This window comes from Patagioenas fasciata, chromosome 1 (genome assembly GCF_037038585.1).
Source record: "Patagioenas fasciata isolate bPatFas1 chromosome 1, bPatFas1.hap1, whole genome shotgun sequence".
NCBI lineage: Eukaryota > Metazoa > Chordata > Aves > Columbiformes > Columbidae > Patagioenas > Patagioenas fasciata.
In genome coordinates, this window is record NC_092520.1 from 53035022 (window position 1) to 54017500 (window position 982479).

Sequence of the window (982479 nt, forward strand, 5' to 3'; positions counted from 1 at the left end):
TTTTTTGTTGATATTTGTAGGCAAACAACACACATCAGATTAGGTCCTCATAGTAATACACCTATGTTACTCTTTGAAAATGGCAAAGACTGACTTTAAAAAAAAAAAAAAAAAAGGCATTCAGTAATCCAGTCACAGAACCCAGTACTAAGCAGTAATTGAAAATGATGTGTTTGCTTGAAACTGCTGAGAATACTTTGTTTCAACTGAAGAGAAAAAGAAAGCAGGCATTAAAATAGCATAACCTTTTTCTTCCTAGGTGCAATAGATCTAAGTTTTAAGAAACAGCAATAGAGAACACTGAGAATGGTTCTTCAGCCTCAAAAATCTCTCCAGACAACACACAAATGTCAGAAGACTTATCCTAAGATTGGCTAGGTAACACTAGACAATTCAGGTGGAGTTATTAGGTTATGGATGCCGAGACTCAGACTCAGATTAACAGTAATGAAATATGCCTACTAAGAATAATGGCCCTTTCAGAAAAGTGTACATCTAATCAAGTGTGTTATGCACCATTGAGCTTTTGTTCAAGGGGCTTGCTGTTTAATAGACATTTGGTGACATTTGGAACCGGGTGCAGTTATTAAACAATGTAAAAAAGCTAATTTGTTTCTTGGTAGGAGGACTTAGCCCTTTTTCTCTCACTGAGATTCAAATAAAATGACCCTCACGTTATATAGCCACAGAAAAGGTAAAGTATACGCATGTTATAATGAAAAAAATGACATTCTATTATTTACAATCTTGCAATCTTCTGTTGAAAGATTTCATTGAAAAAAATGTAGATATATTTCAAAGCACTCTGAATAAAATAAGGAGAATGAGGACAGAATCAATATTTTCTGTAAATAAAGTTTTGGTTTGGTTATTTTTCATTTGTCTGATGAGAAGACATTATAGCTCATAAAAGTATATAATAACATATTACAACAGCATAAAAACTATAGGATGGCAAGATATCCCTGGCCTGGCACCTTTACTCAAGTAAAATCCCTCTGAAATCAGTATATGGTGATTTAGGAACAGTATTCATAAGAAGTATACAACTGTTTCCAGAATGTGTCTTTTCAGTAATTGTAAGATTTAATTTGATTTTTACTTAGCTTTGTAATACCAGACTAGAGTCCAAAATCAAGATGCAATGAAGTCACTAAAACAATTAGCTTTTGCCAGAGATTCAGAAATAAAGGAATCATTCCCAGTAGCTTCTTTATTATTATAAATATATATATATATATATATATATATATATAAAATCTGATTAAAATCTGATCACTTTTGCTCAAAAATAGTCTACAAAGACAATTTAGAAAGTTAAGGTGGACATTCCCTAACTGCCTCACAGCAATCATTTATCGCATCAATTTTTGTGAAATTTGGGATTCATCTGACCAAACAGGTATCAGTGAACAAGTCATTACAAACACATATTCTAATATCATTTTGAATCCAATAACTAATATCCAATAACTAATTTATCCTTCTAATCCAAGTAGACTAATTTTGTGCAGGAAGGTCACATTCAGATACCTGATCTCAGGTATCTAATACCACTTGTGATAAACTAAGATGTTCCATCTCATCATCATCTGTTAATTCTAAAGGTTACAGCTTGTAAAGGACTTCTTTTGGCATATGCCAGCCCTATGCAGGTAAACATCCTACAACTCTAAAATACCCCAAGACATCTATGTTTAGACAGTTAAAGTGACCTCATAGTGCATATTCATCTCTCTACTTTTTAAAAAAAGTTTAAAGTGCCAAGCTCAGATTTTGCTATCTACATTTGGTTGTATGACTTCCAGCCACAGTGACCGTATACATCTGACCATGCTATGGGCCAGGTCAGAAACAGACATTTTAAATTATCTCTGAAAACTCACATATTGGATTTAACCCTCAAATAGACTAAGAAAATTCATTGAAGTTTATATTTGCTCTACCTACCTGTTTACACTTAACTAAAGTATTTCCATCTTATGTTCCAGTATATATCAGCCTGTCTAAAGCCCAAACTGATAGGTATAAGTCTGGCCTCACTGCAAAAGACCTGAAAGTATGTGACTGAAATTGTGTGGAAGGATTTAGTGCTCAGTACTGTGTAACTGTGGATGCTCATAAGCTTCAGCTCAACTCAGAAAGTTAATCATCCAGTCGTTACAGCTTACCCCTGATTTCTATAGATATATTTGCAAACTAAACAGGGACAGACCACTGCTTTTAGCACTAGTATGTAATTTCCATACTGTTAAATTCTTAAAATTGCCCTTCATCCAGGATTAGCCTGTCCTAGTTTGTGATCTTGAACCTGTTATCAAGCAAGACAAAATCTGCATGTAGTAGATAATATTTTCAGTAGATATCTTGGTTATGGCCACCCTGTTTGATAAACGTAGACACAAGGTCAGAGGACTGCCTCTGGTCTGTTTTATTTACTCTCACAGGTGTATTCTGTATGAATAGCACTGGCTCACTTCAGACTTTGACAACTACTCTCTAAAGACATTATGGACAAGATTGTGTCAATTTATACTCCCTCCACCCTCTGTAGTCCTTGAATCACAGAATAATTTCAATTGGAAGACACCCTCAAGATTATAGAGTCCAACCATAACCTGACTCAGGCACTAAACCATGTCTCTATTCTGGCATCTGTTGGGCTTAAGCACAGCTTACCCTTACTACAGACTCTCCCAACCAACATGCACACAATATTTTACTTCGGGTCATGACATATGTTCCAGAGGAAACCTGTAGCCAAGTATCATGAAGACACTCAGACTTGGCCTCAGAGTTAGATAATAGTGACAGGCTGTTTTACATAGCTGTTGATCCAAGTTTAGTTATAATTCACCTATGTTGAATCTTGTTGTTTCAAAGGTGTGGACTGCCACTTCTGTATGCTCATAAATCATTGTGATGAGCACCGTAAAGGAATTGAGTCAGAGATTATTTTTCCATATTTCAAGATTAATATTTTGACATTGTTTTTCCTCCAGAATTTTAATAAGAAGTCAAAATATCAAGATTACACAAAATTAAAAGCTTCAGAAAAATTCTGTTGAACAATGTCATTAATTTCCATATGATTTTTTGAATTTAAAATAAAAAGTTTTAAATTAGATAGGAAATACTTCAGTCTTGAAGCAGTTGCATTGTTTTATATATCCATTCTCTTTCATGTGTCAAACACTTCAGTCACACTGTGTCTAAAATTATTGTAACATTATGTATCTCTTGCCATTTGCATAAATCCTTATGCACCCACATGGAAAATAATACAGCACTACTGCTATTAGCCTGGTCAATAACATTTACAGCTAAGTATTTCTTTCCAAAGTGTTTTAATGGATGCTTTCAAATAAGATCCTGTCTAAGTAAGATGTGGTACAAGGCAGGTGATTCCACAAGGTGGCTTCTAGCAATCACCACTCAAATCCTGACAACAAAAAATGATGGGACTGCACACTCAGAAGGCTCTAAGTTAATTGTCATCAAAGCCTCAGATGTTTCTTGATGAAAAACTGACACTGAAGAGACCTGTTGAAGAATAAGTTCATATGAGATTTACAAGCATTCTTTTAGGGGCAGAAATCAGAAAAAACAGCCTAGTTTGAAAGGACACTTAGAATAACCCAGGTGTGCTAGAATAAACCAAGCATGCCATAACATCCTCTCTGTGGCACAATAATGTCTCACAAATAGACTATTCTTGATCTTCTCAGTCTTTTCCTGTTTTGTATAATGCTTTTGGAAACTGTTTGGCATATTGTAATAGTAAAGGAGTAGCATTCTAAATGGTTTAGATGTTTTATTTGTACTAATCTTATGGGAAATATTATTTCTGTCCTTGTATTTACATCATGAGTTATACATCCAAGATTTCCCATACAACAAAGCAAGGTATTTCTAAACTTATCACCTCAATTTCAATAAATAAATAAATGGATAAAATTTAGTCAACCTGGAAAATACACTTCTCACATTTTCAGCAAACTTTTACTGAAACATATTTTATGATTTAGTCAAGAATTCCCATGCAACTTTTTCCTCTTTCTAAAATGCCAGCAGTGAATAAGCAATTTTAGCCACTTCAGATTCTACAGAATATGGAATTAGATATCACTTTACATAGAAAATCTGTTCTTTTTTAAAACATGAACCCATTTGTAAAATAGTTTTCCGTTCCTGAGAGAAGCAGTATCAATATGAAATCATCTTAATGGTTCATAATACTTAAAGTACTGCATTATTTTTACAATTATTTCAAAATAGCAATAGACACTTTGACAGTGAAATATGTTGTTTGTCAAACTGCTATTTATCACTACAAAAGAAGTCATATTTGGAGAAAATCAAACATAATTCTGTCTCAACAACCTGTCATTTTCTGTGGTACATACCTCAAGTGCATATAAGCACTGCTCTGTGAATCCATATAGTAACTAAAAATGTTAAGTGAGTTACCAGTGTTAAGGTTCTGATCTGTTTAGTAGGAACTCAACGTCAGCAAAATGTAAAAGAATTTATAATAGTTTTTAACTGTCAATTTTAATATTTTTATGTTTCAATTTAATTATGTTACTGCCAAACTACAATTTCAAATGCAAGAGAATGTATTATCTGATAAAAGTCACATTCATTTAACAGATTACTTTAAGAAGCAATTTGGCACAAAATATTAATGCTGAATACTGGGTGAGCTCAGCATTCACACTATTAAGAATTTCATCCGATGTTCACCCCCATAAATGAAGAACTTAATTGGAATACACCTGGGAAGAGAGATTTTTTTTTTTTTTTACTATAAAGCATTATATTCCAGGCTGTCTTATATCAAGGAGCAGCTAATAACGTTCCAGCTAGAAATCCTGGTCTTGACTCTACTTCAGTTTGAATTATATTTTTGGAACAAGCACAGTCCAGTAGCAATCCTATTATACCTCTATTTTTCTTTTCTAGGTCATGCCCAAAATTAACCACAGAAATGGCTTCTTAGGATGCCTACACTGAATCCCTTACCCATAGTATTTAACTGTCAGCTCGCTGTCAGGATCATCTCGAACTACCCTAAAGAGCTCTCTTCAAAACAAATATGCCACAGAGAAGCCCACGCCTCAGCAGTGTGGTTGCAAAACAGTTTGTTGTCCTCTGGGTTTGTACCAAGGGTCAGATCTCAACTCTCTTTAGCAATATCATCATAACTGTAGGATTCTACTGTCTCTGAGACATACACAGTGTCATGGTGTTTCAGCACACATCCCCCACACTTTTAAGGAGACTCAAGAATATTTCTTTCTCTTAGCTTTGTATCATCAATGTCTTATATAGAAAGTTGATTTTTCTGGTGACGAGTTATAGACAGAATGAAGACTGAAGAATACAAAGGTGTTGGCATACAGTGCAAAGTCTAGGTGAACTCTTTTAAGAAGCTCAGATATTTTTTCCATCAAGTCTTCAATTATTTCCTGCCTCTTTGTGAATATAGTGTCTTTTTTCAAAATTGATAATTATTGATGTTTTCTGTTTGCTTTTTGAGATAGGTCTGGTTATGATGTTAATGGTTGTATTCCACAATCATTCTGGTCTTCAGTTTCTGCTGAAATAATGTGAAACTGTTAGCAAAGTAAAAGACTGTCAGGCTTTTTTAAAAAGTGATTGAATCTTCATGATCTGCCAAACTACTTGATTTAGAATAATGGAGAATAAGTAATAACAGGAATCAGACATCCATAGAATGCTGGTTTAGGTGAGTTGGCAGACTTCAAGGACATTTCAAAAGTTGCTACTACTAGATCTTTTTTTCATACTGAAAACTACTTCCTACCTATCCAGCACTCTTGTGATGACATGTCGTATTTTGCTGCTGTTCTTTTCCAAATGAATATCAGCCTTGTTTCTGGTTCCCTTTTATTCCAATAAAATCATGTTGGATATTGATTAATACAGGCCACCATGGAGACTGAAGTCTAAACAAATGAGAGGTTTGTGGGAGTTTTTGCCAAGATAAAAAGTTAAACCATTTAGATTTTTTCAAAACCAAGGGATAAGACCAAATGCTATGCTCTATTTTAAGTTACTCTGGTCATGTGATAAATGCCTTTTCACTGTTATGAAACATTTAAAATTGTAGATAGAAACAAACTACTTGGAGATTTCACTTTTCATCTGTGTTCACGATGTTGCAAATGATCAAAATGCAACAGACTAAGAAGGATGCAGGAGTAAGGATAAATCTTTGCTCAGGAAACTTGTAGAAGATACAAAATTGCATGAACAACTAACCAGAAAAGGCATAGAGGATTAAGAGGTTTCATTTCTATTGCATAAATATACTTTCTATTGCATCTATTCTACATTTAAAAAGATTCCTGGGAAACTCAGTACTCCTGGAAGACCCCCTTAACAGGATGAATATTAATGACTAGTACAGTCAGCACTTTTGTGCATTCCTATCCATCAGCTTCCTTTGCAATGGTGAAAATAAGTAAACTGAAGATTTTGCAGGGTTTGGGGTTTTTTTGCTCTTTAAGACATTTTGTGATTTCTAGAAAGCAGTTTCAGGGACCTGTCAGTCTGACAGTGTTCTACTTCTTCTCATACTAAGAGGAAAAGATTTATCCACAGAAGGAAAGGATGCTAATAATATATGTGAAAGAATCTGAGAGGGATCACGGGTAAAATTCTCACAGATTAGCAAGACAATTTTGACTTTGTTGCTAAATGGTGTAATAAATATTTCCAGTTGTTTGTTTTTCTGTGTTGTTCAGTAGTACATGTGTACATGTACTCCTAAGTGAGTGCACTGATACAGAGACATTATGTAATGGAGTACGTTATTTTAGTTAAAATATCTTTTTCTTTAGAAAAAGTCTTATGTCCCAGGAGTATAGTATCATACTATATTCATTTCATCTGACCTGAGATTTTAAATGAATTTTTTTTATATATTTCCTTAACATATTTAACTCATTTTGTCATTTTACTGAAGACAGACTATTCCTGTTTCTCTATTTAAAAACAAAATATTATCAGGAGAAACTAGCAATACATAACTTTCTTATGCCTACTGAAAGAACAGAAAAAGAAAAAAAATGTAATGTTTTAATCTATCATGATATTTCTTTCTGGACCCCTTCTTCCTACATGCAGTTACACATGCTAAGCCAAACCATTTCCATGCAGCATAGATGTCCTGTAGGAACACAGATGAGGATGACAGGATTTTTGCCCTTATTCATACACTACAATTCAATTTAATTAATTAAGAATTAATTTAGGGTTATCCTTTGACCTGATCACAGTGGTCCCTTCTGATTTGTTGGTTTAGGAGTATACAAATGCAGAGCAGCAGAACAGATGTCCTAGCTTTGTATAAAAGAACCTCCCTACCATATATTTCTAATAGTGTCAAGAAAATCTGTTGGGAAATGTCTCGACCATATGCTTGATGGTGCACATCAGGCAAGAACTGACCTTCTAGGTAGAAATGTTCAAGCCAAAAGCCTTAACAGTGTCCTTTTCATTTGCTTCACTTACTTCATATTCAGTATACGATAAGCACACGAGAGGATTCAGAGCTGAGGGCTGTCATATCTGAGAGGCGATAATAGCTCTCATTACATCTGCCACTGCAACTAAAAATGCAGATTCAGCTGACAAACCATCTAAATTTGGCTGAAGGATGGAAAGCAACTTGGCAGATCAGAAACTAAAAATACTATGATCCTTCATTTTGTTACTCCTACTTTATACAAGTACTGGACTGAATTCAGCAAAAATATGCTTGCAGAAAATCATAAAAAATTGAGTCAGGCCTGTATATTTTAAAGAAAAGAATCTCTTAAAATATACTCATGATAAAAGGTAAGAGGGTCTTTTGCAGAAATGTCAACTTTTTTTTTTAACACTGCCTTCTCCATTGTAATTCACATAATCTGTAAAAGCAGAGGTGTGATTAAAAAGGCCTATACATCGCAAATTGTCATAATCTTAAGGATTCTATTTGGAAGAGTAGGCTGATGGAGAGTAATTGCAAACACCCTTATTTCAGCTTGGAAAAGGGGTAATCATGTGATTTCCAAATGCTTACAAAGAATCAAAATGGACTCAGGTGAACTAAAACCACCTTCTTCTTTTAGAGTAATGTTACAACTATTTAAATGAAGACTTCATTGATTTACCTCACTGAGAAATGTACAGTCTATAGACTTTCAACTATGCATCTACAATCTGGCCATCTCATGTTCAGTAACTGGTTGTCATGAATGAATGCTGCTTGAGGGGTTAGGGGATCACAGCGGTACTGCTCTGTCTTTGCATGAAATATTTCTCAACACACATGTGGAATATTAAGTTTCCTTTTATTTCTGTCAGCCACTCCTAAAACCTTACAAAGGGAACACATTCACTGCAGGGCACTCCAATTTACAGATGTTATTGTCTCAGACCACCTGAAGCACTAACTACATGTAAACCTGGCTGAGCTTCATTATAGGCTGTGTGCAAAATCCTTCCATCCTCCAACCTGGTTTCAGAGAACTTCAGAGAAGAGGACAACTCTAAAAAGGCAGTAGCTTGAGTGACAGTTAGGGTTGCAGGAACAAAACAAATGAAAAGGCCTTACATGTGGTTGCTTTGATTGTATTGCATCACTATGCCTGAAAGACATTCCTGTTAAAAAGGCAGCTGTAGCATATGAGTGTTTGCAATGTTAGCAGTACATGGAAAACTAAGCCACCTAACTCTACCTAAGTGTAGTAAGGTGAGCTGTCATTCAGCCTAAAGAAATAGCTTATGGTATTGGCATGCAAAAGTCCAAGAGGCAAAGAAATCATCAGTTTTTCTGTAAGTCTCGTTTAAACTAGGAGGAAATGGAGGAAGTTGTGCACACACCTCTCGTGTGATGGTAAATGGTGTTTATTTTTGAACTTATTTTCTAATTCTGTACATATTCTTTTAAATATAATAACACTTTTTATTTTCAACTATGTCGAAATGTTAGTACATATTTTGGAGCTTTTTAGAGGGGCTGGAAGAGTGTAGAGTTGATAGAGCCACAGCTAGAAGACATAGGAGCAGCATAAGGAATGGGCAGTGGTATCTCCTAGTAGAACAAGGAACTTCTAGTAGAAGAGGCTATGTGTGTGGGTACAGCTAACGAAAGCAATTCCCACTAGAAGGTTTTCAAAACCTTAAGATATAACTGAAGGTTACCGCAGGAAGAGCAGGTCAACTAGATGGTCTGTTACCTGCCTTCACAGAGGAAAGACTATGAAACAGTTATGCTTATATAGTAAGAATTAGTTATTATTACCATGTTTATTTACTTTTGTGTTTGTTAGTGTTTTGTATATATCTTGAAATAAAAATATTATTTATTAAACTTTAATTCATATCTGCACTTCGGAGACTTAGTTATTTGAGTACCAAAAGCTTAATACAATTATCCCAGGTTTGCTGATAGATTCTTGAGCTGATGTTTTAAAAGCAAGCCCTTAAATTTTATTCTAGGTCTTGTTGCTGTCTGTCAAGTCTTGGCAGGAGGATGACACAATCCCTTTTTTAGAAAAAGGATTATATCAAATTAAGAAATGAATCCAATTATCAGATTGATAATATTCTATCTAAATTAATCTCTTAAGCTCCATAGGACAAATTTGGATTGCGGTAGTTCTGCTTAGCTATCAGTCCTCAGAATAACTATTATCAATCCAGTGACATTGGGTACAGGAAAGTTCCAGCCATGTAGCTGATGCAGGGTGAATAAATTCACTCCCAGATTAAACTGAATGTTGATACCATGGTTTAAAGGCAGCTTGCCTGAATTACATTTTGATTAGCATCAGAGAATAACCTGATTCTCAACACTGAACTTTCCTACATAGTACTTAGTATAGGTACTATTTGAATGACAAATATAAATTAAAGAAAGAATCAAATTATACAGATTAATAAACATCTGCTGCTGAACATACAGAGAGATTATTGTATGTAAATGCTGAACATTGTTCAACAATTCTGGTTGAACTGTCTTAGATGTTTGAAAAAACTCTACTCTACAAAAAGTCCATACCAAATGCAATTATAATTCATGTAGACTGACCAAAAGAAAAAAAAAAAAAAAAGAAGCCATAAATAATAATAATCAAGTAGACAAATCTGTGTGCTTACAGTGATGGGAAGCGTGAAGTGTGGAGGCAGAGGAAAACCACACACACCCAGAAAACTTGGTTCTTTTGCAGAGTAGTGATTATAGAAGGGGGAGTTTCAATAACTTTCTGGAAGTTGATAACTTATAACTTTAGTTAATGGTTTTAAAGACGCCAAGATTAAATGCTGAAGAATCTCCTGACGGATTAAAGGTTACTTGCTTGTCAGTGTCTAATCACAGATGCTGCTGAAGCCATTGAAGGCCTTTGACAATGCAGAAAATCACAAGTCTCTGTATGAGGAATGGTTATATTAAGAGGCTAGAGAGTAGAAATGATTGCAGAAAAGAAGAAAACACACACACAAACCAAAAAAAAAAAAAAAAAAAAAAGAAAAAAACAGAAAGCAAAACTGTGTTCAGATAGAAAATTTCTTCTTGCATTTTTAAAGATAATTCTCCAAGGGCTTTTTAAGGAAGTAGGGGGCAGTCTTCTCACCATAATAATTTCCCAGGACAATACCTACCTCATCATTAAAAAAGATCTTCCCATTTTATCCATCGAGGTGAGAATATGTATTTTTACATATATATATATATATATTACGCAAATTAGCTGACAAAGACATGTTGGAAATTGGAAAAGTTAAGGTATTATTTTTGTTTCCATGAAAGCCCAAATTCAAAATTCAAGACTCAAAATTCGAAACTATTTTTAAAATGTAAGTTATCAAAAAAAATTGCAACCAGAGGAATACACCAGTTATGTATTTATTCTGCTACAGATAAAGACAGATTCTCTTTATAGATATATTCATAGCATGCTTTTAATTCTCCTTTATTTTCATAACTCTGCTTTTCAACAGTATGCTTGACATAAAAAACCCAACAGAAATGTTATGTAACAAGTAAGTCAGTGTGAAAAGCTTTTTTTCCCCTAAAATTATATTTTGAGATTTTAAGATTTATAAACTAACACACTTCAAAGAGACAAGACTCATGTCTGCTAGATCTCTTATAAAAATTTATCTGCAGTCCTCACATGATGGTTCTGGTGAAGTTCTTTTTCATGTCTCAAAACTTTACTTAAAAATAAATCTTCAGTTTTCTCTTTCAGTAATTTTTATCAAGCATCATTATGACTATGATCCATGAAGACTGATAAACTTTTAATATTCCCAAAAGGGGAAATGCAAAATATTAATCTAAATTGCTAGCATGATGAATATCTATGAATATATAAACATTTTAAACCACAATGATATTATACAGAAAAAGATATTTCCCTAGTGTATATGTTAAAATAAGGAAGACCGGACAATAGAGTTATCTCATAGAGAAGATGAGAATTCTGAACAACTTTTGAATTAAATAGTTTCCCTAATCTGCAGCAACCTAATAAAGCCCCTTGGCGAAGCCTATTGCCAAGACAATCTCTTCTGTGCAAAGTCAGTAGAAAGTAAGTTTAGGCTGAAAATAAGGGAAAGGATCTTGCTTTCTTTAGGAAGAAGCTTTACCCTTTTCATTCTGCTATACTTTTTCTGTGCACATTTTAGTGGGCAGCTTTTGTCCTATCATTTTCTCCAGACCTCCGTGACTTCAGATGTCAAGCTGAAACATTTGTTTTATTAATTAGTACCACATAGAGAAGACGTAGTCAGGCTGAGAAGTAGCATAATACTCAGTATTTAACCTAGTATCTGGGAAGAAAAGGAAGAAAGAACATTCCCTCTCTACCCTGTCTCTGCTTCTAATACTTTGTTCTCATTCTTATGTGCAGCAGAAATGTACCTCTAACTACAAGGATTTTGTGCATATTTACCCCTCTTTATAGATTCCTTTCACTCTACTTTTACCACCACCTCTCTATCTGAAGCTACCTGACATATTTTGTAATACATCTAAGTAGAGAACAGTTTGGGTTTCTATCACTACACCAGGTCCACAAGATGATTTCTTGTTAAACTGGGAAATGCACTTTCAGAGATTTTTTCTCATGTTCCTCAAAGGCATGCTTGATCCCACTGTACTGAAGTGAAAGAAAATATAAAACCTTTATTTTAAACTGCTACAATTTGGACACTAGAGAGATCTAAGATATTGTCATAAATTATTTGCTTCACTGAATTTTATAAATCATGACTATGGTACTTGTACCTTAAACTACTTTTACCAACTTGAAAAAATTTGCTGGTTCAACAAATATTCTTGTTACTAGTTAATGTAGTCTCTGAGAAGTGTTTAATTGTCTCGCCCTTTGCTACTACTTACCACTGTATTATTCAAATATCTCTTGTGGTGATTAAATCATACATAGTTTTAAAGTAAAGTGCAATCAGAAATAGTTAAATGTAAGAATAGAAAGGGGACTGACATGTCAAAACTGCTATAAGCTCTACTCATTAAAAATGCAAGTCAACAAACATTTAAAGGCAAACTAATAATTTTATATTATTCATTTTTTTCTCATAAATATACATACATATAATTTGTATGCAAGATGAATGTGGAGTAATATGCATGTAGTAGAGACATAGTTACTGGCACAGAGTGGGAGTTGGTGAAGAGTGCTGTAGAGTTCCCTTTCTACTATTAGTTGTTCCCTGGAGGATGGTACACACATCATTCCACATGACTGGAAATGCTGTGACACTGCATGATCCCCGCAAATGCAAAGCCTACCTATCTCTGGCCCTAGCCAATTTGTCACCAACATTTTTCATGAGGCTACCAAGAAATTCCCTTCTAGAGTTGATAAATAACAAGATATTTTTAATTTTTTTTGGTCAAAGATTAAGAACTTGACAGGAACTTCCTTTATTCCTGTACTAGAATTATTATTAGTTTAAGTGAATTTATGAAGGAAAAATTGAAGATAGTTTGAAAAAAAACCCATAAAGTTATAATTAAATATCTTTATACAGGACATATTTAACATATCAATAATAATAGGTAATAAATACAGACAATTGTCATTGAAATTGCATAAGATTGATTTTTGCTCATAATTTTACTTCTAAGATGCCTGTAAATGTAACTGTAAAATTCTCAGTCTAATTGGTTGGCCTGTTTGAGCTGGAGATTTTCTTTCACATCAGTGGAAGTCCATACAATTTGTAGTGGAAGAAACCAGAATTTTTTTTTTTTCTCTCAGACCAAATATAATAAATACGTCATTTAACCAAGTAATGCATTTGAAAGTTTTACAAAACCTAATCATTTTAAAATCTTTCAAACTGCTATGAAAGCTCTAAAATTATTGGACTGAATCATTTGAAGTTAACAAGCCTTGAGATTCTTTTAAAAATGAAAAGGATATATTCCATAGCTATCCAAAATTAACTTGTATCAGCCACTACAGAACTGCATAGTCATGCACATGATGTCAGATTTATCTGACAATGATTACAGTGGGAACTTCTAACACTAAAGACTTCCTGACACCTTTTTCGTCTCTGTAGGTTACAGTCATGATATTTTTCTCATTCATTTGTGTACAGGTGAGAAGAATAGTAATTTTTAGTTGTTAAGTACAGTGGGGCACATTCAGGACACAGTTTCATTACATCTCTATCCACTCATTCAGGGCAGAGGACAATCATGTATGCCTGGAGTTAAGTAAGCCTACAGTAATACTTCACTCTTTGGATAATCATGTTAACAAAAGCATACAAAAAGGTAGATTAATAGGGGGTTTTATGAGTCTTCATATTGTGTAGTGGAGCAAGACTGATTTTACTAGGCTTAATAATTGCTCTATTTAGGACTCTTTTAACCAGTAAGGCCTTTTTCTTCAATAAACTGTGAGGTTCACGGTAGTTTTTAACTAAAAGCGCGTCTGCTATCATTTTTATCAATCCTGTCATTACCTTATCAGTCAAGCATAAACAGTCCTGCATAAATTACATTTTAAATTATTAGAAGTTTTCTTTTGAGCAGTTTTATACACACTTTTATGTAATCTAAGGGCAACTAGTTCTATAAAACAACAAATTCTTCACAGGATTTTCTTTAATGTGCCTTCCAGGCAGTTTCTAAAGAACTTCTGTAGGTTTTTTGCAATTTTTTTTACAAAAGAACAGGACTCTCTTATTGTAGAAGACACCAAATAAGCACTCACTTGTTCCATTAGATATCGCTTGTACCTGGCAACGACAATTATATTTGCTCTGAAGAGATGGAGAGAATTGCTGGACTATTGACTATTAGGAACGGTCACATACGTATTATCACAGTCAGGACAAAATAACCTGTTATTTTCCTTAATTCAGTTTTTTGTTTTTATTACCAGCTATTCAATAGGATGAACAGACTGGGTCTTAAGAATATTGTTTTCACCTGTGATAATTTCATTTAATGTGATTTGTAGAAATCATTTAAACTCACACCTTTTATATCTGAAGGCATACAAAACCCCAGGACTTCAATGTTTTCAGATTGGAATAGTTGCACTTTCTATTGCTAATATTTAGGTACTTTTCTCAGAAAACCTACCGCCATGTTTACAACCTTCCACAAGCAGAGCAGGATTCTGAATATTGGCTGTCCTTAGTCCAGTTGAATAACTAGAAACATTATTTATAATAATTTTCACTAATATATGGACCATAACAAGCTTTGGCTTCTTTAAGGCATTCATAGACTCCTGATAACGTGAAAGATAAACTTTTTTAGCTTGAGAATCCTACTTTGGACTCTGGGATTTATACTAAAGTGAAATCTTAGACAGTGGTCTCAAAAGACAGGTGACTTGCACATGCTCGCTAACATGTACCTAAGGGAAAGTAGTTTGAGTAAATGGGGTAGGATTTTTTTCACTTAAATGTAAATAAATTTAATACATATATCTACATGTGAGCGCAGCATCTAGATCTCACCATAATTAGTGCAGATCACCAATACAGTCAGTGTAGTCTGGTCGCGTGATAAAGTAGACACCTCTCTGGTCTCCATTAAGTTAGATTTCCAGTCTCATAAGTAGATACAAACTTAGATATTGTAGGCAGGACTCAGTTCTCTAAAAATTAATTTCTAATACATTTTATGTACCTTATTATATTATGTTCAGTCTCCAGCTGCCACCAAGAAAGCCACAGGTCTTCCCTAAGTTCTGTGTTTCATCTTTCAAACATCTGCAGGTGCCTCAGAAACTATTAGGGCACCAATAATGACTCTAGACAGATATGCTTAGGCAAATGAATCCCTCATGAGGCTATCTGGATATGAATTCTATTATCCTGACTGAAAATCTCATTCCCATTCTCACACTGTTTTAAATCAGATATTAGAGCATGAGGAGTTCAGCCACACTTTTTCAGAGCAGAGAGCAGAGGCTGACAACATATATGTTCTGATGACAAACAGCCGTGTAGGCTTATAGAAAACTACAGGAAAGATCTGTATGATGGAAAGGGTGCTGAAGCACTGGTAGAGCCAATCTGTTTTCTTTACATTTTTAAGGGGCAGATTAGTCAAATGTATCTGACAGTGACTGTAGGGATGCAGAATTAATGCCTGGGATTGGATTAGATCACTACTTGAAGTGCATTGCTGTCTTTCAGCTGTGTGTTGTTCAAATAGTAGTTAAGTGAACAGCAGAAATTAAGATTATGGATTTGATTTTGTTTAGATTTTTTTTACTTTTTCTTTAGGCCAAAATAGAAAAGGCTTCATCTGATAGAATAGTTGACACTCCTGAATAACACAACAAATATTCCAATGCTCTGAGCATATAAAAATCTGAATAAAATGTATCGATTTTAAAATTTAAGTATATGTATAAAATTTTACCATGATTCATTTATAAAATTATGATAAGAGCTACTACAAAACCTTACAATTTGTGGAATCAATGAAGTGCCATCTTAAAAAATATGAAAAACTCAGCAACAACAGATCTGGTGATAATGTCTATTTATATTCATCACTCCTGGAAAAGAACAGTATATTCACTGAATGGTGCTAGGTGAATTTTTTTTTCTTTGTTTAAAACAGATATTTATGGCATATTTAGGGCAGTATTCATTTCTCCATGCAAAAGAGTTTAAGAAGAATGCAGATAAGTACTTATTTTCTTACATGTATCTTTAATTCAGACTGGTATAAAGACTTCACAGAAGATGTAAAACTTACTTGGCCTCTTAGAGACTGTATCAGCTAAATAAACTGCATTCTTGTCCTTACCTCAGGGTATCCAGCCCAGTTTTAACACAATTAGAGTAAACAAACAACAGCTACAAAACATGATGTTCTATTTTTAAATGTGCATAAAATCAGCTTCTTTTTCTTTTTCTGGTCTGTCCAGGAGAACAAAATTACTCTTTTCGTCTGGAAAACCATTTGTGTCTAAACATGGAAAATGCTTACAAAGGATTACTGACTTCATCATTTGCATATGTTTTCTCCAAAAAGAAAAAGAAGAATTTTCATTGTAAGTGCTCACATAAACAGGAAATCAATTAAGTAACGCTGAGCATCGTTTTAGCCAAAGACCAATCTGAAACCCTAATCCAATCATTGTGTCTGACTTTCAAAATCCCAGTTGTGAGCCCTTCAATGACCATAGTATAATCATCAATCCACCCTCATCACAGTTGCTCAAAAAATTAGAAAGTAAACTATTGGAGTGTAGGAGTTGAGATTCCTGTAAGGTTCTTACTATCAATACTGATAGTTTCCTTCTCTCATGGAGTTCTCCTTTTTATGAAGACAAATAGCAAAGTGCTTCAGTCTGTCTTTGGAAAAAAAAAAAAATAAAAAGTGTTTCTCTGTAGTCCCTTCATTTTCTCTCAGAAACTGAAAGAGAACAATCCTGCCTTCACTACTGTAAGTTTGGGAGACAGGTGTCATGTTCTCCAACCACTTCTAGCTCAAGGTGCTTGATAGAGACACAATTTATCTTTGCAGTTAGGAAGGATTAACTACTTTAACAGAACATATGCTTCTGCAGTATTCCTTCTTCAGTGCTTTCTCTCTGATATGAAGCTCCATCAATTAAAAGTGTAATTCCCAGTACCATAGATAATACCAGATAGCTGTATATATTTTAAAACGAATTAGAGTTTGAACAGATCTTTTGTTTTTATTTTGGCACTGGTTTCATAAGAGTTATCTATCTAGCCTGAAACTGAGTAAAGCAAACTTTTAAATAATTACAGAAATACTACTGAGTATGTCTCCTCTTACAAATCTATATGCTGATTTCATACCAGTCAATAAACAGAAATTTATAGAACTAAAAATCAAACTATGCTTCATTTGGGAATTACATTTTTCATAAAATCTAGGTGAGGCTGTAACCCTGTCTGATATTATATATACACAAATTTACACAGTTTCACATTTAGCTCTAGCTAGTAGATCTCATATTCATATCTGTGAAACAAAGAGATGGAGGCTGTTTTTACAACTGTTTAGAATAGTAAAGCTTTTACTTTAAAAATCAGACTTGGGAAAGATGAAACTTCTTCTCTGTTCTGCTTTTAGTAGTGCACCCAAGAACCACTCTGGACAAAAAGCACTGTCTGATTTTCAGTGAGAAACAGTAGAATTCACCACCTAATGTAAGGAGTTAACACATTCAACTTCTGATTAACACTGTAACTTTCTCTCCTTGATACTCCTTCTGTAAATTGCTCCCCGGCCTCCATCACCTTGAGGAGTTTGGTTGCCTATGTCCCAAGGATCCAAGGCCCAGCACTAAACCAGCACAATTTCACCCTGACTCAGACTTCTGAGTAAATTGCTAATTTATGTGGAGGAACAGTTGTTAGAAACTCTGTAGAAAGGTAAGAAAGGCAAAATCTTAGACAGAATACAGATGGTTGAGATAGGAAATATTTCTATCTCAAGGATAACCTTGCCAATAAAGTTTCCTGGCTATCTTATCAGGGGTGATGGGCACAGAAATACCTTAAATCCTATCTATTTTTCTGTGTTTTATAAATAAATAATTGATTTACACTTTTAAGCTGTCTGTAGTCTTTCGTAGCACACAGACAAAGATGCCCTCAGGGATAAAGGAGCAGAAGAGAGCTGGCAGCTCTTTAAGGACATTTTTCTTAGAGTACAAAAGCTCTTGATTCTCACGTGTAAGAAGTACAGAAAGGAAGGCAGGAGACCAGCAAGGCTCATTAAGGACTTATTAATCCAACCAGAGTGTAAGAAGGCAATGTACAGGCAGTGGAACCAGGAACGTGTGTCCTGGGAAGAATGTAGGAAAACCGACCAGATGTGTAGAGATGAGATCAGGAAAGCTAAGACACAGAGCTGAATTTGATAAGGGATGCAAAGAATAAGAAGAGCTTCTACAGATACATTGACCAGAAAAGGAATATTAACTAAAAGGTACCCAGCCCCTCATCCCAAGAAATAAGACAGGAGAACTAGTGACAATGAACATAGAGAAGACTGAAATACTCGATAATTTTTGACCTCAGTTTTCACTGATAATCACTCTTTACATATCCCTCAAGTCCTTGAACCTAAGGCAGGTGATACCTAAAATCAGCAGTTAGTAATAAAATAAGCTTATATGAATAAGGGTCATAGATTTTAGGCATTTAATAAGTTAATAAGAACAAGGTTCACATATTAGATTTTAGGCACTTATTAGGCATTAAGTCACAAGAATGATATTTGTTAAGATGAGCGGGACAAGGATAGGAGACAATGCCCTTGCCCTCAGAAGATAAGGTGGCGACACCAACACAAGGAGGTTACAAGCCACATAACGAAAGAATGTAATGCATATGCAAAGGATTTATTGGAAATGTGACAAATATGTATGATCTGGATGGGTATAACCTGTGCCTGGAACTTCTTCCCCTCCCCACCACTAGGAGAACGGATCCCCTGGGTTTGGCGCCATGAAAGGATGCTTACTTTTAAAACTGCAAATTTTGGTTTTAGAAGTTTTTTTTAATTGGCTGATTTATGGTATCACAGGGACTTGGAGAACCAGTCTGCTCCTGTATTAAATGAAGATCAGGTTTGTGACCACCTGAGAAGCGTGAACCTGCACAAGTCCATAGGACCTAGTGAGATGCAATCCAGAGTCCTGAGGGAATTGGCTGATATAGCTGCTAAGCTACTCTTCTTCATGTTTGAAAAGTCATGGCAGTCAGACGAAGTCCCTGGTGACTGGGAAGAGGGAAACATTATGCCTATTTTTAAAAAGAGAAAAAATAAAGACCCTGGAAACTACTGTCCAATCAGTCTCACATCTGTGCCAAGTAAGATCATGGAGCAGATCTTCCTGGAAGATGCATCAGAACATATGAAAGGCAGGGAAATTATTAGAGACAGCCAACATGACTTCAGAAAAGGAAAATCATACCTAACTAATCTGGTGACCTGTGATGGTGTGACTACATCAGTGGACAAGGGGAGAGCTGCAGATGTCATCTACCTGGAGTTCCGAAAGGCCTTTCATACCATGCCCCACAAAATCCTTGCTACTGAATTGGAGAAATGGATAAGGATTTGATGGAGTGGCTGTGTTCAAAGAGTTACAGTCGATGGCTTACTGTCCCAGTGAAAACCAATAACGAATGGTGTCCTTCAAGTGCCCATACTGGAACAAACACTATGTAATATCTTCTTCAATTATATATATGATGAGATTGAGTGCACCCTCAGCAAGTTTGTGGACGACACCAAGATGAGTGGTGCAGTTCGTATGTCTGAGGGAAAGGATGTCATCCAGAGGAACCTTGAGAGCATTCAGGAACATGTCCATGAGAACCTCATGATGTATAACAAGGCCAAGGGCAAAGTCCTGCACGTGGTACAGGGCAACCCCCAGTATCAATACTGGCTGGGGGTTGAAAAGAAGGACTCGGGGATACAGGTGGATGAAAAATTGGAAATGAACCAGTGATGTGCTTGCACTCAGAAAGCCACTTGTATCTTGGGCTGCATCAAAAGTATGGTCAGCATGTCACTCTCCCTCCCACCCTCTGACTCTGTTCCACTCTTGCGGGACTCCACCTGGAGTACTGTGTTCAGCTCTGGGGCCCCATGGACCTGTTAGAGCGGGTTCAGAGGAGGTCCACTAAAATGATCAGAGGGCTGGAGCACCTCTCCTATGAGGAAAGTATGAGAGAGCTAGGGTTGTTCAACTTGGAGAAGGCTCTAGAGATACTTTGTTGTGGCCTTTCAGTGCTTAGAGGGGGCTTATAAGATAGACAGAGAGACATTTTACCAAGACCTGTAGTGACAGAACAGGGGACAAACTTCTAAACTGAAAGAGGATAGATTTAAACTGCATATAAGGAAGACAATTTTTACAGTGCAGGTGGTGAGATACAGGAATAGGTTGCCCAGAGAAGTTGTGGATGCCCCATCCCTGCAAGTGTTCAAGTACAAGTTGGACGGGATTTCGAGCAACCTGATCTAGTGAAAGATGTTCCTCTCCATGGCATCAGAGTTCTTTAAAGGTCCTTTACAGCCCAAAGCATTCCATGATTCTATGACCAAAAAGAATGACCTAAAAAGAGGTGGTGACAAGACTAAGCATTTTTCTCTTATTCTTTAAGCTGAATTCCTATGAGTCATTATGTTATCATAGCTATCCTGGCTGGGCACCCTCCCAACTTCTTGTGCACCTGGCACAGCATGAGAAGCTGGAAGTCCTTGACTACTTAGCAACAACTAAAACATTATCAACATTATTCTTATTCTAAATCCAAAACATAGCACTATACAGCTACTAGGAAGAAAATTAACTCTATCCCAGTTAAAACAACGGCACAATGTAAGGTAACACAAGAGAAATATTATCAGAAAGAGAAACAACTTTTCTTAAAGACTTCTGTTATAGATGCTCTTTCTTACAGAACTTCTGTTTGGACTCTTGTTCACTGACATCCTCCTTTCCAGCTACCCATTTAAACAAGGCTCCAGCTTCTGACCTCTCATCCCATTCTATTTCTGAGAAGTAGTTTATGAAAACACTGCTTTTTTCTACCTGCTTTTCCTGTTCTTTTGGAAAGGAGACAATATCTCTTAAGTCTCCTCTGAAGGAAGAATTTTTTTTTTTCTTCTCTAGTTAAGTGACCTAAAGCCTCTGCAATTCCTCGACAAAAAGGAGGCTTTAGAATGATCAATATCTAGGTGAAGGAACTGTAGTCTTGGAAACAGAAAAGGAAACGACCAATTAAAGAAAAAGCTTTTTTTTAAGAAGATTTGAATTTGTTATGAGATAAAAATTGCCTATTAACTAAATCTGAAAAATAATTATTTCTAAGTAAAAATTAGAAACTGACAACAAACAAAATTAGCTGTAACATCTGTGAGCAGAATATCTATGATGAAGCATTTCCAAGAATGTAAGAACATTCCTTGTGAGTTTTTTTGTTTATTTTATTTTATTGTGAAAAACATAAAAATCCAGTCTTGATTTCTGGATTTCTTACTGAAATGCTGGTTGCAGTATGCTGTAGCCATGTTACATCTCAGAGAAATGATCTGTTGATAGCTAGTGTCACCCTTGCAGCAGAAAATTAAGTAAATGTTGGTTTCATATTCAGAACTATCCAGACACTCATGTAAAATGTGTCTGCCAAAATTATACCCTTCTCATTGCTTCATTAAACTTCTTAACTCTTAGTGTAACAAGGATAATTATGTTTCAGGTCAGGTCAGGTCAGGTCAGGTCAGGTCAGAGAAGAGAAGAGAAGAGAAGAGAAAGCAGAGCAGAAATATGATAACAACTAGAAACCAAACCCTTGACAACAATAAGAAAGAAAAAAAAGCCTGTAGTATTCATTATGTGACATTCCTTGCAGTGTGGCAAACACACAGTGCAAATGTCAGAAAAAGATTCTAGTGAGCCAAAGAGTTATCCCCAGCCCGAGTGGAAATAACTGATCTTCCTACAGACAATACCAGAAGCAACTCACTAAAAGTGTACCTTTAGGGGAAGAGTATTTATCAAAAACAACAGTGAAGAAACATAGCTCTTAAACAGCATACCTTTCAAGATGACAAACTCAGCTGTCTTTCATGGAGCTAGGGAAGAGGGTCTCTGGGCACTGCAAATAACATACCTTTCCTTCTCATGGCTTCCTCCTTATAAAGTTATTGGGAGCATAACCACCAGTATCCTGTGAGTAAGGTCTTTTATCTGCCACCTTATTCCATTTTATTCTCCATATAATTCTCCAGGGAATATGTAGAGGAATTAATAAATTGCGTATGAAAAATTTGTGCTTCTTCTGATAAGAGGTGAGAAGAGAAGATGAAGAGAAGACCATAAAAACTTCAAGGTGCTTAAACTGAGGGATACTAATCAATTCCTTTATATTTATGTGTTCTGGAAAGATCCAATATAATTAGGAAACAAATGTTCTGTTTTGTCATATGGTTATTGATATATTGTTCACAGACTTACAAAAGGAAAAGGCGATGTTACAAAAGAAAACACTTTTACATGTCTGACATTTTTTGACAGAAATTATTCTTGTAGAGTTAGACCTTCAGTTTGAAAGATTAAAAAAATGGCCCTTTGCATTTTTTGTGTCTAAAAAATCTTGCCATTAGCCCACTGTTCCAGCAGTTGTTCATGTATCTCTATAGCTATCTTTAACGGTGATCATTTGCTAGAATAAAGTGTTATCACAAACTCTTTTTGTTTAAAGGTTCTCAGTATAATAAAACTAAAATATTTATTTCACTGCCTTCAAAGTTTACTTTTTCATTCAAGGAATTAACTACACTTTAAGCAAGCAGAGGACATGCATCATCTGTCTTTAGGCAATACAAAGCAACACGAGATTCAAACAAAATATTTAAATCTAACAGAACATCTGATGCTGCCTTACAATGGAATTCCTACAGAAATGGATACTTGCAGTATCTGATTCTGTATCAAATGTATTTTTCATGATCCATGTCTCTTGCAAATACAGGAGCAGTAATAATCTGATGTCCAAAGTCATTACTCCTCAGCTGACTGAGAGAGAGGAATGTAAAGTTCAATCACTATCTGTTGCATTCAATAGCAGGCAAGTGACCAAGTAACACACCCTTGTTCCAGCTATGGTAACACTTGCAGAGCTGCAAAATACCTACACTCTGCAGTTTTTTGTCCACTTAAGAGAAAAAATCTTTAGTTAGGGTGTGTGACTTACTGGGAGGTGAAACAGTGGATATGGAATAGCTTGTTACTATCATGGAGGGGCAGGGAGATTAGAATATAAACTAGGAACCTGAGAAATATGATCATGTATTAGCTGGACCAGATGCTGTGAAGGTAGAGTGAAGGAAAAGGCAGGAAGGAGATAAGGTTAAAAAAGACCAGAGAATAATTACAGACATTGAAGAGGGATGGTTGAAAACAGAGGGGCCTGATGATACTAAGGTGTCTGTTTCTTGAGAACAAAGAGCGAGAATCTGTAGGAAACTAGGTACAGTGGATTTTACTGATTATGAAATAATCTGCTTTCTCTTTAACATTTCACTGCCTCATCAGTTCTGTGGTAGAAACTGTTATTAAAGCAAATTTTTTATTGTGTTTTTATTGTTTAATTTATAACAGAATGCATACATCTGGACATGTATCAATTTATTCTATCCCGTATTCGTGATGAATCTTGTCTAACAATGAAGCGTAATTTGTTTTTGAAAACATGTTACTGTAAACAGAGAGAAAGGTATGAAAATCACAATCATCAAAAAGAAAGATAAAAGATCCACTAAATCACCTAATGCGTTGTACTGTTAATGTACAAGTGATCCCTGCAAGATCTGATAGCACTTTGTTCAGAGCAGTAATAATAGTCCTTAGCAAATCAGTTTCTGTAACTGCCTTATAAAGGCAGCCCAGAGTTTAAGAGATTTCTCTCTGTCAGGAAATTTTATACTCCTCGCACTAATTTTTGCTGCCCTTTCTTTCAGTCCATTATTCCTAATTAACCTTCATTCATCACCCTAAATCATTCCACTTTCTCCTTGGAGTTTAGTCTCCTGAATATTTGTAGTTGCTGTGAAATCTTATTCTTTTCTTAAAGTTAATTTTTTCTACTCTTCTGATAGTGATTGTTTTCTTGTACTCTGAAGTCAGTACCATTCTTGAAAATGGTCCTAATGACCAAAAAGAATATTTCAGCTGGAGGATAAATTTTTAGTTCTATGTTAGAAATAGTCCAGCAAAGAGTCACCAGGATGACTAAGGGGCTGGAGCATCTCTTGTATGAAAAAAGTCTGAGAGAGCTGAGATTGTTTGAGAGACGGTTGAACCAGATGACCTCCAGACATCTCTTCCAACCTCAACCATTCTGTGATTCTATACCTTTAAAGATGACCAAAAATGTCCTAATACAAATATGCAAATTCCTTGTACAGACCTTGAAGTCTTGCTCTTGTTTCTTCATTCCAAATTTTTCATTCTTCTTTTCATACTGAATATCAGTGATTTAGAATAGATATGTCCTAATGTTTTCTGAACAAATCTTATGTTGTTTTCACTTCTTCTCCATTTATTTTTATTGTATTGTTGTTTCATTGACATTGACAATGTTTCTTAAATTATCATAAACAAACTTTTATGAGCACGTTCTGAACTCCATTTCTCAGCAGTGAATCAGGGGAGGTCTTACAATATTCTTCCAAGAACTACTCGCTGAGACTAGAGAGAGGGCAGGAGACAATCGGTTCCATGTCATCTTTTGCATATTCCTGATATTTGGCTTTTATGGGACCTGAATGCCAATGTGCACACAAAGAAATCTCTAAATATTTTCTTTGACAGCTACAAGAAAGATCATTTTAATAAGAGATCATCAGCTTGAAAGAAGAACATATTTCTTAGCAGAGAGATTTTCTGCTTTCTTGTTCTGTAAAATATATATAGCTAATTGACAGATCTGACAGTTCTTTGTCTTCTCTCTAACTATTTTCTTGATATTTAGAATAGGGGAAATATCACACACTCTGTTTACTGTGTATATATTTGAAAAATTCATAACTACTTGGCATACAACATTTTCCAAAGAGGCATTCATTCTTTCTGATTTGGAACTAGCTTCTATTTACTTTTATTTCTGTATTCATCTTCTCCACTAGCATATTGTTTGATTTTTTATGAGTCTGCAACTTGATATTACTTTTTGTGTTCCTGCTTATCTAAATTGGCCTCTGTTGTCCTTTTATCTCTTCAGATTTCTCTGGAATACATTTCAGTTAAGGCCTTTCCAGCTATTTCTGGAATCAAAGCTAATGCCTCCTGGAAAATTCTGTAATGCTCACATAGACACAGATACACAGGCTTTTTAAGACAGTGATAAAACTTATTAGAAGAGATTTTTACTTATTTAAATACTCTCTCAAAATAAAAAAATGTAGTATTTATTATGTCAAACATCTGAGAACTGACTACTATCTCCCAAATACTCATCAGTGAGAAATCATCATCAGTGTGTGGTTTCCCTGGGTTTTAGAGCAGTACATACATTTTCAGTCTTGTCCATGAAAAAAAAAAACACAGTAATAAAGAACGCTCTGATTCCAAAAGCCTGATAGAAAGGTAAAAGAGCAAAGAGAGCAGGAAAGTCAGGCTGAATGAATTTGAACAAATTTAGCTATTGAAACAAAAGTAATTATAGAAGATCAGATACAAAGCAACATATTTAAGAACAACTAATGCAAGTTAATATAGGATGTGTTCTGGAAATCCCTAACTAGCCATGCAAGTGAATTTTAATTTCTAGGGCACTGTCATAGCCACATGACTAAATGTCATAGTTATTTTAAAGCAATAAGAATGAGTACCAATTTTATCATTATATACATCACTGATGAGACGGTATGGAAAAAATATTCTGGAGTTGCCATTTTCAAAAAGATGCTAAAAAACAGGAGAAGGTGGAGGAAGAATGGGAGGAAACTTTTTTGTTGATAAATATAAGTCATTCTGTCTAGTGTATTAAAAGGAAATTAATAATAAGTTTTCTCGTGTTGTCCAAATGCATCTATGACCAGAAAGCTCTAATACTAAAGAGTGTTTGTTCAAAATGCAAAAGGTAATAGTGAATACCGCAAACGAAAAGGGAAGCACAAGTAGTCAGTTTGATAATAACAAACATGAGAAGCCCTTCGGGCTTTTGTCTGCAAAATCATCATCAAGCTTTGTGAATGTATGTATATATATTGTAAAAGAGAGTTTAACAGTTGAGGCTTCTTTTTGGAGAGCAGTGAGGTGTCTCTCTGGATGTTCCCAGTCAGCTGCTCTCATAGTGAATGTAATGAGAAATCAGAGAATTTTAGCTTCAAGAATTAAAAAAAGGACAAAGCAAACAGCATAAAAAGTAGTGTCCTGACACCTCTTCACATCTGTGAGTATGGAATTAGACCATGTAGTTCTGAGACACACCTTGATAGTAGTGTTTACTGCGAGTGAGGGTTTAATTGTGCTTTGCCGATGCTGAGCTTGAACTACCAGGTGAAGTGAAAGATAAATACACAGGTATTTGAGTTCTGCTCTATTCTACTTGTTCCATGATGAGTTTTCCATCTTTCCTCTGTTTTCACTTCTCATTATCTCTGAATGCAACACTATAGGCCCTACATGCTTCTATATCTGAAAGTTTATATTGCTTTGATATTATTTTGATTTCTTTCTTCCTCATTTACAGATTTTGCTACAATTTTTACTCTTTGTTTTTCATATCTTTTGGAAAATATAGCCTGTCTATCAGCCTGGACGACTTATATACTGGCCCTCATTCTTTTCACCTCCCATCTCTGTCACTGTATCTTTCTCCACCTGTCTTACATGACACCTCTTGTTCCAAACAAAACAAAATAAAACAGAGATTGTGTTATTTGTCCAGAAAATATGTTGAGTTATTTTTCATCTACGTAATTTTGCATAGAACTTCCTTTTTTCTTCCAAACAGAAAAAAACTACCATATTTCTAAAACAGGCAACATATGATCATGTGCAAATATTTTTTGGTTTTTAAAGAATACTAGCCCTGAAGACAGATTTATTTGTCTGCAGACATACTGATGTTTGGAACATGGAGAATGCACTTATTTCTGTTCTTTATTGCCATAACATAGTAAGCAGTTGGAGAGCCTACAAGTCAGACCATATTACTGAACATAGCTTTCTGGTGTATGGTAATTAGCAGCCACAGGCTGTAACTGGCAGCTTGTTGCAAAACCAAGTTTGTAAGAAAGATAACAAAACACATTCATAGCACTCACCTACCAGCCACCTACATACAATTTTGAACTATCGTCCCTGTTAATGTCCCGATTCAGAAGCTCAGGCATTCGTTTTTCCTTTTGTATTGGGCATGCGATCAATCCCTTGTAAAATCACAGACTCTTAGAATTTGGTTATTGTGTTTTGCTTAATAAAGGTGAAATTAAGTGTTCAAGGCCAGTTTGCATGGGGCTTTAAAGTCCATTCCAATCCAAACCATTCTATGATTCTGTGATTCTGCAATTCTATGATTAATTTAAGAATATACCTAAAAGATATATTTGAACTGAAGGCTAAGGTTTTATTCACAAGCTTCTCCTAGTCTCTGAAGAGTCTCACTGACTATTAAAAATGATAGGCATTACTCTGATAATGGTAGACTGTGTGTATGTCTCAATTGTCTCTATGTGCAAGTTAAATGGAAAAAATTATCTGAATGCTCTAAGTGAAGAATTGTCTAAGCAGGAGAGGCTGAGTAAAGGGAAGATAAGAAAATGTTATTGAAACTGAAGAAGAAGGAAGACTGTCAAAGCAAGGCCACTATCGCATAAATCAGTGGAGACTGACTTTGAGATCTAGGAACATTTGGAAAGTCATTGAAGTATGATTCACAAATCCTAATGTGACTTGTGACATGGGTTTCAGTATCTTTGAGTTTAAATTTGATACACTGGTTAAGCAGAATTCCCACTTTTCCACGTCTCAAATGAGTATACTGTGCTATGTAATTTCTATTACTTCCAAAAAGCATTGATAATTCTGCTAGATTCTTTATATTATCTTCTTGTTGTAAATTAGAACTGGACAAATAAAAGTGGAAAGCAATTTTCATTTTAAAACAACAACAACAACAAGACACATGATTTTGCTCTTCCCCTCCTATAGGTTTAATTTCTGAAAATGCTCTAATGACAAAATTTTAGTAGTAAAAATGTTTGTAGTCAATTAATTTTTATAGGAAGCTTTTTGCAAGAACCCCATTTTAATTTAATATGAATGGTGTATGTGTCAGAAATGGTTTATGCTTAACTGGTCATTGCGCAAATCTATTTCTCTGCTCAATCATAGCTATGAAATAGAAATTAGGCTTTGAAATATCACAATCAATGGAAAGAAGGTAAAACACCAAGTGAAGAGTAAGAGTCCTCAAAGTCATTCTTCGGCCTTAGATATATTACATAAGGAAAAAGAACCTTAAAACTAATTGCATCTACTATTTCTGGTGAGTTCTTAATGCAATTCCCTATCAACTCTAAGCCTTTCTCCAGATGCAGCTCCATCTTTTTTACTTGTTTTTTGTCATTTCTTTTTTTTTTAGCTAGTTAGAACTTAGCAGCTAATATATTTTTAACTATGCTGAATGTGTCAGCTAATTAGAAATGCTTGAGAATACAACCTAAATTAAGACAATGTGCACTGTGAGGTAAGATGCTTGTTTTTACTGCCCTTCTGACTATATGTTTTATATATTTGCAAAACTGACTTACAGCTGCAGCAGTATAGAACTCACGGTAATAAAAACTTTAAGGCTTACAAAATGCCATAAAACCATCATGGACTATTTCTAGAACAATCATGAATTATTAATAAAACAAGGTTCATAATCATGTTTTCTGTCCTGTTTCCATTTATATTATATGTCTCAGGCTCATCAGTTTCAGTTTATTTTAACTTACGAATGGTAAACTTTCACTTTTGCACTATCAAGCAATAAACTTTGGCCACAGTGTCAAATAAAAGGAAGCCAGCCATTTATGACATATATTGAAGATTTGCTTATTAATTAAACATAGACATTTAAAGAGGAAAATTTAAATGTCTACAGCTTCAAGGCAGCTTAAAATTTATGAGAGCTTTACTAAATTATTTATTTCAGTTTCATCTGATAATTAAAGTTGAATAAACAACTTGCAACTAATTTTTTTTTTTTTTCCCCTTGAAAAATCATCCTCTTCTGTCTGAAAATTAAGTAACAATATGTAGGGTCCTGTGGTTGATTTACCTTGGCTGGATGTCAGGTGGCCACCAAGCCACTCTATCACTCCCTTCTTCAGCTGGACAGGGGAGACAAAATATAACAAAAGGCTCATGGATCAAGATACAAACAGGGAGATCACTCAGCAATTACTGTCACAGGCAAAACACACTAACCTTAGGGAAATTATTTATGGCCCATCAAATCAGAGTAGGATAATGATAAATGATAGCAAATCTTAAAATACCTTCCCCCAACCCCTCCCTTCTTCCCAGGCTCAACTACACTCCCAACTTCTCTACCTCCTCCCCCTGAATGGCACAGGTGGATGGCGATGGGGTTGTCATCAGTGCATCACATGTTGTCTTGACTGCTTCTTTCTCCTCACGCTCTTCCCCTGCTCCAGCATGGGGTCCTTCCCATAAGACACAGTCCTTCATGAACTACTCCAAAGTTAAGTCCTTCCCACAGGCTACAGTTCCTCAAGAACTGCTCTGGCATGGGTCTTTTCCATACAGTAGAGTCCTTCAGGAATGGACTCCCTCACATGGTCACAGGTCCTTCTAGAAAACCTGCTCCAGTGTGTGTTGCTTTCCACAGGGTCACAGGTCCTGTCAGGAGATTGCTCCTGTGTTGGCTTTCTGCCAGCTACAGCATCCTTTGGTGCACATCCACCTGCTCTGGCATGGCATCCTCCATGGGCTATAGTTGGACACTTGCTCTACCACGGACCTCCATGGGCTGCAGGGGAGCAATCTGCATCATTGTGGTCTTCACCATGGGCTGCTCCATGCTCCTGGAGCACCTCCCCCACCTTCTTCTTCATGGACCTTGGTGTCTGCAGGGCTGTTTCTCTCACATGTTCTCACTCCTCTCCACCCAGTTGCTGTACAGCATTGTTCCATCTTCTTAAATACGTTATCCTGGTCTACAAATACAAAGCACAGCACTATGAGGGCTGTTACGGGGAAAGTTAACTTCATCTCTGTCAGACCAAATACAGTTCTCTAATAAGAAATAAAAGGTTCTGTGCAAGCAACTTCCATCACATCAGTATATGAATAAAAACCACAGAGTTTCTGTGTATGACAATCATCATACTGTTAGACAGACCAACCACAGGCTATCCTTATAGCCTGGACATGTACTTCAAAAACTGTTTTTCTTCTCTAGCAGAGCTGTAGAACCAACAAGTACTGGAATATTCCCATCAGACACAAGACAAAGACAAAAACAAATCCAGAAGGCATGTTCATGCCTGAAATGTTAGCATCTACATGTGTGAATGAGTTTTCAGGTTGTGTTTTTGAACCATCTGGGGGAAGTTACTGAAGGACTGGGGAATGAGAGAAGCCTGAACTGGAGGAGAGACAGTGTTTCTCAGCATCCTCCTTACAGAAAATGGGGAAAAATTACAAGCTCTACAGTCCAACTCATCTCATTATAAAGGGGATGACTACACTTGGTCAGACAAACTGTGTAACAGATGCACGTATTTCTCTTGGTTGAACAGTAATGGATCTTACAGCAACCATCCCAGCTGCAGATGTTTAAAGTCAAGTGAGATTAATCCTGCCTTGGATCTTGCTTTCAGAGCACACACAAACTCATAAGTTTGTCTTTCAGGACAGGATCAAAATTATTTTCTAGTAATCCTCAGCAACTGTGCAAACCTTCGCATATGGTAATGAACCACCATTTGCTGACTTACGCTGAGTTACTGCACATATAAACAACATTCTGGTTTGCACTTCTGGAAAAATTAATGCCTAAGATCCATTCAAATAATAAAACATTTTTGTAACAAAATAATGAAAATAAATCATTGAAGAAAATTTAATGTTGCTGGATTATATAAAACATTCTTGTTACGAGTTGGCTAAGGACAAACCCAGCTCTTCAGAATTCCATATAGTTCATCTATTATCACTAGCCAAAATACTTTTTTTAGACTCAAAACATTTTGACCTATCCATCTCAGTAAGAAAATATCAGATTATACAGCAAATGCAGAAGGAAGCTGAATTGTCTAGTTCAAACACTTCTAGTTAATGTTGCAGTAATTTACCTAAATAAAACTAGGTATTGTAAAGCCATTATCAAAAATTGAAGACGGAGGAGAAAAAGAAGAAGAAGAAGAAGAAGAAGAAGAAGAAGAAGAAAAAGAAAAAGGAAAAGAAAAAGAAAAAGAAAAAGAAAAAGAAAAAGAAAAAGAAAAAGAAAAAGAAAAAGAAAAAGAAAAAGAAAAAGAAAAAGAAAAAGAAAAAGAAAAAGAAAAAGGAAAAGGAAAAGAAAAAGAGGCAACCAGAAGCTTAAAACAGCCACCTTTCCTTTCCTGCTGAACACAGGGTTGAATTTCTCAAAGTAATAATGTATTCTCTGACAAGAAAAGCACAATAGACTTCAGAGGGATAATATAAACATGGAATATCTCTACATTGTAAGGGACTCAATAAGGAACATCAAGCACAATTCTTTCCTCCTCACAGGACAACGTTAGGACTAAACCATGTGACTAAGAGCATTGTCCAGACACTTCTTGAAGTCTGACAGGCGTGGTGCCACGATCACTTCCTTGGGGAGCTGTGGTGGACTATGGTGGGTCTGTGGATTCCCTGACAGAGGGCATGGGAACAGAAATTAGCCTTGAAGATATTAAGGCCTACCCATGAGAAAGGAGTAAAGGAGTATCTGGAGATGTTAAGGATGTACTCATGAGAGGGAAGGGAGTGAAAGAGTAACATTGATGATAGCAAAAATAGCCAATGAGATGTTACTGCTGTAACTTGTAATCAATAGTGGAGACACATGTATTGGTAAAACTGTATAAAAATGCACTTGTGGCAATAAATGGCATCTACTACTTTCATCCTGGAAGAACTTGGTCTATGTCGTTTGTCCGTCTCAGCCACGACAGGGATCCTGTTCCAGTGACTGAACACCCCGTTAGTGAAGAACCTTTTCCTAACGTCCCATTGGACTTTCCATGATGCAGCTTTATTACAATTACTTGTGTCCTATCGCTGGTCACCAGAGAGAGGAGATCAGCAACACCCTCTTCACTGCCCTCTTTGAGAAAGCTGTAGACTGTGATGAAGTTACTACTCAGCCTTCTCTTCTCCAAACTTAAAAAATCAAGTGACCTCAGCTGCTCCTCATAAGTCTTGCCCTCAAGACCTTTCACCATCTTGGTCGCCTTCCTCCTCTGGACACACTTCAGTAGTTTGATGTCCTTCTTATACTGAGGTGCCAAAAAAAACCTGCACACAATACTCCAGGTGGAGCTGCATCAGTGCAATGCAGAGTGGGACAATGACCTCCCTTGACTGACTAGGAATGCTGTGCTTGATGCACCCCAGGACGCAGTTGGCCCTTTTGGTTTCCAGGGCACACTGTTGCTTCATGTTTATTTTGCCACCAACCCAGACCTTCAGATCACTTTCCATGGGGCTATTCTCCGTCTTGTTGTCCTCCAATTTGTATGTATAACCAGGATTACCCCATTCCAGGTGGAGAAGCTGCCACTTGCTCTGGTTAAATTTCATATGGTTGGTGATTGCCCAGCTCTTGAGTATATCCAGATCTACCCTCAAGGGAGTCCACTGCTCCTCCTACTTTAGTATCATTGAAAAACTTGCTTAATATACATTCAGTTCCTGTGTCCAGGTAATCTATAAAGGAAAGTGAAATAAAGGGGTAAAAAAATAAATATTTTTTTTCTTGTTAAATATTAGTTTTAAATGGCATGAAAAGTGAAATTTTTGGTCTTTTGGTTAGATAAAACAAATAGATGCAATTTATTTATAAACGTAATTACTTGTGATGTTAATTGCATTTAAAGTAACATTGCAATTCATTTCTTCACTTATTTCAGTATATCTTTGCATGTACATACTACTTCAAATCAAAAGTAAGTCTTTACTATGGCTTTTTTTTACTACTATGAAGGATAGGACAAAGAATGTCAAAAGTTGTATATCAAACTAAGGTTACCTTGCTATGTTTATGTGTTTACTCCTGCAATGAGAGAACCAAATACCACTTAGAGTAGGTAAACCACTCCTCCAAGGAACTCAGACCAACATGAGCATTCAATTCCTAAAACAAAATCTTAAAAATTGACTTAAACCAGACAGTAAATCTTCTTTCTTCTACTCTCTTAGATTAGTTTTACACTTGAAATCTTTTAGACAACAAAAGCTTTCCAGGAATGACAGCTTTCTAAACTTAATAACTTATTCACACACCCACCAAAGAATTTAACCATAACAATGCTAAATGATGGTGCCTGTTAGAACCATGCATTCTGCCCACAACTTGTCAAAGAACATTTCAAATAGTGTTAAACTGTGATGTCCTTCCAGTCTGATGCATAAAAAGGGTTGTCTAGTCATAAAAATAAAACAATACATGTAATTACTACAGTTTTTCATGGAACTGCATTAAAATATTATTCTATCTCCATTATTAAAAAAAAAAAAAAAAAAAAAAAAAAAAAAAAAAAAACCAGGTATAAATATGGCCTATATTTCATAAGAAGATACAAACACTACAGTAATGAGTACAGTTACATTTACTTTTTCCATCTCCCCTCAGAGTCATAAACTGTATTTTATTCTTCCACATTGATTAATTACTAGGACATATTACATGCAGTATATCTGGAGAATTCTTACCATTTGATCTATTTAATTTTTAAGAAATTTTGAGTTCCTTTTCACTCCTGAATATTTCAAAGTATGGAGCCTGGAAGATGAGATGAGAAGTCTACATTATTTTGAAGTTTGTACAATGTAGTATCTGTCAACTTTACTTCGCTCTAACACTCTATTTAATACCTACTGCAACCTTGGAATCTGAAATCCACAAAATACATAAACTTACAATGCAATTTTGTAACACTCTATAATTACTTTAGACTATGTCATTGATGAATCAGCTTTCCAAACTGTTTTTGTGAGTTTTTTTGTTTTGTTTTGTTTTGGGTTTTTTGTTTTGTTTTTGTTTTCTTTTGGTTTTTTTTAGTCCTGGTAGACACATGGAACCTTGTTTGCAGTACAGCAGCTTAAGCTTTAGACAGGGTTTTTCACAATCTGCATAATCAGTTACTAGTTCTTTACTCTCTGATATACTGCCAAAATTTCTCTAAGACATCACTAAAGAATTCTAATGACACTGTCAGCCTGTTGCATATAACTGACAGTTTTAACCTTTATGTTTTGAGAAATATTCAATAGTTCTTCCCATAGCACTTCCCAATAATATCTATTTTTGTGTTTCTGGATAATGTGTTTCAGACAGCCTCCCGCATGCCAGGTTACTCAAAGCTGCAATATAACCCACAGTTAAATAGAGAATTATATGACATAGATTTTACCATCTGGCATAGGAGCTTGATCTTTTTCAGATGTTCTAAAATTATTTGTCAACCAAGAATATTTCATTAGCTAGCTGTTATGCAGTCATGATACCCTTCATTATATGAAAGGATAGAAAAATAGCACTAATGTTCAGGTTATACACACTTTGGTACAAAGATATTTGCGATTATTCAAAAATACCTAATGTATACAGCAGCTTAGTCCTGTAAACACTGTGGCTACATTTGAGTAACGATGTGCTTAAGTCTGTGAGTCCAATTCAGAAGGAAAGCGTACAAGAGTACAGCACAATTTCATATTCACAATAATGATAAATATCTTAATTTCAGGTGGGAATTGATCCAGACATTATTGTACGTGGCTGTCAGTAAATACCAGTTCTTCACTAACTTGGAAATTTCTCTACCATATTTCACTGTGTAGACATGTCTTCTGACATAATTTTGAGTTGACAAAAAGAATTAAAAAAGATACTGTGATCTGAAATGCTTATTTAGGTGAGATCCTTGTGCCACATAAATAAAATAACCCCTTGGATTTCAACAGAGCTGTACCAATTGAGTTTTGCCATTCACTGATTGAAACATATTTATTTGAGTGTTTATTGTAATTTGCATTACCACAAACAATGGATTTTTTTTTAGGAATCCAAAATTAGAAACAAGTCATCAGTGCTTTTTTACTAGCATTATATGCTTTACTACAGTACATTTTGGGTAATCACATGCTCTGAAAGTGCAATACGATAAAGTGGTGGCAAGGTTTTTTTGTGTGGTTTTAGTGATTTAAAATAGATTAATATACAAGTAAAACAATGATCTCTGGTAGCAAAGAACTCAGGGTCAGTTTTCAAAAAAATAGAAAAGTCTAAGGTCACAGAGAGATACCTGTTAGGTATCCATATAGGTTAGGTTCCATATAAACCCTGTAACTCCCAAGGACTCTACTGAAAACCTCAGTGAGTGTTCATTTGCTCTTATAGGTACCTTAATTTCATTAAATGTAGTTGATAATTCTTAAAAACTCCTCTGATCATGCTGTGCACATCATTCACAGACAAACTGTGACAAAATTTTTTAATAGTAGACTTTTCTTAAGTATACCTAGATCTATTATCTTAATTCATGAGAAGTCATTTAGAGTCCACAATAAGGAAACTCAACAGATCTGTCAACCTGCTTCTCCAGTGTCAGACTTGTAGTTCTTCCCAGTAACTCTACAACGGTGACTCTTGGTTCTGAATGTTCAGAGAGGAGGCTGAAACAAAATAATAAAAAAAACTGTATAATGGGGGAAGAAGGGTAACCTTCAGACAAAAACCTTGAGTGGGAAGTTGCTTTCGTTCCAGGAACCTGGTGTTCTGATGAGCCATTGGTACTTGAACGGCTCATGACTGACTGTGTACAGAAGAAGCCAAGGCAGTTGAACTGGGAATTGACCAGAAGAAAATCTGAACACACATATGCTCAGCTGCTTGACTGCAGTGCAAGGGCTCCTTCAGCTCAACAAGTACATAGACTGTAAACAAACGGTTTGAATGTCAACACGTGACAGATTCTTATTACCACTTCTAACCTAGGTAATTTCTTCAGGTGGCAGATGGATTAATCCAATCAGTGTATTTTACCTAAGCCTAAGACTGTGGATACAAGAGCACAGTAACTGAATACATAAAATCAATCCTCACTGCAATTGTTAAACTATCAAGACAGTTACCTACACTGCCATTTTTGTGTTACATTGTGTGATAACTAAGTATCCAGGAACAGGGAAGACAGGAATCCTTCAATTTTACTCTTCTTCTACCGCGTGTATATCTTCTTTCTACTAAATCATTTATAGAATATTTTCTGGTTGTCTACAGAAAGCTCAAGATATTTTTATATATTGTTAAAGAATCTGATGACCTATATCCACATGTGATGGAGAACTCCCATGGGCTCAGTTAAAACTCATATCATTACCTACTTTAACTTTATAAGCTACTTTAACTGGATCTGTTATGCTCTTGCTTTTTTACCATCAGGAATTTTACATGCTCAAGTGTATGAACACAATCAGCTAAATGACACTTATTTTTTGACAGTTGTTCTCTGACAGGACATAAATAGTACTTGCTTAACTGAAGAAAGTAGCTACAAGTCAAAGGCTGTGCTTTAAAAAAGAGTAAGTATGTAGACTGGTTGTCTTTCTATAATCTGGAACCTTTAAAAAGAAAGTTCTCAATATCCATGCTGAGGTAATTAACATGAGTAAGAGTTTCAGCACATGGTCCTCAATCCAGATTATATTTTGAACTGTAAATTTTTGTTAATGGACTTTTCAAAATCCATTTGATGCAGAAAGAACAAAAAAAACCAAACAAGCAAACAAAAAAAAACACCTCACATTGCACAGGAGCCTGAACTCCTTCTGGCAAATTGCCATACAAATCTATAGAATATGTCTGAGGAAAAAATGTGATGGATCTTTAAAGGTACATACAGAAGCAAATAAAAATAATTCCTTCAAAAATCTTATTGATATGGAAAAATAAATCACAAAGCTAGAATTAATAGCATATCTAGCTTCTATTGATGGAATTAATCTCATTTGGGCAGGAGGCCGGGTTGTAGGACAGGGATGGGTAATGCAATAGCCTGCCTTTATTTTTGTAAACAAACCACACTTTATCCAGAACTTGTTTTCCTTGGCTGAAATGTGGCTTTGCCCACTAACGAGTGTTATTAAACCATATTTCTTACCTCACTTTCAAATATTTTATCCAGCTCACCACAAGCTTTAAGACCCCAGAGGGACCTAAAACTTCTAAGAGCTTTTGCAAAAATAGAACCCTCAAACCAAGCTGCACTTCAACAGGTAAGTTATTTGAAGTTGGTTTCTCTGAAATTGAAGTTCGTCTTTCAAGGTGAGCAAACATTTTAGAAACATGTTTGTCATCAAACTCGAATTCATAAATTCTCTAACATCTCTGTAAAACTGGAATATATTCATTCTTGGTTTTTATCTGAGAGACTTGCAAATATTTTCCTTGACGTTTATTTCATCTTTTTCCATTTTGCAAAACGATGTTCCTTTTTTCTGCTTACCTAAAATGCCTGAAATGGGTCCAATTTTTTTCTTTATGTAATTTTAAAAGCACTTTACTATAACTATGCATCCCTGCTTTCTCTCAGCATCATTGAAAACGTCAGAATTCATCTGGGGCAATATTAGTCAATTAATGCTTTGAGAGTATAAAAGGTAAAGGAGTTGTTTTTTGTTTACGAGCTTTCTTCTTCTGGAGGAAGAAATTACATTGAAACATTTAGGGAGGAAATTTATTCTTTTCCATTATAAGAGTACAAAGTAATGTTACTAAAAATAAGTGATCTATTCTGCCCTAAATAACAGCACAGGAAAATCTGAACTAGAAGAAAACATTCCAAAACAATTATTTTCTGCACAAGAAGTCAGAGTCAGAGGCACACTTAAAACAGATCCATGCAAGAAAAACACTCAACTGATCTTCCTGTGAAAAAATCACCATATTCAGTATATGTACAGGCAACCAGATGAAATACAGGAAGAGGTTGGCATTTTTCTCATGGCAAAGCATCTGTGTCATACAAGAGCAATGGTCTTATTTCTCTAAAATAAAAGAGGAGTCAGTCATGTTCAAGCAATCATGAAATGCCTTATTTGACCCACTTTATTTATTTTGGTGAAAGCTGTTATCATTTTCCAAGTGTGGAATTGTGCATAATAGGTCAAAGAAGGTCCATATATCAAAGATAACATGTTTGAAAAGACTGGAGTAATCTCATCCATCTGCTTAAATATTATTTGTGAAATTAATGTCTTCACATATCTCAGATATGTATTAGTTAACAGTCTTTCATTTTTGTAATTGTTTTGTGGCAAGCTGAATTTAAGAAAAAATGATTCATTTTGAACAAAAGGAATAAATGATAAGATGACTTGTCTCTCCTTCAGAGAAGAATAACCCACTCTTCAATCAGCATTAAAGACTTTTTAAGAATGTCCTGAAAAATTCCAAGGAAAACCGTGTTTTGTGAGAGATCGGTAATGTACAAGAAAATACAGAAAAGTAAAATAAGGGAGACCCCTTGTGGCGTGATTCTCATCTAATAAAAACACCATTCAGATGGTCTAATAGTATTTATAATATACCATGGAAATAATTATATTTTCTATAAGCAAGTATGATAAATAGTACTCAAACAATGCTAAATGTTTCATAAAATCAATATATAGATTTTTTGCATAAATCAACATATTTTGTTTTTACTCATGGAGTATATAGAAATATGTACTTCTCTTTAGTCTTTAAAAATAAGAATGCTGTCTCTCAGATAACTGATGGTCTAAAAATTCTCATTAATGTTGTTAACTGTAAATGAAATATATAATTCCACTTCCACGTTATTTGATAACAAAATTAGTCTTTTATAGGTAGATTTTTAAATCGAACTGTCTTCTTGAGGCTGTAAGTTAAAACATTGTTTGTTTAAAATATCCAAATAAAATCTTCTACTTTTTCTGGACAAAGCTGTTTGCGAAAATTTGCTCAGATACCATAAGAAACATGTTCATTGACAAAACTTCTATTTACAAAATCCTTATTAACTGGGAAAAAAAAAAATAAGACAATCATTTGCCTGACAACTTGTCTGGTAAGACAGACCGTCTACCAAAATTGGATTTTTTTTCTAATGTAACTGAAGAGAGTTTGCTGTAGAGAAGCAGATAAACCAGAAGCATTTTGATGACCTCAGGCAGAAAGCAAGACCTCTGGAAGAGAATAAAGAGAAAGAGAAATCAAAAAGATTAGAGAAAGACTGTCAGGCCCTCAAGATGAATTCATAAGCAATAGGGGAAGGGAATTCATGACTTTACAAGATGAGGAAGTATCTTATAGATAAAGGAGTAACTATCATCCTATCTCAGTTAGGAGAAAAATTATAAAAGCCTGGTGGCAGTCAGAGATAAATGCCTTAGCAGTGCTAGTTAAAGCTACAGCTGCTCTAGATTTCTGAGCAATGTGATCTTCTCATGGGGAAATGGGGACATCAGCAGAATAAACCACTCTGCTCTTATCTAAAATGGTCAGTCTCCACCATGTCTTTCCTCTGTGGTTTTGTAGTAGCTAATTCGATATAAACACAAAAGAACAAGTCATGGGTGAGAGAAACCTTTTGCAAAGCACATATCTCTTCTAACCAAGGTGCCACTCACTACATTAACATTCCCCTCAACCCAACTTGAAGAATTTGGGGTGTTCTCAAAAGTAAAATACTTTAATAATTCATGGGGCAGCAGTAACACGAACAAACAAACAAACACCCAGCTACTTGGTTTCTAAGTTAATTGTGCTAGCTCTTTGAGTCTTTCTTTTCTTTATATAAGTATATTGATGAGGGACTTGCCTGTTGTTACCACGCAGGCCCACAAAAGAAACACCTATAACTTCAACAGGCAGTTAATCTGCTATATTCTGCCATCAATAAAGTACATACATAGTACCCATAATCATGTTATGACTCAGTCACAAGGAGAATAGACTGGCTTGGAAGTATAAGGCTAGGTGGAAAGACTGGCTGCTGGATTAATACATAAACTGAAGTTACTACAGTATGAGAAAAGGGACTTTTCTTGAACACTGTGAGAGTTCTCTTCCTTCATTTCTAATGCCTTGGAGCTACTCCAGTTTGATGCTCCAGTGTCCATAAGCACCCTGGCCATTATGGCACCAGGCCTGAAGCAGATCTGCAGGTCTTGCAACACTAAGAGCCTTGTTATGCGCAGCTGGGAACTCACCACACATACGGGCTGGGGATTTATCACTAGCTCAATTAATATTTTAACTATCTAACAGTCCCCACCATCTAATTATTACAGTGAAAATCTTTCTTAGATTCTCTGTTGACCATTTCAGCCCTCCTGAGGAAGGCTGAGGCCTGGGACCTGGTCATGTTGCTAGTGCCCTGTGGTCCTTACTGGTGTGAATGGCTCGCTTGGCCAGGGTCCTGCTTAGGTCTCTCGGGGTGCATTTCTTCTCCCTCCCTGCCATTTCCTTCTGGGGAACCCCTGGGGGAGGGAAGCAGATGTCCCACCAGCCCATGACACAAAGGGCAATTGCTTCCCCTCCTGTTTGTTTGCAGGCAAGAGGTAATTAGTGTGTCCTTAAATTTCAGACTTCTTTATGGATGAATATGCAAATCTTTCTCCATAAAAGTCATGCCTTGCTTGTTTTCATGTAACTCCTCTGGTTAGGACTATCATTGCATTTGTATATGCATGTCTGTATTAGATCACTCCAACAACCTATCTTCAGAAGTGATGCCTCATGGACTCATATGAAGAGCAAGAACTAGGTAAATATGTGCTACTGTTCCGAGAACTCTCCCAGTCTTGGACTGTTTTCAGCTCTCAAACACCATCCATGGATTGAGGGTTGTCTTAGGCTTGTCAAAGCTTCTTTACAGTAACACATATTTGAGCAGACCTTGAATATTTGTCCAGGCTTTTTGAATATTGCAAACATGAATCTGTAATATCTTTTGGCAGAGTTCCACAGGCTGAAGGAAGGCACTGTCCTTCGATACTTCTCTAGTTCTTGTTCTGGAAAAGACAAATTATCTTTCATCCACCCTCTTTGTGTTACTCATTTCATAGCTCTTTGTTATATGCTTCCAAAACTGGAACCAATTTTAAAATACTAAGTAGACAAAGTATTTCTTGGTATTTATTATAGACAATGTTGTGCATGTAAGTCATGCCACAGGAATCCCATTAGATGACTTACTGTATCTTGACATGTCTGAAAATTTATAAATATCTGCTCAAAAAGTGTAGAATGATGAGAAGCCAAAACATATTTCAGTGCTACTAGCAGTTAAGACTACTTTAAACTATTATATTGAAAAGGGTTTACATCAGTCTGACTGAATTTACAATGTGGCTGAATGGTTGCTAGGATCAGAAAGACAATTCTTTTCAGGACAATACTGATGGATACGATTTCTCAGCTTCCTTTCACTGTGGAGACATGTTGGCTCCATATATTATATGTAAATTACATTGCTTTGAAAGTGAAACAGAATCATGATGGTTAGGTTTTGCCATGCCTTCACTCTCAGTGTTCCCTGCCATTCCAGCTCACCATCTTGTCTTTCAGACAGTGAAGTGGACAACAAACATGAATAATATAAGCATAAATAATCATATGGGCCAAGCCACTTCTAAGACACAGACATGTCCAAGCATAGACATAATCTGAGGTTTTAGAAGCAAAATAAAAAATGTATATGTATTCCTGTATTTTCTAGTCAATATTTCTTCATCCTGGCTCTGTTTTTCTTTAATACAGGATCAACTCAATATGTTATGGAAAACAACTTTTTACTTCCTGTATTTTCAGATCATCTATGAAAAGGACATGTCGCCTTGAAATTTTAAGAAATGGTAAGGCAGAAACCCTATGTTTGTGCAAAAATCATTACTCCAAAAAGAGCGAAAGACAATTTTATTTCATGAAGCACACTAAGAAAGCTGAAAAATTGTGCTGTGAATAACAATATTACAGACCAACTAAACCAACTAAACTAGTTATTGTAAAAAACCTAGGAATTCTGATGACCATGATGCTATTATAAAATGTAACTGATACTGTTGTTTTGAGGAGCAAGGGTTTGTTCTTTTTTTAAATTTAGGCTGGACAGATATTTAGATCTACACATTGCCAATGCTCAGCCAAGGCTCTAAATTTACTGTAATTTTATTTTAAAGAGTTTTAATTGCCCTGTAGTCAGTACATAATGGTCCCTAGGACATCGCATGTCTAGAATGTCTCTTTTGTGCTTGTATGTCCCTTTGTATGGCCCTTTTATGGCCTCAATTTAAGAATGACCTCATATGACCATTCCTGATATGGTCATATGAACATATAACATTCCAAGTATTACATTTTAAAGCTCCATGTACATTACCTGTATAAATTTCTTTTCTCATGGCAAAGCATCTGTGTCATACAAGAGCAATGGTCTTATTTCTCTAAAATAAAAGAGGAGTCAGTCATGTTCAAGCAATCATGAAATGCCTTATTTGACCCACTTTATTTATTTTGGTGAAAGCTGTTATCATTTTCCAAGTGTGGAATTGTGCATAATAGGTCAAAGAAGGTCCATATATCAAAGATAACATGTTTGAAAAGACTGGAGTAATCTCATCCATCTGCTTAAATATTATTTGTGAAATTAATGTCTTCACATATCTCAGATATGTATTAGTTAACAGTCTTTCATTTTTGTAATTGTTTTGTGGCAATTAACCCTTTTGTCCCCAAGAAGTTTTTTTTTTCTTCACAGCTTTTAAGCCTGTAATACCATACCAAAATACATCATTCACAGTAATAGACATCAGTAATTGCCACAAAAGTCCACATTACTCAGCTAATTACACACCATGGTGGCCCATCTAAAAACTATGATTTTCTCTATCACATAAGTAGCTAAAAAAAAATTTAGAATCTCTTTCAAGGAAACAATGTACAGATAATACTGCTCTTTTTTTCCCTTAATTCATTTAAAAAATAATTAAAAAAAGTATACAAACTGTTATATTATTCACTTACAATGTTTGTAACTAGGTACATAGAACAACTCCAATGATATTTTATTTTATGAGAAAGTACATAAACATTTTTTAAGATAAAGTCACTAATTAGACGTTGATAATAATAAAGCAGTTGCTATCTCACTAGTGCTAAGTAAAAAAGAAGGATTGATTCCTCCCAGTTTTGTATAATTCATGAGAAGTTGTTGAGAGTGCACGCTGTCCCAGCATTCTCATTGCTAATTAAGACATGGAGTAGTATTGGCCTCAGTATCAGCCCCTAGGCTACACCACTAGCGACTTGCTTCCAGCTGGACTTTATGTTGCTGATCAAAATCCAGTGGGTCTGGTCTTTTAACCAGTTTTCTTCCACCTCACTTTGCACTTACATAATTTATAGTTTGTCAGCTTATATTTGAGGCTGTTGTGGAAGACAGTGCCAAACATTTTACCAATATCAAGGTAAGCATCATCCACTGTTGAATTTGTTCTATATTCAAGAGACATTTCTTCTTTTTCAGAAGAAACACGTTCAGTACTCTTTAGAATTCTGGGGTTTTGTTGCCTTGTATTTGCCAAACAAAAACTAAGGAACCCCAATCAGTGGGTGAGTGAGAAACCTTGGCACAAGGCATTTGATTATCAGTAAAAGTCTATCACTTAATATTTAAATGTTAATAATATAATAATAGAAAAGTATAAGCAGCATACTTTTAAGAAAAAATAGACCATTACAGTTCATATATATGTGAGTTTATAATCAATTCATGGTGTTTACAATTACATGTCTATTCAGAAAGAGTACAAGTATAATTCTTTCTTTTCATGTATGTTGTTTGTCCAGGTACAGGTTACTTGTCAAAGGCCTGTCTCACTACATGTCAGCAATGGCTACCACATCCTGTCTCCAGTTCAGTAGGTTATATGGGATGGGATTTCTGTACAGACAACAGGAGCTAAACACCGGTTCCCACTGAAGCTGCACACAGTATGCAATTCACGTAGAATTCACAGTTGCAGGATGTCATGAACTCTAAAACTGTATATGAATTCAGGTAACGAATAAGTCAGCAAATTCATGGAAGAAAAATGCAAGTGGCTATTCAAAACAGTGGGCAAAATGCAACATCTTGCTCAGGAAAATGAGAAATCTCTGACTTCCCCAAGCTGGAAGGATCAGTCTGTATCTCTTCTGTTGGTTAGAATATTTTTCTAATCATTTGCTACCATCTCCAGTAACATCACTAATAGATTGAATTTTAATCTTACCAGCATCCTGATTTTACGTTCTGAAGCTTAATAGAAATAGGAAATAGGAACATGAATAGATCTGCTGAATTCAGTAGGACTACTTAAATATTACAAGTTAAGAATGTGTGTAAAATCTATATTGGGTATGAACTTTTTCTTATGCTTGACGCATAAGTATTTATTTGTTCAAAAGTTAGTATAAGGCAACATTTTTATAAGATCAAAACTCTATATCATAGATAGACAGTGCTTCCCCTGAATTTTTCATAGGGAAGTATTTTATTTGACTTCAAATGAATAAGGTTGTAACTGCAGCTCAAATAACAAATTGATTATATCATGTATCTAGACAGTAAAAGAGTTTTTCAAGGACTACAGCCACAGATGGTTGAACTTTGAGTGGTTTCTATTTCTGTGTTATAGGAATTTTGGAAACAATCATTACTTCCTGTTAACATTCTGTGACAACATTTTAGTCTGCCTTCAAGGTAAAGACTTCAGTTCTCAGGAGGTTATTTGAATTCATTTAGCAATTCATCTTCACATAACATTCCAACAAGAGAGTCTGTTCTAAAAAAGAGTCTCCATTTTATTGCTGTAATGTGCAAGATTATGTGCTAGGTAAGGTCATATACTCTGTTGCTTAAAGACAAAATTAAGAATGGTCAATGTCTTCTGTTCTATCAGCCATTAATAGACACCTGAAATCGCCACAGACCTATATGGATTGATATAAGAAGTGAAATAATTAAGTTGCAAGATTGCTTATAACCATATTGCCAAGTCAATGAAAAATAAAATATTGGTATGAAAACATAAGAAAAAAGTATTAAAATTATTTCCTATCTTACTGGTGAAAGTGTTAGCTAATGTAATGAATACATAGGGCATTTCAGTTTGTTAAAATACTGACATTTTTTTGTATTCCTTACTGATGGTAGCATTTAAGCAGAAAGAAAAATAGGTGTCTATTCAAACTTCAAGTCACAGAATAGCTGGTATGAATAATTAGTGACAAATAATTAAGCAGATAGAGCCCTTTTTGCCTCAATGAATTCCTTGTGCTTTGCTGTAATAATTACTTTTGTCACCATTAATATTATTGCAAATTTTCATTATTCAAAAATTATGAAATTGTAAGAATTCTTCATTACACAGACAATCCCAAATTATTCACTTTGGTTACTAACACATGAATGAGGCATTCTTAGAGATTTTTAACTTCATGATGGATTTTTATAAACAGAAGATCAAAATGAAAAGGAGCATCAATACGGTCTTATTTCTGTTGTTCATCTTTTTTTCAAAAAATAACAAACTGCAGGAATATTTTTGCAAAAACAAAATGGATTGATGTTTATACATAATTTGCCATTTTCATTTTCAGCAATAAATGTACTTCAGCATATAGAATAAGTCATCTTAAGGAATACCTTTTCAGGCAATCAATGTTGTCACCGGAAGCTGATGGTTAATTACTAAGGAAAAGAAAAAAGTAGTTCTTACAAATACTTCAGAAATCATTAAGCTTTCTAATCTAATATGAGGATCTCCTTATCAAAACATACATATTAATGAACAGGATACAAATAAGGCTTATCTTGCCTATGAAACATAACTGGTCCAAGCTAGTGTTTGGGCCTTACTAGTTCATTTTCTTCATAAAATCAGGTGCAGTTTTTGGTGGTGGGTTTTTTTTTTGTTTGTTTTTGTTGTTGTTGCTTTGTTTGTTTGTTTGTTTTCTTTTTTGGTGATGCAGCTGAACAGGCTGTCATTTTCTACAGTTATAGAATAGCTGCATTGGTATGAAAATATTTTTTTTTCATATTTGGCAGAAATAGAATAGTTTATAAATCCTACAAAATAAAAATATGTAGTTTTACAACTGTTTATAGAGTAAGGAACTTTCCTCACTGTAGTTACTTTTTGTCCTAACACGGTGAAAAATCAAAAAATAGATGAGCAAATCTAGCCTTCACAGGTGTCTCACATGTACATTTCATTATTAATTCTTGAAAAGACATTTGCTCTTATTTTTTTTTTTTTTAATCTGCAATGCTCAGCTGTATTCCAGTTGTGTTATTTTTCAAAATTAAGATATTATTTCCTAAGAAGTTCTGAGTTGTAGGAATCTTTTGTAAGATTTGGCACACAGCTTACTAGCCTGGGCAAGACTGAGTGTTATTTCTCAGTACAACCTTACAAAATGAAACTCTGTGAAAGGTACAAGAAGTACGCAACTGTTTATTGACTTCTTCATATAATTTTGCATTTTAGTTGTCTTTTGCATGCTTGTTTGTGCCTCTAGAACATAGCTGTAAATATTTGCCTATTATTTTTGAACAAGATTCATTATTAATAGAAAATCACATTGTTTCTTCACATTCTTCATGAAAGGGATTGTTGGCACACAGTCCACTTACTTGATTCTATGCTTTTTGTAACTCTTTCTCTTTCTAACCTCTCCAGGTCTAAATTCAGTTTTTGCTTGAAAGTGAATCCATTTGGGCTCCTCTCTCCCAGATTTCCTTTGATTGTATCACCTAAAAAAAAAATAAAAATTCCCAAAACAAAACCTGCCAGAACTCTTAAGTCACTCTCTAGCCAAAAATTGTATGCTAGGGTGTTGTTTTCTATAATACAAGTGGAACTTTAATGGTTTTACTTGACCTAGTGGGTCATCTTTATTTTTCCGGAAGTGTCAAACATAAGAAAAAAAAATCTCAAAGGCATTATAAAATTGAATGTTTCATGGGATTTTCATTAAACATTTTTGTTTTGATCTCAATGAGAGACACAAACTGTATTTCTTATTATACATATACTAAATTAAAAATAAAAAAGAAAACTCCATGAAGCAAACATAAGCAGAGCTGTTTCTCAGCCAAGTTCCTTACATTCTAGGTTATGCATAGGATTTTTTTCGTGTTCTGTCTTCATGGTCCCATCAATATTGTATGTTTACCTACAGCAGAAGTACAGTTAATCCTCAATCTGATCTTGATGATCTTCTCAGCCTAAACAGGGAGGCTGCAGGTATAACTTTGAATAACCTTTTCCAATACACAGAAAGAAGGAACAATTTGGCCAGACCTTGCACTTCATGTTCACATTGATACTAGGGAATTAAAGGGGTAGAGGTATGCATTGCCTTTTTTGAAAGTGGAAATAAAACTGTTCCTTTCTCTGCAAGAACTGTTATAAGTGCTCATCATAATAAAAAGATTCAAGGTAGATTGTTCTAAATAATTTAAATGCCTAACCTTTCAGGAGAGGTGGGATTTTAAACAAACGTTTATTCTAAGCATTTCTTCTTGGTCATCTCTAATCCATCTAATGTCTAGTATGTATTTTGGATGAGTCTGAGAGTAAATAACATCCTCTGAAAAAGATATTCTGGCTTTTTATTTAAATGACATAGAGTAAATTAGTATTAGATTATTCCATATCCTACTTTTATGTTTTTCTTATTTATTTGGAATAAGTCATAGTAGCTAAAAAATTACAGCGATCTCTGTCTTGCTATTTTGTATTTTGCTTTGGAGCATTTCTAGTTCCTCTTGCAGTTATTTAAGCAAAATAAGAATTATTTATGGTTGTGAATCTCATGTAGTTAGTCTATAATCCTTAGTAAACAGTTTTAAAAACGCAGATTTTTCTGCACTACTAAATAATACGTGTCAGGGAGCAAGTTTGATCACTAGACCCCTTTTCATGCACATAGCTGTTAGTCTTTGGCTGGTTTAGGTCCACTTTTTTGCCCCATGGAATAACTGAATGTGCCTGGTGTATTTGTTCACCACAGGAACTGCTCATGATAAGCAGTAGGGATAAGACTGCAAAGTCTGCTCCTAAACTGTCCTGCTGCACTGACTCTGCAGGCTTTCTGCTCTTTTCCACTCTTACATGCTTTTATGTGCCATCCTACCCTCAGGATACACAGCATGTATTCTTTGTTTCACACTTCAGTGTGTTACAGTAAAGACCACACATTTTTTTTCAATGCTTGCAACTGAAAAAATACTGATAAATAATAATTATGTCTTTGGGTCATTTGGCACCTAGAAAAGACTAAGGCCTGACTGCTATGAAGTGCCAATGAAACTCATTTCCTGCACAGGGACATAGTGTTCAGTTCAAATCTTTTTGTCTTTGGGGTCAGTAACTGATCCCTCTTTTATTTACCAGTATAGATACAACCTTCTGTGTAATATGGTACACGGAGGTTAGAATAAAGTTGTTTTCAAACTGAATACCAACATATGGTGCTCAATGACAGGATAAGGGTCAATGTGCACAAACTGAAACACAGGAAATTCCGTGTGAATATGAGAAGAAACTTCTTTACTTTGAGGGTGCCAGGCTGCCCAGAGAGGTTGTGAAGTCTCCTTTTTTGGAGATATTAAAAACCTGCTTGGATGCTTTCCTGTGTAACCTGTTCTAGGTGAACCTGCCTTAACAGAGGAATTGCACTAGAGGATCTCCAGAGGCCCCTTCCAACTCCATACTTTCTGTGATTATGTAATACTTTTTGTCTTTGGGAGCAAACATGAAAACATCATATGCCTGATGGTTCTGTTGACCAATTATTTGGATTATCTGCTCATTTTAATCAAATACACAGAAGAAAGCTTAAAGGAATCAATGTCTACACACATGCACACACTTACAGAAGCAACAGAATATCCAGTAGTTCAGGACCAAAAGCAAGTAGAGTTTCAGATCTTCTTCTGAATTTGGCATTAGCCACTTGGGAATCAATAACATTTTCCGTTAAAATGAAACCAACATGATCAAGTGTAAATCAGTATGAAAGCTGATCTCTAAATTTTACAAGTTATGTAGGCAGTTTCAAACAGAATTTTAAGATGTCCTGTTCTTCTGGAAGTTCTGCAAGTCTAACCAACTCTGTCTAATCAATTTGTTCTTATATTTTACTTTTCTCTCGTCAATAGTTTACGGCAGCCACTAGCCATGGCATTCTCATAAGGACCCAGAGACTTTTTTTTTATCCCTTCTTGCATCTTCTAGATAACTTTATTATGATTCCTGAAAAGTACTCATACGTTCAATGAGAGCTACATCAGTTTTCCAGTGCACTGTTAGAGTAGTTGCATAATTCAAATTATGTATTTTATTTAGAAAATTAAAAAATACACACCTTCACTTCAAATTGACCTAATTCTTGAGGGGAAGAAAGTAAGGGGAAGAAAGTGAGAGTAAGAAAAACCAAACCAGATGAGGGGGAAAAAAAAAAAAAAGCAGCAAAATACCCTTTTTTTTTTTTTTTTTTAAGTTGGGTTTGTTATGCTTTTCTATATCTGTCCTTTTCAAAAAGAAAATTTTTTTTTTCTTAGTTTGTTGGGTGAATAGTCAAGGCTTTATTTCAAGTTTAACAGTATAACTTAGTTCTGGAATAAGGCTTTGATGCCTTGTTTGATTCTTTGTCAGTTGCTTTCTATACTAGTTAATGCCACTAGGAAAAGACAGGAAACTTAAATCACCAGCTGAGACAGGTTTCTATCTGACTGGATTTCAGATTGACCAGGAACACTGCCTATCAAAGACTAGATACAAAAATTTGTCCTGGAACCAGCAAAAATCTTCAAATTTACAATGAGTCCTTGAGGGAGAAACCTTTTTTCTTTCTCTTTTAAAAATGTTTTCCTCTGACCTTTCTTGTTAAAATATGTTCTCTGATCACAGCTGACTTTGAAAACCGCTTTGTAAAAAAAGAAAAACATTCCTTTTTGAGTATGCTAGGAACAGTTTGCTGTAACCTAGTTAACACTTCTACCATTAAAGAAATGACTAGACAACTGATGTTGCTGATAAAGACCCTTCCAGGACGGAGAGGTCATCTAGACAATCTATGACCCACATGAAACACATCAAATCCATTAAAACTGCACGTTAAGACAAAAAGAAGGGTAGTTGTCATAGGTGATTCCCTTCTGAAGGGAACAGAGAGCCCAATATGCTATGATACTATGACTGAGAGAAAAATCGAAGTTTGTAATCTGAATATTTTGCTCCTATGGTAAGATTATACAGAAAGGAAGTTCATGGGGAGGGGTGGGTGGGCAATATTAATACCAGCAGATACAAAACAAACACAAAATTCTTGTTGGGCAGATACTATATGATGTGTTAGAGACACACAAAAAAAATTATAAACTACAACACTGTCTTCACTCAGCACTGGTGAGGCCACAACTGCATTAGTGTCCTATTCTGGGATCCCCCGTAGAAGAGAAGTGTAGAGACAGAAGTGGAGACAGTCCAGTGAAGGGCCACAAAGATGATAAAGGGACTGCAATGTTTCATCAATGAGAAAAGGGTAAAAGAGCTAGGATTGTTCAGCCTGGGGAATAGAAGGATCAGGAGAAATCTCAACAACACATACAAATATACAAAGACAGAGACAGGTTCTTTCCAGTGGTACTCAATGACAAGACCAGAAGCAATGGGCACAAACTGAAACACAGTTCTGGGTGACCCTGCTTGAGGAGATCATTTGGACTGAATGACCTTCAAAGGTTTCTTCCAACCTCTACCAACACATGCTTCTGTGATTGTGTTGACTTTTGATTTTTGCTATATTTTTTAGCATTTTTTTTTAACCTTTCCAACAATTCAGACATTTGAACTGAGCTGAAAAGCTCTTTAAACCAGAGCTGATTAACTGTAGTAGTTTAGCTCTGCAAGAAAATTTATCTGACCTCAAGGAATGTGTGCTTCCCAGTTAGTAAATACAGTGCATACAGCTATAGCTCCCAAAAATGGGAATATAGAATTTCAGTGCATTGTTAGCTTTAAATTTTATTTAAAATTATCACACTGAGAGATGCCAAAGAAATTAAGGTCTCCTAAGCTAAGATAAAGAAAATAATATATATATTTTCATTTACAATACATTTCTATAAAATTAAGTATTTATGATATAAAATAATTATTCTACCATTGAACATAATTTGGAACAAAGTGCTACAGTTGATTATATGTGTGTACACCCATTAAAGAATTGGAGGTCATTCTCGGGGCAGTGTTTAGAAGACAATGAATCAGTTTAAAACTTACAAAAAAATACTTTAATAAATTCATTCATTAACAACACAGTTCATGATATTGGTATGTTCTTACAAATTATTAATGATTATCTCTACATATACAAAACTCTTAGTCTTTAACAATCATTTCCTAAATTACCTGTGAGTATGCAATAACATGGAGCTGATGTCTTATATTTAGCATTGATGGCTATGGTCCATGGTAGGTCTTAGCAGCAGTCAAGGTAATCAGACCCAACAACTCTTTTACTTCAAACTGAAAGAGGCTTGTCCTTTTTAATTTCCATCTTCCTTGGGTCATCCTTCGCATTTTATGCTTCTTACCCTCCCTCCTTCAAAGGAGAATCTCAAATGCTTGTCATACTGCTTGTATTGCTTTCAGTTTTGCTGCTCATCCACCTTTGTTTTCAGCACAATATCCTGAGTATTTGCAGTCACCAGTGTTTATGACATCTTCTGTCTTGCAATATTGGTTACTTAGATGCACATGCATCTGCAGACTTCATTATTTGCCTCTTTTGTGATCACATTGCTCACATATTTACATAAATTCTTATGAGTTTTGTCTGGGTATGGCAACATAGTGTTAGGAAATACATAGCATTGTTGATTGCACTATTTTTGCACATACTTGTGTTTAACACAGGCTAAATTATGTACTGCTTAGTGCATTTTTAGTTTATAGTTGCCAGATGTATCTGTTTTGGCTACAAAGGATCACATTAAAATTGAGACTGTCTTCTAGATGAGACAAAACAACAGGTTGGACAGCAAAGCAATTCCTCCTGCCCACTATGTCTTCTCAGGATGTGTTCTTCTCATCAGTACTCTCCTAAGTCCAGCAGTTTTCATTATTTTTTTAAGGTTGCCTAGACTCCACATGCTCTTTTCCAGGTCGCTGGATCTTTTTTATTGTTATGTTTAAGATACATTTCTTAGCTCTTGGTTTTCTTCCTAATGCAAGCAGGTAAGTGGGCACTTTCAGGTTGTCATTGATCACTGCTTCTGTTGCCATCTTCTTCCCTGCTATCTTAATCATTATCTTTCAGCCTGTGCAGAACTCCTGGAGGTTCCCCAAGCCTAACATGCACAATTGCTTTCAGTTGAACCAGAAAGGGGTTCAGTTAGCCAAAAAATGCAGTTTTATAATCAAGCCAGGTAAAATCTACGCTTCTTTACTTTGCTATCTATCTCCCTTTACACTGTCACCAGCACTTACACAGTCATGGCACCCACAAACTGACTCATCTGAAACTCAGCTCTCCAAAAAGGAAAAAAAAACATCTTTTAACTCGTATCTGATTCAGCTGCCTTGCAGCCACAGAAACATTAGTGCCCAAAGAAAAAAACTCAGGGGCTAAAGAAAGAGAAGAGGAAAGAACCATTTTTTAGCAACATGGATGCTAACCAACCGCGAAACAACACAGCTAGTGTTATTGTAGCCTCAGTGGGACAAAACAGGCAGCCCTATTCTTTATCACCCAGCTATTCCTGTTCTAAGAAAATGTGCTGTACAATAAGCATGTAATAAGCCACAAGCAGAGAATAAAACTATCCATCACTATACAAAGGACAATTTTATTACATTCCCAGACCCAAAAGAACTGTACAGTCAGGTGTAGAGACATCCCAACACACACAGCTTCATTTTAGCAAGGCTTATTAGTTCTGCCTCAGTCCCAGCTTTGCAGGGCTTAGACGGTTTCTTGGAGAACAACTCAGCCATTTCTCCTGAGATCCAGAGAGTCAGAAGGACTCATTACCTGGGACACTGGAAAAATACACAGAGCCAGCTCTCGCCCAGTACTGTGAGTGGCCTAATAAGCTTACTTAGAACTTGGTGCTCAGGAGACCACGAACAAGCACAGCTAACACTGAACTAATAAGCTGTCCAACTTTGAAACTGATGTTGTGTTTGGATGTGCTTCTGCCGTTCTCCTTCATGCTCCTCATTCTAGGAGCGCAGTAGAGCGGTATCAGTGGTTTTAGGACCTAGGCTGTCTCTGGAAGTAATAAACTAATAAGGTATAATGAATGAGTAATGTGTTGCAGCTCCTTTATTAAACAGGGCAAGCTCTCATTCGTGCCATTCCCAAAAGCATATATATATATATAGTCAAAAATATTATTAACTTTTTTGGTTTGTATTCTTACTGCTCTTGTGCTGCTCCATCATACTCAGTGACACAGCTGCAATGGCACAGTGTGCGGATACTTGAGATGATTACTCATTGTGAACTTCAGGTAAGGAAGGAGTTACGGATTCAGTGCCATAATATATAAAATTCCTAGTAATTTCCTTTTCTACTGTCTTCCTTTTCCTCACCTGCCAGAAAGTGTTTCTTGCCATGTTCCCTTTCATGTTACCATTAGCTTTCTCACAGAGGAGGACAGAGAGATGGATTCACTGTCAATAGAAGAAGCATAAGAAGTTTCAAGAGATGGAAAGGGGGAAAAATGTAACAAAAGAGGAAGATGAACTGCCTAATAATTGCATGCAGAGTGAGAAACACTGAAGTTGGCATCTGACACAAGCACAAATAAGCTAAAAAGACATACTGGCTGACTCTAAAACAGAAGTTAAACCCATAAAATACCAAAATTTCAACTAATGTGAAAAGTCCTCATTAAGGCAATAATGCAATTAGCAGCTCTTATTAATTGCATGGCTTATTTTGATTTTCTCTAAATATAAATTTTTAGAAGCTGTACTAAATTGTTGCACATAATTCTCTTTTCTTGGTTCTCAGAGATTTTTTTACTTTGGTTTTCCCTAATATTTCTTATTTCTTTTTAAGTGTCCTTGTTTTTATTTTAGAAATGCTTCAACTTTTTAATTTTTTAGTCTGTGTTTTCTATATCAATTTCCTTTTAGCCTTCTTTCTTTCCAGTCACTTCTGTTTATTTGCCACATACTTTGTCCTAGTCTTCCTTCAAGCTTTTGCTCAGAACTTCTTTTCCCCTATTCCTTTTCATTTGGAAAAAGGTTCAGGAATGAACTACAATGCCTGGAGATGAGGACTTAACATTACAGATTAAAGAACAGGGTGTTGAAACTGGCATGGATGTCTCAAGTGACACAGACTGTTTGCCCTAAAACCAGGAACCAAAGGTGTGATATCTCAGCATTTAGTATGCTACCTGAAAAAAATCCTATGTGTGGATCCTTAGTAACAGAGAGCAGCAGCCTCCCTAAATGAGCCAGTACAAATGAAAAGAAGCTATGTGAAAATGGCTGTATGTCTGCTGTCCAGGGGAACATCTAGACTCCTTACAGTATGTGAATATTCTATCTGAGGATAGAATCTCTCCTGTACTCATGATTTGTCACCACAAAAGCCAAGTGAAGTGCACTAACATGTAGCCAGTGTAACTAACTAATCAGTTAATTAAGTTTTAAGAGTGAAATTCAGAGAACTGTGACTTAATATAAATATACTTAGCCCAAATTAGCACGAAAGGCTGTGCATATGAACTAAGATTAATGGGAGTGACCTTTACATTCGAATATGTTAGTGGCATCTTGGTGACCTAGCAGCCTTGTCAAAAACCTTCCCACTACTCTCTAAGCTTTTAAGTCAGACCTTCTAAGAGTCAGTATACCAAATGTACAGAAAAGGGCTAGAAGGAAGGAAAATGGTTGTTCTCTATAAACGTATGTGCAGGAAAGAGAAATCTGCTATTTGAGAGTTCTTCGATCTAGAAGACAAAAGCAGAGCCAAATCCTGTGGCCAGTTGTCACTACTGAACTTGTTTGTCCTTGACATAAGTTATTTCCACCTTAATCAAACTTTGGAGTTGGTTCCATCAGCAGGGTGGAATTTGTTGGCAGGGGTTGTGCTCACAGAACCACTTACTGAGAAAGAATATGAAGAGCTAATGTAACCAGAAGACTAAGTACATGACCCTGCACTAGATTTCCGTATGTGAGCTCTGACTTGTAGGGTGACAGCAAATATCACTGAATGGGAGCACACTCGAGTCCAGAACTTGATGGACCCCTGGTGAATGATCAAATTCCAGGAAGATGCTTTTCTTTTGGAAATAACTCATAGATAACATTGAATAATGCCCTGCAGTGTTGCCGGCAGGATATATTGTCTTCCTTTAGCTTACTGTGTAGTTCTGATTACAGATATCAAGCAAAGAAGGAAGCCTAACTGTAAATTGCTAAATAAAAAACTCTGTGTCATTCAGAAACACCTGATTATACTGAATTTAAGTTATATAATTGTCAATTTTCAAAGACAGTACAATAAAACATGTTTTACACTGAGTTCATATATAAGAGTTTCACATTTATCATAGTATCAATTATAACAAAAATATGAGGAAGTACAAATATATAGGTAACAAAAATTATAGTACATAGTCTAGATCCCTGAAGCAATCAAATCAGGGGGTGAGAGGTGAAGATACCTAGTAATTAATTTACACTTTTATGTTCAAGTTAGATAAAGATATCAGCTAGGCTAAAACAGTGCCAGTGAGACTTACAAGGTGCTTAAGATGATGTAAAATGATGCCAGGGTCAATGATGAGAAGATGTTAAATTGAGTAAAATGAGCCATGAAAGGACATTGTTAACAGCCTGAAGATGAAGGACATTGCAAATGTTTTCAAGGGCAATGTTGGCGGAGCTCTCCCATTTTAAATTAGTGCTTTTATCAGCAGAGAGTAGATATGGAAGTGAATCCCTAACTGTGTTGTAAAAAGCTTATTTCAGCACCTCTGTAGGAAAATTATTTGGTTCTGCTTATTGATAAGTCTTGAAATTATTAAATAGATTACAAGACTCAAATTTCAAAGGTTAATGTAACTGTAAATTTGTAAGATATTAACCCCAATAACAGCAAAACAAAAATGAACACATTACAAAGTAAAGACAAAATAGAGAGCAAATTATAGTATATCATAGTAGAAATACAGGACAAACTTTCTCCATTTATAAAATGGCTTACAATAAATACAGTGGAGTGCTGTTACAAGGAAAAAATATTTACATTAGAAATACAAAAAATGTCATAGTAAATTACTGTTTTAGCATCGCTAACAGCTTTCTGTGGATGATAAAAAATTTATATAGGATACAACCTCTATTTCCTAATAGTGAATGAAATAATAAAATCTGGTGTGTATGTTGTAGTTTCCACTATGTATAGCAACATGAATGATGTTTTCACAAAAGCCACAATAACTATCAATATACTTGAACTGTAATTTAAAAGAAGACCAAGTAGCTCCATGCTAAGGATATAATGTTGAATATTATGCTGATGAAAAGGGTTTAAATTCTACATGTGTTGTCCAAATTGAACTAAGCATTGCAATGCTTTGCCCCTATTTTTGTGTGGTACATTTGTGTACGGATACAATCATAATATTTGTATTCTTTTTTATATGCTTATTTCACACCCATATTCAATATTGAGGCTTTTTTTATAATCCAGTTATTGGGCATAAAGATCCAATGCATATAAGCCCAAAAAGGCAAAAGCATTGACATTTAAATTAAAATAATAAAATATTCTCTTCATAACTGTGTTAATAGATATGAGAGGAAGACCATGAGAAAGTGACAACTGCAGTCTCTACAGACAATTGGAATTTTATGTAAATAAATATTTGCCATAACATTACTTCTATATTATATATTTTCACATACTGGTGCTTTATATAACTCCTACCTTGGGACATAATAAGTCTGCTTTGACCAGAGAATCATCAGCATTATTGGCTTTTCTTAATGATGGCTGACTTTATGGGACATTTCTACTTTGCTTAGACAGTAACAGGATTTTATATAGCTTTTCGTTACCGAGTTCTCAGTCTTGCAAACTTTGATTTGGGTACTTAATTTTACTAGTGAAAAAAATGTTGTTGGATAATAAAGATAAGCATATGTTAAAATGACTACGAGACCAGGTCTGCCATACAGATTTGATCTTACTTCTAACTTTACTTAACTTAGAAGTCAATAGAGAACATATAATGGTTTACTTGTGCTAGTTCTAAAAACAAGTAATGGTGAGATTAGAACAAGTGTATATTTCATCTCTACTAGCACTCTTCTTTGTGAGGAAATTTAATAGTATTTTTGATGAATAAATATTTAGTAATAATAACTTTACAATTTTGTTATATCTGACAATTTAACATCAGAATCAGTTTAACAATTGTCATGCTTTTTGTTCTGTCTTAATAAACTACATGTCAGCTGATATCCTTAGTTCCTTGTATCAAGCCAACAGAATAAGAAAAAGATCAAAAGAAATGCTGACAAACATTAAATACAGTGGTGCTGCTGCTGGGTATCTATTTTTCTTCTAGTTTCTCAGTAACAATTTGTCCTATGCCAAACAATACTATAACAGAAAATAAATCTATTCAATCTGAAATGTGTCCATTTCAATTTCAAAATAGAATTTGATATCCAGACTTCAAAGGAAGCAAATTAAACGAAAGGATAAAATCACATCAAGGCAACTGGTTTGATATCCTTTCTACTTTCATGCTACTTGATGTGATAGATAAGCCCAAAGCAATATTATAAATGAGAACAAACTAAGAGCCTTGCAGGTGTTCAGATTTTGGAGTAAGGACATCTCAATAGTCTCCAGCTATTTTGTTTCACATTTTGAGATCTGAAAAACCTTTGGAGGCAGAATTTCATTATTCAAACCTTCCTTGAATCAGGCAGAGCCAGTAAAGATCTGGTACTACAACAGAAAGAAGTCAGAAAGGTCTGAACAATTTTGTTATTTCCCACTGGTTGTAGCCTCTTCAGCTGTCACTTCTTAACTGATAGATTTTGTGTGTAATTTTGAAAACTTGTTCATAAAGTAATGATGTGCTGCACTTTGTGCTGTGGTTCCACTTATGCCACGTCAGCTCCATTAGTCTGTCATCACTCCAGGTCTTCCTTGCCCTTTCCTATTCACTGCTACTATTTCCAAATACAGCTCAAGCTGGAGTTCTTCCAGTCTGTACTCACTAAGTACACAAAGTACAAAATTCTCCTGGGTGCTTGTACAGAAACACCAGGAGACCAAAACACAAAGAAATAGACAATAATTTTATTTTTTCTCATATAAAGAGGTATTCTCAGGTTTTCCAACTTCTTAGACATGAAGCACTAGTGACAGAAACATCTAAAATAATATGCAAGCATTGTACCACGAATTTAATTAATTCTACTGCAAGTTTAAAGGAAACTTTGAAAACCATGTTAGCGTGTAATTTGAAGGCACATTTCCTATTACTGGAAAGCAGTTCATTATGATTTTTTGACTAAGCCAGTAGAATTTCACTGACTTGAGGGACCTTTATTTCATTCATCTGAAGAATGGCTTGAAAGAACAATTTATTTACCAAATGAATTTTTCTTCCTTCATAATGATGACAAAAAGATAATAATTTTACACACATTGGAGCAGTAGTACAGCTTATACATTTCTTGTCAACATGCATGTCCTTATCATAAATCATTCAACACTGAATACTTCTTTTAGAACTCCAACCTCCTGGAATTTTAAGGATGTTAGAGCTCTTCTGCATGTATTTATTTATTTATAATGAATAGCTGCAAAGAAAATGCTTGAGGGAAAAAAGGGCTCTCAAGCATCTCAAACATTAACAATTAAATTAAAAAAAAAATCCTGGAAATTCGTAACTTCTTACTTTTTTATATTTTCAATCATATTGTTAAATATGTCTCAACTACAAAACCAAATTTAGGAATATGCCTGGAAAAAAAAAATTGTTAACAAAGACTAAATATTTAAAAAACATTATTAGTGTTTAATGTAGTTTGACATGTGCAGTATAACGTTTCATGTAAGTTTGTTTCATATGTGTTACTGGAGATATTCTTTAAATAATCTGATTTTGTTGCTTCTTTAAGTATGTTAGAAATTAAAGGTTTCCTGTGACTCTTTAATAAAGGTTTGATTTTATTATATTCACTTACTATATAAATTAGTTTTAAATTACTCAGCTTATTAATAACATATCTGGAGTTGCAAAATAAATGACATTTATATTTCATTAAACATGCTTACAATTGTGAACACTTACAGAATATGCATACTTAATTATGTCACAAATTAACAAATTGTTTTACTGGTTAAAACAATGTGTCTTGTTAGCTGATTTAAAGATTTGCAGTGTGATACAGGCATAGGCAATTTTATTCTTTCAGAGCTAATAAGAAAAAAAATCTATAAAGTTCATTTTCATTTCAAAATGTAAATTAGGCTATGCTAATTTCCTCTTTGCATTTGGATTTATAATCATATGAAATTAATACTATATTCCTTCATGCTTTTCTGAATCATATTTTCTAATACAAACACCTGTTTCTAATGTGTGAATGAAGTTTCTAACACTGTTGCATATTATTTCTACTTTTAAGAATAAAATATTTAGGATTTCATTTTTTCAGACCTTCAGAATGTTTGAGCTGCATTTCAAGACTTGAAAATGAAGAAAAATTATATGCCAATGATGTAATACATACCATGCAAAATGAAAAGTTAATTCTGTTTACTTACTGTGATCATGGAAAGAGGTGATAACAGTAATTCTTCCACTAACAAAACTTTGCCACCATTGTAGTTTCTTTTTAAAAAATTTGAAAGTATTTGGCAATTACAAAGTAAACCTTTTGATTATATTCCCATTTTCAAAAGCCAACAAAAGATGCTGAGAGAAGTTACAAAATTTGTTTAATGCTTCACAGCCAATAGTAGCAGAGCCAGCCACAAAATATCCAAGCTCTTTAATCATTATATTCCCTCCAAAAGAGGACAACTTATCTCTGGTATATGCAGACAAGGTTACACTTTACATATTTGAATCTATTCCAGTAATAAATCTAGATATTTTGTGTATTTCCTTTAACCCTTATTCTGTCTGTAATGTGGAAGTTCTTAATCCTACAGAGATTTTCACAAGGTTCTGCACAGCATGAACTACCACAAGGAAGTTACTGGAACAGCTCACAAAGAGTAAAGCGCAACATATGCAAACTTTTAACAACCACTATAGAGTTTCACTACCTCTGTCTTCTTCTATGTAGCACAAATTACTTCTTTGCTGCTTTTTATAAACAAGATTTCAGAAAGTAGCTATATTATGTTGAAATGGTATTTAATATTTAATTAAATTTAAGTTAAAAGTCTGTTATACATATCTGCTTTAAATCAAATTAGTTCATCATGGTAAGTACTGTTCTAACACACGACTACTGAAAGTGGAATTAGAAGACAGAATGAAAATCTAGTGAAATTTTATTTCCACTTTAAAAGCAAATGGAGGAGGCCTTAGGAAGCTTTTGTATCTTCATTACTAATATGCAGAACTCGTAAGTATTCAGTTATTATTCTGGAGCAAAAAGGTGACAAAGTAAAGTAATTTTTCTCATATCTCACAAAATATCTCCCTGTCCCCAAATCCTCCCACTTCTAAAAACTCTCCAGTCCGCTGATGTATACGCAATTCTGTATAGATAAAGTTCTGTCAGGGCACATCTGTCTAAAGTTCACTTAGTGTCAAACAGCTATTCAGTCTGCCTGCTTTTCCAGATTAGTTAACCCTGTAAATTCCCCCTTTTTAGGTAAAAGCTAATTGTGTCACTCAGGCATGATCAGACCTGCTTGTTCTGAGGGACATGGACACCTGCGTCTTGAAGAGAACAGCACTGAAATTCAGGTTTAGGAAAGAAGACACCACCTATTTTTTTGGACTGTGTTTTGGAAAAATAGTCTCCCAGTAAAAATGTTAATCCACAGTGTGGGAAAACCTGAGGTTTCCCATTGAGTTTGAGAGCACTTGAAGAGACACAGCAGAATAGTGACCTGGAGTTAAAAACAGTGCTTCCCTAAATGCATTTCACATTAGACGAATATTGAACAAAGACAAAAAATGTTCTAATAAGTGAAACATAGACCTCTTTTATCAGCCAAACAACTGGCTTATGTACTACATAATAACTATGCCCTTCCTTACTGGTTTTGCCTTTTTGACATTTTCTTTTTTTCTTTTTTACTCCATGACACCTTGTTTCACCACGGGCTTTGATTCAGTGCCAGGTTAAAAACAGCACAGAAGTGAATTTTTCCACTTTCAAGAGGAATGCTTCAATGAACTGAATTATTATGGGAAAGGTGGACAGTGCTGGCACTACGCTGCCTTATTATATTGCTCTATTTGACATTCCTCTTCAGAAGAGGACTCATGTTGTACATGCTTATAGGACCATTCTGACATATCTGTGTTCCCAGTAGTCAATGGAGAGTGGATGCCTAAGAAACACTCTCTGCTTTTAGAAGTACCTTCTTCCTTCCTTGGACATTACAGGGAATGTAAGTGGGTTTTTTAGGTAGAATGGATCAGCCCCGTTTGGGAACACTTCAAACATTTTAGTTAGGCAATGAGCAATGATTACGAGTCAACCTAGTAACTAGTTAACCTACAACTAGTCACCTAAAGCTGTATTCTAAGATTTCTTCAAGTTGCAGCAACAGAGTTCATCTCATTCTATGTTTACACCAAGAGATGTGCAGGTTAAACTGAAATTGCATTTTAACTAAAATCTCAATTTAATTATAGCCACAAAACTACTAGAAGTTTTTAATGAATATAAAGTACTTAAGCAAGATAAATAGCAGCTGGGAGATCTATATACAGACACAATAGAACCAGTAGAATGACTATAGAGCTAGTTTTGGAAAATCTTTGGTTTTCATATGATTTAATGAGGTAAAAGTAAACTTATAAATGTTGCCCAATTAATCCATGTTTAACATTAGTGTCATCTTAGATTATTTTCAATTAATTTAATCTCTTCCTCAAAATCTTTGGCTATTATTTTAGCTATTTGTCACAGAATATTGACACCATGCTAAAAATTCTTGGTGTGAAACTCCTGTATGAAACTAACCTAGATGTCAATAACCTGGATTTCCATGCGTGTGTCACGTCCCATCCTCAGGTATGCATGGTGAGGAGAAGTGACTCAGGTTCGTGGGTCCCCTCCAGTTGGAAAACAATGCACACAGTACTTAAGGTCCTCAAACAAAAGGCTTTTATTTAGTAGCTTGGACCAAATGGTACACGATTTGGTGGCAGAAGGAGTTACGTTATTGTAGGTTCAATCGGTAAACACTAGAAGTTTGCGGCATGTATGGGGCTGTAAATCTTATGTAACTATGTTACATATAAAAAGGAAAGCAAAAGGTAGAATTAAGGAGTGGTAGTAGAAAGAAAGAAAATAAAGATTTCACCATCCTTATGGCTCCATTTTACATGTGATGGAGTTCGCAGTCTCAGGTCCAGTGATGTGCGGCATCCTCCAGTGTCTTGTTCAGTTCATGTAGTGAGACTGGTGGGCAGAGTGTCCTCTGGATGGTGGGTGGGCACCATCAATGCTTGCACAAGGTGGGCCTTTATAACCCTCTGGGTTACCTGATTATGTAACTTTGGTCTTTTGTGGAGGGGTTATTGTGAAAGAGAGGAAAGTCTGGGGGGAAATGGTAATTACAAAAGATTGACAAGTCTCCGGTCATATTGAAGGGTCTCAGCTTTTCCCTTTGTGTCATGCTGGGTGTATCAGAAGGTGGAGCTATGTGCCCTCCGGCACATCCCCCACCTCCTGTATCAGCCAGCCAGCCTGGGCTGTGGCTTCTTAGCTTGTCGTTGATATGTAAATCACAATTCACCCTATACTGAATGTATCCTCTCCTGTGGCTGGATGAACTGGTTTTGCCACAATGTTTCAGCCATTATCAGTACATGACAGTGTGCCTCTGTTTTGTGTGGTTGATATTGCTATGCATATTTTAGCTGCGAGGTGACATACTCAGAAATGGCTGCTGTCCTTTTCAGAACGAAGGTTTACACTAATACATCCTTGTTGAACATCTTTCTCTTTCAACTTTGTTCTTGTCAGTTCTATTTTCATGAGAGCAAGGTCAGATTAAAAAAAAAAAACCCATATTAACAGCTGTGAAATTCCTTCACAAGAAGATTCTAGGGGAAAAAAAAAAAAAAGGAAAATAAATCAGGGGGGTTTGTTTAGATTTAACAGATTTAATTATTTCTGATTTAACAATCAAATTAGTCAAACTATTTAAGAAATGAAAGGAGCCATGACTGTTAACATTAGTACAGTTTTAGGTTCTACACCTAAATGTACTTTTCGAATCATCAGTAGAAAAAAGTGTTGTTACATAGCACACTATTAAGCAGTTTTTTAGTTCCTAATACTGCTAATTCGCTACAGATGCTAGTTTTGAAATAAGCAATGTTAGACTGGATGTATTTTATTATTTATTTTTAAATGTGCAGCTATTGGAACATTCTGTTTGTAGTTTGTATAAGGTATGTTGTTTTACTTATTCGTTAAAGATAAAAAGAAAACAAAAGTATTTTGTATTACAGATTAATCAATCTAATTATGAAAATGCAAATATCAACAAAAGCTATTTGCAGCTGAACATTTCCTTGTTCAGCAGCCATCATAAATGGACTTTCAAACTTATATAATTACATGCATATCGTTATAATACTATATTCAGTAAGTGTTAGCCCACAGAATTTTAGGAGCCTTAAACTGCATTTCTAGAACAGGTAATCAAAATAATTATATTCAACTGGGAATTGATGGTCAGAATCAACACAAGTGAAATACCCTCTATAGAGTCAAGGAGAGTTACTGTTTCCACTTTTGAAATTAATCTTGCTCAGTGTTAAGACTGCTTATGGTATGTGCCCTTAATCACTGACACAGAACCTCTGCACAGACTTATCACTTGAAAGTGTTAGATGAGAAGCAAGATGAAAATAGAATTCCTTGAAAGGATGGCATAGCAGTGTCTTCTGAATATAAGCATATCAATTCTGGAAGGACAAAGCTGCAATCTAAAAATAACATTAGAAGGAATCTGGGAAGAAAATTCATTTGTATTATCTTTCTTAAAATGGAAAACCCCAAAGGCAAGGCTACAGAATGTGGATCTTCTTAGATTTCTGTTGCTTCATTCATTCAAAATAACCATAATGATCACACCATAAGGCATATGAGAAATCCCTGTGCCTGTGAATTTGTGGATGATGTAGCTGCCCTTATACTAGTTTCAAAAATTAAGGCATAAGGGACAAAGTCAGTCACTGGGCCAGGAGTTGAATACTGTTGATTCCAATTGGTCTACAATGAGTGGGATATAAAATGATCCTTAATTGAATCCTGAAAAGCATAAATGTGATATAAAATGTATATTGGGGGGGGAGGGGGGGTATTTTGTTTTTTTGTGTATTTGTTTTTGAATCTAATTCTGTCCTAGTTACTGTATGGGCTCTAGCACTTTGATTATGTGTTGTAACTAGTTTAGTACAAAGATTAAGGTATTCTATTTCATTTACACACGGCTTATTGGAAGCAATTACTCATTACTTCTCCAGTACAGATGCAGGTTTTACAGTCTCACCTGGGCTGCCATTATGCCATTCTCCAATATTACAGGGTATCCAAGCTATGCCCTTCATATGCTTTTAAACATTTATTTCCACTCCTTGGTTTCCTCTCTTCATTCTAAAGCAAAAGCTCAGTTATCTCAAGGGACTTGTCCTGGAGTATAGAATCATTTGTTTTCCAATGGCCTTCTTGCGGTTCAGTGATCTGTGTAAAACAAACCAGTGGCTGAAATTCAATTCCTGTAGCACAATTGCTCCACAAAAAGTAAAACTATCACCAATTTCATAGGGGGGGATTAGGCTCACACTTGCAGCTAGTGTTAGCACTGAGATATCTTTCTGTTAAGCAGCTCACAATACTATTTCTTCTTTGTATTACTCTCTAAATACAGGGAGCACTGCAGTCATTAAAATTGCCAATCTGTCAACGTACAAAAGCACTGTATTAAGTTTTTAATTATTGTATGTCTGATATGCATCATCAGACAGCCCCGATCAACATTTATATGCGTGAAACTGAGAGAGAACATAAAGCATGCCACCAGGCTCATTTATATGTTTTTATTACCAAAATTACTTTTAGCTTTATCCCTTGGGACACCAGCTGTTCCAAAGACTAAACCAACTTTGCTCCTTCAGAGTCAGGTATTGCATCCCTTGCTGGAGTTTCAACAGGCACTTTGCTTCTCTGAGAACTCTGCCTCTCAGAGGTTCCTCTGATACAACCAAGGTTTACAGTCTCCATCATGACATTGGGACCTAAGGACACTACTGGAGGGGTTCAGACATCTAACCAGAGGGTTTTTTATATAGCTGTCCAAAGGTCTTCATGCACTTAGCTACCTAGTTAGCTGTTATTGTGGAAAGGTGTAGGGTCTCCTGTTGGTCCATGAGGTCTCTGTCCACTCCACATGAATTCCTGTGGATTCTTTAGACATTTAGAACAGCACTCAAAATCGCCATTTTTAAGTATTTTTAAGTATCATCTCATCTGACTGTATTTTTTAATCCAAAATTTTTGAAAAAGTTATTTTTATTTGGGTCCTTCTTTGCTGCCTCTCTGCTTTTATGTTAATCTCAAAATGAGGCTTCTGCTGTGGACCTTGGCATGTTTTTGGTTTCTGAACACAAAACAAAACCTCTTGAAAGTTAGAATAAAAATGGATGGATACTGTCACAATGTCAGAATTCCAGACATAATCACTGTCTTTGAATTTTTCTTTCTACTTAGTTTTAAGTTAGATGGTCTGCACATTTCCTGAAGGGTTTTATTACTTAATTTGGAAAAGTATTGACAGTTCAAAGTTTATTTGGCTTCCTGAACTAAATTTATCATGTACGGGCTTAAAGATTTCTAGCTTATTTGTTGATGGCTTACAGAGTATAAAACATGCAATGAAAAATTACTTGAATGTGTCTTCTGAACTATTCTGTCAAAACACTTTATCACTCAGCTATTGGGACTAGCTTGCTGCTGTGAATTAGCCCTTCCGTTCTCTCTTCTCCATCTTAAAGTCTCATGATGTGAAAGGATGAGTGTTGCCACATCAGTCATCATAAAAGAAATTATCAAAAGCTCAATATAATATACAATGTGAGATACATTAGGGTGCAAAGTGTTATTTCAGCAGTGTTAAAAGGAAATAATTTTCAATTGCTTAAGTACAGGATAGAAGCAATTTGCTAACTAGGTACCACTAGGTAAGCCTGAAAGAACACGTGTTCGATTTGTGTTCATGCCACTTTCTGAACCTAGTGGTTGTGTTTGATACACAGAGGATAATTTATATATCACTCTTTAAGTACATATATATATGTAACATGAGTTGAGGGTTTTTTCCTTTCACTTTTCTAGTGGTTCACAGTGCAATCAATGTAACACAGACATATTATTTGCCATATTCCTGTGAATGTAACTGAAAGTCTGATATTAGAAACTATACTGTCAATGTCCCAAGCATATGGAAGGTCTAGGATTAAAATGTTCCATGAATTGAATAACGTTACTATCTATCACCCTATACACTAAAATGGCTATATATTGATTCCTTGCTTACTGTGGGATGCTGTGCAACCTTCTTGCATTTAGGATTTGTCATATTTTTCTCTTCTGCTTCTTGGAGGAGGGATTTTTTTTTATTTTTTTTTTACTGATGTTTTTAAAGCTTCTCAGCTAAGTGTACACCAAGAAAATTAAAAGGACTCAGACATGGACCTTAACAATGACATAGAGTTGTCCACACTTTTGACTATTAGCACAGGCCATGGTATATTTTTGGCCCATAGAGACTAGCATTAATACATGAGAAGATTTGAAGCTACCTGTTAGAACTAATCCTAACAGGCAATTTGAGTGCCCTCCCCTATTTAGGAAGGGAAAGAAAATGAAAGTATGATGTATGTACGTGAGCTGAATGGGTATGGGCTGCACTATGTCACTTAGCCCCAGAATCAAAGCACAATTCATAGACCATATTGATAACTGGAATAAATTTAAATTTTTGAGTACTGTGTCATACTTTATAAAGTATTGTTTATAGTAATTTGAAAAGTAAAAGCAGTTGTTGCATATTCTGTGGTAAATTTACATACCAGCATTTTATCAATATTTCAGTGATAATTCTTTAGAGTATTTAGAATTAATTTTAACAAAAGATGATAAAAAAAAAAAACTACAAATGCACTAGTGGTATTATTCGTGAAAATAAGTTATTTAATCATTTTGTTTCTTTGTTCTCTCAGGAATTTGTTTGCAAACAGATGCTGATTTCTGTAAATATAATCACATATGCAGAAGAGCTGAAATACACAATATATTTAATGCATGAAATATTTTTACTGAGGAGGTGAAACAAAGTATGATTTATGTCTTGACTAGTGTGGTGTGTATTACAATATAAAAATATGACTAGTTGTTTATATTGAAAATAACCAAGAATATATTCCAACAAAATGAATTTCTGCATTAAAGAGGAGTGTCATTGTAGCAATAGTTTACTCCCCTTGTGTTGTTTAAGTGTACACTCGTACAAACGCAAATGCACTGATGTGTGTTATGAAAGCCATGCCCTTCTGCCCTTCAGTTAAACCTGTGATCCTGTTCCCTGTTTATAAAGATGAATTTGAGGCATCAATAATTTAAGAGTCTATGGGTGGAATTTAAAATCTCATTGTAGAAGAGATAAACCAAAGGAGTTTTCCTGTATGTATCCTTCTATCATAATCTCATTATGCTCTAATTGTCATAAGTTTAAGCTTGAATTTAAAATGTGCAGGGTTGAACTCGAAAGCAGGAATTGAGCAAAAAGGATGAAAGATTCTCATTTGAACTTGATATAAGTGATATTTGACCCCTAATTCTCTAAGAAGTTAATGTGATACTCTGCTTGTGCATCTTTAGTTGAAGTATTGCTGACTATTTAAAAAAATATTTTCTCATTCAGTTCTCCTAATTTCAGCCCACTAATTGGGAAAAATCAATAGAGAGAGATGGGCTTTTTCACAGGACAGCTCAGCCAAAGGGCATTCTTAATAAACCTATTTTGTTGGATTTTCCCCATTAAGAAAATGATGCAGAAAATGGGATAGCAACTAATAGAATTCTGCATGATTTGGTAAGAATATGCTTCTTTCAAAAATTCTGTGGATACACTCAGAAAGCAGTGTAAAATAAAACGTCTATTACATTCTGTAGCAGAATAATCCTTATTATAGCAAGTTCTAAATAGTAAGCTATTTCACAAACCATTGTTTGCATGGCAAATAAAATTATTCTTATATTATTTTCTCTATGTTTCAAAAAAATTCGTGGGAACGTTTTATTAAGTTAGAAAGTTAACATTAAGGAGTTGCTCCAGTCAATATATCTAGCAAGAGAATCATTGTTTACTGTGCCTGGATTTCCACAAATTGCACTTAAGCTGATAAGGAACTTCAGTAGGGACTCAGGACCTAGGGGATTATCTGTAACTGGAAACTCACATCTTCTTGCTTAAATTTTGTTTACTTTTCTACAAAGCTTGTTAAGTAGCCTAAGTCTGCATTAATCCTTCAATATCTACTTTTGGCAATTCTTGTCAGGGAAAGGATAAGGATGAACATAATCAGTAGTGTCACTGGCACCCCCAATGAATAACAATCTGTTGCTCCTCTGCTACTCTGTAGGGGAAATTGTTGAAAAACTTACCTGATTCCATACTATAGAAGTTGAATTCTTTATAACCATCGCTTTTCCTGTTTTAGGCACCAAGTGATTCCTACTATTTTTCTGGTTTGATAAGAATTATAAATTCATATACCTTTAATGAGACTGCAAACAAATTTGATAAGGATTGGGTACTTTAACTAAAACCAACAATTTGGCTGGTCTTTACTAAGCAGAATTTATTATATAATCCTGCATCTAGGGAAAATTTTTACCTTCCTTACAGCTTATGTTTTCAAGGCAAATTCTACCTTTTTCTTTTTTTTCTACATAGCATTTTATTCACACATAAAAATGTATGTGGAGAAGGGAGAAGAATATTTTCTTTAATCTAAAAATATATATCTTTCCAATAGTTGTGAGACTTTTTACAAAAAAAGCACATCTGCAAGTAAATATTACACAATAGAAGTGAGGGAGCAGATGAAGTGAAACTCTTCAAAAAGAGGTGATGGGGCAACAGATGCTAAAGAATGTTCATGTTCCACAGGAAACAGGACTAATAACAGTTTTGAGATGTATTCCAATTTACAATGAAATATGAAGAAGAGAATCTGCCACTCTGATGAAGGATAACTCACAGAGATCCAAGGAAGTGCTGAGGCTTAATAAAGTATGGAGCTAGAATGAGACTCACTGCTGTAGCTCCATAAAACCTACACGTTTTTCCCCAGGACAGGCAATCTGTCAAACAGACCCTATCATTGAGACTGCAAAAATATTAACAATTTCTATATAAAGGAAAATAAGCTATGGATTCAGAATATTTGCACATGAATCTGCGTGGGGAGGACAAGAGAATCTCTATAAGGAGCTGAATTCTTGATGAGGTATTTTTATCTTTATAAACTGCATCAAACAGGAGTATAGTATTAAAAGGAATTTACAAGATTGTCAGTTCAGAGTTATTTTATTGCAGACAGCATATCATGTGACCAACATAACCTGCTTCATACTTAAAGGTGTTGACTTTCTCATTTTTTGTCCTACCATTGTGTTTGGAAGGCTCTTCTAAAATTTACTTTTCTCAATATTACAGGTCTCTTTTTTCCCTCCTTCTAACATCTGTCATGAAGTTTGTCTATGTTAATTCAAATCCTTTCGAAAAGCAGCAATAGACAAATGTTATATAATTGTTACTGATTTCACACATGATGTAATAAATTTGAGAGGGGAGACAGAGGGGTTGGCAGAAACTCTGGTGACAACTGTTAATTTACCTTACATGTAGAGAAACTTCAAGAGCTTGGCCTGAGGCTACATGATTAGTTATGCTATTGCTGGCTTAAGCTGAAAATCTAATTTAGAAAACAATAAATAGTTAAAACAAGAGATACAAAGAGGAAGTGGTTTCACACATGAACACCCGACTTAGTGTCAATGGCTCAGTCTGAGGCAGAACACTTACGCATAGGTGACAAGCCACCAGGAAGGACTTGGACCAGCTCTTTTGTTCACCGGTATTCCTATTCTTTGTTTTACTTTCAATTACTTTGTCGTGAAAGTGTTTGAGCAGACCTGGAATTAACCCATCTGAGGGACTGATGGTGGTTATTGGACCAAGTGGTGCAAAGTGGCTCATGTCCACATTTCTCAGGCCTAGCCCCTTTTAGAACTTCTGTAAAGGTCCACGCTGCATAGCTCTTGACTGCATACACCAAGTGTTTTTTCAAACCGGTATTCAGATAATGTAAGGGCTATGGCACATCCCATCAAAGTGATGATTTTACATCACATCACCACACACAGGCTCTGTTTTAGAGGGAACTTGTTCTTTTTCTACCAAGAACACAGCCAGAAGTAAGTCAAGATTTATGCAGTGTGAACAATAAGGGATGCAATTGAAGGTGTTATTTTGCCTAAGTAAATTCTGGTTTTCTCAATAAGGTGCAAAACAGGCCTTATCTTGGATGTGGTGTTCATGGTTTGTAACTGCTTTGTTTTCATTAAGTAGATACAAGTTTGGCAAATATGAGCAGGACTTCACAACATACAGTTTAAGATTTCAACAAATTTAGCTTCCTAAGCAAGGTGAAGAAGACAGTATATTAAAAATCACACAAGCTTGTAACTCTAAGTGATTAATTCTTTTTGAAATACACTTACTTCAGCTAAATGATTAATATAAAACTTAAATTGGGCTCATCCAGTGATCTGTGGTTAGTAAAAGATCCTAACCACACAGCCATCTTATTTAGCAGAGAGAGCTCAAAGTAGGCTCACCCAAGTTGTCATATTTATGGAATAAAGTGGTTGGCTGGTAGTCAAATTGCATACAGTGGGAAAGATATTAATGAGAGTCCTTGCACCCACAACTTATCGGTGTTGACTATGTCATTCTGCTTCCTTGTGAGTTGCCTAAAACGAGTTCTTGGGCTGGCTGCAGCTCAGGCTTTTACCTCCTTTGGAGCCTGAACCAAACTGCTGCTGGTTTGTCTGGGGGCTAGGTTAAGTGCATCTGTCACACAACCCACTGCCATTCTAGTTTGAGAAAGTCAGTAATAAAGTGCAGCATAACACTGTCTAGACAGTTCTGGCTGAGAACTTAAAACAAACAAAAACCAAACCAAAACAAAAAACACACAAAACCAAACAAACTAACAACAACAACAACAAAACAACCTGGAAATCTCAACTGAGTGAAAAACTCAAATGGTGACATTTTTGTAGGGAGGAAGATCTAAATTGGTTCAAGCAACATGCAGGAACAGGTAAATAATTCTGAAGGGTTGGGAGAACAGTAGCTTCCTCTTGTCACAAGATGTTCCAAGAAGTCGATACTGTGTGGATCTGACTTGCAGACTACTGGGCTACATAATATGGGAGAGATAGAAGAAATAGCTAATTCTCAAGAGGATTAATTGGATAGTGGAAGATCTGTTATGTGATAATAACTGAATGAGAGATGTAATTGAACTGTTCTTGTGATAAAGACTGAGAGATTCAATCAAACTGTTCTCATTTCTTTCAGCACTAAGAACTGTCCTGATTTGAGGAGACCTATTAATATTTTTGCTGCAAAAATCAAACTGAGTATGAAAACTGGGGTTAGAAATCAAACTGAGTATGAAAACTAGGTTTAGAAATCAAACTTCTGGGCACTGTTTTGCCAGAAGAAAAAGCTGTCAACTGGTAACAGCATGAAAAAAATAAGACTGAGAAAGTCATGACAGAAAAACTGAAGCAAATCACTTATTTCTAGAGCTGAGTGATTGTGAGCACATTCATGAGTAAAAATTCTGCTAGCTAGTTTTTTCCACCCTAGTTACCTGGCAAAGAGGTACTGTGAAAAGACACATTGACACTCAATCACAGAAATGTATCTTTCAGAATCAAAAAGTGTGTGCTTCCTTGTGCCAAGTAATGTATCATAGGAAAGATTTAATAATATATACCTGACTTGAGAAAATTCATGTTTTGTACAGAAGCAGGTTTAGGGCCCTAGCAATCCAGAAGCTGTGCAACTTGCATGATAGAACTACAGAGAAATTGCCTTTACATCTAATCATATTTTGTTGAAACTATGGCTGCTACAGTTTCATTGAAAATGTAATGGCATATTTAATTGCAATATGTCACAATTCAGTAAGTACTCTCTTTGTAAAAGTGAGAAACAGAAGGTGTATGACCTATCAAGTATTGTAAATACAGAAGAAAAACACACTATTCAGGAGACATAAAGTATTTATAAAAATATGCACATACTCTCACCTGTGTCTCACAAATTACACAGTAACTCCTAAGTCTGTTGGCAAATGTACTTAATCTACCAGAGTATTAAAATTGCAATATTTATCCATTTGCAGATCCAAGAGCAGTTGACAGTTGTCCTTGTTTGAGTGACACTTCTTCCACTCTTCCTGAGAGAAATGAAAGAATGTTCATGGCTAATCACATATTTTATCCGCAGGTGTCTCTTCCAGAGTAAATTTGTTCATCGTTTAAGGGATTCACATAGGTGTGTCTATGATGCTGCTCATGCCCATCATTTTCATTCTGGTCCAGGTAAAATATTAAAGCAAATTATTCACTACTCACAGAGACCTGATACCTTAGTAAAATACTATTAGGAATGTTAAAATTATGGTGATAGGAGATGAGAGCTGGTCCAAAGACCTGCAAACTGTATGGAACTCTGCTTTATAACAAAGGTGCATTTCACTTTTTTATTTTTTTTCCCATGGATTCTTATATTTTATTCTTTAATTTCTGGATGTGTACCTCCAACTAAATTTTATTGCTTTGAATAGGTAATAATAGAGTATACCTTCAGAAAAATAGTCAAGAGCTAACCAATTCTTACATCACTTTTACTTAGTTGCCTTGCATAAACATTTCACCTTCTAGTCAAAGTCTGCCTTCCCCAGGAAAATAAAGGACAATATACTTTCTCTACATTCTTTACTACCATTCCCACATTCTGTGACAAGCATAGGAAATGCATCACCAGTATGCCTGCTGTTTTCTCAGCAGCTCGACAAATCCTTTTGGACAAGCCTCCACCATTAGCTATGCATTACAATGATGAAAAATGAACAGATACACAGGTGTCTGCATTTGCAAGGAAAAAAATAAAAGGCAGAAACAGTGTTGCCTAATGACAAACTGAGTTCTCATTTTCACTGGGGCAAATGATGCATACTAAACTGAAACTTGTGATAACCAGGTACTAACTAACCCTGTTAATCTGAGAGAAATACATGGTACATTTTAAAGCATAGCAAAAACTCTTATACCACATCCATCCAAAGCTACTTTTAATTTATTCAGTAGGATGCCATGGTTAATAAATAACAAATTATTTTTTAATATCCTATAGCTTTGAGATGTGCCTAAAGCCTCAGAAGAGATATTCACCTGATAATAAAAAGTTCATGGTTTATTCAGCCACAGCTGCTGTTGTAAACCCTAGGTTGTCATCTGTTTTCCAGCTCTTGAAAAAGATTTATAATCTGATTTTAAATGCAACATGTATTTAGCCCTCAGATCTGTAGCAAAAACAGTCACATTGAGACTTAGTAAAGAGAAAATGAAGGGGGAAAATATCTTTGTGATAATAAAGAAACAAAATGAAAATAACTTGACTTATTTTCTTTTTAAACACCTCTTGAAAAATCTTCAGTAAAAAAGAGGAAAAAAAATCATCCTGTTTTCTTTTTTATCTAGTTAGAATTACTTTTTTTTTTGGCAATCAAGAGCAGGCAAATAAAATCAGAAAGGCCTAGACCATGCACTCATGCAATTACACTTCTCATCATTCAACCGGATTGGATAAGGGTACCCTTTTCTTCAAATAACAGTCCTATATCTTAACATTTTAGAAACTGACACTATATTGTGCCTTTTCTCTAAAATATCCACACCTCAATTACTTATATCTACCAAAATATCTCATTTTTCCTAAGAACTATATGCTATTTCCAGATGTTTTCCCATCTGCAACCATTCCACAAATCTGCCACCAGCAAATCCATCTCCATACTCCATGGGCCTTTAAGTCCATACCTAAGACACATTGGCAACTAGTTCTAGAGTATTTCTATCACTATAATGGTTTCCTTGCTGTAACAAACCAGATTTATGTTAATATTGTTATATATATGACTCCAAACTAAATCCATCCTGTTCCCACAGACACATGAGTGGTGAAACACTGCCACAGGTTGCCCAGAGAGATGGTAGATGCCCCATCCATGGAGACATTCAAGGCCAGGCAGGACGGTTATCGAAGCAACCTGATCTAGTTAAAGATTTCCCTGCTCATTGCTTGGTGGTTGGACTAGATGACCTTTAAAGGTCCCTTCCAACCCAAACTATTATATGATTCTATGAGACATGAAAGTGAATCCTACTTCTGGTATAGAATCAGTTTCATAGTGGTTTCTCTAGGATTCAAAGCATATTGAGACATTACGAGAATAGTTTATTTTACTTATTCCTTTAAAGTAGTGAGCCTGCTGCTGCCGGAGGAGGGAGACCAGCACTCTACTTGTGTGAGGTGTGAGCAGGTGCAAGATCTGCTTGACATGATTGTGAAGCTTAAGGAGGAGGTTGAGACGCTGAGGTCCATCAGGGAGTGTGAAAGGGAGATCGACTGGTGGAGTAACACCCTTACGTGCCGGTCGGAAAGGCCTCAGGGAGGTACCCCCGAAAAGGAGATGGACCTCCTGCCCTCTCGGACAGAGGCGGAGGTCCTGAGACAGCCCCACCCTTGTCGCTGTCGGGCAGAGGTAAATGACCTAAAAGAAGATGAGGGTTGGAAGCTTATTCCAGTTCGGCATCACAGGCAGCCCCCCTCCCTGCCTGATTTGCCTCCCCAGGTGCCCCTCCGTAATAGGTTTGAGGCCCTGGATCTTGAAGAACAGGTAGGTGAGGAGGTGGTGCCAAGCCTGCCTACAAGATCACATAGGAAGAGGCGGTTGACTACACAACTTCAGACTGCCTCTGATAAGAAAGAAAGAAGGGTGATTGTAATAGGAAATTCCGTTCTGAAAGGAACAGAGGGCCCAATATGCAGGGTTGACCCTCATCTTAGGGAGGTCTGTAGTCTACCTGGAGCCCGGATCAAGGATATCGCTAGAGAGCTCCCCAGACTGGTGCACCCGACAGACTACTACCTGCTGCTGGTCTTCCAGACAGATGGGGAGGAAGTTGCTTCCCGTAGTCTGAGGGGAATGAAGAATGACTTCAAGGTCTTGGGAAGGATGGTGAAAGATTCAGGGGCTCAAGTGATCTTCTCTTCACTCCTTCCCTCTTCAAGTGATGATGTGGGGTGGAACGGGAAAATTCAATCTCTAAATGGTTGGCTCCAAGACTGGTGTTACAGGCAGGGTTTTGGTTTTTTTGATAATGGCTGGTTTTATAAGACTCCAGTCTGGACAGTGTTATGCGGGAAAGGCTTATCTCGCAGAGGCAAAAGGATGCTGGGGCAGGAATTAGCTGGGCTCATTTGGAGAGCTTTAAACTAGGCTCGAAGGGGGATGGGGTTGTAGTTGGGCTTGCCCCAGTGGGGCAGCATTCTAAAACAGATGAGGAGCGGGTGGCCTCCTGTGCCCCTAGGGAGAAATTGGTGTGCTCTGCTAGCTCCCTGAAATGCCTGTACACCAATGCGCGCAGCATGGGGAATAAGCAGGAGGAGTTAGAATCCTGTGTTCAGTCGGGAGATTATGATCTGGTCGCAATTACAGAAACGTGGTGGGACAGTTCACATGACTGGAATGTGGTCATGGATGGCTACGCCCTTTTCAGGAAAGACAGGCCAGCCAGGCGTGGTGGTGGAGTTGCTCTCTATGTGAGAGAGCAACTACAATATACTAAATTCTGCCCAGGAGCGGATGAGGAACGAGTTGAGAGTGTATGGGTCAGGATCAAGGGACAGGCTGACAGGGGTGATACGGTTGTAGGTGTCTATTACAGGCCACCATATCAGACTGAGGAAGTTGATGAGGTCTTCTATGCGCAGCTGAGAGTGGCCTCACAGTCACAGGCCCTGGTTGTTGTGGGTGATTTTAACTTCCCTGATGTTTGCTGGAAGGACCATTCAGCCAGCCAGCCACAGTCCAGGAGGTTCCTCCAGTGCATTGATGATAACTTCCTCATGCAGATGGTGGAGGAGCCAACTAAGAGAGGTGCACTGCTGGATCTCATCCTCACTAACAAAGAGGGTCTGGTCGAAGAAGTAAAGGTCGAGGGCTGCCTGGGTTGCAGTGACCATGAGATGGTGGAGTTCAGCATCTCGTGTGGCAGGAACAGAATAGCAAGTAGAATTGCAACCCTGGACTTTGGCAGGGCTAATTTCGGCCTTTTCAAGCAATTGCTGGGGGAAATCCCATGGGCAAGACTGCTTGAAGGGAAAGGGGCGCAAGAGAGCTGGATTGCATTCAGAGATTGCTTCTTCCATGGTCAGGATCAGAGCATCCCCACACATCGGAAGTCAAGGAAGGGAGCCAGAAGGCCTGCGTGGTTGAATAGGGATCTGTTGGGTATGCTCAAGCAGAAGAGGGAAGTTTACAGGTCATGGAAGCAGGGACTGGCCACTTGGGAGGAATATAAGGCTGCTGTTAGAGGATGTAGGAAGACAGCTAGGGTAGCCAAGGCCTCCTTAGAATTACAGCTGGCGAGAGGGGTCAAGGACAGCAAGAAGAACTTTTTCAAATACATAGCAGATAAAACTAATATCAGAGGCAATGTAGGCCCACTGATGAATGAGGTGGGTTCCCTGGTGGCAGAAGACACAGAGAAGGCAGAATTGCTGAGTGCCTTCTTTGTCTCTGTCTACTCCGCTGGAGGCTGTCCTGGGGAACCCTGTACCCCTGAGACCCCGGATGAAGCCAGGTTAATGGAGGACTTTGCTTTAGTCAATGAGGACTGGGTTAGGGAACAATTAAATAGTCTGGACATCCATAAATCCATGGGTCCAGATGGGATGCATCCGCGGGTGCTGAGGGAGCTGGCTGAAGTCATTGCTAGACCGCTCTCCATCATTTTTGCCAAGTCTTGGGAAACGGGAGAGGTAGCCGAGGATTGGAGGAAAGCAAATGTCACTCCAGTCTTCAAAAAGGGCAAGAAGGAGGACACGGGTAATTATAGACCGGTCAGCCTCACCTCTGTCCCTGGGAAAGTAATGGAACAGCTTATCCTTCGTATCATCTCAAGGCACATCAGGGATAAGAGGGTCATTAGGGGCAGTCAGCATGGCTTTACCAAGGGTAAGTCGTGCTTGACCAACCTCATAGCCTTTTATGAGAATGTAACAAGGTGGATGGATGATGGCAGAGCGGTGGATGTGGTCTACCTTGACTTCAGTAAAGCCTTTGACACAGTCTCTCACAGCATCCTCACAGCTAAATTGAGGAGGTGTGGTCTAGACAATAGAGTAGTGAGGTGGGTTGTATCTGGCTTAAAGAGAGAAGCCAGAGAGTGGTGGGCAATGGTGCGGAGTCCAGTTGGAGGCCAGTATCTAGTGGAGTGCCTCAGGGGTCAGTACTGGGGCCAATATTATTCAATATATTCATTAACGATTTGGACGAGGGAATTGAGTGTACTATCAGCAAGTTTGCTGGTGCCACTAAGGTGGGAGGAGTGGCTGACACGCCAGAAGGCTGTGCTGCCATCCAGCGGGACCTGGACAGGCTGGAGAGTTGGGCGGGGGATAACCTGATGGAATTTAACAGGGGAAAGTGTAGAGTCCTGCATCTGGGCAGGAACAACCCCAGGTTCCAGTATAGGTTGGGGAATGACGTATTAGAGAGCAGTGTAGGGGAAAGGGACCTGGAGGTCCTGGTGGACAGCAGGATGACCATGAGCCAGCACTGTGCCCTTGTGGCCAGGAAGGCTAATGGCATCCTTGGGTGTATTACAAGGGGGGTGGTCAGTAGATCGAGAGAGGTCCTCCTTCCCCTCTACTCCGCCCTGGTGAGACCCCATCTGGAATATTGTGTCCGGTTCTGGGCCCCTCAGTTCAAGAAGGACAGGGAACTGCTGGAGAGGGTCCAGCGTAGGGCAACAAAGATGATTAAGGGAGTGGAGCACCTCCCTTATGAAGAAAGGCTGAGGGAGCTGGGGCTCTTTAGTTTGGAGAAGAGGAGACTGAGGGGTGACCTTATTAATGTTTATAAATATATAAAGGGTGAGTGCCACGAGGATGGAGTCAGGCTCTTCTCAGTGGCAAACAATGATAGGACAAGGGGCAATGGGATCAAGCTGGAACACAAGAGGTTCCACTTAAATTTGAGAAAGAACTTCTTCTCAGTGAGGGTAACAGAGCACTGGAACAGGCTACCCAGGGAGGTTGTGGAGTCTCCTTCCCTGGAGACATTCAAAGCCCGCCTGGACACATTCCTGTGCAACCTCACCTAGGCGTTCCTGCTCCAGCAGGGGGATTGGACTAGATGATCTTTTGAGGTCCCTTCCAATCCCAAACATACTGTGATACTGTGATACTGTGATGTTTAAGAAGGATTTTCTGTCCCCCCTCTAAGCAATGGAGAGATGTGCTCAAAATCTCAATGATCCAGAATACATACTGGCATCCATTATTTCAACAGGTTTTTCTATTTTTAAGTGAGAATTAAACCTCCATCATCTTCTCTGATGTTTTTGGAGAATTTTAATCTTATCTTAAGGAGTAAAGAGACATACTCTAAGACCATTTTAAGAGGTCAGCATTTCTTAAACCCAGAAGGAAAGATTCAGCTGGAGAAAAAAAAGATACATTGTCTGAAATAATACATGTTTGTGCATGACTAATGTTATAGGTCAACATTTGGAACATTTGGAACCAGCAAAATAAGCAACCTACTATGAGCAGCAATTATAGTACTTATACATATCCATCACTGTGTACTGCATGCTAAATAGTTTATCATTCTTTGAAGTTTTGGCCCAATGGTTTTAAAAGACCAGACATAGTAATTTAAAAATAATAAACTTTTATATATTTATTAACCAATTTATTGCAGTTAGACAGGCTGCCCAGGGAGGCTGTGGAGTCTCCTTCTCTGGAGGCATTCAAAACCTGCCTGGACACATTCCTGTGTAACCTCATCTAGGTGTTCCTGCTCCAGCAGGGGGATTGGACTAGATGATCTTTCAAGGTCCCTTCCAATCCCTAACATTCTGTGATTCTGTGAAGACATTCTGTTGAGCCTAAGTACATGAAAATTGTAACAGGAACCAGTAAATTCCTTTTTACAGGAGGCAATATGTCCTCCTGAAACACTGCCCAACATCTGGAAATGTGCTTACAGATTGTTCTTTGCGTGGAAGCCCCTTTCCCAGTGACACTGCATCATGGACAGTCTCCAGCTCATCAAAGCCCTGCCCTGCCCAACCACCCACAGTCCACGTCCCAGCCTGGCCTTAGCTTGTCCCTGTCCCCAGAGAGGTGCCCAATGTCTGGGGCTGCCCCAGTGTCCCCTGACTGCCCCACTCCTGGCTGTGGTGGTGGGACAGGCCCTGGCTGCCTGGTTCTGCCCTGACACCCCATGGGACCACCCACAGGGATTCCTACTGCTCCTGGCAACCCCACAAGCAGCCAGCACACAAGGTACCTTATAGAATAATAATTACCCTGACAGAGGGTAATTTGCATTTCAGACTAAATATTTTAATTACAGGATGCATAAACTGTCAAAACACAGCTAAATACATGCAGAATATTGATGTTTGTCTTTAAAAAGAATAAATGCCTAGAAAGTCGTCGTATCAAAACTTCCTCAAAACATGCTTTTTTTGCTAATATAACTGGATATGCTGCTATAGAAAAGCTACATGAACACTGACAGTTACTGTCAAATTTAGTTTGGGTTCAGTAGGAAAAGACGTGCATTAAATAAAAATATTTTCACAAGAAGAATGAAAACTTGTTTAAATGTCCTTTCCATGTGTACCACAAGCTACAAATGAATAATTTTCATCTATATCCTTAGTTACTCACCCTAAATCAAACCTCAGATCTACGCATGTGGGTGACTCACTTCCTGCTTCAGGCCAACAGAAAGCTGATAGACACCAAAACTTTATCTTTGGAAATGCACAGTCACACTTCTGCATCTTCCTGTGCATCCCTGAAAGTGTTGTGGTTTAATTAATAGTCATTATTTCAGCATGTTTGGCTTCTGTGGAGCACTAGTTCACTAAACAAATATGTTACTGTGTTTTGTATTCATTTTCAAGAGGTAGAGGTTCAATAGGTTAAAAAAGTAATACACAGCATACATAATAATTTGTCACTATGATTCTAAATTAGATTCTTGCATTTAAGCTTTTAAAAAGTTATGTAAATCTTCCAGTTAAACTGTCCACTTTCCAAAGTCACTAGAGATTCTAGTTATGTTGCAGTACTATGAAAATCAGATCAGTAACATAGTAGCTCAGATAAGAATATATGTTAAAATAATAGAATGTACTCATGAAAAACAAAACTGCCACTTTATCTGTTTAAAATAAGGATATTTTCAGAAACTTTTTGAACTATTTTATCAACTATTAAAAAATTAGATAATGTGGGGCTGGCTCCTCATGTTGTTCAATGAAGGAAATTATGACCATTTTAGTTACAGTATTTTCTTCAGATTGTTAACAAATGTTTATCAAAGCTTCTGATTAAAATACATGTGTCTTTCACTCATTGGTTTCAGTTACTTCACAAGTATTTGTCATCAAATTACTTTTTTATCCTTATTTGGATAAATTAAGCAGATTGTTTTGTCTGTATGAAGCAGGTTTTCTCGTGTCTAGAACTTCTCATAGTTCTTTTCTGAATCCATAAGTATTTCCAGCATTTTTCACACGTATGGGCAGAATATGCTAAGCAGGACAAGAGACAGAGATAAGGACGCCTTCCTTGTTGTTTGTTTGGTTTTTTATCCAATATTATGTTCTTGCGCATTTCTATTTTACTTAGAGCGACTGAATAAAAACTCTTTTTGAATTGTTCATTGACAATGTTCACAATCCAACAGATAGTTTACTATCTTGCGAATGTGATCATCATCATCATTCTTAGTTTGGATCTTAGAAACTGTAGGTCAATTTCTGTGTTAAGTCACATTTTAGAAGGTTAGATTAGGTAAACATAATGCTTCAGCTTTCCTTTAAACCTGTGAATGAAGACAACAGAGGAGTCACAGATAAATAGGATGTGCTATGATTGAAGCACACATACCCATCTAAGTATATAACAAGAAGTCATACACTTCTTGTTGTATGAAATAATACAAACATGCTATAGAGCTTCTACAGGAGACATTAATGAATCCTATCCCAAAGATCACTTCAGCAAAAACATCAGTACTGGGGTTATCACATTGGGATTATAATCTGTGCGTAACTCATTATTAGAATTCTGATAACCTCAGTCCTTCAGCTAATCATATGTGGAAGCCTATTACCTTCAGTAGATTTCAGTATATGCACAGAATCAGGACATAAAATGTTAAAGTTAGCCATGATCAGTTGATACTTTAGAAATGCAGCCACTCCCCAGATCCCTGAAGTGTCAAAGAAATCTGGGTTTCATAGGTTTCCTATTCTCCTTCCTTCTGTAGAGAATAACAAGGGATGCAACAATCAAACCAGTCACACTCTTCTGTAAAAAAGATGTACTTTCTGATTGATTCTACTCTTCTCAACCTCCCAAAAGAACTGTGGCCTTAGATGTTCTGCAAGTTTGAAATCAATACTGAAGTTTAGTGCCCATAAATATTAGTTCTTATCTCTTGCTTGTCCAGTTTTGATTACATGACAGTGTTGTACAAGACATCTTTTCTAGTGTCTTAATCAGTACATACATATAGCTGATTCTAGTGCTAGTTTTTGCCTTTTTTTTTTTTTTTTTCTCAGAAGGGCTACTCTGCTCTTTTCACACTTTTTTTCTAAAGCACTCTGGATTATCCTCCTATTGTATACATTATCTCCCTCAATTTCTGATTAGCATTATTTGCATACATTTTATCTCACTTTTCTTCCTTTGAAATTTTTTCCTTTTTTTTTTTTTTAATTACTGAGCAACATGTTTACTTTCAGGATTTTTTGTTGTTGTTTGTTTGGATTTTTTGTTTTGTTTTGGGATTCTTTATTATTTTTATTATTTTTTTAATATTTTTATTATTTTATTCCTCTGGAACTACAGATTCACTGCAATTTGGGGGAAAATATGAAATTTGTTTGTTTGTTTTACAATTATCATTTTCTGGCTGGAAGTTATTAATAAATGCAAAAGAAAAAAATCAAAGCTCAAGTTACCCTTTACATACCCACTCTATTTTTTCCCCTGATATACAGACGTATTTTTGCTGTTTTGTTTTAAAATGAACTAATCTCCATGTCATAGTCCATATTAATCGGTATAAAATTTCATTCTTTGTCTTTACTAAATCCTTACTGTCTTTTTTTTCAGGATTTCTCTGCTTCATGAATATCAAAAGAACGTTTTTCTTGTTTTCATATTCTTCATTGTGATCAGTAATCTTTCTTACTATTTAGCTTTTGATCTGCATTAATTTCTCAAAACTTTAGGGACCTAGGGGTTCCCTGGATTAAGACCATAACGTTACTGAGTCGAGGATTGACTTTATAGCCAGTGGAGAGGGAGAAAGGGAAGGAGAACTAGGATGGGCTCTGTTCATAGGCTGGATAGACTATGTATCTGTGTCTCTGCTATGTGTGGTGGGTTGACCTTGGCTGGACACCAGGTACCCACCAAGTTGATCGATCACTCCCCCTCCTCAAGTGGACAGGAGGAGAAAAAAAACAAAAAAGGCCCATGGGTTAAGATAAGGACAGGGAGATCACTCAGCAATTAACATCACTGGGAAAAAAACAAACAAACAAACAAACAAAAAAACACACAAAAAAAAAAAATAAACAACCAAACAACAGACTGGACTCAGGGAAATTAATTTAATCCGTTGCCAATCAAATCAGAGTAAGGTAATGAGAAATAGAACCAAATCTTAAAATCACCTTCCCCACACTTCTATCTCCTTCCCGGGCTTAACTTTACTCCCAGCTTCTCTGTGTCCTCCTCACAGTGGTACAGGGAGATGGGGAATGAGGGTTGTGGCCAGTTCATCATGAGTTGTCTCTGCCACTCCTTCCTACTCAGGGGAAGGACTCCTCCTTACACTTTAACCCTGCTCCAGCATGGGGTCCCTCCCACAGGAGACAGTCCTCCATGAACTTCTCCAGCATGGGTCCTCCCCAGGGGCTGGAGTTCTTCACAAACTGCTTCAGCATGGTTCCCTTTCAAAGGATACAGTCCTTCAGGAATAGACTGTTCCAACATAGTTCACCCAGAGGATCAAAAGTCCCGCCACTATTGCTGATGGGCTTGGCTTTGCTAAGCAACCAGTCCATCTCAGAGCTGGCTGGCGTTGGCTCTATTGGACATAGAGGAAGCTTCTAGCAGCTTCTTACAGCAGCCACTCCTGCAACCCCACCACTGCCAAAACCCTGCCATGCAAACCCAACACACTATGTAGAAAAAACAGAGAGCTTAACTAGAATGATAAATTAGGTACATCATTTAGATGTCTAAATTTAGATGGGCTAAAGGTTGGTCAACATAATTACTTTGACATGAAAATTGTATTCATAATAAAATTGTTAATGGTAAAACTAAAGAGTGTTGACATTTACTTCCAAATTGCATGAAAGAGAAAAGTTATGGTCCTTGCATAGAAATTCATTTTTCAATCATTTTTATCAAAACATACTATTAGAATAATGATTCCCATAACCTGAAGGAAGAGATAATGAAAATTCATCTGATTTATCATTAAGACTTTCTTTGATCTTCTTGAATAACAATTCTTAAATGCCATTGGGTGTAGTATTTATAGTGAAATGTGCACATGTTACTATGCCTGGGTATTTTTCCAGACATTATAGACCATGTAGAGAGGATCTATCCACAGTTACAATTGTAAATGTAAAAGAAAGCACCAGTCTGCTTTATTGCCACTGGCAGGATCTCATTTTTTCTACATTTGTAATCAATGCAAAATTGTCAACTTCCTTTCTTTCTTTTTGGATTGGTTAGTGTCTTACCATATCTGGTATCTTTATGCTATATAATTTCCTTAACATTGGTGAGGTTAAAGCTAGTTAGCACCTGCAGAAATGAGAACAGAAACAAAACACAAAGACATAAAAGCCTTTCTAATTCATAGGATATTAGGTCGTGGGGGAGATGGTTTTGTTGTTGTTTAATCATTGAGACCTTAAAGCCAACAGTTATTACAGTATTTAATTATTCATTTTAGTGCACAAATAGACAAACACTGATCTCAGCAAGAAAGAAGTCCCCCTGAGGCTTTTCCAATTATTTGACGTAAGAATTTTACCATGTGCCTAATAGTTCTCATCTCTAGACTTTTAAATTATCTGGCTAATAAACTCTGTGAGATGTGATAGCCCAGGAAGAACAAGGAAAAACACACTGCTCTCTGTTGCCAAAGAGAACTATATAGTGAAAATTTCAATTTTCATTCTGGTCTGAAAAAAAATGTCTTTCATGTATGGCAGTATTAATGTAATTAATAAATTAATAAAAATAAATGTGTATTATTTTAACATTACCAACATTTCTTCAGTCCATTACCTTTTCATCCCAACTTTTTTTTTTAATATTAATGAATCTTATTCATTAAAGAAAGGTTGTCTTCAATCATATCTAGGCTGTCAAATAACTCTACTTCCTGGTTTCAAAATTCCAATTTCTTGAATCCTCCTCCCACAATATTCTATGCTAAGGGCTGACTCACTTCCATCCTCTCTTGCAGAGTCACCTGAATAGTTCATTTTAGGGTGAAAACAAAACAGAGTTCAAAGGTGAGTGTACTCTAGAGACCATTCTAAGACTAAGAATGGATGTGGACAAAAACTACAGCAGATCTGCATCCCTGCATCTCACAGTATCCTACAATAGTACAGAAGATTTTTTATCCTGAAATGTCCACATCTATCCCTTACACCCCACTTCTGCAAATGCAATATATATCTTCAGTTTTGTATTATAAAAACACAGTTTTGATTGGCCAAAATTAGTGTTAATTTTATGTTGTTTCAAAATTCTTGATATTAGTAAATTTGATTTCTTCAGACTTTGTGGATACAATTCAGCTCTAGATTATAGACACCTAAAATTGGGTACCCATAGATAGCCAGCTAAATATACCTTTAGATTTTATGCACTAGGTTGATTAGCGACTTGATTTACTTCCATTAATGTGGGCATTTAGTGCCTGTTCATATATTCTGGGGAATGAGAAACATCTACATATGGTTGCCAAATGCAACACAGCACCAACAGAAGACCTGTGCTGTTCTGAAGATATGGTCAGAGAACAGTTAGGAGAACATCCTGGGACACATCAGAGGGTATTGGATGCCTATATTTGGGCAAATGAATTAAACCCTTGACTTCCAATGACCCTAAGTCCTTAGACACATAACTCACATAGAAAAGCTTGTGTATTCTCCTCTTCATTTAGTGTCCTGACTTGGAGCTGGATCCTACCCTGGGCATCTACAATCTGAAACTGATCTGAAACCCCTGGTGCTCATTCCATATTTTCATAAACATAGACATCTAGATTAATTTCAGACATCTAAGACATACACACAAGACTGTCAGATACAGTGCCTGACCTTAGGGAGTAAATAGTCTTTCTGGGCAAGCAGGTAAGCAAGGATGAGTGAAATGGCACCAGGCACGTGATTACATCCATTGGCAGAATAAGATCTTATAAAAAGTGCCATAGGAACATCAGTAATAACACCTGGCAGAATTCATCTACATTTGGGGCAGCTTAAGTTCATTTAGTGAATATTATACCAAGTGACTGTCAAAGATTCTGAGTCCTTGTGCTAGTTGAATCCTAATTCACCAAATTGCAATCTACAGGCCTAAAACGCCTCTGGGTGTTCTATTCAATACAACTCTTTTTCAGTTCCTTCTCAGAATTATTAACTAATATCTTGCACACCTTATTTAGTCAGTTGCAGATACCACATTAGTGCTGGCTGATTTTCAGTAATCAACTACATTATTTCTACATAGTCTTTATGTATCTCAAAGGGATGTTGTGAAACATAATTAATGTGTTTGAAATATTTGGAAAAATTCAAATGGAAACCAATGGAGAAAACTAGAAAAATTTAAAAGGCAATTGAGAAAAATAAGTGGATATCAGATGTAAGACTGGCATAAGGACAGTGGAACAAATAGTCCTACTGTAGATAAATAGTTGTACCATAAATAACTGTAACAACTGTCCAAGCAGACCCTTGTGAAATAGAAAGTTTAATTTTCATTCCATTTGGATTAAATGAAGAAAATAAATTCTTAATTAAACCGGTGGGTGTCCATAGTATGTTTTCCATCAGCTTAATTAAACTAGTTTTAAAACGATCTACAAGAAACCAATGTAAGTTATATGTGCAACAAAGGTTCATGGTGTACCACTTCTGAATTAAAATGTTATGCTCTTTCCCAGCTTATCCTTCCAATAATAACAAATAGCAAAGTTTTTCAATAATATCCCAAAATAATTTTTTAAATTCAATTAAATTTATAAAAATTGAATTTCAGCAGTATTTTATATAAATAGAAGAGTAGTGATGATAATACCTAGGCAAAAATAAGATGTTGTCAAAATCAATAGAAAATAATGAGTGGTGAGGGATATATGTGCGTAATTAGAAATCCTCACCTCCTTGTGAGGTTTCAGAATACACGAGGCTGTAAAAATAAGGACAAAGGGAGATAAAAGCATTACTGTAAGAAATTAAAGTATTCCCTGTCTATTCAAATGACATTAAAAAATCCTTTCTCTTGTAATCTTCTGGATTTCAGAAGGCTATGGAATACTGGGGAGAAGTTAACGCAGAGCACCAAAACTGCACAAATAAACATAGAGCAGTAGAGTGAAAACCAAGAAAGGGTAGAAGAGGTGAGTTCTCAACTTTATGATCGCCTACATCCCACCCTTTTCCACCTTTTCTTCCTTTCTCTGGAAAATTGACTCTCCCTTGTTAGTCTGTTTTCTTCTATTTGTTTCCTCTCTAATACCTGTATAAGACGCTTCTCCACACTTAGGTTTTGTTTGGCACTTACTTTGGCCAGGCTTTCTGTCCAGTCCATACCACACAGTTTCTTAAGGATTTCACTTCAATACCCAGATTTATTTACATGGATTTGTACTCCTTTGGTTCATCTCCATAGAGATATTATTGTCATCCAGAACAAGTGAAAATTATAGGAAGAAACAAAAGGAAATACCACAGAAAAAATGAAACGATCTCATGCAACTTTATCTAATACACCTCTCTGTGGCCCCAGATTATACAGAAAGAAGAAAAAATCTCACTGCTGCAAAAATGTCTGAGGGAAAATCAAGTACAACTAATCCTTAATTATGTAATGTCTTTCATTAAGAATCCTATGTATGTTATGTATTCTAATTTAAGTGTATATATTTGCAAATAAATTGATCAATACAGAAGAAAATTTTAAGGAATAGAAAATAAAACTTGCACTACCATGGAGCCATGAATAACACCAAGTATTTCCAAAATTCTTTATATCACTGTGTTTAAAACACACTGAGAAGTTTTAGGCTCATTTATTATTTTAAAAAAATAAAACAACCTCATTGATTTGAGCTTACTGATGCTCTCGAAAGGAAAATCGCTTTTCAGTAATCATCTTGAAAGTATTTCATTGTAACTGACAATATTATTGCTAGAATGTTGTACCTCGCTCTAAGGTAACTTCTTTAATAGTCATCTTAAAAGCATGTTTCCATGGCTTCCATTTCCACAAAATAAAAGCAGCTACTCAAATAGCATTCAAAGAGCACCTTCTCTCAAAAATAATTGCTAACATGGAAAATTGCTTTCAACAGTTCTAAGCTTCATACTGCCAAAAAATTCACAAGTTTTATCACATTTAATTTTATATTTACTGGATTTTTTTTCTGTAGACTTACACAAAATCTCAAGAAAAAACAATAGAACCAAATCATCATGAAGATACAGATAGACAACTTCCATTGCAGTAAAAAAGTCATGTATGCACACCTGAGAGCAGAATGTGGTTCACTGAAAAAAAACCCCACCAACATAATGAATTTTCATACATAACAGAAAGTAAAGCGGAAGCTCTTATTCCTTTTCCATATTCCACTCATTAAAGTAATGTTCTAAACAAGAGTGCAGAATTGTGATGAAATTTCACAATAAATACCATATCATTATATGCTTCTCTAAGCATCTGTTGATGGTCTGTGCTGGAGATCTAGACAATCTAAACATTTGGTCTGAACCAGTAAAGTGATTCTATTATTCTTGTGGTTAAGTACTCAGAAATCAAGAAGCACAGTGTGTTTATTGTTCCACCAACTTCATATGACAATGGTTGAAATAGAAGAGTGCATTGGCAGATGCTGTTATACAGGATTGAGAAGAGAATTCAGGAGGAAAGTAAGGACTATTCGATTGCATCTAGAAGGCAGATAGAACATTGTATATGAAGCTGGGCAGAATGGTTTGGATGAAAATGATGTCTGCTACGTACTACTTCTGTTGACAACAGATGAATTCTGCTATGGAATGGAATTTTATTACTCTCAGACACAGACTATACAAAGCAAATAGGATTATTTTAAAATTGCTTTAATTTCTGCCTGACTCTCTCATTTCATCTACCTTTTCCTTACCTTTTGTAGTATTTAAGCACAGATCTGCTTACAGAGATTTGGTGTACTTTTGCACAACATTATTCTCCTGCTCTATACTTAACCTTTTGTTTAGCAATAGCAATTATAATTAAATTAGCATGCTGAACTAGATAAAATTTCATGCTAAACCTGCAGCTGTTGACTTCATTTCAGTTTGAATATAGACAAGGTACTGAAATAGATTTTCTCCCCTATCATCTCATTAAAATAATTATAGGAATCTGTTTAAAAGTACAGTCTTAATGAACTTAAATTAACTTTTAATTTAAACAACTGATCTTGCCATTACAGATGTTGTGTCTCACCATGAGACATCAAACATCTAAGGAATTACATGGAAAACAATTTAGTTCCTTCATTCTGGGATGATATTTGATTGATTTTGCTTTAAAACATCTATAAAAGACACTGTTCGTTTCATGTCTAATCCCTTATAATTTCTTATTGTTATTTCTTTTTCCATTGTAGCCTTCTTAACACTCACCTTTTTTACTGAACTGTTCAAATGTCTCTTATGACAACTGTTTCATAACTGTCCAGCAAGTTTATCTGATGAATATTCTGTTCTGCTGCATTAGATAACAGTTCTTACTTCTTACAAGAGTTTTTGGTTCAAATCTTTTATTTTATATCACTTCAGCTGTCATTCACAGCTTTCATCCTCCAGAGTCATCTGCTTCTACATACATGCTTTTTCCCATTCTAGTTCTGCAAATGCAATACATGGTTTGAATGAGCCCATTAATTCATTCTCAACTTTTTTTAACACAGTTTTATATCCCACCCACAGGGGGATACTATAATCCCTTCCAGCATCAGTCTGGCTGTCACATAGCAAGAAACTATGAAATATGTGGACTTACTGCTAATTACTAAACGTATATTCCCAAAATGGAACTTTCTTCTGGTGTGTAATGTCAGCTTTCCAGTTCTCCAAGCCACCCCACATCATCCTGCAGTTACACAGCTTGTTCTTGTTGTCGTGATAAATTTCTTACATTTAAGCTTCCTGCTTAGCTGAGACCAATCCTCATTTACTGACACAAAGAACAGAATTCATCTGACTAAATAGTACAAAACAAGTTTTGAGGGTGATTCACTTCATATTAGTATAGAAATCTGGCATAGGTTAGATGACTCATATTCTGTTTCTCCCATGCAATACAAAGCAACAGTACATGTTACTTGAAAGTGGTCTGCTTTGGCTAATTCCACAGTAGTATTTATCTACTGGAAACTTTTCTACTGTGTGGTAGGTCTACCACAGCCAACAGCTAAACACCCACACAGCTGCTTGCTCAATCCCCCACACACCTCCAGCGGGACAAAAGAGGGATAAGAACCTACTTGTTCAACAAATAGCCAAAACACTGATGTATTATAAACCTGTTTTAGTCAGAAATCCAAAACACAGCACCATACTGGCTCCTCTAATGAAAATTAATTCCATCCCAGCCAGACCCAGTACACATAGTTATCACCAAAGAAAAAAATACTTCGGCTCTTATTTCCAGTCACAGTTGTCTGAACTGTAGAGAACATGAAGGAAAATATTATCCTACAAACTAAATTTCTCTGTCTATGGAGAAGATAAGGAACAACTTTTGTCCTATTTCATATTGTATATCCTCTCCCATACAGAACATCTTCACTTGTGCCCTTCCTTCTGCTAGCAAAAACTACTTTTAAGCAAAGCAACTTCTATTCTCATCTCCTCCACCCTGTCAAAGGCAATAATGACCAGCCAGTATTCATAATGAAAACAAAAGCAAATATAAGCAGTCTTTATAGAGTTCTCTTTAACTCAGCTACTAACCAGGTACAATTTTATAATTGAGTCATAAATCTTAGAAATTAAAAGTAGACATAACAGCTCCCTATAGGTAAAACTTGTCAGACTTGTGCTTCCTCTCTCTATTTACTGTGCACTGTTCTATGAAGGTGCTTACTAAAACATCTCTGCTGCAGAAACAAAACTAAAAGTGCCTTTCTAGCAGACTTTTCCATATCTGCAAAAGTTTCCTATCTACCTTCTTTGGTTGTAAGTTACCCCTTTTAAAAAAAAAAAAAAATTCTTTGTCTACGTTACTATATGCATTATTTTCAGACATCTAGCTGTCTAGCGGAGTTTGATTTTATACATCCAGGCTAAACATTCAGGCTCTATATCCAATGCATAAAAAGAGTTAATTGGTCAAGTAGTAATGGAATTAATCTGCCTTATGCCCAAGCTATCCACCCATTATAATCACTGGAGAGAAACAGACATGTTCAGAGGCTATTTCACCTGTCCTGTCTCAATTTAATGTCTTATGAGGAGATGAACAAATGAATCACCCCCTACAGATGACGATGTCTCTCTTTTGAATATAAAGGTTGACTGGCATGACCAACTAACTTTTAGATATCAGATCAGAACAGAGTACTCTTGAGCTTCAGAACATATCTTATAATATGCTCTGTCTATACTCAGAATTCACAGCTTTAGGAGCAGAACAGCAATTGTTGTCTCAATCCCTTCTTGTAAAAGGTGACTTTTGACTTCCAAAATGTTGCAGGAGCTGCTAGAAGCAAGATCTTATTTCCATTCCTCAGTCCTCAAATATATTCTTGTCTTTTCATTTATGTACACACATATAGTGATCTCTGATTAAGTATATAATCTACCATAAAAACAAGGACTTGAACATGGAAATGGCATTCTAATTGCTTTATGAAAATGCTTCATGAAAAGCAAAATAATCTTGCCACGATAAATCATAATAGATTTATAACAGTATACATTGTGATGTAACAGGGTACTCTACTGGATAAGGTAGGTTCAACCAGACATAGCTTAAACAGGCAACTGGGCTGCAGGCTCTGTAATTTTAAGTCCAAGTATTCCTTTAGCTGTGACACATTTTGTACCAAACAGATCAGTGGGCCAGAACAAAGCACAAATCTGAATGTGAAAAATACCATGTTGGATGTTCCTGCAGTTGTTCCTATTACTGGAGTCTCCACTTGGCTCTTTTTACTGTCTCTCTTTCATGGAAAGCCTGGTTTATTAGCATTTGAGAACACAGGACAGATCTGACTTGGCAGATAAGATGTGTAAAGTAGCAGGCTGTAGATATTACAGTAGAGGGAGACCTAGTCTGCAATAACAGAAGTAAAATGTTTCTGGCATGCTGAGATTCTGATATTAAAGATCTCTCTGTTCTGTAACAATACACATTCTCAGAGCCTGTCAGCACCTAGTGGTGGTTGGGGTGCAGGAGCCAGCAGCTTAGGGCTGGGAAAAAATGTAGAGATAGCTAGATGTTGAAATTTCATGCAAGACCCCACGTCGATCTAGCCAGTAGGTAGGTTTTAATATTTAATACATAGAGGTAATTTGCTTTGGTCTGTATTGACTAACAGTTTATCCATTTCCATCTAAAACACTTCACAGAAGAACTAATTCCTTTTGAAGACAAGCACAAGTAATGGTTCTGCCAAATGTTGACGGACAGCCAAGCTGTCCGGGGTCAGTTTCTGTGCACTCTTTCTAAAAACATTTAAGCAACTCAAGCCTCCCACTAGACAGCCAGGAAATTACCAACATGAATACAAAGTTATGTTAGCACAGAAAAATTGATTGGGAATTACAGTTCACATATCAAACACTTAAAGTAACTGGTTCCACTCCTGGTTCAGTGCCATATTCTGCTTCAGACTGAAAGTCGCTGCTGGAGCACCATCACATTCTCCCTGCCTTGATCTTTTCCTTCCTCACTTGAGGGACTCATTGCACTTGGAGTATAACGAGGGACTGTTCATCTTTGTATTCAGAGACATCACCGACAAGTCTTCCCTCACTAAGACAGGCCCTTACTTTCTAGACATCACACCATGTGATTTACGCATATCTTAGTGAAAAATATTAATATACACTTTGAAATACTTCATGCTACCACTTTTGGTTAATCTGTTCATTAATACATATTAAATGTCATCCTTATTAAATATTATTTAGAATTGTACAGTGGTCCTGCAGTTCCAGTGACTTGGTGTAATTATTCCCAATTTACTTCAGAATGATTGAAATGAAGGTCAGTCTAGGACACCAGAAGTTTCAAAGGCCAGGAGGGCAAAACCACATTGTTGGCAAGTTCTGCAGAAAACAAATGAGCAACACTCTTTAGAGGAAATTCCCTTACTAGCTACTTTTAAGAATAATTATATAATATAGATAATTAGGAGTGTTCTTTGTACAAATACTTGAGTTTAAAATAGCATTTCACACTAATTATTTGCAGTTCAAGCTAAAAACCATTATGGAAAAGAAACTTAGCTTTTTAGCTGGTATAAGTCATCATGGTGCATTAGTGTCAGTACAGATAACTCTGTATAGCTTGCCAGATATTTACCAGTTAAGAATTTTAATTTGTTTTTTCTCCCTTCCCTGGAATGGATTGGTGGTTTAGATACATTTGGGGTCACTGCCTAACATTGCCTTGTTTTCTCTCTGAAAATGAGTTGCACTGTACAATGAAATTATGCTGATAAAAATGTGACATCAGATAGCCCTTGGGGAAATTGCTTTGTCATGTCACACAGATTTAATTATGTAAAAATTAGCTGACATTGAATGTCATTCATTTATTTCTAAGATTAGAATACCCTGTGACTTGATACTGAAAAACTAGGAAGTCATCTTATACTTGATTATCAGAAAGCATTTTATTTTTCAGTGTAATTAACTGAACAATGAAAAAGATATTAATCAATTCCTTGGTGAAGTGTTTTTCCAGGTCTCTCAGACCTGGTTTTGCAGTATATGTTACCTCTTCTGGTTTTTCATGATTTAGATAGTACATACAACATCTACAGAGATAAGTGGTTAATGTCCTTTTTTGCCCTTACGAAAAAAGTATAGCACTGAGAACATGATAGCTACACACACAAACACACATAAACATACACACACACACACACACATACAGTATAGCACTGAGAACATGATAGCTACACACACAAACACAAACACAAACACACAGACACACACACACAAACATACAAAATTCCTTACACATTGGTGGGCTCTGAGCTTACTGCTGCTATACAGGGACAAGATCTCAAAAGTACAATGTGCAATTCTCTGAAAAGATCAGCCTAGTGTTCAGTAGTAACCAGAAATTCAACTGAATGTTAGGAGTTTCTAGGAAAAAAAGAGAGTTAAAAATAAAAAAAAAAAAAAAGCCACTGCAAATTCACACTGCATGTGGATTTTTAATACTTTGTACAGCTCTTGCCCTTCTATTTTAAAAAGCATCCAACAAAACAGAGAAATCTCCAAAGAGAAGCAAAGGGATCATCAAAGAATTTGGAGGAACTTCAAACCAATAATCTTTCAACTGGAAAAAAAAAAAAAGCAGAGGCAGAGAAAGAAGGATGATGATGATGACGAAATCTGTGAATTAATGAATGGTACAAAGAAGGTGAATAGTGAGTGTCTGTTCATTGTCTTTCTTTTTCAAGAACTAGAGGTACCTTTTACCTGGCTTTGTTATGTTATGGGAATCAATTATTACATTTAAGCTAAACATTATCATTCTACTTAGCTATTTCCTTCATTAGATTACAACTTTTTCTAGAGCATAGACAATTAATCATTAAGAATTGCATGTAAATGATGTGTATCAATCTATTTACAAAATGTGGTGCAACAACTTTCTAAAAAATGTGCCCATAAACTTAGAGGAATTTGCCTCCTGACATAATATTTTTTGTTACTTTTAAAACCTATGTGAATTTAGTAGCTTTGCAATCACATATTACTGGCTTAAGACTTGCTAAAGTAGGTGGCTGTTTTGCTTTCCTTGCAAATTTTGCTGATACTAGTCCATTCAGAATGGCAATGCCAGAGGCTTGTTTATGTGCTCAGACTCCAGGCTGTCCTCTCTACTCAAAAATGAAACCAAATAAGACATTTAGACATGTGCATAGCAATGAATCCTATTGACTTTATGAACTTTTTGAAGCTAAATGCATAATTGGGAGAAATGACCCATGTGTCAGTTTAACTAAATTTTATTAATCAAACTTATAGGACAAGTTGTGCTATGCAGTTATAGAGATAAAAAGTTCTGCAAGTGTGTTAAGTTTCTCTCTAAGTGAATTAAAGCATGCTGGTTTTCTGTTCTTCCCACATTCTTTGCAGGTTTAAATGGCTTATGCCAATAACTTCAGGTTTGGGCAATTCAAGGATCTGTCTCTTCTGATTAAAAAAACAAAACAAAACAAACCACGCTCAAGTCTGGGATGCTGATCAGATCCACACAGCATTTAAAAACTGGATGAGCCCTTTGATCTGTTCCGGGATGCTCCAGTGACTCTCCTGAGGGTACATTCTGGAGAAAGTTCATCCCACACACTGCTTCAAAAAGGGAAGCTGGGAGAAGAATTGTCCGGTTTTGATTCCCTCTACCCTCAATAGTTCTCCAACACTACTCCAAAAAGCTTTATACCTGCAAACAGCCTGAGTGCTGTAATGGCAGACCAGGTAGCAATGTTTAGTAATTGAATCCAACCCATCTTAATTTCTTGAGTGGATTTCAGTTCACTTAAATGTAGGTCACTATGTTTCTATTGTACTTAGTGAAAATCTAATAAGTACAGTATGTGGAATTCAGGTATATTTATCATACACTAAGAGAGACTTACATTATCTGATTTTTTTTTTAATCTGAATATCCTTCTGGATGCATGATTGTATTGATCAGGGTCTTATTACTGTTTTCTAAATATGGGAGTTTAACATCATATGAAATACTTTAAGATATCGAAAACATCTGGCTGGGGCTGACAGACATAAGATGGGACCTACAGAAAACCTGTGCCTGTGGGTGGGCTCAGTTCAGTGGGGCCCATGTTTGGGCAGGGCAGGACCGTGTGGAGATGGAGACCAGACCTGACATGGCATCACTGGGACACAGGCTGATGGCTCTGGGGGGATGACATGGATCCTGGACCATGGAAAGGGTCAAGGGAGGCTGGGCTGGGACAGTGAGGCCTGGTGGAGCCCACCAAGTCCTGACAAACTGAATCTTAATGATCAAGTGATGGTAAATTGAATTTCATGTTAGATGTTTCCCGTTGGACAACAGCCATTGATGAGAACTTCCTAAGTGTACATATTGGGTGTGATATTTACACACATTTGAATTAGTTATTTATTTTTTGCTCAAATGTAAATAAGAAATCAGTTTAAGAACAGATCTAATGGAAAAACCTACAGGGTGAAAAGAGATAATAGCTCAAGTTTGTAATACTATGAGATTCCCAAAAGAAAACGAAAGAAAGAAATCAAAACATCTAAGTCAAGAAAAACTGAGATGGCTAAAGAAAAAGAAACAATGAAATAAACCAGGGGAACAAGATCTCATACAGCTAATTCTGTACAAAAACATCAAGTTACAGGAGTCTTAATGTTTGACCACACATAAATAACTGAAATCTATATTTCAGTCTAAAATAACTGTAAGAATTTCAGTCAGTAGAATTAAGAATATTAAGAAAAAATTTTAAAAACTGGAAAAAAACTATCCCATTTTAATATAACAGTTTGTCACATGGACTTTTCAATGTTCAAATCAAAAAGATTTGCTAATGTAATATCACACATGCCTAGATTCAGATGGTAAAATTTTAAGACACATGTAGCCAAGATTTCCTACACACACTTTTCAACAGCATTAAAATCACTAAAAATTTCTAAGGGACCAAAAAAAGTTAATTTCAGACAAATCTACCTGGAAGCTCTGTTATATGAATAAGTATCTAACACAATAACAGCCCCGCAGTGTTAATAGCTTTGCATTAGCACATTATTCAAATTCTAAAGACATTCTTGAGATGCTGAATGAGTTTTTCTGTGACACTCAGAAGAATAGATCTTGTTCAGACACCTACAGGCATGAAAGAGTTAAGAAAGAAGCAATGAATTGCAAATTTTACAGAAATACCCACTGTGCATATCTGGAGATAATTTGTGGTTTATAGAATACATCAGATGAATTTGAAAGGATCTGGAAGCAATTTCTGAAACACACGTGAAGAGATTCATTTAATTCTTGATCCAACACTTAACTGCTAGCATATGCCTTAACAACTTGTGCAACATATACAGGTGCTGACTGAGATAAAGCAATTTCTTTATTCTACATTCATTTATGACTTCCCATTTCTTTTACTTTTCAATATGGACATGGAGAAGTGTTTAGCACAATCCAAAAAGAGACAGCAGTAAAAATCATGTCTCTTATCATGCCAAGACTGATTCATGACAGTAGTGGGTTAGTTGATTGCTAGACAAAAGGAATATGAGAAACTTTACTTTATAAATAGGAAGTTTAAAAATATTGACCTCAGTATGAACTGTTACGACATCTGTGATTATTCTAGCTTTTTTCTAATTACAGCACCATGATTTTTATGATGACCCTTTGTTTCTGAAAATATCAATGTAAATTTTAAAATTGAACATTTTCTGTGCATATTTCTGGTTGGGTTCATACAGTGGTGATTTAATTTATAATGCATGTTTTCCACTAATTCTGGTACACTTTAAGTGTATACAATTTTTTTTTTTCATTCAGTGATACTTTTTCAGGTTACCTGGAGTTATTCTGACCTCTCAAAACATCGGACAACAGATGTTGAACAACTGATTTTCTTATTAAAAGTAATATTGTTGACTTGAAAAAGAAAATCACATAAATTTTGCAGAATCATATTCATATACACTGCATGCACAAAGGCACTATGTATTTCTGTTACTGTGTCACAGTAGGGGCACAGTCTCTTCTCAGGGTGAACAGAAGAAGGGAACTGTAGCTTGCCTTAATATTCCTTGCCCTTCCGTTGATCTTTTCTGTTAAAACTGCACAGGTTCTTAAAAATATAAGTTTACTTGTGTTTGTAGGAACAAACTTTTGTGAAATACAGCCATTAGTGATCTCTTCAAGCGTTATGCAGTAAGTTGGAAGCTGTTCCAGTGAATTATTCTAACTATATATCCTGCTAGTTTCCAGGTGAAGACAAATGAAGTATGAAAGTTCTCAACTACTTGGTTATTAGTGTCTGCCAAAACCTGCCTTTTCTTATAGTTACTCTTTTCATTTCAGTGAAATCCATCAAACATAATCTATATTTTTCCTATAATTAATGTTAAATTATTAAATGTCACATTAATTTTTAAAAGGCAAAATAAGGGAAGTAAAAACTTAGTTTTCCTTACCTTGGTTCTCCAATGGAATTTTCATATTGTGAATATTTTTGCTTATCTTTCTGCTATCACTTTCATCAGAGAATAGCCTCTCCTGATTGTATCAGATTATCGAGTGATAGATTTTTATACCCCAGAAAATTTATTTCCAGAAATGGCATGAAGTTTACTTGGGAGCAGAAGACCTTGGCTGTGCAATGGAGATTTCATATTGTCAATATTTTTGCTTACCTTTCTCCAGTCTCTTTCATGAACTTGAGTATAGTCTCTTCTGATTTTATCAGATTACCAAGTGATAGATTTTTATACACCAGAAAATTTCTTCTCAGAAACAGCATAAAGTTTAGCAGGGAGCAGAAGTTCAGGGTCTGTTATCTCTTCGATAAAGCCTTCTTTGATCTGTTTAAAGTCATTCCTCCAGGTATCTATCCTGAGGTTAAGATCTGCAAACTAAAAAACTCATTTCACTGAAATGATTTATCTCTCACTTCTGACCGTCTGTAAATCCTCTTGAGGCACTACTATTGATTAGCATGCCAATAAGGATTTTACCTGACTATCATTCACAGCCTGAACGCCAATAATGGCATGCAAAAAGATATTACAGAACAGAATGGAATTTCTTCTATATTTAGACTTGCTTATGAGTGTGAGATATCTCATGAACTTGAATGCCAAATATTTGACATGTGAAAGCTTATACCAAAATCATTCAGCTAACCAGTATAGTATGTCATCTTTAGTAGCATTTTCAGTCAGGACAGATGAATAATTGAGAGTGGGGTGGGTGGGGTATAGATACAGGATGTTAGGGCAGAAACAAATGCAACTGAAATTCTTTCAGATGTCCTCTGAAACTGATTTTCAAAATCTGAGTGGAGCCTAGCATAGATCTTGCTATGACTTGACTCCTCTTTATTAAGCTAATAGGAATAATCCGTATATCAGGGTTTTTTTCAGGTTTTACATGATTTAAAGGATATTTCTTTCAGCACTTTTTCAGATTTCACACTTACTGTGTATCATATTTCCAGATGAGATTTTTCTTCAGTGATGACATTTTAGGGATTTCAGGGTCTCTGAAAAGTCAGACTAGAGTTGTAGACCCAAAACTGTCACAGAATTTTTTTGGGAACTGTCTTTAGTCTTGTTCAACAGCTAATAAAGACATACAAACTAACGCCTTCAGTATCTTGTAACTATGTAACACAATTCACATATAGATTTCAGTATATAAAGTATACAAACACAATAAACTGACAGCAGAGTCTTCTGTTTCCCACCTTGATAATACGTAGTATTCACAACATATTAGAAATTTGTTGCAGCCCAGTCAATTAACAAGACTATTATCAACAAATTTTAACTGTAATGGGGATGGCAGATAGATCTACTTATTTATGCCAAAGTGACATTCACAATGGAGCGATAATGTCACTTTTGAAAGATAAGAAGTACCAGTGAATAATCTTTGAAGAGAGCTACCAGAGCTAATATTTAGATTTAGTTCTGAGAATCTGTAGGAAGTTTTTAATCTGTGCATACCACAATATATGAATTTTCAAATCCAGATCTTATTCAGTGAAACAGTACATAAGACAAATACTTTTTATGGGGTTGGTTTGTTTGTTTGTTTGTTTTTAAATAGGGAAGGGGGTGAGATACCAGTCTCAAGAAGTCTTTGTCATCATTCTGACTACTTGCTAGTTGGATGAAACAAAAGAAGAAACTTAGAGTTGATGTAAGGTTCAAATAGCTATGAGACTGATTTTAAACTGCTGGTGCATAAAATGTAGAATAAACTATTGCTTTATTTCTGCTCGAGTCTGTCTGCTGCAAAATGTAATTTCAGGCTAAAGTAGTAAAAAGGGGTACCTTCCATTCTTTAATGTAGAAAAAAGAATCTTAAAAAACAGGTTGCAAAGCATCTTTTCAGTGTACAGTACCCCACAGGAATCATTGAGCATTAATGTTTTCTTCTCTTATTAATCACCATGGACCATTTTGTGAGGAAGAAATGTAGCATACTGCTCTGAAAGAGATGATTCCCAGTGCCCAGTCTGAAATATAAGTTTTTAAATGTGTAGATGGATGCTATGGAGTACATCTAAACACCAAGATTTCCCAGGGACTTTGTAACCCAAATGAAAAGCTGTGAGTTTTTTTTACTATTTTCTTAAAGAAAAAGAATATTTCTGGGGATTTCTTTTCTTCCTTTCAAACTGTCAGCTCTGGCAATTTGTTCTGGTCTATGAAGTTAAGATGGGTTAATTGTATTATAAACAACACTGCCATTCCTTTTTATTTTTTTTTTCCATTTCTTGTAGCAATAAAACCTTTTGCCAAGCTACATTCTAACATAACTGTGTTGGGTTTATCACCACAGAATTGTGAGTGTATAATTTAGAGAAAATTGCTGAGCCAAATAAATGTTTCAAATTTTGCCAGCACCTTCAGCATTTCGCTTAAGTTTCTTTTTTTGACTCAGAAACTGTTTTCCCAGTCAGCAACAAAAGCCTAGCTTAATACCAAATTGCTTAGTTGAGTTGTGAATTAAATCATGCTAACAGCTTCCTTTTTATGCAACATAATAAATACAGCTAACAATATTTTCAGGTTCAGTGAGTTTTCTTTGAAGCTGCATCATGATCTTCTGCCTCCACTAGGCTTTAGCGGTTTTGGAAACTTCATCACCACTGCAGAGTTACGTGTGATGTAGTTTGCCATTTTTCTGCATCAACAAAAATAATTTTCCCACTCATTTACGTTTACATGCCACAATATTGATTATATTTTGCCTAGCCATGCAAGTAAAACTGCTTGAATAACTCATGTCATTAGAACCTGAAATGCTGCCTCTGCAACTGAATTTGCAGCCATACCATGCCTGTAAGTTTTTTCAGCTTAGTAATATGCGTGATGACAGAGATTGTAGCTTTGAAGTCCGCTGTTGGAACACTTGTGGATAGACATGCCACAATATAAACATATGTCTTAAACACAAAAAAGTTCAAGTTCACAGAAACACAGTAATTTTACAAAAGTATATGTTAGAAGGTTTGTGATTTTTGTATATTATAAATACTAATATTCTATTGTGTAGGTATGCACATTCATTACAGTCTGTAGATTATTTAATTAAATTACTCTGGTGTACCGAATGGATCAGATAAACAATGCTCTACAATTTTAAAGGATTTAAATAAGAAATGCTCTCTTTGTGCAAAGGGAGCAAAACTTACCTAATTGACTAAAGAGATGCTGATAAATCATAGTCAGTGAAACAGATTATTCAGCCTTCTGTGGGAGGTAATCTTAGGGTGTTGCTGTGTGCTGCAGCAAATATTTTTCAAAGAGACTTTACAAAGCCTTTAAAGACAGCAATGCCCCATTAAAGTTCTCTATGGTAGGCAATTTTTTTTCTTTAATGAAGACCATTCGATCAATTAGCACATTTTTTAAAGATTTGAAGAGAAAAACATCAAGGTTTCAAGGCAAACTAAATCCTTGCGCTAAGCAAGAAAGTTTTAGTGTCTATATTACAGTGCCACTAGCTTCACACTACTCTTTAAAACAAATATTTTAGATCTATCAGACACTTCTCTCTGAATTTCTCTTCTGTAAAACCTGAAGAAAACAGTCTTTTCATGGCAAGCTCCAATGCATTCTGTACAGGACAGAAATAATAAATAGCTTTAAAAAAAGCTCTCACAAATGTTCCGTAACAATCATAAAACCAGGGAAAAAACAAACAAACAAGTCAATTATCTTTAATTTTACTCAAATCAGATCATTAGTGGATACTTTTTAAAATATGAAAATAATCAAAAGATATTGCTACAGACAGCTAGAACACTGACAAATGGTGAAATCAAGTAAAAAGTTTCATCATAGATACCAAAGTCAGAACAGGAACATTAATATAAGTGCAATTTTTAGGTTTTTAAACGCTTTGTCAGAAATTACATTCTGGGATGCTTTTCAGCTCGCAACTGAGGAAGTCACATCAAGCTTTTAAAGGATATAGCTGAACCCCATGCTTGGGGTGTTCACTCAAGCATAGCTTTTTGGGAGTTTCTTAAGACTATAGGTGTAGAATTTTGATTTGTAGCCTTCTATATAACTTTTCATAGGGTACAGCTATGGATCTGATCTTAGTAATGCAGTTTAGTTGGTATCACAGAAACTCATACTACTGTCTCTAGAAGTCTCCAGCTCAAATTCCCAGTGTCTGCCAAGGCAGGGGCTGATTTAAATAAAATTGTGTAATAAGCACGTTCATAAGCCTACATGTTTGCTTTGGCTTTGCAAATTTCTGTAAATTTTTGCAAATCTATTGTCTCAGTGAAGTTAAATGTGAGACTGAAGGGAAACAAACTAATCTGGTTCCTTAAACATCTGGAAAAGCATTCAAAAGATTTTTCACCAACGCACAGAATTTACTGCCACTTTACAACATGCTTTTAACCCAGAAAAGTAATTTAAGGAGACAGTATTATTAAAGACAGAACCAGAACACTTACAGAAATGCTACTGATCCACACCTACAACTTTCCACTACTGAAACAGAAGATTTCATCCAGCTTTAGTACACCACACCAATATCCTACTTCACCTTCCTAAAACATTATTAAAAATGCCTGCCAGCAACTCCATGTCTTTCAGAGTGTATCATCCCCAACTTAAATAAACCCAGTGATTGATTATGGTAATCTGCCACAAGCTGTCTCCAGTCAGCAGCTACTACATCTCTAAGTCATTACAGTTTATTTACCGTGTGGGTTGAATTTTAGTTTTGCATTTCCTATTACCCATAAATTCATTTTTTAGGTTCAACACAAATAAAAAATTGGTTAAAAAAACATCTATAGTTTATCTATACAGAATATATGAAAGGAAATATGTAGTGTAGTAGTAGTTGCAGCAATCTTGGCTGGGTATTCATCAAATTCAAGGAACAACAAGCTTTTAGCTATCCAAAAGATCACATAGAAAAAGTGGAACATACAAGATACAAATTAATCTCATGATTTATTAAATATGATGGTCATATTACAAGACATACTTTGGAAGCCAGATTTGTGTACCCTCACTTTCGTTACATTAATCTTGACTCCACAAAATTAACTTCATCGTAGTGGTGTATTGAGCTATCAGACAAAACTATTCAGGATGTACCTACTCAGCATTAGCAGCTCCTTGATAGGTGCAAATGAGCAGCAATGCAACCTCAAATTTCATAGATTTGGAAAACGTGGAGTAGAGACACCATGCAAAAGTATCAAACTTAATTTGATCCCTTGTAGTTGTTCTATCTGGGTAACAAAAACATTATCAACATCACTCTGCAGTCTCTTCACTCCAGGTTGTACTTGTAACACACAGTCTGAGTAAGTCCCAATATATGAGGTTTTGTGTTTGCAGTTGCAATCCTGAAAAAGCCTGATTGTAACAAAACTTTCTCCCCATGCTTTACATTGATAAAATGTATAATTTCAGCAATATTCTCTTAGCCTAGGATAGACTAGCTTCTCCTTAATAAGCCAACTACTTTAGGCTAATGTTTCTTCATGTGTGTGTAGAACTCATTTGGAATTTGCTGGAGATTAATACACCTAAACGCAGATATCTAGATAAGAATATCTATTTATAGGCCTCACAGTAATCAGCGGAGACCCATGGCTCAATTCAGTTTTGCAGAAATAGACACTTTTTCCATCTGGGAGGAGTCCAAGATGTCTGCACAAACGTGGCAGGTAGAGCAGAGAATTTACAGGAGTTTCCAGTCTTCTGGGCAGCTGGAGTTCAGGTAGGCAAATTTATGCATCTCAAATGACACTAAATGTCCACATATAGGCACCCAAATCCCATCCTCAAATCAGCAAAATGAAAACTGATAGGAGTGACCATCTTGAGAGAAAAGGTCCAAGCCAGCTGAATAAGCACAGGCCAGCAGCATCATGGTCCTGTGAGTCCTGTTGGGTACCCTTCCCGACCCCTAGCTGCTGCTGCAGAGGAACTCAAGCCATTCACAGAAAATTTGTCACGCAAAATCCACATGCGTATGCCTCAGACATTGAGATAACAAGCACATTCACCTTGCTTTCACAGGAAGGAAACCTGTGTGGACAGGGCAGAGAGGACCCCAGTATAGTCCTAATGCTGGGATGCTGGGGAAAGTGAGGGGTCTGGGAGACCCTAACTCACTCCAGCTGGTATATCCAGCCCAGGTACCAATGCAGGAAAACTTTGTGGTCATCATATGCATCTTCTACTGCACTTACTGTGGTATGTACTCATAAACATTACACAGATTATGGATACAACTTTTAGGGACTATTGCTATGACAACATTCATGACACAATTCTAAAATGACCTCCATATATTTTTTTGGGAGGAAAATTGCATATTTATTTGCACTCCAGAATGAGACCTAAAGGATGATGCTGATCTCCTCTGAACATTTATGTAACATGTATCACTTTTTTTTGCAAATTCACATGGTGGACATTAGGAATGATTGCAGTCCTCAATGATTTAGACAGCAGACTAAGCAATAATGTTAAATTCCAGCTATGAAATAAAAGCATATGTGTAAGGAATCAAGCAGAATATAAGCATCATGCTGTTAAAAGTAATCAAGTTTTTTGGTATACATGCAGGACCATGCTGACAATATGCTCAGAAACAATGAATTTTCTGACAAAGATATTGTAAAAGGTATACATAATAGAAATATTGTTTAAAAAATCACTTAGAAGTCTAAACATGTAGACTGTGTAACAACAGAAGAGTGAAGATATGAAATAACAGATGACAAAAGGGATTGAATAAGTTTTAGTAAACATATTTTTGTATTCAAATCTTGTTTTGAGCCCTTTAGGGACAATGAAAGTATTAAGCAAGAGAAATATAACACTAGTGAAATAATTGAAAAAATGATTTTTTTTCTTAATTACCCCTCAACAGAACAGAATTTTATACAGTATTTTATTTTTCCTAGAATAATGTAGATAAATCCCAGCATTCTTTATTTCCATTAACAATGAATGGAATAGTTCCATAGTCTGGGGAAAAGAAACAATAACAACACCACAACCATGGTGTTTGAGTCCTCTATATTCATACTCTGAAAGATGGTGCCTTATTTTATGTTAAAGACAAAATCTCTTTCATCAGTCCTAAGTTCCCAACATACATTTAAAAAAAAATAAAATAAAATAAAATCACCAGAAAAATCTAACTTGTTCTTTCTGCATAATTTAGATGAAAACTTTTCAGAGGTACAAGTCAAAATCTAATTTATTTTGTTCAAAACTTCTTTTTTTTGGGGGGGCGGGAGGTGGGGGTTGCTGGATGTTTCAATTATCTTGTGGATAAGAAAAAAATTCAGGCTTTATTTCCTTGCTAGCTTTGACATGTTCATCAAAGGACATTTGTTCTGCCTCATAGCATTGGACTAAAGATTTAATTTTTTTTTTATAGCATTTTTTCAAATAGACGTGATCCCATGAAACTGCATGAAGCTTTGCAACATTATTTAAATTTTCAGTGATTTTTCAAAGACCTTCTAATATTTAAAAATTTGGAGGTCTATATTAAACTGTCTACTGGGAAACTGACCTCAAAGGAACAACATAGCAATATGCAGTTCTCTTTCAGTTTTTGTTGCTAGTTCACACGCAATGTTACACTTCACAAACCTCAGTCAAATAGATCTGCAAGCAAGGAAGTTGTAGTAAACTGAAATCACTGTGAATCTAACATATTAAGAGAAAGAGGTGAAAGAAAAAAAAAGGCATATTTCTGCCTCTTTATTTTGGGATTTAATCCAACTTTCACTGAAATCTGTGGGAAATTTTCCACACTCTTCTGAGACCTTGAAAGAAAGTTTTTCTGCCTTCGGTATTTACAGCATTTGTAGTAGCTGGCAACCAGGACTCACATTTTCATAATTACATAAAATATAATTTTCCTTACTTTTGAAACCATGGGAAATACACACAAAATTAGACACTGCCTCTTATGAGTGATGATGTCAGATTCTTGTCTTTGGTATTTTACAAGTTAAAAGCTCTAGACTTATGAAGTAAAATATACCAGTTACTAAATTTTTGTTCTCTGGTGCACTAACACTGTAGAAATATCCTTCTGCTAAAAATGCTATTTACCATTTTTTGCAATGTACTTTTGTATCAAAAGTAGGTTACTCAAACACTGAATTCTCAGAAGAAAATTATATAGTCATTCTATGTATATGTTTAACCTCTCCTTATTATCCCTATTTCTACCAAAGACACAAAATTATGGCTTTGAGTGGAGCATTTACCAATAATACAGACATGAGAAAGAAGCTAAAATGGAGGAGGAAGCCCCTTTGTCATTTATATTTCCTATTGTGATAGGATATATGGCTCAGAAAAGCTAGGCCACTGCTTTGTTCATCCATTACACTTTTATTTATGTGTTAACTAATTGCCCTGAACAACTTTGCTACCGGTAGTTGTTAATTACATACTGATAGCTCCATAACGTGCTTTGAACAATAGACACAAATTTAAATCCCTGCTGTCTCGTGAACAGCGCTTGAATTTTTTTTTTCCATGAAAATGCATTGCCAGACCAATTCATTCTTCTTAACCCATAAATAAGACTGCAGTCCTAAAAGTTCAGCATGCATTACTGAATTTTAGCCTAAACCAAATACTCCACAAATATTGTCTTGTTAATTTTTATAGGTTTTGCATTCTTCATTGTGAAACAACAATACATGGTATTCTTGCCTTTCTCACTCAATACTGCTGTATCCTGTCATGTCACTGCCTGTGCTTATAAAGGAACTTAGGTACCTAAATGTTTTGTCAGGCTTAGCCACTTAACCAGAATTAAAGTGAGGTTATAATGTAATCATAGTGTGATTTGAATCTTCAGACCCCTAACTGACCTTCAGGCATCTGATTCTATATTAAAGATGCCCCAAACCAAGTCTTTTTTCTCTGAAGGTCTATGATGTTCACATATATTTCTTTTATAAAATATGTTGTTCTCTGCAAACCGAGTCTACCTCTAAGTTTCCCCAAGAAGCTCAACGGTATCCAGCGTGACACAGTGTTTAAATTGCTTTACCCCTTCAAAGGACTGATGGTTTTGCCTCTCATTTCCTTGAAGCATGCTACAGTTATCAGACATTAAGGCTTAGTGAGATAGCTGATTCACTGTACTGATTTTGGTTGGGATAGAGTTAATTTTATTCATGGTAGCTTGTATGGTGCTGTGTTTTGGATATGTGATGAAAACAGTGTTAATATCACACCAATGTTTTAGATTTTGCTGAGCAGTTCTTGCACAGTATCCGGGTCCTTTCTGCTCCTCCCACGGTCCATCCAGCAAGCAGGCTGGTATTGCACACGAAATTGGGTGAGTCACTGCCAGGACAGTTGATCCTAACTGACCAAAGGGATATTCCATACCATATGACATCATGCTCACTATATAAGCTGGGGAAGAAGACCTTCAGAGCCTTCTCTGGGAGGAGAACCTTCAGAGTGATGATGTTTGTCTTCCTAAGTACCTGTTAAATGTGATGGAGCCCTGCTTTCGTGGAGATGACTGAACACCTGCCTGTCAATGGGAAGTAGTGACTGAATCCCTTGTTTTGTTTTGCTTGCATGCGTGGCTTTTGCTTTACCTTTCAAAATGTTTTTATCTCAACCCACGAGTCTTCACACTTTTACCCTTCTGATTCTCTCTTCCTCTGACTCAGAGGGAATGAGTAAGTAGTTGTGTGGTGCTTAGTTTGTGCCTGGGGTTAAACCATGACATTCACTTTGTCTACAAGTGGTGATTTATTAAGCTAAAATGTCACAAAGTAAATACAAGACTGTTACTTTCACCAAGAGTACAGACTGTGCATCTCTGTAGAAAATTAAGTGTAGATTTCTGTCCCCTCTCCCTAGACCGTTGATGAAGTCTGTGAAGTGTTTAGGAACGGAAAGTTCATTTCTGGAGTTTCTTGCTAAATGGGTAGCAGAGTGGTAACAGAAGACCTTAGAGTCTCCAGAAAAGCTGGAGCTCTCTGTGAAGACAGTTGACTGCGTGCATTAGGATACATACCTGCTCTATTATAGTTTCAGACAAATATTTTTAAACTGAAAACAGCAATTATATATGGTAGATAGTAAATGACATCAAGATGGAAGGTAAGTGGTCTGGCAGGAAAGATTACCCTACACAATTCCAGAACCTGCAGTGATTTCTTAGAGGTGCCAGAAGTGAAAAACAGAAAGAGACAACACAAAATGCCTCTGTTATGCAGTAAGGAGTCAGCTGGGAACTTGCTGAACACTTTCCCACTTCAGAGAGCTGGCACACAGCAAGTGTTCTCTTAGGTGCCAGCAGACCAGTAGATATTGACACACAGATATTCGTAAGCCAAATAGAACAAGGAACCATTCTCGGGCCCTGAGGTCTAGAAGTCTAGTGGTATGGCATGGCCACCTCTGCACAGGATAACACTCAGCTACAGATCTTTTCTAGGCCTTAAGTGGTGCATTGCTGGCAAGGAGACCTAGTTGCTACTTTTAATCTATTTTTATCAGTTCAAAGTCTCTGGCAAAAAGTCTACAGCTGACACTGAGATTACAAGATATATACACAGAATAAAAATATGTGGGGGATTGTGAGGATTCAAAGCCTGCTGAGATAGTGGGAGGGAACGAAACAGAGCAGAAGGACCCAAACACAAAACAGTGTTGTCCATAATGCCTTTTGGGATTGTTCCTTGACTTCTACTATCTTCAGTTTGTGCTCAGATAAAATTTGAGAGAATGCTGTCTGGCACAGTCAAAACTGAACCAGTGATGACACCAAGAATTTAGTCAAAACAATCACAGGCTAATGCTAAAGACCATCTTCTGGCTCTGTTTTATTTTTTTTAATGCACGCATAGTCAACAAGAGTTTCGTTGAAGTCACAAAAAATCTGGTGAGAGCTGCCCTATTTGAATTAGGAAAGGAAATAAAGTTCTTATGCCAAAGCTAATACAATTATTACCAATCTAGTAAAGTTTTCAGGCTAAACCAAAGGCTTAGTACTATTCATGGAACTTAACCAGAGGGACAGATTGGGTACATAGAGGTAGATGGTGTAGGCATCAGCATACCGGCCTTTCCTCACAGTGCGTAAGCACACAGTTGTTTCAATACAAAGAGGTCTCACAGGTTCGAGATATTCTCTTCCCCTCATCATGATGGTATCCTCAATCTAGCACTATTTTTAGAGTTTAGAGTCTAGTCTGTATCACAGAATCAGATCTGTCCTCTATAAGTGTGGTAAACTAGCCCATATAAATCCATGCAGCAGTGAAACAAAAGTGAGGTTCAAAAGTTTTCCAGGGAGACTGCAAACTCCATCTGGATTTAAAGTAGCTACAGGGATTAGCTGGATGTTCCCTTCACTGCAGTCCAAATGCACAGAACTAACTATATCTTGTACACAGGTTCTAACATGCAGTGTTTGAAAAGACAATAGATCTTTTGAGCTTCCGAAGCTTTTAATACTGACACAACGGATTCAAAAAGTGCTAATCTACAACTCTAATATATGTTGATTCATCACATGCTAAGCTGACAGCTGCAGTGGAAATGGCTTTTGATTTTAATTACTCTGTTGGGGTTCTTTTGCGAAATGGAAGATCTGATGACACACAGTATCATTACTGGTTTTTTTACCCCTCTTAAAAGTTCATCCTTATTTTTCAAATCTTAAAGTACAGATCCTGCAGATTCTAAAAGCATTCTTTATCAATGTTCAGATATTTATCACCAAATGCTTTTCCCTCTGCAGTAACTGTCCTTGCGATTTGAAAAATTACGTCTTTGCATTAGCTCAGTTTAAAGTACTATGCAACATTTTTTTCCTCGTTATTTAGTGTTCCCAGAAGACTTCTCATTACTAACTTCTTACCTCAGACTTCTTAGAATATCTTCCTCTGACGTGTCTCTGCTTTATCTCAGTTTGTTTTTCAATGTTAACAAGTAGCACATATTTCAATAACTGTTTGCCCTATTAAGTAGAGTTGCTTCCTTCTTAGCTGAGCAACAATACACATATTTTGATTTATTCTCTAATATTCCTCTTATCTTCTTTCATAAGTAATAATATTTGCTTTCTTTTGTCTATACTTAAACACAGTTCCTCTAGACTGTCTTTTTTGTACTTTTTATTCCTCTGACAAGGAAGTATCCATACCATTTTCATCTACTTCATTAAGTACAACTAGTGTTGACATTTAAAGCACTACCATATAGCAACAATTAATTATAAACAGTCAAGCTGTGTTGCTAAAAGATAGTAATTGCTCAGTTAAACCAGACGAATGGACTATGAGGGCAACTAGTACTACATAACCAGGTCATCTCTACTCTTACTTGAGATTGCTTTTATGAAATCAAACTGCTAGTATTTTTGAACAAGCTGTTCGGCCTTCCACCTTCTCTGATGTAGCCTCAAAGAAGATGAAGGCGATGCACTACCCAGCACTCTGACTATGCCTACCAATAACTGAGTGCTTAGAAGTACATCACATTTCAGAAGTAAAAAAATTCACTTCCATTTAATAAATGTTGACGTGAGCTGTAACTTTCCCAGAAGTCATACATACTCTCTTTCAGAAAATCTGTACACCTCACTGTCTTCACCCTCTATCATTCCAGATTCTTCATCAAGATGTTGAACCCTGATCTGGTCCCATTTCTTCTAACCACCTCTCCTGTTTGTTGACAGCAGTACCTTCTTAAAACTGCATGGGTAAATTAAATTCCCTCCTAGAAAAGCAGCTTTTGTGAATTTCAGAACTGCTTTGCCAGTTTACAGTAAAATTGTAAAGCCTTCCCTTTAATCTGGGAATAAACTTTTGTTGTTCCTTGTTTCTCATGAACTACTACTTTTTGTTCCACTGTTTTCCAATATTTAGACCTTAGAGGAAACCAGAACTTCTGATCCAAATGACACCTAAATACAACATAATGAAGCACAACATGTATGGCTAAACCCAGGATCTGGAAAACAATGACTATATTGGATCGAGGTGAAACATCCCTTATTTCCACACATTTCATCAAAAAGTTGAAATCCAAGTATATAGATTGGTGGACCTGCTTAAGCAGGAGGATTGGACCAAATTACCTCCAAAGGTCCTTTCCAACCTCAGCGATCCTATGATTCTGTGAGATACTTGTTTGTTGACTATGGGTTTGACTGAAAAAAAAGCTGGTTTAAAGAAGAATCAGAAAAAGATTATGCTTTAGATGTCACTGGATGACAAGAAATTGGGGGTTCCAGGTTTTCAAAGCAAACAATACTTCAGAACAAATTTCTGGAACAAAGATGGATTTTCCCCTAGTTTTTTTTCTGATGAGAACAAATATCTGGTGAGACACAATTTTAATGGAGCTTTTGAGTGAACTTTATGGCCAGCACATGAGCTGCATACAAGTGTTCTCTGTGTTAGAAAGCTTTCTGAAAGTGACTGGATGAATATATTTTTAAGCTTTATGGGAATTTGCACTTGTATCCAACCAGTCCAATCAGTATCAATGGGATGTCCTAAAAAGTTTCTAAAAAGTGTCATTCAACCGTGGTGCGTTTTAAGCAGAAAACTGCAGCAGAAGGCATTTAAATTGATGATTGTATGGGAAAAAGAGCAAGAGTTCAAAATTATACCAAATATAATGTGGCTAATGTGGACTTGTCTAAGCATTTGTGTGAGAGATGGTTCCTCCAGTTGGTTCCTCTTCTATCTCTCCAATCAAATTTTACCTAAACTGGAAATAATCTGCAATTTAGATTCACTACTAGCAAAGAATAATCTGGGAAATCTGTAAATGCTGATAATTTTTGTGCCATTCCTACGAAGTCTGTAAAATAAACCAGTCAAAACTGCAGAACGTTAAGTGCCTCAGTAATGGGCCTTCTCATTTTGATTCCAACAAATGTAAGTTTCAGATTAAAATATCAGAATTGTAATTTTACTTTTTCAGACTGTTTTAATCATGTTTTTCTGTCCTGTACATAGAGATGGACTGTTCTTCTTCTTTTTTAACCAGATTTTTCATTGTTTCTTCAGAGTATAAGGAAGATTTAACTGTTAGAGCATGAATTGTGTTCAGTCAAAATACATTTAAAATTTCCAGATAAGTGACTTATATGTAGGGGAAAGAAAAAAAAAAATAAAGCTTAAAAAAAAAAAACAAGGACCTAAGGATGAGAAAAGGGAACACATACTAAATGGCCCTGCATCACACAGGAGAAAGAATAAATCTCCAAAACCTTCAGTGTGATACTTAAGAGGAGTAACAAAGCAAACAAGAGTAGAGTGCACAATAGTAGAGTGCATAAATTACAGGAGTAGATACAAATAAAGGTAAATTAATGACATGTTCTTCTAAAAGAGACCAAATTGTAAGTGTTTCTAAAAGAGATCAAATTATAAGTGCTATTCATAATTTTAGTTATCTCTGAAGAGAGCTCGCTGGAAAGGGAAAGTAACAGAAAGGAACGCAGAGGGTAAAATAAGAACCCAGGCTGTAATAAAAGCTATTCAGACAGCTAAAAAAAAAAAAAATATCCATACAGGAAAAAAAATGTAGGATTAACCTATACTAGGATTGGCAAAATTCTGAAAATCGTTGAAATTATTCTGAACCTTAGTCAGGACTATTATGTAGTAACACCAGAAAGTTACAGAGGTGATTTCTTAAATATTACAGAATGTTTTTTAAAGTATTTACGCTCATTTTTTAACAAATATGTATGCACTATTACAAAGGAATAAACCAAGATTATAATGTATACATACATACATACAATATACATGCTCACGCCTTCAGATGCATCATGTTTCTAGAAGTCCAGTTTTAAAAGATACAGCTGCCATTTTGTGGGTAACAGGAATGTAACATCTCAAAGAGACTATACAGAGAATAGGCCCACACAATATTACATTTGCAGACTCATTTGATCTCAGGCCTTAAGCACATAATAAGGAAGAGGGTGGGTGACTGAATACTTCCCCTCAGCCCATGTACCCGTTACCTTACCTTCCAAAGAAGACAGGCTTAGGTATGTCTATCCTCCCCAGTGGAGTCCTACATTTCCTGACATCTACTGATCTGTCCTTGCCTCATCCCATCAGTGCTGGGGAAGCAAGTCACACCAAGATTTAATCCAGAAAAGCCTCCAGCATTATCAGATTTGTAAGAAAGGGTATTTCACGTATTTGAGGTCATACTGACTATCTACTCTGATTTGTAGTAAAAGTGCAAAGGATGATCCTAAGCAAAGTGGCATCAGCTAGCTTGTAACCACATTGCTTAGCTTTAAATCCCTGTAGAAAACTTTGTCTTGGAGAGAGCCAGCCCAGAGCTGGGGTGCAAGATAACATTTAGGCAGAGAGGGAAGTCCCCTGAGCACTCTACCTAGTAACACACAAACCCGGTGGAAAGCAGATCAAAGAGGTAACCACCAGCCTTGTTAACAGTTCGTATAACTAAAGAACACTATTAAACAACCTCTTTAATGTTTCAGCTGTGCTGTATAACAGTGTCTTTCCCCTTAAAACCATGGTTCTGGAACAGCTTTTCCTTCTTGGATTAAAACATATTTTTCCTTCCTTTCAGTGTAGCCAAGTTTATGAGTCCAGCTTTCTCAGACCTGTATCACCTTAATGAATTTGTAACTAGTAGAAAAGGAGACCAGAGGATCTATACTTGATGATACTGAAAAATAAGTTGATTCAAACTAGAGGAAGCTGAAGAGCTGAATCCATACACTACCCCCATCAAAACCATGTAATAATGCATGCTACGGTGTAGAATTACATTTACTTTGAATATCTAACACATCAATGTGTAGTTGAAATATAAAACTCTTCCCTACTTAATAGAAGGAAAGAAGGTGTTAAAACAGGCTTTTTTATGAGCTTCATCTGAAACTTGAAATGGACACAAAAATTCTAACATAGGACAGCACTAAAGTAATCCACAAGCAGACCATCATTACCTGAAAGAATAAGGTTGTCTATACCATAAAGAAAGTCTTAGGCTTAATAAGTCAATATGATCAATATGAAAAGAGACAGTTTGCTTAGTTATTCCTGGAAAATGGTATTTTAACTTTCATCTGCAATTCATCAATATCATAGACAAAACTTTAATTTGAGCTGAAGTATTTTACCCAACAAAATATTCTCTCTGAACTAATATATGTTCGTGTATGCAGTGCAGAGGGCAATGATCTCAATCTTTTCAGTTCCAGTTCTCTGTAATACATGGTTAATGAACTAAAGTACTGACCAAGATTCGGAATCTTGTTTTACAAATTTAACTTCAGTGTTTTAACATAATACTGTTTATAGTCCAAGCACTCAATAAAAAAGATGAATTATTACCCATTGTTATAAAGATAAGAGCTTACATTTTTTTTCTCATGAGATAAAACTGAAACTTTAACCACAGTTAATAATTTCACTATGGGTAGTAAGCAAACCTTCAATTTTATTTATAGCAATGACCCATGAACTTCCAACACATTATTCTTTTATACAAATGTATGTACAAGCTTCATTGTTTGTAGGATTGAGGACTGAGTCTGTGGTTTTTGATAATGGGTTTTCTTTTCTTTTTGTTTTACTGTTTGCTTAGTTGTGGCTACTCATCTGATGTTTTAACAAATATCTTCACTAATCCTTTTTATATTTGCTAGCAACAAATATATATATACATAAGGTTCTAATTTGACAAAAAAGTGGAATTTCACACTGTCTTAAAAATATCACAGATTTTACTACCTGTCCATAGAAATTATAAAAGAAAAACAATTCAATTGCATCTGTATCCCAGATGGAAGTTGGAGGAGGGGAAAAGAATGACATAGGCATTATTAAACAGATTTCATCACTACAGATTTAATGAAAGATGCACTACACTGAACCCTAGCATTTCATTACTTAAAAAAACCACATGCTTACGTGAGGGAAATCAATGAGACTGAGAGAGACAATAAAGCTGCAGCTTTAAAAGGTATAGAGGAATAAAATTACTTTTGTTCACTTTAGTCATATGCACATAACAAAGGCTTTTACCAATATTTTATTAATCTATGCTTAAAAATCATTCATTTCCCAAAGTGATAAGGGCAGCAATAGTTTCCTATCAAGAGTGAAAACATAATGAAAGGAGAGAGAAATACATAGACCAAAAAAGCCACATAAACTTTAGCTAGCACTCAGAGAATGTTGTTAAAAACATGTACCATTTTGTTGTCTGCAAAGCAGCTTTTGTGAACAAAAAACATACAGAATGATGGTATAATAGTAGATTACACTGGATTGCATTTGATTATCATTAAAAATTAAAAATCAATAATTTATATAGTAGTGGTAAGTGCATCTTAATTTTATGTAGTTATGGGAGCATATTAATATTTAAATATTTTTTAATTTTTTATTTTTGTGAGAGCACCTGGAAAGTTGAGATGTGGAAATCAAATATGCATGGTAGTTCCTGTAATGCTCATTATGTAAAGCAATGTAAAGTATGTAATGGCATTTCCTATCTAGAGAAATATACTCTCACAGAACATTTGTTCAATAACTTGAGAATGAAATAATATAAAAAAAATGAAATTGAGACAATTGGAAGCTAGACTTCTATTTGAATAAACCAAAGAGATTGGCAAAGAGTTTTAGTACTTCTAAATCTTATCTTGCTATCAATTAATCAATGCTGTCAGGTGTATTCTTACTAAAGCTTTTTGAACACTCTAGATCACTGAAACTCTTGTTTCAGTTACAATTTGTTTCGGGTACAATTTGTGTCAGAGCAAGTGTGTTCTTCTTCAGTAGTTTTGTTCAGCAGCTGTTGCTTTGCTGCATTTCTGATTAAAATAAAAATACATTAAAATATAACAAAATTTTAAGGTGTAGGAAATTATTTTTTCATGCGCTTTGTTACTGTTATTTTATTAACTTTTTTATATATAAAACATGCTTATGTTATGATTATTCAATTTCTCTGTAGTTGCAATGTTCCTTGGATTTCTCTGCTTACTCATTCTCACACATTCTCTTTATCCTACAATAACTTTCTTTTATGTTTATGGAAGAATTTTCAACTATTTGATAAAATATCATGACTGTCCACCCATTATAAAAAAATAAATAGTGGCAATAAACATCTAGTAATTATATGGAAAATGTGGGTCCTTAATCATTGATACCTCACCTGGAACAGGTAGTTAGTACATAATCTTTCTACCTACCAGTAAAACCTTTCCTTTTATCCACTACTTCATAAATCAGACCAGTAAATTTTCTGCTTTTCCATACTTAGGAATTAATAGTCACTTTCATTTTATATGACCTTGTTGCTTGAGTAAAGCTTTATGCCTATGTATTTTAATCCTATTTTCAGACCCTCTGGATTCTTTATTGCACTCGATAGGGTATTTGACTTGACAACCTGAAGAAAACTTCAGAAAGTTGTCAGAACACTCCTTCCTCCTTTGAGAATGTGGTAGAACAATCATGCTCCATTTAACCGATTCTATCAAAATTACACAGGGTAGTTTCCAGAGCGTAAATCAATTGTAAGTTCCTTAACAATCCTGAAGCTTCCTCCTAAACTACCCAGAGAAACTAGCATAACAATTTCTCCCCATTTGATCTGCAGTTTCTGTTGAAAGACAATCCACTACATTCCTGTTTCTGTATTTTATTCAACAAACTCATGACTTTTTCCTCATTCTCATTTGCTTTCTCCTCTCATCTTCTGTCTTTTGGGATTTCAAGTCTTGAATTCTGCTTTGCACAATGTTTCAGCTCAACTGAAGATCTGAAAAGTGACTCCATCCATACTAATTTATAATCTATTTCTGAACCCACTATCAGGGAAAATGTCTTCAAATACTATGCTGAGGAAAGCACTGAATTCTACTTCTCACCTTCTCCAAATTTCTGACTAAATGAAGTAATCTGGACTATTACTCATAAACTAAGTAAGAACACTCTCAGAAACTTATATTAAAACACAAGGCTGAAGTTATCACTCAAATAAGAAGAAATGTGTTCTTGAGTGCAAAAACTTGTTCTAGACCTGAATCAAGTCTCAAGAGGCTCTAAACTCAGTACTAGCTAATTATCCAAGAGCTTTATCTTCACATTTTTATTGGCTGACATAGCAATCTCCTTTTTATAACACTTCTACCAAAAGTTTGTGAAGGATACAGCTGAATATCCTTAACTGGTTCTGAGTCTTGAACTTTCTGTTTAAGATATCTACTCTTTCACCTTTTATTTTTTCTCAAAATGTTATTTGAGGCATAAGAAATTTCTTTGAAAAAAAAACCACAAGGCACAGTGAGAACTACAACATCCGTTGGGGCTTATACATGTTGTTAAACACCATTTACTTAACATCAGTCGTGACCAGTCCATGAAGCACAGTCTGTGACTGATGAAATTAGTGGTCATTTGCTGGATAATGCTAAGTGAAGCAGTATGATTCAGATATAATTTTCCAATATATTAATGAAACACAGATCACGGTTGTGTTGCTTCTACATGCTTAACAAAAATGTATTGTTAAGAGAGCAATCGAAGTATGGAAGGGATGGCTGCTTTTACATCCCACCTCTGCATCAGGAACAGCCAAGGTGCTCAAAGAACAGTAAATTAGTCTCTTTCCTCCTTCCAACAAATCTCCTTTTTGCAACAATTCTTGAACTGTTGCTGAATTGATTTTCTGACTCTGCATCTTTCCTCACCTCCTCCGCTGGTCTCTGTCTGCACAGAGTAGGCATTTTCCTACCCTTCAAGATAACCCTGAAGGAAGTTCATTCCTGTGACCCTGGTATTGAAACCACATAATCAGGTTGTTACTTTACCAAGATGCTCAGTGAAGTGTCTGGCTTCTAGTATGTTTAACAGAAGGCTGTTCTAGGATTCCATTCTTCTCAAAATTAGAATCTTCCTAATCTCCACTCTAAATGTATTAAATGGCAGTTTTCAACCCTATTTCTGAGCCATTGGTCAAGCAGGTTTTCCCCTTCTCCAGTATGTCTCAGATATATATAGACAGTGGTCAGTCTTCTTTTCAATCTCCTCTAAACAAGATATGTTCTTTGAATTACTGCTTCTTAGGTAGACTCTCCGATCTCCTTACCATTCTGGCAACTCTTCCCTACATCTTTTCAGGTAATTTTTCTTTCCTAAGGACTTGAGACCAGCCTCCTACAGGTATAGTTGCATCGTGTGCTCTACACTTCCTCAAAAATGTCAGTAATACTTCAGTTCCATCAGTAATGTTTTGCTCTGCTCTGATTACTTCTAGACTGTAGTAGAGGTAAGCTCTGCATGCCCTACAGTCTTGGGTTCCCAAATACCATGACCAAAGAATAATTCGGAAAAATCTAGGTCCCTAATCTGAACTTTGGAGGTAAACCAGTTCATGAATGTGAAGTCAATCTAATAATAAATCAGAATACCTTTCAGCACATACCTGTTTTAAGGTAAATGCTTTTTTTTAAGGTAAATACTTTTGGGAACAAAAACAAATATCAAATGCTAAACCTATTTTTTTCTTTTTTTTTTTCTGTTGAAAGCTGTGATTAAAAAAAAAAAAAAAAAAACAACAAAACAACAAACACTAAAGGAAAAGTTTAAGTACCTATCTTTCTTGGATAGCACAACTCTCAAACCCTCACTTCCTGAAAAGACTGTGTGGGGTCATCACATATCTAATGAAGCTCAGTCAATCTTAACAATTACTATAAAGAGAACTATCAGCATTACCTGTTTAATTTTTATCAGATTTTTTTTTTTTGAGTTTCTATGTGAAATTGAAAATTTCCAGGAAGAACTGTCATTAAATATAAATAAGTTTTGAATGCATTTTAAGCTTTTGGGTTTGAACTCCAATGAACATAGTCCAGGAAATAATTATTTCTGCCTATCTGTCTCCTGAGGCTGAACAGTCAGTGGGATTGGTTATTCAGTAAATTTCACTCTTTTTTTACCTGTGAAAGGATTTCCAGTTTTTCCAGATGCAGCCTTGACAGATTGAGCAAGAAGCATGTACACCATATTTTTTCACTACATTATAATAAAGTGAATGTTTTCTAAATGTCATGGTTTAAATTTCATGGGGCATGAAATCTACTTTTGAAAGGAAATGTAAAGCCCTTTTCCAAATAAGAAGTCTAATCTTATAGTCAGAAACACTTTATATTCCCTGACACTATTAACCTTGGAGGGCTGCCTGCAAGATGATAACACTATCTGACATATTAAAACTGAATTTGCTTTTATATAATTATGTTACAGAATATTTAAAATAGATATGGTTTCAAGAAAAATACTAATGTACACACTTAGCAGTATTTTCACTTATAGTAAATCTAACTGCCCTTCATTTTAACGTGTTAATGTTAACATAAATACTAACAGATTACTTCTAAAGAAAACTATTTTTGGACCAATCATGGTACTTAATGTCAAAAAAGATAATACTTTGCAGTAATCTCAAGGAAGCTGAACATTATATGCACTCGCTATTGAATCTATAATACATCTTGCATTTTCTGTTTGCAAAGCAAAGGAGAATGAAGATTTTTATCACATTCTGAAGAGTTGTAGTATCTCTCATATTTTTATAACAATCCATAGTTAATAAATTCATTACAAAACCAGGCTTTTATTTTCAGCAATTGTGAAAGAAAGGTGTAAACAGAACTGAAGATATTCATAGGCTTCAAGTCTGATTTTCTAAAACCCAAACTAGGAAGAAAATAATGAGAAATCCATAAAACAATCACACACACAGAAAACAATATCTCTTTGGGGGCTATGAGGTCTTAATAAGAAAAAAATATTTTTAAAAAATATTTTTCCCTTTATTTTTCGCTTTTGAAGATTAGACTTTGTGCTATTTGTATTTCAACAGTCTGTTGTGTAAGCAGAACAGTAAGATACACAGATGTATAAAAATAAAGAGTACTTTTTACGTCAGCATAAAAATCTCCCTTCATGCAGAACAAATAATAAAAACTTTGATTCCATGTTATTTGATATCTTACTTTACCATAAAGCAGACATATATTCAAGGATAAGACAATTTGAGAAAATAAGCATGAAATATCAACTGTATTCACAGCTTTTTCTTTTAGTAGAAAGTATTGGAAAGTTGCCAACTTTTATCGTAAGTATCAATAAAATCTACTTTCAGTTGCAGAAACCAGACATTTACTTGTAAAGGAAAAATAAGTCTGATGGTTTAGACACCAGGCTGAAATTTAAAAGCCTGGATTTAATTTCTGTATTCAGCACTCCCCTTTCTCTACTCTTTTACTTGTTGGTTTGATAATGATCCAGTCTCCAGTGAATTCTATCATGGTGTCCCAAGACTGAGCCCTGGATCAGGTCCTTCATATTCCAGCTGAGAGAATGGTGCTTCACTTGTATTTTAGACTTGTAAACCTTATGGCTATTTACCATTTATTGCAGCTTTTGTCCACGATAAAGCTACACCCAAGTCAGTATGTTAGAAACAGGTGCAGCACTCAGAAAACACATGACCACTGAATGGTTTGTAACTCAGGTGTGTCTCTTACCTTGAGTGTAAGTGGGATCCATCACTTTCAGTTGACAGCCCTCAGTAAAATTTTGTTGAATTTCATTTCTCTCTTGGGCTAAGGGTTGGTGGCACATGTTAGCACCAGCACCACAACACATCATGAGAGGAAGTACCCATCAGCACAGGGAGCCTAGACAGCAGCAGGGTTCCCCGCTGAGTCACAGCGGTGGGTGCGCAACGACATAGGCTGAGCATGAAAAACGGTGAATTGTTTGGTCCTGCTACCCTGTTTATTCTGTAGTTTCATTCCTGAGGTGATTTGTGAGAATTTATTCTGTAACTGCCCTTCTTTTTATGATGCAATTGAACGACAGATTTTTAGTACTGATTAAACAAGTTCAGTGACAGCATTACAGAGTTTCCATGCTTTCATGTGATGTAGACCTCAGTGCTGCTGAGTGCTGGCTGTTCCTGAGTTCTTATACAGGAACGGACGTGTGGCAGCATGGGTGGAGCACGAAAAGAGGCAAACAGGAGAAAGTAGCAATGTCCTTTAACCTTGATCGTGGTCATTTTGGGGGTTTCCAACATCCAACCATTAAATATCCTCCTGGAGTTAGTACTGTCATAATAACTTACGTAATTTATACTGTTCTTGTTGTGTGTGATACCTTTCTTTTAAACTTCCACTGTGTTATAAGTAAGCATTCACACACGTACCTCCACCACAAAATACAGAGTGTTTCAGAAAGATGGACCCAATTTCAAAGCAAATCCTGCTCAAATCGGGTCAGTCTTTTTGAACACCCGGTATTCTTTTGAGATTCCCACTATGTGACAAGCACTTGAGCCACTTCCACTTGCATATAACCATTTGCAGTTACCAGTCCTACAAGAGCAGCAGTGAGAGCCCTCTGTGACAGCTCCTTATTTCACTTAAGAAAAAAAAAAGAGCATAAAATCATCTTTACCAGCTGTTTAAACTGCACTGTATTTGACATGAAGTGGGCAAGGAGTGTACCATCCTAAGTTTCTGGTGTTTTCAGATATCTAAGTCTAGAAGCACACAAGGACAGGTTCAGCATAACTAGTTTCAGACTTGAAAAACATGCATTTATTTCTGATGCCAAAGGCTCCCTTGCTGAAAGAAAGACATACCTCTAGGCAATTCAAGCGATCTACCTTATACACTCCTTAGGAATAAATCACCCTTATGAAGCACATATCTTTCTTACTCGGCTGACAGGGAATTTAGCCTGACTAGCTCATATTTAAGCATTTGACTTTCAGATGTTTAAATGAAGACAGATGAAGTCAATCGTTCACCTGTTGCTTTAATTGGCACTATGAATTACTACAATAGAAACACCTAAGAAGTGTGTTTCTAAGAAGGGTTACTTTCCTGCCATTAAGAATCTTAGAGACAAGGGTGATAAGATGCATGAAAGAAAATCATTTTATTCACTGTCCTCCAAGATTTCTCATGTGAATCTGAGATTCAAAGCTTATTCTATGTGCAAACACAGGACATCCTTTTAAACTGCTAGATAAGGTAACAAAAGACAGCAAGGCATAGGGTAAAGCATAATATCTGTCTGAATGTTGTAAAATCTGCAGGAAATTTAAAGCTGTTGCAACTGTAATACAGACAAAACATGTATGTGGCATACCACAGGATATCTGTAAAGTACAGAAACCAAAATGTTTGGAAGATGACAGATCAAGAAAAGTACATTCCCATTTTCAAATTATGGTGGTATCTCACTGTCATGAATATAAAACTGTGATTTCCTTTGGTTTTATATATCACTTCATGCAGATTTTCTACAAAATGCTTGTGAGACATAAATGTTTTCTGAGACTAGCCCTATCACAGAAGCTCCAACTGAGCTTTCATGCAGGCTAAAAAAAGTACGCATTTGAGCAGCACTGGCTTTTATCACCTTTATTATCTATTGTCTTTTCTGCTGCATCCAACAAGGTGAATGTCTATGCAAATAAAACATTTTCAGTGCTGAGCAGAGACGTATATCTTGCAGGAGGTCACTATACAAGCTTTACACATCTGAAACAGATTGCAGCATTTTGCTGTTGAAACGTAATGAGTCTCTCAAACTCTCAATTTCCCAGACCATGCTGTTGAATAGAGAAGGAAAATTAAAGCAACCCACACTTCGCCATAGTCCAGAAAACGATTTGAGTTTAATCTCAGGATTGATTATTTCTAACCTAGTGTAAAAGTAATCACTAAAAACAGCAATTGCTCATTTTCAGGGGCTGGTGGAAATGAGAAAGGAAATAAAGGGAGATGGGCATTTCAAAAGAAGTAAATAAACAGAATATCAAACTTGAGGTTTCTTTAAATCTTCAGAGAGGATTTTATGAGGAACAGAGAAAGGAAACATTTCTTGATTTATGTTTGACAGAAGGTGGCTCCAGTTCCTCTCTTATGTATGAGGAGTCATAAAAACAACTTTATTAATATCTTCTATGATTGGTCTGTGATGAGGGATCTTGCTCTCATTAGGCATGGTTTATATCTAAAATCCTAGGTACTATTTTATGCTGTGCTTCTGAATATAAGTCACCCTATAGATATTAACATTACAGGTTAAATCATCTTTTCCCTGTTCTTTGCAAACATAAATGATCAAAAAGTCACTAACTTACCAAATAACCGTCCTGAGCTAGATCCTCTGAAAGCTCACCCAGTTACAATTAATTCATACTGTATCACTTGAGGATATAATCAGAATATTTCAAGGTTCTATTTTCCTGATAGTTCTTGTTTTTCTATATCATCTGATCAATAGCTGACTGCTGAAAACTATTAGATCTTGTACAAGTGGACCTTTGTAGGTAGTCAAATTAAAGTCATATGACTGGATTAATCTATTTTAAAATGACTAAAATAGAAAACAAGTTAGTAATTATCCCCTGTATTCTGGAACAACACAGAAAAGACAGAACTAAAGCTCTACTAAAGGCAGAGCGGCTTGCATTTTTGAAATCATGGCCTGAGTCAACTGAAAAAGAGAGACATAGTCTTTTGCTGTGTATTTTTGGAGAGCCTGGTGGAATGAGGCTGTGAGCTCAGCTGGGGACTTCAAATATTCTTGAAATGTTTTTCAACATATCGTTCATCATAATCATTGATGACAATAATAACAGACAATAATTGATGCCAGGGGATCTCTATACATATAAAGAACTCAGTAAAGCATTACAACCCATTCTTGTAATTTATAATTATAGTTATAACAATGATAATGATAATTGATAATATTAACAACAACCAACAATTACAGCAACCCAAACGGTATCTCTAGATGCCACACTTGAATTCTATACATAAGTTTGCTGAGACTTAAAACTCTTTTAAAACTTCAAATAGCTTGACTTGGTGCCTAGGAAGATTTGCATGCCCTAAAGTCTGCAGTAGCTGCTCAAAAAGTAATGGATGTAAATATCAGGAATGTAAGAGTCCCCTTACACTATCATAATAATTTACATGCCAATTGAGGAAAATAAGCTGTCACCTGAAAACCCATATAGAGCACGGTTACAGCTTTCAAACTGAAGAATACTCTGCAGGCATGTAGATGTAGCTCTTCTGACTTGTATTTTGTAAGGAATTACATTTTCTGCCAGAAGAAAGCGAAGGCAGCTTTTCTCCAATATTGGGATTTCATGTAACCATGTTTATCCTCTCTTGAATAAATCACAGAATTTAGAATAAACACATTTAAATTCTAGCTTTATATACCTGCCAAAAGCCCAGAGAGATTTTCAATTCTTAAGAGAGTCTACTGCTTCTCGTAGTAATGATGAGCTTGACATGAATGCAGCTAAGAGTACTATGTAAAAAAACTGACTTCCCTTCTTTCTGTTCTTGGACCTTTCTCACCTTTTTCTTAGTGGACAGAACACTTGCAACCAAGGATGAGTAGTGTTTGATAATAGTCATAATTTAAACAAAACAAAACAAAAAAGTATTAATACATTTGGCTCAGATTCCTTCCAACTAACTCTTCAGCCTCCTAAATATAAGTGAGTAATTGTTCGAGGTTTGCTCTGTTGTCAGCAGGGAGGAATTCCCACAGGTCAAATCAGATTTTACTTGGGCCAAGTCATCCTTCAGAAGTGTTTATTGACTGTAGAGAGGTCATGCACCCCTGACACTCAAAAGTTAGTTGTCTAAATTCAAGCAGGACAAACCTGGGTCTTATTAACTGTAGCTTATTGAATTAAAACTTCAGTATGGCTGCTTTAAAACAAATAGGTATTTGGAATAATAAATTTACATACAGACAAGTAAAAACATATTTTTTTAAATATCCCCCTAAATCCTTTGCAGATCTTAAGTATCATTTCGATGACACCTAATGACAAAAGGGACATATCCTCTTTCTAACCTAGATTCTGGTCTGCTCTTTCTGTTCCTGCACTGTATCTGCTAACATTTTAATCCAAAACTTACAAAAGGTTCCCACAGCAAGTCCAGGGCTGGAGCTTTGTCCCACCTTTCCCAGTGGAAAAAATGCCATCCACAAGGCCTGATTACAAGACCACAGCCCTTTTTGCATTCTCTCTCAGTGGTCCATGGCCCACATTTTATTTCTGTCATTGGAAAAACTGGACAGGGAAAAAAAATATCCCCATCTCATCCTTGCAGTACTCTATATTTTCTACAACAGTCTGAAGAACACAAGCAGCTTACCAGTCTCTGCTACTCAGTTTCTAGAACAGCATTTTTCTATTGGCAATTCTGAAAGTCTTCTCTGTCCTATCTCCACCTCTTCCCACCTCCTACACACATACACTAGGTGAAATAATTCTATTGTTCACACAGTATAGGAAAGAGCTATCTTCAAAGTCGATCTTCATTTTTCTTTCTTCTTAGTATAACTGTATTTTGTTGTTTCAGACAACTTTTGGATGAGCGTCTTTTGGTTTTCTTTGTGATTTAAAAAATTAATGTTTGTTTCTGAAGATACTCAAGCAACAAGTACTTTTCAGGCTCAGGTCCTGGGACTTGTATTACATGTGATTTTGAGGTCATGTCAACTATTGAATTAATTTCACATCCGGAACATATAAGAGCAAGCCCACAGTCCACTGTAAACTGTAGAGGAAGTAGGGAACTGGACAATTTGAGCTCACCCTGCCCTTACATGTAAGTCAAAGACTATTTCTAGCTGCAATTTAGAGACATACACACAGTCTGCTGAATTGACTGTAATAAGTAGACATCCACTCAGTGTAATTGTCCTGCCCAGAAGAACAGCAATGCATAATATGTCTTAAAAAAAAAAAAAAAAAAGCAAACAAAACAAGCAAAAAAACTATGTAAAAAGCACTCAAGCACTTTCCAAGACCCAATTTAGAATTAAAGCCCGAGATGTTTTTGGCTCGATCGGATAATTACCATCTTGCTTGAAGGATGACCATGAACAAAATACATACAAGAATTTAAATACAGTGAGCAGAATTAAATTAGCATGACTGTGTAGAGTCAAAGCAGATGGACTAGATCTACATGAATCTCAGTATTTAATTTGAAATAAATTGCATAATTCCAATTTATTTTCACAATCCCAAATTAGTGCTGGCAGTAACATTTTAATATAAGAATACAAAAGGAGACACAGTTAAACATAGAGCCTAAATGGAGTCAGGCAAATAAAAAATGAGAAACCATTGCACAGTACTCCAAGGCAAAATAAGCAGAATGCAGACATAAATCATGAACCACAATATTGATATGTATTTAAATAACAAAAAATACAGGCCGAAAACTAGAACAAATCCTGTATCTTCAGGGGCAAGCATTGATGCATTTGCATTTGATTTGGTTGATTGTAATATATTTTTCCTGTCTGGAGGCAACTAAAATCAACAGACACTTTTTTTTAATGTCATTATCTTTTTTGGCCCATAATTTGATTTTCCATTACGGAAAATTGCTGCTAATTGACGAAGACTACATTCTGTTAGCTTAGTAAGAGGACAGATTCTATCTGAGTTTTAATGAAACCTAGAATTTGTAATTCAAAAAGAAATAAAGTGTTTATCACTTCTACCTTTTCTCAAGACAAATCTAAGGCCAGCATCTAACAAGTCTCATAGAAGATGCTGAGATGGAAATTTGATCTAGAATTATTATTTTATTTTCTTTTCAAGGCCATTTTATGGTTTACAAGAAAGGATGCAGGAAATTTTTACCCTGTGAAGACCCTAGCACCCCAGTAAATATTCAACAGAGGTGCCAAGAAACAGAGATGAGAGGAAACCTCTCAGCCTAAGTGGCTCATGAAAGAAGGTTTAACATTATTACAGACATCATTTCCACTGTGTGGGTTTTAGTGTTATTTTTTTTCATTCTGTGGATGAATAAAAAGCCAGGATTGCAGTGCCTTCTTGTAATTAAATTTAAAATGTCCTTTAGAAGCTATAAATCCCTAATTCAGCCTTTACAGGACATAAAGACAATTTGACATTCAAAATGTAACCCATTTTTCCTTTTACAAATTCACTTATTTTTCCTTATTTTATATACTGATTGCAGGCTTTGAGAATTATTTCTGTTTTGTCTTCACAGTACCATGCATAATGGGAATACTGGGACTGTGATTCTTAGATTCTATGATAATACAAATAATTACCTGGAAAAAAAAAAAAAAAAAAGAAACCACAACTGGATCAGTTATCCTATTTTTCTTATGAGGTACGAAAAAGAGATTTGCCTGGTTTTGTTCATTAGCTGGTGGAACAGGATTAGTTTGCAATTCTAGACTCAAAATGGCCCTCTAGTGAGAATAAGGCATACAAATGATCACACAATTTGCTGTTCTTTTCTATTTAGTATTGAAAACATTGACAGACAAATACATTCAACTAATACCAACCTTTACTGAGATTCAGATCGAATGAAAACATCTGTAATTTGGATAAAAAGACATGGTGAAGAGTGAAATCTATAAAGGGAGGGATAACATGCTCTTTTTCATGTAATTAGAATAAAATACAAAACAGATTTGGATAGGATCCAGCATCACTACTTTAACAGATTTTCCTCTCTGGTTGCAAAGGAGAGTTACTATTCATTCCATTCCCAGCGGTAATTGTTATCCAAAGTGATCAGGCTGTTACCTAAACAAGAAGAATTTGTCATGCATACATTTTCCAGTTTACATCCTTGACTCCCAGCAACAGCAGTCATACAAAGGTATATGGCCCTTGGAGAATGTGACAAAACAACCATCTGATGTGCAAGAAGAGAAGGAACGATGGAAGGGAAAAAAAAAAAAAAGAAAGAAAAAGGGATACATTTTCAAAATAAAATACTTGCTTCCTGCTGTAGAATTTTAAATAATTATTTGAAGAATTTCCGCACAGCAAGGCTGCAACAATTAATGAAATATAAATTCTATAGAGAACAGTACAGAAGTTCCTTCTGGTTCCCATTGTAATTCTACTGATTTCATTGTAAGCTTATTAAATAAGCATCCACCATTTCTATATTCACACATGAGTTAAAATTTCTATAAATATGGTCTCATGAGACAATGGTGCAAAAGAGCCACATGTAGAGAAAATGCAGCTAACAAAAAACTAGAAGTCCTACCACAGGAATTAAAGAACCATCAAATCACTCTAATTACAAGGCATATTTCTTGTAGTGTACCCTCTCTAGCACATATCACTGTGCATCTGTGCATTGCTTTAATTGCCAAGAGAAACTCCCTGTCACACACATTTGTCTCCTTGGGAGAAGCTGACAATACAAATATGCAGTGGATGTAAATTATTCAACGTGCTACCATAAGGCACTCAGGTATTATGACAATAAGTACAGTGTAAGAGCACATATAAAAATCATAGAACAACCCACACTGCAAGACTCTGACAAAGCTGGAGTAAATTAAAAGCTGCAGCAGCATGCAAATGTTAATATCTCTACTAGAAAAAAAATGTTCTTTAACAGATTCCAGAAACCTAATGTCCACAGTTCTTTCCTGTCATTTATATTAGCACTCACCCTTGTTGTTTTTCAGACTGATTCACTTTATCTTGGTCTTTCAGCATACATAAGAATTATGTGCCTCTGTAACGTCATCTATGGCTCTACAAGACAGATACAATGCCTGCCATGTCTCCATTAGCTGCCACTGAAAATATATGTGTAATACTTTAATCTGTTATTTAAAAGTCTGCAGCTGCAACTCTATTTCAATCTATATTGTTGCATAAAGCTAACAAAAGAAATCAAACCAGGTTCAGACAACGTATTGCATGCTAGATCTAGCATACTGCTTGTGGTGTATGAAAGAAACCGTTCTTCCACAGGAACGTTTTTGCTCTTACTAAACTACCGGGAAATGAAAACATATGAAACAAACAAGTTTGACTTCAAGGTTAAAGCAGCAGAATGGTTTAATTCACATCCATTCTTTTTCTAACTTATGATTATTTATTATTATTTTTATTATCATTCAGCATTGTAACAGTTTAGTGGTACTTAAAAGAGAATTGTTCAGGAAGAAATAAAATTTTTAACATGCAGGTGCTCCTAAACACTAATACCAATTTTTAGAAAATAGGATAACCCTCCTGTTAAGATATTGACGAAACTAAATTGCAAAGGAATATGTAGTCTACATCTGCCATCTACTGTAAGAAGAAAATACTGCAGGTCTTCTACTTAAACCAAAATTTAAACAAAAAAAAATATATTTGATTGTCTTTACCATTTAGACCTACTTCTGAAATCAAATCACTATTTGTTTAAATACACATCAATTAAAAAATAACAACACTGATTTACTGTAAAAATAAATATAAATCCATTGTTTGAAAAACAGATCACATGTTTAGTTTGTTGTAAATCTGAAACTGGGGAATCAAACAGCACAAAGGAAATGAGCTTATAATTTTAGAGGGTTTAGCATCAATGAGAAACAGTGTGTGAGTGACCACTATAAGCATCATACTGCAAGTCTGAACTATTCCACTTTTTCTTCAACGCTTGCATACTTCTCTTAATATATAAATACAATTTCAGCTTTAGACCTCATTAACATATTCAGCTGCCAGAAATAGAGGGCAAAGGTATCTTCAAGTTGTGGTGCAGTCTGGTTATCGGGCAGCCCCTATAGATATGTCCATGCTCTAAGGAAAAGTCCAAACACTAATTTCCCTATCATTTATACCATGTTTAGCTTTTGCCCCAGGAAAATAAATAAATAAATAAATAGATATTTTTTTAAAAATCTACCTACATATCTGCAGGTCTATGGGTTTTGAGATCATGGATCATTCTCTGGCCATCCTGTTTAGCAGGAGAGACCCAATTTGTGTGAACTGACTGTAGTGGTGCACAGTCATCAACTTCTTTTACCTGTTTAGGCCAGTAATAACATCACCTGGGAAAGGAGATGCTGTTGAGTACAGTACATTAGTGCTGTGTTAATAGAGCTTACTTTAGAGCACAGGCAAAGTTTTAGTGCCTACCTACATAGATTTGGGCACATTCCCTGTTGCATACCCATCAAGGGATCCAGATACTGAGCAGCGAAGCAGTTTCACTGGTCAGCTCTTCCTAATGACTTCTCACTGTCAACTTCGGAGAATACCAACCTGACTTTCTTAAGCTTCAAAAATTTTCTTTCTTTTTAGAATCCCAACTGAAGTAGAGTATTAAAATAAAATCAAGACAACCTGGAATAGGTCTGTGACAAGCCCTCACAGAGGTATTACTTCAGTCCTTCTCTGCAGATTCTAAAGTAGACATCTTCATCTTAGCACACAACAGAAATTTGAAAACTACCCTTTCACAAACTAATGCCTGAGAAAAAAATACCTGCTAGCTGTACTAAGCCTGTGACACATTAAAGATATCAAAATTATTTTTGGTTTTAAATCACAAAAAAATCTTCTATTTTATTTCTACCTGGGAAGATAATAGTTTGCATTTTCGAGGTATCTATCTAAATTTGAAAGACATTTCTTATTCACACAATAGTTTGAAGCTTTTTATACCATTCTTTGTGTATGTGGATGTATCATAAATGACCCCTCTAACTTGAAAAAGACAATGTTTTTGAAAAAGAGTAGCTTTAACAGAATGTGTTTCATTTGAAAAATGTCAACTGTTCCAAGAATATATATAGATTACATAAATTTTTATGTAAGCATCTCAGTTTTACGCTCCTTTTTTCTTTTTTATTTTTTTTTTTAATTTTAATATTGCTCAGAACTGCTTTCAAATTGTGAACATACAATGTGCCAGTTGGGGGGGATTACATCAAGCAACATTTAGTCTATTCTTTTTCTCTTCTACTTTTGGTCATATTTCAGTTCCCACCCTCCAAGTCCAACTATCACACTGGTCTCTTTTCAGGAAGCAATAAGGCTTTCACTAAAATACCAGAATGAGCAAAGTTACTTTCATTATTTACTTCAGTCCTCCTGGGAAGAAAAGAGACATTGAGGATTTTACTGTTGCTAACACTATAGGCAACAAGACAGATCAACGTGACAGGCTGCTTCCAGAGTTATCTAATGTGCTCTCCATCCTCCAAGGCACTTGTTTTCCACTCTTCTGGATCAGGGAGATGCTGCCACTCATTCCTAGCTCAAATACCCACCTTTTTCTCTTCCATGGAAACTGGGAAACAAGAGAGCAGAGGGTGATGTACACCACACATCATACCTTCATACAAAATCAGAACACATCAGAAGCTGTCACTTGGACTCCAAAAGTAGTCTCAGGCCTGGCAGCACATTTCTGTTCCACTTGCTGTTTCTTCTCAGGTGCTCAGTGAAAATTCCAACCCCTCTTCCATACCACTGCACTAATTTCTGCTGAAAAAAAAATCATATTAATGTAAAAAGGTCTGTCTTTTGCTTGAAGACTTAAATGAGCAGAGTGTCTGAATTAATTCTGCATGATGAGATTCCCTCCCAAACATGACAGGAAACTACATTACCCAAATAACGAGGATTCCAGCTGAGGTACTTTGGGGAAACGCATGGAGTAGTATATGCAAATACAATGCCTCATATAACATCTAGAACATACAGACAAGTTGAAGAAGGCTCAGTGTTAATCAAAGTACATTAGAAGATTTTGAGAATATTAAAAATCCAATCACATTTTGCAATAGGCATACCTGTTCTAGAAATTCAGTGGAGTCTCTAGGGAATTCACTGTATACTTCAGAGTAGCAGAGAAAGTACAGCATAGTTTATAAAGATTTGCTACCACCTAAATGCAGAAGGCAGTGACCCGTATAACTGCACATGAGGCTGCTATTCAAGCTTTGTGTTAAAAGGAATTTCCTTCTCTGTCCCTGTCTCTCTCCCTCTGGGGAAGTGGATTTCAGTTGCAGATAGCATCAGTCATCATAATGCAACACTGTTAAGCACCTATGCATTTTGGATACTAGACACAAATTTAAACAGAAAACTACTCTACTAGAAGGAATAACATCTAAGAAATACCCCCTCTGTGCTTCTTATTGAAAGTTTGCTTCTGCCTGCTCTTTCAGTTTTGGAAGAGCCATTCTTTAACTGCTATGTTACACCAGGAGGCACTGGGAACTTCAATACTTATGGAGAGGGTTGCTTTGCAAATCACATCTGAACATGGTCAAAATGCCAAGTCTCATGGGGAGGGAATGCTTTGCTCTGTTCACAAATCAAGTGAAGAGTGCATATGAGAGAAATTACCTATGCTCAAACTTTTGCCTTCCTTGAAATCTGAAAAGGTATTTCTCATTTTAAAGTAAGTTTTTATCTGCCAATGTACTGAGAAGACTACATATCTGTGTTTTATTTCCAAAATATTATTCCCCCAAATGTAGTTAAAATTGTAAGACTACATATTGTAACTGCTTTATTTACCACTATGAAGGACTTCTATAGCACATCTTGGTCTGAATACAACCTGCCATTTGTTTTTCTTATTTTTCAGTCTGCAGGATATTTCTCACTGTTTCTCACATACAGTTGCAGTATCACCCATAAGGCAGCCAACTAGCTGCAGTAACTTGCTTACCCAACTGCTAAGTTTCTTAATAGCTGAAGGAGTTGAACACAAAAACAAGTTGATGTATTTCTCACTAAAAGAAGTATGGTTTGCAGTTATTTCAACAACTGTCAAAGATTTCAAAAGTAAATGGTTATTTTAAAAAATATAAAAAATTCTATTCAATATATATTTAAGAAGTATTCATGATATTATAGAAACATAACCTTCATTGTAACTATGGTAAGAGGTAGAGAGGGAAGTTGCTTCTACTTTTCATCTTCCAAATATTGATCCAAGGTTCAACTTCTCTATTTCTGACACAAAACACAAGTTCGTATCTTATGTGCATGTATAAACCTTGCTACTAATTTTGTCCCAGAGATTTGTTCTTTATTTCAGCAAGGCTAAATTTGGCCCAGTACTTTGCTGTAAATCATGGCAATTAACTTTTAAAATAACTGGTGAGCTTCTAGGCATCTCTGGTTTTGGGGTTCTTTCTTCAAAACTGAACATAAAAAAAGTTAGCAGTGCAAGGAAAAAAGATATATTATAAAGAAACAGTAGTTAATATAAAAAAAAAAAAAAAAAAAAGAGGTTTCTGAAGGCTGCACACCAGACTGACTTGTGGTTTTAAAGTCACTTAAATTAACCTACAACTGAGGAAACCATGAGAAATATATCAACCTGGTGAGTGTCGTGGCCTTACAAAGACAGGATTATGTTATAAAAGGACACTTCACTAATAAAATATCAAGTCTCAGGTCTACCACTAGAGAATGCAACAAAGACACAGATCCTTTAAGAATAAAAATGTCCATTGTTACAGTCACAAAGAGTGGACTAATTTCCTCCACTTTCTTTTCTCTAAGCCTTGATTAGTGAAACATTCTTGTTCCTAGTTACAAGGGCAATACTGCAAGATCATTCACTTTATGTTGTACTATGAGGCTATGAAAAAGAAAAAAAGAAAAAAAAAAAAGAGCAATAAAAGTAAAAAAAAAAAAAAAAAGAAAGTAAAAAGCTGGATTCTTTGCTCTATTTTCCACATCTATTGATAAAGCAAGCCACATAGCTAGTTTCTCACCTCGAATCTCTATGTGTATTTTATCATTCAGGTTAAACGGATGATCCCAAGCAAAACACACACATAGATACAAATCACAGTTTCCCTCCTGCAAAAAGATAAAGCTCCTTTGTGCTGTTTCTGTGGAGCAAAATAATGACTGAGTTAGTGAATCCATCTCCTTCGGGATCCCCTTCTCCCCAGGGACCACATGGATGGCATTCATCCACTGCAGTTACTCCTATGCTGCAAAACTATTGCCTTTGCTGAGAAGGATGACAATATAGGGAGTACCCAGGTGATTTTACACCCTTATTTTGGAATATAAAGACTCCTGAAGAGAAAGTAAGTACTTGAAAGACTGCTAGACTCATCATTGGTGATTATGTTAGTAGCTGTGTTACAAAAGGCCTATGTTGCTTTTAAAAAAGAGATTTACCAAGAAAATTCACAGCATAAGAAAAATAAAATGCACTTTTTAAATACCATAGAGTAAGTTCGCCTGCATATCAAAGTACTCATTTTTAAAATACAGACTTCAGATGCTACCCACTGAGAAGACCACATTAAACATGACCCTACAGTTGTCAACCAGCAGGGGGGGCAGGACCAGCAAGGGATATTCAAGCAGAGTAAAGGCAATTTGTCTGCACTTTTAGAAACACTGAAAAAGCTATTTAAATAAGTTTTAAAAGGTAATTAATTCTTAAAATTAGTGGTGTCTTCTTTGTATACAGTTCTGATAAGTGTACAACTTCATATCAATAGTTCTGCACTAGCATATACACTTATTTCAAAAGAAACTGAGACTAGCAGTGATGGATTCTCCATTAGGTCCATAAATCTGCCATAGAAATGAGTCAACTTCATAATGGCATATTAAAAAGAGACAGGTAGCCATACATGGCCCTTTACATGTATTAAAACCTTTGAGGAATTCTATTTTGCTTGAAATTATCTTTTTTAAGTGTTTCTACTTTAAGGGTAAGAATTACTGTATGAAATGTTAGTGTTAGTACTAAACTTAACAGAAGGATGATGGCACTTGAGAGGAAATACTACGTAAACTCTTCTGTCTCAGAACTAAAATTTCTAAAAGCCTAATCTTTGTCATTACCAATTAAAAGTCAGTGATGCGGCACCCATGTGTTTTACTCCCTGATAAAGACTGTGGCCAGTGAGCACAGATAAAAAATGGTACCCAAAAAGAGGAGGAGGAGGAGGAGGAGGAGGAGGAGGAGGAGGAGTAGTAGTAGTAGTGTTATTATTGTTATATTTTACTGTGCAAATGTTTATACACAGAGCAAATCTGCAGGGGGGAAAAAACACATGTAACCTACATTGATGCCTAGGTATCACAAAAGAAATAGTATTTATTACTATCAGATACAGCACCATAACAGTGTAGCCTCACCTCTCACATTAAGAACTGGTCTTCATGTGTGTTATGTTCTGCTGTACCAGCATAAAGGATGGGATTTGTCTCATCTAACCAGAGATGCCAACAGCATAAGCTTTTCACTGCAGGCTCTGTATATAATCCAGGGAGACAAAGAGGCAATTCTAGTGCACAATCCATCTGACTTCTTTTAGGTCTACAAATTACAAAAAGATGAACTGCACCCTAGAAAGGGGTCTAGAGTGATTAGATCAGATTTAGAAGTCTGCATTTGGTAAATGAACCCCACTCATGGTCTCTGCTCAGGAGTACCCATCATCTTGACAGACTAGGCAGACAAAAGGTAAAAGCTGAAGCACTGGCAAACTATAGCAGTGTCCTGCACACTGAACACACTGGATTTGGGGGATTTTGTGTTGATAGTGTCCCTCCCACTCTTAATTAAAGGATTCTGATTTCAATAAGTGCATTTTTCCCAAATCCAAAAATAAAGAAATAAAAAATAAAAAAAAGTATTATCTCCAAAACTGACCTATGGTCTAAAGCTATATTCATGCTTCATCGAAGAGCCCTGCCTAGAATTTTGCTCCAACTGGCTCATTTCCTGATACAGCTGTAGAAAAAGATTCCAAATATGGCCACAATTTGTACTGTCATTACACCTCTACAACCAGTCCATTAAGGTTGCAATTTACCTGCTATTGTGAGACTCAGAACATTTCAGCCACTATTTTAGCAAACTGCCTTGATCATGAAAGTGATGGAGTGATAACAAATGAAAAAAAAGTCTGGGATTTGGGGATTCTGATGGCCATTTTGAACTCATACTGAATTGCAGCCTGATACGCAGGGTTAGATTGGTTGCAAAATATAAGAGTTGTTTTCCATATTAAAGTTTTGTTTGTTTGTTTGTTTTTATGAATCAGAAGTTATATTTGATGCTAATGGAATGCTGAGCTAACAGTTTTGTTGGTTGAATCTTCCTGAGACATCCAGACATTTTTATAGGAATTCTCTGAAGGGGACAGAAAATCAGGAAACACCGTGTGTAGTTTGCCGACTGCTTCATTTTTTTTTTCCTACTGGTTTTAGAAGTTTATTTCCTTTCAGCCAGTTTATTTCTTTCTAATAAGGCTATTTCAGAAGCAGTGGCTAATGTACCTATTAGGAAAAGTAGGCACTATTGCTGTAGGATTGCTTTTATATAATAATATTAAGTAAAACAACATTCAGCTGAGAGCACAGCATAACACTGTTGCTTTCTATAAAATCTCCAGCAGTAAAATCATTATTTTAAACTACACAGATATGTCTCTCTGTGTATAGTATTTCAAGTTTAGTGCTCCTGTGTTCACCACCAAGTATGCAGAGGATAGAGGAGTTTTTGTCCAGTACTGAGAAAAAAAGATTGTGTTAGAGTTCTTGCTGATAAGGCACCTATCATATGACAAACAAATTATTTTCTCAGGCTACACATTTTGAGAACTGCATTTCAATAGTACTCTAGTATCTGTACAGTGGTATAAAAGAGGTTAACGAAATATCAAGTCTCTGCAAGAGCAGCTCATATACTAAGATTCTGATTCTCTGGGGATTATTAACAGGTAGCTAACTGCAGGCACACATTCTTTAATTTCAGTGTGACTATTTGAGCATATTTAATGTACTCTCTCTGGTACTCTGGTGAGCTGGGACCTAAATGAATAAAAAGTTATTATGCAGTTGAATATGCCAAGGTTATTATGCATTCTTATAGAGCTGGTTTGGGTTTTGAAGAAGGCAAATATTCTGTTCTCCCTAAGATCAGTTTAGTGGATGTTCCATCCACAGAGTATAAGTGGACTATTACATCTCTTCTAAAAAATCCGGAATTGAATTTTTGCTCTAAGAAGAAAAAAATCCTTCCATTGAATTTTCATGAGGAAAAGTAAATTTTCAACAAGCTATATTCTTAAGGTAGCATGTAAAGAGATTTTAGCTTTAACGTACAGCACAGTCATATCTGTATGCGTATCAGACAGAGTGAACTTCGCTAGAAACAGTTACTCATTTTAATTAGGTCAGTTACAAATTAGACATACATCTGCAGACACATTGCACTAGGGTTTTCCTCAGACAAAAGTTCAATACTAAGCAAGTTCCACAAACAGCACACCATGCACACTGATATGGTGTACTTGTGCAGTCCAGTAGTTCACATGTAAGCTCTGATTTTTGTGATACCAATCATCTCACTGTTAACACGAATTATTTTGGTGTTGCTTTAGTATCAGAAAATCCTCACTGTAAGCATCAAAGAGTTAAGTTAGATATTCATGGCTTTAAAAACCTGTAATCTTACTGTTTGAACTCCTTACTCAGGTCCTGCAAAAGCATGTCAAGCTGACCCATAGTAGTCAATTCTTACTGCCCTTATCTGAAAGGATTCCCTGCTGCAGAACAGTCCTGTGCTGCAATAGCAATAGCAGGAAACTGAAAACAGACTCTTTTACAACAACAGGAGCTTCATTTATAGAGCACACATACTGTAAGAGCAGTCCTGGGTTTCCTACCAGCATGCCTGAGCCTAATTACACCCGCTGTAGTCCTGAATCACCAGCTGAATGCCTGGAGTAGCACTTCAGTGCCTTGTTGAATGCAAAGAATAGCTGAGACAGAGCCTGCAGACTACTAATGTGCTCTAAGAACAATGCAACATTCGTTTCATGGGGCGAACAGAGGGATTTGGAGGGAACTGCCACAGAGACTGCACATGGTTGGAGAGCAAGAGATACTGTTTTGTGTACTGCATTTCACTCTAACACTTACACCTGAAAACTAAGCTATTCAAAACCAAATAAAACACAGTTTCCTGGGCTAATTTTTAACATCAGGGGGTTTGTTTGTTTGTTCTTCCAGCTGCTGCATTTTTTTCTGTACATACATCCAGCATTTTTCTATCTTATAAATAACAGTCTATTCCCAGTTTTCCTTCATTCTCCAGTTTCCTATATTTTCTTCAACTTTCATGTGTTTGTTATGATTCCTAAAACACTCATTGCTCTCAGTCCCAGTCGCCATTGCATGGCACAAGTGAAAATTAGGGACAGCATTCTGGTTTGCCCTCCAGAGTTATTTCTGTAGTCTGAAGCATCTGCTTCTTCTGCATTTCACCTTTCTCGTAATGCAAGGGTGGAAAGTCTTTGGCTCCTGGGCAACTTCTGATTCTTGAGACATTCAAGTTACAAGATTTTCTACTGGCACAAGAAACATATCTTGCTTGTGGTGGCAAATACACTCCATGAGGCCAGGAACCCCATCTGGCCTGGCTTTAGAAGGGAGAAGGTCCTTTTCTTCATGCAGCTGTTGCTATCTCCCATGTCCCCACAGATGCATTCAACATTTGGAATATGTTTTAAGGTCTGGAACCAACTTAAAATATTAACCTAATTGTAAAAAAAGGTGCAAAATCCTACTCTTCTGTGTCTCTTCTATAACTGCCTGCTGACCATATTCTAAGATAGTTAAGTCTTGATTTAGGTCAGACAAATGATTCATTTTGTTCACAGCTTCACTTACATGCTCTGTTAAACTTCTCAGTTCTTTCTTCTGGTAGAACCTTAGTTCTGCATAAAACACAACTGTAACTGTTGACTGAATCGTCTCTTTCATTGAATAAAATAACTTTTGAAAATGTAAGGGAATAGAAACACAGACCATAGTGAAAGACACCGACAAGCCACATCCGGTTTCTGTTTTCATATATTATAGACAAACTGTAGGGTACTCCAGCCAGTACAGGTCATTTTACATCTCCAAGGCACAGAAAATAGAGGTACAGCATACGAAATAAGTTGTCAAGGGTTTTACTGAGACAGTAGAATAATAAAATTAAACCTCTATATTCTAGAGAAGAAACAATGAATGAGTATGGGGGATCCTCATACAAGGATTTAAAAATTCTGGGCAAAAGGAAGTCTCTGGTTAGCTTACCCTAACCTGAAATAACTTCAAAATATAAACATGTCTTTATGAACAACAGAATACCTAGCTGTGCTTGACCACACTTTAAAAACTTATGCAGCGATTTCCTTGCATAAAAAGTAAATGCATCACATTTTCAAGTTACCTTCCCCAGAAACTCAAACAGAAGCCATGTTATAACATCAGTGAGAAAGCAATGTTTCCTTTTGTCTGTGCATGTGAAATGCTGCTAAATAAAAACACTCTAGGCAAGAAGCTTGAGCAGCGGTGGTCTCATTACCTGAGCTGCTTAATTTTTGGCTACAGAGGTTGGGTTTAGGCTATGCCAAGTAGCAGTCGCTGGGGCAGTGCCTGGGCACAGTTCAGGGGACAGTACATGCCATCTGCCATTCCCACTATGTAGTCTGAACTAGACTGTACCGGGTCTGGCTCCCTTCACACTCCATATCTCAGCAGGGTTTGCAGACCTTCAAGCATCCCTGCTGGCCCTCATGCCACATCCCAGAGACTGCAGAAGATATTCTCAGATTTATGGTGTGAAATGGTCTTCATTTTGTTTCTGACACTCTGAATTTAAAAAAAAAAAAAAAAAATTTAAAAAAAAAAAAAAAACACAAAAACACAACGCACAACAACAAAATCCCCACAAAATTATAACTATGTCCTAGGGACAAAAAAAAGCATGGCATGAAGCCCAGAAGAGACACAGAGCCAAGCAAAGTTTGGTTACAGCCAAGATGTAACACTTGGCCTCAAAGTCAGAGAAAGATCCCTTACTATGTTTTATTTAGCAGTAGAGAAGCAGTCATTGCACCCATCTAGCCTATCATCATCTCCTCAACAGTAGCTAGTAGCAGATGTTAAGGGGAAAAGTGCATGAAAAACTTCCACAGGCACATCTTTCCAAATTCTTGCAATCCTCTGTTTTACGATTTCCAGGTTTAGAAGTTGATCCAGTCCACTGTGTTTGATAGATAAATTTGTCCAAAGCTGTTTTTCGGACTAACACACACTTTTGGCTTCCAGAATGTCTTGTCACAGATGAGTCCTACAGTTTAATTTTTCTCTCTGTGGAAACAAAATCTTTCTGCTTTTTTAAAATCTACTGTGCAATTATTCCATCTGGTAAAACCTTGGATTTTTTTTTCACTAATGATACTTCTTCCACAAAGCTTTTTCCTGAGACTCTTCCGTACCTTAGTCCATACTTCCTAATATTTATTGTCTTCCTTGATTCTATTGCAGGCCTTTTATGTCTTCTTTAAATCCTGCGGACTTTAACTGTATGCATTAATCAAAATGTGGGTGCATCGTTTGTGGATGCATCATAGCACAATAACTTCCTTTCCCAGTAAGTCTAAAAATTCCAAACATTGCACTGTATTTTGACTTCTATTGAGCATTGAGTTGGTGTTGTCAGAGAACTGTCACAAGGTCTTCAAGGTTTCTGCTGGGAGGTAATATATAAATTACAGCTTTGTGCATATAGAAGGTATATCAACAGGCTGTCACCTGCTTTACCGTCCATTTTTAATAATCTGTAAACCACATACCCAGGAAACTAATTAGGTTAAATATAATATCAAGGTACAAGAAGATTACAAATTTATTAAAAAGTATTTATTTTCCTTATGCTACTAACTACATTGAACAAATAATTTTTATCTACAAGAAAATAAAATGGGCATGTTAGTTCATTAGTTATACCTGTAACTCTTTAAAGTCTATGATCCTCTGTTGTGCTGATGTCTTAAAGCTGTATCTGCACAACTTACAATTTGCATAAATCAAGAGCAGAAAAATATAGATAATATGATTGCTCAACACAGTGTACAAGCTTCTACTTAAAAAATACAGTAGTGGCTACAAAGAAGTACAATTCCCTATCATTAATAACACAGCTGCAGGTGCACCTATTTATTTCTCTATATTACTCATAACAAAACAGTAGCGTTTTCTGTCTGCTTTGCACTTGTGCAAACGACTTCATAAGCAACAAGACAATGATGAAGTGCTCCTTTTTCAACTCGCACTTCCTATATGATCTCTGGGGACTGTGCAAGACAAGCCTTACTTTTTGATGGAAAAAACAGCAAAATGTTAAATATATATATATATATATATATATATATATATATATATATATATATATAAAATAGAGAGATATTGTGTGAAACAAAGATTTTTAATTTAAACAGATAGGAGCAAAGAAAGAATTTTTCTGTCATGTAATCAGCATCCCCTTGCTGGTGCTTGTTTGACTTAGACATTCATGTAAAAACTCTAGTTCAACAGCAAAAAATAACAAATAAATTCTATATGGCAATGGTTTCCTAAATAGAAGACAAAAGAGGTCCCTATGGACCTATACAGTGCATTGCTGACAGACATCAATAATATAAAATGTACTTAAAGCAACTGAACAGAGATAGCATCCAATTTTTATTCAAAACAAATGAATAATATATTTAATTATTCATTAAATCTTTTCCTTATCAAACACTGTCATTTCCTATTCTCAAACTATAATTCAAATGTAAAATAAAAGTAAACTTTTTTTAAAATAATAATTCAACTATTATTTTATTTCTTTTCTACTGAATTACATTCCATTCAGCAATAACTGTCTTTATCTGTACTTAATAACTCATTTTTCATATTATACAGGTGCTTTCAGGGCTTTTGTATTGTGTGTCTAGGAGTTGATTTTATTAATTTCTAATATAATCATTTTACAGAGCCTCCAAAGAACAATTCAGACAAGGAGTTGACACAATAATGTGCCTTGCATTGAAAAGAGCTGATTTTTGGAGAGGGCCACTCTGTGAGAAGTGAAAGTTATCATTATCCTTATAGGGTCAATTCAATTTAAAACTTCTGAAGTTAGTTATGCCCTTTAAAAGGTTTTCCAAAGAATAGAGGAAAGACTATTTGGAACTTTCAGAATATGTCAGTGACATTAATATGAAAAAATAATCACACATTTTCATAAAATTGTTTCAGCACATTACCCTTGTATAAACAGAACACTTAATTTCTGTTTAAGAGTAGGTGAATACTCAATAAGATCAAGTAATCTGAGAAACAGCTTTGTATGATTTTCTAGGTGACTTTATTGGATCTCAAGATATATAGAGAAAGGATCTAGGTACAAAAGTTCTTTTAGTTCTGTCTATCCCCTCTCTTATTTGTATTATACAAATGGGCTCATCGTTGTCAACTGCAATCACAAACTGGTCTTGCAATATAGTGCACAGACCCATCATATATTTCTTCATGTAGAAAGCAGCAGTAAAAAAGTGATCAAAGCATATCGGAATTCAAGTGCTGAGATCAACCCAGATATTTCCAATAAACTGTAGGCTTCATTTTAGTTCACAGCCTAGGGAGAAACTCACTGTTTGTCCTTTTCAGAAGAGGAACTTGCTGCATACCTGAGTACACCATTCATGGTCCTGCTGCTGGAGCAGAGCCTGGCTGCTCCCAGACTGTGGATTCCAGGTGGAAAGTTGTTGCAGCCACTTCATTTTCCTTTCTGTATCAGAAGCTGTGTGTTGTTTGATAGATGCCATTGTTAGATACACACCATTTGGATGAGGAGTTGCAATGTATTAAAATCCCATTTTTTTACTGATCTTAAGACATGCATTTTCTTGTTGCTTAAAACACTATAAATCTAGTTAAAGCAGAATCATGATAATGATTTTAAGCTTCGTGAATCTTATAAGGTACATAAGAGGAAATTTTCAGTCCAGTGATGCTTAAAACTATGACAATATAACACATGCCAGTGTTCTCATTGCCCACAACAAATTACAGGGTTTGGTTGGAAAACAAAACATAAAATACTTCACAGTAGTGGTCTCTGTGTATTTGATGGGTAGAGATCTAATCAGTGTGAAGCTCCCCTATTACGTTCAGCACGCCTGGAGCTTTTCAATCAGCAGAAGGTTAACAGTGAGTTTGTCACACTCTTGTGCCATGTGCTTAATAATTAATGCTGATCCTTTAGCTTTGTTGTTGGGTTAAAATAAAGACCCTCCACCAATGTGCATTTAGATGTTTCATAGAAAAAAAAAAACACGTTTATACAATTTCTTCATAAGAAAAGAGAGGCTGTTTAGTGTCATCAGCATTCATCTTGCTCTTCCTTCTAAACACAGGTAAACACAACTCTTTAGGATTTTAAAACATGCAGCCTAAGAGATGTGGTTCAAAACTAAGACCAGGAAGAAATCAACTTTAGTTAGCTATGACCTGGTTACACATAAACAAATACCATATTCTTCTCCTCTGCTGAATCAAGTACTAATTTTCACAGTTTTTCCCCAGGTGAAATGGTTAAATTATCTGAGCCACAGTTTGAAATTTTAATATTTATATACTGGCATCAGGCTTTTCAAGGCATAGATTAAAGAGCAAAAAGAAAAAAAAACCTGCCTGGACATAATTACTATATTAAAAGACAGCAGGTAACAAGTTTTTAGAAGCGTTTTTACTTAGAACACAGCAGAGGGTAAAATTAATTTCTCAATTATCTTAAGTCAACCTGTTATTATAGCACACTTCCAAGCTACAGGTACACTTATCAACAGCATCAATTTTTCTCTAGATTTCTCCATTTTTTTCACTCCCAAAAATGTTAGCTAGACCTACTGGTGAGCATTAATCATAGTTAACATTGTGGACTTTTTTCAAAGTATACTTTTTCAAAGCCAAACTGTATTACTCCATCGTAGGAGTAAGAAAATGTATCAAGAGGAGTTTTTTTGTAAGTTTCTTTTCTCACCTCCTCCTTCTGTCTCCTCCCACATGCCTCTCTAACTCTTCCCCTCCTCTTCCTGCAGGAAAGAGTCACATGGAAAGTTTCACAAGTTCTTAATTAAATTGAACACTGGTTGATCAGAAATTATTTAAAAATTAAATATTACCGGAAAATTTCAGGTAAGTAAATACACTTACTTATGTATTTAGACTTTTCTGAAGTTGATCAATTAATTTTTCAGAACAAAATCCCACATCCCACAAGATAAAATGACTGGCATAGTATTCAGTATGTTGGTGACTTATTCAGCATCTTGTTCATGGTAGCAGACAAATTTAGTACTCTTTACAAGTTCATGAGTGTAACCAAAGGAGTGAGCACTTGGTAAACTTAAGTGTTGAACCATCCAGTAATCACCCTGCGATATGTAAAAATGTAAAACATTGGAATGTCTGAATTTGTCACTTCCTTTTTTAGACAAGCAGAATGATGAAAATTATACTTAAAGTAATCTGGATCTAGCAATCTTTATGTATGGAGAACTCTCATTCAGTTCATTAGCAGCTATGTGACCAGTAAAAGTTACAAAGAGAGAGAAACAACAAATCAAACTATTTTCAAAGTTACCTGCAAGCTACAGCATAGTGACTTTGCCTAGGGTTAAGATCTGCCAGTGTTAGCTGTGATAAAAACTCAACCTACCTTTCATAACTATAACATTAAAGACTTTGCAGTCTCCTAGTTATTAATAATGAAACTGCCATTAACATCTAAAACAGAAAGCAGAAGAGGAACAAATGCACCTCTGCAAGGAATTAACCACTTCTGAAGATGATTAAAGAGTGGATGTGAAGCTTTTTGTTAAAAAAACTGAGACTATACTTTCAATTAATGAAGTACAGCCCATGGTTTTTGGCTTGATTGATAAAGTCTGTAACTGAACAAAAATGGTACCAGTAATCAAGACAAAGTAGAGTGCAAAAAAAAGATTGTCAGTAGTAGAAAAGGGACAAATGCTCTGTATATCAATTTGGAAATCCAGGGATGTAGAACATCACAACAAAAAGTTAGTTAAGGGTTTGGAGGGGAAGCTGTACGAGGAGCAGCTAAAATCACTCCGTCTGTTCAACCTGGAGGAGACTGAGGGAACACCTCACTGCAGTCTACAGCTTCCTCACATGGGGAGGAAGGCCCAGGCTCTGATCTCTCTGGTGACCAATGACAGAACCCAAGGCAATGGCAGGAAGATGTGCCAGGGGAGGTTTAATTTGGACACTGAGAAAAGGTTCTTCATCCACAGAGTGGTGGAGCACTGGAACACACTCCCCACGGAGGCAATCAGGTCCCCAAGACTGTCACTAACCAAAAAGTGATTGGATAATGTCATCTGTGTCAAAAAGTTGCCATCAGTGATCTGTAGAAACCTCCTGAACTGTGCACACACAGTTGTGTTGCCCACCCAGCAGATGTCAGGGTAATTGAAGTCTTCCATGACAACCAGGGCATGTGATCATGAGGTTACTTCCAGCTGTCTGTAGAAAGTGTCATCAACTTCCTCTTCCTGATCAGTTGGCCTGTGGTAAACACCCACAACAGTGTCCCCCTTTTGTTAGCTTGTCCCTTAATTTTCACCCAAAGGACTCAAATCATTTTTTCCCCCCGCTAGGCAGAGTTCAAGACATTCAAATTGCTCTCTCACATAAAGTGCAATTCTTCTACCTCACCTGGCTGGAGTGTCTTTCTTAAAAAGCAAGTAGCATTCCATGACAACATCCTAGTCATGTGAGCTGTCCCACCATGTCTCTGTAATAGGAATGAGATCATGCCTGTGAACGCATGTAGATCTTAGCAGAGGTTATTGCTAAGCTGCTCTCCATCCTCTTTAAAAGGTCTTGGAGAAAAGGAGAGCTGCCTAAGGACTGGAAAAAGGACAACATCACACCAGTCTTCAAAAAGAGCAAGAAGGATGACCCAGGAAACTACAGGCCACCAGCTTCATCTCCATTCCTAGAAAGGTGGTGGAACAGTTCATTGTGGACATCATCTCTAAGCATGTGAAGGAAAAGAAGGTTATCAGGAGTAGTCAGCATGGGTTCACCAAAGGGAAATCACAATTGACCGACCTGACAGCCTTCTATGATGATATGACTGGCTGGGTAGACAAGGGAAGAGCAGTGGACGTTGTCTACCTTGACTTCAGCAAGACTTTTGACATTTTCTCCCAAAAGTTCCTCATAGGCAAGCTCAGGAAGTATGGGCTGGATGAATGCACGGTGAGATGGATCATGAACTGGATGTATGGCAAGGCTCAGAGGGTTATGATCAACAGTGTGGAGTCTGGTTGGAGGCCTGTAGTTAGTGGGGTTACCCAGGGGTCAATACTAGGTCCAGTCCTGTTCAACCTGCTCATCAGTGACCTGGATGAAGAGACTGAGTGCACCCTCTCCAAGTTTACAAACCACAACCATTCTGTGATTCTGTGATTTAGACACATGGTGTGAACTGTGGGGTTGTCCTGTGCAGGGACAGGTGTTGGACTCAATGATCCTTGTGTGTCCCTTAGAAGGGAGTTACAACTCAGGACATTCTATGATCAGTAAAATCCTTGAAAACAATGAGTACTTTCCATATTTTTCTTTTCCCTGATAATGTGTGAAGGCCATCATTTTAGTGACATATATTGACAAGAGGCAAAAGTAACTGAGATATGTAACCAGTCATGTTATTGAACGTAAGTGGGTGAACTCCAGACTTCACCATAATTCTGTGACTGCACCTGAACAGCTCAGTGTGCTGCAGGCCCAGGGGCAGGGTCCTGTATGATCTATGGCTTGTGTGCCTTATAACTATGGACACAGCTCTACAGTGTCCATAGTGGGGTGGCACAGATGTGCGTTCAGATAGCCTGGCACAGACTTGCCCAGGCCTTTTCCAGAAATCTGCTGCTCTCGGCCAGTGCTTTCTGTGTCTACGCCTACAGCTGGCACTGGAAGACTCATATTTGCAATGAGGACTGCAAATGATCCAACTTAGAGAGGAAACTCTTCTACCAATTTTTCCACTTGTCTTAGAGCAAAAATGTTAAAATTTCTTTAGCTTACCTTTTGCATGTATAATAAAAAGTTATGCCATCCTTTAAATAAAATAATTTGAGATCTACTAATGCAGGCAACTATAGAAATACATAATGATGTTATGCAGGTTATTTACCAGCATGAATTCCAGAGACATCAATGAACAGATATAAGGCACACAGTACTGAAAATAGTGTGCCACAATTGTAGCCAATAAGCTTTTGTTATTGCATTCCTTATATTTCAGCAGTCATGAAAACTATAATGAAAGATCCAACAGTCTTTTGTATGAAGAGAGATATTAATATTTAACTTTATTTAGCTTGTGAAATTATAGGTCTGAATACAGTATTTTTCTTCAGAATGTTGATGTGTGAATTTTCACAGTTAATCATTGTATGGTTACATATACAAAGAAAAATATGTGGATATACACACACACTCAAGAGACAATATTGTACCAAACTCCATAAAAAAATTAAAAGGAAACAAACAGAAGTTTTAAAATAGATATCAATTTTCATTCTTCAGGGCATACAATAATAATGAGGTTAGAGGAAAAACTGTTTCCCTGAGGCACACTGTATCTGATGACTGAAAGATTTCCTATATCAGCTATCCATCTGAGATGGGCAAGATTTTATGGCAGAAGAATGACTATGCCACGGGTACAATTAAATATGACACTTCCTATGATCCCATTCCCACCTATGAGTAAGAAGACCTAAACTGTATTTGTTACGGTGAATTAACTAAGCAGCTCTTTTTGGTTTTTTTGCTCTTCAGATACAAAGGGCAATTGTGTACAATAGATGAGTAGCTGTCCTGGTTTTCTTAGAAACAAGACCAGTTTCTCTTTTAGTGAATTTTTCTTTTGGCTAAGTTCTTTTAAGTAACTGAACTTTTCTGAAGTTGGATACATGTTTTTCCAGACATAGCAAAGGAATGCAAGGTCACTGCTAAGAATACACATCCTTTATTTGGAAGGAGGGGCCAACTGAACAGGTGACAAAAGTTGACCAGCTAAGTATTCACTCCCATCCACGTCATACATCATATAAAGGTGGGAGATCATGAGTGTCTCACTCTCTTTGACTATGGCTGGCATCTAGGGAGGTCCCTGCCAGTCATCCCTGCGATCTGAGCCCTAGTGACAGACCCTACATCCCTGAATCCAGTTTCATTTTGCTACAGAGTCCAACCCAGGACTTCCAGGTGCCTGCCCTGCAGCTGCTGGAGCAGTGCTGAGCTCTGTCTGGGAATTCAAGATTGGTTTATTATATTTTGTAGTATTTTCTCTGTTTTACTAGTAGCATTAGTAAAACATTTTTAACTTTTTTCCAACTTGCAAGTCTGTCTCTCTTTTCCTCCTATTGCCTTTCCTTAGTGGGGAGGGGTGAGGGGTTGGGAGCATTGACAGAGGGCATCTGCCATGGTTTATTGTCACCCTGCAACTAATCAGTGACGGTAGCTCATTTAGAATACCAAAACTGTCTTGTGTCATGGGTTTTGATACAAAACATAAAAATCACTTTATGGTCAGCTTGTGACAGCAAGGGGGAGTAAGATGTTATAAGTGAGAATAAGATGTTATGGATTCTACTTCACTGTTGCTCTTTATTGAAATAAATAGTCGTGTTAGCTCAATTTTATTTCTTACTTGTATTTGTGATGCTCAGACATTCAACAGGCTTAACAATTACAACCTCCAGTGGCAATAGTTTAAGAAACAAGACTGAATCTTCATGGTAAACTATGATTATCACTGAGAAGAAGCTTTTACTTCTCAGGACACCTTTTTCTTTTATTTTTTGTTCTAGAAAGACTGGAGAGCAACTGTCTGCTTTAGACTCTAAAGAAGAAACATTACTTGCCTGCACAATTAATCCCATAAGAAATTTTAGGGTTCTAAAGATTAAATAAAGGAATTAAGGTAATAAACCATGTAAACAGGCATTAGAGAAATATAACATTTTAAAAATCAGAAAAGAAGTGGAAATTAAATTAAATTATGGATTGCTATCAAATGTAATAAAAGACAGGTGTTTAGCAATTAAAAGGGATTATTGTTGTAACTGAGGCAGCCAAAAATGGTAAGAGAACAGCTGCTCCTTAACATTACTTCTACATTAGTTCTATATTAACAAAGAATGGTTTTTTTTCATTTGCTTTCCTCAAAATATTACATTACTGCTAGCTCATAAAATAAATTGGAAGCTAGAGATAATACTTCAATTAGGAGCTTCATAATACTATAAAATTGCACAATAAAAATAGGTTCTGAACATTTGTACACTGGTCTTCAGCATTAGTTGGGTGGCTATTGCATAGTTATTCATTAGGCTGACTGAACATCAAACAACACTTCTCAACTACAGTTTCTAAAGAAATCATCACATTGTGGAGGAAACAAACAAAAAAATCTCCTAGAGAATCATCTGTTGACTTAATGAATGTGCTTTCCTCCTTCATTCTTTCTGGTCCAAGCAAGTCCTAATGATTCAATATCTCAGTATTTGTCTCTCTTTCTAGAAAACATTTTAATTACCAGGTATTTTTTATTATTCGTTTTCCAACAAGTTAGATACTTAGAAGGATTATATTGCCACCCCAGCATTTTATAGCACTAAACTCATAAGGATGATTGACATTTTCTCAGGATAGTTTGGGAGAGGTTACCTAATGACCAATGCTGACATTATATACATTCAAACATACAACAGGTATAAAATTTTTTATCCTTAGCTTCTTATTTTTGCAAATGCCATTCTGCAGACAGAGCTTGATCGAAAACGCATTTTTGCACTCGATTGACTACCCTACCACCAAAGCACCTGACAGCAAGCTGAAGAGAAAGACTTCCCACTTCTTTAGAAAGGAAGACAGACTTACACCTACATCCAGAAGTCACACCATAGATAATGTAAGTGTAGATCACACAGATTATGTCAAAAACCTCTTTAAAAAATAAGTGAAATGTAACAATGAAATATACACACAAAAGAAAATATTTACCTCAAACTTACCTGTACCTTCTGAGAATTTTTTTTTTTTTTTTTTTTTCTTTTTCTTAATCTAATTCTCCTCTGGTCTCTGCCCAATCTGCTTTTAAAAAGCTTGTGAACTACAGTGGCAGGATTGAACAGACTGAGAAAAAGTCTGTTCTGTTCTATGACAACATGGTCTAACACCCAAACACTAAGTGAGAAAGTACAACCACCAGCTGTTGATCGTATATGTAGCTCTAAAGAAGAGGCTTCAGGTGGGACCACAGCAACCATTTGTTAACTCTCCTCTGAGCTGATGTTGCTGAAAGTAGACCCCTAACCAGGACAGAGCTTCCTTCCAAACCTCTTGTAACCATTTACCCATGCATACTGGTACACAGTCACTATGTGTTTTTGTCTTCAGCATTGTCAAACAATGTCAAAACTCTAATATTTATTCCTTTTCCTTGTATCAGTTGTAATTTTTATACTCAGCCTATGAAGAACTGAGCGTTTTTCTCCACTGAACTCACTTGACATGCCTTAACACTTATTGGATCAATTTTCTTTGGGTTTTTTTTTCAGTTTTGATTTAGGATGCATTTTGAAATCACATTAGTTACTTACATAGTCACTTAATGCCTTTTTTGTGTGTAGTTGTTTACAAATCTAAGAGAATTATCAGAAAACTGCACCTGTATATGGTTATTTATTTGTTTTTATGCAATTGGAATTTATCACACATGAACTAATTTGAGGAAAAAAAATACAAGTGGGAATTATTGAAAGACACTTGAGAGACAACACAGTCCTTAGTAATAGACAGCATGGGTTCACAAAGTCCTGCTAAACCAACTTTATTTCCTTTTATGACAAGATCACCCATCTATTTGATGAAAGGAAGCTAGTAGATGTGGTAGATTTGGATTTTATAATAGTTTATTATACTGGCTCTTACAGAATCACAGAATTCTGAATAATCTGTCCAGCACACAGCTAGACAAGTCTGTAATATGTTGAGTGAGCAACTGGTTGATGTACCACGCTCAAAGAGTTACAGTAAATGGATTTACATCAGGTTGGTGGTCAGTCACTAGTTGGTTCCCCAGGACTCAATTTTACATCCAGTGCTCTTTACTATTTTTAGAAATGATCTAGACATGGGAATCAAACGTGCATTAAGGAAGTTTGCCAACAACAGTAATTTAGGAGCAGCTGTGGACTCCCTCAAGGGTAGAGAGGCCTTACAGAGAGATCTGTATGAACTCGAGAGCTGAGCAATCATCAACCATACCAATTTAACAAGAGCAAGTGCCAGATTCTCCACCTGAAATGGGGTAATCCTGGTTACACATACAAATTGGGGGATGAGAAACTGGAGAGTAGCCCTGCGGAAAGAGATCTGAGGATCTGGGTTGATGGCAAAATGAACATGAAGCAACAGTGTGCCCTGAAACCCAAAAGGGTCAACCATGTCCTGGGGTGCATCAAGCACAGAATCACTGACTAGTCAAGAGAGGTGATTGTTCCACTCTGCACTGCACTGAGACAGCCTCACCTTCAGTGTTGTGTGCAGTTTGGAGCACCTCAGGATAAGAAGGGTATCAAAATATTAGAGAGTGTCCAGAGGAGGATGACCAAGATGGTGAAAGACCTTGAGGACAAGACTTATGAAACCATCTGAGATCACTTAGTTTGTTCAACTTGGAGAAGAGAAGGCTAAAGGGGAGACCTCATCGCAGTCTGCAACTTCCTCAAGGGGAGCAGCAGAGAAGGAGATGCTGATCTTCTCTTTCTGGTGACCAGCGATAGGACACAAGGAAGTGAAATGAAGCTGAGTCAGGGGAAGTTGGGACTGGATATTAGGAAAGCTTCTTCACTGAGAGTGTGGTTGGTCACTGGAACAAGCTCCCCAGGGAAGTGGTCACATCATCAAGTCTGTCAGAGCTCAAGGAGCATCTGGATGGTGCTTTTAGTCACATGGTTTAGTTTTAGGTGGTCCTGTGAGGGGAAGAGAGTAGGACTCAGTGATCCTTATCCCTTCCAACTTGAGATATTCTGTGATTCTATGATAAATGTTCAGCAGTAAAATATCCATATCTAGTCTTAGCCTGTTGAAGTGTATTTAGGTTAAACTGAGGTTTCTCTCTTCTGTGTCATTAGTTAGATCTAATACAGCATGTAGGTGCCTAAAGTCAGCAATTACAGTGAGTAGCTTTTAGATGCCTCCAAGGTTATTTAAGCTAATATATGCCACGTGAAGAAAGCATCAGGAAAAATGGAATAACTCTTGTGTCAGTGTTGAAATGTTTTATTTTTTAATTTCCTGAAATTAAATTGAAAATTTAATTTTGAAAAAAAAAAAATGAACTGATGTTCGGTACCAAACCATCAGTTTCTAATGTTCCTTTTTGGATGGGAAATAAAAGACAATGATAAAATAATGGAAGACAAGAGAAATGCCAAAGACAGGTATGAATAATTTAAGGTAACAGATAAATTTGTCTAATGATTGAGGCAAAACTTTAAATGACTTGGCTTTCTCAGTCTGCTTAGATGAATGTGTTCATACAAAATGCATAATAAAATTAAGAGGTCTTTTTGCTTTCAATAATTGGTTTCACTAATAATTATTTGGAAATAACTGTTTAAAGCAAAGTAGCAGTATGATGTTTACATCATGATTAGCCATGTAAGTTGGGACATAATTTAAACATTTAGAGGTGCACAATTTTTTCCAATAGTATAAAAAGTCTTCTTGTATGAAAACTAACTTGGCACTGAGATTAAATAATTTTATCGCCTAATACCTCTATCTTAGTGGTGCAATTTAAAAAGAGAGATTAATATACCCTGTGGTTCTAAACAAAGTATAAATAAGAAAAACTCTGCATTACATGACCATGTCCAATGTGTTTGGCATCCTGTTCATATAATTAATAACACATTGAACTTAAAATGCCTTTCATGCAGTGACTCCAGTGTACTTTGCAGTTATTAACAAAAACAGGCATGTGACACTATAGGAATCAACAAATATCCTGAGATGAAACTAATCTTTCCTCTGGATATCAATTTTGCTAGTTTTTTGTTGTTTGTTTTTTTTTTTTACCACTGACCTAAATGGGCTGAAAGTGTTACACTTGCAACTATCCATACTCAAGAAAATACAATTTACTCCTCGTTAAAGTGGATGTCTGTCACAGAATCAGGAATTAGTGTGAGTGCTCACCAAACTATTTTTAAGATACTTTACAGTCTGAATGCAATGATAACAAGGCTTTTTAGCAACTGTATTTCAGCATGGTGAGTTAAATGTTTTAATGATTTCATACTGTTACTTTCTCACAGTGTACACAATAAAAGTGAGCCAATGCCAGAACAACATTTATTTTGATTCACCGAGAGCCATTCACTTAACAGCAGGAGAGATGCCTATATGAGGGATTTGGAACAAAACTTACCTCTAGGGTTATGCTTTGTATGGGGAATATCTTAATTAAGTTCCATTGCAATATTGAAACCTGAGAATGAGGTCGTAGCCTGCTGTAGCATGAAAGCCTTTAATTTGCACACTTCTGTTCTGTTGAATAATCAAGTAAACTTTAATTGAGCACTCTAGTGCCCTGGGTGTTTAGAGTTTCCATGTACTTATATTGTGTTCTCTGTGCTGTGGTTTAACTTCACATAGTTATTTAGGAGCTCATTTAAGGCAATTAAAAACTACAGCTGGGGTTTTGTTGGACTGGCTGTGCTCAACCTGGTTGCGTAATTAGACTCAAATGGATACCTTGCACCCACTTCAGCCTCAGACTAGCAATGCTTTGTGTGTGAAACAGAAAAGCTTTTTCTTTTTTTTTTTTTTAGTTAGAATTTTTATTCCAACAAAGAAAAAACCAAATATAATGTGTGCTTTACACTAGAGTCATAAAAATTATTTCTTCACTGCTGATAGCAATCCACTGTAAGCTGACATTTTAAAAACAACTCAAGGTAGCATATTTAAAAAATATTTTGGCACCTCTTGAGATTTCTTATTATTTGCCTAAATCCTATTTTAGATTCTTTGAAAACTTACTAGCCTCAGACCTCAATAACTTGAAATGCTAGCTGGGGCTCATAAAACCACAAAAGTACCATTTATCTGTCAGTTGCCTGTATCTAAAAAGTCTGTCCTCAGGAGCCTGTCTCAGCTGCTGGGCATCCTCAGGGCCCTTGCATCACTTACACAAACAGCTCGTGCAAAACAGGTAGGCTGGCAACTGAGCCTCTGCTTCCAGACATGCCCACAAATCCCTGGGCAATATCATGTTCATGGTCATCAAGATTACTTCACAGTTATGTCCTACAGGGGCTTACAAACTATATACTCTCCTACCTGTTCTTCCTCAGGCAGCTGGAAGGCACAGAGAAAGATGCACCCCAGGGACATCTGTGCTATCAGGTAGATCAGGGCCAGGGAAACCAGGTCAAGCACTGGGACTCTGCGAGTCAAAACTGCCCCTTCATTTACTCCCTGGCTACATTTTGTACGATCTCAACTAATTCACTTAAGGATAAATATACAACATTGTGGGCTAGCCCTCACTAGCCTGGAGAAAATAAGCATCATCCATCTCATAAAACCAGAGATCAGTTCTTGACTCAGCAATGACTGGCTGTAGCCACTGAGACCCTACTCATTGCACTGAGCTTCCTCCTAAACACAGCCAGGGAAGGCAGCCAGTTTCATGTCATTCTGTGATAACATTCAGAGTTTTAATTCCCAGCTGTGCCTGAGGAGATATAGAACATCTCCAGCCCACAAATACAGGTTATTTTATGACAGAAATTTCTTCCTAAAATCCCTTCCTGAAATAGCTTATTTGACAAGAAAAAAATAATCCAATAAGAAAAATGAAAAGGAAACACAAAACTGATTTTACAGTCTGGTGGTGTGGACTTGAGTTGACAAGCTTCAACTGGAACACAAGTGACACAATCACAGAATTCTTGGGGTTGGATGAGACCTCTGGAGATCATCTAGTCCAACCCACCTACTAAAACAGATACATCTAGAGCAGGAATGCATCCAGGCAGGTTTTGAATGTCTCCAGAGAAGAAGACCCCACAACCTCTCTGGACATCCTCTTCCAGTGCTCTGGCACCCTCAAAGTAAAGAAGTTTCTCCTCATGTTCAGATGGGACTCTTCAGTCTGTGCCCATTGCCCCTCATCCTATCATTGGGCACCACTGAAAGAGTCTGGTCTCATCCTCCTGACACCCACCCTTGAGATATTTACAAGTATTGGTAAGATCCCCTCTCAGCCTTCTCTTCTCCAGGCTGAACAGGCCCAGCTCCCTCAGTCTTTTCTCATGAGAATCGTGCTCTAGACCCCTAATCATCTTTGTAGCCCTCCACAGTATTCTCTTTAGTAATCCTTGTCTTTCTTAAACTGGGGAGATCAGAACTTGATACAAGTTTAAGTCATGTCTGCTAGATACTACATATTTTTATACAATATTGAATAAATACATCCAAGGAGTTGGACTAAGAACAAGCTCAGAAAACTGTATAGCCTGGCAAATAGGTAGCAGTTTTGTATGGCTGGAATTAGGATCCAAGAACATACTTCAAATTGGTCAAAATTAAGACTGAAAAAGTTTTCTGATCTTCAAAACTATCTTAAATACTGTTGTGCTTCTTAATTGAGGAAAAGCCTAAGGGACCTATCTTCCTCTTTAATATTTTCTGTTGATTAATTTATACATCTTGATAAAACAATCTACTGGTTTTGACTGGGATAGCGACAAGTTTCTTCATAGTAGCTTGTATGAGGCTGTGGTTTGGATTTGTACTGAAAACTGTGTTGATAACACAGGGATGTTTTCATTACTACTGAGCAGTGCTTATACAGATTCAAGGCCTTTTCTGCTTCTCAGACGACCCCACCAGTGAGTAGTCTGGGGGTGCACAAGAAGTTGGGAGAGGACACAGATAGGGCAGCTGACCCCAGTTGACCAAAGGGATATCCCATACCATATGACATCATGCTCAACTTATAAAAAGCTGAGGGAAGAAGAAGCAAGGGGTGGGAGGGGGATGGTGGGGTGGCATTCAGGTTCAGAGTTACAGTGTTTTGTCTTCCCAGGTAACCATTGCACATGATGGAGTCTGACTTTCCCAGAGACGGCTGCATGCCTGCATGCTGGTGGGAAGTAGTGAATTAATTTCTTGTTTTGCTTTGCTTGTGTGTAGAGCCTTGGCTTTACTTATAAAAGTGTCTTTAACTCGACCCATAAGTTTTCTCACTTCTACTCTTCTGATTCTTTCTACCATCCCACTGGGGGAAAATGGGCTAGCACCTTCATGGTGCTTAGTTGCCAGCTGGATTTAAACCACAATAAATGACCTCTGCTAAATTCATCCTCAGAATCTGACTTTCCCAGGCACATTCACAGGCACGTGTATCTTAGAGACTTCAAATGGCAGAAAACCTGCTTGCAACAATTCAGCGCACTGCTGTGCCTAAATACGCTGAGTACTGGAAGCAGTATAGCTATTTTTTTCACCATTTGGATTTGTACAGTATGCTATACAAGGTTGGTTAGCCTGCACTAACTGCTGCAGCAATGTCACTACTCCTAATTACAGATTTGATGTGTCTGAAGAAATAAATATTGGGCGACTGAAGAAAGAACAAGGTAATAGTATGACAGAAAGAGAGAACCTACTGAAAAAATACAGGAGAGGATTCATGAGACTTCCCATATTTTTTTCCTGTCAAGTACTGTAGTCACAACTTGCATTCATAAAGACAATTGGATATTAAAACTTATTTTCTTTATTGAAGAGGTTAAATCTTTTTGCTCCATTTAGTTATTCTTTATGATGTCAGACTCTAAAAGAAGGGAGCTGAAACTTATAATCCTACTATGCAAGGTAATTGTCCTGGTTTCGGCTGGGAGAGGGTTGATTTTCTTCCCAGTAACTGGTATAGTGTTGTGTGTTGGATTTACCATGAGAATAATGTTGATAATACACTGATGTTTTCAGTTGTTGCTAAGCAGTCAAGGACTTCTCAACTTCACATGTTCTGCCAACAGCGAGGTGCAAGAGAAGCTAGAAGGTGGTGTAGCCAGGACACCTGATCCAAACTGGCCAAAGGGATATACCATACCGTACAACATCATGCTCAGTATATAAACTGGGGGAACTGTCTGAGGGGGACAATCACTGCTCGAGGATGGGTTGGGTGTTAGTCATGGGTGGCGAGCAAGTGCAGTGTTCATCACTTGTTTGGTATATTCTTTTATCATCATTATTATCAGTTTCTCTTCCTTTACTGTCATATCAAACTGTCTTCATCTCAAACCAAGAGGTATTTTTCACTCTCTCCTTTATACCATTGTGAGGGTGAGCAAGTGGCTGTGTGGCACTTGGTTGCTGGCTGGGATTAAACCACTACAATAGCATATGAGAAGTAAATGCCTCCAGTAAGGAAACTGTAAAGAAAATATAAAGAATTTGTTTTCTTTCAAAGCCACATAATTAGTTCAAGTTTGTAGTAGTGTAATTACAAATATAATTTTGCTTAACCCTTCTGCTTGATACTTTTTCTAGCTTCACTTTAAGAGATGTGCAAATTGCACCAGTTTTACGTTGTTTTTTTCCTCACAAGAAATTAAGAAAATTCTGATTATAGCTTTCACTTTCATGTTAACAAGTCAGAATTAAAAGAATTCTGAAGGGGAATTAAAAAGGATGTGTATGTACCTGCATACACATTCATCGTGACCTACTTAGTTTTGTTAATAGGGCAGGTTACAATAAAACTGAGGCAGCCCTAAAATCCTCCCAAACTATTATCCGTAAAAAAGTCATCAAACCCTCAGTCTCTTTACTAATTTCATACTTCAGTAACATCGGATATTCAAGTATTTACAAGAAACAATTGCGGAAGTACAACTAAAAGTACATGGCCTCTTGGATTTAGAGATAATCAAAGAAATATCAAGAAGAAGCGAAAGATTTCTATGGAAAGTTTTCACCAAAGGAAATTTGACCTTCAGGCCAGCAGATTTGTCATTCAGTTTTATAATAGGAACAATGTGCATTTTTTAATTGGCTTGTGATTCCTTTCCAATTTCGTGAAATTATGTTGATTGAAACAGTTAAGAATATAATCAAGTTTGCAATAGTAACTGATAAATGACATGTATTATTAATATAAACCATTAGGATTAAAATCTTAATTAAATAGACACAATTAAAAGGAAGTTTGTATATACCCCAGTGTTCCACCAGTGAAAAAGGAATTTATTAAATGTGTTCAATGAAGGAGAACTTGTTTTGAAAAAATAAGATTAGTTCAAAACTTGATGAATATTCTGTACAGTTAAATTTTAAGGTCTTGAAATTGGATACTGCAAAACCTTAGCAGATTCAAAGTCCCTTTAACTACCAGTCAGTTTGCCTCTCATTCATGCCTCTCCACTACATGGTTTAATATCTTCACATTTTATTTCTGCTCACCTTTGTCCTGAAACGAACTGTCCATTAAATAAACCTGGGCTTTTTTCATATTTAAAAAAGCAAGCACTCTATGTATACATGCTCTTATACTGGTTTAGAATTCATTAATATGTATCATTTAGTATATGATGTGGCAACTGCATTTATCTGCTAAAAACTAAAGAGAAAGCACACATATGCCTTTCAGTTTTATAAAATAAAGTATTTGAGAATACTAGTTCACATCAAAGCAACTGATGTTTTCAGGACAGGAGTCAGAAAGTTCTTAAATGCCACATAATGAGTGCTAATCAGAAAAAAAAAAAAAAAAAAAAAAAAAAAAACCACCAACAATGCAAAATAGGATACCAGCATAATAACAGCCTTCTGATTTGTTATACTTCACCCTGTGTTACAGTGAAGTTAGTCGTCACTCCTACCTCAGCTATATCACATCCATTGGTCGGAGTTCACATCCTTTTCTTCCGTGTCAGCAGTGTTAACTTCAGCTGGAAAATGTGTTAAATGTGACAGCTAATTCAAAAGATTTAATCTTTCACATAAGAGTTCAGAACCAACATGATTTTATGGTTTTTGAAGGAACTGCAGAATGAAATCTTATGACCTGCTCTGTGCAAGAGTTCGGGCTAGCTGGCCTTAAAATCTATTATTCCTAGGAATCTTCTTATCAGGATACATTTAAGACATCATGCACAGTGCAGAGGTCAGAATTCTTTTGATCACAGCTTTTCTTTCCTTGGGTAAGAAGAATACTCTCAGCTGTCATAAGTAAAGTCCTGTACAAGTACAAGATCTTTCCAGACATGTTCACCAGAAAGCCACAAGAGCAAAAGGTCCCTAGTGCATCTTGAAGAGCTGCTGCTTTACAGACTCAAGGGAGCAGGGGGCCAGGGAGCAGTCACATCACAATTTCATCGGTATATCCACAAATATACCCCGTGTCGTGGGAGATACAACCTGTTCACACACAGCACTACTTGCACCGTGCATAAGGCCATGCTGCCTGAGCTCTGAGCAGATCTGCAGTTATTCTCCCCAGTTTCCAAACAGACAGGAGATGGGTCAGCTCTGGTCCACAAGACTATGTTAGTGGTGAGTTTATATACACTGGCTCTTTGGGTGCAATGTCAACATTGCTCATGTCAATTTTTGGTCATCTCAGAATAACCCTGCACTCTCACTAAATTCACATCTTCCTTATACCTGCCCCCCATATATTAATGCTACATTACACATCACTCTGCAGAATAACAAGCATGTCCTAAAAGACTATATCCTCAATATCTATTTTTAGCTATTTTTTAGGCTACCTAGGGAATATTTTAGTGAACATTAACTAAAAAAATATAATAGCTCTAATGCACCTTCCCTCATCAGCTGAAATTGTAAGAAATATCACAATTAGAAAGCTAGTGAATTAGATCAGTATTTAAAGAAAGTTAGAATAATTTAACTGGAAGAAAGGTATATAACTAGGAGCCACATGTAAGAAGGAAATAAAGCTGTGGTTGAATATATGAAACTTCTAGTTGTGAAATCTGGATTATTGTGCAAAAGTGAATGAGGCAAAGCCCATCAATATTGGGACCAAGCCACATTTCTGCAGAGGTAGTACAATCTCACGGTAGCAGACTTACTTATGCTAAGAGAAAAGAATTCTGCAAGACATGAGGGAAAAATAATGGGCCCAAATATGACAAAAATATTAAAGAAATAGATACAATTATCTTAGAAGTGTCTGAAACTCACCAGTTGAATATTGGTTGAAAGTAATAACATTATAAAATGGACTTGTACTTAAATGTGCTGTAGCTAGAGGCTGTGTGGGAGCAGGAGACTACTCCAATCTTCACTTTTTGAAATAGACAGGAAGAAAAATTTTCATTTTAAAAACATTTCCCAATCATGACTGTAATTTTTGTTCTGTGCTTTGGTATAGCATTAATGATTACTGAGAAAGTCATAACCCAAGAGAGAGTATTTCATAAGCACATTTTTCTGTTGATATTGTCTGATCGAAATGAACAAGAAAAAGACCAATCTTTGGGGAATGGCAAAATACAGGGCTCCCTGTGGTTTCTTGTGATAAGTAGTCATTAAAATTTAGATCTGTAATTGTATACATGTGACTGTGGTGAATATACTACATCCTTTGACAAAACTAGAGAAAGTAGTAAGGTCGCAACATCGGAAACAGTTGTTAAGAGAAATTTAAAAAGAAAAAAAGTCAGTGACTAGAAGCCTAAAATTTTAAGTACAAACATGGAAGTCCTAAAAGAAATCCAGGAAGTGTGATTGGAGTCATACCAAAGCATTTAAATTACGTCTTTCTCATAATTTCCTAGGGTGCTTCTTTCTGCCTTATCTGGACAACTCAATATTTTATTTTACAAAATTTCCTGATATTCCCACATTGCCTTTAGAGGACTTTGAGAAGGGATAGCTCATCTAGATGTATCCGCTTGTATCGGTCTTCTCAAACAGTTTATACCAGCTGCACCACAAAACTGAGTACCCAGAAACTTCAAACCATCAAAGCTTCAAAGGCCTAGCTTTTTTCCCAAAACGCAAACAATTTCCTGGTGCTCCTGGGTAATGCCTGATTTACCCAGCCCAATCTGTAGATTCTTACGTTGTTCAAATTATTTTGTAGTGTCTGGAATTATTAGCCTATGTCACATACCAGTCTGATCAAATGTCACCACAGGGAGAAGATGATAAATTGGAGACTAGGATGCTGGAGTGTATTGGGTTTGCATGGCAAGGTTTTGGCAGTGTGGGGGCTGCAGGGGTGGCTTCATTAAGAAGCTGCAAGAAGATTCCCTCATGTCTGACAGAGCCAATGCCAGCCGGCTCTGAGATGGACTCTCTGCTGCCAAGGCAGAGTCCAACAATGACACTGGTAACACCTCTGGGATAATATAGTTAAGGAGGGAAAAAAAAAACCCTGCTGCACAGCAACAGCAGCCGGGAGAGAGAAGTGACAATATGTGAGAAAAACAACTCTGCAGACACTGAGGTCAATGAAGAAGGAGGTGGAGAATGTGCTCCAGGCGCTGGAGCAGAGATCCACTTGCAACCTGGGGAGGACCCCACACCAGAGCAGGTATATGCTCAAAGGAGATTGTGACCCCATGGGAATCCCACACTGGAGCAGGCTCCTGGCAGGACCTGTGGTCCCATGGAGAGAGGAGCCCACCCTGGAGTACATTTGTTGGCAGGACTTGTGAACTCATGAGGAACCCATGCTGTAGCAGTCTGTTCCTGAAGGACTACACACCATGGAAGAAACCCACGCCGGTACAGCTTGTTGAGAACTGCAGCCTGTAGGAATGATTGACATTGGAGAAGTTCATGAAGGACCATCTCCCTTGGGAGGGACCTCATGCTGGAGCAGGGGAAGAGAATGAGGAGGAAGGAGTGTAAGACACAACATGTGATGAACTGACCACAACTCCCCCCAGCGCTGCTCAGGGAGGGGAGGACTTAGGGAATTCGGAAGTAAAGTTGTGTCAAGGAAGAAGGAAGAGGTTCAGGTAAGGTGCTTTCAAATTTGGTTCTATTTCTCATTACCTTATTCTGACTTGACTGGTAATAAATTAAATTAATTTAACTGAGTCAAGTTTGTTTTGCCCATGACAGTAATTTGTGAGTGATCTCTCCTTGTCGTTATCCTGACCCATGAGCCTTTCCTTCTATTTTCTCTCCCTTATCCAGCTGAGGAGGGGGAGTGATAGAGTGGCTTGGTGGTCACCTGGCATCCAGTTTCTGTGTGAAAGAAGAGAAGAGAATAGGAACACTTAAGGACCAGTCTGTGCAGCCTGCAGCCACACAGTGTGGTACCTCTGTGATGGGTGCAAGCTGACTGGTTTCCAAGGGGTGCAGTATGAAATACTCACTTGACTTGCTCTATTGATATGCATATGATTTTTGCCTATTAAAGAAATTATCAAAATGAGTAAAACCTTAACAACCTTTTTTTTTTTTTTTTGCTGAGTTAGTAGGTGCCTACAATCTTGGCCTAAATTAAGGTGATCCTCTGAATCTTCCAGTGCTTCCTGTCTTCTCAATGCATTCCCAGTTGTGTTCTGCTCAGCAGGGGACCCACATTGGTCTGGGCTTATAGATGCATTTTGACTAGAAACACCTCAGAGAAGAAATCTAATAACAGTCCCAGATCATGTATGTAACAAAACTCAGAACACTTTTTTATTTAAAAATATTATACCTAGAATCATCTTATTTCTAGCTCTTCTGCAGAATTCTGAGGTATTTGCAAAATTTTATTACAAGCAAAAAGAACAGGCAGTGCACATGTAGTTGTTTTATGTGTAGGTGTTAAAGTTTTGGCAATTGGGGGCTGCAGACATGGCCTCTGTGAGAAGACTCATGTCAGACAGAGCTGGCTCCATAAGAGACCCACTGCAGGACACTGCTAAACCCATCAGTCAGACTTGTGGTGCTTCTGTGATAAGATATTTAAGAAAGAGGAAAAACGTTGCAAAGGCAGCGGAGGAGGAAGGGGGTGGAGGGGGAAGAAAAAAAAAGTGAGAAACAACAAATGAAACGTCAAGGTAGAGAAGAAATACAGAAGAAAGTGGAGAAATTGTTCCAGGCACCAGAGTAGAGACTCCTCAGCAACCCATAGAGGACTTGTGCTGCAGCAGGCATTTCTCTTCAACACATTGAGGACTCCATGCTGGAGCAGCTGGACATTCCCTGGAGGAAGCTGCAGTCCGTGAGGAAAGCCCGTGCAGGAGCAACGGAAAAGTGTGATGAGGAAGGGGCAGCACCACAATACCCATTTGCCACCTACTCTGCTCTGCTGTCAAGGATGCAGAGAAGCTGGGAATGAAGTTGAGCTTGTTTGTCTTTGTTTCTCACTGCCCAGATCTGTTGTAACTGGCAATATTTATTTTTTTTCCCCAAGTCGTTTTGCCCACAGCAGTAATTGGCAAATGATCTCTCTGTCTTTATCTTGACCAATGAGCTTCCTTGTCCTGTTTTCTCCCTGTCCCACTGAAGAGAGTGAGTGAGTGGCAGGGTGGGAGTGTGGCCCGTAGCCAAGGTCAGCCTTCCACATCTGTTCGACGTGGTAAACATGCCTCTGACTTTTCTACTCCAGTCTTCATTATGCACAGCAGTGAGACTGTAGAGAAATTGGTTTCCAATGACTGACTCTGGAAGCAACCAGTCACTCTGCTGTCTTCTCCACTGCTCCATCTGCCATGCTTGTTTCTGGAGCAGTCTTAGGACTCCTCCTTTTTATATTCTCAATGGGGTTGCCCACTATCTACAAGTCTCCATAGAGAAGTAAGTCAAGTTGAATGCTAACATTCAGTATAATTATCAAAAGATGAGGTTTGCATTCCAGGTTTCACTGGTAGATTTTCTCTGGATTGTTTAAAATGGGGGTAGAATACACCATAATAGTGCAAAAGGAACATAGCTGGTAAATAGTGTTTAGACAGGAAATATTCCATCTGGAAGAGGAGCTGCATGCTTGCGCAACATTAATATACCTCTGTGACTCATGGAGTATAAAATGTTTAGCTTTCATGTTGTAATAAGCAGTTTACTTGTTTTAAAATATCTAAGAAAGCAAAGATGATAAATAAAGACTATCTTGCATAATACACCGTACAGAACAATGTATGTTCACCACCACAAATATGCCCAAACATCACAAAAACAATACAATATAATTCTTTTGATTTAGAGCATCAATAACCTGATTCATTAAGCGCATCTAATATCTGTCTCCTCCCGATTACTACTGCAATTATTTAAAGATTAAGGCTCCCCAAAGGTACACAATAGGATAAACTACAATAATTCCTCTAGAATGTATGGTCTGAAGATATCCCACTGAACTACAGATAATGATTTATGGTCTGTTGGTAGATGCAATTTAATTGCACTTTGGAACCTTCCTAAAGCAGCAATCATCATGTCACAGAGTACCTGCAAAATGTCAAACTCTAATTATTTCCATGACAATGTTTCTCAGATTTGACTCTGGTAATCCTTCACTCTGAAGTCTTATCCACAGAAAATGAAACATCAAACAAATTATGCTTGGTTGTCATCTTTACCATGTGCCATTTTGTCTAAATTTTGCTGGAGTGTGAAAACAGGGAGGTGATCTGATCTGTTATGGAGCTAATACTAAATCCCTTTATATTTATGTACCTTCAGTTAGTTTAGAAAACTGTGCCTGGGAGTTGATAGGTAGAAACATAGGTAGAAATAATATTTATTTCAGGAAAACAATAAACTCCTAATTTTTAGCCCTGTGGTCAGATTCCAGCCTGCTTTTCTGTATTTTGACACCTATGGAACTGTACTCCTTTTAAGAGAATTAAAGTATATGCCAGCAAATGTCAAGTCAGAATGAAGTCTACCTTTCTCAGTTTCATTAGGAAAAAAAAAAATAAAAATCATCAAATTAGTTATTAAATTCCCATCCCCTTATCACAGAATCACCAAATGTTAGGGATTGGAAGGGACCTCGAAAGATCACCTAGTCCAGGCCCTCAAAGTCTAAATTTGTGAATTAATTAATTCAATCTATCCTCTTCAAGCAGCTTCACTGACTCTCTCCCTGTGCTTTTCTAACTGTTGCGGTGAAGTCTCTGATGCTTTTTTTTCTGATTTGGAAGGGACCCAGTTACTTCGCCCATATCTCATGGTTACAATTTGATCTTTCACTCATGGGATTAGCTCTTTAGCCAGTGCTGCAGGTCCATGCTGTGATTATTTCTGGATATGCTCCCTGCCAATATTCACAAGGAGATTGTTCTTGACTGTCCTGAGACATGTTACTCACACCAGCACAATTCAAACAGAAGCCTGAGGGCAGATCTTAGTTTGAAATTCAGTAGTTGTGAGCCTGCATGAAGTTATTACTCACTGTTATGTTCATGTCACATACATCCAAAAATTCTCTACTCATGGGCACACAGCATAACATTAGAACACAGGAATAACGACCCTGAAAGTCTTACAGTCAGAATAAATGGGGGAAGAAGGGAAATATTATTTGGATGTCAGTAATGAAAAAATGGAAGAAAAGTGTTAGGAGTTCAGTGAAAGCAATGATATTTTGTGTCTGAGCAATGCAAAGCAGTGTAAATGTCTCTCAGGTGAGACACTGCCATTCTACATACACTTTGCCCAAGACTGACCTAATCACAGATCTCAAAGGCAACAGAGGATTAGTCCCCTTCTTTAAAACCAAATACAACTATCTGTATCATTTTTAAACTACCTGAATATTACATGAAGAAATGGTGAAAATGCAGAGGTCTTTACAATAGAGACAGATGCTTATGACATTTTACACAAGCATATGTCCAAAAAATTCCAGAGACAATTTATATTGTATTTTTCATTGCATGAATACAGCTTATTTGCAAAGGCTTTGAAGTTATTTTTTGTGTAAAGTTTTTGTGATCAAAGATTAGCAAAATGGTCTCTTTGCAGGGCTTAATGCTCCCCTAAGGATTTTGAGGGAAACTTTGGCATCATTTTTTAGTGCACTACTGCTGGGAAACTCTGAAGACACAAAGGAGGAGGAAGCAGCCTTACTTCACATTTATCTGAAAGGTGGGCTGACTCACCTGGGCCTTGCAGGTCAGAAGACTGAAGGAAGTGTCTCATTTCTGTATCCCACAGTGTTTTAGGCACTGCACTGGTTCATAGTGAACTGTGCAGCAATAGAAATGAAGGAGCACTGAGAATTTTACCTCTGAGTGCATACTGGGTGTGTAAGGCCATACAGATGTTAAACAGGAATTTTGAGAACCTACATTTTGCACATAAAATGCCTTTTTGTGTGTGTGTGATTCTTCCTCTTTTTTCTTATTTATGGCACTGTACATAGACCTGGTCTTACTTCATGTATGTTTATGTATCAGGAGAAATAAAGCAAGTCAACATTCTCAGCTGTATTAAATAAATGGCTTTTTCATTATCCTTTTATTGAGGAGCTACCACTGTAACCCTTAAAAGAAACAATTAAAAAACAGTTTAAGGCAACAGAGGTATGTTGTAAGACAAGAGGATATGTCACTGAAAATGTCCTGTAATGTAATACTAAGCTCTAGAATTTATGGCTGTTTTCTTCCTCGTGGTGTTTTTCAATGTTCTTTTATTACAGACTCTAAATTATACTTTCACAGAAAAGGTCTCTCTTTAAACCTTTAGGTCAGAATTGTTCAGATCTTTTCACACTGAATCAGTCAGTTTTAAAGCTGGCAAAATCCTTGGCAGGCTTGTAAATCTTTCAGAAGATCTTATCCAATTACCCTTCATGGTCCACAGGCTTCTGCAGCGTGACTGTTTCCTTCTGTGTGAGGAATTAAGTGCTCATGAAAGGTTAGGAACCAATGGAGTTGAAAAGTAAGCCTGCACATTTTTCTACAGTTCAGATACTATGGCTGTATCTACAGAGACACTGTGGAGATCTATAAAGAAATTTAGTCATGGTCAAGATGGTCTTTTGAGACCAGAGGAACAGTAAGGCCAGAAATTTTTAGTTCAGTTGTTTATAAAAGGCAATTGGCTATGCTAAAACTGGAAGATTCTGCATATACATCTAAGATCTTAAATCTTGGCAAGGACTACAAAATAGATTTCATCTTATCTGCAGCTATCATAAACCTTGGTCTTTGTTACATGTAACATATATACTTCTTCAGGGAAGGTGGCAAAGGTCACAGACATCCTAGGGTTTTTTAAATATGAAAAGGACTATAGTGAAGAGTGATCTCTGAAAAAAGTGCTTTTTTTTTGGTGGTGGGTTTTTATATACTTGTTTAACATCTTTATTAATGAAAAGAATATAAAATACAAGTATTTACTGAGATATTTATTAATCACAGAAAGAATTTTAGATCTCTGCAGTTTTTAATCTGCAATATTTGTTACAGTAACATATAAACTGCAATTACAAGGCTATAACTGAAAGAGAAGAAAATCACTAAATCAATTTCACATGTAGTATAAAAATATTATTTCACCTCACTCTGTTGGCCAGGATTATTAGAAAAGTGTCCCTTCAAAAACTTTGCATGGTAATAAAATCACAATTGAGAGTAAATGAGAAAATGTATGCTGTCTTTTTGAGAGAGAGCTTAAAAAATTATTTTCTTTGTTATGTAAAAAAAGAAGGAGGTTGTAGTGAGAGAAATCCAGCTGCATCTTGAACCTGTATTAGTGACCTGTAACTAAATTTTGACATGCTGTGATTTCCCAAATTTAATATACATACATGTTAAAATACACATATTCATTTTGTTGGTATGCATATATTTAATGTTCATTTTTTTCCACTTCACATTGAGGACTTTCATTTCTCATTTGAAGATGTGAAGATTTACATTGCAATCAACTGCTACTCCAAGCCCTTTTTACATCTGATTTTCAGCTGTATCTTTTGTAATTATTCATTTATGTTGGTGCAAAACAGAAGGATCTTGAAATGTGAAAATCACACAGTGAAACTAACTGAAAAGCAATCAAGTCAAGCAGAATTAGGTCCTTGTTAGTTCATTTGTTTCTAATACATTTCAATTCCGAATAGGGAAATTAAGTTAAAAAGAATTTTCATATGCAGCTTTTTAAAAGCTTTCAGTTTTACAGCTTGTGTGCTCCATTGTGTTCTGTCTTAAACAAAACTTGCACTCATTCAAACAACAATGTGAAATGGAGGAAATCAAATAAAACCTTAATATGATCCCAAAGTCTATAATTAGAGACTTTATCTATATAAGGAAAATGCTGTTAGTCATTTAAAAAAAAAAAAAATAAAAAAAAAAAGATGGTGTGGGTTTCTACAGTGTTCCAACTTTCTGTGACTTCCTTGTTTTAGATTAAAAAAAATTTCCATTTAGAGAAATTTTGTCCAGTTCTGATTCCAGAGAGCTTGTCAATGTCACGTCTCCCAAGACTAAATTCCATTTATAAACTCATCTGTCAAATAAATAAAAGGTCACTGTTTGGTTTCCTGCAATAAATTGCTTATTATTTAAAGGAAGTTTCCAGATCTAGTGAGAGAATAGTGCTGCATACTAAAAAGAGGAAAGTGCATTACTAATTCTGTTGGTCATGGTTATTTCACAAAATTACAAATTACAACACAGTGCTAGAATGAAGCTAGAATGAAGCTAGAATGAAGAAAATAATTTTTTAAGCTCTCTCTCAAAGTTCTTTTCTACATGTTTTATTTACCAGTGCTGTACTTCTTTACATTTTGAGCAGCCGCCATAAGTTGCTGACAATTGCACGGAAGCATTTTTGTATATGCTGTTTAATGATAATCTTGGAACCTTTCATCCTGACCAAACCAGGACAAGAACAAAATGGAATAAAGAAATATGCATGGGAACACTAGACACAGATTATGTGGCACTTATCAGCTAGATGAGGTATTTGAAACTTGTGAATAGAAGTGAACTTCATTGAAATTACCGTGCATAAAGATTTCACCTCAGCTAGTCATGTCTGCTACAGCGGGATCAAGAATTATGTGTATGATAAATGTAATCAAAGCCTGGTAGAATCTTGGACTTTTTAAAGGAAAATAAAATGAATGAAAATATATCACTTTATGAATTCAGAAAAGAACATAATTTTAAAGAAGGAACATAAATAAAAATACTTCTCGAAAAATCATATATCTATGCTTTTATTTCTCCTTTATTTCCTTTATTTTCCTAAAAATAAATAAATAAATACTAACTGTATTCCATAACATTTCCCCAACATTTTTCATGGGTTTGTTATTTGACAAATTATTCCAATGAATGTTATATAAGAGAAATGACTGAAGACCAAATAAGCAGTTTGATATTGACATTATTGCAATATATGAAATTAATTCCATGTCCTGTATTTTGAAGACCAGAAATGGCCACTTTTGCCTCTCCTGAGACCAGAGATCCTCAGTAATAAATCAAAAAACCTTTCCTGATACTGTCTATAAAAGACAGAAGCACTTCCATGAATCTAAAATTGAGTTTCTCGATCTAGTAACTCATTTTACTATCTTCCATCCTTCTGACTTTCTTACTGCTTCTCCAAGTTTAAAAAGGTGGCAGACCTTTACTCCCTGAGGTGTGGTTTGCTGAAATCAGACGTATCCAGTGGACATTTTTATCAGTGTTCTTTTCCCTACTAAGGTATCATGTATCATGAAAGACTGCAGAAAAAGATGGCTATATGAAGACTTTGCTGACTTCCTTAAATATATTTTTTTCCTATTTTTTAAGTTTGGATGTGGTTCTCATGACAACAGTTCAGCTCAGTTTATTTGAAAAACCTTCTTAATTTGTTCAGAAAATGAGGTAATCTTTTGAAATATTTTCAGATATATTCTTCAGTTTACTTCTGTTATCTAAGGTTATGAATATTATGGTTGAAATCTTCAACATTATCACAGGGAAAGCCATCAAAATGAAGCAAGCAACTAAATATCCTAGCCTGTCTTTTTTGTTTTCCATATTCTCAGACTCTGACTCCACTGATTTAGGTAAATATGGAAGCCTCAAGTGTAAAGAGAACTTTTGTTTACATCTTATATCTATGTTTGTTCTAGTCTCCTTACAAATTGCCTATGTTAAGATATTTACAACATTCAGTTATCTGACTTTGGCTATGAAGATGGCAAGATTAAGTTATTATTTACTAAATATGGTTTTGAGTAATAGCTTTCATTGTTATTTCATCTCTTTCTCTTACCTTGATTGGGCATTGCACATTATTATATTACTCTTCTGGAATGAAAAAGGTCATATATCCTCAAATCACTAATGCTTGATGTAAAATCATTATGCCATTCCAAAGATTATATAGCCATGTCACTCATAAAGGTGGAAACTGCCTACTCTTACTGTTAGCTTTTGTTAACATCTCTAGTCGTTCAGCGTCTGTTTTTTTTATTCCACTGTGGGTTGACAATCATTGTCGATGAAAATGTATAAACTGCCTTGAAGGATTAGTCATTATGAAGAGGACATGCAGAAAACAAGCAGAGGCATACCTGGCCAAGCAAATAAGAGTTATTGCAGTTCCCAGTATAATTTAGAATGGTTTTTGAGCTAGTCCGGTTGTGGCTGGCTACTTACAGCTCTAGAGGCATTCAGTGATGGCCAGGTTTTGGGAAGACCTATTTGCATGATCCCTGGCCCACTGAAATATCAGTGTTATTCCTGAATTCCTGTAGTGTAAACATTCACTGTGAAATTGAACTGAGATAATCAGGTTGTTCCTCAGAGGCTGTTTACGAGATACAAAACTTTTTATTCACATCTTCTACAATTTCAAACTGAGCTTCTGTCATTTTTTACTGTCAAGTTTGAATTCAATTTATGATAAAAAAAATATTCCATATTTTGCCAAAGTTATGACTGACTTCAGTAATTATTCTGTTGGTTCATATTGTTTCATTTCATCTGTCTTTTTGATTCATTAAACTGTGACTAGTACAAAATGGAGGAAAATTTTGAAAATGTCAAACATCTTTTAAATAAGATCTTCCAGACAAGTTCAAGATCATTCATTCATTTTAGTATTTCAGAAAAGCTGAGTTAATTTATTTTTAATATATACTATTCATTTATTCTGAAATCTTCATTCTTTTCCTCATGCTTGTCAATATATATAATTCAGATTTCCCAGGATTCATGAGTAGAGATTAATCTTCATGTCTGTCTCACAGAATTACTCAACAGTTGAGACTGTAAAAGACCTCAAGAGGTCATCCAACTCAATCCTCCTGCTCAAAGCAGGGTAAGCTAGAGTAGGGTGCCCAGGACTACATCCAGTTGAGTTTTTAATATCTCCAAGGACAGAGGCTCCATAGATTCCTAGCAACCTCCTCCAGGTTTTTTTTTTTCTTACAGTGAAAGATTTTCTTATACTTGAATGGAATTCCATGTATTTCAGTAAAGTTACTTGTGGTGGATTAACCTTCACTGCCTCCCAGGTTCCCACCAAGCTGTTCTCTCGCTCCTCCTCCTCCTTCTCAGCAGGAAAGGGGGAGAAAATAAGATTTAAAAACTCCTGGGATCAGATGAGGACAGGGAGATCAGTCACTGACTACCATCATAGGCAAAACAGAGTTAATTTGTGGAAGATTAGTTGAATTTATTGCCAATTAAAACAAGAGTAGGATAGCAATAAATAGAAAGAAAATTTCCCCACCTCTTCCCCCTACCTCTTCTTCCCAGAGACAACTTCAGTCCTTCATTCTCAACTATTCTGCCTTCTCCTACCCCACCCCAAGCAGTGCAGGGGGATCGGGAAAGAGGGTTGCAGTCAGTTTTTAACACTTCATCTCTGCTGTTTATTCCTCCTCACACTTTTCCCTTGCTCCAGTACAGAGTCACTCCTACAGGACACAGTCCTTCACAAACTGCTCCAGCACGGGTCCTTCGTATCAGCTGCAGTCCTTCAGGAACAGACTGCTCCAGTATGCGTTCCCTAATGGGCCACAATTTCTGCCAGAAAATCTGCTGCAGAGTGGGCTCCTCTCCACAGACCACAGCTCCTGCCAGGAGCCTGCTCCTATATGGACTCCTTGCAGCCTACAGCTTCCTGCAAGACACATCCACCTGCCATGGTATGGGGTCCTGTATGGACCACTGTTCCTGCTCCAGCAGGGGGATTGGACTAGATGATCTTTTGAGGTCCCTTCCAGTCCCTTACATTCTGTGATTCTGTGATTCAGTGGATATCTGCTCCACCATGGTCCTTCATGTGCTGCAGGGATACAGCCTGTGTCACCATGGTCTTCACCATGGGCTGCCAGAGAACCTCTGCTCCAGCAGCTGGAACACCTCCTCTTCCTTCTTCTCTGGCCTTGTGTCTGCAGGGATGTTTCTCTCACATATTGCCACTCAGTTCTCTCAGCTGCTGTGCAGCATTTTTACCCTTCCTTCAATGTGTTGTCACAGAGGCACTACCAGCTTTGCTGATTGACCCAGCTTTGCCAAGTGATGGGTCCATCTTGCAGCTGACTGGAATTGGCTCTGACACAGGGGTAGCCCCTAGTCTCTTCTTACAGAGGCCACCCCTGCTACCAAAACCTTTCCTCATATATCCAGTGCACTCTCCCTAATGCAGCCCAGGAGACAAATGTCCTTCTTTGTGAAAAGAGCATTTTGTGAGCTCATGTCCAACTTGTTAGCCACCAGGATGCCCAGGTCCTTCTCTGCAAAACTAATTTATAGACAGTCAGCTCCAGCACACTGGTCCATGAGGTTATTCCTCCCCAGGTGCAAGACTTTGCACTTCCCTTTCCTGAACTTCATGAAGTTCATGCCTGCCCATTTCTCCAGCCTCTCGAGTTTCCCTCTTAATGCCACATGATCATCTGGCATACCAACAATTTCCCCTACTTTTGTATCATCTATGAGAACTTGCCAAGACTATACTTGGTCCCATCATCCAAGTCATAAATGGAGATGTTAAACAGTATTGTCCCCAGTGTCAATGCCTGGGTTACAACAATAGGAACTGGCCTCCAGCTGGACTTCGTGCTACTGATCATAACGCTCTGAGCCCAGTAGTTCAATCAGTTTTCAGTCCATTTCACTGTTCATTTATATAGCCCATCCTGCAGTCCAGTTTGTCAATTAGGGTGTTATGAGAGACAGCATTTAAATCCTTGCTAAAAATAAAGAGAGGACTTCTACCGCTCTCCCCTTATCCATCAAGACAATCATCAGAGCAAAAAAAAAGGCTACCAGGTTGGTCAGGCATGGTTTATTCTTCGTAGATCTATGCTGACTATTCCCAGTCACCTTCTTGTCCTTCACAAGTTTGGAAACGGTTTCCAGGTTTAGTTGCTCCAACACCTTCACAGAGATCAAGCCTGTAGTTTCTCACATCCTTCCTCTCACCCTTCTTGAAGAAAGAAGTGACATTTCTCCCAGTCCTCAGGAAGCTCCTCAGATTGCCTTAACCTTTCAAAGATAATTGAGAATGGCCTTGCAGTGACATCAGCCAGCTCCCTGATGAATGTATCCTACCAGGCCCCACTGACTTAATTATGTACAGGTTGTACAAATATTCCCTAGCTTGATTCTCCTCCACCAAGGATAAGTATCCATTGCTTCAGACTCTCCCACAGGTTTCAGGGAACTGGAATTGCTGAAGGCAAATCTCACCACTAAAGACTGAAGCAAAGAAGACATATAATATTTTGGTCTTTTCCTTGTCCTTTGTCACCAGATCCCTTGCTCCATGCAGCAGTAGATCTATATTTTCCCTTAGTCTTCCTTTTGTTGTTTATATATCAATAGAAGACTTTCTTGCTGACATTCACATACTTCATGAGGCTTAACTCCAGACAGTCTTTGATTTTTCTTACCCCTTCACTGCATGTTTGCACAATGTCTCTGTATTCCTCTTCGGTCATCTGTCTTTGTTTCCATCTCTTGTATGCTTCCTTCCTGCATTTGAGTTTTGTTCATTTATGCAGACCTCCTTCTGCTTTTGAATTATTTCCTGCTTGGGGACACGGATTATTCTGAATTTTAGAAGCTGTTCCTTTGAAAAACAACCAGCTTTCCTGGACCTCCATTCTCTCCACGGCCATTGCTCTGTGATTCTTCCAAGTAGATCCATGAACAGCCTAAAGCTCTGTTCTGCTCTCCTGAAGTCCAGGGTTGTGATACTGCTATTTGCCTTTTTCTATCCTCTCATGGGGAACTCCTGAGAACTCTTCTATTTTGTGGTCACTTCCAAGACTGCCCCCGACCTTCACACCACTAGCCAGCTGTTCCATGTTTGTTAGTATCCGGTCCAGCAAAGCACCTACCCTCGTCAGTTCCTTGATCATCAATCCACCCTAGATATCCCCTGCCTTGCTTGTGCCCTGCTATGTTTTGCTTCCAGCAAAGATGGGTGAAATTCAAATCCTCCATAAGGACCAGGGCCCATAAACAGGAGATTTCCTCCAGTTGTCTGAAGAAGGGTTCAGCTATTTTTTTTCCTGATCAGGTGGTCTGTAGCAGGCACCCACCACACCACTGACAATAGTCTGCCCACTAATCCAGACCCTACTTTCCCAGGTAGATACTGTCTCTTTCAAGCAGTCCTCAATCCTCAGAGAGGCTTCCATGATCATAAAAAAACAAACAAACAAAAAAAACCAAACAAACAAACAAAAAAACCCACCTTGCTGTTGACACCAGCTGCACAACCACTTAAATGTGCAGGACCCCTTCATTCCTCCACAAGCCTTTTCCCCTCACCAGAAAGACTGAGAAGAATACCAAACTTTAAATTAACAAACAAAGCACTACTAAAATGAAGGAGGCAGAGATTCTAATCTGAGTTGTGAAGCTGCAAATCTCATTTTAATAGAAATGCTTTTGAATTATGCTGTTAGAAATCAGAATTTGCCCCCTGAACTATTAAATAAACCAAACCAAATAGAATTTCTATTGTTCTCTATTCTTAGCTCTTTGTTGTGAATTTTCTCCTGGACTGTGAACTTGTTATTGATTTTTGACTATCTGCACAACTCATTCAATAAGCTTATCACCAAACTTGGCCCTAAAAGATGCTTAAAGCAAATGAGAAAGTCCAGTATCTATTCTCCTTCAGTAATGACTAAATTCTCCTCTGTTTTAGAGGAGTCCCTATGGAAAAAATAGGACTCTAGCAAAGAGGTAGAAGATAGACTCAAGCATCATATTCACCATTATGAGGACATGGGAAGATGTGGTCAAAGGACAAAGGAAAGAATTTGCATGGATATATCCTTGAAAACAATAGTTTAATAATTAAGGTTTCCTGGTTCTCCTGAAGGTGTAAAAGCTGGAAGTGCAGGAGTCTGCTACTATATAAGTCATACTTTCTGTCATAAGATACACTTGAATCATCCCCTTATAACCTAAAACAGAAAAATCAAGGAAAGACCAAGGTCTCCTTACAGGGATCCTTTAAGATCACCTGGCAGGGGAGACGAAGTACTGTCTCCTATGGAAAAATAAAATAAACACAATAATACACAAACACCACACACAACAACAACAAACTGCCAAAACCAACCAACCAACCAAACAAATAAACAACTACAACAAAAAGAAAAAAAAAACAACACACTAACACATGGGCAGTCCCTGTCCCTTAATTTTAGACATTCCCAAAAACTTGTATGCATCAATGGGTCTTTTGCCTCCACTTAGGCACTCATAAACCCCGTCATATTCTATGATTCAGACTTCTTTTGTTGTTATGCAGAGTATTTCTAGACTCTAGGTTTTCAATATGTCACTGCACATTTCAAAAAAGCTTGAAAATACTCACTTCCAAAATCTGTTGTATCTTAAAACATGTAAAAGAGCATCAAAAGTATCAAGGTGCTAAAATCTGTCTCTGTGATCACTTTCAGATATTTGACAGCATCAGAGAGAGCAAGGAATCTGTGTTACTTAAAAAGAAAAAATATCTATGACTCAGATTATCTATTTGAAAAAATGTGATTTGACTGAAAGGAGTTGTAAAGAAAAAGAAACAAGCCAGAAATAAACCACATCAGAGAGAAAAACCCAGAGGTCCTAGAAACCCTAAGAGGTGGAAAAGGTGAAAAATCCTTATTTGAGTTTTACTAACAGGGCAATCAATTGATTTCTCCAAAGACAGAAATTAATGTTAGAGAGCAATCAAGAAAAAAAAAAAAAATCCTACTAGGCTGCTAAAATTTCCAGCCTACAAGTAGGGAGAGGAGAAGATTTTGAGAGAGAGGCGCTGATAAATATGGAGCAAGGAGCAGAGGGGTGGGAGCTACAAGCCACCTGAGAGAGTGGGATTCACTTTGGCTTGGAGAGAGCTGAGGACATACAGATGAGATGCAAACATCTCTGAGATGTGTATGCCGTTAGATAGAACCACATCTCATTGGCTGTATTCCTTTGAGTGAGTAAACAGTGTGTTCACTTAGAATCAACTAATCTGAATCACTTTTAATGAACTCGCAGGCTTCAGGAAAAAGGTGTCTTAGACATGATAATTACTATTAGTAGACAGATATGGCATTATGTGAGAAGATGGAGGAAGGCAATGCTATCTGGCATTCTTTCTATGTAACTCTAACAAGAAAGCAAAATTAATGAGTTTGCAGAGATGTGCTCCAGATTTGATTCACCTAAAAAAGGTACAGGAGATTTGGAACTTGGAAAAGATGTTCAGGGGGACTAGGGAGAGTTCATACACTAAGTTTTCCTGTCAGTTGTTAGATGAACCGAAAAACGGTCTTATTTGCCTCTGTTTCTAAAAAGTTTTAGAACTCTATGGATCAGTTATTTGTTTTGCTTGAAAAAAAGATCTTTCATTTACAGAAAAGCTTTCTATATGGGTCTTTTTATATATTTCTTGCTGTTGAATAGCTTCTGAGTTCAATAAAGAACTGATTTGGCAACAAACCTTCTATAGGCAAACTCTTTGGTATTTGTTTATGTGGAGTTTCTTGCAAGATTATTTTTATGACCATTCCTTTGGTTTCTTGGACATGCCTTTATTTACAGACACTATTTGATTAAAAAACAACAACACACACACACAAAAAAAAAAGAAAACAACCTTCTGAAAAAAATGTTTCTTGTTTATGTCCGGGAGTTGAAGGGAAACTGACAGATTTAATGTGTTTTTTTCCCATGGCAGTTAGACTTGAAACTCTTTATGACTTATTTATTCCGAGATCACTTCTGTCCAGGATTTACTGTTGGACACAAAGAAACAGTTTAGACTTACTTAAGTATATGTGCAAATTTATATTAAAAAAAAAAAAGGCATTTTTAAAACTGGACAAATTGTCATCGTGAGGAATTCAGGCAGAGTATTCTACATAGTAATTGCATTTATTTGATACTTTCTACAAACACCCTTCAGTATCAGAGACAGTAATTAGTCCAAATTATCAATGCAGCAAGTTCCGCTTCTGCCTTGGTGCTGTAGAGGCAATGTAACATCAAGGAAGATAAAAAACAGTGCAAAGCTAAGTCCAGTGACAACCTATACTTAGGTAATCATTACTATACCTCCTACTGGATTTCACAACTTCAAAGAAAAAACTTCTGTAAGAACTTAGCTAGGATTCTTTTGTTCTAGTCAATGACTTCTTTATGTGTAGACACGGAAATCTAAAAAGTTACAGATACGTGACCCTTTCAATTCAATACTGAACTTAAATTGACAAGCCTATTGCCAAAAAAACAGTGTATCAAGTAAACAGCTCTGGCATGTGCTGGTGGCACAGAAAGAAGTTTTAGAGCCTGAAATTAAGACTTTTTGAAGTGCAGAAACTCCAGTTGAATAACATGAAAGATTTATGTTCAACTTCTTTGGGGAAAAAAAAAAAAAAAAAGGCTTTTATTGTGGTTAACAAGGGAAATGTTGGTTTACTTATTAGGAATTTGCAGCTCTCAGTGTCCAGGGATCAATTAAATTCTCTGGAAAAAAAACAAAAACACAAAGGAAATGAAGCAGAGTCAATATTTTTGTGATCGTACAAGCTTTCTGATGGCTATGATTCTGAGTATATAATTATTTGAGGTACTGTAGTGTCTAAAATCTCTCTAAGGGGTTATGAAAGAAGGAGTCTGTTGTATCAGGAGTAGTCAAATTTAAAATAAAATACAACCACCACTCCAGAGAATTTTCTACTGTGAAGGTTAGATCGATAACCTTTAATCTACTTCTCCTACCTTCATAATTCTGTTCAAAACATAGGAAGAGGAATTATGTACTTGCAGTACCAGAGCTGAACCATCTGAGCTAAAGTATCCTGTGGCATGCCAATCATTTTCTCCCAACAAAGATATCATCCACTGCTGGAGTGCCATTTGTGATCCAGGAAACTACTATAAAAAAAAAAAATTAAGCATTGAATTTAATACATCGCAGAGGACAGAAGTCGTCATCCAGAAAGGGATATCTGAGAAAACAGAGATGAACTTCAGCAGAGATCACAACCTTCACCTGTCCCAATGAACTTTCCTCCTCAACCCATTTTAGCCTTGGATAACTTGTTTTATTCCCCACCGGACTTAAAAGAGATCCAGCTGGTGTTAAGAGAGAAATACGAATTGTTCAGTTACTTGAAAGCCCTGAAGTGGCAATGGTCATGTTTGGTGTAAGGAGAAAGAAATTTTTTTTTTTTCACCAACTGCTTCAGTAGGACAAATCTTTGCATTAAGTCTTTTAGAATTCATCAACCAATAAAATGCAAACACTATGTTTCTTCTTCATATGATCTTTTGCAAATCACCTGAGATCTTCCCTAAACAATACAATAGTCAATAAATAGGATATCCTCTTTCTAAGGACAAAATACAATCACATCACAGATTATTTGATATTAATTATTTCTCTTTGTTATTTGTACCTAATGAAGATCGTGGCATAGAACATCGTAACAGCATTTTACTTCCCCTGGAAGTCAGGTCTAGGATTTTTCTTAGGAACCCTTTCAGATTCACAGGAATAGATAAATCTCAGGATTTTCAAGAATGCTGTAAAAGTCATATGAAGATTTCATTAAGATTGACAGGAGTCTTTTCACTGACCTTAATAGAAAACAGATTATACAGAGAAGCAGCTTATGCAGATTTGCAAGATGGACCATACACTTTCCACACACATAAATATCACTGTGTTGGAGAAATTCTTCAAAACTAAAGGACATATGGTCTGCAAATACATTTGACTTTCCAGAGAGCAGCAGTGGCCAGTTACAGTCATGACTTAAAAACCATGGTTATCCTTCGCAACATGATTTTTCTTGCCTTTTATTTTGGTGATAATCTACCCTTAATTCCATTTATCTGAATATTTCAATGGTCCTTAAACATTTTGAATGATCAGAATTGGAAACTGGGAGATTCATGGATTTTAAGTCAATAATTGATGATTGTATATAGTTTTGATCTTTCCTTAACTGTAGACAACTAATTTCCAGCTACTGATTACTAATCTTAGTAACATGTCACTTCCTTGGAAGTTCATTCTAGTAATCCACCCTTGCTACGAAAATTTTCTGTTTATCCTTTCCCTTGTATTTTCCTCATTGTCTCCAATATGAAATTGCAGAGTACAGGCTATCTTCATTCATGTGCCTGAGTGAAGACTGCCAAGCACAGTATCAAACAGTATCACAGTATGTTTGGGATTGGAAGGGACCTCAGAAGATCATCTAGTCCAATCCCTCTGCCAGAGCAGGAACGCCTAGATGAGGTCACATGTCCATGGTCAGCACTGCTGCAAGCCTGCTCTCATCAATAACAAAAAGTAAAGCTCTGTTTGAGTGTGTGGGCTATTTCCAATACCAGCACCACCATATTTGGAGGGTTAACTGAAGCCAAAGGAACCTGATTTAACTCAATGAAATTGTGGGTGTGCTCATTTCCTAGTGCTGAGCATCCTCACTTAGACTATTTCACTGAACACAAGGCTACACTCAGGGTTTCTTGTGATCAGACCACTCTGGAAAGGTCAAAAACTCTGCTGCAGTGTCAGCCTTTGAAATTGAAGATACAAGCGAAGCCGCAGGCACTCAGGTCTTTCCTGCGGCGAAGGTGGCAAAACAGCCTTTGCTCTGTATGTGCTATCGTTTGATTATTGTTTCATTTGTTCTTGTGTTAGTGAGCCTGGTCCTACCCACCTTCCCAGGGACAAGCAGCTTGAAGTCAAAGAATTTTTTGCTTTTCAGGACCAACAGATTTGGGCATAGGCTTTCTTAGTGGAGTGAAACAAATATAATGCTTTGCAACACAGTGATCTATTTTCTGTATCAAAATGTAGTTTTTTATTTTGTCTGAGAATATATTCATACAGTACTTAAGGAAGAGGTTGAATGATTAAAAAATTAACCAAAATTGTTTGGATAATGTGTAGATTCATTAATTTCAGGAAATGAGTGTATTCTATAAAATGGAATATATCTGAAAATCATAAGTATAGTGACATGTTAGGAAAGTATTTTATTAAGCTGAATGACTAATGAATATATCTGTGCAACAGTATTTGAATTCAGATTAATTTCTCATTAACTGGACTTACATTTTCTGTTAACAACCAACAATACACACTCATGAAGTGACAAGACACTACATGACCTTTAACCTGATTTATTAGAAAGGGTAGCCCTACAGCAAAATAATCAACTTCTTAAAAGTAATCCATACTAGTAGGGATTATTAAATGACAGTGATTTCAAAGGCTTGTTGTAAAATTTCTGTTGATTTGCTGGAAATCCTAAAGATTCTTTTCTTCTTATACCAAATTTTTAAATAAAAGTGTATATTCCTCAGGAAAAGAAAAACTCACAGAAGCGGAGGTTATCTTAAAGTAGATTTGAAACTGTTTTGTCTACAAAATGAAAAGTTTGCTTTGTGCGTGGAAGCTAAGCATCAGTATAGAAGTTCTTGTGTTCTTAAATGTGGTGCAAAGAGATTGATACTAACACTAACGTAATTCAGATGAGGCAGTATGAATAAAAATGAGAATTAAAAAATGGAAATATATTCTACCTAATAGTGTTTTTACTTTTATAATTCTGCTTTATAAAAGATTAAGACCATAATTCACCTCTGTAACTGAGCAGAACTCTGTACAGAAAGCAAGGTGGAAGTACAAACATAAATTTACAGCTAATCTATGGAGGGAGTGCCAGAGACTGAAGAGTATATTTTGTGACTCTCTTGGCTCTGAGACCTCCCTGGCGTGCAGGAATGAGCAGGAGACAGCACACTCAAGGAAGTCAGCAAAGTAGAATCGCAGCATTTTTGTCTCTGCTCCCCAAAATGGGAAAGTTCTGAAAGCAGACACTATGACAAACCCTATTCACTAAATCAGTGTGAGAGAATCACAACGTATGGACCCCAAAAGAGAAGTTTTAATCTAAGTCGTATGCAAGCCAGCACTACATATTTGGAAATGGATAACTGCACCTGAAAAACACTTTTGTTACATTTTTTCAACTGCCAAACCCTTAAAAAAAACGACATTGCTTCTGATCTGAAGCAAAAGTAACTTGAAAGTGAACTTGACCTTAGAGTAACACAGAAGACCCAATTAGCAAGGTATAAGCAACCTGTTCTTACATGAAAAATTTAAAGTAAAACTTCTGTGTCTCAGTTCATCACTACATGTGCCCCTTTTACCAAATGAGAGAAATAAGCAATTTCAGGAGGTGATGTATCTAATTTTAAGGCAGATGTATGAGAGAGATGAACTGCCTTTTGTAGGTGACATTTTTTTCTCTCCATTGATCACTAAGGTGACCTGGGATGAACTAGATCATGTTTTGATGTCTGCTTTGTAGGTAAGTTGAGAATAATTTTTTTTCAAGTTAGTTTTTTACCATTTCTTTCTGAAATAAAATGTTCTAGTCCTTCCAATTACAGAGGAGTCATGGAAATATTTTTCTTTAAGACATCTATTTCTCTTTCCTGGCAATATTTTTAAATGCGCATTTGTCTTTCAGGAATCAATTTACATAAATTACACAAAATATAATGAAATTGTTTAAATAGAATAAAAAATATTGAAACACCTTTCCCTCAAAGACCAAAACAAATATCACAAATATTCAGCTTTCTCAGAAATATTGAAAGGGTTCTCCTCACAAGTATATTAACAATTTGAGAAGACCAGCTGTGACATAGTCCACAGGCATTACATTTGTTTCCTTCATTCATTTGAGAAAACATAAAGGATTATTATCATAATTCCATGTCTTCATTTTCCCCTAAAAAATACATAAAAAAATAGCAAGTCCCTTTGAATAGGTCATTCCTTTACAATTATCATGGATTCACTAAAATTCTATTTTTAAAAAGAAGTACGATTTCCAAAGCAAGAAAATGTACAATATATACTACACGTATACATTTTTATCCCTTAATTTATTTGTTGAGAAGGTGGTGAAAGAGAGTCAAGGGATTTTTTTTTCTTTTTTTTCGTAAATTGCTGAAGGAGCAACTGTAGAAAATAAGTTAATAGTGTCTGCTGAGTTTTTTTTTCTAGTGTAATGGCATTATGTGTCTCTGTGTGGAATACAGTGCTTTGAGTATATTTTCGTTTTCCCCCCTCTTGATTCCATCACCTTGCTCCACACTGGAGTGAAGTGAAAACTAGGTCCAAAACACAATTCTTTATCATATTTTAATGTCTTGTTTGTTGAAAATAACACTTTAAAATTCATCCTACATCTGAGATGGTTTATTTTGAAATCCTAGGATCTGGTGCTAGAGAAGGTTACAGCAAAGGAAAGTATCTGTTAGGAAGTTGAAGGAGTTTAAGATTGTCTTTTTCAAAATTAGTTTCTAGTGGTTGAATCTCACAGGCAGTTCAAAATCAGCTGAAATAAAAAGTCATTTTCGGTAAACATAGTATAAACTTACTACAAACTGGGACCATGAAGACGTTCTCTGATACAGCGTCACACTTGAGATAGAGGTGTACTAAAACAAAACAAAACAAAACAGAACAAAAACCAAAACAAAATAAAAGCCATTTCCTGCTACTCATTATAGGAAGAACCTGAGTGCTTCATATCAGACTACTAGACCTTATTTCTTTCCTCTGTGATGATCACTTTTGTCCATGCCTGATGTCTCCATCTCAAAATGCTAGTGAAGACGATGGGAAATCTTCATAAACAACACTTGAAATGGTCCACAGATGTAAAATGTCACAGCTATAAAGCAAGCAAAATTTATGAGCACTTATAACATCAGAACAGCTGCTTCAAGTAAATATGCTGCCTTTCTTTAAAATGTCTTGATATCATGGTTGAACCCTGTATTTCCTTAAATTTTTGAAGTGATGGGTTTTCCTCTTATATGAACAATTTATACAGGCCTTACAGAAGAGAACTGAATCCTTTCCAGACTCAAGACTATATGGTAGGTCTTCAGCATGGTTTGGGAAGCCTTAATTATTGAATTTTTTTTTTTCTGATTAAATTATTTAGTTAATGTAAAAAACTACAGATGTAGTTTATCATTTTTTATTTCTTAATTTATAAGGCTCATTTCACTGTATTTAGTGCAGAAGAGTACTTGCTATTTTGACAGGTGAAATAATATCCTGAGGAGAAAAAGTGTTAAATGCTTTTTTTTTCCCTAAGAGAGCTCTAACATAAGCCAAATGTCTGTGCCATTCCCCTTGCCAAGATGATGCTTTTCTTAAAAGAAAAAAAAAAAAAAAAGGTCTATGAGTTAGCCAAAATGAGACAAAAAAAGGACTATATTTAATGGACATCTGCCTTAGTTCTGTATATGCTGCTGCAACTGTCCTTTGCAATGATACATTATTTATTGATATACTTTTCCTCTGTGAAACTTTGGCTTGGTGTTTTCAAGACATCCGTTCAAGACTCTAAAAGTACTGAATTTGAAGATTTATGTTCTCCAAAGACTAGCCACTTTTTTATGGAATTATTATAAGAATTTATGAGTTATGTAGAAGAATTTGTAGCCTAAGAGAAGGGAAGAAAAAAATTATACAATAGGAGAGTCAGTAGCAGGAATGAAGGACCTTAATTCTTACTCCTTTCTTTCACCGTGCATTCTACCTTTTTCTTAGCTAGAGATTAAATACAGGCACAGGGTGCAAACAACTAAATAGTTTGTCTTCCTCTTCATAAAGTAGCCAAAACTGAATTAAATTTTAATCCTGAATTTTAAATTTAAGAATTTAGACATAAAAAGTGGTATTTGTAAAAGAAAAATTACTTTGCATATTCAACTAATCTTAAAGTAGCTATCTAAAATGACTCTGCTAAACAGAACCCAAAAAGTGTCAAAGAATCCTCACAGAATCACAGAACGGTTGAGATAGGAATGGACCTCTGGAGATCATCTAGCCCAACTTCACAGCTCAAGCAGGGCTACCTACAGCAGGTCTCCCAGGACCATGTCCAGATGACTTTTTAATGTCTCCAAGAAGAGAAACTCCACCATTTCTCTGGTCAACCTATTGCAGTGCTCAGTTGCCTTTACATTAAAAAATATTTTCATGACATTCAGGTGGAACTTTCTGTGTTTCAGATTGTGCCCCTTGCCTCTGGTCTTCTCATTAGGCACCTCTGAAATGATCCTGGCTCTTTGCACCCTCCCTTCAGGTATTTACATACATACATGAGATTCCCGTGAGCCTTCTTTCCTCCAGGGTAAACAGCCCCAGCTTCCCTTTTTCATGTGTGAGGTGTTCCAGTCCCCTATTGTAAGTTTATTTACCCTTTTTTCTCTCTATTTGTTCTTTAAGGAGTCTAAGATTATTGACTTGGATATATATAATGATAACATCTACATTTAGCCAGACTCAAGAGCTGAAATAACTATACTTCTTAATACAACATTGACTTCATGCAACTGTTCATTTCTGCTATATACTCCAGATCTATTATTAACAGAGAAAGCTTTACTGGAATCTTTGGCATATATAACACATAGCAATTCTAGCAGTTTATATTTTTAAATGTACTACCTTCTTTCCTGGCTCCACAGGATTTGTTTTCGCAGTGTTTCAAAATGCTGTCTTTTTACATGAATCCTTCTGATCACCACAAAGAACACCCAAATACTTTACTCCAAAATACTAGTTTGATCTGCATCAGTGGATTATCTTTTCCCTTGTTTGAAAATCACAGGCAGATCCATAGACAAAACCAATCCAAGTAGCTTTAACATGACCACTGACCTTTGCAGAAGTTCCACTGTAATATCCTGACAATGAAGACAGTGGGAATCCTGATATCAGCATTATAACATCTTTGGACTTTACAGCCTGTATAAAGCAGGGACAAGCAACATATCAGTCTAACACAGAACCTTTTAGTTTTAACATAAAAAAAAAATTAATAATATTAACATATTAAAATAAAATAAATTGCAATCTAAGAACTTCAGAGATTCATGGAAATTAGATTACTAGGTATTTGATATTACATTTTAAAAATATTTGAAAAATCTAAGAATTTTAAAGTTCAATCACATTGAGATCTAAACATTAAAATTCCAACTTTTTAATTTTTTTCATGGTTGCTGTGTTTGCATTATGAAAAATCAGATAAGGTGGTGATGTGCTTTTGCCTCATCCCTCATTACAGACCTCAAATTTGCTTAAATCTGTACTACCTGATGCCTGGCCTTGCCTTGATTACTTAAACGAAGGTATATGGGAGAAATTATGGTAATAAAGACTAAGCTGCATCTCTGAAGCAGTCCTGCAATGTATGACATTAGAGGACGAGGATCTCAGGGTTTTTTATGTGTGGGGTTTTTTTTAGCCTAGAAGAGGAGGGGAGAAGAAAAAAAACCCTACCACCAACCACACACTGAAAACACCACACACACTGAAAAGTGATAAAACAGTAATGTTTAAAATAAAACATAAACGAAATGTAGAGAAATACAGAACGCCTTAAGGTTTCCAGCAGCTCTGCAAAGATACTGTCATGTGAACAGTGCCATCTAATGGTTCTTTTGAGATTAGCTGGCACAAGTATTCACGAAACCGACTTCAGCAGCATTCTCATGCTTTTGCAGAGCGCCTATCTGGACATGATTAGGAACATTAACAATACATTTATTGGTAGAACCCTGCATTGTCACAATTTATAGAAATTACTTTTTCGATATTATCTTATCGTTTCAGGTACCGTTCTTATTTTAACGTGTAAGGTCCAAACTCAGTTTCAACATAAAAAAATACAGAGATATTTATTTGTTTTTAAAATAAACAGCAACCTTTTCAATATTGAAACCATAACAATAATTTCTTTAGACAGTATCTCTGTCTCTCTAGAGACAGAGAAAGAAAAGGCCAGAATGGAAAACAGAGAAGGTAGTGACAAAGCAGGAAAGCAGTGAGAAAATTCTGAATTATAGTGTTTTATCCCATTCTTAATTAAATGCAAAAATTGAACAACAATTGAAGAACTCTTACCTCTTCCCTCCTCCTCTCAATCTCTAGCTTCTTATTCTATCTTACTTTCCCCAAAAAATACATACAGAGTTGTTTTTACTTCATGATTTTATCCTAAGTTGATTTTGGTTGTGCAATGATATTTTCAGTGTAATTCTTCCCGGAATTTAAGATTGAAAAATAACCTTTATATACAGCAAGAACTCCACAGCAGGAATGTCTCTGTTGCACTGTCTAAGATGGCTTAGAATATATAGAAGAAGCAGTTTCCTGTGAAGCTTTAAGTCACTCTGTAGAATCTAGTATACCTGCCACAGAATTCTGTAAAAATCTGTAGGAATGATAACATCCGATAACATCCTCTTAAGCCATACAGCGTTTTTTTCCACAGGGGAGGAAAAAACAAAACAAAACAAAACAAGACAAAACACAGAACTGTAGTGTAATAAAACTATAGGCCATGTTTTATGAAGCAATAAACACAAGCTTCAGCCACAAAATAATCTAGCTGTCTTTAGCCTACCCAACAAACAGATATATTTCCAGACACTATAAAATATCTCTGAGCTTCTAATTAATAAAATTTCAAGCTGTAATATGTGCAGTTCAGGTAATTCAGTGAATGTCTAATAATGATATGTACTCGATGCTACTGACACCTATGTTGCAATATCTAGAGGAACTTCCACAGCATTTAATGAATTGTAATTATGGATGACCTTGCCCTTGAGGGCTTGAGCTGTGCATGAGTTGTGCATGCATTATAAGACAAAATCAATCATAGCATTTTTATTAAAGGACCTCTCAGAATAATATTTCTCATACTATATATAAAGCTTGATTTTCCTTCAAATTAAACTAATATCATACTCCTCTTCTCTATACTTACCTGTTAGATACAGGGAACAACTGGACATTTCCTAATATTGACAGTCTTAAATACCTGAAAAATCCAATTGTGCAGACTGGGCTTCCCCCCTACTCGCTAGTTCATGCTTTCCAAGCCTTTTAGTATTTTTTATTTGTCTCCTCTAAATCCTAACTGTCTATATCTTCTTTATTATAGGGTGGTGCCTAAAATGGAAACAGTACTCCATCAGAGACCTTTCCCATTTTGATTAAAGTGTGATAACAAATTTCTCCCCATGGTTCACACGTAGTGTTGCTGCTAATGCATCTCAGAGTGAGAACTGACTGTTTTGCAGCACACAGTATGAAATACTCATTTTTAATTTGTGTTCAAGTATGTTTTAAAAATTATTTTCTCCAGTATTACTGCCAATCCATGTTTTCCTCAGGCTGGGGGCTCCCCACAGGGCAGCAGAGCAGGGGCTCACCAGCCAGGGGACATCCCACCACCCCAGCCAGAAGCACTGCAGGCTGAGGGGTTAGACTTGGCCCTGGGTATCAGGCACTTCCTTAGGGACAGGGATGGGCCAAGGCCAGGCTGGGACATAAAGTCAGCAAGATAGACTCATGTTCAAGATCAGCTACAATAAGTCCAGGCAGAGGTCTTGGCTCCAGTGCAGCTCCTGAGGGCAGGAAGGGAGAGCACCCTCACTTCTCCCCAGCTTCTCCCAGCTCTTTCTCCTCCCACTCTTCCCCAACAGTCTGGATAAAGGATGCAGACCCATGTTGTATCAGAGTTGGCCTTGTGTGCCCACTGTCAAACCCCTTTCTGGGGTGTAGTTGGCCCCAGGCAGTGGTGTTGATCAGACCTGAGGCCCAGGCCATGATCCCTTGCAAACTCACATAAAACCAACTCCCACTTTGACCAGAAGTGACCAAATCCTCCTCTTTGTCTATAGTTTTGTGACCATGTTGTACGTTAACTTCATAGTAATTTCATCACCATAATTAAATTTTGATTCATCACGACTCCATTTTATTGAGAAGAAACAAACTGAAGAGACTTGTTAGATCAAGATAGGGCATTTCTTATTTGCCTTCTAATGAAGGCATGGTCACAAAGAAAGAGATTAGCAGGGAGTTAACCCTGCAGTTAGAAATTCACAGAGTTTTTACCAGTTTATTAGGCTTCAGGTGCTCAGAGGTTGATGGCTCACTAGGTTGTTCTAGCATCTTGTTAGGAATTAAAATTTGACCAGCAGCTCTGGATCTCAATGTAAAAGTTTCTCCTGAAGCAAGTGTTGCTAAGATTTGGGAGTGACTCAGCTGGGTGAGTCGTTTTGCCATCAGACATGAGTACTTCATGAGTCAAGCAGATAAATTGTAGTGACGCAATTGAAAACGCAAGCACTGGGCAACAACTGCACAGCTTATAATTTCTTCATTGTCAGTTATAGAAACAATATGAAGCTTGAATTCAGAAAGACTAATAATTTTTTTCAATAGTAGGAAGCCACTGAAGATGAGTCAGTTAAGTGATCAGTATGTCAGCAATTCAGATACTTAAGAAGTGAAATCTGTTGTTTTGATGCCCAGATTCTTTACTCAAAACCCTATGATCCCCCATGCGTTTCCACTAATATCCACTGTTTTTTTTCTGGCATTCTCTGTAACCTCTCCAAACTTTATTCCTCATTTTAAAATTTTTATATCCTTTATTCCTTCCACTTATATCAGTCCTATAACAAGACTTTGTTCCTTTTCCCTCTGTTCTCATGGTTTTTTTTACTCATCTCCATTGTGGAGGCACTATTTGCCCCTTCCTGTACCACTTACACAAACAAATTATTTTATGAAGTCATACACCCTGGCACTTCCATACACTTGCAATAAATATTTAATCTGAATTCTCTTTCAGCATAGGAAAATAAAACCTATAAATAAATGTTTCACGCAATTTTCTGAGGGTCTTTTTCCCTGATTAGAAAAACGGTAATGTAACGTGGTCTTTAATATCTTGATTAATGCTGCCATCTAATGTCCATTCGAGAAATTAAAACCCACTTCATTCAAACAGTCTTCCATCTCTCTGACCTATTTAAGACCTATTTAGCTTTTTCCGAGACTCAATTACTTCAGAGCAGACATTCAGTGAAGTGTGTAAGGAGTTAGCTCCGAAACTGTCATTTAACATTATATTCTGGTTTCATGCAATGAATTTCGGTTTTGTGCCAAACAAGGCAGTTATGTTTGTGTTTGGTTTTGTTTTTTCTCACATAAAGGAATATATATAGATAAAATGAAAATAAAAGAAATCAACAATTTGTTATATAACAGGTACATTAATATTTTTATCCTAACACTTTGTATATACTTGGTTTGCTTGAATATTTAGATTTCCCTCCATCAGTTTGCATGGTAAATTATTTTTTTCCTATAGTCTATGAAAAGAAATGAAATTACAGACAGATAAATACCATTTATTTCAGGGAATTAAGACCAGACCTGTCTTAAAAACATAATATTATTGCAAATATATATATTTATTTGAGAATAAATCTTAGGCATGAGTGTTCCACCTCAACAGAACGTGCATAATTACTTTTTTTTTCCCCAGGATAACTTCAGTCATGTCTACACTCAAAGCTTTAATACTGAACAAATATCTCTCAGAAGTCTCTCAATGACTTCTGCTTTTCTCCACTGATTTTATACGTAGATAAACCTTAGCTTTAAGAGTATTGGGTCCCAATACTTGAAATTCCTTACTCCAGCAGGCTGAATCCCTGCTAGACTATTTTTACTACTACTAAGAGGCTCTGACATAGTTTAAGATCATTTACCTACCAATCAGTGCTGCATTGCTTGTATGTGTTTTATGTCAGTGCATGGGTTGACAAACTGTGGTGGACTGAAAAGAGGTAGAAGTGATAAGCCTGTTCTTGGACACAAACTGGTTGAGAGATCACAAAAAAATAATACAACTCTGAATGAATAAGAAAAGCCTGAGCAGAATCTGATCATTATCCTCCTAAAGAGGTTATAATTTGTTCATTCCAAAGCGCTTTCATCACTAAGAACATTATTGGTCTTCCTCCTATATTTCCATGATGACTTCCTAGAAATCCAATCTTTAGTCCAATTGCTGTATTAGTAAACAACATAGATGTTGCCAGTGCAGCTGCTTGTCATCAAAAAGCCATCTTCCCAAATTCATATAATTCTGAAACAGAAAAAGGATCTATTTTCTAAAAGCCTTATTCCCATACACTTCTGTAATGTTTTATAGAAATATACTATGAGTTAACTTAGTTAGAAGCCTAACTATTTTAGATACTTTCAGATCTAGTCATAATGCTGTGAGTCATCACTGTGCTAAACAGCTCCTAGAAAATAACAAGGGTAAAATAGTTCAGTGCATTGAATAAGTAGGCTTTCATTCAGACATGTTGTTTTATTATTTCCTCCCTGACAGCTAACTAAATAAAACTAGCATTAAGAGCAGTTCATAGAAAAGGTGATGGGGAAATGGCTGTTTCTGTACTTAATTCCACCATTTTATCAACAGTGATAAGAATCAGCTGCCTCAGACAGAGGACTGGATGAAAGGGGTGACAAAAACCTCAGCTATATAAATCCTAGCAAAACCTTCGATGTGATGCCACATTAAAAAGCTGTTCATTTAATAGAGTACGCTGAGACTAATAGATGAGTTAGTAAATTAGTTGAGCTCAATAAAAAAATTCATTAATCAAAGACAGGACCAGACAAAGCAGAGGGGGCAACAAGTTATGCAGAGAGGGAAGTTTCATGAATCAGGTTGAAAATAGGTGAGAAATAGATTTTTCCAGATCATTCCCGAAATTTATTTTATTGAACCTTCTCATTGTAGAAGCCTCACACTAGAAGTTGGGAGCAGTAGATAAAATCTGAACACGATGTAAAGGCTGAAGATATTCAATACTGGTATCAAGATCAAAGGCTGGACTAGTGAAATGGGAAGAAATAGAGAAGTAAGCAATGTTAGATCATGCAGAGACCCACACCAAAAAGCTGATATTGTGAACTGAAAATTCAGCAGCCTAAAATGATAGAAGAAAAATTATGTTTCCCTGGATCCAACGAGTTGACAGCATAGTATAGCCACAGCAAATATAATGCCTTTCAGCTAGGAAACTATTAGTTCTGCTGTCCTGCTGAGAATTTGATTATGTACATGACTATGATGAACCCATTGAAGAATGATGAACAAACTTTCAGACACATATAGAAGAGATCACATGGGTTTAACAAGAGAAGGAAAGAAGGTCAAAAGACCAGGCTTCCCTAGTTCAGTGAAACAAAGGCTGAGAAAGGATGTAATTTGTGGCCCTTTACTTCTTTTACTGGAAAAGAAGTGAACAATGAGAACTTCAGTGTCATTCTTTGTGATTAAAACCAGATATGTACTGTCTATTCTGCTTTGTTATCTTCTACTGAAGAGAGAATTCAAGGGGAGAAGAGAATGAAAAAGGCTAGTGGTTTTAACCTGAGAGATTGATCGCTGAAGGATCATTCCATCCAGCATCACTTTAAAACTACATGTAGCTTTTTCTATAAAGCTATTTTTTGCACCGTACTACCAGGATCTAGGGGCTTTCACTCTTCAGCTGTGCCTACCATGAGCTGAATCACGATGTAAATGTCTAATTATATCAACTAATGCCACACATTCTGATTGCACATCTCTCAGCTGGTCACCTAAGGCTCCCTTTACAGTCAACAGAAAGAAGTGGGATTTACAAGCACAATTTATCGCATTGTCTCAAATTTGTACTGCAACATCAAATAAATGGCATCCCAGAAGTGCATACTGAATGCTTAGCTAATAAATGGACTTCTAAAATACAGTAGGTGAGACGAATCTTACTCCATGTTTCTAGCATACACCTGCTAAAACTAAGGCCGTGTGGGGCACTGCACTCCCCATGTACTACAGAGTCAGGAGAAAATTAAAGCCATTCTGTGACAGACATGCAGAAAAAACTCAGAGCAGCTGTGGTTTGAGCCATTTATTTAGTACACATTAAAGTAAGAACAGCACATGTTATCTGCAGTTCTCATAGGATGAAAAAATAGCCCCAGAATGAATGGAAATACTGAAATTATTTAGGGAGTCCTTTTATCATCAGAAGCTACCATCATAAGAATATGACTGAAATCAGTTTATATGAATCAGCAAATCCAAAGCAATGAATGCAGCTATACATGCACTTTGGGACTGTATTATCCCTTTTATAATTTTTGTTTACAGTTTGGAATTCTGAAGCATCATATAAAACTAACAGCCTTCACCATTCACTGTATAGGGCTCTGAAATTCCATGAAACACTATGGTGAGCAAGAATGAATACTGCCCAATTAACTTAATTTATAGACACATTCTGTCCTTGCAAGCTCATTGCATACAGACTATGCTGTTGATATTTTCCTTCTTTTACACACAGACTGCAAAAGGATGAACATTTTTCAGTGTTTGTAGATGTGTTCACAAATTATTTTAACTTCCTTTTGTTATCTGTATGTAAACAACAATGCTAATAACTGTGGGTTGAGAGATGAGCAAATAAATGAAAACTTTCCTCTGCTATTAACAGTTGCTTAATCAACTGTAAGATGAATTTTTAAAATTACGTGGAAATATATAGTCAGTCAATATTCTAACAAGTATCCATAACTAGTTATTGTTCCTTTGTATAGGCATGTAGAATCTAGGTCCCTGGAACACTCATTTCACACTGTTTTCTCTTAATTAAATACAAAACAAAATAATCACAATTTTCACTGTGAAATCAGCACATCCAACTACATACACCTGTAGACATAAGTGATTGAGTGGCTATCTCCCCATCATCTGTTTCAGGAGTTGTGAAAGATTGTAAAGCCAGATTTTCTGTGAGTTTATTTTCTACTTTGAGTAGCACATGAATTTGCCATAGACAATTTGTTAAGTTAATTTCTTGTAATGTCTAATGAACCTTAGAAAGAAAAGTCATGGTTTTGTGAATGTAGTGGCTACCCAAGTCACCTATGATACATTTAATTGAATAAAATCCCATAAACTAATAAATAAGGCTGTTATTCTTAAAATTACACTCCTTGAATTTCAAACATTTTATTGTCTTTTATTGAAGTGCATAAAGATATAGTACTTTGTGTAGTTACAAAACATGGCATGCATCAGAGAAGTATATGACATTGGAAACCGAAAGAAAATATATTTTCACTATCAAGTTTTTTTTTTCAATTTTTGAAAAAAAGGGTGTCTGATATACTGACAATGTACCTGAGGGTTCAGCCATCAAAATAAAATGTGTCATTGTGAGATACTGCTGTACTGTTGTAGAGCAGTATATCTCCATACACAAAATGACCCAGGCATTTAATTCCTCAGAGATCAAGAACAAAGTGCTTGTTTATGTTAGCTGAGTTGATCTAATATATGAAAGTCATAAATGAAAATATTTAATTGTGTTATCTGTCTTAAGATGTCTAGTTAACAATGACCTCATATTAAAAAAAAAAAAAAAGTTGTTCCTTTAGTTTCATGAGATGACTGCTATGGATTTTTTAAAGGACACTCATGAGAGAGAAGAATAGATCATCCAGGGCTAGTAATGCTCTTTTTAAACTCCATAAAATCAGCAGCTCGTTATCTTCAAAGAACCTAAGGACCAACTGTCTTTCTGATATTAATCCAAACGGATTTACATTTACATTTCTCCATATTTCATGTTGATCTACAATGTTGGATGACAAGTTTTGGGTTTTTTAGGCTTTTTTAGATTTTTAAGAGACACAGCATTCTGATTGTAGGGATTTTCTTCACCATAAAGTAATTCCTGATTAATGGCTAAAAATTAGGGAAAAAAATCCTTTATCTTTTAATTAAATTATTAAATAGTAAATGATTCAAGATTTTGCTCATCACAGAAAATAAAAATGAGAAATTTACGTTTTGCTATCTTGACCTGACTATATTACAACTATTGATATAACTTAAATCCAGGAAGTTTTCCCACATGTACTTTACATTTGGGTGTTATGCTAATTAATAAAACTGTAATTGGTATAAGATGTAATGTATTGCAAGTAATAAAACTGTAATTGGTGTAAAATGCAATGTAACTTCCATCTTTACTCTGTTGTTTCTGCATGATTGTTCCAAATTTTAATGGCAGGCCAATCTTAAAAGAAACATAAAAGAGAGAGAGGGAAGGAAACGAAACAAACTGTAGATCAAGTCAGTTGCACTCATATTTCATATGAGATCAGAGCTGAATTCCGAGAGAATTCCTCTTTGATCTGTTCTCTTGCCCAGGTTACCCTGTTTGGAAACTACACAGCCAGGAACAAATACAAGTCAGCAATGTGGCTGATCAAAGAGTATAGGACATGACTTTACATTATTATAAGCAACTTAGGTGGATTTTTTTGGTGCTTGGTTTTGAAAAGAGGAAAAACTTCCTCTTCTTGACTTCTTTTCAGTTCTTATTTACAACTGGGAACAGCTGGAAATTACGCTTAACATTATCAACTACAACTGTGCAATTCAAGCATTAAATTATTATACTACACTTTCACACCTGGAAATGTGATTTTAAAGTCCTTCGAGAGAAAACATGAAAATGAATCGGTAGGTAGATCCAGTGATTATTTTTAATCACAGTTCAAACCATCTATCTTTTAGGCATAAGTGGGAATTTTGTTGTCAAGAGTCAGGAATAAAACAGAATGCAGTTATCTCAGGACTGTTAGAACAAAGTGCCATCTTACAGCAGACATGGACATATTCATAAGAACTCTAAAGTTTGTCTCATGTTTTAATTGTTTCCTCCTATAAGATGGGAATGCATTTTAGAAATATTATAAAATAGGAAGAGGAACAGTAAATTGTGCTCCAAAACATGCTTTCAAATTTCTGTTACACTTAGTATCTGTACAGGATTATGATAATCCAGGACCAGTTTTTCAGTAGCTCTCAATACTGTAGCTTCCCTGGTCTGCTGTTTAAAAAGGAAAATTTAAAAAGAAAATGTCCTTCTTCTAATTCTCCTAGGGCTTTAAATCATCTGCAGGGACTTTGCTCTTGGTACTGAGACCAAGCATGAAACACTTCATCTCCAAAGGGAAACGTTTCAGAAAGTTGTTAGAACACTGGGATATGATGGAAATTGTTCTGTGACTTTCACAAGAGTGAACACAAGTCACAGCTGCTGCAATTAGGGAGTCCAGTGGAAACAAAGTGACAAAAATCAAACTGTGTATCCTTTTTGATCTCTGTACAGTCCTGATGCAGAGATAATAAGTATGTGGACCAAATTCTGCCATTGTGACGATGAATTTCAGAAGAAACTCCCATTATACATATCTGCAAGATAATTAACACTTTGGATCATACTGCCACAATCAGCTCTGACTATAAGATAACTGTTTAGTCCATTCTCCTCTGTGCGATGCAGCATGTTCACTTCCATGAAGATGGACTTCTACATTGACAAATCTCTGCACATCAAAATCACACTTCCATTCATTGTTTTAGTTGCACTCTAAACAACATTCAGGGTACAATTTTGCTTTTTGAAAGAATACAGAAATTATGTTTTGTTACAAATTTGGCAAGTTAGAAAAACTCTGACAAGTCAGCAAAACTTGAAAAAGAGTATGGAATAGATACAAATTCTAAGCAGCTATTTTAACATTTACCTACAAAACTGTTAACATCCTTTATCTTCAAGTTCCTCTTGTTTTGATGATTTTTTACTAATTTTTATAATTAAGGGGTTTTTTAATTGCTAAAGAATTTAAAATTGAACTTTGACTACTTTTTTTTTTTTTCAGTTCCATTTAAGCTGAATCCTGGAATAGCTGTATATCATGTTATTTTTTTTAACCAATTTTTAAAATATTTTTTCTACTCCGCTTCTTGGATTTTTTATCACACACAAAACAATCAGATCTCTCCAGAAGTATTCGGTATTTTTATTTCCCACATTATAACTGGAAAGTTAGTGTCTCTCTTAACCACTGAATTGTGAGTACTATTCAGCTGTCTCCCAAAACTAATACCTCTATTAATATCTAAATCTGACCCTGAGATCCCGCAGCTGAGACCCTGTGCAAGCAATGCCTGAATTGTAGTTATTACTGTCAAGGATGATTTCAGATGTGCTGAATACATGTTCCTTCATGCACAACTCAACAGTTCTAGAAAATGTCATCTCCTAGTGGCATTTGTAAATTTAAAAAATTGTACTTGCAAATACTTCTATAAAAATCTAGACTCTTGATTTGACAGATATATTTCTCAACAGCGATAATCCAGAGTCCATTCCTAAATTCAATGGCAAGAGGAAGAATCCACCTACAGTGTCTTGAAATGTGAAAACCTATGAAGTTAGAGCACTGATGTAATTGATTGCCCGGTTGTGTGATTCAGTGCATTTTCCCTCTGTCCCACTAGGTGGCAGCCTCAAGTGCCTCTGGTTTAAAAGGGGGCTCACCCCCCTTTCAAAGATCAGAAGGGAGTTTCGCCGTTATATAAAATATTGTTCAAATATCCAAATGTAAATTATTTTTTTAAGACATTCACTTAAGCTGGACTGATTCATGATTACTCAGCCTCAGGTTAAGCTGAAATATTTAACAGAGTAGCTTCCCAAGACAGTTTATTACATCTGGTGGATTTTTGGCATGTGTCCGTTTCACAAATCCTGTGCAAAAGGCACACTCTGTACTACATCTTACACAAAATAATCAGTTTCACACTCAAAATAACTAAACGTACTTCCAGCATTTTGTTAAGGCTTTGAATCTCATATGCGGAAAGACTGGCCTTAAATTACAGTGGAAGAATAAAAATAACCATGGCCACTCTTTTAGCTGGGAAAAAAAAAAAAAAGAAAAAGAAAAAAAAAGCCACCACTTTTTTTTCCCCCTATAACTGTATACATATATATATATATATATATACTTTTTTTTTTTAATATTATTCAGGATTTTAAAACTTGAAAACAAGATACATTCTGGACTTAAACCAAAGAAGGACTGATAAATTATTTCCTTGCAGAGACTGTGGGCCTGAAAAGATGTTGTGTTAATTTAGTGTTCCCATGTTCTCACTCCATGACTGCAACCATTATCTGATAAAGAGGTTTTAAACTGAGGATTTTGTAAGTAGCAAATGTGCCCAAACTCCCATTAATGCTAATGGAAGCTACCTACACACTCCCTAGTTTGTTGGGTTTTTTTTTTTAATTTCTTTGAAAAGTACATTATCTAAAGCACTTAGCACTGTGGTAGCTAATAGCAAACACGATTTAAACAGAGAAGCACTAAAAATGTGTAAAAGGAATCTCAGTTTGTCTGCTCTACGTGATTCTGTGTTTCTGACGTCTTCTCTCATTTTTTTTCCGTGATGTGAAACGTTTTAATTTGCACTGAATATATAAATTATACCAAAAAAGCAAAATTGCTATGAGAAATAGCATATTGCTCAGCTGAGGAAAGTACTAAGATTTATGGTCATGACTTGGTTGTTGCCTGTTGCCTATTTTAAAATTGTGTAGCTCCACTGACAGCATAAATTTATAGCATTATCAGTGGGATGGGAGCCTGACCCTGTTTGTTAAAGAGCAGAAGAACTGTTCTACCAGCCTCACCCAGTGTGACCCAGGAGCTCTGTCCACAAGGGGAATCTCCCTCTAATAACACAGGGTGTCACCCAAAAATCTTCAAAAATCTGTCACCTTGTGCAACACTTTCTTCAGCCCAGCCGCATGACTAGAAGCATGTGAAAATGCTGTGTCGTTAACGGGAGAATATGCCGAGGTTTTACTTGATCTTTTTATTTTATCCCATGGAGAACAGGTTTGTGTTATACCAGCAGAGGAGACAAACTACTATGTTGCCTACAAATAGTAATGCCTTCAAGAAACCACATTTTTTCCAAAACTTTTATGGGAATAAACATCATTTACATATGTCTACATATGTCTCCTTCTAGTACAGAATTTTATCTTTGATATTCCTGTTTTCTGAGGGCAGGTAGAAGTCAGATCCCCCCTCCCAAGACTGTGATTAATGTCCTTCACATGGCTCAGCAGAGATGGTAGTCTTTTATTGTGTGGCATCCTCCTACATAAAGCTTTATATGACCATCACACAAGCTGGGCTGGTAGGCTTATTTCCCCCCAAAGAACAATGCACATCTCCTTGAAGAAGCATGATATGGGATCTGTATAAGAATGGAAAAGAAAGTGGTACAGAGACAAAAGGTTGTTTTTTCAAAGGAACTGTGTATTCTGTAATAACATGCAAGAACATGCTTTGATTCAAAGTGTGATGATTAAGCATGTGTTGTTCAATAAAAATTATTTTCAAGTCATATTCCTGAAAAGTGCTCCTTTGCATCTTAACCCAAATGTAAGTGGATAATCTCGAGATATGCAAAGCTATTTACAAAGACACCTTCTCAGATGAACTGTTGTTGCTCCTAGAAATAAACCAATATTAATTGCCTCACCAGGCTGTTCCAAAAAAAAAAAATCTTGTTTCAGGTATCTCTTTCATACAAATCTGCTTCTTTGCAAAGGAAGATTACAGAGTCTCATTTCTTCAAAGAGAATAAACAATAAGAGGTAATCTCTTTATTCAAAAATCCAAGTCTGTTTTTGCAGTCAGTTCAGTGACTAAAAGTAGTTCTCTCTGTCTCTCTACTGGATTCTTCCTGGAGCAACACTCATGCTGCTTCCCTCACTACTGAGTTTTCAGACTCATGTAAATATGCCCTGACTTCATAACTGCTTACACATGGATATGGATGTGTGAGCACACACATTGTTTTGTTCATTTTAATTTAAATACTGTAGTTATTGTCTCTATGTATGCAAAAGAAAATCGCTTCAGCTATGTGGGCCAGATTTTACTTACAATTTGGGATTCTGACCTATGTCTGGGCACAAGTGTTCTAACATTTCAGTCACCAATAAAAACACCACTTAACTAAGCTTAACTTTAATAAAACAGGGACTAACAAGATATTCTATGCACGAGACAAAGCAGAAACATCTTTAAACACCATGATTTCCATCTTTGATGTCTCCACAATATCTGTCTGAAGTCATGTATTTAAAATCTGTTATTTATTTTACAACGTGTACGTAATACATCTGTATGAAATTCAGGCAGCATACAACAAAAAAGTTGATCTAATTTTTGTTTCATTCTACATTAAAAGGAAAGGAAATGACAAAGAAGTATTTTGATGGGGGGAAAAAAAAAAAAGTCTTTCCTTTGTATCCTTTATTACATTTGTCAAATATAGGTGGAAAAAAGAAAAGTCACATGTCTTTGTCTTTTATTTAGAATTAGTCATTTGATACAGTAGTATGTATATGTGCCTAGAATTGACAGTAACTTCCTCCCTGTTTCCCCAGATCTTTTTCATGTTATGGTTTTATCTCCATCCTACCTCTTAAGTCCTTGTATCTGCACAGAAGGCACTGGCCTCTGACTCTGGGCATATCTGCTGACTTCAGAATGTTTCTCTTAGCTCAGCTATGCTGGAGCTGTCTTTATGATGCCATGTAAACTTCTATGCCTCCTGAGGAAGAATGTGTTTGCATGGGACAGTGTTCTGAGTTGTAGATTGGGGTGGAATAGGACATGGACCCACAAGGGAAAGGGGGAATTTACTGCTATCAGTCTAAAAATGAAAATAAAACAATAAAAATATTAACTGTACCCTCAAAACTAATACTTGCACACTTGACTTCAATATAGTTTTATTTGTTTTTTAGGGTTTATTTTATTTTTTTCACTGTCTTATCAGTGCTCAATCTTGGTTACAGAATTAAACTGTTTCTTTGCCAATGTTCTAAATATAGCCCTCCATTTTGGTGTTGGTTTTGGTTCAAACAAGTGCTGTCATTCAGCTCTGAGAACTTAAAATAAGTAGTTGTCTGCCTGTTCTTTGAACCATGCCTTTACCTGGGTTTGTCTTTTTTGTTCTTTCTTTTCTTTTCTTAAAGATCACTTAAGCCAAAAAAGTCAGTCTTAAAATTCATTCGGTTTCCAAGGTCTAGTAATTACCAAATATTGGGACATGGTCCCCAGATTTGTGCTTGTGTTATGTAGAATTAGTCAGCGGTGTCAGGGAGAAGCCCATGTGAGCATCAATCAGCTTAGACGCCAGTCTACCAAAAGCTGTGCCTATACAGACATATATATACGTTTTCACATACTGCATTTCCCTGTTAAATAAGAGCAACCTTGGGGCTGGAGCCAATGTGTCAGCTCACACTGATATCATGCAGATAAACATGCTCTTAGAAGTTCAGCCTGCTATGGACATAGTTGTTATTGTAAGAGTTTCCTAATGAAATATTAACAGGGTTAATAGCTTATCCTGAAAGTCAATGAAACCCTTCACATTAAGCCATCAACCTGCTTTTCAAATATACTTTTCCTGATAGAGTTCCTCTGAAGTGCATGTCTCTTTTGGCTGTTCCTGTCTAAAAGTCCTCATTACACTATTCAATTTTTCAGTACCACATTCCATTTATATTTACTTCTTATTGTTATTTAAAATACATTTTTCCTCTCTTTCACGATCTGGCACTGTTGTTGGAGGACAAGGAAGTTCACAGAAAATGGGACAATGACTGTCAGATTAAAAAAATATAAATATTTATTTAACAGAATGTCTAGCAGTCAGCACTGAATGTCTAATGAGCATAGCATTCAAGCCACTAAAGGTTGTTACATCAGTATGGGTAATTTTAGTGAGCAAACATAGGATCATTTAATCCAGCTCTCAATGATGAAAATCTAAATTTTTCTCTTAAATTATCTGGAAATTGGAATTGGCCTGTGGATAAAATTGTGGTTAAGACTATCCTGATGTGTTTCTTGCCTTGTCAATCATTTCCCATATCCTTGCATACATCATTATGTGTGTATAGAAAGAATTTCATTCTGCAGTCTATAAAATGGGGGAATTAATACCTTCACATCTCGTGCGGTACAGGGTATTTAGGGCTACTTCTGTGTTTTAAATTTTATTTGAGAATAACGGATTCTAGTACAGTAAATGAAATTAATGAGTCAATGCTATACATACAGCAGCAGTGGTTTGGAACATTACAGTAGTAAATTAAAATCTTCATAAAACAGAAAAAGAAAAGCTTGATTCTTTAGTATCCATGCAGCTTCTTTCAGAATGTCTCTAGAAAATCCCTTCTGTATGTCCAGGTCATTGTCTATGCCCTCTGTCCCTTCAGTAATAAAAATCAAAAAATAGGCTCAGCTGCAAGTTAAAAAGCCTAATTTCTCATTTTCGTCTCGACTACTGTATTGAAGTTTTACTCAATGCCTAAATATCTGTCTAGAGGTTGTAAAAGTCTTCCTTATGAGTCAGTGAGATGTGACTTGTATGTAATATAGCTGAACTGAAACCCCCTGTCCTCCTGGAGACAACGGCCAGCAGTAATCAGATCCGGTGGTAACAGTGGTCTTCTGGTTGTGATTGACATGCCTTTCACCACATCCTTTAAAGTTTCCAGATTATAAAATTACTTGGTTTTGAGGGTTCAGTTATGAAATTAAAACAACAGTCTTCTTATGCATTTCCTTAGTTTAGCTGGAGAAGTTAACTAAGTTAGTTAGGTAAGCAGCTAACTAAGGCTAAGGTTGTTAACATCTTCAGGATTAAAAGGGTCAAATAGTTTATGAATACATAAATATATCTGAAAGTATAGATATATAAAGTTCAAAAACAATCTAAAGATCATTGTGCTACCAATGAAGAGGACATGCTTAACAAGACCAATTAATTGTACTTAGCTCTAATTTATTAAGGACAATGGAGAACAATCAAATATTGTTTTTTCAACTATTTCTAATTACAATAACTAGGCATGGGGGCGGGGAAGAAAGAGATAAAGGTCTCCAAGGACAGAAAGCGGAGTATACCCATATCTTACTGGTGAGTAAACATGTCAGAAACTAAGATTAACTATAGTAAAAACACTGAAGCTCTAATTCTTTAATGAATAGGAATTTTTCAGCTGTGAAAAACTGATGGAAAACAATACCAAATTGGAAATGAGCTGATTTGTTCCATTAGAGTCAGTAAACAGCTAAAGGTTTCCACAGAGCCATTAACTCATCAGATGCAGGAACTATTCACCAAAGTACACAGTAGTTCAGTTGACAGTTGCAAACACTTCAGATCCACAACACTAGTAAGCTACTATTGCTATGGAAACCTTAATTTGCATTCTCCATTTAATTTTATTTTAGGTTTATAATGTAAACAGCCTACAATATCATTTTCTATTGCAATTTCTCTCCACCACCCCTCAATTAACTTAAAATGAAAATGAAAAAATTACTAAAAGGTGGTTTACCACAGCAAACTATGCAAGTATTACATTTCCACACACTTTTCTTCATCCTCAGCACACAAAACATTAGTTTTTCTCTTCTTTATGGGCTCAAGGCTTACTCTTCATATGCATGTTTCTCACACTTAACATAAAAATAGTAACATTTAGAAAAATGAGAAAAATGAGAGGTATTTCTTTAATACAGAAGAATCACAGGCTCACACATACAAAAGAAATTGCCAGCTGGATTACTAACAGAGGCTAGAAAAAAAACCTGAAAAAGCTATTCCACCTCAAATGTAGAAAGATAGGCATAGTAGAATTCCAGAATCAATGAAGAATGCAGATTTCTGAGTTTAAATTACCACAGATTTGTCCCTATAATTTTGTTCAGGAATATTTCTGAGGATTTCTCATATTTCACCAAGATTTCTGATAAAACAATAGCTCCACCCATATATGGTAGACCCAAATGTTCATACTAAATCGGCGTTTCCGCTGTAAGATCCTCAAAGGAATAATCTTATTGTGCAGCTGGATAGATTGCAGAGTTAGGCACTGATGGTCCCAGGAAATGTTTGGGTTGTTCAGGGCTTTTTTGTGTAGCACACAGGTTGGTGCACATGCGTCAGAAGTATAATGCTTCCAAAAGTGGATTTACTAGCCATGCAGAAAAGCACCTGTGTGCTGCATACATGGTACCATACATTGAACTAAGACCTTCTGTAACTTCCAGATTTATTGCATGTGATTTTACAAAGTGTTCAGCACCATTTCCTTCTGGGAATTCTCACAGGAAACAATCTGGACTTCATCTGTGACAGTGACTCCATTGCATTCATACAAACCAAAATCTATCAAATTATGTCACTGTGGAGAGAAACTTCAGCATGTTTTCATGCTTCCTATCTCATTAATTAGGGGACATCCCTAATGCCCACTACAATCCAAGCATAACTTAGGACAGTAAATCCTAATCACACAAATCACTATAGTACAGTTTCTTGTGACATATGGACAGCTTGAGCCCCAAGCAAAACAGGAGAAAACAAAGTCAGGTTTCTCTGGTCCATGTTCCCAGAATTTTTTATTTTGTCCTGAGGATAGACAAAGCTTATTCTGGTGTCTCTGGCTTGGTCAGTGATATCTTTTGGTTCACACTGAACTGCTTTCATATTAATTAATCATTAATAAATGAAGGCCAAGTAGATCTACCACTGTTGAAAAGTGATTCGATAAGATCATGGAAACAAATTTGAAAGTCTTGTGTAAACCTTGCAGTCTGCTTACACTTGTAGAAAAAGCTTATTTGTTCAGTTAAATCAGAGGTGCCACAACTGTGAAGTGCTCATTTTATTGTGACATTTCATTTTCCAGCCAAAACCAATAAATCTGCAACTTGTGAAAGAGAAATTAAATATCTTCCCGATCTTTGGTACTTTTGCTTTCTTTAGTCGCGTTACATGTCACAGTCCAGCAAGAATTCAGTTCCACCTAACTGCCTGCTACTTATTCTAATCATTTCACAAGTTCCCTTGACCTGGAACATCACAAACAGGAAATGCCTTGCCACTCTCGACTAAATGTGTTAGCATATCTGGAGGCAATGATGATAGCAGATAAAGCATCAGAGCAGATGGCAGTTGGTGTTCAATGCAAACCACGAGCCAATGTGGTATACTGTTAGTAGCCATAATAAATCATTAAGAGGAACTACCTATGACACTTCCAGGATGTGTGTTGGCCCTGCACAGAATTGTTATATCACAATCCATAAATATCTTCTTAATTACATGCAAAGCAACAACATCATGTGCAATAACCTATAACTCTTTGAAGATTAACTAGAAATTACTGAAGGCAAAGAAAATAAAAGCCTTTCTGGGTTTTTGTCATTTTAACCTTTCAGGCTGAAATGCTCGATTTAGGCAATTGATTTTAACTATTAAAATGTGTTCTTGACCAACATGTGAAAAGTACAATTCATCTCTTAGTTTCTGCTTGAAAACAAATGCAAATTGCAGTAATTCATATAAAAATCATGTGTATAAGTTCTTCCAAAGCTCCCACCCCCTTTATGTTGGAATTAAAAGGGTCTTTTTACATCAGGGAAAGGCATTCCAAGGTCTAATATTGACATTATTACAAAATAAAGCTTTGTTTGAGCAATAGCAAACAGTCAGTTGGTTCCTATATTCTAAACAGCCTAATTTAATTATTGATGCAGTGCTAAACAGCCAATCTTCACCTATATTAAAGGATTTTCTTTGTTATATTTAGCATTTGGTTTGTATGATCCCTCATCCATACTGTAATCCAGTCCAGGTGGACTACCTTTGTTCTCTGACAGACATCCTGAATCTGCTTGACTCAAGGGGGCCAACAACCCCATAACCACTTTGATAGATTTTGGCATGAGTTATATATTGACTAAATATTTTTTTTATAACCATTTTAATGGACAGAGAAGTTTCATCACTTTGTACTATTTAAAAAACTTTTGGCGTACTACTTAAATAGTAGTTAATTATTACAGACGTTTGTACTTCAGTCATATTCTGACATGAAGCCTCTGCTCTGCTCACAGGGCAAGTAAAACACTCCCAACCATCCTGGTGGCCATCCTCTAGGTTTGTCCAAGTTTGACGATGCCTTTCTTCCTCCCTATGAGGAAATGTGTGCAGTTGTTTGTATGTGGCCTGAAAAATGGAATAAAAAATGGAATATTCAGTTTTCCAGCTACAGTCACTTCGGTATGCTGTTAGATTTTGCTGCTGTCAGGGCACACTGCTCACAGATGTTTAGACACCCAGAACTTCCAGAGATCCACGATTTTCCCAGAGACTAAAGGAAGGAATGTCCTTCTGTCAAAGCACTGCCCTTTTGTTCACCAGATATCAACCTTCTTCCACTTTTAGAAGATGAGTACAACAGTTACATCTTCCATTCATCAGACACCTTCTCCAGTCTCCATAACCTATCAATTGCCATCTAGTAAAAACACCCCAGATGTTGCAAAGCAACAAGATTCCCATGAAAGGGTGTCTGGTTGGCCTCCATCTCTTGCAGGAGGGAATCTCTGACCTCTACCACCCACCCACTTCCTTCTGGATCTCATGCTCACAGAGTACTTTGAAAATCCTAGTTAGCATGCTAAAATTTCTTTAAGCCTTGAGCTATGGCTTATATCTGTTGCTTTTGAAAGTGAATTACAAAACCTACATCAACCATGAGAAAATTAGTTAGATCAAAATTGAGAGCCTTTTGCAAATTCATCTCTCTTTTGGTTGAAAAGTTTTAACTAATTTTCACTTCAATTATTTCACTTCAAAAAAGAAAAAATCTGATTTCCCTGCTGTTTGCCAATGTCAGTGTGCTGCAACCAACTTATGTTTCTCCATGTGTTTCAAGTCATATTGAGTCCACAACAGCTATCCAGACTTCTATCAGATTATTGTTACCCATATCTTTTACAAAAAAACCTGCTGGACTCTTAACTTCATTTTATCACAGACTTTTCCTTTATATTCTCCGCAACTGATGTTGAGTGGCTTGACTTCAGTGGTCTGTAAAATCAGCTTGAATTCTCTTTTGGAGAACATTGTATCAATCAAATACAAACACTTTATCTGCACAGCTTGTCCTAGTAAGATCTATGATACTGTTCCTATTATTAGAGGAACTTATTCATAGATTCTGATGTAAAATGAAAAACATCTATTTGACGTACACTCTCACATTCTTCAAATGCGTAATCTAATATAAATTATGCCTATTAATTACTCTGTTTTGTTTAATTTTTCCCTTCTTTTCCCCTCAATTTTCTACAGCTATCTACGACTACAAAATCTCTTAACAAATGTAATAGTCGTTTTCCCACTCAATGAATATAGATTCAGTCACACTATCTAAACCCTTCTAAACTTCTAGAGCTTTTCTTTATTCAAATTGTAGGATTTTCAAAATACGAATTTCCTTCACTGTGTGTATATGTATATGTATATGTATATGTATATGTATATGTATATGTATATGTATATGTATATGTATATGTATATGTATATGTATATGTATATGTATATGTATATGTATATGTATATGTATATGTATATGTATATGTCTTAAAAATGACTGCTTTAAAAATAGTCATTTTTTTTCCTCCGCTCAAATAAATCTTTCTGAAACTTAATTCATCCCACAGATAATGACTGGACATACTCTGTCTTCAGTTTTTACATTTATTGCTCTTTCTCAAAAATAGCATGGTACAAATATATTTAAATTGGAAACAAAGACAATGTTTGTGAGAGAAACAAATCATCTTGGTTCCAAAATGAAGCAATTGCACTGGGAAACAAAACAAGAAAAAGAAGGAAAAAATCAGAACATTGAAGATATATATCACATTTCTTCTTGGTGAAAGTGTCTTGAAAATATTAAAAGTATATATTACCAAAGAAGTAGACAGACTAAGAAGTATTCTGAAAAAAGAAACTCAGTCATAATTTACTTATTTCTTAGCTTTCTCAAGACACCTAGAGATCTGGAATATCTTGAAATCAATGTGTCAATATGTAGTGAGTTCAATTATTTTTCCAAATTAAGATTTTTCTCATGACTCATGGGATTTCCAGAGGTTCCATAGTTCTGAGGTCACAGTATAACACGTCTATAGTGTACATAGTCTAGTTTCTCACTATTTTTCTTCATTTCATATTCTGATTAATGCTTGACTTTCAGATTGAGAATATAGTTCTAGGACATATTCCATTTCTATAGGTATAATCTGCTGCAAAATAAGAGAAAGCTTCAGAAAGGAAATGTGCATGGAGTTAAATATTACATAAAAGACTATATGTCCTATTAATTTATCAGCTAAATAGTTAAATTTCAACAACTAAGAAATGGAATTCCAGTTTTATAACTTTCCTCTTCACCTTCGTAACTGTCACAGCTACTGCTAATTATTTGTTACATGCACAAGTTTATCTAGATATTTATTTGGATTCTAAATTGGTTGTGCATACACCACAAACAGTATGCTTGTTAGGTACTCCCCTAGAAATGATTATTACTTTTTTTGAATCTCATTATTTTATTATTCTGAACCAATACATTTGGCCAAGATTTGCTTTTAGTTTAATTTTCTTCAGATCTGAAGTACAGATTTGAAAAGGATAATGATGTAAAAATTACAGTTCTTCTGGAACCATACGGAATAAGCCTGAGTCTTGCCTTCAGTGATTTTAGTCTTTGTGACTCACGGAGACAAAAGACTCACACAATGACTACAGATAGTGACTGATCAAAGTCCCAAACACATTGTGTTCTTGCAAAAATGTCCTGTGTTCCTACTTGCTCTGTGGATAATAAGTACAATAGGACCACTCTTGTAGCTTAATGCAAGAATTTGCAGAGTTTCTCTATGCTCTCTCATTGTGTTAACCCTAACAGTATATTCTCTTCTTTTACAGGACTACTTTTCCTGCTCATTGTAAGGTTCAAATTGAAAATATGTAGTTTTTGGATTTGTTTGTATATAATTTAGCAAACCTTTATGTTCTTTTAACTGTGTTGATGGGCTTTGGATCACATCTTTTGCTCACAGTCCCAAATAAATTTTGTATCATACACAGGACATTGTTCTCCTAAAATATGCCTGTTCAATCAATAAAAGCGAAATACAATGTCAGAGAAAAAAGTACATTTTTAACTGAAGAGGTTTTGTTCCTTAGTCCATAAGATGCGCTTAAGCAAATAAATAGAAAGAAGAACTTGTGCTGAAGAGCCTTTTCAATTTGCTTCAGTTTAGCTAAAGTGGCAGATGGCAGCTATCTCTGCTCTTCTCCCAGTCCTGCTCTCTGTATGGGTTCTCTCTGCTCCTCAAAGGAACTCCACACTCTATACAAATTATTTCAGAAAAAGGAATATTAAGGTGCTAGCTGAAAGAAGTGCTTTCATGAAAAGCAGGAAGCTGCTTTGGGGAGAAAAAACAAGCTCTTTGTTGACGGAACAGAATGGGGCAGGGGGCAGAGCAGCACGGGTTTGAGTGGCAACAGAATGTACCAGAATTTTAGTATCACCCTGGAGCACTTACCAGTATTTCTGACTAAGCCTAAACTACAATAATATTGAAATAAATTTGATGCAAACATTTTTGTGTGTCTTTTACTACATTAAGAGCTATTGTTCACCTCACAAGATGTTCCGATGAAAAGAAAATTCAGCTCATTCATTTCTCAGGAACAATTGGATACTAGTATTCTGTCAGTGTTCATCTGATTTAAAAAACAAACAAAAAGACAAACAAACAAATACCACAGTTCCATGTGTTTCTTTAGTTCTTTTTAATTAGCATCATAAATCCAAATTCGTGGCATTTCTTTCAAAGCAAGTGCAAAATTCTGATGAATATGTAGTGACTTGAAATACTAACTGCTCAGAATTTCTCTATGTAAAAACAGGCATTTCCATAACTATGATTTATTTAAAGTATTACAGAACTTTTTTCTTAAGTAGTTACATATATTTTCAGTAGGTAGCTTCTACATTATTATTTCTACCTATTTATGTCCACTACAAAATAATTAAAGATTGTGTTTCCTTCTTCACTTACTGACTGTTTGCTTCTAGCATATGTAAGGTTTTGAGAATCATCCGGATTCCACTGTGCTGGGTGCTGTACATATGCGATAATAGGACATTCTGAATTATCATGCTTACACTAAGCACAGGAAAAATCTAAGAGGAGAATGGGAAAATAGTATTTTTATGTTACAAAATTATATGGCTAATTAGCAATTGTGCAAAAATAATTTTCAAAATATTATTATTTTGAATTTTTCTGGTTTTGAAACAATAATGTATTTAAGTGGATTTTTTTTTCCTTTCATGTTCACTTTAACTTTTCCATTAGGCAACTACAAGTTTAATAAAAATTAAATTAGTGAACAAGATCAAAACATTTATTTATTCCTTCCCTTTTTCCTCACTGAAGAATAAAAAGAAAAATATAACTCTCAAAGAAAACTGAAAGACAGGATAACGATGAGTAGCGGAAGGTAAAAGTGGGGTTTGAAAGGAGTATTTTTAGTTTGTTTTCCAGAGGATTGAAAAGGGAGGTAAAAGCGTTGAAAGAACATTTAAAATCTTCAGTTTGTATCTGGCTACTTTTTTCTCCCACAAATAGAGTTTCTTCTATAAGATAAATGACCATGAGACACAAGGAAACAACAGAAACACAAAGAAGCCCTGAAATTCTAAAGAGAAGCTATGATTTTGAAAATAAGGACATTTCTCTGTTTCAAAAACATTTTATTTTACCATTTCAAGCCAAAACCAATTCAAGATCGAAGAGCTGACTGGAATATTTTAATATGATTTGCTTCTCTCATTAAGTCTGTAGAGCTGTACTCATCCAACACCTGCAGCTGATCGGAACACACATACCTGGAAGAACTGCTTAATCACTCAATTAGAAGAGACAGAGAAAAGTAAACCAAACAAACAAAAAGTGTGGAGTTTTTATGTGCTTTTCTCCATATGAAATTTCTTAAGATGAAAGGGATCAGCTGATGGGAGGGATCAGCTAAGTTCTGAAATACCAAAGCATTTTCATATTTTCTTTTTAAAGAAGGTGTTTAAGGAAAACAAGCATGTGTTACCAGGATTTGAGTCCACATCTTTATCCATAATGAAAATTTATCCTTTTTTTAAAAAAGAGCAATTAGCAAAACCTAGGGTTTTATGAGTTTGGGTTTTTTTGTTTTCTATTAGGTAAGGACAATATTTGTTGTGATACAATATTCTTTACTTCTAAATTATCTAAATAAAACCTTTATTTTTCCCTCAATATCAACAAATTATATCAACCACCATTGCTTAGAGTCCCAAATCTCACTTTTGCTATTACTGTAGTCTCTCATACATAGGCAGAGAGTCACAAGGTAAGGGTTTATGTGTCAGTGTCGAGATCTTCTTGGTGACTTCCATGTGTAAGTAACTTTTCTAGTTTGTCATACATATAGCTCCAGCAAATATTGGCACAGTGCCCCATTTGAATTACTGTCTTAAGGAAAACCCTTCCAAGAGCAGAATTTACTTCCACCTCTGGCACCTGGTCTGTATTTTGAATGCTAGTTCCTGTTTTTTCAGATACCTGTTTCACCAACCAGTGTATTTAGTTCCCACATTTATCCTGAATATAGAGCAAAAGCTATATCCATAAGCTTCAGAAACGTTCAACCATATTTCAGGTTATGGTTTTGAAGCATGGCCTGAACAGAACAGCTTTCTGTTTCTCAAAGGAGAAACTTTTGCTTTTAGCTTCCATCTGCGCTACCCCACACTCATACAGCTTACTTAGAACAAATGCTGGTGCTAATTTGATCACAAGATAAACTGATTCACCTCATTAAAATGATAAAAAAAACCCCTAACTTTGCAGAAAATGAAAAACAACAGGGACTGCAGCACAGGGGTTGGCCAGGTTAAAGAACTGAATCTGCTGCAATCACATAAAATGCTAAAGCTGGTGCAAAGCAGGAGTAAATAATGCAGCTGATAGCAGAGACAAGTAGAAGAAGGAACCATATAAAAGATGAACTAAATGAGCCTTTAAAAAGGGAATTTTTTTATTATTATTTCTGTTTACTTTTTCTCCTACTACTAGCCAGCAACTTGGCAAAAATGTAAAGAAAAATCAACACAAATTAAACTGAGCAGGCATTGACAACTCGTATTTAGCTTTGAAGTCTGTTGCTTCTACACTAAACTTAAGGACTTGTATGTTCTTTTTTGAACTACACAGGGTATTCTGGAAAAAGTGATTACCTCTACCTACAAGCCTTGTCTTTTCTCAGTACAACTGACTGCTTGGTTTGGTGACTACAATAGGACTCCTAAGGCTGCCTGTAATACACCAATATCTGGACAGGACACTAAAGTTTTTCATCACTGTTGATGCTGTAAGAGTTTCAGCTGAAGGCATTGGGTAAGACAGTGGCAGCTATGTCCTCCTTATCAAAGCCTACGAGTCAGATATTTTAGGATTAGGGGCTATGACAATTCTGCAGAGAAAAAACAGGTACTGCTTAGGACTTCTGTGAAATTATGCATGTTGTGTTACCAGCTCAAATTTCTGTAAGTAAGCTTCAATCCTATCTGAAGTGTAGGAAAGGACACCTAGGAGTGGCTGAGACAAAAACAGTGTAAAAAGGTTGAGGTATGAGTTATGTTACAAATGGGGAGCCAGCTGAGAAACTACAATTAAAAAAAAAAAAAAAAAAGTGTGTCGAACAACTGCAGAAACCTTGGTTAGCTGATGAGACCTGCCAGCTGAACTCACCACAGGGAAACTGTTGATACATTTCCACGGGAATATGTGAAAAACTGGGTCTTGGTGTCAGGCAAAAGAAACCAATGGCTCTGCTCTCATCGACAGGGACATAAGCCTCACTGCAGAGAAACAGTGACAGTCTCAAGTCACCTCTACAGTCAAGTACTCCCAAGTCCTGACTGTGGAAATGCCAAAGGTCATTCTCAGGAATGTATGTTTCAGAAATGTTCCAGAAATGCATTCTCAAAGCATCACAGAGACAAACTCAGGAGAACAAAAGGAAACCTCAAGGTTGTTGATCTAGAAGAACAAACAAAAAAAGTCTTCTATGACCCGGTGGGAGTGAAAGAAACAAAATGTTACCAGAGTCTACATGCTTCTTTTCACATGGGTAAAATGTTCTTTGCCCCATTTGATTCGGTCAGTTCTATCCATTCTATTTAAAAACTACAAAACTCATCCCTCAGAATTGGCATGATTTGCTCTCGGTTGAACAAAAGGTAGATGCTGGGGCCAGTGTTAACAGAAACTGAACTCCTCAAGCTTACGAGATAGCATTTTGTGTGACAGTTATATAGTCTGTCTGCTTGCCAAAGCAGTATTGTTTGCTACTATACATATATTGCATATTTGCCAAATCTACTTTTAAAAATACCAAGTATTTGAGTTTTCACTGCCTCCCTTGAAAGACTGTTCCACAGTCTTAATACATTTAGTTGTCAAGAACTGAAAGACTGAGTATTTTCAGTTTCAGACTGAATCTTTTGTATAATTCTGCTTACATTCATACTCAAGCCTATGTTAGCTACTTTTTATCCTGAAAACTTGTTCCAGAGTTTCGCTATACTAGCGTTGCAAGTCTTAAATGAGTAACCCACATCAGGGACCAACTGGAAGTACTAAAGCTGGAACTTCTGACTATTTCTAAATATTGTATAATCTTGAGAGAATGGGAGGAAACACATTTTCTTTCAAAGGCCTCTGCAGAGGGACACCTCTTTGTGCGTGTTAGATTACATCTCTGATATCCCTCTGGGTGAACCTCAACACTGTTTAACTTCCTTCCAGAGCAGTATGTAGTTTGATGTAGATGTTTACCTTTTTTTACCCAACTGTGTGCAGTTTTTTACATAAATTCCACCACAGCATCTTTTTCAGTGTATTATATTTAATATACATTAGGAGTTATTTGGAAAAAAAGTCCAGTCAATTTGAATGAATTAATTTTTCATATTTTATTTCTCTCAACATAAAAATAATAATCAATATTTTATACATATCTTCAAGATGACCTTCCTTAAACCATCCTTTCAGTTGTCCTTTAGACAGATGAAATACACAGAATGATTTTTCTTCTTTATTTTTGATCTATTTTAAATAACTTTGTTCCTTCACTCTGTGCTTAGCTGTTTTGCCTTTTACAACTTGGTGTCACCACTACTGCCTATTCATAATTTGATACTATGTCTTAAAATTCTGCTGGTTTAGATTTTTTTTTAGTACACATTTTAAAAGTAAAGAAATTACTTTTCAACAAGTCAGAAAAAACATCATTAGAAAGTAAAGGGATTGATTTGTACTATCTAATATCTATTTTGCCCTAATGGTTCATGTTTTTTACAATCCGAAAAGATAATGAAAGTAGAATGCTACCTGAAACATAGTACTGATAAACTGCTGTCTCACTGCCAGGTCTTTGGAGCATTAGTGGCATGAGAGGGTTCAAATTTCTGATTTTATAGCAGCTAATATCTACAAATGAATACATTCTGGTTGATCAAACCCCAAGTTTTGGTCCACTCAATTTCAGAAATAAGGGTCTGTCATGAAGCTCAGGTTTCAGTTATCCAGAAGGAGCTGATCCAGCCTCAGGATTCAAGGAGATCTATTAGCCCATTAGCAGCTCTCTCTGGTCATTGTCAGTTCAATAAAGTCAGTAAGGCTTAAAAACAATTTTATCTTTTCTGTGGGTAGAAATCATCCTTTAATTCCACAATTTAAAGTAATTAAATGTATTTTGAAATACTTGAAATACTGATATTGCATTAAGCCTTTCAAGGATTTCTGTCTTGTTCTAAATACAGAGAAGATAGTCTGGTTACTGTTTTGTGACTAAGCTGAACTTGTACCTTCCCAAACCTGTGGGTTTGTACCTATATCTCAGTACTAGGTGTAACTGGAGGAAACCTAAAATATTCCTATAAAATAATCTGTCCTACTACTCCATGAACAACAGTAATTTAAACTCTTGCTAGTAACTGATATTAAGGTTAACCACCTTCTCAGGAATTGCATTAAGCCTCAGGTTGATAGATATGACCAAAACCAATTTGAGTAAAGTAATTTAACAGGCAACAGATGATATGCACAGATGGGATTTCCCAATTGTATCACTCTGGGGATAGAGTTAGTGTTATGAAAAAAATAAATCATACCATTTCATAGATGCTTTCCATAGGAACTCCCCTGAAGAACACTGGAAATGACAAGATTTTTGTTTCAATACCTTTAATCAATGCTTTTTGACCTGGGGGGCAGAGAACGGGAGAGAACCGTTCCAAACAAATCAGCATTTAATCCAATTTAATTTATACCTTTACTTCTGGACAGTAGTATGTCCAAACTGCAGATAAGCAGAGAAAACATATTGATTTAGTTACCTTCTTTGATTACTTTTTTCAATCAACTTGTTCACCCTTGCCTCACAAAGTAATGAGCAACTGTTCCACTTATAGTCCTAGCAGATCATCTGTAAGTAAAATTAACATCTAAAATTACATAGTTTAAACATAACAACAGACAAATTTTGTTCAAAATACAAACCCATATTTTCTTCTAGTTATATAAGTACACATACATAAAAATATACAGTTCTCATTGACTTTTGGTGTTCTTGCCACGTAAAGGTCTGAATGTAAATATGAACTGGTAATTTGCATCATCAAAAAAATATAAATGACATAAATATTTATGGTCTTTATTTAAAAAATGCAATGCTTATATGAGGCAGCAACAGAAGATCAGTGTCCCAGTGTACTTAGTGTTCAATAAAAACAGAAGAAAGCACAGAACATAATCCCATTCCCTGGAAGCAAGGATAAGAGCACTTCTCACAACTTCACAATTTTGAGTATTTACAGTTTTGACAACAACACTGTGTGTTTGTCTGTTTGTTGTCTGCTTTTTTTAAAATCACACATAAAATTATATCGGATGTAACACTACAATATATCCCAACAGAAAGACACACACACATCCCTCCTTGCCCTGCTAGCCTGAAACCTCTGTGTTCCTAAAAACTTATGATCTAGGGCTTGTTCACACTGTAGGTCATGCTTGAGCCCCAAGCCTCTCATATGATGTTCCAGACAACATGGCTGGAACCACTCCAAGCCATAGTTGAGATTTACCTTTAAAATAGACTAAAGTTTGGTCGGCAACAGGGTTTTTTTTAAATAATTAACATACTTCGATTTACAATTATTTTATTGAATGAACATACTGAACCGTGAGAAAACTAGCTAACCACTACCACTAGCCATCTATAGGTAGAAGTAGATTGTTCATAACTACTTGGGGTTACATTACTACACGTGATTCAGCCTTAAAATTCCGCTGCAGAGTTGTATTTTCCTCCTATGTGAAGTAGACTCAAATATTGACACTGCTTTACATTATAAGTTACGCAAATGTCTATTAAACATGATAAAAACTTTACTATACCACTCTATACACTGTAGATCTTGCTTTTCCACATCTTCCCCTATTCTGTACAACAGGACAAGCCTTTGAATTTTTCAGTGACAGAATATATTGAGCCTGATACGCAACTGAATTTCCCAGCTTTACGACAAATGAGGCTTTACTGAATTCAGTGAGATCCAACTGCAACTCAAAATTGTTCTTTGCTGGCATGATGCGATTTATAACAGGGAAGTACAGGTAGTAAATTATCTGTTTCTAGATGTTCTCACCTATTAAGAGAAAAATATGGGTAAAACAGAACAACCTCAGTATACGTAATTGTGAACTTGGACTGAAAATTATGTTTGTTGTGTTTTACACACTTGATTGTAAGCTGCACCTGCTCAGGAACAAATGGAATTCTTTGTAATACAAAGCCATGAAAACGAAAGACTCTGGGAAAACAAATGGGTTAGACCCAGCCCAGATAAATCCACCCACATATTTGGTCACCATCCTAGCAGTTACAGCTAACTCTCTAAAACTCAAATGAAATCTCCACCAATCTGATTCTCTTGCACAGAGCCAGAGACTTCTTTTTCTAAAAGCCATAATACGCAGATTACCATTCAGTTTAATGACTAAAACAGAAATCTATCAATTAAATGTTGGTGTGTGTAATGTGTAATTGGAAGGTAATGTCTATAAACACTTCATTTCATCATATTGAAACTGATTATGTTTCAGGTATAAAATAGAGGGAAATAGAAAGAGAGTTAAGTACCAAAGAAAAAAGGATGAAAGTGATAATTAAACACAACAGAAAGACAATGAATTAGCAAATGCTCTCACTGTACTGTCTTCATAATGAGAAGAGAAGGCATGTTCATTTGAGTGAGGGCTTCATTTTGCAGATCAAATGATGTTTGGGATATTCAGTAACCTTTTTGCGCAATGGTGTTGAAACTGACACTAGCAATAGACAGTACTGCACTGTGCCATTGCAGCTGGGACTGAACCCAAGTGCTGGCTTTTTGTAAAACTAACAAAGCTTCTTTTGGACTCTTAACATTTCAATTTAACCGAACTGAAGTACTGACACATTATGGTTTATCTCTCAATGCAGGAGCTTTAACAGTAATGGTTATTGCATTTTCCCTGGGTAGCTGCTTACAAAACATTAACATTTTCACTAATTTTCATCTTTAATAACTACTGTATCAACTAAATTTGTTAGAATCAAGAACTACTCAGAAAAAAACAAACCAACAAACAAACAAACAAAACAAAACAAAACACAGTATCACAGTTTGTTTGGGATTGGAAGGGACCTTGAAAGATCATCCAGTCCAAAACCCTGCTGGAACAGGAACGCCTAGGCGAGGTCGCACAGGAATGTGTCCAGGCGGGCTATGAATGTCTCCAGAGAAGGAGACTCCACAACCTCCCTGGGCAGCCTGTTCCAGTGCTCTGTCACTCTCACTGAGAAGAAGTTTTTTCTCAAATTTAAGTGGAATCTCTTGTGTTCCAGCTTGATCACATTACTCCTTGTCCTATCATTGTTTGCCACTGAGAAGACCCTGGCTCCATTCTCATGGCACTCACCCTTTACATACTTATAAACATTAATAAGGTCACCTCTCAGTCTCCTTCAAACTAAAGAGACCCAGCTCCCTCAGGGAGGTGCTCCACTCCCTTAATCATCTTTGTTGCCCTGCGCTGGACACTCTCCAGCAGTTCCCTGCCCTTCTTGAACCGAGGGGCCCAGAACCAGACACAATATTCCAGATGGGGTCTCACCAGGGCAGAGTAGAGGGGAAGGAGGACCTCTCTCGATCTACTGACCACCCCCCTTGTAATACACCCAAGGATGCCATTGGCCTTCCTGGCCACAAGGGAACAGTGCTGGCTCATGGTCATCCTGTTGTTCACCAGGACCCCCAGGTCCCTTTCCCCTACACTGCTCTCTAATATGTAATTTCCCAACCTATACTGGAACCTGGGGTTGTTCCTGCCCAGATGCAGGACTCTACACTTTCCCTTGTTAAATTTCATCAGGTTATTCCCCGCCCAATTCTCCAGCCTGTCCAGGTTGCGCTGGATGGCAGCACAGCCTTCTGGCGTGTCAGCCACTCCTCCCAGCTTAGTGTCATCAGCAAACTTGCTGATACTACACTCAATTCCCTCATCCAAATTGTTAATGAATATATTGAATAATATTGGCCCCAGTACTGACCCCTGAGGCACTCCACTAGATACTGGCCTCCAACTGGACTCCGCACCATTGACCAGCACTGTCTGGCTTCTCTCTTTAAGCCAGTTTGCAACCCACCTCACTACTCTATTGTCTAGAGCACACCTCCTCAATTTAGCTGTGAGGATGCTGTGAGAGACTGTGTCAAAGGCTTTACTGAAGTCAAGGTAGACCACATCCACCGCTCTGCCATCATCCATCCACCTTGTTACATTCTCAGAAAAGGCTATGAGGTTGGTCAAGCATGACTTACCCTTGGTAAAACCATGCTGACTACCCCTAATGACCCTCTTATCCCTGATATGCCTTGGGATGACACCAAGGACAAGCTGTTCCATCACTTTCCCAGGGACAGAGGTGAGGCTGACCGGTCTATAATTACCCGGGTCCTCCTTCTTGCCCTTTTTGAAGACCGGAGTGACATTTGCTTTCCTCCAGTCCTCAGGCACCTCTCCCGTTTCCCAAGACTTGGCAAAAATGATGGATAGCGGTCTAGCAATGACTTCAGCCAGCTCCCTCAGCACCCGCGGATGCATCCCATCTGGACCCATGGATTTATGGATGTCCAGACTATTTAATTGCTCCCTAACTCAGTCCTCATCGACTAAAGCAAACTCCTCCATTGACCTGGCTTCATCCGGGGTCTCAGGGGTACAGCACTCCCCAGGACAGCCTCCAGCAGAGTAGACAGAGACAAAGAAGGCATTCAGTAATTCTGCCTTCTCTGTGTCTTCCGCCACCAGGGCACCCACCTCATTCATCAGTGGGCCTACATTGCCTCTGGTATTAGTTTTATCTGCTATGTATTTAAAAAGGTCTTTTTGCTGTCCTTGACCCCTTTCACCAGCTTTTATTCTAAGGAGGCCTTGGCTATCCTAGCTGCCTTCCTACATCCTCTAACAGCAGCCTTATATTCCTCCCAAGTGGCCAGCCCCTGCTTCCATGACCTGTAAACTCGCCTCTTCTGCTTGACCATACCCAACAGATTCAACCACACAGGCCTCTTGGCTCCCTTCCTCAACTTCCTACGTGTGGGGATGCTCTGATCCTGAACATGGAAGAAGCAATCTCTGAATGCAATCCAGCTCTCTTGGGCCCCTTTTCCTTCAAGCAGTCTTGCCCATGGGATTTCCCCCAGCAATTGCTTGAAAAGGCCAAAGTTAGCCCTGCTAAAGTCCAGGGTTGCAATTCTACTTGCTATTCTGTTCCTGCCACACGAGATGCTGAACTCCACCATCTTGTGGTCACTGCAACCCAGGAAGCCCTCAACCTTTACTGCTTCGACCAGACCCTCCTTATTAGTGAGGATGAGATCCAGTAGTGCACCTCTCCTAGTTGGCTCCTCTACCATCTGCATGAGGAAGTTATCATCAATGCACTGGAGGAACCTCCTGGACTGTGGCTGGCTGGCTGAATGGTCCTTCCAGCAAACATCAGGGAAGTTAAAATCCCCCACAACAACCAGGGCCTGTGACTGTGAGGCCACTCTCAGCTGCGCATAGAAGGCCTCATCAACTTCCTCAGCCTGATCTGGTGGCCTATAATAGACACCTACAACAGTATCATCCCTGCCAGCCTGTCTCTTGATCCTGATCCATACACTCTCAACTCGTTCCTCATCCGTTTCTGGGCAGAATTTAGTACATTGTAGTTGCTCTCTCACATAGAGAGCAACTCCACCACCACGCCTGGCTGGCCTGTCTTTCCTGAAAAGGGCGTAGCCATCCATGATCACAGTCTAGTCATGTGAACTGTCCCACCACGTTTCTGTACTTACCACCAGATCATAATCTCCCAACCGAACATAGGATTCTAACTCCTCCTGCTTATTCCCCACGCTGCGCGCATTGGTGTACAGGCATTTCAGGGAGCGAGCAGAGCACACCAGTTTCTCCCTAGGGGCACAGGAGGTCACCCGGTCCTCATCTGTTTTAGAATGCTGCCCCACTGGGACAAGCCCAGCTACAACCCCATACCCCTTCGAGCCTAGTTTAAAGCTCTCCAAAAGAGCCCAGCTAATTCCTGCCCCAGCATCCTTTTGCCCCTGCGAGATAAGCCTTTCCCGCATAACACTGTCCAGACTGGAGTCCTATAAAACCAGCCATTATCAAAAAATCCAAAGCCCTGCCTGTAACACCAGTCTTGGAGCCAACCATTTAGAGACTGAATTTTCCTATTCCATCCCACATCCTCACCTGAAGATGGAAGGAGTGAAGAGAAGATCACTTGAGCCCCTGAGTCTTTCACCATCCTTCCCAAGACCTTAAAATCATTCTTCATTCCCCTCAGACTATGGGAAGCAGCTTCCTCCCCATCTGTCTGGAAGACCAGCAGCGGGTAGTAGTCTGTCAGGTGCACCAGTCTGGGGAGCTCTCTAGCAATATCCTTGATCCGGGCTCCAGGTAGACTACAGACTTCCCTAAGATGAGGGTCAACCCTGCATATTGGGCCCTCTGTTCCTTTCAGAAGGGAATTTCCTATTACAATCACCCTTCTTTCTTTCTTATCAGAGGCAGTCTTAAGTTGTGTAGTCAACTGTCTCTTCCTATGTGATCTTGTAGGCAGGCTTGGCACCCCCTCCTCACCTACCTTTTCTTCAAGATCCAGGGCCTCAAACCTATTACGGAGGGGCACCTGGGGAGGCAAAGCAGGCAGGGAGGGGGGCTGCCCATGATGCCAAACTGGAATACGCTTCCAACTCTCATCTTCTTTTAGGTCCCCTACCTCTGTCTGACAGCGACAAGGGTGGGGCTGTCTCAGGACCTCCGCCTCTGTCCGAGAGGGCAGGAGGTCCATCTCCTTTTCGGGGGTACCTCCCTGGGGCCTTTCTGACTGGAACATCAGGGTGTTACTCCACCAGTCGATCTCCCTTTCGCACACCCTGATGGACCTCAGCGTCTCAACCTCCTCCTTAAGTTTCACAACCATGTCAAGCAGATCTTGCACTTGCTCACACCTCACACAAGTAGAGTGCTGGCCTCCCTCCTCCGGCAGCAGCAGGCTCTGGCACTCCATGCAGCCCGATACCTGAACAGACACCGCTCGGGACAGAACCTCAGTCTGCGTTGCCACAGTCTTTTTGAGACAAGCTCTCCTTCTGGAGGCGACCATGGTCATCAGCAGTCTGGGACGCTGGCAATAAGTTGGAGGGAATGACAAGCAACAAGTGCTCTCTGCACCCTGCTGCACAAGCTACCACACCCGCTTCACAAGCTGGTTGCTCCTCTCTGCACCTGGTGCTGCCCTCCCAAAGGTTTTTTCAAGGCAAGGGGAGGAGGTGTGGTCGCCGTCACCGTGGGAACGCCCCCCGCCACGTCAGCCGCTCTCTCGCAATGGCTGCCGGGGCTTCTGGGGGATCAGGACCGCCGGGAATCACGCTGACACTGTACGTTTCCCTCTGAGCTTCCTAATCTCGGCTAAACCTCGTAGTCGGCTGAACCTCGCCGGCTCTGGCTCTCGCTGCCCTGGCTCCGATCAGCTGACTGAATGCTGGTCTCGAGTTTCAGCCGCTTTTAAACCTCCCGCCGCCACCCTGGGAACGCCCCCCGTCACGTCAGCCGCTCTCTCGCAATGGCTGCCGGGGCTTCGGGGTGATCCGGAGCGCCGGGAATCACGCCGTCCCTGTATGTTTGCTTTTGAGCTTCTGTGTGTAGTAAACATGTAAAGAAACAATGTTAGAAAATTTCCCCTGTCCCTTAGGTATATCATAAATAATTTAATATACACAACTGAAAAAATGGTCCTCTGCTCATTTTTCCCAAGATAGTAATAAAAATTAAATAAACAAATAAATAAATAAGCTGTGGAAAAGATATACATTAAGACCAGTCTAGATCTAGGAAAGTAACAAGATTATGTGACTAAAAAAAAAAAAAATACGTGGATAAATACTATGGTGACATTTAGTATTTTCTACAAATTGAATTGTGGAAAGACAGAGAATGACATATGCCATATACATATCAAATACAAAACAAGCACTTTGTTTTGTTGTATCATAGAAGGAGCACCACAGTATAACTACTGGGAGGGGGGGAGCAACCTGAAAGACAGAAACATGCTCTTAATCTTTTAGTCACAGCAGCCTCCACATGATGTCTCATACAAGCCAACTTGTCTTCATTTTTACAATAAAGACATTTAAGGCATTGCTCAAATAAGACTCCTTCTTGGACTACTCTGGGGTGCATTCTTGTCAGTAAGATGCAATAACCAGAAAATTGCTGCTGAGTACTGCCAATTCATTGCTTGCATGGCCAAGAGCTGTAATTCCTGACTGCAGGTGTAAATGCACAACGCTGTGAAGTAGGTGCATGGCTGGTAGTAACTAGAGGCAGTTTAACTACACCCAGTGCAATAGTTACAGGTGCTTCTTACTTCCTCACTCTGAAAGAATTGAGCTAATCCTAGAAAGAGATCAGAAACCTTTTTTTTTTTTTAATTCTTATTTTTTATAAATATTTTCACCTTTAGAAATGATCTAATGTTTCATAACACTTTGTGACTTCTGGGCACCTGCCTCTAAACCCTGGTATTGAGAAACACAGCCCTTGCTGGTCTGTGCTACAAACAGAAAAAGAAGAACCAGCGTAATGAATTTACAGTTACGCAACTGTATTATCTTTCTGTCAGGAGATTTTTCATCGTTTGTTCACAACAATCTCTTAACACTGAAATTTTCATCTAGTTCCCTCTGGTTCCTTAATAGCAGACTGAGAAACTCCCCCTTGCAGCAAGTCCAAATGATCTGCGTATCACTGCCCAAACATCTATTGACAGGGACAGATTATTTCTTAGCAAGTGATCTCTGTCTTATTAGCTAATCTCAATTCCTGTAGCTTTGTCCTCAGACATGTTGATTATCAGTTGTTTAGACAGTTCTTATAGACCCACAGGGGTAGGCTGAGGATCCAATCAGTTCTTGTCACATTATATACTCTCATCAGCAGTGTTTATAATCCTTTCCAGTGCTTGTGCAACTAATGGCAAGGCTACGGCTGCTCTTAAATGTTCCCATTAAATCTCTTTAATAGATCGATGTCAATTCTTAAAAAAACATGAACTTTTCCAACTGTAATAAGGATGTTGTTTCAAAGTCCAAATTTCTTTGATCAGCTCAGTATCTCACACAGAGGAGCTGATGGCTTTCTTTGCTCAAACTCGTGGACTGGGAGTAAAGTGGCATGCATGGTGTTCTTGTTGACTATATACTGGAAAATCTGTAGAAAAAAATTGCAGTGTACCAGCCCTGCAAAGTTACATCCTCTTCTAGAGAAGGGAGCCACCTTAACCCTTAAAATCCTGCTGAGCCTTTTCAAGCACCATGACAGAGTAAGAGTATATATATATATATATATATATATATATATAAAATAATTAAAAAAAAAAAAACACAAAACTAGTGACTTTAGTGACTTCTAGGTGACTATATGCAAAGTAATCTTCCAAACAATAATTTTGTTAGCACTATCCTGTCTTTGTTTGAAGATGAAGCAGGAAATTTTTCAATTCTGAAATTAAAAAACAGGGATGGACCTTTTCTGTACCTGAGTAAGCATCTCAGCACTTTCTCCCCTTCTTGCTCAGAGCATTATAATTAGTGTCTCAACAAGGCTAAACTTATATGAGGTCTTTATATATATATTTTTTAATCTTTAAACCACAGGTTTTTTCCAGTCTCTTCATGAGTTGCCCTTCTCTTTGTGTCTGTATTTCAAGATCTATACTGAGATTCATGTTTTCCCCTGACCACAAACTTCCTCTCATGGAAACAGTGAAAATAATTAAAGAAAACAGTGAAAGAAAGAGGTAAGAGGAGGGTTAGGCTGTCTTTAATTGCACCCATGAAAATACCTTGAAGAGGAGATTGCCTGTAAGTGATGGAGCACTGGACATCATGAGGAAGGCAGTCATACAGGAAGCCTGAAGGTAAGGAGGCAAGTCAGGTTACTGAGGTAAAGACTTTACATAATTTTAGTGTAACTAAATTAAATTAATATCTTGTTTAATTTTTTCCTTTATGTCTTTTATAAAGAAATGCCTTTTTTTTTTTTTCCTTACTTCCTTAGCTTGGTTTGGTTTAAGTTAGGTGGGTAATACTAAAACATTCTTCACTGAAAGGTGCAACAGAGGTATGAGTAAAAGTTCAGAGTGCACCAGCTCACCAGCACATCTCACACTGTAACCAAAGGATGAGGGTGGCATCTCAGTCGAATCATGGGAGTTAGGAGAACAGACACAAGTGTCTTCAGTGACTGTGGAAGGGACTCAAGAATCTCTAGCATGAAGTAAGTTACTCAGACATAACACTGAACCTTGAAGAACTCAGAGAGGACTGTAATATGGTTTAGCTTCTCAAATTTCATTTAAATATGAATTTTCAGGCAGATCATGCTCTATCTTTGCCCTTTCCACTTATCACCAATTGAATAGGTTTTGATTTTTTTTCCACAGCTATTATTGATTAGTTTATGAATAAAACAGGATTTAAAACCTTCAGTTTCCACACTTGTCCAATATTTTCAAAGTTTTCCAAGGCATCACCACATATTCCAATCCCTATCATTCAACTATGAAAACTTAAAGGAATAATGACAGAAGGAAATTTCCTGGCCAGTTTCTACTCCTCCAGTTTTTAGTGCTATAAGATTTCTTAAAAACTAATAATGTTCAGGTCTGGCTGACTCTATATTTTAAACAGCCCTTTTCATGGATACATTTTCATCTCTTACTAACACTCAATTATTATGTTTCCATTATTGCTATACTCCCTTGTTCCACAAATTGAATTTAACATGATTGGCTACTGGCTCAAAAAGCCCAAGTCATTTTCTGTCACAGGGCTGTACTTGTAAGATTTGTAGCTTAGCATATTTCACAACTCAGAATAACCTAATCTTATTTTCAATCAATTTCAAGTGCAATTCCAGTTCTACCCGAATATTTAAAACTGACTCATTGCAAATTGTACCTGCTCCAGCAAGATCTCAGTTTACAAAAATAGATAACAGTTGCAAAAAACCCCTATTTTATGCAAATTCTCTGGCTGGTCCAAATGTAAAAACCAAGTGGCTCTTTTTTCAGGAAGATCTATGATTCTCTGATTTTTCAGCTCTGTCAGTCTCTGTTGCAGCTCATACTTGTTAGCTATTTGACCAGGTTACTTTTGAGAAAACCTTTTCTAAATGGCAGCTAGGTTGCTGGCCACCTATCCTATCTGTGTGTTTTACTGTGGAAGTTTTTCAGCTGTGTTTCCCTATCCAGCGAGAGAAAATGCTTACAGTGGGCCAGAATTTTCAAGATGATTTTCTCTTAAGGAAAACACATCTCCAAGTCTCACTGTAATACTACTTTATGAAAATGCAGAACCCATCAAATAGGACAGATGAGACAAAGTATAGAAAAGACTTTTGCCTACAACAGCTTTGCAGTCTTGCTCTCAATCTAGCAGCTTCCAGTGGTTTTCACTGTTTGCAAAAAAAAAACACAAACATACACACTTTGTCTGAGGTCTTCATTCCTAAGAAATGCCTCTGGACCACTATCTTGAGTTTGGCAACTCATCTGTTCCTTCCTTAGGCATCAGTCTATGTGTTTTCTTTTGTTCCCGTCTTCCAAAACACTTTACAGTAAAAGCTTCCCACCCAAGCCTACCCAGTCCTGTTGAGTGGCTCTTTCGGATGGTGCTGCCTGGTACATTACCTTGACCCATTCTGCCTCAGCCTGGACAAGTCAACTAGGCAAACTAGCCTGTCTGGTCACCCAGAGAAATTTCATTGACAAAGTATAGAACTCATATCCAGTAAACAAATAAAGCAGATTGCAATTCAGTAGAGATTTCATTGCATCTCTTCTAGTGTTTTTTGGTTTGGTTTGGGGTTTTTTGTTGTTGGTTTTGTCGGTTTGTTTTGTGGTTTTTGTTTTGTTTTGCTTTGCTTTGTTTTTTTCTGTTGTTTTGTTTGTTTGTTTGTTTGTTTGTTTTTAATGGAGAGGTGGTTAGGAACTGTCAGATAGCTATTAATTCCCTTTGGTCTCCATTTGGATTTTTTTTAATCTTCTTTTACCCATTTTAGATTTCCCCAGACATTTTTCCTGAATCACTTATCCATTTTGGTGCAGCAGAACTTGCTTCCAGGTTTATTTAAAAAAAAAAAAAAAGAAAAGTTCAATCAGAGACACTTTTGTTATCACTTCTGTCAGCTAAACAGGTGTAAAAAATTCACTATACATAAACTGTTTTGAGTCATAAAAGAAACTGATAGTAGGATCTATCGCTGAATTGGTGTAATTCTGTGTTTTTCTTACAGAGGAAGTACAAAGTCTTCCTCCCTAGAGTTAGAAAGTTGGAACTATTAGCATTCAACATAAATGGTCTCTTTCTTTAGCTCAGTGGCAGATACCTTATCAGGGGGGTTATGTCATGCTTTGTTACTTCCTTCTTCTACGCTCTTGGGGAGTTCTCTATCTAAAGGTGCAGTTCGGTGACAGAGCTGAGCCAGTTGCTGCTACAGCCAGCGGCTGTGAACACTCAGCCCTTCTACTCCATTTTTGCCTGCATACCCAGCCATGCAGTTCTCTGCCCTCTTTTGCCATGTCTCTGTTTTTTCCTGCAAGTGCCCACTTGGTTGATTTCACCCTGTAAAAGAGATGAAAACTACTCTCTTCTTTATCACATACATTTTCTGTTAATTTATCAAACAATCTGTCAAGCATGTCCAGTAAGTGCTGGAGTGGATGCAGAGGGGAACCACAGGGATAGGGATAGGAGAAGCAGAACCATCTCATTTTGGTGGCAGTTGGATATTACATTAGCCATTTTGTTGAACTGTATCTGTACATGTGAAGCTTCTATACTAGAACAATATTTACAATCTATACACCTACTTTATTTACATTTTTGTGAGATAGCCCCACATTTGTGTTTGTTCTGGCTGCTGCTTGCAGGTACATTTGAGCTTTGGGTTCTTTCTCTTTTGTTATGGGAGAGATAATTTCTGATGGGTCTTAAAAGGCCTTTAAAATTAAAACTCTTTTAAATTAAGGTCAAAGGCTTCACTCACACACTTCATTCAGTGCATGTTAACATATCCAAAATTTACTGTGCTCCAATTGATGAGCCCAGTAGTAGGCATCTGTCACAAATCTTTGTTGATAACAACCCACCACCACCAACAACAAAAAAAAAACATTAAAAATATTAAAATAGCACCCCCCAAAACACCAAGGAAATAAATATCCAGTGCCAAAAAAATGGATAACAGTGAGGATACAAATTGGTATTTGGTGGCAGTGTAAGGAATGACTTGCAGAATTCTCTACTTGGCCACAATACGAGATGTAGTGCCTCTCCCATTTACTTCCACTCGGAATATTTTATCTCTGACCGTGTTTCATAACCTATTCTGGTCTTGGATGTGGTTCCTTGTCTTTTATTCATTTTTGGACCATATTACTCTCTTGTTGTTGTTGTTGTTTCCTTTGAATGCTATTGTTTTGCTGCTGCTGCCAGCTTTAGCTCTTGATGCTAAAATTTCACTGTTTGGTTTTTTTTCTGTTTAGCAATAGAATACAGCATTTAGCTAATGTGTTTGTGCCAGACATAGGTGGAGGAAGATAGCTGCAGGCTGCTTTTTTGTTTCCTGAACTTCTACAAACCAAGGGCTCATCTATGCTTTTGAGCTGTGTGGTGTTATGCCATTATGCATAAAACATTATACAAACAGAATTTTGGCACAGTATTTCATCCATTGCTTATACTATATCTGGTTCTTTTAATATTTTTACTGATTTACCTTGTCAAGAACATGGCAACACTATAAAAATAAAGTAGATCTCAATAACTAGAAAGCCAACATTTGTCTTGGGATTTTGTTATTGGTGTTGTTTTACATTCCGTATTTTGTTTTCCTCATGTTTTGCCTCTTAAAAATAGGCAGAACAGCTGGACTTGTTGCTATAGCACTGCTTTCTTCTCCTTTAACAGGTGATATCTTTCATGACATAGATTCAGCAACTGAGGCATTGTGTTAGGCATGTAGTCAAGCATAGAAGGAATACAAGTTCCCTATACACAAAGTGGAGAGAAACAGGCAGATTTAAAGGTGATTCAACCCATTTACAATCACTCTTGTCCTGAGAGATATTTATTTCTCTTAACTGGATATTCAGGGAGGTTTGAACAATTACACTCTCCATTAAGCACTCCTTTTATAGTTAGGTGGGTCAAGCTTTATTTAAGCACTGTTAGAGACAAGATGCTTCTTTGCCTGTTCCTTTGCTAGTGAAAGTAAAACTCCCGTTTTACAATTACATGTTCAAATCTTTCCAATGATGGTCTGTTCTGTAAAGAAAATAACTTATTTACTGTCTCCTAAACCAAAAATCCATTCTCAACATATGGCAGATGAAGTTTCCTTCATAATAGTCACGTCACGTAGTTTCTGTTCCATAGCAAGAGTATGCCATTCCGTTTTCTGTTAATTTGATTAGTTTTCATCATGTACAGAATTTTAGCAATTCTGAATTTGTTTTCATTCTTACAGATGATTGATACTTACATATCTAGCAGAATATTTTGGCAGAATACTATACGAGTAACACAGTCAGCTCTTTGGAACACTACTTACATAACACTAACTTGAAAAATTTTCCATCTGTGGATTTCAAAGTATTTCCTAAATATTACTTAATTTTGTCTCTCTATACATCTGCGGAAAATTATTCACATTTTACAACTGAGGAAGCTCAGGTCCAGATCATTGCAAAAAACTTACAGAAACATATTCAGGTATTCTGACTTTTAAAATACGTGACTTAGAAATAACAGATTTTTTTTTCACCTCCATTAAGCAAAAAAGCAGCAACTGATAGCAACTCAATGAAAATAAATTTAACTATTTCAATACATTTTATTTATTGTCTCTGTCTGATGTTAGAATAATTTGTATCTTATTATCTGGCTCTTACCATTGGAAACAGAACCTCTTGGCAAATGGTGTCTTGAAAAATATCTGAAGTTATAACATTTTCCATCACTCCTTCTAGGCAGTACTAATGATCTGTCATATATAATTACCCTAGAAAAATAAGAGTTGAGTACTAATCAATATCAGTAGACAGATGGGAAAACAGAGGAAAAGGTTGCTGTCTGACCCACTGGGTTTGGTTTTTTTCTTTAAATTAGAAGTATATTGTCAGAATGTTTGACTGATTTATTTTCCTTTAAAATACACAAAAGAACATTATTCTGAAAGTTTTAACACTTTTTTTCCACAGGGAGTTTTAGTAATATAATGAGAAGAACACACTAGTTATATGAAACTTTGAACTATGCTTGCACAGACTAAAGACACAGTTACCTTAATTTAAACTAAATTGACTTTGCTGATGAGAAGGTCACCCTATTCACACTCCACTTTGTCTTCCTTGTGCACACACAAAGATTCAGACATCAAGACAGCTCTGGAACTGACAGCTCTGGGGACAACAACAAACTCTGTGTGGTGTCAGGTCTCTGCCAGTGTAGTTCCCTGATTTGATAATGTTTTTTCAAACACTAGTACCAGAAAAAGCAAACTGGTGGAAATTGTGGTGCAGGCAGGCAAGGACACTCACTTGTTTTGGAGGAGAGAGGTTAACCATCATTTTCTATTTAAATATCTTAAAGCAAAAAGCATTCACAATTCAGTCTAATACTTCAATAAAGCAAACTTCATATTTAAGCATCCAGAGTACACATATTTAGCATTAAATGGGCCATACTATACTCCATCCACTTTGCTGGATAACTGTATATAATCCTCTGGCTCAGGAGCTGGTGTGATGTGCAACAGCTCAGCTATGAACAATATTGCCCAAAGGCAAGTTAGTCCCCTAGTTCCCAGGGACTAGGCTGAATGAGCCTATAGATAAAGTACAGAAGGAAAGACCCTTTCCAATGTGATATTGCAGAAAGCTCTCTACAATTTTAAGACCTGGTTTGAATCCACAGATAAATATTGGTGCAGGTCACAATCCTAACAGGAGCCACTTTCTTTAGGATGATGCTTCTGGAGGACTATCTGCTCTTCAAAAGCTACATGAAGTTTTGCTAATTTCTGAATTTTTAACTGAATCCTAGTATTGCACATAATACTCTGGCATCTATCATAATTTCTTTTTAAATGAGTTAAAGATGTTCCACACTTCCTTGAGACTGCAATAGGTCCCTAAATAAGCATAGATACTAAATGACATTTTAAAAAATACAGATAAGTCATTGTGAATGTCAAGAATGATGCAGTCCCTGGTATGTCAGAGGTGACACAGGGAAAAAACAGTTATTGAAAGGGAAACTTGAGGATGAAATTACCAGAAAGGTTTTTTTTCCAAGGAGAAAAAATACATTTCTCAGTGAATAACTGTACGATAGCACTAACGTTAAAAAATTGCATTTCTTAAGGAATAGTTCATATAAGCAGTTTTTCCTCTGAATATGGAGTGAAGAACCAATTCTTTAATGAGTTAATTCAATTTTGTACAACCTTTTGCAGCAAGGTAATATCACTGTTATCTTCCTTGCCCTTTATCTCACTTACTATCCCTCTTCAAACAAGTGCTGAGTAGATACTGCTGTTTTACAGCATTTTACATTCAAACTCAGCACAGACGGGGATGAGTTTAAAAGCTTCAAGGCAGTGGGGTATTATTTTCACAGCATCCAAGGGTCTCTCTTCATTAGAGAAATTTGCATATGAAAATACCTAACAAATTCAGTTGTCTTAATGCAAAACCCAATTTATAACAGGTTAGCAAGCATTTATTACAAGCTAGTACTACTTCGAGTAAAATGGGATGACTTTATGTAGTGCAGCCAACATTATAAAAACATTGCAAGCCAGTGCTCCCCCTGCTTAAACTGCTGTAACTCTGCTGTAGCTTCATTACAATAGTAATAAAAGCCCTAATAGGTATAGATCTTAGAACAGTTATAGGTTTTTTTTGACAACACATACTAAGTCAGACTAGGGATGTTCAGAGCAGACATTGAGTGAGATTCTCTTCACCTAATTTTAGTGCCTAAAAAGCTTGTCAACAGAGATAAATGGTCACCTTCTGGTCAAATCTGTCTTAAATGCTTAATTTAGGATGAAATTAACTACCTTTTGGATCTTCTTGATTTTTCATAGTAACAATCAAAGAAGTCTGAAGTAGACAGTTTTGACAATGGATGACTGACTACCTCTTAGAAATCTAGTTTAGCCAGATGAATCACAAACATTACTCCTACATAGTAACCTCTGATTTATAGTTCAATTTTAAATAATGTATATTTTTATAATTACTGATTAACACTTTGTCATACTAATTCCCTAATCTAATCTCTCTAAACAATATAAGTGTCAAAGATGGCAATGGCAAAGACAGTTTGATGGTTTTGTTACACAGCTCACTGATTTCAGAGACAGAAAAAGGCAAAAAGGTCTCTGTACTCATAGGAGAAGCCTGAGACTTGTGAGTTATCCTACAGGTCTGACCTAGCAGCTGGAGATCACCAAAGTACAGCAGGTTTCCAAATACATTTCCCTTAGGCTACAAAAAATAAAGGTCATATAGTAAGAGCTGCGCCACACGTGGGTATTTGTACCACCTTAAGTCCCAAAGAAAGCAGTCTTTTGGGTCAGGGGAGGAAGACGTGAGACAGGGAAAGAACAGGCATCTGGCAGTTACATGTCTCTATTCTAGACCAGAAGTTGGACATACTCTTTTTTACCCTCACACTTGCTCTCCAATAGATTTGTAGCATCAGAAATATACTCCAGGTGTGTTCTACAGCACAGAGGCCATGGGTATGACACACCTGTATTATGACAGCCTTGCAGGGTCATACAAAGGGCTCTGCCTTAAATGCTCATCTTTCTTTGCCATCAAGAGCAAGATTTTAAGGGGTACTTTGATTTTTGCTTCCTACTAGCTGCAGCAAGAGCATAGCATTAACTACTAATGGCAGATATGGTATTGCTAATGCATTACACTAGAGTTTTAAGGAGTTAAGAAAGGAGAAGTATTGCATGAAGCATATTCAAATTGCTGACCAAACACTAACACCTTCTGCAGAAGATGCATCACTGTAGCAATGTTATACCATCTCTTTCCATAGTACATCAAGGATTTCAACACTGAGCTTAGCTCGAGTCTCGCTTATGCCCACAAAACATTGTTGTTGCTGGACACCACAAACAGGCTCCAGAAGTCTGAGTAAACCACGGTAACTCATTATATTCAGCAGTTTCTGAAACTGCTACTGTTCAAAGGGGTTTTTCTTATTCTAGTCAGCGGAGAGGGACCCTGGAATTCCCCCCTTTTGCCTTCTTCCTGCATTAACTTTCTGGCTTTGCCAGTGTTTTGTCCAGAGAAAGATGCATAGCTCTCCCTGTGCTGTTTATGCTTTACCCTGAACAGCTCAGCTCCTCTGCTGGTCTTTTAACCTGCAGGTTTTTATCTCAAAGAAACCAGCTAGCAAACTCCTCTACTGCACTCAAGTCTCATATATCTGCAGCTTTATCTGTTTGCTCCAGCAAAATCAGCTGACAGTTTTTTTACTCTTTTCCTGCTTGAGTCATCTTAAAATCTGTGGAGTCGACAATCAGATCCTCTTCATCCTTTTGCCCTCTCAAAGGAAATGTCCACAGGTTCTACGCTATCAGTAACCACCAATGCCAGCCTGTCTTGATCTGTGTCTTCCCTTTGCATATTTATTAGCCTTAGGTACCACTCTTTTCTGCTAATCAGACACAAAAGGCAAACAATACCAGCTCAAGACAAGGTTTTTAGACACATCCTTTTCAAGAAGGTAGACGTAAAGTGATGAGAAATCTAGCCTTAAACCCACACAATTTTCCTGAGGCAAAGTAATATGACTAACATAAATTTGCAGACATGTTTCAATAAAACTGTCATTTCAGCCATCAATCCCTGCCCCTCCCAGTCTTTCTTATGGCCATCTTCATAGCTGGTTGACCTCCCTGGCTACAGAGCTTATCCTCAGTGTTGTCACGAGATCATCTCTTCACTTAACAAAAGTGAAGAAATAACATTTCTTGTCAGTAACTCCTCAACAATCCATACTAGAAGTTTCAGGGGAAGATAAACAATAAATAAACCTTCTAAGCTGATTCACTGCTCTGTCAGATTCTGCTGAAAAGAGTGAAAAATTTCTGATAAAGTATCAGTATTTATTTTTCTTTTTATAGAGAAAAAAATCAAACAAACAAGCTTGTGTATAGAAAAGGAATATCTCAAGTGGGTTAGTATAGCTGAATTCAAATAGTGTCTCAGTTCATTTATTTTTCAATAGGTGCACACAGTATTTTCTAAAAGCATACATATAAATCTGTAAGCTCCAGATTTCTATATGCTGGTGCATTGCTATCATGAACTCCTGAGTTTCTGTTTCATGTTTTCAAGACAATACAGTCTATCTCTCTATCATATTATGCTAGAACAGAAAAAGAATAGCCAGGATTAAAATATATGGACAAGGGCAAAATACAATATCACTATTTTTGACTGAAACATGGCTATTTTAATGCTCTGCTTATATCAACTGGCATAAGAAAGATACTACCACTCCTGACAGATTACTACTGGCTAAATTCTTTAATAATTGCATCTACAATAATATTACTACCTCTAATATACTGTACATCATTTTCCATATAAGTATTAATCACAGTTTTGGAATATTTTTTCTATATTGTATTTTAATTAGTGATAAAAGCAGAAAAATTAATTAGTCAATATGCAATTTTGAAGTCTTGGTATGGAAATGTAAAAGCCCCATTTCTTACAGCATTGTGTGTGAAAAATAATAATATACTGGGGAAATATTTATACAAGTTACCTTGATATAAAAGTCCATGTGACCATTGGTTATAGGTAAGTGTTTAAGTAATACATGTACTATAACTGATGGTTTTATTTAACTTGCTTACTTCTTCCAATTTTACACCTATTTTCTTCATTATTTATTGTGCTACACTTATCAACCCTCAAAAAAATCAAGTGAAAATAAAGAGTAATTTCACTTTAAATACCTTCTAGAGACTGTCAAATTCGATGTTTAGAAGTACTGCAAACAGATTGACAATATTTCTTGCAATATATTGCCATCTAGAGGAAAAAAATGTATGTTGCTACAAAACAAATAGGAGGGTTTAGATGTTATTTACAATTCCTGTGTTTTACTGTGAAAAACACACAGTGTTTTCTAGGTAAAGTGATGTGCCCTGTTCACAAAATCAGCTAGATATAAAAAGCCTAAATGCATAAACACATAACATGCAATAACACATATGTATGCATATGTTGAACACTGTATATGACCCAATCACATATATATGCTAAATACACCTTATTGGAATTTTTGGTCTCTTCCAACAAATAACGAAAAGGGTTTCTAAACAATTCACTTTGTGCATCCAAAACCTGTGACTGAATTTCTAATTAAGGCTAAGTAGCACTCTTTTCAGATAGCGACACCAAAAATACTAAACTTACTGATTAGACGAATAGAAATAAGTGAGATGCACTGCAGGACAGCTGTGTAGCTATGTAGTTGAGTGTACCCAGAAATAAATGGGATATACCAGTCTAATCCAAATAACTGAATGTATTAGGTGTGAGTTCTGACTCTCACGTAACAGAAAATAGAAATATGCAGTATACAGTACTGAAGCAGTTTACACACTGAATTCATTCGGGCTATCAAGGCCTCAAAACTAAATTATGTATTTAAGTATTTTGCTGAATCAAGACCTCTATTTTTAACTATTGTTCTTGATTATAAATGTGACTACCTTAAGTATAGTTAGGTATGAACTAGAATAAAAAAATCAGAGAATGGCTTGGATTGGAAGGGACCTTAAAGATCATGTAGCTTCAACTCCCCTGCCATGGGCAGGGACACCTTCCACTAGACCAGGTTGCTCAAAGCCCCATCCAACCTGGCCTTGAACATTTCCAGGGATTGGGCATCCACAGTTTCTCTGGGCAGGCTGTTCCAGTGCGTCACCACCCTCATGGTGAGGAATTTCTTCCTTATATCTAGTCTAAATCTATTCTTTTTCATTTTAAAGCCATTAACTCTTGTCCTATCACTACCTGCCCTTGTAAAAAGTCCCTCTCCAGCTTTCTTGTAGGTCCTCTTTAGGTACTAGAAGGCTGCTATAAGGTGTCCCTCAAGCCTTCTCTTCCCCAGACTGAACAACTGCAATTCTCTCGGTCTGTCCTCACAGGAGAGGTATTCCACCCCTCTGATTATCTTTGTAGCACTCCTCTGGACTTCCTCCAACAGGTTTGTGTCCTTCTTATGTTGGAGGTCACAGAGCTGGATGCAGTACTCCAGGTGGGGTCTCACCAGAGTGGAATAGAGAGGGAGAATCACCTCCCTTGAGCTGCTGGTCCTGTTTCTTCTTATGCAGCCCAGGATACGGTTGGCTTTCTGGGCTGTAAGCGCGTGTTACTGGGTCATGTTGAGTTTCTCATCAACCAACACCCCTAAGTACTTCTCTGCAGGGCTGCTCTCCATCCGTTCTCTGCCCAGCCTTGTTCTGCATTTGGGATTGCCACAAGCTGTGTGCAGGACTTTCCACTTGGCCTTGTTGAACTTCATGAGGTTCACATGGGCCCATCTCTCAAGCCTGTCAAGATCTCTCTGTAATTATTCTGTTTCATTCCCAATTCCTTTGTATTAAAGGTTTCTAGTTATTGTATTAAATGATTGAAAAATATGTTCAAGTACAAGAGAGCATGTTAGGAAATAAGCAAATTGAGGATAAAACCCCCTGAAACAGTATGAGTTCAATTATCACAACCTAACTCTATTGCAAGGACTCTTTATCTCAGGTTCCTAAAGTGCAGTTAAATACAGGCTGATCTGTATGTGCAAATCAGTGATCTTACTTTTTCAAAAACATGACAAAAAACATGAGCTTTAACTATTTCAAAGAAACAAGAATTTGAATTGTTTGTACATAAATTTAAAAAAAAAAAAAAAAAAAGATGCCGACACTAGCATTTAACCTCATGAGGTTCCACAAAGGGAAGTGCAAAATCCTGCACCTGGGGAGGAACAACCCCAGGCACCAATAGAGGCTGGGATCCAATCAGCTGGAAAGCAGCTTGACAGAAAAGGACCTGGAGGTCCTGGTGGACACCAAGTTGAACATGAACCACTGATGTGCCCATGTGGCCCAGATAGTTCATGGTACCCTGGGCTGCATAGAAGGAATGTGGCCAGCAGGTTGATGCTTTCCTTACACTCAGAACTGGTGTGGCCGCACCTGGAGTCCTGTGTCCAGTTCAGGGTTCCCCAGTACAAGAGAGACATGGATCTATTAGACAGAGTCCAGCAAAGGGCCACTAGAGCATCTCTCCTATAAGAAGAGGCTGAGAGAGCTGGAACTGTTTGGTCTAATCTCACCAATGTGTACAAATACCTGAAGGGAGGTTACAAAGAGGACCAGAGGCAATGGACACAACCTCAAACACAGGAGGTTCCCTCTGAACATCAGGAAACATGTTTTCACTGTGGGGGTGACTGAGCATTGGCACAGGTTGTCCAGAGAGCTCATGGAGTCTCCATCCTTGGAGATATTCAAAAGCCATCTGGACACAGTCCTGGGCAACTGGCTCTTGGTGATCCTGACTGATCAGAGGGATTAGACCAGATGACCTCCAGAGGTTTCTTCCAACCTCAACCATTCTGTGATTCTGTGATATGAATATGCACACTTGGTATTCTGCCACTTCAAGAAGGAAAAAATATATATATTGACAACCAGTGCAGACAGTGGGGAAAACTTCAACCTCCATGGCTTTTTTATTATTATCTTAGTATCTCTCTCAGAGGAGATGGAGAACTCACTAATTTTCACTTCTGGTTTCCTTCTGAGACATACCTTATAAATTTATTAAATTATTTTTCACTGCGGTAAAGCAAAGCAATATAAACATATTATTTTATATTCTCTTAGGAAATAAAGCAAATCATGTATTCACAGCAAGGAGTTTGGTCAGAGGTCATTTTGTTCCTGAAAAACACAAAGCAATAAGAACTGATGTCTTTTATGTGTTACTTCCTTGCATTTGAAGCTATTTGACTCCCAAAACTAAAAAACAGGTCACAAAAAAGTGTGGATCTGGGTAGTTTATCAAGAGGTTAACTCAATGATTTTTCAGTGGAAACACTTGGACTTTATTATAATAAAGGAAAAGAAAAACTTTCCTTTCTTGACATGGTATTGCATTTGGATGGCCTCTGGAAAATAAATTATTTCAGTTATGTTTTGTTCACTTTTCCTAAAGCTGTTCTTTTTATAAGATAAACAGTAGTAACTTAGGTAATTATATAACAACAATACCTCTAACAGAGACTTCATTAAGTTTGACAGCATCTGTTTGTAGTTAATATTAATGTTAGCAATTTAAAATCATTTAATCATAAAGATGTAATTGTATTGTCTTTAATTTTAATTGAAAGTCAGGTAAAAGCAAGTATTACATTTAATTGCCTTAAAATATCTCCAAAAAATTACATTTAATGGTAGTTTTCAGTGAACAAAAATTGCAGTCAGCAGTATATCTAGCTGAAACAGCAGGGCAGGAGGAAGAAAAAAAATTAAAGCAAATAGCAAGTCTAAATTTTTATTGATTTCTTGTATTATTACTAAATTAGGTAAGTAATAAAGTAATTAAGACAGAAGACAGTAAATGATGTAATTCCAGAAAATTTCGTTAAAAATAAGACAAAACTAGAAAACTATTTTTTAGACAACATGCAGAGACTTACTAGCTGGTGATTAATACATATTTTTATACAAATAGGCAGTTTACGAGTCTGACAAAAGGCACTATTTATCTGAAATAGTTTATTCTAATTGTTAGATTTTTTGTATATTTAGATATATTAGATACAGCTTCTGTTGAAGTTCCGTGGACATGAACAAACATAGTACCCACCTAAACAAGAAGACAAGAAAGTGCACTTTTATAAGTCATTGATATTTTTTCACCTTCCCTACATGTGTTTTGGCATTGCCAGGAACTGGCTTAAATATGACCTGACAGCAGTCTTGAAAATGCTGGAATTGCCACATTTCATGATTCTTTATAATTTTCCGTAATACTGTCACTTTGTTTAGAAAATATATCAAACACATTTTATTTATTCCTGTGTTGTTATTACCATGGAGAACTTACAGTTTTACCTAAAGTGAAAGGAAGTACACTCATGGTGCGCTCTGCAGTCCCAATCCTCCATCCTCCAGCCCAGGACGCCCGCTAGAAACCGTTTCCAACCATGCCATTTTTCTAGGGGCATCCAGAAGGATGTTAGGAAGTTAGGGGTGGTGCACAATCTGCTCTTACCCGTGACATAGACCCACTGAGACTTGTTAAAAACAGCACATGATTTGTGTTGATCGCTTTAATTTGTATACATGAAGAGAAACATGAAGAAAACACCTGGTTTATATTCCATTACTGAGATCTAAGATCAAAGATTGGCTGGTCATGTTAATACCTATAAATGTAATACTACAGGTGTTCCATAAAAACCAAACCACAGCCATTAAAAGCATCACTTTGCCAAGTTTAAGTAAGCATTGTTTACAGAGCATTTTCTGATAGTCAAACCAAGTTTTTCAGAAGTGACTTTTATGTGCAGTGACATGGCTGTTCAATGGTGAACCTGAGATGCTATGACAGGATCTAACTAGAATAGATAATTAATAGATAGATAACTAATACTGAAAACCCTGCGTACAGGCAAGCAACCAAACACAGAGGAAAATATAAGCACAGGGTTTGAAAAACTGGTACAGACAACTTGTATGTTCCTGAAAGCAAAGATGTATACGGGTATAGAGCGTGTGACTGAAGCATACTGAGAATAACTGCAATGTGAGTTCCTTCACCTTGTTTAAACCTCATCTCTAAACCTGTATCATTACACAAGGTCTCCAAAAGCACCTCTTACTTCCTCATTAGTTATTTTAGTGATCTGAAAGCATAAGAGAGCTAACATACTGTATATATATATAAAAACACACCAAGTCATTATAGTCCATGTGTTTCTTCTTTTGTCACACCAAATCTAGATTAGCATAGAGGTAATGTTGTTTTGTTTTTTTTTTTTTTTAATTCAATGCAAAATATAATAGTAATTAAACATTTGAAAATTAATAACCAGCTATCATATAGGGTGTCAGTGAAAGAAGTGACAGCCAAGAACTTCAAATATTTTTCTAACAAGAACTTTCTTCCCAAGACTTACAAGTAACTCATGAACTCTTATTCCCTCATAGTCCTGTATGTCGCTACTAGCAATCTTCCTCTGCTTGCTTTCACAGCATAATTTTCTTCAAAGTGCTTCATGGCAACCTATATTTTGTTCTTTTGCTTCTTTTCTGTATCTTTCTCATGTTTCATTTACCACCTTCTCTTTGCACTGTCATTCTTCCCCTGTAACTACATTTGCTGTAAAACGCTACCTGTACTGCTGTCCTCACTGTGTATCTGTAATTACGGACAGCCTGCTTCAAACTTATTTGAAACAACTGACTGAGGTAGCCATTTTTGATAGTATTAAACCAATTTCCTTCCCCTTTGAAAAAGGAAAAAAGGGATCAGTTTTGTCTGAAGCCTTGTTTCAGTTCAGCTGAAGACACTGCAAAAGCATCTGCTCTAGTAAAGGTACACAGGAAACATCCTGCTACTTCTTCCGTTACTACAATCAAGTTTAAAACAAAACCAAACATAAAACCATGCCACTCATTGTAACACTGAAGTATTGCTCATTTTCCAGCTATATTTTACTATTTGGCCACCTGTTATCATTATAAGCGAAAGCATTGATCGCTTCAGAAAAAAAACTCCAAATTCCATAGTCAACATGAAAAGGCAAAATAGAAATACCTTCTAGATAGACAAATATATTTAAAATTACTGCTTATATTTTATTGGTGGTACGATGCCATTTTAACTGAAGTTTTTAAATGAGCAATGAAAAGCTGGTTTCAGTACTAATACTGAGCTCATGTTTATTTTTGCTTCCAAGTTAACTGGTATTTGTGTGTATCATGAGAACTGTAGGTGACAGAGGCCATCTTGAGTGAAAGAGAACATAGGATGAAATTACCTGTCCTTAATAGTCACATAAAAAATAAAAAATTAAAGGACACCTATCAGAAATATCAGTTACCCCTTTACTTTCAGTGAAGTTTTAACACTTTGTGGAAGCTTTCAAATGCTTAAGGAAAATCTAATTTTCCACTTGTAACAGTTTAATTTAATCAGAACTTCTTTGTCCATAGGTACACTGTTTGACCATCTGGCCCTTTTTTTCAAGGAAAATTCAGTAAATAGAGCCATAAATTTAATAATTAATATTCCTTTTAGTGTTAAAATACCCAAAGACACTGAATAATATTAGCATGTAAACTTTGTAGACACTTAACCTTAGTACAAAAGTTATCTCAGATTGTTATCCAGTACGCAGATTCCATTTGCTGGGAAAGTATCGGTGACCAGAATTCAGTAGCTTCTGTCCCTACTTCTTTTATGATCAAAGTGGAAGTTGGAACATGCCAGAATGAACTTCCAGTGTTGCACACTGCAGGTCTGGAGAGCCACAGTCCTTCATTATTACAGTTCTTGGTGTCCAAGCAATTTATATAAATACATAGGAGGAAATGAAGAAGTGCTCTGGCATCTGTTTTTTTTTCGGTCTGTTTGTTTGTTTCAGGTAGATCCCAGAATCTGTGCCTGTTTAAGCCAAAATTTGGAAGCTTCAAGAGTATTAATAAATCACACATTCCTACATACTGCACAGCATGCACAGCTCAGAGAGACTATGCAATCTAAAAAAGTTTGAATGCACCCATAATATAATGGAGGATATAGATCTTCCTTGTTCTATAGACTTCCTGTATATTCTTCAAAAACATATTTTGTCTGAGAGAAACAACCAAAGTCAAAATCAACCTTTAAACTTAAGGAATGCTACAGTTTGAACATAGCTGCCATCCTATAAGACAGCTGCAGTGGAAGTTACACTTCCTAATAGAACTGGAAAGCTTCAGGGAAATTATAAATGTCCCAGTCTTAAATAGAACATATTTTCTGGTTTGGAAAATCATCTACTTTTCAAATATTTTATTTCATTCCTAAGATGAGTGACATCAAGCTTTTTCAAATTTTAGGTTTACTGAAAATCTGGGAGAGAAGAAGCAGGAGAGCTGTTTCCAAAGTGAAACAGTATTGCGCATGGTCCCTAGAGACTCAGCATGGTTCTGCTGTCCTTCAGCCATAAGACAACTGGGTTTACAACAGAAGGTCATTTTGTAGGGCTCCTCAACTACTGTTTCTTCAGCTCTCAGTCAAACCTCAAAGTCCTGTTACTCAGGACCTCAAATCAATCCAGATCTAAACACTTGAGAAGCTACTTCCAAAATTGCCAAAGAGCTAAAGAAGACAAGTTTTAACTGTTAGATACCCTGGGGGAAAAAAAGTTCAAAATGGCAGGACATCTGTTATACAAGTACTTATCAAAGCAAGACAAATTTACTTTTATCTTGAAAATATTCAGATCAAGAGGTAGAACCCACCCCCCTTTTTTTTTTCTTTCTCATTTCCTGTTATTGTTGCTGCAGCTGTATATTTCTTCTTCAATTTCGTTTTGTGCTTTCAAAAAAGAGATAAGTTGTGACTCTTGACTTAAAATTGTGTTTAAATTGTGAATCTTGATTTTGAATTACTTTATCACCGAAGATCATTATCGAAGTGAAAGGAGGTAAGAATGTATCTGTTCTATCTACATCATGTTCACATTCTTGAAGTACCAGGAATCTCTTTTGGATTTGACAAATTGAATTTGGAGTGACTGATGAAAAAATATGTTGATGATAAAATACTTTTGTTTCCTCAGAATCTTTAAAACATCTTTCTCAGTTTTCAGTTTATTTTTAGAGCAAGTTAAGGCTTCCTTTCCATCAGGATTTTTTCTGATCTTACTGTAGAATCATAAGAATGTGGGTAGGTTGCTAATATCCATAGGAGATTGCTCTCATTTCCACTGCATTTTACTGATGATTTGTCTGGAAGATAAAAGAAGTTAGTTCTAAAGCAAACAAAACATGCATATATAATCTTTCTTGCTACACAGTTTCTAAAGGAAAATGGTTACTTTTTCTTCTAGACTGTTCTTTTCTAGCATAATCTGGATAACTTCACATTCTTCAGTTTATAATACAGACGACTAAAATGGCCAAAAACTGAGAAACATTTTTTTCTTTTTTCACAGCATAATTGAAAATGCATCTCTCAGTTGTCACAGTTATAGCATATATCTGCAAGCAGACACGCATGCATAAATACACATCTACATCATACAAATGAGAAAAATTTTCACATTAAAAGTCTAATTATTGTAGGAAGATATTTCTTTGTTATACTTCTTCCTGGGTTTTGTTTTGGTTGGGTTTGGTTGTTTTGTTGTTGTTGTTTGTGGTTTGTTTGTTTAATATCTTTTTTAATATCATCATACCTGGAGCTTTTTGTTTACTCTTCTCAAATTAAGTAGAAGTAATTTGCTGTGGAATGCTGTGGAATAAAATATTCTGGGTTCTTGACTGGTTGAAAATAATTTCAAAAGAAAACTAGTAGTACTTTTTAGGGAGAGAGTATTACTATGTATTTCCTCAGTAATCAGGAATGTGGGATTTGGAAAAGCAGCAACATTTGGAATCTAGAGTAAAAAACATACCGCCTCCTGTTTGGTTACAGCTGAACACTCACAATCTTTTTTTTTTCCTCATTCCTTCAACATATATGACTTTGTTTTCCTTCCAGATTATTCATCCAAGGGGAAAAGTACAATTTTTTAAAAATGTAATTACAGCTAGGTGTCCTACTTCAAATGCTATCAGGCACAATTTGTCTTCCCATAAAGAAGACAAACCTATTGAAGTCATAATCCCTCTTGTCATTTAACATTAGTCTGGGTCCACATTAGCAAGCATACTGTGAGAAGGAATAGTTTTCTATCTTTATATTTATAAAAATATTCTGAAATTCCAGTTCCATGAATACGAACCTCAAGTGCAATTTGTATGATGAGGCTGTTCTGCATGCTGCCTGTGCAGCTGGTACTTTGTTGAGCGCATGATAAGTGATACCTATAGCTGATGTAGGTAGAGCTGACAGAGTTAAGAATATTGAGCCATGAGAGGGTCTAAAAAGGTTGTTCTCTGACAGGCAGCTGCCTCTGGGTCATGTTCAATCTGTCTACCCTAGGCTCTTCATTATCACTTTGCAGGACATAAAGGACAGCCTTCTAAACCAAACAACCTGACTCTTAGCATGTGAATTAGAAGTCTGTATTTTGAATATGATCAGTAGGAAAAAAAAAAAACAAAAACAAAAACAAAACCCACATAACTGCTTCTTCAAGAGGCTTTGGTTGAAATTTACCACCCACTACAACAGACTACGAGTTGTTTGTTAACATCAGGAGCTGGGATGACTGAAACATTTTTTTTCTTTCCCTCACATGCCATTTTTCCTGAATGTTTTCCTCCTAATTGTTGTTACATAAAACCCTCATCAGATTTTAAAACCTTAATTCAAACTCTTTAGTAGTCTATCAGTGAAGAAAACTCTCCAGGCTCCTCCTGAGGCATCCTTGAGATCCTACAAAGAGTAATTCAATATCTAAATCAGGAGACAGTGTCTCTCTAACTGACCGTAAGCCTGGGTGTCTCTACAGAGGGACAGAGCACTGCCATGCTGTACCTCGAGTTTCCCAAAGCAGGCCAGCAGCAGATGTGAGGAGCAGAAGTGACACAGAAAAAGGTCCTGAGCCCAGGCTTCGCAGCACTTCTCCTTATTCAGGAGCCAAAATCCTCTTTCCAGGGCACGGTGCGGGAAACAGCAGGACCACTGGTGGGGGAGATGCTTATGATTAGAGTACACACCAGGGAAACTGGGGTCCTGAGATGCTGGCCAGCCTTCTTCAGATGGGATTTCAACCATTAACTTTGTTTTCCTGGAAGATGCCTTAAAGGCAAATACGGAAAAGCTGCTGGGTAACCCCACAGAAAGCAGTACCATGAGCTCAAGAGAGAAAACCAGTGAGAAGCAGCTTCGTTCTCTGGCCTTTGTGGGAAAGAGGAAGCCCTGGGTTCCGCTCACAATAACTGAAAAGAGCAAGTAGTTTGTGACTGGCAATAAAAACATGATAGCTGGCAGTGATGGTAGCTGGCATGAGAAACATGAGCCAGGGGTATCGGCAAACATAGAGCAGATTGTGGTTGTGATTACAGAGTTCCAGGAGCTGGAGTAGAGGGGAAGTTTGGGCTGCCCTGGGCTTCCAGGTGGTGGTGGAGTACTGCTTTGCATGGGAAAAGGGTGTTAAAAGAAGCTGTGTCTCCATGGACAGTGAAGGTTTTGCTTCCTCCCCCATCCTGAAGCTTGCGAAAAGTCTACAGGTTCTTTCACGCTGCATCAGCAGCTTGCATGGGAATAAAACAAATCATGATGAGCCTTTACTCTAGTCATTCTCAATGGTTCATCGAAAAAGAAGGAAACATAACCCTAAATCAGTAAGTACACAAAAACTAGTTTCTGACCAAAATTACACATTTTGCTTACTTCCTTGAAAACTATCTTTTCCCTAAATTGCATACATAGACTTTTGGATTAAAAGATATTTAAATAAGTGTAAGTAGTAGGGCAAATCTGTGGCTTCCCTATTACAGAGGAATAAGGTATCATAAAACACCTCCTACTCGCCTGCTGGGAGAACAAGAATATGTGAGGCAATTTTCCCCTTTCCCATGCATGTAGGCAGAGGGTGGGTTGGCAAGGGGAAAAAATAGGAGAAAGATTGATTGATATGCTACTGAAAAGGCAAGATAGACTAAATAGGACTAAAAAAAAAAATTAGATCAAAGGTAAAGATAGACCAGTCTGCCAGGGTATAATAGGAAGAACAGAAATAATACATTGGATAATTCTTATCAGACAGTCACCCGAAGCTTTAGTTAAAACTTGAGTTGTTAAATAAAACAAAAAAGTTCCTCCTATTTAAGAATGATAAATGAGTTTTAAAATATTTTTATCTGGCCACTTGAAAACCAAAGATTTGTAATAAACAATACACTGCATGGACAAAATTACTCCAACAAACTTCCTTAAAAATCACTTTGGTGTTCAAAATGAGTGTTAATTTGAGTAAAGTACTACACAGTAACACCAATGTTAAACAGGATTTGTGCTGACTGATTTAATGCCATCTGTTCACAACGCAGATGTTACATTCTCTAGCTTTCAAATAGGGAAAACAAAAGCAAAATTTGCTCTTCCCAAACTCAGTTAAGGTAGTTACTGAACTTAGTTGAATACTCAACATTTATTGAACTGTTTCTTTGAAAAATAGCACTGATACCGTACTGTTCAGTCACACTTAAGCAAAAAGCACACTCTGCAAGATATTAATGTTTCAAAGAGAAGGAAAGAATAAGTATTGTAATTAGCAAATATTTTGCTAACAGCTAGAAATGTACATCCACTCTGTAGACTTGTTGGAACATAAACTTTTTTTTTTTTTCCCTACATCCGCTATCCATAAAAAAAAAATAACCTAGCAACCAAACTTTACATATACCATTTTAAAGAGGCAGTACACAATAAATTATGCCCCTCTTTAAATAATATGGGAGCCTTTTCCTGAAACAAATAAATAGAATTAACAGATCATGGGTTATTTGATGTGTCAGCCAATTTAGATATAAAACAGCTATAGATTTTCAATTTGCTGACAGCGGTTTGAGTCTGGGATTATTGACAGTCACAATTTGCAGACAAAATTCCCTTCTGGCTTAATTCCTTTGATTTCATTTAATTCCCCTGATTTCATTTGAACTATTTCTTCTGAGAAAAGCCCGATGCCCTCACAGCCTTTCGCTCACCGGTGGTTGGGGACACGGGGGGTGGCGGCGGGTAAAACGATTCGTTACCGCATCCCGTGGAGCGGTGCTCTCCTCACCGCCCAAGGGAAGCCCGGAGCGGACCCGGTGCCCCGACCTCTTCCCCATCACTCCCGAGGCCGCTGCCCCGGGTGAGGCTCGGCGGGTACCGTGGCAGCACCACTGGGCTCGTCCCGCCACCGCGCCCGCCGCCGCCGCCGGGCCCCCTACTGCCCCAAAGCAGCCGCTGGGGGGCAGCAGGGGGCGCGGCGGTGGCGGCGGCGCGGAGTCGGGCCGATGTGTCTCGGGTTCGCGTCCCGCTCGCGGTCAGTATCGGCATCTTCCCTCTCAAAGCCAAGAAACGGGTGTCTCGGGAGGAAGGGAGCTGTGAAGAACGGAAAAAAGCTGGGAAGTCGGCAGCGGGCCGTGTTTGCCAGTCACTTTGTCTCGGCAGGTGACAGCTTTGAGGAGCCAAACACGAGTCAAATGTGGACGCCCAGTACTGACATCACACTACTTGCTGTTTCGAGAACAAAGAATTCTTACTTTCATAGAATCGTTCCAGTTGGAAGAGACCTTTAAGATCATAGAGTCCAACTATTACCTAAATCTAGCACTAAGAGCATCATCCATATGTCTTTTAAACACCTTCAGGGATGGCGACTCAACCTCTTCCCTGGGCAGCCTGTTTCAGTGCTTCACAACCCTTCCAATGAAGATATTTTTCCTAATATCAAGTCTGAACCTCCCCTGGTGCAACTTGAGGCCATTTCCTCTTTTCCTATCACTTACTACTTGAGAGAAGAGACCAACACCCTCCATGCTACAACCTCCTTTCAGGTAGTTGCAGAGAGCGATAAGGTCTCCCCTCAGCCTCCTTTTCTCCAGGCTAAACAGCCCCAGTTCCCTCAGCTGCTCCTCATAAGACTTGCCCAGACTCCCCATGACCAACAGTAATCGCTTAAATATTTCCCATCTGGTTATGCTGCTGGAGTAAATAGTTGTTCCATGTTAGGTCATGGGCCAGAAATCTCTCAGCAGTATTGGCGCCAACAGAAACCTCCTGGGGCTCCATCTGGTGAAGGACCAAGGTCGGCACCTGAGATGGCAATCACCCTGCAGCCCCTCTGGTCCCTAAGCAACTGGCCCAGGTCTGGCATTCAGGAAAGCATCAGGTGTTACAGCAGAGACCATGGCCAACTTGAGCCCAGAGGGTGTTTTCATGGGCCAGCTGCATGCTAGGCTCCATTATGAGAAGAATGGCCAATGGACTGAGGGAAGTTACTGTTCCCCTCTACTTGACACTGGCATACAACAGTCAGTGTTGAGGTCCCCCAGTTACAGGAGAAACTGATTCAGTGATGGGTGACCGAGATGGTCAGTGCTTAAAACATACCCTATAAAAAAGGGATTGAGGGACTGGGCTTTTGTGGTCTTGGGAAGAGAAGGCTAAGGAGGGACCTAGTGATTGCTTGTCACCACTTGAAGGGCCATTATGAAGATTACAATAGTGCCAGATGATGTAAAGAGTGGGCAAATGTTACACATTTGATCTTGGGAGGTTTCATTTGGACACTGGGGTGGGGGAGAAGTCAGGAGAAGTTGCCAGCAACATCAAGAAATCTGTCCTTGGAGGATTTCAGACATCAAAGCTGACCAGTGAGTAGGGTAACAGTCCTATTTTGAGTCAGGAGTTGGACTCGATGATCTCCAGAAACTTCTTCCACCCAATGTTTCGTGATTACATGGTGTGTATGCTTGTCAAATTTGACAGTTCTGGCTTTCTAAACAAATTAAGGATATACAGAAAAGCACAAAAAATTATTGGAATTTACCAGTAAGTTTTGTATTTTTGTTGTACCAAGTATACAGTGCAATACAGTGTTTATTACTGTTGCATGTTAATTCTGTATGTCCCTGCATTTGTAAACACATTTATAGCTGGGTGAATGAGACTAAACATTCATTCATTTCTAGGATGGAATAAATTCCTTTGACATAAACCTTAACATAGGCTTTATTGGGTACCCCTGTCCTGCAACTACTTATGAAATAAACTAGTGGACCTATTTTGAATCTCTTGGCTCAACAAGTATGGGTAGGATTTTTAAAGAGCTTTCAATCTTAGTAGTAAAAAGACCATCACTTTGCCTTAGGCACCACATGCTGCTAAAAGATTCTGTGAAACAGGTGTTATGTTATGACTCCTGGTTGCAAGATGGAGATCTCTGAATATACACTGGGAGTAATCAAGTGGTAGATCTGAATCTAGACAACACAGAAATTTTTACGTCAGTGTCACCAAGGACTAGCACTACTGATGAGAACTGTAACTATTAACTCGTGACTACAGAGCCTAATTTATCAAGATGCCATATAAACTACAAAATTAATTCAATTTGTGATAATACACTTAACTATATTCAAGATGTCTCTTCCAGAAGCAGAAATGAGTCTTGAGCAACAAAAGGTTAATCTGGAAAACTCTAGCTGAGTCCTGAAAGGGTGAGTTTTCATGCTTTTTATCTTAGGAAGCAAAACTTAGTCTCAGTTTCCTCACAAACTGCAGCTTTAGTCAAAAGCAGAAATTCAAAGCATTACTGTCAGCACCTGCAGTGAAAAATATCCAGCTGCAATACTTAGCAAGGAAGAAAAGAGTAAGCAGGTGAAATCTCCTTACATTTTTGCAAATGGTGCTTGAAAGTGACAGTTAAGAAAGCAAGGTGGTTTTGTCAAATCAGTATTGATTGATAAGTAATGGTCTATCCATGAAAACAGCATCCCAGGTTTGCTGCATTTTATCCAAGAAAAAAGGTGCTTTTTCATAAGACCCAAAAGTGTGAGAGCTCATGAGTGAAGTAAAGATGATTTGATCTAAAAAGTTCTCTTTTTGTGATTCAACAGCCATGGAGTTAACACACATTTCAAAGTGTTAATAATAATTAAAAGCAAAACAAACAAACCCTTATAAATTAAATGTATAACTCAGAATACATTTTTTCTCATTCTTCAAAAGACTAGTTTACAAAAGTGACTTAATACAGCCTACAGTATTTGTTTCTTCAACATCAAGATACCTCCTGATTTTTTTTTAAATATTCGTGGCTTTTTGTCAATTGGAATAAATGGAAGGAAAAGTGAACTATTCCTATATCAGACCTCCTGCCAAATAATGTGTATTATTGCATTCTGCACCATATCTGTGGTATGAGCCCTCAGCTGGCCTTCATCAGGAGTGCCATGACTTAGTCTTTTAACTTCATCCATGGAAGATTGTGAATAGCAGCTTTCTTTAGGAAGTAGGTATTTCCTACACAAGCTCCTTTTTCAATATTTAAGATAACTAAGCAAGAAACGTATACTAATACACTTCTTAGAGGTGAAGAAGGGCCTGAGGGAATTCCTTACCCATGGATGGGATGCTCATTCTCAATCCTCTCTGAAAGAAAAGTGGAAATAGAAAAAAGTGGTATGTCTGAATGACATTTTTCTTCACCTTAATTACTTTAATACTGTTCTACAACCTGTGCTGGAGCACAAAAAAAAAAAAAAAAAGCAGATTTTATTCAAGCACTATTAGTGGTGTCAAGTATTTTTTAGGAAAGACAAATCCTGCCATGTCACCCAGATAAATAGAGATATACGGGAATATCTGAGAGCACAGAGTAACATCAGAGAATCACAGTGGGTGGAAGGGTTGTGTTTGCATCGACACAGCCTCTGCACTGAGCCAGGGGTGATTCTTCCTCTGCCTTGGTAAAAATTTTATCAGTCTTATTTCCCTCTTGTGCTAAGTGTAGACCTTGCATGTGCTGGTGACAAACCTGGCACAGCAACACACAGGAATGAGATGTAAACGCCAGAGCAGGCGTGCACTGTCCTCCACGGGGACTTCACCGGTTTTCTCCTATGTCACAGAGACAGGCGCACAACAGCTCAACTGTGAAAAAGGAACCATAGGAAAAAGTTCCCAAACCTTTTAATTTTTTCTGTTTTCCAGTACAAAACAACTGAATGTTCTCATCCTGTTAGCAGTGTGATGGTGGATAACCAGTACAACTTATGCTGTGTACATGTTTGTTTTATCAAACCTCTGGTGTGGATATGCACTTGCATGTATGCACAAGTTGACTACGAAGTTTTCTTTTAATAGCTGCGTAGTGTTACACCTAAAAAACAGTAGAACTTCCAGTAGAATGAGCTATCCACAAAACTGTATCTGGTTTTGTTTCAGAAGAAACTGTTTTGTTTTGTTTTTCAAAAGAAAAAAGCCCATAAATGAGCTGACATTTACTTTGTGTGATAAAGAGATAAGGGCTCAGAAGTGAACAAGAGAGGTATGTCATTTCATAATGTAGATGTACCTTTTGAGATTTTAAGATTTCCACAAGCATCCAAAACCAAATTTAAATAAGGTTTAATGGTTTGAATGGATTTTTTTTTCCAGCTTTTCAAAATGATAAGGAAATACCAACACATGAATGAACAAGTCAACACACAACTTTTATAATGGATAACAGACCTGAGCACTTCTGGAATTAAACACAGCTGAACTGCAAGTAGCCTTAGATGGGTAATTACATTTGGACAAAGATCACTTTCCCAGTTTAATCAAGTGGGAGTTTTTGCCATTAATAATGTTGGATTCTACTTTTTTTATATGAGAGTGTGTTTTTGAGGCAAGTCTAAAACCAGAGTGATTTCATTTTAGAAAGATTTCAGTGATCACTTAATAATTGCAACATCCAGTCATACATTAAATTTTGAACAGCTTTCTGATAATCAAAGGGTTATTCTTTGTATTTAAGAGTGTGCCAAAAGCCTTATGTTTAAAGTTTAAGAATTAACGAAACAAATACCACCTCATGGGTTTAGTAAAAGACTATATATACATATACATATATATGGAAGAAATTAGGTTTAATGAGAAGTATAATGTTGTATCTCTTCAGAATATAAAGAGAATATAAATAATTTTAAAATTGTAGAGATAATTTTACAGACAGTATTATGCATTAAGGCTTGAAAGCGGTGCTTATGAAAATTAACCAAAGAGTCCTTATTCATTATGTGTACAAAGTGGTAATTAAGAAAGGAATTTTAGAAAATACATATTTAGAGAAATAATTTCAGCTACATTTAACATTGCATTGTTAATTGTGTAAATAAAACAAAGCCAATACTGTCACTTTATCCAAGCTGTATAGAGAGCGTGATTACACTCCCTATATTATATGCATTACTTTCAAAACTTCTAGAAATAGTACGAGCTCAAATGCTTTTTAAAATTAGAACTGGAAGACAATCTATTCTTCCATTAATAGGTCACTTTACTTGTTAAATTAATCTCAGAATTAATACCTTCAGGTTTCATTTGAAACCTTCATGAAAGTTTCAAATTTTTTTGCACTTAAACCTTTCAGGTATGCACAACTGATGAAGCATCCTTCCATAGTGATTTTTAGGGTAAAATTTCTCTCAGCAGATTTTTGGCATCAGTTGTGTAGGAAATTGCATCTGAGATAGTAATACTAGGTTCTCCCTCTAATCAAAGGCGAGAAGAATGTTTGCAGTACTATTCATCTCACCAGCTTTAGGTTTATTTATTAATGTGTAATAAATTCTGCCAAAGAATCACCTGTTTCTTTCCACCAATTGCCAAATAAATGACTGGCACATAGCCTACCCTTTTTCACCCAGCCGTCCTTTAGAACTTTGCCTTGTATTTTAAGATAATCAATGGAGTAAGTTTTGTCTGTACTCCTAGAATGCTAGATTTATTTGTTTATGTATTTTGACATATAACAGTTTCATCATCATTTGCGTTGAGTCTCTCAGAATCTAAATTACTGTGAAAATACAGCAGCATTAATTTTATCTACAGTACCTTGGATTACTGAATATTAGCCTTTCTTTTTTTATTTGGTGTGATTTTTTTTTTTTTCCTGTGATTTTCAGCAGTTGTTCTCAAATATTTACAGATACTGTAAAGTCACTTCTACAGGTGTCTGTATGTCTCAAATGGAAATATTCATCACTTGAAGAGAACAAACGCATGCATGATAACCAAAATTCATACAGAAATAGCTGAACAAGAAAACTTGTATATGTAACTGGCACTGTACTATATGAACTAGCATTTGAGTATGTGTTGTACTAAATATTGAGTTTGGGAAGGACATAGTGTAACAAGATCATGTTCAAAAGCTGCGTTTACCTGGGGCTCCTCTGTGCTTGGAAGATGTCATGACTACCTCAAAAACATACATATAAAAGGAGTACAGCACTCTCATTCTGTAATTTTGAGGTACATCTGATCAATATAACTGACAGACAAATCAGTTTACAGAATTTTGCCTCATAGCTTTACCATGTATGCAAAACTAGAAAACACGATCAAAGTCATTGGAGACTGTTGAGGTAAAGAAGGGTTATATATATTTATGAGAGCTTTTGGAAACAATCAGCACCAACTTGTACATCAGTGAAATACAATTCGTTGTAGAAAAGAAGCCTGAAAATAAAAATGTAACAGAACATTTTGTTTTGTACAAATGTGAAGTTGTATTAAGGCAGCTACTTCACAAAACCTAAAAAACCCCAAACAAACAAACAAAATAACCACAAAACAATCAGACAAAAAACTTAGTAAAATTATTGTTGACTTGAAAGCAGTGGTTAATGTCACCTGACTTTCTAACACAACTCATTTTAAACAGATTGCATAGACCTATTTCCACATTTCTACAGCAGTAGGGAGGGAAGAGAGGAATCTTCAGCAAAGTAAATCCAACTTCACCAGTGTGTTGTGGTTTAACCCAGCAGGCAGTCAAACAGCACACACAGCTATCCACATCAACCTAATGATGAGAGAAACCCTCAGAGGTAGTTGGACTAGATGATCTTTGTATGTCCTTTCCAGCTGAAATTATTCTATTCTATTCTATTCTATTCTATTCTATTCTATTCTATTCTATTCTATTCTATTCTATTCTATTCTATTCTATTCTATTCTATTCTATTCTATTCTATTCTCACATCATTCCCTTCTCTGCTGTCTCCTCACTGATATTTCCATGTCTGAGGTTCTGACCGCATTGTCTTGCTCTGCTATTCTGTTTAAACCATTTGAAATCAGAGTTTTTTCAGTAAATTCTCAATACCAAGGTTCCGGGTACAAAAGGTTCAGATAAGCATTCATCTTTTTAACTTTTTTTCTGGCCCTTCAAATTTTTAGGACACTCACTGGTCATGTTCCGCTATCTGCTAATTAGCATGAGGAGCTGTTTCAGGTTTTGTTTTATAACACATCTATTCTGTGAACCTTTCCCCTGGTGGAAATACCTGCAATATTGGGTGATTACAGACTGAAATCCACCATAGAGATAGTCATATCAGGCATGGAGTGATCCATCAATTTGAAAAAATGATTAATACATTATTAATATTTTCATAGATAAATAAATATATCTTCTCAAGGCTGAACATTTAATTTCTCACCCTTGCAGCTCTAAAATTTTCGGTAGCACTGTCATCTTCAAATGACATCTATATCAAAATATTGCCAATAGGAACTTTCAGAAAACTATTATTTAACTTACTAGCTTTCCTATTTTTAGAAATGAATATAGAACTGACAAAGTATGAGCAGTGACTGTTGCTATGTCAGTTTGGAAAAGTCATTTAATTTTGGCTGGCTTTGCACCCACTTACTTCACTTACCCTAAAATTTCTGTCTTGCTTAAACAAATGGTTGTCCAGAAACTAAAAAACTGTATGGATCAGTTTTACTTCAGACTGCCTGAAATTTATACAGTGGCACTAGTAAATAGTTTTTGGCTGAGGAAATGACAGCCTAATATCCTATGTATTTGTTAAGGATGCTTGAACTCATTAGAGAAAGTACTGTGCATATGATATTTCAGACAAAACTTTGCCAACCAAAACTGAATTCCAGTTGAATTATTTGTTAGCTATTTCTTTCCAGTGAGTAAAAGAAAGATCCCAGATATTATAGACTTAAAAAGTGACTGAATCCTTATACATTAAGATGAAATCCTCCTTTGTGAGTTAAAATCTCAGCCTTCAGACATATATTGACAGTGGCAGCTCGTCTGAATCAGATTCTTTAGAAACCCATGATGAGCTAAAACTCTTCATTCTTGGTTTCCATACAAAAATTGCACTACTGAAAATATAGAGTTAAAAATATAGATTCACTTCCAAACATGTCTGTTCTTCTGTGTATTTCATCACTTTTTCCCTAAGCTATAGAATTTGATGAATGCAGCTACTTGTGAATACTTTAAAATATTTTAGGTATTTTGTGACATGCAATAGCTAAGACAAGTAATATGTTGTACATCATTAACTAAAGCAATAGATTATTCTGATAATCTTAGGAATATAGCTATCTATAATGTAATGTAATTTAATATGTGGGGTTTTTTCTCAATATTACTGATTCATAAAGCTGGCCTTTTTTATATGTTTTAAAGTGGACTTTCTACATAACCCTGCTGCTGTTCTTTTGGGAGGGGCTGGTTTTGGTCTTATATTAGAAATAGTGATGCTATACTAAAGGCTGCTGTTTCCCTCTATTTTTTTCTAGCATGCCTTTCAAGGAAGGAGATGGAGGAAAAAACAGGCTTGGAAGGAACCCTAAAATATTCAGGGGGGAAGTGGATGGCATTGATATTTTTCTTTTAGCTCTACTCTCAGCTCCTAGTATGGAGAAGTTCTATTACACAACAGATGCAAATGCTGTAATAACTCAAGGAAAATAAAGAATAAGAATTGTTAAAAGTGCTGTTCCCTGATTCCTGCTTAGACCCTGCTGCTATGTCTGTAGTACTAATAAACAGGGTGAGCACGTATAGCAGATGCTCCAGCACTACTGGTGTGCAATCTCCTGGACAGTGTGATTTGCTGGCACATAAGCTCCTCTGCTTTTGGTCCTTGCCAACTAAGGCTTTGTCAGACAACATTTAGGTTCTTTCTAGGAAACACCACTGGACAGAGACTGTTCTCTGCTAGGCATTAAGCAAGAGGCCATCCCATGTGGGAATGAGAAACAATTTTAGCTTTATGGGTGTGTTTGCCACTGCCACCAGGACCAGTAGAGCAGCCCTTGTCCTTTTTATTTATTCATATAGATGTATCCTCAGGGTTTGCCCTAGATGATTGGTAGCCAGAAGATAACCAAATAAAAAAGCAACACTTTAATGGGAGTGCTTGAGACATGTTTGTCACCTGAGATCATGCTTAATGTTGCAGATAAGCCTAAGGGAGGAAATAAGTTTGTCCCAGGAAATGAGAAGGATAAACTGCTCAGTGAAAAAAAAGAAAAAAAAAAAAAAAAGGATGTTTTTTTCTCAATACTACTGATTCATAAAGCTGCTCTTTATGAAGAAACACCATTCATTATTAAAAAAAAAAAAAAAAAAAGGCAAATTTAGAATTTGCCTTAAAATAGCTCCTTAAAGCCTGCTCATGCAGGCATGTATATGTTAGCTATAAAAACTGAGGGAACAATTCAGCTACAGCCCATCCCAGAGTATTGCCTTTTGGAAACAGTTCCAAGCTTCCCCAGGGACGGGAAAACACTACCATTTCTCCCAAGCCTCCACAGTGCTGCAGCCTTGAGCAATTTTATTTCCCTTTGGAACAAATATATCCTCTCTTTCTTTTTCTTTTTCATTTTTTTTTTTAATCTGCTATTATTCTCAGCCTGACTTATCCTGCTGTTCAGAGCAAATTTGTCAAGTAGACCTCAGCTGACTTTCAGAGAAGTTGTTTGTTTCCTACTGTATTATTGATTTGCACATTTCTTGTAGCTTAAATGACCATCAAGTTAAAAAGATGTTTTCAAAGCTCCCATAATGTTTTATGAATGTACCTAGAGAAGTGTTTTATACATAGATGTATGTATGCAAATGCGCATGTGACATGTATGTGTATCCATACCTGTAGATGTAGGTTTATGTGTGTGTGTGTGTATACACACACCCCCCAAACTGATATTCTTAAACTTTTGTTTAAATCTTCACAGCCTAAACTATGAAGGAGGTGTGCAAATCAAGGGGCCTTCTTGGATATATTGCAACTTCTTCTCTACTCATCCAAAGGGCTATAATTGCTGTAATAAAATACAGAAGCAGCTGGATTATACACCTAGATCCACTAGCTGGGAAACGTTCCTAGGTTCATCAATTTAGATAAGTCCTCCATGTTAATAATACAAATGATGTTAATAATATGGGTGAAAAATTTGATGTTTTAGCATGTTTTTTTCTCTTCTTGAATGCCTTTTGGTTTTTTTTGATCTGCCATTGTGGTAGCAGATGGTTAAAAAAGTCAGTATAAACATTAATGTTAATACTAAATACTAAACTTTATTAGCTTTAATTATAAGATTCTTCACTGAGCACCAGAACTAATGAAATCTGAAAGAAAAATCTGTCCACCTTTATTATACACCTTACACCTAAAAGCACTGAGTTTGCTGAAGCAATCTTTCTAAAACAGGTTTCCTGGATAGTCAACAGTAAGAGTTTGCTTCATGTAAAGGCCTCAGGAGGGTGATTCTGCCTGCTTCAGTTTAACAAGCAAAGTTAAACTAATTGGATTTCCTTATGGTATCTTCAAAAAAAAAAACCAAAAAACCAGCCTTCCTCATTGACTGTACAAGGAACTCAGGTGCCCTGAGACCAGTTCAGTAGCTTACAGGATGGGATTAATCATACCTAATTTAAACTGTTTAAAAGCTGATTGTCTAGTCTAAGCTTATTGCTTACGTTTCAGCTATGATCAACAGCAAAGCTAAGTTTTTCTGAGGATAATTCATCTCATCCTCTGGAGATGCCCTTTAGCTCCACTGACTATATACACCCTACTGTGAAATAAAAGATTGTCAGGGGATGAGATCAAACACTGGATACCTACTTACTCACACTACTTAATTCTTTACCGTCTTCCTGGAAGTACCTTGGATGGTTACAACTTGTTTTCTCCCAGCCAAATGCACTGTATAAGATGTGAATGCAATTAATGATACTAAAGTTGTTCAGTGAACAACAGAATCAATTAAAATCTGAAGCAGAACACCATCCATCTTTATTAGAAACCTTACACACCAGTTTCATGTGTTTGTAGAAGCTGTCCTTCTCAAACAAGTACCTGAGTATCCTGGAGAGCCAAAAGTGCTATTAGTCACAGATGCTCAGTGCTATTCACCTCCAGGGCCGAGGGCTTGTCCCCAGCCCTGTTTCATTCAGCACTGCAGACATAACCTATATGACTGCTTTGGGATACGTAACTAACTTTTAGATGGCCAGTGCTGGTGAGGTAACTCTTATCTAAGCTGTAGGTAGAAATAAGATGTCTAAGTCAGGGAAATTAAATTTTTTTACTGACAAATTTGTAGCTGGCAGTGAATTGAGAGCCCTTCCCAGAGTTGTTTTTTTTGGTTTGGTTTACTTTTTCCCCAGTTGCATATACAACTCCAGTCATATACCTCTTTTACCTCTGCATTCCCTGGCCTTTATGACAGGCTGAGTTCATGCTGAAGCCTTTATTTTATTTGGATTAATATGGTCTTTTCTTTACAGGTACCTATTTTCATGAAAACTCTAAGAACTTACACATTTTTGACACTTCTGGCTCTCTGTCAGAAGTGACTGACACTAAATAGTGACTGAAATTAAGTTAGCAGCATATATACTACCAAACCCACATAGTAAGGGTTCCCATAGTAGTCTTGTTTCCTCAGGGGATCATCTGAAAACTTTTTAGCAATAACCAATAAAGGCAATGACAATGTAATGTCCTGCTAAGTATTATAACTCTTTTATTTTTATGGTATAAACACCTTTGTTCATTTTGGAAACTTTAAAAAGTGACAATAGTCAGGAACCTATGGCCTTCTGTTGGGAATGATGACTTTCTTTCAGGCATTATCTCTTTATTGATAGCTAGTTTCAGATAACTGTGAAGAAATAAGTGCTCTTTCAGGATGCCCCCAGCTTTCATGAGAATGCATGCACAGTTGGGCTGACAATAATTTATTATTGCCTATCATGCTCACTTACTTATACCAATATTTTTATAAACTGTGTCTATTAGGAAAGAAAATGACTGGAATAATAAAGCAAGTTAAACATACAGAAAGGTATCAGACATTATATATTAGAATTTTCCAAATGTTATCATCATCCACTTCCATCCTTAGAGTCACAGGACTGGTCGTTCAGAAGGTTTTCTACAAATATTCACTTAGGTTGAGTGTTTGCAAACTATTACAAGTGAGAGCCCAACAGGGTGATAATAGACTCAAACAGCAGTACATTTTTTCCAGGAGTTACAGCAAAATGAAAGCTTCATAAGTATTGTTGTTTCACATATCACAAAACACACAAAAGCCATGAAATGTGTTTTTCTCCCAGCTTATCATGCTGTGAGGTTACTGACCCTCTTTGAGACCTTTCAACTTCAGCTACTGTCATTTATGCCATATCATAAGACCAAAGGCCAAACAATGTTGTAACCAGCTGGAAGCAGCAATAGCCTTACATAAACAGAATGGAAAATAATTTTTTGTTTCAGTTCCTTCCCAAAAAACTTCTGTCTAAAACAATTCATTTGAAATTCTCTTACCTTCAGTTTTACGGTTTCTTCTATGCTGTCCTTTATGTCTGGAAGAAATGAAAGTACATCACTGAAATATTTCTTTAAAACAAACTTTTATGCCTTTCAGCAGAAATCTGTGTTACAATCAAATTTAAAATAAGATGCACACCAATTTTAAACTTGGTCTTTAAACTGTACAGCTGGGAAATTTTGTGTTTGGACTGTGTTATCTGTCTAATTGAACTGCTTTCTGAGCAATGCAGATTGCGGTGAAAGGTGCCCTCTAGCAAGATGGCATTTCTAATTGACTCATCTGAACTGTTGTATTATTGCTGTCTTTCATTCGATTGGGTCATGGTGAGTAAATCATGATGCTTATGATCTTTAGGGAGGGTGGATCACTTTCCTAAATTTAGCATGTTATGAATTATGTGCTACAAAAGTGTCATTTACATACAAACAATCAACTGAATTTCTTCCTGACATGGTATGTTACTAGAAAGACACCACAGATGCTATTTTAAGTCACATGTGCAAGCTGCCTGGAGACTATAATCAACTTGAATAATCAGGTGGCATGGCAAATTTGGACTGTCGTATGGTACACTGAGTCCAGGGTCTTTGTATTTGACTCTAATATTTTTTACTTACTAAGAAAATAAAATCTCCTTTCTCTTCACTTCCATTTAAATTCAGTTCATCTAGAAAAGTGGGTGCACAGTTGCACTAAACTCCTGTCAGTAATGTGCAAGCATCAGATACAGGATAAAACCTTGTAACCAGGGGCTCTTGTAAGCATTATTATACTGCATCTGCTCTTATTTCAGGGCCTTGAATAAAGTTAGAATGAAGCCGGTGTTGCTAATGGTTTGTTGGTTTGTGGCTCATTTCCTAGCTCTCTCTTTCCAAAATATTGCCTGCATATTTTGTAGTCCATGATTATGCAGAAACAAAACCACAGATGTTTATATTACTGAGGTTTCCCTCTTCTAACTGCATAGGCACGTCCCGTGAAAAATCTGTATCTTACCCATTCATTTCATAATCACATTAGAGAACTTCTGGAAGCAGCATTTGGTGGTCATTTTTTGAACCTCTTCAATCTCTTTGCCTTCCATTCTTAATTTCTTACTTTCTTTCCTTCTTGTCTCATTTCATTTCATTGACATATCTGACTGCTGGTACCACTGTCAAGTCATCCATCCTGTTCCATTGCTGTGCTTCAGATTGATTATACAATCACTGGAGTGATTATCCAGTGGTCAAAACTTGGCCTGATGTTCCTCACAATGTCAAACTAGTCCCCAGTGGCATAGTCATACCAATGATTTTGGAACAAAAAAGTTTTGTTGTCATTCTCAAAAAATAGAATATGAAGACATATGAAATTTGGGTTTGCCTTCCATCTAATCAAAATATTTCTGAAGGGAAAGGGATTTGGGAAGAGTAACTAATGGGAGTCTAATTCCTGAAGATGGAATTAACATGGTCCATCTGTACCAGTCTAAATCTGTAGCTGGCCTATACTAGCCATCTGGGTTTGTCAGTATTGAGAAACAGGAACCTCTAAGGGTGCTCCATGCCAGTTATCCTAAAAAGCTATCTTAGAAGACAGGAGTCATCCATTTGAAAGACGATGCATCACTGCCTATAAAGGGTACTAGCTTAAAAGTCTAATTGCATCTGCAACCTTAAACTGATGTTCTGCCTCAAGAAACAGTGGAGGAAAGGCTAATTATTCCAAACATCTTGTATGAGCCCTGGGGAAAAAAAAAAAAAGTAACAGGTAGGGATTTCAAATTACAATGACAGCAAAAAAGAAGCTTGCTTTATCAAATAATTTCAAAACTCAAGGATCTCTTACTGAGTTAAGAAAGCATATTTCATCACTGTCCAGAAGCTGGTTAGAGTGAGAATAATGATAGAGCAACTGCTATGCTGACAAGAGGCTGTTGCATTATTCAAGGAGCTTGAGATAATACTGTGTGTATTTAATCACACTTTTCTTGTAATTTATTGTTTGCTAAGGACATAGTTGTATAGTCTTAAACATTTATATAAATATTGTTGTTCTATGTAGATATTGTCGTTTTTTCCATTAAAGCGCTGTTGTTCTCTTCAGTTTCAAAATAATCTTGAAATACATTTATCTTTTTCTAAGCTGAACAGTATAGCTGAAAAAGGAAATGAAAAGAAGCAGAGGTGGGGGTGAAAGGCCAAGCTTGTTGGTATCCTTAGCTATCCTCATCTGATATTAAAATTGAAGGTTTTTTTCATAACACTGTCCATGACAATTATAAAGAAAATCTCTTATTTTTATGAGAATGAGGTTCGAAGGACTTCCCATATTTTTCAGTCTGTGGATCTATTTTCTCACATCAATGTTCTTCACAACTGATCGTAAGACTAACAATGGTAACGCACCAAAATATCATTATTTCTGCCTCTCCTCCTTTCTGGTAACATACCTTGAGCCTTATCTTCTTTCTACAGAAGCATCCTGTCCTTGTAGTCCTAGACTGAAACTGCAGAGGTACTCTTTGACACAGTTCAATATTCCTCTTCAAACTTCTAAAATGGTACAGTTTCCTCACTTCTGTTTGAAGCTCTTCAAAATTTTTCTGTATGCAGACAGTAAATACACTCATGTAGCTGTAATAATCCTGTTGTGTCAAACTAATATTTCTGTTGTTTCAAACCCTAGAGACATAAAACCTGAAGAAAGATTGAGTGAAATGGGAACATAGACACTAAGGAACTTGGAAGTTGTATCATATTTAGTGAGATTTCAGAGCAAATATAGTATATTATATGCCAAAGCATGAGAGAGCGTTGTTCAACAGGTGTCTGGGAGGAGTTTGAAGGACCATGATACATTAATTATTGTGAATGCCTACATACAGTGTTCACTTTTCGGGAACGGAGTGTGATCAAAGGTATTTGTTTGCAGTGTAGAAGGCTGTTTTTTTTAGATTAGATCTTGGTGACTGATACACACATATATACGAACACACGCAATTTTGTTTGGAAAACAGAATGAAACACCTTGCCAGTATGTAGTAAATACATCTCATGCAGTCTTAGGTATCTACATTACCTAAACTTGAGCTAGTCAGGGTAGACTTCCTTTACTCTTAAGGGAAAGGAAAAGGCATTTTAGGAATTTTTTATGGACTTTAAAATGTTAGAAGTCCACTCCAGAAGAAACTGTTCTTCTCTACTGTGCAAAAAGGCAGTCTAGATAGCTAGATCAAGTGTAGACACCTATAGTTTACATAGATGTATTTAATAAGGTGAATCCCAGCAACAGTGTTGGAGCTGACTTCACCTTGAAGTCTTGACTCATCTTGGCTGACTACCTGATAATAACTAAACACTGGAATTTTTTCTGAGTTTGTGACTTATGAGGAAATGGGTTGGATTTCACATTACTCCTTTCATTATTTTTTTTGTGTGGCAACAGTTTTTTTGTTTGTTTGGATTGGTTGGTTGTTCTTTTTTTTTTTTGGGGGGGGGGGGGCGGGGAGGTGTTGAGTGTGTGTTTCGGTTGGGTTTGGTTTTTTGGGTCTACCTTGCAGTATGAACATGTGTAGATAGTCTTTATTAAAAAAGAACAAATATGGCATGTATACAGCAAATTAACTTCACAAGAATATTAGAAGGTAGAGATAAATCCTACCCTATAGGTTTTAGAGAAAACCTAAGATTAATTTTGCACAGGGTGGAAAGACACCAAGACAAAAAATACTGGAGTTTACCAAAAATTCAGTATGTATTAACAATGATAAAAGGAATGATTCTGTAAAAACTGCAGACTATAGTACCTTCCAATTTGTGCAGTAGGATAAGTATCACTGATTATCCAGGATTCACATCCAAAAAGTAACTTTACATGGCGAAGCTTAATGTCTTTATATCGTAGTATTAAATGTGTGAAACGGTATTGAAGGTACTAAGCTAGACTCCCTTGGTGCTGATCAGAAGGACCTGCGCTTGTATGAATGAGCTAAACTATCCTCTACACCGAGGGGAACATTTTGACAACAGCAGTGGAGGTATCTCATACCAGCACTGTTTAGTTACACGACAGTTCTTTTTTTTCTTCCTCTCCTCTCCTCTCCTCTCCTCCCCTCTCCTCCTCTCCTCTCCTCTCCTCTCCTCTCCTCTCCTCTCCTCTCCTCTCCTCTCCTCTCCTCTCCTCTCCTCTCCTCTCCTCTCCTCTCCTCTCCTCTCCTCTCCTCTCCTCTCCTCTCCTCTCCTCTCCTCTCCTCTCCTCGCCTCTCCTCTCCTCGCCTCGCCTCGCCTCGCCTCGCCTCGCCTCGCCTCGCCTCGCCTCGCCTCGCCGCGCCTCGCCTCGCCTCGCCGCGCCTCGCCTCGCCTCGCGCCTCGCCTCGCGCCTCGCCTCGCCTCGCGTCCCCTCGCCTCGCCTCGCCTCCCCTCGCCTCGTCTCGCCTGCCCTTCCCTCCCTCCCCTCCCCTCCCCTCCCCTCCCCTCCCCTCCCCTCCCCTCCCCTCCCCTCCCCTCCCCTCCCCTCCCCTCCCCTCCCCTCCCCTCCCCTCCCCTCCCCTCCCCTCCCCTCCCCTCCTCTCCCCTCCCCTCCCCTCCCCTCCCCTCCTCTCCCCACCCCTCCCCTCCCCTCCCCTCCCCTCCCCTCCCCTCCCCTCCCCTCCCCTCTCCTCTCCTCTCCTCTCCTCTCCTCTCCTCTCCTCTCCTCTCCTCGCCTCGCCTCGCCTCGCCTCGCCTCGCCTCGCCTCGCCTCGCCTCGCCTCGCCGCGCCTCGCCTCGCCTCGCCGCGCCTCGCCTCGCCTCGCGCCTCGCCTCGCGCCTCGCCTCGCCTCGCGTCCCCTCGCCTCGCCTCGCCTCCCCTCGCCTCGTCTCGCCTGCCCTTCCCTCCCTCCCCTCCCCTCCCCTCCCCTCCCCTCCCCTCCCCTCCCCTCCCCTCCCCTCCCCTCCCCTCCCCTCCCCTCCCCTCCCCTCCCCTCCTCTCCCCTCCCCTCCCCTCCCCTCCCCTCCTCTCCCCACCCCTCCCCTCCCCTCCCCTCCCCTCCCCTCCCCTCCCCTCCCCTCCCCTCCCCTCCCCTCCCCTCTCCTCTCCTCTCCTCTCCTCTCCTCTCCTCTCCTCTCCTCTCCTCTCCTCTCCTCTCCTCTCCTCTCCTCTCCTCTCCTCTCCTCTCCTCTCCTCTCCTCTCCTCTCCTTTCTCCAGAAAGCTGAGGATTAGATTCTTATTAGACTTAAGAACACAGGTCTCTTACTCTGTTTAGTCTCTCACTACCAACTAGTGGCATAATTACTTTGCATTAGCAAAAGGCAGGAACCATCCATGTAGTTGTGGCAACACTTTGTTTCAGAGTCTTAAATGGCTGTAGGCAAGATAGGTGGCTAAATAATTTGCTCTGAACTTCAGTATTTTCAGGCTTCAAAAGTTCAACTACAGGAGCACATCTGGAAGCAAAATGAAGATGCATTTTTGGACTTCACTTTTATCTCTCATAGTACATACAAGAACTATATTTTATTATGTCCTGTTCCAAGCTTATAAAGATAGAATCTTCATGTTGGACATCCAGATTACTTTATGTGAAGCTTGACCCTCAGAGGCTACACAATGTCTTTTGTACCAAACTAAAACGTAACATGCCAAAAGCTAACATTAACATAAATACATGACTCGGATACTTATAGCCACCTTGACACTAACCATGCTAACATTGCAGGAAAGTAGTCATTATTAAGAGCCCTCCAGAATTCCAGCCTTGCTGTACCCTGGAGATGTTAAGCCCTGGTGTACTGGGGACGTGCAGTCCCACGTGGTCTGAAGATTTAACGGTTAATTTTGTTGTCTGTCCACTTATCCACGAGCAGAGACAATTCTGCAACTTTTATTTTCAGTTTCTGTTGAACAAAAGTCAAGACAAGATAACACATGCTTTCTAAGTGCTATTCCACAACTTAAATGCTTAAGATGGACTAGAATCTGTTTTGCCATCAGTTTTTACCAAGTACTTTGATAATGATCAAATCATACTAAAGTAAATGTGGAGTCATGCTTGTATATCTAAATTTGTATTACAAATGAAAGAAAGAAAATTAATGAACATTAAATCACAATCAAACTGTGTTAAGCATCTATAAAAACAGATCAGATGTGCAATCAGATATTTAGTTTCTACTTGAGCTACGGCCTGAAAATGACAAAAAGTCTTGAACAAGTAAAAGTTTCTCTTCTCTTTAAAGAAATGTAGAAATACATATGCATTGAGAACGTTTTTCTTCTGTCACTCATGTGGACTCTTTAATCTAATTTCACTTGTATGTGGTCTTTATATTCTGTATTTATAACTATTAATAAAGAAACTGCATATTATCAGGTACAATAAGGCATTTGCTAGTTACATGAATAAAATAAAAATATATTTTTTGACCTTGCTGATGCTTGGGTATTGTTAATATTGATGCGTAAGCCACGTGTCCTATTTCATCCACACAAAAAAGAGAGAGTTTCTAGACATTCCTGGAGTCATCCAATGGCAAATTAGAGAACTGCACAGATTTTCTTATTATATCAGCATTTGGGCATCTCAATTATGCCTTCAGTTTCTCACCTTTTCCTAGGTAAAGACATTAATCTTGCTGTTTGCCTTTCATTTTCATTGGATATCTTTGCAAAGGAACAAGAACTGGTTGCCAGTCAGGATACTTATATACATATAACTAATTTTGCTGTATAGGTTAAGATTGCAAGGATTTATATGTTTGAAGTGCTTGAGAGTTATTTTTTATTTTCTGTCCATTTCCAGCTAGGTGTATATATAAGGACAGAGTCTTCATGTAGGCTGTCCAGCATGTTTGGGAAGCTCAGTCCTTAATGGTAGTCTCCAGTACTATAAGCAGCAGCTTTCTCCTATTTTTCCATTTTCAGGGTTTATAACTTTTGATCTATTATTAAATTAGATATGCGTATCAATCTAACAAATTATCATTTATAAGAGAAGAGACATCAATACCAAATAAAGCATACAAACTCACAAAGATGAAGCATCAGTCAAAATCTGAAATCATACTGAAAGTGCAAATTATTGAAAAATCAAAATATAGAATTAAAATATAGCCCAAACAAATCAAGCCAGAACACTGATGCAAAGTAAAAAGAAGTAATGTTATTTTCTTATTTATATTCTGTTTTACAGCATATAGGGTTTCAGGTTTTATTCTGCATCCAGGAAGATGAAAACTTTTAAAAATGGAAGTTGAACTACCATATCATTGAAGAAACACCTAAAAAAAAAATCCCACAAAAATTATCTAGATCTGATAAAACATGGAATCAAATAATGAGATAGCCCACTGTAGAAGTTTCAAATTCAGCTCTACTTAGCAGTAAATCATAATTGAAGGATAGATAATTCTCAAAACCATGGACTGAGAACACAGTGGATTCAGATAAAAGCCATAAGTAAGCTCATATAGCAACTTCCACACATTTCAAGGAAGTAGGTAAAACAGATTATTATGTAAAAAGAAGATGCAGGAACAAGGGCAGCAAATCTTACATGTGGGTAATTAAAATACAGATTTTACATTTTACACCTTGAAAGTACAGATTCATTCATACTAAAAATTCAAGGATTTCAAAATAAACAATATGAAGATACCAGGAAATGTAGTGGCATCAACAAAAGGGGCTAAAGGTGTTGCGACAATAGATTATTTTTGTTGATGTAATGAAGAATGACAAAAACAACAGAACTATCATATTAATAGATAATTCTGTCCAGACTTTTAAGGTCAGGAACTTGTTTTTAACCTTGCAATGAATGTAGCACTTATTTGCTCTGCAGATGACTTGTTATAAAACAATGGAGAAGCAGATTATGTTATTGAACTCAAGCAGAATATCAAGTCAGAATGTCAGAAAAATAGGTTGTTTGTAAAGGTCAAAATATTCAAATTAACAAGACAAAAATATGTTTAACTATTTGAATATTAACTTCATTTACAGAAATTTACATTGATTTATATATGTGAAAGAAAAAAAAAACAACAAAAAAACAACATTAGTACTTCCTAGATTATAATGAAGTTAAAGCCAGCAATATCATTATATAATGTCTGGTGTCTTTAAATCCAAAGATATATATGCATATCCATATACATAATTTCCTGAACAGACTATACTTTGAGATTTGGTTTCCATAAAGCTACAGCATGGCCATTTGAAAAAATTCCTTCCATGTATCATCCTTTTTCCAGAAAAGAACAGTAGGGATTCATGTCCTAGTGTACGTAAAAGTCTACATTTGTTGTTAATTTTAATTGTATATATTTGTGTTAGAGACCCATAGATGCTGTCATTTTGGACCATTTGGCACATCTAGCCCAGTGTATTTGCCTTCAGTAGCTGACAACAGATGTTGTTACATCTTGTAACAGATGTTGTATTTCCTGCACATTCAAGTACAAGTGGTGCTGAAGAAATCAACAAAATAGAAAGAGAAGGTAGAATCTGCCATTCCCAAAGATCATTTCTAGAGCTCCACAGGTCTCGATAACATCATACGCCAAGAAAACAGACCCGTAGCTCTGTTCTGGTCTGACATTCTCATCTTGGTTTGCTATCTGGTCACCTCTGCTGTTTCAGTTATGTTGTCCCATAGAGTGGGATTTTTCACAAAATTTTCCTAGCTCATTGTTTTACCACATTCCAACCAGAATCAAGGATTTACAAATGTAATGAAACTCACCAGAAAATTCAGTTTAATTAATTTATTGACCTGCTGAGGTTGGAAGTTTTGATCTTTCTTTCTTTTTCTTTCACTTTTTTTCTCTCTCTCTCTTTCTTCCTTTCCTTTCTCTCTGTCTCTTTTTCTTTCATACATATAAAGACAAATAATTAAATGCCAGATTGGGAAAAAAAAATCTGTAATTAAATGGGAAAATTCTAGAAGACAGATTTCAACAGAATTTTCCAAAGAGCTGTCTCCACATTCCTCCTCTCACCCCAATTCAGCATATTGGAAGTATGCATTTGTTCTGTAGTAATGAGGAGTTAATTTACAGTTTCTTCACTTGTTATTTGGAGAAATCCATATGAAGAGAGGAAACTATTTTTGGTAGAGGAACATATGGAAAGAAATGGGAGAACTCACATCTCTCATTAACCACAATCTTCTAAATCAGAATAAAGACAAAGATATTAAAGATGCACTAACTGAACACCTTTGTATGTTTTGAATAAGCTAAATATAATCAGGTTTGTCCCATTGTTCTTTCTAGTTCTCCTTATTATTGTGATGATTTCTACAACATTCTTTTTATCTTCTGTTGTCTATGAAAGTTGATTCCTCTGATACAGCTTAAGGACTTGGGTTGTAATTCACTTTATATTGTCAATATCAGTTTGACTACATCCGTTTCTACATGCTCTAAGTAATTTGTTTTTATCTCCAGTCTTGCATTTGTTGGACCAAGTTCCTACCTACCATAAGGTATCAAAAGTCTACTAAATTCATGCTATTGATAAATCTGTCCCACAGTTACTGGTCAGAGAAATCAATTTTATATTAAATATTTTGCTTAGATACTGGGCTATGGAACAAGACAGATTTTTTTTTAATATATATATAAAACAGTAACTTTAAATGGTTTAGGTTACAAATCGAAAAAAAAGAAATCAATAATTAGTACATATTGTACAAACTCAATGTTTCACATTGCTTATGTTTCTTATTCACAAGACTTTGAGCCTGAAGTTCTTAATTCAGAGGTTCAAAATAATTTATTCTTCATTGTGATAAAAAGTAAACCTTTTTGCAGCTGTCACAATGGCATAGGTACATGTCAAACCCCAAATATATCCAGTTAATCCTGTACAAAAGGCAGGAGTTTAAGTTCAGATTACTTTCAAGCTGTTGATATTGCTTGTCTCCTCACCCGATAAACCTACTGGAGGAAGCTGACTGGTGTAAATGACCAAAGCTGAAATTGTTTTGTAAAAATAAAAAGTATGGATAATTTTCCATGCTGCATTCATCAGAGAAAAATGAGACAAACTTTAAAGAAATAGCTTTGTAACCACAATTAGCACTACAGATTTCTTGTAATCATTTTATCAATAGCATACGTATACATGCACTGCAAAAATAAATTTGTGTATTTTTCATTTTGACATTATATCAAAACATCATTTTCAGTTTTTGAGACTGAAAGACACAGTAAAATATGCTGATCATATCAGTGTGTAAATACAGCTATACGATAAATATTCTAAGTACATTCCTGAACTTCATAATAACAAATTAAGGTGTTGTGGTCAAAATGTTGTGCTCAGGTTTCTGATTTATTCTTATTTGGGCACATGCTCACCATTTTGCAAGTTTCTGGTACTCAGCACCTTTGAAAAAAAATGCGCCTTGTAAGTGCGTCCACAGGGTAATACAATGCAGAGTGATGCTGCAATACCAAAAGTAGTTGTTAGCGAGCTTAGCTTGTGTACCAGAAACAGTATTACCATGCTCATTATGCTTGGGCTAATTATAGGGCTGAAAAGTCTTTTTGAAGGAAAAACCTAGAAAGAGTGATACAGATGGAATAAGATAATGGAATAATATAAAATGAGATAATATTTTGGGGATAAGCAGAGAAAGTATATATTTGAAACTTTTCTTGAAAATGTTTTCATTGAAACACTTTCTGTCTTACTAGGTGGGAAAAAAAATGCTCATTTTGATTCATGCTGAAAAAAAAAAAGAGGCCAGGATATTTTTTGACAATTAGCATTTGATCAGAGCTGAAAATCTAGAATGCAATATTATTTCTTCATGTGGGGAAATAGTTTCACCTGAGGTCAAAAATAGCTTCACCATTGCTCCAAAAGGAATAAGACGAAGCTTAATTAATGTCTAATTCTGCAAAACATTTTTAAAGGTATATCTGGCAGTCATAACCAGTATGAGTCTTAATGATTACAATGATTTATTAGAGAATTGAGAGGTATTTTTATTTCTTTCACTTCATAGGAATTCTATTTTTACCTCTACATTTGTCTTGTATGGGTTCCATTTGAATAATGTTATGTTAAAGTATTTCAAATTATTTCACACATCAGCCAAATTTTTTTACATTTTTAATTTTCAGTATACCATTCCATGACAAAAAGAAATATGACAGCTTTCTTCACTGTGTGATGTCTATAGTTTTTTATTTCAATGATTCTGAGTGATCATGGAGTACGTATTGAACTTAACACTATTGTCAGATTATTTTGTTGTAAAAATAAACAAACAAATAACTGAAACTGCAACAGCTCATGCATTTTCAAAGATGCTTAACCTTATTATAATACATGCACACACAAATAATGCTGACAATTCGTCATTATTGGCTTCCATTTTTAACTTGCCAGTTAACAGTTATAACACATTGTTGTGAAAGTGTCTAACTTTATTCATGTGTCTTCTTTCACTGAAGGAAATTAATCACTTGAAGCATATGTAGTTAATTTTTCCTAAATAAAATGATGAAGATATCAAATGCAATAGGCTGCATAAAAGTTTGGGGTTGTTTTCTGGGTTTTTCTACCCTTAAAGTAGTGGCTTCTGAACACTGAAATATATGAAACTATGCTGTTGGTTCATGTCTCTGAAGAAGTAGGTAGCTTTTACAAATTAAACTCACTTAACAGCTCTTTTGATGATGAAAACAAAATTGAGGAAAAAAACTCACAGTCTCTCATGTACATTCTTTTTTTTCTTCAGGTTTAATGAATAATGATTATAACAAACAGATCTTGTTGACTGATAGAGTAGATATGACACACTAAATGCAAGGAGCAGATCCACTGAATAAGCAGAGTCTGTTTCTACAGTCATACTTCATACTATGTAATAGCTTGGTCTTATTCAATTCTGTTGTAATAAGAACAACTCCCAAAGTGTCAGTGGAGTTTTGTTTTCTTCCACTAAAACAAACTGTGGGCTCCCTCATTGTCTTTGAAGATAGATACAATAAAAAGCAAAATTTTAAGTCTATGTTAAAACAATACTATGTGTCATGGAATTTAAAGGAGTCTCTCAAAGCAAAACAGTTAACAGTATGTTTGAATAAATGGAATTATTTTTTTTCTAAATTCATTGAGTCCTATGATAGCATTTAATCAATATTTATCCTCTGAATATGGAAGTAGTGATTTCTGAATTTTTAATTTTCAAATAACATTTTTTTCATCCTTCAAGAGAGCATTTTTGGTGACATTATAACCATATTTTCATTCACTCAGTTCATTCATATTTAAAATTGTTCTGATACCTTGCAATTTTCAGATAAATTTGCTAGCATAAAAAAATGTGGATTTATTTTGTTTTGAAAAGCCAGTAAGATACAGAATCAATTTTTTTCAAATTTACTTTGCTCATAGACACCACAGGTAAAGGGCGTGAAAGTTACTTGTAGTATGTGAAAGCTCACAGAATGTAACATTTGTTTTGCTGTAGGTCAATATTTTAAGTTCCATGCTACAATTTGGAACAGCTCTTGAACACACATACTATATTCTGTAAAGATGAATCTCTGTTCACAAAAGATTCTGGACTGACTGTAGAGTAGCTGACTGCAGACTGTACTGCAATACTGTAACTGAGATACAACAGTGATGTGCACAATTGAAGAAGGGTCTGCTGACCAAAAAAAAAAAAAGTGATAGAATTTGCCTAAATGTAGTTGAAAACATGTCTTTATTTGCTTCTGATATGTATGTATCTATCTGCACAAGTAGACTGCATGTGTCACAAATGGTGATCCAATGCATTAATCAAAGGTGCTGACACAAAAGCATTTTTTGTCCTTTTTTCCCCACTCTGCTACTGCAATGTTAGCTGACTAGATAGCTCTTGTCCAAGCCTCAGTCTCTGGCAGACACTACATTTTATTTTCTACTGAAGCAATATGAATCATAGAAATGGAGTCACAAGGAATGAAAATTTGTGTTTTCAGCACAGTGACAGCATTTTGTCCAGTATCTCACTTCTAAATCTCTCAGGGGTTTCCCTACCGCTTTGAGTAGGAGGAAAGAAGAGGAGGCAAGGAATAGTCACAGAATTAAGTTTACTCTAGTTTACAGAGGTCTGTAGGCCAGTCAGGAATACTTTGCAGGCAACAGTGTGCTCCTCAAGTCAGTTGAACTGACTGACACAGACAACTTGTTGTTGGTAACATTTAGTGAAAATCACCATTCAAATAATGAAAATGTTTTCTGTTAAACGCCTGAATCCATCTAAAATGGGGTTAAGCAGTTCAGAAGAATTTCCTCTTATGAGAAGCCCCATCATCCTTCTCTTCTAGAACCAGTGTATTCAACCCATCTTGCAACAGTCATAAATTCTCACAAGTTGCTGACCCAACAAAGGATATTCATCTACTTCCACACTGATGCTATCAAGAACCATTAGTCTCACTGACACAAAGTTACTGAGATATCTAAAATCTTGGCCAAATATTTTACAGTAGACTAGGACAAGTTGAATGCTTATGGAATCATTATCATTTTTATTGATGCATACATGCATCCCTACATATGTTTTAGTATAGTATTTTACACACAATCCCGCAGTGAAGGGTAGAGTCACTGTGTTCTTCAAAATACGTGTTTGAACAGCCACCCTCTTGAATTTACTGAGTGACTTTTCTCACTTAACAAGTAGAGAATGCGTTTTAAAAGTCTACACAGAGCAAGCACAGCTGCCCAGGTGATGTTGAAAATTATGAAATCACTACAATTTGTTATGATAGAGTAAGATGGTTGAGCTAAATCTCCATTAAAAGAGAAGGAAATAAATTACTGAAGTTTGTTCCTACTTTGACTAATGTTATTAATTTCAAAATGATTTAAAATGAGAAGAAAGTACTATTTTATGCATATCCCATTCATCTCTATCCTTCTCATAGTTTCCCACCTCAGAAGGAGGAATGTCTGCATTACATGGCTTTGTAGGAGCTGAAGATGGCACTGAAGAGGATAAAAAGAATTGAGTGTTTGCAGAAGTGCAAAATAAGAGCAAGGGGTGACATGATGGAGAATATGCAGCCTGCAGAGGCCAGACGGCTTCATTCTCCCTCAGAACAAGGACAGCCTGGGTCTACCCAGCTCCAGATGCGTCACTACGGAGGGGTTATCAAAGCATGTCTTAGATATGTAACAGTCATCACCTGTAGAGATGCAGGCAGTAAGTGTAACATTTATTACTGCATGTGGTCCATGAACAGATGTTTAAGTCATCTCAGTCCATTGTGCAGCCCAAATATTCAGGCCTCTGGTTGGACGACAGGGTTATATTTGGCCAACCAAATTGTCCAGTGCTTCAAAAAACACTAGCATTGGCTCCTCTGAAGCATTACTTTGTTCCTGATGCCATGCTGGTGCTTTACTCATTTACTAATTTCAGGGTCAAAGGTCACCAGCAGAGAAGGGATCTCAGAAGAAGACCCGAAGTCCAACATAGCATTATCCTCGTAGATTCAGGGGACAGCCAGAGGTGCAAAATTCTTAAATCCAAATATCAAGAGTTGATAGATATTATTCTGAAGAATATCTATACTAATAATATCTAGAGGTGTTATTGGAACATTCAAAAAGTCTTACTGTCCCTTGGCATTCAGCTACTGCTCTCACATGAACATATAGTGGCTCCCAAATGTCCACTTTCTGACCACTCATAATTTTCTCATTACACAATAATTCCCTCTTACACACTAGTTCTCCCTCTCCCTTAGTCTATTAATCACCATCATTCCATGTAATCACTGTCATTTCATCTAATGTTTTCGTCCTTCGCCACTCCTCCATTGTTCTTCTCCATTCCCTAATTAATCCAGGAGGCAGGTAGCTGCATGAAGCATTTGGGTTAGCTAACCCAGATACAGGAATCCCTAAAAGATAAACATGTCTCTATCACAGAATCACAGAATGGTTGGGGTTGAAGGAACCTCTGGAGATCATCTAGTCCAACCCACCTGCTAAAAGCAAATACATCTAGAGCAGATTGCACAGGAATGTGTCCACGCAGGTTTTGAATGTCTCCAGAGAAGGAGACTGTAACTGCATCTATTTCAGTAATTATTCTTACACATCTGTGAAGGTATATTACAGAGTTATATGCCTCAGTGCACCAGCATTCATTCATATGTAACAGTGGAAAAATCTGTTCTATGGAGTATGGAGAGGGGATTTTGGGGAAGGGTACAACAGCTTTACCTCTCCTGGCATGTTCTTTGATTTAGCCTCAATAAAGCACTGCAAGGCTTGAAACCATGTCTTGCAAATGTTTGCAAAGCAGAAGAAAAAAAACTGTCTACATTTTTTGCACGGATGCAAAAAGGAGCCAAGCCTGTCAGTACCTAGAAAGTCTAAAGTATGGACAGATTTATTTAACATTTGTGTAAACAGTGTCAGAACACAACTCCATTCTGGAGAGATCCTGTCCTATCGCTGTCAAGTTTTTCTTCTCCCTTTTTTTCAGAGCATTTTCTTTAGCATCCTTTTCTTACTTTTCAGATCCCTTCTTTTTAAAGACCACTCTTACACCTGTGCTTTTCTTCCTCACATGCTTTCATATCTGCTTTGCTCAGAAGTAAATCCTGTGGCTTCCCCTATTTTCCAGCTGTTCAGTGCTTTTCATGCTACCTTCCCCTAGACTGCTTATTTAAGAGAGCACAGAGAAGATACTTAGGAACTGCAAAAAAAGGAAAGGCAGTGAGTGGCTCGAAACAGTAAACAGTGAGAGAGATTCAGAAGAAAGTAAAATTGTGAGATGGAGGACAGAACAGCTGAAGATGAAGCAGCTTATCTTCAGTCCTTCTTCTCCCAGCAACACGTTTGCCTCCTACAGCTGAGTTTGGATGGCACTGACGGTAACATTCCCCCAAGTTACTTCAGAATAGCCCAACATCCTGATGAGAAGGAGTATTTCCAGTTTTTTATTAGCATTCTCGAGACACTTAAGGCACACCTTGCAGCAACACATGGCTCCATAAAAATCAAAGAAGCAGAGGATCTTGGCCAGCTTGGGACAGGGGGACAGGCAAGAGTCCTCCTGCCTTTACCCAGCCGCTCCAGCCTCAGAACACAAAAATGAGCTGTAGAGGAGGACAGAAGTAAGGGGAACACTGCTGCAAATGTAACACCCTCCAGTTATAAGCCTTAATTCTTTCCATGCTGTTTCAACTGTTAAATTTTCATCTCTCCACAGACACTTAAGTGTACTCACAAATTAGAGACTTCTATGCCTCAAATGAAGCTAACATATAAAGGGGAACATTTTTACAAGTGAAATGAATAGGTAGAGCCTGTGCAAATACTGATCTGCAGACAGGATAACATCATAAACACTGGGATATAAAATTAATGGTTGAATGATAACAGTACTAAACTCCCAAGAATAAAAATCAGATATAGAAGTTTAACTGCCTGTGACTGAGGACTCTTTATCTTGTTATAACTCACCTCCCTCCAGAGTACATGCCTTCTTCTAAATATAAATATTTGAAATTATAATTCATGTGTATTTGAGTATAATAAAACATGCAGGAATTAAAGGTTTGGTTCTAATAAAAAATACAGTATAACTGGGAGGTATATTTTGATCCTAAAAACAGAGACGCCTTTTTACACCGTTTTTGTTTGCTGTTTTGTCGATTTTATTGGGTGTTCTTGAAAATACAAGTGGAATAGTAAGAATTAGTTTTGTAGGATCAGTAATTCCACAATGTTTTATTTTAAACAAATAGGTTTTGTTTGTTTGTTTGTTTGGTGTTTTTAACTGATTGATGCATTAGCAGTGATAGGTAAATATAAAAAGATATTTGGGGGATTTTTCATCCTGTTTTCTTCTTTCTGACCAAAATCTACTAAATGTCATCGCTGCTGCAGATAAACAATTTGTAAATTTTTGAAATAATGGTAATATATATTTTAAAAAGGAGAATTTTCCAAGTTGGGAGTAAAACACCAAACTAGAGCACTTTCTGTTGGCCTGTCCCTACTCAGTTAATTTTTTAGAAACAAATGACCCTAAAATCACAAAAAAAAATGTTGCAAACTTTTTTTTTTTCAGTAACCCTTGATGTCTTTATCTTAGGAACTCCAAATGGACAAGGAGCTAGCACTACTACTGTACATCTTGTTAGATAATGATGTTTGTTTAACAAACTTATAAAATTTTTTATTTTTTTAATATTTTTTTCTTTTTAGGTGTGGCTTGCTAAATTAGCTATTTTCTAACGTTTTTCAGTAGTATTTAATAATCTACACATTAACTGAGATCTTGAGTGATGTATGTAGGATACTGATTTATTTCATAATCTTTATATCGATTAAAACACAGAAAACTGGCCAGTTAAGGTGTCAGCCTTGGCTTTGAAAGAGCTAAATTCTCTTCCTTATTATGTTAGATTCTTCATCTGTAACATGGGAATAGTAATTGCCATGTCACACTGTGTTATGAAGGCAAATATTATGATAAATGTGATGTGCTCAGCTACTGTAGTAAAGAAAAATAAGATGAGCAGCACTCCATAAAGAACAAACAGATGAGTTAGTACATGTTAAAGGAGAGTGACCTTAGGGCCTTCATTTCTTAGTATTTTATGCAAGATACAGAACACTATTTAGTGTTTGACAAACTTCCACTTTAAGGGAATTCTAAGTTGCGAGTTTTCCTCCTGGGAAACCTGTTCTCATTTATCTGATCCTACTCCGAAGCTACATTCAAAGAAAGTTATCTGTAGAACCCAGTAGAGCTAGGAAACACAAAATACAGTGACATGTGTGCTCATGGGCAACCTGTGTGCTCAGGGACTTTAAGAAGACCAGTCTACTGGTTTCAGTGGGACCTGGACTGAATCCTATGACCATAAACATTTGGATCAGTGAAATAATGCACTTAATTTCCTTCATTGGTGGCATGTTTCTTCTAGGTGTGGTGAGAGTATACAGGTCCTGAGCTCAGTATATCCCCTCTATTTAAATTAAATTAAGTCACTGAAAAAAAATGAGTCTTGTTTTCTTTCTTGCTTACAGTTTTGTTGGCTGTTTTCAGCCAGAGGACAGTTCGGTATAATGTGATGCTACCTTCCCTAACATTTCATTTACTCTAGATTTTGAGGAGAAGATGCTTGCACAGCTTTGCAAAAGCAATTTGGAAACTTTGGGTACAAGACAAAGATTGAAATTCTACCTGTTCATTCAGCAAGACTATAGCCACCAACTTTGGTTTGGCCTGAAGTTCATCCAAAGCAGTAAGAACAAATATACACTTATAGTTGCATCATATTGATTACTTTTTGCTGGCCTTTTTGCCAAAGGGAGAAAGAAAAAACCGAAAAATAAAGAAGGGTGTGTGTGTGTGCGTGAACATGGTTAAGGAGTGGGAAAGGAGCTGCAGCTGCAATGGAGAACATCGATATTACTAAAATACAATACAAAACCAACTACATTTTGCATTACTGTGTTTTTAAAAAGCAGCTACAGTTTTCAGTTGAAATTGTCCTTTATAAAATATAGTATTGTAAAATAAATTGTGTAGATCAGCAAATACATATTTAAGCTAAAAAACAAAAACAGCAAACTAAAAAGTGTGGATGAAATAACCTCACAGTCAACTTCCATGACATTAAACATCACATATAAACACTAAAAAAAACCCCACAAAAAACCCACAAACTCTCTGGTTTATTACTTTCTGAAGGCTCAAATACAGCAAAACTACCTAAAATATGAATTTAATGAATTTAACATTTAATGAAATAGAGTTACAAGATTAGGAACGACCAGTGCCTTATTCCAAACAACTACCAAACAAGACAAACTGAGAACAAATGTACTTTTCCTGCTATAAAGGTAACTAAAATAACTGGTAAAACCAAATATTCTGTTGCCTGCAGAAATCATTGGAATGATACAACAACAAAAATCCCAAAGTGCTTTGGATATGGCAAATTCTGAATCCAGCTTTTCTGATCTTTTTATTCGTAAGATGAAGTGATTTCTCCATTTATGACAACATAATGAAATGTAGAAATGTTGGTCTATAAAATGTTACTGTTCTGTAAAATACACATAATTAAAGGCACTTTCACCTTTTAAAACATGGAGTTAAATACGTCTTTGTAAAATAAGCAACTATGTGACGGAAAACTATCTAACCATCATTTTACATCTGTTTTTGTGTTCAGAAAACTGCAGCGAAAGCAACGATGCCACAGAAAAACCCAGTAATATTTTAACGCACATGCCATTTCATACACTTTCCCCATCTCCCTTGTCTGCGCAGCTTTGCTACAACGAGCATCCCTCAGGTCCTGGCACTTTCTGCTCTTGCAGCACCACGTTGCCCAGTTTCTGCTGCCCCGGCCTCGGGTCCCCGCCCCGAAGCCGCGGTTAATGGTGGCTCCAGGAAGGGCACATCTGTCGGGGGAAAAGCCCGCCCGAGGGGAGGCTGCGGGCCCCACGGGTGGCAGCGGCTAGAGCGCAGCACAGCACCCCCGGGGCTCCCACCTGGGAACCGTTGGTCGCGGGTGGGACTCCCAGCCGAAAGCGGCGAAGCGGTAGCGGCGCAGGATGCTCCCGCTCACCCTCCCTCGCCAGCTTCCCACTCGCATCCTTGCGATTTGGGTTTCCTCTCCGCTTCTCGGCCGGGCGCAAGTACAGCAGTTTCCCCTGGACAAGTGCAGCCACGCGTGGAAACACCCTCTCCACTCCGCGTGGGGCCGGGCACGCGAGCAGGGGGCGGGACATGCGCCCCCCCTTCCGCCCGCCTTCCCACCACCGCCAACTTCGCGAGGCGGCAGCGGGCGGGCCCGGCCCAGCCCAGCCCAGCCCAGCCCAGCCCGCCCCCCCGCGGCCCGGCCTCCCCCCGGCCCTCCCGTGAGCGCGGGGCCACCATGTGCATTCCCACCCCGCTCCTGCCCTCCCCTCCCCTTCCCCACCGCCTGCGCAAGCAGGCTGCGCGCCGCACCACCATCCATCCCTCAGCGGGAGCCCTGCGCGGCGCGGCGGGCACCGCGCTCCCCGCCGCGGCCCGGCCCCCAGCGGAACGGCAGAGACAAAGTTTGCGGCGGCGGAGGTGCCCGGGCGGCGCGGCGCAGGCCGGGCGGGCGGCGGGCTTGGTGCATGCCTGGTGTGTGGATGAATCGCAGCAGGCGGCGGCGGGCGGGGGCGGGGGGCCGCGGCCGGCGATTGGGCGGCGCGGCGCTCGGAAGCACTTTGTTTTCTATTCTAATGAGGGCGGAGCGGGGCTTGTGGATATTTACGTTGAGGCGGGAGCCGCCGCCCTTCATTCACCCACATGGTCCCCGAGCCCGGCCGCCGCTGCCGCCGGGACCTGCCTTCGCGCCACTTCCCTTCCCCCCGCCCTCCCCCATCCGCCCCGCCGGGGAGCGGCGCGGCTCCCTTCGGCTGGGCTCGCTCGGCCGCGCAGGGCTCCGGGGGAGGAGGGAAGATGGTGGCGGCGGCCGCCCCTGGCTGGTGAGTGTCGCTGCCGCGCGCGTGTCGCTGACAGGAAACCTGTTGTGAGGCGCCGGCGGCCGCCCGGCGCGGGTGACGAGCCCGGGGTATGTGTGCGGGGAGGGGTGGGTCGCTGGCGGCAGAGCGCGGCGCGGAGGCAGCGGTAGCGGCGCGGGGGGTGCTGGCGGGCCACTGTGAGTGGCCGGGGCGGCGGGAGGGGGTGTGGGTGGGCGGCAGAGGGGAGCGGGAGCAAGGCGCATGGCAGCGGCCGCCGCGGCGGCGGCGCCTCCCGAGCTCGTACACGGGGCGGGAGGGGCCGGAATGAGGGAGATTTGAAAAAGCGTGCGCGCCGCTCGCTGCTGCAGTGAGTCCCGCCGCCCCCTTCCCGCCCCCCCCACCTCCCTCCGCCGCGCTCCGGGCCTGGGGCGGCCCGCTGGGCCAGCGTGGGGAGCGGCCGGCGGCGGCCGAGCCCCCGGGGCGGGTAGGGCGGCGCGCGCGGCACAATGGCAGCTGCCGGGGGCCGGGGGTGGGAGCGGGCGGGGGTTTCTGCCCTCGCGGCCCGCGAGGGAAGGCCCGTCCGGGAAAGTTTGCGCCGTTGCCTACCGCGGCTGCGGGGGGGACTTGGCCGCACCAGAACAAAGCCGCACATGGGGCAGAGGCCGCGGCAGCGCGGGGGCTCCGCTCGCCGCCCACGCCCAGCTCGGGGAACGGCAGCGGCGGTAAAAGAGGCGGCGGCGGGCGGGGAGGGAGGGCGCGGGCGGGGGTGGCTCTCGGGGAGTTCCCGGCGGAGGCGCTTTGTGCTCCGCCGCCCCCCGGGGGAGGGGGCGCGGGGCCCCGGGGAGGGGGCAGCGCCGCGGGCTACGAGCGCGTCCCGGGCCCCTCCGCATGGGCTTTTGTTCGCAGGAGGGGCGGGGGCGGCGGGCCCTCCTCTTCCCCCCCCCCTCACCCCTCACCGCCGGGGCGCGGGCGGCCGTGCGCAGGCTCCCCGCCTCTCCCGAGCAAGCGGGCGGGGGGTCGCAGGCGGGCCCCGCGCCGCCGCTCGGGAGCCGCGGGCTTCATTACGAAATCGGCGCGGCGGCAGCTGCGGGGCCTCGGCGGCGCCATGTTGCTGGGGAGGGGGGAGGAGGCGGGGGACATGGCGGCGGCTGCGTGCTGGGGCCGATTGTTCCCTGTTAGGCCCGGAGCCGCATGTGAGCAGCTGCGGCTGCGGGAAGCCGCGGCCCTTCTCCCCGCCGAAACCCCTTCCCGGTCCGAGCCGCCTCTGGGAGCCCGCGGGCCCGACCCTTTTCCCTCGCCCGGGCTGCGGGGCCCGGCCGGGCGGTTGGGGGCGGGCGGGGGGGGGGAGGGGGGCGTCACGCCGTAGCCGGGCTGTGACCTCCGCGCTGCCGGCGGCGGCGCCCCCTGGCGGGCGCGGGGCGCGCGGCCACCTCTGTGTTCTCGCAGGAGCACGTGCTGCGCGGTGCGGGGAACGGGCCCGGCCCGGGCAGGCCCTGCGGGCCCAGCGGCGGCGCCCCGCGCCCCGTCCCGGTCTCCCGGGGTCGCCGCGAGCCTCCGGAGCGGCAGCGGCCGGCCTAGGGTAGGGCTTCTTGACGGGAGGGTCTCGGGGGAAGAGAGAGCCCCTGTGTTTAGTGCAGCACGGGGCGGTTTCTCGCTGCCCGAGGGGCTACCGGAGCGTTTCGCGCCCTCCGTGGGGGTGGAGTGGGGATGGGAAGCCCCGACGTTTAGGAGCTGGCTGGGTGACTTTGTTTTCTCTTCAGCAACAAAAAGCAAATAACTCGGTTTTGTTTTCTGTTTTTTGTTTTTTTTTTTTTTTTTTTTTCAGTATCGACACGTGCAGCAGGAAATAATGAAGCTTTCTGTGGATGTTGCAGTAGCGTATTTGTGGAGGAAGTTACTTTTTACAGAAAATGGTAAGTTTTTAATTTCTTAACAATTTATTTTTTAAAATGTAGAGGCAGAATCAGTGCTCTTGAGGCTGAACATAAGACTTTGGTTAGAAGCACTGAATTCCAAAGTTCCCTGGGACTTGGAGGCATGTGTAGCAGTTCACAGTTTCATTTATTTAGAGGAGCATAATGCACTGGGTTGTCCAAATAAAGCAGCTGGACAGTGAGAGAGAGCCCTGAAAATGTTTAAATTTGGTATCTGGGATTTTTTTTTTTTTTGGGGGGTGGGGGGTGTGCTGGGCAAAGCTCCTTTTTCAGTCCAACAAAAGTTCACTAGTTTTGTTGTAGATTTTAAGTATTATACTAAGCTTACTGTTAGTATCAGGTAAGAGACACTTTAAGTTTGCATGATCTTTCAAGTATATATTCAATTTAAAGAAGCAATAAAATCTACTTTCAGGTTTTGAATATAGCACTGTCCTGCTCTACTGACCCTTGAGTCTGTAATAGTAATGATGGCTGTAAAATACACTACCACAAACTGCTTTTTGTTGTTAGATAGGCCAGTCTATAAACAATGATAGGAATTTGTATTTTGCCACTGTCTGTGGCACTAACAGCAAATATTCTAACTTAAAGCGAGCAACTGGAAAACTTAGAGTACACCTGGTGTGTTATAGGATACTTTCTGGACTTGAGAAAACTTATGTTATGATCTGGTCAATATATTTTTTTAATTTGCTGTTACATAGAACTGGGCATAAAATTTGTTGATGGAGTATTTAATTGTTACTGGCCTTATATAATTTTATTTATTTATTTATTTATTGTTGATTAGAGGGGAGAACCAATAGTTACTTTTATCTCCACAAGTTGTGATGGTGTTTACGGGAGAGTTGACTCATTTTCACAATTGGGCTCTTCTACTGTAAAGAAGCATTGATTTTTATACTACCAGTATTGTGTATGAGAGTCCTGGATTGGGCTGATACATTGCTTCAGCTTGCTCTGAAGGAGGTCTTTAGCCCAGAGGTAAAGTGTGAAGATTTGCTCCAAATCTTGGTTGTCAAAGGCGTACAATTCAAAACCTCATCAAATACTCACTTTGTTCTTTTCTTTCAGCAGGTACAAGGTAGACGACATAGCTTGAATTACTAAAAACGCTGGTTGCGTCAGAGTAATGTCAAAGTGCTTACAGTGCAGGTAGTGATATATAGAACCTACTGCAGTGAAGGCACTTGTAGCATTATGTTGACAGCTGCCTCAGGAGATCTTGCAGGACTTCGAGATTGGAAAGGTACAGTGTGGTGGTGTGAAGTGCTTTTTGTACTAAGGTGCATCTAGTGCAGATAGTGAAGTAGATTAGCATCTACTGCCCTAAGTGCTCCTTCTGGCATAAGAAGTTATGTCTTCATCCAGTCACTCAGGTTAAGACTGTAGATGTTCCAGTAGTTTTCTGCTTTGCAGTCTTCTGTTAGTTTTGCATAGTTGCACTACAAGAAGAGTGTAGTTGTGCAAATCTATGCAAAACTGATGGTGGCCTGTTATAATCTACATCGAGGAGTTTGAATGCTTTCTGCTGGTTGTGGGACATTTTGTGGCCTTCCTTATTTTAACAGCAGTCTAGTGAATGACAGCTCTTGTAGCACTAAAGTGCTTATAGTGCAGGTAGTGTTCACTAATCTACTGCATTATAAGCACTTAAAGTACTGCTAGCTGTAGAACTACATATTCAGCATGTCTTAAAATTTATTTGTTGTTTAATTGAACACTGTTCTCTGGTTAGTTTTGCAGGTTTGCATCCAGCTGTATGATACTCTGCTGTGCAAATCCATGCAAAACTGACTGTGGCAGTGACAAGTCAGTCAGTGAGTGTGGAAAATTTGTACCCCTTTCTACACAGGTTGGGATCAGTTGCAATGCTGTGTGTTTCTCTGGTATTGCACTTGTCCCGGCCTGTTGAGGTTGGTGGGGATAGAGGCTGAAACACCTTCGTAGCTTTAAGGAACTTCTCCCCCAGTGATCCAGGAAACCATAGATTTTTTTTTTTTTTTTCCCCAAGTTTCTTAGAAAAAAATGTCATGTAACTTTCTGTGTAATCAGACTTTCATCTTCTGTATCTAGTTTCTTGTTTGTATGTACTGGATTTGTTGCTGACAATATGTATTTACTGAAATCCTTGAGTGGAATTCTTTTGTTGTTGTTCAGGCTGTTACTATCTTTACATTAAACTGAGGTGGATAATTGTATACAGTTTCTTGATGAATTTGTTGGGATTAAATGGATTTTAGGTATCAGAAAATCTGGATGAAAGTTCTAACTTGTTCGGTATAAGCTTGCTTCTGAAATTCAAATTACAGGAAGGATTTGGCAGCTTTCTTTTGTAATGCTTTTTATTATATTGAAACTGTGTATGTTCTAATTGGTAAATGAATGCATTTCTAGGTGTAACTCTTCCATCCAGAATTTGTCAAATTCAAGACCAATAAATGAGGTTAGAGACAGAGCCTTTAGTCAATTCCTCATCTATGGAATCTTGAATACTGGTCAGGTGTTCACTTCTTGTTGAGTATCTACCTTTGTGGTGAGTGTAACTGTGGTCAACTGGTAACCTTTGGAGTGAATCACTTAGCATGTGATGCATGGCAACAAAATAAAAATTCTCCTGAGTTACCTGAAGAACTTACCTGGGGGAAAACTCATCTCTAACTGCTTCAGTGAAACTGAGGTTGGTTGGGGAAGGCATGGTAACCGGCTCTTTAGCGAAGCGTCAATGTAAGATCTTGGAAGTGGAGCATTCGACTGTTCTTTGAATGAGCTGCATGTTACTAAACTATGCTTGTAGCTCAAACATTAATGGTTTTATTTCTTAAAACAGGCTTCCAGATGACTAATGCTGTAAATGCAAAGTACTCAGTTTGTTGCTTACAGCTACCAGACTATATAGATATAGTACTCTAAAGTACGTTTGTGGTAGGAAAATTAGGAATATTTGGGTCAATGCTGCACTTGCTGTTCTTACTTGAAATTAAAATGGAATACTAAGCTAAATGGGTCATTGTTCCTAAGAGTGTTGAACACTGTTTTCCAGAGTCAATGTATATCATAATGCTGCCTTGGAACATTAGTCTGTCCTCTAGCAAGACATTAAAAATTCTTAGATGTGTTTGGCATGTCTTAAGTTTCTTTCTGAAGTAGCCAGGCCAACTTAGGCTCTTCCTATGTGGTACTCAATTTCTGCTTCTTTTCTGTCCCTGTTTCTTCAGACTGTATTGCTCAGGTTTCTTACTCAAAATACTTTTTTCCCAAACTTAAAATTTACTCTTGCTGAGTAGAGGAAGTGTGTGCCAGTGAAGTCAGCAGATGAAGATGCATGTTGTCCCAATTTCTGTACCATAAGTTTCTGGAATAATCTGCTGGTAATGAGATTTAACTCCTCTTTGAGCATGAAAGCAATATTCTTAAGAGTTAAAGTGCAGAAGATGTTTTAATATGTGAACATGTCTATACTGCCATTTAAGCATCACATTTTTAAATCCCTGAAGATGTATATTACAGTTAGACAATGAAGCTTGTAAAACAGTGCTTGCAACAGCAGGTTTTATGCCCATGGAGCCTTTAATTGCCCATTGGATAAGTTGGAGTGTACCTAGTTTTTTAATACCTTTGTGTGAAAACTGTTTTCATCCTTTAATCTTTTTAATGCCTGGACTCCAGAAAAATATTTTACATGGCGGAATAGTTTTGTAAGTATCATACAACCTTTTAAAGACATGGTAAGCTTATGTTTTAGTCAAGGAGCAGTTCCAGTAATGTCTGTGTAAACTGTGGTATGGGGTTTATTTGCATGCTTTTGGTATAGCTTTGGCTTCTTATTTATGTAATTTTTGTTATCAGTTTTGAGTCAATCACGTATGCACTTCTGAAAATATGTGGAATTCTTTTTTTATACTGTTTCAACTCATTCTAATGTATCAGCAACTTTCTGATAGATAGGTAATAAGTGAATATAGTCTTGCCTTGTACATCAACTTCCATGTAAATGTTTGTTTTTTTTTTTTTTTTACTTAAAATGCTTGTTAATCCTATGTATATTAGTTTCAGCGTAGCTGAGGCATTGAGCTCAAGTTGATAGAAGATAGTAGGGAGAGAAGTAATGCTAGGTTCAGCTGGTTTTACTGAAGCCTTGTCACTGTTTCTGTAAAAGGTTGAGTGGAGTGGGCTAGGTAGCTAAAACAAGTGCCAGTTCAAAAATCCTGCTGAAATACCAAGAAGCATTTTTTGCAGATGTGTTTGGCTGAGTCTGTTAAAACACTGGCATGTGGATGAGGAGCTTATTTCTTTCTGCTGGCTTTGATACAGCTAATAATTTCTCAAGTGAACTCCTGCTATGAATTAGTCTGAGCCATATGAGCTTCTGTGAGCTTGGCACTAATGAAGATAAGCCTGCATGGATTTTTAGGAATTGTCTACAATGATTTTTTTTTAATGTGTATTATGCAGGAAAGGCATAACTTACTTGTCTTTCTAAACAAAAAGCAAGAAATTCCAAGCAGTATTAATACTTGCTTGAAGTTCTGGTGTAGCACAGTTAGCCTTATAAGGAAAATCTTGTCTGTTAACCATAGAAAACTTTTCTCTGTACACTCTTAGTATCTGAAAGAATACTGGGAAATTAAAGCAGTTGTTTTTCACTAATTTGTCACTGAATGATACTGAAAAAACAGCTTGGTTCTTGAGAATTGACTTGTGTTGACTTTTTAGAATACCAGAGCAACTAGTGAGATGACTGTCAGGAGCAGACATTTTGAGTAACAGCTACTTTGTAGGCACTAAATGAACATACGACTAGAAGGGGACATCCCCTGCTGTGGTGACAGAGACTTTTACCTCTGCTGCATAGCTGACATAACTGTCACGAGAAAAGAAATTCAACACTCCCATCTTCTGCTTTTCACTAATTCCTGTCTTTAAAATACACCACTGGTATTTGTGTAGTTCATAAGTGGTCTTGTCTGTAAAGTCTTACTTAAAAATCCACAGCTTTCTTTAAACCTGAGATTTGTCTTAGAGGGTTGTTTCCATACCATCTTTCCCGTCCCTGTCTTCCCATCTCTAGACTAGAATGTATTCCCTGAAATCTTCTCTCTACATGTTTGGTTTTAGTAGCTTCAGATGAATAGACCAATAGCATTCAGTATATAAAATCAAGAAATGTCATGAATACCTGAGATAAAGCAAATGATCATAATGTAGTTGACTGCATCATTTTGTGACTGTTCATCGTATTCCTATTAAATGTATAGTTCTCAAAGAGATGTTCTCAGATGACCATTTCTGGTCGTTTGCTTTCCTGTTTACCTTTTTGGGTGCTATCTAAATGAGAAGATACTGAGGAAAAATAAATGTGCCATTAGGATTTTCCTTCATTTACTACATAGTACTCTTGGTGGATTATTTGCTGTGCTTTGCCTTCTACATGTGTGCAGTAGTGTTAGCAAGCACCCTCAGTTGAAGTGGTCAACAGAAGAGTTGAGATGGGTAGATAACCTGTTAACATGGTGCATGAGGATTGTTAGCCTGGAATTAGTGAGGCTGAACATGTGTTCCTACTCGGGCATCGTTGCACGCTGCCAGTTCCAAAGCTTTGCTTTTTGGAAGTCAGTTTGAAACACAGCAAACCAAAAGCGTTGCTTAAATTAACTGAAGTTAGTTTTTTAACAGAGGATTTAATACAAGGTTAATTGCTACACCCAGTAGGTTTCCTATCTGGAGGGGAGCTGACTAGTGACCCTGTGAGTAGAGACTAAAAGTTTTAAAATTGAGCTTCTCTCAGTTATTCTAGATTTTCCACCTTTCTAAGGAAAAAAGTATTCTTACTGTTAATTTTGTGTAGCTTCCCCGGGTGACTTAATGGATGAACAATTCTGTTAATTCAGTCTGGTTTTTTTGGCTCACCTGTTGATGTAGTTTGTTTCTTAAGTGGGGCATTGTTTTTTTTTTTTTTTTTTAATTACACTTCCTCACCAGGGTGACATAGGTAATTAAAGTGTGTCCAAAAATAAAATGGTTATGCTCAGTTATATGCCAGCCTCAAGTTCCTTATGAACTGGATCAGGTTCTTTAAATGGGTCACAAACTGTATGGACAAAAGAGCAGATGCTAATAGCTGTAATTTGGGCAGCCTTAGGGTTTTTTGTGACTAAGAAAAGCACTTATGTTCATCCCTAGGAGGACTGATTCCTTCAAGTACCACAAATCTACCAGGTTTAGGCACCTGCTGTGACTGAGGGAAGGGGGCTCCCTAGTTTGTTAAAAGCTCTTCTATGTGACCAACATGCTTTGCATAGAACAGGATTATTTAACAAGTTTGAACAGAGCTAGCAGAGACTCCTATCTAAAGAAATGCTTATTTTGGTGATAGGTGTCTTCACAGAATCACAGAATGTTAGGGATTGGAAGGGACCTCGAAAGATCATTTAGTCCAATTCCCCTGCCAGAGCAGGAACACCTAGGTGAGGTGGCACAGGAATGTGTCCAGGCAGGTTTTGAATGTCTCCAGAGTAGGGGACTCCACAGCCTCCCTGGGCAACCTGTTCCAGTGCTTTGTTACCCTTACTGAGAAGTTTCTTCTCAAATTTAAGTGGAACCTCCTGTGTTCCAGTTTGAACCCATATTTGCGCATATCTGGAATTCAGACTGTAAGTAGTCTGTGACAAATGCTAGTATTTGTATATTGTAGTCACTGGAAATTACTTCTGCTCTCCTGAGTTTGGTTGAAGAGGTGTTCTGCAATTAAGTAGTGGCTGGTCATGTCCTACAGGCAGTAGAAGTTTATAGGCCTATTTCCTTCTGGAAAAAGCATGATATTCTTTGGGAGACTGGAGGTGATCAGGGATGAGATTAAAGATGGGGAAGAGGAAAACAAGAAGGGGTGGGAAAAGAAAAAGTAGAAAGCTTAGCTAAGACAGGAGACTAGTTTAACTTGGGTTATTTCATCTGTATTTTCTGTGCTTTGTACACTGCTGTGATGGACAGAAATGTTAGAGCAACTGTCCTGCTGTGGGATGTGTCAGCAGTTTGGATAGAAATGGTCTGCATTTTAACAATGGATAAGGCATTCTACAACAATAAGAAATCCTTTGGGTGACATGTTATAGAATCTTTAAAAGATTCCAGATACCCACATTTTTTTAAGTGCATTTATGACAGTACTTTTCCCTGCTATAGAACAAACGAACTGGTTTCTGCTTACTGGATTTGCTGTGGAGGAAAGCTGCTTCTACTGGGGTGCAGGACTGGCACTTTTCTAGCCACTTCTAGTTCTTCAATGGTCCTCTCTGCAGAAATTTAAAATATGAGCATTTAAGAAGCATCGAGTCACTAGTTATTTGTTTTGATCCTTTTTTTTTTTTTTATTTCATTTTTTATTCTCACCCCACACAACTTTGGCTAAGGCACATGTTTTATGTGGAAGTCAACCGTAACTTTCTAGTTTCTGAATATTACTCTAAAGCTTTAAAAGCTTCTAAATACTTCGAAATAGAAAAATACTTTTTAAACCCAATAAACCTCTGCAGAGTTAAGTTTTTTTTTTACTAGTTGTTTTCCAAAGACTGAAAACTGCTGTGTGTTAGGCTTCTTTTAAGTATCGCTTTTTACAGTTGAATTCTAGAAATTTGCACTATTAGGTGGCTGATCACATTTTTGTTATCCAGTAAAAACACTGAAACAAAAAAATCCGTAATGAAACAAGAATAGTTTAGGAACAAGTTTCCTAACTGCATAAGAGGGTGTCAATGTGTGTGATAAGCTCTGCTAATGGGTTTTTAATTTAGGTCAAATGTTCTTAATTCTCATCTAGCAAAAGCTTTTGAAAAACATGCTGATTTAACACTAATTGATACCTAGATTTTTATGATGGGAAGTTCCTATATGTGGGGTGGAGGTACGTGATTGCATTATGTTCAGTAGTTCTTGGTATGACATAGTGTAATGAGCAAAATGCCACAGTTCTGGGATGTAGTTTCATTTGCATCAATATGTCAGATGAAGCATAAAACCAAAACCATGAGTATGTATCTGTGTGTCTGTCAAAACAGCTGTTGCACTGCAAGTCATAAATCTCTTCAAAATTACATGTTTATGTTCTCGAGATCTGTGGCAGAAAATAGTCCTTCCTAGCATTTTCTGTTAAGAAGTGCCCCCTTTAAGCCATCACATAGAAATTCTGCAAGCCTCTGTTGCAGTGTGATATTGCATAGAGTAGTTAACTTTCATGAGCAAGTTGTGCCCTCTGAACTGCACAGTTCATAATTTGATTTTAGTCTGAAAGTCGTACAGCTGGTTTTTAACATTGTTCTGTACATTACCAAATATGTGTTCCTTGTATTTGTCAGCATCTTCTAGTAGAGATCCAGCCCTGATCTTGGAGTAACAGATAGCTAGTGTTTCTGAAAGTATTGGACTGGATTTTTGTCCAGGTGAGTATGCTGTAATAACTCTTTAGGTGTTTGGAAGCCAAAATATGCTTACTGATATAATTTTAAGAGTTAATATAGAAAGTATTTTGAAGTTGTCATGATTAACAAATGTACCAGAGGTCCTTGGAATAGTTTCAGCAGTCAGTCTGTAAGCTTGCAACACCTCTGTGGCAAACTGGGACTAGAGATGCTAAAAAATTTTGGCTCTTAATTCTGCATTGGTCTCTGTGCTTTATATCTGCATGCTTGGGGGAAGTAGTTGGGGAAAGTAGTTATTTCCCATTATCCTCAATCACATGTCTCTCCTCACAGAAACTGGATGATCCCAGGTGCAATCAGATGGTTGAATTATGAATAGATCCTGGTAGGCAGTATCTGAAAGGCTGCCTTACCAGAGTAGTGAAAGTAGGGTTTGCTGAGGGAGACTGCATGAGCAGTATGGGTTATCCATGCAGATCAGTGCAAACAAAAGTGAGCATATTCTTTGTCTGGCCAGATCTGAGTCAGCTCCTGTTTGAAGCTGTATTCTGAATTAGGATGTTTCTTTTTACCTTTATTTCCTAGCAACTCATGTCTAAGGAGTATACTTAGCACTTCAACAACAAATGTTCACTTTTTGGTATCTACTGTTCATGTTATTTTTGTCCCTTTTTAAGGTTTGTCTATTAAATTCAGGCAATAATTAAACAGCCAGAGAGATGCAGTTACATGTGGATTCAGATGTCTACTGCACTTGGAATTTGGAGGAGAAAAATACCTTTATTGTTATCATATTTCAGTGACTAAAGGGTTTCTAAACATGAGAGGAGGTTGAGGTAAATGGAAGTTAAAACTTCAAAGTAATAATGACTGGAAGAGAACATTGTATGTTGGGGAGGTTAGAACTACACTTTCTCTAAAAAACGTTGACCAAGAATGGTTTTATAATACTGCAGCAGTTGCATATATTGCAAACCTAGTTTCATTAAAAGAATGAAATCCATTATTTGTGTGTGTGTGTGTTTGTGTTTTTGTTTTGTTCTCTCAGAGTAGCGAGAGGTAAAAAGCTTGCATGGCTTTGTCTGATGGACCAGTGCACTATTCTCAGTTCCTCCGTATTGTCATATCCTACTGTGGTTATTGAGTGTGCCCAAGAGTATTTCAACTTTTCTAAGGTATCCCATTGTGCTCTGGTTATGCGTTAACACATGGGGAGGTTTAAGTGTTTGGTGTGGTGTTGTGTTGGTGTTTTTTGTTGTTTGTTTGTTTTTTTGTTGATTTTTTTTTTGTGGGGGGCAGATGAGATGTTTTGTCACTTTGAGGAGTAGAGATGTGGGAGTATTAGTTTTGAACTATTCCATGAAGAGGGTAAGTGAAGAATTTGCCTTCCTTGTGACATGAGTTGGTTTTAGTTTCTCAGATGCTGAGAATCCTTATAGGTGGCTACTTCAAGTTGTTGGGTGTCAAAAAAAATTTCTCAAAGAGTAGTGATTAAAAAGTAATCAGAGCTCTGGAGAATCTGTTATGCAGTATTTTGTGGTGGTGTGTTCCAAGACAGTCCTGGATTCCAACTGAAGGTGACTATGCTCTTGTTTTAACACTACTTGCTTTCTCTCCCCAAATTGTAAAGTTGTTTCCTGGCACCATAGCCTGGTATATCAAAAAGTAAGCTTTCTTACACTGACTGGATGCTTCTCTGTGTTACTTTCATGTAGCCATTGTCAAAATAGCATGTCTGGACACAACCTGGAATCTGAGCTCTACTGCTTATTGACTGGTATAATTCCCACCTAAACTTAAGCAGCATCACTAGCTTTGACAGACGTACATCATGCTCTGACATGCGAGTGCTTTCCCTGGGAGACAGTTTGTGGGAGCTGTGAACAGCACTATGTACTGAGGCATTCACTATTGACACCTGGTGAAATAGTGTACATGTCTCGGAGCCATGTTCAGGTATCTGCACCCATGTGGAGTTACACTTGAAAATTACTTACTCCATCTATGCATATGTATAATTCCATTTAGTAAGTGTTTCTCTAGTACTAAATTAGAACTAGAGTTCAATCTAAAATGTGTATTGATTTGCAGGCGTGTTCCCCTTTGAGGTTAGGAAAGCTGTAAGTATATTTGGGATTGCCTGCTTCTAGAAATCTGCAGATTTCTAGGACGTTTAAGTTAGGTTACGTTCCACCTTCAATTCTTTTATAAGAAGCACAGGGAGCCAACAAGAATATTCTTGCAAGAATTGTAGAAACAAAAGAACTGTTGAGCATTCAATAAAAATTCAAGGGATGTGATTTATTCATAAAACATGGACTATGTAGTTCACATTTCTGCTGGTGGTAAACTGAGTCTTCCCTCTAGCCTGTAAGAACTTGCGAAGTCTGCCTCTTCCCTCTCCTTTATAAAAGTTAACTGCAAGAGACTCTGCTAAATAATCAACAAATGGGTAAAAAGGCTGTTTACTAGTGATCTAGAATTCTGATAAAACACAGTAGAAGAAAATCTAGATCAAAGTTGTATACAAATGCATCTGTATTTCTTTCCTGCCTGCTGAGAGATAGGGAGAGAAGGAGATATCCCAGAACTAGATGGTGTTGGGTGTCTACCAAAATAGTGTTAAGGCTACTTGAGTACCTCTCAGCCAGAGACTCCATGCAGAGCCACTTTTTTGTGGGCTGGGAAGGAGGAAGAGGAAGTGGAATAATAAAGATGCCTCCTTGGCAAAGACTAGATTTTTGTTTCATTATAGCAGGTCACCTTAACATGCTGAAAGAAGAAAAGCTATAAAAGTTAAGTGAAATTGAAATACCTGTGCCTTTGTCCTTTCTCAGGTTTGTGGTGGTTGTTTTTGTTTGGGTGTTTTTTGGTGTGTGGTGTTTTTTTTTTTTCTTGTTTGGTTTTTTTTGTTTGTTTGGTTTTTTTCCCCTCCCCTCAGGCAATGAGCAAAAGTGAGAAACCTGTTTTCCTTCGTGCTCAAAACCTCCAGATTGATTACCCTTAAAACCACTGTTGTAACAGCTTTTGTTATGGCTTTCACCAGATGGTACTCCTAGACGATGATTCTGGATTGGGACAGGGGGTCTGCTGTGGCAGAAGCATTCCTTGCTGTTGTGATGAGACCAGTCCTGTACTTAGATGCGTGACCTCTCAAAGTCTCCTGCTTACCCAGGTTGCCCTGAATAAGAGATTTGTGGGTATCAGCTTTTGGCCTGATGTCCAAATTCACTGATTCAGAGAAGTAAAGGCAGCATTTCAGTATGCCAGTACTTGAGCTTGTGTGCAGTGTGCTCAAGATACCAGAGTGCCACTTCCATATGGTGGCAACACCACCTTGTGTTTGGCAAGGCCTGGCATGTGCGGTGTTCTTTCATGTAGTAACTCTAACCTGTAGAACTGGTGCATTAATTGGTAGCTAAACCTGCCCTATGACTTGAGGACACTCAGAGCTACAGCTAGATGCTTCACTCTTCTGTTCACTAATGAGAGATTTATCTGTGTTTTACTCACTGGGAATGTCGTCATCTATTGGCTCTTCCTGACCCCATTAAAATCATAACTTCCCTGGTGTCTGGGTCTCTGCACTCCTGATTTACAGTTGAGAAGTTTGTGTATGCCTTATTCTGACAGTCATGAATGGTAAGGACATAGACACTGATAATCCTGATTGACCTCATTGGTCTGTAGTATTGGGGTTATGTTTGCCTTTTGCTAAGAGTTCTCAGACTCCTTTTCTTCAATCTGCCAACAGGTCTGAAAGTGCAGCATTGTGCCACTTTTCCTTGATTTTGTTATGTTTAAAAGTTTTCTGGTCCATTGTGATGCCAGCGTAAAGGGAGACTTTCTGTCTTAAGTACCAGAATTCTAAGGATACTTGGGCAAATGTGGAGGGGGTCTGAGGACCAGTACTTTTTTGTGTGCAAGTGCAAGGGGGTGTTGTAGCACTGTCTTAAAAGTGAATTATGGGTGGAAAAAAAAGAGGAACTTGGAATGTACTAAGTGGAGAAGTGTTGATGAAGAGGTGTACCTGTTGTATTTCCGATTTTGCTGAACAGTCTGTAGCTAAAATTACAGTAGGTCTTCAGACCTAGAAGTGATGCTTGGATTCCTTTATTTAGGTAGCCTTGTGACCGGGTAAAATCACAACTGACTGATGTCTAACATGTTGCTTCCAACCTTTGGAGCTTCCAGTCTTCTCAACTATTATGTCCAGGGATACCAGAAGTGAACTCAAAGGTTCTTAGGTATGATTTCACAGATTAAATACTCAGACTTTGAGAAAACAGAAGCTTTTTTGATACATGATTCCAAAACCACACTCTGATTCATGAAGATGAACATAAAAGATGCAAATAGCATTCATTGTAATAGACCTACTTTTATTTAATGAAACTCTATTACTTCTAAACTGATCAATCCTTTTGATGAAATGTTTGATAGATAGCTTTTACTTTACCGCTGCCAAATTGTCACATTCCCATCACAGGTTGCTAGTCACTTTGAACAGGTGGGTTTGTATTCATATATAGAACCTGCACAACAATATGAGTAACAGGAGTCAGGGTTGTGGATGTGAAAGTCCTTTACAGACTGCATGGAGGTGTGGACTGTATAACTTTGTTTTTAAGATGCTGGGAATCTTGTTTTTAAATACAGCTTTGGAAGCTCACCTTCAGTTAGCTTCAAGTAAATTATTGGGCTTGGGTTCTGCTAACATTTCATACTGTTCTCTTGTTTTTAAACCACAGCTATGTTTCTCTAGAGTCAGAATTTGTTTTTGCAGGAAGTGCTGGTGGTGTTCCCCTTACCTATAGTTATCCATCCCACTGTTCACTTGTAGATAATTAAGAATCTTTTCTAGCATTGTTTAGTAATATTAAAATGTTTGTTTAAACTTGCTGCATGTTAGTCAAAATTTTAATAACTACTGTGGATTCCAGAGCATGTTTTGGGGAGGCATTTAATAAAGCTACAGATATTGCAATTTCTCTAATTTTTAAATTTCTTTGATTTCTGCTGAGTTTTTTTCAGAGCTAGCCTTTCCTTGAGCATACAAGGTCAAAAACTATGTTCACCAATGACATTACATCTTTGTCCTTGAGGGGGGCTGAGAAATGTGCTATAAACAAACCAGGAGCTTTCCTTTTTTCTTCAAACTTCAGGAATGTTATTTCTTCACAGTTGCTTTTTGTTTCCCTAGTCTACACTTTTTCTGTCTTGCAACATATATATGTGTCTTGGTATAGGTACATATGTGCATGAGAATGCTACTAATATACAAAAGCTAGTACATATTTATATCCACACAATTTAAGGCAAAGAACAAGTTTCGTAAAATGACTTCTTGTGTAATGTGTGCTACAAATGATCAGGAAACAGATAAAGAATTACTGTAACTTGACAGAGGATTGGCATTTTGTGTGCGTTCCCTGATTTTCTTTGGTGGTGCCTATGAAACTTAAGTCTTCCAGGAAAACCTGTGTGGGAGGGAAATAAACTTTTTCTGGAATGCATTTTCTGATGACTGAAGATAGCTGTGGACAGTGCAGGTGCTGAACCTGGAAGCACATAAGGTTTTCTCCTCTTCTTGAAATCCTGAAATATTCACAGGGTGAGCTTTTTTTGCTTTAGCTAGATTGCAAACATGGAAAGTTGCCAAGTGTGTTGGAAGTGGTGGAGGGGTGCAACTGAACAAAATTGGGAGGGGGGGAGTGGAGCAGAAGCCATTAAGGGATGTTTAAAGAGAGTGTGACCAGTAATTCAAGTAGTTCTGAAGTTGCAGAGGGCTGGAGGGACACAGAGGGGAAACATTATATTCCTTCCCAGGCATCTGCTTTTACAGTTGGGTACTGAGCAAATAGAGCTATAGTATGACCTTGCCACAGCCCTTCTTACATGCTCGTGGGGGAGTCCTGTTTCTCCATCAGGGAATTAGGTGGTCATACCATTGTAAAAGAGCTAGGATGGCTTAAATAGTTGAAGAAATGTTTTTGTTATAAAACTTTCCATAATTGATCTGATAAGATATTTCTTGCTGTGGAGTCTGCCTCAGTTGGATTTATAATTTATTAGATGCTTGAGCTTTTACTTCATAGTATGAAGCATAACATTGTGTTAAACTGACAGGATTTTTAAGATGTTCTGGGCTTCTCATAATTGAGCTGTATGGTTGCCTTATCTAGTAGCCTACTTCCGTAGTTTTAGTTGTCATGCATGCTACCTCAAGACTGCCATGCTGTAATATAAATTCAGATTGTTTCAAGATGCTTTGCAAACTGAAATTAGCAGTAGATGCTGTTGTACACTGGTTAAAATTCTCAAACTTAAAAGCTTACATTGTCTAGGTGTTCCTTCACCTGTGCTGATGAATTCAGATGACAATAGAACAGAATATGCTTTTTAGTTGGAAGGGACCTATTTATTATACAATGATCTTCTAGTTAACTGCTTGATGGCTTCAGGGCTGACCAAAAAGTTACAGCATGGTATTAAGGGCATTGTCCAAATGCCTCCTAAACACTGACAAGGGTGGGGCATTGGCCACCTCTCTAGGAAGCCTGTTCTAGTGTTTGACCCAGCTCTAGGTAAAGAAATGCATCCTGATGTCCAGTCTAAACCATCCCTGGTGCAGCTCTGAACCATGCCCATGTGTCCTGTCACTCACTGTATACCAGGAAGAAGAGATGGCACCTCCTGCTCCACTTCACCTCCTCAGGAAGCTGTAGACAGCAATGACATTGCCCCTGAGTCTCCTTTTCTCTAAGTCTAAAGCCCACAGCCACTCCTCATGGGACATTGCTTCCAGCCCTTTCACCAACTTTGTTGCCCTTGAGACATTCAAGGACCTTCACATCCTTCTTAGATTGTGGGGTCCAGAACTGCATAGAGTGCTCCAGGTGAGGCCACACCAATGCTAAATACAGTGGGACAATCACATCTTCTGACCAGCCGGTTACTCTGTGTTTGTACTCCAGGATGCAAGTTGCTCTCTTGTCTTCCAGGGCACACACTGCTGATTCCCATAGAGCTGCTGCCAACCAGCACCCCCAGGTCCCTTTCTGCAGGGCTGCTCTCCAGCCACTCCGCTCCCAATTTATACTTGTGCCTAGAGTTACTCTGTCCTAGGTGTTAAATTTCATGCCATTGATTGCCCAATGCTCTGGTCTATTTAGAACCCTCTGCAAGGCCTGTCCCTTGAGAATGAACAGCACTTCCCGGTTTGGTGTCCCCAGCAAGTTTGCTGAGCCTTCAGTGCCACAAAATGGCAGACCTTGGAACAGCTGAGGCATTTGGCTGCCTTAACTCACTTGGTACAGCTCAGTGACAAACTTACGGTTAAAGTAGGTGCTGTGAAGAAATGAAATGGGACCAATATATATCTGGATTTGAAGATAAAAGTGAAATAAACTTGAAAAATCAAAAATATTGGCTATTGTATTGAAGTACACTTTGAGCAGAACATGCAGGTTTTTTTACAGTATGTTCTGAAGTGAGTTTGTTTCCATTTTGCCGTTTAATTTTCTGTAAGCGTTTGAAAATTATGGAAATAATTGTTTGCAGTTATGAATGTGTTAAATTCTTTATAAAAAGGCTTGTATAAACTTGTTTCTATGAACTGAGGCACAAGGAACTGTATCTGCTCTGTACCTCTGTCAGTAACTGTCTTTGAGTGTCTGAAGGAAAACTGGAAGAGGTTCTGGGGTGTTAAGTTTGCATCATTTCTTTAGAGGTAGCAATATAATAACTTGAGATAAACATACTTTTTTATCGAATACAAAGTTTTGATAATTTTAATAGGGTAAACAGGATAATGTTGTGTCTTAAGTAATGAAAGAAACTCAGTGGTGACAGAACTTACTTGCATATTGTGTTTTGTATAAACTATTCTGGAATAGAAGTTAGGTAGCTGTTGCCATTTTTGAACAGTTGGTGGCTCCAATGCTTTGCAGCTGTCACTATCCATAATGCCAAAACAAGTTAATTCAGTTCTAGCTGTGTTGAACTAGTCAGAAATTTAAAAAGAAAATCAGAATCAGAAACTTAGTAAATAGCCAAACACTTCTAACTTGCCTTTTAAACCACTATGTAAATACCCTTCTTAGTTCTTGAAATAAGTGTAAACTCCAGTGTTCCTGTCTAGCTTAAAATAAAATATAAAGGTCTCCTTTGCAAAGTATCAGTTTACAATCAGTAGCAATATTATTAAAACCAGCATAGCTGACAGCATTCCTGCTCCATATTGCAGGATTATACAGGCAAGGCAGGTGACAGCTCTCCTGACCAAAAAAAGAAGAGTGGGAATAGTCAAAGAATTCATTCCTGGAAAAGAAGCAGAGATGAGCAAATATCATGAAGACAGTCTTTAAATTGACTCACACAACTGCTTATATATGTAAAAAGGGAAGTGCTTTTGTTTAGACTTTGAAGTAAAGGATTTAGTGGGCAGTGGAGTTTGACAGAGCAGGTGCTGATTAGCTGTCATTGCAGGAACGTTTAATAAACATGAGACTTGAATAGGATGGACAACTTTGTAGAAAGTCTGAGTCCTAAAAGTCTCGAAAGCCTTGGATAAATGTAGAAATGAAACTAGAAACTTCAGTGATGACTTTTTCCAATTTTTTTGGCCCCAGAAAATGACTGGGGAGATCACACATCTCTCCCTGAGTTTTCCATGTTCCAGTGAAAAGGAAAATGTAGACTCTCACCAGTTTCAGTTGGAAAACTACAGTTTGTCTGTTTTGATGGAAATATTTGTTTTATGCCATCTTGAACTACTGTAGGTACCCTGTGTTCCTGTTTTCCTTCATGCCTTGTTTCTCATCTGAATTGTATTACCGTGCTGTCTTCTTGAATCTTCTATAGCTTATGGTGGGAACAGCACTGCAGGACAAATTAATGGGGAGCGCAGCCTTGCAGGTACAGCTTAGCCCTCCAAATTAGAGTGAGGTAGACAGCAGCTTGACGAGATGCAGTCCAATGAAATCTTGTAGTGCCCCAAAACTACATGCAAGTGCAGTCTGTGTGTAGCATTTTATTTCTGCAGAGTTGAATGTGATGTTCTGATGGAGGTGGTGTGTGTGAGGAGCCTTTGCAATGCACAAACAAAATTCCTTACAAACATTTTTATGTCTTTATGTTTCCTGGAGGAGACAAACAAAAATAGCCGTGTTGATCAGAATTTGTCAGTTTCGATTGCTGCATCGCATCATACTATTGTAACAATGTTTCATCAAACAATATATTCTAGCAAAATGGAGCCAGAAAAAGGTATCATTCTAACACCTACCCTGGCGTACTGGTTTTTTTTTTTTTTTTTGCTTCTAAATTTAAAATTTTTTTGAACTAATTTTTTATACGAAAGTCAAAAGAGCTGCACTTGAAGACAAGGCTGGAATGTAATTAGACATACAGTATTTGCTGAAGAACTGCCCTTTAAGCCTATAAACCACTTTCCAATTATGTTATTTGTTCATTTTTTGACTAGTATTTCTGAATATTGCTGCTGTTTTAAGGTACTAAGTGTTCATATATTCTACTGAAACCAAGTAGTACTAAAGTTAAACTTACATGCTTGTGTTGTTCTTATAATGCTCTGAAACAGTCAGTGGATAACGAGCTAACCTCTCAGAATATTTACATGTTGCAATGTCTAATTCTTGTTCCTACAGTGAACTTCTAAGTCACTTACGTGTAATATATACTTTTCATGAAAGTTATGTTAATGCTATTGGTGAGACAGGAAGAATGCACACTTCGGAGATCCTCATCCAGGATGTGCCTTGAGGTAAGACTAGTCATTGAGGGGGAGCAGTTCGTTTCCAGTTTGTAAAAGCTTTTGTTCCCATGTAGGAGTAAATGTAGTTTCTTCGGGTGGCAGCAAGATGTGCCTTTTTTTTTTTTTTTTTTTAATTATGAGGACCTGGGGATGTTTCCATATACCAGTTTTGTTTATCTGTTTAATAAAAAGTGGGAAGTAAACTTGAAGTACAGCTTCACAAAGTAGTTCAGGGGTAGCAGTATTCATGAAACCTTGTATGGTGGTTGACTTAGATATTCAAAGTAATCTGGTTTCCACTTGAAGGTTTTCTGTAACTGAGGCATTTCTGATATAACACCAGAGTAGTACCCAGCAACAAGTTGTTACGGGCAGATAGGCATTAACATCATTATGCAGTGTGATTTTTATTATTTTCTAATGAAATGTAAGGTTGGAAATTTACTTTTTGTATTGTGATTTTCATTACCAAGTTCCTGAAAGTTTTGTGTACTGATGGAAATTGCATCTTGCTAAATATAGAGTGATCTATAGAAAAAGAATGTGATGTACTTTAGGAGGTTCAACAGACTTTCAATAGAAAGTTATGGCTGTATTTTGCCTCACGTTGTGCTGGGGAGGCTTATATTGGGAATCAGGAAAAAAGTTTTCACTGAAAAGGTTATCAGGCATTGGAACAGGCTGCCCAGGGAGGTGGTTGAGTCACCGTCCCTGAAGGTATTGAAAAGACACATAGATATGGTGCTTAGGATCGTGGTTTAGTGGTGGATTTGTCAGTGTTATGTTAATGGTAGAACTTGATGATCTCTTCCAAACTAAATGATTCTGTGATTGTATGATTTATAATGCAGAAGGAGATCAGTGCTAGCACTCTGAGATAAAATACCTGATCATCTGTAGAGATGAATTGGAGCCCAATACTCCTTCCTTCCAGTACCCTGATTTGGTAGACTGAGGTTCTGCTCTCCCCCAGAGCAGTTGATACAACTATTACAGTGCATGTTGGGATAACCTCAGAGACTTTATTGCATAGTGCTGTCACTTTAAAAATACATTAATATCTCCCATGTTCACCTGGGAGAGGTGTGAAAAGTTTGAATCTGTGTCAAGCAGACAGAGACAGCCAGTCACTTGCATCTAGAATGTGTGAACGGTATTAAGGAAAATGAGGGTGTCTGTGTTCATTTTCATGTGACCAAATTACTGTCTTTTGGTTTGAACTTGGGATTTGGTAGGCATTCTTTTGTGAGTTTGATTCAGGTGGGAGCTAAGGGTGAGGTAGGTTACCTGCTCAACACTGACAGCATGTAGCTACTAATGATCTAAAAATAAGAGCCTCGGAGTCATAAGTCATGAAAACTTAAGCCCTTGATGATGTTTTGGAGTGCCTAGGTTTGCCCTGATTTTTAAATGACAGAATGCTGGATTTAGTGCCAGTGAAGAAACATACACCTGTAACTGTCTGGATTATGTTGCGTGAATTGGGATCTTGGGCTCAGTCGAGAAGAATTAGGAAGAAATAAGAAGTTGATTCCTAAGGGCGAAACTCAGTGCAGAATTAAATTTGAGAGCTGTGGCAGGATCATTTTCAGTTCTGTTCTGTGGGCAAAACACACTTTGAAAAACATGGGAGCTGAAGGAAGAAAAACCACACCAACAAGGGTTATACCTCTCTGGATAAAGTTTTTGTATGAGGAGTGAAATAGCACTATGGGCAAACACAGTGTCTTCCAACTTCACTGTTTGTGCTTGCTGTGTGTCAGGGTTGCAGGGACAAAAAGGGAGAAAGAACATAGACACCTTATCTTTTAATATCTGTTTGCAAGATTCTATATGACTAACAGAAGTGGCATGGTACTGTTAGGTAGGGTCTGGAGTTCTGAAAGATGCTGTAACCTGGGTTTAGTTGTCTTAGTGGAGTGTCCTGAGAGGCATATTTTTCACTTCTTTACTGGTGTTCTAAGTAGAGTATGAATGTGACTCTAGCTTGTTACTTACCTTGGAGCTTGTGTAGGTAAGTATATTTACAAGGCAAAACTGTGAGACATTTGAGGTTGGTGTTGTGTGTGTTTTTTTGAGGGGCTGCACCTTTTTGGATGTTTTGATGTCCTCCTGCCTGCCTGGGGAAAAAGACAGGAAACTATAATAAAACCTGGTACACTACAAATGCTTTTCTCTAGTTGCAGGAAGCTAAAATACTGAGTGTGTTCTGTTTAGGTGCAAGTCATGTGCTTTATACCTCTTAGGAATGGTTTTTAACATATTTTGCCCACCAACAAAACTAAGAAGCTTGGCATGAACTACAGAGGTAGAGTAAATGCTTCCCAAGTTACAGGGGCATGAGGAATAGTAACCGGAGCTGTGAGTTTACATTTACAGTAGGAGTATCTACACATGTGAATACTGACCTACCTGCTGACTTATTGAGGTGGTACCTGGTCCTCTTGGCAGGACCTCCTGGGCCATCCTTGTTATAACAAAGTAAAAATATTGTAAACATCAGATATGGACTAAGGGAAATTGATTCAAATCCCTAGGCATGATGAAACATGAGTTTGACTTTAAAATGTGCATGACTGCTGGTTTGCTGCTGTCTCCCTTTACTGGGCATTCCCTCCTAGGTGGTGTGTGGGGTTTTTTGTGTGTGGTTTTTTGTTTGTTTGTTTTTTAAATAATGTCTTAATTGTACAGGCTGGAGTTAACTATCCTGCAGGAAAGACAAGTGATCTTAGTGAAAAGATGACAAATTAAGAATTTTCACTCTAGAAAAATCAGAGAAAGTCTCCATGGAAACAATGTACCTAGCAGTAAGGAGAGTACTTCTCAAAGTAAATGGCTGAGTGCTGAGCTATGCTTGAAGTATAAATTATTAAAGAAATAAAACCTTTATGAAAATACATGTGCAATTACATTCTGGGTGCTGTACTCTGAAGTGAATACTTGGCATTACTATAAAGAACCGAAGCTCGCTCTGTGCAGACGGGGTGCAGCGCTTGCCTTTGGGAAATCTTTTCCCTTTCACTTGACGGGACAATGCAGCAATTACAGAGCTCTGAGCAGTGTAACTCGGGGTGGGAGTGTAGGGGACCCTTCCCCAGCATGGGGGGGGCTCACCCTGACTGCGGCTCGGCGCGGTTTCCAGCAGGGGGCGGCAGAGCGCGGGGCGGTGCCCGCCGCGGCAGGCGGGACTCGGGGCGGCCGCTGCAGGTGACCAGCGGCAGCAAACCGCGGTGAGCGGCGTTTACAGGCGAGATTGGCAGGTAGAAGCATGAGCGGTCACGCTTTTTTGGGTCTGCCAGTGTGTATTTCTGTTTTTTTTTTTTGTTTTGTTTTTTTCGTCTGACAGCGTTTTACCGATTTCACTCCTCGCATGTGAGGAGTTAACACACACGCAGGGAATTGGGACAGGAGGGGTGCTGGTGCAGTGGTGCACTGGGGCTAGCAGCAATTGAAGTTTAGACTGGAACACAGAAGAACAGAATAGCATTGGTTATGCACTTGGGGATTGGAGTAGGCAATGCTGATGACCTACGATATTCGTTTGTGGCCTTCAACTCTTTCCCCAGTGTTCTTTCATCTGTTCCTACCTGAGGTCTCAGCTGACAACACTTTGTAACTGCAAGCATTAAAAAATACTGTTTTGTCATTGATATTGCATAAATATTTTCAGTTAAAACTCATTTTTTAAGAAGAAAGAAATAGACTTTTTGAGAACTTATCTTCAAACACAAGTCAAATTTTGCAGTACTAGTATCAACTCTTTTAGTGCCATGGTTAATAGACCCTTAGGTTAGAGAAATTTAAAGTCGTGTGTGAAGTTTTACTGGTCTCACTCTAAGTTTATGGGGTTGCTGATAACAATGTATGGTAGTGCTATGAATTGAAATGCTGTATAACTTTTAGCCCTAGTTTACTAGCTTAATTATGTCAACCTAAAATAAGAGGACATTTGGTTTGGTGTTGTGTGTGGTGGTTGGTTGTTTTTTTCTTGGTTTTGTTAGTTTGTGTTTGTGGGGGTTTTGTGTGTGTGTGTGTGTGTGTGCGCGCGCGCGCGCGTGTTTTGTTTTGTTTTTCTTTCCCTGCCATAACTTCAGGGAGCTCCATTTGAAGGCTAGGATCCCTGCTCTGTTCAAACCTATATAAAAAGCAAAAGGGTAGTATCAGAATCAAGAGCTTAGAGAACATGTATTAAATGAAATACCAGCAATAGATAGATGGAATTTACCACAGGGACTGGAAGGGAACATACTAGTCAAAATAGCAGTCTGTGTTCTTAATAGAATGCTTCCTTATTGCTGTGATACATATAAAAATAATAGTTCAAAACTTCCTTTACTATGAGTCTTTTAAGAATGATTTAGAAGAATGAAGCAGCATAATGGATGCTTGAACTACTTTCAGATATGAGACTAAGTAGGAGATAGCATGAAAGTATTTGATCATTTCAGAAGGTGGAGATGGTGGCAAGTGCTGTAGTCATCTGGAAGTGGAAATAGCCCTTTGCATCCTGAGATGGGAACAGCAAAAAAAACTGAAGCCTAATTGAAGCCATGTGACTTGTGTTTGGCATGAAAAAGAATGTGAGGAAAAGTGGATGTGGCCAAAACAAGTCAGGTAAGTTGGTTTTGTAGCAGCTCTCTGAAAAGACAAACCGGAAAGATAGCACAGCCAAATAAAGTGTTTTTAGTAGCTGGAAGATGATGTAGTTGAGCAGGAAACTTAGTTCTGTGTGTCAAAAATAATAGAAAGTTACATTCTTAGCATGATGTGATCCAGATGGATTATTTGAAGGTGTAACCTCCTATTACATTGCTTCTGTGTTTCAGGTAATATAGTGGTATTGTTCATGATAATTAAGAAAATGAGGCAAAGGGAGAATTTGTGGAAGTGGTATTCTTTAGTCTTCTTGAGCTGACAGCTAGGTATCCACGAGAAGCCATCAAGGGCACATGTCAAGGCTTTGATTAAGAAAAGAGACAAGTCTGTAGTCAACGTTAATGTTCTCTCTCATCAAGTTCTTGTATGTATTCTCCTGTTAAAATTAGACCAATCTCATTTTCTCTGTATAACTGCAAATATGCAGAAACCTTTTCCAGAATATTTGATTAATGCAACTTGCTAGCTAAAATCATGGAAGTTTCAAACTATAAAACCTGCAAGAAAATTAAATTGTCTTGCAATTAAGCCAAAGTTAATTATTTCCTTTACAGTCCTTATGCTAAAGTAATAAAAACAAAAAACCTAAAACCAGCCCCCCTAGCCCCCAACAAACAAAACACCTCACCTCACCTTTTGTACTAAACTGCAGTGTTCCTTATCTTGAAAGAGCTAGTTAAAACATGTATATTCAATTTCTTACCAAAAAGCTCCATTTTCCCTTAACATGTAGAACTGGAGGACAGAAGTTTCTCTGAATTGCTACTAGTGGAAGATGGAAGTACTGATTCAACTTCAGAACCCCATGGCTTTGGGTTTTTCCAACTTGATTGTTGCTGTTGGCAAGCTTCTGTACAGTTGTGAGGTGAACAAGATTTTTTTTTTTTTTAAATTAGCAATATTTGTTTGTATTTCTTAGCCTGGGATATTTTTTCCCCTGTTTCCTAATACCTTGTTTTCACATTTATTGTGAGTACTCCACATCTTGGACTGGCTATTGAGGCTGGCATTTCATGATTCCCCAAAACTCCTCTACCATCTTCAAGGTGCTGAATAAGATCCTACATTTTCTGGCTCCCACATTCACATTGTTTTCCCCAGTGATATTTTTCAGTATTTAAAAGTAAATGAGTGTTTTATGGACTGACAAGGAGTTCACTGCCTACTACCAGCTTCCACACAAAGTACTGCATTTTAAAAATTATTCCTATTTATCTAAAACAAATGTTATTTGCAGTGGGACTCCCTGTTGTGTTTTACCTTTTTTTTTTTTCTCATGAGGGGCCTAAAATATCTTTCTGTAGTTTGCTTTATCAAGAAGATTGTAACCTGTCATCTGTGTTTACTCTATATCAACAGTATAAAACAGTAGAACAAATTCTGTTAAAAGACATTTTGTGTAATATATGTTGGAACTTGCTGGCAGAAAGAACCTGCCAAGTCCAGGAGTGCTGATGGTTCAAAAAAGGAAATAGTAGTCCTCTCTGCTTCTTACAAACTGTCACTCAGACTGGAAAATGTTAATTTAATGGCATTCTTTTATAGTTCAGAAGAGAAATGGTTGATCTCTAGTGCAAGTTGTAATAACTGGTGTGTCAATTTGTTACCTGTATTCAAATGGATGCATAGAAAAATTCACACTTAGAAATATTTTTGCAGTTTTGTGCTGAAATTGCTGCCACAGATAAAAGATTTATTTTTAAGTGAAAGCTGGGATAGACTGATGCTGTACAGTGCTGAATGACCACCAGCTGCTTCAAAACCGACAAAGAACGATTTCCAGCTATAAGGGGTAAGGTGTGACATTTGAATTTGTGCATGGAGGGAATTCTTAACTCTGGCATCAAAGAAGCTATTTAGAAGATAACCCGATGAGTCCCAGCTGCTTCCTTGTCTGCTCTGACAGATGACTTTGGACTTTGGCTTGTAAACATGAGAGGGTTTTGTAAACTGGTCCTTTGTCACTTTTGCCTGAGATAACTGAGACTTCTGAAGACCTCTTGAAGATAGCTGAATTCTTGGAGACTTCTGTCAGAAAAGCAAAAGTTTGGGATTTGAAGCCAAACTGAATTGTGTATGTTACTGCCTGCTGGTTAGGCTATTGCAAGTAGTTCCTAAAAGCACTTCAAATTATTTTAAATCTCTTTTTTTTTTTTTTTTATGCTTGCTGGGGTTTCTTTCTTACCTACCAATGCGCTGCTTCCTTTCCCTGCAGGTTTCTTCTCCCCACTCCGCACCTCCAACACTCCGGCTTGTAGGTGGGGTCTCCTCCGCTCCCCAAACGGGCTGTGCCCGCCCCCAGTCCCCGACAGAGCGGTGTGAAATCGCCGCAACTCGGGCAGTGGGCAGCGCCCTCCCACTGTCGCCCCCGGCAGTGGGCCGGGCCGGGGGAGGGTCCCGGCGGGGGCGGTACCGGCACCGGCAGTCTTCCCCCCCCTACCCCGCGCCGGCGGACACGGGACCGGCCGGGTCGGGGGCGCCTGTGTCGAGGGCCCTGCGGCAGCGGGCGAGCCATGGGGGTGAAGAGCCTCAGCGTCCTCAGGCTCGGCGTCCTGCTCCTGGCCACCGCCTCGGGGGATGCGGAGGCCCCACCGAGCTGCGAGGGCGTCCGGAAAGTTTTCCAGCTGCGGCAGCTCGGCCCCCTGAGAGGCATCCCGGAGTCCCCGCGGGCAGGTGAGGGAAATCTTGCCGGGGGCGGAAGGCGCCGGGAGCTGCCCTGTCAGTGTGCGGGGACAGCCGGTTTGAATTTGGTGCCGCTGGCGGTGATTAGTGACTGGTGCCGGCGGCGGGGCTGCTGCAGCTCCGCTGGGCATCTCTTGCCACCCGCTGTCCGCGTCCTTGAGCCCTTGCGGACCTGGCTCTCTACCGACATTGGGGGTTGATGGGGTCGTTGTGGTGGAGGGGAAGATGTCTGGCTCCTTACTCGGGATGTGGGCTCTGCAAAAACTGGAGCACCCCGACATGTGCCTAAAATCTCCTGGTGCCCACTTTCGTGGCGTACTGGGTGCCGCGCAGAGGAGGGAGCCAGTTTGAGCTGGAGGGTCACCCTGCTGACAGCCGTCCGTGGGCAGGCACAGGTACGTCGGTGCCAGAGCAAACCCTGAAGGAAGTGGAAAGACACCGAACTGCGTCTTGCGCTGTCAGAGTTGGTCTTGGGTGAAGTGAGAATGATTTGCACCACTGAAAGTGGTGCATCTGCACGTTTTGTCTACTGAACTTCGGCTTATAGATGTAACAATAAAATTCCTGGAAAGTAATGTCTTCCTGACAATTTGAGTACATCCTAACATTGATATCAACAAAGGAACTTTTTTAAAGTGGATACTAAATTACGTGACAAAGCATGTATGTAATAACACATACCTTCTTAGATCTGGGGGTTGTTTCCAGACTCCCGAAAACCTCAATTCATTTCAGTGGTGCTAATCACAAAACTAAAATGCAGAAATTTTCATGGTCCGAGATTGATTTTTTTTTTTTTTTTTTTCCCCCCACGCATCTATAAAGTGTGTTTGTGTTTAGATGACAAGTTAACTAGAACATGTGAGTCAATACTTTTCCTGCCAGAATGTAATTTTTTCATGCAACTAAAGCTGAATTTACATTCCTCTTACTTCAAAATATCAATAGCCTCTTCTTTTTTTAATTTTTTTTAAATAGTCCATGAGTTGTTTTCTTTTGTTAGTTTTTGAAAGCTGACATGAGGCATACTATGTTTATTCCTAAAGGAATAACTTCAAAATACAGTTGTTTTTCTTTTTTAAATGACTCTAATTTAAAACATAATGGATAATTCTAAACTTAAGACACTCAATACTGCATGTGCAGTTTACAAATCAAAGTACTATATTTAGGTTACCAATACATTTGACAACAGGTGTTGTCTTCTTACATTGTCCTTAGCTACAGATGTTATTATTCTTTTCACTAAAAGTAAACACTTTAATTGGAAAGCATTATTAGATGCTGTGTGAATAAAGATGTCTGGAAAGAGAAATGAGTCAAAGTCCTGTCAGTGATTTGAATTTTTTTGTGTTGATTTCTGTGAATAGCATCAGTATGAATGATATGGTATCAGTTTGTCTATATTCTTCTCATTCCTTAGTCTAATGTAACCATTACACTTTCTCTGCCATTGTCATTTATTTTGATACCATATGTTCACTTATATAGTGGGAGTAGGGAGGAAACATCTCAAGAGAAAAGAACTATGGTGCCTTATGTATGTTTCTTTTGCCCTGCTCTCTGAATTTTCTCCTTTCCTTCATAATATTTTTATAACGCCACTCTCCTTTTTTTTCTTTTGACTTTTCTGTATTTCCTGTTCTTGAAGCAAAAGCTGGCTTTGAATTATAAGAGTAATAAAATAATTATTCTCTCCACTTGCCCCTGCAAGCAGCAGTCGGCAGGAGATGTGGTGCAGCTGTGTGCTCAGCAGTCTGTCTCCCTCTGAAGGAATTACGCGGCTGTGGGCAGCCTGGGAAACACCAGCACTCAAAGAGCTGAGGACAAGCTTCAGAGTTCTTGCTCTGATTAGCTTTGATTGCAGAGGTACATGAAACAAATACCTGTGAACAGTAAAACCTTTTCAGAATTAGAGATGACAAGAAAATGGGGATTAAATGAGTATTTTAGAAGGTTTAGGTGTGATTAAAGGTATTCGTAGGCTGGAAACAGAATGTGAAGAGGAAAGAAATGTCACTTTTGCTACTAATCTTCTATATTAAACCTTCTTATGAGGCAAGAAGTGAAAAATATTTTAAAACCTTTTCTGATGGCACTTAGAAATGTGTTTGTTTGTAATACTGTAACATGCATAAACACTTTATGTAGATGTCCACTTGTGAAAGCAGGTGTCCAATCTGCCCTTTTAAGGCTTAGTTCAGTTGCTTAAATGTAGGCATCTGGCACCATTTGAGTTGCCCTAAAGTCTCTGGAACATTCCCATGGAGCCAGCAGATGTGATACCTCTGGGAGACTCACATTCTTCTGGAGCAGCAGCGGTGGGATACTTGTGGCATCTCAGATGCTACCTGTGGGCAGCTGCTCTGCACTGTCAGTGCAGCCAGTGACATCTGGGAGCTACTCAGCAATCAACCGGTAGGTGTTGACTTCAGACCAAGCTGTGTACACCCTTTGCCTCTCTTATATTGTTGACATTTCTTTATTTTAGTGATACCTTTGACCTAGCTTGTACAAGGACACCTTTAAATGTCTTAAGCAGAATCACACTGTTTACGTGGAGAAGGATCACTAGCTGAAAGAGTGGGAATGTTAGATGGTGTACGAATTTGTATTCAGTGGAAGGCTACCTCTACAGTCAATAAAATTATAGGGAAGAAGTTGGCTTATATTTGCTTTGTTTTCAATGTCTGTATTGAAATAAAAGACTGTAGCATTCACAATTGTGGTTTTTTACTTTTCTTAGTGATACTTAAAAACCAAGCAGACTTATATCAGCAAATCATGGAAATTATTATTCTTTTCATTTGGGGACTGCCATGTGTCCATATTTTGAAGTTATATTAGTTCAAAAAACTATGCATTATTTTATGTAATTAGTTTTGCAGTGGTTGTATGTAGTTCATGTATCTTTAAAGGAGCAAAAATACGCAAAAATGCCAGATACATGCACAAAGGTGATCTTTTGAATTTTTGTTACCACTCATGTAACACAGGATATCCTGGTGTTGAAACTGGCAACTAATAATCAAGACAAATTAATTTCTTTAACAAAGCCAAGTTGTGTGGTTGTGGTTTTTTTGTGTTTGTTGTTTTGTTTGTTTGTTTTTTCCTACCTCCCAGCAATGAAGAAACTTGGGTAGTTGTGCTCAGTCTTTTGTAAACACTAACAGTGATTTGTGAACTGTAGTATAGACTTGTGCTCACCCCCATTGCATAGTATATTGAAACACTTATCACTTTCAACTGATTTTAAGTTGCAAAAATACTTTGTTTTTTCCTGTGTGATCTGTGCTACTAATGCGGTGTTGTTGAGACTGTACAGAAAAACCTCAATAATTAAAAATCCTAACAGACCCTTTTTGTTGTCTGGAGAATCAAACAACATGCAAAGCATGAATTAAATATAAAAAGGCCTCAAAGTGTGTGTATAATTTTTTTTTTTTTAAATTTGATTTTATTTTTGTAGATATATGTGACTTGGGTTATTTAAAAAAAAAAAAAAAAAAAACAAAACAACAACCTAGTTGTCTACAGAATGCCTTTTCTTTTTTTTTTTTTAACATATTTTTATTTCCTGTGCTCAGTTTCTGGTATCATAACCTAAACAACTTTGTGGAAGAATTCTACCCTTATACTCCATATATGCTAGTAAAACTAGAGCTTTTAGCTTTAGTTGCTCATTTTTCAGACAGATTCTTGTTCTTTCTTCTCTGTTTTCCTTCTCTCAGAATATGTAGAATAGCAGAATGGGATGGACACTAAACCAGTCACCCTTGCCTTCTTGACAAAGGGCTTCCAGTTGTTATGTCAGTGAGCAAACTGTCAGTCTTCTGATTGCACCAAAAACCTGAATTCCATGGCTTATTGAAAAACATAAAGTTTGCTGGAACTTTAGAATCAAACACTTCCTGATGAAGTGGAAAAAAATACTGGAGATATTTTTCTAAGTTCTCAGCAGGGTGTTGTGTGGGGTTTTTTTTGTTTGTTTGTTTTCTTTTGTTTGTAGGTTTGTTTGTAGGTTTCTTTACAGTGTGTTTGGGAGGTCTTCGGTACAATTAGGAGAACAACAGGCATAATAAAGAGCGAAGACTTTGTGACTGCAAAAGCTTTTGGATAGACGATTGTTAAGGATATGGAATTGAATAAGCAAGACAAACTATACTTGAAGGATGAGATGATTTCAGAAAAAACTGGTGTGTTATACTCTTTTGTTAATTCAAGTTAAAATATTTTTGCGAATGCAGCTTAATGTAACCATGGAAGTCAGTTTAAAACCCAGATCAGATTGCCTTTGAATTTTAATTTGGTTTTGTAATATGAGTTACATTCAGGTAATCTGGATTTTTGTTCTGTTTGAAGTCTAATTGAGAAAATATTTTTCTTCTTGATGTGTGCAGACAGGGGCACTTCCAGTTACTCTGTCAAACTGGCATTCAGATCTCCAGATAAAGTTTTAGGTGGAGAGCACCTCTGGATCCACAAGAAGGTTGCTGTGAAACAATTCTTAAAACATTTGGGGATTAAAAACAACAAAGAAATGAGCTCAACTACCTAGCAGTTTTCCCATTTCTATCTACCATATTTCAGTGTCTATGCTGCTAAATACAGGGCAGAAGACCAACTGCTGGTTCTTGTGCAGAGTGGAACAGATTGGCTCTCGTCTGCATTGTTGTAGAAGGGACTGACTGTCCTCACTCAGTAGTGTTTGCTCTTGAGTCTTCTCTATATCCAGTATAATGCTCTTATAATGCCAAAGCACTATGAATTTTTGGAGTTCCCTTTCCCTGCAATTCAAACAGTGTTATAAAAAGGACAGCTTTTTGGCAGGCCACGAGTGTGGTGCAATGTGATTGCATGTTGCATGGGTGTATGGAGGGGTGCCTGCTGGTAGGTTGATGATCTGAAAGGATGTTAGGAAGGAGCCAAACCTGTACTGCAGCGTTGCCTATGGTATCCTCTGGAAGCAGCCTGAAGAATGCACCATCTCTACAAGGGCAGCTGGGCACTGCATTGAGAGAAATCCTGGTGCCATCTGAACAGTCACAGAAACAAGTGAGGTGATAGTTCAACAGTGTGGACAGTCAAGGCCAGGGCCTTGATGCTGAGCCCTGCCTCATTTAGCAATGCTGAAGTATTTCACAGCAATCGTAATGATGGTGATTAATGTTAAGTCTGGAGTGGTGGCTGTAACAAAAATAAATTAATATAGGAGGGCAAGCATGAGAAGGATTCGTGTCTGATACAGGTTGCAAATCCATTTTGTGATAAACCGCTGGTTTGAACAACTGCTTTCAGGCACTGTTTATCATGACTATCTTAGGTCTGTTCTGGGATTTTTTTAAACTCTGGATTTGATCTCATGGAAGTATTTGTCTAAGTAGACAGGCAGAAATTTACCACGCATCTGGTATTTTGTCTTCTTGGCAATTTATGGCCTCATCCTGTCAGCACTTGTTTATTTCAAGGTACTGAAAATATGGATGTGTATGGTTGAGACCATGAATGAAAGTTTGAAATCAGTTTCAGATCTTTTAGAAACAGGTAAACCTAAACCTAAGAATAGTTACATTTTATTATTGCTGAACTACCTTTACTGCACCTATATAGATTGTTTTCGGTTGTAAAACTTTTCCTATACTACAACTGTTTATGTTAATAGACATTTATTACAGTCTAAGTTACTTCACTTCTTGCTGTCTTGTGGTTTTGTCTAAAAATAGATTGCAGTGAAGAGCCTTCAGAATTTGGTACTGAAAAGAACCAATATTCCTTATTGGAGCAGAAAATGTTTTCTTACTGTGTTTCAAAATAATTGGTTATCACAAAACAATTCTTACGGAAGATAGGATGACTTTTTAGATGTGAAAACACAGAAAATAAGTGGTGTGGTGTTGTGTGTGTGTTTTTTTGTTTGGTTGGTTGGTTGTTTTTTTAAATGTTTGCTGTACTGAAATTTAATAACCCGTTTCTCTTGCTGGTTTACATATTCTCTTTTGAAACATTATCCATAGGCTGTTGCTTGTTCTGTAGCTCGATAAAGAAACAAGTACAAAGCCACTCTGTGGATTCTGAGCAACCACTCCATTCTTAGTCATTTCAGTTAATTTGCATGTTGTATCTGGTTACTTTTTCCTGACTGGTGAAAGCAGCTATGTTTAATGAGCTGAAACAGAAGTAGGTCAATATAATGTTCTTTATACGTACGTGATTAGCAGTCTTAAAGTATAAAAAAAAGTTCCCTTAGGGTTGGGAATGATATCCATGTTAATAAGATGTTGCTTAAAAATTATTTACCATAAAATAAAGGGAATAAAAGAATATTGAAGAGTCAGCTGAAACCATAAACAAATATTCATTATTATTTCAGAGTTTTACTGTAAGTCTAAATGTCGTCTTGAAGCTATTCTAAAGCCTATCCTAAGCCTAGATAAAATTTCATATTAGCTTCTGCTTTACAAGAGGCAAAGTGCAGAAGATTTGAAAGCTAAGTAGTGCCTAACATTTGTTTAAAATATTAAGCACAATTTGGGTACTAGAGCTAATCTTTACGTTATTTAATTTTAATACTAAATGGGTATTATGTATGTCTGTACCTATATACATATGGAATTGCATATGAGCAGATGACGTATATTATTTGTTAATAACTAAAATGTAGTTGTTGAGAGGTCATACATATTGGAAAAATTGCACAAAGGTTTTGTGCAAGATGTGCTTTTCTGAACTTCACAGGAAAAAGGAGATAATTTCTTCTAAGAAATAAAGCTGTTTACTCGTGAAAGAGACATATCAAATCAGTAGGAGAATGAGAAATAATAGAAGTTCTAATTTTTCCTTGGTTTAACAACCTAACTGTACACTTCTGATCGTGGAATCGTGGTTTATTATACAACAATGTCATTGACTAAAATGATGCTATATGCAACACAATATTATTTGCATTTGAGGCAAGTTGATAATAACACTTCATCAAGTTTTCTCTCATAAATCTTTAGTTCCAAGCAGCGAGAGGAGATTTACATTTAGTTACTATCTGCTAAGACTTGGAGGGTAAGGTAGGTCATCTTATATACATACTAGTGAGGTGTTTTTTTTACTGTTTTTAAATACTAGCCATCTGTTGCTGCACAGTGATCCATAAAGCTGTTTCAGTATTTACCACTGGAGGTTCAAATGTGTCTTCCTTCCACACCTGCTTTTGGAGGGAGGGACAAGGAATTTTGAAGATGGAAACCACTGATGCCAGAAGAAAATGTTCAGCAAATCTGAGACTATATTATCTGCAATTAGCAAGCAAAATTTGTATATTTGTCATAGGAATCAAATTACTTTCGTGTAGTACTGTAGATGTAAGTGTTCATCCAGGGTTTGAATAACTATTTTTTTTTTTTTTTGTTGTTATGTGGTGTGGGGTGTTTTTGTGTGTGTGTGTTTTTGTTTGTTTGATTTGGTTTTGTGGTCCTTATCATTTACCTATTTCATTCTGGTTTTGTGGTTTTCTAAATGTGTGTGGCAGAATGCAAACCTCCCTTTCCCCCCCCATCCTCCTTCAGTATGGAGGGAGTAGGCACATCTCCCTCTCTCTGCTACTTGAAGCTAACAGCTTCTTTTGTTTGGCCCAGAGCACCCTGGCCAGGGCCATTAGGAGAAGGGATTGCCAAGGCGCCAGTGAGCCGCTGGGCACCTGTGACCAGTGTGGGGGATGTTTGGAGGCTTCAGGGGCACCCCACACACGGTGTGGGGGTGCAGAGAAGCTTCTAGAATACCTACAGTCAGGTCTGATCAGCCAGTATAAAAACGGGACTCTCTCGTCGAGACTGGGCCCATTGTCTCCGGTCTCTCGGAGCACGAGCTGAAGATGCTGCCGCCGAGAGCCCCCCCCTCCCCAGGATGGAGACTCCGCTTGCCTTGCCGCCATGGGTGTGAGTAAAACCCCTCGCAGGATTGCGAGTATATTTATCCTTTCTGTGCACATATGCACGTGTAACTTCCCGTGCTTAATACAAGCATGTATAACTTTATTTCCTCGCACAATCGCGAGTGTAACTTTATTCCGTGCACATTTGCACGCGTACTTTAAATTATTTCCTCGCACAATTGCGAGTGTATTATAAATTTATCCTCGCACAATCGCGAGTGTATTTTCCTCCCGTGCTTCCACATAAGCACGTGTAGTATTCCGTGCACATTCGCACGTGTGAGTAAATTAACCCTCACAGAATTGTGAGTGTATTATAAATTTACCCTCGCGGAATCGTGAGCGTACGCTTTACCTGTATCTCTTTAAGAATAATCCCACACCGTGTTGAGGCAAGTGTGTACTCCTCTGGGACTCAGGGGTGGTTCCGGCATTGTTTTGGGTGAAGCCACGCGCATGCACTCTGTGGACCGCCTGTTGTACCAGTTGCTGCCCCTTAATAATTTTCCTCAACTGATACCCGAACCTATATTTAAGTCACTTTTGGAGTGCTAACACCCTGTTTCTCACTGGTTTAATAAAAGTTGTTTTGGACCCTGTTGTCCCTTAAACTAGCCTCGGGGTGCCTCTGTGACAATGTGATTTCTAAGGAATCTTCTGGATTGTTTCTACCTGTCTAAATATGGCACAGTGGGTTCCTGCTTCATGATTTGGGTTGCTCTATGTAAGTAATAACATTTTTTCCCCACTATGTAGCTGAACTTAATATACAGGGTTGTGAGTCGCTTCATTAAGATAGCTTCAGCCAACACATGGATAAAGGGACTTAAGTTTGATATAATGAATTTAAACACTTTACCATTCTTCCAGAATGCTCTGGTCCAGCCCTCAGTAGCTTAACTTTTCTGTTTTAGCTTTCTGGAATATTTTATTTAAAACACATAATTTATGTAAGATAATTAATGGAATATTTAGAGTGCAAAATGTGTAAGGCCTCCTTTTTCCCATAACTGTAGTCATACTACCTTAGAATGATTTATCTGAGAAAAATAGGGGAGAAAAAAGAATGAAATATTTAAAAGGGGTGTTAAATCTTGAGAATTTAGTGGTAGGGAAATTAAAGCTTGAGTGCAAAGTGGTGGTGAAGAGCTGAAAGCAAATATAGAGGCAAGGACAATGCGGATTTAAGTTTTTACTTTTTTAACTTCTTACTTTTTTTCTTCTGATCATGATCTTACCTTTTTACCTATTACGAAGGAAGAATGGTGCATATGCACACAACCCCAGAAGCTGAATTTAGTCCACAGAGCAGATAAGAAAAGTTTCTCACTATATTTGGTAGAAATCTTGTGATATCTGTGAGTGAAACACTGTATCTAAGAACAAAATTTGGACTGGACAGTGAAATTTCGTATTAATACGATTTAAATTCTCACACCTTTCTTCTCTCATGAAATGCTTGTTTCCTGGTTTTAGAAAGCATTGTTTACATACAGTGTGAAAGTATTTTAAATACATGATAACAAGGAATATATTAAGGTATTTTTATGCCTGATTATGCTGCAGTTATTAAAAAAAATGAAATGGGCAATTGTTGTAGCCGTACAGAATTGCCCCTCCTGAATTTCAGCATGCCCAAAATTTGAAAAGATGTTATTTTCGGTTAATATTTCCCAACCTGTTGGTGAAGTACTGAATTGACATGACAGATACATGGGAATGTTAAACATTAGAGAAAGACACAGTAAGAGAGATTAGACTGGAATTCAGAACTGCTCCATATAAAAGTTAATATGAAAATATTAATTATAAACTCATGAGGAACGGGCTTCCCACTGATGTATTTGTAATATTTAGCAGTAGTTAGCTCTTTCCAGTCCAGGATTTACAGAAGAACAAGAATGCCAGCCATGAGCTGGCTCAGCAGTTCGGTAGTCTGGATTATGTACAATGCACATTCCATGTATTTTATCAACATTAGTTAGCAGTATTCACAGCTGGAATAAGATTACAGTGTCAGGGAAATTATATTATGTGACATTAATTGACTGTAGTAAGTGTACTCTTCCCACAGAATTTTAGTTAGTATCCCCTTCTATTTTCTGTTTACCAAAGCCAGATGTCTGTAAAGCTTTGGGTATTTCTGTTATGTGTATATTCCTATGTTTAAAACAAATGTAACTGTTTTGTGTATTTATGTATTGCATATTCCTGTTTCATAGCAATCAATGTAATTATCTCTTTCTCTAGGGGCTGATCTCCAGGTTTGTACTTCTGAAAAACTGACATGCTGTACTAAGAAGATGGAAGAAAGATATCAGACTGCAGCAAAGCAAGATATACAGCAAGTGCTTCAAACATCAAGCGCTACATTAAAATTTTTAATATCTCGTAATGCAGCTGCTTTTCAAGGTAAGGCTTTCTGCTTTTTGTTTCCAAATTTGTTCATGCTTTTCTTGATTTTCATCTTTGATTAGTTTATGCATATAATAAAAGTTTTCTGATAATTTTTAGTTTCTCCTTATGCTTTTATGCTTTCAAAGGGGTATTAAATCATGCAAGTGATTAGAAACTGTATTGCTTTTGGAATAACTGTTTTAGTAAGATGCTTTGATTTAAATTGAAAACCAAGAATTTGGTTTTCCTCTTGAACTGGTTTAGTTTGGACAATACTAAAATGCAAAATTATTGCCTGGAATGCTACAAAAGAGCTATTTTTTGTTACTCTGGTATTTTTGCCCACTGTGTTTTTTTGTCTTGTTCTGATAGAAATACCTGGGTAGTTTGGTTTTGAGGTTCAGTTTTTAGATCTAGAGGTTGAGTGACAGTTGTTCTAATACCCAATAGGAAGCTATCTGATAAATTAATAGTTGTTTGGGCTGTTGGTGGGATTGCCTGCTTGCAATTTCTCTGCATACTATTCAGTTTTATCTGCATTAATAAGGCATAAGGTACTGCAGAAATTGATTAGGAGCTGAGAAGATGTGAGAAATAGTGGCAATATGAAGTTGTATGTGATAGCAAGGCTTATGCAGTACATATTTGTTGAGGACAAAGCCTTACAGTCTTGTCATTTGTGTACTTATGGCCTCAATGACTGCTTGGTTGGACAGGATAAGATGGTAACTTCCTACCAGCTTAGGAATTTGTCCTTCTGGTGGCTCTCTTCTGTTTAACCTGTGAAGCTAAATGATTAGCAGAACAACACCAGCTGCCTATCGTCAGCAAAGTTGACTCTGGGGTCCTGAAGCCTTCTGTTTTTGAAATTTGGGCTGTCTAATGCTCAAAACAAGTTGCAATTGTTTTTCTCCCTTCTGGGGGTATTGCCATTTAGCCTGCCTAACACAGCTGTCAACAGGTGTCACGATCAGGAGATCATTGATAAAGTGTGCAAAGAAACCTCTCCCTCCTTGTCTTCTGCCTTTGCTCTTCCTTCTAACTTCTGTGTATTAGCTCTCTTTTTTTTGGACCATAACAGTATAATATGTTGTATTGCTTTGCTGATCTTGGGCTGTAGCCTCTGTAGAGGTCAGGAACCAACTGTATGTTCTGCCTAAGTGAGGGCTCTACTCTCAGCCTCAAGAGTTTTATCATCTCCTCCTTTCCCTCACCCCTAGAAAAACAAAAGGAAACAACAGTGCACTAGCCTCCCCTTAGGTATATAGATAACATACTTTTGCAACCCGAAGATTTCTTAGTCTTCACAAGAATGGAATTTAAGTGACATTTAAGTGAACTTAAGTGAAATCAGGACCCAGAAACTACATTTCTGTTGCATTTACATCCTGAGGGGCTCAGTCAGTGGGGTATTTTCAGAGTGTGTGCAGTGTACATCTCTCCTGTAGCTGAGTTCTCCCTGAAAGACAGGGATACACACGTGCCTTCGAGGAGAAATGGTTGTGCTTCCCTTAGGTACAATCTGAACAGCTATTAAAAATGTGGGTTCTAGGCCCTTCTCAACTTGTAAAGATTCAAATTGTATCACCTGCCAGTCCAGGAGGGTGCCTTGAACACCAATTATTATGTGGCTTATGTGGCGCATATGCACTTTCCATTTTACAGTGTAGAATGGAGTTCAAAAAACACTGACCCAAAGAAGGGAGTCTGTCTCTGTAGTGTAGTGGTGATATGTCCTCTCTATAGACGAATGGTTTCAGGACTGCTAGAGAATTATAGTTTTTCATTTTTTTGGCGAAACACGTGTGAGCAGTTCTTGTGCAGGAGCACAAGCCATCCTTCCCACATATGTAGCTCGACATTAATTACTTTTCCCACTGGCTTTCTTTCATCATTTGCTTTTAAACAAATACTTTTCAAAGCATATACTTTAACATATATCATTGCAGTCTACAGCTTCGTCACAAGGGGAGGAGGAGGGGCAGGCGCCGATCACTCCTCTTTAGTGACCAATGACAGAACCCGAGGGAATGGCAGGAAGATGTGCCAGGGGAAGTTTAAGTTGGACATGAGAAAAAGGTTCTTCCCCCAGAGGGTGGTGCAGCACTGGAACAGGCTCCCCAGGGAGGTGTCACGGCCCCAAGCCTGACAGTGTTCAAGAAGAGACTGGACAAGCCCTCAGACACATGGTGTGAACTGTGGGGTTGTCCTGTGCAGGGACAGGAGTTGGACTCGAAGATCCTTGTGGATACCTTCCAACTCAGGACATTCTATGATTCTATGATATACGTATTACACACCTTATACACTTCATATATTTCCTAACTACACACTTTAGTACTTTTGTCTTAAAATTCCTTTTACGTAAAGAAGTATAATTGAGAGAGAAGATTCCGTGGATTATGCTAATACTTAAATTTAAAACCTTGTTTAACCTTGAATTAGTTATTTGTGGGAAAACATGCTGTTGAACGTACCACTAATTTTTTGAGAATTGCTACCGTCAGTGACTAAAATTCAAACTACGTTATTTCAGAATCAGAAACCATAAAAAGATGCTGCTGATGTTTTTTTAGGGTTTGTACTCTAGGAACATAACAAGACATTAAACCTGGTCTGAATGCACTTTTGGCCCTGCTTTGAGCAGGACTTTTGGACTGGAGACCTCCTGAAGGTCTTTTCCAATCTGAACTACTGTATGACAGTGTGTCTGTGTTCACCATGGAATCTTTAGGCATTCACTCCCTTTATGTTTTGCTGTGGCTGGGGTGTGCAGCCAGGAGTGTGATTACTTCTGTTGCTTTGGCAACTGGGCAGACATCTCAGCAGTTATGCAGAAAGCGGAAAAGGGGATTGTTGGGGTGTGTGCAGAAGGGAGCAGGTGTCCTGGACTTTGCCAGTGTTGTCACCTGCCTCTGTTCAAAGTCTGCTGAGGTTGGATGCCTCAGCCTAAAAGAGGTGGACTGCATCCAAACACAACAAATCGTGAATGTGTTGTTCTTTTTTCAGTTTCTTACATATTCAGTAGAAAGAGGTAGGCAGTTAAAAATGTAACCTGTATCTGCCTCTGGATGTTTTCAGAGGGGTGTCTTCTCTCTGTATTACCTACAATCTAGAGATCCTGAGTCCTTCAACATGATGAGGTACTAAGTACTTTGGCATCACTGACTTTGTGAAATGAGGAATCTATCTGCCTTTCTTATCTATTAACTGTATGTATATGCCTTTATCTTTATACCAGAGTAAATATAGATATATATGACATGTCTTCTAACGTTTGTTAAAATCCTGTGGTTATATCATGGTAAGTGCTCTGCTGAGCTGAGCTCTGCTGACAGTTTTCAAATGTTGCAAAAATTCCATGCAATTCCATTCTATTTCAAGCTATATGATACTAATTGCACCACTTGTGTACTGCTTCCTGGCAAGTACTGCTACAGTTTTTTCCTTACATTTCAGCATGTTTTGGAGTGTATATTTACTTTTTCACTGTAAATCTTGTTTCTTTTTAATACTTTTGAGTTGTGATGAGGGGACAGTAGGAGAGGTGAGACTGAAGTTAAATAAGATATTAATCTGGTAAGTGATAGATATATTATGGAGAGTAAGAATTCGTTCTTTCCTTGGCAAAGGTGACTAGAGAACTTAAAGCGTATGGTAATTGTGTTTCAAGACAGCTATTTTGATAGGTTAACATACTTACGTATCTCTGCATTTTTAATATTTATTATCTTAGGAATAACTGAGAAAAAGATTGTGAGTGCTGTACAGGGATTTCCATAGCATCTCCATTATAGTGGAAAACATAAAGCCAAATGCTTTTTTAACCTTTATTTTATATGCTAGTCGACTAATATCCACCAATACCCCTGCACCCCCACCTATCCACCCTCTCTGTCCTTGTGCCCTCCCCCCGCTTTTGCATGGTTCTTAGATGTTACACAAAGTTCACATGGACCCTTGTTTACCTCCAAACAGAAGAGGAACAAGGACCACCAGGGTCAATCCTTGTATAGTCACAATGCAGTGCCATTTTTTGTGTAGGGAAAGAACTCCTTGTGGTTTGTGACGCTGTGGAGAAGAACTGAATAGTCATCTAAGAATCTGGTGATTTGGAGTGGGATGGGGTTCTGTACAACAAAATAGCAAATATTGTGTCTCTTCACTATTTTTCCACACAGAGAGCTCATAACCCTTTAAAAAGTGGCGATATATTACACAGAACGAAACAGCAGCTTGTCTGGTAGAATGGAAAATTTAGAGATAATAATTAGGTTGTAAAGTCTGAAAGCAAATGGACTTTTCTTTGTGCTACGATATTTGGCTAATATGGCACTGTGAATCATTTATGAATGTGACAACCTGTCACCAAAACAGTGGATTTGACAAGTGTGCCTCTGTAAGGAAAAGACAATAAATTATTCAATACAACATTTCCTGATACTTTCCCTGTTACATAGGAAAACTATAATGCCTTTGTGATGTAAGTTCCGGACTATATTGAATCAGATTTTCCTGATGCAGTTTCTTGTTCTTCTGTGAAAATATTGCTGCACAATACATCAATGTCCATTTTATCCTAGACCAGAATTAAGGGAAGTCAAACTGTTATATCATATTACTTTAGGTAACAGTACAATTACTACATTTAAATATTATAAAGTTGTAGTCAGTAGTTAAAATAAATTGTGTGAACTAGAAAATGTGCTGAAATCTTCTGAGCTGCTTTCTCTGATATCATGGTAAGCCATAAGAAATACTGGAGTGTCTGTTCATCCTTGTAAAACTAAATCTTCCCTGGCATTGATTCAGTTGTTTTCCATTTCTTAAGTTTTCTGAAGAATGATTTGAAGATCTAAAAATTGTGAGTAAGAGCTGCTGTATCTCACTTATGATTTCAAATGATACATTGCCCTCTAGATCATTTGCAATGTGAAAGACTACTTTGATGTTCCCACATTTTGTTATTTCTTGGCTTAATAATCCTTTTTATTTTAAATGTGATATTAATAAGCCAAAATCCAAATGCCTGTGAATCCCAACTTCTGTTAATTAAATGAAGTTGAATTATTCTTTTAAAAGTCAAATAAGTGGACAGACTAAGAGACCTGATTGTCATTTTGTTGTTAGATTGAGGGAAGAGGGTCTCAAAAATGTCTCTGGTTCACTGGAATTGTGCGCCTCATTCTCTGTTGTACTGCAGACCTTCCCCTGGGGACTAAGGAAGTTGGGAATTTTAATAATGCAGGAAAATGATTGTACCTCCTGGTTGGTCTAAGGATAAAAGCTGTTACACAAACCTTATTAATTTCAGAAATCATCTATTCAGATGCTATTTTGATTCCTTTATAATGCAAAACCAGGATAAACTGTTTGGTGGTGTAACTTAGAATTTGACTGACTATGTCTATATATACACAAAACACAGCATTACGGGGCTGTTGTAAGTGCAGAAATCTGGAGATTTAGATTAATAATTAATATTTCATTATTAATCCTGAGTTTTATTTCTGTATTGCAAGCAAGCCTTTTATAATTCCAGAGGGATTTGCTTCTATTGTATCTCATTTTTATCTTTTAGATACTTATTTGCATACATGTATGCTGTGCTACAGCTGTTCTTGGGTTATATACACACAGGGATTTAATGGGCTTCTGATCACACCAGTCTTTTCTTAAATTCTACTTTTTAGCATGCACTTGAGCTTGTGAATTTCTGTCTCAGTATATGTTTATTTACCATCACTTAATTATTTCTCCTAGTTGCAATAATATCTGAGTTACTATTAAGCTGATGTAGGTACACTGTTCAGACTCACATACTTTGTTAACACTAAGATTTTTTTTTCATAATCTTATTTTTGTTAGTACCTGACTAACTACTATTTTGGTTTATATCTGTGTAGCATGGTGATCAGCGTAGACATATGCTAATTTAGAATTTTTGTGCTTTCTGTAGTGGTCGTACATTAGAAAAAACCTGTGAAATACAAATTTAAGGCATTGTTCCCTTGTGAGCAGTGGCTATAGAAAGTTTGGATTTTCACAGAACTGCGGATGCTTCCTGCTTCTTCTGAGAATTTTGGGAAGCTGATTGCTGGCAAAATGTATGAATTTGGAAGAAGATTCCAATGCAACAGAAAAAGGCAGTATAAAGTTGTTGGTTTCCAATGGATGTTTTATGTTGTTTCAAATACAGCGTTTTCTGTAGCCTTTTAGATTTCCAAGATTTCAAAGTATATGTGGAAAAGTTTTCACTTAGTATTTTTATTCTATGTTAGGAAAATAAGAAAAAAAGAAGTCAGCAACTCAAGTCTTGTTGAAAGATAGAACTCAAAAGAATCTCTACAAGTTTGAGACAAAGTCTGAAAATCATGGAGTTCAGCAGGAACAAATGCAAGGTGCCACATTTAACTGGGGAGAAACAGTGGAAGACATAACAGGGTGGGGGATAACTTGCAATGGATCTGTTCTGTAGGAAAAGTTCTAGGAGTAATGATGGATCAAAAGCTGATGAAGTCAGCAGTTTCGTGCTGTTGTGAGAAAGGCAGCTGTCATTGTAGGATTCTTAAACAGAAAGACATCAGAGATTTGTAGACTGAAACTTTTCTGTTTTGCACTGGTAAACTGGAGTTCAGTTGTGGGTAGTTTACTTGAAGACATGGACCAATTGGAAAAAAAGAGAGCAAAAATATGCTCTGAAATTTAAACGTGTAACTTAAATAAATGAACAGCCCTAGTTTCTTTAAAATGGGAAACCGAGGGAAGAATTATGCCATTTCTTCAAAAACATGGGTCACAGCAACATAGAAGAAAGTAGTGATCTGTACTCTGTCATCTAGTACATAAAAAACAATGATTTCATAATGTAGTCAAGAAAGTGTAGGCTCTATATGAGAAAGTATTTTCCAATGACAACATCAAAATGCTTTTGATTAAACTTCTTGGGGGTTTCCGTGTCCACAGGTCTAAGAAACAAGCTGGACAAGACAACAGCTGCCAAGAATTATGTTGTAGATACGACTGATTCTGCTTTGAGGGCCAGGGGTTAGACTAGACTGCTCAGCAGACTTTTCTCAACCTTACCACAGATTTCAAATGCGATTTACAAAAAAAGGTTAAAGGAATTAAATACTTTAACTAGTTTTAAGCTCGATCTACGGGTATTATGCTCTAACAAAAAAAAAAGTTTATTCATTAGTTTATTTCCAAGAAGATAACACAGTTCTCTACTGTGGTGGACTGTTTCAGTCATAAAGATGCTTGCAGAATGGGTTTAAATTTAGAATACTATATTTCAGTATTAAAAGTACATTAATTTGTTCAAAAATTTGTACTTTATTATTTATCATTCTCACAATTGAACTGTTGTGTATAAATCTAATAAATCTGTATACTGTCACTTTAATAGACAGTAATTATGCTGTTATGAACTACATATTCCACATGGGAAATTAAATGAATTTTGCATTTTTTCCAATGTAGACAGTCTTATTTTTACATCAATTTTTTTTTCAAATTACATCTCAGTGAATGTGGCATACTGCTTGTGAGAACTGGAATTGTGTACTGTGATTTTGTTTTACTGTGATGTAAAGCTGTTTTTCTTTCCCAGGAAAAGTAAACTAAAGTTGCCTAGTTTTAGGTGGAATTTTTAAAAACAGATAAGTTTACATCTAAAGCAGTTAAATCTGATTGCATTTTAAGCAATTTTAAATTACAAAACCACCCTCTTGTCAAAACAACAAAAAGAAAAAGTAAGGGAGGGTAGAATTGTATCAAAATAATCAAATAAATATTAAAATACATTATGACAAAATTCATTATAACAAACCAAGTACTGGCTTTTCTTGTGAATAACTGCCCCTGTACTTTAAAAAGTAGATGTGTAATAAAAACAGAATTAAACGAAGAATTCTGAAACAAACAAACAAACAAACAAACACAAAAAACCAAAACAAAAGCAAAACCCAAACTGTACAGCAAACATAAATCTGAGGGGAGAATTTTGTTCCTGTGGAGAAAAAAATCCAAAGTTGTTGCTAGACACGTAAGAGTTCATGAAATGTCCCTGGAAACCTGTGCTTAGATGATTGAACAGAGCCCAGCATCACCTTTGACTGTAAGGAAAGCTTGGATACTTACTTAAGTTTAATGCATTTAGATACCTACACTGAGGTGTCTGAAACTGCCCCAAAGTAAGAGCCATCAGAACTTCCTTCCTCTCTGAAACCTTCCAGCCACACTGCCTAGTGTTAGCTCCAGGGCGTAAGGTTTGGGAACACAGCAATTATTGAGCAATTATTGGTTATTGAGCAATAAGCCAATATTTGAGTTTCCAAGCTATCAGCTACTTGGAAGTTATTACTTTACTCCTGAAGTAAATGGAAGGTGGCTTACTGCTCTGAGCAAGCTGCTTCCCTCCTGCTAGAGAGGTGGAAATGTGCGAGTAGATTCTTGTTCACCCCTTTGCTTATCATGTGGCAATTTGTTTACATACAAAATAGGAAGTGATTATCTATTTTTCTTTCTCTTCTTCTGGAATGAAGCAGAAATATGTGTCTGTGTTGTGTAATGAAGTAGTTGTCGTAGTGATTTTAACAGTGGTAATGAAACAGATTACTAATATTAAACCGGTCATCGGCAGGTGTAGGTAACTATGTCTTAAAAGAGCTATTGATCCGAATAGTATCGATTTTAGATAAATCTATGAATCTCAGCTTGCATTAAGGGCTTCAACTTAAGTCTGTGCAGACTAGGGGAGTGCCGTGATAGGGATCTGCTGATCCTGGAGTTCCAGAAGAGAATGTTTTATTTAAATGCATTTCAAATGCATATGCATAGCAGGTTGCAATACAGAATACTACAAATTTACTGTAGATCAGCTGCATAGCTGTTCAGCACCTGTACAATAGCCATTTATGTAGCATTTTGGGGTAGTGTCTAAAAATACAACAGATTAGTGAGGACTGTTGGCTGTTTTCTGTGTTAGTTATTTTGCAGTGTTTTTATGTGTAAGTATGTGTATGTATTTGTATTTATTTTGCAGTTTGTAGACTTTCCTGTTGCAGCTGTTCTGGTATAACTACTTAATATTTATTGTGACAGAAGCAAAGTGAAAAAATAACTATGTAGTTCAGTGGTTAGGTTCCTCATCTGCAGCAAATGAAGGTTGCATGTTGCTACTCCAGTTAATATTTTTGATTATTTGTATAATCTATAGATATAGTCTGCACTGAAATAGTTTTACATGCCAGGCCTGAAGCACTTTACAAGTGTTTTTCAGGGCATGTATGAGCTCTGAGCTGGATATACTTCCAGTCGTCCCTATCTCATCAGTTTTGTTGCCCTTTTCAATGGATCCTCTAAGGTCACCAGGACTTAAAAAAAAGGAATTTTGTACTAAACGGGAGCCAATCAACTAACTTCTCTTAAGAAATAACTTCTTAAAGAATGCAGAGAGGTGCATCTAAATTCCAGTGGATGTTCCCCTCCACTACCATCACTGTGATAGTTGTGGGCTGATTGCTTGTTTTGAATGAGGTAAACTTCTGCAAAGTACAGCGTAGATTTTCTGCAGGATCAGGGTTATCATGTGGTTGAGAAAATTTCTTCCAAATCAAATTAATGTGCTATTTTTATTCTGGAATATAGTATTTCTTTGTACTGTGCTTGTGTAAAATGAATTATGTATGTATACATTTTTATTTATTGTTAGATATCTAAAAATATGTAAATATTTTAAGTATGCCTTGTTCTGTGTGGTGTACCTTAAAGGTCTTTGGGATTTGTAAGATGGGGTAATGTATTTATAATTTGCAAGGTCTGTACATATACAGAATGGGACTAGAAATTTTAAGTTACAGCATAGCTTTGCATTGTACTTTGCATTGTACGGCGAATTTAAACTTAAGTAGTTTGTAAACTAATTTTCTTGCTTTTGCCTAACACAGTTTTAACCTCATGTTATTTTGAACAAATTACTGGTAGTATAAAAGATCTGATTATCACCAATAAGTATTTAGTTTTGTCACTCCTGATATATTACTTAAAAGCTGCTAGCAAGAATTCTGTAAGCAAAGTAAAGCCTAGTTCAACCATATTAAAATCCTATTTCCATGTTAATTTGCTTTCTGCTGTGTGACTGTGTTACACTGAAGCTATTACCTGGCTCAGTGGTCCCCACAGACAATTTCCCTTTCTCATTCTGATTTTATTGTAAATGATTGTCAGCATAGTACAGGAAACTGCAAATTCAATTTTAATCAGTCCCATGAGGGACTTGATTCTTCATGACTTATTGTTTTTAAAATAAATTGAAATAACCAAATAATTTGAGGGTTTCCTTCAGAGCAGAAGATTAAAATCTGTAATTTCTTTTATGCAAAGGCCTTTCTTTTATTGTGTTATTAGGTAGAAGCTAATATTTAAGGAAATTTTGTAGTGATTACTCCCTTGGGAAAGATTTAGTTCTTCATTTCAGATTTCCATTTTATATTCAGTACTTCGTTAAGCTGGCTTTTTTTCTTTCTTTCACACCTGTTGATCATAAACCTGCTGTTTTCTTTTAAAGATAATGCTTTCTTGAGTATTTGTTATAATTTAAGTCTTAAATATAGCCCTTCCTGCGCTTGCTGTGCGTAGTCCTTACTGTGAAACAGATTAATGACCCCTTTGGTTTAGAAAACTTTAATTTTGCTTTGTCTCTCTATGCTGTGTTACTGTGAGACAAAATAGCCAAAAACATGGAAGATGAAATAGTGCGAAGTTAGAAGGGGACCATGGGAAGAAGAGAAGGTAACTGGATCAGAACAAAAAAGTTCGGTGATATAGTGCAGTGTGACCCTCCCAGAGGCAAAGTTTTTAACAGTAAATCATTGGGATATGAGATTCAGGGCTTGATTCAGTTGCACAACAGGCATCTGTCTGGTGCTGGTTTAGCTGTCACAGGGTCTTCTGTCTGTTCTCCAGGCCCACCCCTGCAGAGAAGTGCTGGTGCTGTCTGTCCTCTGTCATATCTGCTGATCCTTTAGAGGATGTCCTGCATAACCTCGAGAAAAGCAAATAACACTATATTTTGGGGAAAAGATTCAAGTTCACTCTTTCAGACTGTAGATGTTCACATCTTAGTGTCTACATGTGAGGTAGGGGCATTTGGTCCCATAACGGTCAAAGGAAATAAGATCAAAGATGTCTATTTTAAATGGAATTGCGTAGCTCAAATGACTACACCTATAACGGTTTTTACTTACATAAACTGTATATAGTGTATATTTATAGTTTAGAAGTAAGCTATGATAAAGCCTTCAATAATGTCACCATTACAGAACAGTCCTGGGAACCTGAGGGGGAAAAGATTAAAAAATTGCAATTCAAATTGCAGCACTTCAGGAACATTACACTTTTTGAGGTAAACAAGAACAGACAAGGTAGTAGGGTAAAAAAAAAATTATGATTAAAAGTTTGTTCTTGCTTCTAACTACAGATTTGTTTCCCTACCTGAAATAGTTATTTGATACTCAGCTTCCCTCCCTGCAGTTGCTATGGTACCTAATGCAACTGGAACAGGAACATACTGTCAAGCAGATTTGGGAAGATGCACTCAGGCTCAAGCTTTTTGGATATCTTCTTAAAACTCAGCTCCTCTTATAAAACCAATAAAAAGCACTTATACTAGTGATATAAATAATTAAAAATACCTGTGTCAGTTAAAGATCTTTAAAAAATATCCAAGCATCAGCTTATGTCTGTGTACTAATGAAGGCAATCTACTAGGGAATGGATTAAAAAAAAAAAAACAGCAACAACAAAAAACACTAAAACAAATAAAAACCCCAGAAATTAATGAATCTTCAAAAGCCAAACCTTAGAGAAATACTGAGAGAGGTCTAGAATTAGGGCATTAGGAAGAAAGAAGAAGAAAGGGGGAAATAGGTGTGATCTCTTTCATTTCTTCTTTTCTATAGAAATTTACACCCTCAGTTCTCTCACCTGTGCAGTGTACAACCATAACTGACAGTCCTTTCTTGAGGAGATTACAACCTAAAATGGCTCTTAAGTATCAGAAAGGAAAGGGGGAAGTCAAAGACAGTATTAAGAATTCAGTGTATTCAATTAATCAGGTGGTTGTTGTAGAGAATCTGGGAAGTTTCTTTTCTGCTTTTGAAATTAGGACACTGCTGCTTATGTAACCAGAAGAAAAGAAAATCCAGTTGTGTTTTAGAGACTATGATTCGTGTCTTCACTGTATCTTCTCAAGCTTTAGATTTCAGTGAAACACATTGCAGCTAGAACCTGCAAGGAGCAGTTCTCTAGCTTGGTACATTTACATGCAGGTATCTTCTGTAACACTGAAAGAAGGCCAACCATGGCGTCTTCTCACTGTGTATGTTGAAAATAGAGAACAACAGTTTTTTGACTTCTCATTTGAAAATATCATGCCTCATACAGTGTGAGAACAGTGTTACAACATTTTTCTGAAAAGTTAAAATGAAGACTCTTAAAACCAAGAAAAGCCTTTTTGATGTTCTAGCAAAAAGAAGGGAAAACATTCTAAATAGAGCATGCTAAGTTCAATTCAAAGTACAAGTAGTTTCTCAAAAAAAAGCTGCTAACGTGCTTCTGTTCCCATGATAATAGAAAAAGTAAAAGGGGTTACTATGACTCAAAACTTTAGAGCTTGTACAAAGTCTGGGGAAGAACATGTGCTGTTTTGGTCTACATCTGGATTTTCCATTACCTTAAATTTCAGTAGTCATCACTATTTAATATGGAGATACAGCGTTAGTGGCATTTTTTGCTGTTACTTTGTGTCCACTTTCACAGGGTAAATACTCAGTTATCTGAAGGACTTCGTGTATGAATCCAGTTGATGTGAGCTATTAAGTAAATGAACACCGATAAATGCATCTTCTACGCAGGGTGATCTCTGGCCATGTGGAGGCACCCAGCTTGGTTGAGGTGCATATGCAATATCCAATATCTAGGCCAGTGCTTCCATGGTAGACTAACCACATCTACGTGTGTGGCATTGAGCTGTACCATTTCCTGCCCTTATGCTTTTTAATGTGTTTGTTTTCACAGGTTTTCTTTTTCACCCACCAGAGCAGCATTTTTTGAGCATGGCATCAAATCTATGTGTTGTGTGTGGTGTCGGGGCAAATGGCGGTCCTTGAACTGGCAAAAGCTGCTGGAACAGTGATGATGAACTGTACAGACTGGAGGGAGTCAAACTCATTTATACTGCTTTTTAGTCCCAGGAGTGAACTGGAGTTTTGTTTCAGTTGACACAAGTTGACTGACATCAGTCTTAGGAGCAAGCTGACATTTAGACAATACAGATGATCAGGGTAGATGGGAATGAACTGAGGAAATAACATGCTCGGCCTTGTATACATAGCTTTGCTCTGATTAGTATCCTGGGAAGCTTTTGACAAAGTCCATCAACAGAGGTGTTTAGTAGACAAGATAAATAAGATAGAAAATCCTTACATGACAGAATAACTAGGGTGGGGAAGGAGAAAGAAGAACAAGTTAACAGAACAGCATGGGAAGAAATGGTTGATTCTTAAAGTAGAGGGAGGTCACCAAAGGATTCTTCAAGGGTGTGTGCTGTTCAATATAGAAGAACAACAACAACAAAACGACCTGGAAGAAGGAACAAAAAGTAAAGCGATGCTCATGATCATAAGCTCTACAGGGTAATGTAGAAGCAAATACAAAAAGGCACAGAAAGGCTTTACAACACCGGATCAACAGGAACTAAAATGACAAACAAAATCCAGTTTAATTACATATCAAGTGATACATATGGAGAAAACAAACACCCCTGTTTCTTGTATAAAATGGTAGTTTCTAACTTGACCAGTAATAAGATCTTGTGATTGTGATAGGTAATTCTGTGGAAAGTGCAGACTGTTATTTTGTAGCAGGTAAAAGAGTAAGTGGCATATTAGGAACTAGTAGAAAAGGAACAGATGGCGAAGCAGGAACCATTGTATATTGTTACATAAATCACTGTTCTGCATTTTGAATACCATGTGCAGTAGACTACTGACCTAGACTTTGGCATCTCTTGGCATTGAAGCTCTCTAACTTCTAAACAGAAAAATTCCTCAACATCACCTGTCAAAAAAGTTATAGTTGTCGTTTGTCCTTTCTTGGGGTACAGATGAGAGATTTGATGGCTTCTCAGAGTTACTTCAATCTATATTTCGTTCTGGGATTTTATTTTTATAGCTTATCAGTAGCTACAATATTGTTGGTTACTAAAGAGAACTTTAATAACTGAAGCTGTAAAAACAACCAGTGTTTGGGAGCTCAGCCAGGTGAACTCAGATGGGAAATAAACCATAAATGTTAATAGTCAAGGTGATTAGGCACTGGAACAGGTTACCTGTGGGGATGGTAGAATATCAACCTCATCTCAAGTTCTTCAGTTCAGGTTTAGCATCAGCATTTGAAGATATACTGTAGTTGAATGCCAGCCACTGTGCTATTTTGTAAAGAAATATTTTTCAGGCTCAAAGTGTGTTACAGCTGTCAGATTCTATGATCCTACTCTAGTCTTAAAAATGGTGAGTACGAATCTATGAAGGTGTTGAATGTAGTGCAATCTGGCACTTGTATGTTTCCTTGAAAGATAAATAATGTCAATTTAATCACAAAACTGAATACAGTCTATCCCACACATGTCCCCCACCCCCCACTCCACCCAGTTTTCTTCCTCGTGCAGAGAATTAATGGAAGACCATCAAATTCAAGTTCTCCAAGCAGTTTTACGACTAAGTGGGATTTAACGTGGTATGTATATAATGAAATTCTTCTCAAGTATAAATATCAAATCAAGCGTTTATGGCTGCTTTGGATTCTTTTTGCATGCTTTATACATTTTTTAAGGACCTTAGGACTCATGCTTTTTTGTATCCTTAGTGAATCCTTTCTGAATTGCTAGGCTTAGGGGTATCAGGTAATGTTACACATTTAAGTTTTGAGGTCACTCACTTATTTCTTATTTCACTTATTTCTTTCAATATCACAGACCTGTATACCACTGAAATTATTGCTCTATGCTGTCAGTTTTTACATAATTACTCATTAAGGTTTTATTTTTTTTGGAACAGATAATGGCCGAAATTTCTTCAGTTTCTCTTTGCACTCTTCACCATGATTCATATTGTCTGGTTGAATTTGGCTCCAGCTTCTAAGAAAGTGCTATTAAGAGCCTGAGTTCCATCAATGGAGCTTCAAACCATCAAGTTCTACAACAAAACTGGACTTTAAAGATTTTGGCCAATTTTTTATTTTTTATTTTTTTTTAATCACAAATAGAGAAAAGTTATACATAATTGCTTTGTTTCTTACCAATCTAAGATACTTTCAGCATCCTGAAACCTTGCAACATTGTTATTTCATCATGAAGAAAGAATCCCTGCCCTCCCCTTGGAGTCCTCTTCAGGTTATCAAATGAAATCCATAGTATAATACAGGGAAAGAATAAAGTTGGAAGCAAGCTTCCATGATTTATTATTACTTGTTAAATGAGTCTTCACATGGAATAACATTTGACTCCTTTCTTTAGCATGCTAAAACTTAACATGACTTGTAAGTTACCTACATAGTAAGTGAAACCAGCTTATTTTGTATATGTGATTCTCTAGTGAATATCATTTTCATTTTCCATGTTGTTAGGTATCCAGCCAAAACCAGGACATTAGGTCACCAGCTGTAAGAACAGTAGCATATTACATAGCATACTTTACATGTATGAAAATTAATCCAATGAGAAAATTCTTGTACTGAATACCATCTCAATTAATTTCTGCTTCAGGAGTTTTTGAAAGAGTGTTTTGCTTTGTCCACTCCCAGATCTATTCCCAACACCAGTATCTAGTTGCCCTGTGAAGACCAAGGCCTGTTCTAATCTGTCTATTGTTATTAACCTAGTAAAGTTATACCTTGGAGGACCTTTTGAAAAATGCATTAAGGACTAACATTTTTACCTGTGATTTGCATTTTTGTCTTGTCACTTTGATAAGTTTTCAATAATAAGTTGTAGCAGCTATGTCTAAGTATTTACTTGGTGAGAGAACAATGTTAAAAATCTTTCTTGATGCTTTAATTATGCTACTCTTATGAAAACACATATTTCGTCCCTTTGCATTTGAGGGAAAAGGTGCTTACCTAGAAATGGACAGTAGGGGAACTTGGACTCTCTTATCTGTGAAATTTATGTATTTTATTTTAAACAGCCAGTGGATTCAAAACAACAGTAGAAAGCGGAATGCTTCCAACACTGACATGACATCCTTGTGCTGTGTCTTGGAAGCAGGGACTGAATGAGTAGGTCTTTCTGCCGTTATCCGAGTTTCCGATCAGTAAGCTGGAGCAAGGTTTCTTCTGCCTGTTCTCCTTCCTGCCCTGAGAATCTTGCATTCCAGGCCAGAGGGTGGCTGGCTGAACTTTCACAGTAGTGAAGAGTCTTTCCTCCCACATTGCACGATAGTCCCAAGGCGGGGACTCATCTGGCTCTTTTCAGATTTAATGAGAGATATTGTGTTTCCAGACTGAATCCAACTTAATGTTTCAATTTCTGTGTATCAGTATATGTACATTAGTGGTTTCATCTACCTGCTCATTTATGTATTATTTATAGATGTATAAGCTTAATGCAGCTCCTTCTTTTTTAGTAAGTTCTAAGTAGTTTGGTTGAAAATCTGAGAATTGTTCTTTTAAAATTATACCGTATCAGAACAATAGTTCTTTCAATAACGTGCTAAACCAGACCACAGTGTTCAGTCCCTAGTAACATAATAGATTTCCTACATGAACTAAGAAGTCATTTAGTCACTCTGGGGGAATAGGATAAGACCTACCTAAACAGAAGTGAGCAGCTACAAGTGTAGCTGGATTCTGGACAGTGATGCAGACCAACTGCTTTTCAACACTACTGCAGTATGTGGGTGCCTATATTGAATAGGTGTGTCTGTTCTTGGATGTACTTCTGCTTAGAGAGAGGGGAAGTAAATCTGGACTGATATAGAGGACAGGAGAACTCAGTCTGCTTTGTAGTCTTGTGTGGGTGAATTTACATTAGCAATTGAGGTTTGATTAAGAGACCTCTTTTGAAGGGGTTCTCCCAGTTGTCCTCACAGACTCTGCTTAGATTTGCATCGCTCAGCAGTTGCACAGTTCACAGGCTCCTTACAGATGAATCTAAACTGAAAACTGTCTTTCAGGATTACATCTAATTTTCTCCATCCGCTAGTGGGCATGTGATCTGTGGAATTAGAATTTGTTTGAAGTCAGGTCCTCCCAGATTCAAGTAGTGTGAACACTGGATCATCTGCATCAACTGTTTCACTCTGTAGAACTATTCCTATTATGCCATGGGGCTTGCTAATGTACGTAACCTATGTGATCTTGAGTAGAGTAGCCCCATCAGCAAGGAACTGGCCATCCTTATGAACATTTTTGGAAGTGAGATTTAGAGTTTTTGGGGATCAAATTCTTAAAAGCTTCTCATTTTAATTCATCAAAACATCTTTAAGACTGATGATATCTGCTTTTATATTTATGTATCCTCTATCATGATGGAAAGATGGCAGAAGGCCATTTAAAACCATCTTCTAGTACTTCAGAGATAGCTTTAAAGCAGGTTAAGTAGTTCATGTGTTTTGCAGTGACCCTTCCACAGGAATTAATTTTTTGCATTATGGGAATGTAATAATCTCTTTCAGTGAGATGATTGCTACTCAACTAGTAGAGAAAAAATACATTATATTTAAACATAGAATGAAAATTATCTATTGAGAAGGATGTGTATTCTAGTAGGAATGTGGTGAGGTAAGTAGTTTTCATGAAAATACTTTCGCACAGAATCTTTGGATATTTGATAACTGCTAGTGGCAAGGATGTTGATTTCAAATCTTTTCCTTTTCACAAATTAGGATAGTATCTTGTAATAAAAATAGAGTTATGTGAAGGGATAAGGCCCTGGAAGGAAGAAAGCTGGTTCAAGAAAACTGGTTGATATTCAAGGTTCATCGCCTCCTAGCCCAGGAGCAGTTCATCCCAAGAAGCAGGAAACCACACAAAAATGCCAAGAGGCATATGTCGATGAACAGGGAATTTCTGATAAAATTGAAACACAGCAACGAAGTATACAGAGTGTGGAAGCAAGGATGAGTAACCTGGGAAGAATACATCAAAACTGGTAAGTGCAGGCTGGATGAGGAGTCTGTGGTGGGTTGAAAACTGGTTGAACATCTGGGCCCAGAGGGTGATGATCACTGGCATGAAGTCTAGTTGAAGCCCATTAACTAGCAGACCCCAGGGGTTGATACTGGGTCCAGTCGTGCTCAACAACTTCATTAATGATCTACATGATAGTGCAGAGTTTACCATTATCAGTTTTGCTGATGATACAAAACCAGGAGGAGTGGCTGCTGATACACCAGAAGGTTTTGCTGCCATCCAGAGGGACCTAGACAGACGGGAGAGATGGGCTGATTGGAACCTCTTGAAGTTAAACAGAGGGAAATGTCAAGTCCTGCACCTGGGGAAGGCTAATCGCAAGCACCAGTACATTCTAGGGGTTGACCAGCTGGAAATCAGCTTGGCAGAAAAGGACCTAGTGGTCCTGGTGGGCACCAAGTTAAACATGAGCCAACAACGAGCCCTTGTGGCAAAAACCACCAACAGTCTGCTGGGATGCATTAGAAGGCGTGTTGCTGTCAGGTTGAGGAAGGTGATCCTTCCCCTCCACTGAGCACTGGTGAAGCCACACCTGGAGTTGTATCTAGTTCTGGGCTTCCAAGTACGGGAGAGACACAGAGCTACTGGAAGGAGTCCAGAGAGGGGCCATAAGGATGACTAATGGACTGGAGCATCTCTGCTGTGAGTAAAGGCCAAGAGAGCCAGGACTGTGTAGACTAGATTTATCCAGAGCTAATATTGCTGTGTTGTTTTGTGCTTTTAAGGGTTCGGAACTGGAAGAGGTGAATCTTTCCATAACATCCTCGGCAACTGCACAAAATTTGAGTGTGCTGACACACCTAAACGTAGGAATGGGATTCAGATGACTCAATATAGGTCTCTTCTGTAACTCCTCCTCTGTAACCCTCTCATTTACCTCCTCTGCTGCCCATGGGCAGGCAGGGTGTATGCCAGGGGCTGTCTGCTGTGGTGCAGCTGTGCATAGTCTTGCCTCTGTCTTCTGAGGAGGTTCCCTGTACCAGCAGCCACCTCCTACAGTGCGCCACTGCCAACTCTTTCCTGGCTCCAGCTGTCTCCTGCACAGCTCCTTTCCATCCTGTCTACCAAGTCCATATTAACGGCCACACCCACCCCAGTGTGCAATGGTGCTGGGGCTCCTGGTCTCTAGTGTTCTCTAGGAATTTGTGAAATAGGAAATCAGACACAGTCCCATTCTGCCCTGCTACAATTGCAAGCCCAGCAGGCAACTTTTTGCACTGTCTGGTGTGTTCTAACACAGCTGAGACAGACTGTGTCAAGTCCCTTATAGGTCTTTTTTCATCTTGGATTCCATTTCCCTGACTGAACACACAGTTTGGGTCCAAAAGGGACAGAAATTGAGGTTGCCTTTAGAATAGACATGCATTTTAAACACAATTAAGAGACTGGAGGGATTTTCTTTTTTTTTTTTTTTTTTTTTTTTTTTTAATGCCTAAGTAGCATGTATGTTTGACGGGTGAAACACAGCCGGATATACACAAGTTGGTCCATCTTTACAATTTAGCCATCTTCTGATAGGCTTTAGTAAAGCTAGATGTTCAACTTGGAGAGGATTTTAATGATAACTGAAGTTGACTGCCTTCATTAAGAAAGAAACGAAGTTAGAAAATTGACTGTAGTAGTGCTGGAAGAGTCAAGTTACCCTATTGGATAGCCTTTTGAGTGCACATTTTTTCTTAGTATGACACTATATGTGCAAGACTTCTCAAAAGCAGACCATCACATCCTTGGTCCAGGCTCTAGCTCTTCAGAACATACCTACGACTAGGTATAGGCTGGGCTTAACTCAGCATAAAACAGAGGAATTTTGTAAAAGGAAATTTGTGGGAGAATCTAGGGATCATAAGCTTCAGAAAGCATAGTTCACAGACCCATTGAAATGGTTATTTTGGGACAACATGGCTGTGGCAGTGGTTTATTATATAAAAGGTGTTAAGAAAGGGCATGTGAGGCCTATGGACAGGTAGAAACATGACAAGGAAGGTTAATGTATGAGAAGGAGGTGACAATGGTCATAGGAACCTTGAGGGGAACAGAACACAGCCCTTAATTTGGGATTCGGAACAATATTTTTTTTAATCTATACTTATGTATACTTTAATAATTTTATTTGTTTTCCTTTGAATGGTGTGTGCAAAGAGCTAATCCAGTTCTGTTGGTTTTAATACATCTTAAAACAGTCAATATTTTAGGTGTTAGATATTTTAACATGGAGATCCAGATATTTTCTATTGCTGCTTTTTTTTTTTTTTCCCCTGTCGGTGTACAGCACAGATATCAGATTATTCCTTGCCTGAGGAGGCCACAGACAGCTGGCTTGGCGAAGGACAAAGCCAGGGCCCTGCAAATAGGAGACCATGAACAATGAACTAGAAAGTGATTTAAAGGCATGTTGCTAAGCTGGAGGGAGAAATGTGTTCTTCAGGGAAAAAGGTTAAACTTCATTCCGAAATATTGTCCTCAGAAGTTCTGGCATATCTAACTTCAAGAGAATGCTGCAGAGTGTGTGCAGACCTTTTGTTTTAATAATTTTCCTTCTATGGATAAGTGTTGTTTGTTTGTTTTTTTAAAGAGTTTGTGGTTTGTCTGCGTCATCTTTACACCAATTTCAGAAAGTAAATCTATTGCAAAGGTAAACCCTGTTATATTGCCAAGGAAACACAAATGGTAGTTACTCTCAAGTTAGAGAGAATCCTTGGTAGCACCTTTGATAGCTGTGCTGAGTTCCTCAGCAGAAAAAATGAAAGGAAACAAAGACATACCAGTCATGAAAAGATAATAGTTTGTAGCCAGCTCACAGAGCATGAGGAATTCTTGTTCTTTCACTTTTTTCCCCAGTACTTCAAGTTAAATACCTCATTCTTTTGCTCCAGCATGTAAATTTCCTGTGTGTTTTATGTGGTGTTCCTTCTTATGCTCATAACTTTCTTTTCTATATCTATTTTTATTTTGGTTATTTTTTGTTAGTACTTTCATTTGACTGTGAGGTTAAAATCAGTAGTATTAAGAGCAAAGCTGTTCTGTTCTTGCGTATTAGACAAACTAATAATTTTTTATTTAGTTTCCTAAGCACAAATATCTAATACTGTGTTTGGTTACTGGAACCTCTTACCTGGCCTCCAGGGCTCTTCTGGAGAAGTTCAGATGTCCTGTGGATCCTGTGACACATCTTCCCACTGATCTCAGGTACTCTGGGGCTTTTGCGGTAGCACTACATGTCTGTGGTTAGGTGGCTGAATCCTGTTCAAATTACTTTTTAGCAGATTTTGTTGATGGTAGTGTTGATGGTGGAGGAACTGACAGCAGCATTTTTGACACTGCTATTTAGGAATTAGCTGAATGCAATGAGACTGGGAGAATAAGCCATTCTTTACTTGGAAGACATTAAAAGCTTAGTATATATCTATACTTTACTGGAATGCATGGGGGAATGTGGCTTCCCAAGTAAGAATAAGCAGATACATGATACAGTGGCATCTTTTTAGGGTCTTTGCTGAAGTTACACAGTTGTTTTGCCAGGATAAGAGGCCAGCTGTCAAAGGCCCATAATTACTAGAAAGTATCTTGGTTCCTGCAAAGACAGATTTGGTGTCAGAGGTAGAATTGCACAGATGGACTAATACCTGTTCAGGTATTTTTTGGAAGTTTTCCTTTTCTAGATATTGTTGTTCATTAAAATACCTAGGACACAGATTCAAATCCTGTTGACGGGAGTGTTGGACAATACCTTAATTGAAGATCAGGACTTGAAAGATTAATTGTGTATGACATGGCATATGTAGTGATGGAACCATATGCTAAGGTATTAGAAACATGAGATGGCATAATATATGTACATTCTTTGTTTCAATGTACTTTTTTTTCTAACTTGACAGTTTTGTTTTGTTGTTCTGATAGCAGTACTTATGGTTGCCTTTTCCTGCATCCTCTCCCTAAAAGGTTTAGAAGTCAAAGGAAACAGCATTTTCTTAGGTGTCTCTGAAATTCTTTAAAGAAAATAAAGAGCTCTCTTTAATTTAGACATTGAGAGCATTTCAGTTAAAACTAACTTGATCAAACATAACAGATGACCAATGTTTTAACTGTGCTTTCAAAAGACAGTTTTGTTGTTAATGTGAAAGTTAAGCAATTAGTTTGCTTTCCAGACTTCTCAGCTGTTATTTACAAGGAATGTATTGTGAGAAATTGTACTCTTGCCTTTAACCCTTTCCTTCACAGTTATAAATACATGAAAGTGAAAAACGATATTCTCTGTTTTTTATAAACTTTTCACTTAAAGCTCTCTTAAGAATAACCATGAAAATTTGCATGTAATGGTTTATAAATATAGTTTCTCTAACACTTTTGAGAAGAATATAAAGCCTGTTGTGGTTACATTTGCTTCAGAAGGTAAAAATATTTGGATTGAATGCCTGCAGTATCAGTCTGAAGAAAAAGTAATTTGAGAAACATTTTATAGCTAAACACTTATTCCTACTGTAGCTCTGAACTTACAAGAACAATAACCCAGCAAATTTCAATTTATATTGTCTCTTCTGGTATAGAAAAAGCAGGAGTTTTTGAAACATACATGATTGTATCCAGGTTATATATATTTTTCTTTTTTCTTTGTAAATTTGCTTAGAAAGTATATGTGTTTGTCCCACCCTCGTGTTCATACACGGAATGTAAGAAGATTTTGAATTTACTTACGCAGGACTTACTTTTTTACAGCTGAGAGGTGGTAAGTGGGAGGGTACACCTCACTGAAATTAGTTTGATAGCACGGTGATTTGGCGTTGAGTCACTCAAGACAGTTGAGTGGTGGAACCTCTGAGATAATTAATTCATCTGTTGAGGATGTGCTGAAAAGCTTTTCTGAGACAAGTCATGTGAATTTGCCATTTAAAGATACCTGTCTCTTACTGTTGTCTGCTCACACTTAATGATCATAAGTTTTAGAAAAGTTGCTGAAGTAATTCAGTCCTAAATTAGGCACTTAAACTCCCAGTATGGTGTGCGGAGAGAAAGGATAATGCTGTGCACCAGAGTCAGACTCCTGGCGTCACCTTTCTCCATGAAAGAGCCCAGGGCTGTAGGACTCCTTTCTGTCTGTACTTAAGTGAACTGCATTTGAGTGGTTGGATTAAATCCACAAAGGTAGGAAAACCTGGCTTCCTTCCACTTAACTGAGACACCTGAGTTAGGGGCCTGGCTTTCCTGGGTTCCTTTGTGGTCAACAGTGAGAGAAAGGCACTTGCAGAGGAAGATTATCTTGCTGCTTCATCTCCTCCCCCAGAGCCTCATTTGGTACCTGAAGTTAGACAACACGAACTGAAGTATCAAGCCCCATGAAGTTTAGTAGGAATTGGGTTGCCATTGTGAATTTAGGTATTAAGAGTCATATTCACAATCTTTAAATATTTTGGTTTCTAACATCTATGTCTGACTCCTTGTGCAAACAGAGATTCAGCTGATTCGTTTAGGAATCTGCTTCTCTATTGGCTTTGTGGGGTGCCCTGCAATCCTGATTTCCTTATTTGACATGGGTTCCTACATTAAGTCAGTATGAGTTTCATCCTTTTGGGAGCACAGCCTTTATTTTCAGTTTCTGTGTTTGCATATAATACCTACTTACCTTGTAAGCATCTGTGGTACTGGAAGGATAAAATACACTCACTAAGGCTTATGGGCCAGCTGATTATTGGAGATAAGGTACATTTTTAACAAAAATACCTATTTTTTTCTTGTTTGACTTACCCCACTTTATTTTCATTTATTTGTATCAGAAACATTTATGCTGAGGAATAGTGTTCTGCTGAAACAGGGTGGGATACCTTTGACTGACAATTTTTCAGTAAAGTACCAGTTTTGATCATGGGTGTTCATAAAGCTCTTTTTAATTTTCTCTTTATTTGTTTTTAGCATCGATATGAACTTCAAGGTATTCTTGTTCATTGCTTTGTACTCCTGCCTCTTTGACAGCATGTGCTGTGTCCTCTCCTGTCCATAGTAGCCCAACCCTTTTTGTGGCTGCTTTGTGAACTAGATTGGGAAACTGACGCTGGATAATCTTTCCTTCTGTATTATATTTAAGTTGGATACTTTCCCTGATCTGCTTCATGGAGCAGCTGCGCAAACAGTTGTGTGTCTGTCTGATCCTGCAGCCAAAGACTTGTGAAACCATAGCCTGTCATAGTTCTTTTGAGCTGCTTCCAGGGCTTATGATAAAAAGGCAGCTGTGATTACAGGTCTGTCATAACTTCTGTTTTTACAGTCGTTATTATTGGAATGGATACTTACATTCATCCCAAGATGTAATTATTACCACACCTGTTTTATTATAAGTCAAATAGGCCACTTTAAGTGGGAATGGAAGCAGTAAGGAAATCTTGACACTTCGAGTGCTTTGTGTAACTAATGCTAAAATGTGTTTAATTAAAGATTCACATATTTTGACCACAATATGCTATTCTTCATATTGGATATTTATAACCAAGTAAATGCAAAATTAAATGCATCAGAATGGTATCCTTCTTCTTAAGGATATGTTTGCAAGTTTGTTGCATAATTCTACAGCACAGTCTACATTTGTTGCAGAAGTCTACAGCGCAAACTGAAAATATAGTAGTATTTATAGACAGCAGTTATTCTCAAATAAAGTGTGATTGATGCACAAACTAGGTCTGTAAGTTACTGTAGGACATCTGACCTGAACTTGGATATTCAGCAGAACTTAAACTCTGAATAAATGCTAAGGTGCATTAAAGTTACAGCAATAGAAGATGTGACTAACTTTTCATTTAAAGTATTTCTTCATTGCTCAGAGTCTCATTCATCTGAAGAAAATAAAATTTTGAGGTTTATCATCTATCTCAACTTAAAAGTAACAAAGATCTGGTTTATCCAATATAAATATTGAGATTTAAGGTGATAAGTAATAATTCAGAAGACAGTTATGAATCAAAGAAAAAGGAAAATGTTTTCTTACTCCTGCAGGTGACCAGCAAAATCTCGGAAGTAGGAATTAACCTATAACTAAATGTATATTTAGAAATTAACTTGAGTACCAGCAATTCTTTGCTTTGACTTTATTTCTGTTTTATACATTTTTTTAAGTTTTTCCCATCCAACTCTTGGTTCACATATACTCCATACATTCAGTGCTGGGAACTTTTGGACAGCAGAAGCTTTTTAACAGATGTATGATAAGTGTCTTCATTTTTTTCATCAGGAGGTGTTCCTGCTCCAGCAGGGGGATTGGACTAGATGATCTTTCGAGGTCCCTTCCAATCCCTAACATTCTGTGATTCTGTGTGATATGAAATAATTATTGTATTTTAATTTTTTCATTAAATAAGCATACATGCATATATTGTCTTTAGTCAAGGTGTATCGCATAACGTGACTCTCAGCAGATTTGTAATAATTCTTAGTAGCGTTGTACCCTCAGCCTATGTGGCTTTATTGTCATTGTTTTAATAAGATTGTATTTCTAATAAATGAGGACTGTTATTTCCCCCCCCTTCCAGGGAGAAAGTGTCCCAGAAAATGTGGTGTAGGCAAGCCTTTTTTACTAGAGAAATTTTGAATGTGAGGGAAACAGACGTGCGTATGTTTATACTACCTGCTGTTGTAAACATCCTTTTTGATCCAGATGTGCCAGGTCCTTCTAGAAGTCTGTTGTCCCAACTAAGAAAAGTCTCTGCTGCTTGTAAATGCACCAGCTCCCAGCTCTTTGGAAATGAAACCGTAGCAATTGAATAAAATGGGAAATCTGCAGGCTTTTGGACAAAAAGAAACATATTTCATCTAGAGAGCACAAGAGTAGATTTATGTTGACAGTTCTCAGTAAGGGAGAGAGGTGCAGCTCAAGACACATACTCATACGTGGTCACAGGCATGTGCCATCATGCCATGGCCATGCCTTCAGCACCTGGCTAGTCTCACCCTTGGTGAAAAGACTATGGTCTTAGGCTTATATTCATCCTCCCTCAATTTAGTTTGAGCTGCATCTGTACTGATAAATCACACATAGCCTGGGAGGAAGATTTAAACTATTATTTGCCTATGTTGCTTGAGCATTAGTATTTTCTCTGCTAATGTTCTGGCTTGTGCCACCTTATGCTCTCCTAAAATGTTAATGACAGAGATTATTCCTTAAAGGCCATTTGGATGAGACTGTGGTCAATTTGGCTATCTTCACCCTACATGGTGCTCAGATATTATTGCCGTAAGAGAGTATGCTCTGTTATATGCTATGAAAAGGCACTGCCACTGGCTGTGACACACTGACACTTTGAGCACAAAGTGAAAATTAAGTTCTGATGCTGTAGGGTTCTTCAGCGAGTTGGTGGGTTGAACCTGTGCTTCAGAGGTGGTACAGACCACCCAAAGCTGACCAGAGGCAGTCTGAAGTAGTTGTGGTCCTCATTTAGGCACCCCAACCATAATTTACTGTGAGATCAGTTCACTCTGTATTTTTTTATGTCTGAAATTGCTAAGCTTTATGAGGAGCTTCCTTAGTATACAGAAAGTGGATGATTGAATGATACTGGCACATCTTTCATGTCTGCGCTTTCACTCTGTAAGAGCTTTCTGGTTTTCTATAGAGGTCTGTACTTGTGGCATCAAATAAAGAGGAAATAGTATCTTACCACGAATATAGCTTTTTTTCAGAATGACAGCTGGAGTATATCAAACACATTTGATTGACTTTAACATCAAGTTCCAATATTCCTTTCCTTCCCCAGCCCCCCCCCCAAAAAAAAAAAAAAAAAGAAAAAAAATAAGAAAAAGAAAAAAAAAGGCTAAGTTCCAGTCACCTATGCTAGAGCTGAGCTGAGATGCTTGTTTTTCTCCATTGATTCTGCAGGGTCTAAAATGACCAACACAAATGTAGGTGTATACACTGGAGGCATCTAAAATCAAATGAGAGGGATCACACCTGGTGCATCTGGGCATAACTTTTTGTCAAAACACTGGAAGTATTGTTGCCAGTGAGAGAGAAAAAAATCTGTTGTGGATAATATGGGTTCACACTTGTGATTGCATTTACTATGATGTTATATAACTTAGCAGTATACCTGGGAACGGTTGCATGGTATCTGCCTTTATCTTTGTCGATCAAAACAAAGGGACTTTACACTGTAGCAGTGACAGGTGGAGTCTCATAAATTAATAAATAACCAATTCACAGGAAACTCTGTGCTCTTAGAGCTATATAGAGGTTGCAAATTTTGCTAAACCTGAAGGAGGGCAAAGGAGGGTAAAAAATGGCAGAAGGGATAAGAAGCCATGCAGTTCAGGTGGTGGATGGTGGCCAAGGGTGCCTGTCGGACAGCCCTGTGGATGTCACAGGTGTCACCGTGGATGGAGTGGAACCATAAACCAAAACCCTTGTTGTGACCACACCACAAGGCAAATTGCGCTGGCAAGGAGGACTGAATCAGGGGAGCATCCTGCACTTAATTTTTATTTCTTACAGATCTTTGTTAATGTTTGCAGGCTTTTGGTTGGTAATTCCCTTCTGCAAATTTGTCACACTGTATTCTGATTTATTTGGTGACTGAAAGTGGTCTGCCTCTGTGAACAGTCATGCATCTATTGCTCTTGCATGGCAATATGACATCAAAACCTTTCCTTTTTAGATCCCTATTACAAGTTTTTCTCCAAATAATCTGTTCTATCTGCATCTAATACATTCATCTAATTCCCATTCAGTTACACTTTGTTTTATTGAAATGAAATGTATCTCTTGCCCTTAACTATTGCTCATCTTCCTTTTAACAGTCGGAATGAAAGGCATTTATGCATAAATCATAGTAAATTAAGAAGCCTTTATTTTGTAGGGGAGTATTCATGTCTTCTATTTATTAATTTACAAAGCTATTCTAATTCCTTTGGGAAAATATGATCTTTTATTTTCATTACAGTCTTGCTAGATCCCTTTATCTTCTGACAGCTTAAATCTCCAAGGAGAATATTGTATAACACAGTCATAAGACTGTAAAACAGTCTCTTAGTCATTTCCTTCTGGACTTTCTGATATTCTGTGTTTATTTGAGAGATGCAGGGTGTTTTAGAAACAATTGGGATCATAAGCTAATTGGTATCTCTGATAATATACTTATTTTTATGTGTGTATGTAGATTTTTTTAAAATGTGTTTTAAATTTTGAGGTTTTTTTATAGTAACTTAATTGCTTGTACCTCAGGAGCCCTATTCACACAAATAATAATGGTTTTGAAGGGATTATGCTTTAAATGGTGTATGTGTGTTTCTACTTTGCATGTCTGGTGAGAATTCTTTAAGTATTCGAAGCCATACACCATTTATCTTTGCAAAGGTTAATGAATACTTGATAGTAATGAAAAAAATGGTTATCTGGCATCTTTATCTTCCTTCTGAAATGTTTTCTACATTAAAAGTGACTGTGGTTTGGCTGTTTATGGAGATTAATTTCATTTATCAGTTAACAGAAGTGTCAGACAACAGCTAATAATTATTAAAGCCAAACAGGAGGGAATAATTTAATGTTGCATAGGATGTGTGTGTACAGGATGTATGTGCAAGAAGGTCTTCCTTGGATTTGGGTACACATATATTCTGTGTGCGTTTTGTTGCCTTTGATTGCACTGTGCTGGCAGTTGATAGAAAAAGTTGCTTACTGTCATGCACACAAATCTTAATTCTTTACCACAGATCTTCCCTATAAAATAGAACCTTCAGTGTTTCATTGGATTTTTATTTTTCTGTTCCGTCCCTTTCAGCCCATAATGGTTAAAAAAAGTATGTATGTTTTAACTCAGAGTTTTGTTGTTTAGAGATCACATCAATTGTTTCCACAGAGGACTAATGAGGCTATTTCCAAAGTCTTTATTATTTTTAGAAAACATTTTTCCTGAGATGATTTTGCACAGTGAAAGAAAGCAGTGCTTGAAGATGAGCTGATAGTGACAACTGGGAGTTAGCTTATTAGCTCAAAATTCATCTAAGTTTGTCCTATTTCTTTTTAGGTTAAAAGCCATTAATTCATATGAGAATATCATCATATGAGTGTTCCTATTCATAACAGAAGGCATAAACATGTCATGCTGCACATTAATGGAAATATGTTCAATGAAGTCTGATAAGTTACTTTTATTACAATATTTTCCAGTTACTGTGGAAATGAAGTTGGACTGAGACAGGATTTCTGTTAACATGAGATAAAAAATACTGTAGCTTTCCAGAGGAATAAGGGTGGTGGTGTGGTGGTAGATTGTAGTTGAAAATAATATGAAATTTGATAAAAAGATGAGTACTTCTAGATGTTGAATCCAAATGAAGGGGAACTTTGTTTTCCTATTAAGATTTACTTAAGAGGAGCCTATAAGGAGATCAGTGTCAGACTGAGAACTCTCTTTGATTTCTGTTTTCAGTCTTCAGCACACCTGTCTTCTGTTGGAAATCCACTGCAGTATTTTTCAGTGATTTGTAGGATAGTCCTGTTCTGGAAAGCTGGCTGCTTTACCAGTTAATAAAGGCATGATCAAGTGCTGATATATATTTTAGAACCATAAAAAATAATACATGAGAAACAATTCTCCATTTCTTTGTAGTGAATCAAGTACTGTGATTTTCTGACAAAGCTACAGCTGAGGATCTGTTAAAATGAAAGATGGAGAAAACACTGAAATTTAAAATGACCTGAATTTCTCAGTGTAAAATACCATTTTATTTATAGATTGATTTGCGATTTCAACCTTTTAGTTTGAAAATAAATTAGTCTGTTCTTTTAATATGGGAGCACAGGTTATAGCTACCTCGAGGGAATTCATTAAGGGCAACTTAGGTAACCAGCCCTGCATCAAACAGTATGTGGAGTTATCAGTGCAGTGCAGAACACTTTCAAGAAACAAACACTTCACATCAAAGTGCAAAGAGAATCTGGGATATTATCATAGAAAAGCTCAACACTGTGCTACTACAATGAGTAGCACATCCTGGCACTGTGCTGGTACATTTTAATATCATATTGCTTCCGTAGACTGCGGGATTTTTTGTGTGTGGTGGTTGTTGTTGTTTGTTTGTTTTCTCTCAAATATATACAAGAAGAATGTGTTTCCTTGGATTATGTATTGTAAAGTTTTGTGTAATTATATGAAGGGTACGTATAAGACCACTTTCATGCCTCACTTTTTCTTTGTCTCTCTGAATGTTAGGGGTAAGAAATTAATGTAGATTTTGTTATCAGCTTCCCTGGAAAAAAGATTTTACCTGTTAATCAAATATAATGTGGTTTTCTAACAGACCTGGAGAAAAACAAAAAGCAGTGGCTTGATAAGATGGAGCTATGTTTTCCTTATAATAAGACTATTTACTTACACATTTAAATACAGTAATTTTAAATATAAATATTTTGAACTAATTTTCTACTGATGGTTTTAACAAGGTTAACTTGTTTTCATTAGTCATGTGGAATTTGTTTGAATCTTTGCCTTAAATAAATGTAAAATGGGTAGTCTGATACAGATCTCATATTTTTTCTTGAAAAACAGAACATAATAAACAAAGAACCCCATCAGTTTGTTACTGGGAAAGGATAATTTATGCTAAGGTGAAGGATGATTTTTGTCACTACAGCTTTATGGAAAGGATCACAGGCCAGATGTTGAACTTACACATCTTGGTGATCTGGGCAATATCTTTTAAAGCTCATAAAACTCTTTACTTGGAGAAGCAGGGTAGTCTAATTGCTCTATTCAACCTCTACATCAGCAGCAACCTTTCAACATTTTTTTTTCCTCTTCAGAAAAGCACTTTCCTGAGCATAATACAGAGTCAAGGGGCTCTCTAACATCTTTATATGAGTATCTTAAGATGGAAAGATGTTTTAGCATCAAAGTACAGAAAAGGAAAGGAAGACAAAAATGTTGCATTTTTATTAGTAAATTAGATAGTCCACAACCCCTTCAGTTATTATAAAAAAAAGACTGGAGCCAACCAGGCTGTTATGAGATTAAATGAAATCAAGATGCCATTTATGTTCCTCTGAGTGGAAAAATCATTGTTTCCCTGTAACTATCACACTTGTGAGAACTACACTGCAAAATGAATTTAATTTTCTTTCAGATTAAGTGTCCTTGTGTTTACTACATGTTAATTGGAAAATTTCAGTGTAAGTTAAAATTGAACTATGTTTCCTTAAAACAGGTGATAATCAGGCAAAATATTTAATTTTAAAATATGTATAATTTTTAAAGGATACGTTTTAGAAACTCAGAATTAATTTTGCCTTCTTTAATGTTGCTGTGTTCAATTGAGGAATAATTTTATGAATTCACATGAAAGTAATCATATGTACGCTTACCATAATTTACACTTCATAGATCTTGCTAAAGGTTTTAAAACCAGAATATGGTAGTGACAGGTCATGTTACAAAGATTTTTTCATTCAAGCATTATGTGGAGTACTTACTAAGTACATACTACATTAATGTATTTTTGGTCATAAATAATTAAAACTAAAGTATACTTCAAAATCTTCCAAAGGATCGTTGTGCTGAATGATACTTTATCTTGTATTTATGTACTAATTTGCAGTGTTTTAGGTGCTCATAACTGTTAAGTCAGATATTATTGTGAACTAACAAGATTCTCCTCTGTAACAAAATTTATCAAAGCATGACTTCTCTTTTTATTGTTTCAGAGGTTAGTAGATTCTTATTAATGAAAAAAAAGCAAGATTGCAAATTATAGTGCATTTGGATTCCTAATCTCATGCTTTGATATATTTATCCGTATTTCCTTATCTATTGTTCACTAAACAAATTATATTTCATCCTACCAAACATTTCCGGTGTGTGTCCTGTCAATAAATAATTTTCTTGGATAGGGTACATGTGGTGTGTTTTTTTTTCTCTTAGTGGTCAGTAGTGACCTATTTATTTTTTGGCATATTTAAGTTATTTTATTTAAAGTTAGCCCTATGTTTTAAGGTGCGGACTTCTCTGAAATGAAAATTAGAAATATAATGCATTTTCTCCCAAACAAAAAGTTACTAGTCACTCCAAATTTAATTTCGTTACACATTAAAGATTCTTCTTTTCCTTGAAAATTTAATCTAAGAATTTGAAGACATAAGTTTCTTATTTTCTTGAGTACAAGGAGTTAATACCGAGCTGCTTTTTCCTTGAGGCAGAGGTTTTGTACACTGCAACAGCCACCACTAGTGACATTTTCAGGATTAATCAGTTTGATTCAAAATTTCTGAAAGTATTCTTTGGTTATGGAGAGTAAGTGGCAAATACTTCTGGCAAGTAAATGGAGATACTTAATAGAAATTTCTGACTAAGGCACTGAAACTCCACAGATGATGGGAACCCCAAAATATTTTTTTGTTCAGGATTTTCCAGCTTTTGCTCAAGCTACATTTTGTGGATTGCACAGCAGAAGAACTCATCTAATCAGTGTTAATAAAATATTAGATCATTAAATTTTAAATCGTTCTGCAGTTCAGAGGTTTACACCCAGCCCCACCATTTGCGTTGGGTCTTAGTAACTTATTGCTGTTCCTGTGAATTACCTTTCCAAAGTCAGGGACTAGCCAGTAAATATTGTGGTCTAAGCTAAAGATGCTAAAGCAGTTTCTCTGGCTTCATCATTATATGTTTACTAATGGTTTTCTACTTGGCAGTCTTGACCTGTGCTCCATCCAAGTCCCAGCTAAGAACTTTGAGTCTATGAAAATTTAAGCTGTGTTTTCATTAATTAATCAATCAGAGAATATAAGGACATAGGGCTGTGTTCTTGAATTGACTGTCTGTGTTCTTTAATTGTCAGAATGGTCCCTTGGTTGCTTGCTAACCACACTATCTAACACCATACCAAAAACTTGCCGTGCCTAGTTTTGCAGTTAGTATGGGTCAAAAGCATCTACCATTGACAGTCAGTGTGCTGGTTTGGAGTGGATGTGGGTCATTCCATGTAAATTGTCTTCAGTAACAAAGGACAGTCACAGCTGTGTTTAATTTGTTAGCAGAGGTGAAGCTTAAATATCACACATATCTGTACACTTGAAGTTCTGGAAATTACTCTCACACTACTTTGATCAATCTGTTCATAGTCTGCTTTTAATAATACACTATTATACCAGCACATAATAATTAAAATTCTTAGAAAGTTTAACTACTAGCATTTGCATTTGGGGTTTGTTGGGATTTTTTTTTAAGAGGTTTGGAGCTATATTTTAATATTGTGCTGAACTGTGCTTTCTTCTTGCCTGTGATATCTAAAGCAAAAAGTTTTTATGTGGGATTTTTGTCAGAAGCTGCATCTGTTTATCAATTGTGCTAATGCAAATTTCAGATTAGGTCTTTTCTTCTTTGCCTTTGCTCTCTTGACTCGCTGTGGTAGAAATTGACTGCAACAACGAAATGCTCTAGTTTTAATCTTCCCAGTGAGAATCAAATGATCAAACTGCTACCAAGCAACATCTTGGTCAATTGAATAAGTCTCCTAGACTTTGCAAAAGAATGTGCTGAGCAAACGTGAAGGGTTCACAAAACCATTTAATAGCAAACTGCTTGCAGAGCTGTTCATTATTGTTTGAAGGAATCACTGCTGAAGTCTAGTGGTCATATGCTTTGTATTTCATGAAGTCTTTTAAAACATTCCTCCATCAAAAGGTGAGCCTGACATTGTTCAGAAAAGATTTTTGCAATACCATGTGATAAACTCAGAGTTTCAGTAACTTCAGTGGAATACGCCTATCATTATTTTCTAACATAAAAGTGATTAAGTCTTAAACTTAATCCTAATGAAAAAGTAGTTCATTAGCAATGGCACTACATTATATCTGCTTCAGCAGTGAAGAACCAATCATGGCTGAGAAAAGTAGGGGAACAGTCAGCTTGTATTTTCTGGTAAGTCCTTGGGAGTCCAGTAATTTCTATGTATTTAATGCATGTTTAAATATTAAATTATTTATAATGACTTGATGATTTCTCAGTAATCAAATGATGGTTTAGGTGATTCTTGAGGCTCTTGGGAGGCTGGGATCTGTCTAATGGGAAATTACTCTGCAGTCTTTGCCAGAGTTAGAAAAATAGATAACTTGCATTGCCCTGGGAGTGTGGAAAAACAAACATGAGAAGTACTTTAGTGTTCTATCACCTCTACGGTGTGTCTAAAAAGAAAGCATGTAGTGGTGTGTAGCAGATCTTCTAAACTTCAGCAAGTATGGGATCTGTAGTGGTTGCTTTTGTGCATATTCCGTTCTCCATTGAAGTTAGTTGAAGCATTGGACATGAGTCAAGTAGGATGAAGTTACACTTTTTATTTTTGTAATGAAAATATGTTATCTCTGAAATGAGAATAAAGAAAAACAAGGAACTGAAGGTATTTGCACGCACATGAGGGAATGTTAATAGATTCTCCAGGTGTATAATAGAAAGAACATATACAGTAGGCATTCTTGAAAATAATTATATACTTTTATAGCCTGTAAGACTTAGATAATATGGCTTTTCTGTTTATTAGCTTCGTTGTAACATACTTGTGGTGTGTATGTATTGCATACATGTAGCATCTCAGCATTTTATCAGAAGTCACTTGTTTTAGTATTTCTGTATAATTTACAATTAATAGTGAAGCATAATACTCTGAAAATACAGTCTCACCAACTAGAAGAAAGTCTAACAGAATAGGGTGAAGTTCATAAACCAGTATTTGCACTCACAAATTGATTCTGATTATCTCAGTTGATTAAAACTGACTGGACAAGGAGATTATTTTCATGTGATATGTTTACACTGTTAAAAAAGATTAACTCTGCTGATAAATCAAATAGAAATTTGTCAATGATAAAAAACATAGAAAAAAAAAATTTGCTTATTTAACTTGAAATAAGATTAGAAGCAAAAAAAAAAGTATGAATAAAATTAGTTTAATCAGGTATTGTGACCTCAGTTCTTGACTGCCTATCAATGCTACATGCAGAAAGAGCGATGACTTAAATTGTCTTGCTTGTTTTCTTTGTGCTTGAGATATTGAGACAATATGCTGCTGTCATGTTCACAGAGTAATCTCTACCTGATTGATCTCATCTTATTTCTGTATGTCTTTGACAATGGTTGAAGCAGAGATTTCTGTCACTGTTAAACACTGCAGAGAAAACATGGAACCTTGTGGGAGACAAAGTCAGATACCTGAAATATATCTATTTCACCTCTCCACCTTGAACCTCTAATTTATTTGTAACCTTTGTAATTAGTAGCAAAACTTGGACATAGCTGATATAGGATAAATGTGATCCCTTGTATTGTAAATTAAATTTCTGTAATTGATGGATTAGGTTACAAAGTTGTATATACTTCACCATAACATAGTTATTCTTGTAAATGCGTATACAATCTCTCATAGATTACCAATATTATATGCAACTTCTAAGAGATGACATTTCACAATTTATTTTGTCAGATGTTGCTGTAGTTGTCATTGTTCTTACACAGACAGAGTAGGTTTGTTTCTTTGTTTTCACTGTCGTATTCTTACAAAGAATCATTTCTCTCTTTACCTAGAAGAAATGTAGTTTCGGTTCATGTTATAGCCTCATTATATAACTTCTAAGAACTTTCAAATTCTTATTGCAATCTTAAGTTAAATTATAACAGAATAAGAAGCAGAAAAAATATTAAAAAAATGCATCTATCTATTTTGTGAAAAGCAATGAGATACAATTCCATTTCTGTTAATCTAAAGGATTTATACAGGCAGCTTTTAAAAGCCAGTAGTAGTCTAGTGTTAATAGCTGCAATATACCTGGCATCAAATTTCACCTAGTAATTTTTGCAGTCACTTGTAGCATTTTTTTTGACGTATAGCATATCTAATAGTAGAATACCAGGTTGGAAGTGACCACAAGGATTATCTGGTTCAACCTTTCTTGGCAAAAGCACAGTCTAGACAAGATGGGCCAGCACCCTGTCCAGCTGAATATTAAAAGAGATTTCCTTTCTTGAACAAAAAACTTGAAATGATGATGGATTCATGGTATTCTTTAGGTAAGTTACTTCAGTGATTAATATCCTCAATACTGAAAAATGTGTGTGTTATTTCCTATATAATGTAGTGCAGTATTAGTTTCCATTCACTCAGTCTTGTTTTTTGCCACTTACTGTCAGACATGTCTTACTCATGTAGGTCGGGGTAAGAGATTTCCTAGGCATGTTTTAACCTGGAAAATGGCAGGCAGTTTTGAAGATTCTGTACTTTTTTCAGGTGTTTGGAATTCTGTTATATGTGCAATATGCAAGAAGAAATAAACTGTTCGTTAATGCACTGGTAATGAATGTACTTAGTCTGTAATAAGTTACTGCGATAGCTTAGTGTAAATGTCCTGCAACCATGGCCCTTGTACACTCCTTATATCTGAAGAACTAAATAGGCATAGGAGATGCTATTAATGTGGAATTAAAGCTGTAAAAATATGAAAAATCCCATGGAAATCTATTGTTCATGGTCATGTCATCTGTTGACTTCCTTAATTTGGGCTAAACTTCTTCAATCTGTTGGTATAAAGCATTGGTTATAGATTTGATTTGATCTTGCTGTTTTCTGAATCCTTTCCAACTTTCTTGCATTCTCCTTAAAAAGCACAGGGTTTTAATACCGATTCCACTGTCTTCAGATATGGATGTATCCTTTCTGACTCAGTATGCCCCCAAGGACTGGGTTACCCTTTTTAACTGCACTGTCACAAAAGCAGTCTTAGCTCAGCTATCTGTATGCCAGTATTCCTAGGTCCCTCAGTATTAGTTCAAGATATTGCATTGCTGTCTTAGATTCCTCTGGCCCTGCATTTGTCAGCTATGCTTTGTCTTAGGCTGTGCAAGTAAGTGCAGATTACCAAAAGATCTAGATTTAGCTCTATGGTTGGCCTCATTATTTATATCTGCAAATTATATCAGCAATCATTTTATCTATTGTTCTCATAAGTGCAGTTAGTCACAACACAAGAGCTTAGGGAACCTGGTTAATCTTAGTGATCCAAGAGGGATATTTACTCCATTTTTACTTCAGACAGTGCTTGTTCTTGTCTTAATTATTAATGCAAAGATTTGAGGTTCCCACCTCATTTACCTTTATCAGCTAAAAGATCTTGTGATCTCATTAAAAAATAGCAACCTTGCCAAGAAGACCTGTTTTCCACAAAGTCATGCTTTTTGGAATTGTGCTTTTATTCTGCAACTTTTAAGAACATTCTGATTTCATTTTTCCAGAAATCCTACGTCATTTTACCTGTGATCAGTATCAGGGTAGTATAGGTTATATGAATGAGCTCTTAATATTTTTTAAAAAATCTTTATTTCTTTAGTAATTATTATTACAATATACATATTTTTTCTCAATGTTTCAGAAATTCTGCAGAATCAAATATTTTTCAAAGATCTAAATTGTTTATTCCAAAGGCAATCTTCAATAGCCTTGGATCTACACTATGTATAATAGTTATTTTCATTTAATAAAATGTAATACTTGCTAGCCAGCATCATTATCATATAGAATAAAATGTCTTTATCACAATATAGTTTTATTTTCTAATTCTGTAACAGAATTTTCCTTTTTCTGTCAGTTTTCTTGAAGGTTGTCAATACTTTTTCTTAATTGATGAATGTAAACCAGTTTGCCATTGCTGTCACAGGGAGGTAAGTCCCTCACAACAGGTCTGAGTTATTTTATATTTTGTGTGGAATTTAATTTTGTCCAAATTTAGATATCAGTGATTTGGAGGTCTGTATCTGGGGTAGGTGTCCAGACTTCATTTCAAGTCACTGGAGAGAAAGAGTCACACAGCTTTTTGTTTTACCATATCCTTTAGGAGGAGATGAATTGTGCTTTAAAATGCCAAGGTCTCCGTATTAATTCTACAACTGTGGACTAGTATGATTAATTCAGATGTAGATACTTGGATCAGGGCAGATGAATCTTATCTCAGTTTCTGTATTTCTGGAAAAGGCTCTTTTTGGACCTATGGAATCATAAGAACTTTCCAATGATCAAGTACTTTAACCTGTTTAAAAATGGAGTGAATTGTCTTCTGGAGGCATCTCTTTCCCTTTATTTCCTAAGAAGTGAATATGTATGACTGATTTAAACAACTTGATTAAACAATCATATTAAACTAGGTGAGCTGAAACTCACCATGTCCAGCTGATTTCCATCAAGCTAATTCAAGTTCCTGGAATGAAGGTGGTTTTTCCTTGAAAACTTAAAATCCTGCTCTGTTCAACTAAAATTAAGGTAGTGGTAAAATGCAGCACACCACGGTAAGGCATCGAGATCCATTAGGTGTCAGAATGAGGAGAAAAAAGTCAACAGCATTCTGCAAGTCGGTACCACAGTTCCTGTTGTGGAGCTACATCTCTCCTTGGAGATGTTTGAGCTAGGAGACTGCTTTTTTCTGTAATAAAATAGTTTCTTCTTACATTCTTATTACTTTAAGATGTTCAAAGGTAAAAGGAAAAAGTCAGAAGAAATCATCAGAGAGGGCAGAAGCTGGCAGAACAAGTAGCTGTAACAAGTAGCTTTGATCTGCTGTGTTTGAAAGATAATTACATGGTTGCCACAGAGAGCCACGCGGTTTCACTTATCCAGTATATGTGAAAAGATACTCGGATATAGGAGATACAGCAGATAATTGTGCAGGATTCAGTAGCAAAAATAGAAATGGTACCATTATAGAGGCCCCTATAGTGCCCTGTCTGACCACAACTGTGGCTTCAGAAAGAGTCTTGCAGGTACCTTGTCATACCTGCCTGTCTCATGCAGAATTCACTCCTGAAATGGCTTCTGTTGTTCCACAGTGCTTTAAAGAACTGGAAATATCCTCTTGGGACATTTTGTTAGAGATCCATTTTCAGTTCCTCAGAACAGAATCAAAACCAACTGAAATAAAAGTCAGAGGCTGGCATGTAAATACATAGTGTGCCAGATTTCATTGGCAGGTGCTGTAGTTACATCTGTTGTATCAGTCTTTCCAGCCACAGTAACTACTTGAGTGGTGGACTCCTACTAAGGATCTTATAGATATATTTTATAGGTTGCTTTATAGGTAGGGAGTGAAAGTGTCTGTTGATTAGACTATTTTGGAAGGTGATGTTAAAGACTCCAGAATAATAAATTATTCTTACTGCTTCCCACTGTCCATGATAGATTCATTTGATAGGTCATTCTATAGCCTATCCTTCTATGAGGCTTCTATGACTGAGGTTTTGCAAAACCACATTTTATTGACAAAACTATTATTCCCGTTAATTTTTTTTGGTACCATGGACAGAAGTTTCTTTGCCAATCAAGGCTGTTATGCAGAAAATTGTCATCGGCTGGAGTAACTGACTTTTCAGTCTGTAAGTCTCCAAATAGCTGAACAGGATCTGGACTGGATGCTGTCACTGATGTCAAAGATCCGTAAATACTTTCTTCACTTGAAACAGGCCATGCTCATCATTAAGTACTGATAAATTTCTTCCTATGTGCTGTTTACCCCTCTAGTTTGAAGAATGCCTTGCTTTATTTGATGATTTAAGTGTATGTTTTGGAGGTCTAATGATCTTAATAGCTTACTAAAAGTAAACACTTCTCATTAAATTACTCAATATCTTCTCTGTTAAAAACATTAAGTATTCTTTGTTCAAAATTTGGTATTATGTGATGTAAATCATCACTTCTATTATGATCTGTGGAAAGATTCTGCTTTACAGTGTGAAGAGGGAAAATATGAGCAGCACATTGGCAGTATGCAATAGACATGAAATGTAACCATTGAGTATTTAAGTCATATTCAGCTCACTACATTTTTTTTATCACACTTGAGATGTATTGGCTGCAATGGGAGTGTGGCATGTCTAAATTTTAAAAAAATTTTTGCACCTTACAGGTAACTTTACCTGCTTGGTAATATAATATTTGAGGTAGGAGTCTAGTTAGAATTTAAAATGACAGGAAAGTGGCTTTTCCCAGGACCTTTTCACTTTTAATTAGCCCGCAAATGATCTCCTGACTCATCCGTATTAATAAATCTACTAGAAATATACATCATGCACATTTGCAACATGTAAAAAAATGTGAGCAGGTAATTTCAGAGAGAACTTTGCAAATTATTTGCTTTCACTTCCATATTGTTAGATGTTTTATCTGACACCAATGATGTTTTTTTAAAGAATTCTTACAATCTGTGCACGTATCAGATTGTACCTTTGCCTGAAATCCTGATATGAATTCTCATGAATTTTATTATTTCTTGTAATATTTCTTGCATTATTTCACGGTTTTCTTAGCTGGCAGCAACCAAAGATTACAGGCACTTAAGGCTGTTGTACCATACACAAAAGTTCACATAGATGAGAAACGACTGCAACTAACCTTATTGCAAAAATGGTTCCTGAATTTCATCTGAAATGTTTCATTCTGTGTGTTATTTCTGAAGCTACACTCTTGATGTTGACAGGAGCTGTTTGTCTTGGTAATTTCTAGGTTTCTATGATACAAGGCCAAAGGATCCACGCTGTTCAATAGTTCATGCTCTGTTTTAGCTGAAGGTTGACATTTTGAAAGTGAGGTCCTTGTACTGCAGATTGTCAAAGCACCAATTACAGTGTAACTTAGTTGCTCTTGAGTGTCTTCCCTCAAGCAGATTTGCTCTCCCAGAACTCAAGCATTACACTTTGGACTCAGCTGAGATTTGAGTGGAAAGCAAAATAAATCCTTAAAGTAATAAAAAATTCACAGTTTAGGTTATTTCAGCCTCAGTTTATCATCCTAATGGGTACTGTGCAGCAATAGCCTGTAGTTAACTTACCTTTTCTAAATGTATCTTGAAAAAAAGAAAAATTATCACCTCTTGTATCACAGTGTGGCTCCTCTGTTAATATTTTTCAAAGTCCATCACCACTAGAGCTTTGGATAATGAAATAAATAAGGGATGCTCATAAGTGATCTGTTCTTCATGCTTTCACACAGGTGCATGAGGTTGTTATAAAGAGACAGTGCTATTCAGAAAACTGTGATCATGTTATTTATAATCCACAAGAGAAGGTAAATAGTAATTTATCAGAACAGTGACTCCCTATAGACATAATTAGTGTTGAGATCACAGTAAATCAATTGCTGTCAGTTACTGACAAAGATAATTGCTCTCAAGTGGAAGCTCAAGGAAGAGTTTTACTGTATTTACATGATCTTGCTGTACTTCTTGATGTTAAAGAGACCTCTGTTGCATGCTCACTAACTTAAGAAACATTAAGAACTCTGTCTTCACCTGGCAGATATTGAAATTGAAGTAATGACAGTAAATCTTTGACTTAGAACCTGGTCCATGCAGTTCTTTAGAAAATTACTTGCATTAGGAAGCCTAAGTGGGGAAGATAACTAAGATTACTCCTCACTTGGCAAGAATTGTTCAACAAAGCTATTTTTAAATTCACCTTGGTGGACTTATTCTCTCATTTGTGTCATAGATTAGAGGTTTTTCAGTGCTATTTGAAAGAATACAAGAATCTAGCCTGTAGAAGATAAAAGTTTTCAAATGAATTAAAAATCAAGATATTAAGGGAATATATGCTGTTTCATGTCACTTATCTGACTACAATTCATGCTTGAGTAGCAAAAACAAACTTTGAAACCAGTGAGATTTTTTCAGTGGTGAGTACAGGAAAATGGAGACATCTTATAGGACTTTGATGTTAGAGGAATTTGTTGTGCAAAAAATCTGGGAAGTTCTTTGATTCACTTAAAAAAATACAAAGAGGGTTAGTAGCACAGAATGTCACACAAATATTAGTACTCTCATTTCCTTCCTCTGTGCTTTTTCTTCTTTGTTCCAGATGATTTCTGAATTTTGCAAGGTGGGAACTTTAGGAAATACAAATAAATCAAAAGCTTGCTTATAGTAGATGACTAAAATGAGGAATAACCTAGGATTCTCATTTTATTTTACTCCTCATTGCTTTATTCATTGTGATTGAGGAAATTAAAAACAAAACCAAACAAACAAAAAAAAAAACCAAGAAATAACCAACCATAGTAGCAAAATATTACAAATTTTAAAGATTGAGCCATAATCTTTATTTGGTGGAAAAATACAATTAAAATTACTTTAAATCTGCTTCAATTTTGTAATCCTCAAAATTTCTATTGTTATACAAATACTTAGTCTTTAATTGGGTTGTAGGGCCACTGTACATCGTGATGTTGAATTAGGCCGTATCTTCAGAATTTCCTGGATTTTAGAAGTATCACATTTATTAGTCTAGATTTCACTGTCTTATTTAGCTTTGGAGAAATAATCTATGAATATGACCATCTCAATCATGAATAAAAATCTTGTTTAACTAAAATTATAATTTGTTAACATGTGGTGGAATTTTTTATTAGTTTAAGTGATGACCTTGGAATAGCATTCATTTGTTATGGAATTTCTTCATTATAAAACATGTTGTGTCACAAAACTTTGAGAAAAATCAAAATTTCTCAAACGATTCAGGGATTTTAGATCATTATGTAGTATTAAGGGTTGATTCAGTTTTGTGGAAGCTGTTCTATTTTCTCCTTAAGAAACTAAAGATGGGAAAAAAGGTTATAACTATTTTGACCTTTTTTTTTTTTAACTATAAGCCAGGTTTGTTACACATCTTTCCTGCCTCACTTATATTACGAAATAAATAATGACAGTAAAATATCTGATTTCTTTGTGTCAAGTAAGCGTGAACCTCCTGGAACTTGATGGTAGAGTGCTTCTGAGCATATCAGCTGGGAGAGTCTTCCAGGATGCAGGGAGGGCCAAGCTGAGAAGGAGATATTTAGGAAGCAGTGAGTATGCACAGAGGCTAGGAAGCAAGAAGCAGGTATTTAACCAGACTAAAAGAATGACAAAAAGAAAGACTTTTCTTGAAGACCTGTTGTGGCAGCAGACCTTTCTTGTCTGTTTTAAAAATGACACTGTTTTAGTAAAACAGAGGTAATGAGATTCAAAGCCTTTGGTGCCTTTGGGATGTGTGGATTATGGAAAAAGTACTGGCTGACCTGTCTCAAAACTCTTGCTATGGGTTATCTCACTTACCCAGAAGTCAAATGTAATCTGTCTGCTGGTGTACTTGGGCTCTATTTTATCCTACATAAATTCATTTTTTGGGCTATAAAAGAAAAATTCCTCATCAGATAAATGGGCTTACACCATGTTGTTGCAAAATTGACTGCAAATATTGCGTTTTCCCTACTACATTTTCGTCATTGTCAGTAATGCACTAGGTTGTATATTCAGTACTAAATTTGACAGTGCAATAATGCCAGTACCTCATTTTGTCCAGATTTGTAGCCTTTATATTTTTATGTTTCCTGGCTTCCCTATTTTCATTTTCAGTTCTCACTGTTTGTCGTTTTATGTATTCTATGTCACTCTCAGAGAAGCTAGGAGTTAATCATACTCTTCTTACACGTGTGTGTCTTTGAGAAGCTATTGTGTGCACTTTGACTTGTGTGGTAAGGACTTTTACAGGTATATGTTTTTATCAAATGAATTAAATCCAAATGTTCAAATCTTAATGTTGCCTTCTTTATACAGTCTGTATACATATCTTTCGGATATGCTAGAAAAGGACCTGGTATTTGCCTGCTCTTCTTTTTCTGCTAACGCTGAATTATTGAACTGCTGATTCTCATTCCTTGGATAATAAAATTAAAGTGAGGCCTTTCAACTCCTGTAAGGCCATGGAATACACAACATCAACTTTTAATTAGTAAAGTAACCTCATGAAAGTGGAAAAAGGTCACAAAAGAAATACAATTTGGAATACAGTCTGTCTAATTTAAGATGCTAAGGCAGGCGTTGTCTCAATTGAAGTTTAGATTACTGGGCCCTGGGGGTGGGAAAAATCTAGTCTCCTGTTCAAAACCATGTGTTCCCTATGCAGTTAATGAAGACAGTGGCCTCGGGCAGTATAATCTGTCTAATTTAGGTTCATTCTTCAGCTGAAAATACTAAATCCGTCTGATCGTTCAGGGTCCAAAAAGGATTCATTCTTCTTCAGTTTGCATCTAGGATTTAGAAGCTGTTTCTGACATCAACAGTATTATGGAAAAAGTTGGTAAGAGTTGTTACCCACCCTGCTGCAGATGACACAAGTTTTTGGGATTTCCCTAGGGATCGTAGGCAGACTTCAGATGCCTGTCTACCCAAACATATATTGAAATGCCATTCTAAACAGGAGAAGAGTGTAAATCTCTTGTAAATAAGCAAGCGCAGCAGATTGCAATTAAATGGCAAAGGAGTTTCCAAAGCAAAGAGGCAAAGAGGCTGCTGCATGAATAGGCTCTCACAAAGTTAGGCAGACCTGGAAAGTAGGGGACTGTACCATGTCCTGGATAATTTCTCATCACACTGTAGAAACATAAATAGGATTTACAGAAGTTGATTCCCATACCCATTTTCTATTATTAGGTCAAAGAAAAATTTTCAGGTAAAAACTGGATGAATCCATATATGATGGGTTTTTTGCTTTCATTTCAGGACTGGTCTCTTGGCTAATGTGAGCAATAGTTAGTATTCATGGCCATCCTTTTAGTAAGCGGCAACTTCTTAGTTTCCAAAGACGACAGTGCCATGGAAAACAAAGTTCCTCACACTCTTTTTGCCTTTCATCCTCCCTTCCAATTTTCCAAATATTGAAAGTGCATCTAGAAGCAAATAATACATTTTATTACCAAGAGAACTGATGAAAAATGTCTTAGAATGAGAACAAGCAGCAGGGTTTTTTTTTTTGTTGTTCAGACTGATCTGCAGTTATCTGCGGTAACCATCACTTCGGAGCCAGTTGGCTCACAAAGCTGTAACTATAATATATTTACAGCGCCAGTACTTCCTTTTTTTTGTACCTCACCTACAGCTAATGTAAGAGAGAAAAGCCATCCTTATATTATGAGGGTCTCCGTAAATAGTTTTACTTCCTTGCAGACTTTCAGATGTATACTTTTGAAAGATTTTGGTGATAATTCTTGCTATATTTAGTAATACTACTCAGTTTTTATTTTTCAGTATGCAACAGTTGATTGCGCGGTGTTTCGGGTTTTTTTTTAAGTTACAAAAAGTACACTTCAAAAGTCTGTGTGACAGAAGGCTTTCAATTTGCTGCACTGCAAAAAATAATGGGTTAGACAGCAATAAAAATGCTGTTCTCTTGGAGTTTGTACAAGCTACTAGTTTTACTTTGGTGGTTAATAACCATAACATTTTTGTATCACTTTCTTGCTGAACTGAGATTCCAGTGAAGCTGAAGGACATCTGGTTTTGTGAATAATTCCACTGGAAGACATGAATACAAAGTTTCCTTAATCCTAGAAACTGAAGACATCTGATTGAATTCTGTAGCATGTTGTGCATGTGTGTGTGCGTGTGTGTGTGTGTGTTTTTTCAACATCAGGACAGCTTTCAAATAATCGGCTGATTTTGCTCCCAGCAGTGGGTTTTGCTTCAGGCAGTAGGAAATTATTTCAGAAGGATTTAGATGGTGCAAGAATAATTGGTTTAATAAGAAAAAATAAGTGAAAAGTTTAAGACTGGTACTTTTTCACTCTATTCATGTATCATGTATCTTACATCAACTGTTTGTTAATAGGCAAGTATTACACCTTACTTTGGTCTATTTCCTGCTAACTTAATGGCAGCAATAAAAAATTAAAATAAAATAAAATGAATTATATAATAGTTGGCTTCTCAGTTAGTAGAATATAATAATTTTAATAATAACTTTACTAGCGTACATTCTATAGTATTTTCATGGTCATTAACTTCACAATACGAAAGACTTTCACATATCAGTTTTCTCTGTCATTCTATAAATGAAAAGTACATAATTATTCACATTTTACAGAACATTAGTCTTAAAACTCTTTTCAAAAGTAAAAAAAACCCAAAACATTATAATAAAAAGATGATGTTCTAAAATAAAATCTTGAAAATTCATTGTGCTAGTGAGGCAGAGAGATAATACAGGCAGAGAGATATTAGAGCAAGATATTGCTACAGATAATAAAGAGTGTAGGAGCAGCTTTTTAAATTGGGGAGAAATTTCTGCTTCCCTTGTAGAAATACATTTTTCTTGTAACAGCTTTTTCAAACCAAAATCTCCAGAGAGAGATTCCTCCTGACTGAATTTAGAGGTTAATTCTCTAAGGAGATTAACAGAATAGTATATTAATCAATTTCTAACTATGTGAGAACACAGATGGATTGTCCGCCTTTATTCCAATTGGTAATTTCAGGCCTCTGTGTCACCCAAAATTAAGTGGTATTGCTGATTATTTAAAAATGTTCATCTCTCCAGTCTCGTTCATCTGAAATTCTTAAACAGAGAAAACTGAAGAGATAATTCTAAAATATTTCAGGATACTACTGAAACTTTTGTAGAACTGGGAAGCCACAGCCAGTATCTGAAAAGAGGTGCCTGCCCATGGCTTCTCTTTTTGCCTACATGTTAGTGCTTTCTTCTGATGGCAACTGGTTAGTGGCAGTGAGGTGATCTTGAGCTTAACCATAATTGTAGAGACTGACACCACTGCCTTCCAAACAGCATCTTCTGTGTGGAGTAGCCCATACGCTACAAACATGTACCTGTTTGAAGAACAGTTTTCTGAGTTCAACAATTCAATATATTCTCTATTAGCATACGCAGGTGTGTGTGTATGCTCATGTGTATATATTTTATGATCTTCAGATACTTGTTTATGGATATAATAATTTGAAATTAAAAAATCCTTTTTGCATGCAAGTTGAGATGTGCTTTCACTGTAGTATCAGTTATACTGAATAATGAGTTCACTTCTGCATCAGTAGTTCTGGAAATTTACAAAGTTCTTAATAAAATTATTCTGTCCTGTGGAGAGGCCTTGTGGCCTATTTGTGGAAGTGTCTTTCTGGGAGGTAAATAGCCTTTTCCAGTCAATGAATGAATAAGATATTTACATGCAGATATTTCTGCAGATATTAATATCTGACTTTCCTTATTTATTGAACTTTTTTTTTTTTTAAATTATCCATTTAAAAATCCGTATATTTTTTAAGTAAAAACAATGGAAAAGTTTTGTTTCAAAGGAACATCCTAGAACTGTTACCGTCAATGAGCTATGTACATACCACTGCCTCCTGCTTATTACACAAGTAGCATGCAATGTCGTTTGCTGTCTGGGGTCACTATAACAGGCAGGCACTACAGTTTTTAGATGGTGTGACAGCAGAGGTGCCTTGTCATGTCACTTTATCTTTCCTTTTGTGAAAAATAAGTAATGCATTAATATTAATATCTATAATGCACAAAATTATGGAAATTCAACTTTATTTATTTTTTTTTTTAAAGAGCATAGGAAACAAGTCTCTTTGTATAAGAGTGTGTACATGTATCTATACTACATATGCTATGTGACTCCCACGTACATATTATTCTATTTTGGCAACCTTGTGTGGGCCTGTTTTCTGTTTCCATTGACCTGGAAAGCTGTAAGAAGAGTTTGAAGTTTAACCAGGCCCGTTAATTTTGTTTGCTTTGTGCTGGGCTCACACTAGTTCATCCCTGGCTGACTTGGGCAGACAGCAGAATCCTGAACATCTTAAGATACCCTTCTGCTTAAGCAACAGTGTGTGGTGGGAAGGGGAACAGGGGGACATGGGAGCCTGGAGCACAAGTCTTATGAGGAGCAGCTGAGAGAACTGAGACTGTTTAGCCTGGAGAAAAGGAGACTGAGGGGAGACCTTATCGCTGTCTACAACTACCTGAAAGGAGGTTGTAGCATGGAGGGTGTTGATCTCTTCTCCCAAGTAACAAGTGGTAAGACAATAGGAAATGGCCTCAAGTTGCACCAGGAGAGGTTTATATTGGATATTAGGAATAAATTCTTCACGGAAAGTGTTGTGAAACACTGAAACAAGCTGCCCAGGGGAGTGGTGGAGTCACCATCCCTGAAGGTGTTTAAAAAATGTGTGGATGAGGTTCTTAGGGACATGGTTTAGTGTTGGAGTTAGGTTATGTGTGGGCTTGATGATCTTTAGGGTCTCTTCCAACTGGAATGATTCTATGATTCTAAGGAAATCGGGTGGCCACAAACTACACAAAACCAAAGAAAAATGTGAAACTTGTTTTCCTTTCAGAGTGTATTTCCTTTCAGAGATATATTTTCTACACAGTACTCTACCATTTTCTGTAAGCAACTGCTGTAAAGAATGAGTTGGAATATCCTCTGAAGGCAAACTCACTTGTGAAGCTGAATTCCTGAGCAGGTAGTTGAGCTTTGTGTAACAGACTCTTCTCCTTATTTGACTTGCAAGTGTTTTGGATCTGTTCTTACAAAAAAACACCCAGTTTGGGGAAGCATACACTCACTCCCAGCAGCTGGTTCCAGGCATATGGGCTGTTACATGCTGTGACACTCCAGTGACCAGCTCTGAGCCCTTCAACTAACCCTGGTCCCCCAGAAGCTGAATTTTGGGACACACACCATTCACACCCATGCGGCTGGAGGTTAAAGTGTCCAACAGCTCCAATTGCTGAGGTCTCACCAGGTTCAGTAGCTGACACCACAGGCTGGGCGTTCCCATACATGTGGTCTGAGTCCAGTAGCTGCCTCCAAATTTCACTCACACACACTCAGGTCTCACCAGCAGCTGGCACTGAGTCCTTGCAGCACACACATGCACATGGGATAGAAAGTGAGATTACATAGAGAGAAAGTTAAGGGAAGATTTAATAAGAAGACAGGACAGGCTGTGGTGATGCGGTGCAGGGCTCAGCCAGAGGAATGTACAGACCAGCTCTGGTAACATGCAAACAAACCCTTTTATATCCCTTTCTGCCTACTCTCCTCTCTGTTCCTCCCTGCTCCCCCTTCCCCTATCCATTCCCCCAGCAGTTGGCACAGTCCCACTGACCCACTTCAACATGCAGGATCCCCAGGTTTGCATCCTTAGCAGTTGCAAAAGTCCCAGTTTCCCTGCAGTTTCTTGATAGCCCATCACTGTGACTGGCCGGGTTTGTTTCTTGTTACTGTTTGTTAGTGCTAACTGGTCAGGTTTTATGTCTCTGTGTGTTTTGTCTCCTTCCTTTCCTTATCCTCTTAACTGAAAAAAATAAACATTCTCACACACTTTATGTCCTTATCAGTTCGCACCACTGACCAGGTTTGTTCTTGTCGTGTCCTCCCTTATCATGTGTTGATCAGGTTTTTATGACCACGTACCTAAGAAGCGCATCCACTTGAGATAAAGAATTTATGTTCAAACTTTATCAAGCTGAAGAGCTAGATTACAGTTGTCTTACTTTCTAGGAAAATGGTCTAAAACTTGGGAGTTAAGCAAAGTTTTGTCTAACTGGCATCACCTTGCAGGAGATGAAGGTAGTTTCTGAAAGACTGTGGATAATGGGGGTTCTGTCAGGCATTTAGGCAGGAGGAGGCTGTCATTTGTTTTGACATTAGGTTGCTTGGGAGCGTAAGATGGAAACAGCCAACTGTGTGCTTGGTTCAGGACACTTCTGACCTAGGATATGCAAATATTAAACAATGGCTATCCAAAAATTGTCAGGACAACCAAAGGAGTATGTAAAGGAGCCTCTGAACCTGTAAGATTAGGTGGTTCTGGAAAATAAAGGGCTCATTATTACTAGAATAGCTATTGGATCACATCAACGTACATATTTCTTTGAGACTCCCATGCTTCTGGTGCTATGCAGACATGTAATAAAGGCAATCTCAGTCATAAAAAGTTCGCAGTGTCAGTAAATGAGAAAGAGAAGCTAAGCAGAAGCAATAAAATTATTTCAGGTCATCAGTAGCAGATTAAACAACCAAGCTAGTCTTTTTCTGAATTTCAATTTAGTGTCCATTACTTATATTTCATTACATATACAATATTATTGTTGTTCCATTCTACACCTCACATTCTTAATGAATGCTGCAATGTAGTATGAAATGCAGTAGAGATTCCCTGTAGTGATATTGAGACATTTACTTCTTTTGAAATGTTGTTGCATATATCTTAAAAAGCGATATTTTAATAACAGCATAGTTTGGTGTTTTGCATGTCTTTGTGGTAGGATTTTTACTAATCTTTTCTGTGGAAGCTTGGATTATACCTGTCATGCTTCATGTAGATCAGCAAAGACGTTCTTGTAATACTGCAGAATCCCTAGGCATTTCTTTGCGTCTTTTGAACTGCATTGGGCTGGGGGTTTTTTTAGTTCTTTTGTTCTTGAGATTTTCTATTGAGCATGGAATTTCTTGAGTAAGCAAAGACTTTTGTCTAATACCCGGGGGTAATAGGAAAGTTCACATCATTGTGATAAACCATGAGAACTTCCAATAACAGTTTGTGACTAGGTCATTAGGAAAAAGTCTTTGAAAATGTTGATGTTGGTAACTTGTAAAAAGAAAGCTTATTATCAAGTAGCCTTTTCCATCCCAATACAGCATGCATCAGTATTTCACTGCAGGGGAACCTGTAGGACTGCCCAGTACTGTCTGCTGCAAGACAGCAGATGTTCACCTTCTCAAACTGCAAAGGTGCACAAATTCAGAATATTTATGGTTAATGCAAAAGTGTATGTAACAAAAGATTCTTAAAGCAGGTATGAACAGCTAGACTGTAGGCTAGATTGTAATGTGTCTAGTAGCTGAGTGCTCTAGACTGTGGTAGGACATTTGCATTTGACAAACAAGAGGAGTATACTGCGACCATGAAAATAATTAGCTATTAGCTTATTTTAGGTTTTATTTTTAGTATGTAAGTGAATTGCTGAAGGTAAAATTTTGTGGAGTTGTCTTTAAAGAAATATGAAGGAAGAATAGAATCAGTTTTCACTTGCTGATAACATTTTGGGTGTTTGTGTTACAAAACATCACTCTTGCTGTTAGCTTGTCATCAGCCATGAAATACCAGTAATCTAGTATTGAAGCTGAAATTAAAGTACATATATTTGAGTTGCAAAAAATATGCAAAGTGATAAATAATGTCTGGACTGTTCCACAGAGTCAAAATGATGTTGAGCCCTGTACATTGTGTTCCTATGTGCTTGGGAAAAGAATATGAGAAAGAGAATAATTTGCAGGTCCTTCCTATACTGTAGCCTCACATCGTCTGGCAAATGAGCCAAAGGCAGCATTCAGAAATTTCCACTGGTGGATTGATTCTCCCTGATTTGTCTCACTAGGGTTGGAACTCATTTTTACTCTTCATTCTCACGGAGTTCTGTGAAAAACAATATAATTATGGACTCTATGAAAAGCACTTGCTTCTGTTTATTTAATTATGCTCCATGGGACACCTCAAGAGGAACTATATGTGTTAGAAGTTATGTCATATATATGTTAGAAGTTATGAAGACTCATTCTCTGTTCATTGTCCTCATGATTTTATACATCTTTGTGCATTCCCACCATCCTCTTTTTTCTCTTTTCCAGATTGGAGAGTTCTGGTGTGTTTAATCCCTGTGGAGGAGCTAGTCCATTCTTGCTCATTATTGCCCTCCTCTCTACCTTCTCCAGTCCTATCGTTTTCTTCTGGATATGTGATGATTAGGGCTGTGTACAATATAAATTATTAATTATTAATTAGTCCATCAGTGTGTTTATTTCCCTATATGTGTGCATTTGCCACTTGGATAAATGCCATTAAGATTTGTTTCATGATGGAAAAGTGTAAGAGCATGGCTAATTTGTTCAGTACAGATGTCCTAGTAATGTAACATCCATACCTATATATTTCCTGTCATCTCTTGTTTACATTCATTATTTTATCTTTTTTACATATACATAAATCTCTCAGCCATAACTCATTCTTTGTGCTATTATTTATTATGTGTGTTTTGTTCCTTTTTTGTCTCTTTACACCTGTTTGTACCCTATCCACATTGTCCTTTACACATACTTTCAGTGACAATCCTTTACCTCTGCTACACAGCTGTATCATATGTTTTTGTAGCTCCTTATGACAGCAGCTTGCTTATTGGTTAGAAAATGTTACTTTTGTGTTCTTCTTATGTAGGACATTAAATTGTTTCTGGTAGTGATTCTTCCTGTATCTTCCTACTAAAATTACGTCCTGCCTTTGAAGAAGATAAAATATTCATAATAATATCTGGGGGAAAATTAAGGGCTTAAGAGAAAGCAAGCTTATTAATAAATGAGAAGGTAGATTAAATTAATGATTCATTTCTCTAATTGGCCAAGTGTCTCAATTATTTGAAAAAATATCAATCTTGGTGGAATAAAAAAAAACCCAAACAGGAGCGGGTTTGCACACTGAAATCTGCCCCAGTTCACTCTGTGTCAGCTACATGGGTTTGAAGGCTGTGCAGCCAGGAGTGGGAGCTGATGTTGGTGCCTTCGCCGTGGCCGACTGCTTGATACTGGGGTTTGGTTGATCAGGGAAACTCCTTACACTGTTTTACTCTCTTACAGCCTGTGCTATGGTCTGGCCCTTAGCAAAATAATAGGGACAAAGAGCAGCTGGATTAAACCAATTAGACAAAAAAGAATTTGTGAATGGTATAAATATGAACAGACACAGTGAATTTAAACACAGTTTATTATAAATGTAATCTATTCTAACAAATAAAAAAAAACTTTGAAGGCACTGGAGGATTGAGACAGAAAGATAAGGTGGCATTGATCTTCAAAAAGAGAAGGGGGTGAGAGGGAAATGATCCTCATAAATCCTGTTCTGTCAGTCTAGATTAAATTCTTACCAGTGAGAAGAACACCCTTAGAAACAAACAGTAAATTAAAGAGTAGCAGGCAGGTAGTTAAGAAAAAAACCCACGTGCACTAAGTAGAATGATATTTTAAGTAATGAATTACATTCCCAGAATGTTATTAGTGTCAGTGATTAGAAAAAGAAAAGAATGAAGGGGGAATAGATGTGATATACGTAGAGTCCTTTTCCCTCCTGGGTGGCAATTCATGCTATTGGTAATTGTCTTCAAAGCCCTAAGCAGTGTATTATGAAATAACCAGAAGGCACCGCTCACGCTGTATTCACTCAAAGTAAATATTTTTAGTGCAAGTTCAGTGTATACAAACTCATGTATGTATGTGTACTTATAATTTTTCTACATATAGGTTAGCACTGTATATTTGCAGTATTTGTCTTTTGGCCTCCGCTGAAATATATATATGTGTATTTATATATTTCTCAGGCTGTGCAGTTGGAATGGGACAGTCAGACTAATAATGTTAATAAGAGGTAATAACCTATTCATCTAGTATGGAGGAACAAAGGATAAGACAAATGGGTTTATTTAAAATCAACTTGTATTTTACATATTTAATAATATGTATGTTTAGAGTATGCTAGGATATAAGCAATGCAATGGGACTGAGAGAAGTTACTTTGGAAAGAAAAAGAGGAAAAAAAAAACCCAAAGAAACAACCAACCAACCAACCAACACAAAACCAGAAACAAACAAACAGAAAATCTCAAACACAGCCAACAGTGATTAACATATCTACAGTTACATCATATGGCTTGGTGCTTTAAAAAAACTTAAACCTACATTTCTTTCTATAATATTTTCATTCATCTTGAAAAATATTTATTGAAATGGACGCCACTTTTCAGCAAATAATGCTGAAGGACATCTCTTTGTAGATTTCACTAATATTGAGGAATATTTCTAGGAGTGGTAAATCTCCATGAAATTCAAGTATCTGTGTGAATTTTCCACAAATGCTTACAATGCCAGGTTTTACAAGAATACACTGCTAGTTTTCTAGTTAAGGCAGCCAAACATATGACACACAAGGGAAACCATTAGCTATAGTAACTAGCCAGTCACTTAAGAGTTAGTCCTGCAATATGCCTAACAGCGGGGTTTTTTTCTGTCTCATTTTTGGGTAGCAATAGCAAAAGTAGAAATTACACCTATTGTCAAGTCTGTGGTTGTTTCCTCTTCAACAGGTTCCAGGTGCTCCCTTCTTCACTCTCTGTGGGAAGTGCCCTGATAACCAGCAGTGGTTATCATGCTGATGAAGCCAACAGTATTACAGGCTTAACCTCACTTCAAAGTACAACATGATATACTTGCTACATACGCTATTTTATGTATGTATCAAATGACTGAAAAGCCTTCAGGCACTTGGTTCTTGTTACCTCTCTTGATTACAATCAGTTTCCTGCATCTGTAGTTCCTTTTGAATTTTGCTTGTGGGCTTAGGATCATTACCTTAACATAATATGCATCCACAGTAATTTAAAAATCAAAATAGACAGCAAGCATAAGAAATTAAAATAAACAGCCTTTGTGTTTAATGTACTTAAAATACTTTTTTTTTTTTTGAGAACTGCTGTAATTAGATAATTAGCTATTAAAAAAGCACGGTGAAGTAACTTGAAAAGGAATATATCAATTAGTTTCCATAGTGAAAATTGCTTGTAGATGGTAATTCTTTCTGTAGACTAAAAAAAAAAATATTACATAAAAGTCAGTGGTCTCTGAAAACAAACATCCTATGATACCACATTGAAGAATAGTTTATGCAGATATTCTACAAACAGCAGTGTGGCCACTGAAGGGTAGTATTATAGACATAAACAGTAATGGATTAAAACTTTTGCCAGGACTGTTGTATTTAGCTGTTGTACAGTGTCTTCTAGGCAAAAATATATAACTTAGATCAACTATTGTATTACAGCTCTCAGAAGGAAGCAGAACTCCCCAATATGATGAGACTGGCTCAAAACACCTATGCTAAAACTGAGGGCAGAAATTTTTCCTGAGGTTTTGTCATGTTGCTGGGTCACAACCATCAAACGTAACCATCAGGCTTTAAAAAGAAGCTGAGATACTCACGTGTGCACATAACTCCTCTCATATAACTTATGTAACTTCTCAGATTGAAATTGCAGAAAAAATTAGCCAATACATGTAATCTTATCACAAACCTTGAGAAAACTACAAGACATAGCCAGAGTTAATTTACTTGCTAGGATCTTAATTCTCTTGCAAATACCTTCCCTAAAGGAAGCAGAAGAAACCAGGAGGGGATTCAGTTGGTGGTGTTTAGGCCCCCAGTGAGCACCTAGATTTAGGTCCCTAGTGAAGCAGCCTTCTCATTGTACATGTCACCAGTGAGGGCACCTGTCACTAAATTAGGTGTAAAGGCTATCAACCATTGAATAGAAAAAGGTAATTCTGGTTCAGTCATCTTGCACTGATTCAATCAGGAATAGTTTGTTTGATTTCAAAGGTGTTTACATTGATGTAACTGGGACCAGACTTTGGTCCTTCAGCTTTGATTAGTATTTCTTGTATTTCTGCTGCCAGTGTTCTTCTCTAGATGTTTTTGTACAAATGGCCTGTACAATAGGGGGACATGAGAGAAATCAAATTGCCCCTTTTTGCCTCTTGAAATGCTGTAGCATCTGATTAAATGTACATTGTCATCCAGTGTGCCATCAATTTACAATCTGATCCCACAAAATCAACTCTGATTTATAAAATGATGCTGTATTTCCCTCAAAATCATTCTGAATTATGTTATGTAACAATTCAAAATAAATACAGTGTTTGGTATCTCTAAATACGTAATGTATAGAATCACAGAATAATAAAATTATTTGGTTTGGGAGGGACCTTAAAGATCATCTAGTTCCAATCCCCCTTCCATGGGCAGGGACACCTTCCAGGTTTGCTCAAAGCCCCGTCCAACCTGACCTTGAACACTTCCAGGGATGTGGCATCCACAGTTTCTCTGGGCAGCCTGTTCCAGTGCCTCACCACCCTCATGGGGAAGAATTTCTTCCTTATATCTAATCTAAATCTACCTTCTTTCAGTTTAGAACCACTACCCCTTGTCCTATAACTACCTTCCCTTATAAAAAGTCCCTCTCCAGTTTTCTTGTAGGTCCCCTTTAGGTACTGGAAGGCTGCTATAAGGTCTTCCTGGAGCCTTCTCCAGTCTGAACAACCCCAACTTTCTCAGCCTGTTTTCATAGGAGAGGTGCTCCGGCCCTCTGATCATCTTTATGGCCCTTCTCTGGGCTCACTACAACAGGTCCAAGTCCCTCTTATGTTGGGTGCCCCAGAGCTGAATTCATTACTCCATGTGGGGTCTCACGAGAGCAGAAAGGGAGAATCACCTCCCTCAACCTGCTGGCCACACTTCTTTTCATGAAACCCAGGAGGTGGTTGGTCCTCTGGTCTTCAAGTATATGTTGCTGGGTCATGCTGAGCTTCTCATCAACAAATATACTTGTTATCTGCGATGGGAGATTGCATTTATTTAGAACAAATGCAGTGTTGAAAACTGATATGGATAGTGTCTGTAGACAGTTTATTGAAATTTCATTAGTATTCCTCTGAATTTAAAACGTGATTCTATGTATCAACCATGTTTTTCATGCAAATCTAGAATTCTGCATATTGTGATACATATAGCATGAATATGCTTTATGTATAGACCAAAAGGATATATAACACATGCATGCTATAATGGGAATATTGATAGTAACACCTAGTGGGACCAATAAACAAAGAAAACTGATCATAATAGGATTTGTTAAGTATAATCATAATATCATCATCTTCATAAAACCACTGTTTTCACTGTAACTGAAAACATTTTCCAAGTAACTAATTTTTTATCTCAAAGTTTTGTCTTAAATATCTTATGAAATGCATTTTCCTTTATTCAATTGAGTTTACATAGCTAAAAATCTGTTAACTCCATACAGGAAAACACATAAAGTCTATGAGAACTTCAATAAGGACTCAAAAAGAAGTATAAACCTGCATGTTTATACTGCATAATATAGACAATAAACTGCATCTAATTTATATAATTTTTATTTAATATTACTTAGCATGGTGAGGCACTCATTCTGTGGTTGGGATGAATGAATGCTGTCATAATAAAATACATACAAAATATAAAATAAAATATAATAGGACTTAAGTATGTACAAAACTATCAATGAGAGAAATTTTTAATAAGAAAGATGAACTGTGTTTCATTCTGAATGGTAATATTGAAGCATAAAATAAATTGATGTAGCAGAGGTAACAATCCTTTTTTTTTTTTTAAATTATGCTGCAGTGATCTTATTATTACATAATACTTGTGAAGGCTTGAAGTTTATATTTTTCAGTAAGCTTAAGAAATTAAAAAAAATCATGTATGTCAAATAGATCCCCGGAGAAACTAGTAAAAGTTTTTTATTAATGGCCTTGCTTAATTTGTGTGTGAAAGCAAAAATCTCATTTACATTATAATGATGTTATTGAGTTTATTATAAAGCTGTTAACTGCATTAACTTACTACAAGTGGTTCCTTGGAGGTACTGCATATGAAAACATCATAGAGTCAGGAACTCTCTTTTATTTGCTCCATATTACTTGAATTTAAACAGAAAAATTGAAGACTCCTTTATTATTGTAGATTCCTTTTACATATTTGTTTGCTAGTATGCATTTTTTAATTATTCAGATTTGGGGTAAGAGGACACTGTATAATTTGCTATAAAATTCAGTCAACATCAGAAGAGAAACCTTTAGAAATCAAGTTGTGAAAATTGACACAAGTTATACTATATACTAAAAGATACTGCATTTTCAATATGTAGTTTTAGAATTCAGCTTTACCTGTAGTCATTACTCTGTAGACAACAAACCAATTTTATTTACCCTGATAATTTAAGAAATGAACAATTCTGATTCTGTGAATGGTACCTGTGCTGCATAAATTTTGTGGGATCCCCACTTCTGATAGGAGCTTTGAAAAACATACAGAAATTTAACGGACCCATTTGTGCATTGAAAGGTAAACTAGGCTCTCTTTGACTTTGTTAACATGTGAGTCTTTTGAACCTAACGAACACCCTCTTAATATTTTAATGAGAAAATCTATGTTGGCCAAAGTGACTAGAAGATGTATAAATCCCTGCAAGCTAAAGCAGAATGAAAATAATTTCGTTTTCATGAGTGAAATCAATTATTTTAAATTTTGTCTTTTGAGCATATAATTTAGGTTGCTGTAGTCCTTTAGGTAACGACTTAAAAGAGTGAAAATAAATGCAGTCAGACATAGGTGAACATAAGCGAGCACTTGTATGTATATACTTGAATTTTGTCCCTGCTTTGTATTGGAAAGAGCTCAGATTCTAAATCTGAAGCTGTAGCTGAGTAATATGTAACACTAAAGAGACAAATACATAGTGAACATGTGCTGAAGAATAAGGAGTACAGCAATTTTAAATTCCGGAAAGACAGATAACACACCCTAAGCAACAGAGGTACTTAAACTTTTCCATAAAAACGTGGCTACCAAGTGGACTTGAGAAGTATGATATATGCACATGCAGAAGCAAAGAATATAATCCTGTGTTTGGATTTATACATTATTTTTGCACCTTGTAAGCTCCTAATCATGCAAGCAGCTCATGCAAAGAACTCTGCTAAGTTCATGATATTGCTCAAGAGTTTTCAGGATTGGGACCCTAATCAGCATTTTCCCGCTTTATCACTCTTGCAGCGTGTGTGCAGCTAATTGGTGTTTTGACTGAGTCAACAAAATAATGGTAACACCAATGAATCAAACAAAATCGTCTCATTAGAATGTGAAGCTAGAGAAATACTACTTTCTAGAACAAATATTATCCTCAAAAATATTCTCATTAAAACAAATTGCCCTTTGTGGTGTAATAAAATTAATGTAAATAGAAACATCTGGCAGAATGATATAACCTACTGTATCATAACATTTGGAATGAATTAGTTTATTTTATTGTCATAGACTGCTTTTTGACCTTCTCCACATTTTATCCAGATGTAAATTTATCAGGACTTTGCTTTACATCATACTATAATGCTTTACTTGCATTTCTTTTAAAGTAATTTTATTTTACATATAACAAATGCTGGAAAGTGGAATATGTTGGAATTAAAGAAAGTTCAGGCAACGCTACTGTACCTTGTGTACTAAACGTTTTACAAACTTTCTAAGATGTAGAGGCACTAAAGTGCAGATGTGCCAGTGCTGAGAAGGAAGTTTACCTTACAGTAAACAATAGGAAAAATCATGTTCAGATACTTAATCTAGAATTTCTCCATTTTACTCTTCATATTGTAAGGAATCCTCACTCCTTTTACAGTCAATAGAAAAAATGAGACACATTCCAGGCTTACTCCACTGGAACTATACGTTGGATGCCACTGTAAACAAAAATCTAGAATTGGTAGCTGATGTAACACATCTACACTGCAGATGTCTACCTTTGCTTAGGTTAATAGGACCATGAGTTGTATACTTTGAATTTGATGAAGAGATAAAATTAAGAGGTGAATTTTTGATTTTTAACACTATTGTGAAACGTGATAAGAAAGCTCACATATTTGTTGTCACGTGCCTACAGTTGCTGGCCACTTAAAAATATTTAGTTCCTACAGATTTTAAAGACACCGGAACATATACTGAGTAGAGATCGTAAGTGTTTATACACAATAATAATACAGAATGTAAAAAATGTAGAATAATACAGATGCTGAAGAGATGCCAGGTTGATGGGCTGAATTGTATACCTGATTTTCTTGGTGTTTCAAACCTGAGCCTGCAATCATCAGGCTCCCCACTTCAGAAGCTTCACGAAACTGCTGGCTCATACAGCAGACATGGATAAGCAAGACACGGTTTTGTGAATTAAGCACTGGTTTATGATACTAAGTACCAAGAGAAAAAAATGCTGTTTGTTTAAAAGAAAGAAAGATGGATTGAGACAGGGAAGAAAATCCAGGAAGATTTAAATTCAAAATAATCTAGAAAGTCAAAAAGAGTAACACTTTCTGGACCCCTCTGCCCCATCAATATGCAAGGACAAGGAATATTAGCTACATCTGTTAAATGGAAGTTAAGGGGAAGTATTCAGAGCAAGAGCACTGCAAGGTAATAGATTGTTTCAGTATGAAAAAACATTATGCTTAGTGAAGCTTTTCACACAAGGACAGTATTTATAACATGTATGTGAAAGGGTGGGCATAACTAGCGTATATACAAAGACATTCCTCAATGCAAAATTAATTTCAGTTGTGCGATGTCCTTGAATTTGTTTTTAGTCTGCACCTCTTACCTTTTCTTTTCTAGAACAGCTTGTTTTAAAACTGAAACCACTGCTCAAAATATATGAACATAAAAATTAAGATTCACAAAAGCATTTTGTTAACCGCATTTTATGAAAGTTCATGTGCTCATCCTATTGATGATATTATAGTTTAGCTGTGTTTCCATTCATTGTTTGTACAGTAATAAGTTCAAATGTTGTAGAAATTATAATTACAAAACTGTCTTTTGAGAGGAAGGGGAGTAAAATAGCAATATTACATTATATGAAGCAGAACTCTTCATCTAGCAACCAAAATCAGATCAAACACCCCACCATTTACCTTCTCAATTAAACTGGTCATCTATTTTCCTTTCAAGTATGTTAAAAAAATCCTGTGGTTGTGAACAAATCTTCAAGAACCATAGAAGTTTCTCATCGTTCAGAAGATTCATATAATAAAACATTTCTTCAAAATATTCATATATGCCCAGATTCTAAATTACTTTTCATCTGATAACTGCCTTTCATTTACTGCAGCTAGCAAAGAAGGAAGTGAATGTATATTTTCTTGTAGTTGCTATCTATTAGACTGGTCTGGGGTCTTCAGCCAGCCATGCAGGAAAATGAATAAGCATGACGTTGATAAAGCAGCTGTGATATAATAATTTAAGGGTGAAAGAATCTCCTCTAAACAACTCATATAATGAAGACATATTTCCTATTATTATGTCATAAAGTCATTCAAGACCATGCTGGTAGATTCAATCATCATTATTATTATTATTATTATTATTATTATTATTATTATTATTATTATTATTATTATTATTATTATTATTATTATTATTATTATTATCATGGAAATTAGTTTAATAGATGATATTTTTGTGCACTTTGCACTTCAAAAATTATTTTGAAGTATATTCTTGGAAGAAAATGTAGTCTCTGATAGTATTCCTCAACATGATATGTACATATTACCTGTTCAGTGTATACAAAAGATAAAAGCAATTTGAATGTCTGGTTCAAGGTCCATTTAAGTCAGCAGAAAGAATTCCTTTAACTTGAATGGGCTTCGGGGACAGAACCGTCTTCACAAATGTTTGTAATCAGCCTAGCTAGCCTGTACAAACCCTATTCACATCATTCTTCCAGGGAACATGAATAATTTCTCTAAGAATTGTGCAGGGTTTTTTTTTTGTTTGTTTGTTTTCAGTTCAGGACATTAATAGTTTGACCTTAATCGTCCCAGTAATCAGCCTCCTCCTCATCTTGGAAGATCTAAGGAGTATTTTGAAGTAACTAAAAGTAGCGTGAATACTTTGTTATTGGCATCTTTGGTAATTGTAAATGCTTCTAGCAGTATCCAGCTTTGTGTTCAAGCATGTTATGTCAACTAATGGAATTACATGGGAGTCTGAAGAAGTTTGAGGTGAAAACAGATACTGCTTTTTTCAGTAACCGTGTTATTTTAAAGCTAATTTTATTATATTTTGAATATTACTTCTGAAACAAATTGAAGTATTTGAGACATTTAAAAAATAAAGTAATTATGTTCTTTGTTTGTTTGAGTTATATTTACTGTTAATAAATTTGTTAGGTCATGGTATCAAGAACATGACTGCAAGACACAGAGAAATGAGGAAAGAAGTATATGTGTTTAAAGGATCTTTCAATATGAAAAAAAATCCAATCATGATATTGAAAATGCTATCTGAAAATAGCACCTATACTTTATGATTTGCTTATTGTAGAATAGTTCTAGAAACACAGTTTTGTGAATTTAAGATGTTTCCTTCAAGATACCTGATATATAGCGGTAATTTTAGATGAGAAATATTATATTATTTTGGGGTTTTTAAACTACAGAGAAAGTAATAAAGAGAATATGTCTAGTAAAGTGATTTAACTAAATACTGTGGTGTGCTTTCATAAACAGTACTGATAATTGCTTTGGTGTTTTCTGTCAAGAGAAACAAGTGTATAAGTGTAGACATCTAGCTTTACAAAGTGGTTGCCACCCGTTGATTGTTTGCATACACGACTGACTCCGCAAAGCACAGCAGAACAGTGCTTTCAAATGACAGTAATAAAACAAATGACATAATGTTATTAGTTAATGAGAGAAATTTCAATCCAGTATTGTAATAATGAAGGCATGAGGGAGCACTGGCAGATGCTGTTGGAATGCAAAACAGAAGGGCTTCTGAAGAACGGTCTACTTAACCATCATCATCTTTTCTGGGCAATATGCAGAAATTGTGTTATACTTTTAAGGTCTCACAGGTATTCATTTATTGGCAGTGTGAGTGAAAATAAACTGTATTAATATGACAAAGAGTAGTAGGAAAGTTTTACAGATCAGCTCCTGTAACATGACTTGTAGGTAGCCCGGTCTAGACAGGCACTTGTTTGTGCAAGATTAATCTCCATATTTAATCAAGACCCAGGAACCACTTGTGGGCATGTAATTATAGATAGTAACCAGACTAAGTGCACATAAATATAGGAATGTTATAATGCATTTAACTTAAGAAAAATATGTGATCCTTGACCATATATTTAGACCACAAGAATCTTAGTGTTATTTAATTTTTATGACAGCTAGAAAATTATATGTATTCAATTCTAGCTTGAATTCATCCATTTTTAGGCTAATAGCTTAACTACTGATGTACATGAATGGTTCTCGGTAACATTTTTAAAAGTGGTCGTATAGTACAAAGAGCTGGAATTCAACTCATCTAATTATTGATGTTTTCAGTCTAGTTTTCTACATCTGAGTCAATATTTTTTATAGTTGGAGACATAAGAGGATATCTGCAGGTCATGACTGATCTATTCCATAATGGTTGTTCATTTTACAGTGAGAGGATTCATACAGGAGTGTATTTCAGTATATTTCTCTCCATAAAGAGTGACTGTACAGCTAACCCTCTGTATCTTGATGTTCACACTGAAGATCTCGAAAATTAGGGGAGAGAAATACTCCTCATAATTTAAAAGTTCAGCACAGAAGCTTTTGAAATTTAGAAATCCTTCTGAAAGTGAAATTCAGAGTCCTCTATGAGACAAAGCTACTCTATTCCCTATTTAAGAAAAAAAATAAATAAAAAAGACCCCAAAAAACAGGAGGAATGTGGAAGGGAGGTAAAAAGATGCACAGTAGTTTTATGCCAGCTTGAGGAGGACCTGCCTGTGTTTGTGACTCCTCTGCATACCCAGGTTCTGATTATAGATGGTTAGAAGGAGGAAGTTTTAAAAACTCATTATTCTCCTGAGCCAGAGCCTTTCCCATGCCAAATCATAATTCTACCTGGAACTGAATTATCACCATAGCTGCTCTAGAGCCTTACAGACTACACTAAGACTCATGTAAGTCTCTCTGTCCTGCTAGTGCTAAAGCCTAAGTTTCTCTAAACCAAAGCCCGACAACTCTTCTTAATCCCCCTTCTCTTCAGAACACCCCATATTCCATCCTGCTTGAGACTCCAGCTCTACCTGAAGTCTCCTAAACCTTATCCACATCAAGTCTCCCAGTATGTTCTGTCCTGAGACCTTGTTCCGCTTTCTTGTGATCCATCTAATACATCACATGGCTTCCCGTTCCTCTGAATCCGTGCTCTGCCTGTGGTCACACCAGGACCAGGGCTGAAACACCTGGGATGGAACACCTCATCTATGAGGACTGGCTGAAAGAGCTGGGGTTGTTTAGCCTGGAGAAGAGGAGATTCCGGGCAGACCTTATTGTGGCCTTTCACTACTTAAAAGGGGCCTATAAGAATGATGGGGACAGATTTTTAGAAGGATCTGTTGCAATAGGACAAGGGGTAATGGTTTTAAACTAGAAGACTGGACGTTCAGGCTGGACATGAGGAAGGAATTTTTGACACTGAGGGTAGTGAGTGAGACACTGGTGCAGGTTGCCCAGAGCGATAGTAGATGCCCCATCCCTGGAAGCATTCCAGGCCAGGCTGGATGGAGCTCTGAGCAACCTGATGTAGTTGAAGATGTCCCTGCTCACTGCAGGGTGGGGTGGACTAGATGATCTTTGAAGGTCTCTTCCAACCTAAACGATTCTGTGGTGACCATCAGCAGGGCTGCTCAGCTCCTCTTGACCCATGTGCAGCGAGCATCCATGTCTGCGTGCCCATGCACTGCTGATAGCTGCTGTATTCCCCCATTGGTGCAACCATTGAGAAAAATAATCCCTAGATTTGGTTCTTCCAGCTGAAATTTTTGGGGCAGCTAAGGAACATAGAACCATTAGGAAGAGAGAACAAACCATCTGAGTGACCTATGGTCCAGTCAGCCTCATAATTATCTTTAAATGATAAGTGACATGAGAGGAACATCAAACATTAACAGTCAACAATCCTTTCTCATTTCTTTACTCAGATGTTACTCACATTCACTTAACTGAGACTCTTGTACCTGAAAATAATAACTTCATTGCCACCTAACACAAATCTGTAAACAAAAAACAAGTCTTCTAACAAGAGCCAATGAACTGGTATATTTCAGACAGAGAAGTGTTTCAGACCTTTCTTTTATATTTGTAAGACTTCATAAGACTTTGTCAGCAGGAGCAACAAAGGTCCCTTGCAACTCATTGAGATCCCATTGCATTGCAGAAAACTGATTTTCATATTTTCGTAGGGGGAGCAGTTTCACTGGAAAATACTGATCCAGTGGCAGTCTACACGTTCCATAGGCACATACTGATTGAAGAGAATTTTTCAACGTAGAACTCAGCAACTGTCTTTCAGTTGACCTGTTTCTGGTCTCATTTTCTACAAGCCTGCTAGTCTCAAGGGACTTTGACTTCTGGATCTTGTGGCTAATTTACTCCCTCTTTAGTACTGACCTGTCTTCCAAGCTCCTCACTGTCCTTGATTATTCATGCTGAACAGTTCATTTATCAGACATCCTGGCTATCAGACTGCTGAGCTTGGTTAGACCCTTGGTTCTGCATTTGCTGGGCTGTTTTCTAGCCCAGTGCCAGCCTCAGCTTCTCATCTCCCTTGACTGTGCAACCAATAGTCAGCATTTCCTCCAAGCATTGCCTTCCCACCTCTACATGGGCTTGGGGATCACCAGACTTCCCTCCTGCTTTGTCACAAGGGTTCTGAACACCCCAGCTAGCTCAAGAAGTCTGGTGAACAAAGGCAATATTACAATTTCAAGATAGAGTCTCTCAAAATTTTATAGGTTACAGAAAACTACAAAACTAGACAGCATTTGTCTAGCTTATTAAAATCTCATTGATGGATACTCTGCACCCTCATAAGACAATCTGTTCCAGACCCTAGCTATCACTTCTAGTAAGCTTTTTCTTTATGTCCTAATTAATCTCCCTTCGTACAGTTGAAGCTTGTTATTACTTGTACTACCTACAATGGACATGAAGAATAGTTTATACTGTTCCTCTCTGCGGTTACCTTCTATCATGTCTTTCCTGAGTTTCAGGCTGGATTCAACTTATATGACTTATATTTTTCATTTTAAGTCATGTTTAAATCATCATCTCGGATGATGTTTGTGTTGCACTCTCCATTCCTTCTAGGCCGTCCACATATTTTTGGAATTCTAGTACCCAAATCAAATATAATATTCCAGTGAAATATGTCTTCAAGCCAGCTACAGCAGAAAGATTATTTACAGGCAGTTATTCTAGAGCCTGGATTTGTGCCATTGACTGCTTCTGCCCAAGTGTGACATTTTTCACTTCTGTCTGTGGAAATTCATCCTGTTCTTACAGAACGTGTATCCAACATGCAGTGATCATTTTGAATTTTATTTCTGTCAGCAAAAATGCTTACAGCTATCTCCAGCTTGGTTAGACCTTCAGATTTCATAATTTCACATTTTTTTAAACTTTTATGTTATCAATAAGCAAAGTGTTGATTATAACAGTAGATCCTTGGGAATCTCAAATCAGTATACTCTTATTTAACAGGAAACCATTGAATGTAGTTTTCCAACTGGTTTTGCATATAGAAGTAACAATTTAGACGATTTTTAGTCAGCTTCTGCAAACATTGTTAGGAGCAGAAACTTCACTAAAGCTTTTTTTGACTACAAAACAAGTAAAATCTCATTTTACCCTTTGTCTTACACACCCCCCTACACCTCCACCCTTCAACCCCACTTACAGAAATTCTTTTTGAAAAATTGTTTTGGTGCTTAGTCATCATCTCTTTTGCCGAGGTTTGCAGTCTTTTTGTTTGCTAATATATTCCACTATTTTTCTAGAAATGGAAAGGAGTTTGACTGATACATAGTTTTCCAGCTCTTTGTACTTTCCCTTTTTTAAGGATAGATAGGTAACTTTGATTTTTTTCCAGTCTTCCAGAATCCCATTCATCATCCATGAGTTTATTAAGTGCTTCTGAAAATGCTTCAGCAGTTTCTCTATATTCTGTGAATTTCATCATATTGTGATTATTTAAAGCAAACTAACTTATGTTTGTCTTCCCTAGCCTTTCTTTTTTTTCTCTCTTACATGCTTTGTTGTTTGTGCTAATTAACCCTATCTGCCTGATTTCATCTAACTTTTTCAGTGAACACTGAAGCAGTAAATGCATTAAACATTTAGGGATTTGTTAGTGCCATAATTTAATAGGTTTTTTCCCTGTTGAGTAGTGGACCAGCTTTTTCCTTTGTCTTTCTCTTGCAACTAATGTACTTATTGATCTTTTTCTTTGCTTGTTCTTTGCATAGTCATTGCTGGGTGTTTCACATTTTGTGCCTTCACTTTTCTTAGCATGTCTTTCTATGTTCCTGGTAGTTCTGTTATTCTTTTGCTCTTCGTTTCTCACCTTAGTGATTTGAATAGTATTCATTTTCTGTACATACTCTTCTTGTGTCTGAAGTAATTACTTTGTGATTTTACAGAGTTGGTCTTGCACAATTTCTGTCTTCTGTGTTAGATAATTTGCAGTCACATTTTAAATCGAATTTCTTATAAGGAAGTTTTAAATTGATTTTTTTTTTTTTCCTGAGGGATCTTGTTATTTGTGAGTTTCTTGAAGTATTTTTTTAATGTCTTTTATATTTATTTTATTGTTGTTCCTCCGTTCCATCCTAAGACTTAAAAATGCTATGATTCCATGGTCACTCACCATTTAGTCACTTACAATGCTGTAATTATGACTGACAAGTGATTTGTATACTGTATTGTTTATTACTGCACAAGAAAACTCGAGTTTTTTTCTCAGATTTTAGTGAAAGTAAAGCTTCAAAGTCTGTAAGTAATTTTTTAAACGTTGTATCAAGAAGCTTAGTCCAGAGAAGCAATTAAACACCAAACATGTTAGTGAAACACACACCTCCATGGGTTCAGGCATCTTTCCCGTATTACGATCTGACAGCCAAATTTGTGTGTGATGCGTGACAGCCTGCTGAAACACATATTCTATATCAAGTCGTAAACTGACAGACGTTCTTGATAAAAGTGCGTGAGTAGACTTAATGTTTACAACTGATTACTGACTTTCATGTGATGCCAGGAATAAGTCAAATTGTATTGAACAGTAATGTTTTTTGATGACTCATTCACAAACTTACCATTGATAGTGAATACCAGAAGCTAGAGAAAATTTGATTGTCTGTGTGCAGAACTGTAATCTGAAAATCTGCCATTTAGCTGATACCTAACTTTGTAGGTGCTGCAGTTTCTAAATTGCTGAAGGTGCTTAAAAAGTGTACTTCCATAAATATGTAGAAACACTTCAATTTCTAATGTTTTAAAAGCTTTTAATGTAACCATAGTGGTGTACAAAATTTGGAGATCATCATGCTAAAACCCCTTGGATCCTGATTCTCATAAACTGCGCAGGATTAGGCTCAAGGCTCACTATGAAATACTGTAGCAGGCCTGGCTTTTCTTGGAGGCTTCCATGGAACCAAGTCTTATTTTGCATACTAATCAGTAATACTGAATGGACTATAGGAGATCCAGGTAGACTTACTTTCTACCTGAAGGAATTAGGGAAGTTCTTTTCACAATTTTTGACTCCTTCAGCATGATAATGCAGGCTAAAACTCAAGCAGCTTTGAAAACTTCACAAACTCAGTTCTCCAAAATAGATGCATTTCCTGCCTGCTAAATAAAAGAACAACACTGTTCTCACTATTAATCCAAATAAGTAATTTCCTTCAAATAAGAATACTTAACACATTATTTTAAAATGCAGCAGTTTTTCTTGTCCTCATTTGATCCAGGATCTCTCTGGCTAGCATGCCAGGCTCAGTTTTTCACTCCTGGAAACAAGTAATCACTGAGTTCCACTAACACACAACACGAATGAATTTCCTGTGTGTTTCACCATCAAGGATCAGACCACAATACAGCACAATAAAAAAGATCAAGGGCCGATAACATCAATAAACCATGACTTCCCTATCACTGTGAACACGATGAGATTTCCAAGCTCCTTCTCCCCTCTGGCCTTTGAGATCAAAGATCAACAAATGATTATGTGATAAAGCAGAAGCAGATGATCCAACCCAGCAGTGTCTTGCATCGTTTTTCTCAGGGGAACTTAGAAGCCGTTACTGGGTAATTTCTCATCTGGTCTAAAAACCATTATCTGTGGAGCATTAGTGGAACCAGGCTATTTATTCTGTTCCTTGCTGCACAGAAGGCCACTGTGCGAGATAAATGGATACCACAACCTTGGCTACACTTAGACATTAACAATACATTAAGTTGTGTCTTATTTTCAACTGATGCACATAACTAACTGTCAGAATATCTTTGGGATATTAACTTTTAAATAATAAATAATCTCCCTCAAGCAAGATAGAAATGATGATTAGAAAAGGAAATATTCTGAAGAATTAGGCAAGCTATTTTCTCCATCTTCCGCTGAAGGCATAAATCTCTGCTGGCCAAAGTGTTAATAAAACTCACAGTCTTCTTTGGATTCTTCCTAAGTTAGAAAGACCAGATAGCATCAGTTTACTATAAGGTTTTCTTTTGCCTTCATTATGCTAGAACGCTACTCAGAAATCTGTCTTTGTAGCTGGCTCAACTTAGTATACAAGCATTCTTGAAAAGTTGGACTGTTATTATTTAATAGTCAGTGTCTTCCTACCTTCAGGTCTTGCTCTCCTGGGTGTTTTGATCACGGGCCTTGTTAGGGGAAGGAATTTAAATTTATTTTCTGGGACAGGGAACTGCTGCACACCTGGATTTTATCCCAACACAGATTCAGGAAATGAGCTAGTCATGCACCCAGACCCAGGAAAAAAACAATTTCCGAGTCTTAATACACATGGAGATAAAGATACTCAGAATACTTAATTGTACATGGGCCTTTTTAGAAGTAAAGATCTAGTTTAGAAAGTAATTTAGAGTTGGACTGCAATGGAAATACTTTTTGCTAGAAAAGGTACCTTGAATAAAGTCAGCACAGTGCAGACTTTTTTTTTTAATTGCAATATTTATTTTCCAGTTATCTGTTTCTATGGGATGAATCAGAAACAGTCACATCAACATGGTAGAATATTCTTCAGGAAAAATATATTGAAATAACAGTGTGCTGCATCCTTACTTTGGGAATGGAAAATTTTTATAATTAAATACTTAAATGGGTGATAACTGATCTGTATATCAAATAACACACATTTAATAAGGTTCAAAATAAATTATATTATTATATTATATTAGTGGTATATATATACTAAATAATTATAAAACACTAAACGTGCTAGGATTTGTTTAACAGTATATCACTGAGTCAGATATGTTTAATAGGATATCAGTTAGAGCTTCCCCTGTCCTTTCTCTAGTGCTAACCAAAATTTCATGGTTTGACTGTATAAATTGTCAGTGGTAGCAAAGCTTATTAGTGCCAGGCAAAATCAGTACAGCCAGCAGGAGCAGATTTTACCAGAGTTTTTTTCTTCTTCCATCATGATTCCTGAGTTTTGGGGAACCTTTGCTGAAAGTAATTAATTTAGGTTAGACCTTTTAGGCTCCAGCAGGGGCGAGCATATAATAAGGTCAGAGACTAATTTATATTTCATAATTGCATTAGTCATTTGCACTTTGAAGGCCTTTGCAAAAATAATTTAACAGTCAAGGGTTCCCAAACAGTAGAGAACCTGACAGTATTTTTTCTTTTTTGTTTTTTTCCATACATTAATTCAAAGACAATATTTTGTTGCAGTTGAAGACCCCTGAGGTAGTTAAACTCAGGACTAAATTCACCTAGCACTAAACCTGATTGAAGTTGCAGACCCTATGAGTGGGATTAATGTTTTCTAGTTTTAGCCACCTATAAAGTAGCCTCCCATCTCAGAATATCATTGAGGAAAAATACAGTTGCATCATTGTCTGTCTTAACTGTAAAAACTAAGCTGTCCAGGAGAAATTTTGAAACAATACTTATTTATTTACTTATTTATTATTGAAGACTATAGATTTGGTGGAATTTTATTAGCAAGTTGTTAGTGATGCATAAAATAAAATTCTGCATTAGCAGTTAAAAGACAGAATATAGGCAGAACTTTGCAGTTTTAAAATTTCATTATTATTTATTGTAGATTTAGAAAAGGTCAAACCAGTAAAGCCCAAGAAGCAAAGAACATTCTACTTGAATGTGAAAATAAAAGAAAAAAATTTTTTTTTTCCTTTTTAAATTATTCCTCTGAGTCTTTTTTCGTATGTGCCATCTATAAAGACATACGACTATAATATGAGTGTTCACAGACCTTTGTCTGCTCAGTGGAATGGTTTATGTTATGGTGCATTTTTTCACAAAAAATAGTTATGGGTGTCATCTCTTCTCATGTAGATGAAAGTTTCCTAAGCCCCATTTTTCGAGTTGATCCATAATGGTTCTTATAATGCTACTTTCTTCCATGGTTCCTAAATGACCAATGATTATTGCTCATGCCATATAGAAAGTCAGTTACAATAATTTATGCATCTGAACCAAACCATGCAGAAAGATGTCAAGTGAAGAAAAAAAAAAAGAAAAAGAATCTTCATGATAGGAATAAATCAAAGAATTTGCGAAATAGTGATGTAAAGAATGTTCTGATACTCAGCTTCAGAGAAGTAATGCTCATTGCAGCTTTAGAAGTACACTTCAGTGCTACTCATTGCACACATGCTCTGTTCTTCAGCCTCCTAGCATGTGATTACTCATGTATGTGTTATAGAACAGCATTAAGGTATATTAAGCTATATTAATTTGCATCATCTGCGAGCTAGAGGAGAAAGGGATTCCTTCCATACCAGTTTGCTTCAAGTCAAATGTCAGCTTTCTGAGGACAATTTCCCATCCTTGAGAAGAGTCCCTCATCATCAGTCATGCTGGTTTGAGGAGTCCCCTTGAACCACCGATAACAATACACAGGAGCCTTAAGAAAGAGCAAGAAGATCATGTATCTCTGCCATAAATGTCATCCCACTAATGCCTACAAATAAAGAGAGGAAATTAGTTCTCGCAAGGGAACATTCCTTTAGTATTTAATATGCACAAGCTTCCAATGTGAACTTCTGGTCACGGAAGAGAATAGCAGAGCACTTTTAAGAGTCTCAAGAAACGGAAGTTCCCTGGCTGTTCCCCTTCCTCTAGTTTTCACAGTACATTATTTGCTAATTCAGAAACATTTATCCTGCATGCATAGACTACAAGAAGGGAATATTTTGTTGTTCGCTAGACACATGATTTTCATGGTCATGGAGAAAGCGTCTACACCTTTTGAATATCCTGTGTTCAGAGTAACAGTCTTTTTTCAAGAGCTGCAATTATCTGTCATCCCTTAGGATTAAAGTAGGACTAATTTACATGGCTTTTTTATAAGAGAAACATACTGTTGGAACTGAAATGGAAGTTTTCTTTCCTTGAGTGGTCACAGGAGATCAGTGCTCTTGGTGGTCTATCCCCCACCCCATTTTTTGTGAACTGCAGTCTGGAGAAGAGTTGTGGTCATGTTCATTTTGTCACCGCTAGGCAAGCGGCCAGTTCAGGAAATCATTTAATTTGTGATCTTCTTGTGAAACTGGATTTGGCAGGGGATTAAAGGCAGCATCTGCTAAACTGAGTGGAGAATAGGGCTGCCACTTTCAATCTTTAGTAGAGGGCACACAAATTTTATTGCTTTTCTCTCCTGTACCTCGTTTATCTCTTTGATCTCTATTAGTAGAGGGTGAGGAAGCCCCATCAGGAGTTCTGGAACCAAGTACAAAATTCAGAAGTGAGACGAAAGATGCACAAGACAGACAAAGCATTACAGTACTGTTTTACAGATTACAGAAGAAAGGTTGCCCAGAACTGGATGTAAGCTATATCAGCATTGCTAACAACGCAGGCCTAGGGAGGCATTGTCAGACTGCAGATCAAATAATGCAGTGTGGCTCATGTCCACACCACTTAGGGGTACCTTCTTCTAGAGCAGAATGACCACATCCTTTTTATGTACCACTTGGATGTCTGTGCACTTTTGATTCTACAAGACCCTTCTTTTTTTAAAATGCATTTTTTCAGTCTGCAATAATACGAAGGATTTACGAAACCTATCTAAATGAACCAAGCTATTATCATAGAATCATTTAGGTTGGAAGAGACCCTCAAGATCATTGAGTCCAACCATAACCTAACTCTGGTACTAAACCACGTCCCTAAGAATGTCACCTACACCTCCAGCGATGGTGACTCAATCACTTCCCTGAGCAGCCTGTTCCAGTGCTTCACAACCCTTTCTGTGAACAAATTTTTCCTAATATCCAGTCTGAGCCTTCCCTGGCAAAACTTGAGGCCATTTCCTCTTGTCCTATCACTTGCTACTTAGGAGAAGAGACCAACCCCCTCCATGCTACAACCTCCTTTCAGGTAGTTGCAGACAGTGATAAGGTCTCCCTTCAGCCTCCTTTTCTCCAGGCTAAACAGCCTCAGTTCCTTCAGCTGCTCCTCATCAGACTTGTGCTCCAGGACCCTCCAACAACTCAATGTCTTTCTTGTAGTGAGGGGCCCAAATCTGCAGACTATTCAAGGTGGTGCCTCACCAGTGCCAAGTACAGGTGGATAATCAGTTCCCTAGACCTGCTGGCCATACTATTCTTGATACACACCAGGATGCTGTTGGCCTTCTTGGCCATGCTGCTGGCTCATATTCAGGCAGCTGTCGATCAACTCCCCCAGCTCCTTTTCCACCAGGCAGCTTTCCAGCCACTCTTCCCTGAACATGTAGCATTACATGGGGTTGTTGTGACCCAAGTGCAGGACCCGGCACTTTGCCTTGTTGAACTTTGGACAGTTGGCCTCAGCCCAGCAATCCAGATCACTCTGTAAAAACCTTTTTGCCGAAACCCGGGATTGAACCAGGGACCTTTAGATCTTCAGTCTAACGCTCTCCCAACTGAGCTATTTCGGCTGCTGTTTATGCTATATGCCCAGGGATATCACAAGGATATAGGGAGTGAGAAGCTTTCTGGAGCAATATTGGAAGAGTGTGGAGCATGCCAAAGCTTACAGTTTCATTCACACTGTTTTTTCTAAGTGGTCCCTGTAGTAGACCTGTCTATAGCACCACACATATTATCTTGGAAAGAACTAGGAGGAGTGATCTAAAATAAACATGGGAGTAAGTAATTAGTTGTGGGTCCAGTGATCAAATCCAGGATTGTTATCCATTATTGGTGAATAGCTTTAAGAGTGTGTTAAATGCTGGCAGTGCAGTCTAATTTAACATTACAAACATGTTGCCTTTCTTCAGTACCTTAGAATATAAAGTTTTTTTCAAGCAAAGTGATTCTGTATGTATATCCTGTAAATGCCGCTAGTGCATAATCCTTTTGGGATTCCAACTTAATTGTTTCTTGATCTTACAGTACGTAGGTATTGACAATTATGTATTGCATATGTCTTTTGTGGTAGTGTTCTGAAAGACAGTCAATTCAGAGGTGAGAATGTGTAGAGAATGGATTTTTAAAATCTAGGCTACAATTTCAAGATACAATTTATGTACCAAGAGTGGCTGAAAATATCAGATTATCTTTTGGTTGAGTCAGTCATATTCGAAAGTCACTGAAAAATCTATCTGTCTACATAAGCAAAATGCAGTCTGCTTTATGTCTTACACTCTTTTTCATCTTATATATTTTGTTTATTAACACAGAATCAGAAAGGTTTGACAGAGAAACAAAACATAAAATAACTTTAGTTGATAATTTAATACATATGTTTCAAAATTGCCTCTTGTAGTGAAGGAATACCATATGAGGTATACAAGCCTATATATATTAAATATGTATGTATAAAAGGAGATGCACACATATGTATCTTGTGGGACTGTTAGGTCAACATTAAACTAACTGCAGACATCAAAAAGAAACGTGGCACCAATTCCACCTTGCTGAGGTATAATGTTCAGCTTCTGTACAGGATGTATGTTTTCTTTAAGAGTTCATTACTTTCACCACGAATTTGTTCTATGTTATAGATGGCATTCATGCAATTGCAGTTAGATGAACATATAATTTTAAAAACAGATCTAGTAGCAAGAAAATATTCTCTGGACAAAAAAATCTCTAGAGGAGATATAGTTTGATCTAATTTTCTACAGTGGAAATTCAGATGTAGCTTTTACATGCCAATAATACAGAAGTACTAAGTAATAATAATAATAATAATACAGAAGTTGTGAGCCAATATGTCAATAATACAGAAGTTACTAGTAAGTTTGTAACTAAGATAACCAAGCTATACAGGTGAAATAGCAACACTAATGATGATTAGTATAATAGACCGGATTGTTGAGCTTGTCACCATCAGCTCCCTCAATAGAAAATTAAGTGAGAGAGGCACTTTTGAGGCATGATTCATCTCCTCATAAGTATTTTGGCATGATTCTTCCCATAAACAACTTAAATAGGTCAGATGAATCATGCCTTAAACATCCCCACAACCTTCTACTGTTGAAAAAAAAAGGAATATAGTATTTAGCTGAGGTGATAGCTGAGATGAATCACCACCTTGTGTACTTGTGTGATACGTGTGCTAAACTGACGTGTTCTTTCAGTGCCTTCTTTCTTGTGGGTTTTGGGTTTGGCATTGGCATTGTTTAGTAAACAATACTACTTTCATCAGTATTGGCATGCATACGTTCAAGATTATATATGAATTGAACAGTATAAATTACAAAGCTCCATAATGAACCTCATACTTTGTATTGCAAAAATAAAATGTGTATGAATACCTGACATCACAGTATATGTTTTTCTGGAAGTATGATAATATAAATCACACAGAGTCATTAAAAAAAAAAAAAGCAAAAAAAGCAAAAAAAAAAAAGGCAAAAAAACCCCCAAAAAACAACAAAAAAAGCAAAAAAGGATCAAATGTTCTCACAGGTTCCATTGGAAATAGTTAATTCTGCTCAAGCCCTGCTGTCACCAATGCTGATCAGACTGTTAACAGAGAAAGGACCTCTTTGCACAGTTCTGGAGCAGGGCTGGTAAGATTTAAAGGATCTTCACTTCAGAATTGTTTTCCTCAATGTTTTCACTAATTGTTTTCCTTTGTCAATATTCACATTCTGAAGTGCACTAGTAGATGTCTTTGGATGTGTAGAGGTAGCAAAAGACTGAAAAGGGTCTTTCAAAAAAAAAAAAAACCAAAAACATAAATAGGGAAGCTGGAGTCTTTTAGACTTCATAGCTTCATTTCAATTATTGGGAATAACACGCTGAAATAGGTAAAAGCCAAATACAAGAACATATCAAGTTGTTAAGTAACAATGAAATCATGTTTACAGGCGACAAGTCGGGGCAAGCTAATCTAATTTTCCTGTATGGAAATGAAACCAAAATGTGGGTATGTGAGAAGCACAGATGTTGAGTCATTTGTCTTTCCTAAGTCTTTTTACACTATTCAACATGCCATTCTCATACGTAAGTAGGGAATTATCTTGATTAAATTGCCACTAAACAGATGCAAAACTTTTTGGAAACCTGTACTTGATTGCTTAGCCAATGTTCATGGTCAGAATCAAAAGACGCTTCAGTTGCAGTTCTTGGGCAAATATAGCCACCATTTTCACTAGTGTGTTAATGGTGAAATAATTGGTGTGCTCTCAGCAAGTGAGGGAGGGCAATAAGAGCTCATGCACAGGCTGGAAGATAGATCTAGAATTCAAAATAGTGGGTTGTCATTCAATGAGGACATATGCATATTCTGCATTTAAATAGGAATAAGATGATTCTATGATTGGAAAAGGACTGACTCAGCAATTGTTCTGTTGAAATGATGTAGAGACCTTAGTGATTCCCAAAGTAAACATGAGTTAGAGTAGTGATGCTATTCCAAAAAAAATCACCAAAACGTTTTTTTAAGTACTTAGTCAGGGAGAGCTATATATGAATTTGGAACTCATAAACATATAGCTTGTCATCCTGTACTGATTAACCGAGATTTAGACTCATCTAATTTGGAGATAGATTTGGACTTTAGAGATGCCTGCTATCAGGTGTGGAGGACCTAATCTGAAATACCTAAAAGGAGGAAGAAGTAAATAATCTGTTCTTATTGGTGAGAACAAATGAGAGTGTGGTGAAGCACTGGAATTATTGTCTTGAAGGTTGTGGCCTTGTCTGTTACTGTGCATTTTTAAAGAATGGGCTAGATAAATAAGTTAAAATGTAAGATCATAAATCTAGTTGAACCTGGCCTGGTTTCAAAGGATGGGTTAGAGGCCAGCTCAAGCCTTTGTTTCTATGTGGTTTTATTATTTAGTGAGGGATGTTGAAGTCCTGCATAAGCTGGGATACACAGCTGTAAAGGGAGTGGAGAGGTAGGCATCCATTTTTGAGTCATGCAAGAGACACATACCCCTTGTCACACTGGATGATGGTGCAGATCACATGATGGGTTGGAAATCACAGTGGGTTTATAGTTTGGAAGAGACACACAGTTCCAGCAGCCATTATCTGCACTTCCTTCCTGGAAAGCATATCATGCCTTGAGAATGTATGAGTTGTCAGTGCTGCTGCAGGAGTTGCAAAATAGGGGTTAGCAGAGCATCTACAAATAGTGGTAGGGTAAAAGGCAACCCCAGTAAAGCTGTGTAGTAAGTGCAAATCATGTACTGGTTATACTTGTGATATCTCTAAAAGCAAAAAAATGTAGCATTAAAAATGTATTTGGAAAGAATTTGGTAAAAGTTAAAGAGCATGAAGGTGTAAAACTTAAGGGAATAATTTAATGAACCCATATTTACATAATTATTCATACTACAGTAAACATATTTGATTTACATTTGCATCTAACATCTATTGTTCTTTGGCCCGTTGAGCTCAACATTAATAGTCATTAAAAAGCATCTTGCCAAATAAAATCAGGTAATAATAAGTGAGATAATCTAATGAGAGAAATCGATTGGTATTAAAGAAGAGGATGTCAAAAATATTCATAGAGTAGACTGTGTCTTGACAACACACATGGACTATATAAAGAAATTCAGACTGTATAAAGAAATCCAGGTTTTTACATTTTGTTTGTTGGTGCCATGAGGCCAGAGAGCTAGACTGAAAAATCAGATGGGATTTCCCCTTGGCCAAGGCCATTCTACGTGCCGCAAGTTACAAGTGCAGTAGGTCCCCCGGAATTTATAGGGAGAAACATCGCTTTGCCAGGTGGGGGGTTTTTTCTGTTTTTTTTTTTTTCTTTTTTTTTTTTGTTCCCTATAGATGTGTTCTGGTGGGTAGTATACTCAGTAGTCTTAACTGACTACATGGGAAGCTTACAATAAACAGTATGTAATGTGTTTTTACCTTTTTCATGGTAAAAACCATTCTGTCAAAACAGCTCGAACATCATGGACCATATCCAGAACTTTCACCTCAAGAGCTTCTGTTGCAGGCTTGAATAACTGCACAAAACCCTGCAAGTGTTAGTGGGGAGCAAGCAGAATGCAAGCAAAAAGGGTTCATGTGTTGTACTTCAACTGTGTCTGCATTCTAACGTGTGCATGAATTGGAAGTAGAGCTAAAGGCAAGTGTCAACACTACTAACAGCAATGGAGCATTTAATACGTACTCTTTAGTTCTTAGTTGCTAAAAATGGGTTATGAGTTAGTGTAGAAATTAATTGTATTAAAATCAGGAGACATACAGGGTAAGAAAGGGTGAGTCAAAGTAGAGTGAACTGTTCCAATCCATGTCAATAGTTGATCCTGAGATGTTATCATCAAAAGCAGCTACACCGAACATTCAGTACCACTGTCACAAAAAAGCCCTTTTAGAAACCATTTCCCTCTCCTGAGACTTCCTTAGTGTTGAAATAATTTCTGAATTTCTCTTAAATTTGATACGTTTATATGCTGAAACTGTATGCCTTTGCCTAACCAGTTTATAGAACTGGATTTTTTGTGTTGTGGTTGACAGGTGCTATTTTCCTCTTGTAATTGGGAATGAGCGTATTTGTCTGCCTGATTATCCACCTCCTGAGATTTTCTGTCTTGTCAAGTTAGACATGATTTGTTATTAACCTGTCTGAAAGTTGAAGTGCATACATGTATGGTTGTTTCAGAAACCTTAAAGGACATTTTTTTCCTCTCTTTTTTCTCAATAAAAATGGAGTGAAGCAAAGTGAAAGACAATAAATGCCTCTAATCCCATATCAAACTCTTTGGAGGCTCTTTGAAACCCATGACATGTAGTCATAAGTTAAGTAAACAAACTCCTCAGATTTCTTTGACTGACTGGTGTGATGATTTTTAGCATGGAATTCCTCAGACTATCAGATGCAGGAATTCACCAGACTTCAACCAACACTTAAAAGAAAGCTGTCAGATTAAATATGCAGTGATACAAAATGAATATATTTACTTGTTTGATGTGCAAGAAATGTTGATCTGTAGTGCTGCATCTGCTAGAACCTGATTATCATTTCACTTTAACCTGGGTAAATCAAAACCACACTGAAATTGAGCGAGTACTGCCAGAAAAAACTGGGATAAGTGGAAAAAAAAATCAGGTTCTAAACTTTCAGGTATAAAGACAAAAGCTTCATCTGATGTCAGTCATTATCATAGCTTTATGGACATCTTCCTGAGGTTGCTCTTTCTCTTCATGTGTAATTCCTCTGTGATTCCCTGATAATTACTTTTTATAAAGCTAGCACTTAAAGTTGTGATGCTCAGGCAACCCTTTGGAAATCAAATATATACTTTATTTCATTCTAAGAAAAACACATTCCCATCTGTGCAGAAGGAAAGAGGATTTGCATAAATATATTAGAAGTTTGTCATTTATCTACCATTAAAACCACTTTGTAGAAGCATGATCATCTCAGCTTTTTATTCATATAAATTGCAGTATTGTGTTATATTCAATGACACTTTATTTTAATACCAGTTCCTTACAGAAATCTTAGGGATTCACCCTGACTAAATATCGATCTTTTAATCTGAGTGATTTGTTCTAATGTCCCTTTATAGTCAAGGGAGGGGGATGAGCACTTCCAGAGTGCAGTTCATCTCAACCAAAAGTAGTCACCTGAAGTCAGACAGATGAATCATGCCTTAGAAGTGCTTGTTTCTCTCACCTGACTTTTGGGGAGCTTTGCATGACTAGCTCAGATATGTATGTTTGGAGTTATGTGAGATGAATTTTACTCTTCTTATCGATTAAGTTTTCTAACCTTCAGCATCATCCTGCTATAAATTCCAAATTTCCCTTTATAAAAAATACCCTTTAATACATCTGAGATTACTTGCCTTCCTTATTTATTATGGCAAATGCGTAAAAAGGCACATCATAAATCATTATCAGTTTAATGTCCTTTTGCAAACTATGCACAACATTTTACATCAAGAGATTTTCGTACAACTTCGTTATATGATATCAGTTTTAAATCTGTGATCCCCTGGAGTGTTCTGCTTGCAACTCTGAGTATACTTCATTCCAAGGTAGTAAGCAATATATTCAGAATTTAGAAATATTCTCCTCCAGCAAGAAAGCATTGCCTGTGAAATAAACAGAATAATGCAAAATCAGAGAGAAGGTAAACAGAACCCAAGAAGAAAGATAAAAGAGTTTGGTAGACCTCTGTTTCCTGCTAATTATTTCTTTGACTGATACCACACAAACCGATATTCTCTTGTTTTCAAAATGGCAAGATTAGTCATCCCATAATCATCACTATTAAAAAAAGTAACAACAGACTAAAAAAAACCAACAAACCAACAGTTTTGGGAGAAAAGTGGAATCAGTGATTATAACTGGACGAAATAATAACCATTTGATATTCATTCATTGGTTCATATTACAGTCATTCAATATTGAAATATCATCTGTTAAGGTATCATTAAACACTTTACATTTCAATTTCAATTTAGGAGTATGTTAAATAGCATATGTTCAAAATGAATTTTCTGAACCATTAGTGATGATTTTCATTAAGTTAATCAATGAAACTCCAGATAACTGGAAAAAAAAAAAAGATAATTTTATTCCAACATTTTATAAAAAACAAATAGAAAAGTTGGAGATCATAGTGTCAGATCAGCTGAACATGTGTCCTGTTGTGGTGCTGGGCCTGTTCTAGAATGTATAAATAGGAAGATGGAGAAGAAAAGTAACATGCATTTGTTGATTCAGAAAGCAAGTTCTACACGACAAAAAATCAGTATCAGGATTACTAAGAACAGATTAACACTGAGTGATGATAGTAAGAAGATTATAAAATAACCATGAGAAGTACAATTATCAGTTCAGACTAGTGAATAGATGTAGCACAATCATGAGTGAGATTCATCTCACCTTGCTTTGGGACAGAATCTAGATTCTTTAGGATATTAAATTAAAAAAAAAAAAAAATAAAGGAAACAGTTGGTTTTTTTTGTTTGTTTGTTTGTTTGTTTGTTTTTTTAATCAGTTTCTTTTGTGTCCACACAATTTCATTATGGACAAAAAGGAGAGTACACCTTATATGTGGACCCGAGAGAATTTGCTGTTTCTCTGATTAATGTTTTAGCAGCATTTCAAAGTGCAATAGGTCTTTTTAGTGTAATTGCAGTGACACTAATGCTTACAGCCCAAATTATCTGTGATTACTAATTCCTATTAACATTCCAACCAATACTATTACACACCAAGCTCCTCATGTCTATGCTTTTCTCTGGTGCTCTGCTCATGCCTCCTGTGCATTGCTCAGATGAACATCAGCCCTGAGCTCTCCGCTTGGGAGCAATATGATGCTGCTGGTGAAGGTTTCTTCTATGATAGTCTTAGTCCCTCTCAGGGTTAATTTTATTTGTTCCAGTCTTTTCCAATCCAATTTCCAATCTTGTATTTGCTGATGGGGCACACTCTTACCTACCCTCTGTTTGTAGGGCTTGATTAAATCATGATTATTAATTTTTTTGTCCTCTGGGTAATATTTTAAAGGGTGAGAGTTATGCGATTGCATAAAGCTTAAAAAACCCCAACAAACAAATAAATAAAAAATCCCAGCCAAAACCAAACAATATAACTAAACCAAAGTCAAAGTCACAGGATACACAAGAAACTCCTGATATCTCAGTAATTTGCCACTGAACACAGAACAACTTAGGCAGTGGTCAACTGATTCCCACTCAAGCGTGTTTTTGTTTTGTTTTGTTTTAGTTCGGTTGGTTTTGGTTTTGTTTTTTTTTTCCTTCTCAAATAAAGCTGCAATAAATTCAAGACCAAACAAGACCTGACAAATTCGGAAGTCTGTTATGAGTAGTTATGGCGGTAAAGCCTGAGGTGTTTCACTAACTCTTGGCAACACAAAGTTGATAGGGTTATAGGTTTAATCTGTTCTGCTTGTTTTCTTACTGACTTAAATGGTGAATCTATACTCTATGAAATTGATTCATTTAAAATATATTTTAATGAAGAGCAGTATTAGTAAGTCTCAATTTTCTTTTGCTGGCATCTACCCTTTTGATTTCTCTCCGATGTAACCTCCACAGGCAATGCCCTAATGAGTTCATCCCTTATAATTGATTTATATGTCCCAAAGCCTTTATTTTTCCAACTCATTCTTCTGATATGATAAATGATTAGGGGATTTTGCAGTGTATCTGACACTGGGTACTACTTTGTAGTTAGGGATAATTACACTGAATTTCCCACCTATATGTATTTCCGTATTTGACATCTTTTAAACAAAGATGTATGTAATACTGGGTGGATTAATTGCTTTTCCATAATTTTTATTTTCCATAACTTTGAATGCTTTTTATTTGTTAGGCTGCAAACTGTACTTGAGACATTCTCTTTGACTAACTCATTAGTCAAGATGCACTTGATTAGTCTATAAATCTTCCGTAGAGAGAGTTTAATGATTCTGGATTATTTATGCTGCCCAGTTTTGGATCCCTTCTAAACTATGAAAGGCATTCTAGCTATGTCCATAGTTCAAGAGTGGATTTTAACCTGTCTGGTTATAATTTATTGAGTTCCATGTGTTTGTTAAATACACTGCTATCAAAATAAAGAATATATATATGTATTGATATGAAGAATCAGCTGAATAAATGCAATACATAAAACAAGTGCTCATCTACATTTTTTTCCTAGCCTTCTGTTTTTTTTCCTTCTTAGCAAAACCAAGAGAAGAGATGTTACTGTTCTTTTGAAAAAATAATGGGTCAATATATTGGCAGCCCTGATTTTTGACTTAGGGGTGTACAAATCAAAATTTTAATGTAGCCAAAGAAAAACAGACATGTAACCCATGGTAAACACTAGGCATTATTCACAGTAGTGCTGCAGAAGGTATCTGTAGGATATTGTATAGTGGGAACTACAAAGATCTCATAAAGGATGGAGATAAGATGCACTAAGCTTGCAGATTAAAAAATAATCAAATAACATGTAAAAGAGCTTGTCTGGCTCATCTTTGTTATATTTACAATTTCTTTCATATGTGTTGGATTTATAATTATTGAAAACTCATCACTCTTTTTACATGGCTGAATAATAGAAGACCGATGATATTAGTCTGGACCCATAGACTTAAAAGATAGAAAAACACATCGTTGAATCTGTGATATGCTTGCAGTATTGAGCCAGCGTGACTAGATTTGTCATTGAAGTCTCCAAAAGTGTTGTAAATGGCATCGATTACCATCATAAGGTGTTCACAGGAGCTGTTCAAAAGTGAAAGTAAACATAGGTCATCTTTGCTGTCTGTCATTCTTCAAACTGTCTGTGAACAGACCAAATCTATGGAATACCTTTGCCAGTTATAAAGTATGTGTCAGTAGAATAAACCTGACAAACAAATTTTGTAAGAAATCCTAAAATTACAATTAAACAGCATGATGCAGAAGTGTGGACACAAGTAGCCAGTTTTATCATATGCTTTTTAGAAAGGTACAAATATTCAATAATAGTTGTTTACTGTGTTCATTCATCTGTGGGTTGCTGGTAACTTGCAATGTGATTCAGTCCTGAAGGTTTGTTAATGTTTAGACCACATTGTAAAATCTATTGATTATCCATGTGCAGCATGATTTATCCTTTCATCTAATATTTGTGTTCTTGGTAACAGGATACTGCAGCCATGGATTGTAACAGGCATTTTAGATCACATACTTTATGGTTTTCATCTAGGAAAATGTAATTATAAAAAATGGAGAAGGGTCATAAAAACCTTATTCATGTCATTCTAAGAGATTATTGTAATATCATTATTTTACTAACATTACCCACTTGAACAAATTTCATCCAACGCATTGGCAAACTTTGTGTAAAAGACTGAATCTACAGTTACAAAAATCACCATTTTCCTAGAAGGCTTTAATATTCTTCAGACTTTATTATTTTACACCATTTAAACGAAGAATCAATTTGACTTAAATTTTTATCTTTGGTATTCTGGCTGCTTCAAGCTTTTATATTAAGGGATCTTGAATCAGTGATGACTGAATCTAGAATTTAGTTCAGTTGTCTAAGTGGAGCCGTCTAGTACAATTTTGAATACAAAACTTCACGCAAAGCCTGCACAGAACCTGCACAATACCTCTGTGATTCTGGATAGGCAGATAAATGGAATCTAGCATTGAAAATGGTATTAAACACTCTTAGACAACTAAATAAAGCCTCTGTAATAGGACTGTACTTTCTTTGTGTTCCTTGTTTCCTCCAATAAAAATGATACACAATGTACAGTAATGGTATTTAAGTCTGTAATTCAGCTGTCCATGTGTATGTGCCTCTATATGAGCTAGGTGTCCAGACTGCATTTATAGCTGGTGAAGATCTCATCTTTGGTTCAGTCATCTGTGAGCGTCTTGACAAATCTAATATGCCCTGTCTGGTATGTTGTGTCTCATTTGCTGCTCCAGAAGGACATGAGTCTCCCATACACATGTGCACACCTGCAAACAGGAGGTGTGGTGCAGGTGTCTCAAGTATGATCTGTCATGGAGTGCTGAGGTTGAGAGAAGTCAAAGAGCAAGGGGTGATGCAGACAACTGTGGTCTACAGAGTTACTCAGCTGATATGTCTGCTTGTCAACTCATGGGATAAGCTGAAGAGGCTTTGCTGTATTGAGTAAGTCTCCATTGGTGGCAGCCCAGCTCCATGCAGGGTCCTGACTTCAGGAGTCTGACTTTTGAAAGAGATCAAGTCCTTTACTGAATCACTGTGATAGCAGACATGTATGAATGCTTGTAGTGAAAATCATTTTAGGAGAGATGAACATATGTATGTGCCATAGTAATGAAAAAAAAAAAAGACATGGGATGCACTGTCCTATTCTTTATTATGGACGGTCAACGCTTTCTTTCTTATGTGAATGTTAGAGGAACAGAAAAGAGAGAGATAGCAAAGTCAGTCTTAAGGGTGGTGTGACAAATGAAACTACGAGTTAATAGATAATAGCACAGGAGTAGAGGTGATTACTCTGATTTGTAAGCATGTACCCGATTTTTATTGGAGAAAAAAAACATGCATAGGTAGTATAAGGAGGTTAGTGTGCTCCTGTTTTCTTTGTGATCTTTTCACAAAACATACAACCTCAAACCCACTGAAGTCAGTGAGAATCATTTCACTGACCTGAACAAGCTTTTTATCAGAATTTAATACATTTATTCTTATGCATAGATATATACTAAAGATGCCAATAGCTAGTCTTGGTTATTATGTTAAAATTATTCTGAGTCTTCTACCATTCCTTTCAGTCAGTGACTTAACATCAGGCTTAAGATTTCTTCAGTAATTGCCTGACAGAGGTTGACACTATTTGATTCTGCCTATTTTTAACATAATTTCTTTTTTATTGTATTAACTGTACTTCATGCTTTTCCTTTATTTCTGTAGAATCCCATTAGAAAAAAAAGCGTGAACAAATAAATGCATGAGAACTTGTAAAACATGATTACTAAAAAAGAGTTACTGAGTCATAGCCATCCAGTGGATAAAATGGGTTTATACTTGTAGTATGTGCTTCTGTGTATTTTTATTATGAACTTTAAGCTAAGTTTCCTTTCAAGCTGTATATTGCTCTTTTGCCTTCTGTGACATACAAACTGCTTAGCCAAATCTAGGAAATTCCTCAATCTGAACACTCTGTTTTTGTTTTGAAAACCAGCATAGATCAAGTCAGAAGAGAATGCTTTTCCAGTATACTTGAACTGTTTTCTTAAAAAAACTACTCAGTGTGCTCAAGGACTGGCACCTAACATGTAAAAGTCAAGTTTATCCATTCAGGCTTTACTGATAATGTGGATTTTGAGGCTTGGAGAGGGTGTATCTATCACAGTGCCCGAGGAGAGAAATTCTGTATATTTTATCAGTTTGCTTGATCACGGTAATTGCCGCACCGAAAAACATGGTTTAAAAGCACATTCTCATTTATGTTTGGTAGAGCTTCTTTCTCTGTAAGACTGATCTTGTAAAGGTTATGTTTTAATGGAATGGAAGAGTTGTTTCAATTGCTTAATGTTACTTTTACCCATCCATTTAGGATGGTAAGAGGAATGACTTGGAGTGACTGAGAACATTTAACTTTCTGTTGCAAATTGCAGAATGAGTCATGAGATGAGCTAATGTACGTATATACATAGACAGAGTAGGGCTTTGTTGTATTGTGTAACATCATAACACAGGTTACAGTTGATTGCTTTTTATATATTTTTTGACTGTGATTAATATATCCTGCCAAGAAAACATATACATTATTAATTGTGTTGTAACTTTACTTGTAAGGTGTTTGCTTATATAAAAAAGACAGTTGTCACAGTTCGTGAGAAGTTTGTCTCTTCATAAATTCTAATGCAAAAAATGCATTCAGGATAAATGTATGTAAGATGTCCTGATGTAATTGGTATAAGATCTTACTCTAATTTCTTATTTTTTAAACCTTAAAAAAAATGAACTCTTTTTTTTTTTTTTTTTTTAATTATTATTATTACAGAAAGCTTTGAAACACTTATCAGACTGGCTGAGAATTACACAAGCACACTTTTCTGCAATGCGTATAGAAACATGGCTGCTGAGGCTACCACACACGTTCAGGAGTTTTTCACAGACGTTGGACTCTTTGTGTTTGGCGCGGATGTTAGCACAGAGGAATTTGTCAACAGATTTTTTGACACCTTGTTCCCGGTAGTCTACAACTACGTGATTAACCCTGGTCTGTCTGACATTTCACTGGAATATGCAGAGTGCCTCCGAATGGTGAGAAGAGACATCAGGCCCTTTGGTGATGTTCCCAAAAAGGCCATAGGACAAATGGGAAGATCGCTGTTACCCAGCCGGACTTTCTTGCAGGCTCTTAATTTGGGGATTGAAGTGATCAATACGACAGATCATCTGCATTTCTCTAAAGACTGTGGCAGATCTTTGCTGAGAATGCAATACTGTTCCCACTGCCAAGGCCTGACTTTAAGTAAGCCCTGTATGGGCTACTGCCTCAACGTCATCCGAGGCTGCTTAGCCAGCGTAGCAGAAGTTGATCTGCATTGGCGGGGATATATTCAAGCCCTGGAGGAGCTCTCAGGTGCTATGAGTGGAACATATGACATTGAGCACGTCCTTCTGAACTTTCATTCACTTGTTGATGATGCTCTCCTACAGGCTCGTGTCAATGGACCAGAAGTAAATGAGCAGGTAAGAAGCTGTTTTTGTCCATGCTCGGTGCAAACATGACACTAAGAAAAGTAAGACTGGTAACTAGTATTTGTTTGGCCATTTTTTGTGGTGATGAACATATTTGTATCTGAGTTCAGCTTTATTTGACAATGCGTTTTTCCAGCACTGCCAGTTTTTATTTGAATCATGCACATGACCTGCTAATTTCCCATATTCTGTCTGCAAGTTTAACATCAAGTGGAGATTCAACATTTTAGCAGCATTTGCAGTAGAAGCCTTTCAAAATGAAAAGAATTCTTATGTGGAATTTATTTTTTTCCCATTTCTTGTGAAACCAAGTTTTTTTTCAAAATTTTACTAAGTGAAAACTTTTGTTTCACAATCCAATGGAAACTTCTATTCCTTCACCCTTTTTATTTTGAAGTTAACATTTTCAGTAGATCCACTGAATAGCTTTAGGTTTAACTTGACAACTGTGTCTGTTAATTTCTGTTGAATAAAGGTGAACAATGGAATGTGTCATTAGGTTTGGAAGCTTAAAATATTAACAAGAGGAAAATAAATTATCTGGTGAAAAACAGAATAAGACCCTGACATCTGTGTAAATGAGAGTGTTAAATCTCAGCAATAATATTTGTTTGCAGATTAGAAACTTGTGATATGACATATTGAGAATGCTTTTTAGGAATGCGAGAGAATGTTTTTCATGAACATAAGAAAATTGTTTAATCACTTCATTGTTATCTTATATGCACATAACAATAAATTTAAACAATCTTTCTTTTAGTTACCAGTGGCCTGTCTTAAGGAACCTATGACTTTGCATATATTGTTTGTACAGTTATGTAGATTTCAGAGAAAGTAGTGCAGTTAGCTGGTAACATGAACTAAGTCCTTTGTACATATACTGAAGACAAAAAGCAAATTATATCAGAGCTATGTTAGCTGTTAATGCATGAAGTAAAGAATTTTAAGATACTGTTAGGGAAAATGTATATTATCTAGCTACACATTAGAAAGAGAGCTAGTGCATCTGCAAATTTATGAAGGTTATATAAGTGGCACTGTGTTATACTTAATCCACAATAAGTTTTACAATTGTATTTTTCTCTGTATTCTTACATGCAGACTTCACTGACAGTGGCATATTCTGCATTTAATGCTGGACTAGATATCTGTGTCTGAGGAGATGCCTTTAGTTTTACAGTGCACACAGGTGTAAAGATGGTATCTGGGTGTCACTGTGGTGTGGCATCAACTGAATTGCAGTAAGACCTCCAGGACTACCACAACCTGACTCTTTACGTGACTAGCTGAATCTGAAGCTGTGACTTCTGCTAAGCAGCCGATATGGCCTCTGACAATAAACAACTTGACGTTGATGAGGTTCTTACAGACATGGTTTGATGCCAGAGTTAGGTTGATGGTTGGACTCAGTGAAATTGAGGGTCTCTTCCACCCAAAATCATTCTATGTTTCTATGATGAGAGTATTCCTCATTTCTTACTAAGAACCAAAGCCTATTAAAAAGATTTCTTTGTCTCACTTGTAGTCAGTGAGTAACAGGCAAATTGCCCATTTTGATGATTTTCCTGTTTTATCTGCTTTATACCAGCCAGCTACCTTAGCCAGAATCTCTTGATGCTGAACTTCCTTGAGAAAAAATGTGGGTTTTTTTTAAAAGGTTTTTCACTGTCAGTTTGGCTCAAAGGTGGCTCAGTGATGTCTGTCTAAATCCTGATGTTTCAGAGATACAATTGCTTTGAGGGGTATTTCCTGTTCTTCCTCAGAATTTGAGGGGATCTTTTTTGCCGACAGTTTTCAGGAACAAGATAGAATAAGAAAGTAAAGGCTTGAGGGAAGGACTTCTGTTTCCTGTTTCATCCCAGGTCATTTATTTTGAAAAGTCTCAGACTTGGATTTTCAAGAGTGAACCAGCATTGGCCCAGATTTAAAAGTCTCTCAGCACACTCATTTTTCAAAATGAAAGCTTTTACTCTCCAAAATAGTATATTTCCCTCAATTTTATTGAAAAATTAAATGGGTGAAGAACCCTTCACCCAGTGTTTTGGCTTAATGAAAATTTCAGATTGATTCAAACCCAAAAGCTTTATTTTTATATTCCCCAAAACTCTATGCCTTCATTCTCTTCCCTCATACAATGTGAAGAATACTAAAATTTCTTCTGTAGTGATGTTTGGTGCAAATGTCTTTTTGGAGATCAAGGGTTTACTTCTGTTGTGTTAAGCTCTTCTCATATAGAATCACTTTCAAACTTCAAACATTCAATTTTTCACTCCGTTTGTGTCAGATCTGTGCACTTAGACATAACTTAATCTCTGTGTTACAGTTAATCAGTCCTTTCTGTCTTTGATCTGTAATTGGTCAAGTAAGACTAAGATGCACTGATCCCTTGAAACATGGTGATCTAGTCAGTCAGTTCTGATTTGCTGAGTATGGCCAAAGTATATTTTGTATTTGCTTGTACATTAGGTATCAAGACCTAATTCTGACATGTAGTAAATACAGTCTTTCAGCTTTTAGAGGCAGAGGACACAAATTCTGTTGAAATTGGCTCATTAATATTTATTTATTTTATCTTCAGAGTGACTCATGAACTGTTTCAAATTTTGATAAACAATTAATGAATCAGTGATTCTAATAGACACAGAAAAGATTATTATTAGCCAACAAATAGTGGCTTGCTTAGGCATGCAGCAGTCTCTGCAGTTTTAGAAGTGAATTTCATCACAGTAAGTACTTTTATGAGTTTTAAAGAAGCAGATAGAGGAGAAAACTTTAAATGTATGGGAATATGATATATACATTTGAAAATGTTAATGCGGGAATAAACAGAGTATCCTGCTTAGTGATATGTATATTTGTGCAGCTCTTTATCTAATCATGTCTATGCTTGTGTCAATCACTGTATGGAAAAGACTTTTTTCTAACACATTGCATGGACATCCATATTTAAATCTAAAATGTATTCATACTTTAAGCTCTGTGTGGTGTGAAAAAACCACTAATGCCTATATAACATGGCTTCCTTTTACAAAACTGTTGTTTTTCAGTCATTTACAACTTCGTCCCTTTTCTGCTTGAGTCAGCAGAGCAGTGCCACGGTGTCTCCGGCTGGAATTTCTCTTTCCCTTTGTTCTTCCTGTTTTGAATTCACATCTTTAATTCCTGCCTTCCAGAGCTTCACTGTCTGACAAATAAGTGAAGCACCCTTTCATTGTCCCTATACCTTGACATTATTCTATGCTATTCTGCAAAATCTAGTGGAAATGTGTGGGTTGTGCAATTGTTCACGTATTTATAAATGTTCACATGTATACAGACATATATTTGATGACAGTTCTATGTTCTTTAAGTCTATATATATTCATGTATGTACCATTTATGCTCAGTTCATAGTGAACCCTATGCTTTTTAGCTAGTAGAAGTTAGAACAGAAAATTTTTGGCCAACTTCTGTATGTATGCTCATGCAGATATAATGTAATAAAGGTCTGAAAGACCTGCATCATACAAAACAAGAACAGTATTCACTATGAAGGTAATCTGAAAAAGGTGATATGTAGTTCTTAAGCACTGGATAAGAGGTAAAAATGCTTATTGCTACGAAGGACTGTGTAGGTTTATCCTATGCTTCCCTTTGTGCTCAGCCCGAGTTGCCATGTACCAGTCTCTGAGCTTGCGTATAGCCAGGGAAATACCTACTGAGGGCATCTGTGCAGGCTAATGAATGCATGAGAATTTTGTAACACACCTAAGCCTTATTTAAGGAAACAAAACCAAAAAAAAGTATGGAAACTTGTTTACAAGTAGTACTAAATTGTGTCATGTTACTTCCATTTTGTTAGTCTAGTCACTGCCTGTGTTAAGACAGAAGGACAAAGAGATTTTAGCAAGATTTACGAAGTTTTGGGTTGGATGGAGTCTACTGTCCCCAGTATACGAGTGTGTTTCTGTTCCCTTTATGCATGGCTCAATGGCACAGCCCTGTGCCATGGACAGGCAAGTTCCTGTATCATTCAGTGTGGTTCTATGTCAGCTTAAGCCAGTCTCAGCCTGGGTTGCCCAAGTCCTGCTCTGTCACCATCCTTGGCTGTGTGTTTGCACCCTTTTCCCTGTGTGCACGCTGTTTCAGCAGCAAAAAGTCAAACTGGTTGAGGGAGCTGCCTGTAAGAGACAATCTCTCTTACCCATGGTTTTGTTTCGGTGTACGAAGACTTGTGCTGCCACATGTTGGGTAGCACAGCAGCTGAGAGGTCCATTGGAGTGGAACCTGAGAGGAGATGAAATGAGTCTGAGGCAAGAGCTGAAGGAAAAGGGGAAAAAAATAAGAGAGAAGAGAAAGACAAAAGTCATGAGGCTTTATAATTAAATCTTTCATCCAAAATTTACATGAAAGTCTTGTTCTCGATTCCCAAAAGATCAATGGTGCTTGGGAACAATATTGAATAAAAGGCATGAAAAGGAATATTGATTACTTGTTCATTGTGTATTCTGGACACTGATGATTTGGGGATCTGGAGGAAAACGAAGTATCTGACCATGATATTAAAAGCTAAATATGCATATAAAAATGTGGGAATCAGAAAAAAAACAGAAAAAAAATCAGATGACACAGACAAATTCTGGCATTTTCTCATTTTGGAAGTGAGAAATTTGTGCTATAGGGTTAGTAAAATTCTTGTACATATTTTTGTATGTAATATAAACCTACAAAAATTTGAAACGGAATTTTCAAAAGCACTGTCTTCAGTGTTTTGTAACTGATATGGACTTTCACACATCCGTTTTCCAAACAGTTGGAGATAATGAAGATGTCAAACTTGTGGAAGTTCTCAAGTCCTTTCACTGATCTTCATGTAATCCTGAAAGAAGATCTAAGTTATGTGTTTTCTAAAAAAATATGCATAATTATATAGTATTAAGAGACTTTTATCCTGCTGTTTTTTCAGTCTGTCATCAATACTAGGAAAAAAGCAAGATCTTTCTTGTGTCATAGAATGCTAGCGGGAAGAAGAATTTAATCGACTTTACTTAGAGCTTTATTTCCTTGATCATTTTTGCTTGAAATGACTAGCTATAAACACTTAAACAGTCAGAGCTGCAGTAATACAGTGATGTTCTAAATTTTATACTCCCATGAAGAGACATATTCACAAACATTATAGATGGAATATTTGTGGGGTTTTGTCTATTTGTTTTAGGATCTCTTTTATGTACATTTATTATGGTCTTTCTAGTGAAAAATTGCACAGCCTTATTCCATGCTACTCCAGAAAATTAAGTGCTGTAGAAGTGCACTAAATCAATTAATTTTATATTTATAAAAGGATTGGAAAGAAGTTGATGAAAAACCTCGTTTGATAACCCCAGATACACAGAAAAAATACACCTGCAGCCTATAGTATAATTGCAGGTTTACTTTTTGTAAAGGAGTAAGCCTGATTGTTGATAAAAGACCAGATTAACAGCATCTGTAATTATGGGAAGTGCTGTGCCTGGATATTTGGTAACTTTCATACCATTACAGGTTAAGGCATTTAAAGAGGTGCAAGAATCACGGGATCATTTTGGTTGGAAATGACCCTCAAGATCATGGTGTCCAACCATTAACGCAACACTGGCACTAAACCGTATTCCTAAGAACCTAATCTACATGTTTTTTAAACACTTCTGAGGGTGGTGACTCAACCACTTCCCTGGGCAACCTGTTCCAATGACTGACAAACCTTTCCCTGAAAAAATGTTTCCCAATATCCAACCTGAACCTTCCCTGGTGCAACTTCAGGCCATTTCCTCTTGTCCTGTCACTTGCTACTTGGGAGAAGACATCTCTGACATAAGATGCAGAGGGATGGGGAGAAAAGTAGTGTGAGGGTGAGGGAAGTGGATTAGGGTCCCGGATAAGACGTGTGGGTCCCCCACACTCTATCGACCCTCTACTCTTTACAGGCTTAGGTTACAACAGCAGCACAGGAGTCAGGGCACTGCCAGGTTTCACTGTCAACAGCATCCCATAGCTTACCAAGAATGCAGTGCACGTTGCAAGTGGGGTGAGTTGTAGCCTTTTTTAAGCACCTCATTGACATCAACCAGGGAGATTCTGTCACTGGCAAGAAGTGTCTGTCACCATGTGGGAGGTCAGGAATCTGGGCAGTTGGCAGCAAGAGGTCAGCAGGTTACTCAGCATCAGCATCCCACTGCCAGGCCAGATCATGCTGCTTCCATGGGGAGATGATGTAGACACTGCTGATTTTCAGATAAGGGTCCCCACCAAGGACAGACCAGAGTCTCCATGGGCAGAGACTGTATGTGATCTGAAAGATACAGTAGCTCAGATGTGTTGCATCTTTTAACTATTCCTCTCATTTTTGAGATTATTGTCATACAAACTACTTCACTTGGTTTTTGATCTGTCTCTCTACCTGTGCTGTTTTATTTAAAAGCAGACATCTTTTGGTTGTTTTCATGCCTTGTTTCCATGGCAAAGTGTGTGACACTGTTCTCTTGCCATCCAGCATACCAGCTCTTGAGTAGCATTGTGCTACCGCTGCCAGGGCTCTGCTACAGGATCTGTTAGGTCTGCAAGGTACAAATGTCCTTGTGGGCCTGTCCTTGATCACCTTTGCTTACTCATGTAGGTGAGGTTCTTAGGGACATGGTTTAGTGCCAGAGTTAGGTTAATGGTTGGACTCAATGATCTTGAGGGGTCTCTTCCAATCAAAATGGTTCTGTGATTCTATGAATATTCCCCTGATGTACTTGTCTTCTAAATGATTTCACAGTATCACAGAATATTCTTGCTGAGAAGCCAGTCATCTTTGAATCAGTAGTTGTGGTGGGATAGGACCCACATGTGGGCATCACGGACAAGGCAGAAACCTGCCATGTTCATGGAGTTCTTCTTCTAGTACAGGATGTGGGGACTGACTTCATTTCATGGCTGATTAACGCTGCCATGCAAGGTATTCACCACCACAGTATGTTGTTAAAACTGAGTCTGCACAAGACAATATGCATTGTCTATTTCACAGATCTTGGGTCAAAGCAAAAGTGAATGAATTGCTCCTTATACAATCTCAAAGCCTGAATGAATTTCCTCAGGACAGGATGATAAAAATGAAGACCAACAGATTGACAGCCAAGAGGTTCTCAAAGGAGTTTTTCACAAAACTGTATATCAACAGTAGGTACTTTTGTTCTCAAGAGAAGTGGAGGTATTGATAATAAACTGTGGAGGGAAAATGAGCCTTGGTTTAGAGGCTGCACAGATAAAACCTAAGTTGGATTTGGGGAAATTATATCATCCCTATCACCAAACTGGACTCAGGCTTGTACTCCTTTAACTTTCAGCAAGTCTGTATTGCCATTACTAATTTGTAAAAGACAAACCCCAAGTGAGCAACATGACACATAGTTCTTTCATACTTTAAAAAAAAAAAAAAAAGGTGTAAAAAAATTGAATATGTAATTTTCAGCAAAGCAGGCTTTGGAATAAAATTGTGGAATTCTGCCTGAGCTTTTGGAGTATCACAGAATCACAGAATCACAGAATGTTAGGGATTGGAAGGGACCTTGAAAGATCATCTAGTCCAATCCCCCTGCCTGAGCAGGAACATCTAGGTCAGGTTACACAGGAAGGTGTCCAGGCGGGTTTTGAATGTCTCCAGAGAAGGAGACTCCACAACCTCCCCGAACAACCTGCTCCAGTGCTCTGGCACCCTCACTGTGAAGAATTTTTCTCATATTTAAGTGATCCAGTTTGAACCCGTTGCCCCGTGTCGTATCATTGGTTGTCACTGAGAAGAGCCTGACTCCATCCTCGTGACACTCACCCTTTACATATTTATAAACATTAATAAGGTCGCTCCTCAGTCTCCTCCAAACTAAAGAGACCCAGCTCCCTCAGCCTTTCCTCATAAGGGAGATGCTCCACTCCCTTAATCATCTTTATTGCCCTGCACTGGACTCTCTCAAGCAGTTCCCTGTCCTTCTTGAACTGCGGGGCCCAGAACTGGACACAAAGTATGTCTCTGCCATCATTACTTTGCTGAATTTAAATTACTTGATAAATTGATGAATTTAAATTACTTCACCAGATCGATATTAAACTGATTTGTGGAAACTGCTGAACAGTAATTGGATTTAAAGTCTTCATCTTATATGTCTGTATTCTGATACCATTGTGTTGTAAAGGACGGTTTGATACTTTACCATCACCTTCCATTTATCTCTATTCATAGATACGCATCCAGCTGTAGCTCTGAAGAACTGTGGTGCTTTTATAATAAAGTATGGCATATTTTTATAGATCAGTCATTTTTTAAAAATGTACCATGGATTAAATGTACTGCAGTCATGACCTCCATCTAAATCAGATTCCTCTAGTGTTATATTTCACCTACACATTGTTTCAAAGTGGAAAAGTGTCAAAAGATTTTCTTCTGAGGTGAAACTGGGCTTCATTCATCAGAAAAGTGAATGGAGAACTTTGAAAATAGAGCAAAAATCAATAAAGCAAGTATTCATGAACTCTCTGTAACTAATAAAAAGTTGTTTTCATCAAATAGTAGGCTTTCTTCCTACCTAAACATACCTAGTGATTTGACAGCTCTTCCCATCTTTTCTGCTTTGATCTATCATTGCTATATACTTCAGTAGCTTGCACCTACTGAGATCTAAAGTATTACCCTTATTTCTGTAATCTTGTCCTCTATAGCACACACTCTATACTGCCACTATAAATACCCATGCTGTTTTACAGATTTTGTAACTAAATCAGTGTTTTCCAAATAACAACAAAATCTCTGCTACAATATTTAACATAAAATAGTGGTAATCACATCCCGAAGCATCTCTTGACCCATTTCTTTCAAGAACTTCTTAAATATAATAGCAGAGCATGGAAACATGAAACCATGTCTGTCTAAACAATGTCAGTTGCTGTGTTCTTCAGCTTTTTAGCATTTGAGTATGTGGTGACCCAGCTTATGGTACCATTTCAGGATACATCATTTCCAATTCCTCATCTTTCAGCCAATTTTCCTTTCATTTATGGAAATCAGAGAGGACCTGTTTCTCACCCTTGGTGAGAACAGGTTCAAATCCAGTCTCAAATTCATGTCTCACGTTTGCCAAATTGCCCAGGTTCCTCCTCTGCAGCTCCTACAGTGAAGTTACTTGTATGGGGTTTAGGTGCCCAGGTGCTGGGGGGCAGGCCACAGAGACCTCTGTGAGGGGAAGCTGAGGCTGCCTCATGCCAGACTCCAACCAACCCACTGCATAGCAATACTGATCCCCTCAGCCAAAGTGGTGGCACTTCAGTAACTGTATTTAAGAAAGTGCAAAACCGATGCATAGCAGGGAGGAATGGGGGGAAAAGTGAGAGAAACAGCCCCACAGACACCAAGGCCAGAGAAGAAAGAGGGGGAGGAGGTGTTCCAGGTGCTGGAGCAGACATCCCCCCTGCAGGCTGTGGAGAAGACCACGGTGAAGCAAGTTGTGCCCCTGCAGCCCATGCAGTAGACCATGGTGAAGGCAAGGTTGGCACACTGCAGCCTGTGCTGGAGCAGGGAAAAAGTGTGAGGAGGAAGGAGTGGCAGAGATGAGGTGTTATGGACTGGCTACAATCCCTATTCCCCATTGCCCCTACAGCACTTGGGGGGCTGAGGGAAGGCAGAGGAGTTGGGAACAAAGGAGTGAAGTTGAGCGTAGGATGAAGCGGGGTGCAGAGGGGAGAGGGGCAGGGGAAAAGTGCTTTTAGTTTTTTCATTGTTTTTCACCACCCTACTCTATTTTTAATTAGCGATACATTTAATTCATCTTCCCCAAGTTGAGACTGTTTTGCCCATGACAGCAACTGGTGAGTGATTTCCTTGTCTTTATTTCGTCTCACAAGCTTTATTATCTTATTTTCTCCCCCATCCTGCTGAGGAGGGGGAGTGAGAGAGCGACTAGGTAGGAGTCTGGCAGCCAGCCATGGTCAACCCACCGCACTTATCAACACACACACGTGGCTTTGGCAAGCATTGCTGAGTAGTACAGGTTTGCATAAGGTATGAGGTATGTTCAATGTACACTTCCAAGTAAATTATGTAGGAACGTATCATGGTATGCATTATGCATTATGTGTTTAGGGCAAATCCACATTTTGAAATGTCTTGACTCTTTTGTTAAATGTTCTTGAGATTGAGGTCTGTTTTGTCAGGAAAGCATAGGATCTTTAATGTGCCTCATTTTTTTTCTTTTTTAAAGAAGGCTAGGCAAAATTTGGGCAAAATACACAGATCCAAAATGGCCTTCCTCTTTCCATTGACTATAGAGCGACTCAGAGGTCTGAAAAATGTGGAGTAAGCTGTCTGGGCTACCATCATGTTCTGGTTTTAGGTGACATGCTAGATGTCTAACTCTGCTTTGGCACCATGGCAAGCTTGTCTGAATGTGTCCACTGTGGAGTTGGACTGAAGATAAGGAAGATCCTCCAAAAGCATTTAAAAATGCTGCAGTCTGGTTCTTCGTATTTGCAGAAAGAGAAGAAAGGAGGCTTTTCACTCCTTCCTAAAAGCCAAGTAAGAGGCACAAACAAGTATAAAGGAAGAAGTAAACTGAGAATCCTTTCTGTAGGCTGTGGATGTGTGTTTTTTTTTCTCTGCTCTTCGTTTTTCATTGTGAAACAGAATAACTGTCCACAAAGAGAGCTACTGAGCTGAGCAGACTTCTGATGTCCCAGTTGGCCCTTAAATCACTACCAACCCTTTGTACTGGAAGAGAAGAACTTTCTGAGGGCAAATCCAGAGATTTTGAAACAAATGAGGTTTTCAGACTATAATATTTTGGGCCCTGAAATGGTATGAGCACATATGAATAAGTGACTGTCTTGTATTGTACATCACAAAATATCTTCAAAGAAATCTGGTTGGTCCAGGTTCAAACAAGAGGGTGAGGAGACACTGAAATGCTTAATAATTCAGACAAGGGAAGCAAAAACACTAATCTCATAAGATGTAGTTTGGAGTGGAGGAGAAACACCTACATTCTCTGAAATGCTGACTAACTAGGTAGTGGGTTTTTTCCTTCATCTGTTTTGTGGGGTTTTTTTGTTTGTTTGTGGGTTTTTTGTTGTGTTTTTGTTGTTGTTGTTTTTTGGTTGGTTGGTTGGTTTGGTTTGATTTAGTTTGGTTTTGGTTTTGTTTTTTTTGGATAGTTTTTGATTCTTTATTATCATGAAAAGGTGAAACTCCCATTATCTAAAGAGTTGTTAGCAGTGTCTTATGCAAAATGAAACAATGCATTAGGACTCTTACTGTAAGTATGCATGATTTTGTTGAGGTACACTTACAAAACTGCTCTCCTCTTCACAATTTTGGAACATAAATTGCAGCCTGCCATGAAGTGTAAATACATCGTGCCAGATTTACTGGCACAGCCAGCTTGTTTTGCTTCCAGAAATCCTTTACATATTGTAAGTTGTAATATATTTTTTGTTTTAAGTGAGTAATATGCCTGATAAAGGTTACAGAGCCACATTTCTGCTTTCATTGACAGTCACACTCCTCTTGAATTTCTTTTCATTTACACAGGTGACCCTGGATAGACTTATACTCAGATTTAATGAACAAATTTGCCTGTATCAGACAAGAAGGCATAATGTTAGCCCTTTATGTCAGAGCTGTACTTGCAGGGCACACAGAAGTAAGGAGCAATAAAGTATATTTTAACCACTAGAGAGCATAGATAAATCAGTCTAACTACACACAGGCAGCTGATCTTTGAAAACGGCTACTGCCAGTTTCATATAATTGCTTTTCAGAGGAGAACCACAGAGTGTTTCCACTGAACATAAATGAAACACCTTGGCATCCACTGAAGCAGACTTGGATTGGGAGAGCTGGCAGCCTCTCACAAGAAGCAGTTTTGTTGAACTGCCTTTGAAGAGTTTGAACTGGCAGTGCTGTATTCTGGCTGCAGGGTAACTTGGCTGAGAACATTAGGATTTCCCCTGACATTAAGCCATTTAAAAAAAAAAAAAAAAAAATCATTTCCTTCCCTCCCACCCCCATTCACAAGGAGAAACTATTTTTATTGCCAGACTTGCTGAGTGTTAGTCCGTCATGAAAGGAGCAGCAGAATTAAAACCATTTAAGGTTTTAGTAATTAAAGAGCAGAAGACACAAATTAAAATTATATTAAATAACTCATATTTAATAGGCTATTAGATTTAAATGCAAAATAATGAAGGAAAGCAGAGATAACTAAAAGCTGAGAAGATATGAGAACAGTCTCAAGAACTTGTGCTGGAGCGCTGGTTTTGGTAGATGGAGTGACAGGACCAGCACATGAGTCTCAGTCACATGAAGGTTAAGGAATGTGTCTCCCAGAATCCAACAACTTGGACCGTGGCCTTTTGCAAAACCATATTAAAAAAATACTGATTTAAAAAAAAAAAAAAAATTGGTTTGCAACCTTTTGGCATTTTTGTCTCTTCCTTGATCCTCCGTCTTGACTGTAGATTTCCCCCACAAGATGTGCAGCAATGACACTGATGCCGTACTAATGGCAGAGTAGAAAAATTATTTCAGGATCTCCAAGTTGTACTTTTATTTATATATTACACTTTTTATTCCCTCCCCCAACATGTAATTCTCTCTGTTTTTTCTACCATTGCCTTTCTGGTGGGTCTACATTTTGTATATCTGCAGTTTGCATTTATCTTTGCTCAATAACATCTGGTTGGGTGTGGAGCAAACTATTACATTTAACAAGGCTGCTTTGAATTGGGTTGGTTATTTCTTCAGCTTGAAACCATGTCCAACTGTGTTTCACTTGAAAAACTATAAATGCACTTTTCAATGTATCACCTAAGCTTTTAATTACAATTTTGAATAAAATGGCTTTGAAATTATCATTATTTGGCAAGTCCATTTAAGATTTATCTTGCAGGTGATTTTATCTTGAGTGTTTAATAATTTGTGCAAGCACCATTTTAAGTATCAGCTTTACTCTGTAATTGTCTAGGCTACTGATCACAAGGTTTGCCCCTTTCAGCTTGTCTCAGACTTCTCTTTCAAGTTCTGTAAAATTATTAAACCTATGTATGAAACTTATAAAATTATAAGTTGCTGCTGTAATTCCAGATGTTGCTTAGAGTTCTGCATGCCTGAAATGTACTGTCAAGGGTCCTGAGGCTCCAGGGGGCAAAAAGAGAGAACCAGTCACAGATAAGAGCACAAAATTTATAATGAAAAGAAAGGAAATAGTACACAATTTCTGCATGATGTTCCTGTGTTGTAAACACTGTTTGTACGCCACCTCTGTTTCCTAAGACAATCTCATTAACGCCTTTTTCCTGTTACAAAGGAAAAACATGTAATTGTACCAAAATCTTGCGCTCCTTGTTTTCAAGAACTTGAATTTCGTCTCAGTAGGGAATACTTTGATCTTCCATTTACATGTGCACGTTCTCACGTTTTTCTTTGCAACACAAGTTTGATACTACATAAGCGACTGTTGTAAGCAGCAAGGGACAGAAGCGTCATTAAGTGCTTGGAAATACTGAAAGGCCGGTGCTCCCTCTCGTGGTTAAACTAGAAGACAAACCGGCTGAACTAGCCCTGGGTGTGCGGGTATATCGGCTCCTGCAGCAGAAGCTCAGCTGGAGATCACGACAAGTTAAAAGGAGAAGCTCATCTTACTTTGAGAAACCTTCATTTTCACCTGGTTAGGCTACCTGAAAGTGCCAAACCCCTGTGTTGGCCAGTGATGGAGCAGCCACCCTCTCCTGTGCTGCTTGCAGAGGCTACCTGCCAGAAGGGTGCAAAAAAAAAGTATGCTGTGTTGGTCTTTTTCTCCTCTGACAGAGAGCCATGCACCTGAAAGTATTACACATCCACTTGCAAGGATTAAATCTGAATCAAGGAAGCTTCATAAAAATTTAATCCATTTGGGGTTTTTTAGGTAGTTTGATTAGTAATTCATTGCTGGAATTGCTTGTGACTCATCATGAATCAGTTTCTTGAAGAAAGTATTCCTAGAAAGTAAAATAAAATTTGCTTAAACTTTTTGTCGTAGTTGTTAGTAATAAATATGTTTTCAATCAGTCCATCACTGCCGTCTTCTTCTAGCTTTTTTTTAGAGCTATTGGACTTCAACTGTCCATTCGCTCATGAGTGTTTGAATGTATTTAACTGTAAGGAATAGTGGCAAATTTGTGATCTGATAGCTGGACTCGAAAGCCACCAGACCAATCACTAAAACATGTGTTACATAAAAGCACTTTTAAATGGCTGCAGACTAGGGCCACACTGATGGTTTACAGTTCTGAGAGGTTGTGTCAGCCTAGTGAATACTTGACACATGCCCTTTTTACATGAAATCCTGGAAATATATGTACCAAAAACTTGGAGTGCTTGCTAAACTTACCAAAACAAGTATGATACAGTTAAACACAGAAGAAAGGGCAATTTTCAGACTCCTGGTTCTGGTTCCCTGCTAGAGCTGAGCCTAAACCCAAGAGGTTTTGTAGCCAGAGAAGTGTTTTCTTCCCTGTTAGTCCCTGCACAGCAGTTAGAACTAGCGAATACAGACAAGACACACACTGCAAGAGTAGAGGATGCTCATCTTTTCAGTGGATTTCTCAAAGTGGAGCAGGGAGTCTCAGGACTTTAAATGCACAGCGGCAGCATTTAAAGACTATGGCATAGTTAATCACTGAGACTTGGCGTATCTAGTTCGAAGTGCACCACAGGACTGTGCATTCAGTTTGCCTCAGTCATTTGATGTAAAATAGTTTCAAATGCTGAGGTCAGAAAGAACCATTTCTATAGTGGGAAAAACCAAACCAAACCAAACCAAACCAAACCAAACCAAACCAAACCAAACCAAACCAAACCAAACCAAACCAAACCAAACCAAGCCAAGCCAAGCCAAGCCAAGCCAAGCCAAGCCAAACCAAACCAAACCAAACCAAACCAGGCCAAAAAACAAACCCAAACCCAAAACCAAACCAAACCAAACCAACAAACCAAAACCAAACCAACCAACAAAGAATGTGAATGATATATCCTATGGAGCATGTGAACTTAGCAAACGATGTCCCACTATTATCGACATGATGCCACATCATCGTCCAGCCCTGTGTAAAGGTAAAACTTTACGATGCTCCATTTTTCCAAACTCTAAGTAACCATAAGTAGACATTCTACAGAACTGCACCAAGCAAAATCAAACTGCCATAAAGTTCATGTGTGGCACTAATTGCAATTTAACTGCATGGTTATTACAAGAGCTTTTAATTAACCCAGTCATCATACTGTGGCATACTAATTGTGCGTAATAACAGCATGCTGAGTATAATGACAATAGGTTTGTCTGAACTGTGAAAATCAGGAGTTTTATCATTTTCTGAGGTTTCTTTTTATGCTTTTAAATATTGTGCAGTATTTAAGAACATTCAAGCAAAAGAAAAGAAAACCTAACAGAAAACCCCCTGGTAAGTTGCTGAGGCTTGTCTGTTTAAAAATTTGATAGCAGACTTTAATTCTTCCTGAAATTCAGTGAGATGTGTAATGCTCTCCTGAAAAATATTTTTGATGATTTGTCAGTCTCACTTTTCTCAGGGTATTTTTGGTCCCCTTTGAGAATAATTTCATGCTCTCTTTTAGGATTTGTTTTGTTTGAGGCCAAGAAAAATTCTCAGTTTGTGAAAAAATTCCGTGGGAATACCCTTTCAGTGAAAGTAAGATGATAGTAAGAATACATTCTGATCAGATATTGATACCAAATTGCAATTTGCTAGATCATTAGTGTAGTGAGAGCATTCTCCTCCTTTCAAAGTTATGATTCCAGTCTGTGTCTCTTAAGACTGGAATTAACAGCACTGAATAAATTTTTAGTTGGAAGGTTAATTTTGCAGCCCAAAAGGTAAAAATTAACAGTGTTGCTGACGGATAGAGTTGTAGTCCTTCAAAAAACATGGGAAATACAATTAAGTGGCATTACACTTATACCATGTCCTCTTCCTGAAGACCTAAATAATGCATCAAAAAAAGTCAGACATTATTATGAAAAGTGTATTTATCTATTTTTTTAGACTACCATCAGCCCTGTATTGGGAAATGAGATACTGAAATTTTGGTTTTAAATTATTTGACTCACAGATAACAGTTGAAGGCAAGTTTAGACTGTATGACCTCTTCATGTGCACAACAGTTTACTGAAGAAACTTGATGACAATGAAGACTTGGCTAATGAGGGATGCAAAATTACATTTGGCATGCATATACAGTTAATGGTTTAAACACAACATAAAAGTGACAGCCACTGGTAAAACGTTTAAAAAAAGACAGATCGGGTTCAGCTGGGTGAGTGATACAAGAGTGATGCACCAAACACAACAAGAACCGACACCACACAAAGCCAGTCAGTCAGTCAGTGGTCCCAGGGGTTTAAATGTATGACATACGAGAAAGATAACATGATTATGTCATCATTGTGTGTGCGTATACATGCTGAGGTTGTTCACCTTGCCAAAACTGTGTCTGAGGAAGTGACATTGCTGCAGGTTGGTGGGTTAACTTTCAGTTGTGAGAAGTGGTGTTGTCACTAACAGAACAGAGTTTTCAGCAGCATCATTACTGTAGTGCGCTTGTTTGTGGGAACGGCAGAGCTGTATGTGATGCTGTACAAACACTTTTTCTGATTTAAATAATACTGTTTTCAGAATTTTCCAGAAACTGTTTTTGGTAAAAAAAAAAACAAAAAACAACAACAACAAAAAACCAAAAACCAAAAACCCAACAGTTCTTAAAAAGACATTTCAGATAGTGACTGGATTTTTATGATATTTATACATAAAAAGTTTGCTCAATATTTTAAAAAATATTTTATTTTTGAAACTAAGATTTATTTTTAAATGCATCAGTGAATGTAAATTTACCAGTATTACACAAGGCATTTCTTGAGACTTTCACTCCAAGAGAATAAACAGAGAAAGGTCATTAGAGAGTATTTTGAAGCAGCTATATAGTACATATAAAACAAATATCATCCATATGCCAAGACGCTGTGGCTGTAAAAATTATTGATTTTATTTGTTCATTTTAGTCAGAGTAAAAAATAATGAGATTTTATTGTAAATTCAAGAAACATAGATAGCTGTGGATTTTTCTGCCTGCTTAGTGGAGCTGAATGCATATGTTTCTTTCAGTTTACTCTAACTGGAGAAAATTTATATTTAGGTATAGATATAGATAGATACAGATGTATTTTTAAAAATTTATTTATTTTGCATCCCCCCCACGCGAAGGACTGGTACTCATCTGCTTAGGGTCTGTGCTGACCAGTGAATCATCTCCACCGTGTTTCTCCTCCCCTCGCAGGCTCCCACCCTGCAGTCAGTCTCTGACTCTTTCAGAGATGCATGGCATCCAAGACCTACACAACCTACATGCCTAATCCATGCCTGTCAGAAGACAGAGCCTCCTTCCCAAACATTTGACTCTGACTCCCTCTGTCTGTTAAACACTTATTTCTGTTCTTCATAAGATGAAAAGTTGTTGAAGTGTGTGTGGCAAAGCTGGAACTGAGGCAACCAAAACTATCAATTGCTTTGTCATAAAAGTTGATCGTAAGCATAGCGCTCCATGTCACATCAGTGAGCATAAGAGAATATGAACAAAGCAAGAGAAGTAAAAGGACAAAAGCATTTTTTTGTCTCTGGTAGACCTGCATTATATTGATGCAGAGTAGCTGATGGGATAGGCTGCTGCAGAGGCTGTTGAAATGCAGGGCTGGAGGAGCAGACTCACACAAGTGTGGGTGAAGCCTAGAGAGACTAGAGATTTATGGGGGAAAATGAGAGTCCAGTTAAGCTTGTGAAGAGTGTGGGATAATATGCTCTTAAGAAGAGCTAATGAAGGAAGTAGCGGAAGAAGTGTGAGGGAGGTTTGAAATTGAATTCGAGGACAAGAACAAATGTATTGAGATGCTGTCCAAGAAGACATTGCCTCTGATAAGAAATGGTGAGGTGAATACTTCAAGTGATGTTTAAAGTGTATACCATTAATTCCTTTGAAGGACATTAGCCATATGTTCAGGGATTATTATCTTGCAGTTAAATTCATGCATCTCATTTGAAGAGGATCCAGACTATAACTTGGATGCCTAAATTAAGACATGGATTGCAGCCAAAAAGGACTGTTCACTTTCAATGTTACCCTCACTTTCAAGTCATAAGGTGAACACTTATCCATATGTAGTAATAACACTGATTCTTTCTTCATTTAACTGGCTTAAGCAAGTATATTCTATGAGTCTTTCATTATTGCCGCTTACACCATGCACAACAACAGACAAACTCATTAAAATTAGTTATGTTCATTTTATTTTAAATTTTAAGTGTTTTTCTTAACTAACACTACAGTAGGTCTCAGTTGGAAAGGCAGTCCCTAAGAATTGCACTTTTTGATGTGTGTGATGGTAACTTGAAACATGAGATTTATTTGCTTTCTCCATTCTTACATTTGGGGATATAAAATCCAACAGGAAAAAATAACCCTTGCTGTATAACATATGCATCCTTTCCTCTTTCTCATGGTAGAGTTTTGAATCTGTTTCTGCTTCAAAAATTGGATCGCTGTTGTAGAGCCAAAAGTGATCTCCTCTCTCCTTTTTTTCTTTTAAAAAAGTTGGCTACCTATGGAAAACAAGTTTTCATAAATCACATATAGTATTGTGCAGGCTTATAAAAGGTATGTGCTATCCAGTCTGCTTATTGTCTTGTCTGATGTGATCCCCAGCATGAAGTATCTCTTATTTAACAAATATGTGTGGCCCTAATTAATTTTATTCAGTGACTAGGAAGAATAACAAGCTATGAATATGAATTGATATCCTCTATCATACAAAATATTCAGTATCACATTTTACAAAGAAGAAGATGGGAGTTCACGTGAATTTGTACCTGTTGACATCTAGATCAAAAAGCCAGACATATAAAATCCCTTAATATTTTCAACATCTATGGTCCGAATCATTAAACTTACATCTTGGATCATTAAATTTACATCTTGCAAAGTAGTAATGCAAGTTTCCACCGTGCTAACTGTTCACTCTGTGCTCTGGGTAACTGTGCTGAACATGCCATAATAATTCATCAAGCCTGAAAGAAATCACAAAGTTCAATGCATATTAAAAATGTGATTGGGGTATATTATGAAGAAAATGGAAATATGCTGCTGTTCAAAACACATCATGTTCTCTGAGGTTATTGTTACTGTCTGCATAACAACACACTTTCCTCACAGAAAGAAAAAAAGCCACAATCAAAAAACCACATTTGGTGACTTGATTATACACTTGGTATTCCTTCAAAAGGTGTGATTTTATTTTATTTTATTTTATTTTATTTTATTTTATTTTATTTTATTTTATTTTATTTTATTTTATTTTATTTTATTTTATTTTATTTTATTTTATTTTATTTTATTTTATTTTACTTTATTTTATTTTATTTTATTTTATTTTATTTTACTATAAAATGACTAATTATGTACTTACTGCATTCATTAGGGGTAAAAAGTTGAGAAGTGTGATAATTAGTGACACTTTCCTTAGCTTAAGGTCCACAGAATTTTCTTTCTTGTTAAAATGGCCTTAAACTGAATTGAGAGATGCAGAGTAATTTTTGGTTTTTACATGTGTTCTTTCCTTCTTCTTGTGGCTTTTTTTCCTTTTAGGTGAAGAAGGTATGTGGTCCTCCTGTAAGGAAGCCTACACAGTCTCCAGGTTGCTCCTTTGATCAGAACAAAGATAACAAAGGGTTGAAGATGTTCTCAAGAGACAGTGAAGAAACCCTTGCCGACAGAAGAAAGTAAGACATTAGTTTTACAGCCAGAAAGAAAGAATAAAGTAAGCCATTAATTTTACAACAGAATAGATTATATTTAATGCAATGCCATACATTACTAGAGAATAAACAAGGTCTGCAAAGAATGGAGCATTTCAGCAACACAATCTGCTCTGTTACATTTTGGAAAGAGTAATTTCGTTACTAGATTTTGTTTTCTCAATTAATGGACATATGGCCAGAGTCATTTGATGCAGTTTAAAGTACTTAAAAGAGTGGATAACACTGGTAAAATATGAGCATTAGCTCTATCTTTATGTGTAAATTTTCAAATTGCACTTAACTTCCACATCAGCAGGCATTATTAAATCTGTCAAGAAGTGATAGTGACTTTTATCAGAAGACTATTTGTACAGATTGATCAAACAGAAAAAAATGAATGGCTGTTCTTACATACCATTCTACTCTGGAAAACGAGGCGACTGAACACTCAGGGCTAAATCTTTAAATCCTCATTCAAGCAAGTCCAGCTGATTTTTTTCTTCTGGCACTTCTGCTGGTATATAGTGAACTCAAGTGACTGCAAAGGCTTGGAGATTTGATTTATACCTTACTTAGCATTAAAGGGTAAAAGTTGCCTAACTGCATATGAGCTAGGTGCTGAATCTGCCATTAATCTATGGAAAGAAGGACTCAGTTCAACTGCCCACACAACTACAAGCATCCAGTGCCACATGAGGATACCCTTGGGTATCCCAGCTCATCTTCTGCTGCCAAGAAGGATGCAGGTGTCCTGTAAGCTGTATCGTATGTTCCAGCCCTCTGCAGATATCCTGGGTAGCTGAGAGCATCTCAAAAGTAAATTTATCTTTAGTCAAATTAATCAAGTCTTTAATGACTGTAAGGAGTAATAGCACTGTGAGAAGTAAGGATAGTATTACAGTGTTACTAAAGGTGCTATTATGCAAATAAAGTACACAGTTAAAATCAGAAATTTCGTTTATATCACAGTGTCCGCTAAAATACGGAGAGGTTTTCTCTGTCCTCTTTTCCTTTTATTTCACTTTGCAGTGCAGAAGGAAACGGAAGTGAGAGAATTGCAGGGAATAATTGCTCACTCCTGATGTCTGGAGAAGAAAAAGTGCCTGTGAGCCTGAAAGGCAGATCATTCTAGTTAGTGCAGGGTCTTCCATGTTCCAAAGAATGGAGAAAAAACAAAACAAAACAAAACCACCTCCAAACAAACACAGGATTTAGAGAACATTGTGGGAATGGAAAGAGATGCAAACCAGAAATTTGCTTTAGCCAGCACAGAAGTTCATCAGGCAATACAGATTACACAGGCACATTTTCTCTGTGTTGTGTAGCTAAGCAAGTTCTTGGTGTTTTCTGATTGCTAGCATTCTGCAAACATGAAACCACATTCTAAAATCTCACTTAATCCAGGACTGTTCCATGTTTCAAAATACGTGGTGTCTGGATTGACCTCAGGGAAGTTGTCCAAAACAACTTAAGGGGCACAAGAGGCAGTGAGAAACACAAATCAATGTTGTTTTCCTATGACTTGCCCTGCTTGAGATGCTGGAAACACTTTATGGTATGCCACACTACACCAAAAGGTGGGGGAGCAGGGAGGAAGTTCGAGATCCATTGACACAGATTTCTGTTTAACAACTTCATAGTTAATATCATCTTCATTTGCTGCCTCCTGGATCACCTCTTCCCTTATTAGTCACAATTGCTTTCTCTTTCATTTTATATTCCCATGGCAACTGTTAACAATTCCTCACGTGAAAGAGTGACATCTTCAAATGCTTGCAGCCGCTTTTAAGGCAATGCTATTCTCCGAGTCAAACTCCACCTTATTTACCTGCCATGTTCTTCTGGCAACAGGTTGCTCTCTGCAGCTTTCACAGGCTTCAGCAGGAAAGAAAAGGCTTCTCCACAACTGCATAGATTTGATCAATCACAGTTATGTGAGCCAAAACAAATTAACAATAAGAATCCATTAAATGTGACTCCTAAGCGTTGCATAATTTCCTAATATTTTTAAAATGTGCCTTCAGATGAAAGTTTACATTTTGAAGTATGTGTTGGACTGCTTCTGCCTGAGCTTTTCCTAAATTATTTTTACCATCAGAACTAAGCTGGCATTTTCTATTACTATGTGGTAGAATTAAAAAAAAGCTTTCTCTTTGACATCAAAATTGTCAGATGAATTTTAAAAAAATTCTAATCAGAACCTTCCATAGTAATGTCTAAACTTGAAAGTATATAGTGCTTTTTCCTCCAGAATTTAATAATGCAGACAGCTTTTAGCAGGAAGAATGAAATTGAAAAGAAAATGAACATTTCCAAATAAACAGATAAGAAATATCTACAACTTCCACTGGCTGTAATTGCACATTTGTGCTCAGCTGCCTATAATTACATGCTATCTGGTCTACAAGATGATGATGTGAAAATTGACATTCATACCATCTGCCCTTCTAACTGCTTTGGTCAGACATCACCAGGGCTGAAATCAGTCATTACTTATGTATTAACTTTAGCTGTGCAGGATGTATTTACTAATAAACTGAATGATCTTTCTGTTGTAATGTGGTTTGTCACAAGATATTATCACAGCTGTATTTATTTCAGTTTCTACGTTATACATGGATTTATTGTGCAGAAGAAAAAATTCCAACTATTTACTATGAGAGGACTCTCTACACCAGTTTTCATCTGGAATGTAAATCCAAAGTATAGACAAAATCCAAATCAGTCCCACTCAATGGTAAATGGAGGAAAATTGGGAACATACTATGCACACTGGATGCAGTGTTTTGGGATGGAGAAATACAAGTTATGTCTATTAATGACTGGGAGAGTGTGGATGAATCTTATTTACATATTTAAAATATATTGTGTATGAACATTTATACGATGCACAGTCGAAATTGACCCTACTTGAGATATTCGAAACTGCTAGTGCTTTTCTTTGTGCCTCCAGGTCATACACAGTATAGTGTATGTTCTAAACAACAATGAATAAATATTTTAATTTCTTACAGCAGCAGTGAGTATCCCAGGAAGAGATTTTCAATACATAACCAAACAATTTATAAGCATAAATATCACACTCCATTTAAAAAACATACTAACTAAAAAGTCATTCATTTTAAGTTCAAAACCTTATCATTAGCTCTGTGCATCTTGACAGTAATTTAAAATAGCAATGCATAATTTATAACCTACCACCACAGCACATAATAAAACTGATGTCATTTTTCAGATAGTCATTTCAATATGCACTGTATATTTAACACCTACATCTTAAACCTATCTTACCTAAAACTTGAGTTGCTCTATAACTCTATCAAATACTCTTTGTAGTATTTGTAACGCTGTGTAGGGGACTAGTTGATAGCACTTTTGAAAAATAGATGACTTATTCATAGACACCTATTTTCTTATCTGCTATGAGAGGATTTTTGATTTTTTTTTTTTTCCATATTCAAGTGTAGCATTGCAAACCGTATCACATCTGTGCAAGAAAATTTCAGGTTGGAGCAAAATAATTCCTGTTCTAGAGCATGAGTAAAGTATTTTGTATGACTTTGTTCATTGAGAATAAAAACTTTGTAAACTATTGAAGTGTATCTCAGAAAATCAAACTTATCTAACAGGAAACTGAAAAATTGATTTAAAAAATCACTGGGATCGATGAAGACTAATAGAATAAGCGTATTATTTATCTTCTTGTAGAAACACACAAAGTTATTGATTGGCACTGTCAATTATTTCCCATGTTGCTCTGTGCAGGGAATTTATCAGCCACCTCCGGCTGTACAGAGCCTTTTACGGTGGCCTGGCCGATCAACTGTGCGGTAATGAATTGGCAGCTGCCGATGGACACCCGTGTTGGAATGGAGAAGATGTTGTCAGAAGGTACCTTTCTGAGTTATTTTTGTCTTTTCTTTCTTATTTCTTCTTTCTCTAAAGTAGCCTCCAACTGGAGTCAAGTACATTGTTTCCCTAGGTATGTGTTAAGGTCGGTTCAAAACCAAAAGCTGCATGATTTTCCTTCTCTCAGGCGTGATTTGTAGTCAGTATAAAACGTCTCCCCTGTGTATGTGTTTTGAGATTTCTACTGTTCTTCACATATTTTTTTCCTTAAATTTATGGCACCTAAACATACAGTGGAAATGAAGCTGGACTGGCATTTACAAAATACAGTTGAGATAAAGTATTTTTGTTTGAGCTCGATCTTTATAAAATGTTCCTTTTAATACAGAATGTGTGATAACAGACTCAAGCTATTTGCTTAAAACTTTCTCTGGCTCTGAAGAATGAAATGATATATATGGTTTCTCAGGAGACAGCAAAAAGTTAAGACACAAAGATAAAGCATTTTAAAGGTGAAACACATGTATAGTTCTATGTATACAGAGTCTTGGAAGACATGATTCATCAGCAAAGAAGAAATAATAATAAACTGCTCTGCTCATGGATGTGTATCTCTGGAATCAATATATTTCATAGCTTACAAAAACACTAAAATTTGTGGATGTCAGGAGGATTTTCAGAGAGCTGATCTCTATGTTTTTGCTTTATTGTTCTCATCACCAAAACAAGTATTTGTCCGATCAGGAAGTCCTTGTGGTGACAGACACCAAAATATTAAAAGGTTCATTGCAGTTATTTTTTTATAAAAATCATGCTGTTAATACAGCATGCATTAGCAGGGGGTATCAAAGGTCATATCAAAGCAGGTGGCCAAAGGCTGTGAGGTGAGTTGTGAAGTGGGGAGGTAGCTGGTACCAAGTACAAAGAAACAGTGACAGCCTTCAGGTATCTCAAAAAAAGTTAGATAGGAGCTGTAATTAATTGGTTAATGATACCTGAGGAAACTTAATGAGTACCCTTTCAGCAAACAACTGCAGGCTTACTTTTCTTTATCTTCATGGGTAGTCAAATGCTTTGGCAGCACTGAGGCCCAATGACTGGTTGACTCCCTTGAGAGTCTCATTGGGAATCCGCATCCTAAAGTTTTGAGTTTTCTCAGGATAACATGTCCTTTCTTTAGATATCAATATTGGAGATTTAGTCTCAAATTTACTTCCTGGTCTTTGTTTTACTCTTGTTCCCCAAATGAGTTATACTACTCCTACCAAATGTTTCAGTAACAATTTGACATATGCATCTTGTAATTAGAGTTTTCCTAAGAAGAAGTTTCTTGTGTCATTACTTTTGGCTGCTTATATTCTTATTGTTAATATGTTACATCTTTTCAAACCTATGTTATACTATTATGTTGTACTATTACATTTTAGTTTTTTTTCTATCCTACTATTATACTATTACTATGTTTATACTATAATACTATGCTGTTTGATTTTGACTGGTTGGACACTTCAATACTTATGCAGAAATGAAACATTCTGCTAAATTATATACTGTAGTGTTTTTTAAAAGTAATTTAGTGTGACTAAAAATATTTAATTAGTGTGATTTATTTATTTGTGAATCAACCTAAAAGTATAATTGGTGACAAAAGCACTGCATCTGAAAAATAAAACCACTTTGATATTAATTTAACTTGTAAATTTCCTTACTGAAATGTTCTATTTTCATATATATATTAATATATGTTTATTCTTATATTTTTCGTCTGTAAATCTTAGTGTTAACTTCCTGAAAGAGCTGATATGTAGATAATATTTAGAAGTACAGTGTGCTTATTAAAACCAGAAGAGCAGGATACTCTGAGTTGCTTTAGGTTATCAACTGGAACTGAGACCTGCAGATTAGTTCCTACATCTCACTACCTTTACCTGTACACTAGATCTATCGTGGTACATATTCTCCTACTTCAGTAGCTATATGAAGGTGCTCACATCTGTCCTCCTTCTTCTCCTCCTCCTCTTCATTTTGCCCTGTTTCTCAGTCAAAATGTCCTTTATTTAGTTTTGTTGATATTTGTTCTTTTGTAACGGAAGGGGAAAAAATATTTCCTGCACTTTGACTGAGGTCAGGTTATTTTTTTTACTATTATTATTGTTATTACAGAACTTTTAATCTAGGGGAAAATGGACACTCTTTTCTTTTTGTGTTTAGGCACCTCTATTGTACCTTCCGTGAAAGTAAGGCACGTGTGACATAAGCATGCCAGAGAGAAGCACATAGGTCAGATATGAGGTGCCTGGAGATTTCTCTTAGAAATGGAAAGTCAAACTCAGCCCCAGAAACACATTCAACAAACTCAAACAAACAAATTCTGCAAATTCAGAAACAAGGAGATTGTGTTTGAGCAAGAAAGGCTCCTGATCTGCCACACAGATTGTGCTGAGGATTGACATTTGAAGTGCATCAATGAATCGATCAACCACTGAAGAGCAGCACTGCAAGCGATTGTGTTTGGGGATATTGTGAAGGGAAATGACGACGTCAGGCATTGGGAATGTGGACAGGAGGCAGTGAGCCGAGCCACTGAGCAGGCAAACCAGATTAGAAAGGATGAGTAACATCCAAAAACCAGGGAAAGCAATTCAAAACTGCCTTGACAACACTCAGCCTGAGTCCACTTTTAGCATTTTCAGGAAAACTGTGACACACTTAAAGAATATTCTCAGAAGCATTATGAGAGCAATCGAAATATCTAGGAAATTCAGCTTACAGAAAAGTAGTGAAGAATTAGATTTGTTTAATCTGGAGAAGAAAGACTGTTGGGAGAAAATGCCAAGTGCGAACAGACTGTTGCTAGCAGGGAGAAAAGTATCTGTTGTCTACTTCTATAATGGCTGTGACATGTAGCAAGCATTTAAAATATATTCTTATTAAGTATCAATGAAACATTTTTAATGGTGAGGGGAATAAAGGACAAAAATAGGTAGTTTTGGGGTCCATCATCTGCCTGAAGGAAGATATTTAAGAACAGAGCAAGAAGGCACAGAGAAAGGATGTAGCAAATCCCAATTTTTTCTTAGAGATATGGAGATAAATTGAATAACATCTTTAAATCTCCTTCAGCCCTCTGATTCTGAATCTAGGATTATCTAAATCCTGTGTTGCTTAGTTTCTGTGGCCATGATCCCAGGGTACTGTGACATTTTAGCAGCAATAATGACCTGAGGAAGCATCATGGCTTTTCTCTGTAAATACTGAAGAACACCTGAACCTGTGCACTTGCTCGCTTCTCTTTTTCTGTCCCCCACCTCCATACATGAATAAATACAAACAATGGCGAATTCCTCTCTGCAGTGTTCCTGGCACAGATGGGGGAAAGTATGCATTGTTCAAATTAGTTAAAAATAAATAAATTGTATCTGTTTTTAGATTCTTCATAATTTCTGTCTGGTTTTGTCTTTGACTTAAAAATCATGTGCCACAGCTGATGATGACAGCAATTTTGGGTCTGACATGAGGAAGCAGTATCATAAGCTATGTAACACTTGTGTCAGTGTGTCAGGACCTGAAGAGATCACTAAGATTCTTTGCTGCATCTGTGTTTCAAGCTGTAAGTAGCAATAAGCCCTCGAGACAGAAGATAGATATGTTTAAAAAAAAAATTAAAATCTTAGCAGTTCTTTTTTCTCATTTTGTGTGCATTTTTCTAAAGGAAGCAGTTCAAGGTTTTAACAGCTGTAATATCATATCTGAGACAAATCTTGTAGCCTTTGCCATTTCTAATACCACCTAAGAGATTATCAAGCCTGGATAAGAAAAGGTCAGAAAAAGAAAAACAGGGTATTATTGAAAGGAAAGCTTAGTTAACAGTTTACTTTTCATATGCTTCAGCTGTTTCCATTTTGGTTTAAGCCTTTTTATTATTATTATTATTTTTTAATCAAATGGCAATGCCATTGCAATATGGCCCTTGATTCTGAAACTAGAAATTGTTCTGAATCAAACCTGTCACATGGTGTAGACTCATGCTTTTTAACTGAGACCAGAATCCCCAAATTCTTATATTCATGTCAGACAAGATTGGTAGGAGGCAGGACATGCAGGAGCAAAACTACTTTCGCAAGGTTCACCACAGAATGAGGAAGAGGACAAATGAGAGAAGTCTTTAGCTCTTCCACTGTTTTACCCAATTGTGTGACTACACATGGTTGGGCATGAAATTAAAAATTTACTTTTAAAGACATAACTAGGTGCCACAATGAAGTACCTGGAATTTAGTGTTGTGGGATTCATTAGATTCAATGAAGAAAGAGTAATTGCAATTAATAAGTTACACTCTACCAAAGCATATGAGATGAATCGCATGCATCGGTTCAGAATTTCAGTGGCACCTTAACATTAAAGCTAAAATAACAGGAATTGTGCCAATAGACTGATGTTGTTCTCATTCATGAAAGAGAGGTGGTTTAACTGATATTTATACAGTTTTGGTAGTCCAAGGTGCCTGACTAGAATGTGAAGAGAGGTGGGTTAAAAATCCACAGAGAACAGAATATGTACAGTACATCTTTGATACCAGTGATTCCACTGAAATAAAAATAGATGTGAGAGAAGAAAATAGTAAAATTATGCATATTGAAGGATTCAAGAGTAATGGAGATTATTAAAAACAGCTAATCAAGTTTGGAAGGAAGAGTTTCATATGAAACATGTATCTGAATATCCAAATGAAGAGGAATTAAACAGCATGATTGATTTTAATTGCTGAGCAAGTTGTTAGAAAGTGATTATAATAAGCATCTATCATCAAATAAATGCTTAGCTTTAGTACAGCTCTTAGACTGGGGAAAGGAATTTTGTCTTTTGATTCTTAAATGTTCTGAAACAAGTACAATCCTGAATCCATTCTTAGACAACAAAAGAAGATAAAAGATGATGTAAGGAATTCTAATGAATTCCTCATAGTTTTCCTCTATTTGAACTAGTCCTCACTTTATAATGAGGCAGGATGTAAACTACCATCAAAGTCTTGCCACCTATGCAAAAGATTTACCTGAGCACTGTGAAATGAGAGAACAGTCCATAATGGCTCTTACTGCTTTGCCTAATATACTGTTGCCAACAAGGACCGGCAACAGATGCATGGAGAAAAACAACTGTAAATATGTGCTTCCTCAGAACCTGCAAATTTAGAAATGCCTGACCCAGAATTGTGAATGTTAAGTCTTCCCATGACCTCATAAAATCTTAACACCAGTAGCATTCCATGGCAAGCTAACCAGGAGCTTTCAGATACCAAAACATTGAATCAGCTTAAGAGGTAAATGGTGCATAAGGGTGCTTATAGGCTCAATACTTTGTAAAGAACATTAAAATTAAATATATTGTTAAATCCAAATGCCTGGAATCAGAAATATTTTTGTTTTGAATTGCTGCTGCACCTTTAGGCACGCTTGGAAGTGAAGTCACCAGCATATGGTGCCTGGGCTGTAATGAAAAATCAGGACATCTGACCTATAAGCACACAGGGCTACAAAGATCCTCCCTGAATTTGGGAGGATTTTTTTCATTACAATTTATATATTTTCATTTGGAAAACTGCTGACATCAGGATATATTTGATGACTAGTCAGCAACACCATTAGTTTTACCACTGTCCACCCCCCCAGTCAAGAATAATTTCATATTGATCCTACTTTACTTGTCAGAAGAATGAGAGGGGCTTATGATACATTTTTCTGTGTCAACATAGAAAACAAAAGGCATTCCTATTTCTGGCACGAACATGTAACTGACAGTGTGCCCAGGTGACCAAGAAGGCCAATGGTATCCTGTCCTGTATCAAAAATAGTGTGGTCAGCAGGACAAGGGAAGTGATCCTTCCCCTGTACTCTGCATTGGTGAGGCCACACCTGGAGTATTGTGTTCAGTTCTGGGCCCCTCAGTTCAGGAAAGATATTGAAGTGCTGGAGCGGGTCCAGAGAAGAGCAACAAGACTGGTGAAGGGACTTGAGCACAAGACCTATGGGGAGAGGCTGAGAGAGCTGGGGTTGTTTAGTCTGGAGAAGAGCAGGCTTAGAGGTGACCTCATTGCTCTCTATAACTACCTGAAGCCAGGTGGGGATTGGTCTCCCAGGCAGTTAGCAATAGGACAAGGGGGCATGGGCTTCAACTCTGCCAGGGGAAATTTAGACTGAATATTAGAAAGAAATTCTTTATGGAGAGAGTGATCAGGCATTGGAATGGCCTGCCCAGGGAGGTGGTGGGCTCACCATCCCTGGAGGCTTTTAAACTGAGATTGGACATGGCACTTAGTGCCAAGGGTTGGATTTGATGATCTATGAGGTCTTTTCCAACCCAGCCGATTCTGTGATTCTGTGAATACATAATAGTTATTTCAGTTACTGTTTTTCTGGAGGTAACTTTTTTTGTCTTTCATTTTAAGAAACATTAAATATTATTTTAAAGGTAGCTTAATGAATTTGGAAATCATAGTGGAGAATATAATATGAAAAATTTATTCCAGAAAAAGACAAAAATTAGAAGAAAGAAGGATAGTGGCTTGATGACAGATTATACAAAAAACAGGTAGTTTATATAAAAGATGAAATTCAGATCTCTGTGTCATTTGTTTTTAGGAGATCCAAGTCTGACATTAGGGTAGAAAATGAAATGGCATATCACAGAATCACTGAATGGTTGGGGTTGGAAGGGACCTCTGGAGATCATCCGGTCCAACCCACCTGCTAAAGCAGGTTCACCCAGAGCAGATCTCACAGGAATGTGTCCAGATGGGGTTTGAATGTCTCCAGAGAAGGAGACTCCACAGCCTCTCTGGGCAGCCTGTTCCAGTGCTCTGGCACCCTCACAGTAAAGAAGTTTCTCCTCATGTTTAGATGGAACCTCCTGTGCTTCAGTCTGTGCCCACTGCACCTCATCCTGTCGTTGAGCACCACTGAAAGGAGTCTGGTCCCATCCTCTTGACACCTACCCTTGAGGTATTTATAAGCATTGATAAGATCCCCTCTCAATCTTCTCTTCTCCAGGCTGAACAGATCCAGCTCTCTCAGTCTTTCCTCATAAGAAAGATGCTCCAGATCTCTAATCATCTTTGTAGTCCTTTGTTTATATTAATCCCTTAGTTTGTATTATGAGGTTTGTCCTCTATTTTGTCATGAGATATAGAAATAAAATCATTCCTTCTATAATAATGGTAATATCAGTTTTCAATATATGCTCAGATAAATCTCATGACATTTCAGGATGGAATTTATTCAATTATTTGAAAACAACAAAAGGTGTGTTGCATTTTATGACCTCAAAATAAATGATCCAGAGGATTTTTTTGTTTGATGAGCAAGTATCTAATTCTCTGTAGTGTTTGTCCTAGAGACATTTGAATCATTTGTCATGCACAGCTGGGGTTATAATAGAAGGTTTCTGATACTGGGTGAATTAATTTTCATTAAGCTGGTAATAATTTACAAAATATATTGACTTTTGAATTGAAAAACATTATTAGAGCCATGTTAAATAAATAAGAGCATTTATAGAGTCACAGAAGACTGTCCGAAAAATAGGCATAAGAAAGAACACTGGCTAAGGACACTCTATGTGTTTGAATTCTGTCATCTTCATACCTTCATTTTGGAGTGTTTTGTTCTTTCATTTTTTCACAGCCTTTGAAAAGTAGACTTCATTCAGAATTTAGTATAAATGACCTGATGACTCTTGGAGGTTTTCCAAAGGAATTCAGGACTACTTTACCATAGTTCATGACATAAAACGATGTAGGGAAATAAAAAAATCTATCCTCTCCTTTTTGGTATAATAAGTTTTCATATTAATACCAAGGAAAATTCATGCAAGAGGCTTTGCTACATAGTTAAAAAATAAGCCTAATGTAAAATAAATAGCTATGAATCATAGAGGACTATACTAGATAGATTATTTGTGCATTTGTGCCTCACTGAAGTTCCTAGGAAATGAATGTTATCTAACTGAATTTGACTTTGCCATACAGGATACCTTTCAAATAACAAGTTTAGTGAAATTTCACTCAGTGGTGTTCCTAAACATTTTATATTTCTCAAACCAAATTATTAATCACCTCTGGCCACAGCAATTTAATACAACTCTCAGTGAATTTAAAAGATATTTTGGGTTGTGAAATATCTTCTGTGGGGTCCTCTTCCACTGTAGTGTTCCTAGCAGTCCTCTATAAACACTGCATGTCACCATGTTCAGCACTGCAACATTTACAGGGGTTCCTTTAAACCCTCACATCACTGTGTTGCATCTGCTGAAGACTTTTCTCCTGACAGCTATAGATCAGATTTTCATTGAGCATCCTGCACCAACTGTGAAAACATGATACTGAAACTCAGATTATGTGAAGGTTTTTGTTTTTTACATTTTCACAGCTGATTTAGATACTTAAGCAGGGTGATTTTGGGGATCTGGAAATTGGTTGGGATTCTTATGTGAAAACACTGATTTTTCCTATGTGTCTAATTGTGAAAGTTTACGGTAAGTTTTTCTTTATATAAGAAAATAAATTACTTTATATAGTCATATTATGGTGCATATTCTGCAGATTATTATGCGTACAGCTTGATTTTGTTAATGTCATTTATGTAATACTGATGATAAAAAAATGATATTCATATAATACTATTAATGCGTTGAAAGAGTGAGTTCACTTATTATTTTTTCTAGAAATGAATAGAATTTTTTCCAATTGTATCAAATTCTTCTTTCTCTTTACTAGTTAGAAGAATCATTATATCCTCTTTAATGAAGTAAAACTAATCTGCCATTCACAACTCTGAGTCTGTGAGCATCTGCTTCAAAATTCCATGTCATCTGTTCTCTTTAATAAAAGTTACGGTTTCTTATCTTCCTTAGCGGCTCAACTTCTTCTTATATTCCTTTAGAATTATAGGATGGGAGGCACAAGTTGGCTTATGTTCATTAAAATGATAATTTTGTTCTCAGTGTTTCTGTTCTGGGACTGCATTTGCAGGGCCAAAGTTTTTTAGCACTCATCCACATGTGGGCATTCTGGAAAATTAACCTGAATTAGTGAAGACTGTGTATTTAGAAATCAGTGATGTTAGTTCATCTTTGACTTGGATCAACAATAAACTGAAGTGAAGCTACTTTAATTCAGAAAGAATTTTATTTATGAAAGTGTAGTATCCCACACAGAAATGTAATGATATTTTGCTACTTCAGTACCTGCATTTTTGCCTTCAGTATTTTCCAAGTGAAGTTTCGAAAGCAACATGTTCTGTTCCACTCAGGGAAGAATAGCGTATTATCAGTGCCTCCTGAAATCCTTGTACAGAAGCTGTTTAAAATAAATAAAAATGAATAAAAAAAATCCTATCAAAGAATGTTTTTGATATGATGTTTCATTTTCCATTGGAAACTGTTAAACGTGTTCAGTTAACAAACTGCAGTACTGAACAATAGAAGAGCAGTACTGAATGGCGCAAGGGTTCTAGACAGCAGCTAAAGGAGAGAGATTGTATAAACCATTATAGTTATTTTTTAGCAGAAACCACCTATATTTGCAGATTATTGCTATATTGTCTTCAATTCCTTGAACACAAATCCCAAGATAAGGGCAACTGGCTCTTGACTGTGTATATTTCTAGCACAAGAAAGATCTGACTGCGATCCAGATCAATGAAAGCTCATTCTGGAGTACTGCCCTTCAGCCTTTTGACAGTACAGACTGTATTTGCAGAGATCTTGGCATTGATAATTGAATTTCAAATCCATATTTTTATATCTAGAGAATTAATTTTTCAAATGAGAATTTCTTTACCAGCCAGTTCAAGATCTGATAGCTAGACTCTGACACCTCTTTGTATGTTTACTTAGTAAAGTAATATATTTGCAGAAAAAAAATTTTGAGTCAAACAGCCATAAGTTGTTTATTTGATTAGAGCCCTGTGAAAGATTTTATAATGAAAAATAATTTAGCTCATGTTTCAGTCAATACAGTTGATTATTTTGCATTCAAATGTTGATAATGCTGTATTTGAATATACGAGGAAGGCTTCATTTGGAAATTCAGCTGACGTCTTTAGCTATGTAGTAGAATTTACACATGTAATCTGGACTTCTTGGGTCTGCACAGTCAACGGAGGGAGACACATCCTACATGGTACAAGTGGATCGGCTACTTCTAATCACTGTGATCACTTGGAGTGAGCAGCACAGAGGAGTTGTGGAGCTTAGGTGATCTGAATCTTGCCCTCAAGCACATGTAAGTCTGATAGAAAAATATTTCCACCCTAAGAGAACAAACAGAGGCAATTCAAAGCATATTTCATAACTATCAGAAAGAAAGTACAGAATTGTGTCACTTCCACCTTGTGCCTCAGGAGTCTGTAGCTACAGGTGCACTACTGTGCACTATCCTCAGGTCAGTGTCACCAGAAAATGACCTTTTACTGAAGGTAAAAGAAAAAAAAGTTTCCTGAACATCAGCTGAAGCTCACTGACTTGTTTTTCACTGCTTCTTTCTTTCGCATTTCTCTAGGCTTTGAACTCCTCTGTAGAGAGGCTACGTGGCAGATGCTTCAACACTGCCATTGGAACAGTTCACCATGATAGATACAGCACATACGATGAGTCAGATGCTCATGACAAGAAAAACTCTTGTCCCAGTTCTGTACACAAATTGTAGTGGAATACATGAAAAGAACCATATGTAAAAAGATCCCACAGTTGTTGCTCAAATGAGCAGTTTTCTCTAATACTTCCATCACCTCTAAACTATTTGGGATGTGCATTGTCTTTTTTCTTTTTTTTTTTTTTTTTAATTTTCTTTTCTATAAACATTAAATAGACCTTGAATACATAAGATCATTATAAGATCATTTTGTAGGAAGAGAACAAATTTTTTCTCTGGGGACAGAACAGCTCATGTCCTAGGAAATCTCAATTTCTGATAAATAAACAGTGTAGTAAGTTTATTTTTCCCTTTTATATGTGTGTATAAAATATTTTTTATGCATTAAACTTGTGTGCATCTGGGAGTAATGCTGCTTCACCTTCACCTGTCTGCCTGCAATTAAGAGGTGCAGATACATACTGTAGTCGGATTTACTTTTTCTGTCAGTTAGGTGTTGAACACAACTGTAATGAATTGACTCTATTGGGAGGTAGATGAGTTCCATAACTGTATTAACTTTGCGGAGGCAAATTTAATGGATAAATGAAATCTGTCAACTGAAATCTGCTGAAATGATTCAACAAAAGTGGAGTTTTCACTCTGAAGTTAGCTTCCACTTGGGGAAGCTAAGTGTGAGGACAGACATTATCAAAAGAATAGATTTCAGCTATGGGAAATTGTGTTAAAAATCTTGAAGTCTTCTGGTAGGTGAAAGCCAGCCAGGTTTCTAATAAGACGTGGTATTTTTATTACCCACATCTGTCTCAAAATATCATTGCTGTTCTATACAAAATTGCATTTAGTAAAATTAAAATACATTTTTGCTTTTATCTTACTGTTTGCCATTAATTCAAAGTAATTATAATACCTTGATAACATCAGAAAATTTGGGAAATAGATGAACTTTCTGCTGCAAAACTTTCTTTCCAAACAAACAAAAAAATCAGCTCTAACAAAGGAAGGGCTACAGATGTTGACTATCTGGACTTCTGTAAAGCCTTTTACATGATCCCCTGTAGCATCCTTCTCTCTAAATTTGAGAGGTATGTGTTTGATGGGTGGACAGTTTAGTGGATGAGGAACTGGCTGGATGGTTACACTCAAAGAGTAGTGGTCAGTGGTACAGTATCTGGATGGACACCAGTAATAAGTCGTGTCCCTCATGGGTCTGTATTAGGACCAGTGCTGTTTAATATCTTAATCAATTACTTAGTGAAATCAAGTGCACCCTCAGCAAGTCTGTAGGTGACACCAAGCTGAGTGATGCAGTTGACATTAATGAGGAATGGGATACCATCCAGAGAGACCTGAACAAGCTCGAGAAATAGGCCCATGTGAACATCATGAAGTTCAGCGAGGCCAAGTGCAAGGTCCTGCACCTGGGTTGGGGCAATCCCCAGTATCAGTACAGGCTGGGGGATGAAGGGATTGAGAACAGCACTGTGGAGAAGGACTTGGGGATACTGGTGGATGAAAGATTGGACGTGAGCCAGCAATGTGTGATTGCAGCCCAAAAGGCCAGTGGTATCTTGAGCTGCATCAAAAGGAGTATGACCAGCAGGTGGAGGGAGGTGATTCTGCCCCTCTGCTCTGCTCTGGTGAGACCCCACCTGTAGTCCTGCATCCAGCTCTGAAACCTTCAGTACAGAGGAGACCACCAAGGTGATCAGAGGGCTGGAACACCTCTGCTATGAGGACAGGCTGAGAGAGTTGGGATTGTTCAGCCTGGAGGAGAGAAGGCTCTGGGGACACCTTTTTGTGGGCTTTCAGTACTTAAAAGAGACCTATAAGAAAGATGGGGACAAGCTTTAGCAGGGTGTGTTAAGACAGGACAAGGGATAATGGTTTTAAACTAGAAGAGGGGAGATTCAGGCTAGACATGAGGAAGAAACTTTTTCCAATAATGGTGTTGAAACACTGGCACAGGTTGCCCAGAGAGGTGGTAGATACCCCATCTCTGGAGACATTGAAGGCCAGGCTGGACGGGGCTCTGAGCAACCTGATCTAGTTGAAGATGTCCCTGCTCATTGCAGGGGGTTGCACTAGGTGAACTTTGAAGGTTCCTTCCAACCTGAGCTATTCTATGATTCTATGAAAGTAACCCCTGATGAACCCACATTAAAAAGTATTATAGCATGTTAAAACTAACAACCCTGGGGCATGCTTTTCATCGCAAAAAAACAAACCAAACCAAACCAAAAAACACCAGGGTAATAGTTACAATAATATGGCCTCCTGTGCTTGTGGTTTTCTGTTTAAATGAGATCATTTTCCTGGAACGTTTGGAGATCTAACTACAAAATAAATTTCCAGCACATAAAGCTGAGAAAGTGAATAGACAGTAGTTCTTCAGAGTTACCAACAATAATGTCTGGTCAACCAGCTGAAAAAGGAAGGTACTTATTCACATAGTGTATAATTAAATCACAGAATCTCTGTTCCAGGATGTTGTGGAAGTCAGCAGTGTTATCTGTGTTCAAAGAACAGCTGGACAAATTCATGGTATCAAGGACTCTTGACAAAGTAACAATATAATTCTGCTTTCTATAAGTTGCCAGAAACTTAGAGAGCGGTTGCGTAGAGGGTGGAGCTTCTTGAATGGAGATGTTTTCCATTAGAGCAACTTCTCCGTGATACTATACTGGGTATTTCTAAATCATTTTCTTCTTATAAAAAGAGTAAAAAGATATTGTTGGGCACTCAAATGAATATAAAAGAGCTGTAATTTAATGATCACTCACACTTGAGCATTTACTTCAGGGCATATGAACTGTGGTTACACAATGTCCTGCTTTTCAGCAATCCCTCAGAACTATGAAGTGGGAGCTGGAAGTAATAGCAGAAATGTTTTGAAGTTTTATGGGTTTCCCCACTGTGGCAAAAAGATCCAAACATTTTCCTCTTCATTCCACAGAGTATGAAAAGCTCAAACTTATGTATTTTTTCCTGTTATATTTCTGGAAGCAAATACCAGTGTGATTTTTAATTTCTCTTCCTCTAATCTGTCATCCCCCTCTAATTTTTAATAACTTTTTTTAGTTTGCCTCCTATTTGCACACCCTTCTCATCCAGTATTTGTCACATCTTTTTCCCATTGATTTCCATATTCTAGTCTCTACTTTGTCTTCCAGTTCAATCCTTTCTTCTTTGCACTCCATTTCTTTATTTTCACTTCATCAGAATCACATTAATCATAATATAACAATGACAAAGTGGATTTTGTCATTTTGCTGCGCTTTTATTGATTTATTTATTTATTTTTACAGTGAGTCTGTTTACAAGTACTCTGGAAAGGAGTCCTTGTTCTATGGAAATTTGACAGGCAAGTGAATTCTGCATTTTAAACAAATCGGAGACATGATGTTTGGGTTTTTTTCCCAATTTGTGTTTTAACATTTTCCTACTATAAATTCAAGTGACTATTAAATTCATTCATTTAAAAAAAAATGCAGAACTATAATCATGATGCATATGAAAAACACTTACCAGAAATCAGCATTAGTTTCAAATACTTCTAATGGCAACTGTAGTTCACATTTCATAACACTGTTAAGATCGAAGAGAAACAAACAAACAAAAAAGTGATTTGGGGGGGCTATGTTAATATTTTTTTGAACTGCATCCAGTCTGATTAGGCCATAATCGATCACGTCTGTTGAAAGCTTTTTTTTTTTTCCCCACATGTTCATAGCATTGCCAAGTGCATCATCAATAGAAACAAAAACTTCAGGTAGATAGTATCAGCAGATTTCTCTTTTTTTTTTTGGTCCTCGGGAGAGAGCAGTCCTTTCTGTTGTTGCATCCTAGGTTGCCACCCAGTGGAGAAGACTGTAAGTTCTCTTTCTTGCAGGTCCAAAAAGAGAAAGAAGCCTTGTTACTACTAGGCCAGTAGTCCTTTATCCTGCATGGAAATTCCTGTGGGTGGTCTTTGGTGAAAATAGTGCTTGTTTTTATTGGTTTTGGTTGCTTTAATTTAAATTCAAAAGATGAGCTAACAATAGCATGGAATCCTAAGGTAAAAATAAGCATCTGCATTTTACCTCTGTTCTCTAGATATTTGGTGGTTTTGACCAGTGTGTTATATGCCATATAACAGCCTAATCCAACAACGTAGCTCCATTTATGTTAATGTGAAAACTGATTAATTTGGCACTGGATCAGAGCTGTCATTTGCAACAGTGTTTTGAATTCTGTGAAAAGATAACGTTATTTTCAACTTCTCACTTCCCATGTGCTGTTAAAATATCTTCTAACACAAACTTCATTTGGCCTTAGCTATGTTTAAACAAACAGCTCACAGTTTTGAGGGGAAAAAAAAAAAAAACAAAACAAGCAAAAAAAAACAAATCCAAAACCAAACAAAACCCACAAACCACCCCAAACCCAAAACTAGTTTCCAGTTTGTATTACTGAATTATCTGACTCATTCTAGACTAATTTATCTAAGTGTTTGAAATTGGTATACAAAGCTAGTGTAGGCAAGTGTTGGCAGTCACCAGTATATAAGTAGTATGTCATGAGGAAATACTTTGAGTATTTCAGGGAAGGAGGACACCAGAGAAGGGTGAATAATAGTACGGAAAAAACACAAGGATGCTGATTACTCTAAGGAACAAAGAAATGAAAGGCAGTGACCAGTAATTACTATTATCAGAAGCAATTCCTGAGCCATCATTCTGCCCTGATCCATAAGCCCAAGGGTGTCCATAGCACACAAATGGAAGAGGATATTGGCTCAATCTTTCCTTTGGAAGTCTGTAGTAGGACATAGCCATGATCAAAGTCAAGTTAGAAAGCATATGAGCAACAGAAACTCAAGGGAATTTCAAACTCTCACATTTCAGCTGAAAAGAAGCCTCCTTATCTAGTCTATTACCTGGAATTTCTGTTTTTCAAATTCTTCCCCTACAGCCTTTGTCAGGAGAGAAGAAGAAAGGAGGGCAAGGCTGATTCTGACTGCAATGGTTTATGTATTGGTTCCAAACTTCTTTAAAGTCCTCTTCACATTAGCATACCTCTGTCTTTTACTGACTGAACCAAGTTGTAGCAGATAATATAGAAATTTCAAAGGATATAAAACCTATGCCTGAGTGCTTTTCTCATTGTTTGCAGTGTGAACCAAACAAATGCATATGACTATTTATCCTTTTTAAAGTAAAAACATGTATGAATTGCAGCAGTTAAGGATTGGAAAGGGAAAAAAAGATTGTGTTTTTTGATAATATTTTTTCATCTTGTGTGTAAAAAGGTCTGTTGTTACTCAGGGCTCAGAAACAAAGAATAGACTGAGTTGGGAAGGGACCTCTGGAATTACTGGTCCAAACTTCAGTAGGAAGTTAAGGCCATAGATTGAGTTATTCAGGACTCTGTCAAGCTGAGTCTCTAAGATTTTCAGTGACGGAGATTTCACCAGTGGTCTAGGCAACCTATTCCAGTGTTTAATTAGTCACAGGGTGCATTTTCTTTTCATATAGCCAGTGTTTCCCCTGAGCAACTTGTGCGTGTTACCTCTTGTTCGGCCACTGTGCATCCTTGTGAAGAGAGTATCCTCCCTTCTTCTGTACCTATGTTTTGCATACTTTATAGTGTGTGTGGTGAGATACCCCCTAAGCCTAGTCTTTCTCAATCTGAACAAACATAATTCATTCAGCCTTTCTTTGTATGCCAAATTCTCCAGCTCTCTAAACATCTTGTTTGCATCTTAATGGATTCACTTTGCTTTTCAGGCCTGTAAGGGCCCATATGTTGCAGTGACATTTGCAATTCTTTTTCCCTTCCCTTCAGTGTCAATCTGTCTTGAGTATAATTTGGGAAAGGTAACAAAAGCACACTCTGAAATCTGCTGCTCACCTTTAACGTGACTTATGTCACACTTTGGACATAGATCTGGGTAGTTTTCTAAGACCAGTCATTTTAGCAATCTATTTTTTAATTACCAGAACTAATTATATCATTATTAAACTTTCAGATGATTTTTATTCATATGTGTTCTTTAAGATTGCAATACAGCATCAGGTTGTGGGATTTGGGCTTATTTTTTTTTGTTTTTGTTTTTCACCTGTATGGTTATAATCACAGCTGTGTAAAGCATGGCCAGATTTTAATGTTTGATATACAAATGTATATAGTAAATGGTTAGAAGGATGCAACTGGGAAATTAAACAGTCAACAGCTAAGGTGTGGAGAAATTCTCAGAGACGAAAAAAAAATCCCACCCATTTTAAATCTTGAGTATATCTGCAGAAACTGAGCAGGAATTCTTTTCTCCTAAATTATGGACAAGTTACCAACCTGCTCTCTACTTGAAGAGACAGATACAGATGCATCTACATTTGCATTTAAATTTGGATAAGGAGTGCACTTTTGAAGCAAATGTCTCAATCATCTCTAGTTGTTTCACTTCAGTTCATGGTGTAGAACAGCCTTCAGGCAAATAAAAAGGATTCTTTTCAGATTAAACTCAACGGTAAGGTGTGCCTGAAGATTCCGCCTAACGTATCCTAACTACTAATGGTCATTCAGCCTTTTGGGATTAGAATAGGTCTAATCAAGTGTTCTCTCCCCTTCAGATAGATATGTTGTATATATTGGGCCCTCAGCACCAATTTTTTTCAGAAACAAATTTCTACAAATTTCTTGTTATGGAATTTAACCACTTACTGATGTTGGACATCACTTGCTATGGCTCACCACAGGGAGCTGTGCATCTGTGTGGGAGGGAGGCTGCTAGGAAAACCACTGTATGAAACCTGACAAACCCAGGCATATGACGGTAATTGTCTGTATTTCTTAAAAAAAAAAAAAGAAGAGGGAGAGGATGTCTCCTAAATATATTTGTATTCAGAATATTGCCTGCTCATTATTCTAAGTCTCATTATTTTAATGGATTATATATATAGCATTTAACAGAGTCTTTTAAAAAAGAATCTTAAAACTTGTATTGAGAAGGCAATTGTTAAATTATATGGTTGCTATAAAGGCTTGTGGTTGTTTGAAATAATCATGTTTATAGTAACATAAACCTTTTAATGAGGCATGATGAACTGGGACTTCTACTTCAATGGAGGAAAATAAAGTGAAACACTTTTCCTGCGAAAAGAATACATGATCTGTTGTTTCAGTGGGACAACCATCATGCACAAGCTGCTGTATTGGGATGTTTTTCAGCGTTAATTGCCCTGTCAGTTACAATTAGAGGTGTTAATGTAACTGTGAAATGCTACAAATTACTTGTGGCTTTTGGTCCTTGCTCATTCTCAGCCTGTCTTGCACAAAAGGATATCAGAATGACTGAGATCTCTTGCCGAGTCTGTTATTAAGGTTTGCTTGTTATACTCCCTAGGCACAGTTATTCACTCAGTGTGGAGTCAGTGTTATGGATGTAAAGATGCCTGCAGCGGAATGATTTAATCCTTTAAAGTAAGGGGAAAAATCTTCATGTATTAGGCATTTTTCCTGAAATAGCTATAGCTATAATAGGGATTCATGTAGCTGTATGGGTTGAAAAAATACTGTTTTTACCAAAGTTATTAATATGAAAAGCTGTGATTTTCACAATCTTATGTGTACTTACTGATCTGTAGACATTTGCCATTGTTTTTTCAGTTATAATAAAGGAGCTGACATATTTTGAAATCCTACTGCCATGATGATCTAGAATAAAGGGATTGTCTTACCGGAATGACAGAGAAATTTTTAACTGTTGGAAGACACATGAACTTGAAAGTGGAGCACTGAGGACAGTGCTTTCCTAGTCCTTTCATTTCAGTAAGGAGTATTAAAAGGTTTCCTGGTCCAACACTAGTAAATAAAGCAAAAGAGACAAATAAAATGAATGAATGAACGCTATGATGCTATACTCTGTGAAAAAGATGAAATGTAGGAAATTCATAGGACGGTGGCCAAATGCTTCTGGATGTGTGGTAGGTTAGATTTGATTTTCTTTCATTACTGAAAAGCTACCAAGTCCAGTTCTTCAGGGGACTCATAGACTTACTTCATCTTGTTTTGAAACAGCTACTCTGCATTTCTGCAGTCTTGGAGACTGCATTGCTTTTTGAAAGGGCAAATGTCTCTGACAGTGGATTAAACTCCTCATTGTTTGTTTCAGAGCTGGAAAAAAAACTCAGACTGTGGGATGATTTTATCCTGTTACCCAAAATCTTGGAACACCAAGTAAATTGTACACAGTGAGGGGCACTTCATTACAATCACCAAGTGATGGATTAGGCAAAGTGACAGATCCCCTCTTATTCAGTTTCGAAGTATATATACTAGATAGTGAAATAATTTAAAATTTCAGTCATAGTTTTTGGTTGTTTCTTTGGATTAACTGATTACTGAAACCGTTCGTTTATAGGGCAACATTTAAATGGGATTAATCCAGATGAAATATTTGCTCCTTACCATATTTTTTTCTTTTAGCTGTGCAGTACAATATGCAGGTAAAATAAATGTAAATTTAATGACTGTAAACTTCTGATGCATTTAAGGTATGAAAAAAGAAAATTAATATGTTTGTCAAGTAGACTAAAAAGTTTGTGTCATTTGTATGTGACCTAGTATATAAATGGAATCTAACATGACACTTACAAGCAAAAATCTTATTCAATGGATATGTCATTCCCATATATGTGTGTTTGAGTGTGTGTATCAATTTAGCATGATATTAAAGACCAAGTAGTGAATTTGTCTGACCTACAGTATGTGGGAATTAAAATTGCCTAACATTGTAACTTTTTATATCGTAACAGTTTGATTTTCAGTATTTCTTAGCTATAGAAAATGTTTTCAGGGCTAGACTGCAACACTAACAATATCACTATAAATATACTTTATGAAATATTTTTCTTGCTGAAGGGAAATTTTCACAAACTGGCATCTCTCTGTGCCTGACCTATGGGAGAAAAAGCAAGCAGAACCTTTTTCTGTTTTAAAATATCTTGGGGATGAAGCTTTCGTGTTTGCTACTGCAGGACATCATATCTCTAGCCTAGACAGAGAAGTGGATTAAGAATCTTAAAAATACCTACATTCTAATGCTGCCACAACAGGGTTGTTTATGAGTTTCGGTTTCTGTTCTGTAAACACTGGGAATAATGCAGAATGGTTTTAACCTGTGCTTTAGACATCTGACTTTGGGCTTTTTCTTAGACTAATCTTCTTCTTAAATAGCAAATCGAGCTGGATGGACTCCGCAGGAAGGTGACTGGGGAGCCCTTAGTTAAGCTTGTTCTCGAAGCAGCTCTTTTGAAGAAGCACCTACCTCTCTTCTGTGATAACATAGGAAGCTTTGCCCAAATCCCTTCAATTTGTCTTTTTTTGCAGGCTTCCTTGCCCTTGACTTCATTATCTGCCTGAACTCAGACCATGAAAAGGCATTTTGGAAGGTAACTGCAGTCAGAGGAATACTGCTGAAATCAAAGGAACTGCTTATGTGTGTAACCACATACAAAAAAAGTACTTGCAAAGCTGGGGTGTTAGATAATGAAGTCTTTGAGGAAGAAACTCTCTGGCAGAGTTATTTGTTAAATAAATAGTAACCAACAGGCTCTACTTTTGCAGTCAATAACAGTAGTATTTCTTTTCATGTTTGTGTTTAGATAAAAATGTATTTATGGTAAAGCTCTTGCAAAAAATGACTGAAACTTTAGAAGACACATGGTCACTCAAATATTTCACATGTGCTTTTCACCAGAGGATGACAGTTTTACTTTTGTGTAAAGAGACTTGTGATAAACAGAGAAAGAACTATGCTACTGTATTTCATAGATATGGCTGTATTTGTAAAGAATTTTCAACTATATTGCCAAATCAAAATGCATATACATAGAGACATTATTCCTCTTTATTTAACACTACTGTTTCAGGTACTGGACAGCTACGCTTGAACCGTTTCTGATCTCTAGAGCAGGAAGTGATTGACTGCAGCCTTTGCTCCCCTTCTTGCTTGTAGATCTCTAGAAGAAAGCTATAAAAATGCCTGTTCAAGGGAGAGAAAGAAGGTCAGGCACTCCATCAGACTGCAAGAGCTGGGATTACTGCCAAAATGGAAAATCTTTTCTATAAAATATTTTTTTTTCAATTATACATTTTTCTGTTATCCATATAAAGTTAGCATAGGTTCTGTACCATGTTATTTTTCTCTTTTAAATCTGTAATTCAGTTATTTACCTGATGACAGAAACAGCAGATTAAGCTGTGGAAGAGTAATGGCACCTTGAAACAGGATGGAAGACACAGCATTGGTGCATTTCTGGACAAGAGTCCCGTGTTGAAAACATAACTACTGTGGATGATTTGCTATTGTAGGGACTGTTGATCTATCACCAAAAAAAAATAGTGTTTTACTTAACGTATTTCTTATACTAGACATTTCCTTCCTTGTCAGTTTATTAGATCTGCTCATTGGAGCCACTGGGTGCTGCAAGCAGATTGTAAACCAACTGAGAACTAAATCTTGATGTGACACAATAACAAAGGAAAGTAATCCCTGCCCAAATTAATGAAAGAAAACAGTTTATTGTTAATGTTTTTACTTCTCTAGATTGAAATGAATAATAAGAACAATAGTCAAATTCATAAGACTGACCTGAAATTCTCGTATTTACTCACAAAATGCATACGGAAACACATTCGTTATACTGTGCTCTTGGCATTTGCTTCATCCAGGAAAGAGAAACTAGGAATGAGATTTTCTAGGCCTACCCAGTACTTGGGTTACTTATTGACACAGGAAAGAACATCTAAGTCATAGTGAAATGGGAAATTTACTGGGACCTGTTCTGCGAGCATATTTGTTTCTCAAAGGTATCAGGTTTATGTAGATCAGTTAACGACTGTTAGTTGCTGTGCTAATCAAACATAATATGGAATAGGAAGGTTTGTAGTCCTAATTACTATACTCTGAGCCATCCTTTCTTTAATCCTGACTCACCTCCCTATTCAGATGGGAATTTCATAGCTGATATTTCTTACATTGGTTTTCAAATGCTACATTATTCACTCATCAGGTGGCATCTCCTAATCACCAGGCTTTGTCTGACATAGCTGCATGTTTTCCTGGTATTTTTACATCTTCACGTTGTCCACACTTTGTGTATTTGCGTAGGATCCCTAATGGCTCATAGAGCAAAGAATAACACTAAATTTTTTAAATGATCTTGGCATACTGAATAAAATATCTGAAAAAAATAATGAAATTTACTAGGAAAAAGTCCAAGGAAGTATAGGTAGACAAAAAAGTAAGTGCTGTGCATGTACTGGGTGAACTGATTAGATAGTAACTCTTCAAGAGAAGGTAAAAAACTTGTACTGGATCAGTCAGAATATATTCCCACAGAGACATGCTATTGGGAAAACTCAAGCATGTATTGCTGTATGCCAAACAGTAGTAGTAGATTTTCAACTCTATTCAGCATTAAGAAAAGCTCAGTCAGAATAGTGTGTCCAGCCAGGGTAAGCAGGGCATGAAAAGAGCAAGTTCCTGCTGATATGTAGAAGATGTGGTGTTCACACAACAATGTCAGGTTGTGGCATGCTCGCAGAGTTTTGGGTCTGTTTAGTAGTTAGCTCTTTTTGTGTCATTTCCTTGTGATATTGGCACCATAGGTACACATGAAGCTGATGCAAGGTAAACAGAGAAGATACAGGAAGAAGTAACACTGGTTATGTTGCAGAAAAATAATGATAGTTATATCTGAGAAAAAAGTTGTGATTTATGGAGGTTTCACATATCTTAATTCCACGTAATTTATTTTGGCAGCTCTCCATCTGCTCTGCAATAGATTGTGTCTATCATACAATTAATAGGTGTAATGGCACTCTCTCTATAGAAGGGCAGAAGTCTTCTCTAAGTTCACTGATATGCAAAACATTAAACGTGCAACTTTCTGTATTTTGGTAGTCAGTTATTCCACAGACATTTGCACAGGTCAGAAAAGTCTTTATCTGATTTAGGATAAAAATCATTGTTATCTCTTCACATTTTCTTTGCAAAGAAAAAGCCAGTAGGAATCCTGCACTGTCAGCGTTTCCTGGGGACCAGAACAAGAAGCCCTTTGGAGTCAGCCCTGGCTCAGGGATTTTACAGCCACAGAGTAGGTTAGTACCCTGAGGTCATCACAGTCATAGGATGGGAAAGGGGCCTCTGGAGGACATCTGTATCACGAAAGATCAAGGTGAAGATGGCACTGAGTACCTTACATTTTTCAGTGTCCTTTGTTACCAGATCTCCCATCTGATTCAGCAGCCGTCCCACATTTTGCCTAGACTTTCTTTTGCTTCTGATACACCTGTAGAAATGTTCTTTGTTGCCCTTTGTGTCTCTCTCCAGGTTCAACTCCAGGTGGCTTTTGACTTTCTTACCTCCATCCTTGCCCCTCATCTGTATATTCCTCTTTCTTCTTCCACATTTTTATAGATTTTGTGTTTGCGTGTAGTTAGGAGTTCCTTGTTCATCCGTGTAGGCCTCTTGCCACTTTTGCTTGATTTTGTGTGCAAGGAGGTGGACTGCTCTTGAGTTTGGAGGAGGCGATACATGAAAATCACCTAGTGTTTCTGGACCTCTCCTTTGCTCAGAACCATGTCCCAATACAGTCATCCAAGCAGATCTGTGAATAGGCCAAAGTATGCTCTTTCTTCCTTTCTCCCTGGTTAAGCAGGACTCTTGAAATTAACAGAAAGCGTGTTTTAAGCTACTTTGTCATCTTCCAGGTGCCACAGATGGAAGCTGAGCTTCAGGCATTTCTACACAGCTTGCAGGATGTTGAGTCTCTGTCCTATTTCTTCTTAGGTCATGATCAACCCCACTTTTAAATTGAGGTTATATACCTCATGTCCATTCCTGATTTTGAACAGAAGCAACCATCTTCCCTTAGCCAGTATGTTGCTCTCCTAAACCAATTAAGATCCTTAAGGACACCTTCACTACTCAAAAGAGTGCAATGCGGAAAGTTTCCAAGCTAGTGCCTAGTCAAGCTGGCGTGTCCACCCTGCACTGTAGGGAGATACCAATCCCTGGCAGCAGTGTAGCTTAATACAGCTTTTCATGAAGTAAGTCATGCCTACCAGTGTTCTTTCTACTGTTGTATTGGAAGGTCATATTTTCATGACTACAACACTTGGTGATTGTGTGATCAACTACACTTGACAGGGACCAAAACCAATTTCTATTATGTATGTGAGCCTAATCTTGGGAAGGAAAAAAAAAGTAAAAAAAAAAAAAAAAAGAAAAGCAAGAAATGTAATGATACAGAGCTCTATTACTCAGTTTCTGACTCTTTCTACTCTACTAATATTAATCGCCTGTGACAATTTTTAGAAGAAATATCTGACATACAATGCAAGCAAACAGGATAGAATAAAATTAATGTTTACATTATGTTTACAGTATGAAATTATATTTATGTGACATGATCTGATTGAAATTATCTGAAATGTAACTATTTGGATTTATGTCAAAACAATTTTAAAGGATTTTAAAGATTTTTCTTTGTGTTGCAGATGAAATATCCATTCCAGGACTCCAATACTGATTAATTTCTCACAAGCTGTTTAATTATGATTCACATTAGTTTCACAAGAAAAGTAATCATTTTTTATTGTATTGATACACTTGTCATATGTAAAATAAAGGTAAGAATTTTGTTCTAATAGCATAACCTTTGTGTTTTGTGAACTGTGAAGTAGACATGGAAGTAATTAGAGTGGTAAAGGATCCACAAGTTAGAACTTTTTTCCCTAAGAAGATCAATCTCTCTGTTAAAATCCTGTCCTATTTGCTCTTCATGTCACAGAAGGCAATACGCGTTTTCTCAGCACCTTTACGAGTAGTTAGATGTCATCCGTATTATTAATTTGACTTTTGGAATTACTGTTGGTGGTAAAAATATTAAAAGACCAAGCATCTTTGAAGGCAGAATAAATAAACACAAAAATTATGGCATTTAAATGTCAATCTCCTTTGGAAAGAAATGCTAAAAATACTATCTCGTGAAGATGTAATTAAACTCTTGGTGTGATTCTAAGTATTTTCTATGTAGTGGCAGGGAGTGAGGCTCACAGAGTAGCAATGTACTACCTGAAAAATTGCTAGCAGTGGGAAATTATGTCCAAATCACATGCTTGAGAATATTAATATTGAAGCTAGTGATTGTCAATCTGTGGGAAACAGCTTTTATTGAAACCATTATGCCTGAGACATCAAAATGAGCTCGAAATATTCCAGTTAAAACATTTGCATGTCTGAAATCTTTAGGTTCTGAAAATTTCAACCTCCTTTTTTAGTCCGTATTTTTTATGAATTTAAGGTCTTTTTATGCTGAACTACATTGCTTTTTGTAATTTGCTATTGTTATTAACGTTTTCAACTATAGGTGTGTCTCTATTATAGAAGGAAATATCAATCACTAGTTACATAAAACAGTCAAACAAACATTAAGTCGTAAACCCCCGTTCTTTAATTAATTTTCCTCATTTCCCAGTCCTCTTGACTACTAAATATATCCCTTTTACCTAGAGAAAAACAAATTTTGATGAATACTAATATTTCCTGTCCCTTTTCCCCCAAATGCTAATTATTATATGAAATGATAAAGTGCAGATAAGAAAAAAATCAAAATAAAATCAAGTACCTGCAAATTATCAATCTCTACAATGTACTTGAATTCAAGTGTATGTGAACATTGGGAATGTGTATAAAACTGCTGTGAAACAGTTGTCTGTTTATAGCTGAAATAGCCAATGATGTAAATTTAATTATTATACAAAAAAGTAATTATGTATCTATACCTGTAGGTAAATTATTTATTATTTACAGTTAAGCTTGTAACTGTCAAACATGCAGAATGGGGTCCTATACTGAGTTCCACAGATTATTTGATTACCTGTAGTTTAAATCCATTAACTGAACCAATAGGTTAATAAAAATGCCTCCCAGATTCACCTGTAAATATCAGTTGTTTCCAGCCTCCCTGACAATACCATAACAACACAATGCAATTACTGATGTACAGCACAGCCACAAACACATCTTTATATCAATCTACCATAATTTAGGCTCAGTTCACTGGAGATTTTTAGACAGAGTACAGCTGGACATGGCATAACATAAGTTTATTTAAATTATATTTACATGTACAACCTTGAATTATTCTTACAGAAACCTCCTTAACTGCTGAATATCTTACCAGACACTATTTGTTTTAAAAAGTCTGGTACAAAACAAGCTGTTACAAATGAACTGAGCAGAACCAGAAAGTATATATAAGGTCCAACACCCCTGACTGACTGCCAAAATCCTTGGAGTAGGGTGTTGTGTACAACACGGTACTGTGTCCTGGTGAAATCCCAGTAAAGCAACCCAGCACCTGAGGATTGGGTCAGTGGATCAGCTGTGGTCAAACCCATAATAGCTGCAGCCATTTGGTGGAAATGTGCTGTGGAAAAAGGCACCGTTCGAGTTGGAGCAGAGCAGAGGTTTCATTGGAAAATTAGGCAAAACTGGAGACCACTGTCATGTTGTAACAAGCATGAAAAAACACATGCCTAGATTTTCACTGCTGCTCAGGTAGGAGTACAAAAGATGAAAGATACCATAAGACAAACTATTACAATGACAGGTGGACCAACTGTATGGAATGGGAAAAAAGAGGAAAGAAAATTAATTTTAAAAAGGCCCAGAAGACCAGCCTCTGTGTTGAAGACCATTGTATGTTGACAGCAATTCTTTAAATTGGTTTATTCGTATAAATGTGACATCCTTTCATGGTTTTAACTGGCTTGCTGCATGTGAAACAAGGGGTAACATCCATATTTTTAAAACTACAGAAGACTCTCAGAAATTAAGTCAACATGTCATAATCTGATGGAGTTATAAATTCATATATCATTGTTTCCCTGTGGGTATCAGAGGAAAGGTTGTGGAGTCTCCTACTCCGGAGGCATTCAAGACATGCCTGGACGCCTTCTTGTGTAACCTCATCTAGGTGTTCCTGCTTCGGCAGGGGGATTGGACTGGATGATCTTTTGAGGTCCCTTCCAATCCCTAACATTCTGTCATTCTGTGATTCTGGGAAAAAGAAATTCAGAAAATGCAGAGGCTGTTGAGCAAATTTCATTACTGAGCATTCAGTGATGCCTGTAATGTACAGCCAACCAAATACTTATTATTTTCCTTAAATATTTGTGTGAGATAATATTTCATAATGACTATTTTTATTTCTTCCTATACTCACATAAGATTTCCTAAAAAGTAGGAAAAAATGTCTTGGAACATATTTAAGTGTACATTTGATACATTTACTCTTTTATATTAGCCAGGTCAGTGAAAGCAGAGTTGTGCACTACCTTGAAAAATGAGGGAGCTTATTTCCTTACTGACTTGAGTTCTATCAGTTTCTTTATCAGTTTGTGTCTTTCAGAAGTAGCCTTTTGACAGTCATCTCAGCATTTTGGGTACCTATCTGCTTTGCTTGGTAGCATCCACTATTTCCCTAGATCATCCTGAATCATTGGGCATGACCATTTAATCAACTTTTAAAAACTTTTATTTTCAGAAGTTTTTAAGAACATAAATAGTAATTACGACTATTTTACTTAAATATAGCAAGACACATTCCTTATAGTAATTGAAAATGTGGTGGGTTAATATGTAACTTCTGTGGACTTGCAGAGATGAGTTCTTTCAGTTTTTGTGTCTGTCTTTTCCTAAGCATAATAATCTAGTTTTATAAAAATCATCACTTTTTTTCCCCTTGTATTACTTTTCATCTGTAACCTGAAAGATATCACTACATGAATATTATTTCTTGTAACACACTAACATGTGGGAAATGTGGGAAATGGGGGTGCTGAACACATGATGTGCAGCTGTTCCAATGAAACTGGGGCTTACTCCAGCCCTGAATATACACTATATTCCATCTTAGCTGGGTTTGTTTTGATTTGAAGCGATCTTTGATGATATCAGGGTGTCAAGGTTTGATTGCAGGGCGACAATAAACTGTGCAGATGCTTTGTTAGTCCCCTCTCCTTTCCCTCTTTCAGCCTCGCTCCTGCCAAGTAAGGGCAATAGGAGGACAAAGAGAGGCAAAAAGAGAGAGCACTTGCAAGTTGGAAAGAATTAATGTTTTACTAAAGCTACTAATAACATAGAGAAAATAATACAAAATATACAAAACCAATCTTGAATTCCCCGGCAAAGCTCAGCACTGCTCCAGTAACTGCAGGGCAGGTACCCAGATAGTCCTGGGCTGGACTCTGCAGCAAACGGAACTGGATCCAAAGATGCAGTGTCTGTCACTAGGCCTCAGATTTGCAGGGACAGCAGGCAGGGTCCTCCCCAGATGTCAGCCATAGTCAAAGAAGGGCGGAGACCCTCATGATCTCCCATTTTATATGGTGTTATGATGTGGATGGGATGGAATACTTAGTTGGTCAGTTTTAATCACCTGTTCAGTTCACTCCTTCTTGCCCCTCTCACTTACAGGACATACATCCTTATCAGAGACCTTGCATTCCGTTGCTGTGTCTACCAAAACATGTATCCAACTTCAAAAAAGTGCAGTCACTAAAAGAATTTAGCTGAAAGAAAAATTCACTAAAAGAGAAACTGGTCTTGTTTTTAACAAAACCTGGACACAGGGAAAGGATGATAGGAGGGAAAACTAAAAGATGCATTCCAGAAAATGGGAAAATAATTTAATTGTTTGTGGCTCATTTATGGTAATTTTTCTACAGGATCCTCTAATGTTCCTTTTGTATCTGAAATAACATGCTAATGACTGTGCTGTAAGCCACAGTATGAAATTCTCAAGTGTGCAATCTCAGAAGAATTTACCTTTTCCCCTTCTCTATAATGTAATAAATTCCCAAGAGAACTGGGAGAGGGTACTTGGAACCAATCTGTTCTTTCAGTAACGTTACCTCCAAGGTGCCTTTATTATTAACGTAATGCAGTCATGCATTTTAAAGACTGGTTTACCATTGATCGGTATTTTTACTGTAAGTTTTCAAGCAATTATCTATATTTATATTGCACCTGTCATTCTGATATCCAAATACCAAATGGTATTGAATACTGCTAGGTCAAAGTATAAGCAGCATTTTCATCTTCTGTCATGAGAAACAGGGAATGGCCATGTCTGCAGTTTGCTTAGTTGCACTTTTTAAAATAGTAGCATTGCATTTAGGAATGAAAGGTGGCTTGAGGTTGTTTAAGGATGTAGAGTTAGGCCATTCTCAAAGAATATTTGTGGGTAAAGATGTGATGCAGTAGGCTTTTCAGTTATCATTGAGAATTCTAGACCCTCCCTTTACCCAGAAAGAGAGATTGCTAGTTTACTGAGAAAAGTTGCATTTTGCTGTGATATCCTTTAAAGTCTGGATGTATTATAGAAGCATGTCAAGTAAATCTGTTCAGTGAGAGTTCGGTGTCAACATCCCAGTAAAGGAGGAAACAGTAGATACTAATAGTGAGCTTCACAGAAATTTTGATATAGGAATGCCTGAGAACTGAGTGACTTCCTGTTTTCTTTCAGTGAATTCACTATTTTGAAGGTCAGAGCAACTCAAAAAGGACTATTAAAAAAAAAAAAAAAAAATCAGTGAATCCTTTAGTAGCCTGTATGTTAGTACTAAGTAATCTTTTTCCTTGTCCTAGCTGATGAAATCAGGTGATTTAAAATAAAGGAACCTGGCATGCCCTAGATGCTGATCTTTTTGTAACTGTCTTATGGAAGTTATAAACTGTCATCTCAAGTAACAGGATTTTCAGAGTGCATTGTTTTACAGTTATCTAAAGACAAGGCTTAAAACTGCATTATCTGAGTTTTGTCAAATAGTATGTTTGGACAATATTACTCATTTGTAGTTTTTATTCCTGTTGAAAAAGTTACGGGCCTTTGGGTTGCTGGCAGGTTGAACAGGACCCGACAGTGTGCCCTGGCAGCCAAGAGGGCCAACCATGTCCTGGGGTGCATCAAGCACAGTATTGCCAGCTGGGCAAGGGAGATGATTGTCCCATGCTACTCTGCACTGATACAGCCTCACCTTGAGTACTGTGTCACCTCAAACAAGAAGGACATGAACCTATTTGAGTGTATCCAGAGGAGGGCAACCAAGATGGTGAAAGGCCTTGAGGGCAAGACTTACAAGGAGTGGTTGAGGTCACTTGACTTGTTCATCCTGGAGAAGAGAAGGCTGAGGGAGAACCTCATCGCAGTCTATACCTTCCTCAAGGTGAGCAGCTGAGGGGGAGGTGATGATCTCCTCTCTCTGGTGGCCAATGACAGGACATGAGGAAAGATGCATCAGGATTATTCAGACTGGACATTAGGAAAAGGTTCTTCATTGAGAGGGTGGTCGTTTACTGGAGCAGGCTCCCCAGGAAAGTGGTCACAGTATCAAGTCTGTCAGAGTTCAAGGAGTGTCTGGATGGTGTTTTGAGTCCTATGGTTTAGTTTTAGGTAGTCCTGCGAGGAGCAGAGAGCTGGACTCTGATCCTTGTGGGTCCCTTCCAACTTGAGATATTCTATTCTATGAAGCAATATAGGAGATTGGTAAAACTTGGTATAACTTGTCCTCATGTATTGTTTCCCCCCTTGCTCTTTGGCTTGCTTTATTTTCTTTGTTATACACCATTATGAGGCAATATAGAACTTCTTAATTGTCCTATGGCTTCCTGAAGTATAATATTTTTGATAGTATGCTATCTGATAGAATGATACTGTGGAAGGAAGTGGATCTTTCATGGTGTGTAGAATTGGAGTTTAATTTACATGTGAATATCTCCATAGACTTCAGTGAGAAAATACCTCTAATCCACATATTCTGTTCTATCAAGACACTCTCAGGATAGTTCCTACAATTGTTATTAGTCAGCTGTGACTGTGGTTTACTATTGAATTGAAGGGCATTATCCATATGCAAGATACAATTCTTAATGAAATTAAAATGTTTAACATCTTACATGTAAACAGATCAAAATGTTACGTGTTTTGTAAAATAGTATTTAGGGCCTACATGTGATGTAACTGAATGTGATTTCCTACTAACATCTGCACTGATACTTTCTGTAGTGAAAATCTTTTCCTACACATTCATTAATAATTAACATGCTAACATGCATGTCTGTATGGAAATATAATAGTAATGGCAAATATTTTTGGAAGAGTTAAAACAAATGTATAGACACTTAGAATGAGGTCGTAAGGTTTAATTTGAAAGGAGTACGTGGGCAAAAGTTAATCATGTTCTGTTAGGCTGAGTTGTAACTAATACAATGAGAAATATCATGCTGTTTGGATGGACTCTGCTGCAGACTGTAGGCTGATTAAATGTTACTGTCTTCTTTCAAGTGAACTGTATTGACTAGAGACCTGGTTCAGATGATTAAAAAATACAGGTACCACATACAAGTTGAGATGACAAGGTATCTGAAATATTGTGCTGGCCTGGCAGGTACAGAATCAGACAAGTATTGATAGAAAAGGACCTCTGGGGATTGCCGTAGTGCAAGTTCTCTGCTTTTGGTGACACAAACCTGTGAGACACCCAGAACTTTTTGGACTGATCTCTGGAGACCATAAATGATACTACCAAATGGCACCAGATGCCTTTATTCAACCTTCTGAATTGAACTCTAGATTTTCATTTATTGTAGTGGGAGTGTAGATACCTACCTCCTGGGTAGACACCAGCACTTATGTGTCCACAGTCTGGAGCTAAATCCCTTCCCCACTGTTTTAAGTCGGCAATGTTGGAAGCAGAAGAGGGATTTATGACTGTATACAGGCTACAGCTGTGGTAGGAGATTGGAAAATCAAAGACTCTAAGTGAATTTTCAGAAATCTTAATATGCCTTGTGTTAAGAGCAGTGTTGTAAGCAAAATGATTTAAAAGTTCTTTGTGACTTTTTATGGTTTCATGGGCACATAAAAAGATAAATTGATGACGGGGAATAATTCTGCAGTAGTAGAAAACTCATCAAGATAGCCTACTCGTCTTTATTATTTTTTATTATATTACTTTTTTATTTTTCTTTCCAGCTGTCCATCCTTTCCCTTAGAATAAAAGATATTGTTTGAATATTAAGTGATACCTGTGTTCATGTGTTCAATGTTGCTTGCAAAATAAATGTACTAAACAATTTTTGCTTCAAAAGCTGTCAAATTACAAACTACTTTAAAAAAAATTAATTGGAGAAAGAAAAATGTTGGAGATGTACTGCTGTTATTACTTTAGAGATTTCCAAGTTCAAATTCTGTTATATTGAAGATCTTTGTGAAAATTTCTTCATAATTAGGTTATTTACTTTTCTGGTTTTCTAGTACCAGTCAGTTTTATGCTAACATTTTTAGATTTTCTTTCCTGATCATATTAGCATCTTGAATAGGTTTTTTTCTACTTTTTCAACTGTCCATCCCAAGACATATTATCAGGTTTTTTTGTCAATTATATAGGTCCTTACAAAAACACTCAAGAATTATAGTATTTTGTGCTTGTGAAAAACTTAATTCTATATTATTTGATGGTTTCCAACAGTTCTGTTGCTGAGATGTACTTTGTGTATTTACATTTGTAGCACAGAAGAAAATTTAACATTTTGCTTATTACTGAAATAACAGCTAAGAATTTCATTAGAAATGTTTGTAACATTTGCTAAAATCTTACATATATAGCAGCTGGAGTGTTTTCCCTACTCAGAATGTTGTGTGTAGTAAAACTGATCAGGACCTAAGATGTAACTAGACAAATTGTAGAAGATAAATTTTTTCAGTTATAATAAATATTTACAAGCGGCTTTGGACTTATACCTCCCCTGAGCTGACAGCAAACAGAAAAGTTAGGGGCAAACTGACCATATATGTGCTCCCTGTTCTTATTCTTCCCTAGGCATCTGTTTAAGGCCACTGTTGGACACAGAATACTGGGCTATGCCTTAACCAAATGACTTGTTCTTATGCTCTTAATTTATTTTAGGATACTATTTTTTTTTAATAAATATTTCGTTTTTTCTTACATATTAGGGATTTCTTGGTAGTCTTAGCCCTGGTTCTGAAATGTTTCGTATTTATTTCTGAGTTTGTAGATGTACATTACTGCGTTATACAGTTTGATGGGGTACTGCTATTTCCATGAAGAAGTTGTTCTAAAATACTGATGTATGTTTTATCAGTTTTTCTAGTATCTGGAAAAGCATCTTCTTATTTGATTGCTGTAGTAAGGAGAATTTTATACTAAATTGTTTTAATAATATGTTAAATATAGGTTGTAGGATTTTTGCTTTGTCTCCTTTTCATTTCAGATTATAGCAGGGGGTGGGGGAGGGGGATGCTTTATAAGTTGTATAATGCTTGCAGCATTGAGATTCAGTGCCCCTTTTGGCTTCAGAAATTTCAGCCTTATTTCTTCTGCTTCACAAGGAGAGTGCCCTAAATCAGCAGGCTGGAGATTTGCTAGATTATAGATGCTGCCCATACTTGTGTTGGAACTGTGAAAACAAAAACACAAACCAAACCAAAAAACAAAAAACAAAACAACAAAAACAACAACAAAACAAACAAACAAACAAAACCTTCTAAGGCCAGAAGGAGAAAACACCCACAACTGAGTGGGAACAATGACTGTGTTCATTTAGGAGTGAGGAGATCAGGACTGTGCTATTTGTGTTTATTTTTTTGTTTGTTTGTTTGCTTTAACAAATGTTTGGTAGTGATGGAAACAGGCTTTTGCTGTTTTTCTCTTTTGCTTATTCTTCTTCTGACCTCAGATGTGATAATATCACTCTGCACAGGGCGTGCTCTGTGTAACTGGGGCTTTGATACTCCTGTATTGACCTCCTGGCTCTTGGCGGAAGCAAACACTGCTGAGGCACTCTGGTCAAACAGAGAAGGATGGACTACTTATCTTTGAGGTCAAATGCCATATTGCAGGTTTTAGTAGAACCCCAGAGACGACCTCCCACCTACCCACATATCACCTCCCCTCCACCAAAAAAACCTCAAAACCAACCTAACCAAACCCTGAAAAGGAGCTGATGTTGTTAAGCAGCAGAATGGGAGAATCTCTTGGAAGTAAAAATACATCCTTCGAAAAAGCACTTTTTGTTGTTTGTGGGATTTTTGTTGTTTACATAAACTCAGGTGGACCAAGTCAGACTAAAGCCAGATGCTGAGGAACAATTTGTTCATTTGGGTACATTAACATCTATGTGACATAATTTACAACCAAGTTTTCTCCCCAGCCAGAAATATCTTTCCACAATGGGGCAGCACAGGTGGGTTTGCCTCTGCCCTGCTGTTGCTCTTCTTCCTTTGCTGTAACAATCCCAACAGGGCATTTCTGAGTTAATACCTCTGTGCAAGTAAAAGGAAAGCAAATGTCACAATACGATTACACCTTAGAGATAAATGCAGAGCTTCCCAGCCTTTCTGGAAACTGCTGATATTTGTCCACAAAAGGCTGACTTGTCTATAGTTAGAAGTATAAATATATTTATCCTTCAAGATGTTTGTAGATCTATGAATTTATTTGTTTATATATCTCCTTGTGTCTTGAAGCTAATGGAGAAATATTTTCCTCACCACTTTCCATTCACGGGCAAGATCAGTGTTTTTGTGATGTAAGTTTTACTATTTTGTAAACGATGAGTTTCAAAATAAATAATATCTATGAGAACTAACACCAAAGGTGTGATTAATCTCCTGTAATTTTAGACCCATAGAGTGTACATCTCTAGGCAGTAGTGATGAGGGTCCCTTTAGAGTCAGTGGAGAAAAGAGGTATTATAGAACTCAATTCACCATATCTACTTTGGCTATGAAATTAACTTTCATAATTATAGCCATCCAGTGTGCCATTTTAGATGACAGGGGTATCTTGCTTGGCCTCAAGGTGCTTCTCAGGTGTTTACTCACTTTTGTGTCATGTTTTCTAGTCTTGTGGAAATGTCTCAGATACCCTATGGCATTTGGAATTGCTTCATAGATACCTATTTTTAGGCAACTGAATTCCACTCTAGATATCAGTTCCAGGATAAAAAAAACCACTCACTAAATCCCCTCACTATTGAGAAAGGCTAGACAACCACTTACATGTAGATATCCAAGTTGTAGACATCTAGATCTGGTCACATGAATCCTACCAATCTGCTTTTAAGAACTGTAGATACTGGCTTGTTTCTGAGTCTCATTTTCTGCTTACTCAACTGAAGCTTTCAATAACACATACTTTCAGTGATCTTGTACAAATGGAATTCCAAGAAGAAAGTATCCATTTTGTTACTGTGTGTGAACACACCACTTTTATTTACTTTTTTGTTTTGTTTTGTTTTGCATATAAGGTATAAGGTATGTTGAGTAATAGAGGGATGTGGGGCTAATATTCACAAGCTGATTAAAGATATTGTATATTCTGAAATCAGCTTTGAAGGGTATTCTGTCTTTTACTGATATCAGGTTTACATTTCCAGAAGTTAATATGGAGAAGCTCAAGACTCCTAGTTGGTGGAAGGAAAGCTATTAATACTGGTATTTTATCTTATGTTTTGTATATTAAATAATCTAAAAATGGAAAGGTGATGTTGTGTTTCAAATTAACTGTTGTTATTAAAATCTCATCTTAAAATTAAAAACCTATACCATAATAACATTAGGATACTTCAGGGCATATTTAGTGAAGTGTTAAAGTGCTTTGGATGTTTGAAGACAGCTGTTTTGTTACTTTATGTCTCTGAATCTACCCAAGGCATATATAAATGGATTAGCAACACATGCCTTGGGGCATCCTAAAAATTTTTAGGTGGCATATTAAAATGTTGAGAAAGCAAAATGATTATTGATACTCAACCCAGACGTTGCTCAAAAGTTCATGTTTCTTCACAGTCAAGCGTGCGTTGATCTGTGCTAATGGAGTGACATTTACTCTATGGGACAGGACATGTATGTGATAAGAAACATTAACCTAGGCATACTTTCTTCTCTAGGTAGTGTAATCTGCAGCACGAGAAGTAACTGTTACAATTTACCCTTATATGAGCTCCCTCTTTTGTGCAGTTTCCAAAAACTTTATGTGTTTTGTGTAATATATAATTTAGCTCAGGTAACTAGAGGTATAGAAAATACAATACTTTTTTTAGAGTTCTTTTTTTTTTTTTTTTTATTTTGAGGGTTTTGAGGGAAATAGAACCTACGTGCATCCTGGGCCCTCATTTTGAACTCTACAAAATCAGTTTCATTGATGAAAAGAGTTATTTAAAACAGTGCAATTGAAATCAGGAAGTAAGATGCAGAATTGCAATTAATTTCATTTTGTCACTTTGATTCCATGTTCTACCTATGAAAATGGAGATTTCAGTAAAGGAGTTTGTAAACACTTTGATGGAAAAAAGTCGGGATTGAAAAGGAATATTCAAAAGACACTTTCAAAACCAAATATGAATGAAAGAAGTGCACAAAATGAATAGCAGAAGAAAGTCAGGTTTTCATTTGCCTATATTCACAGTCACAGACTGAATTTAAACAACTTTTGAAACCTTCAGCTCCAGCTAAAGTCAGTGCAAGTCTCGTATGATTGGACTACAGCATTGCAAACCTGACCTTGCAAGTCTGTTGGTGGTTTTCAAAATATGAGTTTTATCCTTGAGCGGGTAATTTTAAGGTCAACTAGAGTTAAACCTCTAGGGGTATTTGAAGTCAGATGAATGCACAGCAGGGAAAAAGTGGCAGTGACTGAGAAGAATCTGAAATAACTAATAAAATAAAGATTTTAAAGGAAAGGGAGAAAAAGGAAAGTCGATAAGACAACAAGAAGTCCAAAGAAACCACTGTATGTCACGCAATGAAACAGGGATGAGCTGAAACTTTGAGGAATTAAACATATGAGACAGGAGAATAACACTGAGACATAAACATAGAGAAGAAAAGGTAATCTGTCAAACAGATCAAACATTAAATTACCTACGAGTGGCATACTTTTTGCTATTTGGAAAAAATACTTCTCTGTGTTTGCTAGAAGATGGAGAATAAATAAGCTTATTTGATCAAACACATCCCTCCTCTGGCCTTGCTCAGATCCCCAAGCATATGCAGGCATCTCAGCCTTGCTAATTCTGCTGAAAATATTTTTCACTGTTCAAGCAAGGTTGTCATTTCAATACCCCTGCCAGCTGGCCCTCTGCTGGTTTATTGAAGTAACCTGTCATCTGAATGACAACTGGCAGTGAAAGGGCTTGTGGTGATGGAGTTGATTACTTAACTTCATTGACAGAAATAAGTGTTTTTGCTCAGTCTTTCTCCAGCCTCCCTTCTGGGCAGGAGAATAAAGATAAATATTAATTGAGACTTGGAGCTTAATGAGAATACTCATCCATGTGGATTTTTTTGCCTTTCTTCTTTTTTTTTTTTTTTTTAAATTGGGAAGATTTTCAGGCACAGCCTCAAAATACTTCAGAGATTTCCTTCTCTGATGCTGTTTTTATGCTATTATAATATATATGTGGTATATTACAAACTAATATAGTATAGTCCAGATTATCTCTTATTTTTCAAATTGTTAGTTAGATTTTTTTCCCTGTCTCTGAAAGAATGAAAAAAAGCTTGAGTTGATATTTTTACATGCTTTCAGACAAAAATGAATGTTAATTATCCAAACTAAAATACAGGGTATATTCACAGCCTTTGAGAGCATGAAGTGACAATGGAAGATAAAAGGAAATGATCCACTCTTTGCTACTGAAAGATACTCCCAAATGTGAACAGAGAGCTTATAAATAAGGGTATGGCTGCAATTATCAGTGAAGCTTCAGAAATGTTAGACACACTGTTTTCAATGACTTCAGTTCTGGGCCCCTCAGTTCAAGAAGGACAGGGAGCTGCTGGAGAGGGTCCAGCGCAGGGCAACAAAGATGATTAAGGGATTTGAGCACCTCCCTTGTGAAGAAAGGCTGAGGGAGCTGGGGCTCTTTAGTTTGGAGAAGAGGAGACTGAGGGGTGACCTTATTAATGTTTATAAATATATAAAGGGTGAGTGCCATGAGAATGGACCCAGACTCTTCTCAGTGGCAAACAATGATAGGACAAGGGGTGATGGGATCAAGCTGGAACACAAGAGGTTCCACTTAAACTTGAGAAAAAACTTCTCAGTGAGGGTAACAGAGCACTGGAACAGGCTGGCCAGGGAGGTTGTGGAGTCTCCTTCCCTGGAGACATTCAAAACCTGCCTGGACGTGTTCCTGTGCAATCTCACCTAGGTGTTCCTGCTCCGGCAGGGGGATTGGACTAGATGATCTTTTGAGGTCCCTTCCAATACCAAACATACTGTGATACTGTGATACTTCAGCAGCTGATTTTGGATAAATAAATCCTCAGAGACATAGAAAATAGTAAATTAAAGCTCAGCAAAGCTATGTGTTTTCTTGGAATTCTTTGAAATTATGCAGGTGGGAGATAGCCCCATGTCCCTTAAATTAGGGTGCTTTGCAGAGGGAGTCAGGCCATAGCAAGGAGTATGCTGCAACATGGAGGACAAACAATTCTTGATAAAGCTTAGCTCCATGGCAGTCTTTGTGGCAAAAAGGTGATCCTTGAGGTCCCTTCCAGCCTGGTATTCTATGATTCTATGATATAAACTGAAGTGAAATGTAGTCTATGACTGTGTTCTTACAGTCTGTTTTTGTACAGTACCAGCACGTACTTGTGGTGGCTGAAATTTTCTTAAGTATTGCTTTAAATGAAATGAAAAAGTTTGGACATACTTAATGAGGAGTTAATGTTTTAGGATCTTGGATGTCTTTCTGAGTATACAATGTAACGCAATCATAAAACCAGCAGAAACAGAGATGGGATTTTATTACAATGCTCCTGCCAATGGCATTTTCAGTGACTAAGAGGACGTCACCAGGTTCAGTAACAAAAGCTAAACCCAAAGTACCCAAAGAGCTCTCAGAATGAACAGTCTGACTTAGAAAACCAGTATTATTTCTTACAATCTCTTTTATATACAGTTATTTCAGATGCTTGATGACTGGAAGGAGTATATATTTTATGTTGCTGGTGGGCCTTTAAAATAAACATTTGAAACTGTAATTCAGGCCCAGTTCTTAATTTATATAAATCACAGAACTAACTGTGAACAAGAAGGTGTAATCTCAACCCTAATGTACTTACATTTATATACTGTAAAAATATTATCGCTAGTATCAAAGACTTTAACATGGAAGAACTCTGTTACATTGTAAGACAGAAGACAAAATTTACTGTTCTGTGTAAATCATTAGTGTGCAAAAATGTAATACTATAAGTGACAAAAAGTAAATTTGTGCTGTAAAATCATTTGCGTGTTAATAAACAATATTTAAAGTTATTAATTAAAAATATGATTGACTAATAAATGCAGAAGGAACTGTAATCCAGAAGAATGGGTAGAGGATTATGTCAGAAAAGCCCTTGTCTTAGTCTTGGTGTAGTATTAATTCATTATACAGCTTTTTCCAGTCATTTTGTCTTCCTTTGTTTCCACAAATAGGAATAATAACACTTACTTATCTGCCTGTGGGTGTATAATGAATATCAAATCATGTTTGTAAAGTATTCTGATAAAGTATCATTACTGTTTTGATTATCATGAGGATAATCAAAACTGGGTGACCAAAATTTTACAGAATATTGTCAACTGGTGTAAGAAAAGACAGGATAAAATTTGTCATTGGATCCTTAACTTCATACCCTTGTCAGACTTTGCAAGCAGTCTCAGGATAATGCGTGATATTTCTTATCTAGACGTAGCAAGCTGAATAAAGAACAGATTGTCAGCCTAATATATATCACAGTAGCCCCAGGGCAGAGCAAATCTTTGTGGTCAATTTATGAATGCCAGAAAGGTTTAATCTTTATGGTCAATTTATGAATGCCAGAAAGGTTTAACTAGGAATAAAATAATGCAAACTGGCAACCTTAACTGCATCGTAATTTCCCAGTTTAAATTTTTTCTTGCTTGAATGAATCAGTTCAGAAATGTTAGCACAGAATTAACTGTATTCCTAAGCTCTCAGAACATTCATCATTTTTGCAGTTAACAGTAAAGGAACTTTTAATGCATTTGTTCTAATAGTTCATTTCAATGAACTATGAACAATGGATCTGTATTGTGTCCAAATACCGTCAGGGAATAATAGAATCTAGATCTGTGGTCCAGCTTTGAATTAAACAAGCTTCTACACACAGAGAGATACTAGAACAGATAACCTAAGTGTATTTACCTTTAAGCTTTTCAAAGAAATAGCTCACCATAAGAAAATAATAGTTAGTAAGAGAATTTAATTATCAGTGACATATAATTCAAAATAATAGATATATCTTGCTTAGCAAATTCATCCAGCAGAAAAAGCAGCCATGTTTACTGTGTTTAAAATATTCAGTTTCTCTCCTTACCAGTCCATGAATTTGCCTAAAAAATGCAAAGCTGTCCTGCTAGACAGATGTATCTTTTGTCTTTGTCAATATTGCATTAATTGCATTTATTTTTTTATTGTGGTATGGTGTTTTATAAAGAAGTCAACATGTTACAGCGTATAAAATGACATTAAGCTTCCTGAAGTTAATATTGTTACATTCCTGAAGTTAATATTGGAAAAAAGCCCATTAGCAGATTGCATTAGCCTGTAATCTTTACTGGTGGGAGAGGAGGCTGTGGACAAAACTGTTGATGCTGAACTGGGGAATGCAGGCACATAGCAACTGGAAAATCACTGGAAATGTCTCTCCTTCAGTGTATTCTCACATTGACCACATTGTGGAGCTACAACTAAATGAGTCAGAAACTTTGAAGCTCCCTGCCAAGTTCACTGAAACACCAGTATGTGATGCAGAGCGTTAGGTAATGTGCAGTCTATACAAAGGCATTTTAATTTTATTATTAAATAATTTTTTTCCTCAAAATCATATGATAATATAAGCATCTTCTACTATTTTTAAGACTGAGATGAAATATTCTCTGGAAAAAATAACATGGACCTTGACTTTCTTCCTGAATCATGCTGCTACAGTTTGAGAATACGGTGTGTTACCATAAGGAAGTAATATTACAGTAGCAGAAAAAATCTTCCTTTCTATCATCAGCTTATGCTCAGAGAAAGACAGACTCTGTGCTAATTACTATACTTACTGAAATTGCAGTTCTGTTCTTACTCAAACATTTGGTCATATTTTTAGATAGAAATCAGAAAGTTTTACTAGATAATGTCTTAGATGATTTTCCAGAACTGTTTGCTTTTCCTTGTTGTTTTTACTGTATTTCAATATATGCGCATTACTGATTTTCACAGGGTATACCTGAGGAATTTAAACATCTGCTTCAGCTTTCACTAAAATCACTTCAACCTAAGGGGCCATGACTCAGTGGCCAGATTGTTGGCTGAAGTAGTAGCAGCTTGGAGAAATGCAGGGCTTTAAAGAAATGCCACGTTTGTTTTCAGAAGGTTCTGGATTTTGATCCGGTCGTGAAGGGGGGGTGGAATTATTTTGATTTATCAGGCAGGCTTTCTCAATTATTTGCTGTAAAAACTCATTTTCCCCCAGGCTGACCACTTCAAAACAGCTTGTTCCCTAAACAAGTTCAGCTTGGCTTGAAATGGATGGTTTTGTAAAGATCCCAGAGTATACAGGTGATATATTTTCTGTTGAATTAAATAGCTAGTTTTGGTGGTTGTGTTTTTGGTTGATTTTGTTTCGTTTTTTTCCCCCTCCTTTCTTTTCTTTCCTCCCACTCTCTCTTTTTTTCAGTCTTCTTTCAAGAGTCAGAAGAGAGCAAAGTGGTTGAAGTTTATTGAAACAAAGGGGGGAGCTCTTGCTGCACTGACTGTGACACAGAGGCAGCTGTAGGAAAGCCTGTGCTGCTTATTTAAGCCATGTAGCAGAAAGGGAGATTTAGGAAGGGTTTTGGAGTGATCTCTCTGGCTACTTCTCTTCTAACCCTCGCCTTGCCCATGCAGCTATTGGTGAAGTTCCTGAAAGGTTCATGCTTGAGACAACACTTTGGACCAGAATGAAACATGCCATGTGGAACCAAGTTTTCCCTCTCTCTTGGTTTCCTTCCTGAATCTGCCTACTTTGTAAATATTGCATAAAATGTATGTACATGGGTAGAACTGAAAGCATTGGTTTTGATTTTGCCTGTGATTTGTCATTTCCTTTTCGAAATTATTCACAATGTTAGTATCAGAAAGCTTGACTCAGTTTTGAATATAGCTTTTTCTATACAAAATATGGGTTCTGTAATACAAGCCCCACTTCTTAAGCGCAGTCAAGTCTTGATAATAAACTAAAAAAATTTAAATCATCATAATTTAAAAATCATCATTACAAAGCCATCCACAGGTGCATGGAAATTCATGTAATCTTAGTGTAATTTTTCTGAGCAGTACTTGGAGAATTTGAAATATAAAACCCAGTACATGTGCAAGTATGGGTTCTAATTCCCTTTGTGTCTGCAGGCTGAAAATATAGCTCTCTTTTTAAAGACCAGGCTGTGGAACAGCTAAATATTTGCAGTTTGAGAGGCATTTACACTGCAGGACACAGAATGCCATCCATGTTTGTATGTTTACTCGTCAGTCCTGACTGGCTTTTAAATGTTTAATGTGAGAGGTATTACTTCTGCCCTTTGAAAAAAAAAAAAATCACTTTCCCTCCTCTGCCAGTTCCTTTAATAGCAACAACCTCCTGAGCTTTGGGAAGGACTTTTTATCTTAAAATACATATAGAGTATTTGTAGACTTGACTTTTAGCTATCTCGATTTAAAAAAGAAAGCCTTTTTTTTTTTTTTAATCGGTGGTGTTTTCCTTTTTACTTAGATCCTTCTGTTATGATTCCACTGACAGCCCTGTCACTTTCTGCAGCTCCAAGAAGAGCCTTGTACCTTTGAAATTTTCATTATCTTTTGTCTGGCTGCCAAGATTTCTGCCACTGTAGTCTGGTGATGCAATAGCAGTATCTTGTACTGCCAGCCCAGAGACTCCAGATCAGAGGGAGAGAATCTCTAGAACAGAGCGAAGGTATCAGCATTCTTCATTTTTGTGCAGATTTTCACTGGCTGATCAGTTGCAGAGGCAAGCTGCAGAGCAGGGACTCGCAGCTTACTGCTGGCATAACTAGCAAAAAAACAAACCAAACCCAACCAACCAAAACAAAAAAAAAAGAACAAACAGACAAATCCCCAACAACAACAAAAAAAACCCACAAACTAAACCAAACCAGAGCCCACTGAATTTAACAATGACTGAAACCATTTTTACACTGTCAAAGGTGAAAGGAAGGAAAAAGTGGAAGGTGTGATGCCTGATAATGGCCATGGACCCAGTATGTAGCATTGAATTAGGTATATATTTAGCTAACTTCTTGAAATGGATGAATGAAAAACACCAATGGTGTTATTGATGACTCTATTTCTATTACATTCAAGGACATGACTTCAATTCACTGTCCAGTATAGATGTCTGTACATATACTGAAATGACTTAAAACTGTGTAGCATGGGGTCCAGGACACATTGCACTTGCATGGGAACCTGAGTGAGTAATCAAGCTCGTGGCTGTAAAAAAACCCACTACAACCATGTTCCTGTCAGGATTTTGGTCATCGGAGTCTACACAAGCTGTAGACATCTGTGATTACACTAAGTGGTAGCATTAGATTAGATAGTTATTTACTTTAAAAGCATCACATGCATATTGCCCTCTACATAATGCTGTTAAACACAAGTTGCTTGAGAGTACTTTGTCATTCAGAGGAGATGCAGCTGCTGCTCAGAGCAGGGCTGTGTCCCTGCTTGAAAAGGAAAGCATGAGAGGAAATGTATGCGGTCATAGTGCTTTCATCTGTACATTATAAGTAGTAATGATATTGATAATAATTACCTTGCATATGGCATATATAGTGCAAACTTGGAGAAATTAGTCTGATTAAGGACACCATCAGTAAGTTCATTTTTGTTTTTTCTGTATATTTAAAATCTTCTTAGTTTTCAGTTTTAGAAGGTTCTTTCCAAAGATTGCCAGCCCTTTTCAAAACACAGGAAGAAGCAGGTACAAAACAAACTTGATCAAGCCAGCAGCTTTTTGCTTTCCTTCCAACCAGATGGTATTCATAAGCAGTGTACTGACTCAAAAAAATTTCCCACTGCATCCCTCCTTTTTCCCAAATTCCACCTCAGTGCTGCCTTGAGAAGACGGGCTGTGCAGCCTTTTTGAAAGATCATAGAATGTGTTAGATCCAGGAGTAAAGGAATCATTTCAGAGGGTAGCAGGTTACAAGTATGAAGCTGCCTTGGCAGCCGCCTCTTTTACATATACAGAGAATCTTTGACCCCCCTTGCTTATCATAGCAGTGCTGCTTAAAGTAAGGACAAGAGCAGTCAGTCATGTTAATGGCAAGACATTAGCAAATTTGTAGATCAAAAATGAAATTTTATGCTCTAACCAAATTCCAGATAATTTATGACTAAACATTCTTGTAGAGTCTGACATGCACTTTTTATTCGTGGTGGTTTCTCATTTGGTATTTAAAATACAGAAACAAATGAATTTAAATTATTGTTATATTCTATCCAATCATTCAGTTCTGCATCCAGATGAACTATGCTTCTATAAATAAAAGTTCCAAGGTAGAACAGGCTGAGCTGGTATCCATTCCCAAGTGTCCTGCTTCCCTGTTAGCAATTCGCAGTGCAGTTTGACAGGAGAAGGTGTGTAAAGTAGAATAATATTTTGAAATTTTTCACTGGAGTTTCTGGAAATTAGGAGCTCCTGGTCAAAAAGAACTTCTGGTCACATGGGAAAAATATAATTTTTAATATTTGTATATATCTATGTATTTTTTAACATGTGTATATAAAATGAATAGTGTTCAGGAATGTACCTGGGCATTGGAAAATTATCAACTATCCTGTTGAGTTGTTAGAACAGTCCCCAGAAGAGTTCTGATTTGTGTCAACTTGCACTTTCCCCAACAATCCCCAGGTTTAATTTGGGAGTTAGAAGGTTCTAGGTACTGAGACTCCTCACTAGCATAGGGAAGGGCTGTTCCACACTTTATCTTGGTGTGTGGGAAGGTTCATAGCACACAAATGTGAATTTAATATAATACAGATAGATCAGATATACCGGAATGTGAATTAAAATATTCAGGGTCTGTGTGTGTTTGATACTCACTGTTTTGAAGTAATTATCTTTCTTTCAGTTGTCCATCTCCAAAACTCACATTGTCTTCACTAGAGAGTTTAGCATTTAGTTTTTTTATTTTTTCATTAGAGCAAATGATTACAGTGTATCCTAAACTGAATACATCTAAATAGTTACATTCTGAATTAGATGCTAAACTGAGATGTGGCAACACCATGTGGTAACAGCATCCGTGATGGTAGTGTTAGAAAACATAAAATCCTTTTTTCTCCTTTTATTAGTGATACAGATAGTGCAATTGCTTGTTGAAGTGTGTTTAGAGTAATTATTTTGGAAGTTTTTATATTGCACCTATCTTTTCATTTTCTGAGCTACATTTACAGCGACACCGTAACTGTCCACATCTGGTATTTGCTGGAAAATCCTATTATTGCTATCTTAGGGAATGTTCTTGGACATTTTTGGAAATGATCAGGCAGGGGAATAAGACGGTGGACAATGTCCTTTTGTCTTATCTTGTAAAAATGTGCAATTCAGACAAATACTCAACTGCACTTGAGAACTCTCCTGTGTTTGTGGTTTCCATAGTCAGTAGAAATCTAGTTAGACAGTCATTTATCCATTCACTGATTTGTCTTCCCAACATTTCAATTAGAGAAAGACAATATTACTGCCACTCCACAGATGGAAAATAGAAACATCAAGAACTGAAGAGGTTTTCCCAAAGCCATACAACTGTGCTATACATGCTTCTGGAATTTAAACAAGAGTTTAAAGGAATGTGTCTGGTATATCGATTCTCTTCCTCAATTACAAAATCCTCTACCGTCCATCCAAATACTAGTCTAACTCCCCTGCTTGAGCCTCGACTGCACCTTTGTTTGCAAACCTTGCAATACAACTTCAATGAGTGCAGTGCATCACGGGTACTCGCTCCAGTTTCTATGCAATGGAGGTACACATTTAAGCCTTAGGTTTCTTGTTCTATTCCTTAACCAAACATCGAGTTTCATCTCCTTAGTCTCCTGTTTGTTTTCTCCCTAAATTCTACTGTTTTTAATGGACTAAACAAACTGTTTGCATCTTCCCATAAACTCTGTGCTGCAATGACCTCTATATTCAGTTGAGATGGCTTCAGTTTAGTGACAGCCGGGCAGACCTTTGTTTCTTTTGATACATCTTCATTTATAAGAGTTTCCTGCTTCCAAACAGTGTTCCCTCTTGATGACATGCTCTCCTACTCTGTGTTTTGTGGACAAAACTTTTAGCCCTTCTCCTGGCTGGCTAGTCGTCTTTTCCATATCTAGATTGTGGTCCTCAGCACTGAATAAACCTGGGTGTTACACTAACAGTCTCAAACAACAAAAGTACAGCAAAACTTCTCAAATTGCTACTAACTTGCTTCCAGTCTCTTGCTTGCAAACCAAGTGACATAGCTTTCCTATATTTTACATCAGTTCTGTGATCCTAAAATCTTTGGGTGACTTTTATTTGGACACTGGTCACAGTGGAACTTCTACTTCAGATTTATGTTTTCATACACACAAGCAGCATGAATGTTCCAGGTTGCACTGAAATTATATCATAATCAAAAGGACTCCATGCAAATATACTTTTCCACTTCATTGCAACGTAACTTAAACAAATGTTTAAAGTGGAATTAATGTTTAAAGTTCAGACTTTTAAGATGTCTAATTTGAAACACAGTGATTTTCCTGGCTAGCAGGTGAGCACCCAAGACAGGCAGACTCAGCATCCTGGTGTCACCATGCTGGTGCCTGTTCCTGGCCTGATGGCACTGCCTAGTCACTTCCTAACAGTAGGATATCCAAAAAAGTCAAACATCATATGCACTAATGCTGAATTTAAATAAGGGGATTAAAAATCTGCTGAACAAAAATTAAGTATTTATCTCTGATTTTAGAAGTCAAATTAATCTGATGTTACATGTCTACCACATAGAAATCACACAAGGAGACTAGTTCATTTACAGGTGTCACTGAAAAGACACAGGAATTTTTATACTGCATATACACTTAAAAATACAGTATGCTAGTGTACTATAGTGCTGAATCTTTTATCATTATTACTTTTATATTATTGGAACAAGTCTTGGGACACTTTTGGCCTGTGGTATGCATGAGTGTACCAGGTCATGGCTGGACATACTTCTGATAATTTGGACTTAGTCAGGGTGGAAGGACTATTCAGAATAGTGAGTCTGCCCATGGCCACTTGTGTCTTGGAGCACAAGATAGCTTCATTGTAGACATCTGACTGGTTTGATGCTGGAGGAACTGTCCTATTAGTAGGAAGAATTATCCTGTTAGTGCTACCCAGGCACACTTACTCTTCTTGTATGGATACCATTCTGCAGTACTGTTTAAGTGGCCTATTTTAGATGTCTACTTTAAACTAAGTTAAATTGAACCTTAAAATATGCTACATAAAAATACTTTCCTGATTTTGAGGTCATATGTACATAGCATCTTCAAAAATAAATATGAATGCAAACTGTATGGTATACAATGTCCTTGCATTTATTAAGAAGCAGCTCTCTAATACTTAAAATTAGCCTGAAAGATACAATATAAAAGTAGATTATGAACTTTTATTTCATGGATACAATTGTGTTGAATGTGTTTTGGAGGGCAGTTAGTATAGTGGCTCTTTATAGTTATGCTAATATACCCTCAGAGTATTTTAGGCACTCCCATTAACACTGATACAAACAGATTTCAGAGATAATATTCCTCTGAATGGTTTTAAATGACTTTCAGACACTGGTATTTACATATTTTTTACAAATGTTCTTCAATCCATATGACATCCAGCTTCAAGACTTTGTTAAATCGTATTTGTTAAAGACTGGAAAATAGCTGGTGCAAAAGCTATACTTATGTCAGTAATATCTTTAAGAATTTAAAATGTAATTGAATGTTTACAGTAAAATGATCCCATATAATAATATGGTTGTGAGAAGTCCAACTGCAGAAATATCTGTTTTCCATTCAAGTGTATAAATATTTTGATTTGGAAAAAGTATGTGGGTTATTGTGAGTTTGTAGCAACCATATGAATCTATGAGCATTTACAGTTTGGAATTATGAAAATGTTACATATTTTTTCAATTAATCAGTTATTTTTTTGTGTGTGTCATATGTTTGTCTTTCCTCTTATTTGTTTTGCTGCTTTTTTTGTTTCATTAATAAATTAAATGTCAAAGAAATCTGATTAGGAAATTTTCTAAGTGACCTTTCATAATTTATTGGCTGAGGAATTTTCTGCCTAAAAAAGATGACTCTCATAATGTGATTTAAAACATTGGATTTAAATATTACATAGCAACTTTAACCATTTGAATTTCAGAAAACACAACTACCTCTATTTTTCTAATCATGAGGACAGTTTGACCACTAGAAACGTCAGTTTACTATCTCAGTCTGCCTACTGCAGCAACTTTGACCTTCACTTTATCATTAGGCAGGTCACAAGATTATGTTGCACTTCTGTCTGTAAACAAAGGCTTATTCCTTTTTAAGTTCAGTCCAAGTTTCTTGGATTATTTTGATTTTTCACAGATTTTATTGTGCAAATGGGCACATAAGTGCTCTGTTCTCAACATTGCTCCTTATCATGATTTTGTCTGAATTGTCCAACTACATAATCATTTTTGTATGTTTTTTAATGAACAGGCTAACCATTGCATTTTGGGTGCAGTTTTTCATTTCTGAATGAAACAAGTCACTTCACATTTGTACTATGGCAATTTTTTATATGTGCATACATCAGCTGAGTCTCTCTGTCTCTCTCAGCAAATATATGCCAGTTTCTTTAAATCATATGAGCTGTAGCTCTGACAGCTATGTTTGCATCTTCTTTCACAATATAATGTGAAAAAGGAAGATTATATGTGCTAGTACCCTTTTATTTTATAATATATATTCTGATTACAGGCATACATCTACTCAAAAAGCTTCTCCAAAACCTATCCAAACTGGGAAAATTTAGCTGTTTTCTTCTTTGCTCTGCCATAGGAAGAAAAACAGCCTGTTTCATAGCTCAGTCATTTAGCAATTATAAAAGAGGGATGTATTAAGAAAGCACGTACTTCTTCACAGTGGTATGATATAAAGAAATCGGATTAGTTAGTTAATAACTATCTGAATATTTACTTTTCCATGTAGATGCACTTAAAGATGAAGGGTGTGGGAAATTCCACCAGTTTTGGCAAAATGTTAGTCATCATCATCACCAGACTACGCGGCACCAATGTTTTGCATTACATAAAGTGTATTTAAAGAAAAATGTTATGCTCACCTGCTTATTAGTTTTGGACATTTCCATGTATATATCCCTGTACCGTCTTTTCAAATCCTTTGTATTTAAGAACGTTCTTGGTCTTTCTTGCAGATACTGTCCTTACAGCTCCCTCGGCCATGAATGAAATCTGTAAAAGCCTCTAATGATGCACATCCTTGCAAAGCCAATCTATGAGTGAGATCCTATCCCAAGGCTAACCCTTCACCTAGCTATAGGTAGCCTTTTTGAAAAACAAACTAAAAAAAGGATAAAGTAAAGCTTCAGCTTTGAAGCTACTTTGGCAAACCAACATAAGAAGCATAGCATTGGAATAGGCAGTTCATATCACTGTTTACTGTTTTGTCAGCAGCAGCTGTACTGTATTAGACCTTTCATAATCTTAGGAAGTTCTAGTTTAAAATTAATTAGTCCTCTTTCCTGCACTGCATGTTTGTAATACTATTATGAGCCGTATTTTAATAATGATTAATAGTGTCTTAATTCCCTTTTGCTTTTTTCATTATCCAGTTTATAATAATGTTTTCTTTTTCCAACATTTTCCCTCTGTTTAAATAGTTGTCTCTTTCTACAGAGAACTGTAACATCCTATAGGCTATTTACTTCTTCCATCTTAGACTGTTGCTGAAATTTAAAAATAATTCCTTCTTGGTGTATGTTTTGATTTGGTGGGATTAATCCTCACTTCATCATCCTGGCAGTCATACTCTAGAACTCTTCTGATCGGCATTCATCTCTGTAACGGATAACATGTGAATCAGGAACATGACAGTGAAAAATAATGTAATGGTTTCCCTAAATATAAAAGAGAGTCATTTGGTTCTTTTTTATATATAATAAGATCTATGAACTTCGTGATATATTAAGACTAGTTCGAGGTATTTGTAAGCCATAGTCATTACATGACTTTGGAGACAGAAGTGAAATAATGTTATGTTTTCCAGATATTTACATATTTTTTTTAACACTTGCGTTCTGATCTTTTTCTTGCAAGTGCACTGTTAAACAGTAGGATAAGCTTTATTAAATAAATAATGAAATAATTGTGCATCAATGCAGTGTTCAAATGCGTGTACAGATTACACAGATTATGGATACAAACAGCTTCATCACACATTAAAAAGAAAGTTTTGTCAGAAATCCTGCATATGAGTCATGGAGTAATTTAGGTTGGAGGGGACATCCAGAGGTCTCCCAGCTTTGACCAGGGACAGCTTGTGTCAGATTTTTCAAGGTCATGTCCGTTTGAATTTTGAGTATCTCTGAGGGCAGAGTCTCCAGCAACGTGTTCCTGTGCTTAATTAAATTTCTCCTGATATTTTTTTTTTTTCAGGGAATTTCCTGCCCTTCAATTTGTGCCTGTTACTTCTTGTCCTATCACTGTGCATTTCTTAGAAGAAGCTGACTATTTTCTTTACACCCTCCCATCAGGCAGCTGTAGACAGCAATGAGATCCCCTCAAGCTATCTCTTCATCAGACTGAACAGACACACCTCCCTCAGACTGTCCTTGTATGTCTTTTGTCCCTGTTCCTGACAATCTTGGAGGTCCTTCACTGATCTTGCTCACGTGTGTGTTTGTCTCTCTTGCAGTGGACAGAGAGCTCCACATGTAGTCTCACAGGTGCTGCACAGAAGCAATCAATCACTTCCTGCACATGGGTCACAACAACCCCAGGCAGCGCTACAGGGAAAAGGCTCAGGGAAAAGTGTCTGGAAAGCTGCCTGGCAGAAAAGAACTTGGGGATGTTGGTTGACAGCCAGATGAACATGAGCCAGCAGTGTGTCCAGGTGGTCAAGAAGGCCAACAACATCCTGGCTTTTGTCAGGAATAGTGTGGCCAGCAGGACTGGGGAAGTGGTTGTCCCCCTGTACTTAGTGTTGGTGAGGCCCCACCTCAAATCCTGTGTTCAGTTTTGGTCCCCTCACTACAAGAAAGACATTGAGGTGCTGGAGAGAGTTCAGAGAAGGGCAACGAAGCTGGCACAGGATCTGGAGCACAAGTCTGATGAGGAGCGGCTGAGGGAGCTGGAGATGTTTAGCCTGGAGAAAAGGAGGCTGAGGGGAGACCTTATTGCTGTCTACAACTACCTGAAAGGAGGTTGTAGAACGGAGGGGGTTGGTGTCTTCTCCCATGTAGCAAATGATAGGACAAGGGGAAATGGCCTCAAGTTGCACCAGCGAAGGTTCAGATTGGATATTAGGAAAAATGTATTCACAGAAACATTTGTGAAGCATTGAAACAGGCTGCCCAGGGAAGAGATTGAGTCACCATCCCTGGAGGTGTTTAAAACACATATAGATGAGGCTCTTAGGACATGGCTTAGTGCTAGATTCAGGTTATGTTGGACCTGATGATCTTAAGGGTCTTTTGCAACCTAAACGATTCTAAGATTCTGTGATTCTATGCTTCCCTTGCTGTGCTGACTCCAGTCTTGCTGATACAGCCCAGGATGCTCTTGGTCTTGCTTGCTGCAAGGGCACACTGCTAACACTGATTTTGTTGCCCACCAGGACTCCCAGGTCGTTTTCTGCAGGGCTGCATTCCAGCCCATCATCCCGCAGCCTGTACTGAGACATGTGGTTATTCCTCCCAGGAGCAGGACTTTCTTGAACTTTAAGGGATTCCTACTGGCTGATTTCTCCAGGCTGCAGGAATGCCTTTGAATTGCAGCCCTGCTTTCCAGAAAATTGCCTGCTCTTCCACAATTTGATATCACTCAGCTTACTGACAGCACGTTTCCTTTCATTGTTGAGGTCACTAATAAAGTCTAATTAAGCAGCATCAGCCCCACCATTGACTCCACTGTAGTGGTTTCCAATTAAACTTTCTTCTACTGATAGCAGCACATTAAGCTTAGTGATCCAGCCAATTTTACACCTACTTTGCAGTCCATTTACCCAAACTGTATCTTGCCCACTTGGCTGTAAGGATACTATAAGAGGCCGTTCCAAAGGTTTTGCTAAAGTCAAGTTATACAACATTGGTTGTTCCCCCTTCATCACTACCAGGAGGGTCAGGCATAGTTTTCCCTTCCTACACCTGGACTGCCTGCTCTCAGTGCTGCTCTTATTTTCTCCTGTTTCCACTCACGCAGAAAAAAGAGGTTGTGAATACAATGACTTTGAAAGACTTGATTTTGTAAGCAGCTCATACCATGATTAGTAATAAAGAATGTTAAATTTATTTGCATAATTTTATTTCAGAAAGTACAACCTCTGAGCAAGAACACTGCAGTTACATCCATGCAGTCACGTTTCTGATATCTCAGCTAGAACCTCCCTCTCTCATCAGACACTGTACCAGAGACAGTGCATTTCCAATGACAATTTCACTAAAAATGCAAATAAACAGTATCTGTTGAGAATGAACTGTTGACTGTGTTTGGATTCAGCGTGATATATCCAGAAATAAATAGTCACAGTTTTTACAGTGCAAAGGGTATGTTGAACAAAATGTTAGTGATGGGTGAGATGACAGAACTGCCTAAGGGATGTAATGAAGGCTAAAAGAAAATAAAAATAAGCCGTAAACCAAAATCCAAACCAGATCAGACTGCATTTGTTTAATCTTGAAATAGAGAAAAGTGAGTGGAAGAGGAATGTTTCAAAACTTTGGATGACCTGTGAATGTAAAAACAATGCAGGGCTGCACCCGAGAGTATGCATTACAGCCCTCGTCTCTTCTTGGCATTTGTCAGGTAAAATTGTTTCGTTGGGATAATCTCAAGTAAGAGACAGTGTGCTGAAATAATATATATGATGTAGCAGAACAGTTTACCCCTCAGAAGGGTTTGATCAATCTGAATCGAAGGAAATGAATCATTTATTCATGAGGGAACTGTTTGCCTTGTTCAGCAAAATTAGAAGAAATAATTTGGTTTGCAGAGGAAAGGGGGTAAGAGGGGTGGAGCATCTTATAAGACTGAAAACCTGTTAGAGGGCCTGATTCAGTTTCTGCCATACTGGTGAGAGCTTTTTATTTGATTTCAGTCAAGGGAGATCTGATCTCCAGTGGCTAAACTATTAGTATTCCAGTCATAGTCAGTGAAATAAACATATTAATTAATATCCAGGAGAGAAGCTTCATAGATTGAATTGGATGCATTTGAGAATGCTTTTATACATCTGTAGATGGCATCAGTGTACTGTATGCATGCCACAGGTAATTAATTATGCTGATAATTATTTCTTTCCTGATTTCTGTTACCAAGTAATCAACCTGGAGAGTGGAGCAAGTGCTCTAGCATCTAGGATACCAATTTTCTGAAACAGAATGTAAGATAAAAGGAAAAGTAATGCTTTTTTTTTTTTACTTATAAGCATGGACTCCTTCCATATTGTTAGTGTCAGCATTTTTCGTAAATATTGTCTAGCAAACACTCAGAGAGACAAGTTTAACATCTATTGATTTTTCTCCTGGTGGGTTGTAATACTAAATTCTTCTTGGACTCTGATTTACAAAAGCAGAAGATGAACTTGTTGTTGTAAATTAAAATCTATACAAATATGGTTGTAGAATCAAAGGAAAGAAGAAATTATGTTTGTGCTCTTCCTATTCTCCCAAAAGTTAATATTTTTTATTACAAGTAAAATATCAATGAAGAATATTTTCAAATGAAGCTTTTAACAATAGAGATTATGTTGAGGTAGAGCCTATATTATGCCCCTAAGCAGGCTCCGGACATTAGTCTGTTTTAGAGACAGGTGTGAAATCTCCTATAGAGCACATAGCACAGTTTTCCACCAAGTGGGAGCTAGTGACCTGTCAGGATTTGCACTTTTCACCTGCAGTGCAACAACAAAAAGATCTGCAAGCTTTAAAATTGGCTGAAACATGCCACTTAACCTCTTAAGGGCATTGAACATATGACCCCTAAAATTATGACTTTAAAAAGTATACATAAATGTGCAGCTCATCTCCTAAGAGTATGGAAGCTGTATTGTGAGATGTATGAACCAGTTTTTCTTAAGGAGAAGACAGATACTGCAAAATACTGAAAGAAATAATCAGTCTTTTTATATTAATTGGATTATTTAGAGAGGCTTCTTAAACAATCCTGTAAGCCTTTCAGAGCAGGATCAACAATATCATAATTATTCTGCATTAGACTATATGCAGTTAAAGCATGCAATTAATAATTAATAGGATCAAGGCTCTTTGCAGACTGATATAACTAGGTATTTCCACCCAGTATGGTAACACTAAGGAACCAATAGGCACTGGAGAAATACTCTGAGCTCCATGCCTGCGCTGTGGGCTGCCACCTCGCTTTGGGAGGGGAGAGCTGATTGTACAGACGCGCATCATGCTACTTTTTCCCAGGGGAAGGGATAGGTCTCAGTCTGGTTTATTTACCAGTAGAGCGATAAGTAAGAGGACTGGGATTCCCATATGCTTTTATCAAGAAGCACATACTTTTATCTTAAATCTTTTAAAGGCATTCAGTAAATCTGGTTGCCATAATTAAGATGAAGTCTAAAAGGTATAAAAGCAAATATCTCTAATTGTGCTAAACTCTTGTGTTTAGGCAACTTAGTCAAACCCCAACTAGCCATACCTGGTAAAGGTTCGCTATATAAAGAACTTCAGCTGTGAGCTACCACAAAAAGCAAAATCACATAATCACTGCTGCATGTTTACCCAGAGCTGTGCTGTGAGTGCTTAGGCTGGCTAATCTCTCCCCTCTCTTGAAAAGTTTTGTTTTGTTTTGTTTTGTTTTCATTTTCTCATTCAAGTTATGTCCAGGAATTTGTTCTTGGCAAATCAAAGTATACTAAACCACAGTACTACTGATGCTCATGTCAGCAATCAGAGACATTGATATTTAGAGGTTTTCTTGCTTCTTTTGCCTTCAACTTTTCTAGTTACCCACCATTTTGATTAATTTCCTTTGCAGACATGAACTTTACTATTTCTTTTCAGTAATAAATACTCAATGTTGTAATATGACTGAAGTCAAAAACATGACCTTAGTTTATGTGGCATCAGTCATTCTGAGTAGGTTAAGGCGGCGTTTTTTTGTTGTTTCAGGTGGTGATTTTTAAAGTAACTCCCTCAAATAGTAAACCTTTATTAGATTTACCTGTTCTGAGTAAACTAGATTGTGTCTGTTCCTTTTTCTGTACTAGGGCTGAATAATGTTGTCTAATGTCTTGAATTTTTCTTTTGTGCTTTCATATAGTTTTTACCACCCTGAAATGTCCGAATTGCTGGGGCAACTTTAATCTGCTCTTGCTTTTCCCTTATCTGGCAGTTGACATAAATGACTAAATCTATCAAGAGTATAGTAGAAGATAAATTAATTCCTAATAGTCAGCATTTGCTGATTGAAGTGAGGTGGTGTAGGCTATTTTTTTCGTTGTACCTTGCAGATGTTTTAGGAGTATTTGAAAACAAATGCCATACCACTTTGAGTACTGTAAATATACCTGCTCAGAATAGTGTCAACAAATGCCCAGTGGCTTATACAGAACACTAGCTGTACAACATAAATTTGTAATAAGTAATTTGAGGACAGAGATTGCTGCGATATTTATGGGGCGGGGGGGGGTGGTGGTGAGGATGGCGGAAGGTTGGGAAGTGTCAATTTATTTTACATTTTACTTTTATATTTTGTCATAGCTTTAGCCTGCTTGCAGCTATCAAAATACTGTTGTCCTAGAAGCTGTCTTGTTCAATACACTCAGGATTTTAAGAATGTCACCATTACAGAGAAAGAAGGCCTTCAGTCACACCTGCCAGTCTGTGAAGCTCACAGGAGATTTCCCAGTACGTTACTTGCACATTTTCCGTAGAGCACTCTCTTGCTCAGGCTTCTATTTAGCAGCTTTATTCACATCACACACTACTTCTCTGTATCCTGAGGAAAGGGACTGTTTTCACAGGAAGGCAGCCAAGGTCATAGATCTTCTTTTCCTTGCTAATAAAGGGAATGGAATACACTCAACACAACAAACTAGGTCAGCTAAGTAGACAGAATTTGCTGTAACGAGTGGAATGGCTTCTCACTTGGTGTAAACTGGCAGTATGGGTTTGCAGCAGCACGGAAACAGGTCCAAGTATTGTAAAACTCAAATGTAGTTCCAGATTGCTAAAGACACAGTAAGATTAATAAAATGGCTACACTAGCTAGGATGGCTGCCTGGCATGTCTAATTTTAGCTCAGTCATTCATTCTGCAAAGACCATTTCCTTAGATCATCCTTTGGCTTGGTCACTCTTCCTCAGTCTTTTGCTTTCATGTCAGGTCCACTTGCACTATCACATCTCAAATGATACGTGCATTGATTAGTGTTGATGTGGAACTTCATAACAAAAGAGAATATGCTGATTCCAGCGAAATACACCAAAATATGCAAATAAAGCATATCTGAGAAACCTTAAGTGCCAAGGTCTCCCACTGTTAATACAGAATCATTTCAGTTGGAAGAGAGCCTCAGGATCATTGAGTCCAACCATAACCTAATCAAACTCCAGCACTGAACCATGTCCCTAAGAACCTTGTCTAAATGCCTTTTAAACACCTCTAGGGATGGTGATTCCACCACTTCCCTGGGCAGCCTGTTCCAGTACCTGACAATGGTACATCTGTGCTGCATCCTAATTAAGTCTTGTGAGAGAAACCAGTGCACCAATTCCCTCAGAAATAAAATCTGGGGATATTACACAGGCGCAATTGTGCATTTGATTGCATGAGTGATTGAAGTAGCCAGGGCCCTGGACACACGGTAGTAGGTTGTTCAGGCACATCTTCTGGTTATACTTGTGGTGGCTCTAAGAAAACTTGACCATTAGATTGATATGCAATCTTAGAGAGATAAAAAGGAAAATGTGAATTAAGATGGAAGGGACATGCTTCTCCTTCACTGTTTAAACCGTAGCCGTTCTGCTGCCATCCACTCTCTTTCTGGCTGTAAGGCAAAAGAAAAAGCATTTAATGTTGTTAGTGTCTTCTTTGCTTATGCTTTAAAATGCATATTTATGTTCAGTTGTATGCATTTTGGGTGTTTTATTTATTTAGGTTTGTCTCCAGTGTTTTGCACTATTGCTGACAAGACTACGTATGGCTTATTAAAGCGTGAGTGAATCTGAAAAGAGGCTAACATGACTCTTTGAGTGTTTGTCATAAACAGCAAATGAACTCACCTGGCAATGTGGAAAATAGGTTCTGTGTTTAGGTGTATTGTTTCAATAAGGCTTTGTGATGAGTTAAAGGTTTATCATAACAATGGCTATTTTTTCATCTTTTACTATGAAGTGATTTTTTTTTTTTTCTATTTCTTGGTCACTTTTGCTTACATATATGGAAATAAATCAAAAAGTGCAAAAATAATTCTGAGCAGATGGTGTCACAATGATTTAGGGAAAAGAAAAATTTTGCATGTTCATGTTTTACTCAGCAATATGGGTAATATATAATGGATTTTGCCACCCGCTTCAAGTAGCCATTAAAACCAACTTTGGACTGAAGTGATTAAAAAGGTCTGGATCAAGCTTACTGCACATTTCAGCTCTTTCATACTTTTCCACAGTTTCAAAAATTGAGCCAATGGAAACCTGTAGTAAAATGTAGAAGTATCTAAGTGGATTAAACTAGCAAATTTTCTATTGAAAAGTGGTTGAGTCTACTACAGTAAAATTTTATGAAGGTCTTTAGGCAGTTTCTTTTAAGTATTCCTGACCACTCTTGGATTTGGCTGTCTTCTAATTTTATTTTTACAAATCTTTCTGTTATAGCTTCTGTCCTCTTCATACTATTTTCGGGTCTCTAGGGAATGAGAAATACATGCAAATGCATGGACATGCATATAAGTTGATTGATACTGTGATTTAGGAAGGACAACAAAGTTGAGGCCTGTCAGCAACAAAAAAAAAGGATTTCTTCATATAGTTCATAATTCACATTTATCTATTTTAATGTTTTTATGTATCCCCTCTGTAGCACATGTGATTATTCTTAACTCTCAGCATCATTTTTCAGACATAAGTTAATTCTTTCTCTCTATCTTCAGAGCTCAACTGTTTTAATAAAATATTATAAGGTAGAAATAATCCAAAGAAATTTCTCAAATGCGGTGGATGGTTTTAGTTAGTTCTGTGGTTAGTATGATCTATTATCAAGATGGTTTGTGGTGTTTTTTTTTTTTTCTTCTTCTGTGAAATTTGCTAAAGGACAGGATCAAATAAAATAAAATCTGTGTTAATGCTAGATACTGATGAAATGTTATCTTGTTACATTTTGAAAAGAGAAGCAGCTTTACAGGTATTCTTATCAGGAATGCACTCATCCTTTGAACATCTTCTCTGACATGAACAGCTTTTTAATTTAATTGACAGATCAAACTGCACATTTACCAGTTGAAAAGGTTACTGTACATCATATAAATTAAAGGCCATCTAGCAACTTGTTTAAAAATGAAGTTTGGTTCTAAGTTTATATAGGATTTTGAAAATTAATTATTTCAGCTGACATTAATGTTTCAGCTATATGTAAATTATGCATTAGAATGTAACTGCAGAACGAGGAGAGATCGACTCTTCAATTTTGGCTGAACATAAATTACGTCTACACTCACCGAAAATCCCCTTAACCCTGCCATTAATGTGTAAATGGCCTTCAGTGTAAATGAGAAACAGGTTCACTAGAGAATTTTGTTATAAGGAAGTCAAAGCTTTACTTTTTTGTTTAATTTTAGAACTTTAAAGACAAATATTTCAAATGAGGAACTAAGTGTACAAACACTATCACTTGTTTGGAGGGTGTTTTACTTACACATACTAAAGATACTTAAAATATAATCTTTAAATGTTGTCTTGCACTGATAACTAAGTCTTTTCACTTTTCCTTTCCCCTTTGTTAATTTATGAATGTCAGCATTATTATGGAAATACTATTTTAAGATAATGTTTCTCTTTTAAGAGCCTTGTTACATACTGCACAGAACTCTGAAAGCATTTATTTTGAAACTAAGAAGACTCAGAGAATTCATCTTAATAATTGCAGTCTATGTATCATAATAGAGTAAATATATTAATTTAAGAATAGTCCGAGCTTGTCAGAGTTATATGTAAATGCGAATATGCTGTACTGAGAGCAATTTAAAATGGGTTTCATAGGAGACTCTAGTTCAGCCAATGCTTCTATTTAATGTGAATCAGAAGACCATTCACCATCCAGTGTACTGCATTTTACAAACAAATAGTATTTCAGATGAACACGTGAAAACATCATTTTAAGTATTTATAAGACAGAGTTTATGGACACAAGTTGTAAATCAAATTATATATGTGAAGAAATAGACGGCTTTTGGGGTTACAGATCTGAAACAGCTGGTCAAACAGAAGTTGTGATTTCCCCCAGGGGAACAAATATGACTGATACTCACCTGGCTGTCTTGGCATTAACCACACTACCATCATAATATGGGACATTATAATATAATATTTTTCAAGAGTGTCTACCTAACTGGTAGAAATATTCTCCTAATTATTATTATAAAGAGAAAATGAAAAAATCAGTGTTAAATCTTTAGTGACTACCCATAATTAAAAAGAACATATTTTAATGGCCTGTTATTTTTAAGAATTGCTTGTCTTATAAAGTAGTCAGAAATACTCAGGAGTACAAGATTTTTCTCTAAAATGTCAATAAAATTCTTGATATGATGAATCTTTAATAGATAATTATCTGTTTATCAATCTATCTATGCATCTATAATAAAAGCTGAAGTACCATTCCACAAACATTTTTCTGTGAGATTCCATTTAAGTATATTATATTTTTAATTAAAAATTACTTCTGTATTGCGGTCTGCTTTCTGGTTCTCAGAATGATGTCTTCCTTTTGTTAAGTATCACCAGCACTTTTTTTATTCCAGCTTTTGTTATGCTGGGAATGGATACAAACATTTGGAGAGAAATGCAACAACTGTGAGTTAAATAACTAGATATTTAAAGCAGGTGCACACATCAAGCTTCTTTTAAGTAGAATACACACACTTTTTTTTGCATCATACCTACATCTCTCAGAAAAAGAAGCACCAAGGAATTCAGCATCTGCCAGCAAAAGAACTGCAAAACATTTCAGGTTTTCAATGTATTGTGAATGCTAGATTTGTGGAATGTAGTTGTGCATACAGAATTATCCATTAAGGTAGTCTGAAACAACATATGGATGTGGCTTCTCAGAAAAACAGATGAATTAAGATACTCTCTGATGGGATTGTTGCTACACTTTTGATAATAAAAATGGATTTTTAGTGCAGGCCTGGAAAATACATGCTTTTTGAAATCACAGATTAGGGTGTAGAATTCAATGAATCTTGCCATAAATTGAACACATGCAACATCTAACCATGCTTTGCAATAGGTGGAGGTAGGTTTCTGCAACAGTAAGCATAGCAGGTAAAGAAAAATGGGTTATATTTAGCAGAGAGAACTTTGGAATTAACGTGGAAAATTCAATGTATATATTATACTCTGCTTTACATGTCATGGAATTCCATTCATTGATGCTGCCCAAACCCTGCATCTAAATAGCAGCTTTGATGTGCAAGCAATGTGGTTAATGCTGACTAAATTAGAAGCTTATAAGCCTATAAGCTCACTTCTTTCTTGTTCTTGTTCTTGTTGTTGTTATTTGTTTTTCAGAAAGTGAAGGACCTCTAAGAGCTTTTTAAAAAGTAAGTTGGAGAAGCTGAGGTGGGAGCTGCCTTCTCCCCATCGTGTGTAAAGGGACCTGGGGATGTGTGGGACAATTCAAGGCTTCTTTTCAATGAGGAGCCAAGTGGCACTAGACCTACATAACAGCAGTAATGCTGAGCTTAAGACAGCTAAACATTTAACCCTGAGCTAATGAACAGGATGTGTGTATTTCATGAAAATCTTAACAGAGTTGTCAGATACCTATGGTACATTATAGAGAAGGATACAAAAGTGGGAGATTAAGTGGGAGATGTTTAACTATGGCACATCCAGATAAACAACATGAGCTGCACCTACGAAGTTACCACTAGAGGCTGTGGAATGCTTATATTTACAGGCAATTTAGTTAATGGATTGGAAAATGGGATCTTTTCACATAATAGTCTATAGAATCCTTTGTTGAACTGATTAAATATATATACACTTAAACATATAGAAAAAAAACCCAACCAAAATATATTAGATTCTTTGGCTTGAGGTTTCTTGGCATCTATTCTTCATTTTTTAGTACACAATGCTATACTTACCATCTTCCACGTGGTCCTAAATAAGGATACTTGTGGGTGGTCTGCTATTTGATAGGACCCTTAATTTAGGTATCAACAGACTACAGACAAGTTCAGTACCTGTACTTCTGTTGTAGTCAATGAATCATCAGCCTGGTCAGTGGTACCTGGAGAATGATCCACCTGGTCAAACACCTGAGGCCCTACTGAGTTGTCCAAAAAAGAGTGTTTAACACTGTTGGAGGTGCTTTAGTGTTTCCTGCCAAGCCTCTAGCTACCAGTTTGTAAGACTGTACCCTTATGGTTACCAATTAGGTTCTGGGTCCCATTTGCCAGCCCCATGTAGATGTGTTGGATACACAAGGTTTCAGATAATGCTCAATGCCTGTATTTATGCAAGTGAGTATAAAGTTCCCATTGTCCATAACATACCCTGCAAATAGACAACTATGTTTGGGTATCCATATCTCTGGCTGAATCCCAGCCTTGTGAGAAATCTGAGGTATGTTTTGAGCCGAGTCTGATGTCTAAAAGTGGTGAGATTACGAATATCAAATGGAGCAGTCAGTATCGGCAATGGGGAAACAGGCATATTCTGGAGTGCAAACACAGGACTAATCGTGGGATCCGTGATGCTAATAGTTTCTTGCAGCCCTTACAGAGCCCGAAACATCTGCACCTTGGATTTTAGGTTTTATTAGCAAGTCAACAAATGGTATTGTTAAATATAATCAATAGATCACTCAGAGAAATAAGTATCATGCAGCAATCAACTTTCATTTATTCAGCAGAAAGAAGCTATAAAAATACCCTAAAGAATTTTTGCTTTAAAAAATGAGAATTGAAACATTGATGGTCAAGTAAGACTTCACGTTCTAACTGTGAGGAATTTTGTGACAATCTCAGAAAAGCCTGATTTTCCTAAATATTAAACATCCTTTATTTATATTTATTTAAAAGAAGGTTGTTTAATGCCTCATTTCTCTGTCTGCTGAGGGCATGTTTCTGCTTTGAGGAGACGTATTGTTGTTGAGTAAGGTTGTCTTACCTTTACTTTGAACTGAAAGTAATATAAATTTAAAGATTAAGAGTTATATCTATATTTAAAAGGTTTTAATATATTTATTTTAACAAATTCATTTTTATCCATGTAGCAAACATACAGCTGGAATTTAAATTCACGGTGGTTTGTTTTTTTTTTTTTTTTCTGTGATACAGAACAGCATAGTTTTTATGTGAAAATGGAGAAACAACATATAACATTGGATTACAAGAATTATATTTGTGATAGAGAAAAATTTGGTTTATGCCAAGACCAATGTGACTGTGTAGCCTGTATAAACACAATGATTTGCTTTGCCACTGTATATATTCACAGAAAAGCTTCATTTCTAAATATAAAATGATGATCACATCATTTATAATGAGTTTGCATTGTAAAGACTTATAATTAATTCATGTATATTTTATGTCTATAAATATGCATATCATGGCTTATGGAAATTACTGATGATTACTAAGTCAAATATTCTTTACGAGATTTTTTTCATTTTAAAATACAAACCTTTTATTTAAAATTGCAACATTGTTGAGGAACCCACCAATTTTTCCAAAATTCAGTTATATTTCTAAAGATGCTTTTACAAATAACAACAACAAAAAAGATGTTTTGTTGTTTAAGGAAATAGTTTTAATTTTATTTGACTTCCTATTTAGAATTTGGAAACTATATTTCACACTAATTCTTACAAATTACATAGAACTTAATTATTGAACAAAACGTATAATAGCCCTGCTTTCATTTCATTACCTATAGCATCCTGATTTTCAATTGGACATTCAAACATTGTGATGATGTTATTTGCAGACCAGAGTATGGTCATCACTACTGTACTTAATGGTATGTTTGTAGAATATAAATCTTATGTTTTTTTTAATGCATGGTATTGTGCAGGTTTTACTGTTATGTTCTAGTATGTGCAGAAAAATGAAAGTATAATGATTGTTCCACAAAATTATGTTTTAAAAATCATATGCTATATAATGAACACCCTTTTAAAACTCTAGGTAGAATCTGAGCTGAGAAAAGATAACAATAGGAAAGATGCAATTCTGTGTTTATTCAGTGTTGACTGGGGTTTTTTGCAGAGATGGTAAGTGTGATATTTTAGGTAGAAGGCATTTTTATGCATATAAAAATTGTGATGATAGAACTATTACTGAATGCTCTTGAAAAAACTTATATTTCTAACAAGCAGGGTGATGCAAAAGGTTTGCAAAGCAAAGGTCAGTAGCAGAATAGGGAACCCTAAGGTTTAGGAATATAATTGGCAAAAACCAAGTTCAGGGAGATCATTCAATTACAAAACAAATGTAAAGAAAACCTGAGGGGAGTGGATTGAAAATGGATCACTTAAGCAGGAAGTGGCTGTCATGCTCTACAACCATATTTCTTTCCCATGTGGTCAGGAATTCAGGAGAAACTCTAAAAGGCTGCTCATGTAATATCTCAGGTAATGAATAGGTCAGAGAAGGACAGAAGAAGCCTTTACAATTCTGCACCTCATTGTAGTCAATGCACCCTCAAAGACTCCTGATGAAAGATGGAAAGTTTCAATTGTTCTCTAAAGACTGAAAAAAGTCTCTACAGGCGTTTGAAATGAATAGAACAAGGGGAAATTATAAGTCTGCTAAATAGGAGATTGCAAACTCAAAGTCCTTCCTAAGGAACAGTTCAAAATGCAATTTGACCCTGCAGGATATAAATATTCTCTTTTCTGTTACATTTCCTACCTAGCTAATTATGTATTACCTTGCAGTTTGACATGGCAGAGGAAAAATCTATTGTGATTTTCTAAAATGCATACGAAGAGAATATGAACATGAAGCAGGGAGGCTGTATCTTTCTTTATAAAATCTGGTGATATTGTGTTCATTTTTCAATACCCAGACATCAAAAAGATATGACCAGTGTACAGAGAATTCAATTTAGTTTTGACTAACTGGATGTGATAACAAACTTTTGTACTGAAAGATAAAAGTTTTTTTTTCAGTGTATTGCAAGAAATATAAAGGCGATGAAAGTGAGAAATGAAATATATTCCTATTGAGAGAGATAGCCTGTTATAATTTATAATAAAATGGAAAAAATTTCATCAAATAAGATACTGTTAACTAGGGTCAAAATGGTAGAAGAAACTATATAAAAAGAGTGTTCTTGCATTAAGCGGGAAATATACTAAATGTTATGATAGGCCTATCCTGCTACTTTTTCTTTTATTCTGTTTTTATTTTTTAATATAATTTCGTGGTTTATTATTAAAAAATAATTTATTTCAATTTAGGCAAATCCAGAAAAAAACGTTTCAAATAATGTTTATCAAGATAGACCTGGTATAATTCATTATAATCTTGGCTGTAAAACAGGTGGCCATTCAGATTTCTGCTGGAGCATGGAATAGAGAATAAAAGATGAGATAAAAAACAAATACTTGCCAATAGAGCATGGTCTCTTTTAAGCACACATTATTTTTTCTGAGCATCTAAGGGGAAAGCATGTAATAAATATTGTTCAGGTAAAGATATACTGAAGAGTTGCTTTGCAAATGAAGCATTTTAAGATATAGCTACTACCTGTAGTTTTGGCAGTATTCCAAATAGTTGTTTCAGCTCTTAAAGATTTTATTGCCAGTTGGATTCATTTTGGTAATCTTTCAAGTACTGGAAATGAAAAGCAGATGAGTCCACGATGTGCCCAATTATCTATTGCCTTAAATAGCTCTATTAGTTGAAATAATAGCAAGAATACTTGATGGCTGTTCTGTTGAAGCTGTTGCTTTATGAGGAAAAGATGGCACACGGGGACAACTTATCTTTTCCAAATGATTCTCCCAAACTTTAATCTAGGGCTAGAAGGGTATTCAGTTGCCATAGCTTTTGCATAGTAGAGAGGATAATATGGGCTTTTTAAATTATACTGGATGACACTATGGTAATTGGACAAAAGAAAAAATCAATAGTTTTAGATAAAATATTTAAACTCCTGTACCATTCCTAGAAGTCCATTCTACCATGTTTCCTGTTGAAAATCCAACTACAGATAATGCTTCCATGCTCTTGTTGGCAACTTGTATGACTTTACAGTAGCAAAATCAATGCCAAATTAGCCCCCCATATAGTGTTCAATACTAAACTGGCCACCAGACTGGAAATTATTATAGGACTTACCAAACAAGCATTATGGAAAATGGAGTTCTTAAAGGCTGGCACTCTTTTCCAAAAATATTTGTGAACTGATGAGCCTGCAAAATTCAGATTATCACTGTTATTCTGTAAAATGGCAAAATAACAGAAGGAGAAGCAGCTGGAAGAGGAGGAACAGCAGCAGGAGGGATCATAAAAGCACTAGTTTGGGGGTGATTTACACCCTGCTCACTGGCTCCAACATACTAGTAATTGTATGGGGGCCTTGAAAGGAGAACATGAGTATGAAAAGTGCAATGGGAAGCATTAAGTCATATGGTGATATGTAGGAGTGTTTTGAACTGACAGATGATACAGAAACATATTTTTATAGTGATACTCTTGGGTGTCTATTTTTAGACATTTTTGGAATGTACCTTAACAGTTCTTTGTTTGGATGGTAAGGTTGGGATGTAGGCAAATGAAACCTTGCTGTAATTAGAAGTCATAATTATTTGAGGCAAGGAAATCTCAACAATTCGTGATCAGTTTTGGAACATGAGGAATCTGTATTTACTTTGTAGCCTATGAAGTCTGGAAATTGAGTTTTCCTTGCAGTAGGATGTGCTGTTCTTTTGGCAAAAAAAAAAAAGTGATTTGCAGGGTGGTGGGATTGCTTTTGCATGTGAAGGTACTTTTTCTAACCTAACCTCTGTTTTACTTTAGTAGTATTTAAACATAATGTATTACAAGATGGAGATTGTAGTCAAACCTTTCTACCTTGATGGAATATACTGAAATACAATGAAGACAAGTTTTCTAAGACAGTGTTTGATTTAAGGGACATTGCCACCTGGGAGAGCTAAGAAGATGTGTCTAAGTGGCTCTAGTGGCATTCACTTCCGCTTGGTTTTGTCAGTCCTCACAGAAGAACACACACTGAAAAGTAGTGTTTTAGCTTCAAGGTCATTCAGTATATACTAGCTTTATATGAGCTTGGTCTCAGCATCTGTAACATCTCTAAGGGCCTTGTTTCTGAAGTTTATGTCAAAAATTTGCTGCTCAGACCATAGATTATAATATAACCATACATTGTAGTAGTTAATAGGTAATTTATAATAGGTAATTGATAATTAGAAACAGTAATATGAGGCTGAACTGGACAATGGGACAATTTTGTTGAAGAGGCAAAATTTGAAGGCTCTCAGGAAGAGTTAACAAGGCACACAAAAATGTTAAAAAGTTTCCCCATAATGCTACCACATCATCAGCCCACAGGAGACCTATACTGTAAATAATTAATTGTTCTGTATTTCAACCTAAAATAGCTCTGACATTTGTGTCTGAGGTCTGAGGTACCTTATGACTATCTTCTTTCTAATCCTCATTCCTGCCTTAAAGAAGAAATCTGGTCTATTAGTGAATCTTCTAGGACTCTAACAGAAGAATTTCCTCTTGTTTTTTTGCCTTTATTTCTTTATGAAATACTTTGTTCCATGGTTTGGAACTGTGGACATTGCATTCCTAGTGTGTCCTGTGAGTCAAAAGCAGCTACAATACAGCTCAGACATAATCTGCTTTTTTCACAGCATCTACTGATAGAGTAGGCTATTTTTGCTTGAGAATTTAACTGAGATATGTCTCTAAGCAGTAGGAGTTGTTTCTTTTCTTCCTTGCTGACTTGAAGTTAATTACTGGCACAGCAACATGCATGAATTGACTGTGACAACCAATGTCTTCAACAGTTAGTGAATGAAAAGAAGAGCTTAGTTGGGTACGTTCTTACAGGGTCTAACATGGCATCTAAGTACCTTTTTGCAAAATACAGTTTTCCTTGAAATACCTTCTTTGTCTTTATAATGTCTGTGCTCTTCAGCCTATAGTATTTTATGGATTTTTTTATCTTAAACATTTTATGTTATATGAGTTTTATAATTCTCTGAAATACGTTTCAGATGGTCAGTATTTAGCTGATCCATGTTCAAGTTAAACACATTAAGACATTCAAAGGCCTTTACTGTAGAGAGCTGTTCCTAAGTCATAATGTTTTATTGCGTACAATCACAAAATGTGGTGTGGCTGGCAAACCCTACATTGGTTTTTGAAATTACTGTGCAACCAGTATGTTCCAATCAATGAGAACCTCTGAGCCATGAAGTTTTATTGATTTGTATTCTCCTGGGTGGCATGAATGGCCTTCCTTAAGTCTTCCAATTTCACTACCATGATTTTTTTTTTTTTTTTTCTGAAAACACAGCTGAAAAGAATGACAGGTTTATTTATGCGGTTTCTTTATTGTCCAGCACTTCCAGAACCTGAAACAAAAGTGCTACAATAGGAATATAAATGCAACACTAACAATATTTTTGATTTTAAGACCATTGGTTAGGACACGTATGCAGTAGTGTCTGACCTCTGGAAATATGTAATATCACACTAAACCAGTTCATCCTTTTTTAAATATTTGGTTTTTCAGTCATTGAATTTCAGTATAATGTTTTTATTACTTTAAACTCAAGATATTACAAAACAAAATTCTAGTCATCCTACTCCTTTTTATTAAGACATTTGAAGAGCAAATTTCGACCTCACAGCTCAATTTTAGTCAATAGTGCCAGAGACCAAGGGAATCATGGCTATCTACTATGCGAATGAACAACTTACTGTTCTGATGCACAGGACTCAGTGAAGCTGCCTCCCAAGAGTCCACTGGCTAGATGTACTTAACAATACTGACGTAGTTGCTCTGTAAGAAGGAAAATTTAAGCAGAAATACCATCTGGACTGTGTCTGAATCAGAACAAGGCAAGTAACTGCAAATAAATATTTGGTTTGTGTTGAACAGAAAACAAGCTAATTAAGTTTCTTATTTTTTCATTGAGAAAGACCTCGTAGCTATGAATCTGAGTCTGGCTGATAAGGAAATACTGGAAGAGAAATGGTGTGAATTAGTTTCCAGTGAGCTCAATTCTTCACAGGTCAGTCTATATATGTGCAACTGCGCTGCACCAGAGATTCGCACTGATTCATTGGAAAGAGGGCTGGAGATACCTACACATATAAATAGATGTATCCAGCAGGACTTGGTAAAGGTCACTGAAAGTTTGTGATAGAGCAGGGAATTAAACCAGCCATTCACTTAGTTCCAGATCAAGTCTATAAGCATGAACTGCCTTTACTTCCAGGTATCTAGTCAGTCCCTGCCTCTGCCAGATATTTTCTACACCACAAGTCATTTAATAAATTTGGCTCTGATCCACAAAAGGATTCATGTGCAGGTGTAAGAAACTGTGATAATCAAAATACCTACCTTGGCACCAACAGTCATCAGAAATTTTAATGGGGAACTGGAAGTTCTGCTTCTGTACATATGCAAAATTATCTTAGACAATTTCAAACTGAACAGCTATCATGTAAAATCTGAACAATGATCATTAAATTAGGTTTTCTTCTCATCAAATCCCCTATACTCCCTATCTGGAGACATGTTCTCAACACACCTATCAAACCCTTTCTGGATGAGATCCACACCTAATATAACAGTTTTATTTTTAAAAAAGGTTGAAACTGCCACTTGCTCTGTTAATTCTATTAAGTAATTGTTCCATAGCTCAGCGCTGTAATGAGATACCATTTCTGATTTGGGAATAAATCTTAACAGTATTTTCCCCCATTTACTATTATAGCTTAAAACATCTTTAAGCAAAGTTCAGTCTTGTTTTGTTTTAGCTTTACGCTGTACATAAGAGAAAAAAAGACCCAGTTTGCATTAAAATATTTAAGGTGCCATAAATGTAACACATTATGACAGTAATGCTCAGTCTGAAAATTACTTGCTCTAAAATATGTAAGGCAGCATATATGCAGAATCTTATATAGATATATGTATCAACAGACAGTTTCTGTGGCTGAACATTAACAAGCTTGAAGGGAATATAATAAAAATATAACAATTTTTAAATTATCTGTAATTGTAGACTTGAGATAATGCCACAGATAAATATATATTTCTGTAGCTTTTGGAGAAAAGAATGTTTAAATTTTCTTCATTGACACCAGGCCTTTTAATACAGTTTCCAGTACAAATTCCAACTATTCACGTTTTCTTGTCTGTCTTTGTCTTTTGAGTTCTTATACAGAGGAGCTTTGCTTCCATTACTATTTAAGTTTATATTTGAGAGTTCTTTAAAAAAAAAAGAAAAAGTTTGCTTTTATTTTTAATTGTTCAATAACCATATTGATAAATTCTGTGTAAATTTTAAAGTTCATGGTACCATACAAGAAAAATGCTTTATTGCATATTTATTCTCAGGAGTATTTTAGCTAAATTATTTGCTTTTCATTTCAAATGACTTCTAAGAATATTTTTAGTTAAAAAGAAAAATCTACCTAGAAAAGGTTTTACATCTATTTCTTCGTTTTCCAAGCCTTTTTCAAGCGTTTATTTAAAGAGGAATGTGTAATTTATATATCTGTTTTCCTACCTAATATTCACAGCCTGCTCACAGGCCTAGTGCCGTCTTTAGAAACACATGAACAAGTGGAACCAAGTTCCTTTAAACCTTAGAATTGCTTTGGCCAAGTGAGTGAAGAGTTCTGCTAGATCTTTGTTGTATGAAAGTGAATAGTAGTGGAGTGACATACATGTCAGGTAACATATGGTGTTGACAGAAACTGCAGTAGTTGTACTGACAGTAGATAAAATTCAAATTCAGGAACCTGGGGCAATCAATTCATTGGTCTGTAAATTACATAATACTGTGATGATTTTTTTTTCCCCTGCATAATATATGGTTGAGCTTTCTCTTCTCCCTTGAATCTTCCTATTAGAATAAGTTATTTTGACAGCCAAAAGTGATTGCTGAAGTGCAACTCCTGTACTGACAGTAATGTCTGTCTTTTTATCATCACATGTGGAACACTTGCATTTTCTTTAATGTGATTAATATAGTTACAAATTCTAGAGTGCATATATTGGCCATCATTTGCTCACAGAACTATCAGGAAAATGTCTATTACTTGGTAGCAGTAAGCCACAGATGAGAAAAAAAGAGATGTTTTTCCCTCATTTACTCTTTTTTGCCTTCTTTTTTTTTCTTTTGTTTTCATCATCCACATAACATGATAAGCTCCTCAAAAAATGCTAGTGTATCCATTTGGAAAAACGCTGCTCAAAATGTAATTATGCCATATTCTTTCCTAAGTAAGTGTACTGTACTGTATTGATCAAACCCGGCTATGCATAGTTCCTGAAATCATATTAGGCACCATACTACTTGAAACCCAGTGACCTGAATCCTGAACATCTCGTTTGGCCCTCATTCATCAAATCTTAATTAAAAGTCTTGCCTGTCTCCTAAACAAGGAGACTATGTCTCTTCCTGCCTCCTGTGTTCAGTGGGGTCGGAGTCCAATACTGTCTGACTAGGTTGTTTTAGATATTCCACATGAGTAGGGTTTAGTGTTTAATATCAAATTTACTTATTTGAAGATATTTGGCATTACATGGTATTTTTATTTCATGAAGTGATACAGCAACATGCTAAAATCACAACACAAACATAATATAGTGATTGCAATATACAGTTGAATGACAATGCAAACATAATTCCCATGACTGATCCCTGTACGCTCACCATCATGACATGAGGTGTCCCCAGTTGTCAGGAAGCAAGGTAAAAGGGCAGAAGCCAACTCCAGCCCATTTCTCTCTTCAAAGTTCCTTTAATTATTTGTCAGGTTTTTATACTTTATGTTGGGTTGATCCATCCATTTGCCCCTTGCCCCATGCTGGTTTGGTTAGCTCAGGAAGGCATTACTCTCTACTAATCTACAACCAGCAGACCCACTAGTACAGCCACATTTCTGCAATACAGGTTCCCCTCCAGTCCCCCATGTGTTGAGATAGGTTCAGCTTTATCTATGGTGACTGGTGGCCATTCTGTACCTTCTTCCCTGAGCTCATCTTTGTTGACCATCTCCTCTGAGACGCTTTCTATTGTGGGGGTGTACTGGTCATCAAAAGTAGAGAGGTAGAGTCACTTATGAAAGCTGAATCAGATTTACATGGGATAATTTTCCTTTCAAAGTCACCTTTGTCTCTGCACTGACTACAGGGATTTTGGGGAAATGGGCATATAGTATGAGCACTTTTAACCAATTACTTAGTAAGCTGAGATTTACTCAGGTCTGTGTATGTCCAGATAATGACCTCTCACTGCAGAGCTGTCCAATAGCTGATAATGCCATTTTTTTAAGAAAATCAAGTCTTTTTTATTTACTCTATATTACAACCTCTGTTTGACTGCTTTATTCTACAATTTGTTACAGCAGACTAACCCTAGAAATGGTGTGTAAAATTCCACCTTGGAGATTAGATCAATTGCCATATTATTAGTTTGTTAGACTTATGTGTCTGTTCTTGAATATATATGCATTCCCTGGTTATGTACACATTCACTGCATGTGTGGGTATTGGACATTCTGTGTATGTGCTAGATGGTGAAAATATCATAGGATTACATCACAAGATATCACAGACTTCACTGTGAGAAGTTTGTGAGAAACAAAAGGAACAACCAAGAGGAATTTTAATATCTCTCTGCATTGAAATAGATGCGTTTGTTATTTGGTACATTTCCTGAAATTATTCACTTAAATAGCGGTCAAAGCCTGCTGGCATTTTTCTGCCTACTAAGTCTGAAGAAGTTGATTGGTATAAACTTGCATGATTTTGCTCTAAACGTAAGGAGATCTATTCAACTGGATGTTGATAATATAAAATCCAGAAGTGTAATAATTGGTGGAAAATGTACACAGTTGATTGTTTATTATGTTCTTTCATACCAAATTGTGAAAAACTTTTGTATTTTGACTTTTTAACTTCATGCTTACATAATGAAAAAAAAATCTTGTGCCATTTATTCCCACTACCCAAACATATGTGGTAAATGAAGAGAGGATAGGAAAACTTCCTCTTTGTATGCAACAAAGCAGCAGCATCAATAGAATTGATACTGATCAAGTTCTTAACTGATTCTGATTAGGTCACATAGAACGAAAAAATTTTGCTACTTGCATCTTTTATCAGTCACTAAAATTATTGCAAGATGTCACAGGTTTTTTACTGGAGAAATCAAAAGGTATGAGTTAACATTATTTTGAATGTCAAGCTGTTATATTCCATCAAAAGCCAAAGCACAGCAACAGACAAAACATTCTCAAGTGCTGTTATTTATGCTTATATACAAAATAATGTTTTCTCCTGTAATGTGGCTTGACAAAATGGGTTGTCGTGGTGGTATAAATATAATTTAAAATAACTGCCTGTGTCATATTTTGTCTCATGCAAATTTTTCATTTTCCAAATATTTGTAAACTATGTATGGACTTAATTTCTCCTTCTTGCATTTCTTTAAAGTTAGAAGTCTTATTGTGTCAATAAAGGACTCTTGATATATTCAAATATTAGCTACAGATTTTTTCAGAGATTTTGCCCTTCAAAACCTGGCTGGGCCAATTACTTGATCAGTTCATGAAACGCTGGGAATCTGCCTTATTGCAAGTCACAGCATATCTCCCTGGCCTTTTGCAGACAGACCAACACTCATTTTACTTGTGCTTAGAGCTGGCTAAAAGCCAGCAAACTTCAGTTCGAAAGCTATGTGTCTTTGTTAGCACGGTACTGTACTCTCATTAGGATTACCATATTAGCTTGAGCTCACAACTCTCAGATCAGGGCTGGCTGGCATCCATCCAGCTTGAAGCGCAGGCAAGAGAGGTGTGCAAGACCCAGAGGGAAATACTGAAAAACAGAGAAGTTCACATGTGAAAAAAAACCCCTCAACAAATCCAAGGGTTAAATGTATGATGTCAAATTTATACCGAATTGTTGAGTATGATCTTCGGTTAAGTAATAAATAAAAATCAACTGTCCGATTCAATATAGATGTTAGAAACTTTAAAAATGATAAATACATTAATGTTAGTTTACAACTATGGTTAAGCATGTCAGGTTTTCCCACCACAGTGCAGGGATTTATAATACTGAGTTTTCATTTAGTAAGGTACAATGCTTGTAGTGTTCTGTTTTTAACACCCAGAATAAGTATAATGAAGCAGGTAGATATAGCATGGGAGATCTGCACAGTTCTGGAACAGCAGCCATTCACCAGATGTGATACCTGAGAGCATCTCAAATAGCACTTCTCCATATTTCATAGAGATAATTTATATTATGGCTTCTGTTTCCAATGCAAATCTGTTGGTCATAGTTCAAAAGGTTAACTAAATGGATTAAATTGAGGTATATTTTGGATTAACTTGAATACCCTTTAATGAGCTAGTTTCCTTAACTCTGTCATATGTCATGTCAGTTCAGCTGCAGGCACTTGAAATGTCCATAGTGTAGAAGTTCAGTTCTGACATGTAAGCATGTGTGGAACAAGACCTATTAAACTGAGGTATCTCATGCCTTTTTGACATCCTCCCAAGTAGTCTGTTACCCATACTGATGAGATCTCTATGGCTCTCACGCAGGGTTTGCATGAGGTACCTAAACATTGGTGCCTTGCACTGTTGGAGGCACTCCACATACCCTGTGTCCATGTAGCTCATCAGAAGGGTGCAGGTCTCCTCTAGCACCTCTGTCAGATCTGAAACCTGGTGGGTCTGAGACATCCTAGGCTTTCAGAATTACATCAGGCACTTGTGTGTGAGCATTTGAACTGCATCCTTGATGTCTGCAGCTGAGCTAAGGCATCCCAGGTTGCCCAAATAATATAGCTGAGGGAGAGAAATGATACTTCTGGACATGGTTGATCTTCTAATTAAAAGGAATCAGAAAACTAAACAATCAGTGCAGAAATAGTTAAGTGAAATGACCTGCAAGATTTTCAGAAATAGTTTAGGTCTTTAGAAAATAAAATCCTAGCCCAGTGTGTGTCCAGGACTATGACTGCATGATCCATGCTATTTGCAGGATAAACCTGTGTTAACTGTGAAGCTCTCAAAACTCTTCCATTCCTTCTTGATTTAATTTTCCACAGAGCATAATGTGGGCTGCAATAGTGACACAGGTGGCTGAAACCATTGCAGAAGCAATTAAAAATTAATGAATAACCACAGGTTAGAGAAAGGCAAGCAGAAGTGCTCAATCCATGGTTGGGAAGAAGAATTTTTATTACTAAGTACTTCTTCATTCTAAGTTTCTCAAGTCAGTCCTTCAATAACCAAACTTTACAGTGTAGGCTTGTCAGAGAGGAATACAGCCAGTCTGACCTTGCCTTTTCAACAGTTTTCATCTTTGCTTGCTCCTGTGACGGATCTTCTTCACACTCAAAACTTGCTACTGGTTTGGCCCTTGGCAATTTTGTGGAATATGTTTCCTGGTACTATTTATGGATCACAGTTTGTGATAAATAGTTAAACAGAATTAAGCACAAACTAAAAAGAAAAAAAATAAGCTGATGTTATTAATATGAGTAAAGAAAAATGATAGTTAACATGAAGACAAAAGAAAGATACTTGAGAAGAAAATCTTAATCATGCACCTAACTTTTATTGAAGGTCTAATTGTATCTGAATATTTGGTAAAAAAATTGATGCCATTTATTTCCCTTTTTCTCCGAGGACAAAAAAGTTTCTGTTGGTGTTTGGATTTCTGTCATCTTGTATGAATATTAAAATTACAAAACCACTTTCCCCCAGAGGAAAAAAAAGTATTCCCTTGGTGCACTAGCCATTAATTAGAATCTCTTTCCTTTTTATTCAATAACCTAGTGAAATCACAGACAAATAGAAAAATAATTGTCCAATGTTTAGGTCACAGCTTAAGCACTGAGAAATTTGAGTTCAACTCCTTGATTTATTCTGACTTCATGTCAATCCTTTTCTTCAATTTTTTTTTCTTTTTTTTTTTTTTATGTATGCATTTAAAGAGTTCAGAGGCACTGATAGTACCCTCCCTGTCTGCTTCTACTGAGGGTTTGTAGAGCTCTTGGAAACATAGTTGAGCTAGAAAATCAAAAGTGGATGTCTAAAGGAGTCTGAAGCTATTTCTCACCATCTGAACAGTGGCTTTGATTAGATAAACTTGAGTGACACCTGTCAAAATTCACCTAAGACAAAACAAAGTGACGTCCCAGTGCAGGATGTGCATACGCTTGTCTTGGTGGGCAACACACTCATTTAAATAAATCAGGGGATATTTTGAAGTCCCTGATATATCTTCTGTTTTATAATATTGCTGCTATATTTAAAAAATGCTCCAACAAATAAATAAAAAATCGGGATATGTTGAGACCTCTTTATTTCAATATTTGTCTAAGATGTCTCAAACAAATATATTACAAAAATAATTTATTTGCAATAGAGATCTGTATTTTCCACTATCTGCCAGGAGAGATGACTCTTTGAACAGACTCATGAAAAGATCAGGACCTTAAATTGAAAATTCCTTTGAATGAAGAGCATAAGATTGGATCTTGATTATGTCAGAAAACATATATTGCATTAACACTGCTCTCTGTGAATGCCACAAGCTGAAAAAAAATGATTCAGTGCCACTTGGTGACTCACTGCTATTCCAAAAACAAAGCAGCAAAATCAATGACCTGAAAAATGAGTATTTCAGAGAAGTGTCCTGAATACTTTGACCCAATTGTTCTTTCTGTGACTTATTCACTGTATTCCTTCTACATAGTTTGAAAAGATATATCCTAGTAAAAAAGCCAAAACAAAACAAAAAACAAAAACCAACCAACCAAAAAAATCCCAATACTTACTCGAAATTAAGTAGTAAGTGGCCAAAAAGGTTGAAATAATAGGCTGTATTACTATGATATGATAATGGGCATATTAGAATTTTGCCTTATTGTCTTGTGTGTAGAGCTAATTTGTCCAGCTAAAATTGCTACTTCCAAGCCTTCTTTAGAGTGTTTACAGCAGGCTCATGGCAGCATAGGATTACCAGCATCAAATCACAAATGGGAATGCCACAACTTTTCCAGAACTTGTTCCAGTGCTTCACAGTACTTCTGATAAAGTTTCCCTAATAACTCCTCTTGGTGTTTTAGGCTTTTATCTACCTCATAATAAAATGTCTTTTGTATAAATAGTTGAACGAGACCTTATGCTATAAGGAGGATACTCAAGAAAAAAAAAAAAAGTATTTCTTCCTTGGTATCCAAATATTTTAAATGGTCTTAATACTGTTGTTGCATCATGTAGTTTATTGGCAGACTACAATCTCCTAAGGAAAATATATATTCAGTGGAGGAAACCTGAAAGTCTGAAAAATGGCCTTAAGATAGGGAGCTAGATCCCACTTATACAATAGTTCTAGCCCCCAGAAAGAGGAGAAAATTGTCAGCACTGCATTTAAAGAGGAAAGCACAGCAATAGATAAATGTAATCATATAGAAGGTCCAAAGCAGGAGAAAAACCATGGAAACAGCAGCTGAAGTAGTCCATAATGCAATGTATTTTCGTGCACCATGACTGCAGCATGTGTTATCCTTGTCTGAAAGGTCTATATTGGTGGGGTTATACAAGTGGATAGTGGGACAAAGAAAGGAAAAAAAAGTTGGATGGAGCTACCAATCTACAGAGGACATAAAACAGAATTTACCAGAAAAATATCGGCCCATATTCACACCATTATCTGAAAGGTATCTAGGCAGCAAGCATGGGTACTATCATGGGTCATCCTCATGGCTAATTTGTCAGCCCACTCTCCAACTATGCTATGCAAAGTATATGACAAAGTTCAGTTCAGGAACCATTCCTAAAAGGTAATAAGGCAGCAAACCTGGCCCTGTCCACACTACACACCCCTGAGGAACTACCTCATCAAGTGTTACATCCTTAAATGCCTTCAGGTACACTCATGGTACATCCATTGCATACCCTTGGTGTCACACAATAAAAATAGCTCCTTGGGAGGTTGCCACCTAGTACTCACAGTGTTTCAGTCATATTTTGAAAAACACAAAATATTATAATGAACCATAGGACCTCAACAGAGCAAAAAGAGGCTCCAGGATCGAGTTCTGTGTCACATGGACATAGCAAATCTGCTCTACAGAGAGTACATCCTTAGCACTTGTGGCCACAAACACTGTAAGTGCCATTGGGCTTATGGCCAGACATTGGTCACAAACCTCTGTTATTTAACAAGATATGACAATACAGTAAACTCCTGAAGGAATGTGAAGAAATGCCCTTTGGGTATAAGAAAAGGTGAAAAATCTTATGTTCTTAAAAAGTGTTCAGACAATGCCCAAAGAAGAGCGTACTAACAGTCTGGTGAACAGCAATGATTTTTAGCGAGGAGCAAAATCTGATCTGGAAAGTGAAAACCTTCCATGTGCTTTCAGGGCTACAAATAGGAATTTTGGGGACAAGATGGGATTTTTTGTCAACGACTACTAAGAACTAAAATAAGACAATACTGATATCCTGGATTTTGGCTGTCTTTAGATTGGCAAGCATTACCATGCTATTTAGACAAAATGAGAATATATCTCATAGAAAAATTTCAAGGCTATGCCAGTGAGGCTGTGCAGTAAACATGCACATACTGAAAGAAGACCAGGTGGCCTGAAATAAACAAAAATATTTATTTCCAGGCATGAAATGCGGAAAAAAATCATGAGCAGGGATGAGGAGAGCATGTTTTTAGAAAAGTAGAATTAGCCATATGGGACAAATAAACAAAAGACTGAACAGAACTAGAAGTTACAATTCGCATCTCCATGAAGCATATTCGAAAGTATCAAAATTAAGCAATAACCAGAAGTTTTGGGAAACTTTTGGAGGAAGAAACGTGCAATTCAAAGTGATGTTTTTTTCTGAGGGACAAAAGTTTTCCTTATGAAGCACTTCTGAAACCACTCTTTCAGAGAATGAATCAGAAATGAGACTTCCTTGTCCGTATTTGCATTCTGAAAATTACTGCACCAATGTTACGAAGTTTTCTAAAGGCGTAATAGATACTCTGAAAGTTTTCAGTAGATTTATTCACAGTGAGAACCTTAAATACAAGCAGAAATTATGCACTGTTAACTTGTTTTCTTGAAAAAAGTATTTAGTGTCTTGAGACAGGAACCATATTATTACTACTAGAAAAACTGCTTTCAGTTTGGGTGGATTGAATCAAACCTCCTGTCTGCTTTGCTCAAGGGCTTAAGGTAATGTTTGACAGCGTATAGAAGAGCTGAAGATAATTTAAGGAGAATTTAAGAGATATGCTTATTACTGAGCTTCAAGTATTTGAATGACTGGTTGAATTTCAGCCGAATACCATAATTCATCCACAGAATCTGGCCCACACAATAGCCAACACTGAAGACCATTGGAGAGCTGACATTATAATTTTCTGCTCTATGCAGCCTGTTCACCAAGATGTTCATGCATTTCAATTACCAGTCATAATCACAGAATTACAAACTAGTTGATATGCTAATCTATGTTATTAGCAGTACGCAAGTATAAGCAAAAGTTGTCTGATTAAATAGTTTTCTGTAGGAGAAAGATGGTTTGTCAGAAATGAAACATTCATAGACTCCTAATTTTTTCCTTTGTGATCTAGTCCACTGGAAAACCTGTTGCCCTGACCAGTTTTCTGCTCTCCCTTCTAATCTGCGGGGCTCCAGATTTTCTTAGTTCCTGTGTGGTTTGATGGGCAATTTTTCTAAGGTGTTGACCTCCCAGCTACAAAGAGGTAGTCACTGGACTCTGGCAATGATGCCATTCTACAAAACAAATCATTCAAGTAGGTAGGTCCTCATGTCCTGGAAATTGCGTGGCAGTTTACAAGAAAGCAAAGTTCCTGGGCTGTTTAACATCCCATTCTATTATTTAAGAAAATTATTTTCTCTCAAATTCACCAAGCAGAATAACTGTAAAGTGATTTACTTTGTGAATGGACTGTTCTACTTTCTGACTGTCTTAATTATTAACAAAGTAGCCAAATAGATGGTAATAGGCACAGAATTTTTGGAAAACTATATTTTGATAATAAGAAAAAGCCTCATTTTTTTTAGTCTTCTTACCGGAAACAGAATTTATGCACACAAAAAAATTTTTTTTTTTGCTGAGGGAAATCCCAATTACCAGGTGGTTGCAATGACTGGTCTGAAGATTACTGATCAATAATGAAGAACTGTGTATATGAGTACCACTGTGAAGAATGCAATACACAATTCAACATCAAGTGAAAATCAGCAATTATACATTCACATAATCACAGAATGGTAGAGGTTGGAATGAATCTCTGGAGGTCATCTGTCCCAAATTCCATGTTCAAGCAGGGCCACCTGCAGCCAGTTGCCCAGGACCCTGTCCAGATAGCTTTTGAATATCTCTAAGAAGGGAGACTCTACCACCTCTCTGGGCAGCCTGTAACAGTGCTTCATCACCCCCACAGTGAAAACGTGTTTCCTGAGGGAACCTCCTGTGTTTCAGTTTGTGCCCGTTACCTCTTGGCCTGATGCTGAGCACCAATGGAAGGACTCTAGCTCCCTCCTCTTGGCACCCTCACTTCAAGTATTCCAATATATTGATCAGATTCCCCCTGAGCCTTCTCTTCCTAAGGCTCAACAATGCCAACCCTCTCAGCCTTTCCCTGTAGGAGAGATGCTCCAGATGCTCCTTCATCATCTTTGTGCCCTTCTATGGACTCACTCCACTATGTCCGTGTCTCTCTTGTACTGAGGAGCCCAGAACTAGACACAGTGCTCCAGTGCGGCCTCACCAGTGCTGAGTGGAGGAGAAGGATCACCTCTTGACCTGCTGACAACACTCCAAATGCAACCCACTTTGCAGCAAGGTTACATTGTTGCCTCATGTTTCAGCCTCCGTGTGCTTTTCAGGGAAACTGCAGATACATTATCTTCTGTTAAGAAATGCTTGCTGACGAAAAGGGGTATATTGCTAAATAATTGTACATTCTAGACAGATTTTGAAGTGTTACTGAAAATACCAATGGTCACTTCAGTTTATTACAAGATATTGAATATCTGCCTTACAGTTCATTGTTCATCTCAGTGGACTCTATGGATAGCTGATTTAGTCAAATCAGACTTTCAAGAAAATTAAGATAAGAGTGCTCCTTGAGATTATTATCACTTAAATTCATAGACAAAAGATATAATGTTAATTTTAAGCACTATAAAAAAAAATTAAAAAGTTACATTCTAAATTGGGACTGCATGTGTATTATTTGAAATGGGTCTAAAGTGGCATGTATCAGCATTCTAGGGTAATAAGGTCATCTCCTTTAGTAATCTTATTTTTCATACCAAAACAATTGGTTCTGAGTCATGTATTACTGCTGATCCATATGTTGTCCTTTGAGCCAACAAATATGTGGAATACTCATTATATAAGGTAGAGACTTGGAAGAGTGTAAGATATATTTGTCAGGAACACAATATGGTTATATTTGTACCCTAATAACCTGAATACCTTATATTGAAGACTCAAAATTCTACTTTTCCTTTCATTTTTACACTCTAGATCCAAATCTTTAATGGTGGGTTGAACCATCTTGATTTTCAAAAGTCTCAATGAACTTAACTTTGTCTTGCTTCTTTGATGCAGCCTGAACATTCAGAGTTACTCTGTTTTCTTCCTCATTTTCTAGTCTAACCCTCTGTACATCAGAAGTTTGCATAGCTCTTCGTGCTGCTCCATCTATTTATTACCTACCTTTATATGGCACTTCCTCTTTAAACCATTGCCAAGTTCTGTTTCATCCTAGGCTATTAAAAACCTATTTCAGGGATAAGAGTGTGGAACAGCTGAATTCCAGCTCAAGCACCAGCCTCTTTGGGCCCCACAATTTAAAAGATTTGGCTGGTTTATATGCAATATGCAATCTGTTAAGTGTTATCAGAGCAAGTGTAACTGATTAGGATGAATTTGAAAAAAAACTGAACAAAACAAAATTGATTTGGCGCTGCTAAAAGGGTATATTACTGCTTCCTTTAATTCAGCAGTTAGAATCATACCACTAGGGTAGGGAGTACAGGTAATTTGTGATGCCTGTGGGTTCAAGACCACCATTTGTCTCAAAATCCACAGGGATATGGACCATTGTAGGCATCAGAAAAGGCAACTCTCAGTCTGGCCTGCTGATATTTCTTCCATTTGTATGGAGTAATTTAAGATTCACATGTTGGAAAAACATTGTGGGAATGGCCATGGGTCGCTTGCCTAATGATTGAGATGGCTGACTAGGAACTAGATGTCACAGTTTCTGCTGTCATGAATATTTCATCATTTTATCCAGTAGCTGTAAAACAAAGAATATGTATCTTTGTGTAAAGGTATGGGAACTTTTGTCTTTCTCCATTTCCTCCCCAGTTATTAACAACAAACCACAGTCCTTTTTCTCCTAGCCAAATTAGTCTATAAAAGAATAACCTACTGATGTGACTCACTGACTAACACTGTCAACAGAGAAGACAGTTTCCTGTATTCAGCTCTTTCTTGTATTACAGCATGGAATAAATTGGAGGCACATCAGTCATCTGAATCATTATATTTAATAATTTCAGTTGACAATGAAATAAATTCCACAGAATCAATGGAATTTATATAAAACAGCTTAGTGATGAGAAATGATTTTTAGGTGGCTTGAAACCTGAGTGTGTTAATAAAGATAAAATTATGTTTAGGACAATAAACTTATTAATTCCTGTTTACCAAAACTGAATGTACTCACCATTGTGAATCCCATTCCTAAACTGCTCTCTCCCCAGAGATTTTGGATGAGAAAATAGGCTGTGGTTTTCCTGACATCAGGCAGTGACCTGAAGCTTATGACTAATATGTCACTGCAACAGTTGTAGTGTTGAAAACCTAGTTTCCAGTTTCCTACATAATGTGAAATCAGTATTATGTAGAGACACAATTGAAATCCTGCTTTCCCAAGTCACATGATACTGAAACCTGTATTTTTTCTCTCACTCAAGGTCCTCATTATAATGACGATTTAAAAATCTGACTACTGTTCATAAACATTCTGATCATTTCATTCGGTTCTGTGGTACAGGGCAGAGGTACTTAAGTTTTGCTCATATGTGGATCAGAACAGAAATGTACACGTCTGTACATATTTGTATGCATATACATACACGTACAAATATATAACTATACACATATTTTTGCAACACAAGGTTCATTGAATATTTTCAGACATGTGATACTTGCTGCAGGGTGCTCTTTCCCTGAAGAACAGTTTTGGCAACACTTTGACCCCATATTCTTGTCTTCTTTTGACAGCTTTTCCCATAGGGAGGTTAGCCTTTTTGACTTACATTATCCTTGAACCCCTTTTTACTTACTTGACGTTAATTTCTGTAACCAAGGCAATATCACAAGTGAAGTTAAAAATCAAATCTCTGAGAATAGCCTTGTCTAGATTGATTCTTCTTTCAGACTGCATACTAAGCAGTCACACAGAGCTTCCAAACTTAAAATAGACAATAGAATTTCCATCCAATCTCACAGGAAGAAAGTGGAACCCTTCTTTTCTTAGGAAGAGCTTTACCTTCCAGCAGTCCATTATAATGTCTATAAATTTCTCATAAGTTTTGTCTTTCAATTTGTCAGGATCTACTGAATATTTCAGTAAATTAAATACTCTGAGCTTCTTCAGGAACATAAAGAAAGATAAAGGCTTGTCATTAGCAGCACTGTTTTCTAGAATACACTGAATTGTGTGTGCCAGAAAAAATACAAAGTTCTTTGACATCCTACAGGTGCTCAGGTACACAGTTCCCTTTACTGCAATAGCTAGGTGCATCTTAATATTTAGCTCTTGTGTTTTCAGAGTACCTTCTGTGATACAGATAAGTAAGAATTACGATGACTTTACAAATGGAAAACTGAAAACCAGAGGGAATAATAGGCTTGCTGCAGGAATTTATGACTTCGCCAATGAGTACCCCAAGGCTAATGCAATCTCATTTCTGTTTAGCTATTTAAAAGTTCGGTATTGTGTCTAGACTAGATGTCTAGGAGGCGTGTCCAGTGGAGATGGTGAGTCATCATTTCATCCTACAGTAGGTGCTTTATTTCCTTCAAAACAGCCTTTTCTTTCTCTTCCCCTGCTCTGATTGTAGAGGAAGTTCAGGCAATAGATGCTTAGGCAATAGATGCCTTATTTTTCAATAGCTAAAGATAGGTGAGCAATTACAAGTGGTAATCATTTTGTCACCTTCCTTCTTCTTATGGTGGCATTGTCAGGGGAAAATTATGCCATATTTGTCAAAAGTCTGTATTTTATTAGGGTTTGGATGAATGGGAAGAGGAAGGTGAAACTGAGTCACTAACACATTTTCATTGTAGTTTTGTCACAACGAAGCAAAACAAAGAACAATTACAGAGATTAATATGACAATAAACCAAACCAATTATTTTTATTAGAACTTGGAAATAGAATCTTCTCTATCCTTCTGTAAAAAGTATATTTACTACTATTGTCCAGTGAACCTTTATCCACTGAAGACAAAATAAATGCATTTTTATCCATTCATTTACATCTAAAAGAAAAAAAAAATCAGTGTGATAAGTAAAATTTGCAAAAAGAAGACACAAAAAGAAGATACAAAAAGGGATGGTTGGGAAGAAAGAAAAAATCAAAACTTTATTAAAACTCTTAAACCTCCAATATAAACCCTATCTTTAAAGAATGTAATATTTGCTATGAAGGTTTGCTTAGCTCATATATTTGTTGGTTGTACCTACGAAGGTGAAGAATGAGTTCATCTTTTTAAAGAAACATTAAAAGATGGTGCTACATAATATATGCATGCAAGAACCATTGGGCCAAAAGGTTGTGGAATACACTGATACATTCTCAAATGTGGTTTTATGCTTTCTTATGCCCCTGTACTGTGATGTGCTTTGTATATAGTGTTTATGTTATTCCTATTTTGTCTGATATTACTAATGTACATCTAAAAGATGCTTTTTTTATACTGATATGATTGTGTCTAACAAAATTTGAAATGAAAGATACATGTCTTAATAGGCCAGTTCAAATACCTTCCTAGTTGCTTCACAGTGGCTTCAGCCTTCTCCAGATACTTCAGTTGATTACTATGCTATGAGTGGCTTTTGAAATTGGAGCTCTTCATGCATATGCCATTATCTTTCATTATGCCTTTAAACCACATATTCTTTGTGGTTTGTCCTGAAATACTTTAAAAATTACCCATCATGCGTATCACTGAGGGTGAAAAGTGTCAAAGGTGAAGGCAACCATATTTATGTTTGGTATAAGCTAATTTAAGGATCAGTACCAAATGAAATGTTTACTCAACTGTAATTGATAAAGTACGGCATTCTAGCAAGCACTTCATTTCCCATAAAGATTAAGTGACACTAGCATGTAACTGTCATGCTTGTTTCTATTATTTAATAGAATACAGCATACTGTAGAGCTTCTGATCCATAGCTCTGTACTTGTTCTTCACATGAGCTCTTCACTGTGCTCTGAGAGGAGGCAATGCAGGTATTTTGCAAATCAGGTAATACACATGTGTCCAGAAAAGATGCTGTGAAAAGTAAAGCTGTGAAATAGGAAATCAGTTATGGGTTAGTAGGTGAACAAACTTCTAGTTTGGGAGAAAACTGCTTTTCAGTAAAATGCCTGATATCTTTTGTATAAAAATGAAACCAGTCAAATTGTATAGCAATACAGTTGGGGACTGATTTTCCTCCCACACAGAGGTACAGTGAGTAAGTATGCTTGTGCAAGTGTAAAACCAGTTCAAATGAAGATACGCCCTGTATCTTCTCAAGGTAATGTTATATTCTCTAGGATTTTACAGTATTGAACATAGGAATGGATTGGATAAAAGCGTTTTATTTGTGGGAAAAACAAAACAAAATAAACACAACCCCACAAAATTAACAGTAAGCACATAGGAGTCATAAAACATTTATGATGAAAAGCATCATGTGTTTGATACGTGTCATCGATTCCTAGTTTGCAGAAGCATCATTCATGCACATTTAGATAAATTAGGATGATATAATAAATCCAAAGCCACAGAGATGGATTGGCCTCTAACACTGATTTATTATTAATTCCCCAATCTTTTGCTAACTCCAAGTGTGCTCTGACGACAGAGAAGGCCAGTAAAAAACAGCTTCGCTGCTACAAGGAATTTCACTGTTCAGAATAAACAGGAAAAGATCTATTGAGTGGCTCATGTCAGTGAATTTGCTGCAATAGCATTTCACTTTTGGCATTGCACAGTGACTTAGGTTGATTCCTTCATTTGATTCCTTCATTTGCTGAATGACCTCCTTTCCTTTTGTCAATAATAATATTGAGGTTTATTATCTGCTTGACAGTCCTTCTCCATACCTTAACTGTCATTTTGTGCTATTTTTCCATAAATTACCTCAGAAAAAAACAAACCACTCAATAACAAAGAATGGATTGTGAGAGCACACCTTTGACATAATTTATAGTCCTCATGTGGCTGTGTGGTAAATATTGGGTACCAATCCCAGAAGTATCAGGTACATTCCAAGTTCCTAGAGGATACTTTGGTTTGTGTACTGAAACATTATATTGGACAAAATATGAAATGTCAGTCTTCTATTTCTGAGGTTTGGTGTCCTATATAAAGCCATAATTACATGACTCTTTTGCCATTTCCAAGCAGAGGTATTTTAGTGTCCAGTAGAGGAAAGAGATTTCTCAATTTTAGACTAATTAGACTTGACAGCTTTGTGTTTGCACATTGTTTAAATTGTGTTTCAAAGATAATTCCTTTTGTTTTGCCAGCTATTTGCTATAAAACTTTATGTGCTTGCTTATGATAATTAATATTTCTCATTTCATTGCTCCATTAAATGAAGGTACAGTAGAATTATTAAGGTTGTAAGAAGATTTCAAGGATACTACAAGAAGAAATAAATGATGTTGTCCTTATCTATCTAGCTTTAGTGTTCTTGCATATGTCTGCTGTTTAGTTATTTTCTAATGCAATAAGAATAATAAGAATTTATTTTCTCAATTTTAAAGCTGTGAGTTACCCAAAGCACCCAGTTTAAATGAAATATTTGTCTCAAAGCTCACTTTTTTTTTTTTACTCTTCAGAGAAGCTTAGAAGCTTGCAATTACTAGAACACATTTATTTGTTAAGCTGCATTACAAACTGATAGAAGCTCCTTCTCAGTTGCTTTTTCTTTTGCCACTGTGGAGAATTTGAAAATTGTTGGGGTGAGGAATTTCCCCCACAAGTGTGTGATGCCTGAACAGAGTTGAAGTTTCTGTTTGGCAGAACAGTACTGTTTTCTGTTTGTTTGTTTGTTTGTTTTTGTCTTGCTCTTTGTGCTGTTTGTTTTGTATCACATACAAGAACAGTGTCTCTGTCTGGAATTTAGCAACATACTGCTGAGGTATGTTCACACAGATAATTATTACAGTTGTCACCATTAATTGACAAGGAGACTAATTTCTGTGGCATTTTTCATGTGAGAATTCTTTAGAAGTTCAAGAACTTTTGAAAAAGTGCAAAGACTAAATTTTGAAGAAAAAACCCCAAAATTCTTGGATGTTGATAACATGACATAGAAATTTTCTTTACAGTAGGAAATAATAGTAGTTACAAGGAAATGTACTTAAGCTTTCATAACATTTAGGTAGAATTGTTCTAGAATTCTTTGAATTAATGTGGACTGCTTCATTCAGATGATGTGCCCAAAAAAGGAAGAAGGAAAGTTAGCAGGAAAATATGGTATTTTAAAAACACTTTATATAACCTTAGCTTGAAATAAATTACCTTAATGTTAAATGCAAATCCAGGCAAATTTGGTGTGTTTCAAACCTGTCATAACTGTGCTACTGATAATTTTTGAGTGTGATCAGAATTTGTTTACTGTGCTAGAAGAAAGCTTCAAAACATGAATTTTCAGTGTGTAGATTATAACATTTCTTCTGGGGAAGAAAATTTAGCTTTAGCAGTTTTCATTTCAGTAGAAGTTGCATTCTTTGCAAAAAGAATAATCTTACTTACCCTACACATATCCTGTACCTAATTTCAGATGCTTAGTAAAACAATTGTTCTAAATACATATTCTGAACATAGCAGCTGGAGAGAAATTTATGCTCTCCAGAGGGAGATCTGTCTGCCTAAAAAAGCCCTCAGGACATCTAGTTATTTCAGTAGCACTTCTTATTGCTTATTAAGAACTCATTTCTAGAAGACACAGCTAACATCAAAACTATGATGAACTAGTTTCCAATCACTATATCTATGCATGTATGTATATATAATATTTTAATTTTTGATGGTCAAACTAAAGTAGTGAAGCATTGATGGGTTTTTGTTTTGAGCTTTAGAAGAGCAATTGTAGGGTTAGAGCATAATGGAAATTATTGAGTTGATAGATTTTGTGCTATACAAAATAACAATGGCCCAGGTCACACCTGGTAATTAATTAAAAGAGATTTTCGGAAAGCCTCTGTAATAGTTACTTTATTACATACTTCACTATGATTTGTAACCTAGTTCCAAATAAGCAAATCTTTAATGAAATATCTATTTAAAAAGGAGTATTCCAAAGACATGCTATTACTTGGAAAAGCCCAAAGGCTGACCTGCTATATTTTACTTTAACAGGGCAGGTCTATTCAATTAAGAAAAAATAAATACACATATTTTAAATAGACATGTTTTAGCCTAAATGATTAAAGAAACATATTCTTGTCTGAAATACAAATAACATGACTTTTATTCAGTTGTTTTCCACGCTTTATATTTTCTGTATATGCATCTTTTTCAAATATGTAGCAAATTACGAATCTAAAAATAAATTCACATTGAAAAATTCAAAGACATTAGTTTTGTTTAAAATAAATGTCAATCAATTAAAAAACATTGGAAATGTGTAGGACAAATGCAATCTGTCCTGGAATGACTGAAAATACTGTCTCAGATAATGAGGTGTAAAATATTTTAATGGGTTTTCTAAGGCTAACTTTGCAATATCTACTCTTAAAAAAGCTTCGTAAGACTTGAGAAAAACAGCCAACACACCTGCCCAAGCATTAAGTGGGGTTTTTTTTATGATTGTAATGATTCTTTGATTTGTTCAGCTTAGTTAATTAAAATTCACACCACTAAACACTCTGACTTTTTTGTTGCTGTACATGTTTATGTTTTACCAGTATTCAGGTAATCGTTAATTTCCCAATTAACAGTTATCCAGAATTTTGAAACGTCCAGCAGTGATGAAGATGCTGGCAGTAGCAGGTGTAAAGTAGCAATTATCAGCAATCATAAAGCAAGCAAGCTGAGAAGGAGTTATGAAAAATCATGTCCCAAACTTGAAATAAAACAAAATATAGTGGGTACACTGTGCTATCTTACCATTCTTAAACACAGTGAGACTATATCAATACAGGTGCTTGCTTGTAACTTGTAAATGCCAGCAGCCTAAGCTGTGAAGTAATTTAGAATTCAATTAACGTGAGAAGCTGAACAAAATAAATCCCTTAGCAATGCTAGTACATGAATGCCTTTTCTAAACTAGAACATGAAAACAAAGAAATCCAGTTTGTGAAGGAGGAGCATGTTGCAAAAATTGCATCTTGATTACTGTGTCAATGCCAGTTAAAGGAGATTAATAAAGGAGAGCAAATACAATAAACAAGTAGATTAAGTGATTTTGTCTCTCGCATTTTATATTCTGTCTAGCTAGAGCTTCCCAAAGAACCCACAGTAAGTAAACATCTAGTTTCAAACTATTTCCCTGGGATTTCAGTGCTTGCTTAAAACAATCAGCTGACAAGAATCAGTATTGCTTAATTTACACCAAATTAGTTTCAAATGTAGAAAATTAAGTCAACGGACAGACTTCTCTGTTGTTACCAGGTGAGGAGTTAGTGGTTGTGGTCTGCTTGCACTCATGGAAATTATTGTAATGCTATCAGTTAAGATTTCACCTTGAGATGAAATACTGCAAATGGAGGTGAGAGTCCTATTGCCACAAAATCACAAAAAGAATAAGCTTTTTCAGGCAGTGTCTCTGTACAGTTGCAGCAGCTCTGAACCTCGTACAGCAGTATGACTATCTGATACAGCGGAGTATTTCAGGAGTAAAACAATGCACCCCAGTGGTTAAGCCCTTCACAATCAGAGCAGTTGTCACAATCTCATGATCCTGTAACTTGGCAAATTAATGTAAAGATTCCTGAATAGTTCTTAGTAAAGTAAATAGGGTCAAGCACTGAAATGCCCAAGAAGGTGGTGGTAGAATGTGATGGTAGCAGCTGGAAGACATACACCAGGATGATGCGAACAGCTGAACTTGTTAGAGCCCAGGACATTACCAGATTTCTTGGGAGAGGCTTGACTGCCAAGAGGCTTAGGGTTCTTCTGGAGATTAGCATTCACTGTGATAATACACCTTTTATTACTTTAATCTCCCACTTGGAACATGGCCCAAGTACCTAAAAAAAGCTTGAAATAGCAGTGAAAGAAACAGCAAGATTGAATCCTGCTGACTGTTCTCAGTTCTTCTTTTTCTGGGTTTGCTTGCTTGATGTCCAGATTGAGAGGCCAAAGTCAATTTTATGAGATTCAACAAGGCTAAGTGCCGGGTCCTGCGCTTGGGTCACAACAACTCCGGGCAGTGCTACAGGCTTCGGGAAGAGTGGCTGGAAAGTGCCTGGCAGAAAGAGATCTGGGGGTTGCTGGTCGACAGCCAGCTGAACATGAGCCAGCAGTGTGCCCAGGTGGCCAAGAAGGCCAACAACATCCTGGCTTATATCAGGAATAGTGTGGCCAGGAGGACTAGAGAAGTGATTGTGCCACTGTACTCGGCACTGGTGAGGCCCCACCTTGAATCCTGTGTTCAGTTTTGGGCCCCTCACTGCTAGAAAGACATTGAGGTGCTGGAGAGAGTTCAGAGAAGGGCAACAAAGCTGGTGAGGGGTCTGAAGCACAAGTCTGATGAGGAGCAGCTGAGGGAACTGGGGCTGTTCAGCCTGGAGAAAAGGAGGCTGAGGGGAGACCTTATCACTGTCTGCAACTACCTGAAAGGAGGTTGTAGTATGGAGGGTGTTGGTCTCTTTCTGAAGTAGCAAGTAATAGGACAAGAAGAAATGGCCTCAAGTTGCACCAAGGGATGTTTAGATTGGATATGAGGAAAAATTTATGTGCGGAAAGGGTTGTCAGACATTGGACAGGCTCCCAAGGAAGTGACTGAGTCATCATCCCTGAAGTTTCTTAGGGACATGGTTTACTGGTTGACTTCGCAGTGCTAGGTAAACTGTTGCACTTGATGATCTTAAAGGTCTTTTCCAACCTAAACAATTCTATGATTCCGTGTCCTAGTGAACCTGAAAATATGAAAGACAAAGTTAGTGCCTCTGTCTTACGCTTTTCTTCTGCATCATCAGGCAGAGTGCAGTTCTAACCTGGTTGTCTGTGCAGTGTTTCAAGCTTACAAATAAAAAATAAATAAATAATTAAAAATATTATAAACTGTTATTGAATGTAATTTTTTTTTGCCAGTAGCTGTAGGAGGTGACTATCCTGACTTGTGACTACATTTTTGTCTGCAGAAATTCCCAGGACTACAAGGACAGGCAGAAACATAATTTTCTAGAAATGTACATAGATACTTCCTGAGTTCTCTGACAGTCTGATCTGTGATGAAAATAAATGTCAAGTCTGTAGTGGCTCTGAGTTAATTAGTTTTCATTTAAAGGGGTAATTTTCACTAAAAAGAAAAGAAGAAACTATGGCTTTTGGTGGTGTGTAATTTCCCTGTAAACCTGTCATTGATGGCATGTCAGCCAATCATGACTGCTTAGTAGAAATGTTTTCTAAAATCCATGGGACATTCTCTTGTTAGAGCTGGTTTCTTCTGTAACCAGAATTATTAAAGGCAGGAAAACAGAACAATTAGACAAAGACAGTCGTGGATGCTAGACCCTTGTTCAGACTCTATGCAACTGTGAAGTCATAGTAAGAGACTTACGGCTTTGAGAGACAGCAGTTCCCAGGTTTTTGGAACTGCCTGAAGAATATTTCTCTTTTTTAGGTGGTGATTTTCAGTAGGTTTGTCCCATAGATTTGAATCCTGTCAAACCTACAGGCAATCAATATAATGAGACACCCCTGGAGGGAAAAAAACCTTGATGTTTAAAAATTTTGCATAGACATATACTTTTTGTAGATACATGTCTTCATTTTTATTTTTTTTTTCATCAGGTAAAACCACACCTTATCTTTGAGCCTAAGTCAAAATCAGTTATTTTTAATATATTTGACGGTTGTGAATATTCTTCGTGGTTATATAAGGGTCTTGACCCTCATTGCCATAACTAGATAATACTTATTTTTCTGATATAACAATATGTTGTTTTTTGTCAACATTTGGAAGGTATTTAACAGTTTAAAATCTTCCTGTACTTGAAAAATGCAGCTTTTCTCTATTGGAGAGGGTCCTACTGGTGCAGTTTTTAGGTAGTGTCAAACCATGCCTGAGAGCTAATCTAGATTTTTCATGATTATGCCATCCTTTTCTTGGCACTAAATAGATTTATATCACTATGTCACAAGTTCTTATTATGTCAAAGATGGAAAACCACAGGATAGCTCTTTAACCATTGGTTAGTTTTTCCTTGGTGATTTTGTCGTTGTTTGGTGTTTGGGTTTTTTGTTTGTTTGTTTACTGTGGATTTTTTTTTTTTTTTAATGTGATGTTTCTCTTAATAAATCATGACACTGAAGAAATTTATGTCAGATTATTAGAAAGAAGTTTATCTCCCTTCCAACTTCCCTTTACTGATGTATCTGCTTTCCACCGCGAGTGAATTATTGTACTGTCTCTATGTCCTTAAGACTCACTGTAAGCCTACAGGGCATGTGCTCTGATTTTGCTTGTGTTCTTTAGCGGCAGGGCTGTGCCATGCTGCTGTGATCCAGAAGCCATGCTGCTGTGCTTCTACGACCACATTAGAAAGCCTCGCTTCAGTGATTAACTTCAGGTTGTAACTGGGCAAAACCGATCAATCAAACCAACCAAAAAAGGAGCCACAGACTTGAAGAGAGCCCAAAATTCCAGAATGAGTTTCTGAGGACAGATGTGGAGGATATTTCCAGGGGCTATGTTGTGCAACGGGCTACCCACACTGCAGGTTTGGAACATGCCCATCCTTACTCCCCATCAAAACTACTGACTCTTCAAGCTTGGACTGGGATCTTGAAACACTGCGAGCTCAGCAGTACTTGTTCCTAGCAGGTCCAATTGACCAGCTCTACGTGGTTCCCCAGGCAACATTTAGGCATTTTAACTGTTAGTTACAGTGACATTGAACTGAAACGATTGTACTGTTTACAAATGTTAGTCTGGGTGAAGCTCTGAACTTAAACGTATTTCTGTTTCTGCTTGAGTTCTCATTCTAATGCACATCTATATACCACAGTTCCACCTTCACAAATTGCAGGAATTTCTGTATGAAAGCACTGAAATAGATTCTTTCAACTCAAAATTTTTCATTTATTTCCATAATTTCTTATGTTTCTTCTTTTTTTGTAGTTAGATAATTGGTTTCTTTAAATAGTTCCTTATTAACTATATGAAAGGCTGCCCTAAATGTGGTTGGCTTTACTTGAAATTAATCTTACTAACCAAGAATTTATGTTTTTTTCATACTGAAGTAATAGTAGAAATAAGTAGCAGCGAATTTAAAGAACAGCAAGTACGAAGCAAAATACTGTTACCACTGGGAGTTGAACTCTGGAGGAATTTGGATCTGGATCAAAACTTTATGACCCAGACCCATTTCTAGAACTGATTTCTTTCTGTATTTTTTCTGTTTTAGGCTCATGTTACTCCACAAAGCCAGTGTGAAGGAATGGAAAATCATGATAAGTTGTTAACAATAAATACAATGGATCAATATTGTCATCACAATATCATATAGATTATTTGTGTTGGAGGGATATAGAGGTACAGATCTGCCTTTAGTACCATGTCCAAAATGGCTGATTCTTATAGCAGTTGATACATTTATTGTTTCTAATAGCTTTTCCAACTGCATATACCAAGAAATCTGTGACAGCCAATAGAGCATGATCTTCTCCTTTAACAGACATATCAGTACAATCAAATGTAAACCCTACCAACTGTATTCATAGATACAGTAGAGAGTAATAGGAAAATCCTATGAATATTCATATATTGAGCTCAGAAAATGTGCACCTTGTTATTCATCACTTTAAAACATGTTTATAGAATACAAATGTATTGGTACTTGTTTTTTTTCCTAGTGTTGATGAAAATGAATAGTACTTGGGGACCAAGTCTGCCTATTAAATTGATGTGATACATTACCATGCTTGCACAGAAATGAGCACAGATGGCGGGTCTATTACTTCTCTAGCAAGAAATTTGTCATTATTTTTTCCCCAGGATTCAAGTCTGAGCAACACTTGCTCAAGTCAGGCTACCTCTGTGGGGATACTTAAAATGTTTTTTTTTTTCCATTGCTTGTACATCAGGAGTAAAAGAAACAGAAAGTGATTAATGCTGTATTAAAACTTTATAATGAATGAAGTCTCTCAAACCAAGAATCTGAGATTTTTATATTTTCCCCCCAGCAAAAGGGAAACATATTTTGCATGTAAATAGAAGTCTACAGGGATGAAGTTTTGCATACGATGCTCCGATTCCCAATAGACCATTTAGCTCTGATGATTCATCTAGTCCACACTAGAATTTTTGAAGATGTTAGTTTTATAGACATTTGTTAATTAAACACAATGATATGTGGAATATAAACTAACAATTTATAAGTAGGGTTATAATTTTTGTATGCAAAAGATATAATTTCAAGTACCAAAAGATCAGATTAAAGAGTTTGACTTCCATAATCTTACTTTTATGATAAAAATCAATAAGGCAATCATTCATAAGGCTTTGTCAATGCCTTATTATAGACCTGAAGAAAGAAAAAGGGTTTTCAACCTGCCTTGTCACTTGTCTGAGCCTGTAATTACAAAAGACTCAAAGTTAAATGATAGTTTGTAATGTCAATTGATCAGAACCAGACAACCTTTCAGTGAAAGCAAATTTAATATGGGTTAAGATTTCCAAGAACAGGAAAAAATGTGAACATATTCATTCATTAACTTCAGTATGCTGAATGTATTCACATTTGGGGGTTCTGTATGGACACCACCATCACTTATCAGTGCAACTTCACATGAAATGTGTTGTTAAACATTTATGCTGTGAACGGGTACACAAAGTCAGTATTGTCAAATTTGGTGTGGTGGGATGACCCTGGCTGAATGCCAAGTGCCCACCAAGCTGCTCTATCACTCCCTGCCTCAACTGGACAGGGAGAGAAAAATATGACAAAAAGCTCATGGGTTGAGATATGGACGGGGAGATCACTCAACAACTAGTGTCATAGGTATAACAGTCTCAACTCTTGAAATTAATTTAATTTATTACCAATTAAATCAGAGTAGCATAACGAGAAATAAAACCAAATCTTAAAAAACCTTTCCCCCACCTCTCCCTTCTTCCCGGGCTCAAGTTAACTCCCAAACTCTGTACCTCCTCTCCCTGAGCAGCTCAGGGGTACAAGTAATGGGGGTTGTGGTCAGCTCATTGCATCCTGTCTCTGCTGCTCCTCCCTCCTCAGGGGGAGGACTCCTCACACTTGCTCCGGCCTGGAGTCCATCCCACAGGACACAGTCCTGCATGGACTTCTCCAGGGTGAGTCCTTTCCACAAGCTGCAGTTCTACACAAACTGCCCCAATGTGCATCCCCCATGGGGTCACAGGTCCTGCCAGCAAACCTGCTACAGTGTGGGCTTCCCATGGAGTCACAGCCTCCTTTGAGCAAGCCTACTCTGACTTGGGGTCTTCCATGGGCTGCAGGTGGACAGATGGCCTCACCATGGGCTGCACCATGGGCTGCAGGGGAATCTCTGCTCCAGCATCTGGAGCACCTCCTACCCCTCCTTCTTCACTGACCTGGGTGTCTGCAGGGCTGTTTCTCCCACATTCTCTCGCCCCTCTCTCCAGCTGCTGCCATGCAAACCAAATACATTTGGGGAAAATCTTTATAGGGCATGTTCCTGTGTGAAAATTGTCATCCAGAACCTGAATGATTTCAAGACTGGATACTCCATGAATATAAAGTTACTGAAAATTTTAAAAAGCTTTTGAATTCTGGAGAGAGAGAAGTAGCAACTCCTTTGAAAGTCAAGCTGGGGAATGTGGTAAAAAATCTAATAAACCTGAGAACGAACCATAAACCTTGAAATGAGTAGTGATTGTATCAATCCTGGACTCAAAGCTTTCTCTGTGGATGTAACTTTGTGTGTTACTTGGGGTCTGCTGGTGTCTGTAACAGACAAAAACATCAGGAGGATGGGCTGACGTGTCAGCTGTCACTGAACTGGGTTTGAACTGTTTTTGAGACAGCTCATGCATTTGTGAAGGTTTTAGGTGGAGAGGTGCTCTGTTCTGCTTAGGAACGTTGTTGTGGAGGCTGAGAAGGCCCACAGGCAGTGGGAAGCAGGGAGAATCACAAATTCATTTCTTCCATCAGCCCTGGAAAGGATGCACTGGCTGTGGGTGGAAGAAAGCTCAGGAGTGAGAAAGAAGGTAGAAAGAAAGGTGCTCAACAGAGCAAGTAACCACAGATAACATGGAGGTTGTTGCTACCAGTACCTAGTGATCTATTAGTTGTTCAGTGCTAATAGACTTAAATTTGTGGTACTATGAAGCACTAGCATGCTGCTTGTCATTGCTTTGATGCACATGTCACCCGTGCTTCAACTTCTTACCCTTCCCCACTGTCAACTGGGAAATGCAAACCCCACCTTTGAGCAGTCAGCAAGGATGCAGTTTGGGTAACTAATGTGAGTAGGTTTCTTCTCAGGGAAGTGACTGGGTGGATTTCCTTTCTGAAAGGAAGGTGGTGACTATAATAAAGAAGAAAGTACCTACCTGACTTTCAGTTTCTTTACTAAGCTGTGAGGGCAGGCAGAAGAATGGACATGGATAGACCCAGCCGAAAGCATACCCACTCATACTGTACACCTGCTCTCTGTGCAGAGATACTTTTTGTAATCAAAGTGGGCAAAGAGGTGAAGGTTAAGTTAGATTTGTTACAGGCCATGTTACTAAGAACATCTGGACTTTGTACAGGAATTGCCTTAGTTATGAGAACTGAGAGAACATTCAAATGGATTTTGGACCACTTTTTGGGATAACTTTAAGCTTCCAATCCAAAATGGCAGAGAGCCATTGGGCTACACAAGGTTGTCAATGCTGAAAATGTGTAAATATGAAAAAGGGTGTATTTTTTACATGAGAAACGAGAATCAATCTTTGCCTAGAAAGAAATGTTAAAATTAGATAATAGAGCTCCTACCTGGGGAGCAGATAGTATTTTGCCTTTGAGACCATATGAAAAGAACGACTATAACAATGATTAAATTAACAATAACAATTACAATTAACAACAGGTAGTGATAACAATAACAATTAGCAATATAACAATGACCAAATTAATTGCTAACACTTTTAAATGGTAAGTAAATCCAATTATTCCTTATGAACCACAGCTGAAGGGGAATCTAGAGGTTGACAGCTCTACAGAGGATGGGGAACACAACTGAAACTCCTAAAATGTAGTCCACTCACAAGACAGTATTACTTTCCCAGTGACTTTCCCTCACAAAAGCATGTTAGCCCTATGGTAAATGCCAGCTGTGCCAGGGTGTGGATTTCATTGTGGAAATAGATAAAAATGAAATGATGGCCAGCCTTGAATGAGCCATTGTCAGATAATTCCCAAATGAGTTAAATTAATAAAATTGTAGCCTAGGCAAGTCTCAGCTTCTGTATGGTTTATTTCTCACAGCATGGTTAGAGAAATGAGTATTGTCAATTGAAGTAAAACCAGGAAAAAGGTATTATTTTTCACATAGTTATGCAGTTCACAGACAAATTATACATAGTTGGGTTTGCAGCATTTGAAATAAGGTGTTAATTGAAGAATTCTGAGTGACAGAAAGTGAGAACATAGGTTTTGCATGCTGTGAAACAGAAAATGGGAGCACCGTACAGAAATGATAACCATAACCTTTACGATTTTTTATAGTGTTATAGTATGAAGAGAAATTGCTGTGTTGCATTAAAACAGTGTGTTCAGTTAAACCATTTGTCCATCTGGTGAGTGCAGTATTGTTCAGTTGGAAAGGCGAAGGAAAGAAATCCATATGAGTTATCTATTTTGATATAGACTGTGAAATAAGGATTTTTGAGGAAAAACTTGGAGATTATTTTTCTTTTCTTTTTAATTCTTAGAAGCTACTAGAAGGTTCATTTACCTTACTCAAATTACTGCATTGAGCATTCCCTCAAGTCTATCAGGAAGGCTGCAGATTTTGTACACACCCCTATAAAAAGCTCTATCATCACTACAAGACAGCACAAAAAGCTGTCCTCTATAAACCAAAATACCACTTTGTGAAAAATATAAACCGTTCATATATTCAATGTATTCAACAGCACTATGAAGGTTTTTTTTAAAATTCATTTCAACTACCATGTTCCAGTGAACTACATGAAATACATTAAGCCTTGCAGTCCTGATTGTGCAGCATTAACATCTATTCCAAGTAATAGTATGGCTAGTGAATCAGTAAAGGGTTCCGTAATGGCTTTTAAGTAATGAGCTTATTATTTTTAGTTTTTACGTTTAGCTGATAAAATGTGTCCTGAATATTGGATACAGCTGACTATTTTCTGGAATGAAGAATGAATAATTCTGGAATCTTTAACTTGTGATTATGCCTAGGTGATCATTGTGATATCTTCATACATAATTGAATTCAAATTTGATATTATATCTGCTTCCAGTGAACTTGATTGCATGCAGAAGATACAGAGAGTACACTTACCCTAAATAAAACATGCAGAGCTGTACATCGAAGGTCTACAATTTCAGTATTTACTGTGTGAAACCAAATGTTTTTAAAGACTTGAGCAACGAAAGGCTTCTGGGTCTTGATATCTTAAAAGTAATGGAAAATTTTGTTAATCCTTAGAATTAGTTCACTTTTGAACCATTTTGTAGAACATGTAGTCCAAAAAGCATCTTCTTGTTATTCCTAAAGGAACTACTAAATCTTGTCACGCATATAGAAGGCAAATTATGCTTTCTGGGACTTATGGAAAACTTTTTAATGTAATTTTTTTATGACAGGGTTAATTTATACCTATAAACACAGCCAGTGTCATTTTGGAAATTGTTTGTGGTTCTGTATATGCTTCCTTAGAAATAACCTCATCTCACTTAAGGTATTTAAGCAAAGATCAAAGACAATATATTGTTGTTATGTGGCAACATTCCTTTAATGAAGAGTGTTCATTGTTTAGCATACATGGAAGATTGTCTGAAGAGCTAAGAGGACCTGCAATGTTTTTTATAAAACAGATTCTACAAAATTTGAATCTGCTGTGTTGTCTACACTCATATGCAGCTCTAATAGGGAGGAATTAGGTATTTCTTTACTCCATTCCTGAAAGGGTTCTTTCCTTTCTTTTTCTTACAGTGTAACAGCTGGCAAAATATTTTTGAGACAGAGATATATAGATCTATCCTCTTGTAAAGTATGCAGACAAAACCTAACATATGGAGGGTATTTGCATAATGTACAGTATTTGTGATGAGAAGGTAGATATCCAGTTTTTCTTCCATAACTTGAGTATTAAATATAACACAGAAAGTTGAATGAAGAATTTCACCTTAATAAGCCACAGAACTCTGCTATGTCCTTAATTTTTGTCTCTATATCTTGATTTTTAATATACTAGAAACAATGTTCTACTTACTACTGCAGTTCTTTCTGAAACATGCATATATCTGGCTTCTACTGCTTTTACATATCTATTAAGTAAATTTTTGCCTACTCTGTGCTTATATCAGTTATGTAATGCTAAATAATTTATGCACAATTTGGCTGTTGTCCTGCAATGAATATTCTACCTACATGTGCATTCACAAAAACACTAGGAAACTTCAGGTGTAGTTCTGAACACACCATGTGTGTGGAATCTGGAGTTTATTTTAAAATCCTGCAATTTCATGCATTTAGGCAATCACAGTGTAGTTTGTATTTAGCAAAACCAAGGTGGAGGACAGTCTTTGCACACACAAAAAACATGTATAGAGCTGAATGTTTCTTGCTTCAAAATGTACATAACTCTTTGGTTTTTGCAGTTTGTTGTAACATTAAAGTTATAATAAATAATACAGCTTTGTGGAATGTGGTAATTATATTATGCTGTATTTCTTTTCTGTGAAAAATATGTGCACAAAATTAATGCGTCTTATTAAAGTAAAATGTTGGTGCCTTGAGAGCTAATGAGAACTAGAAGATGACTCTCTTGAAGTAGAATAACTTACTAAACCATTTTGTGTGTGTGTTTGTGTATTAAACTAGCTATACTCATCGTGTGGTTGGCAGTGGAATCAAAGCTCAGTCTGCAAATCCAGAAGTAAGAGTGAAGGGAACAGATCCTGTAATAAGTCAAATTATTGACAAGCTGAAACATGTTATTCAGGTAAGCTGCTTTTACCTATAGATAATAGCACAGTACTAAAGACTACTCTAGTAGGGAAAGTATTAATTTACTGTGCATTAAAGGTTAATTCTTAATTCAAGTTACTTCAGTGCACATCAACAGCAAACCACTACTTGCTCTCTGTCTCACTTCAATTATTAAAAATGATTTAGTTAAAATGTTTGCATATGGTAGACAAGTGTAAGAAGTAAGACTCTGGCAGCTGGGCCATCTTTAACTCTGAGTACCACAGCTCAGCATTGCAGTGAGCGTACAGAAGCACAAGCAATATATTTTAGGGATATTTACTGGCTGCATGTGTTTAAAAAAACATTAAAACATAATTTCCCTCTTTGCTAAATCTAGGTTCTTTCTTAAATGGTTTTGCTGCAAGGCTTTCTGTTTAGATGCCAGACAGAAAAAGTAGGAAGTTTTTACAAGAATGGCATGCTTGCTAAAGGAGTTGGTGTTCGTTACCTGATGTGCATATCTGTGAGTTACTAAATTTATGGCTTACAAGGCAGTCAATTCCAATATGGTTCTGTGCAATCATAGCATTTTAATATGTTTAAAGGATTACAGATATGTTTTGTTATATGCTGTATCCATATACACAGTCAAAACTACAGGACAAAAACCTGATTCTATTGAAACCAAGTTATTTTGCTGACAACTCTGTATTTCATTTTAATAATATAAGTTTCCACTCTGATTTCAAAATTCAGTGATAAGAAATCTTCTACTGGCACTTCGTATCAGTGACCCATCTAACCCAGTATACTCTCATCTGCACTGATGAAAGGAGAGGCTACTTAGAGAGGTCATGTAAGCTCGGCACCTTTATGGTCTCCACTCCTCTTTTCTACCTCATTCTTCAAGTATGAGAATTAGAGATATTAGACAGCTCTTCCTTGCCTAGTGCATTCAGTTCCATCTAAGAACTTGCTTTAATTTTGTTTTTCTATCTTCTTGACAGCTTTTAAATATGGTTTCCCAAATGGTTTCTGAAATTGAAAGAAGCAAGACATTCTAAGTTGACTGATAGCTTCATTATAAACTCTCTTGGTTCATATTTCTATAATTGTGAAAAATAACTACTCTCTGACACCAAAGAAAAGAGTGGTGAAGTAGAAAAAACAAAACCAAAAACTCTCCCCCACCCCCCAAAAATACAAAAACAAAACAGATTTTTTTTTTCCTCTCAATAGGGTTGTTTTCTGGGAGAAGTGGCATCCAGATTGAAGCTTAAAGGCAGTCATTATTCCTTCCTCCTTAAAAGAAATATCTTTTATAGCCCTCCAGCTTCAACATGCTTTTATCTCTCTTTATTAAAATGGTGACTACAATGGTTAGAAAATGAATACTGTTTTCCCTCCAAAGAGATGCTATGACTTAATTAAGAACTACAAACTATTGTGCAAAGAAAAACACTGCAAATCTTACTGGGCGAGTCTCAATGTCCTTCATCCATCAGGAATGCCCTCTATCTTTGATATTAAATCTGAACTGCACAGTTTATTGTGTTGTTTTCCTCTAGAGACTAGGAGTTGTGTTGTTTCTTCCTTGAGGATCTAAAAGACTGGAATACAACAATTTCATTATAAGGTATTTCATTTTGAGAGCTTATTTGCCCTAGTCCCAAAAGACTAGAGTCGGTCTTGGGGAGAGGGACATATAATTTACATACTGCAAGTCTTCCTAACCTCCAAATATGTTCTCTTTCTATGGGACAGTTTCTTTTCTCACAGCTCTGAGTATGGAAATAGGGTCAGGGGATAAAAAGAGCATCAAATTCCTTAGAGACCTGACATATAACTGCTTTTCCTTAGATAAAAGGGCTGAAGAAACTGCAGAAAAAGCTTTTTTCTTTACCATTTACTGCTTGAGAAAGAAGGATGGGGAGCATAAATTAGATATTCAGATACAAAAGATCACCTTTTTGTCCTTTATGATATGAAAAGACTGTATCACATATTAAGTGTATGATGGACAGATTAAATAAGGGGAGCTTAATGGGTTGTGGTCTTGTCTCAGAGACAGAGACATACTTAAGTCTAGTACTCTATCGAAGCTGTATTACTGCTCTGTAAAAGTTTAAATAGCTAATTTAGTAGAAAAAATCATATTAGTCCTGCTTTTCAGAACTAATAATTCCTGAAAGCTGTAAATGTTTGTATTCTTTAATTTAGCTTTAATAGGACACAGATTGGCAAGGTGACATATAGCTTACTATTTAAGGAAGAAACTATGTATATTTTTATATAAATTTCATGTTGCTGTAATCTTGTTTGCTAAAAAAGTACTTTTCTGTGATTTAGTTGTGTTTCGTAAGTAGCAATTCGCTCTCTGTGTTAGGAGAAAGGAAATGAGTGGTAATTCAGGTTTATATGACTTTTCACATCAGCTTTTAAACCGTTCCAGATGCAGGATGTCAAAGTAGCTTTTCTCTCTGTCTCATGATGCCATGACAGGATATTGTCCTTCCTTCTCAACCTCAGTCAGAGCTCTGTGTATCAGACTGATTTTCTTTTGCCTGTACAGCCTGTCATGGTTCCAAGGCCTTCAGGACTGAACAGTCTTCACCATCTTGTAAATACCAATACACAAAAAAGAATCAGAAGCTTTGCTTCTGGTACTTTTCACAGGGAAAATGATGAAATGCACTGATATGTAATTTAATAAGTGATAACCTGTGGCATTTGTTTGCAGGAGGGGTGAAATTCAGTTCTTCAATCAGATCCCTGCATTTAGGTGTTTAAGCTTCCCTTGCATGTAGATCTAGTCCATGGACCTTAGAGAGTAGTTCATTTGCCCATATGTAAATATATGCTTCAGGATAAGAAGAATGGTAGTTCTTTAGTTCTGCACAATATAAAAGGAGCTTGGGTACGTTGCCTACATTGTTGGCATCTACACTGTAGATGCTTGTGTTTAGGTGTCTGGTCTGAAGGACTTCACCCTTGTGTTGTGTTTCTGAGCCCTTTCAAAGAAGCTGTTAGTTTGAACACGTAAACTAATAATGTATTAATTTTTAAAGAGAACTATTTAGCATATACAAACATTTACATATACATATACATACACAGACATTTGAGGAGCTCTTAAAAAAATCTCATTTTATGACTATGCATTATTTTCTAAGGGTTGAAAAAAGAAGATTAAACTATAGAAGGACTAATTTGAAGAGGATGACCAGTTTTGCATTTGGTATACGTAATTTTAGTTAAATTTAAAAATATATCCTGATTACATTTTGTCCTTCCAGATCAGAAAAAAAGTAATTCTTTCTAGTAAATCCAGGGTAGGAGAAATGTTAGAAAGCTTAATGGTTTTCTGAAATGTTCTTTCCTCTTTTTTATCAAAGCAGATGATCCCTTTTCTCACCAATTACACTAAATTTCCCTTCTTACTTTCAAGAATCCCAGAATGAGAGCAAGAAGAAGTGAATATTCTGAGATGTAAAGGGAGGGTCCAGTGGACTCAGAAAATCAGACTGTACGTATTTATTCTACAAATTACTAAATATTATGAAATAGCAAGAGAATAACAGACATCTTGAAGATCCTTTCCTGCTCATATTTAATGTGTGCATAAGAAAATAGATCAAAGACTACTTTGCCCTGCATGTAGAAAAGAATAGATGTCTCCTAGTATCTCCTCTTCTCTTGCAAGGTAGATATACAAGTGTATAAAAATCCCAAGCAAAGATTTTGCTTTAAAATACATAAACATACAATACTTAAACATACTTTGTTTTCTGGGATCTGTTCTATTAAAACTTCAAACCATTGAAATCACATGTTGCATAAGTGATAGTATCACTTCCCAGCAGGCTGTAGTTTATGGGCACTTCTTCTGTGTGAGACACTCAGAGTAATCTTCCTTCTTTTTCTGTAAATAGTGGATTTTCCAAAAAAACAATAGAACTTTTTGATGCCATTGGACCTTGACTGCTATAAACTCCACTCTGGACTACACAGGTTTGTATTCACAGCAACAAAGTGCAGTTAGAGGAACTAACATGAGCTCTGCTGAACCAGTCAGTGCCTGACAAAGTCACCTTATTTTATAAAAATCCTTATTTGTACAGACTGGTGTTTTGGAGAGTTTTAAATGATGGGCTCTTCTTCATTCATTTATCTTCACGGTAGGCAAACAATGCATAGTCTCTTATGTACTGCAATCTGCAGCTATCACTCTAATAGGCAATCATGACAGGCAAAGTCAGTTGCATATGGCAGCAATAATAATGGTAATTATTTTTTCTTTCTTGCTCTATAATTTAAAAACATGATTCATTTGTCTTTCCTGCAAGTGCAAATACTGAAGTTATGAAGTAAGTATGATATTTTGGCACTGTGATTACAGGTGGTTTGGTCTTGGTCATTTCAATGTATTTCTTCTTTCAGAAAATCTCAAAAACATACTGCTTTTGACAATAATAGATGTTACTTGGAGCTCATATTGACAGGTGAAATGAAGAGTTCCTAATTTTACGAAATCTTACCATTGTAGAAAATACCCATTTGTCTGTCTGTCTGAATTAAGCAGACCAAATCTCCCTCTGGACATCTCCAGAGGCACCTGCCACTCTGTGGACCGCACTGGAAATTTAAACGCTTCCATTAGGATAAATTATTTCCTGTTTCTGCACGCAGAAAAAGATGTACCTGAATTTATTTGGAGGGGATCCTATCTTTTACTGCTATACCACTGGACTGCTAGCTGATATACAAAGAGTAATACATATTTTCTCCACAAAGGGCTGAAAACTGTCACTAATGGAAGTGTCACCTATATCCTTTAAATGAATAGAGGTGACTACTTCATAAAACATTAAATGTAGGTGACAATCTATTTTTTCCTTTACTGCTGGTCATTAATACGACATGGTATGCACTGTGTTTCACCAGGCCATCATTTACCCACTTACCTGGCTCAAAAAGGTTACAGAAATAGTGAGGTGAGATTTTCACACTGATTTGTCATACTAACAACTAAACTTTCCAGCTGTGTTTTTTTAAAGCTTTTATCAAGGTACCACAGCATGGGCAAAGTAATATGTGTTTTCATAAGAGCTGTTCAAGTACATATTGGGAATGGTGATGAAATACATTATCTCAGTCCTCATCCACACACAAAAAGAACCATGTTTTTAAATTATTCATATGCAAGATGTGACACTTCCAATTGTGCTTCCTTTTGATCACTGATATCAAGTTTGTGCCTTCTTTAGTGTTATGCTAATCAACTAATAGTTAAAATCCCTCTGCCTCTTAGGATAGTTCAAACTGCTGTATAAATTTAATGAATTATACAATCTGATGACTCTGATGACTGAAATGCAATTCTTTCTCATGGAATGAGCGAATTCTCAAGAGTACAGCATTTAACAATCTTAGATACTGAGGGCCTTAGTTTGATACACTCTTCGGTAACATACTCTTGGAGACTTATTTTCAATTTTTTTTTTCCTTTTTCTTTCTTTTATTTTTTTTTTTTATTTTTTTTTTTTTTAATTTTGTTGATACTTTGTATCCTGCACTTCGTACTGTTCAATAACAGGTACCCTGTAGAGGTAATTTCAGTCCAACAGCCATTCAACATTCACTGGTGTTAGAACTGCTTTCAGTTGTGTTTGCTTCAAAACTGCCTGTTTATTATTTTTGTTGCAATAGGAAAGACTGCCTCACAAGTTTTGTTTTGTTTTGTGTTTTGTTTTGCTTTTCATATTACAAATACTTAAAAGTTAGTTTTGCTTTATATTTTGTTTTTACTACCTTTTTCACTTTTTGGTTTCTTCCATAGTTAGAACAGTCCTGTAGGTACAGAATAGCTCACTATCTTGATTGTGTTATTTTTTTCCCCGGTAATTTGTTGGCTCTCCCTTTCGCATTTGCTATGTTGCTTCTTTCTTTTGTTTTATTTCTGGAATAAATACAATGTTATTGTCTTTTTCAAATCAACTCCGTCTTTGGCAAGGCATGATAGCAAAGTATTACAGTGACATGTCGTATTAGGATAATCCTACTTAACAGAGAAGCCTTTTTCATATTTGTTGTGTGAGCTGTTCCTGTCTTTTGGCACATCTATGGAGAGCTGTCTTGTCCCAGTGTATTGTCCCTCTGACTGGCACCTGGTGCCAAAGGTACATTAAATACCTGAGTATTACAACTGTATGTAAGATTGGAATGATTTCTGTAAAGTTATTGAAGAGCTAGGAATGAGATGAGAAATTAGTTTCTGACTTTCACCCTTGTCTTTTTAAAATACACTTCAACTTCCAGCCTCAAATATACACATTAGAGTGCAGAATTGCTGATGCTTTTGTGTCTCTTGAGGGTGAAAAGGTTTTCTTCACAGTTGTATGATGATAATGAAGGTATATGCCCTTTTTGTTGCTCACAAAGGTGGTCTTTCTGTATTTGTAAGTCAAAACACTGAGAGTTATGTGAACCTTCTGAGATGATTGTATGTCCTGGGAAATTATGTGGAGACTCAAACCTGTGTATGGTTTACAAGTGGAAGGCAGAGAAGGAAAAAGTGATTAGGAGGGTGTGAAGTTGAGTCCAGACAGCTACCACTGTTGGGATGCCACCAGCAACATAGTCATTTTTACAAATAATTTAAATAATAAGCCAATAATATTTTTCCTGATTTGTTTTGTTTCTCACTAACTAGCCTACCAAAGTTATTAATGGCTAATCAGGGCCCCATTCATTTAGCACAAATGATCCTCCTTTTTTTGTAGTATCTTTTAAAATAGGATTTGTGCTTAAATGAAAAGCTTTTGATTTCTCTTAATGGGAATAACAAAAAGAAAAGAATGTATATTGTACAAAGATTGCTGGAATTATTGTTAAGGTTCAAATTTGTGTAAAACTCTTAATAATGAGCTAATTAAAAAAAAACCCTGAAACTCTAACATTTGTATTTTTGCTATTTTTTCCTCTCCCATTGCTTATAAAGCACTGCACAGTACACAGTGAGAAAACACTCAATGTTGATGCAACAAAGAGATACTATCTATTCTTATCCATTTAGTGCAGACAACAGTGGCACAGAAAACACAACAGCCTTTTCCAGCTACTTAGGTGGATAGTGGCATTAACTGAAGTATTCATTACGGTGCAGATGCTCTCTACAAATGCTTATTTTGCACCTAAATTGCTTGCTGCTATAGCTGGTAAAAAGTGCTTGTCTTGGAGTTTCTTAGTAAAACAGGAACATTGTTCTATCATCTCATTTTCAAGTCAATATTAAGTGAAGGAGAGTTTTGAGATTTTGAAAGAGTTATAGCTATAACAATGTGATCTGGGGCACAGATTTTGCTTACTGTAGAAGATCTGATCTGCTTTACTATTTTCAAAACTGTGGAAAGGAAATTATTTTTTCTATTTATAATTTATTCTTTATGCTCCTTGACTCTCTTAAAAATTGATTTTTATTTTATTTTTTTTAATGCTTCTTTCAAACTTCCAGAACTTTGGCTATAAATCTCAAAGAAAACAAGTAGTTTTGTCCCCCTAGCCCATGGAAATAGGGGCAATTCTGAAAGTGAAAAGGAGCTTCTGAGGCCCTTAATTCCCAATCCCACCTTAGAAAAGGAAGGGAATGTATATATTGATATATAACAGGAAAAACTAGAGGGTTCAAGAGGGCTTCAGGGCCCCGATACAGTAGACAGGATGATATTAACTCAGCCTCTCATTAACTTTGCTCTGTGAAGGCTGGACATGTTTGCTTTCTTCTATAATTTCATCAGAGAATAGAAAATCCCTCTTTCTGTATCGAGGTACTACTCAGTTGTATAGATGGGTGTGACATATTGCATATTGTATGGCATTGGAGGCATTGCCAGATTTGTAATTAGTTACCTAGTTTGGGAGAATCTCCCATCGAAAATGGCTTGGGATTGTTATGAAAAAAAGGCAAAAATCTTCTTAAATTTATTCTCTATTTCAATTGTATTAAATGGAGAAGTTGTCAATGCCTGACTTCACGTTTTAATTGGATAACTTATTTAACCTCTGTGATGTCTTGTGAGAAGGAGAAGAAAACTGGTATATGAAATGCACCTAATTTTGAGTGAACACCAGTTTAACTGATGGCTTGTCTCTGAATGCTTTAACTGTAGGATTGTTTTAGTGTTGACCTTCCCATTTGGAGAATCAATTGTGCAATGTCAACAATGCCACTTAACGTATAATGAACTAGGAGTGATTTTAGGAATTCAGCTTGCAAGAGTCCTGCTTAATGGGGTCTGGATTTGTGTAAAGAGTCTTTCTTCTTATGACTGAAAAAACACGTCCTTTTTTTCTCATGTGGAACAGTAATTGGACTTTGTAGAGACTCATATAAGCCTCAGCTGCTTGCACTACAAACATTATTCATTCTGTCTTTTACATTCACAGGTCAGGTTGACAATGAACCAAAATGCAGTTGATGTGTCTATAATAGACAGTAAAACAAGAAGGACTTACCCTACTAACCTCTTTTTTAAATTACATAAGGATTCACTGGTATTTATTGCATTAGAGATGACAAGAATATCACTAATCTGATTAGACTTTAATACAGTACAGTGAATCTTACTGAAACTAATAAGTTTTGGGACTGACCTAGCTCATTTAGCTACAGTCTGCAAACTACACTGGAATACATACATGCTCGGTATTGTTATAGGTGAATATCTGTTTGAATATCAGATTGTAGTCATACTGACTTGTGCTGTTCTTGTGCAGGATTAGAACTACTGTTTAGTTACTTTCTTTACAAAATGTATTTTGCAGCAAGCTGTAGTTTGCTATAAAACATTTTTATCGTAAATGTCTTCTGAAATATTATGCTAGTTGGTTTTGCAAATATTTTATATGCAGCTTTGAATAAGCTTGTTTGCTATTAGAAAGGTTCACTTAGTCATATGAAGAGAGTTTAAGACTTCAAGCAGTCTATATTTGAACTGTTCACCCAGATTTGCACTGTGAATTACTTTAACAGAAGTAACAGAAGTGATTCTGGAGGAAGATGCATCAATTGAAGCATTTTATTTGGATCCAAGCATATACAATCTATGTTGGGGTGACCTTGGCTGGATGCCAGATGTCCACCAATCTGCTTCGTCACTCCCCCTCCTCAACGGGACAGAAGGAGAAAATGAGATGGAAAAACTCATCACTTGAGACAAAAAAGGGAGGTCTCTTACCAATTACTGTCACGGGCAAAACTGACTCAAATTGGGGAAAAATAATTTAATTTCTTGTCAATTAAAAGTAGAGTACCATGGCGAGAAACAAAGAAAAAACTAGAAATTCCTTGCCCTCAAATCCCCAACCCCAACTCTTCTTCCCAGGTTGAACTTCCCTCATTTGTTCCTGACTCTTCTGCCATCTCACCCTGAGTGTTTGCAGGTGGATAGGGAATAGAGGTTGTGGTCAGTTCATAACTTCATCTTTACCACTCCTTCCTCCTCACACTTTTCACCTGCTCCAACATGGTTCCTTCCATGGTCTACACTCTCTTAGAAATAGACTGCTTCTCTTCAGGTTTCTCAATGTTTTCTACCCTTTCTTAAGTTTTCCCCGAGGTGCCACCAGCCTGGCTGAGGGACTCAGCTGTGCCCTGTGGTGGGTTGGTTGGACCTGGGTGGAACTGGCTGTGTCTGGCACGGGGCAGTCCCGGCTTCTCCTCACAGAGGCCACCCTGCAACCCTCACTGCCATACAGCATTATAACCCCTACTTGTGAAATCAATGTGCTTATTAGGAAAAGGTTCTTCACTGAGAGGGTGGCCAGTCACTGGAACAAGCTCCCCAGGGAAGATGCCATGGCACCAAGCCAATCAGAGTTCAAGGAGGGTCTGGACAATGCTCTTAGTCCTATGGTTTACTTTTAGGTAGTCCTGTGAGGAGCAGGGAGTTGAACTTGATGAGCTTTATGAGTCCCTTCCAACTCGAGATATTCTATGATTCTGTCACATTAATAAAAGATGGATGAATATTCCCAAACAGACACACTTTGAACAGTGTACTTGGTAAAAACAGAAAAGAAAAGTAGACTTCAATATCAAATGAGACTGTAAAAGATTTAAGTAAAGCAGGAAATCAGCTCTCTAGTCAGAAGTAAAAATCAAATTAGTGGTTATAATTTAGGAAATCTGATACCTATCACAAACCCATCCCATAGTTAGTGGCTTCATTGACAACTTCTTCTGAGTAGAGGCTCAGCAATTGTATATCACATCGGAATGAAAAGTATCAACAAATATTTGAGAAGGAGCTTACTGTTCCTATTTGTACTAATAATGACAGCTATACTGTGTTAATGTCATAAAAACATTAACAATGTACTTTGTATGCAAGAAAACTCATTAAAAGTAAAAATTAAAAAAAAAAAGGAGTGGAGTAGTAACCATTAAGATCTAAGTGACAATTAGACGGTCTCAGGGTACTGGTCTCACCAATACTGTGGAAATTACTGAGCGAGCAGCTCCTCTAAGGTGATATATTGAGGGAATAAGCAAGATAATTGTACTGTGAATACATTTGTATGTTCATGGAGACTGATGGGTGTATTCCCCATGTTAGTGTCCCAGGTGTGGATTCTGTGCAGCAGCAGAGATCAGTTCAAAGATAATCTCGCATTTCTGTAGGTGTTGATAAAATGGAAATGCATTGTCTCTTGTCGGTCCAAGTGTCACAGCTGAGGAAAACACTACAGCATGAACTCATACTTTATTAAGACCAGGTAATATACATAGGAACAGTCATCATAAGTGCTATGGCCATGAATACAGGTTGTCATCAACTATAAAGTAAAAAGAATTAGGAAACAGGCTTTATCATCACTGATCATAAGACTATTTCTTAGAATATGTGCAACTCTTATTATACAAAGCTATGATGTTTGAAACAAAACAGGTACCACAGTAGCACAAAACACTGCAAACAGGAAAAGCAACAGTATCTCAGTGGTGTGCAGTTAACGACCAGGAGAAAAATGTTTGTGTCCACTTTCTGACCTGGAAAGTGTTACTTACTTTTTGAACATTTAAAATGTTTCCTATTTGAGACTTACTATTTCCTTTTAATCTCAGTCATGGGAAATCCTCTGAGTCAGTGGCATGTAGACAGTGACACAGAGCAAGTCATTTGCTGCAGGCATCATCATAATTTGTTCTTCTTGTCAGTCTGTACAATAAGCAATGCATTCTGTAGGCATAAGTAATATCAGTCTGGAAAACAATGTGTTGCTCTGAAATCTTAAAAACAGGAATCCCATGTTATCTGTGAGGGCTACTTGTTGCCTAAAGAACTCATCTGCCTAGTCTTTTGGTTCTCTGTAAGTGCAGGCAGCGTAGTATGGTGCATTAAACTGCTTTTCACTCCTGCAGTGTGCATATAAAATCTATATGGATAATAAAACGCGTGTTTGAAACTGTACCATATATTTTCAGGGCAAAAATTTCGTTCAGCAAACCCCTGGTGTTGTCTTGAGGAAGTCAGCCAGCAAATGGTTGAAGAATCAGAACCAAAGGGGAAATATATGATTTGCCCCAAGCCTCAGGAAAGCTGTTCAGCACTGTGGATTAAAGGAAAGTCTCAGAAGCAAGGCCTGCTATGCAATTTTTAATTTAGTTTTTCTTTCAAAATATAATATAAACAAATACAAATTTGTCCTGGCAGAGTATGGTTATTTGTTAGGTTTGTGGTTAGGTTTGTTAGGTTCTCTTCAGAAAGAGAAATATTATACTGCTTTGTATTTAACAGATTGATGAATTTAAAAAGAATGGGAACAAAACAACAAAAAAAGCCTGATAAATATGCTCATTCTAAATTCCTTCTAAAATAAGCACATAATTAAAAAAATGCATTCATAGAAGAAAACTTGTTGAGATTCATTACATATATAGCAAATCATAGCTTTGATAGTAATATAATTGAATGGAATTTATATAGGTCATCTCTTTACAAGGCAGGTTAGTTACTACTTTTGAAAATATTTTTCAAATTTTGTCTTTAAGATGTATAACCAAACCAATCTTGTTATTCTTTCTTAGATAGATGGTGCAGTCTCATTTAAATATATTTTAATGCATTCATTTATTTAAATGACTTTCCAAAACCTTACATCCTAAAAATAGTATTATCTTATTTGTTGGCTTGAAACGAGCATACTTGCCAGTTCCTTAATGCTCATAAATTTTCCTGTCTTTTGCCCTTCTTAACCCTTGTCTGTTTCTCATAGGCCTTATCTTTAAAAGTAGACAGATGAAAGTTTTGGGGAAGATCTATATATTCTGCTGTCAAGGACACCCCCTAAGTTTTTGCAAAGTTCATTATCTCCACTCCTGTAGGTCATGCTTTGTAGAGAAAATGGAGACATCTTTTTCTCCTTCTTACCCTGGAGCAGGTGATAATTATAGGAAGTACTGTTTGGGTAGCAGGACATTGATGAGGCACCTCTGCTTCCTCTTTTCCCTGAGCTTTTTTTGTCTTCGGGACTAGTTCAGCTAGATCTATAGACTACATCACTGCACTGACACAAACAGATGTAGGAGAATTTTAAAAAAAAGGCAAAAACCAAACAACAAGCAATAAACTGTATTTGCAAAGAGAGCTCCAAAACAATCCAGTCATCTGTCATTTCTTAAACACGGTGTATAGGCCCCAGTTTTTCGTGTGTGATAATGTTTTGATTAGAAGCTTCTCTTCTTGTAACTTGCTTGTTACTTCAATTGAGTAAAATCATTAAAAGTAATCACTATTCATATCCACTGTCACTTAGCATTTGATCACCATATAAATTTGCTTGTAGGTACACTGGTCCATAATCCAGGCTGTGCAAATCACAAAATAAATTTTGTGGAGACTAAAAGTTTTAACTGTGTAAGTGCTGTAAGTTAATTTTAAATAAAAGTCTTTATTTTCTGTCTGTTGATGGGATGGATATCTGCAGTGAAGAGAGAAGTGTCCTACCCTTCTTCCATATTCCTTAAAGTACTATTTTCCCAGGTCCTTATCAGCTGCTTCTTTTTGTTTCCTGGCCCTCCCCAGTTCCTCTTTCCATCTTCTTGAAGAATCTTGTGGTTTTCCTCTCATTCCATAAAATATTTCTCTGTTGTACCCAGCATTTCTTTTAATGATTTTCTGCCCTTCCATGTTTCTTGTTGCATGCACATCAGTGCTAGCCCAGCTTGAACACAGAAATGTTGCTTCTCAGTCAGTCATGACTATAAGTAGGAGAGAAAGTGTATTATAGACCCTGTGAAAACTTTTGCCTTGATTGGGATGAGAGATGGCATTTTAAAACACAAATAATGAATAATTATGATAAAACCACAGTGATAAGATTGAAAGAGGATACAAAGTTCAAATTCTGCTACCTTAAACTGTAATTTCCTTCTTACATTAGCTGCTTTGCCGTGACTCTGCCTTGCAACAGAACTGTTTACTTATATCTATGCTGATTCTTTTTCTGTTTGAGCCTTAATTTCAAAGCACAAACACAAAATTGCAGTAACAACTTTACGTTTTAGGGAGGATATGCAAACTTATATATCAAAACCACATCCCAGTAAGGCTACTGTTCATAACACTAGCCATCATTACTTTCTTCATTTCTTCATCCCCTGATTTAATGCACTTGTAATATTCAGAGGTGTAAAAATCTGCTTTCCAAGGGAGTCTCATTCTGGTTTTTAACAGTTAAATATTGTCATAACCCTAGAGCATGATAGTCAATAATATCATGGAAGCTCTTCATTAAATGCATTATTTATTATAATAATTTGATCCATTCTGTCTGTTCTTCTCCACTTTTGACTTTTGCTATCCTCCATCTTAGCCTTTACTAGAAGTCCTTCTCTAAACCTCTGCACCTCTTTGCCATAGTGAAACACTTCGTATCTAGTACATACTTTATTGAAACTGTCAGCATTTTCCCCGTTCTTCTGTTTAAGAACTCCTTTACAACCTTTTTGAAGCCTTGTTTGAAGTGCCAGCCATCTGGTTCCCTTACAGCTCAGCTGCAGTTAGTCCTTCCTGTAACAGTTCCCTTCATTTCTGAAGTGTCTCCTGTTCTTGATTAATCTAAATGTTTTTGGACTTACACTCTTTCTTCAGTTGTAGATTAAAGCTTTGCTTCTGTACTTATATTTTTAGCCCTATGTGTGATACTGAAAGCATGTAAGTATAAATGCTACTGTAGAGGGCTTGGTCTTCAGTTTTCTTCAAAACAGCTTAAATGATGTCTCCAGTTTATTGTTGTTGTTGTTATTATTATTATTATCATCATCATCATCATAATTTTTATTTATTTATTTATTTATTTATTTATTTATTTATTTATTTATTTATTTGATCTGTGTGTATCAGTAGTACTTGTTTCTCTCCAGCAATTTTTAAATATCTTATCTAGACGACTAGCAGGGTTCACCACAGCCAGGGAATTTAGTGTGATTTCTTCTCTGACATCACACAGTGAACTACTAGCCCATGATTTCAGCCTACCTCTAATCTCTGTCGGAATCCCTTCTTCCAGAGACGCATGGCTGCAAGAAGATGCAAAGGATCTATCTCTGGAATTACTTTTCTCCTCAATATCTCACTGCTGTTTTGGTTGATTTCTGGTGTTGCAAGCTTAGAGATGAGTTTGCTATATCCAGGTGTTCACTATGAGCTTCCTATGAGAACATGCTCTTCAGCAATGCTGAAGATGAATGTTCAAAGAGTACTGTTGATAAACCTCTCTGTCTCCCTGAAATTTTTCAGGTCAACAACCAGTTCTCAAGAGTCAAGACTTTGTCTCTTAGGGCTATGGGCTGCTTATGCATTGCATCTGGTGCCTACCCCAAAGCAGCTGATCACATAGATGTATGTTCATTGGGAACTCTGCTCTGTCTTGCTGGGAATCTGCCTCAGGACATGAATGGCTTCATGTACTTCTGTGTCTGATTGATTCAATTGACTTTATGTGACTAGCATCTGAGTTTAAAGAGAGAGAATGTGTTTGCTGAAATGTTTGCCCAGTTCCTGGGCTCTGGAGGAGCTGGAGTGCTTCTTACTTGAGGAAGTAAGAAAGTAGGTTCTTTTCCTGCCTTTACATTTCTGTCAGCTTATCAGAGGAGGATCAATCTGAACAGCTGACTCTTGTGTGTCCTCTTTATTTAAAATGTTCTGCTTTCCTTAACACTGCTTTTAATCTTGTTAACTCTGTTATGGTCAAGGAGACATAAAGCTTGTCATCACAAAGACATATGACTCATATTGTGCTAGACTGGTGAAGGGCTATGCAGATATCAGAGTCATCTAGGACTTTCAGAAATATTTCTTATTTTCTTACCCATTACTTTTATGAAATGGAACACTAAGACTAGGAGTCAAATGAGCAATCAAGCTCTCCAGGAATCCTTCACATGTTAGCAGTGAAGAATCACTTACTGATCGTTGTAAGAGGACTACCAGATAAGCCAGAATATGAGCCATGAAAGACTTAAGATCCTTTTGGAGACAGTCCACATTTTTCTTCACACACGGAATTCCATGTATTTAGTCAAAGGGGCTAAGATCAGAAAGAACTTCGGGTATTCAAATCTATTAAACATCTCTTATTAGAAGTTCAGTAGCTACAAGCTATAGCTGACAAAATGCCCAGTTGTGATATTCTAATTCTGGTATCACAATGCAAAAATATAACATTGTTTTTCTCGATATCGTTGGAATACTAGGGAAAAAAAAATAGATAAAACTGGTGAAAGCCATGATTGCCAAGCATCAACTAGTTATTACATGTAATATTAAGGTTGTATGTGTTATTGCTTATATGACTTATGCTGGCATGCTGTGCAGGTCCTTCAAGAAACTACTTATTATGTTTGTTTTATTTTCTTTCATCCCTTTTAAGGAAGTCTTCTTTGAGGAAGTTGCTAAGATCACAGTGTGAAGTTAGGATTTATCTGGCAAAGTGCAGGCATCTCCATTTACATATCTTCCAGAACACACTATAATGATCAAGGAACTGATTTACCTTCTTTGGCAATTTCAGGGTACTGGATTGGTCAGATTAAGGTGTTTTTTTCTCTTGGATGAGTGTAGTTAAGCTCTGCAGATATTGCAGATGGACATTTGCATTTTTGTTGTCTAGAATTAGGTAAAATTAAACCTAATATACTAGTCAATTTGATATATCTTGAGGGTATATATTAATATGTGAAGAATTCACCTCAAAATCCTCAGTTGTAACTAAACTATTGTCATACTTATCAGTAAAAAGATATGTATATTCCTGTATAGGAGGACATCTCTTCAGTTAGAAGCATTTGGAGGACATAAGTTTTACCAAGAATTGATGGTGTATGAAAACCTAACAAACAATAAAAATGGCAGTTTTGAGGAATTTTGAGGAAGCTTTATTTAGAACTTCTGGAAACAGAAAAAGTATTAATTGTTGTTGTTGTTGTTGTTGGGGATTTGTTTGTTTTTTTAAAAAAACTTTCTAGGACTTTTGTGGGAAAGACTGCAGATAGTTGTATCCTTCCTATTCTTTGTTTTTTTTAATAATATTCATGAGAAAGATAGTATTGCTCCATATTAAGATATTTTATTTCATACTGAGACCTCACTGGTGTTGTTTATGAAATTCACAGAAAGTTATGTCAGAACGTCTTATAGTGCTTTTGAAATTCTGATTTCTAGTTTTCTTTTATGTGCTGTTTAATTAATCTGTTCAGTTTGTTCCTTTGTGTTTGCCAATTTGGCCATCTACTCAATTCATGTTCATTTTTTTCTGAACTGCCCAGCCTGTGTGTCAGGCCCCTAATCATACCTTTTAGGTCCCTTTTAGTCTCTGTTTACCTGTCTCCTTATGCTCCAGGTATAAAATTTTTCACCATAAACTTTGCCTTACCCTAATGTGAAAACTGGTATCATTACCCTCACTGATACCTCTTCATTGTCTCCTGGAAATGCTATTCAAAATTGTCCCCCATCCCCTGCACTCCTCTCGCCACCAGGTTCTCATCTGCAATAGATCCCATTACTCTTCATTCCCTCCCACCTCAAACAGGCCTTTGTTGGAAGAGCATCATCAGTGGGATGAAATGCAGCTTTTCCCATGGCACCAGTGGACAACTGCTACAGAGCACCCTCCTGGCTCAGATGACTTTGAAATGGTGGGAGATAGTGAAGTAAGGGGAAAGAAGTGTTTCTTAAGAAATTAAAAGAAATGTATCTGGGCATAAAGGTCTGTAAAATAAATAAACAAAAAAAAAAGTGGAGCAAGTGGAATATATTATTTTTCATCTTCAGTGATCCTAGATGTTATTCACAAAAAAGCCCTCAAACAACTCTGAGAAAATGTTTTAGGATTTTTAACTGATGATGATTCATGTCATACCAAAAAAAAAAAGAAAAAGAAAGTCTTATTTAATTTCATCGCTGTCATTCCTACTAAATAAGTTAATTTTGCTATTCTTTGTCTAAATGTGCCTGCAAATATTCTGGAAAAATGGAAGAGGCCAGTTTTAGGAACAGAATTCATAGGAGTGTGTATATTTTGTGGATTCTGATTGCAGTAGTGAAATTTAGAGGATATGTCTTCTAATGCTTTAAAAAATGTTTTAGACTGTTTTTTTCTGATATAAAAAAATGAGTATGTTTACAGTGATCAGCACCATGAATTACAGGAAATTATTTTCATTATTAAATATTTTTTCCAGAATTTATTACTAAACCCACATTTGATTATTTTCCAGGCTGTTGTACGTAGGATACTCTGGTATTGTAGATCAACATAGAATGTCATCTGTAGACCCTGAGGTTGTGTTCTTTACCTCTGTACTTCTATATTGTGCAGGCATGGGTGGCTCAGGTAAAAGGCTTAATTTTATAAAATACTTTTCAATGCTGCTCCACTTCTTTCTCTTTTCCCATTCCTCTACCTCTCTCTCTTTTGTTTCCCAAAGCATTTAAAACCATAAGTTTCAAGCACTACAATAATTATTTTTTAGTCTTACATTTATTGCTTTCTAACTTGTGTGACAGTTCCATTGTTTAGGGTGTGAAATATGCAAGTTCCTTCGGGATAGGAAAATAGTATATTGGTATTGTGTGTATTTCTAGAAGAAAAAAATATGACATGAATGGCTATCATTACTTTGATATTAAAAACAAAGTTGTAGCCTGTGCTCGAACCGTCTTGAGTCATATAAATCTTTCTGAGACTTTCCCTGTAATAAAAACATAAAAGCACCTCTAGAGGCAATTCAGACTTGAGACGGTCCGAATCATACTCTAGAATGTCTCATTTTTTTATTTTGGCATCGTAGAATGACCACAGTCCAAACTGAGATATTGTTCTTAGATATATTTGGCCAAAGACAGAGAATGTCATTCATTGTGGGCAGCAACAAAATCTGTTTGCGCCTGTTTTTGTGGACCTTAGGAAGCTGTCTTTCAAGAACAGACTGACCACTTTTCAGCATCACAAAAGGTTCTTAAAACCTATTACCAGCTCCTCAGACTTCATTACTTCATTAAAAAAACCCTGATGAGGTGATTTCTTGGGAGTAATTTGAGTGTACCTAAATAATTCAGGATATATTTTCATGACACAAAGCTTTAGCAGAAATACCAGTATTAAGGATTCCCATCTGCCAAATATCTCAATGTTCTTTTCTTCATTCTTCTTTGCAGATTCTTTTGTATAGCTGTTTGGGGGTGATTTAGAGGGACAAATAGGCAGAAGAGGATTGCTTTTACCCAGCTCTGGTCTGCTATGCAGTTATCTCAGGACTGCTGAGATAAGAAAACAATTTAAACCAACTTAAACCAATAATGGTGCATACTACATACTGTGCTTGCAGTGGATTAATTAAAAAGAAGAAAAAGAACAGGACTGAGATCATATTAGATAACTTTTGCTAATAAATTGGTCATTACAGTAATTGCCCAGGAAATGTAAAACCTCAGTTCTAACTAATTATAAAGCTGGGAAAGAATGAACCCCAAAGGCATTCCATAAAGAGTTTGGGATTCTATAAGTCCCAAATGGAATTGATGGAATGATTTATAAAAAAAACCCAATAAAATAAAATTTAAAAAAAAAAGCAGCCTTCCTCACCCCCCCCAACAATAAAAATTTGTCATTAGCAATCCAGTAATATATGTATTTATTTAGAGTGGGATGTATCATGTGTTTTTCAAGAAAGAATACTTTGATACTTTGATTGTGGACAAAGAATAAGCAAAGAGAAAATGTTGTGTCACTCCACTAAGGTTTTTGTACAGTCTAAACCCTGTTCACCTAAAAAGATGGCACATGAATGAGGTCTTTAATAGAAGGAATCTAATTGCAGTCCTGCATGCTTTGCTGGCAATGACATCAGGTGAATATTTCCCATGTTACTAAAGTGCTTTAGTCACCTTAAAAAGCTTTTGATATTTTAAATTAACATACTGTTGAAAAAGTTAGAAGCCATTCATACACAAAAGCTTTGTAGGTAACATTTTTCTTTTTCAAAGGGCAAACTGAAAATATTAGGGCTATGAAAGCAACTCTGCTGAGAATCTAATGATTTTGAATATAAAATGTTTCTGAATCGTAGAAACTGTCTCTTATTTAAATGTCAAGAAACAAGAGGAAAAACAAAGTAACAAACTGGGCATCCAAATCAAAATGGATAAATAAAAATACAAAAGCCTATTGGAAATCAGGGACCTGATGGAAGACTGTTAGAAAGTGCAGGAATTACATGGAATTGCCAAAAGTCAAGCTGACTAAAACTTGTGGAGAATAGTAAAAACAATAGTAAGAAAAAACTTCAGCAAGATAGTAAAAAGGCAGTTTGAGAGAACTGAGCTTCGATACATCCATTTCCACTAAAAAAGGTGATGTCGAATAAGCAAACTGAAGGGGAATGAATTATGGCAATGAGGTCATGAATAAAATAATAAAATATAATAAATAAAATAATAAAATGTAGAGGATGAAGATCAAATAAAAAATTTTAAGCCTCAGTTTAGGCTTCTACATACCAAAAAGGTGGACCAGACCACCACGAATCACTTTTGGGAAAAATGAGTAGGAAGGGAGAAAATAGAAAACATGCTAAGAGAAACATGAGTTGATTAAGATAGCCCACTTCCTGAAAATAAGAGTTTACAAATCTTTTATCTGCTTTTCCAGTATTAACAATGAATTTTTTATTTTTTTATTTTTTTTTTTACTCAGGAAATGATGATTGTGTTATTTTGAGGAACTTTTCATGAAACCAAGAAGATAATAATGGCTGTGAGTTAGAGAAAAATCAATACTACTTTAAAAATGACTGTAACAGTATCTTCCACATTCTATTGAATTCTTTTGAGATGCTGTTGATGAACTGATTTTATTTCGAAGTTTATTGCCTTGACAGAATCAATAACCCTACTATTAGTAAATTCAGTAAAACTAAAAGGCTCCCCAAACTCCACACATTCCCCTAAAATATATAAAAAGTTTTTATTCAAATTGAGTATCTGCTGACTCTTGAATAGGTGTATAGATTTATTTTTACGATTTTCTGCTCTATTGATATTTCTACATGTAATTTCAAACTTACATAGGCAACAAAAGGTAGAATTGAACCATAAAGAACTTCTTCTCTCTCCATTGAACTTCTCATAGGAAAGAACTGAAACCAGAAATATCTCCTGAAAGCTTTTTGTTAACATTTAATTTCTTTTCCTATCCTGTTGGCCATGAACATTTTAAACTGTGGGAGTGGTGAAATTTGAGCCATATTTCTTGTAAAACTCTTGTAGGTGATGTGAGACTTTAAAAAATGAAAAAAGAAAAAAATCATCTTGCTTTTATGCCATGTCTTAGTAAACCCATATCTATTCTTTCCTGGCTTCAAAATAGATACCCTCTTTTTTCTTTGTAGAAATAAAATGATCATGCAGGAAGAAAAAAAAATATCCATTACATTCCCAAAATACTGTCCAATGCTTAATCATTTGATTAAGTGGTTTTGAGATGGAAAAAAAGTGCAAACAGACTTTGCGTAAAGATGTTTAAGTATTTATCTCTCGTGTCTTTTTCATTCACATCAGACTTGATCAAAGATTTGTCTTTCTCTCCCATTATTAAGCATAAAGCTTAATAACAAGGAAAAGGATTAATTACAGTATCTACTTTCATTACCCATGGCATTCAATGATTGTTTTATTTTTCAGTGGATTATGCTTAATGTAAATCTGGTTTTCAATTATTTTTTCAAAGTCTTGTATAACTGTACTAATTATGAATTCATTTTTACAGAAAAAAAAATATTGCAAGTGCAATTCTGAAGTAATTGTTTACATGATGCATTTCTCAGCTGTCGGAAGTTCATTCAAATATTATGAATACTATGATGAATAATATTTAGTAGTAATCTAATCTTTATTTTCATTTAGTAGCAATTATTCCCTAGGAATAGATGTACACAACATCAATTATCAGTATTTATCATAGAATCATAGAATGGTCTGGTTTGGAAGGGACCTTAGAGATCATCTAGTTCCAACCACCTGCAATGAGTAAGGACACCTTCCACTAGACCAGGTTGCTTGAAGACCCATCCAGCCTGGCCTGGAACGTTCCCAGGGATGAAGCATCTACAGCTTTCCCTGGGCAGCCTGTTCTAGTGCCTCAGCATCCTTATGGTAAGGAATTTCTTCCTTGTATCTAAACTAAATCTACCCTCTGTCAGTTTAAAACCATTACCCCTTCTCCTGTCACTACCTTCCCTTGTATGGAGTCCCTCTCCAGCTTTCCTGTAGGCTCCCTTTAGGTACTGTCAGGCTGCTATAAGGTGTCCCTGGAGCCTTCTCTTCTCCACGCTGAACAACCCTAGCTCTGAATGTTAACTATTCTTACAAAAAATATTTCTGTGTTACTCTTTTTCCATTTTTTTAAACTACTGGCGATTTTTTGTTTATAAAAAATTCATGAACTTCATTCAGAAATCCCTTTGCCACTGAGGGTTTACAAACTACTGGTTTGTAAAATTACCATAGTTTAAAATGACTGGTTGTGCAGTCTGTTATCAAGAAGACCCCTAAATCTGAACTAAAAGAAGAGAAATTAAGAACTTTTTTTCTGTAATTTTTGGTTTCCATAAGTGCTGAATATCTTGCATGTATTGTTACCTGCGTTGGAATAAAAATTACTCAGATGGATCTATGTAATCACCATTCCTTTATAATGTTGCTTTTTTTTTTTTTCTTGAGAAGTAATATTTAGTATTTGAATCGATATTTCACATTAAAATGTCAGTTATTATTAGGAAATGTAGTTAATATAATTATTTGTTAATATGTAGTTAATGTAATTATTTGTTTTATTTTAAAAAATGTGTCTATGAACCCATTATTTATGAAAAGGCGTACAATTTCTTGGTTCTTTATCACAATTAGTTGTCTACTGTTGGGAACAAACTCAGCGTTTGTCTTTAATTTCTGATTTTAATGGAAGTTTGAATTAAAGTGCATGCAGTAAGACAGCATAATGTGCATGTGATAAAAAGAGGCAATAAAGTACAGTGTTCTAAACACGGTCTGGAAGATGGAACATTATGGGTTCCTAATTGTTTGTGGAATTTGGTTTATCGTCTGTCTATAAAGTGTTGGTGTCTTTTACTATATATTTTCATTTAAGCTTAGTTCTGTAAGTTCCATCATTTAGCTTAAATATATATGGTGTTTACACCATACTGATTTATTTTAACACTTCTTTCTCCTTTGTCTTTTTGTTGTTGTTGTTGTTCTGTTCTGAGATATTTTTTTTTCATATCAAATCTCTTTGGATTGTGAATTATGTCTTCCTGCATTTTGGATTTCTGTTTGGGTTACTCCATTAACGTAAAAGTAAAGGAAGTGATGACAGTGTTGACTAGAAAACGGATAAACCTTGAATTTCCTTCCCTGCTATATGTTTAGTGTGAGCATGTACACACTAATGAGATGGTGTTAGACTGACCTCAGAAAAGTTACGAGAAAGGTAAACTACAAGTCCACATCTGAAAATGTGTTCTTTAATACCATAGCTGTCTTTCAAACTGTATTGCAGCAGCACAGCAGTATGCACAATCCAAGTGGAACTCAGACTAAAAACACAGGAGCCTAAAACCAAATTCTCACAGAATCACAGAGTGGCTGAGATTGGAAGGGACCTCTGGAGATCATATGGCCCAACCACCCTGCTCAGTCAGGGTCCCTCAGAGAAAGTTTCCCAGGACCATGTCCAGACAGCTTTTGAATACCTTCAAGATGGAGACTCCATAACCTCTTCAGGCAACCTGTGCCAGTGCCCAGTCACCCTCACAGTCAAAAAGTGTTTCCTGATGTTCAGAGGGAACCTCCTGAGTTTCAGTTTGTGCCCATTGCCGCTGGTCCTGTTGCTGCATACCATCAAAAAGAGCCTGGATCCCTATTCTTTATACCATCTCTTCAGATATTTGTAGACATTTATGAGATCCCCTGAGACTTTTCTAGGCTACGCAGTCTCAGCTCTCTTAATCTCTCCTTATATGAAAAATGCTCCAGTCAATTAATTACCTTGGTGGCCCTTTGCTGGACTGTATCTAGTTGCTCCCTCTCTTTTTTGTACTATGGTGCCCAGAACTGAAGCCAGTACTCCAGGTGTTACCTCACCAGTGTTGAACAAAGGGGAAGAATCACTTCCTTTGACCTGCTGGCAACACTTCTCTAAAGTAGCCCAGTGGATATTTGGTGGTCTTTGCCACAGGGGCACATTGCTGGCTCCTGTTCAACTTGGTGTCCACCAGGACCCTGAGGTGCTTTTCTGCCAAGGGGGTTTCCAGCCCATCAGACCCCAGCATGTGGGGTGCCTGGGTTCCTGAATCCCCAGGTGCAGGACTTTGCACGTCCTTTTGCTGAACTTAATGAGGCTCCTGTCAGCCCATTTCTCCAACCTGTTGAGGTCCCTCTGGATGGCAGCAAAACTGTCTGGTGTATCAGGCACTCCTCCCAGTTTTGTGCCATTAGCAACCTTGCTGAGGGTACACACTGCATCATCATCCAAATAATTCATGAACATGTTAAGCAAGATTGGATCCAGTGTTGATCCCTCTGGTATCCACCAGTTACTGGCCTTCAACTGGACTTGGTGCCACTGATCCCCACCTTCTGTGCCTGACTGTTCAGCCAGTTTTCAATCCTCCTCAATTGTCATTGATTATATAGCCCTCTGACAGTGTGGTTCTGTTCTTATAATAGAATTCTTCTGTTTAAATGTAAAGTGTTCTCACCAAAAATCATTGTATTTTACTATTACTTTTTTTTTAAGACTTTTTTTTTTTACTGTAATTTTAACACGGATTTGGGAGCAGGGTATTGTTGTGAGTTCATGAGTTCATATAGTAATTTCTTGGCAGCATGTTTGATTGCGCTGTATTATTAGAAATACATCCACATACTTAGACAATAAGTAACGTGTACTTCAACCCTATTTAAAATGTAAAATAAAAATATTGTGAAAGCAGTGAATATAGATACTGCAGCTTCAGAGAGGAAAGTATCTAGGTCAGTCTTCAATCTTTAAACTCCAAAACTAATAACTGTTCATAACAATTGCAGCTCCAAGTCTCCAGTCCATTACACTGCTGTCTCCTTCAGAAGAAAAAAAAAAAATAAAAAAAGAAAATAAGTATCCAATTTCCAGAGCATTAGTAATAGAAAATACTAAGAACTGTCCTCAAGAGGTATTTAGTAAAATAGTTGTCTCTGCAATATGCTATCTGATGTGAAGAGGGGGAGAAAAGTGTTAATAGCACAGATCTTTTATAGAAATACCCAGGTTGAATTGTTTTCTTAAAAAGACCTTTATTACAGTGATCACAGAAAACAGTCTATTGCTGTATTGCTAGCAAAAATAAAAAAAAATTGAATAAAATTAACTGTAGGAAATAAATAACACAGTAAAGCTACTATTAAAATATCTCTGAAAGTATTCAGGCTGAAAAATCATTAATTCTGTCTGTCATGCTCCCAAATTTTCATAAAATGTACTTCAGCAAAGAAAGGAATTTGATTCATGTCATGACATTTTTCTATTATTTTTAGCACTGTTTTCAATGCTTTTTTTGATAGTATGTCTGAAAGAACCCAAAATGTAGGCTACATTTGTATATTGTTAATGGGAAACCAAGAAACCAAGTGAATACTGAGGTGGTATCCAAGATATTGTCATCAGTGGCATCTTGCAGAGCAGTCTGCAAGGATAAAGCTCTGACATCCTCAGTAGAGCTGACCTTCTATGGAGTACAGCATAGCATCAAGTCATGAGGAACAGAGGTGACACAATACTGAGCCACATTGGTGGTTTTCTGTGTGTGACATCATAGAATCATAGAATAGTTTGGGTTGGAAGGGACCTTCGAAGGTCATCTACTCCAAGCCCCCTGCAATGAGCAGGGACACCTTCCACTAGATCAGGTTGCTCAGACCCCCATCCAGCCTGACCTTGAATGTCTCTGGAGATGGGATATCTACCATCTCCCTGGGCAACCTGTGCCAGTGTTTCACCACCCTCATTATAAACAATTTCTTCCTCATGTCTAGCCTGAATGTCCCTTCTTTTAATTTAAAACCATTACCCCTTGTTCTGTTGTAACAGAACTTGCTAAAAAGTCTGTCCCCATCTTTCTTATCGGCCCTTTTAAATACTGAAAGGCCGCAATAAGCTCTCCCCGGAGCCTTCTGTTTTCCAGACTGAACAATTCCAACTCACTCAGCTTGTCCTCATAGGAGAGTTGTTGCAGCCCTCTGAACATCTTGGTGGCCTCCTCTGGCCCCTCTTCAACAAGTCCATGTCTTTCTTGTACTGAGGGCTCCATAGCTGGATGCAGCCCTCCACATGGGGTCTCACCAGAGAAGAGTAGAGGAGCAGAATCACCTTCCTTAACCTGCTGGTCCTGCTTGTTTTGATGCAGCCCAAGATACAATTGGCCTCCTGGTCTGCAAGTGCGCATTGCCGGCTCACGTCCAGTCTTTCATTCACCAGTTCCCCCAAGTTCTTGTCGTCAGGGCTGCTCTCAAACCCTTCATCTCGCAGCCTGTATTGATACCACGGGTTGCCCAGACCCAGGTGCAGGACCTTGCACCTGACATTGTTGAACCTCTTATAAACTGTTTGCCAGGATCAAGTTCTCTGTCTGGATGCTCTGATATCGCAGTATCACAGCTCAAGATCTTGAAGCCATATTTTACTGTTTTTCTTAAACTATGTGGTCTTAAGTAGACTGATTTCTGAAAGTGACTAGCTGTTCATCAGCAGTTGTCTGCTCCAAGAAATAGACGAAATCTCATTTTGGAAGCCGTGAGTTCACAAATTACTAAATTATGTGCCATTATTAACCAAGTCTTATGATACAAAACTATTCCATGATTGTTATATTCTCTTTTGGTTAATTGTCTCACAGATACTTGTGGGAGAAAAGATATGGTAGTATATAAAAGCATAAAAATTTCTAGTTAGTGTCTGTTCCTGCAAGTTTATCTTCTCATCAAGTTATTTCTTTTTATCAAATTATGTATATATATATATACATAGAAACATACACAAAAATATTTAACTATAGATACACACTCATAGATACTATGCAATCTGTCTTCTGTGGTTAGAGATATATACCTACGGTGGAATTGTCCTCTGCTCAAAGGCAGCAGATACTAGGGGCCTCTTATGCCTTTTCCCTAAGGGAAAAGAAATCAGCAGTGTTTTGATTTTTATATATGCTGGTGTCCTGTAATAGTGCCAGTTCAATAGCAGAACACTAAATTTGTTTTCAGAAATTTTGGTACAAAACTAGTAACCACTTCCTATAGTTCAGCTTTTCCTGAATAATTATTTTTAATCAGAGAAGACGAAGAAAAAACTCTTTGGCTACTTTTTCAGCTCAGTATCCAATAAACTCTCTTTCAATCACAGCTTTACTTTGCAAGCCTAATAATATTTTGCACTTTGCCAAAACAGCATTTATCTACATTGGGGAAAAAAAAAGAAAATCAAAGGCCAGTAGGGAACAACTTTATATGGTGATTCCTGTCAAACCAGTTCTATGTATACTGGAAGTCTGTCACTTGCTAGAATGCGTGTCACAAATACCTAAGTATATGTCTTTATATATTGCCTCCTAAAAAATTCTTTCACTCTCCAAAGGCTGTTTTCTGAAATAGTCCTGTCTTTTTTTCTGAGCTGATTTGCCTGGAATGGAAAATGTTTCAATTTCTGCTTGTTTACTGTATAGGTTGCTGCAGACTTTCTTAGATTAAGTTTGATTGTTGCATTTAATTTCAGGAAGGCTTTAATTCTTGTGAGATGGCCTCACTTTTCAGTCACTCCATGTTACAGTCACTTATTCATTCACCTCCATGCAAACAGTCCATCAGGTCTTTAACAACAGAACAATGACACAAAAAAATGGAAATCCATATTATGAAAGAGGCCCTAAATCAACCCTTACTGATTAATTCCCCCTTTATTCACAAAGCCTAACTCATCCTGACTGAATCAATCAAAAAGCTATTACCTTCATACTTGCAAGTGTTACTTTCAAAATCAATAAAAACTGAGTTCATTTTTAAGATGCAATGTATTACCAAAATAAAAGTTCCCATTTACTAGGGCTAGAGATTTATCAAAAACTGTTGCATTTGGAAAAATCCTTTTTGTTGGCCCTGCATATTTTTTCGTGTTTTGTAATGTTCAACTTTGTCCTTTTTTTCAGTTTCGTTTACTTCAATTGCTGGGTTACTATTAGTTTTATGAATGTGTTTTTTCTGCTTCTGTACATGAAAGGCTTTTCTTTATGATTTCACAGAAATTCTTTCTGTCCCATATACCATGTTTTCATTCTGTTTTTTAATAAGGCCACAGGAATAGTGGTCCAAATTTGAGGACTGCTGGGTAAAGACAGGACTCAACTGACATAAGAGAGCAAAAGCATCTTTACCCAACAGACCGTGTGAGGAGCTCCCTACACAACCAGTGGTCTAGGAAAATTACAACCCACTTAAGTGTGGAAGCAGTGAATGAGTGGAGAGGTACCAGGTGGCAAGAACAAGAGGTGCTCCAGGAACAATAAAATAAGGTAAAAGAAAGCCTTCCCAAAATATACATGAATGAATGCAGCCTTGGAAACAAGCAGGAAGAACTAAAGGTCCACCTGCAAATGCTGGATTGTGACATTATTGATGCTACAATAGTTGAGATGTGATGAAATCGTAGGATCATAGAATGTCCTGATTTGGAAGGGACCCACAAGGATCATCGAGTCCAACTCCTGTCCCTGCACAGGACAACCCCACAGTTCACACCATGTGTCTGAGGACATTCTCCAACCACTTCTTGAACACTGTCAGGCTTGAGACCATGACTGCCTCCCTGGGGAGCCTGGCATTGTAATGGGAAATTATTCCAGATCACCTGATCAAATTCAGGAAGCCAACAAATTCTTCTTTAAATAACTAGAGAAATTCTATCTATGAAAGACCTTTGCTCTTACAGGAGAGTTTAAACTCCCAGCTGCTAGAAAGGCAACACAGCAGAATGCAAGCAAGACTTCCAGAGGGTGTCAGGGATAGCTTCTTGGTACAGGTACCAAATGGACTAATTAGGGGATAACTCAAAGCTGGAACTGATATTCAGTAACAAGAACTTCCTAAGCAGTCAGCTTCGGCTGCAATCACCAGGAAATCATGGAGATCAGGATCCTGAAGGGAGTAAGGATGGACAGTAGCAGAGTACAAACCTTGGACTTTAGCTGAGCAGGCTTTGGTTTATTCAGGAAACTGTTAGGTGGGATCCCCTGGGAGGCAGCTCTCAAGAGGAAAGGAAGTCAGGAACAATAACAGATTTTTAAGGACAGGATCTTTCTAGCACAAAAATAGTTCATCATGGTGCTCAGGAAAACAAGTAGACACACCAGGAGACTGGCTTGGCTGAACTGGGAGCTCATGAGTCCTCCAGTGCAGAAAGGCAGTGTACCAGGGGCGGAAACAGGGACAGCTGCAAAGGAGAAACTTACCCATACACATCCTTGGGGCACTATAGGCTGCAACCAAGTATGTTGAGAAAGTTGGCTGATGTCTTTGCAAGGCTGCTCTCTGTCATCTTTGGAACATCATGAAGATTTGGGCAGGTAGCCAGTGATTGGGGAAAAAAGAAAAAAAATTGTCAACACAAGAAACTGCAGGCTCATCAACTTTACTTTGTTTCCTAGAAAAATCATGAAGTTATCTTACCAGGAGTAAATCAATCATGCATGACCAACCTGATTTCCTTCTGTGATAAAATTATTTTCAGACAAAGAGAGAGAAGTAGATGTAATTTACCTCAACTTTAGCAAGGTATTCAACACTGACTCCCATAAAACTTTCATATCCAATTTGGGGCTTTACTGAAATCCAAAACGAGAGTTTATGTGGAGAAGCACGCCAGTGGAGAATGTAAGAAGCTTCTCCTTGCTGGCTTCATGTTGTCTTGATGTTGGGCCTAGGCAAGGTGTTATAGACTAGTTTCCCCAATTCCACGAAATACATACCAGTAATTACTGTCCTCATAGGTCTATATTGCACTTAAAGTCAGAATGCCCCAGACTACAATGGCCTCATTATCAGGCTACTATTTAAGAAAGCTATTTTCTGCATTGTATGGTGTTAATAATTTATTTTTAGGGTAAAGGCAATCTCAGTTGTTTCATATACATTTTCTCTTTACCTACTGTGGGCACTTGAGATTTTCAGTCATGCTGCTTACAAATGGCCACAAAATGTCAGTTTCAAATCAAATGAAATTCTGCTCCCTGGGATGTAAATGGATCATTTCTGCTGTGCTCTTAGGCCTTTCTAGTTTGAGGAATGAGAAATATAGTCAAGCATCTAAAATTAGTTTTCTTGCAGTGTGCTGTGAAAAGAAAGCAAAATTAATATATCCTGCACATTTTGAAAAAAAATCTTCGTGACTGTGATGTGCAATTTCAGTGTATGTTTTAAAATGAAAAACCTAAAAGTACGGAAACTATAAAATTTTTAGTTTGTAGCTTCTCAAGTGAGGAACTGCAGATATTTTTGAGAAAGAAATCACAAATTTTATCTATCTTGTAACTTCTCAAACAAAATTATTAAATGTGTAGGATGCTTTAAGAGTGTGCTAGCTGTCTTGGGTCTCAAGTAGGGAGGAAGAGCATTGAATTCACTAGTGGTTTCTGCTTCTTGTACATTCATGCAGCCAATGAGATTTTCACGAAGACTCATCAAAAAACCTGGAAAACTGAAATTCAGTATCATTTGACCAGTTAGAAAAGAAAATGTTTAGAAGACATTTCATTTAATGACAGTACTAATTCTTTTGTAGCTGATTGTTAATAGCTTCTTTGAACTGGAGTTCTGAAATGTATGGTCTTACCCAATCTCCAGAAATCTCTTTGTGCAATTGTGTGGATTTTGTGTCTTCCTCTTATTTTACTTTCTTGTCACAAAAATGACCAAAAGGCATACAGTTAAATTATAGTTATTACTGCCGTCTTTTCTCCCTAGATAGGAACTCAATTGTGTTTCTCCTATCTGTACCCTGATAGAATTTTAGGGGTCTTAAAAGAAAATAGCTACTGTCTAGTACTCAGGACCCCCTATCCTGTGAGTTTATCTGTAATTACTGAGAAAAAGATAGTATGGCAAGTGGGTTCTTAATATGTAAGGTTTACTGCCTTTTACGCAGAAGTGTTTGGGGTTGGAGGAAAGGGGAATAGCTTCCTTAGGGATACACATGTTCTCAAAACAAATTATCTTAGAACATACATACAAACTAGGACTGGCTTTAAGGTTAGAGAAGAATCCTGTAGTTTCAAAATTAAGTTCAAAACACTCCTTTCCTTCTATTTTCTTTAGCAGTACTATTTTTATACATATTTATGCGCATGTACATATTTATTTATATAAATATCCATATTAATATATGTACATAAATATATGCTAGCATCCCTAACTATCTCATCAAACCTCTTTTTCCTTATTTTAGTGATGATTTATGTCTCTATCATGTTAAAGCAATGAAACACAGAAATTACAAAATTATTTACATCATTAATACCCTTTAGACCTGCTTCTACTGATCTTTGTCCAGTGTGATCTTATCAAGCTGAAATGTGAAGGCCTGACTTAATTCTCAGTCAATCAAACTTTCACTAAAATCAATAGGGGTCTGCTCAATACAAACTGATAAGAATCTAAGAATTTTTGACCTGTGATAGGAGTATTTGCATGATCAAAGTTTTATGCAAATAGGTGCAAAGTTAATTCCTAATTTACTGACTAGTGAACTGAAGGTGTGCATGAAAGAATACTTGCTTGCTTTCTGCTCTTGAGATTTTAAATTTCACTTTCATTTTGCATTCTCAGTCATAATTGTAAGTAAAACCAAAATGCTTTTATTTTTCATATTGATATGTTTTTTTCAAATATAGATGAATCCTCAGAATCACAGAATGTTAAGGATTGGAAGGGACCTCAAAAGGTCATGTAGTCCAATCTCCCTGCTGGAGCAGGAACACCTAGATGAGGTTACACAGGAAGGCATCCAGGTGGGTTTTGAATGACTCCAGAATAGGAGACTCCACAACCTCCCTGGGCAGCCTTTTCCAGTGTTCTGTTACCCTCACTGAGAAGAAGTTTCTTCTCAAATTTAAGTGGAACCTTTTGTGTTCCAGTTTGAACCCATTACCCCTTGTCCTATCATTGGTTGTCACTGAGAAGAGCCTGGCTCCATCCTTGTGACACTCACCGTGTATATATCTGTAAACATGAATGAGGTCACCCCTCAGTCTCCTCCAAGCTGAAGAGACCCAGCTCCCTCAGCCTTTCCTCATAAGGGAGATGCTCCACTCCCTTAATCATCCTTGTTGCCCTGGAGTCCCAGGAGTATTAGTAGCGTTACACATGAGCTGCTGTCTTATGCATTCAGATGACTTTGTATAGTTTATGTGATATAGAAACCATGCAGGGGAGAAACAAAGTTGTAACACAGGAACAAGCATACATGATATTGATGACACAGCTCATTGTGTTCTTAAAGAAGGAAGTGACAGAAATATACACCAGATGTTCGTTTTCTCTATAAGTGCACAAATGAATCCCATGTTGCAGCAATTATTCTGTCACCTAGCTGCACTCCTGAATAGTATTGATGAGCAAGACCATACCTTTTACATTTTTGAAATACTTTAGGAAACTGCTGTTGAGGTAAATAAAACTATCTATTCATTCTACTTAGTGAAAAGCACGTCTGATTTCAAAACTCCAGACAGCTCAGAAGACAGATTTTTTTGCTTAGTTTTGCTCAGGTATATGTATATTTTATACTGAATAGCTCCTTTTCTGCATTGGTATGGTACATTTGAAGAGTTATCAGTATTGTTATTGCTTTTTTAAAATTTTTCACATTAGAATTAAAAAAAGTGAAAGTGAAGAAAAAAACCGATAATTTTGCTTTTATTCACCTTATGAAAAAAATGAATAATATTTTGAGGGATTATGGTACTAAGCATGAAGTTACGCTTTATTGGAGATTGCAAAGTGTGTTTATCTGAAGATTTTCCAGAGAATGGAGGAGGGAAAAAGAAGGATAGAGGGGTAGGGACTTTGATAAGAAATTTATGGTTGAGGAGTTAATTTTCTTGGCTAAGCCAAGTCCTTTATTTATAATTAATGTCAAGAATGCTCCTGGATTATTTAGAATATAACGGTGCTCTTTGGTAAATGGAAATAAGAACAATTTATATGTCTCTTTTTCCTTGTGCATCTAGGTTTTTTTGTTCGTTTGTTTAGGAGTCTGCTGGCTTAACACAAGTATTCATGTAGATTTGAAAACTTTGTAATAATTCCCACTGAAGGAAGAATACATTTTCTTATTTATTTTGCACAAGGTCTGCCTCCTCGATTTTTTTATACCTCTAGTTCTTTTGTCTTTCCTTGTTTGTTGTTTATTATGACGCTTACTATATTTCTTCAGTCAACATTTTGCAACATGTGGAAGAAATATAGGAAGTGATACGATGATATCATACAGTGATAAGCATGTATGTCACCTGTGTCAGAAGAACTGGGCAAAAATAAGAGCTGTGTTAGAGAACAACATTGTTTTCCCACTTGTGTGTCTGCCTCTTGCTGTGTAAATGTTTTAAGCTAAGAAAAAATAGACTGTTTTAAATTTACTTTCATTCCAGGCTTCTTTTGAAAACCGGTTCTCTGGCAGAGCTTCTCTAAGAATTAAATGGTCCCCGAGGTTTATTTTCTTAATTAGAGAAAACACTGTCATGTATGATTTGCTTCCCATCTCATCCCAATGCTGTGTTGGTTAACTTTCGTTTTTAAAATACTAGAACGTGGTATGCTTTAGTGATGCTGCCTGTACAGACTGCTCATTTGTTTGAGATCCTTTTGTCTCCTTTAGGAAATATTATTGTAATGTTATACTAGTTTCTATTATTGATGTTATATCACATTTACTGTCTATAAACCAGATTTGAAGTTATGTTAGGAGCCAGAAAAGTCTTGGTCACTCTTTATTTATTTTAAAAAATGTGTTTTTGCCATAAAATGGTTTTGGTCATTCCTGTGTCTGAGTCTCTTGGCTCTTGTTATAACCCTGTGAAGAGGAATTATGGAATATGCAACAACTAGATGTATTCTTGGATAGTCGTATATTTCTACCAGTGAATTAGCAGAAGCAAAACCACACATTTAGTTTGTGCATAGGGGATTTCAGCCAAAGTAAATGAATCAGAGTTTTAATTCACTTGGGTTCAAATTCGTTTAGGCTTGTCATATTGAACAAAAGAAAACCATCAGCCATAAAAGAGCAGTCAGGCATGATATTAAACAGCTGAACTTGTCAAAATAATCAGCATGTAGTATGAAGCTGCATTCAGTACATCTCTGCTTTATAGTTATTGCTATTGTATTTGATTTTTACATGCTTTAGACAAATTGATGTAGCTTTTCTTTTTCTCTTTTTCTTTTATTTTCTTTTTTCTTTTTTTTCTTTTCATCTTTTATTTTCTCCCTTCCCTTCCCTTCCCTTCCCTTCCCTTCCCTTCCCTTCCCTTCCCTTCCCTTCCCTTCCCTTCCCTTCCCTTCCCTTCCCTTCCCTTCCCTTCCCTTCCCTTCCCTTCCCTTCCCTTCCCTTCCCTTCCCTTCCCTTCCCTTCCCTTCCCTTCCCTTCCCTTCCCTTCCCTTCCCTTCCCTTCCCTTCCCTTCCCTTCCCTTCCCTTCCCTTCCCTTCCCTTCCCTCCCCTTCCCTCCCCTCCCCTCCCCTCCCCTCCCCTCCCCTCCCCTCCCCTCCCCTCCCCTCCCCTCCCCTCCCCTCTCCTCTCCTCCCCTCCCCTCCCCTCCCCTTCCTTCCCTTCCCCTTCCCTATCCTTTTTCTCCCCTTCCCCTTCCCTATCCTTTTCCTCCCCTTCCTCTTCCCCTTCCCTATCCTTTTCTTCCCCTTCCCCTTCCCTATCCTTTTCTTCCCCTTCCTCTTCCCCTTCCCTATCCTTTTCTTCCCCTTCCCCTTCCTCTTCCCCTTCCCTATCCTTTTCTTCCCCTTCCCCTTCCTCTTCCTATTCTCCTTCCCCTTTCCTTTCCCTGTTCTGCTCTGTCCCCTCCCAACTTCTTGTGCAACCTCAGCCTACTTACTGGTGGGGTGGTGTAAGAAGCAGAAATGGCCTTGACTCTGTGTAAGCAAAAGTCCAAAACACATGCCCATACTAGCTACTGTGAGTTTCGGATTTGCTTGTCGTAAAGTCATATTACTCTGCTGAATTTTCCCACCAACTAAAATTACATATCTTACCTGTGCATGGGAAACTCAAAATGAACACTTTATTCTGTGCAGCTGTATGAAAATACAATTCACTTCCAAGACATTTATTACTATTATTTTTTTATCTCAGTGCCCTGTTAAAACCTTAACATTAGGGTTTTCTTTTTAGCACCTTACTGAGAATTTCATAAGCAGAGAGTTATTATTAGTAAGTTACTTCATGAATGATAAACAGCTTCACTGCAGTTCCAGACTATGTATTTTCCTGTCAATACTGTTTACAGCATGTTGTGCTCTGCCTCATCAGAAGAAAAGAGGGCAGCTTATGTAATATTAAAAAGCAACTAATTTATAGATACGAAGTTGGTAATCTTTGAATATTAATTGGAATAATTATAAAGGAATGGAACAGACACAGAAAGACCCACTGATTGTTAAGTAGCACATTATTTTTGGGCTGTTAATTATTTACAGGGAATTTCTGCTTAGAGCCAGGAATCTTTTATCTTTCAGTCCTTGTTTTAAACATGATCAACAAAATGACATCTAACTTCACATTTCCCCTAGAACTTGACAGTCATGAAAGCACGGCCATTTTTAGGCAGATGTTTGCAATTGATAAGATGCATTAAAGCATGGACCATTAGCTGAACTGTTGTGTAAGTTGTCAAAGATTCAGGTTGTTTAACAAATTGATATCCATGCGGAAAACAAAAGACAGACAAGGTTTATGGAATACTGCAGTAGCTTTTATAGACAGTCTTTGATATCAACAAGAAGTGTTACACTGGGCAGAGTATGAACAGAATGACAATTGGGCATGTTTCAAAACAAGCTTGAAGCTGAATGAAATAGATAATTTATTAAAGCAATGTACCCCCTCACTACAACTCCCAGATATCCTGATGCAGATTTTTTTCTGCCTAATCTCATCTATTGCTGTCATATTTAAATGAAGTGTAACTTAAGCTTTGCGGAGAAATCCATCCTAAAAGTGCCATGTGATGCTTATGTGTGTGTGCTGCATGCAGTTTACAAATACATAGGAAGAATTGCATGACCCCCAAAAAGTCTGACCTAAAGATATTTATCACAAATGGAAAGCTGAATAGTAATAGCTACATAGCTGAATGGAGGAGAAACAAAAGGGAACAGAGGGTCTGGAAAAACATAAAAAATGAATAGATGTGAAAAAGTGTCACTGAAAGGTAGACAAAAATTGTGTCAAAACTCAACAGAAGATCTAAGGGAAAAGGTGAATTCCAGTAAATATTTAATGGGGCAAGATGGAAAAGAAGAAAAATGCTGGAAAAAAAAATGGAAGACTATATATGCCCCAGAAAGAAAAAGAAAGAGAGAAAGAGAGAGAGAGAGAGAGAAAGAGAGAAAGAGAGAAAGAGAGAAAGAGAGAAAGAGAGAAAGAGAGAAAGAGAGAAAGAGAGAAAGAAAGAAAGAAAGAAAGAAAGAAAGAAAGAAAGAAAGAAAGAAAGAAAGAAAGAAAGAAAGAAAGAAAGAAAGAAAGGGATGGTGTTGAAAAGAGAAACTGTACAGCAGAGGTAGGGAAAAAAGGGACAGTTAATGTTCCTGTGTGTGCATGTGCCCACAGAGATAATAAATTTGCTAGTAACATGCAAACTGTGCATATATATCTGTATTTGTCACTTCATGATATGAACTATGACTGTATATAGTTTAAATTTTTAATGCACTTATGCAGTTGCTTGCTAGAGTTCAAAGATAAATTTGTTCTGCAAATATTTTCATTGATTAAGTTATTTTCTCATCCTGGCATTTTTATTCTAGTGATCTTCAAGTTTAGTTGTGAGTTGATGTGCATGTATAAATAAAGATTTTCCATGAGAACCTACCTTTGTAAAGAATGGAACTGGTTAGGAACTTCTAGGAAAAAAAATAGGACATAGGATCAAATGGAAATTATTTCTTTGCAATTGTAGATTAGTGAGGCCATTGTGGTAGTCATGCTAAGCTCAGCAATATCAGCCCAAAGTTTCCTGTTTACTCCTCTAGGCTTTGGATTGGAGCCTGTGTCTGGTAAATAATGTATGTTAGCTCTGGACTTCTTTCATGTCTTATCTTGTAATTCTGTATAGTTTTTCCTCCTTGTCTTTTTGCTACTAGAATCCATTATTGTAGATAAGGGGGTAGATGTATTACATTGGTTAAACATTCATTAATGCTGACAACATTCATTAAAAACACTTGGAATTTTACTTCTACTTTCAGCAAAAATAGAATGGGACCCTTTATACTATTGCTATGAAGACTTTGGTTACCTTAATAGAAAAATATTTTATAAAGGACATATATTTAGCAGGTTGCTTTTTTCTAAGTTAGAGGCATAAGAAACAAATTCTACAGTGTAAATACTGGGAGAAAAGCCCAGGAAGGTATGGGAATGGGAACAAAGTTCACAGATGAATGTTATGTCCTTTACTTTTTGTTTTTGTTTTGTTTTGTTTTTTGTTTTTTTCCCATACCTTTTCAAATTTGGACTGTTCCTACTGATGCAAATATGTAAGTTTCACTCAAACCTATGTTCCCCTTTTCTACCCAGTATTTTTTTTTCCTACATGACATGCTAAAGTGTCTTTAGGTTGCCTCTAGCTGCCTGTCTGCCTCGATATCTTTCCTCAGTTAAAAATGATACTCAGATTTTATATCTTTCACATTGCTCCAGTCCATGAAAGTTTATCGGTCACACAAATTAAAGAAAGACATCTGCTGTATTAGCTGATTTTCTGCTAGCTACCAGATTTCTCCAAAAAAAGTTTCCAGTGATGTTAGAGACAAAACTCATATTAACTTCAGTTGTAGAACACTGTGTTCTAAATAACTGTGTTAATGAGTCATTAAGTTGTTGGGGAAGGTTTCATATACATTTTTAAAGATTTTTAATGTAATTTTCTGGTTGAAAGTAATTTGCTAACTCAAATAGCTCTAGAATAAATTAACAACCTAGACAGCCAATTTCTATAGCAAGCATCTTAAGGAAGAGCACAAAGGAACTTTCTGTCTAAAACATCATTCTTCTGGAAAATTTCAAAATAAAATGAAATAACAGCAGAATCAGATTTGGGATAATGTAGTTGAGCATAGAATTAATAAAAACTGCCTTGGAATTAATGATATACAAATCTGTGTGTCAACATGAATTTTATTTGTATATTACAAAAAAAGAAAAAAAAAAAAAAGAACAAACCTCACACAAGTTTTAACATATTTTCCTACAGAAAAGAACAGTGATGGAGCATTTCATTGTGTAACTGACCAGGACTGTACACTAGAGGCTGTATATCAGGAATTGTCGCTCTGCAAGTAAATGAGATAACAGCCAGGCTTGTACAAAAGTGATGCTGTCTTAAAAAAATAAATGAGTCATTGGAAAGCAAAAATGAACTGATAATCAGGTAGCTAGATAGTACTGTGAAGAAATAAGCTCCTTGAAACATCTCTGTACACCCAAGGAGAATTTTAGTAAGGTATTATATTAGAAGCTTCAGTAACAGAAAATCAACAACCAAAATAATTGAATTTCCCAAAGTGAACATCTTAATCCTAAACACATCTAGAGAAAAGCTGTAGGGATTCCTCATAACTTTTCTTGTCCTCTCCTTTAAATACATAATTGAAAAGAGAATAAGTTGCTTAGCTATACCAGAACAAGACTATATTCAAGCTTCCATTCTTTGGAGTTTTTGTTACTCTGACATAAAGTTATGAGCTTTTCTAATAGTAGATGTTTGACATCTGGAATGTCATCCTGTAAACCAACTTGTAAATTAATATGATTCTATGACTACTGGAACTATTATGGGCCAGATTCAACCTCACTGAGGTTGAATAACAACCTTTTCCCTGGTATGATACAAGCTTTAAGAAGCATTTCTATACAGCTAATTGACGGAAACAATTTTCCTCAAACTCAGGGCTGTGTCACCTCCCATAAGAAAGGCATATGCTGGCACTCACAAAAGAAAATATTCTTTAACTGTTTTTTTGTAGAGCTCAATATTTCCCAGAAAATCAAAAGAGGACTGAAGAAAAGGAGAGAAAAAATAAGACTGCAATATAGAGAAAGCTAGGGAAGAAAGATTTTGGACCAAGTGTTGCCTGAAAGATTTGACATGAAATATAGCAAGGGTCTCTTTTGAGTTCTGTTGTTTTCAGGGGGATATATATATATTCTTTGTAAATAAGCAGTTTTTCATAGGGACTGTTAGATCCCACGCGGCCCCAACATTCAGGTAACCAAGTAGATCAAAACAGGCAATACTGATAACCACCACAGGATTTTGTTTCCATGGAGACAATGCATGGGCTTGTACTCCACTGAACCAGAATCAAACAGAAAAAGGAGGTTGGAGAATTCAAATATGTCCCAGAAAATTTAAAATACTTAAACTTAGCTGAAGGTCTCACAAAAGGAATTAAAACAAGCTCTGGATATTTTCCAAGAAGTCAGCAGTAACTCCAGACAAACTCATTCTTCACACAATTTAAAAGGTTATTTCCCTCATCTCTTCTGCTGTATCTTTCTGTGGAAGCTGTCCAAATGAAACCAGAGTTGCCAGAAGCAAGTACGTGCCTGCTACTCCCAGTTCATGGCCTGCTATATTTATTTAAAGCAAAATCAGTGACATAGGAAATGGATGTGCCAGGCTATGAATTTGAATGCCTCAGCAACCAGCACAAGCTCTTTGTTTGCCTCTAAGTTAGGAATGGTAATCTCTTGCACAAGAAGAGACAAATCCTGGGGGAGAAGCTATTCCAATCAGTCAAATCAAAGCTTGCCTGGGATCATTCTAGTAGGTAAGTTACAGTCAGAGATGACATCCTTGTTGAGGCAACACGTAAGGCTTTGAGTTGAGGGTGAGTTGAGCTCTGTGTCCCTAGAGTTCAATTCATTTTACTGCATGTAAGTGTCTTCTGCCATCTGAAATGCCTAGCCCCCAGCTACTAACACTTCAACAAAAGTTCTTGGTAGGTCACATATCCCACAGCATGTCTGCCAGAATTGTCTTGAATTTCCTAGGGCATCCTTGGATATCCTGAGGAGTCTAAAAAAGTCAGATGCTTTTTCACTAACTTCCATTGTGACAGTGCACAGTGCACCAATTAACAATGAATAAATAAATAGCCACCTAAATTATTATAGCTTGCCTTCTCGGAAGCTAAGGTAAACATGGCCTTTATGTTAAGCTGCTCTTTCTTCTAACATAGTGTTTGACATTTTCTTAATTCTATTATCTTAGTAATGCAGAGCATTACTACCTAATCTAAACACACACCCAGCAGCTTTTTTGAATGAATAAAATAATACATAGGTAATTTTATTGGTATCAGTAGAAAGACATCTCTTTAAATTTATTAAAAAAATTGAGTTTCCAAGTTCTTTGTAGACTCTGCTTCTGCTTTTATATGGTTGAATACTAAATTAGAGAAAAGCATGTTAAACTTTAATAGTTAGTGCAATTTATAGATAAAGGTAGCCCTTGCAAAAAACCAAAACAAAAACAAAACCCAATTTTGGACCCAAAGTCAAAATACTTCAATTATTTATTCTAATTCCATTTTGCAGCTGAAAGTGAGGCATGGAGCTAGCAATTAAAAGACTCAGGTACACATTACGAAAAAAAAAATAGACTAGGTAATTTGTTTTCATTGACACAAATAGATGAATCACAAATTGCATTAATATTAAAAAAAATTAATAAGGCTTCTGAAATTAAGTTGAAATGATCCAAAGTGGTTTTCATACTGCTTTTTATCTTAGATTTTGTAAAAACTAATAATGAAGGGTCTTTTAATGGATGTTTGGGGAAACAGATTGACTTAAACCAGTTTTGCAGTTTTAAAATAAATACTCAAAGCACACCTGAAGGTTAGATGCTTAAAGTTATAAAATTTACAACAGAAAGCTGCCTTTTTAAAATCCTCCAAATAAAAATTTGTTGTCATGTTAATTTATACCTGTCACATGTAAGAATTTTGTTCTTAACTTACCCTAGGCTTCCCAGCTGTAAAAGATTAATGGCTGCTTTATGTAGTGTGTACAATATAATTCCCAAATATAAACAGCTAAACCCCCACTTCTGTGTGTTCAAATCAGATTTCAAATATTTAGAATAAAACAGTAGAGATTACTGATTTCCTTAATGAAATAAAACCACATAATTTTTGTAGTGCCTTTAAGTCAGTCTTGTCTATAGTTATGACTACTTAATTGCCTATAGTCAATAATTCTGCGCCCCAAATACATTATTAATGTGCTAAAAGAATGCTCAGACTGAATATGAATAGTATCACTGTCCTTGCTTTTGAAGGCTATGTCTAAATAGTGGTAGTTAGTGTCTGAGTTTTGTACCTTAGAGTATGTGGTGTGACTGTAACCAGAAAATAAGTTTTTCTCCTTGCTTCCCAAACCCTGATTCAATGACAATATTTAATAATGAAAGAGCTTAATTGTGTCCCCAGATCTTTTGGTCTAGATGATGGGGAGGGGAGAGGAGAACTGTGAGGGGAAATCAGGGTATGGTATGCCATGGAATTCACCTCCTTTGCAATTCAAATACTCAGTCAAGCATCAGTTGTGCTGCTCACACAAAGAATTCAGAAATGATTTAGCATATCTCACACACATGCATGTGGCTGGCAGATATGACATGGGACCTACAGGTGTCATACAGGAACAACAGCTGGAGACCATACAGGACAGACTTTGCCATCTCAGAGGACACTAGATCAATACCTGTGGTCAAGTGTATTGAGCCCCTTGTCAGCACACGAATAGTGTCTAGGGAACCAGCTGACCCAGTGTCAGTGTCTGGTTCTACAGTGACACAAATAGCTCTGTAGACTATTGATTGCATTTACTGGATCTTCATTGACTGTAATGATAGTTTAGATTGCTAGCTTAGAGATAAACACATGCTTATGACGTGTTTTTAGCTATATCTGAATTCTTGCATAAGTGAATTTCCTCATGTGGCTGATAGAGTGAAGAAGTGTGTTGCTCTAGTCAGTGAAGGTACTGGCTTCACCTGTCAGTCTCCATATTGTGGTCCATGCTGTAGCACAAGCAGGCAAAATATCTTTTAGATTAAGTTGAACATCTTGAAAAATTCTCATTTCGGACCTAGGCATGTGAATGGTTCTGTAGCAAGGAACTGGGAGATGCAGGTAAATAGTTCCTTTCATCTCCTTCTTCATCTCCTCTCACTTTTCCTAGGAACCGAAAATATTTGTATATTAGTTTGCAGCTAAGGCTTGTGGTTTTTTCTTCTCTGTGTGTGGAGTTTGGTTTTTTTTGTTTGTTTGTTTAAATGATGTAGCGACCTAAACAATACTTTATCCAACCACCACCTGCAAATAGAACCGAAGCACTAAGTTCATCTTAAGAAGCTGCTGCAAAAAGGTGAGCTATAGGCCATGAACCTTAAAACACATACCTTTTATATTACTGCTACAAATAATCTGTGGGTTAAAATGAATTGCAGTCTTTTCACTAACTGATGCTATTTTATTTATTGCTAATAGGAAGAAAATCCCCAAACCGTTCCCTGATGTGTCTTGGTTTCAGTAATATTAAATAAACAATTAATTCAAGTCAGCGTATTAGGTTTGCATAATTATTGCAAAAAATACAGATATGCATATATTATTCTCAGGAAGTAGGACATACACCTTGGCAAGCGGTATTTCTGGAAAATGGCTAGTGGTCTTGGATTACAATAAGTGCAGGCAGGTTAATGCCATCCTGGAAAGCGTAAACAAAAATGTGTAGTCTAGAGACGGGAAACAGTCTTTTTCATTTGAATGTGTTATTAAGGAGATTAATATTACAAAACAGAGCTGAACCCAGCATTTGAAAGGGGTGTGGAAAAATACAGAAGAATGGAGAGAAAGTTATCTTTATAAAATATAACCCTCAATTAAACATATTGAGCCTCTTAATTAAAGCAAGCAAATATTAGGATGATTTGGGAATTCTTTTCCTGGTTTATAATCATCTTCAGAAGGGAAATCTGGACATTCAGCTTCAGTCAGGAATTTGTGAAAAATAATGATAGGAGAAAGGATCCAGACGTGTGAGGAGAAAATAATGTTTACTGGTAAAGGTGGTTGACCAATGCAATAAAGTGAAGATTAACTCTTCATGCTATGAGATCATGATATCATGAGTGTCTTTCTCCATTGTGTTCTCCAGTCACATCAAAGTTGATGCATTTATTCTAAACTCAAGTGGTTCAATCTTAAAAGCCTGGTGAAATCAAGTTTTTAACTACAAACCTGTGCATTATGATGTTATAACTATTGCTTGCCAAAGCTGCAGAAATGGCAGTGTGAACTAACTTCTCCAAAGACAGATCTATCTTGGTTTTACTGGAGTTTCCTTTCCTTGCACTTTAGTTTTCTTAGCAGTATTGACTCATTATCCAATAACCTTCATTGTCCCGTTGATAAATCATTCAGATTTCTTAACTTTTAAGTGATGTAGTGAATTTTGAGATCAGGGATCCGAGAGCTGGAGCTCACCCGTATAGCATTCTACATTTAGTGAAGGAACCAAAAATGCAGGATGTGAAATGTTGATCTAAAAATCCAGGCAGAGTGGATCAGTAAGAGAGCCATCTGAGCTCTAAAGCAATATTGGTCTTTTTGTATAAAATACCTTTACAATGCTTTTCATGTTTTGAAAATTGTTTGTCATTCAAGTAATCTTTCTAAAACTAATTAGGTGGGGGGGTTGGTGTTTGTGGTTTTTTTTTTCTTTTTGTGTGTGTGTGTATGTGTTTGTGTTTTTTTTTTTTTCTTAATTATTCAATTATTTTCTGTACAGATTACCATTAAATAAAAGTGCTTCTCTCCAAGACCACTATTGACAAATCCCACCTTTCTAGTATTCACTTCTTTCTGACATTACGATTTGCTCACAAATTTAGTTTCTCTTCTATGTAATAGAGCTTAATACTCAGCTAGATGAGCCAGAATGAGTGTCTTTCAAAAAGAGTGGCCTCTCAACTTCTTGCAAGTCTGCAAAATGCACAAGAATTCCAACTTGAAAATTGTTGGAAAAATAGAAGCTGAAAAATGTAACAAGAGCATACTGATAAAAAAATACTTGCAAAAATAATTTAAAGTTGGTGGAGCCGTTTATGCCCCCAGAGGCACTGAAAACATGAAACCATAAATCTTAGAAACAGCTATGGAAAAATCCAAGGATCACGCAACTTTACAAGACACCATCTGTATATTCAACAAGCATTAAAGATTCAATTTGATCAGATCAAAAAGCACAATGAGGATGACATGCAGAGGAAGCTTGGGAGTTCACTCCAGTTGGCCACAAGGGAACAGGGTTTTCATTAAAGTTAACATTCACACAGCTAACTACACATCACAACAAAAACATTAACTGAACTCTGACACATAGCTAGAAGTTTCATTTTGCTAAACATGTCACATTGAACTGTTTCATTTTACTAAAAATTTTCCTGATTTTTGAAAACAATAAGGAAAAAGATAAATAAAAGAGAGGGGAAACTCCAGGTTTATGGTGTCTGTCATCTTTCGAAAGACTTTTACTAGTCTTTTTGACAATTTCTCATTCATCCAGTATACCAGCTGATTGGTTTTAATATAACTGAAGTGTAAAAACTTTTGCAGTTACAAATTATTTTTCATATTTTTTCCTTGAAAAGCTATTTTTTTCCTCTACTTTGTTTTTTCAAAAAAAAATTCTGGGAAAAGAAAGATAATTTCTGAGGAAACCACTTTTTTTCTTTCATAATTGTTAAGTTGCTTTCCATATACAAAGACAAAGAACAGTTTCATGTCCCCTTTTCTGTAACACATAAAAAGCAAAATCTTCCAGATTTTCATTGCTTAACAAATGTAGCTTACAGTTAACTGGCTAAAACAGAACCTCAGAAGAATATACTAGAGTACTGATAGGTTTAATTCTCTAGGCAATTTATACCCCTAGAGCTAGGACATTTATCAACAACTGAAATTCTACCAATTTTTTCCCTCTTCCTTAACATTTTAGTCATTATTAACTTTGCCTGTTTTTTCTGTTGTTTTTTTGATCCATAGTTTTAAGTGAATGCATGCCCAGATAATCAAACTAGAAAGAACACACCACTTTCCTTTGCTATTACTAAATATATTTTATATGTTCTTGTTTTCCTAACTGTGTTATATCGTTAGGTTAATCAGGTGGTTTCAACCTTCATTACATAAACTCAGTGAGAGGGATCATAAATTATTAAAATCTATGCATCTCAATACTCTAGACAAGCAATAAATTTTTGTTCATTTTTATTGAAAGTATGAAATTACTGGAAAACAGTTAAATTTCTTATGCTATGCACCAGATTTAATGGAAATAGTCTCATTGGTTTCACTAAGATCTAGACCAGGTCCTTTGGGAATACATGTACATGAGTACTGTGTTTGTGTAATAATGTATTCTGAACCTAATAGAAAGTTTTATTGTGTATTATACCATCTGTCAGCTCTTATTTATCCATGCAAGTATTAGAGGGAAATTATTCCCTTCCATGTTATAACCATGGGGAATTTCTTGTAGTAAAATAAGGGGGAATTTTTTTAAAGTAAATCAAAACAGAGTATCGTAGTGCTTTATTTTGAATTACAGTGATTTAATAAACATCCCTTTGTGATCCAGGACAAAATACATATATGGAAGTTTTCCTTCTCATTGACTGTGGTGCAATATAAAACAAAAAGTGAACACAGTAATTGCTTTTGACTGATGTACTTTCACTTTTTGTACCTTGTCTGATGGGGTGACTTGTGGTATACAGATCAAGCACCCCTTGGAGGAAGTTTCAGCTTTATTATGCCATACAGATGGACTATATAATAAAACTCAACATGGCTATCCTGGGTCAGTGCAAAAGTCTGTGAAGTCCTATGTTCCATCTCCAATATTAGCTAAACAAATCCCTAAAGAAGAACAAGAAAAAGAAAAATACATTTCCTTAACACACATTCAACTGCAGTGTTTTTTTACATATTCAAGAACCATTAGATTCCATTGACTAGTCAAGTTTTCCCTCTAAATCCATGCAACTTCTAACATTCTCAGCACTGTATATCATATACAGTACTATGCTTCATCGCAGAAGGTGCCCTTTTTGTTTGCTATGAAACTGGCTCCTACTAACTTCATTTAATGTTCATGGTTCTTGCTTTGGAAGAGATGATGAACAGTCTCAAACCAGCATGTCCATGCCAGTCATTTTTTAAATCTCTGTTGTATCACCTCCCTGATCATATCTCTCTTCTGTGTTGAAAATGCCTGTTTAAGTAATTGCTCATAGTACAAAAGTACTTTATATACTTTTGGTCATGCCACTACACCCTCCAAATCCTTTCTCATTCCTTTTTTAGTCCTGCACATAGGATTAAATATATGTGTAACTCATGAATTTTGAAGTGTTCTCTAAGACGCCCTGTGTTATTTTTTTTATTATTTCCTAACAATTTCTAGCAGTTGGTATGTATCTTTTTTCCTCCACTGATTACAAAGCCAACTTTGATGTCTAGCTGAGATATGAACAGATAATCCGTCCTGGTATTTTTAACATATATTCCTATTTAATGTAAATATAAAATATTGCTACATGGACACTACAGTTTCAGCTGTGTAATTGCATTTGCATTTTCAAAGCTCTCTAGGGATGGTACCAGTCATTAGCATACTTCCATAATTTAATGAAGGTAACTTCAAGAGGAATGAAATATTTCAACACTAATATGTGCACAATCTCTAGGACTTTGTAGAAATCACCCTTGACCATTTACTGTAGTAAAAACATTTCAGTTCAGAAATATACCTTAAAATGAATACAGAAATTGTCTGTTTAAATAAAAGGGGTGAAATAAGTTTGGTATTATCTATTTATTGATTTTTACAGCAATATTCTTCAGTAATAAAAATAGTCTATAATGTATCAGTACTAAAACTCCGTATTAAATGAACACAGCATAAACACATAATCTAAGGAGAACAACAGCTGATAACCTATCATAAAGAGGCAGGTTTAAACTGAATTCTGGAGAAACATGATCTATTTCTATTTTGCTCTCTAAGTAATCCTGTCTATTAATATCTAATATAGAGCAGTTGATTCTGGCATAGGAAGAAAAAGTGTCCATTGTTGACATTTTAATGCCGGAAAGAATACGAAAAAAAGTCAAAAAAGTGGTAGAAACCTCAGTGATGAACAGTAAAGCTAGAACATTGTACTCAGTAATTGGATTTTCTTCCTAATACTCAAGTGTTTGCTGTCACAGAAACATTTATAATAACCCTATTTTAAATAATGAAATAAGAACTACCAAAGAAACAGGTCAAAACAATATTTGGATGCTCCTTGGAGAACTATGATCATGCAACTCTATAAAGCTTGAATCAGATCAGTTTGGGATAATTCGTAGCTGCTCAGTACTCCAACAATAGTTGCGTGTTATTAACTGAGCTTTATTACTGGCTGTGTATAAGGGAGGAGAATTCAAAATGATTCTTAATTTCCTCTCCTTTGTACCTATATGGGAATCAAGGTGCATGATATAAACCTTATATTTCTAATGTGTAATTATCTTGCATTATACAGGCTATCTAATGCCTTTACCTAAGAATAAGATCCCAAGGAAAAAGGAATGGAAAAGAGAATGACTAGAAGGAAATTGGTCAGTACTTTAAGTGCATGCAACAAGTAGTAATACAGCCTTCACCATTAAACAAATCAGCATTTGAAACAAGAAAATCATGATTAGTTTTAATTCATTTAAATGGCAGATTCAGAAATGACTGCTGTACAACTCCTCCCTTGAGTACGTTAATCAGTAAGAAATGAGAGTGGTGCTTATTCCAGCATAAGAAATATTTGTATGTTGATGTGTGGAGGATGAGATTCAGCTGCAGAAGTATGAAGTACCTTCCCTCCCACCCCAAATATTTACACCTGATCATTACAGCATTGCTAGGAGAAATGTATATTTAAAGCCATAAGATGAAAAACGAGTGACTCAATGTTTTCCCAAGTTTGGAGTTGTTCTTCAATCACTTCGGGATTTAGCATAAAAATGGGTAAAGGAATTTCATAAAAACAACCATCCTGTGCTACCAGTTTACTCTGAATAAAAGTAATCTTTACCTTTGTTTTGTGAAATAGAAACATTAATCAAAATCAAACTAAGGGCTTTGGGTTGAAATTTTCAGTAGGAGAAGAATGTCTTTTGAGAACCTTAGGGAATACGCCTTCATTCAAAGACAAGACTGAAGATGAGCAAGAGGTCAAGGTCACTGGACCAGAGGGTTTAAAGATAAGAAATTACATTCTTTGGTGTTGAAAGTCTTATGGAGGTTTCTTCTTTGCCATGTCATGGACTTTCATTTTATTTTCTGTAAGATGGTTATAATACATATTCAATAAGAAACAGAATTAAATCAATGTAACAGCCTTAATTCTGTTTGATTTTGAACTGTAACATTTAAATAAAGTTCCTAATGTATAATTTTATATACAACACTGGTTGTAAAAGCAGGTGTAATACCTGAATGCTAATTCCAGAGAAGAGCCAGGTTGTAAAAATGCTAATTTGTAAATATGAAATATTTATTAAAGTCTGCAGTGAAACTGCTCTTGAATGAACTGATGAATTGGCAGGAGTGATGCATTGAATTCTTTTAGTGTTTTTCCAAGAAGTCTGGAAATATGACATGAAAAAACAAAAGTATTAATTCCTATATAAAAAAGCCAAAAAATGTCTTTGCATACGTATAGTGCAATGGCAGGTCCCCTGTGGTCTGCAAATGCATTAGAAAATGCAAGCTTCTCTTGAGGGTCTTGACATAAGTTATATGGAGACCCAGAACTGGATGCAATTTTTCACTGTAATTTTTTGAAATAAGAATTAACTGTTTCCAAAATTAACTTTTCAGGTTGGAGATTGTTGTTTTTGTCTTCTGTTTTTTATGTTAAAATACCACTCGATGGAGAACAGTTCTTATTCTACAGAAAGCCAAAGCCAGTGGTTGGAGGCCATAGTAATGAAATAAAAATACCCTCCAGTGCAGTAAATTTTTTACTGCAGAATAATATGGTGCATACCTATTGAGTTACCCTTGCAAGCATATATTGTGTCTGAGATATTAGACAACTGGAATTCAATCTTCATTCCACTCACAGATTAATTTTATTTTAAATTAGCGTCATCTCACTCATTAAAAGTTACTGTTTTAGTGTGCCGAACCTATCCATTACAAGTATAACATTTATTACAGAGTATTAAGTGGATTTAAAGTATAATTATCTTTATGTGAATTTGATAATTAAGAGAACTTTAAATTCAAATTACATTTTACAAATAGCATGATTGGCCACCTTTGATTTCAGCAGTAGAAAGCATCCCACTTTCAAGATTTTTTACTTACTTTTGGGCTGATAACATACTAGGCTGCAGAACACTGTTTCGTCTCATGCTTAGTGAAATAGTTGCATCAGAATTGAATATGATCCAGGAAATTTAACAAAAAAATATTTATATGCAAAAAAAAAAGTCACAATATCATAATAGTCATGTCAGACAAAGACTTGATCATTGTCAAGGAATGTTCAGCCTTACATGTTCATAAACACAAACTAAAGTGCAGTCAGCTGTAATAAAGCATATTTGGTTAAAATACTCTCCATAGATACTTCAGTCAATGAGGTCTTATCTTTCCTGAGAGTTGAAGTTCTTTTCCAAACAGCATAAATGTCTGTGTATACAAAATGTTTTCTGAAGTGGTGATTGTGAAATGCAGGATGGTTGCTGTAATTGCCTCATTATTCAACCTATGTCACAAAATTATGCTAATCATGCACCATAGGTACTTCTGTGCATATCGAGTGTGCACAACACATTGGTGCTTCATTCTTTCCTTTGACATATGACATTGAATATATTTCTGTTCTGGCATTATTAGAGCAGTTCAGGTAGGAGACCAGCAATGTATTCCATAAAGGCAGACTGATGAAACTATTTTTAATGCAAAAGTCATTTGGAATAACACGTTGACTAGAAAATACTGCTGAAATTCTAATGTGTTTGAGCTTAGGGCCACGATAGTGATTTGGTGATGCTGTTGCACATTAGTCTGTTCCTGTATTGACTTCCCTCTGGTTTTCTCAGGAAACGCAAGTATTTAGTTAATAGCTAGATGTGCTTCAGGAATCCTTAGCTGCCACAACAGTGTCTAGGGAATTATTATTGGGTGCTGTAAATCTGAAGACCTTTAGCTACTCAAGTTGATGCTGGCCTGAGCTGCCTTCAGGTAGCCTCAGAATTTATAGGAACATAAATCTGCTTTACCCATTTATTCCTTTAGCCATACCAAGTGGAATAATTCACTTTTGCTTTCCTGGACCCTCTTCCATATCGTTCTCTACATCATGGCACAGTAGAATCCAGGCTATGTGGGCTACAATAGAACAAAATGTAGTAAAGAAGTGAAGCACTACTGTCTATTGTCTCTCTTGTTTATTGAGAAGAATAGTCCAGGATATTTACAGTGGCCTGGATTATTCATAGTATCTTCCTGTTTCAGTTTTTTTCGTATTAAGGTTTTGCTATATGTCTTCCGTGGAGCACAGGGAAAGACTAGATACTCCTACAGCATCTTCTGGATTTAATCTCTCCTACATTCTCACAGTTTCAGATAAGCAGTGACACTTGCTCAGGATACACTCAACTCAGATATAAGTGGGGACAGCTGTAAAACTGTGTGGCTGTGCCTGGGACGGTGATGTTTGAAGACTAGAAGTACAAGTTCTTATGATCTATAGTCTTCATCCCCAGCTTTTGTCAGTAAGGTTGTATCACAGTATCACAGTATCACAGTATGTTTGGGATTGGAAGGGACCTCAAAAGATCATCTAGTCCAATCCCCCTGCTGGAGCAGGAACGCCTAGGTGAGGTCGCATAGGAAGGTGTCCAGGCGGGCTTTGAATGTCTCCAAGGAAGAAGACTCCACAACCTCCCTGGGTAGCCTGTTCCAGTGCTCTGTTACCCTCACTGAGAAGAAGTTCTTTCTCAAATTTAAGTGGAACCTCTTGTATTCCAGCTTGATCCCATTGCGCCTTGTCCTATCATTGTTTGCCACTGAGAAGAGCCTGGCTCCATCCTCGTGACACTCACCCTTTATATATTTATAAACATTAATAAGGTCACCCCTCAGTCTCCTCTTCTCCAAACTAAAGAGCCCCAGCTCCCTCAGCCTATCCTCATAAGGGAGATGCTCCACTCCCTTAATCATCTTTGTTGCCCTACGCTGGACCCTCTCCAGCAGTTCCCTGTCCTTCTTGAACTGAGGGGCCCAGAACTGGACACAATATTCCAGATGGGGTCTCACCAGGGTGGAGTAGAGGGGAAGGAGGACCTCTCTCGATCTACTGACCACCCCCCTTGTAATACACCCAAGGATGCCATTGGCCTTCCTGGCCACAAGGGCACAGTGCTGGCTCATGGTCATCCTGTTGTCCACCAGGACCCCCAGGTCCCTTTCCCCTACACTGCTCTCTAATAGGTCATTCCCCAACCTATACTGGAACTTGGGATTGTTCCTGCCCAGATGCAGGACTCTACACTTTCCCTTGTATTTGACTCCTTCCTGTTGTCTGAGCAAAAGCAGAGCAGGATTCTCCTCCACTAGGTTTAGCAGTTCGTTTTGTGGCACAATATCCTATTTTTTGAAGTTGAGGACTTCAGGCTAGGTGTACCCACTCTACTCTGGAACAATATGTCTCTTGAACCGTTTATTTCTGCTGGTCCATACAGGTGCAGAGAAGTTGGCTGTATTACTTAACATCAAAACTAGTGAAATCCAATAATATTAATAATTCTTCATGCAGAACAAATGTACATTAGGCAATGCTGCCAAAGGAAATATATCTTCTCGTGAGTTTTTCACTAATTTCCCGATAGTCATGTCTCAGCTGTACTTGAGAGTTCTACCACTTCAATCTCTGACCTATCAACCACCACAGTTTGACTACCACCTAAAAATTTCTTACCAGAAAAAAAAAGGTTGTTTTTTTTTTTCTCTTCCCTCCCACTGCATGAAAATCTTGCTTTTGGGATTTCAAATCCTGCTTTTGTGTATCTGCTCTGGGTCAGGTTTATTAATTTATAATCTGCTCTGGTATTTTAACTTCTGAAATAAAAATATATAAAAATGCATGTGCATCATGTAATGTGTTAATTTACTAGGCTTCTTGTAAACTTTGGGTTAGGTAACTATTTGTATCATACAAAGTATAACTGAAGTGTAACTTTGTGTGGATTAAGTTACAACAATTTTGGTTTATAAAGAGGAGTTGAATAGTACTTTTAATGAAGTATTAACAATTCAGCTTATCTTATTAACTTTCTTCTGAACGATATAAATGCACTAGGGAAAATTTGTACTTAAAAAGCTGGGCTACTTAAGGCAGATGTACATATACAAAATTCCCATTTAAGTCTTTCTATCTCTCACTAACTACAGGGTGTTTCAAAAAGGTGAACACAATTTCAAAGCAGTAGTTACTTGACATTGGGTTAATCTTTTTGAAACACCCTGTATAATTTCTGCAAGACTGTTTAATTTCTGTAACTGTCTCACTTTTGCGAGTGCTCTCTATGTTTTTCTGTCCAACCACAAGAAGTAAATCAAGGGTACTTCTCCTATAGCCAATTTGTTAATGGATTTGCAGTTATAGTCAACAGTAATCAATAAAACACATGTGTTTAAGTCTCTTTTTTTCCCTTTTATGCCTTGACTCCCTGCTATCCAACACTTCCACCTGAAATCAATGATACATTTTCCATTGATTTACTATAACAAGGAAAAGATCTCGCTGCCTATTAACACTGTGGCATATTGAAACCAGGTGGAGTGAATGAATTGGTTAAAGAGACACTATCCAAAAGCCCCTGTATTTTTTCTGTAGGATTTTAAAAACAAAAATCATTTTATTGTCATAGTTCTATGACTGTATTGTATTTTAAATTATTTTTTCCATATTGCTCTTTCAAGAAATAATGCTTTTGGGGAAAAAAAAGATCTTGTGGTTCTTATCTGGAGTCTGATTTGAGCTCACTGAAGTTAGTCAAGTTTTTCTAGTTTGCTCGAGTGGTTTAAAATCCGTCAGATTTATGCAATTTCTGAAGGTTGTTAAGAATCTCGTAAATACCAGAAGGCCTATATGGTGGAAGAGGGTGATACTTGCAAAATATCAGTCTTGATTTGCTTAATTTAAGACAGTCTCAGCTTAACACTTACTGCAAGCCACAGTGTGTCTAATTGTCCTCAGTCAGGTGAGCCTAAAATTGGAAGGCAAGGACATGATTAAAGTAGTATCTTCATTACAATGTGTCATTGCTTGGCTCATAGAGAAAAAAACTGAGGTTAGGTTTGCATGCATATTTCTTCATATTTTTTAATATGAAGAGCTTGGAGCTCTGTCATTCCACAATGCCTCATTTTTTTCTTTCAAAAATTTCTCAAGCAGAATACTGAGGTGTGGACTTTAGGAAGGGCAGTTACAATATGCGGCAACTTTATATCGTGTTCCACAGACATGTGTTGCCAGTCCTTTCATGCAAGGTTGAAAAAGTGATGTCTACATTTAATTAGAAAAAAAAAAAGAAACGAGAACTGCATGTACACAATATGAGCAAGCCTTTCTGCTTTTTACAAATATCTGCTGGCTGTAAAAGGAAAATTGGGAAAGATTATCTGTCCTCCTGTTATTATGAGTGTATTCTCATTAAGAACCTTTATAGATCAGTTTCTGAACTCTATTGAAAAAAATTAAAGTACCTTTTGAGGGAGACCCATTATGCAAGACACTTCACTCCTTGTTCAGAAAGGAATGAACTATAACATTCTGCATGAAATTTTCCCTCATAAGAAGAACCTTGCAATGTACATGACTCCGGCTTTTTTGCAGGTTTATGTCATATCAGCACATTTGAACTCATATGATTCACAGATTTAAAATATGAACTAATGTTTTATGATTTCTAAATATCCACTTTAAAAAAAGAAACTAAATCAAAACTTAATAAGAGGGAAAGCATATAATAGCAAAGATCACTTAGTCAATCTCTACATAAGTTTCTTAGTCAGGTTGCATTTTTTACTCTAAAGCTTTATAGGTCAAATCTTACTCTAAATGAAATAGAAATTTGGTATGTACCCTAATAAGACTACAGTTTGGATCTATGTCACACAGTATCACAGTATGTTTGGGATTGGAAGGGACCTCAAAAGATCATCTAGTCCAATCCCCCTGCTGGAGCAGGAACGCTTAGGTAAGTACACACAGGAACATGTCCAGGCGGGTTTTGAATGTCTCCAGGGAAGGAGACTCCACAACCTCCCTGGGCAGTCTGTTCCAGTGCTCTGTCACCCTTACTGAGAAGAAGTTTTTCTCAAATTTAAGTGGAACCTCTTGTGTTCCAGCTTGATCCCATTACCCCTCATCCTAGCATTGTTTGCCATCGAGAAGAGCCTGGCTCCATCCTCATGACACTCACCCTTTATATATTTGTAAACATTAATGAGGTCACCCCTCAGTTTCCTCTTCTCCAAACTAAAGAGACCCAGCTCCCTCAGCCTTTCTTCATAAGGTAGGTGCTCCACTCCCTTAATCATCTTTGTTGCCCTACGGTGGACTCTCTCCAGCAGTTCCCTGTCCTTCTTGAACTGAGGGGCCCAGAACTGGACACAATATTCTAGATGGGGTCTCACCAGGGCGGAGTAGAGGGGAAGGAGGACCTCTCTCGATCTACTGACCACCCCCCTTGTAATACACCCAAGGATGCCATTGTCTTCCTGGCCACAAGGGCACAGTGCTGGCTCATGGTCATCCTGTTGTCCACCAGGACCCCCGGGTCCCTTTCCCCTACACTGCTCTCTAATATGTAATTTCCCAACCTATACTGGAACCTGTGGTTGTTCCTGCCCAGATGCAGGACTCTACACTTTCCCTTGTTAAATTTCATCAGGTTATTCCCCGCCCAACTCTCCAGCCTGTCCAGGTCCCGCTGGATGGCAGCACAGCCTTCTGGAGTGTCAGTCACTCCTCCAAGCTTAGTGTCATCAACAAACTTGCTGATAGTACACTCAATTCCCTCATCCAAATCGTTAATGAATATATTGAATAATATTGGCCCCAGTACTGATCCCTGAGGCACTCCACTAGATACTGGCCTCCAACTGGACTCCGCACCATTGACCACCACTCTCTGGCTTCTCTCTTTAAGCCAGTTTGCAACCCACCTCACTACTCTATTGTCTAGACCACACCTCCTCAACTTAACTGTGAGGATGCTGTGGGAGACTGTGTCAAAGGCTTTACTGAAGTCAAGGTAGACCACATCCACCGCTCTGCCATCATCCATCCACCTTGTTACATTCTCATAAAAGGCTATGAGGTTGGTCAAGGACGACTTACCCTTGGTAAAGCCATGCTGACTGTCCCTGATAACCCCTCTTATCCTTGATATGTCTTGAGATGGCACCAAGGATAAGCTGTTCCATTACTTTCCCAGGGACAGAGGTCTATAATTACCCGAGTCCTCCTTCTTGCCCTTTTTGAAGACTGGAGTGACATTTGCTTTCTTCCAATCCTCGGGCACCTCTCCCGTTTCCCAAGACTTAGCAAAGATGATGGAGAGTGGTCTAGCAATGACTTCAGCCAGCTCCCTCAGCACCCGCGGATGCATCCCATCTGGACCCACGGATTTATGGATGTCCAGACTATTAATTGCTCCCTAACCCAGTCCTCATCGACTACAGCAAACTCCTCCATTGACCTGGTTTCATCCGGGGTCTCAGGGGTACAGGGCTCCCCAGGACAGCCTCCAGCAGAGTAGACAGAAACAAAGAAGGCATTCAGTAATTCTGCCTTCTCTGTATCTTCTGCCACCAGGGCACCCACCCCATTCATCAGTGGGCCTACATTGCCTCCGGTATTAGTTTTATCTGCTATGTATTTGAAAAAGTTCTTTTTGCTGTCCTTGACCCCTCTCGCCTTGGCTATCCTAGCTGCCTTCCTACATCCTCTAACAGCAGCCTTATATTCCTCCCAAGTGGCCAGCCCCTGCTTCCATGACCTGTAAACTCTCCTCTTCTGCTTGAGCATACCCAACAGATCCCTATTCAACCACACAGGCCTCCTGGCTCCCTTCCTCGACTTCCTACGTGTGGGGATGCTCTTATCCTGAGTGTGGAAGAAGCAATCTTTGAATGCAATCCAGCTCTCCTGGGCCCCTTTTCCTTCAAGCAGTCTTGCCCATGGGATTTCCCCTAGCAATTTCTTGAAAAGGACGAAGTTAGTCCTGCTAAAGTCCAGGGTTGCAATTCTACTTGCTATTCTGTTCCTGCCACACGAGATGCTGAACTCCACCATCTTGTGGTTACTGCAACCCAGGCAACCCTCAACCTTTACTGCTTCGACCAGACCCTCCTCGTTAGTGAGGATAAGATCCAGCAGTGCACCTCTCCTAGTCGGCTCCTCCACCATCTGCATGAGGAAGTTATCATCAATGCACTGGAGGAACCTCCTGGACTGTGGCTGGCTGGCTGAATGGTCCTTCCAACAAACATCAGGGAAGTTAAAATCACCCACAACAACCAGGGCTGTGACTGTGAGACCACTCTCAGCTGCCCATAGAAGGCCTCATCAGCTTCCTCAGCCTGATCTGGTGGCCTGTAATAGACACCCACAACAGTATCACCCCTGCCAGCCTGCCCCTTGATCCTGACCCATACACTCTCAACTCACTCCTCATCCACTCCTGGGCAGAATGTAGTACATTGTAGTTGCTCTCTCACATAGAGAGCAACTCCACCACCACGCCTGGCTGGCCTGTCTTTCCTGAAAAGGGCGTAGCCATCCATGACCACATTCCAGTCATGTGAACTGTCCCACCATGTTTCTGTGGTTGCCACCAGATCATAATCTCCCATCCGAACATGGGATTCTAACTCCTCCTGCTTATTCCCCATGCTGTGCACATTGGTGTACAGGGAGCGAGCAGAGCACACCAATTTCTCCCTAGGGGCACAGGAGGCCACCCAGTCCTCATCAGTTTTAGAATGCTCCCCCACTGGGACAAGCCCAGCTACAACCCCATACCCCTTCAAGCCTAGTTTAAAGCTCTCCAAATGAGCCCAGCTAATTCCTGCCCCAGCATCCTTTTGCCCCTGCGAGATAAACCTTTCCTGCATAACACTGTCCGGACTGGAGTCCTATAAAATCAGCCATTATCAAAAAATCCAAAGCCCTGCCTGTAGCACCAGTCTTGGAGCCAACCATTTAGAGACTGAATTTTCCTATTCCATCCCACATCGTCACTTGAAGATGGAAGGAGTGAAGAGAAGATCACTTGAACCCCTGAGTCTTTCACCATCCTTCCCAAGACCTTAAAATCCTTCTTCATTCCCCTCAGACTACGGTAAGCAACTTCCTCCCCATCTGTCTAGAAGACCAGCAGCGGGTAGTAGTCTGTTGGGTGCACCAGTCTGGGGAGCTCTCTAGCGATATCCTTGATCCGGGCTCCAGGTAGACTACAGACTTCCCTAAGATGAGGGTCAACCCTGCATATTGGGCCCTCTGTTCCTTTCAGAAGGGAATTTCCTATTACAATCACCCTTCTTTCTTTCTTATCAGAGGCAGTCTTAAGTTGTGAAGTCAACCGCCTCTTCCTATGTGATCTTGTAGGCAGGCTTGGCACCACCTCCTCACCTACCTCTTCTTCAAGATCCAGGGCCTCAAACCTATTACGGAGGGGCACCTGCGGAGACAAAGCAGGTAGGGAGGGGGGCTACCTGTGATGCCAAACTGGAATACGCTTCCTCGTCATCTTTTAGGTCCCCTACCTCTGCCCGACAGCGACAAGGGTGGGGCTGCCTCAGGACCTCCGCCTCTGTCCGAGAGGGCAGGAGATCCATCTCCTTTTCGGGGGTACCTCCCTGGGGCCTTTCCGACTGGCACGTCAGGGTGTTACTCCACCAGATGGTCTCCCTTTCATGTTCCCTAACGGACCTCAGCGTCTCAACCTCCTCCTTAAGTTCCACAACTATGTCAAGCAGATCTTGCACCTGCTCACACCTCACACAGGTGGAGTGCTGGCCTCCCTCCTCCGGCAGCAGCAGGCTCTGGCACTCCCTGCAGCCAGAGACCTGAACAGACACCATTCGGGACAGAACCTCAGTCTGCGTTGCCATAGTCTTTTTGAGACAAGCTCTCCTTCTGGAGGCAACCATGGTCGTCAGCAGTCTGGGACGCTGGCAATAAGTTAGAGGGGCTGACAAGCAACAAGTGCTCTCTGCACCCTGCTGCACAAGCTACCACACCCGCTGCTGCAGCACAGTGCAGGTCGGACTCACCCGCTACACAAGCTGGTTGCTGCTCTCTGCACCTGGTGGGCAGAGAGGATGCATTTAGTGAGGGTGAGAAACAAGCAAGCTCAACATTCCCCTAAATGAGGATTTATATTTCATTTAGGATTTAGAGGAATCCTAAAGAGATGGAAATTAGAACCTTCCTTCCTTGTGCACTGACTTTGCCGCAGAGAACTACTGAGTGATGAGTCAGCACATATTTATTTCTCTTGAGTTGCTGATCTTTCTCCTTATCTTGTGATAAGTGCTGCACACCTTGTTTCCTACATTCCCCCTTGTTCTCTCCAAACTCTAAGTTGACTAGATGCTTCATTATAATCAGGAGGGTTTTCACCTGCATACATAAGCTTCATTCCCGTTTCTTGTGCCACCTGGTCCTGGGCAGAAAATTCCCAGAACAACTGCAGTATTAATTCTTTAGGAAGAAAATAACGTCTGACTTCACAAAGCTGTCTTAAAGTTTTCTTTCTCTAGCCACAAATGGTTGAAGTATAAAATTATAATGTTTATTATACATTATTGCTTTATGGAAGCAAAGAGGGAAGAGAAGGAAACAGAAGCCCACCTTTCCCTCCTAAGAAAGAGAAAAAAGCTTCACATAACGATCACACAGGATTCATTTTTTCTGAGTCTGAACTAAAACACTTTATTCTCTAAGATATCAGCACAAGAATTTTGAATGGTATATTGCTCTGTTTGAATAGATGATTCATAGTTTTTAAGATGACAAAAGAATGATGTAGTATAAGCTGCTTATTTTTATGCCATGCAAGGCTGAAATGAATGATAGGCAGGTTAGTAAATACCTTTAAAACCTGAGTGGTTTATTCTATGGAAATCTTATTTCATTAGTAGTTTTCTTTGTCTTGAATGATGATTCTGCTCATGAATATATGTACCCATATAAATGATCATATGTGCATATGAAAATGAGTGCATATCAGAATACACACATGTATACATCTTGTCTGAGAAGACATATATACATAAGCTGTGTGAAATTGAGAATGATTTCACTGCCATCTGTTAAGTATTTTGTTAAGTATTTATAGACTATACTGCATAGTTGTTGTTGTTGTTTTTTTTGTTTTGTTTTGTTTTGTTTTTTACGAGATTGATGTGAAGCTAACAGATCCATACTTGCCTGTTGGAGAGAGCATTAGCTTTGCTCAAATTCCCCAGACCGTACACTGTAGTCTGAAATTTATTAAAGAATTAATATCAGTCATCCAGACTGTTCCTTGATCCATAATTTTAATGTTCTTCCCTGCAAGTTAGTCTGATTACCTTATCTACTTATCTACTGCAGCCTTTCGGTTTGCACCATGGTGAAATTCAATACTCATATTTTATAATTTAAAAATAGGATCTATACTGGATTTAAAACATAATTTTATTTAGTGATGGAATAGAAAGTATTTTCTTATCAGATATAGTGGAATATTTTGCCTGGCTTTGTTCCAAACATAGAAATAGTCTTACACTGTTTTGGCATACTGCATTATGACTGATTGATGAATTGGCAATCTGTGTCAACTTTAGGTCATACATCAGTGCTAGAATACTTTTTGTGTCCAATGTAATGTAGTACTTATTAGCCTTAATACTTGCCTTGGAAATTTCATGGATACATATAGTTTCCTTTAACAATTTATTGTATTTCCCAGTTGTCAAGGTATACACATGGCTGTCAGCTTCTCCATTTTTCCATTGGTGATATATGTTGTTTCCGTTTCTTTGTCAATAGGTCAAAACTGAATGCAGGTTCCTGAAAAGTTTTTATTGCATATTTCTATGGTCATGCTTTCCCTACAGAAATCCTGGAGAGCAAATATTTGTTCCTAAGAGTGTTTTAACAACTCTTACCATGCTTCTACGAAAGTAGAGTATTGGAATGCCTGGGTAACCTGCATGCCAAAGGAGCCTGCAAAATACTTGGACATAGGATCAGTGTTCAAAATTGTGTGCTCTAAGAACATTGTAGCAATTCATCTTCCCTGCTCTGCTAAACTATCACTGTTCCAATTTACCATTGTTTCTTTTTAGTTGTGATGCCTTGATTATTTTTATAGAAACAAGTAAGATAAAATCAAATGTTGTTATTATTTACTACATTTTAAAGTGTTGCAGTTGTGGAAAGTGTATGCAATCAATAGTAAACTATAAACAAAAATTGATCTCATAGCCAATGATAAATCCTATTTCCAATATAGATAAATGTGTATATTTCCAAGTAGCAGTCTTCACACAGTTTTAATCAGAGATTATAAGATTATCTGCTTATTCCAGGTAGCGCTTGACCCTGGAAGAAGTTCCGCTGAAACAGAGGGACAAAAATATAGAGAAAGTTGCTACTCTGTTGTGATCATACATATTACAATATTGATTTCTGTTCTGATTAGCTCACTTGTATGAGAGAAATAACTTTAAAATACTATTTTGTGAAGCTTGTAAAAATATTGAAAGAATTTTTGGGGGTTTAAATGTCATGTTATGTCATAATGTTCTTCTGTATATATACATGTATGTATTTTTGTATATAAGGAAATTCAAAGTGAATGAGATAAACAGACATTAATCATAGATATTAAAGTTAACATTTAATTTAATTGAATGTCTGATATTTCTGATTAGGAAAAAGAAGCAGGAGAACATTTCTGGATCCAATCATGGTAACTCTTTGTGCATTGAACTTGTATTGAAATAAAGGGAAGCCTAGCATGAAAGTTTGAAAAATCACCAGAAGCTCTAGCTGTTAGGAATAGCATACATTGTTATTACTTCTTTGTTTGAATGCTCATCCCATTGATTAGTGATAGATTCCTGTGATTTGGGTAACTGGATTGCTTTTAACAAGTGAAAGGCTAGGCATATTTGTTATGTTGTTAGTTTGATAGTCAGAGAGCATTATATTTTGCAAGGATAAGGTTGTTGTTGTTCTTCCTGTTTGAAGTCATAGTTGTCCCATAAATGGTGGAGAACAAAGCAGTTTAAAGTAGTTAAGCAAACAGAATGGGAAATGGACAGGACAAGTAAAGAATTTAAAACATTTCTGGAATATTATCAAATGCATTTTAGACAATGTGAAGCACATTAGCAGAGGGGGAAAACAGACACAGAAATAGCAGTGGGCATAAAACAAAGAGGCAATAGATTTTAATGTATTTTCTTGCGAATGAAGTATTATGTTATAGCAATGTCTATATAGTAATGTCTTCCATTGGGATTGATCTGGTTGCCTTAGCATAAAACAACCAGTGTCAATTGGGATTTTCGGCTGACTTCCAGCTGTTTCTGCAACAGGTTGCAAGTCTCATTTTCCTCCTGTGTCATAGCTTCCAACTCAAGGTGTATGTCTTGGATACCCTGGAATTTTTGAAGTAGTACTTAGTTTTGATAGCTGAGCCCAAAACACAAACATTTTATTATCTTACTTCACCTCTACATAAGTGTGTGAAATCCTTTAAAAGGTTTTCTTTTAAAAAATTTGATTCCATGCGTAAAAGTATCTGGCACTGTCCACTCACTGTTGTCATTGTTTTTTTTTGAGGTAAAGCTGATGAAGTATATGGGCTGGAAGAATGAAACAGCCAGTCCAAGAAGGTGGGGACCAGTGGGAAGCATGGGTGATACATCTGAGGTTTTTGCTGATGTCCAGAGGAACCTCAATAGGCTGCAGAAATGGGCTGGCAGGAACTTCATTAATTTCAACAAGGGGAAGGGCAAAGTCTTGTATCTAGGGAGGAATAACATCAGGCACCAGTACAGGTTGGAAAGCAGCTGGACAGAAAAAGATGTGGGAGTCCTGGTGAACACCAAACTGAGCATGAGCCAGCAATGTGCCCTTGTGGCAAAGAAAGCTAACAATATTCTGAGCTACATTACGAGGAATGTTGCCAGCAGGTCCCACAAGGTGGTCCTTCCTCTCTACTCAGCACTGGTGAGGCAACACTTGGAGTACTGTATTCTTGGCTCTCCAATACAAGAGAGACATGGAGGTGGTCCAGCAAAGGATCACAAAGATGATGATGAAAGGATTGGAGCATGTCTTATGTGAGGAAAAGCTGAAAGAGCTGGGACTGTTCAGTCTGGAGAATAGAAGGCTCAGGGGGGAATATCATCAATGTACAAATATCTAAACAAAGGGTGCAAAGAAGAGGCAGCCAGCCTCCTTTCATTGGTGCCCAGTGACAGGACCAGAGGTAACTGGCACAAACTGAAGTATGGGAGGTTTCCTCTGAACATCAGGAAACATTTGGAAGTGTTGTACTGTGAGTGTGACTGAGCATTGGCACAGGTGGCCTGGAATGGCAGTGGAGTCTCCATCCTGGGAGATATTAAAAATCTGTCTGGACACTGTCCCACGCAACTTACTCCAGGTGACCTGGTTTGAGCAGGGGAGTGGACCAGTTGACCTCCAGCCTTCCAACCTCAAATATTTTGCAATTCTATGAAAATTATGACTTTCACCATTACTGAAACTCTGATATTCTAATTATAACTTGCTTTCAGTTTATCCAGTAGCAAAAACAGTGCCTCATAGCAATACTTGCTGGTCATTGAAACTTGAGACCTTTCCTTCCTAAAAGTAGGGTGTTCTGCGCTGTTATAAAGTGTGCTTTCTTTATTCCAACATTGCTTTTCTCTTAAAAATGCACTTGGAACTTTTTTCATTACACTTTCTAATATGGTATTCACCAACACCTTTCACAACTTACATGTTTATTATCCAATCGTATAATCTGAGAAATAACGACATGTTTAGTAGAGTATGATGCTTCCAAGTCTATAGACGTTATGCTTTTAAACCAGTTAGGTACTTCAGAAAACAACACTATTTTCCTTATAATGGTGGAAGACTAGTTCAGTGCAGATACTAAAAATATTTTAAGTCAAAGCAATTAAAGCATGTTTTTTATATGCAAACTGTGATAATTGTTTTATTTTTTTTTTTTCCCGTGTCAGTGTATTTTGCTGAATCCACAGTTACTGCATTCATATCCATGAAGTTCAATTGTTAACCCCAGTTGTAACAGCACAACTGCTATACAGGGCCACTCCAGAGGCAGAACCTCTCCTATGATACTTCTGCCCAGTCAGTACCACCAGTAGATTTTGCTTGGTGTTTTTTCCTCTTATCCCTGGAACTCCCAGCCCCAGTCCTGTCACTTCTTCAGCCATAGCTCATCTCCTTGTGTCAGGGCCAGTTGTAATTGCAGTTCTAACCACTGAGAACAATGTTCTTTGTGAAGTGAAACATATCATCTATGGAGTTTTGTTCAAGATCTCCAAGCTAGCTGGTAAACCTGTATAGCACAGGGCTGTGCAGAGTCCTATAGAAATACTAGTTCAAGTCCCCAAATCAGACTAGATAATAGCTTTCTTCCTAATACTAATTTTGACATCTAATAGCATGAAAAGTAACTTGAGTCTTATATTAGCTTATATTAAATAAACAAATTATAAACCCAGAGTGGCATTTTTAGTCTATAAATTTATTTAGATTATTTTTCAGTGGGGCTTGTTCCAGTGAGAATTTTGAAAGAAAGAAATGACTAGAAATAATTTGATTATAGATATGTGTTCTCATCTGTCGTGAATGAGTGATTTAGGGTCCTGCTTGCTGCAGAGCAGTGTTTAGATCACTTAAAGAAAAGTGCAGCTTAACAGAGTTCAATAGCAAGGTTCACTCCGTTACTTACTGCTTGGAGGAAATATGCCAAGCAGAATTGGGTGAGGGTTGTTATTGAGTGATTTATATGGGGACAGAAGATTCAAAAGGGTAGAGGGAGCCCCTCCCATTGAGTCACAAGGTTCAAAATGGACCCACTTGCTTTCTAAACTCCTTCTCAGAGAGAAGTCTAGGTGTGTCTGGATCCAAACTTAGTCCCAGACTTGGTCAATGGTTCATGTCTAAGAAACATAGATGGGTACAGGAAAACAGGTAAGGGATTATGTGTGCTAATGATCACAGGATTATATGTCCACACCCAATTCTTTGTATTGCTTGGCTAGGATTTCAACGTTTCATCATTCTTCCTCTCAACCTTCATCTCCCCTCTAGGGGTCTGGTGCCAGGTTGCTCTGAAGACTGGATCCCAGGTCTCTTGAAGCAAACTCTCAGACATTGGAATTCATACAAATAAATAATTTAATGGAGTACTACAGCAGGACGGTCAGCTCGAGCTGAATGCCCTCAAAGAGGTGTTAAACTGAGCACAAAAGTCCCTCGGTGATTATGGCCTTACGGACTATTTACCTTTCCCTTACACAATTATCTGCCCCTCCATTCAGTAGTGATATCTGAGTCTGGGGTGTTCTTGATTCTCATTGGATTCTTTCAATGTCCTCAGAAAGGCCCTTGTTTTGTTTAGCTGCAGATGTTTATAAGGGGTATGTTTGTGGTCAAGAGCATGCATCACACCATCCCAAATACATGCATTATGTCAGAGAAAGAGAAAAAGATTCTACCACCCAACAGTTAGATCATTTACATACCCAATATGGTAAACAACTACATCCCCCTTTTCTAGACAAGGCAGGGAACACCAAAGAGAAAGGAAAAAGAGCTCAATGATTTTGGACTGGCGTATTTTTCCAGAGATAGAAAATGATTAATATAATGCTTATTCTGTCTTTCAAGTCAAGAAAGAGAAATGGCTCTTTCTTTCTTATAAAAGGCAACTCAGCCTTTGTAGAGGTTTCTTGTGGCATTCTGTAGGCAAAATTATTATTTAATCCTCTGGATCACAAAACACATTGTAACCTGCAAAGATGAAAAGGTACATTTAGCCTATCTGCATTTTAATCATATGCATTTCAATAGAATTGCTCATCTTTGCACACTCTGGCATACAAGCTCTGGTATGTGACTACGTTTCAACAGTCATGAATATTAATTCTTTTGTCCACAGAAATGTGTATTCTCTTCAGAGCTAGCAGTTAATAAATCATTCTCAAAGCTTCTTTGTATCTTGACTGCTAGAATTTTTTCCAGAATTTCATGAAAGAGAAACTCCTGAAATGGAAAGGTCTTCTTGAGAAATATTCTTTGTACCCTGCATGACTAGGTTTGCAACAAGTTGGTATCGTAAGTTCCTAAAAAGTAATTCACCTGTACATGAACTACCAAAAACTCTGTTTTCCCATTCTGTTTCCATGTTTAAATGCCACTGATGTTCTTCCAATGAAGACTTCTTTTCAAATTCCTAAATGTGGAATAGTTAATTACATGTAGTGTATTAAAGATGCTCTACAATATTCTTTTTTACCTACTAGGGTTAAATTCCAAAGTAATAGTAGTTCTCTAATTTTATTAAACTGTTCTAGTTTTCTAAAACATACCTCATAGGAGTGGGTTAGAGCTTAGCCTGTTGTGGTGGGAGATTTAATTTGCAGAGAAAATCAAGAGTATTCTTACAAAGCATTACAATGCATTCAGTCTCGCTGCTACCTTTGTTTGATTAAACCATTCTCAGAATTCTCAGCTTTAAAGACAGTGAAGGGGCAGTGCCACTTAGTATCCTGGTTGTTGAGAAAAAAAGATCCTTGATGTTGATACAAGGTATGAATATGAGCCATCAGTGTGGCCAGGAGGCCAAAAAGACCAACAGCATCCTGGCCTGGATTAGGAACAGTGTGGCCAGCAGGACTAGAGACGTGATTGTGTCACTGTACTCGGTACTGGTGAGGCTGCACCTTGAATACTGTGTTCAGTTTTGGGCCCCTCATCATAAGAAGGACATTGATGTGCTGGAGAGAGAGCAGAGGAGGGCGACGAAGCTAGTGAGGGACCTGGAGCACAAGTCTGATGAGGAGCGGCTGAGGGAACTGGGGCTGTTTAGCCTGGAGAAAAGGAGGCTGAGCGGAGACCTTATTGCTGTCTACAGCTACCTGAAAGGAGGTTGTAGCATGGAGGGGGTTGGTGTCTTTTCCCAAGTAACAAGTGATAGGACAAGAGGAAATGGCCTCAAGTTGCACCAGGGAAGGTTGAGACTGAATATTAGGAAAAATATATTCACAGAAATGTTTGTAAAGCAGTGGAACAGGCTTCCCAGGGAAGTGGTTGAATCATCATCCCTGGAAGTGTTTAAAAGGCGTTTAGATGAGGTTCTTAGGGACATGGTTTAGTTAGGTTACGTTATGGTTTGACTTGATGGTCCTGAGGGTCTCTTCCAACTGAAATGATTCTATGTTAGAGGAGAAAGTGCACTCTGCAGTTCACTTTCTTAGTTGATGTGCTTTGGTTTTGCATACATTTTTTACTGTGTATTGTATGTTAAAAAGACAAGTTCCTTTGTTTTTCATAGTATATCTATTTCTAGCCTTAAGAAATGCTTTCCATGTGCATATCAACCTTTAACTCTGAAGTCACCTTAAAAAAACACCACTTCCAGCAACTGAATGCTGTATTATTAAACAAGAACAAAAAGACCAACAACTGCCTTCAGGGTTCTGTTTCCAGACATTGCAAGAAACTGAGCCTGGCAGCAGCAGGAGTGGGAGGTCAGAATAAAAGATGTACTGCTAGTAAGACAAAGGTAATTTTTGGCCAGTCAATCAAATTCTGTTCAGAGTTGTTGTAATTATCTCTCTCTCTTCATGCCATTGTCAGTACAGCTCTCATTCAGGCTGACTATTTCACAACAGCTTTTACAAACTACAAGGACCATAGGTCTAGTTGTCAGATGTCAGAATAGGTTTCTTCCAATGCGTATAGAACCTTCATTTTCAACACGGAATTAAGCAGAGAAATGGAAAATTGGGACCTTACTTGCTTCTGCTCTGATTCAATGAAAGCTGATCCACTAAGATACTTGTTGGTTTGATCATCTGTGTTAAGAAACTCTTTTCAGCAGGAAGATATGTATTGATTGTAATCTGTTGTTTGGGGGCTTTTTTTTGTTTGTTTCATTTAAATATCTGGTTTAACACTTTAGTTGCTTTAATTCCTCTTTATTCAAAGTATGGCAGGTAGCTGAGGCTAGAAGGAGCCACTGGAATAATCTAGTCTAACACTCCTGCCCAAAGTAGAGCCAACTAAAACAGTTTGCTCAGAACTTTGCCCAGTTAGGTTTAGAATATCTACAAAGATGGGCACTCCAAACCAGTCTGGGCAACCTAGTCTAGTCTTTGATCACCATCACTGCTAAATGGGTTTTTCAATAGTTAAATGGAATTTACTGAATTTCAGTTTGTTCTTACTGCCTCTCATCTGTCACTGGGTGGTACCAATAAATATGTGGTATCATCTTCTTTACCCACCCCCACCAGGTGTTTACATACATTGATAAGCTACCCCTGAGACTGAGAACAAAGCAATTTTTCAAGCAAAATTACTCCAGTTTTTTTAAGTTTTAAAAATGAAATTTGTCCTGAAATGAATGGTTTTTATTCTTTACAATCAACAGAACTCTGAACATAGAAAGATACAATTACTACATTCTCTCCACTCTATCCCAGGCAACAATATAAAGCAAGTATTAAAATTTGAATCCTTATTTGCTTTATTAAAAGAAGATCATACAGTGATCCTCTTATTCCTGGAAATCAGAAGAGAAAGTTAACCAAAATCTAGGATTTCTTATACAAGTAGGGAAACACATTGCAAATGTAGGGGATTTACTATTCTTCTTCTTCTTCTTCTTCTTCTTCTTCTTCTTCTTCTTCTTCTTATTCTTCTTATTATTATTATTATTATTATATTTTACAGAAAATGCTCTTTTACAGTTCCAATAAAATTGTCACAATCATGAACAACGGATGTAAAGAGTGACAGACTGAAATGTATTAAAGACATTTGAGGCTAGAGGAGAGAGACTCCATGCAAGGAACAGTGACTTTCACCGCACAGTGCTGCAGGGAGAGGACCAAGCAGAAATCCAACAAAGCTGTACATAATCACTAACATTTACCTCTCCTGGATGTTTCTGTATCTAGATATATTGACTGTATTTCTTCACATTATTTTCTAACTTTGCCTGTTGTATTTTCAGTAGACTTCTTTTGTTTTCTCAGATTATTACTTCATCAGATAGTTTTAGCATTCTGGTGAGGCTTCTACCATAAGTTTCTCTTTTAGTTTTCTGTGCTTACAAAAGTCTAGATTCATAAAAGAAACACCTAACCTTTATTTATCATGCTGCTAGCAATTTCAGATCAGTGATCGTAAGGCTACAAAATATGGGAAATAAGTAGGAAATATAAGTGGGAAAGAGATATACCTCAGAATGGGAGCTACTGAATCGGGTCTGTAGGTGAAAACACATAGTTATGTGTATGAAGTTATAGCTAGCTCTCTGAGAGTCTATTCAAGATTAGATAATTTAAATGGCATTAAATTTATTGTACCATATATATGTGCAGTACCAGACAAATCCCGTCTCTGTCCATTTTTTCTACAAGGCTCAAAATTATAGCCTTCTTGTATTCTATATTGCAGCCATGTGGATGAGATATGTTTTTAAGTAATAACAAGCTGTGGGTTTGTTGTGGTTTCAGACAAAATGATAGTGTTGGTACTGAGTGGATTCAGATACCTAAACACTTTCATCACTTCTGTATACGCTTTACAAATTACATGACTTTCCTGTTCTCTGTGAGTGAACATGAAATCCAGGAGAGGCTGATGAGTCAGCATAGGCATTCAAGCTGTGCCATGTGTCCTTCTTTAACTTCAAGTGCTCTTCTCAGGCATTTTTGGAAGTCAAAGATATGGCCCTAACCGTGTTGCAGGACTGTAGGATCCCTGAGGTTTTCTCCCTGAGCTACTCTGGCTACTATCCATGCTTTGATGGGGTAGAAAATACCCAAATCTTGACAGGCTCATTCAGATTCAGTGGATGACCAACAAGTGACTGGTGCTGACATTCGGTCTTTCTGTCTCAAAGGATCTCAACAGACACAATTTTCACAATATTTCAAGTGTTTATGTTTAAGTTACTTCTCTGATTAGCTACTCCCCTATCTTACAGAGTCAATTAAAGCTTATCCATATGCACTAAGGCTGCTTTCAACTAGGCCTAAGTTATGCTAACTTCTACAAGTTTCCGTATCAAGTAACTCAATAATGTCAAACATGAATGTTGGTAAGAACTTGGGACATAGTTTGTCTCAGCTAGTGTTGAAAACCTGAAGATTAGTCATCTAAGTTGTTTTTTCAGTAGCTATTTCTTTTCAATGATTACAAAATGAACCTTGTTCAAGTATAGATAACATTCAGGTCACACAAATCCCAGTTTCAGGCATTCCTTAAGCTTAAAGGAGAATTCAGTGAAGTTTTCAGCTGATATCCACTCTTTTGTAAGGAAACAGCTGGGGTTTTTTTTGTTCTTTGTAGAAAACCAAAACCACAGAATTAACTTTTTCCTTTTAAATTCTATTGTTTTCCCTCCTATTTTTAAGCATATTTTTTATATAATTCATCACCTCTTTATTTATTCAGCTGTTGACTGTTTTCTAAAGTCTGTTCGTGTGGTCATCCAGTGCCTTCCAAAACTATTTTGCTATACAATTTTTTCTTAAGTCAGTGATTTACATGCTGATCTCTCCTAAAGATACTAGTCTTCTGATGTGTTAGAACAGTAACAAAACATAGTTAAAAATACGAAAATTTGTCATTTCGACAAATGCACACATTTTTCATAGCCTACAAAAAAGGAGAGTATGATAAAGCACATGAGCTCTCTAATCACTGTGACCAGCATTCATCTGTGCCATTACTGGTAGACGTTCTTTTTTCTGAGTTGCTGAAGTCTTTTTTGAAGCTCTTAAGTTGGAAATATTTAAAACGTTTTTCTTCTCTGGATGGAGGTATTGAAAGCTTATGCATAACAGCTTTCATGCCATCCCGGAACCTCATTTACTGTATTCTCCTGGGCATAATTCACATTGTAGTATTCAACAAGGACCTTCTCTAATTCTGCAGTAGTGCCATATTTTTGCACATAAAAAACTGTTAGTCATTTATTTAAACAGTTAGAGGCTGAAAATGTCTGGGCTCATATTATATTGCAAGTGCATGATTTGATATTGAATTCTTACCTTCATAAGATTTAACCTTATACCTTGTGCATATATTATGAATTTGCTGCAACAGAAGTGAATGTCTTTATATATTTGATGTCTGTGGGTGTAAAAAGTACAACTGCACACATTAGCATTTAATTTCCTCCAAATGTCTCCCAGTTAAAGATCCCTGAGGATTTTGTTTAATTTGTAAGTGAAAGTTGGAAGCCATTCTGCTTTCTCTGTGTCTGTCCTCCACACCAGAGTTCAATTAAACATCTCCCCTATGGTTTTCTTCACCTGCAAAAACAAAACAAATGTACTAACAGAAACTGCATCTGAATTAGACCAGTGCATGTAGGTTAGGTGGATATATATTCAAGTGGGTAGCCAAGCTGTCATTTCTCACCCTTGCCTCCAGTGAAAATAAATCTCTTCTATTTACTTTCACTCATTGGATCATCCAAAACAGCATTTTTCTGTTGATTAAAACAGCTAAATCTTTTTTCTTTGACTGTTGGAAGGTCATGGTCGTTTTTTTTCCTTTGTATTTGTCATATGCTTGCTTAATCAACAGAAAAACATAAAAGCATTTTCAGCATGGAAGTACAGTACTTACACAGATTAGTCTTTTGTGTTCTCAAATATTGAGACAAAAGTTGTTGTAACAAGCAAAGAAAAAGCAAGACAAAAATGTATACCACGAAACCAGAGATGTTTTAACAGTGTCAAAAATTATCAAGAAAATTGTGCAAGCAAAGATACATAGAGGTTTAAATTAAGAGAACTTTGTTGTATAACATCAAATCACAATTTTACAGGTAGAAAGGCTTATTCACAGAATCACAGAATCACAGAATGTTAGAGATTGGAAGGGACCTCGAAAGATCATCTAGTCCAATCCCCCTGCTGGAGCAGGAACACCTAGATGAGGTTACACAGGAATGTGTCCAGGTGGGTTTTCAATGTCTCCAGAGTAGGAGACTCCACAACCTCCCTGAGCAGCCTGTTCCAGGGTTCTGTTACACTCACTGAATAGAAGTTTCTTCTCAAATTTAAGTGGAACCTCTAGTGTTCCAGTTTGAACCCATTACCCTTTGTCCTACCGTTGGTTGTCACCGAGAAGAGCCTGGTTCCATCCTCATGACACTCACCCTTCATATATTTGTAAACATGAATGAGGTCACCCCTCAGTCTCCTCTTCTCCAAACTAAAGAGACACAGCTCCATCAGCTGATTCAGTTGATAAGAAATAAAAATAAATCTTGTAAGATGATAAAAAATACATCTGTATGGACTAGTATGCCATGTAGCACTGGCAATCACCAAGCCACAAAATTATAAAGAATTGATTACTATTCTGCTTTGTGCTCTGATGGTACTCCTATCAACTGAGAATTTTGAAGTTGAGTTCAAAAACTCTGTATTTATGTACAACAGCAGAACTGTATGTGTAATTATATAGAACGAACAAAAGGGAGAAATAAATGTAATTCATGAGTTGAAAAATGTCAATATGATGAGGGGTAGGGACACTGAGAGAGTGGAAGAAAGATAATCACATTAAGAGTATATTTTTTTTTTATACTGCAAGAAGTGGGTAAATTGGTAACATTGCACCAGTATTTCTCAAAAACATAAATTAGATGATGTCCTGATACTGGGTTTGAACAAAGACTTGAAAGACTAAAAACAGATATAGAAAATTAAAAAATAATACAATTTCTGATTTGAATTCTTTGTAAGTATGAGCAAGGTTTGAGTAAAAAGAGGTCTTCAAATGAATCTCGGCATACTTCAGGAGATTAATATCATTGCTGCAAGATATTATTATGTTACACATGCTAAACACTGGATTTAGGTACTAGGTTAGATTGATGATTTTTTTTTTTTTTCAAAGTTGCCAGAGATGTAGCTTAAACAGAGACTGTTTCCCAGATTTCAGAGATGACATGATATCCAAAGTATATTGAGGCAAAATACCAGGCATCAAAGACTAGGAGCAAATTTTCGTTCTGCTGATTGATTACATCTTATTATTCAATGATACTTTGCAGTGTGCAGTCTTATTGTCCTCAACCCTTCCTTAGACATGGTCACTTTTCTTTTGGGCATCAAGAGCCAGATCAACTTCTTTCTTGGTTTAAAAGAAGATGAAAAGAGGCCATGTCTCTCAGATTTTTTATTTGCCAGCAAATAAGTGTTCAAAAAAATCTTAGCATCACCATGTTTTTGTTTGCTATTTCCCTACAGAGCCAGATAACCCAGTGCCAAGCCATTTGGTCTCCCTACCAGTTTTGCATGACATTTGTATGTCTGATGGAATTTCGGCATCATGTTTGCCGACCACCCTTGACTAAGGGTGGGGCACTTAATCTCTTTCTCCACCTCAGATCCAAAGGATGAAAGGATCTCGTGCAAAGCCCTTTGCAGCTTCTTTGGTGATCTTTTCTACAGAAACCCACTAGGAATGTTTCTCTGACCTCAGTGTGAGCATCTTTCACTATTATGCTCTTTCCTCATTAACAATTTCCCTGAAAACTTCATCGTTTTTATACATTATAATCATTCTTGTTAACTGAGGAGCATGTTAGCAATCAGCATTGGATACATCTCCACAACCGCTGTATCTGAGGAATGGAGCGAGACTTGCATAGAAACTATGTATGTCCTTAATAGACATATAAACTAAGTGGTTCAAGTTCATTTGATTATATCCCTTATTTTTTTTAAAAAAAACCCAACAAATTATCAATTTTGAATGTTACTGTGGACAGTATGAAATATTGTCTAAACCAAAAAAGTTATTATAAAAATTGCATCCTGTACCCTGTAATACATAATAGATATACACTGGGAAGTGGGGCACGATTCATCCAAAATGTAGATGGAAGCCTGCTTAGTCACAAAATTAGCGTCATGGAATGATTTTTAGAGCATGAACAACTTGCCATTAACAGGGGAAAGAGGAGGAGGACATGATTTCAACTAGTTTGTCTGCTACATATATTCCAGGGGAAAAATTGCACGTAACTTTTACCTCTAAGCCTGGAAAAATTACCTGTGTTGTTTTTAATCCACATTTGCATCCAAACAAAGTGGTACATTGAATCCTGCATTTGCAGACACCAGTTGTTACTACAGCACTTGGGTAGACTGTGTTATTCACAATTAACACGTCAATCTTAAGTCTGAATTTTCTCACCTTTTCAGTTCTTGATGGAGTTGCTTTGTAGCACAGGTATTTTTGAAAACAAACAAACAAAACCAGAAACCATTTGCCATCCATTTAGAAATCACCTTAGAGTAACAATGTTAGATTCTCTAAGTCTGCACATAGCCTCTCATGCAGTGGAACTAAGTAGCAGCAACAGGCAGTAGGCTATCTGCTTCTTTGCATGTGTTTAAGACTTAAGCTTTTCTAAACGATTTCATGGTTAATGAGTGAGCTGGCAAGTAGAGGAAGAGTTGTAGCCAGGAATCCTGGTGTGAGTTGAGATTTCTGGAGGGGAAGCAGGGTCATCGAAATAAATGGTAGGGACTTTTTTGTTTTGTTTTGTTTTGTTGTTTGTTTGTTTTTGGTGGGTTTTGTTTGTTTGTTTTGTTTTGTTTTGTTTTGTTTTGTTGGTTTGGTTTGGTTTGGTTTGTTTTTTTTTAGATAGAGAAGCAGCAGCAAGGTCACAATGATGGACCAGTATAGTTCTTTCTCTTTTTGTTTTCCGTCTTTAAAAAATGATTCAGATACTTGCTGTTCTTGCCTCACCCACTTCCCTTTTTTGTGTCCTCACACACTGAGCTGTTCTTTATACAATGGAAGAATGAGATATCCTCATCTGTGCAAAGAGGGGAAGTGTAAAGGAGGACCAGGAGAAGTTGTGATGCCGTGTGAAACATAGCATTTTATGTATCAATGAAGAAGCTTCAAATTGTTACAAGTACGGCTAACTGAAAATTAGAAGGCAATTAAGCATTCATGATTTAAACTTTAAAATACCTGATGATTAGTAAGAATTACTGTGATAGTCTGAGATTGAGCTTCGGCATTTTTTGTGATTTATTTTGACAATATTGATTCTAGTCTGGGCAGCAAGAAAACATACAGCCACTAGAGGAAAAAAAATGCTGATGAAGAAATGTGTTCAGCCAAATGCAATTGTTAAAACTGTGATCTTCTGGTAAATTTTTACAAAAGGACAAACTACCACCTTATACTGCCACCTCCATTGTGTGCTTAGTTTTGGGATGTTGTGGGGTTTTTGGTGTCCTCTCTGGTCAACTGTGAGTTTTCTACATTGGGCTTATTTATTATGCTGAACTCATTTAGTGATCCTACAAACCTATAACATGGTTCTGACTGATTGGTTATGAATAGATCTGAGGGACGGAACACCTTTTCCTGTTCTCTGCCTTCCCTCACCCAACTCAATTAATGAACTGGTGACATGCCTCAGCAAGATACAAGAGTGGTCATTTTTCCTTAGAACAAGCCATGGTGGTTCTACCTGAAAAAATACAATACTTGTCTGTTACAAAGGGATTGCTAGATAATATATTCTTTAACACATAGAGAATGAAATTATACAGCTTTTAAGGAATCATGAGCATCAAAGAATTTAACATCAAGTGCATTCACTGTCTGCAGATTTAAGGCTTTATATGAAAAGCTGAGGGTTTAATGGTTGAATTACTTACTTGGAATTCAGGAAACATGCGTTATTGAAGTTAAAATTTACATTGACATAGGTCCAAAGACACTAAATATAACTTAGGTACAGTTTACACACCTAAATCCAGGCATTTTCTTCTTAAATCCATGCCTAAATGTAGTTCTTTTTGTATGTATTCTAAAAACTATAGATTTTGAATGGGCTGGATCCTCACAGTAAATGCTGCTATATGCTATTCTGATAGCAATCCTTTAAATACGTTTTGTGTACCTAGACCACACAAAAGATTATTGCTTTAGATAGACCTTTCTTCAACATTTCTCTGTGGCTGATTTCTGTAGCACAGAATGTCCAAACTCTACAGTAAGCTGAGAGTCGAATACATGACTAGGTAAAGTGATGGAATTTAGTACACCAATGCTTAAGACTCTTTATGGATCTGGCATCTAGGCAAAGATGATTGTTTTTTCACTTGTACTTACTGACATGAGTACTCCACCATTACTGTCCTGTTCTAATAAATGTTTCACTGGTTACAGAATCTCACTGAGTCTAAATTTAGGATTTCTGAAATATAGGTAGTAGTTTTTCGTCCTATTCTTTTTCTTTGTTACATAAACGTGTTTTGTGCTGTTTGAGGGAGCAGCTTTACAAAGTATATTTTATATTTTTTATGTCTTTAGCAGAGTTCCAGTTTTGATATTTGAGGTTTTCCTTTGGAAAAAAAAAATACCTGACTTACTTTGCTCGTCTCTTTGTACCTTTGGTATTTATTGCAGTTACCGTGGGTGCTGGGTGGTTGGTTGAAGCTTCTGCATTATACTTGTAGCTGAGTTTGTGATTAAAGGAAGTTGGAACTATCATCAAACTTATCATGCAGACTATAAGTTACCATTCTTAAATATACCTATTATACACCGTGTGATGCTGTAGAATAAACTTTTTTAATACCACCACTTGAAAGGGGCACAAATGCAATTAAAGCATCACTAAACACTGAAGACCATGTACTCCACAGGTTAAAATAAAAGTCTGTGTTTCACAGTGCTTCCTACAAGGCTGGTCTCTGGCACTTACTGTAACATTTCAGAAATAGCTACACCACTTTCTGCACTGTGGTATGATTTTCTCATAGGGAGTTTTTATCAATTTTAAAAACACTGATAGAGTTCAGAACGTGCTTTAAAATGAGTCTCTTTATTGTATGTTTTTTTAATAACAATTGTAAAAGCAAACAGAAGCAGATTATTATGTAATTGCAAGGACGTACTTCAGGGTGTGTTTTATGTTGCTGTTAATGAATAACTGATGGTTCAAGGTCACTGACCCTGTGTCTCATCTGGCAACCAAGAATTTTAACAATGGCTTTTTAAACTATGCCCTGCTATGCTTTTTGTAAAAATCCTAAGTCCCAACTTTATTTTATTTCTTTGTAATCTAATAGAAACTTATTTCCTTTTAAAGTAGGTTGTGGGTTTTTTTATTGTTTTGTTTGTTTGTTTTCATTATGATTGGACTTTATAGACAAAGAAACACAGCACTCAGTTATGAACAAGCCTGAAATACATTTTATTTGTTACATTATTTTGTCTCACATATCACAGTCTTTAAGAGAAAAAAAAAAAATAGGCGTCTGCTATAAATTCTGCTTATATGCTGAGACCTCTAAAAGAAGCATGTTGTCTAGAAGTAGTTTCTGTAGAAAACTAAAATATCCTGAGGTCAAAACATGCATCATTAAAAGATATTATTTGATTCATTGACATTTCTATGAGACAGATTTATCAGTGTGTCATTCTGCCTTTTAATTTATGGGGACTACTACAATTCATAGAGAAAAAACTAAATACAAAACCAGAAAAACCTCAAACAAACAAACAAACAAAACCCAAAACAAAGAAACAACCCCACCCGCACACACGCACACAAAGAAAACAAAACACTAGAAAGCAAGAGGGACCCTGCACATTGTATACATGTCCTTTTAATAAAATAGACTCTTTGTTCTTTCTGGTTATGGAGATGGGGAGTTGTACTTCCTTTCTCAGCCTTGTTTACCTTCAGGAATTGATTGATAATGGTAATCTGTTTGTAGCAATACACCTTGAGATAATTTGCAGAAGCTACACTCAAATCCTTAAAATATATATTTTATATTTATGAAGCTTATGTATGCAACCCCCCCCTCCGCCCAGTTTCCTTTCAAAATAAATTTAGAATATGACAATTTAAAATAAAACTATAATTCTGCCTTTTATTTATAAGATCAAGGTTTAGTTTTACTTTAGGACAATGCAGACAAATTCAGTTTTGCTGTTGATCTACAACTACAGTATGTTGAATGGTGAGAGTAATGGCAAAAACTCCCTTAGATGTTCAATTTCACAAGCCATTGGCAACGGCAAGTGATATATGTATAGAACAGGAATAAGAGCCCAAATTTTTTTGTTACACAGTAAGTCAGTGAAAAATAGCAGTAATTAAAGACCACCTATAGATATAGCTGGAACTAGGGAAGCAACACACATTTTGTGAAAAATTATTAGCACTTATGAAATTGCACACCTTCATTACTGAGTGCAAAGTCAGAAGATGTGTTGAATAAACCTTTTTCTAACTCTTTGAAGACTTGAGCTGCATTTCTGTTGCTTTGCTAGCATGAAAACATCCTCTATGATGGAAAGTGCTGGAGAAATGCTGGAAATACCTTTCGTCACTGAATTGTAAAGCCAATAATTAAAAAACATCTGATTCGATAAATTGAGGTAATTTATCTGATTTTGCTGTTTCTTTTAAGTGTAAGTTAACATTCTAAAGGACTGCCATTTTTTTAAATATATACAGAAATTTTCTAAGAGGAAATTTGAACTAGGTTGAGTTGGATCTCTTTTGAGTAATACTCTTGAATGTGATTTGAATATAATCTTTTTCAGAGTAGAGTCAGAGTTTAGGTAACAGACGAGTCTCATTTTGAACAACTGTGGAGTTTGGGATTTGGCATGTATGCAGTGTGAATGGAAACAATTAAAGGTACTGCTCATGACTGAAATTTTGCTGTAGTCTGGAGTGCATACACTGTATTCATATGGAGATAACGTAACACCCAAAATCCGTAACCTGGATTATTTTTAATTCTTCAGGTGACTTTTTCCCCTGTAGATCCTTTTTCATTTGTCTGTTTTATCTACCATTTTTTTTTTTTTAATTGCAGAAAAGTATAGGTATGGCAGGAGACACACACTTGCATTAAGGGAGGATTTTCACTAAAATCTAAATAGCTGAAAAGCACAAGCCCCTTTGACTTTCAGTGGGATTTAAACTCCTCTAGTCTGATTTTGAAAACTCCATGTAATATTGATTTTTTGTGAGTTTGTCAAAATTATTAATTTTAAAGTAAAATTTAAAAAAAAAAAAGTGGTTCTCAACATCTTGATGTAGAATACCAAAGGTGAATGTTCTTTATTCCCAGGAAGATATGAGGATATGATCTGAACTTTGTTCAATTCGTCAGTGCTCTTTTTTCTTCCTGTAGTCAAAAGGGACACACTGTTTTTGAAGATTAGCGGTTTCTTCAATATACACAAAACTAAATATCTTGAAGCATTATTCCTTCTGGAGAGACCTATACTTGAAGATTTGCTAGGAGTACTTGGGGATCTCTTTTACTAATAATATTAAAAGCTCCTGTATGCTACGTTTATTTCTTCCTTATTTTTAGACCTTATTTGCACAAAAAACTTCTTGCAAGTGAAAGGGACACATTTTTTTTCATGTTGCCTAACACTCTTAGTTTTTGATAGTCTGTAGTGTACTAAAGGGAAAACCTCTCTTTGGCTCTGAATCAATACAATTACTTTTAATAGTGAGATATCTTTTTAATATATTTTACGTGACATTTACTAATTCGTTAACTAAAGCTGTGAAATCTGAGTCACAGCTGTCTTTAGCTAAGGGGTTGTTGTAGCTAACTGCTTCACTGCACAAATTGTTTTTAAGGGAAATGTTTGTTTTGTCCTAAGGAGCAAACTGAGATATCTATGGTGGAGTTTTTTTTTTTTTTTTTTGTTTGATATTGCAAATGGAGACTTTAATCAAGACACCAGACAGGCAAATTCTGCAGCAGGAATGTGTTAGTTTATCATTGAATCATAGAATCATTTTGCTTGGAAGAGACCATTGATGAGTCCAACCATAACCTAAAGCTAGCAGTAAACCCTGTCCCTAAGAGCTTTGTCTATACTCCAACATACGGCTAAAATGTAAGGCCTAGTTGGCTACAAGGTACCCCATAGTATCCTACAGGGTAGCTTTTACCTCCCCTGCCTTCAACATGATGGCCTCTGACTATTTTCCCTCTTAACACAGATATGAAGCCCATGGTGATTATGAGTACCAGTGTGCAGTAATCTAATCTGAACTTTAAGGCACCAGGAAGCCTGCCAAAGTAAAGCACAGAAGTGAAGTGAATTCAGAATGTAATTAGCAAGGAGACAAGAGTGACATTTCTCTTTGGCCCTCAGCAAACCATTTGCTGCTCTATAATGTCATCCTGCATTTAGCTTCTGTGTGATTAAAGAAATTTACATTTTTCACATCTATAGGCTGATACTGCAAAACAGGCTTGAAGGCTGTGGGTTATAGGAGGTCAGTTCAACCTATGCTATAAGTAACTAGCTTTCATATTAAAAAGTCACATCCTCAATTGCTAGGTACTTGAATGGGTTTTTCCTTTTTTTCCTACTTTTTGAAAAAAGAATTGTAATCATGATTATAAGTTTGGCACTACCAAAAAAAAAAAAAAAAAAACCAAAAAAACTTGTTTAAAATTAAAAAAAAATCATTATTAATGGCTAATAATCAAAGAAGTAATATTTACCAGTTAGCAATTTAGCCTAATTTTCCTAGTGCTAGGTGTAGACATGTGACCACACCTGTAAATGCCAATTACTTCACTTTAGTTCCCCTTGTGTAGACTCGATGAAGTCAGGAGAATCTGCTTATTGAATTGGCAGGGTTTAATTCTTTAACCTTCTTTCTTATGTCACAATCGAATTACAGAGTTTTCCAAATAAAGCTTAGCTGATATGAATACCTACAAATACTTCGTCATCAGGACTTTGATTCCCCAGTGACACTGTTACATTATAATTTCTGTGTCTATTCACACTGAACAATATGTATTATTTTGTTCATTATGAGCACGTCTCTGGTAGAAACTATTTTGTACACTAATGTATATTGAAATGGATTTCAACTTACCTAATTCTGTATCACTCTCTTCTAATCTCATTTTCAGTGTTCCAAAAGCCAAAATACTTTTATACTAAGATTTTGTGGTCATAAAAAAGTCAGTTGAAAAGTGAGAAGTTGATGGAAATAATCTGTTGTGAGATGTTTGGTCAATTTTTTTTGAAAAAATTTAAGATTTCTGTCTCTCATATCTGTTGCACAAAGACTGAAAGTCAGAACAGGTATATTCCTTATTTGCAAGTAAATCTCTGTATGTATTTATTTGAAGTGTTAAATGTCTTTTATATATGAATTGTATTCCATTCCCTGTTGACATACATATTTACAAAAATTGCAGTAACAGAAACTACAGTACTATTGCTTATATAATATTTGCTCAGTCTTTGACTATACAACTGTAATTATTGTTTCTGTAGGAAAATATAGGCTAGGAAGGTGTCATATGGGTCACTGAGTCCTGATACCCACACTTCACAACTGTGCAAAAGACACCTGGGTTAGAAGGATCTCACAGAGCATCTGTTCCACTTCCACAGGACAGCAATACCATATTAGAATTGAATGTTTTCATCCCTAAAACTCAGAAGACAGTAGCACTATTAAGTTATTAAAACTAAAAATCTATTCCCCAATAGCTGGAAGTGGTCCGGATTTCTTATGATTTACTGGAAGCTTCTGCTGTTTCAGGAAACATACTTACTTCTTAGATCAGATGCTTGTTTTCCTTATTGTTAACTACATGCTACACATCATACAGCTTTATGTTATACTGGAAGTGTTACTGCAAACTTATACTCCAACAGTATGAATAGGTGGTTTTAACAGCATGGAGCTCTGCAGTCTAGGGAAAATCTTTAACTGAGGGATTCTTTTGTTTTGGTTTTCATCCACACATGTTCAAACATTAAAAAAAGTAATGTGTGCACAAATATATAGATGAACACAGGGACTGCCTATTTCTCTTTAAAGTGTTATGGTGTGGGTTGTTGTTGTTCTTGATTGTCAGTAAGGAATTTAAGAAAAGCTTGGTAGAAATTTCTCTTTTCCAGTGTTTCTAAGTATGTGAGTGCATACATTTATTGCAGTTTTTATGATCGAAAATATGCAGTATGTTTAGTACTGTGCTTTGAAGTTGAAGCAGCATCTGGGAACTTTTGTCATTTACTGTGTTTTTCTTCACTTGACATCATTATCAAAAGTTAGGAGACAGCATTTGTTACCAAATACAATACTAACATATTGAATGCTCCAAAATGAGACTTCATAAAAGAGAAATAATGTCTTTTTTTATATTATGTAACATTTTATGATTCTCTTCTTCATACAGAACTGAAGAAGAACTTCACAAAAATAGACCATATTTTTAGCCAAGTCTATGCGAAAATTCCTGAAGTTGAAACACCACCTATATAAGATCAATCTCTGTTTTATCTTCTGTCTCCAAGTGTTCAGTCTGTTACCTCACTTGGTATAATTTATGGAGAAAAACTGATTCACTTTTGGTTATAAAAAATAGTTTGTCATTTGGTGTACAGTTCACACTAACACTTTACATTTCAATTTTACTGACGTTATTTTGTTCATGGATTATTAGGGTGCACAAGATTGCAATTTTAACCTAATAGTATTAAGTATTGCATACTCTAATACAACAGAGTATTAAAATTAAGTGCATTTTTTTTCCAAACTTGTTCTGACAAAATATGAAAATAAACAGTAGCCAGTTTTGTGAATATTTATGTATTTAATTAAATCTATCGTTTAAAAAGGAATAAAAATAGTTTGATAGTTTCAAAATTAAAAGTTGTAATTTTTCATTTCAAAGTGACTTTTATTTCACCAATATAGTTAATTTCATTAGTTTTACCTAAACCCACAGACAAGTCAAAATTCTGCAGACCATTTCAGTTTGTACACACAATAAATTTCTAAGAACTCTATATATTTTTTTCAGGTTTCCTCTTTTTGTTTGTTTGTTTTGTTTGGTTTTGTTTGTTTGTTTGTTTGTTTTAGCAGTTTTAACAATATTTTTACTTTATTTCCAAAACAGCAAAACACCCCATATTAAAAATGTTACTCAGCTCTATCATACTTATCTCTATATAAATTTTGTTTCATGGATAAACTTCTTATTCAAATAAGTTACTGTCTGAGGATCTGATTCATTGGACTTGTCTACACAGCAGAACAAGCACTGACTTCAGATGAGAAGTATGTGTGAATTCTTTGAAGGCAAGGCTTGGTCATAGACATTTCAGCATACAAAAAGTATACTTGGAAGGTTGTAAAATCATATCTGGTTTTGGTATGTCAGATAAAAAAAGAAATCTTTGCGAGAACTTCTGGAAGAAATCAGTTTGAGGAGGGATCTGAGAAATTTTAGTTACATTTTACAACAAAATCTTGCTGAAGTCACATGTAGAAAATCTAATTTTATCATAAAAGAGCAGGAAGGATGGTAGTATTCTAAACATCTTGTTATTGCTGTTGTTATCAGACTCCAGTATTCAAAAAAACAAGTAAGAACAGTCAGCTGAGGATAAAATGTTGTCTGTCTTCCACCATCATTATGAGTATTATTTTGTCAGTAAAGCTTGGAAGTTTTCCAGTGCCCACAACAAACTCTGTTACACATGTTGGCAATAAAATAAAAACCACACACTTAAGCTTGTTAGCATCACTGTGATATCAGACTGATCAAATAACATATAACTTTTGGTAGACTGTGCAGATTTTCAGACTTGAAATTTGTATTTTGCTCTTCCTATCTTTGACTTGTAATGAGATGCAGACATCTAGCCACATTTTCCTACACCTCTTAGATATGTATCCTTCCCAACTGCTGTTTAAAAATACATGGCTAGTACTCTTTTATCCCACCTTTCATTGGGCTGTCACATTTTATGTTGTTATCTGCTGAGATGGCTTCTGAAAGAGACAGTTTTTCCTCTCCCCTGCCCAGCACAGCTGCACCTTTTGCATCTGCATGCACATCTACCCAGCACATGGTGAACTGGGTCAGGCATCTGATGCAAGTTAAAACTGACATATTTAGAAGATTTCTGTTAGCAATAGTTATTTTTCAGATTGAGCTCCCTGCCTGGCTGCACAAGCTCTGTGGGGACCGAAAAAGAGGGAAAGTCAGGGACAAGGCAGCATCTTTAGTGGCAGTGCATGATGGTGATGATTACAGTGTTGGTGATGCTGGTTTGTGATACTGGTATCAGTGTGAAGATCTACAAAGTCATTATTAATTTCACCTTCTTTCGTCTTGTGTTTTACCAAACAGAAAATTATATCAATTTGTGTAGGGAGCTGAAAAATCAACAGAAAGTAGGTGGAGCACATGCCTGAGGGGAGACGGGACAGGGCGGACACAGGGTCTTCTAAATCTTCTTTCTTTCATAGGAGCAACCTGTTAGCTCAGATATATCTTGTACCTTTTATTTTCAAGTCTCAGAGGAAATGAAGCTGAAAGGCTGTCAGAGCAGCACCATGACCCTGCCTGTGTGCTCCCCTGTTTCCCCTTGCTCTGGACCTGATGATCACAGGGCTCCAGAGACAGTAAATTCAGCTGATTAAACCCACATGCCCACCCCCCAAAAAGAGGGTTTCTGTCAGCGTGGGCCAGCTGCTCCAAGGAGCTGGGCTGGTAGGAGTGGCAGGGTCCCCAATGAGGTTTCAGGACAGGAGCCATCAGCCAGGGCCCATCCTACCCCCAGCCAGGAGCAGGGTGGCTGGGGACATTGGGGCAGCCACAGTTCTGGGCACTGGGCACCTCCCTGATGCTACTCCAACTTACAGCCTGAGAAAAGCTGCCAGAAGAGCTCAAAAACAAAGGAAGGGAAGGGAAGGGAAGGGAAGGGAAGGGAAGGGAAGGGAAGGGAAGGGAAGGGAAGGGAAGGGAAGGGAAGGGAAGGGAAGGGAAGGGAAGGGAAGGGAGGGGAAGGGAAGGGAAGGGAAGGGAAGGGAAGGGAAGGGAAGGGAAGGGAAGGGAAGGGAAGGGAAGGGAAGGGAAGGGAAGGGAAGGGAAGGGAAGGGAAGGGAAGGGAAGGGAAGGGAAGGGAAGGGAAGGGAAGGGAAGGGAAGGGAAGGGAAGGGAAGGGAAGGGAAGGGAAGGGAAGGGAAGAAAAGGGAAAGGGAAAGGGAAAGGGAAAGGGAAAGGGAAAGGGAAAAAGAAAGGAAAAAGAATGAGAGGAATAGTCATCAATGCCTGAGTTTTTAATAATAAAATTATAATAATAGCAATGATACAGAAGAAAAGGCATTGTGTTTGTCCGTTCTAAAGTCTTCTGTATGAATCTACTGTGTCACCTGGTATTTTGAAGTCATTTCAGTATGTATGTGCACTTGTGATATGGTTAACTTTTCACATAGGCACAAAAAAAAAAAAAAAAAAGGTATTTTTTTCCATTTAAATCAGAGATTAATCACACTTTGTGTTTTATCTCAATATGACCTGAAAGGAATTTCAAGTTTTTCATGTGACATTGTACCTTCACAATCATGGAATTCATGGTTCTTTCAGTTGTACAAAAAGAGATTGTTTCTTATTTTCCCCATGTATCTGAAAAGTAGATGAAAACAAGACACAGTAAATCAAAATCAACCCATTCTGATACTAACTATGAAATTGTTAAGCTTGGTGTCATTTATCAAATTGAACCTGTAGATTTTATTCTGTGCTGAATAAAAGCAACCATACACCTTGAAGCTACCCCGTATGAAACAAATCTGTCCCATCTAAGCTAAGATTTAAAAAACTGAGAAGTCATAACACAGAGATATAATTAGTAGAATTATTTATGAAGAACAGATGACAATCTTTTAAAAAGCAATTTTAAAACTTAAGTGTTTTTGTTTCACAGAATAGCCAGACTCTTTGTTTTATGCAAATATGTGAATGATGCTAGGCATATTTGTAAGCACTATAGTAATATACTGTCTTTCTATATGACTTTTATTTACATACATTTACAGGCATTAGATGCAAACAAACAAATGAACAAATCTGTTAATGGTATTGCAATTAAATTCCAATGCAAAAGTTTTGTCAATTTGTAAAGAAAAAGTAAATGATTTATCAGTTCTTTGCCATCTACAGCTTCAGAGATTTCGACAGAATTAAATTTTATATACTATGTCTGTTTAAGTTTTTAATTAAATTCTTACATACAGGCTACATACAGGATCCTGGTGAAGAGAACCTCAAGTTTGGGGATGTCATTTTTCTGAGAAATAATAATAATTATAGAAATCAGAGCAGACCACGAGATATAGGCCCTGTGATCATATTTACCAGCAGAGTCATGGGCCGTTGCATATTTGAGATTCGAACTGGTTTAGTTTTAGTGCAAAAAGTACAATAAAACAGTTTTCAAAGTGTCAGGCTAAATTGTTTCTGCCTATGATAAACCACTATTTACTTTCCAAATAACCAGAAAAAAGAATTACAATATTTACTCTAGACAGCATTATTTGAAACTCCACAAAAAGGAAAAAGTACTAGCAATATGTTTGGAAAAGCTAGATATTTTGGAAGAGAAAAAGATTGTGACAGAGAAGGAAAGATAAAGTTGCATAGGATGTTACGTTTTTGTTTGTTTTTTTTTTTTTTTCTGATAAGCCATCACACCTCAGGGACTTTGTGGGGTCAGACTTAGCTGATGTTCTGCATATGGTGCTTATCCATCAGTCATTCCTGTGCATTTTCAGGTTTAGTGGCTGAGGGTTTGGCAATATTTATTACAAGTTGAATTGCTTTCTGCTTTACTTTTTGACTTTTACTCAAGTCATTCACACTGTATCTAATATATTTTTGTTCCCTGGCTCCAGTCTAGAGTACTTATTAAATTTCCATGTTGCGGGTACAGAAGAGAGCTTCATGTGTCACAGCAGGGAGGAACTACTGAGGTTCAGAAAGGATCAAGGCACTGTTTTCTATATGGTGAAATCTCACACCTTCCCAGGCTTCATGACATGGGGCATTTCCTGGCATCTGGAAGCTCAGCCCTGATGGATACTGTTCAAGGGATGTGGTATTCCAATTCCAATCCACAAAAAAGTTGAGGGCTACAGACAAAAAAGGCTATAAAAACCTGCCATTTGGTATAGCTATATTGACTTTTATCAGGCCTTTGACTGTAAAGTCATTGTCAAACCCTGAGAATCCAAACACCTAGAAACATCTGAGATGTAAGTGAAGTATCATGTGAGACCCAGGGAAAAGACAGATGAACGGAAACTATCACTCACCTCATTTTAGCAGTCAGGCTGATGTATCATGTACCTGATGCAGATAGGCAGACTGTTCCTTCTTTCCTCATCCCTTCCCTTTTTTATATTTTTCCCAGCCAGACTGGCTGATCCTGTAAGTCAATGACAGATTAACTAGTGCCTTAATTTTAAGCTACACTAGCCTTTTAAAATGGTTTATTGTAAATCAATTTGCATTTTGATAATATGTGCTGTGTTGTCATTTTCTTCTCTGAAAATCTGTGTGAGTCATTTCTTTCTCTCTCTGCAGTTATACTTCTCTGCATGGATGGGCAGCCTTCTTGGAAGGCATGAGCCCTCAGGAGTTCAAAGCTACATAGGTGCATAGACACTTGCGTTGGTTTTCTGATTTGGCATGTTACCATTTGACCAGCATTTGTCACATCAGACTTGTTGAAATCCACATCCAGTCAGAGTCAAACTCTGGGTGCAGCAGGGAGAACAAAATACTATCGGCCTTTTCCCCTTGTGAGTTTTTGAGGATTTGTGAGGAGGGCTTAGCTTACATTGCATGTGGGAAGGGATTCAGGTGACTTCACATCATCTACCTGTGTGCATGCATATGTGTGCAATGATTTAAAAAAAAAAAAACAAACCTTTTGTTTGGGGGATGTAGAGCCCTGCTCTTTTAACGTGGTTTTGTTGTCTGTTTTTGTTTTTGTTTTCTATGGTTAGGAAAAGCAGAGAGGACTTCCTGTTCCAGGGGAACATAGCAGAGGATAAAGTCATAAAGTTTCTGGGCCATTAATGTCATCTGCAGTGGTGCTGCCTCCACACTACCTGTGCACATGCATATGTTTTATGGTGTAATTTATTTGTCTTCCTTCCTGAGTACCAGGGAGCTGGTAACAGTTGCCCCAGGCTTTATGAACTAGATATTTTGATTTTGTGTATATGGTATGGTTCTCCAGACTCCTCTCAGAAATAAAGCAAGATGCAATAAGCCACAGTAATCCTTGTGGTTTTAGAAATGCAGACATGATAAATGTCCCTTAGAGTCCTTCAGCATTTTGTCAGTTACCTGAAGGTATATATCTGTCTTCAGCTTTACAGAAATTCAGTCTTGGCTGAAAACTGGAGGTATTCAAACAGGGGTGTATCACTCAAAACAGCAGGAAGGTGCTGTTCACAGTGCACCCTGGCACTCTGATAAGGTAGAGGCTGATGCTTTTTGAGGGAAACAAAAGCTGGTATGTCTCTGTTGGAAGACCTGGGAGCAGAAGGAAAATGTATATCTTGAATCTGGGAGTAGATTGTGTCCATCAGTGCTCTGCTGCCTACTTACAGTTGAGGAATTCAGCTTGAGTGAAGACCTGCCTGATGGACTGGATGTGATTGATGCAAACCATATAAGTCTAATGACACTAGAGAGAACATTTTTAGACTTTGATGACCACCATGTCCAGGTTGAATTTGGTCACCTCAGAAGGTTGTCCTTGTCCATTAAGAATCTAAATCTGATAGATTGCAACAGTGGGGATCCATTTTCTCAATAGGCAGGGATTCTTGAAAAGTGGATGTTAGTGCTGAAGAGTGTGTATTGACTCCTAAAAAGGACCTCAAATATTGCTATCCATGATTTAAAGCCTTGCAATTACTACTATTCTTCTCAGAACAGTAGTAGAAAATAAGATCCCCCACACAGGTACAGATGTCCATTGTGCCAAATCTCCTGTCAAGAATAGGAGGGACTTCCTGACAGGGAGGCTAATATGCAGCTGTGCAAAAGGGAGATGCTGCTCACTCTTGGAGAAGGCTTGGGATGTACTAGTCATAGGTTGAGGAGATGGATGTGTGGTAGGACAGTGGAGGTGGGAGGCTGGACATCAAACTCTCAGATGTTTTGGGAAGATAATGATGTGTGTGAAACGGGGTGGGTGTTGTAGAGTTCTAGATGGAGCTGCAATGTGTCTTTGAAAAGAGGAGGCTAAGTATTTCAGAAGGAAAAAAGCAGAGCTTTATATAAGTCTTGGTTGTGGCCTCACATTTTCTAATTTGGCCTTGATTGCCATAGTCATTTTTACATTTATGTCGCCTAATGCAGTTTTTCTGTGAGAGGCTATGATTATGTCAGCAGGACAGAATATAACTTTTCCTTTTATCTAGACCTCAGAAAGAAGAAAAAAAAATAAAAATCAGATATGACTCTGTAGACTTATACAGTTTTATCCAAAATGAACATGTTTTTGTCAAGTAAATGCTGTTTATTTTTGGGACCAGAGTTTTAAAAACCATGTTGTGATAGACAAAACAAACTGTATCAATAACAAAAAGTTACTTGCTTCAAGCATAAATCATTTAAAGTTTATTATTTTTTCTTTAAAAACAATAGTAGCTCTGTTGTGTTTTTGAAATGATAACATGGTGTTTTTTCTTTTTTTTTTTTTCTTTTTCAATCAGAACTGTAGTTTCATTTATTGAGAGGATGCAATCAAATTTATAATGCACAATCTCAGAGTTGTGTTTATGATTATCCAGCAAATTGAAGTATTTTACTCTGTTGTTCAATTGTGTTCTGTGGTTAAACTGTAAAGCCCTATTTGAAATTATAATCACTTCAAAGCTTTCTTCAGGATTTATGTCTTTGCCAGTAATCTTGACTTGATGAATTGATGATCAGTGGTTAAAATAAATATCCTGAGCTCTAACATTATTTAAAGCTATTTATATAGCTCTGACTAGTTATTTAATTTTATGCACAGTGAACTGTAAAAAGGTGTGTGCAGAACATCAGAAAAAAACACTTCTAATGAGAATAAGTAAGAGAAACTGAGAGGGGTGAGCATGACTTTAATTTACTGAATAACAATCTTGGGAGAAAATCTGTTCCTCTGCAGTTCTGGTAATGTGAATGGGAGTTATTTACATGTATTAGGAGGCCCATTTTCCCCAAAGAGATCACACACTTTGTATCAGTTTCTGCTTAAATAAGCATCTTAGAATAGTTTTTCTCCTCATTTAGATATGGGAAGGAAGAGAGGAGAATTAATTTCAAATGGCTTTAAGCAAATGTTAGAAAGGTTAACATTCACAGACTTCCAAATATCTTTTGGGCAGCTGACATTTTCAAATACTAAGCTTTTTCCTTTAGCTGAATTACAGTGCTGGGTAAAAAGCGATGGATGTGTGAAATGAAATGAAATACTCCATTCAAATACAGAAAAGAAGGGGAAAACTGCTTGTAAGTATTACAGAGAATAAAAGGTAAAATTGAAAGGCTCTGCAACAAGCTGAGTGTTCTGTTTGAGGTATTTCACACGGACTTGATATATTTTTTCTATGAGAAATTGCCTATTCAAATGAGGGAAAGATGTGGTTTAAAATTCCATAAAACCACATTGCAAGCTGAACCTGAACAGCAGACAGTGTTACTAACTAGACGAGTATGTCTGAGTACCACTTAGGATTCAAGATGGAGTCAATCTGTAATTTTTTTGCTATGAAACTGACATGCCTGTAGCATACATCCCTGTAGTATGGAAACCAAGTATGCATCGCCAACAAGCATATGTGTATATACAAGATATATATGATTCTTGCTGGAATGAAGAAAAAAAAAAAAATTACATTTCTGACTACAGTACAGATACATGCCAATCATTGAGCTAATTAAATACAAGAGAATAAAGAGTTTCCCAGAAGCATGGCATCAAAATATTTTAAATAAATCTATTTTCTATTTGTACCATATATGCCATGAGTCCAATGTACATTTGCAACAGAAAATAGATTTTGCCTAGAGAAAAATGAATTAGCGCCTTCACTAACATGGATTTACTAAGTAGTCATGAACATTTTTGAACCCTCCTAAGAAACTGAAGCCTGTGCAGTAACACTATGTCTACCAATGCTCCTAGTAACTTCTGGACTTTTTAGCCTTTTCAGGCACATTTAACAAAAGAATAGATGTTGCTCAGAAATGAGACATCACAATGATTTTTACTAACTTTATTCATGCATTAAAAAGGGAGGGAGCTGGTAGTACTGAAACCAGAGGAACTTCTGCTAGAGGAAATCAAGGGTATTGTAGGAACTACTCAGTGATGAAGACCTGCTAAATTATGACAAGTAGATGTGGATGTAGGAAGAACATGACATTACTGTTATTGGATGGGGAACTGTCAGGGGAGAACAGAAGACTTACAGTGGGATTATTGTAAGGATAGGATGGAGGTGAGATCTCATTTCAATGAAAATAAACAGAAGTAACATATAGGAAGGTGGACATAAGTCCATGGCAAACCAGGTTTAAATGTAGTTTTGTGGTTAGTGGGACAATTCAGAAGTCTTTCATTCATAAGATCACAATAAAAATAGCAGCAGAGATATTGATAGCGGTAATATTTCCATCATTAAGATATTTCTTTCTGTAAACAAAAGAAAGATGAGTTTTTCTCCTACAGTTATGAATTTGACTGTAATATACAACTCAAATCTAAGAACCATGGGCAGTTCGTAAGGTCCATAAAGTAAAAAACTCAAGTCAGCATTTTATTTCAGGAATGATTAGTCCTTATTTTAAACAATACTGCATAAAAATGTACACACATCACTTGCAGCAAGGTATCATACCAAGTATCTTCTCAGCCATAACTACTAGGCTACCTAAGTGATATTTTCATGTGTTTATTTGCCAAGTTCCTTAAATTCTGAACAGTGAAAGAAGTTTCAAGAGGAGAATGAGGAGCACTGTACACATAGGATGTGATATCACAGTCACAACCTAAGAGTGGGTGGATGCTTTGTTTACTTATCTGAAAGAATGGTTGAGATTCATAGTGATGGAATCCATCATGGTTAGTTAGACTCTGGAAAAAATGATATTTCACAGTCCTCCATTTTTCTCTTCACATTTCCTCTATGAGCCATGCCCTCTGTCAATGGACTTTTCCATGCTTAGTGTCTAAGATACTGAATTATTATAATGAGGTCTATACAAAGCCTAGTTACACATCTCACTACTGATTCTGCTGCAGGCAGACCTCTGTTTGATTTAGCCCTGTATATCTTTTCCAGAACTCCATTTCTAGTAATATCCAAAGAACAATGGTAGGAGAATATTGCTGTCTATAAATTCACAAATGCTTCCAATGACTTTTTATGGGAACCTGTTGAGACTGTTAAGCTTATGAGAGCAGAGATGACTTTTCTCCTGCCTTGTCAAATGTATCAAAACAAAAGGCAAAGCATGGTGTCTATAGGTGTGACTGCAGTAAAAATTAATAGTTTTCCAGACTTAATCTTCTTTAGTTTATACATCCTTTCTTTTTATGGCTGATTGTGATACAAGGTTTGTGCATTGACTTCTTTGAGATTAAAAAATCCAGATTTTGGCTGTGATTTGACAATATGCCAGCTAGTATTTACTCTTGACACTTTCTTTTCAGCAGTGCTAACTGAAAGGACAAGATTTGATAGATCCATTTGTTTAAAAAACATGTCTTACCTATAAAAGCTGAAGAATACTATCTATATAAAACCTGTGAAATACTTTAAAACCCCTATCTTCTAGGTTATTTAAGTACATAACTCATAGCAATAGGTTTAAACATACATTGAAATATTTTGCTGAATTATGCTTCAAATATAATGGAACATATGTCTGGTTGTTGGGATCAGGAGTATTAAAGAGCGACAGCAGGCTAGACTTAGAGATTGAGTGCTAACTCTCTGAACAGCACGGCTGAGTGAAAACAATGCATATGTGATATCAAAGCAGGGTTGTGTGACAAAAACCTCTGTGGCTCTTGTTGGGGACTGAAAAGGAGAAGTCATTCTTCAGAATATTTTGCTACTATGGCACATACAGATTTTTTAATAACTTACTGAAGCTGAAATACTTCATGATAAAATGTCCAAGATGATAGTGAAAATTACTAATGGTTAACCTACTCTTCAGTAAAAAATAACCAAGTTGAATTTTCAACATTAAAACTTTTTTGTTTTATTCTGTACAGGAATAAAAACAAATTCTTTCATAGCATTTGTTTTCAGCAGCATGGCATCGAAGGTTGACTTGCAACTAGTTATTCTAATTATCAGAATACTCAGCTGAACGTGGGCTGTTCACCCCCCTGTCTGTGCTCTGCTCATCTCAGAGAAGTCTGGAACCTCAGTCCATGTTCTACCTAAACCATTTTCAGTTAAAATGTATATTGAAGGAAAAATCTGAGCTTGGAAAACAGGAGTAGAATCTGATATAAAGTAACAAAGAAATGAAGGCAGGATTAGATAATCTAAAATGGAAACTTTCCAATATAGATAGAGATCTCTGCAGACACAGTTTACCCAGGATCTTATGTATTTATTGTGATATCTTTAGAGATCATTGAATGTATGTGTGTGTGTGTGACATATATATTCATTTCGTGGTTTTAGATTTTTTTGTTGTAAAATTATTATTTTTATAGCTGAAATAGTGATTCGCCTGAAATGTATATGGGTGTAAGTATGCACAGGAGAGATCTTGTAAGAGAATGCTGTGGGAAATATCTTCAAAACATAAGCATTGCCATTGGACACATTTGTCACTCTCAAAAGAGCTCAAGTTAAGAACTTCTATCCTGACTCTGCAGTACCTTTGAGTCCTAAATCTTATCTGACCAAAAGCATCAATACTACTCTTTAAGAAATAGATGTGCTGTTAATTTTGTGTATTGTTATATCTAGCCGTTGACAGGAAGCCAGAAATTCCTCTTTCTGAAAGAAAGTTTAGAGCAAGGAGGCCAAAGATGTCTGTTGAAAGATCTCATGAAAAAAATCACTGTTTCCCAACCCTGCTACCCAGGTTGCAGATGAATACGTATGGAGAGGACCTGAAGCAGGCATATGGCCAGTGAAAGACAACTGCCAACTTGCTTTTATTTTCATATGATTGTTTTTACTTAAAGTTTATATTATTTTTTATAAAGAAAGTTAATGTCATGTGCAACATATAAGTGATGTTATAAAGTCTTAATAAACACATATACCTATTACAGTGGGAAGGAAGGAAGGAAGGAAGGAAGGAAGGAAGGAAGGAAGGAAGGAAGGAAGGAAGGAAGGAAGGAAGGAAGGAAGGAAGGAAGGAAGGAAGGAAGGAAGGAAGGAAGGAAGGAAGGAAGGAAGGAAGGAAGGAAGGAAGGAAGGAAGGAAGGAAGGAAGGAAGGAAGGAAGGAAGGAAGGATAGCCATGCCATGTAGGGGATGACAATCAACCTTGAAAAACAGAGATGACAGAAAAAGACCACAAGAACAGAAGATACCAAGGACTTAGATATATGTACTGATAGTCTGCACTGTTTAGGACAACTGGAGCTTTCTGATTGATGCTCTGAGAGAACTACAAAAGCAATAGAGGGGAAAGAAAATGAATTTATTCTGATGTCTGAATGGAATGTGTATATATCATTTTGCAGGTTGAGAGGAAGAGGAAGCAGTATGGACAAAATAGTTTATGGTCTCAGTTTTTTTCCTGTGCAAGCAAATACAGATTTAGTAAGTACTGGGGACTTACAGTGGGAACAGAAGCTGTAATTGTATTGCTAATTAAGATGAAGAAGATGGCAAGGGGAAGTACGGTTCTGAGAAGATACCTAGTAGATCAGGTTACATTATTTTATCAGTCATTTTGTCCCAGTAGCTAAGGTTTATAAAATTTAAGGATATGAAAATGCTTAGTGATGTAGGAAGTCTAAGTTTTTAGTGTAGTGTTAGAGGCTCGAGGGCAGGGAGTTCTCAATTTTTCTTCCAGTCCAACATTTGCATTTTGATTTTTTTTTTTTACATTTTCCTTTCCCTCTTTTCTTTTGCAGATCTATTTTTTTTTGCTTGGATTTTCTGAAATACAGTGACTGTAACTTAATGCCTCAGAGCATCCTCTGTGTTCAGTGGTACTTTGTCAGCCCTGTTCCGTGCATCTGTAGTACTTGAAAACATTATATAAGCAGATGTAGGGCTTGGGTTTGCTGTGCCTGTTTCTAAAATTCTTTCTGAGATAAGTGAGAACTGCTACACACAGAACACAGCCTCAGAGAGAAGAGGACTTTCACTCTGCTTTTGCTTTAAAGCTGTTTTGCGGTTGCCATAACTATGCTAAGACTGTGGAAACAGGATACATGTTCTCTCATGTTGGCAAGAATGCACTGTCACTGCATTTATGAGATCAGTTAGTAATTGTAAAGTATATTCTACACAGTTTTGGGACCAGGCTTACTGTTTTTCACACCTTCTGTTCAGCACATATCTGTCTTGTGCAGCCTTTCACACTGCTTTTCCTGTGCAATAACCACTAGAATGTGCTTATAGCCTAGCAAGATACTATCATTTTTGAAATCTTTCCCCTGTATTTTACTGCTACCTTTGCCAAAGGCACCACAAAAATGCTGAGATTTTATGAGACTAAGGGAAAAAGAATTCTCATTGGAATAAGTTTTTATTTCTTGAAATACATATTGTATCAAATTAATAAAGTCTTGTCTGACAAGAATCCTCTAGATGAGACTGGTAACATACAGTGAATCTACTCTCTTATTTAATTTTGAGTTATAGTGTATTATTAAAACAAATTTAACTCTAAATTGACTAAACATCTGATAGAGGATTTATTTCTGTCATGTTTTACTTAATTTGCTTTTTAAAATTTTATCTTTCAGTTGACTTAGTATAGCATGTTTACACTTGGTCCTTTCTTGCTTCTTGACGTTTCTATTTCTGTTTAGAGCATTGCATTTGTATATATCTGCAATAGTTTGGGGATACTAGAACAGTTGAGGCACTAAGAACCAAGCATGACCTTTAATTTTTGTTAAAAAGTCTGCAGTACACAACACCAGAAAACACTATTTTAGAAGCAGCAGTTAACATTAAATTGATTTCCTTTGAATATCCAAGATCATTTTATTTCATTATAATTTGTACTTATACACTTTCTCTTGTAATTAAAAATTGTTCTGATGTTTCCCAGGCAGGATCTGAATGGCATTAGTCACTGGACTATAACATTAGGATGCCTGGAATGTCGTGACTTCCCGAAAACTTTTAACTACCACAGAGTATATATGCCTCAAATATTCTGTTTTTGTGTGTATATGTGAATAAAATTTATCTGTGAGAGGAAAAAAGAACAGAAGAACTTTATTGCCTGGGTGGAAATGTTACCCTTTTTGTTTTAGAACATGAATTGTTAAGTGACTATACTAGCTGCCATTCATATAAATAAAGAGCCTTCAAGGGAATTTATATTTTAGTCTAATTGCTGCTTAGGGGTAAGCTAGAGACCCTACTAACTCTGTTCATGATACAATGTTGTGACTTCATTTTGTGCAGTCTGCTGCATTGCTGTGTGTTCTAATGTGTTGTTGACCAAATGTGTATGGAAAATCTCTTTCAATTCTCACTAAAGAAAATGTATTTGCTCCTGGCCGAAGGTTATAAGGAAATGTCTCTTACAGTCACGTTTTTTGTATGATTGTCCCTTGCACAAAAACTCTTAACACGTCAGAATCTTGTAAGCACAGATGATCATTTTTGTCATTTAGTTTAGAGTTCAAACTTGGGATTTGACACATTGCTTTGATATATGCAATTGCTAGTATTTTCTTAGGTTACCAACCTAAATGGTATTGTGCTTTTAATTTTGACAGTGAGCTTGCCTAGATGCTGACTCCAGGCTTATGCATTCAGAGATTGTATGCAACATTAACTCACTTATTTTGGACATTTGAGAACTGCTTAGATTTTATTTTTCTGCCTTGATTGATTTCCAGTAGGTGGCATCCATGCCTAATAAAGCTCTGTGAGCCTTTTCTAGTTGAAGGGGTTTTATACTTCACTCAAGAGAAAACGGTATTTCAGTACCAACCCAGATTGCTAATTTAAAAAATGAAAATATTTTTCTTGAGTTACAACTTCTCAGCATATTTTTTTATTTCTCTGTCCCCTAGACTCCAACAGATTTTTGAACAAACACTATTTTTTAAAGAAAACCTTGTAATCCTTCTGGATTTGTAAAACCAGATCTACCCATTCTCAGAGAATACTCTTGCTTTCACTTTGTGATTTCTAGATGTTGTGCAGATATTAGACACTAAATTTAATGGAAAAAGGAAAACAATCAACAGAGGTAAACATCTGTAATTACCAATTTGAAATAAGAGTTACAGAAGGAATAAAATGCATTAGTTCATTAAACTGTCTAAAGTTTCTGATTATTTCTACACATATATTTTGGTCCATAAGAACTTTTTATCAATGATATAGACACAGTTCTAACCCATGAACATTGTAGGCATGTTACTAGTGTATAGTGTAGACATGTCCTCTGAACACACCCACTTCCTTCACCTATCATCTGTGCTGTTAGGTTGCTGTTTCCCCAGCTAATAAGTTGACTGTGGCAAAACACATCTAAACTTTGTCTTCTGCTTTTCAAAATGGCTGTTAATCATTGATTTCCAAAGACATGTAAAGAAACGTTGAACTCCAGTCCCTTGTCAAATTTGGCTGGAATTCACTAATGCTTTTAAAAATTATTAGAGGTGTGCTGGCAGACAGGCAATGAAACAAAACACTCTTCTCTCTTTCCTTCCAGGACAACAAATTTCTAGCTCTCTTCTCTTCGGGAAAAAATTGAAATATGCAAATACTGTTCCACACAAAAAGCACTTACAGACTTATTTTCATGATTCTAGGCTTGACTAGTCTGCGCCAGGCATGATTCTCAGGAACAGTATCCTGATTAGATTTTGAAGTTCTAGGAAATGAGAGTAACCTATGGCATCACTCATTTACAAAGCTTTTATAAAAGCTATTGGTTTGGCCACCGTATATTTGAAAATGTTTTTTAGCCCTGAAATGGTATTACAGGAAACATACCATATGATCCCTCTGCCTATGTGAAGAAACTCACCTTAGTTGCATGGTAGATTATAGAGATACTAGTGATTAACAATTGCCTTTGTGGAGGTCCTAAATCTAAATCTTTGAGACTCAGCAATCTTGGAGTAATAACTGGAGTAATAATAAGTCTAGAGGTGCTGACTTCTGGTCATGGGATTATGTACCTTCTCATAGATGACTGCAGCTATCAGTGACAAGGACATAGGTAGGAATTTAAATGGTTGGAGAGGATACTAGTTTGAAGTAGTGGTAGGAAAAACTGCTGGCATGGGGTTAAACGCCTGCTTGGGCACCATAAAGTGGAGGCATGATTGGAGTCCTAGTGTAGGAATCAGAGTGTAGGGTGCAAAGGTTATGGCTTCCTCCTGTATGGCAGAAGGAATTGATCTGGGACACATACACTCCATACCACCCAGTACTAAGAGCTGTGGGCACCAGTGTTACCTGGGAAGACTGTAGTATTTACTGTGGATTTATACTTTAGAGGAAAACTTGGAAGCATGCATGATAATTATTTTGTCTAACAAGCTTTGTTTTTATAACTTTTCTGATTACTTCGTGGTTTGGCATCAGAATTTTTTGACATGATGAAATTTAATCCTTGCAGTTTTCAGTTTTCCTAACAAAGCAGAATAAGCCAAATGATTGTAAAAGCTGCTGGTTACTTTATAAAAGCTATTCTAAAATCAACTAAGTCAACTGTTATTCACAGAATGAGAGGAAGTTCTCTAAACTGTAGTAATAGTAGGCTTATCTCTTTCTTGTCCTGAGTCAAGACTAATGCAGCGAAGATGTCACAGGGAGTAAGATTTGGAATACAACATGAAGAAAAGTCTTCAAAGAGTGTTATTGTACTCTTGTATGCATATTCCTGTACACAGAGTGCTGTGCAGCTACCTTGTAAATTATGAACATTTAGGAGCTAAATTACTGTTAAGTAATGAAAATCCATCCCCAAGTGCAGGTAAAGCATTGAGTGTAATTAGGAAAAGTGCTGGCACTGGTCAGAGACAAGCTAAAATAAGGATGTAAAGAGGAATAAAAAAAAAATAATCAAATATAGTATTATAAATGTAATGTAGCAGCTAGCAGAAGGCATAGTAATTTTGCCTAGCGCCCTTACAGGACAGTGATTCCATTTGAAAATCAGTCAAAAGGGAAAATGTAAAGTGCATATGATAATGCAGAGATTGATGACATTGTTCAGAGCAAAAAGATGTAAGCAGGAGAGCCTCAATGAATAATTTGCTGATTTTTCTCCTTCCTTTCCTCCAACCGGAATGTATTTTGGTTTCCATTTTGTACTTTGTATTTTATTTTTAGCGTTTTGTTCAAGAGAAGCTGTAAGAACCCTTCTTTCATTTAGAAGTGCAACTGTGATCCTGCTGGGGAAAGGTTCCAGAGCTCAGCTCCTGCTCACTTGGAGCACTGACTGATTGATTGCTCTTCAAAGTATCTGTATAATGGTGTTAGTCTTCTGGTAGTACAGCAGAATAAATCAATTAAAATTCACAGGAGTGCTATCTGTTGCACAAGGCAGTTATCTGCATAAACTGCATTAACAGGCTGGAGCTGTTTTTCCATGTCTTCAAAGATACTGGTAGTAAAATAATAATTTTATTTTTATTTTTTTTTTTAAATCTACTTAGCTTGGTACAGAAAAATTTATGGAACTGGTTGAAGGATAATTTTAGATTTCTGAAGATGTTAGACTTACTGGTTTTCTAAATAGTGAGCGACATATGATACTATTAAGCTTTTTAGTGATTTACTTTGCAGTTCTGAAGAACCCCAAGGAACAAATGTACCATCACAGGCATACTGTCAGAAGTTCAGACATTTAATCACAGGAATTACTTGAAGTTCAAAATGAGCTGAAATATATGAAAATAAAATCATGATGCTTGGTAGATCCCTGAACAAAATCCATGTATTGTGAAGATTAAATTTGTAATCTGGCAGTGGAATCTGGAAACTATTCTCTCTTGCAATTGAACATATATGCAGGTTCAAGCAGGATTAAGTCGTTATGTTGTTAAGTTTGGAATAAGTAGTTACGTTGTTAAAGTAAATACATGTTCAGTGTAATTTCTGAATGTACCCTGCTAAAGTATTGTTATGTAGACAGATATACGCACAAATGTACTGCACTGAAACTAAATCTGACCATATTACTACTGTGCACAAACAGCACTAGTTTCACCTGTGTTAAGTCAGAGTCTTGTGTCTCAAAGCAAAATAAAATCAAGGCTATGGCTGTGTTTACATGCCAGAGCCGGCAGAGGCGGGACAGATCTTTGTCACCAGATGATTCCAACTAAATTTATTTTCTGTGAAAAGGTTTACCTTCATCTGTAGCGTGATCTTAACAACACATATCACCCTTTTTCATCCCCAAGGATGGAGACAGTATGGTTGTTATTAATGACTAAGTTCAGGAAGTCAGAAGTACTCCCACTTTTTGTAGTCTCAATACGGCCTAAAGGTCTGTGGACAGTGTTGAAATAAGATAAACATAAAGAAAACAGTTTTGTGATCTTCATCTTGTTTATCTGATAAAGTATAGGTCGAAATTCTCTAAGCGATTAAAAAGCATTACGGGGTTCAACTGATGACATACCACATCATGCCATTTCTTAAAAGTGTGTATATAGGTGTGCTTTAATGTCTGCATCTAAACAAGCATGTGAAACATCTAGTTGGAATACCTATACAACCTTCTTAAGTAGCTGTCATTCAATAACCACAACTTTTTCAGTGGTTTCTATCACTGTTTATTCCTGTTAGTTGTTTCAATCGGAGGACGTGCCTCAGAGCACTTCCATTTCACGGAGATTACTTTTCCATTCTTTGATATCAGCAGTGTGTACCTTTCATCAGTAGTGCTGGAATGAGTGGCAGTCCCTCAGATTTGTTGATCCTCCCCGAAAAGCTCTTCAGTAATCTGTCCAAAATGGTACCTCCAGATGTCCAAGAGTCATCCAGGGCTCCTCCTCAGCAAATGACAAAGCAGGGAATCTGATGAGAAGGCTGAGACTCTGCAGTTTAGCCTTCTACATGTCACTTCTACATTGTCTAGTCACTTGTATCACAAAATGGTGTGTGTGTCTCTTTGCTGCCTACATTGAACTCCAGCTGCTCCACCACTGGGGACATCCCCTTAGTGGAAATTCTGTACAATTTGAGAAAGAGCTACTGATATTTCCAAACTTCACAGGTCTGGTACAAAACCTTAATGCCTGATATGAATTTTCCAACATGGTTCTTCTCTGATTAACTTCCATCTATTGCTTTCTTCACCTCCAACTCCTGCTTGCTACTTGGTTCCCTTTTTGGGAAAAAAGTATATGTTTCCATATTTGTAGCTTTTACATTCATCCGTGGCTTCAATTTGTTACTCCACTGCTCTCAGCTTATAGGTAGAGGAGCCAACAGAAACACATTTTTTTTCCCAGTTGTTGCTCCCCCTTTTATTTTAGACTAAAAAGGAAAGAAGAAAAACAAACCCACAACAATTAACTCATCATGCAAATCACACCTGATCAAGATAATATTTGTGGTGATTATGGGACTCAGTTTTAATACTAATGAATATACCTCAAAACTTTTTGCATCTTCTCTCAGCTCATTTTAAATTGTACATAGCACCATACTTTTCAAGAGGAGAAAACTTTCCCAACTCTAATAACATCACTGGACTTAAAGATACTTTGTCCTTTTTTCCTTTCCCTACATAAATGAGAGATTTTGGCTTTAAAGGCTGCTGCAGTTTCATTATGACAGGTGCCAGCAAAGGCTTTTCATCAAACAACTTTGCAAATGAGATTGTGCTTGAACTTTCCAGGAGGGACTTCTGTGGGTGCATCAGGCTTGTCATGGTAAGATCATTGGTTCAATAATTATAGTGTGTTTAACTTGATGCCAGCAAGATGTTCAGTTATGTGTGGCTTTAGGAAAAACACAGTCTCTCTTAGCATTTTGAATGGATAAAATGTCCAAAACAGTATCACTAGCTGCTCTTTCTCCCAGTCTTGTGGACTGAAACCGCTAAATCAATTACAGTGAGGTTTTAGGCTATTGAAAGTCCTCTGCATATTCTTTCTACCTCTTGTAGTTGCCAGTCTAGGTTTTTCATTTAATTTATCTAATTGTCATTATTTCACTTAGGTGAGTACCCTATTCAGAAAAGAAACTGAGTAAATCCTCAAATTCCCCAAAGCTGAGAGAATAAAAATGAAGATTCTGAGTACAATGACTAATGTTACTAACACAGTAATAGTTCCTAGATTTTAACTTGGTCATTTCTAATTGTACAACAAAGGCAATAATTTCAAATTTAGAGGTATGACTAAAACACATAAAAAAGAGGAGGTTGAAAGAGGAAAGAAAGAGGTTGAAAAGAGGAGCACAAATTTTTAATGAAGATAACAACATTTAAAACATTCTGAATGCATCACCTACTCACTGATGCAATGTTTTATAGGTTGCGTATCAGAAGCAAGAATTACAGATAAATCTCAAGATATTAAAGACTACTTGCTTACATAGTGATGGAGGGAAAATTGTGAAGTGCTGTTTTCTCTGAATTACCGTTGTTGATTCTGTTTTTCCTGTATTTGTCTTCTAAATTGTTATGAAGCAGTATGTGATGGAAAAAAAAAAAAAAAGAGAAAAAACTTAAACCTGTGTTTATACATATGAAGTTTTAATGTTCATGTTTTTTGATGAATACACTGTTTTACAGCATTACTCTGTTTGATGGCAGTTAATTTTGATAAGACAAGTTTCATGTGGTACTATGTGATGGTCCAAAAACTGATGCCAGATTAAGTTTTCTTTCAAATTGAATACTGAAATTGAGAATTTGAGCCAGATTCAAATTTTTTGTTATTTCACAATCTTTTAGACCTTTCAGAGTTTACATGTCCCATATGGGAAACCATTAATTAGAGTTTTGCATGCATTCCTGTATGTGATCACACTAAATGAGGCACTGTTCAAAGTGTCTGTCCATGATACCCAGCAGGGAGCCTGTTAAGGTATGACCATTAACATAAATTCAGAAACACTTTCCTTATAGTTTAAAAATCAGTAATTATTGCAAACTAAATGCTAAATTTATTTATTAAGGTAATTTACAGAGTTCTCATTACTGAAAGCCACTACAGGTGACATACATAAAATATTTCAGTCTTTTATCCAGACCCAGTAGCACAGCTGGTGACACAGAACATTTCTGTCTTTTCATATCCATCTGGTAGTGAAGTAAATGAGATAAACTGCTCATGAATCAATTCTTTCAAACTGAAATAATTTAAAGCAAAGCATGACACTAAAAGTAGCATTTGAAAATGTCAGTAGAGGCCAGTTCACATATTTAATCATAAAATAAGAAAGAAATAAATTCAGAATAGATTCTATTCTCCAGCATGATTCTACACTCAATTTATTTCAATGCTTAAATTATGTCACTTTCAAATCACTTTTATTTTATTTTCGTATCTTGTTAGGTCCTTTAATGTTTTTGAATCTCTGAGAAAAACTATTACAAGATGACTATTTATTTGTTAATAGCTTAGCTATTTTTCTTGATCTTACTATGTTATGAAAATTACAAAATCTATTAGATCACTTTTAATAGGATATTTACCTTATATGCTATAAACGAATCAATTATTATCACAAAGCAGTGTACAACTGTGACCTTATTAATAACTTTCTAAATTATCTTTCCACTTTCTTAGAAAGAAAATAATGATTAAATTGTCGCGTTTCTTCCATATCTTGCATTCAAACAAATTTTCTTCAATGGCTGCAAGTCTATGTAGTTAAATAAACTCAATGGATAATAGCAATTTACGCTTACTGAGAATCAGGTTCAGAATATTTAGGCTATTTATTGCTCTAATTGTTCAGTGGTATAAAATGTTCAACATGCTTATTTCATTCTGAAAACATTTGAATTATCGCATTGAATTTGATGGGAATATTAAAAAAGCTGAGCATTCAAATTGGTGTTCTGCTGTAGCAGGGTGTGCATTCAGGCTGTTTAAAATCAAGTCCTTAAAAGAACTACCAAGTGGCTGATTTCTTCTGGACTTGTTCCCTTTTCTGCCTGGAAGGGCAGTAGGTTTTTGCCTTTCTGTTATGTTATAACTGCAGCAAAGTATCTCAGTAGACAATTGCTTTCTCTAAGTTGAGGAGTCTAGCTGTAAGTATGACTTCTGTGCTAAATTCTGAACAAGCTACTAGCTAGTACATTTGTACCTAAACACTGTATGGCCTAACTTATATTAAGAATTGAAGCTCACAGCACAAATGAATTTTAATCAAAACATTTTACCTCAGATGGCCATTTCACTGGGTGGTTTCTGTCAAAATGAAATTGGATCATACGTCTTTTTCAGAAAAAAGCTATTATACACAACAACTCTTAGTTCTAGGTGGCTATTTCTTTTCACAGTATAAATGGGTTCTTGGTACTACACAGAAATGTGGCTGCCTTTCTATGACTGAGGACCCCATTATGCATCGTTAGAGACAATGGACGTTTTGTTATGGAACCCAGAATATCTTTTTTTTTTCTTTACATTAGTGGTATTGCTATTCCTCTTGTAACTACTACTCTAATGTTACTGAGAAGGTGTTTGTTGGGGAAAATATTTTCATTTATAAATGCCATATATGTTTAAGCAGAAGCATAACCATATTTCCTGTCTTGCATATCAGGTGAGTTCACTCATGTTATTCTGGACACTGAAGTAAAAAAATCACATGAAAGAATTGTTACATTGTAGAGTCAGAGCTTGCTTAAAGCTCAGAGGAGAGACTGGTTCTTTGTACTAATTTAGTTCACAGTGCCAAGGTCATATAGGCATATCACTTTTTCAAATAATTTTCCATTCCCTTTTTATGGGAGATTCGTTTTCTGTTTACCTTTTCATGTGTCCTGTGGACATGTGCCTTAGAGTAAACTCAAGTGAAGAAGTGGTGCCAGTCTTTTAGTTGCAGTAAAGTAGGGTACGGAGGGAAGGAGCTGCAGGCATAGCAAGTAATCTCATGCAAGTTGCCCACGTTATGCCATGTGTGCCATGTGGTTCTCAGAACCAGGTCAGTTCAGAGAATGGAGCAAGAAAGTATTTCTGTCTGCCTTGACAAGCAGTCTGTGCCCTCTACTCAAGCCTCTGGCCTTATAAAATCACTTCAACTGGGGATTCCTGAAGTGTGGATAGACCAGGAAACAGTAAAATAGCAGTGATGGAGGTTAAGTCAAAAATATGTATCTGTACTGAACCCACGAGGTCAGTTCACCAGGGTGTGTAATCAGAATGTGTCCGAGTGATTAGATAATTGTTTCAGTCGTCAACATATGAACACTTATGTGTTCACTTTGAAATGTGCAGACATCTACATCATGAGAATTTTTGGTTGCTTGCAGTCATTTTTTTTCGTCCCCTCTGCTCCCTTGAGCACTAGCAGACATATAGAAAAAAACCCACCTTAACATCTTGGAAAGCAATTCAGAATATGCAGAACTCTGAAACAGTAATCATAGAGCCTACTCTTATATTTGAAGTGTTTGCCTCTTTCCCTCTGCACTCAGGAGGCGAATTGCCATTACAACATATGTTTCTCCTCTAAATGTTTTTTTTTTTTTCTTTTTTTTTTTTTTTTTAGTAGTAGCATCACCAGTGGTCCATACTTTTTCCTTAACTGAAGCAGATGGTTTAAAGGTCCTGGCATTAGCTGCACTCATTAAAATTAATAAATAAATACATTCTAGTCTGCTGATTTCTTTGGCTTCATGCCTATAGGCAATAATGGCTGATTAGGAAGCATTTCACTGAGAACAATATGAACCATGAATTCCAAACTGAGTTGTGCCATGGCTTACTTAGAGCTCAAACAATGAATTTAAAAGTAGAAAAGCTTATTTGAAAGTGAAAAAGAAAATACCAACTTTCACTGCTATTTCTTCATGTTTTGCATGAACAAGTTTCACATAATTCAATTTTCAACTCTTCTCCAAGGAGTCTGTAGCACGTATTAATGTAATGTATGTCATACCCTGGAATGTCTCTCTGTGATTCCTCTCCTATTTATCGATTTTTTTTTTCCTCACAATTACTTCTAGTATGAGTTCTGCATACTAAATAGTTTATTCACTTTTACAAAGGATAGATTTAAACAATTATGTTCTTCTACTTAAAAATTTTGCTATGTCTGACTACTCCTATTTTACACTTTTGGAGGCTGATTCACAAAGCTTTGTAATCAGATATAGTCCTTTGATTGATTTCAACAAGCTTTGCATCAAGCCTTTTGCTTTTCATTTTTTAGGAATAGATCCTTAATGAGACTAATCACTCCAATAAAGAGTGTAAAAATTTACAGTTTTACCAAATCCCCTATGAATTTGAGATTCAAAACTTTGGGTAGTATAAACCTGGGTATCAACAGCTATGTGACAATTACTGTCCGAGTCATTTGTTTGGCACTATTCTTTTTGTAATAAGGAATTCATGTTGATACATGAAATATGGCCCTGCTAGATTGCGTGGTTGTATCCATACTAGAAAAGTGCACAAGGTCAACCTAAGCACTCACATGAGATTAACTGCACTGTTTAAATGTTAATATGTTCTTTGGAAGTCATGGCCCTTGCCAACAGATACGGTCTGGAGGATAATGAAGATGAAGGGCTGTCAAAGAAAACAGTATTCTGGGGGAAGAGAGGAGGATTATGGCCAAGAACTGACCACTGGCCACAGCTCATTCATTAAATGGTGTGGGCATCCTTCCATGGAGTCTACAGAATACAAGAAATTACACAAGTAAATCCTTGCAAGATGCTGACTTGAGAAAAAAATTCCTAAACCCAGAGTGAAAAAAGTGTCAAGACAACACCTGTTCCCCAGTCTTCCAAATGTTTTTTTTGTTAAATCACAGAAGTGATTCACATTTTACTGGTTACATTTCATAGATTCCATGGCAGTCTTTGAAAGTGTCCTGCTTTCTACTATGCCAGCATTAAAATGAGTCCTCAGCTTCTAGACTATTTAATATACCATTGATACAGTTAAAATTCAGCTTTGTCAATATGTGATGATTTTTCTTTTATATTTAGAATAACAAATAGCATAATTGCTTAGTATTACTGATCAAACACTAACTTGTCATAGAATTCTATAGATGCTGTCACTGCCTATACTTTCTGCTTTTGTCTCATACAAAAATGTGATAATTCACTTTCACGCCCTGCATTCAAAGCAGAGAAAATAAAGTGGCTCTGAATTTGGCTGCAGCCTTTAATGGTTTCCCATTATTTCCTGTACTTGCTTTTTCTGTTGAATCTCTCAGCATGCTGATTGTTTTGCAGAAAGACTTTGAAGTGAGCGTGGGTCAGTTTCAGGAAAAATGAGGTTGTGCTATAGTGAAGTTAAAGATATTTGGTAACATCTAAGAGTTATTTGATGTTAATGTATTTCATTTGGTTTTGGGGTGTTTATGAATGATGAAACTGCCTGGCAATAATGCAATGAGCCATTTTGTCTTCAGTTTTGTTTGCCAAGAGTTTACTCTGTTGTTAAATCAGACTCCTGGAATAAACACAACATCCCAAAGAGGTATTTGCAAGGGTTAAGCCAAGTTTTTCTGTGTTTTGTTCTAGTAACATGTTACACTAGTATGTTTGGCTTAGTTTTTTATGATCCTCACGTTGCAGGAAGAAAAATCTGAATAGCGTGATAGTGCGACAGAGATATTAGCAAAGGAAACTGATGGTATTTTAAAGCTAGATAACTACTTAGAAATAACTGAATAATTGAATAATTACTTAGAAATACCTGAATAACTGAATAAAATAAAAACATATGTTCTTTCAGGTTTTGGGCTGCATTTTCCCTTGAAGTAGAACTATCACTGTTGATAGAATTATTGCATTGATACATTTGGCTGCTATTTTGATATTTTTTTTCTGTTTGCTTAATGTTGTCTTCACTTTTCTATTGACTTATGAGGATTAACAACTCAGAGCTAATATGCTAGACCCATTTCATAGAATCATAGAGTCATAGAATCATAGAATCATTCTGGTTGGAAGAGGAGCTCAAGACATCTGATGTCACTCTGCAACTTTGGGCATGTAAATAGTGGCCATTTCTCTCTGTTTTGTGCTTGAAAAAAATGCACACAATTTCCACGTCTTTCTCTCAATTGTCCACATTTGCTGCAGACACTGATGATATTAGTGTATATTTATTACTGCTTCTAAAGCACTCTCTAGGAATCATTTAATGAAGGAACCAAAGAAACTGCTGTGTAATCTGTTAATATCAGCATTTACAATGTAATTAAGATAAAGTGTTTGAAAATGAATGTCTTATAGTTTTATGTCTAATTAGTTTCTGCTGATTGCCACAAAACATTTAAAACTGTAATAGCTAAACAGAATAATTAAAAACATGAAATGAGGCCCCAGTGTCTAAACTACACGGGTGAAATTATGTTCTCCTAGATCATCTATTACTCTGAGGTCTCTTGATAAAAAATATGTCTGCTCTAATAGCTGGGCTTCGTTTTGATATTTGTGACTTACACTACTTGGAAGTTATGGTAAAAGAAAACAAGATAGTGACTCAATTAAATAACAGAAGTAACAATAGTGTGAAAGCAGATGTTTTATATTATACCAGAACAGATTTTATTTCAAAATCTGGTGGGCTACTGCAAGCTTTGTCACGTTTCTGATTACTCTATTGGAGCTGAGTATTTGAAACTGCCTCAAATGAACAATTTTTCTAGGTATTTTACTGTGTGTATCCTCATCATCTTCTGTGACTGCAAATTAGAGAGTAAAGAATTTTTGTCTAGGCACAGTAAAAGATGGCAAAACAAATATTCATTCCTTCCAAATTGTACCTGTTTTTGCAAGACAGGGAAGATTTGGATAACTGCATTATCGCATCATTCTCCTCCTTCTATTGTTTTCCTCCTTTTCCAGTTAGTATTACAAAACCATGCTCTACAAACATGGATGCCTTCTGTAAAAATCTACAAATATCTATTTCATGGCTACTCATGTTGTTATTACAAATGCGTGCACACTTGATGATATTCTAAGATGTTTAAAAGCACATCTGCATTAGTATTTCAATGTGTATCTGGAGTCCACTTGGTTGTACCACTTGCTGTAGAGAGGAATCTCAGAACATACAAACTTGATTTATCTTCGATTGAATTTAGCTGGGAGATGCACTCTTGGAGCAAATCTAACGCAATGCAGCCACAAAGGGGAATCCAGTACAAGGGACTGCACCAGAGTTTCTCAAAAATAGAACATCAAATGTATGAAGAGAGAGGAGTAGGTTGTCAGCACCAACTGCTTTGCTGGTTAGATCTCTTTCTGTTGATCCACAGAACTTGCTAATGGAGGTGCAGTCTTATAGTAGGTAATATAACCAAAATTGGGGACCCCAGGCTGAAATATAGGATTGAATTACTATATGTCAACTGTACCACTTACTAGATGCAGTGATTACAAGCATGAGTATTCTTAATCCTTGACGAGAAAGATGATGTGTTAGTCTAGCCTTTAGAGATAAAAAGCTCACCTAATTCAAATAATATTGTATCAGCTACAATAATCCACTTTAGACACTTACCGTGGATTTGCTGATACTTAAGGTGAGATTCATCTCAATTCAGCATACTGCAGTTGTGAGATGGAGACCTTGATTACAGCAGCAGTTACCATTTAAGAGAAACAGGAGAAACAGATGCAATCTCTTCAGTTGCTCATGGTCTTCCTACTGCTATGATGTTTGTAATGAGGATACAAATCTAAAACATTGAAGTATTATCACTCAGCTGATCTAAATATGATAATTGCTGACAGGTTTTTTTTGTTTGTTTGTTTTGGTTTGTGGTTTTTTTTTTTTTTAATTTTTGTTTTCTTCTCTCTTACTGTATCTGGGATAACAAGGATAAACTTAAAGAAGGTGTTTTTTCTTTATGTTCTTCTTTGTCAGGAAATGAGCTGACATTAAGTCTACCTAAGGAAAATGGGACTTAATATTGCCTATATTTTGGTGCACTTGAACTGAAAAAAAGCTCATGGGCATATTAAAGAGGTCTTGTGTTAATATTGAAAGCTGCAGAGGTAGATTGTAGTTTTCAAATAAAAAAATGTTTAGGAAGATTTCTGAAGATATAAAGTTGACAGGAAAGACATTCAGGTTGTGTGTACTCTAACAAAATAAACATGCTTGAGCTTGTTCTCTGTTGCTGACGCTAACTGCCATGGAACTGCTTGGTTTCATATGCATGCTTTTCCTCTCCCTGAACAGGGAGGCTACACCAAAACGACAACTAAGATTGGTTTTGTGAGTCTCCTAACTTCTGAATGAACCCCAGGGTTGATTCAGTCTCTTACCAAAGAGGATACTTTGTGATTGTCATGAACCAAAAATCGTACTAACAATTACAATATACAGACCATTGTATTCTGATGCCCAAGGTTGTCTCCTGGGCTGCTAAATGTGCATGCTATGGATGAGTATTAGCATGGATGTAACCTCAGTGTTCCACTGTTTGCTTCTACTGGATATGATACAGTCAGACCGCCAGGACTGGGGGTGCACCATGCGGTACATCTCTGCATTTTAGAAGCAGCTACTGGGGTGAGAGTCCTGGTTTTCACAAAGTGTTTTTCAGAGCTTGTGACAGTTTATAAAGTATTGTCAACATTTATTAGAATTCTGTGTGTGTGTTGATAATGTAATTTGAATTTTTTTTTAAGTTACTGTGACCATTGTTACATATTTGCTTTGTATTTATTATTTATTATGTGATATTCTTCCAATAAATGAGGTATTCATATATAGCAAATAAGAAAAAATTTATGTCATTTAAGATGGATTAGATTTCCAGAGTGAAAAAAAAAATCATAGTATTTTGTCAGGTCTGCTCTGTGAAATATATTTTCTTCATATGTCCCTAAGTTTGAAAACTTGCCACGTCATTTGTACATTTGTAAATATATATCTAGACAGTCTTTTTTTTTTTTTTCTTTTTCATTACCTTACTTTGAGCAAGGTGAAGTACCATTCTTTAGGTCTTATTTTGTTTTATTAAAGAAAAATAAAAAATCCTAAATCACATGTTAATGTAACCAATATTATAATATTGATATTGTTTATTTATTATTTGTTCAAGAAACATAGTCTGCTTATTTATGTAGGTCATGAATACAGTAGAGATATGATTAAGAAACATGTTAGCCAGCTGATAAAAAGTTTAGGCTTCTTCTCATTGCAGACCTTATATTTCGAGGAATCATTCTTTCTGTACCAGAATCCAAAGGAATTAATTCTTCATGTTTGCTTAATTAAAGGATCCTACAAAGCAGAAACAATGATGAATGACTGTATATTAAATTAGTTTTGATGTATTATGAGTTATTAGTATAGACCAGTGCCCAAATGGAATTGTGGGCACTTATAAAATTGTAAGACTAGAAAGCTTGTTCTGAACAACATGGCTTCACATCTCAATATACAAATACAAATACAAAATCAAATACAAATACAAATACAAAATCAAATACCAATGAAATCCCTCTGGAGTCCTTGATAACTATTTTGTGCTTCATTTTCTAAAATTAGAAATTGAATATGTATTTCAGTCATGGGTAGTGAAGTGAATTTGTGCAATTGTGATCTCTCAATCTCTAAATTTTATCCAACCAGGGTTTTGTTTGATCACACTAGTATCTCTGTTGGAGCGATAAAGGACTCAGCATTCCGATTCAATGTGAATCACGCAAAGCCATTTATTACAGAAACAAGCCTCCTTATATACACAACTGTTCTCTAATCATGCGTCCACGCTCCAAGCATGGATTCGCTAAATGAGTATCACGGGCAGTTCACATGCTGGAGTCCCACCGATGATAGGTCCAACGACTCACGCCGTGCTGAGGCCCTGTTAATGAAGAAACGCCCCTCTTTCTCACAGCAGATTCTGTTCTCAGCTTCTCGAAGTGGCCTTGAGATTCCTTTGGGCCTGACTAATTCAACAGCATATCTCCATCTAATGAAACCCCTCCACATATCTCTTATTCAATGACCTTTTTATTGTACATCTGTAATTAACTATAAAAGAACTAACTACTTAATATATTGATATTTTTATTTGTATCTATTTAATTTTTCTCTATTGTTAACTTATGATTTAACCATCAAACATATAAAATATGCTTAGAGAACTACTTACAGTTAATTAATAGTCAAAGCTTTTAGGAACTGATGTGAACACACCAGAAGTTTAGGAAACATTTACCTTAAACTACATCTGTTAAGTCCCCGTGTAGGAGGGAAGGGAAGGAATCTATAGCAAATGTTAGGAACCCAACTGTGAGGCAAATTGTGCAATTTGTAGATAGAAAAATAGATGTGTAGCAACTGTACATGGAAATAGATTGTGGAGTAGATTTTCTTCTATATTATTATTATTATTCAAAATGGTATTAATGCATTTTGATGCTTAAAAGAAATTGCTTGGACTGTTTAGGAATCATGTAGCAGAACCGGTGAGCACATACTATCACATATGTTTTCCACAGACCAGTGCAATACACCTGGGAGGCAGATGGCATTCCTAGAGCAACAAAGAGAAAGTGGACAGTCCTGAAAACAAAGACATTAGTCTGCCTTACTTTGCAATGTCTGCCATAAATGTTCCACCTAAAGGATGCCCTTCAGCTGTAATTAATACATGAAAAAGTAAATAAGTAAAGGACACAGAATGCTTCTTCCAAATGCTGATAGCGCTGGAATCATGAAACTCCAAACAGGAAAGCAGAGAATCCATTGTAAAAGTCAGGAAGGACAAAAACTAGACTTCTAGAAACAAGTAAAACCTGACATCTTAATACTTTAACAATATGCTAATTCTGGAGCTTTGGCCATATTTCCCCAAGGCATGTGAAAAGCTAGATATTATTTAGGCCTACCTCCTTCATTTGAGCCCTATCATCCTCTACTTGGAATAATGGGAGCTCAGTTTCATTAATGGAAGCAGAGGAGAGGAAGTTAATAACAAAATATTACTCCACAAATACATTTTTTTCTTTTATGCCAACAGCAAACAGAAACATTTGTACAACAAAGCTAACTTTAGATAAGGACTGCATATGCCAAGAATATTTCACAAATAAACAGAGAAAAGAAAGTTGAAACAAGCAACCCATTAAACACCTAACTTTGACAGTTATAACTTGCCCTACAGACACAGAAAAACAGTTCTGATATGTTATCAAGAATTAGTTACTTTTTTTCTTTCTTTCTGGAAGCTAGGCAAATACTTCAAGATGTTTTGTGAATCTTTGAAAGGTTTGAATGAATTTGTGCTAAATACCTGTAGGTATATCCTTTTTATATTTATTTTTATAAGAATCCATCTAGTGAACTTCATGGAAAGAATATTACAAAAAACCAAAGAAAATATATTTTACATGCCATATCCTCCCTCCTTTCTTTCCTGTTTTATTGAGTCACACAGTTGATCTGTTTCATGCATCAAAGAATTACTCAAGTTCGAATGTTTACTATTTTTATAACCTTTAATCATTAACAATACTGTAAAATTACTTGGCACTAAGGGAAAGATTTTCTGAATTTAATATCATTATGGGTATGTCAACTGTCTGATCTCATGATTAGTTGAGTTATAAGTAGCTTTTACTTCAAAGTTTTTGGTGAAATTATTTGTGAAGTTGGTCCAAATCCATGTGTAGATGATAACTGACAGCAATGCTATATCTTTCAGCAATAATACAATAACTTTTCTATAAATAAATGCTAGAACTCTTATTTGGAATAGTCCTATTGAAAAGTCATAGGTCAAGGTTTATTTTCAATTTGATTATGTATTTTATTTTTCCCACCATTAACAACTAATTTTTAGCGAATAATAGATTATTTGTATGTAGTACAGAATATAGAAAAAATAATGTATCATTAATTAGCTATGCAAAATATGATTGTTTCCAGATTGAAAGAACTATGAAAAATTTAATTTCACAAAAATAAGGCTGAAATGTAGGCTGAAGCACAAACGTGTCCTTGGGACCTGTGTAGTAAATATAATCTACTCTGCCAATATTTACATTTTAATTAGTAAGGTAACAGGTCTTCTCAAAATGATATACCCAAGGAATTATTAATTCTGTGTCTTAATTGGCCAGATAGTAACCCTAATTTATGTTGACTTCATGATCTGTACCAAATAGTGCATAGTCTAGATTTTGCTTGGGAAGTAGGAAGAAAATAGTGAGAGTATGTTCTAGAGGAAAAGAGAAAATTTTAGAACTCCAGCATTAATTTATGCTATGTGTTTCACTGTTCTTTATACAAAGAGGGGACAATGTTTCCTCTCACATTAAGTGATAATGCAACAAGAGTGATGGCTTATATTGAAAATGGTTTAAAAGAACAGAGATATATTGGGGAATATGGGGGCCCAGCTAACATATAGCTATTGATATGTGACAGACTTGCTAACAGTTTGTATTAACTCTTCAGAAATGTTTATGGATTTCATCTTGAGGTTCAGGCCTCTAGCCGTTGCTTATTTGTTTCCACTAGTTGGGGGAAAAAAAAGGGGAAAAATACTTTTGAATTTGAATCTCAACATGAAGTCTGGAAAGTTATTGCTCTGTGGAACAGAGTCTGACAAAATCTCTAGAGGTCAAGACAGGAGGAAGGTGATTTGCCTCAAAAATAATGGGTATTTTTCCAATGTTGACTTTGTACTGTCATCCTGTATTGGCTGGTGTACACAGGGCTCTAACAGAATTGTAGACCTTGTGCAGTGTGCTGACAAGGTATATGTAACTCCTGTGATCATAGCCATTCCTAAGAGTTTTGTTCATCTTCCCTAAAGGGTAGACCTCTCCTCACACTGAAGAAATTAAACAGAAGATGAATCTAAACAAAATTTTGTTCCCCTATTTGCTTTCTGTTTTCATCAGAAGCACGTAGGTTGCATTGACACTTCGAGGTTTCTTAGGTTTGAAAGACGAAGATTTGTGCACTTCTGAACTTGCCCTACCCTGAAGAACTTTGTGACTACCTCAGAGTTTTGTTACCACAGATACAGAAATAAGACATCCCTCTGCATAATTGTCCTAGAAAGCTCATTTTAGCAAGCATTCTCAAAGACAGATGAACACACATGGACTGAGACTGAGGTGTCCTAAAAAGTGTGAATGTAATTGCCTTATGCTAGGAGTTGTCAAATTTGCTGCAGGATCATGTCCCCAAGTCCAGGCAGTATCAAGGCTGAGCATGTATTCCCAGTATCCCATGTGCATATACATACAACAGGGATATATGCAACATATTGTCACAGATAGAAAACACAGTGCTCATGTAAACACAAACAGCACCAATTGCCTTATCCTGTTCACTTTTCTGACTGGTCAGGATGAAATCCTGTTAGTGGAAAATATGTACATATGTGTGTGTGTAAACATATGCGTGTATACAGTGTCCCTCCAATAACTGACCTTTGGAGACTTAGCCTGTCTGCTAATTGACCCTGGATCTTACCTGTTGCTGGCACCTGGGCATGTTACCCCACCCCAGACCCACAGCCCAGTCCTGCTGCTGGTACAGAAACCCTTTGCATCCCCCACACACTAGGGATCCCTTCAGTAACTACCCTTAGACATTCACCATCTGCCCAGCAGCCTTCGATCCTCTGGTCTCTAGTGGGCTCACACACCAACGTGACCATGCAAATGGCCTCCTGGCCCCTCCACTAACCAGCTGACAAACCCTTTGATGTCTCCAGTATGCAGCTCAGATTTACAGGTACTTCAATACCTGGCTATAGAGCTTTTATGTGACTCTTTAACTAGTCCAGTCCAGTGGTCACACATATGGACCCACACAACACCAATGAATGCCAGTCGCTCCAGTCGCTAGCATCATGGACACATGGACCTGTGCGATCAATGGTCGCCACACCAGCATACATGCATCTACGCAGACTATAGAATCTCTCACCCTAAATAGTTGTTAGGGATGGAGTTGAATGAGACAACTAGGCAGGTTGTACAGGCCACATGCAGGACATGCCCAGAAAAGTGTACAGGTGAGGGCCTGTTTACAAATGACTGGCCCTTTTCATCCCTTTGTCCCTTGTTCCTCCCCAGACACCCTTGATATCTCCCTTTCCCTATCTTTAGTTCTTTCCCCAAGGCATCTCATATTAAGTCTTCTATCATACCAAAATGCTCTTCCCTGCACCCCATAATATGTCCCACATCCCCTTGGAAGGAACCCCTTCAGTCTGTGAAGTGACACATGGAGATCCTTCCACACTAAGTCAGGGTGCAAGTGTCCCCCAGGCCTTGGGGCTGAGGCTTTTATAGGAGGGCTGAGGGAGGGGCTTGTCTCTAACTGGCTTATTTGGGTTCCCCTCCAGCCATTGTGTCTATGTGCTCCTTTGTACAGGTGGAGATGTGCATTTAATCACATTTTAACACCAACCTGAGAAAAGAAGCTGCTGCTATTTCCCTTTTATCCCTCTGAAATAACAGTTTGATGATTTAAGTGCTGTCCTGCAAGGTGGGAGATCCTAGTTCATTTTCTCTCAGTGACAGTGCCTCTATGTCAAAGCTGCAAGATCTTTGAGAAGGAAGAACTTTATGTTTCCTTCAGTGAGTATAACTTTCAGATCTTTAACTATGAGGTTACAAATCTGTGATTTCTCTTCAACTTTTTGGGCCCATCAAATATTGAGAATTCATTCTTCACTGATGCATTTTTGTAAGAATAGCTTGAGAACACACCTTCCCTTTCCTTAATGAAAATAGACTGTAACATAAGAGGTAGGACAACAGAAGAAAATGTGAGTATGAATCACTGTGGACAGGGAAGGGGCTTCAGTCTGAATCTCTCATACTTTTGCCTGAAAACCCTAATAATTAAGATATTGTATGAAAGAAAATGAGTGATATCTATTATTCTATTGACAGAATTTTAAAGAAGGGTGGACGGGTAAATTATTGATTCCTGAGCCGTATCTTCTTTTCCAGTGCTATGTTTGTACCAATAGTCTTTGACTCTTGGGGACATTATGGAGGTTATTTTCCTCCCAAGCTGGAGCACAGCTACTGGTAGTACCCAGTGTTGCAATATACAATACCAGCTTGCATTAGAACTGCTTTGTTTTCTTTGCAATTTATAGAGTAGTGTAGCCCCACCCTGGATGTAAAAGAACACTACAATAAACCAAAAAATCAAATTTTGCTGTAATGGGAATCTTTTAGTATTAGTTTATAAATGGAACTGTATTTTACTAACATCTGTACTATGTGTGTCTAAGTAGTGTGTTATTGAAATGATTGTTTGTAAAACTCCTGACTTGAAGATCTTCTAGGATTATGATTTTCCAAATGTTAAATTTTTAAAAGGTATAAAGAGAAATGGGAAGACTGAATTCTAGAAACTAATCCTCAGACTTATTATTTTTATATATGTTTACTCATATTTTATCACAGTCATTCTGTATTTTTCTGCATTAACACTTGATCTCTTAATGATTCTAATTTCTGCATAAATTTACATTACAGAACCATGCAGAAATGAATGTATTGCAATAATGAAATCCTTATCAAGTGTAGTGCAATGTATAAATTGTACTAGCATTTGAAACAAATTTCAAACTCCATCTGTCGTATATTATCCCCAGAGCAGCTAGAATATGCACATATGTAATTGGTTTATGATAAATTGAAAAACACCCAAAGTGCTTTACAAAAAGTCTTATGATATTTCTCCCAGGCTTTAACAAAGATTTCTTAATTTTATATTAAAGTCTTTAATGTTAGAAATTCCTGTATTCCTATAAAATGAAACATAGAACTGCATTGAATAGGAGTTTTTAGTATTTTCCCAATTTCATGCTCTATGTGAGAAAAAATAATAATACAATAAACATGTCTTATCTCAAAGGAATGCAAGATTTTTTATGTGTCATAAAAGCTTTAGAATGCTGACTCATTTATTTCTGATGTTTAGTTGTTGGCATGCTTTGTGTAAAATATTTCTGATTTGAGGAAAACAATTCAATGCTTACTGTTGCTGTGCTACAGAAATGCGTAAAACTTGTCATAAAAATCTATATTAATTGTAAGGAAAATTAATAAACCAAATTATTTAAAATTTCCTCTCAGTTATATTTTTTTAAATTAATTTTTCTCTCTCTTTGAGACAGTAAGAAGACTGCCATTGCATGGCTGACATTCACTTTCTTTCCTTCTTTTGTGATTGATCCCTTCACCAGAGTTTCAAGGAAGAAATTATGATACCCTCTTGAAAGAACGTAGTGTTCTATCACTTCATGGTTACAGTTTTTCCAGATAAATGCTAAGGTTCTTCATTTTCACTTTGTTTTTTTAAATGGTCACCCCTGCCCCCTTCCCCGCCCCCCCCCATCCCTTTCATTTTTCAAAAGAGAATAATTTTTACCAGAATGAGATTTTAGTGCAAGAAATCAGGGAAAAAATCAACCATCTTCGGAATGTGTAGTGCCAGCTGATACCGTTCCAAAATCAGTAATACATGTGTCCATGCATTCTTGCATGGTTTATTTTAGGATGATGTCAGTCTTCTGAAGATGTTTGTTTCTTTCCATTGACTAGAAAGGTTTAGTGACTCTGAAAGGTGACTAGTACCACTTAACTAGCCTGCAGAGTAGACAAATCCTACACTGAAAAGAAATGAAACCTCGTTCATGCACAGATGCTTTGTTTATTTTTTTCAAAACTGAGAATAGAGCAGGAAATCTGACTTTTGACTTCAATAAACATCTTTTAGTTAACTTTAGGCAGAGGTGGATTACTCACTAGACTTGATCGTCTTTCTACAGAGACAGATGCCTAAGTTTACATTACTAAAGCAACATGAACTGACTCTCACCTAACAACTGAAATGATAGATAAGCAGTTTTACTGACTTGTGTGACCCCTCAGGCTTTATAACAACTTATTTGTTAGTTTAAGACTACCCTGGGGCATCTTTAAAAAGATCAGGTAATTGAGTCCGATTTCTATAGGGTACTTTTTGTAAATGTTGCCGTGTTTTGGTTTATTTGTTTGTTTGCTCACTTTTTAATAAACACATTTTTCATTATATGTGATTTAAACATGGATTTCTAAGTTCTAAAAAATATGAATATATGCACTAGGTTCACATGTAAAAGAATTGCATTGCTCAAATTTGTTTTTCTGCACTTGTGAATTTGAAGGTCTCTACTGATATCTGATACGTAGGTGATCAGTGAAGATGGATCATTATAAATATACAGCACAGTGGTAATATTTAAGAACTATGAGCACATAGGCTAACACAATGTTCTGCTGAAAAAGTACTCTGATTTTCAAAGTAATCAAAACTGTCTAATCTAAGCACTATTCATTTCACTTTAAAAAGGAAATGGTCCTTTTAAGTCTCCAGATAACCTAAACAATAAAATAGTTATGATAAACTGAGCTTGCATGTGCATATAAAATGATCCAGACAAATATACCTGGAATTTTCGTGTGTGCCAGCTATAAGAGTACATGTGACTTTATAAATATTTATACAGGGTTCAAAGCCATCTGTCAACAATTAAAGTATATGTCACATTTAATAACATAGTCTGCATAGATTAGGATTGCTATAATTAGACTATTGCGCACACATTACAGCTGCAAAATGGATGAGCCAGGCTTTCTCAGGAATTTCAGAAAAGGCTTCTTCTATTTGATAATATTCTGCATGGTATTTGATTGCATCTGAATAAGTAATGTCGCAGAGAAATAGCATAGGCAGCTATTTGAACATGAAGCTAGCTTTTTTGAGAGAAGTTATAATCCTATCACACATACGAAGTCCCAATGGGATCTAAAGAATAGTTCTATCAAACCTTTATGAGAAGGCTCTGATTGTAAATGGTTCACTTCTTTATGCCCCAGAAAGCTATTCTCAACTAATTTAAGTATCCCCTCCTCCACCACTTCCATACTGCAAGGATACCTTAATTCTTTTGAAGATTTTGAAAAGCAGGAATGATACATTTTGAGAAGACTGGACAATAACAACTATTTTAAGAATAGTTTGGAGCCAAAGAGGATTTAAAAATAGAGCCATTCATACATGATAAATCTCAGTTTATGCAAAGCAGCCTTACTACACAATGAGTACAACCAGAGGAATGTACTTATATAGAAGTCATGAAAAGAAATGACAACTCAAAAACAGGGATGAGGAGTAAATTCTGTGATAGGAAGGACTTGTTTTAATCTCACTGAGAATTCACTTGCTTTCTGAAGAGTGCCAACACACAATCTCAACAACTGGAAAACTTTCAGTGTAAGGCTTAAGTGAGCTTGTATTAGATTTATTTCTGAAGGATATATGCTGGAAATGAAAAGAAGATCTATAGGACCTTAAGAAAAACTTGATAAATAATGCAGAAGACTCTGGATGTGTTTTGTGGCAAACTCTTCGTGTAAGATTGAGCCAGACAACGTCACAGATAAGGACTGGTGGTATGCTTTTGTGGTTGATATTTGATCTCACTAAACTAAGAAGACTCTTCCTTATTAATTATTTGAAGGTCCTACTTAATATATTTTATATTGAGGTAGAAACTATCTTGGCACTGAGAATCCTTCCCCACTAAAACTGCGCTATAGACAACCTTGTTATGGTTCATTGTGAGACAAATGAATACTGAAGGATTTTGTTTCATAATAATTGAGTTCTATGTTAAATTTTATAGGTATTTACTCCCATATCATCTTCTACATAATTTTAATATGTTCTGACCTAAGGAAAAAGTATATGTGCAGATGCTGAAGAGGGAAATATATTTTTAATATTTACATTTTGTTAAGTATGAAGGACCATTTTTAACTTGTATTATAAACAGAACAATGTCTAATGTAAAAGTAAAGGCTTCCTTCTACTTTCTTCTTTTATCTAACTTGGTTTCCAATGTTGCTGGGAATGTATCAGTTTTATAAAGACGTGTTTGAAATATGTTTTTTTTTCTTGCTGTAAGTTGTTTAGAAACCTATAAAATTGTGTCATCATGGGATGGGATGTCAGAGTTTGTTGTAAATAATTTAGTGATTACTGTGCATTAGAGTAATCTGGCTCTCTGAGTGCATAAGTCACTTGTGGTAGCACCTTTTGTTATCTGTATATGCCTGAGTTTTATTGGAGATAGCTGAAGTCTACCTAAAGTATTATTCTACAATCCCTCTTCTGGACCTAGAGGCTATAAGGATCAATGATTTACATGGAGATGGATTAGAAAAGTAATCCTTATTCCTGATTAAGTGCAGGCCACAAGTCTTTCATGGACCTAACATCCTACAGCAGTTATTAGTTGGTAGATATAAGTGTCTTGGAGGCATATGCTGTCATTTGTGTGAGATTTCTGAAATGCTGAGATCCCCTCAAACATGTTTACCAGTCCAGCTGTCTTTTGGTCTGAGTTACTCACTTCTACTCTTCTGTTGTGGAGGTCAGTGGTTTGTATGCATATCAAGTCTACCTTTCATAGGCCACTTGCTGTTGTAACTCTTTTCCAGTATGCATTACCCAGTGCTAAAATGAAAATGTTTTTGTCTCCTTGAGGAATTAAAAGATTTACTATGTCAATAATTTGTTGATTATTCCATGCTATGTGCTAGGCACCAAAGAAATTCGTAGAATCATTTTGGTTGGAAAAGACATTTAAGACCATCAGATCCAATCATTAACCTATCACTGTCAAGTCCACCTTTAAAACATGTCCCTAAGAACCACATCTATACATTTTTTTAACATCTCCAGGGATGGTAATGCAACCACTTCCCTGGGCAGCCTTTTCCAATGTCCAAAGTGGTATCTTGGAAAATGTCATAAAACTGTAGAAAGAACTTCTACATCAGAAAATGGCAAAAATTATTTCTGTAACTGCTCACTTAATATATCTGTACTCTCTTCCAGGGTATTTTTTTTATTTTCCAAACTCAAAGCAGCTTCATAATTACTGTGTGTTGAACACACACACAGTACCTCAGCTGAATGAAACATGCTTTTGTTCTGTCACAGGTGCTTATTCAGTTTATAAAATGGTGCATGTGAAGCTCAATTATCATGTCAAAATAGACAGAAAATAATTTATTTCTCAAGCTGCATGGAACAATTAAAAAGGACTTTTAAATGTTAGTCAATAACCTAAATTAAAGTCTAAATGCCTCAAGCTGAACAAAATCCAGTCAGTTTTTTTGTCTGAGGCAAACTGAATAATTCTATTGCCCTGAATTTGTTTGTTCATTTTTCATACAACCAAATAACAATAAAGATAGAACAGAAGCTTCAGGATTTTTTGCTTTAGGGCAACATTCTGTGCTGTGTGCTACAATGAGGAAAGTCTCACTGAAAGATTAGTCAGCTCACAGGCCTTTCATGGCGTTTTTAGAGGGAGCAACAAAAGAATTAAATCTTCACAGCAGGCCGGGATGTCTTTGACTCCCCAGGTCACATGACCACAGCTGGTTTCCAACTGAATCAGCTGTGTGTAGCTTTTGGCATAACTTTACAGCTAAATTGCATCCCTTACGAGATGCCTTAATTGCTCTGCACCCCTTCTCAACACTGTTACATTGTAGGATTTGTGCAGCTATATATCTACTCATATCTGATCTGATCTTTCTTGCCAATCGAGAAAAAATGGTGATTCTATGATGCAGCCCACCTCATCCTACAGATAAACCTAAAATGTGTTCAGAGGAGGGGCCTTAAATATTTCTGTTTCTTTCTGATGACCGGAAGATATCAGGAGGAGTAGCTCAGATGTAAATACCTATAATTCATTGACATGAATTCTATCCAACTATCAAGAAGCTCTTCCTTTTGATCCTTAAATTTGGGGTTGAATTATATAGCAGAAATAGTTACAGGCCAGGTTATCACCATTAAAACATCTCCTTAAATGCAATATTAGCCCTGCTGTCAATTTAGCCTTCATGGATTTTACACAGCAGCGATCGATCTGCCTCACTCACTCCAGAGTCCACTCGCATGAGGACTGGAAATGTTATCAAGGGGAAAAAGAATGTAGCTTTATCGTGCTGCTGGTGGATATGAGAAAGTAGTGTGAGTCAGCACTGCTGGTGAGTCCTCTCCACTGTCCATTCACTGAATTACCTTCAAGAAAATCAGTTCTCTGGATAAATCATCAGTTTATCCAGTCACAATAGAGTAGCAATAGGGAATATAATGTAGCTCTAATAATCTGGTAATAATTTTGCTCATGATGGCACCACTGATCATTGTAATACAACTTCTTCTGTAACATCTTCTGACTGACTCTCCAAATTAAGTGTCAAGTAATGTGTTATTCTTCTAAAGTGAGAAGCATTCCAGAAGGTGTTGATATTTTTAAAATTCCTCTTTTAACTGACTCAATAGCATGTCCTTTCACCTGCAGATCTGTGAAGCATAAGGAGAAATCAGACCCTGAAATAGTCTGTCTGCAATTTTCATTATCTGTCATGATATTTAATTCACTGCAGCTGTAACTTCAGTCTGATGTTTTCCCTGAAACTGAGAGGAAACTACAGTTTACAGATCATTAACTCTTCTTAAGTAACAATTTATGTCATAAAAGTGAGGGGTCTTCTGCTTTTGTAGATATAAGCTCAGAATTGCCAGAGGCTGGAACTACACAGATGGACAAATGATGTAGGATAGATTATTTGCTGTATAGCCCAATCTTAGCTTAATTTTCAGACACAATTTTAGATGAACGTAGGTGTTGGAGTTTTAAATACATGTTGTTATTTTTTTGATTAAAAGAATAAAATAAATGTTTATTGTTTTGTTACTGTCAGGATTCTTTTTGGAAGAAACAGCCAGACTAATTGATTTATAGTGTTACCATTACAAACCAGTGCATAATAATGAGCCAATGTTCACGTACTCGTATCCATATACATGAATCGTTGTTGGCTGGTGAATTCTCTTCCATTTCACAGCTTCTTTGGTATTTGTATTTGAGAAACTGTCTTGTGTAATGATAGTCTTCAGATTAATTGAAACTGGCTGAGTTCAATATATTTAATTGTGATTAATTCTCCATAGGGTTTTGTAAGTTCTAGCTGTTAGCACTGAAAATATTTGAATTTAATTTTTTTTCATGAAGTTTAATTCTTAGGTTGTAATCAGTATTTTTTCTCACAAATAACTTGCTCTTTATTCTGGCTAGTCGTACATTTATATATATAGAGAACATAAAAATAAATAATGGCATTTTCCATTTTATAGATACAGCATCTAATTAATGATTGGGATTCCATTGCTCTTTTTTCCACTCGGCCCAGTTGTGCTAGGACCTGTGTTGCTACCAAAGAAACAAAAAAAAAAATACGATGTCTGGCTAAATATATAATAATAACATAATGATATAATGTCGTCTGCTGGAAAAGCAACATGGTGAGCTGTAGGCAATCCAAGAGTAAAGTCATGACCCTGAATTTTAGAAAAGCCAACCTCCAACTCTTCAGGGAGTTAATCTATAGGACCCCCTGGGAAACTGCCCTCAGGGATGAGGGAGCAGAACAGAACTGGCAGATCTTTAAGGATGCTTTCCACAGAGCACAAGAGCTCTCGATCCCCAGGTGTAGGAAATCGGGTAAAGAGAGCAAGAGGCCAGCATGCCTGAGTTGAGACTTGCTGGTAAAACTAAAGGGCAAGTAAGAAATTCACAGGCACGGGAAGCAGAGACAGGTGTCCTGGGAAGAGTATAGGGACACTGATCGGTTGTGCAGAGATGGGATCAGGAAGGCTAAGGTACAGCCGGAGCTCAACTTAGCAGGGGACTCAAAGAATAACAAGAAGGGCTTCTACAGGTATGTCAACAAGAAAAGGAAGGTCAAAGAAAGTTTGCCCTCCCTCTGAGCAAGACCAGTGAAACTGGTAACTACAGACAAGGAGAAAGCTGAGGTACTTAACAACTGCTTCAGTATTCACTGGCAATCTCTCTTCCCACATTGCTTATGTGGAAAACTAATGGCAAGACAGGGACTGGGGGAGCAAAATACCTTACTGTAAGTGAGGATCAGGTTCATGACCATTTAAAGAAACTCAACAAACAGAAGTCTATGTGACCTCATGAGACGCATCTCAGACTCCCAAGGGAACTGACTAACATAGTTGCCAAGCCGCTCTCCATGATATTTGAGAAGTCATGGCAGTCAGGTGATGGTGAGTGGAAAAAAGGAAACGCAACACCCATTTTTAAAAAGGAGGATACTGGGAACTACTGACCTATCCACCTCACTTCTGTGTCTGGGAAGATCAAAGAACAGATCCTTCTAGAAGCTCTTCTAAGGCACATGAGGAAGGGGAGGTGATTTGAGACAACTAGCATGGCTTCACCAAGGGCAAATCTTACCTGATCAAACTAGTGGTCTTCTACAAGGGAGTAACTACATCAGTGGGCAAAGGAAGGGCTATCCTTGATGTCTGTCTGGACTTCTGTAAAGCCTTTTACACGGTCCCCCACAACATAATTCTCTCTAAATTGGGGAGATATGGATTTGATGGGTGGACTGTCCGGTCGATGAGGAACTGGCCGGATGCTCACACACAGAGATCAATGGAACAATATCTAGATGGACACCAGTAAAAAGTGATGTCCCTCAGGGTTCCATACTTGGACCAGTACTGTTTAACATCTTCATCAATGATATAGACATTAGAAAAGAGTGTACCCTGAGCAAGATTGCAGATGACACCAGTTGACACACCTGAGGGACAGGATGCCATCCAGAGAGACCTGGACAAGCTTGAGAAATGGACTCATGTGAACCTCATCAGATTTAACAAGAGCAACTGCAAGGTCCTGCACCTGGGTTGGGGCAACCCCTGGTATCACAACAGATTGGCAGATGAAGGGATTGAGAGCAGCCCTGCTGAGAAGGACTTGAGGGTACTAGGGGATGAGAGACTGGACATGAACTGGCAATGTGTGCTTGCAGCCCAGAAGGCCAATTGCATCTTGGGCTGCGTCAAAAGGAGTGTGGCTAGTAGGTGATTCTGCCTCTCTGCTCTGGTGAGACCCCATGTGGAGTCCTGCATCCAGCTCCAGAGCCTTCAGTACAAGAAAGACATGGACCTGTTGGAGAGGGTCTAGAGGAGGCCACCAAGATGATCAGAGGGCTGGAACAGCTCTACCATGAGGACAGGCTGAGGGAGTTGGGGTTGTTCAGTCTGGAAAATGCCCCAGAGAGACCTTATTGAAGCCTTTGAGTACTTAAAAGGGGCCAATAAGAAAGATGGGGACAGAGGTTTTAGAAGGGCCTGTTGTGATAGGACAAGGGACAATGGTTTTAAACTAAAAGAGGGGAGATTGAGGTTAGACAAGAGGAAGAAATGTTTTACAATGAGGGTGGTGAAATACTGGAAGAGGTTGCCCAGAGAGGAGGTAGATGCCCCGTCACTAGAAACATTCAAGGTCAGGCTGCAAATTCTCTGTCATATCTCTCCGTGCATGAAGCAACCCAGGTACTCTAGGCCATCTCAAATGGCACTAGACAACGACGTCCAGAAAATTGAATCAAACCTCTAACATGCAAATTACTACTGAGGACCCTAGACACCTTATTACAGAAAAAAAAAAAGCCCTAAATTTGTTGATATCTATACTGAGTTGCATGAATCTGGAGCCAAAAGGCACCCAAATTCCGGAGTAAGTTTGTTCAAATGAGCTTTATCTGATCACAGTATGCCATGATATTTAAAGCAATTCTTTTATTTATTCTTGTTGAACCTCTATTGTTCATTAAACCACTTGATTATAAACTATTTAGTGATTCACAAAATCTGTTCTGGAAAGACAGTATTTCAGCCTCTGAAGAAGTATGTTATTTCAGTCTACTATTACGACAGTAGAAAATGGTCTAATATATGTCATATCTATTAGTATCCATCCTTCCCAAGGAGAAAGGTCTAAAAATGCATGAGGATAAGGTAAATGATAAAATTATTTGCAAATTACCTGAAAAATTGTTTGTAATGTCTAGTGGAGGAGGTTATACCAGTAACCTTAAAAGGAATAAAACGAAACAGATGAATGGAACAGTGGTATATAAAAAAAACCTCAAGCAGATCCATGGCTCTAAAGAAGAAATATTAAAGATACTCATACTATAGCTTTAGAAATATTCTAAATGAAATTTTGCTGGTGATGTTTCTTTGTTTGGGGTTTTTTTCTGAGATGTATATATTTCTCTATTATCATTATTATTATTAATAATATTATCAACTATTTCTGCTTGTAGCTATACTGCCTTCATGGATGGTTGAAGTGGGTGGAGAACATTAATCTCTAAACATTAATCATATATAATATGACTTTGTTCTGTTATTTCAACTACCTTGACAGAAAGAAGAGTGCAAGCTATTTTCCTGGGGTTTAATTTTGCTCTCATTTGTTATCTTAGAAATGCCTGACTCATTTACCTAATTTTTTGAGGATGATTTAAACCTACATTGAGATGTGAGCAAGACATTTTTTAAGGCCTTTATTTAAGGTGAAAAAAGCCTGAATGTTTTTTAAACAAATCCAGTTGATAGCTTGCATAATTTTGCTAGCAGGGAATGCACCAAGGCACCAAGCTTTTACTTCCTTTTCACTTGGAACCAGTGGAAAGAAAAGTAACAGCTCATGAGAGAACTCATGTGAGAACCTGAGTTGAGGGGTTTTAGCTGTAAAATGCACTCAAGATTTTTACAGCAGAGAATACTTTGTCTTTAATCATGTAACAAATTAGGAAAAGGATATTTGTTGAGGCATAGTTACATTTAGGGGCTGTATCTATACTGCTAAATAGGAGAAGGATGAACAATGAGAGCACACACTGTTTCATGTTCCCAGTGCTTACAATTAACCTCTTTAATAAAAAGATTTACCTTAGTGGGAACTGGTTGGAATAATCCAAAACAGATGTAAGTTATGAAGACTGAGAAAGCACAGAATCATAAAATAGTTTGTGTTGGAAGGGACTTTGAAAGGTCATCTAGTCCAACACCCCCTACAATGAGCAGGGACTATGTCAACATTCAGTATCTATTGCTCTAGCTCATTCCCTGGTTCTCTTTTATTCAGTACTGAAGAGATTAAAAAAAAAAAAAAATTGTATCTGTTGTATTAAATAAAATTAGTCCAGGATTATAAGTGTCCTGCTTGCCAGAGCAGAACAACCATATCCAAGCTGCCTGTTGGGAACAGTCCCTAGTCTATGCTAAAGGTTCAAACTGGGGTCAAACATTTTTTGTGGATAGTGCTTATTGTGTCAGTTCAAATTTGTGGAGGCCAGAAAGCATGCTGATGATGGAACAAAATGGACAACGTATGCTTGTGATTGGACCCACAACCTGCCTTGGTTGAACTGCACCTTCAGTGGAAATTATTAGCCATTGCTACCTATTTCAGTAGTTAGCTTTCTCTGAAAATTTTGTTTGCCTACTAAATGGTCTTGAGCACTACGTAAATAACTACCAAGAAGAAATTTTGAAGTACTAATATAATAATAAGATGGGTAATTCCTGTTTCTAATATTCAAGCAATAACTGCTTTGATCCTGGGGTAGTAAATGTGTATCAAGAAAGCACAAAAGGTGTTGGAGCTGTGTGGTGCAGTGCTGGCTCCCAGCCACCTTCCTGATTCTTCCTTGTGCTCAGTGTGCAGAATGAATGTCTGTTTCTCTCTGTGTTCAGATCAGTTGGCTTAGACTGGACAAAAATGTTGTATTACTTCCATCAGAATTTCAGACTGCTGTTTGGCTGGTGGTTTTATGGAGTGGAATGAGTTTGCAGGCTTGAAACTCAGATTTTTAGCCTTGGATTTTGGGCAGAAAGCAATGGGTTGGGCACAGCAGTGTGTGCATTTCTTGTACTCTTTGCATCATCTCAGGGATGTGAAGGCTATAGCTGGTTAGGAATCTCATTTTCTCTTTGAAAACCTCACTGAAAAAGCAAAAAGTTAAAAAGGGCTCTTGTACTTCACACAAAACTATATCTTTTAATTGAAAAACAAACAAACAAAAAACAACAAAACAAAGGAAGAAAAAAACAAACTACAGGGCACTATCATGAGGGACTAACAGAGTTGTAATACTATTTATCTAAATAGCAGTCTCCACGATAAGCTGGACTTCTAATTTGGAATAGGAATACACATTTTTTGTTAATGATCTTTTGCATTATTGGAAACACAAACCTGCAGGACATTCTGGACTGTAGAGACATGAGTAGCTTTTAAATGAGATCACTAAAGAAAAATACTGCATTTTTAAGTATTCAGATATGTAATGCTAAGCAGAGGAATAAACTTTAGCATAGTTTATTCCTCTCATTTGAAAGAGTTCAAAATAGTCATACATCTAGAAATAATTCTTCTAGGTTTGATTTGATTAGGTAAATTGGATTCACAGCTGGGCTCCTTTGGGATTCCCTCCACAAGTACTTGTGATACGCACTTAAACGAAAGAGAGGAAATATTATGACTGAGCTTGGTTTCACATTGACTGCAACAGAGTACCATGAAGATATTTTTATTGAAAAATAATAAAATAAAATTCATATAAAATCAATGTTTCCCCAGAAGGTATATGATGTGTAGGATAATAGGATACTAGATTTTTGTTGAAAGAGAACCAACATCACATCAGTTTCAATAGTGTAAACATAAGTTCCCTTGCCTTTCAGTGTTCATCATTCATGACAGATGAAATCACTTGTAACTTCCTCCAAGCACAGGAATGTAAAAAATTCTTCTCATCTAAAACAGATTTACCTATATGAATTCATAGACTTTTGAGAGCTAGAAGGAATCATTTTGGCTATTTTGTCTAACCTCCTGTATACCCTGTCCTTGAACCTCTGAATCAATTCATACTTTAGTACCAAAACCTATTTGATCCAGATTATTTATTTGTTTATTTATTTGTTTTACAAGTACCTGACAAAAACTATTAATAAATTATTTTGATTTAGATAAACCTTCATTAAAAATAATTTTGATAGTATAGTTTTGTTTTATTCACTTTGAATGTGTAAATAAAATGTTTTCATTCATTTGCTATTTTCATATGCTTTGACCTGCTACGCAAGTCTGTCAAATTTGTAATTGCCATGTAGGCATTTACAAGACTGGTTAAATAAATTCGTGAGGTTTTTTTTATTTTGTTTTTGTTTTTTTTTTTTAGTGTACTAAAGGATGAGCTCTTTCGTTAAAAATGAAAGTATTTTTTTCCTTTTTGACGGCTGTAATAGAACTCAGTTCTGTGCTGTCCTTTCTGAACTGAAGAAACAAGAACTGGATTTAGGAATAATATCACATCACTAATATGACCTAGTATTCCTATTTCTATCCCCAAAGATATCCCATTAAAATCTTTGGCTAGAACACTATTCTTGATAATTCATAGTCTGCTGGCTATCCAGGACACCCACAATTATTTTACAGAACAGTATATTTTGTCTTCTACTATGCATGTAATACAATATTTAGGCTTGCAAATTTGCATTTGTCTGTATTTTATTATACTATGTGTTTAAAAATTCATTCAGTTGCCTGGCTTACCAGATGAGGTATTTTCTTAGTTTGTCCCTTCTCTTTGTTATTTAGTAGTTCTCCAGTTCTTGTAGCAGTGAAAGGTTTATCATTAATGTTTTGTGTTTAATACTGCTTTCCAGGTCATTGATAAAAACCTTAAATAATCTTGAAAAATTACCAGACCCTGTAAGACTGTAGGTCAACCATACATTCTTAGTGATGATTTCCCTAATTATGCTTACACCCTGAGATTCGTCAGGAAGCTTCTAACACCCTTATAGATGTTTCTGTAGCTGCTGTAAGCAGTTCTTTTTCTTACTGAAATGTTACGTAGTACCAAGTTGTATATTTACACAGGCCGGTAAGTACTTTAATACAACAATGTAAGTTCTGTCAGGCAAACATATATTTTAATTTTAAAAGATGAAATTGCACAAAATATATTAATGTTTCTTTTTGGTATTATAACCTTTTTCAAAATTGCTACTTTTAACAGTGTTCCACTAAGCCATCAGTGAAAATCCCAAAGGGCTTTTAAGCAATTGGGCAGTGAAAGATCTGAGCTGGAGGCCCAGCTTCCCAAATCTACATACTCAAGATGTGAAGTTGCAGACTCCAAAGAACCTTTCTTATACATGAATCATTCAACTGTGCACATGTACCACAGTAGCTGTAAGAAAACACAAACTTTCTGTGAAAAAAAAATCCCCCGTCAGAGGGCATGTTTTTCATATAAAAATTTTAGCTCAACAAGTTTTCACTGAAATTAAGGGAAAGGTCCAGCAAATCTAGCCTGGCATATTGGCATACCTACTGCAATCTCAGTCAAACCAACGTTATTGCCAATACTGTTTGCTGCCATTTTCATTGAAACTGAAAGACGATGCACAATTAAGATTTATTTTTCTTTAAAGACAGACATTTGATAGATTAGAAAACCTTTTTGGACACCTAAAAGAAAGAGAGATGGTTTTAACCTGTGATACAAAGGGAAGAACATTTATTGTACTAGCTTTTTGGGGCACATGTTATACACCTAGTAATCCTCCTTATTCTGCTGGAAGAGCCAGTAAGTGTATACAACAAAATTGTCTAGTCAGAACTGTGGGTTTTTTTCCTCTTAAATAATAGCTTTATAAAAAATTGCAGCACAACAGAATTATAATTTTAAATACCCTTTATCTGTATTTCTAATGTGAATCAAGCTAGCTTTGGTGAAGTACATGGAATGTATAAATTTAATAATGAATTTATATTAGATCTAAGGCATGCGTAGTAGAGAACCAGCACTGAGATTTATGAACTAATATGGAGACAATAGTTCTCCTTGTACAATTAAGGAGCCTGAAGAGAATAGCAAAATCCAAATTACAAATGAACTAGTTAATTCCTAATTCTCTACTCTTTCAAGTACAGTGAAAAGTTTAGAAAAAGTTGAACACTTTTTCAACCTTGAACCTACATTTAAAACAATTACAGAATCACAGAATGGTTAGTGTTGGAAGGAACCTCTGGAGATCATCTAGTCCAAACCACCTGCTAAAGCAGGTACACCTAGAGAATTGTACAGGAATGTGTCCAGGTGGATCTTGAATGTCTCCAGAGAATGAGACTCCACAACCTCTTGGGCAGCCTGTTCCAGTGCTCTGTCACCCTCACAGTAAAGAAGTTTTTCCCCATGTGCAGGTGGAACCTCCTATGCTTCAGTCTATGCCCGTTGCCCCTTATCCTGTCATTAGGCACTACTGAAAGGAGTCTGGTCCCATCTTCTTGACACCCACCCAGCTCTCTAAGTGTCTCCTCATAAGAAAGGTGCTCTAGGCCCCTACTCATCTTTGTCACCCACCGCTGGACTCCCTCCAGTAATGCCGTATCCTTCTTAAACTAGGGAGCCCAGAACTGGATGCAGTACTCCAGATGCAGCCTCACCAGAGCAGAATAGAGGGGGAGGACAACCTTCCTCGACCTACTGGTCAGGCTTTTCCTAATGCACCCCAGGATACCATTGATCTTCTTGCCCACAAGGGCACATTGTTTACTCACGGTGAACCTGGGTTGACTCATGGTCACCCCAAGTCCTTCTCTGCAGTGCTGCTTTCCAGCAGGTCCGCCCCTAACCTGTACTGGTGCCTGGGGTTATTCTTCCCCAGGTGCAGGACCATGCACTTGCCCTCGTTGAATTTCATCAGGTTCTCCTCTGCCCAGTCCTCTAGCCTGTCCAGGTCTTGCTGAATGACAGCACAGCCTTCTGGTGTGTCAGTCCTTCCTCCCAGTTCGATATCATTGGCAAACTTGCTGAGGGTGCACTCAGTCTCTTCATCCAGGTCATTGATGAACAGGTTGAACAGAACTGGACCTAACACTGACCCCTGGGGAGCCTGACTAAGAACAATCTTCAATCAGACTTTGCACAATTGATCACAACCCTCTGAGCTCTGCCATCCAACCAGTTCTTGCCTATGAAAATGTTGTGAGGGACAGTGTCTAAAACCTTGCTGAAGTCAAGGTAGATGACATCCACTGCTCATCTACCCATCCAGTCATACTATCATAGAAGGCTACCTGTTTGGTCAAACATGATTTCCCTTTGGTAAACCCATGCTGACTACTCCTGATAACCTTGTTTTCCTCCACATTCGTGGAGATGACGTCCAGAATGAGCAGTTCACCTTTCCAGGGAAGCAGGTGAGGCTGACTGGCCTGTAGTTTCCTGGGTCATTCTGCTCACCCTTTTTGAAGACTGGAATGACATTGACTTTCCTCCAGTCCTCAGGCACCTCTCCTGTTCTTCAAGACCTTTCAAAGACGATGAAAAGTGGCTTTGCACTAACATCTGCTAACTCTCTCAGCACTCGTGGGTGCATCGCATCAGAGCCCATGGATTTGTGGATGTCCAACTTGTCTAAACAATCTTTAACCTGATCTTCCTCAACCAACGAAAAGTCAGACTTTCCTATCTCTAGGGTCTGGGATACCTGAGTGCCGGTCTTAGCAGTAAAGATGGAAGTGAAAAAGGCATTCAGTAACTCTGCCTTCTCTGTACCATCTGTCACCAGGGAACCCTCCTCATTCCCTGATGTTCCTTTTGCTGCTGATGTACTTGAAGAAGCCCTTCTTGTTGCCCTTGACATCCATGGCCAGATTTGCTTCCAAGTGGAGCTTGGCCTTTGTCACCGCATCCCTGCGTACTCTAATGGCCTCCTTGTATTCCTCCCAGGTGGTCTGTCCCTCTTGCCACGTTACATAAACCTCCTTCTTCCGCCTGAATTTTGACTGGAGTTCTTTACTCATCCATGCTGGCCTCTTACTCCCTTTACTTGATTTCTTCCTCACAGAGATGCGTCCCTCTTGTGCTTGGAGGAAGTGATACTTGAATATTAGACAGCTCTCTTGGACTCCCCGCTACCTTCTAGAGCCCTTCTAGAGCCCGATGTAGTGAGAATGTCTCGGTTTTCAGATCTCTAGCTATAAGCAGGGTTAAAAACAAGGAAGAGAACATAACTACTCTGGACTGAAATTTAGAGAAGCAGCAAAATACAGAGACCTTATAGACCCAATAAATTTTTAAGACTGAGACAGAGATACAGAATGTAGAGGGGGATGCATGCTCTCAGGCTGAAAAAATGTGTGTAAATATATATATACACACTCTATACTATGGAAAATTTGGCAGCAACTCTTGTTAGAAAAACTGTCTTGCTGGAGGTTCATTCCCACATTTATACCACAGAGCTCAGGGATAAAGAATGCCCTATCATACAGCTGGCTATGGAGCTGTTTCATGATTTGAACTTGGCCAAAAAAAAAAAAAGTGTCCTGTTTAACTGGACGTATTTCATTAAACTGGCTGTATTTTCTTTGCATCAATACTATGTTGGCAGAAGTATGGCATGGACTACACAATGCGCAGACAGTAGGGCAGCTATGCAAAGGAACTTTTTTCTTTTATCTGTATATTTTGTCTTTCAGGTAACATATTACTCTCTCATAAAGCTTTTGAATCAAAAGTGCTTCATATATTGGTTCTGCTGATTCAGTGGTGAATGGCATTCTCCTATTCTTACACACGGCTTGTTGCAAGTGGCTTTTATTAGGCTACTGAGATTTCTCTGAGTGATGACTTTATAGTAGTGATTAAAATATTTTTGCTGTGCACTGTATAGCACTTAACAGATCAAGTAGTCTGGGAAGTGGCTCCATACTCCATTAATAAACTCAGTATATTACCTGGAAACATGAACCCAGCAACTTGCTTAAACCACAAAGCAACAAAATTTTTGAAGATATAAAACAATTGAGTCTGTTTCAGATCAATTAGTAGCTACTTCTAGAAGAAAAAAAGCATCTGATTATTAAATTAGAGAATTTGAGCCAGCAAAACTTTGACTAGTTTAAAGAAATCTTGCTAGATTGAAGCAGGTGCAATGTACGAGCCTCCACCAGGTAATATTTTGGACTAGATAAAGTTGTTAGAATTCTTAGCATTTGTAAGAATCTGTTTCTTTAGAGATTATGAAGTTTCTATGTATCTAACATATAAAAAGCTGGATGACAGCATTTGTATATTTGCTAAATGAAAGAAATAAACATAATTCAGGTGATTGCTCAGCTCTGCTCAACAGAATGGAGAAATAAGTTAAACTTTGAAATCTCTGCCTACTGTCTTGTAGACCATGCTGGCATTATTGGCCATGTCTATAGTGATAAATAAAAAGGACGCCTCTCTTAATAGTTCTCACTGAACAATGCCTGGATGTGATTTGGGAAAAAGGTCTCTCCAGGCTACACTTACTCCAACTGTAGTAGCTTGTGTGTTTTGGATTAATTTTTTGAAAACAAACAAATAAAAAACTCCCAACTAGCAACAAACAAGCAAAACTCACAAAAATCCCAAAGCAAACCAAAACAACAACGATTAAAAAAACACACAAAAATAGCTCAAGCAAACGAAACCAAACCAAACCAAACCAAACCAAACCAAACCAAACCAAACCAAACCAAACCAAACCAAACCAAACCAAACCAAACCTAAAAAAACCCAAACATAATTCTTATTCTGCAGATCCTGGAGTTTTGTTTTTAAATCAGGTAATTACTAGCGAGACATGTATGAAATTTCGGGTACTGACTGAAGTTTTCCATAGGTAGTACTAACTTGCATATCATATCTTGTCTTCAGCTGTTACAGGGTAAATCATTTCCTAAATATGATAAATGGGATCTCCAACAAACAGGCAGTGGTGGAGATGTGGATGAACAAATCAGTGGAGACTGTGATGATGAAGATGGCTGTGGAGGATCAGGAAGTGGAGAAGTTAAAAGAGTCCTGAAAATTGCAGACCGTAAGTCCATGATTCTGTTTTCTTCATTCATTTAAACACCAAATCGGCAAAATTTCCACTAAGAAATGTCACTGAATTGTCTTGGTAAAGGTGTGGAAAAGTTGTCTGTATAATGTTTCCAAGATTTACAGGAACAGAACTGCAATTATATTATTTCTATGAGCATGGAATGAACACGAGTATCAATTTCATCATGACACGTTAATACATATTTGGCATAATGTAGACTGACCTCAAGACGTTATTTTAGTCAAAGAAAAGTTGTTATAATGACATGTCCCTGTGAGTCACTACTTAAACATAAAAGGTTTGGCAGTTAAATAGGGAAATTGTTCTAATTGTTCATGAAACCATGAGAGAATATAAGGTTTGGTTGTGGTACCTGAATTTCACAGAGAAATATTGGAACCAATGAACTGTAGCCCAATCAACGCCAATGCCATTATTACTTCTTACACTTTTTCCTGCTTTTCTCACTTTTTTTTTTTTTAATTTTTTTTTTTTTTTGGGGGGAGGACAGACAGGGATGTTTGTTTGCTTGTCTGTTTGTTTCTTTTCTGAAGCATATTTGTAACAATTTTGTTCAAAAAAATAATTTGTGCATTTCAGTGGTATGGATCTGTGAGCTTGAGCAATTGGACTGAAGCACAAGTAGGTTAACTACTTCTCTGCATCAGGAAGTTATACTGCATGTCTTGCTTCCATTCCCAGTGTAGAAATTTAAGCAGAAATTATAGGATTAGGTGCCTGGTATCATCAAAATTGCATTTATCCATTTTACAATTTTTTTTTTTGGCATTATTTACTGCCCCCCCCCTTTTTTTTTTCCTTTAAAAACAATATATATATTTTCTGCATTTTCTGTAATACTAATAGATAAGACGTCAAGGTTGGTGTCAATCCCTGAATTTACTTATATTTACTGAATTTAAGTCTACTCCAGACTTCCAAGCTTAGGTGAAAACTTCAGGTCCTTCTTGACCTGACAGTGAAAACACAATTTAGAAACATAGCTCTGCAATATACTTGCCCAATTCTGATTTAAACAAGTGGAGAAATGAGAGTCTGAGCATCCTGACTGACTTTGCAGGTCAGTTTGGATTCAGCCTAAGATGCTGTTGCACTGAAACCTAGTCTATTAATTTTCAAGTCCTGCTATACTTCTCTAGATGGGACTTTAAGAGACCCACAAAATGGTTTGGACATTGACTTCTGAGAGTGCCTTTGAAGATTTAACTTTGAGAAAAATAAGTTAGAGATCAAATATTTAAGAACAGATGTACTTTGGAATACTGGATATATTATATCTATTTGATAATGACACTCTATGGTATGAAAAGACTGTAAAATAGTCTTAGAATATGACTAGCGCTATTAAGAAAATATTAAATGACAAAAGAATCACAAGAATAGTACGTTTTCTTTCACCCTCTTCAACTGCATTAGAATTTTCTTCATATTGATATATTTAGTGTAATCTTTTCAAAATGTCAAAAGTATAATTACCCTTCATATTCTCTTTATACTACACTATTATAAATCTCTAGAATTATAAAGTATGTATTAGGCATACTGAAGCTTGCATGTAATGCTGTTTCATTTGAACCTTTTCTAAGACATTACTTAACAAAAATAGGAGTTCATGCTGTTCAATATTATGACTTGTGCATATATCGTGAGTTACTCGTACTTTTGATAAACTGTGGTGATTTTCTGGATTTATGCTGACATGAATTTAGTATTTGAAATTTACAAGGTGTCTTGAATGCCTACCAGAAAGAGTGTTAGACAACATTACTTTGTTCCAGGTTATCACACATGCTTACTGACATGGGCTTTCCATTGAATAAAACTGTTAAACTGTTCCAATTAGTAAGAATTTTGTTACAATATATATCAGGAAAATATTTTTCTTCAGAAATCACTTCAGTGTATATTTAAGATAAATGAAACAAATCTTGAACAATTCTTCTTTTGAATAATTGTGATATCTGAGTAGGACTTTGGGAATTAAAAGTGAAATTGGAAGGGAAAAAAGGTATAATAAGTACATTTTAGTAAGCAAACAAAATTATCTTATCAAGATTTATGATTTTACATGTGAAACTAGGATTAAAAAATAAAATATTAACATTATCATGATTTAATCTAGTGAACTTTTCTTAACTTCAGGTGACTGGTATCAATTTCAAGCTAAGTTAGATCCTGAACTCCCTGTTTCTAAACTGAGAACCTAGATTTACTCTCGCAATATTGCTTACTGATCTTTGAAAAGCGTGACTGAACATTAACTAAACCTAGAGGTTGAATATGGTATGTTTGATCCTCAATGTCAGCTTGTTAGTTCTAGTGCTTTTTCGTCCATTCTCATCTCTTTTTACTTGTATACAAAGAACCAGAAATGTCTGAGTACTCTTCTGTATTTATATATGGATTATATTTATCATATGTGTCATGGAAGACCAATCAAACTTGATCTGTTGCGTAGAAACTTATATTTTTAGTCCTAAATAGACTGTTATAAAAAAGAAAAAAAAAAAAACCACCAACCAACCAACCAAAAAAAAAAACCCAAAAAACCAAAAAACAAAACCAAACACAAATAAAAGAAACTAAAAAATCAGACAAAAAAACCCCAAACCAACCCAACCCACCAACAAAAAGCACAAAACAAAGCAAACACAACACAAAACAAAGCAAACAAAAAACTCACCACAAAAACAACACACACACACACAAACCAAACCAAACCAAATAAAAACAAAACACACAAAACCAATAACATACGAGTAGTATCATTTTTTCCTCACCACATTTTACAGTCTTTTTCTTCTGGCCAATTTTGCGTTCTCTCATAATTGGCCAGAAAATAAAGGGGGATTATATCTATTCTATACTAAAGTAGAATCTGAAGGTCCTAGCCAAAGCTTGGCTTCCTTTTTCTTAGTTGTTCCAGACATTTTCACCAAGAAAATGATCCTGACTACAAAACAATGCATAATTTTAATAAGCTGATAAAGCATGATGCAGAAGTAGCCCTTTTAAGTACATTGCTTTGTTTAAAATAAAGTGTAAAGACACATCTGCTTTTTATTTGACACCATGTAGTTGTCTTCTGAACATGTGTATAATCCTCAGACCTGCAAGGAACAGAGAGGAAGGGAGGAGATATATTTCTCCCAAGACAAGCCTCTGGCTATTTTATGTGAGCACATAGCCTCTGAAGTAAAAGATGACTTATTTCTACACTCAGTGCTACAGATGTAAGAATTTTTTCACTCATTGTTGGAGACTGACAAATCTGTGATGACAGGGTTTAGGCTTTGGAAGGCCAATGAAGAAATTTGATATTTATGACTCAGAAATTATATCCCTAGCACTACACCAGTGTTCAAAACGTTGTATTTTGAAAAATTCTGGTTTTCATACCAAACAATCAATCCTTACATTACGTTCAATATTTCAAAGCCCTACAATTATTCCGAATGCTTTGCTCTTTTTAAGTCTCTTTAAAATACAGCAAAATGGTGCTGTTATTTGAAGAAATGGTACAAGAAAGGATTGTGCATTTTAAATTCATAAAATAAACAGTAGTATAAAGTCTTGACACTTCATTTGCTAGTTTTATTCTACTCTAACCCAGGAGTTCCCACAGGACTCTTTCATGCGTCACAATGAATTACCTCCTCAAAACCCCCTACAGAATGCAGGAGGTAATAACAACAAATACATATCACCTATATATTGATTTGAATCTCTTTTCAAATAGCTCTGCGGGGAAAAGCTAATCTTGATATCACTCCTCTGAGGTACTTAATACCATCTGTCAAAATTCTCATAAGACTTTTAGCAAGACCACTAATTTTCTGAAAAGCACTCTACCACTGCTTCATCTTTCTTTTCTCATTTTAACATGCAACATGGGTATTTCTTTAGAGATCTCCTAGTTCAGGACTCATATGTGTAGAAATATCAAGGGTATCTTTGTGCCTAACTTATATACAGGCAAGCCTTGTCTGTCACTTGTTTGATTTTTATCTCACCTGATATTCATTCTATCTGAGGGATAAAAGTCCCCAAAATGATTTATTTCTAGGTCTACTTAATCTGTAGATTATTATTTTCTTGTTCAGTCTATGCTGTAGAGGGAAAGGAACTCTGAAAAAGGGTTTCTGTTTTAATCTCTGTATATAAAGTGGTCTTTGTTGCTTATCTGATGTTATACTGCATTCTCAAGTCTCAAACAACCTTTCTCCTCTTTCTGCTCCTTCACCAACTTCAGCATAGTTGCTTTTTTCTTTTTCTTTTTTTTTTTTTTTTAAATCTGTTTCTCATGCCTTCTTCTGTGACCAAAGCTACTTAAAGCTGGCACACATGTGAAAATTCATTTAACCTCTCTAACTCAAGAAGAGCAAATATCACTATCTGCTGTGCTTGGAACAGTGCAAACTGTAGAGGTTTTTCCATCTTGCTTCTCATCACTAGGAAGTCTACTTAGGGGAGGCCACAATCTTTTCCTAAATCAGAATGAGAATAAAATCAGCAACATCAATTCAGTAACACCAATTCACGTGAGCAGGTGGAATTTGAAGAAAGTGCAATGGCAACAGTGATCACAGAATCACAGAATCACAGAATGTTAGGGATTGGAAGGGACCTCAAAAGATCATCTAGTCCAATCTTCCTGCTGGAGCAGGAACACCTAGATGAGGTTACACAGGAATGTGTCCAGGTGGGTCTTGAATGCCTCCAGAATAGGAGACTCCATGGTATTGCTCATTTGTACAGATGCTTCAGTTGCTTCATCAGCTGTTCCTATCTTAGATGTGCTGGAATTGAACAGTTACTGTTCACTGAATAAAAGAACTAGTGTGGGTACAAATCTTAGCTATGCCATAACACATGGTTTCACTGAGGTAATGCTCATTCAAAGTACTTGACTGGGACACAAGGAAGATGAAAAGACTATTTTAGGAAGCAAAGCCAAATGTGACAAAATTATTGCATTTATCTTGAACTGTGATTATTATAAAAATCCATCTGTCATTAGGTACGTAGGACTTAAATGAATAATCACATGGCTAGACTGAGGTAAATTCACTGGAGGAGTTGAATATGAAGAATGAGGGTTCACGGTCTGAGGTTGAAGCCATACACAACTACACAAACTGTCAAATGCTAAATGAAGAGCCACTGGCTTCCTCTTAAACATCTCTGAAAAACATAATTTAACCTTAAAACAGTCTTAATCTCTATTTTAACTCATTAGGAAGCAGACTTAAAAATATATGTATACAAATAAAATATATTAAACATACTAATGAACAATAATTGCTTTTATGGATCCAAAAGGATTTTTAGGGTTTTGAATTTGAAAAGTCCAGTTTGGATCTGCTGATTTGCTTCAAAATAATTCAATGTGTCTAGCACAGCTATTTAACAACAGGCTTGTTATTGACCAGGGGTTTTGAGTTCATCTTTATGCCGGTGCACTAGAAGGCCACTATCTTTGTCTCAGAAAGTAAATCATATTAAAGCAATATAAAAATGGTCCAAAACTGGAGTCTCTTGCGTGGCTCACAGCTCCTTTACTGAAACATTTAATGTCTAATCAAACAAAGATAAAGATTAATAACTGGGGAACTAAATGTTATACAGTCCTATAAATTTTCACGTGGTATCAGGTAACACAGTTAATTTCTTCCTATGTGCTCTGGGCAACTTCCTCCACTATTTCTATGCCAGTCATCACCCTCAGCTCCAAAAGTAAAGCATTTGGGTCCAAACTATATCACTGAAGTGATATGAAGGGCTTCTCATAAGATTTTTGCTGTCTATGAGTGTCTCAGGATTCAAAGACTTAAGAAGACTGGTGGAAACTGCCAGATAGTGAAATCAATAAAATTTCGCTTATGATGTATGCCCTCTGTTACACTGTTCTAAACTCTCAGCTGCATTCTCTATTACCTCAGTAAAGGAAAAGATGCCTTAGGCCTGAGTAAGATTTTAGGCTTTGTTTTGTTTACATACAATGGTATTCTTCCTAATCCCCCATTGTTGATGTGAACTGTTCTTATTCAGGTGTCTTTGGAAGGGCTACATGACTCCACTGTTTATATGTTCACTCAGTTCAGAATGTCTCAACTCTCTCAAAAATGAATTAAAAAAAAAAAAAAAGTTCTTGCTGTGAACCCCAGTCTTGGTCTAAATATTACACTAACTTTTAACACTTGCTTTTATACCCAGATTTTATGTTGTGTTTTGTGGAAGGGGTATCATTAACCATTTCTTGTTTAGATAGAACAACAGACATTTAATGATGATGTTTAATGTATTTTAAAGGAATCAATTGCAGACTTTCTTTAACCTTATGAAACTCTCCAGAAATAGGCTGTGTGTGTTTCCCATCTCATAATTCTGTCTATAGTTGATGATTGTCTTTGAAAGAGCAGGTTTAAAAGATGATTGTGAAGGAGGAGCAGGAAAGAGAGATCTTATAGAACAATCCACCTCATTTTGAAATGCAAGAAGAGTGCATTGCACCACTAGCATCCGCTGTGACTTCTGCACTAATTCCAGGCAAAAACATGCTTTCACACAGAAGATTTTACCCACCATGTTTCAGAAGAGTACTATTCAGAATCAATTTTATAGTCCACAGTGGGAGACTTGGCATATTATTCACTGTCAAGTCTATTTGAGCAAAGACTGTATCGTAATTTGCTTTCTGATCCTTTGTAATTGCTTCGGTGTTTTTTGACCTAAAATTGGGTAAAACATGCAAATGGCATATTAATTCTTCATTCAGTATGTCACTTGTTGATTCAAAATCTCAAAAATACCTGCATATCCGGAAGGCAAATCAGTAGAATTTGTATTTTTTCCCCTTTCTATTCAAGGAAGCAGCTCGAAGAGTGGCCCTGGTGATGAGAAGGGAAAGTTAGAAGGAAGTGAATGAATCCATGTAAAGGAGTGAGCCCCAGTATGCTCCAGACTAATAAATTACCCATTTGTTACTCCAGTACCACAGAAAGTGACTATCTCATCCAGGATGCCAACTTTGTTCCTTTTTTATCTATGTACAGCAAATTAGTTTAAAGGTAGTTCAGGTGATACACAAGCTGCATCATACCTTAACCATGCAATACCATATCTTCTGTTTCTCTGATTATTCCAAAAAGGAGCTCCTGAAGAGCTGTAACCTTCACAGGAGAATCCAGATCAGAATAGGACATACCAGAATATATTTTCTGTGCTCAAGTTCAGGAAGTATAAAGCAGTAAGCAGTTTTGTGTGTTTGTTTGTTTGTTTGTTTGTTTGTTTTTTGGGGAAAGTTGCTAAAAACTGAAAAGTAGTAAGTTCAAATTCATTCAACAGGCAGGTGGTGTACACTAACACTTTTGTAAGAGTGGCACTGACTACTTTCCTTCTACTGGTGTGGAAATAAGAAAGCATTTAGGACAGATAAATTATTCTATTATCCCTTTTCCTCAGCAAACATAGAAGAATGAATGTGAAAACAACATACATTGATACTTTGCTGGAAAGTTTGTTTCTTTACTGGTAACCGTGAGTGTGAATATTTATACATTAATTCAATTAAATAATACATGCAGTAAAAGGCTCCAATTTTCTGGTAACTTCAGAATTAGTGGTATTATTATAAGGTAATTCCCGTCAAAATATAACCTCATGTTATTAATGCAGGTAATTTGTAATAATTACACTGCTCTGATGTGCTGTGTTTTAGACCAGTGAGTACACTCATTAAATGCTTTTTGATAACTTAAACCCTTTGAGAAGTAATGCTTCTTTGTTTGTGTTTGTGGTAGAGTCTGTTATAACAATCTTCCTGTTGAGTGCAACACGTTAATACCAGGCAATGCACTGTTGAAAAGTACAAAGTTTTATATTAGCTGATTTTATTTCTGCCTCTGTGTAAATTCTCTCGGTAAATTTTATGTAACTCTTCACCTTATTTGTTTTTGAATTAACTATCCAACTTGACAGTACAGCTTTAATCCATTACTCAGGTTAAATTCATCACTAAGGCAGAACAAATATTGACTTCTGAGAAAAGATTGTGTTCAGGAGAGAGACTTGATATTCTTTAAATAGGGAACAACTGAAAATTGAAATGTCATATTTTTTTTCCAATGCATGATATGAATTTGAAGGTCACACTTTTTTTTTGCAAAACAAGACACAAGGAAATTGTCTTGTAACTTTTCTCAGTTTTTCCGTGCCACTGCAAAGGGTATTGCATTCTTTTTTCTTTCACTGCTTTGTGTCATTGTACTTTGAACAGCTTTACCTGTGTAAACTTCATAGTCTGGTAAAAGGTCTATGCACTGGACTCCACAAGTTTGTTTGTTATTTGGAGGTTTTTGTGCAAATCATTGGAACCTGTGTATCACTGTGGTTTTGTTTATGCTTCAATAATTTATATCATTATGTATTTCTGTGGCCAGCTTTGATCATGCATATAGAAAAATCTTTGAACTTCATATGTGTTGACGATATGAATCTTCTTGCTGAAAGAATATACTGATTTATAGAAATGTAGATTTTTCTGCAAGAAAGGTGCTGCTTACAGTAAATCTTTCTTTTAAAAAGATTTTCAGTTCTCCAAAAGACAAAGGATATAGAGAGAAGAGCTCAGATTATGACTGTTCCTGTGAGAAGGAAGGGTGGGATTCCCCTCGCCTCCCAGTTATATTAGCATATAAGAACATTATTGACGTGTTATGTGATATCAACACAGTTGTGTGATTTACTAATCCTATACCCCCAAATGAGCCAATGGAAAATTGGTTGTTAGCCCTTTGAAGGGAAGCAGATTATGCCCAAGTACATTATCTCCTGTCTTTACCTTTAGTTATTTGGATAAGAAAAACCAGAGGGAGATAGTAATCAGGCTAAGTCTCTGGAGCTGTGGTTAAAACCATCCAGCTAGCATATGTGGGAAAATAGATTAACAACTTCACTAGTGTCTGACCTGAATTGAGCAGTTCTTTTTCCTAAAATAACATTTAAAATGTTTATATTTTGTCCTATTAGCATATAAGAACTTTGAAAATTTCATCAAAGGAAAAGAAGATATTATGTCCAACTCTGAAAAAAAGAAGTGCACCTGCATGCATTTTTTCATACAAAACATTAAAATTGCTTATCTACTTCAGATTAAGTTATGTATTATTTATTTTTGCATGTGCATCTGAGATATGGAAAAACAAGTCAAAATACATTGTTTGTTTATGCAAAGTCTGTCTACTTGGAAAATAATAAGACTAAATATATGTTATGTTTTAAATGAGTTCTGATCAAATTCTTTCTGAAGTCAGTATGATTTCACTGACTCCATAGGAGCTTATATTTTCCAGAGACCACATAATGACTTTAGTAGGAGTTACAAAGTTCTAATTATATTTTAAATGAATTAACTTACCACTAATTCTGAAGTTACCAGAAAATTTGAGCGTTTTCCTGCATGTGTTATTTCAATGAACCTATGTCTAATATTATAATTATATTTCTAATAATTTCTAATTATTCAATTGTTATAACTCAATCAATATTTTTATTATTTTAATATATTGTTTTAAATGTACTTTGTAATAATGTGTTTAGGATCTGAAAATAAGACTTTTTTTCATAATCTTGTGATCACTGTTTGAAATACCTTTCCTGTTTTATCAAATGCTTTCATGGATTCAGTGGATGACAATTTATATTGTTTTCCTTTACACAAAAGAAAAATAAGCATGAGTTTTCCCAAAAAAATATGTTCCTTTCAAGCAACTGTGTTTAAATCAATCTCTTTCTCTAAGTGGTGAGGTCTAATCCTCAAAAAACTGTAAGATTTTTCTCTAAGTAACAATTCAAAAATCAAAGCATTTTTGAAAAAAATGCATTCTAAAAAGTCACTTCCTTCTCCAGTTGGCCTCATGTATGATTTTGTTATCTCTAAGGGATCTTTCTTTAATTCATAATCTTGAATTTTACGTCTAAAGTCTGTCACAAGTGAATTGATCTTTAAATCTTTTTCGTGTTTTGGAGAGGCTGGAGTTGGAGACAAAATAAGCAAAGATCTGAATATTTGCTTTGGGAATTTGGCCTGCTCTCTATTTTTATTCCATATTTTAATATAATTCTATTTGGAGAAAAAAAAAAAAGAGTGACATCCCACAGTGGATGTCTCATTTCTTATACTGTGATAGCTTTTATTATCCACTTTTGATGATTCTTTTACTTTTCCAGTGTATTTCTACTCTACTCACATAAAGCCTCAAAGAAAATATAAAAGGGTGTGCTTTTTAATAGAAATGGTCTCTTATTACCTTGAGGGGAAACAAATAGAAAGCTAACCTCCATGCAGTTTGAAAGGTTTATCATATTCTGGTAACAATTTCCTCAAATGGTCACAGAATCACAGAATGTCAGGGATTGGAATGGATCTCGAAAGATCATCTACTTCAATTCCCCTGCCAGAGCAAGAACACCTACATGATGTTACAAGGTTAAGCTAATTTAATGTTACAGTAGAAACCCTATGTTTTTACTATCCAAAATGTAAACATGAATGTTGGAAACCAGCTATACACTTTATTTTCCTCAGACTGTAGTTTTACTTTAATAACAATAAACACAGGGACAGGATTTTTCTTCATGGTAGCTCTTTGTAATGTAAGTATCTGTGCTTGAACTAAGAAATTTAGACTCCTTTTTATAGTCAGTGTAAACAAATAAACATGTAACACTGGAAATGAATAGACATATGAAGACACAATTCATTAGGCATATATTGAGCACCTCTGTTAGGATGTGAATTGTGCCCCACAATCCTTATTTCTCTCTACAGGTAATAAAAGGACTCAAAATTCAGTAGCTCAAGTACAGATATCTAAAGCTAGTTGGACAATCCTTCTCTAAATTAGGTACTTTTGCTTTTGCTCTGGTTTTGATTTAATTTTGCTTATTTTTAAATAACCGTTAGATATTTTTCAATGTCCTTTATAGTCTTATTGTGAAGATCACAAAGGATTTGTTGCAATAAAAAATAGAAGGGCTACTTGCAAATACAACCAATAAGACCTGTAAATGGAATTCACATTGTCTGAAAAATCTCATTTGCTAGGAGGAGAAATAATTCCTTTTTTTCCATCATAGATTATGGAGAATATGTTTAGTAGTGCAAAAGGATGTGGGAATGGCTGTGAATTTCATAGTGTGTTCACTTATCAAACTCTTTTGGTATATATTTTATTTTTTTTTTTTTTTAGATTTAGAAAACAGAAAAACAAAGGTTAAAACTACAACAAAACAAAACTACCATGACCATTATATTAAAAATTAATTATTTCATTGAATTAAGAAGAAACTGTAAAAAACTTTTTAAATGTTTATGAAAGAATCTACTTATTTTTCAAAGTTGTGAATCACATCAGACCTTTATCTTTAAATCTATTCTTTAAACAGATTATAACCATGATAAATGTTATATTTCTACATACTCAAAGGTAGTTTATAATCAAAGGCAGTTACTCTGCCTGTCATGTGTCTCCAGTCTTTATTATATTCTTTAAAAAAATCAAAGTGTATGATCTCCTGAGAGTTGTCTTTGCAACCTGTGCAGAGACTTCAATTAAATTAATTTCATATTTGCATCTTCCACTATTAATTATTTTAACTCCAATACCTTGAATAATCTGCTTCTCAGTAATTCATCTTCAGACCATTTTTGAACTTTTAAATAAAAAAGAATCAATTAATTTCTGTTTGTTACAGAAACTTCGCACTATTTTTTTTTTCCTAGAAATAATCAATATGGGAGATGTGACTATGCAAGACCTAGTTCTTAAAATCTGCAAAACATCTCCAAATATAACAACAACAACAAAATCAGCAGTAGTTTCCCAAATAGGGTGAACATATTCTAAAATACCAGTATCCTGAGTACCTGTATTTTCTGTAATTGCAAGGCAACAACTGAGTTTCCTTTTTTCTGTTCTTCTAAAAGGAAGTGGTTAGACATCAATAAAATTCCAATCTGGCCTACAAATGTGATACTTCTTTTCTAGAATTAGTCTACTAATAGGCACAAGAACTTATGAGCTGTGTTTCCTGTTATTATAGCAAGCGGTAGTTCAGATTAAACATTGCACTGTAGATACCTACATTTAGATAAGTGAATCTGGAGATAAATTTCACTCTATGTTTCCAAACTAACTAGAACAACTCTCTGCCAGATGTTGACCAGTAGCTGTGAAATCAGACAGGCTAAACATGGATTATTTTTCTTACTTGGAGGCCCATTAAGCAGACTCTGCTCAGGGCCGGTAGACATGCTTAAGGAAGGGAAAATCTCCTGCTTCATTGTGATTTACTCAGTTGCAGAAACAAAGGGTTATGCCACAGCTCAACAGACACAGAGTTCATCAAAGGCATCCTTTGAGGCACCATATAGTAACTAGTATTTTTTATGTCAAATTCATTAGGTCTCTGAAACATGGAACTTTTAGCCCATTTGGCTTCCTTTCTTAAGTATATGTTGCATGCAGCCATTCTTGGGTAACTACTGTTATAGTACAAGCTTAAATTAAGGGTCCTTTGAGTAGCTGGTATGTTTCTCATCCAGACATATCATTTGCACTTGTTATGAACATTGTGAGCATGGACAGATCATATGTCAAGATGTTCCAGGTTTCCAGAAAGCACGTGGACTTCTTGTTTTTATTTTATTATCAATAATGCCCTAAACATTACACCATTTTAATTCAGGGCCAAAATACCTCCGAGACCCAATCTGGAGGAGCAAAAACGTAGCCTTGACAAAAGGTGGAAGACTGAAATAAAGTGCCTAAGGATAAGAAATAAATCCTGAAGGAAGAAATTTTTTTGAAGAAGAAGTCTGATTGAGGTGTCTGAGTGAGAACAAGTCTGAATAGAGAAGGATATATAAGAAATATGTCTGTTCCACCTTTTTGGTTTTTTTCAGTGTTTATAGGCTTAAATAGAAATGCTGATGTGTATAAGACTCCAGCTCCAAGGCCAAAGGGTGGATCTCATGATCAGTTTTAGGATATGAGCAAGATAGTTTGGGACACTTACACAGGTGATATCTATATAGAAAGCATAACACCTTTAAGAGTGTCTTACAATGAAATTTGGAAAACATGTCAGTTGTTAGAAAGAGACAGCTGGCTGATAAAAAACACTATTTCTGAAATAAAATTACGATAGTTCTTAAAGAAAGAAGCTAAGTATCAGCTAAGTAGCTCCAAAATAATCACTTAGTACATATTGTGTTCGTACCTTAGATAAATTCAGTCATTTACCAGAAAAAGAAGAAACTATTAATTAAGATGAAATTTTCCTAATCAAATTGTTCGGTAAAAACTACTTATAGGCAAAAATATTGATCATACATTGTAACTTGCAGAAGTACTTGCGATTTATTAAAGCATTTATTGTTTGTTAAATATTAGCTGGTTAAAAGTGCACATGAAGTATTTTATATTCAACAATTAAACTTGCATGCTCATATATTTAAATGAAGATAATAAGGAACTTGAATAGGTTTCCAGTTTATGATATGCTAGTCTCTGATAATTCCAAGATTTAGCCACATAAGACACTTTGACACGCCTTAAATACAGGCAAACTAAGAGCTCTGACTGTTATTTGCAAATCAATTTAGCTGAGAAGGTGGCCTCTGTTGCTCATCTTGACCACCCTGTGGAGCTGTATCTCCTCTGGCCAGTAGAGTTGAACTGCTGTTTAGATGCCAACATTTTAAGGCAAACTGAATGTGTCGATGTGGCTATGTTGTTTTTATCTGGCTGGTTGCCAGATACCCTCCTCAACAAATTATTAAAAAAAAATATGATAAGATGAAAAATTTTGTATTTTTAGATAAAGACAGGGAGACCACTTACCAATTACCATGATGAACAAAAGAAGGCTCAATTTGGGGAAAAGTAATTTAATTTCTTGACAATTAAAATCAAAGAGGATGGTGAGAAACACAAAACTAAAACCACGTTCCCCACATCACCCACCCTTTTTCACTCAGCTTCAGTGCTTCATTCCCAGCTCCTTTACCTCCTTCTGCTGCAGAGATGACAGGGAATGGGGGTTGCAATCAGTTCGTAACAGCTCATCCCTACTTTTCCTTCCTCCTCACATTTTCTTCCTTACTCTAGTGACGGTCCTCTCTATGGGCTGCAGTCCTTCAGGATAAGACTGCTGCAGCATTGACTCCTCTCCACAGGCTGCAGCTTCCTTCAGGGCACATCCACCTTATCCAGCATGGGGTACTCCACAGACTGCAGTGTGGTCACCATCTCCAGTGTGATGGTGCTCTGCATCTGCTGCAGCAGGACAACCTGCTCCATTTTAGTCCTCTCCATGAGCTGAGGGACTTTCTGCTCAGGTGCCTGGAGTACCTCCTCCCCTTCCTCCTTCTCTCACCTTGATGTTCACAGGGTTGTTTCTCTCACTTTTCCCCCCACTTACACCTCACACTGCCAGGCAGCATTTTACCCTTTCTTAAATACATTTTACAAGAGGTGCCACCATCTTGACTGATGGGGCTCTTCTGTGTCCTGTGGTAGCTCCACTGGATCCAACTGGAACTAATTGTGTCATGAGACAGCCCCCGGTCTCTCCTTACAGAGGCTGCCCCTAGAGCCCCCACTGCCAGCACGAGGCCACATAAACCAGTGCACACTGGGCACTGGTGTGCCTGGTGCCACAGAGGACTCCTCTGTCCTTATCAAGGGGGAATCACTTTAGAAGTGGAGCCAAGTGGACAGGTTGAGGAAGTAATCAGATCAGCTTAATTGCTGCTTAATCAATCCATGGTCATGAGCTGGTGCTCTGGACAGCCCTGTGGGCCCAACTGAGTCTACTACTGTACTCACACTGCAGAAAGGGCAAAATTTGGAAGGTTTGGCCTGTTGGATGGCAGAAACTGTTATTTTTTTTTCAGCTTTGCCTGCAGTAAATGAACAAGTATATTGGTCCTTTAATTCCTATTTTAATTTATTTTGATCAGATTTTTAAAAGTAAAAATCAGAATATTTTGCTTGTAGATCTGCTCATGTACCGCCAGGACTTCAGCTGTTCCATTCCTATGTCAAGTATTTTTGATAGATTCAGGACTGCATCTTTGGAGACTGTCACCAACTACCAAAATCCCAGTAGCTTCACATTGTGAAAAATAGTCCTGTGATTGATACCTTTGTTAACCACTTCCACAGAAAAAAAAGGAAAAATTCAATAGATGCTAGAAATAGACGGTAATTTCTCATGACCTGTTCTGAGCAACAGTGCCCCAGGACCAACCTGTCAGTGATCACACTGAGTTTGTGAACTGAAGAAGCTGCTGCTTCTGCTTCTCCAGATTCACTTCTTGTTTTAATGTGCTGAGCAAGATGCACGATGTATAACGTCAAGGCACATATCATAAAAAGGAAAATATATAATTAAAGAGGTTGTGATAAAATCTGTGAACTCTGTAACGTTTTAATGAAGTTATAGTTTTCTAGTAAAATATCCAATTTATATTCAGTTCATCAACAGCTCTCCTTATCCCCAAATACATAAAAATTAATTTATTTTACTGTGCAGCAATCTCTACAAAATGTAAGTCATAAAACATAAAAGCAAGTGTTTAGAGATATGGATTCAAAAGGGGAATAATCAGAACTTTTTTTTCTTCTAGACAGTCCTCGCTGTTCTCTTTTTTCCTCCTTTTTTATTGCTCCTCCTTTTTCTAATTAACTACCATTTTTCATCTTATATCAACTGACACAATTATAAGTCATTATTTAGGATACTAATAGCCCTAGAAGCAGTTGCCTCACACATAAACTCTCATGCCCAAATGGCCACTTAGCAAATAACTAGATTTTAATCTCTCATCATTCATTACTGATTCAGTTGGCCTGAACAGAATAACTGAAGACAAGCAGGAGATTTTTATTTCAGTTCTTTAAGCTTGTTTCTTAACTTTCCCTTTTAATAACAATGTTATTTCACAGCCAGAAGGCAATTAATTCTTCTGTGTGCCAGAAGATGCCACTGTAGCACTCACTGACAAACAGCAAAGACTGATGGCAGGGGAGAAGAGTATGAATATTATCAGGTACAGCATCTGATTGATTGTTCCTGAGTAGATATTACTATGAGTATCCTAAAAGAGCGGGATGTTAATTTGGTAGGAGAATGAGATTCTGCAATATGTTTCATTTTTTACAAAAAAGAAATAAAGCATCTTGATATTGAGAATTAAAGGAAATAGCCATTTTATGGCATAATTTCATTAACTGAAATACTAATACGGTATTTACCAGCTTGGATATTTATGTGCTGCAACACTGTAACAAACATCAATATGAGTATATGTTCTTTCTCCAAAGGGTTTTTTCCTAGAAAGGATTTCCCCTCTGTTTAATATACTGTATAAATCAGTTAAAAAAATAGTCTCCTTAGGTTACTATTTCATTTTCTTCTACATCCAGTTAATCGCAAAGAGGTTTGATATCATCTATCTACTACAGTGTCATGGTTCTTTTTTTTTGTTTCTTTCTTTCTTTAAAAAAAATGCTGGTAGTGAGCAGTCCATCACAAGCTTTAGAAATTAGGCTTTTCCCCAGGCAATAAAGAAACAGGACAGCCAAAAAATACTTCCCCAGAAGGTCTATCTGAAAAGATGCTCTATTTTATTTTATTTCAGGAACAATTTGAGCATTTTACCTCTTGACAGCTATGCTGCTTGCTGGCAACAGGGGAGAAGAGGGAGGAAGGTTACTGTGAAGCTCCATTGATGGTCAAAAAAGCTCAAATTGGTAATCTATAAAGAAATACAATATAAGGAAGCATTTTAAAAGTACTTCATTTGAAAAAGGCTCTCAATTAATTGTTTGCCCTCAGAGAAAGGGGGGTGCATACATAAGAAAGCAAGCAAAAATATTCAAAGTGTGTGTGCGCTTATACTTTCCAGTGGGATGCTGCAATCCACTGTCAAATATGAGTGTCACCAAATGAACGACCAGATTGCATTCTTGAAATTTAAGCTGTACAGGGTTTTCTTCTGTGAAATGTGAAAAAAAAAAAAAAACAAACAAAAAAAACAACACAGGCAAAGTATAATGCAAATTCTAAACCACATATTATCAATGTTGTTTTTTTGATTTGGCTTGGTTTGGATTTTTTAATTAGATACAGACTTCATATCTTGAGGTCAAGCAAGTTTATCAGCTAATGTTTAGAGTTTATGGTACTTCTGCATTATTAGAACCAGACCCAACTTAACTCTGTGCGGGACTGGGGGGAAAAGAGAAAGAGTTTTTCAGTCAGTCACAGAATCATACAATATCCTGAGTTGGAAGACACCCATGAGACACCCAACTCCTGACTCTGTACAGGGCAGCCTAAAAGATACGTATATTGAAGAGCACTGTCCAAATGCTTCTTGAATACTGATAGTCTTGAGGCCATGACCACTTCCCTTGGGAGTTTTTTCCAGAGCTTGACCACCCTCTGAGAGAAGAGCTTCTTGCTAATATCCAGTCTGAACTTCCCCTGATGCAGTTTTAAGCTATTCCCTTGCATCCTGTCTCCAGAAACCAGAGAGAGGAGATCAGTACCTCCCTCTCTGCTCCCCCTCATGAGGAAATTGTAGACAGCAGCAAGCTCACCCCTCAGTGTCTTCTAAAAGTTGAACAAACCTAGTATCCTCATATCCTCAGCCACTCCTCATAAGTCATGCCCTCTAGTCCTTTCATTGTCTTTTTTTCCCCTCCTTTGGGCACATTCTAATATTTTATATCTTTCTTATATTCTGGACCCCAAAACTTTAAACAGTACTTGAGGTGAGGCTGCACCAATGCTGAGTACAGTATGTCAATTGCTTCTTTAGCTTGGTTAACTACACTGTGCTTAATGTAACCCAGGACACAGTTGTCTCTTTTGGCTGCCAGGGCACATTGTGGACTCATATTGAGCTTATCATCAACTAAAATTCCTTTCTTTGGGGCTGCACTCTATCCTCTTGTTCCTGATTCTATATGTCCATAGAGGAACACACCATCCCTGGTGTAGAATCTGGCATTTGTCATTAAATTTCTTACGGCTGGTGATTTCCCAACAATTTATTCTATCAAGATCTCTCTGTGATACCTCCCTACCCTTGAGAGAATAAATGGCTCCTCCTAATTTAACATCACCAGCCAACTTACTTAGTGTGCACTCTACCCCTGTGTCATAGCCATTGATAAAAATGTTGAAGAGAACTGTCCCTAAAACTGAGCCCTGGGAAACACCATTAATGACTGGCCACCAGCCAGATGTTACCCCATTTACTGCAACTCTTTGAGCTGGACCCTTCACTCAGTTGTTCACCCATCATATTGTGTGCATGTCTAGCTGTATGCTGGACGTTTTACGCACAAGGGTTCGGTGAAAGACAATATCAAAAGCTTTACTAAAAAAGAAAAATAAATAAAAGCAAACCCACAAAAACCCACCAAAGATGTCCACTGCGTTCCATTTGTCCACTAATCAAAAATGATGATAAAAGTTTCCTCATCCAGCACATCTGTTCATCTTGGTAAGGTACTTAGTAGTTCCATGGTCAGAAATGCCTTTCACCTCTTTAGCTGCAATGTCAGAATTTGTCATGAGAATTCAGAAGTTACCGTGTAGAACAAAAGCCTGGTCTCTGTGCCAGGGTTTTGAAAGGGACACTGAGCACTGCCAGGTGGTGGGGAAACAGGGGATGTCCTTTACATCACTGAAATTTATATGTTCTTAGTTATCTTCATGAAACACTAGCCAGTCACTCTGTCCTGTCTTTCAGACTAGTGAAGGAGTACATCACAGTATCACAGTATGTTTGAGATTGGAAGGGACCTCAAAAGATCATCTAGTCCAATCCCCCTGCTGGAGCAAGAACGCCTAGGTGAGGTCTCCCAGGAACATGTCCAGGCAGGTTTTGAATGTCTCCAGGGAAGGAAACTCCACAACCCCCCTGGGCAGCCTGTTCCAGTGCTCTGTCACCCTCACTGGGAAGAAGTTCTTTCTCAAATTTAAGTGGAACCTCTTGTGTTCCAGCTTGATCCCATTACCTCTCGTCCTATCATTGTTTGCCACTGAGAAAAGCCTGGCTCCATTCTCATGGCACTCACCCTTTATATATTTATAAACATTAATAAGGTCACCCCTCAGTCTCCTCTTCTCCAAACTAAAGAGACCCAGCTCCCTCAGCCTTTCTTCATAAGGGAGATGCTCCACTCCCTTAATCATCTTTGTTGCCCTACGCTGGATCCTCTCCAGCAGTTCCCTGTCTTTCTTGAACTGAGGGACCCAGAACTGGACACAATATTCTAGATGGGGTCTCACCAGGGCAGAGTGGAGGGGAAGGAGGACCTGTCTCGATCTACTAACCACCCCCCTTGTAATACACCCAAGGATGCCATTGGCCTTCCTGGCCACAAGGGCACAGTGCTGGCTCATGGTCATCCTGTTGTCCACCAGGACCCCCAGGTCCCTTTCCCCTACACTGCTCTCTAATATGTAATTTCCCAACCTATACTGGAACCTGGGGTGGTTCCTGCCCAGATACAGGACTCTAGACTTTCCCTTGTTAAATTTCATCAGGTTATTCCCCGCCCAACTCTCCAACCTGTCCAGGCCCCGCTGGATGGCAGCACAGCCTTCTGGTGTGTCAGCCACTCCTCCCAGCTTAGTGTCATCAGCAAACTTGCTGATAGTACACTCAATTCCCTCATCCAAATCATTAATGAATATATTGAATAATATTGGCCCCAGTACTGACCCCTGAGGCACTCCACTAGATACTGGCCTCCAACTGGACTCCGCACCATTGACCACCACTCTCTGGCTTCTGCCAAATTAAGCCAATTTGCAACCCACCTTACTACTCTATTGTCTAGACCACACCTCCTCAACTTAGCTGTGAGGATGCTGTGGGAGACTGCGTCAAAGGCTTTACTGAAGTCAAGGTAGACCACATCCACCGCTCTCCCACCATCCATCCACCTTGTTACATTCTCATAAAAGGCTATGAGGTTGGTCAAGCATGACTTACCCTTGGTAAAGCCATGCTGACTGCCCCTAATAACCGTCTTATCCTTGATATGCCTTGAGATGGCACCAAGGATAAGCTGTTCCATTACGTTCCCAGGCACAGAGGTGAGGCTGACCGGTCTATAATTACCCGGGTTCTCCTTCTTGCCCTTTTTGAATACTGGAGTGACATTTGCTTTCCTCCAATCCTCAGGCACCTCTCGCGTTTCTCAAGACATAAGGAGGAATCCAAAAAGATATTTAATCAAGTGACAGAATATTGAACAGTAGATTACTATGAGACACAACAACAATTCACATATTTTCTGCCTGTTTTAATTTTCATTATACATTCTTATATCAAATGGTTTTGCTGGAACAGTCAAATGGATTTAGTATACTTAGGAAACTGGTCTAATGGTCTTATATGATGGAAGTCCTATGGACTGAACTTTAGCCTTCTTACTAGACTAACCATGAAAATGTTATATCATAATTACACATTGAGACTTTTTGTTTTGCTAGCTATCATGGGAACTCCTTGTTCATTACTTCTCCATAGCATTTCATCTTTTCATCTTCTGGTTTCCTGAATACTAAGCATATGCCCTGAAGCCAAGACTACAAAAAACACATTTCTAAATTATATTTATATAATTAAAAGGTAAAATTATAGCATAAATGCACCACCAGAAATTTTTTGATGCACAAAACGTCATTGCATTTTGGCAAAGGTGCTGAAGTAAATATATTGTGTAGTCCATCTGCTTCAAACATATGATCTCCTTACCAGTAACCACAACAATTTTATCTGGAAAACAGCAATTATTCAAAATATATCAACCTTACATACAGCTAAAAATGTCTATGAAAAAAGGTATATTTGGAAATAAAAGAGACCACCCCTGCCCGCCCCCCCCCCAAAAAAAAATGATGCTAGCAAACTCCTAACACGATTTCTACCATAGTCTACGGTTCCTTGTTGTCGAGGGTTTAGATTGCAGGTTGACAATAAAGCCCTGACAGATGTATTGTTAACCTCCTCTCCCTCCACTTCCCCCTTTTTGCCCCTCCCTCTCCCCCCTTCCCACTAATGACGCGTGATCGGGAGAGAAAGGGGGACAGAGAGAAGAAAGTTGGAAAAATTAAAAATGCTTTACTAATTCTACTAATAAAAATAGAGAAAATAATACAAAATATACAAAACCAATCTTGAAAGTCTCAGCAACTGCAGAGCCAGCACCTGAAGTCCTGGATTGGACTCTGCAGCCAACCGGAGTTGGATTCAGTCTGTCACTAGGCCTCAGTTCGCAGGGATGACTAGCAAGGTCCTCTCCTAATGTCAGCCATAAGCAGAAGGGAAAAGGGACGAGATCCTTGTGATCTCCCACTTTTATATGAAGTATTCACGTGAATGGAATGTTATACACAGTTGGTCAGCTTCTTGGTCACTTGTTTCTCGTTGCCCCTCTCGCGAGATGTCCATCCGTGCTTATCAATAAGTTTGCATTCCATTGCTATGTTTACCAAAACATGTATCTGGTTTTCCAGGAAAATGCAGCTAATATGAAGGCTTTAGCTGACAGGCAAATTCACTAAAAGAGAAACTTGTTTTAGCAAAACCAGGACACTTGTTTATTGGTGTTCAGTGACCCATGTATTATTCAGAAGTGCAAAATATTAGGTACCTATGAGTCAGAATACTGTGTAGCTAGAGGCATTTAGTATGCAATAGAGAATATTTTGGTGAATCATAGGTATGGTAAGTGATATGGCTAGTGAATATTATGTCACTGTGTATATCAATTTTGCAATGATAAACTGTTTATTTCTGCATTTACTGCATTGGTTTCATCTTTATGCTTATCTATAAAAAAATGTAATGGATCCAAAATAATTTGTGATGAAGCATTAAGTCACAGATGTGCCCAGTTCTCAGACTTTTCTCATTTTGGAAAACAGCACCAGTAAATATTGTGATAAAAAAAGTTGAAAGTAATTGAAATTAAACACTTCGATGGACTACCACTGAATATTCCTTTTTGTGAAATTATCTACATTTCACTATGTAATGGGTTGACCTTGGCTGAATGCCAGGTGCGCACCAAGCCACTCTATCACTCCCCTTCCTCAGCTGGACAGGAGGAAAAAAGAGGAGGAAAGGCTCATGGGTCAAGGTAAGAACAGGGAGATCACTAAGCAATTACTGTTAGGGGCAAAATAGACTTGACTTGGGGAAGTTAATTTAATTTATTACGAATCAAATCAGAGTATGGTAATGAGAAATAAAACCTAATATTAAAACACCTTCCCTTCTCTATCCCTCTAATCTTCCTGGGCTCAATTTCACTCCTAATTCTCTGTTTCCTCCCCCAAGTGGTGCAGGGGGATGGGGAATGGAGGTTCTGGTCAGTTCATCACATGTCTCTGCTGCTCCTTCCTTCTGAGGGAGAGGACTCCTCACACGCTTCCCCTCCCATGGGAGACAGTTCTCCACAAACTAATCCAATGTGAGTCCTTCCCACAGTTTTCTACAAACCGCTCCAGTGTGGGTCCCTTCCACAGGGTGCAGTCCTTCAGGAACAGACTGCTCCAACATGGGTCCCCCACGGGGTCACAAGTGCTGCCAGCAAACGTGCTCCAATGTGTTCTCTCTCTCCACTAGGACACAGGTCCTGCCAGAAGCCAACTCCAGCATGAGCTTCCCATGGGGTCACAGCCACCTTCAGGCATCCACCTGCTCTGGTGTGAGGTCTTCCATGAGCTGCAGGTAGATCCCTAGTTCACCATGGACCTCCATGGGCTGCAGGGGACAGGTGGCCTCACCACGGTCTGCACCACGGGTTGCAGGGGAATCTCTGCTCTGGTGCCTGAAGCACCTCCTACCCCTCCTTCTTCAGTGACCTGAATGTCTGCAGGGCTCTTTCTCTCACATATTCTCTCTCCTCTCTCCAGCTGCTGTTACACAGTGTTTTTTTCTCTGCTTAACTATGTTAACCCAGAGGCAATACCACTGTCATTGATTTTTTTTTTTTTTCCCAGACTGTGTTCCTTCTCATTTGTTTGGACTATTGGTTGACAAAGAATTCAGTTGTCACCCATAATGTCTTTTTTCCCTGGAATTTTTGTATTCATTGAAAGGTATACTATTAGCATATACTTAGATTGTATCCAGTCTTTGTAATCCAGGAATTAACTAAAGCAAGATTAAAAATTGTGAATATCAATTAAATGATTGAATAGTGCATTTAGTATACTAGCAGATTTAGCAGTTAGTAGGTCTTGTGATCCTCGGTATTGAGAATGGCTCTTCTCATATTAAAATATATATATAAAAAACTTTTGCTTGTAATGTGAATCTTTTATTTTTTTCTTATCATGGAAAACTGGAAAATTTGTCCTGCAATCCTTGAAATGTCAATTTTCATTATATTATCTGTGTTTCATTTTTCACTGTGACCTAAGAATTTAGTGAGTCTTCAGATTTGTGTTAGTTCATTTTTACAAGGACCGTAACTTGATACTTAAATCAACTAACTTGTTTTGATTAATAGAAGTACATCTGGTTGTTTTCCTGAGTATAGTCAGAAATAAACAACAGATTTCTCTGTTTGTTTTGTTCATATTTCAGAATATCTGTGTTAAACGTACTCTGTCCCTTGGTACTTTTTCTGGAGTGTGTGAGCAGTATTTTTTCTCACCGTGTCCTTTGCTTTCCTGTTTCCTTCTTTGACTGTTGTTAGCACAAAACACTTCAGTTTCACAGAAGCCAGCTACTAACTCCCTTGCTTTGGACCTAATTTCACTGCTGTTGTGTTTTAACAAGGAGTCCCTCATGTTGCTTTAACAAGGTTTCACTGAATATCCATTGCAAAAATTAACAGCTCAAAAATCAAATTTCTAATAGGTTTGCATTTCCTCTTGAGTATTTCAATGCGTTTTGTTTCTTCTTATTCCACTTTTATTGTTTTAAGCTGTTAAATTTTTTAAAATTTCTCCACAACTATAAGCACTGCTAAAAATGTATTAAAGGACATTTTCATGTAATCGCATGATTTATGGAGCTCTGCCTCTACAAGGGCAGGAAATATTCAGAAACTCTAATAAATTGAGACAGCTGACACAACTTTAGCTACCCTAATCCTTTCAACAGACTTTGGGATCATAGCAAAATATAGTCCTAACCATAACCCTTACTGTATTTATTCCCATTGCCAAGCTTCTTTTTAGAATGAGTGAAAGTCAGGGCAAGAAAGGTAGAAGGAGATATTACATACTGTGATATTGTCATGCATTCATATGTGGGCAACAAGCCCCATTCGTAAGAAACCATCTCCAACTTCAGTAAATATTGGTTTAAAAATTTAACTTATATCAATCATATTGATGAATTCAACGGCTATAGAACACACACATCTACTGTCTTCCTTCTCTTAATCTGTATAAAAAAACCAACAGGTTTCTGACAAGAGTTCAAGAACCAAAGAAATAACAAATGGATTGCTGCTCCTTTTTTTCATACTTTTCTGAGGCAATGAAGAGTGAAAAAGCAGTCAGAGGCCTGACTCTGTTTTTGTAAAAATGACCAGTTCTTGTATTTTTCTTTTATTAGTAGAGTATTTAGCTGTGAGCCATACAGTATGAAGAATAAACATAGTTATATTGTTTTCCCTGAGTACACTTATTTGTATAAAAAGCAATCAGATGAAATTTTTAGCACATTTAATATAAAATATTTAATTCTCTGCTAAAATAATTCCAACTACCAGGTTTTGATTATTTGATTATAAGGCCCAATAAAAATAAACTACTAAAGACTTAATTAAATAAATGATATTTATTGGAATTATTCTTTACATTGAAATGTATGTCATATTTATATAGTGTTTTTGCAGCATATATACAATAGCATACACTGACTAACTACATTCACCCTTCTTTTTTGGTTTGTATAGCTTAGGGAAACACACAGAAATAATTGGCATGATGCCTTAAAATAAAATAAGATGAAGTCTTATAATAAAATAATACAATGCCTTGATTTGTTAAGCAAAATAGTCCCAGACTGAACAGGAAGGTATTTTGTAAGGGAAGGCAAAGACTGAAAATGAAAGTAGCTTTTTCTGTACTGTAAAAATTATGTGGATTAGTTTTGATCATCTAGGAATGCACAGTGTCCGAAGAAGCTGTGTAAGAGGAAACTGATGTTAAAAATAGATAAAAAGGTAATTCTCTTCTACTAGCTGATTAATGAAAGGAGAGCTTGCTATGATTTTATCTCCCACCAAGTTTTCTGTATCATGGTTATCACCACAGGGTCACTAGTTAGTTGCATCATATTTGTTTTCCCCTTCCTTCCTCATGGAAAAAGTATGTGTGCACTGAATTTTTTAATTCACTACAAACCAAGGCCAAAGAGCTACATCTTACCTCTGAAGTGCAAAAAGCTGTGCTTCTCTGATGATCTTTATCCATGTTGGATAAGATCTTTCTGCATAGGAGGTTGTACATGGTTATGTTTTGAATTTGTGACCAAAACTGTTGACACACACCCATGTTTTAGCTCTTGCTGAGCAGCACTTGCGCATCGTCAAGGCCTTTCCTGCTTCTCACCCTGCCCTGCCAGTGAGTAGACTTGGGATGCACAAGAGCGTGGGAGGGGACACAGCCAGGACAGGTGATCCCAGCTGACCAAAAGGATATCCCATACCATTTGACATCATGCTCGGTGGTAAAAACTGGGGGAAGAAGAAGGGACGTTTGGAGCAGTGGTATTTGTCTTCCCAATAACTGTTACATGGGATGGAGCCCAACTTTCCTGGAGAAGGCTGAGCACCTGCCTGCCCATGGAAAGTAGATAATGAACCCCTTGTATTGCTTTTCCTGAGCACACAGATTTTGCTTTCACTATTAAATTGTCTTTATCTCAAGCCAGGAGTTTTCTTACTTTTACCCTTCCCATTCTGTCCCTTGTCCCACTGGGAAGGAATGAGCGAATCTCTCTGTGGAGCTGTGTCTGTCTGCCGGCCAGGGTTAGACCACAACATGTGTATGAAATTTCAGCTGTTTACTCCCGTAGTGAATATAATGATCTTTGCTTATCTTCCCCAGTTAACTACAACATTTATATGGATAATTTGAAAGCTCCAAGAGTGATAGGAATGAATGCATGGTTTATAATTTTGCTCTGGGTTGTAATTAAAGAGAACTTTTCAATTGGAGTATGTGCTCAGTGCAGTTCTTTCAGTTGAAGATAAAATTATACTGATCCCCAGTGTATATGTACAAAGCTTAAAATAAAATACTTGAAGTATACAAAGGCATGCTATCCATTACCTCTTCACAGGACCCTAAAATCCCAGTATATATTTTAGCTTCCAAAAAGAAGATACCCGTATGTTTTTAAACTGTCCCATAGCAGAAACATGATTAGAGAAAAAATGACATTCAGATAAGATCACTATAAATGAGAATGTGTAAAAATGGATATGAGGAAATAATAAGGCCACATAATTTTTATTTCAGTTAAGTGACTGTTCCTGCCAGTGAGTTTCCTACTCAAAACCAAACCCAACCAAATCCCTCAAATGCAGTGTGGTATATATTTCCATAACCTACATAATTAAATAAATACAGTCTTGAATAATATATTCTAGATTTATTTTTATCTTTTCTGTGCAGATCTGGAGAGATTTTCAAATCTTCACTTGCACACGTGTTAACATTTGTTGCCTGTAAAATTAAGGGCTGATCTTTCCTTGGTGAATAATTGAAATGAATTGCCTACAAAAGAAAATGAGGTTAAATTAAGTAAGTGGTGAATTTTTTTTAGCCAAATCAGTGCATATCTTTTCCTTTACTGGAATTTATAAGCCATAACTGAGTTTTAGGCACTTGACATGTTATCACTTCCCAACTGAGACTCAGCAGGTATTTGTTAGTGTAGGCTCTAAACCCTTCCCAATTGCAAGATACAATAACTTGTTTTGAACCTAGACTAGTTTCAGAAGTTTCCTTACTTTGTCACATCATCTTTTATAACACAAGAAGATATCTTCCAGGTGAATCTGCTACTAATAAGGAATGCTTCCAAATTCTGGCTTTTCAGGAGGGTTCTTCACTTTTTCTGGAGAGTGCAATAACTTTTCTCTGCCCTATCCTATAAGAAAGTGTCTTCAAAAGTTAATAAAGCAGCATTATCAGGTCTCTTAGACTTTCTTTTTTTATTTATTGTTTTCTTTGGGCTTTTTCAGCTCTTTTTTTTTTTTTTTTTTTAACACAGAATGTGCAACGTGGAACTGGTGCAAGTGAGGCAATGTATTGCAATGACATTAACAACATTCTAGTCAGAACATAGACTATAGTAGCTAGTAAATCACTTTAGGGATCTCACCATCTCATCTGTAATTCCAATATCTGTGAATATAGTCATGTTTTTTCTTCAGAGACTGTTGTGCATGCACACATGAACACATTCAAACTAAAAATGTAATAAACATACTTCTTTCTCTGTTACCCCCTCATTTTCTTTCAAGTACATTAGATCAGTGCCAATCTTGTACTCCCGCAGTACTAAATCATATTTTTCTGCTTTAAACTTTTGTGAATCACCTAATGCTTCCAAATCCTGTATTGTTAATACTATCTTACTCTGCCTTATCCTTAATAAATGATTGTTTTCCAAACTTTTCCTTGTCTATCTTCCTTATCGATATCCTCCTTTCCTATGTCTCAACTTACTCTTAATAAAACAGCCCTTATTCTTAAATACAATTGAAAGACTTCTGTTCTGTTCCCATAGAAACCTAAGTTTTATTTTGGATTCGTGCTGATTGGCATGCTTTTGGCATTCAGCTATTTCCCTTTCACTAAAACATGGTTGGTTAGAGAATCCTGGAAAGGGACATCTAAAGAAATAGAACCACTGCTAAAAAACACCCTATCTTTCAAATTTACTTGATCAGATGAACTGAATTCTAACACTCTAAAAGAAACATATAGTGAACTTCAGGAGGATTTTATTTCTGTAATGTTTTGAAAGTAAACATATAACATTTTTATACCTGCTCATAGTGCTAAATAGTAAAAAAAATATGGAGATGATGCTTTCACAAAAGCCTCCAGAAAATGTATTTGGTAACACAGATTAACAGTTTAAAAGACTTGTGGGTTTTCTTTTTCCAGAATCAGAATTTTGGATTAATTTATTGAGTATTTAGTAAAGTGAGACTCAATATATGTTTGTATGATGGTAAAATCCTCTTGCTTATCACCAAGCTCGAAGAGTATTAGACAGATAGATTGGTTTGAGAGGCAACAAAAATCTCCTAAATATAAGTAATTGCCTAGGTGAAAATGAATTCAGTTTATCTTATTTTTGCATATTCCTATATAGTTTTTTCCCTACAGAAATTTTATTTTATATCAATATCACACTGAAGTCCTGAATTATGTCCCAGACTATACAGTGCCACTAGCATATTTTTCTAAAGTAATCAAACTCCAGAGGAAAAAAAACATACATGTTAACAGCCGTATCAAGAAGTATGAAAACCTATTTTTCAAATGAAACAATTACTTGAGCCTGGATAATCTGAAAGGACTTGCGGAAGGCATATGGATATGAAACAACTCACATTATTTGAAAACAACCATAATTACTTTTAAAAACTGTATTCAGACATAATAGTCCTATGATACTTTATAACTGGAAGAGCATTATATGCTCAATCTTTCTTCCTTTTTTTTTTTTAATTATTGAGCATAAGAATTAGATCAGAAGAAAACTGTAGTTTAAATATAAGTATTTTGTATTTGGCTATCAGAAATACAAAATCAGAAATGGGGAAATGTTCATATTTTCATGTAGAGGACTTTTCTTCTACTATTTTTAGGTTCTGTGTATTAGATTATAGAAATATTATGTGACGAACAGTACTCTCAGCCCATTATTTTTGTAGTAGACTTTATGAATTCTGTGTTTCATTCTTAAACCCAAAGACATAGTTCAAGAATTTTTTGTAGGCGTTTTGAATACAGGTTCATATTTTGTTTGTACTCGTTTCCATTTTTATAGCATAATGTGCATTAGCTACAGGTGCTGGTACAAAGAAAGATTATGTACTAGCAGACTTAGAAATAAATGAAAAACTGAAGTTAGTGACAGAATAAGATATTTTCTCTTGCAAAGTCTGGTGTAAATAAATGTTGATCTGTAGACTTAGTAGACTTAAGGCCCCTGATATGATCTGTATTTTCTGAACTTTGAAAAAAACCTTAATTCAGATTTTTCTGAGGTTGCTATGAACCCATATAATTTAAATATGAATGAGAAGGAGCATTTGCTATAGAGCATTTTGGAGTCTGAAAGGAGAGATATTTCCTTAGTATGCTATATTTCATATCAAAGAGTGTTCAGCTTGTATAATTATTTTCTTTTTATCCTTCAAAAGTGTAAATTAATAAGTTATTTAATCACTGTTACACTAATTGTTTCAGATTCTATTTTAGAGAGTTTTCTATTTGCTATTTAATATCTGTCAGGATTGTTTTCTAAATCCCTGTCTTCAAAAAAACTGGTTACTTTTTTGTTTTTTTTTTTTTTTAATTTTTACCAAGCTCTTAAAGCACCATTAACTTGCAAAGAAACAAAAAGAATATATTTGTAAATCCACATTTCATATAAAATATTTTTTTTTGAATAAAATAAAAATGAATCATTCCTAGAACAGAATTTTCTGACTGCCAAATAGCTTAGTATTTGCCACTGTGTTATATTGGTATCGCTGATGGCTTTTCCAGTTGTTATTTGCTGTCATTCTTGTCAATAATAAGTGGGTTGCCCAGAACCTGAAATAAAAAAAAAAAAGGGTTTGCTAACTAGATGCTCATGGTGACTTGTCTAGGAACTGTGCTGAAAGAAACCAGTGTTACATATTGTCATTGCCTTGAACCCTGAGCCTTCTTGCCTTTCTCTTCATCCTGTGCGAGAGGAGAGTGAATGGGAGGCTTGGAGGGTGTTTGGCTGTTGGCTGAGGTCAACCCACCATCTAAATATATACAGATATTTGTATCTATACACACTAGTTACAAATACTACACATTTAATATCTAAAATCCAATTCAATGAAATTTCTGATCAAATTTAAAATCTAATATGTAACTTTTAAGGCCATTTATCTCACAAGAAAAATTTTGACCTGCTTTGCATGAGCTCAACACATTCTTGTTATGTTACTTTTTTTGTATTAATAATGAAGCATGAGGTATTAAATACTGAATTAAGATCCCATCTAATGTTATGCTATGTCTTTGGGTACAAGGAAAAGATAATTTTCTTGCAGTTTTTGTTTGGCTTGTTAAGTAAATAAGGCCATGTGCCATATTGTTCTTGAGTTAAACTGTGTGCAGCCGTGGATTTAAGATACTATGGCCTTATAAATGCCTACAATATAGTGAAAGACCTTTTCCCTTTGGTGAAGAAATGAAGTCCAAAGCTGCAATGCATCCCACTACAAACCCTCCAAAGTCTTTGTGCTCAGAGATAAATTTGTTTTTTTTTCATTTGCCAACCTTTTTATTTCTTCTTTTTCCAAAGATATAACTGAAACACATGCTCCAAATTTTATTATTCACTAGTTTATATATAATTAACTTTCAGTTCAAATATGAAAGATGTACAAAGATTGTTTTTTTTTAATTCTATTGATGTTCAGGCAATTATTATAACTGATACAAAGTGTGATTTATCTAACTTTAAAAGTTATTTTCTAAATCTAGAATAATCTATATTCATTTTGTATTCTATCAAGAAAATAGGATAACTCCAAGTAAAGTTTCCTTGATTAAAAGTTATGTAATTAAAAAAGAATTAGGATTAATTTTTCTCCACATGTGGTTACTTTTCTATGATGACAAAAGCGAGATTCTAGATCACTCAAAAATATCTAATATCAGATGAAAGTCCAGTCTCAAGAAAAAAAACTCATTTTCAAAAAATAACTTGGGTAATCTAACCAAACTTATCTTGATTCTTAAATGTCAAAGTTTTTTGTTTTCTTCACAGGAATTAGGATTCTTGCAGACTGAATCCTCAGAGACAATTACATGCTTAAACATTATTTACTTTTCAGGAAAGGAATCTATTTCTGAAAACCTTTTCTGTGAATTAACAGGTACTGCATAGTGGAATAATAGCACTGGAAACAATACCTTTTAATTTCTGATGAACCAAAGGAATCTAATAAAAGTTTAACCTGTAAAAAGGTTGAGTTTGACTGACAAATACAGATTATAGATATGTAAAATAGAAATGCATTTTTAGAAAAGACATGGGAGACTTGAACTTCCAAATGTTTGATGAGGTGAGGAATACCTATAACTTTTTTTTTTTTTTTTTGGTCAAAGAAACTAATGTTGGTGAAAACTACCTGACTTTTTAATGCTCTGTCTACTGGGTCAGTGAAGATTATACAGCTAATAGTAACCTATGCTTTTTGGTCAAACTCTTTTTTTTTTTTTTTTTTTTTAAATAATGATCTAATATCTTGCATGCAGTGCATTACATAACTGCACGACATTTCAGTCTTTTTTTAAAGAAACAACCCTTTTCATATTTATTTTACTAAACTATGAAAGTGGGTTTTCTTGCCAAGTTTTCATTACTAACATCTGACAAGTCCTTTGAGAACTCACTGACTCTTTAGGACATTCATGAGAAAAATTCTAAGAACATAAGTAAACAGATGGAATATTATTAATATCTTGAGACTGTTTCATGTAATATGGCAATTACTGCATGTCATTTTCTTAATACTTTTAGTATACATTTTCATGGCTGGTTTCACAGTCTAAAGATGCACGTGTTCTGTCCGTTCCAGTAAGTATGACTATTACAAGAACCTAATAATTCAAATCCAGTCTGTTCCATTTCTTATCCTGGACACTGTCAGTACATGCTTGGAACTCAATGTGCTCACATAATTGATTGAAAAAGAGATTTTTAACTTAAACAGGAAACATAGTCTTTGCTTCTTTGCAAGGATAAACCAGTCATTAATATTACAAATGTAGAAGAATGTTTCCAGCCTCTGAGGGGCTCCTGCAGACTTGACCTGTCAATTACCTGCAAACTGTTCACTATCCAAAAGAGTTCCTCAAAGAAAAACATCTGTTTCTACTTAAGAGTTAGGAAGCCAAATAGACAGTGAAAAGGAACACGCCTTCTGTGAGTAACATGAATTGAAGTATAAAATAAATAATCTTTTAAAATGTATTTATTTTTCCATATAATTTAATTTACCGTCATGTATTTTTTCAACTTAGTTTTTATTGAATGTAAAACTTAGCCTTTAGTGAAATTGTTCTTCTTGTTACATAGTCATGATGAACTTCTAATGTCTCGAAAATTTTTTGTATTAAGTTTTGCAAAGAAGCAGTGTAATATTTTTCTATTTAGAAATTTCTTTCCTGCTGAAATCTCTATCTAAAAGCAAACTGGCACAGGATAATTTCATACTATGAGATTAGGAGACAAAGAACATTCATAGGTATCATCACCACTATAGTCAGATGTCTTTCGCTGTTGCTCTGTAACCAGCAATTCAACTCCATGTTTAGAATCAGAATGGTTTATTTGGGTAGAAGCTTTATCTTATTTATACTCTAACTGCAGCACAACAGCATTGGTCTCTCTATATTAATTTTTTCCATTTTGTAGCCAGGTGCACCTGCTGCCAAGAGCTCTCACAACTGTCTTGTCATGCTGTCATTTTTCCTGCTACTTGTAGTGATTGCCTTAACTCTTCAGGGGAGAAAGCAATATTTAATGTTATAGTAGCCTGACACTTCTGGACGATGATCTGAGGCAAAAGACATGTTTATTGGTTGCCATAACAGGTTTTAATTGCTCTCTTCAGGATTACTATGGAAGCAATAAACAACAAAGTGAACTACCTTCTTTGTATTAAGTTTATAATCTACATACCATAACACTAAAAATGACAAGTAGCCAGTAAACATTAATCCTGGATTTCTAAACTGTCTGGAGACCTCCAGCTGCTGTGGGAAAAAGGAAGAGTTCTTTTGCTGTAATAGTTCTTTTACTGTAGCAGTTCTGCTGAGATGGGAAATTTGGCAATTTGCCTTATTTTGTTATTGCTAAATATGTAATTCTGCTAGTTCCTTGTGGATATGTGCCCTCTAATCAGTATGTTTGCTGTCAGTATCACTCCAAAGCTCAGTGCTTTGCAAAATTGCATCTCTCCTATTCCTATCACTTATAAATTGCATCATTAGATTTTTTTTGTTATATTAGGGTGGAGTTGATTGTTAGCTGATTCACATACTATCAGATGCAGGTAGAGACTGCACTGTGAAGAGACTGACCTTTGCCAATGGGCAACACAAATGGTGAAAATTAAATTACCTTTTCCTTTCTCAGTTTTGTAATTTTGTAATTAGCAGCAGAGGAAGGGACAGCCACTGTAAAAATATGACATCTATCCTGCCAGTATCTATTTAACTTTATATTTTATAACTTTTTTTTTGTTGTTGTTCTGTATTGCTAGCAGAAAGAAAGTCTTGTGACTTTCTTTTGGGTGATTTTTGAACGGTTAGTTTAATGCAACGGTTCAAATAGAAACTTATAAAGTAGCCTTACATTAAGAATTGCTCTAAGCAATGTGCTTTCTTCAACATTTATGAGGCCCTTAAAATATTATTTGCCCTTATACAACAAATAAATAAACCAAAAGGAGCCACGTTATAATTGTGAAGCCCCTTATATACTTGGGGACAGTGCAATGTAAAATTAGTTGAGGATGCAATGACTAGTGTATTGTGATATGGCATCTGAACAGAAATGAGATTGCCCTTCATACAGGATGTGAGACTTTGTGGGCAAAAAAATCTTGGAGATCATCTGATGTCCTGCAGCAGACATAGGTCTGGTTTAGCAAGTACTTAAATAAAGGCTTACTGGACTTTCGCATTAATAGGAGGATAGAGGTGTATCACTTTGAAAAAAGATCCCCAGTGCTACTGACCACAACAGAAAAGTTACTATGCATTTTGTTTTGGCAAATTGTGTTGACACGGAAAAGGTCCCTTAACAGTTGTCAGAAAGTATGGAATAGACCAGACCATCTTCACCTCCTGCCCAGTGGAAGCCTTCTAGTGCAGTCAAGGCATCTACTCCTTGGACTCAGTGAGTGTTCAAGGCCATATCTAACTCTTTTAAGGCAATTCTTGTCTTCTCATCTGTGTTTTGGTATATGATGAAGCTTTGACTGCTGTGTGGCAAAACAATTGTATTAATTTTAAAAAGCCATTATTCTTCATATAAAGCATTGCATCATGTTATTCTATGGATAATGAATCAAAGCATCCAATAGAGGCTTTAAGCTGCTGTGGTCAACCTTGTCAAAATACCCTTTGTACACATGGATGTTTACTAATAGGCTAAAAATCACTGCAGAATATTTGCTGACACAAAGTTGTAGACATGTGTGGAGGTCTATGGACAACTTCAAATACTTCTGAAAATTTTGAAGTACTGTCAGTGTGTCGTTATGAACCTATTTTCATTAAAAACCAGGACAACTATAAAAAGGCACACTAAAGCTTAACATGTTTATTTGTTTTCAATTATTAAAAATAATTTTTAGATTACCATATTTACCTGAACTCCTTTCCATTCAAAACTTTAAACTGAATGAAAAATTTTTTCTTAATATTTGAATTACTATTTTTATAATTACTCTTTGGTATGCCAAGCTTCAGTCCAAAGCTCATGTTTACCATAGAGTTATGAACCCATTAAACCAAGGATAAGAGTAAAACTGCCAATGCAATGTTATCTACAGCAGTCTGAACAGTTTCATTATAATTCTACTCATGATGAAAATTCTTTAGAGGAATTCCTAAGACTTTTAGAAAGGTAGCAGACCAAGGACTGTGGGCCAAGGCTATGAACTTAATGTTCTTGCAAATGGCAGCAACACCTTTGCTCTAATGGCGACGTTCTTTTTATTATTTCCTGATAGTTATTTTTCCTAATCATTAATCTTCTTGTGTGTTTTGACCACAAGTACATTTCTTATCCTATATGAGAGTTCTTAGAAGGCTTTACATCTGCTTTCTTCGTCAGAATACCGCAACATGTATGTCTGTAGTTTTTACCGCTATGGGACATAAGAAGAAAACTGTTTATACATAGTAACTTGGGTAATTTCATTTATGTTGTCATGGTAAGAAAGCCTATTTTAACATGAGATGTGCATTTATATCACTCTGGATGATACATTATCAAAACTTGACTGATCTTTTCATTTGGACCAGGGTGAAGCTACATAACAGGGAGGCAGAGATTTCTATTCTCAATGCTTAAATGCAAAAGATTATCCTATCCTATCCTATCCTATCCTATCCTATCCTATCCTATCCTATCCTATCCTATCCTATCCTATCCTATCCTATCCTATCCTATCCTATCCTATCCTATCCTATCCATCACTACCTATGCTTAGTACTTCAGAATTATACGAAGTACTTTATTAAGTTACAGAGTTAATAACCTGTTTGGTTCTAGAATGTGGCATATGCCATTGCTAGCTGTTTCCAACCTTAACTACTACTACTACTACTGCTACTATTACTCCTGACTACTCTGATTGGTTTTCTCTCTGGTTTTGTTTTGTTTTCTGGTTTCTGGAAGGCATGTTATTATATTAATCAATCTGTACTGGTTCAAAATACGTACTCTAAAGGCAAATAAAACTAAAATTAGAAAGAAAAGAAAAATTAGAACAGTGCCAGAATAGTTCTGGAGGGAATTGTGTGGTCAGTAAGGTGTTTCAAATGGGCAAAGGAAAGAAAGATGAGGGGAAATGAGCCATAAAGATGCAAATCTGTCAGATACCGGGTGGGATTTTGGATATCCTATTAGTCCAATTAATTTGTCTCAGTAATACTTCATTACTGTTTCTGTCTACATATTTCAAAGCACAGTCCAAGGGACACTGATGATCAGAACGACGGAAAGACATAGATATGTAGAAAAAGGTAAATATAAGATATAGGCAATTTACATCTACTTAGTGACTCTTTGCAGGTTTTAAAATTGACTTTTCTCCCCAATTTCTGCACAGTTTCACCAAAGATAATTTTTGCCATTACTCATCCTTCCCTTTGCCAGGATTTTAATTTTATAGGTAAAATAGAAATATGTTAAGTTACAACTTAGGCCACTTCATACTTGTTTGTAGTTCATTAACCTATACAAAAAATATTTTATGTATAGTTTGTTTAACATAATTTGAAAAGTAAAAGCATGATAACAGATTGCAGAAACAATAACAGCTTTTTCTGGGTGAACACATGTATATCAGTGGAACAACTATCCGCTTTTCTTATTTCTATTGCTGCCACATAAATTATTTAACGGTAAAAAAACCCTCTTTTGCTGCTGTTGTGAACTTTTACTGGTACTGTCAGGGCCCCCATGAGTATAGGCATAATATGCTCATGTTTATAAGGACAAGATGGGTCTAACATAAAGTAGAGATAATCCTGTGCCTATTTTGAGGACTTTAACCAAGGAAAGGAGATCAAAGCATTTGTAGTCAAAAAAAAAAAAAAAGCCATATACCTTCTGCATAAGCAACTAAATACATGGGCAGATGGGTGACTGGTTGATGCTACTATGCTCACAGTTTCTCAGCCCTGCATGGCTTTCATAAATCCTTCCACGGGGTCTTTGATCCAGCCTATTCTTCCTTCTCATTTCCTTGAGTAGAACAACTTGAACCAAGATCCTACTTCTGTGTCTACACCATTTGAGCAGCTCTGTACTGGGAAACCAGCCTAAAAAAAATGTCAGTATCATCTGTTGGGCAGGTTTTGGAGAATTAGCTTTTGTGAGGAAATTAATCTCAGGAGAGGATGAGAGAATCACATGCCTTGGAGATGCAGGAGGAGGTAGAATAAGCCCTGGGAAAAGGCGTCTTGGGGAAAGAACTCCCATAGCCTGGGACCTGGCTAGTACCTCTGAAAAGTCTCATAGCCACATAATATCCCACTTTCCTGAATAAATACTTAATGGAACGTAGGAAGCATAATCAGTAGAAGCTACATGGGATGGCAGAGCTCTTACAAAGGAGATGCAAAGTAAGCAAGCAAGAGAAACAAGCAGAGAAAAAGAAAAACAGGAAACAGAGGCCTAGAGAAAGAATATAAAGAATATAAATAATGAGCAGTGAGAATGAAAAGAATAAATGCAGAGACTATACAAAGAAAGGAATAGGTCTTTAAAGAAGGTCAGGGATTCAAGCAGGTTTGAGAGTTCAATTTGCATTTTGAAAAAAAAGATGTTTTATATGTTTGACACCTCACTTTGTCTATGCAGATGAAGAAACTGCATACTCATGAGTGTGTTTATATGATAACAACTGATTTGCATGCAGTAACAGTGATTCTGAAGACATACCAGGCGGCATACACTTGTGATTATAGGAAATATTTTAACTATATTACTAGTTGGATGAGGCACTGACTCTTGGGTTTTTCTGAACATTTTCTTCTTGTGCAAGAGGAAATTATTTTATACATCATGTTTTATATCTGTATCTTCAAATCTTGTTCAGTTAGATATAATTATTGTGATTTTTTGGAAAACAGCTGGACCAAGGTGAATTAAGAAAATGGAAGTGAAAGTAAAAGTGATTTGAAGTTAGCTTATCGTAGTTACTCATCTTTGTGGTTCTTCGTGGTAATTTTATTCCTTGAACAAGCGTCTGCCCTTAAACATTCCAGTCTTCTCACTCCTCACAGGCACAGACTTCACTTCTTCAGTCACATCACTGAACTCAGTAACACCCTCCAGTTTCCAGTGGTTCCAGAAATGCTGCCCTTCAAAACCATCTCACATTTAAATGTAGTTGAGTATGTTGTTATAGATTATGCATGTTTTTATAGATTACATCAGATGTAACCAGAGACAAAAACCATAACAGAGCCCCAAACATGAACAGGGTAATTTAAACAGCAGCAGCAGCAGCAGCAACAACAACAACAACAACAACAAAAACAAACAAACAAACAAATAAATAAAGCAGTAACACAAGGGAAAAAGTAAGTAAGAGAAGACAACAATAAGGGAATTCTACGTCACCTACATTCATAAACTTGTTTTTTGCAAATATCTCAGGTTGTGAGATATATTTTGTTCTGTCTTTTAACTACAGTCATGAAGAAATATGAAAGAAATCAGGACCACAGACAATTTGGTAAAATATTTATAGTTTCAAAGGTCCCTACAATGTTCTTGATGCAAACTTACAATGCTTTACTTGTGCTTCTAAAAATTCTGAAAGAAATCAATTCAAATAATTTTTGAATGCTGTAACGTTTCAGTAAGAAAATGTGTACTGCAGAAGCAGATAAGATAAAATGAAAGTTACTGAACACTGAAAATATTTACAGTGGATGGGATATCAACTTATTTCTTCTAAATTTCTCTATTGATATGATGTATTAAGCAAACTAACTTCGTTCAGTGTCAAAAATGTCTCATTTTCAGTGCATTATGAAGAGTTATATTGTCTTTTCATTAAATGAATCACAGTATAATTTTCCAGTTTCTACTTTTTCCATTCACATGGTCCACGATTTTATACCCTCCCATGTCTTCCCCATCGCCCAAAAACGACTCCCACCAAAAAAGCTGAAATGATAACAAGTAATCAAAAATACTCCAACCTGTCTGTAAATTGAGCTGTTAATTTTAATATATTCCAGTAACAGAAATAGTTATACATTCTTGGATTTAAAAATAAAATTAAACAGCAATACCTTTGACAAAGATCAAGTTTAAAGCATCAAATGAATTAGACATGAGAAAAAATATGTAGTTCTAACTTGTTGTGTCTGTTCCCATACCGATGTGGGAATGTTTCTTAAAGTGTATATTAAATTATAAATCCTGTTCTGTTTCAATAATTTTAGCAGTGTAATTCCTAATCCTTCCCAACATAGAACAGGAAATCTCTTGGGACCTAATTCTGCCAGTTTTGCCCTGAACAGCCACTTAACCCACCATAATCCCATGGAAATATTTCTAAGGATTTGAAGAACAAGGTGTTACTCAAAATGAAAAATCTGTCTTAAAGAAATATGTAGCACTGAACATACACTGATCATGGCATATTCTTACTTCCTCTTCTGCAATATCCAGACTTCAGGCAGATCCTGCAACCTGCCTCCAGACATGGGGAGAAATAAAAGTAAACCAATTATTACTTGATCAGATTAAGTGGATGAAGGGGTGGGGGAACAAAAAGAAAACAACAATAACAACAACAAAAACGCAGTATTTCTGAATGACGCTTCCAGGTTATTTTTTTACCCAAAGTATCTTGAGCCAAGGACACTTGAGGACACTTCACACAAGTAAGCAGATGAGAGTAAGAGACAACTGTTTAAACTAGTACTGAAGTGTAAACCTACATTTTTCAACACCTATGATATATCCAGAGAACTCTGAATTTCTGGGTTTGTAAAGTTAAAATGTGCCAATTTAATCACGAATGTCTGTTATTAGAACTCATTGTATATTTCATTGTTCTTGCTATCACTCCTAGAGGCTCAGTAAAAAATTATTAATTTTTTTACACACAGAAATTATTTTTATTTTCACAAACTCTCAATATGATGTAATGCCTAAAACTTCATTTTAGAAATTAAAAACTGGTAATTTGTCTTTTTAAATGAAGACCAACATTTTGTTTAGTGTTACATATATATCTTTAAACTCCCTAAACACTCTTTTGTTAAATATTCAGAAAATGCTAATTCATAAAATCTCTGGTTAGAAAAAGCTATTTTCCACTACATTTCAAGTTTATTACATTAGTTTTCACCACTGATTTTTAAATTAATTCCTCTTAATTGTAAAAGATTTGGTACACTAATTCTTATTTTTTCATTAACTGACAACACTAAAATTTTCAGCATCTGGCGTATAGTTTATTCTCCGTGATAATAGTATGATGTGAATATTCCTTTTCTGTAAGGATGTTTTACTGAGTAGTCTGTTAAACAGTCTTGCTTCAGTTTAATTCATATGTATCAAGAATGTTTAAAACTGTTTTACTTGTGATTTTTCATAATACTTCTGTACCAATGCAACCAGCATAACAAATATAATTATCCCTGAGCTTTAAACATTCTCACTTCAGTATTCTGATTTTAGGTTTACTTAAAAAAATAAAAAAGCATAACTCTTCAGTGAGTGTTTTAAGCAACTTAGAAATTTATGTAAATGGTAAGATTTTATGAGGAATGATAGTAAGGCATATCTTCCTCATTCAAGTTTGAATTACTTTGCAGTTATTAGCCAGAATTATGTTATGCAAAGAAGTAAAAATAATAAAGAAAATATTACTGTACATACTGGCAAAGAAATTGAAATTAGCAATTCAGATTGCTGAATGGCATTAACAGTTTATATTTATCACCTTTTACCTGCATGAAAGAGATTAGAATGGTTATTAATCCAAACACCACTGAAGCTGTTTCATTTTATGAATTGTTGCACTCTGAATAGACAGTTAAATGGAGGCGAGATCACTGAAAATCTAATCTAGTTGTTAGAAATATCCATTTGAAATGCATATTTTTTTATCTGTCTTGATACTGCATTGAGCAACTTTCCACAGCTTTCAGTATACCAAGAGCTTGAGCTCGGTGTTTAATATATTGCAAATAAGAAGTATAGCAACAGAAAAGGAAACAGGTAAAGAGTATATAGTTCAGTATACTTGTTACTATAATTTTCAATATGCTTATTGCTAAAATACATGCATCTTTTTCTGGTTATGCTATTAAAAATATTAAAAAGGGTCGTAAAAGAGCTTCAGCATTTTCTGGATTGTAGTTTCGACTTTGCAGTTGGCTCTGTATAATCAAACTTCTTTCAATGAATAGCTCCTTATGAAATGGACTTACATTTTGAAATTATATTTTCTTCTCTGGAGCTTCTTTGGCAGTATGAAACTGTACTTTTCAAAAATAATCTTCTCTGTCTTGAGCAGCATACTAGTAAAAACAAATAAAAGAGTGACTAGACCCTTATTTTTTAAGTTAACAAAACTTTCTGTGAGGTTCATATACAAATAAAAACTTAATTCCAGGAAAATATGAGCAGTTGAACAGAAATAAAACATAGAAAATAAAACATGATAAAATATTCTCTATATCGAAAATGTGGAAATGGAAACTATATATCTTCCTCTGCCTGTGATATATATATGTTTAGGCCCCTGAATAAATGATGAGTGTATATCTTCTAATAATTGCTCACCTATTAATAAAAGAGATATGCTGTGGAACTTGAAATTTGAAGAATTTATTTTCCATCTCACTAAATCTTTTTCTACATATCAGTTAAAGTAGTGAGGTATATTATGCTTGAATACTTGAAAATAGAAGCTAGATAAGCAAAAACTAGAAAACAAAATGAGGCTGCTGAGATTGAATGCAACAACGATCTTGATAAATATTTCCATCCACATATGATATGGCGGTGATTTTTTTATAGAACAAGCGAAACCTGCATACCAGATTGTGCATATGGCAGCATTAAATTATGTCCTCACTACTGTTGATTTCATAGGAATTTCAGCTCCAGTTCTGCAGTCTGACTTGTTTACCAGACACCAATGGCTATTAAGACATGGAGGAGCATGCTAGAGGAATAACGGGGGGTAGTGAAATTTCAGGATCATGGTTTGTGTTTAAAGGTTTGTATATGTGCTTTATAGACCTTAATAAAAATGGACCACCATTAATGTCTGATTTTGAAAAAATGTGAAAATCAGTAACCCCGATACTTCCAAGAGATTTACAGAGGTATTTAACATCAAGCTGGTTTATCTCAGTTTACTTGAAAAAAAAAAAAAAGTATATCTGTGAGATTTGTTGTGACTAAGCCATGTAGAACCCAGCAGAAACAATTCTGTCTTAAAATTTTGTATTTATTAGTAGAGATGCCTTGACTTCAAGTATGGAAGTGACAGCTCAATATTTTTGCTATGCTAGCAATGCCAGATAAATCTTGGGATATTCTAATAATAATGAGGTTCAACAATTTATGTGATCTAACTATGAAATTGCAGTAGACCTCTGCTTTCTAATGTGATATTTTGTAGATTCTGGCTATTAATATATTGCACTACTTTTTCTTAATTTTTATCTGAAAGTGCTTTAATGATATTTTGAGTGGGGAGACCTAAAGAGAATGTGTTGTCTTGTGATTTATAAAGTTGACCAAATTGTATTTTGCCTGAATGGAACAACGAGTTAAGCTCTTATCTTACAGGCAGAATATGAGGTCATTTTAGAGCCATTTACTTCCAGAGAAGGTGCAAAGTTTGAATTGTTTGATAAATATGGGGAGAACACATAGCATAGGCAGAATCAATTCTAGTGTGCATATGTGCCAGTTAGGCCATTTATTTGTCCTCAGAATTAGAAAATGGACCATGTCCATGTAGCAACACAAGCATAACCAGTAAGGTGAACCTCAGTTCAAGAAGGACAGGGAACTGCTTAAGAGAGTTCAGCGCAGAGCCACAAAGATGCTTAAGGGAGTGGAGCATCTCACTTATGAGGAAAGGCTGAGGGAGCTGGGTCTCTTTAGCTTGGAGGAGACTGAGGGGTGACCTTATTAATGTTTATAAATATATGAAGGGTGAGTGTCAGGCGGACGGAGCCAGGCTTTTAGTGACAACCAATGATAAGACAAGGGGCAATGGGTGCAAATTGGAACATAGGAGGTTATACTTGAATACGAGAAGAAACTTCTTCACAGTGAGGGTACCAAAGCACTGGAACAGGCTGCCCAGGGAGGTTGTGGAGCCTCCTTCTCTGGAGATATTCAAAACCGGCCTGGACACATTCCTGAGTAACCTCATCTAGGTGTTCCTGCTCTGGCAGGGGGATTGGACTGGATGATCTTTTGAGGTCCCTTCCAATCCCTAACATTCTGTGATTCTGTAAGGCTTTTGCAGTACCTCACAGTCAGGCTAGGCCAGATGAGCCAGTGAGCAGTAGTGACCTGAGATGACCCGAGGTAAGAATGAGGAGATTAACTGCATCAAGATGTGTGTTGCAGAATTTAGAATTGGAAGACTATTGTTTCTTGAGGGGAAAACACTTACTTGGAATTTGCATTAAAATAATGAACACTATGGAAGTATGAAAAGGGAAAAGTGGCAGTGAAAAAAAAAGGGTGAAAATAAATGGGCAATGGGTGGAATTCAGAAACAATTAATTCTGCAAAATTTGGCTTTGTTTTTAATACACATCTATTAAAAAGTCCCCATTAATGTCTTTATAGCAGTTACAGGTCTGGTTTACAATATTTACTGAAAATCAAGTTTTTATATTTATCTAGTAGAATAGTACACTGGAGCATGGGATTTACTCATATATTCTTAGGTTAATGATATTGCAAAATGTAGTAGAGCACTTAATGGGAGGAAGGATATCAAGCATATATTTTATCCAGCATCTTCTTTCAGGGTGTGTTTTATCTAACTCAGTTTGTTCATTACTCTATACTTCTTTGAATAAGGATTTTATTATAGCAACTCAAATCCTTATGGGGAGTACTTGGTCTAACAGAAAAAGGGCAAACGTTAATAATATAGGTAGAATTCATAGGCTGCACAAAATTAAAAAGAGATTGTTCTTTACAACAGAAGTAATCTCATCTGTAATGGAAGAGGTTGAAGTGGTTCATGTTCTTTGGAGTTGGAAGTTCATTATCTATACTATTCAACACATTTTCTTTAAATAATATTTCATGTCAGAATTCATTGTCAATTAAGATTCACAATATCTGAATACCATAGTCAGGCATTCAGAACATGTCGGGTGACAGAGGAACACAGATTATTTCCTTTTTCTTTTCATTGTTAAGGGTCCATCAGCCCCTATCACTCATAGGCTTTCTCAAGTCACCAAATACATACAGTAAATTGTCAAGTCTGACCTCTCGATGATCTTCATCTGAACTATCCATGAATTTTTATAACATGAAATTAGAGACCAACAGATTAACTAACATTTAATATGAAACTTGACTTCATATTTTATTTAGCTACAGCAATATTTGAAAACTGAAGATACAAAAGAAAATTGAGTTCTGGCTGAGCTCTGCCACATGCCTACTTATTGCACTTCTGTTGATAAAGTGATAGGTAATTTTGTCATGTTAGTGTATGTGACACACTCCAAATATTCTAAGGATGCTTGCTCTTCAGACTTATACAAGCATATTTAAAACTTTTCTTCAGAGAAGCTACAAATCTGCAAGTGACAGCTACAGAAGCTCTAAAGTAACAGGACTGAGCAAATCACATCCCTGTTCTACTGTTTGGTGTATACAACCATTCCTTATTCAGTCTGATACAGACTCCTCAACTGTTGTGACCCAGTTTAGACATCTGTTGAAGAATGAATTGGACTCTAGAAATACCTGATTATGCACATGGACTGTACAGGGGATTATCATAGAACTGTGTACAGTGTAATATGGCCAGAGTTGCTCAGATGAAGCCTTTGCAAAGTGATGACATAAAAAAAATGAGAATGTTCTTTCACCTATTTTTAATCAGAATAGAGTGAGCTAATTCTTTACCCAAAGGAGCAATTTAGGTGTAAAATCAAATAAAAGGTTTTAACTCAAATGCTAGCTAAGGGCCATAAGTTACTGAGAGCAGGAGCTTGAAAGTTAGATGTGATACAGACAACCAGCATCATTACTAGGTGTCTGTGTTCTCATCCTTAATGGAAAAGCAAAATGAGTTTGCAGATACACTACCTTCTTTCTGCCTGAAGGGCAATTTGTAAAGGAAGGGCAATAAACAATGAGTAGGACTCTCACAAGAAGGAAGAAGAATCTTCTGAGATTATTGAAGATAAAAGGGGACATTTGAGGAGTCAAATTCTAGCTCTAACAAAGTCAATGGCAACATCCCTATTTACTTCATCTGGAGTCAGGATTTCCCCCAGAAATATGAGCTGAATTTGCTCAATGGAAAAATTATCCTGTTTTATGATGTAGCATCTAATTTTTATGTGCAACCTGTATTCCACAGAGAAGTACTTTAGAAACTTCATATGATAAATGGAGTTCATGTTTCTTTGAAATGTAAGTGCATCAAAGATAAAAGGTAAACTTTTCAACATAACGATCCAGCAATACATAACCATTTACTACAGAAAACACACAGTTATTTGAATGACAAAACTACTTTAATCATAATTTGGTGGGGCAAACTATATTTTGAGAACAGTGTTAACGTCCTTAATACACACAAGTGATCTGTTTTGAAAGACTATCGAAATAGTTCATGATCTAATGTTATGCTTCACATTGCTGTAATAGCAGATTCAGAGAGAAAAGAGTCTACTGAATGTCAGCTTGTCTTCCTTTATGGTATCTTTTCCACAAAAGATGTGATTCAAATTTATTTATTTATTTATAGTTCAGAGCCATTTTTTACCTGGAGTTCCTGGATTCAACAGGAAAATAGAGTTGTACCACTTAGAATTTTGTTTACTGATGCTGTTTGCTTCTACAAACATGTCAAAAAATCCCCCCAAGCCCTATATATCAGTAGTTACCCATATTCCTCTTCTTCCTTACTGAAAAAAATTAGAAAGACACAAATTGCTGAATATGAAGCTCACATGAACAAGCAATTGGTAATCAGGTATATGAAGCTTGTTTTTGCAAAAGTACTCTGTGGGTTTTAAAAGACTAATAAGAAAAATAGTTAAAACCTCCATAATTGGCAGGATAGCTACTAAAAATAATATTTAAAACTGTGACTACATAAATAATGAAATACCTATGGCTGAAACTTTATCAAATATTTAATGAATTATACCTAACCAAATGCATCTCTGAAAGTCAGCAATACTGTGTGATTCCTAATGAATCAACACATTGCTGCTGACCACTATGTTCAAAACATAACCGCTTCTTTATTAAATATAGAAGGAACCCAAAGTTGCTTATGTACAGTATATTTTGTGTAGGATAATACTGGTTTAGAAATATACTTGGAAAAATACTCAACATATCTTTCAGTACCTTTACAAAACTAAAACCAGTTGACCAACTCCAAGCAGGGCTTTAGAAAGTACTGAAATTATGGTAATGAGGATACATGTTTGATTTTAAGACCTTCTTAGGGAATATCTGATTGCACGGGTAACTCCAACCAAAATAAAATGGGAAAGTTTGGCTACATAAGACTCCCTAGCTTAGAAAATGGATTGCAATTTAATTCCTTAAGCTACTGTCTGTGATATGGAATATCTATATTTTAAATAAACTAGACTATTTTGTAATCTATAGACATAAATAAGCAATTCAGAGAATTATTCATCTGACCTATTTAACATCTTGAGAGAACACAAAGTTTTAGCAGGTTACTTGGAAACAAAGATCTGAAATTCCTACATAGTGTGTGATATAGGGCAAACTATGGGTACCCTTGGTTTTTCTCCTGCAAAATATAGCATACATAGAATCATAGAATGTCCTGAGTTGGAAGGGACCCACAAGGATCATCGAGCCCAGTTCCTATCCCTGCACAGGACAACCCCACAGTTCACACCACATGTCTGGGGTTGTTGTCCAGTCTCTTCTTGAACGCTGTCAGGCTTGGGGCCGTGACACCTCCCTGGGAGCGCGTTCCAGTGCTCCACCACCCTCTGGGGGAAGAACCTTTTCCTGATGTCCAACTTAAACCTCTCCTGGCACATCTTCCCACCATTCACTCGGGTTCTGACACTGAGAGAAGAGTTCAGGACACAGTTGGCCCTTTTGGCTGCCAGGGCACACTCTTGGCTCATGTTCAACTTATCAAAACCCCCAGATCCCTCTCTGCAGAGCTGGTCTCGAGCATCTCACTCCCCAGTCTGTATGTTCAGCCAGGGTTGCCGTGTCCCAGGTACAAAATCCGGCACTTGCCCTTGTTGAGCTTCATGCGGTTGGTGATTGCCCAGTTTTCCAATTTGTCCAGATCCCTCTGCAGGGCTTCTCTGCCCTTGAGAGTGTCAACAGCACCTCTCAGTGTAGTGTCATCGGCAGACTTACTAAGTAATTCCTCAAGTCCAGTGTCCAAGTCCTTTATGAAGACATTGAAGAGCTGGGCCCTAAGATGGATCCCATCACTACTTGCCATTTAGTATTTTTGTAAATTGTGCTGTTTATTACTACTGTACTATTAATTACTCTAGTAAAGTGTGGGTTTGTTATGAGGATAAGTTGTTAAAATACAACTGTTTATGCTGGATTTATATTTATTTTCTGTTCACGTACTTTGTCAGTGCCTTTTTAATGGTCTTTTTTAGAAAATATCTAGCTTACAAAACTATACAGCTATTCATCCATTCAGCTACACCTCCATTCAGCTACAATGCCACATCCATGATCAGAGTATGTGAGATCGATCTATGATTAAAATAGCCAGACCACACCCTATTTCCTACACCCATTGATCTGTTCATTACAAAGTATCTTTTCTATTTATGCAGCTCCACAAACTATCCTAATTTACTTTAAAGCTACTACATGTCTTATCTTTCATATTTTATCATCTACTGTTATTATTTATTGGTACTTTTGGATTTAAAAAAATGGTTTTTTCAACTTAGTTCTCGCAAAGTTGTTCGTAATTACGCTTATGCATACAGCTATGTAAATATTTCTTATGTATTCTGAAATTTTTAATATAGCTGTCTGAGAAAAGATACAAAGGAGGAAATGGTTTATCATATTCCAGGTTGGCTAATTAATTAAAAAGGAAATATTATGGTTGATCTTCTTTGACTGTAGCTTTACCATAACCACTGTTGCAGAAAAGCTCCTGAAGACTTTAGCTATAAAAGTTAAGGTTATTGAACATCCACGCTCCTGTCTTCAGGGAACTGTTAAAACTCAACTGGTAAAAATAGAATGTCAACTAACCACTAAGCGTTATGGCATTACCTACCCTTTTGCAATTTCAGATAAAAACAATATCAGCTTCACCTTCAGAGAAGATCCTGCATCATTCCTTGATGCTCTGTGCTTCTGTAATCAAAGCTGCAGCTATGATTAAAGGCTGCTGTTTGCAATTGTAGAGCAACTGAATGGTTCTGATTTGTAAAGTCTGTCTGTAGTTGAACTTGTCTGTAAAGTCTGTCTGTAACTTGAAAGACTTCATTGCGGGTGGCCCAAATTTTGCAGCTACACCAAAATAATGTGAAATTTAAATTCATTCCTGAAGCAGTATTAATAACATGGGTAGATGGAACACTTGTGGCAAACACTTGAAGAAAATAGTTCAATTGAGGTGATAAATTTATAAATTCCACATTTAACTATAGTTTACTCAAAATGTGATTATATACATGCTAAACATTTACTCAAACTAACTGCTATTTCAAAATTAAAAATATATATTTGGTTTTCTTTTCTACAAAGTTAAATTATCAGTACATTCCTGTTCTTCAGTGGGAGGTAGTTTGTTTAGTATTTAAAATTATAGATAAATTAAAACATTGAAAATAGTCTAAGGAAGTTTTTATGCATGACTTTTGCCTTTGAAGAAGAAACTTACTATTTTAAAGAAAATAACCAATATTTTTCCAAAAACTGTCAATTACAAATATGTTTTCACTGTATTTAAATGCTTAAAGGTTAATGTAATTTTCTGAGGGAGGAAATAGTAAAAATGGCAGAAAACTGTTGTGTTTTCTTCAATAAAGCTGCACATATTTGCATTGTATATAATCTTACAGGCCTTCATAGCCATTTCACTGAACATGACCCAGTTAGTTGTATTTTTTTTTAATTGTATTTGACAGGATGTTGTGTATTCCAAATGTATGTTTATACAGAATATGCCAGAATGACACTTTTAAATATTAAATAGCTGTTCAAACATGTTGTATATCAAAGCACATCTGGTCTGTGGCAAAATGTGTAAAGAAATGGCACATCAACTTTTGAGATAGGTTGATAGGGTCACATAGATCAGCTTGTTCCTGTCTCTACTCAGGGAGTTTAATCAGCATCTCACTTTTTATGGTATAATTTGCATTTTAGGAGGCATTATGATGTATGCTGACATGCCCAAATTTGCTCAACAAACAGTTGTTATCTGAGGTGTGGATTAGAGCTTCAGAACTGGAGTATCTGGATTTTTTTTCTTCCTGTCCCAGAGAGTTTAATCTTGCATCCATGTGAGAGTCTGGCAGTTCTCAAGCTACAGACTACACAGGCACGTGGTGTCTTTCTGTTAAAGTTGTGTCACTGCACAGCCAGCAGTGTTAGACAGAAGGGGCAAAACGCAAATCAAGGAACAAAAGTCCTGGCGTTTCATCTGGATAAAGTAGGTTTCCATAGGAAAAGAAGATAGGTTTTTGTTTCTGTTCCCATGATGACTTGTGTATCTTGTTAATCCAAAAGCTCCCTGACACAGCACATAAAAGCAGATGTAGACACTTTAGTAGTAGATCAGATGAACCACATGCTCACTGTCTGAGAGGTTAGGTGAAGATGGACTTCTGGTCTCTAGTCTGCTGAATTTTACATAAACCTATTTCTAATTTAAGATTATTATAGGTCTCTTAGACCTTAACCAACTCCCATAATCCTTCAGCTTCCTTAGGTCTTAAGTAAGTTTCAGGACAGGTAAAACTTTTACTCTTAAGTGAAGTCAGAGATTTTAATGCAAAGTGGAATTGGTATTTTTCAGTGACTATTCAACTCTGGAAATCCTCATAAGATATGTAACTAGACATTGCATAAAACATAGATAAAGGCATATCTGGAATAGGACTGCTAATACGTAAATATTTTTGAGAAAAGTGGTAAATGTTCACACATTTTTTGACGTAACATCCTCCAAGATGATGTACACAAAAGAGATATATTTCAGATGTTGATTTTATTGTCTAAGAATCAAAATTAGGTGCTGAGATATTAGAAATAAAACAATGTCTTTAAATAAATGTTTATTTTTAACTGATATTATTTAATATGAAATGAAACTAATACAAAATATTCTAAATATTGATTGAGATTATAACAATTTACTTGTGGTAATAGGCAGAAATGGAGACAGCAAGAGTGTTAGTGGAAAGCCGAAAATGAAAGAACAATAGTTTCCTTTACAACATTCAACATAAGTAGCACATACCAGAACAGCTTCAGGATGTGATAACTAATTTTCTACCATATTAGTAGCCTGTCCAACATCAGAAAATAGGGGAGTTGAATTATTCTATATTTTATCTGATTATAGTAAATTTTATGTATAATGCTAAGGTTTCAACCAAAGCTTTATTAAATCAAATTTGCATTATCACTTAAATGTGTTTTTCTGCTTCTGGAGTGCATTAAAGTTCTGCTAGAGTAAGTTCTGATGAGTGACTTTTATAAATTCTTTTGTCTGTAAAAAATGAATCCTGTGAGGAACAACCTCAAGCTTGCACTGATTCCTATGCAATGTCCTTCCACAAATCTGTGAAAACATTTCATCTGCGCTTGGAAATTAATGGCTACCTACCTGAAGAAATATTTACTATAACCTTTGACCCTCTGAGGAGTATCAGGGTATGGGAATGAGAGATCACACCCCGTCTTCCCTGGCACAGCCCCAGCAGGCAGAGAGGATACATGATGTGAAGGATTACCTGTCCTATCTCCACCTGGCTGAACACGGTGACTTAAGGGATAGATGGCAATGGTGCATCTCCTCTGAGACTATCCCATCTTCCCAGGTGCCCTTGCATAATAGGTATGAGGCTTTGCAAGTGCAGCTGAGCAATAGCAAGGACGATGGTTCATCTAGCTTGGAGGTGCCACCAAGGTTAAGTTTGACTATACCCTGCATCAAAACCACTTCTAAAAAGAAAAAAAATAAGTGTAATTGTCATAGGAAATTCTTTCCTGAGGGGAACAGAGGCCCAACATGCAGACCAGACTCACTTCATAGAGAAGTCTACTGCCTCCTGGAGAGTGGGGTTAAAAATATGAAGAGAAAACTTCCTACCCTGATACAGTTTTCGGATTATTATCCATTATTGATTTTCCAGGTATGCAGCAATGAAGCTGGAACAGAGAATCTGAAGACAATACAGAGAGGCTTCAGGGCATTGGAACAACCGGTTAAGGGATCAGGAGGACAAGTAGTGTTCTCTGTACTTCCAGTTGCAGGGAATGATGGAGGAAAAAACAGGCAGACCCAGCAGATCAATATCTGGCTGCAGGACTGGTGTCACCAGCAGAATTCTGGGGTTTTTGATCATGAATCATTCTGCATAACACCAGACCTGGAGATGGCAGAGGAGGTACACCTGTCACAAAGAGAAAAAAGGATCTTTGCACAAGAGTTAGCATGGCTCATTAAAAGAGCTTTAAACTAAATTTGAAGAGGGATAAAACCAGGGTCTCTACAAATAAGCCTGGGGGCAGCACACCAGTGTTTGAGGGAAGGTGTGCTTGTGAGGTTCTTCAGTCTGCCATCTCAGTGGAGGTGGGGAATGGAGATCCATGTGGCAGGAAAGACACAAGGGTTATTGATGTGTTAGAAACCACGGAAGCCCCTGAGAATGGTCACATAGGAATTAGGGCTTCTTATCCCAAAAAGCAGATGGGATCAATAGCCTAAGCGAAGTGCATCTACAACAATGTACACAGCATGGGCAAAAACCAGAAGGAGCTGGAAGCCATTGCGCAGCAGGAAAAGTGTTACATAGCTACCATCACTGAAACATGGTAGGATGACTCACACAGCTGGAGTGCTGCAATGGATGGCTATAAACTCTTCTGAAAGGACAGGCAAGGAAGGAGAGGTGGTGGAGTAGCTCTGTATGTGAGGGAGTGTTTTGACTCTCTAGAGCTTGATGATGGTGAAAATAGGGCTGAGTGTTTACAGGTAAGATTCAGCAGAAAGGCCAACAAGGCAGATATCCTGGTGGGAGTCTGTTACAGACCACTCAACCAGGTTGAAGACACAGACAAAATATTCTATAAGCAGCTGGGAGAAGTGGAACAGGTTGTCCAGGAAAATGGTGGAGTCAGGATCCATGGAGGTGTTTAAATGGTGTATTGATGAGGTTCTTAGGGACATGGTTTAGCACTAGAGTTAGGTTATGGTTGGACTCGAAGATCTTGAGGGTCTCTTCCAACTGTAATGATTCTATAATTGTATGAAGGGCCTGGAGCACAGGTCTTCTGAGAAGCAGCTGAGGGAACTGGGGTTGCTCAGACTGGAGAAAAGGAGGCTGAGGGGAAACCTTATTGCTCTCTACAACTACCTGAAATGAGGTTGTAGGGAGGAGGGTGTCCATCTCTTCTCCCGAGTTAGAAGTGACAGAACAAGAAGACATGGCCTCAAATTGTACCAGGAGAGGTTTAGATCGGATATTATTACACATTTCTTCATGGAAAAGTTTGTCAGGCATTGGAACAGGCTGCCCAGGGGTGATTGAGTCACCTTCCCCGGAGATGTTTAAAAGACCTGTAGATATGGTGCTCAGGGACACTGTTTAGTTGTTGGCTTGGCACTGTTAGGTTAATGGTTGCACTTGATGATTTTAAAAGTCTTTTCCAACCTAAACAATTCCATAATTCTCTTCTATGATTCAATGAAAGCACTATTCTCAATACATTTCCTTCATTATACCTCCCTTCATCTTTTTCATATTATTCCAATTTTCTTTTTAATTAATTCTAAGAAAGATTAGCTAGAATTAATGTCTTCTGAAAGCAAGATCATTTATCAGTCAAGTAACTGATTATGTCAAACCTCAAGTAAAACTCGAGATTGCAGACTTTTACAATGAAGTAACTAACTGCAATACCTTGATTCAGTTGTCCCAAGATAATCAGGTAGTGTGCACAAATAGCGTCTGTTTGTGAGCAACTAAACTGAGTTCTGGGGGTCCACTGACCATGTGAGTTATTATACTTAACTTGCCTCTAGACAGCTATGACATAGTTCAGTTGCTATGATTCCTTGAATGCACTTTGAAATTCAGTTACATTTCTTGGAGTATCCCCTCCTGCTGGTCCAGAAGTGCACATCTCTTAGAATGTGCAATACATTGCAACCGAAACAGAGTTTTTGGATACTTCTGGCTTCTCAAATGACACTTGGTGCTTGTGTCTACATATGAGTTAGGTTTATAAACTTTTAGCACAGTCAATGGAGATCAAGATCTTAGTCCACTCTCTGGTTTTTAGAGACCTTTGCCACTAAAGCCAATGTTAGATCCTAAATGTCGAAGTCTATTCCTGTTTGTCATCTTTTCTAAAAAAAAATTCAGTCTGTGCAGTGAGCAAGCAGTAAATCTGTTAAATTAGGCAGCAACCTCCCTACAAGAATGGATTTTTATTTCCTGAGAGCTTTCTCTAGGCTTCCACCAACACATGCCTGAACCTCTAGGTGGTATTGACAGCAAAGAGGAGCACAGGGCAGCTGGGAGTGGGCTGCTGACCACTGAACAGTTCATGTGGTCTGTATGACATTCATATGAAGGACTATAAAAGAAGTCCCACTCCTTCTCCCCCGACCATGTGTATGTGAAAGGCTGTAGACTACTAATTTACATTTTTCTTCTTTGGGCCTGCCTTTCTGCAAAGACTAAATTTTTTACTTAAGTATCTAACCTCATCATTCTTTCTGTTTCGGAGACTTACTTCCTTGAGTAGTGAAAAATAGTATTTCCGTGTACCTAAAAGATTTTGACAAAGGCAACATGTTGTGGGGGAGCAGTTATAATAGAATCATATAAATACTTCTTCTGATAAGCATTAAAAAGATGTTTAGAACAACAGAAATTTCTCAGTTCTGGTGAAATCTTTGAGAACTGGTAATGACAAATGAATGCTACTCAATACCGCAGTAGGTTTATTAACTGTATATATCTTGTGCCACATATGCTTACAAATAGAAAGAGAAAGTAATATTCAGACCAAGAAATCACAATTATGGTAGTATAATAAGTCTTATTTCAGGAAGGTTATTCTGATTATGAGAAAACTGAACACACTGTAATACAGCTGAGTATAAAAACTACTTGTAATTTTGGGACTATATGGATCTGCTTTAATTCAGTAGTCAATCTTCTCAATGGCAGTAAATCACTCGTTGTATTTTTCTGAAAACAGATGCAGATCTTTTTGAGTGAATAAGTCCCCTTTTTTAAAGAGTAAGTTGTTCTTAGGGCATTTTCTAAATTGCTGCAAATTGCATTTACAGTGTGACACTCAGATGATTCATATGATATTTTCTGCTTATATTAACTGAATGTTTTCAAAAGGGTGTTCCTGGTGAGAAAAGTGAAAAGCTCATTTCACTGCTAAGAAACTGAAGAACACTGAGTATTTTTAAGGCATTAGTATTTTTTTCTTTTACCACAAGGAATAATATTTTGAGGGCAGGTAGTAACATTAGAAGAATTTTTTTACTCCTAATATGGTGAATGTTCCAAAACCAGTTTAGGTACTTTTCAAATACAAGTATTTAATATTTGAGATTATTTGCCACTTAGCTCGGGGTTAATGATTTTTTTTTCTTTCCCCTCAGATGCTTGATGTAGAAGAATTATGGTTGAAATATATATTTTTCTTCTCACTTTTTTCTTCTACTCAGACAACTAGCCAGCAATATATCACAGCTGTCATTATAATGAGAGAAAACATCATGATGCAGCAGAACTTAGTCAATTCAATTATATAGAAGATGCAGTGAAATTATTTTTGATAGAAATGCACCTGCTGAGGTTTCCTGCTAAGCTAGTCCACAATTAGATACTGTGTAAAAAGTTATTAAGTTCATTTAGACAATTTATCTCTCAAGTGTGGCAGGGAAATATTTCCCTGAAGGAAGGGTCGAAACTCTGGAGAATTGTTTATTTCAAAAGTAAAGGTAGATTATACAGCTTTGCTCTAGTAAAGTTAAACTGAATATGCACACTATCTTTAGAAAAATTCAAAGATCTAAAAGATTTTGTAGGTGGGTGGGAACAGGCCACCAGTGAACTATATAGCCTTGGTCCACAGGTCTAAGATCAACACAAAAAGATGAGGATTTCTTAAAGGAAAAATAAACAAACAAACCTCACAGTTCAAATATCAGAGTCTCTGTCTTTAGGACTCCACTGATACTGGATTTCATTGGTAGAAATAACACAATAAAAAAACAAAACAAAAACAAGCAAACAAACAAAACCAAAATCAAACCAAACAAAAACTACAAAAGAAGATAAATATGGAAAATGCCCCAGAAAAATCAGGAATGAGTGATGGCATAATCTGCCTTCTGTGAGGAGCCATACTGCTTGCATTTTGAACACAACATCTCCACTTCAGTACTATCAGGAAGAATAGTATGTTTCACCATGTAAATGGCCTTCTGATGCAGATCTAACTGTTGCTGGTTGGTTGCATGACATCCAGCAACTGAGGTAAAAGCTTATTGCAATAACACAAAGCAAAATCTTTCCATAAAAATATTCATACTAAGAATTAGTTTATCATCACATGGTGCTCATTTGCTTTCCCAAGAAAGTAATAAAACCCCTCTGGAGCTTAGATCTTCCTGAGTGCTACATTCCTATGTGATTTTTTTACCCTTTATTTTGCTTAGAAGTTATGATAGCTTTGTGCTATTTTTCTCATAAATGAGAGTGATTGCATAGTAATATGACAATTTTGTGCACTTCATATTTTGAGTTTAAAAACAGCATGATTGTTTTAACCATTAGTTTGTAAAACTGCCCTTTTATATTGTTCCATCTGTCAAGATTTTGTTTTAGTAGTGGTTCTCAACAGTGTGAAAAAGATACACAAACCATTTTCTCTAGCATGGTATTGTCAACTGCACATTTTAAGTGAGTTTGAATATTGTCACTGTAAAAAATGACTTGTGCCTATGGGAGCTCTTTTGAGATATCAAGAGCATTTGTCCATGAATGATATATCAAGAAAATAGTGATATCTTCTCAGTGTTGAGGAATGAAAATTCACTTCTTAAAGCTGGACAGCAGATGGTCAGCATGCCATTGGTATTATTCCTCTATAAAAGTGTCCATTAAAAAATCTAGTAAAAGTACATATACAGAGGGTTCTTCAGTAACTTCCTAAACCAAAAAAGGTTCTCACAGAAGACTTTCTAAATGACCTCTTTTCATCAAGTATATTGAGCAAATGAATAAAACATATATTTTAAAATATATGCATATAAATTAATGTATTTTAGGTATACATTTAGAAAACATATTCTCAGAATGTTGTTTACATAAAAATAATTTGAATGTGATACCTCAAAGAAGGCACCTGATAACTCATATTAATATGTTGTCTGCAGAAACCATAGACTGCTAGGGTATACAGAGAAGTCAAGAAATTTTTTTAAAAAATAATACTTCTTGGATTGATTTATTTAGAGAATCTGACTTTGAGTATGTGATGGAGTTTGGATTCATAAACTTTTTTCTGAATGGCTTCCCAGAATAATTTTGGTTCCATTTCAAATCAAACATGGCAAGTATTTGGACCCCACCTTTTTATTTATTTTTTTCCCCAGCTGTTGGCACAAAGTGATTCCAGTCCTTTAAAAATTAATGAACTTCTGAGATATTTGTCTCTTGGGACTGCAGTTATATAAGAAAGCATCGCAATTTTTGACAGAATGATGCTCTGACATGTGACAGGTTTCAGACATTAACTGAGATTTGAAGTTAATTCATGTGTGCAAAATATCGTGCAGGTTCACTTTTATATATGCATTTTATAAAATATTTTAATTTGTAATTGAAAATGAGAAATATCCATTTTCTGCTTAGCTCTACATTTGTTAGCCTTATTTTGAAACCAATATAAAATTGCACACAACCAAAAAGAATATTCAGTTGCACTACTGATGGGCAGGAAAATCCTATTTCCATGTAGAAAAAAAATGCCATTTCTCTTTTTGTATCATAGAATCATTTAGGTTGGAAAAGACCCTTAAGATCATAGAGTCCAGCTGTTTACATAAAACTACCAAGTCTGCCACTAAACCATGTGCCTAAGCATCACATCTACACATTTTTTAAACACCTCCAGGGATGGTGACTCAAGCCCGTTCCAGTATTTGATAACCCTTTGGGAGAAAAAAATTTTCTTAATAACCAACCTAAACCTCCCCCTGCCAACTTCATGCCATTTCCTATCTTTTCCCATCTTGTCCTTTAGTATATATATATGGAAGAGAAATAACTAATTACCTATGCATATACAGAATTCAAATTAATTCTTTCAAAATAATGAAGGAGTCTCAAACTGGCCAGTGAAAATGATTATGTAAATACTGTTAATGATTAAATAATAGTTTATTCAATAACATGAATAAATCAATTAAATTTCATGGCTTTTTATAGCAAATATATGCCCTTGTATTAATGAATAATTAATACAGCAACAACAACAGTGATGACAAAAATAACAAACAAAGACAAATAAACCCATAATGTATGTTGGTTAACTCCTGAAAAGGTTAAGAACATCAAATTTTCAAATATCATGACCTGACTTTAATGACTCAGTAACAGGCTGACATTTGCAGTACCATTTTTGTGTAATAACACATCACATGCAAAGATCAGCAAGTGCAATGTAACTGCTTATCTCAAAGGAGAAAAATAAGTAACAATGATACAAGAGAGGTTAATAACAGGTACAGGTCCAGCCTGACTTTTACCGGTCTCTTTAGAAAATGAACTGGGAATTGCTGTCAACTTGATTGGAAAACAGAGAGGAGAAATAGATACATATGGGAGACATCAGTCAGAGAGGAGAGGACTGGTCCGTGTGAAGGTTGTTTGCAAGGTTACCTGCTCTGACGCAATGGAAAGCTGAAATTTGCATCTCAAAGCTTTGTTCCTTTCTCAACATAGTGTCACATAAATTGTCCACCCTGGGGTTTTAATTTCACAGATGTCTAAGCTCATTTAGAAATTAAAGTGCAATAATCTGTGATCCACACTGCATCTCATCATTCTGATTTTTCTCAACAAATGCTACATAGTGATTGTTTTGTTTACACATCAAAATTGTACTCAAAGTTAGGTTGTTTTTTTTTTTTTTCTTTTTCCATTTAGTTCATCTGTGCATTTGTGTGAAGGTTAGAACATTGCCTTTTTTTCCTCTAAAGTTTCTGGTTTATTTTTGTGTATGAACTTCTCACTTTTTAAATTCATTTTTTATTCTTATAATTGGTGTTCTTTTATAATCCCCAATCAGTATAGGTGGATGGCAGATGCTTTGTAAATATTTTAATTATCTCCGTTTTCTTGTTAACAGAGATATTATCCTCTAAGGTACTGGCTGTCAGTGAAAAAAAAAAATCCATTTTACTGTTTAGGAGGCTTTTCAAGAGTTTAATTGTAATGTGATTCCCAGTAAAATACAGTATTATTGATATACTAGAGGAAATTATTCATTTTAGGTGTACGTTACATGTTTAGATTTACATAAAAATGTAAACTTGCTTATTCCAGATCGTGATTGGCAGGACTGAAGAAAGAGACAAGCAAGCAATTCATCAGCAAAACCTGAACCAAGGTTAGCATGTTTGAATGTGGTTGCAACCTCCCCACATCAGGGGCATAATTAAAAACAAACAAATAAACAAACAAGACTTTAAGAATAATAGCCTTTGTATAGCCTTCGTTCACAGGTATCCCAGTTCCAAAACATCCAAAGAAACAAATATGTTTTGAGAATTTCCTTTGAAAGATTCTTGATTTCGCCTTTGCCATTTAAGTGGAACAGTTCTGAAGCTCCTGCCAAACAGGAGCTCTGCTACCTTAGTGTTCAGTTTGAACAATCTCTCTTGCAGCTGTAGCAACATTTCATGGAGCAGACATGACCCCTGCAGTAATCTGTTCTGCCATTCAAACTTCACAACATGAAATTACATCCCCAAAATATAATACAGATTGTGGAACTCCATTACACTGCTCAATTGTCATGTTTAGATTTCTGAAGGGCATGTGTTATGGATTCCTGTATTGTAGAGCTGCACAAGCAGACCCAATAAACGTACCACTCCAGGTCACCCACTAATGTTTTTCTAGAGAGCAAAGACCCTTTACATGTTTTCATATAATCTTAAATATACTAGAAAACAAAAAAATTCCACCATTATCTATAATCAGCCCACACTAAACTGCATCTGAGTTCATTTCCCTTTTTTTCTCCTGTCTGTGTTGTTTGTTGATGCCAACCAGACAATCTTATTAGGTCAGCAGAATTACATTAAAATACAACACTGATTCAAAGCAATAGTGAGAAGCATTGCAGTTACTGCTGATTTATAGTTAAATTTAAAAAGGTCAGGAAGGGCTAAAAAAGGGATGCTTTGACTGAAATGTTTATAACTTTATTATTGCTATTCTCATATATCCACAAATACAGTTTTATTGATAGAACCTTTCCTTAAGACAGAACAATGTGCAGTAATTATGCATCTTATGGTATGGTTATCATAAAATACATCATATCAGAAGCAAATTGCCCTCAAGACAGTTTATTCAGACACTACATGATTTCCACAGTATAAAGACCTGGAAGTTCTGCAGTTTCAGTCTCTACAACATAGCTACAGGCAGAGTAGGAGAGTAAAGATAGAAGTGCTCCTGTACCTTTTGTGGTCAGTTTTCTTCAAAGCAGCATCTAACTACCACTGAGAGTGATACTAATCTCACTTAACTACAGTCATCTGCATCTGATCTCATTACCCTTGAATGTCTTCACTAAGGAAAGGAATAGACGTTCCTAGGGCACATCTCATTCTAATATAGACATCTCAGTTACCTAAGTTCAAGGACTTTAAACCATTTGAGGTGCTCTAAGACATCCAAAACTTGGGGACTGGCAGATGTTTGAAACTGCTTTCCTGAAGTTTGAAAAAAATCCAGATATTAAAATTTCTACAGTAGATTATTTGCCCTTCTGGCACATCAGCAGAAGACCATGTAGGATATGATAAATCACCTCAGATGTCAGTAAACATCTTTAGGCAATTTCATTGAGTTCCTGGAACTGAGGTGAGTCATTTCCTAGATAAGCCCATTTCTCTCCATTGTCTATGAAAGGACACTTTGAAGTTAGCTTGGATGTGATCAGATTAATGTTCCTTGAAAGTTGCAAAATGACCTTCCTTAACACTGTTGGACTCAGCGTTAACCTAGAGTATGAAACTACCCCATTACAGACCTGGTATTCTTCAGAGCTCCCTTTGCATTTGTCCCTGACAGTTGATCTGAACTGTAAAAGTGGCCAGACCACAACAGGAACCTGATGAGAAACAAGTACTATAAAACTTCTTGATTTATAAAGTGGTGTTGTGGTTGCACAGTAGGATGGTGACAGGATGGGGCTAGAAAATAGTAATCTTATTCTATATAAAAAATAATGCATGAGGACAGAGTCTGGTAATAAATGCAAAAAAGACCTTATTTTGAGACCCTCAGTTTTTCCTTGACCGTACTGAGAGGTGTAAGACTCCTCAGAGCACAGTACTCTGTCGAAAAATTTGTTAATAAATATCACAAGAATGACTCCTGCAAGATGTAAAGTTCTGAACTGCTACTGGAATTAGCGAAAGAAGAGGGTCTCTCAGTGCTGTGTGAAATGAATTTAACTCACTACAGGATCCTCCTACAAACTGAAGGATCATTCTTCTGTTTTCTTCCAAAAGATTTATTGTGTTTGAAGATGGGAGGTTCTGTAGGCATTAATGAAATATTGAGTAGGGTTTTTTTGTACTTTGGATTTCTCATTTATTATGAGTGTAAAAGTGAAATCCACAGTAAACCGAGTGATGTAAAAAAAGAAAAATGGGATTACATGTATAGCATAGCAGAGTACTGAGAATGTACTTCCGTTCTTATTGATTTCAGCAAGAAGCAGACAAAGATACAGCACAGCATCTTGGAATATATGTATTTATATATTTTATTCAGTAAATGAATAAGCAGAAATTGCTGTGACAGAAATGTGCATGCTATGGCACAGAGGTTAAGAGAGATGTATTCACTTCATATAACTGATGGATGAAGGGAGAATTCACTAGGCTGCTCATGGAGCAGAAAAATTGTTTTCCATATTCCTGTAGAGTTACTGATATAAATGTAAACAAAATATTTTGAAAACAGAAATGCACACATACACAAATATTTATAAATGTATATATGTGCTATATATATATATATGCTTCAAGACTAGATTACTAGGATAACATTTGTCCGTATCTGCAATAGATAAAACTTGCATAAAATGATGAAGACCTTCTCTTTCAAGAGAAGTATTCCTGTGTAGCAGTGTATATATATGTACAGTGTGTATACATTCCCCTGTATATACAGTTTATGTACATCTACCAGCTCTTGTCACCACACACAAGATCCCACATAGATATCAATAGCATGACAAGTTGTTCCCAGTTTGTTAACATTTCTTCATTAGTAAGGGAAACATCTCCATACTTCTTTATGCTTTACTTCTTCCCAGTCTCCAGATTTAGCTTAGGAAAGAGCACAAAATATTTCTACAAGTACATTATGCAAGTTGGAAATATTTCCTTCTTTATTTTTTTTTTTTTTTCCACACACCATAATAGAGGTCTCTACGAAGGTACATTTTAAATGATGCCCATAAGGACTTCAAAGTCATCTATTGCAGGATAGACTTAAGTTTAGCTTAATCAATGTTTGATGTAATGAAAATCTCTTGACAAAAGATGGCAAGCTTAGAAATAAATTTCTGATGCTTCATTATGTATTCACAGAAAGGTGAAATTTATGGTGATTATCCACACCTCTGAAATGTGTCTCATTGGATTAACAGCTATAATTAGCATTCACATTTATGAAAGTCAGCTTAACAGTATTACTTTCCCTACCACAGATAATATTCTTATTGTTGAAAATATTTTATCCCATGAGTAAAAATAAATAAAATACTATTATTGTGTAGAACAACATTTACTGTACTTAATTTATCACAGATTTAAAAAGCAAAGTTTTTCTATCAGTCTGAAAGCCTTTGCTGATATAAATTAACTACATAGAGAAACACAAAATTTTCCCTAACACCACCCCTACAATATTAGGGAAACAATTTCAGACAGCAACTTCCTGTGCCAAAGAGACATTAGAAGTAGGGTCAGTCACAGTAAATTTCCATAATCAACTCTGGAAGTGTGTACTTCACATTATTTTAACTAACAAATATTCACGCATGATAAACTTCAAGTAATGACTACTGAAGAGCATAGGTCAAATGTCTATGTAATGCATTCAAGAAACATGCAGTGACTTAACAGTAGTTCACCATGGAGTGGATTCAGTGTTACTGAATCATGTGTCTCTTAAAGATAGCTTGAAGGTATGGATCTATAATTTTGGTGGTTTATATGAGCAAATTCTAATTTGTTTTTCACTTGGTTTGCTGGAGTTTTAGAGCCTGGGAGTTTCTTGCTTAAATGAAACAGTTTAGCAAGTTTCCCAACAGACATACAGTGTTGTCTTACAACTGCTCCATTGGGAAGGTCACTGATCATGTAGCATCCCCCTTTAGTTTTGCAGTGTTAATTATAAAGCTTCATGCTCTCTACTCATTGTTTCTATGTCATTACACTAAATAAAGTTAAAGCTCAGACCATGGCACTGTCACTTGATGGTCCATGATACTGAATTGCTAACATGGGGATGACATAATTTTGGCCTGAAACACTCAATACTCGGGGCATGCTTTGCATGTTAACACAAATGTGAGTTAGTCTGAATAGGGCATGTGCATGTAAATATTTCTGGGAGAAGGGAAGAGAATTTCACTGTGTGTAAGTGAGCTGTGCCATGCCTGCTGTAGTCAGAACGAATCTCTGTCTAATTATTTCCAAATGTGTAAGTAGGGTATCACTTAGGAACACTGGCATCAGTCAAAGGCTACCTCATGTTCCACTCAATGGTGTATTGGTTTTGTAATGTAGGTTATACCAGGATTTTTTTGCTTTGCTAGAAGCATTTGATGCCCAAATGATGGTCAGTTACTAATCAGTTGTTCTTGTAAGAAAACTGAGTTTTAGCTTAATTAGATTTTTGCCTTGAACGGTTTTTTATCCACTAGATGTGTTTATAGAAAACAATGGTATTTTATGTAAAATAAGTTCTTTAATTTCCTCCTCAGCAAAGTACCTTTTATGTACTAAGTCCAGTCAGAAGTAAAAATATTTATATATCAAAACCTTGTTTTACAGAAACCCTGTAGAACTATACTAAAAATAGTTCATATAGAATCATAGAATCATAGAATCGTTTCATTTGGAAAAGACCCTCAGGATCACTGAGTCCAACCATAACCTAACTCTAGCACTAAACCATGTCCATAAGAACCTTGTCTAAATGCCTTTTAAACACCTCCAGGGATGGTGATTCCACCACTTCCCTGGGCAGCCTGTTCCAATACCTGACAATCCTTTCTGTGAAGAATTTTTTCCTAATATCCAGTCTATATCTTCCCTGGCACAACTTGAGGCCATTTCCTCTTGTCCTATCACTTGCTACTTGGGAGAAGAGACCAACACCCTCCATGCTACAACCTCCTTTCAGGTAGTTGTAGACAGCGATAAGGTCTCCCCTAAGCCTCCTTTTCTCCAGGCTAAACAGTCCCAGTTCCGTCAGCCACTCCTCATCAGACTTGTGCTCCAGGCCCCTGAACACCTTTGTTGCCCTTCTCTGCACTCTCTCTAACACCTCAATGTCTTTCTTCTAGTGAGAGGCCCAAAACTGAACACAGGATTCAAGACAGGGCCTCACCAGTGCCGAGTACAATGGCCCAATCACTTCCCCAGTCCTACTGGTCTAAAGTAGCAGCTCTGACCACCCTTCTAACTTCTCTAAGGTTAGAAAACTCAATCATTTCATGATCACAATGCGTAAGGCGACCTCCAACCAACACGTTGCCATAAGTCCTTCGCTATTTACAAACAACAGATGCAGTGGGGCACCTTTCCTAGTGGGCTTACTAACCAGGTGTGTCAGGAAGTTGTCTTTCATGCGCTCCAGGAGCCTCCTAGACAGTTTCCTCTCTTCTGTGTTCTATTTCCAGCAGACATCTGGTGGGTTGAAGTTCCCCATAAAATCAAGGGCTAATGATCAGAAGACTTCTTCCAGCTGCCTGCAAAATATTTCATCAGCCTTTTCATGCTGTTTGGGTGGTCTGTAACAGACCCCTACCAAGATGTCCACCTTGTTGCCCTTCCCCTTTATTCTCACCCATAATGATAATAATATGATGCATCCTGAATTATACTTGCTATTATCCACCATTGCCTTATCTTCAGGTTTCATAGTCAACTTGCAGTTAGCTAATACATGCAATATTTGTTTATTTTTTCTTTTCAGTCCCTAAGTATTTCAGTCAGTCTATACTATTGATGGTTTTCATCCTGTTACTATTATTCAGTCACCAGAAACATCCAGTTATTCCTGTAAAACATTCCAATCATTCTCTATTATGATAAGAATGTTACCATCAAATATGAAGAGTACGGTCCTGGTCTTTGCACCAAGGTCATTTAATCAAAGATATTTAGTGTCTTCAATTCTAACAATGATTGCCGAGAAACTTCACCAAACACTCCCCTATGGGGAAAACTTTGCATGCATATGGTACCGAGTTGTCTTCTTGATGTGTTATCTACTTGTTTAGACAGATCAGATAAAAAGAAGAAAATTGGTATGTATGAATATTTTCAATAAGCCACTGATAATGGATTTTCAATTAACTCCAGCTATAGGATGAAAAATTGAGGCCACAGTAAAGATGTACTTTAAATAATATTTTTCAGCATCACAAATTCATTGTATCAGGGAGGAGGTGAAAACAGAAAAATGCTGGGATGCTGCGTTTATGCAGTTCTCCTTCTGTTTTTCAAGTATAACAAAGAACCACAAGTTCAGATACACAGCACTTAAATGCAGTCACAATATGTTGTGCTTTTATTAAGCTTACAAAGGGTTAGTTTTAGCTATACTCATTTCAGTCTTTTTCCAGGGGTCACATCAAACAGGTTTGTATTCAAAGCTGCACACTGGCAATGCTGTATAAACCTTTCAACTTCTTTGATTCATATTGGACACTTTATTAAAGTGTTTCCTAAAATAAAGGTGAATTACATCTATTATGGTACTTTTAGATTAATCTCTCTTTTGAGGCACTTTCATGGAAACTATTAGAACAGGTCTCTTCTACAGTCTTTCCTATTCTAGCAGTTCTCATTCCTAATATAACTTTATAATATTGTATCAATAATTAACAGCTGTTTGGTAATTTGTTCAAAATATTTCAGTTTGGCCCCCCCCACTTTTTTTTTTTTTTCCACAGGAGCCTTTGCAGGATTTTGGTGCCATTTACCTCAGGGGGCTTCCTGCTATTTAGCTTATTTATTATAATATATCCTGTATTGTTCTGTTTGCAAGTCAGATATCACCCCTTTGCACTGTGTTTTTGCCTACAAATTTATTGATCTTTGTTTAATTTAATATTCATGATATAAGGGTACACCTTTAATAAATCACGTGTATAGAAGTCCACACCAAGAAAAGCTGTCTTGAAAGACTAAATCTTTAAGTAGCAGTTATGAAATACTGTGTTTGGGATAGTGTTTATCACTAGCTTAAACTCTAAAAAATGCCTGTGCTCTGTGAACAGAAAAGCTTTATGGAGTACTTAATCATACTGAATTGGGAAATATTTCTCTCTCTTTTCTCTGACAGGAATTTCTGGACCCCTTGGAACACCAATGTGCATCAAGGTGCATTTAGATTGCACATTAAAAATACCATATAGAAAAACTCAGCTCTCATGATCTCTGTGAATGGCTTGTGTTACTCATTTAATTAGAAGAAAACAACTCTGTGATGGCTGAGTTGTGAAAACACTGGTGTTTCAAGACCAGAAACATAGGATGAGTTTTATATTATGGTTTTAGGAACAGTTAAAGTAGGATCTGAATTTCAGTGCCTGATTCTTGCCATCATTTTTTTAGTTATGATGCCTTCATAATATCTGACTGCAGCCTAAGGAGTAAGTTTAGGTTTTATATTTTCTATCAATTGGAATCAAATAATATAATAAACCAGATAATTATTTGACTGTGTCATATAACAGTTTTATTTGCACCCCATGTGTGGTTTCAGCTAACATAACTGAGCAGCTGGAAATATATTCATTAATTTCAGCACAGTAAAAATATGAGAAAGCAATCCTTGTGTAAAATCTGTATGGTATTTTTCATTTTCAGAGTCCATAATATCCTGTTTTCTGCATTTTTGGGTTATCTCTCTTATCACATTAATTTGTATACATTCACTGTCTTTAGGGAATACTTCCATGACCATTTTGTTTTCTGTCAAATGTCATTTATTTCATGTACACTTTTAAGTGTCCAGTAATTTACTGGCACGACAAATTATATCAGCTGCCCTTTATTATCAGTTTTTTCTAAATGCCTGTTTAGTAGTGAAGACTGTATGATTTCACATTCACCCAGTACTGCTTTAGGAGTTGCAGAAAATATAATCATGTCAGACATTGTTGACTATTGAAGATATTTGACCTGCTTGACTTCAAATGATCATTGAACTTGGAAATCAGTGAACTCCTAAATCAGTGTATGATAAGAATATATATACTTTCCTTTTTTTTTTTTTTTGTTTTATGTGCAGCTTATTCATTAAAGTCTATAGAAACTTTTTTTTTTCCTATTAAAATGTACAATGACATTTACAGAAAGCATTAATTGAATGTCCACTTTTTTTTTTTTTTTTTTTTTAATCTTGTCACAACTTTTACTGTTGTTCTGGTACAGAACAAGTTATGGTGAAATTGACTTTCTGTCAGCTTAATAAATATTAATGTATTGGATGCAGCCAAGCATCACCCTACATGATCCATCTTTAAAGATAAGGTCATTCTGCAGGAAGATCGCAATTTACTTATTGTTCAAGCATTCTTCCATCTTTGGAGAGGAATCATTATATAAACATTAAGCACATTCATGAATTGATAAAAAAATGTTGTGGCTTCTCTGCTTACAAGTTTAAACTGGTAAAATCCATGAAGCTACCAGCAATACAGTGAGGCATTTTTTTTTCATTTTCTCTAGTGACTGATACCTTTTAATATTTTTCCAGCATGGAATGAATCAATTCCATTAAATGAGTCTATGGAGATATCCAATGATGTTCTTATTTAAGTATATTCTTTAACAATTATGTTTAATATCTGTAGATTTGCCCCAATGTAAAAGCAGTCTGAAATCTAACTTGGATCAACATTATTCAGTTGTCAATATAATAATACTTTCAAGATGGACACAGTTATAAATTCTCAACATTTTGGAACAGTTTCAAAACCATAATCTTTATTCGGCTTCCAAACTGAATTCAAGCCAAATGTATTCCAGGTTCCAAGAGGCAAGGTTCATTCCCCTTTACACTCCTCTAGATCTGATAAAGTCTAAGTGATAGAAGAAGTACTGTGACAGAAGGCGTGTGTGATTTGCTTTGTAATTTAATTTTTTAAGTGCCTTCATTAATCCAGATCAGAATTAATCAAAAAGAAATTAATCTAGAGAGATAGAAACAAACTTCAAATTGCAATATAACAGTACTGTTGCCTTTGGCTGGCAGCCTTTAAATAAATTTTTATGCAAGCTTCTATTAAAAATTACCATTATAGTTTATATTTCTTATTTTAAATTAATCAGAGAGTATCAATATTCCCGTATAAATGCAAACAATTGTAAAATGGTTCGAGAAGGATGAAAAATCTGATCTGTCCTTGCTGAGACGAGTTGAGCTATCTACATTCACTTACTAATTTTGGGCAAAGAATAAGCTGTCTTAATATCTTGCCACAGAAAACACAGCAGCGTTCCTTTTTATTTTCTGCACACTGAATGTAGTGATCTCACTAATGAGGTTTCCAATCCAGCTCAGATTTCAAGTGCAGTTCAGTTTATTATAAAATGCTTGTTAATGGGACACTGATATTGCCTAATCAACAATAAGCTTATTGAAAAGTGTGTTGCAAGAGAAAACTGAGTTTTCAAATAGAACTTGTTTTCTTGCTGTAGAATTCTGTAAGAAAAATTAAAACATTTTTTCATTACTTTCAAAACATCATAGAAAAAATTTGATTTAGAAGTTGTAAGAAGCTTTTAACGACTTCTATAGAGTAGTTAGTGTTTAAGACTTTTCCTTTAAAAGTAGTGTTCCCTAAAGTCCCATTTTATAACCAAAAAGGACCTTCCCATACTTTAGAGATGCACTGTCACCACTGCAGGAAAAGCCTGAGAATAGCCATGAGTAATTGCATTAGAAAGATTAATTGATGTTCTATCTGGGTCTTGCATCTCTGTCTTTGAATGGTATATGGCTACTCTGGACCAAAGCTGAGCAGATAGAAGGCTGCTTTCATCCACACATGCAAACCAGAAGAGTTCAGCAGCTACAGAATAGCCTGTGCCTTTGGAAGGTGTTGGAATAATATTAACAATATCCAGCACAGAACTGTGAGCTGCCAAAACTAGTTTATTAGAAATCGTGAGGATAGTGACAGAAGTATTTGCAGCTCCTCTCCAGGGACCTGAGTCAGCAAGTCATATATAACTCTTTTTTTCTTGCCTTAGTGTAAGCATTTGAGTCCTTTCACAGGAGAAGACCAATGTTTTATTTTAAAATAGACTCTCAAAAGAGTAGGCGAGGCAGGCAGTGCTGGAAGCACCCTTGTTTGTACAGCAGCTGTTGGAAACGTGAGAGACCAAAGGTCCAAGAGCTGAATCTTCCAGCTCTCAGGAGAACGTGCTAGCCTCACTCTTTTGCCCTTCCTATTCTACTTTCATTAGTTTTAACTATACTTTCTTCCCAGGCCTAGCAAACTCAGCATTTTCCAACTACAAGTAAGTTTGCTAGGCATTCACAGCCAGATCATTATTATAATACAATGCTTCTTATACTGACCACTGTCTTTCTTTCTGTAAGAAATAGGACTGCACTATTCACAATAGAACTTGAGTTACAAATGTTTCATAAAGCCTTGATTTTCATGTCATACTTAGAGCTTATTAAATGCCAAGACACATGATTTAATAGCTTCTTAATATTTTTAGGGGTTTTTTTCTTAGTTACTGCAGTAAAGAAAAAAAAAAAAGCCCATAGCAATTTAGTTAGGTAGACTTTTTCCTCTCATCATTGCTCACTGAAATTCATAATTTATCAGCATGTGAAAAAAATATTGAAAAAGATTTGGCTATAATATAATATTTTGATTGGTTTAAACCTAGTTTCTGACTTTCTCTATACACAGTTAGACTGCAGAAGTAAGAGAGGCAAAAGACATGACAATTTATCCTTTATTTACGACTGAAAAATTGTTATTGACTCAATTCCCTCCCAATATTCCATCAATCTACTTTTTAATACTTCACACAATGTAACCATGTATTGTGATACTGCATTGGAAATTCATGTGTTACTTTTCATTCATATATATTGTATCTTAGCATACATGGCCTTACTATAGCTTCAGAGATTTTCCTTTCATACTTATTCTAACTTTGAAAAATTTAAGAGCTTAATTTCTTCTGATTTTATTCTCTTCTCATACTTCTCATTAGAACTCCTAATATAGCAAGACATGACTTTCTAACCTGTTTGCTTTTATTTGCAGATAACTGGCTTTCCAAAAAGAGCAAAAATAAGCCTTGAAATTAAGTCTCAGAATTCAACCAAAATCCTCAGATTTTGGATGTTGTTGAAGTTCATGAAATTGGGCTTCATACTGAACAGTTATCGAAGCACAGGGGACGAGAGTATTTCTCATTTTTTAATTTGGAGATAGAAAATATCAAACTTGGAGAAAAGAAAAAGTGTTTATGTGTGAGAAACAGAACACACAGAACTAAATAATGTTTGAACAAATATACCACTTTAAATGAGAATTCCAAGTAGATTGTTATAACAAAATCTGGGTAATGACAGATTTATAAACAGTTTCATTTTGTTTTCTCTAAGTAGAGCTGTAAAAAAGCATTATATAGAAGTTGAAGTACAAGGTTTCCTAAATATATGACATTAAAAAATTGTTGAACATAAACTTTCATTCAGCTTGCCAACTAAATGGTGGATAAATGTTTATTTTCAATGCCCATCCTGCTCTTTCAGAGTCTAATTGATTTTATTCTGTGTTCCAAATAATGAAATAGAACATCATGTGTTGGGAAAAGAAGAGAAAACTTCTTAAATCACAATTTCTTTTTGCATGAGATGCAGTTCCCCTGTGAGATAAGACCAAATATATAGTAAATAAATTAAAGACCTTATTTCCTCAGTTAAAATCGTAATGTTACTCTTAAATAATTGTTGTAAATGAATTAATTTATCTTTCCATTTACCAATCTTTCCATGTCTTTATAGACATCATAGCAATTGTCAGTGTCCTGCAAATAACTGATGAAGATTTTCCTTGTTTTCCTACTTTTTGAAATGTCAGGAACATGTCCTATATAAAACTACAGTGCTTGTTTAGTCTTAAAATAATCACTTTCTCATGTTTGGAAAATAGCTATTTACAAAATTAGTTATAAGGGACTACCCTTTCTACAATGAATCTTCCTGTGTTAAAAAGTGATCCTAGCTTTCTCTTGATGTTCTGCTTCTTAGCCCAGAGAACCACAATGCTTCATAGGATCATAGAATGTCCTGAGTTAGAAGGGATCCACAAGGATCGTCGAGTCTAACTCGTGTCCCTGCATAGGACAATCCCAAAATTCATACCATGCATCTGAGGGTGTTGTCCAATCAATTCTTGAACACTGTTGGGCTTGAGGCCATGACTACCTCCCTGAAGAGCCTGTTCCAGTGCTCCAACACCCTCTGGGTGAAGAAACTTTTCCTAATGTCCAACCTAAATGTACCCTGCTGTTGGTCATCGAAAAGAAGAGATCAGTGCCTGCCCCTTCTCCTCCTCTTGTGATGAAGCTGTAGACTGTGATGAGGTGTCCCCTCAGTCTCTCGTTCTCCAGGCTGAACAGACCTAGTGACTTCAGCTGCTCCTCATACAGTTTCCTCTGCAAACCCTTCACCAACTTTGTGGCCCTCTTGTGGACACTCTGCAGCAGCTTCATATTCTTTTTAGCCTGTCGTGCCCAGAACTGCACACAGTGCTCTGGGTGAGGCCACACCAGTGCAGAGCAGAGTGGGACAATCATCTCCCTCACCTGGCTGTGCTTGATGCACGCCAGGACACAGTTGGCCTTCTAGGTGCCAGGGCACACTGTTGGCTCATGTTCAACTTGCCAGAACCTCCAGATCCCTCTCCATGGAGCTACTCTCCAGCATCTCGTTCCCTAGTCTGCATGTACAGCCAGGGTTGCCATGTCCCAGGTGCAAAATGCCCTTGTTAAACTTCATGTGGTTGGTGATTGCTAAGTTCTCCAATTTGTCCAGATCCCTCTGCAGGGCCTCTCTGCCCTCAAGAGTGTTAACAGCTTCTTCCAATTTAATGTCATCGACAAACTTACTTAGTGTTCCCTCAAGTCATTTATGAAGACATTGAAGAGTGCTGGCCATAAGATGGATTCCTGCGGAACCCTGACAGTGACTGGTCACTAACCCTACATAATCCCATTTTCTATAACCCTTTGAGACCTGCCTGTCAGTCAGTTGTTCACCCATTGCATTATGCATTTATCCAACTGTATGTTGGACATCTTGCCCAGGAGGATACTGTGAGAGACAGTACCAAAGGCTTTACTGACGTCCGAAAGGATCACATTGACATGCTTCTCTTGGTCAACTAGGTGGGTAACCTTGTCGTAGACTGAAGTTTGTTAAGCAGGACTTTTCCCTCATGAACTCATGCTGGCTAGGAACACCGACTGCGTTGTTATTCAGGAGTTATTTTTCAATAACTCCCAGAACAATCTTCTCCATGATTTTGCCAGGCACAGAAGTGAGGCTGACAGGCCTGTAGTTGCCAGGGTCAAAGACTGGGATGTTTGCCAGCTTCCAGTCGTCCAGGACCTCTCTAGATTCCCAGGAGTGATGAAAAATCATGGAGAGAGGTCTCACTATGGCATCAGCAAGCTCTTTAACTACCCTTGGATGAATCCCATCAGGTCCCAGGGGTATATCCAGAGCAGGAAATCCTACACAACTTCCAGATTGATTGGGAGCTTATTGTTCTCACAGCCACGGTTCTCTAGCCCAGGGCTCTGGGCCCTCCCCAAGCACTTCAGTGTTTAAGACGGAGGCGACGAAAGCATTAAACCTCTCAGCTTTGCCTATGTCCCTGTTTATGAGGCGACCATGCTCATCAAGCAAAAGGCCAATGTTATTTTTGGCTTGTCTTTTGCCATTAACTTATTTTAAAAAGCCCTTGTTGTTGTCTTTCACAGTACTGGCCAGCTTCAATTCTAGTTGACCCTGGCCACACAAATTTATTCCCTGCAGTACTGAGTAGCATCTCTGTAGTGCTGCCATGATGCCTGACATTGCTTCCACTACTTTCTTTTTTTTTGCCATAGTTCAAGAAGAAGATCCCTGTTCAGCCAAGCTGGCTTTTTGACTTGCCTATTAGATTGTTGACATTTTGGAATTGCCTGGTCCTGTGCTTTTAGAAGGTGGTACTTAAAAAGTGACCAACACTGATGGACCCCAGTATCTTCAAAGGCTTCTTCCTAGGGGACCTTACTAAGTAGTTATCTGAGCAACCAGAAGTCTGGTCTCCTCGTATCCATAGTTGAGGTCTTCTGTCAGTTTTCGTCCTGTTAGCATAGATTTTAAACATGACTGCTTCATGTTTGTTGCAGTGCAGGCAGCCATCAATTGCCTCTTCTACCACAAGACCCTCTCTGTTAGTAAGTATCAGATCTAGGAAGGCACTTTTCCTGGTCAGTTGCCTTAGTACCTGTACTAAGAAGTTATTGTCCAGATGCTTTAGGAATCTTCTGGACTTGGTTGTACCAGCTGTGTGATATTCCCAGTTGACATCCAGCAAGTCGAAGTCCCTCATAAGGACGAGGGCAGATGATTTAGAAGCTCCCCTTATTTCCTTAAAGAATAACTTGCCAGTGTCATTGTCCTGGTTGGGTGGCCTATAGTAGACTCTCACAACGACATCCACTTTATTTGTCTATCCCTTAATCCTTAGCCAGAGGCTCTCAACTTTGCCATCACCAATCGATAGCTCCATGCAATACAGTCCCTCTCCTACACACGATGCCATCCCCCTCTGCCCTGCCTATCCCTTATGAAGAACTTATAACCATCTGTCATGGCACACCAGTCACAGGAGTCATCCCACTAGGTTTCACTAATACAATTTATATCATATCCCTCGGATATGATATTTGACTTACCCTGCCAGTTTTTCTCACATCAGTTTGAGTTACATTTCTTCTCCAGCAGATGAAAACACAAAACTTTCATTTCAATCTAGTTAGTGGTATTCTGCTCTTCAGCAGAAAAATGTCCCTCCAAGACAAGACTATATAGAGTAAATTAACTTTATTACACCTAGATTAGAGACAGAATCATCTAGAATTTTCCTTGTTGTGACTCAAAGCAATTCATTCCAGGTATGAGACCCACCTGATATGTCATGGTATTATTTTCCTTGTCCAAACTGCTAAAAGGAAAAGAGCTTTTAAAGACCCCCTTTTCTAATACAGTGGACAATTTAGCATGTTCTTTTTCTATAGAACAGGAAATATTATTGATATATGAAAAACGCAAATACATAAATTAGCTTAAATGTGAGCATTCACTAAGTATGTTACCTGTAATACGATACATTTTTGTTGCCCTAAATCTCTGTAGATATGCTTTCTGGAAGAACGCTAAATTTTGTATATGTGGTTTTCCTAGTTAATTTTCCTTCTTAGTATTTCCCCCATATTACCTTTAAACTGTATTGCATATGTTAGCTTAGTTACTGAAAAGACTGTGGAAATGTGCTCTTTATTTGAATAGATTTTTTCTTTTCCCCTCATAAGTATTTTATTAGGGTTGTAATGAATTCCAGTGTTAGTGCTGTAAGAAACTTTTTCTTATATATTGACCCTTGACACACACAAAACCACATTGTCTTGAATCTCTCTTTAATCAGAGTAGAAGCCTCCTCGTCCAGTCATTCACCAAATAATTGTATGTGATCAGCAGCCAGATTAGCCTGAAGCCAGCGCATTAGACAGATGGTCTTAAATGTTTGGCCTCCATCAAAGAACTTCTTACTCTAGAGGCTGCCACTCACACATGCACACACACACACACATACGAGCCCGAAGGCAGCCAAAACTGATTTTGAACATTGAAACTAAAGTGAGATATCTAGGTTGTGGGGTGCTTGTTCTACTTGTTTATAGGCAGGAAGGACTGAATCTAGTCTCCTTAAATCCTGCCTATCCTGTACACTGAGTAGTTAAATCTCCATTCAGGTCTCAGCCACCGCTTCACCCTGTTTACTTTCTAGCAGCACCCAACCCTTTAAGCACCCACATCAGAAGTCACCTACCTCATTGGCCTGAAAGTGTCCAAAAAGAGGAGCAAAGACTGGAATCACACTTCTATGCATTCATTTGTAAAAAACCACAAATACTTTTTGATTGCTCTCCGTCTGGTCCCTTGGCTGGCCATATCAACAAAAAGGTTGGTGTGTGCTCCATGCTAGAAGTCTCTTCAGAGGTCAGTTTTAGCTTCTAGAGGCCAAAGAGGACCTGGTAGCCCACTTCTAGGGTGAATGTGTCAATACCTTTGCAATGCTGTGAAGAGATAACATTGCTTCTCTGTCCTCTTTTTAAAGGATCCAGCCCTGATTTATTGGTTACTGACCCTCAGTTTAAGATTTAAATCTTGAGTAAAGGTAGGACATTTTTACTTTTCCTTATATGGTTAGTAGGTAGGAGGAGATTCCTAACAATGTGGTTGCATTGTTATCAAGAAATCTTACGAAAAGTCTATTTGTCTTTACTGTTGTACAAAAAATGTCAGTAACAAGATTTCTTATGCTCTCAAGAGAACAACATCTGCAATTCAGGCACATTGTTAATTAAGTTACGTTTGTGAATTTTTGAAAATAAATCTGAGCATGTGTGAGACCATGGTCTTTGCTCTCTTTTATGTTAGCTTATTGCTAGTGCACTATTTTATATTGCTATTTGATATATTAGTGTTTGCAAAAAACAAAAACAAAACCAAAAACATTTGCAATGTTATATTCAGATACTGCACTTCAGCTAGGAGATGGTTGCTGAGAGACAGTGATGAACTTTTTCTGACATGTCTCTGCTCTGTAACTGTATGAGCTCTCTTAGTTCATGTGAAGGCAAGGTTCACTTACTGGTTTGAATAAATGCACTCATTTTCATCCTGAAGCAGACTAGAAATACTTATGTAGTCATTTGCCTCATCTAGGTTGAGAGACTCTCACTAACGGCAGAGGGGCACTAGGTTCTCAGCCTCAGTTGTCATGAGTACTTTTTATGTTTCACGGTTAAGCCATGCAGGGTTAACCTAGATGCTCTTGCTGGCATTGGTTTTGCCCTGGCACAGGCTGCAGCATTTAGATATGCAGGTTTCAAATTTCTGCTGGGGTAGAATAAATACAGCTGCAAATTGGACTTTGACTAGTAGGTAATAGGACTCAAGCTTTGATTTTCTTTTACTTTACTTCTGCCAAAGTTTCTGCCTTCTCCTGTACTAAAGCAATGTATTATAATGTGCATACTGTCATAAGCATTCACCTACATGAATGTTACAGTTTAGATCAGGAATGCACATTTAAAACGTATCTCCGAACTGCCCCAGACAGTGCTCTTTTTTCCTCATAGTTGAGCTGTCTTACGATACATAAACTGGATTCCTTTCAGAAGAAATTAAATTGGAAGATACCCACCAACAGAACATCTAATATACTCCAGCAGCTGTAAGGAATACAGGGCAAAACAGACCTAATCCAAAATAAAACACTTTGAAATATATGTAATGTGTACTTTGGCTACGCAGTACCAGTTCCACAAATCTGCACTGTACAAATTCCACTTATAATGATCTACAGTCTTTGCTAATGTAGATACTGCCTTAAAATGTTTTCCTGGGTTTGACAGTCTGCAAAACTGACAATATAAATATGAGCTGGGGTAATCAATAATATCAGTACAGACTGAGGGATAAATGTATTGAGAGCAGCCCTGTAGAGAAGGATATTGGTAGGTGAAAAACTTGGCATGAGCCAGGAATTTTTGCTTGCAGCCCAGGAAGGCAATTGTGTCCTGGGCTGTATAAAAAAGAAGTGTGGCTGGCAGGTTGAGGGAGGTGATTCTGCCCCTCTGCTCCGCTCTGGTGAGGCCCCATCTGGAGTACTGTGTCCAGCTCTGGAGCACCCTCATCACAAGAAAAGCATGGAGCTGTTGGAGAGGGTCCAGAGGAGACCACAAAAGTGATCAGAGAGCTGAAATACCTCTCCTAAGAGGAAAGATTGAGAAAGTTCGGGTTGTTCAACCTGTTGAAGACAAGGCTTTCAAGATGCCTCATTGCAGCCTTTCAATACTAAAAGAAGGCTTATATAAGAGAAGGAGAAAGACTTTTTCCGAGGGCCTGTAGTGACAGGACAAGGGGTAACAGTTTTAAACTGAAAGCAGGAAGATTTGAGTTAGATATAAGGAAGAAATGTTTTACAATGAGGGTAGTGAGACACATGAACAGGTTGCCCAGGGAAGTTGTGGATGCCTCATCCCTAAAAGTGTTCAAGGTCAGGTTGGATGGGACTTTGAACAACCCGATCCAGTGACAGATGCTCCTGCCCATGGCAGGGAGGTTGGACTGGATGACCTTTAAAGGCCCCTTATAACCCAAACCATTCTATGGTTCTATGATTGTGTGATTCTATGACCTTATATAAGAGAACACCTTAAGTCAAGATATGTGCTCTTAAAAGCCGCCTCACAATCACAATAGTTTAGCTCACAAAGGGCTCCATGTCATCCTTGTTACCTTAGTATAAGTATACAAGGTAACTGTTTTATTATTAGCGAAGTTAACGCTAAACCGCAGCCAATCCCTCTACTAATTGCAATGTAGCTCATACATTCAGAGTAAAACTTAGGTAGCACGTGGTGATTTCAGGTGACTATTGTTTGTTTTGCTTTTATTGGTATAACACCATACGAGCAACTGTGCAGTAAATTTTGAATCAGCATTTTTCCCATAATACTGTTTCCTGTGCCTTATGTATTTTCATGAAAATTCTGCTGAGTTCCATATTCTTTGAAGATATTAATTGCTATTATTACACGTGTCTATAAAACATTTTAAAATGAAGCATTATTCCTCACATTTCACTTCTATATTTAGTAGGTAGTAAAAATGAAGCATCATTTACTGACCAGGTATTCTGTGCAATTTAATTCACAGAGTTGGAACAGAAGTCTGAAACCCAGTGGAAAGACAATGTCTTATTTCAAGATAACAGCATTTATTGAGTTATATTTATTTACTGGGAAATCCAAGTGATTGTGTGTTTGAACTACATAAAAGCAGCATGTATTTGATAACCATTGTTAATTGCAATACAGCTATAGCATTTGTACTTTCTGCCCATTTTGCAAAATAATAACTTTATCTAGTATTACTCAGATTCTCTTCATACAGCTTTCATAACAGTATGCAGATCAAGGCTTATGTGTAGCAGGGAGATACTGTTCTGTCTTTCCACATTAGCTTCCTCCCACATAATCATACACATTTTAAACAGGAAAATGAAACTGTGATTTCAGAGAAATGCCAGCTAATAAATTTGAACTAGCTACACAAATTTATATATAAAGATACTCAATATTGCAGAGTTTTTAATGGTTGGCAGGACTTTTTTTTTTTTTAATTTTGGATAAGTACATATCATTTGTGTACTACTTTTTAGTAATATTTAACAGTTTGCATAACCTTAGAAATAGTTTATTAGACAAAAAAGTTGATATTGCAGGTAAATATGATAGACTGATTATCAAAGTTACTATAAGTCAGCAGATTCACGTTTTATTATACACATGCTACTTGGAACAACTGAGTTATTTGAAAAAATGGTAGTAAGAGCTAGTAATTTCCTGTCCTGGCTCTGGCTGATATAGAGTTAATTTTCTTTCTAGTAGCTGATATAGTGCTGCATTTTGGATTTAGTATGAGAAGAATGTTGATAATACACTGATGTTTTGATTGTTGCTCAGTAGTCAAGGATTTTTCAGCTTCCCATGCTATGCCAGGTGCAGCTGAGAGCGAGTAAAGTTAGGACAGCTGACCCTAGTTCACCAAAGGGCTCTTCCTTACTGTATGGCATCATGCTCAGTATATAAACTGGAGTTGTCCTGGGGGTCAAATACCACTGTGGGCTATTGGTGCCATGGGTGGTGAGCAATTGCATTGTGCATAGCTTGTTTTGTATATTGAGTTATTATTATTACTTTATCTTCCTTTGCAGTCCTATTAAGCTGTTCTTTTCTCAACCCATGAGGGTGGTTTTTTTTTTTGATTCTCTCCCCCATCCTACTTTTTGCCAAATTCGTTCCTCATTTTCAGGCCTGCAGCATATCCTCAGGTTCTTTAGTGTCCTTCTGTTATAGGCACCACCAATGGAAGGAATCCTGAAAACTCTCCTCAAGTCTAGGCAGTCGTTGTGCAGCTTCCATGGCATATTGAATTTGTCAACTAATATCTTGTAGCACCCATTTTCTTGGCTGACAGTGCTTAGTGCTCTTAATGTTCCACTTGCACATGTCCTGCTAAGCAGTTTTACACAGGCCACGAAATTGCTTGATTCCTACATTCTTCAGACTAAGCATGAGACTTAGTGCAACTCAGTCTTTGGGAGACTACAGCTCACTAATCCGATTTTCTTTTTGAAACTAGAAAGAGGGTCTAGATCTGGGGCAGAAATTCTTTACAATGAGGGTGGTGAAACACTGGCCCATGTTGCCCAGAGAGGTGGTAGTTGCCCCATCCCTGGAGACATTCAAGGCCAGACTAGACAGGACTCTGAGCAACCTGATCTAGTTGAATATGTCTTTGCTCATTGCAGGGAGTTTGAATTAGATGACTTTTGAAGGTCCCTTCCAACCTAAACTATTCTGCCATTCTATGACCTCTTCCAGGCCTGGAGGAATCCATGAAGAACCCCTCCCCAGGTGAGCTTCCTTCTTGCCAGTGTGAAGCACATCACCCTTGCCAAACCCAGTCCAAAGGATTTTTTCAGGTCTTTTGAGGTTTGGGAGTATTTTTGGTAAAAGATATTTACAAAAAGACACCATTCTCTACAGTTGGCCATTTTGGGCGCTACTTTTCAATAAAGCAAAAAATGAATTACACATGAATTACTGTTTGGTGCCTGTGGAAGAAGGATACTTTGTAACCTGCTCCACTAGCCTCTTCAAGAACTACATTTTTCCTGTTCTCCAGGGCCATCCAAAGGACTGGGAAAAGGATCCCTGAGATGATCAACAATACAAAGGTGAACATGAGTGAATATTTTCTGCTAGAGTTCATACTAAGTTGTGATGCCACTAGACATTGCTTAAGGGAGTGAAACAATAACAAGACAAAAAGCAGATTAGGGAAGTGATTTTTTTATGCACTATTGCAAATTCGTTAGAGTTTGTTCTGGGAGTTTCTGTTGAGATTTAGGAAAAGCATTTGCTGTGTGACACAGATTACCCCTTATTGCACACAGAGGAAAAATTACAAAGTCATGTATTGTCTTTCAGTGGAATGAACAAGCTTGTGACAATGATGAGAATTTAATAGAGTGCAGAGATCATGCATCTTTTACCAAATAGTAGGATGCAACTCTCCTCTGATTTTTGTAAATAAAGATGGAAATGGGAATGAGATAACAACAGGAATGCTTAGGAGGCTGAACACTTATCTAGCTTTTGTTACAGTCACTTGTTTTAGAAAGTAATCTATGAATGAAAAGTATATTACATGCAGTTCAGTTATCCACTAGAAAGAATAGTGAGATAACTTTTTTTTTTTTTTAAAGGAAAGGAACTGTATAGCTTTTATTTTGAAATCTGTAAACCTAATTTCAGAAATAGGGCAATACTATAGTATGAGAACTTCAGTATGGTCTTTATTTAGTTATTTCATGTCTAGGCTCTGGCATAATATTTAAATCAGAGGGATTAAATAAGAGGAGGCAAAATACTTGAAAAAATGTTGAATGTATTTTTAGTTCTAAACTGAAAGTAAAGTAGAATTCATAGTAACACTAGACTGCAAGTAGAAAGGGAACTCATCTTTCTAAAACAAAACCTAAAATTAACAGTATACTTATAAATTATTTCTTATAGAATGGACTGACAGATGACACTAAGGTCGAATAATAAATTTCAACATATACATAAATACCAAACATCCAGAAAGTATATAAAAATAATCATAAAATGTATGAGTAAACAGTGAAGTTACAAACCATGGAGATATTTTATATATATATATATATACACACTTATGTATATATATGTATGTATTTGTACTATAAGACCTGAAGAATGCTGGGCATATAATAATGTACTATTCTCAGAGTTATTATCAACTGTAAGATTTGAAGTCAAAAGTCAAATTAATTTGCAATATCCTGTAGTTACAGAAACATTCTTAAAGCTTAATAAGCAGAAGCAAAATATTTTTTAGCTCTTTATTTAAATATATTGTAAAAATTAATCTTAAAATTAAGGCAAAAGAATTTACATAAAATTTGATTTAAGCTTTTTTTATATATTATCCATCTTTTCATATCAGAGCTTACCAAAAGGAAACCCCTGAAAAACACAGAGAAATGTTGAATATCCTGGTTTTTATTTGTCCTCTAGCCATTTAGATCTCAGTAAAATTTCACAGGTAATTTGCATGCTTTACAGGTATGATCTCATCAGAAGATTTTACATTAAATTTTAGAAATTACAGTATCAAAAGAGTCAAAAAACAGTGAGAAAGGGATACTTTGTAATTTTAAAAATAAGATTTTTTTTTTTTTTTTTCCATATCATATGGTTGGACTTGATCTTATTGCTGGACTCAACAATCCTGAGCATCTCTTCCAACCAAAATGATTCTATGCTGTAAGTCTTTGGAATGTGAACTCTGAAAAAAATGTGTTGCTTAACAAATATGAGAGAGGATCAGCAGAAAGAAGTATGAAGGTCTAAACCTAGGAGGTGAAAACATAGTATGAAGTGGAGCAAGCTAGATTGTGGAGCACAGAAAATCAGATGAAGCAGAGAGATGAAGTGTTGAAACATTATTATGGTCTGTATTTGAGCAGTCATTGAATCTTGACATGTAAAATAATACAAAAAAATGGAAACAAAAAGATTTCAATAGTAGATGAGATCAAAATGCACTATCCCCTCCTTCCCCACCCCCCTCCCCCTCGCCCCAATTTGATTTTCCCAAGTTCTAACTGTTTTTACTGGTAAATATAACTAACTTCCCTGATACTTGTGAAGAAGATATAATATTTTTCAGCAATGCTACTACCATGTGACTATGTAGAGCATGTACAAGTACATGTAGAATTCTTGAATAATGAAGCTATGAATTTTAAATTTGGCTCAGACTGTAATTCATTATTGTTTCAGCTTTGATCCATCTTGTATACAATACCTTATCATACAGAAAAAGTACATGTCATATATGAGATAAATCTCTCAGTAGGAAAACACCAGGAATCTTCCTGTGATGTTTATTTTAAGGATACTAAAATAAATGGTTCTCTTGTGCAAATTAGATCACTATATTTTCACAGATGAGTTCAAGTGTGCCATCAAGTAGTAGGTACAGATAAGAATATCATATACAAAAATAATCAGATGTGTGATAATTTAGTCACTGGTTTCCAAGAGAAAGATATTATTTATTTAGAGAATAACTAAAATTGTACTAGAAGATATTTTGGATTATCATGGTTTAGGAGTAGTAGAATCCTTGGATGATCCAAGATGCCAGTAATGGGAGAACATTCTGCCACTATCTGTAGGGCTTTCCATGAAATCCAGTCCAGATCAACAGTGGTTAGGAATACAGACTTATTTAAAAGAAAAATGATCTTTAATTTATTTAACTGTAATATAAAAGCTATTTCTTTAGGAGCTCTTACGAAAGAAGTGAATAGTCCTCCCTTTTATTCACACATGACTGAGAGTCATGACCCACCTAATCTTTCCTCTGAGCTCAGCAACAACCACTCTTTTGATACTTGTGGAGTACTGCTTTGCTACAGAGCAAGTACCGTGGCATGGAAATGGACATTTGTAGAGAAAAATATTTGTTTTGGAGGGCTAGTATTATACATATTTGAGGGGTTTTAGTGCAGTCTAGCTCCAGTCTGGTTCTGTGGACTGAATGATGATTAGCTGTTGGAGTGACTTGTCCAGTTCAATTTCATCCAACTGAACTGAAGCCAAGGAAAATGGGATGCCTGCAAAATTCCCTTCAAAAGTGCACACTGGGTACGAAAGTGCGCTAAGGGTAATCTATACATCAAATATCTGTAGTATCATTTCGCTATTCACCTCACAGTTGAAAGAGTGAGAAGAAAAAACTGCAGTCTAATGGAGATGTGCTAGAAGTCAGAACTTTTCTGCTAACCTTTAACTGGAAAGGGTAGAAAGACTATCAAGTTTCTGATAAAATCTAATTGTAAAAATGGAAATCCTCAATTGGAAAACTTCCAAATCTATTCTGTGGTATAATCGCCATGTTTTCTAGACATACCTTTATGGAAATCTTGATGGACTGAAGTAGGGCTGGATTAACAAGATCAGCTGGGTAGAGAGGAATAAATGAATGCAAACAGAACTTTTTCCACTTCTAAAATGATCAGTTTTATCACAGAATCACAGAATAGTCAGGGTTGGAAGGGACCTTTGGTAGTCATCTTGTGCAACTCCTCCGCTTAAGCAGGGCCACCTACAGCCAGTTGCCCAGGATGATGTCCAGGAAAAATTTGAATACCTCCAAGGATGCAGACTTCACAACCTCCCTGGACAACCACTACTGGTGCTTGATCACCTTCACTATGAAAAAGTGTTTCCTGATATTCAGAGGAAACCTGTGTTTCCAATTTTGCCAATCACCTCTGGTCCTTTCACTGAGCACCACAATATGTCTGGCTCCCTGTTCTTTACACTATCCCTTCAGATATATGTACCTATTGATGAGATACTCCTGAGCCTCCTCTTCTCTGAGCTGAACAGTCCCACGTCTCTCAGCCTGCTCTTATAGGACAGATGCTCCAGTGTCTTCATCACCTTCAGGACCCTCTTCTGCAGGTTCTCCAATATGCCCATATTTCTCTTATCCTGGGGAGCCCAGAACTGGACCCAGCACTCCAGGTGTGATCTCACCAGTGCTGAGTAGAGGGGAAGGATCACCTCCCTCGACCTGCTGGCAACAGTCCTAATGAAGCCCTAGATACTGTTGATACTGTTCAACCTCTTTGTGGCAAGGGCACATTGCTGGCTTACATTTGACTTTGCATCCACCAGAAGCCTTGCGTCCTTTTTTACAAAGCCACTCTCTAACTGGTCAGCCTCAAAAATATACTGATGCATATGGTTGTTCCTTCCTCAGGTGCAGGGATTTGGACTTCCCCTTGTTGAACTTCAGAATTTTCTGTCAAATCATTGCTCCAGGCTGTCAAGGTCCTTCTGGATGTCAACGTAACCCTTTAGTATACCGATCACTCCTCCCAGTTTTGAATAATCAGCAAACTTCAACTCTGTCCCGTCATCTAGATCATTAACAAAGATGTTGAACAAGATTGGACCTGGTATTGAATCCTTGGGTACACAGCTGGTTACTGGTGTACTACAATCACCACCCTCTGGACCCATCTGTCAGTTACTTTTCAGTCCACCTCACTGTCTGCTCATCCAGTCTATGCTACATCAACATTTCTATGAGTGTTTTATGGGAGAAAGTATCAAAAACCTTACTTCAGTCAAGGTAAACAGTACCCACTGCTCTCCCCTCATCAGTAACTTCATCATAGAAAGTTATCAGGTTGGTTCAAACATGATTTTCCCTGGGTGAATCCATGCTGACTACTCCTGGTGATTTTCTTGTCCTTCATATGCCTGGAAATAGTTTCCAGTATTAGTCGTTCCATCACCTTCTCAAGGATCAAGGTGGGGCTTATCAGCTTATAATTCTTACTGACATCATTGCTCTGTTTGAAATAGGAAAGTAATGAGTTTATTGAACTTTTTTTTTGTTTGTATTTTAATGGTTGCATGGTGTACAAGAACACAGTAAGCAACTTTACAGACTAGATATAATCAGAAATTGAAGTACAGGCAGCCAGATTTCCAGGTACTTACATAACTGCCAGATTTTTGTTAAGATGCACTTCTCAGGAATAGTAGCAAGTATTTCATAGGTAATGCTGAATAAGTTAATTGCTTTAATACATATGCCAAGTGAACAGAATTGCATTAAAAAAAAAAAGTGCCAAGGTGAAAAATCCATCATTTTGTTAACCAGCTTAACATACTGAATTAGCATTATATGTTATATTCTAAGCAAGTGTTCAAGGGGGCCTAATTTGGAATTAAAATGGTATTCTGTGCTCAGGTTTAGGACACACTGTAGGCTGATATATGGAAAATAAAGCATTTTTGGTATGTCATTGCTCTTTCCCACTCTACTTGTTACCCTTACAGATAACCATTCATCTTTAAAAGTTGGTCTCCAATTTTTCCAGCATTACACTACTCAAGTACACTGTTTAGTTTAAATAAAGTAGAAAACACCAGGATGGTGGAATTGGACTTTTCTTGTGTCTAAACTGAATAATATATAACTAGCTAGTAGAAAACACTTCATATCATACAGCTCACCAATGTCTAATAACATACAGGATATATTCTGAGTTTATTGATTCAGGTGATAAAACTTTGAAGTCAGTACAACAGAGGGTAGGTTTTTATTTATTTTGTTTGAATTTGATCAGCAGAATATCTGCCACATATTGAAAGAATTGGTTTTTAAAATAGCAGAAATAAAACATTGTCTAATCCTTAAGTTGCTATAAAAAGAGTTCTGAATGCATCTGTAAATGTTCTGGACACAAAGTACAAAGGGGATTACTTTTTTCTACACCATAATAAAAAAGAGAAAATAAAATGAAATGAGGAAGAAACAGATGAAGTAGTAAAATGAAGACACACAAAATTATTTTCTTATCTCTTGGGAAGGCACTGGAAGCCCAAAGATTAGCAGTGTTATTGTGTAAAAACAGTGCATTTTGTCTCCACGTGTATTTTATAGATGCATTTTCAAAGACAGCTTTTCGTTGGTAATCTCTGTTTTTTTAATATTTTAAAAAATATGTTAGTAAATGAGAAAAGGCTTACCAAGGATGTGTTTTATTACCTGAAAATCATATATTTGCTGGAACTTATTACTGTTAAAAGTAGTTTTTCTAAACTACTAAATAATCAACTTAAAATAAAAACATTAGTGAGGGAAAAAGAGAAAAAAATGTAACAGGATATAGCGTGCATAATCTCTAATTTATTTTTAGTATTTTCTTAATAATGTAGCAAGTATGTTTAAGGCAGTCAGTGATTCCTTTTTTTGTACTTGTGAAAAGTTCTAATGTGAATCCATCAGAATATGAAATTAAAAGAATGTATTGACTTGTTGAAACTGTTGTCTACCCTGCTTTATAAAATGAAACCATCTCTGGAGGTGTTTAAAAGATGTTTAGATAAGGTTCTTAGAGACATGGTTTAGTGCCAGAGCTAGGTTATGGTTGGACTTGATGATCTTAAGGGTCTCCTCCAACCGAAATGATTTTATGACCCTATTCTGTATCGAGAAAAAAGGAATTAAACAAACAAACAAACAAAACAAAACAAAACAAACAAACAAACAAACAAACAACACACACACACACACACACACACAGTGTGAGAGAAGTTGCCATATAGTATTTTCCTGGTTTTCAAGTCTCTTCAGATAAACTACTCAATAATAAAAAATGAACTAGAGCATCCACAGTTTTTTCTTCTGCAGACTTAGTTTGCCTCATTTCTCCTTCATATTTATGATTACTTTCTGTTAATAAGCTTCCACCTTATGCTGTTTTTTTATCTGTTAAAAACTCTAATTATACCTTTGTTGAAAAAATTAAACATTATTAATATTGCAGTTGCACAATTTTTTGCAGAAAGAATAAAAATGTTCCATATGCAGAAATTATGCTGGTTCTTAGAAATTTTAAATTAGAACTGGAAAATTCCTAAATTGGGTAGCTGATGATTTTATGAACATTTATGAGACAACATTTCTTCTGAACATTAAGAAATCTTTCTTTTGTATCTTAAGTTTATAACAAGAACTTTGTGCCAAATTTATTTCTGTATTATAGTCTAGTAATACTATGAATTTAACTTCATATTTCCTAGCAGATAATTGACAGATGAATAGATTCTGACTAGCTCTGCTACTTTTTGTGTTTTCAATCTTTCATGTAAAGCAATTTCAGCTTTCTTAATGCTTCCAGATCGATCACACTGTTATTAAGGATGGTGGTGACACTACCCTGAAAGATTATATAAGAACCTTTTGAACATGGGGAAGATCAAGATTATGATTTAAACTTTGTAGCTGGGGCATATTTTGACTCAAGTGTGAATTTATTGATATAATATATACAAAAATGGGTTTCATGTCACATTGCCTCCTATGAATTCAAGTGCTTACAGCACAGCATCAGAACTGCAAAACCTTTTGTTCCAGAAGATTAGAAGAAGTTATGTGAGAAAAGAATTCTGAAAACGAAGCATTTCTGCGAACTCAGTATCTGGGTCTACCAAATCACTAACAAAAAGTGCTAAAAGCCTCTGGGCTAGAGACTATATTCTACCTTTTGTCTACAGAGAAGTACATAGCTGATACTGATACTGTGATACAATAACAAAATTCACAACTGGCTAGCTTTGCAAAAGCTATTTTGTGTGCGTTTGTTTGTTTGCTTGCTTTGTTTTGTTTAGGGGTTTTGTTTGTTTTAGTTTGTTTTATTTTTTAAATACTCAAATAGAATATACACAGTGGTACTCAAAAGCACAATGAAACACTTGTTGTGAAAGGAGGAAGGTGAATAGTGAACACGGTTTGTTATGGCTTTAGTGCTTAACTAATAATCACAAGGACAGACCAGCAGTCTCAATACTTATGTTACCTCCTGTATAAACAATGAGAAGAATGGACAAATCTTAGGACAGGATGAATTGGTCTCTGAAATGTCTCCCTCCTTGTTGGTGAGCTTATCACCAAAATTTATACAAATAAGGCTGAGTTTATTAGGTTTGTTAAGGTACCTGACAAATGGCAGATACGTAACACATTGAAATGTAAAGTATTATATGGAATGATTTCTGTGATGTCTGCATTGTCAGGCTTGTTTCTATTTAGTACTTGTTGCATTTGTGTTGTCTTGACAAACAACTGGGACTAAATACTGCTTTGTTCTCAGTGCCCCTAACATGCATGTTCAGAAGTTCACTATCAGAAGTGTCTCAACAATAACAGGCCAGGAAATTTACCTTCTTGTCTGTCCTCAACACAAGATGCTCTGCAAGAAGTGAGAAGAGGCTCGTAGTAGGTAGAATCCCATAACTCAGATGGGCTTAGCTGTTGCTGGGGGTTGCTGGCTTACTACTCTTGCAGTTCGTGGTGTTATAACTACACAGAATTGATAGTATTTTTTTACAATTGGTTAGTTACAGAAATATACAGGAATTATTGTAACAAAAAATGCTACACCACACGATTGTACAAAGCTAAGCTAAAACAAGCTGGGAAATAGTCATCTTCAGTTGTTTTCCAAGCAGGCCAAGAAATCCCACACAAAGCCCAGGAAGCCCTGAGGTCTACTAGCAATGAGAAGACTACATTTTGAGCCTGTAAGTCTGCAGAGTCTGACATTATCAGGAGGCTGGGTTATATTTTGTGCTTGGCTTCTGGCTCTGAAGTCAGAGCAATGGAAAAAGTCACATTACATTTTTCCCACTGTTTAGTCACTTGTAATTTTTATCTTTGAAACTGTTTCAGTTCTTAAATTTTTGAAGGATAAAATAATACAAAATACTCTTTAAGATTTCTTCTCTGTTACATATCTCCTATAAGATTTTACATAAAAACAGTACTAACAGATTTTATTTTTGTAAACTCTGCTTTTTGGTTTATCTATGAAGGAGTAAAGGAGACCACATTTGTTTATTTCAGTAAAATGGTGGTCTGTTAGGAAACTTTATCTTCCCACCTTCCCCTCCATCTGATGAAAAGGGCAGTGTTGAAATACCACTCAGACATTTTTTGCCAAATGATACTTTACTGAACATTGTGATCAATAAGTCTGCCTCTTCATCCCAGGAGCCAGAGAAGGTAGGAAATTGCCAATTAGTGATGCAGTTCAGAAGATCAGATGAAATTCTCTGCCATAGGAAAATGAGTTTCGCTACTGTCGTGAGATTTGCCTTCTCAACCTAACTGCTTTTGTTTGTTTATTTCTTGTTTGCAGATAGGTAGATAGTTTTTATTGTGATTGTCCTTGTTTTCTACTGTTTGATACAAGAAAAATCTTATTTTTCTGGTAGCCCTGCTGTGTGATAAGCTGGGCATCTTTCTGTCACTGAAGATCCATAGATATATGTTAATCCATATATCTTACTTCACAGGGATTTCCATAAAAGTGCTGTTGATATTAATTTGTTATTGACACAACATAGCTGCTTTATTTATAAACAATTAATGTTTTAAGTGCTTAAGTGCTGCATGTATTCATTGCAGTTATTTTCTTCCCTTAGATAACAAATTCTCCTTCAACAAAGTTTTTCATACACCAGCCCTAAGTAGACTACTATTTCATTACTGCACTGTATTCAACACAAAATTCTTAAAATTAAATTGGGCAATATCTGGTGACCTGAAATATTGCCATGGAAATGAGATTATATGAATTATATGGAATTAATTGTAATGAATTATTGATATATAAAAATCCAGTAAAAGCATTACTGTTCATTTATTTATATTTCATATTGATATGATACATGATAGTATTTCAGCAGACTTTAAATTATATTTCCGAGATTTCCTTAAGAACAACTCTGAAAATGAAAATTGAAAAAAAAAAGTGCCAAATTTTTTTAATATTTTTTTTTAATGGAGATAATCAGATCATCAGATGGTCTGAATACTGAATACGTTGTCACTGGGTTAACAAAAGGCTTTACTGTGTTGAAGAAACTGATTCAGTTATTTGTCTAGTGCTTACTGATAACTGCCTCAATGCATTAGAGTTACAATTCAGTTCTGAACCAGAAGCACTGGGCCAAATCTGGATCTCTTTTACTGTGTAAATAATATAGCATTATCCATAAGCTAGGTAAAATCAATAGAAATTGACATTTACGTGAAAATGCTTTTTCCCATATTCCTATGACCAGAGTGGATCAGACCAGGGTTTTAGTACAACAGTTTAACTTACATTAATGTCGTGAATGTTGTCCATCTTTACATTGCCATGTGGTTTAGCTTCTAGATAGATGCTACACTGCAAAAGCTTCAAATGATTTTTTTTGCCTGGCTATGTTTCTCTTGGATGCTGTGGTTCTTCATAGCCCACAAACAAATACTGACTCCACACTGTCTCATCTTGTCTACATATTTTCTTAAGTATGATGATGGCACATATAGCATTTAACTTTTTTTTTTTTTTTTTTAAATCTTGATGTTTTGTTCTACTATCTGGAATTATAAATAGATAGTAAATCTTCCATTAACTACAATGATTTTCCATGAATAAAGAACGCTCATTATGTGAAAATATACAGTTTTGAGATTTCCTTTTGCTTTCCACTCAGCTGACTATTTGAAGAAATTAGATTAGCTAATGTGAGTGAAAAAAGGAATCAGTCTTGGTTATGTTAAATTATTGGGCAGATTTTTTGTTTGTTTGTTTGTTTGTTTGTTTGTTTGTTTTTAAACTGTGCCAACCAAAAGAATGTTTGTGCAAAATTCTTTAGACTGGGTCGTGACTGGAGGTGTTTTAATGATAGTCTTAGTTTTCAAAAATCTAGTACAGAAGGTACTCATATGGATAACCTTTTAATAATGAGGTCTGAGTTCAAGATAATACTACACTGGAACTTAAATATTGAGTGAGTGTGTGTGTGTATGTGTGTGTACGTGTGTGTGTGTGTAAAATTAAGTACTTAAGTATGAGTCATACAGTGAAAAGCCTTCTATACCTCACCTTGACCTTGACCTAGACCTATTTTATCCTAGAAAATGACATGACTGGCTTATTTTTCACTCTTCTATTTAAAACTTACAGTAAGGGGGAAATGATATGATATTCCTTAAATAATTGAAAAGCAACATCAGTGTAGATATTAATTGATGCAATTTCTTTGGAATACTGCATCGCTGGTACTGCTTACTTTTCCTTAGAGCCGAAGGAGAAAACACAGATTGTTACTGACTTGCGGAAGACGAAAATTGATCGATGCCGAGAACAGTTTACCATTGGTACTTGTTAGATATCAGCTGTACATTCCAGCAAATGAAGCAATCTCCTAGGTGTTAAGGCCACACCAGTATGGTTTTGTATACCCATATTTCAAAATTACTTGGAGACCATCACTGGTTTTAGTATTTTCACATTATGAAATGCCACCTCAGAAGTGAGCCACTGAAAGTAGTAGTGGCTTTGTCTACAGAGCAAACCAGGATGTCTAGTTTAGAACAGATGGTTTGATGTGTACATAAATCCCATCCTGTGTTGCTCAGGTATTTCAGCATGTTCTTCCTTGAGTTATGTTCTGCTCTTACACTCAATTGTCAATAGGTAGAATTCCTTTCACTGTCATATTGGCTTGCTCTGTAGTCATAGGGAAGAAACAGACCCTTTCAGAGAGTAATTCCTCCCAACTATTTTAGACATTTATCTCAGATGGGGTGAATCACCCTCTGGAGGGTCTTTCTATAAAAGAAAAAAAGTCAAATTATAGGTTTAAAGTACGGTTACTAATTCTTTGGCAGCTAAAAATATTTGTGATTAATTCCAGTCAAGGTGAAATAGGCCTGAATAAGGGTCAACTTCTAAAATCTGTATGCAACCTTATTGTTACTTGTAGATGGAAAGATTACTTGGGACACCACATGACAGGTGGAAGTCAAAGTGTACTCAAAGACCACACTCTGCAAAAAAAAGTGAATGCTAAAAAAAATTTGTAACTATCAACAAATGTTTTCTTTAGAGTTCTGGTGATGATTAAAACATACAACTTTTGCTAGCTCCATCAGGTGAAAAGATGAAGATGGCATCTTTCTGTTAAGATCTGACTATAAATTCCTTGCTAAGAAGCAGAAACTTTTTTTCTTTTTCAAAAATATTGTATCAGTTGCCAATTATATTGTCTCACAGATACTTGTAACAATACTGGCTGATTCCTCTTGATTTCCAATTTCTCAACTTGTCACAACAGTTTTATTCTAGTCTTAAAAATTTACAGTCACCAGTTATTTCCTGAGACATGTCAAAACTAGCAAAAGCTGTAGGTTCATGGCCCAGACTTCTTCGTTGCTATATTTACATACCTTTGAGTACTTATTTTGTGCATATTGCTTTTGGGTAAACTTCTCCTGTAAATTGCATGTTCATTTTTTATCATGTACTTCTAACCTGAAATAAGAATGTTTCTATATTGACAGTTCTCTACATGGCAGTCAGAACATTGAAATATGTAAATAAACCTTTAAAATAAACTTAAATCTGGTTATGTTATTATATTGAATATATATTTATCATATGTAAAAGTGACATCTTACAAAAAACGCAAGTTCACTAACCTAAATAGTTTTGCCAAGTGATCATTAATCTCGTTTGCTATAGATCCACATCTGAGACAAAACTAAGCTATGAGATAGTGAGCTGGAATCACATTGGGAAATTAAGAGGTAAAACTACGACACTTATAAACTGAAACTAGATAACTATTTAATTTAAAATAATTCCTGGAAGTTGAAGGAGTGTGTTGAGGTTTGATTGCGGGGTGACAATAAAACCATGGCAGATGTATTGTTAACCCCCTCTCCTCCCGCCTTTCCCCTTCAACCCCCATCCTCTCCCCCCTTCCCACTCAGGACAGGCGATCGGGAGGGAAAGAAGGACAGAGAGAAGAGAGTTGGAAAAATTAAAAGTGTTTTACTAATGCTACTAATAAGAATAGAGAAAAGAATACAAAATATACAAAACCAATCTTGAAAGTCACAGCAACTGCAGAGCCAGCACCCAAAGTCCTGGATTGGACTCTGCAGCCAACCTGAGCTGGAATCAGTCTCTCACTAAGCCTCAGTTCGCAGGGACAACTAGCAAGGTCTCTCCTAATGTCGGCCATAAGGAAAAAAAGGGATGAGATCCTCATGATCTCCCACTTTTATATGAAGTGTTCACATGAATGGGATGTTATACTCCATTGCTCAGTTTCTTGGTCACCTGTTTCTCGTTGCCCCTCTCACAAGAGGTGCATCCATTCTTATCAATAACTTCCCATTCCACTGCTATGCTTACCAAAACATGTATCTGGTTTTCCAGAAAAATGCAGCTGATATGAAAGCTTTAGCTGACACGCAAGTTCGCTAAAAGAGAAACTTGTTTTTAACAAAACCAGGACAGAGTGCTTATCAAGGAAACATATGTGAAAGGCACATGGAAGAGACAGAAATGTAAGCTACACTCTGAAAACACTAATTGTGTGAATTATATAGATAGCCATATACTACAGACAAAGTGAATTTTATTGAGTTCCTACTGAGTTAGGAATAGTCTCCTTCAGCTGGAAACATCTACTTGTTCCACTGAATCTACAAGGACCCTGAGGCAAATGCTAACACAGTGATTTACTTCTAGACAGCTAGAGTTTTCTGAGATAAGTCCTATCAAAGAGAAGTAACATACAAAGTTTTCTGGAGATGAAAAAAACCAAACACAATAAATGTGTTCATATTTCACTCAGCTATATAAATAATGGCTTTCCCTTCCCACTTTGGCCTCCTCTTCATTATTCTTGCTGAGTTTTAAAATCCCCTAGAATGTCTCAAAGTAAATGTTGATTAATGGCTCTGTGAAGCGTATGCTGGCTTTTTCCTCAAATTCACCCTTGAAATGGAACAGCATAGATTTGCTCATCAAGCTCTTGTCTCTAATGTTTAACCAGACCAAAAAACAAGATAACTTGGAGTAGTCATGAAAATCCTATGTCCAGAGTCAAAGAAAAGCACCATGAGGCAACGATATAAAGGTTGCTAGATAAATTGCTTTATTCCTTAACATTTTTCACTCTCATTAGGGTCTTTATAACAGGTCTTTTTAACAAGGCTTCTTTTGGAATATGGTGCTCAAGCTACTATAGTCACAAGGACAAATAAAGGTTCTGTTTTCCTCTGTTCTTATTGCAATCATTTTTTGTCAGGAGAATAGATTGCTTTAGTACTATTTATCAATCTGACCATAATTTTAGCTCTGCAATAAAATCCAGAGTTCTTAAAGTACAGAAAAAGGCATAGAAGGATCTGAAGTTTTCTGATAATAGTACATTCTCTCCTGAGAATCTAAGTCTTTTTCTTCCCAGTTATCTCACTCCTGTTTGCAATGGGAGCAATTACATAATTCTGACCATCATAGTCACACTTTGACAATTACCTGGAAATAAAAGAACTGATTTCTCTTTTAAAATGTAATATTGACTATTTTTCTTTTGATGTACTCATCAGAAACTGATGAAACGTATGGTAGGTACAGCTTTCTTTTCTTTCTTCCCCAGGTCACTTGACTAATTTACTCATTCTTCTTAATCTTATCATTTTACCTCTGCTTATATGGATCTCTTAAGTTAATCAGCTTAGCATTCATTTATCTCTCCCCTTTTCCGCTTTTGAAAAAAATTCTCTCATGGAAGCACCATTAAAACACATATTTTATGTAGACTGCGTTTCACATAGATTGGTAAAGCATTAGAGATACATCTTGCCTTCTGACAGAATACATGCTACCACACTTTTTTTCTGAAAAGGCCCACAGTTCACTGTTTACATTAGTAAAATTTCTTACTAAGAGTGGGAGGAAAAAAAAAAAGAAACAAAGAAGAAACAAAGTTTATGCACGTGGGATTTAACTTCAGATTTTAGACATATGATTTGTCTGAGCTTCTGTGTACTAGGTCTGGCAGGGAGGGAATTAATTTTCTTCATAGCAACCCATATGGTTCTGTGTTTTACATTTGTGACTAAAAGAGTGTTAACAACACACTGATATTCTAGCAGCTGCTGGGCAGTGCCTGCACAGCTCCAAGGCTGTTTCTCACACTGTCTCCCAGTGAGTAGGCTGGAGGTGGGCAAGAAATTGGGAGGGGACACAGCTGGGACAGCTGACCCCAAATAACCAAAGTGACATCCCATACTGTATGACATGACGCTCAGCAATAAAAGCATAGGGTTGTCTTTCCAAGGTAGCAGTTTCACAGAAATCAGCTGGGCATTGGTCTGTTGGTGTGAGGTAGTGGATGATTGCCTTTGTATCACTCGTTGGGTTTCTTTTTCTTTTCCTTCCTTCCTTCCTTCCTTCCTTCCTTCCTTCCTTCCTTCCTTCCTTCCTTCCTTCCTTCCTTCCTTCCTTCCTTCCTTCCTTCCTTCCTTCCTCCCTCCCTCCCTCCCTCCCTCCCTCTCTTCCTGCCTTCCTCCCTTCCTCCCTTCCTCTCTCCCTTCCTCCCTCCCTCCCTCCCTCCCTCTCTCCCTCCCTTCCTCTCTTACTAAACTGTCTTTATCTCGACCCACTCATTTTTTTCTCCTTTGCTCTTCTGGGGACAGAGGGGACTGAGCAAGCTGCCAGGGTCAACCCATCCCATCCTACTATAGTCAATGAATATCAACCGTGTAGGGTGGGACTTAGGGGACACCTAAATGTAATATTTAAGATGCCATAAGGTAGGCTGTCCTGGGGAACCCTGTACCCCTGAGACCCTGGATGAAGCCAGGTTAATGGAGGAGTTTGCTTTAGTCGATGAGGACTGGGTTAGGGAACAAATAAATAGTCTGGACATCCATAAATCCATGGGTCCAGATGGGATGCATCTGCGGGTGCTGAGGGAGCTGGCTGAAGTCATTGCTGGACCGCTCTCCATCATTTTTGCCAAGTCTTGGGAAACGGGAGAGGTGCCTGAGGATTGGAGGAAAGCAAATGTCACTCCAGTCTTCAAAAAGGGCAAGAAGGAGGACCCGGGTAATTATAGACCGGTCAGCCTCACCTCTGCCCCTGGGAAAGTAATGGAACAGCTTATCCTTGGTGTCATCTCAAGGCATATCAGGGATAAGAGGGTCATTAAGGGCAGTCAGCATGGCTTTACCAAGGGGAAGTCGTGCTTGACCAACTTCATAGCCTTTTATGAGAATGTAACAAGGTGGATGGATGATGGCAGAGTGGTGGATGTGGTCTACCTTGACTTCAGTAAAGCCTTTGACACAGTCCCTCACAGCATCCTCACAGCTAAGTTGAGGAGGTGTGGTCTAGACAATAGAGTAGTGAGGTGGGTTGCAAACTGGCTTAAAGAGAGAAACCAGAGAGTGGTGGTCAATGGTGCAGAGTCCAGTTGCAGGCCAGTATCTAGTGGAGTGCCTCAGGGGTCAGTACTGGGGCCAATATTATTCAATATATTCATTAACGATTTAGACGAGGGAACTGAGTGTACTATCAGCAAGTTTGCTGATGACACTAAGCTGGGAGGAGTGGCTGACACGCCAGAAGGCTGTGCTGCCATCCAGCGGGACCTGGACAGGCTGGAGAGTTGGGCGGGGGATAACCTGATGGAATTTAACAAGGGAAAGTGTAGAGTCCTGCATCCGGGCAGGAACAACCCCAGGTTCCAGTATAGGTTGGGGAATGACCTATTAGAGAGCAGTGTAGGGGAAAGGGACCTGGGGGTCCTGGTGGACAACAGGATGACCATGAGCCAGCACTGTGCCCTTGTGGCCAGGAAGGCTAATGGCATCCTTGGGTGTATTACAAGGGGGGTGGTCAGTAGATCGAGAGAGGTCCTCCTTCCCCTCTACTCCGCCCCGGTGAGACCCCATCTGGAATATTGTGTCCAGTTCTGGGCCCCTCAGTTCAAGAAGGACAGGGAACTGCTGGGGAGGGTCCAGCGTAGGGCAACAAAGATGATTAAGGGAGTGGAGCACCTCCCTTATGAAGAAAGGCTGAGGGAACTGGGGCTCTTTAGTTTGGAGAAGAGGAGACTGAGGGGTGACCTTATTAATGTTTATAAATATATAAAGGGTGAGTGCCACGAGGATGGAGTCAGGCTCTTCTCAGTGGCAAACAATGATAGGACAAGGGGCAATGGGATCAAGCTGGAACACAAGAGGTTCCACTTAAATTTGAGAAAGAACTTCTTCTCAGTGAGGGTAACAGAGCACTGGAACAGGCTACCCAGGGAGGTTGTGGAGTCTCCTTCCCTGGAGACATTCAAAGCCCGCCTGGACACATTCCTGTGCAACCTCACCTAGGCATTCCTGCTCCAGGAGGGGGATTGGACTAGATGATCTTTTGAGGTCCCTTCCAATCCCAAACATACTGTGATACTGTGATACTGTGATAAGGTATCCTGCCTAGACTCTGCTGGCTCTCCGGAAGGATATACATATGCTACACTTGTGCCATCACACCTGTCACACCCTGCTGAACTTATCCATTCCTCCTCTTCCTTTGTTTGTTTTTTTTTTTTTTTGGCTGAGCCAAAGAAAATATTACCAGATGGGCACAACAGAGTTTGAAGAGGTATTCTTCCATCCCTAAAATAGGTCAGCTGAATCTGGAGTCTTTGGAATCCACTGAGCCAATGAGCCTGGGTATTGTGGTCCAGCACCACATGTTTGACATGAAAAAAAAGCTGTGGTGATGGCCAAACATGTCAAATTACACTATGTGCCTATATTTAAGAAATGGAATAGATCCCCAGCCATCCTTTGACTGTGATAGATGCATAGATAGCTTGTGTATAGTCAGCCTCCAGGCAGTTAGATGTTGACAGCCCAGAATAAAATCTAACCTTGTATATAATCACTGTTTTTCTGGGCCAAAGAATAGGCTTGGTGTTTATTTTTATTATTTAATGCTAGTTTTAAGGAGGTAATAGTTAGAATTGTCTGTAAGGCTTAAAATCTACTTTGCTGAGGCCTCTACATTGGGCAAAACTTACAGCACTCTTTATTCATTGCACTCTAATATATGACAACATATACAGCATAATAAATCGGAGAAAAAAAACTGCAGAGGATAGCATGATAACTACACATTTTATCTACATGGTCTATGTCTTCTCTCTGGGACACAGAGTGGTGTTAAATTAATACATTAGATTTTACTACCAAGATTCAAAATGAAAGAATATCTAAAACATCTGCCCTTTGTTTAACAGTGCATTCAAATATTTTTCTTTAATGCAGTTAAACAAAGTAAAACTTCTTTAGAAGGTCAAATGAGAAGCATTGACACTGATAACAGACGAAGGGGTTATAATGGGAAAGTAAAATTTGCTGGACTGCTTCATGACCTTTTCCTAGAGAACGTCCACGCTAAATGTATAGGTAGGAAATTCATCAGAGAAGGTGAGGAAGTAGGCAGAGGAAATACAGTCAATTATTAAATGATCGCAGTAGCACAGCTGAATAAAGAAGTGGGTAGAAGAGTGGCCATGGGAGAGTTAACTCATATCTTCAAGACAAATAAACCAAGTAGGTGTGAGACAGTAGATTCCTAAAACTTTTTGTCACATAGTAGTACAATCTGTACATGGGTAGTGTGATGTCAACATCCTAGACTACCTGCAGCTCTTTGAGGTCTAAAAACATTTAGACCTAGTTAAGACATGTATATTAAATAATACTCTGGAGACGATAACATGAATAAAATTTATTTATTTATTCATGAAATGAATTTATTGAAAAGAGTAGTTGATTTTTATGCAGATAACCCAGAAAGGTCGAGGAAGAGGTTTCTACTGGCGAAACAGAATATATTAAATATATTAAAGCTCAGATGAAAAGTGAAAAAGTATGACAAATTAGACAACAGAAACTGCAGTAAGACATAAAACACATAAGTGCGTGGTGAATGTACAGGGAAACAATGAAATTATGGAATGCTGTGCTTTTTTTTTTTTTAATGAAAAACAGAAATTAAGAAGTTCATACTTGCATATACACAAGAGCGAACTGGGAAAGCCAATTACCATGTAGATCAGTTGTGGAAACAGAGGCAAGGGCACAGGAGACAGCACTTATATTAGTCTTGTAATCCAAATGACAGACTAGATGGACTGCCAGAAACTCTTTCCTCTGAATTTGTATGTTTGTTCACAGGCTGGACTTTGACATGCTGAATTGTGGGTAAGATCCTGCCTTCTTGGTCTGATGAGGCAGGACAAATGAACAGGAATTAACTCTTGATTTGGACATCATAAGGAAAAAACATAATTTGCTTTCAAGATGAAGATTCCCATAAAAAACAAGATGGTACTTAACTTCTGCTGGTTTGGAACATTTTACTTTTCTAGATTTACTAAAATCTAGAAGCCTTTCTATTTTTTTTTTTTTTCTGTCAAAAATTAAGCAGAATTTATTATCTTTTTCTCCAGAATGTAGTTACTGACTTTCTGAAATATAGACTTCATCTGTGGAGGGACAAAGTATATACTATTAAATATGCTTTAATTTGGTTAACATGTAGTACTTCTCAGTCTGTGGTTCCATGTTCAGTATGTATAACTTTTTGACCTTTGAAAATGTAGCTACTAATATATCACAAAACCTCTTGCAATAAATCAAACATTTTTGTGCCATTACTTTCTTTGGTGCATCCCTGTGTGCACTGATAAGTATTAAAGTGTCTTGTTATAAGGATAGCACTCAGAATTTTTTTTCTCTGAAGTATTCGAACAGATAGACACTACCTTATAGTGCTACTGCTGGCATTTCAATTCAGAGCCAAGGCCACTAACACAGCTACAGATGTTCTATTAAAAAATTGTCAGCGAAAGAGACTGAAGATTGCTTCTTTCATACTTCTTGTACATGCTGAGCTATACCAAAGATGAAATGTCAGGCAAAAATCAGTGCATACCCTTTTCTTGTTAGCAAAACTCTTAGCTTATATACAGAAACTGTGGCTTTTCAAGAATATGCTATTGCAGTGAGTACTGGGATCCTTTAATTGAAAAGCAGTGTGGGTAGATAATTGTACAGATTAGAGACATATCCACAATGTGTGCCCATTATGCATGAAAAAAATGGAGACTTCATATGATGAGGGGGATAAAATCAGTTTGATATAATCGTAGTAGAGACAAACTTTTCCCATAACTCCCACATGAAATTAGAACTTGTAAGTTCTAAGTGACACAGTGGGGGCTGATTTATTACTAATGCTTTTGAATAGGCCCTGCAGGGCCTGTTCACTTTCAGTTTCTTGGTAAGTACTTGAGCATAAATGGAGTTTAAATGAACCATCATGATAGGCTTTCATTTCTGTAACACCTGTAAAATTTCCACTGTAGTCATCCCCTGTTCTGTCTCATCCTCCTGTTAGACAGTATTGTGCATAACAGTAAAAAAACCATAGGATTTATTTGTTTATTAATTTTAAAATCTGGGGGAACAGGACAAAGGCAGTTTCAGAAAATAAGTTACTTAAAAGTCAGCCATAAAAATCAAGTACCAATTCAGTTAAGTATGTCTGTGACATTGATTATTTGTGCCACTACTGATATTGAAGGGGTTAGATATAAGTTATTTGGATTATTTTAATTTTTTAAACATTTTACATTTATATTTTAAAATTATTTTTCTTCTTTCCAACACCCATTCGAAGAAAGAAGTATGTTTTTTATTCTCTCTTAGGGGAAGAAGACTCAGTTTTAGTATCTGCTCTGTCAGGCGAGGATTGAGAAGGAAGCTGAGAGTCTCACTGAGGAGACTGGGGAAGAACCTGGGTGTGAGATAGGTTTTGAGGGAAAAGGAACTCTGGAAAGACCAAAAGATTTGTAGTTTCTCTTTGGCACAGTTTTAAGAAGGCGGATCTCTGGGTAGATGGGAGGAAAAAGTTTTTTTCCTAAAGAATTTTCATATGCCAAGAACTATACATTTTGGAATTACCTGAATTTTCCTTTATCATTAACCACAGTGAAACTCAGATATGGGTTTCATGTAGCTTTGGGAAAGGTCCTATCCTGTGCCTCAAACTTCTTTAGAATGCCTATTACATAGTACGATATAGTCTATTTTTCTTCAGATGATTCTAGTTTGCTAAAGCAAAAAAGGGGGTCATAGACAGCTGGAGCATCCTTTAAGGGTAGTGCTCATTTGGCACTACAGAATATTTGAAATTGTTAAAGTTGCTAATATGGTAATTTGTAATAATATAATAATGCATGATGTCTGTTGTTGACATAAACACAATCTTCTTAGCTGGGAATTGAGGCAATGGCTGAGTGATTACAAATAATGAAGACTATTTGGAAAAAAAACCTATGACTTAAATTATTATTGTCTAAACTATTAGAAATAAACTACTTTTTTTTTTTTTTTTTTTTTTTTTTTTTGTGCATCCAAAACTGTTTAGAACTGACAGGGCACTATAATCTTTGAAATCTAACAGAATGTGAAGAATATTTGCAGTATGCAGTAATTCAAGTGATGACTATTTATGCCTATCAACAAGTTATCTACCCTTTCTTAAGAGAAAAAGAAAACTGGACATTCAAAAGTAAAATTCTGTCAGTTACATAAGCTCAGTTTCAGCTAACTTTAGTAGTTAATTGAAATACTATACAAAAAGAGGAACCTTTGTCTGCCAGTTAATGAAGAAATTATATACGTCTAGGCCTGACACATCTGGAACTGCTATTTCTTCCGGCTGAATGTAGCAGGGGTGTTCAGGAACTTGGGAGTTTTAAACTCACAATCTATTTAAACTTGCATAAACTAACAGTTTTATCAAAATAATATAGATGGGCTTCCCCTAGTCCTCCTGGTTGTTCACTTCTGCCCCACACTTCACCAGATGTTGCACCGACACACGCACACCAAAGAGCATCCAGCAGCACTGGATCCCAGCTGGAGCTTGTCACTACAGGCAAAGGCTGCTGCAACATTGCATTTTCAGTTAATACTCTGATTGAAATGGATTTCAGTACCCAGCATTAGAAATATCAAACTTTGTAATATAGACTAAACCACAGCAGAACCTGCTGGGGAAAAAAATCATTTAGATATGCTCTGTGTGTACACACTGAAGATTATTGGTAATTCACCTATGAAAAATCTTCACTGAATCGCAATGCCAAAGACATTTTACACAACTGCAATTTCTTTAGTAACAGCAGGCTTTTGGACGTTTTTCTGGACATTCTGCATTTTCTTCATAACAATCCACAAGATTTTACCACGTATCTATAGAATGGGTGTTTACTCCCATGTTTATTTATGCTAGTCATACAGTTTTCTAAATACAATGGAAAACAATGGGGCAAAATCTTTGAAAGATCAAGCTACGATACACAAAATTCACTAAATATAGAAAATTTTAATGTGGACAAAAATTTATTTTCTGTCCTGTGCTTTGCAAGATCCCTTCCCCAGAACAGTGGGAAGAACTGAAAAATAATGGTAAAAAAAAAAAAAAGCTTTTGTTTACAATATTCAGTCTGTGTAGAAATCTAATACTAAGTTAAGATGGTTTTATTATTATTTAAATACTTAGATGTACTTCTTACGATTTATTTAAATTATTTTTTTCTGACTTTGTGCTTCCACTATATAATATTCATTGATACATACACACACACCCCTTCTTGCAGCATTTTACAGTTATAAGTGGATGAGCTATTAAATGAATAGATGGCAAATAAATACTAAAGAGACATGCAATATTTAGGTTAACAGCAACCTTAAAACTTAACGCAGGTTGAAAACATTCTAATGCTGAAATATAAAAAAATGTATATTCTTCTCTGTATGCATGCATAATTCCCCCAGAATTTTGTGCATGGAGATTCCGTGGCCTATATGTACATCTGTGATTCAAGATTTCAAAGAGCTTACTACTGTTATTAGTTCAGGCTCTGTCACATCTATGCATGTACACACACTCATCCCTGTTTGAGACCAAAACTGACAGGACCAATAGCATTTACTTTTTTATTTAAAAATGTAAATTAAAATGCATGTTCCCTTCTATAATCACATTTTATTCTGTTTTAGCATAGTTTACTTTCATTTCATTAACTTATAAAACACAATCATTAAGCAAACCTATGATTAAAGCATGTTTTACAGATGAGTATGATATCTATTAGGAACTCTTCATATAATTTTTTTCCTTCAGAGGTATTTTTTGCTAAATGAACAGACACAATTAATTATTGCCTAGCAGGAATAAAATTGTCATATAATGTATTACATGGTTTTTGTACACAGGCATTCATTTAAACAGACATTATAAGATTTTAATATATCTTCTGAGAACCAAAGTGGTACGTGTCAGTAGGTAGCAGCAGTATAGCTACACATTTGTTAAAAACTGATTAACATATTACTAAGCAGTGAACAAAATACTTTTAGATATTTTTAATTACTTCATAAATAACCTCTAGGATATTTACCTTTCCTGTATTGAAGGAATAAACTATTTAAAATTAAGGGCAATTTCAACCGCACAATATATAGATGAGAAAAATGCACTCAAAACCTCTACTTGTGATAATTTCATGTATGTTCCAAATGTGTGATGGTTTAAAAGCTGTTTCACTTGAAACCACTCCCTTTGGGCCCCTCAGTTCAAGGACAGGGAACTGCTTGAGAGAGTCCAGCACAAAGCTACGAAGATGATTAAGGGAGTGGAGTATCTCCGTTATGAGGAAAGGCTGAGGGAGCTGGGTCTCTTTATCCTGGAGAAGAGGAGACTGAGGGGTGACCTCATTAATGTTTATAAATATGTAAAGGATGAGTGTCACGAGGATGAAGCCAGGCTCTTCTCAGTGACGACCAATGATAAGACAAGGGGCAATGGGTGCCCACTGGAACGTAGGAGTTTCCACTTAAATATGAGGGTATTCCACCTTCACAGTGAGGGTAACAGAACAGTGGAACAGGATGCCCAGAGAGGTTGTGGAGTCTCCTTCTCTGGAGACATTCAAAACCCACCTGGACACCTTCCTGTGTAACCTCATCTAGGTGTTCCTGTTCTGGTGGGGGGATTGGACTAGATGATCTTTCGAGGTCCCTTCCAATCCTTAGCATTCTGTGATTTTGTGATTCCATTCTCAGTGTTTGTTTCCCTTATACTCATTGCTATGTAATAACATTAGTTTTAAATGAACTGCCTTTCATGCTTATAGTCATGTGGTTGTGTTGCAACAGGACCATCCTCAGGGTAGAAACATCTAAGCAGAAGCAAAATAAATACAAAAGTGGAAAAAGAACCTCACATAATGTGATTTGGACTATCATTCTTCTGTTAGAATCATGGAATCATTCAGTTTAGCAGGACCTCAGGTGCTCTCCAGTCCAACCTTCTGTTCAAAGCAGGGCCAGCCATGAGGTTGGACAAGCATGCTCAGAGCTTTGTCCTTGACATTCATATGAAGGCAAAAGGTCTAAGTCTCTCTGGTCATGAAAAAAGGTAGGCCAGTTAATTAGTTGTCTCGAATCAGGTGGGATGAACCTCAAATATTGGCTCACTACGATTTATCACTTTGCTATACTAGCAGGGTCATTTTCATGTTGTAAATTAGTCTACTTACAAAAAACTTATTTGTCAAGGAAAACCTACTTCTACACTTCTAGGGAATCTTAGAAAAAAAAATGTTTAGTCTTTAGCACTTTTTTTCTCTATGTAAAACTCTATATGTAAAAAAAGCTGAATACTTAAAAAAATCTATCAATGCTTTAAAAAAAAAAATCTTGAAGAACCACTTGAGAGCTTTCCAAACAAGATTTCTCATTCACTTTTCAAAGAGTTTGAAAATTAGTTAAATATTTTGCTGTTTTATTGAGCCACATCACATCTCAGAATCTTCTGTTTGATCTCATCAAACTGCAGCAGTGTTCCAAGTTATAATGATGTATAGCAGAATTACTGTAGTCTCTGAGGAAAAATCCTGCAGATGAAAAATTGACTTTCCTCTTGCATATCATAACAAATCAAATTTTAATTAGAATTGTTTTAAATTAATTGACTTCCAGTAAGATCTTTAAAATCTCATTTAAATTTAAAAAAAATCTTATGTATCTGTGTCATAGTTCTGTGAATTAAAGATGGTCTTGTATTGTAGTCACAAATAGTACTTCTAAAATACAGTGCAAACTCTATTTTTACCATATTTTCTACTGCCTCAGGTAGAAAAAAGTAATTCTGTGAAGGTGTTCATTAGTCTGAATGCAGTGAAAAAGATACTGTGGGAAATTGTTTTTGAACTGTAATACATCCATTGTCAGGAATCACATATGCACAAGCAAGACCACTAGTGATTTGAACATTTACTATAATATGTGTAACATATTCTACCATACTACAGACAGACTTGTGGGCACTAAAGTAAAACTGGTATCTTTCTTCTTTTAGCAAAAGCATATCTGAGATGAAATGTGTGGCTGACCTATAGTAAAAGGAAACATTTCTCAAAGGTAGAACATGCTATGTTTCCCTTAAAGTAAATTCATTTGCTCTTCTTTTTCAAATATCTTATGACAACTATTTTGTAGTTCATGCTTTCATCTGTGATGCAAACATGCTTTAAACAATCAGCTGTAAAGACTCAAGTGATAGATAAAAATCTTTCTAGCTCAAGCAATAAAATTGTTTTAGCTAATAAGGTAGTTAATTTGTAAAAGATCAGTTTCCTTAGCTTCTTAGCAAACTCCAAAGAGGTATTAGCCTAGATTTTGCAATTTACACAAATAATGCGTAGTCCTAGCTTGACAAAGCTTTGGTAGGAGTGCTGGTTTCACTGAAAATAAGTTAATTTTCTTCATGCAGTTAGAAACCTTTCTTTTTCACAGCTAACATGGTCGTTATTTGGACTTACTTAGTCTGAGAACAAGAGATAACATCCCAGAAGAGACTTACTGTTTTTGATTGCTCTGGTCTGGGAGCCGGGGACATTCTGAGCATTCTGCCCACAGGAGTGAGGCATCGAGGAAGAGGGGAATGGATGGGGCAGAGCTCGACTGACATCCAGACTGATCAATAAGTGCATTCCACCCTATTAGCATCATACTTCAGATTTAAGGAGAGTTGAGATCTTCCAGTTGCTCTCTCATGCTCTCTTTGTTTTCAGAGACCTGTTCAGGGGAGTTCTGTTCAGGACGTGTAATTTGGCCTTTTGCCATCCTGCCATTTGCAGAGAGCTTTGGACCTTTCTGCCTTTTTCCTCTTTTCTCTCCAATGGGATCAGCTGTTCAGGACCATGGTGCTGTTTCCTGGGACAGGCTCCTTGGTGTGGACGAAGTTCATGAGGAATTGCCTCAAGTATCTTTTATTTTATATTCTATTTCTATTGTATATATATATATTTACTAGTAGCGTGTTAGTATTTTGTTATTTTATTAAACTGTGTTTATCTCAATACAAGTTTCTACCTTTCCCTTCTATTCTCTCCCCTATTTGGGGAGCAAGGGGGGTGTGAGTGAGTGGCTATCATGGTTGTATTGCCAACTTGGGTTGAACCATGACAGTAGACCAAATGAACTGATAGGCCAGCTTTAATTGCTGAAAGAAAAAACGATTAGTGTTTAATGGAGTTTTTTTAGATTTTTTTTTTTTTCTTCTTTCATGATTTTCTGTCAGTTTCATGCTGGAGCAGACAAACTCTCAGTATAGTTTTGGAGCAGCTGTGCCACAGTGATTTCTGGCCTTCGTTAGATCATTTTTTTTCTAGAGAAGACTGAACAATTATTATAGAGAAAACAGGGTTCCATGTGTGTTAAACACCTGAAGAAAGCAACTAGCATTATTAGCTAGAGTAATGCTATTTGACATGGATATCTGTGAACCATATTATCTCTTGAATTATTGCCTATAACTCCTTCTTAGTTCTTTTACTTCACTGTTTCTTGTGTGCTATGTTTTTCTCAACAGCAACAATGCATATTTTTAGCCTTTCGGTGTTTTAGCCTTTGTCATAATGAATGTGAAGTACGAATGGTATAGGCACCAAACCCAACCTCTACCTCATTCACATACCCTCATCCCACATATTAAAGATATCCACACTTTTGTCAATGGATTAGCTTTTCAGAAATAAAATGTGAAACAAAACCATAACAGTTAGAAAACTGATAAAGTTGATAATAGTGTGAGAAACAAGACAAATAGAAATTCAGGAATTTCCAGGTAACTTCATGACTTGATGGACAGGAAACTGACCTTTAACGAAGTTGTGTTTCAGCTCAGGCTCAAGGATATTAAAACCTGAGAGAATTCTAACAAAAGCCTGTTTCCTGTACTCATGGCTGTTTTAATACAGGAAATGTTTTTCAAGAATTCAATACACAGCTTTTTCATTCAGTCCAAATCAATGAAAAGAGAGCACCTTAAGATACTCATCTTAAGACCTTAATAACAAAGAACCTGGAAATGTCTAAATAAGGCTGTTTAGTGATTTACTCCTAGAGCAAAAAAAAAAAAAAAAAAGCATCAACACAAAACATAAAAAGAGATTCTGGTTGCTATATAGGCTTTAACTGATAACTGTGACTGATAGGTAGATGAAGGGTTTTGTAAGAACATAAAAATCTGCATTCATATGTGCATTTGTATGCAGAGATATTATTCTTTAATGTCAAGACTGGAATTTTGCTGTGGTTCAGCTAGTAAGTAAAGTCACTAGAAAGATCTGATTTTCAGTCACACAATACAAGACATAGTACTTCACTACAACAAAAACAATTTGGCTTCTGAAGACTTGGTCTATTTAAATAAATTACTTAGGACTTACCTAGTGGTTCTGTGCTTAATTTAGTACCATAATTTACTCTTTGTAAACACGCTGGATAAACCAGGAGCTCAAGTACCTAATGTTCAGAAGAGATCCTTTCTGATATGACTAGATGCCTACTACTACTACCACCTGTGCATGCCATGTGATTCACACCCCACCTTTATCTTTCTTTGCTTGTTGTTTAAGGTTGCTTTTATACCTTCTGGTGGCTGGGGCTTAAAGTGATATGTCTATAAACAGAGAAAGTCTCATTTCACGAAATTGTATTGCAGTGCAACACTGATCTTTCTTATATGGAGAAAAAGGCAAAATATGTGTTCAAAGGCTGAGAATCATTCCTGTCTAAACATGTATAGTAGACATGAAGGATAATCTTCAACTGGCCAAGTATATGTGTCTACAAAGTAGTCTTTTGACTTAATGATCTGGACAGTCTTTACAGGCAATGAAAAGAAACAGGTTCGATGGGGCATGATTCATCTTTTTCTAAAGCAGACTTAAAACTCTGATGGTAGATGTATGAGAGGTATCTTAATCAAGCTTATTACAGGAAATTGCCTATTACACTTTCATACTGTAAGATAACTACAATTAAATTACTGTAATTGCTGGAGAATATGTCAAGCTTCTTGCCAAGAGCTATTAGGCTTCAAATGATCTTAAATTTAGCAGCAGTCCAGTTGTTTTAAGGGTTGAGAGAGCCAGCCTGCCTGCTCAGTGTCTTTTCTAAGTTTTTTTAGAGACAGTTTTAGAGCTTAGTCTACATCATCCTGTATTCAAAGGGCTGACTGCATCCTTAGCAATCAAGAGTTAGTTTTGCAGTGTGCAATAGCATCTGTTCAGCTGGATGGAATAAGAAACACATTCTATTCCCCAGAAAAATTAGAATCTAAAATTGTGCAAAGTCAGGTCATAGAGTATGTCGAGTTGGAAGGGACCCCTGAGGATCATCAAGTCCAACTCTCTGCTCCCTCACAGGACTACCTAAATCATATGATTAAGAACATTGTCCAGATAATTCTTTAATTATGACAGACTTGGTGCCATGACCAGTTCTCTGGGGAGCCTGTTTCAGTGACCAATGACCCCCTCAGTGAAGAACCTTTTCCTACTGTCCAATCTGAACTTCCCTTGACTCAGCTTCATTCCATTTACTCGTGTCTTGTCGCTGGTCACCAGAGAGAGGAGACCAGCACCTCCCCCTCTGCTGCCAGCCTTGAGGAAAGTGTAGACTGTGATAAGGTCACCCCTTAGCCTTCTCTTCTCCTCGTTGAACAAACCAAGTGACCTCAGCTGCTCCTCTTAAGTCTTGTCCTAAAGACCTTTCACTATCTTGATCACCCTCCTCTAGACACACTCTAATAGTTTGATATCCTTCTTATACTGAGGTGACCAAAACAGCACACCATTCTCAAGGTGGGGCCCCACCAGTGCAGTGTAGAATGAGACAATCACCTCCTGCAACTGGCCAGTGATGCTGTGTTTGATACACCGCAGGACACGGTTGGCCCTTTTGGCTGCCAGGGCACACTGTTGACTCACATTCAACTTGTCGTCAACCCAAATGCCCAGGTCTCTCTCCATGGGCTACTCTCCAGCCTCTTGTCCCCCAATTTGTATGTATAACCATGATTACCCCATCCCAGGTAGAGATGCCAGCACCTTCTCTTGTTAATTTTCATGTGATTGGTGATTGCTCAGCTCTCTAGTCTACCCATATCTCTCTGTAAGGCCTCTCTACCCCTAAGGGAGTCCATAGGTCCTCCTAATATAGCATTATCAGCCAACTTACCTAATGTACATTTGACTCCTGTGTCCAAATCATTTATAAAAACATTAAAGAGTACTGGCCCTAGAATAGAGCCCTGTGGAACCCTACTGGTGACTGGCTGCCAGTCTGGTATAACTTAGTTTACTATAACTCTTTGAGCCTGATCCATCAGTCAATGGACTTGTCTAGCTGTATGCTGGACATTTTGTCCAGAAGGATACTATGAGACACACTATCAAAAGATTTACTTTGTTTTGCACCACATCTACTGGCTTCCCTTAGTCAACTGGATGGATGACCTTGTCATAAAGGGAAACTTAAGTGGCACTTTCCCCTCATAAACCCGTGTTGGCTATAACCAATGACTGTGTTGTCTCTCAAGTGTTTTTCAGTAACTCCCAGAATAACCTTCTCCATAATTTTAGCAGGCACTGAAGTGAGACTGTGAGACCTGTAATTACCAGTGACTTCCTTCTTACCCTTCTTGAAAATTGACATGACACTTGCCAGCTTCCAGTTGACTGGGAACTCTTCAGGCCATTGAAAAATAATGCAGAGAGAACCTGTGATGACATCAGCCAGCTTCTTCAGTACTCCGGAATATATCCCATCGGGGCCCATAGATTTCTATGTGTCCAGCTGAAAAAACACGTGTCGAACAAGTTCAGGGTCAGCTGGGAGTTTATCATCCCCCCAACCATGGTCTTCCAAAACAGGGCTCTGGGGGGCTCCAAGCCCCTCATAGTTGTTAAAAACAGAGGCAAAGAAGGCATTAAATGTGAAAGCAGGGAGGTCATCAAGGGAATGTAGTAATTTATGTCAGATTTACATATATGAGCTGAGAATTCAGAATTTACTGGTGGGAAATTTACCTATGGGAAAAGGATTTTAGCATTCCTTATGGTCACTAGAACTGGACCTCTCTCTCATACCAGTATGTCAGTCTGATGTAACACAGATGTAAGTGTTTTCTCTTTCTTGACCCTTCCTGTTTACTTGCATCTGTCAGAATCCTGCATGTCTGCTTTTTGGTTGTTCTCGCTGGCATAGCTGAGCTACACAGTGATCATACTGTGGTCATAAGTGGTTGTAAAAAAAATTAAAACACCGAGAAAGGAGCTGAGCAGTTATCACAGTCTTTCTGTAACAAGAGAGATATGTGCACATAAATATATAATCCTGATATAATTAAGTTGCATAGAAGAGAAAAATAATTAAATAACATCAGCCAATTAGTCACTGTAGCAATAAACTGAAACCTAAGGATTAAATTCCTTACTAACATAGCTTAATACTTTCTATCAAAGATAAGTGTTGCTGTTGTATTTTCTATAGGTATGCCTATTTTCTCAGCTGACTCATTAGTAAAGTCAATTCTTCTTTTGTTTTTATAGAATTCCAGCTTTCTCTCTCTCATATTTGGCTCAGAAAAATTCCTGCCTTGCTGTAAAACCCCTTTTGACTATCTGTATAAAAATGAATCCCAGGATGAAATTGTGTCTTGGCAAATATGCATGTTTAAGTTTAGTATGATCTACTTTTAGAATACTTAAAAAAAAACAATTTTAAGTCCATTACTTTTCTATTTTCTTTGCTGAAAAAAAGTGTATGGTGTTTTTGATGCATTTTTTGTTGTTGTTTGTTTCCTCCTCCTATCTTTCTAAGATAATTTGTGGCTCCTAAGATAATTTGTGCCCAGTCCTGCACTTCTCATGCAGCAAAATGTCTACTGACTGTACAAGGCTTTACTCTGAGTAAGGACTGCAGCTCTGATACTCACAGATTGTACAAGCTACTTGACATTGTCTTATATTAATTAAATTACAATGTTGGGTTTTTTATAAACACAATCAATCTCTTTCAAAATGTAATGGGTTTGGTGTGGGGGAGGGGTTACAAGGTGAATGTGCTTTCACTTCTTGATTAATTGGTGTCATTACTGGTTAACTGCCCTGATTAAATGTCTATTTAAATACTTCATTTTAGAGCTGGAATATCTTTTATTTTTATATACAAGTGTAAAATGTGTTTGGCTTGCTCACTTTACAATATCATACCTTACATTTACACGTTAATTTAAATTGAAAGTCTTTAGTGCCTGAGTAATTTTTGGAAGCTACATTAAAATTCATCTATATTTTAAAACAAGTCTCTATTTCTTTGCATCATGATATTGAGAATAGAGATTCAACTCATCTCACTTGAGACACTATATGTAAGCAACCTGTGCATATGTGTATATTCCTTATACTTTTGAACCCTTTTGAAGGGTGTTCCTTTTTAAGAAGGAGTACCAGTCTCTCCCTAAATATAATTCAGATAACTTATCTGCTCAGTCACCTGAATCATATACGTAGAACTAGGAAGAATGAATGTAGATCTAGTGCCTAATGAAATATAATCCTTATTACATGAGATTCAGCATCAGACTGGGGTACGTAAATGTTTTGACAACATTTCAAAGTATTCATGATTCTTCCAAATGTGCCTATTGTATCAAAGGGTATTTATTCATGATTGGTGTATAGAGTTTGATCTTATCTCAGTGCTTGATTTTTAATAATTTACTCTTGGCTGTGGCTAGGCACTGTCAAATGTTTTGATTCCTTTCACTCCAAAAAGGGCAAAGTTATAGTGTAATTTTAGGGACTGGTATTGAATCTCTCTTGAAAAGAGATCACTGCTGCAAAGCAGCCTCTTCTACTGGGATTTGAATACCTGAGCAGCACTTCTAAATCAAAAGGATCAGATTAAGGAGCTCAAAAATAATGGATGCAGGAAATCTATAAAGGTTAAAAAAATCCTTCTCTATTAAATTACAGACTGTTTTGAAAATAGGCAAGCACTGAAAAGAAGACCTCTAATTTTGGAAAGACCAGGAATACAGATGGGATTTTAATGGGCATACAAACATACAAGTTGCTGAGGGCCACTATGGAGAGAATGCTATAAAACCAAGTGAAGGGCATTAGAGCACATGAGTTTGTACACAATGAACTGCGTTGGTTTGACTAAAATGAACTGATTTTCTTCATACAGTTAGAAACCTTTCTTTTTCATAGTTAGCACAGTCATTGTTTAGATTTAGATTCAGAACAAGAAGATAACACCCTAGCACAGAGTTAATGTTTTTAATTGCTCCGGCCTAAAAGTCAAGGCCTCTGAGCTTTGCCCACAGATGTGAGGGAGCTGGGAAGGAGGGTGTAGATGGGGCAGAGCTTAACTGACATCCAGACTGATCAATATGAATATTGCATGCTATTAAGTGTCATGATTCATATTTAAGGAGAGTCAGGATCTTCTGGCTAAGCTTGCGGTCTTGCAACTGGGACAAAGCTGTTTGGAGGAGTTATGTTTGGGAGTTTCTTTAGTTCGACCTTTTGCTCTCATGCCATTTGCAGAGGCCTCTGCCATTCTGCCTTTTCCTCTCTTCTCTCTCTGGGATCGACTGTTCAGTACCAGGGCGCTGCTTCCTGTGACTGGATGCTTGGTGTGGATGGAGCTCATGAGGAATTGCACTGGGTAATTTATATTCTATTTCTATTTTATACATGTTAGTAGTAGTATAGTAATGTTATTTTGTTATTTTATTAAACTGTGTTTGTCTCAATCCACAAATTTCTCCCTTCCCTTTCAATTCTCTCCCCTGTTCAGGGTTGTGGGGGGGGGAGTGAGTGAGCAGCTGTCATGGTTATATTTCTAGCTCGGGTTAAACCACAGCATGAACTAACAAAAGGAGAGAATGAGAAAGACTGAAAATATGAGGAGGTTTCTGTCCCTTTCACAAAATACATTACTGTTCACGAATTTTCTGGGTCTATCGCAAGCTTGAATTACCCAGTTACATTGAAGTATATTGTAATTTATGTTGACTTCTAACTGATCATTAGAGAAGATGCTTATGATCACTCTAACCAGAGGAAGAGTGAAAACATAAAAAAAATAAAAAAAAGAAAGCAAACAGAACACCTCAAATATTTTAATATTTAAGCAACTATTTACATCGACTAAAATCAAGTAATTTGTTTATTCAGCTTTGAACATGGGGTGACAAGAATGTGAAAGCTTGTGATTTTTTCCATAATACCCTCAGGCTATTTTAATAGTGGCTAAGAGCTTTGGGTTTGTCTAGTTTGGAGAAAAGGACGCTCAGGGGTGACTTCACTGATCTCTACAGCTTCCTGAGGAGGAAAATGGAGAGGGAGGTGCTGATCTCTTCTCCCTGGTATCCAGTGATAAGACATGTTGGAATTATTCAAAGCTGGATCAGGGCAGGTTTAGGAAGCATTTCTTTATCAAGAGGCTGGTCAAACACTGGAACAGGCTTCCTAGAGAGGTGGTCAATGTCCCAAGCCTGTCAGTGTTTAAGAGACATTTGGACAATGCCTTTAATAACATGCTCTAACTTTTGGTCGGCTATGAAGTGGTCAGGCAGTTGGACTGGATGATCATTGTAGATCCCTTCCAACTGGAACTATTCTATTCTATTCTATTCTATTCTATTCTATTCTATTCTATTCTATTCTATTCTATTCTATTCTATTCTACTCTATGCTATGCTATGCTATGCTATGCTATTCCATTCCATCCCATTCCATTGCACTGTTTTAGTCATACGTCTTCAGAAGTGGAAAAAAAAAAACTAGAATACACTAGCTATATATTACTGTGGAAGGAAACACACATTGTTGATCATCTGATTGTCTTTTAATATAAAAAATTGCTTGTAAATGCAGTAAAACTGAAAGAGGTTAACTTGGAATGTATTCCTAGATGAAACAACAACAATATACATTATATGCATTGTCTAATCAGGATCCAAACAGTGAGCTACCAAATAAACCAACTGCTGAATGGCAAGTACTATCTAACCAACATGAAATATTTTTGGGGTCAGTTCCTTGCTACATACTTTCTGTGGTGCAGCTTAACATGAAGGACAGGGAGCAGTACAGACACACCAAACCAAAAATGGCAATGTTGTTCTGAAATGCACTAAAGGATGATTACACATATAAATTGTTGTGACTAATTTACTTTCTGAAACAGGTACAATTGCTCCTTCTTGAAACATTAGAGATCAAGGGAATTGTATTTATTAAAGTAAATTGAAGACAACTTTCTTTTCCTTTCAGGGAAAAACTTCCATTAGCTAAACGTAAAGGCGAGCAATAGTTTTCCTTGGGGGAAAACATTCTTATAGCCCTCCTTCTCTGGAGACATTCCTGTGTAACCTAATCTACGTGTTCCTGATCTGGTGGGGGGATTGGATTTGACGATTTTTCGAGCTCCCTTCCAATCTCTAACATTCTGTGATTTTGTGATTTAGGGAGAGCTTCTGCTTCAGATTGCAAACAGCTTGCAACTCAGCATAAAGCAGAAGTTATTCAGTTCATCCTAAAGTAAACATGTAGATTTTGTCAGCTCAAAAATGTTGAGGTTGCATTGAACTTCCTGGGAAAATCTCCATTTACTGTAATGGAAGATCAGACATCTAGTTCACACAAAATGCCTGTGCATACATACATAAACAGGTTTGTTCAAATTATGGGACTAAACTACCCCTATAGGCTGTATAGGCTATAAGAAGATATGAAAAAATCTGTTTCATCCTAAAAAATAACCTATCTGAAATGTGTCAGGGAAATGCATCTCAAAAATGCACTCTGTATTCCCTGTAGGGAACTAGCTCAGCTACAAACATCCTCTCTGAAAATCTACAAAGCTGAATGGCCATTGTATGATACTTAGGTAAAATATCATGTGACAGATAATCTACAAGGAATCACATGCTGTACAAAATATACTTGCTAATGCTTGAAGCACAATATTATTATGAGCCAAAGGAAAAAAAAAAAAAACAAGTGAGCAAGCATAATACCTGCAGTGTACAATAACCATTCAATTTCTGAAATAAAAATATCTCAGGATAAATATTGAAAACAACTAATTTTTCAAGCTATTATTCAGAGGATACAGTGTGCCAAACATTGTTAAGTATTAAAGAAAATAAAATCTGAAAGTAATTTTCCCCTGTTATTGTTGCTAGGTGTTAACAGAGATATTATCTTTACTTTCAGAGTAGTTTGTTTGATGGTATTTCTGCTATTTCCTTTTGAAGTTTCTCACCTGAAGTAAGTACTCATCAGTAAAAGGCTATTAGCTATAACCAAGATCAAATCCAGAAATAGGTCTTTGCAAGATTTTTCTTAACAGCTGAAAATCTCTCCTCATATCAGTCAATCAAATTTCTGTTTGTCTTTATATCAGCCGAAAAATTTTCATCTTTCCTATAGGCATGTTTCTTCATGCATTCCTTCCTACTGGTTTTGTCCTTCCCTCATGTTCTCCCTCAGGTCACTGCCCTAAATCCTTCAGGATTCTCCACTTTTCACTTGTGTGATTTTCTTTTTCCTATCAATTTGGTTACTTGAATCTGACACATGCTATATAACCTGGAAATCAGTGCCCATTTACTCCTACCTCAAATATGACCCAGTTCTCATCAAGGAATTGATATTAAATGTGAAGACAAAGGCAGGATTGTTAAGAGGAATAAATGTATAGAAATGAAATCTACCACTTCTAACACAGAAATAAAACAGAAAACATGCAATGTACTAACATCTTACTGACTATTCTGTGAAAAAAAAAAAAAAAGGCATTTGAAATCAAAAGCATTTTTAATATACTTATTTTAAAATCTGGAATATTATCATATGTCTGAAGAATTGTAAATGCTTTAAAAGTCAGGAAAAGCAATCCAGGCAATCTCACTGAACTGTCCTGTGTAAGATTTAGATTACATTGGGAATAAAAGGGTAATCAAAGACCTGGAAAATAAAAATAAAAAAAAAAAATTAAAATAAAATAAAAAATCAAAATAAAATAAAATACTACATTGGTTTAAAAATATAAATAATGCCAGAATAATCTAATATTTTTTCTTTTTTGTATCACCTGACTCTCCAGAACAAGAAAATACAGCAAACTTTATCATCTGGGTTTCAGCAACACATTTTATTGGTGCCACATGAGATTTCATATCTCGAGGTGGAAAATCTGGGGTTTAATTCACATATTATAAAACTGGTGAAGGGCTGAGAAAATGAGTGATAGCAAATGGTCCATCAGGAGAAATACAGAGATGGAAAGTTAACAGTAGGGTTTTTTAGGATTACGCTTGGGATTTAGCTTATATAACGCTTTCAGTAAGATTTTATACACAAGTTACAGGAAAACTTTAAAGAAATTCACTGTTGGCTAAGTTGGAAGCACCATTTATATGTAAGACAATACGAATATCACTGTCCTTGAGGAGTGGAGCAGTGACAATGTCATGAAATCTATTGATGTTGGACACAGAACTAAGACATGTATTCAAGGAAGATGTTCTGCTATAAACTGAGAGTTTGTCAGCTGGAAATGAAAAAAAAAATCACACAAAGATTTGTTACGATGGTTAACCTGAGACATATGACTGAAGTGATGCATCCGATGAAAAGCCAAGTGCAATCTTAAAGTTATTACATGAAGTGTTTGTATTAAAATCTTCAATACTGTGGTACAAGGCATTGTACTCATAAAACATAATCTAGAGCCCTGTGTGTACTTTTGGTTGTTCGTGTTCGAAAAAGGTTAATTTAAGAAGGAACACGTGAAAAAATGGTTCTTAATACGATCAGGAGAATTAAGAGCATTTTATTTTATGAGAGTAAAAGAATTTCATTTACTTAGCCTACCAAAATTAAGGTTAGGCGAAGAGATGTAGTTACATTACAAAGACATTGGGGCAGTAAACACTGGGAAGAGAGAAAGATCTTAAGCTGAAGGATGATGTCAAATGAGAATAAGCATTTGCCACTGATTGTGAATAAATATAGCCTGGAATTTTAGGAGCTGTTTTGTCAGTGTGTAAGCAAAATTCCAGTATATCCTTGCAATAGAAGCAGGAGCGACTGGAAATCTAATTCATTGCCTTGTAAGGCCTGCTGACTTTTTGATGGAGTTACCTGCAACATAAAGAGACTGGATTCAGCAGTCCATGAGATCCTTTAAAACCCTGTGACTGTGATATGCACATAGAAAAATTACCCCTTTCTATTAAATTTTACATGCTATTTCCTTAGAAGTGTGGCATAATAAATATTGATGTTAACAGTACCACAATGATTTCATCACAATTCAGATACTGGAAGATAAAACCTTTGCTGAGTGAAATGTTGTGTTTTAAATCAAATAATGACCCTTTTAATATTTTATAAAAAATTCTTTAATTTCTTACTCTAAGGAGACAGGAAACCTTAATTTTTTTTTTTTTTTTTTTTTTTTTTTTAGTATTCCAGTATGTCTGCAGTCCTTGCCTCATCATCATTTAAATTAACATGGATTATGCGAAAATGTTCTTAATGTGTGTTGTTTGCAGGAATTTAACTTTTCTGAATGAAATAACTAAGATTTTGTTATGAGCCATGTAAACTGATTTTCCTAGATGAACTGCCAAGATTGTTCTTGGCTATATCAAAAAACTATATAGTTTGTAAACTGTGAATGAAAAATAATTACATGTATGCTATGCTGTGAAAAAATTATCTTGTACTCCTTACTCTGTAGGATGAGGAAACTGGGGAGGATAAATGAATGTGTTAAATAAGAGCACTTAGCAGAAAAGGATATATTCACCTATTCAAAGCAATTCTGTACTGATATTAAACCCTTTTAAAGTATTCTGGAAAGAAATGGCTCTGACTAAATTTTTTCATTATGGAAACTGAATATTTCTAAATGATTTTTGCTGCTTCTTTGTTTCCCTACTTAAAAGGCTAGCTTTGATTTGTGTATATATATGAAAAAAAGTCAATTATTTGCGTTTGTCAAAGCAAAATTACCTATTTCTAGTGATGAAAGGGTTACTTAAAAGAGTAGCAAATTCAGTAGTTCCCTATTGTTTGACGTTCATGAGAGCCAGTTCATCCTACCTTTTTGACACTTAAATGACCGCTGACTTTATGAACTCAGTCTCCTTCTGTGCTATACTTATTTGACTAAAAGATAACCAGGCTTGCTTAAAACTGGAATTACCTTACACACTCTTTCATTTCACAGTGGCAAAAAATGACCACCAAAAACTCAGACTTTAGGTGTTCATTCAACAGAATGCTGAAGTACATCCCCAAATGCTTTAACAAATAACGCCCAGGTGCCTGAAGTTACTGAGAATGTTAAAAGCCCTTGAAATTCCTGGGAATTAAACAATCCCTTTGTGGAGCTCTGCCTTGTCTCATGGCAGATCTTGCAAAGAGATAAAAGACTTTAACATAGAGCTGAAGTGCCTTCAAGTTGTGTGGGTCCAGAATGGAACAGATCTATAAAGCTCCTTTACCTATGTGGGTTTAGAGATTTCATTAATTAATATCTTTTACATAAAAAGTAAAAAGGTGGCAGGGACACCAGGGCAGATCCTGTGTATTTAGACATTTGAAAAACACCACAGATTTAACGCAGTTAACTAAACATTTTTTTTTCTTCTCTTAGTCAATATGCTTTTGAGAATGCATTCTAATATGCTTTTTTTAGAATATAATTTAAAATAAAAAATTCGGTGTTTGGTAAACCTACTCAGAAATCTTTATCCAAGAGAATAGGAATCAGTAACCCAATCCCAATTTAATGAACTTGTTCAGTAATTTACTTGGTGGTGACACCCAGAAAGCATAACACAAGTAAGAATATAATTTATAAAATCAGTTTAGAGTTGTATGCTCATAGCATTTGTAGGAAAGGTGATAGCTGGAAGAAGCTGGCTTTTATCAGACACAATATTATTTTTAATTACATCTGAGAAGTAGATTGTTTACTCATTTCTAAGAGCTGGTTATTCATAGGGAAAAAAAAAAGTCAAAGGGGTAATTAAATAAGATACTAAACTAAACCAGCTTTCAAGTGCTGAACGCGGGCATAGTTGTATATTAAATATATGGAAAACCTGAAAATACAACTCAGACTTTCTATAAAATAACACCTTGGAAGGTGATCAAACAGTAAATGCAGTATATCCAAATACTGAGGTAAGGTAATACTAGATCTACTACATGTATAGGGCATGTGGTACCCCAGCAGTAGTTTAGTAAAGAAAATACCCATCAACCAGTGGACCATTCAATATTTTGGTCAGACTTTTGTCCCAAAATAAATATTTTCCTTTAGTAGCTGAAAGGCATCATTATATCCACATACAGTAGAGTAAGAACAAATCAGTTTTACAGTAGAAGGTGCCAAGGTGAAATACTTGCCACAGCTTCATACAATGCTTGTGAATAGTGGACATATTTTTCATGGGAGCCATTATACTCAGATTTTCCTTCAAGAGAGAAAACTATCCTCTTTATGTTTTTCTTTCTTGTTCCTCCCACTAGAGTATTGCAATATCTTCACAGGCCCAAAATGAGGTAAGAAAAATGAGACTGACAACTGACGGATGCTTTCTGTTTATACTGTTCAGTCTTGGGACCCCAACATACTGACTGCTCTACACCACTGAAGACGTACTACTCAAGGGATTATCATAGATATTTGTTTATTCCTGTGGCAATGCCCAGAAACAGCCAGATGGGACTGAATTTCCAGGTTGCATTGTAATGTACATGCTTCCTCAGCTTAGGCTGTGGTCAGACTACTGTTAACAGTTTTGTTGATATGATTTAATAACATCTCTGATTACTACTGTTTCTGAAAGAAGTTACTAAATGTGGGTTTCTTACTGGTATATTGCTTTGCAAATAATATGTATTTATAAATTACCTTGGTAACGCTCTGATCATCCCTTAGCATTACTCTAAACTATAGTACAACACCAGTCCTATTGATATTGTTCTAAAAATCATTTTCTATCAGGAATTACTGACAAATTAATGGGGTTCCTGATTAAATTTGAGGTATAAGCCATATCTCCTTGGATGACTTGCATCTGTGCATCTTGCATCTTTACACAGTGAAGTGGTGAAGTCTCCCCATGGTCTTAGCTGCTCACCATGGAAAGCATTTTTTCAGTACTACCTGACAGATGGACCCAAGTCATTAAATACGAAGTGTTGCTTATTCTCACAGGAAGATAATGAAATCTAGAAACCTGGTGTTGCTCTGAAAGTGCGTTCTTTAAAGAGTTTTTCTTTTTATTTTTGTTGAAAGACGTGAACTGTGAAGTTATATACATTATATGATAGATGTAGTTTGGAGGACCGTCTTTCTTGTGAAGTGTTACGACCTTTTGGGTAGAATAAAAAGAATGTTAATTGTCAGTTTACAAACAATAAATAGTTAAAGCATTATACGTAATGTACAAAAAATGTTGAAATAGCTAAAACTATATCTAATTTTCCTCTAAAATAAACTGCTTTTGTGTTACCAAGCACTACAGTTCAAAACCAGTATTTCTATTGAGTATCAAGATACATATTGCTTTGCAAAATACCAGTGAAGTGGAAAAATATGAGGATTTTGCTGTCAGATCAGACGTATCTATTTTTACTGGTAGTGATAGAATTAATCTGTCCTAATTTAGGTATCCAGAAGTTAGATGTCAAAATCTGAGTCTTCCAAAATATCTTTATATGTTCAGTAGAAATATACAGCCATTTCCAGAATAAAGGTGAGTCAGATGAACAATCTACTGCTGATTCTTCTCCATTGACTAAAAGGGGATATTATTAACTTGCTCAGACTTAAACTTCTAATACTAGGTATCTAAAAGCTGGCAAATTCCTAATATATAAAAATGTAATTATTCCATTTAAAAATGTATTAACTTTATATACAGAAGAAAATTACAGAATCACAGAATGTTAGGGATTGGAAGGGGCCTTGAAAGATCATCTGGACCAATCCCCCTGCTGGAGCAGGAACACCTAGATGAGGTTACACAGGAAGGTGTCCAGGTGGGTTTTGAATGTCTCCAGAGTAGGAGACTCCACAACCTCCCTGGGCAGCCTGTTCCAGTGTTATGTTACCCTCACTGCGAAGAAATTTCTTCTCATATTTAAGTGGAACCTCATGTGTTCCAGTTTGTACCCATTGCTCCTTGTCCTATCACTGGTTGTCAACAAGAAGAGCCTGGCTCCATCCTTGTTACACTCACCCTTTACATATTTATAAACATTAATAACAAAAGACTGTATTACAGGTGAGATTTCTTACATTTCTTTTCATTAATAAAGATCTTTTCTTAACAATCTGGCAACCAGAAGAAGATAGGTATGAAGGATTTTCAGAAGTAAGAGCAAAATGCTCTCTCTTTCTATTAGAAGTCATTGTGCTATACACACTCCAGAAAATCAGCTATGTTGCATTAATAACACATGGAAATACTGAAAGTATTTTTTCTTGGACTTAACCTCTAAGTAAAGATGAAAACATCTGACTGACTTTCTTCAGACTAAAGAAAACATTGTTCTGTGTTTCAAGTTGTGGAAATTCTTGATGAGCTGTAAATTAGGTTACACAATCATCACTTCATACTGTAGAGTGTTACTTGAAATGGCAACTAAAAACACTGTCTGCAAGGAAATTTGTATGGATAGTCTTACCAGGAAGGCATTGGACTGGGACTCAGAGCCTTTGGTTCAGTTCCAGGGCCTGATGTAGCCTTAACTATGTGGTCTTTGGCCACATCTATAGAAATGGAGATGATACTTCCCTGTCTCCACGGGACTTTATAATAATAAATGGACTAATGTTTGCGAAACATAGAAATACTGCTTTGATGGTGTTCATGCAAAGTATTAAATAGAGTGTCAGTTTGTTAGAAAATTATTTAGCTCTAATCGAAATAAATACACAAAGCCCAGGAAATAAAAAATTCAAAATGTTTTGTGCATGATCTAAAGAATATAGAGAACATAGATGGAGTTAGTTTGGTTTTATATTGTTATCACAGAGTCTATAGACATTACAGATATTATCTTTTGTTATATCTGCTACAGAGAAAACCAGCTGCCTTTGTTTTGTGTAACAATGACGTTAACAATCAAGCTCCTTAACTGACCTAACAATTTTAGCACAGAGATAGAAACCTGGTATTTCTTTAAAGAGGTAGAAACAAACGATCCTAGAGAGAATTAAAATCTTTCTTCACATTATACAAATGTTAGACATAAAACTTAGAGGGGATACTTGCTAAAGCTTATTGCTACAAACAGCAAAAAACAGGGACTGTTTTAAGGACTGCACATTTGAGAGAGATAAAAGATTTACACAAAAGCTGTAGCACTGAGCCACATTTTTAGCAAAGACATAACCATAACATAAAAATGCTTTCAATGTATTTCAAGTGAAGTTGCTCCTTTCCTGTGACAAAGGCCTGAAAAGAGAGAAACACCCTATGTTTCTGTAAAAGAAAAAAATACTAAAATACAGGCAATTTTCTTTTCCATGGACATTAGAAACAGAGAAGCCTATTCCCTACAGTTCTGTGTTGTGTGGTTGATTGCAGTTTCTGACAGAAGGTTTCATTTTCGGCTGAAGTATTTACAAGGTGTCCCTGGCTGTACGTAGATGGCATCTGGTCCAGCAGCTAGGAGGTCTTCCAAGATTGCAGACCTGGGTTCCTCATCTGTCTCTATCGGGGCTGTGTTCTTTCTTCCTTCTGTTAAGCACACAGATGAAATCTTGTTACACAGCCCAAATAGCTTCCATCATGAATGACCAGGGAATCAGAATTCCAGGGGTATGTGCCAGGGTGCATCAAAGATTAACTGAGATGTATCCTAAAGTGTGAACTTGTGAGTAAGGTCTTTGTGCATGCCTCAGCTTCTCTGTCAGAGTGGCTGTAGGCTCCTCCTCCTATTTTCATTTGCTGCTTTCACAAAACATGTAACCAATACATTTTTTAAAAAACTTTTTCGACCTCTTTTTGTTGAAGCTAGAATTGGATTAAAATTTTTTGGGGACAACACAGTTGAAAGTGTGGTACACACACACATGTACAACATAACTGCATGAACAGAGTTTCTGTATGACGTCAGTCTGGAAAGCTGGATAGTGAATGAAAAGCACAGAATACATATCACTGTTATCAAATACCTTCCTTCTAACCCTGACATTTGTGGGGTGGAAAACTCCACATATAGGTCTAAAAATCTTCTGCAACCAAAAAACTCAATGTGACTCCAGCCAGAAAACTGGTCATACAGCTGAGCAATACAAAGAAATGAAGTTTAATGGAACATGCAAATTCAAGTACCTTATTGCATGGTAAAAGTATGGGTATATAGTTATCCATGGCAAAGAAAGTTCTTGCAGAAAGTGTTGAGTCTAGAGAGAGATTTTAATTAAACTAATTTAAAAAAAATAAACTCAAAAAAACATCTCTGAAATGGTTCAGATGAAATTCTTCACTGTCTTATTGATGGATAAAATTGATTTCAGGCTTTATAACACAAAGACTACAAAAGAAACAGTTGATTATGTTTAAATTACAGATGCTTATGATATTGACTGTAGCAGTGGAGTGCATATTGTGTATATTTGTTCTATTTTACCATTTATTACTGAGATGCAGACCTTTCTATTTAAAATGACAGCTGTGATTTCTAAATCAAATACTCAGATAAATAAGAGTGAACTGGGAAAGACAAGTGCTAGAGTAATGCAACTCCATGCAAGATGGGCAGAGTCTTTAGAAGCAGATGTTGATGTTGTTGAAACTATAGCAGTCTCACATTTGTCACAGAGGCCTACCAATGAGACAGGAATTTCCTGCTGGTTCATAATTGCTTAGGAGTATTCCTTGTGTCAACACAGACCTAATTATTTGACAAGAATTCTCAGGAAGATAGACAAACAAAATTACTTTACATAAAGTGTGAGCCTTCCTCACCATTGTATTACAACTGTAGAAATTATTAGTGATAAAATCTTGTAAATGCTCATGACCACAAGAAGAAGATTAGGAGTGAGTTCTCTGAGAAGGTGCACATCTGGAGTTCCACATGTGAATTCTGCTGTTTTGACTCCAGTCCTGATATTTCACTATGGTAAATGCAGTTAGATTTAATTACTGTCAAAGGGAGCTTTTGACAGGGGTATTTGAGCATATGACCAGGATTTGGTTCGCATAATTTAAAGCAGAATATGGAAGTGGAAGAATAACAAAAGTGTTCAAAAGTGAGATGTGAAAAGTGTTCTACATTCTCCTAATCTAAGAAACATTGCCAAATTCTAATTAATTTTAGTGGAAAGCAGGGGAGTGGAATGCCTAACACATTAAACATTGCACTAGAGTGCTTTAACACTGTTTTCGATGTTGATGTTGCTCCTTCTACTTAGGGGAACAACAGTTAAAGTCTATGTCAGGAAAGATGTTTCTCCTCAGAAAACCATTAAAGTCATAGGAAAGGAAATTCGTCAATTCCCATGAAAATAAGGAAAATATTTCTTTATCTTCAATGGACAATACATTGCCACAGCCAAGTTCTCACCAAATTTTTGTGGAGGTAACCTTGAGAAAAAGACAGGAAATGTGTTTATATAGGTCATGATGGATTCATGTCTCTCCAAGGGCAGTACAAAAGCTGAGTTAGGGAAAGTACGGCAAATTGAAATCCTAACCAATTTGATAGAAAACCCCTATAAAGATGCCAAAAGCAGGAAGAATGTACCAGGGTCATATATTTCAGAGGAAGCTTCTCCACCTAGAATTATAATCTATGACTGTCCAGCTTCTTTTGCATTGTTTTCTTAATGAATTCACACAACCTGTGTGGTATTAAGGCCAAGTATAGTTAAACCTCAATAAATTCCGGTGATGTTCATGGAATATAATTTTTTAAGCCTTGTAAATGGCTACCCAACAAAAGTCATAAATGTTTCTAGCTTTTTAAATAGTTCTGTCAATGATACTCATGTCTGCAACTGAATTCCTTTAACCCTTTCTATAATATTTCCCTTGTTATTTTTGTTTAGACTCATCTATTGATAGTGACTGGAAAGCACGTGGAAGCTTTTATGAAGAGTGGTGTTAGATAGAGATGGTATTTTGGATCAAATCTACAATCACAAGTATGTGCATTAAAGTTCTATATGTACCCCATCCATAAACACTACTACATTGCATCACCTTTTCAGGCAAATAAAATATTAACATTATGTAAAAATCCATAGTTCTAATTAGAAAGGACCATAAACTGTACCTCAGTACATAATTAAACCATAAAGAAAGCTTTCATTTAGCTTACGAGAATCTTGAATTGGACTTATGGATGTTATCTGAATTTGAAAACAAACTCATTACTTCTTTACTTTGCTTCAGAATCTAGAGAGAGATTAACCCATCATATTAAAATGTTCAGATTTAGGTGTCTACATGTAAACCAGGTGCCCAAATCAATGGACATCTACAGTTTGATACAGTAGCCTCAGTTTAGGCATCTAGTTCATTTTGAGATAACCTAAGGCAACCTCTTAGACCTTAGACTGATGTAAGGTAACCTCCAGTTCTCACCTCAGAAAGATTCAGATTCCTCCATAGGTCCTCAAGAAACATGGCAACCTTATGTAGATGTCTTGAAAACACACGGACATCTCAAATAGCACTATATTTAGGCAACAGCCATTGACAGAACAGGAGTATGACATCTGGGCAATCTGTTGAAAGCTAAATTTAGGGTCTGAATCAGCAGCTTTTCGACACAAGTGCCTTGCATGTTGCTTATGCTGAGAACATCTAATGAAAATTGGCAGGATCAGGTTCCACAAAATGTTACGGTTCCCATATGTTTCCCTTAAAGTAGCCAAACCACCTACTTTTAGAAACCTAAGTTAGGAAAATAGAACCTCCTTCTGGAAGCTTTAAAGGGAAGCCATTAGGCTGACTGCACAAGAAAGGTAAAAAGCTCCTGTAATGATTTTCTTCATTAGGTGCCTAAAATCAAGGCACCAGTTAGGCAGTATTCAACTCCCCATTGCTGCATCAGAATGGAAGCCATTTAGCTGGGAAACAAATACTGTAAATCTTAAATTGGGACAGCTCATGGCATGTTCAGAAGCATAACTCTAAGTTTCCTTGGAAATCCTGTGAAATAGGAAGGTATTTAGTAAAAAGAGAGGTTTTCATGTGAGAAATGTTTTGGATACAGTTTTAGACTTTGGTTTTGGACTAATTTCTCTCTAAGGCTTTTATTAGTTACCACCTTACTCTCCCAATACAATACAGATGGAGTTTACTGCATAGCGCAGGATTCTAGATTCTATCCCAGTGACTGACAGCCTAAAATATGAGACGTCGATTTTAGGTACTGATGTCTTTGACCAGCTGTATTTCCAATAGCAGGAGGTTGATAGGAAAAGTCTCAGCCAGCAAAGAATAAAACACAAGACTATTACACACAAGTAAAAATAGGAGGTTTGTATCAAGTATAGTTCTATAATTTTTATTATCACAGTACATAGAGTGTTTTGTCCTCTCAAAATATGAACGAGTGTGTTAGTTTCTTCCTCTGGAAGTAACTCATGGGTTTGATGATAGAACAGTGACTGTTTTGCATGGTTTCTTGAAAGGTTCAGTTGCTTGTAAGGGTACCAAGACTTGCAATAATATATAACTGCCGTGCCAGTCTGTTTCTGTGATAGTATACCTTATATGTATACACATACAATAAGCTGAATAGTATATGATTTTTCTGCCTATTGTATTTAATAATCATTATGAACTGGAGCTACAGTGTAGATTTGAGGCTGTTATTGCTATAGGGTGGCTATTTTTGTAATATCATGTGCCATATGGAGCAGCTGATGATTAATTAATATTTATTTTGTCACCTCCCACCCACTTGTACATTGCTGAAATGAGACTTGACTTGCTTCACTTTATTCTGCAAATATTGCATCTTGTTTACCAGAACGCCCACCACAGCTGTGCAAAAAGAAGGAAAGAGTCCATTTCCCCAGATCACAAGTATGTTAAAATAATAGATGGGACTGATTGTGGTTTTGGCTTATGTTTGCAATTTTTTTTCTCCAAGTACTTTTGCAGTGAGTAGGCTCTTTGTAGTAGCTGATCTCTTCTGTAAAGGGTCCTATACATTAGATCCACACATTTTTCTCTTAATTCTCAGTATGGAACACTGACCTAATAAATTGATTTTGCCAAGTTTTTGACTGGTAATTACTTGTGTACCGTTGAGAATACATCCTTTGTGGTGGCAAGAATGAAAAATACAGGCTTCCAGAACAGACAGATATAAACAACTGTCAAAGTAACAGAGGAAATTAACCATGTCATCTTGTTTCTAATAGTTCTGGGTAAATTCCTGAGATGAATTTTCCTTCTAACACCTGGAGTTCATTTGTAACATTAGATATGGCTCTGTTCCAACAGTACAACTACATCATCTTAGAGAAGTTCATGCAGCTAAATGTAACTGTGTCTGATAATAAAAAATGCCTCTACGTTTTCATTGAAACCATTTGTGTACACAACATTCAATTCTGTTGATGTTCAGATTATTTAGGGCTTTGGAAATGTTTCCTTTCACACTCCGTAATAACTTTTCAGTTGATTTGGCCCCAATGGAAGATTTAGCCCAAAGTGTATACTTGGAAAAGATAACATCTGTGCTTGTAAATACCTCGCAGAATAACTTTGAGAAAAATGCAATTAAATAACGTAGAACATTTGTGACTATGTAAACTGTGTGAGGCATTCCTGATAGAATCAGGACCTTTGTGACATAACATTAATAGCAATATATAGTCTTTAAGTAGCAATTTCATGACAGAGTATGAGTCTCAATAAAGAGGCAACATTTCAAAGGAACATTGATGCAAACAATTAGAATGTTAAAAGACTGTTTAGTTACAGAAAAAAAGAAAGAATTTAAGTATCAAGTAGGAAGAGAAATTATTATTCATCCTCACAAAAATGATGTTTTACGAAGAACATCAGATTATCCTGACAAATCAGCTCATGAGTGGGTGCCTAACTTATTAAGAAACTGATTCATGTCTTTTAAAATATGGAGAAAATTTGATAACATTAGCTTTTAAGCTTACTTCACATAATTACAGAACATATGAAATGAAAATCTATAGCAAGACACAGAATAGGTAACTTTTTGTCTCGTGAAATTTACACTGACACTCAGTGCTAAGAAGAGTAAAATTTTAGTATATCACAAAGATCTTTGACCTTATTGTTTAACATTATGTGGCTTTTTAGAGCAACAGTTCAATATAATACTTCCCTTATCCTAATTCAGATTTGAACAGAACAGATTCCCAGATGGTAGTGTCTATTACCAAAGATCTCAGTCTTGCAACGTTTTACACACATGATTAGCTTCAAGCAACACTACTCATGTTGCACATAAATACACTAAAGTGTGTATGTAGGATCAAGACCTGAATCAGTATGATGAACCAGATTTTGAGTTATGACTTGGCACACAGCGTATTTGCATATTAAAGAACCAGGGCTATCTGGCATCTCTTTCCCACCCTTTGCTCCGTAATTCAGTTCTTTTTATGAGAAATTGAAGACTTAGAAGAGGCTATAAAATAGGAATTTCTAAAATGAGGATCCAGGACCAGATTTATACTCTTCAAGAAAGTATTCAAATCAGAATGTAGCAGGTGAGATTCAGTTGTTTAAATCTCTAGTACCATTTTAAGTGCCTTAGTGTATGAGCATGATTTCTGTAGGTCCTGTATCTCAAACTGTACTAGATACCTATGATTAGCTGGCTGAACTAATCTCATTACTACATGTAGGCACCTACACCACGGGCATGTAAATTGAGGTAAATCCCACCCAGTTATAGCAAATTCAGAAGAAAGACAATGAGGAATAATCACCTCAAATTAGTTGTGGGTGATCTTAAGGAAGAGCCATCCATGTTACATATGTTTATCCTACTTAGATGTTTATACAGTATGTTTTGTTGATGTCCAGATGATACAGAAAGTAAGATTCAGTGCACGAACCACTTACCGCTGAAGCAGGCAAAATAATGCTGTGCTTCCATGAGTCAATCTAATGGCTTGCTGTTGCCAACAGCAAAGTTTCTTGTTTCTCCTCTCTCTTTCCTTGTTCCTTTGTCCTCCCACTTCTGGCTGTGCAGTTTAACATGTTCTTCCATGCCAGCTACATCCAGACATTGCCAGGATTGGTTAAAATTGCTAATTCAGCTGAAAACAATACAGTTTTGACTTTACAATTTAATTTTCCGTTGATGTGGTCTGGTGAACAAATTCAGAGAGGAGTTTAAAAAAGTGTCAGATATAGCAGCTTAGGTGAAGAAGAAAGGGGAGATGGAGAAGGGGGGAGTCTGATTTTTAGCAAAGATACCTGGTTCCCTGGAACCAAAGAGAAGTTTTGCTCTTCCCTTCCACTCTGCTCATTTTCACTTTCACATTTGACCACATTATGACCTTATCTAGTTTCCTAAAACTATTCCAGAAGTTTCCATCAGTTTTAGCGAGTTAAATCAGCTCAGTGAAATGTCTGATGAGAGCCCATGAAAGATAAAAGAAGGAAAAATATGTTTCGGCAGGAAACAAGGAGGAGAGAGCAGAATGGGAGAGAGAAGGGTGAGGATCAGAGAAAAGGAAGGAGCTGGGTTCAAGGAGGAGGAACAGAGCATTGATAACCCACATGACTGGATCAAATGCATGGGAAGTCATAGGCTTTATGAACTTAGTTTCCAATTGCAAAGTAGAGAGAAAAGAGCTTTTGTACAACACATTGAGGAAATGTTAATTAGTCAGTGCGTTACAGGAGTTCTTATCTAATCTAACAGATATCCCTAAGCTAGTAAAACACTGCCTACTTCAATTAAAAAGAATAAGCAAACCGTCTCCTGGACAGAGAAAATAAAAGTTTCAGGAAGCAAGATTAAATTTATCTGGACCTTGGAGGATTTCAGAAGGGAGATTAGTTACCACAATTCAGCAAGAAAATCTAATCTATAGTTAATGCAAAGTGTGCAGAAAGAGGAAATACCTCAAAGCCATGAAAACTGGTAGAAAATCAGATAGGCAGGAGACAGAGTGTACATAGGTCATTTTATTGATCTTCTATTTTTTCATTTATGCCTAATGTATGTTTGATGCTATGGATAACTAATTTACATTTGATATTCTTTTAGTTTGAATTTGGAATAATTTTACTGTACTTAAAACAAGAATCTGACAAATATATAAATGATGCTTCTTGGACATTTTAACGAGTAACTGAAGCATAAGTTAGTTAAACAAGTAACTTTAACATGAAACAAGTATCTTTATTTAGTAGAGTTTCCACAGAACTCTAAGAGTTCTCAAAGAGTATTCCCATACTTCCTTTGCATCAGCCAGCTGGATAGCTGCCATTATAGAAATCTGGAGGGTCAGAAGACCAGCAATAACTAAGGAAACAGAATGATATGTAGTATGGGAGATGTTGCGCTGTACACTTGAAACCAAGGGAAACTCTGGCAATTTGCAGCAGATTATGTATTTCTTTCTCAAATTTAGAGAAATGGAACATAGAAGATGGAAATAGTAGGATGAAGATTAATATGAAATGAACAGATTGCCAGCTTAGTGCTCAGTATTTATTATACAGCAGTTTAGATGCTGTCTTGACCTCCAAAGAGAGGTCTTCCAATTCTCAGGCATCTGACATGCTGATTTTTATACGAAAGTCTATAAATTGTACCCAGTTCCTAAGAACAGCACTCCATCCTTTGTGAGAGAAGCCAACAACCTTAAGATCATTATTCTTTTTTCATTAACTGCAGCAAGAAATAGCTGCACAAGACGTGATTACATGATGCTTCTACTGTACATGGATTACAAGATATCTAACACGTCTTTTACTTCCTGAAACCATTTTCTGTTACAAATATTGAATGATAATAAAAATTTGTTCAATGGACCAGGCCAATAGTATCTAAGAGTTCCAGGCTGAAAACCAGGACTGATATTTCCACAATTCTAATATTCAGAAGCCTTTCAAAAAGGGAAATTGTTTCTGTTGGCCATAGAATTTCCAGACATTCTGGATTTAACACCAGGCGGATCTAGGAGTTGTCACAAACCCTGCCACCCCTTCCTGAAAATGAAAGGCACTTGCCTATCACCATGACTTCTCCAGTGTAGAAGTGTGTTTGTCTGCTGATTTTGCAGCAAAACTAGAAACATCAAAATGAAGTGGCACGTGTGTTCTCCTTAAAGAGAGGAAGCGTGAACACGTGTGAACACACTTGTGACAGATGTTAGTACCATTGCTTAGAATACTGTTGGAAATACTCAATACACATTAATACACATACAATGAAAAATAATATAAAATAGGAATTTCTACAGTATAGAAAAATACTGCTATTATCACTACTTTGCAAATAGGTATTTTTTTTACAATCAATGGCCACACGCTTAAAACTTAAGAAAATGCTGGTTAAAGGACATATACATGAAAATTAGTTTATTATTCACAAAATTTCCTTCAAGCTGTAAATCTAGGCTAAATAAATACTTTCAATACCTTCTGACAGTTTTGTATCTAACAGTTGCTTCTAAAATCTATTTTACACATGTAAAGAAATTAACAATATTTGGAGAGTTTCTTTAGGAGGAACTAACATCTGTGGTTAGGATTATAATTTGGTCTCACACAGGGAAATTGGTTAAAACTGAGAACACTTCCACCTGTTAGTGAAGCAGTGATATGTTTGGTTTCATTCCTCTTTATAATTTAATATTTTATTTTATTAATTTCCTGGTTACATTCTTCACCAATTATGATTTCTACACTTCGCCAAGGGCCAATACTTTTACAAGTTGTAGGTAAGTCCAAAATATTAAAATGACATTTAAGCTGTTCAGTTATATCATAGAAAAAAAATGCTTATCTGTTGGTATGCAAACCTTGTATCAGTAGATACCTGAATTCTCCACAACTCTATTCAGAAGCTGAAAATTTGAGCTCATTAGTCATTTTATAATATATTAGAATTTCTTGGGTTGTGGGCTTATTTTTTTTCCCAAATTGTGACTCGTTTCACATAAATGTCTTAAATGTTTTAACTTTTACTGTGATCTAAAATGTTATAAAACTTTTTTAGATCAAAATTAAAGCCTATACTGCTTCTCAAAGTGGAAGAGACTAAGAAGCATGAACCACTCTGTGTTCTTGTCTGGATCCTTGCAGTGTTTATTCTTTTCATTCTAAACAGTCACTTGATAAAAAGCAGAAATAACTGAAAGCACAAGGAGTTTAACACAGTGCTGCATTTTTCTAGACGAGATGTTTAAATATTATATTGCTAAGCCTGGGTTTCCACAGCAGCCTAAACTGATGTAAATAGTGGCTGCTGCAGTCCCACCGCCTGCTGCATCTCTCATTTGTGTGTTCCACCCCATTTCTCAAGCTGGCTTTGGGGGTTGCTGGGTCCCCCATTCACCTGTTTAATGCCACACATGTCACTATTTGAATCTCAGGTGCAACCAACAATAATGGAATTGACTACCAAGAAAGATACATCAACCCACAGTTGAGATTCGGCTTAGTGCAAAATTACATCAGCAGGCAGCTATGGGCTCACAGCCTTCATTAGGCTCTTACTTCCTGATCTTTCTTCTCTCCCTTTGAAATTTTTGATTCTATGGGGACCTAAATTCAGACAAAAAGGACAATCTTCTATGTGATGAGAATTACCTGAATCTCCCCAAAGTGAGGTAAAAATTTAGCCTAGGTTTTCCTCTTGTCAGTGACTACTTTTAGTCTGTTTTATCATCTAAAAGGCTGATGATTTATTTTCTTTTCCCACCAGGTTTTTAAATAAGAAGGGCTATATCTTGTGCTGAACTCTGTGCTGTCAGATTTGCTAAGCCTGTTCAGAGCATGCTAAGTGGATTACGTCCCTTCAGAGACTACTTAGATCTCTGCCTGTGCTTTGGGCCTAAACATCATCACAGCTCACATGAGAGCACCTCTCTTCTCAGACATGATGGAGCTCGTTTATATAAATGCCTGATGCTCAGTTTTGCTGCCAAATGAAGTTGGCACCGGTTGGACATAATCTCCTCCAGGACTATGTGAAACCAGACAGTAAATTCTCTGAATATCTGACTTAGGTACCTAATTCAACCTAAGCATCCGAATCTTCCCTATGCTTTCTCAAACCAAACAGACAAAGCAAACTGTCCTGGATTTGGGACAGGCTGCAGCTGCAGGTCGAGACCTTTTGGAGTGAGAGCCATCAGCTGTGTGAATGCTTTGCCCAGTGCTGCTCTGCACTCTGGCTGAAAACATTGGTGTAAAACAGCCGATCCTTTGCTTTCATGACTCATCCAGGCACAGGCTGCAAAGGGGGTGGAATTTTAGCAGACCTTATACCAAATTACTTTATTATGAACTTCATTGAAGGCTCAAAGTGAGCACACTGGAATCACTAAATATATAAATATTTGAATGACCAATAGTTACCAGCTCCATTGGTGTAGTACAGAATAACTGTGTAGGATACCAATATTAGATTCCTTATTAGCACGATGTTGACAGTTCAATTGATATTTTTGTACACTTTACTTTCAATCTTCTCTCTAATGTTGCAGTTTGAGCCACAAGTTTGTTTTGTTTTGCTTTAGTTTTAGTTTTGATTTTGTTTTAGTTTTAAACTATGATCCATATGCATAAAAGAAAAAGAAAGCCATTTGAGACAATTTCATTGAGTTGTCCCAATGGTTGTATTTAGTGATCTGAGGAAATGAAACAGTGGTTTGTAAAGCAGGATCTAAAACAGTGTGGATGAGTAGATAACTTCATTTCATTCTAATGAAATAGCTTGCTGTATCACTCATATTTATTTTACCATTTTATTGTGACATACAGTAACAACCATAAAAACTTGCTGAACTGCTTGTGCTAGTGACAAGATATGGAGAGAAGAGTACCAGAAAGATTAATTCATGGCAAAAAAATCCAGCACATATATAGGTATTTAAAACCACACACACATACACACATGTACATATATATATATATACATATATATATATACTCAAGTATATATACACGTTAGCATGGAAGACTGTTGTTGTCAAAGTGCTCATTGCATCTGAACTCTGCTTGAACTGTGTCTGAGTAGTTCTTAGTGTGTGAGGACAAAGAAAGTAACTGCTCACAGTGTATTGGGTTTGCCTTTGAAATAATACCACAAAACTATTGACAAAAGGCTCACCTAACAGTAGAGCTGAGATGAGATGCTGAGGGTTATTGTCTTTCTCCAGTCTCAGAGCTATGTGAAATGTCAGTTAATTGAAAATGGTAATTGTTCCACATAACAACATCAACTGTTTCATTCCAGGAAATGTGCTGCTCTTAAATTAATAGCCATCGATCCAGAGGTATTTCGTGATTCTTCTCCATCCTTTTCTCAAATTATCCAGCTATCAGTCCTCAGGAGAAAACCTATTTCACTATTTTTATTGACCATTTTTTACTGAGTGACCTGGCTTCCTGTTCAAATAGACTAAAATAGGTCTATCCATCTGAATGTACGTCAAGCAGACTGAGCAACCTAACTTTCAAAACACCGGCTGCTTTTTACTATAAAACAGTTAAGTAATAGTACAGAACAGTTATATGGTTATTACTGATTAATATGGTGAACGAGTCTCTCATACTGGTAAATTGCTTTTGTGATCGCAAAAATTGTTAAACTTTCTTCCAATAGTGCACATCAGTCAAATAAACCTCATTTTGATTTCTTATGAAGGAATGTAGGATATCTGAGGGGGAGTTTATGCCAAAGGAATATATTATTATTACAACCTATCTGAGTAACAAATGGTAATATATCATCTTCATTATTATATAGAGAATAATTGCAAAAGCTTTTGCATTACTTAGCTGTTATTTTGAAAGCTTAATAGAGAAATTAAGTCATGCCGAGGTATTCTTTTGTTCCATTGTGGACAGTATTCCTTCCTTATGTATTGACAAAGCAATCACTACAAAAATTCAAAAACATAATTTACATAAGCTGTTGTCAACACTTTTAGAGATACAATTCATATTTTTTGTTTGTAGTTTTGTAAATTAATCTAATAAATTTAAAAATTAATTTTACAATCAATTGTAAATTCTATCAATCTAAACAATTTTTGGAATCAAATCAGCTTTTTTAGTATTGAATAAGAAGGCTCATTTTTTTCAAAGCTTACATTTCCATTCTAACTTGGAACAGTTTCTCTTTCAGTGACATATTAAAAACCATTGTCTACTTAGTCTTTTTATTTAAATTCTAGACGAAAAATTATATTAATAAAATAATGATAAAAAAGCAGACAAATATAAAGCTTTTAAATAAATGTGTATTAATATTTGGTTGTGCAGTGGTCTAGAAAAATGCATTCTTTAATCTCAGAAGAAAACACTCTACATTTCTGTGTTCAAGGGCTTTTATTTACGGGGGGGTTGCAATTTAATATAAACTCCAACAATTGCCAGCAGGAAAGAAAAAGAAGTCTTGTATAGTATAAGATACCTTTCTATTATTTCAAAAATAATATGTTGGTTGCAAAGAGCTTCCATGCATGATTTTAAGTTGCTGTATTTTTGTCTTCTCTTATTTATTAATAGACAGTTTTATATTAGAAATGGAAGAGAGAAATCTGATTAAAGTTTCTAGGGCAGCTACAATACAAAATCAATTGGAATTTCATTGCAACATAACATACATAATGAATTCAGTTGTTATATACCAAGTTTAATGCTCAATCTGGTTTATAGTTAATCTAATCAAAAGGTAAGGGAGCCACAGTATATTTTAAGAAGAAATTTACAGCAGCTCAGAGGGGATGGAAAAGATCCCCAGACATATTATGCTAAGTAAATGAAAGTGAAAATGACTGTTGTGAGGAATCATAAAGGAATCAAAAGGAGTAGTCACAAAAGTTGGGCACCTTTTTGCATCATTTATGCCTGTGAGCAGTGAGCATGTACATGGTTTATCTCATTTCTTGTCATTTTATACATACCTTCTCCCTGTGCAAATTTTAGCTGCATAGTTACAAAGTAAGTGTGAATCAGATATAACTGAATGAAGAAAGTGATTTGGTGGTTGAAGCAGGACAGCTTTGAATTGGTTATGGAGGCAAAAGTTCCTTTTCAAAATGAGAAGTTATCTTTTTTTTTTTTTTTGCAGATTCTATGCCAACAATTTGTCTCCATGCTCCGTTTTACTCGTTCCAAAATCTAAGCTTGCCCATGTTTTATTCATTTTATTGGTCAAAAAATGAAAAAGTGTTGTTTCAAATTATTAAAACTTCAACGTCACCTCTCATGTGTCACTTTAAGTTCAAGTTATTCCATCACATTGCCAGTTTATTAAGAGCTTTTGGAAATCTGAACCCACTTAGGCAAATTTGTACAGCCCCAGGACTTGATTCAGATTATCTGAAAATATTTGAGTATGTAAGCACAACTCTAAGTGTGTTGCTCTCATTAATAAGCCTTGAAGATCAAAGCCATTTCTGGCCTTCAGAGCTTTATCTCTTTAGAGCTTATATTAGCAGCTAAAGGATGTGTTTCTCAAACTAATTTCACATTGAAATAGCATAAAAATAACATTAGTTATAGAGATAAAGATTACAGATGTAGATAACAGCTAAACGTTGAAAGTGCTAAGCGGATCTACAAGATAACAGTAATGACTTAATTAAAACAAAATTCATCTGTATTGGAGTGTAGCAATAAAGAAAAAAGTGTCAATCCACAGCAAACTGTAACAAAAAGATGAACCATTCAGCCAAAGTGTGTAAGAGTAGCATGTAATAGATTGGCTCAGGTAAGCACAATTTATGCCAACCTTAAACATTAGCGTTCTAACGGCTGCCAGAAATTTAGAATATGTTGCCTTTTGAGTGCCAGGTAGTTTAGAGGGTAACTACCAATTATCCAAAAACTGAGTCATATCAGAAGTGACTTAATGTTTTATTTGCTCCCATGGCCAAGCTGGCTCTGATACCTTTGCAACAGACTTCATTAACTGTGCTCCCTGATTTGAAGGGAAGCTGCCCTTTACCAGTTACCAAACGGACTGGAATGACCTCAGCAGGGATCATTGAGAAGCCAGTGCCAAGAAGCAGAGTTACACGCAGGCCTGTTCGCACTGGGCGATGTTCTGCCTGGTGCATATGGCCCACACTTGGCCCGTGCACAACTTATCTCCTGCTCATGTCTGTTTTGAAGAATCTCTTTAATGCCTTATTCCGTATGCTCTGAAAATTCAGCCATTGGTGATTTATAAGCAACAATATTGGTGTTTCAAAAACCACAAGAAATTCCTGTAACAGAGGTTGAAGGGAACAGTATTTTTAGTCCCTGGTGTGGAAGGGATAAAAAGCAGACTCCTCTTGTGTTAACTTTCTATGTATTAATAGTATTTAGATGGAAAAATGGCACAGAACCATTCTCACTGGAGAAAAAACAACAATATATGCTGTTATTGTAATGATCATAACTATTTTTGCTGCCCTGATCCTATCACAGACCATGAGACCTGGTGCAAGAAAGTACATAATAATTAAATAAAAAACTTTTTTTTTTTTTGAATCACAGAGCACTTGCAGTTTCACAAATGCTCTTAGTTTCCTATTATTTTCTAAGAGAAAGAGAAATAGCCCAGCTTTGAATCACGGTAGCAGAAGGCTTGTGCTGGATCAGTCCACGCTGCATGTTGTCTGTAAGCAGACTGAGTATCCGTTTCACATCTCATGTTGATGTTGTTCAAGTAGAATGGATATACTGTAGGAACATCCAAAATGTCTGATTCTTCATGGATATACATTGGTTTTAAATAAACAGTGAGATCAGCTATTGGAGTAATCTCACCAGGGAAGTGGTGGATTCCCCAGCATTGGACCCTTTTAAGATTCAACTGGACAGGGTGGTGGGCCATCTTGTCTAGACTATACTTTTGCCAAAAAATGTTGGACCAGATGATCCTTGTGGTCCCTTCCAAATAGCTATTCTGTGTTTCTACAATAACCACTTGAAATCACAGAAATTAAATTAAGACTAGGTTTTGTCTCTCAGTGGCACCTGCATGCTTTAATGGTAGTCTGTAGGTATTTAATAATAAGAGAGATCAAAGAGGGGATTTACTTTATATGTAGTGTATATGTTACATTTATTTGCATTAATTAGGAAGACCATATTGAATATCACTATCAATACAGAAATCTGCACTGAACAATTTTTTTTGAGTGAAAAAACTACATGCTTTGTCCATCTCACAAATTAACACTATAATGCTAATTAATAACTTTTCTTCCCTGAAGCATTTTGATATCTTCATCCAAGAAGAAAAAAATATTGTCTTTGTTCATGTACGTGTCTATGTGTTCAGATTCTCATAGTGTGTTCTGTCAATATTAAAAGTTATCTTTACATGGGAAATATCTAATTACTTTTACAAAAGGTAGCGTAATTTGCTTCCCCTGATATAAAAATCTTCACATTTCTTTTTGCAAAATTGTACTCTGAAAGATGTCAGTTTAAATTTACAGAAAATTTGTTTAATGTAATACAGGAGTTACTTTACCTTAAAAACAATAAAAAAAAAAAAGGGAGAGAGAGGAAAAAAAGAACTTTTGATATGTAATTTTTTATAAGCATTGATCCTACAGTCATTATCTAAAGTCATACACAGTCACTTGTAAATTCAGAGAAAAGCTCCATGTGATTTAACCGGGTGAATGAAAAGGAAGTTAAGATCACAATCTAATGGAAATAGTGCAGATGCAGCCTGAAAAACTAAATCCAAGTTTAGAGAAATAAAAGAGTAAATTATAATGAAACATGAAAAACAATAATATTTTTAGTTCTGTCTGCAGTTGGATGAGAAGACTGCATTGAACATGTACCAAAAAATAATGACAATTAATAGTAGCACCACCAAATCTAAAAGAATATGCAAAACATGCAGCATCACCACTGCCACTAAGAGCACCCTCTCTGGAAGCCACCTTCTCTCAAGTAAACTTTAGTTTTTGATCAGTCATTATTGTCCAGCACAATTACTTTGCCAGAGTATCTGAACTGCATGTTCATCTTTTTCATGCTAAGTAAAAAGGTCCAATTTTGCTACTTTTTTATATTCAGAGTGTCATCTTATTGAGAGAATTAGGTTTATGCTGCAGTATACTCTGATGGAATATTAAGTAGATTCCATTCAATGTCTACTTCAGAGCTACTTCATTTCCAAAATATCACCAAGGTATAAGTTAATTAAATTGCATAAATTTCAGTTGGTCATGGAAGAAGTAATATTTGATATAAATAGCTGTAAGTTTTTACTGAAATCCCTGTTAGGAAAAAAAAAAAAAAGGTGATATATCATCAGTGTAATTAACAGTCTTTTTATAAGTCTAGGGGGAAGACATATCAAAAGTAGGTTAGCTGTTCCTGGGTTAGTAAGCAGGATCATTGTTGTTTCTTCTTTCCATGCCTGTAGGGCAGAACTCATTCATAAGTCAAACAGCAAAATTAAATGATGTACAATCCGATATTAATTGTGCATATACTCACGGGTCACAGTAAAGAGTTTGTCAGAGGTGGCAGTTTGCCACAGATGTTTAATGTCACATGATTCATAGTAACGACCTGAAGCTCCCAAGGATCTGCAACTAAAAATAATTCTACTCCGTGCAAGTGCCCTCCAGAGCAGAGTGGCTATCTGTCAGCACAAGACAGTGGGTAGCAATTGATTCTAGTTATCACCATATATGAGCCATTTCTCAAGGATAAAAAAGTGATAATGACCAATTTCATTATTAGAAGCCACATTTTTTACACTGGGTTAATTTTTAATATTTTTCCATAGTAGCATCTATCTTTGTAATAAAATTGCAGAAGGTCCCATAGGCCAGACTTTAAACACAACAGCAATTTCTAAAACTTCTTTGGATGTATTTTCAAAGACAGAAGCTCCCTTCTTTTCCCTATTTATTCTCTTAATTGAAATTGGAAGCTTTTCCTTGGGCTTCAATACACGTCTTGCCCAAAGAAAATGATGGGATGAGGGACACTGGAGATTTTACCTAATTGACAGTTCTAAGCACATTTGAAAATCCAATCCTTCGAGATTTCACAGTTGACCTAAAACCTTCATGACAACTGTCTAGTCTGTAAAATTTCTAGTGCAACTTCCTGCTTCCAGTCTGGCTTAGAACTGAGAAGAGCTGTAACAAAAAACTAGAAAAAATCATAGAAAGATGTTAAATATCTACAAATTTTAAAAATATTGATCCTTTGTTACTTTATTTTTTTTCAATAGGGACACAGAAAACATATTCTTATTTCACATGACCTGGCTTACTCGGCCCAGCACAGAGCATGAAATAATTTATTGAACATATTCTAAGATTCCATTTTCTAATTTAACATTTTAATTAAAAAGAGACTTCTGAGCATGCAGTAAATCTGAAATACTAACTTTGTATTCTGAAACAACACAACTAAGTTTAAAAACACGGCAAATGACAGAAGGGTTTTCAGTGCGAGAGTTTCTAAAGCACAGTAATGGTTAACCAGATTTCAGTGATGTGTTTATCTAAGTCAGGCAAAGAACCCTTGGTGTTTAAACAACACAAAGAGAATAACTTCCAGCATTTACTTCTGTCCTACCAGTACTGGCAAGTGGAAACACAATAGAACTGCTGCGTCTTCATTGATCAGATTTAGTGTCTGCACAAGTACAGTAAACCCAGAAGATCCTATAGCAGGACTGTGTATCGAATTTGCGGTAAGGATGAACATCAGTGTCCCTGAAGAACATGAGGTACCTCTTCCAGGTGTGCACCAGGTCCATTCACTTGATGTTACTGGAAACCTGCTTACCTGGTTTCCAATGGAAACCTAGATTTCTGGACATTCTTTGAACATCTAGAAATATGGAAGATCTCTGCACAAAGTAGGAGGACCAGATGTGGTGGTTGACAGCATTGGGTACATGCATAAAGCTGACATTCTGTTAAGATAGGGAAGGTACTCAGGGCTAGACTCACACTGAAATTTAGTCGTCAGAAGTTGAATCTCACTACAGGTGTCTCAGACACAAGATTTGTATATGTAGGCTCCAGTCAATGGGAAAAGAGAGAAGCACCACCAGAAGGTGATTTGGAAGTCTAACTTAAATACCCTGAATTGCTCTGTTCTGATTTTCTTGAGCAAAATATTAACAGCTACTATGGTAAGAATCAAAAGAAAGATTATTGACAACAGGAATCTGCCTTTCTCCAGCTGGGAAGTTAAAATATAAGTTGAACACCATAGCACAAAGCTCTTTCAAACAGAGCAGACAAACTGATTCACGTTTTCCTTTTTGTATAAAAGAATGAATTCATGCTACTCCTTGTACAGTGCATGTGATTTAGAAAAGTTTCCTCTTTTGGCTCCCTCAACAGTTAATTGGAAGTGATAAACTGCTCCAGAGATTTTAGGTGGGCTAAATTATTCCCTGGAGGGGTGACTGTCTAGAAAGGAAAACATTGCTGATTAAGATTGTGAATTAGACACTTCAGATAAGAAGATTGAATGCAAGCTAAGGACATAAAAAAAAATAAAATAGTGTAAAACATTACATCACAGAGAAGGTATTAATACAGTATAGAAAAAATACACATCAGTTGGAATTATTTTTTTGCTGATGGAAAAGTTTTTTCCTAGTATATTTTAGAGATCTCCCAGATTGCCAAAAGTTTTGAATGTATATCCATTATGTGTACCCAATTTTTCATCTGATTTGTGAAATAATTGTTACTGGTTATTCTAGGCATTCTTTCCTATCACTATGAGTTTGGGTTATACAGACTATGAAATTAGTCTTAAAAGGGTTGTGGTCTGAGAGACAGTAGAAAGGTAAATAAGTACTGCTTGGTCTTTTTTAGTGAAACGGATGACGTGAAATGTGTTACTTACAGATTTTGACAAATTTTATATATGTAAATACAGAAATATATTAAAGAAAGGGTCTTTTTTTGATGTGAAACCAAATGTGACCTTTAAAAAAAAGAGATGAGGTGGGAGAGATGATTAATGATCTTAATGAATATGTAGAACAGGAGAGCTGGAAAGGTTACAAGTTAAATCATTTTTCTGCCTGTAAATTCAAATAGTTCCTCATACAGTTGGTTATGCAACACTAATGCAGGCATATTTGCAAATATTTTCACGAATTCTATCCAAAAGCCACAAAATGCCAACACATACTGTCAGTCGGTAAACAGATTAGAAGACACAGGGGGAAGTGTGTAATTACAAGCCAAGGAAAGAGCCAGGAGGCAGCTGAACTCTGTTAGCTGCTGTTAGTATAGAGAGAAGGCAGAACAGAGCCAAGGAACAGAAGAAAAATGTATTAAAGATCTGTGGATAAAAATTTTGACAAAGTCTGCTTTCACGGCTTCTGCATGCTGAAAGGTGCCCCAACCACAGGATTGCTAGTCTGTTTCTGTTGGAAAACTTGCTCCTTCTTCTAAAATCTTGGAAAATGTGTGAAGGTGAAAGCCCTCTTTGTTCAATGAAGCACTTTAAATACTTTCTGATAAGAACAATCTAGTGAAACAAACTAACATATTTTGCCTGGATCTACTTCTGTTCTAACACTGTAATGTTTATAGACAGGCTTTGTAGATGTGCTAGTAATCTAATATCAAAACAAAACAGAAGCCTAAAGTTGTATACACCAACTATACCATAGAAATGTATAGAAAGCATTAGTGGCTACATTAGGATGTGGAGAAGAGCATGCAATTTCAGAAATATTCTGAAGAAAGGAGACAGGAAATAGTCTTTTAAGGCACACTGTAGACTCTCTGACCTTGCTGTAGTCTTCTACAAGCACAAAATATAGAAAAGGCTTAAAGATCATTTTGTAGATTGCCATTAAAGGTGCATACATTTGAATAATACAATTTGGGAGATACTAGATATACGACTTTCTTCACTAGAAGTGAGATACACCTTCCATTAATATACTGATTGTTTTAATAATTAATTTATTCTGCTTGTACAGTTCTAGCTACTAGGATAGTTCAGTGCACCCGCATTTAATAGTTCGGTGTGAAGCAGATCATTCTAGAAGATCATTCGTAGTGCCTAAGCATAGCTTCTAACCTGACCATGACTGTTCTCAGAAGACTTGCAGGCAGTTTTTCCTTGGAAAAAAGAAGTTCAACAGTCACCTAGTCCATCATTTACAAAGAGTTGGAAGGAAGTATGTAAGCCTACTCTGGGTGCAGCAAAATTCAGCTGGCAAGGAAATATTATCTGGGAGCAGGTGTCTACTAGTAGGAAAAGTAAAGAGACAGAAAACAGAAGGCACCTTGATCTAGACTTCTAACAGATGCTTGTAACAGATCCATTCACAGCTTTGATTATGTTTGGTACATTCTTGCTCAGCTTACCTCTTCAGGTGGTCAGACTACTATTTCATCCTTGTATATTTGCCAAAAACAACCAAGTTATTCTGACTAATAATCCTAATGAATATTTAATAGAAAACTTATATGTTCAAATATTTTTTCTTTTTTTTCTTAAAATTGGCTTTCCATTTTGCTTGTGGTGATTTTTTCCACATGACCAAAGCATAGTGAATTCTTCATTGGATCAAGCTGTCCCTTCATGTATAAAGGGTAAAAAAAAATATTCGCAGACAATTTATGGTGTTCTGAAACTCTTTTCTCTTCTGAACATCAAAATGAAAGAGCTTTACCAACAATAATCACCCCAGACTTAGTATTCCTACCTCATAATTTTGACTTCAGTTACTGCCCATGGATTTGAGTGTCAATCCCAGATTTCTAGAGTTTCCTGAAAGCTGTTTCACAGAATAGCAAGCATGTGAACAGAACAGTTTACTCTTTGAATGCCATAATAAGGAATTTACATTGCTATGATCATATAATAGTTTGGGTTGGAGAGGACCTTCAATGGTCATCTAGTTAGACCCCCTGTAATGAGCAGGGACATCTTCAACTAGATCAGGTCCAGCCTGACGTTGAGTGTTTCCAAGGATGGAGCCAGTGTTTCACCATCCTCACTGTAAAAAAAAAAAATTCTTCCTTATCTCTAGTCTGAATCTCCCCTCTTTTAGTTTAATACCATAATCCCTTGTCTTATCACAACAGCTCTGCTAAAAAGTCTGTCCCCATCTTTCTTACAGGCCCCTTTTAAGTACTGAAAGGCCACAGTAAGGTCTCCCCAGAGCCCTCTTGAACAACTCCAGCTCTCTCAGACTGTTGTTACAGGAGAGGTGTTCCACCTCTGATCATTTTTGTGGCTTCCTCTGGCCCCTCTCCAACAGGTCCATGTCTTTCTTGTGCTGAGGGCTCCAGAGCTGGATGCAGGATTCCAAGTGGGGTGTCACCAGAGCAGAATAGAGGGACAGAATCCCCTACCTTGACCTGCTGGCCATGCTCCTTTTGATGCAATCCAAGATGTAATTGGCTTTCTGAGCTGAAAGTGCATATTGCTGGCTCATGTCCAGTTTTTTGTCCACCAGTACCCCCAAGTCCTTTTCCTCAGCACTGCTCTCAATCCCTTCATCCCCTAGCCTGTATTCATACTGAGGGTTACCCTGTCCCAAGTGCAGGACCTTGCACTTGGCCTTTTTGAACCTCATGAGGTTCACATAGACCCACTTCTCAAGCTTGTCCATGACACCACTTCCCTCAGGGGTGTCAACTGCACCACTCAGTTTGGTGTCATCTGCAAATATGCTGAGGATGCACACGATCCTGCTGTCTATGGAGACAGATGGATGAGGGTATTAAACACTACTGGTACCAATACAGTGAACTGGCTTTTGGAACCATTTCACTTCATAACCATTTTGCAGAAGAAATAGATGGTTAAAAAATTATACTTGTAGTACCTACTTACACTCCATTAATTATTGCATTATATGTTCTTAACTTACCCTGCAGATAGAGCACTAAAGTTTTCACTTTGTAATGACTATGTGGAGGAGTTGTAGAAATCACAATTATGTGACATAAGAACTAAATGAGGAATAACAGTTTCTATTATTATTTCTCCTTACATAAACACACACTAAAGTCTAAAACGTAATTCATGTAGAGCACCCTAAAGGAAAACACTGATTTCTATAGCTGAGGGAAAATTATGGTAGGAAAAAAAAGGTTTTTGTTATCTATTCTCTGTATTATGGCTTAAGGGAACAGTTTACTATTGTTTCACAAAATCTTGAAAATGTCAGTTTAGTAAGAAAAGTTTTCCAGACTGTGGACAATGCTGAAAATCTCCATTCTGAGAGTTTATAAAACAGTCCATTGTAATTCCTTAAAAATAATTTTCTATTTAGTTAACAGAACTGGAACAGATTTTAGTAGATGTTAGATATTTAGTTTAATACAATCAAATCATACTGTTTTAAAAATTCTGTGCCAATCACAGACATTGTAACTCACTATAAGCTGTTCATTCTGTCATTAGACATCCAAAGGTTTGGCAACAAAGCACTTACGAAGTCTTCAAAAGAAAATTAATCTATGACAATCTTCTATTATGACAACAAGTAGCAATGCTATTTCTTCTCACTAAACTGGGCTTATACATGCTTTTACAGTTTGTGAAGAATTTATTATGCTTGGCTGAACTTACACGAACAAAGTAGGAATCAGTCTGAATTTTAGCTGATACTTTAACTGGATGCTTTTCTTTCTTAGATTAACCCAGATAAGTTTTTCTATTCTATACCTATTGTTAATGGTTTATATTAATTGTGGAATCTGTGCTTTTGTGCTTGCTACCATTGCATGTTTTGAATGGCTACTCAGAAGATTTTCCAGCTGAGATCTGGTGTTTCAAAATGCTGACATTGTGGTTTAAAATGTGTTGGATAAGTGCTCATGTGTGCAGCAGGGCACTAATAGAAAGTCTAAGAAAATATGCGTCTTTCCACTCTGGATCTGTATATCAGTGTATGTCCTGGGGCACAAGCAACTTGAATGCTGGCAGATTTCCCACAAGTTCTCTGTTGTGCCAAACAGATGGAGAGTAAACTCACTGTACTTCCTTCCTGAAAGAGGCAAAGAGGAAGGGTCTAATAATGATTATGCAAATAAATGGAATTTCTGCTTGAAACATTTTCTAGAGAGCACTACATTCAAGTAACAAGCTAGTATAACTGGCAGTCTATAATTTAAAGAAATTAATATATCATAAAGTAGACCGGTCTTCCTTTCCAAAACTGAATAAGGAGGTCACTGATTTAATCTCTTCTAATCAAGTCTGTGGCAGGTATTTCGGACAGAGCACTAGTAATATCATCACACACAAACATTCACATTTAAAAGATCAGCCTAAAGCACTGTCTTCTTTTCTTGTCTTAAAGTAAGGATCTGTTTCTTGCATGTTGTTTTTTGAGCAACTAAGAGAAAAAGTAGTCTCTGAAGCTGTAGGATCCACTACCATTTATGATCCTTTTTTTCAGGATAACTTTAAGGTAGGCATTTCACCATTCAGTGCATCAAGCATTTATTCCACTGTCTCAGCAGCTTACAATGTTCCTTTCCTCTACCATTCTTAGATACATTTTCCCAGTTTCATTTGAGCCAGTACAAATGTGGGAGGCTTCTGCTGTTACATGACGAGTGAATCTAACAATTTTTTTTCCCCTCCAGCTACACTTTTAAACTAAATCACTTTGGTTACCTGATACTGATTCACTGTGGAGGTTGTTGTCACAAACAGTAATGCCTAGTAAACTGAGGTGGCCTTTCAAATGCAGTAATAGAAGAAACCAAGTGCGAAAATATGGCTGTAGTTGTCCTGTCCAGAGATAACACAGTTGTTTTTCTGCAGTGCTTTTATATCTAATGATTAATAGCTCTTTAGATCAGGAGGTTCCTTCAGATGATTATCACTAATTAATTTTCAGAATTTGTGATACATTCAGGTTGTTGTGTCTGTAATGAAAACCTGAAAATGCATCAGTTTATTATTATTATTATTATTACTACTACTATTTTTAAAATGAAAGCAAATAACATTATTTCATACTCATTTAAATTCAGGGGCTGGGGCTTTTAAATGCAAATGTTTTGATAATCACATTGTCACTGTCAGAGTTATACACACTGTGTAGGTATTAAATGTCAAGTATATTCTTTGCCAGTAGTTTTGAAGTTATTACTTATCGATTATTGAGATTGCAACTACCTATCCACAAGGTAGTAAAGTTTAGGCAGACAGCTCAAGGAAATATGTCTCCACTGCTGCCCTGCTTGTTTAGGGATTAAACAAAGTCATGGTCAAGATCCTGGGATCATGATACTACCATGTCAGACTGTGCATTGTGCCCTTCCAGAATCTCTCAGCAGTTCTGTGGTCCATGTTGCACCTGTCACACACATTGTTTTTGAATATTGTGTTTGTGCTTTGCATCAGACTTTTAGTGTAAACAGCCAGAATGTTCTCTGAATTGCCTTCTCTTCCAGTTGCAGCCTTCACACTGTGCCAGTTCTGTTGTTCAGCTTGTGTCAGTCTGCACAAGACTTAGCTAACGGGTCAGAAGTTGCAGGCAGTTATTCTTAGAGCTGATCGTCTTAATTCCAGAGGAATATTTGAATAGAAGTTCCATAAGTGACTAATATTTTATATTTTCTTTTCAGTTTATTTTCTATGCCATAATGTACTTCCTTAGAACGTGTCTGATTATTCCAGAGATTTGCCCTGTCCATTGCAATTTCATCTTGAGAATATGCAGGCCCTTTTAGAACCGTGAGCCATGTAGGACAGTGCTTATTTCAGGACTAAACTCATGGATTAACGGATTAATGCTGGGCAAGCAGAACCAAGCATCTCAATAACTTTTGTCAGTTTGAAAATCATTGCCTTTTCTGTAGATGCAAGATCTGTTTTGGAGTTCTGATTTATTTGTTATTTTCTTTCCTCATTGAACATATCACTCACCTGTACTCACCTTTTTGTGTGTGCGTGTATTCATACTGACTTTGAGAATTCCATATTTGGGGCAAGATCTGTCACATTTAAAGGGCACAGGAAATTGTCATAAAAGGTTAAATGTGCCTGATACATATATTGCATACCTGCATACATATACATAGACTTGTCTGCAACATGTCCCATCACTGGTAGGCATACAGCTTCATGATGACTTTCATAACAAACAGAACTAAATGGATAGCTTCTGAGACAGCTTTCATCAGAAAATCTGTTTGCTGAGCTTAAGATATTTATTTTTGTTTCTACATTTTATTACTATATTTACTTATGTGGATTTTATAATAATCCTCTGAAGTGCTTCTTGGTTACATTCTTGCCCAGCTACTGTGGAGTCAGAGACTCACCACCTTTTTAGGCTTGGAATGTGTCTAGTTACCACAAGTCCCTGATTTGTCAATGTAAAAATTTTGGTCCTGTAACTTTAGGGCTGATGATCTAGCAAGATAATTTTGGCTAAGTATGTCAGATGGACTGCTTGTAGCATGACAGAAGCAAATGCGTCTAATACAGACAGGAATATCAGCGTTTTTTCTGATGGAGATGGGAACTTGAAGTACTTTACAGAATTAAGCTTGTGTCCAGGTTCCGTCACAGGGATCTGTGACATCAGAAGTTTTCTCTGATTTTGAACATGTTATGGAAGTTATTTTGTATAGTCTCCATATGGGTACGTATATATTCAACAACAAGGAAACTGGCCGTGAATATGACAAATGCATTAGTCAAGTAATGGTAATGCTCCTATCAATTAGTGTTAGCTTTGTGTACCACCATGTAGGTATGATTACGACCAGATATCACTGAACAGGTAGAAGTAAAGCACCAAGAACTTTGCTTTGACCTACAAGGTCTGCACATAATGCAATTCTTGTGGTGAAGAAGCAGAACGTCTTCACTAAATTGAGCAAGATTAGAGAATGGACAGCTCTTTGTAAAAACAGATTAATAGTGCAGCAGCAAACATCTTCACATTATCAGGATTGCCTTGACAAAAGAACAAACAGCACTCCATGAATTTGAAATTACTTTCCTAATGTTACTTTGCAAATGTGCCTGTTTATCTCCTGACTATAAGAATTAACACCACACTAGTTAATAGTGAAGGCTGACCCGTTGATTTATTTGAGGTATTAAGGCCATTGTTGCCATGTCTTTTGCCATAAAAGGAGGAGGTGGGGGAGTTGAGGAAAGACTTGCCATCCTCAAAGTCATAGCAAAGTAATCTTAGAGGTACTACGGTAATTGCTGTAATAGATGTTGTGGTCCAAGGTTAAAGGAAAAAATTGTCTTTCCAGGATCAGCAGTTCATTAAGAATTCAGGACTTGTTCACCTCTCTAATTTTGATTACCAGGCTATTTTCTCTTGTTTCCTCTAGGATGGTTTATTTAGAAGAATTTTCAATGTATGAAAGAGTGAAAACTTGGTCTTATCGATGTGACCTCAGTAAAAATCTCTAATTCCTAGTGTGAACAGGAAAAATACCTTAATCATAAAAAAAATGAGACCCTGAGGGTTTATGTATAACAAAGTAGTGTACCCACTTGTCGTAACAGTACTTAGCACCTTGGAGTGAAATCCATGAAACCAGATAAGTTTCCCAACATCCTTGCCCAGGAAGACTTGTAACCGGTTAACTCCGGCACCAAACGACATGTTAGTACAGAGCGGCACGGGCATGACATGTATTCTCTACCTACACTTTGAGGAGGCAGGATAGAAGACAGACTCAGTCCAAAAATAGGTATATACATTACTCCAAGTCTGTGCCTGCATATGGGTCCAGCAGACTGACTTTAATAGGTCACTGTTTTGGCTGTCACCTGAAAGACTGCTGCTACAGGGTTTTCAGACTGAAACTAGTTTGTCCTCTAACAGTTTGGGCAGCTATCATCTTATCTCAGCTTGATCCATACTGATGTAGTTCAGATAGTGCCTTCAGATATTGACAGTTGGTTCTCTGCATTCACTAAGTGGCCCACAGGGGGGAAGCACTTTGTGCACCAGGCAAACTGGCTCTACTTCTCACCTTCTGTATTACCACTCTTTCTGGGGGATCAAAAGATCTCGGTCCAACGCCTTCTTTAACCTGAGCACATGCAATTCCTACCTCACCAGCTGGAATACAGGCTGGGACAGATGAACAACTCGGGTTGAAGCTGGGCCATATTGCACAGCCAAGAACAACAGGAATGTCTGGACCATGGAGAAAAGTAGGAAAACATAAATATTACATTGTAAACAGATCTCATGGGCATACCAGGAGCAAGAAAAGGTCCTGTGTTGTGACTGGTTCTTTTAATCCATTTATGAATTTGATCTGGTGGCTCTTTTGTGCAAAGTATGTAAGTAATTTGACACAGTAGGTTTGAGGCACCTGCAAAAACTCAAACAAAATCTAAGATGGAGGAGTCTGAGTCACATTTTTAAGTGTTAAATTTCACGTGAGTTGCACTTCATGATAATAACGTGCCTTCAAATCTAACCCTAAAATTCTTCTGAAGAAAACTGAGCTCAGAAAGTATTTTTAAGTTATTCATGACTTTCTGAGTACTAATCCCCCCTTTTTTTTTCCTCATCCACCACAGATGCTTCTTAGTCAGAGCTCTTCTTTCTAAAAGTTCCAATCTCTACTTGTTTTTTTCCTAGGGCTTGGATTTTTAAGGGAAAAAAGTAAATGTCCAAAGTTATTATTCAGTAATATATACAGAATTGTTTTGTAATTTGGTACTGCTGCATTTTTTTCTAATGAAAATTCTTGTCATTCCTTGAAAGTTACTATAATACTTCTGGTACATATAATTTAAAGTCCTCAAATCTCCAAAGATTTATTGTCATGATTAATTTCAAACATCTGCTTAGCTCATTGATTTTTATGAGGTTACTTGTGCTCAAAGTTAAGCGTGTGAATATTTTATGTAAGAGCAAGGCCATGACTTACTGCAGCCTAACGGTTAAATAATAAAAAAAGTTTAAAATATAACAGTTGCAAGAGCTACAGCACAAGAGCAGCAGTACATTAGGTTATTGTACTATTTGAAGTAATGTTTTCACTATTTACAAAATTAAAAAAGAAATTAAAATGTAAGTATTAATATATAAACGATGGGTGTTAGTGTGGAAGATAATGCGTACAAACAAATGAGGTTATCAGATGATCCTAAGAACCCAAGAATTTCTCCAATATTCTTTAGATCAAAACCAGGTTTGTTCTAAATTGTGTATATGTATAGTTGGGCATATGTAGATGTGGCAGTTTAATAGGAAAAGCAAAAGCTGCGTATGTCAGCAAAGCAAAACAAAGAATTCATTCACTACTTCCCACGGGCAGGCAGGTGTTCAGTCATCTCCAGGAAAGCAGGGCTCCATCACACGTAACTGTTACTTGGGAAGACAAACACCATCACTCCAAACATCCCCCACTTCCTTCTTCTTCTTTGAAAATATATACTGACCATGGTATGATATGATATGGAATATCCCTCTGGTCAGTTAGGATCAGCTGTCTCAGTTGTGTCCCCTTCCAGCTTCTTGCCCACCCTGAGTCTACTCTCTGGAGGGGCAGTGTAAGAAACAGAAAAAGCCTTTTCACTTCACAAGCACTGTTCAGCAATAACTAAATCACGGGTGTGTTATCAACAGTGTTTTCAGTACAAATCCAAAACACAGCAGCGTAGCAGGTACTATGAAGGAAATTAACTCTATCTCAGAAGAAACCAATACAATACTAAATCTAGGAATCTGACAGTGCACGTTACTTTAAGAGAGCAATCATGTTTTTACCTAAAGTATACCATAAAATATAAAGTCTCAATAGGACTACGATGCACAAAGAGGGATGACTCCATTAACATGAAGCTGATTGTCAGACAACTACCCAGTCATGGTACTTTTCTTCCGTAGCATTTGAATTTGAAACTTATTTATTCCTGAAGCTTCAGATGAGGAGCATCCAAAGAGACATAAGAGGGGCTTCACGAGAGCTGGTGCCTGTCCTGTGCATCCTAGTGATACAGCCCCAGCTGAGGCTGGATGTGACTCTCCACAACACATGAATAGGGAATCCTTCTGTGTCCGAAGCCATGATAGTGAAGCATATATCCAGGTGTATGGTCATCTTGCAAAGACTGCCTTCAGCAGTCGGCAGACTGTCCATGTGGCAGGTGGGAGCTGTTGGAGACAGCACCAGTGCAAGGTAGCCTTTTCCTTTCTAGCCACTCATGGCATTTCTCTGTGAAGAAGGCACAAAGTCAGTGTGATCTAGGAAATGGTTCCAACTTGAGCTTTGCAGCCAGGAGGAACAGCTACGTGGTCAAGCAGTGCATGTCCACAGCACCATGAGGGGCCTCAGGGGTGGCTAGACCCCCCCCAGCAAGCACCATCTCGCAGGACCTGAGCTCAGGAGGAAAAGCTGGGGACAGTAATGGGGCCACCAACAGCTGCTGACACTGGCCCACCATGTGGGGAGACAGTGCCAATCTCTTTTCCTAAGTAGCAAGAGACAGCATGAGAAGAAATGGCCTCAAGCTGTGTGAGGGGAGGTTTAGATTAGATATTAGGAAAAACTTCTTCACAGAAAAGGTTGCCAGGAATTAGAACAGGTTGGTCAGGGAAGCGGTTGAGTCACCATCCCTGCAAGTGTTTAAAAGACGTGTAGATGAGGTTCTTAGGAACATGGCTTAGAGGTGAACTTAGCAGTGCTAGGTCAACAGTTGGACTCAATGACCTTAATGGTCTTTTCCAACCAAAACAATTCTGTGATTCTATGAGGCTGAAGATGAGCTGTGGTAAGGGCCCAAGAGACAGATGAGCTTCCCATGGCGTCAAACCCAGGCCTGGCTAGAAGCAGCACAGAGGGGAGGCTGGGCACAGGCATTTCTGTGGGCTGGGATGGAGCCCAGCATAACCAAAATTGAGTCTGTGGGGTCAAGGGGTCCCAGGTGAGACCTTTCGGGGACAGCAAGTCTAGGTGGTGCCCTCAGCACCTTGAGACTACATGTGTCATTTCAATGTCTCCATGGAATTCCCCAGCCCCAGAACCAGAGAGGGGGAAAGGAGGGAGTTGTTTGCCTCTGGAGGGAGAGTTCATGTCCCCTCACCTGCCATCATGCTGTTTGGCTACACGCTGAAATGAAATGCAAACGTGTAATAAGAGTGTGACAGTTGCAAGGGCTTGCAATTCACATAAGTGACACAGAGAGCAAGAGAAAAGAATGATAGTGCATGGGTAGTGGCAGGTAACTAAAGGTGTGTTGCTTCCGTCTTCTCAAATTATTTTTTTGTTGTTTGGATGAGTGTGCCTAAGAGTGTGTTTTCATTTCCAGGGTTAGTCTGTTGAATTTTTAGGGGTATGAAGTAGTCTAGTATATTGCTGGGGATTGTTAAAGGGTGTTTTCACAGTTGTTGTCTATTGGATTCACATTTGTTCCTGTATTATTTGCTATACATAAATTTATCTTTGATCCTTGAAGTATGAGGTCAGCAGAGCTGATTCCTTTGTACTATATTGGAGTATGGATTTGTTTCTAGATTTACTTTGCAGACTAAACAAATTTACTTTCTTCTTTTGGTGGCAAGACTACGATCTTCCAAAATATTGTTAAATTCATAGGTTTTTTTTGGCATGGTTGTGTGACAGGATTTGGTGTCAGCCCTTCTTCTTTTTGTAACTGAAGTATCAAAAGACGTTGTTGCCAAACTGCATTTACCTTTATTTTAGTTGGGGAAAACTTTCAAGAATGAGTCATTGAAAGATGAAAGTGTTTTTCTTTTTTGTTTGTTTGGTTTGGTTTGTGTGTGTGTGTTTTAAAACAAACAAACAAAACAGAACAGGCTATATTGTCCAAAAGTAACAATGACCTATATTTCTTCTTTTTTTTTTTTTTTTTTTCCCGTCTCTCAATGATGTATTTAAAGACAAATTTAAATGCCTTTTAGAGATTTATCATTGTTTTTTGAAACAGCTCACATGTGGAAGTTCTTTAGAGAAAGAATATTGTCTTCTTTTTGCCCATCATATTACAATATCGGTGGAACGATTTAACTAAACTGTAACAAAACCTGACATTTTCTCTGCCAGTTTTAGATTAACAAGTCAGTTGCACAGACACTCATTACCAGACTCTTAGCTTGACTGAATGACATTCCCCAATTTTGCTGGATTCTTAAAATCCAGCTGGTCAGAAGTCATACATGATCAATCTAGGATATACATGATCCATTTCTTTTGAATATGTTAAACTGTGTTAAAAACATGTCAGTCATCTCCACGAAGTACAAAATCTTGTCCTAAATGAACATTTATTTATCTGCAGGAGAAATTCCACTGACTGTTTAGAAATATTTTAGACACACGGAGCCACAACTGTCTGGGAGAGTCTCTGTAACAGACTGACACTGTAGTAAGGATGATTATCAGCATATCTATCCATACAAATGGTGTCTATCTATTCGTCCAAGTCTAGCAGGAGCTTCCTAGAGGAAAGATATGATGCCAGGACTGTCTGAAACTCCCACCTGAAGAGGTCCAGTGACGATTAGTCCCTTGTCTCATGTTTGCTCATAAGGGAATTGATGACTGACTGTGCTGGATATGGGCATAGGCACAGCCCTGACACCCTACCACTCCTGAAATGTAACTTGAATTTCCTCATTATACAATAATTATAACTTTCATTACATAAATTTTGCTAGAGGGTCAGCCTGTTTACCAGTAGTAATTTCTTTTCAAAGAGATTGATTTTTTAATGTAAATGAGATACAAAGGTTATCCCCCTGTAAATAAATTCATTCTGTTTTGTGAAAGCTGACTGTCTGGCAGTATTTAAGCATTAATGTCTTTCAAGCTATTAACACCATTTTTTCCTCTTGCTTAATAGGCATGTGAAATCTACTCCCAGGTGAAATAATAAGCTACAGACAGAGTTACAGCAGTTGAAGTGGTATCCTTCCACTTCATTGAGTTAATCTTTATCATCTCTAGGAAGGTCATCCCGGACAGATCTTGTTAAATCTGTTCTTAAGGGCTGCCAATCTTGAGTCTCTAAAATCAGTAACCTATTTAGTTCTTAGAAGCCCTTCTGATAGAAAATCTTTCTTAAAGTCTAGACTAATATTTTCTTGTTTTATTTTAAGTCTGATATTCTTTGTGTTCTCCACTGTGGACTCTGAGAACAGAGGCTTTTTACATACATTAAGAATGCTATCATATCTTCAGTTTTCTCAACAGGCTATAACAACTCTGCTTACTAAAACTCTCTTATTGAGCCATAGGATCTAGAACTCTGTCACCCTTATGGATTTTTTTTTCTTTTCGGATTTTCCCAAATTGTACCACATCTTGGATCTGCATATATCATGAATATGCTATCTTTACAATAAAGGACATGGATTTTGAAAAGAGAAAGCAGATTTCTGCCAGGTTAAACTGCCTATATGAAACTCAAGTTAAAAATTCATGGAATTTCACATTCAGAATTGTCATAAGACATATAGATAGACACAGTGTTAATTGTGTGGGTTCTGCCAAATCCAGCTTTAAACCTGAGTTTCATTCAGTAGCACAGAATTTCAGGGAATATCATCCTGTAGTCATCGATTCAGCAAAGTGCTGTGGGAAAGAAGCTTATTTTTCATTAAGCAATTGGACCAATTAACTGATTCAGAAAAAAAAAAATGGTCAGTGTTTCCTGGGTTCTATATTGCTGTGGATCACAAGCTAATTGCTTTCTTCTCATACCATCACCATCCTTGCCAGGAAAATGCTTGCACATCACCTTTGATCATTCTCCCACAGCCCCCTGCTGGTTGCACATTCTGATTTAGAATTGAGTTCCTACATGACATGTATAGAAGGAATGAAAGAGGAAAATAATTTCATTTTTCCCTTTTCCTTCTCATTGTCTCCCAATTGTTTGAGACTGCAAAAGCAGCGACATCTTGCATAGCAATGATGTCAGGAATATAGTTTGTTACATGAAACTCTTGCACGTATTCTTCTGCCTAGAAAGTTCTTAAACTACCATTTGCTAGATTTTGAGAGGCAGTCTAGGGAAGGATTAATTTATACATTTCCTGTGTCTTACATTATTTATCTACACATCTGCAACTGACCAAACAAAGATTTTTGTTTCGATCCAATATCATAGATCTTGTATTGTTACATTATACATTTGTTTTAATGATCACTTAATTTTGTCTCATTAATTTCTCCATGGTGAAAATCAGAATCTTTATCTATTGCATTCCTTAACATCTTCTTCCCTTCTATCACTAAATACTTTTCCTAATTCTTTGCTATTTTTTGCCTTTCCTCTACCAATTGATTATATCATGCAGTTTCCCTTTTTCCTGTTACCTCTCCTTTGTTTTGTTTCACAGATAAAGGAAAATAAGACAAGTATACAGAAAATTATTTCCACTTTTTGTTTGGGTTGCTGTGTTTTTGCAATATTCTCACTGTTCTTTTTCTTCATCTAGTTATATTTCTCATGTGTTTTTCGGGCAGCGACTGTGCTTGGTTTGCTAATGCTGTTAATATTCATAAAAATATGCCTGAAGTTTTACCTTCCCTATTGCAGCTTCTAGATTAGCAAAACCACACTAATAAAACCCCCACAATTGTACTGTCCTTTCCATCTGTTATGTCACTGAGATTCTACTCAGATGACACTTTGAAAAATAATTGTCACAATGCATAAAATTCAGCAGGAAGTGGTAATAATGAGGTTAATGTTGATGAGGTTAATATTGATGAGGTTAATATTGTTTATTTCTCTGATTATGACACCTTTATTATTTTGCTGTCAGTGTTGGGATTATTTCCTGTTCATGTGTTCAGCCTCTCTGCTAAGATGATTTTGGGAAAATATTTTGTGAATTTATAACATTAGATGGAACTCTGTGGTCTTTATGGCTTTTTTTTTTTTTTTTTAATTAGCCACTAACAGTATAATGTCCCCTATTCTATCTAAAAGTCTGTCCTTGAACAAATTCCAGGCATCTTCATTCTCATTGTGCTTTGTGATGATCTTTGGCTTTTCATTGATTCAGCACTTACCTTTGAGCCTTACTTTTCAAATATGTTGAATTTGCCTTTTATCAGCTTAAAAATGTGGATCTCATGCATATTTACATTGCAAGCTGTGACAGCTCTGGAATAGGTCAGTTGTGTCAACTGCTCTATACATCCACAAGAAACTCTTATTATCTGTTGAACAGGCACAGCTTTACAATGTGTAAAACTAAGCACATTTTTCTAATAATGTTGCCTCCTTATTTTGAAACTAATAGTTTGGGGGTTTAGTTATGCAGTTTTAAATAAAATTGATCTCAATACTGAAAATAACTGAAAGTAGAGTTTGAATGACAAACCTTTGTTGCACAATAGTTTTGTGTCTGTCACCAAAAAAACTGCCTTAGTTTAAAAATGATAGCTGTGACTTCCTTGTCATTGTAATATCAGTTTTACTGATTATGGGATGAGAACAGCAAAGAATTTTCACCAAAAAAACAGCCATTTCCAGTGTTGGGTGGTAAGGCTGTTGAATCATAGATCTCGTAGGCTCAACCTGATTCAGAACTGTCCTATACTATACAAGTAGGACATAAAATATTTGCTTGTCTTTACTTTGAATTTTATTTCTCCTTTTATGTGCCTGGAATAAATCTGTGATCTCATTTAAAAAATGTGCATCTGTTGATGATGATGATCAACAGTGGTTTCACTGATTGGTGAGATTCGGTTTTGGCTTGAACTGGATTAAAAGCTCATGGGGAGAGTTGGAGCAAAGGAAAAATTACACTCGTACAGTAGGTGAACCCAGCCCTAACATTCAACATTTCAGAATAATAGTTGCATGAAAGAGGAAGTGGCGAGGCTGGGATGGCTGAAAAGCTACAAAGAAGAGAAATAAAGCAAGGTTTTACAAAAATAAATAGTAAAACTAACTACTGGTGGGAAATGTTTTCTTTGTTTCAGACAGCGTTGTTTTTAAAACAGTTGCAGAGTACTGCCTGCACTTCTTAATTTGGCTTGAGCTAAAGGTCAGTTATTGCAATTTATATTTTCATTGGCAGTACCGTAGCTGCTACTTTCTTTGTTCCTGTGATCATTCTGAGTGTTATCAGCCTCTTACTCTAATATGTGCATTTCTATCTCTTTTATAGTGGCAAGATATTTATTATACTACAAAGGAAGTCGTAAAACAATATTTTTGGAGCCTTATGGTGCTCTGATGACAGGCTGAAATTACCCAGAAGGAGGCTCTAACATCCAATGAAACAGAAGCTCCAGCTCTTCCCAATGCTGAAAAAAAAAAATGTTTAGAAAGTATAAATAACTGTAATTTATCACATATGCCAGCATCTGGCAAACACTTTAAACCCTGTTGTGTAGCTTTAAATCCTGGATGTAAGTTAGTAATAAAAAGTAAAAGATACTGTCTTAATAAAGGATAAATGGGGATATTTTTAATGTAAAAATATAGAGAAGTAATTCAAAAGGAAAGAAAACAGTTCTAAACATGTTTTCTTTGAGTTAGAACAGACTTGTGACAGTTTCATGCAATATTTTGATAGGAGGAACACTGTCAGCAGAAATTTTTATTTTGTGAGTTCTTATTAATACATACCTCAGTCTCTAGTTAGACTATGAAATGCATTGTTATGGGAGAATACAATAAGATTCACAAAGGACTTCTATGGATATTAGAATTGTTATAATTAATAACTTTTCTTTTATAAGGGAGCATATGAATTTCATATTTTGTGGATTATATCTGCATTTGACTGTTGGAAACAACAATGTTCTCTAATGTAGGAAGCAAATTATCATTCTTCTTAAAAATGAGATGTTTGAAAGAACAGCATAGGAATCATCAGATATTATTTCTTGTTTCACACACCTTATATTTTTAGCTATTTCACAGAATCACAGAATCACAGAATGCCAGGAATTGGAAGGGATCTCGAAAGATCATCTAGTCCAATCCCCCTGCTCAGCATTATGTCTTCTATTTCTCCAGAAGGGGAGAAAAAAAAAAAAAGAGAGAGAGGGAGAAAAGAGATTTTACCCACACTTTAGACTGAAGAGTGTCATGATTTGAAATGCATTTTATCTCCTCTGATTTCCTTTTGGAGCTTTCTCATTCCAGGAGATTCTAGGAAAAAAAGGCAACTAGAACTGAAGGTAAGCTCTTTAGCCAAGACCCATCAGAGCAATCAGGTGACCTCTTCTGCAGTCATACATATGCTCATAGTTTTATCAGAGATTCTTACAGTGACCAGGAGAGGATTCAAATTGATACAGAAAACCAGTAAGAAATACATCACATTATTTTTCCTGTTACAAATCATCCAAGGTCATGTTCTGACTTTTTCAGATTGCTTTAATTAATAAAAGATAATTAGTCTTGGTTTTTGCTTCCTAACATTATTTTCATTTCTACTAAACCATCGGGTGTAGGGTTTGATACATGTAGAAAAAAACCAAAAGTACTTAAAGCAAACAAAATTATTCCAAATATCCCTCATAATTCTGTATATTTTAGAAAAAAAAAATATTTGCACACATTTAGAGACTCAGTTGAGACATTTTTAACATTTTTTTCATATTGAGGAGCATCACCCTTGGTAAAGAGTGTCAGTGAAATGACTGCTGAAGTAAAGACAGTTTTCGCTGTCGGTAACAGTATAAAAATCTGGTCCTTACACATCTGTCATTTGTTTTTAAGTTACTTGGTACACTTAATTAGTTTAACAAAAGATTAAACATTAACCTTTTTGTAGTGTTTTAATTTTTAAGGAATTGATTCTGGATAGTCAGAAAGCATACAGGACTCTGTCATTGCCAATCACATACTCACACAGCACCATAAAAATGACATAAACAATGAGACAAGTGCAGCTTAAGAAGATCAGCTACTTGAATGTCACTTCTTCAGTTCTTTAATGTTTATAAACACCTCCACTAAACTATCTGCTTTAGGAAAAAAAAATAAAAAAGCTTTTTGTTTCTGTGTTAAGATGGATGTGGAAATGGTACTGAAAATTTTGTAATCTCTAGTGAGGGCTTCATTTGGCCACTGCATTTTTTCAGTCTGTTTCTTTTTTTATGTGTCATTTGTATTTTTTCATTTTTCTGGGCACTGTGAGATTAATACTTCAATGTGAATTATTCCTCTGTTGGAGTTTTTCACATTATGACTGCACTGAATATTGTTTGTAGCAAAGGTTCTATCACAAAGCAAAGTAGTTTTATTTCTTTTTGTGTGTGCCAATTGGAACAATTTATTTGAAGACATTTGAGAGTGAAAGACAAAGCTAAATGCAAAAAGAGACTAATAAAAGTCAATATCTCCCCTTTGAGCAGTGCCAATCAATTTGAGTGAAATAGATTCCCTGCTTGTTCGATAAGAAAAGTACTTTGTGTCACAAATGACCTGGAAAATTCTTAGGTGTCTTCATTATTGAGAAATACCTGGTGTTTTAGTATTGTGTTGCCTATTTAATTGGTAATGGTATATTCTTATTAAGCTATGTGTTTCTGTTAGACGACTTAGAAGAACATATAATTTTATTAAATTATGTTATACTGCAAGTTAAGTAGAAGATCCCTTGATAAAAAGTGCTATGCTAAGCCTGGAATTCATTTGGCATCTAAACAGCCTGATAAACTGAAATACATAGTGAATGTTTAATCAACTAAGCAAAGATACAGGATTGAATTTTTTCTAATTTTTTGTTCTAGCCAAAGATACTATATTCTTACTCTCCTCTATCTGGCTCATGTTTTAGTGGTAATTGTAGTAGTAAAAAATAAATAGCAAAATGTGATTTTACTTTAATGATCTTTTACATTTAAATGGTATCAAACATTCACCATATATATTGAATCCAGTTTTCTTTAAAATATTCATCATATACATCATATTGAACCTTTAAAAAAAAGTAAAAATATCAGATTTTAATATATTATTCTAATGAATAGTTTACATTTAGGTAAATAATTTGTGTTTAGGTACCTAACGAAATTCTTTTTTTCAATATATACGATTACTGACTGGATAGCACATCATGCTACAATGGGCTTAAATTGAGGAATTCTGAGAACTACTTTGTCTGAAATTTCATAACAGGCATTTTTATCTGGTTTTGGACTGTATATTTTTTCCTATTTTGTGTTTTCAATTTCCAATATTTAAATTTAGGTGTAGTTTTCCCATCCTTATTTTGCTGAACAATATAACCACACAACCCCTATGCAAAACAGTGTTAGAAGAGCTTCCTCTGAGGTATCTAATGAGATTTTTTTTTGTTTGATTTTAAGAACATTTAGAATTATTTTTAGTCCTTCTTCATAATGTTAAAAACCCACACCTTATTTTTCACACCTACCATAAATATTGTACAATATAAACACTACAATAAACAGCTTGATTATTATTTGGTCCCTTGTTGATGATAGGCTCCAAAAAGCTTGCTTCTGCTACAGCCCATTGGCAAATTTTGCTGTGCTAAATATCACATTACTAATACTCAGGTGGAGGTAGAAAGGAAAGAAAGAAATGTCTGGTAAAATTTCCTTATAGAAAATTGAAATAGCATAGCTTGTCTGATTTCAGGAATGAGTAACTTCTGTATATGGGAACTTGCAGACAAGATTTGAATCATCACAAATATCTGTGCCTATTTGACAAGCACTAAAAAAATGTGTTCTTAGGTGACTTGACACTTTATCTTCCCTTATTGCGGCTCTTCATGAAGAATGTTATATTCTGGACTACTTAATTATGGTTGGCCTTCTGCTTTATTATTCCTAAACACTACATACAGGGAAAGAAAACTGACTTACGCAAACTTTTGTACTACAAACCAAAAGCAGATTAGCTGCCTCCAAGTTCAAAGCATTGCTGGAAAGCTTGGTGTTATTACTCCATAAGGTTCCAGCTGTTCTTCTTATGGTCACACCTATAACCAATAGAAGTAGACTAATGAGAAATTCCTATTTTCTTAAGCACTCCTAGTGTAGGGAAATATCAATATGATACTTCTAACTCATCTGTCTCTTTAGCATTGTCAATGTCTTACCAAAAACCCTGTTCTGTCTTTTCTGAAATATATGAGTGCAGTTACCCACTTATGTGCTCTATGTTTTAATCTGTACACTTGTCCATAAGTGATAACTGAAAATGGCATTCGATGCCTCCATAAGTTAAATGAACATTCTAGATGTTACCTTTTCTAAATTCAGCTGAGAGATCCTTCAGTGCGTTCAACATTTCCAGAAAATGAATGTCCAACCACTATTAATTTCTTTAGTATGTGCTGAGATAACATTACTCTTGATGAGTTCATTTGGTATAACTCTAATTGTTGTAAGTACTTTGGTAGGATTTCCAGTGTAATTCAGTGTTAATTAAGAAGATCCATGTTGTTGAGGATCCCGATACACTGGGTGTTTCAGTATATTGGAAAACATCAAAATCTTCCTCAGAGGGAACAAATCCCTTACTGTTCAGAAAAATAACTATTCAGAAAGGGAAATAAAGAAGTCAGTGCAAAGTAATCTTTCCTTTCTTCTACACTCTGCTTCAGACTCTCAGGCAGTTCTTCAAGTAGGCATTTTGTTCTTTACTTGTGGTGACAATAAGGTGGTCTTTGTGGCCAATTTATAAGAAGTGCATCTAGTTCAATACTCTTGCCATGAGGTGTGCTAATCACACTACTAGGTCTCGTTGGCAGACAAAGGAAAATGGAAATAGCAGGGTGAGGTCTTTTATTCAGTAAATTGTACAAATAATTATTATTTTCTCATGTTTAGATGTAAAATATAGGAAATACATTTTTTTTCCCAAGTTGTTAAACTATATGATAATGCACCCCATGCTTTTCACAACCAGTAGGACAAGATTTACAGGCAGTCTAGAAAAAGTTAGAATAAAACTTCAAATAATTCAACTGTTGTTTAAAAAATTGTGCCCTGCAACTGAGTAGACAAATATGAAATCACAAAAGGGAGAGTGACTGAGGAGGGATGCTCTTGCACTGTTATTGTGAGTTATATGAGTATTTCAAGGAGCTATGAATACGCAGAACCCAAGCTCAGTCTTTATTCTAGTTGTCTTTAGGGAAAAATCCCAAACCTGCCAAACAAAAAACTGTCACTCTGCAGAACTGTAGAGGAGAGAGAAAGCACCTTTCCAATAGTATGCAACTACATTTTCCAGCAAATGGAGACATGTTTTGCTTGAAGAGAAAATCTCTTTAAGGAAGCTTCTCATGAGTGTTGTACTGGTATGTCTCAAGCATTATTCCAAAGCAAACCTCCAAATATGACACACCATCAAACATAAATTTTTATTTTAATACTTATTGACTTTTTCAACTGCATGCTTTCCTTCAGTACTTTAACTTTTGTAACAAAGGAATAATAACATGTTGTTCTGTTATACTGACTCCATTTCACAACACAAAACGACAAGCAATTGAGTATATAAAATGAAGTGATTCACTTAGTATTAGAAATTGAAGGGTGACCCTGAAACCTGTCATAAAAAATGAAATACCTTTGTTCTGTTCCTTTTGTTAAGATACTTTTGACATGGTTTCTAAAAGAATGAGTTGCAGGATAATGTTTACTGTCTCTGGAGTTTGAGAATAAAGTAGGCATAATGATTTCAAAATATCTAAGAGTATCATTACACTCTGTTTAGATAAATGAGGAAAGTACTTGACAAAGGAGAGATGGTATAGTTCAAAAGGATGTGGATAGAAGTCATGGATTTTCCAGGAACTAGAAACTAGGAAAAGATGAGAAATCAAGAAGAGGTAGCAAGAGGCAAGTCACATATCTCCAAAAGCACCTGAGATGCATGGGAGTAATGATGAAAATTTTGAGGGTGACTGCAGTGAAGGCAAATCCAGGCGGATGTCAAGATACCCTTATCAAGCTGATAACAGAAGTGGAAGAGAAAATGCTGGAGGATGTGTTTTCTGGGCAAAAACTGCATTACCTAACACTAAAGAGAGTAGGGGATAATGGAAAATGGACTCAGGAGCTGAGAATTCATGGAGTGATAGTAAGCAGAAAGAACAAGAATTTGAATATTTTACAAGTACTTGAAGAGATCACATACTAGGCAGCTAGAGGGTTTCTTGCTTCTTTGGTTGGTTTTTTTGTTTTGTTCTTCAAGGGACAATTCTACAATCACACAATTAAAATTTGGTGAAGAATGCTGGCAAGGAGTAGCTACTACTTATTCTTTGTTGAGCTCGCTTCCACCCAGAAAGTCTAAAAATGACACATGGCAAAGCCTTCCCCATTTAATTGAGTTTAAAGCCTTCTTTTTGCAACTATTAGACTGTATTTATCTTCTATGTCTCCTTTAGAAAGTATTGCATGACCCTGGGTGGTATACAAGAGTGCTATAAATCATGGAGGTGAATAAGGAATATTATCACTATGTCATACCATATGAGAACCTGGAAGGATCTAAAAATAATCTTACATAATAGCTTTAAAATACGCAACTTTAATACTTTTTCACTCAGCATGAGTCAAGTCAAGAAAAAATTCAACAAGTTCATGAAGGAATGGTCTATCTGTGGCCATCAGACATCACATTTCAGACCCAAGTTCCAGCTATAAAAGTCCCATACTCTTGATTTCTGGAAGCAGAAGAGCAAGGCCAGCCCTATACAAATCCTGTTTTATACTCTTCTATACATGTAAGTTATGACCTGCTATTAGAGATGTTGTACTTTACTGCGCCTGCTCTTATGGTTTTAAGCTCTTGGTAAAGCTTAGGCAGTTCAGAATCTGATAAATAATTAATTTTGGAAATAACATATCTTTATTTTCCAGATGACATTTTTCTGGTGCAAATATTTTTTTTCTTGTATTTTTTCCTACTGCAGGAAGTTTTTCTCACTGATTTCTGATTTAATTCTGTTCCTGTTTTGACTTAAAATTAACTCTGTTTCAGCAGTGACTGATCTCATGTTTAAACTCTTTTTATTAGCAATTACGTTTGTATGTTTGGAATGATTCTCAGTACATATTTTAGGAAGGAAAAGCCTAATGTCTTTCAAAGGTAAAATCTGAAGTCTATAAAAGAAGAGCCAAATCAGGGCAAGTTATAAAACACAGGCAGAAGCAGGGTCCATAAAGTCATATTTATAGTTCTAGTATTAGAGGAATTTATAGCACAGAGTTCCTATAATTCCTAGGAAGATTTAAATGTGCATTTGCGAATATTCCAAGGACTGTGAAAGACTTAGGTACTCAATAGAGGTTATTCCTGTCTTATGAGTTACCATGTAGTGATTTAAATCTACAAAAAAATTGTTTTGAAGTATTCATGTTAAGGTTAATTATGATTTTTTAATCCAGATCTCTTCCAGAGATATGGATGAATGGCTTTCTTAAAACAACAGCAACAACAGCAAAACAACACAAAACACCACCACATACATTTTATTTTCTGGGTTCCAATTATATTTAAGTAACCAGCAAGTAAATGGACTTTCCCTTGGTGTCAAAGAACAAATTTATGTACTCTGAAAGTGCCTGGACCGTATATCCTATAATGTCAATGAAAAATCATATAAGGCTCAGTAAAAAGTTTCTCACACTAAACCCAGGGTCACACAAAGCTAAAGTCAAGAGAGTGAAAAAGCAATCTAAATGAGCATTTTGTTTTACAGCTGTCTTGCTAAACTGATACAGAGAGAATATTTTCCTTCTAAAAGAATATCTCAGTGTTTTAGCTCATCCTTTCATTATCTTGTAGAAAGATCAGTTTCAACATAAATCTTAGCTGGAAAATAAGGCACTCGATGCTACATTTTGAAATTACTTCAAAAGAACTACTTGTTCCCAAGCAATGTCTACATTAAACAACTCTTCTTAATATCTTTCATTATGCCAAAAAGACGAATGGTTAGCTTAATAACAATAATTTACGGAGACAAAAAACCCTACAGTGGCATTCTATGAAAGGTGAAGCAAAATTATTCAGAATATGATTGGGAATGGCGTTGTAATTTATGCACATACAAACTCTTGAATTTTTGCATGATGACTGTTACTTCTGTTATTGCATCGTCCTTGAGAGCTAGAAGCCAACACTTTTTTTATGATGTTATATTTGTAAATGTTTTGCAAGATAACATCCTATTTCAAGTTATTTTTTTTAATTCAAAAAAGTCTTAGCTATCCGAACACATACACACACAATAAAAGAAAAAAAAAAAAAAAAGAAAAAGAAAAAAGAAAAAAAGCAAAAGTATTTAGGTAGAGAACAGACATAAAATTTACTTTTATTGTCTCTTCTCCATCTCATGATGAGGAATATTACAGGCTTCTGGCTGAATTATATTTGTTCTGCTTTTCCTTCATAACAATAACCAGGAAAATACAAAATTCTTACTAGCAGTATTGGATAGAGAGATTCTCTGGTATCTCAAGTTGTGGACTTGAATAGTACATTTTGTTCAGGAATATTTTTGGGTCCTGGTGCATTATGTAACTCAGAAATACTGGGCCAAATAATCTGTATAGAGATATCTTTCAGTTGTCTAGCCCTTCCTTTTTAGAAAAGGTCAGGTATACTTGCATGACCAGTGTTTAAACAAATAATGCTGGGAAAACCACAAATATCATCATTTGCCTTTCTTGAAACTCTTTCTACCCATATGCAAGGCAGGATCAGGAAAGTGTATTACGAGAAACATAGTTCTGAGGAGTCAATAGGCCTTTAAACACTGTGGTACCTTTTCCAAGGGGTAGACTTCACAAGGTGACTTTTTCTGACCTGTAGAGGATGATCTGAAAGAAAATAAAACTTGTTTAGATAGACATTTAAAAATGATAGTTGGCCAGATGGCCAGACTGGTTGTCCCACTTCATGTAGCTTTGTGTTGAGTGTAGGTGGCAAGGTTTTGGTACTGAGTGGGCTGCAGAGTAGTGTCTGTGAGACCGGGGGCTGCACTTTGCCAGATGCGGTTGATTCCAGATGGTTCCACAACAGACCTGCTGCAGGACAGTGCTGACCCCCTCAGCCAAATGTGTGGTGCCTCTGTGAAAGCATATCTAAGAAAGAAAAAGAATACTGGGCAGAGAGCAGAGTGAGGGGGGTGTTGAAAGGGAGAAACAGTAGTGCAAACACCAAGGTCAGAGAAGGAGCAGGGGGACGAGGTACCCCCAGTGCCAGATCAGAGATCCCCCTGCAGCCCATGGAGGAGAAAATGGTGAAGTAGGTTGTCCCCCTGCAACCTGTGGATAACCGCGTTGGATCAGATATCCACACTGTGGCCAGTGGATGACCTCATGCCAGAACATATCGATATTTCCTGAAGGATGTCAGCCCCTGGAGACACCACTCAGGAGGAGGGAAAAAGAGTGAGGATGAAGGAGCAGCAGAGAAGAGCTGCTGTGGACTGATCATGAATGACTGCCAGTTCCCCATCTCCTGTGCTGCTTGAGGCAGAGGGAGGTAGAGGAGTTGGGAATGAAGGAGGGAAGTTCAATCTCAGAAAAAGGGGGTGGGGAAGATGTTTCAAATTTTGCCTTCATTTCTCAGTATCCAAATCTATTTTAACTGTCAATAAATTCAATTCATATTCATAAAATCATAGAATGATCTGGATTAGAAATTACCTTCAAAGATTATCTAATTTGACCGTCCTACCATGGGCAGGGACATCCTTCACTAAACCAGGTTATTCAAAGCACCATCCAACCTGACCTTGAACATTTGTGATGATGGGGCATCCACCTGTTCCAGTGTCCCACCACTCTCACTGTAAAAAAGGTTTTCCTTATGTCCAATCTAAATCTACCCTCTTTAAGTTTAAAAACACTGCCACTTGTCCTGTGACTAGAGTGCCTTGATAAAAAATCCCTCCATCTTTCTCATAATGCCCTTTTTAAATATTGAAAGGTCACAATAAGGTCTCCCCAGAGCCTTCACTTCTCCAAGCTGAACAACCCCAACTCTCTCAGCTTTTCTTCAGAGCAGAAATGGTTTAGCCCTCTGATAATTTTCACGGGCCTTTCCTCAAGTGAATTCTGTTTAGTTCATGACAGTAACTGGTAAGCGATCTCCCTTTGTTTATATCAACCAACAAGCTTCTTCGTCCTATTTTCTCCCCCTGTCATGTTGAGAAGGGGGGGTAAGAGAGCATCTGGGTGAGTGTCTGGAATCCTTCTATGTTTCAGGACATTAAAGCTAACAAACTTCCAGTGCTAATTTCCTGCACTTTTTCATTTACTATTTATAAGCACAGATGAATCACTATAGTAACTTCAGCTCCAGTCTCAAATACAGCTGGCAATCACAAGGAAAAAGAAAAGGAAAGCAAAAATCCCAGAACAATAAAAAGGTTAAAGTCCCCATTGTAAGGTAAATTTTAAACATTGTTCCCTCTGGATGAGATATGCATGTTTTCTGACAGTGCTTTACCACCACCACCCCTGCAGTTAATATAGGTTAGCATTATATTTCTGCCAGCAAAGGATTAGGTTGGTAAATCAACATGGTTTATTTGAAAGCAGAGGCCATCCAGGGACAGAGAGACTGATAACAGAACCTCTTTTTTATTAGGGCACTTTTAGGTTTAGCCTTCAATAAGAACCTTATTTAAATAGAAAGATTTTTGCTTGCTCGCTATAGGAGTCATAAGCTGCCTGTAAATGGACAGAGTTTTACAAATGAGAATGTGTGGGAACTTCAGAATGACTGAAGTGGGTTTTTTACAAAAGGTGCAGAATATTCCTTTTATACTTTCCTTGAAGTTAAAAACTCAAATTAAACATTAAAAATGAATAAAACTCACAGTGTAAGAAAAATAATGGCAAGTGAAAGATAAAATTTAATTATAGTTTAAATAATTTGATTGCTAGTTGAAGAAAATGTTCTTGACAGATATTTCACCTCATGCGCTGTGTTTTTAAGCAACATGAATTAGACAGCTTATAAGCTACACTGTAACTTGTATTTCTTTCTCCTTGTAGATATTTTTTGCTTTACTGTGTATATGGTGGCTGCACGAGTATGCAGATGGGAAGGAGGTATAGGTAAAGGCTAAATGCAGAGATATGGGCTAGCCTGCCAAATGATCAGCAGTGAGGATAATACATGGGACTGCAGCAGGTCAACATATGCCTGAGAGCCTCAAAGTGCTAATTCAAGGCCATGCAAAATTTTCTGCCTTCTCCATCCTGTAAGAACAGCACATTCTTTCTGCAGTGTTGACCTCATTTCAGACATCCAGAAGACAGCAGCTCAGAGGAAGAATTAACCTTGTCCTTTCCTTACTCCCCGCCTCCACCTGTTCCACACCATATTACTGAATTACATTTTGTGTTGTCACAGGGGCGAGCATGTGGCTACATCTTTTCTAGTCCTATCTTCAACATTCTGCCAGCAGTGTTCTATATTAAACATTAAAACATTCCTATGTGATTTAGAGGAGGGTTTATATACGATGGATCTTCTCTAATGTTAGAAAGGCTATAGGTGGCTGTTACTATGGTTTCACACTCTCCTTTCACTGCCAGAGTTAGTATAATGGTACTGCATTGTACTGATTTTTACCCGTCTGTCTCTTCCTATAACATGCTCAAGAATTACTACTTACCTGAAGCTATAATAATTCTCACTACATATCACCAAAAAGGCAAGACTGATCTTTTTGTTACCACTTTTCATGTATAAGGTTACATCTTTTATGTGCAGATGGATTAAAGGGAAAGCCTAGTGCCAAAACAGGCTCAGAAGCAGATCTCAACTGCCCTTAACTACAGATCTCAGATCTCAACTGCCCTCTTAACTACAAATGAAGAAACAACATAAAGTGTCTTCCAAACACTGAGGAAATGAGTTTCTGAATCTGAAACTGAAACGTGAAACTGAAGATGATTTAATCCTGTTCTATATGTTAGGGAGGGGGAGATACGCTTTTTGTTTATTGTAGAGAGTTATTTGGGAAATTCCTTCAGTTGTCTCAGGAGTACTCAATTCTATCTGAAATGGCTGCATTTGTGAACAGAAATGTAAAGAAGAAAATCCATACCATATCGTCCTTTTTATATTGCTTAATTACAGCCTACAACCATAAAAGTTATTTCAGCTACACAAGCCTTCAAAAATAGCCTTTGTTAGGTAGATATTTATCAGCCATCATCTATTTCTCTTTGCTTCTGTCTCCGTTGTCCATTTCCAGCCTATTAGAATGTCAGTAGATGTATTCATTGACATGCTATTTGAATTGCTATTCCTAGGCAACATCTATGATTATGAGGAAAGACCACATTAGTAATGTGATTTTCTAGTTGCTATGTGAAAAGCAACCGCTTAGAATCAGGTGGGTATTTTTGGCTGCAGTTCAGTCCTTATTAATGTATGCTTCTTTTCAGTATGTTGATATTACTAACCCTGAAATCTATAATAATGAACAAAATGTTGTGAAATACAGAATTTTTACATAATATCTCATCTAGAAGCTCTGTAACACATTAATCTCTGAATAACTTTCAATTCATACCAAAACATGGATGTTAATGGCAAAAATTAGAGCTGAAAATATCTATTTGGTCTTCTGTTTCATATAGTCACTTTATTGTTCCCTAAGGAATATTTTCCAGTGCTTTGTCTCATCAAGATTTAAATGTACTTAGCAATAAAGCTTATACTACTTCCCTTTGAGACTATGTCACCATGTAATAGATTTCACTATTGGGAATCTTTACCCTATTCAATCATGGTAAGATATTTCACCTTCTCAGAAATAGGAAAGAGGTAAAACATAACAAAAGCAAAAATATTTATTGTCTAGAAGTTACCAGGAGATTTTACTACAAACCAGGGATGTTCCTTTTTTAAAAATTTCATTTCTTCTATGATACTGTCTTAATCTCCTGTAGTATGAAATCTGGTGTTGCATTTTTCATCACATTTTCCTGACGTAAAGGCAAATCCTACATATTCCCTTTGATTGTGTCACTTAGTTCTCATTTAACATTTCTTCTTTGTAGTTGCAAGATTGTCTTGCCCTTGAAAATGAATTGCTGATGTATCCTCATAACCGTTGAATTTCTTCAAGTTAGATTTATTAAAAACAGAGAAGATGGATATAAGACAAATAAAGAGGCTTGTTAAATGTCTCAAAAAGTCATACCCTTAATGAGGCAATATCTTCTTAGCCCCCAAGGAGGGAATAAACTTCCATAAGCAACAGAACAAGTCCTGGCTCTAACTGACCTGTGACTTGCAAAGGAGGGTTTAGGAAGTAAGGCTATTTTTCAAAGTGATCTGTCAGGGACAGACGTGAGGTTAGTGGTTACACACATTGCTAGACCACTGACTAGAAGACATGAACCTGACTGACAGATATATATATACAGTCACCCAGTCCTTATACATTCTTGGCATACAGTGTGTAGAATATTTTGATCGGTGCTCAGGCTCAAGAAAATACATATTCTGGGATGTAAAATAGCACAGTCACTGCCAAACTATATAATATAAAGCTACCTGAAGAGAACAGAGTCAATAAAGGGCAAGGGAGAAAACAATAAAATCATATTTGGGCTTATGTGTACTAGGGTTTACTAACAAGTTAGTGCTCCAGAGAGAAATACACAGCATTTACAGGGAAAGACAGACATACACACGTGTGCATGTACGCTCTTTCCCCTCATCCCCCACACACTTGTCTCCATGCACAATCCTGGTCTTAGCAGGTCAAAAGATCCTTGAGGAATGAAGGGCTCCTGGAGCAGGAGGAAAGGGGTCAGGCAGGGAAAGAAAACAGCTCCCTCACTGTTCCAGGATTCTCACACCAATCTTGCAAAACACATCCATTGACAATTACTTCTTCTTTTCCCCCACTCCACTCCCTTCCAAATACTGTCATTTTATATGATGTTTGCATTCTTAGGCAGTTTTAGCCTTTAACCTCTACACCCTAGACTATGCACTGCACAATTAGGGTATTACATACTTTGCCAGGCAGGTGCCTTATCCTGTTGCTCAGCTGTTTTTTCTTGCTCACCTGCTTCTTTTCTTTGGTATGCTGACAGCAGTCTTTTTCCCACTGTCAAGGTTGTACTTATTCAATGACCAGTAATTAATTGACCATCTGTGGGTTGTTTATAGGTCTAGGTCCTCTGTTTCCAACTGTATTTTCAAGACACTTGCTATTATCTCATGCTTAAACTCTACATCGTAACAAGAGACACCTGGTACCAAGCATTAGTTCACACAGCAAGTTCTCATAACAAGCTTAAAAGGTCAGCACAGAATCTTTGCACAGTTGGCATAAGCTTTTGTTTGCATTTTCACTGGGTCACTATAGTGTTCCCATTCTCTAAAGTACCACTTCTTTTTTGTTGGATATGTAGAAGGTAAGGGGTGGGGAAAAACAGAAGGAAAAAAACTAAGTCACCTTCACTACCAGTGAGTGCATATCTATTTGAAAAAATTAAGTAGATGCTGCATCAACATGTCCAATTAGGTCAAAATGTTTCTGGTCAAAAGAACTTTACCTCTGCTATAGGTGAAGGCAGCTTCTTCAGCCTGAATTTTTCTATTCTATACAAGTCATGTATCTTGATTGAGAAATGAAGAAAGAGAAACCAGTGTTTCAGAAATGTGGTTTGCATTCTCAGTTCTCTAAGAATTAACAGATAGTCCTTTGTTCTCCCATTATAGAGAAATTTTGCATGTAAGTGCAAATCACATTATGGAACAGAAGATTTCTGTGGCTTATGCTTTTTCATAAAACTGCTTTATTTCTTTTTATTGCTTGGTGGTTAAATAGAAAATAAACTTGCAGCATCCAAAATAGTTGTATTCCAGCACTGATATTTTTGTAGCTATCAATCCAAACTCATTGGCGTAAGGCTATGCCTTACACAGAATCGTAGAATAATAGAATCATTTAGGTTGGAAAAGACCTTTAAGATGATCAAGTCAAACCAATAACCTAGCACTGTCGTATCAACCACTAAACCATGTATATAAATACCACATCTACACATCTTCTAAATATCTCCAGGGATGGTGATTCAACCACTTCCCTGGGCAGCCTGTTCCAGGGCTTGACAACTCTTTCCATTAAGAAAATTTTACTGTTATCCAATCTAACCTCCTTCTGGTGAAACTTGAGGCTGTTTCCTCTTGTTCAAATGCTTGTTACTTGGGAGAGGAAAGAGACATCCACCTCACTTCAGCCTCCTTTCAGGTAGTTGCAGACAGCAATAAGGTCTCCCCTCAGCCTCCTTTTCTCCAAGCTAAACAGCCCCAGTTCCCTCAGTCACTCATCAGAATTGTGCTCCAGACCCCTCAAGTGTTTTGTTACCCTTCTCTGAATTCTCTCCAGCACCTCGATGTCTTCCTTGTAGTGAGGGGCCGAAAACTGAACACGGTATTCAAGGGCAGGCCTCACCAGTGACAAGTACAGGGAACAATCACTTCTCTAATCCTTCTGGCCACACTATTTCTGACATAAACCAGGATGATGTTGGCCTTCTTGGCCATGTGGGCACACTGCTGACCAACACCCTCAGGTCCTTTTCCACCAGGCAGCTTTCCAGCCACTCTTCCCCGAACCTGTAGTGCTGCCTGGGATTGTTGTGACCCAAGTGCAGGATCTAACATTTGGCCTTGTTGAACCTCACACAATTGGCCTCATTCTATCTAATCAACCTGTCCAAATACCTCTGTATGGCCTTCCTACTCTCCAGCAGATCAACACTCTCACCCAACTAGGTTTCACCTGAAAACTTACTAAGGGTGCACTTGATCCCCTCATCCAGATCATTGACAAAGATCTTGAAGAGAACTGTCCCCAGTACTGAGCCCTGTGGAACACCACTGATGATGGTCTGCCTAATGGAGTTAACTCCATTCGCCACAACTCTTTGGGCCTGACCATCCAGACAGTTTTTCACACTACAAAGAGTACAGCCATCCAAGCCATGAGCTGCCAGTTTCTTCAGGAGAATGATGCTGGAAACAGCGTCGAAGGTTTAGTTCAGAAGTCCCAGGTATGCCATGTACATTTCTGGGGCTGGGCCACAGGGTCTACAGGTGTGTTGGAGAAATGGTCCAAAATCCTGGTGCAGGGTCATGGATTCCCATCAAAGTCTCACAGCTTCTCTGTTTTCTGGGTCACCTCTGGAGTCTCTTCCTCTGGCATCTCTGAGTATTCTTAAGCGTTCTCATTTATAGGGTTGGATAGAGAACAACTCATTGTTAATTAGTCTGATCAAATTGTACTGTCTTTTCCCAATTTGTATTTTCAGTCTACTTGTTCCGGACACTCCAGGACATGTTTGCACATGATGATTGGCAGGTTGTATTTATAGTTGGGCTATCTAATTCCTTGAGCTCACAAAACCAACATTCTGTTGTTTGGGACAGATGGTTGATCGTATTTTGTTTACCTCTACTACACCAAAAAGTTTGTTAAATTTCAGGGTCTTTATGCTAACAGTTAGGTTGATCAGGCTAAATTCATGATGATTGCTATACCATCTCACTCCAGTTTGAGGTCTGAGATGTAACACTGAGTAGAAGGGGAAAAGATAAATTGTTTCTGTACAAAGAATTTTGAAGAAGACCTTTTCTTTTTATTCTTTTATTTTTCTGCAAGAGATATATGTGTGCCTTTCAATGAGTTGTGTTTCCACTCTGTCTTCTACCCACAAACTATTGACAGTTCTCTCAATAAATAGAAAGATTTACTGTAAATAAATCTGTTCATGAAACACTCACTGAATGTGAAGCTTTCTGACAATCAGAGCTCTTTTTGTTATGGAATATATCACTGAAGGTACCATTGCATATTACGAGACGTGTTCCCAGTTCTTTAATACTCCAGCTGTTAATACACTTTATGATCAAATGTCAATAAAATGTGAAATTGAACATCTTTTCACTTAATGTTTAAAGAATTAACCTTTATAACCCATGCTTCTTCACTAGTTTCACAGCATTTGAAATGTGCTTCTTATCTTCAACTTTAATCAGGTGAGACATTGCTTCAGACCCTTTTCCATTTACCCATGGAGCACATCTGACATGGAAGACTCCTATCTTGGTCTCAAAAAGTTTGTATGCATTAAGATTAAAAAAACAAGAAAAGTTTATTAATCTGTGTAAGGAAGCATACCTTCACTATTTACTTAAATGAGTGTGAAAATTAAAAAAGAGCATGCTGATTTTAATTCATGTATATTAGATTTGGAAACAGACCTTTTCTCACAGAACTAGTATTCAGCAATTGTAAGAAGGATATTTACCAGTTTCGGAAAACAATTATCAAATACATTTGCTTTTAACAGCAAGGAATTGAACTTGGGTATGCAGGAAATCTTTTCTGTGCACCCAAACGCCGTTAATATAAATGGCTTTTCCACAACTGCTCAATCTGCTATAACATTTATATTAAGAAACATGTAAAATTAGTTAAATTGATCAGGTACTTCTCTCACATTTTTTTTTCTCTTTGATGGTTTTATGTTTTTTTTTTTGTTGTTGTTGTTTTTTTGTTTTTTGTATTTTTTTTTTTTGCTTAAACATGTGGAACATGATGTTTTCTTTTCAGAGTTCAAGATATGTAAAACTGCATGGAAAATAACTGAAGCATAGAAAAACTTTCAGTGTGACCTGTGTGTGGTTTGTGATAAATGTAGTATCTACCAATCCCTAGCAGAAAACATACACTCCATCTTCAATTTCATCCCAGTGGTATGAGGTATCACATCTGGACTACTGGGAGTTAATAAAATGTAGCCATTAGCGTGAAATAGCAGGAACTAAAGAATAGTGCAAGTAGAGTTATGATTTAATCTTCCTGAAAGCTAGAAGATTTTCTATTCATCATTTCTGTACTTATGTGAAATTTGACAGCATTACTTGCTAAATCAATGGGAATTACAGTACCAGGGCAAAAACGGTGTAACTGGACTGAGCAGTAAATATTTTGTTTCCTTCAGTTTTTGTGAGTTGAAAGTCTAGTTATAGATTTTAAAACCAAAACAACAGCAAAACATTTACAAATCCACATTTCCTTGAGCACTAGTTCTATTATATTTCAATGTTACTTCTATTTGAAGACTGATTTCCACAGAACACCAGTCACAAAAGATTAAATATTAAATTAACTTTTACATTTTGCATGTCTGAAGATGAACAGAAAGGAAAGAGCAAAGGTTGTTTCCTCGTCCTGAAAAAAAGATGAAGAGAGGTCAAAGTTTTGTCACAATAATAGACCTCATACTTAACATAAATTCCACCAGGTATGATTTTCTTATTTCCAGAAGAAAGTATCTTGATGCAAACACAAATTCTACCATGTGTACTGCATTATATGATGGAAGGCAGAGATGAGTGGTGTTCCTCAGAGGGGATCAGTATTATTTAAGGTCTTTGTTGGCAGCATGTACAGTGGGATTGAGTACACCCTCAGCAAGTTTGCACATGACACCAAGCTCAACGGTGCGATTGATGCTCTAGAGAAAGGAGATGCCATCCAGAGGGAATTAGGCTAAAGAGGTGGGCCCGTGTGAACCTGATGAAGATATACATTCTCTACTTAGTGTATTCATTCTAAGCAACAGCTGTTCTTTCTTCAAAATTCTGAATGATTTGTCATTTAGGTGCTCACAGAACAATACATAAGGAAATGATAGAATGAGAGCTCTCGGTTATTTTAGCATAATCATAATAAGTACTTTTTCTGTTGTGTATTTGTTTGTTTGTTTCCCACTTGTTTATTTTTGTTTGTTTGTTTTTAAATACTCAACAGTTGATCTTATAAAGTCACATTCTGTGGTTTTAATTCAGATACCAATCTTTCTCTTCAATTAATATTTAATTCCATTTTATCTTTATATCGTCCGAAAATTCTGTTTGTTTTTTTTTTCTGATGAAAAGTTATATTGTGAAAATCTCAATAACATTTGTGTGCATAACACTAACCAAAACCTGACACGTATGAGAGTGTTTTCTCAGTATGTAATTTAATAGAATGTATTATTACTGTTGCTATTCAAAAGTGATCATACCCTGCACTGTTGACATCTAAAACTGCCTTTAAACCCAATAGGGAGAAATGTCCTTTGAGCCAGTAGTCTTCATCATTTATCTTGACTAAACATTTAGATAAAGATTTTAAGCAATTACAGTTCACTTTCTTCTGCAGTTTAAGGCCCCTGATGATTTCTTGGCAATTTCCATGTGTGCTCTGAAGTTTTTTTTCCAGATCTTTCATTAACTTCAGAAATTATAATGTGTGTTTTAGATTAAATTATATGGCACATAATTTACTGCAGATACATAGTGAATATTGGACATAAATGGGTCGCTTTCATAACCTTGAAATAAAAGTACGTTTCATGCTGGGTTTTTCACTTGTTTTCTCGAACAGTTTCTATTATTTGCATGGAGTTTGGGGATTTTAATATAAACATTCAAACAGCATCCTGATAACCTTTGTGTTGATAATGCCTGTCAGACAGGGTCTAAATTTTATTAGTCTTTCTACTGAGTTTAGGATCGACTCTGAATTTCATATCATACTTACTTTGTATCCCTGTTGATTCTATAATTAGCATTAGATTCTATATAGTCATGCAAGATGTGAGTTTTAGGTTTGTTAAAAATGTGATAAAGTTTACTTCTATCACAGTGCAAGGAAATAACACTAAGGAACAAATGCACTTTTATAATAGTAAGTGTGTACATTTTTGTACAAAAGTACACAATGAGAAGAAATTCACTACACTTTTAAACTTTGCAGAAAGCCAAGAATATAAAACAATGTTCAAAAGAACTTAAATCACATTGTGCTGCTGCTCACACAGTATTCAGGAGGCTTATATTTTAAAAATAGTTTCATGCCTTCTTCGTGATGAAAAGAGTTTGCCTGATTCTTGCAAAAAGGAATTACCTATTGGATTTTATTAATTTGTCTGCAGACATGTCAGAAGTAGAATATTTATAATGGATTTCAAGATAGTTCCGTGAGGAAAAACTGCCTTGCAAAGCATTAGGCATCCGGCTGAATACGCATGTAAGGTAGATTTTCTGTTCCTTGACTAGTCTGTTCTGATACATAAAATTTCCTGGCTGTGAAGAATATGTCACAGGTTTATCAACAAGTGAGCTTGTTCCCTCACCTTCAGTCTTCAAAATGCTCATCAAGGAATTCTAAAGTTTGAGTTCTAGTTTAACTCACCAAGTAGCTAACTAAGAACATCAGCAAATCAGTTGTAATACCTTGGCTTCGGCCTCCTGTATGGATCATCTGAGGAAAGCTTTGTCCACAGTATCACATTTTCCTCCAAATTATTAATTTGCCAGTGTACTTATGGGCAGTTTGAGCTACAATACACTTTAGTTCTGTTAGTTCTTTGGGTTTTTGTGTTTTGTTTTGTTTTTCCGGTAAGTTGTGAAAGACCTTGTCCAACTGTTCAAATGAATTGCTGGAAGTGTGTAAAAGGACAGTGATAAGAAACATAATGCTTGCCTGTGGTTATACTGAACAGGCCATAAACTGCAACACAACCAAGATGCAATCTGAAAGAATTCCCTAAATTTAAAACACTTCTGAAACCAAACCAGACATTTTTTGTGTGGATTAATGGGAAAGGAAAAAGTCTGGAGGGAAAGCAGGAGGTTCTTGCCATGGTACAGTCCCTGATGCAGGAGGAGCTTTAGGATGACCAAAGAACTACATGAGAGAGCAGAAGTCATCGAAGCCTATAAGGCAGATTATTTACTTCCCAGATTTGCTTCTCACCTGTACTGTAGGCTATACTCTCCATAGAGGGACATTTGTTCCTCTGGGAAAATACTGAGTGGCCTTTAAATTGTGCACATCCCTCTCTTATTTTCTGGAGGCTACAGAAACAATGTAATTTGCGGGCCAGTGGGGCTTAGACAGACTTTAACCTTAAAAACCTTTAATCACAATGCTTCAGTATTTGATGGCCAGGACATGTCTGCATCTTGCTTCTGTTTTCCTGACACTAGAGAAGGAAGATGGTGAATGGGGATTATATGTCATCTTCTGTGCCTCATTCATGAATGGGAACACTCTTCCTGAACATGCCTGTTACAGCTTGATATCCCAAAAGCACTCTGGCCTCATGGTTCAAAGTAATGATGCCATGACTTGGTCCTGGGAGCCTCTAGTAGAACAAATATGCCATTTTGCTAATTAGCCAAATACATGGGAATTGAATTTGTAGGTGTCTATAACAATGAAGAAGAAATACAGTTTACAGACTCATTGCATTCTTGGATGTACTAGGGTTTTTTTCTTAATTTGAAATTGGTTTTGCTCAACTGAATCTTGAGACTACATGCATGGAATGAACTAAATTCACATTGAGACTATAAGCAACAATACATCTCCCACATGGATCTCTAAATTATTGAACACAAAGAAGAATGTTTTGCAACTTTGATTAGGGAATTGTTAATCAGGCCCACAATAGTATGTAGGTCAAAAACCAATTAAAAGAGTCTGACTAGAATTTATGATTAGACAACCATTCAAAACACTGCTTATTAAAGAAAAATAAAAAGATGGAATAGATTCATCTATACGAATTATTTTTTGCTGTGCTCTGGATAGAGTATGACAGTTTGAGCAGCAATAAAGCAGTTAAGTTAGCAATCAATTACTAACTTCAGGAACAGAGAAATAGTTTGGCTGATGAAAAGCTTATTCAGCCCTTGACAAATACTTGGCTGTCACAATAGTTTATTTGAAATACCATTGTAAGAACCCCAGCTCTGGCTTTTATTTTTGTATCTTCCAAACAAATAAACTATGTATGGTGTTTTCAGTCAGGCTTTGAAGTTCAATTTGTTCTGGCAAGGCAACGGTACTTCACAAATAGTAAAAGTACAATTCCTGCTGTTACTTATCCAGTAGAACCCTCTACTTATCAAAAAGGGTTGCAAAACAAATGAGCAGTTGGATCTCTGCTAAATGTAAAGTTTTACAAAACTGCACCATTGTGACAATAAAGGAACATAGCAGCAACTCCAACACTTCAAAATGCACAAAAAATCCAAAGAAGAAATTCTATATCATATCTGATTTTTGATCAACAAAGAAAAGTGACTAGCTTATCTCTTCATCCCATCTTCACTTTTATCTCCAATAAGGATAAACATTATTTCATTCTATTAGGAGCTTGCTGAAAACAAGGCTTTTCCAGTCAAATGTGCCTGTATATGCATAAAGCACTTACAATTCTATCTTTGAAATATAGTAAATGCAATGCATTTCACCTAGGGAAAAAAAAAAAAAAAAAAAAAAAAAACAACCATAAAAATATCTCTTTTTTTGTTCAGTCAATTTTTTTAAAAGAAAAAAATCAACCAGGAAAATAATGTTTGGTATTAGGTGACAGGTACTAAAGACGAAACATCCTCTTAAGCTACAAACTGAAACTGAGTTTCAGATAAATCCAGATTAAGAAATCCCAGATGAAAGGCAGACATTGAAGAGATTGTCATGCATGAAGTATACTCAGTTTAACAGGATTACCAATAATTATATGCTCAAGCTGTGAAGCAAATATTTCAGGAGAAACTGAGGGAATCAGATGGGGATTGGAAGAACTGCAGGGTGCAATGTGTGTCTTGTCTCCTTCTAGTGTAGTATGTTTATTCCTTCATTAAAATCCATCAAGGAAGTGTGTCAGTGTTGCCTTCTGATAGACCTATTGTGGCAGCAAATATGTGAAACTTCAAAAAAGGTTCTGTGTTTTACAGAAATAAATAGCCTAAGAGGAAAAGAGATATTATGGGCAGGGGGGAGAAGTGCATGTTTGTTGAGCTTTTAAAAATCATCTTGATAAGCTGTACTATTTCCGTTACTTATTTTTAATGGATATATATACACTTATTCTCAAAACAGAAACCTGAGATATTATAAATATACATGTTTATATCTGAAATAGTTTGGGGACCAAACAAACCTTCAGAAGAAGGTAGCTTCAGTTGAATTATTTAGAAAGTATTGATAGAAGTATTTTTGGACATGGTCCTACAAACACCTTCACAAGATTTGAAAACAGTGCAGCACAAGTGTTTTAATATGCATTATAAACAGAGCAGACACAAATGTGATATAAATGGTGCTGTTACTTCGAGAGTAGAGTGTACTGGAAGCTAAAGGAGAGCATCGACAGCATTTGAGCATGCTGCTGATAAGGCCCATAAACTATTTTCTGGCCTTAAAGTCAGAGGGAAAACAGACTTGCTGTGTCCTCCCTTTGTAGCACCTAGCCCTTGACCTCTTCTGACCTTGAAAAAGACAATTATCTTTTGCTCCTACTGTATTTCTAGGGTATAATAGCACAAAGACTGACTTGTAGCTCATCACAATGAGATTTTTCATAGTATGAAACTGAGGATAGGCATGTGTCAGATGTCTTGGATATAGCATGAGGCATGCTGGAAGAGCTGAAGGTGCAAAGCCTGCAGATTTCAGGTTGCTCAGAGAACTACTTAGTAAGGTCCCTCAGGAAGAGGCTTTTGAAGGTGCTGGGGTCCATCATGTGGGTCGATTTTTAAGCACCACCTCCTATAAGCACAGGACCAGCCAATTTCAAAATGTTGAAAATCTAGCAGGTGTTGTATCATGTGGGAAGCAAATGCAGAGGGCCATATTTACACTTTCAGCTAATTCAGCCATCTCAACTAGCTGGCTAAAGTTCAAGGAAACGGTCAATTTTTTATATCATGTTTCAAAAACTCTGTCTATGTTGTCTCTACAGCTATAATGCTTCGGGCAATTCTGAATAGGAGATGGCCTGAGTTATTAGGCATGGTCTTGAATTGGGTGTGGTGACTGGCATTTTATGTAAATCCAAGACATGTAGAAATAGAATATGCGTCACACAATTTAAACATGATAGATGCCTGTGTGTATTTGAGAACCTCCTGGTATTTCATTTCTTTTTTAAACATTAAATAAGGCTATATAAGCTTGAAAATAGGCAATTTTCATTTTAATGTTTCTCTGTGGTGACTACGAACTTTCCTTTTATGTCCTTCCAGAGACACAGCTGGAGGCCATGTGAACACTCCAGGGCATGTAAAATGGCACTCAAAACCTATTCTCAGGCAACTTAACCCACTCTTGGATTTATTTTATTCACAATTAGAATTTTACAGGAAGCGCCAAACAGACTACAGCAAACACTATCTCAGAAAATGAGCTATACATCTCTATTGATCCTTTTTCACATATGTGCATTTCGAAGGGAAAGGTTTTGGTTGTAACCTCTTGGCCATGTATGTAACTTTCCAAACCAGATTGTGGTTGTCTTTGTCCTCATAATAAAATGAAAGCTGTCAAGTCACACAGAATTCTATTGTTTTTCATTTTATAATATTAACAACAGGAATATTTTTGCTCCCTGAATTCTTTACCATACCATTCATTTCTGCCTTAGCCTACTTAGTTCATTATTTTTACTCTTTCCTCCTTTAGCATTCTAAACAGCTGGATTTTTTTTTGGTCATTATCTGTGGCTAATGTAAGAATCAACCTTTCTGCTTTTACTGAGCAGTTTTAAAAGTCAGCTTGAAGTTTTTCTACAGCAGTCCTGGAAAATATGTGTAACTATTTCAGAAAGAATTATACTCTCTTTTGTATGTATTATATTCCCTATTTAGACAGCATGGTCTTAATAGGTAAATAGGTGGTGTGACCTATAACGGTCACAGCATGCACAGACTAAAGGGAAGGACATGGAGAATAGATTTCCTGATTCAGTGGAACCAAATCTTTTAATTCTCACTAATCACATACATGTGTCTGTTGGTTCAGTGAGTTATTAGTCAGAAAAAATATCAAGGCACAAGCTGTTCAACTTCACGTGTCTTCAGTAAAGTAAGCAATGAGAAAATTTCTCATTCCTTACCATACACATATTCTTAAAAAAGAAACTAGAATTAAAAACTAACCTTGACAAATAAATAGGTATAATCTGTTTTATATTACAAAAGTATGATACAATCCTTACAACATTTCTGTTGCAATAAATTAGATACAGAGAACTTTGATTTAAGATTTTATTATCTATAGCTACACTTTATTTTTCAGATAGATGTTACTATAGAGACAAAGCAATTTAATGTACAGTTCATATTGATATCTCTTCTGAAGTCTGCATGTAGCAAGGCTGCATGCTCAGTCAGCTCTAGCAAATGGTGCACATTGAACCTATCTCATGTTGCTAGGTTCCTTATCTAGAAACAGAGGATGGAGATGGAGGCTTTCACTTTTTTTGGCCAATATGTATGGCGGTCTCTAGATTTGTTAATGTAGAAAGGATGGAACTGAGCCAGACAATCTCTCTGGTGCCCATGAGTAAGCCCAGAGAAACACTGTCTATTAGTCTTGCCTTTGGTACATGCTTAGAGAATTCATATTTTTGAAAGTAGCATATGCACATGTACAAACCCAAAAGGTCAAATTCATCTGGCACTTGCATCTGGCAAACGACAGTGATGCAAATTAAACAGCTTGGATCCATCTAAATAATATGTATCTTGGGGATACTCTATAAAAAAAAGATAAAAAAATAATCCTTTCTGCTCACTGTTATGCAAACTCCCAAGTCACGGTATGGTACTATTCTACAGACTCTTAAGACTTGCTTTTCTGAGTTAGAAAAGCAGGTAGGCACCTGTAGGGATTGAAATAATTTCAGAGGCATTATTAAATAAAATTTTATTTTAATAACTATGAAAGAAGCACAGGCACGAGTAAGACACAGTGCTACCTGTCCGCTTTAATGTAGTTATTTATACATTTCCAAAAGCTACTATTTGTCATACTAAAAGCCAACATGCTGTTAAAATAATTATTCTTAATCTGTTGGATGCTTGGTATGCTTTATGTGTGCTTTAATAATACACACATTGGAGTGAACTACAGTGCTACAAATATACTGTGAACAGTTATGATACTTGTCTGAAGTTGGTAAGATTCAGTACAAGTATCAGCTGCAGGCAGCCCACGTGGAACCAAGATTTTAACCATTTAAACAGGAGTAAGAACTACCCATCTGTAGCATTGCAAAGTTAACAAGTTAACTCTGATACGCATTTGGTTGTTACATGAGTACAAACACATCTTCATCCATACTGAACCACTGTCCTTATTCTTTGTTTCTGGATTTAAGGTACACGTCCTTGCAACATTGTTACGCCAGCCATACATACACATACTTTTTTTTTTTTCCCCATGCAATTTTAAATAGGTATACATACCCTTATTCACACCAACAAATACAAGACTGGCTATGAGCCATGGCACACACATTTACAGAATGCGAATGGAAAAACTATGAAGGAGCCACATATCCTTAGAACTGTAGTGTATGAGACCAGAGAAATGAAGTGGAAATTATTTTGTACATCATCCAACAGAGTCCTTATACTAACTAATCATTTTTACTTTGTGATATGTATTAATCTGGTAATTATTGTCTAAAAATATAAAATGGTAATGCTTAGAATAACTAGGTTGAAGATCTTAGGTTTTTAAGTGTTGAAGATGTGGTAATGTTATTCTTGGATTCTGTTCCATTTCTATCTTTTTTTTTTTTTTCTATTTTTACAAGAAAGCTGCCACCACTTGCATATTATAACCATAGGGTTTTATTTTGATATCATCTATCTCTAACAGACCAAAAAGCAGAACATGCTGCTCACTGTAGGCTGAAGTATATACGTGCATTTGACATCTCTCCAGTCATAGCTGCCAATAGCAGATGATACCTATCGGGTTTAGAAGCAGTTGATTAAATTCATTCATGTTTTTAGAGCCTGTGGTCCAGTTTCCTAGCTGCAGTGTCAGCAGAGTGTGGCCCTGCCATGAGACCTGTGTGACATCTGCCAGCTTTGGGCAGATGCTTTGGTTACTATGGGGTTAGTAGCCTGTGTTTAGATGCATAAATCCCATCTCTGTCATCAAAACTGTTGCCCTGTTTAGCAAGAAACAAGAGAGCTTGTGTCCAAAGAATTTTATAGAAGCCAGCTGCAGTGTCCCCAGTTTGTTAATTTACACATAAACATAGTTTTTCTTCAAAAGGAATCAAGCTTATAATGCTGAGCTTGTGGGCATATTTTATTTACTTTTAAGTGTTCTTCAATGAAATATCTGTCTTGAAAGGTTTTGTATGGCAATTTAATCTTTTTCTTTTTCTGAAAGATTCTCTTATAAATCTTTGTTGCTTTCATAGGAAACAAAAAAGAATATTTTCATCTCAAGCCATCTTTCTATGTATTAGACTGACAGTAACTCATCTTTGCTTTAATAAAATGCTAATCAAGACTGTTCAATGTCCAGCTCTCATGTAGCCACATCCAAACTGCACAGTGTTTCCAAGGGACCCACTGACAGCAAGATGAGAATCACACACTGATGTGCTTGAGAAACAGAGGAGGGGCAACCTATGATCGAGAAAACAAGAAATGTTGCTGAGTAGGAAAGTCCGCAAAGTCTACCCATGTACAGCCCCTGCAGAGGGAGCTGGGGCTGTAAGCTTAGACACTATAATATTACAAAGCTTAATGTTTTGTAGACATCACTTCAACACAAGTCAGACTTTTGTTTGGTGTGGTAACTTGCATCTCAATGCTTCTCTTCTCCCTATATTTCCGAATTTTTGTCAAATTCCTTGTGCAAGCAGTTCTGTGTGTCACTGGATGTATTATCAGAAATCCAGAAAATACATACAATTAGAGAGTGCTGTAGTGTCTTAGTATCTGTGAAAACTATGCCATATTTAAGTATTTTTGTGTTTAAAACCATATAAAGAACAAAGAAAATACACAGTCATTGCACAGTACAAGCCAAGACTTTTTATTGCAAATATCTGCATATATGTTTAACAATACTTGCACAAGAACAAACATTTATCAAATACTCAGGATTAATTTTAAGGGTAAATGAGAAGATTCCTTTTTGAACAATCAGGTTCTGAAACAGCCTTCTCATCAATTTAACAGAGTTAACAAAGGCAGTCGGTTTTAAAAAGAGTGTAGATGTTTTTCAGACTGAGTAATGTAATTGCACAGGTGTGTAAAGTGCAGAAATCAGTGACTCAGGACATGTCCTCTGCAATTATTTTTCTAGGCTTATGTACATAAATGGCAAATAGATTTATCTTTGGATGTCAGTGTTTGCAGGATCAGAGATTAAAGAGTTATTGGATTGTTCATGTTATAGGAAGCCTACTGTCTTCAAGAATAAACTGACAAATTTCTCCTTGATTCTGTACGTAGATTCTCTCTCGTTACATTTTGGAAGATACTTTGCAAGATGCTTGCAGAAAAGAAAAAAAAAAAAAAGTATATAAAAGGTTAACACAATACCTATTTTTAACTTCACATTCCTAGGAAAAAATGGCAATTTTACTGTATTCGTTATGATCTGAAACCAGATAAATAATGAATAGTTCAAGTGATAATTACCTTATTTCAATATTTACAGAAAACTGGCACTTCATCATCATCAAAGCACATTGAGAATTGTCTTATTATCTACATAAGTGCCTGGTTTCTATAAATATTGAAATTTGGTAATTATCTCTAGTACTATTTCTTCCTTATCTACTTTTTTGACATTGAGCAAATAGAAATATCGTTTAGTCTTTAATATTTTCCAAATACATATCTGTTTTCTTTTTAATTAGAGTGCATAAGTAGGGAAAGTAAGTTGCAAAATAAGGTCAATGAAATGGAGTGAAATGTCTTTGTATCAGAGGCATCCAAAAGAATGTAGTAAGAACATGTTATTCAAATATCTGGATTTACCCTAAGTCCATTTCTAAAAATAAAGGCCACGTCACTAACAATAAAAGAGTCCAACTGCCAAAAAAAGCCATGGACATATGTTCATCATGAAATGAAAACCTCTTTTTTTCTCCTCAATGCATGTTTGAGGGTCAGGAAAAAATATAACATTGCCATAGGTCATTATCCTTTTCAAGTCTACTTGTGAGGTGGTACACAGGACCAGACCATATCTGTCTGTATGTTGCAATTGTGTTTTTCCCTCATATTATGATTACACTGATCTGTACCTCAGATAATCAAGAAGAAATAATCCGTAATAGAAAATGTGTGGAGACCTTTTAAAATGTCATCCTCCATAACATACTGTTAAAACCCAAGTAATAGGACATTGCAAAAGGAATTTTGTATGGACTTCAATCCATACCCTGGAATGGGGTACAGGCTACTCCATATCAGAATTAGCTGCAGTTTGTTGCATTCAAAGAAAGGAGGTATCAATAGATCCATGCAGTGTCCTAACTTCAAAGTCTCTTGTTTTGTCAGTGGGTTTGGAAATGCTATGGAGTCTAGCCCTAGTCTGGAAAGCACTGTCCACTGATTGTCTGCATAATTAAATTGTTTCCCTGCTCCTCAACAGCTTTGACCCATGCCAGCTTGCATGCTTTCACACATGCTGAGGCAAAACATGTAGAGAATGCTCCTAAGGGTAATTTAGATGATTTTTAAATTTTATTTACTGTTTTACTTACTTGTTCTCCACATTACTTTGTCTTCCTCTTAAACTAGATGCATCAAGCACCAATGTTTTTAATGAGACTGGCTGGGTGGGATTCACATCATCTAGCCAGAGATGTCAGGAGACTTTATCTTAGCATGGCATGAACTGTGACCAGAAGAATTTTTTCACTCGATATAGATGGAATCAAAACAATTACTTCACATGTAGATGTCAATGACGTATATTATGTCTATAATAGGTATTCTGAGGGTAGATGAGATGTTTCTTTAGCTTCTCCTTTTATTCTCTAAGTCTCATTAGGGTACGTATGGTCTTTAGAGATGAACACCCTGCATATGCTTCAAATTATTCCTGATCATCTATATTAAAGAGGAGCATAGTCAATTTGAAATTTTCTAATGCCTGTTTCCCTAAAAAAAAATAATCCCTTCAAAAAAAGAAATATCTGGGTCTTTTTTTCCACCTTCCACCTTCCTTCCATAAAAGGGCTGCAATGCATATAGTTACAGCAGTGTCTGATGCTGTAGGAGTTGAACAGGAAATTATGCCATAATTAAGATTCTACAAAATAACGTTAATTCCCCTCCTTCTCCAGGATTCAAGTAGCTATAGACCATGCTAAGACAAATATGCATTTTTGTCATTTATTATATTTTCCCATTGGAAAGAGCAATGTAAGTAAAAACCCCATTATTCATAACTCAGAGATACATGGCCAGTCCAAGCTGTCTAAAGAGAGACAGAAGTATGGAATTATTTTCCCAAATTGCTGTCATAGTGAAAATAAATGAGAAGTCCTTATGCTAATTTTGTACTGGTGAAACTGGTAATAAAATTCTTGGGTATCCCTTTGCTGTCATTTAATTTTCAGTCTCTACTAAGGAAAGGTTGAAAGGAAAGTTACTTCTCTTGTTGTTCAATATATTGCAGATATAAATACTAGTGTTAGTCCCTGTACACTTTTCAGAGGGCAACAGGAAAGCTATGAACCCTCTACATTTTCTTCAGTGGCCTTTGAGGAAGGAAATCAGGAAGATATAATTTTGACCTAATATATGGAAACAAGATCAGAGGTGCAATTTATGAAAGGAAACTAGAAGTACAGAACAAAAAATGTGCTCCTGCAACAAGTAAATCCTGTTATTAAAAATTACTTAAATATATAAAACCACTACTATATCAGGTCTGGGTTATGACAGTTTAGCAAGGAATAGAGCTGAAAGTACAAGGACCATGGAAAAAAAACCCCACATTTTACAATTGTGCGATACCCCTTTTTTCTGCCATGTTTGACGAAATGTTTCTTAAAAAACAAAACCAAACCAAACCAAACCAAACCAAACCAAACCAAACCAAAACAAAACAAAACAAAACAAACCAAAACAAAACAAAACAACGTGACTGTTGTTCTATAAAACAGAAGCAACACCTTTCTCAAAATGTATAAACTTTCCTTCCTTTCCTTTAGTCTTCTTTGCCTTATTGTGGCCTTTATATCAGTCGCAGAGACAAGGATAAAAAGTATTCTGGAAAGAAAGGATGGAAAATGACAGGGGAAAGCAACTCATGAGGTAATGTTATATCTTATGTGCAACCAACATAAGGTATGCTACCTTTTGGTTGCATGATCTATAATAGTTTTGTGTCCCTAAACTCCTACAAGTTCCTTGGTCTTAATTGTGAGATGCTTGTGTTGGTTGGAGGCTCTGGCAGGCAACCTTCTGTGTCTGCAGAGCCTCACATGTGGGCTTTTGCAAAACAGCATTTCAACACTTCAAGGGCTTGGTCAGAACAAAGATCTATTTCCCACAGTAGGCAACCATGTAATAGAAATTTAGTCCTGAAGCATTTGTACAGCATTCAGTTCCTGAAATTCTGCATCCTCTCTAATCCACAAAACACTTCTCCAGGCCTACTAATATACAGTATCTATAGTAAAGAAGTGTAAAGCCATAAATTATAACGTGCCATAAAAAGAGACAGGAACTTGAGGGTATATTCAGCAAAGACACCTAATAAAATGTGACATATTCCAGATTTCTATATCATTTCCCAAGGTTCTCAAGGCAGCTTTATAAATATTGTGGGTTTATTACTTTGGCAAGGGAAGATAGTATGTCCAAATACAGAACATTGCAAACAGTCTGTATTTTTATAAGGAATTAGCAGGAGATATTCCAGTGTATCCTGAGATCAGAATCTCAAAATTTATCATCATTCTATATATCCTTCAGAAGTCACAAATGGGATTCAGACAATGAAAATTATGACAGAAAAATAATTTATTTTCAAATTACAACTGCATTATCATCCTTGTTATAAATAATTCAAAAAAGGTGTTATAAGTTTCATATTTCATAGTTTTTTAAAATAAGGAGTATTAGTTCCAAGTAATCATGTCATTTTAAAATGTTACACAAGAAACAATCTTGCTTTAACTGCAGAAGATAATACACTTAAATCAGAAATACATTTATCAAAGTGTCTTCAAGGATTGTCTGTTAGTGACTTATGAAAGCTAGTACATTTATAAACATGCCTAACAGAACAGATTTGCAGACAGGAATAATTTTAGCATATTAACTACTACTAATGCATTCTCTTTATTTAAAATATGCGTATTTCATTACAAATGGCTTACTGAATTATGAAATGGCTTTTATATCTGTCTTTATTTCATTTTGAATGTGTTATGGTTTATTCTAAACTGCCAGGAACCACTGCAACTCTCCTTACTTCATTTTCAGGAAATGCCATTTTGATTACATGTAGCTTTTAGTACATTTGAAGTATTTACAATGAATTTTGAAATATGAAAATGCATTTTATGTTATCACAGTAGAATTTTATGCTAACCGTAAGTGCACTGTAGATGTTTAGACTTATAGCTTTTAGGTTTTTGTCTATTTTTGCGTTTATTTGCAAATGTTTGTTACTAATACTGTAACTGCTGTGTGAAGAACTGGCTGAATGGCAGGGCTCAAAGGGCTGTTATAGTGAATAGGGCTACATCTGACTGGGGAGTGGTCACCAGTGATGTTCCTCAGGGCTCCATTCTAGGGCCAGTTCTGTTTGATATATTTATCAGTGATCTGTACGCAGGGGGTGAAGGCACCATTAGCTAGTTTGCTAATGATACCAAACTGGAAGGTGCTGTTTACTGTCTCGAGGGACAAGATGTCTTGCAGAGGGACTAGATAGATTGGAGCATTGGGTAATTATCAATGACAAGAAATTTAATAAGTCCAAATGCTGGATTCTGCACCTAGGATGGAGTAACTCTAGGCACAAGTATAAATTGGGAGAGGAGTGGCTGGAGAGCAGCCCTGCAGAAAGGGACCTGGGGGTGCTGGTTGGCAGCAGCTCAGTGTGAGTCAGCAGTGCATGCCCTGGAAGACAAGAGAGCAACCTTCATCCTGAAGTACAAACACAGAGTAACCAGCTGGTCAGAAGAGGTGATTGTCCCTCTGTATTCAGCATTGATGTGGCCTCAGCTGGAGTACTATGTGCAGTTCATGGCCCTGTGATTTGAGATTGTTGATGGATTGTAGAGACTGACCACCTCATCCTCAGGGAAGTGCACAGGATGTGATTAAGTTGCTTAAAGTTTTGAGATTCTTTCATGCATGCTGCCAGCTGAGTCCAGAAGAATACAGTTCTGTTGTAGGCCTAGTATGACATCTGTCATCTCTGAGCTAATTCTTTTGGGAACTTCAAATGGCATGAGATGCTTTTGCTTCTGTATCTGAAGAAAACCCCCATTGATTGAATAATTCCCTTACTGCTCATGGAGGTATTGAGTCTGTTGACTATAATGGTAACTTAGACAAATATAGCTTACATGTAAAGATCTGAACCTTTAGTGTTAGGGCAGGTTGAATCTCATGCCCTCTGCTTGCCACTTAGTCATTTTTCTAGGATTGTGCTCTCCAATGTTACCTACAGTTGAAGTTAGAAGATGTTTGATTTCTTTGTCCCATGGATACTATGTTATCGTTAATCACCCAAACTCCTACAATACAATGTAGTTGACTGAAAATTTTGTCTGGGTAATAGTAATTACCTACATTAGATCACAAACTTCTATCCTCATAGCAATTCTATAGGAATAAATTGAATTGAAGATAGTTTTAGGTGAAACACTTCACTGAAGATAGTTCAGAAGGGAAGAAAAAGATGAGTTTTATTCTGGTTTTGATAAATACCTTCTTTGTCTTCATTCTTTGTTGGTAGCTACTTTGTAAGATTTTGTAGATTTTGGCATCACTGGGGCAATTGATACCAGGACATCAAACAAGATTAACCAAAGGTTAAGCTAGCACCAGATCTTGTTTCCAACAGCAACTACAAGTAAATGTCCAGAGAAAAAACACAACAGCATATACTTCTAGCCTACAAGACTACCTGAGGCAGAAATGGTTTGTACGGATTTTTCTGACATGAATTTGCCTAGTCTTCCTACGAGCCCATTTACATTTTTATCATCCAAAACACTCTGTGTCAAGGTGCTGCGCAGTCTATCTGTAACTGTGTTTTGAACCTGACAGCTGACAGCTTCATTTGATGCCTGCTAGTTCTTTTGCTGTCAAGGGGCAGAGAACAATAGATCAGTTCTCTACATGCTCTATCATTTCCCCCTCAGTCATTTCCTTTTCAAGCAGAAGAGTCCCAGACTACTTATTTATTCCTTGTACAGACACTGATTCATACTTTTTGTATTCTTTGTTGCCCTTCTCTTAACCTTATCCAGTTCTTCTATATACTTTTGTTTTCTGTGGACCTGAACCACACACAGTAAGCAAAATGATTTATACAGCTTTATAATGACATTCTCCATTTTATACTCTGTTTCATACCTCAGTAGTTATTTTTACTGAGTTTCACCTAATATCTTCATGATTTTCTCTGTTATAACTTCAAGATCTTCCCTATGGTTGATAGCGGTTGATTCAGAGCTCAGCATGGAAGATGATTCTTTGCCTTCTGTTCATGGACATCACTTTATATTCACCTACACTGTATTTTTTTAGCTATTTTCTTTCCCAGTCCCATAAAGTCCTTTGGTGTGTCCTTCATTGTTGACCCTGATCTTTGCCACTTCAGATGGTTCAGTATTGTCAGCAACATTTTCGCTTCACTTTTCACCTCTTTTCCAGGTCATACTCATCCTCTTTTCTAGGTCATTTATGAATATGTTGAATGATGTGAGGCCCAACACAAACTCTTACGGAACTTCACTGATATCCTCCATCCACAGTGTAAACGGATGGTTGACTACCACTTTATGTTTGTTTTTTTTTTTTTTTTTTATAACCATCTTTAAATACTTGCAAAGACCTGTTACTCTGTACTTTACCTAATAACCCTTGGTGATAGACATAGTCAAGAAGACCTTCTTCAGCACTCATTTGCTATAACTACAGAAAGTTAGTCTATCATGGCAACGCAGGAGGGAAACTGTGTGGACATCCACCTCCAAGAAGTGAGGGTGGGTGACATAATAGCCTCTTAGGACCAGAGCTCTGTGAAAACTGAGGACAGCTGCCATCTGAGAATGAATTAGAGTGTGAAGGGCATGAATGTAAAAGATTCAGTCACTGAGGCCTGAGAAAGGGAGGGTCGTATTTGTAAACTAACAAGCTCATAAAAGTATTACTTGTACATTTTATTATTAAAATGCAATAAAATCGCACTGAATCTTCATATTTTTCCTCACATATCCCAGTAGACATTCCACAGAATGAATACAAGAACAACTATGAATCAAGTATAATTCTGGCTCCAATAAATAAGATCAACAAGCAGCCCTAAGAGTAGCTCCAGCACAGCAGTTTACCATCTTTTTTATTAGTTGTATAAACAGCCTCAAGATATTTTGTCATAAGATATCCCTATGGCATCTTTAAAAAAACCCAAAACCTTTTAATCTGTCTGTAAAAGCTTGTAATGTGTAGCTCAGCCTTGCAGCCCTTTGCCTTATCTCCATGTACAGCAAAGGCTAATTTGTCCCCTTTAAGCCTTTCACTGCAACCTGATGCTCTTTTAATCACCCCCTGAAACTCTGCTCTGTTTATCCTCTTTTACAGAGACAGGTGCAAGGGATTTTATTAATGCAATACCTTCTTAAGTGGTTTAGTTTTATCCTTTACTATTGATCCAATGGTTTAAATCCATTAAGAGGGTGCGAACAGACACTTTATTCTTTGCTTAATAGAATCCACTCTAGAAAAGAGAGGTCATAGTATTCTGTCCTCTTTACACATTTATGTTGTTCTGTAAAACCTGAGACCAATACCAGATTACAGAACATTCAGCTGCTCTGTAATTTTGGTTGACATGTTTGTTTGTCTGTTAATCTTTAAGAGATGTATTCAGATTTTTCAAATTAATGTATTACATTTTTGTAATAATTTTAATATTCTAAATACAACTACATACTCAAAATCTACTCAACTTTTCATATGGGCTATATAGTACACTGAATCCTTATGTTTCAAGACAACAATAAAACAGTGGTAACATTTGCAGTAATCCTATGATAGTGCTTTTCAAATACATAGCATGTTCTGTATGAGGATATTAAGGATAATTTGGATGATGGGGCAGAGTATACCTTCAGAAAGTTTGCTGATGACACCAAACTGGGAGGACTGCTTGATATACCAACTGGAGGTACCTTGACTGGCTGGAGGAATGGGCTGACAGGAACCTCATGAAGTTCAACAAGGAGAACTGCAAAGTCCTGCACCTGGAAAGGACAACCCCAACTACCAGCATAGGCTGGGAGCCAACCAGCTAGAAAGCAGCTTTGCAGAAAGATATGTGGTGGTACTGGTTGGACACCAAGGTGAACCTGAGCCAGTAATGTGCCCTTGTTGCAAAGGAGGTTAATGGTATCCTGGGCTACATTAGAAGTGTTGCCAGCAGGTCAAAGGAGGTGATCAGTCCCCTCTACTCAGCACTGATGGGGCCTCATGTGGAGTGCTGGGTCCAGTTCTGGGCTCCCCAGTAGAAGACAGACATGGACATACTGGAGAGACTGGAGTAAAGAGAGCGACAAAGGTGATTGAGGGTCAGGAGCTTCTCACATATGAGGAAAGGCTGAGAGATCTGAGGCTGTTTAGTCTGGAGCAGAGAAGGTTCAGGGGAAATGTCATCAATGTATATAAAATCCTGAAGGGAGGGTGCAGAAAGGAGGGAGCCAGGCTCTGCTCATTGGTGACAAGTGACAGGACCAGAGGCAATGGGCACAAACTGAAGTACAGAAGGTTCCCTCTGAACATCAGAAATCACGTCTGATTGTGAGGGTGACTGAGCACTGCCACAGGTAGCCTGGAGAGGTTGTGTGTGATGTCTCCGTCATTGGAGTTATTCAAAAGCCATCTGAACACATCGCTGGGCCACCGGCTTTAGGTGGCCCTGCTTTAGCAACAAAGGTTGGACCAGATGACCTCCAGAAGTGCCCTCCAGCCTTAAGGTGCTTTTTTTAAAAAAAAAAAAAAAATCTGTGATTCTCTGAAGGAATTAATGAAAATTCAGTCTTAGGTAATTCTGAACATGTATCACTAATCACTACTTGGAGAAAGCTCAGAGGTCTCATTCATTCAAGATAATGCTGATTTTTGTCAGTCTGGGGAAGTCTTTCATGCATACTTTGTACTTGAGTTATGATATATAGCAGAGTCAATCCAAACTTATAGTGTGTACTGCCCTAGAAAGAAATGCAATGATAACTTCCTGCCATAAGCATTTTAGCAGCTAAAGTAAATAAGCATAGTAAGAGATGGCAGTAAAGAAGACAGGAGTAATTTTTCTTTGACTTTTTAATACCAATAAATAAAAGTAATGAGGTTTAGAGTAGTATCAAAGCACTTGCATGTTTAGCCACGGAAAACACCAAGTCTTTATGACAATGTCAGTGGAACCAGCAAAGCACACTGTCTCCATTAACATGACCTCAGGGATGCAGGCTGGTTCACCACCTTGGTTGATGACTTTTTAAACACTTGTTCCAGCATGACTGTCTAAGAATGATGCATGTATATGTGTAAAGGAAGAGTTTTTAGAACAGTCCAGGCTGTTCTAATGAAAAGCAATATTCAACAGCAGCAAAGAAAAAAACTAGTGTACTATTTACACATTCAGTGGAGATGTATGAGGGTGTGCGGTTATTTGTATAACAGACATCTATTAAAAACAGTCTACATACATAGCAGTAGGGAAATGCTTCTACTGTGAAACATCTGTGCTTTGAAAGCTATCTATTTTTTTTAAGATATAAACTTGCTATGTAGAGGGGAAAATCTTGTTCTTTACCCAAGCTGCATATTTAGCTAAGTTTTCCAGGAGTTTTTAAATTCTGTTTGTTCTATAAGGAATTTAATGTCTTCCAGGTTACATTACTCAGAAAAAAAGTGTAGTTTTTCTACTGAAAGAGTAATAATCCCTTCCTGTAGGACAAGAGGAAGTTTGCACTCTTGCACTTCAGCATACTCTCAATGACGTTATTATGCTGCTATTGGCTCTGCAACAGACTGAAACCTGGATAAGTATTAAACAGTCCACTTTGGCTTGGGTTGCAGAGGTAGATTTCTGAAAGATAATTTAGTGGTATTTTACATCCCTGCTGTCTGCTGCTGCTCTGTTCTTACTTGAAAATCCTCTCAACATCTTGCAGTCTTACAAATGAAATAGCCACCTACTTATACAGGCTTTCTCAGTATCAGAGTATAGAATGGCCTACAAATAGAAGGAGCTGAATAAGGTGACAGACAGAGGTATTATAGATATGTTCTTCTTCCCACTCGCCCCTTCCATCTTCTCACCTTGCAGTCTGGTTAATGTCAGCGTGAGCTGACAACACACAAGTGACACATACAAACTGCCACGGAGTGTTTCACATGCCAGCTGGCTGCAGTTCATACCAGCTCACACTGAAGGCAGCAGAAAGATTCCTTCCAGCCTTTTTCTCTTCATATTCTGAGTTTTCTGTCCTGTGAAGACAAAGTCCAAAAATTTCCAGAAGACTGTCTTACAAGGACACTGCAAATCTGAGCTGTTGGTAGACACAGAATAAAACATGGAGGCTTATGCACAGGGCAACTAGTAAAGGGGGTCAAGGATGAAGTGTAGCTTTTTTTTTCCTCTCAATATAATTCCCAGATTTCCACTTTTCACTTTTGCAGGACTTTTGTAGTGTGCTGGAAACATAGCACTGGTGCAACTATTTGAGATCTGGTTTAGCTAATGTGGGAACCAAGCACTGTGTCAAGGGTATTTGGTTATTGTCCCAGCCATTGGAATTGGAATTGGAAGGGTTACTGGTTAGTGTAATTGCAGCCTTACTCTATTCCACTATTGCTGCCAGTTTCTACTGAGCCAAATCAATCCTGACAGCTGGCCAGATGCTTCTTGTGCCAATCAGCAGGACTCTGGTCTCAAAAGAGCATCTGATTATAAGGAAATTTTGCAGCAAACTGTACAACCAACCTTGTTTTCTAAAAATATCATCAAAAAACACTGAAGAAAAGGTTCTTAATGACTTCACTAATTCATGGGGTTTTTGAAAGGTGAGGTAGAGCACTTGACTTTTTCACTACAAATTCCATTTATATAGGGTTAATAGAGACTTGCACAAAGATTTTTGCAGTAGATAAACTGTATACATCATAACTTTTTTACAGCCTTTGCAGTCGACAGACTCAAGAGCAGCTGCTTAGAGTGTAAGCCAACCACACAGAATATATTTTTCCTAATATTTTTTACTGAGGTCACAGCATTCATTTTAATTTGGAAGGTCTTTGTTATTTGGGAGGATTTTCTGCTGTTTTGTTTGTTTGTTTGTTTTGTTGTTTGGTTGGTTGGTTGGTTGTTTTTTTTTTACTTACCAAAGCAGTTAGAAGAGTACAACCGTTTCCACAGAAGCCATCACTGTTCTCACGTGGTTTCTTTAGATAAATCTGGACTTGTTTTCTTACAGCTTATTTTTGCTTTACTCAGAAAACATTTTAAGGAAACAATGAAGAACAGTTCAGGAAAAAGGAATTCTCCTTTTTCAATACTACCTTCACTGCTTCTGCTTGATGAAGTAGAGTGCTTATATATTTCTGAACGCAGTAAAAATGCTAAGTGTAGATAAGCTGCCTGGTTTTAGTTTAATCTGTTTCTTTCCTCAATGGGAACAATTAGGACTGTGATCTGAAAATATATCTGTTCATTCATGGAGTGAAGAAGAGGGAATAAAAGTGCCATACTTGACAAAGACTCCTGATGTAGTCAAAAATCAAGACCATTTGTTTTTCCTATTGTATTGGTCCATATGTAAGTATATATGCTTTGGATGCCTATGCATATGCTGAAACGTATCCATACTTGTTTCTTGGAAAACTGCAAAGCACGTACAACTGGTGAGCCCCTACTAAGCCCTCAAAGAGGAATCCCACTGCCTGCTTGTTTTCAATTGTTCTATCAATACCACATAAAATGGCCCGTTCTGCTGCCATTTTCTGTCATGAAAACAAGCTGATATCGTCTATATATAAATTCCAGTATCTGAACTCCATGTGCTAAATACAGTTGTTTCTTCTTGTCTGAGAATATTTCTATTGGGGAAAAAATGATACCACAAAGTCAGAATATTTCTTGTGCAATTTGTTTGTTGAATTAACGTGATACTTCTGTCTACAAAGGTATTTACAACCTGTAGCTTCCTTTCTATGGGAACTTCAGGTTTTCAGCTTTTCTCTCTGTTGGACTTTCTCATTTTGGCAGTATAAAACCATTTTTTAGAGTCTTTCTACTAAATAAACTCTCATATAGTTCATATACATGGTGCACCTCAGGTCAAAGTAATGGGGAGAGAAAAAGGGTGAAACAAGGAATTAAAACTCTTGGCTTCTCACTGTTTTTAGAAACAAGTGTAAGCTCCACTAGATAAAAATACAACTTTTGTCATCACTTAGTCCTAAATTTCTTTAATGTATTTTTACCATATTCAAAAGGCAGTTTAATATGTCCTCTATTTTTTTTTTCCTGTTTGTCACAGGCCTTATACTGGAAACATATGTTAAATGAAAATTTTTGAGGTTTGTATTGCTTTTTAAGTGTTATCTGGTATTAAAGTTTATGTCACTATACAGTAGATTACCCACACTCATTGTTTCCAATTAATGGAGTGTTCAGATTTGCAAAGTTTAAATTTATCTTGCATTTATATCACTTTAGAAATGAGGACACAGGAGTAAAGGTCCTATTTACTTGATTTTGTCTTTATTTCTCCATTTCCATTTTCCAGCTGAAAGGCTGGAAATTTTACATGTGTTTACCAATGGCCACACACCATTTAACAGGATAACACCAGCCAAATGTATCTCTCTTAAGAGTAATGCTGTTACATATGTCAGAAGTGAGCAGCCGTTATTATTACCCTTAGTTTAAAGGTAGTGAAATTAGCTCCTGGGGATAAATTCCTGCTAAGCACCAATTAGTGTATAGCTCTTTTCTTTGCCATTGCCAGCACAATCTAGTATGACCACTGGACAGTGATTCAGAAGACCTAAACATTGGCCCAACCTTTCTACCTATCACGTTGGGAAATAGCAATTAACCTCTTTGCATTCCCTCTCCTTCTTGGCAAAGTCATTCTGAGCTTTTATTAAAGAAAAACTCCATATTAGCTGTGTATCCTCATTATGAAATTACCAGGAACTATTTCTGTTCAAACATTCTGCCCATAATGTGTATTTTTGTTTGTTTATTCTTTGCCTTGACTCTGTGCTACCCTTTCTGTTTCACAGGCAGGTTCCCTGCCCATCCCAGGATTAATCTGTTCATGTTTTTTCCAAAGGCTAATCCAAATACTACTAAGTGACCATTGGCATGTCATGATCTTTATTTGTGTATTCCTGTTTTGAGTTGCAATTCATAAGAGAGTTTAAAAGGACAGAACAATGAAGATATTTTATTCTTGGTAAATATAGCATTTAAAAGCAGCTGTCAGTTCAATTGACAAAATATTTCTGAAATGTGATTTCATATAGAAAAGTTTTTTTGTTTGAATGTCTTGAACGTTTTTATATTGACTCCATATTTTATTTCATGAGCTTTATGATTTATATACAGTCACTAGTTAACCCCTAATATTGATTTTAATTCTGTTTGAAGGTGAAAGAAATCTTGTAGAAAATATTGTGGAAAAGACAGTTAAAACATAGATGAATAGGCAGAAGTTAAATGAGTATAAATCATTTTTTAAAATAAGTTAACAGTTTCCAGTTCATTTCTGTACTAAACAAACTTATGAAATTTAAACATGTTTTTTAAAACTAATTAGTTACAGTTCTACTTACTTCTGGATGAATCATTTTTTATTAGCATAAAATCCTCTGTTGTTTTTAATCTAAAAATATAATTTAGCTTTAAAACATAATTTAGCTTTAAAACTTAATTTAGCTTTAAAATGAATTAATATTTGTTGGTCAAAAAAAAAAGTTGTAAGAACATAAAACTATGTGACTCAAAGTTTCACCTCCAGTGTACACAAAATATTCTATTGAAATTAATTTTGATTGACTTCCACTGATGAGATGGTTTGGCTTTCTGTAACTGAGGGAAAGAAAATGCTGGGGATAGAGAGGATTGATGCTCGTTATGGAATCTCTCTTTGTCTTGCTACTTTATGTCATAGAATCATAGAACAGTTTGGGTTGGAAGGGAACTTCAAAGGTCATCTAATCCAACCCCCTGCAATGAGCAGGGACATCTTCAACTAGATCAGGTTGCTCAGAGACCCGTCCAGCCTGGCCTGGAATGTCTCCAGGGATGAGGCATCTACCACCTCTCTGGGCAACCTGTGCCAGTGTTTCATCACCCTCATAAAAAATTTCTTCATGTCTAGCTTGAATCTCCACTCCTTTAGTTTGAAACCATTACCGCTTGTTCTGTCACAACAGGCCCTGCTAGAAAGCCTGTCCCCATCTTTCTTTTAGGCTCCTTTCAAGTACTAAAACGCTGCAATAAAGTCTCCCTGGAGCCTTCTCTTGTCCAGGCTGAACAACCCCAACTCTCTCAGTCTGTCCTCACAGCAGAGCTGTTCCAGCCCTCTGATCATTTCTGTGGCCTCCTCTGGATTCTCTCCAACAGGTCCATGTCTTTCCTGTGCTGAAGGTGGTCCTGTTCATCTCTTTTTTTTATAGAAGATTTTCTCAAGATGTGGCTTCTTGGCAAGGTATTCAATTGTGGGACTGAATAAAATTCGGCCTTGAAATTGCCAATACAATCATATGGCTGTAAGGACATTGCTGAAGTGACTTGTTAAGTATCGTAGCCTCTGTAAATATCAGGATCTGACCCAGCACAGGGATGGAATGTGGGTATCACGATATGATTAATGGATACAAATGGGCACCTCATTCACTTGTGTACGGCTGCCATGAGCTTACCAATAACAAACAGTAAGAACAGGAGCATGTCTGACTGGGGTCTGGCTTGGGGTCTTCACAACGCCTGCTGCCATGTTTCTGGGGCCCATGGAGCTGAAGACAAGTTTTCAGCTTATCTTTTTGGGACTGACATGAAAAGCTCTCTCCTCATGCCAACCTGTTGTGGTGAGAGCATGGGTTCAGGAGGAGAAGAATCGATGTTTCAGTCTCCCAGAGGGATGCTACAACCACTGGCTGGGTGGCAGCTGAGTTGCACGTAGCAAAGAATTCGAAAGATATGAAGGCAAAAAGGGAGAACAAGAGCAGGGGTCAGACAGTATTTACTCTGCAGCATGTAAGAGTGAGGCTGTTTCTTCCCATAATACTACATCTATTCTGAACCATAGCGCTTTTTCTTTTTCCTGCTTTCTTGTGAAGCATGTAAGGAAAAATAACTTTAGCCTAGCTCACTGAAGCAAATCCGAAAGCAGGAATGCATTGAATTTTATTTCTCTATTTTAGCAAACATTTTCAGACATATTTTGTCAATGACTTTTTTCAGATGAATCAAGAAAGAAGTGAGTTTCCAATTCATTTTCAGATATCGTAACACATCAGATCTCAGGATTTACATTCATCTCATCAGAGAAGATAAATATTCCATAAGACCTATCTAGTGTATCAAAAATAACTTAGAAACTTGCTGGAATTCCCACAAATGGCAAAGTATGAATTGTATTCTAAATTCTTTGGGTAGTGATTCTAATATCTTAAAAAAAATGCAGATGATTCATGTAGCAAAACGGTGACATTTGCTGAATGTATTTTGGAAATTTCTCATCTCTCCTATCTTAACATGCCATTTGATTAAAGTCATATGTTCCCAGACTGCTAAAACAATAACTTCATTGTTAGGAAAAGGTAACCTAGCAAACCACACATTTTTCATGCAATCTCTTTGCTTTGAAGAATAAAATTTTACAGATTTCCAGAGGTTTCTGATCTATGTGATCTATGTTGCAACTAATTTCACCTAAATTTAGATGTCTAGATTCATTACCCAAAGATTCTACAGCCAGTGGAAAGGCTGATTCCAATGCATCTAATATATCTAACCGATCTTCTGCACACTTCTCAAAAGGAGATTGTTTTGGGAAACACTTTTCTCTACATTGAGGTAAAGATCTCTATAAGCCCAGACAAATTGACTCAGATATCTCACTTGTAGACACCTGAGTTAAATTTGATTCTCAGCTGCAGTTCAAGTGAATTCCTGTGAAAGTAATGAAAGATTTCTTTCTTTGTTTTTTTTTTTTGTGTTTTTTTTTTTTTTTTGTTTGTTTGTTTGTTTTTTCTGTAGAAAGGCTTAGCATAGTTTCAGCTGTTTGACATGGCAAGAGTAGGATGAGCAATATCCATGCTGTGTTTGATTCTCCTGCCCTTTTCCTATCCCCATAGTAGACAAGATAAACTTATTTCCCTTACCCATTCTTCTAGGAGAGTTCATCTACATTCAAATATAAGATCCATTTTCATACTGCTTCAATAGACATGGCTCCTACAGCATGGCTCTCATAATGATTAAACAGAAGCTGGGCCATTCAGGAGTGCCAGGTAGGACAAATGTATAGTCCAAAGGCTACATATATTTATCCCTGAATCATAGGAGAGAGATAACTTCAGGAAACTATATGAAAGAAAAAAACAGTCTTTCGCTCCTTAATGTAGACCTGATCTAAAGCCTTATGAAGCTATATTGAAGCTTTTAATATGACTTTAATGACAATTCAGACATAATGGAAGAAAACTCATTGAACTGGAACTCAGCTTACATTTTCCTACACAGCGAGAACTCATAGAGAACAGATAAAAGGCCTGAAGTATAAATTTATCTCAACCGAAAGCATTGTTTGACTCTATTAGTATTTAGTCCTCATTTTATTTGCTATAGCCTTTCTACTATAATTGAAAAAGTAATGAACATTAAGAAATGAATTTCAGTGATTGACTCTTCTCATGAAAAAGGGATGGAGATTTTCTTCAAGGATCTCCTGCTGCCTTTGAACAGTGAGTGCTATCACTACTGAGCTTCTTACAGTTGTTGAAATAACCATGATCTCCAAATTGAAACAAATCAGCCTCCAAGCAACTGGAATCCTTGTTCATGTCAATAGTATATCTATTTATTACAAGTTCAATTATGAGACAAAATTAGATAAGACAAGACCCAATTTCCTGTTTTCCAAAAATTTAATATATTGCAATATCATAAGGGTAAATGGCAACCTTTAATTCCAGAACAAGTTTTCCAATGTCTCTGTTGCTGTGCACTTGCTGTAGATAGATTTATGTTCCAATTTAAAACAGTGACAGAGGCTGATTTTTATAGACATAATTAAATAAAGTGTTCACTAAGGTTTGTAAATCCAGAAACACTTTACAGTATATAACTTTATTTTTTCAACAGCAGCTAACCCAAATTATATAACAATATTTTATGGAACAGGGTTTGTTGACCCACACTGGACTTAGATTTTTATGAAAAATGCAGCAATGGCTATCATGAGATTTTACAAGATAGTCCCTTTGCTTTTTAATATTAAATAATCTTTCTGAATATGATTCTTCCATTGTTCTGGTTTCTATGACTGAATCAGTGGCTACAACGGTAGCTGCATCCATTGATAGTAAAATGAACCAAATAATACTCCATCGTTCCAGCTTTATGCAGATGTGCCCTTGCTGCTGTCAATGAAATTACATCAATATAAATCTGGTTTATCACCTGCACGAATTACAGTCACATTTGTAATTTAGATCTTATGGGACAGTATTCGTGGTTGAAAATGTATTATCTCCTATTAATGGTACGCTTCTGTGTATCTATATTGAACTTATTTTAGTTCTGGCTAGCAATACTTAAAACTCAGTGAATACTCTCTAAAATTTTGTTTGTCTGCTTGTTTTAAGCTTCAATATTTAACATCACTAGACTAATTTTTATAGACTCATTATAGTGGGATATTAATTGTTCATGCTGAGGAGTATATGAAAAGATTAACGGGTTGTGACTCAGTACCTGCTGAGGCTTCAAGAAAAATCAGTTATGCATTCTTAACACACTTATCTTTGAATTTACTCCCCAGCAAAAACTATTATCTAAGGTGAAAGCATTCATTGACTTGTAATGGTAATAATGCTATCTGGATTTCCAGATAATATTATGCATATTATTGGTGTGGAGGACAAGATAAAAGCAGAAGAAAACAACAACAACAACAAGAAAAGAAAAAAAAAAAAAAAAAAGATGTGTTGAGACTAACCATAGAGGTCAACGTGAAAGAGACAGTCTTATACAAATACATCAGTGGCAAATGAATTACTAGAGAGAAAGTAGTTCTGTTAAAAGGATAAATAGTTCAGGCGATGAAACAAATGGTAATTTTAAAATAGCTAACATGCTATTTTCATTTGAACATTCTCTTCGGAAAAGAAATAATATGAATAAGTAGCAAGGAAAGAAAACTCTGTAAAGGTAAAGTTGACCATGTGCAAATCAGCCAGCTGAGATGTTGTGCGTCCCAAGATGTCAACGGCTCTGCTTAATAAGTAGAAGAGATTTTCAAAGGTGAGAAGGACAAATGGTGTCCTGCTCTCTGCAAGCCAGTGATAGTTGAGAGCCCAACAACTGTATATTTTGCTATACCTGCTAAACAAAGACACCAGTTAGGTCTTTCCACCTTAGAGAAGAGAAAACTCAGAGGCATCTTATCATAGTTTTCTAGTACTTAAATGTTAGCTACAAAGATGGCAGAGGTTCTCTTTTCACAAGAAGCCACAATGAGAGGACAAGGGGCAATGGGTACAAGTTCCACCAGGAGAGGTTTCACCTTGATACAATATAGAAATTTTTTACAGTAACAACAATCATCTACTGGAACAACTTCCCCAAGGATGTGGTGAAGTCCCCATCACTGCAGGTTTTCAAGATACAACTGGATGGGATGCTAAATAATCTCACGTATGTCCACTTTTCCATGAAAAGTTGGACCAGATGATCTTTCAAGGTCCCTTCCAACCTAGGCTGTTGTATAATTCTATGATGCTGTTTCTGAGGAGTCATGGATAGTGAGGAGCAGTAGCAGTAAACTACATGCAAACAGAGGCAGTCTTATTTTTCACTTTTTCTTTCTAAAAAGAGGAATACGTGAACATAGTGGGCAGAGTCCCACACACATGACTCCCATTCCAGCAATATTAGAACCAATACTTTAGGGCAAGAATCGCAAGTAGCTGCAAGATAGTAAAGTCCTGGTAAGCAATAAGCATGGAATTACAGAGAGTAATTTTGTTTTGCAAGCTACATTCATTTCTTATACAGAATTTGTAGACAAAGCCTTCTTATTTTATAAACTTATGGTGATCAGCAAAGGTCAGAGCTGAAAGAAAACAAAAAATATAGTCATACAGGAAGGAAAAGGTGTGAGGTGATAAATAATTCTTCTTTTATGTGTGGCATACTAGTTTTAAGAGCTTGTTTTCATGTATTGTTTAATAAATTAGCTTTCAACTGTTGAATAAGTGTGACCAGCATCTTATCACTGATTGCAGTGCATGCAATGAGTATCCACATCTCTCAGGAGAATATTTACCTGTCCCTCCCATGCCTTGTTGTAGCATTATTCGTACACCACATTTATAGCACTGCTCTGGATGTGAGTCTAGCAGTGGATCTTCCTGAGGGGAGAAGAAAAATTGTCACACAAATAATTTCCTATCACACTCAGAGGCCTCATTCTGAATGGATCCAGAAACTAATGCAATCCTCTGATACATCGTCTTATTCTCAGGCTGTTCAAAACCTCTTCATTGAAACAGTTGTCCTAGCAATCAGGGAGAAAATCACAAAGGTCTGGGTCCAAATGACACTGCTGAGAACAAGACAAATGTTCTCAGTAGCATGTCCTAAAAAGCAAGATCTCAGTCCATGGCAATCCAGCTTCCTGCAGCTCCCTGGAGGTCATGCTTCCAAAAATAATCTATAGAAATATTTAGAAAAAATACAATGGATTCCAACAGAGGAAATATTTAAGTTATTTGGGCTGTTTAACTTAGGAGAAGCAAAAAAAAAAAAAAAAAAAAAAAAATCTTGGTAAATGTGTGAACTACACAGAAGATAAATTTTAGGTTATATGACAGTCTTTGCAGTATGACCCTTTCTCATGGTGGTAAAACAAATAGCTGGTAATGTCCAGTCTGATCGAGGAGAAGTGGTTTTAACATCAGTGTAACTACATCAAATGATATAAAATACATCTTATCCATTTCTGTGACTGTTGCTTTTAGAAAAGCTGGGGGTATGTGATGTACCAGGCACGTACAGTTAGCCTGACACATTGGGATGCACTTGAGCAATTGCCCGTGAGCTGCACAGATGGCCAGAACATATACAGTATGCTTTACGTGTTCTAGATGCATTGTATTGGTTGCATATGCTCACCAGTCTGTTACTGAGAACATTTAAATACTTGGCCACTGATCAAAGTTGCACCTACTGTTCATTGGTGTTCAGAAATCCTGGAGAAGTGTTCTGCCCTCATTGATCATAAAGGAAGGGTTAAGACAACCTTCCCGCCTTTCCCTCACAGGTGGTGTGACATGATCTTGCACAGTAAGAACCTGTGGAATCCCTCACTTCAAGTCACAAGGGTGCGGAGGCCAAGTCCTTTTGAAGATTCAAAACAAATAGATATGTTAACTACTCTCACATAGACTCATTTCACTTTATTTATGCACCTGACACTGACATTATTGTAATGCTATCTCTATAGGGAAATACAAGACGATACTCAATATTGTACCTGTATTTGTCTCAGAGACCAAAAGAGTACTCTAAGACAACTCTAGACTCCAAATCTCATTCTCTTAGATAAATACTGAAAGGGATGATGGTGAACCTGATAAAATATGAATAATAAAATCTTTTGTCGTTAAAGTATAGAAGATCACATTTTGAAAAAAGGAACACTGAGCAAATAAAAGGTGCTTTGTTATCTCTTGTCTGTGTAACACAGGAATAAACAGAAAATATCCGTGTGTAGGCACGTTGTTTCCCTTTTACGTTGCTCTGAAGCTCTTAGAAATGGCCTCAGGTGGACACAATGTATCTAATATATCAATCCTACCCCTGTAGAAATTTGGGGGTTAATGTAGCCTAAAATAATACTGTTCATCAGCTGACTTGGTAAATTTGTTCCTGATTTATTGATAGCAAATAGGAATGAGGATTAAAGTACTTAACACTGCAATTGAACTCAAGTCCTTTTAAAAATCCCAGTGAGAAAAGCACCATTGTACCTTTTATCTATTGTGATATAATCTTTTATTATATCTGTGCTCCACTTCACAGTTCTTTATTAACTCCCTGTACAATTATTTACTGTACAGAATTACTTCAGGTGCCTTCCTGAATACAAGTATCCTGACTTTGATGAAAAAAAAAAAAAGTTAAATAAGGTTCTCATTTGTGTAAGACACTTTAAAAAAAGATACTAAGGTGACTGACATATCAAACACATTATTATAGAGATATAAATCACTGAAAGGAATCCTTTAAATATTCCTAAATTAATAATAAGATTGACTCCTAAAACAATGAAATTAAAGAAAAAAAATACGTGGAACTTTTTCATTACTTGTGATTGTTGCCATTTTGAGTTCTTTAGTATTTTAATAATAAACCTGTGTTTCAACTATCTTGTTTTTCCTCTGAAGCCTGAAGAACACTATTGATTTTGAAGACTAGTGATTAGAGGAATTATGGGTTTTGTCATAAGGGCCAATTCTTCAACTGCTCCTGTAATTACAAGACTAAATGCTTGGCCGTGGTAATTTTCATGAAGGTCAGAGTAACTGGCAGCTTAAGAGCACCAATATTATGCTAACGCTCTACTGGAAATCTTCACTTAGGATTCTTGAATTCAGCATTGTTCCAAAAGTCACTGGTCATCTTTCCTTCTCTGATGTACCATGCAGAATGCTCACAAAGGGCAGATTAAAGGACTGATTTAAAAAGCTAAAGATGCAATAAAAGGAGAGTTTCGTCCTGCCTTGTTCTGAGGCAGATTTTGCCTCACCTAGCCTTAATATAAAATCTGGTCATCTGTTCTGACATGATACACGATTTTTGTCCTCTATCCTAGATGCCTTTTTTACAACTTTACAGTCATCCAGCTGTATTTTAAGAAACAAAAGGATTTGCTGTTTTGAACATCTCACTTTGCTGAATCACTTATCCCAGGCTAGCTCAACCAGATACATTTTTGATCAGTTCTCCCCTTCTACCCAGCTCCCTGGACACGGATGTTCCAGAACTGAATTTTCATGGCTTTACCAGGCTTCTGTCTTTTGCTCACATATAGATGAACAGCAAAATTATTTCCATCTTTAGTTTCTTTGTATGATGTCAAGTATAACTTGAAACATGAGAAGGTTATTCATTGTATCTAGGATCCAATCCTGTATGGAGGTGTGCATGCCTTACAAACTGTTTACTCCTTTAGTGCCTATTGACAGTGATGCTTGGGGTGTTTGACATCCAATAGGAAACACTTGCTTTTTACAGATGGGGAAGGAAGGTTGCACATAGTAATATCCCATAGGAAAATTCTTAATTGCTATCTCTACTTTTATGTCTTTACTGAATATGTATAAATCCCTGTGCATAGATAAATCAATTAAAAGGTGACCTGCTAAGTTTTTAATTTAAAAAATAAAATTCTGCAGTCCCCCACTCTCCCATTTTTATGATCTTCAGCAAAGAGAAAACAATGCACCTGGGATTAGGAATATCATAATTACCTTTAAATACAAAAATAACACCTGAATAGATTGAAAACTGAACAGATCCTTATAAAAGCTCAAGTGAAAGACTACATTAAGTGTCTCAGTTTAAGGCCAGTATTTGGAAAAAGAACATAAAATCATGCGTTTATAAATTTAGAAGAGCAAAATTATCATTTTATCAATCTATCCTGCAGTATCTTGTGATCTGAACACTGAGAATCATTCAAATTCTGACATGATAAGTGCATAGATTCTGAGTCCTTTTTGGGGGGGGTCTTGCTCAAAATCTCAGAGAGAAAAAGAAAGCAGTGGAAAAGAGATTTGTTGACGTCATTAGGCTTTTGATCTCTCCTTGCCATGTATTTTTTTCTTTATGTACTGATCTGTGCTGTAAGTACTGTTATGTGCTCAGTATTTGTTATCAAATAAAACAGAGAACTTTTGGAACACACACCAACTGGGATGTAGAAGCAAAGTTGCACTTGTTTTTTATAACCCTGGATGTGTGCATATTGTGTTTATTTTGTACAGTCTTTCAGCTTTAGTGAAAGGCTAAAGAATTATCTCTTTTTGGTCTTCATCTTGGCCTAGACTTGTTCATACCAAAGAGCAGGGGACCTGAACCGCTTAATCTGAGAAATACCTGAAGCACAGATTTTCCCACTTGTCAATTAGCACTAAACTTTATTCCTCTTTGTTTCTTCTCCTCAGACACATTTATTATGCCTCTTTAATAACTGATAAAGCATCTTAGAAATCAGTCTTTAGTGATCTGAACTAGTCAGGCCAGTCAAACACAGGTACTTTGCGGTTTGAATAGCTGCATTGAAGCTGATGTTGAAAGCTGGCTTGAAATGCTTTTGAATATTGTCACATAGACAACAGGATGGACACTTCTCATAGGTCAGAAAAGGGAGAACTTTGTTATTTTATTCCCTTGTCTTTATATTCCATATGATTGACTGTATTTTGTCTCTTTGTGAGCAAAACATTAGTCTCTTTCTTTGTTTTCTTTTTTTTTTACTGTATACTACATAAGACCAGCCAAATAGGAAGAGACAGTGTTTCAAGACGCTAGAATTTGGATGGAATCTTCCAGTTTATTTGGCAAATATATTATGTTATTGGAAGTCCTGGTGACAGCGAGCTGCTGGGTATGTGTGTGCGTGTTTTACAAGGGTGGAAAGGGAAGCAGGCAAGTAGCAGGATCCTGGCTTTCTTCCATGGTAAAGCAGGAGGCAATTTTGGTACTGTCCGATTGATTTGCTCAAAGTGTTTGCTGGAAATGTCTGCTGTCTTACCCTTATATTGCATGGCATGAACATTTACCATGTGTATTTGTCAGAAAGATTATTCTGGATTTTCACAGCACAGCACAAGATCTTTCCTAAAACAACTGTCCTAGGTCTCCAAAGCAGATGGTCTCAATTTATTAAAAGTTTTACTTGTGGACTCTCACTAACTGTGTTTCGTATTAAGTAATAAATACTATTTCAAAGTGGATGTTTGAAAAGGGGAGCTAAAAAGATCACATCAAAATGTTATGAGTTGGTGTAGCTAAAATCCTTTGTGCCAGGAGAGTGATCAGATAAAAAAATCCCAAGTATTGTAGGCATAATTTGACCCCTTTTCTGGATTAAAAAAATAAAAAAATAAAACTGAGAAAAAAATCAATTTTGTTCTCATTCTCTCGTTTGCTTTCTTAATGTAATTCAAACAATTCATCCTGAAACCACAAGTGATGAGGTGGCCTATTTTGCATGTCATGCAAATTAGGCAGGGGTTGGATACATATTGGTAAGTTTCTGGAGAGGAAGTTCCCTGCTTGTGAACATTTCTAATGAAATCAATGATTACTTAAAAAAAGTAAAATGAAGTTGCAAGAAGAATCACAACTTGGTTAAGACTTTGAAAGAAATGAATGTAGAACAAATACATAAAATGGCTTAATGTTTCTAGCTTCTCCAGATGCTAATTGAAAGCGGATGCAAAATATGTATAATCCAGGTATTTGAAGGAACTGAAAATACAGCTCTACAACAGTTTAAGGTGATTTAAAGTGGTGCTGCTGCAATTGCTTCTCCCCTCCTGTAGTAGTTTGTGCACTTCTGACTCCTCCTTTGTAGCAACTGGCACTCTTCTTTACTTGTGGTTATGTCAGAGAACTAAAGCAAAAGAAAGCCAGTCTGTGTGGGTGGCAAAGAAACACACTCTGAAAGGCCAGAACCATAAATGAAGTGTTGAGAAGGAGCAAGATCATCTCAGAATAATCTAATGAAATAAATTATGGTTTAGTTTTAAAACACTTACGATTAAGTAATGATACAAATTATCTTCAGGAAATATCCTCATCGGGGATACATTAAACTGGAACAATTAAGAGAAAATAAACATGATAAGGAGAAAAATCCCACACTGGTCGTGAAAAAAAAATCATGCTTTGTCAGCACTTTATTTAACTTTTATTATTTAAAAAAGATGAAAAAGAGTAAAGAAGACTTAGAGACTTCCCACCACTAAAAAAAATCATGGAGGAGTTGAAAGTGAGAGGAAGTGTTCTATCATTCACTTCTAAAAATTGCCATTAACTTTAATTTTTCTGTTAATAATCAATAAATTTTTAAAAATAAAAACCTGAAGGAAAAAAAATTATAAAATGTCCTGCAATATATCCACCACAGAGTCAGTTGCACTGATTATTTATTATTAGAACTGTTGTTATTTGCTTTTATATAGAGATTCATTTAATTAAAATAAGCCTCCTTGGCTCCATGCATTAACATATTTATTTTGTGTGAACAGCTTGCACCTTTTTTCATATTAGTAGAAATGTAATACAGCACTGAGTTTTTAAAGCATTCAATGAAAACTAGTCATGAAGTTGAATTATGTTATTCTGGATATACGCTGGTATAATGGATTGCCAATGAACACAAAGAGTTTGGACATCAGCCACTAAAATCCATCTGCAGAGCATTAGTTTGGTTCTTAAAGGAGAAACCTGGGAAATCCTACCAAGAGAGAGTTAGATGGTTCTGTGTGAATGAAGACAACTGAGAAATGATTGATTGTGCTGTCCTTGAAAGGGAGAACTTACAGCTGTATTATACAACTTCAAGATGCTAGCAAGAATTAAGAGCTTTTCTTGAGAATGAAATTTGAACATTTTTTAAGCTGCAGGGAACCACTGGCAAGTGCAGATAATTTAGATGTTTGTAAATAAAAGACTTTCTGTTTCTGGCTGTTCTTTTTCTGTCCCTGTTCTATTATCTATCTAAGAACCTCCATGGTTGTGCCACTGCTGGCTTCTCCCTGCTGCTGTGCCCCAGGCACCTAGAAGGGCACCTCGGGCACGGCTTCGGCAATAGCCTCTGTGGAGATGCCCAGCAGGAGCTATTCGAGATGGTGGCAAGTGCATATTACAGACAATAGTAGTGTTTCTGCAGAACACTTATTTATCATAAGATTCAGGAAATTGCAAGGGAATAAGCCATTAATTTAAGAGAAGTCATTCATTTCACTTTTCCAGAATCTCCAGGCACTATTTGTTTTATTACAGATACCTTCACTTGTGTATTGTTTACATGATGGAGGGAAGTGTCTATTTTTCAGTTTCAGCTCTTTCTTTTGGTTTTTAAGATTTATTATTTTATTTAGGCTACATCAACAGCCTCAGAAAATGATCCAGTAAGAAACAAAGTATATCATATATTGAGTAAATATCTTCTTCAATAGACTTCAGGCGGATCTGTCAGGAATACATCCTTAACTCATTCTGCACAGAGTTTTAGCTACCCAAAACTCATAGGCAGTAATGAACAGCAGCTAGGCTTCCAATCAAAATATGTTCTGCTACAATCCAATTCAAATTCTTAGTTGTGGCTTTTGAATATTCTACCTTACTGCTACTGAGTGGAATGAATTATTAATCAATCGAGGCTGATGTAGAGAATAGTGAAAAAATTTCATAAGTTAAAATATTCACAGGTTGTCCACATTATCATATGCATTTTGAGAGAGTGACTAGGTTTTATAACAATAAATTAGCTTGAACTGTTATTAAATAGTTCTCCTGGGCACAACACTGATAATGCCATATGTTATTTCTTTGTGCCCCTCACTCTCTCAGCACTTTTAATTAAAGGTGCATAGGTAAAAGCAGTGAAGTCTCATTAATTTAATTAACAGATTGAAAGGCCGTATGATCATGAATTAAGAAGAATTACTCTATGGAGACAATATTATTTTTTTTGAGGAAAGAAACATTTCAATGACCTCTAATCACCTAAGTAAAATGAGCAAATATAATCAACAACCAGGACTCACTAATTAACAGATTAGGAAATCTAAACACACTTTAAAGTAATGCTTAAACCTGAATGCCTTCTTAAGTAGACACTTCAGGGCACAGAAATTTGAAGAGATCTGTCATTTCATTTTAGTTATCACTTAGTATTCACCAATATATTTGCAAAGGAGAAAGAAAGATTACTTTTTATCTGGGCCGGGAGAATGGAAATCAATCTACCTGTAGGATGTTTTGTTTTACTTCTCCTGCTAACATGTGAGACTTCAGATATTTCTCTGTTTTAGATTTCTCATCTGAGAAGTGAAGATGTTCATTCATAAGCAGTTTTATTGAGCACGTCATAGTAATTAAGAACACTACATATATATGGAAAAAATGGGCACTTTTGGCATACAAACAATGGCTAGAGTCAAAAAGTTGCAGTTCTTAAAGAAAGTACTTAATGGACTTTTAGAAATTCCAAGACACCTCTTTCTAGTGCACTAGTTGATACCCGTGTTTGACCACCTAAAGAATAGCTATTTTTTGTTTTGTTTTGTTTTGTTCTAAAATGTAGGTGTTGTGTAAAAATGCGGTTGCAGAAAAACAGACTTATTTTCTAACAGATGAGTATGCACTAAACAATATAGTGGATTTCTTTGACAGTTATTTAAAAAGAAGAATTTTTTGCAGCTAATCCACAGCAGGTTATAATAATAATATTTAGCATGTACAAAGTCCTGAAGGATGAGTTATGTATTTGCCTTCTCTTTGTTTGATTTTTAAATAAACAGTTTTATGGGATTTAGACTTTTGTGGTATATGTGTGACATTTGTCATAGATCTTTAGAGAGGTGAAAGGATACACTTTTATCTAGATATCTGCACATCAGAGTTTTCTGTGCACTCATTACAGCATGAGAATATGTCTGAAAAAACACAAATGCAGCAGACATGAGATTTATATAGATATAATAAATACACCTGGGTGTTGTCCCAGAAAGAAAGAGCAGTCTAATCACATTACAATAAGAAAGCATATTTTCAGAAGTCTGTTATTCTACTCAATTTGTGTTATTACTTGAAGTACCTTCAATGTTTGAATCAGCTTTTATCAGAATGCATGTGGTCTTGTTGCAAGTACGCGTTGGGTATTTTTTTTGTTTATGAAATGTTACCAGAGTGACTTCTGGAACACTTACAGATATATATGACTGAAATTCTATCTGCATCTGAAAAGTACATTTATGAAAAAATACACTTGCTCTGCTACTAGCAGTGTTTTACTTTCAAAGAACTGTTGTGCCAGTCCTACATTTTCTGTGTCTTCCAATTTTTTTCCAATTACAGTTCAAGGTACTGTATTCTGCCCATAAAACCTTTTAACATTTAACTCCTAGGTATCTTAGAGACCTGTTCTGTCTCTTTGCTTTACATCAGTAGTTGAGAACAGTTAGGACATTGAAACTGACAGCCTCTATATTTAATTTAAATGTCATGGGGCTGATGACACATTCTCCTTAAAGCAAAGCCACAGATTTCTACAATTCACTTCTCCTGTTGTTACAGTAGAGATAATTTTAGGCAGACTTCATTCAGCAGCTATGTTCAAATAGAGCAGGTTGCTTAGAAAGATTTCTAATGAACTGGGGAATTCTTTCGCGTCATTATCCTTTCTTGCTGTCAATCTGTATTGTTATGAGACATGTCTTCGAGAACTTTTGCTGTATTTTTGCCTATACTTTTTTCTTCCTCTCCATTAGGAAAAAAATAGCTATACTAGGAACTTGCTAGGACGGAGTGGCCTCCTGAGTGGGTACACAGAATTTTTGTTTCTGAGACCTTTGTTGACTGAAAAACAGTAGTAGAAAGTATTTTATACTTTTAAAAGTATAGAGTAACCCAAAATATTGTTTGCAGTACGCAGGAAGTATCCCTCACAAAAATAAACCCATCACTTCTAGTTTGATCAGACTTCCTTATCTATAATACATTTTATCCTCTCTTATACCTTTCATTAGACTTTGGAATATAGGAAGCTCACCAACGTGTGAAATGTTCTTCATTATACCCACTGAGCTATTTTAGTTATGCTGTTTGACTTTCAGCTAAAATACAAGAAGACATGTTATAAAGGAAATTGTCTATGCAGTCCACCTCTTACCAGTGTCTGCAGCCTGTCTGTTGGGTTGTCACTGCCTAAATCCCATTGAAGTATATGAGGATGATGTCATCAAAACCTCACAGATTTAAAATTTTACCCCAACTGTATTTCTGACCTGCAGTTTAGGGCACAACTATTGGCTTTATAAGTCATTAAAACACACAGCAATTATCTTCTCTGTCTACTTCTGTAAGTCAAGATAGTTCCACATGATATTATTTGATATAATGAATTCCTACGTGAGCTCTGATTTTAATTACTAAAAAAAGTCGAATTTATTAATATTATCTCCTCCCAAGTCATTTCCTCTCTGCACTTAAAACACTTTGACACTGTAACTCCTTAACAGTTAAATGGGATCAAAGTTAGGTTGGACCAAAACTGAAATTTTAAATCTGTCTGAAGATCCAGCACATCATTGGCGACACAGAATATCAACGAATGCATCAAAAACTTCAACTACTAAACAGTTTGGCCGATTTAAATTTTTTAATTGATTTTTGGTTGCTTTTGATATAATTCATTCTATTCCTTCATTTTTCACTGTTGTATTAGTTATCTACATTATAAACTTCAGCCTGCCTTTGGTGACTCAGAAATTACAAATTGATGATTCATGAAAAAAAAGTAGAATTCCTTCAGAATTCCTTTCAAGTTAAACTGGATCTTCCTGCTTAAGGGTCTTCTGCTCTCCAATAATCAGTTGTCTTTCCTGTTTTTCCAGCTGTTCTGTTATTGTTTTGAAGGCAACATAAGGAGTGGAAAAACAGGGAAAGAAATGATGATTTTTTGCTGTGCTGGTGTCATGTTCTAAAATTACAGAAACTAAAATCAGAAAGGTTGAGGATTTTATTGTAAAAAATAAGTCTACATATCTGTATTTGTATATTTATACACGTGTATAAATGACCCTCTCAAAAAAAATCTGGAGAGTAATTTTTCTAACATTTCAGAAAAAAAAATATATGCTATATGAAAAACGTGTTTCTTTTATATGATAATTTTGTGATTAACAATATACAATACATAAATTATAAAATGCAATTAATAAAAGATACACATATTTAGTCTAATGACTGCATTTTAAATCACAAATTAATTTTCCTGCAGAAAAAAAAAAATGTTTTGTTAAATAGTGCATCATGAAGTTATAGTTTTTTGGATTATAGGGCAGATAATACTGAAGTTGTGTCACAATAATGTATATGTGGCTTCAAATACAGTTACGTGAATATCTGCATGTATTTCACTGCTGAAAGACAGTATAAAGTTTACTGGAAAGTTTTAACAGTGACAGTACTGTTGTGGTTGAAAAGCTTTTTCTATTTTCCTGTTGAAAAATGTCTTCTGCATTGGCCAGTTTTCTCATGTTCTTCAACCAAAGTAAATCTTATCTGAAGCCTCTACCTCTTTTACATTCTGATATATCTATAGACAACAAATATACCTCATCTCTTTTTTTTTGTTAGTCTACATGAACTGAATTATCTTAGTCCATGTAAAGATACTCCTCATTCAGACATTCAGTCTTCTGGATCATCTGAGTTGTCTTTCTCTGTACCTATACTAGTCTAGTGGTATTTGTCTGTAGCACAAGTAACTATCAGTGTATTGGCATAGCAGTAAAGCACATAGGAACACTATGTACAGCACTATGATTTTCAGTATGTTGCTGCTATGTCAGTCTGCAAATTGCATCTTAGATTAAAAAAATACCAGAAAACAAACTGTACATATTTTAAGGTTAATTTTGTGTTTCCCACCCAGCCTAATGTTTATTTGATTTAGAAAAAAATTGCTACATGTGACATTTAAAATATGTTGTTATTCTGAACAGTAGGGCAGGATAAGAAATTTATCAAAATGGAGGGAAAAGCATCATTAATGAATAATGCAAAATCTAACCAAACATATTTCTATGCAGGAATAATATGTTTATTTTCTCTGCAGGGTTTCAACTTTCCTTTGAAATAAAGTGTTGATATATCAAGCACAGTGCTAGAAGTTATGATTCCCAGGATAACATCTTTGATTTTCATTTATTGTCTAAACTGTAACACAGTTTCTAAGCTATTTCCTTCTTAAACCCCATTCTAATACAAATTATTCTGTTCCAATAAGGTGTGGTTTCCGTGCAAAGTGAGAAGTAAGAAATAGTGTGGCATTTCAGTATTTTGCTTGAGAGTAGAATAAAGACTGAAGGATTTGTCACCAAATAAATTCTGAGCTTCTGTAGTTTATAATAGTATAAGTCAACTTGCAAATAAATTATTTTGGAAACCTCCAAAGCAGTACCAGCCCTAAATCATTAGACTGACTGTCATGAAGTATATTTCATTAATCATAGTTCATAAAACAAGAAGATAGCAGACCTCAGCTAGCTCAGCAACATTCAGACGACAATCACTAATGGGTTGACTCTAGCTCAGAAAGGGGTTGACTCCTAGAAGATAAATGAGTCTCCGGAAAGAAAAAATGAGCATCAGTGGCATCCCTAAACCAATATGATTCTCTGACCTATACAATGCAACAGGCATTGTTCTTCAAGAAAATTTGCTGTCCACTGCCACCTCCCAGAATAGAAAGCTTTACAAAATAATAACGAATATATTTTAGGACACAATTCTTAATTTTGCCACTCAGATTCATTAACAGCAACATGAAAATCAGGTAACTGAAATGGGTTTAATACTGTGGAAGTGAAGCTGTCGTATTATCATTGAACCTCAATGTTGTCTGAACTTGCTGACAATAGATATTCTACAGGAATCTTCATCTGATTTTTCTGAGTCTCTACTGCTAGGCTTGTTCTAAGTATTGTGAAAAAGAACAAAACAAAACAAAACCAGACAGAATAAAATTTTATATTCAGTGCACATGGAAACACAGGTTAGCTAACATACATTCAGCATCATAAAAACGTTAGGCCACCTGAAGTAGTTACCACCCACATTGCTTCTCTCCACACACACACACTAAGTGACTGTTGTATCTGTGGCAGGGACAACCAAACTGAAGGGGAAAACACAATCTCAGAGCAGCCTACATAAACATGATCAGGTTTTGTCCTTGCTACAGTATTTCCTACTTCCTGGAGAGAAGAGGAACCAACATACCTTGGGCTGACCAATTCTGATGCCCTAGTACAGTTTGATGTCAATGGATGTTAAACACCCAAAGTCTCACATCTTCTAGGGTAAAAGGAATTATAGCTATTTCACTCAAAACAGATCAGCACACTAGGTGCATATCCACATATCCAATATGGAAATATTGATCTCAAGTTGCTTTCCCAAGATTATGTACAAAATCTATGCCTGAATCTGGAAAAGAACACAGGAGTGAGATATTGACTAATTTTAAAACAGTGACCAAAGATCAATCATCTATAATAGAGTTGTTATTAGTATTTTGTAACAAGTCTCCTTCAGTTCATTCCTGGGCCTTGGTTGTATATTGTATATGGTGTAATATATAGAATCTTTATGCCAAAAGGAAAAGGCAGTGTACTCAGACATAAAATTAAATCACCAGTCTGGAATTCTTCCCAAAGCCAATGTAGAAATGCCAAGGTTGTCAAAACCTGTCCATGGAATATTAAGAAATCTTTCATCTTATATTTCCATGCTAGCATTACCAAGTGTCTTCTAAGTATCTAGAGAAACTATAAATACTGAAGTACAATTTGATATACCATAAGAGTGACAAAGAGTACCTACTGCATTAAATTAACTGTGAAAGCATGTTTTTCTACAAAACCATTTTTTTCAATTGTGTCTTCAGAGTTCATGTACATACCCTGATTTGCATGTTCCCTTTAGAAGACTAACCTCTTCCTTCCGTGAATGCTCCTAGAGCAATTGTTGCTGCTACTCAGGTTTGGTAGCACTTTGCCTCTACTTTGCTGAGGATGCATATGCTGGGGGATAAAAACAGTGAAGTTAGCTGCTGCTCTTTATATTTGTGCATTGTTGCAGTAGCTATATTTCCCAAAGTTAAATTATTAATGTCACTTAATGAAGGTGCTAATTGGATAAAACATTATTGTCCTATGACTACTCTATAAACATCAACATTTCATAGTGCACACTTTGCAAGCTCCTTTGCTGATTCAAATGGATTCAGCTCTCACAGATCTCCCTTTCCAGACTGATAATGTGACAGTAAGTGTTGCAAGTGTTGGTATGGGAGGAAAAGGTTTTTTTTTTAAAAAAAAAAAATAAATGGAATTTAAAAATTCCATGGTAATCTAATGACTTGATGACCTGAAAAGCCTATGGTGACCTGATTACGTGAAGGCTTGAAATTTCCTTCCTAAACTAGGGCTACGTGACCTGCTTTCTTCAACATATTTTAATATGCTTATTTTAGCTTATATTTGAAATGAATATCAAGTGATCTTTAGTAAACTAATGCATACTATTATTGTACAGGAAAAACATTAGATGACTTTAATTCACCATAGTAAATATTGTTCCACAGAAGCTGCTTTACATACTGTTTAGAAAGTTACTTGCCTCCAGCTGCTCTTCAAGTCTGCCAGCTGGGAGGAAAAACTATAGAGAAATGGAAGAATACAACAACAACCACATGAAGTATGGCAAGAATCTTTAGTCCAGGACGAAGTAACAATGTGCCCCTGATGCTTATGTTCTTTCTGTGTTATGCAATGCATTACTCAAGTTCGTACTAGTTAGTAGTTCTCTTTAAATTCTCCATTAGTTTATTACAAAGTTGATCATAAGTATTAGTGTGATAGAATTCTTCCTTTGCTTCTGCTGATACTATGTCCAGCACATGGTCACAGCTTAATATGAAGTAATTAAACTTTGTTGTGAACCTTAAATTTAAATATCTTCACAAAAGTTAAAAGCAGACAGGAAACCAAGTAGTCCCCTAAACCATTACTTTCCACAAAAAGTTCACAACCAGCTATTCCCAGCACAACTTTGCAGTAGAAAAATGTGGAGATATAGGGGAAGTATATACAAATAAATTAGTTTTGGGTTTTTTTCCCTCTCTCTCTCCCTCTTTTTTTTTTTTTTTTTTTTTTTTTTTTCCCCTTAAAGCATTAACACAAATCTGTGGCACTTTGTGGCACTTTCAGCTTCCTCATGGATGCACACACCTATACTTCTAAGTAAAGAGAGTCAGGGAGCAAACTTGAGTGCTGGATCCTTGGTCACACTGGCTGCTTAATTCTTAGCTCCCTCTTTGACTATATTTTGGACCACTCTGACCTAACTTTGGAAGAAAAAAATTGTTATAAAAGAAAACAGGTTTAAGCAACATTGGTAGAAGATAGTTGTACAGGTGTGTCAAGCCTGTTCCACTTGACTCTTTCTTGTTTAATGGGCCAGACAATCACCCTCTCTACCTAGATTTCTAAGTGCAGTACCAGTTTGAAATCAACACTTTGAAGGCTAGATAATCTTAGTCACCAATTCATCTTACAGAGACAAGCACCTGCAGAAAGCAATATATTCAATTACTGATGAGTCTTAGCTGAAAATATCTCTAATTTAGCATATAAAACAAGATGGGACGAATTTAGTGCCGAAAATGTGATGGAACAGCCATCCAATTCGTACATTTACACTCAAAATTTAGCAGTAGTGCCAGTGCTTGAAAGAAGCTCAGTTTGTAAGGGTGAGAAGAAAGGATTCAAACTGGCTAGCTCTTTAAAATAAGAAAATTAAAAAAAAAAAAAAATTGGTTCAAAATGTTGATAATGAAGATTTACTTGCTTGTCTTTTACCATATTTTTTTCCATTTCCTGCTTAATGGAATTGTAGTTTGTGAAAAGCTTTCTAAAATATATTTAATGAATCAAGAAACAGACATAGAAATTGAAGGATAGTCATTCAGACAATAACCAGACACTGCATGATGTACACTGACAAGTTACTGAATCTGTTTTAAGTGACTGTGTGAGACCAGGGTTATGCAGCATAGACTAATAGCACATCTGCTATGGTTTATAGCTCTATGGATAAATATTTATCTGCAACTACATTCTGGTACACTCTGAAACTTGAACAATGTGGAAGTAAGAGTTTTATGTTAAAAGGAAAGTGCCAGAAAATACATTAATGGGTAAATTTATAGCTATTTTTTTCTTTAAAAGGTCAAGGTTTTAAACCAGCAGGCATACATGAAACAAAAACATTTGGGTATTTCAAGAATATCCTGAAAACAGAAACATGTATACACTGATCCTTACATGATAACAGCGCTTTTCTTGTCCTCATAGAATTTCTGTATGAAAGGGTAATAAAAGCATTCCATGAAAAAGGAATCTGGAAGTTCCAGAATTGTGGGAAATCAGTGTGGTATCCTGCACCTACTATTATGAAAAGTGGCTCAGAATGGTAGGGAGTATCTTCTTATACAATACTGAAAAAAATTACCTGTATCTTCACAAAGTTTGCTTTCTTTATGGACTTCATTTTACAGATAGGCGTACACAGAAGGTTGAGATGGCTGTCCATACGTAAGAATCTGGTGTTATCTGAGATGCTCCAGAGAAGATGAGACAGCATGTGACACAGGATCTGTAGGAGAACCCACCAGCACCACAGCACCACAGGACCATCTTGGGCTAGGCAGGCTACCACTGGGAATCTCAACTTTTACTATCACCTCTACATGGGCACCTGAATTGACCCCAGGGTTATGCCGTTAAATAACAATCCAATAATGAAAAGCAAACTTAGCAGCAAGCAATTTGATCTTCTAAGTATAGATGTAATGCACTTTTAGGTATTGAGAGTTCTCCCACCTAGCTTCCATCTCTAGAAAACCATACATCTCCTCTAGCGCTCACCTCAGATCTGTAGTAGATATCTAAACAGCCTTCCCAGATACCTTAAGTCAGAAGATACCTATGCTTACACAGCTGAATGCAACCCCTAAAACTCTGTAGTCATAGTATGAGTTGATGACATATCATCTCTGCTGAATCTTCTTTCCACTCCTCTTTTGTTCGTGTGGTCAATTACTTATTTGTGTCCATGAGCGTTCTTTTCTGAATGGAGGCATCTCTCCAAGAACTGGAGGCGACATATCAATATCAAAACCACTACAAAGATTTTACATCTTTCTATTATTCAAAAATAAAAATAATTGTGTCAAAGACAACAAAATTTAAAAAGATGAAAATAAAACAGAACAAACCACCTTCACACACTCCTAAATTTGCCTAGAGACTTTTTCTTTTTCATTATCCAAAGGATTTTTTTTATATAAGTATGCTGGTAAGAAAAAGACAGAGAGATGTGTGTTTCCCATATCAAATAGTGCTTGTTATTCAGTTCTTGAGGCTGCCCCAGCAACCAGTGACCTGCCTGAGAACCTGTGCTGACAAGCTCCACAGGTATCCAGGCTTAATGTAGCTCTGGAGTGCCTTTAATAGATAAGCACACTCTATCTACTCTGGCAAAGAAAAGCAGGACAGGCATTCAGACAACCATCTCCCCTAACCTGAGCAGAATACTTAACATAAGTCAAGGGTAAAGAAAACAATCTCCACAGAACAGCACCTTGAAAGAAGATCGTCTGTATATATACACACGTGTGTGTGCATATATATGTATGCACGCATTTATAGCAATAGGAATACAAAAATAAGAGATTGTTCCTTTGTTAGCTTAAATGCATTACTTGACAAAGCAGAAGCTCTTTCTGCATCATGGTTTAGATATTGTGTCTAATAAAATGGCTAGAAAATTTCATATACAAACAGAAGAACATCATGACAAAAAGCATTGACCCATGTCAAAATGAAGTTTTCCTTAGCCATTCTACTTGTCTAAAAATGAAAATTCTAATGGTACTGGATAAGATAGCACACAAAAAACCTCATAATATTTTTTTTTTTTATCACATTTTCCTTTTTATTGAGTTTTATTCTCTTTTATTGCCAATAACAATCTATAGTAAGATGATTCTGGTGTAATACTGTGTGTTGCAAGTTCCCTGCTACTGAATTGCTTTTTTCTTTCAGTTGATTTATATACAGACACATCTGAGAACAGAGTGCAACAGTCTGGATTTTTTTCTTAATTTGTTAAACTTTTTATTGTTATTATTATAAGATGTAAGGCCTAAGTGACAAAAAGTTACATGTTCACCTTTAAAATTTGCCATGGAAATTTCAAACAAATTTGTATACCGGATAAAGTCTTCTACCATGAATTTTAAAGACCAGAAGACAGCTTATTAGGTTATTAATTACAGAAGCTTTCATCACTTTTGAAGTATAAGACATCCTGTAAATTAGAAAAAATATCTCCTTGGACCAATGGAGTTGGGGTACCAATAAGCTGACAAAAAAGACAGAGAGGGACAAAAAGTTGTTTCGGTTTCCCCATCCGCTCTGAAATGTCATCTCGCATAATATGATCCATATCTTAGTAACACCAGTGCGAATGTAAGATGAATAATTCTGTGGAAATGGATACTGGCACCCAGTCAAGTTTCTGAAGTGTTGCTGAAGGAAAATTGTACATGGAGGGAAAAAAAAAGAATATTGGCAGAGAAAGACGGTATCCAAGAAAGAAGAATTAAGTTAGAGTTCTACTGAAATAAACCTTATGATATAGGATAAGACTGCCCTAACATACAGCATTCCAGATCTCAAATGTCTACAAATCATGAGATCTGAGAGGCAGCAAAGGGGCCTATTTAGGTCTTCAGAACTGTAAAGATTAGACACTAGACATGGGTTTTTTTCTCTTTAATTAAATCTGAAATATTTACATAGTCAGCTCTTGCAAGAGCTAGATATTTATGTAAAACATTGGCTATTAAAAGATTTATGACAACAGCATGAGACCTCACAATGCTGCCTATGCAAGTTTGTTAAAAACAAGGAACAAAAGAAAAATTATACATATGAGTTGCTAGGGTCCCTTTGCTGCTGTAAAATGAAAATCAAGTGATATAGAATAGTGTTCCTTAAACTCACAGTCACTCACCCTTATTTGCTACTACTTAGGAAGCTATCATGGTTAAACAATGTGTGGTATCACAACCAGAGATGTAAGAAAAAAGGTGTGAATAGCATTTTGTTAAAAAAATAAAGTTTTTTTAAAATTTAAATATTACTTTCCTCCCTGGAATTTGCTTTTATGATCCACCCTATATTTTAGACTCCCTTTTAGTGCTACATTCAGTGAAACATATTCTGTGATGATAAAACAAGGATAGGTTAAATATTGATGAGTAAAAGCGAGTCTGAAGCCTGCATCTGTGAAGAGCAAAAGATGTGTTTAATGTAATGCTCTTTAGTTGTCTCATTAAAGTGGTGATTAAATTCACACTCTGCTGAAATCAGAGAGTGCTTTGCCATTCTTTTGTGTGATACCAGCATTTCACTTATAGATTCAACACCCAGTGTATTTCAGACAGGGTGTGTTGGCTCTTTTGAGAGACATGGGCTTAAGAACTTTATTTTTAAAGACATTCTAGCACACTACAACTTCCACATGGCATAAGGTGGAAAATGTGGGAGGGCTAGTATAGCTTCCTGCAAAAATAAGACGCAGTATAAACCAGGAATAAAAATCACCAAAAATAAAACATTAAAATAATTATTTTAAACCAGAAAACACTATTTTGTTTTTTCTTCCCCAGTGTTACTTCCTGTTCCTTTTTCAGTGACAAAAGAAAACACAAAGAAGAAACAGAGAAAAGGAGAGCAGGAATCTATGAAGAAACTGAAAAAAAAAAAAAAGCAAAGAAAATAGGGGAAAATATTCAGAAGAAATAGACAAATAAAAAAAATAATTCAAACTTTGAAGAAACTAAGTTTATGAAGAAAACAAAAACCCGGACCACAACAAAACTCTCTAACTTGTCTTGAGCTATAACTCTGAGGTACATCTAGGCACTCAGACACCACTCTATTGTTCACCAAAATGTGCTGGTGCATGATATTTTATGCGCTGAAATCGAACAGTAGAAGTATACTCGCCATAGTTTTCTTTCTGTGACATATATTTCAAGTGTAGGGATCCTGAAATGTAATCATTGTTCTTTCGTGAGACTTTCAAGGAGTAGTCATGTCTTCTTACTCACTGGTCTGGCAGCAAATCCCATGCTGATACTGTGCTGTTCTCCAGGAGAGCAGTCTCATCTTGTTTAAAACAGAGTGTATATATGTTGCATAAATATCTTTCAAATTTTCTATCAGTAAAAACCCTGAAACATTTCAATAGCTCATTTGCTTACAAGTACAATGTCTGCAGGAATGATGAAAGTTTCTATGTTTTTTTTGTTTGTTTGTTTGTTTGTTTTTGTAAGGGGAGGGAAAGCTGCCATCATTTTGTTCCATGAGAGGTTTATTCAGCCACCCTATTTCCACTGCGTGTGTCACCATGCTTTCTATTATATCTCCCTGACTGGAGTATGGTTAGTTTTAGTTGTCCCTTGTTACCTATCTTTTCCTATAACAGTTTAATCTTAGGTCATCCAGAGGTCAAACTAATGTACATGTTCCTGAGATAAGGCTAGAAACCATATGGATGTAACAATATGCTAGTTCACGATTATGGAAAAGCATAGCACACCTTCTTCTTTTTACTTTTTCTTTCAGCTTTAATGAGCGTGAGTGAGCTAGATTGATAAGAGTTACATTTCAGGCTTCTCCTTGAGGAAAGAAGTGGAAAAGTGAGATGTTCTACATGAACAAACGGATTCATATAAAATCAACCAAGCAAAGTTTTATCCTGGCTTACATGGCAGTCAAATATCGATGTTTAAATATGATGTCTCAGTGTTTTTATGGCATGCGATCTTAAGGATTTAAGATTCTCAATGTGAAAAATGTGTGTAGTCATAAACAAACCCCATAGTCCAAGAAAAAGAAAAAGAAAGGTTATGGTATGATTCCATTAGATGATTCTATAAACTATATGTAAATAAAGAGCAAATACCATTCTATTTACATATGAGTTTACAGTTACTTACGTAATCTGTGAAGCAGAGCTGGTCCTGGATTTAGATCCTCTTTTGGTGTGATTTTTTTCTTAATAGATAGCAACTTTATTCTGACAGGATGTAAAAAAGAAGCTGTCTGTCACTACCAATTTATCTTTCAACTAAATTGTATAGCACTGTCAAATTCTTTTTTGAAGTTCTTTCTCTGCTGGGCCATACTTGAACAGATATTGTCATTCATCTTGCTGACATTAGTGTCCTTTTTGTTAAAATACAATGAATCTTAGTTTGGACAGTGAAACCAACATGAAGTACATTTTGCCACCATTGCATCCTGATATTTGAAACTACACATTCCAAGTCACATTGTGGCATTGTGTTCAGAAACTGATTTTTTTTTTTTCCTCCAAAAGAACTATCCAGAAACTGATTAGATCACATGCACTGCTCAATTAGTTCATTCTTAATCATAATAGCATACTTACTTTCTTGTCAATAAACTCCTTGCAAACCATCAAGTCACTCACTTGAAATAAATGATTGGTTGACCTCTGATAGTTGTGTAAGAAAAATCTATCAACACAGAGACATCACTTATGCCTGGGGAACTCCCTGAACTGTATATTGTTTAAATCTCAGAAAATAGACTGAAAAGTATCACACTTCCCATACTTTTCACTAAACATCATCTACAAGCCATTATTAGATGAAAGGTCCCATGCTACATGAACTTTGGTCTGACCTACTTTACTTATGCTGTTTGCTGAGTGATTTGTTCTGTTTTCAGGCTCCTGTTCCTGTATTATTTAATAATTAATGCAGTATCGGAGCAGGGGGTGGGGAAGATAGGATAGAATTACAGTCAGTCCAGGAAGAGTAAATACGAATTTTCTATGATATGATGAAAGACTAAGAAATACTAATTTACACTGCACACATTAAAATGTACACTGAGCAATGAAACCATCAACATGGTTGACCACATGCAGGAATCTGGTGTTATTTGGCGTTCCATAAGGCATCCAGGACCCTGCAAGGAGCTGACAGATATGATATAGGAGGAAGCCTGTGTCCCTCTGGAGTTGCAGTCCAGTGTGAGGGAGGATAGCCCAGGGTAGTCCAAACAGCAGTAGGCACCTTTGGTTAGGCAATGCAAGTGAGCCTGTAGTATCTTTATGTTGGTACAGCACCTCCTTTTGCTCATTTATCACAATGAAGTTGGAGCTTTGCTCTGCAATCTGCCACTAAGTAGTTTTTGCCTGAGCTAAGTCTTGCAAATTTAAATGTTTTTTCTGGTTTTTTTTTTCAGCTTCATTAATTTACTATTATTCTTCCCAATAAACCTCACCCCGCTTATATCTGTCCGTTATCACGTCCACAGGTTATTTTGACAAGAGTACTCCGTATTGCTATTTTATTCTCCATGACAACTGCAGTAACCTGCAGTCCTGAAAACATTCATTTTTGCCTCTAGGTGTTTCAAAGGACCATCTTTGCTGTATTTGTTGTATATTTGTGTTAGAGAAGATAACACCGATCACGTTATCAATCATAAATTTTTACTGACTATTTTTGTATCTGTTAAAAATGAGAATGCTGGCATTATTATGCTGCCAAAGCTAAGCACAGTTTTAGAGACTTTTGATAGCCTCAGATATGTCTATACAGAATAAGATTCTTGCAATGCACATATCTTTATAGAGAGGAACTTCAGCACATTGTGTAAATGTTTTGTATAGCTGACTTTATACCCCTGAGGAGAAAGTGAACTCCATTACAAATCTGATATGCAGGATTCTGCATTGCTTTTTACTTTCATGCTAAATTTCCCCGTGATTTCCATTACTACTTTATTGGTTTTAATTGTCTTTTTGCTTAGCTCAAAACACCATGATCTTCACAGCAGACAGCATCTTTTAGTGACAATGCTGTTTTCAGTTTTGCTTGAATAAAAGGTGGCATTCGTGTTCTATTGAAAATAAAAGGCCAGAAGATAAAAGGAGGTTTTTATTTGCTTGTTTGCTTTGTTTACATTTGCCAGAGTCCATTCTGGGATGCAAAATACAGAACGCAGTGGTAGGGACTGCACTAACACTATGTGGTGTCTTATGAAAATCTTTTATCACATTGATGAATAAAAGAAGGAGATTGTGTCACAGCTTAATGGACATAAAACAGCCAGGCATCTCACTGTGATCGAGGAAATACAGCTTACAAGAGAAAATTATTCCAGGTCTGCGTGTCACACTCTCTACTGGAACACCTTGAGCACTGGAAAGGGGAATTCGTGCTGCAGAGAAGCCTGACACCCTTTTGTGACTCTCCTGTGGACTGAGGAAAAAATATTGCATTGAGCGCAGATTTTCTATTCCAAATTTCTTTCTCTGCAAACAAACAATAATATATTGCACTAAGATGCTGCCATTTGAAATATATGCTGCACAACCAGAATGGGAGGCTATAAGCATGTTTACTCACTCTCTGCTGCTCATATATGGGTAAGGTCAATGATGAGTCAGACTTGGGTATAGCTCTCTTCAATTCCTGTTTTCTAATGCCCGCTTACTTAACTCTTGGTTGAAAGCCAAGCCAAAATTCTGTCTTTTCAGGGTTTATCAGAAGCATTACATGAAGTTAACCTCCAGGGCTATACTCCATAGAACTCTGATAAGCATGTTTTAATAGTTCACAGTCAGCTAGAGTAAAACAGTCACAGAGAAAAGCACCGTACTGTTTCTCAGAAAATTGATGTTCACTGTAAATAGATAGCATGGAAAATACTAGAAAAGACTAGCATATGGAATTCACTAGTTGCTCTTTAAAAGGAAGTACAGTCCTCTGAGAAAGGATTAGACTCAAAGTTTATTGGTATGTTTATTCACACTCCAGCTGCTTTTATTGGTTGGGTATAGTGCACCACTGAATGCTGTCAAATCTTTAAAAATGGAAAAAAACTACATACATTTACATCTTGTTCAAAAAATCTGATGTTCTTTTGAGGCATTATTTCCTAAAAATTCTGCTGTCAGTATTCTGAGAAGGGATATCTTTTGTTTTCAGATCTTTTGAAAAGCTTTACTAGACAACTTGACAAGCCATAGATATACACCATCTACTCTGCATTTGGTTCGAAGCCGTGTTAAAACAGCAGCAAATTCATTGTCTGAGTTTCTGTGCCTTTTTGACAGAGAATGGTCAATCCTCTTTCTTTTTTTATGTGAAGAATGTCCTACCCTTTTTCTTTCTAGGTTTGAATTAAGAATTATCTGAGTATTCGTGAGCTTCACAAACCAAAGGAATATCTGGCATTTTGTAAGAACAGTATCTCATTAACCAGGAGTTTTCCACTTCATTAATTTAAATTAACTTTGTCACAAGATTATCCTTTCTTTTTCTGTTATTGTAAGTTTGTTATTTTTTAATGAATCTACCATTCTGTTTCATCTAGAAATTATTGAGAGCTTTGCAAACAACTCAGCTGTAAAATTTCTCCTGAGACAAAGTTTGGCTTCCAAAAACTGTGTCAGCACAGGGAGTTGTATTCAAATTAAAACACAGCAGTAGCTTTAGTTTGTAATGACTAATATGACAAACTAAAAAGCTAAATAGAGAACAATGGGAACATACAGAAACTGTTATCCTGACAACATCCAACAACCATGGAATAGATTCTCACAAACTTTTAGAATGAAAAAAAACCCTCATTAAATAATCCCTCTGATGTTAAAAACATTGTGTCAAATGAAAGTTAGGTATTTATTTTAATGAAAGGTGAGGTTGTCATGATTATGGAATCTGGAGCATTAAGGAGAGAGCAAATATCAGCCTGTTGATACTCGGACATAGTGTTGTTATCCCAAGAAGAGAGGTTGTACGTAATCATGTTCCTCATCCTACCTTTGTGTACACAAACTTTCTCATTTCAGAGTGAAAGCACTTTTGAAATAAGAGGATAGGAGTTTGTACACTTCCCTGGGCTTAAGTTCTTGTCAGGAATCTGTAATATTGCCCAAATAGATGTAATAGAAGAGCAGGGATAACGGATTAACTACATGAAGTATTGCTTTCCTCTAATAATTGGCATTTAGTGTTGAAGCTATATCGATTTTCTTCTTAATATTTAAGTAATAAGTCTCCCTTTTTTTTGTGATATGATATGAACATTTGTCTGCAGTATCTATTCGAGACAGTATTGTTGTGTTATACACTAAAGGGTGTGATTTGCTACTACCATATCAGTATAGGAGATTCAGTTACAGAAATATTGGATGCATAGCTCAACTAAGTGTATATAAAGTTTTATATTGTAACATTTAAAAAACTGAAAAAAAAAGTAAAACCTTTTGCTATTACTTGGGCATCATCAATGATGTATAAACAAGGAATTCAGTGCATAAAAATAGTTCATAACACTAAAAGGTTTTATGGTAGCACATAAAGCACGAATATAAACATAAATGCAAGATGATGCAAAAAAACCAAGCATGTGAAAGTACATTACCTTTTTTAAAAAACAAGTAATCCTTGTTTGTTGGGAAGAAAAATCAGTCATGCTTACACCACGTAACAGAGTACAGTACAACAGCAGCTGACCAAAGTTCTTAGGCTCAGTATTACACCAGGAGGATGTGGCAGTGTGCACCTTAAATACACCGTGATTGTATCAACCTATTGCTGCATCCTGGCAAACACGCTGAATTCGTTATTACCTGGGCACTACACCAGGCTACTAAACATGTTCATGAGTAGGATGCACGTACAGCCTGTATTTGTATGAACACTGACTCACATGGTAGCAGTTTGGGGTTTAGATATTCAGCTTTATACTTCCAGTCTGGGGTACCTTTCTCCACTTTTTGCTACTAAGACTGTAAACAGATTGGTCCAAATCGTGTGAAAACTTTGCATCAAACTTCAGTGCAAAATTATTGTGAGATCTTCAAGGAACTATTTGTCTCAAAAAGACATAAATCCCCAGTTGCAGCAGATGTTTTCAGCTACCAAAGTAGATGTACTCTGAAGAAAGGGATTTTTTAGGTACTTTCCCAGTAATTTCCATCTGTGAAACAGACAAGTAATAGAATTTAGCCTCCAAATTCAGCTCAGCCTAGAAACATGTAAGATCAACCCTCTATCACAAGTCTGTTGCAGAAGTTACTCCAAAGTAGAGTATTTATATATAATACGAGCATGGATTCACTGTGTGGAGCTTTATTTGCTTTTGTTTTACTTTATATATCCATGTGTTTATTTCAACAATCAACCACAGAGAAAAAAAAATCCTAAAATGGAAAAGCAGGAAAACGGAACACGATTAATGTTGAAGTAAAACAGTGTTTGTATAATGAACATAACAAAATCGAGTTAGTGAAGTAGAGGAATTAATTGCCAGATTTAAAACAGAAGCAAAAGTAAGGCTTCCTGCTCTGGTTTCTGCCTGCAATAACTACAGCTAGAGTAATTTTGTATTAAGATATTTTTCCAGTTTAAATTCAGGCAGAATGGAAGAGTCACCAGTTTTTCTTACAAAACAAGAAAGGCTTCTTTTGTCTCCCCATTCCTGGTCTGTAGTTTTGCTTTATGTACCGCCTCCTGGTTAACAATGTGAGAGGACTCACTCTTTCTGAAAGAAAACTGGGTTTTCATTAAAAAGCCAATACTGCAAACACAAGCACCTTCTCACTATGTTTGCAGTCTGATTTCTGTTGTGTTATCTCCAAAATCATTGCTCCGGTAATTTGGGAGGCTTCCACTGAGCAGACTATTGTTGACTGCTTTCTGCAAACCCTGTCATCCTCCAAAGAAGGAAGAAGAGGTCATTACATCCAATCTCTACCATGGGTTCTGATATCTTTCCAAAAAGGAGGAAACTATGATAGCCAGAGCACTTTGGTATTTTTCTTTGTGTTCATAAAGAGGGCTAGAAGCCCAGTAATGAGGGCTCTGCTCTCACATCACACAGCCAGTGAGGCTGCACAACACTCCGAGCCTCAGCATTGGCATGGATGTTGGAGGACATCCTAATGCTCTACAGCTGCCCTCAGGGTATCGGGAAATGAAGGCAGCTTAAAATCACTTCTGCCTTCCTTGTTTCCCTGTTCTGAGTACAGATCTGATTTGGTCTGGGGTGTGGACATATCTAGAGAAGTAAAATCTGTCAGGACTATTAAGTGGAAAGACATTATCTCAGAAGTCATGAAAACCCAGATTGCTTGAAGCTTACAGGTTATTCCAGGGAAGTAGCATCACTAAATACTTTCCTTGCTATTAGATTCTTCTTTAGGCATCTGTTTTCTGCCAACATCGGATTCTTCTTCTGGGGACTGGAGAAACTGGAAGATGGTGTTTTAGTCAGAAATCCCACTCACTGAGCAGCAGCTGACAGGCCCAGCCAGCCTTCCTCCCTCTAACAGCAACTGTATTTTTCCTTCTTCAACCAAAAGCACTATAGTTTTCACAAATAGAAAAAGGATGAGGCTCAAGCAGTGAAAAGCATAAACCAGGAAGGCTGAGGCCAGCACTAAGCACAGCTGCCCTTGGCAGCCCTTCACTCCCCTAAAGCCTCCAGGGGGCTGGACCTGCCCAGAGATGTGACAAAACACATGAACCAGGAGTGACTGCTTCATCGCCAGCATCCTTCCCCTCCCCTGAAACTTTTTGCCCAAAGACAGGATGTTGTGGTGATGGATCTTTGTTCTAACTCTGCTCTTGCCATCATTGAATTATTCTCTGAATGTAGATATGAGAATATAAGAGTTTCTACAGTAGTTCCACCAAGTTCATAGCCTTACCCACCTAATTCAGTAATTCACCTCCTTAAGAGGGTCTCCTATGCAAAGTTTAAGTAGATGTAAAGGAGAACATACATCAATGCTTGCTTGCATGAAACAGTTCCCACTTCTGGTGATCTGCAGCAGAGTCCAGTGTTGTATCTTAATCACAGAATCACAGAATGGTTGGGGTTGGAAGGGATCTCTGCAGATAATCCAGTCCAACCCACCTGCTAAAGCAGGTTCACCCAGAGCAGATTGCACAGGAATGTGTCCAGGTGGGTCTTGAATGTCTCCAGAGGAGGAGACTCCACAACCTCTCTGGGCAGCCTGTTCCAGTGCTCTAGCACCCTCACAGTAAACAAGTTTCTCCTCATATTTAGAAAGAACTTCCTGTGCCCATTGTCCCTTATCCTATTGCTGGGCACCACTGAAAGGAGTCTGGTCCCATCCTCTTGACATCCACTTTTGAAATATTTATAAACATTGACAAGATCCCCTCTTGATCTTCTGTTTTCTAGGCTGAGTAGAACCAGCTCTCACAGTGTCTCCTCATAAGAAAGATACTCTAGGCCCCAGTCATCTTCGCAGCTCGCCACTGGACTCCAGTAATTCATTATCTTTCATGAGTTTAACCATTTATTAGCATCCTGGAATGATGTATGCGATGGTTTCATTACGTATACTTTTAAAAAAAAAAACAGGTACACCCCAAAAATCACACTGACCCCACTTCTTGCACTATAAGCAACAGAATAAGTATTTCCAATATAATTTCTCATATAGGCAATTCTATTTAATGTTCTCCTTCAGCTCTCTCTTTCAACGATTTCTAGTGTATTTAATTTGTTTTTACACATACATAATTGTATAAAAATCTTCAATAAAACTGGTGTGCTTTCTCTGTTTCTCTTCTAGTTTTACTGTACTCTTTTTACAAAGGGGAATCAGAAGTGCATACGTTCAGTATTCAGCACATTATGATATAAGGATACTTTCAGCTTTTTTTTTTTTTTTTCCCTATTCATTGCCTAATAGTTCTGAAAAATTGTTTTTTTTTTTTAAACAATGAACAATCAAAATGTTCATAGAACTATCTTTAGTAAATCACAGCTTTCATCCCTGTGGCAATAGCTGTTTAGAATCAGTCATTGTATATGTTTGGCTTGTTTTCCTCTGTGTACTAATTTGCACTAATCAACACTGAATTTCATTTGCCACTTTATTGCCTAGTCAGTCAATATTTTGACATCCTTCTGCACATCTTCACAGTGACTTTTTACTTTTATTATCCTGAATAATTTAAGATTATCAGCAAATTTTTTTCTCACTACTTACCTTCTCTTCCAGGTAATTAATGAGTATGCTGAACAATACATACTAGCAGAAAGAGGGACCTAATTTGAATGCCTTCTAATGGGGAAAAAGACTGCTTCTTTTATGGTTTGTTTCCTAATATTTTCTCTGTTGTGACTGACATAATAAGTTATTTTGTGTTTGTTTGGGTTTTTGTTTGATTTGGTTTGGTTTTTAACAGCCTTTCTAGGATATCCTGAAATTTCTCTTTGAAAATTTAAAATATATGATGCCAATCTTTGTTTGTAGAAATTTTTATGCAAGATGTCCTCCTCAGAAAGCTTTGTTGACTTATCCTTACTCAACTATAGTTTTTAACATGATTTTTATTAGTAGCCTAGAAGAGTATTCAACTGTACTTATTTGTAACTGTGAAACATCTCTGGTTAGAAAAAAAAAAAAAAAGAGAGAAAAAAAAAAGTGTCATTGTGTTTATCACCTTCCATTCTTCTAATCCAGAAGATTTAGTTTACACACTGCAGTCAATAAGTAGATTAATGTTCTGGGGTCCTGGCTATTTGTTAGTGTTTATTTTGTTGATTTTTTCCTAAAATTTTTCTCCTGATTCTCCAGTTCGGCCAACTTCTTCTGTGATTGTGACTTTTCAGCTACTGCCTTCTTTTCTCTGAGTGCTGCTTTTACAACTTAATCATCTACTGTGTCTCCAGACCCCACTACCTAGTTTTGATATTCTTTAAAGGATTAATTACTGCATGTGGAAAATTCAAATTACGAGCTTCAGGCTTTTAACAAGATATTCCTCAAAGTCATTTTTGGCTTGCCTTACTTTGTGGTTTTTTTTTTTTTTTGTGGGTTGGGTTGGTTTGGTTTTTTTTTAACTTGTCATAGTTTTCTTTACATAATTATTTCTATGAACGCCATGGATAATCTAGCAACTAGCTTAGATGTGCATATTCATCCTCTAGACACAAGATGCAGTTCCAAATTGTGGGCACCTAAATGTAGGTTCCTACCTGTGAGATAACTGAATGCTCTTGTAGTTAATGGTTGTCTAATTAAAATAAGCACTAATACCCGATGAGTTAGCTTACCAAATGCCCCCAGATTTGAGGAAGCTGAAGAAGATTTGAGGTGCTCAGCTTGATTCAATCACTCACATCAACATGGAGCTAAATCCCACAACAGATACTTGGTTCCAAATAATGCTTTATGTTCTGGGATAATGCTGTTTTTTCTATGCAATGTCCTGCTGTTATAGTAACTTTTCAAGACAGCTGAACCTTCAATTTTCAAGAAAAAATGTTGCATAATAATAGTTAATAACTATGCAGCATCCAAGGCTTCATTCCAATGGGTCTCAATTAGTTTAAAATACATATATATATATATATTGAATTATCCAGTTTCAAGACAACTATTTTCTAAAATTATACAGAAATCCCGTAAGTATAGGTATTTCTTTAAAAGTTTACCCATCAAATTTGAGGGATGGTAACTTATGCAAAAGTCATTTAATGTAGATATCCATTGGTACAACTACTGAATACAAGAAAACTGTATCACAGGATTTTATGAAGTTATTATTTACTTGCTGACAAAATAATTCCTGAACACCACTAATAGGTACAGGTAGTCATGCACCCTAGGAGAGTATTACTACTACATTTCTCCGTACCTGTACTAGTTCTCTTACAGTCTTAGTGGTGGAATGTGTTCAGTGTTTACAGTGAAGGAAAGACTGAATCTATGTAGATAGAGTCAGTGTACTTCTCTTTTAAGCAAATGGTAATCTTTGACTGATAAACTCATGTTTGCTTAGTAAGCAATGAACTATTGGGAAAAAAATACTTATCTCAATGAGGAGGGAACAAGATAAGAGGGAGGAAATATTCTGTCGCCATTTAACTGGCAAATCAAACTGAAAAGAAGAAAGATGTATTACAAGAAACAACCAAACATATTTTGAGCTGTAAGACCAGTGAAATATTGGAACAGGTGACTGGGGAGGTTGTACGGTTTCCATCATTAGGAAGCAGGTTAGGCAAGTCTGTCAGGAATGACTTAAGCACATCTGAGCCTACTGTGAAGAGAGGGAATGGACTATATGATTACTTACATTTCCTGCCAACTCATTTTTTTCTGATTCTAATATAACTTTTAGTCACCACCAGTGAGTTCTATGAGTAGAATATCTGCCTTAAAATAAACATTTTAGTAGCATGTTAATAGGGACCATGTGCATGCCACTGCTTCTGCTTTTATCTTTAAGAAAGCTGTGATTATGTCAGATCTTCTACTTGTTGTGAAGTTCAATTTTTAGCATTTCTTTCAAACTGCATACACCAAGTTTTTAGAGAATCTTGTTCTGTGTATGTACTAAGCAAACCAAACAAGAGTTTTATCACACAGCTGGAAATTCATAGACTCATTTTAGTTTTGCATGTTTTGCAGTATTCCTCATGATCATAGACTGTAGACTCCTGTATTGCTTCCACAGAGAAGACAATCCAAAATCTGGTTCAGGTCATTCTACTGAGCATCGAGTTGTCACCCAGATGAAACATTTACCAAAGTTAAACCCTTGCCAGGATCAGAAGTCTTTTACTTTGCATTTCTCCCTACTGGTTTCATCTAGTATTTCTCCCTTGCAGAAGCATACAGGTGGAATTCAGCTCTGATACCTAAACTCAGTTACCTAGACAGATATGCCTTGTACCACTTTAGATGTCATAGTGTTTCCAAGATATCCACACAAGGCTGGCAAAAATGACACATGAACTGTGGGAGGTCTGCGCCCTTTGGAAGCAGCAGCTGAAAAGCCAGGGAGGATATCTTAGGGCATCTCAAATCATTAGACATCTGTGCTTAGGCATCAATTATCTGATGATAACTGAGACACATCCTTCGGGTCTTCATTTCACCATAAAGTTGGTAAACAGCAGTCAAATGACAAATTCAACAGCTGACAGAAGATCACTCACTGATTTTTGCTTTTCTTCCTTCATGCCATCACGCTTTCGCAAACAGTTTTTGCCTTGTTGGAAGTGCTTTTGCATTTTTTATTAACAAATCTTGTTCTCTGTCACTTAAGCTCTTCTTTCTTGACTTGTTCTTCATTTGTGGCCAGCCGCATGTTATGGCAGAAGCTCTCCTTAAGCACCTAAACATCCATAGTCATTTGCAAAGTGCAATCCGCTTTCACAATAGGTTTGTGGCAATTTGATAATTAATTATAGGCAGACATATATAAATTCATAGTGCTGTAACTAGCCCACACACTAAGAGTTTACAGGACTCCTCAATATGTCAGGGCACAAGCAGAAATGCTCTTCTGCCTCTAGCTGAAATAGTTTATGAAATTATCCCTCACAGCTGCTTGTTACCAGCCTCACAGCTGAGATGCCATAACTGATCATGGTAATTTCCAGTCCATTTCTGTGCAAAGTGAAACACATTAGTTTAATCTACCACTGAAACCATTTTAAACAGATTTACTTCTTTGCATTGAAATGGAGGAGATTTTTCCAGTGAAACAGCTGCGACTCAAATTGTTATTTTTACATGGAAAGAAGTAAAATTGAGAGGAGAGATTTGAGTAAGCGGTAGACATCAAACTGAAATTTGTAAAAAAAAAAAAAAGTAATGAAAGTTTTGCAGTTTTGCTCTACGAAAAATCCCTCTGATTTCTTTGATTTTTTATATTGTTTGCCATGCACTCTGTATTGTCTCAACCACATTTTCTGTTTGATTAAATAAATTGCTCATTTTATTAAGCCAAAATTAACTACGATCAGTTATCTGAAATGCCCGTAGCTCCAACAGTTCCTTAACACAACTGACATTTGCAAAGTCATGGAATAGTTACAGCAGAAATCTTTCCCAAGATGTAAAAAATTGCCAGTAGGTGGCCTGAACAGCTAGCCACCAATTGACTTGAAAACATGTAGCAGAACAAATAAATCCTCAGGGAAGAAGCTGATCACTATTGTTCCACATATCTTTTATTTTTCTTTTCCCTCAGGCTGGCTTGAATCACGTTTTCTATTCTGAGGCTATATATTCAACTGCAAAACTTCTCCATCTGAGATCAAAGAGGCTAAGGGAACTGATTTCCCTGCTTTCTTTCTTCCCAGCCTATTTCATATGTTCAGCAACTTCCCTTTGGAAGCTGAAATTCAAATGTTTTCTGTGGAGGATGCAGTAGGGGTTGTCTATAAGCTTCATCATCTTAAAGGCTCTCTGTATCTGTGTACATTTTAATTCACAAGCATGAAAACACACAGCATGGCAACAGAGACAGCACTGTTGGGCAGTGACCAGGTCTACATCTATATAACATCTAACAAAATTTGTATTGTGAAATGCTATGGACTCCAGCATGAGCATCTCTCACAGACCACGCATACCCCTCTCTCTGTTCTTCACCAAACAACCAACACCACTGAAATAAATCAGTCCTTATCAGTTACCGGCCCTTGGTTAAAAAGCCAAGCAACTGATACTGAACGCAAACAGGGCACAGATTCTGTCAAGTGCAGCAAATACTTGGGTGTGCCTGCAGATACAGCCGGATGCTTCATGGCCACAAATAATTAGGTTGGGAGGGCTTCTGAATTGCTTTCCGAGAGACATCAGCAGTTATAAGAATGTACTACATTCTGTTGCTCAAAGCCTAACAGGTTATGACCTGCTCCCAGATATATGTGGTTTACCACCTGGGCTCTAAGACAACACAACATACTTGAGCATGAAACCATCAGCGTGTAGGAAACTCCAGTTGCTTCACAATTTACAGCACAACCTCTCACTAAATGAATCAGTAACTGCAAACACACCAAATTCTCTCATCTACCTTGACTTTCTCAGAATATTGAAATACAATGAAGAATGAACAGTAATACCCAGAGCTCCAAGAGAGACACTGCACCTGATGAACTATATTTTTGGGAAAACACTGTAACTGATGGCGGATAAATCTTAGGTGACAAAGTTGTTATTGTGGATGCGAAGTTGTGTATTTTAGTCTATGTATTAGTGGTTCTGACAGCATTTCTGAGGAGCTGGGAATTTTGTAAGAGCACTGGGTCCAATGGGCTGTGATTTGCATAAACATATGGCATGTATGTGCTTAGGATCTTGAGCATTTCTTTCTCTGAAATTTTATTTCTCAGTTTCGTTTTTATAAAACAGTTTTTGTTCATGTTCACTAGAACTGTCTAGCAAGGGAATAGCAGCAGTAAAAGTGAGTGGTTAAGGTTATCTAAACACTGATTTAATCATGATATGGATCAGCTAGGTGAAAAGGGCTCATTGGAGCTCCGTTACCTTTCCCTTTCTTTTTCACATCTTTTTACTTTTCTGAAGCCTTGGAAGAGGAAAAAAAGTATGTTCGACTGAGCCTAATAAAATGTGGATTTTTTTTCTTTTTTATTTTATTTCATTTTTTTAAAAGGAGCTGCTTTGAGCATTGCTGGGCCTTACCTCTTAATGACCCTTGACAACATAAATATATTAAAGTACAAGGGATATAAATACCTTCCTTTGAAGTTTACATCAATGACCTCAGGAATGGGCAAGCAAAAAGTTTTTCTAAGCACAACTACTTCTCTCATCTATTTTTTGGGCTTCTAGGTTCCATCTGCTCTATGCTAGCTCAAGAATAAAGAGAAACTGTCTCTAAAATCAAGCATTCACTTTTGATACACCTTTGAATAAAAGCACCCTAACCATTGTATTCTGTTTCTCAGGCTTGTAAAAGATTCTGTGATGGAGCTTTGATCTTGAAATTTTACTTTCCCAATTTGTCTGCCTACTTTCATTCTAAAATCAAATGCAGTTATCAGGCAAGTCCAAGGCTGCTTTTCATCTTGGATGTAGAAAAAAGCTCAATCTGCATCTAAAAGCACGCTCAAACCATACAGTTTGTTCACATTATAGAGACAGATACTGAATTATGCAACAAGTTCCCAGTGAGCAATTACATTTTAATCACTGTAAAGATTTTTTCTGCAAAGACACTCCTATAGATGATTTATTTCAAAAGATAGGAATTGTGCCCATATAGCTTAACTGGGAAAGTGTTCAGCTTCCCCAGAGAAATTTCCTGGCAGGCAGAACATTTGAGAAGATCAGTAACTAATATTTAAACCACTTTTTTTGCTTCCTTTTTTTTTTTTTTTTCAGTAAATATTTGACACAGTATGACCTATAGTAACTAAGTCTCAACCTGCAGTTTCATTTGGTCACTCACAGCTTGCTTTCTTGGATTAGAAACTCCATGAATTATCTTTACTTAAATCGACCGTGGTGTTTACGGTAGTTGCCTTCTGTACTGCTAAATTCAATAACCATATAATACTACAAAGAATGGCTGAAAATAGAAGGATATTACAGAAAAAGTGTTCCACTGCAGTTAATGTTAAAATGAAGGTTTTACTATAGGTAAATAGATGTGATATTGTTCAGAATTAGTGATTTACTGACCATCTTACATAAGATATAAATTGTGTAAGCTAAGATATAAATTCAAAAATACACTAAAGATGCTTATAAACTGCATCTATTTGTTTAGATTCTGGCTTCAGATGCATTTTAAAGTGTGCTACCACAGTGCTACTGGGAGCATTTGGTACTTTTGACATGGAAAAAATAGTTAAGAAATGAGTGTATTAAAAAAGAGATTAGAACAGAAATCCCCATGTTCAGTTGCCTGCACAGTCACTCAAACCCAAAAGCTTTTCTTGGTTTTGGTTGGAAAAAAATTACAGACCATGGTAACACACATGCCAAATGAAGCAATCCTGTGCACAGAACATGCTTTTATTGCAAGTAGAAGCAGCTTGGCTGTGATTGCTTCATCCATCTCTGGCATTTTCACCAGTGCAAATGAGCACGTTCTGACACGACAAATACCACTCCACTCGAAGCTTCACAGAGCAAACCCCAAAATTTCAGCCCCACTCAGGAAACTACTGCCCAGTGGAAACCACTGTTTTTTCATGGAGTGTAGATTTCTGTGAGGCTGCTGCAGCATGCAACACCCCAGGACAGCAGAAGGACTTTGGCGGAGTACTCCTTGACCACCACAGGTTGCATAACTAGTTGCCTGAATCCATGCGTATAGTCAGTTAAATAAATAAATAAATGCTCAACATGGATCCATATTATCATTGCATAACTATGCAGTTTTCATCGGAAGAGGACTCAGGACTTATATTTTCCTATCTACAACCAATTTTATTAAAATCTATAAAATGTAAATGGATGAAGATATTTTATAACCTGGACTGCAGGATGTCTTCTGATCTTCTCTAAAAGCTCAATATTTCTAGTGGTTTTGTACAAGGTAAAAAACCAAAACAAAATAAAACAAAAAAAGCTTTGATAGTTGCATTCCTTAGCTGTAAACAAAATGCACACTAGGACATTGGGGAAATCACTAAATCACTTAGCACAGTTTTTTCAAATTATTTTGGAAGAGGTATTTAGAACATGCATCATAATGGATATTATTCTGGTATTTCTTTCTAAAATAATCAATCTTTGTATATAATTTCCAATGATACCATATTAATTTACAGTAATTACTAGAATACTAGAATACTAGAATTACTAGAATACAGGACAAGATACTTTCAGCAGCACATGTTGTCCTTGGTCCTTTCAAAACAATATGCTTGGCCAGCAGTTAGCAAAAATCTTCACATTTTATTGGTCTTTGATAACCTTCTACACCTTAAAAATACTACCTAGGAATAAAGATAATTCTTTCAGCAATCTATATTATCCACACTCACAATTTTAAGGTCTCAATAAAATTAACTATTTTTCTTCAAATCCCAGGTGCTGACACAGTAATCTGAGAATCTCTTCTTTTATCTGTTTATTTGTTTTTCAAATAGATTTACAGCTCTCTTGATTATGAAAAAAGCCTAATGTATAAAGCACGTCTAATATAATGTATAAAACAAGTGTAAGATAACAGCGCAGAAATGAAATGGCAACCTACAAAGAGACCTCAAATTTATTTGTAATTTTTTACTACTTAAAGACAATTCTAGGATTTTTGTGCCAGACTCCTTACTTTTGAGTGCTTGAGATTGTCAATATGCAGCAGAAATAAAGCCGTGATTAAAGATTTTCCTGATGAGACCCATGACATTTGGTGTGCCAAATAAACATAAACAAAACCGAACAAACATTAGGAGCTAGAAGTGTAAACGAAGCAGGGGAATTGAAGTTAATGCACTCAGATGTTTAGCAGAGTTTGTTATGTACATAGCAGTTGAAATTCTAAATAGTACTTTTTTTGTCCTTGTCTCACACTTATATATTCATTCATTTTTTACTGTTTAAAGTCACAAACCTATGCTAGCTGAAAAGTATAATCTGGAATTTTTTTCTTTCCCTTTCCACAGTCAACTTCTCCATCTTACTTTTTTAGAGCCTCCATTTTTGACTGTTATATGTAGCTCACACTACCATGGCAATTTTCCTTCCTAGTCCTTGCCAGAAAAACTATCATTTCACTTAATGCAAATTTATCAGCATACCTAGTGTACTTAGTCAGTGTTTGCTCAAGGGTCTGAAAGCAGAAAGTGATATGTAAAGCTTAGCACATCATGTTATACAGTCAGATTCTGTTTAAATTGTGTATTCACTGTATTTATAGAATAATTAAAAGGTGCTTGGTCCTTGAGATAACAGAAGCATGTTTCATTTTTCACTGTCCTAATTAGGATAAGTTATATTATAATCAGTGGAATATTCTATTTCACTAAAATGTGAGGAAACCTCAAGAGTGATGTCAACATAAAGCCTGGCATTACCATAAAGCTCTGATTAGGGTTATAATGCTAATGGTACAGGTATGCCAGCTTCTCATTCTGCTTTCATAATATGAGATTTTTAAAAGGTCAATAAGAAAGGATGAAATACTAGCAGCTTTATGATTAATGGAAATTTTACTGTTGGATACATAGGGGCAGAGTTTCATCCCAAATGTTTTGCTAATGGAAATGAACTAATGAAGATCACGAACGGTTCATTTTATTTATAAAATACATTTCTATTACAAATGTGCATTAGATTAATAAATATGACAGCTGCAATCAAAAGGTAAACCCTAACAGGTACAACAATGATGTCACTATATCCTATGAAGAATATGAGGATGTTGCCTCAGAAGCTACAAATTTTGGTCAGCCTCCTTAGTTTTGTTTTGTTTTTCCATAGATACATGCCTGTGTTAAGAAACAATCTAAGGAAAAGAGTATTTAAATGGATTTTCTTCCAAAATTAAAAAAGGAATAATCATTATTTTCACCTTAGATGAAAGGTCACTCTGTCTGCTTGTGAAGCCATAATCACCCCCAGAAAACTTGCCCTTGCCATGGATTACCTTTTTTCCCCAAGTCCTGTTGTGTTTGTTGTACTCCTGGCTAGTGAGCCCCTTAAAATTTTATTCACAGGTACACAACAAAAGCAACTAGGAAATCTCTTTGTCTCTACTTCCATTGTGATCTTGTGAATACATCTAAGACCTATTTGGATAACATCTGTACTTTGATATGAACTGTTCTGAATCCTACTTTTCCTAAATATTTTAGCATTTCAATAGATAGAATCCTTTCACTTTCAGATTAATTAGAATGAAGTGATTATGTCACTAGACACAGAAGCTTTTGATTAACACTTAAAACTCATGAGAACAACTGTATGAATGTCATTTAACACCTCCCCACCCCATGACAGTCAAAACTCCAAGGTACAAGAAAATATCTTTTGAATCCCGTAGAGAGGTGTAAAACTAGTGTGGGAATAACTTATAATAAGAGATAAGCAAAAGTAATTATTTTACTTACAAAATTCCATTGTGAATTTCACTTTTTATATTAAAGTGCCTTTACTCTTTGGTCATCTTCTTAGTATGAAGCAGAAGATAACATAATTTTCTCAACCATTGCCAAGACCTTGGATGAAGCTATTTGCTCATGATATAGAGATTATATACTAAACATTCAAAATCTGTATATGGAAAGGTCATAAAAATAAACATAACCATGAAAGCTTGCTATTGTTTTTTAAAAATTGAAAACAACATTTTTCAAACTAATTTCCCAACTATTCCAAGCCCTGAAAATAACAGAAAGAAATCTGTCAATTAATTGATTCACCTGCCTTAAAAATCTAAAGTATTGTTTTCTCGTAACTGGAAAGGTTTAAAAAAATGCGTGTCTTAAAAAAGAAATTGTCAAAGGACTTGTGCTGGACAAGCATTTTGGCACCCTGATGACACAGAATTCTTTTCTAACACTATGAATTCTGTTTGAAAGTTTCTCAAATGGCTTATTTCTTGCACATTTTCCTTTTTTAATATTGCTGAGTTTGTGAGCAGTTTGGATTTCAGGGCCTCTCTCTGAATTCCAAAAGTTACTTCTGTGCTTTCCTTATGAGATTAGCAAGAAATTTATGGATGCAACTATGCATCACAAATAATATTAAGGTAATGAATCCTTGAGTTTACAAAAACATTTGTTTTCTGATACACTTGTGATTTTGTTTCTTTCAGTTAATCAGGATGTAAACTGCTCAGGTCACCCAGAAATTACGATATTTTCTAGAGGAATAAGGAAAATTAATATCGTGTTTCCTTGTCCTGTTCAAAATCTCTTTTACAGACTAATGGCAATGGAAAACGCACAACAGTATCTGGAGCAATGGGCCAGAAACAGGTGCTGTCCTGCTCCAAATAGCATTTCTTAATAATCAAGTGACAGAATCAGACTCCTTATTTATGGTCACCCACTTTTCATGGGCTGAAGTGCTGTCTGTCTGGAATAAGAAAAGGAAAGCATTTGGCCTCTGCGCAGGCAGTTCAATGCGCTCTCAGTGACCATGAATACAAACTCTCTCAAGTTAAAAGAAGGTGAGACAGAACACAGATTTTTCTGTTTCTAGAGTACTCACTCGAACAGATTTTTCTGAGGGCAGTTGTAACACCTGATTTAGATATTTTCGATGGTGACATTTGAAAAATAAATAGTCTGAATTGCCTTCTGCAGCTCTGAATTTACTTTGTCTGTTTTCTGAGCTGGCTGGACTTAAGCAGGGTCTGGTTTATGCTCTACACACATTAACAGTATGCTGACACAGGGTGGATATTTTTTACTGACAGGCAAGATGCATTAGCTTGGGGGCAGGAAAAAAAACAACTGTATGGCTGCTGAGCTGGGACATGGTTGTTCAGCTCAAATTGCAGAGAGAGAAGTGTGTGTCCACCCTAACCTATCTGTAGCCGAGGCAAATGTGTCCAGAGTCTGCCTGCACTAGACTCAGGCAGAATATCATAGTTTAAATGTCATCTCCAGAGTTTTGGGATGAAATTCATCCCTTCATAGGAATTAATAGACAATATCCATGGCTTCACTTAAACTTTTAAAAATATGGGAAAGGATAAATGGGATTCATGTGAAATGGTGTGGAAAATTTCACTCAGAAATCACGAGAGTTGAACTTTAAAATGAGGAAAAAAGTACTGAAATAGTTCAGATTCACCTACAGTGTGAAAGACTAAGTGTGTGTAACTGACATAAGGCAGAATTACCCAGAGAATCAATGTTACAGAAAAATTATCAAGTCAGAAAGTGCTGTGCTATAACCTCACACAGGAGTCCACCTTGGGTCCAGTACCATTTTCCTTAATAGTTTTTTGGGGTGAAATAAAGAGTAATCTAATTCAAAGGGGAAAAAAACCTGAGAGAAAATGCAAGTACCTTTGAAGAAAATGCTTTTGATGACAGAACTTCAGAAAAGTATTATCTTGGTAAGCTGGAGGAATTGCTAATGTGGTTCAACCTAGATTTGATTACAGTTTTCTAGCATTCATTTTGTCTTAAAGGAAAAACAAAACCAGGAAAACTTAATAGGAAGCAAGGCATGATTATAAATAATCTGGTTTTTTCTTCCTTCAGTCATACTTAATAAACGTTTTCTGTAATTGTGATCAATATTTCATTTTTGAATAGCACTTCATGATGAAGTAGTATGTAAACAGGGAATGCCACAAAGGCAAACCTGGACTCTGAGAAAATGAATGTAATGCTCACCATTTCTAAAGCAAGCACTCATTTTGCACTGTTGCTCTGTTTAAAATAAAACATGCATGCACATGTAACAATATCATAGATATAGCCTAAAAGATAGATAATACTTTCTTGTTTGCATCTTTCACTAAAAATCCTCAGTAGGTTTTGAGGTACTACTACTATACTGACACCTCTTAAACTAATTTTGTCTAATTGTGTTAGAAGTAGCAAAATACTAATTATATTTTAATAGAATAACTTGCTTAACTAGTAGAAATTTCTTTTTTTTTTTTTCAAAACAGAATTAAAAACCGAGTTTGTGCACTTAGCACTGTACTAGAGAAGGATATATTTATAGCTAATAACATAAACCTTTCTATAAACCTGCAGCAAAATCTTTGTATTATAATGTCAGTGATTCCAAACTTTTAACTATGGCACTGCAAATGTTCCTTTAATTTACTGTAGAAGTAAAGACTTAATCAATAAAAGCTCATTAAAAAAAAAAAAAAATAATAATAATAACAGCAAAAATCCAGGGAAAAAAAAAAATCAGTTACACCAGGGAAATGTACATGTTTTAAATAGCCAGTTGAAGGTCTTGTCTATCAATGTCTACTTCAATTCTGAGGGCACCATTGACAAGCAGCTCTGTGCTCCACTAAGAGACATTGGTGTGTGAACCGATTTGGAGGTCACCTGTCATTTTAAAACCACAATCAATACAATCTAGAAACCGTCCTCAGATTCGTTTAATAAATGAGAAAGGAATAGGTCAGTGATGCCCCTGTGAGTTGCTTGTTATTTTCTGAAAGGTTTTATTTTGTTATCAGTGTAAATCAGGTTCTCTTTGTGCTTTTAAAAATAATGGCATTTGCATATTTTCACACTGAGAAACTCCCTAGAGAAGGTGTATTAACACATTCATTAATAAAATATGGGTGAGACTTCTCGTATTTTCACATTCATGAACTTGCTTTTATTTTTAAAGTAAAACCAAGTCATTTACTGATTGCTAAACAGTTTTCCAATCTTACACCAGAGAAAATAGCATGAAATGAATATGAGGAGGCAATAAAAATTTAAATGATACTTCTATGTTTGAAACCACTAACCTCTATAGGTAATAGTTGGTGCTTAAAATGAAGATGAAAATATCTTCCTTGACTTATTGTCAGAAACATTGTTTTCTGTTAAACGTACCTGATGAAAATATTTTTTTTCAGCTGAAAAAGTTAATTGAAGCTTTTTGCAGTAAAATCTTATTGCTGCTTTCTGACAGGAGGAAATAGAAGTTAGCACAACAGAAATAAACGTTGCTTTCCACCTGGGATGCCTAACCATTAAGTTGATTGATCCATGGATTTGTGACTACAGATCGAGATTTTAAATTTGTGTATGTTTTCTTGGAAACACAGAAACTATTTGGGGCACTACTGTCGGAAAACAGCAACAACAGTGCTTAAATTGGGGTCACCAGGTCTCTCTGTCGGCCATGTCTCTGCAGGGACAGCGGCTTTGACCTGTGGCACCAACAGCACAGGTGGTCGCAGATGAAAACAAGTGAGAGTCATCCCTCCCCACCAGCTCTGGGTGTCTTACCAGGATCCAGGCACAAGGAAGTAAAGAATAAGGGGAGAAACCAAAGGAAGGGGTAGCCACCAGCCTGTGCAGCTCCAAAATGCAGTGTCCTGGACTACTGGAATATGCTTGCAATAACTGGGCACAGAGTGGGCTCTTTCCTTCTTCCTCACCTTGCCTCTCTCAAATATAAATGAACCAAAGCTCATGTGCCTGTAATCTTGGCAGATCCCAAAACACCTCACTCACTGCTCATCATTAGAAACAGCTTGCCTTCTACATGAAACGCAGCTGCCTCCTCTTGAATCCAATGAGATTTCTCCTTAGCACCTTTTTACCCAGGTCTGATCTTGTACACATCCATCAGCTCTCATCTCCTGTGGCACTCGCTCCCAGCAGTTTGACCAGCCCTGAACTTCTGCTTTCTAGAAGCTTTGCTGGATTGCCTGTCGTGTATCAAAGGCATGAATTTACTGTGACATAGTCAGACCTTCCCCTTGTTCTGCAAAGACAGCAGTTTAATGCCATGGAAGAAGTGATGGCGCGCACAGCATTTCTGACATCAGCGTTGACTTCTCTGACCTCTGTCCCTCTGACTGCAGGCCTGCTGGTGGCAGATGGGGTACACCTGTCTCAAAGGGGGATAAGGATCCTTGCACAGGAGTTAGCAGGGCTCCTTGAAAGAGCTTTCAACTAGATTTCAAGAAGGAAATGGATGAAACCAGTCTCACTAGAGATACGCCACACCAATGTTTGAGGGAAGGTGTGCTAGTGAGATCCTTCAGTCTGCCATCTCAGTGGAAGTGGGGGATGGAGGTCCCTGCAGTAACAAAGATACAAGGGTTATTGATGTGGTAGAAATAATGAAAGTTCCTGAGAATGGCCAAGAAAGAATTAGGGCTTCTCCCCTAAAAAAAAGGTGGCAGGATCAATTGTCTAACTGAAGTGCATCTAGACCATTGTATGCAGTATGGGCAACAAACAGGATGAGCTGGAAGCCACTGTGCAGCAGGAAAACTACAATGTAGTTGCCATTATGGAAACATGGTGGGAGGACTTGCACAACTGGAGAGCTGCACTGGATGGCTATAAACTCTTCTGAAGGGATAGACAAGGAAGGAGAGGTGGTGTGGTAGCCCTCTCTGTTAGGGTGTTTTAACTGTCTAGAGCTTGATGATGGTTGAGTGTTTATGGGTAAGATTCAGACGGAAGGTCAACAAGGCAGGTATCATGATGGGAGTTTGTTGCAGACCACGCAACCAGGACTAGGGAAGTGATTGTCTTCCTGTACTCAGCACTGGTGAGGCTGTACCTCAAACACTGCAGTCGGTTTTGGGCCCCTCACTACAAGACAGACACTGAGATGCTGGAATGAGTTCAGAGAAGGGCAATGAAGCTGGTGAAAGGTCTGGAGCTCAAGTCTGATGAGAAGCAGCTGAGGGAACTGAGGCTGCTTAGCCTGAAAAAAAAAAAAAAGGAAGCTGCCAGGAGACCTTATCGCTCTTTACAACTACCTGAAAGGAGGTTGTAGCACGGTCTCTTCTCCCAAGTAAAAAGTGATTGGATGAGAAGAAACGGCCTCAAATTGCACCAGTGGAAGTTTAGATTGGCTAACAGTAAAAATTTCTTAATGGAAAGGGTTGTCAGGCATTGGAACAGGCTGCTCAGGGAAGTGGTTGAGTCACCATCCCTGAAGATGTTTAAAGGACTTATAGATGTTGCACTTAGGGACGTGGTTTCATGGTGGTTTTAGCAGTGTTAAGTTTATAGTTGGACTTGATGATCTTAAAGGTCTTTTCCAGCCTTAGCAACTGTATGATTCTATAATTCTCCAGTCGCAGTGACAAGTGCTGGAGCACCTCACATGCCCTTAACAGTGGCTTCATTCTGATATTTTCTCAGGGCTCTTCCTCATCCTGCCCCACAATGCAGCACCCTATGGAAAGGGTGTTTGAGCCACTCCCTTCCACTAGGTTAAGCTCATAACCACCACAGTCTATGAAGATGCCCTCTGTGTGTGTGTGAGGTTACTTACCCAAATGCTACGGGCTACTGACTTTGACTCGTTACTACTTTTACATCTCTTCCAAAGTCACTTCATGGTGTCTGGGAGTATATTGGAGGAATGTAAGATTTTAGGACGGGTACTTTCACTCTGAATTCCTTAGCTTTTTTCAGATACATCTTTTTGTTTTTCTTTTCTGTATTTATAGCAGCATGTGCTAGCTGGCTCAGGGGTTGCTTCAGATGCACGTGTACTGGGAAGGATAGCTTGGCATCCTTGGGATTCGCTGAATTATCTTCATATCCCATTGGCTTTGCTGTTCCTTTCCTGTCCATGTAAGCCAGAACTTCTCTAGTATGTAACATTAATGAACTTTATCCTCAGTATGATCAGAAAGTAATTCTTCAATAGCTAGTAGTAAAGCAACATTTCTTCATTGTTCTATGGAGTCATCTTGAATCTATGCATGTCTTTTGATCACCTGTGAAGTTTCAAACCCTTTCTAGGCTTCCAGGTACATTTTGATAATTTTTAATAGGTGAAGTAGTGTTTCTTCTTATGTTTCCCAGGCAATCATCTACAAAAACGGTGACAGGAGCCATGAGACACTTCTCCTGCCCTGTGCCTAACTCTTCTTTCTTGTAGCCTACACTTCTTTTAATGATTTCCATTCAAGCTGCAATTCAAATAAAATAAAAGCAAATTCCAAAGCAAAAATAAACCTTCAGCTTTATTGAAAATTATTTCAGCTAGCCATATATTCTTGCGCGTGTTTCCATTAGGAATGCAGACTGTGGTCACCCTGTGAGAAAAAACTGGTACTTTGACCCCAGGGTTCACTACTGTCATGGTCCATTCAATGATGGACTTGTGATGGTTCTTTTACCTTGATCTCAGAGTGCAAAATTAAGGCAATCAAAATTCAATCAAGCAGTGTTGCTTTATTAATTTGCCTGTAAAGCAGCACAAAATAGAGAGAGAGAGTAAGAAAAAGAAAACGGAAAAGAAATGGGGAAAAGTAAAAGTAAAGTTGAGAAATGAGGTTGTGTTTATCACCAGTTCAGTTCCAGAAGCATCCCTCTGGTCCCTGGTCCCATGGAGTCCTGCCAGTCCTCTGTCATGGTTTGGGATCCTCTGGTGGGAATATCTTCAACGGTGTCCATTCGGGAGTCATCTCTTATGCTTCTTCACCCCGCCTTGCCCCCATTGCTTGAGGCCAGTCTCCGCCTTGATTTCGTAACCTAGGCTTGTACTGCGCAGGCTCGAAAGATTCACGCTTTCTTTCGCCTGCGCTTATGTGTCCAGCATTCAGGGGTCTTTCTCTGGTCCATTGGGCGACCTCAAGACCCTTGGCAAGTTTCTGGGCATGCTCCTTTTTGATGGCCATTGTTTGGGGGAGCAGGTGGGGAACACATGTGACTGAGGCTGCAGGTGAGAACATATCTTCTGGACGGCAGCTATTGTCCCTGGGTCGAAAAGACCCTCATAACAATCACTTTCAGAAGGCAGGGGCTGGTTTAGCTGAAGCAGCAGGTGAAGTCCACACAGTAGCCATTGTAAGCAGTAGCCCCCCCGTATCAGAGAAACCAGTGCAACACAATGCTTCTCCTCGGGCCTCTCTCCAAGTCATTGTCCATGCGTTCTTTCTGCCAGGGTCTCTGTTCTCTGAGTTCTTGATGGCGATGTTCAGGCAAATGTTGCTCCATCTTCGGACCGACTCTCACAACTACTCAGTATAAGACACAATCTGTTGCCCTATGCGGTACCTTTGCCTTGCTACACCAACTCATTTGGGATCACAGACCAACAAAGATGAAGTAGACTCATGGCCAAGGACTGAAACTGTATAGCGTTGAATAAAAAGAACAACTCAAATAAAGGCATATAGTAGATACAGTAGTATTTCTTCTTTTATATCCATGTCAGTAAATATGTGAGACTCCATATGGCAACTCACACAGCTGACTCAATGGCCTCATTTGATATCTAGCCATATTGCAAGCAGGTGCTGGTGTTCAAAACTTTTGTCCACATGCAGCAATATGTGGTTTGGTTAGACTATTAAGTGGTAGATATACTTCAAAAACTTTCCATATTCAAAAATCTTATTTGTGTAAGTTTTGTTCCCTTTTAATTCACATAAATTAACCTACTATTTTTCTAGGAAGAAATTAAAACCCGTCTAGTGAAGATTTTAAAGTTTTTTTTCTGAAACTACTGATACTAGCAGTAATTTGGCTTCACAAAGAGAAAAAGGATTAGAATATGTAAACTGACAATTTAAGTGAGATTTTTTTCATTTTCACAGCACTGGCAAGAATATATTGCTTTTTGCTTGTTGATCCCTGCAGATTGTGTAGTTCTTTTTCTTTGTTTACTAGATAGCCAAAGCTGAAAAACATATTCATTTTCTGAATAGCTGTATTTCTTCCAGATTCAGCTGGAAACTTTCTTATCTTGGAAAGCCTTTATCAATTTCAAAAGCTGTTCATATTGCTAAAGTAGGAATTTTCAAGTGACTAAAATTGAAACATTCTGTTTGTTATTAAGGAAATTAATGTGATTTATACTGATGTTTTTGTACTTGATACATTTCTATGTTGTAAAAGTACAAGTATTTTAACTTGGTGAATGTTATTGTTGTGGATTTCTCTGATGTGGTAGTTCTCATGACTCTCACAATGTTAGTGTTCTAAAACATCCGGGAAGACCACTTCTGTAATGCTCTCACGCATATCTCTACCTAATTTTTTACCCCCTTTTTCAATATTCAAAATATACTGACAAATTACACAGTTAATAGTGCTTTCTGGATAGCTGATGAGCCTTGCTCAGAACACTTGCAAATGTATTCATGAATTCCTTATCCATGATTCATGGAAGTAAACACTTGCTCAAAATATGAATACTTTATTCATAAATAAAATTATATGAGATGGAGAGAAAATAATTTGGTTTTGTTTATTAAAACTCCAGGTGGCACAGTGTAGCCATATACAAATACGTTTCAGAAGTTTGTCACATAGCATAATGTGTGCTGTACGCATTGGAGAGAGATAGTTATTCTGAAAACAGCATGTGTTAATTCAGCATGGGTTTTCAGGTGTGAGGCAAGGAGTTTTTGTTATTGTTATGGAAACCTGGAGCCTCTTCATCCAGACATAGTCCTAGATAGACCCACCCTTGCTTTGGTTGCACCTAGACTACACCAGGATCGTTATCTGAGTTAAGTGCCATGATGTTTCACATCCCATAGAGCTCTTCATCAGAAGAGGATTGCTGTACCCAAACTGCTATCAAAAACAGTGAACTTGAGCTTTCCTTGTGCCTGGCATTCCTGAGGGATAGCTTGTCTCATGGGCCAAAACTGTGCCAGGGAATCTACTAATAATTAAAAGAGGATTGGTCAATGATTCATAATTTAGCAGTAATTAATGATTTATCAGTAAACAATGATGCCTGTTGACAGTTCTACTCCCATACTCAAGGCCATGCCCCAGTTCTGCTCTCTGCATTGGTGCAGGGCAGGAGGAGTGGGATCTGGGTGCACTTGCCCAATTAAGAAAGTGGGGCTGCAGGTCCTTAGGAGCAGGAGGTTGAATGCTCTGAAATGAAGAAGAGCTCTAGCAAGCCCCAATACGACTCTCAGGTCATTGTATGTTCTTTCCCATTTGTGTCAGATACACTGTCCCTGCCCTCATCCCAAACACAACAGAAACTTCTAGGCTAATATACCATGATGGTCATGCACACAACCCTTGGTTGACAGACAGGGCCCTTGACCAATGAAATGCCTTGGTTGAAAGACGTTTCTGGAGTACTACCATAAACGACCACACCTCAGATCCAACTATGGTATAAATGAAACCCACTGGGAACTGCTCTTGAGTTGATCTTGGAAGCAGCAGAGATAGTGTTAAAAACTCTCCTCATGAGGCTGGCCATCTAAGAAACTTTCTTGGAGGACTGAGATGCCTTACCAACCTAGTAAGCAATCATCTGGGTACCATTGAGAGTCCTCACTTTATAAAAGTGGGAAGACACACATTTTGAATCATCACTATAGAGTCTGAAATCTGATCCCTTGAGTTTTAATTAGCCATGCAATAACTGAACTCGTCACAGGATGACCGTGATCCAGCACTCTGCCCTTGTGGCCAGGAAGGCCAATGGCATCACTGGGTGTGTTAGAAGGGGGCTGGTTCGTAGATGGAGAGAGGTTCTCCTTCCCCTCTACTCTGCCCTGGTGAGACCCCATCTGGAGTATTGTGTCCAGTTTGGGCCCCCTCAGTTCAAGAAGGACAGGGAACTGCTGGAGAGGGTCCAGCGTAGGGCAACAAAGATGATTAAGGGAGTGGAGCATTTCCCTTACAAAGGAAGGCTGAGGGAGCTGGGTCTCTTTAGTTTGGAGACTAAGGGGGGGACCTTGTTAATGTCTATAAGTATATAAAGGGTGAGTGCCATGAGGATGGAACCAGGCTCTTCTTGATGGCAAACAATGATAGGACAAGGGGTAATGGGATCAAGCTGGAACACAAGAGGTTCCACTTAAATTTGAGAAGAAACTTCTTCTCAGTGAGGGTGACGGAGCACTGGAACAGGCTACCCAGGGAGGTTGTGGAGTCTCCTTCCCTGGAGACATTCAAAACCCACCTGGACACGTTCCTGTGTGACCTCATCTAGGCATTCTGCTCTGGCAGGGGGATTGAACTAGATGATCTTCTGAGGTCACTTCCAATCCCAAACATACTGTGATACTGTGAACCCATATCTGAGTCTGTGTTTCATGATGTTCTCAGAGTGTTGAATAATTCTGAATAAACTGTGTTTCCAGTTGTTTTTCTGCTAAGCAGTTATGATTAGAATAAGGTCTGCTTGGAGCTTATTGCCTGCCTAAATTGACTATTGGGGTACCTCTGTGAAACAGCTGATGTCCTCCAGCACCTCCATTGTGAAGCTGATGCAGCTCATGAGGGGCTGGTAGGTCAGGTGCTCCCTGGGGACCCTGAGACCCCATTTTGCCCAGGATCTTAACAGCTAAAAGAGATGCTCAGTTGGTGAAGTTACACCAGTGCCTGTTTTTTCTTCTGCCTACATAGCATACAACAGTGAAGATCTGAATAACATCCTCGGCACAATAGTATGTTTTTATAATAGTGTTGTTTTAGCTGTGATAATATAAACATAAATGCAGGAAAGGCTGTAGGGGGAATACCTGTTATTATGCCAGCTGCTGCAGTTGAAAAAAAAATAGTTGAAACACAGAAAGCTGCCCTTGATCAGTGGGTTTTAATTATTTCACAGAATCTCAGTGAATCTGTACATCCAAACAGTGTCACCTGTCCATTATATTAATTTCAAGTTATTATAACTAATGCAAAAGGGAAAATGTTCAAAATTTTTCATCACCAAAAAAGAGGCTTTTAAATTACATTTTTCATTTTGAAAATCCTACTGAAACATTCTCCTTCCCCAAACAAACTAAGCAGAAAACACTTGTCCTGAAATAACCCCAATATGAGTAATCCCAGAATAAAATGCTTCTTTTGTTGTTTGTTTTATTTTTTTTTTAAAACAAAAAGGTCGAAGGCGATGGTAGCCAAAAACAGTACTGAACATGAAAAAAGATCTTCCATTTATCAAGTGAAATATCATGTTTTAGGGTTTCTTTCCACACTCTTTTAATAGTGTGCTCACTTTAATTGTGCTCTTGAATTGTGTCTTTTTAAGCCATGTTGTGCTTTGCATCTCATGTGTGATATCTAGCACTATGTGAACTTTTCCCAGCTTCCCAAAGCAATTTCCACTTTAAGCATATTTCATGAACATTAATGTTATTTTACAAAACTACTTTAATGTTTTGTCTTTGATTTTCCAGGCATTTTTTTTTCTTTTGCAGTTTTTTCTCAGCTGCTTTTAAGCTCTAATGAAGTATCAACCTGGATTTTTTTTTTTCTTTTTTTTTTTAATTGGGGAATTAATAGATTGGCGAAAGGATCAGAAGTACTTATTCTACACATTTTCTAGAAAGCTTACTCCTTTGTGGCACTGACTTACTAATTAAGCTGGGATTGTTCTCTACTTTTTTGGAAGCTCATTTGAGGAGTACCAAGAAACAATCTTAGCACAAGTAAAATGGGTCACAAGATTTATCTGTTATGTGTTGAATATTTCTAGTGATCTGATGAGTAACTTGATTTTCCACAGCATTCAAAGGACCTGAAAATGCTCCACATTTTGCTGGACTGATCATTTCTTTGTGAGTCTCTGCTACTCTCACTAAACAGCATTAATGAGAATCTGGCTGGGGATCTGAACTTACATTTGCCAACTATTATCTACCAATTAGATTTTTCTAGGCTGCTTATAACTTGTCAAATATATCTATTTAGAAAAGAAAGGAAGAGCAAAGTTCGTAAGTCTAACAGCCTAAGACGATTCATACACTTCCTGAATGTAAATCAATGCTTTGGATCAGAGAGGATGGGCTTCCAGACACACTTGCAGTCAGACAATGAAACAAAGTAGATGTCCAATGATGATTTGCCTTTAGCCTGACAGTTTATGGTAGATGCTTTGCTTTTAGCAACATAAAGTATAAATTCATAAATGAAATTGAAAAAAAAAAAAAAGGAAATTCAAAGAGTATCCCTGTGCATATATACGCATTTATTCACAGGTGTATAGATTATTATATTATTTTAAAGTCTTTCTGTGAATATGAACCAGAGAACTAATTTTTCTCTTCTGTCAAACCTCTTTGTTTTGAAGAACAATGGCATTACACACTATGAAATACATCTCAGACACTTGAGTGTCTTGGTGTACTCACACATTATAAAAATACAGTAATATGGTGAGATTGCTTCAAGAACTCTATATTCAGGTAAATTCTTCCAGCAGTGTTCAAAAGATATAGTTTCATCAAAATCTCCACTAGGAATATTGTATAAACTATTGAGACTTTCATATCTGGCATTAATGTACCTGAAAATGTTATACTTTAGATTGAATCAGCTTCTGCTAGAAGATATTTGCAGTGCAAAAATATACCATACATCCATGATGGATGCTTTTAAATTTTTAATGCTAAGAAAAATAGGGATACTAATACTAATGCAAGTAGGAACAAGTTATACTGTATTCTTATTATTCATATACTGATGGATTATCAGGACAGATGATAGAAATCTTCTTGAGATGGCTCAAACAAGACAAGATATACTTCTAATATTTTATGGCATATAGGATGACATCTGCAAAGAAAATCCCTGACAAGCAAATATGCATAGTCCTCCCTCATAGATACAGCTTAGGTCTAGGGACTTAAAGGTCTTTCCTCATCATATGAAGATAAATGAGAGGAAAAGCCCAATCAAGTAGTAAATAATGTGTTCATATCCCTTTACTATAGGGATTCACTTAGAATTACAGTCACATTGGGTTCTTAGATGGAGAAACAAAATGCACTGTTACCTAAAACATTTTTTACAGCATCTTAATTTGCTCTAGTGAGGTCTTTACTGCCTCTCATTAACTATATGGAGCTGTGGGTGACTTATATTCCTGACTTACAGATCTGTGTTTGGTGCCACAAACAGGCAGAACGAATCAGATCAAAACAGTCAAGTGCCTGAAAGAGGTAGTATGTGTTGAAATCTCTGAGAATATAACATATACAAACATATACATCGATTTTTGGGAACACCAAAAGCGGGCAGGCAAGCATGGTGGAATTGACGTCAATATGTGAGGAAGAAAAGCAAATATCAAAATGTTGCAGAACATGCCTGAACACTCAAGGAAATGTTTAGTATTATTACTTTAGTTAATTTTGAAGTGGGCAGAAATTATAAATTCAGAGACGAACACAGCCCGCATTGATAAAAGTCCATGAGAAGTGTGGTAGCCCGATCTGTAACACAAGATTCCTTCACAAGTGCAGTCAGGAAGGAGCTGTCAGGAACCTTCAGAGGAGATGCCAGGAGTGACTGGCAAAAGGTTGCATGCTCTAACCTTTTAGCACTGTCCTCAGTGGTCAGCAAATGTAAATAGCAAAGGGAGTTCTTCAAGTCACACCTTAAAGAAGCAGTACATGGGACTGAGCTTCCTACAGAAGCACTATATTTGTAGAAATGTTTTTATCACTACAATTTGAGGACTATATTGTGTAAGACAATATTGTATACTGTGCAAAGGGCATTACTTGCAATATAACATACCTACTTCACATTTTCTTTGTGAACTAACAGCTCCAGGGTACAATGTGCAATTAAGAACACTATGAGTGGATTCCATTTGAGATTGTGAAAACTTAACACCCTCTGACTTCAGGCATGACTTCTTGGTTCATATTGCTAGTATGGATTGGGTTGGTATATTTTTTTTTCATGCTTTCAGATATTTTGCTGTTTGCGTTAAAACAACATAGGCCACCCTCCCCAGCCCCACCCCTCAGCTGAGGCTGATTAAGAAAACAGTTTACAGGGAATATAGATATGAATGTTTTACCTTTAGGTAAGTATACTTAGGAAAAACAAGTAGAATACATAAAAGTGTTCTACCATCAAATAAGTGAGTCATCACTAAAAATATGATGTTAAACCTGTTTTTTCAGAAGTTCTGAGTCTACTCTTTCCTGCTACCAGCCTCTGTTTCAAATATGAACACTGGAAACAACAATCTTTTGAAAGTGTTGACTTTCCCCTACTTACATTCATGTAGCTGATACTGAAACATATGTGTGGTCAACAGCAGGATTCTTGCCCCAAGGCTGCCTTTTTTACCTTTGCCAGAAGCTTCAGGTATCAAATGCTTTAACACAGTGCACTGCCTGAAGAACTGATCTCTGTTTCCCACTGGCACCATCCTTTGTTTTGCTGATGCTGCCAAAAGCAATACACAAGTGCCTTGATGGACTGGAAGGATCAGGGGCCCAGGCTGAGCTTAAAGGAGCCACTGGGCTATGAACAGAGGTCTCAGGGGAGACTTGATGCCCTCAGACGCCCAATGTCCTCTTTCCCTGCCATAAACATCCTCAGTCTTCACAGCAGCTTCCCAGTCTGCCCAAGCACCTCTTGAAATCTGTCGGATTCCTTTCATCCGTCTTTCACATTGCCCACCCCCTTCAACTCTATGCCTGGTCTGCAGCCGCAGATTAGTACTTTGTTTCCAAGAAAAGGAGAAAAAAGCTTATTTTGCCTTCATGTTGGGGAAAGCAAAACTCAATTTCGTCTCACAGTGCTGAAAGAAGCTTTGTACTGGCTTTGAAATTAAAAGTAATTGATCTGAATCTTGAGTAATCACTTCAAGGTTTACTTTAAAATAAACAGTTTTCAGCAGACTAGACACAAGAGTAAAGGATGAAAGGTTAAAAAAAAAAAACGATAATTCATCTTGATTGAACAAAACATCTATAATTTTTAACTAACTTTGGTAGACAGGTTAAAACTCTTTCTTAGCTGTTTCAGATGCCATTTGACTGTTAAATGATAAATACAAGTTTCAGGGATATCAAATTTTCCGAAGGATCATTTGTTATTTAAAAATATGTGGGCACGTTTTCTTGAAACGTCAGGGTAAAGCTCTTCACATTTTGAACAATTTCCTGGACCAAAAATATTATGTTACTGAAGGAAAATCTCAGCTTCCAAAATATATCTATGGTCTCACTTTTACAATATTCAAATTTAACTATCCTAGATTAAATTAATCAGTTTATACAATCTGAACTAACAGTCGTTTCAAAGGACTGCTAGTATGAAAAGGATATTATGGGACTGAAATCCAAAGAAATGAATAGATAAATGACAATTTAAAAGGCTCAACCACTTCCTCTTAGAAGTCAGTCTTTTTGGAAGGTTTTATGACTTATTTTGTGGGAGCAAGTGTTAATTCCTTAGACTTCTATACCACAGAGTTCTCTGTTATCTGAAAAAATATTCTATGATTTTGAGATGTGTGGGAAAAAGCTGAAAATTCTGTTAGAGAAGGAGAACTAGCAGTACAATAAGGTCAGCTTTTGTCTCAGTAAATATAGCCTGATTCAGCTAAATCGAGTTAACAGCAGCTGGGAACTTTCCTGGAATTATTCTGTGCTTAGACTTCTATAATTGAAAGAAGGAATCAAGCCTCAGTTATGCAGCACCCTGAGTGTTGGCAACACTTGGGACTACCCACCTGGCATCCTTCTGCCGCATCTGCCTACAAGAAGGTTGCATCTGTTTTTTAAATGGAACTAGAGGTGAGACTTCCATTATATCCATTGTTCTTCCTTTTGCACCTTTCCATGGGTAAGGAAGCTTTTCCATTATATTAAACCAGTTTATCCTGACATCTCATTGCCTTTGTACTTTAAAGGTTTACCTTGCTGTGTAACCTTATTTAGTGTTGAGGTATATATAGAAATCTAACAGTTGTGGTGTGTTTGGTGCTTTTTTTTTTGTTAGTTCGTTGTTTTGTTGTTGTTGTTTTGGGTTTTGTTGTTTATTTTGTTGTTTGCTTGTTTGTTTTTCCCTGTAAATATCACTAGATGAGTTTAACATTTTTTTTCTTATTCATTTATAACACTTATTCGCTTTTTCAGTCTTTCCCCATTAACTGTCACCTGCAAATTCTTTGCTTTATTGCACTTTCTTAGGCCTTTATCAGATGTTGTTTCAAAACAGTTTATTTTCTGTGAGCTTAAAATGGTGTGAGTGAATGTAGTGTATATATATAGTATAGTAGAAGTATATACTACTATAGTATAGTAGAACTCCAGTGGCAGGAAACTTCTGGAGGGATAGCAGGATACTGCTGTATTTCTGTATTTGCATCTGTGTTGTGTGTACACGCCATATTAAGCATGTCTTTAAACAGAAATTAATAACAACTCAGATTTTGCAAGTGATGCCCTTAAAGAGGAAAAGTCTTTACTATCTAAATCAAGTTTAATTGGATGGTGAAAGCATTAAACAGGATGAGATCCACAGAGAAAGGCTGGCTCTGTGACATTGGTAAGAGATTCACCTCACCCACTTTTAGTCTTCTAACGTTAGCAACCTCAGTCTACACTGATAAACCACTGGTTATAGAAAAAATTGAGATGGAGCCACAGGATGACTCATGCCACATACCTAATGTGCCATCTAAGGATGCTTCTTTTTTTCTTGTCTGTCCCAGGTTATGCTCATGGCTTATACTTAAATGTGTAACTTTTATCAAGCTGAAAGTGAGATGGGTGCTGTTCTGAATATCAGGCCTTTTAGCATCTATCTTCTCTTAGGCCCATTTTAGACACCAGGGTTCCTAATAAAGGGAATGGGAGGAATTATGCCTTTTCTAGCAGCCTTGCAGAAACTAGGTTGCTGCAAGATGAACTGCAGATGACAGCAGCAAGAACAATGAGGAGTAGGTTGTGTTTCCTAATACAGGCACCAGAACTTAAGTCACTTGTGTGCTTACTGACAAAATTTTTCACCCCTTCAGCTGTTTTGGGACCTCTGTTTAAAAAAGGTGGCCAATGGAAAAGTCTTAAAAATACTAGTAACAGTCTTTTTGAATACTAACCTGGAGAGATGAGCGCTGAATGAAAGTCCAGGAGGTCATTCCCTCTTCTGCCTGTCGGACACGAAAAGCATGCCCTCAAAGTGCTTCAGGCACAGAGCAAAATGGCTCAGAGGAGCAGACAGAGAGGTAAGGGATTAGCAGTAAGGACAACAAGCTACTGTAGGAAGACTTTCATTCTCTCATTGCAGTATTAGCATTTTATCCAATGGTTACTGGAAATAGAATCTGGGTTACATGACCTTTTTCCTGCATGTAACTGACACTGGAATCCAGGAAAATATTGTTTGCAGTAGGACTAGATGGTCACTGTAGATCTCTTCCAACTGAAAGTCTATTCTTTCTATTCTATTCTATTCTATTCTATTCTATTCTATTCTATTCTATTCTATTCTATTCTATTCTAGTCTAGTCTAGTCTAGTCTAGTCTAGTCTAGTCTAGTCTAGTCTAGTCTAGTCTGTTCTGTTCTGTTCTGTTCTGTTCTTCTAGTCTATTCTAGTCCATTCATGCTTCTTTCTTATTGCATTTTTGGAGCATGTCTATGACATCATGTTTAACAAAGTCGTAGAACGATAGAATCAAATCGTTTTGGTTGAAAAGACCCTTTAAAGATCATCCAGTCCACCCCTCTTGCCATAGGCAGGGACATCTTTTACTTGATCAAGTTGCTTAAAGCACCATCTAACCTGACCTTGAATGCTTCCAGGAATGTGGCATCCACAACTTCTCTGGGCAACCTGTCCCAGCATTTTGCCACCCCCATTGTAAAAATTTCATCCTTATGTCCATTTTAAATCTATCCTATTTCAGTTTAAAAACATTTCTTCCTGTCCTGTTAGTGCAGGCCTTGATAGAAAGTCAATCTCCATCTTTCTTATAGCCCTCCTTGAAGTATTGAGAGACCGCAATAAAGTCTCCCAGGAGCCTTCTCAAGGATGAACAGCCCCAACTCTCTCAGTGTTTTTCCACAGAAGAGGTATTCCATCCCTCTGATCAATTCTGTGGCCCTCGTCTGAGCCCATTCCAGCAAGTCTTTCTTATACTGCAGACACCAGGACTGGATGCAGTAAGCATTTAAGCTCAAATCAAACACTACTTTGGGGTCAGTTGCACTGCCTGTACATGGTGTGAGTCAAATAGCTTTTTTTGGTAAGGATACTCTGTCTTTAAATGCTCTGTCTTTAAATTCTGTCAAAACACAACTGTGTTGCACTATCTGGCTGTGAAGATTCAAGCCTGAATTTAAAACCACTTACCAAAACCAGCCTGTGGCGCTATAAAGTGCCACAGTTCTAGTGGTTTTGCGCTATTGAACTTGCTTTTCCACTCCTATGGGGCAGGAAGACAGTACGACCCTCAGCTACGTCTTGCCTGTGAACCTTAGAACTGAAGGAGGCTCCTATGGAAGGAATGTGCAGAAGCACCTGACCACTGAACGGATGGATCTCATTTCAGATCTTGACACAGATTTCAAAGGTTTTCCAGTTCTGATGTGTCAGAAATAATGGAGTGAGATGGGAGGAGAATAAAAAGGTAACAAACTTCATTGTGGTTCCCCAAACAACTAGAGAAAATGTAGTGATGTGCATTTTTTCTGTCCTCACCTTCTCAAATAGCTTTGTAGAAAAAAATAAATGGATCTGAATTATTATTTACAAGTTACACTATGAAACACAGCTGTTGCAGCTCATCAGTAAAGTCCTAACAAAGATGAAATGAGAGCATTCTCAATTTTCTTGTTAATAGGGAAACTGAACAGTACAAAGCAGGTCTATATCTCTACCTCATTTTTTCTTTTTTTTTTCTTTTAACTTTACATTGAGAACACGCTTTTAATAATAATTCTCCCTTTGTTCACTGAGTATATCATTGTCTCTACCAGTAATAAGATGAAAAAATACTACATCATTAACTGAATTTCTAAGGTGTCAGCACCCTGTGATGTGTGAATGCTGAGTTGCAAAATGCATCCCATGGGAACCAGAAAAGTACACTCTTTCAGGTACCTTTGCCCTCGTTACCCACCTTGTTCAGATTCATGTTTCTTGCACTGTGAGACGAGGCTCCCTAGGGCAGGCATTGACCTCTTCCTAGCAAAGTATAAGCAATCCATTCACTGAAAATGAAGTGAAAGGAGCATCTTTTTCATTCTTATGGGATCACTTTTATTTAGGAGGAAGCAAACACAGAAGTATCTACATTCTTTGAATTAAAAAATAATAATAATAATAATAATAATTGTAGTTCTGTGCTTGCCAGCTCTTAAATAGAAACAGACTGAAAACAAGAAGAAAAATTAATCTGTTCTCCTCACATGTTTTTAAACAACCTCCCAAAATAAACCATTCATCTTGGTATTTTTAACAGCGGAACTCCCAGCATTCTTCTAAATAATGGTTCTGTTTAGGGTCCAGCTTCTCATATTTTTTTGTTACCACAGAGACAAATCTATTCCCTATGCAAAGCCTGGGAAATCCTGTGTTATCAGATAAGGTAGGTTATCATATAACATTTTCGTCCTGTTCTTTCTATGATGGCAGTTTTCCCCAGAAAGCCTTTTTGAAGGCATTAAATTCTCATTTGGTTATGCCTAGGCAGGAAGATAAGAAATTTTATCTTACTTGCAGGTATCCTTTGCCAGTCTGTACAGTATTTGAATTTCTAGCAAAATAGGGTAGGACACAGAGGTGGTAGGCTGCAGATGGCTTCAGCAGAGCTGGAGATCTGGGAAAATGTACTAGCAACATTGCTGGCCCGTGGGGGTCATCTCATTATCTCATCCTTATCTGGGGGTGTAGTGCTGGGCTGTAGGTGTGATGCCCTTAGATCCCGATCACAGTGACATGGGGAAGGCCAGGGAATCAGGGGAAGAAAGAACAGAGAATAATCAGGTTCTGTTCCTGCTGCCTTTTGCTTCAACAGCAAAAAGTTTCCTTGTGTCTTTCCTTGGGAAAAGAAAAAGCCTCAGGAATGTACCTCTGAAGTATAGCTGCATCAGTAATGATGCAGTTTATTCGCTACCTGTGGCTCTGCTTAGAGTCAACACCTAGCTTTACGGCTTCTATTCTGCGTCCTTTAAAGATTAAGGATTTTTTTAAAGTAAAATGTTGCTTTGAGCTGCAGCCAGCTTCCCTTTTCTCTGTTACTACTGATGTTACCTTCAGTGCTGCATGAGTAGTAAAGTAAAAGACTGAAGGTAAAATTCCTGTTCTTCTTTCCAGCACCTTCAGAGTGCTAACTTACATTGCAGCTAGTGGTGAAAATGGACATCAGGTGCTATGACATGCGGTGTCTTTGAATCTTCAGGAATATGAATGACACATAGGAGTTCATCATTAACAGAATATGACATTGCATTGTATGGTAAAATAATTCAGACTTTACTGTAACAAAAGAAAGTTGTTTCAGGCCTTTAGCCAAAGATTCTACAGTTAAATGAGTTTATGGGAAGTCTGTATCTTGTATATTTACTTTTCTTAGGGTATATCTCATATAAATGGTAGTTTATCCTTGGGTGCTAATATCAACATAGTATCAGTAGAAATTATTGCTATTCTTTACTTCCAGCACTCTGCACAACCAAACATTTTCACTGCTAAGGAAAGCATGTACCATAGCAAAAATACCACTTATGTGGAGTTACTTCTCAGTAGTGATTCACACAATATGATAGATTGAAACTATTTTATAGAGAAAAATCCAGTTAGTTGCAAGTGAAAACTAAATATGAAGTGATTAAAGTGGTGTCAGCACTCTGTACTGCTAAATTGCTTTTAATTCAAAGAGACACACAGTACTTTCAATTAATCTTTACCGTATCAAATAATGGTGAAATTTAGAATTCCATTAAATACCATCAGAAAGCATGAATTTCCAGAAATACTGAACTCTGCCACTCTGTAATTGTCAACAGTATAGATATGGGCAGAAACTAGAACTCTGCAATTAAACATCCATTACATTTTAATGCATCCTGTGGATAGAGGAATAGTATTGTGGTATATCTTTATTTTAGAAGGGATTTGGAAGTTATCACATGACAGCCTTATAAACAGTCAAGGGAAATACTGTGCAGATTAAACAACTGTAATATGGACACAAAACTGGCGGAAAACTCTTTTAGGAAAGGATTAGCTGTGGCTCATTGTCACAGTAAAAATATGTTTATTGCGTGATATCACAAAAGTCTATCCAAGGCTCAGCAATATTTTTCACTCATGACACTGGAAGAAAGAACATCTTTATTAAATTTTCAGGTGTTAAGAAACTCTAGGTCTGCGTGCACTTTGGAAGATAAGATAATTTTTTTTAAAAAATGACCTGTTGTGGTAATATATCTAAGTAAAATATTACTCAGCAGCAAGAAAGGATTGTAGTTAGGTAGGAACAAACTATGATACAAATGCAAAATGGGAAATAATAGGTTCTGCAGAAAAGGACCTGAAGGTTATTATGGGCTGCAAAATGAACATTTGCCAACACTTATTTCAGTATTGTGAAGAAACAGCTTCTCTGTTGGGACATAGAAACCACAGTGGCATACAGATAATGTTTAAAAGAATTTTTACCTAATTTTCTTCCCTTCTAAGTCTTTAATTAGACCACTGAGCTGAAGGAACACAGAGTAATTCAGACTGGAACGGATCTATCTGTAATCAAACCTCCTGCCCTGCAGACCTCTACTTGCTAGCAGCCTCCAGATAAGGTGTGACCCATTAGACCAATTATCCAGATGGATTTTTATCCACTTGGCCTTTCACTATTCTGAGTCCAATGTGATGTGATTCTACGAATGGGCAGGAGGTGGACAGGGCATGGGCATATTGGTAATTGTCCAAAAAGAACCGACAAGCTCTAGAAAACATGACGTATGGGAGAAGATAATGAAAACATTTGGACTGCAAAGTCAGAGAGGAAAAGGCTGAAGATGCTGTGATAACAACATTCAGGTATGTTTTGGTAGGTCACAGAGGAATTGTAGCAAAATTAGTGTAAGCAAATGCAAAGCAAGGTCTTCTAGAAAAGGAAGGTGATTTTTTTTTTCCGCCACGATCTATATAATAGATTGATTTTTCACACTCATACTCTCATAGATTTCATTCACAGAGCATACATGCTCTAAGTCATCTGTTCAGGATCTCTTGTGCACAAGACAGAGAACAAGGGACAAGTCCTTGTTCTGCCTCTGTTTTATTCTGATTGGTGGCGACAAAGTAATTTTTTGACAGATCTTGCATATACTCCTGGAGTCACTAGCTAGGTGGTTGTTTGTCTCAGAATCTTGCTTAACTCAGCTTCCCTACACCTTAGGCCACTTTGCTGCCCAGGGTAGTTTTTTCCTTCATTGGTATACCAAGAATTTCTGAGGGACTAAAAAGAAAAGGACTGATATATATGATATGCTGCAAAAAAACAAGCACATAACCAAAACACCTCACAAAACAACAAATGATGCAAGGGCAATCATTCACCACCTCCCACACTCACCATCTCCCACCAGCAGATTGATACCCACCCTTTCTCTGAGCAATGGCTACTTGCAGAATTACTCCCTGACTTGCACACACACAGTTTTATTTCTGAGGACAATATCATACAATATGGGGTATCCCTTTGGTCAGCTGGGATCAGCTGTCCCAGTTGTGTCCCCTACCAGCCTCTTGCCCACCCTCAGCCTGCTCATTGCAGGAACAGAGTAAGAAACAGAGAAAGCATCGATGCTGTGCAAACACAGTTCAGCAATGGTTAAAACACTGGTGTGTTATCAACATAGTTTTGGTCATGAATCTAAACCACGGCACCATATGAGCTGCTATGAAGGAACTTCATCCCAGCCACACCCAGTACACTACACAAATTGTATTCAAGAGATATTTTTAGATTTAGCTGTTCTTACTCTGAGATGCAAAGGTGGATGAGACCACCCCTCTAGCTATGTTTACACTGTAAATTGACTCAGAGTAAGAGGAAAGCATAAAATCACAGATACAACTTGGTTCATATGCACGCAGCTAAACCCTCTTGCACCCCAAAGAGACAATGACGGCACTCAAACTTATGGGAAATATTTCTGGCATAAATTATCTCAGGAGCTATGCCCAGGCATCATCTGGAACTGTAGCAGCTGATTGTTGTGGTTTAACCCAAGCTAACAATACAAACACAATAGCCACTCACTCACTCCACTCCCCCCACCCCTAAATAGGGGAGAGAATCGAAAGTGAAAGGAGAAACTTGGATTGAGATAAACACAATTTAATTAAATAACAAAAATACTAATACACTACTATAAAAAATAATAAAAAGTATATATATATATATATATATAAAATATAGAAATAGAATGTAAAATAAAAGATACTCAATGCAATTCCTCGTGAAAACCATCCACATCAAGCAGTCAGTCCCAGGAAACCATACTTGGTCCCAACACCCCATTCCAGAGAGAGAAAACAGAGGAAAAAGGCAGAAAGGCCCAGAGGCCTCTGCAAAACAGCACGATAGCAAAAGGCCAAACTAACAAAAGTCCCAAACAGAACCCCCCCTCCCCAAACAGGTCTCTGAGAGTAAAGAGAAGAGATAACGCAAGAGAGCAAGATCAGAAGATCCTGAACCTCCTTAAATATGAAGCATGACACTAATGGGATGAAATACTCCTACTGATCATTCTAGATGTCAGTCAAGTTCTGTCCCATCCATTCCCCCCTTCCTCAATGCCTCACACCCCTGGGCAGAATGCTCAGAAGGTCCTTGGCTCTCAGACCAGAGCTATTAAAAACATTAACTCTGTGCTGGGGTGTTATCTCTTGTTCTCAAACTAAGTCCAAATAATGACCGTGCTAGCTATGAAAAAGAAAGGTTTCTAACTGCATGTAGAAAATTAACTAACTTTTAGTCAAACCAGCACAGTGGTAATGACCAACTCCATTAACAGGAACCATGTTAGGAATTAAAAAGTATGAATAGTCAGGAACTAGGTATTTTACTTATTTGTATGGACACATCTTCAAAGTTCTTCCCCAGCCACTTTTCTATAAATATAGAACATTAAAAATTTGCATATTGTGTCCTCTGATTAGTTGTTCTTTTTTCAGAAGTAAAGTCTTTACCTTAATACTATGGTAAATTTTCCAGTGGTGACACATGGAGTGAAATACTATTCCAGAAACAATTGCTTATTCTGAAAAGAAAAAAAAAAAAAGCACAAGCCTGTTGCTTTACAGTGATATGGGAAACAAAAAATAAGTAATTTTACATGTTCCTGAACAAGTTTGCACAGAAGCAAAGAGTATGGCACAGAATGCCTTCTGCATGTCTGTACCATTGTGCATTCTGCAGGTGGTATTGACATATATCTGGGAAAGGTAGGGAAGAAGTCACCTCTATGCATCTGATATGAGATGATAATTACACAGTGGTTGTTTAATCTAATGATTTTTTGTAATGTTTGGGGAGGAATTAAACTTAAACCTATTCTAAGTATTTTATCTATTGTGCATATCAAAAAGTTCTGTTTGATAAGGGAGATTCAGATTGTTAATTTTTCTAAAGTGTCTTAACTGTACATACTGAATAGGACAACCAATACAGCACACAGAAAAAAAAATAATATGCAGTACAATCTAAAATTAGGTATTTCCTGCTATATCAAGTTAAGTAAATCTATTTTTAAATTGGGGATTTATAAACTATTTAAATATTTCTGATACATATCAAAGAACAATAAGCTTACCACCCTCTGTATTACTATGGTGCATACATACATGCTGTCATTTTTCACTGATTACTTTCATCTTCAAAATTTGTTTTCTGTGATTAACATCCAGATCTTTACGTAAACTATCATATGCCAGATTAATTAATTTCATCTATAATGTCTTTTATTTTGCCTGTTTATATTTTGTAGTGAAAAAAAATGAAAGGAATTTTGCATATAGTCTGCTAAGCTTTGTTGTAAATTAAAGCTTTCTGTTTCCTTTGGAATTCATCTCTAGCTCATTTTATGTCTACTCATCTCTTGACTTAATAGGTGGTCTCTTACCAGGAACCAGCATACAAAGGAATTAAATCATTAGACATCATTATTTAAATGCAACTTACTTTAAAGGGCACTTCACTGCCCTGTAGCCTACCTGTCAGCTATGCCAGTAATGCAACTGTATGTTAGAAGCAATGTTCCTTAACTCTAAATTCCCTGTTATTTTATTTTGGACTTGATATTGTTTAGAGGAAATACCATTTAGCTTTTTTTTTTTTTTTTTAATATCTTTTTCCATAACATGACTTTGACAAAGAAAGAAATGTTAAGCTGCTCTGAAAATGTTTGAGTCCTTGAAAGCAAAAGTAATCCAAGATCCCCAGGGATCTAAAAGTGCACTTAATTAGTCTGACCACATAATTTCTCAAAGCAAATCATTATTCCAGCGGTGAAAATGAAGGTCAAATTGCAATTCACTAAGATTTTATATCTCAGAATTTCAGTTATATCTGCTTGCAATTTTTTCTTTGCATGGGCTTGTAGACCTTGCTGAATTAAAAATGACATGTAGTTTAAGTAACTATTGGCAAAAATAGACAGAAAATGGATTGTGGCTTCCTGTGTGTATAATAATTCCTAAATATTTGCTACAATCAATCATGTGAGATATAGTTCAAGTCACTTATCACACAGCGTCAGCCAGAGACCCTGATAACATATCTCTTTAAGGACACAGAAGTCCCTAAAAACTGCTACATGTAGTTGGGAATTTTTGAAAAACAATTTATGAAAAAAAGAAATGACCACATAATAGGTCCCTTCATGTGAATTTAAATACAATTATCTTAGATCTCCCAGTCACAAATTCCCAAGTTTTTTGAGTGAACAACCTGTTGCTTTGAGAGTGTTCTCAATAGCAATCTGAGAAATTATTTCCATTATGTCAGGTTTTTAAGATTTTAACCTATTCTTTGCACTTGAAAATTTGTTGGAAATGTAAAGTTTTCTTTGCTATGATCAAATATGCTCATAATGATTGCAAAAATGAAAGTATTCACAGTCAGTGGCAGTCTACTTAACAGATTAATGATCAGATATATAACTGTAGCATACATCTTAGTACATATTGGTGCTGTAATGCAGTAAGTGGATTGACTTGTTTCATCTGCATTCCAGTGGACATCAGTGAGTTAAGAAATTTATGAGAAAAGAATCAAAATACGTTGTTTCCCGAAAGAGTTTGTTCTTTATATTTCTAGAGCTAAAGCTGTACCTTTCCTTGGTGCACACTTTTCTAAGAATCCATACATTATTTACAGGAAATACCTTGTCTTTGTATTGTATTGTGATGCAGTTCTTATTAAAAACCATCTACCCTTGTGGGGAGAGAGGCTTGCAGCAGCAGAATTCATAGCATCTACATCTGAACTAGTTGCTTCACAAAAAGTGCAGTGTATGAACATTAAGACTGACCTAACCACCTGAAGCTCACGGTAGGATCAACCACAGAGGATAGTTGTGAATATAAGCACAAGGAAAGGAAAAAGATAAGGGAGAGAAGGATAACAAACCTCTGATGTGTTCTGGTAGCCCAGAGTAGCCTGGAACTTTGCTTGATGAGTGGGGGGAAAAAACAACCAACCAACCAAAAAAAACCCCACCACACCACTTAGTTACATCTGTATTAGTAAACAAAACATGATAGATCCTTATTAGAAGATTAATGTCAAGGCATTTTAAAATAATTTTAAACTCCTCCTTTTCACCTCAAGAAGAAAAAGGTGTTATTCATCCTATCTGTTGAGATCAGTCATTGACGTATTTTCTTCAAATGATGCTTAATCTCCATCTGGAAAAGCGGATCAAATTCATGCCAGGAGTATGCTAGCCATTACCGAGTACAGATAGCCATGTGTCAGTGATTAAACCTGTGCTGTTGGTCTGTGTAAATTTTGCTAGAAACGGAGCTTAATGGAACATGAAAGTGTTGGAAATAACTATGAGGTAAAGGCACAAAGGTTTTCATCGTGGGTAACTTATGAGACATAATGGGGAAAATAATCTGTTTCAGATATGTAGACTTAGTAATTTCTTGATATTTTGCATGTGTCATACCTTCATATAAAGTAGACCAAAAAATTCAAGGCATGACCTGGAGCAAGTAGGTGTTTTATTTCAACAACCTTCCAACTCTTTTAGGAGAAACAGTTTGTATCATACAGCACACACTTGAAAACTTTTCTTCTCTCTGCATCTCACCTGAATTGCATTGGATTGCTTGATAATCTTAAACCAGTTCAGAGTTTATCAGTCTCATCTACTTTGTCATCTATCTCCACTGGCTAATAGTAGCTGCCTAGGTAAGGATTTACAAAAGCAACAAGAATACAATGATCATTGATCTTTTCCTGGAATATTTTCCCAGTTCTTGTCAGTCTGCAACTCAGGGATTTCTTGAGCCAGAAGTAGTTGCTTTTGGTATTTAGCAAAACATTAATACACTTTCATTTGGATGTCTCCATGCAACTTCTTAGATGTGAGCTAGATGTCTAAGCTTTAATTATAGTTAATGGACTGACATATAGCTAATGAACTGTCTAGTCGAGACAGTCAATAGAACCTCAAGAGAGATTCAGTTCATGATAAAGTAAACATCCATGGCTCAGATGCATAAGCATGATTGTCCAGTGTCATTTGAAGAACTCAAGTTTATCTCACCAGCTCCAGTCAAAAAAGTAAAGGCCTTTTTCAGGTTTAACATCCACCTGCAAGTTTCTAGGGTGTCTGAAATAACACTCAATGCCAAAGTTTAGACAAATAAGCTGAGCATTTGGTATTTAATAGTTCCAGCTGAACTATTCCTGCAGCAGGTTTACCCAGCTGCTTCTCAAACTTTGTAATACATCAAGTCCGCAACAATTTGTGGCAAGGTGTTCCACACAGCTCATGTATATTTTTATGAGGACATGCTTCCTTTTCTTTTTTTTTTGGTTTCTGTTCCATCTTACTATGCTTTGTGACTAACTATGGCTCACTTAATTTCATTCTGATATTTTTTTTTAGAAGAAAGATTGAACAATCGTTTTCCATTCAACTAATCATTATTTTGTAGACTGCCTGATTATCTAGTGACCTCTCCAGCTACTAGGACTCTACAGTGATGACCACATCTAGAATATCCCAGACATAATTTTTTTGTAAATTTTGAAAAACATCTTATAGGTTCAAGCACAAACTTAGTTGCCCAAAAACTCTGTTCATTCAGTCTTGGCCAAATTCCATCTGCTTGATTTTTGAGGCTTTATTATCTTGCCAAATTCTAACTGTCTTGGGATCTTTTAATTTTTGAGACAGTCTTCTACATTGTCTCATGCACTGTCTACTGTCTGTCTTGAATGAAGTTTCCTTTTAAGCACACATTTAAGTGCTTTTCTGAAATGATGCCCAAACTGCTAGTGTTCTCATCCAATGTACTTTCTTTTTCTAGTTTTACACTATTTGTTTATTTATTTTAATAAAATCATCATTATAATCACAAATATTAAAACTAGAAAGACATTTAAATGAAACTGGAAATCATTTAAAACTCAGCTTTGACTAAGATATGGGTTAGCTATGGGACAGAGTTTAAACAAAAATTTTGGAGCCTATGCATCTTTTATAGAAAATAAAACTAAGCAAAACATTTTTTCCATCTCTTTAAATGAACATATATTTTGAAAACAAGACCTTGACTTCCCTGAAACAAAAAAATTAGCCAGCAAAACTTAATGAAATTAACCCAGGCAAATAATTAGGCACTCTTGTGAAGTCTTGTATTCAGATAGTTAGAAGATGTAAATCAAAAGTTGAACTCTGAAACCATAGAACCTGTGACTAGAAGGTTTAAAACTCAGAAAATCACATCTCCTAAGGTTTGCACAGATCTAGTAAGAATTCATGTTGATGGCCCTTTGGATGACTCAAACTCTAAAAATATTTTTAGAATAGGCTATTTCATTTGGAGGGGATCTGCAATGATCATCTAGTCCAACTGCATGACCACTTCAGGGCTGACCAAGCATGTTATTAAGGGCATTGTCCAGATACCTCTTAGACAGTAACAGGCATGGAGGATCGACCACCTCTCTAGGAAGACTGTTCCAGTGCTTGACCACCCTTTTGATAAAGAAATGTTTCCCAACATATAGTCTGAACTTCCCCTGCTGCAGCTTTCAACCATCCCCATACATCCTGTCACTGGATCCCAGAGAGAAGAGTTCAGCACCTCCCTCTCCACTTCCTCTCTTCAGGAAGCTGTGGAGAGCAATAAGGTCACCCCTCAACCTCCTTTTCTGCAAACTAGGCAAACTTAAAGTCCTCAGTTGCTCCTCACAGGATATTTCTTCCAGTCCTTTCATCAGCTTTGTTTCCTTCCATCATATCCTTCTTAGATCGTGGGGCCCGGAACTGCACACAGTGCTCCAGGTGAGGCTGCATCAATGCTAAATACAGTGGGACAATCACCTCTTCTGACCAGCTGGTTATGCCATGCTTGATGCACCCCAGGATGTGGTTTGCCCTCTTGGCTGCCAGGACACATGTTTTCTATTTTGTGGCAAACTCATTAAATAGCTAGAATATTACAATGAGAACAGGGCCATTGCATTCACGTTCTTGTGCAGAGATTAAAAAAAAAAAAAATAAAAGAAATGCATAATAAGAATAAAATATTTTAAAATGAAAGACACCTTATGAAATTATGAAACAGTGTGTTGCCTAAAGCAAAAACCAAATGAAACATACGGAATAAATAGCATATATAACATATGCACATATGCACATACGTGTATACATGTACATACATACATATATTTGTATGCATACATACTTATATACACATACGTAGGTAGGTAAATACAAAAAGAATGTCATTACTGAGAGAGACAGAGAGGCTTTGTTTATTAAATCAGGGTATTTTTTCATTCATCTTCCTATGTAGCACAAAAATTTGGAGAATTCTAAGGCCCCTCAACAAGAAGCATTATTGACCATGAAAAACCGTAAAACACACCTATACCTAGTTCCTTTGGGATGTATCTTGGTTGACATTTTGTACCAAAAGATTTCAGAAAAAAACCTACAGCCAAGTGTGATGAATAGGTCCTCAAGTTTGGAACAAGATGTTCTCTTGACCAATGCTGGATGTGTTTCTCACCTAACATTGTTTGTTGTAGCACTGAAATCAATAGAAACACTTTTATTTCATATAAATGTCTAAATATACCTAGAGAACTGTACATCTTGAACTGTAAATATTTTGCTTTAATTTTCCACATGCAAATTCAATTCCTCCTGATATGTAAAATTAATTGATACTAAATTTATTTTTATATGTCTAAGAAAAGATAAAATATAAGAAATCATAGAACCTGTGCACAGCTGCAAAGTGTCTTCTACTGTATATAAAAACCTGCCTTCAATGTTCATTTTGAATATTTTTTCTTAGATGATATAGAATTTTGACTAGCTGTATTTTTGAAGAACAGACGCAGTAAATGAGCAGAAAAAGATTAGAGCAACAGCTTGAAATATTTCATAAATAATAGAGATTCTTCCATTCAAGAATATGACTGAGGCAGAATGAGAAGTATTAGAGACTCTCAGAACAAAAAAGATTGAGTCAAAAAATAATGTACTTTTCCAAAATTCTAGCCATCAAGCATATAAAAAGCTTAGGAATTCTTCCAGACTTCTGTTTCTCCTATAGCCTCCTATTTCATCTTCTGAATAATAAAACAATAACAAGAAGAAAACCCACACAAAATTAAGGAAGCTTTCTTTCCAAGTACACAAGATTCCTTTCATGAAAGTGCATTCTACAATTCATTCTCACCAGAGACAAAGTTATGTTATTGAGTGCAATGCATCAAACTATACTAAATCTTTGAACACTTACTTATTATTACTGTTCCATGAAGATGGACTAGAGTACAGCGAAAGAAGTTTTGTGCAACATTATTTTTTTTCTAATTCCCCATCTGGGACACTCTTTGTGTCATTCCTGTAGCCTTAGAGATAGAGTATGACTCTGTCATTCTAAAAGCAATGGAAAAGAAAGCTGCATTGATTAACTCACCTCAGTGGCTGATAATGAAAGATGTTTTCGTGATTCTGGGTTTTGTGCTGAGGGTCTAGGCTTGTGAATGTTGTCATCACATCAGTCTACTGCTTCTGTATAGTTTGTTGTTATTTTTTAAATCTCTGCATTAAAATATGCTTTAGATGGTAGCACATCCACTCACATTTACTATCTGCTTAGTTTAATAAGTCATCACTTTTTACTGGATTTATTTTCACATTATAAACCTTCTCAGAAACAGTGAGACAGTGAGAATTAGTCCCTGATAATTCATTATGATTTTTAAGATGTCACGTCTATGGTAATCTGTTGCTCTGTGGGGTTTAGCTGCAACAGTATTGTTCGTGCTGAGTGTTTTGCCACTCTATTCCTCAGGGAAATGTAGTAGTAGTCTGATTTCTTCCAATTGCCTTTATATTCCAGCCTGTGACTTGCTTGCAATTCAGGCTGACCAGTTAGTAAGACGAAAAATCATTACTCCTCATTTTGGAACAATATCATTCAGTGCAACAGGGGAAATGATAGTGTGCATGAGAGGTTACTTTTTTCTATATCAAGGCAGATGTCACAACATGACTTTTGAAGGCCAACGTAAAAACAATACAAACATTAAAATGGGCATGAAGAACATTGCTTAATTTTCTGAAACATACTATCTTTTTTTTTTTTTTTTTTTGCGTAAGAAATTAAGTATTCCTCAAGCTGTAATGAATAGCAGAAACAAGGTGGTATGTTTACAAAAAGTTGTTATCAGTGAGCATCTTATGGGAGATTTAGGCCTGTCATCCCTGTTACTTTCTGACAAAAGTGGTTTAAGGTTTTCTGTGTTGTGTTGGTTGTGATAAAATTATTCTCCGTAATAAATGCTATTGTTATAAATGAAAACATGATAGAAACTGTAGTATTGGAGTTTTCATAATGGTTAAGGAGACAGAAATGTGAAGAAAAACAGTCTGTATATCAGGACTCTCTATGGGCTGACAGATACTAAGCTTCAAATCCCTGTGGTATCTGCGGCAGATAATTGAACTTGGGTTTCCTTCTCTTCAAGTAATCTGTCTACCTATATTTATCCTGGCATTCATGGCTTTGCTACTTTTTGTGGAAAAAAAACCCCACAAAGCATAGAATCATAGAATTATAGAATCAATTAGGTTGGAAAAGACCTTTAAGGTCTTTATGTCTGACCCTTAACCTAACAGTACCAGGTCCATCAACAAACCATGTCCCAAGTGCCCCATCTATACATCTTTTAGACACCTCCAGGGATGGTAACTCAACCATTTCCCTGGGCAGACTGTTCCAATGCTTGATAACCCTTTCAGCGAAGGAATTTTTCCTGATATCAGATCTAGACTTCCACTGACGCAACTTGAGGCCATTTCCTTTTGTCCTTTTGCTTATTAATTTGGAAAAGAGACTGACACTCACCTTGCTACCCCCTCCTTTCAGGTAGTTGTAGACAGCGATAAGGTCTCCCCTCAGCCTCATTTTCTTCAGGCTAAACAGCCCTAGTTCCCTCAGCTGCTTCTCATTAGACGTGCTTCTCATTAGACCCCTCACCAGCTTCATCTCCCTTGCCCTCGTCTGAATTCATCACCCTCGTATTTCAATGTCTTTCTTGCAGAGAGGGGCCCAAAACTGAACATAGTATTTGAGGTGCAGCCTCACCAGTGACAAGTACAGAAGGATGATCACTTTCCCAGTCCTGCTGGCCACACTATTCCTGATACAAACCAGAATGCTGTTCGTCTTTTTGACCAAATGGGCACACTACTGGCTCATGTTCAGCTGGCTGTCAGTCAACACCCTGAGATCCTTCTCTGCCAGGGAGCTTTCCAGCTACTCTTCCCCAAGCCTGTAGCGCTGCCTGGGGTTGTTGTGACCCAAGTCCAGGACCTGGCACTTGACCTTGTTGAACCTTATACAATTGGCCTCAGCTCAACAATCCAGTCTGTCCAGATCCCCAAAGCTTGTCTATTTCTTTACTAGCACAGTTAGAAAATAGCGTTAAACTTGGAATTTTTTTTAAACAAAAGAATATTCTGGTTGTAGAGACTGCCCTACATTTTTTTGTTCCCTTGAGCTTATAACCAGATTTTTAAAGGCATTTAGATGCCTCAACTCTGTTATGCCTGTAGGGGGGTTATTGTGTGTTTTATAAACCTATTCTTAGATTTCTTTTCTCCTAAAGTACAGACTCAGTTGGATAGCTATGAGCAATTATTCCTTGCTGAGTTTAGAAAAAGGCTCTCATCCAATTTCTGCCATTTCCAGAGAATGTCCAATCCATGCTTTCTGTCACGATTACAGGCATATTCAAACTGGGTGCAGTTTTTTTCAGGCAGATTGGTGTCATTGATTGTCACCTTGTAATGGTGCACAGGGAACTGTTACAAAAGGCATATAACAGAGGAGCAGATTTATTCTAAGTGCTATAAAGGAACTTCCAAATTCCAAATCTTATCTAAGTCTTCAAGATTCTTCGTAGTTGTCATGCACATCTGACATACTAGTCTGATCAGTACTACTGCAAATACACTGTTTCTTGTTTTTCTGAGTATGTTTCATCATGAAAAATAAACTTGAGTTACTTTGTTAGCAATGAAAACTCTAGAAACACTTTCGTAGTAAACTGTACAACAGATTACTTATTCAGAATACATAATATTACTTATCATTGCAATAATAGACAATTCTAACTGAATTTGGGCAGAGAGAATAAAGAGTAGTACATGAATTTGAACTTTAAAAACTCTTTGGCTAGGTAATAAGGCTTGGTCTATACCTATAAACTAAACATGTAGGACTCATGTACCACTGGAGCCAACTGGCATGGAAAATTTAAACCCTCTTGCTCTCCAGGACATGATGACCATTCCCAAAATGACTATTTGCTTACATGTCTCTGGTCCATACAGCCTGGGACTGGAAGTGGATCTGGAGAGTTCTGATCAGCTCAGAGCAAAAATTGCCAGGGCCCATTCTGACGATATATAATTGCAAATCGTCTCTTTGCAGCAGCTCAGAACACTCCAGCAGAGTGCTTAATTAGTAACAAAGATGTAATAAAAGATCCAAGTCAATTTTGTAGAAGCCACTTGGATTCCTACATTTTATTTATTTAACTGGTTGACTTTTCAGTCAGAAAACATTTTTACTCCTAAGCTTTGAGGTTTTTTTGTTGTTGTTGTTTGGTTTTTTTTTTTTTTTTGTCTAAAAAAAACAACTGGAAAGAACCACCCCAGAACAAAAAGAAATCCCATGATTTTTTTCTCTCATTTTTTTATACAGCTGCTTACACTGACTATCAGTGGGTCTTGAAGTTTCAGATCTGCTGCAAAGACTCTGCTGTTTGAACTAAAAGATAACAACATCAGAAGGAAATCAACACATTCTCTACAGCAGCAGTTAGACAATCACACTGTCTCTTCCATTCTGGAAGATAATTCTCCTTTCTAGTGCTGATTTTGCTACTTATTTAACCCAGTGGTAATTGATTTTGTTTGATCTCTCTTTTCAGCCATTTCCTGTCGTTTTCAAAAATTAACACTTTTAATGTACTTCTCTTTCAGTTTCCACCTTGTTCCCACTCCTTAACCTTTTCCTTTCTAGATTCATGTCAAAGTCAATTTGCCCCACTCGTTGATCTACTCCCTTTCATCGGATTTCACTCTATCACTTTTTGCTCAATTACTTTCTTCATTCAATAGTCTGATTTTCCTGTCAGTCCCACCACCTCCCTTTTCACTTTCTTCCTTTGAACTGAATGCCGTTTTCCAGCTAAACTGTTTCCAGTCTTCCCCATGTTACCTTCAGGTTCCAAGTTGTTCTTTACTCTTCCCTAATTTCAGTTAATGCCTTTAACCAGTGAATTCCCTTCTCAGCAAGATATTTGTTTCTACTGCACTTGAATCAGATTATTTTCCGACACAAATCTGTCCTGTCTGATGCCACCACTCTTGTAGAGGGAAGATCACCCTTGTTTTCACTGATGGTACTCAAACTATGGTATGAATTCCAGCTCAGCAAAGGACATCTAAGAATAGCAGTTTTGGAAGAAAGTCTTGAGGAAAGCTTTGAACTTGCACCCATGTTCTGCAGGAAGCATGGTCGATTAACTGACTGACAGTGAGAGCAGAGTTTAGTCATAACAAGGAGAACCTGAAGACATGGATTCTTCAGAAATGTTAAAGTGACAAAATCAATACATAACATACTCAAAATCAGACAGTTGGGCATAGTTATGGATTTCTGGGGGTGGGGAGGGGTGAAAACAAACAACATTGCAAGTCATTGAAGGTGTAGTTTTTTCAGCCAGAGGAACCCCTTTATAACAAAACTTGACTAATGATCCCTCAGGAGATGTAAATACAAAAAATGTAAATGTTTGGGAATGAACACGTATTTTCTCTAATCTCTCTTTCAGATATAGTTGAATCATTATGACAGACCATTTCCAAATAAATAATTGAATTGGAATTCACTGTACAGCTGATATTCAGAGATTTTTGAGTCTAAATAACTCAGTTTTGGCAAGAACGAAGTTTGTCATCATTAATGGAAAGTCCAGACAGCCTTAATTACAGGGGATATTGCCAACAGTGGTGATCATCTGATGGCAGGAAATATTAAGCTCCTTTCAAGACATGTATTTTCAAGAATTATTCAGGATGCATAATCTTATTCGATATATATTCAAGAAAGATATTTCACATAGCTCTAATAACTATGTGAAATTCGATATCTCAGTAAAGGAGTTCTATTAAACTTCAGATGTCATATATGCTTAAAATCAACCCATTATTCCAGAAAAATAATGTGCAAGACATTGCTCTCTGCAGCTACCTGAAAGGACGTTGTAGTGAGGTGGGTGTCAGTCTTTTCTCACATATAACAAGTGATAAGAGGAAACGGCCTTAGGTTGCACTCGGGGAAGTTTAGATTGGATATTAGGAAAAATCTCTTCACAGAAAGGGTTGTCAGGCATTGGAACACGCTGCCCACGGAAGTGGCGGAATCACCATCCCTGGAGGTATTTAAAAGGTGCATATATGTGGCGCTTAGGGACATGGTTTAGGGGTGGACTTGGCAGTGTCAGCTTGGTGGTTGAACCTGATGATTTTAAAGACCTAAACTATTCAGTGATTCCATGACTCTAAAGCAGTGGAAAATGAAATAACTTTTACCCCCTGCAGAGATTAAATTTACAGGAAATATTGAAGAAAATACTATAAACACAGGTTTGACCTGTATGTGGAAACAATTGGAGCAGAAATAAGACCCTTAGATGTTGACTTTGCTCCTAATAGTCCTACTATCCACTGCTCTTGATGTGCACAATATTTTTACATGCACTATAGAGAGAGAAAGCAGGAAGTAAATCAATTACTGTAATATAGGCATAACAATGTACTTCAAAATAAAAAAAAAAAAAGAAGAAACAGATGTTTCTTGTGCAGGTATAAAATTTAAAAGGATTATAAAACTATCAAAGAATGTGTAATAAAATGTAGATTAAAGAGTACAGTCTTGTTGTTACAACATATGTTCTGAACTTTTATAAGATAAGATTGTATAACACTAAACATGTATTCGTGAAAACAAGGAGATTGAAAGCACCTGCAAAAGAAGTGTTCTCTTTATGTTCCGAATGGTACAACCTGCAGAAGGGGATGAATATTGCACTGATGTGCCATTTGAATTGTAGAGGTGGACTGATAAATAAGCAACCATTAACCAGCTCTCTGCAACTGAAAGTCACTTTGACTGAAGGTCATTATGACCCAGATACAGGTCTCAACAGTTCTTGGAATTTCTTTTGGTTCCAATTCTGTCAGATATCAGTTTATTTTGATTTGCATAAAAAGTGAAGGAATCATTTCAAGTGTGTCTTTTTTTTTTTTTTTTTTTACAGACCTTTTGGGTAGGATTAATTTCAGTTACAGTTGGATCTGCAATCCTTGATTATTGTGCCTAAACGCATATCTTCATGTACTTCTGTGCTAACTGTAATATACACAATATAGCTGTCTAGAAAAGAAAAATAGATTTATTTAGTAAGTTACAGGTATTGGTCTAAAATCAGTGTCAGCAACATATGTATATCAGAATGTAATTTTAAATTTTATTATCATAACACACCTACAAAACCTGAGTTTCTATTATCAATGCTTTGTCTGAACTTATATGATTATAACTGTAACTATACAAAGTACGATTTACAGCAACTGATCATAAACTCTAGATAATAAATAAATATAATACAACCCATGAATAAGAAAATATTATAATAGCTTTTTTACGTATGAAACACTAGAAATTCAGAGTCCTCTTGTACACACTTCCATATGGATACAAGTTAATGTCTTCAAATTACTACACAGTCTATGAAATTAAGAAAAAATAGGAACTCAGCTCTTTCAGACAACAGGTGTATTATTTTCTCTCATGACTTCCTGGGTGATTCATTAGTCTCCGTCATCATCCCATTGACGAAAGCCAAGGACAGCAAGCAGTCAGATAATCAACAGAACTGCACATTCTCCCAGACAGATACTGGATCTAATAGTCAGACTTGGAAGAAATTTAGAAACATTTTGTTTCCAATAAATGTTCATTTGGATGTTCATCTGGATGAGACATCTCTTCATTTCAACTTAATTGTCATTTGATGAAATTGCTTTGTCCATGGGCGAAGAGCAAACCCAGTTACAAACTAATCATGTCAAAGAGCAGAAATGTCTATGAAATCCATAAACTTTGGTAACCAGAGATGAACCTTGCAGAAAATGCATGTTGAATGCTAACATTGTCATATTGCTGATTCAGACTAATTTTGGTTAACATCAGAGTTGAAGACAACTAGATTAGGATTGTTCTATGTCTATATTCATAGGTACCTAGCATCATCCAATGTTTACAATAGCATCCAAGATATGAGGCTGTAACTAGCATAGGTCTTAAAGGAAATCAGCATTCTTCTAGATTCATAATAAGTAGCTAAGCTGGATACCTGATAGTGCCTGAAATAGCCCTCATTGTCTCTGTGTAGGCAACTGAATCACATACTGTGTGTCTACATTCAGATGAGTGCTGCTGCTACCTTACCAGATGAGTGATTCCACAGCTGGGCTGCACACAACAGCAGAAAGTCCCCAGCCCCTTTTTCATTCCCACGGGGGACTCATCCCTTATCCTAGTTTCTGCCCCACTGTGTGGTTCAGCATGCCAGGTACTTTCTATGGTATTACGTGAAAGGTCTCCCTCTGTAGGTTGCTGGTCTCTATTGCAAAAGCACATGAGGAATGTGGGAATCCATACTCTTTTCGTTTCCATTCTGAGCTCCATTCAGAATTCATGTCCCATCAGTCCATCATCATTCCTTCTAATCACAACAAGCTGCTTGGGAAATTTAAGGTGCTGCTTATGAAATTAGAATACTCACTAAGGAAATGGCAGAGGGTAAGTGCACAAGCAGACGTAGTAGAAAAACAAAACAAAACAAAAAAACCCACCTAGCAATGAATCACAGGAAAACCAAGTACAGCTGAAGCAGATATAAAGGCATTTATAAATCTGAAGCATGCATCATGTCCAAGTTAAAATAGATGGATCATCAAGAATATTGCTCAAAAGCACTAAATCTAGTATCTTTGTTCAGGAATTTCAAGAGCTGAAAGCTTCCACTGCTAGAGAGGTCGGCAGAAAGGTACAGAGTGCTATTTGCATCGAGGTATGAGAACAGACAGACTGGTAGTAAAAGTTTGAAATTATTTCGGAAGTTCCTATTCATCTAAAATATTCTCATCCTAAACCATCCGCACTTGGCAATTACTTTGCTCTGCTCTGAACTATTATTTCCCTTTGTTCAGCCCCAGATGTGCTCACAAACATGTTTGCTTAAATGAGGCTTTTCTTCTTATCTAGGTACTTTGCCTTATTTCTGCATATGCTGACACTTCATTTCTACATTTTGTGATTCTTATAGCATTGACTGACCAGTGTGATCTTTCCATACTGCCTCTACAGGTCTCAGACATGACAAAAGATACCTTTACACTGAGAAGAAATGCCTCAAGGCTGTGTTTTGTTATCTGGATTCTTTGTCTGCCAAAAAATTCGACAGTAACCAGGAACATTGCTGGGCACTGGAATTTGGAGATCAGTATTAGTAAATTAAACAGTGCCCAAAATGTGTTTAGCCTATACCAGACTTTCCCAGTAAATTCATAGGGAGACGTGTGGATACAAGAGGCTGAATCCATTCTTGCTGCCTGGAAATGACATAGATAGTGTTGGGGTACTTTGCAGCTGAACACATCTTCCAGTTAAATACCATAAAGTTTAAATTTACTATTTTTCTTCTGTCAGATGACATTCTGTTGGAAGCTCGTGCACCTTGGATTGCAATATCTGCAGTTTATTCACAAATTGCTTTAAAAACCAGGTGTCTGTAGACAGGTTTCCAAAGCAATACTACCATACAGACATCCCTTTATCGTTGATTGTTAAGATGCCTTCAATGCCCAGGGTCTCTGGGCACAATTGATACCATCATTCCAGATATCTTTGAAGGTCCGAAGTTTTGAACCTGTCTCCATGGTTTGTACAATTTTTGTAGTGTGAATGGATTCCTGCCCCCACCATCAACCCAGCACAGGCAGCAGAGCACAATGGGGCTGCTCATGCTCTTCCTGGCTACCCAGCTCCCAGCATTCTCGTCTAATTATCTCTGTATGGAGGTGCTCGGCAGCAAACTCACAGGTAGCTTATCACTGTTTTTCAGTACTTGAAATACTACCTTCCTCAAGGGGAAAAAACAAAGAAACAAAAAACCCAAAACAACAACGACAAAAACCCAACATGCAGCATTTTTTTAAGTTGAAAAATTATGAAATTTGTATTTCATTTAAATAGGGATTTACATCCGGCTTCACTTAGTGTTGAAATAAATGTAAAAACATTTCCTCATATATATTTGTCGGTCAGCCAGACACATAATTTGCCTAATGTACATCTATACTCCCAGAAGGCAAGGTATACATAGATCTGCAGAGTTAGCTGGATTAAATATTAGAAATCCCTCTTGCCCATAGAATTTTTTCTCCAGATGTTCTGACATTACATTCAACTGAAAATAGCCATAGTTGTTCTGTTAGCTAAATTCATTTATTGCATACTGTGAAGTCATTTAATACTATTCTTGTTTCTTCCTTAGTGTGAATCCTTGATTTTATATTACTCCATGCCAGAAACAAATTGAAATAGATGTGCTGAACACATGGAAATGAAGCGGTTTGTCCAGTAATAATTGCTTCATGACAGTTTTCTATTCTTCCAATTCTTCTCCCTTTGGGATAGTTTGGTGGTTTGAACAGCATTAGTGAGAGAGAAACAAAGTACTGTCTCAAGCAAGATATTATTACTGCAGACTTGATAAAATCTAAACATTTCTGAAACAGTGGTTCTCTGAATAATTAAGGGGATTCTAAAAACGTCCAAACATTACTGATTTTCACTACACTTCACATTTTTTAAAAGACTACAAAAGAATTTCAGTCTTGGAGAGTAGACAGCTTTGTACTGCAATTGAAAATATTTGGAGAGCAGCAGTTATTTACAGCAAATACAGTACTTTTCAACTTTGTCAATTCATAAATAATTACATAAATGCTACATATAAATAAAAGTTTTCTTAGAGGTAACTTTTCAGCTTTTATTGGCATCTAACAGAAATATTGTAGTCAGGAAATTCTCTTGTTTCAATTTCAATACAAGACAAAAAGCAATTACCCAGTCACTAAATATATAAATAAATAAATACCAGCTGTTAATAATTCTTGCACATCAGCTAGTCATTGCTGTGTAAACCAAAAATAATTTTTGGCAGGGAACTATGAAGTCTATTTAATACAGAAAAGTTTTAAAAAAACTTACTTGAGAAAATTAAGTTTTATGTTTCACTAAGCTGTATCTTGGCAGTTTCACAGCAAGTCTGTCTAGAAGGCTGAAAAGAATTCTTCAAGTGTCATGTTTGCTCTAGGTTTAGGTCTTGATATTAATTTCATTCTGTAGACGAAGGGGTCATTTTAAAAAATGTCTTTACAAATAACACTGAAATATTTCTGCTATAAAGTTTCCATCAGCAGTATTTGTCTTCCCATTTGGCATGGAAAGGAGAAGTTGGTTCAAACTTCATCAGGTAATGTGAGAAATTCATTATCCCTAATAGATTTAAATAATTCTGATTTTTCAGATTTAATATATGGTACATTATGGAATTTCTTAATTACAATGAATCCACAATGAAAGGCGTCAATGTTAACATTACATTGGTTTTCTAAACAAACAAACAACAACAAAACCAAGCAAACAACAAAACCACCAACCAACTTCAAGAAAATTGTCCGTGATACCTTACGTCTATTGTTTTAGTTGAACTATTTATCTTACTAGCTTTTTTGGTATCCATTAAGAACTAGCAATAAAATGAAGAAAAGATTATATATTTCTTTTTTCTTTCTTTGTTTAAAGAGCATATAAGAAAGTTAATTCAATAAATACAGATACATAGAAACCTGAACTGTTCACAGAAAGGGCTCCATAATCAAGACTTTTTAATGTTAATATTTCAATAGTATATAAAGTATATATCCAGGCACAGAAAGATATCTGCTACTGATACATCTTGGACTAAATATATGCATTAAAACAATTGTGAATTTCTTGTAGGGAATAGCCATAATTAAACTTAAGTGATGTGAACAAATCTTGCACCTTTCCAACAAATACCATGCTTAATATTAATCCTGACTTTGTGTAAACATTTCTAACTTGACAATTGTAAGTGCTTTTTTTGTTAAATAAGGAAGATGACTCCTTATTTCTCTTGCAAAATACAGAATCATAAAATCATTTTGGCTGGAAGAGACCCTCAGGATCACCAAGTCCCAACCATAACCTAACCTAACTCTGGCACTAAAACGTGTCCACATCTATATGCCTTTCAAACACCTCCAGCGATGGTGACTCCACCTCTTCCCTGGGCAGCCTATTCCAATGCCTGACAACCTTTTCTGTGACGAATTTTCTCCTGATATCCAGTCTGAACCTCCCCTGGCCCAACTTGACGCCATTTCCTCTTGTCCTGTCACTTGTTACCTGAGAGAAGAGACCAGCCCCCTCCATGCTACAACCTCCTTTCAGGTAGTTGTAGAGGATAATAAGGTCTCCCCTCAGCCTCCTTTTCTCCAGGCTAAACAGCCCCAGTTTCCTCAGCTGCTCCTCATCAAGACTTGTGCTCCAGGCCCCCCACCAACTTCATCCTCCTCCTCTGTATTCTCTCTAGTACTTCGATGTCCTTCTTACGATGAGGAGCCTGTAACAGAAGATTCAAGGTGGGGCCTCACCAGTGCCGAGTACAGTGGCACAATCACTTCCCTTGTCCTGCTGGCCACACTATTTCTGATACAAGCCAGGATGCTGTTGACCTTTTTGGCCACCTGGACACACTGCTGGCTCATATTCAGCTGGCTGTCAATCAACAGATCCAGTGGGGCGCCTTCCCTAATGGGTTTACTGACCAGCTGTGCTAGGAAGTTGTCTTCCATGCACTGCAGGAGTCTCCTAGACTGCTTCCTCTCTGCTGTGTTGTATTTCCAGCAGACATCTGGTAGGTTGAAGTCCCCCATAAAAGCAAGGAACATATCTGGAAATATGTCTGGGAATTCTAAAATAATTATGTATTTAGATAATGAAACTTCTTAGGCTGAATGACCATCTTTAGTCACATTTCAGTTTGAGCCAAACATTTCAGAAAATCTTGGCCAAATTCTAAATCACAGTATTATGCCAAGACCACAGTACAATGGGAAAAAAAAAAAAAAAAAAAAAAAAAAGAAAGAAAAAAAAATCACATATGTCCTGTTATACAAGCTGAAAGTTTGGTTTAAGTGATGCAGATTTGAGTAGACCTATTTCTTCCTTCATACTGACTCCACAGGGCAAAAATGCTAAGCACAGCCTAGCTGTAGTCTTAATGCTGTTATTGAACATTTAGACGATGAACTATTTTAAAATACTCCTTTAAAAATAGAGAGAAAGATATAGAACAGCTACACAATAGGCATGGAAAAAGGCTACTCATATTTAATCATCTGTTTCTCAGGTTCTTAGCACCAGTAAAGAACCCACAGAAATCACCTACACTCCCAGAGGTACAATATCTTTCTGGGGAAAGTATTTGCACAGAGGAGCACTTTGAAAAATGTCATCTGAATACAAAGCATTGGTAGGAGGCTAGGTACAGAATTTCTAGCATCGAGGTTGTGCTTGGGGACTCAGCTATGACAGTGTTGAGTGCAATGCTTCCAGGTAAGTGTCACCTAGTAAAGCCTTATTTTCAGGAATTTATCTCTTTGGAACTTCTTAATTCTTTTTGATACAAAAGAGTTCATTATAGGAATAATTTTAATCTCTTTCTAATTTTGCTTGACTTTGAAAGATGATTGTCATTTGCAAATTATAAAAGTTCAACAAAATATGGCAAAGTCAGTAAACATAAAAATTTAATGGTAAACATTGAGTATTTGGAGTGTCTGAATTGCTTTCTTTCTTAAAAAAAAAAAAAAAAAAAACAAAAAAAAAAAACACCAAACCAAACCAAAACACAAACCCAAAATTGTTTGGAAGTACTCTGCGAATTAAAAATCAGCTCCATAAACTCAAGACAAGCTCATCAGGTCAGGCTATCCCATTTGTGAGCACTTAGATCTCATTTCATATAATTAGAGAGTTCTCAGTTGAAGAGATAATGTGAAAGTCTGGCTAATAAGTTATTAATTCCAGTTCAAGAGGATTTCAGTCTGCACATAGATTAACAGATCTACAGCCGGACAGAATCCATTTTGGTCATTTAATCTGATGTTGTGCATAATGCAGGCCACTGAATTTCCCCAGCTTCACACTGTATTAAGTCATCCACACACAATCTGGATGTATCATCTAAAAATAAGCTTGGAAGTGTATAATTATTTAGGCCTGTGCATCTTCATTTTCCCGTTTACAATTTCTCTTCATGTCAGACAAAAATTTGAATGAGATTACTAACTGTCCCTAACATGCTATTTTGGGTATTACAGTTCAAGTGTAAAACAATAGGCAGTTTTAAATGTCACTTAGTCTTCTTCCAAAAAGTCAAAATAGAATACATCTATAATACTTTTTTCTTTATTTTACTATGTGCCAGATTAAAAAAAAAAAATCTGGTTTACTGATGCATTTTAAAAGAATGCTAGGATTGCAATTCACTGACTATAAAAGTGAAAGTTTTTGGTTAGGGTTTTTGTGGGTTTTTTTACACTCAGAATTAAATCAGTTCCTAAAGTCCCAATTTTGTAACAATGGCTAATCATACTTTCTTAGGATTTTTATTGATATAAAGTGTAAAATATGTTCGTTATCCACCTTATTTATAAATCAGACCACCTGTGTGGAGAAAACTGTTTTATTATCTCATTTATTTATGCTTTCATAGTCCATATGCAGAGAAAGTCACTAAAAATAGTTTGCATCTGGCAGGTTGATCACTGTGACAATAAAAGGATTAATCAGCAAGATATCTCTCTGCTTTCAGTAATGCCTAGCCATACAGAGGATCTCTTTTATTCAATATGCGTACATCATTCAGTGTTTTCAAGCATTATGAATGCCACACCTCTCTTTTCTTACCCCTGAAAATCGACTATATTATTACTAAATTTGTAAAGATAATGTTTTATGGGAAGCAAAAGCCATCATTGAGAATGCAGAGAACGTACACAACTTGCTTAAAATAGTCTTTCAGACATTTTTTTTTCAAGAAAATTCTTTTTAAAACCATTTAGTACATCATTTTTTCTATAATATTTACAATTTTTTTCATAAACCAAAAATTGTAACAATGATGTAATTCTTGATTATGCTGATAAGTTTGATTTTTTGTTTTCTTTGGCTTACAGCAACTTTCTGCTTGAAAGTAGTATGTATATAACAAAGCTTGTCAAAGTCCAGATAGTCTTGGCTGATCTCAGTTCCTTATATTTTAATAAGAAATTCAAAGTTTAGACTGAACAAAGAAATATGTTGCCGTGAAAAATAATCTGATTAATAAGGCAAGAAACATGATATTATTTGAAATATTTTTATCTGCCCTTGATCTGCACCTAAGAAATATTATTCTTTAAATCAGCTCTAGACTGAATAATCTAAAGAGAGACTTGGGGAATGGAAAGACTACAGCATGGGATTATGGGATCAAGTGACAGATGCACATTACAGTGACAATATCAGCACATATTTGGCTAAACTGTTAGGCTATTGAAGTAATCTTTTTTTATGTGTAAATCTAAGGAATTTAAGTGGTTTTACTCAAATGGATTAGCATCTTCTGATAGGATTGTGTTCTGCCTATTTGGTGGAATCAGCGAGTCTGCGTAAGACTCCGAAAGGCAGAGGGTCATGTCCAGGTCCCTCTTGGAGGACCTGGTTGCATTCACTTTCTACATTCCTAACCTCAGGTAATCTCCAGTCCTGGTCCTCTCCAGTAGCTAACACTGTTGTCTTTTTTCCCACACAGTCTATATAGCAGGCAACAGAGCCACACAGAAAGTGGTCTACTCTGTTGCCATTGAAGAAAAGTTATGCAACCTTGAAATTCCTAGGATGTTTTATATATACAATAGATAATTTAGAACTAAAAAAAAAAAAAAAAAAACCACCAAAAAAACCAACTGGCCATCCACTTTAAAAAAAGGCCTTGACTAGTCGCTTTTCCTCTTTCAAAGTTGTGTAGTCCCAATACAATCACTCTGCTGTAAGGCTGACACCTAGAAGAGTGAGAGATGATGTTTGGACTTCACTTCCTTGGGAGAAAATGGACAGGAGTTATTTACGAACAAGGAAGGAGGGACAGAGACCCACCAGTAAGTTCTTAGGAAGAGTTCATAGACAATAGCTTTCAGAAGAAGTCTGGAAATAATTCTTAGTATCGCTCCTCGTACTCCCCAGGCTTGCCTGGAAGGACATTTGATTCATTACATGTTGACAGCAGGCAAGCATCTCAAAGGCCTCCATTTCTTTGGGAGGACTGTGTTCCTCAGACTCTTCTGCTGAATGTTGGCTAGGAACATAGATGCAACCCATGAGCAGCTGGATGTCGGATCTCTCCTTCACATATATTTGAGGAATTAAAACCAGCATGTAAGTCCTTCAGAGTGACTGACTATGGTACTGCTGTCCCCAGATGCTTTCTCACTTTCATTCCCGTATGTTTATCTGGAGGATAAAGTTCACAGCAATATATATATATAGCTGAGGGGACCACAGTCTTTTGCAGGCAGATTGTATTTTAGAAAAAATGTTGGAGATAATCCCCAGAGAGTGCCCTACTAGTCTCATGTACCCCCAAGGTCATCAGGAACACCCTGGGGCTGGCTCTGACAACCTGCCTGTCTCTTCTAAAGCCTATAGCTGGTACTGCAGCAGGAGATCGCTGAGATAGATGCATGCAACAGGAGGAATGAAGAGACACTTCTGCTGTGAGGGACACCAAACCAGTCACCCATCACATCTATCTGTGCCTGTGGCATACTCAAGCAGAACAAGAGCCTCTTGAAGCTTTAGACACCCCTCTGGGAAGTGGATGAGGTCTTAGGGTGCTCTGAAACACAGATTAAGGACTGTTTTCAGACAGTTGCCACAGAAGTATACCCATGTCCCTTATTTTAAGCTTTAATGCCTCTAAGAACCCTACCCAGGCTTACACCCTTGCCTTCTTGGCCATGGAACGAAGATCCCCATTCAGCTCAGTTCAGGCCCTGCCTGAGACGTTCTGTGGATACAATTATCTTCAGTACTGCCTCCTGGATGGCCTCAGATCGATGTGGAAAGAAACCTTCTGTCTTTGACCCCATTTCCTGTTGTTATTCCTGACTTGTCTTCTGGATGGATATGGGCCTTGTTCAACACCTGGCCTTGTCTGGAGATCATTAGACAGGTGACAGAAACTGTTACTGTCACCAACCCAGGCATATTCAGGTCTTGCATTACTGTACCCCACCAGCAAAAGCATGGCCTGTGCTAGGGTCACCCTCACTGCCCAGATAGACACAGCAGCAACCCCTGGGAGAATTCATCTCACCTCTCAACCTTCTGTAACCCTGCTCCCAAAGTCATAGCAATGTTTTTGGCAAAATGAGAAGAAACTGTCTTGATCTCATGTCCGAGAGGGTGTTGGGAGTTTGATACCCTTCTGCTGCTACACACCTTGAGCATTTCTGCTGCTCCCTTGTTCCCTGCTGACTGTGGAAACTGCTGGAGCATGACCAGAGTGTACCGGATATGTCCTGGGACTGTGTGAAGGAGGAGCTCGACGTGATATGATTCATCCATTAGCCTGAAGGAGAGGGCACACAGGAGGATGGCACACCACAAGGAGGAAAGAGCTGTCATGACTACCACTTAAGCTAACATGACTTTCCCAGACTTGTAGTATTATTGATTTATTAAAAACCTAGAGTCTGCCTTTTCAGCAGTTTAGTTCATCTGCTTATTCTGCTGAACTATTTTTGGATAATTTCTTTTGTCATTTCACTTACATTAGCTTTTGAATGCATTCATTCATTCTGCTCCAATTCTGCCTTTTTAGTTGTGTAAGAATTTGTCTTCTCATGCTCAATTTCTCGTTTGTGTAGCTTCAGTTTTGGTCTCCTTACACTGGTTGTAGATTTTGATAGCACTAGTTCAGTAATCTACTTTTCTTAGCATTTCCATTGCTGCCTTACCTTAAGGCTTGACCCCCTCTGCCAATTTTGCCATAAGCCTTTAAAAGATGTATATCAGTGGTAAAATAAAAATAAACCAACTTGGAGATAGTTTCCAAATCAACTTCTTTAAAGTAATAAGAAGTTATTTTGACATTTAGTGTGTAAGAGAAGATCTAAATAAATTCCTTACCTTTTCCTAAGATGTAGACTTTGTCCACTATATAGTGAAATTTTTTTTTTCTTTTTTTTTTTTAACTCGAAGGCCCAGGCACTCTAATCCATCATCCCATACACATGCTGAAGAAGAATACGGAAGCTTAAAACGAAAAGAACATTCACAGAATGATTTCACAGTGTGTCCCTTCAGTTCACATGATTCAGCCATGCACAAATAACTAACGTTTTTAACATTTTCACATGTCTCTCCACTGACAATGGTACAGCTCAACTTACTGTGCCCCACTGGAAGGAGCTCTAAAGCCAAAATTAGTGCCTTCCAAACAAAAAAAAAACCCAAACCAAAACAAAAACATATAGTGTCTTTAACTTACAGGTCCACAGAGAGTTACTTTGAATAGAGGTCACCTTTTTCTCTGCTCTTCACTTTTCACCCATCATTCATTGTTTACCCAATTCTTTCTCTCTTAGATCGATATCTTCAGGTGAAAAACCTTAACTGTGAAAGTTCAGCTCTTTCTCATCTATCTGTCCTCCTGTTCTCTTTGAAGAGCTGCATTGTAACTAAATCCTGTTTTGAAAATATATCTAAACTATCAAATTAAATTGAAACAGCAGTTCAATTTCTTTCTTTATGCTTAGTTAAGTAAATTAAGTTAGATGGGCCTTCCTCTTCAGTCAGAAGGAGCAAGCACAGCTTATATATTTTGAAGAAGGAGCTCTTGAAACCATATAGGTTTTATTTTGACTTCCCTCATATCAACACTACCAATCTTGAAAACAAAGAAATAATCTTTTTTCCTCAATCTTTCTTTTCCTTTTTCCCACATGTTATCTTGAGGCCTGTTAGTACATTACTTTTTTTCTTACAAGCCTGGAGACTGGTATCTTCTTTTGTTAGAAACTGCTTTCCCCAGTCAGTTGACCAGAGGAAATCAAGTCAATGGGCAGCCTTCTTAGGCTGTGGGGGCATGAAGGGGAGAGTAATTTTTTCTGTTTGTGGACAGATTCTCAGGAGACAAACAGAAGTAGCACTAATTGTGTCTTGCTGAATGAGAACATATATTTGAGTGAAACATGCATATTGATGTGAATTCTGCAAGTCCGGCTATCCTAGGGAGAGGTAAAACTGCTACAATTACTGGGTTTGGTCTTTGAATCATCTGATAATTATCTCTGAACTGAAAGAATGCACTTACGTTGATGTTTAACTGCCCAGTTTTAGTGAGTTTAGATCAAAGATCTTGTACTTGCGGATACACAATACTTCTTATGGCATTTCATAACACTGAATACACTGAGGGATGCAGACCAATATTCATCAGTAAGCACCATGGTATTTATTGCAGACATTCATCTAGCCAGAAATAAATTGAAATGCTCTGCCAGAAAGGACCATCTCTGAAATGAAAATTGGAGAGCAAAAATTTAGCTGAAAAAATGTATTTTTTAAACCTCATAATCTGATTAGAAAATGCATTTCTAAGAAGACATCAGGAACTAAATTCTTTTAAGTCACATGCTTTTGATTCATATCTCAACATAATAGCTGAACTAAAACCTGGGGAACCAATAGTTATCGCAGAAAGGAAGAGAAATCAACAACCAAAGAGAATTTCTATGTTGCATTCTTATTTATAAGGAGAAAAGCTGTGCATTTGTTTACAGGGAAGAAACAGAGACAAGGACATCTACCTTCTTTACTGCTCCACACTTCCTTTTTTGTCAGTAATCCCGTCTTTGATGTGGGTTCAGGTCAGATATCAACAGTGGATTATACTTTTTTCTCAATCTGTTTCTGGGTGCTTTACGATGTTATTGTTAGCTGACAGCTTAAGTCTTTTCCTGGATTATAACAGCATGATCCTTCTTCCTCTTGCCAGCACTTATCTGATCCCACTGTGGGGTGGTTCTAAAAGTAAACTCAAGCTACAGTAAAACTAACTCAGCAAGAAAAATCACAGATTTGATGGCTCACCTCTGGGACTGGGTTCACTCCAGATCTTGCACATGCCAGTGCGTGGCAACAGGTGGCTTTATAGCCCCCACATGGCAGACATGATGAGGAAATGACTGCAAGCAGTCCTGCCTTAAATCAGCTTAAATTGTGGAAATATGCCATTAAGTATGCTTTACAGCAAAAATTAAGAAGGACAGTTTAATGTATCAGTGTTTGGGGGGATTAAGCTAATCTACAGGCTATGTTTCTTTTAACAGAAAGTGGAAAGACCAGAATTCTAGGTGAACTGACCTGAAAAAAATTGCCAGTTACTTCGTTATCTTAACAAGGCGAATTTGTTTAGTTTAGATTTCTCTTCTGGAAAAGTCTGACTTTATAATTTTTTTTTTAAAAACAGCATCCAGACAAACAGTGAAATAATGAACTGCTACAATTAAGTTGGGCCATAACTCTTGGGAATCTGAATGATATAAAAAAAACCCTCAAAAATATTTCATTTTCTTAAGGGACCTAATAGGTAACATTCTGCCACAATTCAAGTTTACACACTACTTTCAGGAGTTTCAGTTCAAATTCACTCCTCTCTTCTAGGTGGTAGTTTTGTATGAATTAGAATTATTACTCATAAATCTCCTACAGCAAATTGAAAAGCAAAGAGATTTTAAAAATCACATGGATAAATTGTTTCCAAGGACAGCAATTTCTGTGCGACACCTGACTCAGAGGACAAGAATTAGTACTGATCAGATAAAAATGCAGATAATTAAGAATTTGCTTACTTTTTTCCAGTCTAATTTATGGGACTTTAACTCTGTTTTAATTTTATATTGATCAGGAAGCTTTTGCATAGGTTAATGATAGAGGTTAAAAGTTCCTCAATAGTGAAAAGGATTGAAAAGATGGATTTCTTCTTTTAAAACAGGCATTATTGACAATGCTGATTCCAGCAACCTGGAGCACTGAAGTTGTAATGAACATAGATTTATAAGCTATTGCATAAAAAAGAAATAGGAATAGATCTAATGAAGGTTACTGTGGTTCTCTCTCCCTCAAATGAAAAATAGTTGTTTTAGTCTGTGTATGCAAAATATAACCAAGTCTTTAAACATCTAAGACTTCATTACTTGCTAAAACTGACCTGCAAGTATAAAAGTATACATTAAGCATTTCAACAAATAATGTTATCTCTTTCTAATTCATAAGAATGTGAAATAAATGAAAATGTTTTGGTTTGTGACACCATTTGTTTGTGTTACATTAACTCATAAAAGCTTTGTTTTTGAAATGGAAATACTGAGTTGATTAATGTATAATGTGAAACAAATGCTACTGTCAACTTTGAAAGAAAACTTTCAAATACTAGAACAGAGGCCTAATGTCTGCTTCTGTTGTAGTTAAAATTACTTGCCAGACTTAACGTTAAGATCATTGGTTACACAGATTTCTCATATACACAGATTTCTCAATATATGTGCAGTTAAACATAATATGTTTGATTCATTTCCTAATATATGGTTAACCATGCAGAATTATCTTAGCTAATGCCATTAAGCAGACTTCTTAATTGCTTTCTGACAATAACAGTAATACTATTCCTTTCTTTGTAGGTGAGATTACTTGCATCTTGATACTCCCTGTACATTTATAATTGCTATTTGTGTTGATTTGTGTATTATTACAATGATTATTAGAATATATAAAGTCAAAAAGTAGGATTTTAGATCAAATTATTTCCTCCAATTAAGCACCAGTTTGCCATTCCAGAAGCTTTGTGCATAACAGTAGCTATGTTTAGTGCATAGACGGAGAGCAAAAACTGACAACAGATCAATACACTGTGTTTCAAAGAGTTGTTACTTGCATCACGCTACAGCATTCTGCATTATATGGAGAGTGACATAGATTTCCCTGGCGAAACTGGTTAAAGCTCGATCACTTCAGAAGAGAGTGGATAAAGCACAGGTTACTCTGAGAGACAAAAAAATCCAATGATGGCTTGATTATCACTACAGTTCACATATGGATACAAAAATCCAGTCATTAATGATTTCCCTTTGTGGAGGCAAGTTAAACATAGATTTTCAGTTGCCATGGCTCCTAAGTGAGCATCATCTCCCTGTTTCATGTTGTCTTGTAACATATAGATCAGGTTCAGTCCTGTGGTACTCCTGCTCAGGGTCCTGCCTTGGATCTCATTCAGGTTTCCTGAGCTACTTTTCTTAGGAGCAGCCATGAAAACCCAGATGATTGCATTTCACTGAAAGAAATGATCAGCCAATTACAGAGGTGAGACTCATGAGAACATTAAGAGTTTGTTGCTAGTATTTGTATCACTGTACAGAACCTTCCTATGACACTAAGAAATTCTCAAATTTCAGTGATTTAACTGACTATGTCTGGACTGTCAAGTAACTTAGCTTGTGAGTTTTCTCCCAATTTCAGCTCTTGTTGTCCATCTTGCATAAATGTTATTTCACTCCATGGCTAAATGTTGAAGAAAACCATCTCCATCCCTCCAAAATAAACTTCAAGTTCTCTGGGTACTTCACTCCAATAGCTGCTTCCAAAAAGTAACACCAACCAGATGACCAAAGGCTTGGATTTCTCTGCCCTACAAAGTTCCTCAACAGCATGCTTTTTTATTTTCAGAACACTTTCCCATGCCTGGATATCATATCCCGGAGCCTGTAACTGTATCCTTCAGTTTTGTGTTGTTAAAATACCACCTGGTGGGTTGCAGCACAGCCCTCATGTTTTTTTTCAGGCACTTTGAACTCTTAAGCAAACAAAATGAGACAAGAAGACCACTGTGTGTGGCTTATAAGAGATGCAAGGCATTGTACTATATAGCAGAGATCTGTTTTGCACTTTCTTCTAGGCATTGCAATTTCTGAGCACAGTAGACATAAGCCACTCATCACTTTGCCTGAAGGATCTCCATCTGAGATGTGTATTTAGCTACATAAATATAGCTGCAATGACTCTTTCTGTACTTTAGCAGGAAACACTTTAACGAAGTACTGGCTTTTCAGAGATGTTTGCACACATCGGACATTCACTATTTTCATGGCAATATGACAGCCCTTAATCCTGCCTTTCAACAACAGATGCTGAAACCAATGATGTTTAAAGGCAGCAGTTTAGGTATAGAAGCGAAAATAAAATGCAATCCATTTGCCAGAGCTACATGATACAGTATTTAGTTGTTCGTTTGTTTGGTTTGGTTTGGTTTTTTCCACCAAAGATATAGAACATAATGACAGGGAATATTTCAGAAAATATCCACTGTTCACTCAGTGGTGAACCTGTTATTTGACTAAGTGAAGGATTCATCTGTCCAAATTCAGTCTAAGTGTCTACATCTGAATACCCCATGTGCTTCTGCATTTACTTATTTCTCTACATTCACTATAATGGGAGCTGCAGTATCTAACTTTGATGCTGGGCAGGATTAATTTGTCTAAACAGAAGTTCCAAAAGCCACTGGAGGTGCTCTAGGATATCCGAGACATCCTTGAAGTGTTTTATGAGAATCAGACTGCTTTTAGATTGGCAGCTATATGACAATAGCAATACACCCCTCTCCTGCATCTAAAATGTTTGTAGATGGCTATGTTTGACCAACTGAACCCTAGCTGTAGATGTAGACTGTACAGATATGAAAAACTGAATGGAATTAATCACGCCTTGCATATCATCTGTTACTATCTTCTAAAGCTCACCACTTCAGCATCAGCGTAGTACTACTTTATGCTACATTCAGGATGGTGCTTGCAATTAAGCTTATCATTGCTGACATAAACTGACCCATATAACCACTATAGCAAAGCATATGAAATTCTGTTCTGCCAAAATATGAGCTCATCTGTGAATTAAAAAACCCCAAACTCTACTGAATTGTTTTTCATGGATGTATTTTAAGGACTCTGGCCTTCATATTTTAAAATTATCTCATATAACTGAGAAGGTGCAAGCACATTTTTGGCTTGTTATTTTTTTATTTTGGCTTTTTATTGCTTTTGGGTTGGCTTCTTCTTACACAAGGCAAAGTGACTGTAGAAAACATAGCATTAATTCATGAGAATTATGAGAATCATTCACTCTATAAACATAATAGGTACGCATCCCTATGCTCCAAGGCACACATTAATCGCTAAACACCAGAAGTTAGGGGTCCCAATGGACTGACTATTTAAACTTTTCAGTAAATCTTATTGTTTCTCCCACCTCAAAAGCATCAGGCAATGGTCACATGCAGTTTGAAATAGTAAAACAGAGATTTACTGTTTTGGTAAAATCTATTCATTTTGATTTTGAACCTTGTTTTCTCTTTCACCTTTACTGACAAGCTGCTGGAAGTGACACAAGAATTTGTTACACCCACATTAAAATTTTAGACCTCACACGAGGACAAAAGGGGATAGGAATCAAAACGATGTCACATCTGTCATGGTTTAACCCCAGCTGGCAATTAAGACCATGTAGCCACTTTTTCACTCCCCCCACACAGAGTGGGATGGGTGAGAGAATCAGAAAGGGGAAAAAAAACCCTCTGTATTGAGATTAGAACAATTTAATAGGACAGCAAAGGAACATAATAATAAAAAATACACAAAACAAGTGATGCACAATGTGATTGCTCACTATCCATGACACCGATAACTCATTTGTTCCCAAGCAGCAGTATTTGCCCCCTGGCCAACTCCAGTGTATGGAGCAGGATGTCATATGGTAAGGAGTATATCTTTGACCAGTTTGGGTCAACTGCTCTGGCTTTGCTATCTCCCAGCTTCTTGTGCACCTGGTAGAGTGTGGGAAGCTGAAAAGTCCTTGTTCACCTGGCAACAACCAAAATATCAGTATATTACCAACATTCTTCTCATACTAAATCCAAAGCACAGCACCATACCAGCTACTATGAAGAAAATTAACTCTGTCCCAACAGAAACCAGGAAAACAATACACAATTTTAGTACCAGCAAAGCCTCTTTTCTGTGCTAATTCATTAATTTCATTGATAGGGCAGCAGTTATATGTCTGTTTATGTGACAATAAGTTCCATAATGCAAAAGCCTTCATTTCATTCTAGATGAATAATGCTTACTCCTCTGTTCTTTTCTCATGGATGTTACAGCAAATGGAGCTTCACTGAAAGATAACAATTTTTAAGTATTAAGAAATTCAGCTGAGGAAGCTGATTTACAACTCAGATATGGCAAACTAATGTGCAATGCTAGATAATTTATTTTCTTTAAAATTAAAGCCTAAAAAGCTCCCCAAAATTAATTGAAAAATGCTTGAAAATTTTGATATTTCTTTAGCCTCCATGGGTCAGCTGTTAATCTCCCCTTCATAAAATGAAAACTAAAAGAAAAAAAAACAAAACAGACATCTTTTTTGACTATGTTGATTCCTGACTCATAATCACTGCTCACATATTCAAAAGCAATACAGTGAAAGAATGGTAAAACAATGTAGGTTCCTTCCCTCTGTACTACTTGTTAGTAGTTTTGTTTTCTTGTTCGTTTACAACTCGTACTGAATTGTGAAACATTTAATATTTATAGAATCATAGTATCACATGTTTCTTGAGTTGGGAAGGGGTCTCTGAGATAATCTGTTGCAATTCTGACGCTCTTTTCCATTCCACTCACTGTGCAATGGAGAGGGCAAAAGTTGCACTACATCATAAAAGCACACAGATTTCCTGAAAAGGGTGAATACATACACTGCTGTATGTGTACTATAAGAAGGACATATGTTCAATCATAATACAGCATATGCTTTTCTTTTAGGGACATCCCTTAGCTTTTCCAAGTATAGGTACTGTCATAAAAACAGGAAAATGGTCCCAAAAAATTAGTCCTTTGCCAGGTACCCTTCATAATATAGTTCCTTTCAGACGTCTTTTTTTCCCCCTCATTGGGAATTCATGGCCAATATCACATGAACTTCACATAGAAGAGTCTTCAAATAATAGTAGAGATAATCCATTGTTTCTACTTTTCTTTCTGAGCAGTGAATGCTCATATGTATTTTGTAATGGTTTTAAGATTAATGGCTTAAAAATACTAGTTGGGGAATAATCTGACATATACTGAATATTTTTATCTCACACATCACTACTCTTCAGTAAAGGAATTGATACATTGCTTAAAGTAATGCAAGTTTTCACAGCAACCACTACATATAAACTGAAGCATGTCTGAGGTATTTAAATACAGTTCTGTGATCTAGTTAGCATAACTGTGTTTTGAAACATTTTTATGATATCATGTAATTAGAAATATAACTCAAGGGTGGGGAAGAAAGCAACCATGAAAGAAAGGGAGAAGACATCTATTAGAAGATTCAGAAGTTCCAGATGCCAATGAAACAAAAACAAACAAACAAGCAAACAAACAAAAAAAAGCCTAGTATGTCATTGGTAACTAATATGCTATTTTAATTTACAGAATAACAATGAAATTTTTTTATTCCCTTTTTGTTAAAATCAATTAATGCATTTTTTAAAAGTTTAACTGCATGAAGATGTTATTGAGATCTCATTATTGTGAATTACGGGAATCAAACTCATGTCATGCTTCGTACTACAAAAATAAGTTGACATTACTCAGTTTTGGTGCTTACTTGGCACAGTAAGGAGATTGTCCTAGCTCTTTCTAGCTATAAATTTCTGAACCCATTGCTCTGATATCATTGTCCCTTCATTCCTCTTAATCATTATGATACTCCTCTCTTTGCCTTTGCCTACAAATTCTTCAGTTTACTTTATCAGTTGCATTCAAATTTATCTTCTACTCCCCTCAAGATATTATTGCTTCTTACTGACATCTATGGATTCATGACCAATATGCCTACATGTCATCCTTTTCCAAGTATCTCATCATTGTAAATTACATTTCCAACTTCATATTTAAACATTTGTGTACATTCATCAGGTATTTGGTCCATTTGTCTGACTTTTATATACTTCTTCAGCTGCTCATAAAGCTTCTTCAAGATCTTTCTTACAAATTTTGGGACAGAACTTCAACTAGTAACCTGTGCTTTTCTTCATGGTTCATGTGTTAAAAGATCCTGAAATGTAGCTTGCATATAATTATTTAAATAATTATTTGTCCTTCTAAGAAGAATTTTGCATACAACTTCACAGGAGTTTTGTCTTGTAAAAGCCACATTCAACATTTTTTTCCTATCTGAAACACTGTCCTATCCTTACTCAAATTCTTCCTCTTATTTGAGGCTCATAGAAAATGCTTGTGTCATAAAAGCTGTATTTGTGAATATTCCAGAACAATATAAGAATGATGCACGGAGAGAAATGCAGTTCTTCCTCCTCTCTAAATCCACAGCAGCTCTTCTGGTAGCTTCATTTTCCCTTGAAGAACCATGTTAGTTCTGATATATGTTACTCAGCAGATAGAAAATAATATAACAAGGTGTTTGAGATTAGACTACAGTTACGCAAACACTTTTTGGTTTGGTTTCAAATTCTAGGCCAGTACTAGAGTATGTTCCATTTAAAACGCTTAAAATGCTTAAGGTCCCAGCACGGCCCTTGGTAGGCAAGCATCTACTACTCAGAAATCATAGCCCATTTTTGTAATATTTTAACAATCTCAGTAGAAAAGCTCCATGTTGAATGAAAATCTTCTGTGACTTTAGATTCGACTTTTTCAAATAAAGGTTAAAGGCTTTTGCTGAAAATTGGATGGAAATTGTATTGTTGCTGTCGATATTCTGGAGAACATCACAGCAGGTCAATTCTCAAGGCTGCCAGTACCATTACCTCTCACAAGCTTTAAATATCTTTAGAAGATGTTAAAGATCATTAGAAATATTCTGCAGTTCTTAGACTATAATGAGATACTGTAATATTTTTGACAATGTTTGGTGAAATTCTTTTACTGTTTTTTTTTTTTTTGAAACCAGAGCAAGACAGTACTTTAAATTGCAGCCACTGAGTTTCACAACTGATGCTGGGGACAGGTATGTGATACTTGGCAGCTTTGCTTCAAATAAGTTCATGCCAATGTTATATTTGGATTTTAATTCCCAAAAGATTTATCTTCTGCTGTGCTGCAGTTGTAGCTTCTCTTCAGAACAAACCCCTAAATCTTAGATGAGATATCTGAATTCTACTATTTTCTACTCAGACTGTTAGCTCTAGTATGATTTTGGTATTGAACTGGACATTTATATTTGGGAAACTGAAATGCCTCTTCCATAACATAATTTCAGCTTCTAGTATGTGAGGAAACACATTTGCATTTGGTTTTAGTATTTTCTGACATAAATGTTTGAATAGATTTCATTTCAAGTTTGCTTTGAACCACAAAATTTGTATTTATTTAGAGGAAAAGATCACTTCCATTACTGGTTATGATATCTGATAGGCAACATACATGTTTAGATCCTGATGCATAATGGATAGTAGAAACTACTTGTTTAAACAGAAAGCATACCCTAGATGTAGGAATTAAATTTATATTTATACTTATTAGAAGTAGCAAAAAAAAAATAAATGAAACAAAAAATAAAAACCCAAGTTCTGTTAAAACAGCCTATTTTTAAGGATTGTCCTTCTGTTTAGTGATTTTTTGCACAAGACCATGTCTAAGTATATTTTTTGAACTTCTCATTTCAGTAAAGTCTAAGTTGTGTCATAGACCTGTGGGTCTAACTGAATAAGTGAATGATTTGCTGTATGCTTACAGTATATGCATGTAACACCAGTGATTATATTCAATATTTCATGACATTTTGATTGATAGAAGGAAAATGTATTGGTAGTTTTTAACAGTTTTTTGAAACTCCTTTTTTCATGGAAACTTCCAAAGTCTGAGGTTTTCATTTAAGGCTGGAAAGAAAAGAAAAAATTGAGCCAACATTTCCCATAAAATGAAATATATTCTTTCCCTAATTTTCATAATATTGTCAATGAAATTTTCAGTAGAAATTAAGCCTCACTCTCCAGCCAGTAATTAATATCTAGACACATTGCCTTCAGATTCAGATCACATACTCTAACTGAAGGCAGTTATTTCTTTAGCTGCAAGATCTAGGAATACTTTATATTATAATAATATTGCATAATAAGCGATATCCTTGATGTTTAAACTAGGACCATATATTTCACTACTGTGATGGTGTATTTGTATATACTTGGGGAAAAATCTGTTTCGTTATAGGTATAGGACTCTGTGAAATGCTTTGTTGTGTAGATGAGAGTTGAATTTTTCACTGTCTATTGAAGTCAGTCTTTTTAAATATGGGAAATCTTCACTAACTCTCTGGAGAAATGATGCAAACCCTTTTTTGTTGTTGTTGTTCTAGTTCCAAAACTTCCCTGAAAAAAACACCTTGACATACCCTGTTTGATGATCCACCAAACATCCATTTGGTGAAGTGTTGAGTGACTGATCTTTTTCTGGACTGGTTATTGAATGTACGCGATAAGGAGAAGTCGTATTCCCCTCCTTCTCAACATCTATTGTCACTCCTCTTCTTTGTATGTCCACCTGCATTGTGCTCACAGAGCTAATTTTCACAAATTCCAGGAAAGAGCACTAGATCAATAAATCCACACAAAATAGCAGTATATTCTGCTAAGTACAGCAGCAAAGAAGACATATTCATTCCAGCAGGGTTTTCAGGCAGTATGACTGACTTTAGCTGGATCTTCCCTTAATGCATTTTTTCAAAGCTACAGGAAGGAGATTTGAGTACATACAGCAAGTTCACAAAGAGTAGCTTTCAAACTGCTTTTAGAGAAAGAGTATTTTTAACACAAGCACCAAAACAGTTGTTCCTTTTAAAAATGGGGTGTCTCTGTAGCTTCCATTAGACCTGTTTAGCAAACAGGATAACACCGTGACTAAAATATTTATACTTCATCACAGTCCCTTTGCATAAAAATAGTTAAAAAACAAACAAGCAAACAAACAAAAGCCAGTTTGTTCATCTTTCCTAATGATACAAGTAGAGAGAAAATAAGTACCTACACAATGAATAATAATGCAGAAACTCAGACTGTAAAATCAATATGTCAGCTCAGCAGAGCTGAGCTTCTTTCTAATACTGTTGTTCCAACAGTAGAGCTTACCTTCTGAATTATATATGTATTGACCTAATTACATAAATATTGACTTTGCTTTATATGAAGCCTTTTTCAGTCTCAGTGTAATTACAATGTCAATATTTGTTGTGTGTAATAACACTGAATTTAGACTTGTTAATTTTGATTGATAGTGGCATGCCACAAGTTATTATATGGAATGAGACAGTTAGTCTAGAAGTATTCATAGCAAATACAAGCAGCTGACAATGCCACCAAATCTGAATGTGTCTGCAAGACCTTCTGTTTCCGATTGTTTAACCAGGCAGAGGAAATATAATGGGCGATTACATCCTTTTTGCATAGAAAGTACTGTTTTGAGATGGATAAATATTTACCCTGGTCCAAAAAAAGTACAAATACTCAGCCGGGAACTCAGCAAATGGGTTCCTGTTTAAAGTTAGCTTTACAATTTTGCTTTACAGTGTTGTAAAGTCTGTTTAAATTGTACCAAAATAGAGGTTTTATATGACAAGTTTACTTTGCTATATACCTTCCATCGGGTATACATTATTCTGGAATAATATTGGGACCCAGACACAAGCAATTTTGCATTAAATTATTTTCCTTTTCCTACAAATCCAAGAAAAATGTGAGTAGTGGACTTTTATGTACTACTCGGACTTGCAAAACTGTTCATTCAGTCTGCAAATGTTTGTTGAGATGTATTTCTACAAGAACAACTTTGGAGCTGGCAGACTTCTGAACTATTTTCAGCAATGAATAGACATATAGTATAGTGCTTGTTTCTAGATGCAATTGTAAAGGATTTTGAATTTGGCAGTAACATGAGATATATTAATAGAAACTGAACTGTGACAGTCTGTGTGCTGAGGATATTTAAATTTGTTCTAGCTATAACATGTTGCCAGTAGTGACAAGGCATGCATCATACTGTATTTTCTTATTTGTCTCAGCAGGGATGCCAGACAAGACAAACCTCAGTGACGTAAAGCAAATCCATCAAACCAAGGATGGCAGCACTTTAGACACAACTGGAGCGGGATGTACAACAGTGGCTGATTACATGACACTTATGCTGATTAGTTTGGTAACACTATTTCTTAGTCTTTGGTAACTGTTTAACTCTGGCTTGTTATATATGTCTCGTTGTCATCTGCTTATCCCCACTCACAAGCCTGGAATGAGAGATACAGTGGATATAGCAATATTTATGATAGCTTGTGTAATATCAGCCTCTCTGATCCTAGGCCTGAATATTAACAAAGTTGTTTGTGTAACATTTTTCTAGTTGTTTGGTTTTGTTGTTGTTGTTGTTTTGGGGTTTTTTTAACACCTGCATAGCTATGCAAAATCAGGTTTCCTTTTATAATATTTCATGTTAAAAATAAGTTGAACATGATAACCTTTCTCTTAAAAGCAATTTGTAAAAAAGAGATCACAGAATCACTGAGTCCTGGAAGCGGCCCCTGGAGATCATCTAGACTAACCCTGTGCAGAGCAAGCTGCCCAGGGCCAAATCTGGTTGGTATTTGAATGTCTCCAACAGCAGAGGCTCTATAGACTCTTTGAGCAACCTGTTTCAGTGCTTGAACATTCAGAGCAAAAAAGTTTTTTCTTACATTTAAATGTTATATAACGCATTTCTGTTTGTGCCTTTTGTCTATTCTCCTGCCACTGGGCACAACTGAGAAGAATTTGTCCCTATCTTCTTTATTCCCCTTATCAGGTATTTACACATGTTGATGAGATCTCCTCTGCATCTTGTCTTCTTCAGGCTGAACAGTCTCATCTCTCTCAGCCTCTCCTTGTATGAGACATGTTCCTGTCCCTTAAAGATCTTTGTGACCCTTTGCAGGACTCTGTCCAGTATGTCCATGGTTCTCTTGTCCTTAGGAGCCCAGATCTGGACACAACACTGTAGATATGGTCTGACTAGTGCTGAACAGAGCAGGAAGATCACCTCCTTCAACCTGCTGGCAATGTTTTTCCAAATTCAGACCCATATACCGTTGGTTGTCTCTGCTGCCGTAACATATTGCTGGCTTATGTTCAACTTAGTGTCCAACTGGATCTCCCAGGTCCTTCTCTACAAAAGTGTTTTCCAGCTAGTCAGCACCAGCATGCTCTGGTACATGGGGTGATTTCTGCCCAGATGCAGGACTTGCAATTTCCTTTTCTTGAACTTCATGAGGTTCCCATCCAGCAATTTCTTCAGCCTGCCGGGGTCCCTCTGAATGGCAGAACAACTATCTAGTGCATCAGACACTCCTCTCAATTTTGCACCTTCTGTGAGAACTTGCTGAGAGTGTACTCGCATTATCCAGGTCGTTAATAAAGAAGTCAAACGGTATTAACTGCTGGGGTAAACCATAGTCTCCATGTGCAATTTGTGCTGTTATTCACAACCCTACATACAACTGATAGCAATTGATGAAACAGCTGCTCAGCACTTCATGAGTTTTGTGTTTAAAGTCCTACCTTCTGGGACATGATCCCTGTAAAACAGAAAATATTGAATTTGCCCTTTTCTCTTTCTCCAAAAAGAAAAACAAAACAAACCAAAACATTAAAATAAAATAAAAATAAAAACAAACAAACAAACAAACAAAAACAACCACACAGTGTAAGGTTAGCAAATTTTAGTAGGAATTACTTTTCATAGTTCAGAAAAACTACACATTAAATACAGTATATGTATACACATATATACATACAACTGCATTTTATTGAGAGATAAATGCAAGGGTAGGATTCAGTATTTAGTTGAGATATCTTAATCTATATGTCTGCATACAGATATTTACATATGTGTTATTTATCTACTGCATATGTGTTACACATGTAAGCTGTCACTGCAACCAATGGAAATACATGGTAACATTCAGCTGCTAAAAGACCAGCAACAAGTGCCAGTTCAGGTGCTGTAAAAAAACCCACTTGATGTCCAGCTACTGCTCTGAAGAGGCCAAGGTCTTTTGGTGCGCAAGTGACCTGAGCTCTTTGTCAATACAGTTAATGAAACTCAGTGAGTTATTCAGCTCATATGAAGAACGACATCTAAAAAAACAACCACATTAACCAAAAGTAAGTGTCTAATGCCACCTAAGATTTCTTGGAGTATCCGAGACATCCTCATGGGACTACCATACATGGTGCAGGATTTACGGGAAATTCCAGAGGCTTCTTTTAATAGGAGCCATCCAGAGTGGCAGCTGGTAGCTAAGTGGGGTATCCTTGTGTATCTCAAATGGATCTAAACATGGATAAATGAGCCCGTGAATTATATGCCAGGTCTCCATCAGTAATATTAGGAGGTTAGACATCTAGTGAAGTGGTGACACATGAACGCAAATCTGAATCACAACTTAAAACTCAGCCCAAGTTCTCATACTTTATCCACTGAGTTAAGCTAAAGTGCTCCACATTACTAATGGTATATCATATATTATTATAATTATAAGATTTTATTATCCTGCCAGGACTAATTCCCATGTCATTTTAAGCAGAAATTATTTAAGACTATTTTGTAGCTATTTATCCTTTGCAGTCCTTTACAAGAGGGGAAGAAAAACATTGTGCAGTATTGTATTCACTCATACTGTACCTAGAACTCTTCTCAGACTACAATAAATAATCTTATATGGGACTAATATAAGGAAAGATGTGTAAATATTTTTGTTCCCCGATGCATGCATTAGTCATTAGTGTACACAGTATAACAGAGGTAAACAGATATAAAATTTAAAAAAGCAAGTGAACATTCCTAAGAGCAGTTCCATGCCCAGATAAACATCATTAGTAGGAATGTGTGCTAGTGTGTACATTTTACTTGACCTTTTTTTTCTTTTGCACATTTTATAAACCAGTCCTTCAAATTCACTTGTCTTGTTGTCTCAGCACACACTGAAATTAGAACATTGGTAATTCAGGAAAAGAAAATCTGATTTTGTTCTTTTCCGTACCAGCACAAACAAGTGATCAATCTAGTCCAGCAAAGTTTTTTGAAACAATGACCACTGCCAGTCCCTCCAAGAAAAAAGGATCAAGCTTAGAACAGGATATTCAGAAATAGAGAAAAAAAAAAAAAAATTCTACCAATATTCACGAATTAGAATTTGATTTATATCCTGTTTTCATTCCTCACTTTTGTATGTAGTTCAAGACCTTACTGATGGCACCACGTAGTCAAGGAGATAGCAATTTTTTCTATAGAACCTTGGAAACAAAAGCCCCATTTGAAATAGTGATAGTAATTAGGTTCTAAGGCCTCTTCAAATACATGTTCTCAAGTCAGTGTTACTCCTCATTTTTTTCATGGCCTATTCCCCTTATTTTCTACACTGCATCTATGAAAAATAATTTCTAAGATTCCTTCTGGAGTGGAAAATCAGCTCTTTTCCTCCCAGACACGTATGAACAATGCAGGTTTGGGTGCTGCTCCTACACGCAGTACGAATACAACAGTGGAAGGTCTGGAGTTCCCTCACTTGACCTTCAGGGACAAGATCCCATTCACCCTCCTGTCCCTTCCATCTCTAAGCATCACCACGCACTCTACATCATTACCTAGACTCATACGTCAGCTAGGCTGCATCATGGCCTTATCATCATTTCTGACATGCTATAAAGAAATATTCTTGTTTCTTAAAAAAACGTTGAAAAAACATGAAAATGTCTCAGAGCAAGGAGAGGACACTTGCCTGATAGGAAGCCAAGGCTGATTTGCAATTTGTCTTGAGATTCCTTTGCAAGGGAGATACCCTTGCAAGAAACTGTGGGAACACAGCAGGATGCTGAAGTGTAGCTCCAAGTTCGGGAAGTGGAAGAAAAAAAAAAAACAAACAACCTTGCCAGCAATGAAATGAGGAAAAGTACTGAGGAGAAAAATGCAGAGTGTGTTAGAGAAGCCAGGAAGAGAGAATGAAAAAAAAAAAAAGCTAAACTGGAGATTATGACAACGCAGTGTAAAAACGTCTGTATCCTTGTTGAATGGTGGACCACATGCAGTGTGTACGTGAGCCAATCTGAGTCAATTGCCTTGGTATGCAGAGACTTTTCCCAACAGCAGGTGATACAGGCTGCACAGGGCTGCCACTGGACTCCCCAAATGACCTGAGAAATGGCATCTGGGTCTAGGTTGCTCTGAGTACTTTCATTTGTTTTTACTCAGGCATTTTTCACAGCCTAAAACTTCTCTGCCTGTCACAAAACCTTTGTTAAATAAGATTTTTGTTTAGTTTTTCTTTTATATAACCTTTTTATGTATTTCAGCTATTATGGTTTAAAGTAGGAATGCTTTACTCAACATGTACTATTTTTCAAACAGACACTCATTCAAATGTTGTTTATACTAAAATTGCAATGGATATCACTATTAAAATTGTGCAACTGGTCTCAGTGCAATTAAAAATTCAGAAAGCATAAGGTGAAAGAGATTTGTAGGGATTAACTTATTATAGGACAGTGTAGTCACTTGTAAAAAAATATTTTAGTAAAAGAATAAACCTAAAAATACAACATTTCAAAAATACATGTTATTTGTATTTGTAAGATTGAGTTATTATTCTTGAATGTCCATTTTTTACTTTCTTTAGATGTACCTGTATGTTAAGATGTATCTCGTGTATTCAAATGTAGTTTGTACCTTCTAGTAAAAAGTACTGAGGTACTTTTTTTCTCTTTAATAATGTTTTTAAAATAAATATTTTAGGGCAACAACTTTCCACAGTGTAGCTGGTGAAAGAGAAGAAAAAGCATTTACTTCCTTGAGAAGCAAATAACATTTTTCCTTTCATTGCTAATAAAGGATGAAGCATACCTTTAGCCATGTAACAGGTTATCTTTGGCTTTCTTTCTGTAGATAGGTAGATACACAGATAAATCATTTATTTCTCTATACTTATATTTTTATATGTTTATTCAAATATATTCTTGTTCAGGTTGTAACAGGGTTTAGATTAACCTATGAAAGATTGCAGATTAATCTTAATATTTCCATGGCATCTCCTCAGAAGCATAAATTAAGAGGTTGAAGCTATCTCTGCTTAGGGTTTTTTTTTAACTTCAGTTCTACTCTGAAATAATTGTGTAAATGTTAACCTTATTCGTCAAAGCATGACTTTTTATATGTGCTCTGAATCACAACTGGTTATAATAGGAATTTAAAAAAAAAAAAGTTGTTTCTAAATACATTAGATGAAAAAGCTAATGTAGCTCTAGTAAAACCTAAGATTCTACTCTTGCAAATGTCAGCAAGTTATTTATAAAGTTCTAACTCATAATTCTTTCTTCCTGGTGATGTATGAACAAAAAATCTGGCTTGACAGATTTTGCAAGACAAAATTTGCATGTCTGGCAGTTGGAAACCCCATCTTCTACTTTATTTTGGAACTTGTAAATGTGAAACGCTAGAGACAATATACCTGGTACCCCAGGAAGCTCTTTTACTGTCTCATGTTGAAGAGGAATAACATGCTGAGCTTCTGTGGCTGGGAGGAACTGGTTGATGCATCTCATCACCCTTTACAGCACAGAGGGCTGTGCTGGGATCACCTACTGTGCATGCCTGATTTAGGTGTCACAACTGTGTCCCTCCAGGTTTGTCAGACAGTCTAAATCAATTGTTAGTCTCTTGAATTTAAGTCACATGAAGGTTTTTCTCAGTGGCAGTTTCTGATTTTCCTGCTTCTCTCGGTGTCACTGTGTCTCTCATTTGTGCTGGTACAGGAGTTTATAGCACTATGAAGTGAAACTGGTTGGAGTCTTACTGACCCAAAGTATCTCCTTGATCCAATTCACCTTGCATATGTACAGACAACGGCATTGGTACAACAGATGGGGTGGTCATAGTGTTTGTGGCAGTTCAGTCACACATTTATAGCAAGTGGACACAATGGTAGGTACAACAAAACATGTTACCAGCATAAACACATACTGCAAAAAATTGCTTTCTATTGCCCCTTGTGCAAGGATTTGTACTCCAGTATCTAAGGCAGGATATGACCATTATTAAAAGTCATAGCAAAGTCTAATTTTATTCATATACATGCCACACTTTAAATACTATAACAGATCTCTTTCACTGATGGGCACAAACATACTGCCCAATGCATATATCAGTATACCTTACCCTGAGCCACTTCCCTTTCTTTCTCCCTTACAGCTGTGTCTATAGGAGATTGGTATTGTATAGTACGATAAAGTGTTTTCCTGTTTACTTGTAGTGTATTTATATATGGAGCTAACACCTTTGTGCTTACTCTTAAAAATATTTTTCATATCTGTTCACATTCCTATTTTTTTGGCCAACAGAGGTGTTTGTGAAATACTTCTCTTTCACCATTTTATTTTTGAAAGATCAAAGGTTTATCAATTAAAACAAAATATGGGATACCAGGTCTTCAAAAAGGTAAAAAGCAACATGATCCTGAAGAATAAATGTTGCTTGTCATGTATGTCTTTAGTAAGCTATAAAAAATACTGTATATGTAGTTTCAGAGCATTGGTAGGACTGATAATTAGGGCATGGACCAGGTTCTTCTTTTAAGCATTTGTGATACTGCTGAATACCATGGATATAACTGCAAGCATAACTTGGCTTTGTGTTATCTACATGCAAAACTGAACCAATACATTTAATACATTAATTTTAGAAAAGCATCACAACATTACAGGTAAAAGGAATTCATTGATCTCTTCTCTATACTGGTTACATGTATACCATGGCAAATAAAAATTTAATTTAGCAAATAAAAATGTATATTGTGAACTCTTACCTATACAGCTCTGAGGAAAAAAAAAATAATGTATTTTTTGCTATGAAATATGTTACTTAAATGTTAAAATTTTCAGCATTTAGTAATCTAAACAGCAAGAGTAAGAGGAAACTCCTTGTGCTCAAATATGTAAGTATACTTGCACACTGATGCCTGGTTAAATGAATATTCTGAAATACTGTCTTAATTTCTTTGATTTCAATCTTCTGCCCTGAAAATCCTATTTTTCTATAACACTTTAGAAAACCACTAAGACCAAGGATAGCTGATGACAATGGAATTTCTATGAGAAATGTTGATGTATACTCTCGAGAGACAAAAAAGTTTCTAAACTATATAAGATTAGTTATGGTGTTCTATGAATAAAAGAAAATAAAAGAAAAATACTACTAATAAAAAAGACCAGCTTTATGGAAAACTGTAAGTATCCATGCAATTTCAAATCCTAGAAAACGCTTCAGACCCACTGACAAAATGGCCTCAAGTTGTGCCAGAGGAGATTTAAACAGGATATTAGGAAAAACTTCACGGAAAGGGTTGTCAAACCATGGAACAGGCTGCCCAAGGAAGTGGTTGAGTCATTATCCCTGGAAGTGTTTAGAAGATGTGTAGATGTGGTGCTTAGGGACATGGTTTAGTGGTGGACTTGGCACTGTTAGGTTAATGGTTGGACTTGATGATTTTAAAGGTCTTTTCCAACCTAAATGATGCTATAATTCTAATGTTTGGCATTTCTGTTTATACCTGTCTTCTTCACATATCTATCTTCTTCATCACAGTCACCTTTTCCACTTTCCCTCTACTTAAATTTATTAGGGTGATAAAACATGTCTTATCAGAGACCCTACCATCCAGACGGACATATTTACTTCTATGATATACCAGCCCTTTTCCAAGGAAATCCACCCGTTTTCAGGAGCTGGATAAGCCAAGGAACTGATAAGATTTTTGTTCAATAACTCAATGTTTCAGTTTTAGACTGGTGGTATAGTTTCAGGCAAATTAGCAACAACACCATTTGTTTTATTTGCTAGGTTTTTGCTGGACTATGTGAAAGAGCATTGTAGTGTTAGGCACATTGCAACTAGTACATTTGATTGGCAGTTTTGGAAAAGAGACTGAGGTTTGAACCAGCAGAAGCTGAACTGCACCAGCCTCTATCTCTGATCCTTCCAAAATGGAGCTGAAGATGATGCTTTGACAGGGCAATATCAGGAAACCCGCAGTGCTGCTGGGGGTGTTATTTGTTCAGTGTCTAGATAAAAGATGCTCGTTTCTTGCACTGTCACTCTGACACATTTCAGAAACACAAAAATGACTTGTAGGAAAGACCCATAAACCTATCAAATGTTAAGACAAAATTAAATCTGCATTTCATGAAGGTTAGTAATTATCATTTTTCAAACATTGTTAGCTGGTTTAAATAAAATGTTCTTCAGGATTTGTGATCTACAGTGCATTGTATTGAAAGAGCTTTACATCAAAGCGTGACACTGGCTTTTCACCAAATTATATCTTTGCTACATGATGTATGTTCATGGAGAGTCTCTCAAATTGTGAGGTTAAAAACAAAACTCTTGCTTGCACACATAGGTCTGCCCTTTATTTCTCTACACTTCAAGCTGTATCTCATTAATTCAAAAAACTTCGGTGAGTCTGAATGAAATGGGATTTGCCAAATTCAAATGTCCCATATAAATGTTGCCCTACTCTTTATGATGCAGTAAGTACATTGTGAGATCTTATATTATTTCTTTCATAGCAAAGCTCAACTTGAAATAGAAAATCCACAGTACAGTGTAAGCAATGACCAGATTTGTGTGCAGAGAACCTCTGGTAGATAAGAATTCCCAAAAGACTCCATCTTACACCCCAATAAGAGAAAAAACTATCAGAGGTTCACTCCTTGGTGCCACCACAGGTAGATGGTCCAGGTTTAGATTATGAAAAAGCTTATTTAGGAAATTACTCCAATCAAGCAACCAGGATACTACACAGAATGTTACAGCATCTTTTTCCTCACAAATTGAAAATGGATGTACCAATAGCTTGCAGTGCCTTGTATAAGGACCTATTAATTCCAAGAAGTACGAAGTTACTGAAATGTTACCTGTGGGACATGGGATTTTACTTAACAGATTAAGTCTCCAGATGTTGTTTCCTCCCACAGAGAGATGAAAATGTGTTATTTGTCCCTCTGAGGTGGACAGCATATTTAATCCCTAACACTGAATGAATGTAGTCAGTACTCAGGATATGTACCATACCTCCTGATCTATTTTATTTTTCACGTTTTAATTAAAATTTTGAAAGTATGATAAAGATTCTCTCTACCTTTGCATACTAATTTACATTTATATTAGGACATTGTGAATGAATGCCCACCTTAGAATATCAGATTATTCCCCTACTCCCAGCTACAATTAAAGGTGTTTTTTAAAAATAATAAAATAAAAATACCAAAACACTTTATTCACCATTTCATTTGAAAAACAACTTTATAAATAATGTACAGTAACAGAATCAATGTCAAAAGCTTCTAGTTTCCACACCTATGTGCACTAGATCATACTACTCTAAATCTTTCTAGAAATAATTAAATCCAGACTTCCTCCAGTGCGTGAGGTGGAGCCCTGGTCACTGTGAACCTTCTGTCTGTTTTACTAGTAGTGTGTACAAACTATCAAGGGCATATGAGTTTACACCAAAACACCTGAAAAATTAATGACTGAACAGATCCATAGCCACAATCAAGAAATGTCAACTTAAATTATAGCTTTTTCTGTCTTCTCTCCTTTTTTTCTCAAAGAGGGAGTAGTGCCCTAGCTAAAATTTGAGTTAAGAAGTCTCTTAATTTCGAGTTCCTAGGGAAGAAAATAAATTTCAGCCTCTAGCATCGACAAAATGCCTCAGTCTAGGATAATAAGCTCAAAAAAGATGAGGCGGGGAGAATTAGGCAAAAGTTTTTTATTATTCTGGCTAAATTTAATCTTTAAAAAATGGAAATGGCCAAGAATAAAAGTCTATATATCTCCAAGTGCATGCAGGAGCATAGTGCTATGAAATGGAGCATGTCACATTCACAAGCAGATCCCTAAGACTATATCAGAAGAGGTAAGCATAAATCTTGGAATTCTTCTAATGTGTTTTCTCCATTTCCTAAATCTTAATTTAATAGATGTGATCATAATACAAAATGAATTGTTTAATAAATGTAAGACACAAAACACACAGATACTCATGTTCCACTGTAACCTTAAGGACTCATCTGTTGCACTTCCGGAGGTGCTGACAGGTAAAAGTTCCCACATAAAGGAAATAATTATTAATTTTCAATGGCACTTTTTCCCCAAAACTATACAAGAATAACAGTATAATTTAAGACCAAATTACAAATTTTGTAGTTAATTCTAGAAGAAACAGTAGTCCCTGCTTTTCTTGCAGGGAACTTCTAGTGAAGATATCCAAGCCTTTGTCATCTGTTCTGTCAAAAATCATCTGCAAGAAAACAAACCTGTTTATGAGATTTTCTTCAAAAAAGCTAAGTAGTATCTTGAAATCTATTAATATCTTGGCAGACAAGTACCATTCCCTGGACAAAAAATTGAGCTATTGAACAAAAAACTTTGAGAAATCAATTCTAAAAGGAAAAGTCATCATTTTTTTTCCACCAAATAAGATTAAATGTAGTTTGGATTTTTTTCTTTGTTTTCTTTTAGGATACATGTGTGCTCAAAGGAAGTATGCCAGTTCATTAAAAACTACTACAAAAACCCTTGTATTTAGAGATGTTTGAATTAATACCCAGTCAAAGACCTTGCTGGGAATGTAAAATAAGTTGAGCCATTAATAGAAGAGACAGAAGTCATGTCACCTAAGCCCAGTCTTCAAAACGTGTTTGGTCCAAGTCTGTCCAGACACTGTCTTAGTGATCTGTGAGACATTTGCAGTACATGTCATTTTAATATAAGCTTCTATGACAGGAAAAAATGAATTGCCCTCTGGAGATGCATGTCTTCCGCAACTCTCTCTAAAAAGAGCTTAGATGACTAAATTATACAAGTAACCTAAGCTTTTAGATGGCAAATAACAAGACGCATCCCCACCTCAGGCTTCCAGCAGAGCAAGAAAAGAAACACTGCCTTAATCAACACTTTCTTTCAACTAAAGAAATTCTAAATACAGTTATGATTATGAAAATCTTTATTAGAAGGTTGATTATTATTATGTTAGGAAGTTAAACTGATGTCAAATACAGATTAAAAATATTGATGCCTTTCCAAGGTCTAGAGACAAAATAAAAAGCATGGGCTTAACCGCATCTATCAATACAGTTATTTTTCCAGTGTGCTGATTCCAACCAATACTGCAGCTGTATCAGACCTGTGGCAGGAATGAACTGGTAATAAGACTTTGGATTGATTATATTCATAGGGACATGATTAGATGAGCCAAAGAAAAAAAAGTTTCTTAGAGAGCAGAAAATATCGTAACCTAGCCTTCCATCTAACAATCAGCATGGCTACAAACTCAGTTTAGCAGGAGCACACATAAATTCAGCTTTCTGCTACTAGCTGTAAACTTCAAAAACAACAAAATCATTTCCAAAGGATATTAATGGAGATGGTCTGGACCTAAAAGAAAAGGTTGTTGCGTTTTAGATCTTTGCTAATGAAATTTATGAACAAAGCCATAATGTCTAATGGATTAAATATTACATTAGCAGTCTATTTGCAAAGGATTTATGAGTTCCTTGCCTGTTTCAGATGATATTTAAATACGACAAGACTGGCCAGCAATCTGACGAGCTGAACATCTCTGTTTTTATTAACAAAAACAAGATATAAAAAGCACCAAATCCACCTCAAATGATGACAACAGCAACAACAAAACAGAAAAAAAAAAAAAGGCTTTTGTTGGTAAAGCTCTGATGAAGGTAAGGCTACAGAGTAATGTTGCCTCTGGATATGACTCAATATCACAAAAGTCTTATAAAAAGGCTAATGAGCCTATTGCCTTTACTGAAAACATTATTTGCCAGTGGCAAAACTAACAGCAAGTCTATATTACCACTAATTTGCTGGCTATTTTTCTTCATTCACTAGCTCATAAATTCCAACAGAGTTGCTTCTAGGCAAATATCAATTGCTATGAAAAAGGCAAGTAAATATGTCATCACTTTAAGTGCTTTTGTGACAGGATTATTAATATTTGAAATTCACATATATCACTGATGAAAGTTAAACTTTCTAAAATATTGAGTCAAGAAAATCTGTTGGTTTGGATTTAGAAATTAACCATAATGAGGTCTAAATGGCAATAAACAATCCAGGATTGTT

General features: G+C 36.8%; 1 protein-coding gene, 1 long non-coding RNA gene and 1 other non-coding gene across 4 annotated transcripts; 2 read left to right on the forward strand and 1 right to left on the reverse strand.

Moving 5' to 3' along the window:
• The first annotated feature begins 242458 nt into the window (after nt 1-242458).
• Nucleotides 242459-255569, forward strand: LOC136104437 (uncharacterized). The gene is made up of 4 exons (XR_010651790.2): nt 242459-242590; nt 249206-249269; nt 251212-251337; nt 255376-255569. It is a non-coding gene; the product is annotated as an uncharacterized lncRNA (long non-coding RNA).
• A 50949-nt stretch (nt 255570-306518) lies between these two features.
• On the forward strand, nt 306519-974927 carry GPC5 (glypican 5). Of its 2 annotated transcripts, XM_065844183.2 has the most exons (8): nt 306519-307338; nt 317519-317680; nt 404424-405118; nt 424854-424987; nt 428771-428896; nt 528953-529073; nt 664340-664502; nt 970322-974927. In XM_065844183.2, the coding sequence occupies exons 1-8, from the start codon at nt 307179-307181 to the stop codon at nt 970477-970479; spliced, it is 1719 nt and encodes a 572-aa protein (XP_065700255.2). In that variant the 5' UTR covers nt 306519-307178; the 3' UTR covers nt 970480-974927. The 2 variants fall into 2 exon arrangements, with proteins under 2 accessions (XP_065700255.2, XP_071662752.1); XM_071806651.1 differs by lacking the exon at nt 528953-529073 and having other exon boundaries at nt 970322-970407.
• On the reverse strand, nt 391332-391404 carry TRNAF-GAA (transfer RNA phenylalanine (anticodon GAA)). Its single transcript has one exon. It is a non-coding gene; the product is annotated as a tRNA-Phe (tRNA).
• Nucleotides 974928-982479: the final 7552 nt, after the last annotated feature.

Coding starts and splice junctions, on each gene's coding strand:
- GPC5 (XM_065844183.2), top strand. CDS start 307,179: ATGGGGGTGAAGAGCCTCAGCGTCCTCAGGCTCGGCGTCCTGCTCCTG. Junction 307,339..317,518: donor CCCGGAGTCCCCGCGGGCAG/GTGAGGGAAATC, acceptor CTCTTTCTCTAG/GGGCTGATCTCCAGGTTTGT. Junction 405,119..424,853: donor GACCAGAAGTAAATGAGCAG/GTAAGAAGCTGT, acceptor TTTTCCTTTTAG/GTGAAGAAGGTATGTGGTCC.